General features: G+C 39.2%; 4 protein-coding genes, 1 long non-coding RNA gene and 3 pseudogenes across 9 annotated transcripts; 2 read left to right on the top strand and 6 right to left on the bottom strand.

Annotated features, from left to right (window-relative positions):
* Positions 1-3,232: 3,232 nt before the first annotated feature.
* EMX1 (empty spiracles homeobox 1) lies at positions 3,233-19,227 on the bottom strand (the record flags this gene model as incomplete). Its single annotated transcript, XM_082642529.1, has 3 exons — positions 3,233-3,792; positions 12,659-12,843; positions 18,714-19,227. 3 exons carry the CDS (start codon positions 19,225-19,227, stop codon positions 3,625-3,627), a joined length of 867 nt encoding a protein of 288 aa, XP_082498655.1. The 3' UTR covers positions 3,233-3,624.
* Positions 19,228-45,448: 26,221 nt separating this feature from the next.
* SPR (sepiapterin reductase) lies at positions 45,449-51,107 on the bottom strand. Its single transcript, XM_082642623.1, has 3 exons — positions 50,648-51,107; positions 49,799-50,089; positions 45,449-46,290 (listed from the first exon to the last, which is right to left on the bottom strand). Exons 1-3 carry the CDS (start codon positions 50,967-50,969, stop codon positions 46,100-46,102), a joined length of 804 nt encoding a protein of 267 aa, XP_082498749.1. The 5' UTR covers positions 50,970-51,107; the 3' UTR covers positions 45,449-46,099.
* Positions 51,108-121,643: 70,536 nt separating this feature from the next.
* Positions 121,644-852,138, top strand: EXOC6B (exocyst complex component 6B). Of its 2 annotated transcripts, XM_082642964.1 has the most exons (22): positions 121,644-121,954; positions 209,148-209,313; positions 213,445-213,492; positions 215,167-215,257; positions 215,370-215,415; positions 229,021-229,225; positions 388,656-388,832; positions 417,759-417,827; positions 475,019-475,102; positions 475,648-475,694; positions 477,054-477,174; positions 490,781-490,852; positions 491,554-491,651; positions 493,244-493,349; positions 494,221-494,330; positions 519,921-520,032; positions 535,189-535,323; positions 549,154-549,333; positions 650,084-650,225; positions 678,071-678,144; positions 844,254-844,366; positions 848,538-852,138. In XM_082642964.1, exons 1-22 carry the CDS (start codon positions 121,842-121,844, stop codon positions 848,662-848,664), a joined length of 2,436 nt encoding a protein of 811 aa, XP_082499090.1. In that variant the 5' UTR covers positions 121,644-121,841; the 3' UTR covers positions 848,665-852,138. The 2 variants fall into 2 exon arrangements, with proteins under 2 accessions (XP_082499090.1, XP_082499091.1); XM_082642965.1 differs by lacking the exons at positions 844,254-844,366; positions 848,538-852,138 and adding an exon at positions 690,404-690,436.
* LOC309815870 (general transcription factor IIE subunit 1-like) lies at positions 183,494-184,886 on the bottom strand (annotated as a pseudogene). Its single transcript has one exon. The product of its transcript is annotated as a general transcription factor IIE subunit 1-like (transcript).
* Positions 185,572-187,003, bottom strand: LOC309815869 (heterogeneous nuclear ribonucleoprotein A1-like; annotated as a pseudogene). The gene has a single exon. The product of its transcript is annotated as a heterogeneous nuclear ribonucleoprotein A1-like (transcript).
* On the bottom strand, positions 241,946-253,008 carry LOC309815911 (dnaJ homolog subfamily A member 1-like; annotated as a pseudogene). Its single transcript has 2 exons — positions 252,907-253,008; positions 241,946-245,107 (listed from the first exon to the last, which is right to left on the bottom strand). The product of its transcript is annotated as a dnaJ homolog subfamily A member 1-like (transcript).
* Positions 852,139-878,913: 26,775 nt separating the features above from the next.
* LOC309815179 lies at positions 878,914-879,485 on the bottom strand. The gene is made up of 2 exons (XR_014295814.1): positions 879,374-879,485; positions 878,914-879,039 (listed from the first exon to the last, which is right to left on the bottom strand). It is a non-coding gene; the product is annotated as an uncharacterized lncRNA (long non-coding RNA).
* Positions 879,033-897,316, top strand: CYP26B1 (cytochrome P450 family 26 subfamily B member 1). Its single transcript, XM_082641784.1, has 6 exons — positions 879,033-879,523; positions 883,016-883,240; positions 892,052-892,327; positions 892,587-892,742; positions 894,211-894,495; positions 894,878-897,316. Exons 1-6 carry the CDS (start codon positions 879,320-879,322, stop codon positions 895,268-895,270), a joined length of 1,539 nt encoding a protein of 512 aa, XP_082497910.1. The 5' UTR covers positions 879,033-879,319; the 3' UTR covers positions 895,271-897,316.
* The last annotated feature ends 107,513 nt before the right edge of the window (positions 897,317-1,004,829 follow it).

Genomic DNA, 1,004,829 nt, shown 5'->3' with positions numbered 1-1,004,829 from the left:
TGTAGACCCTCAGGTCTTGGGGAGACAGGAGGACCAGGAGGTAGGCACGGTCTTTGACAAATGAGGGGGCTGACCGGGACCTGCAACCACACACCCACACACGCCCACACGGTCACACTCACATACGCACGCCCACAGCCCTCCCAGACGCTCCCAGACACCCTCCCACGCACTCACCCTCACACACGCCCCAGACAGCAGATGGGGCGCTTGGGTAATTGGTTAAACCTGTTCCCGATGTCTGGCTCGGCACTCGCAGTGCCTGCCTGACAGGAAAGCTGGCTGGGCCTGCACCGCTCAGCCCGCTGGCCCCCCCGCCCCTCCCCCTGGGTGGCTGCCCCAGAGCAGGAGCTCCAGAGAGGCCTATGGATCCGGCCCGGCTCCCCCCTGGGCAGAACCCAGTTCACGAGGTGAGGGTTCAACAAAGCAGCACGGGAAGCTATCCCGGCACCAGTGAGGAGGACTTGATGTAAGCCAAGTGTCAAGATGCTGAGAGCAAGGGCCACGGCTGCAGAGTGCCCATAGGAAACCAAGCCCAGAAGGTCCCATGGTCAAGGGGACGTGAAAAGATCATTCCCCGAAAGGAAGGCACGCAGCTTAGGCCACCAGAGCTGAGGATAGCTCCCTGTGTTCCCTCCACTTCAGCCACATGCAACGTGGGGTTCTCAAGGTGCTCGTCAACAATAGCTCGGCCGGTGGGGCTCTGCTGGGCCCAGGCCAGCCCCACCGAGGGGCTACGACCGAGCCAGCTTGCTCAGGAAAGGCCTACTGAGCGGTGCTGTCCACCCATCCTCGTCCTCACCTCTGCAGGGCCCTGATCTCCGGTGGGGAGGAACAGTCGGGGGAAGGAAGGGAGCATCATTCCTCGGCTGCTTCTCCCCTTCCCAGCTGCATCTGTGTCTCTTCGAGAGAGACTTTGGTTTGTTCCCTGGAGAGGGCCCAAAAACTCCCAAATTAGCAAACCTGGCAAGCCCACAGCTCAGAAAATAGTTCATCCTGATTCCATGTTTTTCAGGCTCACAGAAGCCTTTATTAATGAAGTCACAACACCAATATTTACCGTCTGCGGGGAGAGGCACAACATGAGGGCATGGATGGGAGTGCGGCGGGGACTCCCGCCCCACCCCTTGAGGGCCTGGCCTAGGAAGACTGGCAGGTTTCTCTGGGTCTTTTCCAGCCCTTTATCTGGATGACAGGGGTGCTCTGCTGTGATCTTCCTGCACTCCCTCCCCCACCAAGTGAGAGAGAGGCACAATGTACCCATTCCTCCGCCCCGGGATGGTGCCAAAAAGATGCCTCCTCTTCTTACCTTCACCCCACCTGTGCATACCTGCTCCCCAGAGGCTATCCAACATGCCTGGCAGTGAGAGTCCACTGTGAGGCTCAACTTGGACTTTCCTGGTTGATGTCTGGGGAGGGCGTTGGGATGGGACACAGCCCATTGGTTTCTAGCATTGACTGGACCCAGGAGAGACACTGACAGTCCCAGCAGCAGGACCTTCTGTGCTTGGATCCCTGCATGTGCCCCAGGCAACAAGGCTTGGCCTTTGACATCTTTCCAATGACTTCAACATTGATCAACCCCCACCCCCACCCCGCCCCCAGGACATTCTAGGCGCCAAGAATAGGATAAGTAAAGGCACAGCACAGGCCAAACACGTGGCTCACTGGGGGACAGGGATGACGTGGGTGAGACTGAAGCAGAGGGCACCAGTAGCAAAGGAGGAGAGGCCAAGGGTGGGAAAGACGGGAGCAGGGTGGGGGCCTGAGGAAGGGGGTGGCGTGGTCCTATTTGAGCTTGAGGAAGAGAACCCTAGCCGCAGCACGCAGGTCCTCCTTTGAAGTGGGCCTCATCCTTGACATCTGCACAAACCTCATTATGCCTCCCACCCCTGCCCTCCCCTCCCAAACCCCCAGGATCCATGTACACTGTTTCCCAAGGTAGAAGAAACCTTGGCTGTTTGCGAAGGTGGGCAATCCTGGAAGAGAGCAAGTGGGGCCGTGAGTCAGCTGTGAACACGTTGGGTTTGAGGTGCTGGGGAGCGTGGAGGGCAGCAGGCAGCGGGCTCATAGGTCTGCAGCTCAGCAGAGGTTGGCTGGAGGCATTGGCTGGAAAGCAAAGAGAAGTCCTGCAGGTGGATGCAAAGGCCCAGGCGGAAGGCACAGTGAGGGAGGCGGGAGGAGCACGGACTGACCCTGAGGTGGACAGAGGTGACGGGACAGGGGTAAGACTGGGGAGGACTCAGAAAGGCAGGAAGAGGTGTCAGAGTGGAGTGAAGGCAGGGAGGGGTGGGAGCCTAGGAAGGAATGGCCAGAAGATGGGGCACAGTGAAGCCAAACAGGAGGTGTGGAGTCTAGCCACAAGGGTGGCAGTAACTGTGGTTGGTGGCGGTCATGAGCCTCAGCCCAGTGGTGAGGCAGAGGAGGGAGAGCAAGGGGTTGGGTGGCACATGGGTGCTGAAGAGGTGGAGGCAGGTCTGGACGTCGGAAGGGGAAGGGTGTTCGGAATATACAGGTTGTGTTTCTTAGGATGAAGGAAGACATGATGTGTGACAAGCAGGAAAGACAAGTGCACAAACTGGAGGCAGATGAACTAAAGAGATTAGCGGGCCCTGCCTTGAGCTCTTTGCCAGGCTGGGAGGCCCTGAGCCCTCGGGAACCAGTTGCGAGCTTGGCCTCAAGCCGAGGTCCGACACTTTCATCTGAAGCTTTCCTCTGCCGGGAGGGTGATGGGGGGGGGGGGCTCTCCAGGGACAGGTGAACATCCCGGTGGGGCCAGGACCTGCGGCAGGGACTGTCAACCTCTGTGAATGGTGCGCCCTCCACCCAGCCCCCGACACTCCCCGTTTCCTCTGTTTTTCCCTCAACTGGAGAAGCCACCAGAGCTCTACGCGTGGGCAAGTACAGACGCTCTCTCCTCCCCAACCCACCTGGGCCTGATTCCCACTGCTCATTACGTTTGGAGAGACTTGAGCATAGCCTCCCTCAAGACACAGGGTGGTCTTTCCCTACATCTAGCCTCAGGTTCTCTTGCTGTGGAGTTGAAGCTAGAGACCAGGGTCAACCACCAAGAAAGGAGAAGAGTTAATGGATCGAGTCTCCGAGGCCCCACCCCAGGCTCCCAGGCCCTGAACAAGCTTGCTCTGCCAGTCCCCCCAGTGGCCCTCAGAGCCAGAATCCACCACGCCAGGCTCGCAGGCTCTGGGGTTGGAGCTGGATGTCTGTGTCATTAAGAGAGAGACTTTTATTATTCCCATAGGGAAGGGAGACACAAGGGGATCACTAAGAACTACAGCGGGTGCCTGGAAAATAAATTAAAACAGAAACGCATCAAAACAAAAAGGAGATAAGAGAAATGGAGAGTGGCTGGGAGGCTGCAGTGGCCTGCAGCCTGCTCAGGCAGGCAGGCTCTCTGAGGAGAAGGTCGAGCAGTCCCAGGCCTCAGCCAGCCCATTTCTTGTCCCTCTGTCGGTGGTGGCCCCAGGCTCCAAGCCCTCTGGGGCCGTGACTTGAGGCCTCCACGCAGCCTGGCCAAGGAGTGGCCAGAGTCCTGCCGGGCCCACCGAGGGGCCTGGCCAGCAGCGAGCAGCACTCCGCCCTCGTGGGTTTGTGACCGCCCACACCCTAGTCATTGGAGGTGACGTCGATGTCCTCCCCGTTGGCCTGCTTCGTGGCGATGCGCCACCGGTTGATGTGGTGGGAGCCCTTCTTCTTCTGCTCCGACTCGGGCCCCTCTTCCTCCAGCTTCTGCCGCTTGTACTTTGTCCTCCGGTTCTGGAACCACACCTTCACCTGGGCCAGGGAGGGAGGGGCACAGGTGAGAAACACCCAGGAGGCCCCCAGAGCAGCCACCAGGGCCTCAGCACTCAGGCTGAGCTGGGAGCCGGAGAGGGAAACTGAGGCCAGGGTTGTCTCCTTTGGCCGGTGCCACCTCATGCATCTGGAGGTCTGCCCTTCCAGATGCAAATGAGGGGGGCCAGGGAGAGGGCACAGTGGGCCAGAGAGCGGCCGTTTTCCTGTCCCCTCAACAGAGGGAAAGGAGGGGGTCATGGAACTGCCAAGCATCCTGGTTCCTGGAACCACAGGAACAGAGAGACCTGAGTCTCTACCAGTTTTTATTATTTATTTATTTATTTATTTTGTGGTACGCGGAACTCTCACTGCTGTGGCCTCTCCCGCCACGGAGCACAGGCTCCGGAGGTGCAGGCTCAGCAGCCCTGGCTCACGGGCCCAGCCGCTCCGTGGCATGCGTGATCCTCCTGGACCGGGGCACGAACCCGCGCCCCCTGCATCGGCAGGCAGACTCTCAACCACTGCGCCACCAGGGAAACCCTCTACCAGTTTTTAGAGAAGAGATTAATAATTACTCCTTCTCAGGGTTGATGTGAACAGTAAATGAGGGAATATACAAGAAGCCATCACACGGGTTCTGATGGCCTGGAGTGAGTGCCACCCCCCGGGGCAACCCTGTGCTCTTTGTGGCACAAAGAGGCAGAGTGGACACAGCTACATAACCAGGAGGTGATGTCCACACCCAGAGCAGCGCCCAGGACAGCCAGAGCGCTCCTAGGGTCACGGACCCTGCTGCTCGAGGCTCTAACTTCTCATGCTGTCTAGGCTGGTCTGTTTCACCAGAGGACCCCGTCTTAGCAACCTCAGGTGGAATTCCAGAGGGTCTCTGGGGAAGGTGGTGCCGAAGGGCAGGGTTATGAGGCATGGATGGTTTCCTGAAATGACAGCACGTTTAAAAAGCAGGTAGGTTTAGCCAACTGCAGTTGGAGTGATCCACGGTGCCCAAGCAGGTGGTGAGCGGTAAGTCACGTGTGTGGAATGATGATGAGCACCTCGGTCTGGCGGCAGCAGTGACTGCTGAGGGGAGATCCTTGAATCCTGGGCAGGCTTAAAGGCAAACCTCAGAAACACTACCCGCTTCTGCCCCTGCTCCCTGAGAATGGGTGAAAAGTACAGGCCGTAGGCATAAAGCCAGGCAGTGACAGCCAAAGCAGGCCTGGCATCCAGGCCCAGGGAGTAGCTTCGTGCCCAGGATGCCCCACTCTCACATTTCCCAGACACTCCTCTCTGTCCCCTCCATGGAGCTGACCCAACCCAGGGCTCCTCCAACAGCCCACCCCTCCCCAGGGTTTCCATGGTACCATCTGCCTTGCCCGTTGATTTTCGAGCACGAGGATAGGTGTGAGGGCAGCCAGTGGTCAATGACACACAGAGCAGCCAGCCAGGGACAGGAAGAGGTGAGGTACCTGGCCTTGGTGGACAGTGAGGAAAGGGCTTCTTCTCTCATTTCCAGAGCTGGCTTCAAACCCATTGCCTGCATGTCCCAGCTCAGATAGATGGGGAGGATGGCAGATGCTCCAGGCGCAGGGCTTCTAGATTCCATGCCCACCTTTCCTAGGGCACAGGGCTAGCTGGGCCCTGGGTGGTTCTCGGCACAACCATTTGGCAGCCAGCCTGGCCCCTGCCCCCCGCCCTGTAGCCCACTGTGACTGTGCCAGCCCGTAGGCGGGTGAGCTTGCCCAGACTCCTGTGCAAGCCTTGTGTGTGACTCAGGCCTGGGGCGGTGTTCCTGAGAGCCCGAGGGGCTGGCTGAGGGCTAAGCATGGCCAGCCTGCTGATGCGTGATCTGGGGCAGCACCAGGGACACAGGGCCCCTTTCTGCACCTTCTCCCTCCCACACACACTCCCCAGTCTCCTTCCAGAAGGAGACTCGCCTCTAGTGGGATGGACCTAGGCTGCTACTCTTGCCCAGCATCACTGGCCCAAAGAAGGAAAACTTCTTCGGCACAGGGCACAGGGTGTGTTTTCACACCAGGGCTGGCTTCCTGGTACATACAAATGAAAAGCAATTCTGAATACTTTCTCCATGAAAACTACTAGGGTCAAGGAGGCAGCTCTCTAGAAACAGGGACGAAAACTCTCTCCCCAGGCAGCCTGGCTATCTTCCGGAGAACAGCCTTGGGCTGAGTGTCCAGATGCTGTTTACAAAGACTGTAATAACAAGGGGATGCTTATGACTTAGTAATATCAGTGAAAATGGCAGGATGCACAGTTTGGGCACAGTGTGATCACAGCCATGGAAAAACAAAGCCTATGCATGGGGAAAAAAGACTAGAAGGAAATGTACCCAAAGTATGGGTGACTTGTCTTTCTTCTTTCCACTTTTCTGACTTTTCTTTAATGCATTACTGATAACAATTACCAGTAATTTTTTTATTTGGAAAAAGAAAAGGAACTGGTCTCTGAATGTAGTAAGAGATAAGAGTGACACCCAAGCCAGGCAACGCTGGGGTCACCCCAGAACCCCTTCCCTAAAGGAGAGAGGATCTAGAAAGGAACCAGGTCACATACTGTGGGTACCAGCGCAGTGGGAGCGGCCTTAGGAGGCCTGCTTATTCTGCACTGCCTCCCCTCAACACCGGCACGCTACTCACCTTTCAAGTCCAGGGCGCACTTGGGGTGCTGGCTGGAGGAACCCCTCACCCATCTCTGAGCCCTCTGGGTTTGGGGAAAGAGAGGTTCCTTGGGGCCGCCCAAGTCCCCACCTCACTCAACGTCTCTCAGTTTTCTGATAAGCGAGATCCTTCCAAGAGGCTCCACTTTTGTCTGAGTTACACCACCTGGAATATTCTTACTTAGGCTTTGAAACCCTGCTCCCTTGTTCCTAGACTGGATGTGCCCCATCACCTGTCTGTAACTCCTTAGTGCTTTTTTCTGTCTCAGTAACAATGACCCCAGCAACATGTTAATTTATTTGCTCAAACCTCTGTCTCCTCATCAGATGGTACGGGAACCGGGAGAACGAAAGTGGTGTGTTAGCTGGCTTTGGAGGCCCAGTGGGCATGTTCCAGGTACGTTCAGCCAGTGGGGCAGAGGTGAAGTGACCTAGCCCTATGATCTAGGAAAGAGGCGCTTGGGCCAACCTGGAAAACAGGAGAAAATCAATGGTAGAGGGATTGAGGTCTAAATGGAAAGGGGGTTTTGAAAGAGCTAACTGCTGCAGAGATGGGATCCTGTTTTGGCTTAGTTCAGTGGACACTTCTACAAGAGGGTCAGTTCTTAATTCTTCATACTGTGGATTGGATTAACCACTTCTGGGGGGGACAGGAGGAGAGGAAGATCCATTGTTGAGGGGACAAGGGTCAGCTTGAGTCAGGTAGGATAAAGAAGGTAAAACTGCTGCGGCTGAATGAATAAATGAATGAAGGCATTAAGGCATTAGCAGATTGATCACTGTATGCATTAATGAATGAAGACGTGCGTGAGTGAATGGACAAATGAACTTACAGACAAGCAAACTACAACTCCAGCCAATGTTTCAGACTTTACCTTTGAATGAACCAGGTCTGGATCCCTTCTTTTCCACCACTCCCCATCTTAGCCCATCCCAAATGGGAGAGTCCATGGCTCCTGGCCCCTGCATACTTTCAGGTGAATACCTGTCCTCTCAACAAGGAGTTCAAAAACCTCTATCAAGGGACATTTGAGTCTTGTAACTCTGATACAAGAAGTTCCTCCTTATGGCCTTCTGTTGTCTCTTCTGTTTTAATTTAAGCCTGTGTCCTCCTATTCTGTCATCCTCAAACACAGAGAAAGTCCTCATACTAGAAAGAAGCTTAGCGACATCAATCAAGCCACTCCTCAGCCTGCTCACCCCCCTGCCCTCTCCACTGGGATCCACTTCCTAACATCTGATCATGTGAACTGGTCCCGCTCTCAGTGTCAAGCCCAATGCCATGCGAAGCTCAACCCTCACCCCACCAAACTGAGGTCACCTCTGACTCCCCATCAACTAGAGTCCTAACTCTTCCTGAGCTTTCTTGGTTCCTCCTCTCTCAATCCACCCTGGATGCTTGCCCTCACTCTCAGGGAGACATCACAAGATTTGCCTGCTTGCTCAGGACCACACCCTCAGAGAACCATTCCAGTCTCCCTTACCTCCTGTGCCCTCTCCTGCCTCCCACTGGACTCCCGGAGCTTGAGAGGTGCAGAAGTTCTTGGAGAAAAGCCAAGACTTAGAGAAGGGGTGAGTCCATCTCAGAACACACAGTGAGCTAGTAACCTTTCCCTAAAATTCAAGTCCCTAGGATATCTCCCTCTCAGCCATCTCCCAAAAGGCAGATATTCCAGGCAGGAAGTCTTCTTACCATGCCCCTGGGGGGAAAAACCCATAGGTAGGTGACTACACACTCCTGCCTCCTAAGACCCCACCACCCATGCTCTCGGGACCCAAGAAGGTAGCCAGACTTGACAACTCCCGCTCCGTCTTAATCTCAAAGCCTCCCCTTTCTTCCCACCAACCCACACATCCCTCCAAGCCTTGCATGTCTGTGGCCTCCCAGGAGACTTCCACCGATGCAGCTCTCCCCTGACTCCCTCAGTCCACAGCTGTGGCTTCAATGGGACTCCGGTCACTCACCCCTCACATGCCCTGGCACTGCATGAGGAATCTCCAAGGCCAAGACACCACATTTCTGCATGCTTTTCCCTCACAGTTTAGCTCAGCTAAACTGAGCCAGGGAAGGTCAAGAAACACCTCCTGAACGGTTCAGAGCTGGAGGAGCGGCTGGAAACACTAACCAATCAATCAGCTGAAGCAACCAAATGCTTTCTCTCACTCCCCCCAAAACTAATGTGCCCCCCACACATGCACAGAAGCTCACAGAGGCACTCCATGCCATGTGTACATAGGATAGCACCTGACCCTTGGGCACTGATCACACTAAGCCCACATGTGCTCCACATTATGGGCATACATATGTTACATATACCCATTACACACACATACACACACACACACACTCAAGGCTCTGACCTACCCAGGCCCAAGTCTGCCCCACCAGCCACCAGGACTGAAGCTTAGATGGGCTTCACTCCAGTCAGACTCCTGGGCTGCACAACAGTGAGGAACAAATAATTAGACCCAGAAGGAAGACCTAGCCCTTGCCCAGGGCCCCTCCCTCCACCTCCTGGATTAACCCACGGCCATCCCAGTACAAATACCCCACACGCAACCAAACTATAGCCCTACCCCCAAAAAGCATCTCAGGTTGCCCACCCCCAATATCCCATGCTAGAGCTTTGAGCATACAGACACCCCTGAACTCTGAACTAAGACCCCCACACCAATCTGCTTAACCCTCCTAGAAGTTTTATCCATGAACTGGTAAATAAAATTCGATCATCTAGATCAACAATCAGCTATGAAAGTGTAAGGGAATGATAGAAGGAGAGGGACAGAAAGGGAGCAGTGACAGCAGAGAGTGAGGGAAATGACTGGTAAAGTTAACATATGGATAAGTATACAATCAAGAGAAACTTGCCTGTTCATTCAATACATATTTATGGAGCATCTACTTTTTGCTGGTCACTGAGCTGGGCCCTGGAGCACAGCAAGAAATAGGAAGGCTTGGCCTCTGCCTCCCAGAGCTGAGATGCTCAGGCCTATTGTTTATCAGGATCACCCAGAGAGCTGTTTTAAAATCTTTCCTGGGTCCCATCCTGGAACTCCTAAGAGAATCTCCTGAGCAGGGTCTAGGAATCTGCATTTTAAGATTTCTTTGAGAGATGAATGCAACCAGTGTACAGACTGACATTTGGACATGGAAGATTATTAAACAATAGCAAAGTCCTATAAATATTATGATATGTGGGAGATATGCTGTGAGTTCTGAGAACCTGGAGGAGGGATTATACAGAAATACAGAGAAGTAGAATATAGATGAGCCAGAAGCTCAAGGCTGAAAAGAACCCTGGAGTTCATTTCATTCAATCTTTCAGATCAGCAACTGAGGCCCAGAAAAAAAAAAAGACAAAGTGAGAGCTGATTAGATGATAACCATTACAGACATATGCATACACTGTCAGCTGCTAAAGATCTATAGAGATGGAAGTTTGAGATGGATGGTAGATATACAGAAGGTAAAACAGAGTAGATGATAAAGAGATAATCAACAGTTGGGTAAATAGGAATTATTGTTAAGAAGAAGATAGAATTAATAAAAAATAGGAAATATAAATTAACCAGCTTTGCAGAGGCAGTTTAATGAAAGCAGACAGAAGTACATGGCTAGATATAAAATAGCTCTCTGTGAGAGATGAATATAGATATTGACAGTAGAAGTAGATGGCAGGGGGCTGATGGGAGTGACTGATGCTTGACAAATAGTTGATAGCTAGAAATGACAGGTCAGCCTGCCTGGCAAACACAGAGAGATAAATAGATAATTAGTTAGTTACATAGCCTAGGTCTTAATGATAGTTACGAGAGGGACAGAAAGACAGCTCTGGTGATGAAAAAGACTGAGTCAGGAATTCCAGGTTTGGATCTTATTATAACACTAATTTGACATATTACTTTCAACAAAAGGAAAGGAAGCACTGGGGATGAGAATTAATCTTATTTGAGTTCATATTAGGTGCCTTTAATCCTTAAACAACCTATTTTATGGATGATGAAAACAGAACTCAGAGAGGTTGAGTAACTGGCCCAAGGTCACACAGTCAGTTAGCAGGGAGGCAGATACTGAAATCCCATCTGCCTGCACGGGGTGGTCTGCCTAATTCATCTCTCCGTCTCAAAGGCCTCACCTGGAAAGACAGGACTCTACAAGGAGGTTTCTCAGGCTTAAATCTCCCACAGTTCTATTATTTTGTTTGTTTGTTTCATATGCTTAACCAGCTCATTTATAGATGGAACAAGATTAGCCATGCGTTTTGATCGTTAGTGAAGCTGGATACATTTTATTTTCTATCTGGTTTTGTTTTAAATATATGTTTAAGCGCCTTATAATAAAAATGAAAGAGAAAATCATTGGGTTTACTAACTGGCATTGTTAGGAGCAAATATTGACAGGCAGATAGGTTCAGTTGAAAGAAAGTCAATTAAAAATGCTCTGACTGAGCTAAAAAATTGAAAGTTTAAAAAGAATGACATTATTTCAACAAGTGTTAATCTGTGGATGGTGGGCTTATAAACGGTTTTGTTTTCTTACACTTCTGCAATTAAAATTTAATAACTAATACTTTTAAAATGAAGTTAAGTATAAATACCATTCTTAAGTTGACACCTTGTTTTAAACAACAATTTTAAAACACTGTTTGCCAAGAGGGAAAAGGGGGTATTATTTTATTAACTTCTTTTTTAAAAAACATATCTTTCTTTAAAACGTTTTTAAAATTAAGTCCGTTGTTTTGTAAGCTTTATCTCTGCAGTTAGAACAGCCCAGCTAGCAAATCTGAAAAAGCCCGGGTCCTGCCGCGGAGATGGGAGCAATGCATTGATGAAATAGGGCATCAGATAGATAGGACAATAGATAGCAAAATGCGACGTGAGCGGCAAAGAGTGAGGTCGGGGCTGCAGGATGCTGGGGACGAAGTTTGGGTTTGGACTCCCCCACGACGCCTTCCATCTATCCTCACTGCTACCCGGGAGACCCCAGGCTGCACACACACCCCACCCCCACCTCCAGCCGGATGCCTTCTCACTGTCCGGGACTAGGGTGGAGGACGGTGGTGTAAGAGGGGCGAGGCGAGCAGAAAGGGGAGCGGAAGATGAAATGCCGGCGGGCGAGAGCTGCTGGGCCGCGCCAGCCCACCTCTCTCTTTGCAAATCTGGGCGCTGTCAGGGACAGAAGGGAGTTAAGGTCTCCCGAAGCCCATTCAGATACTGAAATCCGCCTCCAGGGCAGCAGCCAGCCACCCCCGCACGTTGGACTCCGGGCGGACTAAGAGCTTAGCGGTGCTTCCAGACAGCATTTATTTATGGCAAAGTCTTTACTTACAATAAACCCAAATCTGCCTTCCTATAATTCCCTTCTAGTTCTTTAAATTTTTTTTCTAATTATCAATTACAAAAATACTACGTGGTGATTGTAATTTCACCCAGTTCAAACCCCTTCAACTCCATTGCAGTTTATTCCCTCCCCAACGCAACAGCCCTTCAAGTGATTGGAAACAGGTCCCGAGGACCAGAATCTGCTTTCCCACCGTCCCCAGGCCCCGCCAACGCCCGCGCACACACGCCACAGTTTCAGAGCCCTGCCAGCCGGGCTGGGCAGAGATCAGTGCCCCCCTTGGACCCCCAGCAGGGCTGCGCGCTCCCGCCTAATCCCTCTGCTTCTGATGTTTATAGCCTGAGGACACGTGGGCTTTCTCCCCACAGCACACCCGCTGGGGGACAGCGAGGCCTCTGCCCGCTTTGCCCCTGAACAGCAGCGAAGCCAGTGCGAGACAGGCCTGGGCACCCCACACACCCCTGAGCGCCCCCGGAACAGTGACGGGAGAAGGGCTGCAGTAACCGCAGGGCTGAGACGGCGCCAGAGGGCCCGGGTGGGCGCGGAGTGACCGCGGCTTGGGCGCTCAGCGCTCGGCCGGCTCCCGAGGGCGCCAGCGGCCTTCTGGCAACTGGCACCTCCTATGGGCTATGGGAGTGGGGTCGGGATAAGGTTTGATCCCAACCTCCCGGTGGGTCCTTAGTGTTTAATAAAAGTCCTGTGGCCTCTTCGAGGCTGCATACAGTCGGAGGGAAGACAGGCGTGACGGGGGCGCCGCAGGGGTAGCGGGAGAAGCTGGGGAAGGCTGGGGGCAAGGCCGGCCTCTCCGGCCCCCCCTCCACCCGGCCCCCGGGCGCAGCGAGGATCATTACCTGCGTCTCGGAGAGGCTGAGGCTGCCGGCCAGCTGCTTCCGCTCGGCGCCCACCACGTAGTGGTTCTTCTCGAAGGCACGCTCCAGTCGCAGAAGCTGCGAGGGCGAGAAGGCCGTGCGGATCCGCTTGGGCTTGCGCGCGAAGGGGCCGTGCAGAAGCAGCCCGTCCTGGGGCACGTCGCTCGCTGCGGCCGCGTCGCCGACGGCAACACACGCAGATACAGACAGAGAGAAGGGCGCCGTGAGCCGCAGCCCGGGCAACGGGCCGCCCGCGGGAGCCGGCCAAGCTACCCATCGCACCGCGCTCTCGCACACGCCCCGGAGTGCTCCGATGCCCTCTCCAACCCTTGACACACGCACTTCTCCTCTTTCTCTTTTGCCGCCCCTTCCGTAAGTCCACTCCCTTTCCCAACACCTCCCGGCTGCGGGGGCCTCGCGGAATCGCAGCGCTGCAGATCACTGTTAGGCCAGGAAGTGGGCCCAGGCCTGGTGAGGCCCAAATCCACAGTGCCTGGAGCAACCTAAGAGGCCAAGGAGTGGGAAGCCCGTTTTGTTGGCTTGCCCCGTCATGTCTCCCTCAAAGTGGACCAAGAGCAGAGACGGGGCTGGGTGTCAGGAGAGTGGTAAGGGGAACAGCCAGGTTGTTAGGCATTCCCCTACCAAATACAGATTCAAGAACTAGAGGGTATCCCAGGAACTCTCCCTTCACACCTGCTTAAACCAGCCTTGCAACTAAATGCTCAGGCTACTAGCCCATAGAAAATTCCTTCCAACAAGCCAAGGCTCTGCCTTGCAAGTGGTAAAAATAGGCTAGGGGCTAAGTCAACATCCAGGCAGCACCTGGAGGTCTAAAGTTAGGTTTCTTCTTCCCGGCTTTCCCACCTCTCTCCCCTCAGGCCTTCAGGTAAAATCCTCTTCCCACAGGAGACTTACTGCTCTCTGGTGGAAAAAGGCCTTGCTTCATCCCTGAATAATCCCCTGCTGAAGAAACATGTGTATAAATATCTAGACGTCATTTTTCTCTCTAATATATATAGCTATAGATATATTGGTTTCTGCATGGGCGTGTGTAAATACATGCTCCAGCCTCCCTACTGTCTTCTTCTCCTTTCTACCATACAGGATTTTCAAAGAGTGCAACTGTCCCTTGGATAATGTTGGCCATCATGGGGACTCAGCTCGTACATGCAGGAGGAGGGGCTGACATTGGGCTGGATGGGGCTGAGGTGGTGGGGTCAGGAACTACAAAAGTGAAACTAGCTTCCACCCACAGCCCCAGTCTCAGTGAACCCCCCACTAGGCCTTCACACCACCTCTGGCTTGGTTGCACATGCCAACAAGACTGGAAACAGGCCCTGACCTCATCCACGGAGTCTCATGCAGTGGCACATAATAGTACCCTGACCCACCAACAATGCAGAGCACTAGATGAAATGTTTTGACAGTTAGTTGTTGAGATTGACTGATCCAATTAATTTCTTCAGAAACGGCCACTGGTTTGACTCAATTTGATTTGTTGTTTCATTTTTTAAGACAATTGTTTGGATAATTCGGTTGAGATCTCCCATCTCTGGAAATATCTCTGTAAGTGAAGCAAGGGCACATAATTGAGATACTATGGCTAAAACTCTCCAGGTAACTGTTCATATCCCTCTGCTGGTGGAAACTGCCTGACATGACTTTCTCCACGTCCATGGGCTTTGGACACCTATACAGGCAAACTTTATTGTTGGGGTTTTCTGTGGAACAGCATTGCCTAGGAATGAGGGGCTAGTGCCTGGAGGGAGACAGAGTTGCCTGAAAGGGAGAAGCCACTAACTTCCAATCATCTTATCCATTTCAAGTGGCTGGATCTGTGCTGCTGTAAAAGTGAGTGGGATCACATCATAGGAAGATGGAGGGAGGGAACCCTGCCCATTGGGCCCTTCAAGGTGGGGGCAGATCCAGGGCTCTCAGGCCTGACAGAAGGAAGAGGTTTAGCTTGTGGTGGTGGAGGGGACAGATGATCAGGGGAGGTGGTCTGGCAGAGAGGGGTAAGAGGGAGAGAAAGGAGAAGAATGATCCAGTTGGGAAGAAGAAGGATTAAGGCCTCAAGTGAGGGCCAGTGTGATAGGCCGGAGATAGGTGAGAGAGGTGGGTGGGAAGCAAACACTTCTTCCTGATGTTAAAATAAATTGCCTCAAAAAAACAACAGCATTCTGAGCTCAAGTGAAATACCAACAGTGGTTTCCTCTGGACAAATGAGCTGAAGAGGGAGAGAAAGCCCACCCCTGTGATCGCAGGGTTTGGCCTCAGCAGCTTGACTGGCCCAGATTGGTCAGAAGTGAAGTGGCAGCGTGGAGAGACCGGGGAGTTGTGAGTGAATGGGATGCAGAAGTGTGAAGAGTAGTGTGGGGCTGAGAAAGCAGGACTGCAGCCTGCCTCAGTGTGTGTGATTTGATGGCTATTTTGTAATTTCGTGGTGTGTGTTGGTCACTTGTGTGGTAGAGTTCTCTATGTTTGTCTTTATAAACCCAAAGTGGAGGATGGAAGCAACAAGCGCCTCCTGACATACACATCTCTTTGCTTCAAGTCAGGCTATTTTAGGGGAAAGGTAGGTTGCTTGAGGTCTCCCTCAACTGGAGAGAGAATAGGCCCAGTTCATTGTAATGCCCTGAAGGGACAGATAGCATGTATCCTGTAGTCTGTGTTGCATGTGCAGAAACACAGGGGTCCTTCTGACCCAACCAAGAAGAAGCAGAGGCCAGAAAAAAGTATTCAAGATGTTGATTAGTGATGACAGATTTGATTTCAAAAGAATCAGGGCTCTTTCCTGTAAGGAAGAGTATGTTTAGTACAAAACTGGGAAACTCACCAATAGCTGCATGTTTGTGTAAGAACTAGGGTGGTGCCTATGAGCCTGGGCCACTCTCACTCTGACCTATGGAGAGGGGGCCTCAAACGTCCCTACCAAGGCTTCAGTTTCCCTTAATTGGATCACAAGGGCAGAACAAGCTTGGGACTGGGTTGCGGTGTGGCCTGTTTAGATGCAGTAATTCTGGGCTCTGAGAGTGGGCTGTCAGTTTCAGACAAGGACAGGTGGAAAAGTGTAAAGGGGCTGGCTTAGTCTTCCCTGGAGCTAGTAACTGTACCCCACCCGCCCCGTTTTCCTCCAGCCTTCTCTGCGGGCCCCTTTAAGGCACTGGCTGGGACCTAGCAACGGAGGTTCCCAGGAGTGAGGCGGCAGGAGGTGGGAGCTAGGGATTCGAAGGTCCGGGGCTCGAGCTGCAGTCCCTCCTGGAGAGGCCGAGGCAGACTGGGGGCTCTGGGCCGGATGGCGGGGCGGAGGGGCCTGGGGCTACGAGACGGAGAGGCCCGCCCGGCAACGGAGATAACCTCTTTCCCCCTCCTCCGGCCGGAACAAAGGCACCCTTTGAAGCACCGGCCCATTACCACCACCAGTCCCAGAGGGCCTGGTCTCCCACGGCCCCCTCCCGACGCTGCTCCTCGGCCTGGAAAGTTCCTGCTGTCCGGGGGAAATAGCACCGAAGTGCGGCTAACTCGTCGTCTCCGCCAGCTCCTCCCCTTCAGGCCTCGAAAGCCGCCCCCGTCTTCGGCGTCCCGCCGCCTGGTCCCGACCATCCCGCGCTGGCTTTTTCTCTCCCACCGCCTCGCTCAGCGAAGAAGCCGGTTCCCTGCGCGCCGGGACCGCGCTGCTGGAGAGCGCTGCGCACAGAGCGCAGACGTGTTCCTTTTCGTTCGTGTAGGGTTTCGCTTCTTGCATTAAAACGGGGCTGAAATGAGCATCGCAGAGACCCGGTTCTCTAGAAAACGCGGCGCCGGAGGGCCTGAAATGGCTCGGCTCGTAGCCCCGAGGGCCCGCGGGATCGCAGGACTCAAGGGCGCCCGGGCCGCAGGGGTCTGCCCCGACGATGACCGGCCATGAAGCCAAAACTTCTTAGGATTCGAAAAGTCCTTCAGTGCCCAACGGATTCCGTGTTCAACAATGCGACCACATTTGGCTCCATCTCCGCGTCCAGACACAGTTCTTGGGAGAAAAATGCAACCGTTTTTGCAACTCGACAACGTGCCCGCCGGGACTGACGGCTCAGGGAGAGGCGGCAAATTCCGAGAGGGTTTTGCGGAGGATTTATTCGGCCTCGCCTAACTGAGGATGCTCAGAGCTGGAGCTGGATCTCTCGCAAGGCGCCCCCGACGCTTGGCGCCCCCGGCCCTCGCACCCTAAGCCCGCGCGGGCGAGGCCAGAGGCGGGAAAGGTAGCGCGGAGGGTGTGGAGCGCCGGGTCCAAAGCCGAGGGCGTCGCCGGGAGGCCATCTCCGAGTGAGCAAAGACCACAGGTGTCAGGACCCGCTCTGCCCTCTTCTCCGAGCCCCTGTCTCTCTACTAGCCTCTTAACCGCTGGTCCCTCCGCCGCCCGGGCCCGAAGGTTCACAAACAGCCGCGACTCTCAAATTGCCCCGCGGTCGCGAGGTTTAGAGACCCAGGCCGGGGACCCAGTCCATGGAGGACCGAGGTGGTTTGCTCAATTTTAAATAACACTTCATTTTACCAGTAAACATATATTTTAATTGACAGGTTTCTTTCCCATAGCGGCTGACACCATAGCCTCCCCCCCCCAAATGATTTGGGCAAATCTTTGAAATCCCCAGGGCAGACAAAACTGCCCACAAAGATTCTTGCTCAAATAATTACATTATCTTATTTTGTGGGATCTGTTGGGTCAGTATCCTTTGACCAGATGGGACTGAGAAAATTGTCTGACAAATCGGGGCCGGGGAAAGCGGCTTTCCGTGAAAACAGTTAAGCAGCTATAGCGAAAGCTTCACGAGATCATTTTTCTTCTGTTATCTAGATAATTGTACCCAATATCCAGTTTATTTTGACTGTGTACACCCAGTTTACCCTCGGATTAGCTCCAGGAGCCAAAGCTCTAGCCACATCCTTTTCATTTGTTTTGCTAAAATCAGGGTTACCTAGCTCTGAGTCATGGAACCTCATAAGACTGACGTCCGGTCTACACTAACAAAATAAAACCGGAAACTAAACCAATTACTGCACAAATTAAGGACACTCCAAAAAAAAATAAGAAGAAGAAGAAGAAGAAAGAAAAGAAAAACTCCAACAAATTCAAAGAAGAAAACGAACTCCAACTAATGGAACTCTTTCTTTTGGGAAAGTCAGATCATTGAAACCTGTGTGTGTGTGTGTGTGTGTGAGAGAGAGAGAGAGAGAGAGAGAGAGAGAGAGAGAGACCGAGACCAGTGGGAGATCTTCTTTAGCAAACCCACTGCCCAGTGCAGACTAGGGGGCTCGGACTGTCTAAGACCTTAAAAGCCCTCTGCCCCCGCCCCCTGCCTGGGAGGACTGCTGTTGGTCCCCCAGCAGCCGGTGGGTTCCCGGAGTCGGCGAGCGGCGGAGGAAGCCAGTTTGCCATTTCAAACCTTCCCACCCTAGGTCCGAAAAGCACGTGTGACTTGGAGAAGTCGGGTCGAGGTTGCTGACAAACATCCCAAGACAGCAGAGCACTCACCACTGAACATTAACTCTCCAGTTTCCCTCCCCTCTGCCCCTTCTTCCCACAGACCCGGGGCACGCAGGTGGACTTTCCCCTGCCTCCAAGCGCCGGCGAAGGCTGATCCCTGGGAGTTGGTGGTGGAAATGCGAGCGAAGTATGGTCCCAGGTCCAGCTGGGTCTCAGGCAGGGCGGCGGGCGCTGCGCTCTCTGGGATGGGACTGGCTCAGCCTGGAGAGATTAAGGCAGGCCGCAGAGAGGACCAGGAGAGGCTCCAAGGATGAGCCCGGGCTTGACGTCCGGACCGGCATCGTTCCTGGGTGAGCCTAGAGGTCCCAACCTGGTTCTCTGGGAGGGAACCCAACGCGGCAGAAGCGCGGATGGATCTGGCGTGGCTCGTCCCTGCTTAAGAATCGGCCTTTGCAGACCCGCAGCCTCATCGGCAACAACTTCTGAACGGCCCCGCACGCCCCCGAGCCTCCCCGCGCCACCTCAGCACGGGCGCCGGCCGGCCGCCGAGGCGGGCACAACGTGGGCACTCACCCTGAAAGCGGTGGCCGAAGAAGCGGTTTCGCAGCACCCAGGGATAGAAGTGCAGAGGGTCCCGGTGCTGGGCGCCGAAGAAGGAGTGCGGGGGCTGCAGCGGGGAGGCGCCCAGCTGGTGCGCCGGGTGCACGGTCAGCGCAGGGTGGTTCATGGCCTCGGGGAACACGAGCTCGGGACCGCCGTAGAGCGAGCGGCCGGCGCCCGCGGCGGCGGGGAAGCCGCTCACGAAGGCCGCTTCGGCCGCGCCGGGGTGAGGGTAATTGAGCGCCGTGGGCCGGAGCGGCTCCTCCGAGGCGGCCGCCGCCAGGGGATGGGAGCCTGCACCCCCTCCGCCAGTGCCCCCGCCGGTGCCGCCGTCCTTGGCCACCAAAGACTCGATGGTAAAGCCGCGCTTGGCTGTGGGCTGGAACATGGTCGCGGCCGCCAGAGCCGAGCGAGGCAGCCGGGCGCTGGGGAGCGCTCCGCGTCCTGGCGCCGCCGCCGTGCGGGGTGTGCACCCAGCCAGGCACATGCACACACACCAGCACCCCTCACCTCCCCCGCCCGCCCGCCCGCGCTCAGCCCCTGCCCACGAGCCAGGCGCGGAGCGGCGAGGGGTGTGCGAGCCAGTGAACGGAGAGTCGGGCCACGGCGCGCAGCTAGGCTCGCCGGCCTCTGCGGCCGAGCGGGCAGCTCCCGGCGCCGGCACTGGCGCGGGCTCCGTGCGATGCTGCGAGCTGCCTCTACGGCCTGGGGGCTGAGCCCGGCCCCCTCCCTCCCGAGTCCAGCCAGGACCGACCCCCGCCCCCGGTCCTCCCAGCACTGTCCAGCCCTGGCTCGGCCACCGCGATGCGAGGCGAGAGTTAGCGGGCACCTGCCCCGAGCCCGCCCATTGGCCGCGGCTCACCTGCCCCAAGGTGGGGGCGGGGCGGGGCGGGGCGAGGGACAGCGGGTGGGGACGGAGCAAGCAGTCGGAGGCAAAAACCGGACTGGAGCTTGTGCGGGGCGATCTAGGCCTCCTCCCCATCTCGCGTCTTCTCGCATCTCCGCCCTTTAGCAGAGTCTGGCTGCCGCCGCAACCGTCTCAACCCACGCGGGAGCCGAAGGTGGCATATAAGGGGCCTGGGGCTTGGGAGAAACTCCAACCCCAGTCCCCAGTGTGTAAATCAGTTGAACCCTCTACAGTTCGTCCCGGGATGTCGTTTCAGTTCTCAGCTAACTTGGATCCGAGTGGAATGTGGGTGTTTGGAGTCCAACAAATAGGTTCTCCCGAGAACCAGCTCCCCTGGCCTCCAGGACCCTCGGGATCGCCCACCATCCGTCTCCTGGGCCGCAGTCTGAAGCCTCGGCCTTGGTCGTGAGGTTTCGCGTTTTCTGGGTGTTATGGGTGACAGCTCCGGAAAGGGGTCACGCAATTCTTTTCACAAGGCCCCCCCCCCCCGGGCCGGGGACAGCGCTGGAGGAGCTAGCGGAGCGGTCCCCCTGCAGTCATCAAGCTGCAGTTCTCAGGGCTTGGAAGGAGCTCCTTGGCCCAGCCACAGACACCGCGGTCGGCTCGCACGGGGACGCAGGGCGATCTGCTTTCCTCCTCTTCTCTGGTCGTGGGGCTCAGGTGCAGGTGGGCCAGGCCAGGCCGGGGCCTTGAAGACAGTCTTAAATTGGAGGTGGCCGAGCAGTCTAAAGCCATCCCCAAGAAGACATACCGGCCGTCCCGGGAACATAGCGGCCACCTGGCCTCCCCGGACCCCCACTTTCTCCCCGCGCCCTCGGAGCAGCGGACTACTCCAGCCAGTTTCCATTTCGTGCACTAATTCCCCGGGGATAAGAGGGCAGTTGGGAAGGAGAACCAATACTCAGAAAACTTTTTCATCCGGGCCTTCCAGGCCGCAGGAAAACACCGCATCCAGGCCTAGGAGGGCGTTAGGCAGTGATAGGGAGGCCGGGACCCGGACCCTGACAGCGCACTACGAGAAGGGGACTGCGGGCCGATCCGCTTCCTCGCTGCTGCCCGTGTCAGTCAGAGCGGCCTGGCCGCGGCCTGGGTGCGCGGATCCGGGCCGGGCCTCCCGGCGCCCCGAGGCCAGGAGGTCCTCGTTCCACGAGACTCTACAAGAACTCCAGGCCGGGTCTTGGGAGTGGCCCGCCTGAGCGCCCGGAGCCCCGGCCCAGGAGAGCGCTCCGGGCGCCCTTGTTGCCACAAAGCGGGTTAAAGTCTATTTTCCACTCGACTGCTCCGAAAAGCCCCCGCGCCGAAACCGTTCCGGCCCCCTTGGGCTAGGTGGGGAGGGGACAGCGAGGGGGTGGGGGTGAGACTGCCGCACCCTGCAGCCGTTCGCGACCTGAGCAGACCCGGGCCGAGCACCTCGGAGGCGCCCCAGAAACGCCTGAGGACGGAATCATTAAGGAATTCGTGGCGAGAGCCTGTGTCTCTTTTGCTGGCCTCTCCGGATCTCTCTGGCTCACTGTGCTGGTCTCTCCCTCTCTCCCGTTCCTGTCTCAGGCTCTCTGTCACTTTACCCCTTTCCTGCTTCCCAACCGTCACCACCCTTTCCCTCTATTTCTCCCCCCTCTCCCTTTGCCCCATCCTCAGTCCTAGATAAGGAGAAGCTCCCCAGAGTAGGGACAGGGACCTAACCAGGCCATATCGCTGGGGTGGCGAGGGTGCGGAGCTGGGCAAAGACATAGAGCGAGATTTTCGTTCTATATGGAAGGAGACAACAGGGATTTTGTTGGAGAAAGGTCCCCACAGGGGCGCGGGTTTAGTTGGATAAGCATTGCCTGGGCCTGTGCTCTGGTGGCGACAGACCGAGTGCTTGGGCCTGTGACCGAGAAGACAGGAGCCGGATCTAGTTAAACTCGGCCCCAGGGCCTTGTGCCCCTAGCAGGAAGTGAACCTCACCTCTCTAGCTGCTGGCCCCCACCTCCTACCCCACCTCGAGGCTGGACATTGACTCACTAAATTGGGCAGGTAGAGGAGCTTGGAATCTCCTGGGCCATTTCTAGACATGTACACTGCACATCTACTTTCATCGTCTGGCTCTGGGTATACAACTCCCTATGTAAATCCATGGACCTTTATAATAACAACTCCTTTCTTTGTTGTGGTGCTTTCCAAATACTTTGACGTCAGCTGTCTGTCGTTAACCCTGTTTACAGATGAAGAAACAGACTGCACAGGACCAAAGACTGAAGCTGGTCATGGTCTGGGTTGAGGTGGGACAGCTCAATGGTCCTGCCCTGGCTCAGGTTCCGCCCCCATTCTACCCCCAAGCCCACCACTGCAGCGTACTCTCACAGGATTAGTGATGGGGTACCCCGGTGCCCTGGGTGATGGGAGTTCTCCTGCCATTTTTCCTCTCCTTACCCTCTCCCAACGCCCCTTTCTCTCACATTCCTCTCCTGTAATTCCATAATGTCTCTCCTCCCCTTCCCTTCCTCTGCAGATATTCATCCTTTACCTGATTTCCTCTATTTCTGCTCCTCTTAGGACCTCTTTCCCCGTTGTCCCTCCCCTTGCAGTAGGTTAAGAGAAGAATCTGTCAGCCTCAGGAGGTCTCTAAGTCTCCCACTGTGTTCTGGATCTAGCCTCAATGACCCCCACCACACCCCAATCTTTTCTTTTGCCAGATCCCCTGCTCAGTCCCTGCCAAGCTCTCAGACGTTTCCCATTTCGATCTCTCCCCCAAACAGCTGACCCTGTACATGCCTCCTCTCCTCACCAGGGGACAGCCGCCCATCTTAACCAAACACCTGCGGCCCCTCCCCCACCTCTGTTCCCCAGCCCTTCCTCTCCACCTCCCTGTCCTCCCTTTCAGGCTGCTGAGTTCCGCCGGAGCCCCCAGGTTGATCTTGCCTCCCTCATGCTGGAGCGCCCTAAAGTCCCACACATCTGCAGGCTGCTTACCTTTCACTCTGCATCTGCCTGAAGCCCAGCCCCTTCCCTGGGTTCCCATCTCCCCAAACCCAGCACTTTGGCTCTCTGCAGAGGAGCCTGATGCTTACTCAGAGAATAAGACCTGGACCATCTGTCCTGGTTCTAGCCCCACATCAACTTTTCTCCTCCCTCCATCTCTGGAATAGCCTGGGCTCAAATCCTGACTCATCCATTTACTAGGGGTGAGACCTGGGGCCAACAGTCTTGCCTCAGGTTGCACATTTGTGAAATGGCAAGCCTTGTATGGGACCTCTGTGGGGATTAAATGAGATCTAAGTTTGTGATGTGCAGGACCAGTGCCTGACTCCAGAGAGGCACTCAGTAAATATTACACTCTCTGCCTTTGCCCATGTAGGAAACCTGGGAATCATCCTCAAATCCTCATTCTCTCTCATCCTCCTCATCCTTCAGGTCACCAAGTCTTGAGGTCAAGCAGTTCTCACATCTGTAGCCTCTCCCTTTTTGCTTCTTTGCTGGCTAACTTCATTCTTCACAACTCAGTTCAGCTCCTCCCAGAGCCACCACCCAAACCCTCACCACCTCTCACCACTCTGTCATAGCTTTCACCTGCAGGGTGGAGCTGTCTGTGCCTGCATCTTGTGGAGACATTGGTCCAAAACATCCCCAGCCATCTCCCTTTTACCTTCCATCTCTCTCTTTCCTCTTCAGCCTACTTCATCTTCATGTCTCCCTGTCCTCATGTTTCCCTCACTCTGTTAACTTTTCTTCTTCACCACCAAGTTTCTTGAATAACTTTCGTCTCTCTCCAGATCCCTTATTTCCCCCTTGACTCAGTAAGCCTTTGCAACCTGGCTTCCATCCCATCGTATTAGGAAAATGGCTTGCAAAATCTCCAAAACTTTTATTATGGTGCTATTACAACAGAAACATGAGCTTATGGAGACGATAATAAGCACAACCTTGTGGCATTATTGTCAGACTGAATGAGTTATAATCCCCACCCAGTGGCCTTAGAGCAATGCCTAACATGTAGTAAGCACTTGATAAATGTTAGCTATTATTTTATAGAGCTGTTCTGTCCAATATGGAAGCCATGTGGCTGTTGAGTGCTTGAAATGTGGATGGCCCAAATTGAGATATTCTTTTTTTTTGAGATATTCTATAAATGTAAAATATACACCAGATTTGGAAGGCTGAGTGTTGAAAAGTATTACCGTTGTTATCAATATTTTTATCATTAATATTTTCTATGTTGATTACATGTTACAATAATAATATTTGGGAGTTAAATAAAATATATTTTATCAGTTTATTTTTACTTTTTAAATGCAGCTACTAGAACATTTAAAATTACTTATGTGTCTCACATTATATTTCTATTGGACAGAGTTGCTATAGAAAATACAAGTAATCCAAAAGAGAGAGGGATGGTAAGTGGATGTCGGGGAAGGGAAAACAGAGGTCTTATAATTGTCAAATCCTCCTACCCAGAAATAGCATCATGGAATTCTTATAGTATATCCTTCCAGTTCTGTCTATATGTACCTCCCTTAAAAGCGGGGCGGGGGGAGTCATACTGTACACAGTTTTGTAATCTGCTTCTTTATAACCATCACAAGCATCTTTGTATCCATTAAATATTCTCTATTGTTGACATTTATGCTGTTTACAAATTTTCACTATTTTAAACAAAATTTTGACCAACAGCTCCATGGCTGTATCTCACTATATGTCCCTGAGTATTACTTTTCTATACAAATTTCTAGAAGTAATTTCTAGAAAAGTAATTTCCAGATATGCAATATTTTAGTTCTTTTGATCCACATTGCCAGTTTGGCTCTGGAAATGTTGTACCCATTTATTCTCCTATGAGAGAGCTTAAAGGTTTCTCTTCATCCTCTGAAATGCTCATCAGGACTCCTTCTTCCAAATCCCAGTCTTTCTAGTTATAATTGTCCGTGGGCTCTTCACATTTAACTAACTTCAACTCCCTTTTCTTTTGGAAACTCTCTCTTCCCTTCACTTTCTTAACAAGGTACCTGCCTAGATCTGCAGCCTCTGGGACTAGCTCCTTCATGGGCTTCCCTTTCTTCTCCTAACTGTGGGTGTCCATTAGGCTCCCTTGTCTATTCCAGCCATCCTATCTATCTATCTATCTATCTATCTATCTGTCATCTATCTATCATCTACCTATCTATTATCTATCTATTATCTACCTATCTATCATCTATCTATCATCTACCTATCTATATATCATCTCTCTATCTCTCATCTATCTCTCATTTATCTATCTATCTATCTATCTATCATCTACCTATCTATCATCTATCTCTCATCTATCTATCTACCTATCATCTCTCTCTCTCATCTATCATCTATCTATCTACTATCTGTCTATCATCTATCTATCTACTATGTATCTATCTATCTACTATCTATCATCTACCTATCTATCATCTATCTATCTATCTATCACCTACGTATCTATCTATCATCTATCTATCTACTATCTATAATCTATCTTTTTCTATCATCTATGTATAATCTACCTATCTATCATCTATCTATCATCTATGTACCTACCTATCTCTCATCTATCTCTCAATCTGTCTATCATCTATCTATCTATCTATTTATCTATCTATCATCTATCTCCCTAACACTATTTACTCCCACAGCTTCAATCAGTACCTGATACAGACCCCTTTATGTGTTTGTAACACCAACTCTTTATTTTTCCCCAGATCAAGTCACTAATTTTTCAAATGTTTGTGAGATGCCTTCCCACAGGCTCCTTAGACACTCACAATACCCTCAAACTGAGCTCAACATCTTCCCCACCAAATTTGCGGTTCTGGCTTAGCCTCTTCTGAATCGACCCCACCTTTCTCCAAGACACCCAGCAGCTAGGAGGCATCTGTGATATCTTCCTCTCGGTCAGCACCCTGCACATCCGGGCTTTGCATCCATTCCTTCCTTACTGTTCCCCCTGCCACTGGCCTACTTCTGGCTCTTGTTACCTGTCCCCGGTGATCCCCTTATGATAACCATTTGTGGTCTCTCCTCTCTACGATTCATTTTACACGTGGCTGCCAGATTTCTACAACACAATTCTATCCCGTTAAAGTGTTTTCACACAACTGTGGGACCCAGGCCAGTTTCGTTACCTCTCTGTGACTCAGTTTTTCATCTGCAATCTGCAGATAATAATAGTACCTGAAGAGTTGTTTACAGAATTAAAATGAGGTGATTCATGTATAGCTTTTAACACATAGAGTAAGCACTCAGTAAGCATCAACTATTAATGTCACTATCTCCAATAAAGTTCAAACTCCTTAGCTGGGCCTTCAAGGCCCTTCATGAGCAAGTCCCTACTAGACCACGTCCTCTGCTCACCTGTGGGTGAGCACCGCAGCAACACTGCTGCCACCCAAGGCCTTTATCCAGAGGCCTCCTGCTCTCTGTGCACTCCCTACACATTTCCCCTGCTAGCCTTGCTCCAAAATGTTACTCTAGGGCATATGTCAGTCCATCTTCCGAGAGGAGGCAAATTGTCACAAGTGCATGAAGTCAACTGTATAGAATGCCAACTTCATGAGAACTTCATTTATTGTGTTCACTGCTGTGTTCCCAATACCCAGCATAATTGCCGGGCATATAATAGATGCTCATTCAAAACTGTTGACTGAACATATCAATTTGAAAAGCATAATTTAAGATTATGTTTGTTCTGAGACAGTTGAAAAATGTAAATTTTCATCACCGTAGAACATAATGAAGAAATGATCCATGCTCTGTGAGGCCTGTGATGAAAGGAGAGTTGGACCTAGGCCTCTTCTTGGAAGATTTCTTCTTCAGAGCTTCCAGCTGATGGGAAAGGAATCCCAGACACTTTGAACTTGAACCCTGCCCAGTAATTGCCTAAACTCTTGAGGGGGGAGGACTATAAATTTTCCAGTGTGTCTCTATATTGTAAAATGTGTGAACTTGTAGCAAATATCTCTATCTTCTGGGAAGACCACTTTGATGGCTGCCTTACTTTTGCAAAGACAAACAAAAGACTTAATTCTTTTTTTTTTTTTTAAGAAGATGTTGGGGGTAGGAGTTTATTAATTAATTTATTTATTTTTGCTGTGTTGGGTCTTCATTTCTGTGCAAGGGCTTTCTCTAGTTGTGGCAAGCGGGCACCACTCTTCATCGCAGTGCGCGGGCCTCTCACTATCGCGGCCTCTCTTGTTGTGGAACACAGGCTCCAGAGGCGCAGGCTCAGTAGCTGTGGCTCACGGGCCCAGTTGCTCCACGGCATGTGGGATCTTCCCAGACCAGGGCTCGAACCCATGTCCCCTGCATTAGCAGGCAGATTCTCAACCACTGCACCACCAGGGAAGCCCCAAGACTTAATTCTTAAATGGAGCAATTAGAGATCCCATGACTCAGTGTTTTGCGTAATGATATAAACGTCTTCTCTCTAATAGGATGGTATCTTTGCAGATTACTATTACTTCAGGGAAATGTTTCTTTTCAACATATGGGTCTAGGCTGCTCTGTCCCTGAAAATTAGAGCTCTTTCTTGGGAGTGTGGATGTGTTCTTATTCAAACAGTTGTTCCATAGAACTGGAAAATGAAGGGCAGGGAGACCTCTATCTTCACCTCCCACTGATAGAGGGGTCTTGACCAGAAGTGCCAAAGCCCACACTGAGCTATTGATTCTGCTGAATACCCACTCAGAATATCAATCCAGAAGGAATATTTTGACTTTTTATTATAAAAACTTGCAAACATACCCCAAAGTAGATGAAATAGTATAGCCCACCCATATTCCCTGTCACTTAGATTTTACAATTAGCAACATTTTTCCATTTTGCTTCATTCTTTTTCCTCTGAAGTATTTTTGAGTAGATTACAGGTATCATGATGTTTCACCTCTAAATATCTCACTATGAATCTCTATGGGGAATTCTTTTTGAAAAACCAAGACATTTTATTACGTGAAATTTCAAACATACTTTGTAGAGAGAATGGTATGATGAATCTCCACATGTTTATCACTCAACTTCAATTATCAATCTTTTGCCAGACTTAAAAACATCTTTCTGAATGATGGCTGAGTTGGCACAAAAATAAGGAAAAATCCTCAATTGCCCAGAAATTATAGAAACCTAAATTGAGACAAGGAAGTGAGTTCTGAAGCTGGAGTTTCTGTTGAAACAAATCCCAGTTCACTGATGGTCCAGAACTTGGGCTTTAAAGGGCCACAAGTGAGAGGGGGACAAAGAATGGGATAGGAAGTCAGATCAGAGACCTTTGAAAGGTGACATCTTTACTGAGTGAATGAGAAAATATTTCACCTGCTGCAAAAGGAGGTGGTAGACATATGTATCTGGCTTAGCTTTGGCTCTGTGTGGAAGGGAAAAAAAGAAAACATGTTTTCTGGAGAGGTCCTAACCACAGCCCTGGTATACTTGGATTTGGGGCCAGAAATTTTAGGAGGCTTTAAAAGATTCCAAGCTGAAATTTAGTATCCACTGGCAGAGGTAAACAAGCTTCTTTGGAGGAATATACTTGAAAGCCAAACTTTATTTTTTTATTTTTATTTTACATTGGAATATAGTTGGTTAACAATGTTGTGTTAATTTCAGGTGTACAGCAAAGTGATTCAGTTATACATTTATATGTATCCATTCTTTTTCAAATTCTTTTCCCATTTAGGTTACTGCAGAGTATTGAGCAGAGTTCCCTGTGCTATACAGTAGGTCCTTGTTGGTTATCTATTTTAAATACAGCAGTGTATACACATCAATCCCAAACTCCCAAGCTATCCCTCCCCATTCCCCTTCCCCCCAGTAACCACAAGTTCATTCTCTAAGTCTGTGAGTCTGTTTCTGTTTGAAAACCAAACTTTAAATAACTTCCCCAGACAAAGTTCCAAGGAAGCTAAACTCACAGTCAAAAATCACAAAATACACAGGGAAATAAACTACCATGAGAGTTAGCAGATACTACAAACTACAAATTGGACCTGCAGAGACAGCATATGTTAGAACTATCAGATATAGAATATAAAAAATTATGTTTAATATGTTTTTAAAATAAAAGAGAGTATTAAAAAGAAACTAAAAATACCTAGCATGGGTGTGGAAAATGGTACAACTTTGGAAAATTATTTGGCAGGTTTTCTTTGTTGGTTTTTTTGGCTTTTTTGGTCATGCCATGTGGCTTGCAGAATCTTAGTTTACTGACCAGGGAGTGAACCCAGGCCCCGGCAATGAGAGTGCTGAGTCCTAACCACTGGACAGCAGGGGATTCCCTTGGCAATTTTAAATTAAATTAAAATGTACCCATTCAGCCATTCTACTCCTGGGTATATACCCAAGAGAAAGGAGTGCATATGTCTACAAAAAGACATTATTCATAATCATCAAAACCTTGAAACAATCTACATGCCCATCAACAGTAGGGTGAACAAATAAATTATTAGATTCATACAATTGAATGCAATAAAAATGAACAATGGATCATGTAACAACATGGATAGATCTCAGATATATTATTGGGTTGATAGAAGTCAGAATAATGGTTACCTCTGAGGGATTCGTGCTTGGAAAGTAGCAGAGTGGAACAGTCTGAAGTCCTAGAAATGTTCTGTATTTAAATTTGGGGACTTCCCTGGTGGCGCAGTGGTTAAGAATCCGCCTGCCAATGCAGGGGACACGGGTTCGAGCCCTGTTCCGGAAAGATTCCACATGCTGCGGAGCAACTAAGCCCATGAGCCATAACTACTTAAGCCTGCACGCCTAGAGCCTGTGCTCCATAACAAGAGATGCCACCGCAATGAGAAGCCTGAGCACCACAACGAAGAGTAAAGCCCACGTGCAGCAGCGAAGACACAATGCAGCCAAAACTAAATATTTAAAAATAAATAAATAAGTAAATAAATTTGGTGGTGTTTACATGGATACACACATATGTAAAAATTCATCATGAAGTACACTTAAGATTTATGCATTTTACAATATGTAAATTATACCTCGGTATAAACAAAAGGGACCTAGTCAATTTGGAAAAGTATAAGGGAGAAATATAAACTAAAATCACTGAAATTAGAAACTCAATTTATAGGAAATAAGTAGATTAGACATAGCAGAAGAGAGAAATCATGAACTGAAAGACCTAAAGAGTTGAAGAAATACACCACAAAGAGAGGCAAAGATGTAAAAATTATTGAGAGGTTAAGAAATATGCAGGGTGGTCCATGAATATTATATCTAATCAGGATTCTAGAAGTAGAAGATAGAGGTCATGGGGCAGAGGCATCATTTCAAGAGTTAATGGCTAAGAACTTTTCAAAATTGTTGAGTGACACCAATACTTGGATTAGGGAAGTCCATCAAATTTCTACAAGATAAATAAAAGAAATCCACCCATAGACAATGTAATTGCAGAATACATAAGGAAAAGACATCTTAAAAGTAGCCAGAGGGAAAAAACAGATTATTACAAAGTGATGACAATAGGTCTGACAAGTGACTGTCAACAATGGGTGCCAGGAGAGAGTGGAATATATCTTCAAAGTACTGAGAGAAATTAACTTACAATCCAGAATTGTATTGCTAGCAAAATTGGTCTTTCAAGAAAAGGAGTGAAATAAAGACATATTGGGGCAAATCAAAAATGAAAATTTCTACCAACCAACTTTCACTGAAGGAATTTCAGGCAGAAGGAAAATTATTGCAGAAGGAAAGTCTGAGATGAAAGGATGAATGGTGAGTAAAGTTAATATAACAAATACTGACTGATTCAAAAATGGGCAAAGATTTAAACAGACATTTCTCCAAAGAAGATATACAAATGGCCAACGAGCACATGAAAAAATCCTTAACTTCACTAATCATTAGGAAAATGCAAACAAAAACTACAATGAGACAGTACCTCACACCCATTAAGATGGCTACTATCAATAAGACAGAAAATAACAAGTGTTGGCAAAGATGTGAAGAAATTGGAAGGCTTGTGCACTGCTGGTAAGAATGTAACATGGGGTAGCCTCTGTGGAAGACAGCATAGCAGTTCCTCAAAAACTTAAAAATAGAAGTATTATACGATCCAGCAAGTCTACTTCTGGGTGTATACCCAAAAGAATTGAAAGCAGAGTTGTGAAGAGATATTTGTACATCCATATTCATTGCAGCATTATTCACAATAGCTAATATGTAGAAGCAATTCAAGTATCCATCAACAGATGAATGAATAAGCAAAATGTGGTATATACATACAATGGAATATTATTAAGCCTTAAAAATGAAGGAAATTTTGCAAATGCTAGGACATGTATGAACCTTGAGGACAATATGCTAAATGAAATAAACCAATCACAAAAATTAAATACTGCATGATTCCACTTATATAGGGTACTTAGAATAGTCAAAATCATAGAGACAGAAAATAGAATGGTGATTGCCAGGGACTGGGGAGAAGGGAAAACGGGGAGTTATTTTTTAATGGGTAGAGAATTTTAGTTTTGCAAGATGAAAAGAGTTTTGGAGATGGATGGTGGTGGTGGTTGAACAACAGTATGAATGTACTTAATACCACTGACCTGTACACTTAAAAATGGTTAAGGTGGTAAATGTTATGTTATGTGTATTCTACCATAATAAAAATAATTTTTAAAATAAATACATAAATAAATAATAAATAAACAAATGATGGCATAGCAAGTAGTGTGTGTATATCCTAAAATATGTCTTTCTGGCAACATACCAATCTAAAATATAAATGACTATAAAACCTTAATGTTCCTGTATAATTTGTAGGTCTAAAAAAACCCTAAATATTGAACAATAGCACATTAGTTGTGGTGGAGTGGTAACCAATTAAAGCATATTTGGATCACTTATTTTTCTGAAAAAGGTAAAGAGAGTGATTAACTTTAGATATTTGGAAGTTACATATACCTGATAAGCTATCTAGGGTAACCACCAAAAGAACAGAAACAGGGTATTATTTCCAAATTAGTAAGAGAGGAAAAAATAGAATTTTCAAAATCTAGGATGAAAGATAATTAAAGAACAATAAAACATCTTCTTAATAAAAACTGTAGTCAGTGGGAAAATCTGAAATCCATGGTTTCTAGGCTATTGCAGTAGAATGCCACTAGGCTGAAAGAGCCCTGCTTTGGGACATTAATCTGGTTAGAAAATAACTGAGAAAACATGGAAAGTGTCATAACAAGAAGTGTTAGAGAATCTGTCATTGGCATTCTCTTTTTGGAGATGGAACACAATCACTGAGCAATTCTAAATAAATACTTAAATCACAGGAAATTAAAACGTGATGTCAAAACAAAAGTTTGAGTTTCTATATTTCACAAAAATTTCTAAGAGTTTACCATCAAATTATGATGCCAATAGTACTGTGAGGAGTAATCACGTATTTCACCATCAAGAGTTAATCAGAGGCTTCCCTGGTGGCGCAGTGGTTGAGAGTCTGCCTGCCGATGCAGGGGACACGGGTTCGCGCCCCGGTCCGGGAAGATCCCACATGCCGCGGAGCGGCTGGGCCTGTGAGCCATGGCCGCTGAGCCTGCGCATCCGGAGCCTGTGCTCTGCAACGGGAGAGGCCACAACAGTGAGAGGCCCGTGTACCACCAAAAAAAAAAAAAAAAAAAAAAAAAAAAAAAAGAGTTAATCAGGGTTGACGTGAGGATTGGTATAGAGAGTAACACATTTCAAGCTAAGGTTCTGCACATGGTTTGAAATTTATGAAAGAAAGTAATAGGCCTTTTCAATCTGAAACTACCTTCAAAGTCCAAAAACTTCAAGGAGAATTAAAATATTCTTTTAAAACCTTCGTATCGGGCTTCCCTGGTGGCGCAGTGGTTGAGAGTCCGCCTGCTGATGCAGGGGACACGGGTTCGTGCCCCGGTCAGGGAGGATCCCACATGCCGTGGAGCGGCTGGGCCCGTGAGCCATGGCCGCTGAGCCTGTGCGTCCAGAGCCTGTGCTCCACAACGGGAGAGGCCACAACAGTGAGAGGCCCGCGTACCGCAAAAAAAAAAAAAAAAAAAAAAAAAAAAAAAAAAACCTTCGTATCCAGATTGCTGATAGATGGGACAGAGCATTGTAAAAGATGTGCTAATTTTTACCCATTCTATGGAATGGGTATTTTTGTTATTCTGCTAATAAGAATTCAGGAATGAAAAAACTTGAAAAAATTACTGGAAATTTCAGACAACCAGAAACAATATGCTATAGTTTTTTAGTAAACATCTACTTTTTGGTGACACTGTCTCTTATAAACTTTTATTTGATTAACTGAAGCATAACGAGGAAAGTAGAATATATCTACAGTTGAAAATGAAAACTGTGTGTATCAAGGGGAGAGGAAATCTAATCTGTGAACAAAAGGAATTGTTTTGAATTGGAAATCAAAGAGAAATATCAACTAATTTAAGTTGGTTTCTACAAACTGTGCACACTTAATATGAAACTTAGGCAAGTTGCTTAATCTTTCAGTGCCAGCTTCCGTTTTTGAAAAATGGGAATAAATCATAGAACCTGCCTTGAGTATATAAATGCAAAGTACATAAAATAGTGTCTAGCACATAGCAAGTATTTAGAATTATTAATAAAATAATATAGACATTGTTTCCTTAAATTACTCATGAGATACAATAAGACAACTGATGGTATAATAACACTAAACTCTCAACCTGTGCAAGCTTCCTGCAGAAAATGTCCCAGGCCATCTTAATTAAGCAGATGTTCCTGGGTGCCATGGCTATGGATGGGATCACGGGGATGAGATCTCTTATATGGGGTTATTATGGAAGCTGATTTTAATAAAATGCGTGGCTCTATCTACATGGGAGCTGCTGACACCAGTGAAAGATTTAATGTTGTTGCCACAACGTTTACGGAGGATGAGCCAAGAGCTTTATGCACACGTTGTCATGCACGTCTTGGGGATTTAATGGTGTTGAGCTTTGTTGGGATATGAAAGAAGTCCGCAGTGATCTCAGTACTGTCAATTCTTTGCATGACAGTAGTCATGCATCTTGGAAAAGCTGGCAAATTTTCAAAACATTTGTAAGTGGAGTGAAGGCATAAAATACAGGAAGCTCCAAGGTTGTTGAAAACATGTTGGATTGTTGGTTATGATTGAGGGACTTCTGCAGATTATTCAAACATGGGAAGTTGTATCACGCTATTCTTGAAATGTGCAGGTGGCTGGTGCGGTGAGGCTGACTTTGGTTTCCAAATTTGAATTCACCTTTGTTTACAAATTTTAACAAATTTTAAACAAAGGGATAAGCACTGCAGGCTTTTTTTTTTTTTCCTAAAGAGCTTCCAACGAAGCTATAGACATTTTTCTCTTTGCCATCAAAGTTAGAAGCAAAATTTTATGGTTTATCATCTGAGAGAAGTGATAAATATTTCAAAACCATTTGGGATAGAATGGAGAAATTATGCCAAAAAGTAATCCCCAAGGATTTCAAAGTGGGAAAAATTGTTTTAAGAAAAAAAAGTTCATGGTAATTCAGGTAAGACGTTTCCGCTACTACATAAAAAAGTATAATAAATGTTTATTTCTAATAAATAGTAGTCATATTGCTAAATTTGTGTTTTTAAAAACCAGTAATAGCTGGTTAATAAAATGAAAGAAATTTCAGAAACACTATCTTGTGGAACAGTATATTAAATGAAGCTAAAAATGTGCAAGAATTTTCAGTGTGCCTGCCATGCCCGCCCTTCCATACACCCCTACTGTCCTGAGTGAACCACAGGCCCTCCTGCTGGCCACAGCTGGTTGGACTCAGGTGGTCACCATAAGCTTGCTCGTGACCTTGATTTGGAGCTGGGCTCAAACAATGAGATTGTCTCTCAGGCATTTAAGTGACTCAGAGGGAAGTGACACCTGGTAGTGGGCAGAGGGGCAGAGAGTACAGCAATCCAGAAGGTGGGGACAGTGCCTGGAGCCCCTGAGGGCTGGGCCTCCGAGTGAGCCCAGGGTAGCAGCCCATGCAGAAAGGCCATCCTGGCTTCAGGCCGAGGGCCTGTTGTACTTAAGGTCAGGAGCACAGCCGTATTGTGGGACTGCTACACCTGTGTCTGTCTCCTTTAGTCTTTGAGAGCACTCATTATGTTTTGTTATCTCGTGATAGATACTTCAGGAGAGGACTCTCGACCTCGTACTGGATCCCCTGGCAGGTGGCCTTGAGTATTGGTGGCATCAGTGGCAGGGAGGGGCCTGGAAGAAGACCTTGAGACAGACTTGAGAAGTCTCAGGAGCCTGGGGCTGAGGACAGGGGCTTGTTAATATAGACACTCATCCCCAGGAGAGCAGCCCCATATGAGCCCAGTGCCTCAGCCCCAGTGCTTCAAAGACATCAGCCATGTGGCCTCGTCCACTCTTAATAGACCATGGACCACCCAGCTAGCTGGTGTCCCTGTCCTCACATACCATACCCCTCAGTGCTTCTGCCTTCCACCTCCCATCAATGCGAACCCTGCTCAACTTTCAAGGCCTCTTCTAACCTCACTTCTCCCAGGCAGCCTTCCCCACCTTCCTTCCCCTAAATGGTGCCCTTCGGCGTCTTCAGGCCTCCACTCACGCTTGAATTTGTTAACTCAGGAAAGGCATGTGGCACAAACCCAGGACTCCCCGGGGCCATAGCATGAAAAGAACAAGGCAGCCACTGCCCTTGATTCCCACACCAGCCATTTAGGCCCTCCTCCACCCCCTTTTTGCCTCATCCCATGACCCATCCCCCAACGAGAGAGGAGAGCCAGAAGACGTTCTTTTCTCCCACATCCACGTCTGGGTTTCCGGTCCTCCACCTCCCATGTCCAGGGGGCCTGCGGTTTCAGCTGTTCTCTTTCCTTCTGCCTCTGCAAAGGCACAGGATGCTTCTCCCAGGCTGCAGCGCATCCACTCACCTCCACCCAGCCCCAGGGACACCCCGTCTCTCCCTGCTGCTGCAGCATCAGCCTGGGTCCACCCCCAGCACCCGGTAGCCAACCACACTTTAACGAGCACATTAGTGCTCAGGTGTGGCGAGCCCACAACTCTCAGTAAGCTGGGGCGAGCCTCTCGTTATCCTAATGAGCTGGCTGGCAGCTCTTCTGGAGACCCCGTCTCTTTCTCAAGGGATCACAGACTTTGTCCTCTCAGTTACACCACTGGGTCTGCATTGCCCTTCCCACCCTGCTGCCACCTGCAGCTCAGGTCTCAACATTGCTGCTCCCATTCCCCGTGGTCTGGGAGGGTGATTCCAGACCTTGACCTGTCTGATGTGCTCAGTGCTGACACTGTGGTTGGTGGAACTTCTGGTTGCTTAGACATGAACCACAAAAAAGGCCAGGACAGGCTAAGCCAAGCTGTCTCTTGCTGCAGTGGAAGCCCCGTCTCACTGCTTCCAGTGCAATGCGCTCATCCTCCAGGAAGCCTCCCTGACTACTCTAAATCTAACTCACCTGGATCTACCAGGTCTCTCCAGAGAAGTCTGAAGCTCACAAATGATTCTGTAACACGTGTTCACCTTTTGCATCTCTGTAAGACCTTTATAAATGTATAGAACGGTGTGATTATGCACTTTCCCAATATTCGACAGATATTTACTGATCACCCACTATGTGCCAAGCATTGTACTTGGTGCTGAGGACAAAGCAGTGAGTGAAACAAAGCACAGTTGCCCTGTTATGGAGCTTAACTCGTAGCATGTTGGGTGAAACAGAACAAGCAACCAGACACTGATGGTACAGTGTGAGCCGTGTTGAGTGGGTGGTGGGAGGTGTTTTGGGAACAACATGGCGGCAGTACAATATCAAAGATGCCACCATTTCTTGTTCCACCCAAACCCCGAGCTGAGGAAACTTTGGTCCGAACAATCATAGTCTGCACTGTGTGAGCCATACAACCCCAAAATGAAGGAGACGCAACAAGACAGGCCCCTAGGCCAAGCTTAAGCAAGGAGTGGGATAGGCCAAGGGAGGCCGCCGGGGATGTGAAGAATCAGGAAGACATAGTCACCCAGGAGAGGAGAGGGAGGGAGTTTCCTGGAGGTAAGAGTGTTTGTCACGGTGTAAGACCTCCAGGGGCCTTACAACTGCACTCACCGCAGCATGAGCAAAACAGTAGACATTTGATAGAAAAAACAGCAGAGCTGCATTTGCTTTGAACAGTATAAATCCTTCCTTCCCGCCTTCCTTCTTTCTTTCTCTCTCTTTCTCTGTTTATTCTCTCATTACATTTAACTCATATTGCCAAGGAAATGAATTTTCACTGTGGAAAAATTTTAATATATTGTAAAGCAAAAAGTGCTACATAAAAATTCTTCAAAGTTCCACCACTCAGATATCATTATTGTAAAAATCTTACTGTTATTAATAGCTCATATTTATTGAGCTCTTTCTAGATACAAGGCCCTATTGTAAGAGTTTCCATGCATTATCCTCAGGACACTAGTAGATGAGTACTCTTTGTATCTCAACCTAGCAGATAGATGAGGAAACTGAGAGATGGTCTAAGTAGGAGGCAAAACTGCGACATGAATCCAGGCAGTTGATAAGCAGCTTGAATGATAAGCTGTGTTAAATTTTTTTTTTTTTTTTTTTTGCTGTACGCGGGCCTCTCACTGCTGTGGCCTCTCCCGTTGCGGAGCACAGGCTCCGGACACACAGGCTCCGCGGCCATGGCTCGCGGGCCCAGCCGCTCCGCGGCATGTGGGATCCTCCGGGATCGGGGCACGAACCCGTGTCCCCTGCATCGGCAGGCGGACTCTCAACCACTGCGCCACCAGGGAAGCCCCATGTGTTAAATTTTTGTTGTACATATTTATAGTCTTTTAAAAAAGATCATAATCAAATACGGACTCCTTTTCTGTTTCTTTTTACAAATATACTTTGAAGAAATTTCAAGTGACATATAGTCATACTTAATATACTTTATATAGATCAAGTCGTATATTTGTGTTGGAGAAAGTAAAAAATACAGATGATTGTAACAAGGAAAACAAAAATCATTCATGATCCTCCCATCCGAAAGACTGCTGTTTACATTTAGGATCTATCCTCCATTCCTGGAATGAAGTTAGGATTAGGAACATAGCTGCAGCCTAAACCAGGCAACATCACCCAGGGAGCCTTTTAATGAGCTGGGAGGCCACGTGAGCATTCGGCAGTCGGGCACACACTGGAGGATGTGAATTATGTTGGAAACCCTGAAGAACACTTCTGTCTGATGCAGATGAGTATGTTACAGACCGTAAGGTTAAACGCTGCACAAAGTCTTTATAAACACCCTGGTGGCAGCGGAGAGGGAGCTGGGCCAGGGGTCAATAGAGCTGGACTCTCCTCCAGAGATGCACGAGCAGGAGAAGTCATTTCCTGTCTGAGCCTCAGTTTCCTCATCTGTACAATGAGCTGCTACGTTTCGAGGAATGAGTGAATGTCAGCAGAGTTTCATTTCTGGGTTATCTGCTGCGTTTTGGACGATTCCTGACATAGTTCCCACCCAGCTCTGGCACGAAAGAGAAGAGGGCCAGTATTATGAAAGAAGCTGGGGTCAGGGAACACCAAAGGCTTAAGGATGCCCAAAGGAGGGTGTGAGCTCTATTTTCCTGGAAGGCTGGGCCAGCCGAGCCGATTAGGGGCCCGGAGCAGCTGTGGGCAGAGGGAGGCTGCTGGGAGTGAGGGGATTCAAACGGCTCTTTCCCACCCTCTCCCCCACCAGCCTGCTCTGTGTAAAAATTCCAAACTCCCAATCAAACCCCCATCTCTTTTCTTCTTTCATTCACCTGCCCATCTTCCTCTCCTCTTCTCTCCTTTTCTATCCAAACTCATAATTAATCGCTCAAGGCAAAAGTAATGAATGTTAATTGGCCATCTGTAGGAAGACTAATTAAAATCTACCACGCTGGGGTTTCAAACATACCTATAGCAACGGAGTGAATCGGGAATGAGGCGAGGAGGGACTGAGGTAACAGCTGAAAGACTGCAAAACACCATTGGGCTTAGGTGTGAGGGAACAACGCCAGAGAGGGGCTGAGATGCTGGAGAGAGAGAGAGAGGAGGGAGAGAAAGAAAGGGAGAGAGAGAGAGAGAGAAACTTATTTGATTTATTCTTACCACTGCAGGACCTGGCATTTTGTTGCTTTCTGTTTTGTATTTAACAAACACATTTATACATTTCCTTCTCGCTGGACATGGCTTAAGGGGTGGCTGGAGTTTGTCAGCACACAGTTGTCCCTCAGTCACAGGCCCGAACACACCCCTTTATTCAAGTACACCTGCATTTGTCAAAATCACACACACACATGCTGGTTAAATCTCATGCACAGCTTTGCACAGGTTCAGGCTTGCAAGGTCATACCCTGTCTCATGTATACACATGCACACCCAGTTATAAGCTGAGAGCAACCAGGGACATGTGGTTACACACAATCACACGTAATCTTGTCTGCACACTGCTGTATGCATACGTGGTTTAAACATACAAACCAACTGTTATGCAAATATAAATGCAGGTGTGCACTCACAGTAGTTTACACTTACACTCAAATTCACACAATTGCCTTCTAGGTAAGTGTAGACAGACACCCAGACCAACATTTGCATGCAAACACTGTTATCTGGCAAGTTTTACATCTAAACTTTTATACACAGGTATACACACAGTTACACAAATTCCCCCTCCTTGCATAAGCAGAGCCAAATATTCAAGCATCCATATAACCAATATTAATACTAAGGCGGCAAACAGGGACACACACACATTTGGCTGGGGGCCAGGGCAGGCCCATGTGTGCTTCATATGTATCCATATGTGCATACAGAGACCCTGACCCCAGGAAAGAACACACCCTGCATGACGACCACTAACCCTCCTGAGAACACAGGGCTGGAGCCACAGACGCAAGGGCTTAGGCCTCATGTCCTCTCTTGGAACGCCCTGCTCTGAGCAACACAGGCCTGCCTAGAATGTCCCATCCAACCTTTGGGCAGAAAGGATGGTGGATCTGGGGAAAGAGGGAGAGATGACCTGGGGGTCATGATGGGCTTTGATGAGGCAGGTCACGGGTGAGGCTGCCAGCGGGTGGGATGGGTGGCAGGGCCTTTGGACTCCCCATATCTTGACAGGGTCAGTTCTGTGGGTCTGGGGAGGCTTCCACTAGTGGGCCTGGAACTGTGGGAAGAGCTTTGACCCAGGGGCTGGGTCCCTTTGACCAGGGTTCCTGTTTTCTTAGGCTGAAAAGGTTGCTCCCCTTTCTGAATAGTTTCTGAGGCCTCTTCCTCATTGCTGTAAAATCTCCTTACGATAAGTTTAGATGAAAGCAGGAGGGCGTGCAAACACAAAAAAGAACTTCCTGACATAGCGGGCCGGGGATGAAAACCTGGAGAGGCTCAGCAAAGAGAAGGGAGACAGAGCTCCCCCCGGGGCTCCTTACCAGAAAGGGGTTAGCATCCCTGGGCCTTATGCCCACTCTCCCTGCTCAGGATCTGAGGTTCTCAGACCTCTGTAGCCCAGAGTCAGTGTCCAAGCACATCCCTGGGCCCAGCAGGGAAATCAGCTGCGAGAAGAGCCAGCCAGAGCAGGGCAATGGCCTCGGTGCTCGCAGAGGGAGCTGCATGCTGGATGCGTCCCCGGAGGTCAGGAGTCAGCCACAGAAGGAATCCCCAGCTACAATAAGAGGCTGCCAAGGGTCCCTGAGATCCCAGGAGTAACAGACACACGGGAGGCCAGCACTCATCACCACCCCTGTGGGATCCAGGGAGCTTGGCTACTTTACATCCCCACCTGAAAAGTGAGGACACCCAGCTGCTCCGACTGCCCAGGGCTACGTGGCTGTAAGAGGCCAAATCAGGCCACAGACGCCAAGTCTGGTGCTGGGCCTCTGCCCGTGCAGGCCGGGAGGGAGTGGGCCTGCTTCCCTGGGTGTGGACTTCCTGGAGAGCCTCCGGGCCCTCGGGATCTCCGAAGGCCTCAGCATCCTCTGGGAGGAACAAGCGCACACACATGCACACTCTCTCACACTCACACACACAACCCTATGACAGCTTCTACATTTGGAGCTGACAGATGTGCAAGGTAACAGCTCGGCACCGCCTGTGCAGCTGAGGCCCTGTGTCGGAGTGGGATTATTCCCAGCGAGGCTCAGGGCGGCTGTGTGAGCGCACGCCCGGGTGTGTGTGAGTGTGTGTGGCTTCTCTTGCTCTCTCTCCCTCTATCTAAATCTGTCTCACTATGTTTCAAATCTCTCTGTCTCTGTCTGTTTTCCTCCCCGTGTTTCTGCATCTTTCTCTCACTGTCCTGTTCACTCTGCCTCCGTCTTTCACCCTCTCTGTGTGTCCTGGATGCTCCAGAGAGGAGACCTGCCTCCTCTCCGCTCCCTCACTTAGCCCGGTCCCTTTCCTGTCACACCCGGCAGGCCTCAAGGACAGACCCTTAGAGAAAGCCCGCTTTGCTTCAGAGGACGATGCAGCTGTCCCTGCCCTGGGCTCACGGCTCCTGCCCAGGGGGATGGAGTGGTGGAATCTGGAGCCATCCCGAGGCTGAGAGAGCAGCTCCTCCCTCCCTGCCTTGGTCACGGTCTTCAGGCTTGGCCTTCTTCTCCTACTGAGCCAGCTTACCCTGTCATTCATCATTTATGTGCAGGCCTCTTTTGCTTCCCAAAGTTGTCTATCTCCCTTGTTATTCCCAACTCCCAGCACAAGCTAAGCCTAGCCATGGCCCTGTGCTGATCCCAGATCTGGACTCACAATGACCCTGACCTTGGCCATACATTGCTCACTAGTTCTGACCTCAGACTAACCCCAACCCTTAAGCCTGACTCTGTCCCTTGAACTTCCCCTTCTTTGAGGGGCTGGCTCCTTTGATCTCTGCCAATACTACCTGGGTTTGCAAGGTTCACGGCTCACTTTTGAAATTAATTCATGACTTTTCACAGCTCACTTTGTAATGCTGTAGCGCAAGTGGGGACATACCTAGATCCACTGAATTGGAGTCTGCAGTAAAGGAGAAACAATGGGAGAGCGATTTTTTTTTAACTCGCTGGGTGATTCTGACACAGGCCAGTCCTACCTATGTCCACAATACATACATGCAGGCTTTCCTTTAGGAATTCCAAGGGGCAATCCAAGGGGGGCTTGAACCCCCACATGGGATGCCTGGGCTGGGTGGGGGCTTGTCTGCAGGGACCTGACTCCCAGGCACCGGTCATCACACCCAAGCCCTTTCAAATGCTTTATTATACACCTGGCAGTGGGCCACTAGAGCACTGACTTGCTCACTCTCTCATTCATTTTTCATCAAACACTCAACAAGGTCCCAGTGGATTAAGTCTGGGTAAGGTCCATGGGATACACACAGCCCCTTGAGCCTGAGACCTTGGATCCCCAGGGTCAAGCTGGGCCTTGGAAGCCCAGGGCCTGGCCAGAAAGACCTCTGCAGCAGCTGGACCAAGACCTGAACCAGAGTATGGGCCAGACAGACTCCTGTGGCCCCAAGAGGAGGCACCGGGTCTGGAAAGTGGGAGCTAGGCCCCTCTCTTCCCTTGCCCTGGGGGTGGGGACGGGGGACATAGGCCTTGGGCTAAGAGACCACTAGACAGCCTGCAGGTCAGTCAGCTGAGGAATCATCTGAGCCCATGGAGTCAGCTGGGGGTGGGCCTGAGAGGTGGACCCCCCAAAGGAAAAAGGAAACTTCCATCTCCCTTCCTTTCTTTTCCTGACCCCTTCCTGAAAATCAAAGGTCAGGGCTCTCCCAGCTCACACTAAGGACAGTTAGGGCTGAGGGGATGGGTGAAATGGGAGACAAAGGGGGTGCTAGGGGAGTCTTGCTGTGAATAACAATAATTTGGGTGGGGCTGGGGAGGTGGGCTTTACTTCAAAAGTCCCAGAGAACGTCCAGCATTAGCCCCGTCTCCCAGCACTGCAGGCAGAAGACCTTGGGATCGGGGCAGGGGAGCACGGATGGCTCATTCCCTCCTCTCTCCAGCCACGCTCTGACCCTCCCCATGCTGGTCCCAGAGGCTCAGAGTGAATCCTCAGCTAACGTCCCTGCAAGCTGCCTAGTGGCTTCAGGCCCACTCCCCTTAGCTCCTCTAGCCCAGATCACTGTGAGGTGCTCTGGGGGCCCCACCCCAGCGACTGGCAGTGCCCTTCGCCCACCTCCCTGTCACCACATAGGACCCCAGTGGTGAGGGCTGGGCACTGTGAGTGGGAATTACTGCACACACATCAGCACAGGGGGGCCGTGTTCCGTGGGGAGAGGCTGGGGGAGGGGAGGCCGGAAGGCAGTATCCCAGAGCCCAGCTCTGAGGTGAGACACGGAGAGAGCAGGGTCAGCACCGCCCCAGGGGGTTTTCCTGAGTGGTGAGGTAGGAGCATCTCTGCACCTCCAGCCTCAGCTAACAGTGAACTCAAGCACCAGCCTGCATTTTATTCAGGGGACAAAGGACAGGAATTGGGGGTGGGGAGGGAGCTTCTGACCAGCCCAGTCCCAGCTGGTCATGCTCACAGACAGAGGTGCTGGAGCTCCCTGGGGTGGGCCTGGAATATTCCCCTCACTCTCCTGCTCCCACAGGCCAGCTGCTGGCCTCCAGCTCAGGGATATTAAACACAAAACCGAAAAACCACCAGCTCGTTCACGCCACAGACAAAGAAACCTTGTTTGTCTTTCAGCTAATCCAAGGCCCTGCACGGCAAGCAGCTGAGCTCTGGGCACGTGCAGGCATGTATTGTGTGTGTGTTCGCGTGCACTCCTGTGTGTGGTGGCCAAGGCCAGGCTTTGCACTCTGAGAACACTCATGGCTAGTCCCTGGAGGCTGGCAAGAAAGTCTCCCTGCCCCAGTGGTGCAGGACTTGGGGAGGCTGAGTCCAGGCTAAGGAGCAAGACCTGGGCCAGAGCCCATGTGGCCAGAGCCCATGGATCACTTAGGAGGCCTGGGAAGCCTGCCGGGGAGTGATCCCAGCTCTTTCTGCCTCCCCAGCTCCCTGGGGGCCCCTGAGAGTCCAGAAGAGAGACAGGTCCAGGGTCTTTTCCAAGGCTCTTAAATCTCTGAGCTCAGAGAGGATATGTCAGGTGTGGGAGGGCCTCGCCACCTTGTGGGGACATGTGGTACTCCTCATGAAGTCCCGGCCTTACCTCCTCTGAAGTCCTGGCCAACCAGCCCTCTGGAGAGGGAGTCAACCCCACGGGACATCAAGTAGGGTTGCGCTTACTTACACCGCCCTTACACTCCCATGGGAGCAAGGGCCAGGCGAGGAAATCTGTCCCACACCCACCCGATAGAAGGGGTAGCCCAGGCTGCACAGCCTCACCTGCAGAGGCAAATCTGATGTCAGCAGATGCAGCCTGACCACACTTGAAGCACCTTAGAGAAAGGTTTGTAGGAAAGAATCTTAGAGCTCATCTGTTCTAGGGAAACTGAAGCCCAGAGATAAGGCCCTGCCCAAGACCCACAGTATCTCCGACACAGAGGGAAGTGGGGCTAAGGGTTCGACTCCAAGGCTCAAGCGTTTTCCTGAGGGTCTGGTGAATCCAGGACCAGCTGTCCACACTGAACCCCAGTCCCACTGAGGCCCGGATTAGAGGCGGCGCAGTGAGAGTTCTTGCCACAGGTCAGCAAAGGGGAGGGCATCTTGGCCATGTGGAGATGAGGCTATACAAATGGGGCTCCAGGATGATCTGGATCTTGATACAAAAAGAAATAAATTAGCATTTACAGGCAGTTACTGCAATGCCAGCACTGTGCTAAACACTTACAAACATGAGGTCGTTTCACACTCACGCCGCTTGAGAGAGGCGCCAATATAATCCACTGTTTTCAGATAAGGAAACTGAAGCAAGGGGAACAACTTGCCCAGGGTGGCAAAGTGGGGACCTGAGAACAGTGATTTTGACTCCACTGAGGGCAAAGGCTCTGCTGGATGAAGAAAGAGCATGACTTGCTCACTCTCTCCTAGGGAACCTAACAGGGCACTGCCAGCTCTGGCCCAGGGCCTGCCTCCAGAGATAGGCCCTGCCACTGGTTCTCCAGGAGGCATGGCCTTGGTGCGCCCTCTGCCGTGCGTGAGGAGGAACAGAGAGCTCTGTCCTGCTATCAGATACAGGGCTGAGTCCTGAGATGGCTGACAAGGACCATGGTCTCTCCCCCCAGATAAGGAACAGGGACAATGGGCTGGCTGGCTGTAGACCACCACCACTGTGGAGCTCCCAGCCTGGCCTACACCTACTGATCTGCAGAAGGATGGGTTTGGTCGCACCCCTGGTTTCTCAGGGCTTCTCCCTCTTAGAATCTTGTCCACCTACCCCAAAGGCATATTGGTCCTAAGTCCACCCCACTGAGGACCAGGACCGTGGGCCAGATGGACGTTACCAGGAGGGCACACGACAGGCCCCCTTAAGAGCTGGAATCCACTCAGAGCATTGCCATGTGGATAAAGGGCAGAATTGGGGATCCAAGCGAGCCAGGTACTTCCCCAAGGGCTGGGGTAGTTGTGAGTCAAGCCCTGAATGCTGGATACTCTTTGAATAGGTCAAGGGTAAGGAAAGGGTAATAAAGACTGGGGTAAGAATAGGCAAAAGCATAGAGGAGGAACAGGTGTCTGGGCAAGTCACCTAGGCCAACTTTGTTTGAACTTGGGCTTGCTACTGAGTGGGACTCAGTGAGAACAGGCAGATAGCCCCAAGACAACGCTGCAGGACATAAGGGAAGCACCCCAAGTTTGGATTAACTGCTTCAGGAACACCCCTTGGGTCCAGCAAACCAGGGGCTTAGTCATGGGACCTGTATCAGAATAGAAAGCAGGCATTAATAAAGGACAATCCAAATAAAATAAAATAAAATAAAATAAATAAAGGACAATCCATGTTTTATTTGTATCTGACTTTAACATGTACGTAAGCTCTCGGGGCCCTTTCCCCCATCTGGTGGATACACGGTAGGTTCTGGAGGGAGGAAGCATCAGAATTAGGACACAGAGTTCACCTGAAGGTCCTGCTACCCTGAGCAAGGAGCTTCCCTGTGGGCTGAGACTTGCGTTGTCCTCCCTTCCCTCCAGGCCATCTGTGAATCTACATAGGCCCTCCTATTTGGCCCTAGCTCATCCCCTCTTCCCCATGGACTCTTCCCTCCTGCCATGGGCAGGAGACCCATCCTCCTTTTTTCAGTGTTTTAGCTTCTTGTACTGTTTTTCCAGTTTTACTGTTTTTTAGCTTCTTGTACTAAAATTCTATTCCTGGGGAGAGAGAACACCAACAGCCATAACTTGTCTCTCCTAAGCCTACTCCTAACTCAAGGTGGTCAATACAGACTCCTGAGAACTGGGAACTCCAGCCACCTGGAGCCCTCATAGCTGGCTGGATCTGAGGGCAGGACAGTAAGCATGAGTGCTTATCTGCATAAGGCAGGGTTGGCAGTGCCACTGTGGCAGGATGTGGGGAGGCACAGGACTCCTGGGCATGCCTGAGAGGGGAAAGAAAGCCCTAAGAACCAAGGACATGGGCTTATTCATCATAGAAATCGACATGGGCTCCAGACTTGAACTTGTCCTTTTGTAGCAAATTCAGAAGTTTCTGGGCTGATATCCTGCAATCCACAAGTTCCCCTTTTGTCTTCAGCTCCTGCAGCCTTTTTCGCAAGTCTGGGTCCACAGAAGTCTCCCGGGCTAACTGCTGCATGTCTGTGTCCAGGGGACCTAGGGGATGAAGAGAAGAAGATGAGGCAGGGGCCCCTGATGTATGTGTGGAGTTGGGTGGAGTCAGGTGTGGCCAGAGGCAACACCTCATCTTGGCTGACACATGGTCAGGATCACCAAGGCTCCACACTGTCACCACTGAGCTCCAGACTCAAATTCCAATGTCCACTGAGCATGGTCCCTCTAGACCACCAAATCTACAGATTCACACTTCCCTATCACCCCTTCCCCAAGCCCCAGCAGCCACATGCAGAGAGAGACACCGTCCCCGTGGGAGAAGAAGAGTGAAGTGAGCACCCAACTTCCTTGGGGGCTCCCGAGTCAGCCTGCTCCAGCACCAGGCCAACTCCCATGGCCTTACGTGGCTCCCTGTGGGTTCCCATGAACCCAGGCCTCCAGCTCATCCTGACACCCAGCTCCAGTGGTCCCAGCAGCCCCAGGCAGTTCCCAAAGCCCCAGGCAGCTCCTGGAACTCCAGGCTCCTAGAGGGCCCCTGAGAAGCCAGGCCCCTGATCCACTCCAGCACCAGCTGGCTCCCATGGCCTCAGGTGGTTCCCATGGCACCAGGCTCCCATGAACCCAGGCTTCTGGCACACCCCAGCACTAGCCAACTCCCGTGGCCCTACATGGCTCCTGTAGGTCACAGTATCTGTGAACCTAGGCTTTAGGTGGGCACTCTCAAACCAGACTCCCAGCTGGTCTAGTGCCGGGATGACTACTGTGGACCCAGGCTTTGTACCCACCCCAGCAACAGGCTGCCTTAGGACTCTAGTGGCAAAACTGCCACGGACATCACCAGATGGCTCACCCAGAATCACTAAAAGAGTTGACTGGTGAAGGGCTCTGCCTACTGAACTCAGTCTATAAAGACTGGAAGAGGTGTCTACTTCCTCAAATGTACAAACACCAACACAAGGCCACAAGGATCATGAATAATCAAGGAAACATGGCACCACTGAAGGAAACTAATACAACTCTGATGACGGACCCTAAAGAAATGAGATGTATGAACTGCCTGACAAAGAATTCAGAATAATCCTCCTAAAGAAATTCTGTGAACTCTAAGAAAACACGGACAGACACCTAAATGAAATTAGGAAAACAATGCATGAACAAAAAGAGAAGTTCAACAAAGAAACAAACCATTTGAAAAAAAAACAAACCAAAATCTAGAGTTGAAGAATACAATGACTGAACTGAAGAATTTGATAGAGATCAACAGCAGACTCAACCAAGCAGGAAAAATTAGTGAACTATAAAACAGGGCATTTGAAATTATCTAGTCAGAGGAGCAAAAAGGAAAAAGAATGTAAAAGAGTGAAGAAAGACTACATGAACTAAGGATTACCATTAAAAGAAACAATCTATGTATTATGGAGTCCCAGAGAGAAAAAAGGAACAGAAAGCTTAAAGAAATAATAGTTGAGAACTTCCCAAATCTCTGAGAAGAGATTTGCACATCCAAGTTTATGAAGCTAATATTTCAACCGCAAATTATCTTCTCCAAGACACCAGGACTAGATAGTTTCACTGGTAAATTGTGTCTGTTTTTTTGTGCCAGTACCATAATATTTTGATTACTATAGCTTTGTAATATAGTTTGAAATCAAGGAGAGTGATGCTGGAGAGCTTTGTTCTTCTTTCTCAAGACTGCTTTGGCTCATGAGGTTCCATACAAATTTTAGAATTGTTTGTTCTATTTCTGTGAAAAATGCCATTGGAAATTTTATAGGGATTGCATTAAATCTGTAGATTGGGTTGGATAGTATGGACATTTTAACAATATTAATTCTTCCAATCCATGAGCATGGCATCTTTCCATTTTGTACCTTCTTCAAATTCTTTCATCAGTGTCTTATAGTTTTCAGTTTACAGGCCTTTTACCTCCTTGGTTAAATTTATTCCTAGGTATTTTATTCTGTTTGATGCAACTGTAAAAGGGACTATTAATTTTTCTTTCTGATACTTCATTATTAGTGTATAGAAATGGAACTGATTTTTTACATTGTTTTGTATCCTGCAACTTTACTGAATTTGTTTATTAGTTCTAACAATTTTTTGGTGAAGTCTCTAGGGTTTCCTATATATAATGTCATCTGCAAATAGAGACAGTTTTACCTCTTCCTTTCCAACCTGGATGCCTTTTATTTTTCTTGTCTAATTGCTCTGACTGGGACTTCCAATACTATGTTGAATAGAAGTGGGAAGAATGGCTTCCTTGTCCTGTTCCTGATCTTAGAGGAAAAGCTTTTAGCTTTTCACCATTGAATATATTAGTTGTGGGCTTGTCAACTTCCTCACAATGTCCAGGGCAGCCCCCTGAAATGTAACCCAGTCACATGGCACTCTAGAGTTTGCTCTGCTCCTGACTATGGTTTCCATTTGCTCTCTGTTGACTGAGTGAGTCCTAGGCTGAGCTCAGGGTGGGTGCTGAGTTGAATATTAGCTGCAAGAGCAACTGTATTACATTAGGGAGGGAGAGAAGGAGGATTGGCTACTAGAGAGCATGAGGAAGTAGAAACTGCACTGATCATGACCTAGGTGGCAAGGTTTGATCCTGGCTATGCTGCATCTGGACTTTGGTCAGGTTAATCTACCTCTTTGCTGCTAGGGTTCCAAGGGGAATAGACTACTGGATCTCTATCTAAGTTGCTCAGACATCATGCAACAGCTATGTCACCACCTTCTAATTCCAGCAACCTCAAGCTGAAAATAGAAGCCTCACTCTTAAGAAAGGTGTACAGTGGCATCATGGTAGGATGATGAGAAACCAGACCAAGTACGACAAGGCCCCCTACCCTTTAACTTTCATGAGGACAGGGCTCTATCTTATTTATCTCAGCATTCCCCAGTGTTCCAGCACAGTTCAGCATGGGATGGTCAGCATTCAACAATGTCTGTCTGCTCTTCATTCAGCTAACATTCACTGCAGACTGGCTCAGTGGGGTGCTTTACTAGGTGCTGGGGATATAAAGATGAATAGTGCATAATGCCTGCTTTCAAGGCTTTCCTATGCAGAGAGAGAAGTAGAGAAGTATATATAGATATAAAGATAATACAGTGTGATAAGTCCTATCTAACAATTACAAATGCTAACAATTAGATAGCCCTTCACAGTTTGGGATCACTTTTACATGTTTTACCTCATTCAGTCCTACAAACTGCCCTGTGAGACAGGTAGCATCTTCCCTGTTTCAAATGAAGAAATGAGGTAGAGGCCTGGAATTCAAACCCTAATCATCTCTCAAACTCTAACATCTCAGACCTTCTGGCCCCACCCTCAAGTCCACGCAGCTGTCCACTCGCAATCCATACCTGATAACTACAGCTCCCTGCCCCTGCCAGCACTAACTTTCTTGCAGCCTGTATTTCCCTTAAGGAGTGATGATTCAAGGACAAAATATTCTATGGGTCCTTTCCTGGAGGAGACAGAGAAGGCTCCTTGCCCAGTCTCCAAAGGGTAACCAGCTGGTTCTGGGGACAGCGATGGCAGTAATGCTTCACCTACCTGGGGCATAGCTCAGCACCCTCACACTAGGTTCCTCTGCAGCCAGAACCTGGAACATCATGTTACGGGCAGCCTTCCCCGCACAGTACTGTGCCCAGCCCTTGAAGGGCTGCAGGGCACAGACGGACGAGATATTAACCACAGTCCTACTGAGGCCAGGACTGTCCGGGAAGGCCTTCAGGATGCTGGAAGTCAGGCAGAGCATGGAGGTCAAGTTCAGAGCCCAGTAGTTGTTCACTTCAGCTGGGTCAGCCAGGTCTACGAAGCGTTTGGACACATCTCCAAGACTGCCTGAAAAAACAGACCTTAGGAATCACCCAGTGCAGGCGGGGTTTTCTCTTCTCCCAGCCCTCTTCAAACTCTTCCAGACACCTCCTTCCCATCCAGACCTAAAGGAGGAGTCTCTCTAGTGCTTCTGAAGACGCCTCCCTCTTCCCAGCTCTGCAGACACGCATACCTGGGGAACCCACTCACCTGAAGCTTCAAAGTGAGAAAGCGCGTGCCCTTCTCTGGGGCTGGGGTTCGGGGAACTCTGGGGGCCATTTGGAGAAGTGGGGGAATTTACTTCTGCTGGGAGACCCCATGCCCTAACTCACGCCTCCGCCAGAGAGCGCTGAGCAAGAAGATCAGAAAAGTTCTTGGCGTTGAAACGGGAAGGGGGGAAGAAGGGGGAGAGAACGAGCCCCAGAGAGCACCAGGTCTTCCTCCACACCCCGCTGAAACCAGGGCTTTAAAGGTGTCTAGGAGACACCTTTAAAGTTCTAAGAGGCGGGGGAGGTGAAAGGGAGGGAAAACAGAACTGGACGCTAAGCAGTATTCCAAGCGCTCACACGCCGGCGGGCGTCTTACCGGCATTGTTGATGAGCAGCACTCGCTGCAGGCCTTCGGGCCTGGGGAGCTCGCGCAGGGCACCGAGCAGCTGCTGCAAGCCGGCCTCGGCGCTCAGGTCGGCGGTCACCCGCACGAGGCGCACGCCGGGCCGCTCGGCGCCCAGCTCGGCCTCCAGCTGCCGCAGCGCCTCGTCACTGCGGGCGCTTAGGACCAGCACGGAGCCGGGCGACAGCAGCGGGGCCAGGAGATGGGCCAGCGTCCTTCCGAAGCCGCGGGAAGCCCCGGTCAGCACGCACAAGGCGCACCCCAGGCCGCCCACCTTGCCGACACAGTCCTCCATACCTCCTACCTCGGCAAACTGGAACCGCTTCCCAAAACCCGGAAGGGGGCGGGGCGGCCGCGGTGGGAGGGGCCGCGGTGGGAGTAGGAGGAGGCCCCGCCCGGTGCGGGCGGGAACCTAAGGCTTCGGGCAGAGACCGGCCGCCCCTACTTTTCTTTGCAGTTGGCGGTGGAAGTGGAGGGGTCTGCAATCTCCGAGAGAGCGCGAAGGCACTAAACCGGAAGGGCGGGAGACGCGGGCCTCACCGGAAATCCTAGCCCAGTGCGGAGCGCGGGCCTCATCCTTTACCCTGCTAGACCGTTCAGTACCACGCTGGGATGCATTCTCCTCCGAAGCCCAGACCCAACTTCCTTGCATAAGTGACTTCCTCCAGGTCAGGCCATCTTGCTCCTTGTTGGGCATCCCTGCACGTGGCACATGCCAGTTTAGGGACTGGGGTCCCTACTGAGCTGGGGGAACTCACCGCCCCGGGAGCGACCTTTGGGAGAACACAGTCTCCCCTCCGTCAGATGTAAGAACCTCTTCTCCCTACTTGGCTCTGTGCTCGCACTGATTCCCCTGCCTCTGAGATTTCTCACTCCTTCTGTCCCTAAAGGTCTGTGTTCCCAGGGATCCTGCACCCACTCATGCTACCCTCTTCCTAGTAGGCAATTCCATCTACTCCCACGTTCAAGTTTTCGCAAATGATCATCTAAGTCTGTACGTCCAGGCCTGTGCTTCAGAAAACGCACATTTCCAGCTTTTTTCAAGGAGAGAGGGAAGATGGAAAAGTTGTCAGACAGCCCCAGATCTCCTTAAAAAAGGAGTCTCTTAAGAGATTAGCAAGCAACCTCCATAGCGCAGCCCAAGTCCTCACAGTACTGTTCCCTGTCCTGGGGACAGACAGCAAAATTGCCTGTCAAGGCTCCTAGCAAAATGCATTTTGCGCCCTTGTTCTTTGGGCTGTCATTATAAACACCAGAACAATTTGGGGGAAGCTTTTCACTTTCCACTTAGGTGCCTTTACCACAAACTTTTTGTAAAATGTACAGCCCAGACTGTACATCACTGTGGAACATATTCTAAGAACAAATGAAACTGCAAAATTTGGTAGATTATTTGTTAAAATAGCATAGCATTATTTTGAAACTATTTTATGTAAAATACGACAAAGAAAACAAGTAATTATGCTAACTGATGTTAGGAGCCAAGATTTTCATTGTTAGAGAAAAGAGACCAAGAATGAATTCAAGGAAGTTAAGGGAACAATCTCTAAGTTGTTTGAATTGGAAGCCAGAAAATTGTAGAATTTACTGAAGTTACTTTTACCATTTTCTCTTCTGATGTGTTGGTTCTCCAATACCTACTGTAACAGAGAAAAACAAACCTAACTCCATATTGAATCTTCCTTTAGCTCTAACTTTTTTCTTCTGTTTGTTGCCTGTGCTTTTTTCATGCTGGCTCTGCACGTTTTGTAAAAGAATGTTGCCTATAGCCTGAAATATACAGGATTGCCCATTCTCAAGACTCTGACCTTTAAAGGTATATCACTCTTATTCACAGAGAAATAAAAAGTTGCAGAACAGAGAATAACATTTGTCTTGTTGGAGGTTTATAGAAACATTTAGACCAGACCTACTGGACACCTACAAGGATAAAGGATTCCAGCACCAAGAAGTTTGCAACAACCAGTCACACCCCCCACCCCTTTTAGTATAAATGAAACCTGAATTCTAACTCTGGTAAGATGGTTCTTTGGGACACTAGTCCACCATCTTCTCAGTCTGCTGCCTTTTTTCTTTTAAATTTATTTTTATTTATTATTTTTGGCCGTGTTGGGTCTTCATTGCTGCACATGGGCTTTCTCTAGTTGTGGCGAGTGGGGGCTACTCTTTGTTGAGGTGCGTGGGCTTCTCATTGCGGTGGCTTCTCTTGTTGCGGAGCATGGGCTCTAGGCATATGGGCTTCAGTAGTTGCAGAATGCAGCCTTCAGTAGTTGTGGCATGCAGCTTCAGTTGTTGTGGCTCGCAGCTCTAGAGCGCAGGCTCAGTAGTTGTGGAGTACAGGCTTAGTTGCTCCGCAGCATGGGGGAATCTTCCTGGACCAAGGCTTGAACCCATGTCCCCTGCATTGGCAGGTGGATTCTTAACCACTGCGCAACCAGGAAAGCGCCCTGTGCTGGCTTTCTGAATAAAGTCACTATTCCTTGCTCCAACACCTCTACTGTCAATTCATTGACCTTTGGCGCAGTGAGCAGTGTGTGCTTGGACTCGGTAACACTATGACAATCCTTTTTAAGAGTTCTCCTGGGCTTCCCTGGTGGCGCAGTGGTTGCGAGTCCGCCTGCCGATGCAGGGGACGCGGGTTCGTGCCCCGGTCCGGGAGGATCCCACATGCCGCAGAGCGGCTGGGCCCATGAGCCATGGCCGCTGAGCCTGAGCATCCGGAGCCTGTGCTCCGCCAATGGGAGAGGCCACAACAGTGAGAGGCCCGCGTACCACAAAAAAAAAAAAAAAAAAAGTTCTCCCTGCAACAGTGGTAGAGATTAAAGTGGTGCCGGATTAAGTCTACAGTTGTGTTTTGTTTGGCCAATAGGACTCTTTTTTCTTTTAAAATTTGAGGTGACATTTCTAAAGTGGAAGATTTTACATAGTATCAGAATTTCCAGCTTCTTTTGAGTAATAGGAATGTCTGGCAAACTGGGTTCTGATTGAGGTAAGCAATAGTGCCTCTTGGAAAGGAGACTGTGCTCCAGTTTGCCAAGATTTTCATCACTCCTGGGTGTAGGCATTTTTGTTTCCCACTAATGATGCATAGCTGAATTCTTACCCAGTGGTGATGGTCAAAACATTTAACAGCCAGGGCATTGTGCTGGAATGTGGAGAGGTGGGTCTCAGGAGAGGTGAGGAGGCTTTTGATGTTTTAACACAAGTAGGACTATGTATACCTGTATATCATTTGAAGCTTTCCTGCTTTTCACTTATCTATTAAGGATGGAAGATATAGATTTTAAATTTGATTGCTCCAAAGCTAAACTCTCCGGTACTGGCCCAATGGCCTACTCTTTAAATAAATTTTAATAGCTTTTCCCTGCTCTCAGGCCTCAGAAAATAGATTGGTGAAAGCACAATCTCATCCATTCATTCATTTGGCATTTATTGAATTTCTACCTTGTGCCAGACTTTGAAGAAAGGAGGGAACAATGAAGGGATGGCTAAAAGTCAAACGTAGCCTCTTCTAAACCTAGCTGCTTCTAGGAGGAACCATTTGGAAATAGCACCCGAAGAGAGTGTGGTTTGCCTTGACTGGGAGAGAGCCTGGAAAATTTTTCTTTTCTGAGAAAGATGATTACCTGCCATACACCTCCTCCCACTGTCAGTCAAGTAATATTTCAGTAATTTGTGAATAATATTTCAGGGGCAACACAGCCCATAGAATTCATTTAACGGTAGCACAGTGGTTTCCAGATTTGTCTACACATTGGAGTCACTGGGGAACTTCAAAACACTGATGCTTCTGTCCCACAGACCTGGATTTGGGAAGTTTTTATTCAATTTATTTAAACTAAAAAAACAAAGAAAAAAAAAAAACCAGTTCACCCATTTCTCCCACCTCCACCCCCTGCCTCTTGCAACCACCAATCTCTTCTCTGTATCTCTCAGCTTGGTTTTTGGGTTTTGTTTTGTTTTGTTATTAGAGTCCACATATAAAAGAGATCATATTGTATTTGTCTTTGTCTGACTAATTTCACTTAGTATAATGCCCTCGAGGTCAGTCCATGTTGTTGAAAATGGCAAGATTTCATTCTTTTTTTTAATAGCTGAATGATATTCCACTGTATATATATGCCATAATTTTTGAATCCATCCTTGGACACTTAGGTTGTTTCCATATCTTGACTATTGTAAATAATGCTGCAATGAACACAGGGGTGCATATATCTTTTCAAATTAGTATTTTTGTTTTCATTGGATAGATACCCAGAAGTGGAATTGCTGGATCATATGGTAGTTCTATTTTTAATTTTTTTGAGGAACCTCTATACTGTTTTCTGTAGTGGTTGCACCAATTTTGTATTCCCACCAACAGTGCACAAATGTTCCCTTTTTGCCACATCATCACCAACACGTGTTTCTTATCTTTATGATAATAACAATTCTAACAGGTATGAAGTGATATCTCATTGTGGTTTTGATTTGCATTTCCCTGATGATTAGTGATGTTGAGCATCTTTTCATGTGTCTGTTGTCCACCTGTATGTCTTCTTTGGAAAAATGTCTATTCAGATCTTCTGTGCATTTTTAAATTGGATTGTTTGGTTTTTTGCTTCTGAGTTGTATGATAGTTTGTTTTAGCCCCTTATCAGATATATGACTTGCAATTATTTCTCTCATTCAGTGGGTTTGTGTTTTTGTTTTGTTGATGGTTTCCTTTGCTGGGCAGAATCTTTTTTGTTTGATACCATCTCACTTGTTTATTTTTGCTTTTGTTGCTTTTGCTTTTGGTGTCAGATTCAAACAATCATTGCCAAGACCAATGGCAAGGAGCATACAGCTTATGTTTTCTTTTAGAGATCTTATGGTTTCAGGCCTTACATTCAAGTCTTTAATCCATTTTAAGTTCGGTTTTTGTGTATGGTGTAAGATAATGGTTCAGTTTCACTCTTTTGCATATGGCTGTCCAACTTTCCCCAACACCAATTATTGAAGAGACTGTCCTTTCCCTGTTGTGTATTTTTGGCCCCTTTGTCATAAATTAATTAACCAAATTTATGGGTTTATACCTGGGCTCTCTGTTCTGTTCCACTGATCTGTGGGTCTGTTTTTTTTTTTTTTGCGGTATGTGGGCCTCTCACTGTTGTGGCCTCTCCCGTTCCGGAGCACAGGCTCCGGATGCGCAGGCCCAGCGGCCATGGCTCACGGGCCCAGCCGCTCCGCGGCATATGGGATCCTCCCGGACCGGGGCACGAACCCGTATCCCCTGCATCGGCAGGCGGACTCTCAACCACTGCGCCACCAGGGAGGCCCTGTGGGTCTGTTTTTATGCCAATACTATACTGTTTCAATGATGATAGCTTTGTGATATAGTTTGAAATCAGGGAGCATGATGACTTCAGCTTTGTTGTTTCTTAAGAATTTTCTCTAGAAAATTTTAAAAGCTCTCCATGTGATTCTAATGTGCAAACAAGTTTCGGAACTACTGCAATAGCAATTGGCAGTAACATTTTTTTTTAAGGGTACAAATTCCTGAAAGGTAAGAAATATGTTAAAATAAATTTAAAAGCCTAAACCTGATAAAGGCCTTTAGAAGAAAAATTAGTAAAATTTGAATAAGATCTGTAGGTTAGTTACTGATATTGTATCATTTCCTGATTTTCACCATTGAACTATGGTTATGTAAGAGAATGTCCTTCTTTTTGGAAATATACTAAAGTATTTAGAGGTAAAGGGCCCTTTTTCTGTAACTTAGTCTCAAATGTTTCAGAACAAAAATAGAATGAATAAAGCAAACGTAGTAAACCATTAACATTTGGGAAACCTGGGTTAAAGGTATATGGTTCTTAATACTATTTTTGCAATTTTTAAAGGTCTGAAATTATTTCTAAATAGAAACTTAAAAAAAAATTAACCATACTTACAACTCAATGTTAAAAAGACAAATAAAATTGAAGAATAAATTAACAAAGCAGGAAAATCCAGAATGTGAGACTTTCTGCAGAACATCAGTCAGTTTCTTTGAGTCAATGGCATGAAAAAAAGGTGGGAGGGACAGCTTTTTATTAAAAAGGCGTGACTGGGGCCTCCCTGGTGGCGCAGTGGTTGAGAGTCCGCCTGCCGATGCAGGGGATACGGGTTCGTGCCCTGGTCCGGGAGGATCCCATATGCCGCGGAGCGGCTGGGCCCGTGAGCCATGATGGCCACTGAGCCTGTGCATAAGGAGCCTGTGCTCCGCAACGGGAGAGGCCACAACAGTGAGAGGCCCGCATACCGCAAAAAAAAAAAAAAAAAAAATTAAAAAGGCGTGACAACTCAATTAAAAATATGAATCTTGTTTGGATTCTGATTCAAGCAAACCAATGTAAAATATATATTTTACATAATTGAGGACATTTCAATATACTTGGTATTAGATGATGTCAATGATTTATTGTTATTTTTTTAGGTGTAATAATGGCATGTGGTTACATAAGAAAATGATGACTTTTTTGGAAAATGAAGAAAATGATGAAATTTATTTTTATTTCCTCTGTGAGTTGATTACTCATGCTCTTTGCCCATTTTTCTATTAGGCTTTCTATTTCTGGGCTTATTTGTGGTTTTGTTTTATTTATTTATTTTTCTTTACTCAAGTTTTCTTTGTTCCATTTTTTCCCCTATTGATTTGGAAGTTACAGATTCTGTTTTTAGTCTACCAATAGTTACTTTTGAAATAAAATTATAAAAGTGTGAACTTTTATTTTTCTATCAGTATTAAAACCAAAACATTTTACTTTGGGGAAAACAATGTGACTGAATTTTGGAGGCAAACAGATCTGGTTAGAATCCTGGCTCTATCTCTTACTGTGCAAGCTTGGCCAGGTCACATGACATGTTTAAAGGTCGATTACTTTATAGGCTTGTTTACTCAACATTGCACAAATATTTGTTAAGTGCCTAACATGAACCAGGAAATGGGCTAGGCTCTGGAGACGTAATGATGAGCAACTCAGACAATCTCAGTGTTCATAGTGGGTAGAATAAGGCAGCTAAATATAAAGCACTTAGTCTATTGCTTTATAATACAATACATAGTAGATATTATTATTATTACATCTCCATATTATGAGAGATTTAACATATTTTAATTCCTCCACACCTTCCCATGCACTAGTTTGTTGTTTTTTTTTTTTTGCGGTATGCGGGCCTCTCACCGTTGTGACCTCTCCCGCTGCGGAGCACAGGCTCCAGACGCGCAGGCTCAGCGGCCATGGCCCACGGGCCCAGCCACTCCGTGGCATGTGCCCCGGACCTGGGCATGAAACCATGTCCCCTGCATTGGCAGGCGGACCCCCAACCACTGCGCCACCAGGGAAGCCCAGCACCAGCTTTTTTTTTTGTTTGTTTTGTTTTTGCGGTACGCGGGCCTCTCACTGTTGTGGCCTCTCCCGCTGCGGAGCACAGGCTCCAGACGCGCAGGCCCAGCGGCCATGGCCCATGGGCCCAGCCGCTCCACGGCACGTGGGATCCTCCTGGACCAGGGCACGAACCCGCGTCCCCTGCATCAGCAGGCGGACTCTCAACCACTGCGCCACCAGGGAAGCCCCAGCACCAGCTTTTTGAAAACAATTTATATGGCCTTTAGATTCAACTTAATAATATTTTATTTGATACATTATGTCTTCTTCGGGAATTGTTTTTGATATATTTACTGTTTTATCAGCATGGAAAAAAAAGTATTTAAACACTAACTCTGGCTGAGTCAAGATGGCGGAGTAGGAGGATGCAAAGTTCCCGTCTCCCCACAACTAGGGCACCTAGGAGATGCTGGCGGGGGACCTTGACACCCAAGGGGATGGGAGGAACCCCGAATGACCAGGTAGGATATGGGGGGGAAGCGACGGGGGAGGAGAAGAGGAGGCCAGATGGGACCAGTGCCCCTGAGGGGTGGCTGGGGGAGGGGAGGGGTTCCTGTGCCAGGCGGGATCCTTGGGGATTGGAGGATCAGGCAGGGAACGCAGCTGTTTCCCCCACCCATGCAGGCCCGGGGAAGCCTACTGGGCTCCCGGGCCTGGTCCTCTGCCTTCCGGGGCCCCCTGTGGCTGTGTGGGTCCTAGGATTGTGGGAGGGGTGGGAAGAAGAGGAAAGGTGGACGGGGGGGGACCCTCTGGAATCAGAGGATCAGGGGAACTGCAGCTAGCATTTCCCTGCCCACGGGGGCCCCAGAAAGCCTGCTGGGGTCCCAGGCCTGGTCCTCCGCCCTCCGAGGCCCCCTCCGGCTGCATGGGTCCTAGGGGCGTGGGAGGGAGGGTGGGGAAGAAGAGTAGAGGCAAACAGGGGAAGGACCCTCCAGGACCAGAGGATTGGCGGGGGAAACATTTCCCCTACCCACTCGGCCCCCAGAGAGCGTGCTGAGGTCCTGGCCTGACATCTGCACTCAGAGGCTGGAGGCACTCCAGGGCCCCTCTGCCCACACTAAGACTAAGCCCCACCCCCAACCCCCAGGGCCCTTGGTGGCCACAAGAGTCCTAAGCCTAGACCCCGCCCCCTGCTTAAACCACCCACCCACCCAAGTCCCTCCCACCCACAGCCAGGGCCTTTTCTGGCCTTTTATTTTTCCTTCTTTTTTGCTTTTGTGGCTCTGTTTTACCTCCCAGTTGGTGTTTCATCTGTATTTTTATTTTTTTGACATATCTGTTAGTTTTCTAACCTTATTTTATTTTTACTTTTTGTTATTGTTCTGCTCATTTTTTCTTTTCTCATTTTTCTTTTTTGCCACCCCCCCCCCCCAGGCTTGCAGGATCATGGTTCATGGGCCAGGGGTTGGGCCTGAGCTCCTGTGGTGGGAAAACTGGACAGCTACATGTAAAAGAATGAAATTAGAACACCATCTAACACCATACACAAAAATAAACTCAAAATGGATTAAAGACCTAAATGTAAGACCAGACACTATAAAACTCTTAGAGAAAAACAGAGGAAAAACACTCTTTGATATAAACTACAGCGAGATCTTTTTTGATACACCTCGTAGAGTAATGAAAATAAAAAGAAAAATAAACAAATGGGAGAGCTCTGGGACAACATTAAACGCACCAACATTCGAATTATAGGGATCCCAGAAGAAGAGCAAAAGAAAGGGACAGAGAAAATATTTGAAGAGATTATACTTGAAAACTTCCCCAATATGGGAAAGGAAGTAGTTAATCAAGTCCAGGAAGCACAGAGAGTCCCATACCGGATGAATCCAAGGAGAAACACGCCAAGACACATATTAATCAAACTATCAAAAATTAAATACCTCAATTTGGGATGATTGGTTGCCTCCTCAGGTATTTCACAGATGCAGGGTACATCTAGTTGATTGTGGAGATTTAATCCACTGCTCCTGAGGCTGCTGGGAGAAATTTCCCTTTCTCTTCTTTGTTCGCACAGCTTTGGATTTGGACCCGCCTCTGAGTGTAGGTTGCCTGAGGGCATCTGTTCTTCGCTCAGATAGGACGGGGTTAAAGGAGCAGCTGATTCGGGAGCTCTGGTTCACTCAGGCCGGGGGTAGGGAGGGCTACGGATGTGACGTGGGGAGAGCCTGCTGCGGCAGAGGCCAGCGTGACGTTGCAACAGCCTGAGGCCCGCAGTGTGTTCTCCTGGAGAAGTTGTCCCTGGATCACGGGACCCTGGCAGTGGCGGGCTGCACAGGCTCCTGGGAGGGGAGGTGTGGAGAGTGACCTATGCTTGCACACAGGCTTCTTGGTGGCTGCAGCAGCAGCCTTAGCATCCCATTCTAATCTCTGGGGTCCGCCCTGTTAGCCGCAGCTCGCGCCCGTCTCTGGAGCTCCTTTAAGCGGTGCTCTTAATACCCTCTCCTCGCTCACCAGGAAACAAAGAGGCAAGAAAAAGTTTCTCGCCTCTTTGGCTGTTGCAGACTTTCCCGGACTCCCTCCCGGCTAGCCGTGGTGCACTAACCCTTTCAGGCTGTGTTCACGCCGGCAACCCCAGTTCTCTCCATCGGATCTGCCCGAAGCCCTAGCCTCATCTCCCAGCCCCCACCAGTCCCAGTGGGTGATCAGACAAGCCTCTCGGTCTGGTGAGTGCTGGTCGGCACTGATCCTCTGTGCAGGAATCTCTCTGCTTTGCCCTCCACACCCCTGTTGCTGTGCTCTTCTCCGTGGCTCCGAAGCTTCCCCCCTCCGCCACCTGCAGTCTCCCCCATGAAGAGCCTTCCTAGTGTGTGGAAACGTTTCCTCCTTCACAGCTCCCTCCCACTAGTGCAGATCCCGTCCCTATTCTTTTGTCTCTGTTTTTTCTTTTTTCTTTTGCCCTATCCAGGTACGTGGGGGAGTTTCTTGCCTTTGGGGAAGGCTGAGGTCTTCTGCCAGCGTTCAGAGGTGTTCTGTAGGAGTTGTTCCACATTTAGATGTATTTCTGATGTGTTTGTGGGGAGGAAGGTGATCTCCGCATCTTACTCTTCCACCATCTTGAAGCTTCTCTCCCCAACACACTACTTAATAACCAATAGATCATTGAAGAAATCAAAGAGGAAATCAAAAAATACCTAGAAACAAATGACAATGAAAACACGACGACCCAAAACCAATGGGATTCAGCAAAAGCAGTTCTAACAGGGAAGTTTATAGCAATACAATCCTACCTTAAGAAATGAGAGAGGGGGCTTCCTTGGTGGCGCAGTGGTTAAGGATCTGCCTGGCAATGCAGGAGACATGGGTTCGAGCCCTGGTCCAGGAAGATGCTACATGCCGCAGAGCAACTAAGCTGGTGCACCATAAATACTGAGCCTGTGCTCTAGATCCCGCAAACCACAAGTACTGAAGCCAACGCGCCTAGAGCCCTTGCTCCACAGCAAAAGAAGCCACCTCAATGAGAAGCCCGCGCACCGCAGCAGAGAGTAGCTCCCACTCTCAGCAACTAGAGAAAACCTGCGCACAGCAACAAAGACCCAATGGAGCCAAAAATTAAATAAATGAATAAATAAATAAATTTTAAAAAGAAACGAGAAACATCTCAAATAAACCACCTAACCTTACAGCTAAAGCAATTAGAGAAAGAAGAACAAAAAACCCTGAAAGTTGGCAGAAGGAAAGAAATAATAAAGATCAGATCAGAAATAAATGGAAAAGAAATGAAGGAAACAATAGCAAAGATCAATAATACTAAAAGCTGGTTCTTTGAGAAGATAAATAAAATTGATAAACCATTAGCCAGACTCATCAAGAAAAAAAGGGAGAAGACTCAAATCAATAGAATAAGAAATGAAAAAGGAGAAGTAACAACTGACAATGCAGAAATACAAAGGATCATGAGAGATTACTACAAGCAACTATATGCCAATAAAATAGACAACCTGGAAAAAATGGACAAATTCTTAGAAATGCACAACCTTCCGAGACTGAACCAGGAAGAAACAGAAAATATGAACAGACCAATCACAAGCACTGGAATTGAAACTGTGATTAAATATCTTCCAACAAACAAAAGCCCAGGACCAGATGGCTTCACAGGCGAATTCTATCAAACATTTAGAGAAGAGCTAAAACCTATCCTTCTCAAATTTTCCAAACTATAGCAGAGGGAGGAACACTCCCAAACTCATTCTATGAGGCCACCAACACTCTGATACCAAAACCAGGCAAAGATGTTGCAAAGAAAGAAAACTACAGGCCAATATCACTGATGAACATAGATGCAAAAATCCTCAACAAAATACTAGCAAACAGAATCCAACAGCACATTGAAAGAATCATACACCATGATCAAGTGGGGTTTATTCCAGGAATGCAAGGATTCTTCAATATACGCAAATAAATCAATGTGATACACCATATTAACAAATTGAAGGACAAAAACCATATGATCATCTCAATAGATGCAGAGAAAGTTTTCGACAAAATTCAACACCCATTTATGATAAAAACCTTCCAGAAAGTAGGCATAGAGGTAACTTTCCTCAACATAATAAAGGCCATATATGACAAACCCACAGCCAACATTGTCCTCAATGGTGAAAAACTGAAACCATTTCCACTAAGATCAGGAACAAGACAAGGTTGCCCACTCTCACCACTCTTATTCAACATAGTTTTGGAAGTTTGAGCCACAGCAATTAGAGAAGAAAAAGAAATAAAAGGAATCTAAATTGGAAAAGAAGTAAAGCTGTCACTGTTTGCAGATGACATGATACTATACATAGAGAATCCTAAAGATGCTAGCAGAAAACTACTAGAGCTAATCAATGAATTTGGTAAAGTAGCAGGATACAAAATTAATGCACAGAAATCTCTTGCATTCCTATATATTAATGATGAAAAATCTGAAAGTGAAATTAAGAAAACACTCCCATTTACCACTGAACAAAAAGAATAAAATATCTAGGTATAAACCTACCTACGGAGACAAAAGACTTGTATGCAGAAAATTATAAGATACTGATGAAAGAAATTAAATATGACACAAACGGATGGAGAGATATACCATGTTCTTGGATTGGAAGAATGAACATTGTGAAAATGACTCTACTACTCAAAGCAATGTACAGATTCAATGCAATCCCTATCAAACAACCACTGACATTTTTCACAGAACTAGAACAAAAAATTTCACAATTTGTATGGAAACACAAAAGACCCTGAATAGCCAAAGCAATATTGAGAAAGAAAAACAGAGCTGGAGGAATCAGGCTCCCTGACTTTGGACTATACTACAAAGCTACAGTAATCAAGACAGTATGGTACTGGTACAAAAACAGAAATATAGATCAATGGAACAGGATAGAAAGCACAGAGATAAACCCATGCACATATGGTCAGCTTATCTTTGATAAAAGAGGCATGAATATACAGTGGAGAAAACACAGCCTCTTCAATAAGTGGTGCTGGGAAAACTGGACAGCTTTCATGTAAAAGGATGAAATTAGAACACTTCCTAACACCACACACAAAAATAAACTCAAAATGGATTAAAGATCTAAATGTAAGGCCAGACACTATGAAACTCTTAGAGGAAAACATAGGCAGAACACTCTGTGACATAAATCACAGCAAGATCCTTTTTGACCCACCTCCTAGAGAAATGGAAATAAAAACAAAAATAAACAAATGGGATCTAATGCAACTTAAAGGGTTTTGCACAGCAAAGGAAACCATAAACAAGACAAAAAGACAACCCTCAGAATGGGAGAAAATATTTGCAAATGAAGCAACAGACAATGGATTAATCTCCAAAATCTACAAACAGCTCATGGAGCTCAATATTAAAAAAACAAACAACCCAATCCAAAAATGGGCAGAAGACCTAAGTAGACATTTCTCCAAGGAGGATATACAGATGGCCAAGGAGCACATGAAAGGATGCTCAACATCACTAATTATTAGAGAAATGAAAATCAAAACTACAATTAGGTAGCACCTCACACTGGTCAGAATGGCCATCATCAAATGATCTACAAACAATAAATGCTGGAGAGGGTGTGGAGAAAAGGAAACCCTCTTGCACTGTTGGTGGGAATGTAAATTGATACAGCCACTATGGAGAACACTATGGAGGTTCTTTAAAAATAGAATTACCATACTACCCAGCAATCCCACTAACTGGGCATATACCATGAGAAAACCATAATTCAAAAAGAGTCATGTACCACAATGTTCATTTCAGCTCTATTTAGAAGAGCCAGGACATGGAAGCAACCTAAGTGTCCATCAACAGATGAATGGATAAAGAAGATGGGGCACATATATACAATGGAATATTAGCCATAAAAAGAAACGAATTGAGTTATTTGTAGTGAGGTGGATGGATCTAGAGACTGTCATACAAAGTGAAGTAAGTTGGAAAGAGAAAAACGGCTTCCCTGGTGGCGCAGTCGTTGAGAGTCCGCCTGCCGATGCGGGGGACACAGGTTCATGCCCCGGTACGGGAAGATCCCACATGCCGCGGAGCAGCTGGGCCCGTGAGCCATGGCCGCTGAGCCTGCGCGTCCGGAGCCTGTGCTCCGCAATGGGAGAGGCCACAACAGTGAGAGGCCCGTGTACCACAAAAAAAAAAAAAAAAAGAGAGAGAAAAACAAATACCATATGGTAACACAGATTCCATATATATATGGAATCTAAAAAAAAAAGAAATGGTCATGAAGAACCTCGGGGCAAGATGGGAATAAAGACGTAGACCTCTTAGAGAGTGGACTTGAGGACACGGGGAAGGGGAAGGGTAAGCTGGGACAAAGTGAGAGAGTGGCATGGACATACATACACTACCAAATGTAAAATAGATAGCTAGTGGGAAGCAGCTGAATAGCACAGGGAGATCAGCTCGGTGCTTTGTGACCACCTAGAGGGGTGGGATACGGAGGGTGGGAGGGAGGGAGACGCAAGAGGGAAGAGATATGGGAACATATGTATATGTATAACTGATTCACTTTGTTATAAAGCAGAAACTATTACACCCTTGTAAAGCAATTATACTCCAATAAAGATGTTAAAAAACAAACAAACAAAAAAACATACACATTTACTCTTGCTTCCTCCTGAAACATCACTAAAACTATAATAATGTTTTGCTGTTTTTTTTAAAGATACAAACATGCTTGGATTGGGAGATGGGAAAGGAGGTAATTACAAAATTTGGGAGGCTAGGAATAATATGGACGACTTAGGAGACTCAAGGAAACCAAATTGTTGGTAGCAGTGGGGAGAGCTGAGATCCAACTTAGTCTACTGGCAGAATTCTAAAAAGGATCAGGAATTGACAACACCAACTATCTCTAGATTAAAGGTAAGGAGGCAGGCTACAATAACAAGTGGGTAAAAGCTATGTAAACCCAGTGAGATCCTAAATCCCCTCCCTCACTCCACACCTATAACTGATTAATCCTCCCTTGCCCCAGATGAAGACTTATGGACTGAATGTTTTTTCCCCCTAAAATTCATATGTGGAAATCCTAGACACCAGTGTGCGGTGGGAAGCTAATTAAGTCATGAGGGTGGAGCTGTTATGAATGGGATTAGTGCCCTTATAAGAAGAAACTCCAGAGCTTGTTCTTGCTCTCTGCCATGTGAGATAAAATGAGAAGATGGCTGTTTGCAAAACCTCACCGGACACTGGATCTGCCAGCACCTTGATCTTGGATTTCCCAGCCTCCTGAACTGTGAAAAATGAATATTTGTTGTTTAAGCCACCCAGGCTATGATAATTTGATATAGCAGCCTGAACTCTCAAAGACAAAGACTAAAGGTTTATTTTCTGGAAAAGGGAAAAACATAAGATCTCTGGGCTAAAGAATACCAAGTACAGCTGAGGGCACGAACACCCTAATAAATGGGGAGGAGGGAATGAGGAGGCAGGATTAAGTGGACAAATGAGACTGAAGGCTGGGACCCCCAGGCTTCTTTCCCCACTGAGCCCTGAGAATGATGGCAGCCAGACCTTGATACTTCACACTGCAGGTTAGAAAAATCTGACCACCCCAAGAGGAAAGACCTAACGTCAGGAGTTCACCATCAGATGGCCTAGCCAGATCACCTTATAATGAAGTTCAAAGTCAACAAGCCCCATTCACTTACTCAGGGCTTTCAAATAAATTTTTAGTTCCCTTGCCCCAAATATAAAATATCCTATGAATGAAACAAGAAGAAGATACTAAAAAAGAATATTCAGAGAACAAAGAAGTTGTTGGAAATTAAAAATATGATAGCAGAATTGTTATAAAAATTAACAGACTGTGTTTAACAGACTGTGTGATGAATTGGAAGATTGGGATTGACATATATACACTAAAATGTATAAAATGGATAACTAATAAGAACCTGCTGTATAAAAAAATTAAATTTAATTTAAAAAAATTCTATTAAAAAAATTAACAGACTGATAGGAAGATAAATTTGATAATATTTTTTGATAGTAGAGCAAAAAAAGATAAAATAAGGCAAAAAGAAAGCAAGAATGTTAGTGGACCAATCCAGGAGATCCAAAATCTGAATGATATTTTATAAAGAGAGACAGAAAGAAAGGAAAAGAGAAAAGGAAATCATTAATGAAATAATTCAAGAAAAATGTCCAGAATTAAAGCACATGAATTTCCGGATCAAAAAGGACATGAATTTTCACTGAGTAACCAGCACAAGGGATGAAAATAGGCTACAGCAAGGCTTATCATTATAAATTTTGAACAATGAAGGTAAAGGAAAGATCCTACAAGCTTCTAGAGAGAGAGGTAAAAGCAAAAGAATATATCATATAGAAATAAAGGATGGTAATCCGAAAGTCTTTGGACTTCCAGACAGCCACACCAGAAATTCTGAAGGAAAATGATTTCTAACATGAATTCTATACCAACACAAACCATTAATTGTGCATGAGGGTAGAATAAAATGCCTTTCCAGATACACAGGTCTCAAAATATTTCTCTTACATACTCTTTATCAAGAAGTTCCATGAGGATTATGACACTAAAATAAGATAAACAGCAACAACAACAACAAAAAGGCATAGGATATAGAAAAGAAGAGATAAAACATAGGAGAGAGGCAATAGGATCCCCCGTGATAATGGTTGAATTACTTGACGGCAGATGGAAATGTATTTCTCTCTGTCAGAAGTAGGTGTGTTCTCCTGGGAAGGTAGGTTGCTCTCTCTTCCATAAGATTGTCCAGGGGCCCAAATCCTTCTATCCTGTTGCTTGGGCAATAAGATAGGATGTTGTCCTCATCTACTTGGTCCAGTCTGGCTCACCAGCACTTCGTATACATTCCAGCCTTCAGGAAGAAGAGGGAAAACAGCTCTCTCATATCCCATTAGCCAGAATTGATTACATGATATATGTGCTAGGAAGAATGGAAGTCACATGCTCTTGAGCTGGGTTATGGAAGTGGACTTTCTTTCCCTATAGCAACATTCCAACTTCATTGCTGTCATTGCCAGACAGCTCCTACCTCTCTTTAGTGGCTTGAGAAAAAGGTGAAGAAATCAGAGCCAGTCTCTCTGCCCTCCTCTCTGCCAAAATATACTTGTCATTACTCCTCAAAATTCACCTTTTCTAGACAAATATCATATGATATTACTTATATGTGGAATCTAAAAAAAATGATACAAGTGAACTTATTTACAAAACAGAAACAGACTCAGGCATAGAAAACAAACTTATGGCTACCAAACCGGAAAGGTGAGGGAGAGGGATAAATTAGGAGTTTGGGATTAACATATATACATTACTATATATAAAATATATAATCAACAAGGACCTGATGTATAGCACAGGGAACTCTACTCAATATTCTGTAATAATCTAAATGGGAAAAGAATCTGAAAAACAATAGATATATGTATACATATAACCGAATCACTTTGCTGTACACCTGAAACTAACACAATGTTGTAAATCAACTATACTCCAATATAAAATAAAAAAATTTTTAAAACTCCCCTTTTCTTTATTGCTTTCTTTGACCTGAGATTCCTCAATAGTTTGCCACCTGGTGACAGCTGCTCTATGTGTATTCTTTGGCTTCATTCATTCAGCAACTATTATTGAGTGCCTATGAAGCACCAGCCTTCCAAGACACCACATCCACACTGCATTTAGGTGCTGGGGATACATCAGTTTAAAAAATAGGCTGAAGGGCTTCCCTGGTGGTGCAGTGGTTGAGAGTCCACCTGCCGATGCAGGGGACATGGGTTTGTGCCCCGGTCCGGGAAGATCCCACATGCCGCAGAGCAGCTGGGCCCATGAGCCATGGCCGCTGAGCCTGCGCGTCCGGAGCCTGTGCTCCACAACAGGAGGGGCCACAACAGTGAGAGGCCTGCGTACCGCAAAAAAAAAAAAAAAAAAAAAAAAAGCTGAAACTAATATGACATTGTAAATCAACTGTACATCAACTATACTTCAATTTTTTTAAAAAAAAGGCAAAAATTCCTGTCTTCCCAAAGCTTCCTGTAGCCTGGTAGGGAGAAACACACACACACACACACACACACACACACACACACACACACACTTACTCACTCACGCAAAATAAAACCTGTAGTATGTTGGATGGTGATAAGCTTCAAAGGAAAATAAAACAAGGATGGTAAACATCAGTGCTAGGCTGGAAGGAGCTTGCAATTTAATATAGAGTGACCCCAGAATGCCACACGGAAAGCACAATACTTGAGAAGAGAACTGTAGGAGGTGATAAAGTGATCTGTGCAGACATCCAGAGGAGGAGTATTTCAGGCATATATATTCCTTCACGTAAGTGCAAAGGCTTTGAAATGGGAGTGTGCCTGGCTTGTATGAAGAACAGAAAAAGGTCAGGGTAGTTTTATTAGTGTTAGAAAGGCAGAGAGAATCTGGAGGGGAGATCAGAGGAATCATGGAAGGCCAGATTTGTATAGGACTTGTAGGCTTTGTAGACTTTTCCTTTTATTAAGAGAGCATTGGAAAAGCACTGGAGGGATCTGAGCACAAGGCACCTGACTGGACTCAGGATCCTTCTTGCTTCAATTTTTAGAATAAACTATAGATTCCAGGGAGAAGCAGGAAGACCATTTAGGAGATTATTTCTGTAATACAGATGAGTGATTGTGGAGTTTTGGACCAGGGTGATTTAGCAGGACGGTGGTGAGATGTGATCTATTTGGGGATATATCTTGAAGATAAAGGCAAAAAGTATTTGCTGAGGAAGTAGATTTGGGGCATATGAAAAAGGGGATAATCAACAGTGACCCCAAGGTTTGGGGCCTGAGCAACTGGGAGGATAAAATCTCAGGAGATGGGGCTTCCCTGGTGGCGCAGTGGTTGAGAGTCCGCCTGCCGATGCAGGGGACACGGGTTCGTGCCCCGATCCCGGAAGATCCCACATGCCGCGGAGCGGCTGGGCCCGCGAGCCATGGCCGCGGAGCCTGTGTGTCCGGAGCCTGTGCTCCGCAACGGGAGAGGCCACAGCAGTGAGAGGCCCGCGTACAGCAAAAAAAAAAAAAAAAAAAAAAAAATCTCAGGAGATGGCAAAGGCTGCAAGATGAACAGGATTCTTTGCAGGGAGATCAAGAGTTTGGTTTTGCATATGCTAAATCTAGATGCCTACTAGACATCCAAGAGGTAGATATTAAATAGTGGATAATGTTTGGATTAAAGTGGAGAGGTCTGCACTGGTGATATAAATTTGAGAGTATTCAGCAGATAATTTTAAAGCCTCAAGGCAGGATGAGTTCGCATAGAGAGTGAGTATAGATGGAGAAGAGAAGAAGTTGGGGAGATAAGGAGGAACAGCAAAAGGAAACAGAGATGGGGATGCCAGATGAAATAAAGGACACCCAGTTAAATTTTAATTTCAGATAAAGAACATATAATTTTAGTATATTATCTCATGTAATATTTGGCAAATATTTATATAAAAATTATTTGTTGTTTATCTGAAATTCATCTTTAACTGGGGATCTTGTATTTTGTTTGCTAAATCTGACATTTCTAGACCATGCAAGGTAGGAGGGAAATCAGAGTGTGATGTTTTAGTAGCCTGGTTTAAAAAGTACTTCAAGGAGGAATGTGTGATCGACATGTCACAAGCTCCTGATAGGTCAAGTAGATAGAGAATTGGTGACTGGATATAACAACATGGAAGTCATTGGCGGCCTTCACATGAGAAGTTTCAGTGGAATGATAGGTACACAGGCTTAACTGAAGTAGGTTCAAGAGAGAACAAATGAGAGGAATTGAAAAATGCTGAGGACAGAATGTAGATTGTCTAAGACCTACTCATCATCCAGTTCTGCTATTGTTGAATCTTCATCTTCCATTTATAGCTGAAATGCAACATAAAGTCCTTAGCCCCCAGGATCATCCAGGGTTTCCCTGTTTGTAGCAGGCTTTCTCCTTACGGATCTGTTTGATTGGATGATTCCACTGTCTGATTCTATGAATCTATGGAGTCTCTGTCCTTACTTACAACAATTTCTTCAGGGATCCCACATCCCAGATTAGAAGACGCCAGTGTTAACCTCCCTGAAAAATGTAGGTTACTGTCAACATAATCAGCTTGACAACATCAATAATACAAATGGAGCACATCATTTAGAACTATTGCAAAATTTAACTTAGAGTCGAAATATCATTCATTATATGCTTTATATGTTAATATTCTGTTACACTTTAAAGTATTATTGCAGGAGTAAAATTCTGAGGTATTTAACGGTGACTGTAAAAGCTGTTAATTTTAAATATCAAAACAATTGTTACGAGATTTCAAGTAAAAGGGGGAATAGATTGAGTTGATACAACATTACGAATGTGTAAGATAAACAATTTAAGTATAAAATTGTATCCTTTTTGGTCCAATAAATGTTTATTTAAAATGTAAGAATATACAGGCAAAACAATAGAGATTACAATTGAAAACTGCTAAAAGAATAAGAAAATTTTGTAAGGTTAGTAGTACAAAATAAATTTTCTGAAATCAATGGTTTTCATAGTTAAATGATAATTAGTTAGAAGACATAAATAGGAGGCCATATATGATTGGTGCATAAAAAAGAGAATACACAGGTATAAACTTGAACAAGAAATATGGAAAGCATACATAAAGAAAGCTAAAACTTTCCCCCCATACACAAAAATAGACCAGAATAGAAAAGTATAAATTGTTCTTGAACAGGAAGACTCGGCATCACAAAGATGTTAATTCTCCCTAAGCTAATAACATATTTTAATAGAATCTTGATAAAAATACAAAGAAAAAATGTTTTTGAATGAAACAAGCAATACTAGTTAGAAACTAAATGTGTGCCTGATGCTAGACTGGATCTTGTACTGGAAGTGGGAGAAATGGGGGAAAGGGCATTATTAGGTCAAATGGCAAAATTGAAATATGAATGGTAGAACAGGTAAAAGTGTTATATCAATGTACATTTATGAAGTTGATAATGGTACTGTGTCTATTTCAGAGATTATCCCTATTCTTGGGAAATGCACAGTTAAGGACATCTAGGGCTAAAGAGCCATGGTGTGTGAAACTTGCCCTCAAATGGCTCAGCAAAAAAGATGTGTGAGGGAAAAAAGGTGAAATAATAAAGCAAATGTTAACAATAGGAGATTCTGGGTAAAGGATATATGTTCATTCTTTGTACTATTTTTATTTCTGTAATTATTTGTAAATTTGAAATTATTTCCAAATAGAGGGGTTTTTTTGTTTTATTTGTTTGTTTGTTTGTTTTAATTTTTTTTTTTTTTTGCGGTATGCGGGCCTTTCACTGTTGTGGCCTCTCCCGTTGCGGACCACAGGCTCCAGACACGCAGGCTCAGCGGCCATGGCTCACGGGCCCAGCCACTCTGCAGCATGTGGGATCTTCCTGGACCGGGGCACGAACCCATGTCCCCTGCATCGGCAGGCGGACTCTCAACCACTGCACCACCAGGGAAGCCCTGTTTGTTTGTTTTAAGGAAAAGAATGAACAGAAAGATTCTGAAAAAAAGATCAATAGAAGGAACTTGGTCCTACCACAAACACACTACTGAAATTGTGTGCATTGGGCACCCAAATAGACACAGAAGAGGAAGTAGAATAGAACAATCCAGAAAAAGACAAAAAGCATAGGAGAATTTAGTCTATAATAAAGAAGATATCTCAATGTTAATATGTTATGTTAGGACAACCAGATATCTTTCTGGAAAAGATAAATTTGGTTCCATACCTCACACTATATACATCAAGACAAGCTCCAAATAGAGCAAAGATTTATGTGGAAAAAAATAAAACTATTAAAGCAGTAGAAAAAATATGAACAAATTTCTACATTGGTGTGAGAAAGGCCTTTCTATGATTCAAAGTCCAGAAGCCAAATAAGAAGGGATTGATATATTTTATTACCAAAAAAAATCAGATGGCAAAAAGCATAGACAAAGCTACAAGGCAGAGAAATAGGAAATATTTGCAACTCAGAAAACTGACAAAGGGCTAATCTCCTCAATATATGAAGAGTTCCTTGATATCAAGACATAAAAAAACGCAATATGAAAATAGGCAAAGCATATGAACAGATGATTATCAGAAAAAAATTATAAATGACTTTAAACACATGAAAGATACTCAATTTCACTTATGAGAACTGGAAATTAAAACAAAGTTGACATACCTTTTCTCATGTATAAGATTAGCAAAAAAAATCCAAATTTTGATAACACATACTTTTGGCAAGGAACCCTTATGCATTGCTGATTGGGGCCCAAAATATTACAACCCTATGAAAGGCAATTCGGAAATATCTTTCAAAATTACAAATGTTAGGGTCTTCCCTGGTGGCACAGTGATTGGGAGTCTACCTGCCAGTGCAGGGGACACAGGTTCGATCCCTGGTCTGGGAAGATCCCGCATGCTGTGGAGTGGCTGGGCCCGTGCATCACAACTACTGCGCCCACGCGTCACAACTACGGATGCCTACACGCCTGGAACCCGTGCTCTGCAGCGGAGGGGGCCACCACAATGAGAGGCCCGCTCACTGCATCTAAGAGTGGCCCTCGCTCACTGCAACTGGAGAGATCCTGCGCACAGCAGGGAAGACTCAATGCAGCCAAAAAAAAAAAAAAAAAAAAAAATTACAAATGTTTTTACTCTTTGACCAGTAATCTCACTTATGGAATTTTACCTCAGATAGACTTCCCATGTATTAAATAACTTAGGTTAAAGGTTTTGCATGGTAGCATTGTTTATAACAACAAAAGATTGGAAAAGATCTAAATGTTATAAAGAGAGACACTATGGTGCATCTGCAAAATGGAATAATATGCAGGTGTAAAAATGAATGAAACTTTCTCTATGTACTGATATGAGAGGATCTCCAGAATGCAATGAGTGAAAAAGGCAAAGTGAGGAACAGAAAAAAAGTATATATTATGCTATCTTTTGTGCAATAAAAGGGGAGGATAAAAGTATATGCTTAGATTTTCTTACACTCACATATTAAATACTAGAAAGATCACCAATAAATTATAAAATTGGTTAACTATAGAAGAGGGAGAGGAGACTTGGGGTGGAAGTGAATATACTCAGAGTGCACCTTTTTGAATTATTTTGATTTTTTAAGCCATGTAAACGTATTCTCTATTCAGAATTAAATTAATTAAATAGATTCTTGAATAAAAACAAACTGTACAAGAAAAAAAGAATAAAGACAGATTATATCATAATTTGAATCTTTATAGACTTGATTGGCATTTTAGCATTCATAGCATTAAACAAAATAATCTTTAAGAACTAAATTTAATTCTTAGTTATTCAATTTTATTTAGCTATGAGTCTTTCAAGAAAAAGGCCTATTTGGGAATTCTTCGCATCATGTGAGAATGACTTACAAGAAGAACATCAGCTTTGCCACCACAAAACTTTATAAGAAGGAAAACTCTAAAATCCTGTAAAGCGACATACATGCTGAAACAACTTTGACCCAGATATAACAAAGAATATAGACTATGAATAAAAGGAGAAAGTTTCAGAGAAAAATGTGATATCCCAAGCCCACTCTGTTCTTAACTAATCAAATTTCAAAACAACAGACTTTATAAAAACATTTCAAGAACATAGGTCCTTCTACTTTTGAGTCTATGCAAAACTTTAAACAGAAAGATTGACAAAAATATTGCTATAGACTGCCAACTATTTTTAGTGCTAGAAGATGAAGAATTTTTGACAATTGATGAAGATAGAAAATTCCTTCTATAAAATATGTTACTAAAAACATTTTTTAGAATTAAAGTCTGCTGTGTATAAAAAAGTTAATGATATTATTAAATGTGCTATTTCTGTATCCTGTACATCAGACACTTGAAAATGCAGAAACAGCCAGAAGTCTTTAAAAAATATAAGATAACACTATGGATTGGAAATAAACAGAGTAGACCTTTTCCATACTCTTCTCCAGCTAAAGCAAACAATGTGATACACAAATACTTGGAATTGTTTTGTCATGTATTTAAGCAAGATGTTCAAACAAGGTGAAGTAGCAGTTATTACACATCAAGAGGCTGTTGGACTGAAAGAAAGCCTTGACATTTTCTTTGCAGATAACAGTAGCAACACAGCAGCAATTCATGGTAGCTTGAAGATAAAGCAGTTCATTTGCTGGAACCCGCCGAAGTAATCAACTCAATTGTCTTGTGAAGGCAATGTTCCTTTCACTGTCTGAAACCTGCTGTTGGAGTGGGAATTTACCAATAAACACAAGCAGGGGGGAAGGCTAGAATGAATCATGTGATAATGCATTGGCATTGGCGATATCAGTTTGAACTCATATTTAGCTTAATATAGACACAGAAGAATTAATAGACAAATAATTATAGATATGTGGGTATACATATACGTATTTCCAAACTCTGTCTTTTGAGAGGGACAAGAAGCAAAGATACCGCAGTAGCAGCGAGTACACCCAGTGTCCAGATCTTGGTTTGTAAAGCCATTCTCCAGTAAAAAGAACGAGGGCTCCTTAGAGCAATGGCTGATTTTAGAACTTGTGCAGAAAATGGTCTGGAGCATCTTGTAGTGCCAGAAAGTAAAAAAAGTGCTTAAAAAAATAAAAGCACTCACAATGATAGGGGTAGGTCAAAGAGACACAGGAAGCAACTGAAAGTGCTCACAGTGGCCAAAGTAGAACAAATTGAGCAACAAACCCAAGTAGACTGGATTGTGACTCAAAGCATAAAATAATTTTCCATGAATCTACATGCTATAAATAAATGATTAAGTAAATAAACAAATGGAGGCGAATAGACAAATTTCTCATACAGAAGAATTCCAAATAATTCATGTAGATACTATCACCATAAGGAGGTGCATCATAACTCCCCACTTCTTAAATGTGGCTGTACATAGTGAATTCCTTCCAAATTATATAGTATAGAAAAGGGTGGGGGGAGAAGACATTACAGTGGCGAAACCTGACAAAAACTATCTCAGCCTGGAGATCAAGGTCAACATCAACAGTGATGAGTCATGTTGCTAGCATATACCCTTGATATGATGTGATGCGAATGTCACTTTACCACTGAGGCCTTCCTCCCCCAAGCCCATAATCCCAGTATAATCATGAGAAATATATCAGTCAAACCTAAATAGAAGGACATTCTACAAAATACTTGGCCGATACTCCTCAAAAATATCAAGGTTATCAAAAACAAAGAAAGTCTGAGTAACTGTCATTGTCAAAAGGATACTAAGTAGACATGACAACTAAATATTATATGGTATACTGGAAGGGATCTTGGAACAGAAAAAGAATATTAGGTAAAAACTAAGAACATCTGAATAAAGTGTTGATTTTAACTAATAATAATGTATCAATAATCTTTCATTAGTTGTGAACAAGTGTACCACACTAACAAAATATTAATAATAGGGGAAGCTGAATGTCTGTATATTGTCACAATTTATTTTGTCAATCTAAAATTACTCTTAGGGGCTTCCCTGATGGTGCTGTGGTTAAGAATCCACCTACCAATGCAGGGGACACGGGTTTGAGCCCTGGTCCGGGAAGATCCCACATGCCGCGGAGCAACTAAGCCCATGCACCACAACTACTGAGCCTGTGTACCACAACTACTGAAGCCCACACGCCTAGAGCCCTTGTTCCACAACAAGAGAAGCCACCACAATGAGAAGCCCGTGCACCACAACGAAGAGTAGCCTCTGCTCGCTGCAACTAGAGAAAGCCTGTGCACAGCAGTGAAGACCCAATGCAGCCAAAAATAAATAAAATAAATAAATTTATTTAAAAAAATTACTCTTAGAAAAAAATCCACTCATCAGCCCTTCTGTTCTTTTAAAAAATTACTTGAACTTAGGTTCAAGTAATGCATCCAAAAAACTATATGGATTAATGGAAGGATAGAGGGCTAACCAGATAAATAGACATGTGATAAAAACAACTATAGTAAATTATTAATAATAAAATCCAGGTTGTTGAGCAGCAATTCTACTCCTAGGTATCTACCCAAGAGAAATGAAAACATATGTCTCCACAATGACTTGCATGCAAATGTTCACAATAGCCCCAAACTGGAAACAATTTAAATGTCCATCAACTAGTGAATGGGTAAACAAAATGTGGTATATCCATACAATGGAATACCACTCAGCAATAAAAAGGAACAGTCCTGATACATGCTACAACATAGGTGAACCTCATGAAAGAAGCCAGAAATAACTACATATTGTATGATTACATTTATATGAAACTTCTAAAAAGAGCAAAATAATAGAGACAGAAAGCAAATCAATGGTTATCTAAAACTGAAGGTAGAAGCAAGAATTAGTTGCAAATAGGCACGAGGGAACTTTTTGGGGTGATTGAAGTGTTCTAAAACTGGATTGTGATGATGGTTGCACAATTGTAAGAGTTTTCTAGTTTTAGTTCTTAAATTTAAGTTTTTGATCCGTTTGGAATTGACTTATGTGTATGGTGTGAGGTGACGGTCCAGCTTTGGTTTTTTTGCCTGTGGGTATCCTGTTTTCCCAAAATACTTTGTTGAGGAGACTGACCTGTCCCCCACAGAATGGTCTTGGTACACTTGTCAAAAATCAATTGACTGCAGATGCGAGAATTTATTTCTGTGCTCTCAACTTTATTCCGTTGGTCTATATGTCTATCTTTATGCCAGTACCACACTGTTTTGACATATGTAGCTTTTTAGGAAGTTTTTGAAATTAGGAACTGTGAGCCCTTCAAGTTTGTTCTTCTCCTTCAAGATTGTTTTGGCTATTGAGGGTCTTTTGAAATTCCATATGAATTTTAGGATGGGCTTTTCCATTCCTGAAAAAAAAAGACCAAAAAATGCCATTGGAATTTTGATAGGAATTGCATTGAATCTGTATATCAGTTTTCCAACCCATGAACATGGGATATTTCCATTTATTTAGGTTTTCTTTCATTTCTTTCAGCAACATTTTGTAATTTTCAGTATATGTCTTATGCCTCCTTAGTTAACTTTATTCCTAAGTATTTTCTTTTTGATGTTATTTTCAATGAAATTGTTTTCTTAATTTCCTTTTTGGACTTTCACTGCTGGTATATAGAAATACAACTGATTTTTATGTGTAGATTTTGTATCCTTCAATTTTGCTGAGTTTGTTTATTAAGCTCTAACAGTTATGTATGTGTATGGTGTGTATATTCTTAGGGTTTTCTACAGATAAGTTTATACCATCTATGTACAGAGATAACTTCACTTCTTCTTTTCCAATTTGGATGCCTTTTATTTCATCTTTGTAACAGAGAAGAATGAACCTGACTCCATATTGGATCTATTCCTTTAGCTCTAAACTTTGTGCTCTGTTGCCTGTGCTTAGTTATGCTGGCTCTGTGGCCTATAGCCTGAAATATACATGATATCCCATTCTCAAGGCTCTGCCTCCCAGGCTTGAGCTTTAAAGGTATAACACTTTTCCATTCATATAGATGCAGAAAATAACATTTGTCTTGTTGGAGGCTTATAGGAACATTGTGGCCAGACCTACGTGGACAACTGCAAGAATTCCAGCACCAAGAATTTTGCAAAAGCCAGTCACACTCCATCCCCTTTCAGTGTAAAAGAAGCCTGAATTCTAACTTGGGTAAGATGGTTCTTTGGGACCATAGTCCACCATCTTCTCAGTCTGCTGGCTTTCTAAATAAAGTCACTATTCCTTGCCCCAATACCTCTTCTCTCAATTTATTGGCCTGTTGTGTGGCAGTACAGGTTTGGATTCGGTAACATTTTCTTGTCTAATTGCTCTAGCTAGAACTTCCAGTACAATACTGAAGAGAAGTGGTAAAAATTGACATCTTTGGTTTTTTCCTGATGTTAGGGAAAAAGCTTTCAATCTTTCACGTTGGGTTTTTTGTTTATGGCCATTATCATGTTGAAGAAGTTCCCTTCTTTTCCTATTTTGTTGAGTGTTTTTTATCTTGAAAGAATGTTGGATTTTGTCAAATAATTTTCCTGCTCAATTGAGATGATCATGTTGGTTTTTCCCCTTCATTCTGTTAATGAGGTATATAACACTGATTAATTTTATATGTGGAACCAACCTTACATTCTTGGGATAAATCCCACTTGGTTATGATTATAATAATCCTTTTATATTCATAAAGGAATATTAGTCTGTAGTTTTCTTGTAGTGTCTTTGGCTTTGGTATCAGGGTAATAGTAAAGGAGATTTGAACAACACAGTTACAAGTTTGACTTAAAAGATATATACTGTGTGCGTGCGTGTGTGTGTGTGTGTGTGTGTGTGTGTAGAGAGTCAGCGAGGGAGAATATTTTGTATGCACAGCTAAACAACACCAATCTTTTAATTACCCAAAGAACATTTACAAAAATTCATCGTGAACATAGAAGTCTCTATAAATCTCCTAAAAGTCTCTTACTACAATGTAACAAAATGAAAAAATAGCAAATAATTTTTTAAAAATTCACTTGAATTTCTAAAAACATCTTGCCAGGTAACTCATTTCAAAGTAGAAATAGGGCTTCCCTGGTGGTGCAGTGGTTGAGAGTCCGCCTGCTGATGCAGGGGACACGGGTTCGTGCCCCGGTCCGGGAGGATCCCACATGCCGCGGAGCGGCTGGGCCCGTGAGCCATGGCCGCTGAGCCTGCACATCTGGAGCCTGTGCTCCGCAACGGGAGAGGCCACAGCAGTGAGAGGCCCACGTACTGCACAAAAAAAGTAGAAATAAAAATATGTTAATTAAATAATAACAATGAGAACACTACTTTGTATACTAGCAAACTCTTCTCAGAGGAAACTTTATATTACTAAATATTTTCTATTAGAAAGCCAAAAAGACAGAAATGAATGAAGTGAGTTCAGTGAGTTAAGGATATTTGTTTGCAAAAAACAGAAATCAAATCAGACAAAATAAAACAGAAAAAAATAAATTTTGGTTTAGCTCACAGCACTGAAAGAGAAAGCTAAAAAAACAGGTCCATAAAGGGCAGAAACCCCAGGTGGCTCTGGGGTTGCTGTCTGAACCAGGAAACAGAAAGCAGTGAACCAGTACAGAATGAATCAGCTACTAGATGAATCAGCTCCAGCTGTTTCCAGTCTTATCATTTTGCTTAAGATTTAGTTGCCATGGAGAGAGCATAAAATTACCCTACATCAGGTTTCATGTCTATTTCTTAATCTAGAAAAGTTCAGTGCATCTTCATTGATAGTTTCACCAAGCAGTATCCAATAGGGAAAAGTTAGTTCCCCAAGAAAAATTGGAGTAGTACTATCAGAGGAAGGGGCAATGAATATGGGGTGGCAAATCAACAAATTGTCCATTACACACCCTTTGAGGGTAGATTTTTGCTAGAATGTTCACTATAGCATTTATTTATAGTACCATAAAGTTGTGAGTTCTCAATATTCACTGAATGGATAAATGAAATATAGTGTTGTGACTTCCCTGGTGGTCCAGTGGTTAAGACTGTGCTCCCAATGAAGGGGGCCCAGGTCTGATCCCTGGTCAGGGAACTAGATCCCACATGCTACAACTAAGAGCCTGCATGCCACAACTAAAAGATCCCACATGCTGCCATAAAGATCCTGCATTCCACAGCTAAGAGCCAGTGCAGCTAAATAAATAAATAAATAAATAAATAAATAAATAAATAAAGAGAGAGAGAGAGAAATATAGTGTGTTTAAGATGGTCTATGATGCATCCACTATAACTATATTTTGGATTAATATTTAAAGAATAAAAAAACTCACTATGGAAAAATAGAATAAAATCTGTTTAGAGTCTATGAATTAAATTCAGTTTAAAAGTTTTATTTATGCATGTAACCAACACCTGAGAAAAATGGGAAATGTGTGTGTGTATGTGTGTGTATCCATAACCTAACACCTGAACCGGTGAATATGACCTTATTTGGGAAAAGGGTCTTTGTAGATGTAAATATAATTAAATTAATAATTTTGAGATGAGGTCATCTTGGATTATCCTCATCACTTAAATCCATTGGCCAGTGTCCTTAAAAAAGACAGAAGGGAAGACACAGACACAGAGAAGGCCATGACCATGTGAAGACAGAGATTAGAGTAATGCAACTACAAGCAAAGGAATGCCTGGAGCCACCAGAAGCTGGAAGAAGCAAGAAACTATTCTCTTTTTTCTTGAAGGGAGCGCAGCCCTGCTATAGACTGAAAGAAAAAATACACAACCTAAAAGTTGCAAGTTATGTTTTTCAGGGACCTTACTCAGGACTATAGCGCAGGAATGCAGCTCTCAAATAGCTCTGAGGAATTGTTCCCAAGAGGTAAGGGAGGAGCCAGGATGTATAGGAGTTTTTGCTGAAAAAAAAATGTTGTTGAACATCAAAAGATTACTGCTAATCACAGAAAAAATCTTAAATTAATGATTTTAGTGCTTTTTTATGTATGGGAAGATGCAAGAGTCTAGGCTCATTGAAATTATCCTTTTGATATGCATCTTGACTATCAAGGGCCAGTATCCTGTTTTTTTCTCCATCCTGAATTCCCCTCAGGGTGGCTGCAGTGCCTGACGGGCTCGATGACTGATGGCTTGATGGCGGACAGCATCCTTTGTTTACTGAAATGGCAGGCAACATTTTTTTGTCCACACTGCTGACACCCTTGATTTTAGACTTTGGCCTACCACAACTGAGAGAGAATAAATTTCTGTTATTTTAAGCCACCCAGCTTGTGGTAATTTGTTATAACAGCCATAGGAAACATATATACACACACACACACACACACACACACACATACACAAATAAGAGTGATCGCACTAAATAAAGATAGGTGGATAGATATAGAAAATATACAAAATATTTTCCCCAATTTTTCATATTTTTTTCACAATAAGCTATATTGTTTTAAAATGTAAGTATAAAGAAGGCTAGCAAATTTTACATCAGACAAAATAAATTTTAAGCCAAAAAATTAAATGTGCTTATATTCGCAGGAGCAATTCCCTTTGAAAATGCTAGCCACTGTAACTCAGGGAGCCCCTCCAGCCCTGTCTCCTGTTTGATGCTTTGAATGCTTGGGCTCTTATAGGGTCTTCCCACCTCCTTCAGGCATCTGTTTCTCTCTCCCTTCCACTTGCTTTCCTTGGGCGTTAGGGTTGGCTGTGTAGACGGGTTGGGGTTGGGTCTTGCTCCTCTCTCTGCTGCCTTGGTTCCTGCCATCCCCACCTGTCTGGGAAGGGGGAATCAGATATTTACAAACAAGGGCTATTAACCACTTTTCGGGTGCCTACAGCACGTGTGCAGTTGTTAGGGGAAACACAGACTGCTGAAACCGCCCACAGGGAACAAGCAAGATAGTAGCCACTTGCATGAGTTCTCTCACAGCAGGAGGTCCTGGTAAGAAACACAGAACTAACAAGCTACCACCAACTGGAAGAATTCCAGAAAGGTCAAAAGGAGGAAGGAGACGCCAGTCCACATGTCCTACCAACCTCCTAGAATCCTTCTCGCTGAAATCCATCTTGGCTGAGTGCTGCACGCGCCACCAGGAAGAAACCCGAGTCAGAATGATTGGCCAGAGACAACCAGGAAACTAATCCCATCACCATAAAACCCAAGACTGCGAGCCATGTGGCAGAGCAGGTCTGTCTCCTGGGTTCCCTGACCCTCCTGCTCTCTGCCCGGGCCCCCCTTTCCAATAAAGTCTCTTGCTTTGTCAGGACATGTGTCCTAGGACAATTCATTTCCGAGTGTTAGACAAGAGCCCACTCTCAGGCCCTGGAAGGGGTCCCCCTACCTGCACAGAGCGATAATGAGGAAAACCCCACAGTAACACACTCGCACTACAGTGTGAATTACAATATAGAGCAATGTGGTGAATGTTTGCTACTCTCTAAGGGCCGAGGTGGGGATTAAAGTTATCTTTTTTGGTAGGGTTGGGGAAAGGCCAGGCGGTGAAAACGCACACCACCTTATTTTTGGAAACTGGGAAGTGGAAGGTGGTGTCCTCAGTATTCTTGGTGCCCAGTGTCCCAGATCACCCAACAAAGCAGGCGCCATCTAACTGGGCAGATTCTGGGAAGACCGTAGCTCTCTGAGATGTCCCAGGCAGGTGGAGGATCATTTGCAACAGCGCCATCATCCCAAGCAGGGTTTAAGCCCGACCTGTCACACCAACACTGGGTGGTGCCAAAGCGCAAGCAGACCTGGTGGATTTGGATCCAGCAGCCTCAGACCAGACATGTCGGTAAAGCAGAACCAGACAGTGCTGTAGGTCTCTTGAGAAAGGGCCTTCCCTGCCCTCTGCCCGCAACCCCCAGGGTCAGTACTCCCCTTAAGGGGATATGAACACCCCCCTTTGCAGCCCCCTGTTAAGGATGTGAGATCCAAAAGTGGAGATTCTCTGGGTAGAACAGGTAGGCAGCAAGTCTTGCATAAATGAGTCCAGGCAGCCTGGCAAGGTATCAAGATTGTCAAGGGACTAGAGAACCTGAGAATGCAAAGTTTCCACAAAGGTGGCTGGGAGAGGACTGGCAGAATGGAAGTGGCCTTGAGGTCTGGGCCAGAAATGTATGTACCAAAACTGCAAAGTGTGGGCAACAGGCCACTAAGCTAATGTCTGCATAGTCTGTAGCAGGTGACAGGCTTGGGAAGGGAAGTCGCTGTATATCTCAAGGGATGCCAAAGTGGGCAGGTGATGAACAAAGCATTCAGATGACCCTCCTGTAATGCTACAAAAGTTTCCCCTGACTTAGATGCAACCTCCTATAAGAAGGTGGGAAGGGGAAAATTATAATTGATTGGGAAAATCCTGAAAAAGCAGAAATGGCTGAGTTTACCTGGAAATGACAAATATTTATGTGTGGTTGGTGAGGTTTTTTTTTTTTTTTCATGGCCATTAGGAGTAATAGATAACTCAAAATAGAGGAAAAGTTCTGTAACATAAAAAGTTACATATTGTTTTACCAAACCTGAATCTGCCTGTGAAATGCATATCAGCTACAAATATTCATAAAATTTGATTGCATAAAAAAACCTTAATACATTCCAAAAGCAGAAATTGTGTAGACTGAATTCTGTAGCCACACTGTAACCAATAAACATGTCAAAACAAAACAAGAAAATCCAGCCACTTGGAAATCGTAAAAGGGGGAAAATATCCTAAACAGCACTAGAGTCATAGAGAAATCAAGATGACAATATAAGATATTTTAGAGAAAGAATAAGTAAGAAAGCACAACATAATAAGTCTAAGTATATGGACAAAGTTGTGTTTTCACATATAAATTTGTAGTTTTAAATGCTTTTGTTAGCTGAGAGAGTCAACTAAATATTCCACTTAGAATTTTAGAAAAACAAAAAGTCATTTAAAAAGGAGTAAAGAAATAACCACAGAAATAAATTAATCAGAAAAAAGTACAGAGTTAGGTTTAAAAAAAAAAACTAATAGACAAATTACACTAAGAGAAATGCAAAATACACACCTCCTACTTACCTTGTCCTTCAGAGAACACTAAGCCATCCAAGGGCCCTTTCATCCCTCCAATTTGCCCACCGTGCCCCTCGGAGGAGAGTCACAATACACCCTTCCTTGTAGGTTAGACCTTGCTCCCACAAGGTTTAAAGTAATCTTTAAAATCCCAAAGTTCCCACACCTACAGAGCCCAGCTGAGACAGGGAACAGTCCTCCTGCAGGATGACAGTAGGATGATGGGAGTCTCCAGTTGGAAAGTGCTTACAACTTTGTGTGTGTGTACAAGTATGAGTGTGTGTGGTTTACTTTCAATCCTAGAATTATTCTAAATTATTGAATCCAGATAGTCTCTAACCATCCAATCCCAACACAAAAGTGCATTTTTTATGTGTCCCATGACCAGTGATTAACATGCATTATAAACCAAGGATTTTGATCAATTCAAATTGTGCACTCAAAATTTTTTAAAAAAGACTCCCAGAAAGGAACTACCCTGATTTCCTTGGCTACCTATAATCAATCATCTGTAGCAACTGAGCACCATACACTAAGGACTCAGTGCCAAACAATCATTATCTCAGCTAACCTCCTATCATGCAGGAGATACTATTATTATTATCATGCAATACATAGGGTTCATGGATGGGTTAAAGTGACTTGCCCTGCATCACATAGCTAGCCCAATGTCAAGCCTAAATGAGGTTTGTATGGCTCTAAAGATACTGGTCTTATCATTATGCTACAAAAAGTATTATAAGTATTTTTATAATAAAAGTACTTTTAAAGTATTTTTCTCCCATGCTTTTAAAAGTGTTTTCTTCTCCAGTCTTGTTGTATGCATATACAAAATAATATGTATGTCTTCCTTGGACGTTTTGGCCCTAAAATCAGGAGGCCCAGCACAAGAGCTGGGACACCGTGTTGTGGCCTGACCGCCATAAGGTGGCAGCAGAATCTGAAGCTTTTTCATTGACATGCAGTCCAGCCCCTTCTTGCCCTACAGGAATCTGCCCAGGTAGAGGAGCCCTCCTTGTCCTCATTATCCTTTGATCACTAGTCTGGCTTCAAAATTTGCTTTTCATCATCCCACTGCGCTGCTCCTCACAAGTGAGCAAACACAGAAATGGCTTGCATTAAAACACCACTGTTGGACTTCCCTGGTGGCACAGTGGTTAAGAATCCGCCTGCCAATGCAGGGGACACCAGTTCGATCCCTGGTCCGGAAAGATCCCACATGCCGTGGAGCAACTAAGCCTGTGTGCCACAGCTACTGAGCCTGTGCACCTAGAGCCCGTGCTCCGCAACAAGAGAAGCCACTGCAATGAGAAGCCTGTGCACCACATGGAAGAGTAAAGCCTGCGTGCAGCAACGAAGACCCAACGCAGCCAAAAAAAAAAAAAAAAAAAGACACCACTGTTGCTAACACACAGTGAATTTTCTGTACTTGAGTCCTATTCAAGATGTAAGTTGTATAAAACCAAGGGACTTGGTTTTACCCTGGGACTTCCCTGGTGGTCCAGTGGTTAAGAATCTGCCTTTCAATGCAGGGGGCACAGGTTCAATTCCTAGTCGGGGAACTAAGATCCCATATGCTGCGTGGCACAGCCAAAAAATTTAGAAAATAAATAAATAAAAGAAGCTGTATTGAGGACTGCTGTTCAGAACATCCTTTTAACACACAATGAAGCTGAACCTTTGACAGTCCTGTGGAACAGCAAGATACTGAATTTGAAGGTTCCTGGAGCTGGCACCAGGGGCAGTGGAAAGCTACCCCTCCTCCATCCTTCCCCACTGTGCTCAATTCTCACCATCTTCATGAAGGCAATGAGCTCTGGCTAGATACAAGTGCCTGTGGCTCTGGAAAAGACTATCGGGAGTGTAGCCCCAGAAGGAAAAAAAGCCAGAAAGGTTATCTAGACTGTTTCAAAAAATTCTGCTGCTTCTCCTGTGTTCGGTTAGGGCAGAGGGTGAGTCTCCTTGTGGCCCCTTCTCTGGTGCTCTTTCTGACCAGGGCTCCTTTGGGTCTCTGCTCCTGACCATGATGCTCTTCCACAGCTGGGTGAAGCCCCACCCTACAAAGGTCCTTGTTGTCAATGCAACCACATCTCAGACAAACATTTGGGAAATTATGCTCTTGCAGTGCGGGCTGGACAGAGAGGGGGTGACCCAACTTTGAAGGAGGGGGACCTCACTGTGGCAGCCCCTCCTACTACCATCATTTCCCCATAGCCAATTGTCCCAGCCCTTGACAAGCTCTAGTGTTTTTTCCCCTCTGAATTTGACTGTTGAGGGAAGTGACCCCACAATGTTACATCCATTTAATACACCCCTTTTTGGTCTGAAGGATTAAGGGGAGTAAAGCGATAGGTGTTGCAGAGGAGGGAGAAACACCCCAGGGTAAGGGGCCAGCGTGAGGGACAGCTGAGATGGCTGGAACTTGGACAGTAGGAGCAAGCAGCGCAAGATAAGATCAGGGGTTGATGGGGTTAAATTTTTTGATCTTTATCATGATAGTGATGGAGAGCCATTCAAGAGTTTGAAACAGATTAGTGATATAACCTGATTTGTGTTTTAAAAGATTATCTGTCTGCAAAATAATCTGGAGCAGGGTAAGCATGTTAGAAGGATATAGCTGTGGCCTAAGTGAGAGATGATGGTGGCATGAGGGTGGTGGCAGCCTGGATGAAGAGAAGACCTATTTAGAATCTGGGGGGAGAGGAATGAAAGATGCGTTTACAACACAAAGATAAGGTTATTTTCCTGTGACCATGCTTACCTTTCCATACACACTCACACCTACATTTATACTTTCTCTCCACCTTGGAGGGAAGATTTTCTCTGTCAATCATCTCAGAGGAAGAACTCAGGGACCTGGTGGCTTTGGGTAAGGAGATAAACATACAATAGGTGAAATGAGAAGAGTGAGATCCCAAGGTGTGGGTCAATCTAGGTCAACAAATCTTTTCAACTTCATCTCTCCAGGCCCTCTCTAAGAACCCTGGAGAAAAGCTAGCCAGCTGCTTCCCAGGAAACCAACAGCTCCCTGAGTCCTGGTCCCTAGAGAAGCTGCACCAGAGTGCCATGGCAACAGCGGTCATGTGACACACGTAGGCCCCCACCTCCATGTCCCCGAGGACCCAGAGCACCGCAGTTGGAAGGAGGTTTGGGAGTAGGACCCAAACTTCCTCACGCAGGGCCTCTTAACTATCTTGGTGACAGACATAGCTGAGGTGTGGTGTTTTCTGACTTTAGCTCTCCACAAGGGGCTAATCTAGCCCAGCCAGAGGGAAGGGTTTAGGGGGGCTACAGGCCAAAGGACAGGAAAAGCTGGAGGCCATGGAGGAAGAAGCCAGGTGCCAAGAGAGGGAGGTTGGCCACTGTCCTCCAGGCAATAGAATCAAAAGTAAGAAAGTGCTCAAAAAACAACAGGATGGGGGCATATCAAAAGGACACAGGGGGCCTTCTCTGGTGGTGCAGTGGTTGAGAATCTGCCTGCTAATGCAGGGGACACGGGTTTGAGCCCTGGTCTGGGAGGATCCCACATGCTGCAGAGCAACTAGGCCCGTGAGCCACAACTACTGAGCCTGCGCTTCTGGAGCCTGTGCTCCGCAACAAGAGAGGCCGTGATAGTGAGAGGCCCGCGCACCGCGATGAAGAGTGGCCCCTGCTTACCACAACTAGAGAAAGCCCTCACACAGAAACGAAGACCCAACACAGCAAAAAAAAAAAAAAAAAAATTATTAATTAATATACTCCTACCCCCAACATCTTCTTTAAAAAAAAAAGGACACAGGAACTGATCTGACCACTGCTCAGTGGTCAAAGCTGGAACAATGTAAGCAATAAAATAAATAATATAGTATTGGATTATTATCCAAAACATGAAATAAACATACATGTGTTCATAGTGATAAAAATATATGTTTGAATACATAAATAAATGGGGGCAGGAGAGAAATCTTCCCCCCGAAAATTCATTTATCATACGCCAATTGTCCCTTCTCTAGGAGGCAGAGTTTAGTTCCCCTTCCACACCTGAGGGTGGACTTGACACTGGCTGTATGTCGAAGAATAGCATTTGGAAAGGGAAAAATAGTAACGTTACTGTCAGTGGAGGAACCTGGCAAACACTGCCTTAATCATGTGATCAAAGTAAACATCATGGGTGATGTGTGGATTTATATGTCCCCTACTGTGATGCAATGAGAAGCGACTTCACCACTGTGGTATTATTTCCAGAAACTCATAACCTCAGTCTAGTCATGAGAAAAACATCAGTGAAACCTAAATTGAGTGGTATCCTATGAAATACCTGACTGGTATTGCTTCTCAAAACCACCAAGGCCATGAAAAACAAGGAAAGCCTGAAAAACTGTCACAGATTGAAAAAGACTAAGAGACCTGATGACTAAATGCTATGTGGTGTCCTGGATTGGATTCTGGAGCAGAAAGAGGTCATTAATGGAAAAACCCAGTGAAATCCAAATGAAGTCTGGAGTTTAGTTAGCAGAAATGTCCCAATATTGGTTTCTTAGTTTTGATAATGTACTATGTAATGTAAGATGATAACATTAGGAGAAACTGAAACTGAGTGAGGAATACACAGCAACTCTCTGCACAATTTTCACAATTTTTCTGTAAATCTAAAATTATTCTAAAGTTAAAAGTTTACTAAAAATATGTATCTCAGTACATAGAGAGCTTCCTCATTTGTTTTTACTACTGTATAGTCTCCATTGATGGATTTACTGTAATTTATTTAACCATTTCTTTACTGATGGACATTTAGGTTGTTTCCAATCTGTTTGCTATTACAAACAACGGTACATGAATGATATCACACTTACACATGTGCAAGAATATCTGTAGGATGAATTCCTAGAAGTGCTATTGTTAGATTAAAAAAATATTGGTGAAACCGGGGGGAAGGGGGCAGGGCATAATCTTTAAGAGAATGACATAGCCGTAGGACTTCCCTAGTGGCGCAGTGGTTAAGAATCCGCCTGCCAATGCAGGGACACTGGTTCAAACACTGGTCTGGGAAGATCCCATATGCTGTGGAGCAACTAAGCCCGTGAGCCACAACTACTGAGTCTGCGCTCTAGAGCCCACGAGCCACAACTACAGAAGCCTATGCCTAGAGCCTGTGCTCTGCAACAAAGGGAAGCCATCGCAATTAGTACCCCACGCACTGCAATTAGAGACATCCTGAGCACAGCAATGAAGAACCAGTGCAGCCAAAAATAAATAAATAAATTTATTTAAAAAAGAATGACATAGCCACAGTACATGATGAAAATTAGTGAGAACCAACTGGGTCCAAGAAGGTGGAAGTTTCAACTTCCAGTAGACCTTGAGCCTTGTTCATTGTACGCTCATTGTAATACATTGGCATGCTAAATGACACACCCACATACTCCATGACAGTTTTGAGGGCAACCATAAAAGGTCAAAAAGTGGGCGGTGACCCAGTTCCTGAAAATCCCTGTCCCTTCCCCCAAATAGTTGGAATAATCCTCCCACTCATTAGCCTATGAAATTATCCAGCCCATAAAAACTAACCATGCCATATTTCAAGGCCTCCGAGATGGCCTGCACTCTGCTTATGGAGTGTTTCTCCCAAGCTCTCTCACCTTCCGAGATGGCACACACTCTGTCTGTGGAGTGTGCTTCTCTCTAAATAAATCTGATTTTTACCTATCACTTTGTCTCCAAATTCTTTTGTGATGAAGAAAGAACCTTAAGTTCACCGGCAGCCTTGGCACTTGTCATTTTGGTCAATACAGTGAAATTGCCTTCTCTAGATGTTGAACCAATTTATACTCCAGCCAGCAACGTCGGAAATGCCGTTTTCCCCACATCCTCCCAACATTGGTTATAATCAAACCAGCTATAGATCAGAGGTTCCCGTAACCCCCTCCTCAATTAATTTGCTGGGGCAGCTCACAGAATTCAGGAAATCAGTTTACTTACTAGATTACCAGTTCGTTGCAAGGGATATTAAAGGATACAAATGAAGAGATACACAGGACCTTCCACCCCAGTGGAGTTTGGGGTGCACCGCCCTCTTGGCACACGAATGCATTCTGGTTCACTAACCTGGAAACTCTCCAAACCCCATGGTTCAGTTATTTTTATGGAGGTTTCATTAGGTGTGATCTATGAAATCATTGGCCATTGGCCATTGAACTGTCTCCAGCCTTTCTGTCCTCCCTGGAGGTCGGAGGGTGGGGCTGAAAGTTCTAACCTTGTAATCACATGCTTGGCTCCTCTGGCTACCAGACTTTATCCTTAGGTTGCCTGGAGAACCTTCTAATAGTCACCTTTTAACATGAACTCAGGTGTGGTTAAAAGGGCTTGTTATGAATAATAAGACATCAATTTCACATTTAGGTTTCAGGAACTGAGGACAAAAGACCAAATATTATCACAAAAGATGATGCCATTGTTCCAATCGTTTAGGAAATTCTAAGGATTTTGGGAGCTGTGAGCCAGGAACCATGGTGGAAGACCAAAATGTATATTTATTATAAATCACAATATTACAGGTTTATAATAGTGTGTGGTATGCAGAATAGTGGCCTCCAAAGATGTCCATGTCCTAATCCCTAGAATCTGTGAATGTTATCTTATGTGACAAAAGGGATTTTGTAGGTGTTATTAAGGATCTTAGATGGGAGATTGCCCAACATGTCCTAGGTGAGACCAATGTGAAACTGAAACTGAGCAGGATCCTGTGGGGCCTTCCTGGGTACGAAATCCCCTCTGAGTCTCCCATTTCTTGTTTGTAGGAAAAAGGCTTTAGTTTCCTGGGTCTTTTCTGAGTTCCAAAGAGCAGGCACACAGGCAGTTACTAATTAGGGAAGTGAGGGAATGCAGAAACAAAGGAAAAGCAGTTAAGAAAGGTAATGACAATAGTTCAACAATAAGACAGAGTCCTAGTTCCTCCTCAAGGGATATACATAACAATCTGACACAAATCTTCAAGATGTTCTGTAGGAATTAACACTCGCCCCCAGCCCATGCAAGTGGAGGATGGTGACCTCATGCTGAGCACAAGCACTAGACCCCAGACTAGCTGGAATGAGAAGGTTGATGATAAAAATTCCTGAAACATTACCCTGTTACCTCACCACCAGCCAACCAGAAGAAAGTCATGTATCCTGCAGCCCTCACCCCAAATGTTGTCTTTAAAAGCCCTTCTCTGAAATCCATCAGGTTGTTTGGGGCTTTTGAGCATGAGCTTCCCATTCTCCTTACTTGGTGTCTGCAATAAACGCTGTACTTTCCTTCACCACAATCTGGGGTCAGTAAATTGGCTTTGCTGCCTGGTGGGTGAGTGGACCTAAGTTCAATTCAGTGACTTGACCTAAGTTCAACACGGTGACTTATAAGGGGTCTTATTGTAACAGGGAAGAGCCAATTCTGACTCCATGTTAGATCTGTTTCTTTTACTTTATCCTTTGCCTTTCATTGTTTTTGTTATTATAATCACTGTCTATAGCTGTAAGCATACATAATGGCCTGCTGCAGGGAACCCTGCCCCTCTGCCTGGCTGTTAAACTAAAAAGACTTTGTTCAGCTTACAGAGAGACATTCTGATCCTGCCCACCTGTGAATGGCTGCAGAAAAGAAGAAATTACCACATTCCCTCCTATTTTGCAAGATAAATGGCCTTTTACTTTACTTCCTCACCTCCTCCCTGTCTCTGTTCTATAAAAGAAACTGGCATCCAGACCCTGATATGGAGACCCTAGTCCACCATCTTCTTGGTATGCCTGCTTTCCAAATAAAGTTGCTATTCCTTGCCTCAGCACCTCGTCTCCAAATTTATTGGCCTGTCACGTGACAAGCAGAGCAAGCTTGGACTCGGTAACAAATTGTGTTTCTACCTTAGGACTTTGCTCTCTCTGTACCCTATGCCTGTACTGCTTCCCCTTCATCCACAATCTTAAGATGGCTGGCTTTTTCTTGTTATTCAGAGCTCAGCTTAAGCGTCACTTCCTCAGAGATACCTTCTCTAATGATCAATGTAGAAATTACCTGTGTGGCCTCTACTATGTCACTGCACTTAAAAATATATTTATTTATTTTTATTGTAGTAGAATATACATAACACAAAATCTACCATTTTAGCCATTTTTAAGTGTGTAATTCAGTGACATTAAGCACATTTACATTGTTGTGTAACCATCACCACCATCCATCTCTAGAACTTTTTCATCTTCTTAAACTCTGTGTCCATCATACAAAAGGTCCCCATTCCTCCTGCACCCCCAGCTCCTGGCAACCACTATTTAATTTTTGTCTCTATGAATTTGCCTATTTTAGGTACCTCATATAAGTGGAATCATACAACACTTGTCCTTTTGTGTCAGCTTATTTCAGTTATCATGTTTTCAAGTTTTAGCCATGTTGTAGAGCGTGTGTCAGAATCCCATTCTTTTTTAAGGCTGAATAATATTCATATATATAATGCATATATGTTATATATATATATGTAAAACAGATAAATGGAAAAATAAAATGTGATACATTTAGCTTATCCATTCATCTGTTGATGAACACTTGGGTAGGTTCCATCTTTTGGCTAATGTTAATAATGTGACTATGAACGTGGCAAGTATCTGTTTGAGTTCTTGGTTTCAATTCTTTTGGGTATATACCCAGAAGTGGAATCGCTGGATCATATGGTAATTCTCTGCTTAATGTTTTAAGGAACTGTTATACTGGTTTCCACAGTGGCTGCACCATTTTCCATTCCCATCAACAGTCACAAGTGTCCCAATTTCTCTGCATCCACACCAACCCTTGTTATTTTTTGTTTTTTGGTAATAACCATACTAATGTGTGTGAAGTGGTATATTATTCCATTTCAGTTCTCTACATAGCCCTTGTAACTAGCTGAGATTTTATACACACATACATTTTTACCTCCATCAACTATGTTGTAATCTCCATAAGAACAGGGACCTTATTTACCACTGTATTACCAGCACCTAAGAGTGCCTGGCAAGTAATATGAACAACAACAATAATGACAATAGCTGCAACAAATAAAATAGCCAACATTATTATGTGCCAGGCGCTGTTTTATAACAATATAACAGTTCTATAGGAGAGGTATTATTCTTATTATCATGATTTTACAGATAGGAAAATTGGGGCACAGGGAATTAAGCAACTTGGTCAAGGTCACACAGTGTCACTTTAGTTGCTCAAAAAATATTTTTTGAATAGAAGAGTAAAGGAATGAATGATGGGGAAGGAGGATTTTAGGAAAATAAGTTGGTAGACTATTGTAAAAGTCCTGGCACAAGTTGTTAAACCTTGACTTCTGGTACTAGCAGTGGTGATAGACAAAGGGTGGGTGGAGGCAGGCCACTGCAGAAGGAGAATAAATGACAAGTTTCATGGTGTAAGTGTGTATTCAGGAATGTCTCTCTAATGTACAAGAAAATTAGATTGTCTGGGATAGGCACATAGGTTGTGAGAGGGGGCTTAGAGACAGACCTCAAGGGGGTGAAGGGAAAACGAATCCCAAACACTCCTGATGATGCCATACATTTTAGTACTTGGTTATTTTCAATTTAGCACATTGTTGTATTCTGTCTTTGTGAATTTTCCTATTTGATGTAGAGAAGAATAATGTAATTGAGCTTCTACTTTGTCTTTCATTCTTCTGATTTGCTTCTCCCATTCCTAAGGGGCAGTCTGGCTTTGGGTACCATTGCCTCAGAGCCATTTGTATGTCAAGACAGAAATGAAAGTAGTCAGAGGGAAGCTTACGATCCTTGATGGTTGATACTAGACTACAGAAAGAGGGAGCATGTTAGTGTCTGAAGGGATAAGGCTAAAGTGGAGAGGGCAGAGGGGAAGAAAGAGTTCTGCAAGATTTTGGGGCTAACTTAGGGGTTCTTAAACATGTAAGAGCCCTGTCCCATTGGGGCATCCTGAAGAGGTGGTGAAACAGTAGAAAGGCATAGCACACAGTGCACCCCAGACTCCAGGGTTGCCAGCCTTACAATGCTTCCTAAGGGGAATGGTGGTCTGGAGGCTGTGGAGCTACTTATGAAGTAAGTAAGTAAGTAAGTCCCCCAGGGCTGGAACAATGAGCATCTCAGTGCTGCTCCCGGAAGTTCCCCCGGGCCTTTGCTCAAGACTGGATTGAGATTGAATTTTCACTAACCAGAAGGTTCAGAATTTGGAAGTAGACTAAATTTGACTGAAGGGAATTAAATTAATGCACTATTTCTTGCATACCCAGTTTGTAAAGCAAAATTTATGCCGCTTTAGGTGTGCTAGTCTGCTCCCCCGAATAGAAGAGACACTCTCTAAATGCAAGGATCACTTTTTATCATTCATTTGGTCAACAAAGATTTATTGAGCACCTTCTATGTGGTAGGAACTGATCTAGGTACCGGGTATACATTGAATTCAGACATGGTCCTTGCCCCCTTGTATTTACAGCCTAGTGAGGGAGAAAGAAAACAAACAAACAAACAAACAAACAAGTATATAAGTGTAAATTGGGATGAATTCTATGAAGGAAAAGAACAGGGTCTTCATCTTAGAAGCAGAGTATCTAACATAGAAGCTGGCCCTGACGCCAGCGCTGTCAGGGAGAAGAACTTGATGCAGTAATGTAGCCCATGTGTCAGCTCCTCTGCTGGAGCAGCACTTTGACCGAACTCCAAGTCCTCGGGACTGATGCTGATTTTTGCAATGGACAGACCTGCCAGATATTTTCAATTTGAACTTTTAATACTCAAACACCATGCCCAACTCATCAGTCACATTCTGTTTGCCACTCTCTCTGAGGGGTAACTAACCTAAGACCTACTAACTCTGACTCATCCTGCAGGTCTCAAACATAAATTGCAAACCCTGAAGTGGTCGAGGTTTTGGTGTGTTTGAGGGACTGAAAGAGGGCTGATGGCACTGGAGCGGTTGAACACAGGAAGAACAGGGCAAGATAAAGCTGGGGTAGTCGGGGGGAGGTGTCCCGGGCCATGGCTTAAGTTCGAATTTTTTTCTAAGTGCAATGGAAACAATGTGAGGATTTTAACCTGAGGAGTGCCGATCTAATTTTTCTTTTAAACCGTATCTCATAGTGCTAAATGTTAGGGGAAATGATTGTCTATTTGGTTGTTTGATGATTCCTTGCCAAATTGAATTAAACTAGGGGTTGGTAGATGGAGGGAAAGAATCCCTTTACAGAGATGGCTTCCTTATGGCTAGCAAAGACTGGGAAGTTAAGAACCCAAAAGTTCAGTGTTGAAGCCCTTTTACGTTTCCAAGCCTGGGAGAGTCAGAGCCTGGAAAATTTGACAAGTTGTTCTAATTTTCTCTTCCTCCACTTTTCCATTTTCCAGTCTGAAGAAAACACTGAGGAGCGTTTTGTTGTGGTGGTGGTTGTTGTTGTTGGATAGTTCACTGTTTCCTGATTTATATTGGTGTGTCAGAGATTCCAGGCAGTGTGCGTGTGTGTATGTGTGTGTGTGTGTGTGTGTGTATAGCAAAGTACTGAGTGAAGCTTACAGTTTTAGGGGCAGGCACGTTATGGTGAAAAACAAAAAGGAAAGCTGTCCATACATAGAAAGAGACTTCTGGGCAAAGAAAAGGATCCCCAAAATCATGGTTAAAAGTTGTCTTAGGCAGGCACATGTGGGTCTGAGTTCCTAAGAAGCCCCATGGAATCAAGGGTGACGTCAGTGTAATTATGACTTTTGGGGCCTGGCAGAGCAGGAGGCTGACAACACCGCCCAGGGGATCCAGTGAGCTCAGACTCCAGGGAGGCCTTGTCACAGTCCCCAAAGATGCTGGAGCAGCAAACATGACCAAGGGGACCCGGGGGACTGAGCTGCTTTCATCTGCTGTGCAATTATTATCCTTTTCCTTCATGCTTCCACCAGTATAAAAGCCTACCTCAGCACGGGTGAGGGAGAAAGAAGGAAGCAGCATTGATGTTCTGCTCCCTGTAAATTTTAGACCTTATGGGGAGATGTATTTTTTCCCTTAAGAGAGCCATCTGCTGGGACAAGTTCCTGCCCACAAGGAGCTCATGGTATAGGTGATGAGACAGACTTGAAAACTAATAAAAGCAATAAAAGAAAGTGTATGAGCTTTGAGGTTAGGCCTGGCTACCAACCTCAGCCTGTCAATTAGTGATTAGCCATTTGACCTTGGGCAAGTTATTTAACCACACTGGGCTTCAGTTCCTTCATCAATAAAATGGAGACAACAATTTTTGTCCTACAGCAGGGTAACTGTGAAGATGAAATGAGAGAAATTGTATTATGTTCCTGGAACCCAGCAGGTGTTAATAAACGATAGCTGTTATTATTGCCACTACTCAAGGTCACACTGTGTGACAGGGACAATGTAGAGTCATCTATTAATACAAGATAGAGATGTTGACAAAGGATCCATTGTTCGACTGCCTGTGTTAGGAAAGGAAGGCTTCTCTTCACAGAAGAAGGTCACACAAGGTGGATCTTGAAGAATGATTTTAGCAAGTGAGCAAGGAGGAAGAAGGGGAAGTGTATTTCATATAGAAGGAACAGAACTGCATATTGATGAAGGAACTGCATATACAAAAACTGAAAAAAAGCACAAGCAGCTCAGTTCAGTTCAGTTCAGGTCCACTCAAGCTACATGAGCTAAGTGTCTTCTATTCCAGGCACTTTAAAAAAATTTTTTTATTGGAGTATAGTTGATTTACAATGTTGTGTTAGTTTCACATGTACAGCAAAGTGAATCAGTTATACATATACATATATCCACTCTTTTTTTAGTTTATTTTCCCATACAGACCATTACACAGTATTGAGTAGAGTTCCCTGTACTATACAGCAGGTCCTTATTAGTTAACTATTTTATATATAGTAGTGTGTATATATAAATCCCAATCTTCCAATTTATCCCACCCCCCCTTACCCCAGGTAACCATAAGTTTGTTTTCTACATCCGTAACTCTATTTCTGTTTTGTAGGTAAGTTCATTTGTACCTGTTTTTAAGATTCCACATATAAGCAATATCATATGATATTTGTCCTGCTCTGTCTGACTTACTTTGCTCAGTATGACAATATCTAGATCCATCCATGTTGTTGTAAATGGCATTATTTCATTCTTTTTTGATGGCTGAGTAATATTCCATTGTATGTATGTACCACAACTGCTTTATCCATTCCTCTCTTGATGGAGTTTGCTAGTCCTGGATACTGTAAATAGTGTTGCAATGAACATTGGGGTGCATGTATCTTTTCAAATTATGGTTTTCTCTGGATATAAGCCCAGGAGTGGGATTGCTGGATCATACGGTAGCTCTATTTTTAGTTTTTTAAGGAACCTCCATACTGTTCTCCGTAGTGGCTGTACCAATTTACATTCCCACCAACAGTGTAGGAGGGTTCCCTTTTCTCCACATCCTATCCAGCATTTATTGTTTGTAGATTTTTTTAACATCTTTATTGGAGTATAATTGCTTTACAATGGTGTTAGTTTCTGCTTTATAACAAAGTGAATCAGTTTTACATATATCCTGATATCTCTTCCCTCTTGAGTCTCCCTCCCTCCCACCCTCCCTATCCCATCCCTCTAGGTGGTCACAAAGCACCAAGCTGATCTCCTTGTGCTATGCGGCTGCTTCCCACTAGCTATCTATTTTACGTTTGGTCGTGTATATATGTCCATGCCACTCTCTCACTTTGTCCCAGCTTCCCCTTCCCCTTCCCCATGTCCTCAAGTCCATTCTCTAGTAGGTCTGCATCTTTATTCCTCTCTTGCCCCTAGGTTCTTCAAGACCATTTTTTTTTACATACCATATATATCTGTTAGCATACGGTATTTGTTTTTCTCTTTCTGACTTACTTCACTCTGTATGACAGACTCTAGATCCATCTACCTCACTACAAACAACTCAGTTTCGATTCTTTTTATGGCTGAGTAATATTCCATTGTATATATGTGCCACATCTTCTTTATTCATTCATCTGTCGATGGACACTTAGGTTGCTGCCATGTCCTGGCTCTTGTAAATAGAGTTGCAATGAATATTGTGGTACATGACTTTTTTTGAATTATGGTTTTCTCTGGGTATATGCCCAGTAGTGGGATAGCTGGATTGTATGGTAGTTCTATTTTTAGTTTTTTAAGGAAACTCCATACTGTTTTCCATAGTGGCTGTATCAATTTACATTCCCACCAACAGTGCAAGAGTGTTCCCTTTTCTCCACACCCTCTCCAGCATTTATTGTTTGTAGATTTTTTTTTTTTTTTTTTTTTTTTTGCGGTACGCAGGCCTCTCACTGTTGTGGCCTCTCCTGTTGCGGAGCACAGCCTCCGGATGCGCAGGCTCAGCGGCCACGGCTCACGGGCCCAGTTGCTCCGCGGCATGTGGGATCCTCCCGGACCGGGGCACGAACCCGTGTCCCCTGCATTGGCAGGCCGACTCTCAACCACTGTGCCACCAGGGAAGCCCCGTGTTTGTAGATTTTTTGATGATGGCCATTCTGACCAGGGTGAGATGATATCTCATTGTAGTTTTGGTTTGCATTTCTCTAATGATTAATGATGTTGAGCATTCTTTCATGTGTTTGTTGGCAATCTGTATATCTTCTTTGAAGAAATGTCTATTTAGGTCTTCTGCCCATTTTTGGATTGGGTTGTTTGTTTTTTTGATATTGAGCTGCATGAGCTGCTTGTAAACGTTGGAGATTAATCCTTTGTCAGTTGCTTCATTTGCAAATATTTTCTCCCATTCTAAGGGTCAGCTTTTCATCTTCTTTATGGTTTCCTTTGCAGTGCAAAAGCTTTTAAGTGTCATTAGGTCCCATTTGTTTATTTTTGTTTTTATTTCCATTTCTCTAGGAGGTGGGTCAAAAAAGGATCTTGCTGTGATTTATGTCATAGAGTGTTCTGCCTATGTTTTCCTCTAAGAGTTTGATGGTGTCTGGCCTTACATTTAGGTCTTTAATCCAGTTTGAGTTTATTTTTGGGTATGCTGTTAGAAGGTGTTCTAATTTCGTTCTTTTACATGTAGCTGTCCAGTTTTCCCAGCACCACTTATTGAAGAGGCTGTCTTTTCTCCATTGTATATTCTTGCCTCCTTTATCAAAGATAAGGTGACCATATTGCGTGGGTTTATCTCTGTGCTTTCTATCCTGTTCCATTGATCTATATTTTTGTTTTTGTGCCGGTACCATACTGTCTTGATTACTGTAGCTTTGTAGTATAGTCTGAAGTCAGGAAGCCTGATTCCTCCAGCTCTGTTTTTCTTTCTCAAGATTTCTTTGGCTATTTGTGGTCTTCTGTGTTTCCATACAAATTCTAAAAATTTTTGTTCTAATTCTGTGAAAAATGCCATTGGTAATTTGATAGGGATTGCGTTGAATCTGTAGATTAGAGCACTCTCAACACCATATGCAAAAATAAATTCAGAATGGATTAAAGACGTAAACGTAAGGCCAGCTACTATAAAACTCTTAGAGGAAAACATAGGCAGAACACTCTTTGACATAAATTGCAGTGATATCTTTTTCAATCCACCTCTTAGAGTAATGAAAATAAAAACAAAACAAACAAATGAGACTTAATTAAACTTAAAAGCTTTTGCACAGCAAAAGAAACCATAAACAAATGAAAAGACAGCCCTCAGAATGGGAGAAAATATTTGAAAATGAGGCAACCGAGAAGGGATTAATCTCCAAAATATACAAACAGCTCATGCAGCTCAATTAAAAAATAATAATAATAATAAATGACCCAATCAAAAAATGGGCAGATCTAAACAGACATTTCTCCAAAGAAGACAAAAGGTGAAAAACATATGAAAAGGTGCTCAACATCATTAATTATTAGAGAAATGCAAATCAAAACTAAAATGAGGTACCCCCTCACACCTGTCAGAATGGACATCACTAAAAAATCTACAGGTGGAGGGGATTAAAGATGGCGGAGGAGTAAGACATGGAGATCACCTTCCTCCTCACAAATACATCAGAAATACATCTACACGTGGAACAACTCCTACAGAACACCTACCGAACGCTGGCAGAAGATCTCAGACCTCCTAAAAGGCAAGAAGCTCCCCATGTACCTGGGTAGGGCAAAAGAAAAAAGAAAAAACAGAGACAAAAGAATAGGGACGGGACCTGCAACAGTGGGAGGGAGCTGTGAAGGAGGAAAGGTTTCCACACACTACGAAGCCCCTTCGCGGGCGGAGACTGCGGGAGGCGGAGGGGGGAAGCTTCGGAGCCATGGAGGAGAGCGCAGCAACAGGGGTGCAGAGGGCAAAGCGGAGAGATTCCCGCACAGACGATCGGTGTGAACTAGCACTTGCCAGCCCGAGAGGCTTGTCTGCTCACCAGTCGGGACAGGTTGGGGCTGGGAGCTGAGGCTCCTGCTTCGGTCGGATCCCAGGGAGAGGACTGGGCTTGGCTGCATGGACACAGCCTAAAGGGGGCTAGTGTGCCACAGCTAGCCAGGAGGGAGTCCGGGAAAAATTCTGGAACTGCCAAAGAGGCAAGAGACTTTTTTCTTGCCACTTGTTTCCTGGTGCGTGAGGAGAGGGGATTAAGAGCACCGCTTAAAGGAGTTCCAGAAAATAATACAAGGTACGTTTTCTGTACCGCAATGGAATTAAATTAGAAAATCAATCTGGGAATTCACAAATATGTGAGAATTAGACAGCAAATCCTTTTTTTTTTTTTTTTTTTTTAGCGGTATGCGGGCCTCTCACTGCTGTGGCCTCTCCCATTGTAGAGTACAGGCTCCGGATGCACAGGCTCAGCGGCCATGGCTCACAGGCCCAGCCGCTCTGCGGCATGTGGGATCTTCCCGGACCGGGGCACGAACCCGTGTCCCCTGCATCGGCAGGCCGACTCTCAACCACTGTGCCACCAGGGAAGCCCTAGACAGCATATTCTTAATAACCAGTGGGTCAAAAAATCTCATGGGAAGTTAGAAAATATTTCAAGATGAATAGAAATGAAAGCACAACTTACCAAAATTTATGGGTGCAGCTAAAACAGCACTAAGAGGGAAATTTATAGTTATAAATGCCTATATTGGAAATGAAGAAAGTTTTCAAATCAATAACTTGAACTTTCACCTTAAGAAACTAGAAAAAAGAAGAGCAGACTAGATCTAAATCAAGCAGAAGGGAGGAAATAAAACTTAGAGTAGAAATAAATAAAATAGAGAATAGAAAAATGATTGAGACAATCAATAAACCAAAATTTGGTTCAAAAGTTCAACAAAATTGAAAAACTTTTAGCTAGACTGACCTCTTCCCTGACTGCAAAACAAAGAGAAGACCCAAATAAAAAAGAATAAAACACTTAAGAATAAATTTAGTAAAAGAAGTGTAAGATTTGTCCATGAAAACTACAAAATGTTGTTGAAAGAAATTAGAAAGACCTAAATAAATGGAAAGATATCCCATGTTCATGGGTCAGAAAAGTTAATATTGTTAAGATGACAATACTCCCCAAACTGAACTATAGATTCACAAAATCCCAGTCAAAAGCCTAGTTTCCTTTTTTTTTTTTTTTTCTGCAGAAGTTGACAAGGTTATCCTAAAATTCAATTAAAAATGTAGGGACTGGAATAGCCAAACATCCTTGAAAAAAACAAAGTTGGAAGACTCACTCACCCTTCCTAAAATCAAAATTTATTACAAAGATATAGTAACAAAGACAATGCTGTAGTGTCATAAGGCTGGACCTATGGATCAATGGAATATAATTGAGAGTCTAGAAATAATTTATGGTCAATTGATTTTTAAGAAGAGTGCCAATACAATTCAATAGGGAAAAAATTGTTTTTTTTATATATGGTTCTGGGACAACTGGATAACCACAGGTAAGAGAAAGAAGTTGGAGCCCTACCTCACACCATTTACAAAAATTAACTCAAACTAGATCCAGACCTAAATAAAAGAGCTAATACTATAAAACTCTTAGATGAAAACATAGGATAAGTACTTATTACCTTGGGTTAGGCATGGTTGTTAAATATGATATCAGAAGCATGAATAACAAAAGAAGAAATAGGTAAATTGGACATCATTGAAATTAAAAACTTTTTTTCTTCAAAGAACACTATAATGAAAGTGAAAAGACAATCCACAGGATGGGAGAAAATATTTACAAATCATATGTGATAAAGAATTTATATCCAGAATGTATAAAGAACTTTTACAACTCAACAACAACAACAAAAAATATAAATAAACTAATGGAAATATGGGTAAAGGACATGAATAGACATAGCTTTCAAGATGTATGAATGACCAATAAGCACATGAAAAGATATTCAACAGCACTGGTCATTAGGGAAATGTAAATCAAAACCATAACAAGATGCTACTTCATGCCAACTAGGATTGCTAAAATGAAAAAGATATACAAAAACAAATGTTGGCAAGAACATGGAGAAGTTGGAACCTTCATATACTGCTGGTGGGAATGTAATGTGGTGCAAACACTTTGGAAAATAAACTGACAGTTCCTAAACATGTTAAACATAGGGTTACAATATGACCCAACAACCCTGCTCCTAGGTATATACCCAAGAGAATTGAAAACATATGTCTGTACAAAAACATTTACATAAATGTTCATAGCAGCATTATTCATAATAGTTAAAAAATGGAAAACATCAGATATTTATCAACTGATGAATGGATAAACAAGTGGTATGGCTATATAATGGAATATTATTTGGCTAAAAAAAGGGACAAAGTGCTGATATACGCTCCAACATAGATGAACCTTGGAAAAATTATGCTAAGTAAAAAAAGCCAGCCACAAAAGACTACATACTGTATGATTCTATTTATATGAAATGTCCCATTAGATAAATCTGTAGAGGGAGAAAGTAGATTAGTGGTTGCCCAGGGCTGGGGAGGTTTGGGGGAAATGCAGATTATTGCTAATGGGCACAGGGTTTCTGTTTGAGGTGATAAAAATGTTCTAAAATTAATTGTGCTGATTGTTGCACAATTCTTTGAATATACCAGAAACCACTGAATCAAGGAATCTGTGAGAGTAAGAAAACTGTTGTTTTATGCGGTTTTGTAACATAGCAATAGTAAATGGAACAAAGCAGTTCTAACCTAATAATGTCTTTTATTACCATATTTTTTAATGAAGGGGAGTTGTGGCAATCGTGTGTGTGTGTGTGTGTGTGTGTGTGTGTGTAGTGGAGTTTTAGGGATTGAGAAGATTATTGAAGTGGCAAATGATTGCTGAGGAAAATGTGAGAATTGACTAAGGATAGGTAAAAGGCAATTGCGGGGTTGGGGGGGGCAGGCAACTCACAGATCTTTGCTGAGATTGGTACTTTGGGTTGGTGGCAACAACAGTTTGCATGTTTGCACTCTTTTCTCTAGTTGACCTTGGCACTTCAAGTGTAGGAATGAAGGGTGATTGATTCACAGTTGGGGTTTGTAAGGCAGTACAGTGGATGAACGAGAGCCAGGCATGGAAGAATAGGATGGAAGAATAGGACTGTCAACCTTGCCTCAGGAAGGCTACAAGGAAAGTAGTGTCCTCAGAGGGAAGTCAAAGCTTATTTAAGGCAGGAATTGGCAGGACTGTTCTGGGAAAACGTGAGGGAGTCTGGCTTAAAGTAGAGGTCAGCACTGGGTAAGAATTCTAGAGCAGTAAGGGAGTGAGACAGTCCGAGGGTTATGCAATTTGAAAAGTAGTCAAGAGTGATTAGGATCTAAAGCAAAGAAGAAATTGTTCTGGTTCTACTCTCTGAATGAAGCTCAGAGGGTAAACTTCTGGAGGCTGATCTCTGACCCAATCATGCTGGCAGAAGGCATCCAATCTGTGGGTCACCTTAGGTGCAGCTATTCACCCCAGGTGTCCTTGGCTTTGTCAGGACTGAGATGGACCTATACAAGTTTATAGGTATTGATTAAATAGTGGGTGGTTTTGTTCTCTGTCGGAGGGAAGGTGGGAAAGAGTAAGAGCTGATTTTATCAAGAACTTTAGAAATTTGTTTAAAATATTGAGTTTTAAGTGGTAGGAGGATATTAAGCAGCAATATCCAGAAGGTAACCATAAATCTGGGTCTGAAGTTTAGAGTAGAGCATTAAGAGTCAATAGCAGAGATTATATTTGATCCTCAAGGATTAAATGAGATCACTCAGAGAGAGAGTGTGAGAGGAGGTTGAGAAGGGTACCAAGAGGATACATAGAATAAAAAAAATTGGTGAAGAAGATTAAGAAAATGCAAGGGCAGTAAGAGTGAGCCAGGAGAGTTAAGTGTCCTACAAACTAATGGAGGAGACACTTTTATGAAGGAAGGTAGGGTGTACTACATAGCTATTGTCTCAAAAAAGCTGTGTAACCACCCAACCCAAAAGGCATGGCACACAACAAAAAGTATTTATTTCTCACTTATGAGTTTGTGGTCAGCTGCAGTGGCTCTGTTTCAGGCTGCAGTGTGTAGATAAGCTGGGTAGCTCTGTTCTATATGTCTTTCTTTCTTCCTGGACCAGTGAGCTTTTTAGGCATGCTTTTCTCATAGTCATGCCGGAAAGGCAACAGGGTAAGTCAACTACGTAAGTACATTTTAGGCCTCTGCTTATCACTTGTTTATCCCATTGGCCAAATCAAGTCCCATGGCTGAGCCCAAAGTCAAGGATCAGGGAAACACACTCTACCTGTAGTGGGAGGAATTGCAAAGTTACATGGAAATGTGAAGCACTGGGAAGAATAATGCAATGAACTACATACAAGTAGTCAACTAGGCCTGCTCCCTAATATTTTGTGAAGACCTGAGATAAGAAGGGTTTGGAAGGAAGTCTACTCTCCTGTCTTCCTATTTCCTGGCTCCACTCAGCACCTGGGGTCAACATTGTCAAATAACGGATAGAGACCAGGTAGGATGAAAGCTGGAAAAAGCCTTTGGATTTGGCAATTAGAAAGTTTACGATTTCCTTTGAAAAGCTATTTTCCAGGAATGATTCAAGACATTAAGGTTAAGGGGGAAGTGGAGAGAAAGAGTGAATATAAAATACATTTCCAAGTAGTAAAGTAAATGGAGGAACTGGAGTAGCTCAGGGATGCAGGACTGAAGGGAGAGACTTTCTTTTTAATTTTTCTTCCAGCTTTATTGAGATATAACATTGTGTAAGCTTAAGGTGTACAAAGTGATGGTTTGATACACTTGTATATTACAAAGTGATTACCACCATAGCTTTAACTAGTAACTGCATCATGTCACATAATTACCATTTCTTTTTTGCCATGAGAACATTTAAAATTTACTCTCTTAACAACTTTCAGGTATACAATATAGTACTATTATCAAGTCCAAGCTCTTTCTGCTTGTCACATGACAGGCTGATACATTGGGAGACAAGGTGTTGGAACAAAGAATAACGACTTTATTCGGAAAAGCCAGCAGACTGAGAAGATGGCAGACTAATGTCTCAAGGAACCATCTTCCCTCAGTCAGAATTTAGGCTTTTTTAATATAAGAAAGGGGATGGGAGGGGGTGTGGTTGGTTGTTGCAAGCTTCTTGGTGCAGAAATCCTTGTTCTTGTAGCTGTTCATGTAGATCAGGTCATGGTCAGGTCACGATGTTCCTGTAAATCTCCAACAAAATTAATGTTATTGTCGGTTCTGCACTTTTTAATCTAAAAGTGTAATACTTTTAAAGGTCATAGCCTTGAGAATAGGCTATCCTGTATATTGCAAGCTATAGGCAGCATTCTTTTGCAAAAGATACAGAGCCAACAAGACTAAACACAGGTGACAGAGGACAAAGGTTAAAGTAAGGTTAAAATAAAAAGAACAGGTCTAGTGTTGAGTCAGATTTGTTCTTCCCTATTACATTATTAATTATAATCACCATGCTGTACATACTCAGAACTTATTCATCTTAAAAACAGGAACTTTGTACCCTTTCACCAACATCTCCTTATTTTCCCCATCTCCCATCCCATCTCTGTTTCTATGAATTTCTATGAATTTGGATTTTTAGATTCCACATATAAGTGATATCATATAGTATTTGTCTTTCTCTGTCTGACTTATTTCACTTAGCATAATGCCCTCAAGTTTTATCCATGTTGCTGCAAGTGGCAGGAGTTCTTTCTTTGTCATGGCTGAATTATATATATATATATATATATATATAAATATATATATATATATCGATCAATCGATAGATATAGGTATATATATAATAATATATAGATATTGATATATATATATCTTTATCCATTCATCTATTTTCAGACACTTAGGTTGCTGTTTCCATGTCTTGGCTATTTTGAACAATGCTGCAAAGAACATGGGAGTGTAAATATCTCTTTGAGATCCTCTTTTTATTTCCTTTGGATAAATACACAAAAGTGGGATTGCTGTATCATATAGTAGTTTTATTTTTAATTTTTTGAGGAACCTCTATACTGTTTTCCTTAAAGGTCATACCAATTTCTATACAAACTAAAAGTGCACAAATATTCCCTTTTCGCTACATCCTTGCCAACATTTGTTATTCATTGTCTTTTTTTTTTTTTTTTTTTTTTTTGGCGGTACATGGGCCTCTCACTGTTGTGGCCTCTCCCATTGTGGAGCACAGGCTCCGGACGCGCAGGCCCAGCGGCCATGGCTCACGGGCCCAGCCACTCCGTGGCACATGGGATCCTCCCAGACCGGGGCACGAACCCACATTCCCTGCATTGGCAGGCGGACTCTCAACCACTGCGCCACCAGGGGAGCCCCCATGGTCTTTTTAATGATAGAAATTCTAACAGTGTGAAGTTATATCTCATTGTGGTTTTGATTTGCATTTTCCTGATGATCAGTGATGTTGAGCGCCTTTTCATGTATCTCTTGGCCATTTGTCTGTCTTCTTTGAAAAAAAAGTCTATTCAGAGTGGACTGGCCAATATGACAGAGTAGGAAGACCCTGAGCTCACCTCCTCCCAGATGAGCCAAAATTACAACTATTTATAGAGCAACTATTGATGAGAGAAACTGGAAGACCAGCAGAAAAGATCTTCTACAACAAAAGATACAAAGGAGGAACCACAATGAGATGGGTAGTAGGGGCAGAGTTATGATCTACTTAAGACTCACAATCCTGGGTGGGCGACCCCAAAATGGGACGATACTTACAACTGCAGAGGTTCTCCCCAAGGAGTGAGGGGTCCAGGCCGCACATTGGGCTCTCCAGCACAGGGGACCTGCTCTAGGAAGACAAATACCCACAAAGTTTGGCTTTGGAGGCCAGTGGGGCTTAGTTTTCAGAGAGCCATACAACTGAAGGAAACAGAGACTCCATTCCTAAAGGGTGCACACAAAAGCTCACATGCTCTAGGACCCAGGGCCAAAGCAGTAATTTGAAAGAAGCCTAGGCAGACCCACCTGCTGATCTTAGAGAACCTCCTGGAGAGGTAGGAGGCAACTGGAGCTCACTCTGGGGACATAGACATTGGTGGCAGCCGATTTGGGGAGCTCATTCTATCATGTGGACACTGCTGCTGGCAAGTGCCATTTTTGGACCCTCCCTCTAACTTATTAGCTCCAAGGGCCCAGCCCCGTCCACCAGCCTATCACCACCAGTATTGGGATGCCTCAGACCAAGCAACTAGCAGGCAGGAGACACAGCCCCATCCACTAGCAGGTCTGCTGCCTTAAGTCTCCCTGAGCTGACCACCACCCCAGGACTGGGCCCTGTCCACCAGAGGGCCCAGGACCTGTCCCCACACAACAGTGTGCTTGAACTAGCCCTAGAACCCGCAGGGCCCTGTAGCCAGAGACCCTGGGACCCATCTCCACCGACCAATGGGCCAGCACTAGCCCCAGGACCAGCCTCACCCACCAGCCTCAGGACCCCTGGGCCTTAGCCCCATCCACCAGTGTGCAGGCACAAGCCCCAGGACCCCTGGGCCCTGGCTCTGCACACCAGCAGGCCAATGCCAGCTCTGGGACACTTTGGGTCCCTCAGCCAGCTGCCCCAGGATCCAGTCCCACCCACCCACCAGTGGGGCTGACATCAGTTTTGGGACACACTAGACCCCACAGCCAGCCCTGTTAGGAATTGGCCCTGCCCACCAGTGGGATCTGGGATTTCTAGGGAACTGCAGCCAGAGACCTGGAAACATAGATCTACCCACCAGTGAGCTGGCTGGAGCCTCCAGATGTCCTTGTCCCTGGCCGTGCCTACCAGCAGGCCAACACCAGCCCTGGGACCTCCCCCCATCCTAAGCCCTGCCCACCAGCCTGCTGAAACCAGCTCTGAGACATTTTGGACCACTCAGCTGGACAACATCAGATTTGGGAAATACCAGACCCCACAGCCAACCATGACAGGAACCAGCTATGCCCAACAGCATGCTGACACTAGATCTGGGACCAGTCATGCAACTACCCACTCCAGAACCCAGCTCTGCCTATCAGTGGGCTGCCAGCACTGGTGCTGGGACACCTGGGGCCCTTCAGCCAGCAGCCTTATGACCCAGCACTGCCTACCAGTGGCCACCAGCTTCAGCATGATGCAAGGTTTGGCAACCAACTGGACTGGGAACTAACCACACCTACCAGACCACTCATAGTAGTCAGCATACCACAACAGAAACCACACAGCTCAAATAGGGGTCACCCCTAGAGCATATAGCTCTGGTGACCAGAGGAGAGTGCACTTCTGGGACACACAGGACATTTCCTACAAAAGACTACTGCTCCAAGGTGGGGAAACATAACCAACTTACCACATATATAGAGTGAAAACAGCAAATTAGGCAAGATGAGGCAACAGATGAATATGTTCCAAATGAAGGAACAAGAAAAAAAAACCCAGGAGAAGAACTAAGTGAAGTGGAGATATGTAATGTACCTGATAAAAAGTTAAGGTAATGATCGTGAAGATGTTCAAAGGACTTGGGAGAAGATTGGATGAACAGTTTGAGAAGTTAAACGTTTTAAACAAAGAGTTAGAAAACATAAAGCAGAACCAAACAGAGACAAAGAATACAATAGCTGAAATGATAAAAGAATCAACTAGAAAGAATCAACAGTAGATTAGATAAAACAGAGAAGCAGATCAGTGAGTTGAAAGACAAGAGTCATAGAAATCACTGAAGCTGAATGGAAGAAAGATAAAGAATAAAAAGAAATGAAGACAGTTTAAGAGACCTCTGAGACAACATCAAGTTTATTAACATTCACATTGCGGGTCCTAGAAGGGGAAGAGAGAGAGAAAGGGGCAGAGAACATATTTGAAGATATAATAGCTGAAAAATTCCCTAACCTGTGAAAGGAGACAGACATCCAGGTCCAGAAAGTACAGAGAGTCCCAAAAAAACCAACCCAAAGAGGACCAACCAAGACACATTGTAATTAACATGGAAAAAATGAAAGATAAAGAGGGATTAAAGCAGCAAGGGAAAAGCAACGTTATGTACTAGGGAACTCCCATAAGTCTATAAGTTAAATATTCAGCAGAAATTCTGCACATCAGAAGGGAGTAGTATGATATATTTAAAACGATGAAAGGGAAAAATCTATGATCAAGAATTCTCTACCTGGCAAGAATTCCATTCAGATTCAATGGAAAGATAAAAAGTTTTACAGACGAGCAAAAACTAAAAGAGTTCAGCACCACCAAACCAGACTTACCAGAAATGTTAAAGGGACTTCTCTAAGCAAAAAAGAAAAGGCACCAACTAGAAAAATGAAAATTATGAAAGGTAAAATCTCATTGTAAAGGCAAATACACAGTAAAGGTAGTAAGTCAACCATGTATAAAGCTAGTAGGTAGGTTAAAAGACAAAAGTAGTAAAATCATTTATACCTGCAATAAGTAGTTAAGGGATATACAAAACAAAAAGATGTAAAATACAGTGTCAAAGACAATAAGCATGGGGGGGGGGAGTAAAAATGAAAGGTTGTTAAAATGTATTTGAATTAAGAGATCAATAACTTAAAATAATCATGTAGATAGATAAATAGATATGGATATAGATATAGATAAATAGATAGGAAGATAGCTATGTATAAACCTCATGGTAACCACAAACTAAAAATCTATAATAGATACACACACAGGGCTTCTCTGGTGGCGCAGTGGCTGGGAATCCACCTGCCAATGCAGGGGACATGGGTTCGGTCCCTGTTCTGGGAAGATCCCACATGTCACAGAGCAACAAAGCCTGCGAGCCACAACTACTGAAGTCCAGGTGCCTAGAGCTCGTGCTCCACAACAAAGAGAAGCCACCACGATGAGAAACCTGTGCACCGCAACAAAGAGTAGCCCACTCATTGCAACTAGAGAAAGCCTACATGCAGCAATGAAGACCCAACACAGCCAAAAATAAAATAAATAAATTTAAAAAAATAGATACACACACAGATAAAAGAAAGGAATCCAAACATAACACTAAAGATAGTCATCAAATCACCAGAGAAGAGAACAAAGGAGACAAAAGGAACAAAAAAGGAACTACAAAAACAACCCCAAAACAATGAAAAAATGACAATAAGTACATACTTATCAATAATTACTTCAAATGTAAATGGATTAAATGCTCCAATCAGAAGACATAGAGTGGCTGAAGAGATATAAAAACAAAACCCATATATATGCTGCCTACAAAAGACTCACTTCACATCTAAAGACACACACAGACTGAAAGTGAGTTGCTAGAAGAAGGTATTCCATGAAAATGGAAATCAAAAGAAAGCTGGGGTAGCAATACTTATACCAGACAAAATAGACTTTTGCACAAAGACTATAATGAGAGACAAATAAGGACATTACATAATGATCAAGGGATCAATTCAATAAGAAGACGTAACAATTGTAAACATATATGCACCAAACATAGGAGCACCTAAATACATAAAGCAAATATTAAGAAACATAAAAGGAGAAACTGACCATAATACAATAATAGTAAGGGATGTTAACACCTCACTTACATCAATGGACAGATAATCCAGATGGAAAATTAGTAAGGAAGCACTGGCTTTAAATGACATATTAGACCATGTTGCTTAGTAGATATATATAGAACATTCCATCCAAAAGCAGCAGAATACACATTCTTTTCAAGTGCTATGGAACATTCTCCAGGATAGATCACATGCTGGGCCATAAAACAAGTCTCAATAAATTTAAGAAAATTGAAATCATATCAAGCATCTTTTGTGACTACAAAGCTATAAGACTAGAAATCAACCATAAGAAAAAAAAAGGAGACTTCTCTGGTGGCACAACGGCTAAGAATCTGTCGGCCAATGCAGGGGACATGGGGTAGATCCCAGGTCTGGGAAGATTCCACATGCTGCGGAGCAACTAAACCCATGTGCCACAGCTACTGAGCCTGCACTCTAGAGCCCACAAGCCACAATTATGAGCCCACGTGCCACAACTACTGAAGCCCGCGTGCCTAGAGCCTGTGCTCCACAACAGGAGAAGCCACCGCAATGAGAAAGCTGTGCACTGTAATGAAGAGTAGCCCTTGCTGGCCGCAACTAGAGAAAGCTCGTGCACAACAATGAAGACCCAGCACAGCCAAAAATAAATAAATAAATTTATTTTAAAAAAAGGAAAGAAAAACACACAAAAAACACGAAGATGTGGAGGCTAAACACTATGCTACAACCAATGAATCACTGAGGAAATTAAATAGGAAATAAAAAAATACCTGGAGACAAATGAAAATGAAAATGCAATGTTCCAAAATCTATGGGATGCAGCAAAAGCAGTTCTAAGGGGGAAGTTTATAGTGATACAAGCCTACCAAAGGAAACAAGAAAAGTTTCAGATAAATAACCTAACCTTACACCTAAAAGAACTAGAAAGAGAAGAACAAATAAAACCTAATGTTTGTAGCAGGAAAGAAATCATAAAGATCAGAGCAGAAATAAAAGAAACAGAGACTAAAAAAAATAGAAAAGGTTAATGAACCAGACAAAGATATCACAAAAAAAGAAAATTACAGGTCAATATCACTGATGAACATACATTCAAAAATCCCCAACAAAATACTAGCAAACCAAATTAAACAATACATTAAAAGGATCATACCATGATCCAGTGGGATTTATCCCAGGGATGCAAGGATGGTTCAATATCTGCAATGTTTATGTGATATACCACATTAACTATTTGAAAATAAAAATCATGTATCATCTCAATAGGTGCAGAAAAAACTTTTGACAAAATTCAACTTGCATTTATGATAAAAACTCTCAACAAAGTGAGTATAGAGGGAACATACCTCAACATAATAAAGGCTGTATATGATAAGCCCACAGCTAACATCATGCTCAATGGTGAAAAGTTGAAAGCATTTCCTCTAAGATCAGGAACAAGACTAGGAGGCCCCATCTCACTACTTCTATTCAACATAGTATTGGAGGTCTTAGCCATAGCAATCACTGTTTGCAGATGACAAGATACTATACATAGAACATTCTTTTTTTTTTTTTTTAAATTTTTATTTATTTATTTATTCATTTATTTATGGCTGTGTTGGCTCTTCGTTTCTGTGTGAGGGCTACCTCTAGTTGCGGCAAGTGGGGGCCACTCCTCATCGCGGTGCGCGGGCCTCTCACTATCGCGGCCTCTCGTTGCGGAGCACAGGCTCCAGACGCGCAGGCTCAGTATTTGTGGCTCACGGGGCTAGTCGCTCCGCGGCATGTGGGATCCTCCCAGACCAGGGCTCGAACCCGTGTCCCCTGCATTGGCAGGCAGATTCTCAACCACTGTGCCACCAGGGAAGCCCTAGAACATTCTTAAGACAGTACCAACAAACTACTAGAGCTCATCTATGAATTTGGTAAAGTTGCAGGATAGAAAGTTAATATACAGAAATCTGTTGTGTTTCTATACACTAACAACAAACTATCGGAAAGGAAAATTAAGAAAGCAGTCTCTTTTAGAATTGCATCACAAAGAATAAAATACCTAGGAATAAATCTAACTAAGGTAGTAGAAGACTTGCACTCAAAAAACTGTAGGACACTGGTGAAAGAAATTGAAGACAACACAAACTGATAAAAAGATATATCATGTTCATGGATTGGAATACTTAATAATGCTAAAATGACTGTACTACCCAAGACAATCTACAGATTCAATGCAATCCCTATCAAAATACCAACAGCATTTTTCACAGAACTAGAAATAATTCTAAAATTTGTATGGAAACACAAAGGACCCCAAATAGCCAAAACAATCTTGAGAAAGAAGAACAAAGCTGGAGATATCATGCTCCCTGATTTTAAACTATACTACAAAGCTGCAGTCATCAAAACCATATGGTACTGGCACAAAAGCAAGCACACAGATCAATGGAACTGAAAAGAGAGCCCAGAAATGAGCCCAAAGTTATATGGGCAATTAACCTACAATCGAGGATGAAAGAATATACAATGGGTAAATGACATCCTCTTTAATAAATGGTTTTGGGAAAACTGGACAGCTACATGCAAAAGAATCAAACTGGACTACTCTCTCATACCATGAACAAAATGGATTAAAGACTTAAACGTCTAGAAGAAAAAACATAGGCAGTACTCCCTTTGACAGCTTACTAATATTTTTCTGATATGTCTCTTCAGGCAAGGGACTCAAAGCCAAAAAAAAAAAAAAAAACAAACCAAAAAAGAAAAAAACAAGTGGGACTAAAAAACTTTTGCATAGCAAAGAAAACTATCAAAAAAACCAAAAGACCACCTACTGAATGGGAGAAGATATTTGCAAAAGGTATATTAAATAAGGGGTTAATATCCAAAATATACAAGAAACTCATATAAGTCAACATCAAAAGAACAAACAACTGGATTAAAAAATGTGCAGAGGATCTGAAGAGACATTTTTCCAAAGAAGACATACAGATGGCACATGGCCAACAGGCACATGAAAAAATGGTGAACATCACTAGTCATCAAGGAAATCCAAATCAAAACCACAAATGAAATATCACTTCACACTTGTCAGAATGGCTATTATCAAAAAGACAAGAAATAACATGTGTTGACAATGATGTGGAGAAAAGAGAACCATTGTACACTCTGGTGGGAATGTAAATTGGTACAGCCACTGTGCAAAACAGTATGGAGATTCCTCAAAAAATAGCAATTTCACTCCTGGGTATTTATCTGAAGAAAACAAAAACAGTGATTAGAAAAGTTATATGCACACCTATGTTCATTGTAGCATTATTTACAATAGCCAAGATGTGGCAGAAACCCATGTACCCATGAATGGATGAATGGATAAAGAAGATGTGGTGTATATATATATATATATATATATATATATATATATATATATAAAATAAAAAAGACACACACATATATATAATAAAATAGAATGAAATCTTGCTATTTGTGACAACATGGATGGACCTAGAGTATTATGCTAAGTGACATAGGTCAGACAAAGACAAATACTGTATGATTTTACTTATATGTGGAATCTGAAAAATAGAACAGATGCACAAACATAAGAAAACAGAAACGGACTCATAGATACAGAGAAGAAACATGTTGCTACCAGAGGGGAGGTGTATGGGGGAGGAAAGAAATAGGTGAGGGAGATTAAGAGGTACAAACTTCCAGCTTCAAAATAAATGAGTCACAGGTATAAAATGTACAGTGTGGGGAATATAGCCAATAATTTTAGTATGTTTTTATAATGACATAGTGAAACTAGACTTACTGTTGTGATCATTTTGAAAAGTATAAAAACACCAAATCACTATGTTGTTAAACAGGAACTAACATAGTGTTGTAACTCAATTATACTTCAAAACCAACCAATCAAACAAACTCATATTAAAGGGGATCAGATATGCGGTTACCAAAAGCAGGGGATAGGGGGAGGGGGCATTGGATGAAGGTTGTCAAATAATACAAACTTCCAGTTATAAGATAAACAAGTAAAAGATATGTAATGTAAAACATAATAAATGTAATTAACATTGCTGTATGTTATATATGAAAGTTGTTAAGAGAGTAAATCCAAGAGTTCTCATCGTAAGAAAAAAGTTTTTTTCTTATGTCTTTAATTTTGTATCTATATGGTATGATGGATATTCACTAATCTTATTGTGGTAATCATTTCATGATGAATGTAAATTAAATCATTGTGCGGTACACCTTCAACTTATAGTGTTGTATGTCCATTATATCTCAATAAAACTGGAAGAAAAAAAGAAAAGATGTCTACTCAGATCTGCCCATTTTTCAATTTTTTTTTATTGTTTGTTTGTTTGTTTTTTGTTATTGAGTTGTATGAGTTCTTTATTTTGGATATTAACCCCTTATCAGATATATGATTTGCAAATATTTTCTACCATTTGGTATGTTACCTTTTCATTTCAATGATAGTTTTGTTTTTGTTTTTGTTCTGCTTTTTTTTTTTTTCTGGGCAGAGGCTTTTTAGTTTGATGTAGTCCCACTAGTTTATTTTTGCTTGTTTTGCTTGCACTTTTGGCATCACATCCAAAAAAAAATTGTTACGAAGACCAATTACTCTGTGTTTTCTTCTAGTAGTTTTACAGTTTCTAGTCTTACCTTTAGGTCTTCAATCCATCTTGAGTCAATTTTTGTGTCTGATGTAAGATAAGGGTCCAATTTCATTCTTCTGCATTTGGTTATCCAGTTTGAAAGGAGAGATTTTTATTTGGAAAGACTCAAGCATATGTTTACTGATCAAGGTGAAGAAAAGAAGGAACATCTGAAGCTGTAAGAGGGAAGGTAAATAGTTGTGGGAACTTTTCCCAGAGGAGAAGTTGACTTCAGCAGGTGACAGTGATTCCCATTTCTCTTACACAGGAGATGAGGAGGAGTTGGATGAAAAGATGGTGAACAGTAGGGAAGTTGAAGTTTTCATAATGAATGGTGGTCATTTCAGTGAAGTGGGAGGCAAATGCCTTTTCTAAGAGCAAGAAGGATAGAAGCAGGTCTAGGATTTTAAGTAGAGAAGAAAGGATTATAAATGGGTGCTGTGAGCAGAAATAGAAGTCAAAGGATGGTTGAACAGCCTTGAGGGTCCAAATGATACTGAGCAACACAAATGTGCTGTGGTGCTAGTTGCCATGGTCACAACCTTTTGTCCCCATGACAGTAGAAGGGGGAGGAATTGACAGTGTTGGTATGATGAAGATCAAGATGTTAAAGGAAGCTAAAGATTTAGAAATGGTTTAGTCAAATTGGTGGCTTATTGTGACCGCCTGGAGGGGTGGGATGGGGAGAGTGGGAGGGAGGGAGATGAATGAGGGAAGGGATGTGGGAACAGATGTCTATGTATGACTGATTCACTTTGTTATAAAGCAGAAACTAATAAAAAAAATTTATTCATTCAACACAGATTTTTTGAATTCCTACTGTGATAATGTAAGTTTCTTATTCTTGGTAAATTAGTGGTTCATGGGACAAACTAAACATGATTTTGCATTTGATTCTTCAATTTATGTAAGAGGTATAATAAAAGCATGAACAAGAAAAAAAAATTGGTGGCTCATGGAAGTATGGAAACATGGGGTGAGTAGCTTCTAACATTTATTCTGCCAAGCCCTGTGCTGGGCCCCTTACATTAAGTATTCTTAATACTTACAAATGCCTAAGGTAGATATTATAAACTCTATTTTATACCTGGGAAAACTGTAGCTTATGGAAGCCACATAACTTATTCAAACTCACCTGCTGATTAATGGAGAAGCCAGGGATCAAACTCAGATCTCTCTGAATTGGAAGCTCGGATAGAAGAAAATTCAGGATAGAAGGGAAAAATGCCAACAGATTTTATAAAAATCAGAAATGAAGACAAGGATTAGAGTAATGTGTAGGCCCCATGGAAATTAGGCAGAGGAAGAGGTGGATGGAAAGGGGGCACAGAGAGGAATTTCAGAGCTTGTAGTCTTGCTGATAGAGCAATGTTAATAGAATTTAAAGGAAAAAGTGAGGCTGTGAATGCATTGCCTATGTGGCATGAGGAACATGGTTGGCATAGTTGGGATCCATGAAGTCAAGGTATTGGGTGGGTTATCCGTGTTGATGTTGAAGTGCCTCAGGATGATGGCAGAGAATGAGGTGGATAGGGAATCTGTGAGCCAAGTGGTTAAATTCCTGAGGAGCATGACCACAGCTCAACCTGGTGCCCTACTTCATCAGGAGGGTTGAGAAATTAGGGGGTCAGAAGAACAGTTTAAACGTGGCAGTGCAGAGTATTGAGAGTCTGTAAATCTACTGAGGCAGGAGACGAAAAATCGGTTCGTTTAAAGTGAATAAGGGGAAAGAGGTAGTTCTTTGAAGAGGGCTTCAAAGTGATTTGGAAGGGGTCCGAGAAATGATACAATCCATTATACTAATGTGGAAGCAGATGCAGAGAGGCAGAATGATTTGCTTAAGTTCACACAATAAATGCGTGGCAATGGAGGGGGTGGGTGGGACAGTATGGTTGAATGGTCAGGAAATAGAGTTTGGAATGAGATTGACTTGAGTTTGAATATCAGTGTGATCACTTTCACTGTGAGGCTTGAGGTATTACCTAATCTCTCAGCTTTCTCATGTGTAAAATGAGATATATAATATCTATAGCAAAGGATTGTTGTAAGGACTTAATGGTGAATAGGAAGTGCTTACTTTCTGTATTGTGTTTGGCACCAGAAAGTGCCCAATACATTTTAACTACTAAACTGGAACTGAACTAAAGGGCCCCAACTCTTAGTCTAGTACTCTTTTGGTCATTCCACACTGACCTGACATTCTATTTAGAGGGCATTCATGTTAGGCCATCTTCATTGGAGTTTCCTACACTAGTCACTCCAAACTCACACACCCTTGCTGGTAAGAGCTCATGTCAGATCTCTGGCCTCTGAGGGGGCTAAAAAAAACCCTGCTGACAGTGGCAGAAGCTAGTTTAACCAGTACTATACATTTCTGGTCTACATACCCATCTTCTTCCTGTGATGTACATACAAAAAGCTTTTTGCTGAGTGAGACGCTAAAATTGGTGATTGAAGGGATCTTCTCTCATATATTTCAAGAGGTCTTTAAAAATATGGAAGGCTCCATACTCTCCCTACCTCTCCTACGTCTGTCTGAAATTGTTTAAGCATGAGTAATGAAACAAGGTGAGGACAGCCAGAAATTATCTAGAAACAGACAGGTTTAGCCACTTGCTCAGTTCCTTGCTAGCCACTTGCTCAGTTCCTTGCAAACCAGGACTTGTAACCCATTCTCCTCACTACCGGTTTATCTTTAAAATGTGTTTTTTTGTGTGTGTGTTACACAGGCCTCTCACTGTTGTGGCCTCTCCCGTTGCGGACCACAGGCTCCAGACGCACAGGCTCAGCGGCCATGGCTCACGGGCCCAGCTGCTCCAGGGCATGTGGGATCTTCCCGGACCGGGGCACAAACCCGTGTCCCCTGAATCGGCAGGCGGACCCTCAACCACTGCGCCACCAGGGAAGCCCTAAAATGTGTTTTTAATTAATAACTACAATTTTTTTTTTAAAAAAGCAGTACATACATGAGGGAAAGAATTCCAAAAGTGCATACATAGTAAAAATTATCTTCCTCCTACTTCAGGTCCCTTCCTCCCACTTCAGGTCCCTTCCTCCCAATCTCTCTCCTGGCTGCCACTACTGTTGACAGTTCCTTGGATATCCTTTCAGAAATATTCTATCTGTGTAGTATTTTATGTATATATAGGCATATATATGAATTTTTTCTTTGTGATTTTAAAAGAAATATTTATTTATCTATTTGGCTGCCCTGGGTCTTAGTTGTGGCACTTGGGATCTTCATTGTGGTGTGTGGGATCTTTAGTTGTGGCATGCAGGATCTTTAGTTGCAGCATGCGGGCTCTTAGTTGAGGCACGCGGGATCTAGTTCCCTGACCAGGGATCGAACTGGGCCCCTGGCATTGGGAGTGTGGAGTCTTAACCTCTGGACCACTAGGGAAGTCCCGTGATTTTTTAATTGAGGTATAAATGACATACAACATTAGTAATTTCTGGTGTACAACATAATGATTTGATATTTGTATATGTTGTGAAATAAGTGTAGTTAACATCCATCACCATACATAGTTACAGAACTTTTTTTCTTGTGGTGAGAATTTTTAAGATCTAGTCAATTAGCTACTTTCAATTATGTGATACAGTATTCTTTTTGGGTTTTTTTTTCATCAAATATATCTGTTCAGTTTTTTATTCAACCAAACAAAAAGATTCTACAATCAATCCCACTTGCATTTTTTCCTTGAAATATAGTTGATTTACAATGTTGTGTTAATTACTGCTGTACAGCATATATGCATTCTTTTTTTTAAAAAATAAATTTATTTATTTATTTATGGCTGTATTGGGTACTCGTTGCTGTGCGTGGGCTTCCTCTAGTTGCGGCAAGTGGGGGCCACTCTTCGTTGCAGTGCGCGGGCCTCTCACTGTCGTGGCCTCTCCTGCTGTGGAGCACAGGCCCCAGGCGTGCAGGCTTCAGTAGTTGTGGCACGTGGGCTCAGCAGTTGTGGCTTGCAGGCTCTAGAGTGGAGGCTCAGTAGCTGTGGCACATGGGCTCAGCTGCTCCGTGGCATGTGGGATCCTCCCGGGCCAGGGCTCGAACCCATGTCCCCTGCATTGGCAGGCAGACTCCCAACCACTGCGCCACCAGGGAAGCTCCTACATTCTTTTTTAAAATATTCTTTTCCATTATGGTTTATCATAGGATATTGAATATAGTACTCTGTGCTATATAGTATGACCTTGTTGTTTATCTCCTTTTCTCTTTTTCCTGAAGTATAGTTGATGTACAATATTGTATAAGTTTCAGGTGTACAACAAAGTGATTCACAATTTTTAAAGGTTATATCCCATTTATAGTTATTATAAAATTTTGGTTATATTCCCTGTGCTGTACAATATATCCTTGTATCTTATTCATTTTATACATAGTAGTTTGTACCTCTTAATCCCCTCCCCCATCTTGCCCCTCCCCACTTCCCTCTCCCAACTTGTAACCACTAGTTTGTTCTCTATATCTGTGAGTCTGTTTCTTTTTTCTTGTATTCACTAGTTATTTTATTTTTTAGATTCCACATATAAGTGATATCATACAGTATTTGTCTTTCTCTGTCTGACTTATTTCACTTAGCATAATATCCTCCAGGTCTACCATCCATGCTGTTGCTAATGGCAACATTTCATTCTTTTTTATGGCTGAGTAGTATTCCATTGTGTGTGTGTGTGTGTGTGTGTGTGTGTGTGTGTGTGTACCACATCTTCTTTATCCATTCATCTGCTGATGGACACTTAGGTTGCTTGAATATTTTTTTCTAAATGAAAACATGCTCTATATATTGTTTCATGCATTTTTTTTCACTCAACCCTACAATTTGAAGACAGTTTCATATCTGAATATAGAGTCTTTTCTCTTTCTCCTTAATGATTGCATAATTATCCATGGCATAAATTATTTAGCCTCAACTTTCAGTTTGGTTCTTATGTGCCTTTTTTTTGTTGATGGCACCATTTTCCCGGCTACTCTGCTCCAAACCTTGGAGTAATACCCAACATCCTCCTTCCCCATACCTAGTAAATCATGCCAATTCTGCTTTTACAACGTTTTTCCTACTTGTCCATTCTTTTTCATTCTCATTGCCACTTCCTTGGTTTAGGCCTTAACATTTTCTATAGCATTTTCCTGTCTCCAAATTTTCTATTTCTGTCCACCTTGCACACTTGCTTTAGATCAAGTTTCCTAAGACCAAGATTTGGTTTGTGTCACTACTCTTCTTAAAAACCTTCAGTGGATTCCCAGTCATTGTGTTATATATTAAAACTCAAGCAGTGATCAATAAATATGATTTAAAAATTCTAATCTGGTGAATTTATGAAATGCAGATGCCTGGATAAGAATGTCCATATGTAGGACCTTTGGTCTGTATTAAAAAAAAGGATCCAAATTGCTTTTGATGCAGTTGGTTGTTGGACCAGTGGAGCCATTAGAATAAAGTACAAATTTCTCTTCCCGGTATTCCTTTTCCAAGATGCTTTTCCAGCCCCATCTCTTGCTACTACTTCTCTACACACCAGTGCAAATGAAGTTTTTGTTGGCTTTCTGGGTGCTCCTCACACCTTCCAATCACATCTTTTAAAAATGTTCAGGCTTAGTTTCTCAATGAATCCTTTGCAGCCAGAAGTGATCACTGTGCTCGATTCTCTGAACTGGCTTACAGGTACATTATGCCTTATCTCTTAGTTTCGGGTTTCTCAGTTTTGAGCTTTTCCTCTCTGTTAACTTGTAAGATCGCTGTCCGCAGAAACCTAGTTAGTCCTTTCTTAATATTCGTGCCTATAGAGGCTTTTGTACTTTGAGGCAAGGGTCTTAAGAATTTGTAGGTTTAGTGCCATTGCCGGACTTAATCTCCGTTGCATATGAAGTCGTTAACTGCTCCTGCCTTATAGTGGAGCTTTTAACACGTGTTTGCGGATTCTAGGGATAACTTGTGGAGCCCCATCTCCCAGAGAACTACAATCCCAGCGGGCATTGTGCGGAACGTCTGCGGACGTGGGGACGCTAGGGGGCGTGCCGCATGTGAGGGAGGGGTCGTCCTGCGGGTAGCAGGAGGCTCAGGAGGCTGTGGAGACTGGGGTGAGAGAGAGGAGAGAGAGAGAGAGAGAGAGAGAGAGCGAGAGAGCGAGAGAGAGGGAGAGAGAGAGGGAGAGAGAGAGAGCGCGCGAGCGAGCGAAAGGTGAGCCGAGCTGAAGGAGGGCAAACGCTGCCGGGCACCCCCAGTCTATGGAGCGGGGTAAGATGGCGGAGGCGGAGAGCCTGGAGACAGCGGCGGAGCACGAGCGGATCCTCCGAGAGATCGAGAGCACCGACACGGCCTGCATCGGGCCCACGCTCAGGTACCCTGGGTACCGGGGCCACAGATGGGCGGGCACGGGCGGGACTCGGGGGCAGGCTCCCTCGGGGCTGTGCGCCCGGCCGGCCACCCGCAGGGCCAGCGCCGGCCCCTCCCTTCGGAGAGCCAGGCGAGCGACCTCCACCCTCGGTGAGGCGGGTCCCCCTCCGCAGTCCAGCCGTGGGGTCCCTTCCCGACCGTCGGCGCCGGCAGCCCCGTTACTCTGTAGGCTCCTGCCTCCCTCGGGGCTGGGGCAGCCGTCGTTCTCCCTCCGAGGCTAGACCGGCGCGGGCAGCGGGAGCGCGCCCGGCAGGTGGTGGCTTTTAGCAGAGCTTCCCCCTGAGGACATCACTCTTCTGTCTCCGACCCAAACCCCGTCCTGCCCTAGACCCAAGACCTGCTCTTCAGGCAAAACAGAATTCACCCCACGGTCTCTTGCTCGGAAATTAAACTCTTGCCTCAGAATCACAACCACTTCTCAGAATCGAGTTTTTGAAAATCCTAGGCCTGGAAGGAGGGAAGTTTCCTTCAGCCTCTCCTGTGAGCGGGTGCTCGCTGAGCCCTGTCAGGAGGACGACCTCCCCAAATGTGAAGCCTCCTGGTACTCCTCACCGAAGAGACGTTATCTCCCCTCCGTTCCCTGTGACCATTACTTTGCCCACACACCCCCATTTTATTTGGAGTTGTCAAAACAAGCCGCCATCCACCTCAACTTATTTAACAAAACTTAGGTACCACTTACTATGTAAAGTGCAAGACATTTATTAAGCGATTTACAAGTATAACTTATTCAAACCGCACAACAGCCCTATTAGGAAGGTACTATTATTGCCCTCATTTTACAGATGAAGCACAGAGAGGTTAAGTGACTTGCCCAAGGTCACAGAGAAAATAAAGTAGGAGAGTCATGATTCCTGCTCATGCATTCTGGATCCAGAGTCTGCATTCTTAATCTCTGTTTTTCTGCCTCAATTGGGGATCACCATCTACCAGTACTTTATGGTAATTACTCACCAGGCGCAATTTCAAAATACCTTTTTCTTTCCCCTCAGTTTATTAGTGCCCTAGAACTAGCTTATCTTCGTCCTTCCTGTGGCACCTTCTGATCTCCATGCAGCCAACAGAGAGAATTCTCTTACCCACCTTGTACAGTCTTGGGTCGCTGTTCCTCCCTTCAAAAAAGTTATTACTCACTGCTTGTTTTTTCATAGGGAGAGTTGCCTCATGAAAGTGTTTGAAGGAGGGGCAGGCTGGAGACTAGACTCCTCATTTCCACCTGCACAGCGTCCTTCTCCAGGGCATATTGTTAGCACAGTGTAACCAGTGCCATCCCTGGACATGGGACATGACCATCCTTAGTAGTTTGCTTTTTGTCCCTTACTGCATTATGATCATGACTGTCATGCTCCTCTCTTTTCACATTTTCTTGAGTTCTTAAGGGTGAATGACCCACATTTCATTATCTTTACTTTTATAAAAACTAAGGACTACTTACTGGTATTCTATGTACATTATTAATGGTTATTAATATTTGGTTTTCATGAAACAAAATGTTATTAGAGTTACTGAGGATGCTGTTTCAGTATTTTACTAAGAAATTTGGCTGCTGAGCTATATAGTTGGCAGCCAAGCAAAGCTCCTGCTGGAACAGTTGGGATTACCAGAGTTTTTAGGAAGGATTCTTCATCAGAATACCATCAATGTTGTCTTGAGTTGGTTGCGGTTTTTAATTGCTGTTGTTCTTCGTTTATAGGATAAATGACTTAATTTAGTGTTATCAATTTAGTTTGTTGTGATTTATTATGTTAGCTCTCCACTGAATAGTAATGCATATTTGTTCAACTGAATTTTGGCCTGTAATTTTCCATTATCTTGTCTGAAGAAGTATACATGTTATGTTTAAAATATGTTACCCATTCTCCCGCAGATTTGCCTCACTGGTATCACTGAGTTCTTTTTTCACTGGAAAGTCAGGTTTTGTTGGGGTAGATGGACTAGGGAGGGATCTTTTGTCCTAAGGGGACATGGTAAAAAAAAAAAAAAAAAAGTTTTGAAAACCGCTGCACTATCCTACTACTTTTAGTTGCTTTTCCTGACTCCCTTTTATCATGATTAGGGGCTTTTCATTTTTGGCCTCGTCTGGTCTTTGGTGGATAACCCTAAATCTTACTATCGGACCCAAGATTCAATCACTAGAACATCCTATAATACAAGTAATATTCACTGTCTTTGTCTTTAGTCTAGCTTGTTCTTCCCATATTCACAGGGGATGATCTCATCTTTCTTCCTTATTCCATGCAGAGGCAGCAGCATGCACAGACTTGATGTTTCACATCTCAGGCTTTACCCTGGGTGCACTTCCATAATCATTATCTCCTGGTTTTCCATCACAGTTATTAAACAGGTTTGATAAAGGCAGTAGGCTCTCTTCCCTAACTTTACTCTTAACTGTAAATCTCAAAATCTATCCCTCTTCATAGTCTTTCCTGTTCTTCTGAGGTAGCATTTTTAAGGCACCGGGTTCTTAGCTGTTCCTGAGACAGGTTTTGTAAGTGAAGAGGAACTAGATAATAATAATTTGTGGTACCAAATTATTCTTCCAGTTTTATCCCTTTTTGTTTGAGGAGCCACAGTGGCTTGACTTTTTCATTATATAACTAACCTGATTTAAGCTTTAACAGTAAATGCAATGTTAGTTGATTCCCATGTATCATAAGGAGTGCCTTTCCTTACTTACTGTAATTCTGAAAGTCCCAAGCTTATCCATGCATATAGAGGCTGTTGCCTAGCAAATTCTTTTGGGAAAGCAGCCATCTCTTTCTTCTCTGTCTTCATCTCAAAAATTATTTTGTTAACTACAAGTCCTGATTTTGCAGATGGAATAAAGAGGCCCATAAGACGTTAGGGCATGTCTTGTTTTTAAAATAATATTGATTCTTGCCTTGTAGTGCTAATACTAAAATAGTGATCACAAATCACTCACGAACAATAGCTTCATATTTGCATTTTTCAAATCACGTTTACATATCTCTAGTCTTCTTTCACATCCGTTATTCAGAATAAGCCATTTCCTCACTTTGTTCTCTGGGTGCTAGCAATTAACATTCAGTTTTAATTGCTATTTAAGATTTTAAAACAGACTTTTAAATTTAACAGTGAAATACATTGCCTTTAGAACAGTAGCTTTATTGGGATATAATTCATATCCCGTACAGTTCACCCATTTAAGCTATACAATTCAGTGTTTTTTTAGTTTATTCACAGAGTTGTGTTAACAGTCACCACAGTCTAATTTTAGAACGTTTTCATCACCCCCAAAAGAAACCCCATACCCATTAGCAGCCACTCTTCATTCTGTCCCCCTTCCCAAGGCCCTCACTACTTTCTGTCTTTATGGGTTTGCCTATTCTGTTCACTTTGTATTAATGGAATCATACAACGTTTTGAGGAACTGCCAGACTGTTTAACAAAATGTCTGTACCGTTTTGCATTCCTGCCAGCAATGTGTAAGTGTTCCAGTTTCTTCATACCCTTGTCAGCACTTGTTAGTATCTTTTTTTTTTTTTTTTTTTTTTTTTTTTTTTTGCGGTACGCCGGCCTCCCACTGCCGTGGCCTCTCCCGCTGCGGAGCACAGGCTCCGGACGCGTAGGCTCAGCGGCCATGGCTCACGGGCCCAGCCGCTCCGCGGCATGTGGGATCTTCCCGGACCGGGGCACAAACCCGCGCCCCCTGCATTGGCAGGCGGACTCTCAACCACTGCGCCACCAGGGAAGCCCACTTGTTAGTATCTTTTATATTTTAGCCATCCTAGTGGATACGAAGTTGCGTCTCACTGTCGTTTTGATTTGCATTTCCCTAATGGTTAATGTTTTCATGTGCTTATTATTTATTTATCTTTTTGGGAGCAATGTGTATTGAGATCCTTTGCTCAGTTTTTACTTGGGTTGTCTTTTTATTATTGAGTTGTAAGAGTTCTTTATATATTCTGGATATGTCTCTTACCAGGAATAGGATTTGCAAATACTTTCTTCCATTCTTTTGGTTTGTTTTTTCATTTTCCTTGTTGCACAAAAGTTAAATTTTGATGTAAGTCCAGTATATCTAGTTTTTATTTTTTTGCTTGTGCTTTTGGTGTTGTATCTAGGAAGCCTTTGCTTTACCCGAGATTATGAAGATTTCCTCCTGTTTTTTTCCTGAGTTGTATAATTTTGTCTTTACATTAAGGTCTGTGATCCATTTTGAGTTAATTTTTGCCTATAGTGTGAGGAAGGGTGTTCAGTTTCACTCTTTTACATGTTGATATGCAGTTCTAGCATCATTTGTTGATTTCCATTTTTCTTACCCAGATATGTTTCTGGTTGATTTATCTTGTTCTTTTTACCATTAAATTTATATTCCTTATTTGTAGCAGAAATGTAACCTTCAAGACCCTGTATTTGTGTTTGTTTGACTTTGCTGTTAAGCTTGACCTCCCTTGTTGAGTGCTCTCACCTGGGAAGAAGTTTGCTCTAATGTTTTCAGATAAAGGTTTTCTCTTTTTTAGCTTAATTGCTGCCTTCCATTTCTGAGGTTCTTGTGTTATAAGAATGATGTGATTGCTATATTTGATCTTGGTAAAGCAGTTTACTTTAGGGACTGATTCTTGTCTTACTTCATGGAATGGTTTTGTGTTATACTGCTTAGCTTTAAGATTAACATAAGGTGTATTAATGAAAGAATCTTATCTATTTGATCTTTTTCACTGTTGAAACATTAAAAAAGCTATTATGTCAACATTATAAAAATTTTGAAAGCTATATTAAGAATTACTTGCACTCCTATATAACACTGCTGCTGTTTTGGTGCATTTCCTTTTAGACCTTTGCTTTATGTATTTTAATGTTAAAAAGCTGTGTTCTTGGTGCGGTAACAATTTTCTCTCTTGCTTATTTTTTTTTTTTTTTTTTTTTTTTTTTTTTTTTGTGGTATGCGGGCCTCTCACTGTTGTGGCCTCTCCCGTTGCGGAGCACAGGCTCCGGATGCGCAGGCCCAGCGGCCATGGCTCACGGGCCCAGCCGCTCCGCGGCATATGGGATCCTCCCAGACCGGGGCACGAACCCGTATCCCCTGCATCGGCAGGCGGACTCTCAACCACTGCGCCACCAGGGAGGCCCTCTCTTGCTTATTTAATTAAGTTGTGTGTAAAGCTGCCTCTTACAGAAAAGAAATATGGGGAATATTTTCAAAAGCTGTTTTGCTCAGTGTCATTTGATAAATATGGGGAACTGGCTTCCCCACTTACTCCTTCTGTGCCTTTGGCCACATGGCTTTGTTTTCCATCCTCTGCCCTCCCTTGTTACCTAAATTGAACAGAAACCAGTTAATCATAATCCTTGGTTTACCCCACTCTCTCATTATTGGTCACCGCATGGGCCTCTTTAAACAATTAATTAATTGTTTTTATAAGCAGTTTACCACCCTAGTAGGCAAATTTTTCTCATCTTTAAAATGGGGATTATACCACCTACATTGCAGGAACAGTATCAAAAAAAAAAAAAAAAGGAGATAAAGCGTTCTTCACTGTACCTGCTAGGTAGTAGTAACTCCGATAATGTGAATCATCTGCCTTTTACCCTTGAGTTTGCTATGTGGACTTAGGTATTTCTGTTTTTGGAGTTATGTTAATTACAAAACTCAGTGTTTGGAGTGGTTCTTGACTTTTTTTTTTTCCCTTCCACTCATACAGCTGAGGGATATAATATTCATCAATAATCAGACCCTGGAAGTGGTTACTTTGATATAGACTGGAGAATGGAGGAGGGGATGGGAAACAATTTTATAAAGGCAGTTCAGGTGACTGATATACTGTCCTGACAATCAATGAGGGGAAAGAAATGATCTCCCATTGCTAATTGCTTATTTTTTAGTAGTAGCTCCCTTTTAAAAATAACATTTTTATATTTTAATTTATAAATGTAAGGTCATGACTTGTAAAAAGAAGAGACAACAAAAACTTAATCCTACCACCCTGTCACAATCTTACATTTGTATATTTCTTTTAAGCTTTTTCCATATTCATTTTACTACACTAGAAGAATATTACCATGTTGTGTCTTGCTTTTTCAGTTAACATATACAGTTTTATACATTGTTATATATTATATATCTATATTATTTTGGTGTCTTCATTCATGAATTAATTTATGCAATCATTCTACAAATATTTATGGAACAACTTCTATGTGCCAGGTACTCTTCCAGGCTCTGGGGTACAACAGGGAACAAAATAGACATGTCCCTGCCCTTTTGGACCTTACATTCTAGTGGAGCACTCACAGAATAAACAAACACATAGATACATAAAATAATAGTGTTATTTAGTTGTTAGTGTTACATATGATGGGGTATTATTTTTGACTAGGTGGTTAGAAAAAGTTATTCTGGCAAAGATTTGAAAAGAGTGAAGGAGCAAGCCATATGGCTCTCTGGGGGAAGTACCTTCCAGACAGCAGGCACGGTGTGAAGACTCAGGAGAAGCATAATGGGAGGTGACGGTAGGAAATTAGTGAGGGTCCAGATAGTGTAGACTAAGAAAGAGACTGATTTTATTTCTAAGTGTTACTAAGAAAGGACTGATTTTATTTCTAAGTGTTATGGCAAGGTACAAGAGAGTTTTGAGCAGGAAAGTGACATGCTCTAACTTAAGTTAAACAAAGAACATTCTGGCTACTGTGTGAAGATTGGAGTAAGAGAAGAAACAGGAAAACCAGTCAAGGGATATTTGCAGTAATAAGAACTAAGAGATGGTTTTAGCATGCAGTAAGCTGTTGGGGAGGAGATGATGAGAAGTAGTTGGATTTCGAATATATTTTGAAAGCAGAGCCAAAATATTGGATTAGTTATAGGGGTTAAAGAAAGAGAGGAATCAAGCATGATTCCAAGGCTCTTGGCCTAAGTAAATGGGTGAATGGTGGTGCCATTTATTAGAATAGAGAATAAAGGGGGAGGAATTTTATTTTTCTTTGTGGCACTTACTATTGCCTGACATATATAAGTTTTAATTGCCTCCTCCATTAGAATGTGTATTCCAGGAGGGGAGGAATTTTGTTCCTTTTGTTTGCTGCTGTATCCTGGGAACCTGAAAGAGTGCCTGGCATACAGTTGGTACTCAATAAATATTTGTTGAATGAATAGAAGAATAAAATAATTGTACCATGAACTGTTAATTATTTGGGGGTTAATTAACTGATTTGTAGATTAACTGTCTTAAAAAATATGACTAGGCTTTTGAGGAAAAAATAAAACTGCTGAAAATCTTGAAAACCTCGGCATGTTGGAAGTGTTTATTTTTTGGAATTACATATGATTTTAGAGTTCCTCTTTCTCTTCATCAAAAGCATAATCTAAAATAATTGGCCTCTAATGCCTGTGATTCTTAAATATTTTTGCAGTATTGTTAAAATTTTTCAAATTTAAGTATGATAACTTTAGTGACTAAAATGTTATGATCTAAGTACACATTGTATAAATAAAGCTTAACATTTGGTAATAAGTTAAAATTTTTGTACATTTGGGAAAAAGGGGGTGGATAGTGTTAAATAAGTTTAAATTACAATATGGAATAGGATAATGAATTTTTTGTGGTTTGATAAAGAAAAGTTAGGTTTTATTTTAATAACTTCATTGACTTGTCAAGCAAATTGGAAAAATGAAAAACTGAAAAAGCCCGCTTGTAGCTGATAAGACAGTGCTGGTTTGGTTCAATCAGCAATGGGCTCCAAGTCTGATTTTATCTGAGCTAAATAAACAAAAATTTTCATTGAAGCTCTTCCAGTGGAAGGTTATTCTGGTGTGTTATCTGATCAATTAGATTCAAGCCATAGAAAAATTAGTAGTCACAGAGGGAAATTAAATGGGAGAGTAGCATTTGGCAATCATTCCTGTGTTGAATTTGAAGAATTTATTAGTTATCATTAGATCAAATATATAGTGCTGGTGAAACTCATCTGGAAATTTTACCTAGTATAATTCTGAAAATAAAATATGAATGGGTAAATTATCTTTATTTGTATGGGTTTGAAATATTTAAAAAGTGGAAAGAAAATGATGTGAACCATAAATCTAGTATTTTTCCCATTCCCTCTATTTCCTCATTTTATTAGTTTGTTGTTTATTCTTCCATTGTATTTTTAATGCAAATATAGGCATATATGATTTTATTTTCTCCTCCCCTTTTACAAAAGAAGCAGTGTACTGTATATGCAGTTCTGTAGCTTAGTGTTTTATATTATTTCGTCAATATATTTTGGAGATCTGTCCATATCAGTATGCAGAGATTTCCCTTATTCGTTTTTACAGCTACATAGTGTAAATATACTATGGTTTATTCAACCAGTTCCCTATTTCTGTATACTTGGGTTATGTCCAGTCTTTTGTTGGACAAAATAATGCAGCAGTGAATAATCTTGAATGTCTGTCATTTCTTATTGTACGTTTCATATTGTATCTGTAGGATCGATTCCCAGAAGTGGGATTGCTGGGTAAAATAATGAGTGTACCTGTACTTTGGTAGGTATTACTTTCTACAGGGGTTGTACCATTTTGTTCTCCTTCTAGCCGTCTATGAGATTGCTCATTTCTCCATAGCATTTTCAGCAAAGTGTGTTTTAGACTTTTGAGTTTTTGCTAATATGATAATGACAAATGGTATTTCAGTGTTTTTATTTGTACTGTATGAGTGAGGCTGAACATCCCTTCATATGTGTAAATGCTCTGTGTGTGTGTGTACTGTCTGTCCATGTCCTTTGATTATTTTTCTATAAGGTTGGTATTTTTCTCTTTGATTTGGGAGCACCAGTAAAGAACCTTTGATAATTATGCTTTGCTTAAATGCATCAGGAGTGTACAAACTAAAATGGGTTGTGATTACTAAAACAAAGAAACAATTGTTTTTTATGGAATGAAAATTTCAAACCTGCCTTTCTATTGTTTTAGTTATAAAGGAACATGAATAAACAGACATTTTAAAATAATTAAAAAAAAATCTTATACCAAGAGGCTATGATAATTTGAAATCAGAAGGTTTTTTGGGGGAATGCAGTAACATTATTAGATAATGCTGCTTCATATACAAATACAGTTCTTAGCAAATCAGAGGATGTCAACATTTTAATAAATTCTTTACTTTAAAATGTTGTGGTATGTATTCACATATTTACATAATTTCCAGCATTTACCTAATTAGTATATGAATTAGTTGCAAAAAATTATTGATAAGGACAATTATTTAGTATGGGTTTGGAAGCAGTTTAGAATTTTAGAGGACATTTATGACGTAGCTTTAGTTTGGAATATGATATGTATGAATATTGATTAGGTCATTGAGGAAAATAAAGATATTTTGATTCTTTACATCGTTGGATTTGATAGTTTTTAGTATTCGCTAATGATGTAGTAATTTATTGAATCACATACAAAATCAAGCTTCCAGCTGAAAACAACTTGAAGAAATAAAATTAGTGAGTAGCTTCTCTATGAAGTGTGTTAATCTGGGTTGAGATGCTGAGCAACTATGACATTTAATATTTGCTTGAGGGAGATGGCAAAAATAATGAGGCGGGGGAGGAGTTAGTAAAAACTGAGTTAAAAATAAAGCTGAGCTTAAACACTTGCAACCTGATGTGACTAATAGCTTATTTCTTAGAGATGTTTGCTATGGCTGTGGGAAAAGAGTAAAGCCTTTTTTTGTGGTGTATTAGTATCTGCTGGAGTATTTAGAAAACAAAGAAGACAGTTTGCTGACTAGCTGATGTTACATGGACTTCGTTCGAATATTTGAAGTAAGGAGAGGTCAGTTAAGAGATAGACTGATAATGAAATATTTTAATATTTTGGCTGTTTTAGAAAGCAATTTGTGTATCTGTAAGTTATATTTATGTTATATTTTACATTCCTAGATGTCCTTGGAATGTTAAATGTTTTCTTTCAAATTGCGGGTAACTTAGCATTAATATTTCTTTCACATTTTGGCTGATTTTTTTGAAGGGTGATTAATTTTGTCTTAACTCTGTTTTGGGGTTATTCTTAGTCTCCTTCCCCTCTTATTCTGGTTGACAATTGACTGTTTTCTCTTTCTCTCTCTTTTTCTCTGATTTTCCCCTTGCCTTGTAGAAAGGAATTAGATGGTTTCCAAAAATCTACATGATTTAAAAAAATACTTGTAATAGATACATCAAAGGTGGTGAGCAAATTGGGGCGAGGGAAAACAAGGTAGGAAAGAGAATATGAAGTCAAGAGTGAGAGCTGTTAAAAGATTATGTTTGTTAAGGTAGGCCATCAGTTTGGCTCTAGGCTTTCCGGCAGCTAGTGCAAAAATGAGATATGCTTTGTTGTTTGAGTTATGGTGTAAACTTAAAAAGTAGTTACTTTGGAGAAGCACAGCTATTCTTGGTTCTGAGAACTGTTTCTCCCATATGTCCTCACAAAGAAGGCCCTGTATAATGTAACTTTAATAGCCATATAGTAAATGCAGCAATATGTGACAGGCTGTTTCTTATATTGTCCTTTAGTGAAAGCATATGGCATAACCAAAGCACAATTTAGTAAAAGCAGTTCTGCAGAGAGCCAAGGGAATGCAGTTGTCTGCTTGTCTTGGCTTAATCAAGGCATAGATTTTATAATACCTACAGTGGAAGTTGATGGTGCATTATCCCACTTAACCCCTTTTTTTGATTATTGATCACTTTGAGAATCTTTTGAATGCTATACACCCTTTTCTTAGTAAAATTCATGTGACCAGTCTTCATAATTTCTAGTCTAGAAGAGTGTATGCCTTGCATGTACGTTAAGTCTTCATAAGTACTGCTTTTAGTAGTCAAGGTTTTTGATAACTGACAAGTATCAGTGAGTTCAAGATTATATTTTTTTGTGTTTCTTTCTGAATGTATCACTTGCATGTGTTCTAGGTTAACTAAGACCTGTATGTGCTTTAAAAGTAAACCAGCTGTGGGTTGAAATATTATTTTTTTATGAAATTTGAAGAACCTGGATAAGCCACTCTATTCCTTCAAAAGAAGTAGAGTGAGAGAGAGAGTACTTAAGGATAGGGCCAAGGTTCTTTAGAAGTTATTTGGGTTGTGTTGTAGAAAGAAAGAAATGCCGTTAAAGCCACCATAATTTTATTCCTAACAGTCTTAAATTTGATGTTAAAGACCAACCCACCTTGGCCATTTAAAAAATTGCCAACAAATAAAGTAACCATAGATGTTTTGTCTGTGTAATTTAGAGTATACTTCCTGGAAAATGTATGCCTTATTAAGGAGGTTATTTACCTGGAATGTCTGGAACCTACCCTGTTCTGGATTTATAATTAAAAAAAATTGAGATGTATAAGTCTCAAGAGCACAGTGATTGATAAAATAAAATTTAAGCATGTAATATATATTTGCATAAAAAAACTTTAAAACATTCATCGCCCGGTTAAACATCTAAGTGAGCAAGAACTATCACAGTGCAACCAACTAGGTTACCTTAATGTGATTTGTGATGATACATATGGACTAGGACTCTGTTAAAATACATGCCTCCTATTCACAGTCTTGGAGATCATCAGATTGACAGGTATCTTGCACTGTAGTGAATTTACTTTCAGTTACTACTGTGATTTGATAAAAGCAAAAGCAAAAACAATGACAATAACAAACTTTTTAGAAGAACAATTCTATCATTTTGGGGTATTTAGATGTTTCCAGTGTTTAGGAAGCTGGACAAATGTTCTATTGAATATTAGATAAGTGACAAGGCCATTTGCCAAAAATGATGATTTGGATTAAAATAAGGCTCTTTTGCATACTTGTTTTTGATTAAAAAGCTGTGGAGTAACACAGGCTTTCAATTTTGATTGTGTTTTTATATACTGGGAACATGACAAACTGGGACGAAAGTGTATCTTTTGGCACTGTGATTTTGTGTAGTGGAGCACTAACGTCTTGTTGCATGTCAAAACCTTTGCTCTTATTGTTCTCAATATCTCTATATTTGAAAAGTGCTTCTTTATGTTTTTTTCCTTTGCAAATTGTGGCTTTGTTTCTTTCCTCATACTTGTACTTGCTTTTTGTATCTCCCTTCTGCTTTCTGTGAAACATCTAAGCAAGCAAGAATCATCGCAGTGCGACTAACTTTCACTTTCTGGGGAAGCTCTGGTGCCAATAAACAATAACATTTTAAGGGTATTGATATGAAATGTGATCTTACCAAGAAATATGAATGAATAAAAACAGCAGACATTGAGCTTGACTGAATCCATGTTATGAAACATTTTTGGTATGGAGTTTGATTTTAGGAAAGACATGTTTGTATAACACATTAAAAAAAAAAGGAAAGAAATAAGGGAGCTAGCCAAACATTTTGTTTTTGATGAGGTAAAAGAATTACTTGACATTTGTAAGGGAGAAGTGTACAACAAAGATCTTTTGGCATTGGAATAGCAAAAGAAAGAGGAAAATGAAATGAGAAGAGCTCTGGAAATAGAAAAATAGGCTATTGGAAGCATTTTTAAATGGTAAATGTGGATCTGACTCTATACATTTATTATTTGATTTTTTAAAAATGAAACTTTGCATTTTGAGGTGATTGGAAATTCACTTGTAAGAAATTATACAGAGATCCCCTGTACCCTTTACACAGTTTCCTCCTCTAGTAGCGTCATGAGAAACTGTAGTACAATATATCAGGACTAAGATACTGACATTGTGACAGTCAAAATACAGAATATTTTCATCATCACAAGCATCCCTCGTGTTGCCCTCTTATAACTACAGCTGTTTTCCTTCTGTCCCTATCTGCTCTTTAGCCCCTGAAAACCACTAAACTGTTCTCCATTTCTATAATTCTATCATCTCAAGAATGTTATATAAATGGAATCATACAGTATGTAACATTTTGGAATTGGCTTCACTCAATGTAATTTCCTGGTGATTCATCCAAATTGTTGTGGTGTATCAATAGTTCCTTTTTATTGCAGAATGGTATTCCATGGTATTCCATGGTATAGCTGTACCACAGTTTTTTAATCATTCACCCATTAAAGGACATCTGGCTTGTTTGCGGTTTTTGGCTATTAAAATGAAACTGCTATAAATACTTCTGTAAAGGTTTTTGTGTGAACAGACATTTTCACTTCTCTAGGGTATATAGCTAGTGGTGGAATTGCTGGGTCATGTGGTAACTCTATGTTTAACTTTTTGAAGAACTACTAAACTTATTTTCTAAAGTGGTGGTACCATTTTACGTTCCCACCAGCAATGTAGGTGGATTCGTTTTTCCAGATCCTTGCTAGCATTTGGTATCACTATTTTTTATTTTAGCCATTCTGATACAGGTGTAGTAGTATCTTATTGTGGTTTTAACTTTTTTAACTATTGTGGTTTACATTTTTCTAACTGCTAATGATGCTGAATATCTTTTCATGTACTTACTTGCCATATGTATACCTACTTTGTTGAATTGCTTCTTCAGGTGTTTGCCCAGTTTCTAATTGGATTTTTTTAACTGTTGAGTTTTGAAAATTCTTTATATTTCTAGATACTAGTCCTTTATTGGATATGTGACTTGTAGACATTTTCTCCCACTCTGTGGCTTGTCTTTTCACCCTCTTAACAGAGGTCCGTTACAGATCAGAAGTTTTTTATTTTGATGAAGTCCAAGTTACCAATTTTTCTTTGTATGGAACATGTTTTTGGTGTCAATTCTAAGAACTCTTTGCCTAGCCCTAGATCTTGAGGATTTTCCCTGGTGATTTTTTTTGTCCTAAAAGTTTATAGTTTTACAAAAATGAAAGTCTGTGATTCATTTTTTTAAAAAATTCATTTATTTAATTTATTTTATTTTTGGCTGCATTGGGTTTTCGTTGCTGTGTGCGGGCTTTCTCTAGTTGTGGCGAGAGGGGGCTACTCTTCGTTGTGGTGCGCGGGCTTCTCATTGCGGTGGCTTCCCTTGTTGCGGAGCACAGGCTCTAGGCACGCAGGCTTCAGTAGTTGCAGCACGCGGGCTCGGTAGTTGTGGCTCACGGGCTCTAGGGCGCAGGCTCGGTAGTTGTGGCGCACGGGCTTAGTTGCTCTGTGGCATGTGGGATCTTCCCGGACCAGGGTTCGAACCCATGTGCCCTGCATTGGCAGGTGGATTCTTAACCACTGAGCCACCAGGGAAGCCCCTGTGATTCATTTTGAAATGATTTTTGTAATTTTGTAATTTTTGTATAAGCAATGAGACTTCAAAATTTCTCTCTCCTTTTTTTTTTTTTTTTTTTTTTTTTTTGGCCTATGGATATCCAATTGTTCCACCACCATTTATTGAAAAGGCTGTTTTTCCTCTAATGAACTGCTTTTGCACCTTCGTCAAAAGCCACTTGGGCATATTTGTGTTGGTCTGTTCTGGGGTCTCTCTTTTCTGTTGATCTATATGTCTATCCCTCTGCCGGTATCACAGTCTTGATTACTGTAACTATATAGAATAAGTCTTGATAATGGGTAGACTGATTCCTCCCACTTTAATCTTCTTTATCAAAATAGTTTTAGCTCATTTAGCTCCTTTGCCTTTCCATATAAATTTTAGAATAATTTTGTTTACATCTACAAAAGTATCTTGCTGAGATTTTGATAGGCGTTGTATTAAACCTGTATATCAATTTGTGGAGAATTGACATCTTTACTTCATGAGTCTTCCAGTCACAAATATGGTATGTTTATCAATTTGTTTAGCTCCCTTTTGATCTCTTTTTATCAGCACTGTGCAGTTTTTTGCATACAAACTCAGTCCATATTTTGTTAGATTTACACTTCAGTATTTCTTTTTAAAAAAGTGATTGTAAATGGTACTGTATTTTAAATTTTGGTGTCATTATGTTCATTGCTAATATGTAGAAATACAATTAATTTTTGGATGTTTATCTTGTATCTTTGTAACTTTCTTTATTAGTCTAGGACTTTTTTGTAGATTCCTTGTAGTTTTCTATGTTGATAATAGTGTCATGTGCAATAGGGACAGTTTTAGTTTTTCTTTTCCAATCTGTATGCCTTTTCTTTAACTTTGTTTCACTGGCTAGAACTTTCAGGACTATGTTGAATAAGACTGGCATATGTGGACATCTTTACCTTGTTCCGAGTCCCAGAGAAAGCATTCAGTCTTTCCCCCATTAAGTATAGTGTTAAGTTATAGGATTTTTGCAAATGCTATTTGTCAAGTTGAGGAAGTTTCCTTATATTCCTATTTTCTGAGAGGTTTTATCATGAAAAAGTGTTGAATTTTGTCCAGTGCTTTTAGTGCATTGATTGATATGATCATGTGATTTTTCTTCTTTAGTCATGTGGATTACATTGATTGATTTTGAATATTGAATGAGCCTGCCTTCCTGGAATAAAGCTAACTTAGTCATTGTATATTTCTTTTCATACCTTGAATTCTCCTTGCCCATATTTTCTTAGGGATTTTTGTGTTTATTTATTTTTATTTTTATTTTTTATTTTTTTTGCGGTACGCGGGCCTCTCACTGCTGTGGCCTCTCCCGTTGCGGAGCACAGGCTCCGGATGCGCAGGCTCAGCGGCCATGGCTCATGGACCCAGCCGCTCCGCGGCATGTGGGATCCTCCCGGACCGGGGCACAAACCCGTGTCCCCTGCATCGGCAGGCAGACTCTCAACCACTGCGCCACCAGGGAAGCCCCTGTGTTTATTTTTATGAGGGATATTGTTCTGTAGTTTTATTTATTTGCTCTCTGTCTGGTTTTGACGTTAGGGTTGCTTCAGAAAAATGAATTGGGAGGTGTTTCCTCCCTCCTCTTCTATTTTTTTCCCTCTTCTATTTTCAAGAAGAGACTTTAGAATTAATTCGTAATTAGATTAATTCTGCTTTAAGCATTTTGTAGAATTCTCCAATTAAACCATCTAGGCCTGGAGATTTATTTTTTGGGGGATCTTACAAATTCAGTTTCCTTCATAGTTCTAGGGCTATATAAATTAATATTTTCTAGTGGGTGAATTGTGATAATTTGTGATTTTTGAAGAATTGGTTTATTTCATCTAAGTTGTCAAATTTATGTCAAAAGCGTTTATAGTTCTCTTTTATTATCCTTTTTTTTTTTTTTTTTTGCGGTACGTGGGCCTCTCACTGTTGTGGCCTCTCCCGTTGCGGAGCACAGGCTCCGGATGCGCAGGCTCAGCGGCCATGGCTCACGGGCCCAGCCGCTCCGCGGCATGTGGGATCTTCCCGGACCGGGGCACGAACCCGTGTCCCCTGCATCGGCAGGCGGACTCTCAACCACTGCGCCACCAGGGAAGACCTATTATCCTTTTGATGGCTACAGGGTGTGTAGTGATGTCTGTGCTTTCATTCCTTATCTTGATAATTTGTTGGATATGTCAATTTTATTGGTGTTTTCAAAGAATCAGACTTTTCATTGATTTTATGTATTGTTTTTCTGTTTTCTATTATACTGAATTCTACCCTCATCTTTATTATTTCCTTCCTACTGTTTGTTTTTGCTCTGTAGTTTCTTGAGGTGTATGGGGGCTTCAAAGATTGATTTGAGGTTTTTTTCTCTTTTCTAATGCTATAAAATATCTCTAATGCTACATATCTCTATATTTATAATGCTATAAAATATCTCTAGTGCTATAAATATCTCTCCCAGAACTGATTTACCTGTGTCCTATAAGTTTTGATATGTTGTATTTTCATATTCATTCAGTTTAGTGTATTTTTGGATTTCCCCTTAGATTTCCTGTTTGACCCATGAATTATTTAGAAGTGTGTTGTTTAGTTTCCAAGGGTTTGAATATTTCCTGTTATCAATTTCTAGGTTGATTCCATTGTGGTTGGAGAACATACTGTGTATTATCTCAGTTCTTTTGAATTTGTTGAGGTTTGTGTTATGGCCCACAGTATGGTCTTTCTTGATATATGTTCTGTGGACTCTTGAAAAGTATGTATATTCTGTTGTGTAGAATGTTTTATGAATGTCGATTAGATTCCCATTGGTTGATGGTGTTGTATTTCTCTGTATCGTTGCTGACTTTCTGTCTGTCTCAACTGAGAGAGAGGTGTTGAAGTCTCTTAAGTATAATTGTGGAATTGTCTATTTCTCCTTTCAGATCTGTCCACTTTTGCTTCACATGTTTAGCAACTCTGTTGTTCGGTACATATACATTTAGAATTGCTATGTCTTCTTAGTGGATTGAGTATTTCATTATATAATGACCTATTTTGTCTCTGGTAATTTGCTATGAAATCTACTTTATCTGATGATAATATAGTTACCCCTGTTTTCCTTTGATTACTGTTTACATGATATATCATTTTCCATTCTTTTATTTTTAACCTGCCTATATCATTATATTTGAAGTGAATTTCTTGCTCATAGCATACAGGTGTGTTTTTCATCTATGCTGTCAGTCTCTGTCTGGTGTAATTAGGACATTTGCATTTAATGTAATTATTGATATGCTAAGTCTTAATTCTGTTGTTTCATTTGTTGTTTTCTGTTTATTCTCTCTTTTGTTTTTCTATTTTCTTTGTCAAAGTAATTCTTTGAATTACTTGAACATTTTTAGAGAATTCCATTTTGATTCATCTAATGTTTTTGAGTGTACCCTTCTTGGTGGTTTCTCTAGCGTTAGCGTTGTTTTTATTTAACTTCCTGCATTTTACTAGTGTCATCATTTTCCACTTTGAGTGAAGTATAGAAAACTTACTCCCCTTGGGATTTCCCTGGTGGCGCAGTGGTTAAGAATCCACCTCCCAATGCAGGGGACATGGGTTTGAGCCCTGGTCCAGAAAGATACCACATGCCGTGGAGCAACTAAGCCTGTGTGCCACAACTACTGAGCCCGTGCTCTAGAGCCTGTGAGCCACAACTACTTAGCCTGCGTGCCACAGCTACTGAAACTCACGTGCCTAGAGCCTGTGCTCCGCAACAAGAGAAGCCACCACAATAAGAAACCTGTGCACTGCAACGGAGAGTAGCCCCCGCTCACCGCAACTAGAGAAAGCCTGCGTGCAGCAACGAAGACCCAACGCAGCCAAAAATAAATAAATAGATAAAATGTTAATTGTAAAAAAAAAGAAACTTTACCTCCCTTTATATCCCTTTATTTATCCACATTTTTGCTTACTGTGTCATTTTTTCCTTTCTGATGTTCCAAGCTTTTCTTTTCTTTCTGTCTCCTTTTTTTTTTTTTTTTTTTAAATCATTTCGTTTCCATTTAGAAAACATCCTACAGCCATTCTTTTAGAGTAGGCGTACTGGCAACAAATTTTCTTTACATGGGAATGGCTTAGTTTTCCTTTACGTGAGAATGTTTTGATTTCCCCTTCATTCCTAAAGGGTATTTCTCCTGGGTGTAGGATTCTGGTTGAAAAGTGCTGTGCTACTTCTTTTTGGCCTCCATGGTTTCTGATGAGAAATTTGTTGTCATTCAAATTATTTTTTCCTTATAGGAAAGATGTCATTTTCCTCCGGCTACTTTCAAGATTTTTTCTGTCTTTAGTTTTCAGGAATTTAATTATGATGTGTCTTGGCATGGATTTCTTTGGGTTTTTCCTGTTTGGGATTTGCTGATCTTTTTGAATCTGTAGGTTTATATCCCTTGCCAAATTTGGGAAGTTTTTAGCCATTATTTCTTCAAGTACTTTCTTGCCTCACCCTTTTTCTACTCTCCTGGGACTCGGGTAACACGAATGTTAGATTTTTTGGTATAGTCCAACAGCCCTTGAGGCTCTGTTCATTTCCTTCAGTTTATTTTCTCATGTTGTTCTGTTAATGCAATTTCTCCTGTTCTATCTTTCGTTTCACTGAGTTTTTCCTCTGTCCCTTCTACTCTGTTCTTGAGTCCATCCACTGAGTTTTTAATTTCAGTTATTGTATTTTTCAGTTCTAAACTCTACATTTGGTTATCATTTCCCGAATTTCTTTGCTGAGGCTCTTTTTTTTGTTTCAGGCACGTTCATAATTGTTTGTTGAATCATTTTTATAATGACCACTTTAAAATCTTCATAATTTTAACTTCTCTGTTGTCTTCGTCTTGGCACCTAGTGATTGTCTTTTTTTCAATAGTTGGGCAGCTTCTTGGTTCTTGGTATGAAGAATGATTTTTAATTGAAATCTGTACATCTCTCATTTAAATCTATTCTTTTAGCTGACTTTCTCTGACACCACTTTGGCAGGAGAAGATGTGGGTTACTGCTTCATTACTGCTCGGCGGAGGTAGGTGTTCACTTGGCCTCTGTTGACACCTGAGAGGGGCCCCTCATTACTGCTGGAGATGGCAGTTCTGATTCCATACTTGGTCTTTGCCGACACCGTGGTGTGGGTTGTAAACATCTGGTGGGGATGAAAGTCCCAGATCCCTTCTTGGCCTTCTCTGACACCCTGACTGAGGTGTTGACTGAGGTTTGTTATTATCTGTGAGGGTGGAAGTCTAGGTTTTCTTTCTGCCTGTGGTGATATGGGTATGGGCAGGGCACAGTCACCCCCGCCCCGCTCCGCCACTGTGGTGTTTATCTTGAATGCAAGGGTGATTGTATAAATATTTTCTGTCTTAGGCTGCCTCTTTTGTCATCTTTTGACTAGAGAGAGCAAGCTTTTGTTGGGGCTTTTTTTTTATTTGCACCTGTTCGTGTTTCTGGGTTGCCAGTCTCTTCAGTTCCAAGTCTGGGATATGAGGCAAAAAGAAAACAGAGGGAACTCACCATTGTGTCATTCTTTTTGTCCTGAGGTCCCAAGCCAGTTTGCTGCCTTCTTTCCACCTTTCAGATTTTTTAATTTTTGTTTTACATATAATGTCTAGAGTTTTTAGTTATACTTATTGGGAGGAGTAGGAAAAACTATGTCTGCTTCATCTTTCCAGAAGTGGAAGTCTTATTATAAGCCTTTTAATTTTCAAATTATTTTTCTTTTTATAAGTATGCTGCATGCTTATTAGTAAAAATAAAATCAAGCAGTACAGAAGAGTGTAAAGAAGACACAAGTACATATCTGGCAGAAATCTGTTTCTGAGAAATAACCATCATTAACTTTAGGTGATCATCATTCCAGATCAACATCACGTCACACAAATATACAAATAGAAGGATGAGAAGAAGAAAATAATTTTCATGAAAATTGGATATACTATAATGCTATTTCTAATAACAAATATTACATTTAATTTTACTTGAAAAGGAAACTGAAATGAAACTTATATAATTATTGAATTTCAGGTAAATGTATTTTCATCACAAATAATGTTCATTTTTAAAAGATCTTTTAAACTTAGAGTAAAAAGTCAGCTTCTATATTTGTGATTAAAAAATTACATTCAATTTTAGGCAGTATTAATTGATTTCCCATTATGGAAGAAAAGGAAAATTAGTGCTTTTTCTTTTTTCACAAGAGCTTTATTGAGATATAGTTCACATACTATACAATTTACTCGTTTAAACTGTACAATTCAGTGGTTTTAAATATATTCTCAGGCTACATAATTTCTCCAGAGAAAAATCCCCTGATACCTTGTCAGGTGTTTGGCTGCTGGAATACCCACGTATGGGGTGCATGTGTAGGGGTCTGACTGTTCTGTATTAAGTCTTTCATTTAATCTGTTTGTTTTCAGTGCTTCCATTATTCTTGGCATTCTAAATCCGGACCTTCTCCATGGTTATGGCTGGTACCCAGACTCCCTTTTGGATTTCATTCCCTTGGCAAATACTCTAGGCTCTTTTTTGTACTATTCTGCTTCATTCTTACTGCCTTTTGACAGCTTTTCTTCCAGAAATTTGTTGCTATATCTTGTTAGCTACAGGTTCTTGTCCTTTTCCTTTAATGGGGTCTCAGAAGGGAGGAAGATAAATGCATGTGGTTGTTTCATCACACTGAAATAGAATTCTGGAAGCCAGAGTTAACTCATGCTGGCTCAAGTTGTTATCCTGTAGGCTGAAGCCAGTATACGTTAAATAGTGGATATTCACTAGAGTTTTAAAAATGAAGGAAAAGTCTAAAGAAGATTTTCCATAGCTACTAACTGCCCTGTCCTGTTCTCCATCCCTCATTTTTCAATACTGTTTTCATACGATGTGGTGACCCTCTCCCATTTATGGAACTCTTTCACTATCTCCTAATTTTCCTTCCACATATTTTCTGTCTTTTTTTCCCTCTTCCCTTGTTTTTCACTGCTAGTCATTTCTTATCCAGTGTACCTCAGTTTTCTCTATCCATGATTATCCTGTAGAAGTCTTATTCATATGTGTCCCCGTGTTTGCATTTCTTCTTTTTCTTTCATATTTTTGAAACAAACTTTTCAAAAGTTTATTGGTTTAAATGGTTTTCCTTTAAACTTTATTATTTCTATTTTATGTGAAATTATTTTGTCATATCTGTGAGTGTGTGACAGTCCCTAGGCAATTCTTGTAAAATTTTCTCTCGTTAATTGAGTAACTTTTATGTTCCAGGTACTTTATTTTTAAACTGTAATGTTTTTTTTTTTGGCTGCTTTGGGTCTTCGTTGCTGCATGCAGGCTTTCTCTAGTTGCGGCGAGCGGGGGCTACTCTTCGTTGCAGTGAGCGGGCTTCTCATTGCAGTGGCTTCTCTTGTTGTGGAGCATGGGCTCTAGGTGCGTGAGTTTCAGTTGTTGAAGCACGCAGGCTCAGCAGTTGTGGCACGCAGGCCCTAGAGCATGCGGGCTTCAGTAGTTATGGTGCATGGGCTCTAGAGCACAGGCTCAGTAATTGTAATGCACGGGCTTAGTTGTTCCGCAACATGTGGCATCTTCCCGGACCAGGGCTCGAACCTGTGTCCCCTGCACTGGCAGGCGGATTCTTAACCACCGTGCCACCAGGGAAGTCCTGTAATGGCTTTTAAATATTTTACAATTTTATAAGTTTATTATAAAAAAGTAACAATTTAGAAGTGTATAAGTAAACTTTCCTCTCTTCCCCACTTTAAAGTTACCCCTTCAAAGCATTATTAGTAGTTTGATGAGTAGTATTCTAGACTTTTTTCTATGCTTATATAAGCATGTATATACACATACATTTATATATACATACATAGTCTTATAGTTTTTCTTTTTAGCTGGGAATTACCATATACATTTCGATACACATCTGTTTTTTTCTCTTTAACATATAAATATGTCAGGTATCTTTATGAATTGAAACTTCTAGCTCTACTTTTGTCCTTTTTAATGACTGCAGAATATTCTGTTGTATGGAATTACGTACTCCTCTCTTGATGGACATTTAGATGGTCTCCTTTTCCCTGCCCACATTGTTCTTACAGAAAATTTTGTATTCTCATAAATATCTGTTTACATATTGATACTGGTATTTCTGTAGGATAGATTCTTAAATGTGGGCTTGTTGAATACAAGCTTTGTAAATTTAAACCTTTGATAGGTGCAGCCAATTCTTGCCTTATTCTTTTTTCTTTCCAAATTAATTTACTGTGGAAACTTTAAAACAAAATTGAGACAACAGTACAATAACTTCCTGTGTGCCCTTCTCACAGTCTTAACAGGTATCAACACACAACAGTCTCGTTTCATCTAATTCTGTCACTGCCTACCCCTTCTCCCCATGGCAACCTTAGCTAATCTTGAAGTAAATCCTAGACATCATATCAATTCATCCATAAACATTCAGAATCAGCTGTATTACTTCCGGAAATTTTTGCTTTAATTTACAAATATTTGCTTCATACGTATGCTCCCAGGAACTTATTTATTAAGTGAATCAGGGACTGCCTGTAGTTGGTCTGAAATTATCCTTTCTGGCATTAATTAGGCAGCAAGGTCAGTTTTCTGAGGTCACACCTAAAACTGTATAAGCATATAAGATATAGCTTTTGTTTCCATTCCCTTTGGGGCTGGGGATGGAGAGGGAAAGAAAGGGGAAGAAAGGCATACATTCAGCTCAACCAAGAGAGTTTTCAAATTTTTAGGGTATAAGACTAAATAACAATAAAAGAAGTCCTTATTTATCTCACTGAAAATTATCATCTGATGTTTCAGAAGACTTTGCCTATAGTTCCCAGCTCCTGTGCCAAATTTTAGGAATAGACTGTAAGGACTTTTTTTTTGAGCTCATAAATTTTTTACCGAGAGTCTTAAGTAAGGGTCCATAAAAGCCTCATGCAATTGATATTCTTTCTTATGATTCATTGCATTCATTGAGGATGCTGGCATGTAATTGTAATGAATTATTTAGTATGTATAATACTAATGGATTATTTAGTAATGTACTGCTTTTTTTTTTTTTCCTTAGGATGATTAAAATGTTGTTCTTTAAAATAGTGACTCAGGCCCTACTGTCCAATCAGAAAGACCATTGTGTGGAGGAGGTAAATTGGCAAAATGGTTTTTAGATAATTCTGGAGACAGAAAATCTTTCTAAGGCTTTATGTAGCTTGAACTTTTAAATCAGTTGTACAGTATGGGGGCCTGTGACCAGTACTTTGAAGTGGCCTCATTTCAGTACACAAAGTTCTGAGAATTTATAAAGCTGGGAAAACAACCTCCCAAAGGTATACCAGATTTAAGCTGTCATTGTCTCCATTATCAAATTTGGACAGCATGACCCAGAATTTGCCCTTGTTAACCAGACTTGTTAAAAAAAAGTCAGAAGTTTATAATAAATTAATTCTTAAAAAAGTTCCCAGGTGTCCTTTTTGTGGTTTTATTTCCTATGTCATTACATAAACTTGGTCAGAAGTTTTACATTTTGCTATCTGGCAGTCTTTGACAAAGTAGGAGGACAAATTCCATGTCACTTCCAGTTAGTTTTTTTTTTTTTTTTTTTGGCCGCACCCTGTGGCATGCGAGATCTTAGTTCCCCAACCAGGGATAGAACCTGCGCCTCCTTCCTTGAGAGTGTGGAGTCTTAACCACTGGACCGCCAGGGAAGTCCCTCAATCAGTTTTAAATAACCACAGTTTGTTGATCGAAGAAGCAGGGAGAAATTTCTCAAGATACTTGAGGCAGAGTTGTAAAAGTATCATTGCATTACAAGTTGCTAGAAAGACTTTGAAAGACTTCCTTGATCCTTTTGGTTTTCCTCAGTTTGCTAGTCTTCTAAGGCCAATCATACATGGAGATGGCTCTGGAATAGCTCTTTTAAGAGTTAAATGAAGAAGAAATGGTCATCTGTCTGGTCTGGAGTAAAGTGGGGCTGCAGAATACTGCAAATTGCTGTATACCTGAGCAGATTTACTTCTGGTATTACGGTTTTGCACCATTAGGTTCTGTTCATCATATAAAAAAATCTAAAGAATATTTCATTCAAGTTAGTATATTGTCACTAAAATAACTAGTTGCTAGTAATGAGACCACTCATTTCTCTGCGGCCTTAGGATGGGCTGTATCAGACCTTTGTCTATTGTGGTATTCTTGTTTTTAGAGATATAACAGACAAAATAGGCAGCCAGACCTATTAAAAAAAAGTAAATAAAAATTAAATAGACTCAGAAGCAGATGAAGAATATGAATCTGCAGCAGAATTCTCAAACTAATTTTGCTTTCCTGTGTACTAGAATCCATAGTCAAAGCAGCAGCATCCTGTTTGTTGGAAAAGCAAAGCGTCAGAGAACCTGCTGTTCTTTATCCGCTTGAGGCTGGAACCCCAGAGCTATATAGTTTTATCATTAGTTACTTGGAAGGATGAGGTTATAGGTTATGTATGTAGTGGGGAGACTCCTGTCAGTCTAACCTCTGTCAGCTTTATGGTCAGACCTCTTAAAGATTTCTGATTCACTATGGAGGTTCAGATATGGTCTAAATTAGGCTAGTTCTTAAGCGTGTTTGTTTTGCACACTTGTGCAGGTTGTATAGTGCATAGCTGGGCCATATCAATGATGATGCCATTTATAGCATATATAATGTAGGTTTATACATTCATTAGGACAGTTTTCCAGCAGATGGCAGGCAAGTATCTTGAAGAGGGGAAAGATACCATATGGACAAATGTAGACCCTATTTTTAAGTATATAAAAATTTCTTGCAAAACTGTAAATGAGAACTCTTTTTTTAAGTTGTATTTATAGATGCAATAATTTTAAGTGCACTGTCCATATATTTAACCCCTCTTTCCTGTATTTATTATTTCTCCCACATTTTCCTTATTTTAATACTGATGGTGTTCCCCCCTCCCCCCCCTTCTGCTGGATAAATGAGCTCTTAAGTGAATTTGCTGTGACAGTGTTTCAGACTTATTTTTGATGTTTTTAGTTTGTTCATAATTAAGTAACTCTGAAGCCTTAATATGGACGTTCTTGATATTTTGAGATGACTTAATGCTTGGATCCTGTTAATAGCTCCATTGTATGTTGAATAAACCTTATATCTTTGCCAGAGGGCTGGGTATTACTTAGTTGTGATTCTATCAGTGTGTGGTTAGTTGGGATTCCAAGTCCATTTGTTATTGCTTAGAGTTTTCAGAAGGTTGCCCTGGGTAGCACTAGGCTTTTGATAGTATTCACCATCTGGAGCTGTTGTTTCTCATGTTGGGCTTGGAAGTTTTGTTCTGTTTGCAACAGGATTAGTCATAGCTCAGGTGGGATTGCTGCTTTATTTCTGATATTTCGAGTATTTTTCAGGCCTTTATTCCCAAATTTTATCAGCTAGAAGGCTCTCCTGGGAGCTTCCCTGGTGGCACAGTGGTTGAGAGTCCGCCTGCTGATGCAGGGGACAAGGGTTCGTGCCCCGGTCCGGGAAGATCCCACATGCCGCAGAGCAGCTAGGCCTGTGAGCCATGGCCGCTGAGCCTGTGCGTCCGGAGCCTGTGCTCCGCAACCGGAGAGGCCACAACAGGGAGAGGCCCGCGTACCACAAAAAAAAAAAAAAAAAAAAAAAAAAAGAAGGCTCTCCTGGTGGAGACATCACCTCCATTTGTTTGGATTTATGTGGCACTAACAATACCAAGAGGTGTTTAAATTGGCCTTTCAGATCGCCAGGTTTTGAGTTCATCTTAAACACTGGTTCTCAAACTGGAGAATGGATCAGAACCAACTGGATACAGATGTGGGCTCCACCCCCAGATTTTCTAGTTCAGTATGTCTGGAGTGGGGCCTGAGATTTTGCATTTCTAACTAGTTTTAGGTGATGCTGATCAGATGCTGGTCACTTTGAGAACCACTGCTCTAAGATAAAATTCACTTTGAGAACCACTGCTCTAAGATAAAATTGTCTTATTCTTCTCTAAATTTATAGTACTTAGCATCTGTCATGAAAAGAAATAGGTTCAGGTCTTTGAGAAAACTATCCAAATCTTAGAATTCTTTTTTTATAAGATGAAAAGGGTTTTTTTCCTCTGATTTTGAAAATAATATATATATAGTAAAAAATTCAAACTAAAAAGAAACTTTTAAAGATAAAAGTAAAAAATACTTAAAATCCCATTATCAATACAGTAAACTAATTTTGGTATACTTCATTCCAGATGTTTTTCAATCCATTCATATACATTTATAATCTCACTTAAAATGATTCAGTTTATACCTGGTATTTTGTAATCTATTTCTAAAATTCAGCAATATACATAGACACAGATGTACATCAAATTAGTGTTCCATTATATAGATTGCACAATTTATTTAATCAATGATAGTGGTAAACATTGATTGTTTCCAATTTTCTAGCAGTTATAAGTTTTTATATTACATCTTTGTACATATGTCTAATCTTATGAATTATAAGAAATGGTATTGCTAGGCCAAAGGAGATGTACATTTAAAATTTTGATACATATTGCCAAATTGCCCTCCAGTAAGGTAGTGAATTAACACTTCCAACAAGCTTCCACAGGTTTTGCCTGGAAACTGAAATGGTTTTAAAGATAGTAACTTACTTTATTCCAATCTTCGTATGGTAGAAAATGTTTTTTCTAAGATGGACAATGTCTATTCTTGGAGCAAATAAAAATTCTAATAGTTCTGGGATTGAGAGTCTTTAGTTTTCCATCCCTTCAAATTTCATCATAGTTCTGATAAGATTACTTAATCTTGGTGAGTGGCAAAACACTGTCCCAGATGTACCTTTATATTCATGATACCTTTATATTCATCCCCTTCTGGGATGACAACTGCATTATTTGTCCTTCATTCAAGTTTTGTTGAAAGTTTCTGAGAAGGACCTTTATTGCAGGGTAGGGACAGTCAACATGGTGCTTTAGGAATTCATCTGGTGACCAGTTAAACAACTAAAAATATCCTGAAACTTTAGGGTGTAAAAGGAAACCTTTAAAATAAAAGTCAAACCATCTTTACAGTGACGTAAAAAAAATTTTTTTTTGCTAGTTGTCTATTTTTTGACCATGTATTCGTATCAGTAAACAATGAGCACATTTACCCTCTTTAAGTATATTTATTTATAAATTATATGCAAGTACTAAAATATTGTATGTATATATTTTGTAAAACATACACAGAAAAATAGAAATTTAAAAGGATGAGATTAGGATATTGATAGTAAGGATGCTAATGTTTTCTTTCTGTACTTCTATAGAAACTGCTGCTCTCTGGAGGGTTTATTTCTTGAGCATCATTTTCTACAGAGAACAAGGGGCTTCCTGATTTGAGGCATATATCTGAACTGAATTTTTATACCTATCATAGTCCTACCAAGCCCAAATACCTATTTTGATATTTTATTCCTGAACCTTATAATGCAATTTATGTTTCTTTAGCTACTTCTGAAAAACTGCAGTTACTTGTAATCACCACAGTGGAGAATGAGAAGGAAGAGGATTTTATTTGTTCCTTTAGGTAGATGGATTTAAAATCATTGATAGAGCATTTTAGATCCAGTTCTGTTCAGAACCATAGAGTTTATAAAAAGTATTGTAGAAATCATCTCTTCTCATTTCTCTTTATTACCTAAGTTTTAGTGTGGTGATTTAGAACCCAGTCCCAGACTCTGGAGTTAGACTAGTTGGATTCCATTTCTAGCTCTGTTGCTTATTCACTGTGTGATCTTGGGTGAGTTACTTTCCCTTTTTGTGCCTTACTTTCCTTACCTGTATAATGGGGCTATAAGAGCATTCATCTTATGAGGGCTATTGTGAGAAATAATGTCTATCTTGTAGTCAGAGCTTCTATTAAATGTTTGCTATTATTACTACTATTGATTCATTATTATTAAATTAACTTCAAAATAATATGAAAAGGAATATTTAACTTAAAATTAAAACTTCACAAATTCACTTATAAATCTCCCACCAGATATTTTGGTATTTTATGACAGGCAGAATGGCATATCTTTCTGGAGTTCTGCTTGGGTTTGAACCCTGGCTTTATTACTTACTAGCTAGATCACCTTGGTCAAATCAACTTGTGTTTGCCTCTGGTTATTCATCATTTAAGTGAGTGATAATAATAGTGCCTTAAAGTTGTCATAAGAATTAAATGAACTGTTACATGTATAGAGGTTAGAAGAATGCCTGGGTATGATGAGCGATCAATGAAATCTATATATTTTATTCTTTACAGTTACTTGAAAGCATATTTGTAAATTTTAATTTTTAAAGTAAATTATTTCATAAATTCTTTTAATGTTTTTATTTTGTTATATTTCTAATTTTTAATGTCTACATAGTATTCTATAGTTTTGAGATACTATGAACCCTAAACAATAATTATTTTGCTTCTGTGTTAGACGTAAGTTGTTTTGTTTTGCTTGTCCCATTTCTTCAAAAAGAAAAAATTCTTCTTCTTCTTTTTTTTTGTGCTGTGCCACGTGGCTTGCAGGATCTTAGTTCACTGACCAGGGATTGAACCCATGCCCCCTGCAGTAGAAGCATGGAGTTCTAACCACTGGACCACCAGGGAATTCCCAAGATTATTCTTTTTGTAAACATTTCAAAAATAGTTTCTTTTGGACTTCCCTGGTGGCGCAGGGGTTAAGAATCTGCCTGCCAATGCAGGGGACATGGGTTCGATCCATGGTCCAGGAAGACCCCACATGCCACAGAGCAACTAAGTCCGTGCACCACAACTACTGAGCCTGCATTCTAGAGCCCGTGAGGCACGTCTGCTGAGCCCCCGCACCACAACTACTGAAGCCCGCGCACACTGGGGCTTGCGTGCTGCCATTACGGGGCTCGCGTGCTGCAACTACTGAGCCCGCATGCTGCAACTACTGAAGCCCGTGCGCCTAGAGCCCATGCTCCGCAACAAGAAAAGCCACTGCAATGAGAAGGCTGCGCACTGCAACGAAGAGTAGCTCCCGCTTGCCACAACTAGAGGAAGCCCGTGCGCAGCAACGAAGACCCAAAGCAGCCAAAAAAACAACAAAAGAAGTTTCTTTTACGTACATTTTGACATTAAAATGCAATTTTAAACCTTAATTTAGAACACATTTCAAATGATATTGAATGTTAGGCCAAATGACTACATAAAATAATACTTGGAAATAAATTCATTGCTGTTATTATATTACTATCAACTTTTTCTCATTTACCTAGTTGCATAGGCTTTTATGTTACTGTTGCTGTCCATCAGTATTGCTGCAAATGGCAACATTTCATTCTTTTTTTATGGCTGAGTAGTATCCTATTGTATATATATGCCACATCTTCTTTATCCATTCATCTGTTGATGGACACTTAGGTTGCTTCCATATGTTGGCAATTGTAAATACAGTATGTCTCCTACATACAAATGAGTTCTGCTCCAAGAGCGTGTTTGTAAGTCCAGTTTGTTTATAAGTCCAACAAAGTTAGCCTAGGTACCCAACTAACACAATAAGCTATATAGTACTGTACTGTAATAGGTTTATAATACTTTTCACACAATAATACATTAAAAAAGCAAAAAATAAAGAAAACATTTTTAATCTTACAGCACAGTACCTTGAAAAGTACAATAGTACAGTACAACAGCTGGCATACAGGGGCTGGCATCAAGTGAACAGGCAAGAAGAGTTACTGACTGGAGGAGGGAGAGTAGGTGGGAGATGACAGAGCTGAAGGATCATCAGCAATAGGAGACCGGAGGGCAAGCTGCAATTTCACTCACGCCTTATGTTGATGGCACAGGTTCTGGTTCCTTGCTGGATTCAGTTCTATCTGCCCTCTTGAAAAAATGATCTAGTGATATCTGGGTAGTAGCTCTTATTTTCTTGTCGTAGATGACACGGTGGCACTGGATTGCATTCTGAACGGCTGCTGCAACCTTCGTGTACCATTCTACGTTCAGGTCCTGTGCCTCAAAAACTAACAGCGCCTCCTCAAATAGAACTAACTTAGTGATTGGACATGCGAACACACGTTCGTGTCTTTGAAAGTTTGCAACTTGAAGGTTTGTATGTAGGGGACTTACTGTAATGCTGCTATGAACATTAGGGTGCATGTATCTTTTCGAATTAGTGTTTTTGTTTTTTTCAGATATATACTCAGGAGTGGAGTTGTTGGGTCATATGGTAGTTCTATTTTTAGTTTTTTGAGCAACCTCCATACTGTTTTCCCTAGTGGCTGAACCAATTTACATTCCTACCAACAGTGTACGAGGGTTCCTTTTTCTTCAAATTCTCGCCAACATTTGTTATTTGTAGCACGTTGTTATTTTAAGTCAACGTGCTACAGATATGAGTTTAACTTTTTAAAAGTTAAAAGTATTCAATTTTTATATGCTTTTTTCTTTTGAATTTATGTAAGGTGAATTGATTCATAAATTGAATTTGTGATAAAGTTAAGAATTGTAAAAATCATATATACTTATTTTTCTTTGTTCTGTAGAGTTACACCAAATGGGATTCTAATTTTTTATGTTTGTCTTTTCCAACAGGTAAATTTTTGGGGTGGAAAATGGCAAAGTTTACTAAGTTTACAACTCTAGAAGTGTTCTTTTAAATTTAATTGTTTGGTTTATAAACGTTTCTTAAATGTCTACTCTGTCAATTACTGTTAGTCCCAAGGGACATGAAGATAAAAATTAGAGAACATAGTTTATTGGGAATTTCTTTGGCAGATTCTTAAATTGAAAAATTACGTTTGAGTAATTTTTTTATAATGTCAGAATTTTCTTTTCATGGAAAACAACTGTTCACAAAATATTATAAATATGGGAAGTAAAATTAGTTTTATCATCCTTTTTGTGGTTAGTTTTTTTCTGTTGGGGTGGGGATAAGGATGAAACAAAATTCTCCATATGCTGAAAATTAACTGAAGCTGGATGATAGGTACATGGTGAGAGATTCAGTTAATCTAGAACTTGAATCAAATGAAATATTGTTTTGGCAGATACAGTATTTTGATCCAGTTTAGTATTTCTAGAAAATGTATTGGTCTAATTTGTGGTAAATTTGTTCTTTGTGATTTAGCATTTGACTCAGTTTGTGTTTTGGTAAAATTAATATTTAGTTCTGGATTAACTGAATATTGAGATGAGAAAATAGATTATTAAAAATGAACATGGAGATAATATGTTACTTAACATTAAGCATGTTTTCCTTTTTCTTTTAATACACAGAATATATTAAGAATTCTTGTGTTTTCTAGGTAATTTTGCATTATGGAAAATTTCAAACATGAACAGAAGTAGAGAGTCTGGTGTAATACTTATCTGTTTAGCTAATAAAGGAAGGTTGAAGGGGGTTTGGCTTAATTTTGCTGGACTGTACAAATGTAAGGGGAGGCAGTGCAGGCTATCAACTTGATGGCCTTATCCATAGATAATAAGAGGTAAGATGATAGTTTTAAAATCACTATATAGAGCCAGTTTTACATTTAATAAAGGCAGTGGTGGGCTGTAGTATCCTTGAAGCTCATTTTAAACTCTGCGTTTCATGTAGGAGAGTAAACTGAGACCCAAAGAGGTGAAGTAAATTGCTTAAGGTCCCAGAGTTTAGTTAGCTGGAGAGTTTGGACTTAAGTTTCTAGTTTCTCTAACCCAAATCTGGTGACTTTTCTTCTTAACTTTGGCTATTGGCAAAGTATATTGTCTTAGCTATACTTTGTATAGCCTTGAGTTTATGATAATTTTTCCTAGTGGTGCTATGTTGGAATGACTCCTTGAGAGAGTCCTTAAATTTCTGTTTTTTAACTTAGTCTTTTCCCTCCAAATTCATCTCAAACTTAGTCCCGCCTCCTCCTCTAATAAAGGATTCAAATTCTAGACCATTTACCCTTGCTCTGCTTTTGTATTCTTCTATATAGAGACCTTCTCTTATCTTTTCTTGTCTATTACCCACATTGAGGTAAACAATTTGGGGAAGTTCTTTATGTCTAGCTAGAGTATCTTCCTTTAATGAGGGAATCAGAGAAAAAAGGGACATTTTTGTCAGGACCAGGTATAGCAAGAAACTGAGATATATAAACAGCTCTTCCCTTGTCCCTTCAGATAAACCACCCTTGCTGAGGAAGAGGACCAGACGAATGGTGCTTGATTAGTATGGGAAAGGGTGAACAAAAGAAAGTGATGGGAGTGATCAGTGCTGCTGCTGGCGCCAGGCATGATAATACCAGTTTTGGGATTTCCAGAGGAAGCCATTCCTTTGACTCACTTCATTCCTCCCATTGTTTATATCTAAAGTCCCCTCCTACAATTAATTTATCCTCCCAGAAACTTAATTTATCTACTCTATACCTCTTCTCCTTAGAAGTACTGTAGGCTGAGGTATATTTGTACATTATTAGACATGCTGTTTTGGGAAGTTTACTCTGCAATGTAGCCTTATTCCCTTTTGGTAAATTATCTCTTCTTTATGGGTGCTCTCCTCCTGTGGTCCAAGTGAAATTGCTTCTGGTTGCACATTGAGCTAGTTGTGTCCTCTGGCAATAAGAGACCAGTGGGGATGCCTGGGAGACTTCTTCCTCCAAATCTTGACCACATAGAGTAGCATAGGATTGTCCTGGTAGAAGGCCTATATGTACTGGTAGGGGAAGGAAGAGGAATACAGAGACATGAAAGTAGGGGTGAAGAGAGAGATTCATTTGTTAAACAAATAATTATTTAGTGCCTAATATGTGTTCAGGATGGAGAGGTGAATAAAATAGGTCCCTGTTCTTGAAGAGCACATGGTCTAGTGGGGAAGAGGATTATGTAAACATCTAATTATGATATAATAGGTATATGTATTTACAAGGGAGGACAGATAAAATAGTAATTCTTTGAAGTAGAGGTACTTTTTGAGCTGCACCTGAGATAATGAACTCAAATTATTTTAAAATAAGGAAGCATATTAATTTCCTATGGCTGCTGTAACAAATTACCACAAATTTAAAACAGCACACGTTTATTATCTTATAGTTCTATAGTTAGGAAGTGTGACATGAGTCTCACTGAGCTAAAATCAAGGTGTCAGCAGTTCCTTTCTGGGGGCTCCAGGGGAGAGTTCGTTTCCTTGCCTTTTCCTTCTTTTGGAGGCCATCTACATTCCCTGGCTTGTGACCCCCTTCCCCTGTATTCAAAGTCAGCAACAGAGCCCCTCTCTCTGACCCTGCTTCCATCCTCATACCTCTTTCTCAGAGTCTCATCTTCTTTCTCCCTCTTCCGCTTTTCAAAACCTTTATAATTACATTGTGTCCACCTGGATAATACAGGTTAATCACCCTATCTCACAGCTGACTAGCAACTTCAGTTCCTCCTTAGTTCCCTTTTGACATGTAGCCTAGTGTATTCATGGGCCTCTTTGGGGGGGCCATTACACTGCTTACCACAGGAAAGGATAGTTTTTACGTCATTCCCCTGTTTAAAAACTTGGTTAACTTATTGCTCACAAAAGAGATTTTTTTGGGGGGGCAGAATTCAAATGTGATGAAATGTATGATTCCCTTCACTATAATAATGATCACATAGAAATTTTGTAATAGTTTTGGGATGGCCTCTTAGAGGACTGGTCTGGCTTTGAAGTCCTTTTCAGTCTAGCCCTAATCTAACTCTAGCGCTCCCCTTCCTCCGACCCTGTCTCCCAACCCAAGTAATCTTTCTGGCTTAGTGCTTCTCAAACCTGGCTGTACCTCAGAAACATCTGTGAAATGGTATAAAATTATGTATCCAAGACTCAGTCCCTTTCCAGCCAGGGTTGAGAATCACTGATACAGCCACACTGGATTGTTATCCCTGGAGGATTTCATCTTTTTCCTTTATTCCCCTCACCTCCATGGATAAATTCCCAGTATTTTTTTGAGGCCCAAGTGAGATGGCGCCTCTTCTGTGATGTTTCCTTGACTCAGTTCCTATTAGAACTTTTCTGTTATTTCTTTTCACTTAGATTTCACACTTTTTATTATTTGTTATAGCAATTAGCTCATTATGTTTAGTTCACATGTGTTTCCTGAGCAAGTTATGAATTCCTTGTTTCTAGCACCTACTACAGTAAATGAGTCATGTTAGGTACCCAGTGTTTATTTTGATCATTTGTCATATAAAAGTCACTGAACTCATTCACCTGCTTATGTTTAGGTCATAACATAGCAGTACCTTCTCCAGGAAGTGAATAAAGGAAAGAGATTTATAAAGTGGTAGGAAATGATTAAAGTGTTTTTGATTATTGGTGTACTTTAAATGAATAAACTTTCTTTTTCTGTTTGTAGCTCCACATCTCATCAAAGTATCTGGGTGACATTCACCAAATTTCAAAATTACCTTCGGGATTGTTTGACATTGACTTTGGGGAGCTCTGGAGGGAGGATCACCTGAAAACTAGATAATCATTGCAGAGCAGCTGATACTGAGTTAGGTTTAGAGGCCCATGTGACTGCCAGTTTGGAGAGTCATGTCATACATATTTAAGATGCCATACACAGAGAAACAGTAGTTTCAAATATGAGCTCCAAATCAGAGGTCAAATGATGGGTTATCTATGTTTTATCAAAATTTAGCCACTCCTAACAAGGGCAGCTCAATATAGCATGAGACAGGATTTCTCTGGTTATATCATGGTTAATGAGTATACTGAGCAACATGGCAGTGGTCAGTGGGAGGGCAATTAGTTGTTCATAAATTAGTATTCATCTCTCATCCGTAATGCCAAGGAACACCTCCCTTTTGGAGTGAGATTTAGAGCAGTTCCTGCTGGTACACCATGGCTCCAGTGAAGAGACTGAGGCTGAATTCAGTTTTCTCAGCGATCCTTCTCTTCCATTTTATTAATATGCCTTACATACTATCTACCAACTTTTTGCCCATGTCATATTTGTTCTAGGTACAAATTATTCAGGCATCTTGTTTTCTAGTGTACCTTTTTGTTTCTAGTACATCTTTACCTTCCCAGTGGCAAAAGGGGCTCATCTCCCAGTTGAATTATTCCCCTTTAAAACAGATTTTCCTGATGCTCTACCTAATGACTTCCTCTTACATCTCATTGACTTGTTAGTAAGGGTTGTCCTTTCAACCATTTTCCACCTACTCTTCAAGGCCCACTTCAGGTGTGTCATCTCTTTTTTCCTGACTCCTTTAGGTAGTTAAGTAGTTCATTTTCTTTGCTTCTAAAGAACATTGTTCGTATCTCTGTTGTGGAATTTATAACATTATTCTTTTTTTTTTTTTTTTTTTTTTTTTTTTGCGGTACGCGGGCCTCTCACTGTCGTGGCCTCTCCCGTTGCGGAGCACAGGCTCTGGATGCGCAGGCTCAGCGGCCATGGCTCATGGGCCCAGCCGCTCCGCGGCATGTGGGATCTTCCCGGACCGGGGCACGAACCCGCGTCCCCTGCATCGGCAGGCGGACTCTCAACCACTGCGCCACCAGGGAAGCCCTATAACATTATTCTTACCTGTCAATTCTTTCTTCCCCTCAAGACTAAACATTTTACCCTCTGTGAGTTTTATATTTGGAACCAATGCATCATAGTAATATGTGGGATGGGTGAGGAGTAAGCCTTTATTTTCTAAAGTATTGTATTATAAATGTAGCCAGATCAGTTTTAGGAAATAGCATGTATGGGTGTTAGGGTCTGAGTTGGATTCTTGAGAAACAGTATGCCCATTTACTATTTGGAAAGTTTTTGTGTGTTCTTTGTGTACCCTTTGTGTAGGTATGTGTCTGTTTGAAGGTCACTGCCCTAAAGAAAATCTTTTGCATTTACGTCAGGTTACATGTCAAGGAAATGGTTGCAGCATCAATGTATATAATAACTAAAACATGGAAATGATTCAGATGTACAAAAACAATAGGGTTGTTTGGTAGAACATTATATAGTAATGAAAATGGATGACTCACAGGTAAGGTAGAACAACATGGATTCAGCTCATTATTTATGTAATATTGAAAGAAGTGGCACAAAAGAATAGTCTTATATTCCATTTGTATAATATTCAAGAATAAGCAAAACTAACCAATATTGTTTATAGTTGCGTATGTATATGGTAAAATATAAAGGAGGACAAGGAAATGATTATCACAAACTCAGGGTAATGGTTACCTTCGGGGCAAGGAGTGTGAGGTAGTGATTAGGGAGGGATTCTCGGTAGGGCAAAAGTAATGATTCTAGTGACCAGGTGAATTGGGGCAAATTATCTAACCTTTTAACCTCAGTTTCTTTAACTGTAAACTGGAATAATATAACTACTTTATGAAAGTTGCAAGGATTAAGGGAGAGAAACTATATAAAGCAGTTAGCTCAGTGTCTGGCTAATAGTTAACAGTAAATAAACAATAATATTTTCCTTATTATATTTCTCTCACCATGACTTGAAATAGATGCTATAGGCTTTTGGTAGGGAGGATAAAGTTCAAAAAAAGTGGATGGAATTGAAATAAGAAGAAAATCTAGAAATAATGGTAAGTACAAGGCAACTACATTTAGGTGCTACTGCTGCTTTGTGTCATATGCCTTGCTAGTTGGGTACATTATTTAATCTTCAAAATAATCCTGAGACCAAAGATCCAGTTACAACAGCCAGAGTTAACCCATATCTTGTGACTTAGGTGTCATTATTACCATTTTATGTCGGATTGGTTAAGTAACTTTCCCAGGGTTCTACAACTAATAAGTGGTAGAGCTGGGATTTGAATCAAGATTTTTTTCCACTGTGCTGTTATTAATGATTAAATCTGACTTGAAAGTTGCCAGAAAATAGTTGGTAGTCTACATTCATTGTACATGTAAATGCTCGCTGAAGTATTTAATGGAGATATATCCTGAGAAAGTTCTATTGAAGAACATTAGATTATATCCATTTCCAGGGAGGGACTCCATTTTTCTGTGGCTATGCAGCAGAGTCTGGTTAAACTACTGTAGTATATTCTGGGCCTCCAGGATTAATTCTCATTTAACAGGGTCCATTCTAGAATGCCCAAACCGGGATTTGAGGAAATTATTTGGAATTTTCAGTGAGTTCAAGATTACAAAGCAAAAACTTACAGGGTTGGTTGCTGAAGACCATCTCATGTTGAATTATTGTGTGCCTCACTGTCTTAGGTGTTTACTGCAGTGAAGCCAGATGTGATGGTGTGCAATCAGATTTACAGTATACTCCAAGGATTGAAAAGATGACTTCATCAAGAATTGCTTATCCTCCACTAGGTACATATCCTTTGGGTATTGACTCCTTCCCATCTGTGTTTGTTCTCTCATCATTATTATTTCTTAATAAGCATTTATTTAGCCCTTGGTTTTAAATTTATTTTTAATTGGCCTATTTTCAGTTCAGAAAGTATGGTTAGTATTGCTGTCAATTTAAGCAGACAGACAGAGTGGCTTTTAAAAACCACCCAGAGAGGTTGCAGTGATATCAATATGTACATCCCCAGCTCCAGATTGCTTTTAGTGCCAATAGTAATCCTCTGATTTTCTAGACTCTTATTTTGTTTTCTACTGAGAAGTTTTGGATTAAAATGGGCCACGTTTGTCTTGCCGCCTACATTACTTAAGAAAGGAGCTATGAACAGTTTGTTCCCTATATTCAGCTTAAAAAATTCTGGAGACCAGAGTAAGCTGAAAGCATAGCTTTTGGTGGGACTGCTTTGGGTCCCAGAAACTATTTGACAGACCTTTTTAAAAAAAATTTCTTTATTTATTTTTGGCTGTGTTGGGTCTTTTTGTTTTTTAAACATCTTTATTGGAGTATAATTGCTTGACAATTGTGTGTTAGTTTCTGCTTTATAACAGAGTGAATCAGCTGTACATACACATATACCCCCATATCTCCTCCCTCTTGTGTCTCCCTCCCACCTTCCCTATCCCACCCCTCTAGGTGGTCACAAAGCACCGAGGTGATCTCCCTGTGCTATGCGGCTGCTTCCCACTATCTATTTTACATTTGGTAGTATATATCAGTCCATGCCACTCTCTCACTTCATCCCAGCTTACCCTTCTCCCTCCCTGTGTCCTCAAGTCCATTCTCTACATCTGTGTCATCATTCCTGTCCTGCCCACTAAGTTCTTTATAACCATTTTCTTTGTTTTTACATTCCATATATATGTGTTAGCATACAGTATTTGTTTTTCTCATTCTGACTTACTTCACTCTGTATGACAGACTCTAAGTCCATCCACCTCACTATAAATAACTCAGTTTCATTTCTTTTTATGGCTGAGTAATATTCCATTGTATATATGTGCCACATCTTTTTTTTTAAATTTATTTTTTATTTTTTAGTGAACAGGCCCCCAAAATCTCTCTTTTTATTTGGAAATCAAGTTGAACAAATGTTTTTGAAATACTTTTCATATGGTTTACCTCTAAGGTACCTAATACTGTTTATTTTCTTAAATTTAATTTTATTATTTTTTTTATAGAGCAGGTTCTTATTAGTCATCCATTTTATACATATCAGTGTATACATGTCAATCCCAATCTCCCAGTTCATCACACCCCCACCCCCCACCGCTTTCCCCCCTTGGTGTCCATACGTTTTTTCTCTACATCTGTGTCGCAATTTCTGCCCTGCAAACCAGTTCATCTGTACCATTTTCTAGGTTCCACATATATGCGTTAATATACGATATTTGTATTTCTCTTTCTGACTTACTTCACTCTGTATGACAGTCTCTAGATGCATCCATGTCTCTACAAATGACCCAAATTCGTTCCTTTTTATGGCTGAGTAATATTCCATTTATATATGTACCACATCTTCTTTATCCATTCATCTGTCGATGGACACTTAGGTTGCTTCCATGTCCTGGCTATTGTACATAGAGCTGCAATGAACATTGTGGTACATGACTCTTTTTGAATTATGGTATTCTCGGGGTATATGCCCAGTTGTGGGATTGCTGGGTCATATGATAATTCTGTTTTTAGTTTTTTAAGGAACCTCCATACTGTTCTCCATAGTGGCTGTATCAATTTACATTCCCACCAACAGTGCAAGAGGGTTCTGTTTTCTCCACACCCTCTCCAGCATTGGTTGTTTGTAGATTTTCTAATGATGCCCATTCTAACTGGTGTGAGCTGATACCTCATTGTAGTTTTGATTTGCATTTCTCTAATAATTAGTGATGTTGAGCAGCTTTTCATGTGCTTCTTGGCCATCTGCATGTCTTCTTTGGAGAAATGTCTATTTAGGTCTTCTGCCAATTTTTATATTGGGTTGTTTGGTTTTTTTAATATTGAGCTGCATGAGCTATTTATGTATTTTGGAGATTAATCCTTTTTCCGTTGATTCGTTTGTAAATATTTTCTTCCATTCCAAGGGTTGTCTTTCGTCTTGTTTGTAGTTTTCTTTGATGTGCAAAAACTTTTACGTTTCATTAGGTCCCATTTGTTTATTTTTGTTTTTATTTCCATTTCTCTAGGAGGTGGATCAAAAAAGATCTTGCTGTGATTTATGTCAAAGAGTGTTCTTTCTATGTTTTCCTCTAAGAGTTTTATAGTGTCCGATCTTACATTTAGGTCTCTAATCCATTTTGAGTTTATTTTTGTGTATGGTGTTAGGGAGTGTTCTAATTTCATTCTTTTACATGTAGCTGTCCAGTTTTCCCAGCACCACTTATTGAAGAGACTGTCTTTTCTCCACTGTATATCTTTGCCTCCTTTGTCATAGATTAGTTGACCATAGGTGCGTGGGTTTATCTCTGGGATTTCTATCCTGTATCATTGATCCATATTTCTGTTTTTGTGCCAGTAACATATTGTCTTGATTACTGTAGTTTTGTAGTATAGTCTGAAGTCCGGGAGCCTGATTCCTCCAGCTCCGTTTTTTTCACTCAAGACCACTTTGGCTATTCAGGGTCTTTTGTGCCTCCATACAAATTTTAAGATTTTTTTGTTCTAGTTCTGTAAAAACTGCCATTGGTAATTTGATAGGGATTTCACTGAATCTGTAGATTGCTTTGAGTAGTATAGTCATTTTCACAATATTGATTCTTCCAATTCAAGAAAATGGTATATCTCTCCATCTATTTGTGTCATCTTTAATTTCTTTCATCAGTGTCTTATAGTTTTCTGCATACAGGTCTTTTGTCTCCCTAGGTAGGTTTATTCCTAGGTATTTTATTCTTTTGGTTGCAGTGGTAAATGGGAGTGTTTCCTTAATTTCTCTTTCAGATTTTTCATCATTAGCGTACAGGAATGCAGGAGATTTCTGTGCATTAATTTTGTATCCTGCAACTTTACCAGATTCATTGATTAGCTCTAGTAGTTTCCTGGTGGCATCTTTAGGATTCTCTACATATAGTATCATGTCATCTGCAAACAGTGACAGTTTTACTACTTCTTTTCCAATTTGTATTCCTTTTATTTCTTTTTCTTCTCTGATCGCTGTGGCTAGGACTTCCAAAACTATGTTGAATAATAGTGGTGAGAGTGGGTAACCTTGTCTTGTTCCTGATCTTAGTGGAAATGGTTTCAGTTTTTCACCATTGAGGACAATGTTGGCTGTGGGTTTGTCATATATGGCCTTATGTGGAGGTAATTTCCCTCTATGCCTACTTTCTGGAGGGTTTTTATCATAAATGGGTGTTGAGTTTTGTCAAAAGCTTTCTCTTCATCTGTTGACATGATCATATGGTTTTTGTCCTTCAGTTTGTTAATATGGTGTATCACGTTGATTGATTTGTGTATATTGAAGAATCCTTGCATTCCTGGAATAAACCCCACTTGATCATGGTGTATGATCCTTTTAATGTGCTGCTGATTCTGTTTGCTAGTATTTTGTTGAGGATTTTTACATGTGTGTTCATCCGTGATATTGGCCTGTAGTGTTCTTTCTTTGTGACATCTTTGTCTGGTTTTGGTATCAGGGTGATGGTGGCTTCGTTAGAATGTGTTCCTCCCTCTGCTATATTTTGGAAGAGTTTGAGAAGGATGGGTGTTAGCTCTTCTCTAAATGTTTGATAGAATTCGCCTGTGAAGCCATCTGGTCCTGGGCTTTTGTTTGTTGGAAGATTTTTAATCACAGTCTCAAGTTCAGTGCTTGTGATTGGTCTGTTTATATTTTCTATTTCTTCCTGGTTCAGTCTCGGAAGGTTGTGCTTTTCTAAAAATGCTTCCATTTCTTCCAGGTTTTCCATTTTATTGGCATAGAGTTGCTTGTAGTAATCTCTCATGATCCTTTGTATTTTTTCAGTGTCCGTTGTTACTTTTCCTTTTTCATTTCTAATTCTATTGATTTGAGTCTTCTCCCTTTTTTCCTGATGAGTCTGGCTAATGGTTTATCAATTTTGTTTATCTTCTCAAAGAACCAGCTTTTAGTTTTATTGATCTTTGCTATTTCCTTCATTTCTGCTCTGATCTTTATGATTTCTTTCCTTCTGCTAACTTTGGTTTTTTTGTTGTTGTTGTTTTTCTTTCTCTAATTGCTTCAGGTGTAAGGTTAGGTTGTTTATTTGAGATGTTTTTTGTTTCTTGAGGTAGGATCGTATTGCTGTAAACTTCCCTCTTAGAACTGCTTTTGCTGCATCCCATAAGTTTTGGGTCATTATGTTTTCATTGTCATTTGTTTCTAGGTATATTTTTGACTTCCTCTTTGATTTCTTCAGTGATCTCTTGGTCATTAAGTAGTGGATTGTTTACCTCCATGTGTTTGTAGTTTGTACAGATTTTTTCCTGTGATTGATATCTAGTCTCATAGCGTTTTGGTCAGAAAAGATGCTTGATATGATTTCAGTGTTTTTAAATTTACCGAGGCTTGATTTGTGACCCAAGGTATGATCTATCGTGGAGAATGTTCCATGAGCACTTGAGAAGAAAGTGTATTCTGTTGTTTTTGGATGGAATGTCCTATAAATATCAATTAAGTCCATCTTGTTTAATGTGTCATTTAAAGCTTTTGTTTCCTTATTTATTTTCATTTTGGATGATTGGTCCATTGGTGAAAGTGGGGTGTTAAAGCCCCCTACTATGATTGTATTACTGTCGATTTCCCCTTTTATGGCTGTTAGCATTTGCCTTATGTATTGAGGTGCTCCTACGTTGATTGCATAAATACAATCGTTATATCTTCTTCTTGGATTGGTCCCGTGATCATTATGTAGTGTCCTTCTTTGTCTCTTGTAATAGTCTTTATTTTAAAGTCTGTTTTGTCTGATATGAGAATTCCTACTCCAGCTTTCTTTTGATTTCCATTTGCATGGAGTATCTTTTTCCATCGCCTCACTTTCAGTCTGTATGGGTCCCTAGGTCTGAAGTGGGTCTCTTGTAGACAGCATATATATGGGCCTTGTTTCTGTATCCATTCAGCCAGGCTGTCTTTTGGTTGGAGCATTTAATCCATTTACATTTAAGATAGTTATCAATATGTATGTTCCTATTACCAGTTTCTTAATTGTTTTGGGTTAATTATTGTAGGTCTTTTCCTTCTTTTGTGTTTCCTGCCTAGAGAAGTTCCTTTAGCATTTGTTGTAAAGCTGGTTTGGTGGTGCTGAATTCTCTTAGCTTTTCCTTGTGCGTAAAGGTTTTAATTTCCCAGTCGAATCTGAATGAGATCCTTGCTGGATAGAGTAATCTTGGTTGTAGGCTTTTCCCTTTCATCACTTTAAGTATGTCCTGCCACTCCCTTCTGGCTTGCAGAGTTTCTGCTGAAAGATCCACTGTTAACTTTATGAGGATTCCCTTGTATGTTATTTGTTGTTTTTCCCTGCTGCTTTTAATATTTTTTCTTTGTATGTAATTTTTGAAAGTTTGATTAATATGTGTCTTGGCGTGTGTCTCCTTGGATTTATCCTGTATGGGACTGTCTGTGCGTCTTGGACTTGATTTACTATTTCCTTTCCAATATTAGGGAAGTTTTCAACTATAATCTCTTCAAATATTTTCTCAGTCCCTTCCTTTTTCTCTTCTTCTTTTGAGACCCTTATAATTCGAATGTTGGTGCATGTAATGTTGTCCCAGAGGTCTCTAAGACTGTCCTCAAATCTTTTCATTCTTTTTTCTTTATTCTGCTCTGCAGTAGTTATTTCCCCTCTTTTATCTTCCAGGTCAATTGTCCGTTTTTCTGCCTCAGTTATCCTGCTATTGATTCCTTCTAGAGAATTTTTAATTTCATTTATTGTGTTGTTCATCATTGTTTGTTTGCTCTTTATTTCTTCTAGGTGCTTGTTAAACGTTTCTTGTATTTTCTCCATTCTATTTCCGAGATTTTGGATCATCTTTACTATTATTACTCTGAATTCTTTTTCAGGTAGAGTACCTGTGTCCTCTTCATTTGTTTGGTCTGGTGGGTTTTTACTTTGCTCCTTCATCTGCTGTGTGTTTCTCTGTCTTCTCATTTTGCTTCACTTACTGTGTGTGGGGTTTCCTTTTCGCAGGCATCAGGTGTGTAGTTCCCGTTGTTTTTGTTGCCTGCCCCCAGTGGCTAAGGTTGGTTCAGTGGGTTGTGTAGGCTTCCTGGTGGAGGGGACTGGTGCCTGTGTTCTGGAGGATGAGGCCGGATCTTATCTTTCTGGTGGGCAGGACTGCGTCCGGTGGTGTGTTTTGGGGTGTCTGTGACCTTATTATGATTTTAGGTAGCCTCTCTGCTAATGGGTGGGATTATGTTCCTGTCTTGCTAGTTGTTTGGCATAGGGTGTCCAGCACTGTAGCTTGCTGGTCGTTGAGTGGAGCTGGGTCTTAGTGTTGAGATGGAGATATCTGGGAGACCTTTCACCATTTAATATTACATGGAGCTGGGGTGTCTCTGGTGGACCAATGTCTTGAACTCGGCTCTCCCACCTCAGAGGCACAGGCCTGACACCTGGCCCAAGCACCACACTGCTCAGAAGAAAAGGGAGAAAAAAAAGAAAGAAAGAAAGAAAAAGGAAGTTATTAAATTAAAAAATAGGGCCTCCCTGGTGGCGCAGTGGTTGAGAGTCCGCCTGCCGATGCAGGGGATACGGGTTCGTGCCCCGGTCTGGGAGGATCCCATATGCCGCGGAGCGGCTGGGCCCGTGAGCCATGGCCGCTGGGCCTGCGCATCCGGAGCCTGTGCTCCGCAACGGGAGAGGCCACAACAGTGAGAGGCCCGCATACCGCAAAAAAAAAAAAAAAAAAAAAAAAAAAAAAAATTATTCACAATAAAGAAAAGGACTTCCCTGGTGGCTCAGTGGTTGGGAATTCGCCTGCCAGTTCAGGGGACACAGGTTCGAGCCCTGGTCCAGGAAGATCCCACATGCTGCGGAGCAGCTGGGCCCATGTGCCACAACTACTGAGCCTGCGCTCTGGAGCCCGCGAGCCAGAACTGCTGAGCCCGTGACCCACGGCTGCTGAGGCCCGCATGCCTGGAGCCTGTGCTCCGCAACTGGAGAGGCCACTGTGGTGGGGGGCCCGCGCACCGCAGCGGGGAGTAGCCCCTGCTTGCCTCAAATGGAGAGGGCGTGCGCGCAGCAGCGGAGACCCAATGCAACCAAAAATAAATAATAATAAATTAATTAAAAAAATAAAGAAGATAAAAGAAAAAGAAAAGAAGAGAGCAACCAAACCAAAAAACAAATCCACCAATGATAACAAGCGCTAAAAACTATACTAAAAAAAAAAAAAAACCCATAAAACAAAAAAAACGGACAGACAGAACCCTGGACAAATGGTAAAAGCAAAGCTATACAGACAAAATCACACAAAGAAGCATACACGTACACACTCACAGAAAAAGAAAAAGGAAAAAAAAATATATCGTTGCTCTCAAAGTCCACTGCCTCAATTTTGGGATGATTCGTTGTCTGTTCAGGTATTCCAGAGATGCAGGGTCCATCACGTTGATTGTGGAGATTTAATCCGCTGCTTCTGAGGCTGCTGGGAGAAATTTCTGTTTCTCTTCTTCGTTCACACAGCTCCCGGGGTTCAGCTTTGGATTTGGCCCCGCCTCTGCGTGTAGGTGGCCTGAGGGCATCTGTTCTTCGCTGAGACAGGACGGGGTTAAAGGAGCAGCTGATTAGGGGGCTCTGGCTCACTCAGGCTCGGGGGAGGGAGGGGTACGGATGCGGGGCGAGCCTGCGGCGGCAGAGGCCAGCGTGACGTTGCACCAGCCTGAGGAGCGCTGTGCGTTCTCCTGGGGAAGTTGTCCCTGGATCACGGGACTCTGGCAGTGGTGGGCTGCACAGGCTCTGGGAAGGGCAGGTGTGGATAGTGACCTGTGCTTGCACACAGGCTTTTTGGTGGCTGCAGCAGCAGCCTCAGCGTTTCTTTCCCATCTCTGGGGTCTGCGCTGACAGCCGCGGCTTGCATCCGTCTCTGGAGCTCATTTAGGCAGTGCTCTGAATCCCCTCTCCTTGCGCACCCCGAAACAATGGTGTCTTGCCTCTTAGGCAGTTCCAGACTTTTTCCCGGACTCCCTCCCGCCTAGCTGTGGCACACTAGCATCCTTCAGTCTGTGTTCACGCAACCAACCCCAGTCCTCTCCCTGGTATCTGATCTCCGAAGAAGCCGGAGCTTTAGCTCCCAGCCCCAGTCCGTCCCAGCTGATGCGTGAGCAGACAAGCCTCTTGGGCTGGTGAGTGCTGGTCGGCATCGATCCTCTGTGTGGGAATCTCTCCCCTTTTCCCTCTGCACCCCTGTTGCTGCGCTCTCCTCCATGGCTCCAAAGCTTCCCCCCCGCCAACCCGGTCTCCACCAGTGAAGGGGCTTCCTAGTGTGTGGAAACCTTTCCTCCTTCACAGCTCCCTCCAGTGCTTGTCCCGTCCCTATTCTTTTGTCTCTGTTTTTTCTTTTTTCTTTTGCCCTACCCAGGTACATGGGGAGTTTCTTGCCTTTTGGGAAGTCTCATCAGGTCTTTCTGCCAGCGTTCAGTACGTGTTCTATAGGAGATGTTCCACATGTAGATGTATTTCTGTTCTATTTGTGGGGAGGAAAACGATCTCCCTGTCTCACTCCTCCGTCATCTTGAAGGTCTCCCTGCATTGGGTCTTCGTTCCCGCGTGCGGGCTTTCTTTAGTTGTGTTGATCGGGGGCTACTCTTCGTTGCGGTGCGCAGCTTTCTCATTGCGGCAGCTTCTCTTGTTGCAGAGCATGGGCTCTAGGCGCGCGGGCTTCAGTAGTTGTGGCATGCGGGCTCTCGAACGCAGGCTCAGTAGTTGTGGCACACGGGCTTAGCTGCTCCACGGCATGTGGGATCTTCCCGGACCAGGGCTCGAACCCGTGTCCCCTGCATTGGCAGGTGGATTCTTAACCACTGTGCCACCAGGGAAACCCGATGAGAGACCTTTTAATAAGCTAATTATCAAGCTTTAAATAAAGTTCCCATTTTCACATCATTTTTAGTTTGTTCCCTGTTTAAGAGCATAACGTGGATTAGGTCTCCTTTGAAGTTGAGGTATTGATGGGTACTAAATACACAGTTCTTTTCTTATTTCTATTTAATGGAAAAAAATCCCTCTTTTGCTACTTACAACCTACTTTGTACTTACTTTTTCTACTTACTTTTGCTGCTTACAACTTACTTTTTGTACTCTACAACCATAGAAACTCACTACTTACTGCTTCTCCGTAACTGCTTTTTCTTAGGTTTATTTGATTGTACTCAGCATTTTCATTCTTGGATTTAAAAATTAAAAAAATTATTGCAGTAAAGGTTTCTAGTGCTACCTGGAGTAGAGATGTTATTCATGGTAGAAGCTCGGGAATACACTCACCAGACCAGTCCATTTCAACTGACTGTGTTAGAGCAGATTTATGGCTGCCAAGTGGAAACTCCTTGTCCTAATTAGCCTTCTGCTGTTCCTCTGAGTGTGGCACTCTTAAGGGGGTCTATGAACGTCTAGGTAGCTTGGTATAAGAGTTAATCAGGAAAAAATCAGATTTTGCTTTCTATTAATTAGATGCTATACACAGTAATTTTTTTTTTTCCTCCCCTGAACTCTGGGAGTGTTAGTGTATGAGTGTGTCAAGTACTGCCCCTCTGTCCTCTGCTGTCCCAGCTTTTTATTCAGCACAATTCCTAATTTACAGAAAAATAGGCCAATCACCTAGATTCAATAATTAATTATTAACATTTGCCATTTTTACTTTATCTATACACATTTTCCTTTTTGGCTTTTTATTATATAGTTGAGAGAAAATTCAGGTTGATGTCCACCAGTTAGTAGTTCTGATTTTCACATTATTCCTGAAATGTAGAACATTTTGACTTCTGAGCCAGAAAATGGAGTCAGAAAGTGAAGTTTTCTTCTTGACGTTAATCATGATACAAACATTAAACATATAATCACACCTACCTTTTAGGAACTTGGGAGGCACACCTAAAGTGAGGAAGTAGGAGATTGATATCATTAATTTACATTCAGCCCAGAAGATGTTGAGTTGTTGTCAAGAACCCCAGTGTCTCCAAGCTGTGCCTCAGCAAGTTAACCACGCACACCCATGCTAGTCTGTCCTCCAAACTTTTTCACTGTATACTCCCTGGAGGTGGGGATTAAGTAGGGAGAAGGGTAGAAAGAAACTTGCATTTATTGATTGGAGCTAGATATATTATATATCTTAGCTCATTTAATAATAATAGCAATGTTCTTATAGATATTACTATCCGCATTTTATAGCTGAGGAGACTAGGTTCAGATAAGTTAAATAATTTGCCCAGAGTCACATACTGCTAGTAAGTAGAGGAGGAGTATTTTTGAATTAAAAAAAAAAACACCTGTTATTTTTAGGTCACTGTGATGACAGTATATCAGGTACATTTAAATTAGGGATCTCAGGTGAAAAATGGTTCTTTTAACATCTTGTAGTTGGATAAATTATTTGTCTCACATGATTGGCAGTCTGGGTGGGACTTAATACTGCTTCTTAGGAGATAGTTGACTAATTAGTTGACTAATTAGTCTTAGTTCCTTTGGGATTTCAGGGGACTTGGTAGTGCTAAGTGAAGAACTTGTAGTCATGTTTTGTGCTTTTCCTCACCCTGATAAAGAAATAGTAGATCAAAAGTACAGAGAGAAATCACCTCATGCCGGTTAGAACGGACATCATCAAAAAATCCACAAACCATAAATGCTGGAGAGGGTGTGGAGAAAACGGAACCCTCTTGCACTGTTGGTGGGAATGTAAATTGATACAGCCACTATGGAGAACAATATGGAGATTCCTTAAAAAACTAAAAATAGAATTACCATATGACCCAGCAATCCCACTACTGGGCATATACCCAGAGAAAATCGTAATTCAAAAAGACACATGCACCCCAGTGTTCATTGCAGCACTATTTACAATAGCCAGGGCATGGAAGTAATCTAAATGTCCATCAACAGAGGAATGAATAAAGAAGATGTGCTTTAACATAGTAAATTTAACATAGTAAAAATTCCATATATACAATGGAATATTACTCATTTGTAATAAAATGGAACGAAATTGGGTCATTTGTAGAGACATGGATGGACCTAGAGTCTGTCATACAGAGTGAACGAAGTAAGTCAGAAAGAGAAAAACAAATATTGTATATTAATGCATATATGTGGACTCTAAAAAAATGGTATAGAAGATCTAATTTACAAAGTAGAAATAGAGACACAGACGTAGAGAACAAAGGGTGCGGATACCAAGGGGGAAGGGGGGGTGGGATGTATTAGGAGATGGGGATTGACATATATACAACGTTGATACTATGTGTAAAATAGGTAACTAATGAGGACCTACTGTATAGCACAGGGAACTCTACTCAATGCTCTGTGGTGACCTAAATGGGAAGGAAATCCAAAAAAGAGGGGATGTATGTATACATATAGCTGAATCAATTTGCTGTATGATTGAAACTAACACAATATTGTAAAGCAACTATATTCCAATAAAAAATTTTAAAAATTAATTAATAAGGGCCTACATGTAAACCATACTATGCAATTTAAAATCTTTGCTTATAATAAAGTCCCAATAATTTTTCAAAAAAAAAAACAGTGGAAAATTACAAGCTAAACCAGCCTAAATACAGCTGAATTCTACCACATCAGCATTCTCAGAAGAGATGATGCCAAACATGGCACCACACCCAGAATCAGCCCGGCACACCCCATTAAAGAGTCTAAATCAGGAATTCAGTGGAGAGGTTGTGACTCATCCCAGGATCCTAGAGAAAAAGCTGATGTTAAGATCTAAGGAGGATGGATGGACCTAGAGTCTGTCATACAGAGTGAAGTAAGTCAGAAGGAGAAAAACAAATACTGTATGCTAACACATGTATATGGAATCTAAAAAAAAAAAAAAGGTCATGAAGAACCTAGGGGCAAGACGGGAATAAAGACACAGACCTACTAAAGAATGGACTTGAGGACACAGGGAGGGGGAAGGGTAAGCTGGGACAAAGTGAGAGAGTGGCATGGACATATATACACTACCAAACGTAAAATAGATAGCTAGTGGGAAGCAGCCGCATAGCACAGGGAAATCAGCTCGGTGCTTTGTGACCACCTAGAGGTGGGATAGGGAGGGTGGGAGGGAGGGAGATGCAAGAGGGAAGAGATGTGGGGATATATGTATACGTATATCTGATTCACTTTGTTATAAAGCAGAAACTAACACACCATTGTAAAGCAATTATACTCCGATAAAGATGTTTAAAAAAAAAAAAAGATCTAAGGAAGAAGCTCAGGCCAAGAATGTGGTTCTTGCTCAGGGCTTTGCCGGTGGTAGCAGGATATTCCTGCAGGATATATGTTGTTAAGAGTCTCCAGTTCCAGAACACTGCTAATATAAATGTTGATGTAAGGTAGTTTGCTAGGCTCATACACAGGCTAAGTGAGTAGCCTTCACATTCATCTTAATACCTATATTTGTATTAGATATTTTAAATAATAAGAGCAGTTAACATTTATTGAGTACTTACTTTGTGCGGGCCCTATCCTAAGCAGTTTTACACATATTAACTCATTTAATACAACAACCCTATGAGGTAGATAAGGAAACAAGCTCAGAGAGTAATGCAGAGATCATGGTTAGGCAAAGGGATGGAAATTTGAATCTAAGGAGTCTAGATCTAATGTTTTTGCTTTTGACTGCTGTGCTGTATCCAAACCATTGTGCTATATTAGAAAAACACTATAAGGTAGGTATTATCTCATTTTTCTAATAAATTATTTTTTAAGGTCAAGCTTGAATAGGAAAAATGTGAATATCAAGTATTAGGAAATTCTTTTAGTCATGTCTCTCTCTCTCTCTCTTTTTTTTTTTTTTTTTAAATTTTTGGGCACGCTGCACAGCATGTGGGATCTTAGTTCCCCGACCGGGGATCGAACCTTTTCCCCTGCATTGGAAGCACGGAGTCTTAACCACTGGACAGCCAGGGAAGTCCCTAGTCATTTCTCTCTTATCTAGCTCAGATGGCTTGATGAGTCTTCCTTTAGTCTTTTGAACTTGTAGTGCCAAATCTTTGAAATTAGACTAGTAGTCTCTTTCTGGATCTAAGCTAAAACCTTCTTGAAGTTTGTGTTATAATTAAAAGTAAATTAAAATCTTGAATTGCCCTTAAAACTGTTATGGAAAATAAGAAAGAAGAAAACCTTAGAGATTGAGGCATGAAGTCTTTTTAAAGATCTTCTGAGATGAATCCGCAGTCGGTGCTAGTGGAGAGAATCACTTTCTAATAACATGTAATACATTGCCAGGTAGTTGTCCCTAGAGTTCTTTGTGAGGTATCTTTGTGACCAGATTGCTTCTTTAGTCTCTATAGCTGTTTTCTCTAAGTTCCTATAGTTCATAGGACATAGAACCTAGCATTTAAATAAAGACTAACTCAGTGTTGATGTTATACCTACCTCCCCCTGTCAATGGCCTAATTCAGGCCCTTATGTTTTTCTTGGACAACAGTTTCCTTACTGTTTCTCTGCTGCATTCTTTTTTATTTTTTCAACAAATGTATACTTAATTATGTCTGCTAAGTGTGAGACGCTGTGCTCAGCACTGAGTATATCAGCAGTAAACAAGACAGACATTGTCTTGCCCTAGCAGAATGTATAGTCTACTAATTGGTCAGTCCGTTTTCCATACCATTGCCATAAACGTTTTCGAAAATTCAGGTCTGATTTTTGCTGGTTCTCTTTTGCCTACCTCAGGCTTTTCATAGTCAAGTTGTAGCATACCATAACAGTTCAAATGACTTGTCCAATGAAGCCATCCTTGATCGCTCCTTAGAAGCAGAAATAATTATTCTCTTATCCTGGTTCCCATAGCCCTTTATAAAAATCCTTATCAGAGTATTTATTATATTTTATTATAGTTGTTTGTATCAGTTTCCTCTAATTGTTTGTGAATTTCTTGAGACCAACGATAGTATTTTATTTATTATTGTTTTATCCTCAGTGTCGGATATAGAATCTGGAATGTAAGTGCTCCATAAAAGTTTAAAGTATAGTATAGTCTTAGTACTTTCTATCATGTCATGTATGTATGTTTTGTTCCTCCAACTATTAGGTTACAGACTGTCTTATTATTTCTTTGTATTCCTTCTGTTATCCAGGCTGATGCAAAGGACATCCTTAAAAAATATTTACTGATTATTATTAGCCTTTCAGTATCTTCTACATTGTAGTTCTTTTTTAGAAAAGCATTTATTGGTCCCTTGTTTTACAGAATGTCTCACTATATTTAAAAAATCCAAATATTTTATTTAAAGGGGCCTTATTTCTATGATACACCTATCTTAAGCAACAGCTCATTGATACTGTGACTGGTTAGATGGATCTTGCTTGCTTTCTTCTGTTTGTCTACTAGAATACTTAGAGGTAAATTTGTGGTTCACCTTCAGAAAAGATATGATTCGCATCTTGTGTATCATCTTCATTTCTGGTCTTACGTTGCTGCCCTTTGTATCGATTATTGCTCTCCTGTTTTTAATTTTATTTAATGTTGTATTGTTTATATCTTTACGTGCCACTTTAGATCCTTAAACTAACTAAAAACGAGAAAAAATCCTAGAAACCAGTGGTACTTTCATTTATCCTCCAAGTACTTATTGAATCCTAAGTCCTATGCCTTAAGAGATAAATAATACATAATACCTATCCCAAGAGACTGGAATTTGTTAATGTAGAAAACACTTGATGTAAGAAAGTTTAGACAAGAGGGCTTTGGGAGGTGATGGGAGGCATAGGGTTTGGAGATTTAGGTGCTTCTGGAGAAGGTGACGTTTGAACTAAATCTTGAGAGATGGCTAGTATTTTGTTTGGTAAAAAAGGAGAGATTGGGCATTCTAGTAGGTGGAAACAATAAGTGACCAAGAAAATATAATTTGTGTTATTCATTAGGGTTATCCACCCAAAATTTCTGTTCTCTTCCCAGTCACATGTTATGATTGCATGTCCTTGCCCCTTGGAAGTTGGGTGTGGCCATGTAAGTTGCTTTGACCAATGATGTGTGAGCTGAAGTGACCTGAGTCATTTCCATATAGAAGATTTAAGAATCCGTGCATTCACTATGCTTTCTTTTCCTCTGCCACAGTGATCTGCAGTGCTCTGATTAGCCTGTGGGCCAAATACGGTCTGCCTGTATTTGTAAATAAAGTTTTATTGGAACATAGCCATCGTGATTTGTTTATGTATTGTCTGTGGCTGCTTTTGCACTACAACAGCAAAGTTGAACAGTTGTTACAGAGAGCATATATCCCATAAAGCTGAATATATTTACAATCTGGCCATTTATAGAAAAGTCTTGCTGACAGCTGCTCTGGATGTTGGCTGCTTAGAATGAGGATTTTGTAGAGCAGAAACTCGTGTTGACCCACAGTGGACATATGCATATGCCATCAGCAAGAAATACATCTTTATTCACTGATATTTTGGGGTTGTTTGTTATAGTAGTATAATCCAACCCATCCTGACAGTCAGGCTCTTTATAGGAAAAATATTTCAGTCGCTCACAGAGGAAGAAACCTTATGGACAGGAGTAGTGTGGAACAAACATGGATAGGAATGTTAGGGTACTGTTGTGAAAGTACGAGACTGTTAAGCTCAGGTGTTTAGATTTTATTTAGAATCCTCAATATGGAATCAGGACTTAACAATTTTTTTTGAGGGACCGAAGAATAGTATGGTGGGAGCTTTATGGTAAAAAGTTTAATCTGTCAATAGTTATAGAAAGGCTGGAGCATTCGTTGAGTCAGGAATTTGATCTCTGTAAAACAAAAGTCCCTGGAAACTGGACTGACAGTGGTTTAAATGGAGTTTTTTTTTTTTTTTTTTTAAGAAGTTGCAGTGACTTAATTTCTTGTGCCATTAATGCTTAATAGAAACCTCAGATTTTTTGTAATTTGAGCTCTTTATACAAGTGAGGAAACATCATTGTAAAGGGAGTTGTGATAGTTGAGGGCCAGTTTTTTTATTTCCTTCTTTTTTTCTTCGATTTCCTCTTTTTTAGGTAAAGCAAACACATCAGACACTGCCATCAACTCAGTGAAATTTTGTGTCAGGTAGCCTAAGGTAGTTCAAAGTGGAAAAACGATCACTTTAGAATTAGGTCTTACTGCATCCCCTGTTACTTCATCTGCTATGTATCTGCTGAAGGAAACCTTTGTCAGTTTGCCAAGTTACATGAATGCAGCTGAGAGTATATAGCAGTTCCTCAAGTTTAAAATATAATATTTTAGGGTACTGAATCCTTCAGGTTTCCTAAAGCAGTTTCATCCTGCATATATGATGTTTTGAAGATACATAGAAGGAAAAGAAGAACAATAATAACGAAAAATGCTGTAGAGAATTCCTGTATAATCAGGTTATTTTGTAAAGTGATGGACAAACTTGTTCTTCTAATCCTTTTTGGCTCTAGTGAAAGAATGTTCTTTTTTACTTGTTTTGATTTTACTGGCATAGGGGCCTTTAGAAATTTGGAAAATTCATTGCATTGCAGGCCTGTTTTGTTGTTTATTAAGCTGTTAATTATTCCTTTTCTCTTGGAGTTTATATTTTAATAATACAACATCTCACATATAGACCATTTCTTTAAAAGAAATAAACAGTACAGAAATATTTTTTTGCCTTTTTATTGATTATGAAAATAATACATGTTTATATTGCTTGGGACTCTGGTTGCAAGTTATAGAAACTCTATGTGAATTAACTTTAGCAAAACAGTTTAATATATTAGCTTACTGTGAGCAGGCATCTGCAGACACAGGGTGAAGCTGGTATTAGGTAAGACTGCAACATGGGACTCTTGTGTTTTTCTCTCGGCAATGTGTTCTACATTTTTATTAAATGTTTTCTGTGTAGTTGAAAAATGCATACAATGTGTTTATATAACGTGTATATTTATAAAGTTATGTATATTTTGTATTGGGGCAGCAAGTTATGTACATTTCATATATGTATATTATATATTCTTTCTTAAAAAAAGTTATTTATCTTCAGCTGCGTTGGGTCTTCGTTGCTGCACGCGGGCTCTCTCTAGTTGTGGTGAGCGGGGGCTACTCTTTGTTGTGGTGCACGGGCTTCTAATTGCAGTGGCATCTCTTGTTGCGGAGCACTGGCTCTAGGTGTGCGAACTTCAGTAGTTGTGGCACGCGGGCTCAGTAGTTGTGGCTCGCGGGCTCTAGAGCGGAGGCTCAGTAGTTGTGACACACGGGCTTATTTACTCTGCGGCATGTGGGATCTTCCCGGAGCAGGGCTTGAACCCGTGTCCTCTGCATTGGCAGGCAGATTCTTAACCACTGCGCCACCAGGGAAGTTCCTATATATTCTTTTTTTATGGGCAGATAGAGAAATAGATGAGTGTGGGATTCCGTGTCAGTATACTTATACTTTAATCATGGCTCTGTGACTTGGCAAATAATTTATCTTATCTGTGAGTCAGTTTCTTCGTATGTAAAATGAAAATAATACTGTTACTGTATATCATGGGATGGCTTTGAAATTAAGCAAGATAGTACATACAGAGTGTTTAGAACAGTCCTTTATAAGTAGTGAACATGGACTAAATGTTATTATAAATACTGTAATGTTTATATTATTAATGTACACATGCACTATATATATGTGTTAATATAAGGATAGATACATATGGATTTTGTATCTTGCTTTTTTCACTAATCTGTTTGTTTTCTTTATTATATTTTTGAACTTTAACACCTTTTAGAAAACTCGCAAACCTAAAGCAAATAAACTTTGGAGTTCATTGGTGATCTTAACTTTCCTCTGAAACATGGCATTTTTGGAAAACCTTTGCTTGAGCATGCTAGCCTTTAACCCAAAGATGTGATGTGTTCAGAAGGAATAGGAGATGACTAATACCCGTGAATGCTTGTGTTGGTTGGTGAAATTTGTATATCCCTTTCCTGAATTGAAAAGATGACTTTTTGGTATGAACAGACTAAAGATCAACCAGGGACTCTTTATCAATATATAAAACGACAGTTTTTTCATTACTAGTATGAATCATATTATGACTAGATTTTAAGTCTGTTTTTATTATTGTGCTCTGCAAAATGATCGATTTGTTATTTGCACTACTTGTGTGGAATTTACTATTGCCGCCTGTTTATATTTTCAGATGTAGCCTGTTGCCCTCCTAAAGATTGCCAGTACTTATAAACTTTTCTTATGGGACTGAGTGGTGATATAATGAATGTGATTTTTTGAATTGTATAATGAAATATATCAACATTTGCAAGACCCGCAAAACCCAACGAACCAGTATTTTTCAAATGAACAATACCTGATGTTACAAAATCATACATGGGTAAAAGATTCATTCGAAGTGTAAGATAGACCAATGAATTTTAATCTAAAACTCATCAGGTTTTGAAGTTGTATCATAAATTTGTGTGTGTGTGTGTGTGTGTGTGTGTATGTATATATATATATAAAATTTTCTGAAAAGCCTTTAAAAATACTTTCTCCTTTTTCCAACTATATATGTGTAAGCCTGGGTTTTCTTTATATACTGTAACCAAAACCCCACATTTTAATAGATTTAATGTAGAAGTGGTTATAGAGTCCAGATGTCTTCTGCAGACATTAAAGATATTTGCACAAATGCAAAAGACTCTTCCAACTATTTTTTATTTGTTTATTTCAGAATATAAAATTATTTTTCATACAATGTATTCTCTAACATGTAAACATTGGTTGTTAATATTAATGAATTAATATTTTCTAATCTTCAGTTTTAATTTCTAATACAGTAAATATTGATATATATAAATCAATGTAAACAAAAGTTCTTTAGGGTTCTTAATATTTAATAGTATAAAAATTAAAAATTGTGTTTAAAATGCTGGAGAGCTGATAGTTTGGATGAAAAGAAACTGAAGAAACATGACAGTTGAATGTAATACATGCTCCTGGGCCGGATACTCTACAGGAGGAAATGGAAACGCTCTAAAGAACATTTTTGGGACAGTTGACAGGATTGGAATATGGACTATGGATTAGATTATAATTGTATCAAGGTAAATTTCTTGAATTTGATAATTGTATTATAGTTAGGTAAGAGAGGAAATACACATTGTAGTTTTAAGGATATAATACATGCAACATATTCTAAACATACATGTACATATATGTAGAAGAGAAAGTGTTAAATGTGGCAAAAACATTACAACTTGGTGAATTCTGCATAATGGCTAAATAGGAGTTCTCTATTATTTGTACAATGTGAAGTTATTTCAAAATAAAAATTAAAAAATTATGAAGTAATATAACGAATCTCTTAGAAGCAGATTTTACAGATTAATTGGTGAGTGTCTTTTTGTGCTTGTGAATGACTGAGGTTTTGAGCAGTGGATAACTGGCTAAGTCCTTTGGAGTTTTCACCGCTTTTCAGAGGACACTCCTTGTGCTCTGCTGCCCCCTAGTGACTTTTATGCTCATCAGCAGTTCATTCTGCAAGTACAAGTTGGGAATTTGGATCACTGTAGTCATCATTTAAAAATAATTTAGTATCAAGTAAAATAATTGTTTTGGGGGAGTGGAGGAGGATACTACTGTGAAGATCTCATGATCTGTTTTGTCTTATAATTTTTAAAAAATTATATTTTTGTTCTTGTGGTTCCTTTGAATTGTATCCTCAGTCTCCCCTTCCCCCCCCCCCGCCCTTTTTTGAAGATAGTATTTATTGGTTCCTGATCTGACAGAAACAGTAGAATTTCCTGTATTTTCTTTCCCTCTCTTTTCTGTGACCACAAATACTAGTCAATAATATTATCTTAGTGTTTTACTTTATAGTCTTAAAATGTTTAGAATTCTGCTAGCCCATAATCTCTCATTTACAATTTGAAAATTCCAAAGGCTCTGAAACCATTTGTTGTCAAAAGCTGTCTGAATTCATTTGGCAACAAAACTTGATGTGAGTTGCTGTGAGATAGTGATAGTCTTATATTTACCACTTGTGTGAATATTCCTACATTTGCTGCAGAGTTACTAATGTTACTAAACTAAACCCCAAGGGTTTTAGATTAGGGATTGTAGACTTGTACCTGATTTGCTTAGCTTTGACTCCCAGTTATGAGGTATGAAGCATCACCAGCTTATACTACTTTCTATCTTTTCTCTCTTCTTTTTATTAGTTGTATAATTTTTACATCCTATTGAAAAAATTTTTATTAGAGTATTTACAATGTTGTGTTATCACATACTATTTTTATATACCATATTTTGTCACTCTTAATCTGATCTTTTTGTCTTAGAGTTGCAGTTAAATATGTTCCCTTATTACTTCCAGTCTTTTTTGTTGAAGTTTCTCTTGTCATTTAGTTTGGTTGGAGTTTTTCTCTACCAGTTACCTTCAGAAGGACTTACATAAACAATAATTTTTGAGTTATTGTATATTCAGAATGGCTGCTCTGTAGACTGTACATTCAAAGGACAGCTTCATTGAACTTAAAACTTTGACTCATATTTTGTTTCTCTGAGTATTGTCTTCTGGTGTTCAGTGTTGTAGAAAGGTCTGATGGCTGCTGGATTTTCTTTTCCTGATTATTGACTGTTTTTTTTTTTTCTTTTGCTGTCTTTTGGTTCTTCTTTTTCTAATTTATAGGAATTACTCTAAGGATTACCACATGCATCTTTGACTCATTAAAGTATAATATAAATTAATTCTTTTATCACTTCCTTGACACTACTAGGACCATATAACACTTCATTTTCATTTACCCTTTCCCATCTGTTAATCTATTGCTGTCATGAATTTTAATTTTACATGTCATTTAGTGCCCCCAAGAAATTATTATTTTGTAGAGTCAGCTTTCATTTATGTTTACCCCTTTTTGGTTTCCTACATTTCTGTGCTTTATTCTGAGATTACTTTTTTTGCATGAAGAACTCTCTTTAGCATTTCTTTGAATGGAAGCCTAATACTGACACATTCTCTCATTTTTTTGCTTGTTTATATGAAAAGTGTCTTTATTTTACCTTAATTCTTTTGAAATTGTGGTAAAACATACATAACAAAATTTACCATTTTAACCACCTTTAAGTGTACAGTTTAATGGCATTAAGTATATTCACATTATTGTGCAATCATCACCATCATCCATCTTCAGAATTTTCGTAATGTTCCCAAACTGAAATTCTGTGCCCATTAAACAATAACTCCTCATTCTCCCCTTTCCCTTCTCCTGGCAGCCACTATTCTACTTCCTGTCTCTATAAATCTGACCCTTCTGAGTACTTCATATATGTGGAGTCATACAGTATTTGTCCTTTTGTGACTGGCTTATTTCACTTAGGATAATGTCTTCAGGGTTTATCTATGTTGTAGCATGTGTCAGAATTTCCTTCTTTTTTAAGGCTGAATAATATTCCATTGTATGTGTACCACATTTTGTTTATCCATTCATCCTTTGATGAACATTTGAATTGCTTCCTCCTTTTGGCTGTTGTGAATAATGCTGCTATGAACATAGATGTGTAAATATTTCTTTGAGTCCCTGATTTCACTTTTTTTGGGTATGTACCCAGAAGTAGAATTACTGGATTATACGGTAAATTATTTTTAATTTTTTGAGGAACTGCCAAACTGTTTTCCATAGTGGATGTACCATTTTACATTGCCTGCCTTAATTTTTAAGGGACTTTTTTTTAAAAAACTAGTTTTAGGATTCTAGGCTGGCAGTTTATTTTTTTCAGCACTTTACTGTATAATTCAATTGTTGTTTGACATATATTTCCTGTTAAAAAGTTAGCTCTTAATCTTAATGTTGTTCCTTTAATATTTTTTACTATGTTTTTGTTTTTCTGCAGTATTGCTATGAGGTGCTTAGGTATAGTTTTCTTTGTATTTATCCTGTCGGGTTTGTAGAGCTTGAAACTGTGGATTGATGTCTTTCGTTAGCTTTGGGAAATAGTTGACTATGATGTTTTAAATATTGCCATTCCCCCATTATAGAAAGACCAGACCTCTTTCTGAAGAGTCACAAATTTAAAACTATTTTCCTAGTAACACTAAGATATTGTTTTCTTCTTTTACTGACATTCTTGTAGGAGAATATAGTGCAGTACCCCAGAGGCTATATGATATGTGAAGACAGTCATTGTTTTAATGGCTAATGTAATATATGCTTGTGTATTCTTATGTTTAAATTCTTATTCAGGTTTAATTTTTAATGTGATAAGTGTCAATAAATATAACCACATATACAAAAGTTCTTGGGGAGCTCCATATTTTTTAAGAGTATGAAAATATCCTTAAGCCAAACAGTTTGAGAACTGCTGGTGTAGGCATTTTGACTCTATCCCATATATTTCATATTTTTTATAGTCATCTGTATTTTATATATTTTTATTTTCCTCTTTATGCTTTTTATTTTTAAATGGGAAGAGTATTCATTTTAATTATGCTCCAAGGTGTTACAGAGCTAAATTAACAAATTTCAGTCAGTATAAAATAGATTTATTGTCAATATTCAGTCATAATACAACCCAGGTAAATGAATCATTACTTTATACAAGGCTCAGATGTTTAAAATCTATCTTAACTTTACACGTGTACTATAAAACGATAAATACTTAAAATGACAATGCAAGGGAAAATATTATAAAAATACAATTGTTGTAGACCCTTGTATGAAAGTTCTTTAAAGTTCTGCCTTAAGGAATAATACCATGCTGCATATCAGAACCAAAAATAAAGTATTTTCCTTGAGGTTACAATGCTCAGCGATATACTGGATGCACTGTAAAGTACCATGCCTGACAAGAATCAAGAGACAAGGCCTTCAATAATGTTGAGAGAAAAAAAAAAGAGAGAGGAGTAATCAATTGTCATATGCTGATTTCTGCTGGATTGGCCTCTTTAAACAATTTACAGTACTGTGGAAGAACTGAAAAAGAAGGGGACCAGTCCCAGCTTCATATAAAGGACTTCCAAATCAGCACAAACTCAGACAATGTTAAAAGGTACTGTTCCCAGTACTCTCCACTCTTCAATCCTTTACATGGACTCCTTGTCCTAAGTCCCTGTTTTTTCTCTAATTTCTTCCTAAGGGCTTACCAAACACACTTTCTGTTTTCTATTATCCAACATACAAACCAAAAGGCATTAAGCAAAACAATATCTGTCAGTCAAGTCAGTTCTAAAGACACCAATTTTGGTTTAGGTATTAATCATGAGATTTAACGCATAACCATCCTTCTTCCACACACACTCCCACCTCCCCTTACATATTGACTCCGTCCTAAACTGTGAGGCAATATGAAGTTTTAAGATTTTTTTTTTTCTTCATCAATGATTTGCCTGTTTCCAAGCTGCTTGGTTGGCAGCAATATCAGGAGCTGTTTGGAATGCTTGGTCAGAATAGATAAGAAGGATGTGATCAGTGAATTACTGTAACCTATCAAAGTGAGCTAATACAGGCAGACATGAAGAATTTACCTTTAGACTTCTCGCACTCATTTCAGAAGGGAGAAAATGTGTCTTAAAAGGGAAAGGAGGGCTTCCCTCGTGGCGCAGTGGTTGAGAGTCCACCTGCCGATGCAGGAGACACCGGTTCGTGTCCCGGTCCGGGAAGATTCCACATGCTGCAGAGCGGCTGGGCCCGTGAGCCATGGCTGCTGAGCGTGTGCGTCCGGAGCGTGTGCTCCGCAATGGGAGAGGACACAACAGTGAGAGGCCCGCGTAACGCAAAAAAAAAAAAAAAAGGGAAAGGAAAAAGATTAGATAAGGAAATACAGGAAAATATTCATACTGTAGTAATAGGAAAGGGAATGCTTATAGCCAACCTACATTGTGGGGAAGTTTCTGACATAAAAATCAAACTTTCTCTCCCATTACTCTTTGCACAAGATTAACAGTTGATTTACATCAAGAGGGGCAGAAAGCCACTAAACACTTTCTTCAAAGGCAGGGAATTTCTTTTTGAAATGAGCATTAGAGAAGGGAGGAAAAGGTAGGGAAAGCTCAGTCAAAGAGGTCCTCAAACATGCATTGTCCCATTGCTATGTACGCTTCCTTTTCATCTGGTGTCATTTGGGCCACCAGCTCTGGTTTCTGGCTCACTTCGCTGTAGGAGAACGGACGGCCAGCCACCGTGACAATGGGGTCATCTGCTCCTTCCTCAAATTCGTCCTCCTCCTCATCCTCTTCCCTATGATATGCAGCCACAGCTGCCGCACAGGGTGGAGAGTCATTGTCTCACTCACTGGTCTCACTCTCAGAGTCACTGCCATTGGCAGTGGTCACAGGAGCAGCTGTCCCCACTGAGCCTGCTGTGGCAGAGGGTGTCTTCTTCTCATGAATGAGCAGCGCTCGCGTGACCTCCTCATTATCATCTGGCCCCGCACGGCCTTCCTCACGCTCCTGAAACGAGTCTATATCTAAGCCACCTTCCTTCATCTCTTCAGAACTGTATGCTCCTTGGACAGTGCTCTCTCTTAACCAAATAGTTCTCTCTTTGGCAGATTTTCTCTCCAGTGAGGCTCGATGAAGATCGTCTTGGTCCTCCATGTTAATGACAACATTCTGAGTGTATAAGTACTCATAAGAGGGACCTTGGTGGCCCATGCTTCCTGGTGGTGCCCACCTGCCAGGCCAGCAGCTGCGGCAGCAGTTGCTGCACGGTCCTTGCTCTGTTTCAGGGCTGGTATTTCTGTGGGTTCTGGCTCAAGTATTTCATAGGCCAAGTTCACATCCTCTGTCTCTCAAAGCAAAGCATAAATGGGCTCAGTTTGTTCATTAAACCTTGCCAAAAGTGTGTGTGCATCTTTTCTGGGCATTGCTGATTCATCTTCTACCTCTGTGTGGCAGAAAATACAGCGGAAAGTTCCTGTCATGGGATCAAAGAGCTGATTATCTTCTAAATCTGTAAAAGTACTACTGCAGATGGGGCATTTGAAGGAGGCCCAGTTGGGGGAATCTCTCTCATCAGTTTTAATCCTCCTTCTCATGTGGTCCAATTTATATTTTACCACATTAACAAGAGTACGATAATTGATAAAGTAGTAGTTGTGGTGAGTGGTTTTCCCATCTGCAGCAGTCTCCACCCTCATTCTGCACTTGATGAATTTGTCTCCCTTTAAATTATTCAAGACTGATCGAAGTTGCTTCTGATCAAACTTGAGCAGCTCCAGCATGTCCTCCTCTTTCACACAGAGGTTTCGGGTCAAGATGTCCAAGGCCAAAGCATGCTCAATGCCGTAAAACCCCCGGATCACATACTTGGCTAAACTGCTTCAATGCTGCAGGAACCTTGGTGAGGACATCTGGAGCTGCCATCTTTAGCAGCAAACTTCAACTTTAAATGTACTGACCAAAGCACATCCTGCATGGGGAGGGCCCTGTGCCACATCATTCAGCCTGTTACCTTTGCCTGAAACACCTTAGGGGACCCAGAGTGAATCCTTGAACACTCCCACTGCAGCTTCCCTCAGCGCCTCCACTACTGGCTTAAACAAGCTGTGCCACTTGTGCGACAAAGAGAACGCCCTATTCCTGCGACCAGCTTTAGAAACCACGTGCTACTTTCCTCTTTATGCTTTAATCTGGATATTTTCTATTAATTTATCTTCACTAATCTCCTCTTGCCGATAAACCATCTGTGGAGCTCTTAATTTTAAAAATTACATTTTCACTTCTGAATTTTCTCAATTTTTTTTTCAAGAGGGTATTAAATTGTTTATTTATTACACATGATAATGGATGATACACAAGCTTCATTCCCATCTATATCTGGTACCATAATCCAATTTAGATATATTGCATAGGATATGCCAACAATCATATATTAATAATCAAAAAACTCCATCACTTGGCTTGGGTGACCCTTTTCACGGTGAACTCCAGGTCACAACGCAGTAACTGTCAGTTCAACTACACCAAGGTTTCGGAAGACAGTAGCTTCTCCACCAAAGCAGGTTGTAAATAAATTTTGAATGGAACCTGGCATCACCCTGAAGGAACTCTAACTTCACACTGTTGGGGTAGTTTACCAAAATGGCTTCAGAGTAGACTAACTTTACACAGCACATTTAAAAAAAAGACACATTTATTCAGCGTCATGATCAGACTATTACATTTAGCAATCAACAGCATGGGTGCAAAAAAAAAAATCTACATTAAAACCCTCTGTTGGAATGCTTTACACTTTCCACAGAACAGAAACTAAAATAACCTGTTATACAATTAGTCACAAATACAGTCCTCGAGTTTTGCCCATACACATGAGTATTGTCTAAAACATGTCTTCTTTGTAGCAGCTAGGCCCTGCCACCACTGTGCTTGGCTGAGTTCACAAATGTGTTGTAACCTGTAGCTTCCCTGTCACCTCTCTGGCTCTCCTCTCCTACTAAGCTTTGTTTCCTGGCAGTAATCAAAACCTTCTGCCACTGCCATAGCTACTGCTGCTTCTGGAACCACCATAGCCACCTTGGTTTCGGGGTTTGGCAAAGTGTTGGCCTCCACCACCATAGGGGCCAGAACTTCTGCCTCCAAAGTTTCCTCCTTTCATGGGTCCAAAATTGGAAGATTGATTGTTGTAACTGCCAAAATCATTGTAGCTTCCACCACCTCCAAAATTGCTTCCATCATTACCAAATCCATTATAGCCATCCCCACTGCCACCATATCCACCACCACCACGGCTGCCACCAAAGCCACCTCGACCACTGAAGTTTCCTCCACGACCAAAGTTGTCATTCCCACCAAAACCACCTCCACGACCACCACCAAAGTTTCCAGAACCACTTCGACCTCTTTGGCTGGATGAGGCACTAGCCATCTCTTGCTTAGATAGGGCTTTCCTTACTTCACAGTTGTGGCCATTCACAGTGTGGTATTTCTGAATGACAATCTTGTCTACAGAGTCATGGTCATCAAAGGTTACGAAAGCAAAGCCTCTCTTTTTGCCACTGCCTCGATCAGTCATGATTTCAATCACTTCAATTTTCCCATACTGTTCAAAATAATCTCTTAGATGATGTTCTTCAGTGTCTTCTTTAATGCCACCAACAAAAATCTTTTTCACAGTTAAGTGGGCACCAGGTCTTTGAGAATCTTCTCTTGAGACGGCCCTCTTTGGTTCCACGACTCTTCCATCCACCTTGTGTGGCCTTGCATTCATGGCCGCATCCACCTCCTCTGCAATGGCATATGTGACAAACCCGAAGCCTCTGGAGCATTTGGTGTTTGGATCCCTCATTACCACACAATCTGTGAGCGTTCCCCACTGCTCAAAATGGCTCCTCAGACTCATCGGTTGTTTCAAAGCTCAAACCTCCGATGAAGAGCTTCCGCAGCTGTTCGGGCTCTTTGGGTGACTCTGACTTAGACATGACGGCAGTGGAGGGGGGCGGGGGAGACGTTAACGATGCTTACTCGGCGGCGTCCACGAGCAGAAAGGAGTAATCTACCGAACGTATCTCTCAATTTTTAAACAGCATAGATTTCAAGGCTCTGGTGAATTTTCCATCTTTCTGTCTATTTTGTTCATCTTTTTCCTCTTATTTTTTCTTATCATATTAATCATAGACATTTCAAAGTCCTTTTCTCATAATTTCAATATCTGGATCATCTGTGGATCTTGATTTTCAGTTACGTGGTCCTCTCCCTTGGCATGCTTGGTAATTTTGGACTTCATGGAGATAAAAAACTCTTGGAGGTTCTGGATAACCTTCTCTTATGGAAGAGAAGGTTAAACTCCCCCCAACCCCGTCTTTTTTGGTAGGGTGGATAGAGTGGCAGTGATCTGAATCCAGTCAGGGACAGAGCTATGGCTATCTCTGGTTCAGTACTGCCTTTTGCTATAGTCCTTCACATTTTCCAAACAGCCTTGGAGTGATGATTAGGGCCCCTTTCCTCAGGTGGACACTGCATTCTAATCTTTACTCCATACCTCAAGACTACCTAAAACTGTTCTGCTTCTCAGAGGCTTTTTGCTTGTTGTCTTAGCCTCTTGCCCGCTGTAGGTTAAGAATTCGGTGCATGTATTGAGGGAAAAACAGAAGAGTGTTGTGTTTTTTACCATTTTTCCTCTCTAGGATCTTTACCTCTTGTCTCTAATTTATGTCACTTCAGTGCCACAAAACTGTCAAAAGCTGATTTCTCTACCTCTTCTGCTTGATTCCTATACTGGAAACTTAGCCTCTTGGGTGCAGACTTGGCAAATATCTTGGGAAAAAGTGACTAAAGAATGTTGGCACTCCCCTTCTCATTCTTCCCATGGTCTCCAGCATTTTGTTCCCTTAATTTCTGATCATCTTAGCAGCTCTGTAAGTCAACCAAGAAAGAACATCAAAAATAGGTATGCAGAAAGCCTGGATAGGTGTCAGTTCAGATTGGAGCAGGGGAAATGGGAGCATCAAGAGAGAGTTTTCCAGAAAAAGGGGGGGAGATACCAAAAAGAAAGGAATGGTAATCTTAGTATACAACCTGGCTTAAAAGTGAAGAATATTTATATAGTTAAACTAATACAAATGTTTATTGGTTTTAAAGACAAAGTACTGGTAAACCATAAAAGACAATTATGATTCTGGAACAGAATATATATGTTATTAACCCAACCCAGTCAATGTAAAATTCACTTCAGCAGTTGGAAGAAAGTGAGGAAAAGAAATGAAGAGAAAGTAAGGGAGAGCTAATGCCTCACTTTGCATAATTAGGGGGTCAAGGTAGTCATAGATAATGATGTAAGAAATAAAAGCATAAGTATATTATTAAGAAATAAAAGTACAATATTAAGCACAGTATATTAAATTACAAAAATAACCTTTAGAAAAACTAAAAGTGGTATAAGTATGTTGAGAGGAGAGGGAGGGGGAATGATATGGTATGATGAGGTAAATCTGCTCTGATTATAGCAGAAAGACAATATCTAAACTGATTAAAAAAAAAGCAATATTATTATATGTTTTACAGATATGGGCTTACCTCCACAAAATTAAGACCAGAAACATTTTTAAAAGCTCCAAGTGGTTTTCTCTGGAATATTAAAATGGAAATCCAAGAAGCTTAAAGATCCTCAAGCAGGGTAAACACAAGCAACAAAACTACACCAAGGCACCACAAAAGGAATCACAACAATAGCTCAAAAGATGGGAAGGGGGAAATGGAAGTATACTTAATTAATTAAAAAGAAAACAGGAAAAGAGGAAATCATTTACATTAATATAATTACCTATTTGACTAGGTTTAAGTCTGTTATCTTGCTATTTATTATTCATTTGTCCCATCTGTTCTTTGTCCCTTTTTTTCTCTTTTCTTACTCTCCTTAACTAAATTAGATTAACTGAATATATTTTAGGATTCAATTTTCCCCCACTATTGTCTTATTCAGTATACCTTTTGTTATATATATATTTTAGTGGTTGCTGTAGGGTTTACAATATGCATCTTTAACTTATTACGTTTGCTATTGCCTGAATGTTTTGTGTCCCTTCAAAATTCATATGTTGATACCTTACCACCACCCCCCACTCCCCCTGCCAGTGTGATGATATTAGGAGATGGGGCCTTTGGGAGTTAATTAATTCATGAGGAAGTCATGAGAGTGGAGCCCTCTTGAAAGGGATTTGTGCCCTTGTAAGAAGAGACATGAGAGCTTGCTCTCTCTCTCTCTCTGTTCTCTGCACTGTGAGGATGCAGTGAGAAGATGACTGTCTGGTAAACCAGGAAGCTGGCCCTCACCAAACACTGGATATGCTGTGCTTTGATCTTGGACTTCTCAGCCTACTGAACTGTGAGAAATAAATTTTTATGAAGCAACTCAGTCTATGTAATTTATTATAGCAGCCTGAACTGATTAAGACAACAGTTTGCCTTCAAATGATATTATACCTATTCATATATAACATAAGATCCTTGTAACAGTATACTTTTATTTCCCCCATTGACCTTTGAGTTATAGTTAGCATGTATTTTACTTCTACATATGTTATGAATTCCACAATTCATTGCTATTTTTATTATTTTTTTTTTTTTTGCGGTACGCGGGCCTCTCACTGTTGTGGCCTCTCCCGTTGTGGAGCACGGGCTTCGGACATGCAGGCTCAGCAGTCATGGCTCACGGGCCCAGCCGCTCCACGGCATGTGGGATCTTCCCGGACCGGGGCACGAACCCGTGTCCCCTGCATCGGCAGGCGGACTCCCAACCACTGCGCCACCAGGGAAGCCCCCATTACTATTATTTTTGCTTTAAACTTTCAGTTATCTTTTAGATAAATTTAAAAAATGATAAAAATCTTTATATTTATCATTTCCTATGCTATTTATTCCCTTGTATATATCCATATTTTGACCTGATTTTATTTCTTTTCACCTAAGGAACTTACTTTAATGTTTCTTGTAGTGCAGGCATGCTGGAAACAACTTCTCTAAGATTTTGTCTGAAAAAAAAAATCTTTGTTTGTCCTTAGGTTTTGGAGAATATGTTTGCTGGCTATAGAATTCTAGGTCTAAAATTTTTCCTTCAGCACTTTGGAGATATCTTTCCATTGTCTTCTTGCTTACATAATTTGGATGACAAATCTGCAGTCATTTTGTTTGTTTGTTTGTGTTTTTTTCCCTCCTCTGTATCCTTTTAAGTTTTTTTTTCCTCATTTTTTTTTTTCTTACTGGTTTTCAGCAACTCCAAGAAGCCTTTTCTGATTAATCCAATTCCACAGTGAACATTATGTTTTTATAATGCTGTACAGATTTAGGTGTACAGACTTAAACATTATATTAATTTCTATACAGATTTATAATTTATTATTTATCATTACCTTCAATTGTGTTTCCTTGTGCCTTTCTTATTATAGTATGTGTTTCCTCAAAGGGAAACATTTTTGTCTTCATTTTAGTAAATTCTCAATAAATGTTTACTAAGTGAGCCTATGATGGTAAAATGTCCAAACTACCTGGTATAGCCAGTTTTCTTAAGTTTCTGAGAAAACAGTTTTTGTTTAACTTGCTGTGGTCATTTTATTTTATTATTTGGTTATTTTATTACTTAGTAGTCAAATTTCTCTTGCCTTTTAAAAGTTTATTTCTTCTGGTTTAGTGTGTCATGAACATTTAAGAAAATTACTCCCATTTCCCCTCATTAAGTAAACAATCAAGTTACTCCTTAGATTGGAGAACTAGAGTGTGATAGTCGTATTCCATAGCTTTTGGAGAGTGACCTAAACGTAACCCTATGGAGAAGTAATTTACTGGTAAGCAATATTTGTTTCTTCATTGATGTTTGGGGCCATATTAGATTGTCATTTTGTTGACTGAGAATTGACCTGTATAGGGTGTCAGATTCTCCAAAGAAGTTATATGATCTAGACCAGATTAACTGATAATATATAATTGATGATAGATAAGTAATGAAAATATGCATTAGGCCTCAGGTAGATATCTAACAAATTATATAACAAACTAATCACAGGGTCATTTCTGAAAGGCAGGCAATTTACTTTTCCCGGTTACCCATTGTAAATTACTTAATTCCTTGTATTGAACCAATCATTTGGCTTTAGTGACCTCTGTTTTCAGAAAAATGTCTTTTAACATGTTAAGCTAGTCTGTCTCCAGTCTTTTTTTTTATGGTGTGAGTTTTGGTATCACTCATTCTGTTAAATTTTATTTTGATTGTTTTAGAACCATTTTTCCATATAAGTCCATATAGATCAAGGTTGTTTCAGATCTTTTTTTATCTTTCAAAGTATTAAAAATAAGATCATTTTAGTGTCATTTATGTAGTTGAACATATATTTTATTTCTTGGTCTAGGTATAAAGTAAATTTATTGACTAGAGTGGATACTAAGATGACTCCATGTAGAGAGAGTTAATGACAGAAGTAAAGTCTTAATCAAAGACAATGACCAGCATTTAAACTAGCCCTATATTGGGCTTCCCTGGTGGCGCAGTGGTTGAGAGTCCGCCTGCCGATGCAGGGGACACGGGTTCGTGCCCCGGTCCGGGAGGATCCTACATGCCGCGGAGCGGCTGGGCCTGTGAGCCATGGCCGCTGAGCCTGCGCGTCCAGAGCCTGTGCTCCTCAATGGGAGAGGCCACAGCAGTGAGAGGCCCACGTACCACAAAAAAGAAACAAACAAAAAACTAGCTCTATCTTGGAACACAAAGGACTGTATAGCAAGGCTGACTGTGATATGCCAGGGCAATGTTTTGGGAGTATGATCCAGATCATTGGTTTTGGATGCTGACATTTGAAAATGATTTCTTGATGGTGCATATGTGACCTTGGAATTATGAATTGTCTTAGAATTTCTTTTCAAGGGAAGGAAGCATATAAATGGGAGGGTAAACAAATATTTTGTTAATAATTTGCTGTAAAGATGGTTTATAACAGTTTAATATTAAACAGCTCAGGAGGCCTAAAATTTATCTCACTTGGTTCTAACTGGTGTTTCTTGCTGACACATGGTGTGAATCAACTGTCCTTCCAACTTGAAAAAGCAGAGAGCTCGCTGACACAACTCCTTTGTTCTAGGGAATTGTTTCCACTGTGCCTTCAAAAAAGAGGGACATTAAAAGCTTTGGCTCATAGCATGTTCTCTCCAAGTTGGACACAGTTGGGGGGCTGAATCTTGGCTAAAGAAAGTGGGGTTGGTGATTTCTTTTGTATCCTGGATTTTTTGAAATTGAACATTTACTTTTTCAAGCTCTCTACTTGACCTTATGTGGTTAACAGTTTTTCCTTCCCCCTTAAAATGGAACCAGAAAATCTCCCATATGCTGGTGTTTTCTGGGGTTCTCCTTTCTTAGGTCCTAGAGTTGCTTGGGTTTCTGCCCTTCCTTATAGTTAAGTTTTCTTTTGTGAAAATATTCATGTACCTACTTAACAAAGCAAAACATGAACATGGAAGGTTTAATGACAAAATTATGTCTCAAAAGATCTTAGAAGACTGGAAAAAGGATTATAATTATAATAGGTAGTAAGTAGTAGATTCAGAATATCAACTGAATGAATATAGCAATGTATTATAAAAACAAATTAAAAGATTTTGTGTGACTTTAAGCTCAATGTACAGTATGATATAACTGCCAGAAACACTAAAGCATTAGACTGTTATAATAAGGCCGAGTAACAAAGTTAAAGGAGGTGAGTCTTATTTTTCTAGTTTGACCATGTTTGATCTGAAAATTGCTTATATTTATAGCGTGCTTTCTGTGTGCCATGTACTGTTTTGAATGCTTTACTTACATTATGCCATTTAATCTTTACACAGCAACTGTATGAAATGGTTGTTATTATTATCTACATTTTATAGACATGGAAACTAAACTATAGAGAAGTTTAATAACCTTCTCAAGGTCACAAAATTAATAACCAAGACGAATCCAGGAAGTTTGACTTTGAAGCCTGTGCTCTTGACCACTGTATACTACGCTGCCTGTTCTGTTGCATTTCAAGAATGTTGACTACTAGAATGTGTCCAGAGGGTAAAAGCCTGAATTGAAAGGCTGTATGTAGAATAGTTGAATAATTTGGATTGTTGAGTCTGGAGAAGGGAAAGGAGGGACCAAGGACTTGTTTTTGGTGGTCCTTTGAGGGCAAAAATAAGATAAATGGTGAAAATTATAGGAAGGCAAAGTTTATTTTTTATAAGAACTTTGCAACAGCTATTGAAATGGGATTGGTTGCCTTGTAATGAACTTCTCTTTACTAGAGATGTTTCAGTGGAAGCTAGACAAGTATGTGATAGAGATGTTTAAAAAAAATTGAACTTGTATCTGTGAATTAAGGCCAGTCATTTCTGAGGTTCCTTTTTTCTGTACATTTCTATATTTCCATATTAAAGAGAGATCTTTAAAATGGCCTAGTGTATACTGTCCTTAAGCAAATGCTTCTGTGAAAAACAGGCACAGTATTGATTCCTAATGGAGACATGGTGTGAGAGGAGGGTGTGTGTGTCCTCATTTATTTTCGTCTAAAACATGAAGGGTTTTTTGTAAATAGCTTTGTGATATTGGTAGGGAGTTCTTTGCATATCATGTTAGCGGTATAGGAAACAACAGAAAATGGCTTACTTTTCCAATTCACAAATCAGGTTACTTAAATCGAGTAATAGATCAGAGGTTCCATGGTAATAACCATTGAGGCCCCCCTCTTCCCATTTGAAGGATCATGAAAGAACATTAATTGGTGAGGTTCATAGTTGCTATGGAGGGGCTCTAGGAAACTGCTGTGTGAGTTTTCAAACAAAAAAATTCAGGGTATCAAATATATGTATGTTTTAAATACATTTTGAAGTTATGATCAGTAATGAGAAGGTTAGAATATAGAAGAGATACTGAATTTTAAAAATTCCAGAATTCCCTGGCAGTCCATTGGTTAGGACTCCACGCTTCCATTGGAGAGGGTCAGGGTTCGATCCCTGCTCGGGGAATTTAGATCCCACAAGCTGCGGCAGCGTGACCAAAAAAAAAAAAAAAAAAAAATTCCGATCAGTGGTGATTGCTTCTTGGGTTTGTAGGTGATAGACTGTGAGAAGAAATTCTTCTCTATTTTTTTACATAATTGTTTTTGAGTAATTATTAAAAACTAGACCCCAGGGCTTCCCTGGTGGCGCAGTGGTTAAGAGTCCGCCCGCCGATGCAGGGGAAACGGATTCGTGCCCCAGTCCGGGAAGATCCCACATGCCACAGAGCGGCTAGGCCCGTGAGCCATGGCTGCTGAGCCTGTGCGTCTGGAGCCTGTGCTCCGCAAAGGGAGAGGCCACACAACAGTGAGAGGCCCGCGTACAGCAAAAACAAAAACAAAAACAAAAACAAACTAGGCCCCAGGTTACTCTGGAGTGTTTGTTCTTGTTTGGTTTTTAATTTTAATTAATATTTTATTGAGCATCTACTATGAACCAGGTACTATTCTAGACTTTCAGAAATGCACTTCCTTTTTTCAATTATAAAAGCAATACATGTTTAAGAAAATAAAAAGTTAGAAAAGTAGAAAGAGGAAAGTCACAATTGCCTTATTCAAACATGCCATTTGTATTATTTGTATTATTTTGGTGATTTTCTCCTCTGCCTCCTCCCTCCTGTGCTCATCTTCCTCTGTCCCATTTTCCTTTTCTTACCTCTCATCCTTTTTCTTTCATCTTTTCCTTGATATAACTGTAGCAACCTGGGGAAGGTAGATGTTTTTGTGTACTGGCAATGTCAGAAAGGTTGCTTCATGCGTGAAATGATGATATTGGTAACTACTCCAGTAGGGTTATTTTTGAGCAGTAAGTGAGTTAGTGTATGTAAAATGTTCAACAGAGGGCTTGGTACATTATTTTAAAAATACTTATGTTTACTGTTGTAATTTTGAGCTGGATTTATCCTTTAATTTTCCGGGTGATATCAGTATAGTAAGATTTCCTGGACTGAGTTGCTGGGTGGTTGAATGATTGGCCTCTAATTTTCTTTGCTTTTCTTATGAGTTGGTACTACGTAACTTTCCCCCTCATGTTCTTGAGCCATCATTACAAACTCAGACTTGCACCTCAGAGTTTTTTCAAAACCATGATCAGGTATAAATCAACTTACCTGTTCCATATGATGTATGGTAGGATTTCTCTGCATACCCCTATGATAACCATTTAATAGAACACTTGATCCAAGTCAAAATGGAATAATGAAAAGTTGCTAAACAGCAGGGCATTTAGCATTGCCCTTTGTTCAGCTCTCCGTGACTGTACATTATGGTGTCTAGTCTGGGTATGAGACTAATGTTTATCATTATGGTACAGAATTCTTGACTACTTTTATGTTCTACCAAATACAAATCTTTAACAGACTCCACCCTGCCCTCCCCCTTAAAAATAGAAAGACTTTGCCAACAAATTTTTTTCTCTCCTTTGAGAGTTAGCTTGGTAATTTGGAGCATATAACCATGATGTTTGGGAGCTGTTTCCATTGTTGCAGTTTGATTGTCCATGGTTTAATCATCAGTAGTTAAGAAGGAAAGCAAAAAATGGCTCCAGGCTGCAGAGTACCATAAAAACTTTCCACCTGGAAGCAATTTTTTTCTAAAAGCCCTTAGGGACTGCTGTCACCCTTCCCCTTCTGTTGGCAACAAGGGCCAGAAATACCAGTTCCCTTCAGAGCCAGGTCTTGTTGCAATTTAATCATCTTCCTTTTCCTAGCTTCCAGAGAAGGTTTGAGGAGAGCTAGGGAAATAAATTATTCCCAGACACTTCTACGGTAGATTTCCTTGAACCTTCTAAGTTCCTTCTTCCTCTAATTCCTTCCTTTTCTATTTAGCATTTTAGCTGAAGTACAAATTATTTGCACTGCTAGAACTTGAATTTACTTTTGAAGCAAGAATGTTTATTATTAACTCTAGTGCTTGTCTTTGGAGAAAGTCTAAATGTTGAAACATTTTTGGGCACTGCTTTAGGCCCTTTGTCACTTTATAATGTCTTCTCTGTGGGAGGTGGGCATTGTTCCAGGTGTAAACCCTCAAGGAACTCATGGTCCTGTAGGGGATATAGACATGTAAATAAATCATTACTGTGTAGAGTGCTCAGTGTAGTACCCTTTCAAAAATATGAACAAATAAACATTTCAAAACAAAAGAGTACCAATTCAGCTTTCCATCAGTGAATGTCATTAGTGGTGGTGCCCATTAATTTCTAGGATATTATTATGCATTTGTTCAAGAACTTTAAGGCAAAACAGGATGATAGTACTTCTGGTGAAATTTACCTCAAATTACACATGGTTTCATAGGTTCAAGGATGGTTCAGATTTGCACAGTGTCAAAATGAGAGACAGGTGGTAAATGAGGATACTGTGACTGTAAAGGGGTACCACTTGTCTTATATGACTTCTTATCAAGGATAGGTCTAGGTGTTCTAACAGAATTTGTTTCTTCTTTTTTTTAAAATAGAATTTTAAATATATTTCTTAAAAATAGGCTATTACATGCTGTAACAGGTTTTTTTTTTAAACATCTTTATTGGAGTATAATTGCTTTACAGTGGTGTGTTAGTTTCTGCTTTATAACAAAGTGAATCAGTTATACATATACATATGTCCCCATATCTCTTCCCTCTTACATCTCCCTCCCTCCCACCCTCCCTATCCCACCCCTCTAGGTGGTTATAAAGCACCGAGCTGATCTCCCTGTGCTATGTGGCTGCTTCCTAGTAGCTATCTATTTTACGTTTGGTAGTGTATATATGTCCATGCCACTCTCTCACTTTGTCCCAGCTTACCCTTCCCCCTCCCCGTGTCCTCAAGTCCATTCTCCAGTAGGTCTGTGTCTTTATTCCCGTCTTGCCCCTAGGTTCTTCATGACCATTTTTTTTTCTCTTAGATTGCATATATATGTGTTAGCATACGGTATTTGTTTTTCTCTTTCTGACTTACTTTACTCTGTATGACAGACTCTAGGTCTATCCACCTCACTACAAATAACTCAGTTTCGTTTCTTTTTATGGCTGAGTAATATTCCATTGTGTATATGTGCCACATCTTCTTTATCCATTCATCTGTTGATGGACACTTAGGTTGCTTCCATGTCCTGGCTATTGTAAATAGAGCTGCAATGAACATTTTGGTACATGACTCTTTTTGAATTATGGTTTTCTCTGGGTATATGCCCAGTAGTGGGATTGCAGGGTCATATGGTAATTCTATTTTTAGTTTTTTAAGGAACCTCCATACTGTTCTCCATAGTGGCTGTATCAATTTACATTCTCACCAACAGTGCAAGAGGGTTCGCTTTTCTCCACACCCTCTCCAGCATTTATTGTTTGTACATTTTTTGATGTAACAGGTTTTTAATGTAGTTGAAGTTGGCTTCCTTTGGGAAAAGATGCCTAATATCAGCATATCAGTAAGCAGGAGAAAAGTAACCGTCAGTATGAATCTTCAAAGAATGGACTCACAATCCTATTTGGTGTAAATGTCTCCAGAGAGTGCAAGCTTAAATTCTTGCTGGTTTTATGAACAGTTTCTTAGGTTCTGCCTAGTTTGCAAGGAGGGGAGTTTCTATATCAGGGTATAGTAGCTGTAGTAGGAAGGGAGGTTTTATAGTAGGGGTGTGTTATGAGCTGAATCTTGAAGAATGAGGAGGAATTTCCTAGATAAAGTGATAGTAAGGAGATTCTAGGCAGAGGGACTACATAGCACACTCAGGGAACTTCAAGTAGAGTTGTGGAGTGAGTGTGGGGAGTATTCAGAGATGAATCTGTACATGGAGGGGTCTTGCATACTATGCTAGGGACTTAGGACTTGATCCTGAGGCAGGACTTAATCCTAAATTGTGGTGTGCGTGTGTGTTTGTGTGTGTGTGTGTAGTGTGTGTGTGTTTCATGATCATATATCCTTTAAAGAAGATTACTGTGAGAGAAGTATCGAACATGGATTTTTAGGGAAATAAGGAGAGAGGTGAAAACAGTTACTTGGAGGAGAGATAATGACGCAGGGCAAGGCAGTAGCAGAGGAGGATAGAGAGGAAGAAAAGCATAGAAAAGCTATTATGGAATTAGATTGGGAGGCCTTAGTGATTGATTGATTAGTTGGAGGGAGGTGTGAGGTGGAGTGAGGCGTCAAGGTTAACTTCTGTACTTCTAGTGTCGGTAACTGGGTGGCTCTGGTTGTTTCAGTTGAGATGGTGAATATAGGAGGGATGTGCAGGTTTGGGTAGAAAAGTTAATGATTTTAACTTTTGACATGCACTGTTTGAGATGTGTTTGAGGATGAATGGTGGTTGAATATTCAGGTTTATAGGATTTGAGAGATATGCCTTGTTATTGATATGGGAACCAAAGATGTTTAATTAACAGTGAAAGCTGAAGTATTGGTGATATCTCCAAGGGAATATGAAGAATGAGAAGAGATGAAGTCCAAGCAGGTATTGAGGGCCAGAAGGATGAAGAATTATTGGAGACTGAGAAGGGGAATGTAATAGAAACCCTGGGAGTAGGTATTTAAGAAAGAGGAGGTGGTTAGCGATGGCACATATAAAAGAGGAGTCAAGTAAATGATTTGATTTGACAATTAGTAGGCTTTTATTGACCTTAGCAAGAATAGGTTCATTGGGGGGATGTGGGTAAAAAACAGGTTACACTGGATCGAAGAGCAAATCCAATTTGAGGAAATGGAGGAAGTGAGTATAGACTGATCTTTTAAGAATCTTAACTGTGAAAGGAGAAAGAGGGAAAGAGAAAGGATATCAGATTAAAATTATTGGAAGAAAGATTTTAATTTAATAGTACTTCATTTAAAAAAACACAAAATGCGCCAAGTTATTTTGTTAAGAGGGGACATGTTTTGTTAAGAAAAAGAAGTCAGTAGAGCTGAAACATGAAAAGTACAGACATTTAAAAAAGTATTGATGGGGTACAGGAGAAAGGAGATTTTTAGAACATAGGATTAGTCTTATAAGTAAGGTAGGATGTCTGTTTTATTGAGATAGGAATGCACAAATGTAAGGGTAGATAGAGATATAGATAGACTTGTATATCGGAATGCAGGAAATTAAGAAGATTCATGCCTAATAAGCTTGTATTTTCTTTATAAAATTAGGTGGCAAAAGTAAGTTGCTGGATCAAGGTTGGACTCTTAAAGAGAATGGCAATAGTTTGGAATAAATGTTCTAGTTGTGGAAGAATGAGTTGGTAAAAGACACACCAAATGTTTGGATGCTGCTAACGGTTCATGTATTTGTGTAATTAGCTTCATCAGTGTAAGGTTCTATACACGACTGTAGTTGAGTCATAAAGAGAATGGCAGCCAGTTCTAAATGTTGGTAGATAGAGCTGAATAGAGAAGAGTGCTCTTCCTCTGTTGGGGGACTTCTTTTGGTGAGGCTTATAGGTTTGTCTTTTTACTTTGAGGATAACAACTTCCTGTATCTTTTATCAATTCTGGGAAATCCTCAGCTTTTTCTCCGAATATTACTGTTTTTTGTTTTTTTAAAACAAATTTATTTATTTATTTTATTTTTGGCCGTACTGGGTCTTCATTGCTGCATGCGGGCTTTCTCTAGTTGCAGCGAGCGGGGCTACTCTTCGTTGCGGTGCTCGGGCTTCTCATTGTGGTGGCTTCTCTTTGTTGTGGAGCACGGGCTCTAGGTGCACGGACTTCAGTAGTTGCGGCTCGCGGGCTCTAGAGTGCAGGCTCACTAGTTGCGGTGCACGGGCTTTGTTGCTCCGAGGCATGTGGGATCTTCCTGGACCAGGGATTGAACCCGTATTCCCTCCATTGGCAGGCAGATGGCAGGCAGATTCTTAACCACTGTGCCACCAGGGAAGCTGTTTGTTATTTTTTTACTAGAGTTCCCATTAAACCCATCCTATTCTCCATGTTCTTAACCTTTCTTTACTGTTTCCTGCTATAGGTTGAGTGTTTTGTGTCCCATCAATATTCATATGTTGAAATTCTAACCCCCAAGGTGACGGTATTAAGAGGATTAAGAGGTGGGACCTTTGGGGGTGCTTATGTCAAGAGAGTGGAGGCTTCATGGACAGGATTAGTTTTCTGGGCCATTATAAAGAGGCCCCAGAGAGTTTGCCTGCCCTTTCTGCCCTGTGAGGATACAAGTTGGCTGCCCAGAAGAGGGCCCTCACCTGACCATGCTGGCACCCTGATCTCAGACTTCCAGCTCCAGAACTGTGAGACAGAATTTTTTTTTGTTTATGTTACCCAATCTGTGGTATTTTCTTATAGCAGCCTGACAGACTAAGACATTTTACATCTTTTGTCTCTGTGCTGCATTTTGTATAAGTTTTACGCATACTTCCTATTGTCCCTTCCCATTTATTAAATTTTTAAATATCAGTAATTATAGTTTTTATTCAGAAAGTTCTATCTTTTCCAGTGTGTCTGTTTTTGTTTTGGTAATTCCCTCATGTTTCTTTAAACATATTACACATTTATTTTAAATTTATACATATTTATTTTCAAGTAAGTCTGATTCTGTTGTTTTTGTTGATTCTTGTTTATATGCTTTGTTTCCTTGTGTGTTTCATGGTTTTTGATACTTGAGTTCAGCTCAAAGGAATGTTATTATTTGTGAAAATAATTAGAACTATTGTTAAGATGTATTCCTCTAGAGAAGCTTTTCCTTTTCTTCAGTCAGTTTTCTGGGGGCACTAACAACCAGGCTTTTAAAATAAATTCTCAATTTGAGATATCTCAGACCACACAGGTAATATTAAGTATGAACATGGGCCCTCCCTTTGGGTGAGAAGGCCAGGTTGTGGCTTCATATTATCCCAGGAGTCCGTCTCCCCGCTTCCCCACCCAAAACAAGGAAGTTTCCTTTCAGCCATCTTTTATGGGGAAGAATTTTTCTACATCTTTCACTAACGGTGTAGCCCTTGGGTGTCTTGGCTTTATTCACTTGGAGGCCTCTCATTGGACTCCCTGTCTCTTGTGGGCCCTAGGTTTTGTCTCTTGTTCTCTATATAGCTATAAAATAGAAGCATTAGGTTATAAGGGATTGGTAGAATCTGGATTCCTGTTCCAGTTTTGTTTTAGCCTCTGGAAATTTTCCTTATTTTCTTTTTTGCTTAGCCACGCACTAAAAAAGATTTAGAAACTTAATGCAGCAGTTTTAGAAGTTTAGTAGTAGAAAGGTTTTTCATGGTATATCCAGTCTTCCATATTGTCCATGAAACTTTATCCTGTTTTGCCTACTTAGTTCTCCATCATTTTTTAGGATGGAAACTATTCTGATACCTTTTATCCATCCTCCTTTCAGGGTCTTCATTGCTTATAGACCTAAGGAGTCTTAAATTGTGATCATTTATGGTCATGGGGTGTGAAATTAGACCAGGAATTGAATGTGATGTTGGAAAGTCTGATTCTTTCTCAGAAAATCAGAAAAGTATGTGCGTGTGTGTTTGTTTCATGCATGTGTGTGTGTATCACAGACACATACATATAGCATACACACTATATAACATACATATATGTGTATATAATGTGTACTTATGTAGGTACATATATACTGTACACAACATACACATTTACAAATGACGTCACATTTATTATAGTTTGATTTAGTGATTCTGGGAAACTTGGCTGGTCTAATTTTGTTAGGCCCACATTAAATCTACATGCATAAGGAGACCAGGACTATTCACTTAAGTGTTTCTAATACCTGTCCCCCATTGGTTTGTTTTTCTGTATGAATACCTTTATGATCCCTGTCATTGGAACCATAATGATAATTTTAAGTGTGGAGAATCTGAAGCATTTCTTCAGTTAATAGGCAGTCTTTTAAAATATTTTCATAGCTCTTCAGAGTAATTATTTAAATTAAATACTTAAATCTTTTGTAAAGGATCTTGAAGAGTTCTACTAACATACACTAGATTCAGACACATTATGATGGTGGTAGATAGTAAGTGAATCAGTAGTTTCATTTTGTTCTAACTTTACATGTTTAAGTGTTAAACTTGACACTTTGAATTCCATGCAGTGAAACTGGAGCTAATCTACCAGTGTTAATTATAACCCTGTATATACCAACTGTATTAGATTCAATCAGTATCACCAGGCTGTAGATGGAGTATTTCTTTTATTTGGCAGTAGCATCTGAAACCCAGCTTTTAGCTGTCAGATTTTATGACCACCACTGAAAGCTGCAATGAAATAAATCTTATTGCACTTAATGCAAATGGATACAGAGGCCAAGATGAAACCACTAACATATCTTGTAGTGCTTTTGTGTCTTCAGTTGCTTATGCTGATTAATTGTTCTAACAGTGTGACATTATCATGGGAGTAGTTAGAGCAGTCTCCGTATCCTTAATTTGGAGTTTTCTTACTTTCATTAGTTTATTTCCTAATAGTTTGTTGTTGATTTGACTGATGTTTTGTGACATGGTCCCCTTCTCCACTTTCCTGTGCTATTTAACCAATACCTGTTTTTTAGTAGGCTCTTTGGCTAGGTGCCATTTGAAACTTCTCTACCCTGTTTTCATCCCTTTGAAAATAGCCATCATGGAAGTGTGGGGTTCCCTTCCTGCCTTGAAGGAGAGTTCCATCACAACTTCTTTTGGTTGCGTGGGCTATCTTAGTGAAGCCAGTTGGATACCTTGGTATTTGCAAAGGTGGGAAAAGGATTTGAATGTATTTGGTCTCCTGTGGCAGTACAAAAACATTTGGGTGTAGTCTTCAGCTTAGACTTCATCAATTACCATATGCTTCCCCTGTCATGGATGGTGATACACAGTGGTCTACTTTCACATTTTGCACTCAGAGCATCCAAATTACCCTAGTAAGGTCTGAAGTAAATTGATAGACAAACTGAAGTAAGGAAGGGAAGGGACTTTAAAATCCTCTTGACCTCCTGCAGTTTCTCTTTCAACATCCTGCTCAAATCCGTTTTCCACTTTATTTTTAACTTTTGGAATAAACAGAAATACTAATGATGCTTTTATGGAGCTTAATAAGAAGAAAATGTTTCAGGACTAAAACCATGACAGAAGTTAAAAAACATATATGAAAAAGAAAAGAACAAAAATTCTGGAATTTTTTCTTGGACTAATCAAAAACAAAAGCAAAATGTTCAGTCTTTTGTGTCTTGAAGTTCTCCTTGGTTCTGAAAACATCTCAACAGATAAACTTTGTTTGATATGATACTCTTTTGCATCCATCTTTGAGGCAGTCAGAAACCCACATGTTAGTTTCCTACCCTTCCTTCTCTTTCTCTACCTTTAGCATACATGGAGGATCTCCTCTGTGCCAGGCTCTGTGCTATGAGCTGGAGATAAAATGAGTAAGACACAGTCTCAACACACAGGAGATTAACATTTTGGTATGGGGAAACTGACAAGTGAATGGGTAATCAGAATATAGTTAAATAGATTCTGTGATGGCATTAATAACAAAGGAGAACACATAACAGAATCTATGTGATTAGAGAAGGGTTCCAGAAAAAGTAAGGTGCAAGCTGAGATTTGAAGAGTGGATTGGGAGTTAACTCTTAACTAAGAAGAAAACCAGGAAGAGCAGTCTAGGTCCTGGAAACAGGATTCCTTAGCCATGTTTAGACTTTGACTGACTGCTGGTTGTTTCTTTGATTTGCCTGCTACCTTTGAAGAATGAACAGTGTTATGCATTTAGGATACTTTCCTTTGAAAGTAGCAGACTATTGAGACAAAGTGGAAATAGGAACTTTCCCTTAAAATAGGAAATTTATTAATGCATATAACATGAATGCTGGAGATAGGACTGTTTCAGGATTGGCTCATCATCAAGGACCCAGTTGTTTTCCATCTTTCCCCTTTGCAATCCTCAAATTATTGGCAATATCTCCTCTCTTCTCAGGATGGCTGCTTCATCCCTAAGCATTGTACAGGACAATGTCCAAAGTAGGAAAAGCAGTTTCTTTTCCTGCATTGTTCAGGAAAGAAACCTTTCCTTGGATCCTCACTTCCAAACTTCCCTTTACTTCCATCAGTGAGTTGTGTCATCTGTTAACTGGTCACTGACAAGGGGAATGGAATTACCATGATTGGTCTAAATTAGTATTTACCCCTTGCGGTAGGATGGAAAGGTGAAATACCAGAACAAATTGGAACTCTTCTAGCAGGAAGAATGGAATAGCTGTTGTGTAGGCACAACTAATAGGCAGCTTACTCATCATAAAGTAGAAGTGTGTGTGTGTGTGTGTGTGTGTGTGTGTGTGTGTGTCTTTTTAAAAACCACTTAGCTTTGTGTCAGGCTTCATATTGCATTAGTTTTTCCTGTTTTCTTTGGGAGTCAGGCCCAGGTGTATCAGTAACAAGCAATATAATTTTGATTAAGGCATTTAACTTTTCTTGGCTTCAGTTTCCTCCATTGTACAATAAAAGCTTTGTATTCCATCCCCAAGACCTCTTTCAACTCTAACGTTTTAGGGGTCCATGTGACTTTCTTACTTTCCTTTGCTCTAAAAGGAGACAGACTGATGTACTACAGAGAACACTTTCTAGCTGTGTGGATTTGGCAAGTTACTTCATCTTCTTGGGTTTTAGGTTCCTCAGTTATAAAATGGGAATAATGTCTAATTTATAAGATGCCTAGGATTTAAATGAGATAACACATGCTCATTACATTATTTATTTTCTCTTTTGACAGATTGGCGCTGATGTAAGTTCTTGCAAGTGATATAATCCTGTAGTGATTCAGTACTTGGGAATCATAAATATTTTTGTTGAATAGAATTCCTGAAGTGTTTTATAAGTTAAAATCTCTTTCTCAATCTAGGTGGAATGTTTAGAAGTATGTGTCAGATATGGACACTAGGGTAAAACATTTTACTTTTTGCAAAAACCTGTGGTTTATTTGGGAGTTTTTGGAAATTAGACTCCACAAGGCAGCATGTATGTAGTTGAGTAAACATTTAGGCTGTTAAAAGTTGCTAGTTACCAAACACATCTTCTTGCTTACCTTTCACTAGGTACCGAATATTCTTTGGATTATCACAAACAATTAAACTAGTGGTGCAGTTTATTTTGTAGTCTTGTTTAACCGTGACATACCTATGGCACACACGTCAATGTCAAAAGCCTATGACTTTGTTTTCCAGATCCTGCTTTCTATTAGAAACGGATGTTTAAACATTAGAGTACTTTATATAAAACATCATTTAATAACAAGTTATAAGACTTTGTAGCTAGCAAGTATTATAGAATATAGTTTTTAGATTTTTAAGCAGCCCCTCTTTGCTTGGTCACAACAAACTTAAGTTTCAAAGCATGTTAGAAATGGGCCATCACTAGATGGCAGTCTTTCTCCAGTTTAATCCATTCATTGTGGCGGAGGGAGATAACTCTTGTTCAGGTGCAATGTTGATTACCAATATTAGGTTAATTTCAGGAGATCTATGACTTTTCCAGAATTTAAGACTTGTTTATTTTTGTTTTTAGCATTTTATATCTGATAGCTGGTTAGCACTAAGTCTGAGATACATGTGAAATGCTGATGTGAGTTGAACTGTTAGGTACTGATCTATAGTTATAGTTGCCTTTTCCTGTTAGGCAGTTTGAAACAAAACCTTTCAATCAGTGGTTTTTAACCCTTTGATAACCAGATGAAAACTGTGGATGTTTCCCTTAAAAATTACACATATGTGCTTCTGCTTATACACACGAAATTCACATAAAATCTGGAAATTGTGGTTTTCCAGATGCATACTCATGGAACACAGGTTAATTAAATATAGTCCAAAACTGTTTTAGATGTTTGGGTTTTACATTTTATTCTAACTTTTAAAATTCTCAAGATATTCAGGAGATTCACTATGAATCTTTCATGTTATTCAACATTATTATAATTGAAGAGAATATTAGAATCATAAAGGCCCTAAAATAGGAGAAACAGGTGGGGCCTAGTGATAAGGATGTAGAAAATGCATTAACTTGTTTTGAACTACCTCTTTACACGGTTCTGAAAAATGTATGATCTTTACATTATTGCTGACTGGACTTGAAAGTGGAAGTGAATTGCAGAAATTTAGAGCTAGGCTGATGCTAAAGAGGATTTCTAATTGACTGCTTCCTATTTTCTAATGAGAAAGCTCAGGGTGAGAGAGATTAACTGAATTGACCAAAGACTCATAGCTAGTTAATTACATTGCTAAACACCAAGGCCATGAAGTCAGGCAGCAAAAATCCACTCTTCCTTTCTTTGATTTATATATTTTTTATAGAAAGTTCAGGTAGCTAGGATAACTTATGAATTTCTTAACTATGAGATTTTCTTCTCCTTGAGGCTATCTTTTGTCATATTAATGGAGATCTTTGGAGGGAGAAAAATAAAAAGTTTTACATTGTAGAAGGGAGTATACTTACTACCTAACTTAAAAGTATTAATGGGTCAAGATATAACTGAATTTGAAACCAAGAGGCTTGTCTCAGTATTGAATAATAATCTTCTTATACCATTTAGACTGATGAATTTTCCGTGGTTATTCCTCTTCTTCAAATGGCAAGGAATACTGGTGCCTTTACATGGAAATCTTTCTTTTCCTTTCCTTTGGAAGGGGAAAAGTTATGCTTATTTGAGGTTAGTTGAAATGTCAATAGTAGATTCTGTCTTGTGTTTCCCAATAGCTCTTTTAGGCAAGTGGTTATGCTACAGTATGTCTTAGTTGTCAAAGCCGGGATTGTTTATAATTTATTTGAAGATCTTGTCCCTTTATTTCAAATGAAGGAGAATGAATCTGGATTGCTCTGGTTTTTCTGAAGTAAGTGTTCAGAATTCTTACCGGAGTCAAAACTTGTATATGTATTTTCTGTGGTTACTGCTTGAGTTCTGGGTAGTGGAACTGATCTGCTGAGGAGTGGGTGCTCTCTTATCCACAGGACCAGGGTGGTGATCTGGTACCTACAAATGATTATAGAACCAGAAAATGTTGGTAATGAACAAATGTATATTTGTTGAATAAATGTCAGAGATCAAAGTGTTCTCAGAGATAATGTTATTCATTTACTCAACGAATGTTTACTCACTGCCTATTACCTGTCTGGCACTGTTTTAGAGGTACAGTGGTGAATATGGCAGACAAAGTTCTTGCCCCGGAGTTTGCAATCTAATTGGGATGGGTTGGGGGGAAGATAGATAACAAACTATGGATAATGAGAAGGAGAAATTTGCTTGAAGATATAGGGGGTGAGTGTTACTAGCCTAAGAACAGTAAAAACAAAATTCTTGAGGCAGGAAGAGGCTAAAAAAAAATCCTCTGTAGCAGGAGCATAGAGGATGGAGGAAGGCAAGGCTAGGGGGTGGGACCTAGAGAGAAAGAAGGTTAGAGAGCTAATCAGAGGTTAGATTATGTGGTATGTTATAGGCCGTGGTAAGGATTTGTGATTTTTATTCCTTTCGTAAAGAGAAGGAATTGGAGTGATTTAAGCAGGAGGCTACATCTGAACTATTGCTTCATAAAGACCCTTTTTACTGGTGTGTGGAGAGTGTATCTGCATTGGGACAGGGAGTAGAGGGGATGAAGAGTGCAGAATGGAGACTTGTAGGAGGCTATTGCATTGATCCAGTGTGCCGATGATACAGGTTTAGACTAGGGTTTTAGTGGAAATGGTGGGATGGTGGTCAATTTTAAGATATGTTTTGGAGGTTGAGTTGTCCGGACTTACTGATGGATTGGATGGGGTGTATGATGGAAAGAGGTACATGAGGAGTGATTCCTGGATTTGCATTTTTGACTTGGGCAACTGGATAGTGCCATTAGCTGAGTTGGCGTAGCTGAGTGGTGGGGAGCTTTTGGGAGAATCCAGTTTGGGAGTGGAGATAGTTTGGTGATAGATGATTTTTTTGTTTTTCTATGTTAAAATTTGAGATGGCTTTTAAAAATCCAATTGGATTTGTTAAATTATAGCTGGTTATTTGAGTCTAGTGCTCAGGGAAGTGCTCAAAATTGAAGGTATAGATTAGGAAGTCTACCACTGTAATAGATAGTATTATAAAGACATGGGATTAGCTGGCATTTCTTGGTGAGAGAGCATAGGTAGGGAAGAGAAGAGCTTTTACGAATATTTAGAAAAAGAATAGAGGAGGAGGAGCCCAGGAAGGAGATTGAGAAGGCATGTCAGTAAAAGGATGAAAATCACTTAGTGTGGTATCATTGAAGTCTAGAGAAAACAGTGTTTCAAGAAGGAAGGTATATTTAAACCATAGCAAATGCTGCCTTTAGGTACAGTAGGATGGATGCTAGCTAATGGGGGCTGAGGAAGTAGAAAGACGTTTTGCTGGGAAGGGGAGCAGAGAAATGAGATGGTAGCTGGAGGGAATTGTGTAGGTTAAGACAGGTTTCTTAAAGTCATGTTTAAATAGCCATGAGAATGACTTAGTGGAGTGGGAGAAATGTATAATACAGGATAGGGATAAAAGGGAATAACTGCAGGAGTAAAGTTCTTAGAGACTGTAGATAAGAGCTTGAAATACTTTTCCCATTGTTATAGGAGGGTGTACAGAATAGGAGTTTCAGATGTAAGTAGGTTGGTTGAGGAGAGGAATTTTTTTTTTTTTTCCTGTGAAGTGCAGCTGAGAGCCAGAGAGAGGGTAGACATTTGAGGAGAGGAGAAGTAAGGTTTTCACACATTTTGGAGACTACAAAGTGATTTTTTGGTGGTGCTATTTGGCGGGATAATTTCATTATTTTTAACTAGCGGTGTCTGGCTGCCCAATTTAAATTTGTTGTAAGATAGCTAAACTGAGTCTAGCAGCACAGTTACGTGATTTCTCTTCAGCAGCGTCAGGTTCTTGGGTATAATCTTGGAGTAAATGTATAGTTGGGTTTATCCAAAATAAAGTTTTTCTAGATTAGTTTAATTGAGAAAGAAAGGTACGGAGGAATTGTAATTCAGTCCTTTCATTTTATGATGAGAATTCTGTGATGAATACTGTCAAGCACTTACATATTTTTCAGTAAATAAGGAAACAAAATTTTGGATTTTCCTAAAAAAAAAACTCATCTAGCATTGGGGCAACATGAATACAATTGGATTACTCTGTGGTTTATGTAACTTAAATACCTGATTTCCAAATAAATTTGCTTCTGGGTTTGTAATTCTGTTTCTCTTTCTTAGATGTAAATCTGGTATAATCTCCATGCCATTTTTTTTAAAAGGTCTGTCTATGATGGTGAGGAACATGGACGATTCATGGAGAAGCTTGAAACTCGCATCCGCAATCATGACCGAGAAATTGAGAAAATGTGCAACTTTCATTACCAGGGCTTTGTGGACTCTATAACGGAACTGCTGAAAGTAAGAGGAGAAGCCCAGAAACTCAAAGTAAGGAGACTCTAAGACTTGCTTCTCTCTGTCTTGGGGTTTTGATGAACATTAAAAGAGTGGGGAATACATTGCAGGTTACATATTTGTACTAAAATTTTTTGAATAGTAAGAAAGGAGTTTATACTGCAACATAGATAACTGGGATTATGGCTTTTAGCTGGAAAGGATACTGTTTTAAGTTAAAATTTATTTGGGATAACTATGTGTGGATGAGAACCAGTGACAAGAATCAGTTTCTTTCAAACAGAAACACGGTTGACTCTTCATGTCATCTGTCTGCTTCCTTGCTAGATGAAAACCATCACTGTTGGATGACAGAATTGCAAGGCATGGCTGTAGAAGTCTTTGCAGCAAGGCAGTCTGAGCCAAAGGAAAAAAAAATAGTGTTAGTTGGGGAATGTCTTCTACCAAAGCATGAAGGTTCTTTCTTAATATGACAGATTTAAGTTGAGGAAAGAGGCTAGCTATATTGGTTTTGTCCCTGGCATAGCAAATTCACGTATCTTGGGTAACTGACTTTGATACAGAAATATTACTCTATTTGATTATGGGATGCTGTCCTAGTGCCCATTGTTACATAATAAACAATATATACCATATTATCTTTATAAAATTTCCAAAATTTTGAAGTCCAAAACACATTAGGTCCCAAGGTTTCAGATAAGAGTTTATGGACCTGTACAACAACTATCCAATCATCATAAGAAATATAATATTGCCAGCAAAATTAAATCTCTCTTTTTTATCCTTCTCAGTGACTCTCTCCACCCTCCCCTCCAAAAGTAACAACTCTTCTGATTTGTTGTTAATGTTCTTTAATGCTTAACTATTTTAATTGAAATTAACTTAGATTCCGTTCTCAGTCAATGTACCAAATTTAATTTCAGATGAACTAAAGAGTTAAATGTAAAAAAACCATAAAGGAACTAGTAGAAAATATGGATGAATATTTATGTGATTTTTAGGAGTGAGGGATACATTTCTAAACACAATTCCTAAGCCAGAAAGAAAATATTGATAGGTACGACAACATTAAAATGAAAGAACTTTCTACATAGAAGTTAAAAATGTAAAGGTAAATAATAAATAAAAATATTTACAAATACACATGACAAATGATTGATATCCTAACATAGAAAAAGTCTACAAATTAATAGGAAAAATATGAATACTTTAATAGAAAACTGAGAAATACATGTTAATATACAGTTTACATAAGGAGAAATATAAGGGAACTCTACAATTTAGAATTAAAGGAATGCAAATTTAAACAATAAAGTGCCACCTAATAAAATGACAAAGATGAAACAAATATTAAGATTGGAGATGTTACCTATCAACCTGGGAATGCCTGGTTGGAGTGTAGACTGTTACAACTTTTAAGGAGAACAGTTTTATTTATCAATACTGAAAACTCCACATAGTTTTAAGATTTATTCTATAGCTACATGTTCATGTACAGAGATGTTCATGTGATTTTTTTTTTTTAATGGCTAAAACTTTAAAATGTCCCTGAAAGTGATGTACTAGAGGATTAGTAAAATAAATCATGGTATGTCCATTTAAAAGAGTAATAAACTACAATATATTGTAGAAGGATATCTGACATGGGAAAGCATTAGAAATGTTTGCTTAATGTATAAAGCAGATTAAAAAGTATGAACAATTTGATTCCATTTAAAAAGTTATACTGAGTTTTGGGGGGCTGAAAAGCGTCAAACGGACAGAAGTATCTGAAATATGTGAAAACAAAGATACGGGCCTTCTGCCAGGAGCTGTATGTGCTGTTTGTCCTCACTCAGCCATCCCAGCTTCCCATCCATCTTCACCTTGGGCTGTTCCTGATGCCTGTATTCCAAAACCTCTCCCTCTGCTCCTCGGGCCCTTTGTCCATGATGGACAACGGGGTGCTCTGTGTCTGGTTACTGAAGTAATCATGTGGTTAAGTACCTGAATATTGCCCGTAATACTCACCATTAACATCTGGGAGACTCTGCTCTAGGGGGCATCCATTCAACCTGTGTTAAGAGCCTATGGAACTTAGAAATTCTTGAACTTGAGAAAAGAGTTTAGAAAATGGAAAAGGTTAAGTATTACCTACTGTCAATACTATTTGAACATAACAATGAAAAATTCTACTAGGATGTCCATTATTTCTTTTGATTCACAGTATGTATGTTGGTATGTGTGTGTGTATATATACACACATACATATATATGTTCTCTGAATCAACAAGTAGCATCCTAGACAGGCAGTATAGACTTCCTCCCATTGTTATGTTCAAATAGTATTGAAATAGTAATTACCTTTCTTATCAGAAGCTTTGGTTAGGCTCCTATGGATGTTTTAGAACTCTGGTTTGCATGAAATCAATTTAGTGGGCCATGATCAGTATTTTTAATAAAAATTGAAATAGAATAAAAAAGGAAACAACAAAGTGTATTACATGTAGTAAGTCTAAACATTGTTCCTTGAAAATTTTGTTTGCGTGTGTGTGTGTCTGTGTGTGTGTGCGTGTGCATTCCCTATACTTGTGTACTGAGTTACAATGTAAAATATATTTCTTACAATGTGTTTGAGGTAAAAAAAAATTCAGAAATGGTAAACAAGTTAATTTAGTAGAAAGAGCGATGCTGAATTTAGTAGTATTTATGGAAGGTTGAATTTTTTGAAATCTGTTTACATGAAAAAAAATCTATTCTTGAACAGTGATCACTCAAGGCAGCCCACCCCATTTTTATTCACATCGCTTAAAAGCTTTTTCTTGTATTGAGCTGATATTAACCCCATTTTTGAATGACATTCATTTACTGGTTTGAATAATAAACTTTTCAATCTCACTTATTCTAGACCAAGAATCAGCAAGCTATATCTTGCAGGCCAAATCCAGCTTGCCTCCTAATTTTGTAATAAAGTTTTATTGGAACACAGCAATGCCCATTCATTTATGTTATGTTTATGGCTGCATTTTTGCTACAATGGCAGTGCATGTGGTAATCTGCTCAGAAAGTGATAGTCCAGGTATAGTGTATAGTGTATAGTTTAGGGCAAAGTTTTCAAAGGTGTGTTCCTGAAAAACTAGTTTCTTGAGATGATCCTCAATAAAAGGATGTTACATAAAGTAAGTTGGAAAACACCGTATGATATCTCCTTCTTGGGCTTCAGGAAGTCCTGAATAAACTAACCTGTTTAGTGGTATTTCCCATACATATTGATGTGTGTGTGTGTGTGTGTGTGTGTGTGTATACAGAGTGCAGAGTACCTTTTAACTACCATTTCTTGGTGTTCCAAGAGACATAATAGGAAATGCTGGGTTAAGGGAGTGTCTTAAAAGCGTAAGGAGTCGCAGTTATTGGTGGAAGTATGGAAAGCCTCTATTAAAGAAAGCTTTAGAAGTTAATGTTGCTCATGTTTTGATAATGTTTAAGAAGGTGAGGAAATTACTATTCTATATACTTAATTTTTTTTATATCAGTTGATTCTTCAAAAGTGGCTACCAAAATAAGTGGTTCCAGTTCCTTTAAATTATGAACTGTACATAATTTTAAAGCTTGTTCACCTGATTTTGACTGTCCAACGGAGAGATTAATTTAGGAAAATGGGAATGTGGAAGTGTTAGAAACTATTAAGAATTAATAATCCAAAAAATTAAGATAAAAGGTTTTCTAAAATTAGATAAGTAGAAATATTTGACCTGAGTTAAAAAGTTCAATTTATACTCAAGTTTTCCAGGAATACATTGGTGAAGTGAGGACTATCTATGAAAAAATTTGTTCTTTCTACACATAGTAGAAATGCTAAGGTTCTTTGTGGGTTATTTTTTCTATTATATTTTTTCTTTCCTTTCCAAATGAAAGTGTGATCTTTAGTTGTTATGTTATTTTAGTTTGTAATATTTCAAACTGAACATGTTTTTTAGTAATTTTTTTTATTGTTCAAAAGGTCATACAAATGTTCAGTAGAAAAGTTGATATAATTTGATCCCAAGAGAACACCACTAAACCAAAATGTGGTGGAATATGGAAACAATCTGAATACCTATTCTTAGTCTTTTCATTTAAAATTTTGATCTTATCCATTTATTGTCTAAGTGTCTTTTATGAGTTTAAATTGTCTTCTCTCCACAGAATCAAGTGACGGATACTAATAGAAAACTACAGCATGAGGGAAAGGAAGTAAGGCCAGTTTACCTTTTGAAAAAATCTTTTCTGTTTCCTGTCATTCTCTTTGATAACTGTGTTCTTGATATAGTGGCTTGTAAGACCATAAGCAACATGTTGGAGGAACTTGGACATTATCATTGCTTCTCCTAATGTTTATCTGAAGTAAATGAATGTAACACTAGAAAGCTTAATGAGAGTATGTAACCTTCTTCCTTAGCTGTGTTTTTAAATCACTTGAGTAGTCATAGTATGGCCAGTGCTGTTTTCTCTGCCTGGAATGTTCTTTCCCAAATGTTTACCTACTTCAGACTTTTGCTCCTCACATGTTACCTCCTTCATGAGGCCTTTTCTAACCACCTTATTTAGAATTGCAGTCTCACTTTCACCCCTTGTATTCTTTTTATCTTTCCTGCTTTATTTTTCTCCATTGCACCTATCATGCTGTGGTATTATACAATTTTCCTTATATGTTTGTTTTTTGTTTGTCTCTATCCATTAGAAACTAAGCTCCATGAGGTCAGGATTTTTTTTTTTTTTAACTGCATTGCCGTATCCCCTTTACCTGCCTAAACAGTGACTGACACAACATGAATATGCATAAGTATTTGTTAAAAAAAAAAGAATCTTTGATTCTGTTAATTGATATACTCACCATTTAAATCATCATAGTTTATAAGATTATTTTACATCCATTTTCTCACTTAATCCTCATGGCAGACCTACAACAAGGTCAGGACTGGTATTACCACTATTTTATTGATTAGGAAACTAAAACAGATGATTTTGCTAAAGTTTACATAGTAATTGGCAAGGCTGGGACTAAAACCCAAGTTTTCAGACTTATAGTCTATTACTGTTCTCTGTATCATGTACCTTCCTCATTGCCTAATACTTATTTAATGTTTAATTTTCATTATCTTTAAGATTAGCCTTTGATCGTCTTATCAGTAACTTAATCAGGACCATTCCCTTTTTTTCTTTTTGGCATAGTATCTAAGTAGATAACATTTTTCGGAAAGGGTATGGGATAAATACTATAAGAGGCCATGTAGATTATTGCTTTTGAAAAGTTTGTCTCACATATTTTAAGTTTTTGCAAAGAATGCAGTTTCTTCTAGTTTTATTGTGGTATGACTTCAGATGGAAGGCTTTAAAATGCTGTGAGAAGAAAAGTGAGTTACTCTTCTTTAAACTGGAACTCTTGGAAAAGCCACAATTTCTAACTGTGTGGTTTATTTGTTGAAATACAGATTTAGTGGCAGATTATTTTCAAGATTCATTTGAAGCTGTATAGGAAGGACTGTTTTCCTCTAGGAGTCTAGCACTGATGACAGAAATATAGGATCTTCTTAGAAGATTGATGAAATCATAAATCATGAAGAGTCTGAATAGGATGTGGAGCAAATCTGCACATTTTTTCTTTTCTCCTGGATAGCCCCTGAATTTTAAGATTTCATTTCACCTAGCCTTTTCTAGTGTAGTATGTATGCATCTTGGGGAGAAAGTGGGAAACCATACAGGGATGTTTTACTGGTTGAGAAAGGCAGTTCCGTAGTCCACTTGGCAGGTCTTACTATGAAACTGTCTGGGATTTTCTGATGAATTGAACATAGGGTGGAAAAATGTGACTGAAAGCTTTTTATTTACAGCTGTTGGCATAATTCAGTTTTTTTCCCTCTTGCTAAGCTGGTAATAGCAATGGAAGAGCTGAAGCAGTGTCGACTACAACAGAGAAATATTTCTGCCACTGTTGATAAGTTAATGCTGTGTCTTCCAGGTGAGGAACTGGAAATAAAGTAGAATTCTTGATGCAATTCCTTTAGCTTTAATTAGTCTTTTCACTTTCTCTAAATAATGCTTGTGTGCTCTTTTCCCCCTTCTCTTTCAAGTCCTGGAGATGTATAGCAAACTGAGGGACCAGATGAAAACTAAAAGGTAAGATATTTTTTTGTTGAATACTTTGTATTATCTAAAATTTCTGTTATTTAGAATTTTTTAAAAAGTCCATATTTAGCATAACCTTTCAAAAAATAATTAAGTCCATATAACATCTTCTCTCGCCTTTTGTATATCTATTGATTCATCCTGAGAGTTATTTACATATGCTAATGTATTTTGTCATGTATTATGTTTAATAAAAAACACTACACGTAGTTTGATTTTTAGAAGACCCAGCTTTTTAGGGGAAAAGCATGTAACTGTTTTAATGATAGTTAATTTGAGAAACATGCTTTGGTTTAGTATTATAGTAGAAAAAATAGTTACTGGTTTTGCTGGGGTGGATCAGTCAGGGTTCTCCATTGAAATAGAACCAGTGGTGTGTGTGTGTGTGTGTGTGTGCGCGCGCGCGTGTGCGTGTGTGCGTGTGTGCGCGCGCGCGCAGAGAGAGAGAGAGAGAGTGATTTTTTTAGCAAATTGGTTCACATGATTATGGAGGTTCAAATCTGCATAGTAGGCTGATAGGCTAGTGTCAGGGAAGAGTAAATATTGTTGCCTGAGTCTGAAGGCAGTCTGCTGGCAGAATTCCGTCTTCCTCTGGGGAGTTTAGTCTTTTTCCTATCAAGGCCTTGAACTGATTTAATGAGGCCCACCCACATTAGGGAGAAGATTCATCTTTACTCAGTCTACTGATTTAAGTGCTAATAGTCTCATGTAAAAAATACCTTCACAGAAATATCCAGAATAATATTTGACCAAATCTCTGGGTACTATGGCCTAACCAAGTTGACATATAAAATTAACCATCACAAGGGGCAAGGTCAAGGTTAAGTTCAGAGGAGTCTTTTCCTGTGTGTTATTTCATCTGGTTTTATTCCACAGGAAATTTGATAGTGACTCTTTGGCTCTTCTTCCCAAACTAGAGTAAGCATCTCCACCCTCTCTGCCCTGGAGTACCCTGTGGTATGATGGGGGTATGTGAAGCTATAAGATAAACAGGACACATCTTCCTGGAATGTTAATTTTACCTAGTTTTAAGGGAAAAAGTATGAAATTAAAATGTATTTAATACTGAAATAAGATTAAAAATATTGTGAATAAAAATGATAAATTCTCAAGAATTTTAAAGTTAAAGCATGAAGCATCAATATTTTTTGAATTTCTTAAGATTATTTCCCAGACTGCCTTCTCCCTGGGAGGATACATTCATATAAGAGAACATAGGTTGAACAGTATGAGAAATTCTGTTCAGTGAGATAGAAAGTAATATTATTTCCCTGATAACCTTTTTGTGAAGTTCTAAAATTATAGAAAATTACAGAGATTAAAAAAAAACTTCAGTATCAACTTCTCTGAATTAACAGATAGCAACAATTCCAGTTTTGATTCATATATATGTAAATATTTATGACATATATATAAACACATATGGACAGAAAGAGGTAAAGATGTACATTTAAAAAAATTATAGATAAAACTCATATGCCCTTCCTCAGTTCTATCCCTTTCCCTACTCCGTTGGGGAAACTAGTATCATAAATTTGGTGTGTCCTTCTAGTCCATGTTTTTAATATCCATAAATCATATGTTGTATTTTGTGTTTTTAGAAACATTTACATGAATAGTTCTCAGTCCTTGTTTTGAGATTCATTCATTCAATAAAAATGAATTGAGTACTTACTGTGTTGTTAGGCATTGCTCTTAGTGCTGGGAATATAGCTCTGAACAAAATAGACAAAAATATCTGCTGTTGTGGGGCTTACGTACTAGTGGAGAGCTTTTAAATTTATGTATAGAGATCTAGTTCACTTACTTTAATTGCTGTATAGTAGTCCATTATATGAACAACCCACATTTCTCCTCTTAATTTGAGTGGCTGTCGTAGGTACTGTTCACCAGTATTTCTAGCTCAACCTTTTTCTGGCACAAAGAGTAGGTTTATATGTCTTGGGCTCCTTTGAGCTGTATCAACACTGCACACTGAGTTGCCCTCCTCCTATATTGTATCCTCCTTACTCTACTTGGGCTCTAATACCCTGTGTTATGCTTCTGTCTTCCCTGAATGCCCTCCTCATCCCTCTTTGGCTCTGACACTCCATGCAATGCTGCCTTCCTATACAGACAGTCTTACCTCACTAGGTCCCTTGTATCCCATGCTGGTCCATCTTACCCCTCACCCACCAGTATGAATGCTCTCATTTATTTAGGTCTTCTTTTATTTTTTTCAGCAGTGTTTTTAGTTTTTAGTGAATAAGTCTTACATATCTTTTGTCATATTTATCCCTATTATTTTGTATTTTTTGATGCTTATTTTAAATGGTACTGCTGGGGCTTCCCTGGTGGCCCAGTGGTTAAGACTCTGCCCTTCCAGTGCAGGGTGCATGTGTTTGAATTCTGCTCAGGGAACTAAGATCCCACATGCTGCAGCAGTGCAGCCAAATAAATAAATAAATAAATAAATGGTATTGCTTTTTAAGTTTCAATTTTCAGTCATTTATTACCAGTATACTATTAAATTTGTATATTTATCTTGTATTCTGCAACCTTACTAAATCACTTACTAATTCTAGTAGCATTTTTGTGTATTCCATTGGATTTTCTATGTAGCTGATTATCTTGTCTACAAATAAAGACAGGTATATTTCTTTCTTTCCAATTGGGATGCTTTCTTTTTGGTTTGTTTTTCTTGTTTTATTGAACTGGCTAGAGCCTCCAGTACAGTGTTGAATAGAAGTAGTGAGAGTAGATATCTTTGCCCTGTTCCTGATCTGAGGGGGAAAGCATTTAGCCATTAAGTCATATATGTTAGATGTAGTCTTTTTGTACATGCCATTTAGAAGGCTGAAGAAGTTCCCTTCTATTTCTATTTGTTGAAAGTTTCTATCGGGAATGAATATTGTTCTTGTCAAATGCTTTTTCTATGTCAGTGAGATGATCATATGTTTTTTTAAAAAATTTCTTTTTTAGTTTATTAATATGATAAATTGTATTGAATGTTAAACCAAACTTGCATTCATGGAATAAATCCCACTTGGTCATGGTAAATTATCCTTTTTAATATGATGTGGTATTTGATTTGCTAAAATTTTGTTGAGTTTTGTATCTATGTTCATGAGAAATACTTGTGTGTAGTTTTCTTTTTTGTAATATCTTTGTTTGTTTTTGGTATCAGATTAATGCTGGCCTTGTGAATAACTTGGAAAGTTTTCCCTCTTTGGTTTTCCAGAAGAATTTGTGTAGTGTTGGCAATTACCTTCCTTAAATATTTGGTAGAATCTAACAGTGAAACCACTTGGCCCAGGAGATTTGTTTGGTTTTGGTGAGAAAGTTGTTAACTAAAAATTTAATTTTAAAAATAAATACACGGCTGTTTGCATTTTGTGTTTCTTGAGTAAATTTTGCGTATTTGTATCTTTCAAATAATTTGTCCATGTCATCTAAGTTTTTGAATTCCTTAACGTTATTCATGATATTCCTGTATTATTTTAACAGTGTAGGATCTATAGTGATACTTTCTCTTTCATTGCTTATGTTGATAATTTGTCTTTTCTCTCTTTGTTTCTGTCTCTGTCTCTCTGATTATTTTGGCTAGAGGTTTGTCAATTTTATTATTTTTTTGAAAATGTAATTTAGGTTTTACTGAGTTTTTTTCCTTATTTTTCTATTTTACTGATTTTCGCTAGTATCTTTAGTATTTCCTTTCTCCTGCTTACTTGGGGTTTAATTTGCTCTTACAAATTGAGTATAGTTGATTTACAATGTTGTGTTAGTTTCAAGTGTACATCAAAGTGATTCAGTTATATATATATATATCTATATATATATGTCTATATCTCAATATATATCTCATATTTTCTTTATCCATTCATCTCTTGATGGACACTTGGGTTGCTTCCATGTCTTGGCTATTGTAAATAATTTGCTCTTTTTTAGCTTTATTAGGTGGAGGCCTAGGGCATTGATTTTGGTTCTGTTTTCTAATGTAGCCATATAAAGCTGTACATTTCTCTCTAAGCAGTGCTTTGACTGCATCTTACGTGTTTTCTGATGTTGTGGGGTTTTTTTTACATTTATTTCAAATATTTTCTAATTTCTTTTGTAATTTTTAGATTTTATTTTACCAACTTATTTAGAAGTTTCATTGGTTAATTTCTAAATATTAGGGGATTTTCCAGATTTATCAAAATTGATTTGTAATTTCACTTCATTGTGTTCATAAATGTAAAACGTATGATTGCAACCTTTTATATTTTTTGAGACTTGTTTTATGCCCCAGCATATGGCCTGTTTTGGTGAAAATTAAATACACACTTCAAAATAATATATATTGTTATTGAGGAGAGCATTCTTTAACTGTCATTTAGATATACTTGGTGTTGTGCAGGTTTTCTCTATCCTTATGATTTTGTACTTGTTACTTGTTGACAGAGGAGTGTTGAAGTTGCCTATTATAACTGGCTTTGCATATGTCTTCTTTCTGTTCTTTCAGTTTTTGCTATGTGTATTTTGAAGCTCTCTTATTGGATGCATATACATTAAACATTGTTGTATCTTCTTGATGAAAGGACCCATTTGTTATTATGGAAGGTTCTTCTTTATCCCTGGTAATCTTCTTTTTTTCTGAAATACGTGTTGTTTGGTATTAATGCAACCAGCCACTGCTGCTTTCTTTTTAATTTTTACGTTGTCTGTTTTTAATATCTTTTTTTCTAAAATATTCTTAACAGCTTCATTGAGATACAGTTTACATACTTTTCACTTCATTCATTTAATGTATACAATTCAGTGGCTTTTAATGTAGTCAGAGTTGTGTGACCATCACCACAATCAATTGTAGAATGTTTTTATTTTTCACAAAAGAAACTCTGAGCCCCCTGGCCATCAGCACACAATTTTCTCCTGTCCCCTGCCCCCCTTGCCAGCTACTGGGAACTAATGATTTACTTTATGTTTCTTCAGATTTGCCTATTCTGGATATTTCATATAAATGGAATCATATAATATATCATTCTTTGTGATTGGCTTCTTTCATTTAACGTAATGTTTCCAAGGTTAATCCATGTTGTACCATATATCAGTACTTCATTTCTTTTTAAAATTAATTAATTAATTAATTTTGGGCTGCGTTGGGTCTTCGTTGCTGCGCACGGGCTTTCTCTAGTTGCAGCGAGCGGGGGCTACTCTTCGTTGTGGTGTGCGGGCTTCTCATTGTGATGGCTTCTCTGGTTGCGGAGCACGGGCTCTAGGAACGTGGACTTCAATAGTTATGGCACGTGGGCTCAGTAGTTGTGGCTTGTGGGCTCTAGAGTACAGAGTAGTTGTTGCGCACGGGCTTAGTTGCTCTGCGGCATGTGGGATCGTCCCAGACCAGGGCTCAAACCCGTGTTCCCTGCACTGGCAGGCAGATTCTTAACTGCTGCGCCACCAGGGAAGTCCCATCTCTTTATTTGCTTAATATTCCACTGTATGGATTTACCACATTTTATTTATCCATTCATTAGTTGATGGGCATTTGGGTTGTTTACAATTTTGGGTTTTCACAAATAATGCTGCTATGCGTTTTTGTTTACAGGTTGTTGTATGGACATACAACAACATTCTCTTGGCTATATACACCTAGGAATGAAATTTTGCTGGATCATGGTAACCCTGTTTAACCATTTGAGGAACTGCCAGACTGTCTTCCAAAGCAGCTGTGCCATTTTACCTTCCCCCAGCAGCATATGAGGATTTGATTTTCTGTACATCCTAGCCAATACTTATTACTGTCTGTCTTTTTTTTTTTTTTTTTTGCGGTACGCGGGCCTCTCACTGTTGTGGCCTCTCCCATTGCGGAGCACAGGCTCCAGACGTGCAGGCTCGGCGGCCATGGCCCACGGGCCCAGCCACTCCGCGGCATGTGGGATCTTCCCGGACCGGGGCACGAACCCGTGTCCCCTGCATTGGCAGGCGGACTCTCAACCACTGCGCTACCAGGGAAGCCCTACTGTCTGTCTTTTGATTATGGCCATCTTGGTGGGTGTGAAATGCTATCTCGTTGTTCACCTTCATTTTGAAATATATTTTTGATGGGCATATAATTCTAGGTTTATAGATTCATTAGTTCTTAAGATATTTTTTTGTCTTCTGGCTTATGTAGTTTCTGAGGGAGAAGTATATGAACAGCCTAACTTTTTTGTCACTCTACTTAATGTGTCTTTTCTCCAGCTGTTTAAAAACTTTTGTCTGTATAATTTGTTCTCAGCAATTTGATTTTGATATGCTTTGGTGTAAATACGTTTGTATGCATGAATGTGTGTATATTTATACTGCTTGTGGTTTGTTTAGTTGCTTGTTTTTTTTTGAAATTTTCATAAAATCTGGAAGATGTTCAGATATTATTTTTCCAAACATTTTTTTGTCCTTTTTCCATCCTCATTCTGAGACTTCAGTTATACCTATGTTGGACAACTTCACGTAATCCCACAGGTGACTTGAGGATCTTCTTTTTCTCCAGTCTTTTTTCTCTGTGCTTTATATGGGAATAGATTTTATTGCTGTGTTTTCTTTTTCATTGTCTAATCTTTTAATCTCATCCAGTGAAATTTTCATTTCAGATGATATATTTTTCATCGTTAGGAGTTCCATTTAGTTTTTGTGGGTTTTTTTTTTTTTTTTTTTTTTTTTTTGCGACATGCGGGCCTCTCACTGTTGTGGCCTTTCCCGTTGCGGAGCACAGGCTCTGGACGCGCAGGCTCAGCGGCCATGGCTCACGGGCTTAGCCGCTCCGTGGCATGTGGGATCTTCCTGGACCGGGGCACGAACCTGTGTCCCCTGAATCGGCAGGCGGACTCTCAACCACTGCGCCACCAGGGAAGCCCTCATTTAATTTTTTATGTTTAATTTCTTTTGTTATTTTTGCATCTTTTAAAGATACCTGTAACAGAGCTCTAATTTCTGTTTTTATGTACTTCTTTGCTAGTTCTGTCACTTCTGGTATTTTGGATTTCTCTGAAGATTATTTTGTTTTTCCTAGTTACAGGTCATTTTTTTGGTTCTTATCATGTCTTGTAAGTTTTGATTGGATAATTATCATTATATTATGTTGTTGAGTGTCTGGATTTTGGGGAGCTTTTTTTTTCTTAGAGGGTGTTGGTCTTTGTTTTGGCAAATAGTTTAGTTGTTTTCAGATCCACTTGATCCCAATCCCATCAGACCCCATTTTTAAGCTTTGGTAGGCCCTCCTTCATTCCAGGGGTTGCTGGGAGTAGTGTTCATCTACTTTGAAAAACTCAGAAATCCCCAGGGACTCTTAACTTTGGCTGTTCAGAGTTCAGATGTTTCTCTGTCTTGTCTGAGCTCCTTGAAGTGTTTATCTTACATCTTGCGGCTGTCTGTCTGTCCCTCCTTCCTTGCCTTCTCTCCCTCCCTTCTCTTCCTTCTCTTCCTTCCCTCCCTTCCCTCCCTTCTTTATGCCTGTTCATGCAGAATTTCACTTTTCCTATGCCTGGCCTAGTACCTAGCAAAGACTCAAGGGAACCCTTACGTAAATTTCTGCATCTTTTTTCTGCATTGCTTCCTGTTTTTTTTTTTTTTTTTTTTTTTGGAATTCTGCTGCACAGTCTTAAGGTGCACAAACTTTCCTGAACTCTTGTCTCTGATGCTAACTCTGCTAAGTTGTTGGGCTCTGTTTGGGTTTTCTCTGTGTCCATGATCTAGAAATCACATTCAGGCAGATAACCCAGATAACTATTTTTTATTTTACTTATTTATTTTTTGGCTGCATTGGGTCTTTGTTGCTGCGCCTGGGCTTTTTCTAGTTGCGGCGAGCGGGGGCTACTCAACGTTGTGGTGCACGGGCTTCTCATTGCACTGGCTTCTCTTGTTGCGGAGCACGGGCTCTAGACGCATGGGCTTCAGTATTTGTGGCACGTGGGCTCAGTAGTTGTGGCTCACGGGCTCTAGAGTGCCGACTCAGTAGTTGTGGCACACGGGCTTTGTTGCTCAGAGGCATGTGGGGTCTTCCCGGAGCAGGGCTCGAACCCATGTCCCCTGCATTGGCAGGTGGATTCTTAACTACTGTGCGACCAGGGAAGCCCCCCAGATAACTATTAAAGTCACCTTGTTTGTTTCCCTTTTTTCAGAGATCACAGTTCTGTGTTACTTGATGTTCACTACGTGAAAGCAGTTGTTTTATGTATTTTAGCCAGTATTTTACTTCTTAAGAGTGAGAGTTCATGTCTGTTCTTTGTTATTCCTTAATGGCTGGAAGCCTAGTTATTTTTTTTAAAGCTATAAATACTCATTATACTACTAGGTTTTATGTTCCCTGAGGAAAGATACCTGACCATCTTTCTATCTCTAGCACATAGAAGGGATTAAATATTTCTTAATGACGCTCTTTAATTAGGAAAGACGCTAATATTTTCTGTGCGGAAAGCTTTTGTTTTATATTCTTATCATACTCTGAATTTTAAAAAATTTCTCATGGATAGTTGTAATCCACTTTGAAAGATTACTTATTAGAATTTTAAAAACCATTATTGTGAACGAGTTCCATACCATGACAAAAAAGTACCAAAATTTAATTTGCCTAGAATCAACATTCCTCTTCTCAGGATAGCATTCAACCATGTCTAAGTTATTCTGACCTTAAGTTATCCAATTTTTAAGATTATTTAGACGTCCTTTCCTGCCTTATTTAAAAAAATTTCTTGCTTTTATTTCATTTACTTTCTTTCTGCTCACATCTCTATTAGGGAGCCTGCATGCGGTGGGGGCAGGGGGAGAGCTAGCACATTTGGCTTTTGATTCAGTTTAGAGGTTGTCAAAAGTAATGTCAAAATCTTGTTTTAGATTTCCACGGCCCCTGGAAATAGAATTTTTTTCTTTTGGTGTCTGCTATAGAGGTGTTTAATTGGCTGTCATTCTTTAACCTGTCACTGATATTGAAGTACACTAGGAATTTGAATGAATCTTATTGATCTGTTATAGTTGGAGTGTGAGTATGTTAGAGAAAGGACAATGGGGAAATAAAGTAACATTCTTTATTGCCAGAAATCACTGGGTTTTGTACTAATTAGCCTTGAAAAATGTGGAGTTATTTGACAGACCAGATGTTTTCACCATGCAGCCATGTGTCTCATCAGTGAATGTGCCTTGTGTCTGCAGGCAACATTGTTAGATTTTTCTCATTTTATAAACAATGTTCCAAAATATAACTAAACCCTAAAGTGTGTTTATCTTTTTGGCTTAATTTCTAGGTTTATATCCATTCTAAAGTTTCTCTCTAGAGGAAATGCATTTTATTGCACATAGCTCTTCGTACCTAATTGTAGTATAAACACCATTCTGTTTATACTAAACCATGTGAATTGTATTGTTTGTGGGTCTGTAAAATTTTAATAAAAGCAACCATTTCAGATTAAACTATATTTGTAATTTTATTTCTTAATTTAGGGGAAATAAATCTTTCTTCCCTTCATTTATTTGGACTAAGATTTTGATTTTTGGAACACAGGAGGGAAAAACATAAGCAAAGAAAACAAGTAAATCCAACCTCTAATCTTTAGTGTTTGTGGTATTACGTGCATTGGAGTAAGAAGAGTTTAAGTATCTCCCATGGAATTCATTCTTAAAACCTGAAATAGAACTATAAGTCTTTTACTTACAGGATCAAAACTGAGTTTTTCCTATACTAAATATGGGAAATGTGGAAATTAGGAAATTAAAAACATGAAGAAGAAAACTATTACCCATAATGTTTCTATCCAAAGGAAAGAAAAATCATGGTTAACATTTTTGTATATATTTTCTTAGTCATTTTCTGTGTACTTATGTTTGTGTGTGTGCTTGTATTTAATACTGTGTAGCTCATACATACATACGTATTCATAATTTACACATGTATAATATTTGTAATTTTGAAAAACATTATGATCATAGTTGTAAGTTCAATTTTTTTGAAATAATTTTCACTCAACAATATTGTAAACACTTTGCTATTTTATTATTCTTTGCATATACATATATACTAATGGATATATAATAATACGTTTAACCAATTCCTTGTTAATAGACTTCTAGATTAGTTTTTTATTTATTTTTTTTTTTTTATTTTTTTTTTTCTTTTTTTGCGGTATGCGGGCCTCTCACTGCCGTGGCCTCCCCCGCTGCGGAGCACAGGCTCCGGACGCGCAGGCCCAGCGGCCATGGCTCACGGGCCCAGCCGCTCCGCGGCATATGGGATCCTCCCAGACCGGGGCACGAACCCGCATCCCCTGCATCGGCAGGCGGACTCTCAACCACTTGCGCCACCAGGGAGGCCCTAGATTAGTTTTTTATTTGTTAATATAAATAACTACAGTGCAAGAGGCTTATACATATTTTTGTACATGTAATTTTTTTGTGGGGGAGAAGGCAGCTGTTTAGAATACTTGTTTGGTGAAATTTTTAATTGAAAACGTGTATCATTAATATAAATATGTTCACCAGCAGGCTGTGAATTCTCATTTATTAAAACCCCTGATAATAATATCCATAATTTTTAAAGAAATCGTTGGCAATTTGAGTGACAAAATTATATTTTTTATTTTCATTTCTTCACATCAGTTCAACTTTTTTTTTTCGTGTTTGCCTTTTTGGGGGCTCTTTTGTGGCTTTTCTTTGTTCATTGCTTAAAAAAAAAATCCCTCAAGTTTATATGTTGCAACTAATCTTTGCCAGGTTGTTGTTTCCTCTTTATTCTTATTCTCTTTTTACGTATAACTTCTTTTGTTTTTACCTGTTCAACTGTATCAATCTTAGTTTTATTTGTTCTCTTACGCTTATGGAAGCTTTCCTACCTATCAGATAAATATTGCCCCTATTATTATTATGAAATGTCCTTCTGTGTTTCCAGCAATATTTGTTGTCTTAAAATCTAATGTGTCTGATATTAATATAGCCATTCAAGCACTTTTATGGTTACTTTTGGGGTATATCTTATTCTAGCTTTTACTTCAGTCTGTTTGTATCTGTGACTCTAAAGTGGTTTCTTGTAAGCAACATATAGTTGGATCATGCTTTTTATTTTATTTACTTACTTTTTATTTATGTATTTATTTATATTTATTTTTTTGAAGATGGGGATAGGAGTTTATTAATTAATTTATTTATTTTTGCTGTGTTGGGTCTTTGTTTCTCTGCTAGGGCTTTCTCTAGTTGTGGCAAGGGGGGGCCACTCTTCATCGTGGTGCGCGGGCCCCTCACTATCGCGGCCTCTCTTGTTGAGGAGCACAGGCTCCAGACGCGCAGGCTCAGTAGCTGTGGCTCACGGGCCTAGTTGCTCTGTGGCATGTGGGATCTTCCCAGACAAGGGCTCGAATCTGTGTCCCCTGCATTAGCAGACAGATTCTCAACCACTGCGCCACCAGGGAAGCCCTATTTTTTATTTTATTTTAGTCGCACTGTGCAGCATGCGGGATCTTAGTTCCCCGACCAGGGATTGAACCCATGCCCCCTGTGGTGGAAGCATGGAGCCTTAACTGCTGGAACGCCAGGGAAGTCCCTGGATCATGCTTTTTAAATCCTGTCTGACAGTGTCTGCCTTTTGATTTGCCTGCTTATTAGTCCATTTGCACTTAATATAATTATTAATATGGTTGGGCTTTGCTCTTTATTTTCGATGTTTTTCATGTCTTTTTTGTTCTTATTTATCTTTTACTCCTTTTTTTGTGTTAAATATTTTGTAGTATACTATTTTAATTCTTCCGTAAACCTTTTAATGTTGTATTCTTTGAGGTTTTTTTTAGAGGTTACTCTGTGGATTATAATCTGCTTCTTCATTTGTCACAGTCTACTTTAGGTCATTGCTCATGTAGTTTTGATGTAATATATAGAAGTAGTTTTGCTTCAACTTAGCTCCATTTCTTCCCTCTTCTTTTGTGCTATTATTGTCATTTATATTATATCTATATATTTTATAAACCCAACAATACAGTGTTATAATCATTGCTTTAAAAAATATTGTCTTTTACTGATAGTAAAAGAAGAAAAGAGAAAAAACCCCACATTTATTCAGTCTTTTATATTTAGCATGTATTTACTCTTTCCTATGTTCTTCATTTTTTTCCCTCTGAATTTAAGTTACTATCTGCTATCATTTCCTTTCTGGCTTTCTTTAGTATTTCTTGTAAGGCAGATCTGCTAGCAAGGAATTCTCTTAGTCTTTGTTTATCTGGGAATATAATTCATTTTCATTTTTAAAGGCTAGTCATCAGCTAATGGTTGGTCCTGGGTGCTCAAAGAAACTTGAGCTGAGAAAGGTGTCTACCCTTTGTTAGTGGACTTGTATGTGGGTTCGGGAGTGCATTCAAAATTTAGGCAAGTTTTCAAGTCTGCTGAGCTTTTATATTCTGCCAGGCCTTCTCCTATGTGCAGGCCTGCAGTCTCCTAGTCAGCCAGGGATGTGTGGAGTGCTTAGGCCCTTTTAGGTGTCCCCTGCATTTGTGCACAGCTTCTCAGTCAGCTAGGGATATTCAGAGAGCTATCAGGTTACTCTATGGGTCTTTTATTTCCAGGACTTCCCTGTTAAGTTTTTGATTATTCCTCCAGTCTGCTCTTTGTTCCAACCTAGACAAACTTCAGGCCAGTAGAGCTGGAGGTTCCCCCCACTCTCTTCCTTTTTTAAAATGAGTTTGCTACTTTTCCTAACAGCACCACTCCATATAGGATTTTCACCCTCTGCTCCAAATCATGTCAGCCCCTAACAGAAGAGAAGCTGTTGATTTTCCTGACAAGCCATAACCAATGATGGGGTGAGGGGAGGTGGAGAGGGTGATGGAGGTAGCCCCAGGCAAGAATACCACAGAGTCCCTCTCTATTTAGCAGTTTTCATGAATAAACCCTTCTCAATTTGTTGTTCTCCTTTCCAGAGTCCTTTCCAATTTCCGGAGTCTTGAAATGGTTGTTTGGGACAGTTTTGTCTAGTTTATATTTGCTTTTTGGGTAGAAGATTTGCTAAGCTCTTCTGTGTGCCATAGTTGGAAGTCTATCCTTGGGTACTTTATTTTATAGGATGATTTTTGTGACATTGATATGATCATTTTATATTTCCCTTTATTATTTTTTTCCTAGCAATGGCCTTTATTCTTTTTATTTTTTTGCGGTACGCGGGCCTCTCACTGTTGTGGCCTCTCCCGTTGCGGAGCACAGGCTCCGGACGCGCAGGCCCAGCGGCCATGGCTCACGGGCCCAGCCGCTCCGCGGCACGTGGGATCCTCCCGGACCGGGGCGCGAACCCGTATCCCCTGCATTGGCAGGCGGATTCTCAACCACTGCGCCACCAGGGAAACCCGGCCTTTATTCTTTATGTAATGAATTTCATTGGTGGATTTTCAAAGTTTTCTGTATTCTTGGGAAAAATTATTTTTTGATTATAATTTATTAAGTCCTGTAACATATATATTGATTTTTAATAATTTGACATTAATTTTTCCATTGATGTTTTTATTGAAACTTAATCCTGGATTTGTCTTAATGTACAGTGAAAACTAATTCAGGCTAGAAATTTTGCCTGAGGAATATATCTGTGGCCCTAAAGAAGACTGAGTTGAGCTAAAGGTGATGCAATTCCTTTTATAGGCATTATCCTGCACTGAAAACTCTGGAACATCTAGAGCATACCTATCTGCCTCAAGTAAGCCACTATCGATTCTGCAAGGTGATGGTGGACAATATCCCCAAGCTTCGAGAAGAAATTAAGGATGTTTCTATGTCTGATCTCAAAGACTTTCTGGAGAGTATCCGCAAACATTCAGACAAAATTGGAGAGACTGCCATGAAGCAAGTAGGTCTTGGGTTTATGATAGGTTGGCCAATGACTTTGCAAGTATTCTGTTAAACACAGATTTCTTTTTGCTAAATGTCTTAATTGTTTCTTGTCATTTTAGGGAAGTCCTTCATCTTTATGGGAACACATGATTTTAAAATATCTTTTATTTTCTTAGCAGAGCAATGAATTATTTACTAGTATATTGTTTTGCTCTGTGAATATTCAGTACATACTGATTGATTGTGATGGTTTATATTGGTGCTTTGAAGAGGCTTTTCTATTGTTTGAATACTTTTCTTGACTTTGGGTATGATTTGAAGCCCAAGGTTTTTTTCCCCCAAGATTTTTAAAAGTTCTCTTTCTAGTTAATGGGCTAAATTGTGCTGCAGGTACCTTTGGTTGATTACTTACTATGTAAGCAAGATGTCATGTTATATATGAATATTTCTGTAATTGTTATTTCTGATATCAATGGGTATCAGTGAAAAAAGGCCTTTTGGGGAATGCTGGGAATTATGATCACAGAAAGGAATTTGTTTATAGCTTATAAATTAACAATGTGTTGAAAGTGTTTCAATTTTTTTCTTTCAATATCTTCATCTCTAAGTTATGAAAGCCACAAGGAACGTCCAGAAATACTTTGTCGTTATGAATAAAGAACAGTAGTAATTTGCAGTATTACTTGCTCTTTTGAAATTTAAGTCACACTGCTTTTATTAAAATTTCTCTGTATGCCTTATGATGTAACCTATAACAATAAGTAGAAGATTCAGCTGTTTATGGAAAGTGTTTTTTGGTTCTATAAACAACTGTGTTCTTGAATAAGTCATTTGTAGTTCTTATTCTGTGAGGAATGAGGGAGTAGGTCATATTTTGCGTCATATTTTTGGTCTCAGCTAGCCTTGGTAATCTTCTAGATATGTCTTTGATTCTGCAAAAGAGATCTGCCTCTTTGGAAATCCCTTTCCTAAGGGAATACACATATTCTTTTCCCATTTCTTCTTTTAATTTCCTTATTGTTATACTTTACGAAGTGGAAAGCTTAAAACTAGCTGATGATAAACCCTGATGGAAATAATCATTTCATGTCATTTTTTTTAGTGGTGAAGAAACAAAATTAATCATTGAAAATGTACTTTTGCCTTGCTGTGTATATTTTGAGTACAGGAATGAAGGTGTCTTGTAAGACAAGTCTTTATTGTGGTTGACAAATTTTTACTAATTTTTCAAAATATACAAGAGTATAGTACAAAGTTGCTTTTCCTAGGCCTTTACTTGAGAAATTACTTCCTTTTTGGTGAAAGAGAGGATTCCATGAAGAATATTATTATTTCATTTAATGTGAGATATCTCGTCTCTCCCCTAATTATCTGAAGAAATTAAGGCCTAGGCCAGGGAAGTGATTTGCTCAAGTTCAGACGGCTTGTAAAGGTCAGATTCTGTAGTAGAATTCAGATTAGATTGAGATGAATTTGTCTGCTATGGCACTCAAAATATGTAAACTGTTAGCTGTTGGCTGTATTTTTGTCATTTAAAGAAATGGTGAAGAAACCTTTCATGAATTCAGGACTTTTTAATTAACTGATAACCCTTTATTCCTCCTATAGCATTTTTCATCTCAAGTATAGCTCTTATTGCATGTATTACTATCCTATGCTATGGTATATATAAGATCATTGAATAAAGATATCTTACACATTTTAAAATCATCTGTAGTACCTAAAAAGTAAGGAAAGTAGGAGGGAGAGGAACTACCATATACTTTGTACATAGTAGGTGTTCAGTAAATATTTGTTTGAATTCATGGATGTTAGAAAAGAGGGAGAGGATCTGGTTTATTTCTCACTTATGTCAAGCCCAAAATGATGTTTCTGATTTGTGATGGTTTTCTTTGCAATGGTGATTTAAGGAAATTTTCCATTATATGGCTCTGTCATTTTTAATATGGTTTTGAAGATTGCTGCAAAAGGGGAAAGACCAAAGAGTATTGCATGTGGTAGGGTTTTTAAGGGCTAGGGATGGATGTGACATGTCATCACTTCTCTGATTTCACTGGCCAGAACTTAATAACATGGCCATAGCAACCTGTAAGGGATGCTGGGGAATATAATCTCACTGTGTCTAAGAGAAGAACACAGTTTTGGTGAATAATAGCTAGTCTCTGGCACAGTCTACCCTTTTGGTCATCAAATATCTCTTCACTCTTTTTTTTTTTTTAAATAAATTTATTTATTTATTTGTGGCTGTGTTGGGTCTTTGTTGCTGCGCATGAGCTTTCTCTAGTTGTGGCAAGTGGGGGCTACTCTTCGTTGTGGTGCGTGGGCTTCTCACTGTGGTGGCCTCTCTTGTTGTAGAGCACGGGCTCTAGGTGCACAGGCTCAGTAGTTGTGGCACACGGGCTTAGTTGCTCCGCTGCATGTGGGATCTTCCCGGACCAGGGCTTGAACCCGTGTCCCCTGCAGTGGCAGGGGGATTCTTAACCACTGCGCCATCAGGGAATTCCATATCTGTTCACTCTTCCTCTCATCCATAGAACATACTTGTCCCTTCCCTAAGGAATACAACCCAATATCACATCTAGTTACTACATCCATCTCAAAGTATGATATCTTCTGGGGATGCTCAGTACTCTCCATCAGATCCAGATGTGGCTCTTCAGTGGGCTGATGACCAGGAACTAAGATAGGTTATCTGCACCTGTGACCCTCCCACCCTCAGTATAACATGGAGAAGCTAGAACAGAATAGCTACAACAAAAACTTCCATAAAGGGAAGAACAGGAGATGTACAGTATTACCTGCTTCATAGCAAATCATGTAATCCTTTTGGGCCATCACTGGGAAATCTTTCTGCCTTAGTAGTAGGGGAACTTCCTTGTCTAGATGTTGATTCTGTGGAAAGAACTCCTTTGCCCATTGTTCTCCTGGGCTCTTGGCTGCCTCTTAGTTTTTCTTTCCCTATTTTCTTCTGTGTACATTTCTGAAGTGTGTGCTGGGGAATATACCTTCATTTGAAGATTTTTCTCTCTCTCTCTGTAGATATACACATATATCTACATCTACACTTATATCTACAACCACATTTATATCTCTATCTTTCAGTGCTTACTTTTCTGCTTCTACAAGTTTAGGAGCCCAAGGGCTGTTTTAAGGTTCTGAACAAAGTTTTATTTAGTCCAGATTTGTGGGTTTTTGGCATTATAGTTACCTCAAAACTTAGTAGACCTCTGATCTGTCTCTTTCCAGTAGGTTCTATTTAGATACCATACCCACTGTTCTTTTCTAAACATAATTTTCAGGAATGATTTTTTTTCTTCTTCCCTGTTTGGGGAGGTAGTAGAGTTGGGGGAGCATAACCCTTGCCTCATGTCTCCTTCTTACTTAGGCCTACTTGGAGGCTATATGAAATAACGGGTAAGAAAACCATACCTGAATCTAATTTTTGCCTCAGGATTAAGTCACTTTGTTCAAGGAGGTCTTCTTTGGACTTAATTGCTCAAAATTTACCATCTTTTTCTTATACTATTTGGGATCTATATGTGTTCAGCTTTCTAACCCTCTGAGGCCCAAGTTTCTGGACTTGTGCTATTCCCTGTAATTTCAGTTTTCAAAGTAGGAAATTCTGTGCTCATCGTTTTTGTGTAAAACCTAGCTAAAAGCAGAAAGCAAATGCCAATATACACTATAACTCTCTCTCTACATTCACATATAGAGCTACAGACCCAATAGACATGCGGTGTGCCTTTTCGTTTATTACAGGTTCCAGTTTTGCCAGTTGTTTTGCCACAATATCACAGGGCTTTTCAGGCCTTTGACTTGGTAAATATATATTCTTGTGGCCTACTGCCTGACCTCTAAACTGATGTCATTTATTTTAGTTTTTTTTGTTATGGCAACACCATTCTTCCAATGCCAGTGCCTGTTTCTTTAAATAACGATGCCTGTTGTAATAGCTAAGCTCTAAAATCTCACTGTAGAAATTTTATTTTTCGCTCATGTGAAGTCCAAAATGGATGCTGCTTGGGTAGCTCTTCCTTCAGTGACTGTGAAGGGATCCAGGACTCTTCCAACTTGTGGCTCTATCACTTCAACATGTGGCTTTCAGTGTTACAGCAGTAGAGAAGAAAGTAAATAATGCCTGGAGATTTTTTTTTTTCTTTAATTGACCAGGCTTGTAGACCTAGCTAGCAGACCTAGCAGACCTAGCTAGTCTGCTACAACCTGCTATTACAGAGCTTAGAAAAATACATATTTCCGTGTCTCTTGTCTGTTTTTCTTCACCATTTCATCCCTTTGACATTTCTCCCCCATATGTTTGCCTTCTTATTTACTAATCCAGTTTTTAGCATTGTCTATGGCACTATTCAGAACTTTTATCATCATCATCAGTTTTAGTTCAGCAACTGCAGTTTTGGCCTTAAAAATGTGTTCCTTTCCTTAAAAAAAATTGAGTGGCCTTTAGAATCATACAAGAAAACAGATTTGAAAGTATCACTTACTATTGATAGTTGGTCTGGGTGCTTCTGGAAATTATGTAAATGATTGTGCTTTTTCTTGGTGGACATCTCCCGTTTTTCTTCTTCCACTTACCCTATCCTGAGTTACTGCATTGACCCATGGGTGGGGCTTTGTCCTTTGTACAATGAAATGATGGAGGCAGTTGGTAGATTGGCTTCTCTTTGGGATATACCAGTTAAACTACCAGAAGGACTCCACCCTAATTAGGGTTTAATGAGCAAATTTGGCTCCAAACTTTTACCCGAGATTATAATCTCAAACCGTTTGTTGTCCAATTTTATCAAGAGATATGATGCAAAACATACTATTTGAGGATGACCTGAAGGATATGTAGTTTATCCATTTCTCTGTATTCCAACTATTATATTGTCTGTGGATAAAGCTTTATCTGTAGGAAGCTTTTTGCTTTGATTGCATGTGGTAGGCAGAATTCTAAGATGGTCCCCAGGATTCCTGCCCCCTGGTCTGTGCATCCTGTAAAATCCTCTCCCTTAAGCGTGTGAACCTAATATGTAAGGTGAGAACCTTTAAAAGAGGGTCTAGAGGTCAGATATAAAGTTAGAGAGATTAAAAACTGCAGCAGATGCTTTACTGTTGGTCTTGAAGAAACAGAATGCCATGTTTTGGAGGGGGCCATGTGGCACGGAACTGTAGGCAGCCTTGAGTTGCTGAGAGCTATCCCAAGCCAACAGTCAGCAAGAAAATGGGAACCTGAGTCCTACAACCACAAGGAATTGGATTCTGCCAACATTATGAGTGAACTTAGAAGACTGTGAGCTCCAGATGAAACCACAGACCTGACTGACATCATGATTTCAGCCTTGCGAGACCCTGAGCAGAAGGCCCAGCAAAAACATGTTGAACTCCTGACCCATGGAAACTTAGATAATAATTGTGTGTAGTTTCAAGTCACTAGGTTTATAGTAGTATGTTACACAGCAGTAGAAAACTAATACACTCTGTTATTTTGGTCTTGAATATAATTACTTTTTACTAAACTGTACATTTTTATTTTAATTTTGCCTTTGGGTCTAGGAAACAATGGTATAGTCAGTCTGGTTTAAAAGGTGTCAAACTAGAAGTTTCTGAGTCTTTCACTTGTCTTCCAATATACAATATTGGGAAGCTGCAGAAAAGTAAGAAAAATGTATAAGTATGAAAACTAGGATAGAAGTTCAATCATATAGAAGAATCTGAGGAGGAATTTAAAAATTGTCCATTCTACTGTGTATTACCATATCGAATTTTAAGTCAAACAGTCTTATTTTACAAAAAAAACGTTTCATGTTCTGTATATATCTTTTTAACATGGTATTGGAATGAAAGCACTTAATGGACCCACCTATGAGTCTGCCATGGGAAGTAGAGACATAGTTAAAGCAAGTAGAAAAACCTTCCCTTTTATCCTATCCCATTTTCTGTGTTGATATTCTTACAGTGTGCTTCCAAAATACTGTGTATGTCTTATTTTGGAATAATCAACTTAGCTTGAACTGTTTTATAAAAAATGTCTAAAGTAGTTCTTCATTAATTGTCTGCTGTTTTTTAGTTCTCCTTTTGAAATTGATTTCTGTAATTCACTTGTTATGGAATTGATTTGTGCAGGAGGGAAGTTCTGTATTTGTTATTTTGGTTAGTTTGCCTTAGGCTTTGTGGGACTAAATAACATTTGTAAGGTAAACATTCTTGGCTAGGTTGATTTCTATGTGGGGCCCTTTAACAAAGGGAAGGATTTACTTACTTTTAAAATTCTAACTTGGCTTTGCCAAATTATATAGGTTATATGACTGATGCTTAGAAAAGGAACTGGTTGCTTATAAAAGAAATGGAAGGCTCCCCAGGCATTCTTCCTTTAGTAACTAGTTTTAAAGAAACTGCTCCTTGGGTGAGATTAGCTGTCACCATGGTTCTTTCAGCTGTTGACTTTCTTTAAGTCTTGACTAGAGCAAAATATGCTGTTTTATTTATTGTGTAGAACATCTTTAACTTAGATCAGGCATAGTACTACCAACTGAATTCACATAGACCATGCAATGACTGCCAAGTAAAAGCAGTATTGCTGTTGAAATCTCTTTTGTGCTGGATGCTATGCAACACTTCCACAGAATATGGCCTTTGGAGTCAAAGAAGTTGGTGCTCACTTGGTTTGGTGTTCCTGGATTTACTTTTTCTTTTCTTTTCTTCTTGATTTTGGTATTTTTGTGTTTGTACTAATTCTTGTTCCTTATTCTTTGATGATATGGATGGCCTGTGGGTAAGGTGGGGGAATGTGAGAGCTGTGTTATATGGGATTCTTGAAGTAGGCAACAATCAGAGTAGCTTATGATAGATGGTACAGTTTTAGAATCTGAGCTTATGACAGATAGTACAATTTTAGAATCTGAAGAGGCTAGTAGGGATTTAGTTTACTGTTCAGTAATATGATAGTTAACAGAATAGACTTTGGAGTTTGGGTTAGATTTGTCATTTGCTAGCTGTATGACAGTGGGCAAGTTACTAAACATCACATTCAGTCTTCACAACTCTATAGTTGGAATTTTTAATCTTCTTTGAAAAGATGTGGAAATATTTAGGGAAATCAAGTACTTAGCTTAGTCCCAGGCTTATAATACATGTTAAATTAAAAGAAAGAAAAAAAAAGAACCATCCTAGATGAATGGTGAATGTAAATAGATTCTAAGAGTATGGAGAAGGAGAAGATTAAAATTAGAGTTAAACTTGATGATTGAACTACTTTTAATTTTATTCGTAAAATTCAATTTTCTGTGACAATTTTCAGCCTTGAATTAGATCTCATTTTAAATCATTTTTTCTCCTTACCATAAAAATTATTTCTACTGTATACACTTCTAAAATATTTTGAACCTGAGTTCAGTTGAAAAGATGACAATTAAATTTAAAAGATCAGTGACCCTTGATTCATGTTGAGTGAAAGAAGAAAGAGAATTTATTCCTTAAATCTAATTTGACGGCACTATTACAGTTTGCTTTTGAGTTTTCTTCAGGATAAAAAGGAGACTATATGGTGTGTGTATATATTATAAACATATTATTTATTTGCTTTGGCTAAGCAAAGCACACCAGCCTATCAGGAGAAATTTTCTTGTTATTAAATTTTAAGAGAAAATTGTAATATGGGTTCTCAATATAGTTTGCGAACATGGATTTTTAGTGTGCTTATCCTAAAATAGACCATTACTTTAGAGGAACAGCAGCTGTTGCAATACTTACACCATCTCTCACAAATATACTACATATATATATATATATAGATATGTTTCAGTTATTTTAAGATTAAATTCTTTTGAGAATATTCCTTTTACTGAGCCTTGGCGTGTACTAGAAAGTAGTAATACTTAATTTAAAACAATATGGTATCATAAGAATAAACTGCTGAGTAGAACAGAGTACAAGTACAGAAATTGATCCAAATGTATAGTATAAGAATTTAATAAGTGATAAAGGTAGTGTTATACAAGAGGCATAGACACACGCAAATTAGTATTATGCCATATAGGTACAAAGTAACTTTTCCTCAGTAAACCTTATAGGCAGAAAGGTCAGAACAGTGCATGAGAATACCATCTTCCTGTCATGTTGTAGAGGGACCTGAAGGGTTCAACTTTGCTGTATAAACAGTGGGACATGCCTCAGGAGAAGGACCCTGCTCTTGTAATATTGATAGGGAAGCTGGGAGAAGGGCAAGAATGTCAATATGTACTAGGTGGATCCTTGCTGGTCAGAGAAATGACTTGGCTAGGGGAATTCTATCAATGCCTCTTAGATTAGCTTAGTATTCTTAGTATTCTTAGTATTCTTCAGATGAGCTGACTCAGTCTACTGAACCAGTTCATTGCTAAGCTTTGAGAATGGGGAAGGTAGGGAGCCACTAAGGCCCTCCAAGGTAGCATCTCATGGCACTAGGGAATGCTATTAGCATGATTGCTGCTTTATTTATCTGTCTTCCCAACCAGTTAATGGTCTCTGTAAGGACAGAGGTATGTTTTTTACCTTTATATCTTCAGCACCTTGCTAGCATAGTGCTTGGTCATAGTAGATAGTTAATAAATCAATTAATTACTCTTAATTGTGTATTTAATTAAATTTAATGTACCTGCACCTTAACATTTTTCAGGAAAAGCCATCCTTTTTTTTTTTTTTTTTTTTTTTTTTTTTCCCGTACGCGGGCCTCTCACTGTTGTGGCCTCTCCCGTTGCGGAGCACAGGCTCCGGATGCGCAGGCTCAGCGGCCATGGCTCACGGGCCCAGCCGCTCCGCGGCATATGGGATCCTCCCAGACCGGGGCACGAACCCGTATCCCCTGCATCGGCAGGCGGACTCTCAACCACTGCGCCACCAGGGAGGCCCGAAAAGCCATCCTTTTTTAAAATATTCTAAGGTATATCCTCTTATTCCAATTATATTCTTAAGTATATGAAAACATTAAAATTGCACTTTGAATGGATTTTGAAACTATCTGAAAATACTGTGGAGGTACTAAGAAGTGATCAAATTAACTTCTTGTTAAAGATAGTGGGTTGAACACATATATTTCTATCTTCCACCTCTCCAAACTCATAAAAACAACAGCTAAGGGAATTTTTTTTAACAAACACGAGCTCCCAAACATAAAGACGATAGGAGAGCAGGTGATAGCAACAGTTTTTGGAAATTGGAAAGTAAAAAGATGTGTGATAATTGTCCTAACATATCCAAGAAAACTCAATCCTAAACTACTAGTAGAAGAAACTGAGAACAACCCAATTTTTAGTGTTTTGTAGAACCCCTGTGTTTAAGAAATTGCTGGCATCAGTGAAAGGGGGTAAAATTGATGGCCAAACAGAAAGATTGGTTGAATGTCTATTTCAGAACCAGTTAGACATCTGGATTCCTTCCCCAGCTTTTTCCTATCAGTTAACTGCCTGATCCCAACTCTAGCTGAAGATCAGAGAAAAACAGACACAAACTGAAAACAGTGAAAGTTTATATACTAAATACTGAGATTTATCCTGAATCTCACAGCCCTCTTTTCTGATTTGGTTCCCAGAACCAGGCTTATACCCTTCAGGTGTGAGATTGGAAGATAATCTGTATACTCTGAATAATATGATTAGCCCAAGAGAAGTATCCTAAAGAGATGTACACTGAGTAGTCCCCAGTAAAAAGGGCAAGTCAGATCACTTTGAAGGCCACAGTAGACTAGACTGATGTACATTCAGTCAGCTTTTTAGTTTCCCAATTTAAAATTTGAGCAGATGGCTAAGCATCACCAGATATTTGAGAAAAGATTCTAACATGAAAGTAGAGTCAGAACAAACATGTACAAAGAAGCAACTTGGAGAAGATAGGGACTATGCAAGAAGAGGAAAACCTAAAAGGCAAAACAAAACAAACTATCGTCAGTAGCATTAGAAAGATAAGAGAAAATAAATTACATGTAAAAAGCAAGATCAGAATGCTGCATAAAAGGAGAAGTGCAGAGAACAAAAAGAATGTTTAGAAATTAAAAATATGATAGCAGAAAACACTTAAAGGAGGGTTTGGAAAATAAAGTTAAAAGTATGTTCCAGAGAGAAGAGTAAAAAGAAAAAGAGATAGAACATGAGAAATAGAAAAGATATAAGAATATTAAGGGACAGTCTAGGTGATCCAGCATTTGAATACTAAGCATTCTAGAAAAATAAAGCAAAAATGAAGGGAAGGAATTCATCACAGAAATAATACGGGAAATTTCCCAAAATTCTAAGACATGAACATGCAGATTAAAGGACCCACCAAGTATCCAACAAAAGGGATGAAAAGAGACTTATATCAAGGCATACTGTGAATTTTCAGAGGTCAGAGGACAAAGTGAAAATCCTAAATGTCTTTAGAGGTTAAAAACAGTATCTTATATGGCTTGGCTATGTATTGCATTTATACAGTTATAATAATTAAGTGCTAAAAGTTAATATAGGTAATTAATCCATTGGTTTATCTCTGTTGTAGAGGAATACGTGAATGGACAGTGCACAGATATTTGGTGCTGGTGTGTTAAGAATGTGAAAGAGGCCTTCCCTGGTGGCGCAGTGGTTGAGAGTCCGCCTGCCGATGCAGGGGACGCGGGTTCGTGCCCCAGTCCAGGAAGATCCCACATGCCACGGAGTGGCTAGGCCTGTGAGCCATGGCTGCTGAGCCTGCGCGTCTGGAGCCTGTGCTCCGCAACGGGAGAGGCCACAACAGTGAGAGGCCCGCGTACTGCAAAAAAAAAAAAAAAAAAAAAAAAAAAAGAATGTGAAAGAGACCTTAAACCCCCATCTTCCATGGTGGAAAGTCAATAGATAATGCTTAGAACTAAAAAACCCCACAATAGCCAAAAGGCAGAAACAACCCTAGTGTCCATTGATGGATGGATAAACAAAATGTGGTATATACATATAATGGAATATTATTTAGCCTTAAAAAAGGAAATTTGGGCACATGCTACAACATGGATGAACCTTGAAGACATTATGCTAAGTGAAATAAGCCAGGCATGAAAGGACAAATATTGTATAGTTCCACTTATCTGAGGTTCCTGAAGTAGTCAAATTCATAAAGACAGAAGGTAGAATGATGGTTTCCAGGGACTAACGGTAAAAGGGATGAGGAGTTAATGTTTAATGGGTACAGAGTTTCAGTTGGGGAAGATGAAGAAGTTCTGAAGATGGGTGGTGGTGATGGTTGTACAACAAGGTGAATGTACCTAATGCCACAGAACTGTACAGTTAAAAATGGTTAAAATGGAAAATTTTATGTCAAATTTTACCACAATTAAAAAAAACCTAAAGAAATAAGCAGTAGCACACATAAGCATGGTATGTAGAGATAAAGATGTAAGCATCGAAAGAGTGGTTGCTTCTGGGGAGCAGGATTTGGGGAGAAAGAGGAGAGGAGGAAACGGTTGTTTCTCATAAGAAACTCTTTATGTATAACTTAACTGTGCATAGTTTTGCATGTATAACTTAGGGAAGATATATTGAACAAAAAAAAAAGAAAAGAAACAAGTCAGATTAGGTGTATGTGTATAACATGGGATTTGTTGGTGGACTGGATATGAGGTAGTAAATGTTCCAACTCTCAGGGTACAGAGGAAGCGTTCCCTTATTTAAGGGACTATTTATACCTATCTACGGCATTATTGATTTTTTTCTTTTATGTGGGTAATTGAGGAGTCTCCAGTCTTCAGATTCATAGCTGTAACAAGGTGGGAAAGGAATTTTGTGTTAGTTGTAAGTTAAACTGAGGTCCATTCAAATCTCTGTTGTATTGTGTGCCTTATTAAAGAAGTGAACAGATAAATTTGATTTAATAGGCAACAAAGCAAATTAAAAAAAATAATATAAAAATCTTGAAAGTGATGATAAAGGTTGCAAATTTGTGATAACCAGAATGTTCTCTTTCCCTTGCCTTGAATTCTTAAGTTAAATATTTACCATTGTTCAGAAGAGAATATGAGTTCTTCAGTACCTTCCTTTGGTTGCAAAATGTCACACTACCTCACCCCTGCCACTGTTGCAGGTTCACACTCATTTCATACTTGGGCATGTGTTCTGGTGAGTGAGTAGTCCCTGTGCTGCTGCAGGAGAAGATGGGGAAAGAGGGAGTTAAAAGAGCAGTGAAGGAAAGTAGTGCTGATAGGCTAGCCTACATATAATTTGACTTGGCCTCAGAGTTCTGTGGGAGAGAGCCAGTGTTAACTTTCTGTTAAATTTACAATAAAGGAAAATGACCTACACTATGAAGTTTTTCTTCGGTGGTTCATAGAATAACTGAACTTCATTCCATTACAATATTTCTGGGATTTCCTACAGCCTCCAAGTATCATGAATAATTGTACCACACTAATGTGGAAATGAAGTTCAGGTCACTGAACTCACTTTTTTTTTCTTTTTTTTTTGCGGTACGCGGGCCTCTCACTGTTGTGGCCTCTCCCGTTGCGGAGCACAGGCTCCAGGACACGCAGGCTCAGCGGCCATGGCTCACGGGCCCAGCCGCTCCATGGCATGTGGGATCTTCCTGGACCGGGGCACGAACCCGCGTCCCCTGCATCGGCAGGCAGACTCTCAACCACTGCGCCACCAGGGAAGCCCTGAACTCACTTTTGACTTGAACTTGAGACCAGCACTTTAGATCTAACTTATCAGGTGGAAATGAATTGATCTTATTGACATAAATAAGATGCTACCTGTTTGTGTTTTTATTATATAATTTAGCCTCTGAAATATGCAAGGACATGAAAGGTTATTTAAAATGATGCCTTAAATATAATATGTAAATATACAGCCTAAGTGGTGTTAAATATTACTGTACAGGGGGCCAAGAACAGCCACTTTATTATCAGATTAAGTTTATTTATTATTATTTTTTAAAAAGCCTTTATTTATTTTCAAATTTTATTTATTTATTTATTTTTGGCTGCGTTCGGTCTTTGTTGCTGCACACGGGCTTTCTCTAGTTGGGGTGAGCAGGTGCTACTCTTTGTTGTGGTGAGCGGGGCTTCTCATTGCGGTGGCTTCTCTAGTTGCAGAGCAGGGCTCCAGGCATGTGGGCTTCAGTAGTTGTGGTGCGTGGGCTCAGCAGTTGTGGTTTGCGGGCTCTAGAGCGCAGGCTCAGTAGTTGTGGCGCATGGGCTTAGTTGTTCCGCGGCATGTGGGATCTTCCTAGACCAGGGCTTGAACCCGTGTCCCCTGATTGGCAGGCAGATTCTTAACCACTGCGCCACCAGGGAAGCGCCAAGCCTTTATTTATTTGCTTATTTATTTTTGGCCTCACAGTGCAGCTTGCCCGGGCCCTTTGGCAGTAGAAGCACGGAGTCCTAACCACTGGACAACCAGGGAATTCCCATTATCAGATTAAGTTTAGATCAGGTCAGACACAGCCTCTCTCTGCCTTTCTAAATGATGAATGGAAGCAAGATGTATTTTCATCTCATTGGAATGAACTATTAAAGTTTATGTTTAATAGGTAGTGATCTCTCATTACAGGTCTGAATGAACTAGTATTCTTTTTTTTTTTTTTTTGCTTTGTAATCAGTATATTAAGGAGACATTCATACATTTCAAGAATTGCTTAATTCTGATATCCAGATTTAAGCTTATGAGAATATGACTTTAAACATACAATTAAAGCTATTCATAATTTGCTATACTACCAACATTAAATTACAGTTTCTTTGGAGCATAAGTTAAATGGTTTAAAGTAAGCCTGTAATATACCTGCAAAACACCTTCCTAACTCATACATGCAAATTACTTCTTCATGTAAAGGTCTCATCACTCCAGCCTCTAAGTTACCCTGCTCCAGAAGTCACTACTCTTAAGTAAGGCTTACTGTGGTCCAAAGAGAAGGAAAAAAAAAAGTAACCAGGACCAATAACTAGATATATTAAAGAAAGATGGCCCAGCAGAAGGGAATGCAGTTCTACAAATGCAAGCCCTCAAGAAGCAGCATGTTATATGATAAACCCCTTCTTTAGAAAAGGTATCATTCCTATCACTGATACCACAGGCTAAATTAAATTATATAGCATGCCATCTTCAAGTAACAGTTGAGGCAATAGAATAAATGCAGAGGCATCGCAATGAATCCCATTTAATACCACTATACAGACCAACACTTCTCTACAAATTCTTTGACTGCCAGTTAAATACAGTTTTAACTTCCTAGCTGAACAATTAAGGGTCATACACTGAAGTCAATACATATACCTGGCATTTCAGTCTAAGCTATTCCATGTACATAGCTGAAATCAGTTACAAAGTATGGCCTAACAAATGCTAGGGGAAATTTTTTAAAGTAGTTTTTACAAGTATTAAACTTATCTTGCACACTGAAGTCATCATACATACAGGGCAAAGTCAGCTCTTTTATATTTGAGTTTATTCTTCATTTAACTTTTAAAACACTACTATAGTTGAGTATTAAAACAAACAATAGCAAGTAGTGAGCATATTATGATTATAGTCCTTCACTCAATCACTACTGCAAATAAAATGCCAGCAGTGAGTGTTATTCACTGGCCCCATTAGGAGGTCTGACACTGAACACCACCCCGAGGATGATGTTCATCATCCTCATATGCTTCTCCATTGTAATGGCGCTGTCTTTCCTGATTTGGATCAAAGTCCACTAGTTCTACCTGGTCCATTTCATCAGTCTCTTCCACTTCCTTCCTCTCAGGTTGGAGTTTTTCCAGCAAAGAGAGTTCATCATGGGGGAGAAAGCCATTCTCAGGAAAGTTTTCCTTAAATTCATTGATTATGCGACCCTTTTAATATGGTCTACGATAAACTGGCATGCCTTCATTTAGCACACACTTGATATCTCCACGCTTGACAATCTGACCTGGATGAGAAGTGATGACTGTGGTGCTCTTGTCAAGAGTAGATATCGGCTTTTGGAAGTCACACAATGTCTCAGCCAGCTGTATGTCCATACACATGAAAAGGTCTTCTCCTCGTCAAGTAAAAACAGCATGGTCCTTCTGATCTAAAATGATGATAATATCTCCTGGCTCCAGTCCTGGTTCTTGGTGTCTCCTTCACCATGGAATGTTATCTTCTGGCCATCTTTCATGCCTTTGTCAATATGAACTTCTAGAATTTTCTTCTCTCAAACTATCTTCCTTCCATTGCAGCTTTTACATCTATCTTTAGGACTGATCTGCCCCCCATGGCCCTGGCACTCCATGCAGACAGACTGAATTTGCTGAACCATTACAGGTCCTATTTGATGAATTATTATTTACATTCCAGTACCTCGGCAATTGGGACAGCACTTTACTGCTCCTTTCTTAGCATCTCGGGCTTCACATTTGTCACAAATCACATTCTTTTGCGGAGCTAGTTTTCTTTTTGCACCATTATGTAAATCTTCTAAGGTTACTGTGAGTTGATGCACAACATTTTTACCTCTCCTTTCTCTTTGCATCCTACCTCTTCCTCCAAAAAACATATCAAAGATGTCCATGGGGGAGCCCAAACCACCACCTGCTCCACCTTGTTTAACTGCCTGCTCTCCTCCTTTGTCATATAATTCCCTTTGCATCAGAGAGCACTTCAAAAGCTTGAGAAATCTGTTTAAACTTCTCTCCTACATTTGGATTCTTATCAGGGTGGTACTTCAAGGCCAGTTGCCTGTAAGCCTTTTTCATTTCTTCTTGGGTAGCATTGGGTTTGACCCCCAGAACATCATAAGTGGTTTCTTTCACCGTTTTGTACAGCCGGTGAGATGAGTGGGCGGATGCCGGTGTTGGGGAGCGGGAAGGAGCGCGTTGCGGTGCGCAGCTCGGGCAGCCGCCACTCCTCTGCCTTTTTAAGGAGCGTACTATGTTACTCTGCTTGTGTATGGATGATGTTTTCTCAAGTCAGATATAACAACTGCATGATTAAAATATGGAATATATATTTTAAAACAAAGACTTGCTTCTCTTTTACTTGCATCTCTTTATATGGTTGGGGTCCCCCCCTCCATTTCCTTTCCTTTTTCTTCTCTTATTTTTTCCCTATTTATTTCTCTCTTTTTCTCTCTCTCTCTCTCTCTTTCTGTGTTTCCCTCTCTCTTAGTTCTAGTAATCCAGCTTGTAAGACCTGAGAATTCAGCTTCATCTTGAGCAGCCTTACATGCTGACCACCGCAACTGGGAATCTTTATTTTAAAAAGTCAACCATGATATAAGATCTGAAACCGTAATAAAGTTTGAGAATCATGGTATTTGCTCTCTATTATGTGTATGTTTAGCTGTGTGGATAATGGTTCTTTGGTCTGAAGAACAGTTCCAAGTTTGACATTTTTAAAGGGTTTAAATTCAAGGATAAGAACTCATCAGTTCTGGTTCTTCCCAGATTCCAGATTTTCTTGATGTTCTGATACGCTTTCACTATTAATTCTAATTAGATTCTAATATCTAATCTTATATTAACACAGTGAATGTACAAAGCAAACAGGGACACTAAAGACATGCTTTAAAATGGTTGTTAAGTCTTGCATATTTTTACTTAAATGTGATTAATCCTTGGGCCCTGCCTACAGATAGTAATTTATTCTACTGTTTGAACTGCATCTTAAATTTGGTGAATGCTTTCTCACATTTCGTGCTTCTTTACCCCAAGTTTAGATCTGTTTAATATCATTTTATAAAATAGATCTCTCATCTCGGGTCATTTGGTCATTTCAACTGTCTTTTATTTTTTAGTGCTTTCATTGGGCTAGCAGGGATCATTAATACCCAAGAAAATTGGTCTCATGTAATTGACTATAAAAATTACTGTAACATTTTATAAGTAGGAGAATTATGAGTTATAAAATGTTACAATCAAAGAGGCATTAGCACCAATCAAAGCTACTTTTACTTTAAAAAGATCGAGTTTGATTATTTGGTTATAAGAACACTTGGAGATAGTGGTCTAAGAATGTAGACCCTTAAATGGGAGAAAGGAGACTGGATCCATTGCTGACTCTCTCAAGGACCACAGGCATTTACTTATTGTCAACTTGGCTTGCACTAATTGCAGACTAGGAGAGGTGGTGCCTTACCTTATCTTTGTCATGCAGTTACAGTGATAATAGAGAATACAGAGCAGCAGTCAGCTCTCTTTGTAATAATTTTTAGAGAAAATTAGCTCATATCCATTCCTAGTCAAGTCTTTCTTGTAGAAAATTTTTTTTGTAGTGTCTTCAATATTAAAGAGCATAGGTTTGGAGTCAAGAAAGCTGGGTTGAAACTTCTCAGTTATAATGGGCAAAACACTTAATCTAAGCCTTATTTTCCTTTTTTATTAATGTGTCAAATAAGATCATGTATGTAAAGTACTTAGACACACAGTAGGCACTTAATAAATATGGCATTTTGGGATGTTTTTGTTTTGAGATCTATGTGATTTTATCAGGCAATTAGTCTTCAGTTGGGGTAGCTTGGGTATTGATAGCTTAATACCAGCTGTCTTTCTGCCTCTCCATCTTCTTATTAAATGATTGCAACTACATTTTTTTCATGAGTAGTTTTAAACAAACTGATTTGGGAAAGCATGAGCCACTACTTTTAGAGGGAAAAAATTTTTTTTAACCTGAAGGTCTTCCTTATGTTTTTCAGGCTTCAGTGTTAAGAAATGCAGGGTTTTTGTTTGTTTTGTTTTTTGTACTATACTGCAATAATTGCTTTAATGTCAGTGAGAAACCAAACCTTACATCTGCTTAAATGGGCAATTCAGACCATAGAAATTAGTGAGACTTAAATGGATATCTTTATTTTGTTGATGGAAATTGTATTTTGGGTTCTTAGTCTTTCTACAGTCTCTTGAAGTAACTTCACTATGCATGTGGTGATTGTGTTTCTAAGTTACTAGATTGAGCTATACTCTGAGCTCAGTGTATTTTCTCATCTCGTGTGCTGATACTTCTTGGTATGAACAAGTCAGTTTACTGGTATGCTGTACTTTCCTTTTGACAATTCTAGACGCCTGCCACGTGTGCAGAGTGTAGTGGAGCCAAGTTTGAGGTTTGGATTTAGAGCCCTCCCCAAATCCCCATGGTGTGCCCTTTGACCTGGGGGATAGTTCTTACTGGCCCTGGAGAAATCCAGTTGAGAATTCCTAGGATTGTTGTGCTCTCAGTGAGTGCTTTATTCTTGTCCTCTGCCAGATGTTTTCTTTACTGAGCAAAAAAACTCCATCAAAATAATGGTAAGGGAACTGGTATGTGAGGAAATAAAAAGAAAGGAAGAAAAAGAAATATTCAAATATATTCAGGAGGGCCAGAGATGTGGACCTAAGGATGTTCTAGAAAAAGAGGAATCTATTTTCTCACATCCTACTAGATCTCCCTGCTAAAAACTTTTAGCAGGTAACCCTAGAGTAGCTTTAAAATTAAAAATATTTACATACAATATATCTTTTTTTTGGTGTCCATAAGTTTTTAAACATGCATAGATTCATGTAAACACCACCACAAACAGAACAACTCCATCACTTCCCGCTACCCCTTTGTAGTCAAACCATCTCTCTATTCCTAAACCCTTGGCCATTGATCATGAAGTTTATCAAAAGTATAGGTTGGGAAGCACATTGAACAGATAAGGAGGACTACCAGAAACTTCAGTTAATTAATTATTGCTAATTATTATCTCACTGATTGAGAATGTGACATTTCTCTTATCCCCTCTTGTTTAGGATCTTAACAGAGAAATGAAGCCCAAACTAAAAACGCAGAAAAATTAAATTTTTGCAATTGAATAGTGACAGATGACCACCTAAGTTGTTGCTTTTTTAGGTCTATGTGATTCTAAGCTTTAGAGGCTTTATGACCTTTGAACCTGACTGTACTGGGATGAATTCTTTCTGTCTTCTTTAGGAGGTGAATGGATAAATGACTGCACCAAGATGGCTAGGGAATAAAACTCTGGACTGGGAAGTATGGGAAGTGGTTAGATCATTAGAGGTGAATTTTTCACTCATAGACTCTTTTCTTCTTTGTTCTTTGTGAGAGGCTATTGAACAAAGCTGTGGCAAGAGTTTATACTGTGAGCCGGAAGTTTTCAACTGACTACATTTTATTTGTTTTGAAAGCTTGCAAAAAAGTTGTTTTGTTGACAAGTTCAGGCTACTTTACCTTCCTGACATAATTTTCTAATTGCACGTGTACAGCAAATGTAGAACAGCTTCCAATTATTACTTTGTGTGTGCATGCAGAGGAGAAAATGCTCTGCAGATTGGGGCAGTTGTCTGGGGGGAAAGAAAAGGCCTTGTCATGTTGTAGTGCCTACTTGCACGTGTGTGTTTGCTTAAACTCAGAAGTCAGCCAACCATTGAGGCCTCTAGTGTGGTTAGCTATTAAAACAGAACAGCGATAATGGATCTTTATATAAATGTTTAAGTATTTGGAAATTTTTGAAATTGAGAAAATTCTGTTTTACAAATCAGGGTGGGCTGTCAGGGGAGATGATTACACCCTATACCAGTTGAGATGTTAATGAGATTGGGAAGGAAGTAGGGAATTTAAGAGCCCTTATTTTTAAAGTCTTGCAATGCCAGTGCTTAAGATGTGTTCTGTGGCACACCACCGTAAATCACAGAGGACTCACTTGTAGAATACTAGGCAATAAAAGGGATCTGGGACACTTGTTTGGAGGAGGGGAACCTATAGCTAGGATAGAGTTCAGGAAGTGGAACTAAGATGATAATCATTTACTGGCATTTTTTCGAGGGCATATGTCTGAATTGGCTTCATCTTTTTGTTCCCATAGAACCTAGCACACTGCTTTGTACAAACTAGGCATTCAGCAAATTTTTGTTATATTATACATACATATACTTTTTTTTCCTTTGGCAGGGCACTTATGCATTTAAGTATAGAGAATTTCCATGGATATTGTAAGAGTTTTAATATTTTCCTGGTCTTCTTAGGCTCTTAATTTGCTGATGAAACCTATAACTGTTATGTTCAATTTTGATATCTCGAGATGCAAATTATCTTTGAAGTACCAGGTGAAATATTTTCACTTAGGTATAATTTTATCTTGATTCTTCTCCAGTGAAACTTTCTCACTTCTGTATACCAGTGCTTTTTTTTTCCTGGTAAAATATTCATAACATAAAATTTACCTTCTTAAATCATTTTAAAATATACAGTTTTGTGGCATTAATCAGTACATTCACACTGTTGTGCAACCATCACCACCATCCATCTTCAGGACTTTTTCATCTTCTAAAACTGAAACCCTGTAACCAGTGAATTAAAAGCTTATGATTTGTGCTCCAGTACTGATTGAACAAATAAAATCTTTCATATATGTGTTGAGAAACTTGCGATCTCTTTCCAGGGAAGAAGAAAAGGCAAAAAGCAAAACTGGAATTCACACAATAGCTTTTTAATTTAGTAAGAAATAGATTGTAGTTCTTGAATTTTATAGATAGGTTTTTCTCTTCTTTAGTTTCCTTAAGAAATTTGTTCAGAAGCAACAACTGGAGTAGCCCTTATTCTCTGAAAGTATTTCTAGTCTCTGTGTGTGTGTGTGTGTGTGTGTATTTTTGTAGTCTTTGTAACTAACAAGACAAATAGAAAGCTATATTTTTACCTTAGGTTTTGTTTTTAGTGTAATTACTTGCTGGCTTGCACCGTGGTGGTCTTAATCTTCTTTTGAGGGTTGTGCCCTTGAGTATGGTGATTTTATATTGGTGTCAAAGAATTTAAGGATAAGGAGTATCTTTTTTTCGGTACTATAATCTTATTTTTTGACTTAGGCTGAAGTCTGTTATTAATTTGTACCCTTCCCTTACTTCCCATATAAGAAAACAAGCAAATGTCAAAAAATAGTACGGCCTACTTTCCAACAGAATGACTTCAGCTCTCCTCAGTTTGTTAAACATATGAATCTCTTAGCTGCCCTGATGAAGAGGCTGTGGTCTATCTGGGCATGTGTTATGTTTGTCTTTCTTGGTAAGTCTTTAAAGCAGAGTTGGCCTTTTAACAGTGGAGAGGAGAGATATCTATAGCAGTAGTTCCTAAACATTTTAGGGACATAAACCTTCTGAGAATCCAATGAAAGTCATGAACCCTCTCCTCAGAAAAATTATTGTGTGGACACAAATTCTTCATAAAATGTCAGAGGATTTGAGTACTCTGTGAAATATATCCTTGTGGGAGCCATCTGGACTATTAAGATCCAGTATGAGTATTAGATTCAGTAGTGTATTCTGAGATGCTCCTTTTCTAGTTTCATCATGGTTTGTGAAGAATACATAGTGGAAAAGCTTGAATAAAATTATAACAGTCTCACGGTTCAATCTTACATCATTAGTGAAAATGGATGCTATTTTTACTAACACACTGACAGGTAGATTCAAGATGTTGGTAAACTTTTCTGACTTGCCCAGTTTAGATAGTAGATAGGTGTCTGAGAATACGTTGACCTATATTGTATACTGTGAAAGTTGGATAAGGTTGTATTTCCAAACTTTGGTTTGCCTATGATTTCTCGTGTGCTTTTGTTACTTATTTTTCTTCTTACTTCTGTTGTATAGGTAATACAGAAGAAATTGAGAAGGGCAAAATAACAATGAAAATAAATTTTGACTTGAAATACCTAGTGATAGCATAATATGAGTAAACTTAAAATGGCATATTCAGTATGACTTACAATTAAAATTGGCCATATTGGGCTTCCCTGGTGGTGCAGTGGTTGAGAGTCTGCCTGCTAATGCAGGGGACACGGGTTCGAGCCCTGGTCTGGGGGGATCCTACATGCCACGGAGCAACTAGGCCCATGAGCCACAACTATTGAGCCTGCGCGTCTGGAGCCTGTGCTCCACAACGGGAGAGGCCGTGATGGTGGGAGGCCCGTGCACTGTGATGAAGAGTGGCCCCCGCTTGCCACAGCTAGGGAAAGCCCTCGCACGGAGGTGAAGACCCAACACAGCAAAAATAAATAAATTAATTAATAAACTCCTACCCCCGACATCTTCTTTAAAATTGGTCATATTCAGTAGACATAAAAAGGCATTTTATAATACTTCGGTGAAGATTCACCTTTTTCTTCATAGAGAAAATACTCCTTTTTTCTGTAGCTTAACCGATGTCATAGAGAAACAGGACTTTTAAGCAGAAACTTGCTTGGCCTTCAGCACTCTTACTGCTTAATTATATGTTTCCACCATTCTTTATTGCTTCAATTCCAGTTTCAGAGGAAGAGGCTATTCCTCCTGTTTAAGACTGTTTCTTCCACTTGTGCTCAGTCTTATTTCTTTGTTCTGTCAAATGTTCCATCTTTCTCTTCCTTCCTTTTTTCTTCAACCTTTCCCTTTCACTGACTCCTTCCACTTTACACTTGACATGCTCAGGTCTCCCTTTCATAGGCTATACCACTGTAATCCCTCTCCCTGTCACCAAACCATCCAATTCTTTTCTTCCATATTTCCTGTCTTATTGAAAGATATCACTGTTCATCCAAGATAGAAATCTGCGATGCTAAGGAATTTGATAGTTGGGTGGTAATCTAAGTGTAGTAAGTAGCATAGTAAGTAAAATATTGTGGGATGGAGAGGAGGATACATAATATTGTAAAGTAAAAATCCATGTATTAGTAAAAGCAGAATATTAGAACTAGGGGGATTCTTACTTCCTGGGATAGTTTAGAGCTTGTAATGTCTGGAAATAGAGGTGGACTAAATAGCTTGATGAGGCTCTTTTTTCAACTTTTACTACATGTACTAGTGCATGACAGCTCACTAAAACTTTTCCAAAAAATTTGACACCCTTATCTTCAAAAGAAATTGAACATTTACACCCAATAGCTGTATATTTGTATTTATAAATTATATATGTATATTAATTTCAGTAGTAATACACATGGTTCTAAACTTTTTTGATTATGGACTGCCTTCAGTAAAACATTTTTGTGTATATATACCTTATATATGTATATGTTATTTATTTATAAGTGGTATACATATGTACTACTCTTATTAGTTACTGTCTCTGGGCAGGATGTATATTTAGGGAGAGAGTCATTGTTAATAATGCATTTAAATCCCCCTTTCAAATAGTCTTTTTTTTTTTTTGCGATACGTGGGCCTCTCACTGTTGTGGCCTCTCCCGTTGCGGAGCACAGACTCCAGATGTGCAGGCTCAGTGGCCATGGCTCATGGGCTTAGCTGCTCTGCGGCATGTGGGATCTTCCTGGACCGGGACACGAACCCGTGTCCCCTGCATCGGCAGGCGGACTCTCAACCACTGCACCACCAGGGAAGCCCTCAAATAGTCATTTTTATAATTTCAAATTTGGGGTGTTATTTTCTGTCAGATCTGCTTTGATCATCCTTATACTTGCCACATGATATACTTGACGGGGGCTCTTACCAGGTTTATCAGTTATCTATTGCTCTTAACAAACTACCTCAAAACTTAATGGCTTAAAGATAATATTGATGTATTTTTTCTTTTTAAAAAATATTTATTGAGTGGCATCATGGTAGAGCTGAGGCTTAAAAAAGAGGTTTGTTCATGTTAATTCTTGGCTTTTTTTTGGCTTGTAGGATCTTAGTTCCCCAACCAGGGATTGAACTCGCGCCCTTGGCAGTGAAGGTTTGGAGTCCTAACCACTGGACCACCAGGGAATTCCCTGATGTATTTTTTCCTATAATTCCATGCATTTGTCTGCTGTCCTCACCTGGAAGTCACTCATGTGGTTAGCTGACAGTTGGGGCCAGCTGTTGTCTTGGTTCTGTACCTGAACTCTCACCCCGTAGTAGGCTAAACTGAGCTTCCTCATAGCATGATGGTCTTCCTCATAGCATTCCTCATAGCATGGGCTCAGACAGAGAAAGAGTGCTGAAGCTGCTGGGCCTCTTAGGACCCAGAGTCCAGAATTTGGCAATGTCCATCACCTTCTGTTAGCCAAAAGCAAGTAACAAAGCCAGTCCAGATTGAAGAGCATGGAGAAATGGTCTTTACCTCTTCATAGAAGCAGCGGAGTTACATTGCTAAGGGGCATGCACACAGGAGGCTTGATTCATTGGGGACCAATATTATAATGGTCTTACCACACCAGGATGAAGACAGGTGTTAACCCTATTTATTAGTATTATTTCAAACCACAGTGTATATCTAGGGAAACGTTGAAACCATTTGCCCATTTTCTACAAGTTTAACTAAAACTAGATAATATAATCTAATTTTATTTAACTGAGCACATGTAGTCTGCAACACATCACAATAAACTGAAAGAAAATCAACAAATGAGGGTATTACTATCAACCACTCTGCACTGTTTTTCCTCAGTATATATATCGTGAATTCCGTATGTGGTACTTGACTCTTTGTCAGAGAGTGAGGGTGTCAGTGTCATTTCTTAAATCAAATATTAGTAACGTAGTTTCTTTGTTTGTTTTTTTAAGATGAAAACAAGTATAAGTACTAATGTATTGTTTTTGTATAACCTTCCAGGTAGACACCACCCCACTCTGGAGACCATCAGTCTAACTGATGTGCAACAGTTATGTGCCACAAATCTGTGCCTGTTAGTGTCCACTCTGATAGAAATCAGTGATTCAGCATGGCGGTCTTGCCACTGTACTAGACTAAGCCTTAGAGTCCTTCTCAGTGGACTAAGCCAGCAGTGATCTAGGCCATCTTTCACAAATGGATCATAGATGGCACATGAGATAAAATGTGGTTGTTATTCTGGTTATAAGAGATTAATTGTACTTATGGAAGAGGTAGAATGTTCATATATTTTGTAGTTGGCATTTGGGGAAGATCTTATCAACAGTATGTGTGTGTTTTTGGGGTTTGTATGAGGAAGTTGGGGAGATAATGGCCTTCCATCTCTGCTTTAGTAATTGTCTTTTTTGTTTAATCATCAATGGTAACTTTCCTTTGGTTTCCATATTCAAAGAAACTTTAATAATATTTTAATATATTGAATATTTTAAACTTACATTTAGATAGGAGATGAAAACAAGTGTTTATTTCCAATATATGAGGTTTGTTTTAATCCTTTGTTTCTACAAAACTCAGTTCACAGTGAAGTTTCCTGATGTATGAGAGTTTGCTGATGTGAGTTCTTTAGCTTTTGATATATGATTGTCCTATTGTACTGCTGGAGTTTTGTGCTTTTACTAAAGAGTTTACTGCTTGAAAAGGCTTGTTAAAATTCTGGTGTACTCACAACTACTTCTCTTATAGTGTGCTTTTCTGTGTCCTGGTGACTATGGAGAATGCTTCTTCCATGCAGCCAACAGGATTAACAAATAGCCAAGCTGAACCTAAAGCATTCAACCTTCTTTCCTGCTTTGACCCCATAACCTCTCTTCTGGTTGGCAGTGTGCTGGTGTTGACAGTTCTCCTGGTTCAGCCAAAGGTGAAAGATAATTGCTTGTGGAGTAGCGGCTGGGATGGTATGTGTTTTTGCAGCAAGCACCCCCACCCCCGTCCCCAGGCAAAGCTTTGGATCTGGTGCACATTTCAAAGCATGTGTTAAACTTTATGTGATACTGATTAAAATAGAGGGCTCCAGGGTGAATTGGCAGAGCCCCACAACTGCATCTGCCAAATGACATACAGAGAAATGTCTTGCTACAAATGGAAGGGCTGAATTCTATCTCAGCAATATGTAAGCCTGCAGAAGGAAAGGTGACTCTGGGCATGAATACATAACACAGCCTCTGGAGCATCCAGGATTCTTTAGTAACTCCTTTGTTCCTCTGGCATTTTAACAGGAACGAAAGCCTTTTTATTTTCCTTCTCCTTTAAACAACAACAGCAAAATCCACATGGAAATAATAGTTCATATTACCATGTCCTTCAGTTCGCCATTCCCATTGAACATTTATTAAAAACCTAACTTGGACTAAAGACAGAAGTGGAAGAACTATCTACCTTCTGAAGCTAGATTTATGGGTCTTTGGGACGAGATCTATGAATGTCATTGTTGAAGGAAGCAAACTTTTACAAAGCAGGTAAGTTTGTGTCCAGAGGTTTTTAGATTCAAGGTCTCCTCAGGATTTCTTTCTAAAAAGAAGTATGTATTTTTATCTTATGTGAAGATCAACACTTTCCCAGAGGGAACATAAACAACATTAGTATCTCAGGTCACATTTCCTTAGACATCTTGCCCTACTTTTATGAGTTAGGATAGAGAGACCATCAGTTCTTTAAAGAGATTTAGACATTTTATTAGGAAAAGGTAAGGAATTTAGAGGAGTAAGAAGGGTAAGTGGCACACATGCAGGAATAAAAAAGGAAGAAGGAGAAAGAATTGAAGAAATCGGTAGAAAGAGGAGGGTGAATAAAGAGATCAGTCAGGCTTCTAATTCATGGGTGAATCAGAGGGAACAAATATTAGGGATTACAAAAGGTGGAGTGGGTATGAAATACCAACAAAAAGTAGCCACAATTATATCGATTTATAGATTTAAATAACCCCACTAGACATTGATGTATTTCATCACATTCATTCCCTGCTCTAGAGAATGAAGAATTGTTTGATCCTTTGCAGTATCCTTTTGTTTCTCAGAATGGCCCCAAAGATGGCTTTGGGGACTTACTATAGGACTTTGTTATCACCCAGGTTATATTTGAGGTGGTGAAGCATAAGTTGAACAACTTCACAGGCAAAGAAAAGCACTGTGTAGAGTTGGGAAAACAAATACATCTTATTGTTCAGAACTTGCTTTTATAAACTCTATATAAAAAAACAACCACAAAAAAAGCAAACACTATACATATGGATATATTTCAGTTTTCCAGGTGAGACCATCAGATCTGTTTTGCTTTTACGTGTTTTCTGTCATGTATCCTATTTCTTTGTTAAATTTTGTCCTCCCCTCCTCATGCTTCTCCTCCTTTGTACTCTTTTGAAACAAGGGTGGAGAATATGCAGGGAACAGAAAGAGAAAATGCTGGCTGTTTGCCTACTATTTTGGAGCTTTTGTTGAATTTCATACAGTTTCTTTGTTTTCCTCTGGTATTAAAGCTCAGTGTTTCAGTCATGAAGATACTTATTTCTAAAGAGTATTTTCCACAAAACTTTTGTTTAAGAGTGGTTTGGGGGTAGGAGATTGATAGTCTGTTTTTCTCTTTGCTAGAGTTTTGGTAGGGTCAAGTAGGATTTGCCCTGAGGATATTAGTATTAACTTCATGTAAAAGAAGTGTGAAACCTAAGATTCCACTTAACTTCCTCTCCTGGGCTTTTGTAGCATATTTTGCACAGGGAGAAAAATGCAACTGGAATGTAGTTAGCCACCAATCTTAGTGAATGCCACTTCTTTCCAAGGATCATCTTAGAGTTTCACGTGGGTCAGTTACTAAATGGAAGCTTCATGTTATGTAAAGTAATCTTTTTTTTTGCGGTACGCGGGCCTCTCACTGCTGTGGCCTCTCCTGTCGCGGAGCACAGGCTCCGGACGCGCAGGCCCAGCGGCCACGGCTCACGGGCCCAGCCGCTCCGCGGCACGCGGGATCCTCCCGGACCGGGGCACGAACCCACGTCCCCTGCATCGGCAGGCGGACTCTCAACCACTGCGCCACCAGGGAAGCCCTAAAGTAATCTTAATTGATAAAGAATTCTATGAAAACAGAAGAGGAAGATTCTACACACTTCTTTGTGTAGTCAAAATTGTAAAACAGAAGGAAGAATAATAGAAAAGGAATTTGGAACTTGTTAGTAATCACATAGTATTCTCCTTATATAACACATTTCACTGTTTTATGTGTCAAAGATTATCCTTATTTAGAAATATCTCAGAATTTGAATAGTTTTTAAAAAGTCAAGATTAATATCAAGAGTGCTTACCCAGTTCCCACAATTGTATAATGTCAAGATTAATAGCTTTACACTTCATTTATTACTTCAGTCAATAAATACCTATTGAGTGTGTATTAAAAACAAGTCAGTTTAGTTTGTCAGATGGTGATATTTGCTATGCTGAGAAATCAAGCAGGGAAGGGGGAAGGTTTAGCTGTTTATTTTGAGATTGGATAAGGTGTTCTGTCCTTTAGTGTTCTATAGCTACTTAAAAATTAATTTTTGTATTTTCAAGATTCATTGCCTCTTCACATCAGCCAAAACTCATTATCTTGTTAGAGTTTAGGCTATCTTTGGGGGGCAGCACTTAATGCTTCTGCTTCTTCAGTAGCCCAGATTCTGACTATAAGCAACTACTTTTAAGTAAATCGGCATAAAATTTTGTATTTGTCCGTGTTTTTCATAGTACCTTTGGCTAGTGTAAAGCCAGATACAACAGCAAGTCACCAAATAATAATATCCAATTTTTAAAAAAGAAGTACTTGAAACTTTAAAGAAGTTTTTATGCATTATAAATTTATATATTAGGTGAAAAGTGGATTTGGATGTATTTCCTCTTTTTGTTGTAGTTTTTAGATAGGTTGGTAGACACGTTTATGTTGTACTATTTTATTTCAGGGCTGGAAAGCTTCAAACCAATCAGTCTTTTGGTTGATGCTTGCAGTTTTTACTTTTTTACTCTGTAACAGGGTTTTTGAGATGGATTTGTTGAACCCCTTGAAGTGCCTTCAATATTTTGTCCTTGTGTGTGTATGTACATTATCTTGGTTCCTAACTTTCATGTACTCTCAAAGCAGTCTATGTATCAGTCCAGGTTTAGTCAGAGGAGTAGAACCACTAGGAGAGTACTTATTACCCAGTTCCCACAATTGCATAAATCCGTCCCTAAGCAGAGCTGTTATCTTTGTGTCTGATGCTGGAGTTTGAAATCCAAAGGGAAGGTAGTCAGGAGGGGAAAGAAGATATAAAATAGGGGAGAGCAAAGACAAGCTGGAACTCACAGGTACGAGCTGGAACCCAGGAGAATGGACTGAAACCCATTAATTCTTGCTGCTTTTTTATTTTTTTTTTTTGCGGTACGCGGGCCTCTCACTGCTGTGGCCTCTCCCGTTGCGGAGCACAGGCTCCGGACGCACAGGCTCAGCGGCCATGGCTCACGGGCCTAGCTGCTCCGCGGCTTGTGGGATCCTCCCAGACCGGGGCACGAACCCATGTCCCCTGCACCGGCAGGCGGACTCTCAACCACTGTGCCACCAGGGAAGCCCCCTTCTTGCTGCTTTTGATTTTGATGATCTGCATATACTGCAGGAGAAATGGTGCCCTTCATCTTGGAGCTAAACACACCTGGCCTAGGAGGAGCCGAAGGCAGGTCCGGGGGAAAGTGGAGTAACTGGCAGGTTTGGCTGCTGTCCTGTGCCAACAAGCTTAACTAGCAGATAAGTGTAACATGTGGGAGCTACAAAATGGCTGCTGCTCCCTTTCCACTCCCTACATCTTGCACAGGAATATCTCTTGTGCCTCACCTTAACTAGAAACACATAGGGAGGGCAACTGGGGGACATGTAGTTTGGCCTAGCCAAGTTGACTCATTACAACTATGTGACTGTTTCCAGGACAATTAAAAACCATTACTCTATAGCAGGGGTTGGAACTACAGCATATGGGTGGACCACCTGTTTTTTTAAGTAGAGCTTAATTGGAACACAGCCTTGCTAATTTGTTTACATGTTGCCTACTTTTGTGTTGCCAAGGCAAAGTTGAATAGTTGCAGTAGCCACTGTATGGCCTGCAAAGCCTAAACTATTTACTATCTGGCTCTTTAGGAGCAAGTTTACTGACCCTCATTCTGTGGGAACTAAGGGATTCTTTGGATCCCAGAGGACTCATATCTAGAAACGCTTCTCAGAAGCTCTAGAACATTGTATTTATCCCTAGGAAGCCTTGCTAGTTTATATTTTCTTTTTGCAAGCATTCCTGTTAAAATTTTGTTTATCTTTACCCTTGCATTTTTAAGTTGTCTGAAATGTTAATCAGAAATAGAATAAAAGTTATTTATAACATATTATCGATTGACATTCTTTTTAGAGCTCTATACATTTAACTGCATATGCATCATAGTTTTTCTATAAGTTTTATAGCTAAACTGTATTGTGTGTTAATTTTTTTTCTTTTTAATGTGATCCCTCAGTTTATAGTTAAATTTCTTAAGGTAGGTGTATTAGTTTCCTAGGGCTGTCATAACAAAGTAACACAAATAAGGTGGCTTTACAAAAACACAGAAATTCATTCTCTCACAGTTCTGGAGGCTAGACATCTGAAATCAAGGTGTGGGCAGGGTTGGTTAATTCCTTCTTGGGGCCTTAGAGAATCTGTTTCATGCCTCTCCTAGTTTTTGGTAGTTGCCAGAAATCCTTGGCATTCCTTGGCTTGTGGCAGTGTAACTCCAGTTTCTGCATCCTTCATCACATGGCATTCTCCCTGTGTGTCTGTGTCCCTTTTCCTTTTCTTATAAGGGCACCAGTCATATTGGATTAAGGCCCACCCTGATGGTCTCATCTTAACTTGATTATGTCTGCAAAGAGACACTTTCCAAATAAGATCATATTTACAGGTTCTGGGGGTTAGGACTTAAACATGTATTTTGGAGGGACACAATTTAACCCACGACAGTAGAATTTAAGTTGATTGAGTGCCTGGCATGCCCTTCTTAGCAGCTTTCTCTGTATTGTCATGCCACAAGGAAAATGTAGAAATGAGCTCTAAACACCCCAGAAATTTTTAGCATAAGAAACTTTGTACTTTATGAAAAACGGATAAAACCTAAGTAGGTATAACAGGCTCTATATTCAGAAACTCAGGCTAATACAGTATACACAAGATGTCAAATTGATTAAAAAGACTGATTCATGATTTGTTACTAGTGTTCATCAGCAAGCTGTGCTTAACTTCAGTCAACAAATCAGTAGTGTTTAGTCATTGACATTTTTTGTGTGACCATTAAGTACAAGGACTTATATTAGGTATTGTCAGAAGACTCAAAAGAAAGAATCCCTTGAGAACCTTTTCAGGGAAGGTGAATTGATGTATGATCAACTAATAAAACTATTGAGGCAACTTGGGAATAAAGGAATGATTAGGTTAATTTAGAAAATAAGATACTCCTCTTTATTTCTTGTCTCATGGAAATGAAATTATTGGAATATGCATGGGGATATGAAGAAAGCCATTTGTTAATTTGTCATTAGTTAATTATAATGTTGCTCTTCTTGGCTATCATGTACCCAGATGGTACTCAAGTGATGAAAAGTTTACTGATGATATGAAACATGTGTTTAGAGGTTACTGTTGACTATTTTTGTGAAGTAGGTCAGTGTTTTTTCCTTCTCTGCCTTAGGCTGTGGGGAAAAGCAACTTCTCTGGGCAGGCTGGCTATAGAACTTGATAATAAACTGATCTGAATTGAAGGTTTAATTCCTGGGTTTTAATAAACCACCTCTGCCCCCCTGTCGCAAAGATTTCAAACTTGTATAACAGGTTGTGTTGGCGGAGTCAGAGCTAGAATGAGAAGTTAGGCAATATTCCCTTGGATGTCTTATACGTGTTTTGGGCAGACAGTCTGTTTAAGACTGTCCCAGAAATCTCAGGGACACTTAAGCAGCACCTAGCTATGTCCCCTATTTGTCTGGTACATTATGGACCACATGTGCACAATTGTGCATACTTAAACTGGGATAAGGTGATCAGATTGCAAGGAGAGACATTGGAGCCCCTAGGAGAAACAAGCATGTGCATAAGGATCCTGGCACAGTGAGTCAGACTGTGGTACAGGACCTGAATATTAGAAAGGAGCATTGATCCAACCATTCTGACCTAGTCTTTTTCCTAACCTCGCTCTAGAGCCAAGCAGTTGTATACCTTAGGATATGAAACTTTAAGATTATATCATTAGGATTCCCAGTTCTTCTACTGTGAGGTACCCATCTTTAAACAAAGTAGATATTAAAAGAGAAGGCATTTCTATAAAGAATAGAGAGACTCCTACAAAGTGGACTGTGAGTGAGAGTATGAGTGGCAACTGAAGTCTAGCCACTTTGATAAGTGAAGTTTTTGAGCCAGTGGGTTTAGGGATATAATATTTTTAGAATAGCCTAGTAGGATACTTCAGTTAATGGGCTTAGGGGACATTCAGGTTGCATTTACCTTTCAGAGTTTTAATGTTGCAGCCAGGTATACTTTTTAGTTTTTGTTACTTAATTGTGAAATAAAGTAATGTACCTTTCTGGCCAGCTGCTCTGGGCTAAAATTCTTAGAGCTGGAAATTGGCATAATGTGAATGTGAAAGTTAGCAGGCAGTATGTTTTGAAAGTTTAAAATGGGTGCCATGAGTGTAGCTTTTAATTTCACCTTAATTTACTTTTGGACCTTAATTTAAATTTGGACCTTAAATTTCACCTTAATTTACTTTTCGACCTAATGTATCACATTGTTGATTTAGACTCATTTTCTCGTTGGTGAAGTAGGGGTGGTTAATGGTTACCATACAGAGTGATGAGGTTAGTATCATTAACCAAAATAGTGTACAGCTTTGACTAGATAATTTTGTAAAAGTGCTTGATAATTTTGGGACCCCTATCACTTACTACTAAGTTATTAGCTTTCTAAAAGACAGTTAAGAAAAGGATTCAAGAGTGAACCTCCAAGAGACAATGTTTTACTTTGGATAAGATAGTGACACAAATAAGCTCAGTTATCATGATGGACGTAGCAAATGCAGTTGTGCCCTGTTTATATCCCTTTAGACCTTACCCTTTCAGTGTCTGCCTACTGAACCTCCAATTCCAGCACCTGCATTTCTTTGCCTAAGGGTTTTCTTTGGATGCTAGAGACAGGGAATTAATGCCACTCCCCCCACCCCAACGTCCCTGGTCCCAGTAGCCCTCAATCAATAACTGATGGAAGTTGGTGTGTAAATACCTCAGCTCCCTTGCCCATCAGGTGGGAGGATGGTATAGAATACTTCTGAGGCAAGTATTCTATACTATATCTGAGTACTCCACAGAATTAAGTTTCAGTTGACCTAACTTGCTTGATAATAGACCCTTTATTGGCTTCTTTCTTTTCATTGTCTCACTTCTTCATGTCCCTACTAATCCTTCCTGGGGTCTTCTCCCAAATAAATTCCTTGGACTGAAAAGCTTGTCTCTGGGGGATCTTAAAATAAGACAATAATCAATAGCAATGAGAAGTCTGGACCCTGTTTCTATACATACTCAGCAATAATTGTGAGTTTCTAGTAGATCCAAGACAAAGCATACTTACATAGCCACTTAACTCCACTTCCCATTGAAGTTGTTCCCTCTTCTGTTCCCCCCACCTGTAGGGTGATCTGGATGGACAATTTCTCTGGGGAGAAACTTCCTTTGTCAGTATCTTTTGGTGATTTTTTTTGGGGGGGGCGGCTGGTCAAGTTATCCCAAGTAGGAGCTTCTAGAATCCTTCTTGCTTGCCAGCATTTTAAGGAGTCTAAGTGGGAGGAAAAGATTGGGGATCTCAACATTTAGTAAGTAAACTCTCATGCTTAATCTCCCATTTTCAGAATGACTCTTATGTTCTCAATTGTGACAGCTATTCCCCAGTCCAGAGACTTTCTAGCCTTTTGCTGTGATGAGGGAAGGATAGGTGATGCCCAGATGAATTTAGAAAGGGGAATCTGAGAGCCTAATTGCTTCTTAAGCATACTTTCAACTAAGCCTATTCAAGCTTCATTTTCTACTCTCCCTTCCAGAGATACCTAGTGCTACTGATATGGTGCAAGTCAGGCTGCCACTTGGTTTTCCCCATTACTTGCTTTGTCTGGTTACCAACTGGGCCCTCTACTTTCCAGCTTCCAGCATTTTGTTGCTGTTGGTTCTTCTGTACTCTTTGATTTTTGTACATTTATGCCTTTTAAAAAAAGAAAGGCTGTTCAGTTTTATTTTAGTGGAGTTTTGAGGAAGGAGTTTAGCGCAGTGCACGCTCAATCTGCCATCCTAGAAGTTAGTTTTCACTAAAGAAAATATAATAAAAGAAGGCTGTACAGCCAGCAGTATTGAATAAAATGGTAGGTTGTGTATAGTGTCCCAGTAGTTAACAAATTATATATTTCTGAGCATCTGAGGGAAAACATTCCAAGCAATTATTTCTTTTCGGACTATTCATAAAATGCTCTTGAGTAAGAAAAACACAGAAGTGAAAGCTGGGGAAGAAACTAAGATCTTACAATTTTAGTGGCATGGGATATGTAGTCTCTATTTGTGTAGGATATCTGTGCTGAGTTTCATTGTTTGGGATATACTTACGTATATTGTACAGGGCCTCTTTTATAGTCAGAAGAAATGACTATAGCAATAGTACTTATTTACTATTGCGTATATGAGAAATTCAAAGACTTTAAACATAAATAACTTAGAAAGTTTGGTTAATTTTATTGATGGGGTATAAAGAATTCAGAATCTTGCTTTGGTTACACAGAAGTCTCCAAACAGGTTACACAGAAGTCTCTAATCCTTCATTTCTGAAACCTGGACTTTTTCAGATACTACTCCTTGGCAAGAAATCTGTGCCATATGCATAAATTGTTTTACTTTAGTAGGATTATCAGATCATAATTGTACTTTCTAAGATACCTGTTGACTAGTAATTTTTCCCTAAGAGAATATCTTTCTTCCATCACCCATGGTATTGTCTGTTTTATTCTATTTCGACTGTATTAACTCAGTGAATTTTGTATGTGGCATATTTGTTAAGGTACAAAATTCTGTGGGTGGTTTTTCTATCATGACTCTTTTGTCTCTTAGACTTAGAAGCCTGAGCCTTCCTCAGGAAACCCACTTTCCAAAACTCCAGCTTCACGTATGATGGAACTTAAAGAAAAACTCTTGGCTGAGTTTGAATGCTGAGAACCAGCTAAGTGGTTTTCTCTGTCTGGAGAAAATTGGAAAAAGGGAATTATTAAGCCCAGCAAATGTAGTTATTGATGGAAATGCTGACAGACTGGTCCTGCTTGGTGCCACTGTTGTAAGAAGTCAATCAATATTAGATGTATTATAAGAGCTGCTGCTTATGTACAAGTTGTGTCTTGTAGACCTTGTCACACATAAATAAACCCCTTCAAAAAATGTTAAGTAATCTCTATAAAAAACATTTATTTTGTTCTCCATCTTAAGCCAAATTCTTGTTGTTTATGGCTTCCTGTACCCAACAGTTCCTGATTGTCTCAAAAAGCAAAACATGTCCTGCGTGGATTAAGCTGCTGAAATGCCTTTCAGGCATTGTTTATGAGTCTGTGCTCTTTATTTTCAGAGAGAAAGTGAATACTTTAATGTCTTCCATATTCCATAAATCTGTCCCATGCTGCAATTCAAAGCTGTGTGTGTTTTTGTTAGAAGGTACTTCTGGTTGTACTTAGGGAAGAAAAGAACGTTAGTGAATATTTGGGTGGTGGCGGCAGACTCCCCTAAAGAGGATTTGTACTGGTTGAAAGTGCTCTTGATTTTTTAGCTCAAGAAAGAAGTCACCAAAGGTGCTGTTACAGTTAGTAGTAGTGTAGAAGCTCTTTGCTTTGCACCAGTGAGTTTCCTGTTTGGCTCATCCTTTGGGACTGGTCTTCCCTCCAGGCAGGCTTGCTGATTTAACACTTTGACTCCACGACTAAGTAGCATATTGAGTGTGCCTGTCTAATGGTCTCAGTAGAGGGAAATTGGACTTTACTTGCCCCCAAATAAGGCTGTATATCTCTGGACACTGAGCAAAAAGTAATTTGAGTTGCAGGTCAAAGTTTTTTTTTTTCTTAACATTTTATTTTGAAAAATTTCACACATGCAGAAAAGCTGGAAGAATTGTACAGTTAACACCCATATTTACCCACCACCTAGATTCTACAGTTAACATTCTACAATACTTGTTTTGTCATCTATCTATTATTCCTCAACCCATCACATCTTTTTTTATGCACTTCAAAATAAATTTGAGACATCAGTACACTCAATCTCTAAATACTTCAGGATGCATAACATTAGCTTGAGTTCAGTATTCACTTGATTATTCTTTTTGAGGTAAATTTAAAATGCCATAATATGCACAAATTTGAAGTGAGTTTTTGATAAATATATCCACCTGTTTAACCTAACCCCTGTCAAGATATAGGACATTACCATCTCCCTAGAAAGTTCTCTCATGCTCCTTTCTGTTTGGTCCTCTACACTTTTCTCCCCAGAGGCAACCACTTTTTCCACTATAGATTAATTTTGCCGGTTGTAGAACTTGATATAAATGGATTCATACAATATGTGCTCTTTTATATAAGGCTTCTTTCACATATAATGATTTTGAGATGCATTTATATTGTTCCATGTTTAAGTAGTTCATTCTTTTTCGTTGCTGAATTTTATTCTTTTACATCAATTGAACAGTGTTTATTCATTCTCCTATGGATGGATGCTCAAGATGTTTCTGTTTTTGGCTATTATGAATAAAGGTACTCTGAACACTCCTATAAGTCTTTTGTGGACATGTTTCATTTCCCAGGGTAAATATACCTGGGAGTGGAATTCTGGGTCACAATTTTATGAGAGACTGCCAAACCTTTTTGCAAAGTGGTTGTTCCATTTTACATTCTATTAATATGTGAAAGTTTCAATTGCTCTACCTCCTTGCTAACATTTGTTGTTGCCAGTCTTTTTAATTTTAGTCATTCTGATGGGTGTATAGTGTTCTCATTGTGTTCAACATTTATTTTTGTTTTAATGTGGGAATGATAAATAAGAGATGGAAGGGACATAAAACCAAATTCTAACAGCTTACCTATTGAATTTTCTGCCCTGCTTTTGGATGTGGATGGAGCTGTGAGTGAAGAAAACACAAAGAACAGTAAGGCAGAAAGGTAGAGTGGTAAGGCAGGTGACAAAGGACCTGAGGGCTACCAGGGCTGAAGTCACTTCAGGGATTTGGGAAAGAGAATAGTAGTTAGCTTAGAGAGTTAAATTTAGTTGACTTTTTTTTCCAACATAAAAACATTTTAATTGTTTTGATATCCATGGGAGGGATTAATATTCATTATTTAAAAATTTCATATACTCTACAGTGATGTATGTGACCAGGAATGTGAGAATTATTCAAAAATCCCACTACTCACAGATAATCTTTTGGTGAAAAGATTTTAGATTTTTAATCTATGGATAAATGAGAATCATTTGTATAATACATATACATGTGAGTATATACATATTTGCAAAAATGAACTTAAGCTATATATACAAACTATATAGCCTTTTATTCACATCCTAGACATAATGTCTATAAGTATAAATATACCAAATCATTTAAAATATTTTATATAGTATTTATATAATTATATAATAACTATACAGTTAAATAGTTATTATATAATTATATAAATACCATAATATAATTTTTCCTCTGTTTCTGGACATTGGGTTGTTTCTAATATTTTTAAAGTAGCGTTTTTTTTTCTTAATGTGCAAAGCTTTATACTAGGCACTGGGTGGGCAAGGTTAAGGAAGGCATAGAATCTAAAATGAAAAAGACATAGTTCTGCCTTCTAGGAACTCATAAGCCAGTGAAACTGAATCAGATGCTAAAAGCTTTCAAAGTAAGTGTTTTTCTTACTTTGAGTGTGTGGTGGTTTGTGCAAAAACTCTTTAAGTCAGGTTTAATATGACTCTATTGCTTTTCAGTCCTTTGTTGATATACCTGGGCAGAAAGATTGCCAAATATTGATAGAGTTTGGTATTCTAAGAAGTATTGTAAACTAGTTGCAGTTAGGAGTAAAAAACTGTTCCTGCGGTTTTCATATGTGGTTCCACAGAACCCTAGAATTGCATGAGAAACTTTATGGGGGTTCATTGAAAGAAAGAACAATTTTAGAGGGTATGTCTTTTCCAGTGTTTACATGTAATCCCACGATAGTATTTGAAGATCTAGGTTATAAAACAATACCACAGAATAGCTTCATAGCCTTTCTACTTTAACTAATATGGAATCAAGATGGATTTCTTCCTTATAGTTTCCTTCTTAGTTATGTTTATAAAGTCAGAACAAAACCAGTTCAAATATTACTATTTGGTAACTTTGTTACCAGATCACATAAGTCTTTTAAAATCATTGAATAAGTGAACAGTTGGTTTTCTCCTGTGCTTTCTCCTTATCTCTTAGGGTTACCCTGTGGTTTATTTTCGGGCCCATCATCTCTCCTTTCAAAAGTACTCCAAAACATGTTTTCTTCCAAGAATCTTCTTACAGAGTTTTCTTACAGAAAGGATAGCAAAGGAGGTGGAGAAAATAATATAAATAGAAAAAAAATAAAATATGTCTAGGAGTTTGTGCACTTCTAATCTTACTACTGTCTGAATTTTATCTGGTTTAAATTGTGATCTTCAACTCCAGGGATCTTGTTTCTTGAATGGAATAAATAATGTCAGCCTGTCCATTTGTGTAAAAGGAATCTTAGGAAGAAAGAGCAGATGGTTGGAGCCATTGTGTTTCTTACCCAGCTGGGAAGAATACTATTTTCAAATGTTATTTCCATTGTGTTTAATACAGCTCAAGGGCCTATTTCCAGCACCTTTTTTATTTGGCCATGTGTTTTGCCCAACTCATTGTGCAAAAAGAACTCTGGTCAAGGCTTTGATTATAGGAATTAACCAGGCATTGTGACTAGCAAGATTAAAAGGCTTCACAGACAAATTGTGTTAGTTCTCTTTTTTTAGATACTCTAGTTTTAGAAATAACTTTATGAACTGAAATTAGGCCATCCTGTTTCATTGCTAGTGGAGAGAAGGGACTTAGAAAGTTGTCATCTTATGTGGTGTATGCCTCTGGCAGCAAAAGCATTTTCAATTATTAATATTGTTTTTAATAAATTAAGAACTCAATATTGTTTTACTGGTGTATATTAGGAAATCAATGAACATGTTTTTAGGGGAAATGCCCTTTCTTACCAAACTACACTGCCATCTACTTTTACTGAGATCTTGAGGCATGGAGCTGGTTTTTAAAGATGAAAACTTGCGTGGCTAACATTTTATATACTTGGTTAAAAGTATAGATTTTACTTAAACATTAGTCCTCTGCTTTGGACAAATGCTTTCATATGCTACTCAACAGATTATCTTGTGTCTACTGACATACTGGAATTTCTTGTCAAGATTCTTATCAAGAGATTCATCCACTCAACACTAATTGAAAGCCTATATTATATCAGGTTTTGTGCTTGGAATTCAAAGACTTAAAATACATAGCTCTTGCCCCTAAGAAGCTTAAATTTTTTTTTTTTTTTTGGCCATGCCACGGCTTGTGGGATCTCAGTTCGCCGACCAGGGATTGAACCCGGGCCCCCTGCAATGGAAGCACAGAGTCCTAACCTCGGGACTGTCAGGGAATTCCCACCCCTAAGAAGCTTAGAACCTAATGAGCATGATAGACTAATCAGTGATTATAGTATGATACCGTGGTGGAGGTGTGCATGTAGGGTTTTGCGTGTTCAGAGAGGCATTTACATCATACTGAGATAAGTTTTGAGAGTAAATATGAATTGGCTAGATGAATAAGGGTGAGGTCCTGTTTTAGGCAGAAAAAAAATCATCTGTTTTAGGGATTGAAGGTTTGTATTCAGAGAACTACGTTGAGGCCTGAGTGAAGGGTATATTTGTGGAAGTGTGTTGAGAGATGAGAACACAGAGGTATGCTGTAACTAAATCATTATGGGCTTTATATAATAAGTTAAAGGAGTTACAATTTTATTTAAAGCTAATATTGAAGATTTTAAGGATGGTATCAACTTATCAGATTGTATGTCTAAAGAATTATATATATAAAAAACCCGCTTGACAGCCATCAGAGAATAGGTTAAAGAACGACCAGCCTGGAGACAGGGAGCCCACACAAAGGATCAATAACCTTGAAGCTAAAGATGAAAAACCATGACTTTTCCCACTGTTTGTTTCTTTTTTTCTGTAATTAGCTTCATCTAAGGCAGAGAGTGGTGGGCTGAAATGGGGCAGGAATAAGAATGATGTTTGGAAAGGAATGATAACAACAATAGTGATTAAGATTTGAGTGCTTCGTATTTGTCAGATACTGTTCTAATAAACACTTTACATGAATTATTTCATTTTCATTTTATTCTTTACAACAACTTGAGGTAGTATTATATTAATCCCTACTTTACAAATGAGGAAACAAAGCAGAGACAAAGTTAAAACACTTATTTGTCTAATGTCACATAGTGAGTGGCAGAGCCAGAATTTGAACCTAGACAGCCACACTCAGAGCACATATTTTTAAGTACTTTTTAAAGTAAATTCAGACTTGAAAAGTTACAGAAGTTGTACAAATAAGTATATATACACTTTATCCAGATTGCCCAAATGTTTTCATTTTATCATATTTGCTTTACCCATCTCTCTCTACATATAATTATACATATTATTAGTTTTTTCCAAACGATTAGTTGCAGACATAACTCCTCCTCTAAAAATGCATTCTCTTATATAATATATATATCTCATATATATTTTCTTTTATAATCACATTATCAAAATCAGGGAATTAATATTCATATTATCCAATCTACAAACCTTATTCAATTAAAAAATTTACAGATCTTATTGGTTTTATTCAGCGATTCATGAATCAGGCAGCATCCAATCTAGCAGATAGACAGGAGCTCTCTAAAATTTTATAAAAGAAAAACATTTGTTTTGGCCCCAAATCCAGTCCATGATCACCTGTTCAGAGTTTGTGCTCTTAATCTCTATACTGTACAGCCTTCCCACGGGCTGTTCACCATTGCTAGTACTATCAGAATCATTGTCTCCAGCCAAATATTGATTATATTCCATTTTTCTTTTGAAATCTTCTGTCACCATTTATATCAATTCAAGGATTTAATAATTTCAAGGTTCTGTTTTTCTCTTTTTCAGAATTTTTTCTCCAATTATAAATGTAAACTTTACCTTTTCCATCACTTTCTCCCACATTTTACAGCTTTTATACCACCAGTGAAGTCCCATGAAATTACCAGTGTTTTAATGTTAGAAATTTTATTCTTTCTCCTGAACGTCCTTTCTTCTCTCCTCGAAAATACACTTCTAAAAACATAATCTAAACAGATTATAACTAAGAGACCCACATTTCCTTTGTTTACCTTAAAATGTCTTTTTTTAGAACTGGAATTCTTTTTTTGTTAATTGAAGTATAGTTAATTTACAGTGTTTTGCCAATCTCTGCTGTACAGCAAATTGACTAAGTTATACACATATATACATTTTTTATATTCTTTTCCATTATGGTTTATCACAGGTTATTGAATATAGTTCCCTGTGCTATACATTAGGACCTTGTTGTTTATCCATTCTAAATGTAACAGCTTGCACCTACTAACCCCAGACTCCCAGTCCATCCCTCTCCGTCCCCTCCTCCCCCTTGGCAATCACAAGTTTGTTCTCTATGTCTGTGAGTCTGTTTTTGTTTTGTAGACAGGTTCATTTGTGCCATATTTTAGATTCCACATATAAGTGACATCATACAGTATTTATCTTTCTCTTCCTGACTGCACTTAGTATGATAATCTCTAGTTGCATCCATGTTGCTGCAAATGTCATTATGTTGTTCTTTTTCATGGCTGAGTAGTATTCCATTATACACACACACACACACACACACACATACACACACACACATGCACGTGCACACACACACACCACATCTTTATCCGTTCATCTGTCAATGGACATTTAAATGGTTTCCATGTTTTGGCTGTTGTGAATAGTGCTGCTATGAACATAGAGGTGCATGTATCTTTTTGAATGATAGTTTTGTCCGGGTATATTCCCAGGAGTGGGATTGCTGGATCATATGATAATTCTATTTTTAGTTTTCTGAGGAACCTCCGTACTGTCTTCCATAGTGGCTGTACCAAGTTACATTCCCAACCAACAGTGTAGGAGGGTTCCCTTTTCTCCACACCCTCTCCAGCATTTGTTATTTGTAGACTTTTAAATGATGGCCATTCTGACTGGTGGTACCTCGTTGTTTTGATTTGCATTTCTTTGAAAATTAGTGATGTTGAGCATCTTTTCATGTGCCTACTGGAATCTTAATCTGTGGTCCATGATCTGTAGGTCCATTAACCCTCTGCAATGTTATATATATTTGCAAATAATTTCTGGACAGGGTGATCTTACTTTTCATTGGGGTTTTAAAGTAGTTGATAGCCCAGAATGATTTTAAGAATTTTCCTGTTAGTTTGTTAACTTCTAGAGGAGAGAAATTACATCTTTAGGGTTTTTTTTTGTGTGTGTGTCTTATGAAATCCTAGTAGACAACAAAACAGTAGGTCCTAGCAAATTTTAATCAAGTGCACTTTTTGAGAATTCATACTGCATGTCAATTTGATAGGTACACATGTACATGTTAGTATTTCTATGTTCCTAATTTAAACAGACTGCTATTGTGTATGTTTTAGCTATTAGCCTGCTTCAGTTCCTTAATAAGCAGCACTGTCTCCTTCTCATTGCCACCTCTTCCAGGGAACCAGTGCCCATCCAGCCACACTGTTTTACTACTGGGCAGTGAAATCAGATTGTACACTAGTGGCAGCAGCATTTATAAGCATTGAAACAGAAATTGGTAATTGTGTTACAAATGTTCAGCAAGCCACATTTCATGACCAGCTTTACAAGAAAAAATTGAAAGTGTAAACAGCTGTTGGTGCATTGCATTTGCATTTCTGAAATTTCAAGTGAAGATAAAACATTAGCAGCTGTGATAGATAGATTCCTGCATTTGACCTAGCGCCTCAGGGTGTATAATACATTGATGTCATCAGGCTGTCAGGGTCCTGGTGAGAAGTATGGAGAGAGGGAGCATCTAAGAGATGAAAATAGGTTTGTTATTCCTTTAAGTTTTTTTTTTTAAATCTAGATAGACCTACTGGAATCTAGCATTTCCCATAGTCAGTGAAAGAGCTTTTGATATAGAAATTCCAATAGTTGATTGTTCTCAGACCATGTATGCCTTAAAAATATTAAAGTAGTTATCTCTCTCATGGATTGCCCATTTTAAAATTTTGTCTATTCTGGATTGTATGCCTTTATGAGATTTTAATTCTCTTTTGAATGTGTTTGGGTTTCCTCCTCTGTCTTCACTTAAGGCACTGTTGAGGAACTCTTTTATGAGATCCAAATGCTTGAGGGCAGAATGAAACTTTATTGATAAAATTACTTTAAGCCCACTTCTCATAATATTTATTAATAAATTATATTTTCTTTCTCCTCTAGGAATTATGAAGTAAACTGTCAAGGAATATACCACTGTTTGACTTTTGGGCCCACTGAAGCTCAATGTGTAATGCTTTGGAGAGGGTCCAGATAAAACTGTTAAACAGGATTAAAAGTGTGAAGAGTAGGCTTGAAGGTGTTGAGTGCCTGAAGCTGTAAAAGAAAGAATTGGGGAGGGGCTGGAAAGGATCAGTTATCAGTGTTATAAGGATCTATTTCTTATAAGTTTGAAGGTACTTAGTTATTCTTTACTGTTGTGCACTCATTATCCCCACTTTGCTGAACTACAGAAAGGAAGGTGTAGGGTTTGTGCTCTGATAGTTGAGAATCAGGTTAGAGATTAGGGCTGTATGGATTCTGAAACACTGGAATATATTCCAAAAGTTAGCAGATTTTTGGTCCAGGGATACTAATAAGAAAGGTAAATTTAATGTTTTGTCTGGAATGGTTTTATTTTAGAAGATCCTTGAAGATCTTTTAGTCCAAGATTCTATGTATTTTGATATTCTGGTACTAAGACTTAGTGGACCTTATGGTAAGAACAGTAAGTCATTTGAATTTTTTTGGTTTGTTTCTTTCTGGCACATTTGGATCCAAAGCAAAACTCTGATGTGTCATCATGTGGGCTAACTCAGAACTTCTTTGTTTTGGGGTTATGTTTTGTTTTGTTTTGGGTTTTTTTTTGTTTGTTTTTTGTTTTGGTATAGTTCTTTCCCTGTTTGAGAACCACAATAGTTTTGTAGTCAGTGGTATTATCTTTTTCAGTTGTCTAGGAGGCAGAAGATCTTGTGATCTGATTGTTTCTCAAGAATACAGTTGACATCTGATTAGATAAGGATGCTTTTTCTTGCCTTCTTTTAGTTAGAGCTATTGCCTCTGTTTTGGAAATAGCATTTGGTGGTTCCCCTTTTACTCTCAACCACTAGACCTGTTAATCTTATTGAAGACTTGAGATTTTATGTGCAGCCTGTGCAGGTAGCCAGATGCCATATGCTGTTAATTTCTGATTCCATGAAGGCCAGATCATACAGCTGGAAATGATTGAAAGGAAAAGCCTGTTCTTTTGTTTAACAAGACAAAGCCTATTGTGTACTCTGCTTCTGATGCTTAAAAGATGTATTTTTTTTTTTCTTACTGCATAGTATGTAGGGCTAAAAGTTTTGAACTCTTCACTTCAGAAATTACTTTTCCAGACAAAAGAGCAAAACAATGTTTGTTTAAATTGTTCTCTGGAACATGACTGATAGTGTTTACAACATTTCTATGACATTTTGATCCAGTGGGGAGTACTTGAAGAGGTATTTAAAGTGCTTTTCACTAAATCAGATGCTTTGTAGTGTTTGAACCTTTTAAAAAAAATTATTTGAAAGGTTGAGTTGAGAGACAGAAAATGGCCAGGGCATTCTCTAAAGACTAAGAATGGCTTATCATAAGCAAAGCTGACTTTTTTCCCTCAAAAATAGAAAACCTACTTCTTTTTTAACTAGAATGAGATGAATACATATTGGTTCAGAGCTTTGTTTATTCATGTCAGCCCTTTCATAAGGGTTGTTTTCCAGAGTCTACCTTCTAGTCAATGAGAATTTCTTTGGAAAAAGCCATTGAGGGTGTGTGTGTGTGTGTGTGTGTGTGTGTGTGTGTGTGTGTGTGTGTGTTTAAATTCTACTGCAGAGGAAGTTATAGCTTGATTCAGGTACCAGGGACATATTAGTAGAACATAGAGGAAAGCACTATGTAGGTGTCTGTATTGAGCCAAAGACAGAGTATACGTACAGAAATTTGTGTTTTGCACAGTTTTTTCTGATCCTCATGTTTGACATATGAGTTGAAGGCATTTAGCTGCTTGAAACTGCCTCAGGGGAGCTTATGAGCTATAAAAATTCCACAGCATAAGTATTTAAGTAATTGACTCATTTTGCATAATCAGTTACTTATAGAGAATCCCAGCTTTTTTTTTTCTTTTTTTTTAGAATCCCAGCTTTTAATGGTGGATTTTTTAGGACGTCAGACTAGTGGAATGTTTAAATGCTGTCTTTAAACTGGGAGAGATCATGTTCAGCTTTTATTTTCTTTTATTCTATTCTATCTATTTAACTTTTTAATCAGCTATAGAAATTTTGCATTATGGAATTCCAGGTATGAAAGTCAAAACAAAGTTCAAAGAACCAGTTAGTGATATGCCCTGATCATATGACATTTATCAGTAACACTCCTCAGGATTGGACTATGCTCTGTACATATCTGTATAAATTATGGCAGAGCAAGATATTTTAGTTTTGCCTGTTTTGAGTGGTATATAAAGAAACATGGTCAACCTGATTTTGTAGATGGGATATACAACTGAAGTGGCTGTTAACCTAAAGATATGAAAGGAATATATTTAAGAAGCATTCAAGTATCATTATTAAACACACTTATTGTTGTGTATTGGGCAATTTAGATAGTTAAATTGACACTATCTGTTTTCTAGGCCTTTGTAAGCTAAAACAGATAAACATTGTTTAATGTTGGTTTTCAGTCAGATGCACAGCCATTTTAAAGGTACATGAATCATTACTATTGGATAGATATAAATGATTGAAATAAATGGGCATCTGTAGAAATGCATCTTTGTGTGTACAAGAGTGTGAAAAGTAAGTGGAGAACATTGGAAGTTGAGATAGCACTGGTTCCAAGACTATTAATTAATGAAATGCTTTGGGACTCTGCATTTGAAGGAATATTGAAGGTAGAGAGCTTGATCGTCTACAAAAGACAGGACTTTCCTAATTATATAGCAAGATCTGAGAGAAATCTCAGAAGAAGGGTGATGTTGTTGAAGGGAGATTGGGAATATGCTTGATTGATAGAGGTACAAAGGACCAAACTCTGGAAATAGGGAATTGGGGTAACTGGGACTTCCTAGTGAAACTCACTGAAATAAAGAAGTCATAGTTCCATAAAATCAAAGTGGTAAAGGATATCTTTTAAGTCATATAATCTAAACTTTCTGCCAATGCAAAAGTCCTTCTTTAGTATTACTAATGATTGAAGGGAAGTTTTAAATGTTTAAAAAAAAACTCTTTTGGTCAGTCAATAAAGACTTATTGTCTGCTATGTGTCAGACACTGAACTATTAATGTAGGTGTGAAGGAAATACAGTCTTCTCATGAATTTTACTGTCTAATTGGGTGTTGATGGTGTAGAAAGGATAATCTTTAGGTACTTAAAAACTAAATACATGCTTATAATTTTGTGATAAGAATTATTTTCTTTTTTTCTTAAATTTATTTTATTTATTTACTTTTGGCTGCGTTGGGTCTTCATTGCTGCACATGGACTTCCTCTAGTTGCGGCGAGTGAGGGTTACTCTTCGTTGTGGTGTGCAGACTTCTCATTGCGGTGGCTTCTCTTGTTGCAGAGCACGGGCTGTAGGTGCACAGGCTTCAGTAGCTGTGGCATGCAGGTTCAGTAGTTGTGGCTCGCAGGCTCTAGAGCGCAGGTTCAGTAGTTGTGGTGCATGGGCTTAGTTGCTCCGCGGCACGTGGGATCTTCCCAGACCAGGGCTCGAATCCCTGTCCCCTGCATTGTCAGGCAGATTCTTAACCACTGCACCACGAGGGAAGTCCCAAGAACTATTTTCTTTCCAGTAATAGAGAACTAACTCTAATTACCTTCACCAAAAAAAGGCCGGGGGGGAGGAATTTACTGGTGTACATAGTTGAAAGTTCCAGGAATGGATCCACAGATGGATCTAATGTGCGAATTATATCTGCTTTTCTTTGTGATGACTTAAGGAGATTTTTTTCTACCAGGTGGCAAAGATGGCTGCCAGCAGCTCTAGGCTTATATAATATTAAACAGCCAATACTTCTCCAGATAACTTCAATAAAAGCTCAGAAAATGACTCAGCTTGAGTCATATGCTCAGTCCTAAACTATTACCAGAAGAATGGGGTACTCTGGCTAGCCAGTGTCATATGGGCACCGCTGGGGTGGGGATGACAGAGCATATCACTGACAGTCACTTCATTCATTCCATAAATACCAATACCCTACACTCCAGACCAGTTGAACCTGAATCACTGAGGATGGGGCCTGGGCAGTGGTATATTTTAAAAGCTTCTCAACTGATTCTAAGTATCCAGTCTTGATTAATGCTGATGTAGGCCTTGAAAGTTAGTATAAAGACTTACTTTTGAGTGAGAAGGAAGCCCTTGGAGGGTTTTGACCAGGAAAGAATTGATCACTTTTTTGACCCTTGGGTACCTCACTCTCACTGATGTGTGGAATATAGACAGAGAGGGTAAAAGTAGAATAAGAAGACCAGGTAGGAGGCAATTTCAATAATGAAGGCATGAGAGGACTGTAGCTTAGATAAGATTGTAGTGGTGGAGAAGGCTTATACTCTGGATTTAGTATATTTTGAGTGTAGAACCAGTAGGTGAATTAAGTAGGGTTGTAGCATAGAGATATATCAAGAATGACTGTAAGGCTTTTGTTTTGAATAGCTCAAAGAATGGCATCGCTCTTTACCAAGGTGGAGAAGAATGTGGGTGGAATAGGTTTTTGGTGGGGGTGGAGGAGTTGGGAGAGGGAGTCAAGAGTTTGATTTTGGGTATGTTAATTTTGAGATGCCTGTAAGACTTATGAGTACACATGTTGAGTAGGGTGATTGGATTTATGAGTCTGCGGTTCAGGAGAGAGGCCTCAGCTTGTAATATAATTTTGAGACTCATCATAGAACTGGATGGAATCACCTAGAAGGGAAAGTGTTGATAAAGAAGACGTCTAAGGACTAAGCACAGGAACCTCTCCAAAATTGAGAGAATGAGGAAAGGAAGTGAAGCTAGCAAAACAGATTAACTATAGCATTCAATAAAGAAGTAGGAGAGCCAGAAGAGAGAGGTGTTACAGGTTCTTTTATAATGAAGAAAGTTTTCACTATGAGGGAAGAGAGAGAAAGTTCCTAAAAAGAAATATTGTTGGGCAAATAATAGTATCATATTATACAGGGTCTTGAATGGCATTTTGAGGAATTTGGGCTTTTTCCTTTAGCCCTATAAAATGTTTATAAACATCAGATGGGCATGACCACATTTGTGTTTTGGGTAGGCTTGCTGGTAAGCAATGTGATGGCCAGGTTAAACGAAAAAAGAGAGACTTGCAGAATTTCAAGGGAGAGGTGATATAGTTTAATGTACTGGTTCAACTCTGTCAGAGCTAATGCTGCCTTTTTATAAGGAATTTTTTTTTTTTTTTTTTTTGTGGTACGCGGGCCTCTCACTGTTGTGGCCTCTCCTGTTGCGGAGCACAGGCTCCGGACGCTCAGGCTCAGCGGCCATGGCTCACAGGCCCAGCCGCTCCGTGGCATGTGGGATCTTCCCAGACCGGGGCACGAACCCATGTCCCCTGCATCGGCAGGCGGACCCTCAACCACTGCGCCACCAGGGAAGCCCTTTAAGGATTCTTTGATGTTCTCTAGGTAGATAATCACGTCACCTGTGAATAGCAACAGTTTTTTTTTTCTTTCTAATTTGTATGCTTTTAATTTCCCATTCTTGTTTTATTGCATTGGCTAGGTATTTTTCAATTTCCTGGCTTTTGTTTTTAATCCTCTAGCTAGAAAGCTGGGGCTTTTCTTGTGGGACTTCCCCACCTGCCCTCTCATCCTGAGCCAAACAGTGGGAGGACAGAGAGAAAGAAAAAAGCACTTGGTGTGACCCTACCCTCTAAGAACCACAGCTCCACTGTATGGAGGGAAAGGTTCTTCTCGCTTAAGAGTTTTAGCTCCTGTAGGATCTCATTAGTGACCAGTGCCACTGTTGTTTAGAAGTTGCTTATAGGATATGTTGGGATGGAGAAAAGAAAGAGAAAAAAGATGGGATGTTTCTGTACTCTCTGAACTTTAGGTAGTCCCTTTCCTGTTTCTTGGGCCAATATCAGAGGGCAGGTCCTGAAGCTTTGTGGCCCACTTACAAGTTTATGGTACATTGAGTTCAGGCTAGGAGATACCAGAAGGAAAAAAAAAAGAAAGTAAATTTACTGTCAGTTTGGTGGTACTTCAAATTCTGGTCTTCTTCTCCAGTCAGCCTGCTACTATTTACTTTTCAAAGTCCTCAAATAGCTGTTGCATGCCTTCTGTCCATATTTTATAGCTATATGCAAGTAGGAGAGATAGGTTTGAATATGTTTACTCCATTTTACCTGGAACTAGACTCCATTAATGGAATTTTACAGAGATTGAGCTAAGCCATCTCTCTTGTATACAGACTAAATAATCAAGAATGAACAAACTCATGATGTTGCCATAGTTATAACAAAATATTCTGTGATAGATCAATTAATAGGCAGATACATTGATGGAGACAAAGTTGTTGTTAGAAGACATTGGATCAGAATAGCATTTGTACATTGCTCCTGAGGGGAATTTCAAGGATACTGTAGATAATTCATCTTTGTTGTGCCATTAGAAAGAGCTACGTTTCTATAATTTTTTAAAAAGATTTATTTATTTATTTTGTTTATTTTTGGCTGCGTTATGTCTTAGTTGTGGCATGCAGGATCTTTCGCTGCAGCATGTGGGCTCTTCGTTGTGGCGCACGGACTTCTCTCTAGTTGTGGCTTGCGGGTTTTCTGTTCTTCTCTAATTGTGGCACACAGGCTCCAGTGCTTGTGGGCTCTGTAGTTGTGGCGCATGGGCTTAGTTGCCCCACGGCATGTGGGATCTTAGTTCCCTGACCAGGGATCGAACCCGTGTCCTCTGCATTGTAAGGAGGATTCTTTACCACTGGACCACCAGGGAAGTCCCTATAATTTTTTTATTAATTAAAGAGAATAGAAAAGCCTAATTATCAAAAGGCTGAGAAAGGAGAGTGTTTTCTGAATGCCAGTCTACAAATGTCCCTGGAAGTATGTGCAATAAGTGTGTATTGTTAACTATATTCAAGATAATTAAATTATTACAGGCTTTTCCCTCCTAGCTTTTTGATTAGATTAGTCATAGTTTTTTGTGTGTGTGAATTTTAGAATTTTATTTATTTTTTTATACAGCAGGTTCTTATTAGTTATTCATTTCATACATATTAGTGAATATATGTCAATCCCAATCTCCCAATTCATCACGCCCTCCCCCCGCCCCAACTTTCCCCGCTTGGTGTCCATACGTTTGTTCTCTACATCTGTGTCTTTATTTCTGCCCTGAAGACTGGTTCATCTGTACCATTTTTCTATGTTCCACATATATGCGTTAATACATGACATTTCTTTTTCTCTTTCTGACTTACTTCACTCTGTATGACACTCTCTAGATCCATCCATGTCTCTACAATTGACCCAATCTCATTCCTTTTTATGGCTGAGTAATATTCCATTGTATATATGTACCACATCTTTATCCATTCGTCTGTCGATGGACATTTAGGTTGCTTCCATGACCTGGCTATTGTAAATAGTGCTGCAATGAATATTAGGGTGCATGTGTCTTTTTGAATTATGGTTTTCTTAGGATATATGCCCAGTAGTGGGATTTCTGGGTCATATGGTAATTCTATTTTTAGTTTTTTAAGGAACCTCCATACTGTTCTCCATAGTGGCTGTATCAGTTTATATTCCCACCAACAGTGCAAGAGGGTTCCCTTTTCTCCACACCCTGTCCGGCATTGGTCATCTGTAGATTTTCTGATGATGCCTATTCTAACCAGTGAGAGGTGGTACCTCGTAGTTTTGACTTGCATTTCTCTAATAATTAGTGATGTTGAGCAGCTTTTCATGTGCTTCTTGGCCATCTGTATGTCTTCTTTGGAGAAATGTCTATTTAGGTCTTCTGCCCATTTTTTGGTTGGGTTGTTTGTTTCTGTAATATTGAGCTGTATGAGCTGTTTATATATTTTGGAGATTAATCCTTTGTCTGTTGATTCGTTTGCAAATATTTTCTCCCATTCTGAGGGCTGTCTTTTTGCCTTGTTTGTAGTTTCCTTTGCTTTTCAAAAGCCTTTAAGTTTCATTAGGTCCCATTTGTTTATTTTTGTTTTTATTTCCATTACTCTAGGAGGTGGATCAAAAAAGATCTTGCTGTGATTTATGTCAAAGAGTGTTCTCCTTATGTTTTCCTCTAAGAGTTTTATAGTGTCCGATCTTACATTTAGGTCTCTAATCCATTTTAAGTTTATTTTTGTGTATGGTGTTAGGGAGTGTTCTAATTTCATTCTTTGACATGTAGCTGTCCAGTTTTCCCAGCACCACTTATTGAAGAGACTGTCTTTTCTCCATTGTATATCCTTCCCTTCTCTGTCATAGATTAGTTGACCATAGGTGCGTGGGTTTATCTCTGTGCTTTCTATCCTGTTCCATTGATCTGTATTTCTGTTTTTGTGCCTGTACCATATTGTCTTGATTACTGTAGCTTTGTAGTATAGTCTGAAGTCAGGGAGTCTGATTCCTCCAGCTCTGTTTTTTCCCCTCAAGACTGCTTTGGCTTTTCGGGGTCTTTTGTGTCTCCATGCAAATTTTAAGATTTTTTTGTTCTACTTCTGTAAAACATGCCACTGGTAATTTGATAGGGATTGCATTGAATCTGTAGATTGCTCTAGGTAGTATAGTCATTTTCACAATATTGATTCTTCCAGTCCAAGAACATGGTATATGTAAAAAAATATTTATTTATTTATTTATTTTATATTTGGCTGCGTCGGGTCATAGTTGTGGCATGCAGGATCTTTCATTGTGGCGTACGGTCTTCTCTCTAATTGTGGTGCATGGGCTCTGTAGTTGTGGTGCACGTGGGCTCTGTAGTTGCAGCACACGGGCTCTCTAGTTGTGCTTCACGTTCTCAGTAGTTGCGGCCCATGGACTTAGTTGCCCTGCGGCATGTGGGATATTAGTTCTCTGATCAGGGATTTAACCTGTGTCCCCTGCATTGGAAGGCAGATTCTTAACCACTGGACCACCAGGGAAGTCCCAGTCATAGTTTTAAAGAATTAGTATAGTACTGCCTATTGGCAGACTGAGTTTTAAAAGCTAATCCTTCACTCTTACTCTAAAAAACGTTTACTAAAAGGAGAGGGTGAGATAGTGTATGGTAAAGGAGACCACTGTACCAGTTTATGCTGTGATTGCTCATTTTGGGGTTTGTCCAGACCGATCTACATGGGATAGACCTTTTGCTGTTTTCAGATTGCCCTTTAGTAAGCTGAGGCTTTTAAGAGTTTAACATTACAAATACCTTAGGTTCATTGGCATATGCAGAACAAATGTGAATCAAACACAAAATTGATTCTTTCAAGAATTTTATTTATTGATGTGGTAGTGAAATACTACACTGTTTACAATAGAGAACTAAGTGGGATTTTGGGTATGCTGAGAAGTTGACAGCTTGTGGGTCTTGAACAAAATACTTTCTTTTGTGGGATAAAAGAAGAAAAGATTATGTTCTTGAAATGATTATTTATAAATTATTTGAAATCTTGTTCTGCTTCCAGCTCAAGAGGCTTTTGCCAGCATTGTGGTCACTGCAATAGAGAAATTTTGGATGCAAAAAAAATCTTCACAGAGTCTGTTTGCATTTGAGTAACAAGTTAAAGAACCCTTATGTAGGCTCAGGGCAGTAAAATATAGTTGTGCTCACAATTCTTTCACTTTCTTTTTTATGGTAAAATAATTAGGAATTGGAATTAAAAATTGTAACAATTCAGTGAAAAGTGAATCATGGGTAGGTGGAAAGGATTTTGCTTGTTATACAGTGGGTAAGAGATTAGCAGTTGCTTCATTGAGGGGATGGAGATCCCATGGAGAGATTTGCTTCTTGTGTGACTTTATCTTCTTTAGATGGGAAGATAATATCTCATTTTAGATTGTTTTTTGGAATTTGGGCTATAGTCAAAAGACTGCATGGTTTTCATATTGTGTATGTTCCAGTTTGTTTATTAATTTATTGTATGTTTCTGCCTACTTTCTAAAAAAATTTGAGGTATGTTTGAGAAAAGACATAGACCTGCAAATACTGGGGTTAAATGAACAATAATATAGTAATGAAAATGGTGGTGGATAGGGGGCATAATGAAAAGGAAGAGGAAATAATTATACCAAGAAATTGATCTACAGGATCAGCTAAGGTTAAAAAAGTCAACATGGGCTGCATAATTTTCGTCATTATCAGATAAAAAGTATAACTTTTTCCCCTGGAAGTTTCTAAGAGAATGGAGAGGGGTTTTTTTTGTTTGTTTGTTTTTAAACTGTATATTACTCTTGATCATTGGGGGAAGAGTACACAATAACAGTAGTTAAAAATAGTAAAGGTATATTTGTGAAAAGAATGAAAATTACTAACTCTTAATAAAAATATATACACTTATTAGAAAGTGTTTTTTAATTTCTCGATCTCTCTCTTTCTTGCCCATCAGAATTGTACCCATCAAATGGCCATTCATATAGGAAAGGCAAGCAAAAGCTCTTTCTTGGCTCTAGTACCACAGTGTCAGGGCTATGAAGGCCAAGGAATTAGGTGATGGGAGAAAGGCAGTGGGAGGGAGGGGACATTGCAACTGGAACTGAGTCTTTGCTTTTCCCTGAATCCATTATAATATTTGAAAAAAAGAGAGCTCAGCTATGAAACTAACAATTACAAATTATTTTAACAGACAGAAACAATTTGTTGCACTTTGCCAACAGTTTTTTTTGGTTCTCCTATATTGTTGAACCTTTATTGGTTTAAAAATTTTCAGTTGATTTTGTATTTTTTTAAAAAACTAGTTTTGCTTTTACTGTATATATAATTATCTTTGATTTTGTCTGTCTGTGCTGCTCCTTCCCTCCAGTTATCTCAGGGTACATTGATTCTTTAAAGGTCAAGAACATATCTATATTGGTTCCTGGAAGATGTTTTTGTGTGACCTTCAGTATAGTAAAGGTGACCTTCACCTTTATTTTTTATAGAGAAAGTTAGAACTAAAGAGCAGGACCAGATAGTTAACCTGCTCTTTAGATATTTTCCAATACTTACTGCCTTATTTTAATTGTACATATTTTTTTTTCAGATTATGAAAGTAATACTTGTTTAGTGCAGGACATCTGGGAAGTAAATAAAATAAAAATTGCATATAATTAATACTTAGATGTTACCACTGATAATATTCTCGTAGTGTTCTTATGATTCTTTATATGTCCACCTTTTAAAATCTAGTAGTATATTGTGAACATTTTTTAATGTAAGAAAATATCCTTCAGTAAAAATAATAGCTAATATTTATTGAGTGCTTTATTTTTCTCATGTAAAATTCTTATGGTAGGCTTTCCAAGACTAATGTAATGACTTTAGCCCACAAAATCATCAGAGATTCAGTCTTTTTCTAGCTTGCTGCTCTGTCATCTGTCAGTGCTACCTCAGGTTGAAGATGACTATCTGAATTCTATTTGTCTTAGCCATATTCCAGCCAGGAGGAGAATTGTTGAAAATGGCAAAAAAAAAAAAAAAAGAAAAAAAGGAAAGACCTAATGTTGAACAGTCATGGTAATATGGCTAAATAGTTAATAAAATAGATATTGATGTATATTGTTAATTAAAAAATAACAGGTTATAAAATAATACGTGTATATACAGTCAGCCTTCTGATTCAACCAAATTGCAGTTCGAAAGATTTGGGGGGAACAACCCCAGAAAGTTTCAAAAAAAAAACTTGAATTTGCTGTACTCTGGCAACTATTTATATAGCATTTACGCTGTGTTACGTATTATAAGTAACCTAGAGGTGATTTAAAGTATGGGCATATCTCAGAGATATTGTGGGTTTGGTTCCAGACCACCACAATAAAGGTAGTATCACAATAAGGCAAGCCACATGAACTTCTTGGTTTCCCAGTGCATATAAAAGTTATGTTTACACTATACTGTAGTCTAGTAAGTATGCAAATAGCACTGTCTAAAAAAATGTACATACCTTAATTAAAAAATACTTTGTTGCTAAAAATGCTAACTATCATCTGAGCCTTCAGTGAGTCATAATCTTTTTGCTGGTGAGGGTCTTGCCTTGATGTTGATGGCTGCTGACTCATCAGGGTAGTGGTTGCTGAATGTTGGGGTGGCTCTGGCAATTTCTTAATGTAATACAACAATGAAGTTGGCTGCATTGATTGACTTTTCCTTTCACCAACAATTTCTCTGTAGCATGCAGTGCTTTTGATAGCAGTTTACCCACAGTAGAACTTCTTTCAAAATTGGAGTCAGTTCTCTCAAAGCTTCTGTTGCTTTATCAGTCAACTAAGTTTATGTAATATTCTAAATCCTTTGAGGTCATTTCAACAATTTATACAACATCTTCACCAGGAGTAGATTCTATCTCAAGAAACTACTTTCTTTGCTCATCTATAAGAACAACTCCTCATCCATTAAAGTTTTATCATGAGATTATAGTAATTCAGTCACATCTTCAGGCTCCACTTCTAATTTTAGTTCTCTTGTTATTTCTACCACATCTGCAGTTCCTTCCTCCCTTCTAAGTTATCTGTGAGGGTTGGAATCAACTTCTTCTAAATTCCTGTTAGTGTTGATATGTTGACCTTTTCCCATGAATCAAGAATGTTCTTAATGACATGGAGAATGGTGAACCCTTTCTAGAAAGTTTCAGTTTACTTTGCCCAGATCCATTCTAGGAATCACTATCTATGGCAGCTATAGCCTTACAAAATGTTTCTTAAATAATAAGACTTGAAAGTTGAAATTACTCCTTGATCCATGGACTGCATAATGGATGTTATGTTAGCAGGCATGAAAGTAATGTGAATGTCGTTGTCCATCTCCATCAGGCCCCTGGGTGACCAGGTGCATTGTCAATGAGCAGTAACATTTTGAAGGAATCTTTTTTTTCTGAGCAGTAGGTCTCAACAGTGGGCTAAAAATATTCAGTAAACCACGTTGTAAACAGATGTGCCATCATCCAGGCTTTATTGTTCCATTTATAGAGCACAGGCAGAGCAGATTTATCATAATTCTTAAGGATCCTAGGATTTTCAGAATCCTAGGTAAATGAGTATTGGCTTCAAGTTAAAGTCACCAACTACATTAACCCCTAAGAGAGTCAGCGTGTTCTTTGAAGGTTTGAAGCAGGCACTGACTTCTCCTCTTGAGCTATGAAAGTCCTAGATGGCATCTTCTTCAATTATATCTATCCAGACCACTAAAACTTTCTCCATATCAGCAGTGAGGTTGTTTTGCTTCCTTATCATTTGTGTGTTCACTGGAGTAGCACTTTTAATTTCCTTCAAGAACTTATCCTTAGCATTCACAACTTGGCTAACTGGCACAAGAGACCTAGCTTTTGGCCTTTTTCAGCTTGTGAGATGCCTTCCTGACTAAGCTTAATCATTTCTAGCTTTTGATTTAAAGTGAGAGACATGCGACTCTTCCTTTTACTTGAACACTTAGAGGTCACTGTAAGGTTATTAATTGGCTTAATTTCAATATTGTTGCATCCCAGGGAATAGGAAGGCCTAAGAAAAGGGAGAAAGACAGGGAATGGCTGATCAGTAGAGCAGCCAGAACACACAGAATTATTAAGTTTGCTGTCTATTATGGGCGCAGTCCGTGGTGTCCCCAAACAGTTACAATAGTAATATTATGGATCACTGACTACAGATCAGCATAACAAATATAATAATAATGAAAAGTTTGAAATACTGCTGGAGTTACCAAAATGTGATACAGAGACACAAAGTGAGCAAATACTATTGGAAAGTGGCACCCATAACCTCACTTTGATGCAGGGTTTGCCACAAACCTTCAGTTTGTAAAAAACACGTTATCTGTGAAGCACAATAAAGGCATAGCTCAATAAAATGAGGTATGCCTGTATACGGAAGGATGTACATAGGTTTTATGCAAATACTACATCATTTTATATAAGAGACCTGAGCATCCATGAATTGTGGTATATGTAGGGGGTCTTGGAACCAATTCCTCACAGATAACAAGGGACGACTAAATTAGTATATGTATGTATGCAACTGTATTTGTGTGTGCGCACACACACACACAGATTAAAAAGGTCTGGAAGGACATACACCAAAGTGATAGTAGTACTCATCTCTGGGTGGCAGTTTTATATATTAAAAAAATTGAAAAACAGTTCTATGATGAACATCCTTGAATGAAGATTTTTTAGTTTCATCAGTAGTGAATGAATGTGGCTGTTTATCTACACTGTTGGCAGACTTTTTTTTTTTGCTGAACTATAGTTGATTTACAATGTCGTATTAATTTTTGCTGTACAGCAAAGTAATTCAGCTATACATATATATACATTTTTAAATATTCTTTTCCATTATGGTTTATCCCAGGACATTGAATATAGTTCCCTGTGCTATACAGTAGGACTTTGTCGTCCATCCATTCTATATGTAATAGTAACCCCAAACTCCTAGGCCATCCCCACCCCCAACCACCCTCCCTTCCCCTTGGCAGCCACAAGTCTGTTCTCTGTGTCTTTGAGTCTGTTTCTGCTTTGTAGACAGGTTCATGTCATATTTTAGATTCCACATATAAGGGATATCATATGGTATTTGTCTTTCTCTTTCCGACTTACTTCACTTAGTATGATAATCTCTAGTTGCATCCATGTTGCAGCAAATGGCATTATTTTGTTCTTTTTTATGGCTGAGTAGTATTCCATTGTATATATGTACCACATCTTCTTTAGCCATTCATCTGTCGTTGGACATTTAGGTTGTTTCCATGTTTTGGCTATTGTGAGTAGTCATATTGTGGCATACTGTGAATAGTCATGCTATGAACATAGGGGTGCATGTATCTTTTTGAATTAGAGTTATGTCCGGATATATGCCTAAGAGTGGGATTGCTGGAACATATGGTAATTCTGTTTTTAGTTTTCTGAGGAACCTCTGTACTGTTTTCCATAGTGGCTGCACCAACTGACATCCCTACCAACAGTGTAGGAGGGTTCCTTTTTCTCCATACCCTCTCCAGCATTTGTTATTTGTAGACTTTTTTTTTTGGATCTCTATTTTTTAAAAAAAATTATTTATTGTATTTATTTATTTTTGGCTGCGTTGGGTCTTTGTTGCTGCGCCTGGGCTTTCTCTAGTCGTGGTGAGCTGGGGGGCTGCTCTTCATTGCTGTGCACGGGCTTCTCATTGCAGTGGCTTCTCTTGTTGCGGAGCACAGGCTCTAGGAACGTGGGCTTCAGTAGTTGTGGTGCACAGGCCTCAGTGGTTATGGCTCACGGGCTCTAGAGTGCAGGCTCAGTAGTTGTGGCGCATGCGCTTAGTTGCTCCGTGACATGTGGGATCTTCCTGGACCAGGGCTCGAACCCATGTCCCCTGCATTGGCAGGTGGATTCTTAACCACTGTGCCACCAAGGAAGCCCCTATTTGTAGACTTTTTAATGATGGCCATTCTGACTGGTATGAGGTGGTATCTCATTATAGTTTTGATTTGCATTTCTCTAATAATTAGTGATGTTGAGCATCTTTTCATGTGTCTGTTGGCCATTTGTATGTCTTCTTTGGAGAAATGTCTATTTAGGTCTTCTGTTTTTCAATTGCATTGTTTTTGTTTTTTAAAATAAGCATTTTTCTGATATAAGAAGGAAAAATTGATATCTTATTTTTTGACTTGCAATTTTTTGACTATTTTATTTCTTCTTTTGTGAATTGCCTTTTTTTGGTCCCTTAAATTTATTTGTAGGTGTTTTAGTTTTATGTAATCATATTTGATGAGCTTTTCCTTTGTTTTCGCTTGTGAAATCTTTCACCATTATGAGATGAAAAAGTTATTCTCCTTTTTTTCTTATGGTATGTTTTTGTTTTAGTATGAGATAGAAACCAGGCATTGTATATTTTCACCAACGTTTATTCATTTATTCCATTTTTTAAATAATTAATCTTTTCTTCACTGATTTGAGATACTACCTTTATAATATTAGGCTGTTTTTGGACTTTCTAGTCTATTCATTTTTTTCTCCTGTCTATTGCACACTATTTTAACTATTATCGCTTTACGTATACTCTAATATCTGATATTTTAGCTTCCCTCTCATTATTCTTCAGTTCAAAATGATTTTGAGCATTTTCATCTATTTATTTCTTCATTTCCAACATTGTCTTAGAAAACATTGTCACGTTTCATAAGGACTTTGTTAAAAGTTTGAAAAGAATTACCTTACATTTCTAATTTAATTTTGGATGAACAGACTTCTTGCAGTAGAGGCATCACATCCAAGAATATGGTATGTGTCTTCATTTATTCTGGACTCTTTTATGTCTATTAAGTTTTATAGACCAAGATATTATCAGAAAATATGTAAGTTTAAACTGGGAGCCCTTGCAAAATATCTCAGGGATAGTTAACTAGTTCAGTAGTACTAAATTAAAAAGGCATTTTCTACATAAAAAAGAAATTTGTAATTTTGGTCATCATGCTTTCAATAATTTTTTGGAATCTATTTGTTAAATATTTCGGTGTTCATATTCAGACATTGGATACTAGAGTTTCTCCATGTTGGAGTTCTTATTTTGATTAGTTTTTATATATGGGAGGGCATCTTTGAATACTTTTTCAGTAAATGTACATGGAATGGAATTTACATGGATGAAAATCTTTTGGAACTATTGTATAGCTGAAGAATTTTTTTTACCCCTTTTTCTTTCTCTCACAAATAACAACTTTCTTGAAAACAGAATTTTTGTGTCACATGTTTTTTCCACCTCAGAAGGTATTTATTTTCCTCCATTGTCTTATTGCATTTATGGTAGAAGGCTTATATCTGCTTGATTTTTCCATTTAGCTTGTCTTTTAAAATATCTATAAATGTAAAGAATTAAGAAAAAAAAAGACCCTGGATAGTTTTGAATAAGTTAGCATACAGTTTTTTGTAATACGTACTTCTAAATTTTTTATTGACCTTCATATTCCCCAGCTACTGAGGTGATCATAGTTACAGTTATTTCTGCATAAACTTCACTGCTCCTAGTAGTGCTTTGTGTAGAGCAGTTACTAAAATCTGCTTAGTTGTTTGAATCATTGATCCAGTAATTCTGGACACTGAGTCAGTAAGAAAACCAGATTTGTTTTTCAAAAGATAAATATACTTGTAAGTAAAAACAATGAATTAATTATTTCTTACTACTTATATGTGGTATTATTTGGTAATATTTATATTCCTCTTCTTTTTCGGAAAGTGTTTAAGGTAGTTCATGTAGAGTAAAACCCAAGAAAACATGTTCAACCTGTTTTCTGCTCAATTAACCTATAAAATCATACAGCCTGCTAACTTGCTGAGAGAGTTTTGTGGTTGGAGCATTTGTGGCTATATTGATATGTGGGTGATAACAGCTGTTGGGAATTATATTTGAGGGCTTTGAATTTAAAATAATCCTGGCAAAAAGTTGGGTGGTCAAGAAAGGTAAAAAAAAAAAAAAAAAGAGGAAGAAAGAAAAAGACAGAAAGAGAAAGAAAAAGAAATTACTCATCCTTGTGTTCAGCATGTAAATATTTCATGTATTCAGAAAGGAAGAAAAGGCACCTAGTTGTTTAATTTTCATCTCTGGAGGAGTCAAAAATAATAAGACAAAATCAGACAAACTCTATATGTCAGTTTTAAAATCTTATCTCCCCCTCAACCCAAATGATTGTTGTTAAATCCTTTGGGTTTTTTTCTTCATTAACCTAGCTAATTATAAACATGAAAGAAATTTGGAAACTGACTTCAGTTATATGCAATATATGAACCCTTTGGGAATGAGATAAGACTTGTTAGAAGACAGTTGTTAAAGACTTCTATGTAGATTGAAAGCTGGAAGAAAATCTGATGTCTAAAAGTGTTTTTTAAAAATTAAATGCAGGATGTTGTGCAGTGGTATGTTATCAAAGATAGCCTTACAGTCCTTTGGATGTTATTAATACTTAATATCCTTTTAGATTCATTTCTAACAATGCTACAACCATTGTTTATAGAAGCTTGGAATATCTCACTGAAGCACATATATAGGAAGATTTATACTTGATAAAGCCTCTGCCAAATATTAGGCTCAAATGTTAAGTATCAAATCAATAACTTTGCTCAGCCAATTAGTGTTATTCCTTCTTTAGACAGTATTTATATATTCAGGATTAGGGAGTAAAATCAGATGATTTTTAAAGTGTCTTTCAACTCAGTGTCAGTTGAAAGGTATTGCTCTCACATTGCTTTCTAGAAAAAAGCAGATTATAAAAGAGTAAGTAATTTTTCCTTTTCTCTATAGAATTACATACACTTTTATGAAATGTTTTATAATTATATATGATATATACATAATATATGTATATACAGGTTCCCCCTACTATCTGAAAATACAGCGTTCCTATGAAACCTTTGTAAGCCTAAATGTTATAAAGTGAAGAATATATACTTTGTTTTCTGAAAGTTCACATTATACCACTTTGCTTTTATGAAAGTATGGTAATGACTTTTTTCCATAAAAGTGAAAATCTTCCGGTTTCTTTTGGTTAGCAAAAATGGGCCCTCCCCTCCCCGATCCCCACCATCTCTCTGTACACACACACACACACACACACACACACACACACTACCCTTTTTCCTTCTCTCACAAATAACAACTTTCTTGAAAATAGAAATTTTGTGTCACATGTTTCTACCACCTCATAATGTATTTATTTTCCTCCATTGTCTTCTTGCATTTATGGTAGAAGTCTTATGTCTGCTTGATTTTTCCTTTTAGCTTATCTTTAAAAAACCTATAAATTTAAAGAATTAAAAATTTACAAATTTAAAGAGTATGTATACATATATATATATATATATAGCTTATTTTTGTGGAATTTTTTTCACTTAGGTAAGCAATAGAGATTATGATTAGCTTGATTGGTGTAGCAACAAATAAAAATTTTATCATTAGGTTGTTGCTGATAATTGCAAAGTTTCACTTGATTAATCAGGAAAAATTATAGGTAGGAAGAATTCTTTTTCTATAGAAACTGTCACTCTGTGTTATAATTTCCTTTAGTTTTCTAACTTTAATATTTGCAGAACAAGCAGTAGCAAGGAGTTGGTAATGGTTGTGTGGTTGCTCGGTAATTTTGTTACTGAGCTAAATAAATGTACGTATGATATCACATTGAAGAGGCTGGCAGGTCCATCACTGGATAATAGGATTTGAACTTATTATAAAGTCAGAACAAACTAGAAAGACACATAGATGCAAACTTAATAAGAATAGAGAGAAAGGAAATGTGTATAGGTTAGGCATAAGCTATAAGGGATATACAAATTCAATGGTTTATTAAAAGATGATTTCATTAAAACTATGTAGGGTTTGTTACAGAATACAAATCCTTAATTTTATGAAATAAGACTGTGTACCCTTTTTCTTTTTTTGTTAACATCTTTATTGGAGTATAATTGCTTTTACAATGGTGTGTTAGTTTCTGCTATATAACAAAGCAAATCAGCTACACATATACATACATCCCCAATCTCCTCCCTCTTGCATGTCCCTCCCACCCAACCTATCCCACCCCTCTAGGTGGACACAAAGCACTGAGCTGATCTCCCTGTGCTATGTGGCTGCTTCCCACTAGCTATCTGTTTTACATTTGGTAGTGTATATATGTCCATGCCACTCTCTCACTTCGTCCCAGCTTACCCTTCCCCCTCCCCAGGTCCTCAAGTCCAGTCTATAAGACAGTGTACTCTTTATCATTACCACTGTTCAACATTTAATAGAAATTCGATCACTGCAATAAAAGAATAATATGAAATGAGTTGTGTAAAAAATGAAGAAGGAACAGGAATTTTTAAACTTGCAATGTAATGCCATTTATGGGATAGACCCAAGAAAATCAATTGGAAAATGATTTGAACTAGTAATACAGAGTAGTAACTAGCTGTAAATATATAAAATTCAATGCTTTACCATATGCAAGAAATAACAGAAAAATAAAATGGGAAAAAAAGATGCCATTTACAAGAGCACTGACAAGAACTATGTGTACTCAAGTATATATTTCCTTGGAAAAAATAAGACACAATTAAACAAATTAAACTAACAAAGAAGATGCAGAATCTATGTGAAGAAGAGAATAAAACACTATTAAGGGACATAAAATAAGACTTTAATAAATGAAGAGACCATGTTGATGGATGGGAAATCATAAATTAACATAGTTATTATGAAGATTGCAGTGAAATGTGAAATTCTTTTGGATAAAATGAAAAAGTGATTTCAGAATTCACTTGGTGGAGTAACTACAGTCATAAAACCGGAATCATATTACTGAACAAGGATGTATGGCTTTTGTGGTATGTATTTGTGATTTGGTGCTAACATATGAAAATATATAATGCTGTAACATACAGTAATGACAGAACATAAGACTAGAATAGAAAGTACATAACAAACCTTAGTACATGTAAGAAGTTGATTTATGACAGGAAGAATTTTAAATTACTAGTAGGAAGACTGAAGGAGTTCACTGTGGCACACAGACACTACAAGTGGATTAAAAAAGTAAATATAAAATCCACCAAAGTGGACTTCCCTTGGTGGCACAATGGTTAAAAATCTGCCTGCCAATGCAGGGGATACGGGTTCGAGCCCTGGTCCGGGAAGATCCCGCATGCCGCAGAGCAACTAAGCCTGTGCACCACAGTTACTGAGCCTGTGCTCTGGAGCCCACGAGCCACAACTACTGAGCCTGCACGCCACAGCTACTGAAGCCTGCGTGCCTAGACCCCATGCTCCGCAACAAAGAGTAGCCACCGCAATGAGAAGCTTGCGCACCACAACGAAGAGTAGCCCCAGCTTGCCGCAACTAGAGAAAGCCCGCGCACGGCAGTGACGACCCAACGTGGCCAAAAAAAAATTAAATAATTAAATAAATAAATTTATATAAAAAGAAATCCACCAAAGTAATAGACAATATGATTTATTATTAGTCTTGGGGTCAGGAGGGGCTTCTAAACTTGATACCAGAGAAAGTATAACAATGTTTGGGGAAAATTTAGTAAATTTCATTATAAAATTAAAAACCTGTGTCTTATTTATTAAAATCAAAAGTGAAAGACAAAACACAGACCAGGAGAGAATATTTCATATCTGATGAAGGACTTGTATCCATAATATACAAAGAAATCTTAAAACTCAAGAGTAAAACAACTCAAAAAACTGGCAAAAGAGCTGAACAAACACCTCACTAAAGAAGACATTCACACAGAAAAATTAGCATATGAAAAGATCCTCTACATCATATGTCATTAGGGAATTGCAAAGTAAGAGAACAATGAGACACCACTACACACCTAACAGAATGGCCAACATCCAAAACACTGACAACACCAAATGATGTTGGTGATGTGAAGCAACAGGAGTTCTCATTCATTGCTGGTAGGAATACAAAATGGTACAGCCACTTTGGAAGACAGTTTGGCAGTTTCCTATAAAGCTACACATACTCTTACCATATGATCCAGCAATCATGCTCCTGGGTATTTACCCAAATGAGTTGAAAACTTGTGTTCGCACAAAAAAACCTACATGCAAATGTTTATGGCAGCTTTATTCATCCTTGCCAAAAATTGGAAGCAACCATGTTGTCCTTCAAATGATGAATGGATAAATAAACTGTGGTACATCCAGACAGTGGAAAACTATTTAGCACCAAAAAGAAATGAACTGTCAAGCCATGAACAGACATGGAGGAAGCTTAAATGCATATTGCTAAGGGAATGAAGCCAGTCTGAAAAGGCTACATACATATGGTATGATTTCAACTATATGATATTCTGGACAGGGCAAAAGTATGAGGGACAATAAAAAAGATCAGGGGTTGGAGCTGGGGAAGAGGATGAATAGGTGGAGCATAGGGGACTTTTAGGATAATGAAACCATTCTGTATGATACTATAATGATGGATACATGACATTATACATTTGTCAAAGCCTACAGAACTGTACAATACAGAGAGTGAAACTTAATGTAATCTTAGGACTTTAGTTAATAATAATTTATCATTATTGGTTCATCAGTTGTAACAAGTGTACCACACCAACGCAAAATGTTAGTTTAAAAAAAAATGCCTCAGAACGTTCTTTGACATAAATCACAGCAATATCTTTTTGGACCCGTCTCCTAGAGTAATGGAAGTAAAAACAAAAACAAACAAATGGGACCTAATTAAACTTAAAAACTTTTGCACAGCAAAGGAAGCCATAAACAAAATGACAAGACAACCTACAGAATGGGAGAAAGTATTTGGAAATGATGTGACTGACAAGGATTAATCTCCAAAGTATACAAACAGCTCATACAGTTCAATACCAAAAAAGCAACCCAATCAAATAATGGGCAGAAGATCTAAATAGACATTTCTCCAAGGAAGACATACAGATGACCAAAAGGCACATGAAAAGATGCTCAACATCACTAATTATTAGAGAAATGCAATTCAGAACTACAGTGAAGTATCACCTCACACTGGTTAGAATGTCTATCATAAAAAGTCTACACATAATAAATGCTGGAGAGGGTGTGGAGAAAAAGGAACCCTCCTACACTGTTGGTGGGAATTTAAACTGGTATAGCTACTATGGAGAACAGTATGGAGGTTGCTTCAAAAACTAAAAGTAGAGTTGCTATATGATCCAGCAGTCCCATTCCTGGGCATATACCCGGAGAAAATAATTCGAAAAGATGTATGCACCTCGGTGTTCATTGCAGCACTGTTTACAGTAGCCAGGACATGGAAGCAACCTAAATGTCCATCGACAGAGGAATGGATAAAGAAGATGTGGTACATATATACAATGGAGTATTACTCAGTCATAAAAAAGAATGAAATAATGCCATTTGCAGCAATATGGATGGACCTTGAGATTATTATACTAAGTGAAGTAAGCCAGACAGAGAAAGATAAATATCATATGGTATCACTTATATGTGAAATCTAAAAAAAAAAAAAGATACAAATTAACTCATATACAAAACAGAAATAGACCCACAGACATAGAAAACAAAGTTATGGTTACCAAAGGGGAAAGGGGGGTGAGGGATAAATTAGGAGTTTGGGATTAACAGATACACACTACTGTATGTAAAACAGATAACCAACAAGGACCTACTCTGTAGCACAGGGAAATATACTTAATATTTTGTAATAACCTGTAAGGGAAAAGAATCTGAAAAAATAGATGTATATGTATGTATAACCGAATCACTTAGCTGTACACCTGAAACTAACACAACACTGTAAATCAATTAACTTCAATAAAAAAATGTCTAAAAAAATGAAAGGCAGAACAACTGGAAAACATTTATATTGTAGAATGTAAAAAAAATAGTTGATATCTTTAGTTTTAGAGAACTCTATAGACAAAGAGCCTCATAAAATGGGCAAAGAATATGAACAAAAGAAGACAAGTTCAGTAAAAATAATGGAAATGTACTTTAAAGCTCTAATATGATGTTATTTGCCACCTGTGGAGTTGTCAGAGATATTCAAAAAGTGATAATGTACCGTGACCAAAATATAGAGAAACAACCTTTTTTTACATATTTCTGATTGGAGGAAGTATCAATATTAGTGAGTGAAAGAAAATTTGAGGACACACATCAAAGCTTTAAAGTCTTTTTCTAGAATTTAAAGGTTGACAGATTATCCCAGTTAAAATGATCAAGAGTGTGTGCAAAGATCTGGTTATAAGGATATACTCTGCCCTATGTCACTAAAAATTGGAAACCCCCTAAATGTCCCACCATTAAATAAATTATTATATGTTTATACAGTAGAAAAATATGCTGAAATGGTTTTCTAGACCAGTGATTTTCAAACTTGAATGTGCTTCAGAATTAGTAGATCCCCAGAATGCCATGCCATCTTCAGACATTCTGTTTTGGCAGGTCTGGAGTGGGGGCCATGAGTTTGCAGTTGATCAGCATCTGCTGGTGTGGGGACCATATTTTGAGAACCACTTTTTAAGAGAAATACTTAAGGAAAGTATACGGATTATAAAAGTGTTTATAATGTGATTCCACTCTTATAAGTGAAATAAATAACATTCATTTGTAAAACTGTTGAAATAATATACAGCAAAATGCTTGCAATGGTTGTTTTGTATGACGGAGATATGGGTGATTATTCTTCTTGCTTTTGTTAATGTGTTTTTAAAACTTTACATAATGAAGAAATTTTTAAATAAAGGAAAAAATTGAAAACGTAAAAAACAAAAAGATAAAGTAGAAGAAAACTTAAATTCTTTTCAGGTTCAACATGAGAACTAAAAGCTCAAGCTATAGGTGATTCCTTTCTCTGTCATCTTCCACATGCTATCAGTTGTAAAGATGTATCAATTTTACTTCCTAAATGTTTCTTTAATCTTTCCTTTGTTTGCCATTCCTTCAGCCATTACTTCAGTTTGGTCTGTTATAATCTCACTGTTCGGTTTCTGGAATAGACTCCTAATCTGGTTCCCTTCCAATCCGTTCTTTACTCAACAGGCAGAATAATCTTTATAAAATTAAAAATTGAAGCATTAAGCACTTAATGTGTCCTTAGCTGCCAGAGTAAAATCCAGACTCTTACCTCTCTTGCTTATCTTTCATAGTTTTCCACTTCTACTTTTCCAAACATTCTGAGCTCCTTTTATTTATTTTAATTTTAATTTAATTTTATTTTATTGTTTATTTTTTGCGATACGTGGGCCTCTCACTGTTGTGGCCTCTCCCGTTGCGGAGCACAGGCTCTGGACGCACAGGCTCAGCGGCCATGGCTCACGGGCCTAGCTGCTCCGCGGCATGTGGGATCTTCTCGGACCGGGGCACGAACCCATGTCCCCTTCATCAGCAGGTGGACTCTCAACCACTGTGCCACCAGGGAAGCTGTGAGCTCCTTTTATTTTAAATCATGTAAGATGTATTTTAGTTTCACCATTCAGATCTGAATAGTTTTCTTTCCCCCAACTATTTTTGGGGCTTATCCTTCCACTTCACCCCTGACCTAACTAACTCCTAGTGACTTCAGCATAAATGTTTCCTCTGGGGAGCTTTTTCTAAGGTGCTTCCTCCCCTACTACTTCCTAATTCTACATTAAGCACTCTTTCTGTGTACTTACATGGCATTCTTATCATAGGACCTTCCACACTGCATTTTAGTTGCCTCTTGTCTGTATTACCCATTTGACTATAAACCTTCAGAAGGTAGGGATCAGTGCCTGGTATAGAGTGGGAGCTTCAGAAATAATTGTTGATGACTGAGTGAATGAATGAATGGATGAAAAATGAAACATGAAGATGAGATGTAGAGATGCATTGATGTATGGTCCATTAAGTATAACTCATGTAACCTGCTCTGGTTAGACTGGAATTCTCTTTACTTCTTTGTGCTACCAGAAGTTAAACTTGGAAAGAATTTGGAGGAGAATTACCCTGATGTTTAAAGAGCTAGAAAGTAGAAACAATGAGGCAAAGTTAAAGGAATTAGAAAATTATGAGTAGCCTGAAAGTTAGCAGTATGATCTAAAGCTGTATTTAAGTACATGCATGCATAGTTAATTTTCTAAGAATATTGATCAACTATTTGCCACCATTTCATGAGGAAAAATAATTTGATTGATTCTGTAGCAGAATTTAAATTCAATATATGGGGGAAAACTTAATGACTGCCAGTAAATCCTGGAATTATTTACTATGTGAAGCAATGGGAAGTGCCAACTTTTGTTTTAATTTGTAAAAATCCTTGTAAGTAGAGAAGTATTGTAAAATACTTGTAAACGTGGTTTCTGGTGTTTATTTTGTCAGTCAATAAAATACAGATAATCATAGTGCCTCAGATACTATGGAAATTTAAAACTAAAATTTCTCCTCCAAAAAAGCTGTTCAGACTTGAATATTGTTGATACTGAATAGTTTTCTGACTAATCTCTAAGGTAGCCTCACCAATTTCCTCTCAGGATTCAAGAAATTTTAGTCTTAAATCTATGGAGAAAATTCTGTCAAAATCTGATATGTTAATAATCAATATATAGAGAGCTATTCTGGGGGTAACATGAGCCTAGCAGTGTTGACTTGAATGTGAGTGAGTGATGTGTATCCTACATAATCAGCAGAATGTAAGGTTTAGCTTTCTCTGCAGCTGCAGGAGACATATTTAATTAATACTGAAGCAATTATCTTGACAAGTAAATCAAACTCAATTATATCTCAATTAGAACATTAACATTTTCTCAAATATTGTATGGTTGCCAGATGGTTACACTTTTTTTTTTTACCCCCCCACTCCCCTTTTCTTCTTTTAAAGATTGACTTTCCCACTACTGTGTTTATTAGGTATAATCACTCAGTTTTGTTTTCTTATTTTGGGGAACAGATTTGAAATTTAATATAAGTGTGTATCAAAATTCTCTTCCTAGCAATGTGTGGTTTTGTTTTATAGAAATTTGCAAAAGTAACAAATATTCACTTATTTATAAAATTAACAAATTCTAATTATAGATTTTGGATCGCTTAGGAAGAGAGATTTTTAGAAGGTATTTAATTCATACCCGTGCCAGATGCAGCCCAAATTACAGCTGGATCTATGTATCATTGTGTCATAGTTATATTTTGTCTTCGAGGAGAATGGAATCATAGTTTTTTAAGACTTAATAAACATAGGCGTCTGATTACAAACTGTAATGTAATGCCCACTAAATAAGAAATTATTGTTAACATCTTCTACTAACCAGTTAGTTATACTTATGACAACGGTATCTTCAGAGGTTTTCCTTTCTAGTTCCTTTTCAAAGGTCAACTAAATTTATATTAATTCAGGTCCAGCTATTTTACCTCAGTCTTAAATTTAATTTCTTGCATCTTACTTGGTTGTTCACTCCTAGATAAAAGTGGAAGGTAGTATAGTAAAGGTAGTATTGAATCATGGAACAGAACTGCAGGTTTTGTGATCAAACTACATGAATTCTGAGTCCTGGCTTTCGCACTTCTTAGTAGTGAGGCTTTGGGCAAGTGACTTAGCTTCTTTGATCCACAGTTTAAGGTAAAAAACCTAATTTAAAAGATAGTTGAAGGTTTAAAGCAGATAGACAGTGTTTAGTGTAATTCCTTGTACATAGTAACACTGAGTAAAAATTGGCTGCTGTTGTTATTATTCATTTACTTAATCATTGGTTTGATTCATTCACTAATACTTGGGTAATACTAGTCTTTAGATAACATTAATTCTTAAATTTAAGGATTCTGGATTTTATTGCTTAGCATATATGTAAGATTTTCAAGAAAAATGAAATACTCTCCTAAATTATTTTCTTGTTTCTGTTTTTGTCACTCTTCTATCCGTTCTCCAAATACTCTACATCAGGTGTGGGCAAATATTTTTTTTCAAGGGCAAGAGAGTAAATACTAATAGTAAATATTTTAGGCTTTGGAGGCCACACAGTGTTTGTTATAAATATATGTATTTCTAACTTTTTCCTTTGAAATAAATATAGATTTACAGAAAGTTGTAAAGATAATACAGAGAGGTCTCATATACCTTTCACACACTTTCTACAGTGGTTACATCTTACATAATTATATTAATTTCACATTGTAATTCAGCACTTCATATATTGGTGACATTGGTATGTGTGTATAGAGTTCTGTGTTATTTTATCACATCTGTAGATTCCTGTACCTACCACCTCAATCTGCGATCAAGATACAGAATTATCTGATCAGTTGCAAAGAACTCCCTCATGCTACTCCTTTATAGTCATGCCCACCTCCTCATCTCACTATCCCTAACCCCTGGAAGTCTCAATCTGTTTATATTTTTGTCATTTTGAGAATTTTATATGAATAGAATGATATAGCATGTGATTTTTTGGGATTGACTTTTTTCCCTTGTTCTTGAGATATAGTGTTTCATGTTATGATATACCACAGTTTGTTTATTGTGTGTAGTTTTCGAGGAATTGGTCCATTTCATCTAAGTTGTGTAGAGTTGTTTGTAGTGTGGCTTGCATAATGTGTGGTGATATCCCCCGGTTCCTTCCTGACTTACACCTTTTCTTTTTGTTTCATTATCAGTATTGTTAGAAGTTTGTCAGTTTTACTGATATTTTCAAAGAACCACCTTTTTGTTTCATTGACTTTTCTCTATTATTTTCCTGTTCTCAATTTAGTTGATTCGTGCATTTATCATTATTTTCTTCCTTCTGCTTGTTTTGGGTTTATTTTGCTCTTCTTTTTTCTTGAGCTTAACTTATTTGAGATTTTTCCTCTTTTCTAATGTATACATTTAGTACTATGGATTTCCCCACTACTTTAGCTGTATCCCACAAATTTTGATGCACTTTATTTACATTTTCATTCAGCTCAGTATATTTTTGAATTTCCTTTGAGACTTTCTCTTGACCCTTGTGTTGTTTAGAAGCGTTTTGCTTAGTTTCCAAGGTGTGGGAGATTGATTATTTTCAGAGATTACACCCTGTTTCAGTTCTTTTAAAATTGTTGACATGCGTTTTATGGCTCAGAATATGGTCTGTCTTAGTATATGTTCTGTGAGTAGTTGAAAAGAGTGGTTATTCTGCTGTTACTGTGAGGAGTGTTCTATGAACATCAGATCTTGTTGGTTGATGACATTTTGAATTCTTCTATATCCTTGCTGATTTCCTGTCTACTTGTTCTATCAGTTGTTGAGATAGGGGTGTTGAATCTCTAGCTATAACTGTGAATTTGTCTGTTTCTCTTTTCCATTCTATCACATGGTCTCCATTGGCACCATGCAGGGGTTCCTTGTTACTGCCCTGGCTCCCTACTCTGCCTTTTCTGACAGCATCCTTAAATGAGGGAGGAGTTATAGTCTGGAGGGGTGGGAGTCTTGGCTCCTCACTAGGCCTTTGATGAGGCAGTGATGAGTGGGACTGCAGCTTTTTCTGTGGTGTTTGGCTAGGGTAGACTGGTTACTGTGTAAGTTTTCTTCTTCTGTCTTGGTAGACTTCTCCTTTCCTGGTCCTTTGGCTAGAGACAGGGAACTTTTTGGACTTCTTTTGATCAGCTTTCATTGGCTTTTCCAGGTTGCTGGCTTCCCTAGTATCCAGTATGGTATATGTGAGTCAAAATAAAACCCAGGGAACCCACTGCCATGTTGTTTGTTGGCTCCCTAGATGGTCTGCTGCATTCTTTCCTCCTCTCAGAATCTCTATGTAATGTCTAGAATTTATAGCTGTACTTAGTAGCAAGAGTAGGAAAAATACATTTATTCTATCTTACTGGAAGTGGAAGTCTGTTTTTTGTTTTGTTTTTTAATTAATTTTTTAAAGATATTTTTGGGGGGCAGTTTTAGGTTCACAGCAAAACTGAGAGAAAGCTACAGAGATTCCCCATATATGGCGCTGTCACCACATATGTGTAGCCACCTCCATTATCAGCATCCTCCGCCAGAGTGCACATTTGTTTCAACTGATGGACATGTATTAACACAACATAATCACTCAATAGTAGTTCAGTAATCACTTTGAACTGCTATTACATTATAGTTCACTGTTGGTATTGTACATTCTGTGGATTTGGACAAATGTATAGTGATATATATCTACTATTATAGTATCATACAGGATATTTTCACTGCCCTGGAAATCCTCTGTGCTTTGTCTATTCTCCACTCACCCCTGCAACCCTTGGCAACCACTGATCTTTTTATTAACTTCATAACTTTGCCTTTTCCAGAAGAATGTCATATAGTTGTTATTGTAAAGTATGTAGTCTTTTCAGATTGGCTTCTTTCACTTAATAATATAAATTTAAGTTTTCTTCATGATTTTTTATGGCGTGATAGCCCACTTCTTTTTACTGCTGAATAATGTTCCACTGTCTGGTTGTATCACAGTTTATTTATCCACTCACCTAATGAAGGACATCATGGTTGCTTTCATGTTTTGGCAGTGATAAATAAAGCTGCTGTAAACACTCATGTACGTTTCTGTGTGGACATAAGTTTTCAGCTCCACTGGATAGAAACCAAGGAGTGCAATTGCTGGGTTGTATGGTAAGGGTATGTTTAGTCTTGTAAGAAACTGCCACACTGTCTTCCAAAGTGGCTGTACCATTTTGTATTCCCATCAGTAATAAATGAAAGTTCCTGTTGCTCCACACCCTTCTCAATATTTGGTGTTGCCAGAGTTCAGGATTTTGGCCATTCTAATAGGTGGGTAGTGGTATCTCATTGTTTTATAGTGTTTTTTTTTTTGTACAATCCTTAAAAACGTTAAAAAACATTCTCAGCTCTAGGACTATATGAAAGACTATGGAGTGAATTTGGGTCATGGGTTGTAGTTTGCCAATATGATAGCTGCCTCTGTTTTTAAAGTCTCATCTTGAGTCTTTCTCCTGGTTGCTCAGTATATTGCAACCACTGGATTTTTTTTTTAAACCTGCCAATTCTTTCCTGTCTTTGGACCTTCAAACATGCACTTTCTTTCTTTCTTTTTTTTTTTTTTTGCGGTATGTGGGCCTCTCACTGTTGTGGCCTCTCCCGCTGCAGAGCACAGGCTCCGGACGTGCAGGCTCAGCGGCCATGGCTCACGGGCCCAGCTGCTCCGCGGCATGTGGGATCTTCCCGGACCGGGGCACGAACCTGCGTCCCCTACATCGGCAGGCAGACTCCCAACCACTGCGCCACCAGGGAAGCCCCAAACATGCACTTTCTTAATGGGTCTCATTCTTACCTCCATTGTTCCCCTCCATATCTCCTGTTTATCCTTTAGACTTCAGCTTAAATATCATCTTTTAATAGCAATCTTTTTTGACCCTTAGCAGTCTAAGTTAGATTCCCTACACTACTTCATAAAACTTTTCTTTTCTAGTGCTTATGACGATTATTCTAAACTTTTCTTTTATAGTGCTTATGACAGTATTCTAAACTTTTCTTTTATAGTGCTTATGATGATATTCTAAATTTTATAAGTGTGACTATGTGTTTAAACCTTGTTTTTTTTTTTTTTTTTTTTTTTTTTTTTTTTTTTTTTGCGGTACACGGGCCTCTCACTGTTGTGGCCTCTCCCGTTGCGGAGCACAGGCTCCAGATGCACAGGCTCAGCAGCCATGGCTCACGGGCCCAGCCGCTCCGCGGCATGTGGGATCTTCCCGGACTGGGGCACGAACCCGTGTCCCCTGCATTGGCAGGCGGACTCTCAACCACTGCGCCACCAGGGAAGCCCTAAACCTTGTTTTTATTTTTACAAAATTGTATGTTCTTCGGGGGAACTGAACCCCCCCACCCCCACCCACCGCCGCCAGTCTGTTTTATTCACCACCTTACACTGCCCTTAGAACAATATTTCAGTGCTTAACCTGGTAGTTGACACTTCAGCAGTTTATTAAGGGGAAGTTGAAATTTTCATTTGACTCAGCTCCAAGATATTGCTCTAGGTGTTTTACCTATGTTTGCTAATTTACTATTTATATAAATCTGTAAGGCAAACATTGTTATTCCTTTTTATAAGTGAGGATGCTGAACCTCTACAAGCTAAAGACATTTAAGGTTGGAGAGGTAGAACCAATCAGAGTTGGGTAGTAGCCTGAATCCAGACTCACTTTGTTTTTAATTACACCAGCGGTTCTCACTGAGGCCTCAGAATCTTGATAGCAATAGGAAATGGAGAAGTGATATTAAAATAACAACAACAGCAAAACCAAATGCTATATGATCCTAACTATTTCCTTCCTCAGTTTGGGGGCAGGAAGACAGGTGGCCAGGAATGTGCTCCTGTGTTTAGAATCCCTGCACCTCCACCTGCTGGCAGACAGAGTACTTTTTGTTAAGCGGCTTAATACTTGGTCTGAGAGACAAATTTTGTGTTTTATAATTTGCTAATGAGGCAGAGTTAAATAAATGCTAAAATAAAAAAGGATATATCAATGGATATACCGAGGAGGGTACAATTCATTCTAGCTGGACAGTTTAAAGAAGTTTGTTCACATCCCATTTCCTTCATTGGGAAGCTAGGGTGTAAATTAAGAAGGCGGTGTCTGGGATTTACTTCCTGGGGGCCGGTTAGTGTAGTCTCTTACTAGATGTAACATTGGGTACTAAGAAGTAGGGGGTAAACTAATAATGTAAGAAACTACTGTTACTGAATTTTTGCTTATTTTCCTCTAGAATTTTTGTCTCCATGGCTGTGCTTTTAAAAGCACGTTCTCAATCATACTGTATATGCAATTGTGTATCTTATTTTATACATTTACTTATAAGTATTTTCACGTTGTTCATTCCATGCAAACCTCACTTTCAATGAATGTTTTGTATTCATCTAGAGAGTCATTATGCTATATGTTAATTATTTTTACTAAATGATGGATATTTAGATTATTTTTAGTTTTTTTAATATTAAAATATCAACGATGTGCCCATAGCCTTTTCCATATTAAGATCATTTCATTAAGATAGATTCTGAGAAATGGAATTATTGAGTTAAACAATATAAATATCTTCAAGGTTCTTGCTACATATTAAAGAATTGTTTTCTAAATTGATTTTTGTCATTTTATTGATATTTTCAGAGTTTCTGTTTCCTTGTACTCTTGTCAGTAGAGTGTATTATTATTTTTTCAGTATTTTAAAATTTAATAGGCATTGTTTTACTTTGCATTTCTCTAATCACTAGTAAGACTAAACATTTTAACATGTGTTTATCCACTAGTTATATTTCTCTTTTGTGAATTGTGTATTCATTTCCCTTGTTCATTCTTCTATTCTGTTGGGACATAGTACCTAGGTTTTTTATTTTTGTTTTTTTAAAATCATCAATTTGTGTTTACTCCATGTAGTATCTTCTATTCTTTTTTCTTTGGGATTTCTTATTGTTTTTATGTTTGGATATTTATATTTGATCCTATTTTTTTAAATAGTTTTGAGTGTTTTTCTCCCTTAATTTAACTGTTTAATCCATTTGGAATTTATTTTGTTGTGTGGTTAAAGTAAAAATTATTGGATAATCCTTATATTCTATTATGAATTTGACTCCTGTACATGCCCATGTGTTTGTGCATTAACTTTTACTGGTTTGATGTCAGGAGTTAGAGTAGAGCAGTAGGGGTTCTATATAATAGTGATGTGGGATTATGGATAATTCACCTTTGACTCATTTATGTTACATTGTTTTATACACACACAGATATACATATATGCACATACATCCATAAACACACACACATAATTTTATGCTTTAGAACTCTGAAGGAATATTAACCATGCTATATTACCTTTTCACACTGTGATATATTTTCCATTATAAATAAAAGTTAATTTTTGTAGGATGTTCTGATTAGTGATAGTAATACAAAGTCATGATGAATGTGCTATTATGTAGTTTGCTATATTAGGACATCACTTTGGGATTATTTAGTTTCATTTGGTGATTAGATATGGTGCCAGCATTTCTCCTTTAGGGTTGACTAGTGTAGCATTATTACTCATATTGCTACCTCCTCCTGGGATTTTCACTTGAGCATTAGAAATTTTTTTCCAGTGCAAAAATACAGTTAATATGCTTTAGGATTGCCATTTCTCCTACTGTAATTGTTTAATTAGCTAGCTTGGGAGTTCTTTCCTCTCTTATTTAGCTTGAGAAGTAATCCTATATTTTGTAACTTCTGACAGCATTATTACTTTCAAAAATGTAAAGTGTTGGGGGGCTTCCCTGGTGGCGCAGTGGTTGAGAGTCCGCCTGCGGATGCAGGGGACACGGGTTCGTGCCCCAGTCTGGGAAGATCCCACATGCCGCGGAGCGGCTGGGCCCGTGAGCCATGGCCGCTGAGCCTGCGCGTCCGGAGCCTGTGCCCCGCAACGGGAGAGGCCACAACAGCGAGAGGCCCGCATACCGCAAAAAAAAAAAAAAAAAATGTAAAGTGTTTTATTTATTTATTTTTTCTGTTTGGAAAAATATACACACATTTATTGTACAATACAGAAGAGTATATAAGAGTTTGGTGATCTCAGAATAAGATTTCAGAGGTCACAGTGGAAGGGTTGGGGGAAGAGGTCATGGACATGGATAGGACTAGATTGTACTAGGACAGATATTGCATATTCAGTTAACTCCAGGAATTAAGCAGGTGTGTAAATGAAAATGGTGAGGATTGTGTGGTTCTAAGGGGATTAGCTACTATTAGCTCTAGCTGATTGTTTCAGTGGGGCTCAATATTACCAGGCCTTAATCTTTTTTTTCCCAAGAGATATTGGAAACATGGATGTTGTGTGAATTCTCTTAATTTCTAAATATTGGCAGGTCATACATTTGTGATCTTTCAGGAGATCTAGAGAGCATTTGGGGATGACAGTCTGGAGGGTGATGAATGATCAAAGAAGGTTAGGCTTCATTACTGAGGTAAATAGATGTGAGGCATGATAGAATTTGTCCATGAAGCCTATGAAATGATGGTGGGTAATTAGATTTCTTGCTATGGTCTGGAATCTTTCTTTCTGAATTTGTTGGCTCTTTGAGGCTTGGCCTGATGTAATGATACCATAGCTAAAAGTACTTCCAAAGAAAGGCTTGCAGTCTGGTGAGTATGAAACACAAGTAAATAAGAAATTATAACAAAGTACAGTGAATGTTGTAATAGAGGAAGTGCAGGGTGTTTCTGAATCTCAGAAGAGGGTTAACTAACCTAGATTTGGGTGATCAAGGAAGACCTCCCATAAAAAGAGGTGTATTCACTGAGACAAAGGAGTCTGGTGAATGTGGGGTGGTAGGTAGGGCCTGTTGTGTGTAGAGGATGGAGTTTACAAAGGCCTGAAGGCTAGAGAAGATGGTGCATTTAGAAACTGGAAAGTAATTCACTTCTTGTAACTATCCCTCATTTTTAACATTGCTTTATATCATTGGCAGTTTAGTTACTGTTTATACACAGTGAAGAACTATGAGTTGAGTAAAAAGACCAATAAATAGATAACTGGTTGAATAAAAAGTGCAGTGATAAATGAATCTGTACAAATAGAAGATGGCTGCTATTGTATAGTAGGGTCCTTTGTGTTGAGTATTGGCTTTTTCATCAGAATAAAGATGTAATGAATAGGATGAATATGAGAAACAAGATTCTGAAGGCCCTTTATAGGGTGATGAATCTGGCTTCATCCAATAGAGTAAAATTTTGTCTTGAGTTGAAATTTTACCTTGAATATGTTGCACTGCTCTTAAATCTATAATAATTAACTGTTAAGAAAAGTATGAGAAAATTTTATAAGCAGTGTGTGTGTGTAGCAATCTGGTCATTCAAAAAAGCTAAGGATGCATGAGTAGTCTATTACTGAATGAGGGTATTCTGTTTGGAATACATCTGGAATGTTATATTCAGCTTTTGGTGCAGCACTCTAATAGGCTACAAGTGAAGCAGAACATCTTCAGGGAAATGGAAAGAGTAGCTATCCAACAAAACACTGTTGGATATGATGAGTAGTTAAAGGACTAAAAGGTGTTTTTAATTTGGAAAACAGAAAACTTTGGGGGCCTTGATATGGCTTTGTATTTTGAAAGGGTTAATCATGGAAAATTAATTAGAATCGTAATGTTCTGGCACCGATAATGGCATCATATCAGATGGATAGAAGCTTTGGGTTTGGGGAAAGATTAGGGTGCAGGAAGAAAGTGAAAGGATGGGAACTGACATTTCATACTTTAAATGTATTACATCATATAATCCTTATAACACCCTATACATTAAATATTACTTTAAGAATAATTTAATTTTGTGTATAAACATTTTTATAATATAAAATATTTTTACAAATTTGCTAATTCCACATTTGCATAAAACTACATTTAAAAGCTAATCCTCTACATCAAATGGCTTCTACATCCTGCTTTTACAAAACTAGCAAAGAACAACAAATACATCTACAGGAATACATTTATCACAAAAATACCTCAACAAAAATGAGAAACCGAGGAACCTCAACCTTCTATACATCTTTGTGTTTCTTGTGAGCAGATTTTCCAATCTTGGCATTTTCTGATTACAAGGACCTAAAGGACCGGGGATATGCTATATCATTTTCTTTCAAAAAAAAAAAAAAGACTTCTACTAGGCCTTTGCAGAGCACATGCTTCCAAGGTAGCCAAATTATGCAAGGCAGTTGAATAACAGAAGCAGAAGCAACCAATGCTTTTCATTAACAGCTCATGTAAGAGCTTTTATTAGTAACTTTAATGGTTTTTTTTTTGAATATAAAAACATAACATATTTTAAATACTTGAAGCTAGCTCCATCCAAAAGCTTTTCTACCTCAGGAATGATTTCTGTGGATGGAACACTGGTTGCATAAGAGTGTACAGCATAGTCTGTTAAATTACAAAGGTTCTGTTCTATGAGTGGCGAGTTATTATACAATTGGGCAGTGATCTCTAATGTGGCACCAGTAAAGGAAGCACTGCTGAAAAGGAGAGTGTTTTTAATATGTGCATTTGTAGGGTCTTAGACTCAATTAGAGAAGGAATTTAGTTTGTAGTTTGCCCTGACTTTTAGTAACCTGAGAAGCAGAGATGAACAAAGGAACAATTTTGCATGCAGAACAGCTAAAGAGAAATAATAAGACTCTAATTTTTCATTTTGCTTACTAAAAGCCTGTGCATGAATTCTGTCCCCACCCCATCTTCATAATAGCTGAGAGCACAGTCTCTCCTTACTCAACTACAAAACATATGATATTCATCTGATACTGCTCTCTTCCTTAAATCTTCAATCAGCCCACCCTGTGCAGTAGAATACTCCCATCAGCCTCATTAAATAGAAATTAAAATTGCTTCTGAATATTAATAAGGCATAGATCAGAATCATCTTAATTAAGATCATTTCCCAGAAGGGATCAAACGTTAGCCCACGTATTTAAAATAAACATATTTAGGGCTTCCCCGGTGGCGCAGTGGTTGAGAGTCCGCCTGCCGATGCTGGGGACACGGGTTTCTGCCCCGGTCCGGGAGGATCCCACGTGCCGCAGAGCGGCTGGGCCCGTGAGCCATGGCCGCTGAGCCTGTGCGTCCGGAGCCTGCGCTCCGCAACGGGAGAGGCCACAGCAGTGAGAGGCCCGTGTACCGCAAAAAAAACAAAAACAAAAACAAAAACAAACATTTAAAAATAATATACAAAGCAAAAAGGTTTTCTCCCATTTACGTAGATTATAGGGTATCAGGAAGAGAAAAAGCTCCTCCTCATACTTAGCACATTTGATAGTATGTGTAAAGTATTGTGCAAGTTAGATGCCAAAAAATTTATTAAAAGGTCATGATGTTGTCTTTAATATTACTATAGTCTACGGGAAGACAAAACTATTATACATAGAAAGAAACTAAAATGGTAGTATATCAATAGCAAATAAATGTTATAGGCAATGTGTAGTAAAGGTTATCGGTACAGGGAGAGATCACTGTTAGATCTCTCTAACAGTGTTGGTGGAATGGTCAAGGAAAGCTAAATAAGAGAATTCACAGAGTCTCATAATTTGAAAGGACCCCCAAAATCATCTTGTCTAATAACCCACTTAAGGGTTGATTAATCTACAGTCAGATACCTCTAAAGATTGGAAACTTACCTCTTTGGATGAGGCTAAATCATAAAATATTCCTCAAAATAGATTTGAGAACTATTACGCCACCTATTTATTATCTTAAGAGGAACTATATACTATTAAGTCTTTGGTATTCTCTTTTTTATAACCATTTAGTGTTTATTCTCTTCTTCTCAGCTAGATCAATGCTGAAAAACCCAAGCATTTCTATTGTTGAATATGAATGAGTTCGTCTATAAGAATAAATTTAGGATATTTTCATATTCCATCATGCCTTATTTTTTTAAAGTGAAAAAACATGTGTTTTGGAATTTTAAATTATTTTTTTCTAGATTTGGTGAGGTGTTCTGGGAGATGGAGAAAAGCATATCTTTAAATTACTTGATTTATGCAGTAGTCCTGATATAGGAAAGGAAGGGCTACTCTTTAAATTCTGAATGAAGGTGAATTCAGAAGGGAGGGATAGATTAGTAGAAACTTTAGAGAGTAGCCAGAACATGTAAGTTTAGTCTCTGAAACCATGGAAGAGTTATAATTTTGTAAAATCCACAGTAAATTCATTTGAAACCATTGTTTACTGTAAATGATGACCAAATGTGAATTGGAGATGAGGGTATTCCTGAAGTTAGATTTGTAATGGATCTGCTGTGGTGGTCTTGAAGCAACGGAAGGAGAATAGGAATACCCACTGATATTTATACAATTCAGTAAGACTAAGAATCCCAAGAGAATGCGTGACATTTGGGATCTTTAACAAGACTGCAGGAATTTGGAGGTAATTGGTATGGCCTGGTGCCTTTCTTGGCATATGTTAGCAAATTATGGGGAAAAAAAAAAGTTCTTTTTCCAGATGTGTTACATGGAAGAGTTTTTCCTGAGCTTCTGGAATGAGGACAATAGGAGAAACAAGAAACTGACGTTTCCTTGCCCTCCTTTGATGGTTAGGAGAGGGGGCCAGTCCCTCTTCGGAGTCTGGAAATAAATTTTGTGTGAGAGATAACTGAAATTAGTGAACCTAGCAGAGCTATATTTAGGATTCTGGACATGTACTTGACTATATAATTACAGACAAATATGAAAAGACTGTCTCATTTGAAATTTCATAAGTGAACGAATGTTAAAACAGTCTTTTTTATATGTCTCTTTTTATAGAAAAGAAAAACTTTATATGTTCCTGAGCATGGAAAAAGATATGGAAAGACAGACCACCAGGCTGTTAGCATTGATTAGGAGGTAGAAGAGTGTAGTGGTTAATGCTGTATGGACTCTGCAGCCAGACAAGCTGTTTCAAATCCTTACTCTGTCACTTACAATATGTGTGACCTTGGGGAAGGTACCTAACCTCTTGGTGTCTGTTTCTTCTTTCATAGGGTTGATATGAAAATTAAATAAGGTAATACTGTAAAGTACTTAGAATGGTGCCTGGCAAATGGTCAGTACTATATAAATGCTTTTTAAAGTAAAATACAGTAAATAAGATTTTCTGACCTTGATCTAAAGGGAGAAAATATAGAGTTACTCTTTATATCTTCATTCTTCATTCTACTGAGGACTGAACACAGTATATTTTTAAGTGATTGTGTCATCATTTTGATGTGCCACAGTTTATTGAACCATTTCTCTACTATTGGGCATTTAAATTATTTCCAATCTAAATATTAGGGTCAAATGGCTCTTTCAAAGATCTTATAAATATATTACAAAGTTGTAAAAAATAGGATCTTAATCTGAATTAAATATTCATACAGATATGCTTTTAGTTTAAAGGAGGTGGGGTGGGAGGAATTGGGAGACTGGGATTGACACATATACACTATTGATACTGTGTATAAAATAGACAACTGATGGGAACATACTGTATAGCACAGGGAACTCTACTTAATGCACTGTGGTGACCTAAAAGGGAGGGAAATCCAAAAGGGAGGGGATATATGTATATGTATGGCTGATTCATTTTGCTGAGCAGTAGAAGCTAACACAACATTGTAAAGCAACTATAACTGTACTCCAATAAAAATTAATTTTAAAAAGTATCTCTGATGGTTTTAATTGAGATTGAGTAAACAAAATCAATTTTTTTAACCTTAAGAATATCTGATTTTATCTTATTCTATCCTATTGAACTTTATTCCCAGAAATGAACTGTGGTTTTTGAGAGAGCCAGTGAATTGCAAAATTAAGAAAAAATTATAGTTATTTCCTGTGGAAAGTTGTTTTACCTTTTTTGATTCAAAGACTAATGAAGAGGATATATATGAAACTGTAGTGTTGTGCCTCCTTTCTGGAGTGTATCCAAATATTTAAGCAGATCATATTTAAATAGCACATTATCACTGTTTCCATTCCTATAAATGAGGCAGTAAGATTAGAGCTTTTCCCCAAATTTTGATTTTCTATTTATGAGTCTAGGTGCAAGCGAAAGATAATTTGGTACACAAAACTCAGCCCATAGAATTTGGTTACCCTGAATAATGTTTGCATCTTTATATTAATTAACATTTATTAAACATCAACGGATAATGCCATCTTTATTGATATCTAGCTTAGACCTCTTTTGACCTTTGGCTTTTTTGACCATTTAAAAAAATCACCCTAATTTCTTTTAGTTAACAAAGAATTTTCACTTTATTTCTTTTGTCCTTTAAAAATTTTATGGAGTTTATGTTCATATGCCCCTTAGATTTTTTAAAACCTGAGTCATAAAAACATGAAGTATGCAGATGAAAAATAATACAGGCAATGAATTATTTAATTCCTTCTATGTGTTTGTTGCTTTCCACATAATGTCATTAACTTCACAGTGACTCTGTGAGGTTGATATTATCTCATTTTTATAAAGGTGAAAACTGAGGCTTTGGAAGTTAAACATTACTTGATCTAAGTCACATACCTGGTAGTTAGTACAGCAAGAATTCAGACCCATCTTAAACTGATATCCCATACTTCTTTCATCATACTAGGTTCTCTAAATATCTAGTATTTTCACTGTTATAATTATTTAAAAATATTTATTGTTTTTTGATCTTTCTTCTTTGAGATTCTTATTATTTGGACACATATGTAGAAGAGACATAGGGAAAAGAAAAGGTTAATGCTACCTGCTTTCTAGGCATATTACTGCTTTTATAGTAGAACAGGGTACTGCTTTATCACATTATGAGTGTTCCTCAGATTTTCTCAGGCTGGAGTCCTTGCTTCTCTCAATCCTCAGTACTTACTGAAATTTGCCTAAAATTTGATACTCTGATATGTTTTTTAGCCACATTATTTGTATTTCCTATATTTAGTGGTATTTTGCTTTGTTTTGAATCTTAGTTTTGCCATACTGTTAATGAAACTTTATTCATAAGTGTTTGAACTTATTCCTAAGATTCCTATTGATTATAGAATAGTTACATATTACATAGACCAGCCATCAAGGCTGTCCACAGCTTGTCACAGCCTCTCTCTCTTATCTCATTGTCCTTTTCTCCTTTACTCAAATATTATCTTCCTGCCCAGATTGTCCTGTGAACATATCAGGACCTCAGTTGGCCTCCTATATCCTTTGCTTGTAAGTAAAACCTACCACTATATTCAGATCCCAGTCAATTGCTACCTTCTTCATATAGGTTTCTTGGTATCTTCAGTTAACTTTCTTAAAATTTTTAAATTTTAAAATAATTATAGAATTACAAAGGTTGCAGGGATAGTTTGAAGAAGTCCTGTGTACCCTTTACCCATTTTCTCCCATTGGTCACATCTTACATAATTATAGCACAGTATTAAAACCAGCAAACTGACAGTAGTACAATGAGTGTGTATGGATGAGTATGTGTCATTTTAACATTTGTGTAGGATGTAGAACTATTCCATCACCACAGAGATCTCCTGGTGTCAGTGTTTTACCAATTAACGTGTAGAAATCTGTCCTCTCCATGTCTCTTTACTCTCCCTTGAAGATAGTATAGTTGTCTTAAAATTTTCCTCTCTATGTATTGAAATCCCTACCAGACAATACAATATTATATTTTTGCTTTGATCATTGAATATAATTTAGAAAACTCAAGAGGAGTAGGAAAGTCTATTGTACTTATTCATGTTTTTTCTCTTTCTCTTTTTTCTCCTTCCTTCTTTCCTGATGTTCCAAGATTCATTCATCATTTCCTTTCTATTTAAGAACATCCTTTAGGCATTCTTTAGGGTAGGTCTGTGGGTGACAGATTCTCTTAGTTTTCCTTCATCTTTAATGTTCTGAGACATTCTGATGACAATATCTGACATGATTTTCCCTTAACTTTTTTTTTGCTATTTATTTATTTATCTCTTTATTTTTTATTGAGATGTCGTTGATTTACAGTATAAAGTTTCAGGTGTACCACATAGTGATTCACAATTTTTAAAGGTTATATTCCATTTAGTTATTATAAAATATTGGCTGTATTCCCTGTGCTGTACAATATATCCTGTAACTTACTTATTTTCTACATAATAGCTTGTACCTCTCAATCCCCTTCCCCTATCTTGCCCTTCTCCACCTTCCTGGCTGGTAACCACTAGATTGTTCTTGATATCTTTAATTTTTTTTTTATATTCACTAGTTTGTTTTATTTTTTAGATTCCACATGTAAGTGTTAGCATATAGTGTTTGTCTTTCTCTGACTTATTTCACTAAGCATAATACCCTCCAACTTCATCCATGTTGTTGCACATAGCAAAATTTCATTCATTTTTTTTTTTTTTTTTTTTTTTTTTTTTTTTTTTTTTTTTTTTTGCGGTATGCGGGCCTCTCACTGTTGTGGCCTCTCCCGTTGCGGAGCACAGGCTCCGGATGCGCAGGCCCAGCGGCCATGGCTCACGGGCCCAGCCGCTCCGCGGCATATGGGATCCTCCCAGACCGGGGCACGAACCCGTATCCCCTGCATCGGCAGGCGGACTCTCAACCACTGCGCCACCAGGGAGGCCCTCATTCATTTTTATGGCTGAGTATTATTCCACTGTGTGTGTGTATGTGTGTGTGTGTGTGTGTGTGAGAGAGAGAGAGAGAGAGAGAGAGGGAGACATCTTCTTTTTCCATTCATCTGTTGATGGACACTTAGGTTGCTTCCATATCTTGGCTATTGTAAATAATGCTTCAGTGAACTTTGGGTGCATATATCTTTTCATTTCCCCTTTACTCTTAAAGGATAATTTCACTGGATATAAAATTTGGGGTTGGCTGTTCTTTTTTTTCAGCACTTGGAAGATATTGTATCATTTCCTTTGTCCTCCATAGTTTCTGATATACAGTAGTATTATTTGAATTGCATTTTGTGTCTCCTGCCAAATATGGGAAGTTTTTAGTCATTATTTCTTTAAATACTTTTCAGCCCCACTGTCTTTCTCCTTTCCTCTGGGATTCCAATGCTAAGAATATATTTCCAGGTGTCCCAGGGGCTCTATTTATTTGTTTGTAGTCTATTTTCTCTGTTTTATAGGTTGAGTAATTTCTATTGTTTTCTTCTCAAGTTAACTAATTGTTTTTTCCTCTGTCTTCTCCATTTAGCCATTGAGCCTATCCATTGAGACTTTTAAATTTCTTTGTTATTGTAGTTTTTAGTTCTAAAAATGTTTTTAGCTCTCCGTAGTGAGAGGAATGAGGAGAAGTGCATCCTTTTCATGAGTTAGCTTTTGGATAGTACTTTACACTTGACAGTCCATTTGTTTCAAGCATGTTTATAATTGTTTGTTGAAGGATTTTTATGGCTGCTTCAGAAGCCTTGTCAGGTAGTTCTGTGTCATCTTACTTTTTTTTTTTTTTTTTTGCGGTACGCGGGCCTCTCACTGCTGTGGCCTCTCCTGTTGCGGAGCACAGGCTCTGGACGCACAGGCTCAGCGGCCAAGGCTCACGGGTCCAGCTGCTCCGCGGCATGTAGGATCCTCCCGGACCCGGGCACGAACCTGTGTCCCCTGCATTGGCAGGCAGACCCTCAACCACTGTGCCACCAGGGAAGCCCTGTGTCATCTTACTTCTGGTGTCTATTGGTTGTCTTTTTTTTTTTTTTTAAGTTCAAGTTAAAAGCTTCCTGGTTCTTGATATTATGCATGATTTTTTTTTATTATGTGTGTTTTACATATTATGAGGTTAGATCTTATTTAAATTTTCAATTTTAGCAGATATTTTTAGCTGTGCTGGACTGTTTCAACAGAGAAGTTGGTTACATTTTGCTGCCAGTGTAGTGGAAATTTGGGTTCCCCACTTGGCCTCCTTTGACACCCTGGGAGGAAGAGTGCTTTGTTACTAATAGAAGAAGGTAGGATTTCAGGTTCCCCCCAGGCTTTCACTGACACTTTCTTGGCTGGGAGGGGGAGAGACACCTTGTTAATGTTCCTCAAGTGGCCTGTACTGACCCTGCAGTGGGAGAAGGATTTGTTACCACTGGATGATGGTAAAAGTTCTGACTTTCCCCACTGGGCCTCCTTTGACACTACCTTGTTGGGGTGCGAGAGAGGAATACCTCACTACTACTTTATTGGGGTTGAAGTCTAGGATCCCCTCATAACCTCCACTGACACCATGGGGAGGGGCCTTGTTACTGCCTGATGAGGGTTGGAGTCTCTTCCCAACTTGGCCTTTTCTGTTGGAGTGGGAGTGGAGTTTGCATTTTTCCCGCAGGGTGTTTGGCTGGAGTGGGATTGTTACTTTCTAAAAGTGTACTATCTTGCTAGGTTGACCCTTTCCTAGTCCTTTCACTAGAGAGAAGGGGCTTTTCTTTGACCTTGTCTGCTTTGGTTGGTTTTTCTTGGTTGTTAGTTTCTCTTATACCTGCTCTGGGATTTATGAGACCAAAACAAAACAAAAACAAAAATAACAATAATAAAAAAACCCAGGGAACTTAACCTCTGTGATGTTCCTTAGTTTCTGAGGTCCCTAGGCAGTCTTTCTCCTTCTCTGTACCATTCAGAATCTTCATGTTTGCTTTATGCAAAATTTTTAGCTCTACTTATTTAAAGGAATAGGGAGAAGCATGGTCAACTTAATCTTTCATTAGTTAACTTTTGTACATTGCTTGCAGTTGGCAAAATACTTTTATATATATCATCTCACTTGATTTCTCATAAGAATTTTATGTGGTATAGCTGTTGGTATTATTATCTACTTTTAATAGATTTAGATGTGGGCTCAGAGGTTTAAAAAGAAATTCAGGAACAGAGCTCCGATTAGAAACTCAGCAATTCTTGTTCTACATTTCTTTTTCCTCCACTCTACTAGTTTGCTTCCCCGTCACTCCAGTCTATAGCAATCCTCCTTCATTTGAATGAGAATAGCATTTACTCTCTGATCATTAATTTGGTAATCTTCATGTGATTTTTTTAAATTGAATCTTATTTCTTTATGTATTTGCCTTGACTCTATAATGAGGTTTTAAATTCCTTAAATGAATAATTATCCTCCTGAACCTCATTTCATCTTTGGTTTCTTGTACAATGTCTTGATCATAATTAGTATTTAAAAACGTTGCATTAAATGAATAGCTTGTGTCTCCTTCTTATGTTACTGCTTCAGATTTGCTATATCAGTGTCAGTGAGTAGTACATTTTGATTCTTTTGTAGGAGGTGTTGGCAGGAAAGGTGGAAGGACTAAAATGATGTTTTTGATAAGGGCAGTTGAATGGAAACAAAGAGTTATGGGCAGAAGTGGGCTTCGTTCTTTTCATCTCCATCTCTATCTTCATCTCTATCTATTCCTCCTTTCTTTTTTCCTCTGTCTCTGTCTATCTCTCTCTTTCTTTCTCTTTCCATAACCAGCTTGGTTTGGTATTGTATATTGTTCTTAATAGTCTTGTGCTAGGTACTGCTTAGGGTTTCCTAGTCTCTCTCCCCCTTATGCCCCTCTGGCTGCCATGTTTTCTATTCCCCCTTTTCATTGCCTTTCCCATCTTTCCATTATTTTCTCCATGATTTCCTAGTAGTTTAAGCTATTTTAAGAACATTTAAAAAAATATATAGGGCATTTGTCCCCCAAAGGGCTCTACAACCTGGTTTGATGCACTTATAATAATGTCCAAGTTTTGTCCTTGGCCACTTTTTTGGTTTGTAATGTAGGCTTTCTGCCTAAGGAACCATGAAAACTCTCAGGACTTCAACTATTATGTATGTATCGTTGACTCCTAAATATCTTTGTCTGCTCTGAACTCTTACCTGAATTCCACTCCTGTTTTCTGACTGCAGGACAGCTTCATCTTGATGAAACTCAAAATGGTGCCTAAGACTCAAATTGTCTGAAATTAAACTCATATTCATTCACCCTGTAAGCCTGAACAAAGCCTTCTCTTTTCTTTCTCATTTGGTAGCTGCACTAACTAGTCTTTCCGGTTAGGGACCTAGACATTCATCTTCCTCTCTTCCCCTTTTTACATGCACTTCATTATTACAGTCTGCCCCACCATTACTACTGCTGGTACTGCCACAGTTGCCAAACCATTTTTCCGTATTCATGCCTTGGCAGGCACCATTCTGAGCTCTTCACATGTGTTAACTCATTTAATACTCACAGTACACCTATGAAGTAGGTGCATCCCTATTTTACAGGTGAAGAAATTGCCCAGGATCATACAGCTAGAGAGTGGAGGAGCTTGGCAGGTTTTAAACCTCTGCTCTTACTAAGTCTTGAAGATATTTTTTGAATCCTTCCACCTCATATCCACCTCTACTACTAATGCCCCAGTTTAGACTCTCATCATCCTAGGTTAACAAACTTTACAGCCTTCCGTTGTTTCCTCCTTCAGGTCCATTCTCTACATAGTCATTAGGATGACAGCACTAAAGAGCAAAGTTTTTCAAATAGCAGTAGTTCCCAACACTTGGGAATAATATCCAGGCTTCTTAACCCAGTATCCAAGGCTGTCCATTACTATCTGGTTCCTGTCTAGTTCCTGTTCTTCTCCTGTCACTTCTTGTGTCTCTTTTCATTCTAGCACCTGTAAACTTGATGGTTTCTGAAGTTATTTAGACAGAAACTGGTTATGTGAGCATTCGTTTTTTTAACTCCTTCATGGGCTCCTTTGTCATCTACTTTTGGTGTCCTGCCTTAGCCCATGAATCTTCTTTTTCTGTGTTCTTGCCATTGTACCTTTCCTCATATTCTCTCTTGTGCTTGGTATATTCTTCTCTTTTGGCTGGACAAACCTAGAAGATTCAGTTCCAGGTCACCTCATCTTAGAAACCTTCCCTGAACTCTTTCTCCCATTTCCTCCCTTTGTGGGCTAGTGTGGTACCCTGTACATACCTCTGTCATTGCACTTCGTCTTCAGTGCACTGATTTGTTTTTGTTGGTCTTGCCCACTCAGTTGGACTATTTGAGGGTAAGACCATGTCAGTGATATTGGCATATAGCATTGGCAGAGTGCCTCACACACAATAGGTATTTAATAGACGTTTGTGTGTTTGAGCTGAATTGTTTTATTCATTTTTATATTTCTAGTATTAGCCACTGTATGTGTCATATACTTGTTGCTGTCTTGGTAGGTGTTATATGAATTCAATTTGTTGGTATGAAGCTGTGAGTTTTTTCATTGCACACAGAAATGACACTAAACAGAAGTACATGTGGGCAAGTTCATTGCTAAAACAGCCCATTTTGAAATGTTTCATTTATTCTTCTAAATATGGAATCAGTAATTTTAAGGTAAGTAAAATACTTTTTATAGTATTTTACTGGAAGCATGGTGTATTGGGTGTGGTGGTTCACATCTTGTTTCTGCTTTTCTAAGTGATAGTGGACCAGTAATATGTATCTTTTAACTTTGGTTTTCTCATCTGGAAATGCTGGCAATTAATGCGGTTAGTCTCCATGGACCAATGTAAATACATGTGATTGGAAATTGCTAGGCCACCATCAATACTTTTATAAATATTTACCTTTTGTCCTGATCTGTTGTTTGTGTATTCTCTCATACTTTGCTTTTTCTTATGATCACCTGTTCATACCACTGGGTTTCATTAAGGTTTCTTGGGAATTCATTTAGCCTATGTTTTCTTGGGTGATTCTTTCTATTTTCTATACAGGCTAATTCTTGCCCCTGCCCTTGTATTTTTGTAGTTGCTGTTGTTGTCAGTTTTCTCCCTTTGACATTGATGACGTCAGGACTTTATTCCTGTAGTCTAACAATATCCCTACCATATCCTGCCAAATTGTTTTAGAGCTCTTTGAATCTGGTCAAATAAACCCCTTGTATTTTTGGACACTTGGCAAGTAGAACCCTGAAAAAAACCCTACACATTTGTTACACAGCTGTAATCTACTAGTGTTCGAAGTGCTTTGCATTGACAGTTTAATCCCTGTCACGTCTTTATGATTTATATTGGATAGGATGAAAAAAATGACAGGATTAGCCTTGTGCTTACCAAATTTGTCAGTAAGAAGAAAAAAAGGGGTTTAGCTTTCCATTCTGTGCTTACTCTGCCTTCTTTGAGAGTGGCATTATCCAAGAGTGAAATTTTTACCATATTAATTTTTACTGTTTTTGTTTGCAGTCATTTCCAATTTTATTCACACGAGAATATGTGTGAGTCAGTATATAATAGAGATTGTGTGTAGATCCTAAGCAGTTTGCACTAACATGTGAAGAAGAAGAATGTTGTGATTGTAGTAGGTTCTAGTTTTGCCCTAGTCTTGCTTGTGACTTTAGTGAAGTCATTTAAACTTCTTGAATGTGTTTTCCCAACCATCACGTGATGTGGTTACCTTCTAGAATAGATGAAAATTATGAGAACTGCCAGCAGAATCAGCAATTCTGAGAATACTTGCTAAATACTTTGAGAGTGAGATCCCTGACCTTTTAGATCTTTTAACAGTAGATTCTAGTATAAACCTTTAGGCTCAGTTTTCACTGTCACTTGACTTTGTATTCTGTTTACGTTTTGCCTTCTTATTCTTTACACTTACCTGCATTTTCTTTACATGGTTTTTCTTAGCCCCAGTCTTCTTATGACAACTGACACTAAACTGATTGCTTCTGTGATTTTATCCCCTTCCATGACTATGAGAATATAACATACTCCAGGGGATAAAAAGAAGGAAGACAGGAAGATATCAACCTCTGTTTCACCTTTTATCTCTTGAGAATACCTTAGTTTTAGTAAGTTGCCTACCTGTTTTTTGACCTTTGTTGGTCTTGCATGGAAATGATAAATGCTATGTAACATCTGTAGACAGTTAATTATAAATTTGCACAATATGTTCTTTGGGGTCATGTGTTTTTGGCTTTATAAAAGACAGAAGTAAAAATTTTTTTACATCTATTTTTTTTCTACATCCAGTTTCAGTTGTGGGTATTTGGAATAGTTTGTTACCCACATCTTTTGGTTTTTTATGGGGCTCTTGGCCTAAGAATATTGTGACCATTTCAGTATTCCACTATTTTCTAAAGTGTTCCAAAGGCTACATTATTGGAACTTCCCTTATGTAGAACATAAAAGTGTCATTGTTGTTGTTTTTAAAATTGCAACCATATTTTTTTTTATTAAAATCAGTTGCAATTCCAGTGAACAATAAGTCAGAAAATTTTCCAAACATTTGCCTTGAGCTGTTGTTTCTATTTTTAATTTTATGGAAACTAACTTTTTTTCTGATTATAAAAGTAATATATGTTCATTTTAGAGAACTTGGAAAATGTTAAGAGGTATAATGAATAAATACACATCAATGATGTATCAGCCAGAAAGAGATTGTTAGCATTTTAACAGATTTTACTTTTTTGAGAGATATATAAAGACACATATTTATTAAAAACATTGACATCATATTCTTAAATAGACTATTGGACATAGTTTAGTATTTCTATTTTTCATTTGTTATAAAATATATAATGCATTAAAGTATATAATATATGAAAAAATATATATATTATAAATGTATAATATATGAAAATTATAAAACATAAAAGTAAGATAAACATCTTTGTCCTGCTCTCCAGCTTAAGATAGATATTATCAGCAAGTTTGAAACCCTCTGAGTAGATCAATTTCATCATATCCCTGCTTCTTCCTCTACAAGAGATAACTAGTATGCTACATTTTGTGTACATTATTTACTTCTGTTTTTTGTAGTTATGTGTCTAACCATATATACTGTATTATTTACTTTTCCTTGCTTTTGATCCCTACGAAAAGGGTAACATATCTGAGGCTTGTATTTTACACTCAACATATTATGTTGCTACAAATTGTCCGTGTCTTTGTGGCTCATTTATTTTCGTGGCTCTATCAAAATATCATGAGGTACTTCACTATTCATCTGAAGGTGGACATTTGAGGATGGCTCAAGTTTGATGACCTCAAAGTAGTATAGTATGGTTTGGTATATAAAATTATATATATAAAGGTCATGTGTGTGTGTGTGTGTATTATATTATAGTGCTTACTATCACTTTTTGTTTTATTTAGTTTGAAGCTGCGTTATTAGGTGTTCGAATCTCATTGTAATATTATTTTTATCTCTAGTAATGATTTTGCCTGATATTTTATGTGATATTAAAAGAACTATGCTAGTATATATGTATGTATGTATGTATGTGTGGTTAGTATTTTTATTATTTTCAGTTTTTTTGAAAATAAGTTTTTAGGTGTATCTCTTGTGAATAGCATATGGCTGGACTTTTAAAACAATCCAGTTTGATCTATTATCAGTGATATTTATACTTATTAACAGGGCATTCAGTCCGTTTACATTTAGTCTACTACCAGTACATTCAAAATTTTATCTATCATTTTAATTTGTGTTTTCTGTTTTTTGGCTCTTCTCTGTTTCTTTCTCATGCCTCTTTTTGGATTGATTTTTAAAAATCCTTTATTCACTGCCCCTCAATTATCTCTCCCTCTTTGAAAGTTATACACGCTTTCTGTTCTTTCAGTGGTTACCTTAGAAATTACAACATACATCCTTAACTTATGAAAATCTAAAGTTAATTAAACTTTTACTTTCCTCCTGGGTAAGGACTTTAGAACACCTAAATTCCGTTTACCGTCCACCTGATTTGTGGTATCATTGTTATATATTTTAATTTTCTTTTTATTCCTGCTTGACATTATTATAGTTTCATAAAATAAAAATATATTAGCCTTCCATTTGAGATCACTTACCTTTTGCCTGAAGAATGTCCTTTATAATTTCCATTGATGGAAGTCTGTCTGCAACTAACATTTTTAGTTTTGTTTTCTGCTGTTTGGCTTGAAATTTATTTCACCCTTATTTTTTTTTAAACATCTTTATTGGAGTATAATTGCTTTACGGTGTTGTGTTAGTTTCTGCTGTATAACAAAGTGAATCAGCTATATGCATATGTCTATCTGCATATCCCTTCCCTCTTGCATCTCCCTCCTACCCTCCTTTTCCTACCCCTCTAGGTGGTTGCAAAGCACTGAGCTGATCATGACACCCTTATTCTTCAAAGTAGGAATGTAATTCTGAGATTGCAGTTATTTTCCTTTAGTACTTACCATATAGTATCTCACTGTCTTCTAGCTTCTTTTTTTGATGGTTTTAAATTACCTGTCAGTCTGACTCCCACTTTGAATGTAATTTATCTTTTTTCCCCTTGTCTTCTTTAAAATTTTCTTCATGTCTTTGGTTTTCAGCTGCTTCATTGTGAAATGTTTGTGAGTAGATTCCTTTTTATTTATACTGTTTTGATTTTATTGCATGTTTGATTAGTGTCTTTCATCAGTTCTGGAAAATTCTCAGCTGTTCTTTTTTAAAATATTTTCCTTGCCTCAATCTCTCTGCTTTGTCTTTCTGGAATTTTAATTAAACGCATATTAGATTAATTTCACTCTAAACTCCATGTTTGTTATTTCCTGCTCTATATTTTTCATCATTTTTCTCTGACTTGATTCTCTATAATTTCTTCTGATCTTTCTTCCAGTTAATTAATTCTTTCTTCTGCTGTGTCTTATTACCAGTGATATACACTGAATTTAAAATTTGTTTTTTTTCCCATTTCTAGGATTTCTATTGTTTCCCCAAATGTGGAATATATATATGTGGAATCTCCCCTTCTAACAGTTTTCTATTTAATTTTTTAAAATTGAAGTATAGTTGAATTACAATGTTGTTAATTACTGCTGTATAGCAAAGTGACTCAGTTATACATGTTGTTAATTACTGCTGTACAGCAAAGTGACCCAGTTATACATATATATGTACATTCTTTTTCATATTCTTTTCCATTATGGTTTATCACAGGATATTGAATACAGTTCCCTGTGCTATATAGTAGGACCTTGTTATTTTTCTGTTCTGTATATACCAGTTTAATTGTTTTCTATTTTTATAAGATATTTTCAACAATTTTATTTTCTTAAAACAGATAAAGGATAGTTGTAATATCTGTGCCTATTAATTCTAATACCTGAAGTCTTTGTGGGTATTCTTCTGCTTGTTCATACTCATGGATCTTGATTTTCATTTTTGCCTAGTTTCCTTTGACTCTGTCATGGCTATTACCGTTGGAAAAATGTGTGTGTGTGTGTGTGTGTGTGTGTGTGTGTGTGTGTGTGTGTATTCCTTGAGGTCTGTCAGGTACCTAGTAGCACTGCCAATAAGGGAGTTTCTTAAACCAAACTCATGTGATCCATCCAGGTATGGGCTTCAAATTCTTGTGAGGCTTTGGCTATGACTACACCTTCCTCAGCATCTTGTTTTTGTTTTCCTCCTCTACTCCCTGACCTAACTCCCTGCCTTTTTTTGTTGTTGTTGTTGTTAATATTGTGTTCTGCTCTGCACCAAGGTAACTTGCCTTTGACTCCCCTCTGGATGGTAAGGATTTAGTGATCTATCCTTACTTCTAGGGTGTAGTTGTCCTTTGAAGCTCTATGTGGGGAGAATCTTAGATTCTTGGTTGGATTTGAGTCTTTCTGCCTTCCTTGCCCTTTCAGGCTCCTGAGATGAACCTCAAGTTTCTAGAATTGTAATTGGGAAATGTCTTCAGTTCAAAATCAGTTTGGTGCTCTGGTATTCTCCTTACTTCTCTGGGTATCAGGTTTCTTCTGGAATGTGTCCTGGTGTTTTCACAGTAGCTTATTAACACGTCACTGCTTTTTTACGTGATGTTTTAAATGTTTTAGCTAACATTTACTTGTTTTAAGAAGAAGTGTTGGTTTGAGTAACCAAGCTCTCTGATACTAAAAATAGAATTTCTGTTGTGATTTGTCGTTGTTGTTAGTGCTAACTCACTTTCTTTGGAACTTTATTTATGGATGCCATAGTCCTTATGAGAAAATTGTATTAACAGCTGCTCGTGGGGTGAGGGACATTGATTATTTAATTCCCATGTAAATTAAATTTTCAACTTGGTATTTTTTGAGCCCCAGATCTATATGCAGGCTATGTAGTGGCCACAGATGCTCAGGGAAAGTCCTCTTCTTATTCCCTGGTCCCCTGTCCATGAATAGTTATTGTGGAAGCAGGCATGTGTCCGTGCTATATAATTTTGTGGGATATATATTTCTCTAGTTCACTTGTGATTTAGTGTGTAGCCCTTTGTTGTTACTGCCTTTTTTTTTTTACCACATCTCCAGTTTAATTCCTTGCCCTGTGTGAGCCAGAGGCTTTCTTTCCTGTCCCCTTTGTGTATTCATTAAAAATGAATGGCCAAGGGTTGGCAAACTTTTTCTGTAAAGAGCCAGATAGAAAATATTTTAGGCTTTGCAGGTCATACAGTCTCTGCTGTTGTGATATGAAAGCAGCTGTAGACAATACTTAAATGAATGAGCATAGGTGTGTTGTAAAAAACTTCATTTATGGACACTGAAATTTGAGTTTCATAAATTTTAAGATTTCTTCTTTTTTATTTTCAACTATTAAAAAATTTAAAAACTATTCTTAGCTTATGACTAAAAGCTGGATTTGGCTTGTGGGCCATAGTTTTCCAACCCCTGCTTTAGGCCATTAAGATAGCTTTCCTCCCTGCTGCTCTCATTCCTGGCTCTTTTAGAATTTTTCTCACTTCCAGGAAAGCTTAGTATTCATTTTACTATGAAATTTTAAAAGTACATTTTCTGTTTTATCCAGCATTTTAGGTGTTTTTCAGTAGGAACATATCAGAGTATATATATATATATATATATATATATATATATATATATATATATATGGCCAGATTCATGTTTATCATTTCATATTTAGTAATACATAGTGAAATATGAACAAAAAGGCAAAACATTCCGTATTTGAGATTTTATGACCCTGTCTGATCCTTATTTTCCATTATTCACAATCTCCGTACTTATTATTTAATGAATATATAATATTCTTTGTCTTACTGTACTACAGTTTCTTCAATTAACTTCCTTATTTGGGAATTGGGATTTTTTTCCCCTCAGCTATTTGTTTTTGTTGTTGATTGTAACTGAGTAGTGTAGCAAATAAAAAAAGTGGAAATAGTTTCTGTCTTCCAACATGGTTCATTTTGTTAAGACAGTTTAAAACACTTAAAGGGAGGAGCTTCTTGAAGAGATATTATTTTATTCTTTTTTCACTCCAAATGACCTCTGCACAGCAAATGCCTGCTCAATAAAATATTTTGTTATATAAACACTACTCATTAAGTTAAAGTAAATTGAGAGGTTTAACTCTGATTTTATTGTCATTGTTTTAGTAATAAAACAACTCAAGTTGTTTGTCCTTAGCCTTCCCCCAAACAAGGATGGAACAGTTCCTCTTCTACCTATCCCAGGGAACCTAAGCCAGTATTTATTGTGGCTTGAAAAATACCAAATACTACTGAGCTGAATGACTTTCTTAAAAGTAGATTTTGTTCTCTTTTCAGGACATATAATAAGAAAAATTTGGGTACAGGAATCAGTTCTTTAATGTTTGGATTGTATACACGTGCTCAGAAGAGAAAACTTGAAACAGTGGTGCTTTAAAAAAAGGTGTGGGGGGGTTATTTTTGTCTTGTAACACGAAGTAGGGAAGTAGGCAGTTCAGGGCTGTTGCAGTTGGGGCCCAGGTTTCTTCTGTCTTTCTGCTCAGAAATTCATAACATGTAGCTTTTACCCACATGTTTTCTTCTCATAATTTCATGATGACTGTTCTATTTCCAGTGTAATGTCAAGAAGAAAAGGAAGGGTAAGAGGTAAAGGGGAACACAAACTTAGCTGAGTCTTTACCCTTTTAAAGAGCGTTCCTAGATGATTTTTTGTATACAGTCAAAATGTAGTTTTTTACCTAAGCACACTGCTATTTTTAATAAAACTGGAAATCTTTTAGAATGGAAGGAGAGAATTGATCGTGGTTAGGCAAATGTCAGATCTGCCTCATGTAGGATGATACTTTTGTAGAAACCTCAAAGGAGAGGTCATAGAATTGAAAATTTTACCTTCAGGCATGTGATGCTCATCATACTTGGTACACCAAGAAGAGAATTTTTAAAAATCTATTACGTGGAAAATGTATAGATTTCTTTAATTTACTTTGTTCCTTTTTCTATGTGCATTATTGCCAGTGTGTGTGTACATTTTATAAGATTTAGGTATTACTTATACAGTTTTTAATCTTGATTTTCACACTTGAAACATCATTTAGTAAGCTCTTACCACATTGTTAAAATTCCTTTTAAACATTTTTGAAGGTTACACATAGTATCCCATGATATAGGTGTACCATAATTTGTTTACCAGTTCTCTTGCTATTAAACATTTATTTAGTTAGTTTGATTTTTACTAATGTAATTATAATTTTGGGGAAATAGTTTTAGATTTACAGAAAAGTTTCAAAGATAATACAGAGAGTTCTTGTATGCCCCTCACCCAGTTCCCCCATTGTTAGCATCTTACATTTACGCTTGTCAAAACTAAGAAACCAGCATGGACACATCACTGTTAACTAAATGCCAGAGTTTATTTGTATTTCACCAGTTTTTCCATTAATGTCCTCTTTCTGTTCATTGATTCAGTTGAGGGTAGCACATTGTTTAGTTGTCCTGTCTCCCCATATTCCTCTGATCTGTGATAATTCCTCACTCTTTCCTTGTTTTTCATGACCTTGGCAGTCTTGACAGTTATTGATTAGGTATCCTGTAGAATGTCCCTCAGTCTGGGTTTGTCTGATATTTTTCTTATAATTAGACTGGGGTTGTGGGTTTGTGGAGAGAATACCACACAAGTCAACTTCCCTTTTTATCTCATCATATCGGAGAATGTGTGGTATCCATATGGCATCACTGGTGATGTGACCCTTCATCACATGGATAAGGTGATGTTTGCCAGGTTTCTTCACTGAAGAGTTACAGTTTTTCCCTTTCCTTCCTCTTCTTTGGAAGTGAGTCACTAAGTGTAGCTTACACTTAAGGTGGTATTGTGGGGAGGGGTGGGGTGGGGAAGAGCAGATTAAGCTTCACCTTCTGGAAGGAGTATCTACATAAATTATCTGGAATTCTTCTGTAAGGAAGATTTGTCCCTCTCATTCCCTATCATTAATTTATTTGTTCAATCCTTTATTTATATCAGCATGGACTCATGTATATTTTATACTTTGAATTGTAATCCAAAAGTAATCCAAAACTAAATATATTTAGTTTCTAAAATCATTCTAGTTTAGGTCATTGTAAATTCTTTAAAGGCTGTTTTCTATATCCCTTTGATATACTCCCATTAAAAATTTTTTTTTAGCAGTTTCTTACCTTTTAGTACCACAAGATGCTCCAATCTCATCTTTTATTTTTCCTGTCTTAGTCCTAGAATCATCCATCGCTCTGGGTAGCCCTGGTTCCTTTTGTTGGAGAATGGCATTTAGAAACCAAGATCTGGGCCTCCCTGGTGGCGCAGTGGTTGAGAGTCCGCCTGCCGATGCAGGGGATACGGGTTCGTGCCCCGGTCTGGGAGGATCCCATATGCCGCGGAGCGGCTGGGCCCGTGAGCCATGGCCGCTGGGCCTGCGCATCCGGAGCCTGTGCTCCGCAACGGGGGAGGCCACAACAGTGAGAGGCCCGCATACTGCAAAAAAAAAAAAAAAAAAAAAAAAAAAAAAAGAAACCAAGATCTGGTTGCTCATTGCTGCTAGGGTATCATTGCTTCTAGTCCCTCAGTGGAAAGACTTGCACTGTGTATGTGTGGAACCAGTGAATACACACATGTAGATTAAGTTTTATTATGTATTTTAAGTGGTTTGACCATTTTATTATTATGAAATCTACCACTTTATCTCTGGTAGTAGGCTTTGTCTTGAGATTAATTTTGCCTGATAGTAAGATAGACACACTAGTTATTTTTTAGGATTACTGTTTGTGTGTTGGTGTTGTCTTTTTCCATCTTTTTTTAGTTTATTTTTTATTGAGATATAGTTGATTTATAAAATTATATAAATTTCAGTTATTTTAAAATATTGGCTATATTCCCTGTGCTGTATAATATATCCTTGCAGCTTAGTATCTCATAATCCTCTAACCCTATCTTGCCCTTTCCCCCTTCCTTCTTTCCACTGGTAACCACTAGTTTTCTATATAGATCTGTGAGTCTGTTTCCACATATAAGTGATAACTTACAGTATTTGTCTTTCTCTGCCTGACTTATTTCACAAGCATAATACCCTCCAAGTCCATCCATGTTGTTACAAATGGTGAAATTTCATACTTTTATATGACTGAGTGGTATTACATTGTATATATCTACCACATCTTCTTATCCGTTCATCTTGGCTATTGTAAATAATGCTGCTACAAACATTGGGGTGCATGTGTCTTTTCAAATTAGTGTTTTTGTTTTTTTTAGATATATACCCAGGAGTGGAATTGCTGGGTCATTTGGTACTTCTGTTTGTAGTCTCTCTCTCTCTCTCTCTTTTTTTTTTTTTGTTTGTTTGTTTTTTGGTCGTGCCATGCATCTTGTGGGATCCCAGTTCCCTGACCAGGGATTGAACCAGGGCCCTCAGCAGTCAAAGTGCAGAGTCCCAACCACTGGACCGCTAGGGAATTCCCTTGTAGTCTTTTAAGGAACCTCCATCCTGTTTTCCACAGTGGCTGCACCAATTTACATTCCATCAGCAGTGTACAAATGTTTCCTTTTCTCCACAGCCTCACCAGCATTTGTTATTTGTGGTCTTTTTGACGATAGCCGTTCTGACACGTGTGAGGTGATATCTCATTGTGATTTTGATTTGTGTTTCTCTGATGATTAACGATGTTGAACATCTTTTCATGTGCCTGTTGGCCATTTGTGTGTCTTCTTTGGAAAAATGTCTGTTCAGGCCTCCTGCCCATTTTTCAGTCAGGTTGTTTTTTGGGTATTGAGTTGTATGAGGTGTTTTTGTGTTTTGGATATTAACCCCTTATTAGTCATATCATTTATAAATATTTTCTCCCATTCAATAGGTTGTCTTTTTATTTTGTTGGTGGTTTCCTTTGGTGTATAAAGGCCTTTAATTTAATTTAATTAGGTCCCATTTGTTTATTTTTGCTTTTGTTTTCTTTGCCTTAGGAGAAAGATCCAAAAAAATATTGCTAGGACTTATGTCAATAAAAAATAAAATAGAAGTGTTCTGCCTATGTTTTCTTCTAGGTCTTTCATGGTTTCTGGTCTTACATTTAGGTTTATAATCCGTTTCGAGTTTATTTTTGTATATGGGGTAAGAGAGTGCTCTAATTTCATTCTTTTGTATGTACCTGTCCAGTTTGCCCAGCACCACTTATTGAAGAAACTGTTTTTTCTCCATTATGTATTCATGCCTCCTTTGTCATAGATTAATTGACCATAAGTGCATGGGTTTATTTCTGGGCTCTCTATTCTGTTCCGTTGGTCTATGTGTCTGTTTTTGTGCCAGTACCACACTGCTTTGATTACTGTGGCTTTTTAGTATAGTCTGAAGTCAGGGAATGTGATACCTCCAGCTCTGTTCTTTCCTAAGATTGTTTTGGCTTCAGGGTCTTTTGTGTTTTCATACAAATATTAAAATTTATTAATTCTAGTTCTGTGAAAATGCCATTGATATTTTGATGGGGATTGCATTGCACCTGTAGAGTGCCTTTGGTAGTATGGTCATTTAAACAATATTCTTCCAACTCATGAACATGGTATATCTTTGCATCTGTTTCTGTCCTCTTCGTTTTCTTTCATCAGTGTCTTACAGTTTTCTAGTACAAGTCTTTTACCTCCTTAGGAAGTTTATTCCTAGGTATTTTATTCTTTCTGATGTGATTGTAAGTGGGATTGTATCCTTAATTTATCTTTCTGATAGTTCATTGTTAGTGTATAAAAATGCAACAGATTGCTGTGTATTAATTTTGTATCCTGCAACTTTACCGAATTCATTGATGAGCTCTAGTAGTCTTCTGGTAATGTCTTTAGGATTTTCTATGTATAGTTTCATGTAGTTTGCAAACAGTGACAGTTTTACTTCTTCCTTTCCAATTTGAATTCCTTTTACTTCTTTTTATTGTCTGATTGCTATGGCTTCCAAAACTATGTTGAATAAAAGTGGCGAAAGTTGGCATCCTTGTCTTGTTCCTGATGTTAGAGGAAATGCTTTCAGCTTTTCACCATTGAGCATGATGTTAGCTCTGGGCTTATCATATATGACCTGTATTATGTTGAGATATGTTCCCTCTATACCTACTTTCTGGAGAGTTTTTATCATAAATGGATGTTGAATGTTGTCAAAAGCATTTTCTGCATCTATTGATATGATTATATGAATTTTATTTTCAGATTGTTAATGTGGTATATCATTAACATTGCAGGTATTTAAAACATTTTTTAAATTTGGGTATAGTTGATTTACAATATTGTGTTAGTACATTGCAGATATTGAACCATCCTCGCATCCCTGGGATAAATCCCACTTGATCATGGTGTATGATCTTTTTAGTGTATTGTTGAATTTGGTTTGTTAATATTTTGTTGAGGATTTTTGATGTATGTTCATCAGTGATATTGGCCTATAATTTTTTTTTTTTTTTGGTATATCTTTGTCTGGTTTTGGTATCAGGGTGATGGTGGCCTTATAGAATGAGTTCAGAAGCATTCCTCTCTCTGCAATTTTCTGGAATAGTTTGAGATGGATAGGTGTTAACCCTTCTTTAAATGTTTGGTAGATGTCATCTCAGAAGTACTGGACTTCTGTTTGTTGGAATTTTTGAAAATTTCTGATTCAGTTTCATTGATGGTAACTGGCCTGTTCATATTTTCTATTTATACCTGTTTCTGTCTTGGGAGACTGTACATTTCTAGGAATTCATTCAGTTCTCTAGGTTGTCCATTTTATTGGCATATAGTTGTTCATAGTAATCTCTTATGATCCTTTGTATTTCTGTGATGTCAGTTGTAACTTCTTTTTCATTTCTGATTTTATTGATTTAGGCTCTCTCTCTTTTCTTCTTGGTGAGCCTGGCTATAGGTTTATTGATTTTGTTTATCTTTTTAATGAACCACCTCCTAGTTTCATTGATTCTTTTCTATTGGTGTTTTTTTTTTTTTTTTTTTTTTTTTTAGTGACTTTGAGTTTTGTTCCTTCTTTCTCTAGCTACTTTAGGTGTAATGTTGGACTGTGTATTTGAGATTTTTCTTGTTTCCTGAGGTAAGCTTGTATTGCTATAAACTTCCCTTTTAGAACTGCTTTTACTGTGTCCTGTAGATTTTGGAGCACTATGTTTTTATTTTCATTTGTCTCAAAGTATTTTTTGGTTTCCTCTTTGATTTTTTTCAGTCATCCATTGATTGTTTAGTAGCAGATTTCTTTAGCTGCCATATGTTTGTGTTTTTTGCTTTTCTTTTCTTGTAGTTGGTTACATCTCATAACATTGTGGTTGAAAAAGTTGCTTGATATGCTTTCAGTTTTCTTAAATTTAAGGATGCTCATTTTGTGGCCTAGCGTGTGACCTATTCTGGAAAAATGTTCCATATGCATGTTGAAAATAATGTGTGTTCTGCCACTTTTGGGTGCAGTGTTCCATATACATTTATTAAATCTGTCTGATCCAGTGTGTCACTTAAGGGCAGTATTTCCTTATTGATTATCTGTTTGCGTGATCTGTCCATTGATGTTAGTGGGGTGTTAAAAGTCCCCTACTATTATTGTGTTACTGTCAATTTCTCCCTTTATGTCTGTTAATATTTGCTTTATGCATTTAGGTGCCCCTATGTTGTGTGCATATATATTTACAATTGTTATATCTTCTTCTTGAATTGATCCCTTGATTATTATGTAATGGCCTTCTTTGTCTCTTGCAACAGTCTTTGTCTTAAAGTCTATTTTGTCTGATACAAGTATTGCTACACCAGCTTTCTTTTCCTTTCTCTTTGCATGATAAAACCTTTGTCCATACCCTCACTTTCAGTCTGTGTGTCTTTACATCTGAAATAAGTCTGTTGTGGGTAGCATATATGGGTCCTGTTTTTGTATCCATTCAGCCACTCTGTGTCTTTTGATTGGAGCATTTAGTTCATTTACATTTGAAGTAATTATTGATATGTACCTTCTTACTGCCATTTTGTTAATTGTTTTTGTAGTTCTTTTTGGTTCCTTTTCTTCTTCTTTTTGTTTTTTCTCTTGGGATTTGATGACTGTCTTTAGTGTTTTGTTCGGATTCCATTCCCTTTGTGTGTGTGTGTGTGTGTGTGTGTGTGTGTGTGTGTGTGTGTGTATTATAGATTTTTGGGTTTTGATTACTGTGAGGTTTTAAGTTGCTGATCTCTTAATTTCAAATGCATTTTAACAGTCCTGCATTTGTAGTTTCCTCCCTCATGATTGCTCTTTTTTGACATCATATTTTCCATCTAATTGTTTTGCGTATCCCTTAACTGCTTATTGTGGATATGGATGATCTTACTCCTTTTACCTTCCTACTAGCTTTGTAGGTGGTTGATTTTCTACCTTACTGTATATTTGCCTGTACTGATGAGCTTTGTTCTTTTGAAATTTTCATGTTTCTAGTTTTGGCCTTTTCTTTTTTGCTTAGAGAACTCCTTTTAACATTTGTTGTAAAGCTGGTTTGGTGGTGCTGAATTCTTTTAGCTTTTCCTGGTCTGTAAAATTTTGATCTCTCCATGAAATCTGAATGAGAGCCTTGCTGGGTAGAGTATTCCTGGTTGTAGGTTTTTTCATTTCATCAATATATTGTGCCACTCTCTTCTGATCTGCAGAGTTTCTGCTGAAAAGTCAGTTGATAGCCTAATGGGAGTTACCTTATACATAACTTGTTGTTTTTCCCTTGCTGCTTTTAATAATCTCTTTATCTTTTACTTTTGCCATTTTAATTAAAATGTGTCTAGGTGTTCTTCCTGGACTTGACTGTCTGTTTCCTTTCCCAGGTTAGGGAAGTTTTCAGCTATTATGTCTTCAAATATGTTCTCTGCCCCCCGCCCCCCCTTTTTGTCTTTTCTTTCAGGAACTCCTATAAAGCAAGTGTTAGTATGCTTGATATTATCCCAGAGATCTCTTAAACTGTCCTCATTTCTTTTTATTTTTTTTCCTTCTTTCTGTTCAGCATCAGTGATTTCTGCTGCTCTGTCTTCCAGCTCACTGATTGGCTTCTCTATATTGTTTATTCTACTTTTGATTTCTACTAGTGCATTTTTCATTGCATTTATTATATTATTCATCTCTGTTTGGTTGCTCTTTATATTTTCCTACTCTTTGTTACAAACTTCTGTCTTCTCACTCTGTGTGTCCACTCTTCTCTCGAATTTCTTGGTCATCTTTACGATCATTACCCTAAACTTTTTCTCCAGTAGTTTGGTTATCTCCACTTCACTTAGTTCTTCTTATGGGGTTTTATCTTGTTCCTTCGTTTGGAACATGTTTCTTTCTTGCATCATTTTTGCCTAACTTGTTGTTTTATTTCTATGTATTTGGTAGTTTGGTCATGTTTCCCAACTGTGGAGGTGTGGTCTTTTGTAGGAGACATCCTATGTTTACCAGCAGCACACTCCCCTTTGGTCACCACAGTTATATGCTCTAGGGATGCCCCCATGTGGGCTGTGTGGGTCCTTCTGTTTTGTGGGACTGACTACTATGGGTGGTCTGGTGGGCTTGGTTGGCTCCCGGTCTGATTGGTTGCCAGGCCCTGCCTTGTGCAGAGGCTGCTGGCAGCTCATTTGCAGGACTGGGTCATACTGCAGCTGGCTGAAGAATCCTGGAGCAACCCAGGGCTAGCACTGGCTTACTGGTGGGTGGAGTTGGTGTCCAGGAGATCCCAGGGCTGGTGCCTGCCCACTGGTGGGTGAAGCCAGGCACTGGGGCTAGTGCTGGCAGGCAGAGTTGGGTACTGGGGTCTGGCTGCAGGGCCCAGGGGTTCCAGAGCTGGTGTCAGACTGCTAGTGGGTGGTAGTGGGTCCTGACATAACTGGCTGTGGGGTCCAGGGTTCCTGAATCTGGTGTTGGTCTGATGGTTGGTCAACTATGTCCTCAGGTTTTGGGGTTGTAGTTGTCCTGTGGCTGGTGTACTCTTGCTGATGGGTGAGGCTACTTCTGAGGCTAGAGAAGACATGCTGGTGGGTAGGGCCAGGAATTCTGGGGCTAGTGCCTGCCCACTGGTGTGTGTAGGTGGGTTCTGTGGTCTCTGTCAGCAGGTTCCTGTGGGTCCCAGGTCTAGTGTCTGTACAGTGGTATACAGGGCCGGTCCTGGGCCCTTCTGTTGGGCAGGGGTGGCTGTGGGCTCAGGGAGTCTTAAGGCAGCCTCTCTGCTGGTGGATGGAGCTATGTGCCCACCTGCTCAGTTAGTTGCTTGGCCTGAGGTGTCCCCAGTACTGGTGTCTGTAGGCCGTTGGGTGGGCACGGATCTGGATTCTGAGGCTAATAAGCTAGAGGGAGGATTCTAAAATTGTGCTTGCCAGCACCAATGTCCACATGGTAGAACAAGCTCCACAGAATGGCTGCTGCCACTCTTTTTCCCCAGGGTAAGCTCCAGTTGCCTTCTACCTCTCTGGGAGACTCTCCAAAATCAGCAGGTAGGTCTGACCCAGGCTCCTTTCAAATTACTGCTTCTGCCTTGGGTACCGGAGCATATGAGATTTTGTGTGTGCCTTTTAAGAGTGGTGTCTCTCTCCCTAGCCTTCTGGGACTCCCAAAAGTAAGCCCTGCTGGCCTTAAAAGCCAAATGTTCTGGAAACTTTTCTTCCTGGTGTAGGACCCCTGGGTTGGGAAGCCTGCTGCGGGGCTTAGATCCCTCACTTTTGGGGAGAACATCTGCAATGGTAATTATTCTCCCGTTTGTGAGTCACCCACTTCAGGGTATGGGACTTGACTATACTGTGACTCTGCCCCTCCTGCCCATTTTGTTGTGGTTCCTTCTTTATATCTTTAATTATAGAAGATCTCATCTGATAGGTTCCAATCATTTTTACCAATGGTTGTTCTGGAAGTAGTTGTAATTTGGTGTGTCATTAGAGGAGGTGAACTCTGGGTCTTTCTACTCTGCCATCTTGGCTGATCTCTTCTCTGTCTTTTAACTTTAGCCCCTCTGTGTGCTTTTATTTAAAGTGTGTTTCTAGTAGATAGCAAGATTTAGTCATTCTTTTTTGTTTTGTTTTGTTTTTGTAAATCCATTTTGACAGTATCTATCTTTTACATGGTATTCTTAGTTCATTTGCATTTATCATAAATCCTTATATGGTTATGTTTAAATCTTTCAGTTTGTTTCTTCTTTTTTACTTGTCATATCTTTTCTTTATTCATTTTTTCCTCCTTTCTTAACTTCTTTTGGGTCCTTTCAGCATTTTCTAGAAATGCAGTTCATCTTCTCAATGGGCTTTTTGGCTGTAGTCTCAATTTTTAGCTATATACCAATTTTTTATTGGTAAGTCTAAACTTTTAATATGTATGTTTCACTTATCATAGCCTATCCCATATAGTACTAGTTAACAACTTTTATACTTTACAACAGTATAATTCCACCTACCTGCACTCTCATTTTTTTGTACTATAGTTGTATTTTATTCCTACATATTTTACAAATCCCTTAATATGTTATTGCTATATTTCTTTTAAAGCCAATAATCTCTTAAATAAATTTTACAGGAAGTCCTTTATAGTTATCCACCTATTTAAACTGTTTGGTGCTCTTTTTTTGTCCTTCATAACTGGGTTTCCATCAAAGATTATTTTTCTTCAGCCCAAAGAACTTAGTTTAATATTTATTATTGTGCAGGTCTTCTGGCAAGTTTCTTTCTGTTTTTACTTGTCTAAGTGTGCATTTATTTCACCTTCATTTAAAAGTGTATTTTTCATTAGATATAAAATTCTAGGTCAATTTAGTTTTTTCCCCATCACTTTAATCATGTTATTTCATTGTTTTCTGCTTTCATTGTTTTTGATGAGAAGTCAGTTGTAAATATTGTATAATACTGCTTATATGTGGGATCTAGAAAAATGGTACAGATAAAGTTATTTGAAAAGCAGAAACAGAGTCACAGATATAGAGAACAAACTTATGGTTACCAAGGGAGCAAGGAGGGGTGGGATGAATTGGGAGACAGGGATTGACATATATACACTACTATGTGTAAAATAGCTAACTAATGAGAACCTATTGTATAGCACAGGGAACTCTACTCAGTGCTCTATGGTGACCTAATTGCGAAGGAAATCTAAAAAAGAGTGGATATATGTATACGTATAACTGATTCACTTTGTTGCAGAGCACAAACTAACAGAACGTTGTAAAGCAACTGTATTCCAATAAAAATTAATTTTAAAAAAGTTCTATTCTAATTATTCCTACCCTGAATGCAGTATGTGTTGTTTTTCTAGCAGTTCTTAATATTTTTTTTATTGTTGAGTTTGTGCAGTGTGAAGGTGAGGGTTTTTGGATGTGTGTGTGTGTGTGTGTGTGTGTGTCTGTGTGTCTGTGTGTCAGTTTTTTCATTCTTGGGGTTTACTGAGCTTCTTGGATCTCGGGTTTGAAATATTTTTTTAGTTTTGGGAAACTTTTATACAGCATCTCTTCAGATATTTTTTCTGCTGCATATTTTGTCTCTTTTCTTTCTGGGAATCCAGTTATATATCTGTCATGCTGTTAGATGTTGATCATTGGTTTCTGATCCTTTTTTTCACCTTTGATAGTTTGTTTGATTCCACTAGTGCTTTCTTCTGTTTCATTCTGTCTGCTTTTAAGACCATCCAATACATTCCTCATTTCAGATACTGTATTTTTCATCACTAAAATTTCTGATTCTTTTTTTTTTATTGGAGTAAAATTGCTTTAAAATGTTGTGTTAATTTCTGCTGTACAATGAAGTGAATCAGCTGTATGTATACCTATATATCCCCTCCCTGTTGGACCTCCCTCCCCCCATCCCACCCATCTAGGTCGTCACAGAGAACCAAGCTGAGCTTCCTGTGCTTTCTAGCATGTTCCCGCTAGCTATCTATTTTATGCATGGTAATGTATATATGTTAATCCTAATTCCCAGTTTGTCCCACCCTCCCCTTACCCTGCTGTGTCCACATGTCCATTCTCTATGTCTCCATCTCTATTCCTGCCCTACAAATAGGTTCATCTGTACCATTTTTCTAGATTCCACATATATGCGTTTTTTGTTTTTCTCTTTCTGGCTTACTTCACTCTGTATGACAGACTCTAGGTCTATCCACATCTCTAAAAATAAACCAACTTTGTTCATTTTTATGGCCGTGTAATATTCCATTGTATATATGTACCACATCTTCTTTATCCATTCATCTGTTGTTGGACATTTAGGTTGTTTCCATGTCCTGGCCACTGTAAATAGTGATGCAGTGGACATTGGGGTACATGTGTCCTTTTGAGTTACGGTTTTCTCAGGGTGTATGCCCAGTAGTGGGATTGCTGGGTCATATGGTAGTTCTATTTTTGGTTCTTTAAGGAACCTCCATACTGTTCTCCACAGTGGCTATATCAATTTACATTCCCACCAACAGTGCAAGAGGGTTCCCTTTTCTCCCCACACCCTCCAGCATTTCTTTTTTATAGGTTTTTTGATGATGGCCATTCTGACCAGTGTGAGTGAGGTGCTACCTCATTGTAGTTTTGATTTGTATTTCTCTAATAATTAGTTATGTTGAGCATCTTTTCATGTGCCTCTTGGCCATCTGTATGTCTTCTTGACAGCTTTTTCTGCGTCTATTGAGATGATCGTATGGTTTTTATTCCTTAATTTGTTAATATGGTGTATTACAGTGATTGGTTTGCATATATTGAAGAATCCTTGCATTCGTGGGATAAATCCCACTTGATTATGGTGTATGATCCTTTTAATGTGTTGTTGGGCTCTGTTTGCTAGTATTTTGTTCAAGATTTTTGCATCTATGTTCATTAGTGATATTGGTCTGTAATTTTCTTTTTTTGTGATATCTTTGTCTGGTTTTGGTATCAGGGTGATGGTGGCTTTGTAGAACAAATTTGGCAGTGTTTCTCCTTCTGCAATTTTTTGTAAGAGTTTGAGGAGAATCGGTGTTAGCTCTTCTCTAAATGTTTGATAGAATTTTGCCTGTGAAGCCATCTGGTCCTGGACTTTCGTTTGTTGGAAGATTTTTAATTACAGTTTCAATTTCATTACTTGTGAAAGGTCTGTTTATATTTTCTAATTCTTCCTGGTTCAGTCTTGGAAAATTGTCATACAGAGTGAAGCAAGCCAGAAAGAGAAAAACAAAAATCTTTTCCAAGATTTTTTCCATGTCTTCATGGTTGTCCATTATATTGGCATACAGTAGTTTGTAGTAGTTAGTCTCTTATAATCCTTTGTATTTCTGTGGTGTCAGTTGTGATTTCTCCTTTTTTATGTCTAATTTTATTGATTTGTGTCCTCTCTCTTTTTTTCTTGATGAGTCTGGCTAAAGGTTTCTGTCTCATTCTTTGTAGAGTTTTCATTTCTCTGCTGAATTTCTTCCAGTCTTCTAAATTCTTTACATATTCGTAGTACTTATTTTAAAGTTTTTGTCTGCTAATTTGGATAATAAGTTATCTATGGGTCTTCTATGTGCGTTAATTCTCCTGAATGTGAGGTCCTTTTTTTTTTTTTTCTTTATTCCATGTCTCGTAATTTTTGATTCTTTGCTCTTCTAGCAGGGCGCTAGGATGTAAGAACTGTGAAGCTCTAGATTTCCCTGTGTTTTCCCATACCATCCATGTCTTCCCACATGTTGCTTACTTAGTTATGTGAGTAACTCTGTGAGCAGAGGTAGGGTGTGAAGTGGTAATCGTATGGGTGAGGATAACCAGCTTTGTTTGGAACATCTCTAGGTTCCAGTCCCTCATATCAGCCTAAGTGTTAATATTAAAAATTTGAGTGGTTTTTCCTTGTTCCAGCAATGTTCCTCTATCTGTGGTAGGCTTATTTCTCTTCTCACCTGTGACCCAGACTTGACAACTTTCCCTGCTGAGGATAATGGATACCATTGTTTGCTAACCTTGAGAAGAACTTGTTTCTTTCTGGTACTTTGTCCATTTAGATGTTTTTTATCCACATCTCCTGTATGTTTTTAAAGAAAAAAATACATATTAACTATTTGGTATGTGTTTTTACTCTTGTTATTGGTATGGTGAAAGCAGTGGTGTTTTGTGGCCTTCTATAGCATAACTAGAATTGAAACTCCTTTTTTTTCTTTGAATTTAGTTTTTAAAAATTTCTTTCAGATTTCACATAGCTTGTAAAAACATTAATGTGCAGGGAAAATAGCCCCAAATCTCATGGCTCGTGTGTGTGTGTGTGTGTGTGTGTGTGTGTGTGTGTCTATGTATATATACAATAAAAAATGAAATTATAAAGGCTCTTTGGTTGAATAATGATTTTGAGCATATGTGACTATTTTGGGGATAAGATATGAGGCTGGGTTTCACAGGAAGAACTAAACCATTAATCTAAGGAATACAAAGATCTTAGTTGTTTCTAATGAATGAAAATTCATTAGTCAGTAAAACTACTCAATGATTTCTAAGATCAAAGATTTTTACTCCTTACAAGAAGGACTTTCTAGAATTTAATTATCTTTAGTATCTAGAAATCTTGAGACTTTATTGTTTGTCCCTTATTCTGTGCTTTTTACACCTGTTTCCCTTTAACATCTTCTTTGTGATGGTACTGAGTAACTTATTAAGTCCTTAAGCGTTTTAAAAGTTCCTTAAAGCTCTGGACCTTTTTGTACTAAATATCAATGCTCTACTCTGAGATCCATGAAACTCAAGATTTCAGGGAGAGAATTTTTAGAATCTTTTATATTGTGTTCTGTTTTCATTTATTTAGCACTGTGCATTCAGGTCTACATAGCATTGTTTAGTTAATTTAAACTTGTTATTTTTGATGATGCCCTTCTTTCATATTTGCTGAACCTATATAAACTGTCATTTCTTTAAATAATATTCCATTTGTTTTGGCTCTTTTCTGGTAATGTGTTTTGTTCACTTTGAATTGGAAATCTTTTTCTTTCTTTATAGTAAAACTTACATACTTAGTCTTTTCATTCCATCATCCAAAAGTTATGAATATTTCAGTTTTAGGCTTTTGACCACCCACCAGAAAATCTTTCGATAGTTCTATCTGATGTCTTCAAAAATTGGATGTGTTGGATGTGACCTGTCAGCTAGCAGGCTAGCTGTCTAACAGTATTGTAACCATGTTTTCTTAGGTTGTCACATTGAATGCAATCATATATTTGGCTTATCATGTGTTGGCTCTTTTTTTGAACATATATATTTCTCTCTTCACAAATGGACATTTTTTCAGCGTTATTGAGGTATAATTGTTAAACACAATTGTAGGATATTTAGCATGTAAAACACGATGATTTGATATACGTACACATTGTGAAAGGATTCCTTCCATCAAGTTAATGAACATATCCATCACCTCACATATTTACTTCTTTTTTTTTTCCTCCTTGTAAGAACATTTAAATTCTACTCTCTTAGCAATTTCATTTATACAGTACAGTGTTGTCAACTATAGACATGTTATAAATTAGATCTTCAGACCTTATTCATCTCGTAACTGAAAGTTTGTACCCTTTTAACAACCTCTTCCTATTTCCCCCACCCCCACCATGCAGTCCCTGGCAACCACATTTCTATTGTCTGTTTCTATGAGTATGATTTTTTTTTTTTTTTTTCGATACGCGGGCCTCTCACTGTTGTGGCCTCTCCCGTTGCGGAGCACAGGCTCCGGACGCGCAGGCTCAGCGGCCATGGCTCACGGGCCCAGCCGCTCCGTGGCATGTGGGATCCTCCCGGACCGGGACAGAAACCCGTGTCCCCTGCATCGGCAGACAGACTCTCAACCACTGCGCCACCAGGGGAGCCCTTTGTTTGTTTTTTAAGTTACACATATAAGTGATACCAACACATGGGCATTTAATTGACTTAGTATGTTTGAAGAATCTTAGAAAAGTTAATTTATATATAAATTTTTATGAAGTTAGAAAAATTTATCATGTTATTAATTATCCAATTACCATGTAAACCTCATTAAAAGGGAAGACTGGTTTTTTTTTCCATCTGTGGACCAGGGAATGACTGACTGCACTCTAAGGTATAACATATATTTTTCAAGCATCCACCTAAAGACTTGGATTGATCATTATAATGTATTTGTAAAAATGTTGTTAGGTCTTGAGAGAGTTTCTAAAACGTAGATGATTTTAAAAATTGGGTGGGTATAGTCATATTTTCAATAAGTTATGAGACACAAGACTGTCCTAATTATTTGGGGAAATAACTTGAGATTTAGAGTTAGATTTACTTCAAATCTAATGGTATTTGGGAAATAACTTGTTTATACTGTAATTTGTGTTCAGTCTCTTTCCTTAATGCTTTTCTGAGAATGGCAATATGTTTAAAATGACATGAGAAAATAATTTTACTGAAATAAATTCTTGTTTTGTTGTGTTATATGTATTAGTCAAGAGGGTGATTTTGTTAAGTTTGATACTTGGAATATTTGGTAGATTAAATCTTGGTAACATTAGGTTAAAAGAATGTGAATGTACTGTATTTATATTTTTGGGAAGTGATTATCTTCTAAACTTTATATTACAGAATCATCACTAATATTTGGTTTATTTTGGAAGGAGGGTGGGTGGAAGGTTTTACTAATATGGAGTAGATTTTTAATGTTTAGTCCATAGGCCTGTCCAATAGTATGTGTGTGTATTTATTTGTGGAATGTGTGTGTATATACAGACACACACACACATGTAGTATATATAAATCCCTTTATCTTAATAGGACACTGAATTTAAATAAGTTTGGTAAATTACCTGATTGAACCCTTGAAAGATTTTGTTTAAATAGTTGAAAGCACATAGAATGTTTTGTTTGAAATTTATGTAGATTAAAAATGAGAGCAATAACTGTTGGCCTATCTAGAAAATAAAATTGTGTTAATGCATAATAATCTGAAAAATCTTTATTTAGTTCTCTTTTTCCGGTTCACTCCACTGATCGCCTGTAGAGGGCATTACATGAATAGTAAATACAGCTTTGTGTTTTCAGTTTTAATCTGAAGTCATTGTACAACGTGAATAGGTTCTGAGTTATTATTCACATATTCTACGATATACATAAATGTCAATATTATTGTCTTTAGTGATATTGGATTATGATAAAAGATAGTTATGAAACTATGAATTAATTTAATTACCATGAATTTTTGGTTATGGTAATATTTTTCATTAACTGTGGTTTCAACTTTTCTGAGGGCTAAATGAAAAAAGTAGGCTTAAAGGAATTTTGAGAACATATAAATAAAGCTTCCTAAGAGATGTTTGCCTAGAATGGGTTAGTTAATGAATCAGGTAACATATGTGTACTAGTGTAACCTTTCCTGAAATGCCACCTGAGTGATCCTTCCCACTGAAGAACAACAAAAAGAGTAAAGGTTTTTTCTTATTGCATTTTGTGAACTTAAAATGCAAAGAAAACAGTTTAGTTCTTCTTATTTCTGAGACAAGTTAATATGATATAGTGAGAACTAGTAAAAACTTACAATATGCTTTTCCTCTGTCCTAAGAGAACAATTATATAATCAAAATAAGAATGGGAAGAGACTATTAGATGTGACTGGAAGTTGTGAAGCCCTCCCCACTTTCTTTTCACAATATAAATTGATTAAGTGACATGCTTTCTTATCTTGGGGTTTTAGTATTCCTCTCTGTGAGTTGGAGATTAATTGTAATCTTTATAGGTAGTGTTTTGCTTTCAGATTTTATGAGATTCTTAAGTGCATTAAGAGATGCTTGTGTTTTTATACACATACCACTGAATAATTAAATACATAGGGCTACCACTACTTTTTTTATGGTGTCAGTGATTGGGAAATAGAGTAAATGAGTGAGTGATTCTGAAAAAATAATTTGTGTAAAGGCTTATCTTTACAGAATGGAAAGACTTTTTTCTTTTTTAATAATTTCTCTCACTCTTTGGTATAATATATGCCAGATGTGGAATTAAATAATTTTAATGTAAGATAGCCTGATATATCAGCAAGAGATGTCCAATTATTATGCACATGAGAATATAGTTGTAATGATTAAATATACAGCCATTATTGTTAGTTTGCCTTCAAATCTTGGTTGTGCCACTCTCTGGGACTTGTAATCTGTGGTCACTTAAAGAACCTTTCTAACCTTTAGATTCCTCTTCTCCAAAGTGAGAATAACAAAAGTATCTACTTTATATAGAGTTGTTTGTGGTTTAAATAAAATTATCCAGATTATGTGTTTAGTATAATGCCTGGTGTATAAAGAGCATACATAAACATTTTTATTATCATTATAGGATTCCTGTTTGTAATTATTTTTTAAGGCAAAAAATGATGAGATTTTCCTCATTTTAAGGGTAGAGTGAAAATTTTAAAGTATTTTTGAAGGACTCGAAACCAGAGTTTATTCACAGGTTTTTTTGTAGTGAATTTAAGACTATGAATAACACTAACTCTCATGGGAAAATCTCCAGACATCTCTGAGATCTATTTCAGTAACACTGATTTTGCATTTTGTATTATACTTCTTCCTAAGAAGGTTAGAGTCAGTAAGTCATTTGGGGAATCTAGAAGATCAGTGTGACAGAAACTTACATCAGCACCAAGTGACCAGATGCTAATAAGTCTACGATTTTTTTTTTCTGGCACAATTAATAATTGTTCAGAAACTATCTTGATGGAACATATAAATGAAAAAAAAAAACATTTTAACATATCAAGAATCCATTCCTGGTATTAAGGAGGGAAAAGTGTCCAAGACCATAAGGGAAAAATGTAGTGGGTGGGGAAGTCCTTGAAAAGTTGTTAACTTGGGTAAGGGAAATACCAGCATCTCTGTGGTCTTTCAGGAACAAAAAACATCTTTTGCAGAGGGCCTTGTGTTTGAGCCAAGATATAAACTGACCTCCATGGCTGGCTGGCTCAACTTTAGGTTTTCCTAGGAGAGTCAGTCAGCATTGCTTCAGTGCTTGACAGTGGGCAACGTATCACTTATCAGTGGGAAGCAAGGAAATGATGGTTGAAGCAGGGAATGACTGTTATTTCTCACCAGCAGATAAGTACACATCACTTGCTGAAATGATTCAGCAGTTTAAAGTTGAGAGCTGTGAGACTTTGTGAGTTACCACGATGGAAACGTAGGACCCAGGAGGGTCAGCTCCATTGGAATACTTCTGGGATTGCTCTATTCCCTTCTGCTTTGAATCACAGGCTGATGCACAGTTGTAGGCTTTTTCTGCTCACTCCTAACCCTACCCCCAAGGTTCCTTAACTATTTATAACAGAGTATTCTAGCCGGCAGCAGGTAAAACTTTTCAGGTGTGAGGGGACTAAAGGGGGCAGGGGAGGGATGGGAGGAGAAGGAAGTGCTTCATCTATCCCATTGGTGTTTAAGGTACTTCCATCTTTTAAAACTGACATAATTCTGTTCCACACTCACTCCCTGGAAAAAAACAGGCCTCTTGTCTGGATCTTTTCATTTTAATGATTTCCATGAAAAAGCTTTTACCCAGGCTCTGACATGACTGTCAGAACACACATTTAAATAAATGCGAGACTGCTTTAAAGGCTATTGATATTCCCTGGTGGAAAAGAAAGTGCTTAAAAAAAAATCCATCTGTCCATGTACAAGTTAACCCTGACTATTTATTATTATTTCCTTTCTCTCATTCTTCCTCCTTTTTTCTTTCCTCCCTTCTTTCCTCCCTCCCTCCCTCCCTCCCTCCCTCCCTTCCTTCCTTCCCTCCCTCCCTCCCTCCCTCCCTCCCCTTCCTTCCTTCCTTCCTGTCTTTCTGTCCTCCTTTTCTTCTCCTCCCCTCCCACTTTTTTGGTCAAAGACTCAGTTTAAAGCCAGATCCTTGTTCTTACAAAATTCATGTGTCACCATCTCTTAGAAGCTGTCATTTTTATACATTGATGTCTCTGATTAATTTAATCATATTAATGGATGTTGAATGGGGAGGAAGAATGCTTAATTTTGATCTAAGGCTGCGTTGCTGTTTAGTCTCTGCAGACTGTTCTTTTTGAATATGGGGCTCATTTCTGTTTGTATGTCTCAGATATGTTAGCAGAAGTCAGTAATCTGATAAAAAGATGATATATACAACAGGAATTGTATGTAGTATTTATAATAAAAAACACACTGGGCATTAAAAGAAAACACATTGGGCCTGAATTTACTAAGAGTTAGTGGAAATTAGAGTGCCTATCAGAGTGCTGTACTATATAAGCAGTCTTTTTTTTTTTTTCGAAGAACTTTATTGAACAATGTATTCACGAACCGAACAAACTTTTTGGCCAATCCAATAGTATAAATGAGAGAAGCAGTCCAAGTAGAGAAAGTATGTCTCATCTAAAGAGCACAGCCATCAACCAGCTTCAGTCAGTTTTTTCTTTGTTTGTTTGTTTTTGTTTGTTTGTTTGTTTTTTGCTGTACGCAGGCCTCTCACTGTTGTGGCCTCTCCCGTTGCGGAGCACAGGCTCCGGACGCACAGGCTCAGCGGCCATGGCTCACGGGCCCAGCCGCTCCGCGGCATGTGGGATCCTCCCGGACTAGGGCACGAACCCGTGTCCCCTGCATCGGCAGGTGGACTCTCAACCACTGCGCCACCAGGGAAGCCCATAAGCAGTCTTTTATATAGCAAATGGGTTCTGAAGTAACAACCAGTTATTTGATAAGATGTTAATTAATTGACAGGCATGAGAATATGGAGCTGTCAACATGGTTTGTCTGTTCTGTTGGTGAGAGAATGTTCTACTTACTATTAACCACTATGTTCATTTTGCCCTCTCTTCCTCACATGAGTTATGATGGTTTTATTGAACAAACAAGAGATTTAGGCAGGAAGTTCCATAACAAGAAAAAAATTACTGCTACTGAGAATTTATTCCCGGAAAAGGTAATATAATTATCCAGATTGTATCCATTATAATCATGCTACCTGAACTCACCTAGACATTTATGTCTACTTATAAATACTTATAATTATCTCACAAGTCCTGATTACTTTTCCTGGGGTGACTATTCTAAACTTTTCTCATGTTACTCAATCCCACGACTTTACCTCTATCCTGTATTTCAGCAGGTGAGCTTTTACCTAGAAAAGGGAGATGATTAGGTAGAAGTTTAAAAGAGATCTAGGCCATTTCTCAAGTTTCCTTTTTCTATTTCAAATTCCCTCTGGGTCATCACCCTCCCTTTCCTGTTTCAGAGAAAGAAGTGCCTGGCTTCCATAATGAGGCTAATAGCTACAAGCTTTTTGATCTTGCTTCTTCCTGATTTTTCTAAAACATTGTTTCAGTAGTATATCCCTCTTCCTTACATTTTCAGTCCCTTAGTTGGCCCTTTTCCCTCTGCCCACAAACTTGGTGTTGTACTTTGTAATAATAATAATTAAAAAATAAAAAAAGAAAATTCTTCTAGTCATGCTTCCCTCTTGAATGAAACTTTAGCTTTATAGTTCTTTTTAATGCTTTAGCAGTGATACTTTTGATGTTTTTCAGTTCAGTTCTATATTTACTGAGGCCTTCATACTGTGTGCTCAGCACAAAGGTGAACGAGTTATGGCCTCTGTCTTCTACGAGTTTCTGTATATTCCAGTTGGTGAAGAAGAGTACGTCTAGTTATAATATTAAGTGATAGATGCTTTAATAGAGATAGATATGTACTCAGTGCTACAGGAGTTTACCCTGGCATTCACAGTGTGCCCGCAACTTGGCTTTTCACTTTTCACAACACTCTTATTGTTGAATATTTGATGACTCTCCCAATGAAGGATAAAGAAATTAATGCTCTTATACTATATCCTTTTTCTTTTCATCTCATTTATTCTTACCTTTTTTGTTTTGGAGGGCATGATTTCTGGTTATAATTAATTGTTCTTTTTATGTAATATGAAGTTTTAAAATATAATCTTTATGTAATATAAAGCTTCTAAATATAGCAGTTTCATGTTGTCTTATCAATGTGTGGTAAATTATTTACAGCTAATTCAATTTTAAAAGAATTAGTCTTTCTACTTACTAATCCTTTAATAGCCAACTTCTTCAGTCACAAGTACTTTATTTTAAATCAAGATTAGTTGCATTTCTAACTTCAAGTAGGGTTTTCAAGAAAGACTCATAAAAATGTGATTTTTCCCCAGGGATTTAAAAAATATGAATACTTCCCCCTAATATATGTTATTTTAAAATAACTTCTTGGCTTTTAAAAAAATTGATAAGCTACATTATTTTGGTAAGTTTTAGGTTTATAGAAAAATTGAGTAAATAGTCAGAATGTTCTCATATACCCCTTCTCTCCCCATTACAGTTACCCCTGTTATTAATATCTTTTATTAGTGGAGTATATTTGTTACAATTGATGAATCAGTATTGATTTTTTTGAGATGTAATTGTGTAAGTTTAAGGTGTACAACGTATGGACTTGATCCATTTATAATATTGCAGAATGATCACCACCATAGCTTTAGCTAACACCTCTATCATGTCACCTAATTATAATTTCTTTTTTTGTGGTGATAACATTTAAGATCTAGTCTCTAAGCAATTTTGAAATTTTTAATACAGTATTGCTGACCATAATCACTGTGCTATGCTCTAGGACTTATTTATCTACTAGTTGCAAGTTTGTACTCTTCTCTTAAACAATATCTCCCAAATTTCCCCTACCCCCCAGCCCCTAGTAACCACCATTCTATTCTCTGGTTTTATGAATTTAGATTTTGGATTTTAGATTCCATATATAAATAATATACAGTATTTGTCTTTGTCTGACTTATCTTGCTTAGCAAGGGTTTACCTAAAGGAAATGGAAACAAGGTATCAAAAAGATAACTGTACTCCCATGTTTATTACAGGATTTATGCACAGTAGCCAAGATATGAAAACAACTTAAGTGTCTGTCAGTGGATGAATGGATAAAGAAGATGTGGTATGTATGTGTATGTGTGTGTGTGTGTGTATGTGTGTGTATAAATAAAATGGAATATTATTCAGCCATGAGAAAGAAGGAGATCCTACCATTTGTGACAACATGATATATTATTATTAAATAAGATTTATAATTTAAATTAGGGCTTATTCTTTGTGTTGTACAGTTCTATAAGTTTTGAGACATGCGTAATGTCACGTATTCATAATTGTAATATCATACAGAACAGTTTCACCAGGCTAAAATTTTTCTGTGCTTCACAATTATTTATCCCTTCCTCCACCTCCAAATCTCTGCAACCACTGATCTTTTTATTGCCTCTATAGTCTTGTTTTTTCTAGAATGTCATATAATTAGAATCATATGATATGTGGGCTTTCAGACTGGCTTTTTTCACTTGGTAGTATGCCTTTAAGTTTCCTCCATGTCTTTTCATGGCATGATAGCTCATTACTTTTGATTTTATTATAATATTCCATTGTATGGGTGTACCACAGTTTCTTTATCCTTTCACCTATTGAGGGACATCTTGGTTGCTTCCATGTTTGGGCAGTTACGAATATAGCTGCTATAAACATTTGTGTATATGTAAATTTTAAACTCTTCTGGGTAAATACCTAGGAGTAAATTCTGGGTGGATCATATGGTAAGACTATATTTACCTTTGTAAGAAACCACCAAACTGTCTTCCAGAGTGGCTGTACCATTTTACATTACCACCAGCAATAGATGAGAGATCCTATTGCTCCCCATCTTCACCAGCATTTGGTATTGTCAGTTTTTTGTGTTTTTTTTTTTAAATTTTAGCCATAATAGGTCTGTAGTGGTATCTTGTTGTTGTTTTAATTGGCAACTCTCTAATAACAGATGATGTTGAGCATCCTTTCAAATGGTTATTTGTATATATTCTTTGGTGAGGTGTCTATTCAGAACATTTGCTCATTTTTAAGTTGGGTTGTTTGTTTTTTTGGTTGAGTTCTAAGAGTTCTTTATATATTTTGATACCAATCCTTTTATTAGATATGTGTTCTGCAAAGATTTTCTCCTAATCTATGAGTTGTCTTCTTACTCTCTTAACAGCACCTTTCACAGAGAAGATGTTTTTAATTTTAATGAACTCCAACTTGCCAATTCTTCTTTCATGGATCATGCTTTTGGTATTGTTATCTAAAAAGTTATTACCAAGCCCAAGGTCACCTGGATTTTTCTCTAATCATCTAGTGGTTTTACATTTTTGCGTTTTATATTTAGATCTATGATCCATTTTGCTTTTTCTTTTTTGTGTGTGAATGTTATTAAAGTCTGTGTCTATATTCATTCTTTTTGCATGTGGATGTCCAGTAGTTCTAGTACCATTTGTTGAAATGACTCTCCCTTTTCTATTGAATTACCTTTGTTTTCTTGTCAAAGATCAGTTGACTATATTTGTGTGGGTCTATTTCTGGAATTTATTTTCTGTTCTATTGATCTGTTGGGTTGGCCAAAAAGTTACTCTGGTTTTTAAGTAAAAATAAAAGACGTTTTTTGTTTTCACCAAGAACTTTATTGAACAACATATTCACCATTTTGTTCCACTGCCTTCTGCTGTTTTTCAGGCAACTTCGTAATTCCATCTTTTTTTTCTTTTAATATTCTCATTTCCCTGACCATCAATTATACCTTTAATTTTAAAAAATTAATTAATTTTTGACTGCGTTGGGTCTTTTTTGCGGTGTGTGGGCTTCTCATTGCGGTGGCTTCTCTTGTTGTGCAGCACGGGCTCTAGGTGCGTGGGCTTCATTAGTTGTGGCATGCGGGATCAGTAGTTATGGCTCACGGGCTCTAGAGCTCAGGCTGAGTAGTTGTGGCACACGGGCTTAGTTGCTCCATGGCATGTGGGATCTTCCCAGACCAGGGCTCGAACCTGTGTCCCCTGCATTGGCAGGCAGATTCTTAACCACTGCACCACGAGGGAAGTCCCATAATTCCATCTTCCCAAAACTTTTTATCTTTTTGAGCAAAGAGCTGTTCTAGGTGCCTTTTACGGTCTTCCAAGGAATTGAAATTGTTTCCATTAAGAGAATTTTGTAAAGACCTAAATAAATGAAAATCTGAAGGTACAATTTCCGGTGAGTATGGCGGATGAATCAGAACTTCCCAGCCAAGCTGTAACAGTTTTTGCCCGGTCATCAAAGAAACATGAGTTCTTGCGTTATCGTAATGGAAGATTACACATTTTCTGTTGACTAATTCCAGACGCTTTTCATTGAGTGCTGCTTTCAGCTGGTCTAATTGGGAGCAGTACTTGTTGGAATTAATCATTTGGTTTTCTGGTAGGAGCTTATGATAGAGGACTCCCTTCCAATCCCACCATATGCACAACATCACGTTCTTTGGATGAAGATCAGACTTTGGTGTGGTTGGTGGTGCTTCATTTTGCTTGCCCCACAATGTCTTGTGTTCCACATTATTGTACAGTATCCACTTTTCATCGCCTGTCACAATTCGTTTTAAACATGGAACGTTTTCGTTAAGTTTAAGAAGAGAATTGCACATGGAAATACGGTCAAGAAGGTTTTTTTCACTTAACTTATGTGGAACCCAAACATCAAAGTGATGAACATAACCAAGCTGGTGCAAATGATTTTCAGCACTTGATTTGGATATTTTGAGTATGTCGGCTATCTCCCACGTGGTATAACATTGATTATTCTCAGTTAATGTCTCGATTTGATCGCTGTCAACTTCAACTGGTCTACCCAACTGTGGAGCATTGTCCAGCAAGAAATCTACAGCATGAAACTTTGCAGGCCACTTTTGACACATTCAGTCAGTCACAGCACCTTCTCCATGCACTGTACAAATCTTTTTTTGCGTTTCAGTTGCGTTTTCACCTTTCTTGAAATAATAAAGCATAATATGCCAAAATGTTGCTTTTTTTCCTAACATCTTCAATATTAAAATGGCTACACAAAAATTCACTAATTTTGATTTTTTTTTTTAATGCACACTGATATGACAGCTGTCACAGTACAATCTAACAAAATTGTTTCGAATGAAGTTAAATACAACTTAAGCGCTACTAGAGCCATCTTACGGAAAAAAAACGAACGAACCTTTTGGCCAACCCAATATTTGTGTGTTCTTTTGCCCACACCACACTGTATTTATCACAGTAGCTTTATACTAAATCTTGAAGTTGGACACTATCAGTCCTCTTATTACTGTTCTTTGTCTTCAATATTATGCTGACTGTTCTGTGTCTTTTGCCTTTCTACAAATTTCAGAACCAGCTTGGTGATATCCACAAAATAACTTGCTGGGATTTTTATTGGTATTGCATTGAATCTATAGAACAAGTGGTAAAGAACTGATATCTTAACGATATTGAATCTTCCTATCAATGAACATGGAATATATCTCCATTTATTTAGATCTTTGATTTCTTTCATCAGAGTTTTGTAGTTTTCCTCCTATAGGTTTTACACAGTTAGATTTATAGCTAAGTATTTCTTTTGCGTGCTAATGTAGGTAGTGTTGTGTTTAAATTTCTAATTCCAATTGTTCATTTCAGGAATTTATGAAGCAATTAACTTTTGTATATTCACTTCTATCCTGCAACTTTTCTGTAACCACTTATCTGTTTTAGGAGGTTTTTTTGGTTGTTGTTGGTTCTTTGGAAATTTTTACATAGACAGTCACGTCATCTTCAAACAAAGACAGTTTTATTTCTTCATTCTTAATTTGTATACATTTTATTTCCTTTTCTTGCCATATTGCATTAGGTAGGACTTCCAATATAGTGTTGAATAAGAGGGAACATCCTTGTCTCCTTCTTGATCTTAGGAGGAAAGCATATAGTTTCTCAACGTTAACTATAATGTGCTATGTAAGTTTTTAATAAACGTTCTTTATTAAGTTTAGGAAGTATGTAATTATGTAATACCCTCTTTATCCTTGATGCTTTTCCTTGTTCTGAAGTCAGCTTTAGAACATAATATAGTTTTTTCATTTTTCTTTGGATTAGTGTTAGCATGGTATATCTTTCTCCATTTCTTTACTTTTTTAACCTGTGACTTTATGTTTTAAGTGGGTTTCTTGTAGGTAACACATAGTTGGGTCTTCTTTTTTAATCCATTTTTCGGTCTCTGTATTTTAGTTGATATATTTAGACCATTCACATTTAAAGTGATTATTGATATAGTTGGCTTAATATCCATCATATTTGTGATTCTTCAATTCATTGCATTTGTTCCTTGTTTGTTTTTGAAAAACCTTTTCTAATTCTGCTTTCTATAGTTTTGAGTATTTTGTGGTTCCATTTTCTCTCTTCTCTCAGCAAATAATTATACTTTCTTTAAAATTTTTTTACTGGTTGCTCTAACACTTTCAATATACATTTATAATTAATCAAATCCACTTTCAAATAACACTTCACAGGTTGGGAAGATATCTTAAAACAGAGTATTCCTAGGTCCTCCTTCTGTCCCATATATCATCATTGCTTTTGTACATTTCCCTTACCCATTAACTGTAATAACCTAATACATTTAGCTATTATTATAAAATTTTTTAAAATCTTTAACATTGAGGTGAAATTCAGATAACAGAATTAACCATTTTAAAGTGAATGATTTAGTGGCATTTAGTACATTCACAATGTTGTGTAACCACCACCTCTGTTTACTTCCCAAACATTTCCATTATCCCAAAAGGAAACTCTGTACCCATTTATTCCTCATTTCACCCTCGCTCTAGCAGACGTGATGTATCATATAATAGGAACTAAGGAAAACAGGATTTTAATGTGAGTGTTTATGTTTATCTGGGTAGGAGTTAGGCTGTATTTAATGTTTGCTATAACTGTAGTTGTCAGAGGCTTCAATTTTTTGTTTTGCTTTTGTTTGACCTTTTGTCTTTGGGTTTCCCTACTTCCTCCTTTTAAAATAGAGTCTTTTTCTTGTAGTTCTCTCAGTTGTAATTCACTGTAAGTACACTGGAGCCCTGTTGATGTGGTGGTAAGGTATTGGGGAAGGGAAGTAGTTTGTAGTTTTATGATTAGATCTCCATTTTTGTTTTGTTTTAGATTGGACAAGATCTCTGAGCTGTGACCTTCAGAGTTTCTTACCCTTTCTTTTTAATCCCCTTCTGTGATAAAGCAGGGCTAGAGGGGGCATACTTCAAAATGGTTACTTTTCCATTTCCCCTGTCGTAGGTATGAGGGAATTTTTCTTGGATGTTCTCCTTGAGAACCTTGGATGGCCTCTGGAGGTAAAACTCATGGATGTGTAGGGGCCCTCCTATCACTGGGTCCCCAGGAGTTTCAACTCTTAAACTATCTCAAACCCAGCCTCCAGGAATTCAATTATTATTTAAGTTTTCCTACCAGTTACTGGGTAGGCTTTAGGCACTTCTCCTTCTGATAAGCTGTGATTCTCTGTGTCTACCTCTCTAATTCTTGGGTGGCAGTCTGCCTTGTGACCTCAGTTCTCTAATGGATTTAGAAGAGTAGGTTTGTTTTCTTGTTTCTTAGCTTTTTTCTTGTTATGAGGACAGGAATGACAGCTTCTAAGCTCTTTGCCCTTCAGAGCTGAAACTGGAAGTCTACTCCATTTTGGCTTTTTATATGATCTTTGGAACAGGTCCTTCCTGAGCTTTCTCTCTCCTAACCCCCCCTTATATTTTGTTATTGAGAAGAAGCCTGAGATCTACTTGACTTCTTTTGACTTGATAATGATAAGATCTTTAGACTTAAACTTTTGGAATCTTACTAAGCTGTATCTTGGTATTGATTATTTTGGGGGGAATGTGGTAATTTTCTTTGATGTAGAAATTTAGAACTTTAAAAATTTTTTATCCTTCAACATTTTTATATTCTAGCTGTTTTTTCTCTTAATCTGAAATAGTACTTACCAGTTCGTTAGCATTTCATTGTTAGTTCTTCATATTTATCATCATTTCACTAATTTTTTCATATCTTTGTTATCTTATGTATATGTGTATTTTTCCTTTAATTTATGTCAGTTCTCTGCTTCTTGCCCCTAACTTGGTGTATTGCTTCTGGCTTCTAATATGCTTTCGGTTCTGTAATGCTTTTAATATTTTATTCACTTTCTTCCACTAACACTCATCACTCTTAAAAAAAAAATTCTTCTGACATTTTCCCTTTTTTTGGCATGTTGTTTCTCTTCTTTGATCACTTGTTTTGTAGTACTTATGTTTTCTTAATTTCTCTGTTATTGTTTCTTTTACTACATCAAATTATTTTTTGAAAAAGTTTTCTTTTAACAGAATTATTTTTATTTTATTTATTTATTTATTTTTTTTTAAGTTTTTTTTTTTTTGCGGTACACAGGCCTCTCACTGTTGTGGCCTCTCCCGTTGCGGAGCACAGGCTCCGGACGCGCAGGCTCAGCAGCCATGGCTCACGGGCCCAGCCGCTCCATGGCACGTGGGATCTTCCCAGACCGGGGCACGAACCCGTGTCCCCTGCATCGGCAGATGGACTCTCAACCACTGCGCCACCAGGGAAGCCCTATTTTTAATTTAAAAATTATATTATTAGCCTATCTTTTGATTTTATGTCTTTCCTTTGGGTCCACTTTAATCCAGTTAATGCTTAGTATGAGTCTCTACAAGGGCCTGTCTGATCCTGACTTAACCTTGTCAAAGGGTGCAACATTCAAGGTTTCTGCCATTAAGAAAGGTATACCCAAGGCCATTCCTCCCTGATGGAACTTGACTTTTATTCCTGTTTTCTAATGTTTTGGTATTGCAAAAAGTGCCATTTGGCCAGTCTGTTACCCTTTCAGTATTGGTAAATGCTCTCAAAGGAAAAATGGCTGCCACTTCCCTTCCCTGGATTCTGGCCTACCTGATGAGTTTTCACCATCATTTAGCTTTCTGAAGTCTTTAAGCAGATGGCTTTTATATTTTGTTTAGTTATTGTTATCTAAATTATCTAGTTTACCATTGTCTGAAGTGGATATTCCTTTACAGTTGTTTATATCCACATCTGTCTTATAAAATCTTGATATTGTATATATAAATTATATCTTGATTTTTTTAACTTAACATAATGTTAAGAATATTTCTCGGGGACTTCCCTGGTGGTCCAGCAGTTAAGACTCCACACTCCCAATGCAGGGGGCACGGGTTCAATCCCTGGTTGGGGAACTAAGATCTTACATGCCTCACGGTGTGGCCAAACAAACAAAAAAGAATATTTCTCTGTGTAACTAAATATTCTTTAAAGACATGTCTTTAAAATACTTATTGAATAATATTTCTTCACATTTGTGTTATATAATTTCCCATTAGTTTTTCTGATCCATTTCCCTATTAGTAGACATTTTATATTCCCTCTTTTTATTTGCTACTTAGTGCTATTTCTAGATTCAAAATTATTTACAGACCCTCTACTTTACACGTTATAAATATAAACTTGGTCATCCTTACTGGGGTAGATGTGCTGTGACAACAAAATTGAATTTTTTGGAGAGGATGCCTGGGAACCTTTAATATCTTGAGAAGCACCTGGCTTTTAAGTTAAAACTGGAAACAGAAGCTTGTGTAAATGTATAGTTTTACACCTAGCAATAAGAGAACACATGTCGGTCTGATCTTAGGAAGATTTCATAAGTTTCAAATGGGTCTTTGGCCCTGAGCCATTCTTGCTGTCATTTTTTATTAACTTTGTTCTCTTTTTCTTCTTATAGAATGCCTGCTTTTTGTACTATTGATATTTTAAAAAAATACGATTCCATATATATTGTAAAATGGTGTCTTAAAATAGTATGTCTCAGCCCATTAAAAAGACTCATAAAACATCGTAACACAAAATATGCAGTAATTAGAACCACAGAGTTAATCTTAACCCTCTTCTAGCTATTCATAGTAAATCATCTTGCAATGATCATCACAAAACAGCAAATTAATTTGTTTTTTTTTTTTGAAACTAGCATTTCTAGCTTCTTTTGTGGGTAAGAATGAGGCATTTAAAATCACATTTGTTAGATGGACAGTCCAAATTGGAAATTTTAATAATGTCATTGAGATTAAATCTTACAGTTTACTACTCAGTTTTTGTGTGACATTTGTATCAGCCTTTTAATTTATTTTCATAAACTAGATCATATTTTTAAGGTTTGGTCTTTCATAGATTGGCTAACTTGCAATTATTGCTATTCTTTTTCCTATGGCACTTTCTTAAGAGTAGGAAGTAGAGATATATTCTCTCTATTCCATAACACTCTGCCTACTGTGGTTTATCAAAACTAAATGTTGTGGGAAATTGGGTTCAGTTTTTTAATTCGTTTTTATGAACTAGCTCATGGTTGTTACGTTTAACAGTCTTTCTTAGGGTGACTAAATTGCAATTATGCTGCTCCTTTTCCTATGGCACTTCTTAAAGAAGTGGGTAGTAGAGATATGCTCTTGCTCTCCTGATATTCTTCGTACCTGCCTAGTGTGGTTCATGAAAAACGTATCTTCTGTGTTGATAGAAAGCAATTGATAAAGCAAGGAAATGTTATGTTATGGAAGCAAGAAAGAAACTGTTATTTTTCAAATGTCATTTCACATTTTACCGTGTGCCAGTTACAGTGCTAGGGACTCTCACATAAAATGAAGAGAATGATTTGCTTAGAACCTTTGACATTTTAATGAAAACTTTCAAAGTGGCTGAAGCTTAGCTTTGGAAAGTTAATTTGTGCGGTATTTTCTTTGTAATTTTTATTGTTTCCAGCAGATGTGAATCAAGTACAGAATAGTAACTTATGTAATTTTTTGCAAATATTCCCATTCTTCATAGATTGGATCTCTTAGTAGCTTTTCTTTAAACAGTCTTTGTGTTAGAAAATGGACTTATGTTTAGTATTTTCATAACTTTCCTATTTATATTATAAACTACATTGTTATCTGTATTATTTTTCCAGATTTGCTTCATTACCAGTCATTAATACAATGCATAAATTTTAGTAGGACCATAACCAAGTTTTTCTTTCTATGGAGTCTTTCTGTATGGGTAATTGTCCTATATACATTTGCCTCCCCCCATCCTTGGTCTCATTAGCACTCCACATAGCCAATGAATTATATCCAGTAACTTTACTGCAGTCCCAAGATCATGCCCCAAAGTCAAGGTAATTTACAGGATAGGAGAAGCATACCCTGGCTTTCCTAGTAAACCACACTAAAGGTATGGGTTTCCTCTGCTAAAAATTGGCTTCCTTCATCATTCTCCCCTCTTTAGAGGGCAGTTTGGAGTATTGCCCTTCACTTTGATGTGGTCTTTAAATTTCTTCTTTGCATTGGACTTCTTACAGAAGCCTTTATTTGAAACAGAATGTTTAAATCCAAATGTGGGTTTCTAACACATCATTTTTTTTTCATTCAATACCATGTCAAGTAAATTATGTTGGATCTGCAAACTCATTTTCTTGACGCAAAGCCATGAGGAGAAGAGCGTATGTAGGTAGACATGGGGAAGTAATTCTGGTAACTCAATGCATGTACTTAGAGCAACTTGGTTTTAGACTTCTCTTAATTTTGCTAGGGGAAAATTAATTTTTAGGCAGACAGTATGTCTTACTGGATCTATTGGGTACAAAGTAATTACAGATATACCTTAACATCCTGCTCCTTTCCAAAATTTAAAACTTACTTTTTAAACAAAAGAATAGTTTTCTTTATCTAGACAATGTGCTTAAGTTTTTCAAATTTTCAATGTATATTATTGAATATTTTCCATTTTGATAATATTTAAGAAACTCAGAGCACTTTGTAATATTTTGTCCAAGAAGATGGAAGGGAGAAAAATTTGCCATTTACTTAGAACTATGGTGACTATTTTTGATTCAGAGTTTTTAGATATTAATTATTACAGCAGTTATTAACTTTGTATCTTCTATCTTGTCAGGAAGAGTTACGGTACTTAAAAAAACTGATCCTTTTTAAAGTCTTTATTTTCAAAGTCGGATAACTATTTGTTCTATCCCTTTTTTAATGAGCTTATGTTGTTTCAATGTTGAAATACTAAATGTATTTATAATTTTCAAGCTAGAATTATCTTTAGAGACTCAAATTTTTCATTTTCTTTTCAGCAAGCAAACCAAAATCATGTTAGGTCATACAAGTAATGAGTAGTGCTTAGAACTACAAGTTACATCTCATGACTCTGTCCAGTATGTTTTTTTTTAGTCATGCCGTTTTGTTGTTTTGTCTTAGTAATTCCTTAATTTTAACTTCCTTGTGAAGAAATCTGTCATGAAAAAAAAAATCTTTCTGACAGACAATTAAAAACGGGCGTAATTGGATTCTTCTTTTATGATAGGTTACGGCAGAGAGAAAACCCTAATGGTACATTTGAAAGGAAGTATTATACTGGATTGGAATCTTCAATATAATGTTAGAATGAGAAGCATTTGTCCTTTGGTTCTATTAGTAGTGATATTAGATTTTTTGTTTTTTAGATTTACCTAACATTTCCTCTCCTCCTACTCCCTACCCTTCTCAGCTCCCTTCTTGCTCTCACCTGTACTCAAACAAATAACAAATAATCATTAGAGTTTGGAAAGGATGAAGAAATGTGGTAACAATACTTGCCTTTGAATAAATGACTTGTACCTCAGACATTTTTGAAAAATTGGTATCTTCTCTGTTTCTGAGAGCTCTTGAGACTCTGGATTTTATTACAAATGCATTCCAGAATTTAAAGGTATGGGCAAAAGGCAAGAATTACCTAGTTTCCTAGAAGGAAGACAGTGGATAAAGATTGATAAAGATATATAAAGAATTTTTATTTTGCTGAAAGGGTGAATCAGTAGAAGAGATAATTTTGGAATAATTCTTCCTGTTCAGGAATAGATTTCAAGTTGCTATTGATTTTACTTTCTATCACTACAGTTCTTCATTTTATCCTTGTGTTTTTGTTTTCCATGAGTGGCTTTTGACTGTAAGTATTGTAAGTGGAATAGAAAAAAATAAGACATTTTCTCCATAAGCCTGTCTAATATAGAAGAAATGAAAGGTTCATTGAGAATAATAGCTTATTGTCTACTTTGGTGATATACTATGACTGTGCTACCCGGTAACACTTTCTTTCATTGAAGTATAATTGACATACAATATTAGTTTCTGGTGTACAACATAGTGATTTGACATTTGTATACATTGCAAAATGAACACCGTAAGTCTGGTTACAATCCAGCACCATAGAAAGTTAATACAATATTAGTGACTATATTCTCCATGCTGTACTTTACATCCCCATGACTTATTTATTTTATAACTGGAAGTTTGTACTTCATGATCCCCCCAACTCTATCCCCAGTCCTTCCTCCTTCCCTCACCATGGTAACCACCAATCTGTTCTCTGTAGCTATGAGTCTGGGTTTTGTTTTGCTTTGCTTGTTTTGTTTTTAGATTCCACATATAAGTGAATTCATGTGGTATTGGTTTTTCTCTGTTTTACTTATTCCACTTAGCATAATTTTATCCTCAAGGTCCATCCATATTGTCACAAATGGAAAGATTTAATTCTTTTGTATGGCTGAGTAGTATTCCATTACACACACACACACACACACACACACACACACACACACACACACACCATATCTTTATCCATTGATGTGTCATCCATCAATGGACACTTAGGTTGTTTCCATATCTTGACTATTGTAAATAATAGTGCAATGAACATAGAGATGCATACATCATTTCAAATTATATTTTTGTTTTCTTTAGATAAATACCCGGAAGTGGAATTGCTAGATCATACAGTAGATCTATTTTTTTAATTTATGAAGAACCTTCATACTGTTTTCCATAGTGGCTGTACCAATTTACATTCCTACCAACAGTGCACGAGGGTCCACATTCTTGCCAATGCTTGTTATTTCTTGTCTTTTTTATAGTAACCATTCTGACAGTTGTGAGGTGATATCTCATTGTGGTTTTGTTTTGCATTTCCCTGATGATTAGTGATGTTGAGCATTTTTTCATGCACCTTTTGGCCATCTTTTTGTCTTCTTTGGAAAAATGACTGTTCAGATTCTCTGCCCATTTTTTTATTGGGCTGCTTTTTGTTGTTGTTGAGATATATGAGTTCTTTATGTATTTTGGATGTTAACCTCTATTGAATATATGATTTGCAAATATCTTCTCTCATGCAGTAGGTTGCCTTTTCATTTTGTTGATGGTTTCCTTTCCTATGCAGAAGCCTTTTAATAAATGTAGTCCCATTTATTTATTTTTGCTTTTGTTTCCCTTGCCTTTGGAGTCAGATGCAAAAAAAATCTCTAAGACTGGTGTTAATGAGCTTAGTACTGCCTGTGTTTTCTCCTAGGGGTTTTATAGTTTCAGGTGTTACATTTAAGTCTTTAATCCATTTTGAGTTACTTTTTGTATATGGTATAAGATAGTGGTTCAGTTTCATTCTTTGGTGTGTAGTTGTCCAGTTTTTCCAACACCCTTTGTTGAAGGGACTATCTTTTCCCCATTGTATATTTTTGCCTCTTTTGTGTAAATTAATTGACCATATATCCATGGGTGTATTTCTGGGCTCTCTTTTCTGTTCCATTGATCTATGTGTCTGTTTTTTGCAAATACCATGCTGTTTTTATTATTATAGCTGTGTAGAATAGTTTGAAATCAGGGAGCGTGGTACCTCCAGCTTTGTTCTTATGTCCCAAGATTGCTTTGGCTATTCAGGATATTTTATTGTTCCATACAAATTTTGGAATTATTTCTTCTCATTATGTGAAAAATGCCATTGGAGTTTTGATAGGTATTGTGTTAAACATGTAGTTTGCTTTGGGGAGTATGGACATTTTAACAATACTAATTCTTCTAATCCATGACCATAGCATGATTTTTACTTATTTGTGTTTTCTTCAATTTCTTTCATCAATGTCTTTTAGTTTTCAGATCTTTTACCTTCTTGGTTAAATTCATTTCTAGGTATTTTATCCTTTTTGATGCAATTTTAAATGGGATTGTCTGATTTCTCTTTCTGATAGTTCATTATTTATGTATAAAGACAACAGATTTTTGAATATTAATTTTGTATCCTGTAGCTTTAGTGAATTCATTTATTAGTTCAAATAGTTTTTTGGTGGGCTCTTTAGGTTTTTCTACATATAATATCATGTCATCTGCAAATAGTGACAATTTTGCTTCTTCCTTTCCAACTTGTATGCCTTTTATTTCTTTTTCTTTCCTAATTACTGTGGCTAGGAGTTCCAATACTATGGTGAATAAAAGTGGGGAGAGTGGGCGTCTTTGTCCTGTTCTTGATCTTAGATGAAAAGCTTTTAGCTTTTCAATTGTTGAATATGATGTTAGTTGTGGGTTTGTCATATATGGTTTTTATTTTGTGACGCAAGTATTTTAGTACCATGTTGTTTAATTTCCATGTTTTGGTGGCTTTTCCAGTTTTCTTCTTGTAATTTCTATTTTCATACCGTTGGGGTCAGAAAAGATACTTGATATGATTTCAGTCTTCTTAAATGTATTGAGACTTGATTTTTGGCCTAACGTGATTGATCCTGGGAAATGTTCCATGTGCACTTGAGATTTTCTGTCTGGGTGATGTATCCATTGCTGTAAGTGGGGTGTGAAAGTCCCCTACTATTGTTATATTGTTGTTAATTTTCTCTTGAAGTTCATTAGTATTTGTTTCATATATTTTGGTACTCCTATGTTGGGTGCATACATACTTATAAATGTTACATCTTGCTGGATTAACCCCCTTATTGTTACATAGTGCCTCTCTTTCATTTATTACAGTCTTTGTTTTAGAGTCCATTTTGTCTCATATGAGAATAGCTATACCAGCTTTCTTTTCATTTCCATTTGCATGGAATGTGTTTTTGCAACCTTTTACATTCAGTCTGTTTGTGTCCTTACGTGTGAAATGAGTCTTTTGTAGGCAGCATATAGATGGGGCTTTTGTTTTTGATTGGAGAATTTAGTCCAATTTATGTTTAAAATAATTTTTGATAGGTGTGTACTTATGGCCATTCTGTTATTTGTTTTCTGGCTATTTTTATAGTTTCTCTCAATTCTTTTTTTTTAAATTAATTAATTAATTTATTTATTTATTTTTGGCTGTGTTGGGTCTTCGTTTCTGCGCGAGGGCTTTCTCCAGTTGCGGCAAGCGGGGGCCACTCTTCATCGCGGTGCGCGGGCCTCCCACTGTCGCGGCCTCCCCCGTTGTGGAGCACAAGCTCCAGACGCGAGGCTCAGTAGTTGTGGCTCACGGGCCTAGTTGCTCCGCGGCATGTGGGATCCTCCCGGACCAGGGCTCGAACACGTGTCTCCTGCACTGGCAGGCGGATTCTCAACCACTGCGCCACCAGGGAAGCCCCCAGTTTCTCTCAATTCTTTTTCTCTCTTCCCTTGTGGTTGGTGATTTTCTTCAGTGCTTTGTTTAGATTCCTTTCTCTCTTTTTTTTTTTGAATAGATCTTTATTGGAGTGTAATTGCTTCACAATACCGTGTTAGTTTCTGTTGCACAACAAAGTGAATCAGCCATATGCATACACATATCCCCATATCCTCTTCCTCTTGAACCTCCCTCCCATCCTCCCTATCCCACCCCTCTAGGTCATCCCAAAGCACCGAGCTGATCTCCCTGTGCTATGCTGCTGCTTCCCACCAGCCAACTTTTTTACATTCGGTAGTGTATATATGTCGATGCTACTCTCACTTCGCCCCAGCTTCGCCCTCCCACCCCATGTCATCAAGTCCATTCTCTATGTCTACCTCTTTTTTCCTGCCCTGAAACTAGGTTCATCAGTACAATTTTTTTTTCATTTTTGGATTCCATATATATGCATTAGCATACGGTATTTGTTTTGCTCTTTCTAACTTACTTCACTCTGTATGACAGACTCTAAACATCCACCTTACTACAAATAACTCAATTTCGTTTCTTTTTATGGCCGAGTAATATTCCATTGTATATATGTGCCACATTCTTTATCCATTCATCTGTCGATGGACATTTAGGTTGGTTCCATGTCCTGGCTATTGTAAATAGTGCTGCAGTGAACATTGTTGTGCATGTCTCTTTTTGACTTATGGTTTTCTCAGGGTATATGCCCAGTAGTGGGATTGCTGGGTCATAAGGTAGTTCTATGTTTAGTTTTTTAAGGAACCTCCATACTGCTTTCCATAGTAGTTGTATCAGTTTACATTCCCACCAACAGTGTAGGAGGGTTCCCTTTTCTCCACACCCTTTCCAGCATTTATTTTTTCTAGCTTTTCTGATAAGGGCCATTCTGACCAGTGTGAGGGGATACCTCACTGTAGTTTTGATTTGCATTTCTCTAATAATTAATGATGTTGAGCATCTCTTCATGCGCCTCTTGGCCATCTGTATGTCTTCCTTTGTGAAATGTCTATTTAGGTCTTCCACCCATTTTTTAACTGGATTGTTTGTTTTTTTGATATTGATCTCCATGAGCTATTTGTATATTTTGGAGATTAATCCTTTGTCATTTCATTTGCAAATATTTTCTCCCATTCTGAGGCTTGTCTTTTGGTCTTGTTTATGGTTTCCTTTGCTGTGCAAAAGCTTTTAAGTTTAATTAGGTCCCATTTGTTTATTTTTGTTTTTATTTCTGTTACTCTAGGAGGTGGGGCAAAAAAGATCTTGCTGTGGTTTATGTCAAAACAAGTGTTTTCCCTATGTTTTCCTCTAAAAGTTTTATAGTGTCTAGTCTTACACTGAAGTCTTTAATCCATTTGGAGTTTATTTTTGTGTATGATGTTAGGTAGTGTTCTAATTTCATTCTTTTACATGTAGCTGTCCAGTTTTCCCAGCACCACTTATTAAAGAGGCTCTGTTTTCTCCCTTGTATGTTCTTGCCTCCTTTGTCATAAATTAGGTGCCCATATGTGCGTGGGTTTATCTCTGAACATTCTATCCTGTACCATTGGTCTATATTTCTGTTGGTGACAGTATCACACTGTCTTGATAACTGTAGCTTTGTGGTATAGTTTGAAGTTGGGGAGCCTGATTCCTCCAACTCCATTTTTCTTTCTCAAGATTACCTTGGCTATTTGGTGTCTTTTGTGTTTCCATATGAATTGTAAGATTTCTTGTTCTAATTCTGTGAAGAATGCCATTGGTAGTTTGATAGGGATTGCATTGAATCTGTAGATTGCTTTGGGTAGTATAGTCATTTTCACAATATTGATTCTTCCAATCCAAGAACATGGTATATCTCTCCATCTGTTTATGTCATCTTTGATTTCTTTCATCAGTGTTTTATAGTTTTCTGAGTACAAGTTTTCGCCTCCTTAATTAGGTTTATTCCTAGGTAGTTTATCCTTTTTGTTGCAATGGTAAATGGGAGTGTTTCCTTAATTTCTGTTTCTGATTTTTCATTGTTTGTTAGTGTATAGGAATGCAAGAGATTTCTGTGCATTAATTTTGTATCCTGCAACCTTACCAAATTCATTGATTAGTCCTAGTAGTTTTCTGGTGGCATCTTTAGGATTTTCTATGTATAGTGTCATATTGTCAGCAAACAGTGACAGTTTTACTGCTTCTTTTCCAGTTTGGATTCCTTTTATTTATTTTTTTCTTCTGTGATTCCTGTGGCTAGGACTTCCAAAACTATGTTGAATAACAGTGGCGAGAGTGGATATCCTTGTCTTGTTCCTGATTCTAGTGGAAATACTTTCAGTTTTCACCATTGAGTATGATGCTTGCTGTGGGTTTGTCATATATGGCCTTCATTATATTGAGGTAGGTTCCTTCTGTGCCCATTTTCTGGAGAGTTTTTATCATAAATGGGTGTTGAATTTTGTCAAAAACTTTTTCTGCATCTATTGAAATGGTCATATGGTTTTTATTCCTTAATTTGTTAACATGGTGTATCGCATTGATTGATTTGCGTATATTGAAGAATCCTTGCGTCCCTGGGATAAATCCCACTTGATCATGGTGTATGATCCTTTTAATGTGCTGTTGGATTCTGTTTGCTAGTATTTTGTTGAGGATTTTTGCTTCTATGTTCATCAGTGCTATTGGTCTATAATTTTCTTTTTTTGTGATATCTTTTTCTGGTTTTGGTTTCTTCATAGAATGAATTTGGGAGTGTTTCTCCCTCTGCAATTTTTCGGAAGAGTTTAAGGAGAATTGGTGTTAGCTCCTCTCTAAATATTTGATAGAATTCGCCTGTGAAGCCATCTGGTCCTGGACTTTTGTTTGTTGGAAGATTTTTAATTACAGTTTCAATTTCATTACTTGTGACAGGTCTGTTTATATTTTCTAATTCTTTCTGGTTCAGTCTTGGAAAATTGTACCTTTCCAAGAATTTGTGCATTTGTTCGTGGTTGTCCATTTTATTGGCATATAGTTTTTTGTGGTAGTGTCTTATAATCTTTTGTATTTCTGCAGTGTCAGTAGTGATTTCTCCTTTTTCATTTCTAATTTTGTTGATTTGTGTCCTCTCCCTTTTTTTCTTGATCGAGCCTGGCTAAGGGTTTATTAATTTTATTTATCTCTCAAAGAACTAGCTTTTAGTTTCATAGATCTTTGCTATTGTTTTCTTTGTTTCTGTTTTATTTATTTCTACTCTGATCTTTATGATTTCTTTCCTTCTATTGACTTTGGGTTTTCTTTGTTCTCTCTCTGGTTGTTTTATGTGTAGGGTTAGATTGTTTATTTGAGATTTTTCTTGTTTCTAGAGGTGAGATTGAATTGCTATAAACTTCTGTCTTAGAATTGCTTTTGCTGCATCCCATAGGTTTTGGGTCGTTGTGTTTTCGTTGTCATTTGTTTCTATGTTTTTTTAATTTCTCTTTGGTTTCTTCAGTGATCTCTTGGTTATTTTAGTAGCGCACTGTTTAGCTTCCATGTGTTTGTGTTTTTTACAGTTTTTTTCCTGTAATTGATTTCCAGTCTCATAGTGTCGTGGTCAGCAGAGATGCTTGATATGATTTCAGTTTTCTTAAATTTTCCGAGGCTTGATTTGTGACCCAAGATGTGAACTATCCTGGAGAATGTTCCATGTGCACTTGAAAAGAAAGTATATTCTGCCACTTTAGGGTGGAATGTTCTGTAAATAGCAATTAGAACTATCTGGTCTATTGTGTCATTTAAAGCTTGTGTTTCCTTATTTATTTTCTGTTTGGATGATCTGTCCATTGTTGTAAGTGGGGTGTTAAAGTCGCCCACTAGTATAGTGTTACTCTCAATTTCTCTTTTCATGGTTGTTAGCATTTGCCTTATGTATTGAGGTGCTCCTATGTTGGGTGCAGAAACATTTATAATTGTTATATCTTCTTCTTGGATTGATCGTTTGATCATTATGTAGTGTCCCTCCTTATCTTTTGTAACAGTGTTTATTTTAAAGTCTATTTTATCTGATATGAGTATTGCTATTCCAGCTTTCTTTTGATTTCCATTTGCATGGAATATATTTTTCCATCCCTTCACTTTCAGTCTGCATGTGTCCCTAGGTCTGAAGTGGGTCTCTTGTAGATAGCATGTATATGGGTCTTGTTATTGTATCCATTCAGCCAGTCTGTTTCTTTTGGTTGGGGCATTTAATCCATTTACATTCAAGGTTATCGATATGTTGTTCCTATTACCATTTTCTTAATTGTTTTCGGTTTGTTTTTGTAGGTCCTTTTCTTCTCTTGTGTCTTTTCTTCGCTTGTGTTCCCCCCCTAGAGAAGTTTCTTTACCATTTGTTGTAAAGCTGGTTTGGTGGTGCTGAATTCCCTTAGCTTTTGTTTGTCTGAACAGCTTTTGACTTCTCCATCGAATCTGAATGAGATCCTTGCTGGGTAGAGTAATCTTGGTTGTAGGTTTTTCTCTTTCATCACTTTAAGTATATCCTGCCACTCCCTTCTAGTCTGTAGATGTTCCACTGAGAAATCAGCTGATAATCTTATCAGCTTATGCATGTTATTTTTTGTTTTTCCTTTGCTGCTTTTAATGCTTTTTCTTTGAATTTAATTTTTGTTAGTTTGATTAATATGTGTCTTGGTGTGTTTTTCCTAGGGTTTATCCTGTATGGGACTCTCTGTGCTTCCTGGACTTGGGTGGCTATTTCCTTTCCCATGTTAGGGAAGTTTTCCACTATAATTTATATATTTGCTCAGACCCTTTTTCTCTTCCTCTTCTGGGATCCCTATAATTCAAATGTTGGTGCGTTTCATGTTGTCCCAGAGGTCTCTGAGATTGTCTTCAATTCTTTTCGTTTTTTTTCCTTTATTCTGCTCCTCGGCAGTTATTTCCACCATTTTGTCTTCCAGCTCACTTATTCCTTCTTCCGCTTCCATTATTTTGTTATTGATCCCTTCTAGTGTATTTTTCATTTCAGTTATTGTGTTGTTCATTTCTGTTTGTTCTTTTTTTTTTTTTTTTTTTTACGGTACGTGGGCCTCCCACCGCCGCAGCCTTTCCCATTGCGGGGCACAGGCTCCGGACGTGCAGGCTCAGCAGCCATGGCTCATGGGCCCAGCTGCTCCGCGGCATGTGTGATCTTCCCAGACTGGGACATGAACCCACATCCCCTGCATCGGCAGGAGGACTCTCAACCACTGCACCACCAGGGAAGCCCTCTGTTTGTTCTTTAGTTCTTCTAGATCTTTGTTAAACATTTCTTGTATTTTCTCAACCCGTGCTTCCATTCTATTTCTGAGATTCTGGATCATCTTTACTATCATTACTCTGAATTCTTTTTCAGGTAGATTGCCTATTTCCTTTCCACTTATTTGGTCTTGTAGGCTTTTACCTTGCTCCTTCATCTGTGACATATTTTTTTTTTTTGCCATCTCTCTCTTTTTTTTTTTTTTTGAGTGGGATTTTGTTCCTGTTGTACTGTTTGTTTGGCTTCAGGCTTCCAACACTGGAGTTTGTAGGCTATTGGGTAGAGCCGGGTCTTGGTGCTGAGGTGAGGAACCCTGTGAGACCTTACTCCGGTGACTATTCCCTGGGGTCTGAGGTTCTCTGTTAGTCCAGTGGTTTGGACTCGGAGCTCCCACTGCAGGAGCTTCTGCTCGACCTCGTGCTTGCAAATCAAGATCCCACAAGCCACATGGGGTGGCAAAAAAAAGAAAAAAAAACAATAAAAAAGTAAAAAATAAAATTAGATTAGGAAAATAACAGATATGTTAGAAAGAATATAAAAATAAAAATATGGATGAATCAACAATCGGAAGGTACATGTGTACCACAATAGTGAAAAAGAGGAGGAGGGAAAAGAAAAAAAAAGAAAAGGAGGTGGAGGAAAAGCCTTGGCTGTGGAGAGTGGGGGCCTAAGCAAGGGCAAGGTTTGGGTGGTGGATGGGGCCAATGCTCAGGACCCGCAGGGCTGGAAAAGGCTCTGGGAGCTGTGGGGGTTGGGGCTTAGGCTCAAGGAACAGAAGGGGCCCAGGCATGCTGTCTCCCCCCCCGCCCCCATCTCACAGGACATGGGACCTCTCCTGGGAGCCAGCAGGCTTTCTGGGCTTGAGTGGGCAGGGCAAACTCCCACTTTTCCTCTCCTGCTTCTCTGGTCTGGGGTCTGGGAGGCCCCTCCTGCCTGCCTCTCCTGATCTCCCAGCCTCCCTGCTATGCCCCCAGGATCCACATGGCCTGGAGGGGGCTTTGGATTGCAGGGGACCAGCCTGGGAGCTCAGCAGGCTCCTCGGGCCCCAGTGAGCAGGGTAATTGCCCTCCATTCCTCACCCGCTCCTCCTGGATGGCCCCTTCCACCTGCCACTCCTGATCTTCCCGAACTCCCTCCTATGACCCCAGGATCCATGTGGCCTGGATAGGGCTTTGTTTTGGGGGGGGACTGGTTTGGGAGCTCAGCAGGCCTCCTGGCCCCTGTGGGACAGGTGATCGCCCTCTGCTCCTCTCCCGCTCTTTCTGGAGAGTCCCTCCCACCTGCCTCTCCTGATCTCCCCGGCCTCAGGGACACCGATCTTGTCTGGCCTCCACTTGTCCTCCCCCGTCGGTCCCTCTTCATCCTACCGGTTCACTCGGTGGGGGGGTTCCTCCCATCTCCTTGGGGGCTAGAGTCCTCCACCAGCAGCTGGCAGGCGCTCTAGTTGTGGGGAGACACTAACTCCGGGTCTTCCCACACAACCATCTTGACTCCTCTCTCATTTTTATTTGTGTATTTACTATAAGTTTTTTCCTTGTAGTTATCATGAGGTTCACATGTATATCCTATGTATATAACAGCCTATTTTACGTTGATAGCAGCTTAGGTTTGAGTACATACCACAATTTTTACTACCCCCCACCACATTTTATGTTTTTGATGTCACATTTTACATCTTTTTGTTTTGTGTTCCCTTAACACATTAATGTATTTTTAGCTAATTTTACTTCATCTTTTAAGCTTCATGGTAGCTTTATGAATGATTGGTCTACCGTCTTATATACTTACCCTTTCCCCCGAGATTTTTACTTTCATAAGTTTTCTCGATATTAATTAGTGCCTTTTTTTTTCAGCTTAGAGAAGTGTCTGTAACACTTCTTATAAGGCTGGTTTAGTAGAGGCCTCTTTTAGCTTTTGCTTATCTGGAAAACTCTTCATCTTTTCTCCATTTCTGAATAATAACCTTGCCAGATAGACTATTCTCGGTTGTAAGTTTTTTCATTTCAGCACTTTGATTATGTCGTGCCACTCACTTTTTGGCCTGCAAAGTTTATTCTCAGAAATCTGCTGATAGTCTTATCTTTTGACATTTTTATTATAATATGTTTCGGTTGGATCTCTTTGGGTTTATCTTATTGGAATTCTCTGGGCTTCCTGGACCTGGATGTCTGTTTCCTTCCCTAAGTTAGGGAAGGGTTCAGCCATTACTTTTTCAAATAGTTTTGCCCTTTCTCTTGTTTTTCTGGGACACCTATATTGCCTATGTTATTTTACTTGATCATGTTCCACAGGTCCCTTATTTTTCTTAAAAACATTTTTTTTCATCTTACTGTTTTTTCTGTGTGAGTTCCATTCCTTTGTCTTCCAGTTCACTGATCTGTTCTTCTACTTCATCTAGCCTGCTGTTGAACCCCTTTAGTGTATTTTTCAGTTCATTTATTGTACTCTTCAGCCCTGTGACTTCTGTTTGGCACTTTCCTATATTTACTGTCTCCTTGTTTGAAGTTCTCACTGTGTTCATCCATTCTTCTCTTGAGTTAGGTGAGCATGTCTATGACCATTACTTTGAATTATTTTTCAGGTAGATTACTTCTGTATCACTAAGTTTTTTCTCCTGAGGTTTTTGTCTTGTTCTTTCGTTTGGAGCATATTTCTCTGCATTCTCATTTTGCCTGACTCTCTGTATTTGTTTCTTTATGTTAGGTGAAACAGATAACTCTCTCAGTCTTGAAGGTGTGGACTTGTGGATGTGATGAACCTTCTTGTTCAACCTTGCCTTAGTTGTTCATTGTCTTTCAAACCTTTGCAGTTGTCTGAACTGCCTGATTTATTCTTGATGTGTCCTCATTGATGAGAGTGTACCAAGGGCTGTAAGTGTGTGCCCAAGGGAGGAATATCACTTAACACCTATTTTCAGGCTGATTGGCAACCAAATCTTCAGGCAGCAGCTTTTAAAGTATGCAAATGTATACATTCCTTTGGGGCCAGAATCGTAATCCCTGCTGGCCACCAGTCCAAGAGATCTGGAACGTGTCCTCTGGGTGACAGTTGCAAAATTCAGGGCTCAAGATGAGTTTATAATCTTCTTTCTGGGAGGCCTTGTTGAGCTGTATCATGGCCAGAGGGATGCCCAGGGCTGGTGTCTTTCTGCTTACATTACCTGGGAGTGCCTTCTTATCCCTGGATGTGTGTGAAATCTGAAACTTGTCCCTCAGACTGAAGCTCCAGGCTAAGTAAATAGACCTTTTTCACAGGAAGACTAGAGTTGTATTTCACTTTGCTGTCTGTGTAGTGTCCTGAGAGTGGTGACCTGCCAAGAACTGTCTTTCTGATTGTTACTGTTCTGTGGAGCTCTGTAGCTCCAATCTCTTTGGCCACCAAGGTCAGGTAATCAAGTAGTGTCCCCTGTGTGGATTACATGCACCTGCTGGCTTTAGCAAAGGCAGCTAAGAGCTAAAAGGGCTGAGTCATGCTAACCAGCTTCAGAAAAGCAGTGGGAAAATATCTTGACTGTGTGGTACTTGCATATGTTTCTGCAGTGCTGTGGGAGAATGCCTTGTCTGTGGGTGTGTGCCAGTTTTAGGCCAGGAGTGGGAGAATGCCAAAATTGCTTCTACTGTCCCATCCAAGCCAGGGAGTAGGGGTGTGCTACAACTGCCCATGCTTTTTAGCTTCAGGAAGGCAATAAAATAGTGCTGTGACCGCTTGCCCCTGTCTGTCTTAGCAAGGTGGTGGGAAGGTGCTGTACAAACTTGCCTGCCTGTGCTAGCAGGGTAGGTGGAGAATACAATAATGGCATCTGCCAATTCCTTTAATTCCAGAGAGAGTTTCAAGCATCCCCTGCCCCTCCTGCAGGTGCTTTCAGATTAGTAAATGAGTATCCTTCACATATAGTCCAGGTGCTTTTCAAAGTGCTGTTTTTTTGCTGGGTCTTTGGTGAGTAAGCCCATCTGCTAGCCCTTTAAAAGGGGAATCTTGGTTCCCTACAGCACTTTGTGTCCCTTGTGTCCCTTTGGTTTTCTAAGCAAGATGTTTTTGGTGCTTGTCTCTCTGGTGCAGATCCCAGGGTTTAAGGTGCTTGATGTGGGGCACCAACCCCTTCCTCCTCCAGGAGAAGCACTGGACTGGTGAGATCCCTTCATCTTGTGTGTTGCTGCACTGAGCTGTGGTTTTTGCCAGGACCATGTCTCTGCCTTTCCTATCCATCTTGATGTGGCTCTTCTATCCTTTATTGTGGAGAAAAAGTTCATCTCATTTTCAGATCTTTTTCATAGGGAAATGATCCATATGTAGCTGAAGATTTGGTGTGTCCACGGGAGGAGGTGAGTTCAGGATCTTCATATGCTGCCAGGTTGGACTCCCTGTAATATATTTATTAGGTGTTTACTTTTTAGATCTCCTTTAGTTTGGGTTGACTGAGAGGAGTTATTTATAAGTTATGTGAGTCGTTAAAATTGACCACAGAATAGGTGTAGAGGGATATATGCCTATAATTTTCTCCCCCAATTTTAGCAGTTGTCTTCTGAACCAAAATACGTTCCATAAAAGTAATATTTTTTTGGTATAATTTTATTCTTTGTTGTAACGAAAGCCTAGAAGTCAGATGGAAAATTGGCATCTTTGTTGATACCATAGTTATAATTGAAACTATTGGTTCAGTTGAAAAATTGACTGAACCAGTAGTTTAAATTAGAACTATTTCTGGCCCTTTTCAACTGAGATGGGGTGGTCCTTGGAGGAAACCTTGCTTATATATGACTTATCTTTTTTGGGAGACTAGGTTAATAAAATATTAAGGAGCTATTACTACTTCCTACCCTAGATTATTTTTCTTCCCAACTTTGCTTATATTTTTGATATTTGGGGGTCATTTTTATAATCACCTAAAAATTGACATTGGTAAAGGATGTAAAACTCAAACTGATATGTGGTAAAAAAAATTGTGGAGAAAAGTTAATGCTATTTTCAAAAATAATGTTAAAGATTATCTTGAAATTTAGTTTATCCATTGACCAGCCTATCTTAGAATGATACATATATGATCTCGAGTCATCTTTTAGTGTGCTAGACATTTAGCAAGCCTACCATAATGCTCCTGTCTTAGGTTATTGGCGTTCTAAAAGAATGTTGTATTTGAAAATGACTAAGGGGTTCTTGAAATATTATTAACATGGTAGATATTGTCCTTCCAGATATTAGAATATATTATAATGTTTACAATAGTATAAAATCTGTGTAAGAATTCAGGATTAAAATATTAACTACACGTATGTCTCTTAAACCTCTACCAGTATTAAATAAACAAACACTAATGTCTGAAACACAAATGCCACTTTATGAAAGATACTCTTCTTGATCACTCTGTATTAAAAAAGCAGCTTCTCTTTTCTTCTTTTATAATTGCTAAACTATTTTCCATTTTCGATGCCATTCATTCATTTATTCATTCATTCTTGAGAATCTGAGTTTCCATCTGGAATCATTTCCCTTCAGCCTGAAGAACTTCCTTTAGCACTTTTATAGTGCAGGTGTGTTGATCTTAAATTCCCTTAGTTTTCTTTTATCTGAAAATGTTTTCCTCTTGCTTTCATTCCTGTATTAGTTTTCTAGGGCTGCCATAACAAAACACCACAAACTGGGTGGCTTAATAAAAAAAAAAATCTAACTCGCAGGTCTGGAGGCTATAAGTTCAAAATCAAAGTGTCAGTAGGGTCATGCGCCCTCTGAAACCTAAAGGAGAGAATCCTTCCTTGTGTCTTCCTTTCTTCTGGTGTTTTGCCAGCAGTCTTAGCATTCCTTGGCTTGCAGTTGCAGCACTTCAATATATGGCTCCATTATCACCTGATGTTCTCCTGTATGTCTTCTCCTCTTCTTATAAGGGCACCAATCATATTGGATTAAAGGCTCAGCCTGCTGCAGTATAACTTGATCTTGAATACATCTGCAGTGACCCTGTTTCCAAATAACATCACATTCTAAGATGTTTAGAACTTCAGCATTTCTTTTTAGGGGACACAGTTCAGCACATAACAATTTCTGAAGGATATTTGCTGGATTTACAATTCTAGGTCGATAATTTTTCAATTTTATTTTCATTTCTATTGCTTTCTGGCCTCTGTAGTTTCTGATGAGAGATCAATAGTCATTTGTATTGTTTTTCCACAGTATATAATTTCTTTCCCCTATGGGTTTCAAATTTTTCTCTTGATCTTTGATTTTCAATAGTTTGACTATGATGTTCACATTGGGATTCACTGAGCTTCTTGACTCTGGTACTTTATGTCTTTTATAAAATGTGAGAAATTTTCACCCATTGTTCTTTCAGATATTTTTTCTTCACTATGTTGTTTCTCCTTTTTTTCCTAGGACTCTAGTTCTACTTAGGTTAGACTTTTTGATATTATCCCCCATATTCCTCAGGCTCTGTTTTTCATGTTTGTTTGTTTTTTTAACCTGTTTTTTCCCTAACTGGATAATTTCTGTTCATATATCTTCAAGTTCACTGACTCTTTTCCTTCGTTATCTCTATTTGACTGTTAAGTGCATTAAATGATGAATTCTTTATTTCAGGTAGTATATTTTTTAGTTCTAGAATCTACATTTGGTTGTTCTACATAGTTTTTATTTCTCTGCTGATATTTACTGTCTTTTCATTAATTCATAATGAGAATGAAGAGGGCATAATAAACCTTTGGCAGAAAGAGAGTGGAGGTGCATCTAATAGCAGAGAACATAAATATGTTAAACAATGCTCACAGCTCTGAAGGGAGAAATAGACAAAATACAATAATAACAGGGGACTTAAATACCCCACTTTCAACAATGAATAGATCGTCTAGACAGAAAATCAGTAAGGAACCACAGGACTTGAACTAAACCTTAGACGAAATGGCCTTAAAAAAACATATACAGATTATTCCACCCAACAGTGGCAGAATACACATTCTTCTCAAGTGTACACAGAACATTCTCCAGGGTAGATTATATATTAGTTCACAAAAGAAGCCTTAGCAAATGTAAGAAGGTTGAGATCATATTAAATATGTTTTCCAGTCACAATGGTATGAAACTAGAAGTCAGTAACAGATGGAAAACTTGAAAATTCATAAATGTATGGAAAGTAAACAACACACTCCTGGACAACCTAGCCATAATGAATCAGGAAGAAATAGGAAATTTGAAAGGATCATTTATGAGTAAAGAGATTGAAACAGTAATCAAAAACCTCCCAACAAAGAAAACCCCTGGACCGGATCATTTCACCAAACATCTAGAGAAGAATTAACATCAGTTCTTCTCAAATTCCTCTAAAAATTGAAGAGGAGGGAACACTCTCAAATTTATTTTACAAGGTGAGTCTTACCCTGATACCAAAGCCAGTTAAGGGCACTACTAGAAAAGAAAACCACAGGCCAGTATTCCTGGTAAATAGAGGTGCAACAACTGTCAACAAAGTACCAGCAAGCAGAAATCAACTGTATATTAATAGTATCATGCATCATGAACAAGTGTGATTTATTCCTGGGATGCAAGAATGGTTCAACATACGCAAATCAATTAATGTGCTATACCACATTAGTAGAAGAAAAGATACAAATTATATGATCATCTCAATAGATGCTGAAAAAGCACTTAACAAAATTTATCATCTTTTCATCAGTAAAACTCTCAGCAAATTAGAATAGAATAAATATATCTCAACATAATAGAGGCCATATATGACAAATCCCCAGCTAACATCATACTCAGCGGGGAAGGCTGAAATCTTTCCCACTAAGATCTGGAAGAAGACAAGAGTACCAACTCTCACCACTCTTATTCAACTAAGTAATGGAAATCCTAGCAAGAGAAATTATTCAAGAAAAAGAAATAAAAGGTATCCAAATTGAAAAAGAATAAGTAAAATATTCTCTATTTACAGATGATATGATCTTATATGTAGAAAATCCTAAAGACTCCATAAAAAAACCAGAACTAATAAATAAATTCAATAATGTTGCAGGAGACAAAATCAATACACAAAATCAGTTGCATTTCTTTTTCTTTTTCTTTTTTTTTTTGCAGTACACGGGCCCCTCACTGCCGCGGCCTCTCCCGCTGCGGAGCACAGGCGCCAGATGCGCAGGCCCAGCGGCCATGGCTCACGGGCCCAGCTGCTGCGCGGCATGCGGGATCCTCCCGAACCGGGGCACGAACCCATGTCCCCTGCATCGGCAGGCGGACTCCCAACCACTGCGCCACCAGGGAAGCCCCAGTTGCATTTCTATACACTAACAGTGAACTGTCTGTAAAAGAAATAAAACAATCTCATTTATATTAGCATCAAACATAAAAAAATACTTTGGAATAAATGTATCCAAGGAGGTGAAATATCTGTACACTGAAAATTATAAGACATTGATGAAAGAAATTGAAGAAGCACAAATAAATGGAAAGATATCCCATGTTGATGGATCAGAAGAATTAATATTGTTAAAATGTCTATAATACCCAAAGTGACCTACAGATTATATGAAATTCCTATCAAATTTCCAATGGCATTTTTCCAAAAAATAGGAAAAAACATTCTAAAATCTGTATGGAACCACAAAAGACCCTGGATAGAAATGTGATTATAAGAAAGAACAAAGCTGGAGGCTTTATTCACAGTAGCCAAGATACAGAAACAACCTAAGTGTTCATTGACAGATAACCAGATAAAGAATACATATCTATATATACCTATATGTATATATCTATATATCTACGTTTCAGCCATGACACAAGGAAATCCTGCCTTTTGCGAAACATGGAATGACCTTGAGGATATTATGCTAAGTTAAGTAAGTCAGATAGAGAAAGACAAAAACTGCATGGTGTCTCTTAGATGTTAAATCGATAAATCCAAACTCATAGAAATAGAGTAGAATGGTGGTTGCCAGGGATTGGGAGGTGGGGGAAATAAGGAAATGTTGGTCAAAGGATACCAACTTACAGCTATAAGATGAGTAAGTTTTGAAGATCTAATATACAGCACGGTCACTATAATTAACAATACTTTATTATATACTTGAAAGTTGTTAAGAGAGTAGGTCATAAGTGTTATCACCACATACAAAAATGATAATTATACGAGGGGATGGAGATATAAGGTAACTTACTCTGGTAGTCATTTTGCAATATATATGTGTGTCAAGTCAGCACATTGTTTAATGTTAAGTTCTGTATTAATTACATGTCAATAATATAACTGGAAGGTAAAAAAAGAAAGTGGAGGGAAGAGTGGTAAATATATATAGTTACCACTATATATAGCAGGGTGTATTAAGCCACAACTGAAAGTATAAACAGGTTCATGTGGAATGGAGGAAACAGTTCAATACAGACAACTCCAGACAAGCTGAATCTTTGGAGGTGTGAATTATTATAGATGAAGTGGGTGTAAAGCAGTTAATTCCTCTACTTCTCCTCTCCCTTGCATGGAATATTTATACTTATATTCTTAAGTGGGAGATTAGAAAATACTTTTCTAGAGAAATCAATAAAGGACTGCCACAAAGTGCCATTTGGATTTCCCCATCAAAACGGTGATTTCCTTTGTAGAATTCCCTAAAGTGAAGCTTGCTACTTGACAAGTCTTCCTATGTCCATAGACCTTCCTGTAAACTCTTAAGTGATTTATTATTAAAGTGATTTATTATTAAATATGAATGATTGGCCAAGGATTAATAGATATGTGAGGAAAATATCCAACTGGAAAGAGAGAGATAAAAATACCAATATGAGAAAAGAAGTAACAACAATAAAAAGTACCTAGATGGAGCAAATAATGCAGAAAACAAAATAATATGTCAGAAAAATTCATTGGTATCCTCAAAAATTTTAAATTTGGTTTGTTATAGAAAAATATTACAAAGATCATCAGGAGGTGTACCAATGTTTTCTTAGGTCAGTCTCCCAAGGCAATAGAAATAAAAGCAAAAATAAACAAATGGGACCTTATCAAACTTATAGGCTTTTGCACAGCAAAGGAAACCATAAACAAAGCAAAAAATCCTATGGACTAGGAGACAATGTTTGCACATGATGCAACTGACAAAGGGTTAATTTTCCATATATACAAACAGCTCATACAATTCAATAACAAAATACGAACAACCCAATCAAATAATGGGCAGAAGACCTAAATAGACATTTCTTCAAAGAAGACATATAGATGGCCAGTAGACACATGAAAAGATGCTCAACATTGCTAATTATTAGAGAAATGCAACAAAACTACAACTAAAAGTAGTTGCCATATGGTCCAGCAATCCCACTCCTGGGCATATATCTGGAAAAGATGAAAACTCTACTTTGAAAAGGTACATGCACCCCAATGTTCATAGCAGCACTATTTACAATAGCCAAGGCATGGAAGCAACGTAAATGTCAATTGACCGATGAATGGATAAAGAAGATGTGGTATATATACACAATGAAATACTACTCAACCATAAAAAAGGAATGAAATACTGCCATTTGCAGCAACATGGATTGACCTAGAGATGATCATACTAAGTGAAGTAAGTCAGAAAGAGAAAGACAAATACTGTATAATATCACTTATATGTGGAATCTAAAATGTGACACAAATGAACTTATTTACGAAACAGAAACAGACTCACGGACATTGAAAACAAACTTATGGTTAGCAAAGGGGAAAGGGGATTGAGGAGGGAAAATTAGGAGTTTGGGATTAGCAGATACAAACTACTATACATAAAATAGATAAACAACAAGGTCCTACTGTATAGCACAGGAAATTATATTCAATATCCTATAATAAACCATAATGGAAAAGAATGAAAACAAATATATATAAATATGTATAACTGAATCGCTTTGCTGTGCACCAGAAACTAACACAACATTGTAAATCAGCTATACTTCAATTTAAAAAACCAAAGATCATCAGGAGGAATTATATGAGAATTCAGTATCCATTAGGAGTTCTAGACAAGGGGAGAAAATTATCAGAGCATTAATATAAGAAAATCTCAAGACTTCCACATGTATTACTTACTGAGTATAATGAACAAGTTAAAGACCTACACCAAGGTACATCCCCTGAGAAACTGAGAACATATACGGTAAAAGGTTTGGAAAGCTTCCAGAGAGAAAAAGTAATATATAAAGGAATGAAGATCAATATATCATTGCTTTTTCCACTAGCAATAGGGGGTAATATAGGACAGTAGTGTGAGCAATGCCTTCAATAAACTAAGGGAAAATTATTGTCAACCTTCAATTCTATAGTTTATTTGGAGAAGGATTAAAGTCATTTTTAGAATGGAAGAATTCAAGAAATTTAATTCTTAATTCTTAAGAATTATCTGAAGATGTGTGCCAACAAAATGAGAGTCTGGATTAAGTGAAATATAGATATGGAATTATTGAAACTGAAATGAAAGTAAGTCCCCTCCAGAATGACTATTTATCTGCATAATTGCTAATACATTTATATTAGTATGCCAAAAAGTATCATACTTAAGTTTTTGTTTTTGTTTTTTTGCGGTACGCGAGCCTCTCACTGTTGTGGCCTCTCCCGTTGTGGAGCACAGGCTCCGGACGCGCAGGCTCAGTGGCCATGGCTTACGGGCCTAGTTGCTCTGTGGCATGTGGGATCCTCCCGGACCGGGGCACGAACCCGTGTCCCCTGCATCGGCAGGCGGACTCTCAACCACCGCGCCACCAGGGAAGCCCCCATACTTAAGTTTTTAAATCTGCTTTTTGCTCAAAAACATTTCGCAAATATCTTTCTGGACAAATAAAAATACTTACAATAATATTTGCATTGTACTACATTTCAAAGAATGGATGTTTATTTGAATATAGTCTACTATAGGACTTATAAGACAGTCCTTATAGGACAATCAGCCCAGGTTATGCCTTTAGGAATAATAAGGTTTGGATAGAATGTCTATTATGATGAACTTTTTGGAAAAAATCAAGATTGTTGTAGATAGAATATTAAAGAATTTTTTGAAAATGTAGGCAATTTGAAACTCCAAGAAAAACAAAAAAACTGTACCAGAAAGGAACTATAATCAAATATGTAATCATTGCATCTGTAGTAAGATGGTTTGGTTACATGACATGATGATTAATATTGATTATTGCCTTTACTTAAAATACTTTGTTGGGATTATAATTTAAGAAGCAGTAGTGTAAGGGAGTCTATATTTTTAAATGATCTAAGTTTTTAACAGAAAGTAAGGGTATTATTAGAAACGTGGGTATAAAAATATTAACTCTACAGAGCAGGATTGGGGATGGAAAAAGGCATAAGGGGGAGTCTACCATTTTTTATTACAATATTTTCAGTATTACTAGATTTTTTAAACCATGAAATTATATTCATTTTGCAGACATTTAAAATAAAACAAATTGGGAAAAGATAAATTTTACTATAAAGTTGAGTTGGGGTGAATAATCATTTGAGGGAGTAGTTTTCTTCCTCTAATGAAATAATTAAGGATATCCACATAATTTTAGCTCTGGAGTTAGTCTTTGCAGCAGTTATTAAATAGAAAAATATTAGAAGCAATATGAATGTCCTATAGTAGACTATATTCAAATAAACATCCATTCTTTGAAATGTAGTACAATGCAAATATTATTGTAAGTATTTTTATTTGTCCAGAAAAATATTTGCGAAATATTTTTGAGCAAAAAGCAGATTTAAAAACTTAAGTATGATACTTTTCGGCATACCAATATAAATGTATTATCAATTATGCAGATAAATAGAAAATACAGATGAGCAAAAAGAGAAATCTTTATATATGTACAGAAAATAGGCTGGGTTGTAATTCATCAAGTAACTGATTATTACTGAATGGAGATTTTAGAATTTTTTTTCCAGCTTTTTCTTTATTTTGTAATTTATTTTACAGTTAACTACAATTAACATTGTGCTTGTGGTGTATATATGTTGATGAAAGAAAAAGATAGTATTTAAAAAGAGCTGGGGTTATCCTAATTCACAAGAGAATTCTTTTAACTTTTACTATTGCTTTATACAAATTGTAATACACTATATCGAGTACATCTTGTTGAAATGAATTTTGTTAGTGCAAAGACTTTTTCCCCTCTATGAAATATAGGTTTAAATTTATTTATTTATTTATTTATTTTGGGCTGTGTTGGGTCTTCGTTTCTGTGCCAGGGCTTTCTCTAGTTGTGGCAAGCGGGGGCCACTCTTCATCACGGGGCATGCGCCTCTCACTATCGCGGGCTCTCTCGTTGCAGAGCACCGGCTGCAGATGCGCAGGCTCAGTAGTTGTGGCTCACAGGCCTAGTTGCTCCGCGGCATGTAGGATCCTCCCAGACCAGGGCTCGAACTTGTGTCCCCTGCATTAGCAGGCAGATTCTCAACCACTGCGCCACCAGGGAAGCCCTATAGGTTTAAGTATGAAGTGTAGACTTTCAAACAGCTAAGGATCTCAGTTATAATGTTGAAGGCGATATAGTGAACACCTTTTTCCATTAAAAAAATGTCTATGAATATCATAATCCTAGATTTCTCATTCTACTGATGGAAATTCTTTGGAACCTGATTAAGTTATATGAAAAACTGTTTATTTGTTTATCCCTCCTTTAAAATATTACACAAAATACACATATATAATGCATGTATACACCCCTATGGACACTAATATGTAAATAACTTTTTGGATATGGTCTTGATGTGTTCTATTTCCTTCATTTTACTCACTATCCTTGTTTTGTTTTTATTTTATTTGAACAAGATCTGATATCGGAGCTAGTCGCCAAAGAACACTAGTTGCCAGAGCTAGTGCTAATAAACATGAAGAAACCTTTTTGAAGTTACAGGTCTTGTAGTTCTTTTGATTGGTGAGAACTGAAGAGGGTAGCTTTGGAGTCTTTATATCTTGGTCTTGCCAGTTATTTTCATGGACATCCTTTGGGCTTCAGATATGGGGTCATAATCCTACTTCATTGTATTTTTGTATGGGATGTTATTTTATCCTTGATTTCCCTGGAGAAACCTGAGAAGTTGGCGTTTGAGTGGCATATACAAGCATAAGGGTCAGGAGGAGTGAAAAGAAAAATTGTAGTCAGTACAGTGGTACATTGTAGGGCAGTCTGGTTCCTTAATCCATGAAGAAGCTATATGGAACTCACCATGGGGGGGATGCAATGGGGAGCATTTATCTGTCAGCTTTTTGGTCAAGGTTTGCCTCACTTCTGGGTTGAGAATCATGAATGCTAAGTTTATTTTGTAATTTATTTTACAGTTAACTTATTTTACAGTAACTTATGTTACAGTTCTGGTGGGATTCCACACTGTGATGTCTGCAAAACCTCTGGGCAGGAAGCTAGAGGTGTGGTGTAAATGCTAGAGCTGTGGTGTAAATGCTAGAGCTGGTTTCAGTTTACACTATATGACACTTCCAAGGCTGCCCAGAACAGGTTGCTGATGTTCTATGTGGAATAAGAGCTGAGGCTGAGAGGATCTGAAGTGGAGCACAAGAGGTGTGCAGTACAGATATCTAATACTTGGCATGTAGCACAAATACAAAATAGAATGGCAATGTGAAGCAGTATTAGATGCCATTAATGATTATGTATGTAAGTATTGCTAGATCTTCAATGCTTCCAGAATAGACGGTGAAACAAGATTCCTATCTCATATTCAGGGGGAAGACAGGTGGAACTTAAATTTTTAGTGTCTCTTTTTTTCTTTTGACTTATCTTTTAATTCAAGATAATTTACATGTATTATCTCATTTAATCCTTATTGCAGTTCTGAGGTACATTTTATTAACCGTTTTTTTTTTTTTTAATAGATGGGATGTTGCATTGAAAAGAACCTGCCCATGGTTATGGAATTAATATGTTGCAGAGCTTAGACTTAGAGACCCATCTTACTCCAAGAAGGTTTTTTTTTCTTCTTCTTTTTTTCTTTTCTGGTATAGCACCCTGTAATTGAAGTCCATGTAGTTAATTATATCAGGTCTTGAACCTATAAGCCTACACCTCTCTCCCTTTTCAACTGGTTTCTGATTTTCAAGCTCAATTTTATGTATTCTTATAGTCCACTAGAGGTCAGTATCGGGCTGATAAAGAAAGGAGCCTTTGGCTTTTGATTCACAGAATTTTAACTCTTTGAGTCTTATTGGTAGGAACCCTTGGAAGTTGTATTCACAACAAAACTTTATTTAATAGCATGTGTAATGACAGTTGTAAAAGTTTTAGTAGCTACATTTTTAGGTGAATAGTTCAGGTTAGGTAATTCTTATGGGTCACCACCCCCTGCCCTCACCCCCATTCACCTTCTAATAGGTAGGAGAATATCCAAATCATATCTTTTACAGATATCCCTCTCTTTTATTGGGCCAAATCTCATTCTTAAATAAGTTTCTTTTGTTATCTTTTGCCTTTATATAGTAAACATTTATCTGAATTTACTGTGTGTGTGTCACTGTATCTGAGCTTGTGGGATTCTCATAATGGTGAAGTATGTTTCCTGTCCTAAAGAAGAGAAGAGTTATACACTGAAGTGCCATACTGTTATTTTTTACTTGGATATCTGACAGGTTTATTGAACTCATCTTCTCTGTCCTACCTTCAACTAATTATTTCCATGGTTCCTATTGTTTGGAATGATCCCACCATCTAGTCATAAAGACCAGAATACTTGGAGTTATTTTTATTTCCTTCCCCTCTTCCATGTACTACATTTAAATCAGTAAATTCTGTTGCTTCTGCTTTTTCTGTAGCTGCTGCTACCTTAATTCAAGTCCTCATCATTGTTATTTGGACTCCTTTCATGATCTATATTGGTTTTCCTGTTTCTATTTTTTATCTTCTCCTAGTTGACCATTCCTCCGCTCCTAGGGGATTTGCCTAAATTGTAAAGCTGATCCTGTTCTTCCCCTGCTCACATTCTTCTGTTGTTTCTCCATTGCCTACTAGCTAACCTTGAAACTGCTTTGTATGGCATCTTTATCTTTTGTTAGTCCTTCACAACCTATGTTCTTATACAAAATTATTTATTCCTTGTGTGGATAAAGTTATTTCACATGTGGTGGTCTTTTCTCATCTGGTTTCTTTCTTCTGGAATGTACTTTCTATGTACTTCCCTTTGGAAAAATCATACTCATCTTTTAAGAGCACAGTTTGCTACCTCTTCCTTTGTGAAGTTCCTGACATCCCTACAAGCAGATATGATTATTTTCTCCTTTGTCTAATCACTGCACCTGTATTTATTTCTATCATTATACTCTTTGCACTGAATTTCAGCCACTCAATTGCTTACCTACTTCTTACAGTAGAATGATGTGAGGTTCAAGAGTCAGAGACTCCATCTTATTCTTTGTATACTCAGTGCAATATCTGGTGCCAAGTAAATATTCAATACATGTTTGACTGAAAGTAGGGATACAGAGAGAAAACACTGTGAGTTAGAACAGTGATAGGAGGCTTCCTAAAGGAAGAATAATTTTATTTGGGTTTTGGAGGAAAGGTTGGATACAGGCAGGGAGAGGTCATCTAGAAGGGAAATGGCATAAGCAAAGATACAGTAGTGGAAATATTTTTAGTATATTATGAGGTAGATTCTGATCCAAGTAGAAGATTCACATTGGAGAGTATTGGATAATACATTGGAAAATTAAGTTCAGCTTCCATTATTGTGGAGTCTTAGCGATAAGATTATGGAGTTTGAATTTGTACTTGTTCAAATTGTTTCCCCCAGTTTACCTCATGTTTAATTGGTGTGATGAATGATGTGGTTTAAGAAGAGCCTGGCCGCAATATACATGGGAATTGTAATGAGAAGGTGATGAGTTCCATTTTAGGTCTGTTGGAAGTGAAGTGAGGGTAGAACACACAGTAGTAATATGAAACTAGAGATATGCTGTTGGATCTTGGGAGAGTGGAAAGAGTGGTAGAAGAGAAATAAACCTTGCTTAATTTCTGTATATTAGGAAACCAGAGAAGAACATATGTGAGGAATCTTGAGGAAGAGATGGGTAAATGTGTAAAGATTATTCACAAAGAGAATGAACAACCAAGGAAAAAAAAAAGCCTAAATGCTTTCTAAAGTCTATTTGTGTGCTTGATACCCTTTTACCTCTACTCCAGCCTAGGCAGCAGAAATCAGTAGCTGCTTCTTTGGCTCCAAGGTTGTCTTTGGAGGGACAGAATAAATGGTCCTGGTGAGGTGGCTTAGCATGTTAGAAAAGAGCTCTGAAGAGCTTTTATTATTATTATTTTTTTAATGGACTTTAGAGTCACATGTTAATTTTAATATATATTGCATATATTTACATATTTATCTCTACATTTACTCTTCTTCACTTCCTGCCAGTCCATAGTATACAATTTGAGTAGATAGTAGTTTTCATTTGCTTCCTGATGGGTAATATCTGAGTATTTATTTCGTTGTTCTACCTGTTTTAGTATTTCCAACTTGGCCAGTTCTTTCTTGGCAGATCTGCCCTGACTGCTCATTTATAGACTGGAGAAGCCTTGATAATTTTGACAGAGACCCCAGGTTCTCATAAAGACTTGGAATAAAACTTGCCGTGCTCTCATTTCTAGCATAGGGTTTGCTGTTTTAATTTGCTGATTTGGCCTAAACTGCTTTGCGCTCCATCAAATTGATTGGTAAACCAGACACACCTAAAAGGAACAAATCATGGATGATCTAAAATTACTTCCATAGGATACTTTCAGATTTTTATCATTTCAAGTATAAATGATAGTACTTAAGTGTGGCTCCTTTTGATTGCTTTTGGTACACTGGTAGTATTTTAGTGATTGTGAAGGAAAAATATTTAACTTTGGATTCAATAAAATAAGACCAACTTATGAAAGCTTTTGGTTTTGCTGTACTGAAAGAGAGGATAAAGAGACAAGTGGGGCTTCCCTGATGGCGCAGTGGTTGAGGGTCCGCCTGCCGATGCAGGGGACACGGGTTCGTGCCCCAGTCCAGGAAGATCCCATATGCCGCGGAGCGGCTGGGCCCGTGAGCCATGGCTGCTGAGCCTGCGTGTCCAGAGCCTGTGCTCTGCAGCGGGAGAGGCCACAACAGTGAGAGGCCCGCGTACCGCAAAAAAATAAAAAATAAAGAGACAAGTGATTACTCTCTAGTTGAGAGCTTGCTTTTTTAAATATGAAAGCTTTACATTTCCAGAGTCCTGGATCCCTTTTTGTGTGGTTTGCATTGGAAGTAAGTGGGGGAGAACTTCTTACTTTTGAGAGGAGTAGAAAGAATGTTCTATCTAATTTGGGGTCTCAAATGCTTGGGGGATATGTATGTCTTGTGTACAAACATAAATGTGCTTGGATACCTTCTCTCTCAGTTTTGTTACTGAAGCCATGTATTTTATGTAAGTCAAACCAAAATATCAACAAGTACTATGCAGAGAAACAAGTTAGTCCATTGATTCAAATCTCTGGAATGTAGATTCTTTTCATTTTCTTGGCAGAACCTAGCTCACATAGTTCAAGTTTTTCTCTGTCTTGTTATAATTGTCTCATTTAACCAGTACCTGGACTAACACCTTATACTGAATATTTATCTTGAATTCCTTAATCTCATTCAGAATATTTGGAGATCCTGGTTTTTCTCCTGAACTAATTTCTACTTGTCACTGAGTAGAAATATCATATATTGATTAAGCAATGTATATTCTGGGAGGTCACATTTCTTAAGCTTCGTATCTTCGGATGATACTAAGTATTAGTATTATTTTTTCTAAAAAGGAAAGTTCCACTGTGAAATACTTTTGGAACGTGCTGGGTTAAACCATATTAAAGAAGTTTCCTTAAAATAGGACTTCTCCCAGTTTTTATTCTGTTAATGTGCATCGTATGTCTACAAGAAGGCTTGTATAACATGCAGTGTTTCCCGTTTATTTGACCACAGAACTCTTTTCTTTGGGGAAACATTTTCGTCATGCTTTGAGGGACTGTTGGTATAGTGGGAAGATCACTGATATGGAATTTAGGAGATCACACTTTGGGCTTCTGATTTATCACTTACTAACCTTGTAGCTTCAAACAAATCCTTTGTCTTCTAGCCTATTTCCTGAGTGGTGACTAAGGTCCCTTCCAGCTCTAATACTTTGGTTTAGCTTCTTTTGTTGAGTCTGTATAGTCATACTTTCCACCTCTTTGGATCTATGGATACCATACCATCATTTGAGTCTGTTTTGTTAAGTTGAGGGAATTATACTTTTCTATAAAAGTTTAGAAAAAGAAATGCTTAAAACTCTGTTTTCCACAGACTAAGCTCATGAAATCCTGTTGAATTCGTTAGTTCAGATTACTCTATTAAGATAGTTCATTCTCTTGATTAAAATTTATTGGTCTCTTGTATCCACATATGTGTTTCTAAGAGTCCCCTAAGCTTAAAGGCTCCTGTCCCTCTTCTCCCAACCACAGTGGTTCTAGTATAGCACTTACCTTTCAAGAGATAAATATTCAGTCATTTTTACTAATCTCTTGGCTACTTAGGTACAAATCAGTAGATTTCTTTTTTGTGATGACTTAGTGTTTGTATTTGAAAAGTCTCATGATAATATTGACTGATTATCTTTTTTTCTATGGAAACTGGGAAAACGAATAAAGATGGGTAGCTCCAGGGTTAAAAATCTATACATTAATATGTTTGGTTTTATTTCTGGCACTAAAACTTTATGTATTAAGGGATTTTGTTGTATTTTTTTAAAGATACCAATTAGTTCAAAATTAGAAGTTCTTGAATACTTAATTAAGTTCTGCTTCTTTTGTTTCTTTTTTTGTTTATTTGCGTGTATGTGTTTCAATCCTAGGCCCAACAACAAAGAAACCTGGATAACATCATCTTGCAACAACCCAGAATAGGTAGCAAGAGAAAACCTAAGAAAGATGCATATACAATTTTTGATACAGAGATAGGAAGCACTAGCCCCAAGTCTGAACAGGATTCAGGAATTCTGGATGTTGAAGATGAGGAAGATGATGAAGAGGTAACTAACATTTGAACCGGGGAAGTGAACCTGTTGTTACATTTCTATATGGTATGTTTGAGATGTGATGAAGAATTTATCCATATAACATAGCTTGTGTTATCTTCTGGATATTAAATATCATTTTAAATACAAATGTTCCCTGATTTAAGGAAACTGAAGATGTACTAAGATATCTTAGATTCTAATTCTTTAGACTTTAAATATACTCATCCATTTTTGTGTGTGTGTTTTTTTTTAAGTTTCAGGGTTTGTTGATTGTATAGTGACTGGGTACTACATTAAGGGAAGAGTAGTGTTTACCTGACTTAGAGAAAGAGATCTATTGATAGATGATCTCCACTGAAGCTGGAACAAAGTTACTTCAGACAAATAAAAGATGTTACTTTAAACAGTAGGAGTAAACAGAGATTTCTTAGGCTTGAGAAATGGTTCAGATTGAAATTGTAAAAAAGGTTCCAGAAAGTTGAGAACACATTTCTGGAGGAAATAAATATATGAGTGATTTTAGGGTATCTGGGAATTTTGTGATATATCCCTAACCTCTTAGTTCTGTGACACTTTCAGGTAAAGAATAAGATTAAGTGGCTACTAGTACATTTTTTATATCCTTCTTTGTTGTTGGAAATATATTTAATGTGTTTTTAAAAATAAAACTACTATGACATTTGAGATTTCCAGTTAAAACATTTTTGAACGACTTATCATTTGCATAAACTGGATCAGTTTTTTGTGAGTATAGTGGTTAGGTGCATGAGCTTTGCAGACTTACAGACTGCATTCAGATATTGGTTTTGCCATTTTATTTTATTTTACTGTAAAAATTGTCATTAATGATCGTATTATTTACTTTTCAAATGCTCACTGACATGTGCAAGGAACCATTTACTCCTGTTCTCAGTAACCTGTTTTACCTTTAAGTATTTGTCTCCTTTTCATTGTTTCATTTCTCCAGATAAAACTGGGTTCAGTGTTTCTTCTCCATCATTGTTCTTTGTTATGCCCTTACTAACCTTCTTACTCTCCTCTCCATACCCAAACTACAGCCCCAAACTTTTCACTGTCTAACTTTGTAATCTTAGGGTAATCTTGATCCCCTGAATATTGTTTAGCATTCTCTCTTGCCTGGAATGACTGGTATGGTTGGATATGGATCCACCCAGGAGATCGGATTGTCAGGGATTAGACCCATCACAGATGAAAAATTACGCTAATAGTACAATAAAACATCAGGATCAAGATAAATCCAGTTAACATTTTAAACTTACATTTTTGGTTGCCCATTAAGGAAATTAAATTCTATCAGGCACTATGGCTTAAGGAAACAGAAGTTAAACATTGCCTGTGCCCCTGGATAATACACACCCCAAAGAGATGGTTATGTGATAAGATGAATGTATGAAATATACACAGTTCTCATATATTAGTGAGAACCTTCTGTATCCAGAAGCTATTGAGCTATTGTTTATCATTAGCTCACTGAAGATCCTGGGCAAGTCCTTTTAAATTTTTGTGCCATATTACTGCATTGTTTTGTCTTCTGAGGTCCAAAGAGGAAGAAGAAAGTACGACTAGTAAAATGTGTTGGGATCCCTCATGAAGGAAATATTGTAAGAATGTACTTGGAAGTTAACATTTTGAAATGGTTCTGTATCCCAAATCCAACAGAATTCATATTAGAGATTTGCTGATTGAGCTCTTACAACAAGAATTCAGCACTTTGCTGTCATCTAATGGCATCCTATCTTAAAAAAAAAATCCTACCTTATATTTATTTACTTCTCAGTTTGAATCTTCTTCAAGTGCACATTCTTAATCTCAAACCTCATGTAGAGAATTATTTATTTAGATGTCTCCAAACTGGTTTCTTGGCATAGTTCTTGCATGGTGTGAATAAATTCTTCAGATAAGGTCTTCCGTGACCCACTGTGACGTTCTGACCTTCATTCTTGTCATTCTTCAACAGACCTCATTGAGAGTAGCATAAATAGTTTTTGAAATATTTTGACTTTTAAACTGTGCCATAGAATCTAGTAGTTCTTAATCTATTTGGAGGTCATTATATTCCTGTGAGAGTTTGATAAAAAATATGGAGCCTTTACCCAGTAAAATCTATGTATATTCACTCACAAAAAGTTCTGCATGAAATTTCAGGGAATTTGTGAAACTCATGTTGTCCTTAGGACCTGAGTTAAGAAGCATGTTGTAGAGAAAGTGCTTCTTGAACTTAAATGTGCATAGGAATCACCTTGGAATCATATTTAAATGCAGATTCTGATTCTGCAGGTTGGGGGGTGAATCTGAGAATCTACATTTTTAACAAGCTCCCAAGTAAGGATGGTGCTTCTGGACCCTGGGCACACTTTGAGTTGCAAGGCTATAGTGGACCATGAGGAAGCATTTTTAGTACATAAAGCAAACAAACTCAAGAATGTTTAGGTGTCCTATTGCTTTTTCATTAATATGTCCTAACATTTTTCCAGAAATGAATACAGTACGTGAAGAGAAAGTTATATGTTGTCTTCTAAAATCTGTTGCTTGTAATTGATTACCTGCATTATTTTTAATGAAATTTATGATTCTGATTTAATATACTTAAGTTTAGGTATTTTTTTCATTCTCTGAAGAACTTTTTGCCCTTTCCTGTGCTTTTAATGGAAATGTACTTAATACATTCTTTGAGCCAAGTGACATTTGTACATTATTTACTATGTTTTTAGTTTGATAATACTTAATAGTAGACCATAGAATGAGATGGGTAAGGAAAACCAAACACCTAGAAAATAGCTTTGCACATAGTAAACAGATAGTTAGTATATTGTTAAACTGAAATAAAGTTTGTGCCAGAGATGGGAAAAACTTAATAGCCTGGGGAACTGAAGATGAAGTCATAGAAGTGAATTGTCATCTTGGATAAAAAACTGACTACATGTTGAGCTGACTGACAGAGTCAGTCTCTTGATTGCCGAGAAGTGTTGCAGGAAAACTATTCCCCTGTAAATTCTCTTCCTATTTGTATTTTATTTTTGTCTAAACTAATGAAAGGGTCGCCTTAGTTAAGGTAAGTTTTTTTTTAACTTGTCTTATATTAGAGTTGAACTATATAAACTACTGATATTTGACCATTTTTGATCACAACTTAATTCAATTGGTTTTCAGTGGAAATATATATGATTTGGGGAATTTAAAAAAATTATATAAGTTTCAAGTGTACAACATTATAATTTGAGATCTGTATATACTACAAAGTGATCACGCACCAAATGGTCACATCTGTCACCATACAATTGACCCCCTTAATGCCTTGCACCCAGCCCCCAGCCCCCTTCCCTCTGTTAACCACCAATCTGTTCCCTGTAACTGTTTGTTTTTGTTTTATTTGTTTTTTTTAGACTCCACATATGAATGAAATCATACAGTATTTGTCTTCTTACTTCTGACTTATTTCACTTAGCATAATACCCTCAGTTCCATCCATATCATCCCAGATGGCAAGATTTCATTCTTCTTATATAGCTGCATAGTATCATTGTGGGTATATCTATGTTTCTAGATCTGTATCTATACCTTTATCTATACCTGTATGCCACATCTTTTTTATCCATTCATCCATTGACGGACACTTAGTTTTTTTCCCTGTCTTGGCTATTATAAATAATGTTCCAGTGAACATGGTGCATATATCTTTTTTTTTAGCAAATTGTATTATTTATTTATTTATTTATTTATTTATTTATTTATTTATGTCTGTGTTGGGTCTTCGTTTCTATGTGAGGGCTTTCTCTAGTTGCGGTGAGCGGGGGCCACCCTTCATCGCGGTGCACGGGCCTCTCACTGTCACAGCCTCTCTTGTTGTGGAGCACAAGTTCCAGACGTGCAGGCTCAGTAGTGTGGCTCACGGGCTTAGTTGCTCCATGGCATATGAGACCTTCCCAGACCAGGGCTCGAACCCGTGTCCCCTGCATTGGCAGGCAGACTCTCAACCACTGCGCCACCAGGGAAGCCCCATGTATCTTTTTGAATTAGTGTTTTCATATTCTTTGTATATATACCCAGAAGTGGAATAGCTGGATAATATGGTAGTTCTATTCTTAACTTTTTGAGGAATCTCTGTACTGTTTTCCATAGTGACTACACCAATTTACAATCCCACCAACAGTATGTGAGGGTTCCCTTTTCTCCATATCCTCTCCAACACTTGTTATTTCTTAACTTTTTGTTAAAGCCATTCTAACAGGTGTGAGGTGGTTATATGTCTTATTGTGGTTTCCATTTGCATTTCTCTAGTAATTAGTGATCTTGAACATCTTTTTATGTGATTTTTGGCCATCTGTATGTCTTCTTTAGTAAATTGTCTATTCAGATCATTTCCCCATTTTTTAATAGAGCTGTTTGTTTTTTTGTTGTTGAGATGTATGAGTTCTCTATGTATTTTAGATATTAACCCCTTATTGGATATATGATTTGCAAATATCTTCTCCCATTCAGTAGGTTGCCTTTTTGTTTTAATGACGATTTCCTTTGCTGTGCAGAAGCTTTTTAGTTTGATATAGTCCCATTTGTTTATTTTTGCTTTTGTTTCCCTTGCCTTTGGAGTCAGATCCAAAAAACATCACTAAACAGAAGTCAGTGAGATTACCACCTATGTTTTCTTCCAGGAATTTTATGGTTTCAAGTCTTATATTCAAGTCTTTAAACCGTTTTGAGCTAATTTTTGTGTATGTTATAAGATAATGGTTCAGTTTCATTCTTTTGTCTGTAGCTGTCCAGTTTTCCCAGTACCACTTATTGAAGAGACTGTCCTTTCTCCATTGTATGTTCTTTGTTCCTTCATATGTGTGGATTTTTTTCTGGGCTCTTAATTATGTTCCATTGATCTGTGTGTCTGCTTTTGGGCCAGTACCATTCTGTTTTGATTACTATATCTGTGTAATATAGTTTGAAATCAAGATCATGGTATCTATGGCTTTGTTGTTTTTCAAGATTGTTTGGGCTATTTGGGATCTTTTGTGGTTCCATACAAATTTTAGAATTATTTGTTCTAGTTCTGTAAAATATTCCATTGGAATTTTGATAGGGATTGCATTGAATCTGTAGATTGTTTGGGGTATTTTGAACATTTTAACAATATTAACTCGTCTAATCCATGAGCTTGGAATGTTTTTTCACTTATTTGTGTCTTCTTTAATTTCTTTCATCAGTCTTAGAGTTTTCAGTGTATAGGCCTTTTACCTCCTTGGTTAAATTTATTCCTAGGTATTTTATTCTTTTTGATGTAATTGTAAATTGGATTGTTTTCTTAATTTCTCTTTCTGATATTTCAATACTATTGTACAAGAAATGTCATAGATTTCTGCATATTGATTTTGTATCCTAGAACTTTGCTGAACTCATTGATTAGTTCTAATTTTTTTTGGTGGAGTCTTTAGGGGCTTCTGTATATAGTTTCATGTCATCTGCAAACAGTAACAGTCTTACTTCTTTTATTTTTTTATTTTTTTCTAACTTGGATGCCTTTTATATCTTTTCCTTGCCTAATTGCTGTGGCTATGGCTTTGAATACTTTTTTGAGTATAAGCGGTGAGAGTGGGCATTCTTCTTTTATTTCTGATCTTAGAGGGAAAGCTTTCAGCTTTTCACTGTTGACTATGGTGTTAGCTGTGGGTCTGTCATATACCAACTTTATTATGTTGAAGTATATTCCCTCTATACCCACTTTGAGAGTTTTTATCGTAAATGAATCTTGAATTTTAAAAGCTTTTTCTGCATCTACTGAGATAGTCATACGATTTTTATCCTTCATTTTGTTAATGTGGTATATCACATCAATTGATTTGTGGATGTTGAACTATCCTTGATCCCTGCAGTAAATCCCACTTGATTGTGGTGTATAATCCTTTTAATGTATTGTCAAATTCAGTTTGCTAATATGTTGTTGAGGTTTTTACCTCTATGTCCATAAGAGATATTGGCCTGTAGTTTTCTTTTTGGTGGTGTCCTTGTCTAGTTTTGGAATCAGGGTAATGCTGGCCTCCTGAAAAGTGTTTGGAAGCATTCCCTCCTATTCATTTTTTTTGGAGGAGTTTGAGAAGGATAGGTATTAAATCGTTTTTGAATATTTGGGATGATTCACCAGTGAAGCCATCGGGTCTAGGCCTTTTGTTTGCTGGGAGGTTTTTGATTACTGATTCAATCTCACTAGTAATCAGTCTATTTAACATTTCTATTTTCTCATGATTTAATCTTGGTAGACTGTATGTTTTTAGGAATTTATCTGTTTCTTCTAGGTTGTCCAATTTGTTGGCATATTATTGTTCATAATATTCTCTTATCATCCTTTGTATTTTTGTGGTATCAGTTTTAACTTCTCTTTCATTTCCGATTTTATTTGAGCCCTCTCACTTTTTTTTCTTGCTTAGTCTAAAAGCTTGTCAATTTTGTTTATCTTGTTAAAGAACCAGCTCTCAGTTTCATTGATCTTTTCTATTGTCTTTTTTTTTTTTTTGCTGTACGCGGGCCTCTCACTGCTGTGGCCTCTCCCGTTGCGGAGCACAGGCTCTGGACACACAGGCTCCGCGGCCATGGCTCGCGGGCCCAGCCGCTCCGCGGCATGTGGGATCTTCCGGGATCGGGGCACGAACCCGTGTCCCCTGCATCGGCAGGCGGACTCTCAACCACTGCACCACCAGGGAAGCCCCTCTATTGTCTTTTTAGTCTCTATTTCATTTATTTCTGCACAGATCTTATTATTTTCTTCCTTCTACTAACTTTGGGCTTTGTTCTTCTTTTTTTAGTTCCTTAAGGTATAAAGTTAGATTTCTCTTGTTTCTTGAAGTAGTCCTGTGTTGCTGTTGACTTCCTTCTAAGAACTACATTTGCTGCACCCCACAGATTTTAGTATGTAATATTTCTGTTTTCACTTGTCTCTACATATTTTTTGATTTCACTTTTGATTTTGTCAGTGACCCACTGGTTGTTTAGTAGCATGTTGTTTAATTTCCACATTTTTGTGGGGTTTTTTTTTTTCAGTTTTCCTCTTGTAATTGATTTCTATTTTCATAGCTTTGTGGCCAGAAAAGATGCTTCATATGATTTTGATCGTCTTAAATTTATTGAGACTTGATTTTTGGCCTAACAAGTGATTTATCCTGGAGAATGTTCCATGTGCGTTTGAGAAGAATGTGTATTCTGCTGCTTTTAGATGGAGTATTCTGTATAAATCTATTAATTCCATTGGATCTAATATGTCATTTAAGGCTGATGTTTTCTTTTTCTTTTCTTTTTTTTTTTTTTTTTTTTTTTTTTGCAGTACGCAGGCCTCTCACTGTTGTGGCCTCTCCCGTTGCGGAGCATAGGCTCCGGACGCACAGGCTCAGCGGCCGTGGCTCACGGGCCCAGCCGCTCTGCGGCATGTGGGATTTTCCCGGACCGGGGCACGAACCCGCATCCCCTGCATCGGCAGGCGGACTCTCAACCACTGCACCACCAGGGAAGCCCCCAAGGCTGATGTTTTCTTATTGATTTTCTATCTGGATGGTGTATCTATTGCTATAAGTGGGGTGTCAATGTCCCCTCCTATTATTGTATTGCTATTAATTTTCTCTTTAAGTTCGTTAATATTTGCTTTATATATTTTGGTACTCCTATGTTGGGTGCGTACATATTTTAAGTGTTGTTTCCGTAGTGTAGTGGTTATCACATTTGCCTCACACATATTTATAAACGTTATATCTTCTTGCTGTATTGACCCCCTTATTGTTATGTAGGGCCTCTCTTTGTTTTTTATTACAGTCTTTGTTTTAGAGTCCATTTTGTCTCATATGAGTATAGCTATACCAGCTTTCTTTTCATTTCCATTTGCATGGAATGTGTTTTTCCATCCTTTTACATCCAGTCTGTTTATGTCCTTACTTATGAAGTGAGTCTTTTGTAGGCAGCATATAGATGGGTCTTGTTTTTTATTTTTTAATCCATTCAGCCACTCTGTCTTTTGATTGGAGAATTTAGTCCATTTATGTTTAAAGTAATTATTGATAGGTATGTACTTATTGCCATTCTGTGATTTGTTTTCTAGCTATTTTTATAGTTTCTCTGTTTCTTTTTCTCTCTTCCCTTGTGGTTTGATGATTTTCTTTAGTGCTTTGTTTAGATTCCTTTCTCATTTTCATTTGTATATTTACTATAAGTTTTTTCTTTGTAGTTATCAGGTTCACATGTATCATCCCATGTATATCAGGTTCACATGTGTCATCCCGTGTATATAACAGTCTATTTTAAGTTGATAGCAACTTAAATTTGAGCACATTCCACAATTCTACATTTTTTACTATCCCACTACCTTTTATATTTTTGATGTCACATTTAACGTCTTTTTATTTTATGTTCCCTTAGCAAATTATTGTTTTTTTTTTTTTTTTTTCGGTACGCGGGCCTCTCCCATTGCGGAGCACAGGCTCCGGACGCGCAGGCTCAGCGGCCATGGCTCATGAGCCCAGCCACTCTGCGGCATGTGGGATCCTCCCGGACCGGGGCACGAACCCGTGTCCCCTGCATCGGCAGGCGGACTCTCAACCACTGCGCCACCAGGGAAGCCCAAATTATTGTATTTTTAGCTAATTTTATTTCTTTTGTCTTTTAAACTTCATGGTAGCATTATAAGTGATTGATCTGCTACCTTCTTATTTATCTTTTCCCGTGAGATTTTAATTTTCTTATGTTTCCTCCTTATTAATTAGTGCCATTTTTTTTCAACTTAGGGAATTCCCTGTAACATTTCTTATAAGTCCACTTTAGTGGTGATAAACTTCTTTAGCTTTTGCTTATTTGGAAAACTCTTTATCTCTCCTTTAATTCTGAATGATAACCTTGCTGGGTAGAGAATTATTGGTTGGAAAATTTTTCCTTTCAGTAATTTGAATATGTCATGCCATTCACTTATGGCCTGCAAAGTTTCTTCTGAGAAATCTGCTGAAAGCCTTATGACGTTTTCTTTCTATGTAATAAGTTGCTTTTCTCTTATTGCTGTTAAGATTCTCTCTTAGTCCTTACTTTTACCATTTTAATTATAATGTGTCTTGGCGTGGTTCTCTTTGGTTTCGCCTTACTTGGAACTCTTTTGGACCTGGATGTCTGTTTCCTTCCCCAGATTAGGGAAGTTTTCAGCTATTACTTTTTCAAATAATTTTTCTGACCATTTCTCTTCTTTTTGCCTTCTGGGACTTCTATAATGTGAATGTTTTTCTGCTTGATGTTGTCTCAGAGGTCCCTTAGGTATATTCATTTTATAAATTTTTTTTTTCTTTTTGCTGCTTTTTCTAGGTGATTTCCATGCTTTTCTTCCAGCTCATTGATTCATTCTTCTTCATCCAATCTGCTGTTGAACCCCTTAAGTGTATATTTCAGTTGAGTTATAACTACTGTTTGGTACTTTCTTATATTTTCTAACTTTTTGTTAAGGATATCACTGTGTTCATTCATTCCTCTCCTGAGTTTTGTGAGTATGTTTATGACCATTACTTTAAACTGTTTATCAGGTTGGTTGTTTATCTCCATTTCATTAAGGTCTTTTTCTGGGCATATGTCTTATTTTTTGGTTTGGAATATGTTCTTTGGCTCCTCATTTTGCCTGGCTCTCTGTGTTTGTCTTTATGTATTAGGTGAAACAGCTGACTCTCTCAGTCTTAAAGGAATGTTCTTGTATAAGGTATGATCCTTGGGGCCTGGAAGCACCAGAGCCAGGTGCTCAAGGGTTGTCCGTCATGTGGGCTGCACCTGCCCTCCAGCTGTGGTGGGACCTCAGCTGCTTCGTGGGGAGGATGGGGAGTGGTGCACTTGGCCGGCCTGGTTTTGATGTTGGAAATCTGTTTTGAATCTTTATGTCATACTGTGGTATATGTAGATGTTATTGCTTTTCTCTAAATGTCTAGACAGAACTTAAAAAATATTTTTAGAAGTAGTGAACATTTTAGCTTGAGAATATATTAGATTTATCCGAACTATTATTTTTGAAATATTGGAAGATATAGTACAAAGAACCACTTAAGGTGATATATTATTTGTGAGAAAGGGAACAGTAATACCTACTAAGGGTAGGGTTGTTGTGAGGATTGACTGAAGTAATTTATATGATGCTTCTGTTATAGTGCTTGGCACATACAATGCTCCCAGTATATAATAGTTACTATTATGGCATTCTGACTGTGTGCTTTTTTTGGAATAAAGGTGAAATATATCTTGATGTAGTTTTTGATGATGTATATTTACATGGAGTGGTGAATACAATCTACTGTAAACAAAAAATCTACTGAAATAAAGCAGTATTGAGTAAGAAATAGCTTGAAGAAGCAGGACCTATGATTTCTTCTTTGTTTCTAGGTTACTCCAGAGCTTCTGTGTTCTTAGAACACTTCATTGGTGTCATATTTCTGGCACATATCTCTCTTCATTTGTTTACATGCTGTTAGTGAGCAGTGGTCACTATGTTATCCACAAAACTCTTAATAGAGTATGGATCAAATAAATGTTTGTTGAACAAATGATCCATGTCAGGTTTAACTCTTAAGATTTTGGTGTCTTTTTTGAAATATGTAATTAACACGATGGAAGTGCTAATTTAAATACAAATGTCATGTGTTTAATATAAAGCCTTCCAAGATGTCTTTCTGATGTTGGTACTTTACTAATTTTGGGGTAACAAGTTGTATTTGTTTACTAGAGCTGCCATACCAGAATACCACAGGTTGCATGGCTTAAACAACAGAAATTTATTTTCTCATAGTTCTGGAGGGTGATACTCTCAAGATCAAATTGCCAGCAGGGTTGGTTTATCCTCAGGCCTTTCCTCTTGGCTTGCAAATGGCTACCTTCTTGCTGTGTCCTCACATGGCTTTTTCTCTGCTTGCATGCCCCAGGTGTGTCTTCCTCTTCTTATAGGGACATCAGTCCTATTGTATTAGGGTCCCACCCTTATGACTTTATGTTACTTTAATTACCTCCTTAAGGGCCTTATTTTCAAATGCAGTCACTATGGGGGTTAGGGCTTCAATATATGAATTTTGGGGGAGGCACAATTCTGTCCATAACAAGGTGATAGTAAAAAAACACAAGATTTGTCTATAGAAAGTGTAAGTTCTGTCAGCTTTTGTGCTGTTGGAGGAAGTCCTATAATTTCTCTAAGCATCTCTTTTCTCACCTATAAAATAGTGACAATAATTAATTAATGTCAAATTGCTTATGTAAAATTTTGGTTATGATATTTGCTCCAAATTTCAAATTGTTTATTGCAGAACTTTCTGTTGACGGGAAGGTAACAAAATGAGCGTTATTTCTCAACAAGTTAAAGTGAAATAAAAGATGCTGTTAGAGGACTTCAGAGTTTAAATTAGAGGTTGTATATTGGCAGCCCATGGGCCAGAAACCGCTTACAGAATGGTTGTTGGCTTGTACAGTGCTTAAAAGTTTTAAAATTAGTTTCAAACTTTTAAAAGTTAGTTGAATTCACATAAAAAAATCTATATTTCCAACCTAGTCTTTTTCTTTTTTTTTTCTTTTTTTTTAATTTTTTTTTAATTTTTTGCCTTATAACAAATTTAATCAATTATACATATACATATGTTTCCATATCCTCTCCCTTTTGCGTCTCCCTCCCACCCTCCCTATCCCACCCCTCCAGGCGGTCACAAAGCACCGAGCTGATCTCCCTGTGCTATGCGGCTGCTTCCCACTAGCTATCTACCTTACGTTTGGTAGTGTATATATGTCCATGCCACTCTTTCACTTTGTCACAGCTTACCCTTCCCCCTCCCCATATCCTCAAGTCCATTCTCTAGTAGGTCTGTGTCTTTATTCCTGTCTTACCCCTATGTTCTTCATGACATTTTTTTTTCTTAAATTCCATATATATGTGTTAGCATACAGTATTTGTCTTTCTCTTTCTGACTTACTTCACTCTGTATGACAGACTCTAGGTCTATCCACCTCATTACAAATAGCTCAATTTCATTTCTTTTTATGGCTGAGTAATATTCCATTGTATATATGTGCCACATCTTCTTTATCCATTCATCCGATGATGGACACTTAGGTTGTTTCCATCTCCGGGCTATTGTAAATAGGGCTGCTATGAACATTTTGGTACATGTCTCTTTTTGAATTATGGTTTTCTCAGGGTATATGCCCAGTAGTGGGATTGCTGGGTCATATGGTAGTTCTATTTTTAGTTTTTTAAGGAACCTCCATACCGTTCTCCATAGCGGCTGTACCAATTCACATTCCCACCAGCAGTGCAAGAGTGTTCCCTTTTTTCCACACCCTCTCCAGCATTTATTGTTTCTAGATTTTTTGATGATGGCCATTCTGACTGGTGTGAGATGATATCTCATTGTAGTTTTGATTTGCATTTCTCTAATGAGTAAAGATGTTGAGCATCCTTTCATGTGTTTGTTGGCAGTCTGTATATCTTCTGTGGAGAAATGTCTATTTAGGTCTTCTGCCCATTTTTGGATTGGGTTGTTTGTTTTTTTGTTATTGAGCTGCATGAGCTGCTTATAAATTTTGGAGATTAATCCTTTGTCAGTTGCTTCATTTGCAAATATTTTCTCCCATTCTGAGGGTTGTCTTTTGGTCTTGTTTATGGTTTCCTTTGCTGTGCAAAAGCTTTTAAGTTTCATTAGGTCCCATGTGTTTATTTTTGTCTTTATTTCCATTTCTCTAGGAGGTGGGTCAAAAAGGATCTTGCTGTGATTTATGTCATAGAGTGTTCTGCCTATGTTTTCCTCTAAGAGTTTGATAGTGTCTGGCCTTACATTTAGGTCTTTAATCCATTTTGAGCTTATTTTTGTGTATGGTGTTAGGGAGTGATCTAATCTCATACTTTTACATGTCCCTATCCAGTTTTCCCAGCACCACTTATTGAAGAGAATGTCCTTTCTCCACTGTACATTCCTGCCTCCTTTATCAAAGATAAGGTGACCATATGTCCGTGGGTTTAAATCTGGGCTTTCTATCCTGTTCCATTGATCTATCTTTCAGTTTTTGTGCCAGTACCACACTGTCTTGATTACTGTAGCTTTGTAGTATAGTCTGAAGTCAGGGAGCCTGATTCCTCCAGCTCCATTTTTCGTTCTCAAGATTGCTTTGGCTATTCGGGGTCTTTTGTGTTTCCATACAAATTGTGAAATTTTTTGTTCTAGTTCTGTGAAAAATGCCAGTGGTAGTTTGATAGGGATTGCATTGAATCTGTAGATTGCTTTGGGTAGTAGAGTCATTTTCACAATGTTGATTCTTCCAATCCAAGAACATGGTACATCTCTCCATCTATTTGTATCATCTTTAATTTCTTTCATCAGTGTCTTATAATTTTCTGCATACAGGTCTTTTGTCTCCTTAGGTAGGTTTATTCCTAGATATTTTATTTTGTTGCAATGGTAAATGGGAGTGTTTCCTTGATTTCACTTTCAGATTTTTCATCATTAGTATATAGGAATGCCAGAGATTTCTGTGCATTAATTTTGTATCCTGCAACTTGACCAAATTCATTGATTAACTCTAGTAGTTTTCTGGTAGCATCTTTAGGATTCTCTATGTATAGTATCATGTCATCTGCAAACAGTGACAGCTTTACTTCTTCTTTTCCGATTTGGATTCCTTTTATTTCCTTTTCTTCTCTGATTGCTGTGGCTAAAACTTCCAAAACTTGGTTGAATAAGAGTGGTGAGGGGCTTCCCTGGTGGCTCAGTGGGTGAGAGTCCGCCTGCCGATGCAGGGGACACGGGTTCGTGCCCCGGTCCGGGAGGATCCCACGTGCTGCGGAGCGGCTGGGCCCGTGAGCCATGGCCGCTGGGCCTGCGCATCCGGAGCCTGTGCTCTGCAACGGGAGAGGCCACAGCAACGAGAGGCCCGCGTACCGCAAAAAAAAAAAAAAAAAAAAAAAAAAAAAAGAGTGGTGAGAGTGGGCAACCTTGTCTTGTTCCTGATCTTAGTGGAAATGGTTTCAGTTTTTCACCATTGAGGACGATGCTGGCTGTGGGTTTGTCATATATGGCCTTTATTATGTTGAGGAAAGTTCCCTCTATGCCTACTTTCTGCAGGGTTTTTATCATAAATGGGTGTTGAATTTTGTCAAAAGCTTTCTCTGCATCTATTGAGATGATCATATGGTTTTTCTCCTTCAATTTGTTAATATGGTGTATCACGTTGATTGATTTGCGTATATTGAAGAATCCTTGCATTCCTGGAATAAACCCCACTTGATCATGGTGTATGATCCTTTTAATGTGCTGTTGGATTCTGTTTGCTAGTATTTTGTTGAGGATTTTTGCATCTATGTTCATCAGTGATATTGGCCTGTAGTTTTCTTTCTTTGTGACATCCTTGTCTGGTTTTGGTATCAAGGTGATGGTGGCCTCGTAGAATGAGTTTGGGAGTGTTCCTCGCTCTGCTATATTTTGGAAGAGTTTCAGAAGGATAGGTGTTAGCTCTTCTCTAAATGCTTGATAGAATTCGCCTGTGAAGCCATCTGGTCCTGGGCTTTTGTTTGTTGGAAGATTTTTTATCACAGTTTCAATTTCAGTGCTTGTGATTGGTCTGTTCATATTTTCTATTTCTTCCTGATTCAGTCTTGGCAGGTTGTGCATTTCTAAGAATTTGTCCATTTCTTTCAGGTTGTCCATTTTATTGGCATAGAGTTGCTTATAGTAATCTCTCATGATCTTTTGTATTTCTGCAGTGTCAGTTGTTACTTCTTTTTCATTTCTAATTCTATTGATTTGAGTCTTCTCCCTTTTTTTCTTGATGAGTCTGGCTAATGGTTTATCAATTTTGTTTATCTTCTCAAAGAACCAGCTTTTAGTTTTATTTATCTTTGCTATCGTTTCCTTCATTTCTTTTTCGTTTATTTCCGATCTGATTTTTATGATTTCTTTCCTTCTGCTAACTTTGGGATGTTTTTGTTCTTCTTTCTCTAATTGCTTTAGGTGCAAGGTTAGGTTGTTTATTCGAGATGTTTCCTGTTTCTTAAGGTGGGATTGTATTGCTATAAACTTCCCCCTTAGAACTGCTTTTGCTGCATCCCATAGGTTTTGGGTCGTCGTGTCTCCATTGTCATTTGTTTCTAGGTATTTTTTAATTTCCTCTTTGATTTCTTCAGTGATCACTTCGTTATTAAGTAGTGTATTGTTTAGCCTCCATGTGTTTGTATTTTTTACAGATCTTTTCCTGTAATTGATATCTAGTCTCATAGCATTGTGGTCGGAAAAGATACTTGATACAATTTCAATTTTCTTAAATTTACCAAGGCTTGATTTGTGACCCAAGATATGATCTATCCTGGAGAATGTTCCATGAGCACTTGAGAAAAATGTGTATTCTGTTGTTTTTGGATGGAATGTCCTATAAATATCAATTAAGTCCATCTTGTTTAATGTATCATTTAAAGCTTGTGTTTCCTTATTTATTTTCATTTTGGATGATCTGTCCATTGGTGAAAGTGGGGTGTTAAAGTCCCCTACTATGAGTGTGTTACTGTCGATTTCTCCTTTTATGGCTGTTAGTATTTGCCTTATGTATTGAGGTGCTCCTATGTTGGGTGCATAAATATTTACAATTGTTATATCTTCTTCTTGGATCGATCCCTTGATCATTATGTAGTGTCCTTCTTTGTCTCTTCTAGTAGTCTTTATTTTAAAGTCTATTTGTCTGATATGAGAATTGCTACTCCAGCTTTCTTTTGGTTTCCATTTGCATGGAATATCTTTTTCCATCCCCTTACTTTCAGTCTGTATGTGTCTCTAGGTCTGAAGTGGGTCTCTTGTAGACAGCATATATATGGGTCTTGTTTTTGTATCCATTCAGCCACTCTGTGTCTTTTGGTGGGAGCATTTAGTCCATTTACATTTAAGGTAATTATTGATATGTATGTTCCTGTTCCCATTTTCTTAATTGTTTTGGGTTCGTTATTGTAGGTCTTTTACTTCTGTTGTGTTTCTTGCCTAAAGAAGTTCCTTTAGCATTTGTTGTAAAGCTGGTTTGGTGGTGCTGAACTCTCTCAGCTTTTGCTTGTCTGTAAACGTTTTAATTTCTCCATCAAATCTGAATGAGATCCTTGCTGCGTAGAGTAATGTTGGTTGCAGGTTTCTCTCCTTCATCACTTTAATTATGTCCTGCCACTCCCTTCTGGCTTGTAGAGTTTCTGCTGAGAGATCAGCTGTTATCCTGATGGGGATTCACTTGTGTGTTATTTGTTGTTTTTGCCTTGCTGCTTTTAATATGATTTCTTTGTGTTTAATTTTGGACAGTTTGATTAATATGTGTCTTGGCGTATTTCTTCTTGGATTTATTCTGTATGGGACTCTCTGTGCCTCCTGGACTTGATTAACTATTTCCTTTCCCATATTAGGGAAGTTTTCAACTATAATCTCTTCAAATATTTTCTCAGTCCCTTTCTTTTTCTCTTCTTCTTCTGGAACCCCTATAATTCGAATGTTGGTGCGTTTAATGTTGTCCCAGAGGTCTCTGAGACTGTCCTCTGTTCTTTTCATTCTTTTTTCTTTATTTTGCTCTGCAGCAGTTATTTCCACTATTTTATCTTCCACCTCACTTATCCGTTCTTCTGCCTCAGTTATTCTGCTATTGATCCCATCTAGAGTATTTTTTATTTCATGTATTGTGTTTTTAATCGATGCTTGATTCATCTTTAGTTCTTCTAGGTCCTTGTTAACTGTTTCTTGCATTTTGTCTATTCTATTTCCAAGATTTTGGATCTGGGAAATAGAATCTTGGATCATCTTTACCATCATTATTCTGAATTCTTTTTCAGGTAGACTGCCTATTACCTCTTCATTTGTTAGATCTGGTGGGTTTTTATCTTGCTCCTTCTCCTGCTGTGTGTTTTTCTGTCTTCTCATTTTGCTTATGTTACTGTGTTTGGGGTCTCCTTTTTGCAGGCTGCAGGTTCGTAGTTCCCGTTGTTTTTGGTGTCTGTCCCCAGTGGCTAAGGTTGGTTTAGTGGGTTGTGTAGGCTTCCTGGTGGAGGGGACTAGTGCCTGTGTTCTGGTGGATGAGGCTGGATCTTGTCTTTCTGGTGTGCAGGTCCACGTCTGGTGGTGTGTTTTGGGGTGTCTGCAGACTTTTTATGAGTTTAGGCCACCTCTCTGCTAATGGGTGGCGTTGTGTTCCTGTCTTGCTAGTTGTTTGGCTTAGGGTGTCCAGCACTGTAAGTTGCTGGTCGTTGAGTGAAGCTGGGTGCTGGTGTTGAGATGGAGATCTGTGGAAGATTTTTGCCGTTTGATATTATGTGGAGCTGGGAGGTCTCTTGTGGACCAGTGTCCTGAAGTTGGCTCTCCCACCTCAGAGGCACAGCACTGACTCCGGGCTCCTCAATTTGGGATGATGTGTTGTCTATTCATGTATTCCACAGATGGAGGGTACATCAAGTTGATTGTGGAGCTTTAATCCGCTGCTTCTGAGGCTGCTGGGAGAGGTTTCCCTTTCTCTTCTTTGTTCTCACAGCTCCTGGGTCTCAGCTTTGGATTTGGCCCCGCCTCTGCGTGTAGGTCGCCGGAGGGCGTCTGTTCTTCACTCAGGCAGGACACGGTTAAAGGAGCAGCCTCTTCGGGGACTCTGGCTCACTCAGGCCGGGCGGGAGGGAGGGGCACGGAGTGCGGGGCGAGCCTGCAGCGGCACAGGTCGGCGTGACGTTGCACCAGCCCGAGGCGCGCCGTGCGTTCTCCCAGGGAAGCCGCCCCTGGATCCCGGGACCCCGGCAGTGGCGGGCTGCACAGGCTCCCGGAAGGGCGGTGTGGGCAGTGACCTGCGCTCGCACACAGGCTTCTTGGCGGCGGCAGCAGCAGCCCCAGCGTCCCACGCCCGTCTCTGGGCTCCGCACTTTCAGTCGCGACTCGCGCCCGTCTGTGGAGCCCCTTTAAGCAGCGCTCTTAATCCCCTCTCCTCGCGCACCAGGAAACCAAGAGGGAAGAAAAAGTCTCTTGCCTCTTCGGCAGCTCCAGAGTTTTCCCGGACTCCCTCCCGGCTAGCTGTGGCACATTAGCCCCCTTCAGGCTGAGTTCTCGCTGCCAGCCCCAGTCCTCTCCCTGCGCTCTGACCGAAGCCCGAGCCTCAGCTTCCAGCGCTGCGCGCCCCGGCGGGCGAGCAGACAAGCCTCTCGGGCTGGTGAGTGCCGCTCGGCACTGATCCTCTGTGTGGGGATCTCTCCGCTTTGCCCTACCCAGGTATGTGGGGGGTTTCTTGCCTTTTGGGAGGTCTGGGGTCTTCTGCCAGCGTTCAGTAGGTGTTCTGTAGGAGTTGTTCCACGTGTAGCTGTATTTCTGGTGTATCCGTGGGGAGGAAGGTGATCTCCGCGTCTTACTCTTCCGCCATCTTACCCGGAAGTCCGAGGACGTTTTCCCAACCTAGTCTCTTTCTAAGCATGGTAGTAATATACTAGCCCTGAGCTTCAAGGTTGTTACAAAGGATATGGTTTTTCCACTAAGCCACAATCCCGGTTGTGTCTGCACATTGGATATTGCCATTTATTATCATATTTGTGCAGTTGTTGAGGGAAATATTACTTTTACTGAGTGTGTATTTAAAAATGGCAAAATGGAAGATACACTGGCAGGACCACATGTTTGGGAAAAAAAAGATGAGAATATACTCCATTGTAAAAATAAGTAGTATTCCTAGATATTTCATATACAAAGTATGTCTGTTAAAAGAATACAGTTTAACATGCTGGCCTGCTTTGCTGGTTCCCTGTACCCACTGACCCCTGTCTCCTTTGAGTTTTCCATTTCTGTTCTTGATGAAAGCTGGTCTATTAAGGATAAATGTAGTCAAATGAAAAGTGGGTACCTATATTTATAACCAAATGGCAATAAAGACAATTGACAAAGTTGAATGAAAACATTATGACAGGGCTTCCCTGGTGGTGCAGTGGTTGAGATTCCGCCTGCCGATGCAGGGGACGCGGGTTCGTGTCCCGGTCCGGGGGGATCCCACATGCCGTGGAGTGGCTGGGCCGGTGAGCCATGGCCGCTGGGCCTGTGCGTCCGGAGCCTGTGCCCTGCAACGGGAGAGGCCACAGCAGTGAGAGGTCCACGTACCGCAAAAAACAAAAACAAACAAACAAAAACACCAAAAAACATTATGACATGCTTAGATATTCTGTTTTGCTTTTCTTATTCCTATTTTTTGATCTTTTGGGTCTGTCCATTGGCAAAAATTTATTATGGCTCTCATTGATTTAAGATCTTTAAATTTTTTTCATTTTCTGATAGTATAAAGTTCTTGTTTTGAAATTATTTGCCTTAATTATAAAACTCTACTTGCCTTTTCAGGTCTTCTGGAATTTCTCCTTTATGTGCTCATTGCTTATTCAACTACCACCTTCACTCTGTGATAAGTTGCTAATAACCCCAACTAGGGAATGTACTCCCCCACCACTCCTTGTCTAAAATACCAAATTCTACTTTTACCTGAGGACTAGGTCAATCTCACCTCTTCTGTAACATCCTCTTCTTACTTATTTATAAGAATTTTTAATTACAGTATAAGTGACATATAATATATTAGTTTTGGGTATACAATGTAATAATTTGATATTTCTGTGTATTGCAAAATGATCACCACAGTAAGTCTAGTTAATCTATCACCATACATAGTTGCAATTTTTTTTTTTGGTGATGAGAACTTTTAAGATCTACTCTCTTAACAACTTTCAAGTATATAATACATTATTATTAACTATAGTTGCCATGCTGTACGTTACATGCCATGACATTTATTTTATAATTGGAAACCTGTACCTTTTGACCCCTTTCACTCATCTTGCCCATCCCCAACTCCGACCTCTAGAGTAATATCCTCTTTTAAAAAGCTTTTTTAAAAGAAATTCTAAATCTTTAGAAAACTTACCAGAGTGGTAAGATGAACATACATATACCTTCACTTAAATACTTATTAAATTTGGAGATTTTTCTCTCAAAAAATGGATTTTGAAAGTCAATTTTATTCTCCACCCTCTCCCACTGCCCCAGCTAAAGTTGAATCATTTGAAAGAAAGTGGCATATTTCATCCATCATATTTGAACTCTCAATACAGAAACTTATAGTTTTCTGAGAATGACATCCTTCCACATAACCACAATACAATGGTCACCCTCAGGAAGTTTAATTTTGATACAGTACTACCACTTAATATATAACTTGTATACAAATTTCCCCTGTTGTCCCCATAATGTCCTTTACAGCAGTTTTTTTTCTTTCATGTTTTCCTGCAACCACATCTAGACAAGTATCACACATTGCATTTAATTTTTATGTCTATTTAATATCCCTTTATTTAGGTATATCTGATGCGTCCTCATGATTAGATTCAGGTTAATAATTTTTGGCAGGAATATAACAAAAGTAGTATTATGTTCTTTTCAGTGCATCATATCAGGATGTACACAATTGGTTAAGGTGGTGTCTACCAGATTTCTCCACTGTAAAGGTGCCTTTCCTCCTTTGTAATTAATAAGTGATCTATGGAGTGGTACTTTTAGATCATGCAGCTATCCTGTTCCCTGTTTTTTACCTGTTGGTTTAGAATTCATTGATGGTTTTTTCCTGAATCATGTGTTACTGTGGTGATTATAAAATAGTGATTTTTCTGTTTTTATCATTTCATTCACATTGATTAGTTGACATTATTCTATAAAGAGCTTTACTTTTCTCCCTTTCTTTTTTTTTGTGTGTCAGTGTTGTCACATATATTCTTTTTTATATACAAGGGTTATAGTCCATTCTTGTCTTTCATTTTGATTCTCCAGTTGTTCCAAATTTGGCTAGTGGGAGTCTCATCTATTGTCTTCATCAATTTTTGAGCACTTCCTTTTTTTTCTGGCACAAGATATTCTTGGTCTACTCCAGGTTTTGCCCCAGCCCCCAGTATTAGCTATTTTGTCAAAGAGTTCTTGTTCCTTTTACTGCACAGTGATATTTAGAAACTGAGATGTGGGCATTAGGTATGCTCCTTTTGTGGACAGAGTTAAGAAATACACATGCTATACCAACATAGTAGACATTTTTATAAATTGTGAGTTAAACCTGATGCTTCTAATTTAAACCTGATATCATAGTTCTTCCTCTTCTTCTATTCCATATTTGTGTCTCTGAGAATTCTGGTTCCCAGAGTATTAATATATTTACTCATTTACCTAATCATATAACACAAAATAGTTTCAGAATTTCTATGCATGTGTCACTAAAAGCAGTAAACTTACTAAGTTCAAGATTTCTTTGCAGTTCTTCTCATCTTACAATACAGTGGAGTTGTATAGTTCAGAGTATTTTGTTCAGATGTTTCTTGGCTATTTTATTTTCTCGTGTGTGATTGTTACCAAATTTATATATTCTTAGGTTCATTTGTTTCTTTTTGTGTTATTTTTGGGGTTCCCCATCCTTATTAATTTATTTTTTTTGACTATGTAAAATATGAACATGGTTCAAAAGGCAGAATTATGTAAGAAGATATGTTCAGTGAAATCCCATTTTCCTCTTTATCTCTCCCTTCCTGATCCCACCCACCCTTTGTAAGTAATCAGTATTATGAGTTTGTGTTTGTGGTGTGTGTACTTACCCTTTCTCATACCTTACACAACATTAATAGCATCATACATATATATTTTTTGTACTTTGTTTTTTCACTTGAAAATATATCCTGAAAATAGTAATTTTCATATCACTTCATAGAAATCATTCTCATTCTATTTTTATTGCCAAATTGTACTCTATTATTTGAATGAACCATAGTTTATTCAGCCAGTTTCTTATATGTAGGCATTTAATGATTTCCAATCTTTTCCTATGAAAGTATAGTGTCTCTACTACATAGCTATTTGAATTAGCTTAACAAAATACTGACAAAATCAAGTACTGGCAGGGTGCCGAACAACTTAAATATTGCTGTGAAAATGCAAAACGGTACAGTCAGTTTGGAAAACAGCCTGTTAGTGTATTATAAAGTGAACATACACTTACCATATGACCCCAGGGGTCTCACTCCTAGGAATTTACCCATTATATTCACAAAATAACCTCTACCTGAATGTTTATAGCAACTTTATTCATGCATTGCCAGAAAGTAGAAGCAACCCAAGTGTCCTCCAATGAGTGAAGGGATAAATGAACCGTGGTATATCCATAATTAGAGTATCACTCTGAAATAAAAAGAAGTGAACTATAGATACATGAAACAACATAAATGAATCTCAAATGTATTATGCTAAATGAAAGAAGCAAGATTCAAAGGCTACATATGGTATGAGTCTATTTATATGACATTCTTGAAAAGGCAAAACTCGAGGGACATAAAATGGATCAGTGTTTGTCAAGGGCTGAGCATTAGGGAACAATTTGACTACAAAGGGGCATGAGGGAAATTTTGGGGGTGGTGGAACCATTTTTTAAAATCTAGATTGTGATAGTGATTGCAGGACTATATGGATTTTTTTTAGAACATACAGAGTTGTTCACTAGAAAGGATGGATTTTACTGTATGTAAAACACCTTAAAACTTAAAAAAAGTTTCATAATAAACTCCAAAACCTGAGAATTGTTTTCCATGTAGTTGGAGATGTTTCTTCAGGGTAGGTTTCTAGATTGTTGATTCAAGGGGTAAATGCATATGTAGTTTTGTTAGATAATGTCACATTCTGCTCCATAGAGGTTGTAACATTTTCTATACCTCCACCCTACCAGCAATGTATGAGGTGCCTATTTTCTTATAGCTTCCTTAAGAGACCATTTTGTTAAGTTACTGAATTTTTCCAGTTGCATAAATGAGAAATGGTATAGTTTGAGTTTGCATTCCTTTTACCGTGGGTGAAATGTAGTATCTGATAAGTTTGAGGGCTATTTGTATCTTTTTTCCCCAATAAACTATCTGCTCATGTTTTTTGCTCATTTTTTTCTAATGATTTTGGGATTTTTTCCCTTCAATTTTTATGATTTCCTTATATATTAGGGATATTAGTTCTTTATCTATAATACTATACTATTTTCTTCTACCTACTTTTGATCACCTTAACTTTTCCTTCTCTTAGAACTTTTATATTTAATACCATATTCGTGCTAAATTTCCTTTTTGCCTAATAGTTTAGAGTTTCTTAGCATATAGTAGACCATTGTTAAATAAAGACCAGTTGAATTTTTATTTCCTAAGTGTTCAGGTTCAAGCAGAGAATTCTTGAGGGACCCTCATTTAATTTTGGCCACAAGGTTTTTTGCAATGTCTCAGTAAGGAGAAATGCTGATATTTTTCCTGATTTCTTCTGTTTAGTGCAACTACTTGAGTAAATTAAGTGGTAATCTACTGAGGGATTTCTCAGGAAGGGTTCTAATAATTTGTGAGAAGCTCAATAGAAAAATACTGTACTTTTTAGGATAGGGCTCTGGTCAGGGTATTCTTATATGTTTAAAAGCTTAGAAAATTTTTTATACTTTAGCCAATTCTAGTCACTTAGAATTCTGTGCCTTCTAGTTTGTGTGTCTGTGGTGTTTAGTCCAGCTTTATTAAAGCTTATGTCCAAATGAATTCTACCCTTCTTTTCTCTGAAATTTGGAAGTCAGGTAGTTCAGAAAAGTACACTGGTAAAAAATGTTTGACGGGTATTTCCTGGCTTCCAAACATAATATGGGCAGTCAAATTTGATCCTCTGAATTCAGAGGCAATGCCCCTTTAGCTAATCATTTGTTGTTTTCTCCTTTGAGAAAAATGCCTGGTGCATTTTAATGACGTGAGATCCAACTAATTTTCAGAGATAGGCACCAAGTCCCTAGATTCATTTACCAATACCAAGAAACCAAAATACCAAAATACTGTTTTAAGTGGTAATCAAAAGTATTTTTAAGATGGAGAATGATTCAAATAATTAGTGAGAAACATATCTAAATTCCTTGCAAACTTCTATCATACTCTTTTTGGAAGATCCACCTACTTTAAAAGCGTTCGCAAGAGAAAAATAAATGGCCTGTGTGTGTGTGTGTGTGTCTGTATCTCCTCGGACAGCTGTGTGAACAACAGAACTAGAGCACCCTAATGCATTTCTGTTTTCATGTACTGTCTTTATCAGCAGCCTAGGTAAATCTCTCTTAGTACATTTGCTACTCTTCTTGAGTGGAAGGAGCCAAGCGATGGTTTCTTGTACTCTATTTCCCTTTTCTAATGATGTGCTTACCCAGTAGTAAAGCAGGTAGATTTACCAGGCTGTTACCTACAGGTCCACTAGTGAGCCTTTAAAGGTTGTGGAAAGAACTAACTTCTAACTCCTTTTTTTGGGAAAATAAATATTAAATGAGTGTATCTGTTAAAACCTGAATGTCATTATTTATTTTAAAATCAAAATCTCCTTTTTTTAAAAAAAATTAAAAACATTTTCCTTATCATATATGAGACGAACTTACCCACTAACCTTTCCATTTTCAGAAACTTCCTTTGACTTGAACTAAGATGTATTAGAAAAGAAGAAAAACATATAAAAATCAGATCCTGATGTTTTGCAAGAATTTTCGTAATCAGAAATACTCATGTTTCTTTTCTTCTTGACATCTAATATTCCTGTTTTTCCTCTGAATCTTTATATCTTCTCTAATGTATATTGTGTACAGAGGTTCAAAAGACTATTTTTTTCAGGGTGCTTTTCATTAATTCTATTTATAAATTTACTTTTCTTACTTTGCAGTGTCCTCTGTCTGGACTCTTTTTGCCATCTATTTAGTGGCATCATGTGATAGCTGGTGTATTGATGGATGTAATGCTGTTTAACAGCAAATAGTCTATAGACAGTAATTAGGGAGTATTTCTTTGACTGAAGCTGTTAATATTTATCATAGGAATATAAGGTTGAAACAGACAGATTAGCCATATATATTGGTATCTAACAGTACAAGATCTCTAGTGGGTATGTGAATGTTTAATTGTCGAACGTAGTTGTTGCCTCCATGACATCTGCCTATGGATGTTGTAGGACAGTCACCTGTAAATTCTTTTAACAGCTTATTATTATCTGTTATTTTAAAATATATCAAAGTTCTTTTAATTTATATAATATTATAATGCGCTCTCAGGCATAGATTTCTTAGGTACATAATCTAAAATTTTACCTACTATTTCCTCCTCCCTGAAAATAAAGAGGTTTGAGCTGGCAGAAGGTGCTCCATTCAGAAACTATATAGGGAATTAGGCAGCTGCTGTCCTTGGTGATGAAATCATTTCATGTGAATTCTTAAGGGAAACAACTAGTTAAAAAAGCGGGATAATCTTAAGTATATTGTTTGTGGCTACTGTTGGTATGAAGATAGATCTATCTGAACTAGAAAAATACAGACTCCAGTATCTTAATGTCTTGAGTTCCTGACTGCCATGCAGAGGAAATGTTTAACTATTTTAATCATGTTTCTGTATCTCAGAAAGAAAGCCCTTATGAGAGGAAATGACAACGTCCTACCACAAAGTTATCTCTTATCAGTTATAGTCTCAGTCGATAATGATTTGTCAAACTTGGACATGTGTAAAATGCAAGGGCTGTGTTATTTACTTTGGAAAGGAAAAATTAGATGAAGCTGATAAAGACGGAGTCATGGCTTTTGTTAGGAGACAGAAACCATTAGAGGCAGTCATTGTTAGCTTAGGAAAGTGTCCTTGGACCCCTCCCTCTGCCCCAGCTGAAACCTAAACCTGCTTGGGTCATTCTTTGCAACCTGAAGGGAGGCAGGGGCAATGAAGGAGAAGAAGAATGAAGACAGCTCTGACAGAGATTTAGCATTTTTTAAATAGGGAGCAAAATGTGGACCTTGAAATAGGCTATTTATGTGAGTTAGGAAACATTGCCTTTTGTTCTAGTACTCCTTCCCCACTCCCATTTATTTAGGTTTTTGAAAGTTCATTTCTTATCCTTTCAAACATGTAGCATTCCTTCACGTACAGTGTATGTTGCTCTCCTCCTTCCACCTTCTGAAGATGTAAGTGATTCTTTTTCATTAGTGGAAGCAGAGAAAACACATCTAGCTCAAAGCAACATGAGTCAGTGCATGCTTTACATACCTTTCTTCTCACAGCACTCTTCTGGGTTCCTCACAGTGTTCCTAGTGTTCCTCACAGAAGGGAGCATGGAGGAAAAATGATTTCTAAACAGTAGGCTATTTGGAGGGTGGAAATAAAGTTTGCCCCATTCTGCTCCTTCTTGTCTAGATTTCTGTGTACCACTTTCAAAGCAAGAAAGCATGTGCTTAGGAGGACTTAACTGGATTATGATTTCAGAGGCTAAGAAATAGCAGAGCCAGTACTTCCAGGTCAGAGTGCTTTAAACGGTTTGAAGCTGAATATGATGATGTCAAGACAGCCTCATAGAGAATAGGTTTGATAAATATTTGGTGGTGATGACAGGAAAAGCCTTTGTCTCCTCTCTAATTATATTTATTTTTTATTTGGCCCAGATAAACCAGTCTTCTCAGAACATTAGTAAAGGGCCCCATTAGGTTATTTGTCACAGATTTCTGGGGAAACTGTCCCCTAATGTGGATGTTCATTCTGTAAGGATGGGTCTGACTTGTGAAAGGACCAAGGCTCTGTCTGAGCAATGGTTAGAAGCAGTTTCCTTTTGAATGAAACCATGGCTGTGAGTTCAAAGCAAAACAAAGTAAATAAACTGCATGAAGAAGAGCATATAAACAAAGTTGTGATAAAATTTGTTATTTAAAATTAGGTGAAGTTTTCTTAAACTTTTTAAAAGTATATATTTCTAAAAAATAACTTTATAATCGTTAATTCTAAATAAAGGGGAAAAGTTTCATTTTCTATACAGATCAAAAATTTTTTTTATGCATTTCTTTCTTGTCTTTTTTTATATGCACGTGTAATTTTTAGGTAATTTAAATACTATTATAAATATAATTTAATGGAAATTTTCAATTTTTTCTTCTTTTGAGATTGTTTTCCACTTAGCTCTAGTTTTCACTAGTAGGTTCTGGTTTTCTGGAAAAATAAAATAAATTTCCTTGAAATCTCCACTTCAAAGAGGAGCGACTGTAAAGGTGCTTTAATGTTGTGGTCATTTCAAATAAGAATGCCTGAAATGATCACCTGCTGCCTCTTTTTGTGTTAAGATGAAAATGAGTATCCATTGTACTCTTAAAGTTAGAAATTTTACATGCTTTTTAGTCATACTTTTCTTTACCTACATGGTGCCCATCTGTCCATAAAATGTTTTTCTCAGTAATTTGGCAATGCTCACTAACTTTTTCTTTTTCTTTTTTCTTTTTGGCCGCACCACGTGGCATGTGGGATCTTAGTTCCCCGACCAGGTATTGAACCCACGCCCCCTCCATTGGAAGCGTGGAGTCGTAACCACTGGACCACCAGGGAAGCCCAATGCTTACTAACTTTTCTAAATGCCTTTTTTTTTTTTAAGGGAAACTATGCTTTGGCCATGGTGTAGGATCTTAAGCACCTTATCATCTTTGGATTCACAAAAAGTTTGTTTTGAGTGCTTACAGATATATACTGTATAGAGTGAGGTTCCCAAACATAGAGATTTAATCTCTACTCTCATGGGTGCAAAGCAAATGAACAGATAGTCAATAAACTTGAACCAATGTATAGAGAGATGTGATGGTTTTGGAGGGAAAAGAAAGTAGGTATTGTACTGTTGAATTGCAGAATGAGTAGGTTTCATTAGGAACAGCATCTTGATGAAGAATCTGTTCCCTAAAGAAGATATGAGGCTTACTTTATGAAGTAAAGGAAACTGACCTTGTAATCATGAATCAGCCCAACCCAATTTAGATATGCCTGCTGCCTATATTCTGATGAATGATACAGTTACTAGTGTTACAGTAAAAACTTTAGCTAGGTCTTTATTTTGACTACTGTATTTCTTTATGTAATTTTGTCTTTTCTTTTTTGTTTTATTTTGTTTAATATTTGCTTTCAGTGTTTCCTTTTATTCTTGTTAAATTTCTATGGGTCAACTGGTTAGTTTTTTTTTTTTTCAGATGAGGACTTGAGGTCAAAGTAAAGTGTGACTTATTCATCATCAGGATTGTAACAAATCAGTTTTAGCACTGTGACTATACTGCAGTTCTTACCTGATGTTTTTTGTTTTACTTTCTCTTTCGATGTTTAGGATTAATTTGTATGCATTGTTCCTATTCCAATTTGTTGATATTACTCTAGGTTTGGTTTTCCATTCGTTATCTTACTTTTAAAAATATAGGGACTTCCCTGGTGGCGCAGTGGTTAAGACTCCGAGCTCCCAATGCAGGGGGCCCAGGTTTGATCCCTGGCCAGGGAACTAGATCCCACATGTGTACTGCAACTAAGGAGCCGGCGAGCCATAACTAAGGACTCTGCGAACTACAACTAAGGAGCCCGCCGGCTGCAACTAAGACCTGGTGCAACTAACTAACTAACTAACTAACTAAAATTTAAAAAAAAATCATCTCCCCCTCTTCCTGGCATAGTTCTGTATTTTGATTGCATGCTGACTTAAATATTCACTGATTCTTATGCCCTTCAGACGTTGCCTGGCAGGCCATTCAAGTGGCAAATTTTGTTTTTGACCACTGAAACTTGGTTTTTTTATGTAGAGTACCATGTATCTAAGAAGACAAACTCAAGTTAACAAAGTCACATTTCCACCTTTTTCTTTTCCTTCTTTTTACTGCAGCCTCCAAATGTGTCTCTAAAAGCAGATGCAGGACCAGTTACACCTGTTTCTGTTCTGTGTCCCAACCTTGGTGATTATTAATGCCATGGCTGAAATGCCAAAACTAGGTTTCTGGAAGCATACTTTATTTTTTTTTTTTTTAGCACTTGAGTATTAAAAATGAGTGCAGTTGCTCTTAATAGCCTTGTTTGAATATTTTATGACAATCTTGGTTGTTTTGCAGGTACCTGGGGCCCAAGATTTGGTTGATTTCTCTCCTGTTTATCGATGTCTACACATATATTCTGTCCTGGTGAGTCTTTATCTGGTTTTGCCTAATAAAAATCTATATTGAATTCAAAACTCTGCATTCTCATATTTGATAGTTTTTCTGTTTAGTATTAAGAGTAAGGAATAAGGAACTGTTACTTAAGAAGTATCAATTATTAAAAAAATAATTCTTCTTGAATCTTTTATTTATGTTTTCCATGTGATATGCTATAGCTAGTAATGTTAATTTCTATCAGTCATCAACAAATTATTAGATTATACCTAGAAATAGTGACACACAAATTCAGATTTCTATTCTTAATTTAATAATGTAGTTATTTATATAACAATAGCCTATCTTTACATATTAAAATAATATTTGTAAAAACTGTTTGCTTTATCATTCCTGATAATTCTTCCTTTATCATATAACACATATGGGAAGAGGAACCTCTCTGGGGAGAAATATTATGGGTATTAATGGGATTCTAAGAAAGGCGCTTTCTCCTTCTTGGTAGTACACCTATATGCAGACACACAGATACATACAGTCAATAAAAAAATTAAACTATGAAGCTAAAGTATCATCAAAGACAAGTTGATGAGAGAAGTCCATTATCGATATATTTTATAGCAAAGTTCAGTGAAACTTCTATCATGTTGTTTTTAGTATATTTGAATATGTCTTATTGCCCAGTGTGTTATCCATTTTCTTTCCTTGTATATTTACCATAGTGTCACTTAGTCATTACTCCAGATGGTTTGGGTGGACGTTATGGCCTGAAGTAGTTTTGGTGATCTCCAATAGTTTGAGAAAAGAACTGATAGTTTCTTCTCCTCTCCTCTCCTTCCTCCTCCCACTTCTCCTTGCTCTCTGCTTCCCTCTTTCCCTCTCCCTCTTTTCTCACTCTCTATTCCTTCTCTCCATTTATCATTCTTGCTATATAAAAATGAAGCAAGATATAGATAAAATTGTATCAAGGCATCTAAAATAAGTCACAGTTTCTTTTCAATATCACGTACAGAGTGTTATATAAATTATATACATCTTGGTTTGTGACACACTCTTTTCATCATTTCATACAAGGCCCCTGTTATATTTTATTTTATCATGTTTTTTCCATTCATCCCATGTCCATAAGCCCATTTGTCTCTCATCCCCAAGTATACTAACTCAGTATGTTTAATATATGATCATGATTCTGTTTGTGTCCTTGAAAAATATATAGTGACTTGTATATGTATTTGTTTTTAACTTATTCAGATAGTATTGTCTTATGGACCTAGTTCTATTTCTTATATCTTTTGCTTAGTGCTATTTTTAATATCTGTCCTCCTTATAGTCTGTATATCTAGTTCATTGCCTCCCACTTAAACGTGATAGTTAATTGATGGTTTGTATTTGCTGTATTTAATTATCTATTACTTTAGTGATAACACTTAAATTGCCTATAATATTCTGCTGTAACAAATAGTACCCTCTTATGGACTGGTGTGTAAGTTTCTATGTTTTCTATACCTAGGCATGAAATTCTTGGGTTATAAGGTATATGTATCAATATAATATTTAATTTCACCAATTTATAATTTCTGCTAACCTGGTGGATATTGATATCATTTTAATTTGCATTTCTCTGATTACTGGTAACATTATGCTTCTCTCTATAGACATACTAATCATTTAAGATTTTTCTTCTCTGAACAGCCTACTTTTGGTCTTTGTTCAGTTTTTTTTTAATTGGATTTCTTGTTTTTGTCTTTTCTGTTTGCCAGAAAGAGACATTTCAGAAATTCTTCCAATATTGTAGATAGTAACAGTTTAAGATATTACAGATATCTTTTTTCCAGTTTGCCACCAGATTCTAAACTATGTCTGTGTTATCTTTTGTGAAACAGAACTATTTGATTTTAATATAATCAAGTCAATCAGTATTAACCTTATAATCTGTACTTTTTGATTCTTGTTTTTAAAAAATCCCTCTCTCTTTCAAGGTCATAGAGCATTCTTCTTCCATTACCTTTAACATTTTATCATTCACATTTTGATTTTGATCCATCTTGTTTTCACTGTTGTATGTATAGGTATGAGATAGGGGTCCAACTCAATTGTTTTCTATGTGATGAATTAAGTTTTATTAATCCCATCTATTAAATAATCTGCACATCACTCAGTAATTCCTGGTAGTACATCTGGCATACACTAAATATTCATATTTATGTGAATCTGTTTCTCAGCTCTATAGTTTGTTATATCTGGTTTTGTAATATATCTACATATATAGTAAAAGAAGTACCTTCCCATTTTTCCTCTTTTAAATTGCTTTCACTATTTATAGAACTTTATTTTTCCATATATATTTTATAGTCAGTTTGAGTTTATAAGAAAAAATTTCTTAGAATATTTGTTTGAATCAATTGAATTTATAGATAAGTTTTGGGAAGAAGTGACCACTTTATAATGGTAAGTTATCCCATTTGTGGAAGAATAAGATCTACTTTAAAGTTATTTCATTAAGATTTTTTTCTATGTTAATAGTCTTGGGCATTTTTTTTAAGTTAACAAGAAAATGCTTGTAGTTTTTGTTGCTATTTTCTACTTTATTTTCTAATATTATTGCTGATATTGAGAAACACTATTGATTTTTGTAAGTTAACCTACATCTGACAACCTGCTCAACTCTTTTGCTAGTTATTGTAGTTTCTTTTTTTGGTTTATGATAGGTTTTCTGTATAGTTGATCATAATATATGCAGATATTGACTTTGTTTCTTTTCTTCCTAGCCATATATCTCTTTGTTCTTATTGTGCTGTTGTATTGACCAGGATCATCATCGCTTTGTTGTTTAGTAAAGTGATAGTGGACATCCTTCTCTGTTTTCTAATTTCAAAGAGAAAGTATCTAAAGTTTCTCCATTAACTTGATGTTTGCAATAGGATTTTGGTAAATATTCTTTATCTAGTTATTCCTAGACTTCTTGTAATTTTTTATAAAACCATAAATGAGTACTGAATTTTATTGAATTTGTTTTCCAAATATACTGATATAATGCTATGGTTTTTATCCTTTAATTCATGAAGGTGATGGATTTCATTGATAGATATTTCTGATATTAAACAATCCTTGCATTCCTTAGATAAATCCAACTTGATGAGGATGTATTACTGCCTTTTTTTTAACACCCTGTGGAATTCAACTGCTTTTTGTTTATTTACTTCATTTTTAATCTTTTTTGTGTTTCTGTTTATGACCAGTTTTCTTTTCTTCTAACTCTTTTCTTTTTTGCATTGTCTTTATGTGGTTTGTAAGTCAGTGTTATTTTAACCTCATTAGAATTGTTGAACATTCTTCCCTTTTTTCTATTTTATAAAATGATTTGTATAAGATAGAAGTTATCTGTTTATTGAAAGTTGAGCAGAAATCACATATGCAGTAATACGCATTTTTCCTTTGCCACGTACTTCCCTCTCCTTTCTCCCTTATTATCTTGCTTCCATGCTCCATGATTTTGTTTAGTCTCTTCAATAGTATGTATGGTTAAAGAACCATATTTGCTCATATAAAGTTTTATAAGCCTCATAATTGCAAAATCAAGTGAATATTTCCTCTCAAATAGTGTAAAGTCTTGAAAATGGGTAGTTTGTTTAGTTTAATGCTATATCCTCAGTACTTACAACAGTACTTAGTGTAGGTTCTCAATAAATATTAGTTGAATGAATAGATAAATAAGTGGTACCTAAAGATGGATAAGTCAAGGACTTATGCTTTTACAAAACTATAATATATCAGGAAAGAAGTTACAACCTTTGAATGACTATAATATGACAGCACTATATCATCACTGTGTGTATGCTAGTTTTTTAAGCTTTATTAAGATTTAACGATATAGAAAATATAACAAATTTTCCTCAAGTGAGAACTCTAGTAGTGATTCATAAGAGTACTGAGGTAATTTATTTGCACACTAGTGGTGTTAAGCAAGTCACCCAAACCTTAGCTTTCTCATGTATAAAATGCAATAATAATTACCACTTAGTGCAGTTATAGATATTGTATGAACGGTGCCTATCTCTGGCACATAGTTGGCATTTAATATATGGAGTTAATATGGCAAAAATTATGTGTCTCTGATGCAGTCATTAGACATGTTATTGGTATTTTTCAAAGTATATGACAAAGTGTAGACATGTTGATAGAGGTTGTAGTTTCTGCTATCAACATGCAAAGTTTATCAATTATTTAAAATTCACACATTCTTAAATATACAAAACCTATATAATCTTAAATTGTGAGGACAAAACAGGGAGACCTTAAACTGCCCACTTCAAAATAAATTCTATACACTGGTATTCAATAATATTGAAATATTTATTGTTCATAATTTTAAAGCATTGTTTATATGGCAGAAACAGGCCTCTTCCCCCAATCATAATATTTCTTGAGTTTTGAAGAAACACCCTATCTCAACTAGGGTGATAAGAACTCAGCTCTATTTTTTCTGGAATACATGTTTATTTTTTAGATGTCTCTGTTCCATTCCTATAGGGAATTTAAGTAAGAACTCAAATATCTCATTTGCTAAAGCGAGGGCCACAGCATGTATAACTTCTAGGGTTGACTTTTCACAGCTTTTTGGGGGCAGTAATTTATCACTCTTCTGTATTTGTTTCCCCATTCTCAAATCACTAATTTGTATTACTGTATAATGAAAGATAGCTCCTCATAATATTAATGACAAAGATATTTAATATACATATTCATAACGAATGTTTTCTTATTTCCTGATGTACTTAATATTAACATTAGGCTTTAAGAAGAGATTTAGGAATAGAGAAATGAGGACTGAGGAGAAAGTAATTTTTCTCTCTCTCATTCCTTTCTATTCCTATACTTGTCTCTACTTCTTTACTCTTCATTCTCTCATCAGCCCAGGATATTTATCTTCTGTTCATACCACTACCCTGAATCTGTATCTTACTGGACTTTTCAGCTGCTTTTGACTTTGTTGACAGTTTACCACTTAAAACTCTTAATCCCTTCCTTTTTTCTCAATAACATATCCAGATCTCCAAATCTTGCAAATGTTACCTCTTAAATGTAGTTCTACTTCATCCTCCCCTATCCTAAAATGATTGCCCTACTGCAGATTTTCATCAGGATTATTGAAAGCAGTCTTCTAAATGTTCTCCCTACCTTGTATCATAACCCCCTCACTCACTTCTCACTGTAGTGTTAATAATCTATCTATCACACAAATCTGACCAATGTTGTCTGCTTAAAATGCTCTAATTGGTCATCCGTGGAGTAAAATATAGAAGTATAGAAGAAGATACAGCATATGGAAGTACATATCCATGTCTGGTCTGCCATATTTCCTGCTGCTTACCACCTTGCTTTAATGATACTGAACTTCTTCCAGTTCTTTGAATGTACCATGTTATTTCATGCATCTCATCCTTTTTTCATGCTAGTCCTTCTGCCTGAATTACTATTCCCATTTCTATTTTACTGATTCATATTTATTTCCTGTTTATGTCCTCTAGCAAATTTTCCTGATGTTTCACTTTGAGCACAGTGGACCCTCTTCTTCTTTGCACTATTATAGGACTCAGTACATATTTACATTAGTGCTTACTGTATTATATCATTGTATTCTAAATAGGCATTCTTTTTCCTCAATAGACTATAAGCTTTTTTAGGGCAGGTACCATATTTTATTCATTTTTTTTAGTCCTAGCACTTTGCACTTAGAATTAGTAGTATATAATACTAAATAAATGTTTGTTTTTTATTTTGAAAGATAGCTACCCTCCTTTTGACCTGCAAATGAATCCAGCATTCTAGTCTCAGTCAGTGTTATACAATATCAGAGCTGGGACTTATACAAGGGAAAACAGTTCTATTGGTGTCCAACGGAAGGATCATAACAGAAGTAACAAAAAGTTCTAATATTTGTCATTTACAATAGTGTTTATCTGAACTTTTGGCCTGGAGGATAACAAGGCACACTTTGAATAAACATGGCAATATTTATTATTTTTAGTGAAACCGACCTTCCATTCACCCCCCTTTTATGGCTGTGCTGCTTATAAATTCCCAAAGGATTATTTGAAAAATCCTACTTATATCTGCCAGCCTTATCAGTAGGGCAGGAGTTCACGTATTGTAACAGGAGGTCAGATTTCGGTCATGGTCTTATAGATGGGGCCAAGCACCTGTAAATTCTTCCTTTGGTGACTAAAGTGAAGTACAATATCAAACAGGCTGTGAGACTTTTCTAGGAAGTGCTGAACTTTGGCAGGAAGGGCAAACTTTGGCAGAAGGAGGGGAGGGAAGAAAGTGAACAAGGGTCAGATAGTGGTTAATTGAGACTTGGTCCTTGATGTAGTAATGCAAATGGAAGTGTGCAGGGCAAAGGTAGGTGTGTTTTATAGAATTGTTTTAAACAACTTATACTGTTTAAATCTTCCTGTACAGTTTGGAAATGGGCAGGTAAGGGACAGGATATGAAGCATTTTACAGTCATTAAAGATAATTTTTTTAGGAAGGGAGAAAATAACATAAAGTAAAAATTTTACTGGAAGGGGAATGATGAATAATAATAATCTGAAGTTCTTGTACATAGTGTGGTTGTAGTTAAAAAGACAGATGGACTATCTGTCTAATGAAGACAGAAACCAATGTGTCTTACAGATTTTTAAAAAACTCTATCCAGTGATGTCAGCCATGTTTTTGGGCTCCAAGCCTCGAACTCCAGTCAATTTGGACAAAGATTTGTATGTACTTTAAGCTTCTCTATTTACTATAACATTTTTCTGACTTTTCTCCAAATTTGCTGCTCACTCACCCTTCTGTCACTGAAAGGTTGTATATACGTCCCCTAACAAGGATCTTGGGTATCATTAAGAGATTGGGGGAGCAAACCTGTAAGCATAACTGTACCCCTAGTTTGTGCCTTATTTATGATCTTCTTGTGGTATATTGTTGTTAATGATCATCTGCTCATGAACAATTAAAAAAAATTCCCAGATTAAAAAATGTTGACAAATGTACACCTTTGATTTATGTACTTTTCTGCATGTGTGTTATACTATAATGAAAAGGTTACTTTAAAGATTTCTGACATCTTGGGTCTAGGGATAGCTATTATAGCAATATATGGATTTTTTCTTAGTAGGCAGCAACCCCTCAGTATTACATAAATCATCAGAACCTTAGTTTTATCTAATTCTCCTTCAGTCACTAAAGGACACTGTAAAACAGCCTAAGATATAAGGAAAGAAGAATGTTGTTGTTCAGTGAATTCATTATTATAAAGACAATATAATACTGCAAGTACAGTATTTCTTTTAAACTTTCTTCAGCAAGAGGCCTCTGAGAATTAGATGAGAGCTGTGAACCCTTTCCGCAGACAAAATGCACGTATATACATGCACCTGATATTTTGCTTAGAACTTCAGAGGCTTCCCTAACTCCTGAATCTTATCCATAGGCCCAGAAAGAATTCCTCCTCTAAAGGGAACTACAAGCTAAATTAGGTTTCAGGTATCTACTGTCTATAGACCTATGCCCCAGAACAGTTTACCCCATTCCATTTGAGTATCCCCTTTTATAAGCCTCCTAGGGACTCCCTACCACCTTGTCTTTTTCTTAGATTTGGAAACCTTGGGAAAATCTAAATTTAAAAGCCTATTTCAAAGTGACCTTATTTCTTTGTCATAAATCTTTATTCCCTGGGACCATTATATATGGGCAAGCTGGTGACCTGTTTTTCTGGTAAGAGTAAGTTAGCCTCAGCATCTAAACTAATAGTTTTGTCCCCTGAATTCTTCTACTTAGAAGGGTTCAGAGCAGAGATTTAGAAATAATTATGAGAACTGGAGTTAGTAGTTTATCTCCCCAAATATAACTAACTGTGTTAAATTTCAGAATATTTTACCTCTTACTTGCATTTAATAATATCTCTTTTTAAGTACTTGGCTATAATTAGGAGAGGTGAATAAGCAGAAGAGTTAGAATTTACCTACAATTTCTTTACAGTCCTTCATGATTATTGTTGAGGCAGGGGATGGGGAAGTTTGGGTGGGCAGTAATATTCCTGGAACATGTTTCTCCCTTTATAATCTGATATAATCCCTTTGCGATCTATTGGTATGATCTGTACTGGCAGCTGGGAGAATTTACAAAATCCATCGTCATTAACTACAGATATAGCAAGGAAAGGATTTGGAGTGTGGAAAAAGGAAAAGATATTAGCAGTTCTAAGTGACATGAGTTTTCTGAGGTGTTAAGGGAATTACTTAATGAAATTACTTAAAGAACTTTGTGGTAACAATTGGCTATTATATAAAAGTACTTGGGGAATAAATATTTGAAGAGTCTAAGACACTATTGAAGTTTTCAATTAAAGAAAAAATTAGTTTTGGCATTCTCAAGGTTAAACTTCAAGATCCTTTTGAGTAGTGGTAGTTGTTTCTTATGCATGTATTTATAATAATATTTTCTTGGATTTTATATAGTACTTTGTCCAGCAGTCTCATAGTGCTATACAAATTTGACTGCATTAAATGAGGAAAACATCTTACTTGGTAGAGACTAGCCTCACTCCAAAATAGTTCTTTTATTGCTACCAGAGGTAAGGTTTTAGGATTCTTATTTCTGTACTTTTATCAAAAAGCACTTTAGCTCTTTAATAACCAAGTAAATTTAGTAGCAAGAATTGGAACATAGACTTAAAGCAAATCTGAAGAATTGGGTGTATTTTTGATGGTCAGATTTTTTTTTGTTGTTATTGATTTAAAAAAATGAGACCCCCTTTAAAAAAACAGCAGAACATCTCGGCTACATCTTGATTTTAAGATAGTTGATTGGCGAATGAAAGAAAGATATTCATACATCAACTTCACATAGCTTTTGACAATGCTTCTCACAGACCATTGATCTGGCGGTGAATGCTAATAAATAAATAGAGCTCTGACTGATTTTTTTTTTTTTTTTTTCCGGTACGCGGGCCTCTCACTGTTGTGGCCTCTCCCGTCGCGGAGCCCAGGCTCCGGACGCGCAGGCTCAGCGGCCACAGCTCACGGGCCCAGCCGCTCCGCGGCACGTGGGTTCCTCCCGGACCGAGGCACGAACCCGTGTCCCCTGCATCGGCAGGCGGACCCTCAACCACTGCGCCACCAGGGAAGCCCCTGACTGATTTTTTTAGTGTTCATTAGAATTGTACTTTTACCATAACCTAGTTGTGTTTTTAAAGCTATCCTGATTCTACTTTAAACAGAGACTATTGAATTTTATTAATTTATATAACTGTAGTAAAAATCCATTATTTAAACTCTTTCAGTTTTTTACAAAGACACTTGAATGAACATTTAAATTTTGGTTTGGGTGTAAATACAAGTGGGATCACTTACTACTCCAGTGGTAGAAATTAAGACAAATGAATAGGGCCTATATGCAAAATTCTCGATGCTTAGAGTTTGTGAATAAGGTGTTTTGTTTTTTCCCCTTATTTGACATTTCCAAACATGGTGGTACAGAGAGAGGGAAACATCATTTGATTTTGCTGGTCACATGAAATTGGAAATTTTGGATATGGAATTTCAGCATTGCCAGAGGCAGATAGCTTAATTATCTAGGTCTCCTTAAAGTTGTTTCTGGAGCTGTATTTCTGGGGAATACCACTTTCATCAGTTGATCTGTTTTTTTCTGTTTGAAAAAAAAAGAGGGGAGCCCTACTTCAAATGTCATTGAAGCTGTGTGTACTTTATTTCTGTCTTGAGTTTTTTACAGTTCACACTAGTATATTCAAGTATATTCTGAGAAGATCTGCAAAAAATGAACGTTATATTTTATTCAAGCAGGCATTTCCTAATACAGTGAAAGATGTAAAGATGATCAGAATGTTTCGTGATCATCAAACTTTTTGATGATCAAAAAGTTTATAATTTAATGGATCTAGAGAAAATCTCCTTTGTAAGAGACTCTGAAGAGGCCTGTTTTTTTTTTTTAATCTATCATGTTTATTTTGGAGATACGAAAAGAAAGATTGAACTTTTAATCAAAAAGCCTTCCTGAGAACCGTAATTTGAAATGAGTAGGTACTATTTTCAGATCTTTATGCTGTTAGAACAGAGCTAGAAGCTTTCCTGATTGTTTCCATGGTGACCTTGAGTACTTCTGAGCAATAAGAATGTATTTTAAGTATTTTCTTTAGAGATATATATTTTTTTAATGTGGAAAGTTTTGCCCTGAAGTATTTGGTGACTCCTAGTACATCTTTGACACTTAACAGATTGTCTCATCACTCTCCTGCCATATCTCACTGCCTCCTAGTTTTACTGACCTACCAGTGCCTGGTGAGGTTAGATAGGCATAAACATAGATCATAGAGAAAAGCTGAGAGTGAGATACTTTGTGCACTGCATTGATAAGGACACAGGAAAAGCCATTTATAGTGATAACTTTCCTGTAGTATGGGCTAATGGGCCCTGGTTTGTAGTAGCTGTAATCTAACTTTTTATAATTGTCATATTGCTCTTTTAACCTGGTGACCTTATTACCCATGGGCATATATATCATTTGACTTTGAATAAAACAAGAGGCAAAAAAAAGTGATTAAATTTTTTTTTTTCCTATACATGCTTGCATTTGTTTTTCAAAATGCTTACTTTGGGAACATTGAGCTTCTCAAGTGTGCTTACTTTTTTTTTAAACAAGAATATCTCACTTAAACAGCTTTAGATACCACAGTAATATAACTATTTTTTAAGCCCTGACAAAATGAACAATAAATAATTAACTTTCCATATAATGCCCAGTAATCTTCCTAAACACAGTTTAAATCATGTCAAAACTGTGCTTTAAATACTTTAATTTCTAACTGTTCTCAGAATAAAGTAAACTTCTTAACTTGGTCTATATAGTTTTTTCCATATTGTATCCTTGGCTTATCTCTCTTACCTCCTTCCTAGTTGCTCCTTTCCTCCTTCCTGCTCATAGTCTGTGCTCCAGATATACAGCCCCAGTGTTCTTTCATAATGATGCCTTTGCAAGGCAGTTCTTTCCTGAAACATACTTCATATTTTCTTTCTTTCTTTTGATGTTTCTTCCTATTAATTATGCCAGATTTCTTCATTGCTATGATCTCTGGATTTGGCATTTACAGTCTTCTCTCCCTCATCTCATATATCCATCCAGATCTCTTACATCTTTTTCTTCCTTTTCCTTTCTTTCTTGGTTGTGACTACCAGGATTTTTGTTTGTTTTCAGTTTTTAAATTTAAAATTTTAGGGTTTTTTTTTTGTTTCTTTCTCTAAAATGCCTTCTATACTAGGTACTTAGTTTAATACATTGCCCCAGTAGTTTTGGATGTTTGTGGGGGGCATAAATAACTGTTGCCGGAACCTTGTGATCTAAGTAAAAGGGCATGTAGGGAAGGAATTTCCTTTTGTTTTATAGGGGAAATTTGGTCATTCATTTATGTAAGCTGCATGTGCCGAAATGATCTTCTAATCAGAAACAAATACTGGAGCTTGTGTTTTTCTGTGGTTGGTTGTAGCAGGTGTAATGAAGAGTTTGTTTTTAATGTATGACTGTAAATGATTTATTTTAAATTGTGGGGGATTTGAAAAGCTGAGTTTGAAACTGAAGTAGATTCTCTAACTTTTTCTGATTCCAAAACTCAGACCACAATCTTGAGGTGAAGTAGTGTAGGACTTTTACACTGGAGTAGAAACTCAAACTCTTTGCCTCTCCACACCTCAGAGTTTCTCAGGGAATGTAGGCAGAATTCATTTTAGTTCCTTTCTTCAGAGTCTTTAACTAGAGTTCCTGGAAATCTCAGAGTACTGTGTCATTCCCACCTCATAGAAGGAGCTTAACAAATAATTGTGGAATGAATGAATGAACAAATGAATTGTCAAAATACCTCAAGAAAATACAGTGAAAAATAGAGACCTATAAAAGGACTATAAAATATGCCATAGTCTAAGAAGATTTAGTTGTTTTGATTGAGATTAATATAGTTAATTGATTTATTATATAGAGTGTTATTATTTAAGATTTGGGATTTCTTCTTGCCCTGAAACAAAGTACAAGATGTGTTAACATATTTTTTTAGATGTGAAGAATGAGGTCATATATGATGTTTAATGGTGATGTTTGTAGTTCAGATTGTATTTGGTTACGTGTAACTAAAACCCAACTATAATGGTTTAAATGAATACAGAGGTTTTTTTTAAAATCAATCAATCAATCAATCAATCAATCAATTATTTATTTCTTTATTTATTTATGGCCACTTTGGGTCTTCGTTGCTGCACGTGGGCTTTCTCCAGTTGTGGCAAGTAGGGGCTACTCTTCGTTGCAGTGTGCGGGCTTCTCACTGCAGTGGCTTCTCTTGTTGTGGAGCACCGGCTCTAGGCTCGCAGGCTTCAGTAGTTGTGGCACGCGGGCTCAGTAGTTTTGGCTTGCGGGCTCTAGAGCGCAGGCTCAGTAGTTGTGACACTTGGGCCTAGTTGCTCTGCAGCATGTGGGATCTTCCTGGACCAGGGCTTGAACCTGTGTCCCCTGCATTGGCAGGCGGATTCTTAACCACTGCACCACCAGGGAAGCCCAGAGTTTCTTTATATATGACAAGAAGTCCAGATGTAGGCAGTTCAGTGTTGGTATGGTGGCTGTACAGTGTCATCAAAGACTTAGGTTCTTTTAGTTGTTCCAGTCCTCCTTCTTTAGCATGTAGTTAATTTGTCTTCATTTTTTCAAGGTGGATCATTTTCATATTTCAGAAAGAAAGCAGGTGGGAAGGCCAAAGTGCAAAAGCTGCATTCCATCTGTGTCTATTTCTGTTGTCAGGAAAATAGTAGCTTCAGTCAAAAAATAAAAGGTTTTGTAAAAATGTTGAATTCTTTTGTAATTTTAAAAACTAAATTAAAAGCCTATTGATTTCTAGTCAACATGATGTTTTTTTAAAAATTGGGAACAAATCAGATAAGCTTGAATCTAGATCTTGATCTACATACATTACTTAACTTCTCATAGCTTCAATTTCCCCATTTAAAAATGCAAATAATAGTGTTTATCTCACAGTGTTTCTGTGAGAATGAAATGAAAGAGTATATGTAAAAACACCTGGCATACTAGCTAAATCTTAAAGAAATATTTCTCCTTCCAACTTGTACATGTTCTGCTCACCATCCCCCATCACCAAATTTTTATATTATAAAAAGGACTTTTAAATAATGCAATGCAGAAGGAGTAAGGGACTAGGAACTAGACTAATGCATGTGTAGACATACATATGCGTATATAAGAAACAATACAAGAAAACCTGTACACTTCCTCCCACAGCCCATCCCCATTTAATGTTACATTTATAAAAATTCTAATCTAGAGGTTAAAGGCCATGATATATTAGGGAGAGAAAGGCCTTTGTATACCCTTTCTTTTAGTCATCTCTTTTCACAGAAGGGGAAACCTTGGCCTAGGGTAGTTAAATTACTCACCTAAAGTCACCTAGTGGTAAATAGCAGAATTGGAACTAAAAATTCTCTGTCTTGTGTTCTTTACTCCATCAGTTTTCATTATCATTAAAGCAGTTAAATTTATCATACTTTGTGTGATGTCCTATTCTAAGCACTTAAAAGTGTTAAGTTAATCAGTATATGATATTGTACCCAAATATGGTATAGAATAGATATATGAACTTTATAAACCTAATTAACCCATGGTTTTTCTTATTCCACTACAGTAATGGACTAGACCTGGTTTCCTGTCAGTAATGATTGCAAATAGGGATGGAGGTGGGAAAGCTTTCTACAATATGTTTATTAGTCTATCTTAAAAAGAAAAAAACCTTTTCTTTTTCAGCATTGCCTTTGGTATATACTTTAACAGTTCTGTACTCAGTTTTTATGTGACTGTGTTTGTCAAAATTCTTACTCTGGTTGTCCAGAACCATCTTATGGGAAGGCCTGATGACCATAGTTGTTGTAAGGAAAAGAACAGGATTTTCCTTTCTTAGTAAGGTCAGTTACTTTTCGTCCATAAAGATGGTCTGTATGCTTCCCAGTTTTTTTTTGTTGTTGTTGTAATATAAAAAGTTGCCATTGAAACCGGTATCTATAATAGGGTGAATAGTCCACACCAGACCACAGTTGGCTGCAACTGGTTTTGGGCTTAAGCTATCAACAGCAACTACTTGTGAGTTTTTTTAAGCTATTATTCAGGTTTTTGGGAAGGCCTTGAGGACACTTAACCTAAGTTTTAGTTGTATTTGGCCTATTGTCTTTCTAGATTTTCCTACGTTATTCAGAAATTTACAAGCATAATTTCTTCCACAATAAAGTATAGTTGGGCTTCAAAATCTTAATGGAAAATAGAAAAATAGGAAAATTTGTGAGTATGGGTATTTTCATTGGGGAAAAAAGTAGAAAACCATGAATCTATACTAGTAGTAAACAGGTATATAAATAAATGAACGATTACATATATACATTAAGTACATACATAAATAGAGAAGAGGGCTGTGATCTTACTCATAGTAGGGTGTTGCATGTCGACTTTTGGGAGACAATTATGGGTGTCTTGTACTTCTCTACATCTTGTGAGCAGAGGCACTGACTTTGTTCTGTACCATCTTTTCAAGAATGTATAGTCAGTGGCTTTATAAGGTAGGTATAATGTCTTTCACCAGAGGAAAAAGCAGGTGTGCTTCCATGTTTGGAAGATTGAGATACTGTTTATCTATGGAATAAAGATATTTTGATTCTCTACACTCAGGGTTCCTCACCTTTAGAGCAAACCACTGTGTGTGCAGGTGTCACCTGGACTCCTTTGCATTGCCATGTGGAAATTGGGACTCTGGGAATTGGTGCAAGTATAAATGCTGTTGATACTAGTAATAAAGTCTTTTGTCTCTGATCTGGGGATCCAGGGTTTTTTTTGCCTTCTGCTAGCATCCATGAAACTGTGGCATGCTAATTTGTTGGCTTGCAAGTGGGTAAAATCTCAGACTCTTTATCATTCTTCATTTTGCAGTCATTATAATAAAGACATATTCAGGCAGGAATCATCAATAGATACTACATCTAGTGGTGAAATTGGTAAGAAGTAGTTTATTTGTGTGGTCTTAAATTGTCTTCCCAAGATTGCCTATTAAACAAGACAAAAATTGTAACTGGACGCCATCTTTACCAGGTGATCAAAATTAACATCACAGTTGAGGATCACTGTGTGCCTCTGAATGAGAAGCCCTGAGAGGGATATGACATTACTTATGTACTATTCTGACCTGGAGTGTATAACCTGAATCTAATTTATGAGGAAACATAACAGAAACTTAAACTGAGGAGCATTCTATTATGAAAGAAAGAAAGAGTTGGAGGGAGGGAGGGAATATTTTTCAAAAATATCAGTCATAAAAGATAAAGACATGCTGAGAAACTCTTTCAGACTAAAGGAAGCTAAAGAGGCATGAACTAACTAAATGTCCTAGACCTTGGATTGGCAAACATTTTCTCAAAAGGGACTGACAGTAAATATTTTAGGTGTTGAGGGCCATAGGGTCTCTGTCACAACCACTCAAGTTTACTGTTACAGCTCAGAAGCAGCCAAGACACAATATGTAAGTGAGTGAGAGTGGCTGTATTCTAATAAAACTTTATTTGCATAACAGGTAATGAGATTTGACCCATGGGCCATGGTTTTACTGACCCCTGCCCCAGATTGAATCTTGTGCTTGAGGGAAAACATGCTATAAAGAACCTTTTTGGGTCCTTTGACAAAATTAGAACATGGACAATAGATTAGGAAAATGTTATATTTTCCAAAATTGATAAATATTCTATTGTTAGAAATTATTCTTATTCTCAGGAAGTACACAATGAAGTATTTTAGGAGTAAAGAGATCTGCTGTATATTATATACTTTCAAATGGCTAAGGAAAAAAATATATGTAGAAAGAGCACATGATAAAGGATATGGAGCAAAATATTAACAGTAGGTGAATCTGGGTAGAGTATATGTGTTTTTTTATACTATTCTTACAATTTTTCTGTAAATCGAAATTATTGCCAAATAAAATGTTAAAAGAGTATATGCGTTTATATATGTGAACTTATATGCATGCACATAGCCTCTAGGGAGAGAAAAACATAAAAGATTTGGTAGCTTCTTTATGCTCTCTTGATAGATACCTAAAAAGAGAAATTAACCAAAACATGAATTGAAAATGATAATCTGTGGTTGATGTAACAAGGGAAGCCAGCAGACATCATCCTTGGCCTAATCTGAATGCACTTAGTTACCAAGCGGCTGTAGTCTAGGGGCCAGAGGCTTTAGTGTGGTCTGAAAATGATGGTGGGAGCCACATTTTCCAGACTGTGAAACACAGGTTACCTTGTTTAGTCAGCACAGTTTAGGTCAAATGTGGTTATGAAAAACAGATGAATTCTGGTGATCAAGTTGTACTTTGACAAATATTCCATTGTTTGAACATGCAGTAATTTCTGAAAAATGTGAAGCAGCCTGGACTGCAGAGATTGAGTTCTCTCTTCTCAACTCCCTTGCCTGCTCACAAAGGTCTTGTCATCATGGGGAGTAAAAATAACAGGGCAGAAGAAGTATGTTAGATACCACCCCCCCTTTTTTTCCTTTTCTTTGCTTTACTGGTAAATCAAGCAGTTTTGGGCAGGCTGTTTTGTCAGCTGGAGGTCTTGCCCTACTCTGGGCTTTGGGGACAGCTTTTGTGCTTCAGTTTTATGGATAGTGGTGTGTTCTAGTGATTATGGATAGTGGTGTGTTCTAGTGATTATGGATAGTGGTGTGTTCTAGTGAATTAGATACTTTGAGTATATCCCATTAATAGGAAAATGGTATTTGAGGTTTAGTGAGACACTGTTATATTTCACTGGCTTCTCTGGTCATGACCTGGGAGTCATTATTTCATTCAGTGTCTTCCCCTAGCTCAAGAGGCTTATCTATAGAGCTCGGTTCCTATAACTTAAGAACTATAATGATAGCATAACAGGCCAGAGATGCTTGATGCAGAGGACTCCACATAGAATCAAGTCCTCTTTGATGGCTTATTTTTCCATTTATATGCTTGTGTTGTACTTTTTTTGTTGCTTCAGGGTTTTGTCTCACTTTACTCACTTCGTTCACTTAACCATTTAACAAAAATTTATTGCATACTTACTGTATTCAGAGCACATGATCCAGCCTTTTGCCTTTGGGTAGGATTTTCATTTTGGGTGATTTAGACTTGTGCTGTTCAATATGGTAGCCACCAGCCACATGTGGCTGTTGAGCACTTGAAACAATGGATAGTCTGAATCAAGATATACGTATAAGATATACGTATATACGTCAGATTTCAAAGACTTAGTACAAAAGAAGTGCAAAATATTTTATTAATAATTTTTATATTGATTACATATTGAGATGATATTTTAGATATATTGGGTTTAGTATATTATTAAATATTAATTATAATATATATCAATAAATTATTAAATTTTATATCACCCTTTTTTACTGTGGCTTATAGAAAATATAAAAATTGCATATGTGACTAATATTTATGGCTTGTATTATATTTCTTCAAACATTGTTGCTTATCAAATGTGAACCCTGTGTATTTTTTTCTCCCGTCTCTCATATGAAGTGATCCTGGTCATTTCTAATATTAGTATGTTTAACATTTTTATATAAAAGACTAATCAGCCACAATTACTATACCCTCATTTTCTTTCTTTCAATTTTGATGATGGTCAGTACATCTCAAAAATACCATCAGTTCTTGTCAAATTGGTATGTCATTTATGAATAAATTTGGAATCTTGAATGTTTCTGAGCATTTTAATATCTTAATAACAAGCTGACATTTGTAAAAATGATAACTATTGGTCAGAAATCTTGAATGTAGTGTTCTCATCAATTCTACTAGAACTTTTATATAAGCTACTAAAACCTTAAGGAAAGTTTCCATTGTTTTTGTTGGTTTTTTTTTAACTATTCTAGCTACAGGGAAGTAAGGTCATGGTAATTGCATGAGTTGTAAAATATGAAAGAAAGAAGAACTCATCTCTAGTCTTGAACATTTAGTAATTTATAAAATTATAAGTGAGTACAGAATGATGCAGTGCATGTTTAATACTTACTTGTAAAGATTACTTTTTGGTGCTGAAATCCACAGTGCATTCTGCTTTGAGGAGAATAGACTGGGGAAATGTTTTTGATGGCTGCCTGGCTGCATCTTTGGAAATGTTGGTTCTTTCATGGCCTGGGAAGTCTGCCAAGATATAAGTATTTCATTGCTGTACAGATGGCTTTATTTTTTAGAAGCTTGAAGCTAAATCTTCATTGTATACATTACAATGTATATATACTAGTTTTAGAGCTCTGCAAATGATTGTGGCAGTATTAACATCTTTTGTCATCATAGACCCATGGTTTGGATTTAGTTTGTCTTTCATTAGGTAAGTCATATTTGGTGTTAGTGGCATACAGGAATTTGGGAAAGTTTTTAACCTCTCTAAGTCTCAACTGTGGTAGAGATACTTTTCAGGGCTGTAGGGACTTCTATGACTTGAGGCCCCAGCAGAGAACACTTCTGATGAGGAATGAAGTTGTGGGCAACTTTAAGGGAGGGGAGAAACAAACAAACTTCTGCTGTAGAATTGCTTAACCAGAGGGTAGAAGCATGGATTTTAGCCAAGAAGAATCATATTCATCTGGAGCTCTACAATAGGAAGCCAGAATGGGAATTATCATCCCTTTTTTCTCTTTCATTTTTTGTTTGTTTGTTTTGTTACCTGGTATTGACATATCTTTGCAATGAGCTTACTGGGAAAAAGACCAGCCAGTCTGAGAATATTGTTTTTACTATGTCTTATACATTGAGGAGAGACAAAGAAGTATGAGACATATTCTTACATTCAAGAAAAATTGATATACTGGGACTTCCTTGGCAGTCCAGTGGTTAAGAGTCCATGCTGCAAATGCAGGGGACATGAGTTCAGTCCCTGGTTGGGGAACTAGCATCCCACATGCCGTGTGGTGCAGCCAAAAATAAAATAAAGTGAAATAAATTCCTTAAAAAAAAAGAAAAATTGATATAGATAAGACATGAGATAACTACTGGTGTGTACGGAAGTTTTTTAATTTGGTAAAAGGCATCTATGAAAAATCCACAACAAGGTTCATACATAATGACTAAACTTTACAATGATTCCCAATAAGTCAAGAAGAAGACAAATACTAGGGGAAACATGCTGACTGCCAGCCATCAAGATCATTATTCCCAAGGTTCTAGGTCAAGGAAAAAAGATAAAAAAGAGAAGAAGATAGATTTAAAAACTTGTACAACATACCCAGTAGCAGTTCTCTAAATCAATTATATCCATCAAGAAACTACAATTGAAAATAAATAAACCCTTTAATAGGTTATATAGAAATTAACCTGAAAAATATACAAGGCCTTTATGATGAAAGTACGGAATAAATGAAGAGATAGATACTCTTTTAATAGACAGGATGTCTGTCTGAACATTGTAAAATTGTCAATTTCTCCCTAATTTAATTAGTAAAATTAATGAAATTCCTATAATAATCACAATATAGCAAGTTTGTGGTAACTTTGTGGTCCTTTTTGTAATTCATCAAAGTTGCTGTGCTATATGTATAGACTAGTGGCTTGCTGTCAAGACTTGAGGCCACATTATGATGGCCTCTACCCCACAAAAAGCTCTCCTTTACTTCCACAAGGATACATTTATGAGGGTGTTTATTTTGGCTTGTTTAGGGTAGCAAATAGTGGAGGCAATCTAGGTATTCATCACTAGGGGACTAGATGAGTAAAATTGGTATTGACATATGATTGAATGTAATATGAAACACATACCAAGCATTGTAAATGATGAGCAATATTTTTATATCACAATATATTGTAAAGATTTTAGAAATATGGTGCTGGGGATCAGAGTAAGAAACAGTATAATTGATGGCTTAATATTATTTATATAAATTAAAATTAATCCATAAACTAACACTATACATACTTATTTCAAAGACACACTTATGTAAATAACTATAAAAGGTTCATTTGAATGACATGTCATATGTAGTAGGATGGGTGCTTGTGTTGATAAGGGGAATGAAATTAGGAATGGGGTATAAAAGAAAAAAAATCAAAATGAGTAATACTGCATACTTCAACAGTATGTCTTGAACTAGGGTAGTATTATAAGGTCAGTTCTTTGCAAGTGATGCCCTAATAAAATGCTCTAAACTGCTTCTATCTGAATGTCACATTATCAGAGAAATTCCATTAGCATTTATCAAAAGGCTGCTGGGAATTTCCTGTAGAACTATTTTACCCTGAAAATCTTGACAAAATTGCCACAAAACGCAGGTGGAAGGTTTTGTATACTTCTTTTACATTTCTGCAGCTTGAAAACCAGTAGTTCTTTTTAAGGTCATTAATGTGCATGTCAGACCACAGAAAGTTGTTTTCCTTATCTTTTTGTAGAATCAAAATAGAAAAGATATTGATGCTTACAGCAAAGAGTGTGTACACATCTGTATTCCTACAGTGATTTTTAGTCATCATATATTCTTTAAAGGTCACTCTTTCAAAGGAAAACAAGTATACCAAAAAAATAAGTAACTAATGCTTTAATACAGTCTACTTCATTCTTTCAACAAATATTTATTACAAATATATTTTATTCTTTAAGGGTGAGTTTTAAACCAATTAACACACCAGACTCTGAAGAGGTACATCAGGGATTTCTTGCTTTGAAAAAAAAAAAAGTTACTTGCTGAAAGTCTCAGCACCTTTCTAAACATAAATGACACCGAGAAGGTCCTTGTTCTTAAAGAGGAAAAGAGATGTAAATGATACGATTAGCAAGTTTTTCTTTTTCTTTTTAAGCTTTTCATCTCTAACCAATGGGTAAAACATTCTTTCACTAAAACAATTTGATGGAAGTTCTCTGAAACCACAATGGACCTGTCTACCTCCCCTGAACTTTAATGTGACTTAATCTGGAAAGTTTGATTCGGTGGAAGGGAGAGTTTCAGAAGAAAACCTTCATCCATTCATGAAGGGGAAAAAAAAAAGCTACCCTTATTAGGTTCCTGCAAGTAGAATCTATGGAACTAGACAGAAAAACCTGTGTAGAAAAGGGTATATTGCAAACAGTATGAGCCGGTATCAGACAAATTTGTATTGCTATCCATGAACTTTGTAACTTGGGCTTTCAGTTTCCTTATAGGGGAAAGAAAATATGCTTTTTTAAAACTGGAGTATAATTGTTTTACAATGTTGTGTTTCTGCCGTACAGTGAAGTGAATCAGAACTATATCCCCTCCCTCTTGGACCTCTCTCCCTCCCCACACCCCCATCCCACACATCTAGGTCGTCACAGAGCACCGAGCTGAGCTTCCTGTGCTTTATAGCGTGTTCCCGCTAGCTATCTGTTTTATGCGTGGTAGTGTATATATGTCAATCCTAATCTCGCAATTCGTCCCACGCTCCCCTTCCCCGCTGTGTTCACATGTCTGTTCTCTGTTCCTGCCCTACAAATAGGTTCATCTGTACCATTATGGCTGAGTAATATTCCATTGTATATATGTACCACATCTTTATCCATTCATCTGTTGTTGGACATTTAGGTTGTTTCCACATCCTGGCCACTGTAAATAGTGCTGCAATGAACATTGGGGTACATGTGTCCTTTTGAGTTATGGTTTTCTCAGGGTATATGCCCCGTAGTGGGATTCTAGTTCTATTTTATAGTAGTACTAAAAATAGTAGTTCTATTTTTAGTTCTTTAAGGAACCTCCATACTGTTCTCCATAGTGGCTGTATCAGTTTACATTCCCACCGACAGTGCAAGAGGGTTCCCTTTTCTCCACACCCTCTCCAGCATTTATTGTTTGTAGATTTTTTTCATGATGGCCATTCTGACCAGTGTGAGGTGATACTTCATTGTAGTTTTGATTTGTATTTCTCTAATAATTAGTGATGTTGAGCAGCTTTTCATGTGCCGCTTGGTCGTCTGTATGTCTTCTTTGGTGAAACGTCTATTTAGGTCTTCTGCCCATTTCTTAATTGGGTTGTTTTGTTTTTTTTTTGATATTGAGCTCCATGATCTGTTTGTATATTTTGGATATTAATCCTTTGTCAGTTGCTTCATTTGCAAATATTTTCTCCCATTCTGAGGGCTGTCTTTTCCTCTTGTTTATGGTTTCCTTTGCTGTGCAAAAGCTTTTAAGTTTAATTAGGTCCCATTTGTTTATTTTTGTTTTTATTTTCATTACTCTGGAAGGTGGGTCAAAAAAGATATTGCTGTGGTTTACGTCAAAGAGTATTTTTCCAATGTTTTCCTCTAAGAGTTTTGTAGTTTCCGGTCTTACATTTAGGACTTTAATTCATTTGGAGTTTATTTTTGTGTATGGTGTTAGGTATTGTTCTAATTTCATATTTTTACATGTAGCTGTCCAGTTTTCCCAGCACCACTTGTTGAAGAGGCTGCCATTTTTCCATTGTATGTTCTTGCCTCCTTTGTCATAAATTAGGTGACCATATGTGCATGGGTTTATCTCTGGGCTTTCTATCCTCTACCATTGAATGATATTTCTGTTTTTGTGCCAGTACCATACTGTGTTGATAACTGTAGCTTTATAGTATAGTTTGAAGTTGGGGAGCCTGATTCCTCTAGCTCCATTTTTCTTTCTCAAGATTGCTTTGGCTATTCGGGGTCTTCTGTGTTTCCATACAAATTGTAAAATTTCTTGTTATAATTCTGTGAAGAATGCCATTGGTAATTTAGTAGGGATTGCATTGAATCTGTAGATTGCTTTGGGTAGTACAGTCATTTTCACAATATTGATTCTTCCAATCCAAGAACATGATATATTTCTCCATCTGTTTATGTCATCTTTGATTTCTTTCATAAGTGTTTTATAGTTTTCTGAGTACAGGGCTTTTGCCTCCTTAGGTAGGTTTATTCCTGGGTATTTTATTCTTTTTGTTGTGATGGTAAATGGGATTATTTCCTTCATTTTTTTTTCTGATTTTTCATTGTCAGTGTATAGGAATGCCAGAGATTTCTGTGCCTTAATTTTGTATCCTGCTAGTTTATCAAATTCATTGGTTAGCTCTAGTAGTTTTCTGGTGGCATCTTTAGTATTTTCTATGTATAGTATCATGTCATCTGCAAACAGTGACAGTTTTACTTCTTTTTTTCCAATTTGGATTCCTTTTATTTCTTTTTCTTTGCAATGCTGTGGCTAGGACTTCCAAAACTATGTTGAATAAGAGTGGCGAGAGTGGGTATCCTTGTCTTGTTCCTGATCTTGGTGGAAATGTTTTCAGTTTTTCACCATTGAGAGTGATGTTTGCTGTGGGTTTGTCATATCTGGCCTTTATTATGTTGAGGTAGGTTCCCTCTATGCCCATTTTCTGGAGAAATTTTATCATAAATGGGTGTTGAATTTTGTCAAAAGCTTTTTCTGCTCTACTGAGATGATCATTTTTAAAAATAAATTTATTTTATTTATTTATTTTTGGCTGCATTGGGCCTTTGTTACAGTGTGTGGGCTTCTCATTGCGGTGGCTTCTTTTGTTTCAGAGCATGGGCTCTAGGCGCACGGGCTTCAGTAGTTGTGGCTTGCGGGCTCTAGAGCACAGGCTCAGTGGTTGTAGTGCACAGGCTTAGCTGCTGCACAGCATGTGGGATCTTCCCGGACCAGGGCTCAAACCCATGTCCGCTGCATTGGCAGGCGGACTCTTAACCACTGTGCAACTGGGGAAGTCCCAATCATATGATTTTTATTCCTTAATTTGTTAATATAGTGTATCACATGGATTGATTTGTGTATATTGAAGAATCCTTGCATTGCTGGGACAAATAGTACTTGGTCATGGTGTATGATTCTTTTAATGTGTTGTTGGATTCTGTTTGCTAATATTTTGTTGAGGAGGTTTGCATCTATTTTCATCAGTGATATTGGTCTGTAATTTTCTTTTTTTGTGATATCTTTTTCTTGTTTTGGTATCAGGGTGATGGTGGCTTCGTAGAACGGATTTGGGAGTGTTCTGCCCTCTGCAATGTTTTGGAAGAGTTTGAGCAGGATAGGTGTTAGCTCTTTTCTAAATGTTTGATGGAATTCGGCTGTGAAGCCATCTGGTCCTGGACTTTTGTTTTTTGGCAGATTTTTAATTAGTTTCAATTTCATTACTTGTGACATGTCTGTTTATATTTTCTAATTCTTCATGGTTCAGTCTTGGAAAATTGTACCTTTCCAAGAATTTGTCCATTTCTCTGAGGTTGTCCATTTTATTGTCATGTAGCTGTTTGTAGTAGTGTCTTATAATCCTTTGTATTTCTGTGGTGTCAGTTGTGATTTCTCCTTTTTCATTTCTAATTTTATTGATTTGTATCCTCTCCCTATTTTTCTTGATGAGTCTGGCTAAAGGTGTATCAATTTTGTTTATCTTCTCAAAGAACCAACTTTTAGTTTTATTGGTCTTTGCTATTGTTTTCTTCATTTCCATTTCATTTATTTCTGCTCTGGTCTTCATGATTTCTTTCCTTCTAATGACTTTGGGTTTACTTTGTTCTTTCTCTAGTTGCTTTAGGTGTAGGATTAGATTGTTTGAGATTTTTCTTGTTTCTTGAGGTGAGATTGAATTGCCATAAACTTCCCTCTTAGAACTGCTTTTGCTGCATCCCATAGGTTTTGGGTCATCATGTTTTTGTTGTCATTTGTTCCTAGGTATTTTTTAATTCCTCTTTGATTTCTTCAGTGATCTCTTGGTTATTTAGTAGCACACTGTTTAGCCTCCACGTATTTGTGTTTTTTAGAGTTTTTGTTTTCCTGTCATTGATTTCTAATCTCATAACGTTGTGGTTAGAAAAGATGCTTGATATGATTTCAATTTTCTTAAATTTTCCAGGGCTTGATTTGTGACCCAAGGTGTGATCTATCCTGGAGAATGTTCCATGTGCACTTGAGAAGAAAGTGTATTCTGCCACTTTCAGGTGGAATGTCCTATAAATATCAATTAAATCTATCTTGTCTGTTGTGTCATTTAAAGCTTGTGTTTCCTTATTTATTTTCATTCTGGATGATCTGTCCATTGGTGAAAGTGGGGTGTTAAAGTCCCCCGCTATTATTGTGTTACTGTTGATTTCCCCTTTTATTGTTGTTAGCATTTCCCTTATGTATTGAGGTGCTCCTATGTTGGGTGCATAAATATTTATAGTTGTTATATCTTCTTCTTGGATTGATCCCTTGATCATCATGTAGTGTCCTTCCTTATCTCTTGTAACAGTCTTTATTTTAAAGTCTATTTTATATGATATGAGTATTGCTACTCCAGATTTCTTTTGATTTCCATTTGCATGGAATATCTTTTTCCATCCCCTCACTTACATTTTGAATGTGTCCCTAGGTCTGAAGTGGGTCTCTTATAGATGGCATATGTATGGGTCTAGTTTTTTTATCCATTCAGCAAATCTGTGTCTTTTGGTTGGAGTATTTAATCCATTCATGTTTAAGGTAATTATTGATATGTATGTTCCTATTCCCATTTTCTTAATTGTTTTGGGTTTGTTTTTGTAGGTCCTTTTCTTTTCTTGTGTTTCCCACTTAGAGAAGTTACTTTAGCATTTGTTGTAGAGCTGGTTTGGTGGTGCTGAATTCTCTTAGCTTTTGCTTGTCTGTAAAGCTTTTGATTTCCCTGTCAAATCTGTATGAGATCCTTGCTGGGTAGAGTAATCTTGGTTGTAGGTTTTTCTTCTGCATCACTTTAAGTATATCCTGCCACTCCCAAGTTTCTGCTGAAAAATCAGCTGATAACCTTATGGGGATTCCTTTGTAGGTTATTTTTTGCTGCTTTTAATATTTTTTCTTTGAATTTAATTTTTGTTAGTTTGATTAATATGTGTTTTGGTGTGTTTCTCTGGGTTTATCCTGTATGGGACTCCCTGTGCTTCCTGGACTTGGATGGCTATTTCCTTTCCCATGTTAGGGAATTTATCCATTATAATCTCTTGGAATATTTTCTCAGACCATTTCTTTTTCTCTTCTTCTTCTGGGACCCCTATAATTTGAATGTTAGTGCATTTAGTGTTTACCCAGAGGTCTGTGAGATTGTCTTCAATTCTTTTCATTCTTCTTTCTTTATTCTGCTCCTTGGCAGTTTATTTCCACCATTCTGTCTTCCAGCTCACATATTCATTCTTCTGCCTCAGTTATTCTGTTATTGATTCCTTCTAGTGTATTTTTCATTGCAGTTATTGTGTTGTTCATCTCTGTTTGTTTGTTCTTTATTTCTTCTAGACCTTTGTTAAACATTTCTTGTATTTTCTCGATCCATGCCTCCATTCTATTTCCGAGATTCTGGATCATCTTTACTATCATTACTCTGAATCTTTTCAGGTAGGTTGCCTCTTTCCTCTTCGTATATTTGGTCTTTAGGTTTTTACCTTGCTCCTTCATCTGTGACATATTTTTTTGTTGTCTCATTTTTTTATTCTTTTTTTTTTATGGGTGGGATTGTGTTCCTGTCTTACTGGTTGTTTGGCCTAAGGCTTCCAGCATTGGAATTTGTAGGGTGTTGGGTAGAGCTGGGTCTTGGTGCCGAGATGAGGACCTCTGGGAGACCTCACTCTGATGAATATTCCCTGGAGTCTAAGTTTCTCTGTTGGTCCAGTGGTTTGGACTCAGAGCTCCCACCACAGAAGCTGAGGCCCGAACCCTGCCTCATGAACCAAGATCCTGCAAGCTGCATGGAGCAGCCGAAAAAAAAGGAGCAGAAATAGTCACAAAGAGTAAGAAATAAAGTAAGATTAAAAACTAACAGGTAGGGCTTCCCTGGTGGCGCAGTGGTTGAGAGTCTGCCTGCCGATGCAGGGGACATGGGTTCGTGCCCCAGTCCGGGAAGATCCCACATGCCACGGAGTGGCTGGGCCCGCGAGCAGTGGCCACTGAGCCTGCGTGTCCGGAGCCTGTGCTCCGCAACAGGAGAGGCCACAACAGTGAGAGGCCCGCGTACCGCAAAAAAAAAAAAAAAAACTAACAGGTATGTTATAAAAAATAAAATATAGATGAAACAACAAGCAGAGGGTAAAACAGAGCCACTATAGCAAAAAAGAGGAAAAAGGAAAAGAAAAAAAAGCCAGAAAAGGCCTTGGCTGTGGGGAGTGGGGCTTAGGCAGGAGGTGGGGCTTAAACAGGGGGTGGGGCCTATGCTTAGGACTCACAGGACCGGAAAAGGCCCTGGGGGTTCGGGGGTGGGGCTTAGGCTCAGCTCAGCAGGAGGGACCCAGGAGTGTCTCTAGCTTCGGAGGGCAGAGGACCAGCTCCAGGACCCCAGCAGGTTCCCTGGGCCCAAGTGGGCAGGTGAAATGTTAGGCACGTTTCCCCCATCCTGTGATTTTGGAGGGTCCCTACCCTTTGGCCTCTCTTCTTCTTCCCCTGCCCTCCTGTGCCCCTAGGACCACGCAGCCAGAGGGGGCCCCAGAAGGCTGGGGACCAAGCCCAGAAGCCCAACAGGCTTCCCAGGGCCCAAGTTGGAGGGGGAAACGTCCACAGCAATTCTCCTGATCCTCCAGTCCTGGAGTGTCAAACCCCTGTCTGCCTCTCCTCCTCTTCCCCCCTTCCTCCCTCCCTTCTATGTCCCTAGGACCCATGCGGCTGGAGGGAGTCTTGGAGGGCAGAGGCCCAGGCCTGGGAGCCCAGCAGGCTCCCCAGGGTCCGAGTGGGTAGGGGGAGTGCTAGGCATGCTCCCCCCGATCCTCTGATCCCAAAGGGCCCCTCCCTGTCTGTCTCTTCTCATCTTCCCTGCTCCATGCCCCTAGGACCAAGCAGCCAGAAGGGGCCCTGGAAGGTGGAAGACCCCAGCAGGCTTCCCGGGGCCCAAGTGGGTGGGGGAAATGCACGCTGTGCCTCCCCTGATCGTCCGGTCCTAGAGGGTGCCCCCTCCACAGTCCGCCTGTCTTCCTCTTCCCCCCCTCCTCCCTTTATCCCATGCCCTTAAGACCCACGTGGCCAAAGGGGGCCGCAGAGGGCTGAGGAGCAGGCCCGGGAACCCAGCAGGCTTCCCAGGGCCTGAGTCGGTAGGGGAAACACCCTTCACACCTCCCGTGATCCTCCGATCCCAGAGGGCCCCTCCCCGTCCACCTCTCCTCTTCTCCTCCCCCCACCCTCCTATGCCCCTAGGACCAACGTGGCCTGGAGGGGTCCTCGGAGGGCGGAAGACCCAGGCCGGGAGCCCAACAGGCTTCCTGGGGCCCTAGTTGTCAGGGGAAATGCCCGCTGCACCTCCCCTGGTCCTCTGGTCCCAGAAGGTCCCCCCCCAACCCCTTCACCTCTCCTCCTCTTCCCCCCTCCTCCCTGCCTCCTACACCTCTAGGACCCATGCAACTTGAGGGGGTCTCCTAGGGTGGAGGACCAGGCCCGAGAGCCCAGCAGGCTCCCCGGGGCCGATTGGGCAGGGGAAACACTAGCCACACTTCCCCCTGATCCTCTGAGCCCCTGAGGGTCCCTCCAGGCATGGGAACCCCTCCCCTCTCACAGCCACCCCTCAGGGGCACCGGTCCTGTCTGGCTTCCACTTCTCCTCCCCCCTTGCTCCCCCCAAGTTCCTACCCAGTTGCTTGGGGGTTCTTCCCATCTCCTTGGGCGTTGAGGTCCTCCACTAGCGTCTGGCAGGTGCCCTAGTTGTGGGGAGACGTGAACTCTGTGTCCCCCCATGCTGCCATCTTGACTTCACCCCTGACAATATACTTTAAAGAGTTGTTGAGAATAATAAATGAGATAATAAAATTGTTTTTATAAAGCATATAGTAGGTGTAGTGGTTGCTTGGTATATATTAATTCTTTGTAATAAATATTTCTTAAAGCATCTGTAAGCATGCCTCTCATTTCATCAAGTCTTAAATCCAACCCCTACCTCTTCAAGACTCTTAGGTGAAGTTTATTTTTACGAAGTATATAGTTAAAATATACCATCTTTAAGAGAAAAATTTATTATATGCTATTTAAAACCTGAAGCATAGATTATTTCAGTTTTCAATTGTTTTTTTTTCAAAATGATTAAAAATATTTGTTTCCTTGTGGCTTCTGTGAAATATCCTTTGTGAAAATGGCAAGCACAGAGGATCCAGTTTAACTTTTAGAGCTATATCTGTCTCCTCCAACAGTTCTTGCAAGTATGAAAATAGAAAAGGATCAAACTGTAATCCTCATTAGAAGGAAGGATAGTTTTTGTCTTTTTTCTCCATTTGACAACATTAGCTGTATCCGTAACGTGTTCTACAGTCAGCACCCCAGACTGCTGAGTTCTTTTGAGTTTAGGAGCCTTGTGTTTTTTCCATAGCACTCTGACACACACTATCTCATTTGAGCCTCAGAATACCACTCTGACATAAGCAGGTTTTATAGTGAGCATCTTATATTGACTTGGTGGTTGAGCAAACTGAAGCTCAGCAAGATTAATTTAGCTGCCCAATGGATCACAGCACTAGTGATTGGCAGAACTAGGAGCCAAGCTTGTTTCTGAGTTGCATTTGAAACCTCATTACTTTTCTGTATTATCAATGTTTCTGTTTCAGGGGCAAAATTTGTGCAGTAAGTAAAAAGACTTTTTCCATAACTATACATTCTGAACATAGTACTAAAAAATAAACACATTAGCATTGTTTTGCATTAATATCTGGTCTCTGAAGTTTGAGGAGAAAGAAAAATTTATAAAATTTTTAATTACGAAAGCCATGCTCTTGTAATTTATGGAAGAAAACTACTTTGAAAATAATAGTTATGCCCTTCCTTCTAATATTGGCAAAGACCTGGAAATCAGATATAAGGACCTGGAGAAACTCAGTCATATAAACCACATAGGTTTTGACTTAGAAAAATGACTGGGGTGGAGAGAGAAGATGGACAAAATATGTTTAATATTTTGCTCCTTAGATTAGGAGTATTGGCTTATGAGGAACTCTAATAATGTGTTAATGTCATTATACAAGGTCTCTATGGGCCTGTCAGGGTTCGGCAACTGTCATGTAAAACTGCAGCCTTGCTGGGGTAGTTCTCTACAGTTCATCCTAAGAGGTTCTTTTTAATTAGAAATTATCCTGTGCTCTCTCTCTGCTCTTTACTCTAAACTTGGCTTGGGAAAATCAAGAGGGGAGGGTCAGGTGATAATACGGCTGTTTTAAAAGGATCATTGCCAGCCCTAAGTTAGGCAAAGCCAAACTCACTCTGGACTAGTCTTAGGGTAGATCATCCTTCCTTGAGCTGCCAAATAGCCCTTCCTAGTGACAGGTTATTGTGCAGCTTGTTCCAGGCACAAGCTTCTTTTGGACCCTCCCATTCAGAAAAGAGCAAAAATTTCCCCTTTATTCAGGCATAGCTTTATTACTCTCTTAAGGGAAACTTTCAGATATTTGGCTAGTTCAAAAGACCTTTTGTTGAAAGTTTCTACAGTGCAGGATGTCTTCTGTTGCCTGAAATCATCCTGTACAGTTTTGTAGAGTTGCATACTTGGTATTTACAGGGAGAAGTCTTCAGATAGCCAAGCACCTTGTCTGTAGTCACAAGTGGTAGATGACAGGATCCATAAAGTATCTGTTTTATGGTTTTCTTATTGGTACCAGGACAGTGAGTTCCTTTCCAGGTGCCAGCACTGTTACTCTAACTGTGTCGAAATCTAGGTGTAGCACAGGAGCCACTTTTATTCTCACCTATCAACTTTGGAGAAAGCACTTATTTTTTTCTCTTCTTGTGCTCTTTATCTTGGGATCTGAAAGTTTCTATGCTTATCATTCCACTGTTGTCTGCTCTAGGCTCTTTCTGCCCTGACCTGGTGAGATCAGTCAGCAGACACTGTGATGCCTCTGATAAAAGGGAACTAAGGAAATATCTTTATTTTTCATCTAAATGTCATTGTTCATTGTTTAAAAAACTTGAAAAATTTGAAGAAACCAAATTACTTGCAATTTCACCACAATTTTGGTATACTTCTTGCAGACATTATTCTCTGGACACATTTGATATACTTTTTACATAAATTGAATTATACTATGTGCATTGCTTTATATTTTGCTTCCACCTCCCCTTAACATACACCATATCACAAATATCTGTACATGTCAATAAATATAGATCCAACATTATTGTTTTTGTTTTCACTCTATAGGTTTACTTAATCTAATGTTGTAATTAATCATGACAGTCATGATGGCAATGATGATAATGATGATGGCTACCATTTATTGAGAACTTAGTATATGCTAGGCATCATATTATATGATTTGCGTACACTGTCTTATTTAATCCTCATAGCAATCCTGACAAGTATATATATTAATATCCTTATTTTGCAGGTGAGGCAATTGACACTTAGATTAAATAAATTGCTTAAGATCACAGAGTTAGGAATAAGCCAGGATTCTAACCCATACTGTAAGAATATGAACCCAAGTTCTTTCAACTGTGTACATTTTAATCATTTTTTTAAAAAATCACTGGTCTGATGATTATTAAAGTGAGTTAAAGGGCATACACATTTTAAGCTTCCTGATACCTAATCTCTCAAAACTTCATAACAATTTGCATTCCTTAGCAAAAGAATTTAGGAGTGCAGTTTTACCATATTTTCAATAATATTGAGTATTGTCCTTTTTCTTTTGCTAACTTGGTGGCAGGAAAACAAAGGGTACGTTGGTGAATTTCATTTGCATTTTAAAAATCACTATTGATGGTGTACATTTTTTTTCTTTTTTTACAAAATTGTTTTTTTAATTGAAGTATAGTTGATTTACAAAGTTGTGACAGTTTCAGGTATACAGCAAAGTGATTTCATTATACATACATGTATGTAGATATATACACATATATATTTTCTTTTTTAGATTATTTTCCATTATAGATTATTACAAGATACTGAGTATAATTCTCTGTGCTGTACAGAAGTCCTTGTTGTTTATCTGTTTTATATATAGCACTGGATATCTGTTAATCCCAAACTCCCAATTTACTCCCCCCCTTCCCCTTTGGTAACCATAAGTTTGTTTTCTATGTCTGTGAGTCTATTTTGGTTTTGTAAATAAGTTCATTTGTATCTTTTTTAGACTCCACATGTAAGTCATATCATATAGTATTTGTCTTTCTCTGTCTGACTTACTTCACTTAGTATGATTATCTCCAGATCCATCCATGTTGCCACAAATGGCATTATTTCATTCTTTTTTATGTATGAATAATATTCCATTGTATATATATATATATACCACATCTTCTTTATCCATTCCTCTGTCGATGGACATTTAGGCTGCTTCCATGTCTTGGCTATTGTAAATAGTGCCCCTGTGAACATTGGGGTGCATATATCCTTTTGAATTAGAGTTTTCTCTGGATTAATGCCGAAGAGTGGAATTGCTGGATTGTGTGGTAGCTCTATTTTTAGTATTTTAAGGAACCTCCAGATTGTTCTCCATAGTGAGTGCACCAATTTACATTCCCACCAACAGTGTAGGAGAGTTCCTTTTTCTGCACACCCTCTCCAGGATTTATTATGTGTAGACTTTTTTTTTTTTTTTTTTTTCTTTTTGCGGTATGCGGGCCTCTCACTGTTGTGGCCTCTCCCGTTGCGGAGCACAGGCTCCGGACGCGCAGGCCCAGCGGCCATGGCTCACGGGCCCAGCCGCTCCGCGGCATATGGGATCCTCCCAGACCGGGGCACGAACCCGTATCCCCTGCATCGGCAGGCGGACTCTCAACCACTGCGCCACCAGGGAGGCCCTATGTGTAGACTTTTTGATGATGGCTATACTGACTGGTGTGAAGTGATACTTCATTGTAGTTTTGATTTACACATCTCTAATAATTAGTGATGTTGAGCATCTTTTCATGTGCCCATTGGCCATCTGTATGTTTTCTCTGGAGAAATGTCTATTTAGACCTTCAGCCCATTTTTTGATTGGGTTGTTTGTTTTTTTGATATTAAGCTATACGAGCTGTTTGTATATTTTGAAAATTAAGCCCTTGTTGGTTATATCATTTGCAAATATTTTTTCCCATTACGAAGGCTGTCTTTGTTTCGGTTTCCTTTGCTGTGCAAAGGCTTTTAAGTTTAATTAGGTGAAGAGGGTCAAGAGGTACAAACTTTCAGTTATAACATAAAAAGTCCTGGGGATGTAATGTACAACATGGTGACTATAGTCAATAATATTGTAGAGCATACTTGAAAGTTGCCATGAAATTAAATCCTAAAAATTAAGTTTGTATGGTGATGGATGGTAACTAGACTTATTGTGGTGATCATTTCACAATGTATAGTAATATCTAATCATTATGTTGTACACCTGAAACCAACATGATGTTATGTATCAGTTATAGCTCAATAAAAAGCTTTAAAAAAAAAGATGTGTGGAATTGGCAAAGGGCTAGACAGATCAATGGGACAGAATAGAGAATTCAGAAATAAAAAAATATTTGACAAAGTTGCAGAAGCAATTCAACAAATGGTGCTAGAGCAATTGAACATTCATACACCAAAAAAGTGAACCTTGAGCTACTTCTCACATTTTGTACAAAAAGTAACTCAAAATGGATCATGACTTAAATGTAAAATACAAAACTGTAAAACTTTTGAGAAAAATAGGAGAAGATTCTCAGATGCTGGAGACAGGCAAAGAGTTCTTAGACTTTACTCCAAAAGCACTTACCAGAAAAGAAAAAAATCGATAAATTGGACCTCATCAAAATTAAAAGACCCCATTAAAAGGGTGAAAAGCCAAGTTACAGAGTGGGAGAAAATGTTTGCAAACTGCATATCCAGCAAAGGACTAGTATCTAGAATGTATAAAGACTTTTCCAAACTCAACAATAAAAAATAATCCAGTTAGGATATGGACAAAAGACACAAATAATTCACCAGTGCATATGTACAGATGGCAAATAAGCACATGGGAACATCTTTTGTTTAGCATCATTAGTCATTAAAAAGAATTCAGGGCTTCCCTGGTGGCGCAGTTGTTGAGAGTCCGCCTGCTGATTCAGGGGACACGGGTTCGTGCCCCAGTCCTGGAAGATCCCACGTGCCACGGAGCGGCTGGGCCCGTGAGCCATGGCCGCTGAGCCTGCGCGTCCGGAGCCTGTGCTCCACCACGGGAGAGGCCACAACAGTGGGAGGCCCGCGTACCGCAAAAAAAAAAAAAAAAAAAAAAAATTCAGATTAAAGCCACCATGAGCTATCACTACACTTCTATCAGGATAATGACTACACCAAATACCATTACGATTGCTGGTGGGAACATAATATGGTGCAGTCACTCTGGCAAACAGTTTGGCAGATTAAAAAACTAACCATGTGACCCAGCAGTTGCATTCCTGGTCATTTATCCCAGAGAAAAGAAAACTTATTTCAGGTGTTTTACATACCTGATATCAGCTTTATTCATGATAGCACCAAACTATTATATCTGATATATTTCAGTAGGTGAATAGTTAAACTGTGGTACATTTATATCATATCAGCATGGCATATTACTCAGCAATACAAAGGAAAGAACTATTGATATATGCAACAACCTGGATGAATCTGCAGAGATTTATACTGAGTGAAATAAGCCAATCTCAAAAGGTTATGTAATGTAAAATTCCATTTATATAACAGTCTTAAAATGACAAAAATTATAGAAATGGAGAACACATTAGTGCTTACCAAAAGTTCAGTAGGAGGTAGGGATGGAAGGAAGAGGGTATGGCTATAAAAAGAATGCTCGTGGGATCCTTGTAGTTTTGGAATTGTGCACCTTGACTGACTGTAGACTGTACTGTCAGTGTCCCAGTTGTGATAGTGGCCTATACTTTTCTAAGATGTTTACCATTGGAAAACCTGAGTAAAGGAACAAGGGATCTGTCTCTATTATTTCTTTTTATAAATATATTTATTTAGTTTTGGCTGCGTTGGGTCTTCTTTGCTGTGTGCGGGCTTTCTCTAGTTACAGTGAGTGGGCGCTACTCATCGTTGCGGTGCTCGGGCTTCTCATTGTGGTGCCTTCTCTTGTTGCGGAGCACGGGCTCTAGGCACGTGGGCTTCAGTAGTTGTGGCACGCGGGCTCAGTAGTTGTTGCTCGCGGGCTCTAGAGTGCAGGCTCAGTAGTTGTGGCGCACAGGCTTAGCTGCTCCGCAGCATGTGGGATCTTCCCGGCCCAGGGATTGGACCTGTGTCCCATGCATTGGCAGGCAGACTCTCAACCACTGCGCCGCCAGGGAAGTCCCTGTCTCTATAACTTTTTATAATTGCCTGTGAATCTACAATCCTCTCATTATAAAAAGTTTAATTAAAAAATTGGTATTGAAGCAAATTTTATTCAACTTTTAGTTTCCTTTTTTTCTCTTAAGCTATATTCTTACTTTTTCTTTTCTACCAAATATCAGCTGAATATATGTCCATTTTTTTGTTTTTAGATATTCTGCTTGTTTTTCTAAACATCTGAAGTTCAGTATGACAATTTTTTTTTATTCTTACATTCTAAAGTTGTCTGTTTCTGTACAGTTTCTGTTAATGGGGGAGAAAAGGCATAGATTTATTTATATAGAATTTCCCCAATTCTCAGTTAACTATATAAAGGGCTATTTTGGGGTGTGTGTGTGGCAAATTGGATTTTGAAATGCAAGGAGCAGCCATGTGTCTTTAATAAAACAGCCATTACATACATTTATATATCATAAAAATAACGTGTATAGCTCTTTCAGTTTATAAAGTACTTAGACTGAGCCTCAGATTTTGTGCTTTTCCTGGCATTGACTTCCTTTAATATACATGGGAAGTCACTTAAAAGCTATTTGTCTAGTTCTTCTTGTATAAAATCTTATATTGTATCTTCTGTTAAGCCAGCACTTTCTATTTACTTATTGTTAATAGTGAGAACTATTAGTTCTCATTGCCTTTCATCTCCATGAAGTGATTGTGTGTAACAACTGTGACATCACGGTATTATTTTTATTTACATTTTTAAATGTTACATTTTTCTGTGCTCTCTTTAGTAATTGCTCAGAGGTCCTATTCATTTTGGAAACATGAAACAGATTAAGAGGTTTAAACTTCTGAATTATGAAGCACTTCAGCAGTTTAAAAGATTGACAAGTGTGAGTTAGAAGAGGCTTCTAAGCTTCATAATCAAACCATCATGCTGTATGCCTTAAACTTATACAGAGATTAAGTCAATTATTTCTCAGTAAAATTGGAAAAAAAAACATGAAAAAAATTCTCTCGCTAATTGTCTACAAATTGATTAAATCATATTATAATATAGAATTAGCATATTATTTGTGCATATAATTGTATGTGCACAGTTATCTGCAGCTTATGCAAGCTAAGGTTTTTCTAACAAAAGGAACACATCTTAAAAGTGAAATCCAAGTCTTTTCCTGATCAATTACCTTAATCATAGAGGAAGTCTGGGTTTTTGTTCTAGCCAGGTAGGTAGGTTGTAATTTTAAGCAGTTTGCTAAGCATGATTAAGACACCGTTCCCTTTGAGGTTTACCCTTTCACTTCTGAGGTACAACTGTTTATCATCTTGGGTCAAAGGTTATAAAAAGTAGTCGTCAATTAAAGCTTTATTGGTTGTAATTGGTAATGCTATGAAAGGAGCCAGCCAAACTGAATCTGATAATAAAAGACTCTTTGTTAAAATATTTAATAAATTAACACTCTCTCTTGGAAGGGGGGAAGCTAATTACAAAGCCCAAGATTGTTAATCATAATGTTTACTTTCTTCAAAAGCACAGACTCAACTACTCCATAATCATTAGGCATCAGATTTCTTTCTTTTTCTTTTTTAAAATTCTGCAGACTTGGGTCATTCCCGGAGGGGATGTTCTTTTCTATGGCTCAGGCTTGGGGTATGGCAGAAAGAGGAAATGCCAAGACAAACATAAGTTAAAAGGGGCATCTTAAAAATAAACAGGATTCTGTTAGAACGTCAGACTGCCTTTCCTCTTCAAAAAGGATCAGAAGTTTATGTAGATTAACTTTGTAGGCTAATTGAGTGATATAAAGAATTGGGGCATTTGGAAAGTAATGTTTTTTTTTCATAATAAATTGTCTACCAGAGTAATTATCCTTTCCTCATACATAGATTTTTTTTTGAGGTGTTTGACAGTGTTGTGGTTCTTGAATTTTAGACATTTTTCAAAGCCCTAATATAGGTAAGTGGAGCTGTGACACATACCACCTTCATGACTCTTGAATGACCTTGCCTTGGAAACTCTCTGAATGGGCTTTTACATCTGGGAATCAAATGAATGTTTCTAGATTTAAGCAATAGGGGGCATCTTGGGTTTGTTCTTTACATGTGTTTCTGTAGTCTGTTCTTTAGGGCACTTCTAATGAAAGAAAGTCCTGCTTTGGGCCTGCTGTGCAAATTAGCCATATGGTGAAGTGTAATATCCCGCTGAATGTCATTATGGGGCCCTGTGATATGTGCTCCCCTTTTCGCATGGAAGCAAATTAAAATGGCCCTTTCAGATTTTTTTTTTTTTTAAACACTCTGAATAAACCTGTCTTCACTTGGATGCTGGGACAGTTAAAAGGGAATTCTCCAGCTGCAGTCAGGGTGGTGAAATTACAGGCTTTGCCTAAGACCAAATGGAAATATTGCTTCCTGTAGGCAAAGCTGGAAGAACAATGGTGTGTGCTTCCGTCCTTCCATTTCCCTCTCGTCTTTGTGTACTTGTCCTTAGCTGTTTCTCAATCCAAGGGTTAACTTTCTGTTATTGTGATAGATGGGAAGGTCTCTGCCTACTTTCCAGCAGACCTCATATCAATCTCTACCAGGAAAGATACACTAGATGAAGAGCTGTTTAGCCAAATAATGGCATAGTAAATGTTTAATGAAGAATATACGAGGTCTGTTCCTCTTTCCCTGTTAAGTAGACATGTTGCCCATACAAAGTAGTAGTGTCCCAGCGTAAGTTTTTTTTTTTTTTCTATGAAGCTAGACATGTAGATTCCACTAATGTTTGGAGGCATGGAGATCAATAATTGTATGAAATGTTCAGGATATTTGTGTACATAAGATACATTGTTACCTTTTATGAAGGAAAGAAATCCAGGAAAGGTCTTTGATCTGGCCTTCTCTTTCCCCAGGAAGAACAAGGATCACAGGATCCTGACTTACTTGATTACTGGTGCATGTTTGTGACCTATAGCAGCTAAAATTTGACTTTGAGATTTGTTAGCAATGAATTTTATCACTTTTATATACAAAAACAAAAGGCTTCACTCATTTGCTCACATTGAGTGGCAATACTGTGTTTGTTATCTATGTTTATATCCAGACAAGTGTCTAGATACATGGGGACTTCAAAGTCATTACTGTGTTTTTATTTTTATTTTTGAACATTTATTCAAAGCCCATGTTTGTTCCAGCATTTGTATGACAGTTTATAGCATGTGTGTGAAGAAAGGGAGTTGGAACAGTGTTGTGCAGTAAAAGTGGATCATACTGAATTATGATGTTCTAAAAAAGATTTTTGCATGGAAAGGTCAGTGAAAAGTGTATGTATAGTATGATCCTATTTATATATGTGTATATGCACATATGTGTATAGGTAAAATATCTGTCTATTTAGAGTAGAAAAACATTTGTGAGGGAGTACACCAAACAGTAAGCAGTAGTTATCTCCAGGTGATGGGGATTATGAATGACTTTTAAAATTATTTTATTTATTTATTTATTTTGCGGTACGCAGGCCTCTCACCATGTGGCCTCTCCCGTTGCGGAGCACAGGCTCCGGACGCGCAGGCTCAGCGGCCATGGCTCATAGGCCCAGCCACTCCACGGTATGTGGGATTCTCCCAGACTGGGGCACGAACAGGTGTCCCCTGCATCGGGAGGTGGACTCTCAACCACTGAGCCACCAGGGAAGCCCGAATGACTTTTTTTTAAATCGAAGAAGGTTGATTTATAATATTGTGTTAGTTTTAGGTATACAACATAGAGATTAAAAAATTTTAGAGCTTATACTCAATTTAAAGTTGTTACAAAATATTGGCTATGTTCCCTGTGCTGTACAATATATCCTCATAGCTTGTTTATTTTATATATACTGTAGTAGTTTGTACCGCTTAATCCCCACACTTATCTCTTGCCCCTCCCTCCTTCCCTTTCCCCACTGGTAACTACTAGTTTATTCTGTATATCCGTGAGTCTTTTTCTGTTTTGTTATATTCATTCATTTTATTTTTTAGATTTCACACATAAGTGATAATATACAGTATTTATCTTCCCTTTTCTAATTCATTTCACTAAGCATAATACTTTCCAGGTCCATTCATGTTGTTGCAAATGGCAGAATTTCTTTCATTCTTATGGCTGAATAATATGTATGTATTGTACATATTGTATATATGTATATACCATACATACATATTGTATGTTATACCATATCTTCTTTATCCATTCATCTGTTGATGGACATGTAGGTTCCTTCCATATCTTGGCAATTGCAAATAATGCTGCTGTGAACATTGGGATGCTTGTATCTTTTTGTTTTCTTTGTTTTTGTGTTTTTGTGGGGTTTTTTTTAACATCTTTATTGGAGTATAATTGCTTTACAATGGTGTGTTAGTTTCTGCTTTAAAACAAAGTGAATCAGCTATACATATACATATATCCCCATGTCTCCTCCCCCTTGTGTCTTCCTCCCACCCTCCCTATCCCACCCCTGTAGGTGGTCACAAAGCACTGAGCTGATTTCCATGTGCTCTGTGGCTGCTTCCCACTAGCTATCCAGTTTACATTGGTAATGTATATATGTCCATGCTACTCTCTCACATCATCCCAACTTACCCTTCCCCCTCCCTGTGTCCTCAAGTCCATTCTCTACATCTGTGTCTTTATTCCTGTCCTGACCCTAGGTTCTTCACAACCTTTTTTTTTTTTTTTTTTTTTTTTAGATTCCAAATATATGTGTTAGCATACGGTATTTGTTATTCTCTTTCTGACTTCACTCTGTATGACAGACTCTAGGTCCATCCACCTCACTACAAATAATTCAATTTCATTTCTTTTTATGGCTGAGAAATATTCCATTATATATATGTGCCACATCTTCTTTATCCATTCATCTGTTGATGGACACTTAGGTTGCTTCCATGTCCTGGCTATTGTAAATAGAGCTGCAGTGAACATTGTGGTACATGACTCTTTTTGAATTATGGTTTTCTCAGGGTATATGCCTAGTAGTGGGATTGCTGGGTCATATGGTAGTTCTATTTTTAGTTTTTTAAGGAACCTCCATACTGTTCTCCATAGTGGCTGTACCAATTCACATTCCCACCAGCAGTGCAAGAGTGTTCCCTTTTCTCCACACCCTCTCCAGCATTTATTGTTTCTAGATTTCTTGATGATGGCCATTCTGACCGGTGTGAGATGATATCTCATTGTAGTTTTGATTTGCATTTCTCTAATGATTAATGATGTTGAGCATTCTTTCATGTGTTTGTTGGCAGTCCGTATATCTTCTTTGGAGAAATGCCTGTTTAAGTCTTCTGCCCATTTTTGGATTGGGTTGTTTGTTTTTTTGCTATTGAGCTGCATGAGCTGTTTATAAATTTTTGAGATTAATCCTTTGTCAGTTGCTTCATTTGCAAATATTTTCTCCCATTCTGAGGGTTGTCTTTTGGTCTTGTTTATGGTTTCCTTTGCTGTGCAAAAGCTTTGAAGTTTCATTAGGTCCCATTTGTTTATCTTTGTTTTTATTTCCATTTCTCTAGGAGGTGGGTCCAAAAGGATCTTGCTGTGATTTATGTCATAGAGTGTTCTACCTATGTTTTCCTCTAAGAGTTTGATAGTTTCTGGCCTTACATTTAAGTCTTTAATCCATTTTGAGCTTATTTCTGTGTATGGTGTTACGGAATGATCTATTCTCAAACTTTTACATGTCCCTGTCCAGTTTTCCCAGCACCACTTATTGAAGAGGCTGTCCTTTCTCCACTGTACATTCCTGCCTCCTTTATCAAAGATAAGGTGGCCATATGTGCGTGGGTTTATCTCTGGGCTTTCTATCCTGATCCACTGATCTATCTTTCTGTTTTTATGCCAGTGCCACACTGTCTTAATTACTGTAGCTTTGTAGTATAGTCTGAAGTCAGGGAGCCTGATTCCTCCAGCTCCGTTTTTCGTTCTCAAGATTGCTTTGGCTATTAGGGGTCTTTTGTTTTTCCAAACAAATTTTGAAATTTTTTGTTCTAGTTTTGTGAAAAATGCCAGTGGTAGTTTGATAGGGATTGCATTGAATCTGTAGATTGCTTTGGGTAGTAGAGTCATTTTCACAATGTTGATTCTTCCAATCCAGGAGCATGGTATATCTCTCCATCTATTTGTATCATCTTTAATTTCTTTCATCAGTGTCTTATAATTTTCTGCATACAGGTCTTTTGTCTCCTTAGATAGGTTTATTCCTAGATATTTTATTCTTTTTGTTGCAATGGTAAATGGGAGTGTTTTCTTGATTTCATTTTCAGATTTTTCATCATTAGTGTACAGGAATGCCAGAGATTTCTGTACATTAATTTTGTATCCAGCTACTTTACCAAATTCATTGATTAGCTCTAGTAGTTTTTCGGTAGCATCTTTAGGATTCTCTATGTATAGTATCATGTCATCTGCAAACAGTGACAGCTTTACTTCTTCTTTTCCAATTTGGATTCCTTTTATTTCCTTTTCTTCTCTGATTGCTGTGGCTAAAACTTCCAAAACTATGTTGAATAAGAGTGGTGAGAGTGGGCAGCCTTGTCTTGTTCCTGATCTTAGTGGAAATGGTTTCAGTTTTTCACCATTGAGGACGATGTTGGCTGTGGGTTTGTCATATATGGCCTTTATTATGTTGAGGAAAGTTCCCTCTATGCCTACTTTCTGGAGGGTTTTTATCATAAATGGGTGTTGAATTTTGTCAAAAGCTTTCTCTGCATCTATTGAGATGATCATATGGTTTTTCTCCTTCAACTTGTTAATATGGTGTATCACATTGATTGATTTGCGTATATTGAAGAATCCTTGCATTCCTGGAATAAACCCCACTTGATCATGGTGTATGATCCTTTTAATGTGCTGTTGGATTCTGTTTGCTAGTATTTTGTTGAGGATTTTTGCATCTATGTTCATCAGTGATACTGGCCTGTAGTTTTCTTTCTTTGTGACATCCTTGCCTGGTTTTGGTATCAAGGTGATGGTGGCCTCGTAGAATGAGTTTGGGAGTGTTCCTTCCTCTGATATTGTTTGGAAGAGTTTGAGAAGGATGGGTGTTAGCTCTTCTCTAAATGTTTGATAGAATTCGCCTGTGAAGCCATCTGGTCCTGGGCTTTTGTTTGATGGAAGATTTTTAATCACAGTTTCAATTTCAGTGCTTGTGATTGGTCTGTTCATATTTTCTATTTCTTCCTGAGTCAGTCTTGGCAGGTTGTGCATTTCTAAGAATTTGTCCATTTCTTCCAGGTTGTCCATTTTATTGGCACAGAGTTGCTTGTAGTAATCTCTCATGATCTTTTGTATTTCTGCAGTGTCAGTTATTACTTCTCCTTTTTCATTTCTAATTCTATTGATTTGAGTCTTCTCCCTTCTTTTCTTGATGAGTCTGGCTAATGGTTTGTCAATTTTGTTTATCTTCTCAAAGAACCAGCTTTTAGTTTTATTGATCTTTGCTATCGTTTCCTTCATTTCTTTTTCATTTATTTCTGATCTGATCTTTATGATTTCTTTCCTTCTGCTAACTTTGGGGGTTTTTTGTTCTTCTTTCTCTAATTGCTTTAGGTGCAGGGTCAGGTTGTTTACTCGAAATGTTTCCTGTTTCTTAAGGTGGGATTGTATTGTTATAAACTTCCCCCTTAGAACTGCTTTTGCTGTGTCCCATAGGTTTTGGGTCGTCGTGTCTCCATTGTCATTTGTTTCTAGGTATTTTTTAATTTCCTCTTTGATTTCTTCAGTGATCACTTCGTTATTGAGTAGTGTATTGTTTAGCCTCCATGTGTTTGTGTTTTTTACAGATCTTTTCCTGTAATTGATGTCTAGTCTCATAGCATTGTGGTCGGAAGAGATACTTGATACAATTTCAATTTTCTTAAATTTACCAAGGCTTGATTTGTGACCCAAGATATGATCTATCCTGGAGAATGTTCCATGAGCACTTGAGAAAAATGTGTATTCTGTTGTTTTTGGATGGAATGTCCTATAAATATCAACTAAGTCCATCTTGTTTAATGTATCATTTAAAGCTTGTGTTTCCTTATTTATTTTCATTTTGGATGATCTGTCCATTGGTGAAAGTGGGGTGTTACAGTCCCCTACTATGATTGTGTTACTGTCGATTTCCCCTTTTATGGCTGTTAGTATTTGCCTTATGTATTGATGTGCTCCTATGTTGGGTGCATAAATATTTACAATTGTTATATCTTCTTCTTGGATCGATCCCTTGATCATTATGTAGTGTCCTTCTTTGTCTCTTCTAATAGTCTTTATTTTAAAGTCTATTTTGTCTGATATAAGAATTGCTACTCCAGCTTTCTTTTGATTTCCATTTGCATGGAATATCTTTTTCCATCCCCTTACTTTCAATCTGTATGTGTCTCTAGGTCTGAAGTGGGTCTCTTGTAGACAGCATATATATGGGTCTTGTTTTTGTATCCATTCAGCCACTCTGTGTCTTTTGGTGGGAGCATTTAGTCCATTTACATTTAAGGTAATTATTGATATGTATGTTCCTATTCCCATTTCCTTAATTGCTTTGGGTTCATTATTGTAGGTATATTCCTTCTGTTGTGTTTCTTGCCTAGAGAAGTTCCTTTAGCATTTGTTGTAAAGCTGGTTTGGTGGTGCTGAACTCTCTCAGCTTTTGCTTGTCTGTAAAGGTTTTAATTTCTCCATCAAATCTGAATGAGATCCTTGCTGGGTAGAGTAATCTTGGTTGCAGGTTTCTCTCCTTCATCACTTTAATTATGTCCTGCCACTCCCTTCTGGCTTGTAGAGTTTCTGCTGAGAGATCAGCTGTTATCCTGATGGGGATTCCCTTGTGTGTTATTTGTTCTTTTTCCCTTGCTGCTTTTAATATGATTTCTTTGTGTTTAATTTTGGACAGTTTGATTAATATGTGTCTTGGCGTATTTCTCCTTGGATTTATTCTGTATGGGACTCTCTGTGCCTCCTGGACTTGATTAACTATTTCCTTTCCCATATTAGGGAAGTTTTCAACTATAATCTCTTCAAATATTTTCTCAGTCCCTTTCTTTTTCTCTTCTTCTTCTGGAACCCCTATAATTCGAATGTTGGCGCATTTAATGTTGTCCCAGCGGTCTCTGAGACTGTCCTCTGTTCTTTTCATTCTTTTTTCTTTATTTTGCTCTGCAGCAGTTATTTCCACTATTTTATCTTCCACCTCACTTATCCGTTCTTCTGCCTCAGTTATTCTGCTATTGATCCCATCTAGAGTATTTTTCATTTCATTTATTGTGTTTTTAATCGATGCTTGATTCATCTTTAGTTCTTCTAGGTCCTTGTTAACTGTTTCTTGCATTTTGTCTATTCTATTTCCAAGATTTTGGATCTTGGAAATAGAATCTTGGATCACCTTTACTATTATTATTCTGAATTCTTTTTCAGGTAGACTGCCTATTACCTCTTCATTTGTTAGGTCTGGTAGGTTTTTATCTTGCTCCTTCACCTGCTGTGTGTTTTTCTGTCTTCTCATTTTCCTTATGTTACTGTGTTTGGGGTCTCCTTTTTGCAGGCTGCAGATTCGTAGTTCCCGTTGTTTTTGGTGTCTGTCCCCAGTGGCTAAGGTTGTTTCAGTAGGTTGTGTAGGCTTCCTGGTGGGGGGGACTAATGCCTGTGTTCTGGTGGTTGAGGCTCGATCTTGTCTTTCTGGTGAACAGGTCCACGTCTGGTGGTGTGTTTTGGGGTGCCTATGGCCTTATTATGTTTTTAGGTAGCCTCTCTGCTAATGGGTGGGGTTGTGTTCCTGCCTTGCTAATTGCTTGGCATAGGGTGACCAGCACTGTAGCTTGCTGGTCGTTGTCTGAAGCTGGGTGCTGGTGTTGAGATGGAGATCTCTGGGAGATGTTCGCTGCTTGATATTATGTGGAGCTGGGAGGTCTCTTGTGGACCCGTGTCCTGAAGTTGGCTCTCCCACTTCAGAGGCACAGCACTGACTCCTGGCTGCAGCACCAAGAGCCTTCCATCCACCCGGCTCAGAATAACAGGGAGAAAAAGTAGAAAGAAAGAATTAGTAGAAGAAAGAAAGAGAGAGGGAAAGAAAGGAAGAAGGGAAGAAAGGAAGGAAGGAAGGAAAAAAGAAATAAAGAAAGGAGGGAGGGAGGGAGGAAGGATGGAAAGAAAGAAGGAAAGAAAGGAGGGAGGGAGGGAGGAATGAAAGCTAAAGGAAGAGTGAATGGAAGAAGGGAGGGAGGGAGGGAGGAAGGAAAGAAAGAAAGAAAGACAGGAGGGAGGGAGGGAGGAAGGAAAGAAAAAGAAAGTGGAAAGAAGAAGGGTGGGAGGGAGGAAAGAAAAAGAAAGAAGGAAAGGAGGAGCGGAGGGAGGGAGCGAGGAAGGGAAGGTAGGAAAAAAAGAAACAGCAGGTAAAGTAAAATAGAATAAAGTATGAAATATAGTAGCGTTATTAAAATTAAAAAGTAATTATTGAAAAAAAAAACGGACCGATAGAACCCTGGGACATACGGTGGAAGCAAAGCTATACAGAGAGAATCTTACACAGAAGATTACACATACACATTCACAAAAAGGGAGCAGGGGGAAAAATCAAAAATCTTGCTCTCCAAGTCCACCTCCTCAATTTGGGATAATTCGTTGTAAAAAAAGGAAAAGGGCGAGAAGTCTGAAATCTTGCTCTCTAAGTCCATCTCCTTAATTTGGGATAATTCGTTGTACAAAGAGGAAAAGGGGGGAAAGTCTTAAATCTTGTCCTCAAAGTCCACTTCCTCAATTTGGGATGATTCGCTCTCCATTCATGCACTCCACAGACGCAGGGCACATCAAGCAGACCGTGGAGCTTTAATCCGCTGCCTCCGAGGCTGCACAGAGAGATTTCCCTGTCTCTGCTCTCACAGCTCCCGGGTCTCAGCCTTGGACCTGGCCCCGCCTCTGCACGTAGGTCGCTGGAGGGCGTCCGTTCTTCGCTCAGACAGGACGGGTTTAAAGGAGCCGCTGATTCGGGGGCTCTGGCTCACTCAGGCAGAGGGGAGGGAGGTGCGCGCAGTGTGGGGCGGGCCTGCGGTGGCAGAGGCCGGCGTGACGTTGCAGCAGCCCGTGGCGGTCCGTGCGCTTTCCCGGGAAAGCCGTCCCCGGGTCCCGGGACCCTGGCAGTGGCGGGGTGCACAGGCCCCCCGGAAGGCGGGGCGGACAGTGACCCGCGCTCGCACACAGGCCCCGCGGCGGCGGCGGCGGCGGCGTCCCACGCCCGTCTCCGAGGTCCGCGCCTTACCCGCGGCTCGCGCCTGTCTCCGGCGCTTCCCCAAGCAGCCCTCTTAATGCCCTCTCCTCGCGCACCAGGAAACAAAAGGGAAAAAAGTCTCTTGCCTCTTCGGCAGCTCCAGACCCTTTCCCCGGACTCCCTCCGGGCTAGCCGTGGTGCACTAACCCCTTCAGGCTCTCTTCCTGCCGCCAGCCCCAGTCCTCTCCCTGCACTCCGACTGAAAGCCAATACCCGAGCCTCAGCTCCCAGCCCCGCCCTCTCCGGCGGCCGAGCAGACAAGCCTCTCGGACTGGTGTGTGCCTGAGGGCACCGGTCCTCTGTGCCAGAATCTCTCTGCTTTGCCCTCCGCACCCCTGTTGCTGTGCTCTCCTTCGCTACTCCGAAGCTTTCCCCCTCCGCCACCTGCAGTCTCCGCCCGCGAAGGGGCTTGTAGTGTGTAGAAACCTTCCCTCCTTCACGGCTCCCTCCCACTGGTGCAGGTCCCGTCCCTATCCTATTGTCTCTGTTTATTCTTTTTTTTTCTTTTGCCCTACCCAGGTATGTGGGGAGTTTCTTGCCTTTTGGGGGGTCTGAGGTTTTCTGTCAGCGTTCAGTAGGTGTTCGGTAGGAGTTGTTCCACGTGTAGATGAATTTCTGATGTATCTGTGGGGAGGAAGGTGATCTCCGCGTCTTACTCTTCTGCCATCTTCCTCCAGGCCCTACCATATTCTTAATTGTTTTGCGTTTGTTATTGTAGGTCTCCTCCTTCTTTTGTGTTTCCTGCCTAGAGACGTTCCTGTTGCCTTTGTTGTAAATCTGGTTTGGTGATGCTGAAATTCTTGACTTTTGTTTGTCTGTAAAGGTTTAATTTCTCCGTTGAATCTGAATGAGATCTATGCTGGGTAGAGTAATCTTGGTTGCATGTTTTTCCCTTTCATCAGTTTAATATGTCCTGCCACTCCCTTTTGGCTTGCAGAGTTTCTGCTGAAAGATCAGCTGTTACCCTTATGGGAAGTCCCTCGTATGTTATTTGTTGCTTTTCCCTTGCTGCTTTTAATATTTTTTCTTTGTATTTAATTTTTGATAGTTTGATTAATATGTGTCTTGGCATGTTTCTCCTTGGGTGTATCCTGTATGGGACTCCCTGTACTTCCTGGACTTGATTAATTGTTTCCTTTCCCATTTTAGGGAAGTTTTCAACTATAATCTCTTCAAGTAGTTTCTCAGTCCCTTTCTTTTTGTCTTCTTCTTCTGGGACCCCTATAATTTGAATGTTGGTACATTTCATGTTGTCCCAGAGGTCTCTGAGACTGTCCTGAATGGTGTTCATTGTTTTTTCTTTTTTCTTCTCTGTGATAGTTATTTCCACTGTTTTATCTTCCAGGTCACTTATCTGTTCTTCTGCCTCAGTTATTCTGCTATTGATTCATTCTAAAGAATTTTCAATATCATTTATTATGTTGTTCATCATTGTTTGCTCTTTAGTTCTTCTAGTTGCTTGTTAAACATTTCTTGTGTTTTCTCCATTCTGTTTCCAAGATTTTGGATCATCTTTACTATCATTACTCTCAGTTCTTTTTCAGGTAGACTGCCTATTTCCTCTTCATTTGTTCTGGTGGTTTTTTACCTTGCTCCTTCATTTGCTATGTGTTGCTGTGTCTTCTCATTTTGCTTAACATACTGCTCTTGGGGTCTCCTTTTTGCAGGCTGCAGGTTTGTAGTTCTCATTGTTTTTGGTGTCTACCCCAGTGGGTAAAGCTGGTTCAGTGGGTTGTGTAGGCATCCTGGTTTAGGGGACTGGTACCAGTGTTTTGGTGGATGAGGCTGGATTTGTCTTTCTGGTGGGCCGGACCACGTCTGGTGGTGTGTTTTGGGGTATGTGTTATCTTATTATGATTTTAGGCAGCCTCTCTGCTAATGGGCGGGGTTGTGTTCCTGTTTTGCTAGTTGCTTGGCATAGGGTGTCCAGCAGTGTAGCTTGCTGGTGGTTGGATCTGCGCCTTAGCATTGAAATGGAGATCTCTGGGAAAGCTTTCGCTGTTTGATATTACGTGGAGCTGAGAGGCCTCTGGTATGCCAATGTCCTGAACTCAGCTCTCCCACCTCAGAGGCACAGGCCTGACGCGCGGCAGGAGCACCAAGACCTTGTGAGCCACATGGCTCAGAAGAAAAGGGAGAAAATAAGAAAAAAGAAAGAAAAAAATAAAGTTATTAAGATAAAAAATAAAAATTCTTAAAAATAAAAACAATTTTAAAGTAATAAAAAAAAGAAAGAAAGAATAGCACAGCCAAACCAGAAAACAAATCCACCAATGATAACAAGCACTAAAAAGTATACTAAAAAACCCCAAAAAACCAAAAATCCAGACAGAACCCTAGGACAAATGGTAAAAGCAAAGCTATATAGAGAAAATCACACAATGTCCGCTGTCTCAATGTTGGGATGATATTCCAGAGATGCAGGGTACATCAAGTTGATTGTGAAGATTTAATCTGCTCCTCCTGAGGCTCCTGGGAGAAATTTCCCTTTCTCTTCTTTGTTCGCACAGCTCTTGGTGTTCACCTTTGGATTTGGCCCGTCTGTGCATGTAGGTCGCCTGAGGGCGTCTGTTATTTGCCCAGACAGGACAGGGTTAATGGAGCAGCTGATTAGGGGGCTCTGGCACAGTCAGGCCAGGGGGAAGGGGGGGTACGGAATGCGGTGCGAGCCTGCAACAGCAGAGCCTGGCGTGACGTAGCACCAGCCTGAGGCATGCTGTGTTTTCTCCCAGGGAAGTTGTCCCTGGATCACGGGACTCTGGCAGTGGCGGGCTGCACAGGCTCCCAGGAGGGGACGTGTGAATAGTGACCTGTGCTTGCACACAGGATTCTTGATGGCTGCAGGAGCAGCCTTAGCATTTCATGACTGTCTCTGGTGTCTGCTCTGATAGCCGTGGCTCATGCCTGTCTCTGGAGCTCGTTTAGGTGGTGCTCTGACTTGCCTCTCCTCATGCACCCTGAAACAATGGCCTCTTGCCTCTTAGGCAGGTCCCAACTTTTTCCCAGACTCCCTCCCGGTTAGCTGTGGCGCACTAGCCCCCTTCAGGCTGTGTTCACACAGCTAACCCCAGTCCTCTCCCTGGGATCTGACCTCTGAAGCCGAGCCTCAGCTCCCAGCCCCCACCCGTCCCGGCGGCTGAGCAGGCAAACTTCTCAGCCTGGTGAGTGCTGGTTGGCACCGATCTTCTGTGCGGGAATCTCTCCACTCTGCCCTCTGCACCCCTGTTGCTGTGCTCTCCTCTGTGGCTCTGAAGCTTCCCCCCCCCCGCCGCCCCCAGCTCCGCCAGTGAAGGGGCTCCCTAGTGCGTGGAAACTTTTCCTCTTTCACAACTCCCTGCCAGAGGTGCAGGTCCTTTCCCTATTCTTTGTCTCTGTTTTTTTCTCTTCTTTTGCCCTACACAGGTACGTGGGGAGTTTCTTGCCTTTTCAGAAATCTGAGGTCTTTTCCAGCATTCAGTAGGTGTTCTGTAGGAGTTGCTGCACATGTAGATGTATTTCCAGTGTATTTGTGGGGAGGATGGTGATCTCCAGGTCTTACTCCTCTGCTATCTTGAAGGTCTCTCTGCAAACCTAAGTCTTTCTTAACTTTTACTAATATACTTTAGATGTATTAAAGTCTGATAATTTACAATACTCATTGATAAATAAGGCTGATAATTCATGACGGTGTCCAAATTGGAATAAATTTTCTCTACATTTAGAGCTGATAGAATGGATTGAGAAATCCAGCTGTTGAGTGTTGTGTGTTTTGCTGTCATCAACAGAGCAAACCTTAAAAGTCAAAAGGCAGTTTATCCCTTTTCCATGGTATGCCTTCTGGATTGAAAAGACAATCCTGAATTGATGAATAGATTGGTTGTTCACCCCTCTACTGCATGGATTCTCCTTTTTAGTGCTACCAGAATGTGGGATGAGGGGAAAGAGAGGGACTTTGGTTGGCAGCACAGTTCATTCTGTGCTGGAGAATACTCAAAGTAATAGTGCTGTTCAAGAGCACAGATAGGAAAAGCCTACATTATTGTGGTTTTCATTCAGCTTAAGAAGTTTAGAGAGTTAAAACACTGGGAACTTTATGGTAGGAGAATGTTCAGCCATATTTCATGCAAACTTAGTAGGCCAGTTGCTTGCTAGACACTGGCATTAGATTGTGGATGGCCTTTGAAACAGCTTTGTACCTGTTATAAATTGCCACCTCCATAAAGGTATTAGATCTATAGCCAGATGAATGGTGAATTGGCCAAAGGCAAACCACAAACCAAGAAGAAAGTACTAGTATAGAAGGGGCTCCTCTTGTTCTAGATAGAGCAATTGGGAAAATGAAATAATATGAAACAAAATATGAGATCTGAGAAAACATACTGAATAAAATGGGACTGGGACTTCCCTGGTGTTGCAGTGGTTAAGGATCCACCTGCCAATGCAGGGGACACGGGTTCAATCCCTAGGCAGGGAAGATCCTACATGCTGTGGAGCAACTAAGCCCACGTGCTGCAACTACTGAGTCTGCACTCTAGTGTCCGCGAGCCACAACTACTGAGCCTGCATGCCACAACTACTGAAGCCCATGCGCGTAAGAGGCCGTGCTCCGCAACAAGAGAAGCCACCACAATGAGAAGCCTGCACACCGCAATGAACAGTAGCCCCCGTTCTCTGCAACTAGAGAAAGCCCTCACGCAGCAACAAAGACCCAACAGAGCCATAAATAAATAAATAAATAATCAATTTAAAAAAAAAGGGACAAGGAAGATCATCCTAAAAATTCAGAGGGAACATGATTGTAAAAATGGTTTTATAAAGGAACCAAAAGGAAATTTTAGAAAATTGTTTGATATGAGGAAGATATAACCTCTATGAAATAGGAACAACAGTCTTTAAAAGGATAGAGATAGGAAAACAACAGAATGACGTGAATAGGAATAATTATAAAGAAGTGATTATTGCATAGCAGATAAAGTGTAAATATAACATAAAAATGATATCTTAAAATATCAATATTTTACTCATACTTTTAATCAATTTTCAAACGAATGCATATTGAATGCCAATCATGTGCCAGACATTGTTCTAGGGGCTGTGAACACAACAAAAAATAAGACAAACAAGAAACTGTTCTCATGGAGCTTACATCGAAGTGAAAGGAGTTAGACAATAAACAAACAACATAATGTCAGATGGAGGTATGTGCTACGCAAAGAGTTAAAAGAGGGTTATATGTTAGGCAAAACATTCCTTTTTAAATCAAGTAGTAGAAAAATCTTCTCTAGGTAGTTGACATTAAAAGTTATATATTGATTACAAGAAAGAGCAAGACATGTCCAATATGGAAGTCATTATTATCAGTCTGTCCAAATACATTCGATTCTTATTATTCATGGTAGTTGTATTCTATTGGTTTGGCCAAAAAGTTCGTTCGGCTTTTTCCGTAAGACGTTATGAAAAACTCGAATGAAGTTTTTGGCCAACCCAATATAAACTGTAAACATTAGTTAATGAATACTGGACCATTGCTGTTAGGAGAAATACAGGGTTAGGTTTCTGTGAGCTTATGATCACAACATTTTCTTCAGCCAGTCAACTCATAACCTTGTTTTACGTGTGTTTCTCGTTAAAGATACCTTATTTAATACCTATTGTTGATTCAGTAACATTGAATTCAACACTATAACTCATGCCTGAATGAAGCTCATCTAAAATGTATTTTCTCTGTAAGGTACGCCTTGCCTTCTTGAGCTTAGGTACACCAGATAACACTTCAGTACTATGTTTGGGGTTCATTTTAAATAGCAAAATCATGAACAAGAAGCACAAAAATGCAAGACACACAGGTGGCTAACAGGTACATGAAAGGGAGCTCTCCATCAGGGAAATGCAAATGAAAATCACCATGAGATACCACCTCACCTGTTAGAATGGCTATTATCTAAAAGACAAGAAATAACAAGTGTTGGTGAGGTTGTGGAAGAAAGAGAATCCTCTTGCACTGTTGGTGGGAATGTAAATTGGTTCAGCCACTCTGGAAAACAGTATGGAGGTTCCTCAAAAAATTAAAAATAGAACTACCATATGATCCAGGAATTCCACTTCTGGGCATTTATCCAAAGAAAATAAAAACATTAACTCGAAAAGATAAATGCATCCCCATGTTGCAGTATTATCTACAACAGCCAAGATATGGAAACAACCTAAGTATCCATCAATAGATGAATGGTTAAAGATGTGGTACATATATACACAATGGAATATTATTCAGTCATACAAAGATTTCAAATAAGAAATCTTTCTATTTGTGACAACTTGAGTAGACCTTGAGGTCATTATACTAAGTGAAATAAGTCAGACAGGGAAAGACAGATACTCTGTTGTAACTCACTTATATGTGGAATCTAAATAAATGAACAAAACCCATCTGGACCCATAGTTACAGAGAACAGATTGGTGGTTGCCAGAGGCAGGGAGTAGGGGTAGGAGGAATTGGATGAAGGTGGTCAAAAGGTACAAACTTTGTTATAAAATATGTAAGTCCTGGGGATGGAATGTACAGCATGGTGACTATAGTTAATAATACTGTATTATATATTTGCAACTTGCTAAGAGAGCAGATCTTAAAAGTTCTCATTACAAGAAAAAAAGTATGTGTAACTACATGGTGATAGATGTCAACTAGACTTATTTTGGTGATCATTTTGCAGTATACACAAATATTGAATCATTAAGTTGTACATCTGAAACTAATATAATGTTATGTCAATTATGCCTCAAATTTTTTAAAAAAGCACAAAAATTTGAAAAATGTGGCACTAGATAGACCATGAAAAGAAGAATTGTTTATAGTGTGTGAACTGAAATAAGAAAGAAGAGTGTTGCTTTGTTTGCCCTCAGCTAGGAACATGTGCATCGGGCAACACAAAATTTTCCCCACGCTGTGTACGTCTTTGAATGACTATGAAAGTGCCATGAGTATTGATTTTGAGGCTACACATAAATTTTAGCAGGTAGGCAGATTGCAAATTAGGAAACCATGGGTAATAATCAACTGTATTTCCTTCTGATTCCTCTCTCATTAAATGACATCACCAACCAAACTAGTTAACTAGGTTAGAAACCTCACATCAGCCTTCTTTCCTTCGTGTCCTTTACCACATATATCCAATTGGCTTCTGCCTCCTAAATACATGTCAGATTCTGACTGATCTTTTTGTAGCTAATTTCCCCTTCCTTTATTCTACTCACTATATTACAACTTCCAGGTGTCTAAAACTAGAGTTGAAGTCCAAATATCTTAACACGATTTACAAAGTCCTCCAGCCTCGTCTCTTGTCATCCCTCTCCTTTACACCCTGAAGTTCCAGCCATGAAAAACTTCTTTCAATTCATGGGATATGTGATACCTTTTTTCTTTGAACTTCTCTGTCTCTACAAGGAAGTTTGTTTTTTTTTTTTTCCTTTCTGTTTACCTGGCTTATTCTTCTGAGTCATTCTTCAATTATGAGTATAAATGTCATTTTTTTCCTGAGAATCTTTCTCTAACATTCCTCCCACCCCCTAAGTGCACGTGCACACACGCATACACACACACACTCAGACATACATCCCACTTCAATCCATAGGATTCTAATATAATTTTAATATAATTGCTTGTTTAATTTCTAGTCTTCCACCATAGACTATAAATTCAGTGAGGAGATTCTCAGTGTCTATCACATGGTGAGCACTTTATATACACTGTGACTAATTTTTCTGTGACATTGTGTGTATTAATTCATTAATTATTATACAGCCTTTGTAGCACTGTCATGCTAATGACATAAAATGAAAAACAGAACAACTTTTCCCTTGCCTGCCTATTGTTTTATATCTATTTGTTTGTACCTTCAGTAGCTTTTGAGGTGGCTTTTTTGGTTTGTGTTTTGTTTTGTTTTTTCATTTGAGTGATTAAAGGAGCTTGAGGCTGAAGTGGCAGAACTCTGTAGTTCATTGTCTGTTGACTTATTTGTGAATAGGCAGGCACTTCATCATTTACTCAACTGGATTGGTCAGACCTCTATTTCTCAAATTTCTCCTATAAGCATTGAGTTGACAAAATTGGCAAAGGAAATAGAATAATCAGAGGTGAATTTATTTAGCACCCACTAGGGAAAATCTAGCTCATTTTTGTAACTGGGGAAGCCAGACCTATTAGATAAATTGGTCTTTTCTTATGTTTTAATTTTATTGAAAAAGCAAAATTTATATACTTTAGAATTAAGTAGAGGTTCATGATTTGGTTTTTATATAGAATTTCATCTTGTTTATTTTCTATCATTTACAACAAATAATTAAGTTAATATAGTGTGTTCTAATTAGAAGGCTTTCCCTAAATTGTCAGCTAAGTGTATCTTGGCTAGAAAGCATGTTGAAAGTGTAACGTCACACTAAAATAATAAAGGGCCTTTAGGGCTGTTAACCTTAAAATGAAAAGCCATTCAGTGTGTATAGAATGTAATTGACATTTAATAATACCTCTATGCTGTGAAATGGTGACAAGTGGAGAACAGCTTTAACAAACCAACAGGCAGTTTCCATTTTTTATTTCTTAAATAGAATTATTTGCTACCGCACTAACTTATAGATTGAGAAAGCCTTGAAGTAGCTGTCTTAATGTTTGTTTACATTTTTTAGGCAGAAAAATTCAGGTGTGTACAGTTATAATAACTTAAGTGTTTTAAAACCTTTGTTTTTAAGCTACCCAAGGGGTCATCAAACCATGACTTATGGGCCAAATCCAGCCTACTGCCTGTTTCTGTATGACCTGTGTGAACTTTTACATTTTTAAATGGTTGGTATTCATAAAAAAAATCATAAGAGGAGTAATATTTCATGACAGGTGAAAATGATACGAAATTCTAATTTCAGTTTTCACAAATAAGGTTTTATTGGAACACAGCCACACTCATTTATGTATTGTCTATGGCTGCTTTTGCACTGCAACAGCAGAGTTGAGTAGTTGCATCGGAGACTGGATGGCTCACCAAAGCCTATTTACTCTCCTGCCCATTATGGAAAACATTTGCCAACTCCTGAGCTACACTATTGAGGCTGCATGATTTAGTACCTCAAACAGTTTTCCTGGTTTAGGGATCTAACAAAGAAGTCATGTTGAGTAAAATTCTTCAGACTTTTGGGAAGGTGAAGAAAACTGAACCAGGTATTTCATGGAGTTTATGTTCACATGGGCTGGGCTTTCTGTTTCATCACTGATTTCATCTTATTTATGTTTTAAATAAGTACTTGCATAATGGTTATTATTTATCAGGTACTATTCTAAAAGCTTTATAACTCTTCTAAATCCTTATTACAACCATGTGAGTTTGGCATCTCTACAAATGAGTAAACCATAGCACATCTATTAGGGAAAGGTAAAGAGTTAATTAGTGGAAGTTAAAATAATGAAAGGGAAGTTATATAGCTAGTCATATGAGTTATACAGCTAGTAAGGGGCAGAGCCCTGGTTTGAATAAAATCATTTGGTTCTAAAATCAGTACTCTTAACCACTGTGTAATGCTGTCTCTCCCTTTCTACTCTTGTTTATTTAGAAAAGTCTTGGGTTGAGAGTAGAGTTTAATAATGGGGAGCATCATGTTTTAAAAGCTTTGAGCTTATATCAGTTTCCTACGGTTGCTATAATCAAGTACCACAAACTGGGTGGCTTAAAATAAGAGAAATTTGTTCTGTCACAGTTTTGGAGACTAGAAATCCAAAATCAGGATAACAGAAGGCCATCCTCCCTCTCAGATTCTGGGTAGAATCCTTCCTTGCCTTTCTGTAGCTTCTGGTGGTTGCCAGCAGTCCTTGGTGTTCCTTGGCTTGCAGCTGCATCAGTCCCATCTCTGCTTGTGGCGCCATATGGTGTTCTCCCTGTGTTTCTGCCTTCATATAGCATTTTCCTCTTCTTATGAAGACACCAGTTATATTGGATTAAGGGTCACCCTACTGTAGTAAGACTGCATCTTAATTTAACTAATTACATCTGTAATGACCCTATTTCTAAATAGGTTCATGTTGTGAGGTCCTGGGAAGGACACAAATTTTGAGAGGACACTATTCAACCCTAGTTATAGAGCTCATGAGTTAGCTCTTGTTCTCTAGAGCACCTTTCAGTTTAAGCCCAGAAACCCTAAATGAAAAGTAGAAACTGTGTGCTAAGACTTTTCAGGGCTTTGTTTCTTCCTTTTTGGTATTAATCCTGTGCTAGATTATATTCTGTCTGAGAAGACTGACCTAATGTTCTCAGCTCCTGCCTTTTTCCTGCCTCCCTTTGGCCTTTTGGTCGTGATTTATTTGAGACTAGTTTTTATTCTGGAATGTTCTGTGAGGTTTTTTTTTTTAAAGAACCATTTTCTAAACTGTTGTTATAACCTATAAGAATGTTGGTTTGTCTTTCTTGTGAATTTGTGATAATTGATTCAGAAACCAGCTTTGATGTGTTGGACCAGAGTTCTGGTAGTTTCCTCTTAAGAATTTTTTGTATCCATCTCTATTGGTATTTGTAAGTAAGGTTCAATAAGTGGTAATAGTTATTTTTATTTTTCCGAAGATTATCAGTGTTAAAATAGCAGATTTTGAGAAATGTGGGGCTGCCTCAATTCCTGACCTGGGAATTTCCCATGAAATCCTAGAGTAATTGGTCCAAATGTATCAACCCATTTCCTTTTGTTTGTTTTACAGGGTGCCCGGGAAACATTTGAGAACTACTACCGAAAACAGAGGCGAAAACAGGCTCGTTTGGTGCTCCAGCCTCCTTCTAACATGGTAGGATCACCACCTTTACTTTTCTCCCTTTTTCACTTTTCTTCTCGGTATCTTTTAATTATTTTCCATTTGGGTTCCCCCCCCACAAACTGTCACTCTGGGACCACTGGATGTGACTTGCATTAAGAAAGTAGCAACTGGACTTCCCTGGTGGCGCAGTGGTTGAGAGTCCGCCTGCCGATGCAGGGGACACGGGTTCGTGCTCCGGTCCGGGAAGATCCCACATGCCGCGGAGCGGCTGGGCCCGTGAGCCATGGCCGCTGAGCCTGCACGTCCGGAGCCTGTGCTCCGCAACGGGAGAGGCCACAACAGTGAGAGGCCCGCGTATCGCAAAAAAAAAAAAATAGCAACTAACATCTGTTGCTTGCTATGTGTCAGGCATTGTTCCTCATTTCATCCTCACTGTAATCCTATAAGGTAGGTACTATTATTATATTTACTTTATAGTTTTTGGAATTGAGCCTTAAGAAATTAATTAGCTGATTTTAACTGTCTTAATATGTCAAAACAGAAACAATAACTTTTTTCTCTTTGCTTTGTTGCAGCATGAAACTTTAGATGGCTACAGGAAGTATTTTAATCAAATTGTAGGGTGGGTATATGTTTGTGTGTGTGTGTGTTTTAAATTTATACACTTTCAATAGTTTATACACTTTTTGTGAGACTTGGAAAAGTATATCAAGTGTTCTTTGGGAAATCTTTTTTCTTTTCTTTTCTAAATTCTTAAGACAAGATTTGTTTTGAATATCTGATGATTTTAAAGGAATGTCTATTCGTTTCATAGAATTATGTTGGGGAACATAATTCTATATTGTTGGGAATCCTTTTTATGGATAAAGGGAGAAAAATATTGAATTGTAGTCTTATTATATGTGATGTTCTATTTTTTCATTATTGTTAGGAGGGAACCAAACAATCAGCAAAAGTTGGCAAGTTTTTTTCTAAAAGGGCCAAATAGTAAAGTATTTTAGGCTCAGCAGGCCATACGGTTTTTGTTAGAACTATTCAGCTTTGTTGTGGTTCGAAAGCAGCTATAGACAATATGTAAATGAAAGACAGTGGCTGTGTTCCAATAAAACACTGTTTATAAAAACAAGCAGTGGGCCAGATTTGTTCCATGGACTGTATAGTTTGCCATCCTCATCTGGAGTATATATACTAGTATGGAATTGCAGTTCCCAAATAAACATCCCAGATATAGGCAGCTTATTCTAATTGCAAAATAGTGACTTTGCAGCTAAAAAAAAGGGAAATAAGTTGGATTGTTCCATGAAATTTCTTTTTTTTTCCAAGTTTAGATTGTTGCAATGTAATTGATACCTTTGATTAAAATGTATCTTAACAATTCCCTATTTAAAGAATTGTTTTAATTAGTATGAATATTTAGGCAAGAAAGATGAAGATACATTTTAGATGCATAAAAATTAAGAAGTCACAGAAGAATGTTAAAAAATATATGTGTATTTTTTTTTTACCTTTGTAAGATATCTTTTCAGCACTTTGATGAGAAAGTTTATATAAGGGGAATTATTTCGGTATTTTGTGTGTTGGATTCTTAAAAAAATGCGTGCTTTAACTTTCATTGTCTCTTTAGATTCTATTAGTTTTTTAAAATGTATTAATGGGCTGTTGATTTTAATGTAGTGAAATTTGCCTTCTTTACCTATAAACATTTTTCTTCCCTTTTAAATTTCTAGATAACATGGTTAACATTTAATAGGAATGTAACTCCAATTTCTATAGAAGTGGTTAAGATGATCTCATGATCGGAGGTATAATTCCAAGTCTAAGAAATCTGATTTTGTTGGTGATACCAAACAGCTTTCTTTAAGAAAAAATGACTAGTATTAACTTCCAATTTGATGGCAACTCTTAATGTTTGTCATCCCCTGATGATAGTAGTCAAACTGTAATTTCTGACAGCTGTGCTTTCTTTTTTCCTCAATCTTAGCTTTTTTGTGGTTGAAGATCACATTTTACATACAACCCAGGGCTTAGTAAATAGAGCCTACATCGATGAACTGTGGGAAATGGCACTTTCAAAAACTATCGCAGCACTCCGTACTCACTCGGTATGTAAGAAGCACAAGAGAAGTTCTTACTTCAAGCTAATTATCTATATGCTATTCAGTCTTCTACTGCTTTAAAATCATCATATGTGTATTGTTTGAAATCACCCATTTGGAGTCATCTTCTTCAAAGATATATGGAAGTAGTCACTTCAAACTGCATGTTCTCTAACACTAAGCCCACTTTTGTGGATGCTCTTTGCAATAAGAAAACAGCAGCTAACATTTGTTGATTGCTATCTATGTCTCAGGCATTGTTATTATATTGTTATTGTGTACTGCATATATATTTCATCCTCACTTCATCCCTATAAGGCAGGTGCTATTGTTACATTTACCCTATAGTCTGGGGAACTGAACCTCAGAGAGGTTAAGTAACCAGCCTGATGTCACCCAGTAAGTGGTGGAGCTTGGATTCAAACCTCGACGGTATGACTGCAGAGCCCATGTTCTTAGCCACTATTCCATATTGCCTTCATAATGCCTATTAATACTGATTTGGAGTTCACAGATTTATTCTTACTCTACAACATTTCAGTAAGTTACTTAATTATGAGTTCCCATGATCTATTGATATATTTTATGATAGCATCAATTGTTGATGATAATCTACTTTATTACAAGCAGAGAATGCTGGTTCTGAATTATTCATTCATTCAATATTTCTTGAACAAGGATTGCATGTTGGCAATGGGAATACAATAATGAATAAGAATAAAGTCTTTGCTTTCAGAGAGTTATATTTTAATTGGGGAGATTCCTAATAAACAAATAAATAGGAATATCAGACAGTGATAATGCAATGCAGACAATTAAAATAGAGTGATAGATTAGGGCAACAAGGTGCCTGCTTTTGACTGGTTGATCTGAAGTGGCATTCTGAGATCTAAATATCAAGGAGTAACTATTTGTGTAAAGATCAATTAAAAGATCATTCCAGGTGAAAGGAACAGTAGTACAAGGACTTTGAGGTACTCTTATGTCTGAAGTGTTTGAGGAATAATAGTGAGGAGTTAATAATAGAAGATAATTTGGTATTTAAAAAATTTCAAGAAATGGCTCTAGTATACATCTAGTTATGCTAGCCAGAAACTTAAAAGTCATTCATAACCCTTCAACTCTCTTTATCTAGTCATTAGCAAGTGTTCTAGAGTAAATACCATGTGTAAAGTCTATAATTGAAGGGAGTGTAGCCATTTTAGGGAACTGAAAGATGTTCCGAGTGGTTAGCACATAAACATAGAAAGCTAGGCAACTAAGGTAGGAAGTGAGAATAAAGAAGTAGGTAGGTGTCATACTATTTAGGACCTGTTTGACCCTTTAAGCAGTGGGTTGAGTGAGTATGTGTGTGTTGGGGGCAGGAGTAGGGTAAATTGGAGTGAGAAAGTCAAATTTCTATTTTTAAAAGATTGTTCTGGCTAACTTACAGATGAGGGATGAGAATGGATGTGGGGAGAACAGTTAGTAGGCTAGTCTAGTATTCCAGACAAGAGATGATGATTGCTGGACCAAGGTGATGGTAGATATAGAGAGATGTGGATGAGTTTGAGAGATTTTTAGGAAGTAAGATTAATTTTACTTTCTGATGGATTAATATGCAAGAGGTAAGGTAGAAAGAAGTATCAAGGTGATGCCTTGGTTTATAGTTTCCCTCCTTGGATGATAGTGTTGGTTTTGATGGTTTGGAGTGGGGAAGTCATAAGTTACCTTTGGGTGTGATTACTTTGAGACACTTTTTTGTGCTATTCAAGTAGTAGGGTCTAGGAGAATGATTAATGTATGAGTTTGAAACCAAAGAGGGTATGTCGTTATTGAATGTGTTGCAAATATGTTTCTCCTTTTATTTTTGTTGGTGGTTTCTTCTTTAGTATTTAAAATGTTAAATGTTTATGTATCTAATTATATTTATCTTATTTTAAAATTTCTCCCATTGCTTATATGTGTCCAAGGACTTGACCTGACACTTTTACCATTAATATGCTTGTGTCATAATAAAGTCTGGAACATTTAAAAATATTTTTTAAAAGTTCTGCCTGGGCCTCCCTGGTGGCGCAGTGGTTGAGAGTCCGCCTGCCGATGCAGGGGATACGGGTTCGTGCCCCGGTCTGGGAGGATCCCACATGCCGCGGAGTGGCTGGGCCCGTGAGCCATGGCCGCTGAGCCTGCGCATCCGGAGCCTGTGCTCCGCAACGGGAGAGGCCACAACAGTGAGAGGCCCGCGTACGGAAAAAAAAAAAAAAAAAAAAGTTCTGCCTGTTCTGAGACTAAAAAACAGTCTCTTAACTATTTCATGGCTTTATTTTTACACATTTATGTAGTTACTACCACCTATTCTTATTGTCATTTAGGGTATGATTAAAGATCTCATTTTATTTTTTCTTGCAATAGTAGATCCATTGTCCTAGGATCATTTTTTAAATGCTTTACTTTCCTCCATTGCATGGCGTGCTCTTACATAAAAAAATTTTACAAAGATAACATGGTTATTAAAAGATAGTTAGGAAATATTGATTATTAATAGTAACGAGTTTGTCCATGATCCCTGCCATGATTATTAGCTTTCTTATATGTAAATTTCAAGACCCCTTTTTCTGTGTATGAATACATGATATACAATATATATTTTAAGTAAAACGTGCTGTATTTTTCATTTAATATCTGATGAATTTGTATTAGTTTTAATGTGCATTTGTATAATATTCCATTTTTAGAAATGTACCATTTTAAAAAATTAATTCACTTGATACACTTTTTTAAAAAGTTTTTTTAAGCTGTTATAAACATTGAAGTAAACATTTTTATTAACATATCCTTGCACATTAATTATACTTAGGATAAATTCTTAGATGTGAATTTAGTGAGTTAAAGGATCTGTATATTCCTGAGGCTCTGGATGTGTATTGCTAATTTGCTAAACAAAAAGATTGAACCATTTAGGATCACTAAGCATCATCTGCTAGAATTCCTATTTCCCTATTCCTTTTATTCTGCAGAAAGTTACATTTAAAAACAAAAAGTCATTCCCAATATAATAATAATGTCAGAAATTATATGTCAGAAATTAATTCAATGTTTTTCTTTAATACTGTTATTAAAAATCTCTTCACATCTTTTTAGTTATTTGTATATCTTCTTAGAATTTCCTGTTCCTATGCATTGCCTTTATTTTGTATTTTAATCGTTTTATTTTATATTTATTAGTAACACATGGATGTTAATGTTTAACATTAACTTTAATCTGAATGTTAATCTCTAGTCTGATATATAGGTTGTAAATATTTCCTTAGTTTCATGTGTTTCTAACCTTTGATTTTCTTTTCCATGGCTTTACAGAAGTTTAAAATTTTTAATGGAGTTAAATTTATTGATCTTTAACCTTACTATTTATGTCTTCCTTATTTCAAATAAATGTAATTATTTGTCTATATTTAATTTTAGTATTTCTGTAGTTACTTGTTTAACATATAATTCACAAACTAAAAGTTTATTTTAGTGTTGTGTGTGAGGTTGGACTTTATTTTGAAAATGACTCATCACCTCCAATAACATTATTGTGATAATCTGTTGTTTTATTCAGCTTATTCAGGTTACCATAATGAAATATATAGATTGGGTAGCTTAAACAACAGAAATTAATTTTCTCACATTTCCAGAGGCTGAAAGTCTGAGATCAAGGTGCCATCATGGTTGGTTTCTGATAAGGACCCTCCTGGGTTTCAGATGATCACCTTCTCATTGTGTCCTCACATGGCCCTTCCTCAGCATGTATTCTAGTGTCTTCTCTTTTTATAAGGACACCAATCGCATCAGATTAGGACCATACCCATATGACTTCATTTGACTTTAATTATCTCTCCAAGGCCTCTTCTCCAAACAAGGCTACACTGGCACTAGGGCTTCAAAATAGAATTTCAGGGGGAGTGCAGCATTCAGTTCATAAATGTCTGTCCTTTCCCAACCTATTTTGAAGGCCACCTTTATCATAATATGTTATATAAATAATAAGATCTGTTTCTAGGCTCTGATTGCTGCCCGCCCCCTTCCTTCTCTCTGTATGTCTTGAACCAGTATACCATTGTTTTGATTATTACATCTGATATACTATGCTTTAATTTCTTATATAACATATATGTCCTATAAAATCTTCTTTTTAAAATATACTATTTATCTCCATATTATTCTTCTAGGTTAATTTGAGAATCATTTTGTCACATCCCTTCCACCTCTTACCTCCCCCTAAAACTGACCTATAGTGTTAGTATGCAGTAAATCTGCAAATTTAAATGGAGGTAATTGACATATTTCAGCATCTGGTATTTTTCAACAGGAACATATGTGTTTTTCTCACTTATTTGCTTTTATATCTTTTGGTAAAATATTTTATGTGCTCCCTATCTAAGTCCTATTTTTGGTATTTTATGGTTTATTTCAGGTAGTATTTTGAGGAAGGTTTGTTTCTGATTCATATTTATTAACTAGTATTACTGTCATTCTATGGGAGAGAAGTCCTTGATTTTGTTTGTTTATTTTATATCTGTCCATTTCCCTGATTTCACCAACTTTATTTTTTTCCTGGGAAAAAGTGTTTTTCTTTTAGAAAACTTAGATTTCTTCCAAAAATTTCTTTTTTTAAAGCAGTGGTTTTTCACATTTGAGAATGTGACAAATCTATAGGAGTCTCTCAGCAGGAAAATATACTCTTTTCCTCATCATGCAACCATACTTATTGTCATGAAGAATAGGACACTTTACAATGTGCTGATTAAAGTATATATCTGTGGAGAAAATTAATCTTAATGGAATGTTTCCTTGTAGATCTACTGTATATTCTTTTGAACTGAAGAATAAATGACAAAACTACCTTTAAAAAAATAGTTTAGCATCAGTCTACAGAGGCAGAAAGAAATTAGTGGTCTCCTAGGGCTGGGAGTGGATACGAGGAATAAGCAGGTGATAGCTTAAGGGGCAGGGTTTCTCTTTGAGATGAAGAAAATGTTCTAAAATTGACTGTGGTTATGTTTGCACATGTCTGCAAAAATATTAAAAAAACTAAAAACTGTTGAATTACATACTTTAAATGGGTGAGTAGTATGGTATGGGAATTGTATTTCAATAGAACCATTAAAATAGAACTCAACATCACATACATTTACTCACTGAACCATTTTTATCCATTATGAGACAAAGTAGTTGATGCTACAGATACCAATTCTATTTTATGACACTATTTATTGTGTTACATTATCAGCAAGAAAGAAAAATAAGAACAACCTAAACATCAAAACAAATCTCAAAAGGAAACATTATATCTGAGTGTTTATTTTTTGTAAAAAATCTTTATATTTTTCTAACTTTCTGTGTCACTAATTAAAACTTTTTATATTTTCTGATTGAATTATCAGTCATTGCATAAATTGGAAACATTTTGAAAGATATAATATTCTCAATGCTGATTTCAAAACATGATAAAAATCTTATGCAATCTTATACAATCCACCTCACTTAGAATTCAAATTTAGCAGTACCTGTATATTAAAAGAATAATATTCTAATACAAAGAATTCATATCAGGAATGGTTTAATATTGAAGATCTGTTAATATAATTGTTAGTATGACTGCCAATAAAATGATAAACAGATCATCTGATAATACTAGAAAGGTATTTTTTTACTATTTAAAATTATGGAACAATGTAATTTGTGTGGCCCAAAATCCTCATGTTTTGTAGCTATTAAATATTGGACATTTTTTCTTACTATGTCATAGGCAGACAAAAGTTTGTACTGTAATAGTGGGTTTTTGTGTGTGTGTGTGTGATTGATTGATTGATTTTAACATCTTTATTGGAGTATAATTGCTTTACAGTGGTATGTTAGTTTCTGCTTTATAACAAAGTGAATCAGCTATACATATATATGGAATCTAAAAAAAAAAAAGGTTATGAAGAACCTAGGGGCAGGACAGGGATAAAGACATAGACGTAAAGAATGGACTTGAGGACACAGGGAGTGGGAAGGGTAAGCTGGGACAAAGTGAGAGAGTGGCATGGACATATATACACTTCCAAATGTAAAATAGATAGCTAGTGGGAAGCAGCTGCACAGCACAGGGAGATCAGCTCGGTGCTTTGTAACAGTGGTTTTATACACACCCACATCCATACTCATCCCCCCACACACAGACACACATATTTTAAATTTCTTTGAGTCAAAGGGTGTACTAAGCATATATGTCGTGCAGCTCTCTAACCAAATTGCTATTGAAATAACATGTAAGAAAAACTAAAAAGAGAAACACTGCAAAGTACCTCTATAGGCCAGAAGTTTTGAAAATTTTCTTTGAATTTAGAAAACAGATGGAATCAGAATAGTGACTCAACCTGAGAAAAGAAAATATTACATTAAATATGGTGTAGAGGGTATTGCCAAAGTAGGAAACATTGTTCCAAATGGAATCTAGGAACACTCTAAATTCAGTCAACAAATGTTATGAGCAGGAATGAGGCTGGGAGAAATCTTAAGGGAAATTATTTAGAGGTCTACCTTCTAAAAATCTTGGCTAGACAGAAGGTTACCCAATTCCTTTGGCCAACCTGACCATCAACATAAAGAGATGATAACATGATTAGTGAAGTTCTCTAGTACTACTTTTTGAGCAAGGTGATTCATCTGCCCCACCCACCTACAAAGAGCCTGTAGTCAGTTTTTGGAAAACAGACTTAAAAGCTGCAGAGGGTGAAACCCATACCGGTTATACACACTAATCCATCTAGTCCCTCATTTCTTAACATAAACAAATGCTGAGTCATAGAATATTTGAGGAAAACCAATTACATCAAATAGAAGACAATAATAAACAAACTGCATAGCTATTCTTTAGCAAACACAAATAACTCATGGACTAGGAGATAAATTTATAAAGTAATAATTATTTCTCATTTTAGGAATATAGGAAGCTAGGTCATTCATAGCAGCTGTTCAGCTTGAAACAACTAAAAGTAGTGCTTTATGTACTGCATATAAGATGTTGTTTAAGTCTAGAATGCTTAGTAAGGTTATTAAGGAATTACCAGGCCAAATCCAGGGGAGATTGAGAGTACAGAGGTCCAGAAAGATAGACTTAAACACTTAAGCTGCATTTGCCTTGAGGTTACTTGTTAGTCCAGGCAATTTGTACTCAGATTTGATAGTCTCTGGGGCCTATCTGGGATGGAGAGTCTAATATGGTGCCCTCTCCCACATTAAGCTGGAAAGAACTATTCTTTTCAGGTTAAGATTGAATCAGAAGTAAATAAAAAAGCAGTCAAAATTCTTCCCTTAAAGAAATCTTCAGGTCTAGGGAGTTTTTTCTTGAATTCCTATCTTACATAAACTCTTGGAGAATAGAAAAGAGGAAACACCAACTCATTTTATGAGGTTTGTGTAATCTTGATAATGAAGCCAGATGAGGATAGTACAGGAACTCATAAACTCATAAATATACAGGCTCATTCATAAATATAGATCAGAAATCTTAAATAAAATATTAGAAAACAGAATTCAGCAGTTTACAAAGAACATTAATATGTTGAGTTTATCATAGCAAATGCAAGCTTAGTTCAATATTACAAAGTCTATTATTATAATGAATTAATAGATTAAAGGACAAAAAATTATGTAATCATTTCAATAGATACAGAAAAGCATTTAATAAAACACACCATAAATTCCTGGTAAGATCTCTTAGTAAATTGAAAACATAAGAGAATTTCTTTAAACTGATAAAAATCTATCCTCAAAAACCTATAATAAGTATCATATTTAATTACCATCACTCCTATTTTGTATTGTATTTGAAGTCGTACTTAGTGTTGTAAAGATAGAAACATAAGTAAATTAAAAAATACACCTTTGAAAGGAAGAAACAAAATTGTCATTTTTGCAGATGGTATATTTTTGTACATTGAAAATTCAAAGAATTTACAGAAAATTTATTACAATTAATGGAAGAGGTTAGCATGTTCCCTGATACAAAATCATTATGCAAAATCAATTGTCATTTTATAAACCAGGAATAAAAGTTGAAAAGTTAAAATTTTTAAAAGATAAAAGATACAATAGCATACATTAAAAGTAGTAGAAATATGTCTAGTAAAATGCGTTCAAACCTCCATGGAGAAAATTCTAAAATGTTTTTGAGAGACGAAAAGGAATTAAAGAGGACCTAAATAAAATTGAAATAGCATGTTCATTGATTGGAAGGGTTATTATTGTAGATATGTGTTCTCTTAAAATTGATCTATAAATTTAATTCAGTGGCAGCCAAGATCTCAATAATCTTATTTTTGGGAGGATGAGTACCTTTGCAATCTGATTGTAATATTTTTTTTTTTTACATCTTAATTGGAGTGTAATTGCTTTACAATGGTGTGTTAGTTTCTGCTTTATAACAAAGTGAATCAGAGTGAATCAAAGTTATACGTATACATATGTTCCCATATCTCTTCCCTCTTGCGTCTCCCTCCCTCCCACCCTCCCCATCCCACCCCTCTAGGTGATCACAAAGCACCAAGCTGATCTCCCTGTGCTATGCGGCTGCTTCCCACTAGCTATCTATTTTACGTTTGGTAGTGTATATATGTCCATGCCACTCTCTCGCTTTGTCACAGCTTACCCTTCCCTCTCCCCATATCCTCAAGTCCATTCTCTAGTAGGTCTGTGTCTTTATTCCCGTCTTACCCCTAGGTTCTTCATGACCTTTTTTTTTTCTTAGATTCCATATATATGTGTTAACATACGGTATTTGTCTTTCTCTTTCTGACTTACTTCACTCTGTATGACAGACTCTAGGTCCATCCACCTCACTACAAATAACTCAATTTCATTTCTTTTTATGGCTGAGTAATATTCCATTGTGTATATGTGCCACATCTTCTTTATCCATTCATCCAATGATGGACACTTAGGTTGTTTCCATCTTCTGGCTATTGTAAATAGAGCTGCAATGAACATTTTGGTACATGACTCTTTTTGAATTATGGTCTTAAGCCAGTACAAAAGCCAGGAACAGCTAAGATACTCCTTAAGACTGAGATAAGGTAGGTGGGTTTTCTCTACTGGATATGAAGACAATTTAGAAATCTTATTAAATGAGTACCAGACACTCCGGTACTGTCATTGGATAGATAATGAAACAGAATATAGGGCCTCCAAAAAAGATCTTTGATATTTATAAAAGAGATAGTATTGCAGGTCAGTGGGTAGAGGACAGACATTTCAATGAATAGTACTGGGACAATTGACTATCAGTATGGGGAAATAATATACCAAAAAATGAGTTTCAGGTTGATAATATAACAAAATGTAAAATGTAAGGCCATAAATCTTTTAGAAGATAGTAGAAGAGAATATCTTTATGATTCAGGTTAGAGAAGGAATTCCTAACTAAAATACCAAAAGCACTAACCATAAAGGAAAAGATTCATACGTTAAATATTAAGCTGCATTAACGCTGTAAGAAAAAAACCAAAAAAATGAAAGATAGTAGATAAAATAAGCTATATGATGAGAAATGATGTTTTCAACACAAAATCAGCAAAACATATAAAAATTTCACTATTCATCATGATAATAGAGACAGACATCTCAATAGAAAAAACAAGCAAAAGATTTAAACAGGTACTTCATTTGGCTGAGAAACTGTGAAAGGTGCTCAACTTTAGTGCATCATTGAAATGCAAATTAAAACCAAATGAGATAACATTATGTAAGAATTAATAACAATTGTTGATAAGGATATGAAGTATTCAGAACCCCTTTGAAAAAAATTAGCATCATCTTTTAAAATTGAAGATCCTCATGAACCAGAAATTCTTTTCCTAACTATATTCCCTTGAGAAACTTGCCCTAATGCACCATAATACACATGCAAGAATATTCATTCCAGCATTGTTGAATTTTCAAAATTATAAATGACTTAAATGTCCATTGGTAATAAAATGAACAATCTGGGTTAAACTCCTAACATGGAATATTATACAGCATGAAAATGCCCACACTATAGCTATATACAGTAGCATGGATGAATTTCACAAGTATAATGTTGAATTATAAAAGCAAGACAAATTTATACATACAGTTTTTTTCCACTTACATAATATTGAGAAAGAAAATATTGAGTAAGACTGAGTATTTAGATGGTTACAAAGCAATGAAATTAAGAGAATGAACTGACAGGCATATGTGATAAAGGTATGGTACTGAAAATATATAGAGAACTCTTAGCACTCAACAGTAAGAAAAAATTAAGAAACTGGCCCAATTAAAAAACAGGCAAAAGTTCTGAACAGATACCTCACCAAAGAAATATTCAAATGGCAGGAAAGCATACAAAAGATGCTGGACAACATATGTCCTCGGGGAGTTACAAATTAAACAACAATGAGCTACCACCACACACCCATTAGAATGGCTAAAACACTGACAACACCAAATGCTGAAGAGAATGTGGAACAGCAGGAACTCTCATTGTTGATGGGAATGGAAAATGGTACAGCTAGCTTAGAAGAGAGTTTGGCAGTTTCTACAAAATGAAACATACTCTTATTATATGATCCAGCAAGTACACTCTAGGTATTTGCCAAATGAGTTGAAAACTTATGTTAACACAGAAACCTGCCCACTCATGTTTATAACAGCTTATTCATAATAGCCAAAACCTGGAAGCAACCAAGATGTCCTTTAGTAGGTGAATGGATAGACTCTGGTACATTCTTATAATTGAATATTTATTCAGTGGCAAAAAGGAAATGCTCTGTCAGTCCACAAAAAGACGTGGAGGAAAGTTAAATGCATATTGCTAAGTAAAAGAACCCAATCTGAGAAGGCTATATACTCATATGATTCCAACTATATGACATTCTGGACAAGGCAAAATTATGGAGACAGTAAAAAGATCAGGGTTGCCGGGGTTTGGGAGAGGGATGGAGGGACGAATAAGTGGAAGACAGGGAATTTTTAGAGCAGTGAAACTATTATCTACGATATTGTAATGGTGGAATATGTCATTATACATATGTTAAAACCCATAGATTATATAACACAAAGAGTAAACTCTAATGTAAGCTGTGGACTTCAGTTAATAACAGTGTGTCAGTGTTGGTTCATCAACTGTACCAAATGTTACCACACTAATGCAAGATGTTATAATAAGGGAATCTGTGCATGAATTTCTGTGTGAAGGGATATATGGGAACTCTGTACTTTCTGCTCAGTTTATCTGTAAATGCAAAACTGCTCTAAAAAATAAAGTTTATTAAGTTAAAAAAATACAAAGAAGCAAAAACATGAAGGAAAGACATGGAAATGATTATCATAACTAATGATATCATAAATAAAAATTATGTCATAAATAAATGTCATGATAATGTTTTCCTGAGTGCAGAGGAAAGAAGTTGTTTTGGAGCTTCTGGCACGCTGGTGCTATTTAGTTTTGTTTGCCTGGTGAAATTGTACATATAGGTTTTATTTATTATTTTCTTTATGTATACTATATTCACAATTTTAAAAAACGTGGTAAGGAGGAAAAGGAAGGAAGCAAGCCACAGAAGGATAGAAATCAAAGATAAACATTGCTTTCTTGGAAATTTATGACTACCATAATAGAGAAATTTAATTCAAAGATTAAATAGATAAAACTGCACATCATTCTGTGATCAAGAAGACAAAATCAAATAGATATCCCAAAATACAGAGTGAAGACTCAAAGAGGTGGAAAATATGAATAGAAAGTTAAGGAACATGGATAATTGATGTAGATTTTTGGTTGTATCTAATAGGGATTTAGAAAGAAAGTACAGTCACAAAGCAGGGGACTTAAATAATTAAATAAAAGAGGGAAATTTCCCTGCATTAAAGAAAGACTAGATTATTACAGTTGAAAGGATGCATTTTTTTTTTTTTGGTCAGGCAGGGTAAATTAGGACAGACAGTTTTCTCACATCTGAAATTGTGTATTTTAGTTTGAGTGCAAAAGAAAGGCATTTCCAAACACATGAGGGTTCAAAGTTTACTTTTCACCCATCCTGTCTTACTGGTGTTTTACCAAAAATGAAAAAGAAATTCTAAATACAAGATGGGATGGGTGTAAATAAATGTGTGCAAAAATGAGAGTAAAACTCATAGATAAATCTAAATAACTGATTGTTTGATTATTTGTAAAGTTTATGCTATTAAGAATCCCTAAAAGAGGAGAGGCTTAATGTTTAAAACATTTTTTAGATGAAAACACCAGAGTATTTCAAATAAACAGTGGGCAGAAAGTATATAACTTATTAATAACCAGTATAAGATAATTTGGAAACACTGATCCAGTGAAACACAGGAAAGGAAACAAAAAAGAAAGAAGAAATCATTGAAAATAGAAAACTTAAAATAAGATGGCTAGAATAGGTCCAGATATGTAAGTATTCATGAGAAATGCCAGAGTTGGAAAGTGTTATAGTTTGGTTACTAAGAGAGATTCATACATTAAGATTACACAGAAAGATTGAAAATAAAGAATGGGGAGCAAAAAGGACAATATTCTTCAAGAAAATTGGATTGAAGTTAAAGACCATTAAATGGGAGAAGAGAGGAACATTTGTTTTGATATTATTTTTAACCCACCAAAAAGACAATAACCCATTTACTGGGGACAAGCAAGCATCAGTATGTAAATAAACAAAAATTGTTAAGTAGTAGGAAGAGAAACCAAGGGACCACACCATTGTGGGAGAATTCAATAGTCCTTCAGGAACTGAGCAATTAAGTAGAGGGCAAGTAATCAAACTATAATTAAGAGAATTTGAATATCAAAGTCACTGAAAAATAGTGCCATATACATCTCTGTAGCTTGCCCACAGAAGGTATCTTGCATGTCATTTCAGCTTTCAAATTTGTTGATAAGAGATTATACATGGACTTTATTTGTAATTTGTATTTTCCTCTGTATTTATGTTTGGTTTTGTATTCTTTGTATTGTTTAGTTTTGTTTTCTCTTTGTTGTTTAATTGGACTTTACTGTGATTTGTCTATTTTATTGATTTTATGTTTAACTTGAGCTTTTGGTTTCATTGATCAAATCTTTCATGTCTTCTTTATGTCATTAATGTCTGCTTTTTATTTTATCAGTTTTGTTCTCTCACTTATTTATGGTTTATTTTGGCTTTTTTTTGCCTAGCTTCATGAGTTGAGTGCTTAGTTTGTTTATTTTAAATCTTTTATGTTTTCTAATGTTCACATATAAAGATGTAATTTGTTTTTAAAATGGCGTTAGCTGCATTCCATAGGTTTTGATATGAATATTTCATTGCTGTTCATTTTAAAATAATCTGCAATATCAATTTTGCTTTCTCCTTTAACCAAACAGTTATTTAGAAGTGTGTTTTTAAATTTCCAAGTATTAAAAATGTAGATCATGGATTATTGGAGTCTTTACTCACTCTTCCCTGGCTGAATCGGGTGTTACTTTAAACCAGGAAGGTTTTCCAGAGAGCCTTTACCAGGTGCAGCATTAAGCAATTGAGTAAATCAAAATTTACTTTTATTTTTAATAAAGGTGTTTTTCCTCATTGTCTTTTATTTCCTTTAGTCTTACTGCTCTGATCCAAACCTCGTGTTAGATTTGAAGAACCTCATTGTGCTTTTTGCTGACACACTTCAGGTTTGTGGTTTATGTTTACACAGACTTATCTAGATGAGTGTTTCATCAGCTCTAAATCTTTTCATTGTCTATCTAAGCTTGAGTAAGTAACTTTTAGTTTTTAGTTGTGTTTCTTCTTTCCCTAGAGCTAGATCTTTTTATCTCTTTGTAGCATTTCTTGGTCATCACCTTGACCGTTTATGTTCTCATAAATTGTTCTCATCCCCCTTTTTTTCTCAAAGCAAATCAATTAATTGAACTCACTACCGTAGTTCTTCAAAATGTCCTTAATTCAGATCTAATGTCTGAGTGATTTTGGAGTTTCTTAACTCTTGTTTTAAATAATGAACCACATATTATATCCAATAGAATAGCATTAGAAGTGGGTGAGATTGGTAGCATTCTTATTTTCTCTCTCTATTCCTGAAGGTTGCTAAGAGTTACAGAAGGAGTTGTAGGGAAAACTTAGCTGACATTTATACCCAGTATATATTAATTTTAATGTTCATCTTTTAATTTTTTTCTGACTGGCTTATATTGGTATATATCTTTTAATTCTTAAGAGTGAACACTAGATATTAGTTGGGAATGAAAGATTTTTTTTATCATGGTTTTATTTAAATTGTTGGCCAAAGAACAAAAATATCTTTCAGTGCCTAATCTCTCATATTGCTTAAAAAAATCACCTTATGAAATGAAGCTGTTTTCTTATTTTGTTTCAGGTGTATGGTTTTCCTGTAAATCAGCTTTTTGACATGCTGTTAGAAATCAGAGATCAATATAGTGAAACTTTGCTAAAGAAGTGGTCAGGTATTTTCAGGTGAGAAATTGCCTATAGTTGTGTGTGTGTGCGCACGCACGTGTGTGCATGCATCTGTGTACACATGTCTTTATACATAAGGTTTTTCAGATGTAATAAGCAACAAGAATATGTGGCTTATTTTTTCTAGCTCTGATCCCAGTTATGATTAAGAATTCAAGTAAGGTGCAGTGGTGTCCCAAATAAAGTTCCTGAGATATCCAGTCTCAGTATATTAGTACCTACTATGTGAGGAGTCCCCAGATCCCATTTTGGCTTTTTTGTTTCCTTGAATGAATGTCATATACCTTGGTTCATACCAACCAGATCACCTTGTGTCTTAATCTGTTTTTTGATTTTCTCTTTGAGGATCATGCCCAGTCTGTGTCTCACTTGTAAGGTAGTGGCTTTTGAGCCCTTTCGAGTAATTTAGTTTTTTTGGAACTTTTTTGAAGACTCACTCATGTGATTCCTCATCTTCTTTCTTCTCTTATACCCAGAGAAGAGATCTATTACAATCCAGTATTTGAAGCATATTATTTAAATAGTTACTGCAACATGCATACAACAATAAGAAAATTATTGTATTACACCTCCACTTACAAATGTTTCCTTGCACTGTTTTCCTGGCACACAACTCATGTCAGCTTACTTGTTTCTTCTCCTTTTGAACCTTTACTCCTTAAAGTGATCTTTCTGCTTACTGTAAGACCTCTTCCCCAGATCAGCTTATTCTACTTTTAGGTTCGTATAGCTTTAAGATATTACATTGTCCCTTTAATCTTACTCTTCACATTTTATGAACATGTCTCTGATAATCATGTAGTGCAACTCATTTATATATTAATATAAACATTTATGTTTCTAAAAGCCCAGTTTATTAATGATACAGTTTTACTTAGAGGAGGATTATCTCTTGAAAATTAGTAACATGATATATCCATGGTTTTACCAGCATCTGATCTGATCCTTTCAGTAAATTTCTTTTTTGATTTTGGTAGTATGGTCTCTGCTTTTAGAGAACCCCCAGTCCAGTTAAGGAGGCAAAACCTGTGGATGAAGAAAAAGTCATTCTTAATATAGAGCAGTAGATGAAGTAAATGAACATAATTTGGATTTATTATAGAACTTGCTTCTCCTCATCTGCCAGTTTTGAAAGTTAGATCTAGTACAGAATTAAAGAACATAATCAAAACTGTCTTTTTTTTTTAAAAAAAAAAAGCAAATAAAACCTCTTTGCCTTCTCCAGAGCTCACATTCTTTTATTATTTACTTCTCACTTGCCTTAAGGTTTCAACATGTTGAACTGAAAATTTTCTGTCTGACCTGTAAATCTCAAATACTATGAGGTCATGTTTATAATTGTTTTCCATTTGTTTTAGAATGTAATTTTCCTTCTGTCTTTTTTTTTTTTTTTTAAAGATGTCCTTACCTGAGACCAAATAGCTGTATTATAAAAGGAATAGATTAGGGACTGGGAAACATTTATTTTGGGTTGTGGTGGATATACAACTCTTGGAGCTCACCTGAAAATGATTTGTATCACTATAGTGGTTAACTAACCCTTCTTTCCTTTTTCCCTCCTCCCTTCCTTTCTTTTATTTTCTTTATAGAAACATACTTGATTCTGACAACTACAGTCCTATACCAGTAACAAGTGAGGAGATATATAAAAAGGTGGTAGGACAATTCCCATTCCAAGATACAGAGCTGGAAAAGGTAAGGAACACTTTAAAATAAACTTCTCTGATTTGGCATCCCTTTAAAGCTTTCTTTGTATCAGTCTCATTAAAGGCATAACTTCTAACTCAGTGGGTTAGAAATCTAAAACACCCTCAAAGGATGATTTTTGGGCTTAGAAGGGCTTAGAAGAGCAGAAGTTCCTGTTTGGGGAATCAGTAAATGGCTTTGGGGTATTGTCACCTCTGAAGTGTTTGGGGGATTTCTGGAAGTGTTCCATTTTGGCTTACACTTTCAAATACTTGCTTTTATTATACTTTTAGGACATTTTATCCCCAAAACATACAGTAGAATTTACCATGCTATATAACTGTATTGATTTTGACAGTGCATTGAGTTTTGTATGTACTACTACAATAATGATACAGAACAGTTCCATGATTCCAAAAAATTCCCTCATGCTACACCTTCTTAATCAGTTCCTCTTCTAACCCCCAGCCTTTGCCAACCACCAGTCTTGTTGCTATCCATCACTTTTGCCTTTTCTAGAATGCCTTATAAATGGAATCATATAGTATGTAACCTTTTGAGACTGGCTTCTTTCACTGAACATAATGCTTTTGAGATTCATCTAAGTTGTTGCATGTATCAGTAACTCATTACTTTTTATTGCTGAATATGTCTCACAATTTATTTATCAGGTTTTGGAGGACATTTGAATTGTTTATTTAATTTAATCTTATTCTTTTCAGTATCAGAAAACTTTCAAAAATATTTTTTTTAATTTGAGGTTGTTAAGCAGGCAGTTCACAGTATGCAAGAAAATTTCCTTTGCATTTTAATTAATTTATAAGTATTTTCAATGTATGTTGGTTTGTGACTTGGCTTTCATTAATTCTTGCTTTTACAGCAACCATTTCCAAAAAAGTTTCCATTCTCTGAATTTGTGCCAAAAGTTTACAACCAAATTAAAGAATTTATCTACGCCTGTCTGAAGTTTTCAGAAGATCTTCATCTAAGGTATAGTATGAAACAATGGAAATACAACAGATAGTGAGATTATGGCTCCATATACATAAATATTCTGGAATACTTTTGATGTTCCCTTAGCTCTTATTTTGAAAGTCTTAATATTAGCCCTTTACAGTGTGGCACTGCTATATTTATATGGTCATGGTGAAAGGGAAAGTTGGAAACTCTTGAATAATTTCTTTTTGTTTATATTATTTACTTTATTCTCTGCTATTTTCTTTACAGATTTGCATTTCAACACTTTCTATCTAGTGAGAATTCACTAGAAAAGAGTAGTATAATATACTAGTTTTTACATTCTATTTGATGAAATTTTAAGGCCCGTAGGGGAGTGGCATGTAAAATTCTTTGGAAATACCATTCTTTCCAAATATTCTCTGGACTTGTTAAAGGAATTCATATCTCCTTTAAGTTTAATTATTTCACTAACATATATTGAGCCTATTTATATACCAGATGCATCCTGCTTTTTGGGGATGCAGGATTAACAGACAGTTTTTTGCCCTTAGATATCATCAGTATTTACTGAGGATAATAGACATGAAAATAGACAGTTAAAATATACCATGGTGAGTGTTGTAATATGTATAGTGTGCTTGCAAAACACTGAGAAGAACACTTAATTCATCTTAAAGAATTTGAAGGAGAATGATTGGCTTTTTAAAGAAGCCTCCTCCTCTCAGTGAGTATCACCGTTCGCCCATATTGGAAATCTGAGAATCATTTTCAACTCCTATTTTCTATTAATAACTATTTTTCTTAAAAATAAAGTTTCAGATATTGGTCTAAATTTTTATAAACCCTTCATGAATATGTTATTACATCTATAAAACTCAAAATAGTACTTATCTATGAGGTACTAGGGAGCATACTCCATTGTTACAGAGGAGGAATGTGAGGGAAAGAGAGATTAAGTAACTTCATGAAGGTCACACAGGGAGTAAGTATTCAAGCCAGGATTCAAATCCAATCAGCATCAGCATCAACAAAATAATTACTGCCATGTTTATAAACCTTATTCTTTGGCAGTCATATTATAAAGTATTTTACATGCATTATCTCAGGAATTTATAATATTTCTTTGAGGTAAGCACTAATTATTACCATTTAACAAATGAGGGCAGTACTCATTTGTAAATGAACCTCTCTAAATCTAATTGAGGACAAAATTACATCGATTTCTTTTTTTCAGTTTTTTTTTTTTTTCTTTAAAGTCTTCTCTTCCCAGTATGGCTGCTTTAATTCATGTTGTAGTCATATTTGTCTTGGACTATTTAAGTCGTCTCCTAATTGTTCTTTTACCTCTAACTTTACTTTCCCAATCATCTGTCCTTTTGTTTTCCTTATTCTATTTTGTATGTCCCCTAGAGTAAGTTTTCTAAAATCAAATCTTATCATTTAACTTTATTCTTCTCACCTTTGCAGAGATTTCTCACGGCATACTCTAGCCTGACATATTTGTCTATCTGCCTCTTCCCCCATTCCTTGACCTAGTCCCCTGTACCTTTTCCAGATTCATATCTCAGGGTAATTTCCCTGTCACCCCATGCTTCAGTGATACCAGCCTATTTGCTATTTTCTGATCATAACATGCTATTTTTTATCTCTCTTAATTTGCTTATGACTTTCTCTCTACTTGAAATTATTTCTTCTCTTCTGAAGCTCCTGACTCACTTCTAAACATCCTTCAAGATTCAATTTAAATATCATGTGCTGAATGAAGCTTTTTGACCACTTCCACCCCTAATGGAGTTGATCTGCTGACTCCTTTGTGCTACTTTGGTAATCTCTGAATACTGTCATTATAGCTCATCTTAGATTTTATTGCTCTATTGTATCTATGCGTTTCTGTGTGTGCTAGACTATAAGCTCCTTTGTTTATTTATTTGTTTTATTCATCACGCATTGTGACTAATCTATTATTTGTGAGATGGTGCTTGGTAGTAAGGACATTAAGATGCTGAAAATCCATGTCTTAGAAGAGTACCTACTGTAATTGAGGAACTGTGCAATTATTATTAAGTGATGAAAATATACAGCAACAAAATAAGAACCAAGTCTGAGACAAATTGAGGATGTAAGAAAAGGGCTCTTGAAGGGTAGAAACATTTTAAGTTTTGTTCAGCACAATATCCTCTGCACCCAGCTTAGTAAATTTTAAAGGAAGGAAGGGAGGGAGGGAGGAAGGGAGGAAGGAAGGAAGGAAGGAAGGAAGGAAGGAAGGAAGAAACAGGAAAGAAAGAAGGGAGTGGAATGTATGGTATGCCACGCAACTCTGAAAATAGACAGTTGGAAAATAGTTTTGGTAACTTGCATGATAGCCATTCTTACTAAGTAAAAAAATGAAACACGGGGTTTGTGTAATTAATTAGTTCTTTTCTCTGAAAATGAGATTGATTTCATAGAAATGTTCTTTTGGAAATAAGATTATCTTTGGAAATTATAAACCAAAACTTTTTTACCCTTCAAATGACCACCATCAAATTACTTAGTACCAGAGAATGGTCTCTAAGGTACTTTTTGGTATGTTACTGTATGTAAACTATTGCAAGTTCATTGCATAATGACTTCTTCTATCCTTTTTTGGAGGAAAGGTAATATGGTAACGGGATAATCTGAGTAAATTGTTCAGAAGTCTTTTTACTGCTTAACTATATTAAGTTTTTGTCTGAAAACTCCTTTGATATGTTTAACATTGACAGTTTAAAAAAGTATTCAGTTTGGCGGGGGTTGGTTTACAGATGCCTTTTACTCTTCAATTGCTGTTTATCTTATTTCTGGGGCTACATTTACATTATAACCTGGAGTGACAGAAATCACTTTGGCAATCGTAGCTGTCACTGTGGGGTGATTATATTATGAGGTGTAAGACATAATATGAATAAAAACAGTTAGTTTTCTTAAACACAAGGCTCTCAAAACAAGAAAAACTACTGTATTGAGATTCTTATGGGGACTTCCCTGGTGGCGCAGTGGTTAAGAATCTGCCTGCCAATGTGGGGGGCACGGGTTTGAGCCCTGGTCTGGGAAGATCCCACATGCCATGGAACAGCTAAGCCCATGTGCCACAACTACTGAGCCTGTGCTCTAGAGCCCGCGAGCCACAACTACTGAAGCCCATGCGCCTAGAACCTGTGCTCCACAGCAAGAGAAGCCACTGCAGTGAGAAGCCTGCACACTGTAATGAAGAATAACCCCCCGGGCTTCCCTGGTGGTGCAGTGGTTGAGAGTCCACCTGCTGATGCAGGAGACACGGGTTCATGCCCCGGTCTGGGAAGATCCCACATGCCGCGGAGCAGCTGGGCCCGTGAGCCATGGCTGCTGAGCCTGCGTGTCCGGAGCCTGTGCTCCGCAATGGGAGAGGCCACAACAGTGAGAGGCTTGCGTACCGCCAAAAAAAAAAAAAAAAAAAAAAAAGAATAACCCCCGCTCACCACAAATAGAGAAAGCCCGCGCACAGCAACAAAGACCCAACGCAGCCAAAAATAAATAAATAAATTTATAAGAAAAAGAGAGGTTCTTATGAAGCTTTAAGCATAATTATTCTCTTAAATCAAACTTTAATTTTTTTTTCCTGGCAAGAATTTTGTCTTTTATATTGAACAGAGGATACTGAGAAAGATTGCAGATATTGAATACATATGTAATTGTATGAATTCTGAGGACACAAAATTTATTTGAAAGTTTATTTTAAAAACAGCAAATGCATTTCTATGGTAAAAAGAATGTTCTATCATTTGCACTTGACTTAAAAAATAGACTACACATATGTATATGCACACACAGATCTTTTTTTTAAGTTATAAAATTAGATCTCTGTAAAGAACTTGAGAGATATCAAATAGCACATAGAAGAAAAATTTAAATGACCCAAAAGTCTACCACATTAATAACCACCCTGTCTATATGAGAATTTCTTTCTTTTTTCTTTTTTTTTCTTTTTTTAGTCTTTCTTCCTTGTGAATATATGCACAGCACTTTTTTTTTTTTTTAAAGCTGATTGCTATGAGATACTTCTACTTATGTCTACAGTATAGAAAGCTGGAAAGAGTATTGCTTCTTCCCAAACAAAACAGATAAACTACAAAATGAAAACTTTTCTGGAGCCCATTAGAGAGCTGGAGTTATGGAGTCACCAAATACCTGGAAATCCAAGTTGAGACTAGCCCCTCTCAGGAGAGAGTGACAGGATGCCCTGATTCCCTCATTTGTGGCAGAGCAAAGAAGAAAGGCATAGCTATCACACAGGTGAGAAAGAAGAAATCAACTAAAGACTTAGTGGATCAGTAATATCTTAGTTGGAGCTAAGATCCAGGAGGAATTTAACTCATTCATATGTCCTTTTCCATGGACCTCCACTGAGTGCTCATGAGAAAGACTGGGAGCTGGGTAAGAGATCAGAGAAAGCCATCAATGATGTTACAGGCATAGAGGATGGGATCTGCCACTGCTCTGAGAAAGGCATGAAGCCCCCCCTCCACCCCTAATTTGGACCCTTCACTCATGTAGACCAAAAACTTTGTGACACTGTGGGGTGGGTAGCAAACTCTTTCTGCAGAACATAGGTAAAGACCCATTGTTAAAACCATGGAGAACGAAAAAGAAAAAAAGCCTTTCAACCCTTGGGAGAAGGAAAGAAAGTAATACTGGGCTCAGGATCTTATACCAATACCATTAGAGGTCTTCTAACACTGGGAGATGGCAGAAAATTTCTGCACTAGACCCACCACATATACAAGGCAGAGTTTGGCTGCCACTGGAAGGAAGGACAAGGATGTTGAGCAAGCTCCATCCCTTAGTACCAGGACACATGACCAGTCTAAAACTGAAGCTGGCCAGGACAGCAGAGTAAGTCCTTTGATCTCCACTAATAGTCCAGTAAGGACTAAGCAACAAGTGGCAGCAATCTACCACTAGGTGATGGGCAAGAATGTAGGGAAATAGAGATCAATTCTGTATTGTAGGCATGTAGGTATAGCTGAAAAATGTGGATGATGCAGAAACTTTTTGAAAAACCTTCTGGGATCCCAGTAATCACACATAGGCCCATGCTATCAGAAAAATTTGAAATCTGTGAAGCACTGAAGGTAATCATAGCAACAATAGAACCCAAACCCAATTCAACTACTTATACTAATGGCCCAACAGAAGGAGAGAGATATAGGAGCACCTCAATATGTGAGGCAAATGCTAACAGCCATAAAAGAAGAAATTGACAGTAACACAATAGTAGTGGGGGATTTCAACACCACACTTACATCAATAGACAGATCATCCAGACAGAAAATCAATAGGGATACGGATCTTAAGTGATACATTAGATGGACTTAATTGATATTTGTAGAGCATTCCATCTGAAAGTAGCAGAATACACATTCTTTTTAAGTAAACATGGAAAATTCTCCAAGATAGACCACATGCTGGGCCATAAAGCAAGCCTTGTGAAATTTAAGAAAATTGAAATCATATCAAGCATGTTCTCTGACCATAATGCTATGAGAGTAGAAATCAACTACAAGAAAAAAAAAACTGTAAAAAAACACAAACACGTGAAGCCTAAACAATATGCTACTAAGTAGCCAATGGATCACTGGAAAAATCAAAGAGTAAATCAAAAAATAGCTAGAGACAAATGAAAATGAAAACAAGACAATCCAAAACCTATGGGATGCAGCAAAAGCAGTTCTAAGAGGTAAGTTCATAGCAATACTATCTTACCTCATAAAACAAGACAAATTCCAAATAAACAACCTGATCTTAAATCTAAAGCAACTACAGAAAGAAGAACAAACAAAACTCAAAGTTAGCAGAAGGAAATAAATCATAAAGATCAGAGCATAAATAAGTGAAATAGAGATGAAGGAAACAATAGAAAAGATCAATGAAACTAAAAGCCAGTTCTTTCAAAAGATAAATAAAATTGATAAACCTTTGTAGCCAGACTCATCAGGAAAAAAAGGGAGAGGGCTGAAATCAATAAAATTAGAAATGAAAAAAGGAGAAATTACAACTGACACCACTGAAATACAAAGGGTCATAAGAGACTACTACAAGCAACTGTATGCCAACAAAATGGACAACCTAGAAGAAATGGACAAACTCTTAGAAAGGTACAGTCTCCCAAAACTGAACCAGGAAGAAATAGAAAACATGAACAGACCAACCAACCAATGAAATTGAAACTGTGATTAAAAAACTCCTGACAAACAAAAGTCCAGGACCAGATGGCTTCAGAGGAGAATTCTATCAAACATTGAGAGAAGAGTTAACATCTATCCTTCTGAAACTGTTTCAGAAAATTGCAGAGGAAGGAACACTTCCAAGCTCATTCTATGAGTCCACCATCACCCTGATGCCAAAACCAGACAAAAATAGCACCAAAAAGAGGAGAAAATTATGGGCCAATATCATTGATGAACATAGATGCAAAAATCCTGAACAAAATACTAGCAGTCCAAGTCCAACAATACATTAAAAGGCTCATACAGCATGATCAAGTGGGACTTATCCCAGGGATGCCAGGATTCCTCAGTATCCACATATCAATCAATGTGATATAGCACATTAACAAATTGAAGAATAAAACCCATGTGATCATCTCAATAGATGCAGAAAAAGCTTTTGACAAAATTCATCACTGATTTATGATAAAAACTTTCCAGAAAGTGGAGATAGAGGTAACCTACCTCAACATAATAAAGGGCATATATGACAAACCCACAGCTAACATTGTACTCAATGGTGAAAACTGAAAGCATTTCTTCTAAGATCAGGAACAAGACAAGGATGTCTACTCTCACCACTTTTATTCAACAAGTTTTGGAAGTCTTAGCCACAGCAATCAGAGAAGAAAAAGAAATAAAAGGAGTCCAAATTGGAAAAGAAGTAAAACTGTCACTATTTGCAGATGACATGATACTATACATACAGAATCTTAAAGATGCTACCAGAAAACTACTAGAGCTCATCAGTGAATTCGGTAAAGTTGCAGGATACAAAATTAACATACATAAATCTGTTGCATTTCTATACATTAACAATGAAATATCAGAGAAATTAAGGAAACAATGCCATTTACCATCGCATCGGAAATAATAAAATGCCTAGGAATAAACCTACATAAGGAGGCAAAAACCTGTATTCCAAAAACTATAATATGCTGATGAAAGAAATAGAAGATGACACAAACAGCTGGAAAGATATACCATGTTCTTGGATTAGAAGAATCAATATTATCCAAATGACTATACTATCCAAGGTAATCTACATATTCAATGCAATCCCTATCAAATTACCTATGGCATTTTTTGCAGATCTAGAACAAAAAATCTTAAAATTTGTATGGAAACACAGAAGACCCTGAATAGCCAAAACAATCTTGAGAAAGAAAAATGCAGCTGGAGGAATGAGCCCCCCTGGCTTTAGACTATACTATAAAGCTACAGTAATCAAATCAGTATGGTACTGGCACAAAGCCAGACTTATCGATCAGTGGAACTGGCTAGAAAGCCCAGAAATAAACCCACACACCTATGGCCAATTAATCTACAACAAAGGTGGCAAGATTATACAATGGAGGAAAGACAGTCTCTTCAATAAATGGTGCTGGAAAAACTGGACAGCTACATGTAAAAAAATAAAATAAAATTAGAATATTCTTTAACACCATGCACAAAAATAAACTCAAAATGGATAAAAGACCTAAATGTAAGACTGGATACTATAAAACCCTTAGAGGAAAACATAGGCAGAATACTCTTTGACATAAATCACAGAAATATCTTTTTGGATTCACCTCCTAGAGTAATGAAAATAACAAAAATAAACAAATGGGACCTAATTAAACTTAAAGGCTTTCGCATAGCAAATAAACCATAAACAAAACAAAAAGACAACCCACAGAATGGGAGAAAATATTTGCAAATGATGCAACTGACATGGGATTAATTTCCAAAATATACAAACAGTTCATGCAGCTCAACATCAAAAAAACAACCCCATCAAAAAATGGGCAGAAGATCTAAGTAGACATTTCTCCAAAGAAGATATACAAAGAAGACATACAGATGGCCGAAAAGTAAATGAAAAGATGCTTAACATCTCTAATTATTAGAGAAATGCAAATCAAATCTACAAGGAGATATCACCTCACACTGGTTAGAAAGACCATTATCAAAAAGTCTACAAACAACAAATGCTAGAGAGGGTGTGGAGAAAAGGGAACCCTCCTACATTGTTGTTGGGAATGTACATTGATACAGCCATTGTGGAGAACAGTATGGAGGTTCCTTAAAAAACTTTATGAGTTACCATATGACCCAGCAATCCCACTCCTGGGCATATATCCGGAGAAAACCATACTTCGAAAAGGTTCATGTACCCCAGTGTTCATTGCAGCACTATTTACAGTAGCCAAGACATAGTAGCAACCCAAATGTTCATCTACAGAGGTGTGGATAGAGAAGATGTGGTACATATGGAATATTACTCAGCCATAAAAAAGTAATGAAATAATCCTATTTGCAGCAACATGGACGGACATAGAGATTATGAAGTCAGACAGAGAAAGGCAAATATCATATGATATCATTTGTATGTGGAATCTAAAAAACGATTCAAATGAACTTATTTACAAAACAGAAAAAGACTCACCGGCTTAAAAAACAAAGTTATGGTTACCAGAGGGGGAAGGTGGGGGGCAGGAGGGAGAAATTAGGTGGTTGGGATTAACATATACACACTACTATATATAAAATAGATAATCAATAAGGACCTACTGTATAGCACAGGGAACTCTAGTCAATACTGTGTAATAATCTATAAGGTAAAAGAATCCGGAAAAGAATAGATACACATATATGTATAACTAAATCACTTTGCTGTACACCTGAAACTAACACAACATTGTAAATCAACTATATTGCAATAAAAAATAAAGTGAGAATGATGCTGCCCTGGTGGGCCCCCACCCCTCCCTCCATGTGTGTTAACAATGGAGCTTCTATTATCAGACTTCGGCTTCATCCTGTGCACACACCTGGTTGTGGCTCGGACCACACTCTAGCCCCTTTAGGGTATCTCTGCGCAGCCTACTCCAGTCCTCTTCCTGGGTCTCTCTGTTAAATCTGGATATTCAACACCCAGGCATTGCACACACCTGCTGGTGTGTGCACATCTCTTTTGGGGAGTGCAGGGAGGTGGCCAGGACCACCTGTCATGGTCTCTCTATGTTCCGCCTGCTGCCAGCTGGCTGTTACGCTCTTCTCTGAGCCTATGCCTTGCCCTTTCTGTTCCTGCTGATCTCCCAGCTGTTGAAGGGGGTGCCCCAGGTGAGGAAACCTTTCCCGTTTTACAGCTTCCTTCCAGAGATGCACGTTCCTTTTATCCCTTTCCTCCTACCCTGTTACGTTACGTGGTCATCTTTCTTGTAGTTTTGATTGCAAGAGATCTTTTGCCAGAGTTCAGTAGATATTCTGTGAGAATTGTTCCACACGTCAATGTATTTTTGATGTATTTATGGGAGGAGGTGAGCTCTACATTCTTTTTTTCCACCATCTTGATCTCCTCTCCCAATCATATATGATTTTTATTCTTCAGTTTGTTAATGTGGTATATCACACTGAGTAATTTGCAGATGTTGAGGTATCCTTGCATCCCTGGGGTAAATATCACTTGATAATGGGGTATGGTTGTTTTAATATATTATTGAAGTCAGTTTGCTAATATTTTGATGAATTTTTTCGGATCTGTGTTCATCAGTGAAATTAGCCTGTAATTTTGTGGGGGGGGGTTTTGTGGTGTCTTTGTCTTGTTTCGGTATCAGGGTTATGCTGTCCTCATAGAATGATTTCGGAAGTGTTTCTTCCTTTTCCATTTTTTTGACTAGTTAGAGAAGGATAGGTATTAATTCTTTTAAAATGTTTGTTATAGTTTATCTGTGAAGCCATCTGGTTCTGCACTTTTGTTTGTAGGGAGCTTTCTTTAAATAATTGATTCAGTTTCTTTATTTGTAATCAGTCTGTTCATATTTCTATTTATTCTTGATTCACTCTTGGGAGATTGTACATTTCTAGGAATCTGTCCATTTCTTGCAAGTTGTTCATTTTATTGCTGTGTAAGTTTTTGTAGTAGTCTCTTATGATCCTTTTAATTTCTGTGGTGTTGGTTGTAAGATTCCCTCTTTCATTTCTTTTTTTTTTTTTTTTTTTTTTCTTTTTGCTGTATGCGGGCCTCTCACTGTTGTGGCCTCTCCCGTTGCGGAGCACAGGCTCCGGACGCGCAGGCCCAGCGGCCATGGCTCACGGGCCCAGCCGCTCCGCGGCATATGGGATCCTCCCAGACCGGGGCACGAACCCGTATCCCCTGCATCGGCAGGCGGACTCTCAACCACTGCGCCACCAGGGAGGCCCCCCTCTTTCATTTCTGATTTTATTTATTTGTGCCTTCTCACCTTTTATTCTAATGAACCTGGCTGATGGTGTATTGATTTTGTCTTCTCAAAGGAGCAACTCTTAAGTTTTATTGATTGTTTTTTAGGGTCTATTTTATTTATTTCTGCTCTAATCTTTATTATTTCTTTCCTTCTGCTTACTTTGGGTTTTATTTATTCATCTTTTTCTGGTTTCTTTAGGTGTAAGGTTAGGTTGCTTATTTGAAATTTTTCTTATTTCATGAAATAGACTTTCATTGCTATAAACTTCCCTCTTAGAACTGCTTTTACTGCATCCAGTAGATTTTTGATTGTTTTCTTTCTGTTTGGTTCTAGGCATTTTTTTATTTCTTTCCTCATTTCTTCAGTGATCCATTGAATTTTTAGTAGCATATAGTTTAGTCTCTAGGTGTTTGTGTTCTTTTGCAGTTTTTTCTTGTACTTAATTTCTAGTCTCATACCATAGTTATCAGAAAAGATTCTTGACATGATTTCAGTCTTCTTAAATTTATTGAGACTTGTTTTGTGGCCTAGCATGTGATTTATCTTAGAGAATGCTTCATGTGCAATTGAAAAGAATGTGTATTCTGCTTTTGGATGGAATGTTCTAAATATATCTATGAAGTACAGCTGATCTAATGTGTTGTTTAAGGTAAATGGTTCCTTATTGACTTTTCTTGATGAGCTGTCCATTGATGGAAGTGGAGTGTTCATGTCCCCTATTATTATTATTGTTTAATATTTGCTTTATGTATTTATATGCTCCTACGTTGCATGCATATGTATTAAGAATTTTAAAATCTTGCTAGATTGATCCCTTTGTCATTATATACTGTTCTTTGATTTTGTTACCATCTTTATTTTACAGTCTGTCCTGTCTGATTTGTGTTGCTACCCCAGTTTTCATTTCCATTTGCAGAGAATATTTTTTCCATTCTCTCATTTTCATTCTGTGTGTGTCTTTAGATCTGAAGTTAGCCTCTTGTAGGTGCCATATATATGCACCTTGCTTTTTTTTTTCCTTCACATCTTTATTGGAGTATAATTACTTTACAATGGTGTGTTACTTTCTGATTTATAACAAAGTGAATCAGTTATACATATACATATGTTCTCATATCTCTTCCCTCTTGCGTCTCCCTCCCTCACATCCTCCCTATCCCACCCCTCTAGGTGGTCACAAACCACCTAGCTGATCTCCCTGTGCTATGCGGCTATTTCCCAGTAGCTATCTGTTTTACATTTGGTAGTGTATATATGTTCATGCCACTCTCTCACTTTGTCACAGCTTACCCTTCCCCCTCCCCATACCCTCAAGTCCATGCTCTAGTAGGTCTGTGTCTTTATTCCCATCTTACCCCTATGTTCTTCATGACCTTTTTTTTTTTTCTTAGATTCCATATATATGTGTTAGCATACGGTAGTTGTCTTTCTCTTTCTGACTTACTTCACTCTGTATGATAGACTCTAGGTCCATCCACCTCACTACAAATAACTCAATTTCGTTTCTTTTTATGGCTGAGTAATATTCCATTGTATATATGTGCCACATCTTCTTTATCCATTCTTCTGTTGATGGACACTCAGGTTGCTTCCATGTCCTGGCTATGGTAAATAATGCTGCAATAAATATTGTGGTACATGACTCTTTTTGAATTATGGTTTTCTCAGGGTATATGCCCAGGAGTGGGATTGCTGGGTCGTATGGCAGTTCTATTTTTAGTTTTTTAAGGAACCTCCATAGTGGCTGTATCAATTTACATTCCCACCAACAGTGCAAGAGTGTTCCCGTTTCTCCACACCCTCTCCAGCATTTACTGTTTGTCGATTTTTGATGATGGCCATTCTGACTGGTGTGAGGTGATACCTCATTGTAGTTTTGATTTGCGTTTCTCTAATGGTTAGTGATGTTGAGCATCCTTTCATGTGTTTGTTGGCCATCTGTATATCTTCTTTGGAGAAATGTCTATTTAGGTCTTCAGCCCATTTTTGGATTAGGTTCTTTGAGCTGTATGAGCTGCTTGTAAATTTTGGAGACGAATCCATTGTCAGTTGCTTCATTTGCAAATATTTTTTGTCATTCTGAGGGTTGTCTTTTCATCTTGTTTATCGTTTCCTTTCCTGTGCAAAAGGTTTTAAGTTTCATTAGGTCCCATTTATTTATTTTTCTTTTTATTTCCATTTCTCAAGGAGGTAGTTCAAAAAGGATCTTGCTGTGATTTATGTCATAGAGTGTTCTGCATATGTTTCCTCTAATGGTTTTATAGTGTCTGGCCTTACATTTAGGTCTTTAATCCGTTTTGAGTTTATTTTTGTATATGGTGTTAGGGAGTGTTCTAATTTCATTCTTTTACATGTAGCTGTCCTGTTTTCCCAGCACCACTCACTGAAGAGGCTGTATTTTCTCCACTGTATATTCTTGCCTCCTTTATCAAAGATGAGGTGACCATATGTGCGTGGGTTTATCTCTGGGCTTTCTATCCTGTTCCATTGATCTATATTTCTGTTTTTGTGCCAGTACCATGCTGTCTTAATTACTGGAGGTTTGTCGTATAGTCTGAATTCCTGGAGAGTGATTCCTCCAGCTCCATTTTTGTTTCTCAAGATTGCTTTGGCTATTTGGGGTCTTCTGTGTTTCGATACAAATTGTGAAATTTTTTGTTCCAGTTCTGTGAAAAATGCCAGTGGTAGTTTGATAGGGATTGCATTGAATCTGTAAATTGCTTTGGGTAGTAGAGTCATTTTCACAATGTTGATTCTTCCAATCCAAGAACATGGTATATCTCTCCATCTGTTCGTATCATCTTTAACTTCTTTCATCAGTGTCTTATATTTTTCTGCATACAGGTCTTTTGTCCCCTTAGGTAGGTTTATTCCTAGGTATTTTATTCTTTCTGTTGCAGTGGTAAATGTGAGTGTTTCCTAAATTTCACTTTCAGATTTTTCGTCATTAGTGTATAGGAATGCAAGAGATTTCCGTGCATTAATTTTGTATCCTGCTACTTTAGCAAATGCATCCATTAGCTCTAGTAGTTTTCTGGTAGCATCTTTAGTATTCTCTATGTATAGTATCATGTCATTTGCAAACAGTGCCAGCTTTACTTCTTCTTTTCCGATTGGGATTCCTTTATTTCTTTTTCTTCTCTGATTGCTGCGGCTAAAACTTCCAAAACTATGTTGAATAATAGTGGTGAGAGTGGATCACCTTGTCTTGTTCCTGATTTTGCTGGAAATGGTTTCAGTTTTTCACCACTGAGGATGATGTTGGCTGTGGGTTTGTCTTATATGGCCTTTATTATGTTAAGTTCCCTCTATGCCTACTTTCTGGAGGGTTTTTATCATAAATGGGTGTTGAATTTTGTCAAAAGCTTTTTCTACATCTATTGAGAGATCATATGTTTTTTCTCTTTCAGTTTGTTAATATGGTTTATCACATTGACTGATTTGTGTATATTGAAAAATCGTTGCATTCCCTGGTGAAACCCCACTTGGTCATGGTGTATGATCCTTTTTATATTCTGTTGGATTGTTTGCTAGTATTTTTTTGAGGATTTTGCATCTGTGTTCATCAGTGATATTGGCTTGTATTTTTCTTTCTTTGTGACATCTTTGTCTGGTTTTGGTATCAGGGTAATGGTGGACTCGTAGAACGAGTTTGGGAGTGTTCCTCCCTCTGCTCTATTTTGGAAGAGTTTGAGAAAGATAGGTTTTAGCTCTTTAAATGTTTGGTAAAATTCTCCTGTGAAGCTCTCTGGTCCTGGGCTTTTGTTTGTTGGAAGATTTTTAATCACAGTCTCAATTTCAGTGTTTGTGATAGGTCTGTCTATATTTTCTATTTCTTCCTTGTTCAGTCTCGGAAGTTTGTGCTTTTCTAAGAATTTGTCAATTTCTTCCAGGTTATCCATTTTATTAGCATGTAGTCGCTTTTAGTAATCTCTCATGATCCTTTGTATTTCTGCAGTGTCAGTTCCTACTTCTCCTTTTTCATTTCTAATTCTATTGATTTTAGTCTTCTCACCTTTTTTTCTTGATGAAGCTGGCTAATGGTTTATCAATTTTGTTTATCTTCTCAAAGAACCAGCTTTTAGTTTTACTGATCTTTGCTATTGTTTCCTTCATTTCTTTTTCATTTATTTCTGATCTGAACTTTATGATTTCTTTCCTTCTGCTAATTTTGGGTGATGTTTGTTCTTCTTTCTCTAATTGCTTTAGGTGTAAGGTTAACTTGTTTATTTGAGATGTTTCTTCTTTCTTGGGGAAGGATTGTATTGCTATAAACTTCCCTCTTAGAACTGCTCTTGCTGCATCCCATAAGTTTTTGGTCATCGTGTTTTCATTGTCACTTGTTTCTAGGTATTTTTTGATTTCCTCTTTGATTTCTTCAGTGATCTTTTGTTTATTAAGTAGTATATTATTTAGCCTCCATGTGTTTGTAGTTTTTACAGATTTTTTCCTGTAAATGATATCTTGGCTCATAGCATTGTGGTTGGAAAATGTACTTGATACGATTTCAATTTTCTTAACTTTACCAAGGCTTGATTTGTGACCCAAGATATGATCTATCCTGGGGAATGTTCCATGAGCACTTGAGAAGAAAGTGTATTCTGTTGTTTTTTGATGGAATGTCCTATAAATATCAATTAAGTCCACCTTGTTTAACGTGTCATTTAAATCTTGTGTTTCCTTACTTATTTTCATTTTGGATGATCTGTCCATTGGTGAAAGTGTGGTGTTAAAGTCCCCTACTATGATTTTGTTACTGTCAATTTCCCGGTTTTTGGCTCTTAGCATTTGCCTTATGTACTGAGGTGCTCTTATGTTGGGTGCATAAATATTTACAATTGTTATATCTTATTCTTGGATTGATACCTTGATCATTATGTAGTTTCCTTCTTTCCTTCTCGTCTCTTGTAATAGTCTTTATTTAAAGTCTATTTTGTCTGATATGGGAATTGCTACTCCAGCTTTCTTTTGATTTCCATTTGCATGGGATATCTTTTTCCGTCCCCTCACTTTCAGTCTGTATGTGTCCCTAGGTCTGAGGTGGGTCTCTTGTATACAGCATATATACAGGTCTTGTCTTTGTATCTATTCAGCCAGTTTGTGTCTTTTGGTTGGAGCATTTAACCCATCTGCATTTAAGGTAATTATTGATATGTATGTTCCTATTACCATATTCTTAATTCTTTTGGGTTTGTTATTGTAGGTCTTCTCCTTCTTTTGTGTTTCCTGCCTAGAGGAGTTCCTGTTGCCTTTCTTGTAAAGCTGGTTTGGTGGTGCTGAATTTCGTAACTTTTGTTTGTCTGTAAAGGTTTAATTTCTCCGTTGAATCTGAATGAGATCCATGCTGGGTAGAGTAATCTTGGTTGTAGGTTTTTCCCTTTCATCACTTTAAATATGTACTGCCACTCCCTTCTGGCTTGCAGAGTTTCTGCTGAAAGGTCAGCTGTTAACCTTATGGGGATTCCCTGTATGTTATTTGTTGTGTTTTCTTTGCTACTTTTAATATTTTTTCTTTGCATTTAATTTTTGATAGTTTGATTAATATATGTCTTGGCATGTTTCTTCTTGGAGTTATCCTGTATGGGACTCCTGTGCTTCCTGGACTTGATTGACTATTTCCTTTCCCATATTAGGGAAGTTTTCAACTATAATCTCTTCAAATTTTTTCTCAGTTCCTTTCTTTTTCTCTTCTTCTTCGAATGTTGGTGCATTTAATGTTGTCCCAGAGGTCTCTAAGACTGTCCTCAATGCATTTCATTGTTTTTTCTTTATTCTGCTCTGCAGTAGTTATTTCCAGTATTTTATCTTCCAGGTCTCTTATCCATTCTTCTACCTCAGTTATTCTGCTATTGATTCCTTCTAGAGAATTTTTAATTTCAATTTATTGTGTTCATCATTGTTTGTTTGCTCTTTAGTTATTCTAGTGCCTTGTTAAACGTTTCTTGTATTTTCTCCATTCTGTTTCCAAGATTTTGGATCATCTTTATTATTATTACTCTCAGTTCTTTTTCAGGTAGACTGCCTATTTCCTCTTCATTTGTTTGGTCTGCTGGTTTTTTACCTTGCTCCTTCATCTGCTGTGTGTTTCTCTGTCTTCTCATTTTGCTTTACTTACTGTGTTTGGGGTCTCCTTTTCACAGGCTGCAGGTTCATACTTCCCCTTGTTTTTGGTGTCTTCCCCCAGTGGCTAAGGTTGGTTCAGTGGGTTGTGTAGGCTTCCTGTTGGAGGGGACTAGTGCCTGTGTTCCGGTGGATGGGGCTGGATCTTGTGTTTTTGGTGGGCAGGACCATGTCCAGTGGTGTGTTTTAGTGTGTCTGTGACCTTACTGTGATTTTAGGCAGCCTCTATACTAATGGGTGGCATTGTGTTCCTGTCTCCCTAGTTGTTTGGTATAGGGTGTCCAGCACTTTAGCTTGCTGGTCGTTGAGTGGAGCTGTGTCTTCACATTGAGATGGAGATCTCTGGGAGATCTTTCACCATTTGATGTTACATGGAGCTGGGAGGTCTCTGGTGGACCAATGTCCTGAACTCAGCTCTCCCACCTCAGAGGCTCAGGCCTGACACCCAGCCGGAGCACCAAGACCCTGTCAGGCACATGGCTCAGAAGAAAAGAGAGGAAAAAAGAAATCAAGAAAGAAAGAAAAAATAAAAATAAAGTAATTAAAATAGAAAGTAATTATTAATAGTAAAAAAAATTAAAAATTAATAAAGAACAGAAATAAAGAAATAAGAGAGCAACAAAACCAAAAAACAAATCCACCAATGATAACAAGCGCTAAAATCTATACTGAAAAAAAAAGGAAAAAAGACAGGCAGAACCATAGGACAAATGGTAAAAGCAAAGCTGTACAGAGAAAATCACACAAAGAAGCATAGCCATACACACAAAAAGAGAAAAAGGAAGAAAATATATATACATATATATATATATACATATATATATATATATATATATATATATATATATAAAAGAAGCAAGCAACCAAATCTATAAGCAAATATACAAATGAAAATAAACTCTAAATACTAAACTAAGGTAAACATAAAACTAGAAACAAATTAGATGCGAAAGCAAACCCCAAGTCTACAGGTGCTCCCAAAGTCCACTGCCTCAGTTTTGGGATGATACATTGTCTCTTCAGGTATTCCACAGAGGCAGGTTACATCAGGTTGATTGTGGAGATTTAATCCGCTGCTCCTGAGGCTGCTGGGAGAAATTTCCCTTTCTCTTCTTTGCTCTTACAGCTCCTGAGGTTCAGCTTTAGATTTGGCCCTGCCTCTGCGTGTCGGTCACCTGACAGTTTCTGTTCCTCCCCCAGACAGGACGGGGTTAAAGGAGCAGCTGATTAGGTGCCTCTGGTTCACTCAGGCCGCGGGATAGGAGGGGTACAGAATGCAGGGCGATCCTGCGGCGGCAGAGGCCAGCATGACGTTGCAACAACCTGAGGCACGCCTTGGGTTCTCCCAGGAAAGTTGTACCTGGATCATGGGACCCTGGCAGTGGAGGGCTGCACAGGGTCCTGGGAAGGGAGGTGTTGATAGTGACCTGTGCTTGCACACAGGCTTCTTGGTGGCTGTAGCATCCTTAGCATTTTATGCCCATCTCTGGTGTCTGCACGGCTCGCTCCCATCTCTGGAGCTCATTTAGGTGGTGCTCTGACTCGCCTCTCCTCATGCACCTCGAAACAATGGTCTGTTGGCTCTTAGGCAGGTCCAGACTTTTTCCCGGACTCCCTCCAGGCTAGCTGTGGCGCACTAGCCCCCTTCAGGCTGTGTTCACACAGCCAATCCTAGTCCTCTCCTTGGGATCTGACCTACAAAGCCGGAGCCTCAGCTCCCAGCCCACACCCATCCTGGCAGGTGAGCAGAGAAGCCTCTCTGGCTGGTGAGTGCTGGTCGGCATCGGTACTCTATGCGGGAATCTTTCCACTTTGCCCTCTGCACCCTTGTTGCTGTGCTTTCCTCCGTGTCTCTGAAGCTTCCCCCCTGCCAGCCCCCGTCTCCGCCAGTGAAGGGGCTTCCTAGTGGGTGGAAACTTTTCCTCCTTCACAGCTCCCTCCCACAGGTGCAGGTCCCGTCCCTTTTCTTTTGTCTGTTTTTTCTTTCTTCTTTTGCCCTACCCAGGTACGTGGGGAGTTTCTTGCCTCTTGGGCTGTCTGAGGTCTTCTGCAGTCATTCAGTAGGTGTTCTGTAGGAGTTATTCCACATGTAGATGTATTTCTGATGTATTTGTGGGGAGGAAGGTGATCTCCACATCTTACTCCCCTGCCATCTTGAAGGTCTCCCCCAGCTATAATTTTGTTAAGTAATCTTTCTCTTTTTCTTTCTTCTTTTTCTGGGATTCCAATAATGTGTATATTTGGTTTTTTAATGGTAATCAATACGTCCCTATACTTTCTTTATTTATGTTTTCTCTTTGCTCCTCTTTCTGATATCAAACGGCCTGTCTTCTAATTCCCTGATTCTTTCTTCTGTATGACTTAGTCTTCTCTTGAAGCTCTCTGTTGAATTTTTCAGTTCTATCATTGTATACTTCAGCTCCAGGATTTCAGTTTGGTTCTTTTTTATGGTTTCTATATCTTTATTAACCTTCTCTTTTTGTTTGTGCATAGTGTTCCAGATTTAATTTTCTTGTCTTTCTGTGTTTTCTTGCATATTATTGAGCTTAAGATGATATTTCAGATTCTTTGTTAGACAGTTTGTGTGTCTCAGTTTCTTTGGTATTCATTACTAGAACATTATTTGTTTTGTTTGGTGGTGTCAGGTGGTTTGTCAAGTCTTTGTGATCCATGTAGCTTTGTGTTGATGGCTCTGCCTTTGTGCTTGTCTTTGGGGGCATGGAGTTATGTGTCTCCCCCTAGGTCCCTGGGTTGCAGGACTATTCCTATACCATGCCTGAAAGGGTCAAAACACGGGACCACGTCAGGTTTCACAATTAGAATGACTGATAGATTGCAGCTTTGCAATTGCATTGAGGGATTCATCTGGGGGTGCTTATGGGGATTCCTTCTGGTGCATTTCTGGGCAAATAGGGTTTCTCTTGGGCCAGAGTTGGGAGTGGCTGGTGCCAGATTCCAGAGACACTTCAAGATACACAGTGAGACTGAGGTCAGTGGGCCTATCTCTAGGGGCACATATGGGCGTGTCTCCTGCTGGATCCCTGGGCAGGCAGGACTGCCTCCCATCCATGGCTACAAGGGGCTGGAGCGAGGTCATGGGGGCACTTCAACATCTATGGTCAGATTTGAGGTTGGCGGCCCTACCTCCAGGTGCATGGAAGGGTATGTGGCCCGACACGTCCCTGAGTGGACTGGAGTACTCCTGGTCTGTGGCTATGTGAACATGCGGTCAAGTTACAGGGATTTTTTTAGTATTTGCAATCAGACTGAGGTTGGAGAACTTGCCTAGGTTCATGGAGAGGCATGTCTCTGCCCAGCCATAGGCAGGCAGGGTTGACAGCTAATAGGGTCTGGAGTTGGGTCATGGAACAATTCAGTGTTTACAGGTAGAACTGAGTTTGGTGGGCCTATTACCCAAGGCACAGGTTGGCATGACTGTCACCACATCCTTTGGCAAATGGTGATGATGGAAAGGCCAAACAGGCTGTGTCCATAGGCAGTCAGGGGCCAGAGTCGGTTCCTGTGTCTGTAGCTAGGACTATGGTTAGCAAGTATGCTACCTGAGTGAGTTTCGGCTTGCCTTCTGAAAGCAACCCTCCTTGGTCTTGGGCTCTGCCGGATTTTACAGTCTTCTTTCTTGAATCCAAAGTTCCACAAGAGTACTTTTGTCTCTGCTTGGCTGCCAAGTTATTGTTGCTGAGAAGGGATATATGTGCAGGACTTCCTGTTCTGCCATTTCTAATGTCATGCCTCTATTTTTAATTGCTCTTAAAGAAAATTGCTTGTGTAAAGGAAAAATGGTAACAGTGTCTAGTAAAGGAAAAGTAAATGTAAAAGTAAATGTATGATAATAATAGGTCGGTCAAATGATATGTGAGAGGAATTTGATTTACTGTTTAAGGTTTTTACATTATACATAAAGTGGTATATTATGTGAAAATATATTCTGTTATATTCTCTCTATATATATAGTATAACATATAGCAACCACTGAAAAAATGGTCCAAAAAACATGAAACAGGTGAAAGTAATAAGCCAATAATGAGGATAAAAAGGAATCATAAAAAGAACACTCAATCTAAAAACAGTCACCAAATGAGTTAAATGGGATATAGAACAGGTGGAACAAACAGAAATCAACTAGCAAGATGGTAAATTTAAATCCAATTACAACAGTGTTCCATGTACACTTGAATAGAATGTGTATTCTGTAGTTGTTGAGTGTTGTATTCTCTAAATGAGAGATTAAGTTTGTTAATAGTATTGTACAAATTTTCTGTATCCTTCCCTTTTTAGGTCTACTTTTTCTGTCAATTACTGAGGAGTGTTAAACTATCCAGCTATGATTGTAGATTTGTCTATTTTTTTGTGTGTGATCTCTCAAGTTTGTTTCATTTATTTTGAATATATCTTTTTAAGTTCATACACAGTTTGACTGTTTTATCTTCTTATTGTATTCATCCTTCTAGTTTTGTGAAATGTCCCTCTTTATCTGTGTTAAAAATTAAAATAGTCATTGTCTTCTTTGCCTAATATTAATATAACCATTACTTTCTCTTATGGTATATGTTTGTCTGTTCTATTACTTAACCTTTTCTTCTTTTTTCATCATGTTATTTTCAACTAATTTCAACATTAAGGAAGAATTTCAGAAATGTTGTGATGAACTGAAATTCTCCAATTTTTGACTTTTTGCCATGTTTGCTTTATTACTTCCTCTCTCTCTCTTTGTCTGTATGTGTGTGTGTGTGTGTGTGTAGTATTTTAATCCCTTATGGTTTATGTTAATTTTGATTAACTATTTAAGATGTTGTCTGTTTTCTCCATATAATTATAATTTTTCCTTTTGTAATAAGTAATGTTTGTGTTGAAATACATTGAGACCATATATTTATTTTGTTAGTTACCAGATGTCCTTCATTTCTTTCCCTCTTATAGTATTCATTAGTGTTTCTTGCCTGAAATCAGTTATTTTCTCTGATAATCATTAATATATGATTTTAACTAATTTATGATTTTTTAATTCCTTTTATATGTATTACTTGGCATTCCATATTAAGGAGTCCTTCCCCATTATCTATCTATATAGCTTGCTAGCTAGCTACCTACCTACCTATCATTTCCTATTATCATATCAGACTCATGGATTCTTACTTGATTCAGTTGGGTTATTCCTTTAATGACCTTATTCATTTTGATACTCAAATTGTCCCAGATGTAGCTAGTGTGAGCCACTTCAAGTGGGCTCCTGTGCCTTGTTGATGTGTTCTTATCACTTTGGGGACATTTCCTAACTTAACCACGATATTATTCATTTCTTCAAGGAGCTCAGTTCTTTTTAGTGCTGAGTGGCATCTTGACAGTAAGATCTAGACATGTTCCTTGTATTTAAATGTTTGTCATTTTGAATCAACAAGTAGTTTGATATTGGTTTTTTATTCATTCTGCCTAATTGGAATGTTTATTCCATTACATTAATCTATTTAGTGATTTGTTTGGATTTAAGCCTTTCATCTTGCTGTTGTTTTTCTATTTGTTCCATTCATTTTTTTTTTGCTCTTTTTATTCCTTTTTTCCTTCCTGCTTCTTGATTAAGTTTTCTTAGTATTATGATTTAGTTTCCGTATTGGCTTACTGAAATATAACTTTTAGTTTTATTTATTATCTGTTTGTGTGTTTGCTCTGGGAATTACAGTGTGTATCCTTAAGTTATCACAGTTACATGTAATTTAAGGATCTTACAGCAGTATAGTGTAATTTATCTTTTCACTTCCTTTTCTGATATTGTTGGCATATACTTACTTATACACTTGTTTTTAAACACTAAAATATGTTATTGTTTGTGTTTGAACATTTGATAGTATTTTAAAATTCAAGAAAGAAAAGTAGTTCATTATATTTATCCACATGTTTGCTATTTCCAGGCCTTCTCCTTCTTTCTTACAGATCTGTGTTACCCTTTGGTATCATTTTCCTTCAGTGTGAAGAATTTCTTCTAGCTATTCTTATAGTGTATATCTGCTGGTTTTAGATTTTCTTAGCTTTTGTTTGTCTAAAAATATTTTTTTCATCTGTTTTCAAAAATATATTTTTTAAGATGTAGAATTCTAGGCTGACAGTCCTCCCTTTCCCCACACTTTAAAGATTTTATTCCTCTGTTTTCTTTCATTGTTTCTGAAGAGAAATAAGCCATTATTCTTATTGTTGTTCCTCTAACTGTATTGCCTTTCTTCTCTGGTTGCCTTTAAGGTTTTCTCTTTGTCTTTGCATTTTACAATTTGACTGTGATTTTCCTGTGTGAGGTTTTATTTGCATTAATTGTGTTGGGGTTTTGCTAAACTTCTGAGATCTGTGGGTTGAGATCTTTTATTAGGTTTGGAGATGATGTTGCCAATTTATCCTTAAATATGTCTCTTTTCTCATTTCTTCCTCCTCTGCAATTCCTAGCTACTTGATGTATCATTCAGATTTCATCATTACTTGAGTGAACTGAAATGTGAGTTCACAGTTCTCAGTTTTTATTAGTTTCAAATTACTTCTGATTTCAATTCTACAAATGCTATGGTAGAAGTCTTTTTGTCTTTAAGACTCTGAAATTCCAAAGCTTTTATCCAGGGGCTTATCTTTTATTTTAACAGGATATGAGTTGGGCTGGGTTTCAGCTTTAGTTAGTTTTTACTCTCCTTTGGATTGAATTCGAGTACAGCCTTGGAATCTACGTCCCTTACAAAATTTGCAAGACTTCTTTCTGATTTCTAGCACTACCCCCACCATTTCTTATGGAACAGAATTCTTATAGGGGAGAGTTGTTGGGTCAGTACATTTATTTTTGTTTGGGGTGGGGGCTCTTCCAAGATTCCAATCTGTAATAGCAGCCCACACTGTTAAGGGGTTGGATGATTTTTTTTTGTCCCACCAAAGTCTCTCAGCCTATGAGTATTTCACCCCCTCATCTCTGTGTACCCAGATTAGGCAGTTGGCCTTAGATATGAAAGTAGCTGCTACTCTTTGCTTATCTTGCAAGAGCTTTATCCCAGTATGCAATTTAATTCAGTTATATACTTTTTGTGTTCATTATACTTCATTAACATTAAAGGAATATACAGCTTTTAGCTTAGATCTAGCTTTCTTGTGCTTTTGAAGGTAGTGACAGTTTTTCTCGATCTTCTACATCATACCCAAGAATGGAACTTCTACTAGATCTTTGTAAAGCATAATAGAAATAAGTAATAAGTAGAGATGCCAGGAGAGTGATTAATATCAGGGGCACCAGATTATTTTGGACACCTGTGTTAATCACTTTTATAGCAACCTGTACTTATTCATAACTCATATTACAATTGATATGATATAATTATGAGTTTAACATATGAATGTAGGAACCATGAATATTTCTTCACCACTGTAATTTCAATATTCCATCAACACAATGCCCAGCAACTTATATATTTTTGGAATGAAGCTTTAAATTCAGTAATAGTTTTTGAAAGGGTAGCAATAGGCCAGAGGTTATTGTTCAATTAAATATATCCTTACATGGACCCTGTAAAAATATTTTGAGGTATCTTTTTTTCTAACTGAATTTCCTAACTGAATTCCTTGCATTCTGTAGTCTTATTTATTTCTAATATTTTTGTCTTCCACATAACATGACAATGTAGCTAGCCTGTATATTTAGTATTTTAAGATTTTTAATTGAACTATACTAGCCTCTGATTTTATTCTGTAGAAAGAGAAATCAATGAGATAAAATTTCTGACCATTGTTCACAAGCAATAAATTATTGAAAAAGAACTGCTCACAAATCTTTATTTACATTTATTTCTTGATAAAGAAGTGTCATTACATACTAACTTTATTATTGAAGAAATATTTGTCTCAAAAGGGTATCTTTTATAGAAAGCCATCTTGGGTGATGCTTTCAGGGGCTTATGAAGGATGTATAGGTATAGAATTTCATTTGTTGGTTGCAAGATTGTTGTTTTCTTTTTTAAACTTTGCATATAAAGATAGTTTTGGAATCATTTTATTATGTTTATTTTCCTTTACTGAATAGAAATGTCATTATCGATCATTTTTGTAATAGTAAGGGTTATAAAGCATTTATGCAGAATTAAACTACTGGTTTATTTTCAAAGTCAGTGGTTACCAGTGAGGAGAGGGGAGAGAGGAGGGGCAAGATAGAGGTAGAGGATTAAGAAGTACAAACTACTATGTATAAAACAAATAAGTTACAAGTATATATTATATAGTACAGGGAATATAGCCCATATTTTATAACTTTAAATGGAGTATAATCTTTAAAATTTTTGATTCATTATGTTGTACACTTGAAAGTTATAAAATCTTGTAAATCAATTTTTTAAAAGTCCAAAAACAGTAACTATTGGCTTGGAACATTCATTTTGGAATGAGAGCTAAATAGACATTATATGAAAGATGATGACATAGGAGCAGAGATATCTTTTTTTTTTTTTAGGGACCTTTACAGCTAATTGTGCAGAAAGTCTACAAAGAGATCAGGTTGAAAAATTATAAATATTAACTGCGAAGGAACGTGAATGTATGGGAGAGATAATGGTTTCAGAATGCAGAATCATGTTAGAGAACTCTGTCCGGAGATGCAGTATAGCATAGTGTTTAAATGCTGTAGCCTTTAGAGCTACACTGCCTGTATTAAAATCCTTTTTTGCTATCTACTCACTGTGTGACCTTCAGCAAGTTACTTAACTTCTCTTTACCTTCATTTCCTCATCTGTAAAGTAGAGATAATACTAAAGCTAATTCTGTAAAGTAGAGATAATACCGTAAAGTAGAGATAATACTAAACTAATTCATATGGTTATTATGAAGGTTAAATGAATTTTGATACATTAAAATACTTGGAATCTAATTTCTGATATACAATAAATGTTATTTCTTGTTGCCATTATTATTATTATTACTATGAGTACCACTGGCACCTTGTTTGTTTGCAAAATAATTTTCCTACCTGGTATGATTGACTCTTGACATTTCCTTTTCAGTTCAACTGAAGTTGATGACATGATTCGTAAATCTACAAACCTGTTGCTAACTAGGACTCTGAGCAGCTCTCTGCAGAATGTCATTAAAAGGAAGAATATTGGACTTACTGAGGTAAAGCTGCTCTTATTGGAGGCAGCCAAGGCAATTTGTGAACAGAGCTCTGGGACTTGTGTGTGAATTAATTATAATTTTCTATGTGCTCTATCATGTTCTTTCTGATGGACTCACAGTGAAAGTGCAAAATAAATTCCTTGTGTTTTTCATTCAGTGCCTTGGAGAAATCCATTATTTTCTGGAAAAGTCACTTTTTTTCTCTCTCTCTTTGTCTTCTCTAGTTTAACTGGTTTTCCTTTCTGAGGTTGTTGGGTTAAATTTGTATTATTTGCCATTGATTATATAAAAAAATTGTTAGTTGGAGAATAGAGTCAACATCAGTGTCCTATTTAAAATAATGGCAGTTCAAATACAACATACAGCATGAAATCACATTTTGCCTACATAAGTCATTGATGCCAGGGATATTGGCATTCATAGTCACTGGTTAGTGTTAGATTTTGTTTTTGAGATACATCACATGTATGAGTGGTAAATTACTCTTTATTAGCATGTAAGTCTGGGGATTTGGGATTGAGGAAATGTGAGAGAAAGGCAGTCATTACATTTCTGTGGAAGCTTACACAATCTCACAAAGGGTGGAGGGTTATTGTACATAGGTTGAGAACAGTATCTTGGCAAACTGAAGATTTGACACATTGGCCTAAGTCCTAAAATTTAGAAAGATGCGACATTTCCCTTCTCTTAGAAACCCAGGTTTGTATGGGAGCCTCAACCTCCCATTTTATGGAAGTTAGAGTGCCAAGTGTGAGAGAACTTGGAGGAATTTTCTTCACAGGTGAAGGGAAGGGCTGTTGGTCATCTGTTTTTAGAGGTGGTATTGTTTCAAAGTCAGTTGGTTTAGGAAAAATTGACATTTTCAGATATACATTATCAAGGATGAACGTCAGTAAGTGGTTAACGATACTGACCCATAGATAAGTACAGCTGGAAGCCAGGTGAACATCTATTTCTGATTTTGGAATGATTGTTTCTTTCCCTGTGTTAAGATTTAAAAACACTGTTATTATAATTTATAAATACTGTATTATAATGTGAGACATTGGCAGTGATTGAATTCTACTTATAACCAACTTTTTTTTTTACAATTTAAAGTTACATTCGACATTATATGGACAATCCCCTCATTTTGCAGAGCTTCGTTTCTCTTGCCTGGTATGGAAATATTAGGCATTGCCATTATGTGTCTGAGAATAGGCTAACTTCTTTTGTAATCAGGAATGCTACAGAAAAGCAAAGTTGAATTGAAAATTTGGAGGTCCTTATGCTTTTGTAGATTATTCTGTTCTCCTTTTCTGAATCCCTAGTAGGACAGAAAATTTATTTTGTGAACTACCTCTACATTAAAACTCTTGATATAGTTCTTCTTAGGCCATTTGATTTATCAATCTCTTAAAAGCCATTTTATTTAATTAATTTATTTTTATTGAAATATAATTGATTTATAATATTGTGTTAGTTTCAGGTGTACAAAAATAAATCTGTTTTAAACAAGTAGCATAGCAGGAACATGGTGTGATAGAAACAGCTTTGGACACAGAAGTCTCTGGAATTTAGTTGTGACTATGCCATTGATTTACTGTAGCATCTTAAAAGAAGACCTAACTCCTCAGTTCTTCAGTTTTCCTGACTCCATTGTCCATTTCAAAGGCACTGTACAGATCAAGTAACAATAGAAAGAAGCAGTAGGAGCTTATCAAGAAGTACTGTATCATAGTTCTTGACATAAGTTCAGTGAGTGCTAAATGTTATTCCTAAGTCATTAGATCTTTTTCGGCAAAGATACTTTTGTTATCAAAATCTTTACATATGAATGAAGGAACATCCACACGTGTTTATTTATTTTGGCTATGATGGTGGTGTGTACCTGTATAGACACATACAAAACCAGTGATTTTTTTCATCACCAACAAGTAAATCTTTGACTAACTATATTATTCACCTTTTATGAAAGGGAGGACATTATATCCTTCTTTATAGGTAACTAAAGTGATTTCACATCTGGAAACGTCATCAGTAATAGGCAGCGTTTGTGGAACAATTTATATTCTTCAGTGTCCATTCACAGATAATCACCTTATTTATTACAATAACATTTGAAGCAGGCTGGGAATGTGTTATTATTCCCATTTTATAGAAGGTGTAATTAAAGTTCAAGGAGAATGCCCAAGCTAGCAAAATTATAGAAATGAGACCTAAGTTCAGGTTATTTTTTTCCCCAAACTTACTCACTTTTACTATAGTGTACTACTTTCCATATTGATTTAATTATTCTATCATAACAAAAATAGAGATTTTTACAGGAGGTCCATAGTAACATGGAAATTGTTCTAGTTAGAGGTGATTTTGTAACAGCGAGCAGATATCCGCTCAAATGATAAAAGTATTATAAGCACTCAAAACTCACAGAATCCTATTTCTGGTTACCAGATAAACAATTATTTTAGTATTTAAAAGTTTGTATAAGCTAATGTCTTTCTGCCTGTCTTGATTTGAGGTTATATGGTATCTTATCTCTTATTTTTTCTGTCCATATGCTCTATTCTTTTATCTCTTTCTCTCTATATACTGGCTTTCATGCTTTTCTCATGGCTTCTTTACTTCCCCATGTTAAGCCAACTCTACATTACCTCTCAGTTCTACACCTACTGTAACTTGAATGCCTTGTATTCTCAGACCCTAAGTGATGATCTCTAGTTCAGTCAGCAGACACAGCTGTTTTTCTAGGGCTGCTTCTTCCAAGTCTGTGAGAAGAAGGTCAGTCAAGAGTGTATGTTCTAAAGCATACTGCCCAGGTTCCAGTTCTGGTTCTCCCCTTAATAAATGTGTTCTTGGGCAGATTGCTTGGCTTTATGTGTAAAATGGGGACAATAGTAGCATGTATTTCATAGGATTGTTGTGAAGATTAAATGAACATGTAAAGTGCTTAGAATAGTGCCTGGTTCATTGCAAATACTCAGTGCATATTGCCTGTTACTAAGAAAGAGGTCTGGGCAGGTAAACAGTGGTTGTTAGGGCTAGTATAGAAATTGAGTTTTTCAAGTAAGAGAAGTCAGAAGATTAGAACAAGATGTCCTGTTAATTAACTTTACAATATTTATTGAGTGCCTACTGTGTGACAGGTACTGATCTAAGTGTTAAGAATAAATAAGTGGGCTTCCCTGGTGGCGCGGTGGTTGGGAGTCCGCCTGCTGATGCAGGGGACGCGGGTTCGTGCCCTGGTCCGGGAGGATCCTGCATGCCGTGGAGCGGCTGGGCCCGTGGGCCATGGCCGCTGGGCCTGCGCATCCGGAGCCTGTGCTCCACAACGGGAGAGGCCACAACGGTGAGAGGCCCACGTACCCCCCCAAAAAAAAAAAAAAAAAAAAAGAATAAATAAGTAAACAAGAACATCAACAAAAGAGATTCTTGCTTATACTCTAGTGGCAGAAAACAGATAATAAATGGTACAGAAAATAAATAAGTAAATCATCTAGTATGATAAAAGGTCGTGAATGCTATGGAGAAAGAGAAAACCTGGGTTAAGGAAATCAGGAGTCTGGTGGAGGTTCAAGGTTGGTCTTATTAAAAAGAGCAACATCTTGACAGTAAGTTATTATTGAAGGGAAAAGAGCATTTTTGACAGAAGTTAGAACTAGAGCAAAGGTCTGAAGGTGGTTAAGTTATTGGCAAGTTTAGGGAATAATAAGGAAGCTGGGGTAGCTGGAATGGAGTGAGTAAGGGGAAGAGAAACAGTAGATTAGATCAGAGAGGTACCAGGGGTTCATGGTAGGCCATTATAAAGAGTTTGACTTTTATTTTGTATGAAATGGGAGCCATGTCAGCATTTGATTAGTGGCATCATCTGACATATTCAAAAAGGATCACATCGACAATGGTATTGAGAATAAACTGTAGGGTATAAACAGGGAGACCAGTTAGGAAGCTATGACAGTAATCCAGCAAGACTTGATGGAAACTTGGGTGATAGAGGTGTTGACAAGTGGTCCTATTTGGACTGTAGAGCCAGCATAGTTTCCTGATGGTTAAAAGTAAAGGAAGCAAGAAAATGAGGAATTGAAGATAACCCCCCAATTTTTTTAATCTGATCAACTAGAAGGCTGCATATACCATGTGCTATGATGGCAAAAACTTCAATTAGAGCTAAATTTGGGGTGGAGGAAGATTGGGAATTTGGTTTTGGACATATTCAATTTGTAGTGTTTATTAGACACACAGTTTGAGATACTGAGCTAACAGTTGTATATATGGGTTTAGAGTTTGAGAAGGCAGTTCGGCTGGGAGATAAAAAGTTGGGAGCATAAAAATTATATTTATAACCACCTAACTGGATAATATTGCTAAGGGAATTTATAAAGGTGGAGAAAGGGTAAAGAATTGAACCCTTGGGGGACTTCCCTGGTGGTCCAGTGGTTAAGAATCTGCCTTCCAATGCAGGGGACGTGGGTTTGATTCCTGTGGTCGTGGAACTAAGATCCCACATGCTGCAGGGCAACTGAGCCCGCATACCACACTAGAGAGCCTGCACACCTCAACCAATGAGCCCACGTGCTCTGGAGCCCGCACGCCACAACTAGAGAGAAGCCTGCGTGACGCAATGAAAGATCCTGCATGCTGCAACTAAGACCCAATGCAGCCAAAAATAAATAAATTTTTTTTTTTTTTTAAAGAATTGAACCCTTGGGCTCTATCATATTAAGAAATCAGGGGAAAAGAGGAACCTGGAATGGAGTTGGGAAGGAGCTACTAGAGAAGTAAGAAACAGCAACAACAACAACAAAAAATAAAAACAGAAACACGAGAGTATGGTGTCCTGGAAGCCCAGTGAAGAAAGTATATCAAGAAGGAAGGAGTAGACAATTATGCTACATATTGGGGTACATCAAGTAAACTGAAGATTAAGAATTACCATTAGACTTAGCAACTTGGAGTAAGATGGTGACCTTGATAAGAGCATTTTTAATAGAATGATGGTAGGAAACTCCTGATGGAGTAGGTTTAAAAGAGAATGAGTCCTACACAGAAGAATTTCAAATAATTTACATGGATATTACCCCTTCCAGGGTTGGAGCTTAGCTTCCCACCCCTCGTGTGTATGTTGTTCTTAGTGACTTATTTACCAAAAGCAGAGTGTGGAAGGAGGGAAAAAGTTACTTTACAGTGAAGAAACCTGACAAACACTATTTCAGTCAGGTGATCAAGGTTAACCTCATCAGTGATAAGTTGTGTTGATGGCATGTACCTTTGATATGATGTGATGAGAAGGCATTTCACCTCTGTGGTCTTCCTTGCAAACCCATGACCTTAGTCTAACCATGAGAAAAACTTTAAACAAACCCAAATTGAAGGACATTCTACAAAATACCTAACCAGTACTCCTCAAAACTTCATGGTCATCATAAACAAGCAAAGTATGAGAAACTGTCACAGACCAGAGGAAGCTAAGGAGATAGGATGAATAAATGTAATGTGATATCTTAGATGGGCTCCTGAAAACAGTTAAGAACATCAGGGGAAAACTAGTGACACCTGAATAAAGTGTGTTGTTCAGTTAGTAGTTACGTACTGATGTTGGTTCCTTAGTTATGGCAAGCATACCATAGTAATGTAAGATGTAAATAGTAGGGGGAACTGGGTGTAGTTTGTTTGGGAACTGTTTGCAACTATTTTGTAAATATAAAACTATTTTAAATAAAGCATTTATTTATATTAAAAATTTTAAAGAATGGGGAGAGAGGAATTGGAGACTGTATATAAGACAACTCTTTCAGGGAATTTTGTTACAGAGGTTAAGTAAGGAAATGAGGTCGTAGCTGGCAGGCGAGGTTGGTTAATTAAAAGCTTTTTTTTTAATAGGAGAAGTTTAATAGGAGAAGCATGTTATTTATGATGAGAATGATGCAATAGAAGGCAAAAAGCTGATGATGTAGGAGAAAGTGGGAAATCTCTGGAGTACTGTGCTTAAGTAGGAGAGAGAGTTTAGAATCTCATGCACAATTAAAGAGATTGGTTTTAGGTAGTGTAAAGTTCACCTCTGGTAACAGATGAGAATCAAGAGTATGTGGATGCAGATGGTGGTGGTTGTGTATATGTTATGGTGGCACTCTCCAAATGCTCAGTTTTCCCAGTGAAAGAAAGGTCTTCAGCTAAAAGTGGAGATAAATGTTGGGTTTAAAGTATCTCTGGAGAAGAGACGGTATCTCTGGGTGTATGGAAAAGAGAATTATTTCATGACCGATGATGTGGTTAATTCCTAGCATTAAGTGCCCACTTTGGCTAGTGGATATAAATTAAAGTGAGACTAGCCAGCATGGTTGTATATTTTCTTAAGCCATATAAGCCACTTATAGCTGGATCTATAATAAGTAGTAAGTCCATATCAATAATAGCTCCCATGAATTTGGTATATTTTACACTCGATACTTTATTCTTTATATTAGTATTTATATTTAATTATTTATAATATATTTATTATTTCCTTGATATGACATTGATGTTATTATTTCAATTTTAAGGTGATGAAAGACAGTAATTTTGCTTAAGGCCACTCAGTAAGTAGTTTGCAACTGAGATTGGAGATAAATTTTGAAATACATTTTCTTTTTAAAATAAGATCAAAAAGTCTACAGTTAATCAATTCTGGAGAGAGTGTGGAGAAAAAGGAACCCTCCTACACCATTGGTGGGAATATAAATTGCTACAGCACTATGGAGAACAGTATGGAGGTTCCTTAAAAAACTAAAAATAGAGCTACCATATGATCCTGCAATCCCACTCCTGGACATACATCCAGAGAAAACCATACTTTGAAAAGATATGTGCACCCCAGTGTTTATAGCAGCATTATTTACAATAGCCCAGACATGGAAGCAAACTAGATATCCATCAACAGATGAATGGATAAAGAAGATGTGGTATATTTATACAACGGAATATTACTCAGCCATAAAAAGAATGAAATAATGCCATTTGCAGCAACAAGGATGGACCTAGTGATTATCATACTAAGTGAAGGAAGTCAGACAAAGGCAAACATCATATATCACTTATATGTGGAATCTAGAAAATGATACAAATGAACTTACTTACAAAATAGAAACAGACTCACAGACTTAGAAACTTATGGTTACCAGAGGGGAAAGTTGAGGGGGAGGAGATGGGACCACTACTATATATAGAATAGATAATCAACAAGGACCTGCTATATAGCCCAGGGAACTCTACTCAATACTCTGTAATAACCTATCAATATATGGGAAAAGAATCTGAAAAAATATATATAAGTATGTATAACTTAATCACTTTGCTGTACACCTGAAACAAATACAACATTGTATATCAACTATAATTTTAAAAAAAGATTTGTAGTAAGTTTTAAAATAAGATTTCTTTTTTTCTAAACCTTTGCTTTTTCACTAAACTAATTTAAAAATGATATCATGGAGAGAAAGGAAATAAACCACTAGTTTATTAATCTCAGAATATCAGAGAACTAGTTAACTTTGGAAGGTTTATGATGAATCAAAGGATACTGTTTCTTTGTGAAGCATGTATTGATAGAAAGTCTTAAAATATAAATTAGATTTAAAAGAATTTATTTATTACAGATGATAGCAGTATACCTTCACTTAAGTCCCTACTCAAATGTTATTTCCTTAAGGAGCCCTCCTTGACCACCCTATCTCAAAATAGCTCAGATCTAACATCCCCAGGTAACTCTTTATCCTCCCTTCTATTTCCAGTGCTTATTACCACCTGCCATCATACTATATGTTTATATGTGTATGTGTTTACTGTAATATCCATGAAGCCAGGGACTTTGTCTTGTGTATAACTGTGGACAGCTCTATCCCAGTTCCATGGCACATAGGAGTTATTAATTAATGAAAGAGAGAAGAAAGAAAAAAAAAGAAAGTAGGTAGGTAGGTTCTTAGGGTAAAGTTAAAGAAATTTAGAGGTCCTGGTAGTGATACCATATTGAATACTTATATTTTTATGATTATAATAATGCCCCAGAAGACCTGAATAAATGACCAATGATTTGTATTCATCCTTTGTTTTTATTATAGTCTGGATTGATGACCATATGGCTCTGTCCTGTGTTATTTATCTCCCACATACCATTTGTTTTCATCCCCAGTTGTTAACAACAGTGATATTGCTAATATTATGTTAAAACATTTTATACATAAGTCTTTTCAAATATAAGCTCTGTACTAGACCTTTGAATTTGAAACCAGGAGTTCCAAGTATTTTAGCAGTTTATGTATTTGCCTTGGAGAGGGTATAAAATGAGTAGCTGACACAGCTTTTTATACCCTTGCTGGGGTGAAATGGAGATAAAATTCCTTGAAGTCTTATGGATAGCTTATTTTTGTGAATGAGAACCAAGGCTGTTATTTAGTTCTTCATCTTCCTGCAAATCACTATTTGAGAGGCATTGATGGTGTGGAGAGGAGTCATTTTCTTGGTTTGGATTAGTCCATTTGGAGCTTCAATGTACTAAATTCTCTGATTTGGGAAACAAGATAATATTGATCCTAATTACAAGTAGATTTGTATACCACAGAAGTAATTTATAATTGGGAATGGACACCTAAATTCGTGGAATTTAGGGCTTAGTTTTGAACTATTGAAGAAGATGGAGCCTTTTTTTTCCCCGGAGTTGGTCAAAAATATGAATATCTTCTGTGATCATGGTTCAGGCTCTGCTGCAGTAATTGGAGCAGGGTTGGAAAAGAAGTGACTTCCACAGTCTAGTCTGTGCCTTCCTTATTAGATTCTCTCTGATACTAGGAAGGAAAGACAGAAAAAATTTCTGCTTCTTAATGGTTTTTAGCCTAAGTGACTTCTATCATTTAGCTGTGAGAGGTGTTTGTTTGCTTTATAGTGTTTTCTTTTCGTCTGGACAGGTTTCACAGAACTCCAATTTATATATATAACCAATATCTTAATACATTGTTAGTTCCATGTCCTTGAAACAATAAGGACAGTTTGGATGGCTACAGTGATATATTTTTGTAAGAGAGGGGGAAGTAGGGGCTAAAAATATCAAAGGAGCTCAAACTCTGATGGAAGTTGATACTTGAAATTGCTTCATTTCACCCTTAAGTTCAAAATTACCCCCAAAGCAACTGGCTTCACATTTGTAAATGCCGTTTTAAGGATTTTGGTTAGCTGTCATTCAGGAGTAGAGATCACTTAGACCTCATTAACAGACAATATTCCCTTTGAAAATGACATGGTATCTACTGTAATCCTAGAGTGTTTTAATAGTCTATTCTATGCTCAGCAATGAAACATTTCAAAAGTGACTGACAGCCAATTGATGTAATTCATGGTGATCTTCTGTGTTGACAGATCTTTAAAAAGTCATGGGAAATTACTACTGTACCCAGTGAAGCTGCCTCTTTATTTTTTTTTTAACTGCCAATATCCTGCAAAACACGACAATTTTCTCTTTGACTGCCACTGTTTTTTATTTCTATAACATGACACGATTCCTCCTTATTATTAGGATTTCTTTTGATAGATAGAATGTGTTCCCTATAGGTAATGCTCATTTTAAAATAGAAAATTTTCAGTTCCCCAAATTAACTCTGTTACTTTTCTGACTTCCCTATCACGACAACCTTGCCACTAGCCACCTTCCCACTCATGAAGAAGAGTGATTTAATGTAGACAATTTAAATTTTTAAATTTAAATATTAAAAATTTTGTCCTCCTCTGAAGGAGAAACATGTTGAAAGGAAGAAGGTGAGGAATTGCTTATTTTGGTGGGTGTTTTTTTATCTCTAAAGTTAAAAAGCTGATGTTTTGGGTAATTTTATAGGTGATGGAATTTGTGTCCAAAGCTCAGTCTCTAAATTCAAACTATTTTTTTAACATCTTTATTGGATTATAACTGCTTTACAATGTTGTGTTCGTTTCTGCTGTAAAACAAAGTGAATCAGCTATGTGTACACATATATCCCCATATCCCCTCCCTCTTGTGTCTCCCTCTCAACCTCCCTATCCCACCCTGCTAGGTGGTCACAGAGCACCCATCTGATCTCCCTGTGCTATATAGCTGCTTCCCAAGAGCTATCTATTTTACATTTGGTAGTGTATATATGTAAATACTACTCTCTCACTTCGTGCCAGCTTACCCTTCTCCCTCCCTGGGTCCTCAAGTCCGTTCTCTACATCTGCTACTTTATTCCCGTCCTGCCCCTAGGTTCATCAGAACCATTTTTTTTAAATTTTAGATTCCATATATATGTGTTAGCATATGATATTTGTTTTTCTCTTCCTGACTTACTTCACTCTGAATGATAGGTCCATCCACCTCACTACAAATAACTCAATTTCGTTTCTTTTTATGGCTGAGTAATATTCCATTGTACATATCTCCACATCTTCTTTATCCATTCATCTGTCGATGGACACTTAAATTGCTTCCATGTCCTGGCTATTGTAAATAATGCTGCAGTGAATATTGTGGTACATGACTCTTTTTGAATTATGGTTTTCTCAGGTATATGCCCAGGAGTGGGATTGCTTGGTCATAATGGTAGTTCTACTTTTAGTTTTTTAAGGAACCTCCATACTGTTCTCCATAGTGCCTGTATCAATTTACATTCCCACCAACAGTGCAAGAGAGTTCCCTTTTCTCCACACCCTCTCCAGCATTTACTGTTTGTAGATTTTTTGATGATGGCTGTTCTGACTGGTGTGAGATGATACCTCATTGCAGTTTTGATTTGCATTTGTCTAATGATTAGTGATGTTGAGTATTCTTTCATGTGTTTGTTGGCCATCTGTATATCTTCTTCAGAAAAATGTCTATTTAGGTCTTCTGCCCATTTTTGGATTGGGTTGTTTGTTTTTTTGATATTGAGCTGCATGAGCTGCTTGTATATTTTGGAGATTAATCCTTTGTCAGTTGCTTTGTTTGCAAATATTTTCTCCTATTCTGAGGGTTGTCTTTTCATCTTGTTTATGGTTTCCGTTGCTGTGCAAAAGGTTTTAAGTTTCATTAGGTCCCATTTGTTTATTTTTGTTTTTTATCCATTTCTCTAGGAGGTGGGCCTAAAAAGATCTTACTGTGATTTATGTCAAAGAGTGTTCTTCTTATGTTTTCCTCTAAGAGTTTGATAGTGTCTGGCCTTACATTTAGGTCTTTAATCCATTTTGAGTTTATTTTTGTGTATGGTGTTTGGAAGTATTCTAATTTCATTTTCTTATACATAGCTGTCAAGTTTTCCCAGCACCACTTACTGAAGAGGCTGTATTTTCTCTATTGTATATTCTTGCCTCCTTTATCAAATATAAGGTGACCATATGTGTGTGGGGTTATCTCTGGGCTTTCTATCCTGTTCCATTGATCTATATTTCTGTTTTTGTGCCAGTACCATACTGTCTTGATTACTGTAGCTTTGTAGTGTAGTCTGAACTCAGGGAGCCTGATTCCTCCAGCTCCGTTTTTCTTTCTCAAGATTGCTTTGGCTATTTGGGGTCTTTTTTGCTTCCATACAAATAGTGAAATTTTTTGTTCTAGTTCTGTGAAAAATGCCATTGGTAGTTTGATAGGGATTTGAATCTGTAGATTGCTTTGGGCAGTAGAGTCATTTTCACAATGTTCATTCTTCCAATCCAAGAACATGGCATATCTCTCCATCTGTTTGTATCATCTTTAATTTCTTTCATCAGTGTCTTATAGTTTTCTGCATGCAGGTCTTTTGTCTCCTTATGTAGGTTTATTCCTAGATATTTTATTCTTTTTGTTGCAGTGGTTAATGGCAGTGTTTCCTTAATTTCTCTTTCAGATTTTTCATCATTGGTGTATAGGAAAGCAAGAGGTTTCTGTCCATTAATTTTGTATCCTGCTACTCTACCAAATTCATTGATTAGCTCTAGTGGTCTTCTGGTTGCATCTTTAGGATTCTCTGTTTTTAGTACCATGTCATCTGCAAACAGTGACATTTTACTTCTTTTCTGAATTGGATTCCTTTTAGTTCTTTTTCTTCTCTGATTGCTGTGGCTAAAACTTCCAAAACTATGTTGAATAAGAGTGGTAACCTTGTCTTGTTCCTGTGCTTAGAGGAAATGCTTTCAGCTTTTCACCATTCAGAACGATGTTGGCTGTGGGTTTGTCATATATGGTCTTTATTATGTTGAGGTAGGTTCCCTCTATGCCACTCTCTAGAGAGGTTTTTATCATAAATGGGTGTTGAATTTTGTCAAAAGCTTTTTCTGCATCTATTGAGATGATCATATGGTTTTTCTCCTTGAATTTGTTAATATGTTTTATCACATTGATTAATTTGCATATATTGAAGAATCCTTGCATTCTTGGGATAAACCCCACTTGATCATGGTGTAGGATCCTTTTAATGTGTTGTTGGATTCTGTTTGCTAGTATGTTGTTGAGGATTTTTGCATGTATGTTCATCATTGATATTGGCCTGCAGTTTTCTTTTTTTGTGACATCTTTGTCTGGTTTTGGTATTAGGGTGATGGTGGCCTTGTAGAATGAGTTTTGGCGTGTTGCTCCCTCTGCTCTATTTTGGAAGAATTTGAGAAGGATAGGTGTTAGCTCTTCTCTAAATGTTTGGTAGAATTTGCCTGTGAAGCCATCTGGTCCTGGGCTTTTGTTTGTTGGAAGATTTTTCATCACAGTTTCAATTTCAGTGCTTATGATTGGTCTGTTTATATTTTCTATTTCTTCCTGGTTCAGTCTTGGAATGTTGTGCTTTTCTAAGAATTTGTCCATTTCTTCCAGATTGTGCATTTTCTTAGCTTATAGTTGCTTGCAGTAATCTCTCATGATCCTTTGTATTTCTGCAGTGTCAGTTGTTACTTCTCCTTTTTCATTTCTAATTCTGTTGATTTGAGTCTTCTCCCTTTTTTTCTTGATGAGGCTGGCTAATGGTTTATCAATTTTGTTTATCTTCTCAAAGAACCAGCTTTTAGTTTTATTGATCTTTGCTATTGTTTCCTTCATTTCTTTTTACTTTATTTCTGATCTGACCTTTATGATTTCTTGCCTTCTGCTAACTTTTGGGGGTTTTTTGTTCTTCTTTCTCTAATTGCTTTAGGTGTAAGGTTAGCTTGTTTATTTGTGATGTTTTTTGTTTTTTGTGGTAAGATTGTATTGCTATAAACTTCCCTCTTAGAACTGCTTTTGCTGCATCCCATAGGTTTTGGGTCATCATATTTTCATTGTCATTTGTTTCTAGGTATTTTTTTGATTTCCTCTTTTATTTCTTCAGTGATCTCTTAGTTATTAAAGAGTGTATTGTTTAGCCTCCATGTGTTTGTATTCTTTACAGATTTTTTTCTGTAATTGATATCCAGTCTCATAGTGCTGTGGTCGCAAAAGATACCTGATATGATTTCAATTTTCTTAAATTTACCAAGGCTTGATTTGTGACCCAAGATATGATCTATCCTGGAGAATGTTCCTTGAGCGCTTGAGAAAAAAGTCTCTTCTGTTGTTTTTGGATGGAATATCATATAAGTATCAATTAAGTCCAACTTGTTTAATGTTATTTAAAGCTTGTGTTTCCTTATTTATTTTCATTTTGGATGATCTGTCCATTGGTGACAGTGGGGTGTTAAAGCCCCCTGCTACTAATGTGTTACTGTTGATTCCCCCTTTTATGGCTATTAGCATTTGCCTTATGTATTGAGGTGCTCCTATGCTGGGTGCATTAATATTTACAATTGTTATATCTTCTTCTTGTATTGATACCTTGATCATTTTGTAGTGTCCTTCTTTGTCTCTTGTAATAGTCTTTATTTTAAAGTCTATTTTGTTTGATATGAAAATTGCTACTCCAGCTTTTTTTGATTTCCATTTGCATGGAATATCTTTTTCCATCCCTTCCCTTTCAGTCTGTATGTGTCCCTAGGTCTGAAGTGGGTCTCTTGTAGACAGTATATGTATAGGTTTTGTTTTTGTATCCATTCAGCCAGTCTACGTCTTTTGGATGCAGCATTTAATCCAGTTACATTTAAGGTAATTATCGATATGTGTGTTCCTATTACCATTTTCTTAGTTGTTTGGGGTTTGTTTTTGTAGGTCTTTTCCTTCTCTTTTGTATCCTTCCTAGAGAAGTTCCTTTAGCATTTGTTGTAAAGCTGGTTTGGTGGTGCTGAATTCTCTTAACTTTTGCTTGTATGTAAAGGGTTTAATTTCTCCATCGAATCTGAATGAGGTCCATAACTTGAAGCTTGTTGATTACTTGGATTTGAATCCCAGTTTTAATGTTACATGATCTAGAGTAAATCAGTTCCTATTTTCTTTTTTCTCTTATAGTAGAATGGAAGTAATAATTATGTCCACTTAACTTACTTCTTCAGGTTGCTGGGAGGATGATCTAAGAAAATGAATTGTGCAGTGCTTTACAGACTTTAATTCTATACAGACAGTAGTATTCTTCCTTATCCTCCTCTCAAAGTAATTTATAGATGAGTTTTTATCTTACCAGTACTGTCTTGTTTAAGGATCTACTCTGTAAGAAAAGGAAAATAGTATTAACTACAGAATATTTAATTTTCATAATAAGTCTGTGATTTAGAAATTATTATTAACATTTTATGGGTAAAGAAAGAGGCTTAGAGAAGTTAAGTAACTTTCTCAATATCAATAATTTTGTAAGTAGTTGCTCCCTGGTTTCTCTGACTTTAGTGCTCATGTTTTTTTCTTTCACAAACTAATGTAGTTTGTTAATATACTGCAACCTGTTCCAACATTCCTGTGTTCATCATGCCTAATGTTGAATCTTCTTGGCATTTCAGTCATTCTTGTTCTTTTAATTGGAGTTCATTTATTTTATGCATTTGGCAATTATTTATTGCCAGGTACTATGCTAAACGCTATCAGTTTTTGATCTTAATTTACTCTTTATTTTGAACCGAAGAAAACAAGTATAAAATAGTGACAATTGCTCCTATATTAGGGGGAAATATAAGATGCTTTGGGAAGTCAGGGAAGTCTTCACAGAGGAAGTGATACCTAAGCCTGTGCTCTAACATTAACTTTTTATAGAATACAGATGGCCTCTGCCATTATGCCTTTTGTTTTTCTTATACCATCAGATTCATATTGAGCCACTCATCATAGGGTGAATAGTCAAATTATTCTTACATGTTCTTGTTATTTTCTAGCTTGTGCAGATTATTATCAATACGACACACTTGGAGAAATCCTGTAAGTACTTGGAAGAATTCATCACCAATATCACTAATGTGCTTCCAGAGACCGTCCACACCACCAAGCTGTATGGCACCACGACTTTTAAGGTGAGAAAGCCCTACATTACTGTAGAAGTGCTTCTGGTGTGCTGGGGCATTCTACCTAACACGTCTTTGTTTCTCCCATAAGTCATACATGGTCTTCAGAATAAGTCCTTATGATTTCCTTAGGAAAACAAATACCAATGCTAATTTTGGGGTGTTTAAACTAAAAATGGTCTACAGCTGTGTCCACTAAATCTTCCTTATATTTCATTCATGAAAATGACTATTTCCTCAGTTCACCACCTGACAGTCAAGTATTTTTAAGTATGGTCTAGAAAACAGTGTTTGCAGCTGAAATCAACAGCAATTTAAAAATTTTAATTTAGCTATCCTTTCTTTTCTGTGTCCCGGGTCCAGTTTTTTTTTCTTTTAACTATACATTTTAGTGAGGAATTTCTGTCCCTTGCTATTGTAGTTAGCAATTTTATAATCATCTTACAAGGCCACAGGACTAGTTTTGATGCAGTGTTGGATTAAATGGAAAAAATGACACTCTTCAAGGGCAAAAGAAGACTTGATGGTAGATGAGTTTCTGGAGAGTAAAGAGCCTTAGGAAACTCATTTATATTGCCATGTGAGCTTTAAATAAATATTAAGCAGAAAGAGTAACAGGGCAATATCTTAAACTGAAATGGGAGATTCTGACATAATGGCCAACATGTATGCTTTGGGAGTTTGTTATTGTTTGATTATTTTAGTTCTGAAACAAATCTATGTCACCATTTTGAAATCTAGAATGTGTTAATTAGATATGAAGCGATAGAGTTGAAATCATGATTTATGTTTATGGTACCTCCTTTTTTCGATCATTTTGTTCTCTTTCCCTATTTATTGGTACCTTCCCTTGAGAATGGATTTAAGAGAAGAAATCCAATTTGATTCATATTGTTTATTATATTTTAAGACATATAAAAATTGTTGGTGGGCTTCCCTGGTGGCGCAGTGGTTGAGGGTCCGCCTGCCGATGCAGGGGATGCAGGTTCATGCCTCGGTCTGGGAGGATCCCACATGCCGTGGAGCGGCTGGGCCCGTGAGCCATGGCTGCTGGGACTGCGCGTCCGGAGCCTGTGCTCCGCAACGGGGGGGCCACAGTGGTGAGAGGTCCGCGTACCACAAAAAAAAAAAAGAAAAAAAAATTGTTGGTATGATCTGCTCTTTTTTCTGTTCCAAGAAAAATATATGAAAGATCCTGGCCAAAGCAATCTTGAGAGAGAAGAACAAAGCTAGAAGCATCACACTTCCTGATTTCAAATTATATTATAAAGCTATAGTAATCAAAGCGGTATGGTATTGGCATACATACAGATACACAGATCAGTGGAACAGACTGGAGAACCCAGTAATATATCTATGCATATATTGTCAATTAATTTATGACAAAGGGGCCAAGAATATACAATGAGGACAGGATAGTCTTTTCAGTAAAAGCAAGTCAAAACCACAGTGAGATAATACCTGAGATAAACACATGTTAGAATGGCTATCATCAAAAATACAAGAGATAACATATACTGGCAAGGATGTGGAGAGAAGGGAACCTTGTACACTGTTGGTGGGAATGTAAGCTGGTACAGCCACTATGGAAAACAGTATGGAGCTTCTTCAAGAAATTAAAAATAGAACTACTGTGTGATCTGGCATTTCTGCTTCTGAGTGTGTATTAAAAAGAATCGAAATCATTATCTTGAAGAGTTATGTATACTTCCATGTTCACTGCAGAATTAATCATAATAGCCAAGATATGGAAACAACCTAAGTATTCATCAACAGATAAATGGATAAAGAAAATGTTATATACATATTCTCCATATATGTATCCATATATATGTGTGTATGTGTGTATATAGATGTATATATGAATATTATTCAGTCATGTAAAATGAAGAAATCCTGCCACTTGAATCTTAAAAAAATTCAAACTCATAGAAACAGAGAGTAGAAAAGTGGTTGCCAGGTACTGGGAGAGTGGGTTTGGCAATAGAGAAAAGTTGGTAAAAGGGGTACAGACTTTCAGCTATAAGAGGAATAAGGTCTGAGGATCTAATGTAAAACATGGTTTCTATAGGTGATAATACTGTATTGTATAATATTTGCTAAGAGGATAGAACTTAAATGTTCTTACTAAAAAAAAAAGATAAATATGTGAGGTGATGAATGTGTTAAATAACTAGATGATAGAAAAGAAATCCTTTCACAATATATTTGTATATCAAATCACCACAATATGTATTTTAAATGTCTTATAATTTTGTTTTCAATTGTACCTCAGTGAAGCTGAAAAAACGGAAAAAGTGAGATGTGTAACAACAAGGTATTCTTTATCTATGTTTATGATTAGGTTAGCTGCTAGATGAGTTACACATTCATGATGTGACCATGGGTTGTTTCAAATTCCCTATAAAATTACTTACAACAGAATTAATTATGCATGATATTATGTTGGTACCTTTACTTGTAAACTTTTCAATGATGTCTCCTTGTAGTAATACTGACAATTTTAGTGAGGGAAAGGCTTATTTCATAAAGAGACCCCAACTATTAGTATGAAAATATGACAAGAGCTTTAAGAATTTCAGGATGACCTTCCTTAGATAGTTTAAAGGAATTATAAGTACTCTTAATATTAGCATTATTATGGGGCCTGGGTAATAATTTTATCAAAAATATTTCTACATGTGGAAGCCAAAATTTCTCTAGGAAAGAAAATGAGGGAGATGCTTATAGTTAAGTATTCAATAGAAAATAGGAGTTAGAGAGTTAGAATGTGATGTTTATTTATACTTGTTTATCCTATGGGGAATATGTAATATGTACTGCTATTCTTCCCCTAATCCATCTCAATTTTCTTATTTCAAGGGCTTTTCAAATTATGGTCAGAAATCCTCCCAAAGGGTGGCTTGTGTATTTTGTTGTTCCAGCATTAAAATTGCTGAGGGAAAATTAAAGGCAGACAGGAAGCCATAGAGGTTGAGCAGCCAGTTAAATACTTAGTAAAGGAGAAGTTCTGGAGACCACTAAAGGTCATGTTGACAGGGCTTATTGGAAACACTGATTGCTTAAAACACATTGAAAGTTTATTTTTACCAGGACTGTTTCAGACCAGCTAACCCAGAACTCAGTATAAACATGGCAATTATAACAGCTACATATTGTGTATTTTCCTAAGCTACTGTTTCCAGAAAACTTTCACTTACAGATGGAAACCTTAATGCTGAAAAAGGGGCAAAAACAATCAGAAGGTCTTCAAGGTATTTTCTTGCAGAGTTCCTTTTTGTTTCTACCATATATGACCTAATCAAGCTGGTATCCTTAACTTTCCTTGTTTATAAGAATTCCCTCACTTACAAAAGAGAATGAAGGTATCTATTAATTTACCCCATCACAAATATTGCTCGGGTACCTACTATAAAATATGGAAGAGAAAATACTTAGTCCTTGGATTTAGAGTTTATAATCTACGGGGAAGACAAACACTGTAAGTTCTATAAAGAACTGTGCAAAAAATAATATAATAAATACATTAAATCTCTCACTGATTCTCCAGGTTTTTATAAAGCATCTGCTACATACCAGGCAATAAACCAGTCTCCTGACTTTACACAGCATATATTCTAGTGAGGGTGATAGATGATACACAAACAAAAAATTTAATATAATGTCAGATAGTGGTAAGAGCTAGGAAGAAAAATAAATGACCTGAATGAAATAAGAAATTGAATCACTTGGATTTCTGATAGATAAGCAGTCCAGTCAGCGGTAACAATATGGTAGAAGGTATTGGTGTATTCAAGGTGATAGTATGCAAGGGGGTCAGTCTGGCCATGATGTATTTATCATTGGTAAGGGTGGTAAGAGACAAGATCATCAGGAGTCATATGATTTCTGGATTTGTCGGCACCAGTAAATACTTTATATTTTATTTTGAAATGAAATATGAGGTCATTAGAAGATTGGAAATGGTGGTGATAACCTGATTTATGATGGGTAACCCTAGTTGCTATGTGGAAAATATACTATAAGTCAGTAAGAGAGGAAGAAGAGAATCCAATTTGAAGGTCATTGCAGTAGTCTAGGTAAGAGATAATGGTCACTTGGACTACAGTGGTAGGGTTGGAAGTGGTAAGAAATATTTCTGAACATAGAGATGGCAAGTTTTATTGCTAGATTAAGTATGAGATTATAAGAGAAAGAATGGAGTCAAGGATAATTCCAAGATACTTAAACTAAGCAAACTGGATTAACTAAGATGGGGAACAGCGAGAAAATAACAGTTTTGGGGAGTGGCAGTAGAATCAAGATTTCCATTTTTCACATATTAAGCTTGAGGTATTTATTAGTCATTTATCATAGAGATTAAATTGACAGGATAAAGTCATAGCTGGACATAAAAATTTAGAATTTATAAGTGTAAAGATGGTATTTTATGCCATGGAGCTGGCTTTCCTCTGGGAATTTAATATAGATAGAGAAAAGGTGTGAGGATTGAGCTCCAAGGGAAATCAACATTGACAGGTCTAGAAGAAGAGGTGAGTGGTACTTATCTCAGCTGTGAGACCTTCAGGGAAGACTTACCAGAAAAGGCCCAGTAGGAAGTGTCCAGCAGGAGTATCTTGGGACCAGCAGGAGGTGTCCAGGTGGAGAAAGGATCAGGAAGGAGTAAGGGACATTTTTAGGTGAGGCAACTTCATGTAAAAAGATGAAATAATGAAATAAAATCATACTTCTTTGGTGTAGAATAAGGGTAGCAATGACATAGAGAAGTAGGTAAATATCAATTGTGAAGCACTTTGTTTTATAATGATAGATAATTTGGACTTTATTCTACTAAAGTCTTTGAGAGACTTCAAGCAAGGGTGTGTTGCAATTTTAAAAATAATCATTTACTTTGCCTAACTAGAAGGAAGGAAGGAAGGAATGAAAAAAGGATGGAATGCAGGAAAAGAAGGATAAAAGAAAAAAGAAAGGAAGGAATAAATAAATCACAATTACTTGAAATTCATAATCAGAGGAAATGAAATACTCAGAATAGTTTGTATAACTCTGTGCTAATAAATTTGATGATCTATAGGAAAATATGTGATTAAAAAAGTGATTCAGGAAGATAAAGAGGACTTCCCTGGTGGCGCAGTGGATAAAACTCGGCACTCCCAATGCAGGGGGCCCGGGTTCAATCCTTGGTCAGGGAACTAGATCCCAGGTGCATGCCACAACTAAGGAGCCTGTGTGCTGGAGCTAAGGAGCCAGTGAGCCACAACTAAGTAGCCCACATGCTGCAAATAAGACCCATTGCAACCAACTAAATAAATAAATATTAAAAAAAGAAAAGAAGATAAAGAAAATTGACATAACTATAAAAAAATGAAAAAGTTATTAAAGACTTCTTAAAACTGGGGAAGATTCACATGATTTTACCAGTGAATTCATTCAGGCTTTCATGAAACAGATAATTTCTGTATAATTTAAACTACTCCATACCATAGAGAAAAATGGAAAATATCTCAGTTAATTTTTGTGAAGTCAACACAACAATGATTCAAAAACTAAAAAAAAAAAAAAAAAAAAAAAAGTTCTGAAGACCCTAGGGGCTGGAAGGAATAAAGACTCAGACGTAGAGAATGGACTTGAGGACATGGGGAGGGAAAAGGGTAAGCTGGGATGAAGTGAGAGAGTGGCACGGACATATGTACACTACCAAACGTAAGGTAGATAGCTAGCGGGAAGCAGCCCCATAGCACAGGGAGATCAGCTCAGAGCTTTGTGTCCACCTGGAGGGGTGGTATAGGGAGGGTGGGAGGGAGATGCAAGAGGGAGGAGATATGGGGATATATGTATATGTACAGCTGATTCACTTTGTTGTAAAGCAGAATCTAACACACCATTGTAAAGCAATTATACTCCAATAAAGAGGTTTAAAAAAAAGATAATAGCAATTGATAAAATAAATATTAGAGCAACAGAAAAAGAGATTTGGTCATAAAATGAGGTTAGCTAATATTTAATAAGCTCATGGTTCCCTCAGGTGTGCCAGACTCTTTATGAAAGTTACTAGATTTAATAAAGGTGTTAAAACTATGGAAAAAATATAGTAGCTGAAATTAAGTTTAAAAAGAAAACTAGAGAAACCATAAAATCCCTGAACAATTAAAGACAAATGTTGATGTAAAAATCATAAATAATAAAATATCAAACAAAATCCAGAAGTGCATAGAAAGCAGGAATAAAGTAATGTTAAGAATGCAAGGATGATTAGTATTAGAAAGTTGTTTAAAATTATTCACTACTGTAATAGATCAGGTGAGAAAAAATGTATGAGTATTTGAAAAGATACTAAAAAGGTATTTTATGTAAGGCTACATCTCTTCCTGATAAAATCTCTGAGTAAACCCCTCTATCAGTAATTGACAGATCAAGGAGGTAGAAAATTAGTAAGGATATTGTTGAACTGAATGGTGCTATCAACCAGCTAGATCAAATGGATATTTATAGAATACTTCATCTAACAACAGCGTAATACATATTCTTCTCAAGCTCATAGAACATTCACCAAGACAGACCATGTTTTGGGTATTAAAGCACATCTTAAAAAATTTTAAAGAATAAAAATCATATAAAGCTCACTCTCAGACCAAATGGAATTAAACCCTGGAAATAAATAACAGAAAGATAGCTGGAAAATCCCCAAATATTTGGAGATTAACCAGCACACTTTAGAAAAACACTTGGGTCAAAGAAAAAGTTTCAAGAGAAATTAAACAGTACTAAATTAAAATAAAGTATAACTTACTAAAATTTGTGGCATCAGTGAAAGCACTGCTTATAGGGAAATTTATAGCATTAATTGCATAAATTCCAAAAGAAGAAATTTCACAATCAGTAATCTAAGCTTCTACCTTAGGAAACTAAGGAAAGAAGAGCAAATTAAATCCAAAATAATCAAAAGAAAAGAAAAATTAGAGCAGAAATAATTGAAAACAGAAAAGCAAAGGAGAAAACCAATGAAACCAAACATGGGTTTTTAGAAAGATCAATAAAATTGATAAACTTTGAGTTAGGCTGACCAATAATAAAAGAGAGAAGACACAAATTACTAATATCATAAATGAAAAAGGGGCCATCACTACTGATTCCATGGACATTAAAAGATTAATAAGGGCATATTATGAACAACTCTATATCCACAAATTAACCTACATAATTGAACCAATTTTTTCAAAGACACAATTTACCAAAACTCACACAAGGAGTAATAATCTAAATAGCCTTATATCTGTTGAAGAAATTGAATCAATAATTAATGGCTTTCGAAAATAGAAAACACCAGGCCCAGTTGAAAGAAGTTGAACAAGACACAAGTAAATGGAAAGGTATTCAATGTTCATTAATTGGAAGAATTAATATTGTTAAAATGTCCAAGCTACCCAAAGTGAACTACAGATTCAATGCAATCCCTATCAAAATGGTACTTTTTTTTACAGAAATTGAAAAAAAATATTAAAATTTGTATGGAACCACAAAAGACTGAAAATCCAAAGCAATCTTGAGAAAGAACAAAGCTGGAAACAACACACTTCCTGATTTCAAATTATATTATAAAGCTATCATAATGAAAACAGTATGGTATTGGCCTACAAACAGACACATAGATAAATGGAACAGATTGGAGATCCCAGAAATAAGTCTGTACATATATGGTTGATTAATTTATGACAAAGGGGCCAAGAATATACAATGAGGAAAGGATAGTTTCTTAAATAAGTGGTTTTGGTGAAACTGGACAGCCACATGCAAAAGAATAAAACTGGATCTCTGTCTTATACCATAGGCACAAATCAACTCAAAATGGATTAGACACTTGAATGTAAGACTGAATCCATAACACTCCTAGAAGAAAACATAGGGGGTAACTTCTTTGACATTGGTCTTGGAGGTGATTTTTTGGAGTTGACACCAAAAGCAAAGGCAATAAAATCAAGAATAAACAAGTGGGACTTCATCAAACTAAAAACTTTCTGTACAGCAAAGAAATCATCAACAGAATGAAAAATCAACCAATGGAATGGGAGAAAATATTTGCAAATCATGTATCTGGTAAGAGGTTAATATCCCAAAAATACAAAGAACTCATACAACTCAATAGCAAAAAAACAATCTGATTAAAAAATAGGCAGAGGAACTGAATAGACATTTTTCCAAAGAACACATACAAATGAGCAACATGTAAATGAAAAGATATTCAACATCACAAATCTTGAAGGAAATGCAAATCAAAACTACAGTGAGATATTACCTTACACATTAGAGTGGTATCATCAAAAAGATAAGAGATAGGGTATATATCCAGAGAAAATTCTAATTTGAAAATATACATGCACCCCAGTGTTCATAGTGCACTATTTACAATAGCCAAGACATGGAAGCAACCTAAATGTCCATCAACAGATCAGTGGTTAAAGAAGACGTGGTATATATATACAATGGAATACTACTCAGCCATAAAAAAGAACGAAATAATGCCATTTGCAGCAACACGGATGGATCTAGAGATTATCATACTAGTAAATAAAGTAAACCAGACAGAGAAAGGCAAATGCCATATATCACTTATATGTGGAATCCAAAATATGATACAAATGAACTTATTTACAAAACAGAAGTAGACCCACAGACATAGGAAACAAACTTATGGTTACCAAGGGGGAAAGGGGATGGGGGAAGGATAAATTAGGAGTTTGGGATTAGCATATACAAACTACTATATATAAAATAGATAAATAAAGAAGTCCTACTGTATAGCATAGGGAACTATATTCAATATCTTGTAATAAACCATAATGGAAAAGAATATACATATATGTGTGTGTGTGTGTGTGTGTGTAGTGTGTGTGTATATATATATATATATATATATATATATATGTATAGCTGTACTTTGCTGTACACCAGAAACTAACTTAACATTGTAAATCGACTATACTTCTATTAAAGAAAACAGACACAAGAGATAACAAATGCTGGTAAGGATGTGGAGAAAAGGGAACCCTTGTGTACTGTTGGTGGGAATGTAAGCTGGTACAGCCACTATGGAAACAGTATGGAGGTTCCTGAAGAAATTAAAAATAGAACTACCATGTGATCCAGCAATTCTACTTCTGGGTGTATATTCAAAGGAATCAATATCTTGAAGACTTATGTATATTTCCACATTCATTACAGCATTAATCAAAATAGTCAAGATATGGAAACAACCTAAGTGTCTCTTAATGGATGAATAGCTAAATTATGCGCACACACACACACACCATACACACAGTGGAATATTATTCAGCCATTAAAAAAGAAGAAAATCCTGATCGGTTGCAAAAACATGGATGAACCTAGAAGGCATTATGCAAAATGAAATAAACCAGATAGACAAATACTTCATGGTATCATTTATATGTGGAATCTAACAAAAAAAGTTGAACTCATAGAAACAGAGAGTAGAAACATTATTGCCAGGGCTGAGGGGTGAAGAAATAGAGGTTGATAAAAGGGTACAAGCTTTCAATTGTAAGATGAATAGTCTGAGCATCTAGTATATAACAATGTGCCTATAGTTGATTACACTATTGTATAAATGATAATTGCTAAGAGAGTAGAACTTCAGTGTTCCCACCAAAACAAACAAACAAAAAAGTAAATATGTGAGGTGATAGCTGTGTTAATTAACTTGATGTGGGGAATCCTTTTGCAGTGTATACCTATATTTAGTAATTATGTTTTTCATTTTAAATATCTTACAACTTGGCAGTTATACGCTAATTAAGCTGAAAGAAATTCTACCTAATATTTAAGGATGAAATTTCACCACTTCTCTATAATATTTTCCAGGAAATAGAAGCAGAGAGAATACTACGTAACTCACTCTATGAGGCTAGCATTACCATAATACCAACCAGACATTGCAGGAAAGGAAAACTACAGACTCATATTTCTCATGAACTTAGATGCAGAATCCTCAACAAAATATTATGAAATTGAATCCAACAATGTATCAGAATTTTACACTGCCACCAAGTGGGTCTGCAAGGCTTATTCAACATCAAAAATCACGTATTGTAATTCATCACATTAATGGGCTAAAGAAGAACAATTATAAAATCATATTAATAGATATAGAAAATGCATTTGACAAAATCCAACACCTATTCATGATAAAAACCTCTCAGCTAACTATAATAGAAGGGGAACGTCCTCAACTTGGTAAAGAACATCTACAAAAGTCCTACAAATAACATCATACCTGATAGTGAGAAACTAGAAACTTTCCTGCTAAAATCATGAAAAAGTCCAGAATGTCCTTTTATACCACTCTTATTCAACATTCAGTAAGCCATGAAATAAAAGACTTACAGACTGGGAAGACAGAAATAAAACTGACTTAGTTTACAGACGACATGATTGTCTAAGTAGAAAATATGAAAGAATTAACAATAACAAAAAGACTGCTGGAAGTAATAAATGAATGTAGCAAGGTTCAGCATATAAAATTGACATACAAAAGTTATTTGCTTAATCATTATACCAGTAACAAATAACTGGAATTTGTAATTAATAACATAATGCTATTTACATTAACATTGAAAAAAGAAATAGGTATAAATCTAACAAGATAAACAAGATCTATGTGAGAAAACCTGTAAAACTCTGATAAAAAGTAATCAAAGAAGTAAGATCTACATAAGTGGAGATATGTTCCATATTCATGGATAAGAAGATTCAATATTTTATCAAGATACCAGTTCTTTTCAACTTAATCTAAAGATTCAGTCCCAGTCCAACTTCCGGCAACTCATTTTGTGGATATTGACATATTGTTTCCAACGTTTATATGGAGAGGCAAAACACCCAGAATAGTCAACACAATATTGACGGAGAACAATGTTGGAGAACTGACACTACCTGACTTCAAGACTTACTAGAAAGCTACAGTAATCAAGACAGTGTGGTATTGGCAAAAAAAAAAAAAAAAAAAAAGATAATTAGGTCAAGGGAACAACATAGGAGCCCAGAAATAGACTCTCGCAAATATAGTCAACTGATTGTTAACATGCAGTAAACTCAGTTTAATGGAGAAATGAAAGTGTTTTCAATAAATGTTGAAACAACTCGACATCCACCTGCAAAAAAGAAAAAAAAAAAGAACCTAGACACAGATGTTACACTTTAAAATTGAGTTAAAAATTTGAGTTTGAGTTAAACTCAAAAAAATTTGAGTTGAGTTAAAAATTAACTCAAAAGGGATCAAAGACTTACATGTGAAACACAGCACTATAAAACTCTTAGAAGATAACATAAGGGAAAATGTTGGTAACCTTGGGTTTGGCTATGACTTAAGGTACAGCAACCAGAACACGATCCATCAAAGAAAATACTGATAAGATGGACTTCATTAAAATGAAAAACTTCTGCTGTAGAAAAGACACTGTTAAAAGAATGAAAAGAAGGAGAAAAGTGTTTGTAAAATGCATATCTAATAAAGGACTTATATCCAAAATATACAAAGAATGGGTAAAAGTCAACAATAAGAAAATTAAAAAGTGGGTTTAATGTGGGTTCACTTTAAAAATGGGCAAAAGATCCGAATACCACACCAAAGGATGGAGAGGGAGTTATAAGTTAAAACAACAGTGAGATACCATTGTACAATTCTTAAAAAGGCTAAAACTGAAAACACTGACAACAAATGCTGGAGCAATAGCAGCTCTCATTCATTGCTGGTGCTAATACAAAATGGTAATGTTATTTTGGAAGACAATTTGTCAGTTTCTTACAAGGCTAAACAGAAATAGTCTTCCCATGCAATTCACCAGTCATGCTTCTTGGTAACTATCCAAGTGAACTGAAATGTTAAGCTACACAAAAACTTACACATAAATCATTACAGCAGCATTTTTCAAAATTGACTACACTCAGAAGCTATGAAGATGTCCTTCAATAGGTAAATGGATAAACAAACTATGATACATCCTGACAATGGAATATTATTCAGTGATGAAAATGAATGAACTATCAAGCCATAGAAAGACATGGAGGAAAATTAACTGCACATTGCTAAGTAAAATAAGCCAATCAGCTACATACATGCTTCCCAGTATAAGACATTGTAGAAAGGCAAAGTTCTGGAGAAAGTAAAAAGATGGTTTGTTTCCAGGATTTGGGGGATGAGCAAGGGAGGGATGGATAGAGTGGATTTTTATGGCAAAAAAACTATTCTGTACTATTCTGTAATAGTGAATACATGACATTATCCATTTGTAAGTACCCATGGAACTGTACAACACAAATAGTAAACCCTGATGCAAACTGTGAACTTTAGTTAATAATAAAATATCAATATCGGTTCATCTATTGTAACAAATGTTCCACACTAATGCAAGGTTTTTTAAATAGGGGAAACAGTGGGAGGGGGATGGCGGGCAGTATCTGCAAATGCTCTGTACTTTCTGCTCAATTTTTCTTTAATCCCAGATTTCTAGAAAATAATGTTTATTAATTAAAAGAAAACAGTAAAATGGGAATTCAAGGACTATTAAATTATCATACAAGTAAGTATGTAAGCAGAGAAATGCTCTTAGAAGTGTGTTCATATAAGTAAACATAGTCAATGCCTATATTATAGTATGTGAATACCAGTAAAATTATGCAGCCATTAAAAAGGTGAAGATGGAGAGGAGGGTATGAGTTTGAGTAAAATTTTGGGGTTAGAATTTGTAGGACACCGTGACTGTGAAGGAATGAATGGAATCTAATATGTTGCTTAAATCTCTGCCTTGGCCTGAAATGAACAGGTGAAGAGTGGGAATTATGATTATTCTTGTCCTGGACTTAACAGTATTCAAAGTTTCTGTGAGCCATAATGCAGGAAACAATCAGAAATATGGGTCTTTAAGAAGAAAGGGTTTGGACAGATATAGTGGAAGCCATAGGTGATGAAATCATCCAGCGAGAGTGAGAGGATTAGAGGCCAGAAAAGTAAAAGTAAAACTATGTCCTGAAAGCCAACAGAGAACAGGGTAAGATGAGACTGAAAAATGGATATTGGATATAGTAGCCTGGCGGTCATGGATTACCCTGGACCAATCCATGTTGATGGATTGTTAGATTGCAGCGTAGACTGTTTTGTCCTAAAAATGTTTTTCGTGAAGCTTTAGTCCCATAACACTTCTTAGAGCCTTTTATATGCCAGTGTAAATCAAGACTCTTTTAAACTGGGTTTCTCAGACTTAATTCATCTAGGAACTTTTTTGCTGTCATTTAAGCATTCTTCAGGACTATTGTTAATTAGAGCATATTTTAGGAAATGTGTGCCAATCTTTGAAGAAACTTGATTATAAAGAATCTAGAAAGGTAGGATAGTAACTAGTGGGAACATACAGCATTAAATTAGAAACTTCAGGATACTGAAAATAAGCAAAGTGAAGAGACTAGCAACTATAAGAGAGGTTGATATTGCAGGAAGGGAGGTTCTTGGAATCCCAGAAGAGAAGAAAGAGAATAGGATCCTGAGAATGAGTGTAGTTTTGAACATAGGTAAGAAGGTACAAAGGATGCAGATAGCTGAGGGCAGTGAAGGCAGTTTCTCTATTTGGTGAATCAATATAATAATTTGTCTTGCAGATACAAAATAGAAAGGACTCTACTGAGCTTTTGAAAACAAGAAAAATTAATGGAGACTGTGATATTACTTGATATTCTCAATTATGTTACTTAGTTTTAGATGTCTCCAAGCAGAGATTTCTGCTTTGCTTATACTGGAATTTTGAATGACTATTCAAATTTCATATTTCACAGGATGCCAGACATGCAGCTGAAGAAGAGATTTATACCAACTTAAACCAGAAGATTGACCAGTTTCTACAGCTGGCTGACTATGACTGGATGACAGGAGATTTGGGCAACAAAGCTAGTGATTACCTAGTAGACCTCATTGCCTTTCTCCGTAGCACCTTTGCTGTCTTCACACACCTTCCTGTAAGTGACCATTGCTTTTACTTTGTCCATCATATAGAAAAAAAGTTTCTTAAAATCTAGATTAGTGAAATATGTTTGTTTCTGCTTTAACTAGCCAGGAAGCTGTGGATATAAAACTCACACTATAATTATCATCCCTTAACAAGATTTAAAGACCTCTTTCTCATTTTTTCATTGACATTTGCTTTTTGTTTATTCTGGAAATGGTTCCTAATATTATGTCTACTTATATCCCTCCTAACTTCAAGGTAATTATTACAAACACATAATGAATGCCTTGGTAGAAGTAGAATAGAAAATTAGGAGTTAAAATTTTAGGTATGTATTTTTTAATTCTAGAATATCCATTTAAATTTTTTTATATCCTCAAATTCTCTGGTGAAATTCTCCATCCTTCTTCCAATTTGTCTATCTTTTCTCTATTTTCTTGAGCATATTTATCACAGACTTTTAAAAATTGAAGTATAGTTGATTTACAATAATATATTAGGGACTTCCCTGGCAGTCCAGTGGTTACGACTCTGTGCTCCCAATTCAGGGGACATGGGTTCGATCCCTCATCAGGGAACTAAAATCCCGAATGCCTCACAGTGCAGCCCCCCCAAAAAAGTTACAATATTATATTAGTTTCAGGTGTACAGCATAGTGATTCAGTATTTTTACAGATTTTACTCCAGTAAAAGTTATTATGAGATAATGGCTATAATTCCATGTGCTATATGATATATCTTTGTTGCTTATCTATTTTATACATAGTAGTTTTGTATCTCTTAATCCCTTTCTCCTGTCTTGCCCCTCCCTCTTTCCCTCTTTTCTATTGTTCCTTGATCTCTATTTTATTTATTTCCTCTCTAATCTTTATTATTTCCTTCCTTCTGATGACTTTGGCCTTTGTTTGTCTTTTTCTAATTTCTTTAAGTGGTTGGTTAGGTACTTTATTTGATGTTTTACTCATTTCTTGAGGAAGGCCTGTATTGCTATAAACTTCCCCCTTAGAACTGCTTTTGCTGCATCTCATAGATTTTGGAGTATTGTGTTTCCTTTTTCCTTTGTCTCAACGTATTTTCTGATTTCCTCTTTGATTTCTTCATTGACCATTTGCTTTTTTAGTAGCATGTTGTTTAGTCTCCACACGTTCATGCTTTTCCCATTTTTCTTCCTGTAATTGAGTTCTAATTTTGTACCATTGTAGTGGGGGGAAATGCTTGATATAATATCTATCTCTTCTTAAATTTGTTCAGGCTTATTTTGTGGCCCAGTGTGTGATCTGTCCTGGAGAATGTTCTATGTGCACTTGAAAGGAATGTGTATTCTGCTGTTTTTGGATGAAATGTCCTGTAGATATCTTTTAAGTTTAACTGTTCAAGTGTGTCATTTAAGACCACTGTTATATGATTGATTTTCTGTCTGGATCACATGTTCATTGATGTAAGTGAGGTGTGAAAGTTCCCTATTGTTATGGTATTGTCATCAATTTCTCCATTTATGTCTGTGAATATTTGCTTTATATATTTAGGTGCCCTTAATATTACACTGAGTGTAATATCCTTGTCTTGTATTGATCCCCTTATCATCATATAATGCCCTTCTTTGTCTTTTGTGATAGCCTTTGTTTGAAAGTCTATTTTGTCTGAAGCGAGTATTGTTACCCTGGCTTTCTTATTGTTCCTGTTTGTGTAAAATATCTTTTTTCATTTCCTCACCTTCTTTGTGTATGTGAGCTTCTTAGGCAACATATAGAAGGGTCTTTGTTTTTTCATTTAATCAGCCACCCTGTGTTCTTTGAGGGAGCATTTGTCCATTGATATTTAAAGTAATTATTAATAGGTATGTACTTATTGCCATTTTGTCACTTATTTTCTGCTTGTTCACGTAGTTCTTCTCTGTTCATTTTTTCTTCTCTTTGTTTCTTCCCTTGTGGTTTTGTTGATCTTCTTTAGTAGTATATACCAGAGAACTCCTAGATGTTTTCATTTTTTACAATTTGCTCTTTTCTTTTGCTGTTCTGATTGGGTGATTTACATTATTCTACCAGACCACTTATGCATTCTTCTGTATCACTTAGTTTGCTATTCATTCCTCCTAGTGTGCTTTTAATTTCAGCTGTTGAATTCTTCATTTCTGATTGGGTCTTTTAAAATACTTTCTAGTTTCTTATTAAAGTTATTAGTGTGTAGATAGATTCTTTCCCCTAATTCAGTTAACGTTTTTTATAACCAATGGTTTGAATTCTTCTTCAGGTAAATTGTTTATTTATGTTTCATTATTTTTTCAGCTGTTTTTTTCTTGCTCCTTCAATTGAGAACAGTTCTTCTGCCATTGCATTTTGCTTAACTTTCTCTGTTTCTATGAGTTTAGGTGAAACAGTTACCTATTGTGGTTTTGAAGGGGTGTTCTTATGTGGCAGCATCCCTATGTGTGCCCAGTGCCTTTGGTGGGAGAGCTGGATTTGGTGTGGAAACAAGTCACATCTTTATTCAGGATGTGCTGGTAGCTATCTGCTTGGTAGGGAGTGGGGCTAGAGATGGAGGAGCTAGACCTGGCACCAGGTGTGAGGTGGGACTTCCCCTCTGCTCAATGGCCATGACCACCCTGTGAGGGGTGGGGTCTGATCCCAAATTCCTGGAGCAGAAGCCCTGAGGGTCTGGCCTGGGCCAGCTCTGTTTCCTTTAACTGTGTGTTTCACCCTTTTTCCACACTGGGAGCCTTGCCCAAGTGGCGGGAAGTGCTGAAGTAAGTTGGGTCCATGGGGTCTCTTGGCCTGTGTTGATTGCAGACAGAGGTTCAAGCTGTCTCTGATATGCTGCCTGTATAGGTTCCAACAATTGTTTCCCTCACAGCTGATCACTGCCCCCGTCCCTGCTGCCCCTGCTCTGTTGTGGAACCACACTATAGAGCTGTTGTTGTCTATGTGGACTCTCAGTATCAGGAGTTGAGCTATGCTCGAGTGCTGCCATCAGAGATTTCGGCTGCTTGTGATGTTCTGCTTGAGTAAGCATTAACAATGACCCCAATCCCACCCAGGCTCCGCCTGAAGACCAGGTTGTCTCTGCATCCCAAGATCGAGTTTTCTCCCTGGTCATGACCACCCCAGATTTAATGCCCTGCTGCGACATGGAGTGAGCAGCACTGGTGCATTGGCTCGGCTCAGGCTGAGGCATGCACTGAGGTGGTTGTGGGAAACCTGGCAGCCACTAGAGCAGAACTCTTTCCACCCTGCCTTGAGGGCAACCCAGCACTCATGTGCTCTTCATGAGCAGTGTTCAGGCTTCCCACTGCCCCCCTGTTAGTCCCAGTGGTCCTCCAACCAGCCAAGGAGGCTTGTCTCTCCTGCGCAGTACCCCAGACTTGGACATCCAATCTGTGGCTCTCACCACTCACTCCCCAGGGCAGGTGTCCACCCACATATTCTTCCTGCTATTCTGAGTCACCTCCCAGGAACACAGGGCCCAATCCGATCACTTTCTTCCCATTCTGCCTGATTACTTGTGTATCTTTCTTACAGCCTTGTTTGTACCGGAATCCTTCTGCCAGTTTCCAGTTAGTTTTCAGTGAGAATTGTTCGACATGTAGATGTATTTTGACGTGTTCATGGGGAGATGTGAGCTCTATGTCCTCTTAATTCACTATCCTGATCCTCCTCCTCTACAGTTCTTTTAAAGACATTTATTAATGCCTATGTGTAGTTCACCTACATATTGGTTCGATTTGTTTCTGAGGTTTTCGTTTTTGTTTTTTTGTTGTTGTTGTTTTCAGTCATATGGTCCTATCTCTTCCTACCATTTTTTGGTATATATTAAACATTGTTTTTAAGATATGTAGAGGTTCCAAATGATATCACCTGCTACCAGAATCAGTTCATCCTTTCCCTTACTAAGTAGCTAGAATGAGTGGGTGGGTTGTGGTTTGAGCCTTATCATCTTAATCCAATCATGATTGATCGGGGTTGAGATTGGGTTGCAGTTGTAATGTACCTTTGGTTTATGTTTTTTTAATTTAATTTAATATTTTTAACATCTTTATTGGAGTATAATTGCTTTACAATGGTATGTTAGTTTCTGCTGTATAACAAAGTGAATCAGCTATACATATACATATATCCCCATATCTCTTCGCTCTTGCATCTCCCTCCCTCCCACCCTCCCTATCCCACCCCTCTAGGGGGTCACAAAGCACTGAGCTGATCTCCCTGTGCTATGCGGCTGCTTCCCACTAGATATTGGCTTTACATTTGGTACTGTATATATATGCATGCCACTCTCTCACTTTGTCCCAGCTTCCCCTTCCCCTTGCCCATGTCTTCAAGTCCATTCTCTAGTAGGTCTGTGTGTTTATTCCTATCTTGCCCCTAGGTTCTTCATGACCATTTTTTTTTTTTTAGATTCCATATATATGTGTTAGCATATGGTATTTGTTTTTCTCTTTCTGACTTACTTCACTCTGTATGACAGAGGTCCACCACCTCACTACAAATAACTCAATTTCATTTCCTTTTATGGCTGAGTAATATTCCATTGTATATATGTGCCATATCTTTTTTATCCATTTGTCTGTTGATGGACACTTAGGTGGCTTCCATGTTCTGGCTATTGTAAATAGAGCTGCAATGAACATTGCGGTACATGACTATTTTTTTTTCTTTTTAACATTTTTATTGATGTATAATTCACACACCATGCAATTCACCAATTTAAAGTGTACAATTCAATTATTTTTAACATATTACATTATTTTTAAAAATTATGGTATAATATACATAACATTAAATTTGCTATTTTAACCATTTAAAAATATAAAATTCAGCAGCATTTATTACATTCACAGTGTTGTGCAACCATCACCACCATCTATTTCCGAAACTTTTTCATCATCCCAAACAGAAACTCTATAACCATTCAGTAATAACTCCCCATTTTTTCTTCCTCCCAGCCCCTGGTAACTACTAATCTACTTTCTGTCTCTGACTTTGCTTCCTCTATATATTTCATATAAGTGAAAGCATACAGTATTTGTCCTTTTGTATCTGGTTTATTTTACTTCACATATTTTCATGACATTTTTTTCTTAAATTCCATACATATGTGTCAGCATACAGTATTTGTCTTTCTCTTTCTGACTTACTTCACTCTGTATAACAGACTCTAGGTCCATCCACCTCATTACAAATAGCTCAATTTCGTTTCTTTTTATGGCTGGGTAATACTCCATTGTATATATGTGCCACATCTTCTTTATCCATTCATCCGATGATGGACACTTAGGTTGTTTCCATCTCCGGGCTATTGTAAATAGGGCTGCTATGAACATTTTGGTACATGACTCCTTTGGAATTATGGTTTTCTCAGGGTATATGCCCAGGAGTGGGATTGCTGGGTCATATGGTAGTTCTATTTGTAGTTTTTTAAGGAACCTCCATACCGTTCTCCATAGTGGCTGTACCAATTCACATTCCCACCAGCAGTGCAAGAGTGTTCCCTTTTTTCCACACCCTCTCCAGCATTTATTGTTTCTAGATTTTTTGATGATGGCCATTCTGACTGGTGTGAGATGATATCTCATTGTAGTTTTGATTTGCATTTCTCTAATGAGTAAAGATGTTGAGCATCCTTTCATGTGTTTGTTGGCAGTCTGTATATCTTCTGTGGAGAAATGTCTATTTAGGTCTTCTGCCCATTTTTGGATTGGGTTGTTTGTTTTTTTGTTATTGAGCTGCATGAGCTGCTTATAAATTTTGGAGATTAATCCTTTGTCAGTTGCTTCATTTGCAAATATTTTCTCCCATTCTGAGGGTTGTCTTTTGGTCTTGTTTATGGTTTCCTTTGCTGTGCAAAAGCTTTTAAGTTTCATTAGGTCCCATGTGTTTATTTTTGTCTTTATTTCCATTACTCTAGGAGGTGGGTCAAAAAGAATCTTGCTGTGATTTATGTCATAGAGTGTTCTGCCTATGTTTTCCTCTAAGAGTTTGATAGTGTCTGGCCTTATATTTAGGTCTTTAATCCATTTTGAGCTTATTTTTGTATGGTGTTAGGGAGTGATCTAATCTCATACTTTTACATGTCCCTGTCCAGTTTTCCCAGCACCACTTATTGAAGAGACTGTCCTTTCTCCACTGTACATTCCGGCCTCCTTTATCAAAGATAAGGTGACCATATGTGCATGGGTTTATCTCTGGGCTTTCTATCCTGTTCCATTGATCTATATTTCTGTTTTTGTGCCAGTACCACACTGTCTTGATTACTGTAGCTTTGTAGTATAGTCTGAAGTCAGGGAGCCTGATTCCTCCAGCTCCATTTTTCGTTCTCAAGATTGCTTTGGCTATTCGGGGTCTTTTGTGTTTCCATACAAATTGTGAAATCTTTTGTTCTAGGTCTGTGAAAAATGCCAGTGGTAGTTTGATAGGGATTGCATTGAATCTGTAGATTGCTTTGGGTAGTAGAGTCATTTTCACAATGTTGATTCTTCCAATCCAAGAACATGGTACATCTCTCCATCTATTTGTATCATCTTTAATTTCTTTCATCAGTGTCTTATAATTTTCTGCATACAGGTCTTTTGTCTCCTTAGGTAGGTTTATTCCTAGATATTTTATTCTTTTTGTTGCAATGGTAAATGGGAGTGTTTCCTTGATTTCACTTTCAGATTTTTCATCATTAGTATATAGGAATGCCAGAGATTTCTGTGCATTAATTTTGTATCCTACTACTTTACCAAATTCATTGATTAGCTCTAGTAGTTTTCTGGTAGCATCTTTAGGATTCTCTATGTATAGTATCATGTCATCTGCAAAGAGTGACAGCTTTACTTCTTCTTTTCCAATTTGGATTCCTTTTATTTCCTTTTCTTCTCTGATTGCTGTGGCTAAAACTTCCAAAACTATGTTGAATAAGAGTGGTGAGAGTGGGCAACCTTGTCTTGTTCCTGATCATACTGGAAATGGTTTCAGTTTTTCACCATTGAGGACGATGCTGGCTGTGGGTTTGTCATATATGTCCTTTATTATGTTGAGGAAAGTTCCCTCTATGCCTACTTTCTGCAGGGTTTTTATCATAAATGGGTGTTGAATTTTGTCGAAAGCTTTCTCTGCATCTATTGAGATGATCATATGGTTTTTCTCCTTCAATTTGTTAATATGGTGTATCACATTGATTGATTTGCGTATATTGAAGAATCCTTGCATTCCTGGAATAAACCCCACTTGATCATGGTGTATGATCCTTTTAATGTGCTGTTGGATTCTGTTTGCTCATATTTTGTTGAGGATTTTTGCATCTATGTTCATCAGTGATATTGGCCTGTAGTTTTCTTTCTTTGTGACATCCTTGTCTGGTTTTGGTATCAAGGTGATGGTGGCCTCGTAGAATGAGTTTGGGAGTGTTCCTCCCTCTGCTATATTTTGGAAGAGTTTGAGAAGGATACATGTTAGCTATTCTCTAAATGCTTGATAGAATTCGCCTGTGAAGCCATCTGGTCCTGGGCTTTTGTTTGTTGGAAGATTTTTTATCACAGTTTCAATTTCAGTGCTTGTGATTGGTCTGTTCATATTTTCTATTTCTTCCTGATTCAGTCTTGGCAGGTTGTGCATTTCTAAGAATTTGTCCATTTCTTCCAGGTTGTCCATTTTATTGGCATAGAGTTGCTTGTAATAATCTCTCATGATCTTTTGTATTTCTGCACTGTCAGTTGTTACTTCTCCTTTTTCATTTCTAATTCTATTGATTTGAGTCTTCTCCCTTTTTTTCTTGATGAGTCTGGCTAATGGTTTATCAATTTTGTTTATCTTCTCAAAGAACCAGCTATTAGTTTTATTGATCTTTGCTATCGTTTCCTTCATTTCTTTTTCGTTTATTTCCGATCTGATTTTTATGATTTCTTTCCTTCTGCTAACTTTGGGATGTTTTTGTTCTTCTTTCTCTAATTGCTTTAGGTGCAAGTTTAGGTTGTTTATTTGAGATGTTTCCTGTTTCTTAAGGTAGGATTTTATTGCTATAAACTTCCCTCTTAGAACTGCTTTTGCTGCATCCCATAGGTTTTGGGTCGTCGTGTCTCCATTGTCATTTGTTTCTAGGTATTTTTTAATTTCCTCTTTGATTTCTTCAGTGATCACTTCGTTATTAAGTAGTGTATTGTTTAGCCTCCATGTGTTTGTATTTTTTACAGATCTTTTCCTGTAATTGATATCTAGTCTCATAGTGTTGTGGTCAGAAAAGTTACTTGATACAATTTCAGTTTTCTTAAATTTACCAAGGCTTGATTTGTGACCCAAGATATGATCTATCCTGGAGAATGTTCCATGAGCACTTGAGAAAAATGTGTATTCTGTTGTTTTTGGATGGAATGTCCTATAAATATCAACTAAGTCCATCTTGTTTAATGTATCATTTAAAGCTTGTGTTTCCTTATTTATTTTCATTTTGGATGATCTGTCCATTGGTGAAAGTGGGGTGTTAAAGTCCCCTACTATGATTGTGTTACTGTCGATTTCTCCTTTTATGGCTGTTAGTATTTGCCTTATGTATTGAGGTGCTCCTATGTTGGGTGCATAAATATTTACAATTGTTATATCTTCTTCTTGGATCGATCCCTTGATCATTATGTAGTGTCCTTCTTTGTCTCTTCTAGTAGTCTTTATTTTAAAGTCTATTTTGTCTGATATTAGAATTGCTACTCCAGCTTTCTTTTGGTTTCCATTTGCATGGAATATCTTTTTCCATCCCCTTTCAGTCTGTATGTGTCTCTAGGTCTGAAGTGGGTCTCTTGTAGACAGCATATATATGGGTCTTGTTTTTGTACCCATTCAGCCACTCTGTGTCTTTTGGTGGGAGCATTTAGTCCATTTACATTTAAGGTAATTATCGATATGTATGTTCCTATTCCCATTTCCTTAATTGCTTTGGGTTCATTATTGTAGGTATATTCCTTCTGTTGTGTTTATTGCCTAGAGAAGTTCCTTTAGCATTTGTTGTAAAGCTGGTTTGGTGGTGCTGAACTCTCTCAGCTTTTGCTTGTCTGTAAACGTTTTAATTTCTCCATCAAATCTGAATGAGATCCTTGCTGGGTAGAGTAACCTTGGTTGCAGGTTTTTCTCCTTCATCACTTTAATTATGTCCTGCCACTCCCTTCTGGCTTGTAGAGTTTCTGCTGAGAGATCAGCTGTTATCCTGATGGGGATTCCCTTGCGTGTTATTTGTTGTTTTTGCCTTGCTGCTTTTAATATGATTTCTTTGTGTTTAATTTTGGACAGTTTGATTAATATGTGTCTTGGCTTATTTCTCCTTGGATTTATTCTGTATGGGACTCTCTGTGCCTCCTGTACTTGATTAACTATTTCCTTTCCCACATTAGGGAAGTTTTCAACTATAATCTCTTCAAATATTTTCTCAGTCCCTTTCTTTTTCTCTTCTTCTTCTGGAACCCCTATAATTCGAATGTTGGTGCGTTTAATGTTGTCCCAGAGGTCTCTGAGACTGTCCTCTGTTCTTTTCATTCTTTTTTCTTTATTTTGCTCTGCATCAGTTATTTCCACTATTTTATCTTCCACCTCACTTATCCGTTCTTCTGCCTCAGTTATTCTGCTATTGATCCCATCTAGAGTATTTTTCATTTCATTTATTGTGTTTTTAATCAATGCTTGATTCATCTTTAGTTCTTCTAGGTCCTTGTTAACTGTTTCTTGCATTTTGTCTATTCTATTTCCAAGATTTTGGATCTGGGAAATAGAATCTTGGATCATCTTTACTTTCATTACTCTGAATTCTTTTTCAGGTAGACTGCCTATTACCTCTTCATTTGTTAGGTCTGGTGGGTTTTTATCTTGCTCCTTCTCCTGCTGTGTTTCTTTCTGTCTTCTCATTTTGCTTATGTTACTGTGTTTGGGGTCTCCATTTTTCAGGCTGCAGGTTCGTAGTTCCCATTGTTTTTGGTGTCTGTCCCTAGTGGCTAAGGTTGGTTTAGTGGGTTGTGTAGGCTTCCTGGTGGAGGGGACTAGTGCCTGTGTTCTGGTGGATGAGGCTGGATCTTGTCTTTCTGGTGTGCAGGTCCACGTCTGGTGGTGTGTTTTGGGGTGTCTGTGGACTTCTTATGATTTTAGGCAGCCTCTCTGCTAATGGGTGGTGTTGTGTTCCTGTCTTGCTAGTTGTTTGGCATAGGGTGTCCAGCACTGTAGCTTGCTGGTTGTTGTCTGAAGCTGGGTGCTGGTGTTGAGATGGAGATCTGTGGAAGATTTTCGCCGTTTGATATTATGTGGAGCTGGGAGGTCTCTTGTGGACCAGTGTCCTGAAGTTGGCTCTCCCACCTCAGAGGCACAGCACTGACTCCTGGCTCCTCAATTTGGGATGATTCGTTGTCTGTTCGTGTATTCCACAGATGCAGCGTACATCAAGTTGATTGTGGAGCTTTAATCCGCTGCTTCTGAGGCTGCTGGGAGAGATTTCCCTTTCTCTTCTTTGTTCCCACAGCTCCCTGGTCTCAGCTTTGGATTTGGCCCCGCCTCTGTGTGTAGGTCGCCGGAGGGCGTCTGTTCTTCGCTCAGACAGGACAGGGTTAAAGGAGCAGCTGCTTCGGGGACTCTGGCTCACTCAGGCTGCGGGGGAGGGTGGGGCACAGAGTGTGGGGCGAGCCTGCAGTGGCCGAGGCCAGCGTGACGTTGCAGCAGCCCAAGGCGCGCCGTGCGTTCTACCAGGGAAGCCGTCTCTGGATCCCGGGACCCCAGCAGTGACAGGCTGTACAGGCTCCTGGAAGGGCGGCGTGGACAGTGACCTGCGCTCGCACAGAGGCCTCTTGGCGGCGGCAGCAGCAGCCCCAGCGTCCCACGCCCGTCTCTCGGCTCCGCGCTTTCAGCCGCGGCTTGCGCCCGTCTGTGGGGCTCCTTTAAGCAGTGGTCTTAATCCCCTCTCTTCGCGCACCAGGAAAGCAAGAGGGAAGAAATAGTCTCTTGCCTCTTCGGCAGCTCCAGAGTTTTCCCGGACTCCCTCCCAGCTAGCTGTGGCGCATTAGCCCCCTTCAGGCTGAGTTCTCGCCGCCAGCCCCAGTCCTCTCCCTGCGCTCTGACCGAAGCCCGAGCCTCAGCTTCCAGCGCCGCCCACCCCGGCGGGCGAGCAGACAAGCCTCTCGGGCTGGTGAGTGCCGGTCGGCACCGATCCTCTGTGCGGGAATCTCTCCGCTTTGCCCTTCCCAGGTACGTGGGGAGTTTCTTGCCTTTGGGGAGGTCTGAGGTCTTCTGCCAGCGTTCAGTAGGTGTTCTGTAGGAGTTGTTCCACATGTAGCTATATTTCTGGTGTATCTTTGGGGAGGAAGGTGATCTCCGCGTCTTACTCTTCCGCCATCTTCTCCGGAAGTGCACATGACTAGTTTTGAATTATGGTTTTCTGAAGTATATGCCCAGTAGTGGGATTGCTGGGTCATATGGTATTTCTATTTTTAGTTTTTTAGGGAACCTCCATACTGTTCTCCATAGTGGCTGTATCAATTTACATTCCCACCAACAGTGCAAGAGGGATCCCTTTTCTCCACACCCCCTCCAGCATTTATTGTTTGTAGATTTTTTGATGACGGCCATTCTGACTGATGTGAGGTGATATCCTATTGTAATTTTGATTTGCATTTCTCTAATGATTAATGGTGTTGAGCATTCTTTCACGTATTTGTTGGGAATATGTATATCTTCTTTGGAGAAATGTCTATTTAGGTCTTCTGCCCATTTTTGGATTGGGTTGTCTGTTTTCTAGATATTGAGCTGCATGAGCTGCTTGTAAATTTTGGAGATTAATCCTTTGTCAGTTGCTCCATTTGCAAATATTTTCTTCCATTCTGAGGGTTATCTTTTCGTTTTGTTTATGATTTCCTTTTCTGTGCAAAAGCTTTTGAGTTTCATTATGTCCCGTTTGTTTCTTTTTATTTCCATTTCCCTGGGAGGTGGGTCAAAAAAGATCTTGCTGTGATTTATGTCATAGAGTGTTCTGCCTATGTTTTCCTCTAAGAGTTAGATAGTTTCTGGCCTTACATTTAGGTCTTTAATCCATTTTGAGCTTATTTTTGTGTATGGTGTTAGGGAGTTTTCTAATTTCATTTTTTTACATGTAGCTGTCCAGTTTTCCCAGCACCACTTACTTATTGAAGAGGCTGTATTTTCTCTATTGTATCTTCTTGCCTCCTTTATCAAATATAAGGTGAGCATATGTGCATGGGGTTATCTCTGGGATTTCTGTCCTGTTCCATTGATCTATATTTCTGTTTTTGTGCCAGTACCATACTGTCTTGATTACTGTAGCTTTGTAGGATAGTCTGAACTCAGGGAGCCTGATTCCTCCAGCTCTGTTTTTCTTTCTCAAGATTGCTTTGGCTATTCGGGGTCTTTTTGTTTCCATAAAAATTGTGAAGTTTTTTGTTCTAGTTCTGTGAAAAATGCCAGTGGTAGTTTGATAGGGATTGCACTGAATCTGTAGATTGCTTTGGGTAGTATAGTCATTTTCACAATGTTGATTCTTCCAATCCAAGAACATGCTATATCTCTCCATCTGTTTGTATCATCTTTAATTTCTTTCATCAGTGTTTTATAGTTTGCTGAGTACAGGTGTTTTGTCTCCTTAGGTTAGGTGTATTCCTAGGTATTTTATTCTTTCTGTTGCAGCGGTAAATGGGAGTGTTTTCTTAATTTCACTTTCAGATTTTTCATCATTAGTATTTGCAATGCAAGAGATTTCTGTGCATTAATTTTGTATCCTACTACTTTACCAAATTCATTGATTAGCTCTAGTAGTTCTCTGGTAGGATCTTTAGGATTCTCTGTGTATAGTATCTCGTCATCTGCAAACAGTGACAGCTTTATTTCTTCTTTTCCAATTTGGATTCCTTTTATTTCTTCTTCTCTGATTGCTGTGGCTAAAACTTCCAAAACAATGCTGAATAATAGGGGTGAGAGTGGGCAACCTTGTCTTGTTCCTGATCTTAGTAGAAATGGTTTTAGTTTTTCACCATTGAGGATGATTTTGGCTGTGGGTTTGTCATATATGGCCATTATTATTTTGAGGTAAGTTCCCTCTATGCCTACTTTCTGCAGGGTTTTTATCATAAATCCATGTTGAATTTTGTTGAAAGCTCTTTCTGCATCAATTGAGATGATCATATGGTTTTTATTCTTCAATTTGTTAATATGGTGTATCACATTGATTGATTTGCATATATTGAAGAATCCTTGCATTCCTGGGATAAACCCCACTTGAACATGGTGTATGATCCTTTTAATGTGCTGTTGGATTCTGTTTGCCAGTATTTTGTTGAGGATTTTTGCATCTATGTTCATCAATGATATTGGCCTGTAGTTTTCTTTCTTTGTGACATCTTTGTCTGATTTTGGTATCAGGGTGATGGAGGCCTCGTAGGATAAGTTTGGGAGTGTTCCTCCCTCTGCTATATTTTGGAAGAATTTGAGAAGGATAGGTGTTAACTCTTCTCTAAATGTTTGATAGAATTCACCTGTGAAGCCATCTGGTCCTGGGCTTTTGTTTGTTAGAAGAGTTTTAATCACAGTTTCAAGTTCAGTGCTTGTGATTGGTCTGTTTATATTTTCTATTTCTTCCTGGTTCAGTCTCCGAAGGTTGTGCTTTTCTAAGAATTTGTCCATTTTATTGGCATATAGCTGCTTGTAGTAATCTCTCATGATCCTTTGTATTTCTGCAGTGTCAGTTGTAACTTCTCCATTTTCATTTCTAATTCTGTTGATTTGAGTCTTCTCCCTTTTTTTCTTGATGAGTCTGGCTAATGGTTTATCAATTTTGTTTGTCTTCTCAAAGAACCAGCTTTTAGTTTTATTGATCTTTGCTATTGTTTCCTTCATTTCTTTTTCATTTATTTCTGATCTGATCTTTTTGATTTCGTTCCTTCTGCTAACGTTGGGGTTTTTTTGTTCTTTCTCTAATTGTTTTAGGTGTAAGGTTAGGTTGTTTATTTGAGATGTTTCTTGTTTCTTAAGGTAGGATTGTATTGCTATAAACTTCCCTTTTAGAACTGCTTTTGCTGCATCCCGTAGGGTTTTGGGTCATCGTATTTTTATTGTCATTTGTTTCTAGGTATTTTTTGATTTTCTCTTTTATTTCTTCAGTGATCTCTTGGTTATTAAGTAGTGTATTGTTTACCTCCCTTTGTTTGTATCTTTTACAGATTTTTTCCTGTAATTGATATCTAGTCTCATAGTGTTGTGGTCAGAAGAGATACTTGATACGAATTCATATTTCTTAAATTTACCAAGGCTTGATTTGTGACCCAAGATATGATCTATCCTGGAGAATGTTCCATGAACACTTGAGAAGGAAGTGTATTCTGTTGTTTTTGGATGGAATGCCCTATAAATATAAAATAAGTCCATCTTGTCTAATGAATCATTTAAAGCTTGTGTTTCCTTATTTATTTTCATTTTGGATGATCTGTCCATTGGTGAAAGTGGGGTGTTAAATTCCCCTAGTATGATTGTGTTACTGTCAGTTTCCCCTTTTATGGTTGTTAGCATTTCCCTTATGTATTGAGGTGCTCCTATGTTGGGTGCATAAATATTTACAATTGTTATATCTTCTTCGTTGATTGATCCCTTGATCATTATGTAGTTTCCTTTGTCTCTTGTAATAGTCATTGTTTTAAAGTCTATTTTGTCTGATAAGAGAATTGCTACTCCAGCTTTCTTTTGATTTCCATTTTCATGGAATATCTTTTTCCATCCCCTCACTTTCAGTCTGTATGTGTCCCTAGGTCTGAAGTGCATCTCTTGTAGACAGCATATATACACTTTTTTTTTGGTATCCATTCAACCAGTCTCTGTCTTTTAGTTGGCGCATTTAAACCATTTGCGTTTAAGGTAATTATCGATATGTATGTTCCTATTACCATTTTCTTAATTGTTTTGAGTTTTTATGGTAGGTCTTTTCCTTCTCCTTTGTTTCCTGCCTAGAGAAGTTCCTTTAGCATTTGTTGTAAAGCTGGTTTGGTGGTGCTGAATTGTCTCAGCTTTTGCTTGTCTGTAAAGGTTTTAATTTCTCCGTCAAATCTGAATGAGATCCTTACTGGGTAGAGTAATCTTGGTTGCAGGTTTTTCTGTTTCATAACCTTAAATATGTCCTGCCATTCCCATCTGGCTTGCAGAATTTCTGCTGAAAGATCAACTGTTAACCTTATGGGGATTCCGTTGTGTGTTATTTGTTGTTTTTCGCTTGCTGCTTTTAATATTTTTTCTTTGTATTTAATTTTTGATAGTTTATTTAATATTGTCTTCGAATGTTTCTGCTTGGATTTATCCTGTATGGGACTCTCTGTGCGTCCTGGAGTTGATTAACTATTTCCTTTCCCATATTAGGGAAATTTTCAAATATAATCTCTTCAAATATTTTCTCAGTCCCTTTCTTTTTCTCCTCATCTTCTGGGACCCCTATAATTCAAATGTGCGTTCATTTAATGTTGTCCCAGAGGTCTCTGAGACTGTCCTCAATTCTTTTCATTCTTTTTTCTTTATTCTGCTCTGCAGTAGTTATTTCCAGTATTTTATCTTCCAGTTCACTTATCTGTTCTTCTGCCTCAGTTATTGTGCTATTGATTCCTTGTAGAGAATTTTTAATTTCATTTATTGTGTTGTTCATCACTGTTTGTTTACACTCTAGTTCTTCTAGGTCCTTGTTGAACATTTCTTGTATTTTTTGTATTCTATTTCCAAGATTTTGGATCATCTTTACTATCATTATTCTGAATTCTTTTTCACGTAGACTGCCTATTTCCTCTTCACTTTTTAGGTCTGGTGGGTTTTTACCTTGCTCCTTCATCTGCTGTGTGTTTTCCTGTCTTCTTCTTTTGCTTAACTTACTGTGTTTGGGATCTCCTTTGCGCAGGCTGTAGGTTCATAGTTCTCTTGGTTTTGGTTTCTGCCCCCAGTGGCTAAGGTTGGTTCAGTGGGTTGTTTAGGCTTCCTGGTGGAGGGGACTAGTGCCTGTATTCTGGTGAGTGAGGCTGGATCTTATCTTTCTGGTGGGCAAGTCCACATCCGGTGGTGTGTTTTTGGGTGTCTGTGACCTTATTATGATTTTAGGAAGCCTCTGTGGTAATGGGTGGGGTTGTGTTGTGTCTTGCTAGTTTCTTGGCACGGGGTGTGCAGCACTGTAGCTTGCTGGTGATTGAGTGGAGCTGGGTTTTGGCGTTGAGATTGGGATCTGGGAGGTTTTCACCGTTTGATATTACATGGAGCTGGGAGGTCTCTCGTGGACCAATGTCCTGAACTAGGCTCTCCCATCTCAGAGGCACAGGCCTGACACCCAGCCGGAGCACCAAGACCCTGTCAGCCACATCGCTCAAAAGAAAAGGGAGAAAAAAAGAAAGAAAGAAAAAATTAAATAAAGTTATTAAAATAAAAAATGGAAAATAATTATTAAAAGTAAGAAAAAGAAAGAATGAATGAAGAGAGCAACCAAACCAAAAAACAAATCCACCAATGATAACAAGTGCTAAAACCTTTACTAAAGAAAAAAAAAAATACAGACAGACAGAACCCTATGACAAATGGTAGAAGCAAAGCTATAGAGACAAAATCACACACAGATGCATACCCATACACACTCACAAAAAGAGAAAAACGAAAAAATATATATATATATCATTGCTCCCAATGTCCACCACCTCAATTTGGGTTGATTCGTTGTCTATGCAGGTATTCCACAGATGCAGAGTACATCAAGTTGATTGTGGAGATTTAATCTGCTGCTCCTGAGGCTGCATGGAGAAATTTCCCTTTCTCTTCTTTGTTCGCACTGCTCTGGAGTTCAGCTTTGGATTTGGCCCTGCCTTTGTGTGTAGGTCGCCTGCGGACATCTGTTCTTCGCTCAGACAGGACGGGGTTAAAGTAGCAGCTGATTAAGGGGCTCTGGCTCACTCAGGCCACGGGGAGGGAGGGGTACAGAATGCGGGGCACGACTGTGGCGCCAGAGGCCAGCGTGACGTTGCACCAATCTGAGGCGTGCCATGCGGTCTCCCAGGAAATTTGTCCCTGGATCACGGGACCCTGTCACCGGTGGGCTGCACAGACTCCCAGGAGGGGAGGTGTGGAGAGTGACCTGTGTTTGCACACAGGCTTCTTGCTGGCTGCAGCAGCAGCCTTGGCATCTCATGCCCGTCTCTGGTGTCCACGCTGATAGCTGCTGCTCACGCCCATCTCTGGAGCTCGTTTAGGCTGTGCTCTTAATCCCCTATGCTCACGCACCGTGAAATAAAGTGGCAAGGAAAAGTCTCTAGCCTCTTCGCCAGTTCCAGACCTTTTCCCCGACACACTCCCGGCTAGCTGTGGCACACTATCCCCTTTCAGGCTGTGTTCACACAGCCAACACCAGTCTTCTCCCTGGGATGTGACCTCCAAAGCCCGAGCCTCAGCTCCCAGCAACGACCCACCCTGGTGGCTGAGCAGACAAGCCTCTCAGGTGAGTGCTGGTCAGCATGGATCCTCCTTGCGGGAATCTCTCCGCTTTTCTCTCTGCACCCCTGTTGCTGAGCTCTCCTCCATGGCTCAGAAGCTTCCCCGCCTCCGCCACCCCCGTCTCCACCAGTGAAAGGGCTTCCTAGTGTGTGGAAACTTTTCCTCCTTCACAGCTCCCTCCCAGTGGTGCACGTCCCATCCCTATTCTTTTGTCTCTTTTTTTTCTTTTTTCTTTTGCCCTACCCAGGTACTTTGGGAGTTTCTTGCCTTTTGGGCTGTCTGAGTTCTTCTGCAAGCATTCAGTAGGTGTTCTGTAGGAGTTGTTCCACATATAGATGTATTTCTGATGTATTTGTGGGGAGGAAGGTGATCTCCTTCTTACTCTTCTGCCATCTTGAAGGTGTCTTCTGGTTTACCTTTGTTTCTGGGATGTGGTTTTTCTGAGCTTTTAATGTGAGCCTGGCACATTATTGTCTCTTCGATACTGAGAGGACTATGGAAATTTCTCCTTTTCAGATAAACTTATCTCTTCAGCCTCCTGCTTTTTTCAATTTTAGAATTTGGCAAATATCTTGAGTACAAGTTTTACCCATATCAGCAATTGCCCACAGGAAAAAGTGTGGTTAGAGATGGTCAATATCAATTCATTACTCCCTGAAGACCTTTCATGCTTCCACCTGAGATTCTCATGAATCCTCCCACTAGTGAGTCTTTTTCTCTCAAACACTGTGAGACTGCAGGAGATCTTACTTTGCTTTTGAAAGGTTTTGGCTTAGACCTTTATTTTCCTCAGCTGTGTAGCTTTAGAATTCAGAAAATGTCTTGAGGAGAAAGCTGGCTCTGAGATCTCTAATTCTGGCACCTCAGCCCCATGGAAGCAACAAAAATTCAGTGATTTTTTTTTCACCCTTGTAGCTACTCTCTGCCTGGACCTAGCCCAGATTCTCAGTCTGTTTCTCTTCCTAGGTTTGCCAAATGCCTCCAGGGACAGCTTCAGATCCTCAGCTCACCTTTAACAGGTCTGCCTTCTTTGCAATTTTATTCCCTTCAGTTTTCATTGCTTCCCAGCCTTCTGGTGTCTTTAAATATATGTTTTCTCTAATTTTTTTTTTTTACTACCTTTTCTAGTTTTGGGTGGGAGTATTGGTCTGTAGAAAACTAGGTCATTTCCTCAAGCTTCATCTTGATACCAAAGCAAGAGAAAGTAGCACAAAAGACAAAACTTACAAACTAATCTCACAATTATGGATGAAAACAAATTTAGCAAGTCAATTCCAAAATATTTTAAGAAAGTAATTTAGCATTAGTATGCAGGATTTATTTTAGAAATGCAAGGATGGTTTGATATTTAACAGTCTAATAATATAATTTATGACAGTACTAGGTGAAGGAGATAAAGTATATGAACACCTTTATATATTCTGAAAAGACATTGTATAACATCCAGCCTGCATTTCTGATTTTTACAAAAAGTTACTAAAATACAAGCAATATAATATTCCAATAACGTGATAAAGAGCATCTGTGTGAAATTCAGCAGCCACCATAGACTTAGCAGTGGAAACTAAAAACATTTATTTGCATCAACTTCAGAAGAATGGTGAAGATTGTTCTCACCACTGCTTTAGAAGTTCTATCAAATAACTCTGGTAAAAAAAAGAATAAATTACAAATATTATAATGAGCCATGTATCTTATCATTATTCATAGATTATTGTTGTGTGGTTTGAAAACTCAGGAAAATCAACTGAAAAATAATTAGGACCAATAAGACTTTTGGTTACATGGTACACTTAGAAAACAAATCAGCTTCTCTTATGTTAGCAAACCCTCATGGAAAGTATTGCCTTAAAAGTGCCCTATTTGCTATTGAGGCCTAAGATATAAGATCTCTGTGAGTATACTTAACAAGTAATTATAACACAAATGTGAAAAACATGTCACAGAGTAATTTAAAAGGTACTTCATTATGTACAAATATATGCATATTATGTACAAATATATGTGTTCTAGGATGAGAATGTTTCATATTGTAGAGAGTTTCTCTGAAATTAATCTAACTGCAATGAATATCAAGTGAATTTGATGGTGGTGGGTTATCTTAACAAAATAATTCTACAATTCATTCAGAGACAACATTGGAAAATATTTGCCAAAAAAAATAGGAAAAAGAAAATTAATGAGTGTGGTGTTTTCAAATATAGAAATGTTACTATTAACCAAAATAACTTAATATTCTTCTTACACTGGAATAGACTGGTAGATTAAAGGAATAGTTAAATACAAAATCTATAAATATTTCAAAGTATAAGTAAGAATTTAGTATATGATAAAGATGGCATTTAGCAATTGCTGTTACCAATACCATCTGCTCATTTGGGTAAAAAGAATATTAACTCTATCTCATATATCAAAATGAATTCTAGATCAAATTTGTTTTCATATTTTTAAAAGGAAGAAGTTATGGGGAAACCAATAAAAATATTAGCAAATATTTCTATAATCTGAAAGTGACTCACCATCATAAGGATGACACCAAAGGCTGAAATCATTAAGGAAAAGGTTAATAATTTGACTACAAAAAATGATTTTTAATCATTTAGGTTTAATGCACCTAAATGGTATTAATTAAGAAAATAGAATGTACGATTATCAGTAAAAACAATTACGATAAATATTCCCAAAGGTTAATATCTATAATGTATAACAAAATCACACATTCTTTCAAATTTAATAATAAGAAGATACAACTTGATGAAAAAGTTTACAAAAGTTGTATTAAGGCAGTCAGAAGACAAGAAAAATAAAAGACTAGTGATAACATGAGCAAAATATGTAATTCTAGTAATAAGATATATATAAATGTCGTGGGGTATTTTTGCCTATAAACTTGCCAAAAGTAAATAAGCAAATGATAACGTTCAATATTTATGATTAATATTTCAGGAAATAGCTCTCCTGATACATTGCTGGTAGCTGTGTAAATGGGTATAGTCTTCTTAGTGGTTAGTTTTTCAATCTCTCTCGTATATCTTTTAAAATTTGTTTACCTTTTACCCTGCAATCACATGTATAGAAATCTAACTGAAGTAATCATGGGTATATTATAAAATTCAGATATAAATGTTCATCATAGTGTTATCTTTTGTATAGTAAAGAGTTGGGAATAAATTAAAAGTCCAGTAACAGGTTTATTAGCTAAATAAAGTATTATATATTCACATAATGTGATGTCAATCATTCACTAAATTAATTTAGATGATATTTATTCATTTAAAAATATGTTATTCATCTCTTAATTTGGAAAGCAGATTGCTTTTCAAACTGGTTGGAGGCAAGGTGAAGTTCAGTGATGCTCTTGATTTTAATCCCCACATCACTCATCACTTTGTTCTTTTTTTTTTTTTTTTAATATTTATTTATTTATTTATTGGCTGTATTGGGTCTTAGTTGTGGCACTCGGGCTCCAGAGTGCGTGGGCTCTGTAGTTGTGGCACTCAGGCTTAGTTGCCTGGCGGCAGGTGGGATCTTAGTTCCCTGACCAGGGATCAAACCGTCCCCTGCATTGCAAGATGGATTCTTAACCAGTGGACCACCAGGGAAGTTCCCATCAGCTTGTTCTTAAATAAAGAAGCCTGGGACCTAAGAAAATAAAAAAGGGAGTTCCCTGGCTGTCCAGCTGTTAGGACTCAGCGCTTTCACTGCCAGGGCCCGGTTTCAATCCCTGGTCAGGGAACTAAGATCCTGAAAGCCACTTGGCGTGGCCACAATAAAAAAAAAACAAACCAAAACTGTAACAATATGATCTCATTTTTATTAATATACATATAGGAGCATTATTCATCTATATTTTATATATAGTAAAAATCTAGAATTAAATACTCCCTGATTTAACTGTACTCATCTTTAGTCTGTAATTTTTCCCTTTTGTTTATCTGTGTTAAAAGTATTTTTTCCTGTCATGAAATATTTATAATCCTGGGTTGGGAGAAGGTCATGTTTAGAATCATTATTCTCTATCTCAAGATTATTTTGTCTTTGATAATTAATTTATATTTAAAAAATCACTTTTATTGATGAAAGTTTTTTTAAATGTGTTTCATATTTTGAAAGGAAAATGGGCAGTAGTATTTTGGTCATTATGTCTCCCCCAGCATTGTACAGTTATTTGAGTGAGTAAGATTTTGGAGTATCATAAGGTAAAAATGCAATAGTGCAAGTCAAAACCATCCTGTATAGGTGTTGTCAATATTCACATTTCTTGTTTTTTTATTTCTCTATTCTTAAAATATGAAAACAACCCTCACACTAAGTGTTACTGTTCATACATGTCATATAATACAGTGGTTCCTATATATACAGGAGCTATCATATGTCAATACCATACTTACTTTAACATCCAGGCAATTTAGAAGTAGTAATCTGAGTTAAACTCATGTTTGTCTAACTTCAAATACATGCTTTTTCCACCTATAGTGATGTGATCTTTGTTACAGGGTTATATTGTAAGTAATTAGTTGAGGGTTTTTTTCTTTTCTTTTTTTGTTTATTCTAAGCTACCATTGCTACCTAAATACTATACAGTAACCTCTCAGTGTAGATTGAGTTGATCCTACCATTCATAATCACCTTACCACTTACCATTCAGAATTGAAGTTGGAGGTAATTCACAGCCCTGAATCCTCAATATGGCTTTCATAATTGCCTTGTTTTTGTCTTGTCTAATATAGAGATGTCTTTCTGAAGCCACACATTCAAAAAGTAGTCATATTCACCAACTATTGTATTCATTAGAATCAAATTAGTATGATTTCTAAAACTGTTCCTTGTTCTGGTTTTCCACAGGGAGCAAATTAGATGACTCAGCATTTATGTTCATGTTCCCCAGCATGCTAGATAAATTCTTCATGGAACCTCATTTTAGTAAAATGTATTAGCAAAACAGAGCTGTGTCTAAAATTCACTCTTGTACATTATTAGCGAAAGATGAGTGAGGAAGGAGCTGGCTATTTCTGAGAAAGAACCAGAGTCATTTGTCTTTTAATAAATATAAATACTTCTTTTCATTAAAAAAATTCCCTAGCAATAGTGACTCTCTGTCAAAGAGGATTGAATGATAGGAAATAGGGATATGGAAAGAACTGTAAGGAAAAAAAGCAAAGACTGTCTCGTTCTCTTACATTTTGAAGTCCCCGGTTTTTCTTACTTCTCAGGGATGTTTTGTCACCACAATAGCGACAAAGCTAAAGTTAATGTCTGTGTGTGTGTGTGTGTGTGTGTGTGTGTGAGAGAGAGAGAGAGAGAGAGAGAGAGAGAGAGAGGAGAGAGAGAGATGATATCCTAGATTACACTTTATTAGACAGTGAATGATTAGGGGGAAATTATTGAAATTTGTAACTATTTTCCTCTTGAAGTTTTGGTGACCAGGGTAGCTTAGCTCTTTTCATGAGGCACCCACAAATCATTGTAATAATAAGGTTTCCACAGTTAGACTTCTAAAATGTTGCTGTATCCTTTGAATTAACAGATGAGGTAAGCACACAAGCATTTTATCAGGCTCCAATTGTATAATTTACAGTTGCATGCATAGCTACTCATTTTGCATGCTCAGCATAAGAACATACTTTTGAGAGTTTATCCTTGTTATTCCGATAATTATCTTTCAGAAATGCTTGAGAGAGGAAATACTGTCTCAAGTAACAGACCCAGAGGAAGGAATCTTGAGTTAGTTTTCTTTGTCTGCTGTTAATGTTAATTTATATGACCTGGGGCAAGATCTCCCTTAACCCACCTTGTTTTGCCTTAGTTTCTTTGTCTGAAAATACAGTGATACCTGTCCTTGGTCATCCTTCCTGGGCAGTTACCTGATGGCTTATCTTTAAGGGAAAGTTATTTTCTACATACAAGTTCCTGAAATTTTTCCTGTCTAAAACCCTTTAAAAACAGACACTTCTGGTGGCACACCATTTAATTCTGTGAACTGCTGCCATCTCAAGACTAACCAAATGATTCTGCTATTTAGAAACTGTCAGTGACTTCCATTAAGTACAAAATCTGCTCTGTAACCATCAAGACTTTCCATAATATGACCCCCAAACTACCTTTTTGTCTTTGTCTCAGTTTTCTATTAGCCCAAGACTGAAGTATTGCTGTTTGTCAAGCACACTCTACTGTTTTCTACCCTTTGTGTTTTTTCGTGCTTTTGTCTACTTTTACTGCTTCTGCGCCTTACCTGTATCTGTTGAAATCTTACCCATCCTTCAAGGCTCATTTCAAATCCCACACCTTCCATGAAGTCTTCTGCAGTTCACTTAACTAGATGTGACATCTTCCTTTTTTGTGGCACTTCTTTTACAACACTAGCCTAATTCGGTCTTGGGTGGGTTGTGTCCTTCATTTGTGTGCTTACTTCAAGAAATGGGAGGGTGGTAATTAAGATCTATGTGTGCCAGATGCCTTTACATGTGTTATATGTCATCCAGACTCAAAATGCCTCAATCAGATAAGTTTTACATTTTAGTAATGAGAACATGAACTCAGGGAAGTAATGTACTTTGTAAGAGATATAGCATATAGGGTCAGGATTTAAACAGATTTATTTGAATTTAAAACTTTTCCATTTTACCATCTTACCTACTAGATTGATTGCCAGCTATAGGGCTGAACTCTAGATAGATGGAGGCTCTGTCTTATTCATCTCTATCTCTGTGTACAGTTCAGCATCTCCCATGAAATGGTGCACAGTAAGTTTTTGTAGAGTTCTTGTTTTGAATTATAAAATAAGTGAATTCCTACCTGGGGATCAAAAACCATTTTTGGATCATATACATTATTAAAAGTAATCATTTAATTATTAAAAATAAAAGTCATAAACTATTATTCTGAGGTAAGGACCAAAGGTTTGTTTGGGTTAAAATTCTAAATTGGTCTTTTTCCTTCCATATTCTCTCTTGCTTACCCAAATAAAGAAGGTAATTGTTTTTCAAGTGACAGAATTTTAATTATAAAAATGCCTTGCATTTGTGTATTACTTTATAATATTCAAACTTCTTTTGCATATTCTCATTGTCTCATTTGGTTTTTTAAACAACCTCTATGATGTATGAATAGTTATTATTTTTCCTTGAGGACAGATTATGGAAACTGAGACCTAAAGTGGTCTTGCGGAAGGTCAGAAAATGAATCATTAGTAGGTAGGGGTAAATCTTAGTTTTTTTTTTACTCTGGGTCATGCTTTCTCCACCATATAAAACTGTCTCTCAATATTTAATAATAGCTACTCTCTTTTGAGTACATATCATGTACCAGGTACTATATTAAGCATGTTTTCTGTGTGTGTGTGTGTGTGTTTGTGCGTATGAACTTGTTGCCAAGAATAAATGGGAATGTACGTATATCATATACGTGTGTGTATATATATATGTGTAGACATGTATTTTTTTCCTCTGTTGGAGCAAAAATTACAGATTTACTGATGATTTCTCTGTCTACTGAGAAATTGTTCCCTTTTTCTGTGCTGTTAAGATTTTGGTTATTTGAGCTGCATAGAGTACTTTGAAATAAAAAAATTAGCTCATTATTAGTGTGGTATTGGAGTTGTGAGTTTAGTTAGTCACTTACATCCCTTAGCAGTTTCATATTTCTACAGAGGTATCTTTGTATGAGCTATTACTTAGCACTTTTCCCCCATAAAACTACTATTAGCAATAGCCACAGCCATTCTTTCCGGTAGTATTCAGCCAGTAGTCCTTTGCCCCTTTAATGATATTGATCGCTGGATTATCTCCTGCTCTTATAATTATTAAATAAAAGAGTAAGAAAGTTTGAGTCCAAATACTAATCCTTCTAATTCTTTATTTGGTGATGAGATAAAGTAGAAAATAAGGAGAATCTAGAGCTTAAAGGACTATAAAATCCTACAACTTTAATGCTCCATATCTGATATGCTGTTTAGAGTCAGAGATACCAGTGAGAACATCTTAGATACTGCTGTATCTGACCATCTTAATATCTTGGATACCTTTATAAAATGGAAAGGAGGCTGCTCTGATCTTTCTCAGTGGTGCTGGGGTATGGGAAACTGGATATTTTCTGAGGACAAAACAATTATTTCTATATTGCTTATAAGAGCAAATAATTAAAAACAACCTTAATTGTATAATAGGTAAATGGTTATATAAACTATAATACTGTTGCTCAATGAACTATTATGCATTTATTAAAATGAATTTTATGAATATCAAATAACATTGCAAAATATTTATAATATAATGTTAAATGAAAGAAGCAGAATGAAAATTTTGTAAGCATAATGATTACAAGTGTGTAAAACTCTAAAAACATGTTAAAGTTCAGAAGGAACTATGTTAAATGTAAATATTTGTGTTTGTAGTAAGGCTTCCTAATCTTTTTCAAATTGTGGGTATATTATAATTTTTTGTTATTGGTATCTTAAAAAATATTTAAACATTTGCTATATTAAAAAAAATCCTGAGATATCATAGCTCCTCTTCCAGTTCATATTTGCCTTTGCTCATACAACAGTGAAAGAAAAAAAATCCACATTTTAAAGTTTATTTATGTTCTGGTCTTCTGCATTTAGCTCATTTCAGTTTGCAAATTAACCCCTTTTTACATATTAAATTTAGGTATAGACAGTAAATCATTGCCCAAGATCATACAAGTAATACATGGTAGAACAGAGAGGCCTCTCATGCTGAAGCCCATGATCTTTTGCTATAGTAAATGAGTTGCTTTTTCCTAAAATTTCAGACTAAAGAAGATGTTTGGAATATGTAGGGATGCTGTAGAGTTGAGGTATCCTAGTAAGGTTCTAGGCAAGAGGACTGAGAAGCATGATCAAGATTAGATCAGGGATAATAAATCATAACTGAGGACAACTGGGGGTATGTGGTTGTTAAAGGAAGAGCATAAGGCAGAGTTTCTCTTTATGCCAATGTATTTCCAGCTGTGTACTCCAAAAACACTGGTGTCTGTCATGCCCTCTTTTCATCAATTTTTAGTGATTCATATGCCTTCTAGTGTAACTCTTGTCCGTACTACGTATATTTCCCATAATTCCTTTACATAAACCCTTTGACTTCAGCCAAGTATATCTATTCATTGTTCCTAAACATACTATGCTTATTCCTGGCTGTAGATTTTTATTTATACTTTTCTTTCTCCTTGGAAGGACTTCTCATCTCACTTTAAAATATTTCCTTCCTTTGAAATACAATTCAAAGCCTATTTTCCCCACAAAGTCTTTCAGGACTGGTCCCCTTCCTCTCCAGAGGGAGGAAAATCCCAAGAGTTTGACTTTCTTGTAAACATCTATAGATCTTATTATGTCCATTCTCTATTTGAAATTTAAGATATATTATCTTTAATTATTACTTTTTCTATATATTCCCATTATCATCAACTCAGACTACAAGTTCTTTGAAAGAAAATGTCTTAGACTTTTTAATATATCGAACACTGAGTAAGTACCCAGTGAATATCATGAAGAGATTGGATATGTCTAAAAGGGACATCATGTATGGAACAGTGACCTCCAACTCAAATGACTGTTCGCCATCACGTGACATCTTTTCTGATTACAGCTCTTTATTACAAATTTATTTTGCTTTACAATTCCATTTCATAAGAATGAGGTTGGGAAAGCAGTGAAAATGTATTTATCCAAGTTCCCAAGGAAGAAACTACTGCTGCTTAGGAATATTGCAGTTAGGTCATTATAAACTACATTTTTACTTCTTTGACAAGATGGTAAATTTGAGCCTGTCATTTGGTGCCAAGATACTCTAGCACATTTAGTGCACATACTATGGGGTGAGGAGTTCACAGTTAAATTAACAGGAATCTGGCACATGCCACTGTTCTGCAGTACTTTCATGGTGGTTTACAGCCACAGTTTTAATATAGTTTAGTAAGGGCTTGAACTTCTCCAAACAAATAACACACATTATTGGAAATCAGACACAGTGCATACTTGCCTCTGGGGACTCCTCCTACTTTGAATTAGGAATTGCAGGCTTGTTGCTTTTTAGCTCCCTGGTTGTAGATGAGGTCCAGGCTCTTCTTAGGGAAAAACTACCATCTTGAAAAATTACTTTTGTGACATACATACACACACACAAAGCCAAAAAAATGAATTTTCTACCCTGAAATGCTTCTCTGAATGTATTACAATATATTTTAAAAATATAACATAATGCATTTCTGATTATGTTAAGAATATCTACTTGTTCTTTTCATTTCGTTTAGGAAATTTGATTGCCCTTACAATATTCCTGCAAATGAATCATTTACTACATTTGTTCCAAGATGGAGACTTTTTTCAACACTTACAGTGACCGTTAAACTAACAAAGTGAGGAAGTTTTTTTTTGTTTTTTTTTTTTATTTTATTTTATTTTATTTTTTATTTATTTATTTTTTTGCTTTATAACAAATTTAATCAGTTATACATATACATATGTTTCCATATCCCCTCCCTCTTGCGTCTCCCTCCCACCCTCCCTATCCCACCCCTCCAGGCGGTCACAAAGTACCGAGCTGATCTCCCTGTGCTATGCGGCTGCTTCCCACTAGCTATCTACCTCACGTTTGGTAGTGTATATATGTCCATGCCGCTCTTTCACTTTGTCACAGCTTACCCTTCCCCCTCCCCATATCCTCAAGTCCATTCTCTAGTAGGTCTGTGTCTTTATTCCTGTCTTACCCCTATGTTCTTCATGACATTTTTTTTTCTTAAATTCCATATATATGTGTCAGCATACAGTATTTGTCTTTCTCTTTCTGACTTACTTCACTCTGTATGACAGACTCTAGTTCTATCCACCTCATTACAAATAGCTCAATTTCATTTCTTTTTATGGCTGAGTAATATTCCATTGTATATATGTGCCACATCTTCTTTATCCATTCATCCGATGATGGACACTTAGGTTGTTTCCATCTCCGGGCTATTGTAAATAAGGCTGCTATGAACATTTTGGTACATGTCTCTTTTTGAATTATGGTTTTCTCAGGGTATATGCCCAGTAGTGGGATTGCTGGGTCATATGGTAGTCCTATTTGTAGTTTTTTAAGGAACCTCCATACCGTTCTCCATAGCGGCTGTACCAATTCACATTCCCACCAGCAGTGCAAGAGTGTTCCCTTTTTTCCACACCCTCTCCAACATTTATTGTTTCTAGATTTTTTGATGATGGCCATTCTGACTGGTGTGAGATGATATCTCATTGTAGTTTTGATTTGCATTTCTCTAATGAGCAAACATGTTGAGCATCCTTTCATGTGTTTGTTGGCAGTCTGTATATCTTCTGTGGAGAAATGTCTATTTAGGTCTTCTGCCCATTTTTGGATTGGGTTGTTTATTTTTTTTGTTATTGAGCTGCATGAGCTGCTTATAAATTTTGGAGATTAATCCTTTGTCAGTTGCTTCATTTGCAAATATTTTCTCCCATTCTGAGGGTTGTCTTTTGGTCTTGTTTATGGTTTCCTTTGCTGTGCAAAAGCTTTGAAGTTTCATTAGGTCCCATTTGTTTATTTTTTGTTTTTATTTCCATTTCTCTAGGAGGTGGGTCAAAAAGGATCTTGCTGTGATTTATGTCATAGAGTGTTCTGCCTATGTTTTCCTCTAACAGTTTGATAGTGTCTGGTCTTACATTTAGGTCTTTAATCCATTTTGAGCTTATTTTTGTGTATGGTGTTAGGGAGTGATCTAATCTCATACTTTTACATGTCCCTATCCAGTTTTCCCAGCACCACTTATTGAAGAGACTGTCCTTTCTCCACTGAACATTCCTGCCTCCTTTATCAAAGATAAGGTGACCATATGTCCGTGGGTTTAACTCTGGGCTTTCTATCCTGTTCCATTGATCTATCTTTCAGTTTTTGTGCCAGTACCATACTGTCTTGATTACTGTAGCTTTGTAGTATAGTCTGAAGTCAGGGAGCCTGATTCCTCCAGCTCCATTTTTCGTTCTCAAGATTGCTTTGGCTATTCGGGGTCTTTTGTGTTTCCATACAAATTGTGAAATTTTTTGTTCTAGTTCTGTGAAAAATGCCAGTGGTAGTTTGATAGGGATTGCATTGAACCTGTAGATTGCTTTGGGTAGTAGAGTCATTTTCACAATGTTGATTCTTCCAATCCAAGAACATAGTACATCTCTCCATCTATTTGTATCATCTTTAATTTCTTTCATCAGTGTCTTATAATTTTCTGCATACAGGTCTTTTGTCTCCTTAGGTAGGTTTATTCCTAGATATTTTATTCTTTTTGTTGCAATGGTAAATGGGAGTGTTTCCTTGATTTCACTTTCAGATTTTTCATCATCAGTATATAGGAATGCCAGAGATTTCTGTGCATTAATTTTGTATCCTGCAACTTTACCAAATTCATTGATTAACTCTAGTAGTTTTCTGGTAGCATCTTTAGGATTCTCTATGTATAGTATCATGTCATCTGCAAACAGTGACAGCTTTACTTCTTCTTTTCCAATTTGGATTCCTTTTATTTCCTTTTCTTCCCTGATTGCTGTGGCTAAAACTTCCAAAACTAGGTTGAATAAGAGTGGTGAAAGTGGGCAACCTTGTCTTGTTCCTGATCTTAGTGGAAATGGTTTCAGTTTTTCACCATTGAGGACGATGATGGCTGTGGGTTTGTCATATATGTCCTTTATTATGTTGAGGAAAGTTCCCTCTATGCCTACTTTCTGCAGGGTTTTTATCATAAATGGGTGTTGAATTTTGTCGAAAGCTTTCTCTGCATCTATTGAGATGATCATATGGTTTTTCTCCTTCAATTTGTTAATATGGTGTATCACGTTGATTGATTTGCCTATATTGAAGAATCCTTGCATTCCTGGAATAAACCCCACTTGATCATGGTGTATGATCCTTTTAATGTGCTGTTGGATTCTGTTTGCTAGTATTTTGTTGAGGATTTTTGCATCTATGTTCATCAGTGATATTGGCCTGTAGTTTTCTTTCTTTGTGACATCCTTGTCTGGTTTTGGTATCAAGGTGATGGTGGCCTCATAGAATGAGTTTGGGAGTGTTCCTCCCTCTGCTATATTTTGGAAGAGTTTCAGAAGGATAGGTGTTAGCTCTTCTCTAAATGCTTGATAGAATTCGCCTGTGAAGCCATCTGGTCCTGGGCTTTTGTTTGTTGGAAGATTTTTTATCACAGTTTCAATTTCAGTGCTTGTGATTGGTCTGTTCATATTTTCTATTTCTTCCTGATTCAGTCTTGGCAGGTTGTGCATTTCTAAGAATTTGTCCATTTCTTCCAGGTTGTCCATTTTATTGGCATAGAGTTGCTTATAGTAATCTCTCATGATCTTTTGTATTTCTGCAGTGTCAGTTGTTACTTCTCCTTTTTCATTTCTAATTCTATTGATTTGAGTCTTCTCCCTTCTTTTCTTGATGAGTCTGGCTAATGGTTTATCAATTTTGTTTATCTTCTCAAAGAACCAGCTTTTAGTTTTATTGATCTTTGCTATCGTTTCCTTCATTTCTTTTTCATTTATTTCTGATCTGATTTTTATGATTTTTTTCCTTCTGCTAACTTTGGGATGTTTTTGTTCTTCTTTCTCTAATTGCTTTAGGTGCAAGGTTAGGTTGTTTATTTGAGATGTTTCCTGTTTCTTAAGGTGGGATTGTATTGCTATAAACTTCCCTCTTAGAACTGCTTTTGCTGCATCCCATAGGTCTTGGGTCGTCGTGTCTCCATTGTCATTTGTTTCTAGGTGTTTCTTGATTTCCTCTTTGATTTCTTCAGTGATCACTTCGTTATTAAGTAGTGTATTGTTTAGCCTCCATGTGTTTGTATTTTTTACAGCTCTTTTCCTGTAATTGATATGTAGTCTCATAGCGTTGTGGTCGGAAAAGATACTTGATACAATTTTCTTAAATTTACCAAGGCTTGATTTGTGACCCAAGATATGATCTATCCTGGAGAATGTTCCATGAGCACTTGAGAAAAATGTGTATTCTGTTGTTTTTGGATGGAATGTCCTATAAATATCAATTAAGTCCATCTTGTTTAATGTATCATTTAAAGCTTGTGTTTCCTTATTTATTTTCATTTTGGATGATCTGTCCATTGGTGAAAGTGGGGTGTTAAAGTCCCCTACTATGAGTGTGTTACTGTCGATTTCTCCTTTTATGGCTGTTAGTATTTGCCTTATGTATTGAGGTGCTCCTATGTTGGGTGCATAAATAGTTACAATTGTTATATCTTCTTCTTGGATCGATCCCTTGATCATTATGTAGTGTCCTTCTTTGTCTCTTCTAGTAGTCTTTATTTTAAAGTCTATTTTGTCTGATATGAGAATTGCTACTCCAGCTTTCTTTTGGTTTCCATTTGCATGGAATATCTTTTTCCATCCCCTTACTTTCAGTCTGTATGTGTCTCTAGGTCTGAAGTGGGTCTCTTGTAGACAGCATATAGATGGGTCTTGTTTTTGTATCCATTCAGCCACTCTGTGTCTTTTGGTGGGAGCATTTAGTCCATTTACATTTAAGGTAATTATCGATATGTATGTTCCTATTCCCATTTTCTTAATTGTTTTGGGTTCGTTATTGTAGGTCTTTTCCTTCTGTTGTGTTTCTTGCCTAGAGAAGTTCCTTTAGCATTTGTTGTAAAGCTGGTTTGGTGGTGCTGAACTCTCTCAGCTTTTGCTTGTCTGTAAACATTTTAATTTCTCCATCAAATCTGAATGAGATCCTTGCTGGGTAGAGTAATCTTGGTTGCAGGTTTTTCTCCTTCATCACTTTAATTATGTCCTGCCACTCCCTTCTGGCTTGTAGAGTTTCTGCTGAGAGATCAGCTGTTATCCTGATGGGGATTCCCTTGTGTGTGATTTGTTGTTTTTGCCTTGCTGCTTTTAATATGATTTCTTTGTGTTTAATTTTTGACAGTTTGATTAATATGTGTCTTGGTGTATTTCTCCTTGGATTTATTCTGTATGGGACTCTCTGTGCCTCCTGGACTTGATTAACTATTTCCTTTCCCATATTAGGGAAGTTTTCAACTATAATCTCTTCAAATATTTTCTCAGTCCCTTTCTTTTTCTCTTCTTCTTCTGGAACCCCTATAATTCGAATGTTGGTGCATTTAATGTTGTCCCAGAGGTCTCTGAGACTGTCCTCTGTTCTTTTCATTCTTTTTTCTTTATTTTGCTCTGCAGCAGTTATTTCCACTATTTTATCTTCCACCTCACTTATCCGTTCTTCTGTCTCAGTTATTCTGCTATTGATCCCATCTAGAGTATTTTTTATTTCATTGATTGTGTTTTTAATCGATGCTTGATTCATCTTTAGTTCTTCTAGGTCCTTGTTAACTGTTTCTTGCATTTTGTCTATTCTATTTCCAAGATTTTGGATCTGGGAAATAGAATCTTGGATCATCTTTACCATCATTATTCTGAATTCTTTTTCAGGTAGAGTGCCTATTACCTCTTCATTTGTTAGGTCTGGTGGGTTTTTATCTTGCTCCTTCTCCTGCTGTGTGTTTTTCTGTCTTCTCATTTTGCTTGTTACTGTGTTTGGGGTCTCCTTTTTGCAGGCTGCAGGTTCGTAGTTCCCGTTGTTTTTGGTGTCTGTCCCCAGTGGCTAAGGTTGGTTTAGTGGGTTGTGTAGGCTTCCTGGTGGAGGGGACTAGTGCCTGTGTTCTGGTGGATGAGGCTGGATCTTGTCTTTCTGGTGGGCAGGTCCACGTCTGGTGGTGTGTTTTGCGGTGTCTGCAGACTTTTTATGATTTTAGGCCACCTCTCTGCTAATGGGTGGCGTTGTGTTCCTGTCTTGCTAGTTGTTTGGCTTAGGGTGTCCAGCACTGTAGCTTGCTGGTCGTTGAGTGAAGCTGGGTGCTGGTGTTGAGATGGAGATCTCTGGAAGATTTTCGCCGTTTGATATTATGTGGAGCTGGGAGGTCTCTTGTGGACCAGTGTCCTGAAGTTGGCTCTCCCACCTCAGAGGCACAGCACTGACTCCGGGCTCCTCAATTTGGGATGATCCAAAGTGAGGAAGTTTTATGTCGTGTCTTTGAATATGAGTGTTTTGTTTTGGTGAATTGCTGGTTTTTGTTTTTATTTTAAGTTTCATTGTTTTGTATCTTGATAACTCCTTTGGAAGATAGTGTTAGGATCAAGAGCTGACGAGGATCTGAAAATGGAAAGCTGTCTTTCAATAGACAAACAGGCCCCAACTCTGCAGGCTCAAGGAATCTAACATGAACCCTTTGTGAAGGTAGTTTTCTTCTATGCCTGTTTCTCCTATCTGTGACTATAGATCCAACTGGAACTGTGTAAAATCTAAGGATTGTTCTCTAGAACTGTATTTTTGGTGCCATGTTGACCATATCTATATTTCTGCTGTTGTAAAACAGACATGGTGATCCCTATAGCTCATTGTTTTATGTAAGAGGCCCTTGAAGATACGTGTTTTTTTTTTTTTAATACTCCATCCTTGAGAAAAGGAAATAAGTTTATTTACTTATTTTTAATTGAAGAATAACAAACATATAGACAAGTAAACAAATCATAAGTACATAGTTTGATGAATTTTCACAAAGTAGACATACCTGTGTCATCAGCATGAAGACCAAGAAACAGAATATTACCAGTTTCCCAGAAGACCCTTCTAGCCTTTCCCCTGTCAAATCTTCACCTTTCTCCCTGTGGGTAATCTTTATCTGTACTTCTAATACTATAGCTTGGTTTTGCCTATTTGTGGAATGATACAAATTCCATTCTTTTGTGTCATATGTATTCTTTTGTGTCATTTCTTAGGCTCACCATAATTAATCTGTGATAACTAGCATTTGTTCATTCTTATTCCTATATAATATTCCATTATATGAATATGCCATAATTTGTTATCTGTTCTAAAGTTTTTAGACATTTGAGTTGTTTCCAGTTTTTGGTTTTTAGAAGTAGTGTTGCTTTGAAACTTCTTGTTTAGTATTTTGGTGAATATATTTCTGTTGAGTACATACTTAGGAGTGAAATTCCTGTGTCATAGTGTATGAAAATGTTCAGTTTCCTGCCAAACAATTTTCCAAAGAATTATACAATCTATATTTAGGTTTATTTGTCTTTATCATTTTAATCTTTCTATTGGATATATACTGGTATTGCATTGATATTTCATTTGAAATTGAACATTTCACATGCTTATTGGCCACTTGTATATACTTGTATATACTTCTTTGTGAAGTGTCTGTTCAAGTCTTGCCCATTTTTTAAGTGGGTTATCTGCCTTTTTATTAAAGATTTTCTGTTCAGGATATATTTAGTTAAGCAGCTGTGGTATGTTAATGGCAAAAGGAACTTTGAAGATATGATTAAGCTAAGGTTCCTGAGTTAGGGAGATTATTTTATAATATCTGGATGGACCCAGTGTAATCGCAGGGGTCCTTGTAAGAGGGAGGTAGGTGTGTCAGAGTAAGAAAGGGAGATGTAATGATGAAACCAAAGGTCAGAGTGATATAGCCAGGAGCTGGGAAATGTGGGCAGCTTCTAGAAGCTGAAAAAATCAAGGAACAGATTTTGTCCTAGAGTCTCCAGAAGGAAGTTGCCTTAATTTTAACCCTATAAGGCCTATTTTGGACTTCGGACCCCCAGAACTGTAAGGAAGCCACTAAATTTGTACTGATTTGTTACAGGAGCAATAGGAAGCTAATACAGCTGTACTCAAACTTTTGGTCTTCAGACTCCTTTTTATTGAGGAATCCAAAGAGCTTTTGTGTATGCTCTTCATATCTATCAGTATTTATCATATTGAAATTAATACTGAGAAATTTAAAAATATTTATCTGTTTATTTTAAAATAACAATACACCTATTATGGTTAATGTGAATAATATATTTTTCAAGAAAATAATTCTGTTTTCCAAAACCAAAGAAATTTAGTGAGAGGAATGACATTACTTTTTTTTTTTAATATATAACTTTAATGTCTGGCTTGATAGAAGACAATTAATTGGATATCACAAATGTACTTCTGCATCAGTCTATTGTGATACATTGTTCTGGTGGAAGTATATGAGAAAATCTAGCCTCGTAGATATGTTGAATAAAGAAGTACTTTAACAGCCTTTTTCAGATAATTTTTTATACTTTTTGATACTATAGCAGAACTTGACATATAATAGTTTCTTATAGGTTAGTTGCAATGTAGGATCTGAAACCTTATCAATGAATTTTTCATATTCTGTAACCTTAGAGTTCATTGGTCTATTTTGTACTTTGAATAGATCTTTAACCCATGCATGGGTAAACAATCATGCATTGTTCATTTAGAAAATATTGGTCCACTGAGTTGTCCAGATCTTCCAAATATTGACATATTTTAGTATATAATATAAAAAAAATCACACTCAGTATTATTACTACCAGTCTCATTTAAAAAGTCTTTAAGTCCTGGTGAGCTATATCATGATGGCAGATACTAGTTTTTCAAAATTCAAAATTTTGCTTGTAAGCTTGAATTGTGTCATTGGCAACTAATACTGTCAGTTGTTTTCTTTTAAGTGGCAGACTCATTCTGATCATTTTCAAGAAAATGCCTACCAAAAACCCAAGTCTGAATAACCGTAATTTGTCTGTCAGCTATTTTTTCAAGTGAAAAGGATATTCCATGAAAAAGGGAGCTAGTTCAGCTTGCAACTCAAACTATCATGCAAGTGCTTTTCTTTATCATACTTTAGTATGCAGCATAAATATTTTATGCATACTTACCAGTTTGTCACATAATATAAAAGAGACGTACGTACTCAAGGGTTGGGATTTAATAAAATTAATAAATTTTACTGCTTCTTCAAGGACATTCTTACATGAAACTGGCATTTGTTTTATTGTGCATGCCTGGCATTGAAGAATACAAGAATTACCAGTACAGTTTGGTACCATGCCATTAATTCATGTTAAGACACCAGTTGTTTTGCCCATCATTACTTTTGCAAATGTCAACACAAGGGAAATGTCATCGGTGCAGATTTCAACACGGTGAAAAAAGCAAATAGCATGTTAATGTTATTGTGAAAATTGTTTTGAATTTGTGGACCCTTGAGAGAGTCTGAAAGACTCCCAGGCATCTGCAGATTGCACTTCGAGAACTACTATTCTAGTTATTAGTCTTTTATACCTGTACTGCAAATATTTTCTTCCAGTTTTTGGCTTGCCTTTTCACTCTCTTAATGATGTCTTTTGGTGGTATGTATTGCCCTTTGAGAAGTATACATTTCTTTTTAAATATAATTTTCAAAATTAAACCTTTTTCTCCCTAAGGGATTGAGGTATTGGTCATGACAAGTTGTTCATGTTATCATTTCCCTATTCTACTTCTCTGTGCCACATCTCTGATTCCTAGTCTCTCTGTTTTCTTGGTGATATTGAGTTTTCCATTCTGTACTGTTGATGTGTATGATCTCTCTTCTTATAGGTCTGCATTCTTTAATTATATGTATTTACTATATTTTACTTTATGGTTCAAACATCACAGGTAACCTGAAGCTTTCATGATATTAACTGGTAGATTGGAGAGGAAAAGGGAATGATTATAAAATTATATCTCAAAGATTTATGTGAAGTTAGGTTCCTCTAGATCACAGATAGTTTTTCATTAACAGTTGTAGGCCTGCAGAAGTTTTATTTCAGGTAATGATTTATTCAGGATTATCCTAAAACCATGAAAACTTTTATGGAGTAAATAATAATATTGCTTAACATGTGGTAAACATTTAATAAGTATTAACTATAAAGTTTCTAATAAATAGTACTAAATCTTATGTAATAGATGTAACATATTATTATTATTAAAACTTTAACATTCTTCTATGGTATGTATATAAGAAACATTCATTAATTTGAGATTATTGAAGGAATAGTGTTGATATGCTACCTTGTCATAAAGGAAATATGAAAGGTCAGTTACTGATGGGACATTTAATTGTGATCTTTCTTTAGGGTTTCCCTTTCCTTTAACAGTGGTCCATAGGGATACATCCAGTGGTTTTTGTTTATCTCTTTACCTTCCTCATGGACTCCCATGTGTAGGACAGGGACTGAGTCTCATGAGCATAAGCTTCATAGCATGTTGAGTGTCAATAGTTCAGCTCTGATCTTAGTTCATGGCCCCAGTCTACTGCAAATGATATGGCAATGATTAGCCCTAATCATACCTATTCTATGATATTGAGAGAAGATTGCTAGACCTGGCATGATTTTATTACTGATGCTAACTGTGGAGAGTCATGAGGAACATCTAGTAATCTTCTGTCTTATTCAATGAATTCCTCTATTTTACATAGCATTTGATCTGCTTTTGAGTAAAAACTGCCACTACCCAAAACTACCAAACCACAATGTCTTTATGGATAACTCACAAATATTTACTTTTCTTATGACTTACCTTGACTCTGTTTTGCCATGAGTTAATAAGTAATCTCTGTCACTGTTTAATTCATTTACTTTTTAAATATCATGTGAAAGTCCCATGATTAACTTTTAATATGTTTATACCATCTACAGTATATGATCTCTGCCTTTGAAGGCCTTCTGGTAAACGTGCTTTCTCTGATTTCATGGAACCTGAGCAGATATTTGGCTCAGTTGCTTCTATCCAAAAGCCTGGGGGCACTCTGAGAAAGTGATCTTGTGCAAATACCAGAGTTTAGCTTCTTTTTCCTCTTTACTTCAGATTTCTCTGCGGTCCGTTTTACCCTCTCTATAGTAACAAAGTATGTGAATACTGAGGAGCCTGCCACAATTTTCTGGAGTTTATTATTTTTCCAAAGGATAGACTTTCACATTGTTTTAGAAATAAAGCAGTTTATAGCTTGCTGCTATGAATATTGTTCCTGACTCTTACCAGTAATTTGCTGCCTTTTTATTTTAGAAAAAAATTTGGATAACCACTGTTTCCTCTTCTAGAAATGGGAAATCCAAATGCTGGAAAAAGTGGTTGTATGGAAGATAGATTAGACCTGTTTTGAATGGATCTAAAAAGTAGAAGTTAGAGAGAAGTAAGTTAAATAGAGCATGAACTAGTTAATTCATGGTCAGCATTAAAATAGAGGATAGTATTTTTATGGGACACTTACTGTAAAGGCAGTGCATGCATAGGACACAGTGCTAGACTAGGACTCTGAGTCTTCCAACCCTGAGATTCCTGTGCTTCTACCTCTATGTGCTGGAACCACAAATGAGGAATAACTTGGTGTATAATTTATCATGGTGTCTGTATAATGTTTAGAGGTCATCCAACCCAATAACTTGAAAAGCATATTAGAAATTGTACTAATAGCAAAGATAAATTTTGATTGACCTGAATTTGGAGTCGCTTTCACCTTATATTTCTTGTATTACTCTTATTTAGTTATTAAATACTTATATTTGATCCAACATAGTTATAGAACTTCATATTGGGAGGGATCTCTTCTAAAGCTTCATTATAATTCTATCCTCCAATAACTGCAATGGAAAAAAAGCTATAAGATACATTGGAAAGTGAAGTGAGGAACATAAACACCAAAGGTAAAGGACTGAGAACATAATTTATAGTTTACTGCTCTGGTATAAGATTTCCAAAATCTATATAATGTAAGCTGAGGATTCTTTTCCTTTTAGACTTAAGTATAAGTGAAACAATAGACTTGAAATTGTATGCTTTTCTCTTATTTCATTTTTGGCACTATGGAATATCATATGACCTTTTCAAATTTGTGAATATATAAAAGAATGCTGATGACACTTAGTCTCTCCTCAAAGTCCTTAGCCACCTTCCCAGATACAGTTGTGACAATCACAGTGTCCTTTCCAATACTGGGCAGAGCTTATCCTGAAGTCAACTGATCCATGGTTAGTCTTCTGTCCAGAAGTTCTAAGACAGCAGTGAATTCAATATTTATAAAGAACTTAGATTTGAGCAGTTTAGATGTGAACATATTATTGATTTAGCCAGATGCTCCAAATCAAGGGAATTGTTTTTATAGCACAACATATTGTCATTTTGCTAATTTTTATATTCTACTTTCATTTTATATTTACCCCATTATTTTAGTTGTCTAGGATGATATTTTAGGTGTAACATTTTGTTCTTTTACTCTGTGATCCCAAAATAAAAATCATTTTGTTAATTGAGAATCGATAATAGATGTCTAAACTTTTCGCCCACAAGTTATTGTTTTAAATATACCTTGGGGGCTTCCCTGGCGGTCCAGTGGTTAAGACTCTGCACTTCCACTGCAGGGGGCACAGGTTTGATCCCTGGTCAGAGAAATAAGATGCTACATGTTGTGCGGCATGGTCAAAAAATAAAAAAATAAAAAAATAAACCTTAAGTGAAAAGGCATTAAATAAACAAATATTGAAAATATGTTGAAAATGTAGAAAATATATTAGTTGTCTCTTTGAAAGTTGTTACCTATATCATCATGAGTTGATTTTGCAAAGTTGCCTAATCAAAATTTGAATACCAGTTAGTTAAATTAATAGAGAATGGGGTCAGCATCGGGCTCAGCAGCTGGAGTCCAGGCTCACCACACACACCACTCTCTTTTGAAAGGGTAAGAAAAAGAAGAGGAAAAGAGAGAAACTACAGGAATCTACATCAGTCTAAACTGAATCTGTAATGTCTCCAACGTCTGCCTGTTCATACTTTAATTGATTAAAATTTCAAAAAAGGACCAGAAAGCAGGACAAACATAGAGTATGGGAATATTAGCCAGACAAAAGCACAGAAGAATGGAATGCAAGACAAAGAATTATAAAATAAACACTTTGAGAGCAGAAGCAAGAAGAACTACAATCCTGCAGCCTGTGGAACAAAAAACCACATTCACAGAAAGATAGACAAGGTGAAAATACAGAGGGCTATGTACCAGCTGAAAGAACAAGATAAAACCCCAGAAAAACAATTAAATGAAGTGGAGATAGGCAACCTTCCAAAAAAGGAATTCAGAAAAATGATAGTGAAGATGATCAAGGACCTTGGAAAAAGAATGGAGGCAAAGGTCGAGAAGATGCAAGAAATGTTTAACAAAGACCTAGAAGAATGAAAGAACAAACAAACACAGATGAACAATACAATAACTGAAATGAAAACTACACTAGAAGGAATCAATAGCAGAATAACTGAGGCAGAAGAACGGATAAGTGACCTGGAAGACAGAATGGTGGAATTCACTGCCACAGAACAGAATAAAGGAAAAAGAATGAAAAGAAATGCAGACAGCCTAAGAGACCTCTGGGACAACATTAAACACAATAACATTCGCATTATAGGGGTCCCAGAAGGAAAAGAGAGAGAGAAAGGACCTGAGAAAATATGTGAAGAGATTATAGTCAAAAACTTTCCTAACATGGGAAAGGAAATAGCCACCCAAGTCCAGGAAGCACAGAGAGTCCCATACAGGAAAAACCCAAGGGGAAATACTCCAAGACACATAGTAATCAAATTGACAAAAATTAAAGACAAAGAAAATTATTGAAAGCAGCAAGGGAAAAATGACAAATAACATACAAGGGAACTCCCATAAGGTTAACAGCTGATTTCTCAGCAGAAACTCTACAAGCCAGAAGGGAGTGGCATGACCTATTTAAAGTGATGAAAGGGAAGAACCTACCACCAAGATTACCCAGCAAGGATCTCATTCAGATTCAATGGAGAAATCCAAAGCTTTACAGACAAGCAAAAGCTACGAGAATTCAGCACCACCAAACCAGCTCTACAAGAAATGCTAAAGAAACTTCTCTAAGTGGGAAACACAAGAGAAGAAAAGGACCTACAAAAACAAACCCAAAACAATTAAGAAAATGGGAATAGGAACACACATATCGATAACTACCTTAAACGTGAATGGATTAAATGCTCCAACCAAAAGACACAGGTTTCCTGAATGGATACAAAAACAAGACCCATATATATGCAGTCTACAAGAGACCCACTTCAGACTTAGGGACACATACAGGCTGAAAGTGAGGGGATGGAAAAAGATATTCCAAGCAAATGGAAATCAAAAGAAAGCTGGAGTAGCAATAATCATATTAGATAAAATAGACTCTAAAATAAAGAATGTTACAAGAGACAAGGAAGGACATTACATAATGATCAAGGGATCAATCCAAGAAGAAGATATAACAATTATAAATATATATGCTCCCAACATAGGAGCACCTCAATACATAAGGCAACTGCTAACAGCTCTAAAAGAGGAAATCGACAGTAACACAATAACAATGGGGGATTTTAAGACCTCGCTTACACCAATGGGCAGATCATCCACAGAGAAAATTACTAAGGAAACACAAGCTTTAAATGACACAATAGACCCGATCGATTTAACTGATATTTATAGGACATTCCATCCAGAAACAGCAGATTACACTTTCTTCTCAAGTGCGCATGGAACATTCTCCAGGATAGATCACATCTTGGGTCACAAATCAAGCCTCAGTAAATTTAAGAAAATTGAAATCATATCCATCTTTTCTGACCACAATGCTCTGAGATTAGAAATCAATTACAGGGAAAAAAAAACATGCAAAACACAAGCACATGGAGGCTAAACAATATGTTACTAAATAAACAAGAGATCACTGAAGAAATCAAAGAGGAAATCAAAAAATACCTAGAGACAAATGACAATGAAAACACGATGATCCAAAACCTATGAGATTTAGCAAAAGCAGTTCTAAGAGGGAAGTTTATAGCAATACAAGCCTACCTGAAGACACAAGAAAAATCTCAAATAAACTAAGCTTACACCTAAAGAAACTAGAGAAAGAAGAACAAACAAAACCCAAAGTGAGCAGAAGGAAAGAAATAATAAAGATCAGATCAGAAATAAATGAAATAGAAACAAAGAAAACAATAGCAAAGATCAATAAAACTAAGAGCTGGTTCTTTGAGAAGGAAAACAAAATTGATTAACCAGTAGCCAGACTCATCAAGAAAAAGAGGGAGAGGACTCAAATCAATAAAATTAGAAATGAAAAAGGAAAAGTTACAGCAGACACAGCAGAAATACAAAGCATCCTAAGAGACTACTATGGGCAACTCTATGCCAATAAAATGGACAAGCTGGAAGAAATGGACAAATTCGTAGAAAGGTATAACCTTCCAAGACTGAACCAGGAAGAAATACAAAATATTAACAGACAAATCATAAGTAATGAAATTGAAACTGATTATAAATCTTCCAACAAACAGAAGTCCAGGACCAGATGGCTTCACAGGCGAATTCTATCAAACATTTAGAGAAGAGCTAACACCTATCCTTCTCAAACTCTTCCAAAAAAATAGCAGAGGAAGGAACACTCCTAAACTCATTCTATGAGGCCACCATCACCCTGATACCAAAACCAGACAAAGGTATTACAAAAAAAGAAAATTACAGACCAATATCACTGATGAATATAGAAGCAAAAATCCTCAACAAAATACTAGCAAACAGAATCCAACAACATATTAAAAAGATCATACACCATGATCAAGTGGGATTTATGCCAGATATGCAAGACTTCTTCAGTATACCAAAATCAATCAATGTGATACACCATGTTAACAAATTGAAGAATAAAAACCATATGATCATCTCAATAGATGCAGAAAAAGCTTTTGACAAAATTCAACACCCATTTATGATAAAAACTCTCCAGAAAGTGGGCATAGAGGGAACCTACCTCAACATAATAAAGGCCAGATATGACAAACCCACAGCAAACATCATTCTCAATGGTGAAAAACTGAAAGCATTTCCTCTACGATCAGGAACAAGACAAGGATGTCCACTCTCACCACTAGTATTCAACATAGTTTTGGAAATACTAGCCAGGGCAATCAGAGAAGAAAAAGAAATACAAATCGGAAAAGAAGAAATAAAACTGTCACTGTTTTCAGATGACATGATACTATATGTAGAGAATCCTAAAGATGCCACCAGAAAACTACTAGAGCTAATCAATGAATTTGGTAAAGTTGCAGGATACAAAATTAATGCACAGAAATCTCTTGCATCCCTATACACTAATGATGAAAAATCTGAAAGAGAAATTAAGGAAATACTCCCATTTACCATTGCAACAAAAAGAATAAAATACCTATGAATAAACTTACCTAGGGAGACAAAAGACCTGTATGCAGAAAACTATAAGACACTGATGAAAGAAATTAAAGATGATACAAACAGATGGAGAGATACACCATGTTCTTGGATTGGAAGAATCAATATTGTGAAAATGACTATACTACCCAAAGCAATCTACAGATTCAATGCAATCCCTGTTTAATTACCAACGGCATTTTCAACAGAAATAGAACAAAAAGTGTTAAAATTTGTATGGGGACACAAAAGACCCCGAATAGCCAAAGCAATTTTGTAGGAATAAAACGGAGCTGGAGGAATCTGACTCCCTGAGTTCAGACTATACTACAAAGCTACAGTAATCAAGGCAATATGGTACTGGCACAAAAATAGAGATATAGATCAATGGAACAGGATAGAAAGCCCAGAGGTCAACCCACGCACCTATGGTCAAGTAATCTGTGACAAAGGAGGCAAGGATGTACAATGGAGAAAAGATAGTCTCTTCAATAAGTGGTACTGGGAGAACTGGACAGCTACATGTGAAAGAATGAAATTAGAACACTCCCTAACACCATACACAAAAATAAACTCAAAATATATTAGAGACCTAACTGCAAGATCAGACACTGTAAAACTCTTAGAGGAAAACACAGGAAGAACACTCTATGACATAAATCACAGCAAGATCTTTTTTGATCCACCTCCTAGAGTAATGGAAATTAAAACAAGAATAAAAAATGGGACGTACTGAAGCTTAAAATCTTTTGCAAAGCAAAGGAAACTACAAGCAAGATGAAAAGACAACCTTCCGAGTGGGAGAAAATATTTGCAAACGAATCAACGGACAAAGGATTAATCTCCAAAATATATAAACAGCTCATGCAGCTCAATATTAAAAAAACAACCCAACCCCAAAATGGGCAGAAGACCTAAATAGACATCTCTCCAAAGAATACATACAGATGGCCAGGAAGCACCTGAAAAGCTGCTCAACATCACTAATTATTAGAGAAATGCAAATCAAAATTACAATGAAGTGTCACCTCACACCAGTTAGAATGGGCATCATCAGAAAATCTAGAAACAACAAATGCTGGAGAGGGTGTGGAGAAAAGGGAACCCTCTTGCACTGTTGGTGGGAATGTAAATTGATACAGCCACTATGGAGAACAGTATGGAGGTTCTTTAAAAAACCAAAAATAGAATTACCATATGACCGAGCAATCCCACTACTGGGCATATACCCTAAGAAAACCATAATTCAAAAAGACACATGCACCCCAATGTTCATTGCAGCACTATTTACAATAGCCCGGTCATGGAAGCAACCTAATTGTCCATCCACAGACGAATGGATAAAGAAAATGTGGTACATATGTACAATGGAATATTACTCAGCCATAGAAAGGAACAAAATTGGGTCATTTGTAGAGACGTGGATGAATAGAGACTGTCATACAAAGTGAAGTAAGTTAGAAAGAGAAAAACAAATATCGTATATTAATGCATATATGTGGAACCTAGAAAAATGGTACCGATGAACCGGTTTGCAGGGCAGAAATTGCGACACAGATGTAGAGAACAAACGTATGGACACCAGAGGGGGAAAGTGGCGGGGTGTGGTGGTGGTGGTTCTGTGATGAATTGGGAGATGGGTATTGACATATATACACTATGTATAAAATGGATAACTAATAAGAACCTGCTGTATAAAAAAATAAAATAAAATAAAATTCAAAAATAATAAAATAAAAATAAAAAATAGAGAATGGGATGTATTCTTCTGTAGCTAGAGGTAGACAAACATAACTATGTTTTTTAAAAAGATGAGGATCCAAAAAATTAGGTACAGTTTAATATACTGTATAATCTTGTAGAAGATAAAGGAAAAGGCAACCTTGTGTGTTAGATGTTGAGAAAACAGCAAAATAGTGTCTTTTTTAATGTAGCAGCCTCTGTCTTTTCATATAGCTATAGTATCTAGCCTGATATTTAGCATGTTTCATTTCACAGAGATAGGAAAATCTATTTCAAAGGCCTTAAGTGACTTATTCAAGCTGTCCTAATTGCTTAATGGGAAATAAAAAAAATTAAAACCCAGATATCCTGATTGTTACTCCAGAACTCTTTTTAGGTATTATACTGCTTCTAAGATTCTTTTCAGCTGTGATATGTGTGTGTATTCACACATATGTGTGTATGTACGTGCATGTATGTATACGTGAAGAGAATATGTGTATAATATGTACATATATGTAGTATATGTATGTGTGTTTGTGTATATAGATATATGATAGATAGATAGATAGGGTCTAGGTGAAAGGAAAATAACTGATATGTTAAGTCCCCTGCAAGTAAACACTTCATGTATTCTTGGAGTGGTAACTTCAAAACCTTTAACCTCCATTTTCTGATTAAAAATAGATGTGATCTTAAGCAATCATTCAAATGAGTTCATTGAACCCCTACTATGTGAAAGGCACTACACAGGTATTTTAATAATGATAGGTCAATGTAAGATGTGATTGGTGCCCTAAGAGTGATACAGATAAAGCACAGTGGAAGTCCAAGGGGACTTTAGCTGAGAAAGAGGAAGTTTGGGAATTATAAAGAAAATGCCATCTGCAGTAGGTCTTGAAGAACACTTAGAAAAGGTCTTTTAAGATAGAAGTAACCCCATAAAGAAAGTAATAATGACTGAAAGCTTTGGGTCTGTGTGGGAAATAATGAGCATTTTGATATTTCCTGCAGTTAGGTTATGTAAAGGAAAACAGCAGGGAAAAATAAATCAGAAAAGCCAATGTCCAGGCTGTGGAAGACCCCAGCTAGCAAGTGAAGGAAAAATGGAGAATCACTGATAGGTTTTGAATAAGGAAGTGTTAAAATCATAGCTTTGTTTCTGGAAAATTAATTTGATAGCAGGAAATTGGATTGGAGGTGGAACAGATTATGGATAGGAAAACTAATTAAGTGTTAGTTGCAGGGACTTCCCTGGTGGCTCAGTGGTTAAGAATCCACCTGCCAATGCAGGTGACACGGGTTCGAGCCCTAGTCTGGGAAGATCCCACATGCTGCGAAGTAACTCAGCCCGTGCCCCACAACTATGGAAGCCCATGCACCTAGAGCCCTTGCTCCGCAACAAGAGAAGCCACTGCAATGAGAAGCCCACACACCCCAATGAAGAGTAGCCCCCACTCACCACAACTAGAGAAAGCCTGCACAGCAACGAAGGCCCAACACAGCCAAAAAAAAAAAGAAGAGTTAGTTGCAGAATGTCCTCCTAGTACATCTAGTTTAGACTGAAGAATGTTTGACTTGACAGAACAGAAATGAAGAGAGAATTAGTAACAGAGATATTATGGAGGTAGAATTAATATAAGTGGATAATGAGTGGATGTGTTGAGCAAGAAGAGAGTTATAGATGACTGAAAACTTTGATCCAGGAGTTGAGATGGTGACAGTATCAATAAGATAGATAACCTATAAAGAAGAGCAGTTTTAGGACTAGGTGATGAATTTATATTTGGACATAACTGTGAGGTCGTTTAATATGTACCTATTCTTAGGATTACAGTGTTATGCTTATGGCATTTTGTAAAATATTTGGAATAGACAGACCTAAATGGTTCCTTTTACTGATATGATTCTATGTCTTTCAACTTTGTCCTTTTACAGAAAAGCTAGTGGAGAGGTTATTGCCTTGTACTTAATGAAAGCATATTTCTGATATTGAAATTTCTTAAATGTGTTCACTCTGTAGGATGTGAGTAGCATCTATATTTTATATATTGTTGGTGGTAGGTTATATAGCAAGAATTACTAACCTTTGTCATTATGATTCCAGGTATCTTTTTTTCACTTACAAGAGATGGAATAGGATTCCAGATCAGAATAGCACTCAAGGCTCTCATTTTTATTTTAGAAAAAGAAATATCTTAAATGAAGCCAAATGCAAAAACAGAAAGAGTTAAGTGAAAATGTTTTGATTTATAGATTTTACAATAATCTTTACATTGCTATATCTGGGAAAGAAGCCTTTTGAGGTTGTTTCTCCCCAAATAGATTTTATTTATTTAACAAAAACATATACACCTACAGTATACACCAACTGTTCTAAGTTACTTTATAAATATTAATTGTTTTAGAACCCTGTGAGATTGGTAGCATTTTACTCATTTAATGGATGAGGAAACTAAAGCATAGAGAACTTAATTAAATTGCCCAAGGTCACACAGCTGGTAAGTGGAAGAGGTAGGATTTTGCTCCTCTAGTTCCTGAGTGAAAGCATCACCAACCTTTTACAGAATTCACCTAGTGTTTCTTAATAACCAGTGTTTCTCTAGACAACATTGTGGAAGTTAAATAAAATTAGGCTTTAGAAAACATTTTAAATGAAAATTCTGGCCCTTTGACTCTGTGTTTGTATACTTGCTTCAGATATCCATGTAGCAAAACTCTAAACTGTGATCTTTTTCCAAAGAAGACATACAAATGGCCAACAGGCACATGAAAAGATGCTCAATATTGCTAATTATTAGAGAAATGCAAATCAAGACTACAATGAGGTTATCACCTCACACCAGTCAAAATGGCTATCATCAAAAAGTCTACAAATAATAAATGCTGGAGAGAGTGTGGAGAAAAAGGAACCATCCTGCACTGTTGGTAGAAATGTAAATTTGTGCAGCCACTACGGAAAACAGTATGTAGGTTCCTTAAAAACTACACATGCGTACACACACACACACACACACACACACACAAAAATGGAACATTACTCAGCCATAAAAAAGAATGAAATGATGCCATTTGCAGCAACATGGTTGGACCTAGAGGCTATCATACTAAGTGAAGTAAGTCAGACAGAGGAAGACAAATATTATATGATATCACCTATATGTGGAATCCAAAAAATAATACAAATGAATCTATATACAAGACAGAAACATACTCACAGGCATAGAAAACAAACTTTTGGTTCCTAGAGGGGAAAGGGAGGTGGGGGAAATAAATCAAGAATATGGGATTAACAGATACAAACTACTACATGTAAAGTAGATAAGCAACAAGGATTTACTGTATAGCACAGGGAATTATATTCAATATCTTGTAATAACCTATAATGGAAAATATTCTTAAAAATGATACATAACTTGATCACTTTGCCATACACCTGAAACTGGCACAGTATTGTAAATCAACTATACTTCAAAAAAAAAAAAAAACACGAAACTTGGATTTGAAGTGTTAATGAGAAGAGAATGCATTAAATGTGAGTTGAAGGTGATTTCTAAAAGAGTAAGGAAAAAAGTATATATACTGGTCTATAAGAACATATCTTTCTAAATATTGATAACTATAGACCCAAATTTCAGAATTATCATATTCTTCCCTCCAGTGTTTTTCCAATCAAGTTTTAATGTATCTTCATAGTCTAATGCCCTAGATAAATTACTAATAATGCAGTTCTAATTCAATTACCTTTCCTTTGCATTGTTTAGTCTATTTTATTATTATGTGCATAACTTTAGAATAACATGAGCTCCTAGAATTTGAAATTTAGCTCAACGAATATTTATTGAACACCTGATATGTGCTCAGTGATACGCTATGCTGCTTGGTAATAAAGACGAAATCTCTTTTCCAAGGAAGAATATAGTGTAATGATTTGAGTATTGCTGACTTAACTGCACAGGATGCATTTGTAATCCAGTAATCCTAAAGATGCCCTTTAAGAGTAATTCATCACTAAGATAAGCTGATATCAGTAAATAAAGAGATTTACTTGAGGTTTAATTCTTTGCCCTCACTGAAGATCTAGGTAAGAGCACAACCTGATCCTGCTTCTGTTCTTACAGCCACATTAGAAAAGAGCAACTCCTTAATTCCATGTCCAGTATTGGTAGAGGTAATGTGCAGTAAAATTTAAAGGACTAAGCTAGTCATCAAAATAATTATTTAAAATGTATTATGAAATTGTTGGTGAAACTTATTTGAAGCCATGATAATAATTCTGGAAAAGTATGTGCAAAGTGAGAGTTTCTGTACTAGGTAAGAGTACTCAATAACTGAAAAAGGGTATTGTGGTCTTCTTAATGCTCTAGGAAGTTAAATCAGGCAGGCTGAACTATTTGATCTTTTGGTCTCTACTATGATTTATGATTATAATAGTACACGACACCTGACAAGACAGATTTTAGTATCCCTCTTTTACAGTGGAGGAACTTAGGACCCTTATGGTTAAGTACCTTGTTCCCATAGCCGTGAATTCGTTGGCCCCCAAATCGGTCTCAAATCTCTGGCTCTAAAATTTGTTCCCTTAAGTGCACAATGTATTATAGTTCTCATTGGCAGAATTGGCATTATTGGCAGCTCAGTTTCTTTGAATAGTTTTACCAAAAGAGAAATTCAGGATTTCTTCTTGCTTTTAAAATTTTCCCTTTAATTAAGATTATTCATTTCATTCAGTGGATGTTGGTTGCTAGTGAAATGATATCTAAGTGAGTTACAAAGTTAAACTTCCCTCTGGTGTAACTTTTCAAGACTAAGGAGTTTCTATAGGTTCTATTTTCCATTTACATCTTTTTTTCTCAGACTTTATCTTAAAGAGTATTCAAGACTTGTAGGGAGAAACATCTCTTCCAACCATACACTTGGAAGCAAAGACCAACTTTATAGATGAGCAGAAGATGTTGACTACATCAACAGTTTATTTTTGCTTTCTTATAAAACTCTACAGGTAAGAAGATGAAGAAATTTAACCTGATCTCAGGGGAGTGCATGTGCCTGTGTGTGTGGTTTTTAAAGCAATCATGTCATAACGTACTTCTAAATAAATTTTGTCCTTCATTATAGTATTCCTGGAAAGCTATTACAGTTTTCTCCAAAACAATATATTTAGAGACACTTTGTGAATCGTGTCATTTTGTAATTATTATCCCAAAGAGTGTTATTCAATTTAGTTATTTCTTCATCCATGAAATGTTTGTTAAATGCCTATAGACTGCAAGGAACCATGCTTAAGCGATCTCCCATCTTATTCTTCAGTCTTGGCTCTAAACCACGGCACTACTGACATTTTGGGCTGGGTAATTCTTTGCTAAGGGGGCTGTGCACTGTGGAATGTTTTACAGTATCCCTGGCCTCTACCCATTAGATGCCAGTAGTCCCCCTGCCAATATTGTGATATCCAAAAATGTTTCCAGACGTTGCCAAATGTCCCTGGAGAGCAAAATCATTCCCAGTTGGGAATCTCTGCTCTAATGTCTGCATTAAAAATTAAAAGGGGAAAAAAAAAAAAAAAACCACAGACAGTGAGTAATTGCTACCACTGAAGATGATAAAAGCAATGGCCATGAAAACTGTTCTAAAAGGCAAGTTTCAGGAACACTGGGAGAATTATTAGCACTATTGTATAGCCTCCTGTCATTACCTAAGTTCTGAAATGTTTATTAAAATAACTAGACCACTTTATGCTTATACTGTATCATTACTTGTCCTCGATGCTTTATTCATTTCTCCTAATGTGGCCTGTTTGCTTTTAATCAGACTTGTTTAATCATCTAAAACAATCTTTAACTTAAAAAATGTTTCAGTTATCTTCCAATATCTTCATTTTTTTTTATCTGCCTTTTCCATTTTGGGTAAGGGCAGGAATAGTCCACTGGAAACAATTGGGTGCTCATTTGACAGAAAGTACCAGAATATTTCTAGGCATCAAATGTAAAGACATCAGGATATGTGACTCCATGATGATTTTTAGAAAAGTTCTTAGAATGATGACAGTGTCATTGGAACCAAACAAAAACTAAAAATAACTTTCTTGTTGTTTGCTTGTGCTTTTAAAGGTATGAAATTAGTGAAATTGTACTAGAACGCTCTAAATCAGCATAAAATTCAAATATAATTACCACTAATTACAAAGACCTATTATTTGATATCCTTATATCTGACTTCATCAACTTTTATGTGAAATCATCTGAAATTTATGTGAAAATTGAAATTCGAGAGTTCTAGGAAAGATGGCTGATTGAGCTGATTGCCCTACCTGAAACACTCTGAAATGGACATAAAGAAGCAACAACAGAGATGTAAGCTTCAGCTATAGATGAAACTGTAGGAGTAACCTTAGCCCCATTCTATTTATTGCAAAGACTATTTTCTAGATATTAACTTAGAGCTAGGAGCAGTATGGATACAAGTGGCAAATACCAAGTTGGGGCTGATTTTCATACTTCAAAATATGAGATGACAGGGGGGTGAAGCTGTTAGAGGGTCATGCTATACTATGTTTTTCTCAACCTAACTTCCTTTTGTAGAAAAATCCTTCCACTAGTGCTGTTAGCTCTGAAATAGATAATGGCTAAAATCTGAACTACCCACATGTAATCAATTCAGGACAAGAGAGTTATCCAATTTGATAAGAAAGTATTTGGAGACAAAGTATTTGAGGTTAGGTCATGGCTACTAGATTCACTCTTTTCTATGAACCTCTCGCCCCTTTGCAGGGCATATAAAGGAGTGAACACAGACATTATAGGCAATCAATTTCTAGCTTTCCATCTCAGAGTATAAAGTGTGTCTTAAAAAATGACTGAGAAGCAGAAGAATCCAACCATGCTAATCATAATAAATAGCAGATAGAATCAAATTGCTTCTCTTCTTAGCTAAATGACAGGCACAGCTTAGAACCTGTATATGAGTGCTACCAAAAATAAATAAAATACATGGAACATAAAAGGCAAATGAGGAATATATTTTGAAAGAATTACCTCAGGAAACTAAAGAACACTTAAAGAAAAATAATTTTCAACATTCTCAAGGGGATAAAAGTGACCATAGACTCTATGATAAGAGATCAAAGAAGAGATTTAAGAGATTAAGATACAGATAAAAGGACACCAAAGTTAGATTAAAAGAGAGCAGGCAGAGGGGGAAGGGTAAAACTATAAAAATAATTAAAACCACATTAGATACAGGAAGATGTAGAGTCAATGATGCAGCAGATGGACTTAATGACTTAAAGGAAATGCTTGAGAAAAATCACACAAAATGCAGTGAGAAAGATTAAAAACTATTAGTGGAAATTTACTGATACAGAAGGGAAAAAATCATCCCTGAAATAAAGGACCTCAACCTACAGGTTGAAAGAGTTTACTACATACCAGGAAAAAGTAATAAAGACTTAGACTTTTCCGGGTAACTTTTAAGATTTAAAAACTTCCTTAAATGTTACTATAGTAAAAAAACAGGGCTTCCCTGGTGGAGCAGTGGTTGAGAGTCCGCCTGCTGATGCAGGGGACAAGGGTTCTTGACCCAGTCCGGGAGGATCCCACATGCCGTGGAGCAGCTGGGCCCGTGAGCCATGGCCACTGAGCCTGCGTGTCTGGAGCCGGTGCTCTGCAACAGGAGAGGCCACAGCAGTGAGAGGCCCGCGTACTGCAAAAACAAAACAAAACAAAACAAAAAAACACCTTTTTAAAGTTGGCTTCATATTTTTTTTCTCATACCCCAAATGACACTGTAATAATGTCTATAGAATGTTGAAGAAAAAAAATGACAATTTAAAAAGTAAGAAATTACAGCCTTTATGAACCCTCTATAAAAATTTACTTGGAAGATAAATCAAAAGAAGAAATCCAGGGCCTCCCTGGTGGCGCAGTGGTTGAGAGTCCGCCTGCCGATGCAGGGGATACGGGTTCGTGCCCCGGTCTGGGAGGATCCCATATGCCGCGGAGCGGCTGGGCCCGTGAGCCATGGCCGCTGGGCCTGCGCGTCCGGAGCCTGTGCTCCGCAACGGGGGAAGCCACAACAGTGAGAGGCCCGCATACCGCAAACAAAAAAAAAAAAAAAAAAAAAAAAGAAGAAGAAGAAATCCATAAATGGTAAAATTATCATATAGAAAGACTGGTGGTGAACATGTTAAACACAGAATCAAACAGACTTGGAAAACAGGAATGAAATGTTTGAATTCTTAAATAGAAGATATATAATTTAGAAAAAAATTGATACTAGTTAACAGGGATTAAAAGTTCAGAAAGAGCCAGCAAAATGGAGTTTATTTAGGATGTGGGGTTGAAAACAAAGGTCATATTAACATGCTAATTACATCATCATTCCTAGGGGAGTTTATTTTTGAAGTATATAAGTGGAAAAATGTGACTTCAGCATACTAGTGTATGTCATCAGTTGTAAAGAATATTTTTTTTTTTTTTAATACTGGGGTTACTTTAATTAAGCTTTTTAATATCTTAACACCATCCCAATTTCCACCATATCACACCCACAAGGAAGGCAGAGAGGAACTACATCTAGAGGACTGAATAAAGCATCCACTTGGAAATCTTGACAGTGGTCTGTCAGCGATTCCAATGACTTCTCTCTATATATCTATTCAACCAAGTCCCACAGGCAAGGTGCAAAGATTTGCAAAGCTCATGTGGAGTCTAAAGATTTTTCTATATGCACCCAAGGCAACCTACTCACGTTGAAAGTGTGTGTGTTTAAAATGCATTTCTGGCCAATCTGTGAGGCAGGAGAGAAAGGGAGGGTTTGTGTTCGCCTCTGGTCAGGGCTGTGTCTTCATTCTGCCATGCCACACCTCAAGGGAAAAGGAGGCTGGTGTCTGAGATCTAAAAATTAATGTATTAAAACATTTTTCTTGTTTTTAAAATTTATATGTTTCCATGGTAACAGAGCCATCAACCAACAAATGTGTCCTTTTCTCCTGCAAATAAATAATGCTTTCCTCAAGGAAGAAAATGAGAATAGCACATTTAGCCACTTTGATGAGGAACCTATCTTGGGAGCTTCCAAGAAAATTCACATTCTTTTCCATGTCTCTCCTTCTTTAAAGACCTGTCCAAGAATTAAAGTTTTGCATCTAGTCTAGAAAAGCTTTCGGTGTCATGAAAACATGAGTTACAAACCCAGGAGAAAGATTTCAGTTGGCCTTTTTCCTGAATCAAAGAAAATCCGAAGATTATTTTTCCTCCCCCTAAATTTCCAGCATCTTGTTTCTGAGACATCCTTAGACACATCTACTGCTTAGATCAATTCTGGAAACCTAATAAGCCCCGTTGTCCCCTGGCCAGACACTATCAATAACTCCATGACCCTTAACTCATCCAGAAACCCCCTCCCTGCCCCCTCCCTGCAGGTACCAGAGTGGCATCTCCACTCTCCCTTCTTGGGTTCCCCTCTGGAAATCAGAGCTCCTGGAAGCCACAGAGAAGCCACAAAATCGCCCTGTACTTCCCCACCCCTGGGCATTCACGGAGAAGAAAAAGCACTCTCCTCTTCAGGTCAAACCTCAGAATCTTCGAAATAGTGAGGGGTCGATTTATTTAGGACTTAATGATCTACCCAACTCTCTATCTTCCTTCTCTGTAACTAATTTTAGAACAATGACATCATACATGAGTGTGACGTCATATAAAAGCACGGGAAGCCAACTTCTTTTTTTTTCTTTTCTTTTTTTGCCAGGGAGACTGGCAAAAAAATATTCACAGTTATAGGACAGTTATAGGACATGGGATACAGAACATCAGAAGGGATGAGGAGGCGGGGGGGGGGAGTATTTGACAATGGTTTTAGTCCAGCCGCCTGGCTGGAACCCCAGTCCAGTTCTATGGCTGAACCCCTGTCCAGCTGTGCTTCCATTTCTAAGATCCCTTCTGTATCAAACATCTTATAGGCCCCCCTGTACTACTCACCATGTCAGGGACCTTCCACTGTGGCAACATCCTCATGACAACCTAGTGCCAGCCTAAGCAGGATTGAGGGCTAGGGGGCTCACTGATGTGAAAAATGTGACTTCAGCATACTAGTGTATGTCATCAGTTGTAAAGAATATTTTTTTTTAACATTTTAACATTTCTGGAATTGGAATATATCTCCTAATCAATAGTGACTTAACAGTTATAATTGGCACCATATTTTCTTTCATGGTCATTTTAAAATAACAATGCATCTTATAGTTATTCACATTTTTGAGTGCATTAAATATATATTTTAAACATTAAAGTCATCACTAATGGAACTAAAACTGACAATTTTTTGTACTATTTAAATTAATGATTAAAGGGAATAAGGGGAATAAGAGAATTAATAAAATACAGACCAGGGCTTCCCTGGTGGCGCAGTGGTTAAGAATCTGCCTGCCAATGCAGGGGACATGGGGTTCGAGCCCTGGTCCGGGAAGGTCCCACATGCCTCGGAGCAACTAAGCCCATGTGCCACAACTACTAAGCCTGCACTCTAGAGCCCGTGCACTGCAACTACTGAGCCCACGTGCTGCAACTACTGAAGCCCGTGTGCCTAGAGCCTGTGCTCCACAACAAGAGAAACCTCCACAATGAGAAGCCCTCACACCGCAATGAAGAGTAGCCCCTGCTCGCCACAACTTGAGAAAGCCCATGTGCAAAAACGAAGACACCACGCAGCCAAAAATAAATAAATAAATTTATTAAAAATAAAACAAAATAAAATACAGACCATAAAACAAAAGATTGAAAACAAAAGAAATGCTGTTTGTTAAAGGAGACAATAGAAAATAATAATAGTTGAGAACTCCTTCTATGGAGTCACACTGACTTGTGTTCAAATTGCAAAGTCAATCAAATTATCTGTGTAATAATAACATGGACAATTAGAAAATTTTCTATTAAACAATTCTATGATTGTAAAAGAAATCAAAAACATAACTTCAGAATATTTTAAAACTAGTGATAATAAAAACAAAATATGTCATAGCCAATGAGCTACAATTAGAAGCATTCTTCAAGGAAAATTCATAACCTGACTGTTTCCAGTTTTAATCTAGCAGGAGTTCAAAATGAATATATTTTTAAAAATTTATTTATTTATTTATTTATGGCTGTGTTGGGTCCTCATTTCTGTGCGAGGGCTTTCTCTAGTTGTGGCAAGTGGGGGCCACTCCTCATCGCGGTGTGAGGGCCTCTCACTATCGTGGCCTCTCTTGTTGTGGAGCACAGGCTCCAGACACGCAGGCTCAGTAATTGTGGCTCATGGGCCCAGCTGCTCTGTGGCATGTGGGATCTTCCCAGACCAGGGCTCGAACCCGTGTCCCCTGCATTGGCAGGCAGACTCTCAACCACTGCGCCACCAATGAATATTTTTTTAAAAAATCAGAAACAAAAGGAAAGCAACAGGAACTAATTAATGACAAAACCATTAATTAATTAAATATCAATTAAATTGATAGATTTAATAGCTTTTTCATTGATAATGTAAAAGTCATTAGTCTAAAGTTGAGGAAATGAAGAAAGCCCAAAATATACAAAATTATAAAAGTAAGAATTGGGAGAAAATTGAATGCTGCAACTTTGCACAAATCTGTCTACAAATTTGAAATTTTAGTTGAAAATAGATAATTTTCTGGGAAATTTTAAGCAAATTTAAAAGGAGATGATAGAATATTTAAACAGAAAAAAAAAACATAATGGTAAGAATAAAGCTGTTCTAAAGAACAGCTTATACCTCTTAACTAAAATGCCTTCTAGATGGTTTTGTGGGTGAATTGTCTTTAACTATCAAGGAACAGATAATATTAATGCTGTTTAAACTGTCCTTGATCATGGAGATGGAAGGCATAATTAATCACATTTATGAGACAACATAATATTGATACAAAAACATGATGTTGAAAAGCAAAAAGAATCTGCAAGTCCACCTCACACAATATTGATGAAAATAATCTTTTAAAATTTAGCAAATGCAATACAGTGCTGTATTAAAGCAACATAGGCCATGGCCGTATAAGAGTCACTCTAGGATGCAGGGTTAGTTCAGTATAATTTTCAGGCTATATTGAAAAAAAAGATTAAATTTTTGGATACCTAAAAACACTTGATATAATTGAATATTCGTTTCTATATACCCTTAGATTTTATATATTTCTATCTATAAAACCCTTAGATTTTATATATTTCCATGGATGGATAAATAATACCTTAAAATAAATGTGTGTGTTTAATACAAGACAAACACTTTTATTAAATGCTTTTTTCTCTGGAGGTGCTAGCTAAAGCAATTATGTAATAGCAACAAATTTAAATATTGGGAAAAGAAGAGGTAAAATTATTACTACTTGCTGATTATATGGTCCAGTATCTGGACTACCATGAGGCTTACCTAAGGAACAATTGATTAGAAACAAAAAATTACATAAATTAATAAACACATTAATTTGTAGTTTTCCTGTGAATTAACCAAAACTTACAAAATGTAAGGGTGAAAGGATTGAATTAGTAAATGGTGACAAAATGATTGGAACATTTAGTAATAAACATGATGTATGTGAATAATATATTAGGGAATTTATAAAACTCTACTGAGTATCATAAAATAATCTTTTCATATGTGGTGAGATGTTTGTAAAAATGTCTATTATCCAGTAATCCAATACAGTTCAATAAAAATTCTAGTGGGAATTGCATTGGAACTTATAATTAGGTAAAATTTATTTGGAAGAAAGAATGTGAGAAAAGGAATGATCAGTAGAATTCTAAGAAAGAAAATAAAGGAGAACACAATTTTCGTACCTAATCTGGAAGGTTAGAGTCATTCAAACATTAGGCACTTGCAAGGATATGAATATATACTTCCTTGAAGTAGAGTAGATAATCCAGAAATAGATCCAACACTATTCAGGAATTTAATATATGATAGAGATATCTCAGATCACTGGGAATAAGGATGGACTATGGAATAAATGTTGTAACAACCAAGTTAAGATGGGGAAAAATTGATTCCTTTCACTGCCCTTACACCATAGATTTAAATATATGTTTTTAAAAGTCATAACAGTACTAGAAGAAAATGGAGTGGAGATTTTCTCAGCATGGAACAAAACTGAGGGGCCATAAAGAAATGTCTGTTAAATTTGATTATGAAAACTCAGTACTTCTCTGTCAAAATTACCATAATCAGTCAGAAGTTTGGTAGGGACAGACAGGGCTAATTTCCTAAAAAACAAAATGCTCTTATATATTAAGAGCATGTAATATTAAGAGCATATAAGATGCTTTTACATATTAAATTAAAATATTACCAATAAAAATGTACAAGATCGTGGTGGCATAGTGGTTAAGAATCCGCCTGCCGGGCTTCCCTGGTGGCGCAGTGGTTGAGAGTCTGCCTGCCGATGCAGGGGACACGGGTTCGTGCCCCAGTCTGGGAGGATCCCACATGCCGCGGAGCAGCTGGGCCCGTGAGCCTTGGCCGCTGAGCCTGCACGTCTGGAGCCTGTGCTCTGCAACGGGAGAGGTTGCAGCAGTGAGAGGCCCATGTACCGCAACAACAACAACAAAGAAAAGAATCCGCCTGCCATTGCAGGGAACATGGGTTCAAGCCCTGTTCCGGGAAGATCCTACATGCCTCAGAGCAACTAAGCCCATGTGCCACAACTACCGAGCCTGCTCTCTAGAGCCCATGAGCCACAACTACTGAGCCTGCATGCCACAACTACTGAAGCTCACATGCCTAGAGCCCATGCTCCGCAACAAGAGAAGACACCGCAATGAGAAGCCTGCACACCTCAACAAAAAGAGTAGCCCCTGGCTTGCCCCAGCTAGAGTAAGCCTGCGCACAGCAACAAAGACTCAATGCAGCCAAAAATAAATAAATAAATAAATTTGTTTAAAAAAATACTTCTAACAGAATATGTGTAATTCCAAAAAGTTAGTTCCAATCAACCCTGATATTATTTTTTTAAAAAGTACAAGATCAAGATATACCAGGTATACATATCCAAATATTTTTAACCCTCCAATCCCGTAAAATAGTAAAGCAGATACGTATTTTAATGCAAATAAATTAATAACAGTACAAGGAAACAAGAAAATGTATTGGCATACCAAATATTAAGGGATTTTTGAAATATATAAAAAATATATGAGATTATTTAGAGAAAGAATACTGGAATAAACCATCCTGTAAAGATCAGGTAGGGAATCACTCTGGTTCCAGTCTGCCAAGCTCAGAGCCAGCAGGTTGTCTCTTTGTTCTCTTATATTCCTGCTGACTAGCTCAATTCTAGGGCAATTAGGATAAGGGTACTGAGAACAATCTAAGCAGAAGGCTCACTGGATTTCTCCAGACTCCAGCCTATTTATATAGTGCTCTAGGAGGGAAAGTCTGTGGTTCCTCCTCTGCACTGATGTTAGTGAGTAGAACTGGCAAGGCAACATGGATATCTAACTTCATAGCATCCATGGTAGTACTTCCCAGAAGCTATCTTGAGTTATCAGGATAAGCTTAACACCTTTACACATAAATCATATTTTTTCCTTCATGTCTTTATTTTTTTCAGTGGCATGATCCCGCTCTCAAACTATGGTTAAAAAGAATATATTTGGCCCAGTTTTCACGTACTGTTTATTTCATGCTTTTTTCTCATTACCATGGTATGGGGTCTATTGCCAGGGCAACTGGGAATGGAATTATATGCCATGCATCTTTTACTAACACTTTTAACTCCCCTTTGTGTAATTTCTGTTCCCCTAGTTATCCTCATGCATGTGGTTAAAAGGGTTCAAATCATTCCAAGGTTCTGACAGTGTTTTCTAGTAGTCATACTCTTGACTCTCTCCAGAGGGTCTGGTTTTCTTTCCACAAGGTTTGTCTCACCTTCAGAATTCTTTCAAATTTACAGATGACTTCTTAATGTCTTACCCTTTTTCATAATAGATATCTTTTTTAAATTAATTATTTCTACTCAACACAGTTAATACAAGTAAGAAATGAGCTCTGGGACAATTGTCAGTGTAATTTTTTTTTTTTTTTTTTTTTGGTGAGCAGTTGGCCCGTTGACCCCTAACGCTTTTTTACTTCTATCCAGTGGGCAACTGAGAAGTGCTCTCTGTGTGTAACTAAGTGTGTATGGCAACCACAGGTGACTTGACAAGGCAATTCCTACATAGATACTGCCCCTTAAAGAGGGATGGGCATCACTAACAGCCACAATATAAACTACCAATACTCTTCCCAGAAGCATGTCCATCCTGTACCACACTCACTGAGGGTGTATTGCTGTAGATATAACCAACATTAACAGAAAGATAAATGGATTCTTAGATACAAAGCTGAACAGACAAATCAAACCAATAATTGAGGAAACCAACAATATGAAAGGTAGGCATGAAATGACAAAGAGAAGAACTAACATCTGACTTAGAAGAACTTCCAAAAATAAGTTTAACTAAATCCTCAGAGAAATTCAAAAGGAGGGAAAATTTAAAAATTAAAAATATGCTAAGTGACTTTTTAAAACCCTCATTATACTAGCTAAATAGAATAGGCACAGTTGAAGAAAAATTATCTTGAAAGTAGACTTCTGTTACATCTGAAATTGTATTACAGTGGCATAGCAAAATAAAGGCACTGTTGGATGTGGAAGAACTTTAGCTTTCTATCTTTCTTGGAAATCACTCAAAAATATATATCAGCAAAATTAAACTTAAATCCAGGTAAGATCAGTGAGCAAAGAAACCAATATAATATATATTTAAAACTAAATGATATTTTATGTATATAGTAGAAGACAAATGTCAAATAATCTCAACATACAGTAGATACTAGGCAGGAGAAAGTATCCTAAGATTTTTGTCTTATTCTGCTGGAAACTGTTGATATTGATTAACTCTAGATACTAACTGAAATACCTTAAAAAAAAGTTTAAAAACATTCAGGGTAGCAATTTAAAATACTAAAACAAATATAACAGCATATATAATACATATTATATATGTGTATAATATAAACAAGTATAACAGCAGAAGGAAAACCAGAAACAGGAAAACTTGACCAATGTATATTCAGAGAAGATAAAAAGAAAGAATAATAAAAGAGAAAGTGTGAGAAGTCCTAGCCATGGCAGTCAGAGAAGAAAAAAAAAAGGAATTCAAATTGGAAAGGAAGTAAAACTGCCACAGTTTGCAGATGACAGGATACTATACATAGAAAATCCTAAAGATGCTACCAGAAAACTGCTAGAGCTCACCAATGAATTTGGTAAAGTTGCAGGATACAAAATTAATACACAGGGGCTTCCTTGGTGGCGCAGTGGTTGAGAGTTCGCCTGCTAATGCAGGGGACATGAGTTCGTGCCCCAGTCTGGGAAGATCCCACATGCCACAGAGTGGCTGGGCCTGTGAGCCATGGCCGCTGAGCCTGTGTGTCTGGAGCCTGTGCTCCACAATGGGAGAGGCCACAACAGTGAGAGGCCCACGTACCACACACACACAAAAAAATTAATACACAGAAATCTCTTGCATTCCTATACAATAACAATGAAAGACCAGAAAGACAGATTAAGGAAACAATCCCATATATCATTGCATCAAAAAGAATAAAATACCTAGGAATAAACTACCTAAAGAGGCAAAAGACCTGTACTCAGAAAACTATTATACGCTGATGAAAGTAATCAGATATGACACAAACAGATGGAAGGATATACCATGTTCTTGGATTGGAAGAATCAATATTGTGAAAATGACTGTACTACCCAAGGCAATCTACAGATTCAGTGCAATCCCTATCAAAGTACCAAGGGCATTTTTCACAGAACTAGAGCAAAAAAATTTTAACATTTATATGGAATCACAAAAGACTGAGTAGTGAAAGTAATCTTGAGAAAAAAAAACAGAGCTGGAGGAATCAGGCTTCCTGACTTCAGACTATACTACGAAGGTACAGTAATCAAAACAGTATAGTACTGGCACAAAAACAGAAATATAGATCAACGGATAGGAAAGAAAGCCCAGAAATAAACTCATGCCCCTTTGGTCAATTAATCTATAACAAGGGAGGCAAGAATACAAAATGAAGTAAAGACAGTCTCTTCAGTAAGTGGTGCTAGGACAACTGGACAGCTTTCATGTAAAAGAATGAAGTGAGAACAGTCCCTAACACCATACCCAAAAATAAACTAGAAATGGGTCAAAAACCTAAATGTAAGGCTGGACAATATAAAACTCTTGGAGTAAAACATAGGCAGAACACTCTTTGACATAAATCGTGGCAATAGCTTTTATGATCCACTTCCAAGAGTAATGAAAATAAAAACAAAAGTAAACAAATGGTACCTAATTAAACATAAAAGCTTCTGCAAAGCAAAGGAAAACCATCAACAAAATGAAAAGACAGCCCACAGAATGGGCGAAAATATTTGCAAATGATGCAACTGACAAGGGATTAATCTCCAAAATATAAAAACAGCTCATGCAGCTCAATATCAAAAAAACAAACAATCAAAAAATGGGTGGAAGATCTATAGACAGTTCTCTAAAGATGACATATAGATGGCCAAAAAACACATGAAAAGATGCTCAACATCACTAATTATCAGAGAAATGCAAATCAAAACCACAATGAGGTATCACCTTACACCAGTCAGAATGGCCATCATCAAAAAGTCTACAAACAATAAACGCTGGAGAGGCTGTGGAGAAAAGGGAACCCTTGTACACTGTTGGTGGGAATGTAAATTGGTACAATAACTATGGAGAACAGTATGGAGGTTCCTTAAAAAGCAAAATAGAACTACCATATGATCCAGCAATCTCACTCCTGGGCATATATCTGGAGAAAACCATAATCCAGGAGGATACATGCACCCCAGTGTTCATTGTAACACTGTTTACAGTAGCCTAGACATGGAAGCAACCTAAGTTTCCATCAGTACATGACTGGATAAAGATGTGGTACATATATACAATGGAATACTACTCAGCTGTGAAAAAAGAATGAAATAATGCCATTGCAGCAACATGGATGGACCTAGCAATTATCATACTATGTGAAGTAAGTCAGACAAAGACAAATAATGATTTCACTCATATGTGAGATCTATTTAAAAGAAATGATACAAATGAACTTATTTACACAACAGAAGCTGACTTGTAGATATCAAAAACAAGCGTATGGGGGCTTCCCTGGTGGCGCAGTGGTTGAGAGTCCACCTGCCAATGCAAGGGACACGGGTTCGTGCCCCAGTTCGGGAAGATCCCACATGCCGCGGAGTGGCCAGGCCCGTGAGCCATGGCCACTGAGCCTGCACGTCCGGAGCCTGTGCTCCGCAACGGCAGAGGCCACAGCAGTGAGAGGCCTGTGTACCGCAAAACAAAACAAAACAAAACAAACAAACAAAAAAAAGTATGGTTACCAAACAGGAAACATCAGCAGGAGGATAAATCAGGCACTTGGGTTGAATACACACATACTACTATATATAAGAAAGATAACCAACAAGGACCTACTGTATAGCCCAGGGAACTCTACCCAATATTCTGTGATAACCTACCTATGTGAGAAAAGAATCTAATAAAGAATGAATATAGTAGTGAGGTGGATGGACCTAGAGTCTGTTATACAGATTGAAGTAAGTCAGAAAGAGAAAAACAAACACCGTATGCTAACACATATATATGGGATCTAAAAAAAAAAAAAATGATTCTGAGGAACCTAGGGGCAGGACAGGAATAAAGATGCAGACGTAGAGAATGGACTTGAGGACACAAGGAGGGGGAAGGGTAATCTGGGACGAAGTGAGAGAGTGGCATGGACATAAACACACTACCAAATGTATAATAGCTAGCTAGTGGGAAGCAGCCACATAGCACAGGGAGATCAGCTCGTTGCTTTGTGACCACCTAGAGGGGTGGGATAGGGAGGATGGGAGGGATACGCAAGAGGGAGGAGATATGGGGATATATGTATATGTAGCTGATACGCTTTGTTATAAAGCAGAAACTAACACACCATTGTAAAGCAATTATACTCCAATAATGATGTTAAAAAAAAAATGTGATCCATCCATACCACGGTATATTACTCAACCATAAAAAGGAATGATGTACTGATAAAAAAAAAGGAATGAATACATGTATATGTATTACTGAATCACATTGCTGTACCCATGAAACTAACACAACATTGTAAATCAACTATACTCCAGTAAAATTAAAATAATTAAACTTCATTACTAAATTAAAAAAAGAGAAGGTGTGAAATAAGATAATAGGATAAGCCCAAAATGCATTAAAGATCACACTAAATGTGAAAATAATAAAATTTCCTTTCAATATAGAGGTTGTCAGATTTACTGTATACAAAAATTTGTCTTTGTGTTGTTTACAAGAGATACTACCAATAAAATAAAATAGAACAATACAAAATAAATGTGAGAAATAGTCGAGGCTGGTGCTAAGACAAAGAAAGCATATTAACATTATATGGTTAGCAGACATTTTGTCCTTTCCCAAATGTTCATACAACATTAGGTCCATGCCAAAAGGTCCTTGATATTTTGTCCTATTCAAAATCATTTGGCATGCTTATGGGTGTTTTGGATAGGATAATATTTCAAGGACCTTTTGGCATGGACCAAATGTCTTATGGACATTTTGGACAAAACCACATGTCCTGCAAGGCATTATATAAAATAGAACTTAAGGCAGACAACCTCAAAATTAGATAGAAGAGGTATATAACGTACTTTAATCCTACCAAATCCTTGGATCACTACTATTGTTTGTTCTTTAGAGCAGCAGTTCTCAAAACTTTCTGGTTTCAGGAACTATTTATACTCCTAAAAATTATCAGGGAACCCAAAGAACTTTTGCTTATTTTTGTTGTATGTACTGATATATGCCATATTAGAAATTGTCTTAGACATCTTTTGTGGTATTTTATTTTAAAAGAGCAATAATAAATCCAATGCGTTAACATAAATAACACTTTAATGAAAAATTACTATTTTCTAAGCAAAAATTTACTCTTGAGTAACACCATTTTACATTTTTGCAAATCCCTTTACTTTCTGGCTTAAGAGAAGACAGCTGAATTCTTATACATACTTTTACATTCAGTCTGTTGTGTTACATTGTTTTAGTATATTGTATTATTTTCAGTTATTCAGTTCCCTTCCCTGTGTCAGGCTTGGCCATGTGACTTGCTTTAGCTAGTGAAATAAATACCTTACATTACTTTTCAGAAAAAGCTTTAAGAGCCATTCTGTGGTTCTTCATCACTCTTTTCCCTCTGCTATGTGCATAGAATGTCCTAAAGAGTAGCTGCTTCATTTCCAACTTTGTTCTAGAATAAAAATGTCATGAAGTTGATCCTCGGCCAACAATAATTGAGGGAGGATTAAACCTTGGTTGTAAGACACTGAGATTTAGTGGTTATTTTGTTATTGTATCATAACTGAGTATAAGGTGACTGATACAGAAATTGATAACTGAGTGAGATACTGCTGTAATAAACACACATACAAAAATACCTAAAATAAATGACATTGACTTTGGGACTAGGCAAAAGGTGATTCTCAGGATAAAACTTCTGGTGAAGTTGTCCCTTGAGATAACCAGAAATCAGATAATGTACCAGATGAGTATGTAATACTGATACCGACCATGGTTCTTGGCCTTCCCCCATCAATAGAAATTGACTAGAAGCCAGACAAGAAATTCAGGCAAGGCTTTATTGGGGCCCCTGCTGCAGCAATGGGGAGTGAAAACAAACTACAGTTTCCCTTGCTCGCTTGCTCACTGAGAGGGGGAAGCTTGGTCCTTACATGGGGTGAGGGTAGGGGTGTGCCCAGGGGTTGGGCTGGAGGGGTGACTTAGGTGTTTTGCCCACCCCTTAGGTGGTGTTGTGTGCAGGGGACATGTACAGTACCCTGCTTTTGTTCCCAGCACCCTGTTTTTGCTCCTGGCTCTTCAGAAGTGGCAGTTGGGTTTTTGGTCTCTTTGTATCTTTTGTCCAGAATTTGCCCCAACTGTGTATGCATGCAGTTATTTTTAGTCCCTTATAGTTTCTTTGTATTTTGTTGCTCGAGGAGAGGTTTGTCCAGGGGCAAGCATTGCAGCACTGCAGCAAATGGTCCCAGGTTCCAGCCTGTCTCAATATTGAGCAAAGAGTTTGGGAAACAAAACTGACTAATATTCTTTGGTTGCTATTGGCTTCATCTGATTACAAAATAGAGATGAGCTCAGGAAAGAATTGGCCTGTTTATAATCAGAGTGTAAAGGGAACGGGGAGAATCTAGAAATTTCAACAATTGAAGGGTCAAAATACATAACTTTCTCATTTTCAACTGGTAATTATATAATTGAAAATTTATTTGAATGGACAAAAGGCTATTATGTTTCAGCCATCTATCAAAGACAACATGAGGGCTAGAAGCAGCATATTTTTTTTAAAACCTTAGATTCAATTAAAGTAGGTACCCAGTAAATTGTTCCATTTGATTGAAACGGCTCAGAAGGGAAAAAAAGCACTGGGTGTGTGGTTATCCCATAGAAACTTGCTGACCTCAAGGAACTTGTAATTAAGTCTAGAGTAAGAGGTATATCCTTAAAAGATTTGTGAGTCTGGCTATTGGCCTAACAAGATGACTGCAATTAAATAAATAACTAAGATTTTGAGAGTGTTGTACTGCCAAATGAGCAAGTAGGTTCTACTAAAAGAGACTGTGATTGTTCATGACTTGTGTGCCTCCTACCTTCTGTGAATGGGAAGTAGCTTGAGAAAGCTGCTCAACCACCAAGGTAGTAGTAGTGAAGCATAGTCTTCAATACCTTATCTGTAGATCTAATGAGGATCAAGGAAAACAAATGACCTCTTAGAGGGCAGAGCCAGCAGCCTCAGAAAACAGTGAATTAGGAAGCTACCCCAAGAACGTAAAACCAGGGCCCAAGTAAGGAATGTTTGCTACTTCCAGGGCAAGTGTCCCTTGCAACTTCAGAATTCATATGAATAACTGCATATGGCTGCCTGTGTCCAATGTAATGTGAACAGAAGGGATGGATGTCACCTCCAAGCAGAACCTTTAGAAGCATTACCTTGTTCTGCCATGGCTGTCTTCCCTTTGCCATGAAGTTAGCATGTCCCAGAAAGGGGCTGCTTCTTCAGCCTGATCCCCTGACGTGATTCAGCCTGACATGTAACATGAGTAAAAAATAAATCTTTGTAGTTGTCAGCCACAAAGATTTGGGAGTTATTTGTTATTGCAGCATAACCTAGTATAAGCTGTCTGACAAATCAGTATTGGTTGAAGTTTTTGTGTTTACTGCTAGGATCCTGAAGATGCTAAGACTCCAAAATCTCCTAGAAATTGCTTTTTCTCTGTACTTTACTAACGGAAGATATAGAGTAAAAACTGTTACTTCTATTTGGCACTGTTTCATATATACTGTGTATACTATTGTTATTTTTTTATGGTTCCAATCTCCTACTTGCTTTAAGGTCAGAAGGCTGACCTTGCTTTAAGGCTACTTGTCATAAGGTCAGAAATTTCACTTTGTGCTACCTATTCCTTCTCATTAGTGGAGTGAAGCAGTGTTCTGCAACAGTTTTATTCAATTAGATTTTATACTGGCATGGTTAATTCTAGAAGCTGTGATCTACATTTGTTTATCATACTTTGGACACTTAGAGACAGTGAGTTTTAGAAGCTGTCTATGATTGATTACAGTCAAAAAACACACAGAAATGTCTCCATACTTTTCAAACTACAGTGTTAGTACATTTTGAAGTGTTTTCAGGATCCTTTTCACACATAGTTTTTGTTTTTTGTACCCTGAGAAGACTTTTCTACTTTCCCCCACTGCTTTTTCTTGCCACAGCTACAATGATTTGGCCTTTGATCAGTGTATTCTTTGGAGGACCCCAGGTTCAGCATCTTTTTCCTTTTTGTTTGCTCTTTGACTTGTAAGCTTTCAGAACTCTGTAGCTGAGTTTGGAAGATTGGGTCAAAAGCTGCAGACAGGAAATTTGTTTCTTTAATTTAGCTGAATTGTAGAGCCTTAAGGTTCATTATCTTTCCTCACTTCAAAATATGAATGAATACCTGAGTTTTAAGAATCTTTCAGGGTTGCTACAGCCGTTGATTATGTTTCATAAAAGAAAGATATATAAAAACACAGCATGTTCACATCCTTTACAAAAATATTTTCACCAAGTGAGTGAGAGGGGAGTGTTTATTATCAGGCTAATTCAGCCAAGGCTGTGGACATGGAGTCTTAAATTAGGCCAGGAAAAAAGGACTGTCATAAAAGTTAGATTGTAGTATATGTATAACTGATTCACTTTGTTATAAAGCAGAAACTAACACACCATTGTAAAGCAATTGTACTCCAATAAAGATGTTAAAAAAATTTAGATTTTAATCTAATAAATTGTCTGACTATTGATCCTCTGCTAACCAAAGCATCTTGAATTGAGGTAAGTATGAGCAGAGCTGGGCAATTTCAATGAACTGGTAAATTTTTATAGACTTGAAGATTTGGGATTTATCTTGGGATTAATCTTAAGTCTGTCATACTGACTTGAATTGAACGTTGGTGCCCAAGATGTTGGCACAAAAAATAACTAAGCAAAGCTATGTGAAGGTCATTAATTTCTAAAGTTTAACAAATTGACACTGAGTGCATCTGGTCTTGAAAGGCTGTTCTCTGAGTATATTAATATCCCTGCCTAGAGGGCCTCTGTCAATATTATGTGGAATTGGTAGGGTTCTTTGTCTTCATGTCACATTAGCTAACCGGGGTCAAGCGCTCAAATTTGTAAGTAATTTTTTTTTCAGTTTTGGGTAAGCATTTGTAAAGCTGGTTTTTTGGACGACTCATAATTAGTTAAACTATTCATATAGTTGTAAAGGAAACATTTATTTTTCAAGGGTTTTTGGAAAGCATTATATGGTTGATTCATTGTTTTTTGACATCATTAGCAATTCTGTTATGGAATTAAAAAAAATAATTTGTAGAATGCTCAGTCCAGAGCCTTTGAGTTCTCTTAATGTCAGGGAAAGGACACCAAGAGATCTTAAAAAACTGGCTTGCTTATAAATTAGAGATGGTGAAGGTCTGGAACTCCTCTTAGCTTGATGAACTAAAGCTAAAATATAAAAAAATAATATACTCTCCTTCATATATGAATGTCATTAATGGTCTACCATGTGTAACATGCATTTTGTTGATTTTCTCAATAGAGATAGAAAATAAGGAATGGGAATGTTTAGTAGGTTATTCAAATCAATTGTGCCTGTAAAAAAAGGCTTGAGAATTTAAGTTGACTACAAATTCAGGTTCAGTAAGCAAGATGATCTACCAAAAAGCTAAACCGTTCTAAGATTTTGTTATAGAAGAATATTATCTAACAGTTTCCAAAATGTGGTACCTGGAACAGCAGTGTCAGCATTTTGTTAAAAATGAATGATATCAGGCCCCATCCCAGACATACAGAATCAGAAACTTGGCTTTTGCCCTAGCAATGGGTATTTTAATAAGTCCTCCAGGGAATCCTGATGTATGCTAAAGTTTAAGAACTACTGATCTAGAACAAAATCCTCTCTGATGCTAATCAGAGCATTTCTGGATCAATTATTTTGTAGTCTAAAAAAGATGCTGACCAGCTGGAGTCTTCTAAAAGAAAATGCTGTGGTATAGAAAGGACTAGAAACTAAATCCTATAGGGATATTTGAAAAAGATGTTTGTTTATTTAGCCTAGAGAAAAGATAACTTAGAGGCTTGAGGCATATAATTGTGGCCTTCAGTTAGCTAAAGGGCTGTCTTAGCTCCAGAAGGTAAGACTTAGCTGAAATAACATGGCAAAAGTTTGATTTGATGTCTCTGTGATTTAGTGACCTTCACTTCTCTGGAGGCATTTGTGTAAGTTCTACACACCCTCTTAAGGGCAGTGCTGTAGTAGTCATTTGTGAAGTGGTTTGAATCAGATGCTACTAACTAAGGTCTTTTCTATACTTAGTATATATCTATGACTTGCACTAAGTTACCATATTCTCAGTGAGCTTCTGGTTATTACCTAGAGCAGTATTCTCAGATTTAAGTGATGTATGAACCCCTCTTATCTGAAAATGTTATTATTTCACCTCTGTTCGTCTCTAGCTAGACTTAGAATTATGAATTAAACCTTATTTTTCTTCTGCCTATTGAAGATATTATTTCACTGTCTTCCAGCCTCTTGCTGCTGTCAGTCTTATTTACTGTTCCTTTGTAGGCAGTTTGTCTTTTCTTTCTTGTTACTTTTAAGATTTTTATCTTTTTATATCTCTGACATGTTCTGGGTAATTCCTCAGATCTGTCTTATAGTCCAATCTATTGTTTGTATAATCTATTATTTTAAATTTCAGTGACAGTATTTTTCTAGTAGTCCTATTTTGTTCTTTTTCATATCTGTCTGTTCCGTAGCATTCTGTTATTTTGTAATGATTTGAATTTCTTTTATTGTGTTTATCACCTTAAACATAGGTGTTTTATTTTAACTTCCAAAAAGTTCTTTTATCTCAGGTCTCTGCCTATTGCTTTTTATTCTTTTTGATCTTTAGACTCTACCTCATGAAAAATCAGTTCTTTATGCAGTTTTTAATTTTGACTGTGAGCTTATCTTTAACATGAATTGTTTTTCTGTGGGAACTCATTCATGTTTCTTAGATTATAAAAGTGTCCATATTGAGCTCTTTTACAATTGTTTTTCCTGGTTTTCTCAGAGGTTTCACTGATCTAGGACCAGTTTTTTTGTTCATATTTTAGCTTAGGGCTTCCTGTACTACATTTGTATTGTAAATTCTAACAGCACATCAACACTTAGATTCTGATTTCTCATGGGAGACTATTTTTTTCCCAATGCCAAGTGCACAGGTAAAATGAAGCTTCCATGTCACTTTAATCTGATTCCGTTTCACTGAAAGTATAGCCTTTTTGAGGTCTCAAAAGTATGCACATGCTGTGGACTGAATATTTGTGTCCCTGTAAAATACATATGTTGAAATCTAAACTCCAATGTGATGGTATTTGGAAATGGGCCTTTGGGAGGTAATTAGGAATGAAGGTGGAGCCCTCATGAATAATGGATTAGTGCCCTTGTAAGAAGAGACCAGAGAGCTAGCTTGCTCTCTGCTCACCATTTGAGGATACAATGAAATTAGCAGTCTGCAACTTGGCAAAGGGTTCTCACCAGAACCCAATCATACTGGCATCCTGATCTTGGACTTCTAGTCTCCAGAGCTGTGAGAAATCAATTTCTGATGTTTACAAGCCACCCAGTCTATGGTACTTTGTTGTAGCAATCTGAGGCGACTAAGCAGGAGCCTAGCTTATATCCCTGTTCCTTCTGCAGAACCCAAGGCCTATCCCTGTGCTGATATTAAAATCCAATATGTAGCTGTTAGGTAATTCTGGCCTTGTGTCCTCCTGAGATCAGGGCAACAAAATACTAGCAGAGTGAATCCAACAGAATATTGAAAGTTTCATGCACCTTGACCAACTGGGATCTTACCTAGGAATGCAATAGTGGTTCAGTGTAAGAGGGTCAATCATTGTAGTGTAATGCACTACACTAATAGAATGAAGCAAAAATACCACATGATCATCTCAATTCTTGCAGAAAAGTGATTCGACAAAATCCAACACCTTTCTGTGGGAAAAAAAAAATCAGAAAACTAGGAATAAAGGGGAACATCCTCAATATGATAAAGAGCATTTATGAAAATTCCACAGCTAGCATCATACTCAATGGTGAATGACTAAAAGCTTTCTTCCTAAGAGCAGGATCAAGACAAGAATCCCTGCTTTCACTCTTGCTGTTCAACATTAAACTAGAAGTTCTAGCCAGATCAACTAGATGAGAAAATAAATAAATAAAAGCCATCCAAATTGTATAGGAAGAAGGTAAAGTATCTCTATCAGCAGATGACATGTTTCTCTATATAGAAAAACCAAAGAATTCACAACCAAATCAGCAAAGTTTTAGGGTACGTGATAAACACACAAAAACCGGTTTTGTTTCTATACACTCACAGCGAACAATCCAAAAAGGAAAGCAAGAAGGCAATTCCATTTACAATGTCTTTAAATATTTCACCCTTAGTATGATATTTTCTATATTTCTGCAGCTGTTGGTTGCTTGATTTTTGGTAGGTACACTTATCAGATTAATACATTTCCTGATATTCAAAGATTATGAATAGTTGTTATCATCAGTTGTTATTGAATTCTTCACTCTCTTTTCTTACATTTATTGAAAAAAAGTATGATTTTTTTCCCTTTATTCTGTTATAAGATGAATTACAATGAATGACTCTTGCAATCCTGGAATAAACTGATTGTGATACATTTTTATCTGAAACTAGGTTTCATTTGCTAATATCTTGTTTAGAATTTTGTTTCTATATTCATGTGAGAGATTGCCCTATGCTTCTTCCCTGTAATGTCTTTATCAGACTTTGGTATTAGGGTTATTCTGCCTCACAGAACAAGTTAGGAAATGTTTTATTATCTGGAAGTATTTGTGTAAGATAGGTGTTATTTGTTTCTTTACTGTTGGAAGATTCAGGGAAGCCACCTGGGCCTTTGCTTTCAAAGAAAGTTTGATTAGGTGTAAAATTTTTAATTACAGTATCAATGTATTTTACACATTAAGGCTATTCAGATTTTCTTCTTGTGTCAATTTTGGTAAGTTGTGTTATTTATTCATTTCATCTACCTTGTTAATTTTATTGGTGTTTATTTGTTAATAATATTCTCTTTTTAATGTCAGTATTTATAGTGATGTCCTGTTTTTCAACATTACTGATACTACTGATGCCTTAAATCCTCTTGATATTATTTATGCCAACCATTAAGTTGTTTATAACTTGATTTATGCTTTCAAAAGCCAACTTGTGGTTTTGTCAGTTTTCTCTATTGTATATTTTTCCATTTCATTTATATTTGTTCTAATTTTTATTATTTCCTATTGATATATTTTAAAATACAATTTCCTATTTTTTTCTTAGCTTTTTTTTTTTTTTTTTTTTTTTGCGGTATGTGGGCCTCTCATTGTTGTGGTCTCTCCCGTTGCGAAGCACAGGCTCCGGACGCGCAGGCTCAGCAGCCATGGCTCACGGGCCCAGCCACTCCGCGGCATGTGGGATCTTCCCAGACTGGGGCACGAACCTGTGTCCCCTGCATCGGCAGGCGGACTCTCAACCACTGCGCCACCAGGGAAGCCCTTTCTTAGCTTTTTGAGATGGGTTCTTAGATGATCAATGTACAGCCTTTTAAAACCTATATATGTTTATGGCTGTAAATCTTATAAACATATCTTTACTTGCATTCCTCAAATTTTGATACATTATATTTTTATCCTAGTTTAGCTCAGAGTATTTTTTAGTTTACATTGTGATTTATTTCTTGGCCAATAGATTATATGCTTGATTTTCAATTTTTGTTGTTGTTGCTGTTGGGAGGGGATTTCTTTTTTTGGTGTCTTTTTTCAAAAATCCATTTCTAGCTTAATTCCAGTATGGCCAGTGACCAAAATCTATATTAAATTTTAATACTATCAAATTCATAGGGATTTATGCTATGACCCATTACTTATATGAGCACTTGAAACACATGTATATTCTGCAGTTGTTAGGTGCTGCATTATTTTATATATGACAATTAGGCTAAGTTTTTTCATTGTGACATTTGAATATTCTATATTCTTCTGGTTTATTTGGATTAATCTTTTTTTTTAGTTCTGTTATTTTTCTTTAATATTTTTGAAGCTTGTAAGTACATATAAATTTAGATTTATTATATCTTTTTGTTGGATTAACCCTTTTGTCTCTGGGGATATTTTCATACCTTATAATCTTTTTCTGACGTTTGCTAAGGTACACAAACTTTCTTTTAATTTTTACATAGTGTATCTTTTTCCATCTCTGTGTCGTTACTTAAAGGTGGTGCATCTCTTTCAAGTAGCATATTATGTATGTATTGCTATGTATTTTTAAAAATTATTTTGACAGTTTTTCTTTAAATTGTACTGTTTATTCGACATGCTTCTAATATGATTACTGTAGCATTTCTGTTTAAATTTACTACCTTACTTTTTGCCTTCTATTTGTCCCATCTGTTTTTTGTTTCTTCATTTTCTTCTTTGTCTTCTTTTGATTTAATCAATTCTTATTATTTTGTTGTACTCCTATATTAGCTTGTCACATAAGTTTATTATTTTTAGTTGTTTCTCAAGAGATCACAACATGCATTAAAAAATTGCTTGGGAACATCCCTCGCGGTCCAGTGGTTAAGACTTCGCCTTCCAGTGCAGGGGGTGCAGGTTCAATCCCTGGCCAGGGAGCTAAGATTCCCACATGGATGGCAGCCAAAACACCAAAACATAAAAGAGAAGGAAGCAATATTGTAACAAATTCAATAAAGACTTTAAAAATGGTACATTTAAAAAAAATCTTTAAAATAGATAAATAACTCTTTAAATGTACTGCAAATAAGTAATTTTGCCAGTGCCTGAATAGTGCAACAATGTTGTAATACTACTATTCCATTACCTTCCTTCTGCCTTTTGTGCTACTGTTGTCATGTATGTTAATTTTACATTTATTTCAAAACTTTTAAAACCTTATTATTACTATTTTTACAGTCTATGCACTAATCTCATTTTAAATGTCTTTTTGTAGTATCTTACTTACTCTTGGTATTATTTATGTCCTAGGGAATTCCCTTTAGTATTTTTTGTCTGTGTGGCTTTACTGGTAGCAAATTCTCTTATTTTTGTGTGTCAAAAGTTTTTTTATTTTTTCTTCATTCTTGATTCTTTTTAATTAATTTTTATTTGGATATAGTTGGTTTACAGTGTTTTGTTAGTTTCTGCTTTGCAGCAAAATGAATCAGTTATACGTATACATATATCCACTCTTTTTTAGATTTCCTTCCCATTTAGGTCATCACAGAGCACTGAGTAGAGTTCCCTGTGCTATACAATAGGTTCTCATTAGTTATCTATTTCATACACAGTAGTGTATATATGTCAGTTACAATCTCCCAGTTCATCCCACCCCCCACCCCCCTTGGTAACCATAAGTTTGTTCTCTACATCTGTGACTCCATTTCTGCTTTGCAAATAAGTTCATCTGTACCATTTTTCTGGATCCACATGTAGGCAATAGTATACAATATTTGTTTTTCTCTTCCTGACTTACTTCACTCTAGGTCCATACACATCTCTGCAAATGGCACTATTTCGTTCCTTTTTATGGCTGAGTAATATTAAATTGTATATATGTACCACATCTTCTTTATCCATTCCTCTGTTGATGGACATTTAGGTTGCTTCCATATCCTGGCTATTGCAGATAGTACTGCAATGAACATCAGGGTGCATGCATCCTTTCAAATTCTGGTTTTCTCTGGATATATGCCTAAGATAGGAGTGGAATTTGCTGGATCATATGGTACCTGTATTTTTATTTTTTTTTAAGGAAACTCCATGCAGTTCTCCATAGTGGCTGTATCAATTTACATTCCTACCAACAGTGTAGGAGGGTTCCCTTTTCTCCACACCCTCTCTAGCATTTATTGTTTCTAGATTTTTTGATGGTGGCCATTCTGACTGGTGTGAGGTGATACCTCATTGTAGTTTTGATTTGCATTTCTCTGATAATTAGTGATGTTGAGCATCTTTTCATTTGTTTGTTGGCCATCTGTATCTCTTCTTTGGAGAAACCAAATTGGAAAAGAAAAACTGTCACTGTTTGCAGATGACATGATACTATACATAGAAAATCCTTAAGATGCTACCAGAAAACCACTAGAGCTCATCAATGAATTTGGTAAAGTTGCAGGATACAAAATTAATACACAGAAATCCCTTGCATTCCTATACAATAACAATGATTGCATTCCTATACAATAACAGTGAAAGATCAGAAAGACAGATTAAGGAAACACTCCCATTTATCACTGCATCAAACAGAATAAGATACCTAGGAATAAACTACCTAAGGAGGTAAAAGACCTGTACTCCGAAAACTATAAGATACTGATGAAAGAAATCAAAGATGACACAAACAGATGGAGAGATATACCATGTTCTTGGATTGGAAGAATCAACATTGTGAAAATGACTGTACTACCCAAGGCAGTCTACAGATTCAGTGCAATCCCTATCAAATTACCAAAGGCAGTTTTTGCAGAATTAGAGCAAAAATTTTTACAATTTTTATGGAAACACAAAAGACCCTGAATAGCAAAAGCAATCTTGAGAAAGAAGAACAGAGCTAGAAGAATCAGGCTCCCTGACTTCAGACTATACTGCAAAGCTACAGTCATCAAAACAGTATGGTACTGGCACAAAAAACAGAAATATAGATCAATGGAACAAGATAGAAAGTCCAGAGATAAACCCACACACCTGTGGCCACCTAATCTGTGAAAAAGGAGGCAAGAATATAAAATGGAGAAAAGACAGCCTCTCCAATAAGTGGTGCTGGGAAAACTGGACAGCTACATGTAAAAGAATGAAATTAGAACAGTCCCTAACACCATACATGAAAATAAACTCAAAATGGATTAAAGACCTAAATGTAAGCCCGGATACTATAAAATCCTTAGAGGAAAACATAGGCAGAACACTCTTCGACATAAATCATAGCAAGATCTTTATCGATTCACCATATATAGTAATGAAAATAAAAACAAAAATAGACAAATGGGACCAAATTAAACTTAAAAGCTTTTTCACAGCAAAGGGAACCATAAACAAGACAAAAAGCCAGCCTTCAGAATGGGAGAAAATATTTGCAAATGAAGCAACTGACAAGGGACTAATTTCCATAATATATAAACAGCTCATGCGCTCAATATCAAGAAAACAAACAACTTAATCAAAAAATGGGTGGAAGACCTAAATTGTAGGATTTTTTTAAATTTCAGGTTGCCACTTGTTCCCACCTCATCCCCCAAACCCACTCCCAGTGATTTAAAGTGGTAATCCAGTTATCTTCCTACATCAATCATTGCTATTGAAAAGTCAGCTGCCAATAGTATTGTTGCTATAATTTTTTTTCCTCTAGCTACTTTTATTATTTCTTTTTGTCTTTTCTGCATTTGTATTAAGATGCTTGGATGTGAGATTCTTCTTATTTATTTTGTTTGACATTCATAGAGCTTCTTGGATCTGGAGCTTAATGTTATTCATTAGTTTTGGAAAATTCCCAGGCAATATCCCATCAGCTATTTCTGTCCCTTTCTCTCTCTCTTTACTTTCTTTCAGGGACTTTAGTTACACACATATTTTATCTTTTACTGTGTTTTATATGTTCTTAGAATATTTTCAGTCTTTTACATCTGATTTTCTCTCTGTGCTTGAGTCTGAATATTTTCTTTGGACCTATCTTCCAGTGTTCCAGTCCTCTCTTATGCTATGTCTAATATGTCATTAAAAACATCTTTTGGGTTCTTAATTTCAGAAATTGTGATTTTTAGTTGTAGAATTTCATTGATTTTATATTTATAAAACTCAAGTCTCTAGTGAAATTCTCTCTCTTGTTACCAATTTTGTAAACATATTAAATTATTGTGTGTGATAATTACAATATCTGAATCACATTTTTTTTTTTTTTTTTTCTGTACACGGGCCTCTCACTGCTGTGGCCTCTCCCGTTGCGGAGCACAGGCTCCGGACGCACAGGCCCAGCGGCCATGGCTCACGGGCCCAGCCACTCCGCGGCACATGGGATCCTCCCAGACCGGGGCACGAACCCGTATCCCCTGCATTGGCAGGCGGACTCTCAACCACTGCACCACCAGGGAGGCCCTGAATCACATTTTTTAATTGAACTATAGTTGATTTCCAATGAATCACATTTTTTATCTTGTTTCACCTCACCACCTTCCATGATATATTTCTTTCTTTTCTCATCTCTGATAATTTTGTCTATTGAATACAGAAAATCATCTATAAATTTTTTTTTTTTTTTTTTTTGCGTTATGTGGGCCTCTGACTGTTGTGGCCTCTCCCATTGCAGAGCACAGGCTCCAGACGTGCAGGCTCAGCAGCCACGGGTCACAGGCCCAGCCGCCCCGTGGCATGTGGGATCTTCCCAGACCGGGGCACAAACCCGTGTCCCCTGCATCGTCAGGTGGACTCTCAACCACTGCGCCACCAGCGGAGCCCCTATAAATTTTTTTTTTATAGTTCTAAATCATGTACTCTCCCTTCAAAGTAAGATATCCTTAAGGCTTTTTAAAGATTGATCTATTTCTGGTTTACACTTAGTCATAGGGCATAGTTCTGCTGGGATCTCAGCTTGAATCCTGGGCTGTATACCATGGTCCTTCCTCCTTGGTAGAACCTGATCTCTAATTTTCTGCCCAGCTTTGCGAGTCTGCTTAAACTCTGCTTAGCTTTCTCAACTCTTAGCAGGTGCTTCCTTACTGTTTCTGTTTCATACCTCATATTTCATTTAGGATTAAGTAAAAGCAAACAATATAAAGAATATTCTTATTTCTCTACAATGCACTGTACTCCAGCATCATTTTATTTCCGAATTTTGACTGCCTTTGCTGGGGAGAGGACCTGGGGGTGAGAGTAGTGAACTCCATTATTCTTCAATTCCACATTATTGAAAGGCTCCTATTTTCTTCTCAGTTTCCATGGCCTGTGTTGGAAATAAGAAAATTCCCTGAGGGGAAGAAATATTGGAGAAATTCCAGGTCACCTCATGTTTAACTTCTGCCTTCTGTTTCCCTAAATTCTTATGTTTTTGATTGCTCTTTGGTGCTTTCAAACAGCTCTCTTTCTTTTGTTTCTGTGATTTTATCAAGTCTTACAGTGGGTCTTGTTGGGAGGATTTGTTTTATATAAGCTGCATTGTCAATGAAGGCTCCTTAAGTCTCTTTTTGTCTGTAGGTAGTCTACCTTTTTTTTAATGCTTTGCCAATTATTTGTTAAAGAAACTAAGTTATTTGTTTTATAAGATTTCCAATAATGCATTCCTGTCATGTTACTTAACATGTTCCTGTGTGCTCTGTATTTCCTTTAAACAGATGGTTAGATATAGGTGTAACTTTGACAAAAATTCTTTATAGATATTTGTGTGTATTTCTAATTGCACTGAATTTGGAGACTCATGTCTGGTTTTTCTCTTTTTGTAATGTTAAAATTAATCCATGGGTTCAATTTTATTTTAATTTGCATTTGTGTCTTTTGGTAAATGTATGTTTTTAACTTTTTAAGATACTGGCAGTGGTTTTTGAAAGTAGCTATACAATTTTATGTTCCCAAAACCAATGTATAAGAGTTCCAGTTGCACCAAAATTCTTACCAACATTTGGTATTGTCATTTTTTTGTTGTTACTTTTAGTCACCCTAATGAATATGTACTCGCATTTCCTTGTGGTTTTATCATTTCTCTAATACCTAATATGCTGAGCATTTTTCATGTGCTCAGTGGCTATTCATATATCTTCTTTTGTCAAGTCCCTGTTCAAATCTTTACCGCATATTTTATTTTATTTTATTTCCTTCCAGTTTTATTGATATATAATTGACATACAACACTGTATAAGTTTAAGGCATACAGTGTAATGATTTGACTTACATAAATCATGAAATGATTACCACAATAAGTTTAATGAACATCCATCATCTCATACAGTTACAAAATAAAAGAAAAAATGTTTTTTTTCCTTTTGATACAAACTCTTAGGATTTACTCTAACAACTTTCATATATAACATAGCAGTGTTAATTATATATTTATCATGTACATTATATTCCTTGTACTTATGTATCTTATAACTAGGAGTCTGTACCTTTTGACAACCTTTATCCAGTTCTCCCTCCCCATAACCCTTATCCACAAATCTGATCTCTTTTTCTATGAATTTATTTGTTTTTGATGTGTATTTGACCTACTGTACTCTGTTAGTTAGTGGTATGTAACATAATGATTTGATATTTCTATACATTTCAAAATGACCACTACAATAAGTCAAGTTACCATCTGTCACCATACGTTACATAATTATTTTTTTGTCTTTTTTTTATTAGTTTCTGCTTTATAACAAAGTGAATCAGTCATACATATACATCTGTTCCCACATCCCTTCCCTCTTGCGTCTCCCTCCCTCCCACCCTCCCTATCCCACCCCTCCAGGCAGTCACAAAGCACCGAGCTGATCTCCCTGTGCTATGCGGCTGCTTCCCACTATCTATCTACCTTACATTTGGTACTGTATATATGTCCATGCCTCTCTTTTGCTTTGTCACAGCTTACCCTTCCCCCTCCCCATATCCTCAAGTCCATTCTCAAGTAGGTCGGTGTCTTTATTCCTGTTTTACCCCTAGGTTCTTCATGACATTTTTCTTTCTTAAATTCCATATGTATGTGTTAGCATACGGTATTTGTCTTTCTCTTTCTGACTTACTTCACTCTGTATGACAGACTCTAGGTCTATCCACCTCATTACAAATAGCTCAGTTTCATTTCTTTTTATGGCTGAGTAATATTCCATTGTATATATGTGCCACATCTTCTTTATCCATTCATCCAATGATGGACACTTAGGTTGTTTCCATCTCCGGGCTATTGTGAATAGAGCTGCAATGAACATTTTGGTGCATGTCTCTTTTTGAATTATGGTTTTCTCAGGGTATATGCCTAGTAGTGGGATTGCTGGGTCATATGGTAGTTCTATTTTTAGTTTTTTAAGGAACCTCCATACTGTTCTCCATAGTGGCTGTACCAATTCACATTCCCACCAGCAGTGCAAGAGTGTTCCCTTTTCTCCACACCCTCTCCAGCATTTATTGTTTCTAGATTTCTTGATGATGGCCATTCTGACTTGTGTGAGATGATATCTCATTGTAGTTTTGATTTGCATTTCTCTAATGATTAATGATGTTGAGCATTCTTTCATGTGTTTGTTGGCAGTCTGTATATCTTCTTTGGAGAGATGCCTATTTAAGTCTTCTGCCCATTTTTGGATTGGGTTGTTTGTTTTTTTGCTATTGAGCTGCATGAGCTGCTTATAAATTTTGGAGATTAATCCTTTGTCAGTTGCTTCATTTGCAAATATTTTCTCCCGTTACATAATTATTGTCTATATTCCCCATACTGTACATTTCTTACCTGTACGTCATTTATTTTATAACTGGAAGTTTGTACTTCTTAATTTCCCTCATCTACTTCTCTTATCCTCCCACCATCCTTCCCCATATTTTAAATTAATTTATTTTTCTAATTATTAAGTTATAAGAATATTTTATATATATCAGTTCTATTTCAGTTTTATATATGGTGAGTCCTTGCCTTTTATTGTGTCCTAAGAAATCTATTGCAGTTCTAGAAATTTTTCTCCTACATTTTTTTTCTAGAAGATTTATAGCTAACTTTTTGGGTTTACATATAAGATCCATTTGGATATTTACTTTTGTATAACATTGACAAAACAGTTGAGGTTTATGTTTAACTATGTGGTTATCTACTTGCTCAAGCATTAATTCTGAAAAATCCTTTCAGATTTCACTGGAAGTTATCAGTTAGAAGACATATTTCCTGACCATGATGTACAAAGTTCTATATATATATATATATATATATATATATATATATATATATTTAAAATCCAGATTGTTGCATTATTATTCAGACCTCACTTATCATTGTAATTTTTCTGCTTGATCTGTCAGTCTCAGTATATTTTGTTAAGACCTTTTACTATCATTGTGCTACCCATGTTTATTGGTATTTTCTCTTATCTACAATTTTTTTCTTTATGTATTTTCATACAATATATATGTTGTCTTAGGGCTTGTGGTAGTCAGATCTTTGCAGAATCCTAATAGGAAATGACTCTTTTGTTTAATAACTTTTGCCTTGAATTTGAGCTTATCTATTATTAATATGTTACTATCTCTTCTTTTGTATTTGCTTTTCTCTTTTATGCCCTTACCCATTATTTTGTCAGTTTCATCAGTTTTTTCATCATCTTTCTTTATCTTTTAATAAGATAATTTAAAGAATATACAATTATTGTGCTGCTTATTGGCTGCAACTGTGTTATTTTGTTTTGCTCTTTCTCTCTTTAATGTTTCTTTTGTTTCCTTTGTTCTGCTTCATATGCCATATTTTTTAGTTTTGCAAATCCCCAGAGCTTTGAAGGACATAAGTCCTTTAATTTTTTTCAAAGTGTTCTTCAACTTATAATTCTCTAAGCATTGGAATTAAACATACAAAGTTTTATTTGTGACACAGTAAATAAGTGGTTTATAACACATTTTTATTCTCACTCTTCCTCTCCTATATTTTTAAATATATTAAGTTGTTTTAGATCAAGAGTGTTATTATTACAGCATTGTCTTCTCTGTTATATGTCTTTTTTCAACAGTAAACACTGAAACTTATATTTAGTTTTAAGACAGTTATTAAACTCATCTCACTTTTAATTAACTTCCATGCTTTAGACCATGGCTTTTACAGTGTATTCCTTCAAGTAAAGATATTTGTTTATATTTTATGAGGCTTTTCTTATGTATTTCATAATGCTTTCTTCTCCCCTTTTAGCTTGATTAAAAATATTTTATGTTACATTTTTCCTTTCAATACTCTGTACATTTTGTTTCACTGTCATCTAGGTTTTAGTGTTGCAGTAGAGCAATCTAATTTTGTTCTTTGGTTATCAACCCAACTTTTCTGCCTGAATATTTGTACTATTTTGTAAATTTTTTCCTCTGATATGTTGATTATTCTTGGTGTTTAATTTTTTTCTTGGCTCCCCTTTACAAACATCAGTTGACCTGGTATTAACTTAATCTTCTGTCTTCAAATTGATCATTTTTAGCTTCATACTAGTTTTCCAAGTTCTGGGAAATTTTTTCATGTTTGTTTTTCAAATAACTTGGGTAATTTTTCACAGCATAATTCCTAAACTTATTCTCTCTCATTTGGATCTTAAACTAGTTGCTATGCTTTTGGGTTTTCTTAATGACTCTTATCTTATTCGTCTCCCTTTATATTTCTGACTTTTTTATTTATCATGCTATCATTTCACCTCACATTATTTTCTCCTTATTGTTTTATGCTTCTCTTTTTTTAATGTAGATTTTTCCACTTTTATTTATTTATTTATTTTTAACATCTTTATTGAAGTATAATTGCTTTACAATGGTGTGTTAGTTTCTGCTTTATAACAAAGTGAATCAGTTATACATATACATATGTCCCCATATCTCTTCCCTCTTGCATCTCCCTCCCTCCCACCCTCCCTATCTCACCCCTCTAGGTGGTCAATGCTTCTCTTTTAATGGAAATGTTTTATTTTATACTCTAGCTGATGATGCCAAAGAGTTTTTTGAAAAAATTTTTATCAATCCTCTAATACAATTTTCTGAGTCTTGATAATTCTCCTAGTCTTTTGGATGTTGTATTAGTCAGGGTTCTCCAGAGAAATAGAACCAATAAGATATGTGTATATATATCTAAGAGATTTATTATGAGGGATATGCTCATGCAGTTATGGAGGTTGGGGAGTCCCAAGATTTGCCATGGCAAGCTGGAGACTCAAAGTCGGTATAAGTTCCTGACTGAAAGGTGGCATGCTGAAGATCCAATAAGAGCCATGATTCAGTTTGAGTCTGAAAGCTGGAAAGACTGATGTGCAAGCTCATGGCACATCAGAAAGAATTCCCTCTTACAGGTGGATAGCCTTTTTTTTCTATTCAGTCCTTCAACTGATTGGATGAGGCCCACCCACAATAGGGAGGGCAATCTGTTTTACTTAGTCTGCCGATTTAAATATTAATTGCACCCAAAAATACTCTTACAGACACATCCAGTATAATGTTTGACCAAATATCTGGACAGCCCATGACCCAGTCTAGTTGACACATGAAATTAACCATTGCAGATTTTGTGCCCTTTCCTTTGTTTTGCAGTGTTTTTACTTGGGTTGTGTGCTAATTTTTTACTTTCCTCCTTACTTGACCTCAGATATAGAAGTCCTTTACACACTGTATACTTGTCAAAAAACAAGGTAAGTAGGTATCCTTTTATCCTTTTCTCCAGACTATTTATGTGCATAGTGATGTACACATCTCTCATCCAATTTCCTGATTCTACTGGCTTTCATTTGGTTATAAGTTATCAATAATAACAGCTAACCAACTTCAGTGGTTTGAATACCTAAGAGTGTATTTCCTCATATAATAACAACTCCAGAAATGATAATGGCTTAAAGGCTCAGGAATATCAGGGCTAAGGTCTTTGCCTTTCTCTTGACCTTTTCTTCAAGGTTCTGAGGTAGCTGCTAGAATTCTGGCTATGACATCCACATTTAGACAGCAGAAAGATCAGGCCAGAGGGCTTCTTGAAGACATTTCTACTTTTAATTCATTTGCCTTCCACATCTGACAAGAGGCTGAGTGATTAATTATCCTGTTTATATTGCCAAGTATTATTTTGTTAAGGTAGAAGGGAGCATGGATAATGAGTAGGCAACTAACATATTCTGCAGGTATATTTTTTCTTCAGTGGCGGCATCTTCTTCCTATCACCAATGTTTGGTTCTCTGAAAATTTTCTGAACTTGTGGAATACAATGTGAATGATCAATATCTAGCATGTCCTGTTATAGAGATCCTTCAGTTCTTGTTCTTACTTTGCTCAAGGAACTTTACTCTGAGATCACATTCCATTCCACTAGTGTTTTTTTTTTTTTTCAACCAAACTTTATGCCATTGCCAAGATTTGCAGCTTCTGATTAAATAAGAAAGTAACCAGGCAGCAGGTAGTAGGTGAGGGACTCAGTAGGAATAGTGAGAACCACATTCTAACTTAATGGCTAGGCATAGCAAAGTATAAAGAGGAACAGCTGCCTAGTTCTGTATTAGGCAATGCTCAGAGTCTCTGAGAACAAGGGATAGATGGTAGAGGACATTACAAGAATGCTTGATGTCTTATATTCTGAATTTCTAAGAGGCTTTTCTTAAGTCATCTTCTGCCTTCTACTTAGGATAACTTCATCTCTGGGTTTGTCAGTCTTGGTTTTAGCATTATTGTGGCTTTTCATCTTTTTCTGGGTCTTTACTATTGGAAGTGTTTGTAAAAAGCTATATTGAGGGGCTGTTATCCAGGCAACCTTTATTCAGTGGGTATTTATTTTAATAGCCATTTGGTTTCATTACCTCTTAATGAGTTCTTTGATAGCAAGTTCCTTAATTAACAAGGCAGTCTTTCGGGTTTCCTCTTCTCTAATTGTTAACATATTTTGGTGCTTTCACACAGATACACTGTGATGAAAAGTTTCCTCTTTTATAGCTCCTGTAGGGCCATTCAGAAGGGAAAAAGACAAGGATGAGAAGAATATGCAGCATGTTTCCTTGAGATATAAATGGCTTAAGAGCATTTATCCTCCCAAACTGAGACATAGTCTTACTTTATGCTCAATTTCCTGCAATATGAGTAACTCAGAGTGAATTTCTAGCTGTATAAAAGTTGATTTAGTCCAGCTCACATTAGAATTTGTATGTTGAAGTTTTATATAACCACTTCCCAAGAAATGTGGCACACTTAATTCTGCCTGGGACCCAAATAAATTTTCCTTGAACTATGGACAGTGCTCCTCAAAATGACAGGAATATTTTATAATAAAGTACCTACCATTCATTGAGCCTCTACTATGTGCCAGACACTGTATAGGGCTCTATATTATATTATTTATAGCATACATTTTCTGCAAAGTTGCTGTCATTATATTCATTTTACTGATGAGGAAGCTGAGTCTAACCAAGATTAAACAACTTTCCTAATGGTCACTTAAGTGATAGGGCCAGGATTTGAGCCTAAGTTAATATGAACCAAAGTTCTTTATCTATGTCTCACTTCTACTCTAGTCCTATCTTGCTTTCACTACCACTTACCATAAAATGGATATAATGGTTCATGCACTGTTCTCCCAATAGTGAGGTTAATTATAGAGCTAATTAAATTCTTGTAAAGAAGATCTTAAATTATTTTCCTCAGAGAAACCTAAGGTTTTAAATATTCTGAAATGAAGCAATTTGTTATTGGCACAAAATAAAGAACCAAAGTACCTACAGGATATGTTAGCTCAAAAAAGCAAAAAAGAAACTCAGGCTAACGAGGTGTTTGGGTGGAGAAATGCTCTTATTTAGGGTATTGACCAGTTAGAGAACTGAGTAATAAGTTGTATGTGGAGGTTAAAAGCGACTGGCTGGCAGACAGTCAGGCGTCTGTAGCATTGTGTTTTGTAAACTTTCTCCTATGGCTGTGGTGTGTTTTTTCCAAGCCCACTTAATTTTTTATGAGGTTTGTAAAGGTCTTGAATAAACAGTTGAGATTATAGAGGTTTTCCTGGAAGCTTTGGTTAATATTTTAATATGCTCTGCTTTGTCACATTATTAAATAGCTTATTGGAAGGTTTGAAAGAGAGGGTTTCTTTTTCCTGTTTTTCTTTTTCTCTCCCTCTCTTTTTTTGTTCTACTAGTTAAATATCAAAATTGGATGTAGTTTTTAGCTGATTCCTGCTCTTCTTTTTATTTTAACTTTATACCTCTGCAAATCACCCTTGGATTGGGAATTCAGCATCTGGGAGGCCTCCACTTAAAATGCACTTCAAGTGAAATTACTGTTTAGTGGGTATATCTTGAAACTAAGCCAGTGACTGTAAATGTATGTAGTAAGAGAGGACTCTGGAAAGGGAGAGGGAATTGGATAGGGTCAGAAAACAGGAACTAATAGAACTTTGGAGATTACCTTATCATGACCTTTTGCTCATTAATATTTGAATCTGATTTTTTGGCATCTTGGTTGCAGTCCGGTGAAATGTCAAGCATGGCAAAGACTGAATGCCCTTAAAGATATTTCTGTGTTAATGAGATGACTTGATGAAGTTGACCTTTAACCTGAATAGCAGTTGAGAAAAGGGAAAGGAAAAGTTCTTATTTCTCATTCTGAGGAGTTTTTATTCTATGAAAGTTTGCATAGTAATAATTGTTGTTATTTGTAGCATACTGTATATTACCTCATTTCAAATTGGAAGCCACTTAAATAATTCCATGTTGTTGTTGGGATGCAATGAAGGTCACCCAGCAAATCCTACCACTTTTGTGAAGACTTCTCTGATTATTTTGGCCTCATAAGCTTTTATTCTAAAATCATATAGTACTTAGAGTTTATTCTGCTCTATTTAGCACTTAATTGCATGTTGTCCTTGATTTGCTATAGAATAGGAATACACTTTCCACTCTTTTCATGACAGAATTTTTGGTTTAAAAGAAGAAAATGATATGACTCTATAAAATGCATAAATGGTTAGAAAATATGCACTCATGAAATACTTACATTTTAAGCAAGTGTACCCAATGTCTTTTTCTACTCTTTTTCATATTCAGGATCATAGGAATAAAAATTATAATAATCATAAGACATTTACTGAATACTTAATATAAGACAGGTACTGTGGTAAATACTACATAGGAATTATTTTTACTTAACCATTATAACAGTCCTATTTTACAGATGATGAAATTGAGACAAAGGTTAAAGTTAGTGTTTTGTTTTGCTCTGACACTGTTTTGGACTATGGCAGTAGAACATACAAGTTAAGATTTTTGCTTGTGGTGGTATTGTTGTTTTGTAATGGCCATGTACTGATTATTGGCTAGATCCATCATCCCTTGTTGTAAATTTGAGTTCAAAAGACACATATATGTATGCATTTTCTTTATGAAGCAAAAATGATTGACAGGCTGATAAAGGAAATCAAGACTAGGGCATATAAAATTATTGGCTGGAGAGAAATTCTTTAAATGGCTATTACAGTTTTTTTCTGCTTGATATGTATTGTTAAATGAAGGTTGTTTGGGGGTTCTGGTTGTGATGCCATAGCTAGTATCAGACTTATACTCTAGTCATAAACAATTATAAAAACTGGACAAAATATAAAATCAGGTATTGTCAAAAGAATGAATCAATGCTTGGGATGCCAATAAGAATAGGTTGTAGAGAAACAGAATACCAAAGAAGAAAGAAACACAGAAAAAGGACCAACCCTCACCTCACCCCACCCCCACCAGTGTCTTTATAAAATTCCCTTTCAGTCCTTGGCCAATTTCTAAGCTTCATATGAATAGGGCACACTATGGGGCTTTAGAAGACATCAGTTGCTGAGATATCGATAGCTGAACAAATATTCTAGAAGTTGCACAGCAGAGACATTGCAGATTGGACTCACAGAGAGACCTGATGAACATTGTGGCCTTTCGGTTTAAATATCAGTAAATCCGTTTTCAGGGATTAAGGACAAGCTCCTAAGAGTAAGGGCAAAACCACTGTAAATTTTAAAACAAGCCTGACAAAATCAGTATGGTCCACTAATAATTTAATTACCTGCCTAAACAAAACTCAAAACGCTATTGAGGAAGATAAGATAATCTAGAGCCTCTATAGCATCTTATCTACAATGTATGGCATATAAAACAAAATTTCTTAACGTGATAATAAGCAGAAAAAACTGAACTATAATCAAAAGTTATAACAGTCAATAGAAGCAGATCATTAGATAATCCAGATATTTATGCTAGCAAACAGTGATTTTGAAATAACTATGATTAATATGTTAAAGAGGAAAGAATGAACAAAATACCAAAAAAATTATTTGTACAGATATTAAGAAACAAATGTGTATTCTAGAATAGCAAAATACAAAATATGTAATGAAGAACTCATTAGGTGAAGTTTTAAAAATGCATTAAATGGGTTTAGCAACAGACTCAACAAAGCAGAAGTCAAGATTAGTAAACACAGAGATCTATAAAAAATCTAAACTTAAACACAGAGAGAAAAAAATAATAAAAATTTTAATTTTAAAAATGACAAGGTGCGTAAAAGAGAAATTGAATGTAGTTGAAAGGTGTAACATATGTGTCTTTGGAGTGTCAGAAGGAGAGGAGAGAATGAAAATGTTACAGAAGCACTACTTAAAGAAATAATGCTTGAGCATTTTCTATATCTGAAGAATTGCATCAATCCACAGATTTTGGAATCTCGCCAAGCATTGGGATCCCACTGAGTCTTTGGCTGAATACTAACTGTTCATGTTTAGGGTGAAAAATCCATGAGGTCAGGCCAAAAACAACTTCCAGGGCACAAAAGCTGAGCACAATTGCCAGAATTCACAGAAGGAAGGGAGATGTTCGAGTTCCAACTTGTAATACGGGAAAGACCCCACTGAACTCCTGAAGTATTCAGTAGAGCTGCCAGAAGAGTGGCTAGTAGAGGGTTCTAAAGTATCATTAAACTGGGCCTGAAGTAACTAGAGAAAAGATGATTCTAATCCCTACATAAAAGTGCATGCCAACAAACCTCAAAATTTCAAACTGAAACAAAAGAAATGGAATTGTTTGCCACAACAAAAGTCAACACTCTTTAAGGAAATTCAGCAAGATAGAGACTGCAGTAGGTTAAAGATGCATATTACAAAGCCTAGAGTAACACTACATGTATAAAACAAGGAGCTGTAGCTCATAAGCCAAAAGTGGAGTTAAATAGATTCATAAAAATATTCAGTTAATTCAAAAGAAGGCAGAAAAATAGGAAAATGGGAGAGCAGATTGGATGAAAACAAAACTAAGATCAAGGTAATAGACTTAAATCCAACCAAAACAATAAATTGTTTCTATAATTTATATTGTATAAACACTCTGAATAAATGGCAGAGATTGATTATTCTGGATGAATGAAATTATTCAACTATATTCTGCCTATAAGAAGCTCACTTTAAATTATAACGACACAGATAGGTTAAAAGTAACAGGAAGGAATAAAGATATACCAAGTAAACAATAGTCATAATAAAGTTGAGTTTCTGTATTAATATCAGGTAAAGTAAATCTCAGAAGAAGGAATAATCTAGGGATAAAGACTGACATTCATAGCAATAAAATGGCCAATTCATCAAGAATATATTAAAATCTTAACTGTGTCTGCACTCAGCAGTGGATCTTTAAAATGCATGAACAAAAAACAACTGAGGACTGCAAAGACAGACAAATTCACAATTACAGTTAGCTATTTTAACACTCCTTCAGTAACTGATAAAACAAGTAGAATACCAGTAAGGATATTGAAGACTTGAACAGCAGTATCAAACCATTTGACTTAATTGGCATTTATAGGACAGTCCACCACCAACAGCAGCCTTGTTTTTTGTTTTTGTTTTTGTTTTTGTTTTTTGCGGTATGCAGGCCTCTCACTGCTGTGGCCTCTCCCGTTGCGGAGCACAGTCTCCAGATGTGCAGGCTCAGTGGCCATGGCTCATGGGCACAGCCGCTCCGCGGCACGTGGGATCCTCCCAGACCGGGGCACGAACCCACGCCCCCTGCATCGGCAGGTGGACCCTCAACCACTGCGCCACCAGGGAAGCCCAGCAGCCTTTTTTTTTCCCAGTGTAAACGGAACATTCACTAAGCTAGAGCATATTCTGGACCATAAAACAAGTCTCAATAAATTTAAAAGGAGTAAAATCATATTGACTATTTTGCCATCCACAACAGAAATAAATTGAAAATTAATAATAGACACATTTATATAGACATAGTGCATCATCTTTTTTTTAATATGCTGGATCTGATATTATTATGTTAAGTTTTTGTGTGCGTTTATGTGAGATACTGGTCTATAGTTTTCTGTTCTTGTTTTGTCTTTGCCTTTTATTTTGTTATCTGGGTAATGTTGATTTCATAAAATAAGTTTAGAAATGTTTTCTCCCCCATCTCTTTTGTGAAGGATTTTGTTTAGAATTGGTTTAATTTCTTCCATAAATATTCAATAGAATTTACTACTAGAATAGAATCAGGGACTGGAGTTTCTTTGTGGGAAGGTTTTAAAATACAAGTTCAATTTCTTTATTAGAAATAAGCTTATTCAATGTGTGTGTGTCTGTGTGTGCCTGTGTACATGTGATCAACTCAATAGATGCAGAGGAAGCATTTAATTGTCATAAAAAAACTATCAGCAGACTAATCGAGTCTTATCTAATCTGATAAAGGGTATCTATGAAAAACCTACCACTGATATTTTACTTAATGGCAAAAGACTGAAATTTTTACCCCAAAGGCAAGTATGTTTGCTCTTACCATTTCAATTCAGCATCCTATTGGAGCTGGTTAGTGCAATATGGCAAGTAAAAGGAATAAAAAGCATGATACTTGAAAGGGGGAAGAATTGAACTTTATTCTTTTCTTAAAAGGTAACACTGGGTTTTTTTTATTATTACAAAATATTTATTGAAAAAATAAGGAAACCACAAGAAAAAGACTTACAAATTGGACTACATAAAAAATTAAAATTTCTGCATTACAAAATACACAGTACACAAAGTGAAAAAAAAAATCAAGCTACAAAGTCATAGAAGGCTTGCAGTACATAAAGCCAAGCAACCAACAAAACAAAACAAACAAAAAACCCAAAAAAACCCCACTGTTGTCTACGTAGAAAATCCTAAGAGATCTACAAAAAAAGATATTAGAACTAATAGTTTAACAAGATCAAAGAATACAAAGTCACTATGCAAAAAGCAATTCTATTTCTATGTACTAATAATGAAATAATTAGAATCTGACATTTAAAAAATCAATATAATTTAAATAGCATCAAAAAACAGGAAGTACTTTGTAATAAGCAAAATATGTGCAAAACTTGTACATTCAAAACTACAAAACATTGTTAGCAAAATTAAAGATCTAACTAAATGGAAAAGTATACTATATTTATAGACTCAATATTGTTAAAATGTCACTTCTCCCAAAACTAATCTATGGCAGCTCTTCACCGGGCTTCTGGGTGAGAATTAAGCCTTAATGCTCTAAGGCATCCATCATATATAATAAATTAACATTTCTTATATTCATGTAAAATCATACTATCTATACCAATCTTGAGGGAATGAGTGTAGATGTTAACAAGCTGATTTTAATATCTATATGAAAATTCAAAGGGCTTAAAATAGTTAAGACTATCATGAAAAAGAAGAATAATGTTGGAGAACTTTATGCTGCCTGATTTCTATATCTACTCTAAAGCTTTGGCTATTAAGACAGTGAAGTGTTGGCATAAAATTTGATAAAAAGATCAATGCACTAGAATGGGGAGTCTCAAAATAGACCCACACCTATGTGGTCACTTGATTTTCAACAAAGGTGCCTATGCAATGCAGTGGGAGAAGGATGAGTCTTCTCAATAGATGTGTTCAAGCAATCCAGTATTTGAATTGAAAAGAAAATTAATCTTGACATCTACCCTACACTATAAATTAAGATGGATTGTAGAGCCAAATGTGAAAACTAACACAGGAAGTTGTCTAAAAAATGTGTGAGAATATCTTCTAGACTTTGACATAGGGAAAGATTTTTTAGACAAGTCACAAAGGTCATGAGCCATGAAAAGAAAGGTTGATACATTGTACTTTATCAAAATTGTACATTTCTGATCATCAAAAAACACCATTGAGGAAGCAAAAAGGCAAGCCACAGAACATGTGGGAGTATTTGCAATACATCTGTGTGACAAAGCAGTCATCCAGAAAAGACAAATATCTTGTACAAATCTCTAAGGAAATGTTAGACAGTCTGCACTTTGACCCACTCCCAACATGGACAATAAACTTGAACAGGTACTTTACAAAAGAGGATATCCATTTGACCAATAGGCACATGAAAATATACTTTTAGCAGAATTACGCATAAGGGAATATAAATTGAAACTGCAGTACGATGCCACTATACTCTGGTAGAATAGCAGGAATTAAAAAGACTTATAGGGGCTTCCCTGGTGGCACCGTGGTTAACAATCCGCCTGTCACTGCAGGGGACATGGGTTTGTGATCCCTGGTTCAGGAAGATCCCACATGCCGTGGAGCAACTAAGCCTGTGTGCCACAACTACTTAGCCTGCACTCTAGAGCCCACGAGCCACAACTACTGAGCCCAAGTGCCACAACTACTGAAGCCCGCGTGCTCTAGGGCCTGTGTGCCACAACTACTGAGCCTGTGCTCTTGAGCCCGTGTGCCACAACTACTGAAGCCCACGTGCTCTAGGGCCCACATGCTGCAACTACTGAGCCCACATGCTGCAACTACTGAAGCCTGTGCTCTACAACAAGAGAAGCCTAGGGCTTCCCTGGTGGTGCAGTGGTTGAGAGTCCGCCTGCCGATGCAGGGGACATGGGTTCGTGCCCTGGTCCGGGAAGATCCCACATGCCACGGAGCGGCTGGGCCCATGAGCCATGGCCAATGAGCCTGCGGGGGGCGTCCGGAGCCTGTGCTCCGCAAAGGGAGAGGCCACAACAGTGAGAGGCCCTCGTACCGCAAAAAAAAAAAAAAGAGAAGCCTAGAGCCCATGCTCCACAGCAACAGAAGCCACCACAATGAGAAGCCCGCACAACGCAACGAAGAGGAGCCCTCACTCACCTCAATTAGAGAAAGCCCGCACACAGCAACGAAGACCCAACGCAGCCAAAAATAAATTTAAAAAAAAAAAGACTTATAATATCAAGTATAGGAGAAGATATGGAACAACTCTCATACATTGCTGGTGGGAGTATGAAATAGTATTATCACTCTGAAATTTTGGCAGTTTCTAATAAAATTAAGCATACAACTACTCTATGATCCAGCAGTTTCAATCCTAGGTATTTTTCCAAGGAAAATGAATAGTTCTACTTAAAGACTATTCATAATAGCACCCAATAGAAATAACCCAAATAGATATCAATAGGAAAAATGAATAAACAAATTGTGATTTATTCATACTTCTCAGCAATAGAAAGGAAGAAACTATGGATATATGCAGCAACATGGATGAATCTCAATAAACATACTGAGCAAAAGAAGCTAAGCATAAAAGAGGACACTACTGTAGGGTTCTTTTTATATGAAGTTCAAGAAAGAGGCAAAACAAATCTATGGGCCTATAAGTCAGAAAAGTTACCTCATGGTGTGGGTGGATCTACTGATTTGAAAGGGGCATGAGGAACTTTCAGGTTTATGGAAATATTTCCTATCTTGATCTGGATGGCAGTTTTATAGGTTTTTACATATGTAAAGATCATCAAGCTGTATATTCTTAAGAGCTCCATATGTACTGTTTGTAATTATACCCCAATAAAAGCATGCGTAGCAAAAAGTGTTTTTAAAAAGATTTCTGTGTTTCTTGAAAAATGGCTGAATAAGAAAGCGAAACAAGCGATAGTTCTGAGAACCAGGTTTATGGCATCTGTTACATCCCTCCTCTGACACCTCCTTCCATCTACATCCTGAGTATATACTTCCAGTTTTCTTTTGACTGTGCTTTTTCCTTCAAGCTTCTTAATTTTTTCATGACAAATTAAGTAGGGATTGTTTACCTTTATTTACTTTTTATGTTTTTCTTATTTTTGATTTATTAGAGGTTCACCGTCTCATTGTAGGCTCTACTAAAGTCATCAAATAATACCAAATACCTTGCCCAAGATATATTAACTATCATCCTTGGGCTTCATTTTCTTTAGCTGTTAGGGAACATTTGTTTGTCTAAAATAGGGATTTGTGAATCTTTTAATGAGTGGATATTTGTATAGATTCTCTAATTTGAAATTAAGAATATTCTTTAAGTAGGATTGTAATCCTTCCTAAGACATGGATACAGTTGCGGGAAAATCAGCTTGGAGAGGATATGTGATTTTTAAGGTTGTTTAGGTATAAAGATAAAGTAAGACTTTGTCATAGGTTTTCTGCAGCACATGGGAACCAAAGTTCCAAGCATGGGTCCCAGATAACAGGAACATATGGGAAGATCCAGACCTCTATCCTCTGAATGTGGCTTATTTAATGTCCATCCTAAGTAAATAGGAGGCTTAGTACTATGGGAATGAAGTGGCCTCACCCATAGCCATGGGATATTGAGTAAAAAGGAACAAGACAGCTTTCTTCCATGAAGGCAGGGGCAGGCTGAAGAAACTGTCTACAGTAGTGGTCAGGGTAGAAGGTTAAGGAATTAGAGGTATAGGTACACAGAAAGAACGAGCAATTTATAGGGTGGCTTTACTTTACTCTGAGTAGTTCTTACTTGCCTTGCTAGATTAGTTTCTGTGTCTGAACTTTTCTCTATTTCATGGTGAAATAACTCATTAAATAACTAAAGAAAGATAAAATTTGACACACCAAAATGTAAGCAAGGGAGTGTTACTCAGAAAGCAGAGGAGAAATTTGGTGTGAAAAGACAGCTGTCTTTTCTGGCTCTCTTTAAACATTCCTTACTTTGAAACGTGTTAAGATTATCCAGAGAAAGAGAAATTTGGCTTTGACCACTTATGTCATTTAGTTAAGATTCTTGATGATCTGGAACTCAGATCTGATCCCAGTAGGTTGACAGAGAGCTGTGGTTGGAGTCCATTCTAAATATCTGCTGTGAACCCAGCGTTCTTTTGGTGCTTCCTTAGATGGAGAAGGGAGAAAAAAAAAATGTTTTCTTCTTGTCCTCCTCGTTCCCTTACCCAAAGTCGCAAAGCAACAGAAGGACAATGTAGCAACTACCCCAAGGCCTTTTACTGGGAGGCAGGATCAAATGATTGTTAAGAGCCTTTGGAATTTGACAAGGCTGGATTCACATCCTAGGTCCACAACTTACAAGGTATCTTCAGATGGCTTAACCTCTCTGTCCTTATCTATAAATAGAGGGTTAAATACCTCATGGGGTTCTTGTGAGAATTATGGGAGAAAATATTCTCAAAACATTTGGCACATAGTCAATGCTCAATAAATGGAAGCAGCTGCTCTGGTAATGGTGGTAGAGTTTGTGGTGATACTGAGGATGATAATGCTTTCTCTAAGCTCTTCACCTCTGCTCACTTGCATTTAGTACTATGACATAACACTTAGTATTGTGTAATTGAAGTATGTAGTAATTGAAAGTAATGAATACTGAGCTTTCTGTATTTCTTTGAAGAAGGAATTTATAAGATTCCTATTTGTCTTAATTGTGTTTAATTGTGCTTTTGTGTAAGAAACAATGGATGATATCTCCCTCTGTGTAGAAGAGAATGAGATACCTCCAAGGCATAAAGTTGGGCGGCAGTGTGTACCTACTTTGCAGTCTAGAGCTATGCTTCATTTAGATATACCAAAATAAAAATGCCATAGTTTCTTTCCTTGCAAATCATGTACTTTTCAAGGAAACGTAAATGCATGAAATGGCAGTGCAGTAAATCATCTAGTGCAAAGTTTTATGGTACAAGTTAAGACAGTAAATAGAGAATGGGAGGTAGATGGAATAATTCAAATTAGAGGATATGAATCTGGGTATATATTTAAAGTAAATGAGTTGATTTGGTTACCAAAGAGCTACGTGGTGAAAATCAAAAAAGTATTTTCATAGGTCTTGACTCATGCCCAGTGATGGTTCTCACTGTGGTCATAAGCCTGACTTTGAATTAACAACATGAATTTAGTCACCAGTGTACTCTTCTTCCCTTCCCAAAACTTTTTTTAAAAAGGTATTTTAACAAGCTTGAGAAGTAGTATGAATTATTTAAGTGCTTTGGTAGTTGACTTTCAGTTCATTTAGTTGATATTTATTGGCTGTCTTGGAATACAGAAATATTGTAGCTGTATTAAGAGGCAGTATGATGTTGCCTGTAGAGCTAGTTGTAAGATCTTGTGACTCAAATCTCCCTGCATCCCAGGTTCTTCATATGTTCAAAATATGATGATAATACTTAGGTCATTTTTCATCTTGTCTGGCATTCTGTTTCTATTTCTTGTGTAGTCTCTGTACACTGAGACTATCATAGCTTCATAAGATATAACCTAGTTGTGATTATCACTGATTTGAAACTGTTCCTGGAGGTATATGCAAAGGCAGTTTTGGTCATTTAGGTTTTGGTCAGTTTAGGCTTTGTTCCAAATTCTTACCCTGTCCTAGAGACTGGCAGTTTGTTCCTAGAAAGAATCTGCTCCATGAAGAGGGTGAAACCACCAATTTTTATTGCTTAGTGTGTTGATTGTTATTGCCTGGGTCTCTGTTTATCCTTTCTTAGAAAATCTATGGATACCATGGTAGTAATGGAAACCAGAAGTGAAAAAGAGGATGGATAGCAGACTGTGAAAAGCTCCAAATGCTCCAAAATGCTTTCTAGAATTAGAAAAATATTTAACAATGAAAATATACATTTCTGCAATTATCACTGTGTTTGGAAATAAAGAATTAGCTTGAGGGGAAGTAGGGTGGAAAGTGATTGGGGGACAGTTAAGTAACTCAGTATGTTAGGGTAGTATAACATATGATCATGTATAAGTGCCTTTGGCTCTATTGATTGATATATATTGATATAGATTTGTTTCATATTAAAGTTAATAAGCTGCTTAATATTTTGAGATGAATAATGAGTCTGAAGTGTCAACTAACTTACACTAAATTACACTTCTAATGAGTGGTAGAGATAAAAATTCAAACTTGGGACTTTCTGACTGTGAGCTATCTTATTTTCATTTTATTAGGCCGGCTTCGTTTCTCCTTGGCAATCTGTTTTGACCACTGGAAACAAGCCTTTCAAATGCTGTCTTCTCAGCCTCCAGCTTAATTGGGCTTTTAGCTCTTTGATTTTTACAACATCTCCATGTTCAGTTTGTTAGGACCTTTAAGTGTTGGCCTTGGCCTAGATAGTTATGCTGGACCACAGTTAAAAAGCATGCCCCAGCAGATACTCAATATTTGAAGAGTTGGCTCCTGAACTACAACTGTCTTACCTGTTTGGACCTAGTTTTTATGTCTTGGATAACCTGTTAACCCTGTTATTATCTGGATCTGTTTTTGCCCAGCTGTTCCAGTATAAGACAGTATAAGATTTAGTGTTGCTTTTTAGGTGATGATTTACTGGAAAGATACAGATTTAGGATTGGGTAGAAGTAACAAATAGCTGTATGACTTTGTCTAAATTTCTTAACCTTGCGGAGAACCTTCGTTTATTCATCTACAGGAAAGGAATAACACCAACTTCTTGGGTTGATTGTGAGAATTAAGTGAAATAACATAAGATGTCAGCTGCCTAAGTATAGCACATCTTGGGCATATAGTAGTGTCCAAGAGACAGTAGTTTCTTTCCCTTTTCTCTGCCTTCTGATCTGCAGTGTTGTCTCTGGACATCTGCTCTAGTCCATCCTCATTTCTTCACTGCACTCCCACTGCCACTGTTGAAAAGCCATAGGGCTTCTCACAACTTTGATCTGCCCCCTCTGATTCTTCTCATGGGGCATAGCCTGACAATTATGTTGAACTCTATGGCTCCTTGGTGATACCTGTTCCAGGTCTCCAGTGGGTTTAGTTGAAAGCATACCATTTAATATGGATTTCTTTTACGTAACTTTTCTCTTTAGGATTCTTTATGCTTCCATTGCCTCGTTCCGACTTGGTCTCTACAGTATTCCCTACTTAAGTATTTCCATTTGTCGTGTTAAATCACCCACAGAGTGTGGGTCTTCAGAACCTACAAACAGAACCATAGAGGAGAAACATTTTTAGAATGTGTAATATAATAGGTCATTGTTTATTACTCTGTTATTTTTATTCTATAAAATAATATTTTAGTCAAATAAAAATTTAGAAGATATTCAATCTCACAAAATAATCAAAGACAAAAATCATAAAGTATCTCTTGTTTAATTAGTAGAAAAATTTGTAATAGTACTCAGTGCTGGTGATTATGCAATTAAGTGATACTCTAGGAAATATCTAGGGACATTGTAAGTCAGAATATACCATAGGCAAAGCAGTTTATAGTTAGATATTTGGAAATCTGGCTTCCACCTGTGTTCCTCTTCATGTATACACATGTGCATTATGAATCACAATACTTTGATACCCCTCATTCTAGTAGATTTGAGAAATAATCTTAAAGTAATTATCCAAAGTAAATAAAAAGTCATGCAAATTTTAAAATTCATTCTTGTATTATTTGTTATATGTTTTTCCATTTAAAGCCTGCTAACTTTTGTGGAAGGCCCTGGCCCAGTGAAATGTATGAAAAATATATATATATTAAAAAAAAAAAACTATAGTCAGAATCTGGCATTTTCATGAAGACTGACATTACTCTATGACCTACTCTGTTTATAATAGCAAAAGAAAAAAAAAAAGAAACAACCTAAATCTCCAACAACAGAAGAATGGACAAATAAATTCTGGTATACTCCTAAAATGGAATACTGTGGAATAATTAAAGGAATAAACTACAACCACATGTATTTCATTTATAAACATTCACATTCATAACATTGAACCAAAAAAGCAAGTTGTAGGAGGACATCCTTTGTAATACAGAAAGTTTCAAATATGTAAAATAATAAAAATATTGTTTCTTATGATATACTTGTCATATAGTATTTTTATAATACAAATGGTATACTCAACACAAGAAACGGTCACCTCTGGGGAGAAGGAATAAAATGATTTAAGGAGATCATATAAGGGCTTTAACTATATTTGTAATGTTTAGTATATACATAAGTGTTCATCATATAATTCTACATATCTTTCTGAATGACTGAAGTATTTCATGATTTCAAAAAAGAAGGATCCACTGACTAATATGAGGACTCAGACTTTTTCAAACTTATCCTGTTTTTCAGACTAGATGATAACAAAAATAAAATGGATATATATCTTGGGAAGAAATGGATATATCTTTCATGATGTATAACTTAGACCTGGAACTAAGATATAATTCACTAGTGTAAAGTGAATCTTTTAAAGAAGATGGTAAAATAATAATTTTAATATCAGTATTTAAAAAATTAGCTTAGAGTGTGTGTTCATAAACCTCTGTGTTTATTTTTTAAGAAAACAAAATTTATCCTTTTAATTATTTTTTTCAGAAAACATTTTGTTTTAAACCATTCTTTTCATTTTATATGTGTTAAATCATAAAGTAGTAAACACTGGTTTCAAGATAAGTTAGGAATTGTTTACATTCGCTTTTTAAGAATTATGGTATTTTTAGAAGGGACTCTTTGAAATTTAGTCTCTGTGGAAACATTCCTTCTCAGTTTAATTAAGATTTTGAATATTGTTAATCTGTTGTTGATTTAGGAAGAAAGCACTTCGTAAATAAATAGCTAGGCTTTATGAATTTTAGCTGAGTGTTATACTGACATGACTGATGGTAATGGAGCTAAATATTTAAGATGTTTGCCATGAGGTGCTATTAATTTCAAAGTTATTTGAATGCAAGGGTTATCATGATGGAGAAAACCTTCAAGGAAATTGCTAATTGAAAAATAAATGATTTTAATTTTCGTTGGAATTTCATTTTAATCCATCAGCCTTATGATTTACATTCTTGTATTTCAGGGAAAGGTGGCCCAGACAGCATGTATGTCAGCTTGCAAGCATTTAGCCACATCCTTGATGCAACTTCTGCTGGAAGCTGAAGTAAGGCAGCTCACCTTGGGAGCATTACAGCAGTTCAACTTGGATGTCAGAGAATGTGAACGTAAGACAGTAAACCATCTCTTCACTTATTTGTTTTACCTGCATATTCACTTCTGTGGAAAAAAAAAGTTTTAGGTCTGTGGGGTTTTGGTCCTAATGGAGTCAAAGAGTACTAGAAATAAGAGTCTGTCACCAAGTTAATTTGAACACCCAAGAGTGCCTAGGCCCATATGTAGAACAAAGAAGATCCCTAGCATGGAAGTTTGCAGTCTAGAGGGGGATACAAGGCAGACATGCATTTAATACACACCAAAGAAAACCTGATTAGTTTAAAGACTTCAAAGAATGCAGTTCTCAACCATTTCCTTTTTATGTTGTATTTGAAAACTATTTTTTCATCTTATCTGCAAACTCTTCTTAGTCTAAAGAACAAATGGAGTATGCATTTATCAGTCAGAAATGCTTTCTATGACAGGTAGAAACAGAAAACCTTAGACAGAGTGGTTAAGCTAAATAGGTTTTATTTTTCTCAGAGGCAGAGAGTTGCTGTATTAATTTAGTTGCTCAGTGATGTCATCAAGGACCCAGGCTCTTTTGTTCCCTCTCTTCTGTCATACTTAGAATTTTCCTCCTCATACATATTATAGTCAGAAGGGACTCACATTCAATACAGGAGGGAGGTGCCAGCATCACCTATTTTTTTATTAAAAAAATTAAAATCTTTTCAGTAAACCCCTAACAAACTTCCCTGTGTGTCTCATTGGTCAAAATATAGTTGTGTGGTTGCCTCCAGCTCTCAGGGAGACTGGGAGATTGAGTATCTGGCAAAGAGAAAGAGGAGCATCATTATTGACATAGTTGACTTATCATGAATTGTCTACTTGGAATTAAACACAAAACCAGGCTCTAGTTAGCGAGGAAGAAGGAACAAATGAAGAGTGTTGTGGTGTTCATTGTGCCATCAGTGAGAAATGAAAATGAACAAAAATGATATGACTCCTGGAAACTTTTTTCTGATTCTAGGAAAATTAAAATAGTGGAAAATTACATGAGTCTGCTAATACTTCTGCCCCACCTTTTACTTTTTTTTACTGTTTATTGGTTTCCCTTGGTTGACTTTTTTTTTTTTCTGGCCACACCACACAGCTTGCAGGATCTTAATTCTCTGATCAGGGATTGAACCTGGGCCCCCGGCAGTGGAAGCACGGAGTCCTAACCACTGGACTGCCAGGGAATTCTCCCACTTGGTTGACTTCTGATGGCTGGAAATTAAGGCTTAATTGGCTATGCTATTTTTAATTAATTAATTAATTAATTAATTAAGACTTCAAGTTCCAGCCATCACAGAGTAACAAGTATCAAGGTCACCCTTCTGCCATAAACAGCTATAAAACTGGATAAACTATGAAACAACTTTTTTCATGCATTAGGCAGCAGAGAGCACAAGGCTATGATCCTTCAGAGGGGAAATGCACAAGGTAAGCTTGACATTTTCTCTTGTTTTCTGTCTGGGGGCACTATCCAAACACAGCACAGGAAAGTAGAGCCCGAATAAAAAGCAGTGTTTTGCACAGAAACCACCCCCAGAAATTGGCTTATAGGGCTGTTGAGGCAGCTTAGGTTTGTGGAGAAAGGTACCTGAGAGCAAGGAGTTGTTTAAAGCAGTTGCTCCAGAAATCTGCATTGGAGAGCCCTTGAGTCTTTGATCAAAAACCAAGTTGCCATGTGTGGTGTGAAACTCTGGAAGGCTTAGCGGAGAATAGCCACTGAGGATCTATGAGCTGAATAGGAATGCCAGTGGTCACAGAGTGCTAGGAAACACTGGAATTCTGACCTACCAGAGTGGAGGGACCACCTTAACATATTGTGCATTCAGTAATACCCCAGAAGGTTAGGCATTAAGAATGCTATTCAAGCTCTAGAGTAAGAGCTAATCTTGAGCCACCCTAATAAAGTCTAATAAGAAGACTTGACAAGATAAAGGTAATCTGCCAGTAAAATAACTGCCTGCCAAAACACTCAACAATCTTTGAAGGAAGAGGAACATGAAAAAGTTTTCAGATTCTCAACCATATAGCATCTACAGTTTCACATCAAAAAACTAAAATTCGACATACAAAGAAGTAGGAAAATATGACCCATAACAGAGGAAAAAAATAAACAATAGAAATAAACCCACTGATTATACAAATGTTGAAAATAGTGGACAGGGCCTTTAAAACACTAAATATAAATATATTCAATAACTTAAAGGAAAAAATGGATATAATGCATGACTAGAGGAAATATTTTCCAGGTCTGATAAAAAAAAAGTATTAACTCACTGATTCAAAAAGCTCAAGAAATCTTTAGCAAGATAAACATATAGCCACACCCAGGCACATTATGGTCAGATTGCTAAAAATAACAGCAATAAAAGAGAAAATCTTAACAGCAGAAGAAAAGACACATTACATAATAAAGAGCAGTGATAAGAATTACTGCTAATTTCTTATCAGAAACAGTGCAAACCAGGAGGCAGTAGAGGAACATCTTTAAAATCCTGAAAGAATGAAAAAAAAAAAAAAAGCCTGTTAACCTTAACCTGAAAACTCTTTATCTTGTGAAAAATACCCTTCAAACATAAAGGTAAAATATAGACATTTTCAAATAAACAGAAGTTGAGAAAATTTGTCACCAGAAGATCTATACCACAACACATTTAAAAGGTAGTTTTTCAAGCTGAAAGGAAATTATACTAGATGTCAGCCCAGCTCTACAGTGCAGATTACATTGTTCAAAGATGTCTACCACAATATCTCTTTTCCTAGAATCTTGATACTACCTTAGTAAGAATTAACATCTATTAGAGGGAAATGCACAGTACTGTATGCATATTCAAAATTATTTAATTGAAAAAAAAAGGTATCAACCTCTAATTTCCCTTCTCTTGAATCTGGGCAAGCTGTGACTTGACTGTAACCAATAGAATGTGGCAGAAGTGGCCTTTGTGACTTCTGTGGCTGGATCATAAAAGGCAGTGCAGCCTCCGTCTCCTTAGTTAGCTGCTGTATAAAAAGTCCCACTACTCTGAAGCCTCCATGCTGTGAGGAAGCCTAAACCAGCTCACTTGGAGAAACCACATGGAGGAGCTCTGATACGTAACATTTAAAATTTTATGCTGTTGGTACTGTATTTTGTTGCATTCCTTTAAATAGTGCTAGGTTTTGTTCTGACCTGGATTTACTTTACTTGGTTGGATCCTTTCAAGGTTTGCTTTTTCGTTTATATTGGGTCTAGAGCAGCCTTTCGTCTAGGTCATATTTAAATCCCAAATCTAAAGCAATGCCGTTTTGAAGGATTCTAGGCCGTGCCCCAGGTCTCTGAAGATCTTTCAACTCTGGCTGATGGAAACCCAAAGTATGCCCAGCTCTATAAGAGCTCCACAAATTATTCTGCCTATTCCTCTCTGGTGATTCTTTCCCCAGCCTTGGGTAGTTTCTTCTCATACATGCACAGATTAGTACTCAGCCACATATTCAGTGGGAGTCTTTTGCAGTTTTCCTTTTGCAGCTCCCTCCATCTAGTCATTGGCCCTGCAAATACTAGCTGCCTTGGCATTCTGGACTATAATCTCTGACTTTTCAACTCAGACTGCCATGCTTTGTTTGTGTTCCTTCCCTTTGTCCGCTATGTATCACACCCGAGAAACTGCTGCTAGATATGCTCACCTGGTTTGTTTTCTTTCTTTCAGGGATCACAGCCCTGCATTGATTGTTGTCTAATATCTAAAACCATTCTTTCAGATGCTTTTTCCAGTTTTCCAGGCTTTTCTCTTTTTTCCAGTGGGAAGATGTCATCTTCCTATTACTCCATCATGAAATTAAGTGAATTCCATCATGGGATTAAGTAAATATCTTTTCAAGGTTTTTCTTTTTTTTTTAAATAAATTTATTTTATTTATATATTTTTGGCCGCATTGGGTCTTCGTTGCTGGGCGCGGGCTTTCTCTAGTTGCGGTGAGCAGGGGCTACTCTTTGTTGCAGTGTGGGGGCTTCTCATTGAGATGGCTTGTCTTGTAGAGCACGGACTTTAGGCGCACAGGCTTCAGTAGTTGTGGCTCATGGGCTCTAGAGCGCAGGCTCAGTAGTTGTGGTGCACGGGCTTAGTTGCTCTGCAGTATGTGGGATCTTCCTGGACCAGCACTCGAACCCGTGTCCCCTGCATTGGCTGGCGGATTCTTAACCACTGCCCCACGAGGGAAGCCCAAGGTTTTTCTTTATTAATTTTATTTTTTATAGAAGTAATACCTGCTCTTTGTGGAAATTGGGGGGGGGGAAGTAACAAAAAAATTATGATCTCATCATTCAGAAATAAGAACAATTCCAGGGCTTCTCTGGTGGTGCAGTGGTTGGGAGTCCACCTGCCATTGCAGGGGACACGGGTTCGAGCCCTGGTCCAGGAAGATCCCACATGCCGCGGAGCAGCTGGGCCTGTGCGCCGCGGCTGCTGAACCTGCGCTCTAGAGCCGGCGAGCCACAGCTGCTGGGCCCGTGTGCCACAACTGCTGAAGCCCATCCGCCTGGAGCCTGTGCTCCGCAGCAAGAGAGGCCACCGTAGTGAGAGGCCCGTGCACCACAATGAAGAGTAGCCCCCGCTCGCCCCAACTTGAGAGAGCCCGCGCACAGCCGCGAGGACCCAACACAGCCATAAATAAATAAATTAATTAATTAAATTTTAAAGAAAGAACTGGTATCTGAGATTTTTAAAAAACGAAAGAAAGAAGTACAATTCCAGGAATTACATCCAGACATGATAACATCCAGCAGCCACAGAATTGTTTCTAGAAGCCATCCACTGGATTCCTTGCATCTCGTTAGCCAGAATTGTTTTACATGGCTCTGTCTTAACCAGTTACTTCCCAGGAGAATGAAAACATAATGATTGGCTAAACCAGTCAAGATTGATTCTTAATGTTGAATACGAAGTCATCATTTTCTGAGTCTTGAGGAATAGTAGAACCTCATTATGATATAAATAAAAGGGAGAAAAAGGCTTTGGGGTAGGTGACCAACCATACCAATGGTTGAACAGCAAAGCCTGATGAATGATTGGGAATAACTCAATCAAAATGACTGCATTTTTGGTAGAGCTAAAAGGTAAAGAGAGATGGAGGGTAATAAGCTAAAATATGTGAGCCTTGAGGAAGAGGAGTAATGATCTGAGAGAAGCACCGATGAATAAGGAAAATGCCCATCTTATAGCCTGATTCTGAAGTACATTTTTTGTAGAAGAATGAACAGCTTCTATTTTAGAGAACTATAGGTGAATTGGCATCCTTAGCAGAGAGCCAGCTTTCAGTTGACTAAGAGGTAGAGAGATCATTTAATGAAAAGGTGGAAAAACTATGAAAATAGTTTGTTAACTATGGCAGAGGGGTTCCAGAGAGCCAGTGTCTTGCCTGAAAAGCCATTCAATATTTGTAATAGCCTTTCAGACTTAGGATCAGCTTGACACTAACATTTGTGAGGCATGGCAGTGCCTCTAAAAACCATATTACCACTGAAATTTTTTCCCCATATATTTAGAGCCACTAAGGTTCATTGATTTAGAATTTAATGTTTCATTTCTGATTGGCATTAATTTGTCTGTCAAAAAACTTTCCATGGACACTTATTTTAATTTAAAAGAAAGAATTCTATGTCTTTTGCTATACCATCCCCCTCATTTTCTTCTTTACATGCTCAGTGGTCTATAAAAAATCTTAAAGAAATGATACATAAGATTCACATAACTATACAGAGGCGTATAAAAGCAGCCCCAAATGACAAGATAATTAACACTTACATCTTTCTACCCAGTGGTGTGTACGTGAGGTAATTTTGCTATTGTCTGTGAGTCATTGGAAGAACTGTGTATAGGTCCTGAAAGAAAGAAAACTTTGGCCAAGATAGAATGTGAGTGTATCTTGAGTGTTTGACTCTGAGGCCTGGGCTGCCACTTTGCTAGATCCCAAATACATACAGGAATTATATGCATGCAAGCCTGAGATATTCAGCTAGTATAGTGTACTCATTAAGAACACAGATTTGAGAGTCAGCTCAATCAGATGTTCAAGTCACCACTTCTTTTTAGTGTGACCATATATAAATTATTTAACCTCTCACAGCCCCATTTATGAGATAGGAATAATAATAGAACCTAATATTACAGGAATGGGGTCAGAATTAAATGAGATAATGCATAAAAGGGTTTATTTCATGGCTGGAAAAACATTAAATATGCAATAAGGAGTAGCTTCACCTGTTATCATTATCAGCAGCAACAGCAACAGCAGTAATAAATATACAGCGACTCTCAGAAGGTCTTTTGCAGACCATGCAGACCTTTGTCTGTAGTTTGTGAATCAGTTAGGTTTGGAGATGCCCTTTTATTCAGTGTAAGTTTTGCTTTTTGTAGTTACCTGTTGAGCTTCTGTAGTTGTTCTGAAAGTTACCATCCAGAACTGATGATTTTCTAATTCTCAGCCTATGCTTTTGCAAGAAATCAATTAGTTAGCTCAGATGTTTACTAGAGGTGGTAACTACTGCTATGGATACCACTATCTAATAGGAGTGTTGTTGATTCTTACTGACAGGCTAATCAAACCAAGTACCTTTATGGTGAAGATTATTAGGATTTAGGAGATGTGAAGAAAATATTCCTTTCCCTTTAAAAATTGACAGTGACCTCTGGGTATTTCTGCTCTGTATGAATTTCATCTTATATCTCCATATGTTCATATATCTTATATTTGGTTTTGGATATTGGAACACTGGATCCCAACACAGAAACTGGATTTTAAATACTAGCAGGTCTTGATGACCTAATACTTACCTCCTTGATCAAACCTGGGCTACTGTAGCATTCATGTACTAGGATGTTCAGTCTGTGTCTGGATTTGGAATTTCCAAACCTTTTTCTTTGTATATTCTAAAAATAAGGAGGTCTAGGTTCATATTCCAGCACACCTACTTTTTAACAGCGCTAATTCAGTAATCTGTTCATTTATTCAACAAATATATGTGGAGCCCCTACCCCTACTTTGCATGGTACTACATGCAAAGTACCATGCTGGAAGCTTGAGAAAAAATGGGAAACCATTGATGTTAAATAGGAGAGTGACTTGATTAGATTTGTGCTTTTGGAAGGAACTCTGCAATTTATCAGGGGCCTCAGAGATCAGTTATAAGGCTGTTGCAGTAATCCGTGATGGAGATAATTTGGAAGCTTCAGCATATTTATGCATCATAATTCAAGCCATTGGAGTGAATAAATCAACTCATCTACCCTCCCTGAGTCCATCAGTAAACTAGAAATATTAATCCCTGCTATAGTTTTCTCACAGTATTGTTATGAAGTCAAATAAGATACTATGCATAAAATCATTTGTAAACAGCCATGGAAATTTTATTTATTACAGTTATCATTTCTTTATGCATATGCTTTCATGTGTTTTTGTCTTGTTTTCTTTCCCACTTCCATTGTTATATGGTTTATAATGTTAAATATTTCAGTTTTTAGTTGTCTGCTCATGTTCCTATATTATTCAAAGGATTGGCATATTAAAAATATAATATAATTAATCCAAATCCAGGGGACATTTGGTTGTGAGGAAATACAGCAGCAATTGCATCTTTTAAAATTTAGTGTAATCCATCTTTTCGCAGGGCCCATCGCCTTTTGCACAGAATAGACTGAGTCCCTGTACAGAAAGGTAATAGAATGCATCTTGCCAAATTCTCAGTTCTTTGATGGTCAAGTTAATCTGAGCTTGGGAACAAGGACTCCAAAGCCTTCCATTTCACCCTTCTTACCATAATAGCCCTTACTTTACAGGTCAGGAAACCAATGTGGAGAATCTGCCTAAACTCAGGATTTAATGAAACAACTTCAAAGTAGATTCATGATCTCACTGAGCCTACTATGATATAAAATATTAGCAGAACACCATTTGTCACTTAACTCCATAGACCCCACTCTAACTGAAAGATCAGATTGCTTTCTGCATCCCTAGAGAAGTAGTTTTAGCTCAAGGCTAAAAAAAAAGTCAGGACCTAATAGTCCAGGACTGAGAAGTTTGAATTTTCCAACTCTTAGTATATATTCACTAAAAAAAATGGCTGCAGGTTTCCTTGTGTGGTATCCAAGAGGCGCTCCTCTGACTCAGGTGTGAGATGTTTTAGCAAATCTTAATCAGGCAAACCTTAATAGGCTTGCTTATGATTTTGCACTGGGGCTTCTGAACTAAGGAATCTTTGTAAAGCATTCTCCCTGAACCCTAAGTACCAGGCCCAAACACCTGCCATTTGGGTAACTGTATTCACTTATTTTTATTTTCTCCATTACTTGAGCCCAGCTGTCCTTGACTCTCCACGTCCATATAGTTAATTATCCACCACTGGTCACTCCCCACAAGAGTCTGTCTTAAGCTTTCAGGCATTCCTTTACCAATCTCTTCCTGGTGTGAGGGAGACAGAAGAGAAGTGAGTCTTCAGGACCCTGGTCAGAAGCCTAAGGGAAACAAATGTGACAGGTCTTACTATCATTCTTCTCTTGCAGCCTTTGAAGTTTACATTTTGCAAAAGGAGTTTTGGTCCTTAATAACTAAGCCAGTACTAAACCCAAACTGCATCAGCCTACCAAACAAACTGTTAAAGTGACTACCAGCTCGTACATTAAATCAAGCCTCTCCAATGAGATGCCCAATAGTAATTAATTTGTCATTCGAAATTATGTTTAGTCATCCTTGAATAACTAGTACAAAATGCGTATCCACACAGGTTTGGTTTTTTTTCCTGCGATTCCTTAGAAAACTCTTACATTCCCTTCTGAGTATAATTCTTTTCTCCCCTACTTTTATTTTGCATATCACCCTTGAGCCCATGTTGTGTTTAGGTCCTAGTCACAGGACAAGATTCAGTAAGAGGTAGAGCAGAGCAGAGTGCTACCCTTCTCTGGCAAGGGCGATACAATAGAGAGCATTCTGGAGAAGGCTGAGGGATCAAAGTTTCACAATTTCGCTTAGCACCCTTGCATTTATCAAGGAAATATGGTAAAAGTATGAAGACAGCTGGTGTATCAGTTCATAGATCAGTTTGTGCTCTTGATTTTCAGCTCACCCAGCCATCCAGCTGCAGACAGAAGGGGATTATTATAGTAGTGCCTGACGATGGTTCTGTGTTTCCTTGGATTTTTGAGCTATGCATTCTAGCAAGGACCAGAGTGCCCCATTTTCATTGTAAGTTGCCCAGTGTTATTAAAAGCTTTCACATGAAAGCTTTCCATATTCTTCAGTTTCTTTAAATTGAGCAATGGCAGGACAACCTAGTCCTCCAAAGCTTCACCCTCAATGGGAACTTGTTCCCAGGTGACTTAAGATAATACCTTAATTATGAGCTTGGCTGCCACATTCCACAGACTGTTGACTTCTCATCCTGGGAAATGTAGGGATGTCTTAATGCCCTTTTCCCTGCCATCACCTGTTAACGAGTTCCAAATATTCTACATTTTCTCTAAAGTCTTTGTTTTGCCAGCTCAATCCCTAATAATCTGTCTTAATTAAATTATGTTTATTTGCAAGGAACAAAAATTTATTCAAAACAGTTCAAGAAAAGAGGAGGGCTTATTTTGAATATATGGATTTCATAGGATCCAAGAAAAAGGTAAACAGCAGATCATGTCTGCACATTCCTGTCTCCTTAGCCTCTAGCACAGTGCCTGACATATGGTACTTGCTTAATAAATATTTGTTGAATGAATAAAAATGACTCAATTAGCAGCTACCTAAGTTTCTGGATCTTTTTGGCCAGCTCTGAAGATGGAAGGGAGTAGAAGTAGGAAGTGGCTTGGGATGGCAGTCATGTGATATGAATAGCAAGGATGTAGTTGGAATCCTAAGGAATACTCTCTTAGGAGGATGTACAATTGGCAACTTGAGTACACATATCCTACCACCAACTTCTATGGATTATCAAGCCATTCTTGCCACCAACAGTCAATTCTCAATATACCATCTGTATAATATATAATAATTAAAATCAGAGGTAATAAAAACAGATTGACCTTTGAAACCAATCTGTTTCTATCATCTCTGATTGTTATTATATATTATATTTAGTAGTTTGGGCATACTTTATTCCTCTTCTTAACCTCAGTATCTTTATTTATAAAATGAAGTTACAATTATACTCTCTCACAGACTTGTTGAGATGATTAAGTGAGTGACACATAACAAATGCTCAGTGACTGCTAGCTGCCATCCTCATTGTCAAGTATCATTATCATCATCATCAGAAAGAGTACTAAGCTGGAAGGAAAGTTGTATTATAACCTCAGTTTTGCCACCAACATGCTGTGTGATCTTGGGAATTCATTAAACCTGTTTGGGCTTTGGGCTTCTCATTTATAATATGGGAACACTTGGCTAGATGATTTCTGAGTTTCCATTTAGTTCTAAGACATTACAGTTTATCATGGGAGGGAAGACTGTGTGGATATTTTCATGTGTATGGAAAGTTGTTTTAAAAATTAAATGAGATAATGCATATGAAATGCTTTACAGATCCTAATACACATATATTTGTAACCACTAGTAAATATTAAATATGTTTATTATAGTTTTAATTATAGTTATGTATGATAACATGTTCATCAGGGACTTAGAGTATATGGAAGCAGAAAGCAGGCTTTGAGTGATTGCCATCAGGGGCTCATAAATTGGAGCCCCCATTGGAATAGGGTCAGTAATTTTTTTTCCTCAAAGAAACTTTCTCTGTAACTGTTCTCAGAGTCTGCTTTATGATATTTACTTTTGGATAATATTAGTTTAGGAAGAAAGCAAGCTGTCTAGTGAAGACCTAAAGCACTGTAGTATCCTGTAGAAATGTCAATGTGGTTGTGGATAAGATCAGGGTTGCCATGATGAAACGTGTTACTTAAGCAGTCCTGAATTTCAGAAGAGTCTAAAGAGTATGAATACATTTCTTTTGGAAACTTAGTTATTAGGACATGAGTACTAATATAGTACTGATATGACAGATAGATTTAAAGAAGACAAGTTGGCTTTCTGTGAGATATACTTCAATCTTAGAAATGTTAAATTGTTGTAGCAACTGGTATCATTACATACTGTGGGATTCTTGTGAAAAGTTTTGAATTTAAATTTAAATACTTCCTTTCCAATTAAAGTATATATTTTCTGTTTTATCAGAACAACACTTTTCAAGTTGTATCTTAATTATCTTAATTGTACCTCTGCAATTCTTAAAAAGAGAGCCATTTTAAGAATATAGGGTTTGAAGAGAGACAAATGGAAAAAGTTTGAGCCCAGTAAAATTTTAAACCTCATCTCCCTAGGTTATATCAAAATAACAGATGCCTCCTTCGTTTGAGGATATGTAATGCCTGAAGATGCAAATTTCCTGTTGTAGACTACTGAAGGACATTTTGTGTGTTTCAGTATCATTGATTTCAGATCCTTTAGCTTCTATCCTCAGCCTCATCTTTCTGAATTATAATTTTAAAACAAACTTTCCCATTCTGCCTTCTTCCATCTGAGAAACATTAAGGTAAAAAGAATGATGATAGACTTCGAGTTTGTATGCAGAAAAATAAACTTGCTTCCTATAATTTGCAGTGTTCTGCACATGTGAAAATCTAAGGATAATTAGTTATTATTGCTTTAATGTGATGGAGACGATAACTTGTTCTATGAGACAAGCTCTATGGCTAATGAATTTTGTCTTTTAGTTGATTGACTGGTTAATGGAATCAGAAAAAATATTTTTTGTTTCTTCTTTACAAAAATGCTTTCATTCTCTACTGGAAATGGATATAGGGATTTGGGTAGCCAGTCTTTGTTAGAGCACATCCTTCTTTATGTATTTTATCATTTGTTTTCCCCTTTTCTCAGTTATGTTCTGTATTCTTGTTTCTAATTCTCATTTTGATTCAATATTTGCAGTGAAACTTACAAATTTGCAAGGGAGAATCATTAAGTTGGCAATTATATATGTATATATATTATATATAGTTATAGTTATCAACATTTCATTCATTCTCTTCATTCCTTGTTTTCTCTGCAAGACCTGGAACACTGTAGATATTCTATACAAGAAACCAGATTTAAAACTCAAGTGCAGTGGGAATTTGTAGGATGAAAATAGAGGCCATAGTCTGGTACTTTCTTAGGCCCACAGCTCTCAGTCAATCTATGCAAAAGCTTCCCCAGAAACTTATGGATTGTATGGCTTTGTCTCTCTCCCACTTCCCAGGCCCTTACCAATTCTTTTTAAAAGCAGGATTGAGCTTGGATTCTCAGATCTAAAATGGTGTGGGAAGAGCACAAACTGCAGATATCTTCCTTCTGTCAAAAATAGGCAGTACAAAGCCCTGCTTTGTTTGCTGTTGTCATGCAAGGTGCTATGCTATTATGCTATGTTATTATGATGTGCCTTTCTTAGCCATGAAAAACCCAAACAGAGGGCTTCCCTGCCATTTAAATGGCCATGTCACTTCTCTTTGACTGTGGATGATGGACCCTGTACCCTCTGGAAGGACTTTTCTCAGACATGGATCAGTGAGTAGTGCCCACTCAGCAGTTCTTTTGGTTTATGAGCTGAAGTTCCTTGAATTCCAGGAGATAAGGCAGTCATTGCCTCTCTGAACCCATTGCCAGACACCCAGTCATTTGATAGTAGGTGCTGCCAACCTGAGCAGTGAAGGCGGGCAACCTGCTCTTCCTCACCATGGCCTAAGATGCCATCCTTGTCAAGCGAATGGAGATGGATCATGCTGCTCTAACCTTGTTATATATCACTGTCAAACCCTGCTATTGGCTTCCAGAGATTGGCCAACAGAGACAAAGTACTTTTTCTGGTAGCAAATGTTACCTTGGGTTGTTTGTGAGGCATTTAAGTGGTGAGGAAGTACAAAGGACCTGCTACGTGAAGAATCATAATACCCAGTTAATCTTCTTTATCTGTGGCAAACCTCCCAATACCCTAAATTCTGTTTGGCTGTTTGGTAAATGCGGTACTTATCCCAGCTCTAAATAAGGACAGTGACTGATTCCTCTTAGAAACTGTTTAGATTTTTCTTTGAGACCTTACACACTTTGGGAGTTTCAGGGACTAGAAAGATTAAGAAATGCCATTTCAAAGAAGAAAAAGTTTAAAAATATATTGTGGTTATTGCTGTTTCCCTATTACTTAAGCCTGGTTCCAGACTCAGTAAAAAGACTTTTCCTAAAGTTAAAGGAGTATGTTAAAACAATTTCATAATCTCCAAAGCCTTTTTACTACTCCTTTATTAGAAACTTTATAAAACAATGATTTAAAAATTTTCATTAATCCTCATGATTTGCTTGAAAACACCCAGAAGCATTTTCATGGAGAAATGAGCCCATTGAAACAATAGCTTGTCTTAATCATTGCAAACCAGAGACCTTACCTCACCATTAGCACCAGAGCAACGTATGGTCGTCTCTTTCTGCTATATCAGCTAGCTACAAGCATCACCTCAGCTGAAAATTATTTCTTTAGCACTGCTACCTCATTCCATCAAGCCATTTGCACCTTCCTTTTACTCACATAGGCTAAAATCCTAATGTTTGTAGTAAGCCAGACTCTCCCAGGAATATCTGATGCATTCACTGCTCTTGTCTCCAAGTGTTTACACTGGGACATTTTATACATTTTATATTTTCTTTGGCCCTCACTTCATGTCTTTGGGGCTGAGGCCAGTAAACTATTTATTTTAACTGGGCCATTTTATAGGGTGTAAACCAGGAAATCATATTAAATACCATGTCTATTTAAAAATTATTATAATAGTTGAAAGTTGACAGACTTCTACTCAGGCCTACAAGAAATTCCTGTAACATTCTAGCCATCTGCTGCCTTTAGGTGGAACAGTACCTTATACATCTTAAAAAACTGACTAAAGTCCTAATTTTTATGAGACATTTTAAAAGAAATAAATCTCAGTCCTTTCCATTATTACCTGCTCTAGTATTTCAGCAGTTAACAGATTCTGATTTGAGTTCTGTTGTTTTAATTAAATCATCTATCTAGTCTACTTTTTTTATTACAAATTTTAGAAATTTATCCTTTCTCTCTTCCTCCCTTTTATGTGCGTGTGTGTGTGTGTATGAGAGAGAGAGAGAGAAAGAGAGACCACAAAATCCCCTTAGCATTCCCAATTTCATGTTTCTAAGATTGGAATTTAGAAAATGTGAGGAAAATATCATTGCCAACACTTCCATTTAGAAAAGCTAAAGTCTTCAGAAACTAGTGAGTCAATTTATAGAATTTTTAAAGTCTTACCTATAATGTTCTATAATGATGGTTGGTCTATATTTTACTTCTATATTCTACTCCTTTCCTGGGAGGAGAAGATGGTATATGGTAGGGTCTCTGGTAGGATAATGTACACTTGTATGGGTGAATTGAGGCCTATGTCTCTGTCTTTGTTTGATCAGTAAGTAGCTGTGAATTTGGACAACACAATCTCTTTCAAAATCTTTTTACCCATTTGTTATATGTGAATGGTTTGGACTAGGGTACCCCATTGGACTACATGGCTAAGGATTAGCCATTCAAGTAGGATGAGGTAGGTTGGGAAGGGTGTTCTGACAAAAGCAAGTATTTGTATAAATTCTGGGAGGAAATAAAGAACATGGCATATTAGGGAACTAAAACTAGTTCATTATGACTAGAGAATAGGGTGAAATGAAGTGGGGTAGCCAGAAGGAAATGTGGAGATATAATCATTGTTAGTGGATCCAAAGCAGGTTTTAGAGAGAGTACTTTTTTTTTTTTTTTTGCGGTACGCGGGCCTCTCACTGTTGTGGCCTCTCCCGTTGTGGATCACAGGCTCCAGGCGCGCAGGCTCAGTGGCCATGGCTCACGGGCCCAGCCACTCTGCGGCATGTGGGATCTTCCCGGACGGGGGCACGAACCCGTGTCCCCTGCATCAGCAGGTGGACTCTCAACCCCTGAGCCACCAGTGAAGCCCTAGAGAGAGTACTTTTAATGGAAGTAGGGTGATAGACCAGATTGCTGAGAGTTGAGGAATGAACGGAAGATAAAGAAGCTGAATCAGTGCTTGTAAAAGACTCAGAAATTGACATGGAAAGAGAGGAAAGAAAAGATTGTTTATTTAATTGCCTCTCTTAAGCCTAATAATTGGGACTGTTTAATTATAAATAACACCAAATATTTTATATAATGTAACCAAGAATAGGAGAAAAATAACACTTTATTTTCTTTGTGGGTATCAGTAAAATTTGCCTGGTAATCTTTCTCTTCTTTTTGTCTTTCTCTGCCCTTTCTTCCTGAATGATGTGCCTTTCTGAAGAAATTCAAGACTCCTCAGTTTTTCACCACATCCCAGCAGTCACATGGCTTAAGGCCTGCCCTTCCCCTCTGACTCACAGGAATCTCTTTGTCAGCTGTCTGCCTGTCAATGGATGGAAACAAGGTGTAGCATCAGCTCCTGCCCAGGCAATTAACCAGGGAAAAGGATGAGGTTCTGTACTCTTCTGTAGAAAAGCATTTTTGAGGGCTTTTAAACATTTTAAAGACAGGAGTGCTTTTAATACTTGAGATGCTCATTTATCTCCTATACTTCCTAGTAGTTAAGATAGTCCTTTAAAAGCACCAGTTTATCATGGAAAGAAGTTGCTTAGGTACCTTAAGAAACAACTACTTTCATTTCCTTTTTCTCCAACTAACCTAAATTCTCTTAAAACACTGATCTCCCCCTCTCTACCAGTGCCTAGGAGTTAAAAATGCCGAATGCTTCCTCAAGCGTTCCTGTTGTGTCTGCCGTCAATTCCCTGATCTTGTAACTACCAGCTTAAGGTCTCAGGTTTCACTAACAGAGATTCTCTTTTTCTCCTTCTTTTGTTTTTGTTTGTTTTAGGGGAAAAAAAGAAAAGGAAAACACACCCCAAGCTGAGCTCTTAGTGGCAAAGTTTATATTCTCTAGTAAGATAGATCCTAAGTTTACATCTTGACCTCTGAAAATAAATTCATTAGTCTGTGTAAACATAATGGCAGACCAGTATTTATGTTCATATTGATCTTTCACAAACATTTAACATGGATGTGGATCATTGTTTTAATACTTTACATTATAATTCCATTGAGGGGGTGGAATTCCCAACTAATACTAGAATAATTATATGAAGCAAAGCTAGAGAATATAGAAAATATCTTTCTCTGGGCAAGATATGCAGAACTTTTTATTTTGCCATATCAAAAATGATCTCGGGCCTCCCTGGTGGCGCAGTGGTTGGGGGTCCACCTGCCGATGCAGGGGACGCGGGTTCGTGCCCCAGTCCAGGAGGATCCCACCTGCCGCGGAGTGGCTGGGCCCGTGGGCCATGGCCACTGGGCCTGCACGTCTGGAGCCTGTGCTCTGCAACGAGAGGCCACAGCAGTGAGAGGCCCGCATACCGCAAAAAAAAAAAAAAAAAAATCTCTCGGGGCTTCCCTGGTGGCGCAGTGGTTGAGAATCTGCCTGCCAATGCAGGGGACAAGGGTTCGAGCCCTGGTCTGGGAAGATCCCACATGCCACAGAGCGTCTGGAGCCTGTGCTCCACAACAAGAGAGGCCGCGATAGTGAGAGGCCCACGCACCGCGTTGAAGAGTGGCCCCCGCTTGCCACAACTAGAGAAAGCCCTGGCACAGAAACGAAGACCCAGCACAGCCATAAATAAATAAATTAATTAATTTTAAAAAAATGATCTCTCATAATGAAGACTTGCTTTAGTGTAATATCTTTACATTTTTTTATTCATTGAAGAAGTGACCATGTAGGCAAAAAAAAAAGCATATTATTATTTTATTGTATCCAATTCCAGTAAATTTCACGTTAATTATGCTGGGACACATCTGGCTATAACCTAGATATTAAAATGGACTCAATATCAAGTTGTAATGTGCTTGATCTGGATTGGACCTTGTGTTCCAACAACAGTTTTCCAACACCAACTGGGTGTTCTACAATTTAATCCAGTTCTAACACTAACTACCTGGAGTTAGTGCAGACTCCACAGGGTAAGGGGTCAGTCCCACAAGACTGCCCCTCTCCAGGCATCAGCCACAAGTCACAGGTGACCTCAAGCCACTCACACTTCTTCCTAGCTGACTACAGATTTGGGGCTCATCACATCCCCTTTCAGTTCAGTAATTCACTAGAAAAACCCACATAACTCACCAAAAATGCTGTACTTATGATTACAGTTTTATTATAAAGGCTGTAACTCAGCAACAGCCAAGTGGAAGAGATGCATAGGACAGGACCCTGGGGACGAGGGGGGCAGAACAGAGTTTCCATGACCTGTCCTTAAGGATTCCAGGCATGTCAACCTTCCAGCACATCAGCATGTTCACCCATCAGGAATTCCTGATACACTGAGCTTCAGTGTCCAGAGTTTTTATATGGGGGTTTCATTACATGGGCATGATTGAATAAATAATTGGCCACATGATTGAAATCAATCACCTTCCCCTCCCCTCCCTGGAGACTGGGGGTGGGGCTGAAAGTTTCAAACCTCTAGTCACAGGCTTGGTCTTTCTGGCTTGTCCAGCCCCTCCCTTAAAACTACCTAGGGGCCCACAGGAGTCATTTCAGCATAAACTTAGGTATGGCCAAAAGGAGCTGATTGTGAATTGCTCAGGAACTTTCCTATTGCTCAGAACCTTTCAAGGGTATTTGAAACTCTATATCAGGAGCTGGAACCAAAGACCAGATATATTCCTTGTTATATAATAGACCTCAAGAGTATATTTGATTCAGTTGCATAGCTTTAAGCAAGTGAAATATTATTAATTCCATTTTACAGAGGAGACATCTGGCACTAAAAACTTATGTGATTGGCACAAGGTCACAGAAGTAAATTCTAGAAAGGATTGGAATCCCAGTTACCTTAGCTAATGATATATCCATTTTCTGTGGACATCCATCAGCTTAGACTATGAGAATCAATATTCCTGGAAAATTGTGAGACTATCCATGAAATGTATACCAAAGAAGCATTAACTATCTGCTTTCAGTTTAGAAAGAATCATAATTGACTTTTTAAAAAATCTAGCTCTTTTAGCTTGGGAAACATCCTATGTGGAACCTACCTTAATCATTTCTCTTTAAGTATTTTTCATAGCTTTGTGTGACATACCTCCACCTTGTTCAAGAGCGCTGACAGTGTCTTGATACTTTTCCTTTTAATTAGTCAGCATTTGTTTTGTATTGTATACTTACAAAACATTTTGCAGTTATAGATCAGGATTGCTACTGGTATCACTTGCCGGGGAAATTGAGAGCCCAAGAGCTTTGTCCAGAAACATATATGCTGCTTAACTATTATTATTTTTTAAAAATTATGCCCAAATCATTCCAAAAATGATTTGAGACCAGGTTCAGTAGGATAAGTTGAAAAAAATAATAAATTAGATATAAGAAAAGAAAATGGGATGAAGAGAAGAAAGGTAAGAATACTAGCATAAGAATTAATAGAGAGGTAATATAAAAATTTATTGACAGGCACAGGGAAGAGCATACAAAGTATATAGCTCTCTCAGAGGTTGACCTATTTTTAAAATATGGGCTGAATAGAATACATTGTGTAGTATCAGGAACATTTGCTTCAATACTAATTTCATAGCCAATGTAAAAATGGAATTCATATTGTTATGAATTTGGGCAGTGCTCTTTCCTTGTCATTTCAAAGTCTGAAATCATTCTTTGCACATTTCATTTTAGTTTTCATTCTTTACCGTCAACATCATCTAAAGCTGTGCTGTCCAGTACTATGGTTACCAGCCACAAGTGGCTATTAGAGCATTTGACATGCAGCTCAGAAATGAGTTGTGCTCTAAGTGTAAAATACATCCTGGATTTTGAAAAAACCTCATGAAAAAATTTTAAAATACTAATTTTATGTTGAAATTAATATATTTTAGGTATATTGGGTAAAACAAGGTATACTATTATTAATTCTAAAATTAATTTTTGTTTTCTTAACCTGTCTACTAAAAATTCTAAAATTACACATGCAGCTCACACTTCTATTTGGACAATGCTTTTCTAGAGAATTGATTTTCACCGTTATGTTAAATGCCCTACAGAATCCTTCTCAATGTAAAATTTCAGATAGCTTAGCTCTGAGTCTGTGTTCATACAGCAGAATAATCAGTGCTGAACAAACACATGGATAAGATTAAGTCCTTGAAAGCAGAGTAAAAATATCAAGGATACAAAGTTACTACTTCAGAACACAAGTCTTTCTCATCTCTCAGGAAACCCACGCCTTTCATGGCAGATCCTCAGTTTTCTTAGAGATGCACAGAAGCACTGCTGATTGCTAATTGGGAGAGGCTTCTTTTCACTATAGTTTTAAAAGATCTATTATGAAATTGGCCCTTATTTTGCAAAATTGCAAAGCATTTGGGAACTTCAGAGGAACATTGTGGCTTTACACAGATCTATATATTTTTATGATTTTATTCTCTAAATGAAAAAGATACACACATATATACATATATATGTGTATACTTGTGTGTGTGTGTGTGTGTGTGTGTGTATATATATATATATGGAACATGTAGAGTGAATATTTGCTTTTAGACATTCTAGATCACGGATGCATACTGAAATAATAGAAAGACAGATTTAGAGGGATTAGGTTCTATCTGGTTCACTGACTTACCTTTTTTGCTTTTTAATTTTTTCTTCTGTAAAAGTCCTCAGTTATTACAAATGCTCCTTTCAGCTTTAGGATTCTAGGTTGTAAACGCAAGTCCTAGGACATCTTGTGCTACGTTTTTGGTGATTATTTGTGGAATATTAAGGGAAAGTCCAATGCCATGTGGCATGACCTTGTTCTGCCACTTGTTATGGTCTTGGCTTCCCTTAACCTTCTTCCTCTGCAATGCAAAAGATACTCTGTTTAATTTGGTGAATACAGCTAAAGTAGTCTTATCCACCACTTAAAATATTATTTCCTTAAACAAAGAACAGTACCCAGTGGCCTCCTGGACTCCATGACATGGTAGGAATTTATGTCATCTCCTTCTTTTAAATCTCAAATAAAATTATTTTCTGATTTGTTTTGCTAGATTCAACCAATTAATTTCATTAAACTGTTTACAGATTTTTCTTATATGTTAGATACGTTAGGCAAGGCATAGAAATCAGCTTCTCGAATTTTCTAGGTTTATTCCACATAAGACAGCTACTCTCTCCAGGGGAATGTATATTGTCATTGACACCAGTCACTGCCAGAACCTGAACCCTCGTTTCCTCTCAGTGGTACAATATAAGGGACAGCCAGATGGAGACTGATTGGCTTATTTACTCAGCATCATCATGAAAGTTCATCATGCTTGTGGCCATTTCCTAGCTTATAGGGGATTAATCCCTTACTAATTAAAAAGCTATGTCTATCTGTCCTAGTTTTCAGTTGTCTTTTAGAGCAAAAGGAGTTAGGAGAATTAAACTTTGAAAACAATTTATAAATCTGTTTAGAGTACTGGTTTGGCATTTGCTATCAGACTTTGTTATTATCAATTTTAATCATATTTCTCACATGGAAACTCAGAATAGGTTAGTTAGACTGTACTTTTCTCTGCCCTTCTTGAGGTAGGAGATCTAGTGAGTTACCTATTTAAAATATGTAAAAACAAAGAAAAATTTACATCACAGAATTATACCCTAGATAATTAAAGGTAACTATTTTTTATGATCACGTGTTCATACAAGTATACTTATACAAGTATAGTCAGCTGAATCTCCAAGGAACTTTTCCCTCCCACCAGTCCTCCCTCCCTTTTTCTGCCTCCTTGATAGCTCTCTCCTTAGTACTTACTTCCTTATGTTCTGGCTGACCTTTCTCTGACCAGCAGGGCCTCGAGTGGAGTCCCTGTGGAGTCCATCAACTCTTCTCTGTAATTAGCTTAGTGGAGCCACTGCAAGAAGGTTTTAGCTTCCCCAGAGCCACACTTTGTAGTCTAGCATACTCCTTATCTGTTGCTCCAGAGACCCAGATACCAGGAAACCATTATATTAATACAGCAACAGCAGCTCTTATTTTTTTAATCCCACAAAAACCACATGTGACCTGACATGATCTTAAGATATAAACAAGTACCCAACATACTTTGGGCTCCAGAGTACTGACTTTTCTTTCTTACCTGACATTTTGGCCAAAAACCAAACCCTTAATCCATTCAGTGAAGGCTGGTGATGCTATCTTGTCCACTGTCTGACCTGGAACTTCACTGGGAGCAAAAGTATATGATACTTACCAGGAACCTCTGGTTAAAATTTTGCCCACAACCTTTTCAACTTTCTCTTATTTGAGCAAATTAGCTTTTCCTCTAAGAACTGCTATTTTACCTATTTCCCAGATATTGTACTAGTTTTGATTTTCTGAAATAAATTTTACCTTGCTCATCTCCTTTGAAAATTATTCTTGTTCTATGGACAATTTGCAAAGATTCAGAAGAATTACTTTTATATTCTGTTTCCCACAGCTTGCTTTTGATAAATTCTCAAATGTCCTGTCTAGATATACAGATTACAGACTCAGGCAGTATTTTTTTTTTTTTGAGAGTTATGGGTTTTTTTTGGTTTTTGGTTTTTTTGCGGTACATGGGCCTCTCACTGTTGTGGCCTCTCCCGTTGTGGAGCACAGGCTCCAGACGCACAGGCTCAGCGGCCATGGCTCACGGGCCCAGCTGCTCCGTGGCATGTGGGATCTTCCCGGACCGAGGCACGAACTCGTGTTCCCTGCATCGGCAGGCGGACTCTCAACCACTGTGCCACCAGGGAAGCCCGAGAGTTATGTTTTATTTGGTGACCTTACTGAGAACTAAAGCCCGGGAGACACCTCTCAGATAGAACTGTTCCAAAGAGGTAAAGGGAGGAGTCAGGGTATCTAGGAGGTTTTGCTGGAAACAAACAAACAAACATCAATAGATTATAGCTAATCACAAAAAACAGGCATCTCAAATTAATGATTTTAGTGCTTGTCTATGTATGGAAAGGTGCAAGAGTCTGGACTCATAGAAATTATTCCTTTGATATGCATCTTAACTATCTAGGGCCAGTATCCTGTTTTTCTTCATCCTGAAATCTCTTCAGAGCACACTGTCTAGGGTGGATGCAATGGTTGGTGGCTTGATGGTGGGTAACATTCATTGTTTACCAGAATGGCAGGCAACATTCTTGTTTACTGAAATAGCAGGCAATGTTTTTTTACCACACCAGTGTTAAAACTTAAAAGTCCTGTATCCTGGGAAACCTACATGGCAGTAGGGGCAAAAAAAAAAAAAAAAAAAAAAAAGAGTGAGACGAACGCATAAGTCAAGCTTTTCCAGGTCCTCACCAGCCAACTTCACCTATAACCTTTTATTTTTTTAATTTATTTTTTTAACATTTTTATTGGAGTATAATTGCTTTACAATGGTGTGTTAGTTGCTGCTGTATAACAAAGTGAATCAGCTATACATACACGTATATCCCCATATCCCCTCCGTCTTGCATCTCCCTTCTACCCTCCCTATCCCACCCCTCTAGGTGGTCACAAAACACCGAGCTGCTCTCCCTGTGCTATGCAGCTGCTTCCCACTAGCTTTCTATTTTACGTTTGGTAGTGTATATATGTCCATGCCACTTTCTCACTTAGTCCCAGCTTACCCTTCCCCCTCCCTATAACCTTTTAACCTTTCTGAGTTTCATTCACTTCCCTCTTCTCTCTCAAGGCCTTGAACTCTGAAAAACCAGAGTACTTTTCTCTGGCTGTAAGGCAGTCATTTTGATTCCTCAAAGCCCCTTCTAACTCTGACTCTCCCGTTTTATTCTAATTAAGGTTCTCTGCTCTTTATAAAATTTTCGTTTTCCTCAGCCAAATATGAATGTACCAGATAAGTTTTAAGTTGATTTAAACATCTTTTTCCTCCCCCCATCTTAAGCGGCAGTTAATTTTAAAACCAGCCTTCAAGCAGTGTAGAAAGCATTTTGAAGTTAGTGGAATCCCTCTTTTTTCTACTTTGGCAATTTTATTTCATTATAATATGAAGATTATTAGAAATGTAAAACTATAGGATACTTTTGAGAAATTAATATTGCTTTAAAAACAATTGCCACACCTCATCGATTTAAGTGTGTATGAGAATGTGAAGGAATGTTGGATATTTGTTAAGTGAGGGGTTTTTTCTTTCCCTCTTTATACCTTTATACCTCTTATTTTCTTTCCCTCTTTATACCTTCACTTAACATTATGCCTTCTTTCCTATAACTTTGTATACCTCTTTTAAAAATTTTTAAAATGAAAATTTATCTCATTAAAAGATTTTTCACATTTGCAAATTGGATCTTGGAGGCAGGCCCTGATCCCAGCTTCAACTCTTGTCCATACTGTGATTCAACAAGGGCAGGGAAGACCTGCTGGGGAGAGCTGAGCTCTCTGAAGGGTGGCTGGGTGCTGGTCAGGGGCTCCACTAACCTGAACAAGTTTTCCAAGAGGAAGCTTTCTTGCCAGCCTCATTGGAACCTTGATTCAGTCCCCACATAACACAAGATAGTCAAAGGTAGGATTTGGTTCTGTGTTAAGTGGAGGGCCATTCTGCCAAACTCCAGCCTTTGGAAACTTTGGCACTGGCTTAAGCCACTTAGAGACTGAAAACATACCACAGACCTTGGAATCCAGAGACAAGTCCAGAAAGAGACTTTTTCACTGTGCCCCATATATCCATTGGTTCCACTTGGCCACTAGTACAGACATGTACTCCTTTTTATGATGTCAAAAGAAGGAAAGTTTTTATTCGTGATTCTAAAGAAAAGCTTCTGTGTGTACATATAATCAGTTTGTATATGTGTCAGCAGACTTGGGGCTCCTTGTCCCCCTCCCATGTGTAGTTTTCCTTCTCTCTATCAAGCAGCCTCTGAGGACATGGGTGTGCAAATCAATCCCAGTTGCCTATAATTCTAAATCTTGAACAAGTTATATCTCTTATTACTAGAGAAAATAGCACTAAATAATTTTGAGGGGTGTGTGTGTGTGTGTGTGTGTGTGTGTGTGTTCTTTTATTTCCTTTTCTCTGATTATAAAAGTGGTCTCAGGGCTTCCCTGGTGGCGCAGTGGTTGAGAGTCCGCCTGCCTATGCAGGGGACACGGGTTCATGCCCCGGTCCGGGAAGATCCCACATGCCGCAGAGCGGCTGGGCCCGTGAGCCATGGCCGCTGAGCCTGCGCGTCCGGAGCCTGTGCTCCACAACGGGAGAGGCCACAACAGTGAGAGGCCCTTCCCTGCCCTTGTCGAAAAAAAAAAAAGTGGTCTCTACTCATTTTTAAAGTTTATAAAATGTAAAGAATAATAAAATCCCTTGTAATCTTCCTCTCTTTAACAGCCTCAGTTAACATTATGAAATAAATGCTTACTCTCATGTTTTCTATTCATATTGTATTTTACATAGTTGACGTCAGACTAAATACAAACTTTAATTTAAAAAAATATTCACACTTTCTTACGCTATTAACATTTTTCATATATGGAAAAAATTGACTCTAGAAGAACAGTCATGTTTTAAAGGAAATAATTGAATCACAAAATTATGGGAGATTTCATGCATTTATTGATTTCTAAAATAATACCAGTGAAAATTACTGTGCTGTGGCTAATACACTAGTAATTAGTCATATCAGCTTCCTTTAAGTGAAGCACTTAAATATTTGCCTATAAATTTTCAATACCAACTCACTAACTCATAACTGAATAGTAGCTGAATTTCTTCTAATGTTTTGTCCTGGATATAGAATAGTGCCTCTTGACCTTTGTTTGGTCACCAACCCTCTGAAAAGTCAATAAAAGATATGAACCTTCTTCACAGAGAAACACATATTCCCACAAAAAAACTAATTGTAATGATAATCAATTATGATATGCCAGGCACTCTGCCAACTGCTTTACATAGTTGTTTCACTTAATCCTCATAGAAGCACTATAAGGAATATACTGTTACCCTTATTTTTGAGATAAAGACATTGAAGCTTTAAGGAGATTAAGTAGTTTGCACATGGCCTTAGAGCTAGTAACCGGAGCTCAAACTGATTTTTATGACCCAAGGCCCATCTCCTCAATCATTGGGCATCTAATTTTAGGGAACTCATAAATTCCTAAAGCCTACTTATTGATACTCAGGTTAAAGGCACCCTACTATTGCAATCTGAAGATTTTCATTGGCAGTAAAGAATATGTGTAATTAGTTAATCTTGTTATTTCTGTAAATTAATATATAAGTATTTGTTGGACATCTACTGTTTTTAATACTTGCTACGTTCTGTGATATGGTCCTTATCCCTAAGGACTTTGCTGCCTACATGGGAAGACAAGAATTACATATATAAAACAATGAGGAAAAAATGTAAATATGAAGTTGAATATATAGTAATTAAACATTTCCATAAGCTATACACAAAAATTAATCTCTTTACTCTGTCCCACATGATGTAATTTTCATTCCCTGACTTATAAAAGGAAAATCAAATCTAAAAGGCCACCATGTCCTCTGGGAACCTGGAAGATTCAGTGTGTCATAAAATGAGGTCTATAAAGTACAGCTCTGACTAAATATGTATCACATCCAGATTCCTAAGTGGTTTCATCAGCATCATGTCAACCCCAGGGGGCATGCCCAATAAGGAGATTCAAGAATGTGTAGCCACCTCTCAAGCATTCAAACCATGTATCATAGGGCAATCCTGTTGAAGTGAACATATGTAGGGCAGCAGAACACCATGATAGTTGCTGCATCTTGACTCAAGTAGGGTTCCTGCTGACAGAGAGGACTTCAGATGATGCAGCATAGCTGTTATGTCATACGGGAGCAACAGTGATAATCTACCAACCTTAGATGAAACTACCAGGCCTGGGAAGCTTATTTAAGCTGACCACCTGACAATCAAGACTCAAAAAGAGTGGCTGTGGCTATAATTCAAAGAACTGCTTTCTACAGGAGCATAGTATGGGAAAGTTGTACTTGTAATTGAGCAGTGGCCATATACAAGGTTATCACAGATAATGGGTATTGTAAGATATGAAGGATGGATTCCATCAAGCTTTTATTAACATGGCACTCATCATGTATTTGTATAGTCTTAGAACTTTACTGTTTTAAAACTTTAATCATTTGGGCTATACATATGATAGAATTCATTTATAAATGGCCTATAAATTTTCTTTCCAAAGTAAATAGAAACTTAATGTGCTAATCATTCTATATAGTTTATCTCCTTCCATTTGAGTCATTTTTATTTAAAATCTCTAGAATAAGAATATTTTATGTTACAGTTGTGCAACACTTTGTGCTCTATACAGTTTGTTTAATAACTTGTTTTAAATTTCATTTCACATAATGTTTTTGTGTTCCCTGCAACTTACCTTGTTAACATTATTTTTTTAAAGTAGGTCAAGGATTTTATGAAAACCTAGTAGACGTTTCCTAGATGGAAAATATTTTTAAAGAACAGAAATTCCCGTCATTGTTCATAAATCATCATTTGAATCTATGCAGCTACTAGTTGTTTGAAGTAATTTTCCAGACATATATGCAAATATCTTGATGGATTTTATTTAATTTCAAAAGACTAATATGATACCAACTTTCTATAATTTCTTAAATTCATTCCTGAAGAAAAATATAATTGAAAGGAAAACATTCCTTTTCATATTTGCTCTGAGCAGATACTTGAGTTGTTTTTCAGGTAAATAGTAGATTGATGTTAAATGTTTATCATGCTTTGGCTTCACAGAGAGAATTCAAGGCATAGTTAGTAACTGTCCAACTTTTGAATTTGCTCTGTATGTATGTGTGTGTGTGTGTTTAGTGTGTATGTAGGGGCTTAAACAAGACCTTTTGATTGCATAATAAGCAGGGCTTAGGGACAATAAAATTTGACATTCTTAACTGTTACTAGTATTTGTCCCTATAGCCCTGTGCAGTTATCTTTTTATTAACAATGTAGAAGCCAGAGTCATAAAATGAGCATGTACCCAAGGCGCTACTGTAAATTGCAAATAGCATTCATGTGGTCTCTTTGACCTAAGACTAAATTGGAGTAGAAGGAAGAGAAAAAGGAATTTTTGAGAGTGGAATAGAAGTAGAAGTCAAGAACAAAGAATACACTAGAAGGATGGACATGTACAAATGTTTCCTAAGTTTTTGCAGTGAGATTTATTTAGATGGGTCTTTTCATATCTGCAGTACTCTTTTACTGAAGAGCCAAGCACTAGATTGGGCCAGCCTCTGCTGCTGGTGTGTGTGTGTGAGTGTGTGTCTGTGTGTGTGTTGCCGATAATGCACTCATGAGATAATACAAATAATCAGTGAGGGAATAATTAATGATGTGGCAGGGAATATTTTTTGATAAATGCTTGGGGAATGAGGTGACAGGCGTGAAATTAGAAAATTCCTTCAGCGATCTAAAATATAAATAGCTTTCGGAACTGAAAAGAGTTTCACAGCTGAAGATTTTATTGTGTTGAGAGGAAAAACTTTTTTCTCTCCCCCACTCCCTCCTCCTTTGCAAGTTGTTTGTCCATTCACAAAACAAATACTCTGAAGCCCAGCGCAGCTCATGGGAATAAATTTCAGGTCGAATTAGTACAGTTTCCTTGCTGTCAGGATGCTGGAATTAATGGTGTTTTGATGACACGAATTTTGAAGGGCAAACAAAGAAGCTGAAGGGAGAGAGACATGACTCCTTAGAAGCTTGGTCCTCCTCTCCCCCAGCCTCTCTTGTCTTCCCTGTCATCCGTCTGCCAATCTCCCTGTCCATGGTTAGTTAAAGGCGCTTTTTATCCTCTTTTCTTTCCCACAGAGTTTGCCAGATCCGGCCCGGTGCCTGGGTTCCAGGAGGACACGCTGCAGTTGGCCTTCATCGACTTGAGACAAGTAAGTCTTTGTGTTTTTGTTTTTTGTTTTTCTTTTAAGATGTGTGACTGAAGACCATCAGGTCTTAAGGAAAAGGGGAGGGGAGGGGGATTGGCGTTGGCGATTCACACTGGAGACCTAAGGGGTTTTCCCTGTGTTTGAGGCCACCTCTTTTATTTAGCTATCTGGGATCCTTAGCTATGGTGGAGTTAAAGGTTTTGTGGGTGGAAGGGAAGGCAGGAGGTGGGAGGAGGGACCCAGAATGTAGAGGGACTCAAGTGACCCTCAAGTGATGTGACCCATTGTGCTATAGTTGGCTTCTGCAGACACAGCAAAAAGATAGCTCAGCAAACCAATGCTAAGCAGGTGCACTGATGCAGAGACTGCCTGCCCAGAGGACTTTTGTTTGCAGATAATGAGGGCAGTAGCATTTAAGAAAAATGAAATATTTTACATTCTGGATTGTTGGTTTGCTTTGTTGACTTTTTTCTGTTGCCTTAAGTCTTCCCATCCCCTCCTTTGTAGAATGCGGTCAGCCATGAGTGACTAAGTGGTCATTTTAGATAATTAGCAAAGGTCCTGACCAGTCATGCTAACCTGACAGGCAACCCTACTGAAGTAATGTGATGAAAGCTGGTACTTAGGTATACCTGAGCTTTGCAAGCCCATTAGATAGAAAGAGTCGTGCTATAGAGCTGTCGCTTGCAGATTGAAAAGGGTGGGTCGGTAGGCCTTGGTGGATTGGGTATAGAGGAGCAGTATGGGCGGGGGCCGAAAGAGGGAGAGAGTTAACTGGGCTCTGTCATCTCTTCACTCTGAAGATGGATGGGGTTGGATAGAAAGTGTGAATGAAGTAAGAATCAATGACTGATGCTTCTCTCCTATTAAAACAATCTTTTTTTTCTTTGTCTGTTTTTTAAAAGGGGGCTGGCTTTGTTTCTCCTGCCATAATGATGCAGTGCCTCTTGTTTTCAGAGCTGACAAAGTTTGCATTCTGAGAACTTTTAGATGCCCAGGGTATTTCTTAAAGCTGTTGGACCCCTTGTATTGGTAGTCTCCTTACTACTGTGACTCGATTCATGCTAGAACAGCTTTTAACCCATAATGGATGGCCTGAGCTACCCCTGAATCCTTGTGGATGGGTGGTGTAATCTGTCATCTGATGACAATTCTGGAAAGCCCTGTTAAGCAGAAAACAGAAAATTGTGTCTCTATAGACCCGCCGAAGTTTGAGGATTCAGGCCGCGTCCCAGAAACGTGTGTCAACTTAATATTTAGGAGTTGAGGTGGGGGTTCTCTTACACATAAAGGCTTTCCCAGCATGGTCCCAAATGCAGCTGAGTATCTCTTTCCACACTTAACACCTTCCACCTGTGGATTCAGCAACTCAACCGAGATGTTCAGGTTTTAACCCCTTGGCTGATGTAAACCTGAAAGATTGGGATTTTGCTTTATGGTTTTGTGGAGTGGTATCTGCTTCACTTTCCCAGCACTGTTTCTTCTCAGAGACTTCTGAGCCAGTTGGCGTTTCTTGGAAAGCAGAAATTGAATTTCATTGGAAAAACACATCCAAGGAAAAATTTTTCCCTTCTCACTCTTCGTGGAAAGGAAGTGTGGTCATTCTCTTGAGTTTGTGGTTTTGGTCCCTATGGAAAGCAACTAGTGTTCACAGAAAATGTTAACTAAGGGAGTAAGTTAGAAAACACAGCCAAAATAAGGTGGATCTGAGCTGGGGATGAATGCTCAAGTACTTGTGAGCTCTCAGTGGGCACTGTTGCTTATGCTTAAGTTCCTATTTTCTGTTACAGTTTTGTTCTCAGAGTTCCTATTATGGAGTTTTAGTAGTAGAAACCAAAACTCCAAAATTTCACTGAGTCATGAAAGAATATGCCTCTTGCTATTGAATCTATCACTTAATTTCTATTTATGTCTGTCTCTATTAAAGCAGCTTATATTTTTCTTAGATCATTTGAAAAACTTGCCTAGCTTATTATTAGCAGGCCTCAGGTAGGTTGAGTCAGTGTGACAAAAATTATCTTTCCACATCCCGTGCTGAAAATATTTATCTCTTTGCAGTTCATCTTAGTCATTCTCATAACTTAAAGTGACCATCATTTTTAAAGTGAGCAGCTAATGAACTATAAGAAATGTGCCGATTGTAATAGAAAGTCTGGAAGTGTGGTTTCAAAGGAGATAGCTTGACCTCAAATGAGACATGATTAGGTGTCCTTGAGTGTGTGTCCTTTTGCCTGTACTCTTTGGAATCCTAAAATAGAGTTATGGAATTTGGGGGCTTGGTGCTAATCTTAAAAATCATGTAGTATAACCTTTGGCTTGATACTTAGAATCCCTGTACAGCACCCTAGACTGTGCTTGAATATTCTCCTTGAAGAGAACTTGCTTCCCCAAAGCAGCAGGGTCCACCTCAAGACAATCTGATTATAAGAAAGGTATTTCTTAAGTTGGCTAAAATATGTCTCACTTAACTTTGACCCTTTCACTCTTTGTATTTTTATGAATGCACTCCAATGTGGGGGACAGGCTTTCTATCCTGATTTATTGAGCTTCCATCTGCTAGTAATTGAATCTTTTTCACATGTAGCATTGTTACTCATTCCATATCTAGTCTTTATGTGGTTGATTTTATACACTACAACTGAAGACTTCACTCTCTTTGGTCTGCGTTTTCCTTTTAGACCTTCTATTAACAAACCAGATTTTAATCATTCTTATTTATTTAGCCTGTCTAAACCTTTTAAGGTCCTGACTCAGTTATCCACCTTACTACCTGATTTAACCATTATGCCCTTTATAAGTCAAAGATAACAATATTAATCAGAAATGGCCGAAGTTAAAGGAAGAAGTTAAAGTTAAGGCAAGTTATAGGATACATACACGCACCCATGCAAAAAGGGGTTTTGTCCCCAGTTCAGTGCAGCAAGGATATTCTTTTACTGTCATTGAGTGTATTTTCTTCACTGGTTTATGAATATATTCATTCTGATCCTGCTTTCATGTTCTTTTGCTTTACAGTGTTTCAGTCTCTATCAATTGAATGATAATTTTTAAAATATTCAAAACATGGAATATTTGATGAACTCATCTCTATATAGACTATAATAGCAGAGTGTCATTTAAAAGCCATAGAATTTTATTAGGAAGCAAATTAGATGTGGATAGCAAAACTATTCATCCTTTCTGAGCCATCCTGTCTATTCTAATTTTTCTACTTCTTAAGGAAAAAGTGAAATGACATTTTGAATACACAGGCTTTCATGATATGTTACACTTTTATAGCACGTCAAAGTTAAAGTATATTTACCTACATAGCTCATTTGTCAGGTTTCTGGGTTTAGAAAACCAGCTGTTAACATGAATTAGTGCAAATCAAAATCTTCTTCTTTGCCGCTTTATAATTTCTATATTCCCAAGCTCATAAAAGTACACTTGCAGTACAACTTCACATTCATGTATCAAATATATGTGCATATTTCTATGAAAATCCAAATTTGGGTTAATGCTAAATCTTGAGAAGGACAACTTAAAGGCTCACTTATTAACTATCTTGAAGTAGCATTTATATTCCAAGTACTGATAATTGCTGGCCCTTAATGGTTCATAATTGAGAATAACAACACAAGGCCATAGTAGATCCTCAGTAGTTATTTGATTCTTAAGCAGTACTATGGTTTGTATTTTCTTCTATTGTTAAACATTAAGTAAATTATGCTGATGAACACCGGAATTTGAACTTCAGATGATTTTCATTTCAGTGTATCAAACTCTGAGTGCCTACTGTGAACAAAGCACAACTTAGGTGTTGTGGGAATACACAAATGAATATAATATAATATACAGTCTCTGCCCTCCAGTAACAAAGAGGTGAACAAGCAAATACTTGATTCTAATATAAGGCACACTATGACTAAGTATTTCATTGGAAAGCTAAAACAACTGTGTATGTTTCAATTATTTCAACAGCTTTGCTGCATAAAAAATCACCCCAAAACACTGGCTTAAAACAAGAACCATTTATTTAGCTCAAGTTTCTACAGATTGGCTGGGTTCAGCTAAGCTCACTTATACTTTGAGATCAGCTGCCGGATGGGCTGTGGCTTGCCTGAGGTAGCGTGCCTTAGCTCAGCCGACTCTTCTCTGCTCCCCGTGATCTCTCACTAGCCAACAGCCCAGTCCAGGCTTATTCACATGGCCTCCTGGCAGGGTTCCAGGAGAGTAAGAGGAAGTGTGAAAACCTCTTGAGGCCCATGCTTGAAACATCACTTCTTCCACATTCTGTTGGCTAGAGCTACTCACAAGGTCAGCCCAAATTCAAGGAATGGGAAAAGAGACTCCAACTTACGCTCTAGTTGGAATACAAGACTTTTATATAATCATGTGAAATAAACAATGCAAATCAGGAGCAAGATTGAATCTCTAAGTGCAAAAAATGGCCATGAAGTACAGAGGTCTTTGTAGGCCTGAGTAGTTATAAAATATTTCATGGAAAATGTGGAGAGTTAAACTGAGAAGTTAGGTGTTGATGAGGGGTAAAGGTATTTCAAACATGGAGAAGAGCTGGATTTAAGTTTTCTTTGTAAAAATGTGTGTGTGTGTTTGTATGCATGTGTGTGTGTGTGTGTGTGTGTGTGTGTTGATTTAACCAGGATCTAGACTGTTTTGCCACCTTTAAGTATTAAACTAATCTCTTTAAATCCCCTTTTCTTAATTTCTCTTCTTTGTTCTTTGCTTTTCTTCATGGACCTCTTTTTTATGTTCTGTATCTCCTCATCAAATGCTGCTTATTACAGGCTACCCTGAAACACTTCACATTTCTGTTATTCCATTCATTGTGAGAGAATCTTAACTTCCCCAGATAATTATTACATTATTTATTAAATTTTAGCTGTTCACCTTCCATGTCTGACCAACAGGAAGAGCTTTGAATGTGTTCTTTAGAAACGTTTCTGTTCCTTGGCACCAACTGTTTTTTACTTCCAATATACATAAGTTTTTATAAAGCTGAATGAATTAGGTTGTGACATTGCATCAGATCTCCTGAATGGAGCTTGTTGGCAACAACTCTTATACAGCAAAGCCATCGCAAGATATCTGTGGCTTTTTTTTAGATTGAGTTGGTGACATTCCCTCTAGGCCACTTATTCCCCAATTTCTAAACCTTCAGTCTAAAGTAAACGCAGTGCATTTCCATTGCAGGCACTTAAACTGCCTTAAAAACAACTATAGAACCTAAGAGAAATAATTGTATATTTCTCTGGAGACGTTGAACAAATTCTGATGTTATGCCTATTAGATGTATATAGGTAAAATCAGTATTTTCAGTTAGCCAACATCAGGTAGGGAAACCTGAGAACCACTCAAGAATCTGACTGTGTAGACACCTCCCCTTTTATTTCCCCTCCTATCTTGATCCTATTCAATAAAATTTTGGTTTTTGAATAAAATTGCCTTCCCTCCTTTTTGCCCTACCTCCAAGTCTAATGAACAATATTGCCATTAAGAGGAACATGTCCCCTTTGCATGACTGCTGTTGGTGCTTATGGAAAAAACCTTAACTGTGCTTATATTTTAATTTTAGCCTCAGTAGAACATCCATTTATATCAAAAACTGATTTTGTCTGATATGGCACATATCAAAATGAGGCTCAATAGAATTTCTTTTATAATATTTCACCCTAACCAGACTAAACAACCCCTATCTAGGCGATTACATAGGAGGCTGGGGGGGGGGGTAGGGCAGGCCCACATAAAAGGCCTCAGGGATCAGTCTTCATCACAACCCTTAAGCTATATTAAACTGGAAGAAAGCCATCCCCGACATGTACTTCTTAGTAGGGAGGGGTGGTGGCCCAAGTATTTACTGAGCAGCTGTCAGTGAGTCATGGTGAAGAAGGGAGGTGTAGGTGTAGGTAGTAGGGGAAAGTTTTTATGAAAGGATATTCTTGGTGGAGGAAAATATAGTGGTATATGAACCCTCTAGTAGTGAAGTGTGTGGATCAGTAATGTTATCAGTAGAAATACTCTCCAGGTGCTCAACTGAAATATTTTGTTGATCTTGAATAATGGCCTATAAAACTGGGAGTCATCTGCACCAGAGTTAGTAGTCAAACAGTTTGATAACTCATGAAGTTAGAAGATTTCATTTCTATAACTGATGTTAATGGTGGTGTTAGAAGGAATGGTTTAAGCCATAAAGCACATTATCTTGGAAAAGATTATCTGCACAACTGATATGGTAGCATATATAGCATGTATATGTGGGTAGATGTCATTTCCGAAATGAAATCTGAGGTTATCATACCCCAAAGGCATTTGTTGATTAGAAGAGGATGTAGTAATATTAATATATCAGAACTCCTGCACAAATCTCTGCTGATACAGAGCCACTCAAAGTTCCTGCAGACTATAGGCCATGTCTTGACATAGGCACAACAAGCACTTGAATGTAGATATACACCTCCTTAATCAGGAGGTATCCATTCATTCATTCATTCAACACTATGCCTAGCACTGTTATAGTGGGTACAGTGGTATAGAGGGTATAGTGTAGTGAATAAAATATGGTCCCTGCCCTTGTGGAGCTTACATTCTGGTGTAGTTTGCCCACGCTTGTAACATAGGCCTTTTTAACATTCTGCCCTTCCCCAAATCTCTCTTCAGGTGGCCCTGGTGCTTTGAGGGAATGCTACTTTGTCTAGATTTTTATTTTTTGTATTGATGCTCTATTAGTCAGTTTTAGGGACAGCTGCAGAATTTTCTGGAAAGATCCCCAGGACAAGGCCAAATGTGCTGTATACTGATGAGCAGGCTTTCAGAAAAGAACGTTTAGCTATGTTTGGCAGCCTGGCATAAATAAGATGGTCAACTTGAAATACTTCCTTTCCAAAGGTAGTCCTTTGGTTTTTGAAAGCAGGTTTTTCTGGCTGTATTAACAAAATTGTTTTGCCCATGTTGTTTTGACAGACACTTAAAACCTTCACAGTGATACCTCTAACATTAAAGGAAGTTCTGACAGCAAATAATTCCTATTGCCAAGTAGAAGAGAGCTAACACCTTTGGGTCTGGTTTTGTAAAATAATAATAAGAAGAAGAAAATTGGGAACATTTCTGAGAATAGATTCCACTGAGCTAGACCTTTGACCTCATATAAGCCAACATTAGATCAGCATACACAAGGATGGGTCACAGGTGAATAAGGTCTTCAGCTATGGGATGTGGCTGCAGCTTCTGCAAATCAGATATATCCCCTTACTTTGCTTGGGACATTATTAACTAGAGCCATCATAGAAAATTTATAGAAGGAATTGCCAGTAATACGTAATACATTCTGGGATTTACTGAGTGTTTTTGGTTGATTGGAGGAGAATTTATTCTAGAACTGCTGAGACTTTGTCTCACCTATACCAGCCTCTTAAGTGGGGAGGAGGTGTGTGTCTGGAAATGCTGAATCATTAATGACAGTGTCTTTAAACTGAATTAATGGCAGATATGTGGAAATAAACAATGGGTGAAGAACCTTCAGTTAGAGGGGTTGTGGACAATCTTTTGGGTAGCAGGAGACAAAACACCAGACTTTTGATGTATTTTCCCATGAATAATGCATTGGATTTGGCCTTTGACTTATGGGCCTCCCAGGCTAAGATTATCCATTGTTACTGGCAACCCATATTGGTACAGTCCTGGGTTAGATGGCTAACCTAATCTAAAGCTTGGTCAACAGAGTTGTCCACCACTTCCTACTTTAAACTGGAGGCAGAGAGATCTGCCACCTAGAGATTCCACCAGAGTATAGAACAGCCTTTCCAGTAGTGGCTAGAAGGACCTTTTCCAGAAGTGTGAGTCTAGTCTGTGACAACCCTGCTAACCCTTTGGTCCAGTAAAACAGCTGTAACTTTTAATGTGGGCATGGTGCCAGCATCACTCCAGATAGCCTCATAGTAAATTCTCTCAGTTCAGAGGCTAGAGTTGCATTCCATTTCAACTCTTGTGTGAAGAGCTAATAAGCGTAGCATAGTAAGCCACCTGGTTATTTCTACCTTAGCTCATAGACAGCATTTGTGATCCTCATGCTAAATAATAAAAGACCTAGGTAGTCTGTGAGGCCAGCTGCTAGGTTAGCCTGAGCCACTGCACTACTCTCTGCTTTCCCAAGAAGCCAAGCCTCAGAAACTCAGGAGGTCTCTTTCTTACTTCCAACACAGCATGGATATGCATACCCATAAAGCTGGAATTTGTGAATTTCTCAGATAATCACATCTTCAAGAGAAAGTACAGGAAAATCACCAATGAATTTCCCTGGGAGTAGCAGTGGAATCAGAGGCTGTTGTGGTAGTGCTGGCTGAGTTAAAGCCTAATGGGTTCTGAACACAAATCTCATCTGCATTAACTACACTGTCTAGTGTCCTAGTAGAGGATGCTCATAGGCCAAAGAAGGGACAGTAGAGCCAGGCCTTGGAACTAATTTCTGACAAGTGTATCCTACTGATAGCCGCTGGAGGGCAGCAGAGAGTGACAACAAAAGGCTAGATTTAGGGAATTGGGGCATATTTCAGTTTGCCAAGAAAGGAGCCCCCCATAGCTGTAAGAGAATTAGCTATCTGGGAGCCACCATTACAAGCATAGGCGCCTGGGGAACAAGGAACAAAAAGAGTGTCCAGAACCCTGATCTGAAGGTTAAAACCCTCCTACTAGGCAAGTTCAGAAACCAGTAAAGAAATGAGGTAGAACAAACTATGAAAGGGGAACCAGACAGCATCAGTAAAGATAGGGAACCAAAAGAACTAAAGTGTCAAGTCCCAAGGGGGCAAGCAAAGATGGAACAGGAACCAAGTGAAAGAAAGAACTACAGTGGGAAGCAAGCCAGAGTGAGTGAGTTGAAGAGGCAAAGGGACAATCCAGAAAGACTGATTCTGAGGCAGCCATATGCAGGAAGGAGTCTTTCTGTAGGACACCTATCAGCAAGCAGGAAGCTGCGAAGGAACCAGTTTCATACACAATCACACAGCTATATCAATGGGATGCTTATCTCTTAAAGTAGTCCCTCCTTGATTAGCCAGGATTATTTCGTTCTTGATCTTTCTTCATTTCAGGAGCAAAATAACTCTTTGCAAATATGGAGAGAGAGAGGGAGATGATATGGCATTTTAAGATGTGACTAAGGGATTCTTACACATGAAATGAAATTAAACTTGGGCTTGAAGCCCTTCTGGATAGCATTGGTGTCAAAGGACAGCTCGCTTTCTTAGAATAGCTTCTGATACTGCCTTTTGATCTTTTACACTGTAACATTTGCTAAGAATATCCAGTGGAAAAGAAAAACTGGCTCTGGTGACTAGTTATATAGGCAAGATCCCAATCAATCCAAGGATTTAGGATCTGTTCCCAGTAGGTTAGCAGAGAGCTGTTTGGAGTCTCTTCTAATTGCTGTGTAAGCAGTTTTCCAGACCCCTTAAGGACGGAGAAAGAAAACTCTTTTTTGGCCTATTAAACTTCTAGTGTCTCCCTTCTTTGTCTCAACTCCTTAAACATCAGGAAAATGGGACTCCTGTACCTGAAAATTCCAGTAAATATTTAATGCTTACTCCAGGATTATAAGTCTTATAAGCTATAAAATCTTTATTTTTATAGCCTAAGAAATGTTTCCGTTCATAAATATAACAGGTGAATGACTAAATAAATTATGCTATACCCATATAAAGAAATATCACTCATCAATAAAAAGAATAAACTATTGATACATCCAGTTCTCGAATTTATGTAAAATTCCAGAAAGGGAATTTCATACAGCATAATGTTTTAAGATTCATCCATGGACAGATTCAATGCAATCCCTATCAAATTACCAATGGCATTTTTTACAGAAGTAGAACAAAAAATCTTAAAATTTGTATGGAGACACAAAAGACCCCGAATAGCCAAAGCAGTCTTGAGGGAAAAAAACGGAGCTGGAGGAATCAGACTCCCTGACTTCAGACTGTACTACAAAACTACCATAATCAAGACAATATGGTACTGACACAAAAACAGAAATATAGATCAATGGAACAGGATAGAAAGCCCAGAGATAAACCCACACACCTATGGTCAACTAATCTATGACAAAGGAGGCAAGGATATACAATGGAGAAAAGACAGTCTCTTCAATAAGTGGTGTTGGGAAAACTGGACAGCTTTCATGTAAAAGAATGAAATTAGAACACTCCCTAACACCATACACAAAAATAAACTTAAAATGGATTCGAGACCTAAATGTAAGACCAGACACTATAAAACTCTTAGAGGACGACAGAGGAATAACACTCTTTGACATAAATCACAGCAAGATCTTTTGTGATCCACCTCCTAGAGTAATGGAAATAAAAACAAAAATAAACAAATGAGACCTAATGAAACTTAAAAGCTTTTGCACAGCAAAGGAAATCATAAACAAGATGAAAAGACAACCCTCAGAATGGGAGTGAATCAACAGACAAAGGATTAATCACCAAAATATATAAACAGCTCATGCAGCTCAATATTACAGAAACAGAAACAAACAACCCAATCCAAAAATGGGCAGAAGACCTAAATAGACATTTCTCCAAAGAAGACATACAGATGGCCAAGAAGCACATGAAAAGCTGCTCAACATCACTAATTATTAGAGAAATGCAAATCAAAACTACGAGGTACCACCTCTCACTGGTTAGAATAGGCATCATCAGAAAATCTACAGATGACCAATGCCAGAGAGGGTGTGGAGAAAAGGGAACCCTCTTGCACTGTTGGTGGGAATGTAAATTGATACAGCCACTATGGAGAACAGTAGGTAGGTTCCTTAAGGAACTAAAAATAGAATTACCATGTGAGCCAGCAATCCCACTACTGGGCATATACCCTAAGAAAACCATAATTCAAAAAGACACATGTACCCCAATGTTCATTGCAGCAGTATTTACAATAGCCAGGTCATGGAAGCAACCTAAATGCCCATCGACAGACGAATGGATAAAGAAGATGTGGTACACATATACAATGGAATATTACTCAGCCATAAAAAGGAACGAAATTAGGTCATTTGTAGAGACATGGATACATCTAGAGACTGTCATACAGAGTGAAGTAAGTCAGAAAGAGAAAAACAAATATCGTATATTAACACATATATATATATGGAACCTGGAAAATAGTACAGATGAACCAGTTTGCAGAGCAGAAATTGAGACACAGAAGTAGAGAAAAAACATGGACACTGAGGGGAGAAAGCGGCAAGGGGTGGGGGTGGGGGTGTGATGAACTGGGAGTTTGGGATTGACATGTATACCCTGATGTATATAAAATGGATGACTAATAAGACAATAAATAAATAAATAAATAAATGAACATATACAGGTTAAAAAAAAGAATCATCCATGGTATTGGATGTATCAATAGTTCACTCCTTTTCATTGATGAGTGATATTCTTTATATGGATATATCATACTTTATTTGGTCATTCACCTGCTATATTTATGAACATTTTGTTGTTTCCAATTTCACACTATTATGAATAAGGCTAATGAACATTCATGTACAAGTGCTTGTGTAGATATATTGATATGTTTTTATTTCTCTTGAGTAATACTAGGAGTGGAATTGTTGAAGTATACATTTAACTTTTTTTTTTTAATGTCAAACTATTTTCCAAAGTGGTTGTACCATTTTCCATACCTGTCAGCAGTGAATGAGGGTTCCAGTTGTTCCACATTCTCTTCAACACTTGGTGTGACAGTCTTTTATTTGTTTGTTGAGGCATAATTAACATATAGTAAAATTCATCCTTCTTAGATATACAGCTCTGTAAATTTTTACAAACTTGTGCAGTTGTGTAACTACCACCCAAATCAACATGCAGAATGTTTCCATTACTCGGAAAATTCCTTTATGCCTCTTTGCAATGAGTCTCCTCTTCCTACTCCCAGCTCCTGGCAATGACTGTTCTGATCTCTGATGCTACAGTTTTGTCGTTTAAATGGAATAATACATATAAATGGAACCATACTCTTCATTTTGGCCTCTTTCACTTAGCATGATGCTTTTGAGATTCATTCATATTGTTGCATATATTAGTAGTTTCTTCATTTTTATTGCAGAATAATATTCCATTATGGGGATAATTTGTTGACTCATTCACCAGTCGATGAATATTTGGATTGTTCCCAGTTTGGGGATATCAAGAAAAAAAAGCCACAATAAAGATTTGTGTAAAGGTTTTTATGTGGACATATGTTTTCATTTCTCTAGAGTACTTAGGAGTGGGATTACTGAGTCATATGGTAAGTATATTTTTAACTTTATAAGAAACTATCAAACTGTTTTCAAAGTGGCTTTACCACTTTAGATTTTCACCAGCGATATATGAGAGTTGCAGTTGCTCTGCACCCTTGCTAATATTTGGTGTTGTCAATTTTCTTTTCATTTTTACCATTTTAGTAGGTATGTTGTAGTACCTTGTGGTGGTTTTAATTTGCATTCATGTAATGAATGTTGATGCTGAACATTATTTTTTGTGCTTATTTGACATCTGTATCTCTTCTTTTGTGAAGTGTTTGTTCAAATCTTTCATCCAGCTTTAAAAATAATTATTATTGAGTTGTAAAAGATTTTTATATATTGTGATTAACAGTTCATTATTAGATATGTGTTTGGCAACATTTTCCCCCTAGTCTGTAGCTTTTAATTTTCTTAATAGTTTTTAAAAGTTTGAGTGTTTTATCTTAATAAAATACAGTTCTCAGTGACATCATTTTTTTCTTTCATGGCTCCTGCTCCATGTATCCTATGTTAAGAAATTTTTGCCTAACCCAAAGTCACAAAAATTATCTCCTATTTTTCTTCTAGGACTGTTATATATAGTGTTAGGGTTTTTTACATTTCATCTCTGTTGACACATTTTGAGTTAATTTTTCAATATAATGTACAATATGGTCAAGGTTTTTTTTTTTTTTTTTCTTTTTGCGGTACGCGGGCCTCTCACTGTTGTGGCCCCTCCCGCTGTAGATCACAGGCTCCGGACGCGCAGGCCCAGCAGCCATGGCCCACGGGCCCAGCCGCTCCGCGGCACGCGGGATCCTCCCAGACTGGGGCGCGAACCCGTGTCCCCTGCATCGGCAGGCGGGCTCCCAACCACTGCGCCACCAGGGAAGCCCCAAGGTTCATATTTTTATATAGAATGTATAGTTGTTCCAGCACCATTTGTTAAAAAGATTACGTATTTTTATTGATTTGCTTTGACACCTTTATCAAAAATCAACTGGCTATATATGTATTGTTCTATTTCTAGACTCTATACTTTGTTCCGTTGATCTGTGTGTCTATCCTTTTGCTGTGTCTTGATGTTACTTTTATATTAAGTCTTGAAAGCAGGTACTATGGTATGAGTCCTCTAACTGTTTTTTCTTTTTCAAAATTGTTTATTTACTCTAGGTCCTTTACATATATATTTTAGAATCAGCTTGTCAATTCCTACAAAAAAACCTTGATGGAATTTTGACTAGGATTTTATCAAATTCATAGATCACTTTGGAGAGAATTGACATTCTGACAATATTGAGTCTTCTAATCCATGTACATAGTCTATCTCTCCATTTATTTATGTCTTAGATTTCTTTTATCAGTGCTTTGTAGTTTTTCAGCAAATTTTGCAAATATTTTGTTAGAATTAATCTTCAGCAAATATTTTGTTAGAATTAATCAGAGTATTTCATGTGCATTTTAAATGCTGTTGTTTTTATGTCCGTTTTTAATTGTTCATTGCTAGTGTATAGAAACACAATTGGTTTTTGTATGTTGATCTTGAATCTCAAACTTTCTGAACTCATTTATTAGATCTAGTAGTATTTTATACATTCTTTGGGATTTTCTAGGTAGACAGTTATGACATCTGTGAATAAAGACAGTTTTACTTCTGCCTTTCCAATGTAGATGCCTTCTGTTTCTTGCCTTGTTGCACCAGGACCTCCAGTACAATGTTAAATAGAAGTGCTGAGAGCAGATATCCTTGCTTATTCCTGATCTTAATGGGAAAGTATTCGGTCTTACACCATTAAATATAATAATAGGTGTAAGTTTTTTATGATCTTCATCAGTTGAGGAAGTTTCTTTTAATTCTTAATTTGCTTAGAGTTTTTATTATGAATGGTACATCAGTTTTATATCCCATCATTTAATTATCCATTATTATTTTTGAACTTACAAGTTATTTCTAATGTTTTCTTTTTATATTTAAATTATAATATATGTGTTCATACTTATAGCCTTTTTTTAATCTGAATTTTTCCTTAAGGCAATTTCTTTATGTAAGAGTTATAAAAACATTTTTATGGCTTTTAAGTGTATTGTTGGTTCCTATAACAAAGGGTTATTATACCAACTTAAAGTACACCTAGCAGTGTATTCGTGCACTAGTTTTACAGCAGCCTCACCAACATTGAGTCTATAAATTATAAATTTTAAGTGTTTGGTTAATACGATAGGTATAAGAGGGTACCTTTATTTTTTTATTCCGTGTCTTTTTTTTGCTACACATTAAAAAAAATTGAGTAGCCCGTGAACATCAGTAAGGGCATGAATTTATCAATGTCTGGTTTTCAATTCTCATTGCCCTGTCCTGTGATAGGGTTTTTGCAATCTTATTTGATGCATCTCTAGTTTAACTTTAGCTTATTACAATCTAGTAAGAAATACAAGACTGATATTTATAAAAGTTAACTACTAGTAAAATGTAGCATATGTTTAAGTGACAAATTAAGTATTGTGCAAGCATTGCGTGAGTTTGAAAGAGGGAGGCATTGCTGAGCCATTAGAAGTGATGATTCTTGCCTTTCTGGTTAATGGGTCAGTAGGAGCGGATTTTGTTTCTTTTGTTTATTTAGTTTTATAAAAGCATTCTGTGACCAAAACATTTGAGATTCACTCTTCATGGTGTCTCTAAAATTGTGTGTGAAATTTAATTCCCTGCTAATAATAAAAAATGTTCAAACCATTGTTTGTCTCCAGTGTTACTATAGGAAGAGCAAATTAGCCTGCTATTGGCTAGAAGAGCTAAGGTGTGAGGTCTCTATTTTCCAGAGTATGCTAAAAATATATGCTCTAGAGACTTAATCTGAAGATTGAGGTGTGGGTGTTCACCTACGCTAAACATCAATCAGGAAGAGGCCTCCCAAATTCTTCCCAGAGTTCTGATGCTTTGGGCCTGATGAAGACAAGTAGCAGGTTCTCTACAGCAATGTTTTGGCTGCCTTAAAAGCTACTGCTAGTATAGTCTGTAGTACTCTGTGACTTGGCACCATAAGAGACTTGGAGAGACAATAGGGAGAAAGTGGTTCTCAGAAGCTACTGGTACACCAAGGCTATATTAAAAAGGACTATCTCAGGCAACATCACTGAAAGTGAATGTGTGTTATGAGTCAAGGGGAGACGTATCGTTCTTTTTAGAGTGTATACTGCTAATCATTTGTCAATACAGCATTTATAGTGTGTGTGCTTCCCTGTTCTAAATCCAAGTGTGATTAGAGTTCCATATGATGCTCTTAATTTTTCCTTCCCTTATAACCTCTGATAGAAATCATTAAAAGAGAGAAGGTGGCTTTACATGTGTTTTCTCTGGAATGCTGCCTTCCTACATCTATCTATCTACGTGAACCTCTTTTCTTTCCCTGTCTGCTTGATGAAATGATAGTGAAAGAAGACAGTTAATTTCATTGGAGGAGGTAATGATAAGCTTGGGGAATGGGGAAGGCGAATGGAAGTGGGTATGTTCATGGTTCTTTCTATTAAGTATGAAACTATTTTATTCTTACTTCTTCTCTTGATCTGTCTTATGCTACTACCATTGAGAATCTTTTATTTCTTTTCTTTCATTCTGCTACCTACTGATTTTTAAAAACACAATTATGATTATATCATTTACCTGCTTAGCCTGAGAGCTCTCCGTTGCCCAGTGAACAAAGGACAAACTCCTAGCAAAGCAAGTCTGGTCCCAGCTTGTCTCTCTCATCTCCTTTTCCTGTCATTTTTCTCCTGTAGTCTCTACCAGGACCACTCTTTATACCTCCCTGATCCAAAAACTGGACAAGCTTTAGGCCCCCTCTGCCTGTCACAGAGTGTTCTCCCTTGATAAAGTGACAAACTCCTTCCCTTCCTAAACTGTTTGGCTCAAATGTCATCTCCTTTATAAATTCTTCCCAACCTCCTCAGACAGATTTAATTGTTCCCCCTTTGGATCCCTGACATTTTATATGTCCCTTCATTACTAATTCCTTTGTAATTACTTATTTAATCATCTGCCTTCCCCATTAGATTCTGAGTTCACCAAGGGCAGGATCCCTGTTTCATTTATCCTCAAATTCCCCCTCCTCCAGTGGGTAACACAGCTCCTATTAGGTATTATGCTTTCATAACTGCTTTCTGAATGCATTGACTTAATATTGTTTTGTGTCATTTCAGAAGTAAATGGAATTAGATTGAATTTCTGAATAATATTTGTACTCAAACTCCCTTAAATAAATAGTGTTCATTATTTTCCTCCCACACCATGCTCTTCATTTTCACTTTAATCTTGTTAAATGAAGTGCAGAGGTCACAACCCTGAGGAAAGGAAGGACCAAATATGGGGAAAGGGAACTTAGCTGGTAGTCCCTGTACCCTAGCATAGGGAGGACATTCTATAGTGAGAGTCTTGAGGTGAAGCCTACCTAGGAACAGCACCGTGCAGCTAGACGGTTCATGCTGAAAAGGAAAATAGCTCCTCACCAGGTAAATTATTCTCACTGCTTCAACAGGAGATAACTTCTCAGATGAAACACTTGGTCATATTCTTCCAACCCTGGTGAGCACCTGGGTTCAAGTATCAGGTGTTCCCTTTCTATGTCTATGCCCAGATGGGGGCCATTTTTCGTAATGCATGTACACCCTTAGGGTTCATCCAGAATTTCATCCTTGTTGTATCTGTCTGAGATGCATGTATCCCACCTAACTGAGCTCCAAAATTAGGCCAGAATGTCAGTCCAAACTCTGAAACCAATTCAAGATGTTGAAATCTTTTTTAGAATGACTTCTAGTTTACAAATAATTCCTGCTGAGGCAGTTAGGAATTTTGAATGAAAGTGATTAATGTGTTGAAAATGTAACATGGCCTTATTCTCCATGCCAGAAATATACTTATCTTCATCCTGTATAAATAATAAAAAAAAACTCTTAATGTGTTATATCCTATTATAATTTAAAATGTTCTAAAACTAAGTTTCTGCCTGTTCCTTCTGTAGTCTTCTTCACCTCAACTAATGGCAATTCTGGTCTTGCTTCTAGGAATAGAAATCTTGAAGTCATCCTTGACTCCTTTCTTTCTCTCACATCCCACATCCAGTCTGTCAGCAAGCCGTGTTTTCCCTCCCTTCAAAATATATCCAGAAACCAGCCATTTATAACTATCATTTCTTTTCTCATGATTCAAGTAATAATTATTTCTCATTGTATTCTTGCAGTGGCTTCTTAACTAGTCTCCATGGTTGTGACTTTGCCCTTCTATAGACTGATCTCAATATGGCAACCAGCATGAAACAGTTAAAACAGAAGTCAGATCACATCAGTCCTCTGTCCGCAACCTCACAATGGCTTCCCATTTCACTCTAAGTAAAAGCCTAAGTCCTTTTAATGACCTACAAGATACTGTAGAATTTTCAGGCACACACACATACCACTTAACTGTCTGACCTCATCTCTTACTTCTTTTCTCCTCACTCTGCTCTTGCTCTGATAGCCTCCTTATTGTTTCTCAAATATGCCAGGTAGAGGCCCATCTCAAGGCCTTTGCACTTGATATCGACTCTTCCTAGAAGGCCCTTTTCCAGATACCTGTAGTGCTTGCTCCTTTATCTTCCTCAAGTCTTTATTCAAGTCATTTAAAGTTCACCTTTTCTAGAGGCCTTTCCTATTTAAGGTTGTAATTTCACTCTCCCACTAGCCCTGCCACCCCACCACCAAACCAAAACCAAAGCAAAACTCTATCCTTTTCCCTGCTTCATTTTTCTCTGAACAATTTATTATCTTCTAGTATATTATATATCTTACATATCTTATGTAATTTGTTTCCCCTCCACTAGAAAATGATTTCGTGGGGGTAGAGATTTTGCCCATTTTGTGAACAACTTTATTCTTAGTGCCTAGAACAATGCCTAGCATATGGTAGGCCTTCAGGAAGTATTGTTGAAGGAAAAAAATGTAATCTCTACATGTTTGCCTTAGTTTTAAGTATTTACAGGTTAATAGCCTTTAAGACATGAATTGTTCTACAAAGCAACCTGATATACACCATTAAAAGTAGGGATTTCAGAAAGTTTTTAATCAGCGGTTTAAAAGTTTGTTGTACATATTGGACTCTATACCTTTCAATGAAGTAGAAAAAGGATATTTCCTAAAAGTGTTCTTGGTTGTGGATTTCTTTGCTTCATAATACAGATTGATAGATACCTGCTGATAAATGTCTCTCTCTAATCACATATTACCCAGATGTTGGTGATGATGATGATAGTAAGTCTGGGGAGGTAACCTGTGAGCCAGGTGCCACAGTTTCTGATCACAAGTTGGGAGTGAGACTTAAGGCAACCCAGCTTATCAAGAAATGCAGAAGTCACTTAAAAATGGTCAAAGTAAGTCAACAGAACATGTTGGGGAGCAGTGTTTGGGTAGATGGAAAATTGACTCCTGATTGCAAAAGCGTGTTGTGACTTTTACAGAGGACTTTTAATGTTATGCAGGGGCAGAGTAACCTCTTTTTCCAGCAGAGTACAGTAGAATATGATGAGGTATGGAGAGTTTGGGAAATCAAAGGATACCAGGTGAATGTGACACCCTGGATAGTGAGTGTGAATATACCAAGGAGAGAGAGGCATTGTGGTAGTCCAAATACAGTATTTTGTATAACAACAACAGCAAGAGATATTTTAACTGTGTAACCTACAATTAGAATCTATAAATTCAGTAGCTCATCCTGAGAAGTGGCAGAGAAATCTGAAATAAGATATTCAAAGCTATTTAGTCCCTTTGTGGCTTTCTTCGTGTCCTTTTTCTTCATCTCCTTAATCAATACAGTTGTTGGTGTCTGGAGAGCTTTAGGCCCACAAAAACCCAGAGAAAGGAGGATGATCTGTGGAGGATCTAGCCTGCTGAAATCTCCCACTTCTTTTACAAAAGGCAACTGTCAACAGCTCACTATCCTTAAGTAGCAAGTTGCCTGGACAGGGATCACAGGATTTAATTGTTAAATCTGTGACTGGCTAATTGCATAGATGCTAGGGTTGGGTGGCCTAGATAGGCCAACTGACTCCTTAAAATGTGGGTTTTTTGGGTTTTTTTAATTTCCCAGTCTGGAACAGAAGAAAATAGCTGTGGTTTTATGTTAGTTGTATCCTGTAGTGTGCTGGGGAGCATAAGTCTCAGAGATTTCTTTATTGTGGCTCCCGGTTTTTATGAGGTAATAGAACTAAAAAAATCTTGGCAAAAATCAGAGGTGGCAGAGGTGAAACCATTCACCTTTTTTTCTACTTCCTCTTTCCCACTTTCGTTCCCCAGAATCTAGTGGTACTTTTACATTCATACACACACCTCAAAATCTCTTATGCAGAGCTACTGAGTTTTGAGTTGTGTACTGTCTCCTGGTCTTCTAGGCATGCTGGCCCCTGGGAGTGACCTAGAGTTCATTGGTTTTCCTAAGTCATCCCCTAATACATTTGAAAAGATGTTGTTTAGCCTCAGAGGTCATAAAACTGAGTTTCCAGTAGAGCGAGGCTAGAATTGCTCACAGTGTTAAAGCATTGTGAGTGGCAGTGCTTCACCCACATTTTTGTCGTCCTCACTGAGGTCCCAGAATAAAGTGAGAAAAGAATCCATTTAGCAACTGATAGTAGAGCCACCCACTATGGACCATCCCAGGATGTAGAATATTGAAGGGGAAGTCAGGATATCTGTGGTGTTGCCAGCAACTAGGTTATTTTGGAAAAGTCGCTTGCTTGTATTTTAATTTCCCCAATGTAAAATGAAAAGATTAGGTTAATCTTCATATTCTGTTTGATTTCTTGTGTCCTCTGATTTTGGTTCATCCTTACTAGCTTTAAACTTATCCTCTTCAAGATGGTTTCTTCCTTAACTTCTCATATGTACTTGCTTAGAATTCCTATATGTCTATATTTCAATTTTAGAAGATAGCATGTATTTAATAGGAAGCTTTTTGGCTTTACTGTCACTGATGATCCTCAGCTTATAACACAGGATCCACTGAAATCTTTTAGTTAAATTAATACTTATCACTCCACAAGTCTGTATCTCATAGAACTTATTGACTCAGTTGTGGGGGAAAAGTATTGACACCAGGAGATTCCCTGCTTAGTTTCTCCTCTTGAAAACCTGAGGTCAGGATCTTACTTGCCAGCAGTGGAATCTGCCATCAAGGTATTGCAGCTTTCCACAGCTACCTTGCTTTAGGGAGTTCTAGCATGATCTATTATTCTATTGCCTGGAGCAAGATGTTCCTGGAAAAGAGGTCTCTGAATGTTCAGCCAATTTAGCAATTCATTGGCTCAGTGTTCTGAGATATTTCAGGATATTATGTGCAGAATTGAAATTTGTCTGGTCACTGCCCAAGAATCAGTGCTATTAATGATGGCTGGATTAGGAGGTAAAAGACTGGGCAAAAGAGCTTTGAGAGAATTGTTTCCAAGTTAAAAGAGGAAATCAGTAAGTCAAGAGCAGGCAAAACTTCACACAAGAATCTTTAAGATACCTCTGGATCTACCTCTTCAACTGCTTCTTCTTAGGTTCTTTTTTGCAGGGGTGGGAGTGGGTGGGTTTCTTTTCTTCTGCCTATCCCATAATATCGTACTTCAAGGGCTCTACCAGTCTTCTGTTCTATCAGTTCTGTTAGTTCTCTGTTCTCCTTACTCTGTATATTTACCTAGCTGAGGAAAAAATATAAGGGTGTGTGTGTGTGTGTGTGTGTACAGCAGAATAAATGCCCTGTTCCCCCAAAGATGTCCACATATTAATCCCTGTGACCTGTCCATGCTACCTTTAGGACAAAAGAGATTTCACAGATGTTGTGATGTTAAGGAGCTTGAGCAGATTATCCTGAAATTATCTGGGTGAGTCGCATCTAATCCTGTGAGTCCTGAAAAGCAGAAGGGAGAGACAAGATGGAAGAAAACAGAGAAATTCAAAGTGTGAGAGGGATTTGACCAACCTTGTTGGTTTAGAAGGTAGAAGAATGAGGCCATGAGCAAAAGAGTACAGGTGGCCTCCAGAGGCTAGGAATGACTAGGAATAGCTGACAGCCAGCAAGGAAATGGGGATCTCAGTCCTATAACCACAAGAAACTGAATTCTGTCAACAACCTAAATGGGCAAGGAACCCAGTCCTCCCCTCGAGGCTCCAGAAAGGAATGCAGCCCAGCCAACACCTTGATTTTTGTTGGTGGAAACCCATGTTGTACTTCGGACCTACAGAACTATAACATAATAAATTTGTGTTGCTTAGACCACTAAATTTGTGGCACTCTATTATGGAGGCAATAGAAAACTAATACAACATGCATTCCCTCTTTTATTGCCAAAATCAAAAATTTTATATTATGCTATTTAATAATGAAATGCAGTGCAGTAGAGAAAAAAGAGTAGGGTCTTTACAATTAGACAAAGCTGGATTTGAATCTTGCCTCTATCATACCCTACTGAATGACTTTGAGAAAGTTCCCCTTTTGAACTTTTTTTTTTTCCTCTAGAAAATGGCCCAATACCAACTAGGTCAGAGAGAGGGAGAATGAGAGTAAGAGCAAGAGGGGGGGCGAGAAGGAACTGAAAGAGCACACATAAAATGCCTGGCATATGGTAGTAAGTTGATAATTATAGTGATTAATATAATAAAAATTAAAGCCAACATTGACATATTTTAGCTATCAAAAGAAGCACCAGGGCTTCCCTGGTGGCGCAGTGGTTGAGAGTCCACCTGCCGAGGCAGGGGACACGGGTTCGTGCCCCGGTCTGGGAAGATCCCACATGCCGCAGAGCGGCTGGGCCCGTGAGCCATAGCCACTGAGAGGCCACAACAGTGAGAGGCCCATGTACCTCAAAGAAAAAAAAAAAAAGAAGCACCATAGTTAAATATGATATCAAAGAAACAAGCAACAAAAGAAAAATAGATAAATTAGACTTCATCAGAATTAAAACTTTTGTTTCAAAAGACACTATCAAGAAAGTAAAAGATAACCTATACAATGGAAGATATTATTTGCAAATCATATATCTGCTAAGGGACTAGTATCCAGAATATATCAAAGAATTTACAACTTAACAATAAAAAAAAACCCAATTTTAGAATGGGCAAAGGATTTAAATAGATATTTCTCCAAAGAAGGTATGCAAATGACCAATAAGCACCTGAGAAGATGCTCAACATCATTAACCATTAGGGAAATGTAAATTAAAAACCACAATGCAATGTTACTCTGTACCCACCGGATAACTTTAATCAATAAAATGGAAAATAACAAATGTTGGTGAGGATATAGAGAAATTAGAACCTGGTACATTGCTGGTGGGAATGTAAAATGGTGCTACCTCTGTGGAAAACAGTTTGGTGGTTCCTCAGAAAGTTAAAAAGAATTACCATATGACCCAGCAATTCCATTCCTGAGTACATACCCAAAATAATTGAAAACAGGTGTTTAAACAAAAACTTGTACTGATTATGCATAGCAGCAATATCACCATAGCCAAAAGGGCAAACAACCCAAGTGCGCATCAACTGATGAATGGATAAACAAAATGTATTATATATACAGTGGAATATTATTCGGCCATGAAAAGGAATGAAGTACTGATACTGGTACAACATGGAGGGGCTTTGAAAACATTATGCTAAATGAAAGAAGTCAGATGCAATAGGTCACAAAGTGTATGACTCCATTTATATGAAATATCCAAAGTAGCCAAATTCATAGAGACAGAAAGCAAAAGGAACTAGGCAGGAACCAAAAATGTAAGGATGCATGTTCAGACTAATTTTCAATAACTCCACATTTTAGTGAGGGGTATATAACGAGAGGTTCACTTGAAGGCAAAGTTTCTGAAGAGATTAGAAGATTATCATCAAGTTGGCACCAAATGCTGGGGGCCAAATGAATCCCCTATAGTAGCCAAATCATCTTCTCCTCCTTCCAACTTCTCTTTCCCATCTACCTGCTTTTTGTCCCTCTTTTCTCCTATAAAAATCATTAGGTGGCCATTTAGAATCAATCACAGAAGTAGAGAAAAATGAAAGCAGGATAACTTCAGGGCAGTTTTGTTTTGCTGTAGAAAGCAACATCACCTCTTGGTCAGAGGGAGTCTCCGTCTGTTAGGGCTGCCATAACAAAAATATCACAGATGGATCACTTAAACAACAATTTCTTTCTTTCCTTTTTTTTTTTAAATTGCAGCAGCTAATACTTATTGAGCACTTGCTTTGTGCCAAATACTCTTTTGAGTACTTTATATACATTGACTCCTCTACAGGCTGTTAGTATGTCTCCTCTTATAGGAAACAGCATACAGAGATTAAGCAACTTGTCCAAAGTCAGTCAGTGCTCAAAACAGGCTAGTTGAGCGCTTTCAAATTTATCTCAGTTGTTTTCTTACCAGTACATATCTTATAAGTACTTTCAATTGGTATTAAATTTCTTGAGTAAGAGGTATTTTCCTTAGGTTGATGCCAATTGCTTGTTCTCACTCAGGGCCCTCCTGGATTGTAATATATTTGTACTAGTAAGAGCTTAATCAGTGCAATTCATCTAACTTCAAATTGAAATTATTTCAACCTGTTTTTAGTGACAACTTTAGTAGATTGGATTATTGTACAATAGGTTCTGCAGTCTTAAAACACAAATTACTTGTATTTTTAAAAAATGAACTTCAAGTGTTTTTTCCTTTGTTTATATCTAATTTATGACCAATTTTCTCTCTCCTTTTTAAAAAACATTTTATGTCACTTTCTTGATCAGAATCCTCCAGTGGTTTTCCGTTGCACTTAAAATCAAGTTTCAGTTTCTTAATAAGGCTAACATAATGTCTTTTTGTATTATTAATTTTTATTGTAGTGTGGTTGCTTTACAGTGTTGTGTTAGCCTCCACTGCACAACAAAATGAATCAGCCACGCACATACAGATATCCCCTTCCTTTTGGACTTCCCTCCCATTTAGGTTACCACAGTGCCTTAGGTAGAGTTCCCAAACATTTATTTCTTACAGTTCTGAAGGCTGGGAAGTCCAGTATCAAGGCATTGGCAGATTTGGTGTCTGGTGAGAGCCTGCTTCCTAGTTCATAGATGGTCGTCTTCTTGGTGTGTCCTCACATGGCAGAAGGAATGAGGGAGTTGCCTATAAGGGCACTAATCCCATTTAATGAGTCCTTGACCATCATGACCTAATTATTTTCCAAAGGCCCCGTTTCCCAGTACCATCACATCAGGGGTTAGGATGAATTGACAGGGAGACACAAAACATTCAGTCTATAATGTAAGGTTATTCTTTGATTTTCCATGATTCTGCTTGTGGTGACTTATTTCCTAAGGTTTTTTATTACTTTTCTTTCTATCAGATTTGCCATCTTTTTGTTAGTAGAAATTATTTTTTTCTAATGACAATAAAAGCAATTTGATTTACTTACTTCCCTTGTACATTTAAAGTCATCATTTTCATTTAAATGACAGAAACCACCTTTCTTTTCCTACTAATAAAAAATAAAAGAAGTAGACCAAAATTTTTAACTAAAATAGTTTTAGATGTTATGAAGAACTTCCTGCCTATTAGGATGGGGAAAGTAATAATGTTGGGATATCAGGAACTTCCCTAAAAATGTACATATATAGAGGCTATTGTCAGCCATGAATAAACTAGGAGGTCTCTTCTTGGCCCAGAATGCTGGTCCAGGTTTTTATTTATTTAACTTACTTTATAAATTCTAGCTGCCTAATGAGAAATAAAAAAATAACATGATAATAGTGCCAGACACTAAGCATTTCATGTGCATTAACTCATTTATTTCTTATAATACCTCTGTGAGGTGGATACTACTGTTATTCTCACTGTACAGTTGTGCTTTTGGTAGCAGAAGTTGATCAGTTAGAAACATTGTTTTACTTTAATGTGTTCCTTGTTACTTACCTGTTCCATAGCCATCCCATTACTTATTTATTCCATAGCTGTCCCTCTTTTACCTTTTTAGATCTCTTTGTTTAGGCTTTCAGTGTATCTACAATAAATGAGAATTGATTTTGAAAGTTAATAATGCCATAAAACATGAGAATCCAAGGATGAGATGTTTAAAGAGATGATCCACTGTCGTGGGAAGGAGGTAGTGTTTGGGGTTGATAGTTCTGGTTGGGCTTATGCCAGTGGACACATGGGCATTTCCTGGAGACTTTAGGATTATTTGGACATAATAAAGCAAGTGGAAAAAGCAGAAAATATTTAGGTGTTGTGATCTTTGCTGGGTTTTCCTTCTTTGAAGTCTCTGCTGAGGAGATTTCTTCACTTCAAAGTATTTAAAGGACTTAACTTATTCAATTTTATGTCTTTCCAATGAGTCAACTATTTTAACTCAGCATTTCTGATGAATTTTCTTTTTTTTTTTTTTTTTTCTTTTTGCGGTACGCGGGCCTCTCACTGCTGTGGCCTCTCCCGTTGTGGAGCACAGGCTCCGGACGCGCAGGCTCAGCGGCCATGGCTCCCGGGCCCAGCCGCTCCGCGGCATGTGGGATCTTCCTGGACCGGGGCACAAACCCGTGTCTCTTGCATCAGCAGGCGGACTCTCAACCACTGCGCCACCAGGGAAGCCCTCTGATGAATTTTCAACAATGGACTCTAGAAGTCCATATGGCTATGTTTTTGTGATGTGATTGCCTCTTCTAATTATATTCTATTGTATAAACATATTTATAATGTTTTATGTTATAATATTAAGGAGTATTTGCCAGACACAGACTTTACTAAATTTGCTCTTTGTATTACATGTTGATATAAATCCATTGAACTCTTAATTGAGTGTAAGATGCTGTGCTAAACTTTGGGTGGAAGAGATACATAAGAACTGGTCCTTATCTTTGGTTTATACACTAATAGGGAGACAGTATATATGGTATCAAGTTCTCAAACTCCTGAGGTAAAGAATGCCTGCTTACTGCTCACCCGAAAAAAGGGTCTTTGCTCTTATAGAGTTTTCTGCAGTTTACCAGAGGGATCAGACATTCAATAAGTAATTTTGAATCAGGTGAGCTGGATAGTGAGGGAGCTCTAAATTAGTGGTGGACTTCAGTGACATTTAAGAGTAGCTCCATAAAATTTAGCTGGGAGAGGGAGTGGCAGTCCCAAGGTGCATGCATTTGAAGACCCCAAAGTAGGAGAGAATGAGACGTACATGGCCAGATATTCCAGAACTGTATAGACCAAGTTAGGATTTTTGGACTGTATCATAAAAGTAATGGGAGACCATTAAAGATGTCAAGAAAGGGATATAATGAGACTTGAGTTTTGTTTTAAACATCTTTATTGGAGTATAATTGCTTTACAATGGTGTGTTAGTTTCTGCTTTATAACAAAGTGAATCAGCTATACATATACATATGTCCCCATATCTCTTCCCTCTGTGTCTCCCTCCCTCCCACCCTCCCTATCCCACCCCTATAAGTGGTCACAAAGCACCGAGCTGATCTCCCTGTGCTATGCGGCTGTTTCCCACTAGCTATCTATTTTATGTTTGGTACTGTATATATGTCCATGCCACTCTCTCACTTTGTCCCAGCTTACCCTTCCCCCTCCCCGTATCCTCAAGTCTATTCTCTAGTAGGTCTGTGAGACTCGAGTTTTTAAAAGGTTGTTCTGATTGCAGTGTGGAGGAATTGAAGAAGGGCTTGACAGACTTGGGAAAACAAACTAGGAGGTTCCTTAGTTTATTATGTGAGATAAATTTGATCCTAAAATGTGTGCTAAAGTGAGCACCTAAAAAAGCGACATGAGAGGAATCTCATTTATAAACATAGATGTAAATATCTTAAATAAAATCAAATTCAGTTTTAATAGCATTATCTAGAAATTCATAACTAGTAATTAGGAACCATTATCGCATTTTCCCAGAATTATAGAGATTGAGAGCATATGGAAACTCACTACCAGTTACAAGAGAAGACTAGGATTTTTGGAGATGTAGGCTTAGACGTAATTGAGTAAATTGCCAGTCTTTTTGGAGAGGAATTTAGCAGTATACAATGAAGATCATAAAATGACCACTACTTTTGAACTAAAAATACTCTTTATTTTCATAAAATTATACAAAGGGGGTAAAAGAGAAGTACTGTTATACATAAGATATTTGTAGCTGCACCATCAATATTTTTAATAAAGAAAAATGAGAAACAGTATAAATATCTAACAGTTGAGGAGTTAAACTGTTGTGTGTTAATCAAAATTGAATATTGTAACTAAAATCACAAAACTGTGGACTGTGTTAGTGCATGTGAGGGGAATAATACATGTAAAATGTACAACAAAGTAATTTTTAAAAAATCAGAAAATGGCACATCCATAATGATACAATTATATAAAATGTATTTTTAATAGGAAACATAGGAAACATTTATGTCATTTATGTTTCTTAGACTCAGTTCTGTTAACTATGAAATGAGGATATTGGATTATAAAGGTATACAGTTTCTTTTCAATTCTGATCTATGAATTATTTACCCCCTTTTTTGTAAATATATTTAAGTGGGCAATATATATGAATATATCTTGAGATGTGTCTTAATATGAGTCAGCCTATTTGGGGTAGGAAAAGTTCTTCCTTTCCTTCAGCTGGCCCTGCTCTTCCCAAGAGGAAAAACATTCAGAATTTGTAGGTGTTTGGGACCATGCTGCTTGCTCCACCTTTTGGAATAGAAGAACAAGACAGGAGGCCCCAGTCATGTGCTATATATATATAAATTAGAACAGATTTCTGAGCCCTAGAAATATAATCTTTTTATTTCACTGGCTTCTTGAGATAGTTTGAATCTAATCAGCTAGGGTTCAGAGTTTTAACAAACCTAAATTAATTTGAAGAATCAGTAGAAATTAGTTTCCTAAAAATTAGGAGCATAATAATATACTGAAACTTGCTATTTATTAGAGCAGACAAATAATTTGGTGGAATACATTAGAGGGAAGCTTTCTGTAACTATATGCTGGAAATATCTTCTTATAGATCCTTCATGTTGAACACAGAATCTATCTATCTTAGCACTGTAATCTACTTAACGCTGCAGTCTTAGGTGGATAATTTGACTATATAATTTTAGTATTCACATGAACACAGTTAACATTCCATGAAGACAAATCCCCTAACCTTTCTTCACAAGGTTCAAAGGGAACAACTGTATAAAGCATATAACTTGATCAAACATTGGAGAGGACCAAAAAAAGTCATACACGTACCTACAAACACACACTCAGACACTCACTCTTACACCATTTATTTTTTCAACTTAATTGTTTTAGGCATTCCCACGAAATCATTCCCCCACTAGCCTCAGAGCCAAAGCTAACCTGGCATTCACCTACATAAACTTAGCAGTATAACTCTGAACAAGTTCATAACCTTTCTGTGCTTCAATTTCTTCACTTGTAAAATACACATAATAACAGTAGCTACCGCATATGCTTGTTGTCATGATTAAATAAGCTAATCCATGCAGAGTGCTTAGCATACTACTTGTCATATGATAAACAGTGAAAAAGTGTTTGTAATTGTTCTGTTCAGAAACTCCTTCATCCTTTAGATATATGCACACATTGGGTTTATTGAAAGAAAAAAATGTATGATGCATCTGCTCCCAGCCTCTCTACCAGGTGCCTCTGAACGCCTACTTTTCTTTTTCTTTTTTTTTTTTTTTGCGGTACGCGGGCCTCTCACTGTTGTGGCTTCTCCCATTGCCGAGCACAGGCTCCGGACGCGCAGGCTCAGCAGCCATGGCTCATGGGCCCAGCCGCTCTGTGGCATGTGGGATCTTCCCGGACCGGGGCACTAACCCGTATCCCCTGTATCGGCAAGCGGACTCTCAACCACTGCGCCACCAGGGAAGCCCCACCTACTTTTCTTAAGAAACCTTGTTCTCAATCTCAGCTGTCTGATATTGACCCAAATAACCTAGCCCCAGTCTTACTGAATTTGTTCCTTGTTGTCTAGCGGCCCTTGCAACTTAAAAGCTATCAGGTTCCAAAACAGTAGTTTCCCATTTTGGGTAAAGAAGGTTAATTATAATAGAACTGATGTGACCAAAAGTGAGGGTCCTGTTGAGTGTAGAGCTGACTAACCTTTTCATATCACAAAAAGGATTTTGTATTAGAGGGTTCATCTTCAAGTTGACTTTCTGCTATGTGAAGTTCACTCTGTCTACTCCATTCTATTTAGTTTAGCATGACTTTTTTTTTTCTTTTTTTTTTTTTTAAATTAACTCCTTCTTCTGGTATATACTCCTGTTGGCTTGGTGTCCCCATTTTCATGATGCTGAGTAAAACCTGGGGTGCCTTTCTTTGTGTGCTCATCTTTAATTAATTAATTTTTGGCTGTGTTGGGTCTTCGTTTCTGTGTGAGGGCTTTCCCTAGTTGCGGCGAGCGGGGGCCACTCTTTTTTTTTTTTTTTTTTTGCTTTATAACAAATTTAATCAGTTATACATATACATATGTTTCCATATCCCCTCCCTTTTGCGTCTCCCTCCCACCCTCCCTATCCCACCCCTCCAGGCAGTCACAAAGTACCGAGCTGATCTCCCTGTGCTATGCGGCTGCTTCCCACTAGCTATCTACCTCACGTTTGGTAGTGTATATATGTCCATGCCGCTCTTTCACTTTGTCACAGCTTACCCTTCCCCCTCCCCATATCCTCAAGTCCATTCTCTAGTAGGTCTGTGTCTTTATTCCTGTCTTACCCCTATGTTCTTCATGACATTTTTTTTTCTTAAATTCCATATATATGTGTTAGCATACAGTATTTGTCTTTCTCTTTCTGACTTACTTCACTCTGTATGACAGACTCTAGGTCTATCCACCTCATTACAAATAGCTCAATTTCATTTCTTTTTATGGCTGAGTAATATTCCATTGTATATATGTGCCACATTTTCTTTATCCATTCTTCCGATGATGGACACTTAGGTTGTTTCCATCTCCGGGCTATTGTAAATAGGGCTGCTATGAACATTTTGGTACATGTCTCTTTTTGAATTATGGTTTTCTCAGGGTATATGCCCAGTAGTGGGATTGCTGGGTCATATGGTAGTTCTATTTGTAATTTTTTAAGGAACCTCCATACCGTTCTCCATAGGGGCTGTACCAATTCACATTCCCACCAGCAGTGCAAGAGTGTTCCCTTTTTTCCACACCCTCTCCAGCATTTATTGTTTCTAGATTTTTTGATGATGGCCATTCTGACTGGTGTGAGATGATATCTCATTGTAGTTTTGATTTGCATTTCTCTAATGAGTAAAGATGTTGAGCATCCTTTCATGTGTTTGTTGGCAGTCTGTATATCTTCTGTGGAGAAATGTCTATTTAGGTCTTCTGCCCATTTTTGGATTGGGTTGTTTGTTTTTTTGTTATTGAGCTGCATGAGCTGCTTATAAATTTTGGAGATTAATCCTTTGTCAGTTGCTTCATTTGCAAATATTTTCTCCCATTCTGAGGGTTGTCTTTTGGTCTTGTTTATGGTTTCCTTTGCTGTGCAAAAGCTTTTAAGTTTCATTAGGTCCCATGTGTTTATTTTTGTCTTTATTTCCATTTCTCTAGGAGGTGGGTCAAAAAGGATCTTGCTGTGATTTATGTCATAGAGTGTTCTGCCTATGTCTTCCTCTAAGAGTTTGATAGTGTCTGGCCTTACATTTAGGTCTTTAATCCATTTTGAGCTTATTTTTGTGTATGGTGTTAGGGAGTGATCTAATCTCATACTTTTACATGTCCCTATCCAGTTTTCCCAGCACCACTTATTGAAGAGACTGTCCTTTCTCCACTGTACATTCCTGCCTCCTTTATCAAAGATAAGGTGACCATATGTCCGTGGGTTTAACTCTGGGCTTTCTATCCTGTTCCATTGATCTATCTTTCTGTTTTTGTGCCAGTACCATACTGTCTTGATTACTGTAGCTTTGTAGTATAGTCTGAAGTCAGGGAGCCTGATTCCTCCAGCTCCATTTTTCGTTCTCAAGATTGCTTTGGCTATTCGGGGTCTTTTGTGTTTCCATACAAATTGTGAAATTTTTTGTTCTAGTTCTGTGAAAAATGCCAGTGGTAGTTTGATAGGGATTGCATTGAACCTGTAGATTGCTTTGGGTAGTAGAGTCATTTTCACAATGTTGATTCTTCCAATCCAAGAACATGGTACATCTCTCCATCTATTTGTATCATCTTTAATTTCTTTCATCAGTGTCTTATAATTTTCTGCATACAGGTCTTTTGTCTCCGTAGGTAGGTTTATTCCTAGATATTTTATTCTTTTTGTTGCAATGGTAAATGGGAGTGTTTCCTTGATTTCACTTTCAGATTTTTCATCATCAGTATATAGGAATGCCAGAGATTTCTGTGCATTAATTTTGTATCCTGCAACTTTACCAAATTCATTGATTAACTCTAGTAGTTTTCTGGTAGCATCTTTAGGATTCTCTATGTATAGTATCATGTCATCTGCAAAGAGTGACAGCTTTACTTCTTCTTTTCCAATTTGGATTCCTTTTATTTCCTTTTCTTCTCTGATTGCTGTGGCTAAAACTTCCAAAACTAGGTTGAATAAGAGTGGTGAAAGTGGGCAACCTTGTCTAGTTCCTGATCTTAGTGGAAATGGTTTCAGTTTTTCACCATTGAGGACGATGCTGGCTGTGGGTTTGTCATATATGTCCTTTATTATGTTGAGGAAAGTTCCCTCTATGCCTACTTTCTGCAGGGTTTTTATCATAAATGGGTGTTGAATTTTGTCGAAAGCTTTCTCTGCATCTATTGAGATGATCATATGGTTTTTCTCCTTCAGTTTGTTAATATGGTGTATCACGTTGATTGATTTGCGTATATTGAAGAATCCTTGCATTCCTGGAATAAACCCCACTTGATCATGGTGTATGATCCTTTTAATGTGCTGTTGGATTCTGTTTGCTAGTATTTTGTTGAGGATTTTTGCATCTATGTTCATCAGTGATATTGGCCTGTAGTTTTCTTTCTTTGTGACATCCTTGCCTGGTTTTGGTATCAAGGTGATGGTGGCCTCGTAGAATGAGTTTGGGAGTGTTCCTCCCTCTGCTATATTTTGGAAGAGTTTCAGAAGGATAGGTGTTAGCTCTTCTCTAAATGTTTGATAGAATTCGCCTGTGAAGCCATCTGGTCCTGGGCTTTTGTTTGTTGGAAGATTTTTTATCACAGTTTCAATTTCAGTGCTTGTGATTGGTCTGTTCATATTTTCTATTTCTTCCTGATTCAGTCTTGGCAGGTTGTGCATTTCTAAGAATTTGTCCATTTCTTCCAGGTTGTCCATTTTATTGGCATAGAGTTGCTTATAGTAATCTCTCATGATCTTTTGTATTTCTGTAGTGTCAGTTGTTACTTCTCCTTTTTCATTTCTAATTCTATTGATTTGAGTCTTCTCCCTTTTTTTCTTGATGAGTCTGGCTAATGGTTTATCAATTTTGTTTATCTTCTCAAAGAACCAGCTTTTAGTTTTATTGATCTTTGCTATCGTTTCCTTCATTTCTTTTTCATTTATTTCTGATCTGATTTTTATGATTTCTTTCCTTCTGCTAACTTTGGGATGTTTTCGTTCTTCTTTCTCTAATTGCTTTAGGTGCAAGGTTAGGTTGTTTATTCGAGATGTTTCCTGTTTCTTAAGGTGGGATTGTATTGCTATAAACTTCCCTCTTAGAACTGCTTTTGCTGCATCCCATAGGTTTTGGGTCGTCGTGTCTCCATTGTCATTTGTTTCTAGGTATTTTTTAATTTCCTCTTTGATTTCTTCAGTGATCACTTCGTTATTAAGTAGTGTATTGTTTAGCCTCCATGTGTTTGTATTTTTTACAGCTCTTTTCCTGTAATTGATATCTAGTCTCATAGCGTTGTGGTCGGAAAAGATACTTGATACAATTTCAATTTTCTTAAATTTACCAAGGCTTGATTTGTGACCCAAGATATGATCTATCCTGGAGAATGTTCCATGAGCACTTGAGAAAAATGTGTATTCTGTTGTTTTTGGATGGAATGTCCTATAAATGTCAATTAAGTCCATCTTGTTTAATGTATCATTTAAAGCTTGTGTTTCCTTATTTATTTTCATTTTGGATGATCTGTCCATTGGTGAAAGTGGGGTGTTAAAGTCCCCTACTATGAGTGTGTTACTGTCGATTTCTCCTTTTATGGATGTTAGTATTTGCCTTATGTATTGAGGTGCTCCTATGTTTGGTGCATAAATATTTACAATTGTTATATCTTCTTCTTGGATCGATCCCTTGATCATTATGTAGTGTCCTTCTTTGTCTCTTCTAGTAGTCCTTATTTTAAAGTCTATTTTGTCTGATATGAGAATTGCTACTCCAGCTTTCTTTTGGTTTCCATTTGCATGGAATATCTTTTTCCATCCCCTTACTTTCAGTCTGTATGTGTCTCTAGGTCTGAAGTGGGTCTCTTGTAGACAGCATATAGATGGGTCTTGTTTTTGTATCCATTCAGCCACTCTGTGTCTTTTGGTGGGAGCATTTAGTCCATTTACATTTAAGGTAATTATCGATATGTATGTTCCTATTCCCATTTTCTTAATTGTTTTGGGTTCATTATTGTAGGTCTTTTCCTTCTGTTGTGTTTCTTGCCTAGAGAAGTTCCTTTAGCATTTGTTGTAAAGCTGGTTTGGTGGTGCTGAACTCTCTCAGCTTTTGCTTGTCTGTAAACGTTTTAATTTCTCCATCAAATCTGAATGAGATCCTTGCTGGGTAGAGTAATCTTGGTTGCAGGTTTTTCTCCTTCATCACTTTAAGTATGTCCTGCCACTCCCTTCTGGCTTGTAGAGTTTCTGCTGAGAGATCAGCTGTTATCCTGATGGGGATTCCCTTGTGTGTTATTTGTTGTTTTTGCCTTGCTGCTTTTAATATGATTTCTTTGTGTTTAATTTTTGACAGTTTGATTAATATGTGTCTTGGCGTATTTCTCCTTGGATTTATTCTGTATGGGACTCTCTGTGCCTCCTGGACTTGATTAACTATTTCTTTTCCCATATTAGGGAAGTTTTCAACTATAATCTCTTCAAATATTTTCTCAGTCCCTTTCTTTTTCTCTTCTTCTTCTGGAACCCCTATAATTCGAATGTTGGTGCGTTTAATGTTGTCCCAGAGGTCTCTGAGACTGTCCTCTGTTCTTTTCATTCTTTTTTCTTTATTTTGCTCTGCAGCAGTTATTTCCACTATTTTATCTTCCACCTCACTTATCCGTTCTTCTGCCTCAGTTATTCTGCTATTGATCCCATCTAGAGTATTTTTTATTTCATGTATTGTGTTTTTAATCGATGTTTGATTCATCTTTAGTTCTTCTAGGTCCTTGTTAACTGTTTCTTGCATTTTGTCTATTCTATTTCCAAGATTTTGGATCTGGGAAATAGAATCTTGGATCATCTTTACCATCATTATTCTGAATTCTTTTTCAGGTAGAGTGCCTATTACCTCTTCATTTGTTAGGTCTGGTGGGTTTTTATCTTGCTCCTTCTCCTGCTGTGTGTTTTTCTGTCTTCTCATTTTGCTTATGTTACTGTGTTTGGGGTCTCCTTTTTGCAGGCTGCAGGTTCGTAGTTCCTGTTGTTTTTGGTGTCTGTCCCCAGTGGCTAAGGTTGGTTTAGTGGGTTGTGTAGGCTTCCTGGTGGAGGGGACTAGTGCCTGTGTTCTGGTGGATGAGGCTGGATCTTGTCTTTCTGGTGGGCAGGTCCACGTCTGGTGGTGTGTTTTGGGGTGTCTGTGGACTTTTTATGATTTTAGGCCACCTCTCTGCTAATGGGTGGCGTTGTGTTCCTGTCTTGCTAGTTGTTTGGCTCAGGGTGTCCAGCACTGTAGCCTGCTGGTCGTTGAGTGAAGCTGGGTGCTGGTGTTGAGATGGAGATCTCTGGAAGATTTTCGCCGTTTGATATTATGTGGAGCTGGGAGGTCTCTTGTGGACCAGTGTCCTGAAGTTGGCTCTCCCACCTCAGAGGCACAGCACTGACTCCGGGCTCCTCAATTTGGGATGATGTGTTGTCTATTCATGTATTCCGCAGATGCAGGGTACATCAAGTTGATTGTGGAGCTTTAATCCGCTGCTTCTGAGGCTGCTGGGAGAGGTTTCCCTTTCTCTTCTTTGTTCTCACAGCTCCTGGGTCTCAGCTTTGGATTTGGCCCCGCCTCTGCGTGTAGGTCGCCAGAGGGCGTCTGTTCTTCGCTCAGATAGGACAGGGTTAAAGGAGAAGCCTCTTCGGGGACTCTGGCTCACTCAGGCCGGGCGGGAGGGAGGGGCACGGAGTGCGGGGCAAGCCTGCAGCGGCAGAGGTCGGCGTGACGTTGCACCAGCCCGAGGCGCGCCATGCGTTCTCCCAGGGAAGCCGCCCCTGGATCCCGGGACCCCGGCAGTGGCGGGCTGCACAGGCTCCCGGAAGGGCGGTGTGGGCAGTGACCTGCGCTCGCACACAGGCTTCTTGGCGGCGGCAGCAGCAGCCCCAGCGTCCCACGCCTGTCACTGGGCTCCGCGCTTTCAGTCGCGACTCGCGCCCGTCTGTGGAGCCCCTTTAAGCAGCGCTCTTAATCCCCTCTCCTAGCGCACCAGGAAACCAAGAGGGGAGAAAAAGTCTCTTGCCTCTTCGGCAGCTCCAGAGTTTTCCCGGACTCCCTCCCGGCTAGCTGTGGCACATTAGCCCCCTTCAGGCTGAGTTCTCGCCGCCAGCCCCAGTCCTCTCCCTGCGCTCTGACCGAAGCCCGAGCCTCAGCTTCCAACGCTGCGCGCCCCGGCGGGCGAGCAGACAAGCCTTTCGGGCTGGTGAGTGCCGCTCGGCACCGATCCTCTGTGTGCGGATCTCTCCGCTTTGCCCTACCCAGGTATGTGGGGAGTTTCTTGCCTTTTGGGAGGTCTGGGGTCTTCTGCCAGCGTTCAGTAGGTGTTCTGTAGGAGTTGTTCCACGTGTAGCTGTATTTCTGGTGTATCCGTGGGGAGGAAGGTGATCTCCGCGTCTTACTCTTCCGCCATCTTACCCCTCAAGGCTCGCGGGGGCCACTCTTCATCGCGGTGCACGGGCCTCTCACTGTCGCGGCCTCTCTTGTTGCAGAGCACAAGCTCCAGATGCACAGGCTCAGTAGTTGTGGTTCACGGGCCTAGTTGCTCCATGGCATGTGGGATCCTCCCAGACCAGGGCTCGAACCCGCGTCCCTTGCATTGGCAGGCGGATTCTCAACCACTGTGCCACCAGGGAAGCCCAGCATGACTTTTGAGAGCCCTACTTACTGACAGGCTAGAAAGAGATGGGTGGTAGGCAACAGACAGATCATCACATAACACTGAAAGGTATGTGTTTGTTTTAATTTTACTGCATTAGAAAAATGAGAAGTTACCTAATTTGTCCTAGTTTGGATCAGCTGGATTTATGTCTTCTGCATCTCTCAGAAGTAGCAGTCTAGAACTCAAGGAGTGCTATGGCATATTAGGGAATGAGATACACTCTTCGCCCACAATGAAGTGAGGCATAACTCTTCTAGAGGTATGGTAGGTATTTTATTCTTTGTCTTGGTATTTTATTTTAATCTAGATATTTTTAATTTGGAGATAAAGGATCAATTTCTTGGTTACTGAACCTGATATTTCCACTACGTATTTGATCATAAATATTTCCCAAAAATTATTGCTCGCAACTGCTTCCCACCCCCACCCTTGCCCAATACTCAGTTTTGGACCCAAATCACAAAGAAAACTTCCTGGGTGAGGAGGCAGTGACTATGTCTTTGTTGTCCTCTCCTTAGTGGAAGGAAAGTACATGAATGACTAGCTTTTGTTATCTTGTTTTATATTAATATTTTTATATTTTCTTGCTATTTTGCTTGTTTCCTCTCTTTTGCTCTTTGGCCTACTATGTTTTCATTGTTTTTTATTTTCTCTAGTAAACAGAAGATATGTGTTATACTTTTATTTCTACTAATTTTTAGTCTTACCATACTTAATTTTATTTTCTCATGCATGTGTGAGACATTATCTATTTATTCATGCTCCTCTCCCATCTGAATAAATAAGCACAATTTTTCTTCTCCTAGTCGTTTTCCTCAACCTTGCTTTTGCTATGATACTTGTATATATACTACAGTAGTATACATATAGTAGTATACCGATATATAAAATATATATATATTGTCAGTAAGAAACCTGGAGAGAGGAGGGGTAGGTAAGTGACAGTTGCTTAGTGAGAGAACTAGAAAGTTTTTTTTGTGGCCTCTCCCGTTGCGGAGCACAGGCTCCGGATGCGCAGGCCCAGCGGCCATGGCTCACGGGCCCAGCCGCTCCGCGGCATATGGGATCCTCCCAGACCGGGGCACGAACCCGTATCCCCTGCATCGGCAGGCGGACTCTCAACCACTGCGCCACCAGGGAGGCCCGAGAACTAGAAAGTTTAAACGGGAGATGACAATACAGTATGACAAATGCTATAAAAGGAAATCAGGGCACACAGTACATGCCTAACCTGAATTAAGGATGGGAGTCCTTTCAGGAAATAGTGTTGGCATTCGTGTCCTGTTTTTTTTTTTTTTTTTTTGCGGTATGCGGGCCTCTCACTGTTGTGGCCTCTCCCGTTGCGGAGCACAGGCTCCGGACGCGCAGGCCCAGCGGCCATGGCTCACGGGCCCAGCCGCTCCGCGGCATATGGGATCCTCCCAGACCGGGGCACGAACCCGTATCCCCTGCATCGGCAGGCGGACTCTCAACCACTGCGCCACCAGGGAGGCCCTCGTGTCCTGTTTTATAGTTATATTTATAACAATTTTTAGATTTAATATGTTTGACTGATTTCTGTGTTCATTATCAGAACACAGACCACATTGACAACATGATTTTTCCATTCATGAATCCTTGGTAGACTAGCGGGTGTCTTTGCGTAATATTTTCAGGAGTAGATTGAAGTAGATTTTGTACGTATTTATTTACTTGAAAATCTCTCTTTTTTAGTGTCACATGGAAATAACAACTTGAAGAGTATAAATTTCTTGGGTCATATCCTTTTTTCCTCTTGGACATTGCTTTGTGGCCAGCCTGGTTTTTGTTACTTGGTAATTTACCTCTTTTGCTGCCCACATATTTATGAGCTTATTTCCTTATCCTTGAAGTTTAACAGATTCCCCAGGATATATATCCAGGTATTGATCTCTTTTCATTAAGTTTGCTAGTTATATGGTGAATCTTTCTACTCTGTATGCTTAGGGCTTTGCACTGCTCAATTTTTTTTTCTATTTTATGAATTTATTTTCTATGCTCTTGTCTTCTTCATAGATTTGAATAATCTATATGTCATCAAAACTTTATATTCACTATTATGTTCTTTCTGTCCTTTCCTCTGCTTTCAGAGGAAACATCTCCAACCAAATGGTTAAATCTATCGGGTTTTTCTATTTTCAATATTGATTCTACACTTCACTTTGTAGGGAAGATTGTAGTTTTACTTGCATTTTTATTTCTTTACCATCTCTTGTATCATCTACCTCATTTTAGAATTCCATGAAACTAACACTCTTTCTGTTGTGTTCTGTATTTTTATTTTTCTACTCTTTCCCACAGAGAATCTATCATTCCTTGAAATCTATTGAAAACATTAAAATTTTCTTCTGTGCTAAAGTTTATTTCTATAGTTTACTTTCTTTTTATTATAAACTCCATGTATATTCTGTTAAGTTACCAGATTTTTCCATGTCTTGCATGTTTCTTTTCTTCCTTTTCCTTAAAACTATGTACCTAACTCTGAAAAGAAAGGTCTATTTGGATCTATTATTTGCTTGTGAACAGGCTGTCACATAATTACCAAAGCATGGTCTGCACACTTCTCATCCAGGAATTGTTAGAAATGTAGAATCTCTTGCCCTACTCTGGACTTATTTAAACAAGATACTCTGGTGATTGATATATATATTAAAGTTTAAAAAGCACCAGTCTACATTAATGCTATTAGAATACATATAATCTCAAGTTTCAGGGATGATTGATAGAAGCATCACCTAGACCCATTTGATTAACTGCTTGATTATTTTTATATAGGGAAGCAATCTGTAGTTCTCCTTTTGCTATAAAAATTGGAGGAGGAGCAGGAATCAATAACCTACAGAATACGCTACTCTCATGGGTTTTTCAGGCTCATCTCCTTCTTGTTGACAACTTTTCACTCAGAGGTAAAGCTGTACCCCTTTGCTCTTTCAGCCTCAAACTATGTTGTATTCCTGGTGTAGAAGAGGAAATACTTTTATTTTATACCCTCAGGTTCTGTTTGGGGGCCTACAAATTAAACTGACAAAAGACAGACTAATAGGAGAAAAGGCATTAACTTTTAATATTTTTACATACATGGAGGCTTCACAGAAGAGAATTGAAAACCCAAAGAAGCAGGTAGATTCAGTGTCTTATATACCATTTTAACAAAGGGTGATAAGTTGTGGAGAAGTGACTGGATAAAGGAAAGGGGATTTGGGGTCCTAGGGGTGGTGAATTGCAGAACAGTGATTGGAAAATGTATGATAGTTAAGGATTGTTTAGCCAGGTTTGTTATACAGACTCATCTGGTGTCGTATCTGGTCTTCTGGGTGTGGGAGGGGGGGACACCTTTACAAATGGAAATTTATGTCATCTTTACAAAGGAAAATTTATGCCCTGCTCTGAGGCTGAAAGTGGGAGGGCAGAGTGTTCTTCCTGTGTAAGCTGTTTCTCATTTGCCTTCAGCTCAAAACAATCCTAAATAATACTAAAGTGGCATATTTTGGAGTGGCATATTCTGATCCCCTTCATTGGGAATCAGTCTTGAAATGCCCTTGTCCATGCTTTAAGGCCATATCCATGCTTTGAGTATTGTGAATTTTTCCTGACAGATAAGTGTCTTAGTTTCTAATCAGGTTGAAACTTGTCATCACTTACTGTAGTTTCATGAGAATTTTAACGTGAAGCTGAGGAAGGGCAAATAGGGCATTGTTAACATTCCCATCATTGCCTGAGGAATCCTCACTATAAAAATGCAGGAGCCAGATGGCCATTTTTGAGAATGCTGTATGAAGAATTCCTCACTGATGGAAGATTGCGTGGGTGACTTTGAGGTATCCTCCCACCCAAACATATTATCATTTGGTGGTCCTTTTGTTGCATGTTGTCCAGTTTATATACCTCTCCCTAACATGGAATCAAGCGAAAATGTATAAAGGCATACATCTTACAGCGTTTAACTATAAATACTGTTTTACTTTAAGATTTTGACCTTCTTAAAGAGATTGGGCTCAGTCCTTTTTTAATCATTTAAAGTGTTGAATCATTTCTAGTATTTAGTTTATAATTTACACACATTACCTTAATTTATATCTCCATGTTACTCTTTTGAGTCACACTTTACAATTAAACTAAAATGTGGCCAAAGAGATTAAGCAATTTGTTTAACATAATTTAGCTGATAATTGCAGAACCGCAACTACCTACTGGCTGTGTAACCTTCTCAAGTGACTCAACCTCTTTATTTTTCAATTTCCTCATTTATAAAAAGGGCATTGTACCTTACTGCAAATAGTTCTTGTGAGGATTGAGCATGTCAATGTATGTCAAAGCGTCTAGCATAGTGTCTGGTAAATAGTAAATGTTCATTAACTGTTTATTTTTTCCCTTTTCTACAGTTGTGGTTTCCCAGGCACACTTTGTGCCTTTCTGGTTTCATGTCTCTACTCTCTCTTCTCTCTTTGCCACTAATCTCAATCCATTGAAAAGGCACCCATTTAATTTAGACTAAGGAAATAATCACACAACTGCACAAAGCTGTATGTACCAAGAAGTTTGTCACAGTATTGTTTATAATGACAAACATTTGGAGTAATTTGATTAAATTTTAATTTAGTTAAATTAAAATTTGATTTATTAAATCCAAGTTTGGATTAAATTATTGAATCAAAATTTGATTTCTTTAATCTGATTAAATAAATTATGATACATATATACCATATGGTATGGCATGGTACATACCTCAGATGTAATGATTAAGTGGGTTGATATTTATAAAGCACTTAGAACAGTGTCTAGTACATAGTAATCACTATACTTTTATAAAATGGTAAATTCAAATCACAGAATGTGATGCACTTGTTAAAAATGATTTTTTTAAAACTACTTTTATTTATTTTCAAATTGGTCACAATATATTGTTTCAACAGAAAATAGGTCGTAACACAATTATCTATGATGTCACTTTAAAAGGTCTGGAGAGATATATTAAAAATATTTGTTAAAAAGTGCAGAGCCAGAAATACAGCCTGATTTTTCTAATGCCCGACTTCCTTGGCAATAAGTCAGAATTGGGTTATATATGACCTTGGGAGATTTATTTAATGGTGATGAGTTTTAAGGATTTTACCTCAGCTCCTCTTAGTCCATGTGCTGTCAAAGTAGATTCTTATGGGCCTTGTTTTTATTCTGATTGAGTAAGAGTGATGATATTCTAGAGCCCAAACTGATTAGGCTTGCTTACGTGGAATTAAGGAGCCTTGGGGTTAGAGGACAAGTGGCAACTTGCTTAACTCACCTTAGGTGGGGGTGTTCAGATACAACTAACAGATTTCCTTAAAGGGGAAATTGTCAGAATCTCCTTTCTATGAGAATGCTATCTGGGGAGACTAATTCCAGTTATCCCTCATGGGGTTGTTGTGAGGATTAAATGAATTAATATATTTAAAGCACTTAGAAGAATACCTAGCATATAGTAAGCACTATATACATTTCTTGATGCTTGTGTGGTTTTTTGAGCCATGCAGTATTTAAATGGAGCAGAAGTTCTAGTGAAGTATCTGTCACCCTATGACTACTGTCACTCAACCAAAAGACAGGGAGAAATGATGTTTTTTTCTTAGCATCTTTTTTTCTTTTTTGCGGTACGTGGGCTGCTCACTGTTGTGGCCTCTCCCATCGCGGAGCACAGGCTCCGGATGCACAGGCTCAGCAGCCATGGCTCATGGGCCTAGCTGCTCCACAGCACTTGGGATCTTCCCGGACCGGGGCACGAACCCGTGTCCCCTGCATCGGCAGGCGGACTCTCAACCACTGTGCCACCAGGGAAGCCCATCTCAGCATTTCTGACTAAATATAAATATGTATATATATATATTTGAAAGGAGGAAACAAAGGTGTCCTTCTTAACAGAGTATATCATCAGCAGCCTAAACATATCAAGTGAATTGATTTAAAAATAATATGCTAATAAAAAATGGTGAGCAAGATGGTCAGACATAAAATTAATATACTAAGACAAATAGCTTTCCTATATAATGGAAAATACCAGTAGAGGGGAAAAAAATCCCATTTATAATAAGAACAGAATCCAGGGGATATGGAGATACATGTATACATATAACTGATTCACTTTGTTGTACAGCAGAAACTAACACAACACTGTAAAGCAATTATACTCCAATAAATATATATTTTTAAAAAACAGAATCCATAAAAATCCTGAGGAATAAACCTAATTAGAAATGTACAGCATCTGTAGGGAAAATATTATAAAACTTTGCTGAAGGAAAAAAAAAGAAGAATAAATGGAGACACAACATGTTCCTGGACTGGAAGATCTAGGAATTTTGTCAATATTTTTGTCAGTACTTTCTCCTTGAAACTAATCAGGAGATAGTTTTAGTGGAATATTAAGCAAAGACCCTGTGGAATTTTTTTATGAAACTTGGTAGACTGATTCTCAACCTTATCTTGAAGGTAAAATGTGTGAGAATAGCCAAAAAATTTGGAATAATAGCTTATCATATTTGAATTCTTACTACGTGTTAGGTACTGATTTAAGTACTTTACATATCTTTCCTTTTTTAATCCTACTAGTAATAAAATGTAGGAACTATTAGTATCACCATTTTTCAGATCACATCTACTAGAAAAGTACAGAGAGACTGAGTAACTTGCCCAAGGTCACCCAACTAGTAAATGACAGAGCTGAGATTTCAATAGTCTGATTCTAGCCCCTGTTTAACCACTACACTACTGCTTGTATACTAAGGGAATACTTTCACCACTTGATATCAAAACACCATATAAAGCTATAAATTAAAAATTATGATTTTGTGCAAGAATAAAGTTAGCACAATAGAACAAAATAGGTCCATGGGAATTTAACTTATTTATGATAAAGGGGCAATTTAAAATCAATCAGAAAAATGTTGGTAAATGGTGCTAAGACAACTCACTATCTCTTTGGGGAAAACCTTAAGTTAAATCCCTGCTTCATACCATTCCCCAAAATAAATCCCAAATGTATTAAAGACCTAAACAGAAAAGGTATTTAAGAAAAATGGGAGAATATTTTTATATGCTCAAGGTGGGAAAAGACTTTCTAACTAAAATACAAAATCTAAAGCCATAAAATAAAAGATTGACAAGATTTAAGACTAATATGGCAGAAGACAGTGTAAACAAAGTTCTATCACAATCTGAGAGAATAATGGCAATATCTATAATGAAACAATGATTAATATCCAGAATATATTTAAAACTCTGTGGACTCAATTAGAAAAAAATGCTAACAACCTAGTAAAAATGATCAAAGGATAATCAACAGGCAGTACTTAAAATAAGAACTAAAAGTCCCCCCACCCCAAATGAAGATACTTACCTTCATTATTAATGGAAACTAAATAATAATGAAGTATCATTTTTTGATTCTCAGATTAGAAAAAGAGTTTTAATTTATAATATCTAGCATTTCAGAAAGGAGTGAAGAAACTGATACTATTTGAAGCTGTAAATTAGGGTATAAATTGGTACAGCATGTTTGAGAACAGTTTTGGAAGTAACTATCAGTATTTTATTTCATCTTATTTATTTTTTTAAACACTTTTCAATCTCCCATTTTTAAAAAAATTTTATTTAATTAACTTATTTTGTTTGGCTGCGTTGGGTCTTAGTTGCAGCACTCGGGATCTTCGTTGAGGCCCGCGGGATATTTTATTGTGGCAGGCGGGCTTCTCTCTAGCTGTGGTGTGCAGGTTTTCACTTCTCTAGTTGTGGCAGACAGGCTCCAGAGCGCGTGGGCTCTGTAGTTTGCGGCACGCAGGCTCTCTGGTTGAGGTGCGCGAGTTCAAATGTTGTGGCACGTGGACTTAGTAGCCCCGCAGCATGTGGGATCTTAGTTCTCTGACCAGGGATGGAACCTGCATCCCCTGCATTGCAAGGTGGATTCTTTACCGCTGGACCACCAAGTCCCAACTATCAGTATTTTAAACTACACCTTCCATTTGGTCTCTAGTAATTTTACCTCTAAGAATCTATTCTAAAGAGATACTGTCATGTATCAAGAATATAAGTATAAATTATTCATTAAAGTATTCTGTGTAATAGTGAGAAATTAGAACAAATATCCATTAGTAGAAGAATGGTTAAATTATGAGCCATTTCTAATTGGGATATTATATATCCCTTGAAAAAGTTGAGGCAGTCATATATATACTGGCATGAAAAGATCTCCAAGACATAACCAAGTTTAAAAACATAAGTCACCAAACAATACTTAGAGTAAAATCCTATCTACACCTAAAAATCTGTTTATATTGTGAATATTTATATATGTTAATAGTTAAATTATCCTTTCATCTTGAGGAAGAGAGAAAAGGGAGAATTTCAACTTTTACTTGTTATCCTTCTTTAAACTTTGGAGAATTTGTTCACATATTCCTTGCATACTTTTTCAAAATGCAATTAAGTATAGAGGATAAATTTAGAGGTGGAAAATTTCTGTAGAATAATTTTGTTCATCTTTTTTCTTTCTTTTTTCTGCAGGTGTACTCTCTGTAGAACAGTACAAAAAGAACAGTCTTTCACATGACTGCACACCGTGTTCCTCAGGGAATTTAGTTCACAAGTAGAAACTTAGGAAAAAACTTAGTAAAAATAAACATTCTGTTTATCCTGCCTTTTCCTTTGCCTAATTTCATCCCATTACACCTAGTTAAAGTCTCTTGAGATGTTTTACTCTTCTCTCCTCCTTGACAGTCACATTTTAAATACCTGGAGAATCGTCATATGGTCATGTCATTTCTATTTCCATTTTAAAAGCATTACTGTACACATATCGTTTTTTTTTAAATTTTGAATTTTACTTATTTTCTATACAGCAGGTTCTTATTAGTTATCTATTTTATATATATTAGTGTATACATGTCAATCCCAATCTCCCAATTCATCCCACCCCCACCCTCCCCGCCACCTTCCCCCCTTGGTGTCCATACGTTTGTTCTCTACATCTGTGTCTCTATTTCTGCCTTGCAAATCGGTTCATCTGTACCATTTTTCTAGATTCCACATATATGCGTTAATATACGATATTTGTTTTTCTCCTTCTGGCTTACTTCACTCTGTATGACAGTCTCTAGGTCCGTCCACGTCTCTACAAATGACCCAATTTCATTCCCTTTTATGGCTGAGTAATATTCCGTTGTGTATATGTACCACATCTTCTTTATCCACTCATCTGTCGATGGGCATTTAGGTTGCTTCCATGAGCTGGCTATTGTAAATAGTGCTTCAATGAACATTGGGGTGCATGTATCTTTTTGAATTATGGTTTTTTCTGGGTATATGCCCAGTAGTGGGATTGCTGGCTCATATGGTAATTCTATTTTTGGTTTTTTAAGGAACCTACCTACTGTTCTCCATAGTGGCTATATCAATTTATATTCCTACCAACAGTGCAAGAGGGTTCCTTTTCTCCACACCCTCTCCAGCGTTTGTTGTTTGTAGATTTTCTGATGATGACCATTCTAACCGGTGTGAGGTGATACCTCATTGTAGTTTTGATTTGCATTTCTGTAATAATTAGTGATGTTGAGCATATTTTTATGTGCCTCTTGACCCTCTGTATGTCTTCTTTGGAGAAATATCTATTTAGGTCTTCTGCCCATTTCTTGATTGGGTTGTTTTTTTTTTAATTATGAGCTGCATGAGCTGTTTATATATTTTGGAGATTAATCCTTTGTCCATTGATTCATTTGTAAATATCTTCTCCCATTCTGAGGGTTGTCTTTTCGTCTTGTTTGTAGTTTCCTTTGCTGTGCAAAAGCTTTTAAGTTTCATTAGGTCCCATTTGTTTATTTTTGTTTTTATTTCCATTACTCTAGGAGGTGGATCAAAAAAGATCTTGCTGTGATTTATATCAAAGAGTGTTCTGCCTATGTTTTCCTCTAAGAGTTTTATAGTGTCCGGTCTTACATTTAGGTCTCGAATCCATTTTGAGTTTACTTTTGTGTATGGTGTTAGGGAGTGTTCTAATTTCATTCTTTTACATGAAAGCTATCCAGTTTTCCCAGCACCACTTATTGAAGAGACTCTCTTTTCTCCATTGTATATCCTTGCCTCCTTTGTCATAGATTAGTTGACCATAGGTGTGTGGGTTTATCTCTGGGCTTTCTCTCCTGTTCCATTGATCTATATTTCTGTTTTTGTGCCAGTACCATATTGTCTTGATTACTGTAGCTTTGTAGTATAGTGTACACACATCTTTTATCATGGAATACCTAGAACACTTTTTGGGAACAGACAAAATAGGTAAATAACCATAATAAATCATGATATCTTCATCTATCTGCTCTACTCTCATCTACTATTTAAAGGGGCCCTCAATAAACACTGAATGAATCATCTTTAAATATTTAGGGGACTCTCTTGAACTCCCTTTCTTCCCTGTCTGTGTGTGCTATAAAGAGAACAGTGGTATTGTTATTAGGAAGGTCAAGGAAATTTGACCTTATGGTTTTGGCAACTCAGAAAGCTTTTCCACTGGAAAAATCTGAAAGACACATGTTTCTTCTCCCCCAAGCATGTCAAGGTATCATTTCAGCTAGCTCAAGCTATATTACATTAGAAACTTCCTGTTTTATATTAGAAACTGCCAGAATGAATATAATCTTATATTCAGTACTTCAGTAGTACATACTCATTTATTCTGAAGGAAATATATTTTATTTAATATCATGTAAAATTGAGACATACATGTTCTATATTCTGTTATGATTCTCTTTTTGTGTACCCTTGGACAAACCCATAACTACTCTAATCCTTCAGTTCTTCATCTTTAAGAGGATATCTTTGTATTTATTTTACAGAGAAATTATGAAGCATAATTCTTATTAAAACGACTCCTTATAAAGATTTAACTTCTACCTTCTCCTTTATACAATATCTTTCGCTATATTCTAGAAAAAATACATACTGTAAGTCTGCTTTTCTCTTCTTAATTTGTTTTATATTCAGGCATCTAATCTTTTAAAATAAATATACTAGAAGTGACTTCAAAATGTCATCTGCTCTAATAATTGGGTAAGCAGGTGCTTCAAGAACCCAGGACAGTCATCTTTTCTCTTTTTGAAAAATCTGGGAAGATGAAAACTTCACATCTTTCCTTTTTCAGTCATTTAGCATAAGACCCCTGAGATTGAGGAAGTAGTTCTTTAAGCCCTGTCCCAGTTTTTACTGTTTTAATAAACACTTACTGTGGTGCTCCTTGACCATAGAGAACAGCTCAGTATCTACTCATATGAACACTCCTTAGACTTAATGGACAATTTTAACTTACCCCTTAGTGATTTCTATTAGTTATCTTCTGCTGCATAACAAATTACTCCAAACATAGTGACATGAAATAACACATTTTTTGTCTTACAGTTTCTGGGGGTCAGGAATGAGTGTGGCTTATCTGGGTTCTCTGGCTCAGAATCTCCCACAAAGCTGCAGTCATTTCAAAGCTCTGTTGGGAAAGATTTACTTCCTTGCTTACTTAGTAGTTGGTTATTGGAGGATCCATTTCCTTATAGGTTGTTGGACTGAGACCTCGGTTCCTCAAGAGCTGTTGGCCACAGACCTTCTTTAGTTCCTTACCACATGATCCTCTCCCTAGAGCATCTCACAGCATGGCAGCTTGCTTCATCAGAGCAAGCAAGTGAATGGGTAAGAGAGTATGATAGCAAGACGGAAGTCAGTCTTTTGGAACCTAATCACAGAATCCCCTCACTTTTCCCATATTCTACTTTTTTATTCTAGTCTGGGTTTAAGGAAGTACTAATAACCTACCTGCTGACATGACCAGACACATGACAGCAAATATCCAGTTGTTTCTTATCAAAAACAAAAAATTTCACCTCTAGTTTTAAAGATTTAAGAACTATACCAATTTGTAGTCAGCCGAATTCACACCTAGGGCCAGGATTCAAACTAGGGATTGATTCAGCAAATCACCTGACAGAACCCTGAAACCAAATATGCCTCATATCTTCCTCTTTCCTCTAGACCTAAACTGTTGGATAAAAGATAAACCAAGGCACACGTGTCTGAAAAGTAATACAGAAACTCATGTAGATGATGAAACATCTTCACTTTCAAACTAGATTAATACACGTTGAAAGTTAGGCTTATTTCTGTCCTACAGAAAGTTATCACCTGTAATGACCACCTGTAATTAACCAGGCAGTAACCAGGCAGTCACCATTGGAGCACTGTTACCATTGGAACACTGTTACCATTGGAAGATGTACATATGAAACAAGAAAGCAAATCAGATCAGTTTTGGTAAGGAAGGGGGCTTCTTGAGGAATAAAGCAGGGGAATCTCTTTCTCTCTCGGTCATCCTGAAGTTTACCTATCTTAGAAAATAAGGGTGGCAGTTTATTAGGTGGGAGGGAATGGTTTTCACTGTCTTTGAGAAAAGAGATTCTGCAGTCTCATGGAGACTTTATCCCAGTATTTTCAACCCTTCACTTGAAACCTGTTTCTTGTTATTCTGGCCTTGATTGAGTTCACAAGCCATTCAAAACTATTATTGCATTAATTTTAGATCACAGTTGGAAATGGACACACATACCACTGTATATACCTAAACAGGTACATACACTTAGGGAATTTTCCTCTCATCCTTTCTTCTCAAGGTTCAATTCTCCCCAACTTCATTAGCCTTTCCTAGAATCTGTATTCTATCTCTTAAACCTTGCGGCTTAAGGCATTCTTTGAATTTTTAGTGTAGTTTTTTTCTACCTCTGTGGTTCTGACAGCCTTAATTTCAGGTGTTTTTACAGATATTTCATATAAAAGTTAGTTTTGTTTTTCATTTTTTTCATTTTATCCAGTCTCTCAGTCTTTTTTTTTTTTTTTTTTTTGGTTAGTAGAGAGGGATTACAGGATTACATTTTTATAATATAGGTCCTAGACATCCCCTCAAATATATAAATAGGTAGATACAAATATATAGAGAGAAATATGTACATAGATATAAACACCTAATAAGAATTTTATTCTGGGCTTCCCTGGTGGCGCAGTGGTTGAGAGTCCGCCTGCCGATGCAGGGGACACGGGTTCGTGCCCTGTTCCGGGAAGATCCCACATGCCGTGGAGCGGCTAGGCCCGTGAGCCATGGCCGCTGAGCCTGCGCGTCCGGAGCCTGTGCTCCTCAACGGGAGAGGCCACAACAGTGAGAGGCCCACGTACCGCCAAAAAAAAACCCCCAAAAAACAAAAAAACAAACAAACAAAGAATTTTATTCTGGCAGATCTGCTTTAAATTTAGGAGAGATGAAAAAAGAGGCAAACCAAGGATATCTGCTTGAAAATCAAGAGAGTTTCCTTGTACTTTTTTTAAATGGCATTTTGAAACTCAGAGGCGTTGTCCTGGCTGTGCATCCAGTTGCAGTGAACACTGGTCCCACTAGATTGTGATGCATCTTTCTCTGGATTTATTAGGAGTCCCAAAGCTCTACTTTCCTAGTAACTGACTCCTTATCTCTCCCCCTTTCTCCTCCTACCATCTGGAAGACATACATCTCCTGATACAATTTCAATTCCAATTTCTTTCTTACAGTTCCGATTTGGTGAAAATGAGAACCCCACCCATTAGAATCATTGAAAGCTCCATACATATCATTATACTGCAAGATGCGTGCAAATTTTTCTGTATTCCTTTTCCAGTCAAGTTCAGGAAGCAGACAAGATTGAAGTTATTACTCTTCATTCTGTATACCGGTCTGGGTTTGTCATACTCATAAAGAATCACGGAACCTTTAGGATTCACCCTAAAGTAAAGCTCTGTTGTTTCTACAGTCATCAGAATGGGACATGGGACAGACTCTTAGGCCTGCTTTTATTTTACAGAAAAACCAAGTTTTCTACTGATAGAATGAGTATGTCAAAAGAAATTAAGCAGACTCTCAGAGATTATGTGCTTTAAAGAGAGCATATTTGGTCATTCAGGTTTTAGAATACTCATTGAAGCTATGGTTTTACTTTTTTTTTTTTTTTTTTTTTTTTTTTGCGGTACGCGGGCCTCTCACTGCTGTGGCCTCTCCCATTGCGGAGCACAGGCTCCGGACGCGCAGGCTCAGCGGCCATGGCTCACGGGCCCAGCCGCTCCGCGGCATGTGGGATCTTCCTGGAACGGGGCACGAACCTGTGTCCCCTGCATCGGCAGGCGGACTCTCAACCACTGCGCCACCAGGGAAGCCCCTATGGTTTTACTTTTTTAAAAAATCACAGTAAATAATGACAACATCTGCTAGACTTATGGTCCAGTCTCTATTATAAGAGAAACAGGAGAGTGGAGAGGCCAAACATACTCATTATTATAATAAATGTAAATAGATGAAATGTCCCTACTAAAAGGCTCAGATTGGCTTTTTAAAAATATCCAGATATCAAAAAGTAACTTGGAGATGTTAAAAGACAAATAAAAGGCAAAAATACAAGGAAATACAATTTAACAGAAAGTGTAAGTTGTAGTATTAAAATTGTTTAACTTGTTAGGAGTTAGTATATTGATTTTTACTTGAAGAAATTTAAGTTCAACTGCATTTAATTGCACTGAACATTGTTACTGAGTTATTGATGAAGCAAAATTGTTCAGGCCTGTCATTGTAGTAAACATGTAAATACTCTCTGGAGGTTATAGTATATTAGCTTTTGGGTTAGTGCATAAATATGTGAAAGAATAAGAAAGTCTAGTAAAGAGCAGCAGAATATACCCAAGTTTCTGAGGAAAGAAAGTCAGACACAGGTGATTATTGCCTGTCCTCAACATGTGCCTTCCTAATTCTGAATGCCTTGAAATGAGAGCCACATTGGTCAGAATTCTAGAGCTAAGCAATTGTTAACAAATTCTCAATGGTCTGTTTCTATTGTGAAGACTCAAACTGAGGACAGGAGAAGAGAATGACTCTAATGTTAACTTTGGAGAGTAAACAATAAATAATTGTTCATTCAATTTTTAGGTCTTGTCTCCCCATACAAATCAGTTTCTCTTTCTATTTATCTCTTTTTTTCATCTCAGCACTCTTATGAAAGTTATTCATGTTTGTTCTTCATATCTATTATTTAAATTGCTGAAGTTATGATCATTACTACATTTAATATTTATTGAAATTCTACTATTGCATTTTTTTGCAGTTTCCACCATCTCTCTTTTTTTTTTTTTTTTTTTTTTTTCTTTTTGCGGTATGCGGGCCTCTCACTGTTGTGGCCTCTCCCGTTGCGGAGCACAGGCTCCGGATGCGCAGGCCCAGCGGCCATGGCTCACGGGCCCAGCCGCTCCGCGGCATATGGGATCCTCCCAGACCGGGGCACGAACCCGTATCCCCTGCATCGGCAGGCGGACTCTCAACCACTGCGCCACCAGGGAGGCCCTCCACCATCTCTCTTATCATGACTACTTTCATTGTGAACTTCTGCTTCCTTGCATTATATTAAGAATGCAAATTAGTTTTTTAAATTTCTTTCTGGTTTCTATATTAAATCTTTTTTAGAAATATGCCTTTTCTCTTGTACTTCAGACTGATAGTCCCTTCTATGATCCTAGAGTATTCTTCCATAGTTTTTTTCCCCCTGATTATCCATAATAGAAGGAATATTTAGATGCATTCTGTATATCAACAGACAAGATACATAGTTCACTATGGTCCTGTTTACTTGTGTTTGTTTGCCATATAGTATCCCGAGAAATATCAGGAAAGAAAGTTCATGCTCTTGTGTCTAAGTTAGGCGTCAGCACAGTAGCATGTATTATAAGTCTAGAGGAAAAAAAATGTTGTCTCATAGGCCACATCACCATAAGTCATTTGAGCCAAAAGCTCAAATGCCAGACTTTCAGTTTTAAAACTCAGACACCTGTTTACCCTGTTCTTGAGTGTGATTAGCCTCATCTCAGGTCCATAGCTAGAGAACACATTGATATTCACAATTCCTATCCAAGTAACTCACCATTAGCAATTATTCATCAAATGCAACATGAATGGTTTATCATCAAATGCAACATGAATGGTTTATCATCAAATGCAACATGAATGGTTTATCATAAGCCTATACCCACATTGTCTCTTTCTCTGACATTAACCAGAAGATGAAGGAAAATGCATTGCCCCAGTATGTCCTCTTACTGGGATCTTTAATCTGTATCCACATTGTGACTCCATAGTGCTTTGCATCACTCAAGTCCTATTGCCTTCTGCCATGTTATAAAAGCACAAGTACTAGGTAGGGGCTGAGAAAAAAAGATATTCAGCTTTGCACACCTCAGGAGGCAGCAACTGGTAAACGAACTGCTGGGAAGCATGCAGCACAATTGGATCTCTCATGTATACGTTACTGGTGGGAATATAAAATGGTACTGTCACTCTGGAAAACAGCCTAGCAGTTTCTTATAAAATTAAATATATAATTACCATATAAACCAGCAATCACGCTCCTGGGCATTTGTCCTAAAGAAGTGAAAACAATGTTTACAAAAAAAACCTGTACATGAATGTTCATAGCAGCTTTATTTGTAATAACCAAAAACTGGAAATGTACTTCCAATGTACAATCCAAATGTACTTCAAAGAATGAATGGATAAACAATCTGTGATACATCTATACAACGGAATACTACTTGACAGTAAAAAGGACTGATCTATTAATATATATTCAAAAGCTAGGATGGCTTTTGAGGGCATTATGCCAAGTAAAAAAATAGAAGTCAATCTCAAAAGGTTATATACTGTAGAATTCCATTTATATAACATTCTCTAAGTGACAAAGTTACAGTGATGGAGAACAAATCAGTGGTTGCCAGAGGTTGGGGCTGGGAATAGGGTAAGGCTTGACTTGTGAGAAGTAAAACAAAGGAGTTCCTTAATGGTGATGGAACAGTTTTGCATTCTTTACACAAATCTCCATGTGATAAATTTTTATGCAGCTGTATACAACATACACACATACAAGTGCATATAAAACACGTGTATGAGAATGTGTGTAAAAACTGGTGAAATCCAAATAAGGTCTACCCCTGAATTCATGGTATTATACCAGAGTCAGTTTCCCATGTTTGACAAAGTATTCTGGTTATATAAGGTATTATCATTGGGGTAACTTGTTGAAAGGTTTATGGAAACCCTTTGTATTATTTTTGAAACTTTTCATGAGTCTATTTCAAAATTTTTAAATTAGGTTTTAAAAAAGCAACAAGTATGCAACAGAGTGATGTCCACCCAATTTTTGTAATTGGTATAGACCAGTAGTTTTCAAACCTGGGAGATCATCAGATTCATGTGAAGTGCTTTATAAAAAAAGTGTTCACTTCTGGACAACTCCCCCTGCCCCCATCCCCAACACCAGACCTATGAATCAGGATCTCTAGAAATGGAGCCAAGGAATCTGTATTTGCAGAAAATTGGCCAGTGTTGGAAAACAGTGTTATAGAGCCTGGTTTCTGAGCCACGGGTAGGTCTATTCTGTATGAGCCCTGGATTGTGATTCTCAATTCTGCTCTAGTCTTGTTAGTTTGAAAATCCTTCTGAATTTTGACAATAGTTTAACAAATAGTTTAATTCATTGGCAATAGTTTAATTCATTTTAGATTTTAACATTGTTAAGAGTTTTTAGTTTTTTCAGAGTTTTTATAGCCATTTCAATGGGAAGTGTCTTGAGGCTGTGTCTTTAGCTACTCATCAGTTGACAGTTTAAACCAGAAGCAGGGGAGTAGTACTTTTGTAGATGGTCCCTGTCTTTGCCTTATCTACATGTGAATGGTGACTTGCTTCCAGCTCTCCCTAGTTAGGCTACAGAGTTCTACTTTACGTGATCAGATTTTCACATTGATGTGGCATCAACATAAATCATGTTTCCCCCAAGATTGGCTAGTGAGTGGAAGACAGCCAAGGCACACCACAGTGAAGACATCAGTTAGGAAAATTACATCCAAAACCTGAAAGCGGCTGTCACTGAAGTTTTTGTTTATGAAAATTGGAAAAGCTCTCCCCTCTCAGCCACTGACATCCCTGATTTATTGTTTCACTGAAAATTATCCAAAGATGTTTTCAGACATTAGCTGGTGAAAGCCAAATTTACTGAAGGTGGAGGAAAATGTAAAGAACCATTATATTTGTGAATTTCTCAGTCAGACATGGCAACCTTTTAATAGCTAGAGTTGACCAGATTCTTTTTGTGCATGTAAAAAAAAAAATCATTTGAGGAGCTATAATATGACCCATAGTGCTAGAAGGGACAGATATCTTATGCTGTGGTGCAAAGAATTCTGGCCCAATAATCAGGACACTTGAGTGTTTACCCTGACTCTGCCACTAACTAAAACTGTATTCTTAGTTGATTGCTTAACTGCTCTGGGTCTTGATTTCCTTATCTGTAAAATTTGGGGGTAGACATTAGATCCAAATCTACTTATATGATGTGTTGTTTGAAATCTTTAATTTTGAATATTAAAAACCGATTTTTTAAAATTTCAAGTTGTGTTTCTAAATAAAATAAGAAAAGCTATTCCGTGCTAGTAAGTACAAGTATTTCTCAAAAATAAATGTCACCATGATAACCTTAAATCCTAATAAATACAGAGTCAAATTGAATTAAACACATTTCCTCTTTTTAAATATCAGTTTTTAAAAGACTAAGAATATTTTTAGATACATTATAAGGAGTTTGATCAATGAATGCAACTACAAGTTTAAGATCGTATTTCAGACTTATTTGCAAAATTATAATCATTTTTATAGTCTGTATTTTTATTTTTTCAGTATTTCTCATGTTTTCTGCCTTTAACAAATAATCTATTATGGGCAAAAATTAAGCAATATATGAGTGTATTAGTCAGACTTCTCCAGAGAAACAGAACCAGTAAGGTGTATGTGTATGTATGTGTATATACTTATTTACTTACTTATTATAATGAATTAGCTCATGTGATTATGGAAGCTGGCAAGTGTCCCAGGATCTGCAGTCAACAAGCTGGAGACACAGGTATAGTTCCATAAAGATGCTAACAGGCTTGAGACCCAAAAAGCTGATGTTTTCATTTCAGTCCAAAGGCCAGAAAAGACTGATGTCCCAGCTCAAGGCAGGTAGACAGGAGTTTCCTCTTATTTGCAGGAGGGTCAGCCTTTTTTGTTCTATTCAGTTCCTCACCTGACTGGATAGGGCCCACTCACATTAGGGAGAGCAATCTGCTTTACTAAGTCTGTCGATTAAATGTTGATATTTATCCAGAAATACTCCCACAGACAAACCCAGAGTAATGTTTGACCATATGTCTGATGCAGTCAAGTTGACACATAAAATTAACCATCACAATGAGTAAAAATGAAGACATTTTCAAATTTTATGATGGTAAAAATACACACACACACTCAGATATCACAGAACCTATCTGTGTTCAGCTGAGGGGAAAACCAGCCAAGTGACCGGATCATGAACACAGTCTTCTGAATTCCTTTGGCTGCTACTCATGGCTTACTCTACACCCACTTAGAGGCTCTCAAGCAATACAGATTTAAAGGAAGAAAGTTTACAGATGAACTTATTTACAAAACAGAAATAGAGTTACAGATGTAGAAAACAAACTTATGGTTACCAGAGGGGAGAGCGGGGTGGTGGGGAAGGGATAAACTGGGAGACTGGGATTGACAAATACACACTACTATATCTAAAACAGATAACTAATAAGGACCTACTGTATAGCACAGGGAACTCTTCTCAATACTCTATAATGACCTATATGGGAAAAGAATCTAAAAAAGAGTGGATATATGTATGTGTATAACTGATACTTTGCTGTACAGCAGAAACTAACACAACATTGTAAATCAACTATACTCCAATAAAATTTTTTTTTTTTTGCTTGCAAAGTTGTATTTATTTTTCAGATCCAGTCAATAAAAGAACAAAATGACTCATAATGGCAACTCACATTTTGAGTGACATACAAATGTTTAGTTATTCTCATTATTTAAGTCATTATTTTTGTTACAAAATAAATACCTGGTCTGTTACAACTGAAAGGTAATGCTATTTACTATTAACTGACTGCTGAGGTCGTAGATTATTAGCACACGTCTAAGCAGGAACACGTCGTGATGTGCCTGTATCTGTAAGGTATTGTACTGCCATCAGGACAGTCAAGAACAATTTCTCTGAACTCATAGTTTTCTTCTTGGCAGCAAAGGCATGAATTTTTCAACAGAAACTTATTATAATCATACCTGAGAGTCTTTTTACATTCCCCTATGCATCTTGCCATCTCAAATTTTTTCTTGCAACCATTGTAGTTAACAGTCACATTCACAGGTGAAGATCTGCAATTAGTTTTACATGTATAGCAACAGTTATTTGAATCATAGACTCTGCCTTCTTCTGCACACCAACTCTGCTTTGGGCAGTCTTTTACCACCGCAACGAAACCTGTGCTCTGGCAGAAGTAGGAGACACATGGGTTGCTGGGGTCACCAAATGAAGCACCAACCTTGTAGTCAGTATTGTTAAATAAACATGTTCTTGGTTCACAGTACCCGATTTCACAGCAGGTATCATTAGTTTTGAACTTTACAAGCCTTTCTTCAGTTTTGCATGTGGGTGGAGAAGGACACTCCTTGGGTTTACAGTCTATGGTCTTTGCATTGGTACAAGTGCATCTGTGGCAATTGGCAGTCCATATGTCTCCAGGAGACTTCTTTTCTCCCAGTGGACCATGACAAACTTCTTGGAAACGTTCTTCCTTCAGATTGAACACTCTGAAATTCGTGTTAACAACACTTCCTCCTCCCTCTCATTTTGTCTCTATTCTTCCCACTGGTACCTTTCTCCATCTTTACAGTATCCACTGTAACATCAGGTGGATGACTCTCAAACTTCTAGCTCCTGTATAAACATCATTTGTGAGCTACGGACCCAGATCTCCCTTGGCCTAATAAACAGCACCTCGGAGGATTTAAAAGAACCTCAGGCACTTGCACAAAATAGGTTGAATCATTTCTCCCCTAAAACCAGTTTTTCATCTAAGCTGGCCACCTCCTGTTAAGGGCTGAACTATGTTTTCAAATACTTAAGCTTAAAACTTAGAAGTCATCTTGATTATTTCCTTTCCATCATTTGGCATTGAACCAATTGCATAATGCTGTATCCTTATCCTCACCTGAATCCCTTCCTTTCCTGATTTTACTGGTTACAATACTACTCCAGGACCTTAGTATCTTTTTTTTTTTAACATCTTTATTGGAGTATAATAGCTTTACAATGGTGTGTTAGTTTCTGCTTTATAACAAAGTGAATCAGTTATACATATACATATGTCCCCATATCTCTTCCCTCTTGTGTCTCCCTCCCCCCCACCCTCCCTATCCCACCACTCTAGGTGGTCACAAAGCACCGAGCTTATCTCCTTGTGCTATGCGACTGCTTCTCACTAGCTCTCTATTTTATGTTTGGTAGTGTATATACGTCCATGCCACTCTCTCACTTTGTCCCAGCTTACCCTTCCCCCTCCCCGTATCCTTAAGCAGGACCTTAGTATCTTTGACCTAGCAGAATCTCCAATAAAATTTTTTTAAAAGACAAACAATTCACATCTACTTAATAAATTCTACCTGTGAAGAAAAAAAAATAAAGGAGGAAAGTTTTATTCCTTTTATTGACATTTTAAAGTAAAGGTTATTGTAGGACACAAAAAGCTATAAATCATAATTATGCAACTTGATGTGTTTTTGTAAAGTGAATGCACCCATGAAACCCAGATAAAAAAATCAAACATTACTAACATACCCTGAAATTCCCACTATACCTACTCCCATTCCCTACTACGTCCCATCCGATAGTAATCACTCTACTTATTTCTATCAGCATTGAATAGTCTGACCTGTTTATGAGATTCATCTAAACTGTTGCATGAAGCAATAGTTTATTCTTTCTCATTGCTGTAAAGCATTCCATATACAAATATGCCACAATTTATTCATTCCTGTTTGATTGTTGATGGACATTAGGGATATTTCTTGGTTGGGGATTTTACGAAGAGTGCTGCCTTGAATAGTCTTGTAGATGCATTTTGATGTGCCCATTTCTGTTAGAAATATACCTAGGGTTGGAATTGCTGGTCATATGTTAGGATATATATGTCAGCTTTAGTAGATACCACTAGTTTTTCAAAGTGATTGTAATCAGTTTACACTATGAGTGACGATAGTTCAACTTGCTCCCACATCTTCAACAACACATGGTATTGTATTCTTTCTAATTTTAGCCATTCTGGTGGGTGTGTACTGCTATTTCATTGTGAGTTTATTTTGTATAATATTATAATATATTGTATAACATGATAATTTGTATTGTTTCCCTAATACTAATGATATCGAGCAACCTCTTCATATGTTAATTAGCCATTTTGATATCTTCTTTTGTGGAGTGCTAGTTCAACTATTTTGCACAATTTTCTGTTGGATTTCCTTTCTTATAATGGCCTTTTGGGGTTTTGATATCAAGTTATGCCAATCTACTAAAAATAGTTGGGAAGTTTTCCCTCATTTTCTTTCCTAAGAGGAATTTGTGTAAGATTAGTTATTATTTATTTTTTTCCTTCAGTGTTATAAAGATTTCACCAGTGAAATCATATGGACCAGCAAATTTCTTTCTGAGAAACTTATTATAGACTCAACTTCTTTAATACACAAGTGACTAGTCAGATCTTCTATTTATTCTTATGTCAGTTTTGGAAAACTGTGTTTTTCTAGGAATTTGTCTGTTTCATCTAAATTTCCTAATATATTGGCATAAGGTTGTTCATAATATTCTCTCATTATATTTTTAATATCTGTAGGATCTCTAGTTATATGTCCATTTTCATTCTGAGTACTGGTAATTTGTGCCTTCTCTCTATTCTTCTTGAAAATTGTTGATGCAGAGTTTTGTCATTTTTAGTAGTCTTTTCAAAGAGCCATTTTTGACTTTATTGATTCCACTTTTCATATGTATTCTACTTCTCTTATTCTGCTATGAGCAGTACAAGCAGCAGCAGGTTGCTATTCTTTAAATTCTTTTTTTTTATTAGTTTCTGCTTTATAACAAAGTGAATCAGTCATACATATACATCTGTTCCCACATCCCTTCCCTCATGCATCTCCCTATTCTTTAAATTCTTGAGATGCATATTTAGATCTATCTTCTTTCCCGTACCGCAAAAAAAAAAGGGGGCTTCCAGCTCAGAATTATATTTTATCATATACAAAAAGCAATTCTTTAGCATTTGAACCCTAATATAATTTTTGTGTGAATCAAGGTCCAGATTTTCTAAGCCACCAGGTCCCTTACCCTAGCCATCTTGTCTCTGATCTAAAGGACTGGGTCAGATTATCCCTAAGGGGAATCTAAAAATGTGACTTTGTGACTCCAGAAAGTTTGGCAGAGGAATAATTAACTAAAGGAACAGATCTTAACACTGGTAATAGGCCTATGACTTCTTCACTTCTGAGAATATCTAGACTCTGTTCTACTTCCAGGTCGGTCCTGATTCAGGTATAAAAGAAGGAAAGAGAGGGATTTCCCTGGCAGTCCAGTGGTTAAGACTCTGTGCTTCCACTGCAGGGGCACAGGTTCGATCCCTGGTTGGGATGGGAAAGATGTGGGGATTGAAATGAAAGTCCTTTTCATATCATGGAACAACTATTAGTATGATTTCCCTACAAAGTAAATGTGGCTCTGCTTCTGCCTTTAATCTTAGTAATTGAACTGAATCCAGTTCAATTTGATATATCCCGAGGCTTACTTTGGAACAAACCCAGAGCTCTGGGTCCCTCCCACCCCCATCGCACAACTTTAATCCCCTAAAGCTAAACTTGTACCCCTGAGCCCCTTGGGTATTAAATACAAATTGCCTGGATGTTCACCTTATGGCAGTTGATTTACAAAGTCACAATACATTTCCTTCGTATCTCTCTTTTTACTCTTGACGTACTTAGGATCCCACACAGGATCCTGAATCAGTTATATACTAGGAACAGTGCTTGATATTGTCATAAATATTATCTTTTATATCTTGAAAATAATCTTGTGAGGTAGCAAATATTATTCTACTTACAGAGGTGAGAAAACAAATACCCAAGGTGCTCTCAAGCAGTATCTTACTGCTATGAAGTAACAATCTTAAATTCGGGCTCCAGTGTTCTAACGTCAAGTTCAGTGCTCTTTTTAGAAACACAAAGGATATCAGTAAATACTTGGTTGATTGTTGACTGAGAAGGAACAATTTTCCTAAAATAAAAGGCAGACTTCAAATGACTTCCTTGCTTCAGTTTAACACTCATTACCTCCTTTTGAATGACAGACAAGGGAAATGATTAGTTTGATTATTGCCATTTATAAATGGGAAAGTTGAGACCAAATAAGCTTTATTGAAGGCCTCAACTTTCAGTTGTCATTCTACATTTCTCATTAAGGAAAGCTGAGATGTGTGGTGGTTGTCACCTTGTTTGAAGGTGAGATGGAGTGATGAAGAGAGTCTGATATGATGACTAGGATTTCTGGGTGAATACAGAGTGAGGGAGGGGGGAGATATCATTTCTGCCCCCTTAAAACATGTTCTGCACCGAAAATAATTTTTTCCAATCTGAGGCATTGTAGTGCAACATTTATTAAACATTTAGGATGAGCTAGGTATTGTGGGGGTATAATATAAACAAGCCAAAGCTCTGGTCTTCAAGAGATAGTCAAAAAAAAATAAGTTCTGACATGATCATTCATATAGTTCTGAGTTAATTAAGTTTGAGGAAATGATTTGCCACTTACAAATACCTACTTTCTAATTCCTACCAACACCAAGTCTTAGTAGCTTTTAAGCTGTATTGCGTGGCAGCTAATGGTTCTGTTGAGCTCCCTTGGGTGTGATTCTGTGCTGTGATGGTAGAAGTTGGGGAAATGGGGAAGGTAGACAGGCTGAGCTGATAGGTTCCTGGGTGGTTTATCCTAAATTTGCCTAAGCAGCTTTGATATTATATGTTTTGTATTTTGGGCTTCTTCATAAGATTCATTTGGGAGAAGTAAACAGGCTCTGCAACTAAAAAATTTAAATCATATTGCTATGCAACAATAACAAAACATTCAGGCTCTCTGGTGGGGCACTCATCTAAATTCTTTGTGGTCCTGCAGCAACCAGAAATTACCTCCCTCATTTGAAAAGCAGTATTGAGATAATCTGTGGTTAAGTTTTGAGAGTGAAAAGGGTGTTTCACCGCCCACTTATTTGCCAAGAAAGGATCCTCTGAAGAGGGAATGAGTGAACATTATAGAAATTGTCCTTTCATTTTGTCAGAAGGGATTGACAAGATAGATCAAGCTGTAAGAAAGCAGATGCAGCCCAGCCAAGTGGGATCTAAATGCCAGGGAAGACTTCTCTTAAACAATTTGAGGCAAAGTACCATGCAACTAATAATTGTTTCAAGGGGAATAAATGGCCAAGAATGAAATATGCTAGTGGGGTCTCTACTTATTTTTGTCTCTCCAGGACAGTTCATAGTATGAACAATAAACACTAAGCATTTCAGTCATTTAGATAGTTTGAAGAAATAAAAATTAAAACAAAACAAACAAAAAGTGGCTAAGTTCTTGAAATGGAAAATGAGATTTCCATGCAGATGACTAATGAGTTATGCATAAAGCATTCCTGAGCAAAAGCTTTGGAGCCACTTGTTTTTGGTTTGGTTTGGTTTGATTTTTAAGTGGGAAAATGGGTCCGTTGGTCTTGTAAAACATTCCCACAAAACTTGTCATTCTGACATGTGGTACAATATAGGCAGCAGAGATAAGAAAAATCACATCTGAAATGACTCCTCTCATTGATGTTACCTGGGCTCCTTCAACCTGATTTGTAAGAAAAAGAGCGCTTGTCTGTAGAAAACATTCATCCCTCTCAAAACTTCCTTTTCTGTTCCTACTCACTGAGGAAGCAAAAGGAAATCAGCATCTGTCCCAGTTGCCTTCAATGCAGAATCAAGCTTCCACTGTTGTGATCACTTAAGAATGAAAATACAAGGCTGCTTTTGACCCAGTTTTGTTTCTGGCAGTGATGTAATCATTAAGGAAATATCTAGAAACTCCTGTAAGCCTCCACCCCAAAAGTGCAGGGTCTTCCCCAATGAGCCAGAATCAGCTAAGATGGCCATTGGTAGGAAACGTCTCAAAACTCCAGAAGGCAGGAGCCATAGCTCTGCTTCCCTTTTCTACCCTCTCCCTTCCTTATCCTCCACTCCCTTCTACCTTCATAGCTACTAAGTGCTCCCTCTGGAATGTTTGAAGGTGAGGATTTAGGTTTGAGCAACCTGTTAAAAATATGAATTGTTACCATGAACTCAAAGTGGCCTTTCAGCTTTGCTGACAGAAATTTACTCCATGTAGACAACCCCCCACCCCCCCCAAAAATTAAGCAGGTAAGGTCATTTGGAGTTGAAACAAGCATGCAGTCGGTGTGTTTGAAAATGAAATTATAATTAACCTGCTGATGGCTGTGAGGTGTTACCTTGAACTCTGTGTGGCCTCTTGGCACAGCGGCTGAACTTGCTTTATTGAATACCCAGAGACCTGAACAGGTGAAATCAGGATATGTCCAGGGCCAATTGTACTTTTAGAAAGAAGGTTATGTCTCTTTTAGTGCCTGTTGTAAGAGAGTTGAGGATTAATTGAGCAGCACTAATCAGAAAATAAAAATGAGTTTTGACCATCCATGTCTATGTGAAACATAAAATTTGTTACAACTGCTGAGGAAAATGACTTGCCCACTTGGCGAATTGATTCCTGAAGTGATGAAAGCTTATTAAGCCTGATAGTGGCCTAGGAAGATTATTGCAATTTGGAAATCGTATATTATCTACATGTTTAGGAAAACATTGTAATTACCAGCTGAGAGCTATGAAGTGTTGCTCGAAGTCCAAGTGGTCTGTTGACACATGGTTTGGACTTTATGGAACTATTCAAAATGAGGTAGGTAAAATTATACAGCAGTAACTTAGCATTGTTAATGACAAGGAGGGATGGTGAGGTCATTTATGGTGTTGAATGAATGAGTCAGAGATAAACTTTAACTCTCTCTTGTCCATGAAATATTATTTTAAAGAAAGTGTGCAGCTTACTGCCTTATATAATCAACAAAATTGAATAATGGTACTGCAGTTGTCAAGTATGTCCTAGATTAAGGGAATACCATAAATAATTGATTTATTGACAGAGTTGGTTATAAGGTATACCTTGTCATGCCTTTAAACTGGCAAGAAATCCATTTCATCCCTTGTCACACTGAGTAAAAACGAACTGCATTATTCTGTTACTTCTGTCTTCACATCTCTTCCCTCTCATTATACAATATCAGTGCATGGTAAAGTCACATTTTATAAAAGCAAAAATTTGGGGATCCTCCTTGTTTTGGCTGAGAGTACCTATTGTTAGACTAAACAAAGTGTTTGGTTCATTTTGTGCTTTTGACAGACTGGCTAGAATGAATGCTCTTGTTGGTTTGTTAAACAAAGAATAATAATCCAAAATGGGGTTTTATTACTGGGTGGGATTACTCATTCATGGAATGATCTAATTGTTCACATCTCTGCCTAGTTTAAGCAATAAAGTATAGGTAACATGGAGGTTTTCCTATTTCAAAAGAAGTTTCAGCTAGGACACATATAAAAACACTCTTGGCCTTCCCAACTTTTTTTTTTAGTAGGAGCCTATGTTATATACTCTTGTATTTCTTATAGAATACTTAAATGAAGAAGAAACTTCACAAGGTACAAACCAGTAATCCAGGCTCATCTCAACTTAATGCATTTCACTTGGTTGGTGATTAAGGTTCAACATTACTGACAGACCAGAGGGATCTATCCTTTTGAAAGAAAATGCTTTGTATTTGCCCAGCGTGTTTAATCTCAATCCAGTGCACAAATTTAGAAACGGACTAAACCCTCTACCATAATTTTAGGTATGATCATGTCAGCACAGTGTCAACAGAGGCTGATTGCCTCACTGTCCACAGTGATTGACTGCCTAGTCCCACTTTGGGGTGCCATATAATTTTGATGGACTTTGGTGTAACTTGAAATACCTGCCTAAATGCATAAGGCCTCAGATAATTTTATTCCTCTTGTTTTCGATAGGTGTTCTCCAGTTCACAGGTACATCATGTTTCTATCCTGTATTTAGAAGCATCACACTTTATTTGTGCTATTTCTGCAATCTGGGATGCTCACCCTATCCTAGCTTCAACTGTATCTGTCTGCCTGCCTTCTCTGTGAAGCCTTTCCTTAGCATCCCATTCCAACCTCTGAACTCTTATATTGATTTTCTATAGCACTCATAATGGTGGCAGATACATGACAAAACTTATGCAAGTATCCACACTAATATCAGCACTTATAAACTTTATCATAGTTATTTGACATATTTGTCTCAATGACTCCTCTGCTTTTGCATGGTAGCCCCTCCCTTCCAATTATTGCCAAAGTGACCTTTCTAAAATACAAATTTGATTGATCATTCTTCTGGATCTGCCCATCACCTGCAGGGAAGAAAGAGAAAGCCCAGAGAAAGCCCTTGCATGTAACTATCTTTTTAGGCCAGCTCCTACCTACCTTTCCGGCTGTGTCTTCTACCATTCCCTTGGTATACCCGCACAAAATTTGTTGCCATTCACCCAACATGACATAGCAAAGTGTCTTCCTTTTAGCTAGGCACTTATACCCCTGGAAAACATTTACTCAACTTTTAAGACTCAGATGTTTCCTGCCCTTGGAAACCTTCCCTGACTCTCCCAGGCAGGGACTGGCCTGCCCTCTGCACCTCCTTAACACCTTACACAGTGCTCTGATACAGCGTATCTTACTATACTGTATTTATTTTCCTATATGTCTCCTCTACTAGCTGTGCACTGTTTAATTAAGATAGAAACTGTTGCCTTCCTCGTTTTTATATCCTTAGACCTCGGTTCCTGGCACATAGCAGCTATTCAGTAAATGTTTGTCAAATGAATGAATGAATGAACAAATGAACTTTTTTAAATGAAAATTTTTAAAAAGCCAAGTAATCTCCAATGAGAGAGATGCTTTAAATTAAAGTATTTTATATCTATAAATGTCCTTCTCATGTCAATATATGAACTACTTGCTAAGGGGCCTGGGTACACACGCTCTATTGTATTTCAGCAGAGAATCCAGTCCCTTGAAATGTGTCTTGACCATGAATACTTTGATTGGAGAAAGTCTTCTAGTTTGAGTGGAAGTGATTATTACCATTGTTGTTGATCACACTTAGATTGCAAAGTAGGTCAGATAGGTGTAAGGACAATTTGACTGTAACAAGAAGGGTAGAGTCTTTAGTCTCGAGAATCTTTTACCTTCTGTTTAATGCAATGTGAGCTTCAGAAAATGAACACTGTTCCTTAGTGTTTTGCAATATTTTCAGCCAAGACCTTAACAGGAGGGAATTAGTCAATATTCCCACCTGCTTTGTAATTATTCTCCAGTAAGACCCAAGCAATGGCCAATTCTATCCAAAATTAGCATAAAAGAACAATGCCACTAACATCCTATTCAGGGCCAACCACAGGGCTTCCCCATCAGCCAACCCTCAGCCCCAGAACTGAAAGCACAAACTTGAAATTTGGTCTTGTGTTTCTTTTTCTGTCACTGAGACTTAGTTCTACCCACCAGGGCTCTCTAAGCAGGTGAGAGAAGCAGCTTAGGAATAAATAGTGAGAACTGCCATTTTACAGAAGAGTAAAACAAGGCATGCCAAGGTCATGTAGTTTGTGAAATGATGTTGGAAGGTTCAGGTACAGGTCAGTGCAGTGCTGAGGAAAGCACCCAGGTATCCTTGACAGATACCTTGGCTAAACACCCAACACTTCCACCCTGGGCAGTTTAACTCGTGCCAGTGATCCCACAGATTTTCTGAATGAATTACCGTAATTGGATTTAATTAAGGGGGTGATGTTTCCTGTATGCACCAAACAAGCTGCATTCTGGATTGTTTTGCCTAGATGACAGGGAAGAAGAAACCCAACAGGAAATATATCTTTGCAAATTAGAAAAGTTGATACGCTAAGTCCTGCAAACATTGGGCACTTATCCAAAGTGAACTCCTAGTGACCCCCTGGCACCTTGGCTCACCTCACCATACTTCATAGCCAGAAGCATACCAGGTGGATTCCCGTTCTTACCTCCCTGATAAGGCAGCAGGACCTTGCCACACCCATACTCACATCCAGTCTCCTTTCCTGCCTCCCCTGACCCCAGGTCTGTTAGAAATCAGGGTGATAATGCTATTGAGGTACAGGCTATAAACCATATCAGTATGTACGTAAGTAGAGGGAGGGGAAATGGGGAGGAAAAAGCACAAAAGGCAAATGGAGAGTTCAGCTTCACCTCTAGGTGACCTTGGCAGCATGTGGAGTAGAAGGGAAATTGCCAGGAACTTGCAGTCTTTTGTTGAGCATTGTTTTGACTTGGCTTTGCTACAGAGCAACTTTGGGGGACTGGGGCAAAAAATAGGTCATTGTGAACTGCAGGTGCAGTTTTGATCTTGAACTATAATCTGTTGCAGTATATGTGCAAACACAGAAGTATTTATCAAGATGAAAATGAAGCTTTTCCTCATAGGTACACAGACCACTTTACATTATAATAGCACCAACAACATAAGTGGGTTTTTCCCCCCAAAATGGAAGGATAAAATGGCATTCTCTCCTTCCCTCCCCCACCCCTCTCCCTCCCTTTTTCTCTCCCTCCCTCCCTTCCGCCCTCAATCTGTCTCTCTACCTTTCTCACCTTCTCTCACTCCCTCCTTCCTTCACCCCCTCCTTTGATAGACTTTGCTTCTCTGTGTGAAAAACCTCATTTGACAAACCAACTCTTGACTCTCAAGATTCCCTCCTCAGGAGATACTGATTCATGTAGGCAGACTCACTCCAAGATTCAGTGACAGGCAAGATATTCAGAAGGCTGGGAATTTAACTCTTACTCACAAACAGTCAGCATTCACCATGATCTTTGCCTGCTTCATTTAGACTCTTGAGAGTATGCACGCCAGTGTGCAGAAAGAACATATCCCAACGAATGAAAGGAAGAGAGTTCTAAAACCCTTACTCTTGGCCTCAATCATGTCACTTAATCCCTCCCACCATCTGTTTCCTCATTTTCTAAACGTAATAGGAACCATGTCAAAGCACCTGGCTGCTAAAATGATAGGCACTGTCTCTGGACGAAGAGGAAAATCTGGAGAGTATTGCTCGAGCCATTTTGTACTTGAGAATTACTAAAAAACATTGCTGGGTTGCTGATGTCTTCCTTCCAAAGTATTCTGTACACACAAAGACAATTAAGAGAGCAGAGGTTTAAATTTCAGCAAGAAATACTTAGATTAGCCTAGAAATGCCCTGCCACCTATTTGTCTAGGGAAGGAGCCATTTAGGTGAGGCTTAATACCAAGAAAGTAACTTTTATTCATTTTCTGATCACTGTGACTTTTGAAGCTTAGAGGAAAATAGGTACCTGCTACTGATAATTATGGGGCAAAGTTGGATTCATTGACAGAAAATGTTGTTGAGAAATGTAAACAGCTAAGAAAAGCAGTTTTATTATGTTTTCGACAGTGGCTTGTGGTGTGTTCCGGATAGCACGGGCGGGAAGGTGGAAAAGGAAGGATAGGTAGACAGATGGACTCCTTTGGAGGTTTCTTCAAATTTGTGATTTAATGTGTTTGAAAGGCTCAAATTTTTTTAGGTTTTTATTCTGAACCTTTATTGATATTTGGAGGAAAGAGGTATAGAGTATTGTTCCTTTTCAGGAGGAAAGCGAGACTTGGAGCAGACAGATATCTTAGGACAATCTGTTGGCCTTCGTCTGGGATTCCTCCCCTGTAATTCAGGGTGGGATCCCCTGAGACCACTAGGCTGCTTAGAAAGAGTACCAGCCGCCATCACCTTCCAGTGCCCCAGAATTTTGTCCACCCAGGGGACTCAGCTGCTGCCAACAGAAAGTATCACATTTCTGTGATCTCTGGAATCCAGGTTCCCAGAGGGGAGCAGTGATCCAGAGTACCTAGCTACCAGCTACACCTCTGTTGTTCTAGAAGCCTAAAATTCCCAGGCCTGGATTCTGCTAAACTAGAACAGTGACTCTCAGTGATGATGGGTGGGTGTTGGGGGTTGGGGCACATCTAGAAGACTTCCTGTCTCTAGTCACCACCTCACATCCTATACTTACTTATTCACCCCTTCATATCTCCCACTATTATGATGGAAACCTCTCATATTCATCATGTATGTAAAATTAATAAAAGAATGGTTAACTTTAAAAAGCCCATATATAACAATAAATGGTCCCTCATCCCTTTCATTTTCACTGACCATTCTTTGAATATTTCCTATGTGCTAGGCAAAAACTAAGCAGTGTATTCATACATTAGCTCAGAAAGTTTTCCAAAAACTATGTGAGATAAGAATTATTATTTCCATTTTATAGATGAGGAAACTGAAGCTCAAAAAGGTTAAGCGGCGTAGCTAAAGTCACACTTTGTGGCCGAACCGGGAGTGGAGCCCAGATCTGTCTGATGCCAAAGCTTCTTAATTGTTATGCCATTCTGCCTCCTCTTGCCAAAGACCTTGCCTAGAACTAGTATAGCTGAATGGCTGGCCCATGTCTGAAGTAGCAAATGTTAATTCAGATGGGCGTGAACTCTCCACCTTTAAGTTTCAGAGGAAACATTAAACGGTGTTAAGTTTTTACTTATGTTTAGAATTCCTGACATCCCACAGATGCATTTTTCCATACCTCAAAGTAAATACTGTCAAGTGATTGGCCCCTTTGAGACCTAATTTTTTAAAGAAATTTAAATATAACAAATACTATATCCCCACTATCCAGACTTGAAAATTATCATTTTTGTTTGTTTGTTTCATCTTTATTTTTATTTAAAAATTTATATAATTGGTAAGAAATAGAAAAAGAAAGGAAAATAGTTAAATGAAAATAAATAAAAGAAAGCAAAACATTGTAGCATAGATAACATCCTACCTGATACCGAGGCAAGACCATTCCTGCCATGAATTTGGCATTTATCCTTTCAGTTTTTTTTTTAAATATTTTTAAGCCATTTATGAGTACCTGTGTATTATATGTAATGTTGCTTTGTGTGTTTTCTAAGTTAATGTATGTAGACCATGCTGTGTATCATTCTGCAACATTTTTTTCATTCAGTAGTATTTTCAGAATTTCTTCATGCTAATAGTGAGATCTAATTTGTTCCTTTTATCTGTTATGTAGTATTCCATTAATTGCTATGCCATATTTTATTTTCCATTCTGCTATTGATGAACATTTCAATTGTTTCCAATTTATTATTTTTTTTCCAAATAGTATTTCATGGAACATTCTTATTTGTTTCCTTGTGCATACATATGTGTGTTTCTTGACAGTTTATACCTAAAAGCATACCTAGAAGTAAAATGACTGGCTCATTGAGTTGTCTTGTCTTGATGCACATAAGATTTTTATATGTTGAGATGAACCCAAGTGAAACCATCAGTGTGTGTTTACAGTAAGAGAAGAAAGGTGGGGATAGTATCACTGTAGAGTGTAGAAACGAGAGACTCTGGCTCCTATGGCTGTCTATAGCACTGTTCCTATTCAACACGTAATGTCAGTCTTCAGCTCTATAGGCAGGAGAGATCAACGTGGTTCAGTGGATTATATATGTCATCTTTATTGGTACATTATTTATTTTTTATACACTTGGGGATAGGCCCATTCCTTAATTCAGAAAAAGGAAATAAAACGTTTTATGCCCCAAATTCAAACATCAGCCAGCTCTGTGGTGTTCTAAGCAAACTGCTTTCAGGATCTTCATAGTATTCCAGCTGTCCATCAGAATGCTTTATTTCAGCAGAACCTGAAAGAGAGAATTCCCCTTTGCAGGAGTGGCTGAGAAAGGCAAGATTGTGCATTGTCTGGGCGTTTTGCTGCGTTTATAAAGTATTTATTTACTTTATTTAGTGGCTGTGGCTATGACTTTATCTTCTTCTAGCTCATTTTCCAGCGTAACGTGATAAGACCACTCCTGCCATTATGATTTACCATGCAGTAAACAATGAGGGCTTTTGGTTTGCATTTTATAGAATTGCTTTATTCTGCTCTCCTTCCAACCCCTTTGGGAAACAATTGACGATTGATGTTTCTCTTTTGGATTTCTCAAAGTGAATTCAACATTCCTAGATTTGGTTTCTATTTGTTATTCAGCTTGTAAAATCCATCACTTTGGGGATAAGAATGGCTTGTGTCCAGCATAATAGCTTTTTGCTTACTAGTCTACCTGGTGACAGGAGGGGAAGCACAGCATGGCTTGCCCTGGCCCTATCTCTATTGTTCTTTTCATATTCTACTTCAAACATAGCAGTGCCCCACTCCCAAACAAACAAGGATTGAGTGTCACTTTTGACCATGGAGCATAGTCTCTTCACAGGAGCCCATCTTCAGTCATAGGAAGTTCAGGTATATCAGAGTCAAAGTACTGCAGAACTGACCATACTGGGATATGCAGGCCAAGTCTGACACTGGCTGCTCTCTTCCTGTTAACCGGCTCTAGCAGCCTGTTCTACAAACCTGCTCATCCTAGAGACCAGTTAATTTCATAAGGCAAGTTTATTCCACTGATAGAAGAAGAGCAGTTTCTGGATCTTTTGTGTTCAGAGGCTTTCATGTAATTTTCAATCTGATGTCAAATGTAAATTAATCCCAATTTTAAATTATCCCCCAACTTTGGATCTTGCTTTCAGAGGAAAAGCTTCAGTATCGGTGTGTTTATATTTTATGCATCCATTTTTTTCTCATATCAGCATAGCTTGTTTATTGTCTGCATGTTTGTCTTTTTAACATTAGTTGCTGAGTTCCTTTAAGGCAGGCCTCATTCTCTTTTTTGTGAGTTTCAATTCTCAGTGCCTTTTGTCTTGTTGATTTGCAGTAAGTGTATATTGAATTAATTCCATATGTATTTTGAGGGATGAATTCAGAACTTATGGGAGGTAGGAAAGATAAAAAGAAAGCACATAAGCCAAAACCCAACCAGTATGCAACAGAATGCTATTTTGCCCAATGCTCTCAAACTTAATTTTAACTACTACCCCAGAGGTAATATACATCATTTCATTCTGCACCTTTGCTATATATATTTTATATTCAAAATTCTGATTAAAAGGTGAGTATAGTTTATAACCCAGGACTTCACCTATTACCACCTGGGCCAATATTTAATTGTCTTGAATTTCACTATGATTTGTCTTTAATGTCGGGGGGTAAGTGTTGGGATTTCAGTTGGGAGGTGCAGGAAACCCATCTGGGCTGCACTGGACCTCTGAAACAAGGACCAGGGTATGCTCACTCAGATGTTTTGATCCTCTGCTACTAGATCCTTTAAGGCTTCTATCCAGAGAGGTTAAGTAAGACTACATTTTCTTTTCCTTTGTGGACAGGAGTGGAGACCCAAGTAAGGAAATTAAACTGGCCTAGAAGAAGGAAGTTCTTGATCCTAAGACTCATTGTTTTCCATTCATTCCTTTTGTCATCACAAAAACTCTGTTATCCATGTTGAAGAAACATATTTTTTTCTGTCCAACAGGTTATTTTCAATGTGATATATGGAAAGAATTCTGACCTAAGAATAAATAGATTCATTTCCTGTTTCTATCTCTACCACACCTTCTTAAGTAAACGGGAACAAGTAATCTAACCTTTCTTGTCAATTGTCATTGGAGTCAGTTAGCTGTGTTAATAAGCCCATACCTAAGGCATTGCATTTGATTTGGAGTACCACATTTTAAGCAGGACACTGATAAAGTACATTTAGAAGAAAAAATTAATCAGGTTATCAAGAAATCTGGAAAACCTGTTTAAAGAACTGTGGATATTTCAACCTGGAAAAGAGAAGACTCAGGAAATTTATGATACCCAGTTTCAAATATATGAGGACCTAACTTGAAGAGAACTATGAGTAGACTTACTTCTGTTTTGCTAACTAGGACCCATGATTGGAAGTTAAAGGGAAGCAGATTTCCTCTCAGAGAAAAACTTGTCAACAGCTAGAGAGCTCAAAAATTGTAGCAGACCACATTTCCTATAACTTGAGGCATGCAGGCAGAAAACAGATTCACATTTATAAGGGCTGTTTTATATTGGATAGCAAATTATACTAAATGATTGCCAAGGTCCCTTCCCAAGCTAAAAGTCATGATTTTGTGAGTAGACAAAGTCAGACTCCTTCCACCCTTCACTTCTATCATCCTAAAAGATCCATATGCTTTAACAAACTTTTCTTGAAATCATGAGAAGAATAGATAAAACATGTTGTTTTATTACTTTTGAATCTGGCAGAACTTCTCAGTCTCTGATATGATCACATGTTCCCTGGAGGGGGTGCTCCAAGCTTGTTCTTCCTCTGCTTGTTCTCCCTCCCTCCAAGCACATCTGCCACGTTTTTTTTTTTCTTCTTCTTCTTAGGGATTTTTGTATTTCTTTGAATCTTTACAGGTGGTAGCAATTTTGGTTCATCTGACTTGATGGTATGAAATTCTAAATAGTTGGGGGTCATTTGGAGTGATTACTTTTTTCTTTGTATTCTGGATGCCTGGGGGAGTGTGTTTGGAGCTGTGTTAGTTTATAGTCCTTGTCAACATAAACTCTTTATTCATCTTCACATCTCTCTGAAGAACAGACAGAGGAGGTTCATGATATCACAGATGTCATGCAGCAGACACATACAGAGTCAAGCAGAACTGTAGTAGTCTCTAAACTGGATAAATTTAGTAACTTATATTTTTAAGTCAGTGTTTTAGGGAAAAAAAATCTATAGATTATCACCAGATAGAAAGTAAGACTTTGGTTTTGGTGGACAGTGTCTCTAATAGGAAATTTGTTGGAATATGCTCTTGCATGTGGGAATATCTTCACCTCACCATCCCCCCAAGGATTAAGTTACCGAGAATTGCAGCTATTACAAGGAAATTGCCAAGATCTTCTCTGTTCTCTTATCAAATTATCTGGATGGCTGGGTTTTTCTTTTTTTTTTTTTTTTTTTTTACTTCCCCCACTCCCCTTTCTGAAATCTGCTGGAGCCCACATTTTATATGAGATTCTTTCCCATTACACTTTCCGGGTGTTTGAAATCCTGTCTAGATTATTGGCCATGGGGCAGGGAAAGGGAATCTTTGAACTTGATCTCTGTGGCAACATATTTTAAAACAATCTCTTCCAACTTCACAGAGGTTGTGCTAGTGACCCTCTGCTCACAATTGTTGCTTCACATAATCAAAACTGGATATGATTTCTGTTATCCTAGAGAGTTGCTCCAAAGCAAATTTTCAAAAGTAGATTGCCATTCTTTCATAATGCCCCAATCAGGCTTACCTCACCCTATGATATCGATGAAAGCCTGAAAGTCTCCATGGACCCCAGCATTCCCCTTGGATATGCACACACAGTTAAATTTCCCTTCATATATCTACATTTCTTTAAGGTATAATTAAAGGTACTGCTTTATTATTATCTATAAACTTTATTAGCTGTAAACTTAAGGGGCATCTCAACCACTGCTACTCTTCTGAGACAAAGGAGTCCAGAATGTCATACTGGGGTGACACTAGCTGGAGCTAAATTGTTCAGTAAAAAATGGGCCGATTAGAGCAACCAGAATGCTCCTACATTGTTAATGGGAATGTAAAATGATATTCACTTTGGAAAATGGTTTGGCACTTTCTTATGAAAGTAAATATGTACCTACCTTATAACCCAGCAATTCCAATCCCCCAGGTATTTATCCAAGATGAAAACATATGTCCACAAAAAGACTTTAAAAAGAATGCTCATAGCAACTGTATTCATAATTGTAAAAACTTGAAACATCCCAAGTGTCCATCAGTAGGAGAATGAATAAACTGTAGTATATTCATGCAATGGAATATCATTCTTCAGTAAAAAGGAACTGCTGATACATACAACAACATGGGTGCATTTCCAAAAGATGATACTGACTGAAAGAAATCTTATGTAAAAGAGAACATATTGCATGCTGTTGTTTATGTGAAATTTCACAATAGGTGACTATCTACTTTACAATATTCATGAATCAAGCAATACTAATAAGGTGGGAAAAAAATCAAAACAGTGGTTGCCTCTGAAAGGTAGGGACTGAGTGATGGAAATATTCTACCTTAATAGGGATTGGGGTTACACAGGTGTTTGTATTTGTCAGAACTCATCTAAATTGTACACTTAAGATTTGTGCATTTCATTACTTGTAAATTTTATCTCATAAAAAAAAGTAGAATTGTAAACAAATATCGAACTCTAATTAATAATATGCATGATGAAATTGTCTACAACTTACTTTGAAACACACCAAAAAAAGAATAATTGATGAATATGTGTATGATAAAAACAACTATAATAAAATGTAAATTGTAAACTTTAGGGGATGGGTATATAGTTGTTCATTGTTAAATGGTTTCAACTTTTCTGTATGTTTGAAAAACTTTATAAAATGTTGGTACGGATAGTTGAGAAACATTATTAGACACAATGACAAGAAAAGCCAAGCTTAAAATTTTCAGTGGAGTAATTACTGTCTCAGTCTGTATATATTAGGGCCTTCTAATACTACTACTACTATTATTATTATTATTATTATATTCACTCATTCACTTATTCAACAAGCATTCTTAGAGTACCCACTCTGCATCAAGCCCTGGTCTAATTGCTGGTAACACCAGAATAAAAGAAACATAAACCCTGCCCTTAAAGAGCTTACAGTCTAATAGGGGAGATAAGAGATGCTTCCATGCTGTTCATACTTAACTTTCTAAAAGAAAGACATCTTTGTTTCCTTGCTTCTTTGTCTTAGTAGTCTGAGAATTTAAAAATAAATAATTGAAAGAATGCTAAGCCATTTAGGTTTAAAGAATGCATAAGTACCATTTTTTTTTTTTTTTAAAGATTCCAAGACGTAGACATAGAGAATGGACTTGAGAACACGGAGTTGGGGGTGGTGGGAAGGGGAAGCTGGGGCGAAGTGACATATATGTGGCGTGGACATATATACACTACCAGATGTAAAATAGTTAGCTAGTGCAAAGCAGCAGCATAGCACAGGGAGATCAGCTCGGTGCTTTTCAATGACACAGAGGGGTAGGATAAGGAGGGTGGGAGGGAGGCTCAAGGCGGGGGTGGGGGGAATATGGGGATATATGTATGCATATGGCTGATTCACTTTGTTGTACAACAGAAATTAACACAGTATTCTGAAGCAATTATACTCCAGTAAAGATCTATTTTAAAAAAAAGAATGCGTAAGAATCTAATCAAAGTAGGATTTTAGTTGTAAAGTACTTAAATACTCTAAAGGTGAAATCTAGTGAGTGAACCAGGCTCCTCCTGAAAATCTCAGGATAGAAGTTCCCAGAGGGTGTCCATTTTGTAGGACTTAACACAGAACCGTGGGAAGAGTCCTAGTTGCCTGAATGAGATATTCCTGTGCCCATTTAACTTTAACTCTTCAAAGAGACTGGAGTTGTAGGAATCAGAATGCTGTCTGGGATGATGTGATTCCTCCCCATCAACCTCATACTGTCCTGTGACTGTGTAGGTTTTGATGACTAGCCCAGCCCTGGAAAATGGGGTGGTTGGAACAAACAGAAGAAGTAACTCCTGCTTTGATCTTCCTCAAGATAAGGAGGCATCCGTGTTTCATTGATCTTTCTAGGTCTTCCTAATTCTGCAGAATTCACAAATCCTGTGATCTTCTGTAGCTGACAGACACGTAATTCAGGCTCTCTATGTTAACAGGCCTTGTTAACACATGGTATTCAGCAAATGGTAAACATCAGAATAATACATTTCCTTCCTTGCTGACTTAATGACCAGGGACTCATAGTGATTTTTCATTCTGCTAAGATTGGGTTCACTCAGGATCAACAAGTTTTAATGATTAAATTTAGGCTCTAATACAAATGTAATTTTTCCATACCTACTATTGCAGTTAGACATTAAGTTCAGGGGGAAAAAAAAAAAGTTAAAATTGAGAGCCAAGAAGATAACTCAAGCCTGGGTTTGAAAACAAACAAACAAAACCATATTTAGTCAAACTCGGCCTTTTTTCTAAGAAGCAAGATGTGTTTTATTTTCTTTTTTAAAGCCGTGTGACTTCTGAGAGATGGAAAAGATTTTGTGAATATTTTTCTCAGATGTGACAAATCCATGTTGGCAGTACTAGCTTATATACAGACACTTTGAACAATACCTGTTTCACTTGGCCCGTGTTGTGTCACATATGTGCTTTCCCTTTGTGGAGAGAAAATACATAGTCATTTTGTTCACAGAACATGATGAGATGGGACAGGAGGGAGTCAGCCTAGGGACAGTGACTAGTTATGCAGAACAAAGGATATTAATGGTTACTTTAGGCCCAAATTCCATGCCCCTGGAACCTGGAATAAATAGGTTCCAGATACTCGCTTTTACATTCAGCCTCTTTATGTTCACAGATACACACAGTCCACACCATCCATACATTTAAGTGTTGAAAACGATGAGAATAGGTCTCTAATCCAATATAAAATTTAGCACTAGAAGGGATTTAATAATCATCTCTCCCTGTGATTCCCAAACTTGGTGGTCTTTAATTATGGGAACTTTTAAAAGATAGATAGATTTCAGGGCTTCCCTGGTGGCGCAGTGGTTGAGAGTCCACCTGCTGATGCAGGGGACACGGGTTCATGCTGCGGTCTGGGAAGATCCCACATGCCGTGGAGTGGCTGGGCCCGTGAGCCATGGCCGCTGAGCCTGCACGTCCAGAGCCTGTGCTCCACAACAGGAGAGGCCACAACAGTGAGAGGCCCACGTACCGCAAAAAAAAAAAAAAGAAAGAAAGAAAGAAAAAACAAGATTTCAGAGCTGCAGTGATTCTGAGTTAGCAGGTTGGACAGGGGTGGTGTGATAAGGGTTGGGAATCTATAGTTTTATATAAGCTTCCCATGTGATTCAGTTGTTCAGCCAGTTTTGAATTGTATTCACCAGTACTCATCATCCTCATTCTCAGTTTTTCAGATAGGCAACTAATGCCCAGAGAAGTTATGACTTGTCCAGAGTCCCACAGCTAAAGCCAGAACTAGAACTCCAGTCTCCTAATTTTCATTCCAGTGCCTTTTCACTCTACCTTGAAGCAACAGTTGCAGAGACCATCTGTTTCATGCTTTTTCTTTAAACTGAAATCACTTAAGTTCTTTAAACTTTAGTTACCTTATCTGCAGAATGTTATCTTATTTGCTGTATTAGTTTCCTGTGGCTGCTATAACAAATTACCACAAACTTGGTGGCTTAAAGCAACAGAAATTTATTTTTTAACATTTCTGGAGGCCAGAATTCCAAAATCAAATGTCAGAAGGCTCATGCTCTCTCCACAGTCTACAGGGGAGAATCCTTTCTTGCCTCTTCCAGCTTCTGGTAGTTCCAGGGGTTCCTTAGCTTGTGGCTTGCACTACTCCAATTTTTGCCTCTGTGTTAACATGGCTCTCTTCTTCTCCCCATGTCTTCTCCTCTTTTGTCTCTCATAAGGATAATTGCCATTGGATTTAAGGCTCATCTGTTTAATCCAGGAATGATGTTTTTTTAAGACCTTTAACTAAGTTACATCTGCAAAGATCTGTTTTCCAATTATGGTCACATTCACAGACACTAGAGATTAGGGCCTGGCCATATCTTTTTGTGGATCATCATTTAACCCACTAAATTTCACCTTCTGGCTTTAAAAGCTTCAAATCCATCCCACATGTAAAACACATTCACCCTACTCCAACATCTCCAAAAGTTCAACCCATTACAACATTTACTCTAGGTCTGAAATCTCATTTAAATATTATCAGCTCAAAAGTCCCAAATTTCATCATCTAAATCATCTGTATCAGATGTGGGTGAGAATCTGGGTATGAGACATACTGGAGCAAAACTCCTATCTATGGCTCTATGAACCTAAAAAATAAGTTGTTTCCAGAATACTATGGTGGGACAGGCACGTGATAAACATTTCCATTCCAAAAAGAATACCAAAATTAGGAAATTTACTGTTAGGAAAGTGTGCTCTTGGGAAAAAGACAAGGGTGTGCCTGGATAACCTTTTGCTGAAGAGATTCTGTATGTGACTCATTGATCCATTCAACCTTCTCAGCAGAAGCCAGAAATAGAAATGGGTTAACCAGGAAAGATGGATGGTGGGCCCTCTTTTTTAATGGTATTTCGCCTCTGGCTAGTGGGTATGAATCTAGATTGAGCCAGTGATAATCAAGAGTAGATGAGTTGCATGTTTTTTTGTGAAAATAATCTCTCCCCACCAGTCCCCCGTAACCAAAACACACACACACGCACGCGCGTACACACACAGGATTGAGCAAGAAGAAAGAATGTCTACATAAGGCAACAGTGACAGACATTTCATCCTTGTTTATAGAAATACAATGAAATAAAATTGTATAACTTCCAAAAATAGCTAAAACCCCTTCTGTGGCTCCAATGCCCTTCTCCCCTTTCCTGTGCCCTAATTTTACTCAGGAGTTATCAGATTGAGAGATAATACAACACAATTTACATGGTGATGGGATTAATAAAGAGGGAAGAGTTGATTCTAGAGAGAAAGAGGGGATAATGGCAGGAACAAAGCTTTTTAGTAGACAAAAAAGAGTGGGATTAGTGTGCAAGTGAAGGAGCAAGGATAGTTCATTCATTATAACAGAGGAAGAAGCAGAAGGTATGGATACGGATGCAAGTGCTAATAGATTTGGTGGTGATAAAATGGTATAAACAAAAATAGTTGTCTAATGTTGATGTTGATCAGGTGTGAACTTATTTAAGCTTTACATTTGCTAAATGTTAAATGAAAAGTCAGATTTTATTTCAGTTATAGCTGTGTTAATCATGATTATGCTTAATGAATAAAGTTACAAAAGAGTAGAACTGAGGAAATGCTAAGTCAAGTGTTCGTCACACCCAATGACCAGTATATTTATACATTTCTCTGTAGGGAGTATCACAATATGAGTAAAGTATATTTTCCTGAGACCCAGTTATCTCAAGTGATTTTGAAGTTGTGGTTTCAAACCTTATCCACGTCATTCGTCCTACTTAGAAAAATTAAAATTAAAATGCTATCCTCAAACTTACACATATATGTCATTAACTAACCTCTTGACACTTCTAACCATCTTGCACATGCATACCTTTAGTTTCAAATGAATAACAGTGGGAATGGATTTGGTTCATATCTATGCTTACCACTGGAGAAATAACCCAGTTCACATTTGACAGCAGGTATGTCATCATCATACTTACTCCTTTCGTATAAGGCATTTAAATTAACTACTTCTTTTAGATTATTAGACTCTGGTGAAGAACAAATTTTGTTACCTAAACAAATTCCCATGTACACTTTGAACCATTCTTTGTGCCTAGAAAACCTATACTAAGAGGTTAGTTTATGATGAAAGGCTTGGAATCCAAGTAGGAAAAGTTCATCAAAGAATAAGATCAGGAACAAGCATGCTAGGATTAAGTAGATGGGCGAGGTGGAGGGGAAAGGCAAGTATGAAGACACTGGCAATATCAAATAGAAAGTAAGCATGTACTTGAGGATATGGGGAGGGGGAAGGGTAAGCTGTGACAAAGTGAAAGAGCGGCATGGACATATATACACTACCAAACGTGAGGTAGATAGCTAGTGGGAAGCAGCCGCATAGCACAGGGAGATCAGCTCGGTACTTTGTGACCGCCTGGAGGGGTGGGATAGGGAGAGTGGGAGGGAGACGCAAAAGGGAGGGGATATGGAAACATATGTATATGTATAACTGATTAAATTTGTTATAAAGCAAAAAAATAAAATTAAATTAAATTAAAAAAAAAAAAAAAGAAAGTAAGCATGTGAAATGATGAAGACCCATGCTTCTTTCATCTTCAGAAAACAAATTGAAATTGAGTTTTTAATAAGTGATAAGAGGAAAAGGAACCATAAAATTTCCCCCAAATCATAATAGATTTAAAACCAAATAAATGTATTCGCTTACAAAAATCTGACTTTTGCAGAGTATGCGCATATCTAGATGGTGTTGTCAAGATCAGAAAGGTACCAATCTGTTTGGTCCAACATAATAGAGACTGTATAGGGGCAACACATTCTGACTTTGATTGCCATGCTTATACAAGAATTTAGAGACTGCTTTTGTCCCCAGAATTATAAAAACTGATTGAAGCTTGATCATCAATCTTTTTACTCTGTCATTTAAGCTTTATGTTACTTTGTGAATGAAAGATTTCCTTGAAATAACTCAAGGAGTAGAACATTCATTAATTCAACAAAGCATTTTTGGATACTTACTGTATGACAGACAGTAAGGATTTGGCAGTAAACAGGCTAAGCCAAATCATTATTTTCAGGAAGCTTACATTCTAAATAATATCAATCAAAATTGATCTTACTCACTCTTGATGTTTAACCTAAATAGCTTGCTACAGCTATTATATTAGGTTGAACCATATAAAACCACCAATAGTCAGTGAAAACACCAATTTCATGCAGCTTAACCAGCTATTAATTGGGTGAATGCCTACCTACCATACCAAAGAAGGTATGCATTTTCTCTGTGCCATTAACATAGCTTTATTTATTTAAACTTTTGTTTATTTAAACTTATTTAAGCTTTATTTATTTATTTAAATAGCATTATTTCTATAAACTAGAAATGATTATAAGAAACAAGTAAAGCCATTGGCTAATAGTTGACCCACTTAAATTTATTTGTATTTTCAGCAAGCATTTATTGAGCACCTTCTCTGTGCCAGGCATTCTTTCATGAGGCAGGAATACAATGCTGAACAAGACAGACAATCCCCACTCTGTTTACAAGCTGATGGAAAGAGACAAACAAATGACCATACAAATAAACAATAAATTATCAGGTAGTGATAAGTTTTATGGTGAAAATAAACTATATACATTTGACTTTTGATGCTGATATAAGAAATATCCATTTGGAAAAAATTTTACAAATCTTTTGTAAAATTAAAAACGCTCTATACTTTTTTGTCCACCATGCAAAAAAATTTCTCTCCTAGAATTCAATACCATGAAAATGTTTGACTGTTCAGATGAACTCTACTGAAACTAGAAATTTAGTGTGTTTCTCTTTTTGTTTGGCAACTAGGAAGCCAGTGAAGCTGTTTAATTCTCCATTACAGTGATAAATTTACCCAGATTCCCAGTTCATCTTTCTTTCTCTCCTATTTTTAAATTTTTTAAATCTAACTCTTTTCTATTTGACAAAACTACTAGCCATCCTTCCCCTCTCTCCCCCCAAAAAGTATCTCATCTATGAGCCAATCATCATGTTCTGATAAATTTGCAAATTTCCCATATTTGCCTTCCAAGGCAGCTATAGAAAAGGAGATGGGAGTTTACATGAGTAGTTACAGTCACAAACTTCAGCCTGCCAAAAAGTGTCTCAATTTCATAGCAGATCTAAGAGGGAGGACTTTGACATCTGGATGGAGCTGGAAAGGCCAGAGGCACACCATCAGGTCAGAACAGTATATTATCCTTGGAAAACCCTGGAAGAAGAGCTAGAGGAAGATTAGAAACTTTTAAAACGCACTAAGCAAACAACAGCATTTGTATGATAATGATAGCATCCTCAAGTGTCCTTGTTCTCTCAGACAGTAGCCTCTGCTGAATTTTTTCCCCTACTACTTCAGGGGAATCCTTCAAAGACTTCTGGCTTCTCACAGGAGGGGTCATAATTCCCTATCTTGTACACATGGTGGTATCAGTAGTACAACTCCTGGTATCTGCCCATGTCTTGCCTTTCCACTTCATTCCCGAGACAGAGGTAATATTGACCAAATAATCACCCCACAGAACAGAATCTGTTTCGTTAATTTAAAAATATTTATCAGGCACATTCTCTTCATCTTCTTGATGACATCTTCTTGATGTTTGCCTTACAGCCCAGAGTCTTACCTTCTGCATTTTTAGGTAGCAGTTTTTGCTACCCTCTTCTAGAAATGTGTGTTTGGTACCATGTGGGCCACTTTCCTTTGTAGGTAAATAACTGTTAAATTGTTCCTATGGGGAACTATGTTGTGGAAACTCAAAAACCTCAACAAAACAGGTTTTTAGAAGGTCATATCTTTCAGCTCCATGCTTTCATAGATTTACAGTGGAAAATGATCTCAGAGAAATGTTGTTCAGTCTCTTACCCAGTATTTCAGATCTGTTTAGCTCTGTCTCCTGGAATAGGGTATCAACTGCTTCCCAAATTAACCTATTCCAGAACGTCAAATCGTCAATCAGTCAGCCAACTAGTCCTGAGTACCTACTGCTAGCCACTACAGATATAACAATGAGAGCTACAGGCCCTGCCTTCATGGAGCTTACACTCTAGAAAATAAAACAGGCAATATGTGATGAATATGACAAACGCTATAAAAGCAGAAGTGTAAATTATAGAAGTATAATTTATAATTACCTAGCCTAATCTGGAGGAGTTGGAAATGGCCTTTATGAAAAAGAGACGTCTAAACTGAGTCTTCAGAATGAAGGGTGACATAGACTGATGCGTATGAGGAGCTAAAATAATGCAGTATCTTTAGAGCTCAGTGAGATGGATAGATGATGAGTTTATAGACAGCATATGGGTCATGGCTTTGTAGACCATGTTAAATTTTTAAAATTTAAAAAATTGTATCCAAAAAGCAATAAGCCCTTGATGAGTTTTAAGCAAGGCACTGATGTAATATGATTAAAAAGAAAAAATCACTATAACTACAAATTGGGGAAATAAAGAATAAATGTGGGGTGGTGGTGGGATGAATTGGGAGATTGGGATTGACATATATACACTAATATGTAGTAAATACATAACTAATAAGAACCTGCTGTATAAAAAAATAAATAAAAAATTTTAAAAACTAAATAAAAAAACAAAACAAAAGGAATAAATGTAAGGCACCAGTCTGGAGGTTTTTGCAGTAGGTCAAATGTGAAAGAAAGCAAGAAAGAAAAAATGAAGGAAGGGAGGGAGGGAGGAAGGAAGGAAAGAAGGAGGAAGGAAGGAAGGGAAGGAGGGAGGGAGGGAAGGAAGGAAAGAAAGAAAGAAAAAAAAAAGAAAGAAAGAGAGAGAAAGAAAGAAAGAAGGAAAGAGGGAGGGAGGGAGGAAGGAAGGAAGTGAGGGAGGGAGGAAGAAGGAAATCTTGAACTGCTATAATAGCAATAGAGGTAAAGAAAAGTGGGTGGATTAGGAAGAAGTAGAATTGACAATATTTGGTGAAAGACTGTGAAGCAGGAAGAAGAAAGAATCAAGGATGATGTGTAGTGTATAAACCATGAGTTCTGAGAAGGCTCTTTTCTTTGTTAAGATGTGTTTAGGTTTTGTTGTATCCTTAGTATGTAGCATATATGAGGTATTTAAATCATGTTTGAATGAATAAATGAACACATGATCATACATCCAGGATTCTAATTTGAGCAGTTGGATTAAGGGTGATGCTATTTATTTAGATAAGGAACAGAAAAGGAGGAAAATATTTAAGGAGAATGTGTTTGATTCCTTGATTATTCATATCTAATTATTAAAAAGAGATATGGTAGATATAAAACAGAAATATTTCACCTTTTAAAAAATGAAGGGCTTCCCTGGTGGCGCAGTGGTTGAGAGTCCGCCTGCCGATGCAGGGGACACGGGTTCATGCCCCGGTCCGGGAAGACCCCACATGCCGTGGAGCAGCTGGGCCCGCGAGCCATGGCCGCTGAGCCTGCGTGTCCGGAGCCTGTGCTCCACAGTGGGAGAGGCCACAACGGTGAGAGGGGCTCTTTATTTCGTTCCATTGATCTATTATACTTGGGTATTCTTTTCTGATACCACACTGTCTTGTTTATTATAGTATTAAAATAAGTTTTGAAGTCAGGTAATGTCAGTCCTCTGACTTTGTTCTTCTTTACTATTATGTTGGGTATTCTGGGGCTTTTCCGTCTCCTATACACTTTAGAATCAGTTGGTTGATATCCACAAAATAACTTGCAAGAATTTGACTGGGATTACACTGAATCTATAGATCAACTTGGGAAGAACTGACATCCTGGCAATATTGAGTCTTTCTGTCCATGAACACGGAATATCTCTACATTATTTATATCTTCTTTCCTTTCTTTCATCAGAGTTTTATAGTTTTTCTTATTCAAATCTTATACATGTTTTGTTACATTCATATGTACGTATTTCACTGTTGGAGTGCTAATGTAATTGTAAGTGTAATGTATTGTATTTCTAGTTTGAAATTTTAATTCATCATTTCTGGTATATTGGGGAAAAAATTGACTTTTAATTAGCCCCGTACCTACAACCTTGCTATACAATTGCTTATTCATTCCTATAATACTGATTTATTATTCCTTTACTCCCAGCTTTATTGAGATATAATTGACATAAGACATTGTATAAGTTTAAGATGTGTGATATGATTTGATATGCATATATATTGTGAAATGATTACCACAATAAGGTTAGTTAACACATATATCACCTCGCATAGTTACTATTTTTTTGTGAGTGTGATGAGAACACTTAAGATCTACCCTGTAAGCAACTTTCAGGTATACAATACAATATTGTTTACTATAAGTACCACGCTGTACATTACATATCCAGAATTCTTTCATGCTATAACTGGAAGTTTGTACCCATGACTAACATCTTCCCGTTCCTCTCACTCTCCAACCCCTGGTAACCACCAATCTACTCTCTGTTTCTATGAGTTAGGCTTTTTTAGATTCCACATATAGGCGAGGTCATACATTATTTGTCTTTCTCTGTCTGACTCACTTCACTTAGCATAAAGCCCTTAAGGTTCATCCATATTGTCACAAGTGGTAGTATTTCCTTCTTGTTTATGGCTGAATGATATTCCATTGTGTATATATATATACACCACATTTTCTTTATCCAGTCATCAGTTGACAGACACTTAGGTTATTTCCATGTCTTGACCATAGCAAATGATGCTGCAATGAACATTGGGATGCAGATATTTTTTTCAAGATAGTGGTTTCATTTCCTGTGGATATATACCCAGAGTGGGGTTACTAGATTGTATGGTAGTTCTGTTTTTATTTTTTTGAAGAATCTCCATACTCTTTTCCATAGTGACTGTACCAATTTACATTGCCACCAAAAGTACACAAGGGTTCTCTTTTCTCCATGTCTTTGCCAGTACTTGTTATCACTTATCTTTTGTATAATAGCCATTCTAGCAGGTGTGAGATGATATCTCACTGTGGTTTTGATTTGCATTTCCAGATGATTAGTGATGTTGAGCACCTTTTCATGTACCTGTTCACTATTTATAAATCTTCTTTAGAAAAATGTCTATTCAGGTCTTTTGCCCTTTTTTTTTTTTTTTTTTTTTTGCTTATCTTTTTTGCCCATTTTTTAATGAGGTTTTTGTTTGTTTGTTTTTGTTTTTGCTATTGAGTTGTATGAGTTCCTTATGTATGTCAGAAATTAACCCCTTATCATATAGATGGTATGCAAATATTTTCTCCCATTCCATAGGTTGCCTTTTCATTTTATTGATTGTTTCTGTGTTGTACAGAAGCTTTTTAATTTGCTGTTGTCTCACTTGTTTATTTTCACTTTTGTTGCTTGTGGTTTTGGTGTCATATCCAAAAAAGCATTGCCACAACCCCTGTCAAGGAGTTTTTTCCCTAGGTCCTTTCTAGTTCTATGGTTTCAGGTCTTACATTTAAGTCTTTAATCAACTCAAGTTAATTTTTGTGAGTGGTGTAAGATAGGAGTCCAGTTTCATTCTTCTGCATGTAAATATCCAGTTTATCCAGCACTGGTTATGAAAAGACTTCCCTTTCCTCATTGAGTATTCTTGGCACCTTTGTCAAATATTAGTTGACCACATGTGCATGGGTTTATTTCTGGGCTCTTGATTCTGTTCCATTAGTCTATGTGTCTGTTTTAATGCCAGTACCATACTGTTTTGATTACTGTAGTTCTGTAATATAGCTTGAATCAGGAAGTGTGATACCTCCAGCTTTTTTCTTCTTTCTCAAGATGACTTTGGCTATTCAGGTCTTTTATACTCCTGCAGAATTGGGGATTTTTTTTTTCCCCTGACAAAATGCCATTGGAATTTTAACAGGGATCTCATTGACTCTATAGATGGCTTTGGGTAGTACAGACATTTTAACAATATTAATTTTTCTGATTAATGAACATGGGTTGGCTTTCCATTTATTTGTGTCTTCTTCAGTTTCTTTCATCAGTGTCTTATAGTTTTAATGCTCTTGTAAATGGGATTGTTTTCTTTATATCTTTTTCAGATACTTTGTTGTTCCTTTATAGAAACACGACTTTTGTATGTTGATTCTGTATGCTGCAACTTTACTGAATTCATTTTCTTGTTCTAAGTCTTTTGGTGGACTCTAGGATTTTCTGTTTTACCAGTGAAACCATCTGGTCCTGGGCTTGTTAGGAGATCTTGAGTACTGATTCAGTCTCCTTAGTTGTTACTGGTCTGTTCAGATTTTCTATTTTTCATGATTCAGTCTTGATGTATTGTTTGTTTCTAGGAACTTATCCATTTTTCTATGTTGTCCAATTTAATGGCATATAATTGTACATAGTAGTCCTTATGATCCTTGGTATTTGTGTGATATCAGTTTTAATGTCTCCTCTTTCGTTTATAATTTTATTTATTTGAATTTGCTTTTTTTCTTCATTAGTCTAGCTAAAGGTTTGTCAATTTGGGTTATCTTTTCAGAAAACCAACTCTTAGTTTCATTGATCTTTTCTAGTATTTTCGTATTATTTATTTCACTTATTTCTGCTCTAATCTTTATTATTTTCTTCTTCTGCTAACTTTGAGCTTGTTTTTTCTTCATTTTCTGGTTCCTTATTATGCCGTGTTAAATTATTTATTTGAAATCTTCCTCTTTTCTTTTATCTTTTTTAACATCTTTATCGGAGTATAATTGCTTTACAATGGTGTGTTAGTTTCTGCTTTATAACAAAGTGAATCAGTTATACATATACATATGTTCCCATATCTCTTCCTCTTGCATCTCCCTCCCTCCCACCTTCCCTATCCCACCCCTCTAGGTGGTCACAAAGCACCAAGCTGAGCTCCCTGTGCTATGTGACTGCTTCCCACTAGCTATCTACTTTACATTTGGTAGTGTATATATGTCCATGCCACTCTCTCACTTTGTCACAGTTTACCCTTCCTCCTCCCCATATCCTCAAGTCCATTCTCTATAGGTCTGTGTCTTTATTCCTGTATTACCCCTAGGTTCTTCATGACCTTTTTTTTTTCTTTTTTCTTAGATTCCATATATATATGTTAGCATACGGTATTTGTTTTTCTCTTTCTGACTTACTTCACTCTGTATGACAGACTCTAGGTCCATCCACCTCACTACAAATAACTCAATTTCGTTTCTCTTTTCTTAATGTAAGCACTTATAGCTATAAACTTTCCTCTTAGAACTGCTTTTGCTACATATCATAAATCTTTGTATGTTGTTTCCATTATCATTTGTCTCAAGGTATTTTCTGATTTCACTTTTGACTTTTTTCTTTGATCCATTGGTTGTTGAGGAGTGTGTTGTTTAGTTTCCATGTATTTGTGACTTTTCCAACTTTCCTTCTGTTGTTGAATTTTAGTTTTACCATCGTGATTGGAAAAGATACTTGATATAATTTCTGTCTTCTTAAATTTGCTGAGACTTGGCTTATGGCCTAACATATGATCTAACCTGGAGAATGTTCCATGTGCACTTGAGAAAAATGTGTACTCTGCTCCTATTGGAAAAATGTTCTGTATATGTCTGTTAGTTTCATTTGGTCTGTAGTGTTCTTCAAATACACTCTTTCCTTATGGATTTTCTATCTGGATGATATCCATTGTTGAGAGTAGAGTATTAAAATCCCCTACTCTTATTGTATTGCTGTTTATTTCCCCTTTTAGGTCTGTTAGTATTTGCTTTATATTTATATATTTAGCTGCTCCAGTGTTGGGTGAATAAAATTTACAATTGTTATATCTTATTGATGAATGACTCATTTATCATATATAATGACCTTATCTGTCACCTGTGACCATTTTTAGCCTAAAGCCTATTTGTCTATTTTATCTAAGTACCTCTGGTCTCTTTTGGTTACCTTTTACTTGGGATATCTTTTTTCATCCCTTCACTTACAGCCCATGTGGGTCTTTCAAGATAAAGTGAATGTCTTGTAGGCAGTGTATTGTTGGATCTTGTTTTGTTATTCATATGGCCATTCTGTGTCTTTTGATTGGATACTTTAATCCATTTACATTTAAAATAATTATTAATAGATAAGGACTTACTATTGCCATTTTGTCAATCGTTTCCCAACTGTTTTTTTAGTTCCTTTGCTCCTTTTTTCCTTATTACATTTTTCCTTTGTGATTTGATGACTTTTTGTGGCAGTATACTTTGATTCTTTTATCTTAATTGTTATGTATATAATGCAGGTTTTTCCTTTGTGGTTATACAAATTATCTTATAGTTATAATGTCCCAATTTAAGCTGATAACAACTTACATTTGATAGCATACAGAAACTCTGTACTTTTACTTCTCCACCCCTTATATTTTAGGTTATTGATGTTAGCATTTACATCTTTTTTATATTATTTATCCAATAACAAATTATTAGAGTAATAGTTATTTTAGTGTTTTTTAAACTAGAGTTAAATGCTATTTACACACCACAATTACAATGTCAGAGAGTCGACTTTGACTATATATTTACCTTTATCAGTGAATTTACACATTCCTATGTTTTGTTGTTGTTGATTAGAGTCTTTTCATTTTAGCTTGAAGAATTTCCTATTTCTTATAAAGGTGATCTAGTGGTAATGAACTCCCTAGCTTTTGTTGTTTGGGAAAGTCTTTATCTCTTCTTCATTTCTGAAAGACAGTTTTGTCAAGGATAGTATTGTTGCTTGACAATTTTTTCTTTCATATTTTGAATACATCATCACACTCTCTCCATGGCTGCCAGATTTCTGCTGAAGGACTCCACTCATAGTCGTATGGAGTCTCCCTTTTTTAAAAAAAAATTATTTATTTATTCATTTATTTTTTTGGCTGCGTTGGGTCCTTCTTGCTGCACATGGGCTTTCTCTAGTTGCAGTGAGTGGGGGCTACTGTTCATTGTGGTGCACAGGTTTCTCACTGCTGTGGCTTCTCTTGTTGCAGAGCATGGGCTCTAGGCACGTGGGCTTCAGTAGTTGTGGCACACAGGCTCAGTAGTTGTGGCTCACAGGCTCTAGAGCGCAGGCTCAGTAGCTGTGGGACACAGGCTTAGTTCCTCCATGGCACGTGGGATCTTCCCAGACCAGGGCTCAAACCCATGTCCCCTGCATTGGCAGGCAGATTCTTAAACACTGCACCACCAGGGAAGTCCCTGGAGTCTCCCTTATATATGACAAGTTGCTTTTCTCTTGCTGCCTTCAAATTTCTTTTTTTTTTTTTGTCTTAACTTCTGACAATTATGTGTCTCATTATATCCTTTTCTGGTTCAACCTATTTGGGGATTTGGGGGGCTTATGAATCTAGATGTCCATTTCTTTCCCCAAGTTTTGGATGTTTTCAGCCATTTTTTTTTTTTTAAATAGACTTTCTGTGCCTTTCTCTTTGTCCTCTCCCAGGATCCCCATAATGCATATATTGTTTGGTGGGGTTTTTTTTGGCCATGCCTGTGGGATCTTAGTTCCCCAACCAGAGATCGACCCTTTTCCCCCTGCTGTGGAAGCATGGAGTCTTAACCTCTGGACCACCAGAGAAGTCCCTATTGTTTGTTTTAATGATGTTCTGTAAGTCCTGTAGGCCTTCTTTACAATTTTCAGGTTTTTTTCTTGCTCCTTTGACTATTTAATTTTAAATGATCTGGCTTTGAGTTCACTGATTCTTTCTTCTTGGTCCACACTAGCTTGGTCCAGTGTGCTAGTGAAGCTTTACTGAATTCTTCAGTTCAGTCATTGCATTCTTCACTGATTTCTGTTTTGTTTCTTTTTTATGGTTTCTTTTTCTTTGTTGAACTTTTCATTTTGTTCATACATTGCTTTCCTAATTTTTTAGTTGTCTATCTGTGTGTTCTTATAGTTCACTGAATTTTTTAGAAGATTATTCTGAATTCTTTGTTAGACAGTTCATAGATCCTCATTTCTTTAGGGTCAATTATTGGAGCTTATTATTTTTCTTTGGTGGTGTCATGTTTACCTGATTCTTGGTGATCCTTGTATCCTTGTGTTGGTATACGTACATTTGAAGAAGTGGTCTCCTCCTCCATACTTCACATGTTCACTTTTCCGTGAAAAGGCCTTCACCAATCAGCTCAGCTTGGCGTTCTGGACAAGTCATCTGATAGCGTTTGTGAGCAGGCTAGGCTTGATTTTGAGGTCTACAGTTGGTTGAAGCCTCTACCCATGCTCTGTGATTTCAAGGGAGGTGGGCCACTGCCTGGGATCCATGATTGAGGGTCTTCTGGCTGTGCTCCACATTCAAAGCCACTATCTGTGCTCACTGGTTGGGAGGAGCTGTGCTCTGTGGTCAGATGGAACCAGTAGTTAGACTTGGAGTTAACTGTGGTTGGACAGGGAAGCAGGCTGTGCTCCCTGGCAGGGCAGCACCACTAGCCGGACACTGTGATTAGGCAGGGCTGCATTCTGTGCTCTGCAGTCATTCCTGGCCTCAGGCTGTGTTCCCTGTCCACGTGGTATCACAGGCTGAACTCAGAGTTCAGGAAGGGCCACAGGGAGGGCTTCACAGTAGAGCAGTGCTTCAGGCTGTGGTCCGTGATCAGGTGAGGTTGCAGTCTATGAACTAAAATTGGGCAGAGCTGCAGGCTGGGTTCCATTATTGGAAGGGCTTTTGACTGTGCTCCACTGTTGGATGAGGTTAAGGCTGCACCCACTGGTCAGGAAAGGACTCCAGCTATACATTGCAGTTGGGTGAGGATAGAGGCTGTGCTCCATGGTCAAACAGTGTTGCTGTCCAGGTTCTCTGATCAGGTCGAATTGCAGGCTGTGCACGATTGGGTGAATCACTGGCTTATCTCCCTGCCTGAGTAAGGCTACAATCTGCTCAGCAGTTGGGTGGAGCCATAGGCTGGCCTTCAAGGCTCCCCAGGATCACTCTTCAGCGTCCCTGGTCAGGTAGGCAAAAGGACAGCTGGTTTTCCTCTTTCCCCAAGAGGAGCTGTAAGATTTGCTCACTGGCTGCCTGGGATCTCTGGCAAGGCTTCCTCTTTGGGCAGGGCTGAGACTATACTCAGAACTTGGGTGGAGCTGTTGACTTGCTTTCCTGTCCAGGCAGTGCTGTCTAAAGGGCTCCACAGCCTGTACGATTCATTTACTGGGGACTAAAACCAGGCAGAAATGCCAGTTGAGTTCCCTGGCCAGAGAGAGCCACCAGCACAGCTATGCACATAGGCAGAGTCACTGGCTGGAATCTCTGCTGAGAGCCGCCACTGCCAATAGGAACATGATCTGCCGAGATCAAACTGCTGGCTGCTTTAAGCTGCACCCTCTTCTTCATCTATATGTGATTCCCCCATAGTCCACCCTCCCAGATTCCCCAGGTGGTGTAACACCCAAGGGGGGTCTCGTGGGAATCGTCCATCAATGCTGGGGAAACTGGATGTCCATCTTGGGCTCTCTTTTTCCCACTGGGGAAACCAAAGGTCCAGGCAGGCCCTCTCAGGGTGGCACTGTGCCAGCCTGTGGTGGGAGGCTGATGCTGTCAAACTGAGACCACTCCTCTTACTCTTTTGCTGCAGTCTTTCTTTGTCTCTGTGTCCAAGGGGTTCTTCAGCCTTACCTTGGGTTATGGGATTTTCACAAAGGTGTCTTGTCTTTGCATATTTGCCACTTGTCTTTACGTGAGGGAGCGAAAGTCAGAGACCACCTATTCTGCCATTTTGCTGACCTTTTATTATTCTCTTAATATCAATGGTATCAGTAGTGGTAACCTTACTTTCATTTCTTTTCTTTTTAATTTTTATTTTATATTGGACTATAGTTGATTTATAATGTTGAGTTAGTTTCAGGTGTACAGCAATGTGATTCAGTTATACATATACATATATCTATTCTTTTTCAAATTCTTTTCCCATTATTGTTAATAGGTTATTACAGAATATTGAGCAGAGTTCTCTGTGCTATACAGTAGGTCCTTGTTGGTTATCTATTTGAATATAGTAGTGTGTGTATATCAATCCCAAACTCCCAAATTATCCCTCCCCCTCACTTTTCCCCTTTGGAAACCATAATTTTTTTTTCTAAGTCTGAGTCTGTTTCTGTTTTATGAATAAGCTCGTTTGTACCACTTTTTTTAGATTCTGCATATAAGCAATATCATATGATATTTGTCTTTCACTGTCTGACTTACTTCATTTAGTAGGATAATCTCCAGGTCCATCCATGTTGCTGCAAATGGCATTATTTCATTCTTTTTAATGACTGAGTAATACTCCATTGTATATATGTACCATGTCTTCTTTATCCATTCATCTGTCTATAGACATTTAGGTTGCTTCCATGTCTTGGCTATTGTAAACAGCACTGCAATGAACAATGGGGTGCATGAGTCCTTTTGAACCATGGTTTTCTCTGGATATATGCCCAGAAGTAGGATTGCTGGATCATATGGTAGCTATATTTTTAGTTTTTTAAGGAACTTCTGTACCATTCTCCATAGTGGCTGTACCAATTTACGTTCCCACCAACAGTGTAGGAGGGTTCCCTTTTCTCCACACCCTCTCCAGTATTTATTGTTTGTAGACTTTCTGATGATGGCCATTCTGACTGGTGTGAGCTGATATCTCATTGTAGCTTTGAATTACATTTCTCTAATAATTAGTGAAGTCGAGCAGCTTGTCATGTGCCTCTTGGCCAATCTGTATGTCTTTCATTTCTGATAATAGCAATTTGTGTCTTCAGTCTTTTTTTCTTAGCCTCGCTAGAGGTTTATCAATTTTATTGATCTTTTTAAAGAACCAAGTTTTCATTACTTTATCTATTGTTTTCAATTTTATTGGTTTCTTTTCCTAAATTTTATTATTTATTTTTTCTGCTTATTTCAGATTTAATTTGCTCTTGTTTTTCCCGTTTCCTCTGGTGGAAGGTTTGATTATTAATTTTAGTTGTGTCTTCTTTTCTAATATCCTCATTCAGTGCTATAAATTTCCCTCTGAGAACTACTGTCACTGAATCCCACAAATTTTTAAAAGTTGTATTTTCCTTTAATTCAAAATATTAAATTTCTCTTGAGACCTCTTCTTTGAGTAGTGTTATTTAGAAATGTGTTATTTAATCTCCAAGTATTTGGGGATTTTTCAGCCATCTTTCTGTTTTTGGTATGTTGTTTTTGATATCTAGTATGGTCTTGAAGCACTCTTTGTATGATTTCTATTTTTCTAAATTTGTTAAGATATATGTTTTATGGCACAGACTGTGGTCAATATTAGTGAGTGTTCTATATGACCTTGAGTAGATAATCTGTTCTGCTCTTGTTGGACGAATTTTTCTGTAAATACAAATTAGATCCACTTGATTGATGGTGCTGTTCAGTTCAACAATTTTCTTACTGATTTTCTGGCTGCTGGATCTGTCAATACCAATAGAGGTATGTTGAAGTTTCCAGTTATAATAGTGGATTTGTCTGTTTCTTCTTGTAGTTATATCAGTTTTAGGCAAACATATTTTGTGCTCTGTTGTTTGACACATATGTACTAAGGATTGCTATGTCTTTTGGAGAATTGACCTCTTTATCATTATGCAATACCCTCTTTATTCTTTTTTTTTAATTAATTAATTTATTTATTTTTGGCTGTGTTGGGTCTTTGTTTCTGTGCGAGGGCTTTCTCTAGTTGCGGTGAGCGGGGGCCACTCTTCATCGCAGTGCACGGGCCTCCCACTGTCGCGGCCTCTCTTGTTGCAGAGCACAAGCTCCAGATGTGCAGGCTCAGTAGTTGTGGCTCACGGGCCTAGTTGCTCCGCGGCATGTGGGATCTTCCCAGACCAGGGCCCGAACCCACGTCCCCTGCATTGGCAGGCAGATTCTCAACCACTGTGCCACCAGGGAAGCCCTATTCTTTTTTTTTAATTGAAGTATGAAGTATAGTTGATTTCACAAAATAAGTTCATTTGTATCATCTTTTTAGATTCCATAAATAAATGATATCATGCTGACTTACTTCACTTAGTATGATAATCTCTAGTTCCAGCCATGTTGCTGCAAATGACATTATTTCATTCTTTTTATGGCTGAGTAGTATTCCATTGTGTGTGTGTGTGTGTGTCACATCTTCTCTATCCATTCATCTGTCCAGGGACACTTAGGTTGCTTCCATGTCTTGACTATTGTAAATAGTGCTGCTATGAACATTGGGGTGCATGAATCTTTTTGAATTAGAGTTTTCATCTTTTTCAGATATATGCCCAGGAATGGGATTGCTGGATCATATGGCAAATCTATTTTTAGTTTTCTGAGGAACCTCCATACTATTTTCCATAGTGGCTGTACCAACTTACATTCCCACCAGCAGTGTAGCAGGGTTCATCTTCTCCACACCCTCTCCAGCATTTATTATTTGTAGACATTTTGATGATGGCCCTTCTGACCAGTGTGAGGTGATACCTCATTGTAGCTTTGATTTGCATTTCTCTAATAATTAGCGATGTTGAGTATCTTTTCATGTGTGTTGGCCATCTGTATGTCTTCTTTGGAGAAATGTCTATTTAGGTCTTCTACCCATTTTTTGATTGGGTTGTTTGTTTTTTTTTATATTGAGTTGTATGAGCTGTTTGTATATTTTGGAAATTAAGCCCTTGTCAGTCATTTGCAAATATTTTCTCCCATTCCATAGGTTGTCTTTTCATTTTGTTTATGGTTTACTTTGCTGTGCAAAAGCTTTTAAGTTTGATTAGGTCTCATTTGTTTATTTTTGCTTTTATTTCTTTTGCCTTGGGAGACTGACCTAAGAAAACATTTGTACAATTTCTGTCAGAGAATATTTTGCCTATATTCTCTTCTAGGAGTTTTATGGTGTTGTGTCTTATATTTACCTCTTTAATCCATTTTGAATTTATTTTTGTGTATGGTGTGAGAGAGTGGTCTAACTTTGTTGATTTACATGCGGCTATCTAACTTTGCCAACACCATTTGCTGAAGAGACTGTCTTTTCTCCATTGTATATTCTTGCCTCCTTTATTGAAGATTAATTGACCGTAGGTGTGTGGGTTTATTTCTGGGCACTCTACTCTGTTTCATTAATCCATATGTCTGTTTTTGTGCCAATACCATGCTGTTTTGATTACTGTAGCTTTGTAGTATTGTCTGAAGTCTGGAAGGGTTATGACTCCAGCTTTGTTCTTTCTCCTCAGGTTTGCTTTGGCAATACTGGGTCTCTTGTGGTTCCATATAAATTTTAGGATTATTTTTCTAGTTCTGTGAAAAATGCCCTGGGTAATTTGATAAGGATTGTATTAAATCTGTAGATTGCTTTGAATGACCTCTTCATTCTTGATAATTTTCCTCGACTCTGAAGTCTACTCTGTCTGAAATTAATATGTTTTATTCCATCTCTTTACTTTTAATCTGTCTGTGTCTATATTTAAAGTGAGTTTCTTATAGATAACATATATTTGCATCTTTTAAATTCATCCACTCTGTTAATCTCTACCTTTTAATCGATATTTAGGTCATTTACATTTGAAATGATTATTGATATAGTTAGAGTGATATCTACCATATCTGTTGGTGTTTTCTACTCATTGCCCTTGTTCTGTGTTTGTTTTTTATTTTTATTTTTGTGGTTTTTTTCCTCTCTTTCTGCCTTCTGTGATTGTAATTGAACATTTTAAAGATTCCTTTTTTGCTCCTGTCTTATCATATCAATTATACTACTTTTTTTAGTGGTTGCCCTAGAGTTTGAAATATAAATTTACTATGACTCCAAGTCCATTTTCAAATAATAGTGTCCTTTCATGGGTAGTGCAAGTACATCACAACAAAGTATTCTCAATTTTCCCCACCTGTTTCTGGTAACATTTCTGTCAATTTATGTCACTTACCCATAAGGTATATGATGTTGCTATTACTGTTTTGAACAAACTGTTAGATCAGTTAAGGTTAAGAAAATAGATTTTATATTACCTTAATTTATTCCTTCTCTAATGCTCTTTATTTAGAGCTGATTTTCTGATGTATATAATTTTCTTCCTTTTAAGAACTTCTTTTAAAATATCTTGCAAAGCAGGACTACTGACAACAAATTCCTTCCATTTTTATCTTTCTGAGAAAGTCTTTATTTCTCCTTCTTGTTTTGAAGGCCAGTTGAACTGTGTACAGGATTCTAGGTTGGTGGGTTTTTTCTTTCAGTGCTTTAAATATTTCATTCTATTCTGTTGTTGCTTGCATGGTTTTTTTTTTTTTTAAGAAGTTCAAAATATTTCTTGTCCATGTTCCTCTATAGGTAAGATGTTTTTTCCTCTGACTTTTTTCAAGATTTTCTCTTTGTCTTTGATTGTTTGCATTTTCAATATATGCCTAAGTGTGGTTTTTAGGTATTTATCCTGCAGGTGTTCCCCGAGCTTCCTGTATCTCTGGTTTTATGTCTGTCTTTAATTCTCATCACTGTTACTTCAACTATTTCTTCTCTTCCTTCTTCCTTTTCCTTCTGGTGGTCCCATTACACATATGTTACACTTTTTGTAATTGTCCCACAGTTCTTAGATACTGGAACCCCCACACCACTTTCTGAAAGTTCATGTTACACCACTTTGCTTTTACAAAAGACCTACATTAGAACCTGTTTTCGCTAACCAAAATGAATCCAAAGGGAATTTTTGGTTTTACAAATTAAAAAACTGTTACCATACTAACACAGGTCTTTCATAAAAGTAAAGTGGCATGATGCGAACTTTTGGCAAGCATGGGATAAGTCTTCATTTTATGCCATTTTGGCTTATAAAAGTTTTCATAGGAATACTCTGCTTTCAGATAGTGGGAGAGACCTGTATTCTGTTCTTTTTCATTTTTTTTTCTCTTTACATTTCAATTTTGAAAGTTTCTATTGACATTTCTTCAAGCTCACTGATTCTTTCCTCAGCATATCCAGTATAGGGATGAGCACATCAAAGGCATTCTTCATTTCTGCTCCAAAGGGCTTTTGATTTCTAGCATTTCCTTTTGATTTTTTCTCAGAGTTCTTATCTCTCTGCTTACATTACCCATCTGCTCTTACATGTTGTCTACTTTCCTCACTAGAGCCTTTAGCATCCTAATCATAGTAGTTTTATTCCCTGTCTGATAATATCAACATTTCTGTCATATGAGTCTGTTTCCGGTGCTTGTTCTGTCTCTTCATCTGTCTGTGTGGTTTGTCTTTCAGTATGCCTTGTAATTTTTTTTGTTGTAAGCCAGACATTATGTACAGGGCAAAATAAACTGAAGTAATATGCCTTTAGTGTCAGGTTCTATAATATCTGGATAGGAGTTAGGTTGTGTTTACTATTTGCTTTAGATGTGTCAGAGGCTAAAATTTTCTCTGGTGTCCTTGTTTTTTTCTCCCTTGTCTTTGATTTTCCCTAGAAACTTTTTTTTAAAATAACACCTGAGATATGTTGTTCATTCAGTTATATTCCTCTTTTATTATGCAGGAGCTCTATTGATATGGTCATAAGTGTGGGGAGAGGGGAAGTGTTCTACAGTCATGGAGTTTGGTCTTAGTCTTTTAGTGATCCTTTGCTCTTGGGATATTACCTTCACAAGCACATCTCAGCTCTCCCCACCCACTTTGATGGAACAGGAAGGCCAGAAAGGGCTGGAGTCCAGTATTTTCCTTCCCCCAGGTTGGAAGGAAAAGCTTGGAACAGTCTGGAGCATTTCCTTTCCCCAGGATTGTTAGGCTTTGATAAAACCCCAGTTAGGTTCTTACAAAATAGTTTTTCTTGAGAGCAAGCCTTGCTAAGAACAGAATGCTCTAGGAGTATTTCAAAATGATTACTGAAAATAGCTACAAGGTTTCTTTCTGGACTGATGAAAATGTTCTAAAAGTGATTGTGGTGCTTGGTGCACAGTTATGTGAACATCCTAAAGACCATTGAGGTGTACACTTTAAGTGGGGGAATTTTATGGTGTGTGAGTTGTATCTTAGCTAAACTGTTAAAAAAAAGAAAATGTTTCCTCAAGTCCAAAAGTGAGAGAAATTTTTGTTTCCTTTTTTCTTTGGCCTTGGCTTTCTCCTGCCTCTTCTCCACCCACACTTCAAGCCAGTAGCCTCCAAGGAGCACTCAGTTTACAGCCCCTGCTGCCACAATGTCAAACTCTGTAGAAATATGTTATGCAGAGCAGAAATCAAAAAGTCATAGTATGTGAAGTCCGACACAAACTGGCAATTGCACAGACACTTAGAGGTTAGGCCGGGGACGAGGGTAAGAAGAAGGACAAGCTGACTCTGGAACGTGTTTAAATTCTCTTTGCCATGTAGCTTGTTTTATATTGTCTCCTAGAGGCTTTACTTCATTTATACTCAAGTTTCCAGTTTTTGTGTGTTTTGTTCATAATCTACAAGTTGAGTTCTTTGCATATTTTTATTATGCATATCTATTGACTCTTTGTGCCCCTGCAGTATTTGCCCTCTTTTTCTAGGAAACATGTATGATTGAAATTTGCATGCTTATATTTTCAAATTCATGATTGTATTCTCAGAGAGCAAAGTGTATTTGGCCAATGATAAAAATATTGATCAGAAGTAAAGGAGATGGAGTCTCAGTTACCAGCTGCCTGTCACACAGCACACGTGCTTTCCTAGTTTGGTCTTGGCATTTACTCATCTTAGTGATATATTTAACTTTAGGAGCTTAACAGTTTGCATTTCCACTACTTAACAAAATGCCTAACCCCTCTTAATGTGCTCCATAAATATTTATGAATTAATGAATGAGCTACCTGGATAGCCTCTACCTAGTACTGATGCTTCCACTGTCTTCTTTTCTCTGGGCCACTATGCCATTTTCATTTCCAAGCCTGCCTTTCTGCCTTGAAGTCTCAGGAAATATTGACTCTCTTCAGAGTTTATAGCCATGTCATCTGTCTACGCTGCAAGTAGAAAATCAGTCTGGAAGAAAAGAAAAACATGATTACTACTCTTCTGTGTCTAAATATGAGACTAGTCATCCGCTGTTGATAGTGACCAGAGACAACATTGACTTTGCCAAAGAGCAGTGGAATCACCTGAAATTGTATAGGAGAAATGGAGACCCTTGTGGTCTCCTGAATTTTGATGTCACTCTTTGCTGGCAATTCCACTGTATATCTGTTTGCACTAGATCTGGCTAAATGACAGTTAAGTCAAAACTTGCCAGGAAAGTAACTACATCTTACAAGACTCTTCTGCTGAGTCACAGAAATCCCAGCCACTTTGCCTGTGGAATAGCATCACTAACTGACTGAGTCATCATGGGCCAAACATGTCAAAACAATTCAAAGACAGGGACAATGCTGGTATGAAGTTTCCAGGGCATTCTGCAGAACCTAAGAATACTTGAATTTGTTGGTAGCTGTCTTGCAGGAAAGTGTGTTGAAAGTTACATTGTAATTGAAAGCCAAAATATTTAGTGATTTTAGAAGTCTAAGTTCAAGACAGTACTGACAAGTCAGTGCCAGGATGTGATTTACTTCCCCTTGCCCTCAAAATAGTGCATACAGAGAGTTATTTTCCAAGCTCAGAGAAAACCAGGATTCTGAGTATTTCAAACCATTTCATCTCCTCTTGTGTATGGAGTAGCCTAATATTACAGACCTATTCTCCAACTGCCATGTGCCTGCAAACATAAATCAATACCAGCTATGCTGGTAAGCAAGCAGTGGTACTGAAGGGATCAGATACTTTGATTTGCCAATAGGCTGCCTGATCTTGTCAGGAGAGAAGCATTCTTAGTTCATTTGGGTTCAGCTCGAGAATCTAAGGGAAGTAAGTTAACTCTTCTACATGTTAATTTTCATTTCCATAAAATGTAAATAGGAATCCTTTCTTATCCGGAATGGTCAGAAATGGTTAATACAGCATTTCTTAGATGTTTTAAGCTGTGTCATCAACTGATATCTGTTAAGCACTTTTGTATGGCTGTGTTTACAGTCCTCTTGATGAGGGAGGCAAAATATACCTGTAAAAAGATAAGCCACAATACAAGGTGGTGTATGATAAATGCCAAGTAAGTGGTACAAGCATTGGGAAGAAGAGGTGATAGCGAAGGCTGCAATGGTGTAGAAAGACTGCCTGGAGAGACCAAGGGCCTTAACCATGCATCAAGGGGGAGGAGAAGGACTGTGCTGTAGAAAGGACAACATATCCAAAAAGCATGGCTGGGAAAGAGGGCTGGAGTAAAGGAAGTTATAAACCGAAAGCCCCATACACCTGTGAAGTGAGATTATCCTTATGTTTCACTCTGTTTCTAGACAGCACCATTTAGAAGCCATAGTTATCAATTCTGCCTAAATTTCCTAGTCCCTTTTGTTTAATAAACAAAATATTATTCCACAGTCATTTGATCTTCTGAGGTTCTTGGTTACATTGTCCTATTTAAGGGTATCATATTTAGTAAGGTTTATTTCCCTGAGTATAAAAGTAATACATGTTTATTATAGAAAGTTTGAAAAATATGTTTACCCATGTTTCATAGGAGCTTTACATTCTTATCAGTTGTAGCTCTTCATATACCAATTACTTCTTAGTCATATATACTGAAGACATTTTCCATGGTTTCTTTGCCTTTTATTTTTGTTTTTTTATATACATATATTAAAGCTGTAAATTTGTATGTAGTAATATGTAATTTCTCTTATTTTATTCTTCAAAAATCCTTCCACAATCAGAAGTTAGACTAATACTCCCATTTCTTCTTTATTGTTCCATTTTTAAAAAATTATATTGTAAATGCATCTAGAATTTATTTTGGGGAAAGGTCTGAAATAAGGATTTAATTTATTTTTGTTTCATGCAGTTAATTTTCGAAGCACCATTGTTGATTAATCCATTTCCCCAGATTTGGCAATCCTGTCTTTTAAATTTACAGTGTTGTCTACTTAAAGAGAGAGAGAGAGAGAGAGAGAGAGAGGGAGAGAGAGAGAGAGAGAGAGAGAGTGTGTGCGCGTGTGTGTGTGCTGTTTTCATGGAAGATAGGGAGTTGGGAAAATCTTCCACCATGTTAAACCAGAACTAGGTTCTGTTTTCGGTGGGAACTTTTAAATCAAACATTCTCAGTGGGTTTGATTTTGTCAAATCAGTGTTATTCTTTATCTCCAGCTGTTCTCATTGATGGGAAAAGATTTTAACTGTTTCCGTATTGACTCCTTTTTTTTAACCTTTACTCTCTGACACATACCTGTAAGGCCTGTTTCTTCATTCTTAGGAATGTGTCATTTTTCTTCCTGCTTTCATTCATAGTGCTTTTTGCCTGGAAGGCACTCTTTCTAGTCGTCTCCCAGTAGTACCTCAATACCCAGATCAGATCCTAATTCTTCCAGCTAGGTTTGTTTGGTCCTCTGAACTCCAGTAGCACTGATAATCTATACGTAACAATTGAACCCTTTCATTCATTTTATCCCATATGTAAATCTTGTTTTACCAAATATTGTAAGCTTCTTGCAGAGACTATTTCTAATCTTCCTTAATACCTAGCACTGAGATTTTCTTTTAATCTCATTTAAATATATGGATCAGGTCAACAGCTAAAATATTAGAATGCAGAGAATCCATTGTTATGTATTTGCCACCTTCTCTGCCAGCATCTCACACAGCTAGTATCAGGGTCTCTATAAGACCAAGGCAACATAAATTACTTTCCCTACTTGACAGGAGAAAGAAAGAATTGTAATGCAAAAAAGTACCATCGGTTACTTAAAGACATCCCTCAGAAGTAAGACCTCCCAAATTCAGTCCTTTTGTCTTTCTACTAGCTACTAGCTACCTTTCCAAAGCTAAATTGTTGCCAAATAATTTTTAAAATTTAGCTTGTATTTGTCAAAGTATGTTCAACAGAACCATAGTTCCATAGCATGCTAATAAGTGTCTTGCAATGAAAGAGTTCCATAGTAAATAAATTTGGGACATGCTGAGTTAAACAAATTTCAAATGGGCTTCTTTACAGCAGAAATTCTCAGAAGCCTTAATATGGTACTTAACATAGTGAGTCAAACGTACTGCCTGCAGAACTCTTTTTTTTTTTTTTTTCCACAAAGAATCTGTGAACATACTTTGGGAAATAGTGCTGTTCTATTCCTTTCTCTCTGCACTCACCCCTTTCTTTCCTGCTTCTTATATTCCTTTTTTGGTTTTCTGTCTAGGGTATATTGTGCAGTAAGGTGATCCTGCCATTATAAGATGCCTTGAGATGGGGATGCTTGTCAGAAAGAATCTCTTGTCTTGATATAATTACATGTACTACCACAAAAATAGCCAAAGCTTTATCATTTTAAGGAATGTTATTAAGTGGCATGTGGTATCTATTGCTTTGAAACAGACAGCTTTTCTACAAGAAATGTTTTGAGTTAGTATACCAAAATTTACCAATTTGAATCTTTGTTGGGAATTTAGATGATTTATCATTTTTGCTATTGCAAGTGACTCTATAATATACATTTTCATGCAGTATTAACTATGGAAGAATGAAAATGGAGCAGATATTTGAATTTGTGAATTGTCTCTCTCCTCCTTTCTTCCCTTTGTGTGATGCTCCACAGCCTCCATTGGGGAACTCCCTGCCTTGACCCCTCTGATAAATACCTGATTTCTTCCAGGCGTGGAAAGAGATGTCTTGCTTATCATTATAGACCATAAATTGTTGGACTAAACTTGTCCTGTTGTCATAAAGATTGCAAATGGCAGGCTGATTCTGGTTGCTCCGTTTCTGCCAACTTGAATCTTTCTAACCTGGAATCTCCACTTGCTTCCCCCTTTGCTTGATGCTGCTTCCTCTAAACTCTCCCATCACTGTCAGAGTTTGATCTTCTTCAGGATGTCCCAATAGTACTTCCAATGCAGTATAGCCTAAATTTCATGCTTTATTTTTCCTTTTTTCTCCATTCCTTCTCCCCTTTAATGGCATCACTACCCAATCCATCACTCAAACTAAAAAATCTTAAACTTATCCTTGATTCCTCTTTTTCTCCCACTTCCTACTCATTCTCCTGGGTATAGGGTAAATTTTCAAGTGATGTCAACGCTATGCCCTTACCACATCTCAAACCAATTGTTGACTCTGTATCTCTATTACTTCTAACCTCAATTAAAGCTCTTTCAACTTATCACTTTCTTCATTATTTCTTCAGTGTAGTCCATCCTCCACAATGGAGTAGAATGACCAAACTTATCAACTCCACACTTAGACACCTTTGATCACTTCCCTTTGTCTAAATAATAAAATCCAAACTTCCTTCTCCTGTACAGAATCCAAACTTGCTAACTCTAATCTACCTTCACAGCCTCTTTTCTACCTCTTCCCTCTCATCCTATGTATGCTTCGATCAGACTTTCACCCTGAATGTCTTGCTCGTTCATATCTTTTTATGTTTACAAACAGTGTTCCTCCACCAGCAATACTCTTTTTTGTTGGCGTGATGAATACTATTAGTGAGCAACATTACTTATGCTGAAATGACCGAGTTGTTTTTCTAAGTTGAGTAAAATTATTAGCTTCCTGATGAAAGATTGTCTTGTTTAAAAAATAAATACAGGCAGCATCAAGTTATTTATGATTTTATTGCACTGATTCCAAGAATATGGTAGTTTTTGAGGTTTGCTTAAGGGCATCTTTGTGATCTATTTTTGGAAACACCCCACACGTGCTTGAAAAGAATGTGTATTTTCTAATAAATAAATGCAGGGTTACATATCCAGTAAATCAAACTTAATAATTGTGCTATTCAAATCATCTGCATCTTTACTAATTTGTATAAAACCTGCTTTATCCAATTACCAAAAGAAGAGTGTTAAAACCTCCCTCTATTATTGTGGTGTATCATTTTATTCTTAATAATAGTGTCAGGGCTTCCCTGGTGGCACAGTGGTTGAGAGTCCGCCTGCCGATGCAGGGGACACGGGTTCGTGCCCTGGTCCGGGAAGAATCCACATGCCGTGGAGCGGCTGGGCCCGTGAGCCATGGCCAATGAGCCTGTGCATCCGGAGCCTGTGCTCCGCAATGGGAGAGGCCACAACAGTGAGAGGCCCGCGTACCGCAAAAAAAAAAAAAAAATAGTGTCAGTTTTTATTTTGTATATTTTGTTGTGTATTCTGAGACTGTGCTCTGGGTATATAAAAGTTTAGAAATTTTATGTCTTCGTGAATTATTCTTTTACCGGTGTATAGTGACCCTCTTTACTCCTAAATATTGCTTTTTTGTCTTATAGTCTATACTGCACCTACTTTCTCTTTTGTTTTTAGTATCTGCTCAGTATGCCTTTTTCCATTGCTTGACTTTGAACTTTCTGTGTCCTCATAGTTATTTTTAGATTTATCTCTTATAAGCAGCATACAGTTGTGTTTGCTTATTAATACATGAAAACTTCTATCTTTTAACTGATTAATTTAGATCATTGCAATCACATTTTTGTTCCTAACATCTAATTTGTGCTATTTACCATGCCTTTTCTTTGTTTCTTTTTGCTTTTATCTTTTCCTGCTTTCTATTTTTTATATTTTGGTTTTAAAATGTTAGCATTACAAATATGAATTTATAGAACGCAGATATTTGTTAAACTATTTTACACCTGGAATCACTTTCAGTCTTTGACACACATATCAAGGATTATATCTTTTTTTGCTTTTATATAATGGCTGTCAATTCTACTGCTTCCTATTTACTTGACAAATACACTGACAACTTGCTTCTAGTTAAGAAGGCAGAAAAATTCCTAATTTCAAGATATTCATTTTTCCTTTTGCCATTATTTATTTGAATGACAGAAATGTCAAATTTAATATAATCAACACCACTTGGCTGTTTACATAATTTGAATACCAATTCACTGATGTACCTGGTCTGCTGACTTATTGAATGAAGTTAGTCCTTTTGCAGTTACTACCAGAATGACAGTGCTTTGGTGATGGTATTAAGAGCTAATCAAAGTGAACATAAAATCTAAATTCATATTTTTTCTTTAAAACCTGAGAACCAACTGACAAAGGATTAATCTCAAAAATTTACAAGCAGCTCATGCAGCTCAATATCAGAAAAACAAACAACCCAATCCAAAAATGGGCAGAAGACCTAAATAGGCGTTTCTCCAAAGAAGATATACAGATTGCCAACAAACACATGAAAGAATGCTCAACATCATTAATCATTAGAGAAATGCAAATCAAAACTATAATGAGATATCATCTCACACCAGTCAGAATGGCCATCATCAAAAAATCTACAAACAATAAGTGCTGGAGAGGGTGTGGAGAAAAGGGAACACTCTTGCACTGTTGGTGGGAATGTAAATTGATACAGCCACTATGGAGAACAGTATGGAGGTTCCTTAAAAAACTAAAAATAGAACGACCATATGACCCAGCAATCCCACTACTGGGCATATACCCTGAGAAAACCATAATTCAAAAGGAGTCATGAACCACAATGTTCATTGCAGCTCTATTTACAATAACCAGGACATGGAAGCAACCTAAATGTCCATCAACAGATGAATGGATAAAGAAGATGTGGCACATATATACAATGGAATATTACTCAGCCATGAAAAGAAAAGAAATTGAGTTATTTGTAGTGAGGTGGATGGACCTAGAGTCTGTCATACAGAGTGAAGTAAGTCAGAAAGAGAAAAACAAATACCGTATGCTAACACATGTATATGAAATCTAAAAAAAAAAAAAAATGATCATGAAGAACGTAGGGGCACGACGGGAATAAAGACACAGACCTACTAGAGAATGGACTTGAGGACACAGGGAGGGGGAAGGGTAAGCTGGGACAAAGTGAGAGAGTGGCATGCACATTATACACGACCAAGTGTAAAGCCGATAGCTAGTGGGAAGCAGCCGCATAGCACAGGGAGATCAGCTCAGTGCTTTGTGACCACCTAGAGGGGTGGGATAGGGAGGGTGGGAGGGAGGGAGTCACAAGAAGGAAGAGATATGGGAGCATATGTATATGTATAGCTGATTCACTTTGTTATAAAGCAGAAACTAACACACCATTGTAAAGCAATTATACTCCAATAAAGATGTAGAAAATATATTATTTATTTACTTTTTTTTTTTTTTTTTTTTTTTTTTTTTGCTGTACGCGGGCCTCTCACTGTTGTGGCCTCTCCCGTTGCGGAGCACAGGCTCCGGACGCACAGGCTCAGCGGCCATGGCTCACGGGCCCAGCTGCTCCGCGGCATATGGGATCCTCCCAGACCGGGGCACGAACCCGTATCCCCTGCATCGGCAGGCGGACTCTCAACCACTGCGCCACCAGGGAGGCCCTATTTATTTACTTTTTATAAATTTATTTATTTATTTATTTACTTTTGGCTGCACTGGGTCTTCGTTGCTGCACGCGGGCTTTCTCTAGTTGCGGCGAGCGGGGCTACTCTTTGTTGCGGTGCGCAGGCTTCTCATTGCAGTGGCTTCTCTTATTGTGGAGCACGGCTCTAGGTGCACGGGCTTCAGTAGTTGTGGCACATGGGCTCAGTAGTTGTGGCTCGTGGGCTCTAGAGCGCGGGCCCAGTAGTTGTGGTGCATGGGCTTGGTTGCTCCACGACATGTGGGATTTTCCAGGACCAGGGCTCAAAGCCGTGTCCCCTGCATTGGCAGGCAGATTCTTAACCACTGCGCCACCAGGGAAGTCCCAAGATCAAGATATTTAAAGGAATGTTATAGAAAAAGGAATAATTCAGTAACTCACACATTCAGAGATGCACCTTTACTCTCCAGCAATACCAGGCTACCTCTACTTCCTTGCATGGATAGTGCTGTTTCCCCCTCCATGTCTTTGCTTATACTACCCTCTTCCCTTGCTGGGATGTCCTTCACCTTTCCTCTGTTTTTTATGTAAAATTTGGGGGGAAATATTTTAGATTTACAGAAAAGTTGCAAAGATAATACAGAGAGTTCTTGTCTGCCTTTCACCCAGTTTCCCCTAATGTTAACATCTTTTCTCTTACTATTGTATATTTGTCACAACTAAGAAATCAACACTGGCACATTATTATTAACGAACTATAGACTTTATTCAAATTTCATCAGTTTTTCCACTAATGTCCTTTTTCTATTTCAGGATCCAATCCAGGATACTACATTGCATGCATTTAGTCATCCTATCTCCTTAGACTCTCTGCCTTCTATTTGATTGTTTTTTTAAATCTCCTTTCCCTCTTTTTCCCTTTAGTTTGATGGTTTTGCATTCTATTTCTGTTCTTTTAGAACTTACCAACACACCATGTTTCCTGGGATATGGAGAGACTGTCACATATGTTGCTGTGGTGGTATAAATTGGTACAATTTATAAGGAGGGAATATAGTGTGTATATCTTTTAATCCAGCAGTTCCCCTCCAATGACTCAGTCCTACAGATTTATATACTTGTGCACATGTACTAGGTTATTTACTACATCATTATTTATAATTGTTTAATAGGATACTAATGAAGAAGTTTTCTATACTGATAGGAAATGATGCCCAGTATATTATTAAGTGGGGACGGGGAAGCAAAATTCAGAACAGTGTGTTTAATATGCTTTGATAAAAGGTTTCCTTATTCCTACTAGATTTTTTTTTCTGGCCTGCCCTTTCACTAAGGCTCAGCCCGTGAGGAGTCTTGTCTTTTCACAGCAATCTCAGTTCTAACCAGGCTGCATAGACAGGTCCAAGTCATTGTCTCCAGTCCCCATGTGGGCTTGAAAACCCAAGCTTCAGGCACTTCCCTGCCCGCTAGGAAGTGAATTTTTCATTACTCCCTGTTTTTGATAATGACTTTTACATCAATGTAAAAAACTACTCTATCACCTAGGAATATGAAAATGAAATAAAGAATAATATATGCAAAGAATTTAGCTCAATACCTGACCCAAAGTACCCAATAAACATTAACTATTGTTGTTGAGTTGCTTTTTCTAGTTTTCTGTGTGCTGTCGGACCTACTATTGCTGTTTAGATTGATAATGCGGATCACCAGACATTAATCTAAAAAAATCCTTATTTAGGCCTTTGCACTCTGAAAATATTTGGAGCTTAAACAAACTTAAAAAAGGAGAGAAATTAAACTAGAAAGTGACTGTGTTTATAAACAAGCAGTCTTGAAACACAAGACCATTGTGGTAATTGGAATGGTCTGTATCCCAGAATGTCCTGCTTAATAGATGCAAAGCTCACCAACTAGCTGGGAAAAGGCAGAGCCCTGTGTTTACCCCCAAGGTGGTCAGATGAGGCAAATCTGAATTCCTAAGCTCCACAATTACTCTCTACCCAAAAACTTACCATGGCCCTCACCATCTAAATGTTTACATTAAGGATTCTGTTATCCCGAAGTGTTACAGGATTCTGGCTATTAAAAAAAACCCAAAAAACAAAAAACAGGCATCTACTAGATCTGAGAACATTTTCTCTCTTTATAAATGTATTTAATAATAAAATAGAAACACATGTTCTTTTTCCAAATACCATGTTAATTCAAAAAAGGCCTTTTCATTAGATGATATATACACAAGGGCTAAAGATTACAAAGGAAAAAAATTAAATTGTAAACTATACAAGGATGCTTAGGAGAAGACCTTAACAGCGGCCATAATCAAAGATGCTGTCCCTTCTGCTTGCTCTGTTTGCAATCTGACATTCATGGGGAATACTGTCTAGGGAGAGGCTGAAATGGTTTCATAATCTGTAACCACAAAGGGATGACTCAGATCTTTATCTTTTATAAACTGCACTCATAACTTGGTGCTTTACTCACTTTCTGAAAGTCTAAATGTTTGGTCCAATGATTTAAAACAAGTTGAAGGCATCTCTTTGTTTTGGGTTCTTTTTCCCCCACTGCATTTTCTGAATAGTGGTTTCTCAGTGGCTGTTAGCTATTACAAACCGTTAACCCTTATAACTTTATCTGCCTATGGAGCTCTTTCTATCTTCTCACCAAATTAGAGTGAAGCCTGGTGACCAAGGAAAAGACAGTGGTATTCTTTGCCAGGAGGGATGCAGGGCAGAGGAGATGGACCTGAGACATACTGAACACAGATGCTGCCGCCACCACACATTTTCTGTGCTGGTGACTCACACAGAAAGCAGCTAGTCTCTGAAGAGAGAGTGAGTGTCCTGCAAGGTCTCACATGAAAGTAAGTGTCTCTTCTCCTCTTAGTGTCTTAGCCACCAGCCTCATCTTATTGGTTGAGTTATTAAGGAATGGTAAATACATGAGGGGGCCCCTAGCATGAAAGTCCCCTCTGCCCAGTTAGGTTTCAGAGTAGCTTGTGATGAGTTATTTGAAGTGTTGTGCATATGTTCAGTGATATACACAACTCATTGTGCAATAATAGCATTTTCCAGGAGAATGACTCATGTAGTCCAGGGAACCCTATGACCTCTCTCTGACATAAGCCAGAATCAGATACTTCTGAGAAAGCTACTAGTGCGCCCAGAAGGACTCAGTTACAAAATACTCTATCACAAGAAGAAAGGCTGTGTGCTCTGGGTGCTCTCCCAGCTGATAATTAGCTCAGTTTCTAGCCTAGGGCTGTTTGTTTGTTTGTTTTTGAGATCCTATAACTAGGTACAGTGTTCCTCAAATATATCATTGTTTTTATATTAAAAATGATGAAGAAGCTTCTTGAATAAATTGTCCAATGCCTTAAAAATATAATTATTACATAGTTGTTCTCATGTCTGCACAGAAATATTTCCTTCCATATTTTAAGGCCTACCTTTCCTGTAGAAAGGTTTCTCTGCTAAATTCTGGACACAAAGATGGCCTTTTGAACTTTTCTCATATATGGCATTTCCCTACTGCAGTGAGTAGGTGTTTGTCAGCTTGGGATATAGCACTTGCCTCTCTTTTTCTAGATCTGACTCTGTTTTCCAGTGGCAATCACAGAATTCTCTGTGTCTTATAGGACTTGTTATTCAAGTGCCCAGAACACACCAGGTAGCGGGGCCCAGACAACAAAAGGACAGAAATTGTAAACGTTTAAAAGAAATACCATCTTCTTTGGCTATTTCATTAGTGAATCTCCCAGGTTCTGAGAAGCTCTTAATGACTTGTCTCATTATTGTGAGAATACCAGCTGTTTCTCAGTTATTCTGGCTCTCTGCTCAGTTATCCCTTACCTTTTCCTTCATATCCCTTGCCTTTGCCCAGCCTCACCTCCCCAGCTTGACCCTCTTACCAGCTGGTTAATTCATAAGGGTTTCCCAAAACCAAGGAGAAGACAGATAAAAGAAGGCAGTCACAGAGTATTTATGGGTTTCAGATACATATGTTAAATAGGATGTGTTTTCAGATATCTTCTCGGCCGAAGTGCTGAGTTGATTACAGTGACACTCAAAAGAAGGTAGCCTCGGGGGCTTCCCTGGTTGCGCAGTGGTTGAGAGTGTGCCTGCCGATGCAGGGGACACAGGTTCGTGCCCCGGTCCGGGAAGATCCCACATGCCGCAGAGAGACCTGGCCCGTGAGCCATGGCCGCTGAGCCTGCGCATCCAGAGCCTATGCTCCGCAACGGGAGAGGCCACAACAGTGAGAGGCCCGCGTACCGCAAAAAAAAAAAAAAAAAAAAAAAAGAAGGTAGCCTCTGCCCTTAAGTACTTTAAAAGTAAGTTATTCTTAGAGGTTCATTCGTTCATTTATTCAATAAATATTTGCTGAGCCTCTTCTGTGTACCAGGCACTTGAGATATATCAGTGAACAAAACAGACCAAGATTTCTGACCTCATGGAGCTTACAATTTAGGATAGAGGAGTGAGGAAATAAATAAGGAGAATAATTAATCAACTGTATATTTGCAGGTGGGTAATAAAGCTTGTGGAAAGAATAAGAAAGTCGAACAAGGGAAAGGGGGTTGAGACTATGGAGATTTGGAGAGACAGGTCACAGTATTAAATAAGAAAGGGTAAGCCTCCTTGAGGGTGAGATTTGATCAACACCTTGAGGGAGATGATATAATTAGCCAAGCAGGTACCTGAGAGAAGAGCAGTGTTCCAGGTGACGGGAGAGCCATGATTTATCATTTAAAATTTGCAGGCATTTTTAAATTTAGCAATTTGATGTAGATTGTTTTATTCTTCTTTTTCAAATGAAGAAACTGGATATACCAGCTAAATATCAGCTTTGGCTTAAAGCAACCGTCAGTTGAGGTAGATTTTAGACAGAGGCCATTGTCTTGGTTTTACAGGTTGGGAAAAGTAAAACACATAAAGGAAAGGGGAACTAAATTCCTTGGAGTCATGAAACTGAACAACATGGAACAGGCCACAATCTTTTAGATTAGCACTGCACTAATATGTCATCACAGGGTTTGTCTTCCTTGGGGCTGAGAGATTTCTTTCCTTGTAAATTGATTTCAGATATTTTCTCTGATATATTAAATTGTCATCAGTTTCCCTATGTGATATGATGTACTTACACTTGTTATAAAGCAAGTTAAATGAATTTCAATGAAGAGGGGGAAACTATAGCATGGAGACCCTAGACATAAGTCTGGTCATTTCTTAGCAGCATTGCCACACTGTACATGCTTTGAATGCCCTGGAAATTATTAGGATGTTTTCTTAGAGGTCAGAGTGCCCATCTGGAAGGTCTGTAGGGAATCTGCTTGTGATCCTCTCTGCTGCCCCAAGGGGCATGAAGAGCCAGCCCTCCTCTGGTATTTTCTCACCGTTTTGGCTGGTTAGCGGGCAGCCATCTGCTTTGGTTCAAGTGAGGAGGGCCAGCAGAGAGAGGACTTACAAGTAGCAGGGCCATCACCTAGCAGCAGTTTAGAAAGAGCTGGGTGTATTCCCTAAGCTCAGTCCAGTTTATATACTTTGTAGACCCTGGAAAGTATGAGCGCTCACAGATAAATTCATCTCATTTCCACGCTTGGGTACCTAATGGAGCCTTAACATTCATCAGAGTTTATTAAAACATATATGTAACACTTGGAATCTCCAAAACCCTTTACAATTACTTATTGGCTAATTAAGCTCTGCAGCTTCCCTGGGAAGCAAGTTGGTACTTTCATCCCCATTTTAGAGATTAGACACAAATAGGTTAAGTGGCTTACCTGAGGCTGTACCGTTGAGTCAGGTCCCCAGTAATTCCACAGTACGTGAGCCAGTATTCAACCATGGTCCCACCAGCACAAATCACTTAACCTCTCTGAGCCTTAGTTTTTCATGTACGTATGAGATACTAATGATCTTCGTCCTACCCATTCCAAAGAATGATTGTGAAAATAAAATGAGGCAAACTGAAAGTGCTATAATGCTCGTTATAATTAGGTAATGGATTAAGGCAGAAGGAATCAGCAACCTCATTTTTAATATTTAGGGAGCGCTACTTGTTTGGGGCCAGAGTGGAAAAAATGGAAAAAGAGACAACCTATCGCTGACCCTTTAACAAAACTGAGTCCTTCTGCTTGTTTGACTCAGCTTAGATTAGAGTAGGGAAGAGAAGAAAAACAGAAAGTAGTAAACTAAAGATTAAAAGAGTGAGTAATGCTAGGAGGAGAGAAATGAAAGAGGTAAAATTGCGAGTCTTCCTAAGATTAGCAATAAACTGCTAATCTCGACCTAAGAATCATTATCTGAATTCAAGCAGTATTGCAGCATACAGGGAGAAGCTTCAAATTCCAGAGCAGAGGATGCTAGCTGGATTCCGCTGTCCAAACCATTGGTCTGTGTCCCAGATCTGGTAATGATCTTTCAAGATCATGTAGTCCTGCACTCTCTCCCTCCCAATCGGCTCCCCACCCCACTCCCTTCTGCAGCTGCCTAAGCCAAGCTTTAGAAAATGAGAACATTACTTGGTTGTCAGTATCCACACACTGGCTGACCATTTGATGATCGCAGCTGGCGTTCCCTTCATCCCTTTCTAGTCTGGCCTTGAGAATTCCAGACCAGCCCTTTCTTTCAGTATCATCACTGGCGAACGCCAGTGCCTCTTGTTGCCTGTATAAAGCAAGGCCCCCAGATACAAGCAATTGCAGGTACAGTCAAGTTGCTAAAACAGCCTTCTTTTCATCGCCTCTGGTTTTTTTGTTTGTTTTTTTAAAGTTGGGCCATATAAGAGCAGAATTAAAGTTTTAAGGAAATATAAAAACTGGAGTAAGTGGTGAGGGATAGATGCAAAAGAAGAGGTCCTGGGGGCTTCCCTGGTGGTGCAGTGGTTGAGAGTCCGCCTGCCGATGCAGGGGACATGGGTTCGTGCCCCGGTCCGGGAAGATCCCACATGCTGCGGAGCAGCTGGGCCCATGAGCCATGGCCACTGAGCCTGCGCGTCCGGAGCCTGTGCTCTGCAACGGGAGAGACCGCAACAGTGAGAGGCCCATGTACCGCAAAAAAAAAAAAAAAGAAGTCCTGGGAACAAATAAAAACTCAGCAAGGTGACGAACAGTGTTGGAGGGCAGTGGACAAATAAATCATTACTAATCAGGTTAATTTGTTGTGGATGAAAATGCATACATACGCATGCATTTGTGCATGCACACTCACACATACGCCATGTTATGAGACCTTTGTTAGGTGGCCTCCTTATTCCAGGTTGAGTCCCTAGAAATTAAGATAGGATCGAAGAATTCATTCATATCCATAAAAGATAAAGTGTAAAATGTCTTTATGCTTAGGATTAAAGCTCTATAGCTACTAGAGCAGGAAGCTACCTGAAAAATTCACCTTCTGAGGAACTGAACACTAAGTAGCCATTCTATAAGCCTTACTGCGCACATCCACAAATAACAAACACATCTATTAGGTGTTTCCTTGGTTGACACAAGGCACACAATATTTTTCCTCTGAGTACACAGCGACTTGTTAATGGCAAAAGTTTCTACCTTCATTATTCCTAGTAGCGTGCATTTTCCTTTTCCGAAGAGTCCTTCAGTGATTTAGAACAAGTTACTTAACCTCTCTGGCCTCATTCTCTTCAACTGTAAAGTGGGCTTACTAATAAACCCTGCCTCGTAGGGTTGTTTTGAGGATAATTAAAATGATATATAAAGATGCTTAGCACAGTGTCTGGCACGTAGTAACCGTATTAACACTTAGCACTTACTGAATGCCTGCTGTCTGCTAGGTCCTTTTCAAGGCAGTTGAGGCACAAAGAAAATAAAGCATAATCAAGATGCTCATCCTTTCTTCAATTCCTGGAAATTCCTAACTAAAAATGCCTGATATCAGTCCCTTGAAGCAGACCCAATGTGCCTAAGCACTCAGGCACCCATACTCACACTGTGATTGTCTTGTGTCTCTTTCCCCATCTTCCACTCTTCTGTCTGGCCTCTTGAAGTCAAGTTCCCTCTATCCTACTTTGAACAAGGTATACGCCTACGGTAGGAGACTGACTGTGTCTTGGCCTACGGTAGAAGACTGTGTCTTGGCCACTAGGTCAGAATCTCCCCGGTTGGGGGACTTTTCCTTCCTCCACTGCAGGCACTTGGTACATCGTGAGTCTTGCCCACAGTGAGCTCTCTGAATGTAAAAGGAGCTCACCCACTCCTTTTACACCAGCTCCATTTTGTAGCTGAGGGGACTATATGCAGCAGAGATGATCAATACCTTCATTCCACGCCACTGAGTTTGGAAGTCCAACTTGGGTAGCCATGCTATACGAACTTCTTGATCCTCCTCTGTGTTTGTTGTATGCTCGTTCCTTATCCTAATCTGAGTAAAGAAAGAGAAAGTAGCCAGGAGGGAGGGATTGTGAGGTTTAGGTACCAGAATTGCAAAATGTTTTTAATCCTTAACTTCTCATGACCTGCAAATATTGGTATTATCCAAGGCGTGCCTGCAGTGGGAAAACAGGGTATAATCGTGGGATTCTATGGAGGCACACAATGTACACCTTTAATCCCCAAAGCTAGGCCTATAGGAGCAGAGAGAGACACCTCAGTTCAGGCCACCTTCTTCCCTTACCTCATTTGCTACAACTTTTCTTCATGATCTGCCTGCTGCCAGCCTTACTGTCCGCTGTATGATATTTTCCATGTTGCTGTCAGATGGAAGTCATCTCTTGCTGCTCAAAGATCCCATAACCATAGTTCTCTCTTTCGGCAGTTATTGCTTTCTACCTTGTACGTAGAACTGTGTGTGAGTATCCTGTCTTCGCCAGATTAGAAGGTTATAAGGTCACTGCTGCAATATCTTTCCCTCCTTTGACTATCAGGGTTCTTTCATTTATGAGCTGTGCGGTCTATAGTAGTCTATGGAATCAATTGCCTCTATTTAAATCCTGGCCCTGCCACATGCTAGCTGTCTGATCATGAGTAAGTTAACTTTCCAGTGCCTCAGTTTCCTCATTTATAAGAAGAAGTTGATAATAGACTCTTGTAGAGCTACTAAAGATCAAATAAGGAGATACATGAACAATATCTGGCATATAGTTAATAGTCTATAAATGTAAGCTGCTGCTACTACTACTCTACTACTACTCTACTACTACTAGTCAGATGACAGTGTTTTTCTTCAGGGCTTCTGATGTTCTGTGCTTGCTTCTAAAGTGATGACCTTCCCGTAAAGAAGACTCATTCTTGGTCATGGGGAAGAGTACCTGCTACGGTACCAGCTGTGAAAAAGCAGAACCTGTCCTTACTTAACTCTGTATTCTTTACAGTGCTGTGGAAATAGATGCTAATTAATGTCTTAAGATTTATTTTTCCAATTTTAAAGCTAATAAGTACTCATTAAATAAACTTAGAAAATGTAAGGTATGATTCAGAAAGAAAAAATATTACCCATTGTTTTACCACACAGAGATAATCCCTGTAAATATTTTGGTGTATCTTCTTTCCTCACTAATATGTAATATGTATAATTGAGCTCATTCTGTATATATAATTTTATATGCTGGTTTTTATATACCGACTATTTTAAGACCATTTTCTCCTATATTTTTACAAACATAACTAAAATTGTCATGGCTGTACTGTAAATTACATTAACATTCCCTTATTGTTGAATGTTGCCCATTTTAAGTTATAATGAATAAAATCTGTAATGATCATTTTGGTATATAATGCTTTTTTCAAAGCATGTCAGGTGATTTAGTGTACTATAAGCTATCAAGAATAAAGTTATGGCATCAGAGAATATCAGTGACAGTATATGAAATGTCAATTTTAGTTTTCAGCATCCATTTTCTTCCCTTTTTTGAAAAAAGTTGAGACAACATTTGGTCAACTCCATGCTTCTTATTTTCCAGTAGTCCTTAAGCATCTGTATATTCAAAAAATAAAATTAAAGGTGAGGAGGCGTCTGCAGAGGACTGGCCTGGCAGGCATATCGGTCTGAGCAGGATGAGAAGGCTGTCTGTTTGGAGGGTGGCCTGGCGCAAGGACCCAGGACGCAGGAGGGTGAGGAAGGCCTCCCCACAGAGAGGTGGCCTGGGGGGGGCAGTCTGGCTCCAGGTGTCAGAACCCATGTGAGCAGGGGAAAGCACACATTTGGAGGAGTGGCATGGCATGGGCAATCAGAGCACAGGGGCAGCATAAGGGAGTCAGAGCCAAACACAAAAAGGAGGGTATCCACGTGAGGGAGAAGTTAGAAACTCATTATATAAAGGAAAATTGATTAAATAAGTGAATACATTAAGGATAATGAAAGCCAGTTTCTAACTGTCAGAGAAGGGGTTTACAGATATGGAAAGGGAAAAAAGTCAAATGAACCCTATGGTGTGAACTCATGGTTTTTTATTATAGATAAACATAGAAATAAATATAGAAGTAAATAAGTATATGTGTTATGTATACGTACATAGGAGCATATATAATACGTATGTTCCCTAAGTTGGTCTGGGAACAGTAATACCCCCATGGCAATGAGCAAGCCTGTCTAGTGCTATATCTCGGCTTCTCAATATAATTTACTAAAAGGAACCAGCGCATTTTGGACAAATGACTATTTCCTGGGAAGGTACGAGATGAGCCTAGAACATCTTTTTGTACCAGAAATCAAGTGCTCAAAGAATGATGGGGATGTGTCAGAATGATACAGAAGCCAGCCTGAAGGGGCCACTTGCTGGCTAAATTGGGGATAATTTGGGCACCAAAATAAATTATTAGAGTAACAAATTATATTGAAAAGATAGGAAATCACAAGTCGATACAGATACAAATAAAAAACTGAATACATTGAAAGTTTGATGAGGAATGGGATATTTCTGTGATTTCAAAGTATGTATCTCCCCACAAAATACTTATTAGTTAAGAGGGAGAAACTATGCCATTACATTGGAGAAGCCTAGCAGACATCACCTTAATCAAGTGATCAAAGTGAACATCATCAGTAACAGGGCAGTTTGAAATCAGGTGCCGCTAGATAGGATGCACTGAGGAAAAAAGCAAGATCACTGGTATATTATTGCCAAAAATGAATCTTCTGAATCTAATCATAGGAGAACATCAGACAAATCCAAATTGAGAGACATTCTATAAAGAACTTATCTGTAATCTTCAAAAGTGTCATGGTCATGAAAGTCAAGTAAAGTCAAGGAACTAACAGTTCCAAATTCAAGGAGTCTAAATAAATGGCAATTAAATGCAACTTGTAATTCTCAGCTGGATGCTTCTGTTCTAAAAGACAGTGAGATAACTGGTGAAACTTGGGTGGGCTTTGAGGATTAGATGATAGTAACCTATCATTGTAATTTTCTGAATTTGCTGGTTGTATTGTGCTTATGTAGAATAATGTCCTTGTTTATAGGAAATATATGTTAAAGTATTTGCTAGAGATAGGGCATCAGATTGGCATTTTACTCTCAAATCGTTGCAGGAAATTAAAAAAAAAATTTTTTGTACTGTACTTCCAACTTTTCTGTAAGCTTGTGATTATTTCAAAGTGTCAAATATTTAATTAATTCAAAAAGGGAAAAAATAAAGCAGATTCAAAAATCATATGAAAACCGAAATAAATTAACCTAATTGTATATTAAATTGATAATATAACCATGTAGAACAAATAATAATTTCAAATTACTTTTGAAAACAGTTCTGTTCTTTCCACAAAAGGACTGCAAAAAATCTTTTAAATTTTACTCATAAGTTCATTATAGTTGGTAATACTGATGTTATACTTTGAATCAATTTTATGTATATTATAGGTAAATAACTTAATAGATTAATGTTATTAGGAACAAAGATTTTTACTAAAAGAAAGAAACTATTTAAAAATAAGTAATAGAGACTTGAGGGCTGAATGGTGCTCTGATGAGGTTTTTTTCCTACATATTTAGTGAATAATCCTCTTTAATGTACTCCTGTACAACACTATTTAAATTATATCAGAACTTAAGAAAAATAGAACATTTTCCCAGTTCACTTTATGAAATTAGCCTAATTCTAAAGTTACATTTCCAAACACACACACAGAAAAGCAAACTATCTATCATTTTTAATTAGAACATGGATTTCTTTTAATCTCAAATAAAATACTACTGAGTGAATTCAACAGCATTTTAAAAGAATAATCTATTTTGACCAAATGAGATTTATCTGAGAAACACAAGGATATTTCACATTATCACATTATCAGTAGATGATACTGATATTTACTTCTTCACTAGGTAAGAAAACAAGAATGCCCAGTGTCACCAGTATCATGGTACTATATATTCTGGCTAATGAATGTGACAAGCAGAAATAAGAGGCAAGGAAAAGAAGAAAAAATTGTCCTCAATTATAAACAATATAATTGTCTGCTAATAAAACATAAGAACAAGTGGAAAACTAATTGAAGTTTGATGAGAACTCATAAAGCAGAGTTGAAATACAAGTAACAGACTAGAGGAAAATGTGCTCAATATTTGTATTGACAGGTTAATATCCAGAACATATAAAGAGCTCTCACTAATCAATAGGAAAAAGTCCACAGAAAAGTGTGCAAAAGATGTGAACAGGAAAGTCACAAAATAAGAAGCCAAGAAGTATATGAGGTCCCTCATAATCGAGAAAGTAAAAATAAAAACAATGATAACATTTCTCTCTATCAAATTAGCAAATTTTTTTAAAGAAAAATAATATTTAATCCTGGAAAAGGTACAGAGACTGGCTTTCACATTCGCTACTACTTGGAGTGTAAATTGGCACAACTTTTATGTTGTCCTTTTTTAAAATTATTATTGAGGTATATTTTACATACAGCAAAATTTAATCTTTGTACCGTACAGTTCTGACAAGAACTTAGGGTCATGTAACCACCACCGTAATCAAGATATATAACAGTTCCATCACCCTAAAGAATTATTTCATCTGCTTTGTAGTCAAACCCTTTCTCTTCCCGCCCCCACTTCCAACACCTAGCTTCTGAAAATCACTGCTCTGTTTTCTGTACCTTTTCCAGAATGTTATATAAATGGAATTATACGTGCAGCCTCTATGGAAAACAGTATGGAGTTTCCTCAAAAACTAAAAATAGAGTTGCTATATGATCCAGGAGTCCCACTCCTGGGCCTATGTGTGGACAATATTATAATTCGAAAAGATACATGCACTCCTATGTTCATAGCAGCACTATTTACAATAGCCAAAGCATGGAAGCAACCTACATGTCCATCAATAGATGAATGGATAAAGAAAATGTGGTATGTATATATATACACACACGAGCATATATACACGTATATATATGTGTGTGTATGTGTATATGTGTATTGTATATATATATATGTATATATACATACATACACAATGCAATACTACTCAGCCATAAAAAAAGAATGAAATAATGCCATTTTGCAGCAACATGGATGGAGCTAGAGATTATCATACTAAGTAAAGTAAGTCAGAAGAGAAAGACAAATACCATATGATATCACTTATATGTGGAATTTAAATTATGACACAAATGAATTTATTTACGAAACAGAAACAGACCCACAGATATAGTGAACAGACTTGTGGTTGCCAAGGGGGAGGAGGGGTGGTGGAGGGATGGATTGGGAGTTTGGGGTTAGCAGATGCAAACTATTATATATAGAATGGATAAACAACAAGGTCCTACTGTATAGCATGGGGAACTATATTCAATATCCTATAATAAACCATAATGGAAAAGAAAAACAAGGAATTATACACTATGGAACTTTTTCATTCTGACTTCTTTCACTTGCATGTGCATTTGAAATTCATCCATATTGTAACATGTATCTGTAGTTCATGCCTTTTGTTGCTGGGCAGTATTCCATTGTATGGGTGTACCACTGTCTATCCACTCATCAGTTAAAGGAAATCTGGATTGTGTCCAGTTTTTTTGCAATTATGAATAAAGCCATTTTAAGCATTCACGTACAGGTTTTGCTCTGAAAATAAGTTTTCATTTAGCTTTTATAAATACCTAAGAGTAGGATTTGTATGTATGAATTGTATGTTAAGCCTTAATGAGAAATTGCAAAGGTGTTTTCCGAAATGGATGTACAATTTTGTTTTTAATTTGAGCTATTCTAATAGGTGTGCAGTGATCTTACTGTGGCTTTAATTTATATTTCCCGAATGACTAATGATGCTGAGCATCTTTTCATGTGCTTATTGTCATCTGTGTACCTTCTTAGGTGAAAGGTCCATCTCAATATTTTTCTCATTTTAAAAATCGGGTTGTTTTTCTTATTATTGAGTTTTGAAAGGTCTTTTCTTTATTCTGGATACAAGTCCTTTATCATACATACGATTTGAAAATATTTTCTCCCAGTCAGTGGCTGTTTTTTCATTCTCCTTTGAAGAGCAGAGGTTCTTAATTTTGATGAAGTATAATTTATCAATTTTTTAATTTTATGGATTATGCACTTTGTATTATATCTTAAGAAATCTTTGTCTAAGCCAAGGTTACAAAGATTTTCTTCTAGAAGTTTTATTGTTTTCGTTTTTTTTTTTTGTTTTTTTTTTTTTTGCAGTACGCGGGCCTCTCACTGTTGTGGCCTCTCCCGTTGTGGAGTGCAGGCTCAGCAGCCATGGCTCACGGGCCCAGCTGCTCCGCGGCACGTGGGATCCTCCCAGACCGGGGCACGAACCCGTGTCCTCTTCATCGGCAGGTGGACTCTCAACCACTGCGCCACCAGGGAAGTCCTGTTTTAGATTTTATGTTTAGGCATTATGATCCATTTTGAGTTAATTTTTGTACATGGTGTAATGTATAGATTGGAATTTTCTCTCTTTTTTTTTTGTATGCATCTGTGGTGGGCTGAATGGTGGTCCCCAAAAAGATATGTCCATGTCCTAACCCCCAGAACTGTGAAAGCTATTTATGAGGCAAAAGATGTGTTTAGGTTAAGAATTTTGAGAGGAAGTGTTTATCCTGTATTATCCAGGTGGGCCCTAAATGCAATCACATGTATCCTTATAAGAGAGGGCAGAGGGATTTTTGAAACACACAAAGAGGAGGTATTTTGACCACAGCAACAGAGATTGGAGTGATGTGCCCATAGGCCAGTGAATACCTGGAGCCACCAGAAGCTGGAAGAGGCAAGGAACAGATTCTCCTCTAGAACCTTCAGAGGGAATACAGCCCTGCCAACAACTTGATTTTGGACTTCTGGTCTACAGAACTGAGAAGGAATAAATTTTTGTTGTTTTAGGCCACTCAGTTTGTGGTAATTTATTACAGTAGTCATAGGAAACTAATATAATGACTTCCAATTCTTCCAGCAGCGTTTGTTGAGAAAGCTTTCCTTTCTCTATTGAATTGCCTTTGCACTTTTATCAAAAACCAATGACCACACGTATGTGTTGGGTCTATTTCTGGACTTTCTATTCTGGTCTACTGACCTGTATGTCTGTAATTTCACTAATACTACTAATGCTACTTTGTCATGATCACTGTAGCTTTATAGTAAGTTTTGAAAATAGGTAGCGTGAATCTTCCAATTTTGTTCTTTTTCAAAATAGTTTTGGCTTTTCTAGTTTCTTTGCTTTTCTATATAAATTGTAGAATCAGCTTGTCAATTTCTACTGAAAAGTTCCTGCTGGAACGTTAATTGGAAATGTGTTTAATCTACAGTTTGGGAAAATTTGACATCTTACCAACCTTGAGTCCTCCAATCCATGAGCACAATATATCTCTACATTTCTTTGGGTCTTCTTTGATTTCTTTCATCATTTTGTAGTTTTCATCATACAGATCTGGCACCTAAGTATTTCATGGTTTTTTGGTGTTGTTTTTTAATAAATTTACTTCCATTTCCAGTTGTTTATTGCTAGTATACAGCAGTAGGGTGGAGCTTTTTGTATAGTGATCCTGTATCCTGTGATCTTACTGAACTTAGTTATTAGTACTAGTAGCTTTTTTGTAGATTTTGGGGAGATTTTCTATGTAGATAATCTTATCATATGTGAGTAGTGCTATTTCTCCCTTTCTCTCTTTCTCTCTCTCTCTTTCTTTCTTTCTTTTCTTTCTCTCTTTCTTTCTTCCTTCCTTCCTTCCTTTCCCCTATTGCCTTGCCAGAAACCTCCACTACAGTGTCGAAGAGAACTGTAGGAGTGGCCATCCTTATTCTAGGTCTTCGCTTTGTGCTTCATCTCAGAGTGTCTCTCCTCCAGCAGTTTACTTCAGGCATTGTGCAGGCATTGGTTATTCGTTATTTGCTAGCTTGGTGATGAGGGGTGGAGGTGTTCACATTTTCTGTTCTCAGTAATCCTGTCCCTCCCTCAGCAGTAAGGGGTCTCTAATGATCGTGGACACAAGATCCTTTTTCCCTCTCTCCCCCATGGATACAGGGTGGGGTGTTTTTTTTCCTGTTCCCTTCCCCCAGCTGTACTAGACCTCCTGTGCCTTGAATGCTGCCCTTTCTTTCCTAAACAGCTTAAGGCTTTTGCTTTGTAGTGGAGAAAGGGTAGAAGCACCTAGGGCAGGGCTTTCTTCCTTTCTTGAAGTGGCTACTACACATCTTCCCCAGGCCTCCACCGTGAAAGAAGCCTTTTCTAGTCTCTCCTGTTCTGCTGCCAATCTCCCTTGAGTGGTGAGGTCTGTGAGAAAGTTTCCTAAATTCCTCTAGTGTATATTGCTCCCAGAGGTTCTATACTCTCCTGCTACTCCACACTCAGCCTTTAACAATGTGTTAACAATTTTAGCTGACTTCTTACCAGCTTGCCTGGCACCCAGCATCTGCTCCAGGTAAGTAAATGCTTATGTCCATGTCCCCCATCTGCTTGAAGGTGCCTGTCTTTCTTTAGGTTTCAGGTGAGTTGGTTCTGCAACCTCAGCTGTCTGATAGGTTCAAGAGTTGTTCCTTCCTTCGAAGTTTTTACACTGCTTTGATTTTCTTGGTCATTTTTATGTAGTATAAGGGCTCCTTTCTTGGAAGTTAAGTTTAGTTGATAAGCACTGTGTTTAGTAGGGGAGTAAGACCTGTTGCATAGGTAATGTGAGGCAGAAGATACATCTGCTTTGGCCTTCTTGGTTACTGGGTGATGGTAGGGTGGTAAATCAAAGAGACATGATGGAACCTGTGACCAGCCCAGGGCAATCCCAGAGTGAAACAAGATTTCTCCTCCATAACATCTTACCTCAGAGGAGAAACATGATACTATAAGACTTATTAACTTGAACATCTGTGCCTCTTTTCTGTGCCCAGCCAGGCCAGAGAGGTGTTCTTGAGTAGGCAAGTGGGAAGGAGATGAGATTATTTGGCCTCCTCTCACTATTCAGCAAGAGGACACATGTGATGTCCTCATGAGTAGCTCTTGCTCCCCATTTCCAATGTAAGCCAGACTCCTGTGATTAATGTGATAGGGCATTCACTAATGCTTTTAAAAGATGGATCATTGTGAAAAGGCCCAACCCTGTTTGCTGCATTTCCTCCCTAAAAGCAGTCAGTCTTGACAGAAGCTATGCGAGTCATCCTGTCTCCCATTAACAATGACCTCAACTGTTTGTTTTAAAGAGTTCACAACCCCAAAGCAAAATTTTCACATACAAAAACATAGCATGAACCAAACCCTTTGGGAAAGCTTCTCCTGAGCCCTCAGCCTGTGCTTCTGTTCATTAAATCAAATCAACCCTTTATAGTAGGTGGGACTCTTCCACCTATGGCATTGGTATGATCTTAAAGAAGGAAGCCTGCAAGTGGCCTCCTCTCCGTGTGCCTGGTGCAGTCTAACTGCACATCAGGTGATGAGTGGAAAGTATGGCTAGCAGGAAGGAAATAGAAGAGATGATTCCATGGAAGTGGGGTTGATTGGCTCGGGAATCTTAGTCAGAAACAGACACTGAAAAGGGGCTTGGGCTACCACAGTGGTATGTCGTAACAAATGGTCATCAGGGATGGTATTTGTGAGCACATCCTGTGCCCCGGGCAACAGTAACAATTCTCAATAATAGCAGGTGACAAGATCAACAGAAATGACTCATTCTTGACTTAAGTTTTCCACAGAAGAGAGAGGCTCTAGGGGGTAGTGGGCAAAAGAGCATTATTGGAGCCCCTTTTTGAACAAGAATGAAGAGTTTCTGTTTCAAGAGCTATCAGCCTACAGAGAAAAGTCAATTTTCCCTTGAAGGCTTCCTTTCAGTAAGTGCCATTCAGAAATCCTAACAAGACTTACTATAGAGAATCTAAGGGAGTTCATTCCTCCTTTTTCCCCATGTTCAGTGGATTGTTAAAACCAGAAGGGTGAATTTGAGACTTCAAACTCTCTCTGACTGAGTTCCCAAAACTGTGACTATCTAACCTGTTCCTAGAATTTATCTAAGAGGGAGATTTCCACCTGTTTTGATTATCTTTTGCCAATGTTAACCAGCCACCCCAAATTTAGTGACTTTAGTAAACAATCATTTTATTTGTTCACCATTCTGTAGGTCAAAGATTTGGCCAGGGCTCAGCTGGGCAGTTCTTCTGCTTTACATGGTATTAGCTAGTGTCTTTCATGAGGTTTCAGTCAGATGGCAGCTGGGGTTGGAGTACCGGGATGGCTTCACTCACAAGTGTGGCACCTTGGGAAAGCTGGCTAGGAGGCTAGGATGTCTCTCTACTTCTTCACATGGGTAGCTTAACCTTTACATGGCAACTGGATTCCAAGAATGAGTATTCCAAGTGGTGAAGGGGAAGCTATGATCTCTTAAGGCCCAACTACAGAAGGTACATATATAGCATCACTTATGGTAGTCTTTTGGTGTAAACAAGTCCTAGGGCCAACCTGTATTCAAAGGGAGAAGAATAGACTCCACTTCATGTGGGAGTGGAAAGGTTACTATGCAAAAGAGCACATGGCATGGGAGATATTGTTGCAACCATCTTTTGAAACGCAACCTACTACACCACCTAACGCTCTCCTTCCAGTGCCTCAGATTCTGCTCTGGCAAGAACTGTTTTGTATTTAACCAAAGCATTGTGTACTGCAATTGGCATTCATGCTTTTTTGTTCGCTTTTTACTGGAAATGGAGAATATAGGAGTCATTATCCCTTCATACGTCCCTGAAAGGCTGATTATCCAATAGGCTTGAACTCTGCTTAAGTAAGATTAGAAGTTGTGGGGGAAAAACTTGGAAGGAAACTAGATGCAAATTCTTGGTTCATTTTCCCCATTATTTAAGTCAAATGCATTTTTATTATTATTAAGTTAAAGGTGTTTTATTATCCACACAGGGATTTTCAGTTCAGTTAATATGCTTGATACTGACATTTAATTATTTTATTACCCTATTCTTTTATCCCTTCTCAGGACCAGCAACTCCAAGTCCTCTTTTATAGGGCTGTTATTTTCTAGGGCTATTCTATTCCTGTGTGTGTTAGAAATTGGGTTTATCTCTATGATATGTTAGTAATTAAAGCAAATCTCTACAACAAGCCATAAAACGGCCTGACCTGCCCCAAGAAACTGGAACTATGGAGAGGACTAAGAACTGAATCAGACAAAGATAAAAAGCTATGTTGGTAGCTGATACATCCACCCCATTACACTCTTTGAAACAGTTTCTGCTTCCTACATCTAGACATGCTTCAGGTCCCCCTGTGGGCAAAAATGCCACCTTTCTACAAAGAGGGGCACCAACCTAGGCCAGACAACTACCTTTGAAACAGCACCCGTTTGACTCAGCATTCTTGGGCCAAAGGGAGAAACATATTCCAAAGCAATGGAGCCTTTTTAATTTTTTCCACCTCAACACATCTAAGGGATTCCACACACTCCTATCAGTGGTAGAGACTCATTTGGGCAATGAAGGGCTTTGTGGTTTGGGAAAAATCCACCATTGAGAATCACTGAGATAAAACTTTAAACAGTTTAAGGTAACACTGGATGGCAGAGAAAGCCAAACCAAAGGAACAGGTCAACCAAACTGATATACAACCTCCTAAATCCTTCACACAGCCTCTGAGGTTAACAAAACAAAAAATACTTTTATCCAAAATCACACTGGTTTCATAGTAATCCCTGATTATGCTACCTGACCACATAATAAATATACGGTGAGAAGTGGGGAGTTGGGTAATTAAAACTCATCCATAAGTCTGCACATGACCTTCTAGTAACCTTGCGATGCATGATGCCTCATTCAAATCTCCATAAAACCTGCCCTATGGTGGGTGTGGTGTAATATTCCATCTTAAGCAGCGACCAGGTTTTCGTTTCTGTTATGGCTTTGCACTCTTTGGGACATATGGTAGGCATTCATTATAGGTCTTCATTAACGAGTAAATGAGAAAATGAATGCATGTGTGGAAATAACTCTGCCAACCTTAGTCCTGACCTTGTACCTGACTTCTCTAAAGGCTTTACTTTCCCTGGCAGTACAGCTTTAGCAGAAGAGGAAGGCTCACTTTCCCACCTCAATCTCTCATTGGTGAATACGGCATCTTTAAAGGGCCCTTAGAAATCAATTAGCCCCCAAACTTCATTTTACAGATGGGGAAATTGAGTCCAGAAATATTATGACTTTTCCCAGCATCACCTGTCAGTACATCTGTAACTGAATCTCTGCAAGGGGGGCATGTAAACTGGTCCACAGAGGACTGAGTCTTAGAGGTCGCAGGTGCCCGGGCATTTGGTGCAGACAGGACACATTTCAGGTTGAGAGGGAGGAGAGTAAAACTGCTAACCCTTTCCTGGATCAGCTCTGGCAAGAGGATACTGTGGCTGCCTCGGGAGGGTGAGAGGTGGTGTATTTGCCTTCTACAGAGACAATTTGACTCAGCCTGCTGCTCTCTTTTTAATCAGCACCCTCAAATAAGTGCTCAGTGAAAACACTTTGAGAAAAAGCCCTTGTAAACTAGTGTTGCTCTCTTGTAACTCAGCTATAATATCAAAGATTTCATGGCTGAATGCCCTCTCCCGGTCAGCAAATGGCTGATAGGAGTACAAGCCACAGGGTTTCTATGGGGATGTGTGCATGCTTTGCTGAGGAAACAAGCCTCACCACTGCAGACCTGTATCACCACCCACCAAAAATCCCAGTCTCATTAGAAGTGCAAATCAAGCTCCCATGGGCACTGTTCCCAGAGAAGCAGCATACACTGACTTGCTACGTGAGGCATACCCGCTCTGGGATGGCTGCCAGAAAACTGCACAACCTTATGGAAATTGTAATGACTCAGGGGCCCTTCGGGGAAGGTAGATGTCCTGGGAAACATCTGGTCCCTTAGCTTTGAAATAGATGGCAGGTCAGGAGAGAGGGGAATTCATTCTATAAATATTTATTGGGTGCCTACTATGGGTCAGGCACTGTTCTAGGAAATGGGTATGTGTTATGAACCAAATAGTGTCATTGTCCATTGCTCTTTCTTCTAAACCTGTGGTGATCCATACCTTCCTGCACACCGATATGCTCATTTTATTTAGCATCAATGGAAAATTAACAATATGCCATCCATAAAAATAGTATTTTTATTACTTAAATATGTTGGTCTGGATCCCCAATTAAATTGTAGCCTCCTTGAGGGAAGAGGTAGTGTCATCTTTTTCCTTTGTAGTCCTCATAGCATTTCACATGATGGTAAGTGCAGAGAAAATATTCAAGGGGTGATTAACTAGATCCCTAAAAGATAATATCTGTAGACAACCAAAGAGAATTAGGGAGGAGGCTGATAGCAAGCAAAAGTTCAGGACCCAAAAGAGATGGCACCTCCAGATACCCACCAAAAGAAAGCTTTACTGTTTACAGTAGTTTTTTAAAATGTAAGTCTGCATAATCTATGCCTAACAGCATCATGAGGTGCATCATATTTGAATGTGAAGAGCGGTCATAAAATACGTTATCATTGAAGACCAAAATTAAATACCATATATTTTAAGAAAGGATTGCCTTGATTATGGCCATTGTATTCAGGTGCTCACAATTATATTTTCAGTGCACTTGTCTTGATTTTAACACTCAAGACAGGTTATAGCACTCATGCTCTAATGTAGACCTAAGTCTTTACTTCAGCAAATACTGTAATGATCAGAAATGTAACTAGAGCCCAGTTTTTAAACGAGCCCCTTGTTCTTTTCTGCTATGAGCTTAAGTCTGCATTGGGTCTTTGGCTGAAAGACACATATAGCTATTAGCAGGGGAGGGTGCTAAGGTGGAGATATTTAGAGAGGTCCTGAAGACACCAGGCTGAGCTTTGCTTCTTTAGAACCTGAAAAATTAAGAAAGAAGGGCTTTGGGAGGAGCAGGAAGCAGCAGGAGAGAAGCAACTAAGGAACTTTCACTTGTTAAATTCTAGTAAATGCTCACCCTTGATGAAGGGAGAGACAACCAAGTAAACTAAAATATTTCAAGCTACTTCAGGAAACAAGATTGTATCTTTTTTAACTCCTTGCCTGTGTGTCCCTTTGATATATGAGTGACTATGGAATAGAGAGAAATAGCTGTGGTTGCAAGATAAGATCCAAAGAGAAGACGATTCTGAATGCCTGATTAGTGGCAGTGAAAAGCAAGAGAACCCTAGAGAGCTTCTGATGTGAGGTGAAGGGCGCAGGCGCCCAGAGCCTATAGCATTATGAGGTGCAGGACTGGGTCTTAAGATCTAGAAAACTGAGTTAAGAGGAGACTTGGCATCCATTTTATTTTGTAACTTAATCATCCCTCAGTTGTCCCAGTTGGAAAGTATGAGTTTTCATAGCCAATAACTTATTACTGTGGAAACGTTTGTTTTTACTACAAAATGAGAATATATTTGAAAATATTTTACAAATTACAAAGCACTATATAAATGCACGTTAGTACTCTCCTTCCAAAATGTTCCAGGTATTTTCAATGGGTTCTCTGGATTTTCAGTACATTTATATGATTTAGGAATTAGGGCAAGGAAGCATGGGATCTTATGGTAGATAAGAATCATTGAGGGGCTTCCCTGGTGGCGCAGTGGTTGAGAGTCCGCCTGCCGATGCAGGGGACACGGGTTCGTGCCCCGATCCCGGAAGATCCCACATGCCGCGGAGCGGCTGGGCCCGCGAGCCATGGCCGCGGAGCCTGTGTGTCCGGAGCCTGTGCTCCGCAACGGGAGAGGCCACAGCAGTGAGAGGCCCGCGTACAGCAGGGAAAGGAGAAAAAAAAAAAAAAAAAAAAGAATCATTGAGGTCCCTAAAGCTTTTCATTCATCTAGGCTCTATTCAGGTATTTCCATTCAAAAACACTCTGATATATGTTAATGGGAGAGTAAATTGATACACCATTCTAGAGGGCAGTTTATCAATGGATATCAAAAGCTGTGACTGAGAACTCTGCTCCCAGGAAATTATCACCAAGTATCATCATCAACATCATTATGGCTAACATTTGTCATGCATTTACTGTGTGAAAGGCACTGTTCTAAGTGCTTTGCATGAATCAACTCCTTCAGTCCTCGCAGCAATGCTATGATATGTGTTATTATTAGCCCTGTTACATAGATAATGAAACTGGATTATAGAGAAGTTATATAACTTGCCCAAGGTCACAAAGCTGGTAAGTGGAAGAGCTAGCAATATAAGTTAGGCTGTCTAGATCCAGAGTCAACACTTTTAACCACTGTACTATATTGTAACTTGTGTTTTTTCCTAAGGAAACAATTGAAGAAATGCACAAAGATGTATATTCAACTATTTCATCAAGGCATTGAGTAATATAGGAAAGGATTGGGGGGAACCCAAAATAGCTACCAGCAAGGCATTTGTTCAACTTAGTATGGTGTATGGCCATTAAAAACAGATACTTTGGTGTCTTTAAAATGAGTACGTGCATCTATATAAGTTCTCTTACATGTAAAAGATGTCTGTGCTGTATTAGTAAAATAAATCAGCTTTTGAAAGTACGTATAATTTGCTCTATTTTGGTGAGAAAAGAAGTCTTTAAGGCTAGATACCACATCATTGACAATTATTATCCCTGAGAGATGAGATTGTGGATGATAGTTTTTCCAGTATGCTTTTTTGAGTTAAAGAAGTTTTTCTTCATTTTTTTTTTTTTTTGCAGAGAGCATTTTTTGTTTTTATGAAGAAATACACAATAAAGCTATATCATTTGGGGAAAAAACTGTACTCAAAAGAAGTAGGTCTCATTCTCCTCTCACATACTTATCCCTTACACCCTCCACTCCAGCACATTCCACTGACGAACAACTCTCTTCATTATAAAATGTTTCCTCATTTTGTACATTGAGTTTTTTGTTGGTTTCTGGGGGCTTAGTCACAAATGTATTGAGGCCCCACTGTGTGTCCCTTGCTGTATTAAGCATTGTGGATCTCAGACTACAAAGAATTGACTTTCTATTCTGGGAGATTTTATCTCCCTTAGGTTTGGGTTTCTCACTATATCAACATCTGATTTACCGACATAATCAACTGTTCAGTTGTGAGGGACAAACAGTTGGAAGAATAGAAAAATATGTGATACAGTGTTTCCTGTGCACCATAAACAATACGTACAAGTGGAGTTCAGAGAAAGGATAAATCTAAGAAGCTGATAGCAGCATTCAAGCTTTCCTAAAGGAGATAAGGACTTAAGCAGGATCTTAAAGGATGGTAGGAAAAGGAGGAAGACAGACATTTTACTCAATCTTACCGGCATGAACTTTTGTATGTTTCCTTCCTGGTTCTAAGAGTCTACTCTCATATTTAAAGATGCATTGAATCAAATAAACCTGGGTTCAAATTCTGACTTCTTTATTAGCAGTGAGCTTTTGAGCAGTTGCTTAATTGCTCTATGCCTCAATTTCCTTATCTTTAGAATGGGCATGGTAAGAATATCTTCCTCTTAGAATAACATTAAATGAGACAGTGCCCAAAAAGCATTTAATATAGTGCCTGGCCCACTTTCAGCTCTCAACAAACGTAACTTTCATTATGCTTCCCACCCCCTCATCCCCCAATGGTCTAATTTCATATTTTCTATCTCTTGGCACAGATTTATTTGCCTTTCTTCCTCTCAGGTTTGCCTTTTCAGTTCCTAGCTGCCCTGTTGAGTCTGTCTCATTGCCTTTGGCTGGTATCTATGTGTTGTGCAACTGTTTGCCTGATTTCAGACTGTCGGCTTCAGTACAGCCCGCTGCTTGCTCACTCCACTTTCCTGTGATTCTCATGTCCCAGCCTCCATATGTTCAGACTCCTGGACTCACCACCAAACACAGAACTTGAATTGAGAGGCAGGAGCCTATTTTCTTTCTTCTCCAAGTCCAGCCTAAAGCTTTGGACACCAGTTGCCCCCTGGGAACAGATGATGACTTCAGAACTCCCATGCCAAACTTAAATATCCCCAATACTGTCCTGGCTCCATGGCCATTTCACTTCCCCACTCAGCTCTTGTGTGTCAGAGGCAATGCCGAAGCATTTTCGAAGGCCTCATTCTTCTTACAAGCAGAGAGAGATCTTGCCTAGAGTAGAAGTCGAGCTAAGCCATCAGCTGCTTTTCTCATGTGATGGACCCTGCGCTTTGCTGCTTTTATGGTCAAGGCCTTGCCAACCGTAGAAACAATGAGCCTCTTTAGCACCCCTGTCTCTGCTGTAGGGTAACCAGAGACAGAACAACTCCTTTCCAAAGGTGAATTTGCTGGCCAGAGCCTATCGCCTCAGTCTGGGCTTCCTGACCACTTTTTACAATTCTTTTGGATCAAGTAGAATACTCCATGGCCTTTTCTGATTATAGAGGTCTCATTGTTTAATGGTTAGTACAGGCCTTTTGCAAGCATATCTTGGCTTTGGAATCCTAGAGGCCAAACTTTACTTCAGTGGAATATCCATTTTGTTCTTACTTTAAGCTTGAAACAGTGAATCATAGAAACAAATGTTCTTGGGTCATCTGGTCAGCCTCCCGGGTACAGCTACAGAGTGTTTCCTTTAGAGTACGATCTAGTCTTTGTACAGTCGCCGTTTAAACATCCCAGATGTTAGGGCATCCTCATCTCTCATAGCAGCTCAAAGAACAAAACAAGCAGTGTTTTCTTGCAGGCTTCTTTCTCCTGCCTGCTGCCCCGTCAGCTTGCCCCATACTTTATAGCAAACCCAAAGAAGAGCATCTCTCTCTCTCACAGGCAGAAGTATGACTTCAGGGATACCCTTCACGATGAGCCAGAGCAAGGGTACAACAGGTTCGTGTTCACCTGCAAACTTGCAGATTGCCTGGAAACGGGACCAAGAGCAACTCATCTATTCTGTTGAGTTGGGGGCTTTTGAGTCTTCTAGAGCTTTAATTTCTCTCACATGGCCAAATTTCTTTACCCTTCTTTCTGGGACACCTATGCAATGTTTTCTCCTTTGTTCAGAGCTGTGAAAAGGAACTGTTTGTTTGACTATGAGTTTCCCTTTTTTTAACTCCCTCCACCCTAAACCCATAGCTCTCTTCCTCTCCCAAAGAAGAAAGAGGAAAGCAAGCCACAATAATACTTCTGTAAATTTATGGCCACTCTGTAATGTTTAATCACAGCTACGTGACTGGGGGCTTCAGAGCAGGCGTACAAGTTCAGCGCAAGGTGAATCTTGTCTGAGATAATCTGAAAGTTCATTCAGAGGTGAGGGCAGCAGCCTCTTGCAGACGGGTGAGGTTAACAGGAGGTCACCTGCTTTTTTTTTTTCTTCTGGTCTTCTCCCGTTTAATGTGTAAACAAAGGGAAAATGTAACTTCCAATGAACTTGGCATATGTTGTGCTCACGCTAATCTTGGCCTGGCCAACTGTAAACAGTCCAATATCCTGTAGCTGAGTCTTTCCACCCATTCTCTGCCTTTTGGAGAGCATGAAGAAACAGAAAGCAGACACTAGCACCTAGTGGAGGCAGCGTCCAGTGCCCCCAGAGAACCACCAGGGGCCCAGGGGAGGCCCTGGAGAAGACCGCAGACCAAGGTGTTTGCAGTGATGCATGCAGGGCCTCCAGCACTCTGGCCTCTTGTGATGCTTTCTGACAACCATCAGTCAGCATGCATTTATTGAGCTGCTTTTCTGCCCCACTACACAGTGCTAAACACTAAGAAGACAAACACGGATGAGCCCTAAGGTGCTTACAGGCTGAAAGGCGAGAGTACCTATGATCTGGCCCTAGAGGTAGGAGGATGAAGGAGGGGACTTTGCTGGTATCCAGAGAAAGCTGACGACAGCTTCTGGATAGAACCCTGTCAGAAGTTCCCCTCCATTTGGTTTCCATCCCATTTGCAGACCTGTCTCCAGGCCAGAGAATTCCAGAAGCTTACAGAGGCAGTATATGTGGGGAGTATGGGGGCCCATAGTCTGAGCATCAACAGCTTTTGGTAGAGCAGTGGCTGCTTGATGATTTGTGACCAACTCTCATTTGCCATAAGCCCAATTCCTTGGGAGTCCAGAGCCTCTGGGCCAGTGCAAATGTGCTTGAGGAACATACCTCTGCTGTACCCTCTTGGAATGTGGGAGTGTAATCAGTATTCCAGTATCCAGAGCAGAAATTAATAATTAGTGAATTGTCTGTGGCAAGTGTTAAACCTCAAACCAGCTTTTAGAACCCCTTACTCATTTGAGGAGTAGTTAGGGAATGTGGGCTTTCCCAGCTTTCAGCCAACATAGGACCATTTTAGCAGTATGAGGTAGTAAGGAGGTCCTGAGCCGCCAAGAAGATACAGTCTTCAGCTGTGAAATTCCCTTTGTACTGTGCTTGGTACCACTGTGTGACCAGGAAATAGAAACCTCTTCAACTACACTTGATACTGAGTATTTCATAGCTAACATGGGCCCAGACTTGTGCCATGTAGAAGCAGAGAGAAAGATCCTGTCCTTAAGGACCTTATAACCTCCCTGAGGAAGCAAGACAAAAATAATAATAATAATAATTAGGAGTTTAAGATAGGCTTTGGTACTATCAGGTGAGATATTATACCTGGAGCACCTAATAATAATTAGGAGTTTAAGATGGGCTATGATACTACCAAATGAAATATTGTGATGAAGCCTTCTTAAGGGTCTCTTTAGAAAGGGAAGGATCTGGATAGGACAAAGAGAAAAGGGGAGGTATTCCAAATCAGAGAACAGCATGAAGGCATTGTGAGGGCAGAAACGAGTTGGTCAGCTTCATTGTCTTTTTCTTCTTCTCCTTCTTTCATCATTGTCATCATCATAACTAATATTTGCTGAGCATTTACTATGTGCCAGGCACTATGCTGAGTACTTTACCAAGGTAGGTATTATTATTTCCACTTTAATGAGAGGCTGGTATCTTCCCTGGGGCCATAGAAGTGAGAAACAGTAAAAATTCTGAACTATAGCTCCTAGGCAGAATGACTTGGATTTGCCTCAACACCACTCATCTTTATAACTCTGAAGACTTCCTAACCCCCTTCCCTCTGCCCCCAGCCCAGTGTTGTAAAGTGTTTGTTTTTGAGATCCACAAAGGGGACAGGAGAAGGTGTTGAGAAAATTTAGCTGTTAAAGAGGACACTTTCAAGTCAGGAAAGGGGTTAGTCCATGGAGAGGAATGGTTAAGGGGTGACAAGATGATGGTGATTTGCCAGTGCACTGTGGTATCTCTTTTGGGGTTATTTTCTTATAGACATGGGAGAGATCTCAGGTAAAAAAGTAGATTGTTTTTCCCACAGCTTGCCCAGGGTGTTTAAAATGTGGGTGGTCCCCTCCTAAAAACCATTGCTTGTGATCTGGCCCTTGAAGGAACTCTGCTCCCAGGGAACAAGCCACATGGACAAATGCTAATCTGGAGAATGTCCATCTGCCCCTGGCTCACAGAGAATATGGACATGATGGCCCTGGGGTCAGGAGAAGAGAGTTGCAGCTTGAATGAAAGCCAGGGGCTCCGGCCAATGTTACATTGAAGCAGAAGTCAGACAATTGTTGTTGCTCTAAAGTTCATGAAGGGTAATGTTTAGTTGCTTTTTTAAAAATGTCTTTGAATAGTAATGATACCCTGTGATAAGAGTGTTATAAACTATAACTGTGAAATTTTCAAGTGGTTTCACATGCTATATCTCTTTTCATACCTTTATGCAATAAATTGAAGAAGGTGTTTTTTTAACAAATTCACATCAATGATTGAGTCACTGAGTCAAAAAACCATAATGATTTGTTTCAGACCTCACAACAAGCCATACTATAACCCAGAGATGATAAACACAAAGATCTAGTGTTGGATAAAGGCTCCCATGCCATCAAGGACTAAAGACGTTATTACTCTGGCCATACAAGGAATCAGAAGACTGAGTTTATCTTTGCAAAAATAAAAGAAGAAATTTTTCCATTCTAGGATCTCTGAGAATTACACCAAACTCTCCCACAAGGAGGCTTCTTTTTTCTCCTAATTTCTCCTTCCCACCCAACTCAAGCACTAGCTAATGGGCATTCAGATGCTCCAAGTTCAGGCAGATAGAGGATAATGGCTATGGAAGCAGAGTTTGCCATTCTCTACCATACCAGGTCAACCTCAACTATCTTTGAAAATCCTGTGGAAATTTCCTGATCCATTCCCAAAGGCTCAGAAAGGGATGTAACTTCCGGACATTACTATTCAGAGAAGAAATATTTTGTGTTTATCTTAATTCTAGTCAGAGTGGGCATGCTTCTTTATTCCTCTGCATGTTTTTTCTCAAGGAGAGATGGAGATCCTTTTAGTTATCTCTTTAAGAGTCTTGGCCTGGACTGAGTTTCCTCTGTGCCACTTGCTGTGGTATCAGATTCAGGGGGTATTTAAGTGGGCCATTACGTGACCTGACATTTTTACATCATTTCAGATATGTATGGTGGTATGGATGAACTGATACTCCTTTCTCACTGTACTCACCTAGAATGCTGCCTATTCCCCGGGTACAGGCAAGCCACTGCAGGGATTCCCTATCAGCCAGAAACACAATTGTGCAAATTCTCATCATGTAATGAATTTGATAAATACAGTGTAGTATATTTAAGTACACTTATACAGTGGAGAATACTGTTTAGCCGTCAAAATCAATGAACTAGGTTTACATGGATCAACGTGAATAGATCTTGAAAACATAATATTGAATGAAAAAAGCAAGTTGCAGAATGTTGTGTACAATATTATAATATATATGTAAAATAAAACATAAAACATTACCATTTCTCTAGTAAAAGCATAAAAACATGTAGGAGATACATAACCAAATCACAATAGTGGTCTGTCTCCTCCAAGAAGGCAGAAGGGAGGGGGATTTCACCTTTATTTATAATGTTTTATTTCTTAAAAACAAAGGGAGGATCTAAAGTAAATTAAATGCTAACAAATTGTTAACATTTGTTCACTAGGGCTAAGATGGACTTTATATTCTTTTTTACTTTATTTTTTTTAATTTAAAGAAAAAAGCCTCTGTTTCTTTCTCTCTAGGCATCTGACTTGCATTCTGTTCTCATAGGTTTTGGTTCTTCACCAGCTGGTTAGATTGCACCACACAGTAGAAAGAAAAGTGGACTAGGAGTCAAGGGCTTATGTTCTAATCCCACATCCATTCATAGTAGCTTTGCGTATGATCATGAAATCTTTCTGGACCTCAGTTTCCTCCTCTGTAAGGTGAAAGGACAGTCCTATTCTCTGCGATTCCTTACAGTTTGCCGTTTTAGCAGGCTCGTTCCTGCTAAGTGATGAGAATTACTCTCTCTGTCCTGTAGCTGTTTACTTCCTGATAAGGAATTATCTAGATTTAGAATCTTAGAGCTGGAAGGGACATGAATGTCGTTGGTCATCAGTAAGTGTGATTTTTAGAGGAATCCTACGTAGTAGTAGGACTGTCTGCTAGTGGTAGACCCAGGGCCACAGTGCTAGGCGTCTGTCTCTTACTTTGGCAGAGTGTGAAAACCCTTCAAAAGCCAAAGGAATGCATCTAAAGCTGGCAAAGGGAAGCAGGGTGGCTAAAGGTATGTTTACTAACCAAGAGGCAGATAACATAGAACAAACCAAAAAGGTTGGGGATCCGGAGTGTTTTTAAAATGCCAGGCATAATTCAGGCAAAAATTGTTCCTCCTTCAGAGGAAAATTCTGAGAAGTAACTTTGTGACAGTTTCTGACATGAGGACAGTTTTAGAAGGAGATTCTGTTAGAAAAAGGAAGGCCATTCATGGTTGTTGGGGACGGGGGTGGAAATGGAGGTGGAGAAGAGGCTCTCTAGGGTTTAGATAATTTCTAAGATTCCCTCAGCCTTATTCTCTCAGCCTTAACTGACTTTAGTCACATTGAAACCTACCACAGGCCCCTGGCCAGCCTGACCCTCTTACCTGTAAAACTCACCGCGAGCAAAGATGAAGGGAAAAGCAGGGCGTGTATTTCCCCCCTCCATAGCTTAAGTAAAAGGCAGGTGTGAGAACTCAGAGACATATTGATTCGTCTGCTTTTGTTTGGAATGAGAATGGTTATAGGAAGCACCTGCTTGATTCATTCATTTGTATTACTTGCCTGGTCCCTGGAGGATACCGATTTTGAAAACTCTGCTTTGTGATCACCATTTAGTCTTCCCTGTCCCCCTCCAACACTCAGCCAGCCCTCAGTCCTTCACTTGGGCCCGATAAAGTCAGTAGCCATCCTGTCGTCCTATTACTGCCATCTTAGTCTAGATCCTCATTACCAAAGATCTTCCTGCCTGAAAATTTTCTCCTCAAGTCCATTTAGCTCACTAATAAGTTGCTACTGGGCTTCCCTCGTGGCACAGTGGTTGAGAGTCCGCCTGCCGATGCAGGGGACGCGGGTTTGTGCCCTGGTCCGGGAGGACCCCACATGCCGCGGAGCGGCTGGGCCCGTGAGCCATGGCCGCTGAGCCTGCGTGTCTGGAGCCTGTGCTCCGCAACGGGAGAGGCCACAACAGTGAGAGGCCCACGTACCGCAAATAAATAAATAAATAAATAAATAAATAAATAAATTGCTACTGAAATGTTACCACTCCCCATGGCATATAATTTTTTTTGAAATCCTTATAAGGGCAATCAGCACTCTTCGTAGTCTAACTCAACTACTGCGTCTTCAGTCTTCCCACTCCTGTTCCTCTATACGCCACCTCTGCTCGTCCAGGTTGTATACCAACAGGCCTTTGAGAGAAGCCCAAAGGGGAAAAGAGGGAAAGACCCCATCTTGGGGGTCAGACTATCCTGGGTCTAAGTCTTGACTCTATCACTTACTAAATATGTTCCTTTTGGTCCATTCTTTTAACCTTTCGGGGCCCTCATTTCTTCATCTGTAAAACAGAGATACTAACCTCTTAGGCTGTTGATTTTCCTGGAAATGAAATGAAATAGGTGAGTAAGTTGCCTGGCCCAGCGGAGTATCTGTCATGTAGTAGGTGTTCAAGAAGTGCCCCATTCCTTCTTCCCTTGAGCACGTCTCAGCTACTCCTCTTTCTGCACCTTGGCCTCCAATAGTCTCTTTGTTTCCTTCCGTCCTCTTCTCTGTTTCATCTAAATTGTGCCCATCCTTTTGAAAGACTAGAACTTGAAATCTTTTGGGCCTCTCCCATCTTTCCTTGTCCTGAATGCATCCTGCACTCACTTCCCCAGGGCCCTTCATTTGGCTCTTAAGGGTAAGTGGTATGCTCAAAGCACTTTTTATCAAATTTGTTTAATTCCACCTATTTCCAAAATGGCCTTGAGGTGACTCATTAAAATGGTACATAAAATATAATTAGGAAAATAGAATTGAAAGGAAGGAAAGAAATGTAATGAAAAGGGAACCAGCAAATATTTACACCAACGCCATGGGGCTGAGTCTCTAGCCTTCCTAGGAGCTAGTGTTTACTTAACACAGTCTTTGGGAGGCGGAAACCTTTTGAAGTTTGGAGCTTATAGAGGGGAAACAAACAAACAACAAGCAGCCCTTGGTGGTTGAGAGCCATTTATCATCGAATACCTCTTTAACTGGTCTGTTGATATTGATTAGTTCCAAAATTTGACAGCGGAATCTGCGTTGCAATTTTACTCAGTCTCCAACCCCTCACGCACAGAACAAAATAGATTTTAAATGCATATCTGACTGGGCTAAGGGTCTTAAGAAGTTAGCCATCTAGTGTTGAGCCTTTTGTCCAGATGCACGCTCATTTCCCAGGCCATAAGTTTTTCTAAACTTATCCAGGGTATAAGGATGTTCCCTGCTTAACTATCCTTTTGATGTCAGATGTTTTTTCTTATGCCGATCATGAAGTTCCTGGACTGTAATTTGTAATGACTCATGTAAGACAAGACAACTAATGTTTCTAATTTATCCATTTACAAAAGAGAACCCAAACCATTTTCATTATGAATTTGTGATAGTTTTTCCTGCACATTATCTAACCAGTGTCTCCAAACTTTTTTGATTGGCCCCTACAGATGACAAAGAAATCTTGAGGACTCACCCCTAATATATGTATATATATATAACAATTTATTAACAAATTGTTAATAAATAAAATTGCTCTCCTCTGCCCCTCCCCTGGGCAACTCAAACAAATAGTCTAAAAACAATACTCATGGTAGCTCTACTTCTAATCTCATTATTGGCAATTAGCCTAGCCTATGAATGAACTCAAAAGGGACTAGAATGAACTGAATATGGTATTTAGTTTCAAACAAAACACATGATTTCGACTCATTAGATTATGACTAAACTCATAACTACCAAGTGTCTTTAGTGTACACAAATATTATTATAGCTTTCACAGTGTCCCTTGTAGGACTGCTAATATATCGATCCCACTTAATGCCCCCACTATTATGTCTAGAAGGCATAATATTATCGCTATTCATCATGGCAACCCTAATAATCCTAAACTCACACTTCACCTTAGCCAGCATAATAGCAATCATCCTATTGGTGTTCGCAGACTGCGAAGCCACACTCAGATTATCCTTGCTAGTAAGAGTATCAAATACATATGGCACTGACTACGTACAAAACCTTTATCTCCTCCAATGCTAAAATTTATTATCCCTACGATTGTACTAATACCCCTGACTTGATTATCAAAAAATAATATAATTTGAATTAATGCTACAACCCATAGCCTGCTGATTAGCCTCACAAGCCTGCTTCTTCTTAACCAGTTTAATAGCCTTAATTTCTCATTAATATTCTTTTCCGACTCCCTATCTGCACCACTGCTGCTCTTGACAATATACCCCTACCTCTGATATTAATATCCAGTCAGTCTCACCTGCTCAAAGAATCGCTGACCTGAAAAAAAAACATACATCACTATACTAATCACATTACAAACATTTTTAATCATAACATTTACCACCACAGAAGTAATTCTGTTTTACATTATATTCGAGGCCACACTAGTTCCTACACTCATCATCATCACTCAGTGTGGTAACCAAACAGAACGCCTCAATTCAGGGCTCTATTTTCTATTCTATACACTAGTCGGATCACTTCCACTGCTAGTGGCATTAGTATATATCCAAAACACCACGGGCTCTCTGAATTTCCTAGTACTCCAATATTGAACCCAAGCATTACCCAACTCCCGATCCAACGTCTTTATATGACTAGCCTGCATAATAGCCTTTATGGTAAAATTACCCTTCTATGGCCTCCACCTTTGACTACCCAAAGCACACGTAGAAGCCCCTATCGCAGGCTCTATAGTCCTTGCAGCCGTATTACTAAAATGTGGGGGCTACAGCATACTACGAATTACAGCGATACTCAACCCCCCTGACAGAATTCGTAGCATACCCTTTTCTTATGCTTTCCTTATGAGGAATAATCATAACCAGTTCAATCTGTCTACACCAGACAGACCTAAAATCGCTTATCGCATATTTTTCTGTCAGCTACATAGCACTTGTTACTGCAGCTATTCTCATCCAGACTCCTTGAAGTACATAGGAGCCACCGCTTTAATAATTGCCCATGGCCTCACATCATCTATATTATTCTGCCTAGCAAACTCAAACTACGAGCGAGTCCATAGCCAAACTATAATCTTAGCCCGAGACCTACAAACTCTCCTCCCACTAATAGCCACTCGATGACTACTGGCAAACCTGACAAACTTAGCCTTACCCCCAACTATTAATCTAATCAGAGAACTGTCTGTAGTTATATCAACCTTCTCATGATCAAATTTTACCATTTTCTTAATAGGAACTGATATTGTAATTACAGCCCTATATTCTTTTTTTTAACATATTTATTAGAGTGTAATTGCATTACAATGTTGTGTTAGTTTCTGCTGTGAATCAGTTATACAAATACATATGTTCCCATATCTCTTCCCTCTGTGTCTCCCTCCCTCCCACCCTCCCTATCCCACCCCTCTAGGTGGTCACAAAGCACCGAGCTGATCTCCCTGTGCTATGGGACTGCTTCCCACTAGCTATCTATTTTACATTTGGTAGTGTATATATGTCCATGCCACTCTCTCACTTTGTCCCAGCTTACCCTTCCCCCTCTCCGTGTCCTCAAGTTCATTCCCTAGTAGGTCTGCGTCTTTATTCCTGTCTTGCCCCTAGGTTCTTTATGACCTTTTTTTTTTTTTTTTTTAGATTCCATATATATGTGTTAGCATACAGTATTTGTTCTTCTCTTTCTGACTTACTTCACTCTGTATGACAGACTCTAGGTCCATCCACCTCACTACAAATAACTCAATTTCGTTTCTTTTTATGGCTGAGTACTATTCCATTGTATATATGTGCCACATCTTCTTTATCCATTCATCTGTCTGTGGACACTTAGGTTGCTTCCATATCCTGGCTACTGTAAATATTTCAGCCCTATATTCTATGTATATACTAATTCCGACACAACTCAGTAAATACACACACCATATTAATAATATTACACCCTCTTGCACATGAGAAAATGCCCTTATAACCCTCCACATTCTACCCCTCCTACTCTTGTCACTAAATCCCAAAATCATCCTAGGCCCCCTGTATTGTAAATATAGTTTTAAAAAAACACTAGATTGTGAATCTAGTAACAGAAGACTGAGACTTCTTATTTACCGAGAAAGTATTGCAAGAACTGCTGATTCATGCTCCCATGCCTAACAGTATGGCTTTTTCAGGCTTTTAAAGGATAGTAGTTATCCATTGGTTTTAGGAGCCCAAAAATTAGTGCAACTCCAAGTAAAAGTAATAAACCTATTTTCCTCTTTTGTTCTGGTCACACTGTTTATACTAATCATCCCAATTATAATAACTAACACGGATTTCTACAAAAGCAACCAATATCCAACATATGTAAAAAATACTGTCTCATATGCTTTTATTACCAGCCTAGTTCCAACAATAATATTCTGCCACACAGGCCAAGAAATAATTATTTCAAACTGACATTGAATCACTGTCCAAACCCTTAAATTAACACTTAGCTTCAAAATAGATTACTTCTCAATAATATTTGTACCAATAGCATTATCTGTTATGTGGCCCATTATGGAGTTCTCAATATGGTACCCACACTTAGACCCTTACATTAATCGGTTCTTCAAGTACCTACTCCTCTTCCTCATCACCATGCTAATCCTTGTTACTGCCAATAACCTCTTCCAACTTTTTATTGGTTGGGAGGGGGTTAGAATTATATCCTTCCTGCTTATTGGGTGGTGATATGGGCGAGCAGACACAAACACAGCTGCTCTCCAAGCAATCCTACATAACCGCATTGGGGGTATCAGTTTCATTATATCAATAGCATGATTCCTGTCTAACTCAAACACAGGAGACCTGCAACAAATTTTTATACTCGCCCTAAATCCCTCAAACCCTCCCCCTTATAGGACTCATACTAGCTGAAGCCAGAAAATCAGCCCAATTTGGACTTCACCCTTGACTCCCCCCAGCAATAGAGGGCCCCACCCCTGTATCAGCCCTGCTCCACTCAAGCACAATAGTTGTGGCAGGAGTCTTCCTACTTACTTGATTTTACCCTTTAACAGAAAACAACAAACTTATTCAAGCAAAAACGCTGTGCTTAGGAGCCCTTACCACCCTATTCACACCTGTATGCACTCTCACCCAAAATGACATAAAAAAAGTGTTGCTTTCTCCACTTGAAGCCAATTAGGCCTAATAATGGTAACAGTTGGCATTAACCAACCCTATCTAGCATTCTTACACATCTGCACACATGCTTTTTTAAGACCACACCATATGATCTGGATCCATTATTCACAGCCTGAACGACAAACAAGATATTCAAAAAATAGGAGGCCTATTCGAGGCTATATATACCTTTCACCACAACAGCCCTTAATATCAGGTGTCTGGCATTGACAGGAATGCCTTTCCTCACCGGCTTCTATTCTAAAGACTTGATCTCTAAGGCCTGAGCCCTGTTAATAACTCTAATTGCCACCTCCCTCACAGCTGTCTATAGTACCCGAATTGTCTTCTTCACACTATTAGGACAACCTCGTTTCTCTCCCCTAACCTCTATCAATGAAAACAACCCCCTCTTAATTAACTCCATCAAACGCCTAGTAATTGGAAGTGTCTTTGCCGGATTCATTATCTCCAACAACATCCCCCAACCACAGTCCCCCTAATAACCATACCCTTACATCTAGAGCTAACTGCCCTTGCAGTAACCATCCTAGGCTTCATATTGGCACTCAACATTAACCTGAACACACAAAACTTGAAACTTATCTACCCCTTAAATACCCTTAAATTCTCTAGTCTCTTAGGATATTTCCCCACCATCATGCATCGCCTTCCTCCTCACCTAAACCTATCAATGAGCCAAAAATCAGCATCCTCCCTTTCAGACTTAATCTGACTAGAAAACATTTTACCAAAAACCACATCCCTTATTCAACTTAAGTTCCCCAAACTAATCTCAAGCGAAAAAGTCCTTATCAGACTATACTTCCTGTCATTCCTTGTTACTCTCACCTTTAGCATGCTTTTATTTAATTACCACGAGTAATCTCTGTAATAACCACAACACCAATAAGCAGCGACCAACCAGTAACAATCACCAACCAGGTACCATAACTATATAACGCCGTATTAGATACTGAACAGCTATGAAAGAATCGTCCTACACGCACCCTTCTCCCCACCTCAGTTTAAGAAACAGAACATTATTATTACCTTTGGAAGTCGGCTTGTGTGTATGCCCATGGGCAGGTACATACTCATCTTACTATCATTAATATTTCAAGGCACAATATGTACTTAAGCTAAGTAAAGTTCATTGTGCACAATAGTGGATGCAAATCATGTTTTAAATAGCCTTTTTATAATTTCAAGTTTGGAGGACTACTTTATCAAATCTAATTAGTCATCATTGTTTTTACTTTGTAATGTGGATGACAAAGAGCTTGCACATGATATGGAGACTTGTAAGTTCTGCCATTTTCTTAATGTTTGCTCATACCTACATTGTTAATATTGTCTTCAATTAATGGGGTCTTTGCCAGGGGTATTTTTATTTTATTTTTTTATTTTTTTAATTGGAGTATAATTGCTTTAATTGCAGGGGTATTTTTAAACCACTTGTTTATTTTGGCCAGAGAGGGAGGGAGAGTAGTTTAGTTAAAACTCAGTAGTATAGTCCCTAGTCCGCTCACCTAGCAACATTTAACAAATCACAATATACCATAAGGAAACTGGCCCACAGCTCCCACCTCCTTTTCCTACCACATCTATGGCAGCAGCTAAATCCCAAACCGACACCTGCCTGCCTCCCCGCTTCCCCACCCCAACAAGGGGCTACTCAGTCAGCCCAGGGCAGAGGTCTTCCATCCTCCCCTTGAACATGTATGTACAGTATGGTTATTATCACCCTGCAGCAGGATAGATGCTGTCATCAATGAGAAATGGCCTTACAGGACAGTCTCTGACACAATGGAATGCTTGGTGTTCGATTTTTTAAGTTTTGGAAATCTTCCCTCAGACACCAACTGATGACAGTGGGAGAGCCTTAAGCCTCCCTATTTTTCTTTTTCTCTTTACCAGAGTAGTCTCAGAGGTGAAAAGTTTAGATAGCAAACCTATAAACCCACATTTATGGGGCAAATAAATATTTTTCAGAGCAACATCCCCTTTCAGGCAGAGCTGCCGATGTGCAATTGGTCTCTGATAAAGAGCTGAATGAAGCTTCCACCCACCTGGCAGCTGGGCTGGAGGGAAATCAGGGAACAGCACAGCCACTGCTTACCCTTTGCCTGCCTGTACTCAGCCAGGGGGAAAAAGAGGAGGAGGGCAGAGCTTTCTGGGAGGCCCCGGTGCCAGCTTATGGAGTGGCCATTGTTGCAAAACTCAGGTATAAGCCAGATCCCTTTAACCTATAGAGATCCAGAGAAACTTGGAACCTCTCCCCACCCCAGCTTCATAGCCTGTGGAATATCCAAAGGCCTCTTTCAGATTTCTGTGAATCCCTAGACCTCCAGTCTTCTTGTTTCCTGGGCTCCCCTTTCCACGGTGTAGTTTTTCAGCTTTCTAGGTGTGAAACTCAGCCTTTCTGAGTTCAGAGGGGGAAAAAAATCATTCACCCAAGCAATTAAGAACACAGTAGATTTATCTAAAGAATGGGATTGAGGGCATGGATTCTTAGGGGTTTATATCACATACTATACAGCAAACAGCTTTGAAAAAGTCACTTATCAGGACTTCCGTGGTGGCGCAGTGGTTAAGAATCCACCTGCCAATTCAGGGGACACGGGTTCGAGCCCTGGTCCGGGAAGATCCCACATGCCACGGAGCAACAAAGCCCGTATACCACAACTACTGAGCCTGCGCTCTGGAGCCCACAAGCCACAACTGCTGAGCCCACGTGCCACAACTCCTGAAGCCCGCATGCCTAGAGCCCGTGCTCCGCAACAAGAGAAGCCACCACAACGAAAAGCCCATGCACCGCAACGAACAGTAGCCCCCACTCACCGCAACTAGAGAAAGCCCGCGCACAGCAACGAAGACCCAACACAGCCAAAAATAAATAAATAAATAAATAATTTTTTTAAAAAAAGTCACTTATCAGACATCCCAGATGTTTGGGGCTATAACAGCAATAGGAATTCCCTTCTTAACCCTTCCCATACATGTTAGTTAAGTCTCCTCTCTTTAGATTAGCTCCCTGCCTCTCAGGAACCAGAGTAACAAATTCCATCCCCCTTCTCTACCATATGTCTTGGCACCTTGGGGATCTTACAGAGCAAGGTATTTTCCCCCAAACACGTTTCTCTATCCTAAAAGAATTCCGACACCCGATGTTTTTGCCATCTCATTATAATCAGAATGGTCTCCTTGAAACCATTTTCTTTCCTTCTTTTCTTTAATTTAGTGGCTATTAGACATTTTACATCTGAGAGAATTTCAGACCACACTGCCCTCCCTGGCCTGGATCTAGAGGCAAACTTTTTCTGTAAAGGACTAGATGAATACTAGTGAATATTTTAGGTTTTTCAGGCTATAATGGTCTCTGTCACAACTACTTAACTCAGCTATTATAGCACATAAACAGTCATAGACGATATGTCAACCAATGAGCATGGCTGTGTTCCAATACTTTATTTACAAAAACAAGTGGTGGCTGTAGTTTTCCTGCCCATGATCTAGAAGAAAGCACATAGCAGCTTTGATGAAAACAAGTGGAGAAGGCTCCAGGCTAAAATTCAACCTCCTTGGCTTGTTAGCATATGAGGCCATTTATCATTTGCTTCATTCATACTGCTTATTCACCTGACTCAAACTTAGATGCCCTTCTTCTGAACTTTCTTTGCACCCTGTTAGAGTACATCTCAGAGCGCTCACATCACTCTGTATCTGTTATTTACTAGACTGAGTTCCTCAAGACTAGAGATGTCTTATTCATCCCTTCATGTGCCTAGAAGAATGCCTGATACATTGTTGATACTCAGTTTGTGTTTGTTAAAATAATTGCTGCCGGGCTTCCCTGGTGGCGCAGTGGTGGAGAGTCTGCCTGCCGATGCAGGGGACACGGGTTCGTGCCCCGGTCTGGGAAGATCCCACATGCCGTGGAGCAGCTGGGCCCATGAGCCATGGCCACTGAGCCTGCGCGTCCAGAGCCTGTGCTCCGCAACGGGAGAGGCCACAACAGTGAGAGGCCCACGGACCGAAAAAAAAAAAAAAATTGCTGCTTTCTCTTTCCTGTGTTTGCCCAGATTTCTGTGTCAGGAAGTGCTCCTGAGGATACGTGGGAGGCAGACAGATGGTCTTCTCTGAATGAGAGTGACCCAGCACCAGGGACAAGGCGTTGGGGGAACCTTGGGCAATAAACACAAATGAGTCATTAGTCAAGTCCATGCCTTTTGGTGGACTTCCCACAATTGTCCTCTCGATCTGTCCTCAGCTATTGATAGGAGCTGTTATGTTTCCATATCCGAATGAGAAAAACAGATTTGGTGACTTATCTGGGGTCACGCTGTCAGTCAGGGGACCCCCAGCCTGAGGGTCTTTTTGCTGTGCTAAACTGCCTCTTAAAAGGCACCTGTGCATTAGTGTTTATGAAAAATACTTTATAATGATGTGATTGGTTTCATCCTATCAAACACTGGGAGTGGACCAAAAAAAAAAAAACCTCCTGGCTTGGTGTTCTGTATGTTTACTGTTCTCTTAAGTAAGTAAGTAGAGTGAACTTTATATGGTAGCTGTGTTCTGAAGAGGTAGCATATTTAGAATTTTGTCATTTAGATTATATGTTAAGTGTTCCAGAGGAGCATGTTATTTGAAATCGTTTTGCCGTCTAACCTGTTTAACATGAAGATTTCTTCTGGAATGTATATAAAGTGCAAGTTCAGATTTCCATAAATCAAGTTTACTTCAAGGACATACCTACTTTGGGAACACAATTCTCTACAGGACTCAATGTGCCTGTTCAAAAGGAAACATTTAAAGAAAATCACCCCTGGGGGAAAGAGGTATGGCTATTGTCAGTGTGTCTTTGTGTCTGTCTGTGTGTACCTTCACTCCTATGGTCCTTTGCTTCCCATGGAAGCTTTAAGAGGTGGCTCTCCCTAACATGAGGTAGGCCCCAGGCTGCCCGCTAGGAGCCAGCCCAGATGACTCCTTGAAGCCAAACATCTGCTGAATTCCCATTCACTAGTCCTAGGATCTTCCCCTGGGACCTTAGAACCAAATATCCAGGGCTGGGTTCCCACTCATCTGTCATAGCTATTATCACTCCTGTTTGATGTTTCCTTCTTCCTCAGACAACCTTCCTTCTAGTGCTGGTCAGAAGGACCCTAGATTTGGTCTATTTGGAAAGTTTGTTGCAAGAAACACAAATTATAAGTCCATCCCACCATCTATCCAATGTTGTTCCTATAACATTGTCAGTTTACCTACTTTAATTCTATGTAACATGTTTTTACTGACTACCTGCTAGTAATCTAGCCCAATGCTGGCCCATGCTGTAGAGTAGTCGAAGGAGAAAACATGATCCCCATCCTTGGGAAGCTCCCAGTCTACACGGGTGATGAGGCTCACATCTCAGGAATTAGCAGTAAAGGCGAGAATGTGTAAAACAATTCTCCTCACCAAAAGTAGGCATGATATGAACTGGTTTGGTAACAAATACTAGTCTAGTAGTGGGAACAAGCTGGGCATTCTTCACCAGTCTTTTCATTTTTACTTTCTGAGTTCTGTGGGTAATCCTTTCTGCCTATGAGAACACAGGGGCACCCTCAGGATCATTTGTTTGCATAGTAATCTATAATTCTCCTTTACCTGTGAACAACTCATCCATTTGAAATCACTTCTACATCTTCTGTTGGAGAAGTATGTACGTTGATATGCATGAACAAGGATCAACGAGTCCTACTTTATCTTAGTATCTCATTTCAAAGGTATTTACTAGAAGTTTGCAACTGTTCTGCTATTCTAATGCTATCTGCACTCTGTCCAGTTAACTCACTCTCTGGTCTTGGACTAGTTTTCACTTTGACTCATTTGGATTTTGCTAGTCTTTCCTAGCTACCATTACAAAAAAGAAAGTCTGTTCAGAAGTTTGACCTAGCCTTAGGCAAGTACCTTACCCAAAGGCTGAATCAATGAAGATTTGGAAAAATAAACAGTTATGGTGTCTTGGGGAATGTAAGCCATCAAGCCATCTCTACCACTTGTCTACTTTGTGATTTTCAGCAATTTGCTCATCCTTTCTGGGTCTTTGTCCTTCCCATTCCCCCACCCACATGAAATCAGAATTGTAATTTGAGTCCTATTAAGCCATGAGCATGTTCTGAAATAACAGAAATATATTAGAGACAGCTTTAGAACTGCCAAAGCCCTAATTAGAAGTCATATAGATAAAAGTCATAGAGGAGGCAAAAAAAAAAAAAAAAAAAAGAAAACAGATATTCCATCATAGTAGATTGTTTAGTATAACCTGATTCAAATGTCTTTCCTTGTCCTATCCTTTCCTACTTGTACACATTTTTGTATAATAACCAATAATCACATAATTTACAATTTTTATTAACCTATGTAGTTTATAAGATGTCACATCAACTACTGCATGAGTTTAATTATCCTGTTCTGATAAATACCATAAACAAATAACTCTGTGTTTGAGGTCAAAGCATCATTAATGATTGGTTGAGTTTGCTTTTGATTGAAGTAGCCATGACATTTATCAGTATGTTCTACTCTGAAAATATCTAACACTCCTCTTCCACCAGTTAAATGATAAAATGCCCCCAAACATAATGTCTGATGTGTCCCTTGAAAATGACTTATCTAGTTTACAAAAACCGCATGTATATGAATAAATCAAGAATATGATCATTAATAAGGAATTAGCATCTTTAGGAGTGAGTTCTAGGATTATGGTTAAGTGAAAAAAGCAGAAGTGCAAAAGAGTATCTATTGCATGCTACCCTTCAGGTGAGAAAGAAGAGGATATAAGAAAATTCATATGTATCTTCTCATTTGTACAAAAGAAGTAAAAGAAGGATAAACCAGAACCCTGCGAAGGATCGATAGGAAAGATGTAGAAAGAAATGGGGAGAATAGAACAGCTTAGTTGGGATGAGGAGGAAACGATACTTCTGAGTATACTTTTTTTTTTTTTTTTTGGCGGTACGCGGGCCTCTAATTGTTGTGGCCTCTCCTGTTGCGGAGCACAGGCTCTGGACGCGCAGGCTCAGCGGCCATGGCTCACGGGCCTAGCCATTCCGCGGCATGTGGGATCTTCCCAGACCGGGGCACGAACCCGTGTCCCCTGCATCGGCAGGCAGACTCTCAACCACTGCACCACCAGGGAAGCCCCCTGAGTATACTTTTTTATGTAGCTCTGGCTCATTCCCCAAAATAAATGATTTAAACCAACCAGAATTTGGTGGTTTGGGGGTCCAAATTGAATACAAGCAGTGAAAAATAAATCTACCTAAATTATGAAAGGACAGCATAATCACACTGAAAGGAGTGAGGAAGAAAAGAACTAAACTAAATAATTTAAAAACCAGTATTCTGACTGACATAAAGAATCCTAAAGATGCTACCAGAAACCTACTAGAGCTAGTCAAAGGATTTAGTAAAGTAGCAGGATACAAAATTAATGCACAGAAATCTCTTGCATTCCTATACAATAATGATGAAAAATCTGAAAGAGAAATTAAGGACACACTCCCATTTACCATTGCAACAAAAAGAATAAAAAAATACCTAGAAATAAACCTCCCTAGGGAGACAAAAGACCTGTATGCAGAAAACAATGAGACACTGATGAAAGAAATTAAAGATGATGAGATGGGTTCAAGATGGCGGAGCAGAAGGACGTGTGCTCACCCCCTCTTGCGAGAGCACCGGAATCACAACTAACTGCTGAACAGTCATTGACAGGAAGACACTGGAACTCACCAAAAAAGAAACCCCACATCCAAAGACAAAGGAGAAGCCACAATGAGATGGTAGGAGGGGCGCAATCACAATAAAATCAAATCCCATAACTGCTGGGTGGGTGACTCACAAACTGGAGAACACTTATACCACAGAAATCCACCCATTGGAGTGAAGGTTCTGAGCCCCATGCCAGGCTTCCCAACCTGGGGGTCCGGCAATGAGAGAAGGAATTCCTAGAGAATCAGACTTTGAAGGCTAGTGGGATTTGCTTGCAGGACTTCAACAGGACTGGGGGAAACAGAGACTCCACTCCTGGAGGGCACACACAAAGTAGTGTGCACATCAGGACCCAGGGGGAAGGAGCAGTGACCCCATAGGAGACTGAACCAGACCTACCTGCTACTGTTGGAGGGTCTTCTGCAGAGGCGGGGGACGGCTGTGGCTCACCGTGAGGACAGGGACACTGGCATCAGAAGTTCTGGGAAGTATTCCTTGGTGTGAGCCCTCCCAGAGTCTGACAATAGCCCCACCAAAGAACCAGGTAGGCTCCAGTGTTGGGTCGCCTCAGGGTAAACAACAAACAGGGAGAGAACCCAGCTCCACCCATCAGCAGACAAGCAGATTAAAGTATTACTGAGCTCTGCCCACCAGAGCAACACCCATCTCTACCCACCACCAGTCCCTCCCATCAGGAAACTTGCACAAGCCTCTTACATAGCCTCATGCAACAGAGGGCAGACAGCAGAAGCAAGAAGAACTACAATCCTGCAGCCTGTGGAACAAAAACCACGTTCACAGAAAGATAGACAAGATGAAAAGGCAGAGGGCTATGTACCAGATGAAGGAACAAGATAAAACCCCAGAAAAACAACTAAATGAAGTGGAGATAGTCAACCTTCCAGAAAAAGAATTCAGAATAATGATAGTGAAGATGATCTAGGACCTCAGAAAAAGAATGGAGGCAAAGATTGAGAAGATGCAAGAAATCTTTAACAAATACCTAGAACAATTAAAGAACAAACACCTAAAAGAATTAAAGAACAAACAAACTGAGATGAACAATACAGTAACTGAAATGAAAACTACACTAGAAGGAATCAATAGCAGAATAACTGAGGCAGAAGAACGGATAAGTGACCTGGAAGACAGAATGGTGGAATTCACTGCCATGGAACAGAATAAAGAAAAAAGAATGAAAAGAAATGAAGAGAGCCTAAGAGACCTCTGGGACAACATTAAACGCAACAACATTCGCATTATAGGGGTCCCAGAAAGAGAAAAGAGAAAGAAAAGACCCGAAAAAATATTTGAAGAGATTATAGTCGAAAATTGCCCTAACATAGGAAGGGAAATAGCCACCCAAGTCCAGGAAGTGCAGAGAGACCTAGGCAGGATAAACCCAAGGAGAAACACGCTGAGACACATAGTAATCAAATTGACAAAAGTTAAAGACAAAGAAAAATTATTGAAAGCAGCAAGGGAAAAATGACAAATAACATACAAGGGAACTCCTATAAGGTTAACAGCTGATTTCTCAGCAGAAACACTACAAGCCAGAAGGGAGTGGCATGATATATTTAAAACAATGAAAGGGAAGAACCCACAACTAAGATTACTCTACCCAGCAAGGATCTCATTCAGATTAGACAGAGAAATCAAAAGCTTTACAGACAATCAAAAGCTAAGAGAATTCAGCACCGCCAAACCAGGTCTACAACAAATGCTAAAAGAAGTACTCTAAGTGGCAAACACAAGAGGAGAAAAGGACCTACAAAAACAAACCCATAACAATTAAGAAAATGGTAATAGGGACATACATATGGATAATTACCTTAAACGTGAATGGATTAAATACTCCAACCAAAAGACACAGGCTCCCTGAATGGATACAAAAACAAGACCCATATATATGCTGTCTACAAGAGACCCACTTCCGACCTAGGGACACATACAGACTGAAAGTGAGGGAATGGAAAAAGATATCCCATGCAAATGGAAATCAAAAGAAAGCTGGAGTAGCAATACTCATATCAGATAAAATAGACTTTAAAATAAAGAATGTTACAAGAGGCAAGGAAGGACACTACAAAATGATCGAGGGATCAATCCAAGAAGAAGATATAAGAATTATAAATATATATGCACCCAACATGGGAGCACCTCAATACATAAGGCAACTGCTAACAGCTATAAAAGAGGAAATTGACAGTAACACAGTAATAGTGGGGGACTTTAACACCTCACTTACACCAATGGGCAGATCATCCAAAATGAAAATAAGGAAACACAAGCTTTAAATGACACATTAAACAAGATAGACTTAATTGCTATTTATAGGACATTCCATCCAAAAACAGCAGATTACACTTTCTTCTCAAGTGCACACAGAACATTCTCCAAGATAGACCACATCTTGTGTCACAAATCAATCCTCAGTAAATTTAAGAAAATTGAAATAATATCAAGCATCTTTTCTGACCACAATGCTATGAGATTAGAAATCAATTACTGGGGAAAAAAACGTAAAAAACACAAACACATAGAGGCTAAACAATATGGTACTAAATGACCAAGAGATCACTGAAGAAATCAAAGAGGAAATCAATAAATACCTAGAGACAAATTACAACAAAAACACGATGATCCAAAACCTATGGGATGCAGCAAAAACAGTTCTAAGAGGGAAGTTTATAGCAATACAAGCCTACCTGAAGAAACAAGAAAAATCTCAAATAAACAATCTAACCTTACACCTAACAGAACTAGGAAAGAAGAACAAACAAAACCCAAAGTTAGTAGAAGGAAAGAAATCATAAAGATCAGAGCAGAAATAAATGAAATAGAAACAAAGAAAACAATGGCAAAGATCAGTAAAACTAAAAGCTGGTTCTTTGAGAAGATAAACAAAATTGATAAACCATTAGCCAGACTCATCAAGAAAAAGAGGGAGAGGACTCAAATCAATAAAATTAGAAATGAAAAAGGAGAAGTTACAACAGACACGGCAGAAATACAGAGCATCCTAAGAGACTACTACAAGCAACTCTATGCCAATAAAATGGACAAGCTGGAAGAAATGGACAAATTTTTAGAAAGGTATAACCTTCCAAGACTGAACCAGGAAGAAATAGAAAATATGAACAAACCAATCACAAGTAATGAAATTGAAACTGATTGAAAATCTTCCAACAAAAAAAAGTCCAGGACCAGATGGCTTCACAGGTGAATTCTATCAAACGTTTAGAGAAGAGCTAACAACCATCCTTCTCAAACTCTTCCCAAAAATTGCAGAGGAAAGGACACTCCCAAACTCATTCTATGAGGCCACCATCACCCTGATACCAAAACCAGGCAAAGACACTACAAAAAAAGAAAATTACAGACCAATATCATTGATGAGTATAAATGGAAAAATCCTCAACAAAATACTAGCAAACAGAATCCAACAACACATTAAAAGGATCATACACCATGATCAAGTGGGATTTATCCCAGGGATGCAAGGATTCTTCAATATACGCAAATCAATCAATGTGATACACCATATTAACAAACTGAAGAATAAAATCCGTATGATCGTCTCAATAGATGAAGAAAAAGCTTTTGACAAAATTCAACACCAATTTATGAAAACACTCTCCAGAAAGTGGGCATAGAGGGAACCTACCTCAACAGAATACAGGCTATATACGACAAACCCACAGCCAACATCATTCTCAATGGTGAAAAACTGAAAGCATTTCCTCTAAGATCAGGAACAAGACAAGGATGTCCACTCTCGCCACTATTATTCAACATAGATTTGGAAGTCCTAGCCACAGCATTCAGAGAAGAAAAAGAAATAAAGGAATACGAATTGGAAAAGAAGAAGTAAAACTGTCACTGTTTGCAGATGATATCTCTATTCTCTACATAGAGAATCCTAAAGATGCCTCCTGAAAACTACTAGAGCTAATCAATGAATTTGGTAAAGAAGCAGTATACAAAATTAATGCACAGAAATCTCTTGCATTCCTGTACACTAATGATGAAAAACCTGAAAGAGAAATTAAGGAAACACTGCCATTTACCACTGCAACAGAAAGAATAAAATACCTAGGAATAAACCTACCTAAGGAGACAAAAGACCTGTATGCAGAAAACTATAAGATGCTGATGAAAGAAAGTAAAGGTGATACCAACAGATGGAGAGATATACCATGTTCTTGGATTGGAAGAATCAATACTGTGAAAATGACTATACAACCCAAAGCAATCTACAGATTCAATGCAATCCCTATCAAATTACCAATGGCAATTTTTACAGAACTAGAACAAAAAATCTTAAAATTTGTATGGGGACACTAGAGACCCCAAATAGCCAAAGCATTCTTGAGGGAAAAAAAATGGAGCTGGAGGAATCAGACTCCCTGACTTCAGACTATACTACAAAGCTACAGTAATCAAGACAGTATGGTACTGGCCCCAAAACAGAAATATAGCTCAATGAAACAGGATAGAGAGCCCAGAGATAAACCCACGCAACTATGGTCAACTCATCTATGACAAAGTAGGCAAGGATATACAATGGATAAAAGACAGTCTCTTCAATAACTGATGCTGAGAAAACTGGACAGCTACATGTAAAAGAATGAATCTAGGACCCTCCCTAACACCATACACAAAAATAAACTCAAAATGGATTAGACACCTAAATGGAAGACCGGGCACTATAATACTCTTAGAGGAAAACATAGGAAGAACTCTTTTTGACATACATCACAGCAAGATCCTTTTGATCCACCTCCTAGAGTAATGGAAATAAAAACAGAAATAAACAAATGGGACCTAATGAAACTTAAAAGCTTTTGCAAATCAAAGGAAACCATAAACAAGACGAAAAGACAAACCTTAGAATGGGAGAAAATATTTGCAAACAAATCAGTGGACAAAGGATTAATCTCCAAAATATATAAACAGGTCATGCAGCTCAATATCAAAAAAACAAAGAACCCAATCAAAAAATGGGCAGAAGACCTAAATAGACATTTTTTCAAAAAAGATATACAGATGGCCAAGAAGCACATGAAAAGCTGCTCAGCATCACTGATCATTAGAGAAATGCAACTCAAAACTACAGTGAGGTATCACCTCACACTGGTCAGAATGGGCATCATCAGAAAATCTACAAACAGCTGGAGAGGGTGTGGAGAAAAGGGAACCCTCTTGCACTGTTGGTGGGAATGTAAATTGATACAGCCACTATAGAGAACAGTATGGAGGTTCCTCAAAAAACTAACAATAGAACTGCCATACAACCCAGCAATCCCGCTACTGGGCGTATACCCAGGGAAAACCAAAATTCAGAAACAGTCATGTACCACAAGGCAGCTCTATTTCCAATAGCCAGGACATGGAAGCAACCTAAGTGTCCATCGACAGATGAATGGATAAAGAAGATGTGACACATATATACAATGGAATATTACTCAGCCTTAAAAAGAAACAAAATTGAATTATTTGTAGTGAGGTGGATGGATCTAGAGACTGGCATACAGAGTGAAGTAAGTCAGAAAGAGAAGAACAGATACTGTATGCTAACACATATATATGGAATCTTAAAGAAAAAATTGTTCTGAAGAACCTGGGGGTAGGACAGGAATATAGACCCAGACATAGAGAATGGACTTGAGGACACGGAGAGGGGGAAGGGTAAGCTGGGATGAAGTGAGAGAGTGGCATAGACATATATACACTACCAAATGTAAAATAGATAGCTAGTGGGAAGTAGTTGCATAGCACAGGGAGATCATCTCGGTGCTTTGTGTCCACCTAGAGGGGTGGGATAGGGACGGTGGGAGGGAGACGCCAGAGGGAGGAGATATGGGGATATATGTATATGTATAGCTGATTCACTTTGTTATACAGCAGAAACTAGCACACCATTGTAAAGCAAGAATACTCCAATAAAGATATTAATTAATTAATTAATTTTAAAAATTAAAAAAATAAAAACCTGTATTCTGACTGGAAATTGTAAGGCTAAAGACAAAAAGAACTGTATGAAAATATTATACTCTAGTTAGTAAACTTGTTTTTCTCACATGGGTATGAATTAGCAATTCTGAAACTAATACTGCACTAGGATTGAACCAATAAGTAAAATATAATGAGAGCCAGGTTTCTCATTGTCAGAGAAAGAAGTGATAAATAAGGAAAGAGGGAAGAAGAGAATGAATCCTCTGGTGTTTGATTGGAATCATAGACATCAAATATGAACTCATGATTTTAAATTATATTCACAAAAGATATAGATGTGTTAATAAACATACATATATTTCTTAGCTCTGTCCACTGGGAGGGCCTAGAGGCAATAACATCTCAATAGAAATGAGCATGCTAAGTGCTTAGATGTTGGTTTCTAAAAACCATTCCCCAAAACAAGGAACTAGAGCTCCTTGGAGAAGTAACTGGTTCCAAAGTAAGGGCAGGGAAAGTGCAAGATGAGCTTGGAACATTTTATAGTGCCAGCAAGTAAGGAATTGTTCAAGAAAGGATAGGGACAGGTGGAAAATACACAGGAGAGCCAGTCTGAAGGCGTCCCTAATGGCCAAAGCCAGAATAAGTTGAACAACAACATGAATAATGATTGTATTGGATTATAACCCACAAAATAAAATAAATATCTGTGAGGTCATACTGATATAAATAATTGGACAAATAAATAAATGGAGGAAAAGGGACGGCACTTTTCCTCACAGGAGAATTCCATTTAATAACTACATATATTAAAATTATTAACATTATCAATATTAATAATAAATATTGTAGGCAGGATCCACCAGTGGATGTTAAAGTTAGTGGACAGAAGTTTGAGGAGAAACAGGATATTTGCATAGTATTAAAGTATATCTCCCATAAGAAATGTATTAATTATTTACAAAGGTAAAAGTAATAACTTTGCAGTAGAGAAACTCACCACCTTAACCAAATGATCAATAATGAGATATGTATGTGGGCATCATATATACCTGATAACGATGCACTTAGAAGGGGGCACTATCACTCCTTTCTACAGTATTTTTGCAAAAAAAAAAAATGCATAACCTCAATCCAGAGTTTCTTAACCTCGACACTATTGACATTTGGGGTTGGTAATTCTTTGTCGTTGGGCTGTCTTGAGTACTGTAGGATGTTTAGCAGCATTCCTGGCTTCTACTGACTCGATGCCAGGAGCATCACCACCACTACCACCACCCAGCCTTGTTACAACCCAAAATGTCTCAGACGTTGTCAGATGACCCATGGGAGGCAAGATCTCCCCTAGTTGAGAACTACTGCCTCAACCTAACCATAAACAAAGATTGGGCAGACCCAAATTAAGGGACATTCTGCAAAATAAACGACTGGGGACTTCCGCAGCGGTCCAGTGGTTAAGTCTCCACACGTTCACTGCAGGGAACACAGGTTTGATCCCTGGTCGGAGAACTAAGATCCTGCATGCTGCGTGGCACAGCCAAAAAAAAAAAAAAAAAAAAAAAAAATTAAATGACTGAGAGTAAAGTGTAAGTATCAAGGTCTTGAAAAATAAGAATGAGGAACTATAACACATTGGAAGAGTCTCAGGAGGCATGATGATTAAATGAAATGTGGGATACTGGATTGGATCAGAAAAAGGACATTAGTAGAAAATCTGGTGAAAATGGAATGAAATCATAGTTTAGTTAATAGTATTGTACCAATGTTGATTTCTTGGTTCTGATCATTGTAATATAATATGTGGACATTAGAGAAGCTGGGTGAAGGGTATAGAGGAACTGTCTAAACTATTTTTGCAACCTGTATGTAAGTCTAATATTATTTCAAAATAAAAATTTTTTTAGAAACAAAATCTGCCACTGATGTTAATAAAATGCAGGCAAATTTCCATATTTGACTCTATGACAGAGATATAATTGTAACGTATTTGTTATTGCTGAGATGATTCTCATCACCTTTAAGACATTGTCTGATAATCAAAGTAAACTTAAACCCAATGCACGTGTATATGTGTGTTTTGAACCACAATTTATATTTGCTCTTTAAATTTTGTTATAAGTGGAAAAACTTGCAAAACGTTCAGTTGATAGTTCAAAAAGAAGAAGAGTATGTCACTTAATAGCATTTAACATATTTGGCTTGGATTACAGTTACTTATGTTTTTCTTTTACAATATTCTATGTGAGGGAGAACCACATATTTTAATATCACTTGAAAGGCCAACCCCTGTCCTTGCATATATTAGATGCTTTTAAAAACATTTGCTGAATTCAGTGGGTTTATATCTTCATTAAGAACAACCAAGATAAGAAATATGTTTTATTATTCATGTTTCAAATCCTATGAGTAAATAGAAGGGGTCACTTCACTTGAACTTTTTAAATTTAAGAAGGTTATAATTTTTATGCAACTCTCAAGAAATATAAATAGAATGAACATAGTGCAGGCCCACAGTGTGGTTCTGTAAATTCAGTCAGAAGTCATCACATGCAGAATCAAGAATTTTAACGCTGTCCTGGCACAGAAGTAAGAGCTTATCAAAAGCCAACTACGTGGAAACTCACTAACTAACGAGGAGACGTGGTGATGAGAAAAATGAACTGTCCTTGTGGTTGTGTTAGCAAGTTGCTCCAGCTTATCCAGGCTCACCAGGCCTTACCAGCCAAACCAGACCCTTGGCTATGGACTCTTCTGACCAGACCAGGACACAGGGCCCATGTGTACACTGATCTTCTCTTATAATGAGACTAATGTTATAGGTGCTTCCTTGTGCACATACACCACTTAACACTATTCCAGGCACACTGTCATCACTTAACTCTTGGCTGAAGTCACAAACTAATCCCAAAACATAGTGTAGATGGGATACTGGAGGTACAGAAGGCCATATGAAGTGGTACTTGAGATAGAGGTTTAGACAGTACCCAGATGCACCATTAAACACTAAATCATGTTATAGTCTTTGTGATGCCAAAGGGAACGTCTCATTGTGGTGCTAGTTTTTGAGTTATCTTCTATTTCTGACAAGTATGAATGGTTTCCCATTTGTGAAAATGATGTAAAGTATTGTTTACAAAATTTTTATGACCAAAATATGAATCAGTACAAACACGAATGTTAAGTTAATAATAACACATGTGGCATGAGGATGTGGTAAAAACTGCAAAAGTGATACTCAATAAAGTTTGAGGAATAGTGATCTTAAATTAAGTTCAGTCTCCCACCTTTGATGCTCCTCTTTTTTCTTCTTCTCCATCCACCACCTACTTACAAACATCAAGAAGTAAGGTGCCTTAAAATGCATATATAGTATGCTACTTTCTGTGAAAGAAAGAGGAGGGAATAAGAAAGCATACGTGTATCTGCGTATCTTTACAAATAGAAACATAGGAAGGACAAATCCAAAAACAATGGAGTTGGGTACCTATAAGGCATGGTAGGAATTGGGGTGAAAGGGATACAACAAAGGAACGAGTGACACTTTTCTGAGTTAACATTTTTGTATTGTTTTGACTTTTGGAAGCATGTTAATGTCCTACATATGTAAAAAATTAAGAAGGATGGGAGGGAGGAGCCTAAAACTAAAAGCAAATGGAAACAAATGAACCCAGTTGTATTTAGCTGAATACCATAACCAAACTGAAGGGAAAATTTAAAAAAGGACTAATGCAAGTGGCTTATGAGCATAGGCTTTGATTATACACACTCAAGTTGGGAGAGGAAATTGCAAACAAATCTCAAACTCTTTTTAGCAGGCTTTTTTTTTTTGTAGTGGTATATACAAACAATTCTGAACTGATTTTAGATATATTATAGGATTGAGCAAATTAGTGAATGAGATGATGTCATTGAGAGCCAGGATTCTCACTGTGGAAGAAAGCACATGCATATATGGAATAGAGGAAGGCAAAAAAGAACTCTGGGAGAATGATTAGAATTGGAGGTATTGGTGTAAACTCATGATCTCTAAAATGTGTGTGCATACATGCTTATATAAGTACACATGTATGTATGTATGTATGTATATGTGTGCATGTGTATATGTGGATTACATGCATATATTTCCTAGCTCTGTCCGCTGAGAGGGTTTAACTCCCCATAGGTGGTCCCCAAGTAGCAATGAGCACACTTGGCACCCAAATCTTGATCTCTAATAACTTTCCCACTAAAAGAAACCAGGGCTGTTCAGAGAAATGGCTGATTTCAGAGCTGGGCATGGTAGATACAAGATGAACCTGCAACACCTTATTATGCCAGAAAGTAAGAAGTCCTGAAAAAAAAAATCATGGGGGCATGTCCCAAGGACACAGGCTCTAGCTTGACAGATCTCCCACTTGCCAAACCTGGGACAATTTGAGCATCAAAGTAATTAGGTATAGTAATGAATATAAACCATTGAAAAAAAGGAAACCCATGAATCCATACCAATAATAAAATAGATAAATTAGTGGGGGAGAAGGAGAGAGCACTTGCTTATGGTAGAATGCTGAGAGACAACTGATAAACGTGGAGGGAAGGATAGAATTGGAATGTCATCAGTGTGAGACCATCACAGTAAAGACCAAAGCGAAGAAGAATCCTCAATAGATGCTAAATCTAAGGGGGAATTTTAACCAGGAGCAGTATATTCACCTGGTCTTAAATTGTCTCCTCAATTGCTTCCTAGTTGCAAAAGAAAATATAATACCTAGACGGTGGAGAAATCAGACAACATCTTGACTGGGTGATCCAAATTAATATCACCAATAAGAGACAAATGAACACTGTATATTGTATACCTCCAGATGTGATGCCCTGAGGAGGACATAACATCACATGTAATATTCTGGCCAGAAATGCATGTCTTATATCTTATTATAAGCATTAGAAAAACCAAAACTAAGGGGGGAAAAAGGAGACAGGGAACTTCTGAAGAGTTGACATCCTTCGAAAATGTCAATATCATATAAGAAAGAGGCAGGCTGTGGAAATAGGCCAGATTAAAGTAGGCTCAGTAGATAACTAAATGTAATACCTAATCCTAAATAAACAAAAAAGCTATGCAGGATTTTATTGGGTCAATTTATAAAATTAGGGTATGGACAGTATCAATATTAAATTTATTAAAGTTAAAAACCATACTGTGTGGGCTTCCCTGGTGGCGCAGTGGTTGAGAGTCCGCCTGCCGATGCAGGGGACACGGGTTCATGCCCCGGTTCAGGAAGATCCCACATGCCGTGGAGCGGCTGGGCCCGTGAGCCTACGCGTCCAGAGCCTATGCTCCGCAATGGGAGAGGCCACAACAGTGAGAGGCCCACGTACAGCAAAAAAAAAAAAAAAAAAAACATACTGTGGTTATGTATGAGAATAGCCCTAATTCTTAGGAACACTGAAATATTTGGGGATAAAGCATCATGATATAAGTAATTTACTCTCGAGAGACTCCAAAAAGAGATACTGTGTGTGCAAAAAAAGAAAGAGAGAGAACACAAATGATGGAGTGTATGGGGTAAAATGTTGACAATGGATGGATCTGGGAGGAGGGTATATGGTGCTCCTTATACTACATCTATTCTTAGAACTTTCTGATAAATTGAAAATTATTTCCAAATGAAAAATTTTTTAAATAAAAAAGAATGTGATCGTTAGTGATGACCGACTGTTCTGCATCCTTGAGAGAGACTTTATCGAGATTTAACAAGGCCATTACGTGCAGAGAACTAGGCTGAGAGGGCCTGGTTCACCTTCGAAAATCATAGTCTGGAGACCAAAGTGCTGTATTGATAAACAGGCCTGCCACTTTTCTTGTTCTCTTATTCTAACACTGTTTCTAAGGAATCCAGTAGAACTGCACCCCAAGGCAGTTAACTTAGTTAAGTCCCACCCAGACTCTAGTATGTGTCCATCTGTCTCAGAGGAGGCCATCAGACCTAGGTACAGGCCACTGAAAAGAACTGTAGAAAGCAGCACAGACCCAGAGTGTGAGCTACAGGTTCATACTGGTTGAGCTTAATAGAGTTTGTGTAGCTTTCATGCCTGGAGTGGGATAAATTAGGTAGCTTGTCATCCCAGAGCTCTTAGTCTCAGTACTGGCATTGAGAGACTTTGGCAAGAATTTAAAAATAGAAAACTTAGAGCTAAGTTATGAACTGCCCTCCACACCCCACTGGTGATTTACCCAGGTTTCATCAGCCCCAAAAGACATGGTGTTCTTTGCAGTAAATCAGGAAATACTGATACCATTAATTCCATCACTGAGATTAGGAATTCGATAGTAGAGAAGGTAGTTTTATTAAATGCATATTATATGTCCACATCTGAAAAGTAATACCTGAAATAGGTTTAAGAAATCATGTTTTCATGTTTTTCCAATTAAACTTACTTGTTTTTCTTTCACCTTTCTTTTGTTAGCTCCCTAGCATGCAAACAGTAAAAGGTTTTTAAAATTTTCTGAGAAAAAATTTTAATTAAGAAAATGCTATCTTTTTCGTAGTTTTTTCCTTGAGATTTGGGGGGAAAGCGTAATCATATTTGTAGACGACCTTTAGAACACTCCAAGTGTCCAAGGGACACTCCAAGTGTCTGTCATGCTCCCTAGGAGAAACTGTCTTGACGGGTCTTTGGACACTATAGGATAGAAATACTAAGATTAGAATAGGAAGTCAAGGAAATATTTCTTCTAAAGGAGAGCTCTGCAAGGCCTGGGGACAGCAAAAGGAAGTGGTAGAAGCCCTTTTACTTGCCAACGAACATAGGCATGACCTAAAAGCGACCTGAGAGGGTCTTTTGGGGCCGTGCTGACCCAGGCCAACCAACGTGTCTGTCTCTCTCCCCCTCTCCTCTCATCTTTAGCATCCCTTTCTTGGCTGAGAGTTTAGGGGCTTTTCTCTGTTTTAGCAAAATTTTTGGGACTTCAGCCAATTCCCATCCTGTCTGAGGAAGTTCATAACAGCCATTCTAAGAGAGTGGATAGAAGAGGAAGCTTGGCCAAGTAGGGCAAGGCCCACACTGCCCATTTGCCCAGCTGGGCAGTGAAGACAGACAAGGGAAGAAGGTGTGCCTAAGAGCCCAGGCTCTGGCATTGGATTGACTCTAGGCCTCTCTTTGTTCTGCACAGAGTGATAGCCATCTACAGTCTTCATCAACTGTTATCTCTTGGAAAGGGAGAAGTAAAGAAATGTCTTGAGTCCAAAAGCACTTATATGTATCTCATTGCTAGAAAGCCAGCTTGAAGTCCCTTCTTCTATGTAATGATGTGAGTCTGGGATGGTGACCCCTCTAGAAGTTTATAGAGGGGAGCTAACACCTTCCCTTTCATCACCCCTACCTTTGAAAGGCATTGATTTCATTTTTCTTTTTTAGCTTTACTCAGTTACAATTTTTAAATATTTATTAGAGTGATACCTGAAGCTAAAGCTGGCTGGGAAAGAAAGCCTTTGACAAAATATATTTAGTTAACAGGTTTCCATCTGTTCAGCCAGTGTCCACATAGGTGTAATATATTGCCTCATGTAAATATTGCATGGCCCATTTATGCCTTGGTTCAGTGTTTCTGTGTTGTCTGTGTGTCTGGTTTGTTTCTGGCATGTGCAGGTGTCTATATCAACGGAGTAATTTGGGCAAAGTCAATGCAGCAAGTCATGAAACTCGTACTTGAACCCAGACCTTCCAACCTGAAAGCTCACATAGTTGCATATGTGGCACTGGACACATCCACCTTTATTTGTTCATTGTTGAATTCTGAGCTCCTAGAATGGTGCTTGGCACATGGAAGGCATTTCACAAGTATTTATTAAGCAAATGAGTGATTATTATGATAGTCTTGTGTTTTGATTCAGTCCAATGTTAGTTTCATTACAGGCCTGCCTCTGAGAGCTGTCTGCTAATAGCATGTACTCTTAGCAACATTACAGTGCTTATGGAAGAGATGACTCTGCCTTATAGTGATTACTTATTTATTTTCTTAATTGCAATACAGTCTATAGCCATTCTTTCTCTTACTATGTTTTTAATTTTATTTTTCAAGTCTACTATAGATGGTAGTGAAGGATGCTAGGGGTTTCTGAGATCCTGATTTGTCTTATCTGTCTGATGAATTACTGGGGTGGGGGTTTGGATGTTTTACAGCTTTTAGATCTCTTCCTCCAGTGGGATTGGTCAACCTACCTTGCTGACTATGGTCAACCCACCTGCAAGTACCTCCGGGTAAACCCTGTGACAGCTCTGACCCTGCTTGAGAAGTGAGTACCCATCCAGTGGTCTGTGTTGGGGGGTGGTAAAATGGGGATGGCAGGTTGGTATAGAGGATAATTTTCTCTTTGCCAATACCTTGAAAAGACCGCAAAGAGGCCCCATTCTTAAAGTCTCCATAGGTGCTCTCAGCAGTCTCCATCATTGGATTTGGTAGGCCAGTCTTCCTCTTGTGGCCTCTTAATTCCTGAGCTTTGACAAGCTAGGGCAAGTATGGGTCAGTTGGGCTCTGACATTACCTCAGAGCTTACCTAGAGATGACAAGAGGAGAAAGGAAGATGCCTTAGTTTGGGGCTCAGTTCAGCCTGGTGAGCAGAGTGAGCCTGGCCCCAGCCATCTGGGGTATGATGATGGATGGAGAACAGCCCCACAGAACAGATGGCTTCTGGTTCCTAGCAGAGAAGCTCCTGAAATTACTGAAACCTTCACCTGCCCCTCCAAGCCCCGTCCCTGCCAGATTGAGCTTTACTGTGCTGACTGTCCCAAGAAAGCTGTGTTGGAGGTGCCTAATTCTTGCCTTAGGCAGTCACTGGCCCACAAAAGTCCTGCTACAGGGCTGTAGCATCTCTGATGGAGAGATGCTTCCACTGAGATTAAGTTAGCCAAGTCCGGAGCATCTCACTAACCAAGACGTCACCCAGATGCTGGAATCTGCTCTTCATTGTAGCCTGGCTCTGGCTTTAGCTTACCTAGTTGAGAGCTGGCAGACCAGAGACTAAGACCCATGTAAAAGGGAAGCTTTTTCTTGTCATCAAACTAGATAACCGCTGACTTCTTAGCAGCTTCCTAGGAGAGTGCCTTGCATCTTGACAGTGTAGCAAGTCTATGTATATAGCCAGCCAAGCAGGTCTCAAATCCTAGCAAGGCAAGGATCAGAGTCCAGGAGGCCAGAGTGGAGCCTTAGACAGAAGCAGAAGCTGAAGTGTACCTTCCTACTGTGCAATAGAACAGGGGAGAGAAGAGGAGGAGGCAGAGGTGTGTGTTTGGAGCCAAGAAGCTAAGAGCCCAGAGTTGACTTTCTCCCGATCAAAATAGAGACTGATGTTGCCATTTTGACTTTGTTTCCCATGGTTCTCTCTCCCAATGACTTTCTTCCCTAGGATATCTAGAGAGTAAGTATATTATTCACTTGGGCCTTTTCCATCGCTTTGAGGCAAGTCCTTCTGGTCTCCTCATTGACACTGATGACTACACTAATACCCTGCCCTGTGAGTTGTCCCCACCCTGACATACTAATCTACTAAACCAGTCTGGTGCCAACTGGCTGGCCGCCTCCTCTCTCCTTGGTCCTTAGAGTGACCCTTGGCTTACCAGTTCCTTTGGGGCTGGAGTGGTAACAGGGATTTTCCCCCATCGGTGCCAGGTGAAGGGTTGTTCCCAGCCAGCTTCCTGGCACACACAATACCCTTGCTAGTCCAGGGCCTAGCCCTGACTAGCCCTGGCAATTCAGCCCTGACACAAGGGAGCTCCTCAGCAGTCTCCCCTCCCTCCAAGTGGTGAGGCCCATGGCTTTAAGATCTCCCATCGAAGACTCTTTAGTAGAGGCAAGGCCTCATCCCAGAGTTCTCAGTACCCAGCTGAAATGGCTTTTGAGTTGGTGCTTAGATGTCATATTCATTATGTGTCTAAATGGGCTCTAGGATTCCCTTTGGCCAGTTGCCTCTCAACCATTCTTTACTCCTCTGTTCCTGAGAATCTCTAGATCCAAGAAGTAGTGGCTCATCTACGTCCTATGGATCAACAATAGGCTAAAATAATCAGCCTCTCGGGAGCATTCTGGAGGCCTAGCCAGTAATAAAGCCATGTGCTTAGCCCGAGCGATCAGCAGGGTTTAAAAGCTCCCTTCCAAACACAACAGGGCCAAAGGCCACCCAGATCACTAAATCTGTATTTCCCAGCCTCATAGGAGTCAATCCCTTTACCTGACCCATTCCTGCTTTCCCCTTGACACTCTCTCCTTTTCAACCTGACACTTCTTAGCAGGGTGAGACATGGAAAGACCCAAAGACCTGTTGAGGACATTTCAGGAAAGAGAAGAGGCCCCTGTTCATTGAGAGGTGGCCATAGCCAAAGTAGATCCAGATCCTAGGCTTACAGAATGCAGTGGGGTGTGGGGAGGGCTTTCCTTTGGTTTTAGAGCGTTCCAGGGTACAAACCAGCATGCCACTATCAGCCCTCAGGGCACTTGAGTTTCTCTTTCAAGTAATCCCAACTCCAGGTCTTAATGGCTAAAACATCCTGGCCTCTGGGGCCTAGAGACCACCCTCTTTTTCCCTCTCTCCTACCTTATTTCTGGAACTTCCCTATGGGAGCTGAAAGCCATCCCTGGCTGCCTATCTCTGGGCTGCTTTGAGGAGTCATGAAACTAATGATCACATAGGATGTTAAATTAAATGTCCTATAAAGGTAGGAAGTGTTTTTATTCCCTTATTATTTCTTTCTGTTTTGCTTTGTGTTGGTTTTATTTAGATTTATAGTATATCCAGAAAAGGTAAAGGAGCTGTTCTCTGGCATAAATAATCCTAAATCAAGCCAGTTCCACAAACATAATTGTGCAGTTAATGTTTAAGGGACCAAATACAATAATCATCATAGCCTTGGGGACCTTTGTGCTTTCTACAACCTAAACCTCTAAACCTCTGTCATCTCTCCTTCTTCCTCCTGTCGAAGCACAGGCCTCCACATGTGGGTGGTTGTACCTTATACACAGTGTCTAAGCATGCTTGATGAGTAATTCCAGGCTGAAGGCCCTAAAGCTTAGGTCAGAGAGAGAAGTCTCAATTCGTTTGTGGCTGTCATTGTCAGCCAGAGCCATAAAGCAATGGCGCTCCTTAGAACCTCCCTACCATATGGATATAAATGTCCTTATGGGCTCTCTGGCCTTTTGACCCACTGACCTCTAGTCTGTCCCTCTGCACAGGGCCACCCCACAGAAAAAAAACATGGGCCAAGATTGGCCAAAGGCCCTGGGAAGTCTGCCTGAGAGCAGTTTACTCCCCAGTGCCAGGTTCCTTCCGTCCCCTCTCCTAGCCTATCTCCGTGCAGGCCAGGGGACTGTGAAGTCAGAGAGCTAGCCAAGTTCCTGGGGGATGGTGAAGAGGAGCCGCCTAGCCTGACCCTAAGGAGAAATGAGTCTGGGCAGTGTCCTTAATTCTCTACCACTAGAACTATCCGTGGGCTGGAGGTCCAGTGTGCAGAGGCTGGGGCCAGAGTTAACAATCACGAACAGATGTCAGGGGCTGTGGGCCCTTTTGGGGGAATAACAGATTCCTGGGATCTGTCACAATGGCTTAGTCGGACTTGGGGGCTGCTCTGGCGACCTCAGCCTGGCCTTGACTTTCTCCATCCATGCTTCCCAGTTAGGTCTCTCCATCTGGTGGAACTGGTGGCCAGAACTGCCCATGGTTTGTGCTCTAGGAATATGCCGTCACTGGAGTTTTAGCATGAGCCAGTTAGAAAGTTTTCCAAAGGTCAAGATCTGAAGACATAGCAGCCCTTGAGAACTTAGGGGCTTCTCTTGCCTAAAGCCCCGGTTGGCTCAGTCTTTTGGCGCCTGCTTTCCTCAGCACCATGCCCTCTTACCACCTCACTGCCCCTGGGCCCCTACCCCGAGGCAAAGGAAAAGAGATCAGTCAAGCCCTTGGTTTTGTTAACGGTAGGATAGACTAACCAGATAGCGGAGGGTTTGGAAATGCACAGTGGCTTTCAGTTACTCATGTTCTTTTGGAATTGCTAGTTAAGAGCATCGTTCTGCTTTACCTTTCAAATATCAGCTGTAAGGTCCCAGCAGGATTTAGTAGGTTTATGAGGTGATGAGAAGACCTTAGACATTCTCTAAGGTCCTGTTGACCATCAGGGCTGCAGCAGGTGCCAGATACCTACAACAGAGACATACCTGGGCATAGAAGGGAAGGAAGTAGGAAGGGTGGGTATGGATGAGGAGGCGATTGGCCATGGCTGGCTCTTGACTGTTCTCCAAAGGTGACTGAAGTGGGGAGGACTTTGGGTGCCAGGAGGGCAGCTTTGTCAATAGCAGTAGGTGAGTCCGCGCCTGACAGTGGAAGTGTTCTGGACTCTCTCAACTCCGGGTGGTGCTTAAGACACACTAGCCACCATTGCCGCCTCAAACACTTTGCTCTCTTTCTTCCCTTCTCTGTTTAGGATGAAGGACACTAGCCGCAAGAACAACATGTTTGCACAGTTTCGGAAAAATGAGCGAGACAAGCAGAAATTGATTGACACTGTGGCCAAGCAACTCCGGGGACTCATCAGCAGCCACCACTCGTGAAGGCAGGCCTCGGGCCCACAGAGGCTGCTGGCTGCAGCCCCAGAGTCCGGGCCCCAGCACTGGCTGGCCCTGCATTTGTGCATTCTTCTTCAAAGAGAGCAAATGTATTTTTTTAATAACCTATGTACAGTATTCGCATAACCTTTCCCTATAGTGAAAGAGGCACAAGGGTAAGCAAGTCCACGAGCTGTTGCTAGGCTGGGCTTCAGGGGAAGTCATGCTACACTGTCTGTATTTTCCTAGAGATGGTGGTGTCATCGGTCCAGTATGATAAACCACCTTTCATCCGTGGCTCTAGAGCTTAGATCTGGGGCTCAGAAACTACACAAACAGAATGGATACTTGGCTCTGGGAGGTAAGGTGAGTAGGCAGAAGGGTAATAAAGTACATCCTGTTCACTCCTAGGGGCCCCATTCACCGTGTAGGCGAGGCCGATTCTTCCTGATGCAAGGAAAGGGCCTGGAAAACACTACTACTTAGTCTATCAAAGACCAGCACACAGTTCTGGAGGTTCATCTCTTCAGTCCACTGACTTTCACTGACCGGTGAACAAGCGTGCTGTGTGGCAACATGACGGCTTCGCTCCAGTCCCCCCAAGGATGGCATTTTCTAGCCTAGATCTGACCCAATGCTTTTACTTCTAAGTTTTCTGGGGCACGGTAGAGCTGAGTACGCAACGGGAAGAATTGGACCTTGTGACTAACTATAGGCTGCCCCACACCAGGAGGAGATCTTGAAAGCCAGTGCAAATGGAATCAGAGCCCCAGCCCTTCCCCATTCCTCTCATTGTCAGGGTACTTGGTTCAGGGCATAGGTCAACAGTTATTCCTTAGACAAAGAGTCTCAGACTTGGCCTCTTCCAGCAGTGTCATTGGGATAGTCAGATTCCAGAAGCCTGAAAATGGCCCTTACTTTACCCTTAGGTAAAACCTTGGAATCATTCCTTTGTGTTTTAAAGCCAAGTTTCTGGCCACCATCTTTAAAGGAAATATCATCAACTCTGTACTGTGGGGACAGCTATAGCTGGACTGAATGGATGCCTTTAGGGATGGAACCACTGTCACCGTGAAGTAGAGCGGATCAGCCATGGCTAGTGGTTTGTTACCCATGGCACAGCTGTCCCTCACTAAGTCATATCCTGGATAAGCTCTTCTTGCTCAAGCCCAAAGCTTCCATCCCCTTTTGAGATCCCCATAGCTATCTTTTGGCTTCATCTGAGAAGGATTGCCTGTAATCCTATCCCTCAAGGTCTGGAGTTTGCAGAGGAGCCTGGACCAGCTAGCTTGGAGGCTGTGTCCTCTGTCCCAAATGGGCTCCCGAGACTTAATGCAAGGGCTTCACTGTGAAGTCAGGCAGAGGAATCTGCCCTTTAAGACACTTCAGGGAGATGCTACTAAGGCTACTGGCAAGAGTATAATCGTGCATCACCAAACAATGACAACTAAGCCACACAGTCATTTCCAGCTTGGGTTAGTGGAAGGAAAGACTCATCAGACAGAATTCTTCACTCCCTTTGTCAGCTGCTGAGTTGCTTCTAGGGAAGGCAGTGCTTCCTTTTTCACACCCCGACCCCCACCAAATATTGTATCACAACTTAAAAACCGTGGGGAAGAAAATATGCACACCGACATGCAGGCTTCCTCAAAGCTGGAGACCAGGCTGCGTGTGGACTCTGCAGAAGCCTTCTGAGGCTCATCCTAGGGGCTAGGCAGTTTGCCCAGGGTTTTAGAATGAGGCTCAGAGATGAGTGCTGCTACCCAGAACTTCCATAGCCAAGGAAAGGCAGGGGTCCATGGGAATGAGACCCAAAATACCATCTGTCAGGATCTGGACTTTATTAGAAAAGAACGAGAAATGACCACACTAATCCCATTGCTTCAGAAGGGCCCCAAGCACCCTCCTTCACTAGATGCCAGTTTACAGCAAGATCTCTTCCGCTTTGAGTGCTGAGACTTTGAAGTGGAATGGAGAGAACCTTAAGCATATCACAATAGTTTTCAACTGTTATCATTGCTGGCCTGGTCTCAAACCTGTACCCTGGGGCTTCCCTGGTGACGCAGTGGTTGAGAGTCCGCCTGCCGATGCAGGGGACATGGGTTCGTGCCCCGGTCCGGGAAGATCCCACATGCCACGGAGTGGCTGGACCCGTGAGCCATGGCCGCTGAGCCTGCGTGTCCGGAGCCTGTGCTCCGCAACGGGAGAGGCCCCAACAGTGAGAGACCCGCGTACCGCAAAAAAAAAAAAAAAAAAAAAACCTGTACCCTGGAGAAACAGTGCTATAGAAGAGAAAGTGAACAGGGTGGAGGAACGTGGGTTACTCTGCCCCTTGCACACACAGGTCCCTCTACAGAGAACGCTTATTCAAGCCCAAGACTCATAGGGTGGATCCTTTGCTAGATCCCTTCTTCCCTCTCCGTCTGCCTCAGCCTTCCCTAACGAAACCAACATGCAGCTACTGAGTTGTCTGTGGGGACACACTCTTGGTGAGCAGGGAAAGGTAAAAAAACAGGGACCAGCAATGTCCAAGCTGTTTGAATTGGTGAAGTAAGAGTTTTCAGTTTTGTCTATAGGCCTCTAGCTGTGCCTGCCCTTGCGAGGACTTGTGCAAAGCATGGGTGTCCATGCCCCTCAGACTCCTGACATCTGGGCTCAAATGCCCAGAGGTGTAGAAGTGCCCTGGAGGCCTCAGTAAGAGGCGAGAACATGGGTGCCTGGAGGTCTTTCTGTCTTCTAGTTGGCTGAGTTCTTGGGAAAACCAGGTCCATATTCCTGAAGGGACAGTCAGGTTTGGGACCCTAGTGGGTTTCAGTAGTACTTTAGGCAGCTGGTATAGTTTTAACGTATCTCATAGCAAAATCTCTTTGAGTAGACTGTAAATGAAGCTCTTGGGGGTGGGGAAGAACAGGACCTGGAAATTGGGAACAACAGAGAGTCCCCACTGGTAAAGGGAATATACAGGCTTACAGGGAGCAGTCCCCAGTATTTTCATTGTCTCCCAGGCCTCCAAGTCAGCCTGCACACTTGACAAGTGCTTGCTCAGCAAATCCCAGACCCAGGGCCCTTTATCCCCAAGATTGGCATTGCCCATGACTCTCCCCATGAGGCCTCTGAGCACAGTCCCTGGGGCCTGCTGCAGAAATCCCCCTCACCATAGCCTCGCTTCTCCCAAGACTCTGCACCTGACTGCTTCCATTGCCTCTTTTTTTTTTCTTTCTTTTGCCTGAGTTTGCAGTTACTTTTCACTAATGTGTTGGAAATGGCCTTTTTATTTTGCACATTTATGGGGGAAATTTAGGAAAGTCCATTTTTAACTCTAAAGGGAACTTTTTTCTTTAAAACTAGTAAAGCTACTGATACAGATGGGCCTCATGGTTAGTAGAAAACCTCTTATGTGGAAAGAGCATGTTTATTCCTCCTGTACGTTTTCCTCTTTTAACTGCTATTAAATAAGACATCCTATGTACCTGTTCAAAAGCCACGGTGTTGTCTCATGGTTTTTTGTTCTCCCGCCCCTTTTGCACACTGCAGCCATGGTTGGTGATCTGGATGATGGCCATTGCACCCCTTGAGCCGGACTGAGGACTAGAGCAGGCAGAAGCCTGGTGGGGAGGAGAAAGCCTGCCTGCCAGACAAGGCAAGGAGTCGAATTGTGGCCTTGGAAACATTCCAAACTACTGGGCTAGGCTTTCCTGTCTATACAGTTAACACAGGCATCGTCATCATCATCAAGAGGAATAACCCTTGACACGCCTGGTTTGTGGGGAGCACCAAGCTAGGCAACTGGGGGCTCAGTGTGTTTTGAACACCAGCCCTGCTGTGGAAAGGCTCCTGGATAAGATGGAGCCAGGAGGGATTATCTAGAGCAAGGAGCGAAATGAGCCCGCCTTAGAGCTCGGTGGCGGAGAGGGACAGGCATCACGGTCTGGTGTAGGAACGGGTCTGGTCAGGGAAGACAGCACAGGGAAATCAGGATGTTAATTAGCTGGGCCTTGAAGGAATTAAATTCAATACGGTGCCGACGACATTAGAGTGAAAAGTTGGCACAAGTCTGGTGTACAGTGGGAGGAGAGTGGGGACCTGGTGGGCATATCTGAAACCATGGTGACTAAGGTCTGAAATGTCTGTGTAACAACACCCAGCCTTCTTGGCCCCGAGGCTGGCATGGAAGCCATGGGAATAGGCTGGAGAGAGTTTCTTCAGTTAACGTCTGACTACTGCAACTGGGCTTTGGTGCCTGAGAGACCTGGGCTTCACTTCCTGCTGTGCCACTTACTAGCTGGATGACCTTGAACAATTAACTCCCTAAATCTCATAATCCTCAGTGAAAGCAGAACCGTAGTGCCTAATTTACAGGCTTGCTGTGAAGTGTAAATGACCTATGCATGGTCGATATGCCTAGCCAGTTCCTAGCCACAACACATGAACTCTTTCAGGCCTTTCCCTCCCTCCCCTCAAATTCCACAACATGCTGTGGCTGAGCATTGGACAGAAGTGTCCACAGCTTCTCTGCCTCCCGGCTTCCACTCCCCAAGCCCATCACAGGCTTAATGGTACTGAGGCCCCTCGAGCACCTGTGTAGACACAGAGGAACAAGCCCTCCCCATCAGACAGCCAGTTGCCTGGCTCAGAGTAGAGCCAGTCCTTCGGGTAGAATCTGCCCCTCAATTCCACCTGGAACCTTCTCTGCCAAAATGTATTCCTCCTTTTAGAATTCAGGAGTTCTTGACCAGAGGTCCATGAACCCTTGGAGTGTGTGTGTGTGTGTGTGTGTGTGTGTGTGAATGCATGTACAGGCGCGCAGGCTTGCATCCACTCATTTTTCTGGCTAGAAGGTACATGGCTTTCATCAATGTCTAAGGAAGATTCAGGACTGAAATCCTGAATCATAACCAAATTCCTTTGGAAGTATAGATCTCCCTGTGAGGAAAAGCCAGACACTCTGAGCAGTTACCTCCTCTCCCTGCCTCGTAGAGTTCTGGCAGGGAGATTTTTCAAGACCTGCAGCCCTGCCGCACCCCCTCTTCCGGGAGCCCTCACAGGATCCCCAGGTCACACCTAAAGACCAGTACAACCACCTAAGCTTGATCTCCCCAAACCAGTTCAAGGTACTGAGGGAGGCACGAGGACCCTGTACTTCTAAGAATACCGAGACTTCCACCTGGTTGAGGGGATCGCAAACCAGAGGGTCCAGTACAGAGGCTTGGGCTGTCAAAGCCCAACTCACCCCCCAAATGTTTCCCACAGCTTCTGAGTCAGCACTGACGGGGACAATGTCTTGCCCATGGCCTTGTCCAGAGAGGGCTCTGCGGGGAACCAAACCAAACCAGGGACAGATGTGAAGCCGTCACCAGCTTGCCCCTTGTCTCGTCTGCTCACCAGGCAGATGAGGATGGGGAATGGCTAGTGGGAGATAAGGGGAGAGAGGAAAAAAGTGCCAGACCCTTTCCCCGGAGGCCTCAGCTTTGAATTTAATGGACAATATTTGCTGGGAATGAGAGAGACTCCAGGCCCAAGAGACCAGAAGACAAAGGCTCTTGAGGAAGTGAAGGGAGGAGGAGGGGTATGGTGGGGGCCAGGCATTGTGCGGGGGGCACCACCCCTCTATCTGTTTCCATCACTGCTGGGGTTAGGGTTACCCTGCATTTGGGGCCCCAGCTGCTCTGTGGGGTCTGTGACATCAGCTGTTGTGATGTTAATGCAGGGGCCTCACACAGGGTTACCCCTTCTGGCCAGCCCACATGGGCTCCTGGAGAGGATTCCAGCTCCTATTCCCTCAGGGAGGGGGCAGTCTGTGGGCCCAGAACCGAACCCAAGACAGCAGCCCCCCTCCCGGTCTGAGCCCACTGCTAAGTGTACCTTCCAAGCCCAAGCTATGACCTTCCTCTCTCCAAAGCTCCAGAAAAGGAATGAAATCTGAACATTGAGACGCTTTTCTGGCCCTAAACAATCCTTCCATTCTCTAGGCTCAATGATGGGTCTATTTCCTCCTGTAAATGGGTCTCGTAATCTTCAACTTTTACCTTTGCTTCTAAGGGTAATTAATTGTATCTCCCTCTTGTTCTCCTCACACACTCCCCTCTCTGTTACAAGGCTCAGGTTAAGCTGGGTGGATGGCTTTTCTTTCTTTCTGTTCCACGGAGTGCTTATTTTTAAAGCTGATGGAGTAACGCCCTGCCCTCTCCAGTGAAGCTCTTTTCCAGAGAAGACTGCTGGGGAAACACCACTTCCATGGGCACAGGAAAGGGGCCCCGGACTGCCCAGCTATAGGTTTTTCAGATAGCCAGTTCTGAGCAACCATTTCACTTTTGTTCCCCCAGGTATGTTTCCAAGGTTTTAGGGAAGGCATTTTCAGGTACCACTCAGGAGCAAAGTGGAGGGTTAAGTGGTGATCTGGACACTGGAGACAAAGGGAGGCAAAGATGTGCATGGGAGAAAGTAAGACCAAAGGGTCAGAGTCTCTTTTTTTCCCAGGATGAGGAAAAACAGTAAGGCTTCAAGTGCAGGGCAGCTTGAGGGCATCAAGTTAGGAAGGGTGAGGATAGGGCCCATCCAGGGCAGCTGGCAGAGAAGCTGCTTTCGGGAAGCAGGTCATACAGGCAGTAAATTGAACCACAGAGAGACTGATGGTTTCTAGTGTCTGAGTACCTGTCTGGTGCCCCTGCTCTTCAAAGGCAGGAAAGACATCAGACGCCTGTCTGAAACCCCTGCAGCACCTTGCCCAGCCAATGGTACATGGGCCCTCATGACCACATCGACCACACTTGGTAGTGATTTGCTACCAAGGGAGGGGACTGTGCAAGCAGCACTCCTTGCTAGGAGGAATATTTTGTCACTGACGTTCTTTAGAAAGCATATGGTGGTAATAAAAAGCAAACCAACGTTAAGCCAGTTTTATTATCGTGTAAAATTCTCTGCAAATATGTACCACTCCACTCTTGGTATGCCATGGAATAAGGAACAGGTTGAAAACAGACTAAGGTGAGAAATCAAAGTAGCAGTTTAATTCCTGATGGGCAGAATTGGTGGTGGCGGTGAACATGTGTGTACATGTATATGTTCGTGTGTACGCAGGTATCTGACAAAACTACTGGAGGATTTCCCCGCTGAGCCCTAATCCCATTTTCCACATATAATCACTGCTAACAGGATGGTGATGTTCATTCAGATCACTTTACTACATATATACTGACTTTTTTCATTAAAAGAATTATAATTATAGTGTATTAAATTACAGGGTTTTTTCCACACTTAATGTATCTTAAACATCTTTTGTAGCAACGTATAGGACATCTTATCCTTTGTGAAGCCCATAAGTATTTCCATTGCATTGTATATACCTTGAGTTTATTTAATTGTGAATTGATGGATATTTGGGATGTTTCCAGTATTTCACAATTACAAACAATATTTCAAGACATTTGTATACATCTTTGCCTTCTTGCTTAGGTATTTCTATAGCATAAAATTTCAGGAGTGGAATTGATTGGTTAAAGCCTATAAATATTATAAATATTAATAAAAATTGTCTTACTCTCTTGAAATCTATGCATGTGTGCACAAGGAGACATGTATAAGATTGTTCACTCTATCATTGTTTGTAATGATGAAAAGTTAGAAATAACCTAAATGTCCACCAAGGAGAGAACAGATAAATTGTGATACATTCATCTAATAGAATACTAAACAGCAGTTAAAATGAACTATAGCTACATGTGTCAACATGAAAACATCTTTAAAGAGTTGTTGAGTAAAAAAGCAAGTTGAAGAATGATACTGCAATACAATTTAAACTTTGAAAACATGCAGGAGAATGATAAACACCAAGTTCCCTCTGCAGAGGGAACAAAATAAGGTTCACTGGGGTACAGAGGGTTATTTTCTTTTTACTTTATAAAGTCTAATTTCTTTTTTAAAAATCTGAAATGAACATGGCAAAATGTTGAAATGTTTTTACAAATAGATTTGTAGTCTACATAATGGTCTCAACCTTTTTAGTGGCTGCATAGTATTCCATGGTGGGACTACCCCTTAATTTAGCCATTTCCTTATTATTTATTTAACTTGCTTTCACTTACTAATTATAACCAAAACTGCTGAAGCAAGCACCTTTTATATCTTTTTGCATAAGTACAAACATTTCTATAAGATTCCTAGTAATTCCTAGGAGCGGAAGTATTAGGTAAAGGGTATACACTTTATATTTTGCTAGACAATGCCAACTGTCTCTCAAAAAGGCTGTACTAATTTATATTCTCACCAACAACATAGGAGATTGCCTGTTTCCCAGCACCCTCAGTGAGACTGTCAAACCGAAGTTGGGAGAAATGGTTTATTAATTTGCAATTGCCAATTTCTATTAGGCTGAATCATCTTTTCATGTCTCATTAGCCATTTATAGTATTCTCAAGAAATTGCCTGTTGATACTTTTATCAGTTCGAAGTATGTTCAGCTACAAGTAATTGAAAATGGACTATGAGTACGGTAAAGAATAAGGTAGGGTTTTTTTGTTGTTCTTTATTTGGTTTGGTGTTTTGTTTTGTTTTGACATAAGAAGAATTCTGGAGGTTTAATCACAAGCAATACAGGACTAGAGCATCTGAGGAGCAGAGACCCAGGCACCTTCTGTCTTCCTGTTCTGTCATCCTTAGCATGCTTATCACTTCACAGGCACAGGGCAGCTGCATCACCTCCAGACATCACATCCACTTTCCAGGCAGGAGGAAGAAGGAAAAACAAAGAGATAAAGGCCTGTGCAGGTCGAATCTGTCCCTTTCTTAGAAGTCTGTGATTTTCATCTTCCTTTAGGTTTGAATATTTATTACCCTAAAATTATGTATTCTCAGAATTATTTAAATTTAAATTGCTATTTAACACTATCCCTTTATATTACCTCCACTTACATCTTTTTTTTTTTTTTTTTAATTTGGCTGTGCTGGGTCTTAGTTGCAGCATGTGGGATCTAGTTCCCTGACCAGGGATCAAACCCAGGCCCCCTGCATTGGGAGCACAGAATCTTGACAACTGGACCACCAGGGAAGTCCCAACCTCCAGTTACATCTTACTGGCCAGAATTGAATCACGTGGCCACCCCTAAACGAATCATGGCCCAACCAATCACGGCCAGACTATGATGTCTGATTTAGAGCAATGAGGGTCCATTCCCTGTAAGCTCCATGAGAGCAAGGGGTATCCTCACTGCCTAGAAGACTTTCTGCCACATAGAATATGTTCAATAAATTTTGCTGAATCAACTAACTGTATGCATGAATGAAAAGATAAATGAAGCTGGGATGGGGCGGGAGATCAAGGGATCTGGACCACTATTTGAGCCAATCTGAGTCCTGATAGCAGGCAAGTCACGGGGAACGAATGCTGTCAAGAGACGGGGTCTGTCATAATATCCTCAACCCACTGATCCAATGGATGCTAATTACCTTTGTGTTTGTTATATATGAGCAAATATTTTCTCCCAGCCTTTCACTCATTTTTTAAACTTAATTTTCGAATAATTTTAAGTTTACAGAAAAGTTGCAAAGTGGTACAGAGTTCTATATCCCTCACCCAGATCCCTCCATTAACATATTACTGTGTGCATTTGTTAAAATTTTAAAAACCAACAGAGTTTTCCTAGCTCCTTAGTCTCCTCTGGTCTGTGACAGTTTCTCAGTCTTGTCTTTCATGTCCTTAACCGCTTTGAGGAGTACTGGTCAAGTATTTTGTTAGAACATCCTTCAGTTTGCGTTCCTCTGATGTTTTTCTCTTGATTAGGCTGGGGTTATGGGTCTTTTGAGCGAATACCACACAGCTGAAGTGTTCTTCCCATTATATATCAGAGGTTACATGATGTCCATGTGACATCACTAATGATGTGAACCTTGATCATTTGGTAAAGCAGCGTCTACTAGGTTTCCCCACAGTAAAGTTACTATTTATCCCTTTCCATATTCTGTTTATTAGAAGCAAGTCACTAATTACAGCCCACACTTAAGTTGGTGACAGGGAGAGGTGGGATGTTAAGCTTTACCTTTTAGAAAGGGTACCTAAATAAATTCTTTGGAATTCTTCTAAAAGGAATTTTTGTCTCTTCATCCTCATGTATTAATTTAAATCATTTATTTATATCAGTGTGAACTCATGTACATGTTTTTGCACCAGTTTTAGGCTTTTTAAAAATTTTTTGTAACTTCTTGTTGTGATATAACTCACACAACATAAAATTCATCATTTCAAAGTGTACAATTCAATGTATGTTTGTATTCTCCCAATGTTGTGCAGCCATCACTGTCTAGTTTCAGAATATTTCCATCACCCCAAAAGAAACACTGTATTTATTAACAATCACTTCCAATTCCCCTCTTTCCCTATCCCCTGAATCTACTTTCTTTCTCTATTAATTTGCCCATTCTGGACATTTCATATAAATGGAATAGTAATATGTGTCCTTTTGTGTCTGGCTTCTTTCACTCAGCATAATGTTTTCAAGGTTTATCCATGTTGTAGCATGTATCAATACTTCATTCCCTTTATGACTAAATAATATTCCATTGTATAGATATACCACATTTTGTTTATCCATTCAGCTGTTGATGGACCTTCATGCATCAACAAATGGACAGATAAGTCCAAAAAATATGAACAAATAACTTGTTTTCACTTTGGGGTTATGATGAACAATGCCGTTATGATCATTAGTGTACAATTTTGTTTGAACATGTGTTTTTCATTCTCTAGGTCCATACCTAGAGGAATTGCTAGGTCTCTATGTTTAACTTTTTGAGGAACTGCCAAACTGTTTTCCAAAGTGGCAGCATTATTTACAGTCCCACCAGCAATGTATGAGGGTTCAAATTTTATCACATCTTTGCCAACACTTGCTATTTTCTGGTTTATTTTTTTGCTTTTTTTTTTTAATAATTGCCATCCTGGTGGGTATGAAGTGCTATCTCATTGTAGTTTTAATGTTCATTTCCCTAATGACTAACGACGTTGAGAATCTTTCCATGTGCTTATTAGTCATTTGTATATTATCTTTGGAGAAATGTCTATTTCTTTGTTTCTTTTAAAATTGGGTCATATTGTCTTTTGTTTTTGAGTTATATGAGTTTTTCATATATTCTGGGTACTAGACCCTTATCATATTGCAAATCATTCAATGGAAAAGATCATTTGATACAAAAAAGTTTTAAATTTTGATGAAGTCCAAATTTATCTTTTGTTTTTGTTGTTGCTTGTGCTTTTTGTGTGATAGCTAAGAGTCTAAGAAACTGTTGCTTAATTTTAGCTTTTTAAGGAACCTCCATACTGTTCTCCATAGTGGCTGTACCAATTTACATTCCCACCAACAGTGCAGGAGGGTTCCCTTCTCTCCGCACCCTCTCCAGCATTTATTTTTTGTGGATATTTTGATGATAGCCATTTTGACTGGTGTGAGGTGATATCTCATTGTAGTTTTGATCTGCATTTCTCTAATAATTAGCAATGTTGAACATCTTTTCATGTGTCTCTTTGCCATCTGTATGTCTTCTTTGGAGAAATGTCTATTTAGATCTTCCACCCATTTTTCTATTGGGTTAGTTGTTTTGATGATATTAAGCCACATGAGATGGTTGTAAATTTTGGAGACTAATCCCTTGTTGGTCACATCATTTGCAAATATTTTCTCCCAATCTGTGGGTTGTCTTTTCGTTTTGTTTATCGTTTCCTTTGCTGTGCAAAAGCTTTGGAGTTTAATTAGGTTCCATTTGTTTTTGATTTCATTTCCATTAGTCTGGGAGATGGATCAAAAAAGATATTGCTGTGATTTATGTCAGAGAGTGTTCTGCCTATGTTTTCATATAAGAGTTTTATAGTGTCCAGTCTGACATTTAAGTCTTTAATCCATTTTGAGCTTATCTTTGTGTATGGTGTTAAAGAATATTCTAATTTCACTTTTTTACATGTAGCTGTCCAGTTTTCCCAGCATCATTTTTTGAAGAGACTGTCTTTTCCCGATTGTACAGTCTTGCCTCATTTGTCGTAGATTAATTGACTATAGGTGCTTGGGTTTATTTCTGGGCTTTCTATCCTGTTCCATTGATCTATATTTCTATTTTTGTGCCAGTACCATACTGTTTTGATGACTATAGCTTTGTAGGTATAGTCTGAAGTAAGGGAGCCTGATTCCTCCAGCTCCGTTTTTCTTTCTCGAGATTGCTTTGGTTATTCGAAGTCTGATCCTGCAACCCCACTACTGGGCATATATCTGGATAAAAACAGGGTGCGAAAGGATACATGCACACCATTGTTCATTGCAGCACTGTTTACAATAGCCAAGACATGGAAGCAACCTAAATGTCCTTTGACAGAGGAATGGATAAAGAAGACATGGTACATATATACAATGGCCATTAAAAAGAATTAAATAATGCCATTTGCAGCAACACGCATGGACCAAGTGATTGTCATACTGAGTGAAGAGAAAGTATTTCTCTTTCTCAGACTGAGAAAGAGAAATATCGTATGATGTCACTTATATGAGGAATCCAAAAAGAAATGATACAAATGAACTTATTTACAAAATAGAAACAGACTCACAGCCTTAGAGAATGAACTTATGGTTACTGGGGGGAAGGGTGGGTAGGGGGGAAGTTAGGGAGTTTGGGATTGACATGTACACACTGCTATGTTTAAAATGGATAACAAATAAGGACCTACTGTATAGCACAGGGAGCTCTGCTCAATATTATGTAACAACCTGAATGGGAAAGGAATTTGAAAAAGAATGGATACATGTATATGTATAACTGAATCACTTTGCTGTATACCTGAAACTATCACAACATTGTTAATCAACTATACTCCAATATAAAATAAAAAGTTTTTAAAAAAAGAAAAGAAAATTGATTTTTATACATTGAAAAAAAAACTGTTGCTTAGTCCAAAGTCATGAAAATGTATGCCTTTATTCCAAGAATGTTTTAATTTTACCTCTTGTATTTAGGTTTTTGATGATCCATTTTGATTTGGATTTTTTTATGTGGTATAAGTTAGGGGGTCCAAGTTCATTCTTCTACATGTGAATATCCAGTTGTCCCAGCACATTTGTTGAAAAGACTATTCTTTTCCCATGGAATGGTCTTTGCACCCTTGTTAAAATCAATTGACTGTAGATGCATAAGTTTATTTCTGGGCTCTCAGTTCTGTTCCGTTGATTATATATCTATCCTTTGGATTTATATATTTATTTTATCTTTTGTGTTATAATCCAGTGCTATATTATTTATTTTATTGCTCAGATTATTCCAGGTTTGGTAATTGGGAGCTCTTTCAGGTTGGCTCCAGCGTACCTTTGATAAACCCTCATTCTTTTGTTAAAAACATTTCCTTGATTTATAAAACTACAAGATGTTTTAAGATTATCTTGTCTTTTCCATGTTCCAACCCTAGAATTAACCAGTTCTTCATGGAGCCCTGGTTTCTTTTATGAGAGAATGATGTTTAGAAACCAAGATCTGGGTGTTTGGTGTGCTCATTGCTATTGAGATGTCATCTTTTTGGCTCTCAGCATTCAGCGCTAGATACTTTATTATGTATGATAACCCATATATACACATATATCTATAACTGTTTCTGTATCTATACATCTATGTGTATATGTGTGTATGGTATGATACATATATCACTGGACAAAGGTTCAGTGAGAACCTGGCTCCCGCCGTCTACCAGCCATTTACTTATTTATTCAACCCCAGTACACAGTTTCAGAATTGTTAACCCATACGCTCACTTTCACCTATTTTTAATTGTTTATAGTAGCTTTCCTCATACAGAATTCTGAAATTTGATATAGTTTGTCAGTCCTTTCCTTTAACCTAGAAAGGCTTTCCTACCCACCACCCACCCCCATATTATAAAAATAGTTTTGTTTGACATTTAGATATTCAACCTTTCTGGATTTTATATTGGGGTTATATAAGATGCTGATCTTACCTCTTTTTTTTTTTCCTCAAATGGCTATCTGAAGGTCCTAAACACATATTATTGGTCAATCCTTTTCTCACTGATTTGCAATGCATGGGTCTATTCCTAGACTCAATATTCTACTGGTCTATTTGTCTATTTCTGTGCCGATAGGAAACATTTTAGTTTTTGTAACCTTAAAATATGTTCTGATATCTAGTAGGGAAAGTCTTCCATCATTGACCTTCTCCAAAAATTTCTTGGCTCTTCTTGTATGTTTATTCTCACAGATGAGCTTTAGAATTATTTTGTGAAGTTTTATTTTTAAAATCCCATGGGGAGTTTGATTGGGATTACACTGAATTTATTCAATTTTGGAGAAACTGACTCCCAACGTGGTGAGTCTCTGTTTAAGTATTCTTTTATGTCTTACATAAAGTTTTATGTTTTCTTCCCGTAACTATTGCATTATTCATGAATTCACATTATTTGCATTACTCACATAAATCCACATGAATATTCATATTATTCATTACATATTTTAAATTAAATTTTCAATTTAATGCTAACATTCAAGAAAGCTATTGATTATATATTTGTCATGTGTCTGAACAAGTTACTGCATGCTTATATTAGATCAAATAGGTTTTCAGTTGATTCTCTGGGATATGCTATTGTAGGCAGTCCTAATATCTGTAGATAATGACAATTTCCCATTCCTTTGTAAATCAAAAACTGTTTATTGGTGGGGGAATGAAACACACAAATCACTAAGCAAACCTAATCAAGGAAAAATAATGTAAAAAAGTACAGATACTATCTTGATTTCTAAACAAAATTAGGAATCAGAAAATGGAAACTACCACAGAAAAGGAAGTTTAAATAATAGTTTAAATATAGGTAACGTTGAGAATAATCTATGTAATTTTGTGGAAATAAGTCCATAAACCTAAAGAAAGATGGCTGATGCTTCCAGAAAAATATATATTACCAAGATTGACCCAGGAAGCAAGAGTATTTATAGGAGTATTTATACTCATAATTTTTATTTACCCTTGCATGTCTGATTTTTTTCTTCATTTAATTAGCTAAGACAACCAGACAGTGTTGAATATTAGTGGTAATGGTAAGAATTTGTCTCTTTTCTTGCTTTAATCAAAATGATTCTAATGTTTAGTTATTAAATATGAGGTTTGCTATAGGCTTATAAAGTTGAGGGAGTTTTCTTCTATTCTTAGCTTACTATAAGCTTTTATAAGAAATTAGTGTTGAACTTTACTAAATGCTTTTTTCAGCATTTTCCTTCACCTATTTATATAGTAAAGTCCTAATGTTGGAACATCTTTTTGGTTCATTTATGGGTTCAACCATAAATTGGTCACAATGTATTATTATTATTTTGGTGAACTTCTGAATTTTATTTAGTAGCATCTAATTTAGGATTTTTGTATAAATATTCATAAGTAAGATTCATCTGTACTAACACTGTGTTTGTGCTGCCTTCAAAATGTTTGTTTTGGTACTCAGGAAGAATTTTTTTTGAGAGAGATCTTTTTTTTTTTTTTTTTGCTTTGGTGTATCAAGGGTTATCTGTTCCTTGACATAACTTGTAAAATTAACTTCATCTGGGGTAGGTGGAAGTACCTAGAGTGCTGGTCATTGAAGTTTGTGATTCCTATGAGCCATCAGATGAGTGTGGATGGGGAGAAGCAGTTAGGGTGGGAAGTAACCTGAGAAAATAGGTTACCAGCAGACTTAGTTTGTATATATTGTCTCTAAACAAACTCTTAACCATCCTGAAGATCCCTCTACTCCGAGGACAGTGGAAATGGGGACAGAGATGAGGGGTAGATTCAGGAACCCCCATGGAAGGTGAACCAATTGACTTTGGTTGACTAAACAGCCACGGAGGTGGGAGATGTCAAGTTAATGTCTCCTTGATTTATTGTAAATAAATGACAGGGTTGCTGGAAACAAGAGGTTCCAGAGGAGGGTTGGTTTTAGGGAAGTTGAGGAATTCAGTTTGGGACATATCCTTCAGAAGCTTGATGAAGGAAAGAGACAGCACAGAGTGCTGTCCAATGGTGAATGTAATCCTCACAACTAATTTACCTCTGATGTACAGATCAGTAAACTGGAGACCTGGAAAGATTGAGTTCTTCAAGGTCTTTTAATTCTGATGATCATGTTCTTTCCAATGCATGCTTTATAAGGTATCAGCCCAGAGTTCATTGGCATCAAGGGAAAGTCTTTTCAGGCTAAGGGAGATATTGGCTTGGTCACAGGCAGAAGGAAAGAAATGTTTAGAAATGACTAGAATAAAGTTGCTTGAAGTGAGTGAGGTCCTGGAGTACATAAGACAGGACTTATCCAGGAAAACACTTCTTGAGAGCACAGACACTGGGACCATGAAGAGCAAGAGTGCACAGTTTCTGTACTTGATATAATTTTAATCTATCAAGAAAAACGAGCATGTCGTGAATTGCCTGATTTCCCAGTTCCCACTGACATAGCCCACCCCTCCTCACTCTTCTTCCTCCCTCTTTCCAATGGTTCCAAAAGGCAGGAACCATATCTGCCTTAATGGCCAAGGTAGAGGGTAGTGTGTGAATGAGAAAGAGAGAAAGGATTACAGTGAGATGATAAACGTTAGGTTACAATGTACAGAATGTTCTGGAGCACCAAGGAAAGGGTAACAAACTGGAAAACTCCACACAAATAATATGATACTTGAATTGGGTTTTAAAAGGTAAGTAGGAGGGACATCCCTGGTGGCGCAGTGGTTAAGAATCCGCCTGCCAATGCAGGGGATGTGGGTTCGAGCCCTGGTCCGGGAAGATCCCACATGCAGCAGAGCAACTAAGCCCGTGCACCACAACTACTGAGCCTGTGCTCTAGAGCCCGCAAGCCACAACTACTGAGCCCGCATGCCACAACTACTGATGCCTAGAGCCCATGCTCTGAAACAAGAGAAACCACTGCAAGAGAAGCCCGCACACCGCCACGACCCTACTCGCCACAACTGGAGAAAGCTCCCGTGCAGCAACGAAGACCCAACACCACCATAAATAAATAAATAAATAAATAAATTCATTAAAAAAAAAAAAGATAAGTAGGAGTTTACCATTCAATGAGAGGAGGATATTTAAAGCAGAAGGATATTCAAAACAGTGGTAACTGGTATGTGTACAGGCTTAGGTTACTTTATACCGATCAGGCTGGCAAAATTAGAAAGTGGAATAATGCAAGTGTTGTTTATGATGAGGGGAACCAGCCATCTTTGTTCACAGCTGATGAATGTGGACCAGTGCAGCCTGTCTGGAGTCACACAGCAGAACTTAACTTAAAAATGCACATCCCGTAGGACCCTGTAGGCTCATTCCTGGTTAAACGCCCAGAGAAAATGACATTCACTGCATAATGTTTGTAGAAATAGGGAGTTGGAGGAAATCTAGGTGTCCAGGGTAAAATGTGGTAGATACATATTTTGGAATATTTAACAGCAGTCAGAGTGACAAACTAGAAGTACATAAAGCAACATAAACAGATATCAAAGACAGTGTTACATTTAAAAAAACCCAAAACAGACAAGATCTATACTGCAAGATCTTTTATGTTAGTTAAAAATGCATACAGACAAAAAGTAGCACTATTTTCAAAGACGCACACACATCACCTGCGCATATACCACCACGCGGGATTGCGGGTCTGGAGGTGAGCGCAGGGGGTCAAGACTAGGGCTGGGGATCAAAGGGGAAAGGGAAATGAGTGAAGCCTGCACTGACTTAAATATACAGGAACTGACAGGTATGATGATCAGTTTCCTGCCCCTGAAGTCCAAATGAAGGACCTAGAAGTGTAAAAGTGTACGTCATGCTTTTGCCACGGAAGAGGCTGGGTGAATTGGAGGGAGCCCCAGAGCTGAGGCTGGGGGAGGGGCTGGAGTCAGAGGGCCAGCCCGGGGCCCCATCCTGAGGGCAACAGGGAGCTGCTGACAGCTTTTAAGGAGAAAATAACATTTTGCTTTAAAAGGTTCCCTCTGGTGACCTAGAGGAAAGCTTGGAGACAGTGCAGTGTTTAGAAGACCACTTTAAAATGACAGGAGAAAGACACAGAGATCAGACCTAATGTGGGTAGGTGGGGTAGCAAGACCGTGGGTGGTCTGGAGTGAGTGCCTTCTCGTGGCCCCTGTGGGAACCCATGCCAGACCACCTCCTTTTTGAACGGAAGCAGCCACTGGCTTCCCTCCTTTCAGGAGAGCAGCTGGGAGGCCAGAGTAACATTGTATCTCCTCTCCTAGTTGCATTACGGACTCCATCTCTGCCTACCCTGACACAGAGAGCAGGAGACTCAAGTGCTAAGAAGTCCAGCTCTTCCCTCTGGTTCCAGAAGAGACCTTGGACAGGTCACAGCTTCTCTCTGGGCCTCACTTCCCCTCTCCCTTTTCCAGTCTGCATTTTCTTTGGTTCCATATTATTTCCCTAGTAATAGCCCTCAACAAGGAAATCTTGCCCCCTCTTGAAATTCCCCCCTAGGTGTCTCAAAAGTCCTGACGTCCTCCTTAATCTTCCAGCTCCTCTGCCCTGCCCTGGTGAGAAGGACCAACAAATTGGTATTACAATGGCCCTGCTGATCGCATTATGGGTGTCTAATGCAATATGCCCTCGTGAGGACCATCCATCAGAGCAGAGCCCCTCCCCAAGTCCCTGCCATCCCCAGTCACATTAGTCAGGCAGCCCATTCATCACTACCACGCACCTCCATGGAGACCGGCCTAGACAGATGAGGGGCCGAATCAGATTTATGGAGAGGAATCATGGAAAAAATCAGCCCCATCCATCTCCCAGACACTGAGGAGGGAGTCCTGTGTCCCCACTCCCTCCAAGGCTCCTTAGGGAAACGGGTACTAATGGAGAAGCCCAGCCAAGTTGCTTTTGTCTTCCTGAAGGCCCATTCCTGAGCGCCAGGGTTGCCTAGCACCGCCCTAGAACTGGCTTCTCGAGGAGTTCATAATTTTTGGAGCAAAGGCACTGCCAGGACAGGGACACAGTGCCCAGAGTCAGCCCAACTTCTGAGAATCCAGGGAATTCATTCAAGGGGATCTCGGGTTGGGTTAACTGCCGTGAGCGAAGACTGGGGAGCAGTAGGCACTAAGCCCAGCTCAGGGATGGGGCCAGGCCCAGGGTAAACATCTCAGGGAAGGTGATTGCACCCAGGCCTGCCATCTGGGATGAGGCCTTGCTCGGGGCTCATTTCAGCTCTGCCTGGCCACACCAGGCCCCTCTCCTGGGCACGGAAGTGACTGAGAGGACTGAGGATGGAGTGGCACAGGAAGGGGAACAACTGCCTTCAGGTTCCAGGATCTGTGAAACCTGAAGCTTGTATGACTCAGCGGAGCCTCTTGAGGAAAATAATGCAAAGTACGAATTGCCAGGGCTTTGGAAGGAGACTGTACAAGTGAGAAATCCCAAAGTTTTGGCTTCCTTGGCTTTACCTTGAATCTGTCCCAGCTCTGAGCCCAAAATGTCACAACTGCCAATTGCCCAGTAAGGCAAGACTTCTTCCCCCCATTCTTATAAGAAAATTGAGCCTGAGACGTGAAGTGACTTGGCCAAAGACTATACAGCTGATGAATGGCAGGACTGACTCCCTGACCTGAGCTAGCGTTGGCCGGGCCTATGGTGGGCGGGGCGGGGCCTCCTTTCCAGGCCATCCTCAAGCTGTAGACGGGGTGTGCCCGCTGCCCTCGGCTGCTCTCTACCCCAGTGCTGCAGCTGCCCTGGGGATCCTGACGAGGGACCAGTCACAGGGACAGGGGGGTGGAAGAAATCCTCGTACCGTTAAGCCCTGCGGTATCAGTGATGGGTGCTCTGAGCTCGGGGCTGACCCTGCCCTACAGTAGCTATTCTTGCTTCCCCTAAATTGACCAGGGTGCCATCGGAGCTGGGTCCTGGTAGGGGGAGTTCAGGGGCTGAACAGCACTGGAGGCCTGGATCTTGGGCCCAGGCAGAGGGCCACGAAGGGTCCTTTTTATGTTCACGTAGCCTTCTCTGAGAAGCCTGCCCCACCCCACCCCCAGTCTCATCCCCCAGGCCTTCTTCACTCCCCCCGGGCTCTGGTGAGCTGTCCCTTATCCAGCAGGCCTAGCCAGTCACTGCTCATCTGGGTACTAAGGTGCTGGGAAGACTGGGTGGCCCTCCTCCTGCCGGGCCAGAGGCTCCAAGGCCCTGAAGCTCCATCCTGAACCAGCTTGTGGAGAATGGGGAGGGGTCTGGGCATCCGTAGCGGTGGGGGGGGGGGTAGGCGTGGAACATGCGAGTCCATGAGCATGTATGAATGCACAAGGAGCATCTTTGAGAATAAGAATGTGTGTGTCCACCCAAGAGAGGAAACACTGCAAACGTTTCCCTGCTCATTTGCTCCCCATGTGATGACTGTGCTGGGTAACTTCCCCACAGCTGCCACTTGCCCCTGAGGGCAACGCCATGCCTGTCTCCCCTCAGAGGGCAGGCCTAGCCTAGGGCTGTCTGAGCTGCCGCTTTCTTAACTAGCGTGTGGAGACCTTACCTAAGTACCTCCATCCTCCTCCCCTTCCCTCACCAGTTTCTCACCCTTCTCTCCTGGGTTCCCCCAGCCCAGGCCCCTCCAGGCCAGCTCTGCACCCCTGCTCGCTCTTCCAGCACGCGGACTCTCCTGGATGGGTCAGGAGAGTGCGTGGGAAGAGAGTCCATCCCTCTCTCTTCATTGCCTGGTTTTCTTCCCATGCTTTCTGCATTCCCCATCCCCACGTGGGGTTTCAGTGTGACCAGTCCATCGATTAGGTTTGGTCCTCCTTCTGACCTCACTGGATCCTCACACACCCCGATCCCACAGCGGCCCCCTTCCTGTCTCAGCCCTGAGCACAGAGCAGAAGGCTACAGAGTCAGGTTGTGTTCTCCAGGCCCCCGCAGTCTGCTGGAGCACACAGTGCAGTGAGGGAGTGTTCTACTTTGACCTGCAGCCCGGACGGAGTCTAAGTCTGGGGCAGGCAAGACCCAGACCCGCTTAGGAGATGCCCCTAAAAGTGTTATGTCACCATATGACATGGTGAGAAGCTCTGTGAAATAGATGGTTTTATATACAAGTACAAGGTGCCAAAATTAACTCAGCAGCTGGATAAAGAATCCTACCGATGGGAGTTCATAGGTCAGGAAGCTGTGTGTGTGTGTGTGTGTGTGTGTGTGTGTGTGTGTGTGTGTCCCTGGGTTAGGCAGGGGTGAAATTACTAACCTAAGTTCCTTGGTAACCCTGAGATTCTAAGTGCTGAGGGGAAACAAACAAATAGGATCATCAGTCTCAGGTGAGGTTAACGAAGGCATGAGTTTTGGCCGAAGAAAAGAGGCCCCTATTTCCCAGACTCCTTTTCCTCCTCTTGTGCCTTAAATGTTGGTGCTCCTTGGGGCTCTATCCTAGGCCCACTTCTCTTTCTGTGTAGACTTCTCTACTCTCCTGTCTTCCTTTAGCACCTGAATGCCGATGATGTTTAAATTGCCTCTAGCAGCCCACCAGAAAGCTCCATTTGAATATCCCTTAGTTATACAAGACCTTCCAGGGCAAAACCAAACTCATCATCTTGTCCCCTAAGCCTCACTCTTCTCCTGAGCCTCTACTCAATAGATAATCCCGCCATGCTCCCAGCTACCTAGCGTGAAATCCTAACACCCCTCCTCCTTCCCCACCAAATCAGTTGCCAAATGTGTCACCTTTTTTATTGGAACCCTAAACAGTTCTAAAATACGTCCACTTTTCTCCATCCTCTCTGCTGCTAGCTTGGTTTTGTGCTTAGCGTACTGGCTAAGAGCTCAGACTCATCCGGATTCCCTGGGTTTGAATTCTAGAGGAGATTAAATCTAACACCCCAAATGCAGCAGGATTCGCTTGGGCAAGTTGTCAAATCACTCGGTGCCTCAGATTCTTCCTCTTAGCGTGGGAATATAGTATCTACCTCCTGGGGTTGATGTGAGGATTAAATGAAATAATATATTTGAAGTGCTTTCAAAAGCGCCAGACACATAGGAAGCGCTATTATTACTGTGATATTGTTATCACTATGGTTACTACTGTTATTGTTCCTGAGTTATCACCAGTCTCCTAACAGGAATCCCTGCCTCAACCCTCATTCCCTTCCAATTCATTCACCGAAGAAGTATCTGAGGCTCAAATAGGGAAAGCGCAGTGGTCATGGTAATGAGTCGCGGTGCAGATTTGGGGCCCAGGTCTCATAGATTCCAGAGCCATTGTCTTTGCTATAAGCCACTCTGCCTATTTGCTGTATGATGAATGAATGGATTCGGAATAGCAGGACATCGAGGAAGGAATGAAACCAATGGAGGAAAAACTAAAGAGAGCGTCAGAGGAGCTACAGATTTTCCATACAGAAAATCTGTAAAAATTTCAGGGTGGCAATCTAGTTGCAGGGGGTGGGAGACCAGGGGACTTGTATTGAAACTTGCTTTGAAGAGGAAGCATAGAGCTTTGCGGATGGAAAGAATGTGTAGGAGGGGCCCAGGTCCTCCCAAGAATCTCCTGGTACCTCAGAGCGGTCAGGCTCAGGCAGTGAGGACCAGGTGAAATCCGCAAGGCGTCACAGGCACGTGCTAGAATAGCCGTGGCCGTCAGAACAATCTGGACCACAGGGCATCTTACTGGAAGTTCCTCCTCTGATCTTTGGCCACCCCCTCGAGTGTCTGGGGAGGAAACTGATGAAAGCTGCGGCATCTGGAACTGAATTAGCTTGGAGCTGGGGTGGATGGTGGTAAATAGGTGTGAGAAGAGAGGTGGGGGGCGTTCAGGTGGGCAGCCCCACAGCCTCCCTGCTCTGCATCTCCTCCATCTCCTTCTCCTGAGAGAGTCAGCAGGAGCCATGATCTCATGCAAGAGAAAGGGATTTGGACTCGGGGGTGGGGAGCTCTGCCAACTAGCTTCTCAGGTTAGCTCTGCTCTCTGAGCTTTCTGAGCAGGGCTGCCAGTCAGTCGGCCGGCCTGCCTGCTGGGTGGCTTCTGGACCAAAGCCAGCTGGGAATGGAAGGCTGGGTAGGGGTGGACTTGTTTCAGGCACTGTCTCAGAGCTCTGGATAAGGGGATATCCTTCCTGACTCGCTCGTCTGCATCTGTGGCTGGGAACTTGGGTTGCTGCCCACCCCCCACCCCCAAAGAATGAAAACCTTTCGGAAAGCAGTCCGATGACCCCATGTACTTTGCTTCAGGCCCCAAAACTGCCTTGACAGTTCATCCTTCTCCATCTAGCGATCTTCAGAGCTCAGGTGCAGGGCAGACCTTTGGCGAGGAGAAGCCTGCCCATCCCTGCCCCAACCAGACCCCAGCAGAGAAGCTGGCTGCACAGGCTGAGATGTGGGGGTGGGCTGAGGGCACTGTACCTCTTTGAGCGACTCCTCTGAGAAGGCTTCCCTGGCATGGGGGGCTGGAAAGGGCAGCCCTGGAGGGAGGAAGCAGTGCTCTGGCTTGTCTGACTCAGCCCATGTGAAAATGAACAGTGTTCCTTTTAAAAATCAACCATCTTGCAATTTCTAGGCTTCCTGGGATTTTTGCAGCTGAGGTTGAGGGGTGGGGGAAACAGTTTGCAACACCAAAGAACATGAAGGCAAATTCACTCAGAGCTACCGGACCACATCCCTGCCTTTGACATCGGTGTTTTACCTTCCACAAAAGCCCTGGGTTCTCTGTCATGCCTTTCTTTTTTCTTCCTGGATCTCTAATTGTCAAGCCTTCAAGAAAATGCACTTCAGTCCTTTGTCACTGAGTGTAATTTGATAAACTGAGCAGAAACACACTGCTCTCCCCATCCTTTCAAAAACTGTTACCGCCAGAGAAAGAGGATGAGGGAAAGAGATCTGAGGTCTTTGAATGGAAGTTTAAGCACGAGCGCACGCGTGAGCACCCGCGCGCGTACACACACACACACATACACACACACAGTCTCACGCACATACCAGGACATGGAGTTGCCTGGGATGGGAGGAGGTGGCATCCCAGATTCCTGTGCGTGGGGCCTGGCCCTGGGGTCCTGGGGCGGATGCCCTCCCAGCTCCTAGCGACTCCCCTAGTTGCAGGCCTGGTTGCAACCGCCCAGTGGGCGGTGCCAGGGCAGGTTTCAGGCTATAAAGGGCTCTTGGCTCCCCGGGCCTGAGGGAACGCAGTCGCTGCGGCAGTGTCCCTGCCAGCCAGAGCCAGCTTGGGGCACTGCCGGTGTCCCATCGCCACCGGGCAGCCTACTCTTTTCCAGGCAGTGCCGACTTGGACACTGCCAGCTGCGTTCCTCGTCCCTACCTCGTTCTCTCCATCGGCAAGTCCCTTTTGGGGTTGCTTTCGTGTGGGTTGGGTGTGGGATGGGAGGAAGGGGACTGGGTGTGGGAGCTCTGACGGGAGGGTGCGGGTATTTTCATTTCTCTGAAAAAATTCCTTCTGGGGCAAGTGTCTGAAGCTGCGATTTCTGAGATTGAGGTACGGGGTGAGGCTTGCTCCATATCCAGGCAAAGGAGAAAACCACAGAGTTCTTTCCTGAGGGCCTCCCCCTTCCCAGGGCCGCAAGGGGGCGGGTGGGTGAGGGGCTCGGCCCCGGCTGTGGGTCTCTGAGCAGCTGGGAGTGAGGGGCCAGGCTGTGCCTGCATCTGGCCCTGCCAGGTATGGCGCTTGGATGGGGGTTGTCATGGATAGAGCCAAACGAAAACAAAACAAGTCTAAAGAGCCAATGATGAGAGGATACTGGGGGTGGGGTGGGAGCAAGTCACACTAGGGGACAAAGAAGAAGAAGAAGGAAATCTTTAAGTAATAAATAACTAGCATCCAGAATCGAGCTCTGCTTCCGAAGTACCACCGATAGCAGGATGGCGGCTCCAAACGGGTGGGCGGGCTGGGATGCGGCAGGTGGTGGTTTTGAAGGGGCCAGAAGGTGTTCCAAACAACAGCCACGGAACCCTCGAAGTTGCAAGGCGGGGGCTGGAGGACAGCTTAGCCTCTGGGGGCTCTAGAAAGGCAGAATCCGTGGCACTGTGGTGATTTCCAAGCCGAGTTGGGTTAAGTCCTCACCCCCGACCGGCATGGACAGCGGGGGACCCAGCCCCGCTCAGAATCACCAAGGCACAGTCAGGGACTGTCCTCTAAACTGTCCTTGAAGATTGGTCACCAGAGGGGCACGGCCAGCCTTGCGGTGCCCGATCTGGAGGGAGGACACAGCGTGGGAGAAGGGCAAACAGGCCTCGGGATGAATATCTGGGGCCACAGCTGGGATCCAGGGCCAAAGGGGCTCTCTGCTAATCTGCTGGGGTAGCAGTTTCTGCTCGAGTTCTGGAGAAGCAGTGGAGGAGCATGTCTGAGCAGGACCTGGTGGCACAGGGTCAGCCCTCTCCTCCACTGCCCCTCAGAAAGAAACAGAATGTTGCTTCCCCACTGGACTTGAAATTTTTCAGGCAAGGGGTCCCGCCACTGGCAGGTGTGTATGGAGAGGCCTCAGAATGAAATGGGGACCAGCCTGAGGCCCTGGGGAGGATGAGGAGCTGAGAGCTGATTTCCAGAGGTTCTTTGGTGCCAGCAAGGCAGGACAGGGCAGCTTCGTCCCTCAGGCTAGAGTACCACGGGCCCAACGGGAGGCCAGCAAGACCCTGCAACCTCTGTTAGACCCCTGAACACCAGCCCTGTTTCCTGCCCACAGCCTCCTGGTCTCTGCTCTGGCCACTGGCCACCCCTACTTTTTATCCTGGGCTTTTGCTCCTTTCCATTTGGCTATGGTTGGAGGAAGCAGAGGTAGTTTTAGGGGAAAGGAAGTAAATAAGCATCAATTAAAAAAATTCAGGGCCCCAACTATGCAAAATTAAGTGTAAAACTAACAGCTCCCCCCGTTGTCGGCTTTAATGGTCAGAAGCATGGATGTTGAACAAAGGGGCAGCTGCCACGTGGGACAGGATCTCACGTCTCATGGGGCTGCGTGCTCGGGGAGAGGGAATAGGACAATGCAATGGGGATGGGGAGGGGGACTCTGGGCCTCAGTGTTTTCATCAGTACAAAAAAGAGTATGTAAATCTAATGTCTAAAACTAGTGTTATCTCACAGGGCTGTGTGGAGATGAAATAAAATAGTAGCTGTAGAAGACATGTGTTGGCCCTACAGGGCTGCACACATGTAAGGGATTTGGAAAGTGCAATGTCTTTATTCCGTTGGGCATAGAAAGGCTGGGATACTCCTGGGGAGCTCTGTGCCTCTATGAGGAGCAGATTTGTCCCTGTTGATGGGTGTTTCCTGAGCCCGGGAAGAGGGCACAGAGGCTGTGCCTTGCCCCATTGGCTACATATTCCAAGAGTGTCTGATGCCTGCCCTCTGTATTCTCCCAGCCCCTCTGCCAAGCATTGCAAAGTTCATCCAGGCAGAGCTCCACTTGAACCAGCATTCCCATGACTGATCCCCCAGTCTGTTCTGACTGATTTCAAGGTACCTGTAAGGCTACAGGGACATGGGAGGCAAGCTGTGAACCAAGGCTTCAGAGAACTTCAGGCAATAGCTGAAGCCCCATGGAAAAAGGTTGTAGTTGGAGCAGGGGGTGGGAGGGAGATATTCTGTCCTACAGTCCAGTCCTGCTCCCAGAGCCTCACAGGTTGAGCTGTGCCCCATCTCTGGGGAGTCCACAAGGGGCCAGCCATACTCCTCTCGCCAAAGGTAGGGTTGGATGATGCTTGAGAAGACTGGGGTTCAGTCTGGGGTCAGGGAGAGGGTCACTTTATGACCAGGATTAAGGGTCAACCTGGGATTAGGCTCAGGGGTCTGTTTTAGGTCAGGGTTATGGGTCAGACTGAGGTCTGGATCAGGGCTTGGTCTGGGACCAAAGTCAGAAGTCCAAGTGAAGCAGATGAAGGAATGTCCTCGGATGGAATTTGACTGGTGAAGTTGGTTGCTGACCCTTCTGTGTCCTAGCCCCGCTCTTAACAAGGCTGCTCCACGGCCCTAGGATTCCTTCTCTCCCCAGCACCTCCGGCAATGTAGAGAATTACAATACCATGGCTTCTTTTCTTTCTTTTTTCTTAAGTACTCTTTGGGATTTGAGAAGAGAGATGGTTCCAATCAGGAAATCCAGTGACTACTGCTGCGAAGCCATGCTGTCCCTATGGACATTCCCCAGGACTCCACTTGGTGGCTGGGCCATAAGAACTCAGAATGACTCCCCCAGGGCCCCTCCCAACTCCCACCTGAACAGGAAGAGAGGATGAAAGTGCCCCAAAGCCAACAGTGAAGTAGGAGAGGGGGAGGGGAAGACAATGGCTCGTGGAGACTTCTGGGGCTGTGATCCCTGCAGAGCAGACACCTCCTGTGGTCTCTTGAGGTTGGAGGCAGGTGTTGTGTGAATTTGTTGACAATGATCCTCTAAGTGTACGTGCCTGCGTCTTCCTGTGTGTGTGTGTGTGTGCTCGTGCGTGCCCATGCTCTCTCAGTATTTGCCTGTGCATCTGTTTGCATCTCTATAAGGCTGTGTGTCCATCCATTCAGAGGTTGATGTCTCCACACATGGGTTCCCCAGGGTCACCTTGCCTAGTCTGCCATCCCGGAGGAATGCTGTGTCTGGGGGTCAGGCTATATTCTTAGGGCTCTTCAGAACAGCAGAGCCTCAACAATCTCCCCCAGCCCCCCTCTTGCCCAGTTTCACCCACCACCCCCCAACAAAGGGAACGGTGTGGTTTTGGTCTCGTGGCTCCTGGGTACCCAATCCAGAGTTGATTGTCCTGTGAAAGCTCCCTGTTGTGAGGATGTGCCCCAGCTCTCTATTTCTGGGGTCACAGTGGTCCTGACAGGGACTTTGTGGGGGTCTGGGCCCCAAGCCGTCTGAGGTGGAAGTCTGAGGGCACTGAAGCAGGAGTGGAGCCACTTAGGAGCCTGCAAGCAGGCCCTTTAGGGCTGACCTTCCCTGTGAATGGAGACAGAGGGAAGGGGGGAGCAGGAATTGCCTCCCCCTGAATCTGTAGTGCTACGACTGTCCACCAGGTGGGGTTCCAGGGCAGAGAGTGAGAGCCGAGATGACCCAGCGCTAGAAGCAAGAGAGCTTTTACATCTCCGCCCGCCACATCAACCTCGGAAGGGCTCACACGGGGAGGGACAGCACAGATGCTCGCCCCTTAGACACACACACGTTCTCTTCTGGTGAACTCTAAAATAGAACTCGTATTGGATGCAGGGGAGGTGTTAAAAGGGGAATCTAATTTCGTTTACACACACGCCATCCTAACTGAAGGTTAGGTCTTCTGTTCTGGGAGTGCAAGAGTGAACGACGGAGAAAAGGGGGCTGGGGGGAAGCAGGACGCGCGGGAGAGGGCGAGCCAGGCACCAGCTAGACCGTGTCGGGGTTGGCACGCATAGCTCCATGTATCACAGACACGCAGGAGGAGAGCCCAGATGACAGACGGATGCACGACGCACAGACACACATACAGCACCAGAGAGAACACACAAACCCGCAGACACGCCAGACAGCTCCATAGACGTCGGGCCGACCCGGGGACACACTCGCGCGCGCACACAGTTGCGGCCCCGGGCCACACGCACACCTCGCACAGGCACGCGCGCTGGGCCCTCAGCGGCCGGCTGGGAGAAGGTGGCCGCGCTCACCTGGCGTGTTTATTTACTAATTTATCAATGAACGTTTGTACCCGACACCTCCCACCTCCGGGTGCCGGGGCCGCAGCATTTGTCCTCTTCTCGGGACATTCACCGGGCCAGCATCGGGGTTCCTCCGACGCAACGGGGTGGGGGTGGGGGCGGAGGGGACTACAAATTAGGGGGTCTCGAGGTGTCCGAAAGGAAGGCTGCGGCGTCAGCTGCCCGGGACGCGGACGGGGAGAGGGGAACTTCGGGGTCCTGTAGGGTAAGAGACGTATGCGGGGGGGGGGGAGGGAAGGGACCTTGGCCTCCGAGGTTTGAGGATGTCCAGATCCGGGATGGAGGACCCCCGGCTAGGAGAGATTGGGAGTGGCAAATGAGAGGATTGAGGGGTTCCGGGAGATGGAGGAGCCAGCGGGGTCCCGCGGGATAGGAGCTGGAGACCCTAAGCACAGGTTTAGGGGCTTTTGGCGCCTCTCAGTCGAGGGGCAGTCCGCCTGAGACCTCAGCTGCTGGGGCGACGGCCCACGCGGGACTGCCTGGGATGCGGGAAGGGGGCCGGGGCCCGACAAGGAGGAAAAGAGGGAGGGAAGTAGCCTAGCAGCCAAGCGGGCACCGTGCGAGCGCACACCGTGTGTGTGTGTGTGTGTGTGTGTGTGTGTGTGTGTGTGTGTGTGTGTGTGTGTGTGTGTGTGTGTGTGTGTGTCATCTCGTCCGTCTGTAGGTGCCGGGCTCAGCGAGACGCCGGCGAGAAGGAAGAGGAGGCGAGAGGTGAACTGAGTTTGATCCTGCGGCGGCTACAAGTGGGTCCGGGGCGGGCGGCGGGCTGCGGGCTGCGGGCGGCCTGGGCGGGGCTGGAGGCCGGCGGGCGCTCACACGCTCCGGCCGCCGGCCTCTCACCACGCCTCCGGCTTCGAGAGCGCGGCGGAGGTGGGGGTGGGGGTGGGAGTGGGGGGTGCTGGCGGAGCGCCCACGGCGCAGCCTCCCGGCTCTATATAAACACACGCATCGCCTGGCTCTCAGAGGCACAAATTCATATTGAGAGAAGCTTTTAAAACCATCAGCCCTGAAATCCTGCCTCCTGCTTTTTCCCTTCTTTCATTCCTTTTGCCTTCCTTTCTCCCCCCAACCCCCCCCCCCTTTCTTCTCCCAGCAGCAACTCCTGAGCCGAGAGACTGCGTCCCGGGACGGACTGCCTTTTCTTAATTGATACAATAGCCCAGCTCGGGTTTTCACCTCCTCCCCCAACCCCACCCCGCCTCACCCCTCCCGCCCGCCGCCGCCGCCGCCGCCCCAGCGCCCGCCCGGGGCTCTGTCGCCGGCTGCGTCCCGTCCGGGCCGCGGTCCGCCGGCTCCGCACCCGCGCCCGCCGCGCCGCCTCGCCCGCCGCGCCCGCCTCGGGGCGCAGCGGCGGCTCTGGGGCTCCGGCGCGCCGCCCGGGGCAGTCCAGGGGCGCTAGGCTCGGCCTCTCCACTCGCCTCAGCCGGAGAGCCTTCCCTCTCGCACCCAAAGTTTCTGGGTTCGTTGGAATTTGGGGATTCAGGATTTTTTTTCCTTTTTTTTTTTAACCTAGGAATTTGAGGGGAAAACTTTTGACAAATCGATCGCACTTTCTCTCCGCTAGTTCTCTGTCCCCCCCTCTTTCCCCCCCCCACCCCGAGCAGGGGAAGGGGCTTACGAGAGAGACTCCCGCTGGACAAAGTTTTCCAAAGTTTTCCGAGTGTGATGGTTGCGGGGAGAGCTAATCCACCAGCTTGATTCACGGCTTCGTCTCATCACCCCTCCAGCAGCCCCTAAGCCCGCTATAAGGGAACAAACAAACAAACAAACAAACAAAGTTACACTCCGAGTCGCCTCGTGTCTCCTCTCTCTCTTCTTTTAGGCGATTTCCCCCCACTGTCTCCGCTCCCTTCGCAGCCTCCACTTCCCTTCCCTCGGCTCCTTGCTCCTTTTCTGTTTCGGCCGGAGGTGCCAGGACCCCCGGCGGCAGCCTCCCCTCCCCCGCCGCTCCCGTCCCTTCTCGTCTGGCCCTCCCCTCCCCCGCCGCGGCCAGCACAGCCAATCCCCCGAGCGGCCGCCAACATGCTCTTTGAAGGCTTGGAGCTGGTGTCGGCGCTGGCCACCCTCGCCGCGTGCCTGGTGTCGGTGACGCTGCTGCTGGCCGTGTCGCAGCAGCTGTGGCAGCTGCGCTGGGCTGCCACCCGCGACAAAAGCTGCAAGCTGCCCATCCCTAAGGGCTCCATGGGCTTCCCGCTCATCGGAGAGACCGGTCACTGGCTGCTACAGGTAAGGGCGCTCTCGCTCCGTTGCTCTCCAGGGTCCGCTAGCGGCGAGCACCAGGCGGATGGAGCCGCGGGCCGGCCAGGGGGCGCCGGGAGCCTGAAGGCACGGGTCCCCGCCCCGCCCCTTCCCTCCTCTCTGCCTGAGCCGCCCGGGCTTCCCCTGCCCGCCTGCGGAGTGGTTCCGAGCCCGCTGGCGCCGGGTGCGCAGGTTCAAGGGGCTGGTAAGAGAGGTTCCCGAAACCGAGAGGGCTCCCAAGACCGACTTTTTCCAGTCGCGAGCGACTCAACAGGGGTGCGTCGAGCGTCCTGGGGGCTCCCCGCGCAGCGCGAGCCGGAGGGGGCATCCAGTCGTGAGCCGCTTTCGCCTCCCCTTCGCGCTCCAGGCCCCAGTCACCGTCGACTTCCCGGGCTTTGGCGGTGTCACTGGGACCCGAAAACTGAGTCAGGGAAAGAAAGAGTGGGCAGCCAGGATTGCCCCCTTTAAGACCCGGGCAGTGTTCCCGCCGCGTCACCGGCCACGCCAGGTACTATAGCCCCCGTTCTACGGTCTGAGAAAGTGTGTGTGTTTTGTGGTAGGGGAGGAAGGAGGTAACCCAAGGAAAATGAGAAGCCTGAGACCCGAGGTTTCTCGGCTTTCGGAGAAAAGGGTCTATTTACTTACTGGGTGGGGACAGTTTAGCAGGGGAGAGTAACTTGGGAGAGGTGTGTGTGAGACCCATAGAGTGCGTCTGTGTTTGTTGTGAGACGCCACACAACCCGCACTGCTGGTGATAATGGGGGTGGGCGCGTCGGGGACCAGACCCAGGTAGGTAATGGGGAGATTAACCTGGAATTAACATCCTCAAGTGCTAGATAATCGCTTTTGCAATTCGATACACAGCAGGTTTTTCTTTGGGGAGGGGGCGTCCTCTGGGTTAACCGCGGAAGGTGTGTTGTGTGGGCGTGTGCACGCGTTGTTTGTCCGGCAGATGCTGTTAGGAGTTAGCAGAAGGTTGGCTGTACTGAAACAGACAGCCTCGGTCTGGGAAAGCGGAGGCGGGAGGTGAACGCAGAGACCTGTGAGTTTAGAAGTGCGAAAGCTTGGCTTGAAATTAACAGACGCGTGTAATCCGCGTGCACACACACATACACCCTGCGCAGCCCCGCCCCGCGCCAATTGACAGCAGAGCTAGGGCGGGAGGGGCACGCGAGGTTCCTCTGCCCTGCGCTCTTCCCAAGTCCCGGAATCAGCCCATCTCTTTGGGGGCCTGTTCGTGCAACAAGGTGGGGTTCACTTCAACCAATGGGACCTCCCCCCGCCCCGCTGCCGTAAAGAAATCCCCAGAGCCTCTCCCGTGCCAACACACTTAAAGGGTTAACTGCAGCGGTGGTCTAGGCTTTTGGCCGAGAATTTAGGAAATAAAATATATTCACAGGGGCGTCGGCCCCTGCCGTATTAGAGCCAATCTGCAGAATTCGCCGTCTGTCACCGCCCCCCCCCTTTCTCACTGCACCCACCCCACCCCCGCCACCAACGTCCCCTGACCTTTTCTCCGAATCCCTCAAGGGCCTCTGGGGCTCCGCGTCCGACCCGCACGTAAGATGGGGAGGGGGAAGCAGGCCTACACCACCCAATATGTTCGCCCCCCGGGCCCTTGACTCTCTGAGGTGAGAAGGAAATGGGAGATGCGTGTAGAGAAGCACTGAAGGGGTTAATGGGAGCCCTCTGAATCCCAGCTTTATTTTTTCGGAGTCATTTATCAGATTTTACGGGGGGACCTCCAAGGGCTCTCCGTTTCCACCGTGCGCCATCTAAACAGAGCCCAGGGCTAAAAATACAACATTTTTGTATAAATTGGACTCGCGGCTCGAGCGGCCGCCCCTATGAAAGTCCTCTTTGTGAAGACCGTGGAAACGGCGGACAAATAACTCTTTATTAATGCCACAAAAAACGCACTTTAATTATAGTTAGGTAGATCAGAGGCGGGGGAGGGGGTGCCGCGGGAGAAAGGCGGCGGCGACCTCGGAAAATTCACAGCCCAACTTTTGTGTCGAAAGAAAAGAAAAACAGAGGAAACGCAGGAGAGGAGAGTCAGACGTAGTGAGAGAGACCGGTACAGCAGACCGAGGGAGGGAACCCCGCTCTCTGCCCCCTTTTGTCGCACCTCCACCCTCGCCTTGATTTCTCTTAAAGGGGTAGACGCCTTCTAGAACCGCGGCAGGGTGGCGGGAGTTCTCCCCGACCCGCCAACCTGGGTGTGGGGCGGTGTCCCCCGCGGCCCAGACCACCTCCTGGAGGCGCGGGCGCTCTGGGCTCGCTCCCTGTCGCGCGCCCGGGCCGGAGGCACACGTGGAAAAGTGATTAGGGCTCCGGGTTCTGCAGAGTCACTTTTCGGCAGGGCTGGGGTGTGTACACATCTAACTGGCGAATGCTTTTCCGTGGAAGAAGGGAAAGTGAGGAGGGGGATCAACCGGGAAAAAGAGGAAGCGGAGTGTCCCTTCGGGGAGTGCATGACCCCACAGGTCTGGAGCCGGCATCCGCATGTCTGCAGGCGGGCAGGCGGGAAGGCCTGACAGGTGGCGCCCCTCCCCTTCTCACCGGCTGTTGCCCCGGCCGGAGAAGGGTTAATGCGGGGTGGGGTGGCGAGCTACGACGTCAAAGGTGAGCGGGACGCCCCTGCTCCCGCCCTTCGGAGGTCCCCTCTGTTTCCGGTACCCGCGTGGGGCCGACACAGCCAGCTCCTCCGAGCGCCAGGCCCGGGTCGGGGCCTGGCTCCGCTCGGCTCGCGCCGCCGCCGCTGGGGATCCGGTTACCTGCGACGGCGGCCCCGCCCAGCCCTACCCCGCCCCTCGGGAAGCGCCTTCCTCCGCTCTCGCGTCCCAAACTCCAGGGCGACGGCGAAAGCTCTCCTCAGTTATTTCCAGGGCATATTGCATTAGGAAAATCGCGGCTCCCGGCCCGTGACTCTACCCTGAGGAGCCCTCAGAGGGCCGCCGGGTCCCTTCGCGGCCCACACCAGCGAACGGAGGAAACCCCAACCCCCATCTGTACTGATTGCCTCCGGGCACCGACCGCTCGCCGCTATAAATAATCTTTGGCCTGCGGCCACCCCGCAGGGTCTCGCCAGCCCGTGGCCGGGAGCCTGGAAATATTTATTCCGAGAGTCTCCCGAGCGCGAGGCGGGGGGAGGGGGGAGGCGGAGGTTCTAGCTTCTGGTCCCGCAGTCCAGGATATCTTTTCCCTCCCGCAAGTCATTACTAAAAAACAACCTCCCGGGGGGTTGCCCTGGGCCTCTCGCCCCCTTGCTTTATTTATTATCCTCTAGACCCCAGTTCTTATGCATGTTGTGAAAAATAAAACCTACGTACGTGCATGCGTGTGTGTGTGGGGGGGGTAGGGGACTGGTGCCCCGGGTGGGATCCTCCGCCCCTCCCCCGCTGGCCTTCGAGGCTAGGCCTCCTGGGTGTCCCATCTGGAGATGTGGGCCCTGAGAAAGTTTTTGCGTGGCACCCGCAGGGTTCTGGCTTCCAGTCGTCGCGGAGGGAGAAGTATGGCAACGTATTCAAGACGCACTTGCTCGGGCGGCCGCTAATCCGCGTGACGGGCGCGGAGAATGTACGCAAGATCCTCATGGGCGAGCACCACCTTGTGAGCACCGAGTGGCCGCGTAGCACACGCATGCTGCTGGGCCCGAACACGGTGGCCAACTCCATCGGCGATATCCACCGCAACAAGCGCAAGGTAAGAACTCTAGGCCAAGAGCCCCGCAACCGTGCTCTGATCCTCTTCTCCCGTGCACGCCTCTCGGGGTAAGGAGTTCTCGGAGACCCGGGGACGTCCCTACCAGAATCCGCGCCCCCATTTGCACACCATGTGGGAGGACCCCGAAGCTCCCTGCCCAGACGGCTGCGATCCCAGATCCAGGGCCTGTACAGGCCTCTTCCGGGTCTGCCCTCTTGGTAAGCCACGGCGCCGTGCGCACTACCAGGCCCAACGGGTAGCTAATTGGGGGTTGGTTTGGACAACTTGAACATGCGGCGACAGGGGCGTCCAACGCCTGTCATCGTCGTGTTCCACAAACCTGGAAAAAAGAGAGGGCGGACGGTGGCCAGCGCTCCTCCTTTTCGTCCCCTGGAATTCCGAGGACTGGAAACGGATCGTTCTAAAATCACACCTAGCTTCCCGGCCACAGGTTGCTCAAGGGCGACGCGGGCAGGCGCGGGGGCTGGGGGCACCTTGTGGGCAGCGGTTGCTGGGCCTTGCCTGGGAGAGGTGAGGTGAAATTTGGGCCACTGCGCGCACCGGTCTGCACAGAGGGGGAAGGGCGAGGGGTGGGAGAACTTCGGCGAGCCGAGGCGCGGCGGGGGATCAAAGCGCACCTACCCGCTCCCATAAAGAGGAAGAGAAAGTGGGTGTTTATCCTGTGGATTTCCCGAGCGCCTGGAAGAGGCGCGGAGGAGGCGAGCCAGCGCGCAAGGGGCAAGCCTCCCCGCCCCCTCCCAGGGCAGCGCCGCCGCTGCGGCTCAGAGCGCGGGCGGCACGTGCTGTTTGAACTGCAGTAACCCGAAAGCTGAGCCGCCGGCGGGCGGGGCGCCGGCCCGCCGGCTTAAAGCGGCCGCGACTGGGGTGCGGGGGTGGGGAGGGGCAGCGCTGCACGACCTCCCCTCCCTTCACTTTTTCCATTGGGTCAGAGGACTCACCCGGTTTGAAACCTAAAGGAAAGGGAGAGGCAGCCTCTGATCTCCGGGAAAAGTGGCAGAGCCTGGGAGACAGGAGAGGGCCATGGTGGGGCAGCCCCCCTCCTCCGGACGTCTGTGTGTGAACAGAGGAGTTCATCCTGTAGAACTGTCGTCTTCCGAACGGCCTGCGAAGAGTAGTTCTCCGTAACAGATAAAAGGAGGAAAAATCAGAGGGAACTGGTCAGCACGTACACCACCCCCGCCCCCCCGCCCCCCCCCGCTAAAGCACGTATTTCAGGGGCTGGGAAAGGGGCTCCTGAAGTAGTCTTCCCATCTGCTTTACTAGAGCAGGAAGCAGCTAACAGAGCCCCGGGGGCAGATGGGAGGGTTCTTGGGAGTGGCTGGGAGGGGGCCCGTAGGCTCAGGAATGGGGGCTCTTCAAATATGCCGAACACTCCTTTTTTTCTTAGTCTTTGTGACTCCACCAAAAGCGTATTTCAAAGATCTTAGGAGAGAGCCTGAGCCTCAGAAACCCAGCTCCAAAGAATGTGGATGCTTCCTCGTTTTATCTTTATAAAAACTTTGACAAGAAAGCAGTTACTGTCCCTTTCTCACAGAAGAGGAGCCCGAGGCTTGGAGAGATTGAGGGACTTGAACCAAGTCAGGAAAGGAAGAAAAGGCAGGGCAGGGCCTGCAACACAGGCATCCATGGGAAGAGTTGTTTCTAAGCCACCAAGTTGAGCCCTCCTCAGCCCTGCCCACCTGGGGCTGCCAGAAGCTGAGGGTCAGGGTGGTGGGGAGGGAGTGCTGGGGGGAAGAAGGCTTGGTCAGGACCTGAGTGTGAGACCCTGGGGGTGCAGAGGGCTTTGGGGAGAGGCTGTTGCCCTGCAGTTCCCTGCACCCTCTGCCTGACTTGGCTTTGGGCCTCCAGGTGGGGAGGGCCCTCCTGGAAAGCCCCAAGGTTTTGGCTTACATCATCCATTTGGGAGGAGGCAGGGAGGAAGGAGGGGGGCACAGATGAATGCTGCTGGAGGAATACACACGGAAGGAAGCTGGAGTGAGGGACAGGGTGAGGGGGTGGGACCTGGGTGGGGCCACAAAGGAGGACCACAGATGAGGCATAGATAGTCTCTCTCTTCCAGGCACCCTTGCCCTCTAGCACCTTGCCGATAAGGGAGCAGCCAGAAACCAGCTCATCCTGACAGAGGCTTGGGAACCCAAAGCAGGGCCGTCTCTCTGTGTGCTTGCTGTGTGCTTGCTGTGTGGCATGTGTGTGGGTCCTATGTTAAATGGGCAGATGAAAACGTCCTTCCCCCGCCAAAGAGAATCGATGTTCCATAAACTTAAGTTTACTGAGTTAAGTAGCAGGCCTTAGGTTAGATACAAGCACAGAAGCTGGAAACTTGGTCCTTGCCCTCAAGAAGTAGAATCTAGCTGGAGGGATGAGAAGAGAGTACTCAGAGGCACACAGGTTGGTCCTGGAGAGAATGGCCAGTCTTCTGGACCCAATGCCCGGTGGACCCAACTTGGCCAGGGTGGGGACTGCCCTGTGCCACTCACGCTGCCTTAGCCAGCCCACGCTGCAAGCAGGCACCTGTGGAGAGCGGGCTGCTGGGCCAGGCCCAGCCTGGTTAGGATGTACTCGCAGGAAGTGGGGGCCAGGTGTGCTGAGGCCCTGCTGGCAGGGAACTAGGACCGTCACTATTTCCACTGGGGCTGCTCCCCAACCCCTTCTCTGGAGGTCTGACCAGATGTGCTGGGAAGGGGTTCCTCACAGCCATCACTGCACTCCAGGTGTTTGTCCAGGCTGCCCTGGTGGTCTAGGGCCAAGAGGGGTAGGGTTGCCAGGGAGAACATCCAGAATACCTTGCCCAAGCTAACAGAATCCTTTCTGGAAGCCAGGCCTGTGTCCTTATAGCTGCGACCTCAGATTGTGTCCCTCCTCCTTTGTTACCCCTCCCCTACCTGGGGCCAGGAGGTCTCTGGTTCATGGGGGAGGGACTGCATCTCTCTTTGTATGCAGAGAAGCTGGGTATTGCCCTGGAAGGGTGGATGGAGTCTGATAGGGAAGCTGGGGGGGGGGAGGGTTACCAGAGAAGGGGGGGGTTGTCGTGGGTAGTTCTGGAAGCATCCAGTGCCCAACCCCACACACTAGGATCAGACATTTTCTCTTTTCCTTTGGAGATAGGGCTGGGCCTCTTTGCACCAAAGGGCCAGCATCTTCAGGGCATTTCAGGCAGTGGCCTTGAGATTCTGTCAGAGAACTTGGAGTGCATCCCAAGGATGAACTTAGCTTTGGAACTCTGGACTGGGGAGACCCTAGGAGTGGTCTTCTTGCCCCTCCTACCCTGACCCCTGGCTTCAGGGACTTCTGTGCCCATGGCTGAGGTGGGGGAACAGCTCCAGACGTTTTGGGGATAGGAATTAAGAAGCCTGGCCTGCCCACCCACCGATCCTCACTGACTTGGCCTTTGGGCCCCGTCCTGGCTCGGGGTGGAGCTCAGGCTCAGGGTTACTGCACTCGCCTCAGAAATCCTCTGTAGGCTGGGGTTTATGTCGGGATGGAAAGGCCAGGAGGTGCCTCAGCAGGAAGGCAGAGCCAAGAGAGCCCATGGTCGTGGGGTCCTGGGGGAGGCCGGCTCAGACTGGCTCCAGGTGGCCTTTGAACCACTGCACAGCCTCTGGCTTCAAAGTCATGTCTGCCAGGCTCAGCTCAGGGCAGAAGTTTCCACCTGTGTGGGAAGGGAAGGCGGTGGCATGGCCAGGCAGCCCTGCTACTGGGAGCTCTATCCCTGCCCCCTGGCAGAGGCACGGAGCCTTTGTGCTGCCAGCGGGGGTCCTTCACCAAAAGTTACTGTAGCATCAGGGGCTGCTGAGGGGGCAGGTGGCAGGAGCGGATGTCTCTGAAGGTCAGCGGGGGAGGGTGCCCACGGCCAGCCACCAGGGCGCCTGGGAGTGGGCTCCTCCCTCTGCGTGCCCTTGTGTCAGGCAGGGGTGAGTGGTGTGGGCCCTCCCTTTCACCTCCCTCCGCGTCCTTCTCCCAGGGCAGGGTGGGGTCCAAGGCTGTGATGCTGTGATGCTGTCTCTCCCAGCCTTGGGAGACAGTTGTGGCCTTGGCTGGAAGTGGGGAGGCTTGGCTGGGGTCTGCTCTGGCCCTGATCCCTCTAAGCCAGTTGTCGTATCTGTTCCAGGTTCCCGGGGCTGAAGGGCGGGGTGGAGGGGGTGCCTCCAGGGGCTGACAGAGTAGCCGAAACAGCTGGCCTTACCCTTAGAATAAATTTTGGGCATCCCCAAATTAATTAATTAATTAATTAATTAATAGAGGAGCGGCCCCTTCTAGCTCTTAGATACATCTAGAGCCCCCAGGACTGGTAGAGGGTGGCTCAGCGGGGTTTGGATTGGTGGGAGGCAGGGTGTTCAGGGACCCTGGTGAGTGTGGCCAGTTGTGCCCCGGACTGTGACCTTGGGAAAGCCCTTCCTTCTTTGGGCCTCCGCTTTCTAAGGGGGTTTTTCTACGGTTGGAGGAGGGATAGGAGGGTCTGGACAAAACTTCTCAGAGCCCGGCAGGTATGTGCCAAGTGCTGCTCTCCCCTCACCCACAATGTGCTTTTGTTGTGGGTAGAAGAGTTGGGGGGACAGTCAGAGCTGGACTTGAGTCGGGGACAGATACTCTGCCCACAGATGCTGGGGACCCAGAAGGGGCATACTCAGGCTGGGGGATCTGGCCAGCCCCTCGCAGTCAGAGGGGCTGAGTGAGGACTGGCTCAGGAGGCAGCCAGGGTGGAGTGGAGGTCCAGTGGAAATGCCAGGCAGCTGAGGGATGACGTCCTTTCTCGCCCTCCCCCTATTTGAGCATGAAGTGCGCACCTTGGCCTCACCCCTGTGCTGTTCGGCGGCTGCCTCGGCGGCTGCCCGCCCGCTGTTATTCTTTCCACTCCGCAGGCCGCGGCCCCGGTGGCTTGGCGGGGTGGCCTGCCTAGGCCCCCACCCTCCCGGGCAGCCGCCTCCATTCCTCCCAGTCTGAGTCACTGGACCGGGGAGTGGGTCCCCTCTCTGGCTCTTCCCGCTTCTGAGGCTGCCCATCCTTTTCTCCATCCATCCACAGCCGCCAGTTGAGAAGGGGAGGTTATCTGGCTGAGCGGGTCAGCGTGCAGGGTCATGGGGGTCCAGTGAGCGACTCCCCTCCCAGGGGCGCTGCCTGAGAGGCAGGAGTGGGGAGGGAGGCCTGGGGGTGTGGGGGAGACATTTGTAGGAACAATTATACAGAATTTGAGCCTTGACAAGCCCCCTGGTGGTTCCCCCCCGACCCTGGTTGTGGATTCAGCTTTTATTACAGGGAGAGCGAGAACCCGGGATGTGGGCTCTTGAGCCAACTGCATTGTTGGGAAAACCCGTAGAGGTTGGGGGAGGGTTTCCAAGCACATCCTTCAAGGCCAGAGCCCGTCCTGCTCCAGGTCTGTGCCTGGAGTTCCCAGGTCTCCCGTGCACTTCCGCCCTGCTCTCCCCAGCGCCAACCCTGATGGGATGTCCATACCTGCTGCTTCCTGTGCAGGGCCCTGCCCGAGACAGGCTGCTTCCCGGTGACCTTTGTCCAGCACTCTTGGCTCACTTGTGGGGATTCCGAGGGAAGCCCCAGAGGGAAACAAAGCAGCCCTGGCTCCTGCTGCAACTGCGGTCAGGCCGTGGGCTCTGGGGCCGCTGGGAACCCTTCCCCTCTTCACGATGAGCTGCTTCGCAGGTGCCTTCCCCTGTGCCCAAGTCCCGACCCTGACTTCCCCCACGTGCCCAGGCCTTCCTGTGCCCTGGGCAGCACCTCCGCCTCCTCCTGGCCTTTGTGGTGGGCGGTGGTTTCTGGGCTGCCCTGGCTTTGGGAAGTGCCCACGTTGTTAACCCTGGGCACGGTCCCAGGGATGAGGCCCTGGGAGGCTCTGATGCCTGTGGAACAGCTGGGCGGGAGGCAGGGGCATGGACTTGGTGACCACCGAGCAAAGCCCCTTGAGCCTGGAGTGCCCGCAATCTGCCTTTGCTCGGCTTCTCATTTGGGTAGTTTCTCCACCTCTGGGGGCCTCTGAGGACAATCATGGGACAGCCAGGAGGAAAGGGACCCCAGAGCATCCAGTTAGATTCCTGTCTGGGTCAAGATAAGAGCCCTGGTCATGGCTGCAATTCTTTCAGAAGCCCCACCCCGGGGGACCTGCAGGTGCAGGCTTCCTGCGGTCATTTCAGCTCCTGGCCTTGCTCAGGGCCCCTTCCCACCTAGAGGTCAGGTGTGGACCCCCTGCCCTTGGAGTCGCTCTGCCCAGTCCCAGGTCCCCTTGGGTCCTTCCTGCTCTCCGTGGCCCCCAAGGCTGGAGAAGGAGCGATTCAGCCGGCCATCGCTAGAGGGCGCAGGGAATGTAACCTTTGGGACAGGCAGGGCAAGGCTTGTCCCTGGGTCCTGTCTGGCCACTCCTCGGGGTGCAGTGGGGTCCCTCAGAGCTCCCCCTTTGGTAACCTTGGGATGGCCCTTCCTGAGCCACTGTAGCCCATACGAGGTGTGTGAGTGGGGGCCTGGCAGGCACTTACACCAGGTGACTGATGCGGTGCCAGATTCTGGGCTTCTTGAGGGGATAGCGTCTACTTAGGGACACACGGATATTGGTGTTCGTGTGATCTGTGCATTGAAAGGGACCACAGAGATCACCTGGTTCAACCTTACCAATTTACAGATGAGGAAACCGTGAGGCCGCGAGGTGACTTGGCCATGATCCCACAGTAAGTTGGTGTATGATCTGGGAATAAAACTCAGGTTTCTGGGTGCCCAGCCTGCCTTTTCCCACCACCCACTTCATCTTAGGAGCCTAGCTGGCTTTGATTTCGGCTGGTCCTGGTCGGCATGGGCATCTGCTTGATTCCCCCTCCACAGGCCCACCTTTGGGCCCAGGTGTCCTGTGTGCTGGGGGCCCTGACCAGCCCCTGCTACGTTCCTTCCAGGGCAGTGCCCTTGACTCTGCCATGGGTTGGCTGGCTCTGGCCAGACGTGGTCCCCCTGCCCCTGCCTGCCCTACCTCCAGCCTCCCCACCGACACCTGGCAGCCACGGAGCTATCATCCTGCATCCCTCATGAGCCACGGACCACTTACTGCTCCTTCTGTGGGCTCTTTGCTGTTTCGTAAGGGCCCCTAGCAGGCCAGTGATGGGCTCTGGGGCAGGGCCCCACTCCTACCCGTAAAACTCCTAGACCAAGAGTGGAACCTGGCATCCTAAGGACACTAGGGTCCAGGGGGGCGGGGCTGAGGTAGAGAGCACCCTGGCGGGAGGTGGCCCTGGAAATTCCCCGGGTCCTCACAGCTGAGCAAGGTGTGAGTGACCTGGCCAGGCCTGGGCTGCCCCTGGCCACCTCCCCTCACCCTTCTACATGTCAGCTGTCCCTTAGCAGCAGGAGCAGCCCCAGACAGTGCTGGCTTTTCTGCCCCTCACCGGCCTCCTTCCCTCCCTCCCTCCCTCTGCCCACCGGGAATTTCGGAATGAAAGTGCTATTGTGAACGCCTGGCTGGGCCACTGAAGGGCCAGCACTGTTATTTCTGCAAACCAGCCCTCCCATTAGCCATGCAGGGCTGAGGCCAGGAAAATGTTACCTTTTCCTCCTTGAGCTGACTGCAGGGGAAATTCTCACATTTACAGTTTGTGCGGTGGTTGTGTTTGGGGGCAGGAGGGGAGGGTGGGCGCGTGTGTGTGGTTTGCGTGGGGTTGATGGGGGTGCGGCTAGAGGAGTACTTGTCTCCTTCCTCTGCGCTGCCCGCCCCCACCCCCTGCCTTCCCTGGTGAACTTTCCCTTGGCCCCGGTGGGGGCACCTCCTTCTGCTCTGGACTCTGGGGGTCTGGGCTAGACATTGTTGGTTGCCCGTGTGACCCACCGGCCAACGGTAAATAAACTAACATCTTACCCTCTCCTGTGCACCCCGGGCAGCAGCATGAAACTGTGCGCAGGGGCATCTGGGTGAGGAGGGGGCGGGGGGCTGAGGAACTTGCTCAGGAATCAGGAGGACAGCAAGCAAGGGAGGTGGAAACAGGGACTCACTGGCTACTTAAAATGGACTGGGAAGATGCGGGAAATTAAAAGGCCTTCTGTTTGGCTTTCTGATCTTTTGAGGTGGGAAGCCTTGCCCCCATCCCCGTGCCTCCAGACCCGGCCACACTGAAGACATTTGGATGGCACAGTTAACAAACTCCCTACGATCTCTGCCCAGTAGATATTTCCCAGGGAGTGAGAGCAGTCTTGGGTCTCAGGAAGTCCTGCTTGCAGTCTAGCCTTGGATTCTCTTGCTATCCCATCAGTGGAGTAAAAGAGCCACCTACTGCTTTCCACCTCTTCCTTGTCCAGTCCATTCACCTGTGTTCTGTTCCTCCTGGGCACGTCTGCCCCGTGGCCTGGGCATTCGGGAATGGCCCCTGCAGTGGAGGGGCAGCCTCCTCTCCAGCCCTGCCCAGCGCCCTCTTGTGTTGCCCCCGACTCTGGTATGGCCACATCGCCTGCAGACCTGTTGGCAGCTGGACTGCCCAGTCCCCGGGCTTTGCCATTATTTGGAGCACATGATTTTCTGGGGTTTCAGAAAGGAATGCCAGCTCAGGTCACCCTGTGAGTGACGTTGAATGTCCCGACTTTATGAACTGTGTTTTAATCCCGTCCTTCCCCTTCCTCCCCTCCAACACGTGGGCAGTAGGAGGGGGGTTCAGAGTACAGGAACCAGCAGAGGGACTGTGTCTGGAGACAGAAAGGCTTGAGCTTGGTCAGGGTCAGGACCTGGAGTTCTCCCTGATCACGGTCGTGGGAACGGTGCTTCAGTTGGGCCGGGCGGGCAGGCCAGAGTCCATCTGACCCTCTGCCTTCCAGGTCTTCTCCAAGATCTTCAGCCACGAGGCCCTGGAGAGCTACCTGCCCAAGATCCAGCTGGTGATCCAGGACACACTACGTGCCTGGAGCAGCCACCCCGAGGCCATCAACGTGTACCAGGAGGCACAGAAGCTCACCTTCCGCATGGCCATCCGAGTGCTGCTGGGCTTCAGCATCCCCGAGGAGGACCTCGGGCACCTCTTTGAGGTCTACCAGCAGTTTGTGGAGAACGTCTTCTCCCTGCCTGTTGACTTGCCCTTTAGTGGCTACCGGCGGGTGAGCACCCAGGGCCTGGGAGGAGAGGAGATGGGCATCCGTGAGCCCACCCTGAGGGAGGGGCAGCTGACTGCTCAGATGGTCACTGGTCACACAGACACAGGGGAGGTTTCAGCGGGAGCCTTCACCCAGGGTCTCTGCTGCTTAGCTGGGAAACTCTCAGAAGAGTCCCCACCCCGCCCTGCCCAGCCTTGGGAGGAGGCCCTCAGTGACCCTGCCCTGCCCCTTGGGTAACCAGATGGCCTCCTCCCCACCTTAGGGCATTCAGGCACGACAGACCCTACAGAAGGGCCTGGAAAAGGCAATCCGGGAGAAGCTGCAGTGCACGCAGGGCAAGGACTACTCAGACGCACTGGACATCCTCATCGAGAGCAGCAAGGAGCACGGGGAGGAGATGACCATGCAGGAACTGAAGGTGGGGCGCCCCCCCCCCGACCCACCTCAGGCAGCACAAACGCCTGCGCTCCGTGCTGGGGCTGCTCAGGGTGGGAGCACCCACACGGACGGGGCCGCCCCTGCCCTCCCCATGGCTTGCTGTGCACCCAGCCCTGGTGGTGAGCGGTCCTCACAGCAGCTGGGCCCCACTGCCTCCATCCCACCCACAGTCCCATCTACCATGTTGGAAAAGATACCAAAAACTGGTTCTTAGAAACCCTGAACAGACGTGGCGTCTACAGCGTCGTTGACCCCCTCACTCTCCCCAGCCAGCCCCCCACCCCAGTATTCACTATTTCAGTGCATTTCGTGGTCCCAGTAGCCCTAGGAGGTCACCTAGGGAAATGCAGGCTTGGAAGGAGAAGCCACTTGCAGGAGGGCAGCCTCAGCCCTTGGGGAAGAGCAGCCTTTTCAAGTGGGTGGCCGTTGACACTCTCCCAGCCTGCCTGGCACTGGCTATGCCCAGTTGGGCTGCTGGCCCCGAGACTGTCCACACTAGGCTCCAAGAAGGGCTTCCTGCCTGCCCTTTCTTAGGGTGGATGTTGCACCCGAGGAGGGAGCATTAGCTCGTCCTTGTCTAGACTCTGCCACTCACGTGCTTGCCAGGTGCCTGTGGACACTTCGCTGCCGACTGCTCTGTCCCTACGGTCTCTGCTTCCCTGTATTCGAGCTCCAGTTTTTTTTTTTTTTTTTTTTTTCCTCATGAGCCAGGAAGGAGCTCCAAAGACTTTCCCATTTCATAAGAAGTTTTGTGACTTGTAGGTGGTGCCATGGCAAGTAAAGGACCTGTTCTTTCACTCCCCTCTCGGGGCTCAGCATCCACATTTGTAAAATGCAGGGCTTGGAACAAGATAACTTGGTGGGGCCTTTCTGTGGGGCACCACTGCTCCCCAGAGGACCCTGGAGGGGCTCTAAGTCTTCTGGGGACCACCTTCCCTCAGCCTTCTCACTGCAGTCCCAGGTCCTCGTGGGTATGACCCCAGACTGCTTTCCCAACCCCTCAACTCTCTTGACCACCTACCAGATGTCCTTCTCCTGGGGAGGGAGGAAGGAGCTGGGGCTGCCTGTCCGGAGGCCCAGGTTGAGACCCTGCACCTCACCCCCACTCGCCCGCACAGTGCCTGCTCCTTGGGATTTGCTCTCTTTCTGCTGTGAGCTCACTGCACTCATTAGGGCCGCCGCGGCCGGCCCTGGAATCCGGCGGTGAGTGAGAAGCAGCCCTTCCCCAAGGGACTTTCAGGCTCTTGCTTCTGCCCAGCCAGGGGGCTGGACCCGTGACCTCTGTCTATCGTGGCCCAAATGGCTCAGCAACGTGAGGCTCAGAGAAAGCAGCAGGGCCTAGCTAGATGACCCCGGGGCCTGGGGGACACCGGCAGAGAGGGGCTGTCCCCAGGCTGGGGCCACCAGGCTGAACCCAGGTTGCAAGCGGTGCCTCTTTGCTGCTGCAGGACGGGACGCTGGAGCTCATCTTCGCCGCCTACGCCACCACTGCCAGTGCCAGCACCTCACTCATCATGCAGCTGCTGAAGCACCCGGCCGTGCTGGAGAAGCTGCGGGAGGAGCTGCGGGCCCAGGGCATCCTGCACAGTGGCGGCTGCCCCTGCGAGGGCACGCTGCGCCTCAGCACGCTCAGTGGGCTGCACTACCTGGACTGCGTCATCAAGGAGGTCATGCGCCTGTTCACGCCCGTCTCCGGTGGCTACCGCACTGTGCTGCAGACCTTCGAGCTCGACGTGAGGCTGGGCCCGTGGGCTGTGGGGTGGGGGGTTGGCCGATGGGAAAGACCAGCTCTCCATGGGGTACCTCAGCTTCATGGGGAGACGGTGCTTGCTTTCAGGGAGCTTTCAGGCTGACAGGAGGGACCCAGCAGGGACCCTGCCCCAGATGCTGGGTCAGATGCAGCCCAGCTGGGTGTGCTGTGAAGCTGCATGGGGACATCTATAAGTAGGTGGACTGACATGCCAAAAGGGGAGGCTGGCCAGGCCCCCGGGGACCACAGTGGGGTGCCTCCAGGAATATCTGGGTGGGGGCTGGCAGGCAGAAGGTCCTGGGTCCTCTCAGACCTCCTCTGGTTCTCACCACTGCATCCCACCCCTGCCCCCGCCTTGCCTCCAGGGTTTTCAGATCCCCAAAGGCTGGAGTGTCATGTACAGCATCCGGGACACACATGACACGGCGCCCGTGTTCAAGGATGTGAACGTCTTCGACCCTGATCGCTTCGGTCAGGCACGGAGCGAGGACAAGGATGGCCGCTTCCATTACCTCCCTTTCGGAGGTGGTGTCCGGACCTGCCTGGGCAAGCACCTGGCCAAGCTGTTCCTGAAGGTGCTGGCGGTGGAGCTGGCCAGCACCAGCCGCTTCGAGCTGGCCACCCGGACCTTCCCCCGCATCACCTTGGTCCCTGTCCTGCACCCTGTGGATGGCCTCAGTGTCAAGTTCTTTGGCCTGGACTCCAACCAGAACAAGATCCTGCCAGAGACGGAGGCCATGCTGAGCGCCACGGTCTAGGGCGCCAGGCCTCGGGGCGGGAGGCGATGGAAGGGTAGAAACCTGTGTGTGGGAGGGGGCTGGAGCCCGGGGAAGAGGGAGGGCCCCCCAGGCCTTGCCCGCCCCTCTTCCCCTCCCTGGCAAACCTGCCCCAAGTCAAAAGGGCTCTCCGGGGTTGGGCTCTCCCCCTGGCCCCTGCTTCTCTCCAATCTCTCCAGTCCCCAACAGCTTAGCTCCCCCGGGAAAGGGCCTGGCCCCTCACCCCGCATGCCCATCACAGTGTTAGATGTCGGCTGTGCCTTTGCTTGTGATGTTCTGAACTGGTCTCTCCCCTCCCTTTTCTTTTGGACTTTTTTCATGTGAGGTCAGGTGGTTGACATGGGGGAAGGGAGGAAAAGAGGTGCCCCCTTTGGCCCTCTCTTCAGCACCGCCCCCCCCGCCTCAGCTCAGATGGGACGAGTGCCCCTCCCGGTGTGGCCACCAGTGCCCGCGGGGAACAGCATCCTGGGTAATAGAACACCAGTCACCCTTGGCAGGGCAGGGTCAGGCTGTAACCAGCCTGGATGCCCACCCCTTGCCGTTTTGAACATTTGAAATTACCTATTGCTGCTACTTTTTCTCTCTTCTGACCTTAGGGCAAAGGAGCCCCAGGCCCTGTCCTCCCAGCATCCTCCCTGGTGGCCCTGGGCACACGCACTGACACCCGCACCTTTCTGCCAGGCGGCCTGGAGCCCGCCCTGCTCCCCGTTACACATACACCCAAGGCCCTCGGCTCATGGATGGCCTTTCCCCCACCCCCATATTTATTCACTAATATAATCGAATCTTGGTGTTACTGGGACTGGAACAAGTATCTCCTCCGTCCCCTGGCCTCCATCCCAGCTGTCCCCGGCAGGACTTCTGCAAGTGACCCAGCCACCACCACCCCCCCGCCCCCCGCCAGCCTAGGGTCGAGCAGCTCCCCCAGGCTCCAGACCTTCTGTGGGTTCAACCTCAGAGCCTCACTCCTGAGGTGAAACCCAGCACATCTGCCTTTGTCCCCTGGTGGGGATGGGGAAACGGCCCACCGCCTCCCTCCCTGCTCTGTCAGAAACCTTGATCACCGGGGATTTGGAGGCTACTGCTGTGTCCCACTTGGTCACTGTGCACCCCAGTGCCCCCCACTCTGGCTAGTGAGTATAGGGAAGGATACGGGTTCTTTCTTCTGACGGGGAGCCAGGGGCTCCGTCGTCCCTCCCTCAACCCTCACCCTTTGCCCTTTGCCCTTGGAAAGGTGTCCTTGAAGTCCCTTCCCCCTCTATGCCACTGTCTGCTTAGCCCAGCTCAGGGGTGCGGGGACCAGGTGAAAGCAAGGGGAGGTGAGTGCAGAAGGCAGCCCTTCCTCAGAGCTGACTCGGGCCCTCTGCTTGGTCTTGAGGCAGCTGAGGAGGGCGCTGCAGCTAGAGCTGAGGAGGAGGGTACGTGTGTGATTCGTCAGAAGTGATTTGGCTGCAAACCGGCTGGTCAGGGGATGAAGGAAGAGCAGCTCCTGCCACTGGCATTTTGAGTGTTGGCAGTTAGGGATGCCTCCCGGGGATGGTTTGGGGCCTTTGGTGAGTCTCTAAGTGATTTTGTCTGTTTTCAAGTTTTTCTTTGCTTTTCTTGTTTCTCTGTTGGCTTTTGATGTTATAAAAGCGGTGAATCCCCTTTAGGAGAAAATCAAAAACACACAGAAGAAGAATGCGGGACGTGGATTCCCCGGTTGCCTCTCCATAGCAGTGGCCCGTGTGAGCAGCTGAGTGGCACCCCCGGTGGTGCTCAGTGGGCAGGCGGCAGCCCCCCACTCCCACCCCCATGCACACCTGCCCTGTGGTGGGCTTTACAGGAATGGCTCGTGCCTGCGGACTGTTCTGTCAGCCCCGTTCTCAAGTCTTTCATTTGGTTCCTACCTTTTCACTGTTAAAAGGCAAGTGTGGCACAGACGTTATTGGCAAAAATTGACATTAATAAAATGAGTAAGATCTCAACCTCCCCCACCCCACCGCCCCATTCTGAAAAACAGGCAAAAATGTGTAAAGACTCATCAAAGCTTGAAAATAGCTGCATGGTGCACCAGAATCTGTTACCTACAAAAAAGCCCGGTGTCTGGAAGGTTCATGCTCCTCTAAGCTGACCCAGCTTGCCTTGAACCAAATGTCTTTGACTAAATATCGAGGATTGCATAAGTGCAGCTTCAGACAGGAAGCCTGCCAGGCCTGGCCCCGGCGAGGGGCAGGGAGCTGGAAGGCTGCGGGAGACCTCAGTGGCCTTTGGTTTGGGTGACCAGCCTGGGAGGGGCAGAGAAGGCAAGGCTGAGGGGATCCCTGTGAGGGAGGGAAGAAGGATCATTTGCCCCGCTGGGTCTCAAAGGCAATAAGAAGAGAACTGAAGAAAGCTCTTGACTGGCTGACAGGAGGGTTCCAATGTTGAGGCTCACCCATGTCTCCTCTTTATATCCATCCGTGTCTGTGTGCTGGTGTGTAGGTTTTATAGAGGTAGCATTAGATGGGTGGTGTGTTCTCACTTAACCATTCCTACTATTGTAACTTGACATTAAAAAGACAAAACCCCACAAAACTCTTCCCGCCATGGGCTTGCAGATTGAAGCACTTTCAATGTTGGGCGCTGGCATTTGTGTTCTGGTCACCATCCTGACCCTGCCCAGATCGCTATAATATAATTTTATACACAGAACTTGTTTTTTCATAAATGTTATAATTTTGTGTCTGTCTTTATAAACTATTATAAGTACTATTTTGTTATAATTCAAAATAGATATTTAGTATAAAGTTTTTGCTGTTAAATATTTTTTATTTAGTAAAATATGAATTTTTTCCTCTATTGTAAACATGGTTCAAAATGTTAATATGTTTTTATCACAGTTGTTTTAATATTGAAAAAGCACTTGTGTGTTTTGTTTTGATATGAAACTGGTGCCGTGTGAGTGTTTTTGCTGTCGTGGTTTTAATCTGTATATAATATTCCATGTTGCATATTAAAAAAAGTTGTGCATTTTGTGATTTTGGAAATACTCAATGTGGCTCTTTTATAGGCTTCTATAATAAACCTTGAGGACTCACCCTCATTTGGCTCTCTGGTCTCTGCCTTCCCAGCTCCCTGAAAGGGTCCTCCGGTCCACCCACCCTTCCCTTCAACAACACCCAGTCCCACCTGTCAGGCAGGAAGTTCTTCCCCGCAGTGTTTGCCCTGAGGGGCCAGCCCCCATTCCCTGCATGAAAGCACACAGAGGTCCGTGACTGTATCCTGTGAGCAGTAGGTTCCCTGGGGAGGGGAGGATGTACCTGGACGGTCACTGTCCCCAGAGGCCTGTTGCAGCACAGGGCAGCTGGGGTCCGCATCCCTGGCCATGTGGCTGGGCCTGGCTGGGCCCGGTGTCTCGGTCCTGGACACGGCAATCAGAGCACTGCAGAGTCCATCTTGTTCATACGAGTGAGGACATGGATGTCCACAGCCACGTGGCACACAGGAGGGCAGAATCCAGTTCTCCCGACTCCCAGCCTCATGTGCCGTGAGGCACTTCTCAGAGCCTGTTTCATGGGTGCTGCAGGGGCAAATGGATTCTGGGATCGAATCAGTCTGGGGAAGGGCTTAAACAGCGCTGGGCAGATTCCTTCACTGCAGGACTGCTCAGGACCTTGAGCCTGGGGCTGGGCTTGCTGAGGGACTGAACGGTGTAGAGCTCAGAGGTTGCAGGGCTCCCCGAGCCCACCTGACGATGGAAACCATGTCCTCTTTGCCCATCCTCACACTCTGTGAAAAGCTGCTCAGCAGCCTGACTGTCCCAGAAGCCCATAGGTGACCCAGCAAAGGGCGTCGTCCACTGCCAGACAAGGAACGTCCAGGGCGGTCCCCAGAACCTGGTGGGGAGGGAGGGCAGTGGGTGGCAGAGCCGTGGCTCCTGGAGCTGCACCAGGAACTGGGGGGTCCGGCCCTGGCAAGGGCAAGGCCTCACAATGCCCAGGCCGGTCCCAGCCCCTGTCTTGCCAGGTCCCCTCCCCAAGCCCTCACTGAGCCAGCCTGAAAAAGGCCATTTTGTGGCTCCAGTGTTTCTTTTTGATACACTCAGTCAGACCCAGCCTCGACCCAGATACATCCCAGGACACAGGGCCTCTCTCAAAGAGCCTGGCACCCAGAGGGGCATCACCAGCGTCTCCTGAACAGTGACACTGGGTGGTCTGCTCAAACTGTCCTTTACCCTGTGCCATCTTTCTGCCTCACCTGACCCTCCCCAGCACAGGTCTCCACTCCCCGGGCCTTAATCTCCACCCTGGGGAGGGGAGAGCAAGATGATCTCGTTTTGCATCAGATGAAGCAGAGTCTCAGCATTGCAGGGACCTTCTCACAGCCACACAGAAGCAGAGGCTGGTCCTAGGCCAGAATGGGGGCCACCTGCCCTGCACAGCACATGCCCCACCAAGGGGGATCCCTCTGATGGAGGTCTCCAGGGTCAGTGAGAAGCAGCAACGGACACCCCCAGCTTCCACTGGGACATGTGCCAGTGGAAGGTAGTAGTTTTTCAGAGTGTAAATTCCATCCCTCCCAGTGGAATGTCCTGTGTCGCAGCAGAGGTGAAGGAAGCGTGGTCCTTGGGCTGCCCTTGGTCTGACCGCCCTGCCACGGGGTGGGAAGGCCCAGCCGGGCGGGTGGCTGTCTTGTCATCACCCAGTCTGTCCTTGCCTCTCCCCCGTAGGCCCAGCGGGTTGGTGACGTCCCCCACACGGCTGCCTGCCCTCGGGATCTCCTGGCCTGGAAGGAGAACACAGGCCGCTGTGGACAGGCCGACACGGCCGCTGTTTGTCCAGGGGCTGGGGCGTCAGTTTGGAGGGAACTCACAGACCGCACATTCTGCCACCTCCCAACACTTTTCCAAAACAGCCTGGCCTTGGTTGGGCCTGACTGCCTGGGGTGGTCAGGGGCTGGGAGCCAGGAACAAGGCAGGGGAAAGCAGGGCCTCAGGGCCAGCAGAGTGATGTGACCAGGTGAGAGCAGAGACAGCACTCTGCCAGAGTCAGCCTGCTCAGCTCTGATGGGCCTTGATGGGGAAAGAGAGAGAGGGAGGAGGACTGTGTGTATCTGGGTTGGGGGCTAAAGGAAAAACAAACCTGACTTGCCAAGTCCTCAGGATGAGCCAGCCAGGCTCCGCTCCTCACAGAGGCTCTGGAGCACTGAGCATGGTGTGGAGGCGGTGATGGCGAAGCGGCAGGCTGGGGCTCAGCTTCAGCTCTTCATCTCCCGCACCACTTCCCTTTCACCAGATTGATCTGCCCCAAGGTTTGGCCTCCACTGGCCTCACCCACCCCCAGGGACTGTGGCCTCCCAGGACACACTTATTCCAGGCCCAGCAACCTTGGCCTTCCCGTAAGGAGAATGCCTCCCCTCAACCCCCTGAGCCCTGGTGTCTAGGACTTTGGTCCCCTCCAACTGATACCCCATTTGTACAGCAGGCGAGTGACAGGTGAGCCCACAAAGACTTCCATGGGAGTGTGGCACTGTGACACCACCCTTGGAAGCAGCTGGGACTGCCCTGGGGGCTGTTGCAGGCACAGTGGGGGTTCCTTGGCTGGCGGTGGCCATGTGGCCGGATTGCTGGCCCACGTGAGGGCATCAGGCTCCCTGGGAGTGAACGTAGGTGGTCTGGGAAGCAGATGTGCCTGGGCAGGGCCCACCTACTTGGCTACAGTCCCCTCCTTCCTGGCTTGTTGGCACCCAGAAAAGCCTTTCTTGCCTTGCCTGGTGTAGACTTGACTTTTGTTTTTTAGACTTGTCATTTTGGTAAGTCCTTCCTTCCCACAGCTTCTTCTTCTGGAACTCAGGCTTAGATTCCCTCTGAGTGTAATGTTTTGCAGAACACATTGTCAGTGGTGCCCCCAGAAGTATGCAGCTGAGAATGCATCACTCTGAGCCCATAACTGCAGCAGTCACATGGCAATCCCCTGCAAGGACTCTGATTGGTCCAATTTGAGTCACACGCAGGAAGGAGGATGGCTACCTCTGATTGGTTGTCCTGGGGTGGGGGCACAGAGGTGGCATATGATTGGCAGCCCAAGGAGGAGATGTGAGGGAATTGTTGGAGGGGGCAGATGGAAGTGAAGTTTACCCTAGAGCCAGCCAAGGAGGGAGGGAAAGGAACTAGCAATATGGGAGAAGATTGGGGCTGCTGAAGTGATGCGCCAGGAGGGTAGAAGGAGGGAGGATGATGAATGATATTTCAAGAGAAGAGAAGGTCTTAAGTGGAAGGCGTGGCCACTTCTGGTGAGGATGTTTGCATTACTATGATGTCAACTCTTCCTCCATCAGAATAATGTCTGCCATGCTTCCAAGGGCTTTGTGTGACTGTGCATGTGTGTGCTTTACTTTGAAATAATTATAGAGTCACAGGAAGTTGCAAAATAGTACAAGAGAGGTCCCATGTACGCTTCATCCAGTTTCTCCCAATGGCTTCTTATATAATTATAGTACAATATCAAAACAAGAAAATTGACCCTGGCACAATGTTTATGTATAATTTGATGCCATTTTATCACACCTGTAGATTTGTATAATCATCACTGAAATCAAGATACAGAATTATTCCATCACCACAAAGATCTCACTTATGCTTTATAGTCACTTTCTACCTCCCCGCCACTCCCTACTCTTCCTAACCCCTGGCAACCACTAATTTTCCATGTCTATAATTTTGTCATTTCAAGAAATTTATATAAGTGGAATCATTCAGTGTGTGGTCTTTTGGGATTTTTTTTTCACATAGCATAATGCCCTGAAGAGCCATCTGAGTTACTGCATACATCAGTAGTTTGTTTCTTTTTGTTGCTGAGTAGTATTCCATTGTATAGCTGTACCACAGTTTATTTAACCATTCACTCATTGAAGGATATTTGGGTTGTTTCCAGTTTTGGGCTATTACATATACTATGTTGAAGTAACTTCCTTCTATTCCTAGTTTGTTGAGTGTTTTTACAATGAAAGGGTGTTGAATTTTGTTAAATGCTTTTTCAGCATCAGTTGAGATGATATTGTTATTTCCCCACAGTCATTCTGTTGACGAGATGTATTACATTGATTGAATTTTATATGTTGAACCATCCTTGCGTTCTAGGAATAAACCCCACTTGATCATGGTGTATAATCCTCTTAATGTGCTATTGAATTCTGTTAGCTAGTACTTTGTTATGATTTTTACTTCCATATTCATCAGGGATATTGATCTGTAGTTTTCTTGTAGTGTCTTTGTCTGACTGTAGTGTCAGGGTTATGCTGGCCTCGTAGAATGAGTTTAGAAATGTTCCCATCTCTTTAATTTTGGGGTAACATTTGAAGAGTATTGGTGTTAGTTATTCTCTAAACATGTGGTAGAATTTATCAATGAAGTCATGTAGTCCTGGACTTTTCTTTGTTGGGAGGTGATTTACTAATATTTTATGGGGGATTTTTGCATCTATGTTTATGATAATCTTTAGTAGTTTTCTTTTTTTGTATTGTCTCTGTCTGATTTTGGTTTCAGGATAATGGCCTAATAAATTTTTTAGGAGGTATTCTCTCCTATTTTTTGGAAGAGATTGTGTAGAATTTGTGTTGATTCATCTTTTTTCTTTTAATAGATCTTTACTGAAGCACAGTTGCTCCACAATACTATGCCAGTCCCCATTGCACAACAGAGCGAATCAGCCACATGTACACACTTGTCCCCACCCCCCCTCCGTCCCAAGCCTCCCCCATCCTCTCCCTCCCACCCTTCCAGGCCATTGCAAAGCACCGAGCCCATCCCCCACACCTTGCTGCTGCTTCCTACCAGCCAACCACCCCACATCCGGTAGTGTACACACGTCCACGCCACTCCCACTTCACCCCAGCTTCCCCCTCCCACCCTGTGCTCTCAAGTCCATTCTCTATGCCTACCTCTTTATTCCTGCCCTGCCCCTAGGTTCAACAGTACCATTTTTTTTTTAAAGATTCCATATATATGTGTTAGCATACGGTATTTGTTTTTCTCTTTCTGACGTACTTCACTCTGTAGTAAAGTACAGACTCTAGGTCCATCCACCTCATTACAAATAACTCAATTTCGTTTCTTTTTATGGCTGAGTAATATTCCATTGTATATATGTGCCACATCTTCTTTATCCATTCATCTGTCGATGGACATTTAAGTTGATTCCACGTCCTGGTTATTGTAAATAGTGCTGCAGTGAACACTGTGGTACATGACTCTTTTTGAATTATGGTTTTCTCAGGGTATATGCCCAGTAGTGGGACTGCTGGGTCATATGGTAGTTGTAGTTTTAGTTTTTTAAGGAGCCTCCATACTGTTTTCCATAGTGGTTTTATCAATTTACATTCCCACCAACAGTGCAGGAGGATTCACTTTTCACCACACCCTTTCCAGCATTTATTGTTTCTAGCTTTTTTGATAATGGCCATTCTGACCGGTGTGAGGTGATACCTCATTGTAGTTTTGATTTGCATTTCTCTAATAATTACTGATGTTGAGCATCTTTTCATGTGCCTCTTGGCCATCTGTATGTTTTCATTTGTGAAATGTCTGTTTAGGTCTTCCACCCATTTTTTAACTGGATTGTTTGTCTTTTTGATATTGAGCTCCATGAACTGTTTGTGTATTTTAGAGATTAATCCTTTGTCTGTTGTTTCATTAGCAAATATTTTCTCTCACTCTGAGGGTTGTCTTTTTGTTTTGTTTATGGTTTCCTTTGCTGTGCAAAAGCTTTTAAGTTTAATTAAGTCTCATATGCTTATTTTTGTTTTTATTTCTGTTACTCTAGGAGGTGGGTCCAAAAAGATCTTACTGTGGTTTATGTCAAAGAGTGTTTATCCTCTAAAAGTTTTATAGTGTCGGTCTTATATTTAATTATTTAATCCATTTGTAGTTTATTTTTGTGTATGGTGTTGGGGGGTGTTCTAATTTCATTCTTTTACATGTAGCTGTTCAGTTTTCCCAGCACCACTTATTGAAGAGGCTGTCTTTTCTCCATTGTATGTTCTTGCCTCCTTTGGAGTAAATTAGGTGCCCATATGTGCATGGGTTTATCTCTGGGCTTTCTATCCTGTGCCATTGATCTGTATTTCTGTTTTTGTGCCAGTACCATACTGTCTTGATTACTGTAGCTTTGTGGTATAGTTTGAAGTTGGGGAGCCTGATTCCTCCAACTCCATTTTTCTTTCTCTAGATTGCTTTGCCTATTCAGGGTATTTTGTGTTTCCATATGAATTGTAAGATTTTTTGTTCTGATTCTGTGAAGAATGCCATTGGTAGTTTGATAGGGATTGCATTGAATCTGTAGATTGCTTTGGGTAGTATAGTCGTTTTCACAATATTGATGCTTCCAATCCAAGAACATGGTATATTTCTCCATCTGTTTATGTCATCTTTGATTTCTTTCATCAGTGTTTTATAGTTTTCTGAGTACAAGTTTTTTGCTTCCTTAGTCAGGTTTATTCCTAGGTATTTTATTCTTTTTGTTGCAATGGTAAATGGGATTGTTTCCTTAATTTCTCTTTCTGATTTTTCGTTGTTGGTGTACAGGAATGCCAGAGATTTCTGTGCATTAATTTTGTATCCTGCAACCTTACCAAATTCACTGATTAGTTCTAGTAGTTTTGTGGTGGCATCTTTAGGATTTTCTATGTAGAGTATCATGTCATCAGCATATAGTGACAGTTTTACTTCTTCTTTTCCAATTTGTATTCCTTTTATTTCTTTTTCTTCTCTGATTGCTGTGGCTAAGTCTTCCAAAACAATGTTGAATAAGAGTGGTGAGGGTGGACATCCTTGTCTTATTCCTGATCCTAGTGGAAATGTTTTTGGTTTTTCCACCATTGAGTATGATGCTTGCTATGGGTTTGTCATATATGGCCTTTATTATGTTGAGGTAGGTTCCCTCTATGCTCATTTTCTGGGGAGTTTTAATCATAAGTGGATGTTGAATTTTACCAAAAGCTTTTCCTGCATCTATTGAGATGATCATATGGTTTTTATTCCTTAATTTGTTAATGTGGTGTATCATATTGATTGATTTGTGTATATTGAAGAATTCCTGCATCCCTGGGATAAATCCCACTTGATCATGGTGTATGATCCTTTAATATGCTGTTGGATTCTGTTTGCTAGTATTTTGTTGAGGATTTTTGCATCTATGTTCATCAGTGATAGTAGTCTATAATTTTCATTTTAGGTGATATCTTTTTCTGGTTTTTGTATCAGGGTGCTGGTGGCTTCATAGAATGAATTTGAGAGTGTTTCTCCCTCTGCAATTTTTTGGAAGAGTTTGAGAAGCATTGATGTTACCTCTTCTCTAAATGTTTGATAGAATTCGCCTGTGAACCCATCAGGTCCTGGACTTTTGTGTGTTGGAAGATTTTTAATTACGATTTCAACTTCATTACTTGTGATAGGTCTGTTTATATTTTCTAATTCTTCCTGGTTTAGTCTTGGAAAATTGCACCTTTCCAAGAATTTGTCCGTTTCTTCATGGTTGTCCATTTTATTGGCATACAGTTGTTTGTAGTAGTCTCTTATAATCCTTTGTATTTCTGCCATGTCAATTGTGGTTTCTCCTTTTTCATTTCGAATTTTATTGATTTGTGTCCTCTCCCTTTTTTTCTTGATGAGTCTGGTTAAGGGTTTATCAATTTTGTTTATCTTCTCAAAGAACCAGCTTTTAGTTTTATTGATCTTTGCTACTGTTTTCTTCATTTCTATTTCATTTATTTTTGCTCTGACCTTTATTATCTCTTTCCTTCAGCTGACTTTGGGTTTTCTTTGGTCTTCTTTTTCTAGTTGTTTTAAGTGTAGGGTTAGATCGTTTATTTGAGATTTTTCTTGTTTCTTGAGGTGAGATTGAATTGCTATAAACTTCCCTCTTAGAATTGCTTTTGCTGCATCCCATAAGTTTTGCATCTTTGCGTTTTTGTTGTCATTTGTTTCTACACATTTTTTTAATTTCTTTTTTGATTTCTTCAGTGATCTCTTGGTTATTTAGTAGCACACTGTTTAGCCTCCATGTATTTATGTTTTTTGCAGTTTTTTTCTCTGTAATTGATTTCCAATCTCACAGCATTGTGGTCAGAAAAGATGCTTGATACGATTTCAATTTTTAAAAATTTTTCGAGACTTGATTTGTGATCCAAGATGTGATCTATCCTGGAGAATGTTCCATGTGCCCTTGAGAAGAAAGTGTATTCTGCCACTTTTGGGTGGAATTTTCTATAAATATCAATTAGATCTATCTGGTCTATTGTGTCATTTAAAGCTTGTGTTTCCTTATTTATTTTCTGTTTGGATGATCGGTCCATTCGTGTAAGTGGGGTGTTAAAGGCCCCTACTATTATTGTGTTACTGTCGATTTCTCCTTTCATGGCTGTTAGCATTTGCCTTATGTATCGAGGTGCTCCTATGTTGGGTGCATAAACATTTATAATTGTTATATCTTCTTCTTGGATTGATCCTTTGATCATTATGTAGTGTCCCTCCTTATCTTTTGTAACAGTCTTTATTTTAAAGTCTATTTTATCTGATACGAGTATTTCTACTCCAGCTTTCTTTTGATTTCCATTTGCATGGAATATCTTTTTCCATCCCTTCACTTTCAGTCTGTATGTGTCCCTAGGTCTGAAGGGGGTCTCTTGTAGACAGCATATATATGGGTCTTGTTTTTGTATCCATTCAGCCAGTCTGTATCTTTTGGTTGGGGCATTTAATCCATTTACATTCAAGGTTATTATTGATATGTATATTCCTATTACCTTTTTCTTAATTGTTTGATCCATTTTTAACTGTTTGATAGAGTTTTCCAGTGAAACCATCTGGGCCTGGACATTTCTGTTTTGGGAGAAATAGTGAGTTCAATTTCTTTAATGGTTATAGGACTATTTTAGATGATCGACTTCATTTTAGTTGAGTTTTAGTAGTTTATGGTTTGAGGAATTGGCCCATTTTTTCCAAGTTGTTGAATTTGTGGGAATAAAGTTATTTATAGCATTCCCTTATTATCTTTATAATGGCTTCAGGATTTGTAGTGATATCCACTGTTTCATCCCCAGTATTGGTGATTTGTGACTTCCCTCTTTTTATTTTTGTAAGTTTTTATAGAAGTTTATCGATTTTATTGATTTTTTCAAAGAAGAGGCTTTTGGTTTCATTGATTTTCTTTATTATTTTCCTGTTTCAATTTCATTGATTTCTACTTTTCTTATATTTTTAAGATTTTTTAATACTTCTTTCTTCCAATTTTATTGAGGGATAATTGACATACAGCACTGTATAAGTTTAATGTGTACAAACTAATAATTTGACTTATATAAAACATGAAGTAACTATTACAATAAGTTTAGTGAACATCCACCTTCTCATATAGACACAAAATCAAAGAAATAGAAAAACAATTTTTTCTTATAATGGAAGTCTTACGATTTACTCTCTTAACTTCCCTGTATAACATACAACAGTGTTAATTATATTAATCATGTTGTACGTTGCATCCCTAGTACTTATTTATCTTGGAACTGGAAGTTTGTACCTTTTGACTGCCTTTGTCAATTCCCCCTCCCCCATCCCCTGCCTCTGATAACCACATATCTGATGTCTTTTAATATGAGTTTGGTTGGTTGGTTTTGAGGTATAATTGATTTACAACACTATGTTAGTTCCTGTTTAAACAATATAGTGATTTGGTGTTTTTATACATTTCAAAATGATTGCCACAGTAAGTCTAGTTGCACTGTGTCATTATAAAAATATACTACAAAGTTATTGACTATATTCCCCACACTTTACATTTTATACCCATGATCTTTATTTTGCAAATGGAAGTTTGTACCTCTTAATCTCCCTCATCTATTTCTTTCCTCTCCTTACTACCCTCCCCTCTGGCAATCACCTGTTTCTTCTCTGTATCTATAACTCTGTTTCTGTTTTGTTATGTTCGTGGATTTGTTTTGTTTTTAGATTCTATATATAAGTGAAAATATACAGTATTTGTCTTTGTCTGACTTACTTCACTTAGCATAATACCCTCTAGGTCCATCCATGTTGCAAATGCAAGATTTCATTCTTATTTATGGCTGAGTAATATTCTATTATATATGCATACATAATATTGTATATATAATATATATATATATGTATATATATGTATATATATATGTATATATAAAACACATCTTCTTTATTCATTCCTCCATTGATGGGAACTTGGGTTGCTTCTGTATCTTGGCTCTTGTAAATAATGCTACAATGAACATTGGGGTGCATATATCTTTTCTATTTAGTGTTTTTGTTTTCCTCACATAAATACCCAGGAGTGGAATTACTGGATCATATGGTAGTTCTATTTTTAATTTTTTGAGGAATCTCCATACTGTGTTCAATAGTGGCTGCACAAATTTATATTTCCACAAACAATGTATGGGGGTTCCCTTTCCTCTACATCCTCACTAACCCTTTTTATTTGTTGTGTTCTTGATAACAGTCATTCTGAGAGGTGTGAGGTAATATATCATTGTGGTTTTGATTTGCATTTCCTGGATGTAGTGATGTTGAGCATCTTTTCATGTGCCAGTTGTCCATCAGTATGTCTTCTTTGGAAAAATGTCCATTCAGGTCCTCTACCCATTTTTTATTCATTTTGTTTTTTGTTTTGTTTTGTTTTTGTTTGTTTGTTTGTTTTGAATTGAGCTCTTTGAGTTCTTTGTATATTTTGGGCATTAACCCTTTATAAGGTATATCATTTGCAGATATCTTCCCCATTTAGTAGATGGCCTTTTAATTTTTTAAAAAATATTTATTTATTTGGTTGCACGGGGTCTTAGTTGTGGCAGGCGGGCTCCTTAGTTGCAGCATGCGAACTCTTAGTTGCGGCATGCACGTGGGATCTAGTTGTCTGACCAGGGATCGAACTCAAGCCCCCTGCATTGGGAGCGCAGAGTCTTATACACTTTACCACCAGGGAAGTCCCTGGGCTTTTAATTGTGTTGATGGTTTCCTTCACTGTGCAAAAGCTTTTTAGTTTGATATAGTCCCATTGGTTTATTTTTGCTTTAGTTTCCCTTGCCTGAGGAGACATATCCAAAAGACTATTACTAAGAGTCATGTCAAAGAGCATACTGTCTATGTTTTCTTCCAGAAGTTTTATGGTTTCAGGTTTTATATTTAAGTCTTTAACCCATTTTGAATTTATTTTTGTGCATGGTGTTAGAAAGTAGCCAAGTTTGATTCTTTTACGTGTACCTGTCCAGTTTTCCTGATGCCATTTATTGAAAAGGCTGTCTTTTCCCCATTGTATATTCTTGCATCATTTGTCATAGATTCATTGACCATATAAGTGTTGGTTCATTTCCTGTTTTTCTATTCTGTACCATTGAATTTTGTGTCTGCTTTTGTGCCAGTACCACATTGTTTTGATGACTGTAGCTTTGTAGTATAGTTTGAAATCGAGGAGCGTGATACCTCCATCTTTGTTTTGCTTTCTCAAGATTGTTTTGGCTATTGGGGGTCCTTTGTTTTTTCACACAAATTTTAGAATTATTTGTTCTAGTTTTGTTAAAAATGCTACTGGTACATTGATAGAAATTGCATGGACTCGGTAGATTGCCTTGGGTAGTATGGTCATTTTAACAATATTAATTCTTTCAATTCATGAACACAGTACATCTTTCTATCTGTTTGTGTTGTCTTCAATTCCCTTCATCATTGTCTTATAGTTTTCTGAGTACAGGTCTTTTACCTCCTTACTTAGATTTATTCCTAGGTATTTTGTTCTTTTGTGATGTGATAGTAAAAGGGACTGTTTCTTAATTTCTTTTTCTGATAGTTTGTTGTTAGTGTATAGAAATGCAACAGGTTTCTGTATATTAATTTTTTATCCTCCAACTTTACAGAATTCATTGATGAGCTCTAGTAGTTTTTTGGTGGCATCCTGAGAATTTTCTATGTATAGTTTCATGTCATCTGCAACCAGTGACAGTTTTACTTCTTCCTTTCCAATCTGGTTTCCTTTTATTCTTTTTATTGTCTGATTGCTGTGGCTAGGAAGTCCAATAATATATTGAATAAAAGTGGCCAGAGTGGGCATTCTTGTCTTGTTCCTGATCTTAGAGGAAATGTTTGCAGCCTTTCACCATTGAGTATGATATTTGCTGGGGGCTTATCATATAGGGCCTTTATTATGTTGATATATGTTCCCTCTATACCTACTTTGTGGAGAGTTTTTATCATAAATGAATGCTGAATTTTGGCAAAAGTTTTTCTGCATCTACTGAGATGATCACATGATTTTTATTCTCAATTTGTTAATGTGACTTATCACATTGATTGATTTGTGGATATTGAACCATCCTTATGCCACTTTATCATGGTGTATGATCCTGTTAGCTGTGTTATTGAATTTGATTTGCTAATGTTTTGTTGAGGATTTTTACATCTATGTTATCAGTGATATTGGCCTGTAATTTTCTTTTTTTGTGACATCTTTGTCTGATTTTGGTATCAGAGCGATGCTGGTGTTGCAGAATGAGTTCAGAAGCATTCCTTCCTCTGTGATTTTTTGGAATAGTTTGAGAAGGACAGGTGTTGACTCTTCTCTAAATGTTTGGTAGAATTCACCTGTGAAGTCATCTGGTCCTGGACTTTTGTCTTTTGGGAGTTGTTTTATTACTGATTCAACTTCATGCCTTGTAATTTGTCTGTTCATACTCTCTATTTCTTCCTGGTTCAGACTTGGAAGACTGTACATGGCTAGGAATTTGTCCATTTCTTCTAGGTTGTCCATTTTATTGGCATATATTTGTATGTAGTAATCTATTATGATTCTCTGTAAACTTCTCCTTTTCATTTCTGATTTATTTTTTGATTTGGGACCTTTCTCTTTTTTTCTTGACGAGTCTGGCTAAAGGGTTATCAATTTTGTTTATCTTTTCAGAGGACCAGCTCTTAGTTTCTTTGATAATTTTCGTTGCTTCTTTAGTCTCTATTTCATTTATTTCAGCTCTGATCTTTAGTATTTCTTTCCTTCTGATAACTTTGGATTATGTTTGTTCTTGTTTTTCTAGTTCCTTTAGGTATAAGACTAGGTTGTTTTTTTGAGATTTTTCTTACTTTTTGAGGGATGCTTGTATCACTGTAAACTTCCCTCTTAGAATTGTTTTTGCTGCATCCCATAGATTTTGAATCACTGACTTTATTTTCATTTCTCTCCAGGTATTTTTAAAAAATTCCGTTTTGATTCCCTCAGTGATCCATTGGCTGTTTAGTATCATATTGTTTAGCCTCCATGTGTTTGCGGTTTTTGCAGTTTTTTTCTTACAGATGATTTCTATTCTCATAGCATTGTGGTCAGAAATGATGCTTGATTTGGTTTTTCAGTTTTCTTAAATTTACTGAGACTTGTTTTACTGTGGCCTAGCCTGTGATCTATCCTGGAGAATGTTCCACGTGCACTTGAAAAGAATGTGTATTCTGCTACTTTGGGATGGAATGTTCTATACATATCTATTAGGTTGAACTGATCTAATGTGTCATTTAAGGCCCCTGTTTCTCTACTGATTTTCTGTCTGAATGATGTGTCCATTGATGTAAGTGGGGTGTTAAAGTCCCCTGCTATTATGTGTTACTGTTGATTTCTTCCTTTATGCCTGATAACATTTGCCTTATATATTGAGGTGCTCCTATGTTGGGGGCATATATATTTACAGTTTATATATTTATATTTCCTTCTGGGATTGATCCCTTAATCATTATGTAATGTCCTACTTTGTCTTTTGTTACAGTCTTCCTTTTAAAGTCTATTTTGTCTGATATAAGTATTGCTACCCTGGCTTTCTTTTCATTTCCACTTGCATAGAATACCTTTTTCCATTCCTTCACTTTCAGTGTGCGTGTGTGCGCGTCTTTAGACCTGAAGCAAGTCTCTTGTAGGCAGTATATATATGGTCTTGTTTTTGTATCCATTCAGCCACTCTATGCCTTTTGATTGGAGCATTTAATTATTTAAATTTATAGCAATTATTGTTAGGTATGTATTTATCGACATTTTGTTCATTGTTTTCTGGTTGTTTTTGTGGTTCTTTTTTGTTCTTTTCTTTATCTTGTGTTGTCTTCCCTTGTAATCTGCTGACTATTTTTAGTGTTATGTTTGTATTCCTTTCTCTTTTCTGTGTGTGTAACAATTGTAGATTTTTTTGGTTTGTGGTTACATTGAGGCTTACATCTATCTATCTATCTATCTATCATCTATCTAGGATTATTTTATGTTGCTGATCTTTAAGGTTTGAACCTTACATTCACCCCTGCATTTTTATTCCCTCCTCCCACATTTACTGTTTTTGATATTATATTTTGCATCCTTTTGTTTTGTGCATCCCTTAACTACTTATTGCTGATATAGATGATTTTACTACTTTTGTTTTTAACCTTCCTACTAGCCATATGTGTGGTTGATTTCCTACCTTAACTACATGTTTGCCTTAACCAATGAGCTTTTTCCTGTCATAATTTTCATGTTTCTTTTCTTTTCCACTTAGAGAAGCCCCTTTAACAATTCTTGTAAAGCTGATTGGGTGGTACTGAACTCTTTGAGCTTTTGCTTCTCTGTAAAACTTTTGATCTCTCCACCAAATCTGATTGAAAGCCTTGCTGGGTAGAGTATTCTTGGTTGTAGGTTTTCCCCTTTCATCACTTTATTGTGCCACCCTCTCTGGCCTACAGAGTTTCTGCTGAAATGTCAGCTGTAAACCTTATGGGATTTCCTTTGTATGGAACTTGTTGCTTTTTCATTGCTGCCTTTAATGTTCTCTATTTATCTTTAATTTTTTCCATGTTAATTACAATGTGTCTTGGTGTGGTCCTCTTTGGGTTGATCCTGTTTGGTACTCTCTATACTTCCTGGACACGGATGTCTTTTTCCTTTCCCAGTTTAGGGATGTTTTCAGCTATTATTTCCTCAAAATGTTATCTGCCCCTTCTCTCTCTTTTCTCCTTCTGGGACTCCCATAATGTTAATGTTAATAGGCTTGATGTTGTCCCAGAGGTCTTTTAAACTGTCCTCATTTCTTTTTATTAAAAAAATTTTTTGTGTGTTCAGCTTAGGTGATTTCCACTACTCTGTCTTCCAGCTTGCTGTTCTGTTCCTCTGTATCATCTAGTCTACTGTTGACTCCTTCTAGTGTGTTTTTCATTTCAGTGATTGTATACAGTACTTCATCTCTGTTTGGTTCTTTATATTTTGTAACTCTTTTAAAATTTCTAACTCTCACTGTTCATCCAATCTTCTCTCAATTTCTTTGAATATCTTTGTGATCAGCACCTTGAACTCTTTATCCTGCAGATAGCCTATCTCCACTTCACTTAGTTTTTCTTCTGGGGTCTTACCTTTTTTTTTTTTAATTGAAGTATAGTTAATTTACAATGTTGTGTTAGTTTCTGGTATACAGCAAAGTGATTCAGATATATACTTTGTCTATCTATATCTACATATCTATTTATATTCTTTTTCATATTTTCCATTATATTTTATTACAAGATATTGAATATAGTTCCCTGTGCTATACAGTAGGACCTTGTTGTTTATTTATTTTACATATAGTAGTTTGTGTCTGCTAATCCCAAACTCCTAATTTATCCCTCCCCCCATTTTTCCCCTTTGATAACCATAAGTTTGTTTTCTATGTCTGTGAGTGTGTTTCTGTTTTGTAAATAAGTTCATTTGTATCATACTTTAGATTCAACATATAAGTGATATCATATGATATTTGTCTTTGTCTGACTTATTTCACTTAATATGATAACCTCTAGGTCCATTCTTGTTGCTGCAAATGGCATTATTTCATTTTTATTTTATGGCTGAGTAGTATTCCACTGTGTGTATATATATATATGCCACATCTTCTTTATCCATTTATTTAGGTTGCTTCCATGTTTTGGCTATTGTAAATAGTGCTGCTATGAATATTGGGATGATGTATCTTCTCAAATTAGAGTTTTTCTCCAGATACATGCCCAGGAGTGGGATTGCTCGATCATATGGTAACTCTATTTTTAGATTTTTTAAGGAACCTCCATACTGTTCTCTATAGTGGGTGCACCAATTTACTGTCCCACCAACAGTGTAGGAGGGTTGTTCTGGGGTTTTATCTTATTCCTTCATTTGGAACATATTCCTCTGTTGCCTCCTTTTGCCTCATTTGATGTTTTTTTTTTTCTATGTATTTGTTAGGTCGGTTATGTTTTCTGACATTGGAGTAGTGACCTTTTGTAGGAGACACCATATGCATCCCAGCAGCACACTTCTCTCTGGTCATCAGAGCTATATGCTCTATGGTGACCTTATGTGGGCTACATGGGTCCTTCTATTGTGGCAGGTTGACTACTGTCGGTAATCTGTAAGCATAGCTGGCCCCTGGTTTGGTTGGTTGCCAGGCCCCACCTTGTGTGGAGGCTGCTGGCTTCTGGTTATTAGGGCTGTGTCACTAGGCAGCTGACTACAGAACCCCAGCAGGTCCTGGGGCTAGTGATGGCCCACTGGTGGGTTGAGCCTTGTCCTGGAGTGCATGGTTGCAGGGTCAGAGGTCCTGGATCTAGTGTTGGCCTGCTGGTGGGTTGGGCTGGTTCTTGACCCAGCTGGCTGTGGGATCCAGGGTGCCCCAAAGCTGGTGTTGTCCTGCTGGTGAATGGGGCTAGATTCTGGGGCTTATGCTGAGGCACTGGTTTTTGGAGCTGAATTCTGGGCCCTGTGGTGGACAGGGCCAGCTCCTGGGGCTAGTGCCAGTGCACTTGTGGATGGTGAGATCCTGAGGCAGTGGGGTGTTCAGGAGGTTCCAAGGCAGCCAGCCTGCTGGTGGGTGGATCTGTGTCTCTGCCCGGCTAATTGCTTGGTCTGAGGTGTCCCAGTTCTGGCACGAAAAGGCTGTTGGGTGGGGCCAGGTTCCAGTGCTAATAAGCCAGAAGGAGGATTCCAAAGTGGTACTTGCCAGCACCAGTGTCCATGTGGCAGAACAAGCTCCCCAAAAGTGTTGTTGCCAGTGTCTCTGTCCCCAGGGTGAGCCCCAGTTGTCTTCTGCTTCTCTGGAAGGCTAAGATCAGAAGGTGAGGCTTACCCTGGCTCCTTTTAAATTACCCCTTCTACCCTGGGTCCTAGAGCTTGTGAGATTTTGTGTGTGCTCTTTAAGAGTGGGGTCTTGTCTTCCCAGTGCAGGATTCCTGGGCTGGGGAGCCTGATATTGAGCTTGACCACACACTCCTTGGGGGAGAACCTCTGCAACTGTAATTATCCTCCCTTTTTTGGGTGACCCACCCAGGGCTATTTGTCTTGACTATACCATATCTCTGCCCCTCTTGCCCATCTCATTCTGGTTCCTTCTTTATATATTTAGTTGTAGAAGATCTTTTCTTCTAGTTTTCCATTTTTCCTCATCAATAGTTGCTCTGTAAAGAGTTGTAATTTTGGTGTACCTGTGGGACGAGGTGAGCTCAGGGTCTTCCTAGTCCGCCATCTTGGCCACTCTTTCTCTACTTTTCTCTTTATTATTTCTTTCCTTCTTCTTGCTTTGGATATCTTTTGCTCTTCTTTTTCTAGTTTCTTGAATAGGAATTTAGATTGTTGATTTGAGGCCTGTCTTCTTTTCTAGTGTATTCTTTAGTGGTATAATTTTCCCTCTCAGCACTGCTTTAGCTGCATCCTACATATTTTGATACGCCATATTTTTATTTGTATTCAGTCCTATCTATTTTTTACTTCCTTAAGACTTTCCCTTCGACCCTTGGATTATTTAGAAGTGTATTGTTTACTTACCAAGTGCTTAGACTTTTTTCTATTGTTTTTTGTTACTGATTTCTGCTTTGATTCCATTATGGTTAGAGAACATATTCTGTATGATTTCAATTCTTTTAAATTTGTTGAAGTTTGTTTCATGGCCTAGGGTATGGCCTTTTTGGTGAAAAGTATGTGTATTTTGCTGTTTTTTGTGTGGAGTATTTTATACATCTCAAACAGAACTTGTTGAGTGATTGGGTTGTTCAGATCTTCTATATCTTTGTTGATTTTCTCTCTAGTAGTTCTAATAGTTGCTGAGAGGGTTTTTTTTTAAAGTCCCCAGCTATCATCGTGGACTTGTTTATTTCTCTTTTTAGTTCTATACATTTTTGCTTTATGGAATTGGAATCTTTGTTGTTTGGTGCATACACATTTAAGATTATTATTGCTTCTGGTATATTGATCCTTTAATTATTAGGTAATGTCTTTTTTTTCTAATAATTTTCTTTACTCTAAAGTGTACTTTATCTGATGTTAATATAATGACTCCTGCTTTTTAAAAAATTAATGTTTGTGTAGCATATAGAGTATATAACCCCTCCCTCTTGAGCCTCCCTCCCACAACTCCCATCCCACCCCTCTAGAGCATCACAGAGCACAGAGCTGAGCTCCCTGTGCTATACAGCAGCTTCACACTAGCTATCTATTTTACACATGGTAGTGTATATATGTCAGGGTGAGGTGTAGGAAAGGTATCTGAATGTATTCAGAAATGTTTTGTCCTAAGCTCACACACACACACAATGTACTTATGTATAAAATGAATGTATTCCCCACAACAATCCAAAGAAGTGGGTTATTCTTCTTTCACAAACGAGGAAATTGATACCTGGAGAGGCTGAGTAACTTGTCTAAGGACAACAGAAGTGGCCTTCTGCCAACAGTGGAGCAACCTTGCTTCTTTTTGAAGAGTGATCCCAAGAAACAACATAGAGGGATTCAGCAGGGGATTTATTAATTGGGGGTGGGAGGTGGCGAGTAGGGAGAGGAAGCAAAGAAAACCTCAGGAGCATTCTGCAGAGGCCACCATTAAGGGCAAGTGGCTGGCATGGTTTCCATGGTGATAGATAGCCATTCCTGCCACAAAACCGCATCCTCGTCTAGGCAGAGAACCTGATTTGATGATTTCACTCAAGCTGTGGAATCAGAGCCACTCAGTCCTGTGTCAGCTCAGGGAACTGCCTCTAGAAAAATATTTTTTATTTTAGTAGGTCATTATTAACAATTCTTTCTTGTCTCAGAAATGTTCTCCTGCTCAGTGATGTGCTGAGTGAATAAGTGTTTTCTGAAATTTTCCATATCCTTCAGATTTGGTTCATGTGAAAAAGAGTTGAGAAGATGGAAAATTTCCTTTACCTATACTGAAATGTGCATCACCAGTTGTCTCTATATATGTGAATCTGTGATGTGCTATTTTCTCGTTAACATCCAATAGTAGTTTTGATATCAGATGGTGGCTTTGGTTCAATTCCCAGACCCATCGCTCCCTAGTTCTGTGATTTGGAGCAAGTTAATAAACCTCCCAGAGTTTCAGTTTTCTTATCTATATTGTGGGATATGATGCTAATACTTATTTCATAATGATGAAATGTACATAAAGTGCTTAACACACAGCCAAAAGCTAAATAAATTATTAATCTCAAAAAAATTAATGTTTGTGTAGTATTTTACTTTTTCAATTATTTTACGTTCAATCTAATTATGTCATTGAATTTGAAGTCAGCACCTTGTAAACAATATATAGTTGGGTTTTTTTTTCATTCACTCTTCCAAGCTCTGTCTTTTAATTGGTGTATTTAGATCATTTACATTAAAGGTAATTATTGATATGTTGGGGTGTAAGTCTGCCATTTTATTATTTGTTTTCTGTTTGTTTACTCTGTTTCTCATTTCTTTGTTTCTCTTTTGCTGCCTTCCTGTAGGGACTTGGACATTTTAAAAGAATTCCATCTCGATTTATGTATAGTGTTTTTGACTGTATTTCTTTATGGTTTGCATTTCTTTTGGTTGCTCTGGGTATTATAATATATATGTCACTTATCAAAATCTGCTGATATCAACACTTTAATACTTTGAGTGAAGCATGGATTAATTCTACTTAAGTCTATTTAAGTCCTTTTACCTAGCTCACTTTTAAATATTACTGTCTTGGGTTTCAGATGGTGTTATAATTTTTGTTTCAGTTATAAAACATGGATTATAAAGCTTATAAGGAGAGAATAGTTTGTTGTATATACACATATTTATTTTCTCTCTATTGTTTTATTTTCCTTCCTGATGCTCCAGGATTCTTCCTTATATCATTTCCTTTCCATTTGGACAAATTCCTTTTGCCATTCTTTAAGGCCAGCCTTAAATTCTCTTTTTATTCTTATGAGAATGTGTATTTCTCCTTCATTCCTGAAGGATAGTTTTATCCAATGTAGAATTCACAGTTGATAGTTGTCTTATTTTTGCATTTGAAAAATATTATGCCATTCCTTCTGCTCTCAACGGTTTCAGATGAGAAATTTGTTATCCAAGTTGGTGTTCCCTTACAGTTAATGTGTTATTTCTATTTGCCAGTTTCAAGATTCTCCCCCTCGTCTTTAGTTTTCACAAATTTAATTATGATGTATCTTGGCATGGATTTCTTTTGAATTTATCCTTTGGTGTTCATTCAGCTTTTTTGATCTGTGGACTTTTGCCAAATTTGGGATTTCAGCCATTATTTCTTTGAGAACTTTTTCAGCATTTCCCTTCCTCTTCTGCTTCTTGGATGACAATTGTATGAATGTTGGGTCTTTTGTCATTTTCACATAGATCCCTGAAGCTCTGTTTATTTATTTTCTTTAGTCTTTTTTCTATCTGTTGTTCAGACTGAGTAAATTCTATTATTCTGTCCTCAAGTTCACTGATTCTTTCCTCTCTCATCTCCATTCTACTATTTTGCCTATCTAGTAAGGTTGTTTTTTTTTAAAAACTTCTGTTATTATTATTTTTCAGTTCTATAATTTCTGTTTGCTTCTTTGTTATAGTGTCTATTTATTGGCTGAAATTTTCTATTTTTTCATTTGTTTCAAGATAATTTATAATTGTTTGTTGAAGCAACTAATGCTTTAAAACTTTTGCCAGATAATTTATCTTATTGTGGGCATTAGTTGATTGTCTTTCCTCATTCAAATTGTGATTTCCCTGACTCTTGTTATGATGGGTGATTTTTAAAATTCTATCCTGTATGTTTCGGTTATTATGTTAGGAGACTCTGGGTTTTATACAAATTTTTAATTTCAGTACTCAGTCACCCTGTTTAGGTTTAGCACAAAGGTCTTGGCTTACTTTTATGAGCTGTAGTTTCAATGAAAATTTAATTTGCAGAGTTATTGTGGTCTACTTAGTTTATCTAGTGCTAGTGAGGTTAACACTGGTCTTTCTGGTGCTGCTTGAGAGGGCAGACTGGTTCGCCTGCTGCTTCTGTTTGGGAGAAGGGAGTCTCCAGTCTGCAGGGATAAATTGTTCTTCCAGGGCTGGGCACTTGTGACAGGATAGTCCCTGCCTTGAGCAAAGGAGAGCATTTCCCAGGCTGGTTGTCAGCTGTGAGGGAGTGGGGAGCATCAGGTTTGCAAGATGAGGATACTTCCCAGGTTGGGTGCTTGTCTTTCTTATTGTAGCTATGTGAGCCTTAAACTTGGGTAGAATGATTTCTTCCACATTATTCTTCCTTTTCAACATTGTTTTAGCGATTCCAATTCTTTTGCCTTTTGATACAAAATTTAGAATAATCATATATATCTACAAAAATTCTTGCTGGTATTTTGATAGGAATTTCATTAAATTTGTATATCAATGTAAGGATAATTGACATCTTGGCAGTCCAAGGTCAAGATGAGGAGGAATGAGGGAAGGGACAGATAGAAACTAATGTTATCCCAGAGGAAGAAGAAGGAGCTAGCAAGACAGCGAGTGGGCTGGGAGTAAGAAATGACATTTTAAGGGTAGAGAAGTTCTAAGATGAAACTGCTGTTGCTCCATGTGAAGTTGTTGAGTTACTATGATGTCAAATCTTCCTCCTTCAGAATTAATTCTACCACATGCCAAGGGCTTTGTGTGACTCTGTGTGTGTGTATTTTTTAAAATTAAAGCAGGACTGAGTTTCACATCTGGGTCCCTGTATACAGAGGTATTAAGATGCATAGAGACAGGAGTTCAGCGTCCAAGGTCAGAGGGTAGGCAGAATGTATGCCCCTGGGGACCCCAGAGCTTGTCACTTGTACAGTCAGTGGGGATGGGAGATGCTGAGTTTTTTTCCCCTATCTCTTAAGAGCAGAGGAACCTAGCTGACATCTTTGGTTTGCTCCCATTCTGTTCTAAAAACAACCAGAACTGGAAATTCCCCCAATAGTCCTCTACCAGTTTAAAGAGTGAATGGGGAAAAAGAGGGTGAAATTAAGTCAGATGTGGCAGAATGATTTCTATTAGGGACAGAAAGGGCCCATGGATGAGTGTGGATTGTGAAAAAGCCCTGGTCTCCTCACCTCTTCTCAGAGAGGCAAGGTCAACCCTTCCTATAGACAGAATTTACCTCAGAAGTTGCCTCTGCAAATGCTTTCTTGTTCCCATGTTCACTTTTTCACTCTCCACTTCAGGATTTAGAACCAGTTTCCCATCCCCTTGAAGGGATGAGAGATTAGAGAAAAAAGAGGAGGAGTTTGAACCAACCCAGTTCCATCTCTACCACCACTCCCAACTAAACTTCCAGACCACGCTGTCCTACCCAAAGGCACCTACATCCCAAGTAAAGCACCACAAGGCCAGATCTTAATTTCATTAAAAAATTGGGATATCTTTTGGATCTGGTTGCAAGAATAAAAAATCATCCTCAAGTTTGAGCATCTTGTGCTGTTTCCACCCTGCTTGGAGGTTAGAAGATGCATCAACCCCCTCTGTGAGGGCTGTCACCTGGCAACCCCTCCCAAGGTGTTCAGACCAACAGATGCCAAGCTTGCCCCATGGACTTGAGACATAACCCACACACCTTTGCCTGCCATGAGCCAGGTGTCTCTTTAGTAATCTCATCATTCAAATCATAACTCATGAATAACTCAATACCCCAGTTAACACAGGGGTTGGTTATAAAAAGCATTACAAATTTCTAAATGCAAATATATGCTCTTCAGCCAGCCAATATGACTTCAGGGCCCATAGGTAGAAACAGTGCTGGCTCAGAGAAGAGCAGGGTCCAGACAACACTGCCCAGAACTCTCCCTTCTGCTTCCTTCTCCCCGTCCTCCTGTCAACCTTCAGGGCAAGTCCAGAGCAGGTGGCCTGTGGGGAGTGGAGAATGTGCAGAAACCTGGCCCCATCCATGGGCACCTGGGCACTCTGATTCTAGGCAGGCAGTCCTGGGAAGATTGGTGTAGTGTGGAGAGAGGCTAAACAAATATTTCTGGGCCAAGTATAGAAAGGCCCAGAAGTGGAGATGAGCAGGCAGGGAGCCCTAACGACAGGGAGCTCAGTGGAGGTCACCAGCCTACCTGATCCTTCCTGGCTTGCGGGGGCATTTGACACAGGACACCCCCTCCCATGCATTGCAAAGGGCTGAGCGAATCAGTGCCACAGGAGGGGTCACTCCTTCCACCCTTGCACTGAGGAGGTGTGGCGTAGCTCCCTGGGCACACCGAGAAGGCTCATCTTTCTGGCAGGATCCCCCAGTGCTCCTGGCTTCTGTGTAGGTGAGCAGCCACCCCCGTGTGCCCAGGACATTCCTGGATTTAGCACTGAAAGTCCTGTGTCCCAGGAAACCCTTCAGTCCTGGGCAAATGTGGACAGTTTTTTTTACCTGATTTCTGTGAGTGGCTGTGAAAGTCATTTCTAAGCCACTTGGGGGGCAGCCCTGAACACTCTGTCTGGCGCGCAGTTTGGCTGAGTGCAACTTAGAGGACTTCTGGAGGACGAAACGTATTGAGCGTGATGGAAAGTGCCCCTTCCGATCAGCTGCCTTCTAAAGCAGGGGTCAGAGCATCCCCACCTGGGACACATTCCTGGGGAATCCACACCCAGTCTGCACCCATTCTAACCCAACCTCCCACCTCCTGGAAAGGCCGGCAGATCCTGCCCACCTGTCACTAGGACACCAGGAGGCCAGGTGCGCTTTTCCACAGCCTCACGGGTTTTCCTCGGGAAGCAGCTACTGCTGGTTTCACCTCCCTGCCTCTGTACCTCCTGACACCGCTCCGAACGTCCATGCTGGGACGTGCTGAGGTCACCCAGGCAAGAGGACTGGCTAAAATCTGGCAGCTGCAGAATGGCTCTCTGATGTCCTCACAGGCAAAATGTCAAGGGTTCTAAGAGACCTCGCAGACCACTGAAGTGTGTTTCCTCCCTCCCCTTTGCCTGTAAGGAATTCAATGCCAAAGTCACTTGACAGTTAGCACTGAAATTACCATCCAGGATGCTGCATCCTTGGCTTTCTGTTCAGTCCCCGTTGTCCCTGATCTGGACAGATGCACAGGTATCTTCTCTGCATCAAGGACCCAGAGCTAAAAGCCAAATCTAATGTAACCACTGGGGGCCATGCCTTAGGGGTTTGAACTGGAGAGCCCCGACAGTGAGAGAATGCAGGATCTGCTCCAGGGGACCCTCCCCCAGCCTCTCCCTGTGCTGGGTGCTGGAAGAGGTTGAACAGTAGCTGCACTGGTGTTTGATTTATTAATGTTTTCTACTCTCTACATTTATATATTTCTGTGTGCTATTTCCATTGGTCTGGTGTAGTTCACACACACAAAACTTAAAATTCAAAAGAACATGAGATTTGTCCCAGGTAAGATACAAGGGAAGTGAGGAACAGGGCATGGGATCACGTCCTTCTGAGGACAGCCACTCTGCCTGGAGGCACCTGGGCCAAGATGCTGGGGGGTGGCAGGCAGCCTGGTGGGAGAGAGACCCTGCAGGTCCCACAGGCTTCCCCCTGCTCTGCCAGGATAGCTGCTGCCATCTCCAGGCCCTGGTTAGAATGGAGGACGAAGCCGCATGGAACTCCTGTCTGCCTTGCATGACCCTGAGAACGTGCTCCTGGATAGGCAAACGGGAGCAGAAAAAGCGCTTTTTTGCGGGCCCAGAGTGACCAGGAACAGTGGCCTCAGACAGCCCTGAGCTCCAAGCCCCACCCCACACTGCATTTGCAGAACAGATTTCTAACCCGGGGTTCATGGATGGCTGCAGAGGCCTTTCCAACCCTGCTTTATAGTCACAATGTTTGTATGATGTGCCTTCTTAGAGGTGAGAGGGCATAGCTTCCAGAGCTTCTCAAGGTGCTCCAGATCTAGAGGGAGGTTAAGAATTAATGCTCTACATTTCGGCAGTGAGAGTAAAACAAGAAGACAATCTTTATTCATTTTCTTCTGTGTCCCAGGCCCCATTCTCTCTTTTCTCAGATGAGGACACTGAAGCTTAGAGTGCTACGCAATTTGTCCAGGTTCCCACAGCTGGAAAGTTAGAGTCCTCAGACAGAGGCTATTTCTTGGGGTTTTCTGCTGACGAGGGGAGGAGAGGGGTGGGCCCCAGCGTGCAGCTCGCAGGAAGCCCGGGGCCTCTCCCTGCTCAGCGTGTGAACGCAGAAGTTGGGATGGGTGCCCGATGGGCCTGGGGTGTTCGTGCAGAGGCTCCACGTTGGTGCAAAAGCTGTCAGGCGTGGCCTCCTCCCTGCCCTCTGTGTGGTGGCAGAGAAGGGGCTGAACAAAGGGACAAGTAGGCCCCTCTGAGGGCTGAGATAGCGGGGGGAAGAACAGCTCCATGCAGCTCCTTCTCTGGCCTTTAAGGGGCTCTGGGGCAGGGGGTGACCCTGGGGGACTCCTCGGAGTGGCGGGCTGGGATCTGCACCTGGGAGGTTGGGAAGGGTGATGTGAACACAGAGAAGAGGCAGGGCATGTGTGGGCTCAAACAGGAGAAATCGCATAAGGTTTGTCCTGAGGGGCCAAACCGACAGCATTAATACAGGGTGGGAGAAGCTGATGAGGCACACATTCTTAAGAAAACGACCTGGGGGTCAGGGCTGGCCCCAAGCTGGCAGTGAGCAGCACTTAGAGAGAGGGGGTTGTGGGGTGGGGCCCATGACAGGGTGTGGAAGGGTTGAGAGCCAGGAAGTGATCTTTCCTCAGCGCTCAGCATCAACCCCACCCTCCCTGGAGTATCCTGCCCTCTGAAGGGCAGGCTGATGTCTGGCCTGGAGTTGGGGGACCACTGGGTGGGGGTAATGCCCGTGCATGGAAAGGGGGTGCCCTTCTCTGCCCCTCAGACTTCACTCACACACTCAGCCTCTCAGACTGAGGAGGGGTGCTGGAGAAGGAGCGAGTGAGGAGGGACGCGGAGGGTCCCACGGGGCTGGGTCTGGAGGGTGCCCTGTGTCAGGAGCCTGCCCTTGGCGCCACCCTTTCCCGGCACTTTCACTCCCTCCTGTCAGTCCCCTGCCTGTCAGTTAGCAGGCTGAGTCAGAGATGCTCTGGGGGTGGGGGCCGCCTGCCAAAGGCCTGACTCACTGAGGATGGCTGACTGATTCCCCCACCTCTGTGCCTCCGGGTCCCAACATGCCGAGGGGTGAGGGCTGGGGGAGCGCACTGCATCTCTCTCCCGGGCGGCTCCTCCCACAGCAAAGGGCACTGGGCTTCTGTCACGCACAGGGCCACCCCCTGCCACCGGGACCCCAAACTGCTGGCAAGTCCCTCCCGTGGGGGCTTCTGCCCATTCCTGAGCCTGACACAGATCGTGCACGTGCTCAGAGCACCCCTGGTGACTGAAAGGGGGATGAGCTCTTCACTGCTGGCTGCAAATGACATTCAAGCCCTCCTCAGCCCTCTACAAGATCGTGTAGACCCCCGGCTTCCTCAGTTCCACAAGATGGGAAACGCTCGTTTGCGTGCCACAGTCCAAAAAGACATTTTCCTAACATCCTACTTAGACCCATCATTAGTTCTGATTTCACATTTTATTTCAATGAGAAATAACTCACTAACTTTCAAGCTAAGGAGACGAACAGAATGAAGGGTCTGGGCAGGGAGTGAGCCTTGAGTGTACGTGCTATGGAGCAGCTCTTCAGAGCAGGCTGCATTTCTGCCTGCGGCTCCCGGCTGAGGCCCGCCAGCTGTGCTCAAACGCCACCCAGTCCCTGGGATGCGTGGGCACCGTGCCCTGGCTCTGCACCTATGCTCTGAGCTGCAGAAAGGGACTGTCTAAGGCCGAGGTCCTCATCATGTTGAAGCTGAGGCTGCAAGGCCACAGGTGCTGCATGGTGGACTGAGGTGGGTGAGGGCTGCCGTGACGGCTGACGACTGAAGGTCCAGGCGCCCAGCATCCTGTTTGTTAGGGCGGTGTCAGTCGAGACTCTTGCATTTACAAGCAACAAGAAATAGGACCCACTGGCTCCCAGAGCTGCCAAGTCCAGCTCGGGCACACTGGTCCTGGGGTTCAGATGCAATCCCCCATCTGATTGTCTGTGTCTGGCTCCATTCTGAGTGTGTTGGGGGCAGGTTGGCCAGGGACTGCCCAGTCCACCCAAGTCCGGTGGAAGGAGAGCTCTCTCCCTGTTCATACGACAATGCCAAGGAAGGCTCTGGCTGTGGGCAGGCTCCAAGTACGTGGTTGGGGTCACATGCTTACCCCTGTGGGGTGATGGTGGGAATGTGATGGTCAGTCTTGCCTTGAGTGCCTGGAGGGAGAGAGGAGCTTCCCAGATGACCACGAGGAGGGTGGGAAGCATGCCTCCTCCAGCCCCTCTGGGATGCTTGGCCTGCGGTGCACATGGGCATTTGCAGCTCTGGCCCTTTCTGGCTGTGTGACTGAGTCCTGACCTGTTGCGAGGCTAACGGTTCGGGGAGATAATAGACCTGAGGGGACTTAGTGGGAGACTAGCAGAACTGCTTACTCAGTAACAAAGAGAATTTCAAGCCAATCCCAGGCAGACAACCTCCCACAGGGAAAACTTTTCCCTTGTGACCAGCAAACAGAGACCTGTGATCAGGCCGCACACATCTGCTGGGTCTTCTGGAGGAGTTGATTGTGGGGAACTTCCAGCCCTGGGGCCAGCAAGGTATTTGGGTCCTTGTCACTCACCTCATTTGGGGCCTGCAGGGCCAGATGTGGTGTCTGGGAGAAGGACTACAGTTGTGGGGCTCCTAGGCTGTGTGGTCAGGATTCCGTCCCCACTGGGTAATGCAGCTTTCTGCCCCATCCACCTTCTTGTGGAACTAACCTCTCGGCACTGGGCTGAGGCTAGTTTTGGGGGCCCTGTAGGAGGCCAGCTCCCTTTCTGGGAGACCAGGCCACAGAATTCGTTTCCAATAAGATAACTCTCACGTCTCACCTCCATCCCTTGGCCCGGCCACAAACTACCAGGTCCTGCACAATCATCCTCTAAACACCCGCCAGTTGCAGATGGAGTGCAGCAGGTGTGGCGTTGGAACCACAGGTGTTCCCTGCCACGGGCTCTGTCAGCCACCGAATGGGGTCAAACCCAGCACAGCTGCTGGAGGCCTGGTGTTAGAACATCCTGAAGCTTTCCTACAGACTGAATACTTGACACGGGGGAGTGTCTGATGGTGACACTGCATCCTGCAGCCATGGAGAAGGCCTCACGCCTGAGGAGTGGACACGGCACCCCCTCCAGAAAGCTTCAAAAACTCCTCCACACCACGGCTCCCCACATTTCCATTCCCTGTTGGCCTGATGCTGCACTCACCCCCATGGTCTACAGATCTGAACTCGTGACTTTCACCTCTCCCCCAACCCACCCTTGGCTCTGACCTTTTCAGCCTTTTCTTTGTGTGTGTGTGTGTGTGTGTGTGTGTGTGTGTGTGTGTGTTACGCGGGCCTCTCACTGTTGTGGCCTCTCCCGTTGCAGAGCACAGGCTCCAGACACGCAGGCTCAGTGGCTCACGCAGGCTCACGGGCCCAGCTGCTCCGCGGCATGTGGGATCTTCCCGGACCGGGGCACGAACCCGTGTCCCCTGCATTGGCAGGAGGACTCTCAACCACAGCACCACCAGGGAAGCACCTTCAGCCTTTTCTGAACTAACAGGACACTTAGCACCAGGGGACGTCCCCTGCTCCGCCCCCTCCCCTGTGACTTCTTTCAGTGTCCATATGGAAATCTGCCCTCAAGTCAGCCTCCGCTTGTACTGCTGTCTGAGTGCTGCGTGTGGCCCTGTCTTCTCAAGGAGAACAAGGCTTCTTTAGTGACCCTGGTCATTAAAGTCACTTTGTCACTTGTCAGTGACCCTGGCACTCTGTAAATGTTTAACAAGTAGAGACCATGAGGTTAAAATAGATGTGAGCTTCATTTGGTCCAAACTTTCCACTTGACAGATGAAGAAACTGAGGTCCAAGGAGGAAAAGTGACTTGCCCTTATCCAGCCAGCAGCTGAGGCTGGAACTGTTTGTGAGACCTGACTGTCTCGGCTCTCAGGCCAGTGTCTGTCCACCTGCCAGTGCCGCCCAGGGTACTGATTCAGTGAATGAGTCCTCTCGGAACCAGCCACTTGAAGGGATCAAATAAAAATCCTCAGACTTTCTCGTGCATGTCAGAACGGGCCATTTTGAGAAATGCTCAATAAGCAAACATGTATTATTCAGGATTCTTTCAGTTGCAAGCGACAGAATCCCCACTCAAACTAGCTTACACACAAGAAGGAATTTATTGCCTCCTGTTCAAGGCAGTCCAGGGAGGTGCTAACCAAGAGGTGTCAGGCTGGTGCCAATCTGGACGGACAGAGGGGCTGCCCGAGACTGAGGACCAGCTAATGCAGCTCCTCCTGGGGAAGGGGGTGGGGATTCCTGGCAGAGGGAGGGGCTGCAGCCTGTGAGACTTGTAGGGGGAGGTGGAGGGCGAAGAGAGTGAATGCTCAGTTGCTGAGTCTAGAAGGAGCCCTCAGTGTAAAGTCCTAGGTCATGAAGCTGTGAGAAGCTTTTCTTTTTGATTTGTTACATTGTGAAGTATTTCTTACATATTGAAGAGCATTAAAGAATAACAATAAAGCAAATACTGTGGAACCACCACTCAGGATGAGAAAATGAACTCTTCCAGATCTGGTACTAACCCAGTGAAACTCACCTCAATTGCACACTATTCCCTTTCCATCCTCTTCAATTTTGGGCTTATTATTCTGTTTCCTACCTTGGAATGTAGCCTTAAGCAAAATAATATTTCGTGTTGCCTACCATCTTGTAAATAGAATCATTCTTCTTTTACTCGTTTCTTTTGCTCCACGTTATGAATTTTGAGATTCCACAAAATTATGTTGATATGTGGAGTTGTGGTTAATTTTTTCACTACTGTATAATATTCCATTATATATTTAAACATACCTTGATTTATCTATCCATTCTACAGTGAATTGTTTCCATGTTTTTTTCTCCATAGGCAATGCTACCATGAATGTTCATGTGGCCTGATGAACAAATTCCAGAGGTTCTTTAGAAATAGGTTGTAGGATACATGAGTGGGAGTGTTCAGCTTTACAAGATGATGTCAAGACTGTTTCCTAAAGTTTGTTCTTCCTGTGTGGTTGTTCACTCCTGATACCGTCCTAATGCTTCCATCAAGAACATAGTCTAAACTCTATGGTCTGATGAGTTAATTTGATAGAGATTAATGGTTTCATGGCAGGAAAGAGGGCATTTGGCTCTTGAATGCCTTGCAGTGTGAACTTGCTGGGGCCTGTAGCAGTCCCTTGGAGACTCAGCGTAGTTTCCAGGGAGATCTATACAAACAAGAAAGAAGACCATCACTGTGACCTCATGGTTGGCAGAGATGATAAAAAGAATGGCTGGGTAGCTTGCTGGCTCTAATGTTTGGGAGGTGGGAGAGGCCCTTGCTAACACTAGCATTCAAATATGCCCATGCAGAAAGCCCTTCTGCACAGTGAGGAAGAACCTGGCACCAGGCTTACTGAGCCATAGAAACTTCTGTATTCATCAAGAACAAATAGACCTCTTGACAGGAAAAGTAAAGTGACAGCAGAGCTCAACCTTTCTCTTCTCCCTCCTGTAGGATGAAAGTGTTGAATAGAGACCCACATGCTTTCTGGCACAACCTATCTCAAACTCCAATACTGGGTAAGTGGAGGGAAAGTAACATTTATTGAAATGACCGAGTAGTTCAAAAGAAGGGGACTGTATCAGTTATGTATGGCTGCTTAACAAATTATCCTAAAACTTAGTAGTGTCAAACAACAATAAACACTATCTCTCAAAATTTCTGTGGGTCAGGAGTTTGGGAGAGACATGGAGGGGTGGTTCTGGCCTGGGGACTGTCATGAGGGTGGTCCTCCAACATGTTGATTGGGCTACTGTCATCTGAAGGCTTGTTGGGTTGGGATGGTCTGCTTCCAAGGTAGCTCAATCTCACAGCTGACAAGTTGGCACTGGCTACTGTTGGCAGAACTCCTTACTTCTTTTCCAGGTGGACCTCTCCCCAGGGTTGCTTGGGTGTCCTCATGACATGATGGTGGCCTTCCTCTGGAGTGAGAGATCCCAGAGCAGAAGGAGGAAACCACAATGCCTTTATAACCTAGCCTCAAAAGTCATACACCATAATGTCTGCATGGTAGTGAGACACCATTGGTCTCACAGGTCACCCTGGTTCACTGTGCAGGGGGAACACAGAAGGGCAGGAATAGCAGGAGGTGGGGCTCTTTGGGAGACTTTTTGGAAGGCGGTTAGACCAAGGAAACTGAACAAATATTCTCCTGTGGAGCAGAGTTACTGCAAGAAACAGGAGAAAAAACACCAAAATGAAATGAAATAAAAGACTATATCTCTCTTTATAGTTTCTACAATTTTCATTGCACCTGTGAGAAAAGAGTAATTACAATTACAAAAATTTCTTTTATATGAAAAATCACTAATATAAAATTATAAGATGTGAATAGTATAAAATCAAATAATATTAGAAAACTAGCTTGAAAATTTCTATTAAATACCAGAGGAAAAGTCTAAAGAGATGAAGGAAAACATAAGCGACATAGACAATACAGGTGATACAACATTTGTATAATCGGAAGATGAAGAGAACAAAGAAGGAGAAAAAAAGATTCATTCTTTCATCCACTTGTCATTCATTCAACATATATTTATTGAGTCTATTAGGAGACAGCTATAGTGGAGATTTTTTTATACTCATTTAAAGTTTCTAGTTAAGACAGAGAAAGACAAATACTATATAATCTCACTTATATGTGAAATAAACAACAACAACAATAACAAACCAAATTCATAGAAGACGATGTGGTTACCAGAGGTGGGGGTGGTGAGTAGGGGAACTGGAAGGAGGTGGTCAAAAGGTACAAATTTTCTAAGATAAATAATCACGGGGGATGTAATGTAGAACATGATGACTATAGTTAACACTGCTGTATGGTATATTTGAAAATTGCAAAGAGAGTAGATCTTAAAAGATCTCATCACAAGAAAAGAACGTTTTCTCTTTCTCTCTTGTTTTTGGCAATTATGTGAAGTGATGACTGTTCACTAAACTTACTGTGGTAATCACTTCACAATATATGTAAATCAGGTCATTATAATGTACATTTTAAACTTATAGAGTGCTGTATGTTAATTATGTCTTAATAAAACTGAACAGAAAAAAATCCCAAAAACGTTCTAGTTAAAGATTTTGTTTAATTATTTTCTGTAATCTACTATTTCTATAATCAAAGGAATAATAGAAGAAATTTTCTCTGATGTGAAGGAAGGTGTAAGCCATCAGATTTAATGGCTGAAATTAATGTAAAGTGACACATGCATACTTGTATCTTTATAAAATCTCAAGTTTCAAGGATAAAGGAAAAACATTTTCATTTTTTTAGGAAAGAAACAGTTTACCCACATAGAAAAAATGGGCTTGTCCCAGACTTTACTAAGGTAACTCTAAGTTCTAGAAGACCATGAAGCAATATTTGCTGAATTTTTAGAAACAACAAATGTGAAGAATTCTTTAAGTAACTATGATGTCATTCATACATGGGTCAAGAGAAAGACATTCTCAGACATGTAAGGACTCACATAATCCGCCTGAAAAATAATGCCCCAAAAGGTCCACCAATCAACTGAGAAATGAGTCAAAATAAAGAACCCAAGAATGGAAGAGGTGGTACAAAAGAAACAACCATGAGTAATTAAGCCAGTAAAGAATAGTTAATGTCTAAATCATTGTTTGGAACATGGTTATGAAACCAAATACAAATGTCAAAAATAATTCTTGAAGAGAAGGAAACGTAAATCCCAGCTATATAATTATTCTGACAAAAATTTAAGTTGAGGGAAAAGCAAAGAAGGAAGTGCCCTAAATTTCTCAACCAATTTCAATGTGGTAATAGATATTGTTTAATTCTTGAAATTGGTAGAATATTTTGTTTTAAATATTTTGTTTTATTCTATATGTACATAACTTTCAAATTATTACAGAAAATCAAGCCAAGAGAAATTGATCAACTAAGCAAAATTCAGAAAAAAGAAACAGCAAGGAAATAAAGCAAGCACAAAATATTATGACAAAAGCAATGCCAAACATAAAAGTTTCATTTAAATATGAATGTATGAAATTCTACTATTAATAGTTGAAAACTTTTAGATTGTATAAAATAATTAAAGTATTCTGTTTATCAGAAACATATGATGTTATGGAAAAGTGAAAAATAAATGAATGTGAAAGTATTATACTCAGGAAATGCAAACAAACAAACAAAAAAAGCAGAAGTAGCGATATTGAAAGTATATGAGGTAAAATTCAAGAGAAAATGCAAATAAGAGAGTGTTAATATTGATCAAAGTGTCAGTCCACAATAAAGATACATGGCAAAACTTTTATGAACCAAATAACATCTCATTAAAAAATAGAAAGCAAAAGAAGAAATTCACAAATCCATTGTATTCGTGGGGGGTTAAAACATATGAATCCCTGTATTTGACAAATTGAGGGAACTAAAAAGAGTTGTAGAGAACTTGAATACCATGTATATAACAGTAAAGGGGAAAAGTGGAGACTCCCAAGGTTTTGTCTGCATAGTGCAGAGCCACCTTCTAAGGCTGCTCTGTTCCCTTCAGAGTCTGTTGGGTCTGTTGGGAGAGAAAGGAACACAAACACTTCATCCTCAGCCTAGCCCAAGATTTTACTCTGGGATTAGATCACACTCTCGCCTCAGTGCCTTTACACCAGCTTTCCCTTAGTTGGGAATAACCAGGCCTCTGCCTCACCCATACTTACCTGACTCATCCTCACAGCATTTTCTTGAAAGCTAGAAAGTCACCTCCTCAAAGAGACCTTCCTTGTCTCTTCATGATAGGATTTTCCCTGCTGGCTCTAGGCTATCACTATATTCTCATCCTGCCATCTTTGTTTATTTTCTGCACATAAAATTATCACTACTTGACATTACTCTATTATATAAGCATTTGGTTTGTTCGCTTTTATATCCCCAGTACGAGAACTCTGGCACACAATAGTATTGGCTCGGTAGTATAATTCATAAGTGAATGAAGATCCAAATATAAAAATTTTAAACTTCTGCATGTTCTTTGTGTTGCTATAAATCAGTGGTTCTTGACTAGAGGTGATTTTGCACCCACCCCACCCGGGAACATTTGGTAACTCCAGGGGACATTTTTGGTTGTCACAACTTGGTAAGGGTATTGCTACCTGCCAGCAGCTAGTGGGTAAATATTGAGAACGCTGCTAAAATCCTACAATGCACAGGAAAGCTCCCACCACAAAGGATTACCTGGCTCCAAATAATACTGTAGAGGTTGGGAAACTCAGCTATTAGAGCCATTATTGCCTTCTTTGTTCAGGAAGATACCTTCTTAGGATTTAAAAAATTGTAAATATGTAATAAGGTTAAACACCAGTTTTAAGTGTTTGCAAGAGGTTAGGAGGTAGAGAGAGATGAATAGGCTGAACGCAGAGGACTTTTAAGGGGTGAAACTACTCTGTGTGATAGTCGTGAATACACGTCATTACACGTCTGTCAAAACTGTACAATGGTTGGGCTTCCCTGGTGGCACAGTGGTTGAGAGTCCGCCTGCTGATGCAGGGGACACGGGTTCGTGCCCCGCTCCGGGAAGATCCCACATGCCGCGGAGCGGCTGGACCCGTGAGCCATGGCCGCTGGGCCTGCGCGTCTGGAGCCTGTGCTCCGCAGCGGGAGAGGCCACAACAGTGAGAGGCCCATGTACCGCAAAAAACAAAACCAAAACCAAAACAAAACAAACAAACAAAAAAACTGTACAATGCCAAGAGTGAACCCTAATGTAAATTATGGACTTTGGGTGATTATAATGTGTCAGTGTAGATTCACCTTTTGTTTGGGATATTGATGCTGGGGGAAGCTGTGCATGTGTAGGGGCAGGAGGTAGATGGGAAAATGCTGTACCTTCTGCTCAATATTGCTGTGAATCTAAAACTGCTCTAAAAAATAAAGCCTATATAAAAAAAGCAGAGTTTTACCAAGGCACATAGGTATTCCAGCTCTTTGATGTTCAAATCGTGGTCTTCAGATCAGATACGTCGATGTTACCTGGGAACCAGCTTGTTAGAAATGCAGAGTCTGGACCCCAGGCCACACCTGCGGAACGAGGACAGGCCGTTTAGCCGCAACTGGGCCCAGCACAAGCACACTTGACTTTGAGAAGCAGTGGGCCAGGACAACCATTCCCATTCTTGGCTATTCGTTGGAACCACCTGGAGAGCTTTTAAAAATCCCAATGGCCAGGCCACCCCCAGCGCCGATTAAATGAGAAGCTGGGGACTGGGACCCAGGTATTAGTATTTTTAAAAACACCTCAGGTGGGGCTTCCCTGGTGGCGCAGTGGTTGAGAGTCCGCCTGCCGATGCAGGGGACACGGGTTCGTGCCCCGATCCCGGAAGATCCCACATGCCGCGGAGCGGCTGGGCCCGCGAGCCATGGCCGCGGAGCCTGTGTGTCCGGAGCCTGTGCTCCGCAACGGGAGAGGCCACAGCAGTGAGAGGCCCGCGTACAGCAAAAAAAAAAAAAAATAAAAATAAAAACACCTCAGGTGATTTCAGTGTGCACCCAGGTGGTGAACAACTGCAGAGACCATATGCAGAAGTGACAAAAGACTTAGTAAGAAACTGGTTTTGTGACTTGGGCCCTTTGTAAAAACCACCGTGTAAGGGCCAGGTGGTTGGGGTTAGAGAGGATTTGAGAGGGAGGGTCTCCTTGGAGAATGTGGGCATGAGTGAGCCTCAGTCTCTCCCAAACCTCAGGGCCTGGGAGAGCTTGGTCTGCGTGTCCTGGATGTGGGGATGCAGCGGACTGGGGTCTGACAGCTGCCTGAGCAGAGGCTGAACTAGCAGGGCAGAGGGAGCTTGGCCACACGGGGACTGAGGTGACTTCCACCGAGGGCTGGTCTGGGGGTGTCCGTTTCTCATGGACCAGAGTGAGCCTCGTGGTTGAGGGCTCACCAACTGGCCTGAGAGCTGTGGGCCCTTCTAGTGACAGTGAAAATGGGGACGGGCCAAGGGAGAAAATGCATCTCCCCCTTCAAAGCAAGTGCAGCAGGGGGTTCCCGCAGAGGTGCACACTCAGAAAGTCATCTTTAAATCACAGAGTGTAAAGCCATTTGGTAACAGTACCTGTCAGGTGGAAACTCTTCTGTCGCCCATCTCCTTACTCCTTCTTCCTCTCCCCCCTCCCAAGACCCCCAGCCCTGGAGGGGCAGATGCCATAGCTACTGGCCAGGGGAGGTAGCGGAGTGCCAGGCAGTGAAAGAGAAAACAAGTCTTATGACCAACGCCCACCCCCAGTTGCCGCCTATAGACACCCCCTTCATCCCCATAGGGGAGAAAATCAAAATCAGGTTTGAGGATTTTATTCTCACTCAGGGGCCTGGATGCTTCGAATTTAGTCACTATTTGGGACTTCAAGCAATTTTTATTATCTGAAAGTGAGATAGAGAAAAAAAAAATAATGTTCCAATTTTTAACCCAAGGGTTGGGGATAAAATAACAGCGCTCACTGAATAAAGCTTAAAAGGCTGATGATAGGAGTAAAGGAGCCTTCTGATGCCTCTGTATGATCCAGGCCCAGTGTGCGGGCTATAGAAGAGGGCTAGATCCGTCCACATAATTGAGTAATGAAGAAGAGAAGGAAGGGTCTTGGGGTGAGGGGCAAAGAGAGAGAGAGAACTGGGAGAAGGGACTCAGAGAGCAAGGCAAGGGCACGGGCTTGTCCCCGAGATATGTGGACCAGGAGCCCTGCAATGCTGGCATGTCCCAATATGCCACTCTGAGAGTCTGTGCGAGTCACACATGTGCACATCTGGATGTCTAGACCCGTATCATTGCACTTTGTCTTTTTCTAAGCAAGACAAAGCAGTTAAGCCAAGGGTAATTAGGTTCTCTTTTCTTTGAGTTTGTGTCAGGATTAAATGACTCCTCTCTTCCCTCAACCCGCCCCCTCCCCTCCCCTGTCACACTTGGGAGAGAAGGGTCAGTCCGGAGCAGAGCTGTTCTCAGCAAGTCTGGCTGGTTCCAATGACACCTTGTGGCTCCACTTGGCCCCTCTGCCTTTTCCCGTTCAATAAGTAGGCAAAATCGGGACCCCAAGCAGCCAAACAATGCTCCTAGAGGGGGCCCACACCCTCACCTGTCCCAAGTGTCCGGAGGGAGAGCTTCCAGGCCACCCTGGGTCCTGCCTCGAGAGGGGAAGGAGGACAGGGTGGGGTGCTCCTGCCATCCTCTCCTGTGTCTTTACCATCCACAGATCCACACCCTTGGTCTCTTTTCCTCTTTCTGAAGGAGCTGGTTGGATTGGTCCGGGGGGATTTAAAGTCATGTTTTCTCCATCCTTCCAGCTTACTCAGGGGTCATCTGAGAGGATCCTACAAGCAGGATATACATTCTCTTCAAACACTGTTGAGAACATTTTCAAAAATTGTTCTTACGCCAGGTCGCAAACACATTATCAATAACCTGTAAAATGTACAAATTGTACAGGTCTCATTCTCTGACCAGAATTAAGAAAACTAGAAATTCAAAACCATATGATAAACAAACAACAAAAGCACTGAACCACTTGGGAAATTAAACGTCACTTTTCTAAGTCACTCTTGGGTCGAAGAGAGGGATACAGACATCCATACGGGCAGTATAGAACATAATGATCATGATAACCACACAGAGAAATAAATGAGCCAAACATTTATTTCCAGATGCCAGAAAGAGAGAAAAGCAAACTACCACCACCACCATCACCACCACAACCCAAAGAAACAAGAAGGAGAAGCTAATAACAAACCCCCAGAAATTAATGAATTAGAAAATGGGAAACATAAATTGATAAATGCATTCAGAGTCTGGCTCTTTTAAAAGACCAATGACTTAGAGAAACCATTGGCAAGGCTAATCAAGAAAAGGAAAATGTGATCGTGCAGAAATGAGAATTGGTATGCAGTAAATGAAAAATATAGAGGAACAGGTTTTATGACTTTATGCTGATAAACTTGAAAATCTCAATGAAGTGCATGGTTTTCTGGGAAAATAAAAATGATCAAATTTGACTGAAGAAGTGACAGAAAAGCTGTATAGATGAATAATCCTAGAAGAAGCTGAAAAAGATGTCCAAAAAATATTAAACCCAGGCCATTTCAGAGGTGAATCAAGGAACAGATCATTCCCAAGTCATTTTAGTCAGTCAGTGTTGCCCCGACACAAAAGCCAACCAGTCAGAAAGGTAAAAGAGAAACTGCAGCCCAATGTCACAAATATAGAAACAAAATATTAGAAAATCGAATGCAACCAAATGTGTAAAATAACAATACACCATTATACCAGCAGGGCTAACATTAGCAAAGCAAATGTTATTCAATATCAGGAAATCTCTTAATGTGATCAATTATGTTAGTAGATCAAGGAGAAAAACCACATTATCGCTCTCTTAAGAGCTTAGGTTTTGAAATCAGAAAGACGGAGTACAAATCCTGCCTTTTTTCACTTCCTAACTGTGGACCTTGGGCACTTTCCCTACCTTCAAGTTTGGAAAATAATGTCTAAAGTCAGGGACATGTACAGATTAAATTAAATAATGAATATAAAACTCTCAGCACACAGCTGGCCACATAATCAGGGCTCAGTAAATGAGAGTTTTAGAAAAATTCCAAGACTTTGCCATCCATTCCTGGTGCTGTTTTGTAAATAAAACAAGAATGGAAGAACACTCCTTTCGTATTACAAAGATAGTCTCTCTCAAACCAAAGCAACAGCATAATTAACTGTGAAAACATTAGTGACATCCAGTTAAGCTCAGGAACAAGATAAGGATGCCTCTACCTCTCCATTATTATTAATGTTCTGGAAGTTCTAGCAATGGGATTAAACCAGAGGATAAAATAAGTCACAGATATTCCCAAGGCGGAAACATTATCATCCTCATTTTCAGGGGATATGTTTTTTTTTTGTAATCTGAACCTCTCAAAAAAATCAATGGAAAAAGTCATGGAGCTAAGTAATGAGTTTAGTAGGGTAGCAGTCACAAAATACAGAAATAGAGATGTAAAACCGGTACCTTTTTTATGATAATGAGCAAGCCCTTAGAACATATCATGGAAATATATTGCATTTACAGCAGCAACAAAAGTCATGGGAATTAACTCAACAAGAAACGGACAAGACTTATGCAAAGAAAAGAAAAAAATTTTAGAGAGAAACTCAAAATGAGACAAAAGGAGAGACACTCTTTTTCAAGAAGAATGAACAATATAAGTTTTCAGTTGTCCCAATGATGCTATAAATAAACAAATTCCAATCAAACTCTCAATGAGGTTTTTTTTTAGGGAAATCTTGACAAAATTATTGTAACTTTCTCTGGAAGACTAGAAGTGTGAAGAGGGAAATGTTCAGGAGAGCAAGGTGGATGGACTTGCCCTACCAGATATTGAATAAAATTAAAGACTCCAACGATTAAAACAGATTCACTGGTAAATAAAAACAGACAGATGGATTCATGGGACAGACTAGGAAGGCAGGAACAGATCCAAGTGTGCATGAGAATTTATTATTGATTATGGAGGTATTTCGTAGACCAGTCAATAAACAAATCTCAGCTTCTACTTATGTATATTTTTATTTTTGACTTTTTGTTTTGAAAAGATTTCAAATTTTTAGAAAAAATGTAAGAATAGTACAATAAATTCCGTTATCCTTCAAGATGATTCACCAGTTGTTAGCATTTTACAATCGCTTATAACTTTATGCTAATAAACTTATAAATCTTATGAATTCAAATCCTGGCTTTTTTCCACTTCTTGACTGTGGAATTTACTCACACACACACAATTTTTTTTTCTGTAACAACCGAGAGTAAGTTTCAGACAATGTGTACACTTTACCCTTAAATACTTCAGTGAGATTTTCCAAAGAACAAGGGCATTCTTTTATGCAACCACAACACAATGATCAAATTCAAAATATTTAACATTGAGACAATACTATACCTAATGCTTAGTCCATATTCAAATTTTGCTAAGTTTCCCATTAATATCCTTGACAGACATTCCTCTTCCTCTATCCAGGACTGGAATCTGGGATCATTCATTATATTTAGCTGTCATGTCTTTAGTTCCCTTTAATCTGGATTAATTCCTCAGCTTTTCTTTGTATTTCATGTTACTGATATTTTTGAAACATGCAGACCAGTAGTTTTGAAGAATCTCCCTCCATTTCTGTTTATCCAGTACTTCATAATTAGAATCAAGTTATGCATTTGTGTGGGAGCACTACACAAGGCATGTTGTGTCCTTCTCGGTGCCACACTCTGGGAGATACACGATGTAGGTTCTTCCATTATTGGTGATGTCAACTTGGATTGATCACTTGGTTAAGTAGTGGTTAATGGATTTCTCCACTGTGAAGTTACTCTATTTCCTTCTGTGATTAATACAAAATCTATGAGAGGCTACCTTGAGGCTGTGTGAATATCTATTTTACCCATTTTGCCTAAATTAGTTGCTGCTAGGATTGTTGTAAGGTGGTGGTTTTCTAACTCTGTTATTCCTTCTGTATTTATTAGTTGGTCCTTTACTGTACAGAAGAGCTTTATCTCCCTGCTTTTCTCCCTCCTTCTCTTTTCTCTTCCCTCTTCCCTCCTCTCTTTCTTCCCATCAGTATGAACTCATGGATTCTTATGTTACTCGATGGACCATCATCCATTACCGTCATTATTCATTTTGATGCTGAAATTGCCCCATATTTGGCCAGTGGGTCCTTTGGCCTTGTGAACAATTCCCATCATTTGTAAAGCTCTCCTTTGCTTTCTGGCACAACAAGATGTTCCAGGCTCATTTTGTACTTTCTCTGCTCCAGACTTGGAGTCAGCCATTTCTCTAAGGAACTTTGGTTCTTTTTCTTGGAAACTGGTATTGAGAAATAAAGATCTGGGCATAATTAAATGTAAAAAGTTAAATCATGAAAGAACCATAGATGAAGACTTGTATAATCTTTGGGTGAGAAAGAACTTTTAAATATAGTATCAAAGGCAAAACTCATAGATTTAACTGTGTACAAATTTAGGAACTTCTCTAGGAAATCATCATAAACAAAATATTGAGAGGTCCAAGGCTCATTCCTTGAATTTCTTCTCTTCTCTTTTCACATTCCTTCCCTTGGTGATTTCAATTGATGTTATGGCTTTAAGGACTATTATGTTCTGATACTTAGCAAATTTGCTTCTTCAGCCTGGACCTCGCTTCTGGACCCCAGACTTGTGTGCTCAACTGCACATTCAGCATCTTCACTTAGATGTCCACTATGGATCCCAAATGTCTCTACCCCTTCCCAGCTTACTCATACCACATCATCCCTCCATCAGAACCGCCCCCCCCACCCGCCCACCACTGCCCGTAGCTCTCATAACACTTGAAAAAGAAGCCCAAGTCCTTATAATGGCCTCCACAGCTCAACATCATTGGTTCTTAACTCTGGCTGCACGTTAGAATCATCTGGATACTTTAAAAGAAGTAGAGATGCCTGGAGCAGGGCCAATTAAATGAGAATCTCTGAGAGTGCGGTGTGGGCATTGGGAGCATAGGAAAGCCCTCAGGGTCCTAATGTGCAGATGGAGCGGAGAACTCCTGCCCTACACAATCTGCCCCATTACCTCTTTGTCTTCATCTCCTACAACTTCTCCTTTCTCCCTTTACTCACTCCATTCCAACTGAACTGGCTTTTTCACTGTTCTTGAGTACACTAGGAATGCTCCTGCCTCAGGGCCTTTGCACAGGCTGTTTCCTCCTGCCTGGAACTTCTTTCCTCAGACATTTGAATGGCTTGGCTGCCTCATTTCCTTGAAGTCTTGCCTTGACTTGAAGACATGCCCTTCTCATGAAGATCTCTTCCTTGTTTAGAGTTACAATCCCTATCTCCCTGTCAGCATGCTTTGTCCTCTTCCCTGCTTTATGTTTTTTTCTTTAGCACCTCAATAATCTGACATTTTATGTATGTATATATGTATGTATGTATGTATGTATTGTATATCTCACTCCTCTAGAGCAGAGGTTAGCAAACTACAGCATGTGGGTCAAATTCAGCCGAGCCTGTGTTTTTACAGGTCAGCACTGTAAGCTATGAAGACCTAGTCAGAGCACCCTCCTGCACCCATTTTCCCCTCAGCCTCCAGGGACTGCCTCCCTGTTCCACCTCCCAGGCTCCCAGGATCCTCTGGTTGCTATCTCTGTGCTGTGGGCAACTGCCAGGCACTGACTGGTGGAATCTCAGTCCAGGAGACAGAGACTCAGCCAGCAGCCTCCTCTCTAAACAGCTGCTCTGGTTGAGATGGTAGGCTTTCCTGGAAAAGCAAAGTGCATTGGTGTTTGGTTGTCCCTGGGACAGAGGGTGAAACTGCCCATTGCAGCTGCACCTCCCTCCTGCCTGCTCTCTCCACCCCCCTGCCTTGGGATGGTCACTCCTGTTCCCAAGAATGTCTGCAATGGATGGCCACCAGTGCAAATTGTGCCCATCACCCCGGCAACTGAGGTGGGGCAGGGAGGAGTGGGAGTTTTCTCTCTTGTTACATAAGTACCTACCTCAGAATGTGCCTACTGACCTAAAGTATTTAGTATTATCTGGTTCTTTTACAGAAAAAGTTTATGGACTTTGCTTAAGCTTCATGAAGTCATGTTTTTTTAATCTTATTTTGTTCACTGATGATTTTTCTGTATCTAATAGGGTGCTTGGCACATAGTAGGTACTCAACAAATATTTAATAGATGAATACAAACCAAATGATAAACTAGAAAAATATAATTTATAAAAGTATATTAAATATTATATATAAGAAAAAGCCTTAAAATATAAAGAACCGGCATATATCATTAAGAAAAACAGGAACATACTAAGAGAAAATCAGGTAAAGACAAGAAGACAAAGGTTCACAAAGTAGAAATACAAAGACCAGTAAACATGTGAAAACTTTAACACCAATCAAATAAATCCAAAATAGAAAAGGATAAGTTTCATTTATCAGGCTGGCAAAGACTAAAACAATGGAAACACCTGGTTTTAGGAAGGCTGTTTGAACTGGTTAGTGTATTAATTTATGGGTAATGAGATTATGGATTTTTTTTTTCTCTTTATCTTATATGAATTTTTGAAGGTTTTACACTGAGCACATATTACTTAAGTAATGATCTAGAAAGTTATTAAAGAACAAGTGGAGTTGCTGGGACAGGTGGATATCTATATGGAAAGAATAAATTTCGATCCTTACCTCTCATAAAAATTAACTCTAAATGGGTCATGGACCTAAATGTTAGAGGTAAAATAATAATGTTTCTAGAAAATAACAGGAGAAAATATTTGTGACATTGGCTTAGGTAAAGATTTCTGAAACAGAACACAACAAACGTGAATCATAAAAGAAAACTGATAAAATGAATTTTATCAAAATTACAAAGTTTTGCTTTTCTAAAGACAACATTAAGAAAATGAAAAGGCAAGCCACAGAATGGAAGAATATATTTACTAAACGTATGTCTGACTCAGGACTTGTATACAGAATATTTAAAGAACTCTTACAACACAATAAAAAGACAAATAACCCAATTTAAAAGTGAGCAAAATATTTGCAGAGACATTTCACCAAAGGAGACACATGAATGACCAATAAGCACATGAAAATATGCTTGACATCACTAGTCTTCAGTGAAATGCAAATTAAACTCACAGTGAGAGACCACTACATGATGCCTGCTTGAATTACATTAAAAAGATTGACCATACCAAGCATTGTTGAGGACAATCAACTAGCAATCTGATTTATTACTTTGGAATGTAAGGTGGTACACCCACCTTGGAAAACAGTATGGTCCACCTTATCATACCACCTAACAATCCCACTCCTAGATAGTTACCCAAGAGAAAGAATATTTGTCCACTGACATACTTGTATGTGAATGTTCACAACAGCTTTATTCATACATGGCCCAAACTGGAAAGAGCCCAAGTGTTCATCGACTAGCAAATGGGTAAAAAAATTGTGGACTTTCCATATAGTGAACTTAACAATAAAAAGAACAGAATAGTGATATATACACAACAGCACGAATGAATCTCAAAAGCATTATGCTAAGTAAAAGAAGTAAAGCATAAAAGGCTACCTACTATGTGAGTCCATTTATGTGAAATTCTAGAAAAGGCAAGATTATAGTGACAGAAAGTAGATCAATGGCTGCCTGAACCTGTGGGGCTAACGGAAGGGACTAATACAGAGAGATACCAGGAAACTCTTTAGGGTGATGAAAATGCTTTATATTTTTATTGTGACAGTGGTTACATGACTGTATATAATTTCCCAAACTCATCAAACTTTACACTTAAAATGAATCTTAATGTGTATAAATTATAACCTAATAGGCTGATTTAAAAAATCACAGGGAAAAAAGTAGAAAAATAATAGGAAGGACATTCAAAAAAGAGGGAATGCAAAGAGGTCTCCTGCTCATCCTCAGAGTGGGAGGGGATCACTGGAACCTGAGGGATATTGTGTCCTAAGGCAGAGAACACAGTGTTTTTGGTAAGAAAAGAGGTCTTAAGAGTAATGCTTAAATTAAAGCTGTCAGCCTTGGCCATACCACACCACCATAATTCTCAAGAAAAATGCTGGCCTAGACAGAATTTTCCCCATTCAAGGGTGAATAATAAACAGAAAGGAATCATCAAGAAAACTGGTACAACAGAGAAAGGAGAAAAGACACATAAAAGTAGAAGGCTGATGAAGAATGTATATTGGAAAAAAAAATTACTTCAGGAAACAGAGGGGCATTTCAGAAAAATACTCTGTCCTTGATCTCAAAGAAATTAATGAGAACATGAACTCTTAAGGGGGAAATGGAAGGAAGAGAAGAGATAAAAGAGATTGAAGAAACAACTTTAAGACAACGGAGAGAGATTAAAAAGTGAGCCAATAAAGATAAAAAAATAGAAATGTAAGATAATAATAAGTGTGTTAGAAACATAAAAACCTTATTGACAATCACAAAAATTGAGCATACTTTTGAAATCAGAGTAAGATGCATAGTAGAAAAATATGAGAAAAATCTCATAAAATGAAATGGAAAGAACAAATAGAAAAAATAGGTTAAATGTTCAAGATATAAAAAAAGAACTCCAGCATGTATGCAATTGTTGTTCCATTAGAAGTGATAGAGCAAATAGAGGAGAAAAAAATTCAAAAGTAAATGAAAGCTGTCCTATAAAGGAAGACCTGAATGTACAGTTTGAAAGGGCACGTTTATGTTCTAGAAAGAACATATCCTAGTGAAGTAATTAGGTATTAAAGTTAAAGAAAGAATCACATGGGCATCCAGGAAGAAAAAGCAAGTCACTCAAGGGAGGAAACAATATCAGCTGGCCTGAGCCTTATCCCCAGTGACATTCAGTAGCAAAAGAGAGTGGAGCAATGTCTCTAGAGTTCTGAAGGACATATGACCCAACAAGTTTTCACTCAGCCAAACTATCACTCAAGTCTACAGACAACAGTCATTCACAAACCTGAAAATATGCCAGGACCATTGCATCCGGTACTTCTCGAAAAACTACCTGGGGATGGAATCCAGTTAATCAAAGGACGAATCTAAATAAAGAACCCTGGAATGAAGACACCATTATATTAAATGGCGGGTGATGAATCTTTAATAATAAATTTATGTGTAGAACTATTATGTTTATATTATAAATATAATATTGAAAATGTAAAAACTCTTGTTGTAAGGCACTGAAATTTTGGGATTGCTTGTTACTGCAGGCTAAACTAGCACAAGCTAATTGATACACCAATATTGGTCTAACAAACCAGAGTTTATTTGAACGAGAGACTGAGGGGATTTCTGGGAAAGAATATGTCCTAATATTAGAAAGATCTTGGTTTGTCTTGGAGAGGCTAAGGAGTCTAATACAGGATGATGTCTATTACTTAAATATGTTCTTGACCACATCCCATTAATTCATATCTTATCCTTGGTGGAGAGAGAGCTACAGTGCAAGTAAAAGCAAAATATCTGTTTCACTAAAAATCAAAAAGATAGTGTGGCCAGAACAATTAGCTTTGAGATTCTCTCCCACACTGTAACATGATGGGGGAAGAGAGAGTCTGTCTCAATGACGTGACCCTCTGGTGGCTTTGCATCTTGACGGTTCCAGACCACTGGTGGCTGTGCCCACTGGGAAGTGCTGCATGTAAGAACCATGTTCAGGAGTGGAGATCAGAGCCCAGTGGGAAATGGCAGTAATACACTGTTTGTTAGGGTGTGTTGGATGGTGTTAGATTGTGGATCTGGCCTGTACAGAGGATGTAGCGATGATGGTTTCAGTTGCAGTTAACAGGATTGTTAACAATGGAAACAATAAAGGGAATTTATAGGCTGAGTATATGGAAATGTCCAGCAGTGCAGTGAGATGAAGGCAGTTTGATCCAGAAGTCTAAGGATGTCACTGAGGACTTGATTTCTTTCCATCTCTCTGTTTTATTTCCATGAGATCAACTTCATCCTTCAAATGGGTCCCCTTGTGTTTGCAAGATGGCTATACCTCCAATTCCTTGGTTGACACACACAAGCAGGTGGGAAAACAAAATCACTGAACACAGCCCTCGATCTTCATTCTTTTGTTGTCCTTGTTGTTGCTGTTGTGTTTTCGCTGCATGACACACAGGATCTTATTAGTTCCCTGACTAGGGATCGAACCTTTGACCCCTGAAGTGGAGCACAGAGTCTTAACCACTGGACCACCAGGGAAGTCTCTCTAATTCTCTTTCTTTTTTTTTTAAATTTTCTTTCTTTCTTTCTTTTATATAGCAGGTTCTTATTACTTATCTATTATATATATATTAGTGTATATAAGTCAATCCCATTAGATCTTCATTCTAATTGGACCAGTTTAGGTCATTTATCCAAACTAATAATGTAAAGGGAACGACATTATGTAATTGACTTAGACCAGCAGTTCTCAACCAAGGGCAATTTTGCCCCCAAGAGGACATTTGGCAACGTCTGAAGGCATCTTATCACAAGTGGTGTGTGTGTATGTGACTGGCATCTAGTGGATAAGGGCCAGATATGCTGCTAAACATCCTACAATGCATAGGCCAGCCCCACTCCCCACTCCAAACAAAGAATTATCTGGACCAAAATGTCCACAGTGCTGAGGTTGAAAAACACTGGCTTGGACCAATCAGGATCCCCTTTAGAGTTGAGATGGGGTCAGGACCTTCAAACTGCCTGGCAGCTACACGCAGGAAGGATGAAATGGATGCTGAGAAGGCAGTGTGATACCCTCCACCAGGGCTGATGAACCTCTAGGTGGCAAATAGACTTGTGTGTTGACATGGGTAAGGCACTCCTGGGGCCTCCCAGAAATACTTGGAGTGGAGATTGTAAGATGCCAAATTCTTGTACACTGTGGACCAGAGAAATAAGGGTTATTATCAATAGATTGACTTCATTTGTTCCCAGAAGCTAGTGAGGCCTTGGCCAGCCCAGGTTACACAATTGTAGGATTTTGGAATAAGACCTGGAGGCCTGGGTACCATTACCTGCTTGAGTTGGGGGGAAGGTCTAGGGATGAGGTCTGGGGCAGAGCAGGAGCTGTAGAAGTGGGCGGCTTCAGAACAGGAGGGCTGCAGGCCCGGCCAGGGATGGCCATCTCCTCCCAAAGATGATAAGTATCCTTTGAGAGATGTTAAAAAGGGGAATGATCACCGGGCTTGCATTTTATAAAAATTACACCTTGTGTGGAGGAAGAGTCAGATTGAGGGTGGACATGGGGTGGGCAGGATTGTCTCCAGTTAGGAGACTACAGCAGCATCCAGGGTGAGGCCAGATGACACATGGTACCAAGAAGGAGGTGGAGAGGACATGGGTTTGACCGTCCCTAGGAGAAGGCAGTTATAGGACCTGGAGATGTGATGAATAAAGGAGGTAAGGGAAAGGGGGTAGTCAAGAATATCTCCCACATTTCTGACCAAAACTGCTGGTTGGGTGATGGAACCACCAACAGAGATGAAGCACAGAGGAGGGGCTGGGGTGCTGGTGTGGGGAGGAGATGGTAGGTTGGGTTTTGAATCTGTTGGGTTTGAGGGCCTTGTGGGGTTTGGATCTGGAGCTCAGGAGGGCTAGAAAGAGAGAGTCTGAGAAAAAAAAAAGAGAGAGCCTGAGGGAGGCCCAGGAGGAAAATCAGAGAGGGAGAGACACTTGGGAGAAGCAGGGAGTTGCCAAGTATCAGACACTACCAGGAAATCATGTACAATAAGGCCTGAAAGAGTCTATTGAATTCAGCACCAGGAGTCTGCTGGCGACCTTGGGAACCAGTTTTTCTGCAGTGATAGAGGCGGAAGTCAGATTGCAAAGCCCTGGGAGACGATGCGAGGTGAGGAGGTAGAGTGGGTGAATCCAGACCCCTCTAAGGAGAAGGTTGATCGGGAAGGGAGCAAAAGGAGATGGTGGCAGGAGGAAGGGAAAATCGGACAGACAGAAAATTCAGAAAAACCACTGCTTCTATTAAATTTAAAAACCAAATAATTAAAAAAAGTTAACAGACAGTGAGCTAAATTGCATTAAGAAAGGACTTCCACTGAAGGAAAAAAAAGTGGGTGTTAATACAAACTTTAAAAAAAAATCAATGCTTTTAAGCCAATATGTTTAGCTTTTGTTAAGTAATATGATATTTTCTTATTATAAAAGCAATACAGAGAGCAGTCTCCTGGGTTCCCGTACCCTGCTGCTCTCTGCTCGAGTGCCCCTTTCCAATAAATTCTTTTGCTTTATCATTAAAAAAAAAAAAAAAGCAATGCATGTTACTTAAAACTCTAATCTAAATTTTAATAGCAAAATTAAGTTAATCATATCATTTTACACTCAATATAACTTATGGATATATGAAATACATATACATTTAGTATATATTAAATCATTTTTATAATTTATGTAACTGTTTCTCTCTTAGTGAAGTTATTTTTGTTTATTACGATGGTCAGAACTTTCACGCTGAGGGGAAGTGGAGGGGAAGAGAGAATGAGACGCCCTGTTCCAAGTTCACAGTCCCCCTAAGACCTTGAAGTATCCTGTTCCGACTCAGGGACCCCTTTAATTCCCCACATATTTGAGGAAGAGATAACTAAGGTCGAGGGATGAGCAAGCTCTTGCCAGCGGAAGTCACCATCCTTCTCCAATGCCCAACGCCTCCCTCTCAACTTCCAAATGAGATCATTTTCTGGAAATTTATTACGTCTGCTTTACATCCATGTTTCCAAATGTGCACTGGCAATACACTGAAAACCTATAGTAGTTGTTTCCTCATGTGAGGTGGAGGAGTTTGGACTTGACCTTACAAAGTGTGTGAGAAATAGGCTCCTATGCTAACCACCCCCTGGTGTAAACAGGCCTCCTGCTGCCCCTGCCTGAATCTTTCCTCCCCTTAGGTGAATGATCCAGAATGAATGCAAATGTTCCATTCCACCACTGCCCTTGTGAACCAATGACTCAGATGATACCCAACCATCGCCTCAGGGTAATCAATCCATGTGCCCATATCCTGTTCTAAGTGGGGGTCAGGACCGCAGGCCCAGAGACAGCCACGTGATTGCACAACTCCAAGTCATCATGGAAGCTGGGAGGGGATCAGGAAGCCTGGCCCAATGCCATTCTGAATTTAAAAACTGAAGAGAAGATGGATTACGGCGGAAGGTATCGTGCCCAAGTTGGCTCCTTGACTGGATGGGTGAAAAAGAAAGTGGTCGTGCCAGGAACCGCCCTGTCTCTGCTAGAAAAACCTGTGAAACACCTTCACGTTCATTTTTGATGGATTATGAATTAAAAGGGGGGGGCAGGTGTGTCTATTTTACCCAAAGTTTCTCAGGTCACCCCTGTGGGTCAAACGGTGATCCAGGGGCTAGGATGAACTAGCCCTTCTCTGACCCTGCCTCTTTCCTCCCTTTACAGCTGAGACCTGGTGGATGTCCAGCTACCTAGAAGGTTGATTCAGGAATAAATCCCAACCAGGTTTTGGGAAATGTAAGGAGCTCAGTGTGGAATTGGTTAAGTCAGTACAGTTACCTCTTATTTTCAGCCTTGCTCTGACCTAAAGCCTCAGATCCAGAGATTAGGGGTGGCCTTGAACTCCATCTAACAGAGGGTCCCTCTTGTCCCTGAGCCCCTTCAGGAACTCTGTTCTATCCAAGTGTTGGGTCTGTGTCTGCTGCATCCCCTCTTCCCAGAGAACCACAGGCTGTGCCATCCGGCCTGCCAGGATTGCCATTACCGTCTGAGGCTTAGTCCTCTCTCTGGCCCCTCTGGCCCCTCTGGCCAGGCCTCTCCAAGGCTGACCCTGCCTTGGCAGTATCCACTGCCAGTCTGCTCTCTTTCCGCTGGCCCAAGCTCACTTCCTGCCCCCATGACAGCTGTGTGTCCTGAGCAATCGACTGCTCCACAATCATGTTTTGTTTCTGATCCTAGCATTCCCACAGCCTGCAAGCCTCCCACTCCTGTTCTCACAGGTTGGAGCCAGAAGCACTAGTCTGCAGAACTCCAGGTGCCTGCCATCCACACTGCCCCCTTGTGAAGAGAGTGGCCTTGGGCATCTGCTTGCAAGTGAATGCTGGGTGTTATGGTCTGGGACTTTGCTCTTCTCTGCCCACAGTGGGTTGGCCCAGGAATTAGGACTTGAGCCCAAGGAAGCCATTTTTTGGCTGGATGCAGGTGAGACTAACCTCCCATAAACGAGCCCAGCCCAGTGGTAAGATTTTGCACGTAGGGCTGTTCCATGTTGGACAGCGACCAGCTGGCTCCATTGGATCTTCTCTCTTGGGAATTTTGAAAGTGAAATAACTCATAGAAGTCAGGCAGTGAAAAGGAGAAACAAAGGCAGAGGAAGGGCAGAAGGTCTGCCTGCTTCTGAGTTGGGGAAGACACACTCTGCAGCCGTGTTGAGAATTCCTGGGTACCAGGTATCAGTCTGGTTCCCCGACCTGGGAGCCCAGCACGGCTGAGCCCCGGCTGGGGCGGGTTTTCCTCACTTTGCCATCTCCCAAGGTTGCCCTGAGCCAAGCTTTGGTCTTACCCAGCCTCTCCAGGAGTGAATGGCCACACCTAGAGAGTGTTAATTGAGGAAACGATTGAGGTCAGATGGAGGGAGTTTTCAGCAGAATGTCCTGGCTTGTTATTGATTCTAGTAGCTAAAGAGATGAAGACATAGGCGATGTGCTTATCAAATGAGTGTGTGACTCAGGATTGAGGGGGTTAGCGAATGGGTATCAGGGTCAAAGATCAAAGAGACTTAGTGTCAGGCTGGAGAGATGGGCCAAATCCAATGTGATGACACTCAAAGGACAAATAGGAACTGCTCCCTTCACCTACTTTGTAGCACTACAGCTCTTTAGAAATACTTGGCATGTCTCATTGGCTGCAGGAAAGTAGCCCAGAGTGAGGGAGTTCTCCCAAAGGGAAACCAAAATGTTTGAATCTATAATAATGAGAGTATGGTCTCTTGTTCAGCCTCCAGCTGGGACATGTCATGAGGCCCCATGGGCTATTCTAGTAGTGGGTGGAGCTTTCCATGGGAGGGGTAAAGGGGCCGATGGTGCCCAGGGCATCACCCTAATCTTTCCTTCTTAATCCTTCCTTCTTTTTTTTTTTTTTTTGCGGTATGCAGGCCTCTCACTGCTGTGGCCTCTCCCATTGCAGAGCACAGGCTCCGGACGCGCAGGCTCAGCGGCCATGGCTCACGGGCCCAGCCGCTCCGCGGCATGTGGGATCTTCCCGGACCGGGGCACGAACCCGCGTCCCCTGCATCGGCAGGCGGACTCTCAACCACTGCACCACCAGGGAAGCCCCCTTCCCTCCTTCTTAACCCTTCCTTTCTAAACCTTCCTCCTTCCCTCCCTTTCTTCCACCCTCCCTCCCTCCCTCCCTTCCTTCCTCTCTTCTTCCTTTATCAAACATTGACTGAACACCTCTTGTCTGGCATCATGATAGGTATTTGGCCTCACAGGAGAACAAAGAGGCCAAAGAAGTTTTACAGAGAAGCTTGTGTCTGGAGGAATGAGTAGGAGTTTCGTTTAGTCAAGCAGATTTAGGAGCAGGTAGGGGGGCGGAGGAAGACCATCCCAAGTTGAGAGAATGGTGAGAAGTTTAAACTGGCTGGAGGTTGGGGAATGGAGGAAGAGAAGTTGTGATTCCCACAGTGGAAGACATTATATATGCTGCCTCAAGGACTGTGGCTTTTATCCTGAGGTTGATTATTAAGAGTTTTTAAGCAGGGACAACACAACCAAATCTGAGATTAGAATGATCTCTCTGGTGGCAGGATGGAGGATGGTCTAGAGAGGAAAAAGACCGAGGGCAGGTAATCCAGGTACCCAGAATGGCAGCCTTCCTTCTCTCGCAGGCAGAAACCACGCCATGGCAAAGGACTAAAAATGTCACACTCACTTTCCCAGCCTCCTTTACAGCTAGATGTGGCCATGTGACCTGGATTGGCCAATGGAACCCAAGGGAATACTCCTGGGGGTGGGTTTCTGGGGAAGAAAATTCTTCCCTGATAAAAAGAGAAAATTGAGGTGGAAAATGTCTTCTTTGCCTTTAGACTTTGCCTTGTGCGAATGTGATGTTGGATTCCATGGCTATTGTCTTACACACTTCAGGGGAAAGCCACGGGAATCAAGGCACGGCTGACCCCAATCCCTAACATCTGGGTGGCTGAGTTAGCCAGTCCTGGTTGCCTGCCTTTTGGCTACCTGTCGTGGAATAGTTGAGGCTAACATTTTTTGAGAGGTCTCCCAAGAAATTTACATGTACTGATTCTTTAATTTCTTATAATAACCTCATTGGGAAATTAAAGAAACTATATATATATATATATATTATATATATGATATATATAAATCTATACATGTTATATATATTATATATAATCTATATTATATATAGTTATATATTATATATAATCTATACATGTTATGTATATAATATATATTATATATATATAGCTATATATATTATGTATATAATCTATACATGTTATATATATTATATATATAATATATGTATATTATCTATGCATGTAACACATGTAGGTTATTATCCATACCTTAGAGATGAGGAAATGGATACACAGAGGACCAGAGTGACTTGGGCACAGAGAATGCAACAGCTACTGCATAAAAGAACCAGTATTCAGCAACTTACTTGGTTAAGCCTCTATGAGCTGGGCACCTTGTAACTGACAGGCGGAGGCATCCTCACTGTTGGAGGAGCCACTGCTGTGGTCTAGGGAAGAGAGGGTTATGTGAACCAGGGCACTGACTCTGGCATAGGAAGAGAAGATGGATGAGAGAGACATTTGAGGCATAGACGGTCAGCCGTGGTGCCCCATTGGGTGTGGGAAGTGAGGGAGAGGAAGGAGTGAAGAAACTTCCCGAGTGCATGGTGAGGTTATGGGGTGACAGGACAGGAGGGGTCTCTGGAGGAAGAGGAATTTGGTTGGGAACTATCAAGTGGGGTGTCACTTTGGAGTTGTCAGGTAGCACTGGGGGTCCAGCAGGCCCTCAGAAACTCTCGTGTGGGAGGAGAGCTGGAGCTCTAGGTCTGGGAGCTGTTGACACAGGCAGGGAGCTAAGCCGTGTGGAGTGGAGTTGTGCAGAATCGATGGTTTGGAGGTGGTGTGGTTCCTTGGGATGAACTATCTTTTCACCTCCTCCCCCGCTGTGCCTCTTCCCCCCTCTCCTCCTCCTGCCCCTGTCAGTGAGGGCTGCAGGGGCTTGAGGGAGCCAGCTGGCCCACAGTGGTGCTAGGAATGGAGCCTGGGCAAAGGGCAGCTTCCTCCGGGCAGCCTTCCCAGGGTGGTGGGGAGCTGGTGGGCTCCCACACAGCTTACAGCTGCCCAGTGGCCTCGCTCCCCAGTAATTGGCCTGATTGCCTCATGTCACTGCTTTCATTGATCCTGACTCTTACCTTGGCCTTTGTGTAGCGGGCGAGTGTCTGTCTGTGAAGATGCCTTTCTCTGCCGAGACTGGGCCCTCCTTTCTCCCCGAGGCACACTCTGGGAGGCAGGTGGTCTTGGGGAATGGCGGGCTGGGAACCCCCCAGGGTTTTACTGGGGCTCCAGGGCAGAGTTCCCATGAGGCGGTATCAAGAGGGGACTTCAGGGGGCTTCCCTGGTGGCGCAGTGGTTGAGAGTCAGCCTGCCGATGCAGGGGACACGGGTTCGTGCCCCGGTCCGGGAAGATCCCACATGCCGTGGAGCGGCTGGGCCCGTGAGCCATGGCCGCTGAGCCTGTGCGTCCGGAGCCTGTGCTCTGCAATGGGAGAGGCCACAACAGTGAGAGGCCCGCGTACAGCAAAAAAAAAAAAAAATAAAGAGGGGACTTCAAGGAGGTGAGATGTCCTTCCAGGGCTGTGGGGTTCCTGAGTCCCACCTTCTGCCTCCAAAGCCTGAGGCTTGGCTGACTTCCGCACCTCTGCAGCTGTCCTGGCGTGGGGGACCCTTTGCTGCTCCACACCCCCAGGTACCTGCCTAGGGGAAGCCTTCGAGGGGGCAGCCCTGCTGGGTGGGGCACAACAGGTCACCCAGCTCTGGGGCTGCAAGCCCCTCCTGCCTCTCAGTCTGCATCCTCTTTCAAGGGAGAAGGAAGTCCTTGGGGCCACTTCCCTCTGTGGGCAGCGGTACCTCGTGCAGAATAAACCCTGCTCCAGGAGAGGCCCTGGAGCCAGGCTGCTTGGGTTCAAATTCTAGCTGTGCAGGTTCCAGCGGAACAACGTACGGGCACGATTTTTAACCTCTTTGAACTTCTGTTTCCATTTGTAAAATGGGGCTAATAATGGTACCCGCTGCATGACTTTAACGTAAGGATTTAAATGAGATGATCCACGAGCCTGGCGCTGTGGTGTTTTGTTCCTTGGCGTCCTTGTCAGCGGCAGCCCTGCCCCCTGCCTGCTCCAGGCCCCCTCCATCCTAGGGGAGCAGACAGACAGGAGACAGCGCCGTCAAGGCAGGCTGCGCGTGTGTCCAAGAGGAGCTGATCCGTGAAGCGGAGCCTGGCATTCCCTACACTCATCTGCCGGATCCCAAATGGAAACAAATACAAAGCCTCTCTATAAACAAAGACTGCGTCTTAAAAGGAGAAAAACCAATGAGCCGGTCTGAACTGGAACTGAACCTCTGGGTTTTCTATCTAAATCGAACACCGCCCCCCCAGCCCCAGACCTGACTGTCCTCCAGGCCTGACTGTCCTCCAGGCCTGGACGCCGGTGGCTGGTGCACCTCCTCCCACAGCCCAGCCACGTGCCGGGAACTCTCCAGCTGTGGGAAATTCTTCCAGAGGCTTCTCTTACAGTGCCAGCCAGCTGGGAGGGGAGATGATGAGGCCCTTGCCCCTTGAGGGACTGAGTTTAGTGGACACGTTCTCCCCGACCCAGGACACGCGAGGCTGAGGGCTCCCATGCTCCACTCCCCCTCCCCCCCGCCCCAGCACCCATCTCGGAAGCAGAGGCCGTCATGGACGAAAGTTAGCGTTTTCGTCTGGTCTTGGCGTCACCTTTCTTTCACCTTCCATGGGGCACACGGGTTGCCTCCGCCCACCTCCCAGCCCCAGGCCTCCCCATCCCAAGGCTCCCAAGGCCTGTCTCCCACCTTCACAATCTGTGCCACCACTTGTGTCCCTGCCGACCCTTCCTCACTGGCCCATCCCAGCTCCAGCCTGTCTCCCCCCACATCGCACAGCTGCAGGAGGCTCTTCAGGCACAGAGGCACTGGACCCGCGGGCGTTTACGGGGCTGTTGCAAAGGGCCAGCCTCCGAGCAGTACCTGGGAAAGTCGCGGCCTCTTTTCCCCGCTGGCCTCCTTCCCCAAACAGCTCTGACTTCATGCCTGTGACCACGCGGCCACCATCTCCAAGAAGAGAAAATCAGGGACCTTAGCAGGCATCCGAGACTCTTCACAATCTTTCTTAATTTTCACTTCGAATTCCTGCTTCCCTCTATGCCACCCACCTTCGGTGCCCAGCACACACCCTCTTCCAACCATCAAGCTTCCCTAGCACCCTCAAGGGGTGACAGGTAGTGGGCCTGTGCAGTCACTGCTTCCAAATCTGGCTGTTTTATGTCCATGCCTCTGCTCATGATTCTCAAAGGGTGGCCTTCTCGCACCTCTGCCCGCCCTCCCCCCAGCTCCCCGTCCTCACATGGGACTCTCCTGGGAGATGCAGTAGACAAGCAGACTGCAGGGTTCCCGCAGGGCCCCCAGACCCCCTAGACTCAGAGCCCCTGGAGTCACCTCTTAGGCCAGCTGCCCTGGTGGTGTTCTGGTTCTTGTTGACTTTTGAGGAGCCCCGTGGACACTGAGGGAGACTGAAGCCTGGCGAGGGACTGTCTCTCTCGGCCCCACCCTTCCCACAAAGCCCAGCACAAAAGGAACTCGAGGAAAATCATGTTCCATAGGAGGCCTGACCCTCCACGGGTTGGCCTGCCTGCAGGTGGGGACACTCGTGTCAGCAGTGACCGAGGAGGGGCTTTACACAGGAGGGGACCTCACAATACCAGTTTCCTTTATTAAAGGGAGGGGAGAAGACAGACAAGAGGGCTTTCAGGCCAGGGTCCATGCTGGGAGCTCCCACCCTTGTGATGTCCCCAACCTGATGGGTAAAGGATGCAGTCCCCATCCTGGGGTGCAAACTGGAGGATGCCCCCATGAATCAATTTTTTCTGAGAAGGTGACAAGTGTGGGGTCTCAGGAGGGAGGGACCAGCTGCCCAGTGATTCCTGAGGCGCTCCTGATCGTGGCCGATTCATGCTGCAGCCAGGCAGGTGTGAGGCGCTCTCCATGCCACTCGGGCCTGACACGAGGGCGACGCTGGCCTTCTGTCCTCCAACCGGTTTCTGACATCCAGTAGCCCAGGCTCCACGGGGCCACCACTCCCTCCATCCCCTCTCCCCCGAGGCCTGGCTCGCTCTAATCCTGTTGTCAGCAGTCCATCAGGGCCACCGTGGGCACAGGCAGCCCTCAGAGCAGCAGAAACAGAACAATGCATGACTCAGAGTTCCACGCTTCTGTTGTGGGTTCTAATTTTAGGCCATTGTTCCATTCCTCTCTCTGACTTTCCCAGAATTCTAACGGGTGGGGACAGGCCACCTTGCCAAGATGGAGACCAAGGAGGTGATGGGGTATAGGACCCAGAGGTGGGACGGAAGCACTTGCTCTGGGGGCTGGGCTGAGAGCGGGCTATGAAGAAAGATGACCCTTAGGACGAAGGGTCTCTGCCACCCTCCAGAGAGCAACGTGAGGGTGGGGAAACTGGTGTCTCTGATCCTTGTAACCTTTCTGTGATTACTCGGAGATGCCATCGGAGCTAAAGGGAGGGAGACTTAGAAACCCCATAGCTCTGAGTCACTTGGGTTTGCAGGCAAGTCAAAAGCCCCACAAATCTCAGAGAGACGGCAGGCTCGTGCCCTGGTGTGCCTTCTGTGGCTGCAGTGTGGGCTGAAGAACGGCTCCATGGCCCCTGGCTTTCCCCACCCCATCCAAAGAGGGACCGGCAACTGCCCTGCTTACCGGTGGTCCAGGCATGAGGTGAACACTGGATGCGGGCCCTCACGGCCAGGAATCCATCCAGGCACTCCTTCCTTCCTGGGCTCTCAGCATCCGTGTTGATTATGAAGGGTGGACAGAGAGCCAGTTTGGAGTCTGACCGCCTCGTGTTCCTGTGTTTCTGGAAAGCTTTTCAGAGCCCACATTTCCCCTGAGCAGAATGTGGTGTGTGATTCATAGCTCTCTGCAGTCTGATACGTGTGTGTGTGTGAGAGAGTGTGCATGTGTGTGCGAGCCCGCATGTGCATGCCAACGCAGTAAACTCCCTCTCTGAATAACCGTGGTCCTTCCGGGAAACCAGCTTTGAGCTGGGATGTGAACCCCCTCGCCTGACCCCCCCCCCACCTTTCTGCTCTTCACTTCCTCTGAGGTGATTACTTAGGTGCAAGCAGGTTGAAAGAACAGGGGTGGGAATCCAGGATCCCTTGCATCCGGCTCCAGCCCTGGACTGGTTGTGTGGCCCTGGGCAGCTTCTTGTTCACCCTGGCATATGTTCTCCCAGAAGCTGGAGGCTTGCCTGCCCTTTCTTTCCTCCTCAGAGAACCTGGGATGGTGGAAGGGCTCTGAAGGGAGCCGTGGGTCCCACTGCGTGTGGCTTTTGGCCCTGCGAGGGTTTCACTGGCAAATGAAGATGGCACTTCTCCTCCTTTGCTGACTCAGGCAGGGGACACAGCAGGCTGGGTGCCTAGAACCCCACGAGGGCTCAGGGGCTGGCACCTCCTTCCACATCCTTCCTGCTTTCTCCCCCTGAGTCCCCTGCCACTTCACCCCTCATTCAAGGAGGCTCTTTTGGCCCACATGACTTCTGGACTCCTCCACCAGCTGTGCCCCCTCATCCCTTCTCATCCATTTTAGGGCTTATTTTCTCTCAATTCAGTGCCCCTTTTCCTTACCCCACTTTCTTTCCCTCAAGATCAGAAATATTTATTCTGTGTCTTCCCCTGCAAAGTCCCTGTGCCCACTAATGTCAGCACAAACCATGTCTTCATTAGCTCCAGTCCACAAAAGCTTTTTGCACTTATCCTGGCCCTGAGTGGTCTGCCCCAGTAAATTATCGCCATGTAACAAACAACCCCCAAACTTTAGAGGCGAAAGACACCCACCATTTTATGACATGTCACAATTTTGTGGGTCAGAAATTTGGATGGGGCTCTGCTGGACAATCCTTCTGCTCTTCGTGATGTTGATTAAAATCACTCAACAGTCCTTAGCTGGTGAAAAGGCTGGTCTGCAAGATCTAGGATGCTTCACTCAGACGTCTGGTACTCCCAGTTGACTTTTCCCAGAGTGAGTGTTCCAAGAGGCCTGGATGGAAGCTGCCAGGTGAAGTTCAGCTGGGGCTCTCACCTGGAGCACTTACAGGTGATCTCTCCAGCATGGTGGTCTCAAGGGTAGGCATTCTGGGTGACAGTCTCAGCTGAGCCAGCCCACATTCAGGAGGAGGCATTAGACTCCACTCTCAATGAGGGGACTAGCGAAGACTTTCAAGCCATCTTTCATTTACCAAAACATCTTTCAAAGTCTTGCGCTGAGGTCTCTCACTTTGCCTTTGCAGGTGAGCTGTTGCTTTGTAACTCTTTCTTAGGTCGTTGATGGTCTTGGCTTTCCCAGCTGGGCTGTGCACTCTCCTAGGGAGGGAGGAGGGGGATGGTTTTGGCCAGATGCTGCAGGCAGAGGCTACACCCAGCAGATGTTTAACAAAGACAGCAGGAGAGGCCCTCAGGAGCTGGAAGATGAGTTGTATAGGTCGAGCATCATGTCGATGACATGTATTATCCATGAGCTGCCCTCCGAATACCAGGTGCAATCATGGGACCATGAAATCCTAGCTCAGAGGACTTGGCAGGGAGCAGGGGTGTGAGGTTCCAGGCAAATGAGGCAGCAACCACCTGGTCAAAGTGCGCAGGGCTAGTGCCGTCCCGATGATGGCAGTTCTCACTCACAGGCTCTTGCCTGCTGCAGATTTGAAGCTGGCTGACTCAAGTCAGACTGAAGCTTGTCATTTCCACCTGCTTCTGCAGCATGGAGCTGTGAGGCATGAAGTGTCAGTGCACAGGCTCTGGAACCACAAAGCCTACATTCAAAACCCTGATCTGCCACCTGGACTAAGTTGCTTCATCTCCCAGAAGCTCAGGTTCCTTTTCTTTAAGATAGAACAGTTAATAGCACCCATCTCATCATGCTGTCGCAAGGATTTAATAAGATAATGAAGGTTAGCCTCTGTCATTACTGTCAGTATTGTCCTCAATCATTAGGTTCCAACCAGGAGAAGAAAAAGAAAATTTTCAGGAAAATTAATAATTGCAGAGAGAAAAACCATTAATTAAAACACATAAAGAGAAAATAATTTATGACAATTTATATGGCTACAGTACTAGTTAATTAACAATATGCCTTCACAAATGTCAGCACCTTACCTAAACCTGTGTTTTAGTTTGATAAAGTTATATATGTACATGGTTGAAAAAGTCTAGTAGGTCCACCTCTCCCCTCCTCTGAGTCCCACTTCCCAGAGAGAGTCATTTTTAACTTTTTCAGCAACATTAGTCTCCATATTTTTAGGTATCATACTTAACTGCATCTTTTTGGTTGAACTAATATTTAATCTTGATATTTTGACCATTTAGTCCATTCTTCACAGTTGAGCCATGTAGTGTACTATGATTACATTTCCTTTCTTGTGCAACTTTTGTTTTCTCTGGGGTCAATAACTGTCCATTTTTGGTTGCTTGGTTCTATACCTATCACTTATTAATCCCTTAACTTTCCAAAGGAAGTGAAATATCCTTTCAATATGTTCAGACATATTGTAATTAACACTGGTAATCAATCAACTCCATTTTATTCTTGTCCACATTCTTCATCATATGTTGGTGATCCTTGGTTGTCTGCTCATATTTAAGAATGGGGCACTAAAAATTTACTTGAAAACTATGTGCATGGGTGAAGGTTTTGACTATAGGTGATAGTCTAGGGCAAACTTTCTGGGCTGATTTGTTGGGGGGTACCACTGAATGTCAGTATCTGCAGGTCTTTTCTCCTGGGCTAGTTGGTTTAATCAAAAAGGGATCCACCGTCTCTTGCCTAAGGGGGGGAGTGGTGCCTAAATCTTGCTGCAGGGGTCTGGGAGCTGAGTTAGGGGAATGGACTGCATGCCCTCTTCACTTAATTCCCCTGTTTACAGCTTGGAATCCTCCCCCTGATCCTTGGCTGCTCCCTGTGCTTCTGAATTCAGAGCTTCTTCGTTTCACTCTCGAGAGAGAGGTAAACTCTAGTCTTCTGCCAGGATGGGAGAGAGTACTGGGGGTCTAATTACCCCTCATAAAGACTTTTAATCAAACCTCCTATTTTCAGCCTCATCTGCATCCTCAATTTAAAAGGTACCTGGTACTTCCAATTCTGAGATTTTTCAGGGACACTGAAGCCCAATTAGCCTATCATTGGTCTTTCTCAGCAATTTGTTTGAGTTTCAGCTTTCCGGAGCCTATTGTCAGTTACCATTTGGTTATCCACTTTTCACCTTCCAATATTTTGTGACTGTTTTCTATTCTATTTGTCTTTGTGGGTTTGTACCTAAAAATTATTCACTTTTGTTTTAGTGGGACTTCCAGAGAGAGTGGCTCCGTCTGCCATGTTTAACTGGAAGTCCCAGGGGGCATTACTTAGTCACTTTATAATGAGAAAACTCAGGCTCACAAAGGACGTGAGCTGTGTAAAGACACAAAAACAGTGAAGGGACTTGAACACAGATCAGATTCTAAATCTTTCACTTTTTCTTGACCCACCCTTCGGTCATTCTTCTAATGATCATTTATCATAAGGCAATTTTGTGCAGCAGGATCTGCTGAAGGTTCAAGGGGGTAATGGAAGGAGGGCTACATCACAGGGTATATAACTCAACATTGAGTACTAGATGTTTTAATACTCAGTTCTTCCCACATCTGGGAATTTATTACTGACTACTCCTTTTCCTTTGGCCCCCAAGCTACTCCCCACTCTGGTCTCCTTTCCTCTCTCTATTTCTCTCCATATTCCAGGTGACTTCATTCTCCCTTTCTCAAGTTACCCATGAAAACTCAAAATTTCTCTCACAATATTCTGCACAGCAATTTAGCTATTTCTTCTGTATTCTTTCCATGCCACGGAAGTAACAGGAAGATAGGGAATGGGGAAAAATTGATTCTGACTAAATAAAAATTCCATTGTATTAGTTAGGGTAAAAGGGTAAATTTCTGGAAAAAAAGAATCCAAAATTATATGACTGAAAACAATTTGTTTCTCTTGTGTTGGGGTAGTTGGTGGAGATGTATGCTCCATCTAGTCTTTCAGGGAATCAGGCTGATGGCAGCTCTGCCAACTTGAGCATTGGTTTCCAAGGAAGTTCTAGTCCTTGTCATCTCAGCTGAAGGACTATGGAGAAATGAATGAGCAGGGCTCTCACCTACCCCGTCCTCCTGGGCAACTGGAAGCCACCCTTAACCAAAAACTAACAGAATGAAAGCAAAGAAAAAAATCTTTTTATCCAGGACTAAAAATTTGAATAAGATCCAATACCTAAACTATTGCTGACAGACTATATTATAAGTCCTAGTCCTGGACAAATATATATATCTTCTGTATGGGCAAACAGAAGTCACCAGACACATGAATAAATTCAGCAGCTCTAAGCAAGCGATTCACTGAGAAAGATAAGGAAATATATAAGAAAATATGAAACAAATGTATTCATTTGAACCCTATTTTAAAAAGAAATTGTCTATATATTTCCAGTGAGATGAAGGAGGAGTCTGAAATTAGGATCCAATGGTGATTGAACCTCTCTTTGGGATTTTTAGTTGTTAATCAATACATTTTCTTTTCTGGCAGGATCCAGGATCTGGGTGCAGATTCCATCTTCGGTCATCCCTCAGCTCTGCGGTTATTTTGGGCTGGCTTCTTTCTCAGGTAGGCTGTCTACATGGTGGCCCAAATGGCCATTAATAGCTCTGAGACTTTGCTTTTATAATAGTTCCAGCAAAACCAATCTCATTGGCCTGGCATTGGTCAATGCCCATTACTGTACCTATTATATGGCCAAGGAATTGCCATGCTTTTATTGTCATATATCCATTCACCCCTGGGATCTGGGATAGAGTCATCTCCATCCAGCCCACATGAATGGAGAATGAGGAAGAGGAGGTTCCTTAAAGGAAGAGATGGGTGATCGGCCACCAGAAACAATTGTTCACTTACCCAACCTAATTACTGTTCATGTGGAAGACAACACAGAGACATTCTTAGATGTACTTGGATTCATCTATTACCCCTTCTGAAAAGTTGTTTGAAGAAATATAACTGAGAAATGAATCAAAACAAGAACTCCAATATGGAAGATGTACTATAAAAAAAATGGTGGCAAGCAATACAACTGTAAAACTTAGAGTTAATGTATATATTATTGCTAGTAACACAGTTAGAAATTTAATAAAATGAGAAAAAATTCTTTAGAGAGCTAACCAAAGTGAAAAGAAATTTGTAGTAATAACCGACACCGAAAAGCCTCTGGTTATTCCAATGAAAATCCTCAGATTAGGTTAAATCAGGAAGGGAGATAGATGTGAAGTAGGAAAGAATAAGAGCAAACTTGAACCCATCAGGACAGACAGAAACATGTGTCTATCTCTCACTGCTCTAGTAAGCTGGCATCAACTGTAGGTGCAACAGAGTCAGAATTCTGAGGAGCAGGAAGAGATCCAGTGGAGCTGAGGGCCTGGCTGCTGACCGCACCAAGATCAGCCAGCAGGTATGCAGCATTTGTGAACTGCAATAGTACCTGGCCCTACACTGACCTTTGGTGTAAAACAAATGACTGCTCCATCACTTCTGCCTTCCAAATTCCATGTAAATTTCCTTTGGAGCCCATTCTAATGCACAATCATATAAGGAAATGAATTCTGTGAAATGCAGTTCTTCCAGCCTAGCTAAGTGGTCAGAGTACAAAGCCATCACCATAACTAAATAAAAACAAATGAAAGCAAAATGCATTCAACAGTTAACTCAAAAACTTAGAGAAGAATAATAAAACAAACCTAATGAAAGTAAAAGGAAAAAATTAATAAAGACAGAAGCAAAACTTAATGAATTAGGAAATGAAGACACAATAGATTTGTTAAACAAACCAAAGTGTTTATTTGTGCAAAGGCTAATAGAATAAGAAAATCTTAACAGTGCTAATAAAATAAAAAAGTTCACACAAAATGTTATGAATGAGAAATAGCATAAAACCCTGGAAAGAGTGACATAAAAAAAGTACAGCAATATACAATTGGAAATTCAAACTTAAAACACCAGTTTCAAGAGCATTAAAACCTTAAAATAATAAGGATAAATATAACAAATTATGAGCAAGACATGTACACTGAAAATTACAAAACCTTGTTGACAAATTAAATACAACTGAAATAAAAAGAAAGATATACCATGGTCATGAATTGGAAGACTTAATATTGTTAATATTTCAGTTGTCCCCCTTTCTATAGATTCAAAACAATGCAAATAAAAATTCCAGAAAGCTTTTATTTTTTGGAGGGGAGGAGTAGAAATTAACAAGCTGATTCTAAAATTTATATTTGAAGTGTGATTGCATTAGTATGCAAAAGGTCTAGAACACCCAAAACAATTTGGTAAAAAAAGGACGAAGTTATAGGACTTAAATTATTTCATTTCATGAGTGTAAAGCAACAGGAATCAAGATAGTGTGGTACTGGTGTGAAGACAGATCAATGGAACGTAGATAGGCATTTTCTACACAGGTGCTAAGGTAATTCAATGGGGATACTTTCTTCAAGGCATGGAACTGAAACAATTGGATATCCATATGTAAAAAAGTGAACCTTGATCCTTACCTCACATCATAAAAAGTGAACATGAAATAGATTATAGACCTAAATGTAAGAGCTAAAACTATAAAGCTTCTAAAGGAAAACAAGAAAACCCTTGTGTTGTTGGGTTTGGCAGATTTCTTAGGACATAAAAAGCACAAAGTGTAAATTAAAAAAATGAACTTCATCAAAATAAACAGTCTTGCTATTTGAAAGACACTGATGAGAATTTGGAAGATTGGGAGAAAATATTTGCAAACATATCTGTTATGTAAATAATTCTTATACATTAATAATAAGAAGGCAACTTCCGGGTAAGATGGCAGAAGAGTAAGACGCGGAGATCACCTTCCTCCCCACGGATACACCAGAAATACAGCTACACGTGGAACAACTCCTACAGAACACCTACTGAACGCTGGCAGAAGACCCCAGACCTCCCAAAAGGCAAGAAACTCCCTACATACCTGGGTAGGGCAAAGCGGAGAGATCCGCACACAGAGGATCGGTGCCGAGCGGCACTCACCAGCCCGAGAGGCTTGTCTGCTCGCCCGCCGGGGCACGCAGCGCTGGAAGCTGAGGCTCGGGCTTCGGTCAGAGCGCAGAGAGAGGACTGGGGCTGGCGGCGAGAACTCAGCCTGAAGGGGGCTAATGTGCCACAACTAGCCGGCAGGGAGTCCGGGAAAACTCTGGAGCTGCCGAAGAGGCAAGACTTTTTCTTCCCTCTTGGTTTCCTGGTGCGCAAGGAGAGGGGATTAAGAGCGCTGCTTAAAGGGGCTCCACAGACGGGCGTGAGTCGCGACTGAAAGCGCGGAGCCCAGTGACGGGCGTGGGACGCTGGGGCTGCTGCTGCCGCCGCCAAGAAGCCTGTGTGCGAGCGCAGGTCACTGTCCACACCGCCCTTCCGGGAGCCTGTGCAGCCCGCCACTGCCGGGGTCCCGGGATCCAGGGGCGGCTTCCCTGGGAGAACGCACGGCGCGACTCGGGCTGATGCAACGTCACGCCGACCTCTGCCGCTGCAGGCTCGCCCCGCACTCCGTGCCCCTCCCTCCCGCCCGGCCTGAGTGAACCAGAGTCCCCGAAGAGGCTGCTCCTTTAACCCTGTCCTGCCTGAGCGAAGAACAGACGCCCTCCGGCGACCTACATGCAGAGGCGGGGCCAAATCCAAAGCTGAGACCCAGGAGCTGTGAGAACAAAGAAGAGAAAGGGAAACCTCTCCCAGCAGCCTCAGAAGCAGCGGATTAAAGCTCCACAATCAACTTGATGTACCCTGCATCTGTGGAATACATGAATAGACAACACATCATCCCAAACTGAGGAGCCAGGAGTCAGTGCTGTGCCTCTGAGGTGGGAGAGCCAACTTCAGGACACTGGTCCACAAGAGACCTCCCAACTCCACATAATATCAAACGGCGAAAATCTTCCAGAGATCTCCATCTCAACACCAGCACCCAGCTTCACTCAACGACCAGCAAGCTACAGTGCTGGACACCCTATGCCAAACAACTAGCAAGACAGGAACACAACGCCACCCATTAGCAGAGAGGCTGCCTAAAATCATAAGAAGTCCGCAGACACCCCAAAACACACCACCAGACGTGGACCTGCCCACCAGAAAGACAAGATCCAGCCTCATCCACCAGAACACAGGCACTAGTCCCCTCCACCAGGAAGCCTACACAACCCACTAAACCAACCTTAGCCACTGGGGACAGACACCAAAAACAACGGGAACTACGAACCTGCAGCCTGCAAAAAGGAGACCCCAAACACAGTAACATAAGCAAAATGAGAAGACAGAAAAACACACAGCAGGAGAAGGAGCAAGATAAAAACCCACCAGACCTAACAAATGAAAAGGTAATAGGCAGTCTACCTGAAAAAGAATTCAGAATAATGATGGTAAAGATGATCCAAGATTCTATTTCCCAGATCCAAAATCTTGGAAATAGAATAGACAAAATGCAAGAAACAGTTAACAAGGACCTAGAAGAACTAAAGATGAATCAAGCATCGATTAAAAACACAATAAATGAAATAAAAAATACTCTAGATGGAATCAATAGCAGAATAACTGAGGCAGAAGAACGGATAAGTGAGGTGGAAGATAAAATAGTGGAAATAACTACTGCAGAGCAAAATAAATAAAAAAGAATGAAAAGAACAGAGGACAGTCTCAGAGACCTCTAGGACAACATTAAACGCACCAACATTCTAATTATAGGGGTTCCAGAAGAAGAGAAAAAGAAAGGGACTGAGAAAATATTTGAAGAGATTATAGTTGAAAACTTCCCTAATATGGGAAAGGAAATAGTTAATCAAGTCCAGGAGGCACAGAGAGTCCCATACAGAATAAATCCAAGGAGAAATACGCCAAGACACATATTAATCAAACTGTCCAAAATTAAACACAAAGAAATCATATTAAAAGCAGCAAGGGAAAAACAACAAATAACACACAAGGGAATCCCCATCAGGATAACAGCTGATCTCTCAGCAGAAACTCTACAAGCCAGAAGGGAGTGGCAGGACATAATTAAAGGGGTGAAGGAGAAAAACCTGCAACCAAGATTACTCTACCCAGCAAGGATCTCATTCAGATTTGATGGAGAAATTAAAACGTTTACAGACAAGCAAAAGCTGAGAGAGTTCAGCACCACCAAACCAGCTTTACAACAAATGCTAAAGGAACTTCTCTAGGCAAGAAACACAACAGAAGGAAAAGACCTACAATAACGAACCCAAAACAATTAAGAAAATGGGAACAGGAACATACATATCAATAATTACCTTAAATGTAAATGGACTAAATGCTCCCACCAAAAGACACAGATTGGCTGAATGGATACAAAAACAAGACCCATATATATGCTGTCTACAAGAGACCCACTTCAGACCTAGAGACACATACAGACTGAAAGTAAGGGGATGGAAAAAGATATTCCATGCAAATGGAAACCAAAAGAAAGCTGGAGTAGCAATTCTCATATCAGACAAAATAGACTTTAAAATAAAGACTATTAGAAGAGACAAAGAAGGACACTACATAATGATCAAGGGATCGATCCAAGAAGATATAACAATTGTAAATATTTATGCACCCAACATAGGAGCACCTCAATACATAAGGCAAATACTAACAGCCATAAAAGGAGAAATCAACAGTAACACAATCATAGTAGGGGACTTTAACACCCCACTTTCACCAATGGACAGATCATCCAAAATGAAAATCAATAAGGAAACACAAGCTTTAAATGATACATTAAACAAGATGGACTTAATTGATATTTATCGGACATTCCATCCAAAAACAACAGAATACACATTTTTCTCAAGTGCTCATGGAACATTCTCCAGGATAGATCATATCTTGGGTCACAAATCAAGCCTTGGTAAATTTAAGAAAATTGAAATTGTATCAAGTATTTTTTCCGACCACAATGCTATGAGACTAGATATCAATTACAGGAAAAGAGCTGTAAAAAATACAAACACATGGAGGCTAAACAATACACTACTTAATAACGAAGTGATCACTGAAGAAATCAAAGGGGAAATTAAAAAATAGCTAGAAACAAATGACAATGGAGACACGACGACCCAAAACCTATGGGATGCAGCAAAAGCAGTTCTAAGGGGGAAGTTTATAGCAATACAATCCCACCTTAAGAAACAGGAAACATCTCGAATAAACAACCTAACCTTGCACCTAAAGCAAATAGAGAAAGAAGAACGAAAACATCCCAAAGTTAGCAGAAGGAAAGAACTCATAAAAATCAGATCAGAAATAAATGAAAAAGAAATGAAGGAAATGATAGCAAAGATCAATAAAACTAAAAGCTGGTTCTTTGAGAAGATAAACGAAATTGATAAACCATTAGCCAGACTCATCAAGAAAAAAAGGGAGAAGACTCAAATCAATAGAATTAGAAATGAAAAAGGAGAAGTAACAACTGACACTGCAGAAATACAAAAGATCACGAGAGATTACTACAAGCAACTCTATGCCAATAAAATGGACAACCTGGAAGAAATGGACAAATTCTTAGAAATGCACAACCTGCCAAGACTGAATCAGGAAGAAATAGAAAATATGAACAGACCAATCACAAGCACTGAAATTGAAACTGTGATAAAAAATCTTCCAACAAACAAAAGCCCAGGACCAGATGGCTTCACAGGTGAATTCTATCAAGCATTTAGAGAAGAGCTAACACCTAACCTTCTCAAACTCTTCCAAAATATAGCAGAGGGAGGAACACTCCCAAACTCATTCTACGAGGCCACCATCACCTTGATACCAAAACCAGACAAGGATGTCACAAAGAAAGAAAACTACAGGCCAATATCACTGATGAACATAGATGCAAAAATCCTCAACAAAATACTAGCAAACAGAATCCAACAGCACATTAAAAGGATTATACACCATGATCAAGTGGGGTTTATTCCAGGAATGCAAGGATTCTTCAATATACGCAAATCAATCAACGTGATACACCATATTAACAAATTGAAGGAGAAAAACCATATGATCATCTCAATAGATGCAGAGAAAGCTTTCGACAAAATTCAACACCCATTTATGATAAAAACCCTGCAGAAAGTAGGCATAGAGGGAACTTTCCTCAACATAATAAAGGACATATATGACAAACCCACAGCCAGCATCGTCCTCAATGGTGAAAAACTGAAACCATTTCCACTAAGATCAGGAACAAGACAAGGTTGCCCACTCTCACCACTCTTATTCAACCTAGTTTTGGAAGTTTTAGCCACAGCAATCAGAGAAGAAAAGGAAATAAAAGGAATCCAAATCGGAAAAGAAGAAGTAAAGCTGTCACTGTTTGCAGATGACATGATACTATACATAGAGAATCCTAAAGATGCTACCAGAAAACTACTAGAGTTAATCAATGAATTTGGTCAAGTTGCAGGATACAAAATTAATGCACAGAAATCTCTGGCATTCCTATATACTAATGATGAAAAATCTGAAAGTGAAATCAAGGAAACACTCCCATTTACCATTGCAACAAAAAGAATAAAATATCTAGGAATAAACCTACCTAAGGAGACAAAAGACCTGTATGCAGAAAATTATAAGACACTGATGAAAGAAATTAAAGATGATACAAATAGATGGAGAGATGTACCATGTTCTTGGATTGGAAGAATCAACATTGTGAAAATGACTCTACTACCCAAAGCAATCTACAGATTCAATGCAATCCCTATCAAACTACCCCTGGCATTTTTCACAGAACTAGAGCAAAAAATTTCACAATTTGTATGGAAACACAAAAGACCCCGAATAGCCAAAGCAATCTTGAGAATGAAAAATGGAGCTGGAGGAATCAGGCTCCCTGACTTCAGACTATACTACAAAGCTACAGTAATCAAGACAGTGTGGTACTGGCACAAAAACAGAAAGATAGATCAATGGAACAGGATAGAAAGCCCAGAGATAAACCCACGGACATATGGTCACCTTATCTTTGATAAAGGAGGCAGGAATGTACAGTGGAGAAAGGACAATCTCTTCAATAAGTGGTGCTGGGAAAACTGGATAGGGACATGTAAAAGTATGAGATTAGATCACTCCCTAACACCATACACAAAAATAAGCTCAAAATGGATTAAAGACCTAAATGTAAGGCCAGACACTATCAAACTCTTAGAGGAAAACATAGGCAGAACACTCTATGACATAAATCACAGCAAGATCCTTTTTGACCCACCTCCTAGAGAAATGGAAATAAAGACAAAAATAAACACATGGGACCTAATGAAACTTAAAAGCTTTTGCACAGCAAAGGAAACCATAAACAAGACCAAAAGACAACCCTCAGAATGGGAGAAAATATATGCAAATGAAGCAACTGACAAACGATTCATCTCCAAAATTTATAAGCAGCTCATGCAGCTCAATAGCAAAAAAACAAACAACCCAATCCAAAAATGGGCAGAAGACCTAAATAGACATTTCTCCACAGAAGATATACAGACTGCCAACAAACACATGAAAGGATGCTCAACATCTTTACTCATTAGAGAAATGCAAATCAAAACTACAATGAGATATCATCTCACACCAGTCAGAATGGCTATCATCAAAAAATCTACAAACAATAAATGCTGGAGAGGGTGTGGAAAAAAAGGAACACTCTTGCACTGCTGGTGGGAATGTGAATTGGTACAGCCACTATGGAGAACGGTATGGAGGTTCCTTAAAAAACTACAAATAGAGCTACCAGATGACCCAGCAATCCCACTACTGGGCATATACTCTGAGAAAACCATAATTCAAAAAGAGACATGTACCAAAATGTTCATAGCAGCCCTATTTACAATAGCCCGGAGATGGAAACAACCTAAGTGTCCATCATCGGATGAATGGATAAAGAAGATGTGGCACATATATACAATGGAATATTACTCAGCCATAAAAAGAAATGAAATTGAGCTATTTGTAATGAGGTGGATGGACCTAGAGTCTGTCATACAGAGTGAAGTAAGTCAGAAAGAGAAAGACAAATACTCTATGCTGACACATATATATGGAATTTAAGAAAAAAAAATGTCATGAAGAACATAGTGGTAAGACAGGAATACAGACACAGACCTACTAGAGAATGGACTTGAGGATATGCGGAGGGGGAAGGGTAAGCTGTGACAAAGTGAAAGAGTGGCATGGACATATATACAGTACCAAACGTAAGGTAGATAGATAGTGGGAAGCAGCCGCATAGCACAGGGAGATCAGCTCGGTGCTTTGTGACCGCCTGGAGGGGTGGGATAGGGAGGGTGGGAGGGAGACGCAAAAGGGAGGGGATATGGGAACATATGTATATGTATAACTGATTAAATTTGTTATAAAGCAAAAAATAAAAAAAATAAAATAAATAAAAAAATAAAGTTATTGTACAACCAAAAAGAAAATAATAATAAGAAGGCAAACAACTGAATAAAAAGTGAGTAGAAGATTTGAATAAAGATTTCACCATTAAAGGTATGGAATGGCAAAATCACATGAAAAGATGCTCAACATCATGAGTATTCAGGAATAATATACATTAAAACCACAATGAGATATCTCTATGCATTTACTAAAATTAAAAAGACTGGTCATAACAAGTGTTGGCAGGGATGTGAAACAACAGGAACTCTCATACTTTGCTGATGGGAATGTAAATTTCTTATAAATTTAAAATATATCCCAGCAATCCCATTCTTCTTTATCCAAGAGAAATGAACAGTGTGCCCACACCTAGATTTGTACACAGAGGTTATACAGCAGCTTTATTTGTAATAGCCTCTGAATTGGTTTCCTGAGGCTGCTCTAACAAATTGCCACAAACGTGATTCCTTAAGACAACATAAATTTATTCTCTCACCGTTCTGGAGGCCAGATGTCCAAACAGTTCACTGGAATATAATCAAAGTATAAACATGGCCATAATCATTTTGGAGACTATAGGGGAGAACACAGTTCTTGCCTCTTTCAGCTTCTAGAGGCTGCTGACCTTCCTTGGCTTGTATCACTCCAACATCTTCAAATTTCTCCCTGCTCAGTCTGCACATTACCTTCTCTGCTGTGTGTGTCAAATCTGCCTCACTCTTACAAAGATACATGGGATTGCATTTAGGGCCCACCCTGGTAATCCAGGATAATCTTCCCATCCCAAGATCCTTTATTTGATCACATCTGCAAAGATGCTTTTGTAACGTTTACAGGTTCTAGGGATTAGTATGTGAATATTTTTGGAGGGCCATTTTTTCAGCCATAGCCTCAAACTGGAAATAATCCAAATTTTCATCAACTGATGAACGGATAAATACATTTTGGTATATCCATACAATAGGATACTATTCACCAATAAAAAGAGCCAAACTCCTAATATATGCATGCATGAATCTCAAAAACATGCTAAGAAAATGAAGTCAAATATAAAACACAAATTTTATCTGATTCCATTCCTACAAAATTCTAGGAAAGGCACAGTTACAGTGATAGAAATCAAACCAGTTGTTGCATGGGAGAGGGGCTGGAAGAGGGTATTGACTGAGAAGGGGCAAGAGGGAACTTTTTGGCATGATGGAAATACTCTGTATTTTTGGTGGAGGTTACAAGAATGCATTCATTTGTTAAAACCCACTGAACCAGACACTTAAAATGGGTGAGTTTTAAAATGTTAATCACACTTCAATAAAGCTAATATTAAAAAGGAAAGACTAAAAGGCTGAGAAATTTGAAAATCTGGTTGAATTGGTTGAGTTTTAAGGAAAATATAACTAAAATAGATTCAAGAAGAAAAAGAAAGTCTGAATAGAGCAATAAACATGGAATAAATCAAGAAGTTTGTGAAGAACTTTGCCCCTTTTCCCCATATCGTCTGAACTGAACCATAGGAACAGAAGGTAGACCTGCTTGTTGGTGATTTATTTCAAACGTAAGAGAATTTCTTTTCTTTTTTTTTCTTTTTTCTTTTTTTTAACTGTCAGTTTTATTGCATTATCAGCTGTTTTCTTGTGTTTACATTGTTCTGAGTACAATGCTTGAAAAAGTTTTCCTTTTAGAGAGTGAAAAAAATAGGTATCGAGTTAAACCTGGAGGTTAATTTTGTTCAACAAATGTCTATATATTTCATCATCCAACTGTAAGGCAACAAGTAGCAATCAAAGAGATATGTACTCAAGGAAGACTCAGGGTAGTGTTCTGTAGTCCAGTTAAATGTTGTCTCACACATTCCTCCCCTCAGTAAGTAAGGACTTAGGACTGGTGAATTAATGATAGGAAGAAAAATAAATGTCTTGTTTAATTTTTAAGTTAAGAGGACTGTTACCTATTGAAGTCTTTATTTTATTGGAGTATAACTGCTTTACGATATTTTGTTAGTTTCTGCTGTACAATGAAGTGAATCAGCTATATGTATACCTATATCCCCTCCCTCTTGGACCCCCCTCCCCCTTGCCCCCCATACCACCCATCTAGGTCATCACAGAGCACCGAGCTGAGCTCCCTGTGCTTTATAGCAGGTTCCCACTAGCTATCTATTTTACAGATGGTAGTGTATTTATGTCATACCTAATCTCCCAATTCATCCCACCCTCTCCTTCCCACCCATAATATGTACCACATCTTCTTTATCCATTCATCTGTTGATGGACATTTAAGCTGTTTCTACGTCCTGGCTATTGTAAATAGTGCTGCAGTGAACACTGGGGTACATGTAACATTTTGAATTTTTTTCTCAGGGTACAAGCCCAGGAGTGGGATTGCTGGGTCATATGGTAGTTCTATTTTTAGTTTTTTAAGGAACCTCAATACTGTTTTCCACAGTGGCTGTGTAAATTTACATTCCCACCAACAGTGCAAGAGGGTTCCCTTTTCTCCACACCCTCTCCAGCATTTATTGTTTGTAGACTTTTGATGATGGCCATTCTGACTGGTGTGAGGTGATACCTCATTGTAGTTTTGATTTGCATTTCTCTGTGATGTTGAGCATCTTTTCATGTGCCTCTTGGCCATCTGTATGTCTTCTTTGGTGAAATGTCTATTTAGGTCTTCTGCCCATTTTTTGATTGGGTTGTTTGTTTTTTGATATTGAGCTGCATGAGCTGTTTGTATATTTTGGAGATTAATCCTTTGTCCATTGCTTTGTTTGCAAATATTTTCTCCCATTCTGAGGGTTGTCTTTTCGTCTTGTTTAAGGTTTCCTTTGCTGTGCTTAAACTTAAAAAGATTTTAAGTTTAATTAGATCCCATTTGTTTATTTCTGTTTTTATTTTCATTACTCTAGGAGGTGGGTCAAAAAGCATCTTGCTGTGATTTATGTCAAAGAGTGTTTTTCCTGTTTTTCTCTAAGAGTTTTATAGTGTCTGGCTTTACATTTAGGTCTTTAATCGATTTTGAGTTTATTTTTGTGTATGGCGTTAGGTGGTCTAATTTCATTCTTTTACATGTAGCTGACCAGTTTTCCCAGCACCACTTACTGAAGAAGCTGTGTTTTCTCCATTGTATATTCTTACATCCTTTGTCATAAATTAGGTGACAATATGTGTGTGGGTTTATCTCTGGGCTTTCTATCCTGTTCCATTGACCTATGTTTCTGTTTTTGTGCCAGTACCATATTATCTTGATTACTGTAGTTTTGTAGTATATTTTGAAGTTGGGGAACCTGATTCCTCCAGCTCCATTTTTCTTTCTCAAGATTGCTTTGGCTATTCAGGGTCTTTTGTGTTTCCATACAAATCATAAAATTTTTTGTTCTAATTCTGTGAAGAATGCCATTGGTAATTTGATAGAGATTGCATTGAACCTGTAGATTGCTTTGGGTAGTATAGCTGTTTTCAGAAAATTGATTCTTCCAATCTCCAATTGATGGAGAAACAGATATTTTTCCATCTGTTTATGTCATCTTTGATTTCTTTCATTAGTGTTTTATAGTTTTCTGAGTACAGGTCTTTTGCCTCCTTACATACATTGATTCCTAGGTATTTTATTCTTTTTGTTGTGATGGTAAATGGGATTTTTTCCTTAATTTCTCCTTCTGATCTTTTGTTGTTAGTGTGTAGGAATGCAAGAGATTTCTGTGCATTAATTTTGTATCCTGCAACCTTACCAAATTCATTGATTAGTTCTAGTAGTTTTCTGGTGGCATCTTTGGGATTTTCTATGTATAGGATCATGTCATCTGCAAACAGTGACATGATTTGGATTTGGATTCTTTCCAATTTAGATTCCTTTGATTTCTTTTTCTTCTCTGATTGCCATGGCAAGGGCTTCCAAATCTATGGTGAATAACAGTAGCAAGTGTGGACATCCTTGTCTTGTCCCTAATCTTAGAGGAAATGCTTTCAGTTTTTCACCATTGAGAAGGATGTTTGCTGTGGGTTTGTCATAAATGGCCTTTATTATGTTGAGGTAGGTTCCCTCTATGCCCACTTTCAGGACAGTTTTAATCATAAATGGGTGTTGAATTTTGCCAGAAGTGTTTTCTGCACCTATTGAGATGGTCATAAGGTTTTTATTTTTTAATTTGTTAATATGGTATATCACATTGATTGATTTGTGTATATTGAAGAATTCTTGCATCCCTGGGATAAATCCCACTTGATTATAGTGTAAGATCTTTTTAATGTGTTGTTGGATTCTTTCTTCTTTTTTAAACATTTTTATTGGAGTATAATTGCTTTACAATGGTGTGTTAGTTTCTGCTTTATAACAAAGTGAATCAGTTATACATATACATATATCCCCATATCTCTTCCCTCTTGCATCTCCCTCCCTCCCACCCTCCCTATCCCACCTTTCTAGCTGGTCACAAAGCATCGAGCTGCTTCCCACTAGCTATCTATTTTACATTTGGTAGTGTATATATGTCCATATACACACTACCACTCTCTCACTTTGTCCCAGCTTACCCTTCCCCCTCCCCGTGTCCTCAAGTCCATGCTCTAGTAGGTCTGTGTCTTTATTCCCGTCTTGCCCCTAGGTTCTTCATGACCATTTTTTTTTTTTTAGATTCTATATATATGTGTTAACATGCAATATTTGTTTGTCTTTTTCTGACTTACTTCACTCTGTAAGACAGACTCTAGGTCCATCCACCTCACTGCAAATAACTCAATTTCTTTTCTTTATATGGCTGAGTAATATTCCATTGTATATATGTGCCACATCTTCTTTATCCATTTATCTGTTGATGGACACTTAGGTTGCTTCCATGTCCTGGCTGTTGTAAATAGAACTGCGATGAACATTGTGGTACATGACTCTTTTTGAATTATAGTTTTCTCAGGGTATATGCCCAGTAGTGGGATTGCTGGGTCGTATGGTAGTTCTATTTTTAGTTTTTTGAGGAACCTCCATACTGTTCTCCAGAGTGGCTGTATCAATTTACATTCCCACCAACAGTTTATAAGAGTTCCCTTTTCTCCTGTGTTGTTGGATTCTGTACGTTAGTATTTTGTTGAGGATTTTTGCATCTATGTTCATCAGTGATATTGGTCTGTAATTTTTTTTGTGGTACCTTTGTCTGGTTTTGGTGTCAGGGTGATGGTGGGCTTGTTGAACGAGTTTGGGAGTGTTCCTCCCTCCACAATTTTGTGGAAGAGCTTGAGATAGATAGGTGTTAACTCTTCTCTAAATGTTTGATAGAACTCGCCTGTGAAACCATCTGGTCCTGGACTTTTGTTTGTTGGAAGATTTTTAATTACCGTTTCAATTTCATTACTTGTGATTGGTTTGTTTATATTTTCTAATTCTTCCTTGTTCAGTCTTGAAAAGTTGTACCTTTCCAAGAATTTGTCCATTTCTTCCAGGTTGTCCATTTTATTGGCATAGAGTTGCTTGTAGTAGTCTCTTAGGATCCTTTGTATTTCTGTGGTGTCAGTTGTAATTTCTCCTTTTTCATTTCTAATTTTATTGCTTTGAGTCTTCTCCCTTTTTTTCTTGATGAGTCTGGTTAAACAAAATTTATCAGTTTTGTTTATCTTCTCAAAGAACCAGCTTTTAGTTTTATTGATCTTTGCTATTGTTTTCTTCGTTTCTATTTCATGTATTTCTGTTCTGATCTTTATGATTTCTTTCCTTCTACTAACTTTGTGTTTTCTTTGTTCTTCTTTTTGTAGCTGTTTTAGGTGTAAGGTTAGATTGTTTATTTGAGATATTTCTTGTTTCTTGAGGTGAGACTGAATTGCTATAAACTTCCCTCTTAGAACTGCTTTTGCTGCATCCCATAGGTTTTGGATCATGGTGTTTTTGTTTCTAGGTATTTTAAAATTTCCTCTTTGATTTCTCCTGTGATCTCTTTGTTATTTAGCAGTGCACTGTTTAGCCTCCATGCATTTGTGTTTTTTACAGTTTTTTTCCTGTAATTGGTCTCTAATATCATAGTGTTGTGGTCAGAAAAGATGCTTGATATGATTTAAATTTTCTTAAATTTTCCAAGGCTTGTGACCCAAGATGTGAGCCATCCTGGAGAATGTTCCATGTGCACTTGAGAAGAAAGTGTATTCTTCTGCTTTTGGATGGAATGTCCTCTAAACTGTACCATAGGAACAAAATGTACACCTGCTTGTCGGTGATTTATTTCAAACCTGGGAGAATTTCTATGCAATTAAATTGCTCTAGTGAATAAATAAAGAAGGAAAAGCTTTCCATTTGTTTAATGAAATTTGTTTACCCTTGATACAAAACCGTATAAAACAGCACAAAACAGAAAGCTACTAAATAATATGCACTTGAATACAACATTAACAATACATTAGCAAATCAAGTACATTCCTGTGTGAGAAGAATAACACTACTAAATTAGAGTTCATTCAAGACATACATGGCAAAGTTGGGGAACTAAGAAAAATAGGTAGAGATTAACTTTGGACTTTTGCTTCCAACCCCATCCTCTCCAAGTCCTTAGGACAGATGATTTCTATCTGGTGGGAAGGGAGGGGGGAGTTCCTCACAGTGCTTGCTGTTTCTTTCTGGGGTGCAAAGGGTGAATGAAGGCCAGCCGCAAAGAGTTGTTTTGTGGGGGTGGGTAGTGATTGAGATGGATTTCTGATGCCTTCCCTTTTCACCCCAGGTCTCTTCCACACTTACCCTGTCAGCTCTTTGGGACTCACATAGGCAGGCATCTGGCCTTCTCTCAGTTGCACTGACTCACAGAGCCAGCAACATCCCCAGAAGAAAATGAGCTGAGGTCCAAATAATATAGTTTAGAATCATAGCCATTCCAAACAAAAAATAACGCACAACTGGAGTACAGGTTCCTTCAGAAGGAGAAATATTAGAACAGACAGATGAACAATTTAGAATTAGAGTAATAAACTAAAAGTGATAGGGGAAGATATTAGCAATATCTAATATCTTAGAATAAGAATAAGGAAACATAAACAAAGACCAAGCAGAAATATTAGTATGAAAAATATGGTAGTTAAAATAAATAATAGAACAGTTCAGATAAATAGCAGACAGGATCTATGTGGAGGGGATGCATTAGTGATGTGGAAGACTAAACTGAGATCATCTTAAGGAAGAGGGAAAAGACAAAGAAAAAATGTGAAATGAAAAGGCAAGACATATGGAAAATAAATTTGAAGTACTAACATCCAGATAATAGAGGTGCCATAAAGAGAAAAAAATGGAGAGGAAGACATATTAGAAGAAATAATGATGATAAAGTTTCCAGAGTTATCTAGAAGGAAAAGAGGAGGATAAGAAGGAGGAAGAGAAAGAGGAAGGGGAAGGGGAGAAGAAGAGAAAGAGAAGGCAGAGGAGAAGAAAGGCTTTTGATTGAAAGATACTGCAGAGAATAGATAAGGAAAACAGAATGGAAATGTGCAATTTAAGAATAGCAAAGTCTAAGAGAAAATTCTAAAAGTTTCCAGAGAGAAAGAATAGTTCACACACAAAAGAACAAGAGTTAGATTGACCATAAGAGATTTTTCAAATAAGCACTATATACAGGAAGTCATGAGTATCATTTAAAAAATATTAGAAGGAAAGAATTTAGACTCTGTAATTTTATATTTAGCCAAGACATTTACATATGAGGGCATGACAGAAATATTCTTAGTCCCATAAAGCTTCAGAAGGCTTGTCACTGACAAACCTCACTGACAAAAAGTCCACACTGACAGCTGTTTTGGATGAAGTATATAATGAGGAAATGCAAACCCAGATTTGGCTACCATATTGAACAGCACAAGTGTAGATCCTTGCTATTTAAAGTATGGTGTTTGAACCAGCATCGGCATCACCAGAGAGCTTGTTAGAAAAACTCAAGTCCCACTCTAAACAACCAGAATCAGAATCTGCCTTTTAACAAGAATCCTAGATGCCTTGAGAGTTTGAGAAACACAGGTCTAGATACATCAATATGATTGGGATTAGGATGGAGGGAAAACTAAAAGAATGTAAAAATGAGCTAAAATTCTTATCAAATTAGAGGGTAAATGACTGAAAAGAAGCATTAAAAAGTAAGACAACTGAAAAAGTAAGATGGTAAAAACTAATCCAAATATATAAAAATAATTATAATAAATGTGAATGGACTTAACTCACAAATTAAAAAGCAAATATTGACAGATGGGATTTAAAAATCCAGATGTATGTTATTTACAAGAAATACTTAAAAAGCTAAGTGCAAGCCCAAGTTAATAGTAAAAGGAAAGAAAAAGATATATTGGCAAATATTAACCTAAACACAATTGTTACAGCTATATTACTATCAAATTAGATTGACTTTAAGGCAAAGGGCATGACTAGGGATGGATAGAGCACTACATTATGTAATGATAAACTGTTCATTTTTGCCAAGGAGACATAACAATTTTAAAGATAAAATTTTTTTTAATTTTGCATCTAACAAAATAACCTCAAATATCTATATAAAGCAAAAACCAATAAATAACACGGAGGTGATAAATCTACCACCATACTAGGAGATCTCAACTTTCTCAATTGTATCAGCAAGGATATAAAAAAATATGAATAATACAAATGATTAGATTTACCTAATGGGCATTTATGAAATTCTGAATACAAAAATTAGAAAGTACACACTTTTCTCAAGCACACCAGAAATATTTACAGTTTCAAATAATTGATATAACTCAGAACATTATCTCTGACTACAGCATACTTAATTTTGAAGTGAGTAATCAAAAGATAAATAAGAAACCTTACATACCTGAAAACTTGAAAAATATACTGCTAGTCAGCCCATGGATCAAGAAAAAAATCATAATATAAATGTACAAATACCTAAATCTTAAAGATTGTGAAAACACTAAATATCAGACCTTGTGGAACTTAAAAAAAAGTATAGCTTTTAATATGTATATAAGAAGACAAGACAGCCTCAAAGTTAATGAGCTATGTGTCTACCTTAAGAAGGTAGGGGAAAAATACAATAGAATAAAACAAAAGGAAGGAGAAACAGATAAACATAAGAATAAAAAATAAAGAAATAAGAAAAGAAATGTGGTAAAGAATATCAACAAAACCAAAAGTTGGATCTTCTAATGACTCATAAGATAGACAAATCTCTATTATGACTAACCAAGAAAAAAGAAAAGACACATATAAACACATACTATGAATGGAAAGGGAGGAATAACTTCACGTAGAGATTTAAAGGTAAGAGGATACTATCAGCAACTATATGCCAACAATTTTGAATATGTAGACAAAATAGGCAAATTCCTAGAAAATTACAATGGAAAGTGCTGCCTAAAAAGAATTAAAACAAAGCATCAGTCCCAGATGGCTTTACAGATGAGCTCTACAACACTTTCAAAGAACTCATCATTCCATTTTATACCACTTTCATGTAGCAGAAAAAGAAAGAATGTAACTTATTCTATGCGGACTGTACTACCCTAATACCAGAGCCAAACAAAGACATATTGAGGAAGGAAGAAAAAGGGAAGGAAACAAAGAAGGAAGGAAGGAAAAAAGGAAGAAAAAAAGGTAGGGAGGGAGAAAGGAAGGAAAGTCTATAGGCCCATTTCACTCAAGGGTATAGATGCAAATATCCTAACAAAATATTTTCAAATAGAGTCCAAAAGAATCCAACAGTGTTTAAAAAAGATTAACACACCACGACTAAGATGAGTTTATTCTAAATGAGCAAAGATGGTTTAATATTTTAAAACGCATAAACATTAACAGATTAAAAGAAAAAACTGCATAGTCATTCTAAAAGTTGTAAAAGAAGTTATTTGACAAAACTCATTCATGATTAAAACACTTATTAACTCAGGATTAGAATGGAAATTTATAAACGTTGTAAAGAGTACTTATGAAAAGTCCCCAAAATGGGGAAATGATTTCATTTATAATCAGGAACAAGATGCCAACAACATCACAACCATTCTTCATTTTATTGGATGACCTAGTCAGTTCAATAAGGCAAGAAATAGAAATTAGAGGTATAAGGATTGGAAAAGACAAATTAAAACCATCATTATTTGTAGATGATCGTGTAGTTACATAAAAACACCAGGGAAGTCTACAGGCATATAATGAACAGAATAGATTCTAGCAAGATGAGTGAGCATAAAAAGAATAAACACACATCAGTTACATTTTTACATAGCAGCAGCAAACTAGAAAACACAGTTAAAGACATCATTTAAAATATCATCAGAAAATGTCAATTATCTAACAAATGATGTATAAGACTTCTACAGGGAAAATTATAACACTTTGCTAAGATAATTTTAAAAGGTATAAATATATGGAGAGATACATTCAAGGGTAAGAAAACAATAGAGTGAAGCTGTCAATTCTCCCTAAATTAATTTACAGATGTAAGCCAAGTCCAATCAAAATTCTAACATGTGTGGAACTTAAGTACAAGAAAGAGGTGGCATATCACATAAGCAAAGAAGTGAACATAGCTGGAAAATAGTGGTTATCCATGTGGAAGAAGATGAAATTGTAATCCTGCTTTTCACCATGTACAGAAATCAATTCTAAGTGAATTGAAAACTTACGCTTTAATATCCAAAATTTAAGAGTCCTAGTAGAAAAATATTTTTAAACAAGATACAAAAATGTCAACTCTAAAGGAAAGATTGATAGATTTGTCTATACTAAAATTAAGAACTTGGTGATAGAACAAATAGATATCCTTCACAAAAATTAACTCAAAATGGATCACAGACCTAAATGTATAATGCAAAACCATAAAACTCCTAGAAGATAACACAGGGGAAAACCTAGATGATGTTGGGTATGGTGATGACTTATAGATATAATGCCAAAGGCATGATCCATGAAAGAAATAATTGATAGGATGGACTTCATTAAAATTAAAAACTTTTGCTTTATGAAAGGCAATGTCAAGAGAATGAGAAGACAGGCCACAGACTGAGAGAAAATATTTGTAAAAGACAAATCTGATAAAGAACTATTATCCAAAATATATAAAAAACTCTTGAAACTCAATAATAAGAAAATAAACAACCTGATTAAAAAACGGGCCAGGGCTTCCCTGGTGGCGCAGTGGTTAAGAGTCCGCCTGCTGATGCAGGGGACACGGGTTCATGCCCCGGTCCGGGAGGATCCCACATGCCGCGGAGCAGCTGGGCCCGTGAGCCATGGCCGCTGAACCTGTGGGTCCGGAGCCTGTGCTCCGCAGCGGGAGAGGCCACAATAGTGAGAGGTCCGCGTACCGCCAAAAAAAAAAAAAAAAAAGGGCCAAAGACCTTAACAGACACCTCGCCAAAGAAGATATACACATGGCAAATAATCGTATGAAAAGATGCTCCACATCATATGTCTGAGGAGATGCAAATTAAAACAGTAATGAGATACTATTATATACCTATTAGAATGGCCAGTACCACTGACAATACCAAATATTGGTGAGGATGTAGAGCAGCAGCAACTCTCATTCCTTGCTGGTGGGAATGCAAAGTGGTACAGCCACTTTGGAAGACAGTTTGGTAGTTTCTTACAAAACTAAACATACTCTCACTAAACATTCCAGCAATCATGTTCCTTGGTACAAATGAGTTGAAAACTTATGTCTACACAAAAATCTGCACATGAATGTTTATGGTAGCTTTATTAATAATAATGCAAAACTTTGAAGCAACCAAGATGTCTTTCAGTAGGTGAATGGATAAACTGTGATACATTCAGACAATGGAATATTATTCAGCACTAAAAAGAAATGAGCCATCAGGCCGTGAAAAGACATGGAGGAAATTTAAATCCATATTACTAAGTGAAAAAAGCCAATCTGAAAAGACTATAGACATATGGTTCCAATTCTATGATATTCTGGCAAAGGCAAAACTATTGACACAGTAAAAAGATCAGTGGTTGCTAGAGGCTGGGGGTGGGGGAGGAGGGATGAACAGGCAGAACACAGAGGATTTTTAGGGCAGTGAAACTAGTCTGTATGATACCATAGTGGTAGATACACACTATTATGTTTATCAAAACCCACAGAATGTGCAATAGCAAGAGTAAACACTAGTGTATACTGTGGATTTTGGATGATTATGATATGTCAATGTAGGTTCATCGATTGTAACAAATGGACCACTCTAGTAGGGAATGCTAATAATGGGGAGGTTATGCATTTGTGGGGGGATGGGGCATATGGGAAATCCCTGTACCTTCCCCTCAATTTCGCTGTAAACCAAAAACTGCTGATAAAAAAAAGTCTTAGAAAAAGAGAGAGAGAAATTAAAACAATATGGCAAAATTTTTAAGAATTAAGAATTTTAGCTCTCTAAAGGACTTTTAGGGACTTCCCTGGTGGTCCAGTGGTTAAGACTTCACCTTTCAATGCAGGGGGTGTGGGTTCGATCCCTGGTTGGGGAGCTAAGATCCCACATGCCTTGTGGCCAAAAAACCCAAACATAAACAACAAAAGCAATATTGTAACAAATTCAAGAAAGAGTTTAAAAATGGTCCACATCAAAAAAATCTTTAAAAAAAAGACTTTTAAAAGAAAGTAGAAAGTCAATCTAGAAACTGAGAGAAGATCTTTGCAATATCTACAGATGATAATGAATTTGTATCAAGAATACTTAAAGAACTCTTATAAAATAGTAAGAAAAGCACATATAACCCAACAGAAAATTGTCCAGAGATATGAGGAGACATTTCACAGAAGAGGAAACACATATTACAAACAAATAGATGAGGAGATGTTCAACATAATTATTGATAAGAAAATGCGAATTAGCACTACAATGAGACAGCATTTAATACCTATCTAATTGGCAAAAATGAAAAAGTCTGACAATATCAAAAGTTGGAGTGGATATGATTCCAGATGATCTCTTTCTTCTACACTGCCAGTAGGAATTTAAATTGATATAAACATGGTGGAACACAATTTGGGATGACCTCCTAAAGTTTATCATCTCTTTAGTGCCAGCAATTCTACTCCTAGGTATATACCAAAGAGAAATTTGCACATGTACAACAAGAAGCATCCACAAGAATGTTCATAGCAGCAATGTTCACAATAGCAAAAATCTGGCAATTAAAGTGCCCATCAATGGAAGAGTGAATGATTAAACTGAGATATTTGCATGATAAAGAAGTACAGGATAGACAAGACAAATGAACTAACATATGGATGTTAGTAGTATAATATTACTACTATACTATGGATGAATCTTAGTAGTATAATATTAAGTGAAAATGTAAGCCCTAAAGGATTACTCTTTTTTACCTAAAATAAAAATATGTACAATTTTAATGACTATATATGCAATAAAATTATACAAAAAGAAAAGTTTAAAAAATGATGAATCCAAGATTATGAATGATGATTAACTAGAGTTGGGACAGGAAGGGGAATAAGATAGAGGGAGACCATGTAGTTAGATACAGGTTATTCTCAACTTCCAAGCTTTTGTTTTGGATGTTGGGTTCACTGATGCTTATTTAATTATTAGAACTAACTAACCAACTAAGTAAATAATTTACTACCCATTTCAATTATTTATTGTTACATAACAAGCCACTCCAAGGTTAATGGCTTAACAGAACATTTGTAATTATCATACCTCATGATTCTCTGTGTCGAGAATTTAGAACAGAGCACAGAGGGGCTTGTCTTTGTTCCACAATGGCTGGGTCCGTTGGGACGAGTCCAACAGCAGGGGGCTGGAACAATGAAGGGCTGGCCAGGCATTTCTCTCTTTATCTCCAGGGGGCTAGGGTTTCTCACAGCATGGCAACCCCAAGGTAGTTGGACTTCTTACATGGTGGCTGAGGACTCTAAAGTGACTAGGTGGAAGTTGCAAGCCTTCCTGTGATGTTGCCTCAGAAATCAAGAGAAAGGGAGGAATAGACTCCATCTTCCTTCACCTCTGGAGGGGCAGGAAGAATGAAGAAGAGAGGAGTTGATGGCAACCATCTTTACATAAAAGCCAATGGGAAAACTATATCATAAATAGATCTATTCTCCCCAAAATAACCTATTAATTTGATATGAATCTCATCAAAACTCAAAGTTCTAAAACTTACAAAGATTCAGCATGAAAAATGTTCTAAAGTTTATGCAAAGATTCAATAAGAACAGTCAAGAACATTATAAAAAAGAGGAGTAATGAGAAGATACTTTTCCTACAAGGTATAAAATACATTCTTGGGGAGATGGATGGGGGGAGGAGCAATATAGGGATAGGGAATTAAGAGGTACAAACTATTCTGTATAAAATAAGCTACAAGGATATATTGTACAACACAGGGAATATAGCCAATATTTTATAATAATTAAAAATGGAGTATAACCTTTAAAAATTGTGAATCACTGCATTGTACCCCTGTAACTTATATAATATTATACATCAACTATACTTCAGTTAAAAGAAATTAAAGCATAAAAGTGGAAGTAAATAGAAAGTCCTAACCCAGACAGGTGTTTATAGGGATTTAGTGTAAAGTAGAAATGAGATTTACTTCAGTAAGGAAAGGACAGGCTATCTGATAAATGGTACCTGCATAATTGGTTTCTTTTATTAAGAAAAAAATATGGTTGGATTCTCTTGCTTATTCCTTACTTTAAAATAAATTTCATATTGAATACACATTTAAATGAAAAAATTAAAAGAAAATATAGATTATATGGTAGTTCTATTTTTAGTTTTTTAAGGAACCTCCATACTGTTCTCCATAGTGGCTGTATCAACTTACATTCTCACCAACCTAAGTGTCCATCGACAGATGAATGGATAAAGAGGATGTGGCATATATATACAATGGAATATTACTCAGTCATAAAAAGGAACGAAATTGAGTTATTTGTAGTGAGGTGGATGGACCTAGAGTCTGTCATACAGAGTGAAGTAAGTCAGAAGGAGAAAAACAAATACTGTATGCTAACACATATATATGGAATCTAAAAAAAAAAAAAACCAAACTGGTTCTGATGAACCTAGGGGCAGGAGAGGAATAAAGAGGTAGGCATAGAGAATGGACTTGAGGACACAGGGAAGGGTAATGGTAAGCTGGGATGAAGTGAGAGAGTAGCATTGACATATATACATCACCAAATGTAAAATAGATAGCTAGTGGGAAGCAGCCGCATAGCACCTAGGGGGGTGGGATAGGGAGGGTAGGATGGAGACTCAAGAGGGAGGGGATATGGGAATATATGTATACATATAGCTGATTCACTTTGTTATACAGCAAAAACTAGCACAACATTGCTTTACAATTATATGCCAATAAAGATGTTAAAAAAAGAGAATATAGAATATTATTTTTACTGTTTCAGATTGGGGAAGACTTTCTACTCTTGATGGCAAAAGCAATAAAGTTAAGATACCGATAGATTTGACTACATAGAAAGTACAAATTCATGTTGTAAAAATTATTATTCTGAAACAATGAAAAAATAAAGATATCAAAGTGGAATTTTTTGCAAAAGTACATGAAGAGTTAATATTCTCTATGTAAAGAACTCTTAAAAATCAGTAAGAACATGAATAGCCTAATTGTAAAAGATGGCAAATTACACAAGCAATTTACAAATGAGCCAATACATATATGAAAAAAGCTGATATTCTTTAAAAAATGAAAAATGAGATATTTTTTCTCCCCCTATTAGATTGGCAAAGATTAAAAGGAGTAAAACTGCATAATGCTTATCAGAGTATAAAGAAATAGTCACTTTCATACCCCACTGGTTTGAGTATAAATTAGACTTTCCTAGAGGGCATTTTGACCATCTCTACCAAGAGCCTTAAAATGCAAGCAAGCCCTCTGGCAAAGTAATTTCGCTTCTGGGAAGGAATTTATTCTAAGCAAATAATTGAAGAGCTTCAAGTTAAACATGGCGGATTGAAAAAAAAATGGATTTAACCCTGCCTCTCTCCTGAAACCCCACTAGACTGATACAAAGTTAAAAGAGAAGTGTAAAGTAACAAGGAGATGACAGTGGGATAGAGTTGTCAACATAACTTTGGAAGATGAAAATGGATGAATGAGCAGAGAATGGCAAATTGAATGCATGCGTTTAATTTTGCTCTCTTCCAAAAATCCCACTAAATCTACAGTAAAGGGATTGTTTAAAAAGGCTTGAACCCACAGTGGTGGGGACAATGGGAGAGGAGAAAGGAGGAACACAATTTTGTACGATAGAAAGTTGGTAGATGAGTCATAATTTACTTGGTGAACCTGAGAAAGCTGAGAACTCACCTGGTTTATACCACAGAATCTTCAAAGGACACAAGAATTGGAGGCCCCAGTTCCTCTGGAAGGAAGTGGGGGAAGGAATGTGTGCAACTAACATAGGGAAGATTGTTTGAAAGCTATTTAAGGTCCCTATGCCCCCTCTTCAACTCTGTGTCACTGAGTTCCTGCCTCTCCCCTACCCCAGCAGGTGACTGGAGGTTTATTCTTCCTGGAGAAGGCTGTTTGCATTCCTTTTTTAAAAAAATTAATTAATTCGTTTGTTTGTTTATTTATTTATTTATTTTTGGCTGCGTTGGGTCTTCATTGCTGTGCATGGGCTTTCTCTAGTTGTGGCGAGTGGGGACTACTCTTCATTGCAGTGCATGGGCTTCTCATCGCAGTGGCTTCTCTTGTTGCAGAGCACAGGCTCTAGGTGTGCGGGCTTCAGTAGTTGTGGTGTGCAGGCTCAGTAGTTGTGGCTCACAGGCTCTAGAGCTCAGGCTCAGTAGTTATGGCACACAGGCTTAGTTGCTCCACGGCATGTGGGATCTTCCTGGACCAGGGATTGAACCCATGTCCCCTACAGTGGCAGGAAGATTCTTAACCACTGCACCACCAGGGAAGTCCCTGTTTGCATTCCTTGACCTGTGGCCATGTCATGCCAGTCTCTGCCTACATGGTCACATTGCCTCCTCCTCTTCTGTGTCAGTCTTTCTCTGCATAAGGACACTTATGATGACATTTGGGGCCCACTTGAATAACCCAGGGTTATAACCTCACCTTAAAATCCTTGAGTTAATCTCACCTGCAAAGACCCTTTTTCCAAATCAAGTAACATTTATAGGTTCCAGGAATTAGGATGTGAATATCTTTTAGGGGACCATTTTTCAGCCTGCCAAATATGTTAAATTAAATTTATTGATTTTCAAATGTTAAACCAGCTTTCCATTTCTGGGATAAACCCTACTTTGTTTATACTGTATTACCCTTTCTGAAAATACATTGTTGGATTCAATTTACTAAAAATTTTAATAAATGTTTTCTAGGTCAAATATTATGAATATCACGAAGGACATTTGTCTAAAACTTTTTGTACTCCCTGTTAGGTTTAGATATCATGGTTGTGATGTCAGTTTTCACTTCATGTATTTTGAATAACTAGTTTTTGGTTTCACTGATTTTTCTTTATTGTTTTTCTACTTCCCTTTTTAAAATGGATTTCTGGGCTTCCCTGGTGGCGCAGTGTTTGAGAGTCTGCCTGCCGATGCAGGGGACGCGGGTTCGTGCCCCGGTCTGGGAAGAGCCCACATACCGCGGAGCAGTTGGGCCCGTGAGCCATGGCCGCTGAGCCTGCGTGTCCGGAGCCTGTGCTCCACAACGGGAGAGGCCCGCGTACCGCAAACAAAAAACTAAAATAAAATAAAATAAAAAAATAAAAAAATAAAAAATAAAATAAAATAAAATAAAATAAAATGGATTTCTGTTCTTTATTATCTCCTTCCCTTTTTTTTTTTACTTGGGTTTAATTTGCTTTCTGTTTGTTTGTTTCTTTTAGTTTCTTAAACTTAAACCATAAGTTTGCAACCATTTCCCACTTTGCCCCCCGATATATTAGCATTTAATGCTACAAATTTCTCTCAAAGCACTGCTTTACTTGTAACCTATTTATTTTGACTGACTGTATTTTCACTTTTGTTTAATTCAAAATATGCTTTTATTTTGTTTGTGAATTCTTTGAAGCATAAGTTATTTAGAACTGTTATTTAATATCCAAATATTTGGAAATTTCCCAGTATTTTTCTGTTACTGATTTACAGTTTAATTCTGTGTGGTAAGAGAACTTTATTTGCATGATTTCAATACTCTTAAATTTATTGAGACTGTTTTATGGTCCAGAATATAGTGTATTTTGGTAAAGGCTCCACATGTCCTCGAAAAGAATTTGTATTTTGCTATAGTTAGATGGTGTGATCTATAAATGTCAGTTAAATCAGATTAGTTGACTTAAGTAGTCTTCCATATTCTTACTAATTTTCTACTTGTTCAATTACTGAATGAGGACAGTTGAAAAATTATAATTATTTCTTCTTTCAGTTATATGCTTTTACTTCATCTATTTTGAATCTCTATTATTAGATGCATACACATTTAAGATTGTTTTGTCCTCTTGATGAATTTATTCTTTTATTCTATCTTTAGCCCTGGTAATATTCCTGTTATGAAGTCTACTGTATATGATATTAAGAGAGCTACTCTAGCATTCTTAGGAATAGTGTTTCAAGATACATCTTTTTCATTATTTTACTTTTAACCTATCTGTGTCTTTGTGTTTAAAGTGGGTTTCTTGAAGATAATATATTGTTGGGTCTTGCTTTGAAAGAAAATCAAATCTGACCATCTCTGCCTTTTAACTTGTATGCACAGACCATTTATATTTAGTGTACATTTAAATATTTTTCAGCTTAAATCTACCAACTTCCTCCTTGTTTTCTTTTAATTCCAATGTTATTTGTTCCTTTTTTCCTCTTTCCTTCCTTCTCTGGATTAAATTTAAAATTTTTTATTTTATCTCCACTTGGCTTATTACTCTACCTCTTTGTTTTATTTTTTAGTTATTGCTCTATGGTTTGCTATAAACATCTTTAACTTATATTATAATTACATTATAGTCGAATTAAAATAATATATTGCATCACATATAGTTGTAGGAAACTTAAAATAGTATATTTTCATTTCCCTCTCCATCCTTTATATTAATTTTCCTTAAACATATTTGTAAACTGCATAAAAGATTGTTATTATTTTTACTTTAAATAGTCTATCATCTTCTAAAGAGATTCAAATGTGACTTTTAACATTTCTAGTGCTCTTTATTCTTTCTGTGGGCCCATTTTTCTGTCTGGTTTCATTTTCCTTCTGCCATATGATCTTCCTTTAACTTTTCTTATAGTGCAGGTCTGATGGCAATAAATTCTCTCAGCTTTTGCCTGAAAACTTCTTTATTTTCTTTTCAGTTTTGAAAATATTTTTTTCTTCCTTTTTTTTTTTTTTTGGCAGTCACATGGCTTGCAGGATCTTAGTTCCTTCACCAGGGATTGAACCTGGGCCCCAGCAGTGAAAGTGCAGAGTCCTAATCACTGGACCACCAGGGAATTCCTGAAAAAATTTTTTTTGAGTAAAAATTCTAGGTTGACAGATTTTTCTTTTGTTCAGAACTTTAATTATATCTCACCTTTGTTTTCTATCTTGCATAGCTTCTAATAAGAAGTCAGTAAGCTGGTAAAATCATAGAGCCCATTTTGTTTGTTTCCCTTCTCTCAGTTATTAAAGTCCTGGGCAACTTATTCCAATGTCTAAAAACCATTATTATATATATTTTTCTGGTTTTCTGATTGTGTAAAGTGAGAGAGTAAATCTTGTCACTGTTACTAAATGTTGGCTAGAAGCTGAACTCTACTGTTATGATCATTTTTAAGTTTCTATTATGATTTATTTTTGAATCATTATTTAGAAATGTGTTTCTACAATAATCATAGCTTTGTTACTGAGTTCTCATTGAATTGCATTCTGATGAGAGATTGTGGTTTGAAGTTATAGCAATTTTTTGAAATGTGTTAAAGCTTGCTTTATGTCCTGGTGTGTAGTTAACTTTGTAAATTATTCATGTGTGCTTAAGAAGTGTGTGTATTTTCTTTCTTTCTTTCTTTCTTTCTTTCTTTCTTTCTTTCTTTCTTTCTTGCCTTCCTTCCTTCCTTCCTCCTTTCTTTCTTTCTTTCTTTCTTTCTTTCTTTCTTTCTTTCTTTCTTTCTTTCTTTCTTTCTTTCTTTCTTTCTTTTTCTTTCCCAATTAAACAGTTATATGAAGGAGATCGATTCTCCTCCCCCTCAAAGAACCTGTTTGTAGCTGGGGCTGCTGGTGGCCAGTGGGGCAAGTAGTGTCTCCAGGGAGGGGCAGGAGCAGGGGTGGGGTGGGGTGGGGGCTTGCAGTGGAGTGACTCCCCTCTGTGCCTGGCCCGCAGCCAGCACCTGGTCAGCACCCCCTTCCCACACCAAGCCCCACAGAGGGGCCGCTGCTGACTGGTCATGACACCTGCAGGGTCCCTGTTGTCAGGGCTCCTGTGTTGGCTGCCAAGTCCGTGTCTTGAGTGATTTACCTGCGAGATCAGTCGTGTGCACCTCACTGAGGTTTATTTGGCAGAAGGGGTGTGTAAGGGTCTGGCAGAAGAGGGCGAGCGGGCTGCCCCTTGGGCCCAGGCTGGTTATGCCCTGGAGCTGTCCCTGCAGACTCCAGGGGACAGTGGCAGGGTCACCTCCTTGGAGGGTTTTGGGTGTTGATTGGAGGTCTGGTAACTGGTGGTCCTCAGTGCCCTGCTCTGTCAACCTGTCCACACTACATGCCTCCTCCCACCAGCCCTGCCCAGCCCCTGCTCAGAGCTCCCACTCTGAAAATCCTTGAATAAGTTGAGACCCTTGTACAAAGGCTGGGGTGGGCGTGTGTGTGTGTGTGTGTGTGTGTGTGTGTGTGTTTACTCACAAATGCCATCTGAACGGCTCTCTGCATGTGGCTCCAGGAGCAGACCCCAGACTCCACACAGTGGTGGCATCCTGCAACTCCCTGCCTTTTATAAACCTCAAGGGTGGGAACCCTCCTGTCTGCCCCTCTGCAGGTCTGGCTTTCTGAAATGGTGATGTATGTGGCCCCCAGCAATGCACCCCACCCCCCCATCAGCCTGGTAGGTGGGAACTGCAGCCCTGCCAAACACGTTGCTCTAATGCCCAGAGCAATCTGGGGCTCCCTATCGGCTGCCTGTGGGCTGTTGTTCCCCATGTGGTCCGGTCCGCATGATTCTCTCACACTCGCCTTCACATCCACACCTGCGATCCATCTGGAGCCAGCTTTTTATAAAGACCAGCCTTCTCTCCCCAGGGATGAGCCAAGTCCCCAGCACGTGTCCCCTGGTCGTTGGTCACTGGTCCCCTTTGGAGACCACGAGTCCCCAGGCCCGTTCAGGGCGACCTTGCTCCTTCGTTGGCAGAGCTGGCCTGTCACTTATGTTATCGTAGTGACCACGGCTTTGGGGTTATCTCCATTCTGGGGGAGTGAGCACTTTCTCTTTGCTCTTTTTCACTTCACGTCCCCATTCCTGGGCCTTTATTCCTCCACGGGTCAATTTAGGAGGAGTTTCCTAAAAAAAAAAAGCCTGCCGGAATTTGGATTTGCATGACGTTGACCTAGGCAGTAACTTGGAGACTTTTGTCAGCTGTGCTGTCCTGAATGAGGCACTTTCTCCATTCTGTTGCTCATCTGCGTCCTTCCGTGGAGTCTCAAGAAGGTCACGTGCACGTCTGCTCTTTGGTACTTAATTCCTGGCTTTGGCTGCTGTTGTGAACGGTGTCTTACTCTCTGCTTATTATTGCTGGTGTGGAGTCTTATGATTTCTGTAGGTTTATCTTGTGACCCATTAGTTGCAGTGGTTCTGTGTTGATTTGGTTACACTTTCTACGAAGACAGTCGCATTACTCACGAGTGACGAGGGTCTTATCTCTTCCTTTCCAATCCTCACACCTCTGACTTCATTTTTTTGTCTTGCACATTTCCTGGGACTTTCAAGATTATGTTCAACAGATTAGTGACAAGCGACATTCTTGATTTACTTCTGATCTTGAAGAGATTGTGTCTTAGAATTCTCTCTCTTTTTTTTTTATTCTTCTTTTTATCACACCTTTATTGGAGTATAATTGCTTCACAAAGTTGTGTCAATTTCTGCCGTACCTCAAAGTGAATCAGCTATATGTATACATATATCCCCATATCCCCTCTCTTGAGCTTCCTTCCCACCGTCCCTATCCCACCCCTCTAGGTCCTCACAAAACATTGAGTTGATCTCCCTGTGCTATGCAGCAGCTTCCCACTAGCTATCCGTTTTACATTTGGTAGTGTATATATGTCAATGCTACTCTCTCACTTCATCCCAGCTTCCCCTTTCCCCCCCATCCCGTGTCCTCAAGTCTGTTCTCTACATCTGCATATTTATTCCTGCCCTGCCACTAGATTCATCAGTACCACTTTTTTAGTTTCCATATATATGCATTCGCATACGGTATTTTTCTCTTTCTGACTTACTTCACTCTGCATGACAGACTCTAGGTCCATCCACCTCACTACAAATAACTCAATTTCATTCCCTTTTATAGCTGAGTAATATTCCATTCTATATATGTGCCACATCTTCTTTATCCATTCATCTGATGATGGATACTTAGGTTGTTTCCATCTCCAGGCTATTGTGAATAGAGCTGCAATGAACATTTTGGTACATGACTCTTTTTGAATTATGGTTTTCTCAGGGTATATGCCCAGGAGTGGGATTACTGGGTCATATGGTAGTTCTATTTTTAGTTTTTTAAGGAACCTCCATACTGTTCTCCATAGTGTTTGTATCAATTCACATTCCCACCAACAGTGCAGGAGGGTTCCCTTTTCTCAACACCCGCTCCAGCATTTCTTTTTTCTAGATGTTTTGATGATGGCCATTCTGACTGGTGTGAGATGATATCTCATTGTAGTTTTGATTTGCATTTCTCTAATGATTAGTGATGTTGAGCATCTTTTCATGTGCTTCTTGGCCATCTGTATGTTTTCTATGGAGAAATGTCTAATTAGGTCTTCCACCCATTCTTGGATTGGGTTATTTGTTTTTGTGATATTGAGCTGCATGAGCTGCTTGTATATTTTGGAGATTAATCCGTTGTCCATTTGAAAATATTCTGAGGTTTGTCTTTTCATCTTGTTTACGGTTTCCTTTGCTGTGCAAAAGCTTTGAAGTTTCATTAGGTTCCATTTGTTTATTTTTATTTCCATTACTCTAAGAGGTGGGTCATAGAAGATCTTGCTGTGATTTATGTCATAGAGTGTTCTGTCCATGTTTTCCTCTAAGAGTTTTATAGTGTCTGGCCTTACATTTAGGTCTTTAATCCATTTTGAGTTTATTTTTCTGTATGGAGTGAGGGAGTGTTCTAATTTCATTCTTTCACATGTAGGTGTCTGGTTTTCCCAGCACCACTTATTGAAGAGGCTGTCTTTTCTCCATTGTATATTCTTGCCTCCTTTGTCATAGATTAGGTGACCATATGTGTGTGAGTTTATCTCTGGGCTTTCTATCCTGTACCATTGATCAATATTTCTGTTTTTGTGCCAGTACCATACTGTCTTGATTGCTGTAGCTTTGTAGTATAGTCTGAACCCAGGGAACCTGATTTCTCCAGCTCCGTTTTTCTTTCTCAGGATTGCTTTGGCTATTCAGAGTCTTTTGTGTTTCCATAAAAATTGTAAAATTTTTTGTTCTAATTCTGTGAAGAATGCCATTGGTAATTTTTTTTTTTTTTTTTTTTTTGGTACGTGGGCCTCTCACTGTTGTGGCCTCTCCTGTTGTGGAGCACAGGGTCTGGACGCACAGGCTCAGCAGCCATGGCTCATGGGCTCAGCCACTCCGCAGCATGTGGTATCTTCTTGGACTGGGGCATGAACCCGTCCCCTGCATCAGCAGGCGGACTCTCAACCTCTGCACCACCAGGGAAGCCCTGCCATTGGTAATTTGATAGGGATTGCATTGAACCTGTAGATTGATTTGGGTAGTACTGTCGTTTTCACACTGTTGATTCCTCCAATCCAGTAGCATGGTATATCTCTCCATCTGTTTGTCATCTTTGATTTCTTTCATCAGCGTTTTATAATTTCCTGAGTACAGGTTTTTTGCTTCCTTAGGTAGGTTTATTCCTAGGTATTTTATTGTTTTTATTGCGATGGTAAATGGGATTGTTTCCTTAATTTCTCTTTCTGATCTTCTGTTGTTAGCATATAGGAATGCAAGAGATTTCTGTGCATTAATTATGTATCCTGCAACCTTACCAAATTCATTGATTAGTTCTAGTAGTTTTCTGGTGGCATCTTTGGGGTTTTCTATGTATAGGATCATGTCATCAGCAAACAGTGACAGTTTTACTTCTCCTTTTCCAATTCGTATTCCTTTTATTTCTTTTTCTTCTCTGATTGCTGTGGCTAGTACTTCCAATACTATGTTGAACAATAGTGGCAGGAGTGGGCACCCTTGTCTCATTCCTGATCTTAGAGGAAGTGCTTTCAGAGTTTTACCATTGAGAATGATGTTTGTTGTGGGTTTATCATATATGGTTTTTATTATGTTGAGGTAGGTTCCCTCTATGCCCATTTTCTGGGGAGTTTTTATCATAAATGGGTGTTGAATTTTGTCAAAAGCATTTTCTGCACCTATTGAGATGATCATATGGTTTTTATTCTTTAATTTGTTAATATCATATATCACATTGGTTGTTTTGCATATATTGAAGATTTCTTGCATCCCTGGCATAAATCCCACTTGATCATGTTTTATGGTCTTTTTAATGTGTTGTTGGATTCTGTTTGCTAGTATTTTGTTGAGGATTTTTGCATCTATGTTCATCAGTGATATTGGTCTATAATTTTCTTTTTTTGTGTGATATCTTTGTCTGGTTTGGGTATCAGGGTGATCTTGGCCTTGTAGAACAAGTTTGGAAGTGTTCCCCCCTCTGCAGTTTTTTGGAAGAGTGTTAACTCTTCTCTAAATGTTTGATAGAACTCGCCTGTAAAGCCATCTGGTCCTGGACTTCTGTTTGCTGGAAGATTTTAAATTACAGTTTCAATTTCATTACCTGTGATTGGTCTATTTATATTTTCTAATTCTTCCTGGTTCAGTCTTGGAAAGTTGTACCTTTCCAAGAATTTGTCCTTTTCTTCCAGGTAGTCCATTTTATTGGCACACAGTTGCTTGTAGTAGTCTCTTAGGATCCTTTGTATTTCTGTGGTGTTGGTTGCAATTTCTCCTTTTTCATTTCGAATTTTATTGCTTTGAGTCCTCTCCCTTTTTTTCTTGATGAATCTGGCTAAAGGTTTATCAATTTTGTTTATCTTCTCAAAGAACCAACTTTTAGTTTTATTGATCTTTGCTATTGTTTTCTTCATTTCTATTTCATTTATTTTTGCTCTGATCTTTAGGATATTTTCCTTCTACTAACTTTGTGTTTCCTTTGTTCTTCTTTTTGTAGTTGCTTTAGGTGTAAGGTTAAGTTGTTTATTTGAGATGTTTCTTGTTTCTTGAGATGAGATTGAATTGCTATAAACTTCCCTCTTAGAACTGCTTTTGCTGCATCCCATAGGTTTTGGATCATGGTGTTTTTGTTGTCATTTGTTTCTAGGTATTTTTAAATTTCTTCTTTGATTTCTTCAGTGATTTCTTGGTTATTTAGTAATGCAATATTTAGCCTCCATGTTTTTGTGTTTTTTAAGTTTTTTTCCTTTAATTGATTTCTAATCTCATAACATTGTGGTTGGAAAAGATACTTGATACAATTTCAATTTTCTTAAATTTTCTAAGGCTATTCATTACCCAAGATGTGATCTATTCTGGAGAACGTTCCATGTGCACCTGAGAAGAAAGTGTATTCTTCCACTTTTGGGTGGAATGTCCTAAAAATATCAATTAAGTCTATCTGGTCTATTGTGTCATTTAAAGCTTGTGTTTCCTTATTTATTTTCTGTCTGGATGATCTGTCTATCAGTGTAAGTGAGGTGCTAAAGTCCACCACTATTATTGTGTTATTGTCATTTTCTCCTTTTATGGCTGTTAGCATTTGCCTGATGTATTGAGGTGCTACTATACTGGGTGCATAAATATTTATAATTGTTATATTTTCTTAGATTGATCCCTTGATCATTATGTAGTGTCCATCCTTATCTCTTGTAACAGTCTTTATTTTAATGTCTATTTTATCTGATATGAGTATTGCTACTCCAGCTTTCTTGTGATTTCCATTTGTATGGCATATCTTTTTCCATCTCCTTACTTTAGTCTGTATGTGTCCCTAGGTCTGAAGTGGGTTTCTTGTAGATAGCATATATAAGGGTCTTGTTTTTGTATCCACTCAGCCAGTCTGTGTCTTTTGGTTGGAGCATTTCATCCATTTACATTCAAGGTTATTATCGATATGCATGTTCCTATTATCATTTTCTTAATTGATATGGGTCTGTTTTTGTGTGTCTTCTTGTGTTTCCCACTTAGAGAAGTTCCTTTAGCATTTGTTGTAAAGCTGGTTTTGTGTTGGTGAATTCTCGTAGCTTTTGCTTGTCTGTAAATGTTTTGATTTGTCCATTGAATATGAATGAGATGCTTGCTGGGTAGAGTAATCTTGGTTGTAGGTTTTTCCCTTTCATCACTTAAAATATATTGTGCCACTCCCTTCTGGCCTGTAGAGTTTTTTCTGAGGAATCAGCCGATAACATTATGGGGATTCTCTTATATGTTATTTTTTGCTTTTCCCTTGCTGGTTTTAACATTGTTTCTTTGAATTTAATTTTTGTTAGTTTGATTAATATGTGTCTTGGTGTGTTTCTCCTAGGGTTTATCCTGTATGGGACTCTGCACTTCCTTGATTTGAGTGGCTATTTCCTTTCCCATGTTAGGGAAGTTTTTAACTATAATCTCTCCAAATATTTTCTCAGACCCTTTCTCTTTCTCTTCTTCTTCTGGGACCCCTATAATTTGAATGTTGGTGCTTTTAATGTTGTCCCAGAAGTCTCTGAGACTGTCTTCAATTCTTCTGTTTCTTTTTTCTTTCTTCTGCTCTGTGGCAGTTATTTCCACTATTTAATCTTCCAGTTCACTTATCTGTTCTTCTGCCTCAGTTATTCTGCTATTTCTTCCTTCTAGAGCATTTTTAATTTCAGTTATTGTGTTGTTCATCACTGTTTGTTTGCTCTTTAGTTCTTCTAGGTCCTTGTTAAACATTCCTTGTATTTTCTTCATTCTTTTTCCAAGATTTTGGATCATCTTTACTATCATTACTCTGAATTCTTTTTCAGGTAGGTTGCCTATTTCTTATTCATTTATTTGGTCTTGTAGGTTTTTACCTTGCTCCTTCTTCTGTAACATATTTTTTTGTCATTTCAATTTTTTTTTTTGATGAGTGGAGATGTATTCCTATATTACTGGTTGTTTGGCCTGAGGTGTCTAGCACTGGAGTCTGTAGACAGTTGGGTAGAGCTGGTTTTGGTGCTGAGATCAGGACCTCTGGGAGGCCTCACTCCAATAAATATTCCTTGGGGTCTGAGGTTCTCTCTTAGTCCAGCGGTCTGGACTCAGCTCTCCCACCACAGGAGCTCAGGCCCAACCCCCAGCCTGGGAACCAAGATCCCGCAAGCCATGCAGCATGGCAAAAGAAAAGAAAAGAAGGAGCAGTACAATAAGAAAGAATAAAAAATACTATAAAATTAGAAATATAAAAACTATATTAGAAAAAATAAAAATGTAATTGAAACAACTGCAAAAAGGTAAAACAAAACCACCACAGGAAAAAGAAAGAAAAAGAAAGGAACAAGCCAAAAGGAAAAGAACAATAACAAAGTATAAAGAATAAAATATAATTAGAAAAATAAAAGATTTATTAGAAAAAATAAAAATATAAATGAATCAACAACAACAAAGTAAGCCAGACCCCAACCTAAAAGAAGAAGAAGAAAAAAAGGCTGTAAAAGCCTTTGGGTATGGGGGGCAGATCTTAGGTGTGGGGTGAAACTTAGGCAGGGGTGGGGTTTAGGGTGGGGCAGGGCCTATGCTCAGCACCCACATAGCCAGAAAAGACTTTGGGGGCTGGCCTATGTGGGCAACATTCAAGCATGGGGCAGGGCTTAGGCTTAGGACCTGTGCAGAAGGGGAAAAGCAGCATGTCCAGCAGGAGGCCTTCAGAGTGTGTAGTTCCGGAGTTTGGAGGTAAGGCCCTGGGTGAGGGTGAGTGGGTGGAGTTTAAGCCCAGTGCGGTTGAAGGGGGTCTCAGAGGAAGTCTCTGAGTGCTAAGTGCCGCCTGTAGAGTTAGGGACCTGGATGAGGTGTAGGGGTGGGGCTTGGGTTCTGTGTGGCAGGAGGAAGGCTCCAAGGGCCGAGGATTAGGCTCAGGAGCTCAACAGGCTCCCCGGTGCCCAAGTGGGCAGGGAAAGTACTGGTGGCTCCACCTTCCATTCCTCTGCCTCCCCAAGGGTCTCCCCTGTCACCACTGGACCCCTAACCATGGGTGGGTTCTGCCGGGTGTAGGAACTCCACCCCTCCCCCAGCCACCCCTCAAGGGTGCTGGTCTTATAGGTCCATCCTTTACTTTTGCTCCCCCTTCCCTCCCTCCCACTCCCTCAGGATCTGCATGGCTAGAGGGGGCCTCAGTGGGCAGAGGATCAGGCCCAGGATCTCAGCAGGCTCCTGGGGGCCCAAGTGAGCAGGGGAAATGCTGGCTACACTCTCTTTTGATCCTCTGCCCTCCCAATGGTCCTCCCTTTCCCCCTCCGGGTGTGGGATCCCTTCCCCTCCCCCAGCCGCCCCTCAGGGTGGTCCTGTCCCACCTCCCCTTCTCCTCCCCCCTCACTTCCCCCCATCCTACCCAGTCACTGAGGGTTCCTCCCATCCCCTTAGGTGTCCATGGTCCCCCATCAGTGTCTGGTAGGTGCTCTAGTTTTGTGGAGATGTGAATTCCACATCCTCCTAGTCTGCCATCTTGACTATGCACCCTGTATTTTCTGATTTTAGTGAGAATATCCACGAAGCCAAACTATAGTGAATTGTTCAAATGTCATGTATCATTATTGATTTTTATTTTCCTTTATCCATATGTACTTGAGTAAGCTGTGTTAAAATTATTCTTTATAATGATGAATTTGTCCCTGGGTCTAGCACCTATTCTAATAAGTATAGACAAGTTAATAATTATTGTATCTTCCCAGTACATTAAACTTTTTCTCACTATGGAGTGATTCTTTTTATCCTTGATAATGCTTCTCATCTTAACATTTGTCTTTTATAGATAGCTGGCTATCTATCTTTTCTTTATAAGTATTTGCTTACAGTGTCTTTTCTTATCCTTTTACTTTCAGACTCTCTGTCTTCATGTTTTATGTGTGTCATTCTAAACAACACATAGATAAAATTTTTAAGTCTAAACTGACCATATACATCTTTTAACTATTGATGCAAGTCTATGCTACTTTATTTCTCTTTACTTTTTTTAAAAAAAGATTGAGTTTTGGTTGATTTGCTTGTTTTTCTATTGTAGTGCCAAAATTGGCATTTGTCCTCAGGATCACTTTTTCTTTTACATTTGTTTATGTTTCACCTGTCCTAGCTTCCTTTTCTTTTTCAAGTTTTATTTATTTATTTATTTTTGATTTTTTTTGTTTACTCTTGGATTTATTTTAAACCAAGCTGTCGATTTCATTTTATTTTTAAATCCCTGGAAATTATGATTCAATATGATTCAGTAATCCCTAGGGATGGGATTAACAGGGTTTTTCAAAACTCATATATGACACAGAAAATCCTTCAGCTGATGCATAAGCCATTGATCTGGAAGACCTGTGGATTATTTATTGATAAATAATATAAAGAATAGTAATTATAATTCCCATTGAATAACATGTGAAGCAACTAATAAAGATGTTTTGAGATTTTTAGTTGAATGACTTGGCAGACAAAGTAAATTCAAAGGCAAATGAAATAACTTGGGTTCTTTGCTTCCATAGTCTTTTTTTTTTTTTTTTTTGCAGTATGTGGGCTTCTCACTGTTGTGGCCTCTCCCATTGCGGAGCACAGGCTCCGGACGTGCAGGTTCAGTGGCCATGGCTCACAGGCCCAGCCACTCCGTGGCACGTGGGATCCTCCCAGACCAGGGCACAAACCCATGTCCCCTGCATCAGCAGGTGGACTCCCAACCACCGCGCCACCAGGGAAGCCTGCTTCCATAGTCTTTTTAATGTGAGTTACAGAACTCTTTGCCTGGATTGGAAGACTTAATATTGTTAAGATGTCAACACTACGCAAAATGTTCTATAAACTCAATGGGTCCCTATCAAAATCCCAGTGAAGTTTTCTGCAGAAATAGAACATACCATCCTAAAATGTATATGAAATCACAAGCGACCCTGAGTAGTCCACAATTCTGAAAAAGAAGAGCAAAGTTGGAGGTCTTACAAATTTGTGATTGCAAAACTTACTACAAAGCTACAGTAGTCCAAATAGTGTGGTACTGCTATAAAGACAGACATGTATACGAATGGAATATAATATACAGCCCAGAAATAAACCTTTGTATATATGGTCAAATGGTTTTCAACAGAATGCCAAGATTATGCAATGGGGAAATGTCAGTGTTTTCAACAAATGACGTTGGGAAAACTGGATATCCACATGCAAAAGAATGAAGTTGGACCCTTACCTTACACAGTATACACAGATTAATTCAAAATGGATCAAAGATCTAAAGGTAAGAGCTAAAACTATAAAACTCTTAGCAGAAAGCATTGGGTAAAATCTACATGACATTGATTTGATAATGATTTTTTGAATATGACACCAAAAGCACAGGTAATAGAAGAAAAATAGATAAATTGGACTTAATAAAAATCAAAAACTTTTATGCATCAAAGGGCACTATCAACATAGTGAAAAGACAACCAGTGGAATGGGAGAAAATATTTGAAAATCATATCTCTGATAAGGGACTAATATTCAAAATATATAAAGAATTTCTATAATTCAAAAATAAAAAACAGGGACTTCCCTGGTGGCGCAGTGGTTAAGAATACACCTGCCAATTCAGGGGACACAGGTTTGAGCCCTGGCCCGGGAAGATCTCACAAGCTGTGGAGCAACTAAGCCTGTGAGACACAACTACTAAGCCTGTGCTCTAGAGCCCATGAGCCACAACTACTGAACCCACGAGCCACAGCTACTGAGCCCACATGCCACACTACTGAAGCCCGTACACCTAGAGCCTGTGCTCCACAACAAGAGAAGCCACTGCAGTGAGAAGTCCGTGTACCATAATGAAGAGTAGACCCCGCTCACTGCAACTGGAGAAAGCCCATGCACCGCAATGAAGACCCAATGCAGCCAAAAATAAATAAATAAATAAATTAGAATAAAAAACAAAGAATTAATTCTACTAAAAAGCAGGCAAAAGAACTTAATAGACATTTCTTCACAGAAGGTATACAAATGGCCAATAAGCACATGAGAAGATGCCCAACATCAGTAATCATCAGAGAAATGCAACACAAAATCTCACTGAGATATCACTTCACACCCATTAGGATGGCTACGATAACAGCAATGACAACAGCAACGACGACAACAACCCAGGAAATCACAAGCACTGGTAACGCTGTGGAGAAATGGGATATTTGTCCATGCCTGGTGGGGTATAAAATGAGGCAGTTGCCATGGAAAACAGTACGTTGTGCCTCAAAAAGTTGTACTTAGGATTAGCATATTCTAGCAATGTCACTCTGAGGTATATACCCAAAAGAATTGAAAGTAGAAACTCAAACAGATATTTATACCTCTATGTTCATAGCATCATTATTCACAGTTGCCAAAAGGTGAAAACAAACCAAGTGTCCGTCAACAGATGAATGGATAAACAAAATGTGGTATATACACAGAATGGAATATCGAAAAGGAAGGAAATTCTGACATGTGCTGCAATATGCATGCATCTTGAAAACATTATGCTAAGTGAAAAAAAGCCAATCACAAAAGAACAAATACTATATGGTTCCACTTATATGAGGTACCCAGTGGAGTGAAATTCATAGAAACAGAAAGTAGAACGGTAGTGGCCAAGGGCTGGAGGACGGAAGGAATCAGGAATTGTTGTTTAATGGGTACAGAGTTTCAGTTTTGGGAAATGAAAACAGTTCTGGAGTTGGATGGTGGTTATGACTGCATAACAGTGTGACTGTACTTAAAGCCACTGAACTGTACAGTTAATGATGGTTACATGGTGAGTTTTGTGTTATGCACATTTTACCACTAAAAAAACCCAGCATTTTGCATTGGACCAGGAAAGATTTCTCACTAAAAAAAAATCTATGCCCATCCTCATTGAAGACCAATTAACTGAAGACCAATTAAATCAGATTCTGGGGTATCACTATATATATTTTTTAAATCTCTACCAGTGATTCTAATGTAAAGCCAGTATTGAGGACATCTGACCTGACTTATACATCTCAATGATGGAAGAATGTTTTCCTGACTTTATTTTTATTTCCCTTATGTTTTTGAGTTTTGTTATAAAATATAAATTGTATTTAAGGTAATTTTTCTAGTATCTGGCTATATTTTAGTAGGAGGAACCTTTAAAATATAAATTTAGAATTTTATACCCAGCCAAACTATTCATCAATCTGGAGGGTAGAATAAAGGCAATTCAGACACGTAATCTCTCAAAAATTTTATCTCTTATTCTTTCTGAAGAAACTACAGGAGGCTGTATTCCATCAAAATAAGAGACAAAGCTAAGGAACTGAAAACAGTGGAACTAGGAACAAAGCTAGCCAACATAAGAGAGAAGCAAAGTGAATTCACAAGATGATGATGAAAGAAATATGAGAAAAAAAGAAGTATTAGGTGGTGTAGAAGTACATATAGTGGTATGAAGTGCTTGAGAGCCAGACCAGATGAGAACAACAAGGTAAATAACTACTTGAGGTGTTGACCTTATTTAGAAATGTTTCATAGTTCTGTCAGAGAGTTTGAGAAGAATTAGCAAAAGGTATCAATAAAGTGAGGTAAATTAAAAATTGAAGCCGTTATTAACTCCAGGAAGAAGTGAAAATTTTACAGGAAAGGAAATGTAACCATAGTATACTACATGGCTCAGATTTAAGAATGTTGTAATTTAACTCTATTGGAAGATCAAGGAGAGGGGAATTGTTTGTGTGTGGCAGTGTAAGCACTCCCTTCTCATCTCCCATAGTAGGAAGTAAATAGATGAAGTTTGAACTTGGTTAATTAAGAAAGTAGAATATAAACAAATTATTTATATGTATGCAGTTAAAAACCACTAAAGGAACTGTGAAGGTCTTGGCAGAGGGGGAGGAGTGAGACAGGGCATTGCTGGTTTTCATTATGAGATTTTCTGACTTTTAAAATTATGTTCAGGGTATTCCTCTGATTGGTGAGATGTTTTTCAAGTACACAAGTGCATAAAGATGTATGGTAAGGATGTTCATCTCAGCATTGCTTATGATAGTGGAAAAATTACTATCTACTTGGAGAGGTAATTTGAGTGTGTATCTTACATGCAATCATTCTGCCAAGGAAAAGAACAGTTGAAGAAGACAATAGAAGGAATGTTTGTGATTAGTGGCTAGATGGATTATTAAGTTACATGGCTGCAGGATTTCAGAAGAGGGAGAGAGCCTTCTGGCTGCGATTGGTTTTGGGAAGATGATGTCTGTGTTTGGCTGTTAAGATGGGACTCAGGGAGCTCTGAAACTGGGGCAGGGGGTTATCAAGGGCCCAGAAGAAGGCAGGAGCCCAGGGTCAGGGAAGAGTGGGCACACTTGCTTGGCAGGTGGGGGAGGGGATGGTGAGGAGAAGAGACTCAGGTGTGTAGGGCGTTAAGGCCACGGTGGAGAACAAGGGCTGTGAATGGCTGGTGCAGTCTTTTCCCATATGCAGCCAAGTGTCATTCCCACCAAGCCCTGCAGTGGGGTTCTCTGTGGTGTTTCTCCAGAAACAGCTACATGCTCTTTTCCTCTACCTCTGAGATCAAACATGCAGTTTTGAAGTGGCCAGTGGCCAAGATTAGGCTCAGTGAAGGTGGAGGAGTTGGGACTAGGGTAAGTCTGAGGACAGGTTTAATGGTGAGTCTGCGGCCGGGGTTAAAGTTCAGTCTGAGGCCAGGTCTAGGGTTCAGTCTGTGATCAGTGTTAGGGTTTGTCAGCAGATGCTGGTTTCTGACTGGATCCCGTTTTTCCCCATGTCAATAAATGTCGCTTAATTTCACGGGTGAATTGCAAATTTTAGCCAGCTCTTCTCTTCAAAGCCTTTCAGCCTCTGCTCCTCCTTCAGACTTTTTGTCTCCCTCTTACCATACCACACATACAGGCATCTCTCCCAGACCTCCCCAGGCCCAGCTGTCACTAAGTCTCAACGCACTACCTCCCCCTGTTCTCATTAGCTGGGGTCCAAGCCCTCAGGCAGCAGATGCCTGGGCCTGTGCTGTGAGGAAGGGGCTGCATGGTGGGAGGTGGTGGTGTTGCCTTGGTCTCCTGCAAGAGGTGGCTGGGCTCCCTGTCCCCCTGCCCACCTCACCCCAAGCAGCGGCCAGTGGCTCCTCTCCCCCCATCATGCTGGGTTGTCTACCTTACTCAGTGCCCAGGAATCCTGGCCCACACAGTGCCTGGGTGCTTTCGAGGCAGGTTACTGAAACTTTTATCCCAGCTTTCCTTTCATTCCTGATCCTCCCCACAACTGCCATGGTCTCAGTCGGGCCACTCCCTTGTCCCCAGGAGACACCTGAGTCAGGCCTTGGAGGAGGAGTCCCCATCCAGCCCAGCTCAGCCCTCTGGGTGAGGGACTGTCCCTTGGCTAGGTCGGGGTGGAGTGGAGGTATGATGGTGGGGGCCATGGGACAGGGCAATATCTCCTTGACTCACTGCCACCCCCCTGGGTGTATGCGTCCCTGGCATCTGGTCCTCGGCTGCCT

Source organism: Mesoplodon mirus (assembly GCF_964341445.2).
Source record: "Mesoplodon mirus genome assembly, chromosome: 14".
Taxonomy (NCBI): Eukaryota; Metazoa; Chordata; class Mammalia; order Artiodactyla; family Ziphiidae; genus Mesoplodon; species Mesoplodon mirus.
Note: the sequence above shows the minus strand (reverse complement) of the source record. Positions and strands in the feature narration are given on the sequence as shown.

Coding starts and splice junctions, on each gene's coding strand:
- SPR (XM_082642623.1), bottom strand. CDS start 50,969: ATGGAGGACTGTGTCGGCAAGGTGGGCGGCCTGGGGTGCGCCTTGTGC. Junction 50,090..50,647: donor GCTGCTCATCAACAATGCCG/GTAAGACGCCCG, acceptor CTGTTTTTTCAG/GCAGTCTTGGAGATGTGTCC. Junction 46,291..49,798: donor GGTGCTGAGCTATGCCCCAG/GTAGGTGAAGCA, acceptor TTCATCCCCTAG/GTCCCCTGGACACAGACATG.
- EXOC6B (XM_082642964.1), top strand. CDS start 121,842: ATGGAGCGGGGTAAGATGGCGGAGGCGGAGAGCCTGGAGACAGCGGCG. Junction 475,695..477,053: donor TATTTTAATCAAATTGTAGG/GTGGGTATATGT, acceptor CCTCAATCTTAG/CTTTTTTGTGGTTGAAGATC. Junction 490,853..491,553: donor TTTTTGCTGACACACTTCAG/GTTTGTGGTTTA, acceptor ATTTTGTTTCAG/GTGTATGGTTTTCCTGTAAA.
- CYP26B1 (XM_082641784.1), top strand. CDS start 879,320: ATGCTCTTTGAAGGCTTGGAGCTGGTGTCGGCGCTGGCCACCCTCGCC. Junction 892,328..892,586: donor CCTTTAGTGGCTACCGGCGG/GTGAGCACCCAG, acceptor TCCCCACCTTAG/GGCATTCAGGCACGACAGAC. Junction 894,496..894,877: donor TGCAGACCTTCGAGCTCGAC/GTGAGGCTGGGC, acceptor CCTTGCCTCCAG/GGTTTTCAGATCCCCAAAGG.